Source organism: Macaca fascicularis, chromosome 7 (genome assembly GCF_037993035.2).
Source record: "Macaca fascicularis isolate 582-1 chromosome 7, T2T-MFA8v1.1".
Lineage (NCBI taxonomy): Eukaryota > Metazoa > Chordata > Mammalia > Primates > Cercopithecidae > Macaca > Macaca fascicularis.
Genome location: NC_088381.1, coordinates 30199339 through 31352771, shown reverse-complemented (window position 1 = coordinate 31352771; position 1153433 = coordinate 30199339). Strand labels below are relative to the sequence as shown.

At 37.1% G+C, this 1153433-nt stretch overlaps 1 protein-coding gene and 2 pseudogenes across 1 annotated transcript; 1 reads left to right on the top strand and 2 right to left on the bottom strand.

Annotated features, from left to right (window-relative positions):
- Positions 1 to 260818: 260818 nt before the first annotated feature.
- On the bottom strand, positions 260819 to 910627 carry UNC13C (unc-13 homolog C). Its single transcript, XM_015452851.3, has 32 exons — positions 907636 to 910627; positions 769326 to 769348; positions 768681 to 768745; positions 668101 to 668179; positions 666771 to 666776; positions 665514 to 665585; positions 651329 to 651548; positions 632627 to 632854; positions 631475 to 631616; positions 601732 to 601901; positions 598186 to 598301; positions 595772 to 595935; positions 570999 to 571155; positions 566207 to 566275; positions 564497 to 564586; positions 559840 to 559968; positions 500585 to 500718; positions 478760 to 478845; positions 398229 to 398355; positions 392794 to 392890; positions 391992 to 392135; positions 386843 to 386920; positions 382207 to 382284; positions 368612 to 368700; positions 360953 to 361102; positions 346913 to 347036; positions 344081 to 344137; positions 339348 to 339428; positions 327305 to 327452; positions 266725 to 266817; positions 265265 to 265424; positions 260819 to 262605 (listed from the first exon to the last, which is right to left on the bottom strand). Exons 1-32 carry the CDS (start codon positions 910622 to 910624, stop codon positions 262320 to 262322), a joined length of 6651 nt encoding a protein of 2216 aa, XP_015308337.3. The 5' UTR covers positions 910625 to 910627; the 3' UTR covers positions 260819 to 262319.
- Positions 865872 to 868628, top strand: LOC107130211 (intraflagellar transport protein 80 homolog; annotated as a pseudogene).
- Positions 910628 to 1014240: 103613 nt separating the features above from the next.
- On the bottom strand, positions 1014241 to 1015135 carry LOC102146216 (DCN1-like protein 3; annotated as a pseudogene).
- Between the last annotated feature and the right edge of the window lie 138298 nt (positions 1015136 to 1153433).

Genomic DNA, 1153433 nt, shown 5'->3' with positions numbered 1-1153433 from the left:
TAAGTTCAATTTTCTTCATAAAAATCCTTTGTGGTATTCACACAGAAAAGACTTGCAAAGTGACACAGGTGCATTGTGTGTGTGTGTGTGTGTGTGTGTGTGTATGCGAGAGAGAGAGAGAATGAATGTTGAACTGAGTCTCATGTCTAGAAGGTGCAATTAGAAATAAGGATAGCGTACAGAGGACTGCAAAACAATCTATACACTACAGTAGCTCGGTAGGGCTTAGAGCCAGATGTAACAAGAATATAAGCATTCCCTGATTTCCTAGGAGTTTGCACAAATATTGGGGAGGTCATGAGACTTTTTATTAATGTAAAAACAGAAGTTCATGCTAGTCTTAGCTAGATTTTAAGAGACCTGATTACCTCAGGTGACATATGATTCAAGAAAAACAATAGTTGTTATTGAGAACTTACTATACACTGGGTGAAGTGCTTTACAAATATGTTACCCTATCATCTATGAGAAAAATACTGTTGATATCCAATGTTAGTGATGAATAGATAAAACATAGAGACACTGTAACTTATTTAAGTTGTACAACTTGATGAGAGAATTCAAAAAGCAAATATTCTGGCAGATAGATCAAAACATTGGTCAAAGCAATAGAGAAGGTTAAATGCAAAACTACAATTCCTTTCTCAGAGACAAGGTCCATTGAGGGAGTAGGACTTAACAAGCCAATTTTTCTTATTTTTTAACACATTCACATAAGAGTCCCAATGTTACCATTATTTTATCTTACCTGCCTTGTCCTAAATGAAGCCATGCTAGTGAGGCTGATGGTGTAGTAGCTAAGAGTCAAACATCAGAATCAGAGCCCTAGATTTCAATCTTTCATCTGTCACTTATATGTAACCATGTCCCTTCTTGGCCTCAGTTTTCTCATCTAAAATATAGGATATTTAATAACAATATGGACTGCTCTTGCTAAGACTAAGATAAGGAGTATATAGAGTTTAACACAGTGCCTAGTACATAGTCACTCCATAACTTACTATTACTACATCACCCCTACCACATTCCTATGCAACTAAAGGATAAAACAAATTGGGGAGAAAACACTTCAGGATAATTTATAATTTACTGTGAGTCAAGCAACCTTTTGGATACTTGTTCATTATCTTATTTGGTACTCATGAAGCTATGGGCCCTATAAACTACATTTCACAGGAGAGAGAACTGGAGACCAAAAGAGGTAAAGTAACTTACCCAAAATGATGGAATTATTTGAAGTTAGCTATTAATCCAATATTTCTGGTGAGAAAAATAAGCTAAGATAAAAACATTGTAGAGTGCATATTTGTGCCAGAAATTATCTAACTCCAAAGCTTATCATATCCCAGTACTACCTGCTAGTTTCCCTAGGTCATGTCCACTATTGGGACACAGGTAAGTTTGAGCAGTTGAATAGAACAGCAGTGAAGAGGCTGAAATGGAGTGTATTTGCTTGAGATATTCTGCATGAAAAGTTTGTGTCTGAAGAAGCAAGGAATTCAAAAAGGACAGCATGGGAGATAAGCTGAAGAAGGACAATGCTTTGTCTGTTGTCTAGCCCAGGTTGGGTTCCCAGGGAGACCCATACTGGCTGTGGGAATGAGGTTTTCAGTTGGAAAAGCAAAACCCGGGATTGAGGAGATGTTGCTGTTCTTGTGCATGGAGTACAGGAGGATTCAGGTGTAAAGATGACTGAAGAGAATGCAGGTTTGTGGCTTTAGAATTTACCTACCTTAGCAGAGAATTTTCATTCTTCTAGAAGATATTGGCACTATGGCATTGGTGCTATATTCCTCTTCAGGGCTTTGTGAAAGGTGTATCTCAAGTGGAAAAGAGCAGAAACCTGGTGACACTGGAGGAAATCTTCTTTACCAAACCACAAGGGACCAACTAGAGGTGGAATGGCCAAGTGTGTGAGAGAGCAGCTTGGATGGCATCATGGATATTGTGGTCGGCTCCTTGATGGCATCTCTAACATTTCCTAATGTGGTTTGAAAATTGTGCTCAGCTGTAGTGGTGGGTTCAAACGACCTAAAAGTATTTTCATCCCTCTTGCTAATAACTGGTTTAGAACGGGACATGTGACTTAATGAGATATGAGGAAAAGTTTACTGAGGCTTCTGGGAAAGTTTTCTTCAGAGAGCCTCATAAGAAGTTGGTTTTTCTTCCATCATGTATAAATTAGGAAGCAATGGCCCCAATTGTTAATGACTTGTAATCACAAGGGAACCAGAATGAAGATGAAACTGTGCATGGCAGTGGAGAAATAGAAAAAATGTACATCTTGAGTGATGTGAATAAAATGCAAGATCAACCCATTTTAAATCTTGTTGTACTGATAGACTTCTTCTTTACTGAATTAGTAGATGTTTAAAAATTGTGCAAGCTAGTTTGAGTTGACTTTTTTAGTTTCAGCTGAAAGCATCCATCCTGATTTGGTTGGAGAATGGATTTCAATGAAGATTTTCCTTTTTTTTTTTTTTTGCAATTTACATACCAGCTGACTTGTGTCAGCACATAGATCTAGGAGTAGAAAAAATTAGCTAAAATATTTCTATTAAATTAATAGAGGAGTTAAGTTTGGAAATGATTAAAAGATCTAAATTTGAGATAGCAGTATGAAAGAAAAATGATACTAGAAATTAAGACTAGATGTTGAGGAAATGACAGTTGATCAAATTAATGTCTTGGTGAATTTTGAGTCTTTGTTATTCATTGAGGATGAGGGATGGGATTAGAGGATGGTAGATGTTTTAACAGCTGCTATTTGGAATGGAAAGGAATTAACTAAAGATTTTTGCTGAGAAGTATTGAGAATCCAACTGAGTTTGGAGATCCAAATTTATACTGGAGCTGATCAGTTTGTTTATGAAGCTTTTTTTCCAGTAGGACTGTATAGGAGAGAAATGGAAGCAGAGGAAGAGGACAGTGGGACTTCAAAGCTGGAGATTGGCAGAGAAGGTGGAGTGAAGGGGCTAGGGGCCAAGAAAATTGACAGTCATAAGTATAATAGTAATCATTACTTTTTAATAACAATAACTGATTTTTTGGCATTTTAACTTTCAACAAAATGTTTACAATTTATCATATTTGATTGTTAGAATGATGTTGTGAAACAGGTTGTTAATCCTAGTTTACTGATGATGAATTGGAAAGTCATGACATTTATGCATTCATTCCTTCAATCACTGTTTTGTTTTCTAAACTTTAGAAAATGTGCATTGTATGCCAGATTCTACTCCAGGTACTAAAAGTTTAGAGGTACAGAGCATAGAATCTGACCCCAAAATGTATTATCTCTGGTGGGAACATCGACAAAGTAGTGCAAACATGCAGATGTGTAATACAAGATGGATGAAGCCACAGATGGATTGTCTAGAAACACAGAGATGGTGCCTTTACCCAAGATACGGAGTTAGACTAGTTTTCCTTGGGTGGGTAGCATATGAGTGAGGTTTGACTGAACAATTGGGGTTGGAAGGGTGAGGCAAGGGGTAGGCAAATGTGAGCAGCAGGAATAAAAGGCACATATATGTAAGAAAACACAGTGCAAGAAGATAAACCTGGATTTAACACTGGAAATGTAGGTAGGAACTAGAATATAGTTATACTGAATAATTTGGATTTTATTCTAAAGACAACTAGGTACCTCCAAAAGACGTTAAAGAGAAGAATGATATCTTTGGCAACAAAGTGAAAGATGAAATGTAGCCATTATGCTTGAGATAGAGAAAACAACTAGGAAATCACTGGACTACTGTAAGAAGTGATGAGTGAGACTTAGAGGATGAGAGGATCTTGACAGCTAAGTAGAAAGAAACTGAGGGTGGAGTAGAACAAGATGGCCAAAGACAAGCCTCTACCAATTGTCCACACACAAAAAAGCACCTTCATAAGAACCAAAAATCAGGTGAGGAATCACAGCATCTGGTTTTAACTTAATATCACTGAAAGAGGAACTGAAGAGGATACAAGAGACAGTCTTGACTTGCTGATGCCATCCATACCCTATACGTTGGCAGTGGCCAGGTGGCATGGAGAATGAGTGTGTTTAGGGGATGGAGAGCACAGTGATTATGGGACTTTGCATAGAAACTCAGTGCTGTGCTGTTAAAGTGGAAAGCAATACCAAGCAGAACTTTGCTGGTGCCCATGGGAGGAGTCATTATATCAGCTCTAGCCAGAGAGGATTAGCCCATCCCAGTGGTCAGAATCTGAGATCTGGCAGGCCATGCCACAGTGGACTAATGTGCTCTATGGTTCTAAATAAACTTGAAAGGCCACAAGGATGGCAGTTTTTGGATAAGTCCTGATACTGTTCTAGGATTGGAGCCAGTGGACTTGGGGGGCAAGTGACCTAGTGAGATACCAGATGGGACAATGAAAGGAGTGCTTGCATCATACCTTCTCTAACCTTGGGCAGTGCAGTGCAGTGCAGCACAGCACAGTGCAGCTTACAGCTCTAAGAGAGGCTCCTTTCTTCCACATGAGAGGAGAGGGAAGAGTAAAGAAGACTTTGTTCTGCAAGTTGGATACCAACTCAGACACTATAGGATAGAGCACCAGGCAGAATTCTAAGGCCTCCATTCCAGGACCTAGTCCCTGGACAACATGTCCAGACATAATTTGGGTCAGACGAAAACTCACTGTCTTAAAGGGAAGGACTCAGTCCTGGCAGGATTCATCACCTGCTGACTAAAGAGCCCTTGGGCCCTGAGTAATTATCAGCAGTATTCAAGTAGTTCTTGCTGTGGGCAGTGGGTAAAGCTCAGATGTACAGCCTTCAGGTGTAACCTAGCACACTGCCAGCTGTGGTGGGAAAGAAGAGGGACTCCTTGAGAAAGACAAAAGGGACTTTGTCTTGCAGCTTAGGTACTAGCTTGGTCACAGTGAGGTAGAGCAAGAAGCAGGCTCTTGAGGTTTCTGATTCCAGGCCTTGAGTCTTGGATAGCATTTCTGGATGTACCCTGGGCCAGAGAGGAGCTCACTGCCCAGAAGGGTGTGTCCCAGGTCTTGCAACATTCACCACAAGCTGAGTGAAGAGCCCTTGGGCCTTGAATGAATGTTGGCTGCAGCCAGGTGATACTTACTGTGGGCCTGGGGCAGTGTAGGAGATGGGGAGAGACTCCTCTGCTTGTGGAAAGGGGAAAGAGGATTGCGAAGGACTTTATCTTGTGGTTTGTGTTTTAGTTCAGCTGCAGTAAAGCACTAGGTAGATTCCTAATGTTTCTGACTCTAGGCCCTGGCTCTGGAACAGCATTTCTGGACCTGCCCAAAACCAGGGGGAACTTGCTGCCTTGAACAGAAGAACAGAAGCCTGGTAGGCTTTGCCACTGCTGATTGTAGAGCCCTAGGGCTGTGAGCAAACATAGGCAGTAGGTAGGCAGTGAATACAACAGGCCTGGGGTGTGACTTAGTACCATTCTGGCTTCAGGTCTCACCCAGTGCAGTCCACTGGTGGTGGCCACAGGAGTGCTTGTGTCACTACTTTTGCAGGTCTAAGCATCTCAGCACTTAGAGACTCCATTTGTTTGGGAGACAGTAAGGGAGGAGAAAAAAGAGTTTCTGTATGGTAATCCAGGGAACTCTTCTGGATTTCATTCAAGACTACCAAGATAATACCTTTGAGTCTGCAAGAGGCACGGAATTACTGGGCTAGGGATGTCCCCATTTAATGCAGATAAGGTGGAAGTGACCAAAAACTTAGATAGCAACTCCCAAGTCCCTGAGAATACCTGGAAAGCCTCCCCAAGAAGAGTAGGTATAAAGAAGCCCAGACTGTGAAACGTACAATAAATACTTAACTCTTGACTGCCCATCCACAAGCATCAAGATCATCCAGAAAAACAGGACCTTGCAAAATGAGCTAAATAAGGCATCAAGGACCAGTCTTAGAGAGGTATATGTGCCCTTTCAGATAGAGACTTTAAAATAGCTGTTTTGAGCAATGTCAATGAAATTCAAAATAACATAGAAGAAATTCAGAATCCCATCAGATAAACTTAACAAAAAGAATGAAATGAAAAGAATTAAGCAGAAATTCTGGAGCTGAAAAATATAGTTAACATACTGAAGAATGCATCTGGAGTCTCTTAAAAGCAGAATTGATCAAGCAGAAGAAAGAATTAGTGAGCTTAAAGACAGGCTATTTGAACATAGACAGAGGAGACAAATGAAAAAAGAATTTAAAAAGAATGAAGCACACCTATAGAATCTAAGCCTCAAAAGGGCAAATCTTAGTTATTGGCCTTAAAGAGGATGCAGGGGAAGACATAGGCATAGAAAGTTTATTAAAAGGAATAATAACCAAACTTCCCAAACCTAGAGAAAGATATCAATATTCAGGTACAGGAAGATTATACAACACCAGGCAGACTTAATCCAAAGGAGATTACCTCAAAGCATCTAAAAATCAAACTCCCAAAAGTCAAGGATAAAAAAATAATTAAAAAAACAACCAGAGAAAACATACAATGGAGCTCCAATATGTCTGGCAGCAGACTTTTCAGTGGAAACCCTACAGGCCAGGAGACACTGGCATGACATACATAAGGTACTGAGGAAAAACCCCTTTTCCTTGGAAGAGTATATCTGGAAAACATTACCCTTTAAACATGAAGGAGAAATAAAGACTTTGTCAGGCAATTCAAAGCTGAAGAATTTAATCAGCACGAGACCTGTCCTACAAGAAAGGTTAATGAGAGTTTTTCACTGTCAATGAAAAGGATGTTATCAAGTAAGAGCAAATCATCTAAGGGTACAAAACTCACTGGTATTAGTAAGTACATAGAAAAATATGAAATAGTATAAAACTGTAATTGTGGTTTGTAAGTTACTCATATCTTAAGTAGAAAGATTAAAAGATAGACTGATCAAACATAACTAAAACATGTTTTCAAGACATAGATAGTACAATTAGTTATAAATAGAAACAACAAAATGTTAAACAGGGAGACAAATTTAAAGTGTAGAGTTTTTTTATTAGTTTTCTCTTGGCTTGTTTGTTTTTTAATGCAACCAGTGTTACCTGTTTAAAATAATGAGTTACAAGATATTATTTGCCAGCCTCATGGTACCATGAAATCTAAAAACATAAAACAAATGCACAAAAAATAAAAAGCAAGAAACTGAATGATGTTATCAGGAAAACAACTTTCACTAAAAAGACAGGAAGGAAGGAAAGAAGACAACAACCACAGATCAACCAGAAAACAAACAACAAAATGGCAGAAGTAAGTCTTTACTTTACCAATAATAACATTGAATGTAAATAGACTAAACTCTACTATCAAAAGAAACAGAGTGGAAGAATGGATGAAAAAACAATACCCAATGATCTGCTGCCTACATGAAACAAACTTGATCTATAAAGACACACATAGACTGAAAAATAAAGGAATGGAAAAACACATTCCATGTAAATGGAAACCACAAAAGAGCAGGAGTAGCAATATATATATATCACCAAAATAGATTTCAAGACAAGAAATATAAAAAGACACAAAGAGTATTATTATATAATGAGAAATGCGTCAATTCAGCGAGAGAAGATAACCTAACAATTGTAAATATGTATGCATCCAACACTGGAGCACCCAGATATATAAAGCAAATATTGTTAGAGCTAAAGACAGGTAGATCCCAATACAGTAAAAGCTGAAGATTTCAACACCCCAATTTCAGCACTGGGTGGATCATCTAGACAGAAAGTCAACAAAGAAACATCAGACTTGATCTACACTATAGAGCAAATGGACTTAAAAGATATTTGCAGAACATTTCACTCAACGGCTACAGAATACACATTCTTTTCCTCACCATATGGATCATTCCCAAGGATAGGCATATATTAGGCCATACAACAAGTCTTAAAACATTCAAAAGCTGTAAGTTTCTACATCAAAAAAGAAGAAAAACTTCAAATAACCTAATGGTGCACTTAAAGAACTAAAAAGCAAGAGCAAATCAAACCCAATGTTAGCTGAAGAAAAGAAATAATAAAGATTAGAGTAGAAATAAATGAAATTGAAATGAAGGAAACAATACAAAAGATCAATGAAACAAAAAGTTGTTTTTTGGAAGAGATAAAATTGACAAGCTTTTAATCAAGCTAACTAAAAAGACAAAATCATAGATGAAAAAGAAGACATTACCATCAATACTGCAGAAATGCAAAGAATCATTAGAGGCTGCTCTGAGCAACTATATGCCAACTGGCATTTATGTCAATAAATGGGGAAACCTAGAAGAAATGGATAAATTCTCAGTCACATATAACCTACCTAGACCAAACCATGAATAAAACCATAACCTAAACAGACCAATAACAAGTAACAAGATTGAAGCTGTAGTATAAAGTCTCCCAGCATAGAAAAGCCTGTGACCCAGTGTCTTCACTCCTGAATTTTACCAAATATTTAAAAAACTAGTAACAATCCTACTGAAACTATTCAAAAAACAGAGGAGGAGGAATTACTGCCAAACTCATTGTACGAGGCCAGCAATACTCTGATACCAAAACCAGACAGATGCATTAAAAAATTGCAACAAAACTACATGCCAATACCCCCGATGATCATTGATGCAAAAATCCTCAGTGAAATACTAGCAAACCAAATTTAACAACACATTAAAAAGATAATTCATCATGACAAAGTGGAATTTATCCCAGGGATGCAAGGATGGTTCATCATATGCAAATCAATCACTGTGATACATCATATCAACAGACTGAAGGACAAGAGCCTTATGATCATTTCAATTGATGCTGAAAAAGCATTGATAAAATTCAGCATCCTTTCATAATAAAAAATTGTCAAACTTGAGTATACCTTGACAAAATAAAAACCCAGATACCCACAGCTAGTATCATACCGTGCTGGGTCTGACCTACAGACCCTGACCGAATGATGGATGACAGAATACACTCAGACACAGGTATCCAGTGAAAGAGTGGGATGGGGACCAGGCTTTTCACAGAGTTGTAGCAGCCACAGCCCCGACTAGCTGGTGCTGTGGGCATTTATTTAGTACAGATTTAATGACAAAGGCTTGAGTCAACATTCTTTGTGGGTAAATAATATTGCCGACTCCCCCAAATGGAGAGCAATCCTGTGCGTGAATGATCAAAAGTTGGTTTTAGGACAACATGAGTAAACAAGCTATTTAGGTAAACTCCTTTACATTCCTTTGTATCTATGCCCTAAGCTCTTAGTCTCCTGAAAAGAAAATCTGGCTGCCTTCAGCCAAATTATCTTTCGAAGCTTTTGCAAACCCCCCTGGCCTTCCAAGAAGGTTTGCTTCTATTCCTATAATTTCTCCCACCACCCTGAATGTTCTCCCACATCTCCCCCTTTTCTGTTTTTTTTTGCATTAGGCTTTGCTGATTGAATAGTGCAGACGTGTGTAGCAACAGGCTTGTCAGATGCAGCAGTTATAACTCATACTCCGGCTTTGCATCCTAGAATTAGTAAATAACAAGACAAACATGAGTATAATTAGCAACATTCTTTTCTAATCCAGGAGTGACCCCTAGTAGTAGGGGTCTGTCTAGGAGAGATGTTTTTGCATATCCTTTCATATGGCTGTTACTGAGGAACCCCACTGGGAGTATGTTAATTCCTCTTAGCCAAGCAGTCACACTGTCAAAAGCTAGGAGGGGGTGTTTGCCTAAGTAACAGGGCTGAAAAAAGGTGGATTTGAAAGATGGGCCTAATAAAGTGTAGTAGGTACAGGTAGCAGGCAAAGTGAGAATAAAAAGGAACAAATTATCTGGAGTGAATGGTGTCTGTATCTGGAGCAGGATTCGCTCAGCCTTTTGAGTTGTCTTCTTCAGCATCCCTCAGGTAATGTCCAGGACTTGTGTCATCTGAGGAAGCCACATCATCTGGGGCTACGGGTCCTATAGGGTCATTTTCTTCATTTTTGATCCTGGGTTGGGTCCTAGCCAGAACATGGTATGGTTTGATGTGTCATGCTGGAATCCAAAGAGGACCTGAGGGGATATGAACACAAGCATATCCTCTTCCCCGTGTTAAGAATTCATTTGGACCACACCATACATTACTGTTTACATCTCTCAATAAAACTGTGGGTTTTATGTCTTGAAAGGTTTTAGCAAAGTACTTTTCTACAGCTGATTGAAATTTATCATCTACATTTTAAAAATTAGGGGTAAATAAGGCTTGTGCCAATAGTGTTGCAGGGTCCTTACTCATATTCCCCCTTTTTCGTTTTTTAAAGCATATTTTTAAGAGTGGAATGGACATGTTCTATGACCTATTCTTGGGGGTTATATGTGATGCCTGTGGAATGTTGGATGTTCCATGTGTGACAAAATTGTTGAAATTGTGAGTTGGCATAAGTCAGACCATTATCAGTTTAAATTTTTGTGGGCCACCCCATAAACGCAAAAGTTAAAAGAAGATATTTAATGACATATTGGGTGGATTCTCCAGGCAAAACATGGGCACTAATTAAGTGAATATTGGTATCAATGGATACATCTACATATCTAAGTTTTCCAATTCAGGGACATGTGTCACATCTGTTTGCCATAATTGATTAGGTTCCAGTCCTCTAGGGTTAACACCTGTTGAAGGAGGGGACATGCATGTGAGCTGGCAATCGGGGCATTGCAGGATAATTTGTTTAGCTAGTCTCTGGGTAAGTTGAAATTGTTTAGATAAGTTTCTCCAGTTTTGGTGGAAAAATTGATGCGATTGGGTGGCTTGGTCAAGCAGTGATGTCATAACCTGTAAGTCTGCTTGATCACTGTCATAAGCCAGTGGGCCAGGCAGTGAGCTGTGGGCTCGAATATGTGTGATAAAAATAGAATGTGTATGGTGATCTTGCAAATGCTGAAGTTGGAGAAAAAGAGTACGCAGGGTGGGCTCCAGAGTGGACTTAATTAGGGCTGTCTCAAAGTTCTACAAAATATAAACAGAGTAAGCAGAGTCACTAACAATATTGATGGGCTGAGTGGAAAAAGTCTCCAGAGCCAATACTAAGGCTCCAACCTCAGCTCTTTGAGTGTTAGTAAATCCAGAACCAGTGAGGAAATTACGTGATCTCCATCAGACAGCCACTTTTCCATGTTTATGTGAGCCATCAGTAAACAGTGTTAAAGTGTTAGGTATGGGGGATTGAATTACTTTTTTAGGCAAAACCACAGAAATATGAGATAAAAACTGAAGGAGTTTGTCAGCAGGAAGGGCATGCTCTACATGACCTGTGTAATCGGAGAGTGCTATTTGCAAGTCCGTAGATAAGGGCAATACTGCTTTGAATTGCTTTTTACTTAAAGGAATCCTGATGATATCAGGGTCATAACCTAGCAACTGATTGCATCGTCTGCGGCCTGAATAGATGACTTTACTGACTGACTGGATATAGGGAGAGAGTGTTTTGGTACTGGCATTTTTTGGGCATAGCTTTGGGGCCATCTGTCCTGTTAATCCTGTAGGGGAGGGTTTGGTAGGAAAAATAAATAATCAAACTGAATACCATGGGTCAATGTGATCTATTTGCCATTGAGAGATGGCTTGTTCTATCTCTTCAATTTCCCTTTTTGTTGCAGGAGTTAAGTATCTAGGAGAGGCTAGGGCTGTATTGCCCTTTAAGATGAAACAGAGGTTCTTTAACTTACCAGTAGTTATGCTCAAGGTGGGCTGAAGTCAATTAATATTGCCTAGTAATTTCTGATAATCGTTTAAGGTATGTAAGTTGCCAGTATTTAATTTAACCTCTTGAGGTCTTACTGACCGGGAAGTTAGTATGTATCCAAAATATTTCCAAGGAGGGGACATTTGTAGTTCTTCAGGTGCTATGATTAAACCTCTTAACTGTGTATTCTTCACGACAGAGGTATATAAACTTAAAAGCATTGGCTCCCTTGGGGTTGCTAGTAAAATACCATCTGAAAAATGAATAATCTTGCAATTAGGATTTTTTTATTTTTTATTTTATTTTTTTTACTGGGGAGCAAGCCTGACTTACATGATGCTAACATGTGGTAGGACTGTTCAGCATTCCTTGAGGAAGTACTTTCCAGTGAAATGGCAAGATGGCCTTTCATTATTGATAGCTGGTATTGTAAATGCAAATTTTTCTCTGTCCTGCTTTGCAAGTGGAATAGTATAAAAGCAGTCTTTTAAGTCAAAAATGATTATAGACCAGTCTTGAGGAATCGCCGTGGGGGAGGGGAGCCCCGACTGAAGGAGCCCCATAGGTTGCAAATTAGCATTAATAGCATGCAAGTCATTTAAAAGTCTCCATTTACCAGACTTTTTGGGAATGACAAAAATGGGCGAATTTCCAGGACTGTTTGACAGTTCTATATGGCCGACTTTTAATGGCTCCTCAACTAATTCATGGGCTCTTTGTAATTTCTTGCCCTTTAAAGGCTACTGTTCTACCCAAATAGGATTTTAACAGAGCCACGTCAGTGGTAGGGAAGAGATAACAATGGCCATTATCAGAAAGAGGTCTGCAGAGTGACCTCAATTAACCCTCTTGTAAATGGTCTAGTGGCTCCATTTTCTCTAATGCCCCTTTTTATCTGTTTGCCTTGTTGATCTTGCATTACTGGACAGGCTAAGAGCTCCCCTTCTAATGCCACTTGACTGAGACAGGATCCCATAGCTGTAGCCTATCCCTTGTCTTTTTTCCAATTTATTGGAGGAGGGGACTCAGGCAAAACCTCTGTTTCCTCTTTGTTATTCTGGCCCAGTGATAGTGGGGCTGAGGGTTAAGGAGGCAGTAAGGTAGGTGACGATTCTTCCTCCTGCCCCTTTGGCTGCCCTAACTAAAGCCCATAATGTTAAAGACGTTACTCGGACCTGTTGTTCTCGCACATGATGTTGTTTAAGATTTCTCCTCACTTGTTCATAGAGCTCTATGTCTAGCGTACCTTCTTCTGGGAGCTATGGGTTATGGGATACAACAGTTTGCATTAGGTCCCTTAACTGAGCCTGCAAAACTGAGGCTCTGCTAGCTTTAAGCAGTTATTTCAATAATTTTATATACTGTTTCTGTTGAGTTGATAACTGTTGTCCCATGATGAAACCCTAGTCTGAACAATTTCCTTGAACTTGGAAATCATGAGTGGGCACCAATGACTTGCTGATTTACTGACTGCACAGTCTTCTTCACCTTTGTTTTTGAGGGTTCTGTTGCGATTTGTTGCAGCATTCCTCTCATGGGGCACCACCTATCAGGTCCAATCCTCAGACCCTGGCTGAACGACGGATGACAGAATGCACTCAGACACAGGTATCCAGTGAAAGAGTGGGCTAGGGGACCAGGACGTTCACAGAAAGAGTTGTAGCAGTAGTCTACTTCTAGTTTAGTACAGATTTAATGACAAAGTCTTGAGTCAACACTTTTCGTGGGTAAATAATATTGCTGACCCCCCAAGTAGAAAGCAGTCCTGCACATGAATAATCAAAGGTTAGTTTTAGGACAACAAGAGTAAACAAGCTATTTAGGTAAACTCTTCTACATTTCTTTTGTCTACACCCTAAGCGCTCATGCTCCTGAAAAGAGAATCTGGCTGCCTTCAGCCAAATTATCTTTTGAAGTTTTTGCAAAAATCCCTGGCCTTCCAAGAAGGTTTGCTTCTATTCCTATAATTTCTCCCACCACCCTGACTAATCTCCCACAATACTGAATGAGGAAAACCTGAAAGCCTTTCCTCTATGATATAGAACATGACAAGGATGCCCACTTTGGACATTGTTCATCAACACAGTACTGGAAGTCCTAACTAGAGAAATCAGATGAGAAAGAAAGGGCATCCAAATTTCAAAAGATGTCACATTACCTCTGTTTATAGGTGATATGATCTTATATTTGGAAAAACCTAAAGACTTCACCAAAAACCTCTTGGAACTGACAAATTCAGTAAAGTTGCAAAATACACAATCAACATACAAAAATCAGTAGCATTTTTATATGCCATTGCAAATAATCTGAGAAATTTAAAAAGTAATCCCATTTACAATAGCTAAAGATAAAAGTAAATACCTAGCAATTAACCAAAAAATTGAAAGAGCTCTATAATAAAAACTATACAACACTAATAAAAAAATTTGAAGAGTTCACCAGAAAAATGGGAAGATACTCTATGTTCATGAGTTGGGAGAATCAATATTGTTAAAATGACTATACTATCCAAAGAAGTCTACATGTTTATTGCAATTCCTTTTACAAAAACCCAACGACATTCTTCACAGAAATAGAAAAGACAAACTTTGCATGTTTTGACTTACTCGTGGGAGCTAAAAATTAAAACAATTGAACTAATGTAGACAGAGAGTAGAATGATGGTTACCAGAGACTGAGAAGAGTAGTGGTGGTATGGGGTGGCGGGGGAAATTGGGAACGGTTAGTGAGCACAGAAAATTGTTAGAAAGAATTAATAAGATGTAGTATTTGATAGCTCTACCAGGTGACTAGAGTCACTAATAATTCCATTGCACATTTAAAAATAACTAAAAGAATATAAGTGGGTTGTTTGTAACACAAAGGATAAATGCTTGAGGTGATGGATATCCCATTTATCTTGATATGATTATGCATTACATGCCTGTATCAAAATACCTCATGTATGCCATACATATATATACACACACTATGTATCCATAAAAAATAAAAATACAACAAATGAAATGACTAAATTTGATAACTGCATGTAGGTAGTAAGAAAGGAGTTAGTATAACTCTAGAGTTAAGGGATGAAATGTAGTGCCAGTTACAGGTCAGATGATAGGAGGAATCTGGGGGCTTATAAATAGTTGCAAGCTCCATCCCATGATACCACACTTGACACCTTGGAGGCATCATCATTGTGTGGTTGTCCCCAAATAAACTACATCGATAATTCAGAAATGGAAAGAAGAGCCAACTTTTGTAAAGCCTAATATTATAAATGACCTATTAGTGTCAGTTACCCATCTGATCATGTGAGACTTTCAGTCTCTTCTGAATCTTCTTAGGACTTCTGGGAATTCCTCTGAAAACAGCCTGTCATGTGTAATCCTATGGAGGACCTTCTTTGTGTTCTTGTTTTAGCATCGTGTTGACATCTGCTACCCTGAAATCCACTTAAAGGGATTTCAGTATTGCCTGAACTGGAGCATAAGGACAACACTGTGCAAACATAAGCACAAACATTGTTTGTGCACAGAGTGTTTTTCCCCTGTGTTCTCAGAGCCGTTGTCTATTGGGAGGGGAATCTCCATCAAGATAACTGTTTTCTGTTCTGTTGCATTGCGTGGTCTGGTTCCTGAGCAACATCCCAGCTACTATCAGCAACTTACATCGTCTTTCATACTTTAGTCCTCAACCATCTCCCCTTTGACGTTTGAAACCAGTGCCAAGGGGTAAATGGAGAGCAATTTCTTTTCCTGGTCTATCTTCATTTCCCACTCTCATCCAGATTTTCCAAATCAGAAAACAGTCCCACACAGAGAATTTAATAATACTATCTCATGCAGAGAGATGCCAGAGAGGTTTTAAGGTTTCACTAGTTACACAAAAATGCAAGTCATGTTTGGCTCCACTTAGACATCCTGGTATATTTCACTTCCCTGTTTCATCTCCAGTACTTCCCCTTCATGATTCTACTCATCCACACTCTTCTGTCTTCTTCGGAGTATACTTTTGCACTAAGAGCTGTCCTTGAGGGGACAAGCCTTCTCCACTGTGGATTCTTAGGGATGGGGGGACTGCCAGGAAGTCTTTTGTTAGCAGTCTCTTCCAAAGGCTCTGAGAATTATTCTGTAAAGATGCTCTTGCTGTCTTTGACACTTGCACAGCTGGTAAGAAGCTATAGCTGGTCGGCTAGCATGCCTTTGTTTCTCTCTGTGTCCTCGGTAGTTTTGACATATTATTCTTAGTATGTCATACTGATTTGTAGCCCATAGAATATCAGTGCTGTGAGGAACTTCAGGGAAAACATCCCACCACCCCTCCCCTCTACACTCCCTTAATTTACTGATAAGAGAACGGAGTCCCGGAGAGGGAAGTGACATACCCTTGAGGTCAAGATCAGGCTTGCCGTCAACTCTCCTGATCCTAATAGCAGTGTAAATGCATGAGAATCAGATGAGGAAAATCAAGTTGGATTCTCACAATAACACTGGGCAAGGCACTGGAGAACTCATTTCACAAGTAAGAAAACAGATTTAAATTCAAGTTCATACAGTGAGTTAGTGATAAAACCACTCTGGGCCCATATTTTTCATAATCATTCCCTCTGAAGACTTGAGAAACTGTGATTTTAAATTAAACACATAACCTGGGGTCCACACTATCCAAACACATATACGATATATAACCACTTTTTTCACCAATATATTTCCTGATATTTGGAATGTTTTTGTGAATTTGTTGAAAGAGAAATGAACTATTATCTTCAAGCCTCAAAAATGCCATTAGAGAAAAACCTTAATGAAAATCCATCAACTTGGCAGGAGGATATTTTTTTTGAGAGCTCACCTGTCTGTGCCAGATGAACTTGAGGCTAGAGACAGTGAGAATATTTAAAGTGTATCATTTGTATTTTCTCGCCAAAGCTGGGCCTTTTCTCTGATTCAGTCTGGCTATGTCTTCTGTGACAGGCTGATTGACATGCCTACTTATGAGTGAGAATTTTAATGTATTTTTTATCTTCGAGGGAAATTTAGATTTGTTCTTCATAATACGGGAACGTTCAGACACCTCCATCAACCTTCCATGTAGTTAAAAAAAAATCTAACCAATAAAACTGTCCTGCAAATTTAACCTTCTGTAATGGGATGAAGAATACTTTGGCTTTATAGAAACAGCAAGTTAAGACAAAACAGATTTCTTCCCTTTCCTGTGTCAGTAGCTAGATGTGTGACCTTGGGCAAATTTGAGGCTTTCATAGCACCTGTTTTCTGTTTTTAAAAACTAGATAATACCTGAGGTCTCTTAAAGATGTAGAACAATTAGTCTCTTAGCCTATTTGAGGTGTTCATCTGACTTTAATCATTCATTGAGTCCACTGAGTATTAGGTACTAGTGTTGTAAGGAGAGTCGTATGTTCATTTTGTCTAGTTAGGAACACGTTGCTGTAAAGAATAAATGAGGCAATGTATGTGAAAGCTCTCTGAAAAGCATAAATCATAAAGTAAGTTATAGACATAATTCTTATTTAAGTACCTTGACTATTTTTCTTAGTTTTTTTCATATATTTTTTAAGTAGCTAGCTGCTTAAGTAACAGATTCTTTCCAAGAAGATCCTACATAAGATATGGTTTTTCCCTGTTTCAGAAAGAAAAGGAGTAACAAGGCATCGATATCTACATGAAGTTTATAGCTCCCTGATCTTTTATTTTACAAAATGATTCAGATTCCAGAATGGACAGAAATGAATCCCACCTTCTACCTGTGTGCATAGTGTGCTTTGTATGGCAGGACTCAGCTGCTGTGGCTGTAGTCATATTGAACAATGTGGGATTTCAAAAGGAAGACAGCAGTTGTCTTCTGGAGAAGCCCAGGATATGTGCAAGAGGATAAGGGTTAATAAAACATATAACAGAAGAAACCATATAGATCATCTGGTCAAGGATTCATAAAATCAAATGTCTTTCAGGTACAATGGGTTATGTTAGTGAGTGAAGTGAGCTAGTGACGAACTGTGATGTACAAATGAGGGTAGCTGCAATTTACCTCTAATGGACTGATGCCATGTTGGGAATGTGAAAGCAGTGTTGCTGGTATTTAAAGAAATGCTGAAAAATAGGAATTGTGGGGATAAGCTATTCTAATTTGTCTCTCTCCCTCCCCCACTCCCTCTGTTGTTATAAGGTCTCCCTCTATTGCCCAGGCTGGAGTACAATGGCATGATCGCGGCTCACTGTAACATTGACCTCCAGGGCTTAGGTGATCCTCCTACCTCAGCCTCCCCAGTAGCTGGGACTTCAGACGTGCAAGGCAATGCCCAGCTAATTTTTTTTTTTTTTTTTTTTTGTAGAGATAGGGTTTCACCATGTTGCCCAGGCTGGTCTCAAACTCCTGGGCTCAAGCAATCTGCCGACCTTGGCCTCCCAAAGTGCTAGGATTACAGGCATGAGCCACTGTGCCCGGCCAGCTTTTCTAATTGGTAAATGTATTTCAAGTGAGGGCGAGATCTTGTCTATGGCCTACTGATTTAAGGTATATGATCTAGACCAACTTTATTTTTTAACTTAAAGTATTTTTTCCTCTTATCTATGGACTACATATTGAGTACGTACTATATGTTTGGAACTTTGCCTAGATCTAGGGATACACAGAAGAGTATAGCCCAGCTCTATGGGAGTTAGTCTTGTAAGTAACAGTAATCATATAATACGATTACTATTATATTAATGGAGATTTGCCCAAAGTGAAGTGGGAGGACACGTGAATATAATCCACTCTATTAGGTGTCCTGCACACTCACCACGTAACTTTGGTTTACTTTTAAAAATATGTAGCATTGCTATTGCCTATGCCAGTGTCCATGAAAATGCACCAAGGCTTCTTGAAAAAGAAGACAACATTACCGTTTCCTCAGGCATAATTATTTTTTTAAAATAAAAATAACTTTCCTTCTGCTTGGGAAAAAATAACTTTAGCTATTGAAAAATAATACAGGAAATGGAAATCAGAGCACCAATTCTTGTAAGCTTTAAGAAATAATTATAGTAAATTCTTATAATTTTATGTTGTCTTTGCATTTATTGTGAATATAGATTTAACTTTCCCATTTCAGAAGCAGACCTTAGTCAACCTTGACTCAGTTTCCCATTTCTGCCTTCTCCAGTTCCCTAATGTTGATCCGGATATCTGTCTTATACAATCACCTCTTGGTAGCCACTCCTTTATGGGACAGCTAGATTTAATCTATTTGTCTTACCCTGCTGACTCCATAACCTGCACAGACTGCACAGATATGCTTCAGTGACCACTCTCATTCACATTGTGACTCCACAGAACTTGTGTCAACCTGCTGTAAATCACTAATCACAACTCCCTGCTAGAAGCCTGCTTGGGTAATGCTCTGGACCCCTGTAATGGCTTTGGCATGTAGGTCCCTCTGTCTCTCCCTCCCCATGTGCTCATTGAGTGTACATGCCCCAGATGGCTTCCTACTTCTTGTTGATCCTGTGCAGCATGGGGCCTTCTCTGTGATCTGTAAGTAATACATTGCTGTTTTTATTTCATGTGTCTTGTTGAGTTGCAGCCTCTGTGTTTCGTGGGACTACCACACCTGAACCTAACTTCTTTCCTGCTTGGGGCTCTCCTAGAGAGTGGCTATCTTAGTAGAAGTAAACCGGACACAGGTCAGACTAGAGCCGCAAGGGTGTCTGCCGGTAGAAACGATTTTTCTGTGAGAAGGACAATTGAACACAGGTCAGACACTTAGGTATTAGGCCATCTGCCATGATAAAGAAATATCCTGTAAAAGACCCACTGTAATCACCATCACCACATCCCTGCACTCTCTATCAGGGAACGGATAGAGTTAGTAGTTACTTTCATGAACGAAACGTCATGACCAAATTAGAAAAAATACAAAAAGAATCAATCAAATCCTAACAGTTAACATTTGTAGCATGCTTTGTAGTTTACAAGGTGCTTTTATAAATTGGTTGGGCGTGGTGGCTCACACCTGTAATCCCAACACTTTGGGAGGCTGAGGTGGGCAGATCACCTGATGTCAGGAGTTCAAGGCCAGCCTGGCCAACATGGTGAAACCCCCTCTCTACTAAAACTACAAAAATTAGCCGGGCATGGTGGTAATCCCAGCTATTCCAGAGTCTGAGGTAGGAGAATCGCTTGAACCTGGGAGGCAGAGGTTGCAGTGAGCAGAGATCACGCTACTGCACTCCAGCCTGGGCTACAGAGCGAGACTCTGTCTCAAAACAAGCAAACAAACAAACAAAAAAACAGTAGTAACAAATAGTTTGTTGTTACTTGTAATTGCAAAGCGTCTGGAAGCTCTATAGCTGGGATGGTGGGTGGCCCCAGATGAAGATCGTAGGGGTAATTGTGTCTGATGTTTAAAGGAATAGGGAGGAGATGTTTATATATTTTTCTTTATACACCAGGAGAAGAGATACTACGTTTCTCAGCTTTTAGAGAGGATAGGAATAGAGGGGACCAAAAGAATCAGCCCCACAGGTTTTTTATTTTTTACTTGTTGATCCCAGAAGCGAGAACTATTCCAAACAAATTTAGAGGCGTCAAACCATTTTCTTGAATGAACCTTGGCCGGTGGGGCCTGGGCAGTTTGTGTAAGTCTCCCAGGAAACAGAGCATGGCATCAAGTAAGGAGGGAAATGTTCTTTGTTTCTTCTAGAAATACAGTAGTTTGAAACTTGGAGTAGTGACATAGGAGACATGGAGGGGGCAGCACCCTTGCAGAGATAATGGCGTTCTCTGAGGTTTGGGACGATCAACAGCAGAAGCCTGAGCTACTGTCAAGGAGCTTACTGAGCAGAGGACATCCACTGTAAGGGAGTAGAAAAGTCATGGCTGCTGTTATAGGGTGACTGTAGCTGATAGATTGGCTTTTGTATATGAAACACCCCGAGGCACTTCCTGAAATACTGGGAACCAGCAAGGGGGAGATTTTTGGAACATGGATATTTTCCTTAACCACATGAGCGCAATAGTAGGAAATTTGGCTTGTAGTTGTTTATATCACTTTATTTGTGCAAATAAATAAAATGTGAAATGTGATATAAGAACAGTTACGTTATGTTCAGTTTCTAGAGTATCATTTTTTGCTCACAGCATTGCTGTGCCAATACAGCACACATAGTTTATTTACAATGAAAGATGACATAATTCACTGATTTTATACTTTTTCTGTTCTAGATGCAGAGAGCAGAATGTTTCTATTATGTATGGTTGTGAGAGAGTGCTTTACCTCAGCATTTTGGAGAAACAGGCTCTCTGAATTGCACAGATGCGCTCGGGTGCTACGTTCTTAGATAAGATGTCAATAGATTCTTCAAAATCACTTGGGAAAAGATCACAGAGCTGTGAACGTTGATAGAACCAAGTTAGCACAATCCTCATATCACAAGATGCTGTGGGATCAGACTAGGGTTTTGCAGTTATGGTTGACGTGGGAATTGTTGGCAGGTGGTTGCTTGACAAAGATTTATGAAAGCTGTTAAATGCTAGAACATTTACCTGGTAGGAAAGAATTATTTGAGGATGGTGCAAGTTAATTTTCCCATGGGAAAATGGTGAAGTAAGAAAAATGCAGGTATCCTGAAACGTGCTCCTACCTCAGTGGCACTGCATTTGCTCTTCCATTTGCCTGCATTGCAGTCCATTGTTCTTAGCTCACATTTTAACATTTACATATGCATTTCTTCCTTTTGTCTCCCCTGAACCCCATTAAAACATGATTGTTTACTGACTGTAGACTTGGCTTTTCTGTCCTGTTCATCACTGTATTCCTCTCATCAGACAGTGCCTGGCAAATAGTCAATGGCCAAAAATATCTGTTAGAAAATTAATAATTTTGAGCCCATTTGGCAGTATTTCAGTAGAAAATTTGGTGGAAGAAAGTTTGATTTTATGTTACATTTCTTGCTTCTGTTTAAAAAATCTTTTTATTTTGAACTAATTATAAACCTCAGTAAAGTTGTAACTATTTTGAGTTCCTATAACCTTTAAAATATCTTTCCCTATGTTAACATCTTACATAAAATATAATCATTGAAACCAGCATATTAAATATTCATGTAATACTATTAACTAATATATATACCTTATTCACATTTTACTGATTTTCTTACTAATGGCATGGATTTGTTCAAGAACCAATCTAGAATTCCATATTACGTTTAGTTATCAGGTCTGCTTAGTCCTGAGACTCCATACACACATTCTCAGTCTCATTATTTTTATTTTTTGTGTGTGTTTCATAGCCTTGATCCACTTGAGGAATACTGGTGAGTCATTTTGGAGACTGTTACCCAATTTGGGTTTGCTGATACCTTCTCATGATTAGATCAAGGATATACATTTTTGGCAAAAATATCACAAAAATGATATGACTTCCTCCTGCATCATTTCTCAGGGTCCTTGACATTGATCAGTCCCATTGCTGTGACGTCAGCTTAGATCACCTGGTCAAGAAGGTGACTGTCAGGTTTCTTCATTGTAAAGTTGCTGTTTTATCCTGTTTGGTTAATAAGTTCTTACGGGAAGATTCTTGTTGATGATGTGAATGTACTGTTTCTTATCACGGTTTTGTTCTCTAATTGGTGGCTCTTGCCTGCAATAACTATTACTGTGTTTGCCTAATGGTGATTTTATAATTCCACCATTCCTTCTAATTGGAATTCCTCTGTAATGAATCACTGTATCATTTCCCCCACTTTTATCTGTTCAATAATTTATTTATATCGGTATGGATTCAAGGATATTTGTTCTCTGTGCTATAGTACAAAGTTGCCGTTATTTTACTGTTCAAATTATCCCAGATTTTTCTATTAGGATCTTAAAATTGGTTCCTGTTTTCCATCAATGTTGCCTGTCTCTCTGGCACCACAAGATATTTACTTCCTTACTCTCTGGCACCACAAGATAGTTCAGGTTTATTTTGTGTTTTCTTACTCTTAGATCTGGAAGAGTCCAACAATTTTCCCAAGGATTTCTGACTCTATTGAAAAACTGGTATTTGTAACCCAAGAGCTGGGTTATGGGTTTGCTTACGGCTTCTGAGGTATCATTCTTTTTAGGCCCTGTCAGCAGACAGAACTAGGAAATCCATGTACAAATAATGACACATGTACAAACATGTATCTGTATTTACTTGTATATTTATCCATAAGAAGATTGTTAGTATTTTTTGTTGTGGTAGTGTTAAGTTTATAAACTGACTTAGGAGGAACTTACATCCTTAAATTGTTGTCATCACTTCCAGTAACAGGCTAATTTCTTTCTATTTGTTCAACTCTATTTTTATGTATTTAATAGGTATTTAACAATTATTCTTATAGATTTTATATATTAAGTATGCACATTTACTAAGCACATAGTCTTTGTCCCTATTGTAAGCAGCATTTTCTTTGTAATTACGTTTTCTGTTTATTGTTTGTGTACATGAAGGCTAGGATGCTTAATTATTACAGGTGATTTTAGGTCCATTACATGTCCTTTTGCTAGCTTCTCTCTTCTGTATCCCTGGCAGGTTTTTTCAATCTGCCTTTGCTCACCACAGAATTTAAAGGAAAGGCAAGAGTGGGGCAGGAACATTAGAAATTGTGTAGATAGTGTAGATATGATGATTTTTCTCTTTTCTAAGTGCTAGTTTGAAGTATCAGCATTCTGTCTTTAAATTATGCTCAGTGTATGTTTTTTGTGGAGATTTATTTCCCCTTTCTTGTTGTGTATTGCTTTTGGAGAAAACGTGGAAAACAGGTAGCTAGACAGCTGTCATTTTCTTCAGCTACCTGGAAGTCCTAGGTCCAATTTTTAATTTTTTATTATTTTTATTGTTAATTAACAAGTATACATTTATGTTAATTAACAAGTATACAAGGGTAAAGTGCAAGGTTTTGATACATGCATAAAATGTGGAATAATTAAATCCACCAAATTAGCATTCATCAGTTTGATTACCTATGATTTATTAGGTTAAGACATTTGATTTAGTGCATTACTATTGAGTATAGTGACTGTTTTGTGCAATAGATTCCCAAACCTGTTCTATCTGAAACTTTCTACCCTTTCATCAACAATTCCCTATTCCTTCTTTTTTCAGCTCCTCTGACCTCTAGTAACTACTTTTGTGAGTTGAACATTTTTAGATTTCACATATAGGTGAAATCATGTGTTATTTGTCTTTCTGTGCCTGGCTTATTTCAATTTGCATAATGTCTTCCAGATTCATCTATGTTGTTGGAAATGACAGGATTTCCCTCCTTTTAAAGGCTGTATTACTAGTATTCCCTTGCATGCATGTACCACATTTTCTTTATCCATTCATCCACTGAAGGACACTTGTGTTGATTCTGTATCTTGGCCATTGTGAATAATGCTGCAATGAAAGTGAGAGTACAGATATCTCTTTGACATATTAATTTCAGTTCCTTTGGATATATATCCAGAAGTGAGATTACAGGATCATATGGTAGTTCTAATTTTAGTTTTCTGAGGAGCCTCCATACCATTTTCCATACTGGTTATACTAATTTACATTCCCACCAGGAATGTGTGAGAGTTCCTTTTATGCCACATCCTCATCAACACATTATCTTTTCGATGAAAGTTATTCTAACAGGTGCCAGGTGACCTCTCATTGTGGTTTTAATTTGCATTTCCATAAGGATTATGAGCCTGAGCATTGTTTTATATACCTGTTGGCCACTTATATGTTATCTTTTGAGAAATGTCAGTTTAGGTCCTTTGCCCATTTTAAAATCAGGTAATTTATTTTCTTGCTAGTGAGTTGTTGAGTTCCTTGTATATTCTGGAGATTAGTCCCTTGTTGAGTGAATAGTTTGAAAATATTTTCTCCTCTTCTGTTGTATGGCCCTTCACTTTGTTGTTTCTTTTGCAGAGGCTTTTTGGTTTGATACCATCTGTTTTATCTATTGTTGCTTTTGTTGCCTGTGCTTTTGAAGTCACGTCCAAAGTCTCGTTTCCCAGACCCATGTTGTGGACCTTTTCTTCCATGTTTTCTTCTTGTGGTTTTACAGTTTCAGGTATGATATTTAAAACTTGAATCTATTTTTAATTGATTTTTGAATATGGTGTAAGATAACTGTCCAATTTCAGTCTTCTGCATGTAGATATCTACTTTTTGTAGATATCTATCTACATCATTTATTGAAGAGACTGTCCTTCCCCCATTTGGTATTCTTGGTACCTATGTCAAAAATCAATTGACCGTAAATGCATGGGTGTATTTGTGAGCTTTCTGTCCTGTTTGATTTGTTAATGTGTTTGTTTTTGTACCAGACTCACGCTGTTTTGATTACAATCACTTTGTAAAATACGTTGAAATCCGTTATTGTGATGCCTTCAGTTTTGTTCCTTTTCGCTCAAGATTGCTTTGGCTATTCAGAGTCTCATGTGGTTCTATAAGACTTTCGGAATTAAAAAAAATTCTGGGGGTGGTGTCATTAGAAGTTGGATGGGAATTGTGTTGAATCTGTAGATCGCTTTGGGCAGTATGGACATTTTAACAATATTGATTCTTCTAATCCATGAAGAATATCTTTCCATCTTTCCATGTATTTATGTAATCTTCAATTTATTTGCTCAATATTTTATAGTTTTTAGTATAGAGATCTTTCCCCTCCTGATTAAATTTACTCTTGTGAATTTTCTGAGGCTTTTATAAATGAGATTTCCTTTTGTTTCTCCAGATAATTTGTTGTTAGTGTATAGAAATGCTACTGATTTTTTTATGTTGATTTTGTGTCTTGCTGACTTTATCAGTTCAAATAGGTTTTGTTTTGGCAAAGTCTTTAGTTTTCTGTATATAAAATAATGTTGTCAGCGACTAGAGACAGTTCAACTACTTAGTTTCCCATTTGGATGCATTTTCTTTGTTTCTATTGCCTGATTGCTCTGAATAGGACTTCTAGTACTATGTTAAAAAGAAGAGATGATACAGGGCATCCTTGTCTGGTTCTTGATCTTAGAGGAAAGGCTCTCAACTTTTCACCTTTAAGAGTGTTAGTCAGGAGACGGTCGTGTGTGGCCTTTTATTGTGCTGAGGTACTTTCCCTCTATATCTAATCAATTGAGAGTTTCTATCATGAAAAACTGTTGAATTTTGTCAAAAGATTTTCTCATCTATTGAGGTGATCATAATTTTTATCCCTCATTTTGTTAGAATGATGATCACATTTATAGATTTGAGTATGTTGCTCCATCCTTGCATACCAGAGATAAATGCCATTTGATTATGGTATATGATCATTTTGATCTGTTGTTGAAATGTGTCGTTGAATTTGATTTGCTGGTATTTTTTTTTGAGAACTTTTGCATTTGTGTTAATCAGGGATATTTATCTGTAATTTTCCATCATTTTAGTATTCTCGTCTGGCTTTGGTGTAAGGTAACGCTGGCCTCATACAACGAATTTGAAATTATTTCCCTGTCTTCAATTTTTTGAAAGAGTTTGAGAATAATTGGTATTAGTTCTTATTTAAATATTTGTAGATTTTAGCAGTGAAGCCGTCTGGTCATAGTCTTTTCTTAATGGGAGTCTGTATTACTGATTCAATTTTCTTACTCATTACTACTCTGTTTGAATTTTCTATTTCTTTTTCTGTTTCAATCTCAGTAGGTTATTATATGTCTTAGGAATTTATCCATTTTCTAGATTATCCAATTTGTTGGCATATAATTTTTCATAGCAGTTTCTTATCCTTTGTGTTTTGTGGTATCAATTGTAATGTTTCTTTAATTTCTGATGCTATTTATATGGAAGTTATAGGTTGAATTTTTAATTTGTTAAACGTTTTGAGTGTTTTTCTCAGCAACATTGTGGTTCTTTGTAACTTGTACTTTTCCTAAGTGTCTCTTTTAAAAATTTATTTTTAGTTTTTAGAAACAGGGTCTCACTCTGTTGCCCAGGCTGGAGTGCAGTGGTGCTATCATAGCTCATTGCAGCCTGAACCTCCTGGGCTCAAGCAATCCTCTTGCCTCAGCTTCCCAAAGCGTTGGGACTACAAGTGTGAGCCACCATGCCTAGCTACTTTTTGTGTGTACCTCCTTTATTACTTGTTTCTTCTCCTGTATGTAGGTAGGATAAAATATAAATAGCGTTCAGATTGTGACATAAGCGTAAATATTTAGAAGCTGACAAGGCAGAGAACAACAACAACAAAAAAGGACCATAGAGTTGTGCGAGAATGACAGGTTTGGAGAAAATTTAGAAGAGTCTGAAAATAAATGTTTAGGGCAGGAGAAAAAAGGCTTAAATGAGATTGATAGGGAAGAGGAGGAAAGCATGAAGGGAGAAGGGGATGCTGATTTACTGTGCCTCTCACCTGTCCTCCTTGGATCTCACTGCCCAGGGCTGGGTCCCCACCTGGTGGGGAGTTGCCTTCTCCGTGACTGTCACACCCTTTACTCAGAGCTGAACCCTCTGCCTTCACTAAGATGAAGTCCTGCTAGATCTTTGCCCGTGACCCCTTAACCATTCCCATGGAGGAACAACCCTTTTTCTAATGTGTCCTCTGCAAATCCCAGTTATTTACCTGTCTATATCTTTCCGTGGGCCTTTGTGGCTCTTCTAGGATGGGAAGTGCCTCCATCCTAGTCTCTGGAGTACTCTCTTCCCTCTGCTGAATGTGTGTTGGTAGCTATGTGTCCATTTGCCTCTGTACCTGCTGGTGCTTTCACCACTCATTCTAATATAGTCTATTTTTCTCCCAGTGTTATTTCTTATGTAGTTTAATAATTAATGGATTTTTACAAGTCAACTGATTACCAGTCTCTGTGCTAGTGGTTATAATGAATATAGAAAAATGCACAATTGATACTCACAGATTTAGTATGAGACATAAAGCATACCTATAAAAAATAGAGGGCAAAGCAGAAAGTACAGAAAAAAACCTTAATATTTTTGCTCCTCATTGACAAATAGCAATATTACATCAATAATTCAGCGTGGCATCTTAGTACTAACTCTTGGTGCAATATCTTTCATACATTTTAAGTTAAATACCGTGTTATAATGTGTTGTGAAAATTAAAACGACAGAATTTCCTTTTTACATTGAGAATTTGAAGTTTACGGTTCTAGCCCATTGGTTAAAACTGAGAAAAGTAAGGTACCTAGCTGTAACTTCAGCTAACTTGGGAGACTGAAGCAGGAGGATCGAGGCTGCAGTGCACTGTGGCTCTGATTGTAAATAGCCACTACCCTCTAGCTTGGACAACATAGTGAGATCTTGTCTCAAAAAAAAAAAAAAAAAAATCCTGAAGAGTGTAGGAAAATTTTTTCTCATAAAATTTTCCCGTAAGACTGTTAGTAATACAATAGTGTTCGCGGGGCAAATAAACAAATGTTTTGTCAACATAGTATACTCTTATCATACAGATGAGCCAAAAAAGAATCAGAAACAAATAAAATACAAACAAACATGTAGCCCTTATAAAAGGTTTTCACTGCTATTACTAAAACATAAAAAAGTCAGCATGATACATTAGAAAAGACCCTGGACTGTTCATAGCTCTTACATTAATTTGGGTAAGTTACTTAGCCTTTCTGGGTCTCAGTTACCTTATCAAAGATGCATACTTGGCTGGGCACAGTGGCTCGTGCCTGTAATCCTAGCACGTTGGGAGACTGAGGTGGGTGGATCACGAGGTCAGGAGATTGAGACCATCCTGGCTAACATGGTGAAACCCTGTCACTACTACAAATACAAAAAATTAGCTGGGCGTGGTGGTAGGTGCCTGTAGTCCCAACTATTCAGGAGGCTGAGACAGGAGAATGGCCTGAACCTGGGAGGCGGAGCTTGCCGTGAGCTGAGATGGTGCCACTGCACTGCAGCCTGGGGAACAGAGTGCGACTCTGTCTCAAAAAAAAAAAAAAAAAAAAAAAAAAAAGACGAATACTCTAGTGGTTCCAAAATACAGTCCAAGATTAGTGTCATCTATGATAAAGTATTCATAGGTAGAGGTAAAAATATTAAGGACATTTGAAAAAAATTTTCATTCTAAGGACTATTCTTTGATATTTTGTTGCTCTTTTGGGATTAAAAAGTGTGATAATAGTGATTGTTTTAAAATCTTAGATTAAACCTGTTAACAACTCTATGCTAATGGCAAAAGTAGCTTCTTTTTCTTTTAAACCTCATACCGTTTTAATAAACTTTAAAAAATTCAGAAAACTCTAAAAGATGTCTATAGGCTTTGCTTCAGACTATTTCTATGACTAAGAAATATTATGAAAACAATTGCTACAAGTAATATACCTACAATTCAAGCATTTTTTTTTTTTTCTATTTTAACACACAGAAGTGCTAGCCAATCCTGTATAAATTTCTGGCAATACTTTCCAAAAGTCAGTGTAGAAGTAGCTGAGGTAATAATAGCTGTTGGAAATCTGAATCTCTCCATACCTACCCAGTCCCCCAGTTACATAGGTCAGTAAGCGGATCAAGTTAAAACCACACAAATCTTATGCCTTCAGAGTACCCGGAAGACAGGGAACATTAAAACTGCAAGTTACCCGTAAGTACAAAAATAAACACTAATTTACAGTAGAATCATATTTTAAGCTCCTGCCCCAGGTCTTTGTGGAAAGGTAAACTATCTAGAAACACTGTATGGAAATTGATATAAAACCACTTTCAGAAAGAGAAAGTTCTGGGTGTTTAGACTTAAACATGACAATAATAAGAGAGAGTCCTGGGAAATCAGAGCACTGACACAGAGAAAGGATTTAAAAGTATATGTGGGGCTTAAGGAAGAAATCTTGGAAAGGAAATACTTCAGGAAGAGGATACAAATGAAGGGGAAATTGCCCTTAAGGAACCGAGCAGAAAAGAGAAAGGACTGGGAAATTTAGTCTCCTTCAAGACAAAAGAAAACTAAAAATCCAAAGGACAAAAAAGTCATTTTCCCTGATTCCTCAGAAAAGCAATGAATTGGCCGGGCGCGGTGGCTCAAGCCTGTAATCCCAGCACTTTGGGAGGCCGAGACGGGCGGATCACGAGGTCAGGAGATCGAGAGACGATCCCGGCTAACACGGTGAAACCCCGTCTCTACTAAAAAAATACAAAAAAATAGCCGGGCGAGGTGGCGGGCGCCTGTAGTCCCAGCTACTCGAGAGGCTGAGGCAGGAGAATGGCGTAAACCCGGGAGGCGGAGCTTGCAGTGAGCTGAGATCCGGCCACTGCACTCCAGCCTGGGTGACAGAGCAAGACTCCGTCTCAAAAAAAAAAAAAAAAAAAAAGAAAAGCCATGAATTAAGGAAACTGCCCCACAGAAAAGGGAATTATTGAAATAGCCATGTGTAAGCCAGCCAGATGCCAGCCATGTCTATGCAATACAGAAATGCAAACAGTCGTATCTATACAAAACTATCCAGGAAGAAAACAGAAAATGAGAATTAAAACTTATAGATCGATACATTTCCTGAAAACCAACCTCTTAAACAGAAAAAAATGGTATCATAGCTCTCCAAACCAAATTAAATATTGTCAAATAACACATGTAAAATAATACATCAAATCAGTGATCTGAAGGTTAATAAATGGATAGAAATCAAGATAAGAATTGATTGGACTCAGGCAAGAAATTGATATAGAAAAAAAGTCAGAAATGTCTAAATTATAAGGTGTGCAAGAGAGAATTGATTTAAATAAAAATTTAACAAATGGATTGAAGAAAGCAAAAACAGCCAACAAAATGAAAATGAGATAGAAATGTTTTAGAAAGTGGTTGAAATGGAAATCAGGAAAAAGAGATTGAATAAACGTATAATTGGAGTCTATGAGGCAGAAAAAAACAATGGAATAATGAAACTATAAATCAAGAATACTTTTCAGAAACAACAGAAGGCATGACTTTACACATTTAATGGGTCTGTAGGGAACCTTGAAAGATTTACCATGATCCATTGGCTCCAAGCATAGCCTAGTATACCAATAGGCTTTAATGATTCAGAAAAAATTCTCAGTGCTTCCAGGAAAAAAGATCAAGTAACGTACAAAGCCAAGATTATTATACTGTTATTAGACTTCTCAGAAGCCATAAATAAAGCAAAGGAATAATGGCAGCATTTTCAAGAAACACTTTGGATGCTTGCTCCCTCCTCCAAGTTCTAACCAGGAGGCTTCTTGCCCCGTGCAAATCGTTACAACGTTCAGCTAGAAAATTCCTTCTCTCTGTGGAGTTTTGCCCCCTGCTCCTCTGATCATCCCTCTGATGCATCCCTGTGGGGCCAGGCAGGAATGGCTTGCTTGGGTACCCAGTGAGCTCCCAGAGCCTTTCTGCTGCTTCCTCTACCCCTGTATTTCGCTTGGCTCTCCACATTGACTCAGCTCCAGGTAAAGTCAGAAACTTCTCCCTCAAACAGACATTCAGCTTCTCCAGTGGGAGTGTGTGTCTGGGAGAGGAGGGTCTCCGTTTGTCACTTCTGCAGTTGGGGCATACACAGTTTTTGGGGGAGTCTTCTGGGTCCTGCAGGAGCAGTCCACTTCCTTCAGAGGGTCTGTGGATCCTTTCGGGATTGTTCGTTTGTTCTTGCAGTCCATCTGTAGCTAAAATTCACAACGTGAGCTACCGCCTTCTGTTCTGTCCAGAGCTGTAATCTAGTCCTGCCTCCTATTTGCCATGATCCCCTAATCAAGGTTTGTTTCTTCGATCCCCAATTTGTTTAGAAGTTTTATCATCAAGGAGTGTTGAATTTTATCCAATGCTTTTTCAGCATGTATTAAAATTATGTTGTTTTCATTTGTCTTCCTGTTAATGTGGTATTTCACATTTATTAGTTTGTGAATGTTAAACCATTTTTGTGTCCCTGGGATGTGTCCAACTTGATCATAGTGAACTTTTAAATGTTCTGTTGGATTTTGTTTTTTGTCTTGAGAATTTTTGTATCTGTTTTCATCAGGGATATTGGCCTGTAGTTTTGTTTTGTTGTTGTTATATCCTTGTCTGGTTTTGGAATCAGGGTAATGCTGACCTTTTAAAATGAGTGCGAAAATATTCCCCCTTTTTCAGTTTTCTCCAGTAGTTTGAAGAGAGTTGGTGTTACTTTTTAAATGTTTGATAGAATTCAGCAGTGAAGCCATCAGATCCTAGGTTTTTCCTTGATGGGAAAGTTTTTGTCACTGCTTCAGTCCTGTTACACATTATCGGTCAGTTCCGGTTTTCTATTTCTTCATAATTCAGGCTTGGTAGGTTGTGTATGTCCAGGAAGTTAACTGTTTCTTTTATCAGATTCGTTGGCATGTAGTTGTTGATAATAGTCTCTTAAGATCTTTTGGATTTCTCTGGTATCAATTGTAATGTCTTCTTTTTCATTTGATTTTATTTGAGTCTTCTTTCTTTTTTTCCTAGTATAGCTATAAGGTTTGTTGACTTTTGTTGATCTTAAAAAAAAAAAAAAAAAACTTCATGGATTTGTTAATCTTTTAAAATTTTTTTAAATCTCTATTTTGCTTATTTTTGGTCTGATATTCATTATTTCTTTCTGCTATTTTGGATTTAGTTTGTCCTTGGTTTTTTGGTTCCTTGACATGAAGTGTTAGTTTATTTGATATCTTTCTACTTTTTGATGTAGGCATTTATCACTATAATCTTCCCCTATAAAAACTGCTTTTATTGTATCCACTGGGTTTGGGTATGCTATTTTCATATGTCTTCAAGAATTTTTAAATTTCCTTTTGAATTTCTTCATGATCCATTTGTTGTTCAGGAGCATGTAGTTTAATTTCCATGAATTTGTACCGTTTCCCATTTCCTTTTGATACTGATTTCTAATTTTATTCCATTGTGGTTATAAAATGTTCTTGATATAATCTTGATTTTTAAAAATTTATGAAGACTTGTGAACTAGCGTGGTCTTTTCCGGAAAATGTTCTATGTGCCTTTGAGAAAACTGCATATTCTGTAGCTGTTGGGTTAAGTCCATTTGATTTAGAGTGCAGTTTAACTCTAATGTTTCTTTGTTGATTTTCTCTTTGAATTATTTGTCTATTGCTGAAAATGGAGTGTTGAAGTCCCCTACTATTATTGTATGATACTCACTCTTTCTCTTTAGGTCTATTAATATTTACTTCGTGATTGAGTGCCCCAGTGTTTGGTGCATGCATATTTATAAATGCCATATCCTCTTACTATGATGATCCTTCGACCAATATATGGTGGCTTTTTGCCGATTTTTTTAAAAAACATACTTAAAGTCTATTTTATCTGATTATAGCTACTTCTCTTTTTCGGTTTCCATTTACATGGAATATCTTTTTCCATCTTTTCACTTTCAGTCTGTGTATTTATAGGTTGAGTTTCTTGTAGACAGTATATAGTTGAGGCTTTCATCTGTTGTGCTACTTTCTGTCTTTTAAATAGATACTTTAATCCATTCATATTTAAGATTATTTATAGGTAAGTGTTCAGTATTGCCACTTTGCTACTTGTTTTCTGTTTGTTTTGTAGATCCTTTTTTTTTTCTTTTTTCTTCTCTTACTCTTAATTTGTGGGTAAGTGATGTTTTTCTAGTAGTATGTTTTGATTCTGTGCTATTCATTTTTAGTCTATCTATTACAGGTTTTTGCTTTATGGTTAGTTACTATGAGACTTACAAAATATATCTTATGTTATTTTAAACTAATAACAATTCCACTTCAATTGCAAAGAAAAGTATAAAAAACAAACTACACTTTAAAACCTTTTCCTCCACCACCATTTGACTTTTTGATGTTTCAGTTTACACCTTTTTGTATTTTCTATATCTTAACCAATTATTGTAGTTGTATTGTCTTTCATAGTTTTGTCTTTTAGTCTTCCTAGTTATGGTATAAATGGTTTACATACCATAATTATAATACTAGAGTATTCTGAATTTATCTGTAGTCTTTTATACAGTGAGTTTTATACCTTCAGACTTTTTTTGTTATATTTTAGCCTACTTTTAAAAAATTGAATAAATCTCTTTAGCATTTCTTGTAATACAGGCTTGCTGTTGATGAATTATCTCAGCTTTTATCTCTCCTTCGTGTTTGAAGAATTACTGTGCTTGGTGTAATATCCTGCTTGGCATTTTCCCCCCTCAAAGCACTTTAAATATATCATTTCATTCTCTTATGACCTGTAAGGTTTCTGCTGAGAAATCCATTTAAAGTCATATTGGATTTTGTTGAATGTGATATGCTTCTTTTTCTTGCTACTTTCAGTGTTCTTTCTTTGTCTGATTTTTATTAATTTGATTATGATGTGTCTTGGAGATTTTCTCTTTTGGTTGAATTTTATTGGTCACCTCTCTGCTTTCTGTATCTGGATGCTGTCATATTCCTCCAGATTTGGGAAATATTCAACCAGTAATTTAAAATTACTCTTTCCAAGCCTTTTCTTTATGGTCTTCTTTGGGAACTCCTATTATATGGAGTTTAGTTTGCTTGATGGTATCCCGTGAAGCCTTCTTCATTCTCTTTTGTTCTTTTTTCTTTTTGTTCATCTGGACAAAAAGAAATGGATAATTTCATATGTTCTGTCTTTGAGCTCACTGATTATTTCCCTTGTCTGATCGAGTCTGCTGTTGAAACTTTCTAAAGAGTTATTCAGATCAGTTATTGCATGCTTTATTTCTAGAATTTTGGTTTGCTTTTAAAAAACTATATTTCTTTGTCAACCTTTTAATTTTGTTCCTGGATTGTTTTTCAGATTTTATTTAGTTTTCAATCTGTATTTTCTTGTGCTTTCCTGAACTTCTTTAAGAGTATTATTCTGAATTATTTGGGAAACACTTCATAGAGCTCCAGTTTTTCCAGGTCCGTTACTGGAGCTTTGTTGGTTTCTTTTGGTGGTGTCATATTTCCCTGAATGTTCATAATCTTTGTGTCTTTACATTGACACCTGCACTTTTGAGGAGACAGCCATGTCTTTCAGCTTTTGCAGGTGTTCTTTAGTGATGTTATGCCTTTGCTACTTACTTAATATTAGACCTTAATTACTGAACTGTTATTGCTTGCTACTGTGGGGAAGGCTTGTAATGAGTACCAAAGCATAAAACCTGCAGCTGGACCAGAACAAAATTGCGGCCCTTTCCTTGTTTCCTGGTCTGAGGAAGACTTACTGTGACCCTCAGAACTTAAAGGCTGCACTGGAACTAAATTGCTTCCCTGCCATTGTTTCTGGGACTGGGAAAGAGTTAAGCAAGTGCTGCGACTTAATCACCAATCTTTTAGTTAGTTCTCGGTCAGGAAAAGGCTGCATGTAAATACCTGGGCTTTGTGAGAAATCTGGCCAGGATCCAGGCCTTCCTACACATCATTTCCCATGCAGTGCTGGCTAGTCTCCTCAGCATGGCATCCTTGCTGATCAGAAAATAGATCAGCCATTAAGATCCATGTGCTGGTCACTGCAATCAGTGCCCCCCAATTTTTTTTTGTCTCCAATTCAGCCATCCTGGCAGTTGGAGTGGTTCCTACAGGATGAGACTGAAGTGAGCTTCCTGCAAAGATTCCAGGACTGGTGGGGAGCTTGAATGTCCACCTCCAATTCTCTTTTCCCATTTTGGCAACCTTGGGTCTAGAGAAATTCTCTGAGAGTGACATTATGCTGGCTTGGAGGAAGACGAGGTATGGTATAGTCTAAAATGATGGTTCCTTCTTTCAATTTGGTGGGCTCAAGAGTTTCTCTTGTTTTCTGTCAAGTTCTGGTAAATTAAGGGTAATATTATTGCCTTTGAATAATTTCGATTTGTACTTTCATGGGGAGAGTGATGCATGAGGATCCTTTATTCTGCCATCTTGCTGATGTCACCCACAATGATCAAGTATATTTAGTTGTATAAGAAACCACTGTACTGTGTTCCAAAGTGGCTATACCATTGTACATTTCCACCACCACAGTTTGAGGTTCACAGTCCCTTATACATCAGTCCGTCTACTCATTATAGATGGATAGATCCATGGTCTATTTTTCCTGATCTATGATTAGAGTTCTGCTTTTTAGGGATGAAAGTTAGGCATTGAATCTCATTTGCTTTTATGTTGACTGTCTTCTATCATTTTTAACTCTTTGGGTTTATTTTATTTTATTTTTTTTGGTCATTTTATTTTGCTTGTTTTTCTGAATTCTCTGGTATTGTTTTTAGTAGTATCGACCCTGCCTTGTATCTTTTTCAACATGGTTTTCATCTCTGTAATGGTTTTAGTTTTCTTTCCCACATTAGTTTTAACTAAGCATGGGTTTTTTTCTTTTGCTTTTGTCTTTGACATAGTTCCATTGCAGTTACTCATCTATGTTGAGGTATTTTTAAGGAGGTACTTGCTTCAATATTTTTTAATTCAGTTGCTATCCTTGTTGATTTTTATTTTCTTGATAGCAATATTTTTGTTTTTTTCCTACAATTCACCTTTTTAAAAAAAATATAAGTTCTGGTATACATGTGCAGAACATGCAGGTTTGTTACATAGGTATACACGTGCCATGGTGGTTTGCTGCATCCATCAACCTATCATCTACATCAGGTATTTCTCCTAACGCTATCCTTCCCCTACCCCCCTAACAGGCCCCTGTGTGTGATGTTCCCGTCCCTGTTTCCATGTGTTCTCATTGTTCAACTGCCACTTATGAGTGGATACATGTGGTGTTTGGTTTTCTGTTCTTGTGTTAGTTTCCTGAGAATGATGGTTTCCAGCTTCATCCATGTCCATGCAAAGGACATGAACTCATTATTTATGGCTGCATAGTATTCCATTGTATATATGTGCCACATTTTCTTTATCCATTCTATCATTAATGGGCATTTGGGTTGGTTCCAAGTCTGTGCTATTATGAACAGTGATGCAATAAACATACGTGTACATGTGTCTTTATAGTAGAAAGATTTATAATTCTTTGAGTATATACTCAGTAATGGGATTGCTGAGTCAAATGGTATTTCTGATTCTAGATCCTTGAGGAATCGCCACACTGTCTTCCATAATGGTTGAACTAGTTTATACTCCCACCAACAGTGTAAAACCATTCCTATTTCTCCACATCCTCTCCAGCATCTGTTATTTCCTGACTTTTTAATGATCACCATTCTAACTGGCATGAGATGGTATCTCATTTTGGTTTTGATTTGCATTTCTCTAATGACCTGTGACAATGAGCTTTTTTTCATGTCTATTGGCCACATAATTGTCTTTTTTTGAGAAGTGTCTGTTCATATCCTTCACCCATTTTTTGATGTTTTTTTTTCTTGTAAATTTAAGTTCCTTGTACATTCTGCATATTAACCCTTTGTCAGATGGATAGATTGCAAAAATTTTCTCCCATTCTGTCTGTTGCCTATTCACTCTGATGATAGTTTCTTTTGCTGCACAGAAGCTCTCTAGTTTAATTAGATTCATTTGTCAATTTTGGCTTTTGTTGCCATTGCTTTTAGTGTTTTAGTAATGAAGTCTTTGCCCATGCCTATGGCCTGAATGGTATTGCCTAGGTTTTCTTCTAGGGTTTTTATGGTTTTAGGTTTTACATTTAAGTCTTTAATCCATCTTGAGTTAATTTTTGTGTAAGGTTTAAGGAAGGCGTCCAGTTTCTGTTTTCTGCATATGGTTAGCCAGTTTTCCCAACACCATTTATTAAATCGGAAATCCTTTCCCCCAGGCTTGTTTTTGTCAGGTTTGTGAAAGATCAGATGGTTGTAGATGTGTGGCATTATTTCTGAGGCCTCTCTTCTGTTTCATTGGTCTATGTATCTGTTTTGGTACCAGTACATGCTGATTTATTTATTTATTTATTTATTTATTTATTTATTTATTTAAGATGGAGTCTCACTCTGTTGCCCAGACTGGAGTGCAGTGGTGTGATTTCGGCTCACTGCAAGCTCCGCCTCCTAAGTTCAAGCGATTCTCCTGCCTCAGCCTCCTGAGTAGCTGGGTCTACAGGCACGCACCACCATGCCCAGCTAATTTTTGCATTTTTAGTAGAGATGGGGTTTCACTATGTTGGACAGGCTAGTTTCAAACTCCTGACCTCATGAGCCACCTGCCTTGGCCTCCCAAAGTGCTGGGATTACAGGTGTGTGCCGCCGTGCCTGGCTGGTACCAGTACATGCTGTTTTGGTTACTGCAGCCTTGTAGTATAGTTTGAAGTCAGGTACCATGATGCCTCCAACTTTGTTCTTTTTGCTTAGGATTGTCTTGGCTATGTGGCTCTTTTTTGGTTCCACATGAAATTTAAAGTAGTTTTTTCTAATTCTGTGAAGAAAGTCAATGGTAGCTTGATGGGGATAGCATGTATCTATAAATTATTTTGGGCAGTATGGTCATTTTCCTGATATTGATTCTTCCTATTCATGAGCATGGAATATTCTTCCATTTGTCTGTGTCCTCTCATTTCCTTGAGCAGTGGTTTGTAGTTCTCCATGAAAAGGTCCTTTACATCCCTTGTAAGTTGGATTCCTAGGTGTTTTATTCTCTTTTTATCAATAGTGAATGGGAGTTCCCTCATGATTTGGCTCTCCGTTCGTCTATTATTGGTGTATAGGAGTGCTTGTGATTTTTGCACATAGATTCTGTATCCTGAGACTGCTGAAGTTGCTTATCAGCTTAAGGAGATTTTTGGCTAAGATGATGGGGTTTTATAAATATAGAATCATGTCTTCTGTGAACAGAGACAATTTGACTTCCTCTCTTCCTAATTGAATACCCTTTGTTTCTTTCTCTTGCCTGATTGTCCTGGCCAGAACTTCCAATACTATGTTGAATAGGAGTGGTGAGAGGGCATCCTTGTCTTGTGCTTTTTTTCAAAGGGAATGCTTCCAGCTTTTGCCCATTCAGTTTGATATTGGCTGTGTGTCTGTCATAAATAGCTCTTATTATTTTGAGATATGTTCCATCGATATCTAGTTTATTGAGAGTTTTTAGCATGAAGAGGTGTTGAATTTTACCAAAAGCCTTTTCTGCATCTATTGAGATAATTATGTGGTTTTTTTTCATTGATTCTGTTTGTGTGGTGGATTATGTTTATTGATTTACATATGTTGAACCAGCGTTGGTTTTTTTCATTGATTCTGTTTGTGTGGTGGATTATGTTTATTGATTTACATATGTTGAACCAGCGTTGGTTTTTTTCATTGATTCTGTTTGTGTGGTGGATTATGTTTATTGATTTACATATGTTGAACCAGCGTTGCATTGCAGGAATGAAGATGACTTCATCATGGTGGAGAAGCTTTTTGATGTGGCGCTGGATTCGATTTGCCAGTATTTTATTGAAGATTTTCACATCGATGTTCATCAGGGATATTGGCATGAAATTCTCTTTTTTTGTTGTGTCTCTGCCAGTTTTTGGTATCTGGATGATGCTGGGCCTCATAAAATGAGGTAGGGAGGAGTCCCTCTTCTTCCATTGTTTGGAATAATTTCAGAAGGAATGGTACCAGCTCCTCTATGTACCTCTGGTAGTGTTTAGCTGTGAATCCATCTGGTCCTGGACTTTTTTTGGTTTGTAGGCTATTACTGCCTCAATTTCAGAACTTGTCATTGGCCTATTCAGGGATTCAACTTCTTCCTGGTTTAGTCTTGGGAGGGTTTATGAGTCCAGGAATTTATCCATTTCTTCTAGATTTTCTAGTTTATTTCCATAGAGGTGTTTATACTATTCTCTGATGATTGTTTTTATTTCTGAGGGATCAGTGGTAATATCCCCTTTATCATTTTTTGTTTTGTCTATTTGATTCTTCTCTTTTTTGTTATTTATTACTCTAGTCTGGCTAGCAGTCTATCTATTTTCTTAATCTTTTCGAAAAACCAGCTCCTGGATTCATTGATATTTTGAAGGGTTTTTCATGTCTCAATCTCCTTCAGTTCTGCTCTGATCTTAGTTATTTCTTGTCTTCTGCTAGCTTTTGAATTTGTTTGCTCTTCGTTCTCTAGTTCTTTTAATTGTGATGTTAGGGTGTTGATTTTAGATCTTTCCTGCTTTCTCCTGTGGGCATTTAGTGCCATAAATTTCCCCTTAAACACTCTTTAGCTGTGTCCCAGATATTTTGGTATGTTGTATCTTTGTTCTCATTGGTTTTGAATAACTTATTCATTTCTGCCTTAATTTCATTATGTACCCAGTAGTCATTCAGGAGCAGGTTGTTCACTTTCCATTTAGAGTACGGTTTTGAGTGAATTTCTTAATCCTGAGTTCCAATTCGATTGCACTGTGATTTGAGAGACTGTTAGGATTTCCATTCTTTTTCATTAGCTGAGGAGTGTTTTACTTCCAATTATGTGGTCAATGTTAGAATAAGTGCGATGTGGTGCTCAGAAGAATGTATATTCTGTTGATTTGGGGTGGAGAGTTCTGTAGATGTCTATTACGTCTGCTTGGTCCAGAGCTGAATTCAAGTCTTGGATATCCTTGTTAATTTTCTGTCTTGTTGATCTAATATTGACAGTGGGATGTTAAAGTCTCCCACTATTATTGTGTGGGAGTCTAAGTCTCTTTGTAGGTCTCTAAGAACTTGCTTTATGAATCTGGGTGCTCCTGTACTGGGTGCATTTATATTTAGGATAGTTAGCTCTTCTTGTTGCATTGGTCCTTCTACCATAATGTAATGCCCTTTTTTGTCCTTTTTGATCTTTGTTGGTTTAAAGTCTGTTTTATCAGAGTAGGATTGCAACCACTTCTTTTTTTTGCTTTCCATTTGCTTGGTAAATATTCTTCCATCCCTTTATTTTGAGCCTGTGTGTGTGTTTGCACATGAGATTGGTCTCCTGAATACAACGCACTGATGGGTCTTTGACTCTTTGTCCAGTTTGGCAGTCTGTGTCTTTTAATTGAGGCATTTAGCCTGTTTACATTTAAGGTTAACATTGTTATTTGTGAATTTGATCCTGTGATTATGATGTTTGCTAATTATTTTGCCCGTTAGTTGATGCAGTTTCTTTATAGTGTCGATGTTCCTTATAATTTGGTATGTTTTTGCAGTGGCTGGTACTGGTTTTTCCTTTTCATATTTAGTGCTTCCTTCAGGAGCTCTTGTAAGGCAGGCCTTTTGGTGACAAAATCTCTCAGCATTTGCTTGTCTCTAAAGAATTTTTTTTCTTCTTCACTTATGAAGCTTAGTTGGGCTGAATATGAAATTCTGGTTTGAAAATTCTTTTAAGAATGTTGAATATTGGCTCCCACTCTCTTCTGGCTTGTAAGGTTTCTGCAGAGAGATCCACTGTTAGTCTGACGGACTTCCCTTTGTGGGTAACCTGACCTTTCTCTCTGACTGCCCTTAATATTTTTCCTTCATTTCAACCTTGGTGAATCTGAGGATTAGGTGTCTTTGGGTTGCTCAAGGAGTACCTTTTTGGTGGTCTCTGTATTTTCTGAATTTGAATGTTGGCCTGCCTTGCTAGGTTGGGGAAGTTCTCCTGGATAATATCCTGAAGTGTGTTTTCCAACTTGGTTCCATTCTCACTGTCACTTTAAGGTACACCAATCAAATGTAGGTTTGGTCTTTTCACATAGTCCCATATTTCTTGGAGGCTTTGTTCGTTCTTTTTCATTCTTTTTTCTCTAATCTTGTCTTCACACTTTATTTTGTTAAGTTGATCTTCAGTCTCTGATATCCTTTCTTCTACTTGATCACTTTGGCTATTGATACTTGTGTATGCTTCAGGAAGTTCTTGTGCTGTGCTTTTCAGCTCCACCAGGTCATTTATGTTCTTCTCTAAGCTGTTTATTGTTGTTTGCAATTCCTTTAGCCCTTTTTCTAGGTTCGTAGCTTCCTTGCATTGGAACATGCTCCTTTAGCTTGGAGGAGTTTGTTATTACCCACCTTCTGAAGCCTACTTCTGTCAGTTCATCAAACTCCGTCTCCATCCAGTTTTTCTCCCTTGCTGGCAAGGAGTTGTGATCCTTTGGAGGAGAAGATACATTCTAGTTTTCAGAATTTCCAGCCTTTTGTGCTGGGTTTTCCGCATCTTCATGGATTTATCTAACTCTAACTTTGGTCTTTGATGTTGGTGACTTTCAGATGGGATTTCTGTGTAGACGTCCTTTTTGTTGACATTGATGCTATTTCTTTTTGTTTGTTAGTTTTACTTCTAACAGGGCCCTCTGCTGCAGGTCTGTTGGAGTTTGCTGGAGATCCACTCTAGAACCTGTTTGCCTGGGTATCTCCAGCAGAGGCTGCAGAACAGCAAAGATTGCTGCCTATTCCTTCCTGTGGAAGCTTCCTCCCAGTGGGGCACCTGCCAGATGGCAGCCAGAGCTGCCTGTATGACGTTTTTGCTGGGAGGTGTCTCCCAGTCAGAAGGCATGGGGGTTAGGGACCCACCTGAGGAGACAGTCTGTCCCTTAGCAGAGCTTGAGTGCTTTGCTGGGAGATCTGCTGCTGTCTTCCGATCTAGCAGGCAGGAATGTTTAAGTCTGCTGAAGGACAGCCATCCCTTCCCCCAGGTGGTCTGTCCCAGGGAGATGAAAGTTTTATCTATAAGTCACTGACTGGGGCTGTTGCCTTTCTTTCAGAGATGCCCTGCCCAGAGAGGAGGAATCTAGAGAGGCAGTCTGGCTACAGCAACTTTCCTGAGCTGCAGTGTGCTTTGCCCAGTTTGAATTTCCCCATAGCCTTGTTTACACTGTGTGAGGAGAACCACCTACTCAAGCCTTCAAAATGGCAGACAGCCCTTTCCCCACCAAGCTTGAGCGTCATAGGTATACTTCATACTGCTGTGCTGGCAGCGAGAATTTCAAGCCAGTGGATCTTAGCTTGCTGGGCTCCATAGGGGTGGGACACACTGAGCTAGACCACTTGGCTCCCTGGCTTCAGCCCCCTTTCAAGGGGAGTAAACAGTTCTGTCTGTCTGGCATTCCAAATGCCACTGGAGTATGAAAGAAAACTCCTGCAGCTAGCTCAGTGTCTGCTCAAACAGCAGTCCAGTTTTGTGCTTGAAACCAGGGCCCTGGTGGTATAGGCACCCAAGGGAATCTCCTGATCTGTGTGTTATGAAGACTGTGGGAAAAGTGTAATATCTGGATCGGAATGCACCATTTCTTGTGGCACAGTCCCTAATATCTTCCCTTGGCTGGGGGAGAGAGTTCCCTGACCCCTTGCGCTTCCTGCGTGAGGTGACGCCACACTCTGCTTTGACTTGCCCTCCGTGAGCTGCACCTACTGTCTAACTAGTCCCAGTGAGATGAGGTGGGTATCTCAGTTGGAAATGCAGAAATCACCCACCTTCTGAGTTGATCTCGCTGGGAGCTGCAGACTGTAGCTGTTCCTATTCAGCCATCTTGCCCGCCACCTCCACCATTCATCTTTTGATTCTTTACCCTTAACATTAAAAAAATAATAATAACATGCTTGTGTAGTTCTGGGCCTGGTTTTATTTTTCATCTTTGAATTTTTGGTGAGTTCTTTCCAGACCACATATTTGCAGGAGGTTCAGACTGGGAAAGAACCTAGGTTATATTTTATACTGGCCAAAGTTTCCCATAATACACTGGTGTGTGTGAAAGGAGTTCTTTTGGCCTTTATTTCTCCCTAGCCATCAAGAATGGGAAGCTGTAGGGTCTGGCAAGGGTCTGTTTCCTTTCTTATCTCAGTTCAGCCTTGCTTCTCTTTAGTGTTAAAGCTGATTTAGAGAAGGTTCTCTGCATTCCTTCCCTATTGTTAAACTCCAGATATTGTTGGCTTTGCCTTTTGAGTGTGCTGCCTATTTGAGGACATGAACTCTGCCAGCTTTGAGACTGTGCCTGAGATGTCATTTCAGTATGTTTTTCCATGCTCATTTGACCTTAGGTTTTTTGGAAGCTTCTTCATTCCTTTTGTTGTTTGATGTTGACTTGATGTTGTATTACGTTACCATTTGTGTTAGTTGAATTACTTGATGTTTTGGAATTTCTGAAAGGAAATCTCTGCTATTTTATAACTGGAAATCTGATTGTTTTTTAAAAAGTGACTTCCAGCCAGGCACGGTGGCTCACGCCTGTTATCCCAGCACTTTGGGAGGCCGAGGCGGGCAGATCACGAGGTCAGGAAATCAAGACCATCCTGGCTAACACGGTGAAACCCAGTGTCTACTAAAAATACAAAAAAAATAGCCAGGCGTGGTGGCTTGTGTCTGTTGTCGAGGCAGGAGAATGGCATGAACCCGGGAGGTGGAGCTTGCAGTGAGTTGAGATCACACCACTGTACTCTAGCCTGGGCAACAGAATGAGACTCAGTCTCAAACAAAACAAAACAAAACACAAAAAAAGGGTCTTCTGTGATGTCTCAGATAAATTCTTAGAAAAAAGAGGATTCAATTTATAAAAGTTTAGAATATATTACATTTGTTAACACCTCTGTTTAGTACAACAAACCTATTTCTTTTTATTTATATTATTTTAGATAGCTAATTCCAGGTAGAAAAGATCGCTATTACTTTTTAAGAGATACTTTATTTCCCAGTTAGCTAGAAACATGTGCTGTTTACTTGAACACGTGAACTGTACTTGGCAGGGGGGTTCATGACTAAGAGGCAAAAAATTTGATTGGCTTGAATATTTCACCACTATTGTTAGCTCAGTATATTGAGTAACAAGGTTCTGTCAGTTTTCCCTGAAATATTTTTAGATATTTCTTATGTGTATCAAAATGCAACTTGTGCTCCTAGTATTATTCCAGGTCTTGTAAATGCTACAAGTGAAGAATCTGGTTATCACCTAGTTTGGGAACTGGCATAATTATGAAAACACCTGTGAGGCTTATCAGCTTCAGAAAGTATGGGCTGCAGAGAGATTCTTTCGGAGGCCTGACACATTCCCCTGATGCCAGGTTCTGATACCACAGAGTTGGATGATGAGATGTTTGACCTGTGCATGAAACCTGGGGGCTCACAAGGTGGCTAGTTTCAGATTCCCAAACATATACTGGGTGTTTATTATATGCTTGGAGTTTTTACATCTATCATCTTATTTCATCCATATGGTAACTGTCACGGTAAATGCTATTATTCCCACTTTAAAAATAAAGTGACTTTCAGAGAAGTCATATGATCTTTGCAAAGTCACCTGGGCCTATTCTTGGCTGGGCTGGGATTGAACCCAAGTGTTTAGACTTCTACTCCAGTATTCCTTCCACTCTCTCTCCTCCAGCTCCTGGGCAGCTGCCTGGTTTCTTGCTACAAGATTTTCCCACCAAATATACCCTCTTGACTTAGTTCAGTTTCCATGAATTTTACATCAAGGTTTGACTTCCTGACTCTCAGCTTTTATCTGACCCTCAATAATAGCAGAGACCTAAATACCATGCTGAAGTTAAGTGATTGAACCTTTCCAAAAGCAGATATATGGGGTCAGGAAATGACACTTTTCTTCTGTTCAATCTTGATGTGCCTGGGGTTGCCTAGATTATGGGTTTTCTTTTTCCCCCTTGGGTCCCTTAATAGCTTAGAAATTGTGTACATGAACAAAGAAGCTTTAAGGCACTATGGACATTTTTAGAAATAAAAGAAATGTGAGGCTTTCACATTTTGAACAGGTAACAGGCAGGACCAAAGACCTAACAACTTGGTAGAGGGTCAGATGAGATGAGTGTATGACTCTCAGTGATAAAGCCTAGGGAAGAAGACTCCATATCAGGGGGATGGGGAGGAGAAAGAACCACCCGCAAGTGAGCTTTTGCTGTCAATATCCTCTAGTTCTAGAACTCAGAGGTGACTTATTTTAATTGGATTTATAAGGAAGATTTTTTTTTTTTTTTTAGAAATTTACTATTCCTTGATTATTATGTGACTTTTGCCAGTAAAGGTTAGAAGAACAATGTGAAATGTATTGTGACAAGACCCAGCTTTTCCTCCTTCACATTCCTTCAGAGAAGTCACTGCTTGGCAATGTTTATCTTTGTACAAATCGCTATACTTTGGAGAATACTGATGGGTGTGTGTGTGTGGGTTGGTTGTAGGCACAGAAAGGAAAAGCACACTGCTTTGGTGATAATAGTTCACTATACCCTGTTCATCCCCGGTGGTTCTGTTTGGGTAGGAAAAGCCAAAGTCTTCTGTTTCTTTATGTGAAGACATTCTAAGAGCTTGAAGGAGGTCTTTGCTGATTTTTGTTTATTGCTGTTGACATCAGAGTCACCAACAAGGGGACATGTTTATAAATATTAGGCCATGATTTTTGTATCACCTGTCTAGGGTAAAGAAAGGAAGTTATAGCAGAAAACAGAACTTCAGTAGTCGACCTGACAATAACAAAGTTTTCTGGGCATCATGGATGACACTTAACAGTTTTAATCCTTCCGTTTAATCAGACACACTGCATATTTTGTTCACTACTTTCCTTCTTCTCCGGAAAGCTCTTATCCTGGAGTTTTTAAAGGGCCACTAAACTTCCTTTAGGACATTCTTTCTATGAGACCAGGGTCATCTTTTTTGTTGTTAAACTTTGAGGCCTGCATTTGCTTTCCCACATCACCAATCAGGGCTTATTGTGTGTAAACTATCATAAGTATGAATGGCTAAATCATATATATCCTCAGGAAAACGTAGAGCTCATGGAAAGAGTCTTGTGCAGTGGAACTAGAATGTATTGTAGCTGCAGTATCAGGCATGAAGTGGGCATAGTGGGAGATAAGGCTGCAGGGATGGGCACAGGTTTTGAGCCACGTGGTCTTTGTCCTAGAAACAGTGAGAGGCCAATGAAGACTTTTCGACAGGTAGAGAACAGGTAGGATTGAGGAAGTGGTGATTTTAGTACAGATCTCTGTGTTAAGAAATCTGTTTTGTATAAACATTAAAACTCTGCACTCTGGAGACAGACTAGTTTTTGAACAGAGTGTGTGTAGGAGGATCAGTTAGAAGTTACTGCAGTAGAGCCTATACAGAATAGTTACAAAAAAAGACAATAAAATAGGCCCCTAAGAAAGCTTCATTTAATTGTGGCTGGGTGTGGTGGCTCACACCTGTAAACGCAGCACTTTGGGAGGCCGAAGCAGGTGGATCACAAGGTCAGGGGTTCGAGACCAGTCTGGCCAATATGGTGAAGCCCCGTCTCTACTAAAAATATTAAAATTAGCCGGGTGTGGTGGTGGGCGCCTGTAGCCCCAGCTACTTGTGAGGCTGAGGCAGGAGAATCACTTGAACCTGGAAGGCAGAGGTTGCACTGAGCCAAGATAGTGCTACTGCACTCTAGCCTGGGTGACAGAGGGAGAGTCCCGTCTCCAAAAAAAAAAAAAAAAGCTTCATTTGATTCCATTGGATCTATATAATACAGAGGGTTTTGTGATTATAATGCAATAAAATGAAAAATCACTTTTCAAAGAGTTTAAGAAGCCCATATGTTTTAAAATAAAATGTTACAGAATAACCTTGAATTTAAGAGGAAATAATGAATGGAAATTATTACTTAGAATTAATAATATTCATATAAACATGAATGATATTTAATATATGATAACATGAGCTAGTCATTCAATGATTATGTTAGAAGAAAGAAACAAAACAAACTGAAAGAAATAGGAAAGATGAAAATAAAGACTGGCAGAAATATGTGAATTAGAGAATGAGAATAACACTAAGCCAAAGAGAAGAATTAAGATACCCAAAAGCTAATTCCTTGAAAGAATGAATATTATAGATAGACATCTGTCAAAATGGAACAAGAAAAAACTATGCAGTGTAAACAAAAGAATTTGAAGAAAAAAGGTAAAAATATCAAGTCAGAGTTGTAACGATTTTGAAGAATTAAATAAAAGTGATAAGCTCTAGAAAAACACATATTCTATAATGTGTGTAAGCAAAAATACAGAACTTTGACCAATAAATGTTGAAGAAATTAGATAGTCAGAACCTCCCACATCTTAAACACCCAGCCAGCATGGTTTTCTTTTTCTTTTTTTCTTTTTTTTTTTTTTGAGATGGAGTTTCACTCTTGTTGCCCAGGCTGAAGTACAATGGTGTGATCTTAGCTCACTGCAACCTCTGCCTCCCGGGTTCAAGCAATTCTCCTGCCTCAGCCTTGCGAGTACCTGGGATTACAGGCCCTTGCCACCAGGCCCAGCTAATTTTTTGTATTTTTAGTAGAGATGGAGTTTCGCCATGTTGGCCAGGCTGGTCTCGAACTCCAGGCCTCAGGTGATCTGTCCACTTTGGCCTCCCAAAGTGCTGGAATTATAGGCTTGAGCCGCAGCACCCAGGATGGTTTTCTAAATGACTTCTAGCATAGCTTCAGGGATCAGTCCATTGTTAGTTTATAAAGTTGCTCCAGCATATAGAAAGAGAAAAAACTGCAAAGCTTTTTGTACACATTTCGTACAAATGCTGTGGAGAGATAATGGTCCACAAATGGCTAGGTGTAAAATATATATGTTGTTATCCACTTTTTCTGGTTCATAACTCCCATAGCCCTTGTTAGAAACTTTTATTATAATGTTGGAGTGCTTTAGGTCTCAGAAGCAGGCCTCAGAAAACAATCTCTCTTACCTTGTCCTGCTTCCTTTTCCTGCTCCTTTCTCTCCCCAGGGAAGGAATCTTCCCTAGCCTTTGTCTTGAAGCTGGCCGTAAAGAAATTCTCTGGCCTATGTTGTCTGCTTATAAGATCCCCATTTCAGAAGAGGCTTTTTCCACACCTTCAGGAAAGGAATGGTGCACAGAGAGGCCAAGAAGAACCTGAACAGACAGGCCTTGCTGGGGTTCCCCACTGGCCTATTAATGTTTCATATCCTTTTTGTCCAGCCATATTTATGCAAGGTCGTCAATCATGCCTACTAAACGAAGTCCATAGCTATAGAAAGCCCAAAAGGACAAGATCCTAAAAGCTTCCAGATAGCTGAACACCTGAGGTTCTTAGAGGGCGAGCCTGGGGCGGGCACGGAAGTTCCACATCCCTTTTCATGTGCCTCACTCCACACATGGCTTCATCTGTATTTTTTGTGATAGCCTTTATAATAATACATGTAAGTAAGTTTTCCTGAGTTTTCTGAGCCACTCTAGCAATTTAATTGAACCCAAAGTGGGGATTGTGGGAAGCCCAACTTGTAGCCAGTGAGTCAGAATTTTCAGAGACCCAGACTTGTGACTTCTAGGAGGGAGGGGGCAGTCTTGTAAGACTGAGCCCTTGCCCTGCGGTGTCTGAGGATATCTCCAGGTAGCTAGTGTTAGAACTGGATTGAGTTAGAGGACACACAGCAGGTGTTGTCTGAAGAATTGATTGCTTACTTGGTGTGTGGAGAGAAATCTTCATACATTTAGTCCCAGAAATCTTTTGTGTTGATTGTTGTGGCGTGAGAACAGAGGAAAAACATAACTTGAGTTAAGTTTTCCTTAACATACTAGGTAAATGATTAAAAAAAAGAAGAAAGAAGGTATACTTGCCTTACCAGATATTAAGATGTATTACAAGGTCATGGTAATAAAACGTATATGATATTGGGGCAAAAATAGGAAAATGCACCACTGAATTTGTAGAAAACTCCAAGATAGATGCATGTATATATGGTGATACCACAAATCTGTGGGGCAAAGAACAGATTATTTAGTAGGTGATGTTTGGGAAAATGGGCTCATAATATGGAAAACAACTAAGCTGACATCACATATAAGAGTAGACCCTAGGTGAATAAAAGATCTGAATGTGAAAGCATCTTAAGCCAAAATAGCTAAAACCCTTACTTACCATTGAAGGCATGCATCTCAGGAAAAGCCCTTACTTTGACAGTGAGTCTTTATGTGGTGGTATGGGAACCAAAATCAATTACTTCCCATACTAAGACAAAGGACATGTACGGTAAAATGATTTTGATCCAAAGGCAAGAGATCTAAGGGAAAACGCCAGCTTTTCCCTGTATTGAGGTAGACAGGTTTTATATAGCTTTTTATAGCCAAAAGATTTTCCAGAGTTTCAGAACCAGTGGCAAAATTAGAATTTAGTATTTAGCCCAAATGATGACTTGTTCTTTTCAAGAGTGTGAGGCTTGCTCTTTCAGAGTGTGAGCTCTGAAGTCAAGCAGAGCTGGGTTCAAACCCTTGGCTCTGCCACTGATAAGTAATGGGTTTGAACAATCTTTCTATGCTTTACCCTCTTTACCTATAACATGGGAATGGAAATAATTCCTTTCTCGTTAAATTGTGTGAACAATAAGTGAAATAACCCATGTAAAGTGTCTTGCTTTGCTTAGCATAGTGCCTAGCACACAGTAACTGCTTATTTCATACTAATTTTCCCCATCTTTATTGAGGAATAATTGAGATACAAAAGCCTGCATATAACTCATGTATATAATTTGAGCTTGAACAGATGCCTATATTAATGTTATCATCACCATATTCAGGTAATAAACATATCCATTACCTTCAAGAGTTTCCTTGTGTCTTATTTTTTTTTTTTTTGTGGTGGTGAGAATACTTAACATGAGATCTGGCCTTTTAACAAAATTTTGGATATGCGATACCTTATTGTTAACTGCAGGCACTATGTTGTACAGCAGATCACTGGAAATTACTCGTCTTGTATAACTAACTTCATATCCATTGAACAATACTCTATATCATCTTCTCTGCATTCCCTATGAATCAACACTCTTTTGTCTACCTCTGTACTTTTGACTGATTTAGGTGCCTCATGCAAGAGGAATCATGACTTATTTCACTTGTCTAATATTAGCTGTTACAGTCATCTCAACATTGAGAAACATGGAAATTGATTTTTTCAATTGTGGCCCTTTGAGTTCTTTCCTCACCTGCTAGTGACCAGTGACATGCCTTTGCTTAGTGGGAAAAGGAACCCAAAATAACAGTTAATTTAAGAACAAAGTTTCTGTCCTTAGTGGGCTAAATTTTAGAATCCTTAAATTTTGACCTATTCCCTTATAAAGCAAGAAGGAAGAGAATATTTTGTATCTCGGGTTTTCTTTCCCCGAAGGTTTCAGTTAAAAGTACTTCCATCAAGCAAAACATAACTGCATTCTGAATAATGCATTATGCCTTTTTGGGGACAAGGAAGATGCAAAGGAACAAAAAGCATTTTTTCTCCTCCTCAAAATAGTTACCAGGCAGGTTGAAGGAATACCTATTTTTGACCTCAATTAATGTGTACTTTTCCCCTGTAGTATGTTTGGGAATGATTTTGTCTCAATCAGCCCTTTTATGTTCATTCTTTTACAATGGGATAAGTAGAACAATGTCACACCCTTGTCCCCTAGTTTTTTTTTCTGCTAAAACTATATGTGCATTAAATCAGTGGATTCTTGGTCTCTATGTAAAATGGCTGCACCTGTGTTAGGGGTTGAATTCTGTCCCACCCAAAATTCATATGTTGGTTGAATTGTGTCCCACCCAAAATTCATATGTTGAAGTCCTAACTCTTGGTACTTCGGAATGTGACTTTCTTTGGAGATAGAATCTTTACTAAAGTAATCAAGTTAAATGATGTCATTAGAATGGACTCTAGTCCTAATAAAAGGAAAGTAGGGGGATACACACACGTACATACACACACACATACACACACACACACACACACACACACACGGAGAATGCCATGTAAAGATGAAGGCAGAGATTGGGGTAATGCTTTCTCAAGCCACGGAATGCCAGAGATTGCTAGCAAACCATCAGAAACTAGGGGAAAGGTATGAGATAGATCCTTTCCTCACAGCCCTCAGAAGGAACCAAACCTGCCGACACCTTAACCTTGGACATGTAGCTTGAAGAACTGAGACAAAAACTTTCTGCAGTTTAAGCTCCTGCCAGTCTGTGGTACTTTGTTGCAACAGTCGTAGCAAACGAATACAACCTGCATGAAGCCATCTGGGAAGTGGCACCTTAGCAGAAGTATCAGATTTGTTGTTCACATCCAGCTCTGCCATATAATAAGTTGTGCAACCTTAAGCAGCTTAACAGTTTTGAAAATCAGTTTCCTTACTTTGTTACTGGTCTGAAAAACAGTCATTCTTTGCACCCCCTGAGCTTTTACTTTACTAGAGTCTGAGAATCTTGGTATTTGCTTTGCCAGCCTCCCTATAGTCTGAGGAAGGATTTCTTCCTTCTTAAAATCTGAAGCGTGAAATAAAGGGAAACTCTTAGTCCTCGCTGACATCACAGAAGCGATAAACCTAACGCGGTCATCCCTCACCCCATACTTGTACTAATCAGGCCCGAATCTTTACATGTGTTAACCTATTTTATCCTCACACCAGTCCTAGGATGACAGTACTATTCTTTGCCCATTATAAAACCAAGGAAGCTGAAGCATAAAGTATTTTAAGTAAATTGCCCAAGGTTACATGTACTAAGTAGAAAAAGAATTTGAAAGCATGCATACTGCCTTAAGAGCCTGTGCTTTAACTATTACATCAAAAATCTTTAAACCACTATCAGAGTTGGGAATTCTTGTCTGCAGTGTTGAAGGGCTCCTAAAGGACAGGCTTCCCTCTAACATGGGAGCAAAACCCCTACTCAGATTTGTTGTAAGGATTTCATAAGATAATATGCTGAATGCGTGGCAAAGTACCTTGTGTATAGTAAGTGCTCAATAAATGTTTGTTCAGTTTGCCTCTGTCAATGGAGCAAGAGAAGTCATGAAGACTGGAGAAGCTCCTGCTGCTCCCCTCTCCCAGAACACAGAGCTCTCAGCCTGTGTTTAGGTGCTTTTGGGAGGAGGCAACAGTTGGAGTTCTGACATGGACAGCAACAGCTTCTGCTGTTTCAGGTGTGGCCTGTGGGTCTCAGGTAACTCCAAGACCAGAAAAGTGGCTCAGCTGCTGGAGTTTAGACCTCACTCATAGATGGAGACAATCTGAACCACTAGGGGCAGAGGATAGAGAGGCAAAGGTGGCTGGAACATGACTTAAGAAATTGGTCTCTCTTTATTTATTTATTTATTTTTCCCTGTGGTGTTGACTGCTAGAGTAGCCTGGAAACAAAGTGACCTGCAATGGCTTGAGACGTTCTTCCTGGAAAGAAGGTATTAAAAGGAGCCTGAGGCAGAGACACCTGTCCTCATATCGTAGCGTCCATTCCTCTTAGTGTTACTGACTTTCAGGGCACGCGTGTTGCTCACTTCCACAGTCAATGTGAAAGGGAATGCACAGATGAGCCTTGATCTTCACAGGACTTAGGAAATGTGAAGCCCTTTTCACATGCACAGCTCTGCTCCCAGTGTGAGCTAGGATATGAGAACAAAGCCACATCTTGGGAAGACTGAAAGGAACATTATATCCAGAGACTGCCACTCCTTTGTGGTGAAAATCATGCTCAGAAGGAGTTAGTACTGTTTTTTCTTATGTCTCAGCAACATGGAAATTATTCTGAATTTTATTTATTTATTTAATTTGTTTGTTTATTTATTTAGAAAGAGACAGGTATTTGCTGCAGCCCAGGCTAGCGTGAAACAGTGTGATCATAGCTCCCTGCGGTCTCAAACTCCTGGCCTCAAGTGATCCTCCCACCTCAGCCTCCTGAGTAGCTAGGCACATGCCACCCTACCTGGTGAATTTTCCAAGAGCTTTTAAAAGGAATTTAAATCATTTTTTGATGGGGATCTTTGACAACTTTATTATGTAGGTTATCTCAAATTATGTTTATGGGGAGTGATTCTCTATCCTTGTGTTTTCATTGAAATTTTAGTCCCTTCCCAATTTATATAGCTGAGCAAAGCAGGGTCTTGCCACTATTTCTGAAAATCCCAGCTCTTGCATCTTCCAGCTTTAGAAAGTAAAGCCTTGCCAGTTCAGAAGACATTCAACTACATAACGTGTTTGATTTTTGTAGACTTCATTGAAGATGGGGAGAATCTCAGGAGTTCTTTTTCTCAATCTAGGTCTACAATCTTGCTCACTTTTCTGCTTTCTCCCTTCCATCACTTCCCATTTGTGTCACCTTCCAATCAGGAACAACTTTCTCTTGCTGTCGAAAAGAGTAGGTTTTGTTTTTGTCTTACATAACTCTAGTCCAGAGACCAGCAGAAACCCACGACCTCTAGCAACTAACGTATCCTTACTGGAACAATGTACACGTTTCCTCAACATATCTCTTCCTAAAAGGAGGAATTATAGTCACTCAAATACAAATTTAAAAATGTATCATCACACACACTTTCCTGCTTTCTCAAACAGTGTAAGCAGAATGCTAGTTGTTTTCTTTTGGATGTTAATGCTGACGTCAGCGCTGTCCTGTGCTGTAGTTCTCTCAGCACTTTGAGATTGTTAAATTTCTGGAGCTATACAGAGGAGCCCCAGATTAATTCTAGCAATTTCTTTTCTATCCTTGGTCACTGATTTCTCTGAAGTGTTTACACCCCTTCCTTCTAATTTTCTGCTTTTATTATGTTGTGAAACAGAAAACCAAGTAACAACAAAATATAGCAGTTTTCACTTGAACAGGTGCCAGATGCTGTGCTATATACTTTGTCTGCACTGACCCACAACAGTCCTTGAGAAAGGTGCTTGAATTTACATTTCATTCAGATGATAAAAAAGAAGGCATACAGAGTAAATAGCCTCTTCAAATAAAATGGCACAATTAGTAAGTGAAAGATTCAAACTCAAAGGTGTCTGACTCTGGGACCCATAATCTTTATTACGTTGTTCTGCTCAAATTGTACATGAAATGAAGGTAATAGTTTTTCAGGAAGGGTTAGGTGATCTCTCTACAACTTAAATTTATTTCACTTTGTGGAATTCGTGACTTTATATCACTAGTGCAAGAGAATTGTTAGCTGTTATTTGCAGAATCTAAGTTTTGGATTGTTGGGTGTTCTTGTAGGTTGAGGGTCAGGGAGGACCTCTTTGAGAAAGTCTTTGGGGCTTACGACTTTGGGGCTATGTTTACTTGACCTGAACTATTTTTTATTCATTCATTCACTCACTCACTCATTCACCATGCACTTACCAAGTGACAGACACTGCAATAGATGTGGGAGATTCAAAGATGTATGTGACTTAGCTGTTGTCTTTAAACATTTCCTTACTGCCTCTCTAACCCCGTCATAAAATTCTCTTATTCCTGCAGGATCAGGTAACAGAGTGAAAGATGTGCTCAAGGAGAGGGTAAGAGTGCAAATAGGACCTACCCAGGACTGGGGGTCTAAACAGAGTTTAAAAGGTTAAGTTTGACAGACAAGAGGAGCAGGACTTGAGTCAAAAATCTTGTTAGGCATCTAGAAAGGCAAGCGCTGCTTGTAATTAAATTTAAGTGACGAGGAGCTATAGAAAGTGTGATTTTATTCATTCACTCCTTCACTCATTAGCTAGTCCCCATGTTACAGACCATACATGCAGATTTCTTGTTCTTAGAAGGCTTATTGATTTAGGGGCCATTCAAATTAGGGGTAAATCAATTTTTATATAAAGCAATGAGTTAAAAGCCATATTAGAAGAATAAATACAGAGTTGGGAGCAGAATATATCTGATTAGGGATCAGTCAAGACAGGCTTTATCAATTACATTACACATGAGCTAGACTGTTGAACAGGAGTTAGTAAGGTGCTGAGGAAATAGGAGAACCAAATAAATACCTTTTTATATCCAGTCAGTGTGGAAAGAGTTTGATTTTTTAGTTTTTTCTATGGTTTGTGACAACAAATTTTAATTATAAAAGTAATTCGACTGATCTGTCACTGTGAGAATTTCAGCAGGAATAAATAAAATGAACATTCATTTTTTAGAAGCTGTTCCGCCCAGGCCCCTTCAATCTGAGTGTTTTTTTTTTTTTTTTTTTTTCAGAACAACCCACTGTAATCAGTGTCATTGGTATCTTTTCTATATTCATTTTAAAACACAGAAAAGCTGAGTTTTGTTGTATGTATTTAAATCCAAATAGGACCGCTATATATTGTGTTTTTAACTCTATGTTCTATATCTGCTTTTTCTTGCTCCTTAGTATGAGTACATAGAATGTGTATGTTACCATTTATTTAACTATTCCCCTATGTATTTTTTTCTTTAGCCGTCCAAAGAATACAGAAATTAAAGTCTCTTTGCAAACACATGCAAGTATATAGATACCAAGAAGTAGAATTTCTAGGTCAAAAAGAATATACATTAAAAATGCCATTAGATACTGATAAATTCCTTCCTTCCTTCCTTCCTTCCTTCCTTCCTTCCTTCCCTCCCTCCCTCCCTCCCTCCCTCCCTCCCTCCTTCCTTCCTTCCTTCCTTCCTTCCTTCCTTCCTTCCTTCCTTCCTTCCTTCCTTCCTTCCTTCCTTCCTTCCTTCCTTTCTCTCTTTCTCTCTTTCTCTCTTTCTCTCTTTCTCTCTTTCGAGATGGAGTCTTGCTCTGTCGCCCGGGCTAGAGTGCAGTGGCCAGATCTCAGCTCACTGCAAGCTCCGCCTCCCGGGTTCATGCCATTCTCCTGCCTCAGCCTCCCTAGTAGCTGGGACTACAGGCGCCCGCCACCTCGCCTGGCTAGTTTTTTGTATTTTTTAGTAGAGACGGGGTTTCACCGTATTAGCCAGGATGGTCTCGATCTCCTGACCTCGTGATCCGCCCGTCTCGGCCTCCCAAAGTGCTGGGATTACAGGCTTGAGCCACCGCGCCCGGCCAATAAATTGCTTTCTTAAGTGTTCCCATTTATACTTCCTCAAATAATGAGGATACTTCTTTCTTAACACCTTTGTCAAACTTCGTGTTATTAAGCTTTTGAATTTTGGTCAGACTGATGGACAAAACTAGGACCATTTCACTGATGTTACATTTGCCTCAATACTGTGATATTGAGCATAGTTTTACATGTTTATCATTTGAGCTGTTCTGTGAATTTCCTGTTCTCATTTTGCATCCATTATTATGTTTATCTTTTTAAAACTTTTGTGGAGTTTTACAAATGCGTTCTTGAGAAAGTTTTCTATTACCTATGTTACACAAGCTTTCACCCAATCTATTGCTTTTCTTTTAACTTCGTTTATCATGAATTCTGAAATTTTCAATTTTGATATCATAAAATACATCAATATTTTCTGTTATTTGTGTTCTGGAATATGTTTAAAGAGATTTTTACCTACCCCAATGTGTTTATTGACATGACCGTATTCCTCATTCCACCAGTGGAGCTGGAAACTAATATGGATATTTCAACTCATTTTCAAAGCTGTAGAATTCCTATTAATTCCTGTTAGCACATATAAAAATACAATATGAGGGAATAGGACATAAAGAGAACTAACAACTCTACATTATCCATCTACTTCTAAGGACTAATTCAATGCCTTTCTATTAGTGAGTTGAATTGATGAATTGTTCTACTTTTAAAGAACTCTTCAGGAAAAAGGAGTTCCAGAGAGATGTACAAGCACTTAATATTTTCAGATTTAGTGGCCATGAGCTACCTTTTAGGTACTACATGTAACTGCTTGACTTTTCCTTTGTGTATAGTAGTAAAGGGAATAAATTATTTCAAGGTTTTCTTTTTCATTCTCTCTCTCTCTTTTTTTTTCTTTTTTTTCTTTTTTTTTTGTTCTTTTTTTTTTTTTTTTTTTTTTTTTTTTTTTGATAGGAGCTCACTGTGTCACCCATGCTGGAGTGCAGTAGTGCTATCTCTGCTCACTGAAACTTCTGCCTCCCAGGCTGAAGTGATTCTCCCGCCTCAGCCTCCTAAGTAGCTGGGACTCTAGGCACTCTCTACCACAGCTGGCTAATGTTTATATTTTTTTGTAGAGACAGGATTTTGCCATGTTGCCCAGGCTGGTCTTAAACTTCTGAGCTTAAGTGATCTACCTGCCTCAGTCTCCCAAAGTGCTGGGAACACAGGCATGAGCCACCACGCCTGGCCTTCTAGGTTTTCTAGGAGAGGTTTGGTTCACAACTTCAGGTGTCAATACTGGATTAGCTGTCAGCCCCTACTGAGAGTTATCTAACCACAGGATGTAAAGTAAATTTCATTTTCCACCCCATATTCTCACTATGAATGGGAACAAAAACTAACTAGACTTGACTTAAAAATTTAAAAACCAAATTCAAAGGCTGAGTCATCCAAGAAATAGTGCTTATTTATTTCTAGGCACATAAAACAATCTTAAACTTCTAAAAATATAAGTTGTTTGGTAGTTGGTCTAAAATGAGGAATTTGACTTCTCAGAGAGCTCAGTGAGAAGGAAGAAGTACCCAGTATACTATGATCTGGAGAAGATAAACGTATCTGTTACTAGCATAGCAACTTTGGCCCAAGACAATCCAGTGAATAGAAAACATACTTGGTCAGATGTTTTTATGAGGAGGCCCAGTAGGTCTGTGTGCTCACCAATGGCGGAAGTGTTGTTGGTGTTGTGGACTGTCTTCTTGCTTGAGAAAGAATCCAAAACTATATTTTGGGGTATGAGAATTAGCAGACATCTTTTGAGTGGCTTGCTGACAAATGTTATTCTTAAGCTTCCAACCAAGGCAGCTAGAGTTTAGGGCTGGGCTTTGGTCCCAACAGAGGAGTTGAAGTGTTAACTGGACCATGAAGGCAGAGGACCATTTCTATCAACTGAACTAATACATAGTTGTATTAGTTTATTTGTTTATGAAATATTTGCTGAACAACTACTATATCTCAGGTACTAAAATTACCAATGAATGTAAGAGACAAACATCTCTATCCTTGTGCAGCTTTGATTCTATCAGGGGAGGACAGATAATAAAGCATAGACTGTGTTACATGGTGCTGTTAAGAGAAATAGAGCTGAATGGAGACAGGAAACATCAAGGTGTAGAATCTGCAGTTTTAGGAGTGGCTTGAGAAGGTGTCTCTGAGAATGTGGCCTTTGAGTAAATATCTGAAGGAGGTGAGGAAGTGAGCCATGCATTCATCTAGGGAAAGAGGATGTATTAGTTTTCACTCTTATAAGGGATTATCTGAGACTGGATAAGAATAAAGGAAAGACATTTATTTTGGCTCACATTTCTGTAGGCTGCACAGGAAGTGTGGTGCCAGCATCTGCTTCTGCTGAGGCCCCAAGAAGCTTACAATCATGGCGGAAGGTGAAGCAGGAGCTGATGTGTCACATGGAAAGAGTGAGAGAGAGTGGGGACTTGTCGGGTTCTTTTAAACAACCAGATCACATGTGAACTCAGAGAGTGAGAACTCATTCATTACTGCAAGGACAGCACCAAGCCATTCATGAGGGCTCTGCCCCTATGGTCCAAACACTTCCCACTAGGCCCACCTCCAACACTGGAGGTCACATTTCAACAAGATATTTGGAGGGGACAAAACATGCAAACCCTATCAGAGGGTATCCAGAAACAGGGAGGTGTAAATGTTTTGGAGGTGGAAGAATACCGGGCATGTGTGCTAAGTGAGGGTTCAGCCAGAGAAGTACACATGCTCTGAGAATGGTGACGAGGAATGGGTTCAGGTGATGAAGGAGGCTGGCTAAGCAAGTCAGAGAGGTATTGAGTAGGCAGTCAGGAAGAAAATAGTATGAACAGGATTTAAGTTGAAGGACACAGGCCAAGGCTGTTGTCTACAGGTGGAATTTCTTCTTACTGGAGGAAGCCATAGCCCTGCTCTTAAATCCTGTCTGATAAATTTAGGCCACCAGATTATGCAGGATAATCTCTCTTACTTAAGGTCAAACAATTAGGAACTTCAATTACATTTGCAAAATACCTTCACAGGAGTACCTAGAATAGAGTTTGATTGAATAATTGGGGACTGTAGCCTCACCAGTTGGTGTATTTTTAAAAAGCCATCACAGCATGTTCAAAGAATAGTAAGGAGCCAATAGGATTAGAGAGTTGTGAGCATCTGGAAAAATAGATGAGTCAGAGATAACAGGACCCATTGGAAGGACATTGAAACTGACTCTCAGAAAGATGTGGGGCTGTTAGAGAGTTTTTAGCTTAGAGAGAGAGAGATCTGAAGCCTATTTTAAATGATTACGCTGGTACTCCATGGGGGAATAGATGGAAGAGAGCAAGATGATATTATAACTTGGAGACCACATGATGCTGGGCTTATTCACTATGTTACTCACTATGTTCAGGGATACCAAGTCTTACTTCCAAGTCCCACTGGACTATAATTCTGATTAAGAAGGTTTAATAGGCCAGGCGCAGTGGCTCATGCCTGTAATCCCGGCATTTTGGGAGGCCGAGGCGGGCAGATCACCTGAGGTCAGGAGTTCAAGACCAGCCTGCCAACATGGTGAAACCTCATCGCTACTAAAAATACAAAAATTAGCCGGGCGTGGTGGCGCGTGCCTGTAATCCCAGCTACTCGAGAGACCAGGCAGGAGAATCACTTGAACCCGGGAGGCAGAGGTTGCAGTGAGTGGAGATTGTACCATTGCACTCCAGCCTGGGGGACAAGAGCAAGACTTTGTCTCAAAAAGAAAAGAAAAAAAAAAAAAAGTTTAATAAGGAAACACTGTGCATTTATTTACTAGATTCCTAGAACTATGACAGGTGTTAGGAATGTAAAGGTGATCAAGGCAAAGCAATGTATAGTCCTTATTTCCTCAAAAGTGATGCAATTTACGGTGAGATTCCCTCACTGTTCCACCACAGGGACTAAAATGACATGTGATGTTAAGTTTTAACTATGGTGTTGTGACAGGTCCCAGGCCTTCTTGTACCTTGCCCACCATGTTTAGGCTCTTGAGATATGTGGTACAGAGGACATTCAGGGGACACTCCAGCCAAGGCATAGACTTCTTACCTTGATTTTCAGACTTCTTTATTATCCTTTTGGGTTAAGCTAGAGAGAAAAAACAAAAACAAACAAACAAAATAACTAGAGTGAAATAATGAAAAATGGGGATGTACCAGCTGTTGTTTCTTGACCCTTAATGCAATGCCTGTTCATTTTAGATGTTTTCCTCAATCACTGTGTTGTAATCCTGGGAACCGTATTTGCCAGCAGGGCAGAGAGAGATACTTGTGTGATGTTTGGAAGTGAGGAGGCAAGGGAGGATCCTTCCTGTGGCTGTGGAGGAGGCGGGGTGGCAAGGGTACCAGCAATGACGGCAGCAGCTTCCTGGGCTCCATGACCGCGTGGTGTGTCCGGCTTTGGGGATGTAGACAGCTGTGCTTTAGCTGTAGCTTCCCACAGTTTTCTGATTTCTGAGTAGACCACTTCGCCCTGTCTAATTTACACTTCCAGAAACGTAATCATGACTTATTTCACTGCACTGATCCCATTCTGTTTGAAATGTCTGACTGAGCCCTCACTGACTCACAGGTCTCTACCTCTCTTTCTGCAGCCTGGGGAAGGCTTCAATCAGCTCGTTGCCTCCTTCCCCGCCTCTGACCTCAACTCTGGCTCCTCTTAACTCTCCGAAGATGAATGGTCTGCAACAGAAGACTTCTGAGCAAAATGAAGGGAAAGGAAAGGATGTGAGGATGTCTAGACAGGTGTAGAGGGTGGTGGAAGAAATGTACTAAGAGACCCGAGCGTGCGATGGGGAAGGGGAAAAGAGAGAGTCCCTTTAATCTCTTGTCATTTCTTAAACACTTTTTAATTCCCCAGTCTTACAGTCTAGAAGTGAGTTAAATGAAGGATGTGAGTATAGGCTTCTTTATTTATGAATACCTTTTATTTCCCCTGAATTTTCACATACTCTAATAAGAGTGTGTTTTCATCACTCTTCAGCCTGAACGTGTTCAGGTTTTCTTGGGAGAGGGTAGGGGATATAATATTTCATTTATCCAACATATTTGGTCTTATTTATATATATGACCTGATATAATTTTCACATTTATTAGCTTTTAATATGTTTTATATTTACTATACAGAAAACGCTACTAAAAGAAAAGGGTGTGGCAAAGTTTGAGAACTTGCTGGGATTCATGTAGCTAATCAAAGTGGTCCTAAGATTTGAGCTTAGATCACCAGACTAATTCAGTTAACCCAGAGCTCCTTTGTTAGTGGAAATAAACCTGGATTTGGAATCAGGGAGAGGAATGTAAGGTCAACAATAAATTGGAAGAAGTTCTAGTATAGTTTCTGGCATTTTTAAGTCTGTTAAAAGAGTATCATTAATAACGTCCCTAGGGATTGCTGGTGAGTCTTTTAACTATAGAATTGAAATGAATGTTTAAAATTAATTTAAAAAATCAAAATAAAGGATTAAAAACATTACTTTATTACTTAAATTTTGACTTCAACATCTATTTCAGTCTACCCCATCTATGAAAGTTCTTTTCATAATCTTTTTTCAGTAGGAGAAGATGGTTAGAAATACTGAAAGAATTGTGGGAAAAAATAGGGCTAGACCCAAGTCATGAGTAAACGTATGAAATGGTTATTATGGTTTTATATGTTAATTAAAACAATTAGGATAGAAGTCTAATTAAATATAAATAACAGGCCAGGCGCGGTGGCTCACACCTATAATCTGAGCACTTTGGGAGGCCGAGGCGGGTGGATCATGAGGTCAAGAGTTCGAGACCAGCCTGGCCACCATGGTGAAACACCATCTCTACTAAAAATACAAAAAGTAAGCTGGGCATGGTGGTGCATGCCTGTAGTCCCAGCTACTCGGGAGGCTGAGGTAGGAGAATCACTTGAACCCAGGAGGCAGAGGTTGCAGTGACCCACAATCACGCCATTGCACTCCAGCCTGGGTGACAAAGCGAGACTCTGTCTCAGGGGAAAAAAAAAAAGTAACAATATTGCTTCACACATCCTAATTTAGTGATAATGGTTAATGTACAAGTCCTCCTATTGTTGCTTGCTTGCTAGAAGTTTTTTGGCTCTCAATAAGATGTTTATAAACTCATTTAGCTTTGCTGCAAATAATTGCAAATAATTTGCAGCTTAGGTGTTTTCAAAGTATAGTCTATTCTTCTGCTTCGTTATTCAAAGACTTTCTTATTTGGTGGAACAGTTGTTAGTCTCTGTCTCACAGATCCCACCCTGACCACAGAAACAGAGCATTTTTGATGTTCGAGATGGGAAAAGCTTTGAATTATCATTTATGTCAATCTACTTGTTATAGATTAATCGTTAATTATCAAATTCTTTTGTAAGAATAAAAAACCTAAAATGCATTAAGCATGTATTCTACTTGCTATGTACCAGGCACGGTTTTAAGTTCTTTACCTGTGTTAACTCATTTAATCTTCAGAGCAACCCTTGGAGATAAATGCAATCATTGTCCTATTTTGCAGACAAGGAAACAGGCACAAAAAATTAAGTGGCTTATGCAAGGTCACACATCAGGAAGGAGCTCTCTGGGACTGTCTCTTAAGTGTTGCTCACATGACCTCTCTGTGTGTAGGTTGTGCGTCTCAGAGCTGCATGAGTACAGGTTTCTTATTTCCTACACTCCTGACAAAATAGGAGAGTCGTCAAGTTTGACCTTACTGTCTCTTGGCTTTTTATGCTTCTCTTAAAGTTTCATTGCAAGAATTCTACTTTGGTTCTCTTTTCTGTTTCTGATTCCTAGTTTGTTGTCTGTCTGTCTGTGTCTTTTGCAGAGTTGACTTTCAGATCCCATATACTATGTATGGGATGACATTTCATGAAACGTCTTAGAGATGAAACCTTTTTACTGAATAATTTGTTGAAGGAAATATTCACAATTGAAGGGGGTTGCTGCCTCCTTAATATTTTCCCAGTTAGACTTAATTTCAAGAGCCCCCTTATCTTTAAAACACTTAATTTTTAAATAAACAGAAATGATTGTTTCCTGATGACAAAATAACATAATTGTAAAAATGCAGGGCATGCATGAAGATATAAAGAAGAACATTAAAATCGCCCCATATTCCTCCCCCACAGTGATATCCACTGTTAGTATCTACTGGTGGAGTCACAGGAAGTACTAACAATGACTGATGAGACAGCGTCCTTGAATGTACACTTCCAGCGATAAGGAAACGCTATCACAACGTAGCCCACACACTGTTTCAACAGCTTCAGTTGTTAGAATGCTCCTTTTGGAAGATAGATGGATATACTTGATATGCATGTATCCATTCTTTCTTTCTACATCTTGGCGGATACTACTAATTGATGATTGTACTTTATCATTGAGCTTCTAGGCAGTTATTATCAAGCTTTGGAGATGGCACACAAAATGAAATCTTTTTTCCGTCCCAGCTCCATGCTGACGCTGAGCCATTAATGTGTTTTAAGGACTTTCATTCAACTATCTTCCCACATCTAAGTGTTCTGGGAAATCATCCCTAGATGTATAATGTGCTTTATGCCTTTTTATAAGAACAGAGTGGTGACTTTACAAATTTTTTATAGTAAGACTCATCTAGATTTTTATCTTTTTTTTTTAAAGAACATTGAAAAGCAACAAATAACAAGACACTTTTATAAGATCAAGAGCTGTTTTATGTTCGAGTGTGACTTATTCAATGCTGAAAGGGTGCGTACCTCTATTACATGTGCTTCATATTTGTACATCAGGGGAAAGCCAGGCCCTATTCTGAAAGCTGCAGGCAAGTCTTGCAAATATTGAGTTCTACACAGATGGAAATGCCCATTGCAATGAAACTGAGTCATCCGTTAAAGTAGGCAGTTGGTATGCCTAGCCCTTTGCTACATGTTTACTTTATTTGGAGAAGGAATGGGGAATTACATATTCTGCCTTCCTCACAAAGGAAAAGTTAAAGAACGGCTGCTTCATCATTGTGAATGTGCTGCCTTGGGGCATATCATCCCAAAAAGATATTTGCAGAAGCAAGGCCAAGAAGGTGAGGTGGAGTTCGTCTTCTGTATTACCGTTCTCTCACTCTCCATATCCAATCCAACAGCAAGTCCAGTTAAGTCCACCTTTGAAATTTACCTTCAATCTGAGCACTTTTCACCATCTTGAGCCTGCTTGTGGTCATATCTTGGTTCCTTGACTCACTAGCAATGTAACTTTGGGAATGTTCTTTAATCTTACTCTGCCTTGCTTATCTAACAAATGGAGATAATAAAGTTGCAGTTACATAGGGTCATGTGTAGATTAAATTAGGGCAAGTAAAGTACTAAGAAAGTGGCTGGTATCTCCACGTGTAAGTATTATGGACACATCTTTTCAGGGTCTTACAAATGTGCATGTCAAGTATGAATTATAGAGAATCACTGTTAAAAGGAACTTCAAGGATGAACTAGCCTAATATCCTTGTTTACAAAGAAGCAACCTGAGGTCCAGGGAAATGACGTATCTTTGAATTCACATAATAACTTGGGATGGGTGAGTTTGGATTAGGATGAAAGCTTCTGTGATGGATTAAGAACCCTGGTTGAGAATCATGAGTCCCTACATGTCTAAAGTGTTCTGTGTTTACAATCCCCAATCTGAGATTTTGGCTTGTCAAACAAGCTTCCTGACCTTCAGTCAGTCATTGGTGAGGATTTTTCATACATTGTTCAGCTCTGCACAGCTCATTAAGAGTCTTCTCCTGTCCCCTTATTTATGAGATGCCTTCTAGGGCCCACTGGTACACATTTTCCATGTATATTAATAGAAAACCCCTGATCAGATGGACTTGATCTATACTTTGCACTCCACTTTGTGTATTACTCCAATCTATGTAATTACTTTGGTAAGACCATGTTCCTACTTTGTTATTATCCTGGTTTCTGTCTAGGCACAGCACTCAGAGTCTCCCCACACCTTCAATCATGGAGGATTCTGTCTGGTAGTGTGGTGGCTCTATCCTACTTATTCCTAATTTGCAGGTAAGACCCAGGTGGTCTTAGAAGTATGCCCAGCACTGCATGATTTGCTGGTAGAGACAAAAGACCTGGGAAACTCTATCACAGTCTTTGAGCAGTTGTCTCACAACAAAGTTCCAACTTTTTACTGTGGCTTACAAGGTCGTTTTTCAGAATCTGAATCTGACCTTAAAAATCAACAAGTCATGTTGTTCCTGAATAAAGTATTCTCCCTCCATTTCCAATGCAGCACCACAGATTACGTTCTAGCTCTTCCCATTTACTTATATGTAAATCTTTCCTTCAGCTGTATGGAACTTGGTTCCCCTCAATGATTTTTAAAAACAAACTTTTGATTTTGAAATAATTTTAGACACACATAAGTTACAAAGATAGTGCAGAGAGTTCCTGTACATCTCTCACCTAGTTTCCCCTAACTTTTTCATCTTGCAGAATCCTGGTACATTTGTCAGAAGTAAAATTAACTGTGATACATTACAGTTACCTAAACTACAGACTTTACTCATACTTCTCAGTTTTTCCAATGATGTCCTTCTTCTGTTCCAAGATCCAGTTGAGGATATTGCATGGCCCTCAATATTTTTAGAGATACTATCCAAATAGTACTGGTTATGCAGCCCACAGGTGAGGTGAGGGCCTATTTTCAGTGCCATTTGACATATAAAACGTCAAATCTATAGCCTTCATGAATAAAACTGAATTTTGATCTCAATTTTAAGTAGATGTTTAGAGGGGTCAAGACAGTATAAGGAAAAGTCAGTGTGAAATATGTACTTTTTTCCCATGGGTAATAAAATTTTAAGACTGTAATATTATTTCTCTCACAAGAACGTGAACAATGTGAACAATGGCTTTATCATCACTGAGTGTTTAGTTGGGTACATTTTTACTGATTCAGTCCATGTTTTAAATTTCTAGACACAGAGAAAATGGGTTGGATAAGACAGGCAAGGGAAACTTGGCTCCCATAGATTGTGGTTGCCCTTTTCCCAAAAATAAACCAGGCATGGTGCTGGAAATTTTTACACATATTTTAATTGTATAAAACTTGGTGAAGTTATATTTCTCATTTCTAGAGATGAGAAAATTTAACCATACAGAATTTTTTAAAGTTTTTGAGGAGTACTGCCAGAGACCCTAGCAAGATGAATGACTGGAGTTCCCTGGTGTTTGTCCCTCCCACAAAAGGGGACCAAAACAAAAAGTAACTGTATTTTGAACAGAGCAACTACAGAAGTGTACTAGAGATCAGCAAGGGCATGGCAAAAATCTCTGTCAGGTCAGAATCCTCCATTTATGTAAAGGTGCTATGTACATCTCTCAGTTCTCTAGTGTAGAGATTTACAGTCAAAGTGACTAAAAACCACAACAGCTACAATTAGTGGCTAAGGAACACATAATATATAAATAAGTATTAAGACACAAAAATATAAATTGTAAGGGGTGGCGGTAAAATATCTAGAGTATTTTGATATCACCAAAGTTAAGTTGCTACCAGCTTAAAATAGTTTATTAGAACTACAATACTTTTTATGTTAACCCCATGGTAATCAAAAAGAAAGAAATTACAGTAGATGAACAAAGGACAAGCAAAGCTTAGCACCTCAGAAAACTACCAAACCACACAGGTAAAAGACAAAGGAAGAAAAAAGGAACAACGAATCTATAAAACAACCAAAAATCCTTAACAAAATGACAGGAATAAGTCCTTAACTATTGGTAATAACCTAGTAGAATGTCGATGGATTAAATTACTCAGTTAAAATATATAGAGTGGCTGAATGGATTTTTAAGAAAACCAAGTGTATGCTGCCTACGAGAGCCTCACTTCAGTGTTAAAGACAAACATAGACTGAAAGTAAACAGATAGAAAAACACATTCCATGCAAATGGGAACCAGAAGTGAGCATGAATGGCCAAACTTAAAGCAAATAAAATAGCTTTTAAGTTACAAATTGTAAAAAGAGACAAAGATCATCATATAATGATACCAGTATCAATTCAACAAAAGGATATTACAGTTATAAGTATATGTGCATTCAACTCTAGAGCATGCAGATATATAAAGCAAATAGGAGACCTATAGGAAGAAATAGTCTGACATATGACAATAGAGGATTTCAATGTACCACTTTCAACACTGAGTAGATCATCTGAAAAACCAAATAAATGTTGAACTTAAATTGCTCCACACATGGGCATAACAGAAGATGAGAGAACAGTCCATCCAATGGCTAAATAATACATCTTCTTTTAAACTTCACATGAGACTTTATCCAGGATATATCATATGTTAGACCACAAAACAAGGCTTAACAAATTTAAGAATGTAGGGATCATATTAAATATCTTTTCCAACCACAATGGTATAAAACTGAAATCAACAAAGAAAACTTCAGAAACTTTACAAATACATGAAAATTAAACAACAAGCTCCCAAACAATGAATCAAACAATAAGTCAATGAAGAAAGTAAAAGGAAAATTAAAACTTTCCTTGAGACGAATGAGAACGGAAGCATATCATACCAAAACCTATGGGACACAGCAAAAGCAGTTGTAAAGGAAATATTATACAATAAAACCCTATATCAAAGAAAAAAAAAGATTTCTAATAAATGACCTCATGATGTGCCTAAAGGAACTAAAAAGCACTGACTAAACCCAAAATTAGGAGAAGGAAGAATATCATGAAGCTTGGAGCAGAAGTAAGTGAAATAGAGACCAAAGATAAATAAATAAATCAAAAACCAAAAATATTAACAAAAGAGTTGGCTCTTTAAAAAGATAAACCTGACAAATATTTAAGAAAAAAATGATAAAATCAGAGATGAAAAAAGAGACATCACAACTGGTACCACAGAAGCATAAGGAATTATTAGAGACTATTCTAACAAACAACTGTATGTCAAAAAATTGATAAATAGAAGGTATGGAAAAATTCCTGGATAGATATGACTTACCAAGGTCAAATTATGAAAAAAAAAAAAAGAATCTGAACATGTCAATCATAAGTGCGAAAATTCAATCAGTAATAAAAAGTCTTTGATCAAAGAATAGCCCAGAACCTGATGGCTTCACTGCTGAATTCTACCAAACATTTAAAGAAGAACTAATACCAATTTTATTCAAACTATTCCAGAAAATTAAGGAGGAGGGAATACTTCCAAACTCATTTTACAAGTCCAGCATTACCCTGATTTCAAAACCAAATAGGGATATGATGCAAAAAGAAGACCACATGTCAATGTTCTTGAACATAGATGTAAAAATTCTCAACAAGACATTAACAGTCTAATAGTGCATTGTAAAGATTATTCACTATGATGAAGTTGGATTCATCCCAGGGATGCAAGAATGGTTTAACATACACAAACTAATAAACATGATATACCGTGTTATCAGGAAGTAAAGCATTATATGATTATTTCAATACATGCTAAAAAAACATTCAATACAGTTCAATGTTCCTTCATCAAAAAGACTCAACATATTGGAGATAGAAGTGATATGGGAGGGGGGCAGGGAAGTGCTAGTTAGAGAAGGGTGGGATCCCTAAGGAGGTCTCCATTCTTGGACCTGTGCCCATGGATCTAAATGAGGACATGCATTTCTCTTTTCATGCCCCAGAAGTTGCCTTTTGGCCCACCATGCCCCCTATCCTGTACCCACAAAAATCCGAGACCCTAGTGGGCACAGACACAAGCAGCTGAATGTGGAGAGGAGCAGAAGAACACACTGACAGACACCAGCAGGCACTGGCAGGTCAGTGATGATGGAGCAACACGAACACTGAGGGGAATTCAGCTGGGGCCAGTTGGAGGAAATTCCAGCCGTTGGGTGGCCTAACTCCAGGGGAAGACAGCCTTTCCACTCCATCCCCCTTCTAGCTCCCTATCCAACTTGCTGAAAGCTACCTCCATGACTCGATAAAATCGTGCACTCATCCGCCAAGCCCATGTGTGATCCGATTTTTCCAGTACACTAGCAAGAACCAGTACACTAGGGCAAGAACCCAGGATACAGAAAGCCCTCTGTCCTTGGGATAAAGCAGAGAGTCTAATTGAGGTGATTAACACTAGCTGCCTGCACATGGCAAAGCTGAAAGAGCACGTCATAACATGCCAACTTGGGCTTCAGGAGCTGTAAATACTCACCTCTACACACTGCCTTGGGGCTGGAGCCCAAAAATACTCCCCATGACCTATGCAACTGCCTGTCTGCATGCCCCGCCTAGGGGTTTGAGCAGTGGGGCACTGAAGAAGAGAGTCACATCCCTGTTGCACACCCTGCAAGGGGAAAAAGGGAACTTCTCTCATTTCAGAAGGAACATACTTCAACCCAATAAAGGCCATATATGACAGAACCCACAACACCATACTGAATGGCAAAAAGTTGAAAGCTTTTCTTCTAAGATCTGTAATATGAGAATCATGTTCACTTTCACCACTTCTTTTCATCATAAAACTAGATACACTAGCCAGAGCACTTAGGCAGAAGGGCGAAAAAAAAAGCATCTAAATTGAAAAAGAGAAAATTAAGTTGTCCCTGTTGGCAGATGACATTATCATATACATGGAAAACCCTAATGATCCCACTAAAAACGAATTAAATTCAGTAAAGTTACAGTATACAAAATCAATATAGAAAAATCAGTAATATTATTACACACTAAGAGTGAAATATTTAGTAGTCAAGACAACAACTGTAGTTACAATAGATATAAAAAAGATAATAAACTTAACCAAGTAGGTGAAAAATCTCTACACTGAAAATTAAAAAACTTTTGTGAAATAAATTAAAGTTTTCACAAAACTTTTGTGAAATAAATTATTCCACAAATAAATGGAAAGATAACTCATGTTGTGGATTAGAGTAATTGATATTAAAAATGGCCATACTAACCAAAGTAATCTACAGATATATTTCCTATCAAAATACCAATGACACTCTTCATAGAAATAAAAAAAATCCCAAAATTGTATGAAACCAGAAAAGACCTTGAATAGCCAAGGCAAACTTGAACAAAGAGAAGAAAGATGGAGCCATTGTGCTACTTGACTTCAAAATACACCACAAAGCTATAGTAACCAAAGCAACATGGTACTGGCATAAAAACAGACACATGGAGCAATGGAATGGCATAGAGGGCTCAGAAATAAATCCACACTTTTATAGCTGACTGATTTTGAATAAAGGTGCCATGAACACACATTGGGAAAAAGATAGTCTCTTCAATAAATGGTGCTGGGAAAATTGGATATCCACATGCAGAAAAATACTAGACTCATACCTCTCTCCACATAAAAAAAAAAAAAGCTCAAAATTGACTAAAAACCTAAATGTAAAATCTGATACTCTGAAATGACTAGAAGAAAATGGGAAATGCTTCATGAGGTTGGTCTGGACAAGGATTTTTAAAAAATAAGACCTCAAAGCACAAACAACAAAAGCAAAAATAGACAAATGAGACTGCATATAACTAAAAATCTTTTACACAGCAAAGGAAACTATAAGCAGAATGAGGAGACAGCATATGTAATTGGAGAAAATATTCATAAGTTATGTACCTGATGAGCAGTTGATAGCCAGCATATATTAGAAAATTAAACAACTGAACAGTAAAAAGCCCAAATAATCCAATTTAAAAATGAGCAAAAGACCTGAACAGACATTTTTCAAAAGAAGACATAGAAATGGGCAAAAGGTGCATGAAAAAAATGCTCAACATGACTAATCAGGGAAATGTTAATCAAAACCACAAAGAGATATACTACCTCACTCTAGTTAGAATGACTGTTACCAAAAAGACAAAAGAAAACTAGTGTTGGAGAAGATGTGGAGAAAAGAGAACTCTCGCATGCTGTGGGTGGGAATGTGAATTAGTGTAGCCATTACAGAAAACAGTATGAAGCTGTTTTGTGAGTTAAATATAGAACTACCATATGATCCAGCAATCCTACTATTGGATATGTGTGTGTGTGTGTATATATATATATATATATATATATATATATATATATATATATATATATACAAAAATGAAATCAGTATGTTGAAGAGATATCTGCACTTCCATATTTATTGCAGCTCTATTTACAGTAGCCAAGACATAGAATCAACTTAGTATCCAACAGTGGAGGAATGGATAAGAAATTGTGATGTGTGTGTGTGTGTGTGTGTGTGCGCGCGCGTACGTGCATGCACACACACACAATGGAATACTATTTACCCATAAAAAATGAAACCCTGTCATTTGAGACATCACGGTTGAACCTGAAAGACATCATGTTACATGAAATAAGCCAGGCACAGAAATTCAAATGTGATATGATCTTACTCACGTGAGTAATCTAAAAAAAATTACTACCTTATAAGCAGAGAGTAGGACAGTGGTTACTAGTGTCTTGGGAGGGGAAAAAGACAAGGAAAGAATGAGAAGAGGTTGGCCAATGGGTATACAGTTAAAATTAGATAGGAAAAATAAATTTTGGTGTCCTATTGCATAAGTAGGATGACTATGGTTAATAGTAAAATACTGTATTATTGCACTTATGCATATTAAGCTAGAAAAAGGCTTTTGAAGATTCTCACCACAAAGAAATGATAAATGCATGATGGATACACTAAGGACCCTGATTGGATCATTATACAGTGCAGGCATATACCAAAATATCAAATTGTACCTTGTTCATATGTATAATTACATTGTGTTAATTAAAAAATAATTTTAAAAGTGTCTCAGGACTAAGGAGCAGGCCACTATCAGAGGAGGCATCAAACCCAGATTTTCCTGGTTCCAAAGTTGTGCCCTTCCCACAATGTCCCATGGCCGTTCCCCACCATGGAACTGATGATAATAGCATAATGTGTATGTGAAAGTGCTTATAACCTTTAGAGTGACAAAACACAGGATTATAAAGATTGCAAATATTAATATTTTCTGAATTTGTTCTAAAACTCTTTAGATCCCAGCAAGTATAAACTTACACACAGGCCAACCATAGTTTAGTGTCACACCTTGAAGAGGTTTTGAGCAGACACCTTGTCCTAAGATATAAGCTTCATTGTCTTATGTGTTATCATAGAGGGGGACTTCTATTTTCGTATGTTGTAAATTTCTAGAAACTTACAAACTGCTGAAAATTGAATAACAGTCAATATTGTGAGAGGATTTCTGTTTACAGAATGCTAAAAATATAAGTCTACTGGTATTTTGAATTTTAGCTATCAAGTTTGAATATTAATTATAATTTGTTTTTAATATCTGTCGTTCTTTTGTTAGTGAGTACACAATTAACTGCTTAAATTTGTTGACGCTTCAGCTGAGGATAAAGACACTCGACTTCCAGCACATCTAGTGATTTACACGTTTATCTGATTTATGTACCATCTATTACCTTAAAGAAGACTTTTAACGTTTTGGCCTCAAACTCATTTGTAAAGTGAGACATTGATAATACCTGTTGATAGAGTTGCTATGATGATTCAGTAGGATTTTTGTAGAGCTCATTGACGGGTGCTTAGCACATAGTAAACACTACATAAATTGTTCACTAAATCGGAAAGATGAGCTTCTTTATAACAGCAACTACAATACACCTTAATTGACTTCTTATAACATGTCATGCTTTACCTGTATACAGCAGAGGAAAGTAACTTAAGTTGCACATACAGCTGATGGTAGAGCTGGATTCATGTTAGGCTACCTGAATCTGAAGTATTCTCTCCCTTGCTGTCAGCTTTTCACTTTCCTAAGAAGTTGAAGCAATTTAATGTGCTTCTACAACTTCCTCCCCTCTACTTCAACCTGTTTCTTTCAAGCCACTCTCCTTTCTATCTCCAAGTGCCTTTCTCTCTTTTCTCAGAGGTGCTGTATCCCCTTTACTTTCCAAAGTGAACTTCTTCACGTTGTAGGTAATTCCTTCCTCTGGGCTTTGCCCCATCTATATCCTTTTTTGATTTCCAGTCTTTCTTTTCACTTGCCCCTTCACCTCTTCCTCCATGTTTAGACTCTGCATCCTTACCTTTCTGCATTCAGTATGGCACAGGAGTCAGAAGACCTACGTTCTCTTCCTAGATCTGCCACTGGCTGTGTTCATTTAGACAAGTCACTCAACATTTTTCAGCTCAGTTTATTTAAAAAGTTGTGAGAAACTCTTAGGCCTTATTTCACGGTCAGAACTCTGGGATAATAATTCTTCTGTCTTTGTTCCTCGAAGGCTTGGGAATAAGGGTACCTGGAATTACATTGGCCATGTTTCTCTTTGGACCACGGCCTCCTACCTTGGTGAAATCTCTTTCGACTGTCAGTTTCACTTTATCTAGAAGGTCTTCAAGTCACTGTCTCCAACAGCAAAAAACAACTCCATATTTCCAATTCGTGTCTTACGTGGAATAATTTAACTTGTCTAAACCTCTCACATCTGAGCTACACCTAGAGGTGGTGGCTATTCACACCTAAGCACTTCTCTTAATGTGGCTACCTGGATAAAGTGGTGGTTCTCTTCCTAAAAGTATTCTGTCATCTTCTTTTCTCAGCTGGTTTAAACTGCAACCTGCTTATCATTGACAACATTTTTTTTTCCTATGCATTTTGGGGATGCAAACTAGCATGACTTGGTGCTTCACAGTTTACATTAGAATACAATCAGATTTTATAACACAGATAATAAAGAAGCATATTCTATTTTTTTTCAAACTAGAATTTCCTGAGTGTGTTTTTCCACCAAATGTTTTTTTGCAATATGGTAATGTTTTAATTATGGTTTTCCAGAAACAATGGTTAGGGAGAGACAGAGATTTTGAGTGATTTATTTTAAGGAATTGACTCACACATTGCGGTGGCTGGCAAGTACAAAATCTGCAGAGTAGGCTAACAGGCTGAAGAACTAGGGAAGAGCTGCTGTTGCAGTTTGCATCCAAAGGCATGGATGAGTTCCTTTTTGCTGGCAGAGTTCCTTTTTGCTTGGGGAGATCAGTCTTTGTTCTGTTAAGGCCTTCAGTTAATTGGTTGAGGCTGAGTCACATCATGGATGGTAATCTGCTTTACTCAGAGTGTGTTGATTTAAATGTTTAGAATAATTTTTAAATGTTTAGAGATTTAGGGAGTACAAGTGCAGTTGTGTTACATGGATATATTGCAGAGAGGCAATGCCTAGGCTTTTAGTGTACCTGTCGCCCAAATAGTATATGTTGTACCCAATAGAAAATACCTTCACAGAAACATCTAGAATACTGTTTGACCAAATATCTGGATACCATGGCCTCATCAACTTGACACATAAAATTAACCATCATGGCTAATTAACCTAAAACCAGTAATTAATGAACAATATATTTTAGAAGTATAGGCCAAGGTTATATTAATGCTAGGATAAGGGGACTCAGACTTTATTCTGTAGGTAAAGAAGAAGTCTAAGTTTTGAGCAGAGCTGTGACATGTACTTTGGGGAGATTATTTTGAAGGTAGCTGTATTTAAGAAGCATTTAAACTGTATTTAAGACCAAGTAGGGAGAAAAAAAACCATTCATTTTGATCATCTAGGCAAGATGTATTATAGGATAAGTAGGGAAGTGATAGCAGAAGTGGGTGAAGTAGAATGAATTTCAAAAACACTTTGTAAGTGTAACTGAGAGGATGGGTCAAATGACTAAGTTTTGGGGCTAGAGGAGGGAAAATTTAGTAATAATGCTAAGGCTTCAAGTCTTGGCACTGAGAGGATGGCAGTGATATTGGAAGAAAATAATATTGGAAGAAAAGTAGACTTCCTAGGTGCTGGTGGGACTTTATATCTGAAAAAATAAACATTTTGGCTTCTTAAGAGTTTGGCAGCAGGCCAGGCATGGTGGCTCACGCCTGTAATCCCAGCACTTTGGGAGGCTGAAGAGGGCAGATCACTTGAGGTAAGGAGTTTGGGACCAGTCTGGCCAACATGGTAAAACCCTGTCTCTACTAAAAATATAAAAATTAGCTGGGTGTGGTGGTGTATGCCTGTAATCCCAGCTACTCTGAGCTACTCTGAGGCTGAGGTAGGAGAATCACTTGAGCCCTGGAAGCAGAGATTGCAGTGAGCCAAGATGGTGCCAGTGCACTCCAGCCTAACAGAGCGAGATTGTGTCTCAAAAAAAAAAAAAAAAAAAAAAAAAAGTAATATAGAAAGATAATTGAGATAATTGGCAACTGGGATTAATAACTTCAGGGGAATTTATGAGAAGAGTCAGGCTATGCATATCACTTCATTGTTTTGTCAGGCCAAACTGTTTTTTTTCTTTTCCTTAGAAATGAAGAATGGAATAGAAATTGACAAGAAAACCAAATGCTCCACAGCCACTAGCTCTTTGTTCAAAGGCGATGAATCCTGACTAGTGGACATTTGTGAAACCAACCCAGATCCCTAGTTATGAGGTAGAGTTGCTGGATTCGTCACAGTAAACATTTCTGAGGCTGAGAGAATCCCAGGGTTGAAAGGCTTGTTAGGATTTGATAAAGAAAGCCAGTGGCCCATAGTAATAATCCTTCTATTTTTCTTTTCAATTTGTTTCACTTTCATTTGTACTCATTCTTTTCTGCAGTGAGCAATTCCCTAAGCTCAGCTTAACCCTCTGGCTCTAACAAAGATGCGATTTTTATTTTCTATCCTGTTCTAGGCCATTTTCAGTCATTTTACTTTTGAAAAGATATCGTTGACCTACTGAAAATCTTACTAGCAAATTTGCTCAAAATAGCTCTACCAATCCTAGAGTTCTAAGATGAAGAGCAGAACATTAATTAGTTGCATGAGCCTGTTACTACCATTGAGCATAGGTTGAAGGAAGTCATGAGAGCCCAACGTGTTAGAGACGGAAGGACCTTGTAGGTCACCTAGGCTATTCCCCTCATGTCACAGATGAGGAGGCAGAGGCAGGGAGAAGGTAACAGATTGTATCTAAAGCAATGGCAGGGCTTAGAGGAGTAGGTGTGTTGTTTAACTTTCAGTCTGGGAATGTTTCACTGTACCATGATGACCTAAGCACTCTGCTTGAACTGGGCACTACAAATATATGATAGAATTCCAAGGCATGGTCTTTGCCCTCTTAAAATTTTACCTTTATACCCAAGATTTTAAAAAATGTTTCTCTAACATTAAAGGAGGCACTGGCCCTTCTAGTTCTTCACAAATTGAGAAAGCTTTAGGTTTGTTTTTGCCATGTGATCTCAGTATATTTTTCTACCAGACTTAGAAAACACTGACCATTTTACAATTCTTTTTCTTATCAATCCCCTAGATTACAGTCAGGGGTAGCGACTACTGTTACTTGGCTTGCAAAAATGAATTGCTTTGTTATATCTTTTTTTCCTAATGTGTCACAAAAATTCTAGCAAATCATTTGACCTCTATGCTGCATACAATATATCTTGTCCTACAGAGAATCATGTTTGTTAGGCAATGGTTATTGACATCCCTGTATGGAAGTTGCTTCTGAATGGTGGCATAATTTTTGGCTCTAGGGGGTGTGTACAGTTCTTGATCTCTGTTGATGCTTGCTGTTGAGCTGGTGACTTGTCTACAGAATATAGGTAGTGAAATGTGTTTGTGGGTTGCAGCGAATCACTGTGACTGGTGATAAGTATGTGATCTAACAATAGCCAAAGCACATCCCAGTAGTTTATATGGGAAGAATGTACAATAAAACATTTTATCAGTTTAGGTTGGGATTTAAAATATGGGCTATTTTCATGTAAAAACATGTTTAAGTACTAACAGTGAGGTAGAGGAGTAGTTTTGTTGACGAGTCTGCTTTGTACAAATGTGCATAAAAAGAATGCATAAAATGCTAAAGAGGAAGGATATGGAATTATTGGGAAAGTGTGTCATTTGGGGCTCTAGGTCACTTGGGAAGCCAAGGATAGCAGTGAGGAAGGAGTGAGGTTTGATACTGCCTAAAAAGGATAAAAAGCCAGGGGTTCTGCAATGAAGTAGAAGCTCTGAGATGTCAAAGCACAGATTGAGTCAGCATTGAAGGCTTTGCACCTGGGGTTAGCAAGACCAAGAGAAGCAAACTCAGGCTTATAGACCAGCAGAAAGCAGAGGTCGAGAGAAGGCAGCATTTAGTATAGTACCTGTGGCTCTGCATGTGGGAGGTTGGGGAAAAGTATTGAGTGTACCAAGCTTACTGGAATGCTAGGAGTTAGGTTTTTGGGTTTAAATTCTAGTTATATATAATTTTGTGACATAGAATTTATAATACATGCAATTAATAGAAAAATTATACTTTCTCTGAGCTTCAGTAACCTCATTTGTGAAATGAGTCTAATCATGCTATTCAGAGTTGTTTTTGAGTTAAATGAGATTATGTGAAAGCCCTTTGTGGCTAATAACAGGCTGTATGAATGAAAGACCCATTTGATTTATCATAAATTAAAAATGAATGATGGCTTTAGGTTATATGTGGCCATTCAATTCTAATAAAGCCATTATAAAACAATTATAAACTTTATGTATTTTTATTACAAGGTGAGAAAGTAGCTATGAAAGGTTAGTTACTTGTTCACAGGTTTACCTAATCAGAGCATAGTTTCTAAATTTTGAAGAGCAGTACTTTTTTCTATATTCATCTTACTCCTTAAAGCAGGAAGCCATAGGTACATAATGACAATTTAAAAGGCAGAATGTATGTATTTCTTTAGTGCAGAAATCATCATTATGCCCCTAGAACATCAGTAGAATCTATCATCTATGCATTTTTTATGGACTCATTTGGGAAATGTCATGGTTTATCAGAGCCACATAAATCAGAGTTTGCTGGATTTAGTCCAATCTTTAAATGTCACCTGGGGATGAGGGAATAATATTGAATCATTTTTGTGTGTGAGAGATTAAATGAAAGCAATAAAAGCAGGTAGAGAAATCAATGAAAATTTGAGGAAAAAAATTACATGAGCTAGAAATAGATATCACTGGGTATAAGAAATTGCAAATTTTCTTTAAATGTAGATTCAAATACAGTAGGCTTCATGCTTTCCTTTTATATGCTTTAAGCAATAACAGTGTGGAACTATTGATTTTCATAACGTTTCCAGAGTTCCAGAATTCTCTCCATTTATGTGCAGTATCTTCCTTGCCACAAACTCAAAACCTACTGTACCAGCCAGGATAGGGTAGGTTGTACCGTAGTCATCAGCAACCTCCAAAATACTCAGTGTCTTAAAACAACAGAGAGTTATTTCTTTACTAATGTCATGAGTCCATCTTGACTTCACTATTGTTCCTGTTCAGTGTGTAGGAAGCTCTCTTGGCTGAAGGTTGGGTCTGGAGTTGCCTAAGCTTGGCAAGGACTGAGCTTGGCAAGGACACTCCTGACAGGAGGAGGAAAATGGCAAATGAGATGAGCAAATACTGGCTACTAGTGAGGGCAATGAAAATGAGGCAAGATTGCAATGTACAGCCTTATTTTTTCCTAGGTGGATGGCCTTGTCAGGGTCTTAGGGAGGCAGCCAGATGGGAAAGGGAGAGGTCTCAGTGGTCATTGCCCTGGTACATGGTCTGATAGAGCCACCTCTGTTTGTAAATCTGCAGGTGTTTCAACTGCAAAGGAAAGAGGGCCAAGGCAAACAGCATCTGACCTTTCTACTTCCATTCAGGGTATAAACCAAGTCACATAGCAATCTCTGCATTGAAGGGGGCAGGGATGTAGAATTCTCCTGCAGTGTAAGGAATCAAATTGAGTAGTTGTGACTAACACCCTGATTTGTCCTTCAAATATTGTCTCAGTTGGCACTGTAACCATAAAGCAGTCCCAGTGAAAAGTCAGGACACCTGTAATATTTTTTCCTCTTTTCATGATACAGTTTTCATCTTATTTTTTTGTTATTTGTGAATGCTATGATCTGAATATTTGTGTCACCTCCCAAATTTATATGTTGAAATTCTGAGCCACAAATGATGGTATTAGGAGAAAGGGGTTTGGGGAAGTGCTTATGTCATGAGGGAAGAGACGTCATGATTGGGATTAGTGCTGGTCTCACACTGCTAATAAAGAACTACCTGAGACTGGATAATTTATGAAGAAAAGGGGGTTAATTGACCCACAGTTTCACAGCGTTAACAGGAAGCATGACTGGGAGGCCTCAGGAAACTTACAATTATGGCAGAAGGTGAAGGGGAAGCAAGCATGTCTTACTATGGTAGATCAGTAGAGCGAGACAGCAAAGGGGAAAGTGCAACACACTTTTATGCCATCAGATCTTGTGGATCTTGTGAGAACTCACTATCACGAGAACAGCAAGGGGGAAATTGCCTCCATGATGCAATCACCTCTCACCAGGCCCTTCCTCCAATTCGACATAAAATTTGGGTAGGGGCACAAACCTAAACCATATCATCCCACCCCTGGCCCCTCCTAAATCTCATGTCATTCTCATATTTCAAAACCAATCATGCCTTTCCAACAATCCCCCAAAGTCTTAACTCATTCCAGCATTAATTCAAAAGTCCAAGTCCAAAGTCTCATTTGAGACAAGGCAAGTCCCTTCCACCTATGAGCCTGTAAAAGTGAAGACAAGTTAGTTACTTCCAGGGTACAATGGGGGTACAGGCACTGGGTAAATGCTTCTGTTGCAAAAGAGAGAAATTGGTCAAAACCTAAGGGGTCACAGGCCCCATGCAAGTCTGAAACCCAGCAGGGCAGTCATGAAATCTTAAAGCTCCAAAATAATCACCTTTGACTCCATGTCTCACATCCAGAGCATGCTGATGTAAGAGGTGGGCTCCCATAGCATTGGGCAACTTCACCCCTGTGGCTTTGCAGGGTACAGCCCCTGCAACTGGTTTCTTGGGCTGGTGGTGACTGTCTGCAGCTTTTCCAGGTGTATAGTGTAAATTGTCAGTGAATCTGGGGTCTGGAGGATGGTGGTCCTCTTCTCAAAGCTTCACTAGGGAGTGCCCCAGTGGAGACTCTGTGTGGGGTCTCCAACCTCACGTTTCCCCTCTACACTGATCTAGTAGAGGTTCTCCATGAGAGCTTCACCTCTGCAGCAGACTTCTGCCTAGAAGTCCAGGCATTTCCATACATCCTCTGAAATCTAGGCTGAGGTTCCCAAACCTCAACTCTTGCCTTTTACATACCTGCAGGCCAGACACTACATGGAAACTACCAAGTCTTGGGGCTTGCATTATTTAAAGTAATGGCCTGAACTGTACCTTGGCCTTTTTTAGCCATGGCTGGAGCTGCAGTTTCTGGGATGCAGGGTGCCATGTCCTGAGGCTTCACAGAGCCCACAAAACTATTTTTTTCCTCCTAGGCCTCTGGCCTGTGATGGGAAGGGCTACTGTGAAGCTCTCTGAAATGCCTTGGAGACATTTTCCCCATTTTCTTGGCGACTAACATTTGGCTCTTCTTTATTTATGTAAATTTCTATAGCTAGTGGCTTGAATTTCTCCCCAGAAAATGCGTTTTTCTTTTCTACCTCATGGTCAGGCTGCATACTTTTCATACTTTATGTTCTGCTTCTCTTTGACACATAAGTTCCAATTTCAGACCATCTCTTTGTAAATGCACATGACTGTATGCTGTTAGGAGTAGCCACGTCATCTCTTGAATGCTTTGCTGCTTAGAAATTTCTTTCACCAGAAATTTCTTCCTAATCATCTCTCTCAAGTTGAAAGTTCCACAGATCCCTAGAGAAGGGACATAATGCCTCCGGTCTCTCTGCTAAAGCATAGCAAGAGTGACCTTTACTTTAGTTCCCAATGAGTTCCTCATCTCCATCTAAGACGACCTCCTCAGCCTAGATTTCATTGTCCATCTCACTGTCAGCATTTTGGTTAAAACCAGTCAACAAGTCTCTGGTAAGTTCCAAAGTTTCCCACATCTTCCTATCTTCTTTAGAGCCCTCCAAATTATTCAAACTTCTGCCCATTACCCAGTTCCAAAATCTCTTCCACATTTTCAGGTATCTTTATGGTGGTACCCCATTCTCAGTACCAATTTTCTGTTTTAGTCCATTCCACACTGCTTTCAACAACTTAACTACCTGGGACTGGGTAATTTATGAAGAAAAGAGGTTTGACTCACAGTTCCACAGGGTTAACAGGAAGCATGACTGGGAGGCCTTCAGGATACTTACAATTATGTTGGAAGGTAACAAGGAAGCAAGCATGTCTTACCATGTCACAGCAGGAGAGAGACAGAGCGAAGGGCAAAGTACCATACTTTTAAAGCATCAGATCTTGTGAGAATTCACTCATTATCATGAGAAAACAAGCATGAAATCCATCCCCATGATCCAGTCACCTCCCACCAGCCCCCTTTTACAATTTGACATGAGATTTGGGCAGGGACATAAATCCAAACCGTATCGGTGCCCTTATAAAAGAGACTTCAGAGAGACACCTTATCCTTTCTTCCAGGTAAGGATACAAGGAGAAGTTGGCAATCTCCAACCTGGAAGAGGGCTGTCACTAAAACCTCACCATGCTGGTACCCTGATCTCAGACTTCCAGCTTCCAGAACTGTGAGAAAGAAATTTCTGTTTTTTATAGCCATCTACTCTGTGGTATTTTTTTTTATAGCAACCTGAATGGACTAAGATGGTGAGTGTCTCTTACCTCTCCTGATAGGTGATAGACAGGTGAGCTTTTTTTTAGGTATAAGTCGTATCTTATTCATTGAGCTATCTCTAGTAATAAGCACTGTGCTTAGAGAACAGTAGTATTCAATCTTTTTAATGAATTAATGGGTCAGAATTTTCATGAATTAATCCTTTTAATGAATTGTGAATTAAAGACTCTTTTTTTGTGTTTCTCTAACCTAAAAAGGCATCTTAGGTCAGTCACCCCTAAGTATTCTGAATTGGGTAAGAGGGCAGTTGTCTTAATAATAGAGGTGAAGCAGAATCTCATCTGCACCTATATTCTTTCCTCTCTAATATTACATGGAAAGTAAGGACTGGGTGAAAATACTGCAAAAGTTTATGAGTCACTTGGGAGGAGACAAGATGTGCTGCTGTACTTTATTACATCTTATTTGACTCTAGATTGTACAGGATGCTAGGACTCCATACTTAACAGCCAGTTAGGCACTGCTAATGACCATGGCTAGCAAACCATCTTTGATCACCCCAGGTCTGTGCAAATTAGGTTCTCCTTATCTGTTAGTATTTTCACAGTTGCTACTACTTTGAGTTGTATTAATTTTTTTGATAGACTTTATTATTTTAGAGCACTTTTAGGTTTATGTAATAACTAAATGGAGAATACAGAAAATTACCATGAAACCCTGTGCCCTAGTCCTATTAATTTTTAACTTAGGGTTATCTATAGCCACTCAGTAAACAGGTTGGTCCCTTGGCAACAGGCTGGATCTAAGTTTGAGTCTTTTACTGGGCTGGTCAAGGCCAAATCTGGATAGAAGGAATACAAGGAAGTTTTTTTTTTTTTTTTTTTTTTTTTTCCAAAGCAAACATGGGCTGCTTGTAAGGCAATGGGAATGAGGAGGCAAAATGGCTAAGGAGGGATAGAGGCAACTACCAAACAGGCTTGGGAAATTGCTTCACCTGTGTGAACAACCTTGGCAATGGGTTTTAAAAAGTGGAGATGTGGAGTTAGAGGTGGACTGGGGAGAAAGTGTAAGTAGCTTCACATTTTCTTTTTAAATTTTTGTGGGTACCTAGTAGGTATATATGTATTTATGGTATACATGAGATATTTCAGTACAGGCATAATAATCACATCTAGGTAAAGAGGTTATCCATCACTTCAAGCATCCATCTTTTCTGTTATAAACAATCCAATTATATTCTTCTAGTTATTTTTAAATATACAATAAGTTATGGTTGATGGTAGTCACCCGGTTGTGTTATCAAATACTAGATCTTGTTCATTCTACATAATTACATTTTTGCACCCATTAACCATCCTCATCCCCTCCCCCACCCACTTACTACCCTTTCCCAGTCCCTGGTAACCATCATTCTACTCTATCTCCATGAGTTCAATTGTTTTAATTTTTAGCTCCCATAAACAAGTCAGAACGTGTGAAGTTTGTCTTTCTGTGCCTAGCTTGTTTCAGAGTAGAAGTTTTTAAGCACACAATCCCAACTTACCCTTTCCCAGTTACCATATTTCTTCATCTTTGCCCTAATCCTGTCTTTCTACCTATCTTTCCTTTTTTTCCTTAATATTCCCCTTGGAAGCCAAAATCTCTGCTCACTACATGGATACACAAGTTGTATTTGTCATATCAAGACTTTTCCTCTGCTTTTGGGCAGCCCTCTCTGGATTCTCACACCATCAGCAGTGGCTAATACTGTCTCAAATGCAAAGTCCTCCTTGGAGCTGGAGGTGGTGCTTAAATAATACTAGTGTGCATTTCTTTTGACTGAATGTAATTACATATGTAAAGGCTCAGAGTAGTTCATTAAAAGTGGATTTAAATCATGCATCACAGAATAATCCCTTAAATGTAATGTTTCTATAAATTCTTACCATTCCATCAATAATACTTCCAGGCAATATATGTTTATATTTTGAAATAGTAATTTCATATTTTAAAGCACAGTACTTGATGGGTTTTTGTTTTTTGGTTTTTGGTTTTTTTTTGAGACAGAGTCTTACTCAGTTGCCCAGGCTGGAGTGTAGTGGCACGATCTTGGCTCACTGCAACCTCTGCCTCCTGGGTTCAAGTGATTCTCCTGCTTCAGCCTCCTAAGTAGCTAGGATTACAGGCACGTGCTGCCATGCCTGGCTAATTTTTATATTTTTATCAGAGATGGGGGTTTCACCATGTTGGTCAGGCTGGTCTTGAACTCCTGACCTCACGATCCACTCGCCTTGGCCTCTCAAAGTGCTGGGATTAAAGGCGTGAGCCACCGCACCAGGCCAGTGGTTTTTAATTATATGCCAGCTCCTTAGAAGTCTATATTCAGTTCACTTAACATAGAGAGAAGTATTTTCATATAGGCTGAGAGCATTTGAAGTAACTTAAAAAGTAAAACAATTACGGATTTGACAATATGTATAAAATGGAACATAAAACAACAGACGGCTAGGTTAAGACCAAAGATTTGTATCTTTGAATACAAATGTCTACAATATCTATTGAAAAAAAGTTGTTGTTTTACAGGGTGAGAAACTTCAAAAGACCATTCTGGAAGATCATGCATAGAATTAGTGAACACATGGTGTGGGCAGATAGTTCACCATATGCCAACTGACAATATGAGTCTTAGCATGCTGCTACTGAATTTTTATTAGATTTATTTCTTTGGCTATTTGCCATCCTCTTGTAGTTTGATAGACATAAAAATGAAGGTAAAAAAAATTCTCATGAAATAAACTACAGAGCTTTGAAGTATGAGAAAGGGGCTTTTCCCCTTTCTTTTTCCCTTCAGTAAGTAGTTGAGTCTGAGAGAGTTGATCCAGGTCCATCTTGGTAACTTTCACGGCATAATTTCCACCATTTTTATAAAATGTAAAAAAGGGTGATCATTTAATTTGTTTTGATATATTTTAAGTTTTCAATTTGTAAGTTTTCATAGCCTCTAAAATTCTAGTTTCAAGTAGAGAATGATACATCAGGATAGGTAGCCCCAGAGCACTGAAACTGCACTTGAGTGCGTGTGGATGTTGGGACACATTACTCTAGCAGGGAAGGAGGGAAAATACTGAGTGACTCCATGTGCAAGACACTGTGCCATATGCTTTGCAGGTAGTATCTAATTTGCTCCTCGTGTTAGCCTTTTGAGGTTCATAATTGCCATTCCTATCTTAGAGAAGAGGAAGATGAAGTTGCCTAAGATAAGGAACCATGTCAGACAATATGCAGATGACATCTAAGACTCAAGGGTTTTTCTACCAGGACTCCAGAGCCCATTCTCTTTTATTATACCTTGAACTCCCTGTGGTAAAGAGTTTCTGAGACCAAAAAAAAAAAAAAAAAAAAAAAAAAAAAGCCAAAATTTTTTAGTTTTTAGGGTTTGTGGGAAAGAGATCCCTGATCAGGAGGTTAAAATCCTCAGGCTTTGGTTTTAGTCATTGCTGAGTTACTCTTTCTGGGCTAGTGAATTACTGTTGGTTGTTTCAGAACTTATTTTGTATCCAGAATTTTACTAGGGTCTTAGGGAGACATCATAATGATACAGTACTTGGCAGTAGATCTCTAGAAAGTTTTCTTCTATATCTGAGAATTAGAATGTAACGGAAGGAAAATGGTCTATTAGTTGGCTAAAGTATATGGTGTGAATTTGTGCTTCCTCTTTTATGGGCTGTGAGGATATACAGTGAAGGGAAAGGGTACAGTGCTTATGCCTATGGAATTTTAAAATTTCATATGGAATGCAGAAAGTACAACTACTACCATGTGGGGGTGAGATCATGATTATTCTGATATAAAAGGGGCAATAGGGAAATACTAGTATAGACAACACATTTTTTTTTTCCAGATAAAAAGTACAGTAATAGACTAGAAAGAAAAGAGGTCTATATGTGTTGAAGTCTTGTGGTGATAGCTTCGTGGAAATGGTATTTGAATTGCATCTGGAAGGTTGGGTAGGATTCAACCTAAAGAAAGAGACTTTTCAGGTTTGGGAAACTGCAGAAGCAGAGCCATAACTCGAATCAGTTATTTTACTCATAATTTCTATCTTATCCAATTCCAGCAGAAATTGAGGCAGAATTTTTAAAGTACCTATTAGTATAGTTTAAAATAATATTAAAACAGTTAAATAATAGTGTGAAATGGGCCTTACATTTAGCTTCAAGTTTCCTGGCAGCGAAAGAATAGGAAACTTGAGAATTTGTCTGAAAAATGGAAATGTACTGAGTCTTCAGATGAGACATAATTTTGTCTCTTAATTTCCAATTTGGTGTGTAAAAGATATTGAGCAGTATAACAGACAATACAGGTTGTAGCAGTTTTAGGAAGAAACAGAACTCACTGTGTGACTCTGTTTTCTTTTCTTAAAAATCTAATTTAATTTGATTTTTAATTGAGTAATAATCATGTATATAGGGTACCATGTGATGTTATATATATGTATGCGTTGTGGAATGATTCAATCAAGCTATTTAATATATCTACCACCTCATATACTTGTCACTTTTTTGTAGGAAGAAAATTTACAATCTCCTTTCCAAAACAACGCTGTTTTCTACTGACTCTTGAGTTCCTTTCCACTCAGCCTGTGGGTGGAGAAGGGAAAGTGAACTTGTAGTAGAGTTTTTGGGCCATGCTGAGTTTTAATTACATCTGCACACATATCATCGTTCAGGACTTGCTCAAGTGACTGTACCAAATGTCAGAAGTGTTTGAACCAAAGCAACTCCATCTTGAGTAAGGGCTGGGTAAAATAAGACTCAGATCTACTGGGCTGCATTCCCAGATGATTAAGGCATTCTAAGTCTCAAGGGTGAGATTGGAGGTTGGCACAAGATACAGGTCATAAAGACCTTGCTGATAAAACAGGTTGCGGTAAAGAAGCCAGCTAAAACCCACCAAAACCAAGATGCTGACAGGAGTGACCTCTGGTCATTTTTATGGCTACATTCCTACCAATGCCATGACAGTTTACAAATGCCATGGCAACATCAGGAAGCTATCCTATATGGTCTAAAAAGGGGAGGCATGAATAATCCACCCCTTGATTAGCATAGAATCAAGAAATAACCATAAAAATGGGCAACTCGTAGCCCACGGACTGCTCTGTCTATGGAGGAGCCATTCTTTATTCCTTTACTTTCTTAATAAACTTGCTTTCACTTCGTCAACTCACACAGAATTCTTTTTTGAGTGAGATCCAAGAACCTTCTCTGGGGGTCTGGATCAGAACCCCTGTCCGGTAACACTAACTTCAAAGGACGTTTGGAAATGTAATCTGGTTGTGAGCCTAGAAGGATGCGGAAAGAATTTGTGCATTTGAACTTCAGTGGTAGTCAGCATAAGGAAAAGCTTTTGGACTGGTGTACACATTTTGTGTTACTGATTAAAGGAATATTGAGTTACTTTTAATGTCAGATATAGGCATAAAAATTATGAATCCTGATTCATTTTCCTTTCCCTGTGGAGAGCATTCTACTTCTTTTTGACTTGGAGTTGGGTCAAGGTCAGGGAATGAATGCTTTCATTAAGATTCAACTTATTTTGTGCAGTAAAAGACAGGGACAAGCTTGCATTTCAAGGGTTTGGGTTGGGGAAGATAATGCTAAAATGACAGTTCAGAATAGAAATATACCAGAACACTGTAGAACTAAAATGTTATCTGCTAAATAAACAAAGGAGTCTTGGTCAGTGGACCCTGATCCATCCAGTTACCTTTTAGAAATCTCAGCATCATTACCAAATTCTCCCTCTCCCTTTCGCCCCAAGAAGAGGGTTGGCAAATAATAGATCCTCAAAATATTGTTATTAAAAATAATAAATGTATTTGTTTTCTAATAAAATTCCTTTGTGACCAGAAAATATTCTGTATAATACTGACTCTTTGGAATTGCCTTGTGGTCTAGTTCATGACCAATATTTATAAATATTCTGTATGTACTTATAAAGAAAGTTTATTCCCTAATTATTGATTATGATAAACTAATTGAAATGTTACCTGTATCGCTTAGATGTTTTATTTTCTTTCTAATATTTGTCAAGATGATCTTTCAGTTATGGAAAGATATTAAATTTCTCACAAAAAAGATACATGTGCCAATTTTACATACAGTTCTTGACCAAGATGGTCTTAATGTTGCTCCTTCAGCTTGACTGAAATTTTAGGCAATCTTTTTCTTGACTCTAGGTATGGGACCTCTTGACCTCTTTTTTCTTAAAGCATTTACTTTGAGAAACTTCAAGTTGTAATTTTTCCCCTGCTTCCTTGAGATGTAAATCCATTTTAAAAGCTTCTTGCTAATTTTACAACCCAGGATAGCTTTCTCAAGAACCTGGAAGTCATCCTTTAGAAATGTAATCATCAAGGAGGACAACACCTCCATCTCCTAGTCTCCTTGTGAGACTGTCCCGCCTTTTATTTCAATGGAGTTGAGGTCTGACTGCATTCGGGTATGTGTCCTTGAATTAAGTAGTCTAGAATAAAGTCTTCTTTACTTGTTTCACTTTGTCCAGTACAGTTTTTTGCTCTTGTGAAATTTGCAGTCTATCTAGTTGTAGTTCTTTACGGGCTTTTGATTTTTCTCTCTGAATCCTTCGAAGACCTTTTCAGTACCACATTAAAGTTTTGAATCAGATTTTTCTCTATTGTACATGTCATGTCAATTTGAATTGTGCATCCATGTGAAGAGAGGTCTATGTTTACTAATTCTTAGGGGAGACTGTGGTTATTGTTGTTAATTTCCATACAACATGTTAATAGAGATGAATAGATTTTCTTGTGAGTTCCCATTACTGCAGCCAGGTGGATTTTTTTCTAGCCTACGTTTCCTTTTGATGATGTGGTTCCTTTCGGGGTTCAATTCTAGATGTGGATCTCAAATTCAGTACTGTCCCCCAACACGTGCACATACTTTGGTGAACTTATACTTACTTCCTTGTGTTCTTCTAAGCAGTTAATCCCTAAAGCTCTCGTTTCTAACATCAGCTGTTGTTCTGACAGAGCCTTGGTTTCTGAGATCATGTAACATTCTTATTTCAGCTCCCTATTTTTCTTTCTTTGCTATTTTTGTCTTTTGGTATTTTTTTTTGAGGGTCTTGGCAATACATTTAGAGTTGAGTTGATATAATCTGTCTTTTATCTAGGTGCTGAACACAGAAGCCCCAAAGTACCAAAAAAATGCATGAGCGAATGAAACCATAAATTTGATCCAATAGATTATGGGAATCTTGTGAATGATTTTCTATGGGGAATGTAGTATTTTGTATAGGACTATGTCCTGGAAAGGGGTTTATGAGATTCGGGGGGATTGTAACAGTTGTAGTGATGACGCTTTCCTTTGGCTAGAAAAGAAAGCATACTGGCTGAGGATGGAGCAAGGTACTTATTCTTCATAAGCCAGGAGAACACATCGGTGGCATTCTTCCAGGGACAGCAGGGGCAGTTGGTTCCATTGTCGTTTATTAAACAAGTATAACCTTTATCTTTATTTTGTATTGTATTTACATTAGACTCAATTTCAATACTCTTCCTCATTTTTTGACGGTTTATGTGCTGTGAAAGCACAAAGGAGACTGCCAGGCCTTTAGGATGTTTTATCCAATTTCAGGCCAAAATAATTTCTGAGATGTGAAATGGGTCAGTTTAAAACTTCTCTTCTTTTTGGAGGGCAAGGTAATGGTAATCATTTTGCAATTCTCAGGGTCATGACATGAGACTTAGGTAATCTTGTTGGTAAGTGGTCAACTGCACAGAAAGAATGAATTTCTTACAGTCTGTCTGCTGCCTTAGAAAATTATTGATCAACCAATAGAATTTCTATATTTTTTTTTTGCTCCCAGTCAAAACTGAATTATGGAAAATGAAATAATTTTTGATTCTTAAGAGTTACAAGGACAGAAGTATGAGGCACATAACTTAAAAAAGCAGCTCAAAATTTTCTGATGGATGTTTATGTGACAGAACCTTGAAATCTAACTGGACTTCTTTGGAATGAAAATATCAGGTAAGTAGCTAAAACAAGACAAAAAACCGTGTCACACGAGTTCACTTTGCAGAAAATTGGCAGCAGCGGGTATGGAATGTTATCTCAGCACACTCTGCCATGTCCCTTTGACTGACTGCTTTCTACAACTTTACAGAGGCATCTCAGGTTGAGTTTTTTTGGGGGTTTATATTTGAAGATAGAGCTTTTTCAAGGCTGAATTGGTAACAGATAGTGATTTAAAAATTACTAAGTGCCTTTAGTACCTGGCAGCTACAGAAATTCATTTTGTTTTGAAAACTTGATGTTTGGTGGTGCTTATGAGTTTCCTACTCCTCAAGTCTAGATGGATGGTGTTTCCAGGACGTCTATGAGAATGGGCTTTTTGCCATCAAGGGTGGTGGGAGAGAATAGGGTTGCAGGAAGGTTTGGGGGCTTATTCTAAAACTGTGTTTGATTCGTAAGTAGATTGTTTTAAGGATATTACAGGTCAATAAAAATGCTAAAATGCTTAGTACAGAATTGAGGAAATCCCAGTTACTTATATAAAGTAATGTTATTTTTCACTTGGGAGTCTTGGGGATATTGATGGACATAATGAGGGGTGACTTCCCCGTAACTATTGCTGCTGACATAGGCTGATACATATATTTAACATTTAAAAAGCTGCCTTTAGAGATTTTCTTTTAAATTTTATTAGGAAATATTGGTTTATCCCACTCTTTTCCATTTTCCTTTTTTTTTTTTTGGCTCTTTTAATAGTGGATTTCTTTTAAAAAATGCAGATTTTGGGGACTAAAATAACTATGTTATAGGATAAATGCACACAATTGTTTTCTACCATCTGCAGCTTTAATTTTTTTTTTTCCCAGAATATTAGACAAGAAAGACTTGCAAGGGATGTTAAAGATCTCTGGGTCCAAACTCTATGTTATAAAATAATGTGAACAGAAGTGATTGAGTTGGTCTCTAATTACCTCTTTATTGCTCAATGCTCCTAATATGGATTCACTAATTTTTGTTTGGTGATATAATCTGGATTGAAAATGCCTGTTTACCTCTTGCTATTGATAAACACCTTAGGACATGTGGTCATGTGACTAAGCTCTAACCAGTAAGCCAAAGTACTGCGTAGTTCAGTGGTGTGCCCTTACCTGTGGTTTCACTTTCCTGTTTCAGTTACTTGTAGTCAACTGTGGCCCAAAAATATTAAGAGAGTTTGAGAAAGAAAGATCACATTCACAAAATTTTAATATAATATATTATTGTTATAATTGTTCTATTTTATTGTTTTATCTCTTACTGTACCTAATTTATAAATTAAACTTCATCAAAATGTATGTAGAGGCAAATGTGCTTGAACTTGAAATACAGGATATGTAGAATTCAATACTACTCTGGTTTCAGGCATCCAACAGGGGTTTTTGAACATACTCATGTGAATAAGTGGGGACCGTTGTACTTCCAAGATATTGTCTTAAGATGACCTTTATCCTAGTTTTCCATTTCGCTGCTGAAATATGATAGGACACTGAAATGATGGCCGAAGCACCAGCTTTCATTTTACACCATGAATACCAGAGCCACATCCCGGGGACAGTGTAGCTGAGCATGTGAAGGAGGCTGAGTCATGATGACAGTGACTGTAAGACCTCCATATTGACTCTACTCTGCCTCACCCTGGATTTCCATCATAAGAGAGAAAAACACTTGTACATTGTTTAAACCGTTGTCATTTTGGGTTTTCTGTCACATGAAACAGTGACTCACACATGAATCATTTATAACGTACTATATTTTATTCAGTCATAAGTTCAATATTAATCTCTTACTGGATGTTGGGCTCTATTCTATTTGCTAGCGGTGCAGAGGTAAATAAGACATAGTATTTACCTTCAACAAGCTCGGAGACCAGCCGGGGAAACTGATACATCAAAAGACTATGAAACAGAGTTTTGTTAGTAGAGGCATCTGTAAGTGCTATGGTGGAATAAAAGAGGAAGTAAGTAATTCTAGTTTTCTAGGTGAGAGGCAGGGTTCACAAAAAAGGAAGTATTTGAACTGGCTCTTGCAAGATTTGTAAGACGTTTCCAGATAAGAATGGGGAGGTCGCTGGGGAGGGATGCAAATTTTAGTCAGAGAAAACTTGTAAAAAGACCTGAAGGCACGTCACAGAATAATACTTTAGGTGAACTCTAAGTACTTTGGAATAGATAGAAATTAGAGTTACTGGAAGTAATAGGAGAGCATGTTATAGAGAGACCAGATCGTTCTGTGTCTGGTGAACATATTTGTCATGTCTTGTTTTACTTTGTTTACTTCAGTTGTCTGGGAGGAAAAAGGGTATCATTGTGTCCTGAGCATTGTACACTTTCATAAAGATTTGTTTTTTGGAACACTTGTTACTTTTGATTAAAGCATTAACATTTACTCAGCACTTACTATATGCCAGAATTATGTAATACTTAATATGTGTAATCTCATTTAATGTAGTTCTTTTTGGAGATAAATACCATTATCACACCCACATTAAAGATGGAGATATTAAGGCCTGGAAATAAAAAGTAGCTTGTCCAGCATAACATATTTTGCAAGTAATAACGTTGAGATTCAAGTTAAAGGCTCTCTGCATCTGGAAGCAAAGCTCTTACCTACTAAGACTTAATCCATTTGTCTATTCGCTTAGCATCTCTCTGTTAATCATAACTCAATTTCAGTAAAAGATATCCTTTATTTGAATATCAGATGCCTTGCATACGGATGGTCCTTCTGACACACTGAAGTTATTACAAGGAATTAAAATATTTCAAAAGTGGATTTTATTATTTGTATGTTGACTATTGACATGGCAAGTGAATAAATATTGTTAGACCAAACTTGGCCATTTTGAAAACATGTTTATGTTTCTCTGTGTATCTATATATCTATTGACCTATAACTATCTATCTGTCATCTGTCTGATCACAGAAATGTGGACTGGAAGGGACTTTGGAAATCAGTCTAGTCCTTTCTCAAAGCTTTAGGAAAGCAATTATGTGTTTCAAGACAAGCTCAGTTTCTGAGTTCTTGGCTCCTTGGCAAATGGCTTACCATTAACAAACACCTGAGGAGGATTTCTGAGGTACAGACATAATTTATTGATTTATTGATGAAGGTAACTCAGAGCCATTTGGAATAGAAAGGAGCATTTACAATGTCATAAATAATGCAGTCTCATGAAAATGCAAACTGAATGGAGATGATTATTCCAAGGAGTCAAGAGTTATTGCCCATAAAATGGTGTTTGGTTTCTTCAGGAGACCTGACTCCTAAACACAATTAGAAAATTGTAAGTAGACAGGCTGATTCCAGAAAATATTAGGATCATCTTGCAAAGGAGGTAGGTCTGTGATTTAAAAAAGAAAAGATATTTGAAACTATAAATCTGTTACAGAATCCTAGATTTGACCCCTCTACACTTGAACTCACATGATGAGAAAATATTTAATGTTTTATTTCTAGTCTTTTCTGGTTATATTCTTGTGAACATTATAACTTCAAAAGGATTGTGACCTATTTGAAGGCATTGATTGCACCTTTGCTTTGTTCTGTTTGTCTTTTTTCCCCCCCATGGTTTCTAGAACCAAGCTAAATTTTAGTTAATTTGTTTGGTATAACTCTAGAACACATGAGACAGTCAAGCCTGTATACTCTACAGAAAAATGTACAGGAAGAGATTAGGAAAAATGATATTGTTTTGATTTAATAATATTAAATTTTTAATTTATTCATTCCACAATTACATAAATAATCTAGTATATAAAAGGAAGTGTGCTAGGCCCTGAAGTAGATGCAGATAGCTTCTTTTAAGGAAGCATGAGTTGTATAGCAGAAATAAAGCATGTACATAAAGATCTCTAATATCAGATAAAGAGGAGAAAGTACCGTGATGGCTGATATGTTTCATGTTTGTCCCATACAAATCTCATGTTGCAATGTGATTCCCAGTGTTGGAAGTGGGGCCTGGTGGGAGATGATTGGGCCATGGAAGTGGATCCCTCATGAAGGGCTTAGCACCATCCCTTGAAGATAAGTGAGTTGTTGCTCTGAGTTCATTTGAGATCTGGTTGTTTAAAAGTATGTGGCGGGTTTGAGCAAGATGGCCGAATAGGAACAGCTCCAGTCTCCAACTCCCAGCGCGAGCGACACAGAAGACCGGTGATTTCTGCATTTTCAACTGAGGTACTGGGTTCATCTCACTGGGGAGTGCCGGACGATCGGTGCTGGTCAGCTGCTGCAGCCCGACCAGCGAGAGGTGAAGCAGGGCGAGGCATTGCCTCACCTGGGAAGCACAAGGGGGAAGGGAATCCCTTTTCCTAGCCAGGGGAACTGAGACACACAACACCTGGAAAATCGGGTAACTCCCACCCCAATAATGCGCTTTAAGCAAACAGGCACACCAGGAGATCATATCCCACACCTGGCCGGGAGGGTCCCACACCCACGGAGCCTCCCTCATTGCTAGCACAGCAGTCTGTGATCTACCGGCAAGGCAGCAGTGAGGCTGGGGGAGGGGTGCCCGCCATTGCTGAGGCTTAAGTAGGTAAACAAAGCTGCTGGGAAGCTCGAACTGGGTGGAGCTCACAGCAGCTCAAGGAAACCTGCCTGTCTCTGTAGACTCCACCTCTGGGGACAGGGCAATAACAAACACAGCCGAAACCTCTGCAGACGCAAACGACTCTGTCTGACAGCTTTGAAGAGAGCAGTGGATCTCCCAACACGGAGGTTGAGATCTGAGAAGGGACAGACTCCCTGCTCAAGTGGGTCCCTGACCCCTGAGTAGCCTAACTGGGAGACATCCCCCACTAGGGGCAGTCTGACACCCCATACCTCACAGGGTGGAGTACACCCCTGAGAGGAAGCTTCCAAAGCAAGAATCAGACAGGTACACTCGCTGTTCAGAAATATTCTATCTTCTGCAGCCTCTGCTGCTGATACCCAGGCAAACAGGGTCTGGAGTGGACCTCAAGCAATCTCCAACAGACCTACAGCTGAGGGTCCTGACTGTTAGAAGGAAAACTATCAAACAGGAAGGACACCTACACCAAAACCCCATCAGTACATCACCATCATCAAAGACCAGAGGCAGATAAAACCACAAAGATGGGGAAAAAGCAGGGCAGAAAAGCTGGAAATTCAAAAAATAAGAGCGCACCTCCCCAGGCAAAGGAGCGCAGCTCATCGCCAGCAATGGATCAAAGCTGGACGGAGAATGACTTTGACGAGATGAGAGAAGAAGGCTTCAGTCCATCAAATTTCTCAGAGCTAAAGGAGGAATTACATACCCAGCGCAAAGAAACTAAAAATCGTGAAAAAAAAGTGGAAGAATTGATGGCTAGAGTAATTAATGCAGAGAAGGTCATAAACGAAATGAAAGAGATGAAAACCATGACACGAGAAATACGTGACAAATGCACAAGCTTCAGTAACCGACTCGATCAACTGGAAGAAAGAGTATCTGCGATTGAGGATCAAATGAATGAAATGAAGCGAGAAGAGAAACCAAAAGAAAAAAGAAAAAGAAATGAACAAAGCCTGCAAGAAGTATGGGATTATGTAAAAAGACCAAATCTACATCTGATTGGGGTGCCTGAAAGTGAGGGGGAAAATGGAACCAAGTTGGAAAACACTCTTCAGGATATCATCCAGGAGAACTTCCCCAACCTAGTAGGGCAGGCCAACATTCAAATCCAGGAAATACAGAGAACGCCACAAAGATACTCCTCGAGAAGAGCAACTCCAAGACACATAATTGCCAGATTCACCAAAGTTGAAATGAAGGAAAAAATCTTAAGGGCAGCCAGAGAGAAAGGTCGGGTTACCCACAAAGGGAAGCCCATCAGACTAACAGCAGATCTCTCGGCAGAAACTCTCCAAGCCAGAAGAGAGTGGGGGCCAATATTCAACATTCTTAAAGAAAAGAATTTTAAACCCAGAATTTCATATCCAGCCAAACTAAGTTTCCTAAGTGAAGGAGAAATAAAATCCTTTACAGATAAGCAAATGCTTAGAGATTTTGTCACCACTAGGCCTGCCTTACAAGAGACCTTGAAGGAAGCACTAAACATGGAAAGGAACAACCGGTACCAGCCATTGTAAAAACATGCCAAAATGTAAAGACCATCGAGGCTAGGAAGAAACTGCATCAACTAACGAGCAAAATAACCAGTTAATATCATAATGGCAGGATCAAGTTCACACATAACAATCTTAACCTTAAATGTAAATGGACTAAATGCTCCAATTAAAAGACACAGACTGGCAAACTGGATAAAGAGGCAAGACCCATCAGTCTGCTGTATTCAGGAGACCCATCTCACACGCAGAGACATACATAGGCTCAAAATAAAGGGATGGAGGAAGATTTACCAAGCAAATGGAGAACAAAAAAAAGCAGGGGTTGCAATACTAGTCTCTGATAAAACAGACTTTAAACCATCAAAGATCAAAAGAGACAAAGAAGGCCATTACATAATGGTAAAGGGATCAATTCAACAGGAAGAGCTAACTATCCTAAATATATATGCACCCAATACAGGAGCACCCAGATTCATCAAGCAAGTCCTTAGAGACTTACAAAGAGACTTAGACTCCCATACAATAATAATGGGAGACTTCAACACTCCACTGTCAACATTAGACAGATCAACGAGACAGAAAGTTAACAAGGATATCCAGGAATTGAACTCATCTCTGCAGCAAGCAGACCTAATAGACATCTATAGAACTCTCCACCCCAAATCAACAGAATATACATTCTTCTCAGCACCACATCGTACGTACTCCAAAATCGACCACGTAATTGGAAGTAAAGCACTCCTCAGCAAATGTACAAGAACAGAAATTATAACAAACTGTCTCTCAGACCACAGTGCAATCAAACTAGAACTCAGGACTAAGAAACTCAATCAAAACTGCTCAACTACATGGAAACTGAACAACCTGCTCCTGAATGACTACTGGGTACATAACAAAATGAAGGCAGAAATAAAGATGTTCTTTGAAACCAATGAGAACAAAGATACAACATACCAGAATCTCTGGGACACATTTAAAGCAGTGTGTAGAGGGAAATTTATAGCACTAAATGCCCACAAGAGAAAGCAGGAAAGATCTAAAATTGACACTCTAACATCACAATTAAAAGAACTAGAGAAGCAAGAGCAAACACATTCGAAAGCTAGCAGAAGGCTAGAAATAACTAAGATCAGAGCAGAACTGAAGGAGATAGAGACACAAAAAACTCTCCAAAAAATCAATGAATCCAGGAGTTGGTTTTTTGAAAAGATCAACAAAATTGACAGACCACTAGCAAGACTAATAAAGAAGAAAAGAGAGAAGAATCAAATCGACGCAATTAAAAATGATAAAGGGGATATCACCACTGACCCCACAGAAATACAAACTACCATCAGAGAATACTATAAACACCTCTACGCAAATAAACTGGAAAATCTAGAAGAAATGGATAATTTCCTGGACACTTACACTCTTCCAAGACTAAACCAGGAAGAAGTTGAATCCCTGAATAGACCAATAGCAGGCTCTGAAATTGAGGCAATAATTAATAGCCTACCAACCAAAAAAAGTCCACGACCAGATGGATTCACAGCTGAATTCTACCAGAGGTACAAGGAGGAGTTGGTACCATTCCTTCTGAAACTATTCCAATCAATAGAAAAAGAGGGAATCCTCCCTAACTCATTTTATGAGGCCAACATCATCCTGATACCAAAGACTGGCAGAGACACAACAAAAAAAGAGAATTTTAGACCAATATCCCTGATGAACATCGATGCAAAAATCCTCAATAAAATACTGGCAAACCGGATTCAGCAACACATCAAAAAGCTTATCCACCATGATCAAGTGGGCTTCATCCCTGGGATGCAAGGCTGGTTCAACATTCGCAAATCAATAAACATAATCCAGCATATAAACAGAACCAAAGACAAGAACCACATGATTATCTCAATAGATGCAGAAAAGGCTTTTGACAAAATTCAACAGCCCTTCATGCTAAAAACGCTCAATAAATTCGGTATTGATGGAACGTACCTCAAAATAATAAGAGCTATTTATGACAAACCCACAGCCAATATCATACTGAATGGGCAAAAACTGGAAAAATTCCCTTTGAAAACTGGCACAAGACAGGGATGCCCTCTCTCACCACTCCTATTCAACATAGTGTTGGAAGTTCTGGCTAGGGCAATCAGGCAAGAGAAAGAAATCAAGGGTATTCAGTTAGGAAAAGAAGAAGTCAAACTGTCCCTGTTTGCAGATGACATGATTGTATATTTAGAAAACCCCATTGTCTCAGCCCAAAATCTCCTTAAGCTGATAAGCAACTTCAGCAAAGTCTCAGGATACAAAATTAATGTGCAAAAATCACAAGCATTCTTATACACCAGTAACAGACAAACAGAGAGCCAAATCAGGAATGAACTTCCATTCACAATTGCTTCAAAGAGAATCAAATACCTAGGAATCCAACTTACAAGGGATGTAAAGGACCTCTTCAAGGAGAACTACAAACCACTGCTCAGTGAAATCAAAGAGGACACAAACAAATGGAAGAACATACCATGCTCATGGATAGGAAGAATCAATATCGTGAAAATGGCCATACTGCCCAAGGTAATTTATAGATTCAATGCCATCCCCATCAAGCTACCAATGAGTTTCTTCACAGAATTGGAAAAAACTGCTTTAAAGTTCATATGGAACCAAAAAAGAGCCCGCATCTCCAAGACAATCCTAAGTCAAAAGAAGAAAGCTGGAGGCATCACGCTACCTGACTTCAAACTATACTACAAGGCTACAGTAACCAAAACAGCATGGTACTGGTACCAAAACAGAGATATAGACCAATGGAACAGAACAGAGTCCTCAGAAATAATACCACACATCTACAGCCATCTGATCTTTGACAAACCTGAGAGAAACAAGAAATGGGGATAGGATTCCCTATTTAATAAATGGTGCTGGGAAAATTGGCTAGCCATAAGTAGAAAGCTGAAACTGGATCCTTTCCTTACTCCTTATACGAAAATTAATTCAAGATGGATTAGAGACTTAAATATTAGACCTAATACCATAAAAATCCTAGAGGAAAACCTAGGTAGTACCATTCAGGACATAGGCATGGGCAAAGACTTCATGTCTAAAACACCAAAAGCAACGGCAGCAAAAGCCAAAATTGACAAATGGGATCTCATTAAACTAAAGAGCTTCTGCACAGCAAAAGAAACTACCATCAGAGTGAACAGGCAACCTACAGAATGGGAGAAAATTTTTGCAATCTACTCATCTGACAAAGGGCTAATATCCAGAACCTACAAAGAACTCAAACAAATTTACAAGAAAAAAGCAAACAACCCCATCAAAAAGTGGGCAAAGGATATGAACAGACATTTCTCAAAAGAAGACATTCATACAGCCAACAGACACATGAAAAAGTGCTCATCATCACTGGCCATCAGAGAAATGCAAATCAAAACCACAATGAGATACCATCTCACACCAGTTAGAATGGCGATCATTAAAAAGTCAGGAAACAACAGATGCTGGAGAGGATGTGGAGAAATAGAAACACTTTTACACTGTTGGTGGGATTGTAAACTAGTTCAACCATTATGGAAAACAGTATGGCGATTCCTCAAGGATCTAGAACTAGATGTACCATATGACCCAGCCATCCCATTACTGGGTATATACCCAAAGGATTATAAATTATGCTGCTATAAAGACACATGCACACGTATGTTTATTGCAGCACTATTCACAATAGCAAAGACTTGGAATCAACCCAAATGTCCATCAGTGACAGATTGGATTAAGAAAATGTGGCACATATACACCATGGAATACTATGCAGCCATCAAAAAGGATGAGTTTGCGTCCTTTGTAGGGACATGGATGCAGCTGGAAACCATCATTCTTAACAGACTATCACAAGAACAGAAAACCAAACACCGCATGTTCTCACTCATAGGTGGGAAATGAACAATGAGATCACTTGGACTCAGGAAGGGGAACATCACACACAGGGGCCAATCATGGGGAGGGGGGAGGGGGCAGGGATTGCATTGGGAGTTATACCTGATGATGAGTTGATGGGTGCAGCACACCAACATGGCACAAGTATACATATGTAACAAACCTGCACATTATGCACATGTACCCTACAACTTAAAGTATAATAATAATAAAAAAAAAAAAGTATGTGGCACCTCCCTTCTCTCTCTTTTGCTCCTGTGCTAGCCATGTGAGACATCTGGTCCTCCTTGCTGGCACCACACGCTTGTCTACAGAACTGTGAGCCAATTAAACTACTTTTCCCTGTAAATCACCCAGCCTCAGATATTTCTATATAGCAAAGCCAAAACAGCCTAACAGAATAGCCTATTTAGGGTGCTCAGGTTGAGGTGTTTCAGTTTCAAAACAGTGGAGTTGAAGTAGTTTCTGCCTCTGTCTCTTAAGATTATTCCAAAGCAACCAGCAAAATAGAAAACAAGAAAAATACTCAATGAAAATGGGCTGATATATATAATCTTGTATTATTATATGTCATGACAGAGATGAGGAAAGTCAAATGTAAATTCCTGTGGCTTGGTGTGATGGTTAATTCCGCATGTCAACTTGACTGTGTGTGTTAGGTGTTTTTGCATTGCTATAAAGCAATATCTGAGACTGGGTAGTTTACATAAGTAAAAGAAATTTAATTGGCTCATAGTTCTGCAAGCTTTACAGGAGGCATGGTGCTGGCATCTGCTTTGATAAGAATCAATCTCTGAGTTACAAACAATCCAACTACACTTTTTAAGTTATTTTGAGGGGATGAATACCCCATTCTTCATGTTTTCTTATTTAATATTGCATGCCTGTATCAAGACATCTCATTTATCCCATAAATATATACACCTACTATATATGGACAAAAATTGGAAAAACAACAACAACAACAACAACCAAAGAACCAACCTCTGTTAACATCACACTTTTCTTCTGCAGCTTTATCACCTCTCTTAGCCTTCATAGAATTGAAGAGAGTTAGGGCCTTGCTCTGGGCTAGGCTTTGGCTTGAAGAAATGTTGTGGCTGGTTTGATCTATCCAGGGCAGTAAAACTTTCTCCATATCAGCAGTGAGGCTGTTTCACTTTCTTATCGTTTGTGTGTTCACTGGAATGGCACTTTTAATTTCCTTCAAGAACTTTTTGTTTGTGTTCAAAACTTGACTGGTGCGAGAGGTCCAGTTTTGGCCTGTCTCAGCTTTTAACATGCCTTCTTCAGTAAGCTCAATTGTTTTTAGCTTTTGATTCAAAGTGAGAGACATACCACTTTTCCTTTAACTTGAACACTTAGAGGTGTTTGTAGGGTTAGTAACTGGCCTAATTACAATATTGTTATGTCTTGGGGAATAGGGAGGCTCAGGAGAAAGGAAAAGATGAGGTATGGACAGTTGGTGGAACAGTTAGAATACATCACAGCATTTATTTATTGGGTAAGTTGATGTCTTACATAGGCAAGGTTCGTGGTGCCCCAAAATAATTATACTTTTGATGTCCAAGATCACTGATCATCCTAACAGATATAATAAAAGTTTAAAATATTTCAAGAATTATTAAAATGTGACAGATGTAAGGTGAGCACCATGCTATCAGAAAAATGGTGCCAGTAGGCTTGTTTGACACAGGGTTGCCACGCCAAAATCTGCAATTTGTGGGGGGAAAAAGCACCAAAAAATGCAATTATCTAGGAAGCACAGTAAGGTAAAGTATAAGAAAATGATGTAAGTTTTTGCACGTGTATTGAAACATCATGTTATACCTCATAAATATGTACAATTACTGTGTGTCAGTCACAAATTTAAACAAATACCAAAGTCAAATAATAGCATGAAATCATTAAAATAACTTATAGTTTGATATAGTCTTCAATGCCTATGAACAAAATAATGCACTGAATTTCTGTTCTATTTAATTTCCATTTTAATAACTAAGTCAAGTCATAAAAATAATTTGCCTAAAAGAATTATTTGCTATGCTAATTAACACCTCAAATTATGATTAAACATTTACACATTTGCTGTCTCTCTGGGGAGCCTTACATCTGGGGTACATCTCTTCTGCATACATCTGTTGTTATCTAAACATATTTCATTAATTAAATACAAGATTTAAAAAACCCACAATGCTATTAAAGTTAGAAATATAGCATATGAAAAGTCTGTTGATTTTTAAAAATGTATTTTAAATTGCTAGGTTTAAATGTGTAACAACATAAATATTTGACTAATTTTGCTGCCATATATAGAAGTTTCAGTTTAATAGGGCTACGCAGATCTGAAAAACCAATTGCTCTAAAGTTAACAGTGACAATGGGAAATTAATCAGAATAATTACCACCATGTTAACATCTGGGTTAAGTGAGTTAACAGACACAAAATGTTTAGAATAGTACCAGGCACAAAGAAAGTGTTTAATTATTTTTACTTGTTACTGTTATTACATAAATTATCTTTAGTATCTTCCTTTTTTTATTTTTTAAGTTGGAGTCTTGCTCTGTCACCCAGGCTGGAGTGCAATGGGATGATCTTGGCTATCTACAATCTCTACCTCCTAGGTGCAAGTGATTCTCTTGCCTCAGCCTCCCGAGTAGCTGGGATTACAGGTGCCCACTACCACACCTGGCTAGTTTTTGTATTTTTAGTAGAGATGGGGTTTTACTATGTTGGCCAGGCTGGTCTCAAACTCCTGACTTGAAGTGATCCGCCCTCCCAGGCCTCCCAAAGTGCTGGTAGTACAGCTTGAGCCACTGTGCCCAGCATTATCTTCCTTTTATAGATTTTCCTTGAAACTGCAAACCTCGAAGGTTTTAGCTTTACAAGGAGAAGAACTGAGGAGATAATGTAGATAAATGATACACAAACTCTCAAATGGTATATATATGAAATTTTTACTTTGGAGGCTAGAGATGCTGTAGTGTAGTAGAGGGAAATTTTATCTCTGGGGTCAGGTCAGGACAAGGGTTGGGTTAAAATAAAAATCTTTGGGGAAAACCGACTTTCTCCTTGCTTGGATTGCTGGCAGAATTCATTTCTTTGTGGCTTTAAGACTGACACTGTATTTCCTTGCTGAGTTCCCAGCTGCTAGCAGCCACCTGCATTCTTTGGCTCATGGTCACCTTCCTCCATTTTCAAAGCTAGCATTGGCAGATTGAGTCCTTCTCACAATTTCACTCTCTCCTCTTTCTTCTACCTCATCTCTCTGATTTACTGTTTTGCTTTTAAGGACTCGTGTGATTAGATTGGACCCATCTAATAATAACCCTAAGTAATTTCCACATCTGAGGGTCCGTAACCTCAGTCACATCTGCAAAATTATTTCTGCCATAAGTAACATATTCACAAGTTTCTACAATTAGGAACTATTATTCTGTTAATCACAACTAGGTATTGTGCTAACTGCTGTGCAAAATAATAGTAGTAGTAATGATAATCATAATAGTAACAGTGGTAGCAAGCCCTGTGCTAAGTTTTCTACGTGTAAATTTAATCATTAAACCAACCTAATGAGCTACGTAATAGTATGGGTCTTATTTTACAGATGAGAAAACCGAGGCACAAATGAACAAATAACTTGCCCAAAGTCACTACGTCAATAAGCTAGGGTTTGAACCTAGGCAATCTGATCTTGGAAAGCAAAAATGTCCTGTCCCCAGTGAGTTTATAGTCAAATAGGTGTTGGAGAAAGGAGAAGTTATGCAGATAAATGCATGTTTTAATTCTGGTAAATTTTAGGAAGGAGTGGTGTATGCTACTTAAAAAGCCTAAAGTTGCAAGATTTGACTTGTCTAGAGGAAGGTTGGCTGTTGCCTGACTTATGAAGAATGTGTGGACATTAACTAGAAAAAGTCATGGGGTGGGGCGTTCGCTTTCCAGGCAGAAGACTGAGCATCTACAAATGGCCTGTGGCAGTCCGGCGCTTAGCCAGAATGAACAGTCTGAAAGAAGGCTATTGTGGCCAGAAGACAGGAAGTAAAGGGGATTTGAGTCCTAAATGAGGCTGGTAAAGGTGGGAGCCAGACCAGACTGTGAAAGTTTTGTACTGTGTTTACCTAAGAGTTGTGGGCAATATGTTAAGCCCTGGGTGACATGGTAAGATTGATGTTCCAAATGATAAGTCTGGCTCTAATGGAGAAAACAGATTGGAGTAAGGCAAGAGTGGAAGCCAGAGACCTGGTGGGAGAATGAGACATTGCAGTAGACTGAGGTTTGTTTACAGGGGCTTAGACTACAGGGGTGATGAGGGGTAATGGAGGTAAATAGAAATATTTCACATGTATTTAGGAGGTAAAAGTTTTAAAAACGATGCTGCATTAGATGTTGGTATGAGAAGGTACTATATGTCCTTTTTCTTCTCCAACCTCTGGGATTAATTATAATGTCTTTGGAGTCTTGTGAAACAATGCTTCTTAATCTGGTGTTCTTGATCCTACTTATTTCTGTGGAGCTCCTGATTCACGAGGTTTTGCTTGAGGCTCTGGAAGTTGGGAATTCAGAGCCAGTTGTTTCATTTTGGTTTTTTGAGGTACCTTGTTTGAACATTCTTATGTTCAAGCACATTTGGGAAACGCTGATATAGACAGTGTGTAAGATAATGATTCTCAATATTGGTTGCACATTAGGGATGCTTTTAAAAAATATGTATGCCAGGGCCCTACCTGAAACAACTAAGCCAGAATCTGTGTGAGTCAGGCTTGGGCATTGGTGTTTTAACAGGTGATGATGATATGCAGCCAGTATGAACCTCTGAGTTAAATTACAATTTCAGAGAGCATGTGGAAAAAAGAAACCTGGGGTAATATAAAGATAGAAGCATGCCAGGCATATGGTAAAAATGATTTATAAAGCACAACATGGACAAATTATTCAAATTGAAATCAATAAAGTAGTAAAGGTACTGAATTAAGCTGTATCCACTGGGATATTTTCAACCTTTTCCAAATGACGGCAGAAAATTATTCTTGCATCTTCCAGCAGGAAAGATTAAATAGTAGATATAGTGCTTGATATACTTCTCTAAATCAGACATAAAGCAGATATATTAAATTGAGAGAACCTCTTCATAAAAGGAACCAAAGTTTTCAAATGAAGGTAAAGTAACTTTGGACGCTTAGCATGATCTGAGGTTATTTATAAAATAAACTAAGGCAAAACCATCATGTCTGTACTTGTAAATTTTGTGTTTTGACTTCTCAATAAATTTTATATGAAAAGGTATTAATACTTGCTGTTTGTTATTGGATACTGATGTCCATTGTTGAGGAAGCTTTGCATTTAAAGCAAAGCATAAAGAAGAATATAGCTACAAAATGACTTCTGTGATAATTAAGTTAAAAAATAGCAATGCCGGAGACCTAAACGTTATTCTCATTCACTGGTGATGTAAAGAGAACGACCTAGTTAGGTGACGATTTAAAATACCGACCCAAACTTTAGAAATGCAAAGGTCTCCAGGGGGATTCCTGGGGTTATGTTTGTATCAGTCAATCAATTAATCTATCATCCATCTATCAAATAATCAAGTTATACACAATATACAAAAACTGTATATTTAAAATTTATGATAAATATATATATTCAATTAATAGAATGTAATGTCTTGACATATTTATAAACTTGTGAACCCTTTGTAACAAAGATAATGAAACATATCCTTAACCTCCAGAGTTTACTCATGCCTCTCTGTAATCCTTTGCTCCCGCATTTCCTCGTTGCCCACTTCTCATACATAGAGAGTGTTCTCCTTTTTGTCTTGTTTTTTTTGTTCCATCCAGAAAAATTATTTTGAGATTTATTTTTGAGATCCATATTGTTGCTTATACCAATAGTTCATTTCTTGTTGTTGCTGAATAGTAGTTCACTATATATAATCACCTCAGTTTTTCTATATTTCTTGATGGATATTCAGGGCATTCCTAGTTTTTGGCTATTACAAATAAAACTGCTATAAACATCCATATACAAGTATTTGCATGGACATGTGCTTCTTTTCTTTTAGAACTTTGGAGTAGAATGGCTAGATGAAATGGTAAGTGTATGTTTGACTTCTTAAGAAACTGCCAAAATACTTCATGAAGTAGCTGTATCATTTTACATTCTCACCACCAATGTTTTCTCCAGAGACTAACCCTCCAAAGGTCTGCCTGGATGGATAAATCTGTCTGTAAATATTTCAGAGTTCAGGCGAGGGAAGGGGACTGGATCTAGTACTCTCACTAAATCCTGTTTCTAGCATGGCACCTCACCTCAACTTTTATTGTGCCTCCATGACCTGGATTCTGACACACTTAGACTCAATTTCTACAGAGAATGAATTGATTATCTCTTGAAACGTGGAAGAAAGAGGAAATTACCTGGTTGCATGGAGTCAGAGAAAGACAGAGTCCAGTTGTTCTTTTACAGACTTTTAGGCAATGCCGCATTTTCAGTGTCATGATCCCTAACCCCCTTTAACTTCAGAAATACCCGGCATCTCCAATGTCTGAAATTTTCTAGGATTCTAAAAGATGAGTTAGCTTGTTTCTCCCTGGAATCTTGCTTAGCATCTTCTTTCTCCTTTCTGGAAAGTCAGCTATCACCTAGCAATTTTCCATCTTCCAAAAATTGGTTAACATTTCTTGCTCTATCACTTAATATAGTACTATATTTCTTTTATTGCTTACCTGACACTTCAGCAATGTTTGGAGAGGGAGCAGAGATAAATTTTTGCATCATAACTCTATTGTTACAGCACTTCAAAAAGGAACTTAGAGACACTAGAAGATATTGGAAGGAAAATCAAGGCAGGGCTGATAGTCAACGTGTATTGTTCCAGCTATGCAAGGTAAAACAGCAAAACATTTTCATGCATATTTGTTATTAGTGGCTACTCCAAGACTCCTGCCCCTTCTGAGACCTCTGAATGTCTCCCTTGATTTAGCAACTAAAGCAGTAATGTCTGATATAATAGGAGGGCTTCTAGGACCCTGCTCTGGCACTCGCCTCTGTTCATTTTGATTGGGTGGCATGCGTTCTGATTGATCTGCAAGTGTTTTGATGAGTTGGCGGCTGGTTTTGATTGATCATATCCATAATACATGCTGTTAAATAATTTTTATATCACTCTTGAATTAAAGAACTCTAACCCATATCATCTGAGGAGGAATTGAACGAAATGAAGTATGAGGTTAAAGGAGAGCAGATTCAGGAAGGATATTTTAATTATTTTCAAATACAGTGGGACTTACTGACATGTTTGAGATAAACTACAGATTTAGATCTAGGGCAGATTTAATCTCAATAAAACATGAACCTTCTAAAGGTTCAACCTTTTCAAAATTCAAATGAGCAGTTTTATTTATTCCCTAACCTTGGGAAGAATAACATATTTACAATTATGTCTATCTACAGTACGTTATATACAACATAAATACATGATTTTAAAATATAACATACTCTTTGTTTAGATTATAAAAGCAATGCAGGCTTTTATAGCAGTGCATGCTGGAAAACTTAGCATAGGAGAGTATGAATAAGAGGCCGGGCATGGTGGCTCATGCCTGTAATCCCAGCACTTTGGGAGGCTGGGGTGGGTGGATCACTTGAGCCCACGAGTTCAAGATCAGCCTGGACAACATGGTGAAACCCTGTCTCTACTAAGATACAAAAAAAAAAAAAAAAAAAAAAAAAAATTAGCCAGACATGGCAGCATGTGCCTGTAGTCCTAGTTGCTCAGGGGACTGAGGCACAAGAATGGCTTGAGCCTAGGAGGTGGAGGTTGCAGTGAGCCAAGATCGTGCCACTGCACCCCACCCTGGGTGGCAGAGTGACACAGTCTCTCAAACAACAACAGCAACAAAAAAAATAAAAAAGAAGAAAAGTATGAATAAGAAAACAGAAAACACTGTCATGTTACAACCCAGAGGTGATAATAATGTATTATTTCCATGTAATTGTTCTTCTAAGTAAAAGAAATAAATTTGTCCTTTGAGGTTTTCCTATCTTATGTATTTGACATTTGAGCCCTTATTTTTAAAAAATTTTTGATGCATAAAATTTTATTTGCTCTATAAACATCACAATAATATTTTATATCTTCTGTTTTGTACATAATCAACAGCAAATGGAAGAGTGTATTTAGGGTATACAGATCACAAACATGATAGCCAGGAGCACTTTTTTGTTTTATTTTGAACTAATAGAAACACGGAAATAAAATATTTTAAATCAGAATTGATAGGACCTAACAAGTAAAAATGTTAAATTTCCTATCAATGTTGAGAAACATGAGGTACTCATAGATGATGTTTAACTCTCTCTAACGTGGGAGTGTTAGAAAACTAATAATTATACATCTTTATTTTATTTTTTCTTTTTTTAAATTATACTTTAAGTTCTGGGATACATGTGCAGATCATTATAATGCAGCCCTTATTTTAAATATCTACATCATAATGATTTCAGACCCCATCCTTTAGATCACAGGAAGAAGTCCATTTCTTGTCCAAGAAAATTCTGGAAGTCCCTAAAAATGTATGTACACAATACCCATAACATGTACTGAAAATCGACCCATTGGCTGTATTTGGGAATTGTTTTATTGGATTGTATCCTGCTTTTGTTCTAAATCTCAGGAATTCTTAGATCACTTCACTAAATCCAGTGGCTTCTCTGGGTCATACTATTCTTCTATCAGTTTACTTACTGGATGAATATAACCCTCTCATTTAATTTCCCCAAATTATATTTCAGGTGAGGCCATGATGTATCAAAGAAATTGAGTAAATGCAGATACATAGAGCACAATAGAGGAAGCATATTACACTGCTGTAAGAAATAGTTTCTCTTAGTATGCAGATACTAAACAAACCAGAGAGTTCATACCTAGCTCCTGGCAGGCTGCTGATTAGTCAGGGACGTCTCAGCTCCATCAGCAAGTAAACTCTGCCATCTAGTACCACGTATACTAGGAGACAACCTTCCTGGGTGCCAGAAAGAAAAGCAGGTCTCCTCCCCTGTTGTCCAAGGATATCTTGCTTATTTAATAATCTTGTATGTTTGACAATGGTAGTAGCCATTCCTTCATAAAAACCCACACCCCACCTACAATGATGTGGTTAGGCTTTCCTGACCCAGGAAACACATTCATGATAGTTGCCGTACATTTCTAAAAGATTAAACTATTTAGTCTTAACTTCATATGTAATACCAAAAGTTCAGACTAAATATGTTTATGTGTGGAAGAGGATCTAACTTTTAAAAGGCAAATGATCCTAAAAATAAGAATACTCAATTTACATTCACATACAGAATATATAATATTTAGGCCTGCAGCTTCTGCTTTGAAAATTGTTGGGATTCCATAGTTTTCCAAACTCAAGAGGTGTATACTTGCTTTATATTTGTGTAACTAAAGAATCTAGTCCTGTGATTTTTTTTTTTTTACAAGTCTGTTACAAATGTAAATTAAAGTTGTTTCCAAAGGAAAGGAAACTGCTAGTAATGTTTATTCCTTTTTTTTTTTTTAAAAATAGCTTTATTGAGTTATAATTCATATATCATGCAATTAATTCATTTAAAGTATACAGTAATAGCTTCTAGTGTATTAAAAGATGTATACAACCATCACTACAGTCAATTTTAGTTTTCATAACCTCAAAAAGAATTTCCATGACCTTTATTTGTACACTCCCATTGCCCCATCCTTTCATCCCCTCATCCCTAAGCAATCCCTGATATACTCTCTGTCTCTGTAGATTTTCTTATTCTGAACCTTTCAATAGAAATACTGTGTGACAATGCATATTAGTTCATTCTCACACTACTATAAAGAACTGCCCCAAACTGGGTAATTTATAATGGAAAGAAGTCTAATTGACCCACAGTTTCACATGGCTGGGGAGGCCTCAGGAAACTTAGAATCATGGTGGAAGGGGAAACAATCATGTGCTTCTTCACATGACGGCAGGAAGGAGAAGTGCTAAGCAAAAGGGGGAAAACCCCTTATAAAACCATCAGATCACATAAGAACTCACTATCACTAGAACAGCATGAGGGTAACCACCCCCATGATTAAATTATCTCCCACCAGATCCCTCCCACCACACATAGGGATTATGAGAACTACAATTTAAGATGAGATTTGGGTGGGGATACAGCCAAAGCATATGACAACGTATGGTTTATTTGACTGGCTTCTTTCATTTGGCATTGTGTTTTCAAGGTTAAATAATTTTGTGGTGTGTATCAGCACTTTTTTATGGCTGAATAATCATTGTATGGCTACCACATGTTAAAATTCATAAGGCGGACTTGTGGATTGTTTCCACCTTTTGGCTATTATTAGTAATGTTGCTATAGAAATTCATGTACAAGTGTTCGTGTGGTCATATGTTTTTATTTCTTTTGGGTACATATCTAGGAGTGGAATTTCTGGGTTATATGTAAGTGGTAACGTAAGTCTTAAAATTATAGTAAGCACTTTGGTACAAATTTTATACATATGGGTAGATACACACATGTGTACTCTACTATTTATAGTTAAAAAGAAAGGAAAGGATAGAGATAAAAAGCACTGATAAGCCTACCATTCTATGAAATACACTTTTGGCTCTTTGGTGTACATGTCAATAAATACATAAAAGTTTGTCATAATATTGATAGTTTTAGATGCTTCCTTTGATCCTTAACATGATGATGGACATTGTATGCATTATTGCCTCATACAAATGTGTCATAACTTATTTAACCAATTTCCTATACTGGGTATTATGGTCATTTTAAAACCTGGTATTATTAATACTTATTTTAATATATAAAGTTGGTACATGCATTTTGGTCCTTGGAATAAATTCCCAAGAGTGGGATTGATGGATCAAAGATTAACATATTGCTACATATTGCCAATTTGAATCTCATAACTTTAAGGTCTTGTAAAACTAGTTTTTATAAGACTTGAATGAGAAAACAATAAAAGGGTGCTATCTAAAGCAAGGTAGTCTTCATTTAATTATTTGAGCATTTATACTTATGTGGAGAGGGTGGTGCTATGATAGATATTTGAAGAAAAGAAAACTATGTGAAGCACCAAAGAGAAATGCCAAATAATGGGAGGCAAACAGATGTTCAATGCTGATAGTTTGACTCAAAGAATGGTAGAAACTAAATGGCAAGAGAGATGAGTGTGCAGTTGGCTGTAGTAACCCTTTTCTAATCTTGGTTTTGCAATCGAACATCTGTGCTGTTTTTAATATAAGCCACATTTAATTGAGTACATGTGAACACAAAAGCAGATAGCAACTGTTCTTTAGCAAATGATGGTGGCTCTGTGGGTTGTCCACAGGGAAAATATGTCTATCCTTTCAGTTTATGGAGAAAATACAGTGAAAACTTACGCTTAGGCACCAAGCTAACTGCAAAGGAAGTCAAACCAAAAGTGATAAAAACTTTTTTTTTTCTTTTTTTTGGCAAAGATGTGTGAAACAAGAGAAAATGCTCATACAAAAGACGATAACTTAGCCAGTAAGCATTGCTCCAAGTCCTTTCAAAGAAGCAAAACCTAAAATTTGAAGGAGAACATACGTTAAATCTCATTACTATTTCAATATTTCTTAAAGATCTGAAGAAGCTGATTCAGAAGAAGGGATATAGCGAAAACATTAAACTCCGTCAATATTTTGTTTTGAAAGTGGGTTGCCTTCACAGTTTTTATTTGCGTATCTATGTTTGTCTCACATATGTTAATGCATAGATTCAATGCCACTTTTACTGCTCACTTTTTCTTAACCACTATGCTATGAGAACTTAAATGTATCAGACATGGCTTTCCTACCTTTGTACGTTTTTAGAAATATAATTTCCTTGTTTGAAGGAGTCTGCAGTTGGAGAAGCCTTCCCAGAGGCGGGAAGGACATAAGTTGATTTTAAGGATGCATTTGCTTCCCTAGCCTGAAAATCAGTACATGAAGCAAACCAAAGTTCTGTTCTCAGATTTGGAACACAGCACTTCTGGGACTTTTCTTAGCAGCCTCTATAAATACATGTAAGTTCACATTGCAGTGTCACGTAGCAGGAAATTCTAGAAGTCAGTGGTCAGAAATAAGAGGAAGAGCCAGATGCAGTGGCATGAGCCTATAGTCCTAGCTACTCAGGAGGCTTGAGGTGGGAGAGTGGCTTTAGCCCTGAAAGTCTGAGACAAGCCTGAGAATTTGAGGCAATCCTGGACAATACAGTGATGACACTCATCTCTTAAAAAATAATAAATGAATAGAAACAAAAAGAGGAAAAGTGATCTGATGTAGCTGATTACTGAGAAAGTGCAGAATGCAAAGAGCCTCAAAGAGGAGATATTTGACTGTAGGCAAGTGACTCAAGGCATTTTCTGATGTCTTCTCTGTGTTCCTTGGCCAGCAAGCTCTATGGCATTCACCTGAAAGCCACCATATCATTGAGCAGTTATGGGTGAAGGGCATTCTGGGGGTCTTGGGGAACATGGCTATAAAGGGACATATGACCTTCCCCCAATTCATGTCAATTACTTCTCCTAAACCCATACTTTGTAGCTGGTACCACTTATATTGCTTCTTTACTAAGTGTCTACATTAATAAAGTTCCTGTCATAAAGGTAGGAATCTATTTTCTTTAGAAGATTACAGATTCTCAGGGAACAAAACAATGTAACTGTGATTAAAAGGTTCATATTCAAATGGCAGTTACTGGTTATTTCTTTTCTCAGCTAAATGTAATGTTCACTTATCTTGATTTTTAAATTAGTAGTAGTGAAGAGTAGGGATCCCTAACTCAGGTCTCAGTGTCTAATCCCTAAATTGAAGATATTTAAACAGATTGTCAATAAAATTAATTTTGACTGTAAATTCTGATGAGCTTGTTTGTTTTCTTAAAACAAGCACAGGATTCTTCTAGTCTTGGACTCTGATTAAAAATGTGCAATGGCTTCCAATTGTCATAGGTTTTAGACTAGCATTTAAATATATTGGACTGATTTGCCCCCAGTCTACTCTTCTAGCTTGCTTCCTCACATTCCTCACTACAAATCCTCCACTGACTTGGTCAGTCTCCTAGTTATACTACAAACATAACTCGTCTTCCCTTCCCATCCTGCGTGCTTTCTCCTTCTTTCGGTAACACTAATTTTCTTATCCAAATACTACACAGTATTTTTATTCTAGGTACATATTCATCTCTTCTTTGCTCTTTGGGAAGACTGGGACTTTGGAGTGAGATAAATCTTTGATCTTTAGTAGCTTAGTCACTTTGGACCAGTAACTTATAACTTCTGTAGGCTTTAATTTCTTCATTTGAAAAACAGGGATTCATAAGGGTACCTGGATCATAAAGGTTTTGTGAGGTTACCTGGAAAGCACTTAACCTGTTGTTGGCACATAGTAGACATTCAGTAGATGATGATGTTGAGAAAGATGATGAATATCGGCTTATATAATTGCATATTTGGTCTTTGTCAGGATAGTCCTGCCTTATGTTTTAATTCATATCATTGTGAAAGATCTTCTTGAGTTAAATTTTTCTTTCTATACAGCGGTGTGTGTTTTTTTCTTTCTATTTCTAAAAGTCGCCTTCTACCTGTGTGAGGAAAATAAGCTAATCTCTGTGAGAAAGAAAAGTCTCCTAGTGTTTGAGAGAAAGCAGCCAATTTCAGAACCACAGCTTCTCTGGCTGTCGGCCTTAGCCGTGATTTATTTCTCAGAGTTTTTAGTCCATTCCACTTTCTCTTCACTCCTCCCTGGCTCACAGTGGTAAACTGAAGCATACTTTATTGAAGAAAGAAGAAATAATTATATCATGCTTCTTAGCTGTAAGCACATGAGTTTTGATGCCTTTCAGGAGGAATACATTAGATGGGCACCTGGTTGGCAATCAACCTTCTCTGCCTCATTGGATGACATTTAAATAATCACTCAAATCTGCAGTAACTAGAGAAGAGTATTTTAAATGAATTATTGAGTATTTACTTCATATTACAGTTTAATGATTAGGCATACAGATAAATAAGGAAACATGTTCATGACATCCATACTATTGAATGCAATGAACGTGTAGAATGCATTTTGATTTCTAAAAATTCCTACAGTTAAGGGTGAACAAAAACAATACATCTGAATGGGGAAAATTTCAATTCTTTTCCAGGTTCATGTTGTCTTGCGGCTTTAGAGATGCCTAGGAAACTGAAATAATTGATGATTCATAGGCAAATTCTTATTTGACTTGGTAATTATGTCCACACAAGTTATTTATAGGGTTTAAAAGAAATTAACCTGTACTACTAGAGTATTTTCCCTGAAGATCTCTCAGTTGAATGGGGCAGACATATTTATTTTTATTTTTTGTTTATGTAAGTTCTATTAATACTCACCATATTAACAATTAACATTGAGAAATGTTTAAAATATGTATACAATTATCCTAATATGTTACATGTTAACAATTTTTATGAAAAACAATTTTGTTTTTCAATAATGAAAATTTTTTTATTGTGTAATATTTTTATTGTGTAAATTTAAGGTGTACAACATGTTTTTGTTTATTTCTGCATGGTGAAGTACTTATGACAGTCAAATTAATAACATATTATCTTCCATAGTTACCTTTGCTTTGTGCATGTATGTGTGTGTGTGTGTGTGGGGGGTAAGAGTATCTAAAATGTATTGTTTTAACAAATGTCCAGTATATAAAACGTAATATCATTAATTATAGTGCTCATGCTGTATGCTATTTCTCTACACGTATTAATCCTGTGTAAATAAAAAGTTTGTAACATTTGGTCTACATCTCCCATTTCCCCTGTGCCTTTCCCAACTACCATTCTACTCTGCTGCTTTGTGTTTATTATTTTTTTTTAAGATTTCACGTATAAGCGAGATCCTATAGTATAGGATTTGTCTTTCTATATCTGGCTCATTTCAGTGAACATAGTATCGCCTAGGTTCACCCATGTTGCTGAAAATGGCAGGATCTTATTTTTTAAGGCCAAATAGTATTCTGTTGTGTATGTATACCATGACTTCCTTATCCATTCCTCGATCAGTGGACACTTTAGGTTGTTTCCCTATCTTGGCTATTGTGAATAATGCTACAGTAAGCATGGGCATGCAGATATCTTTATGAGGTGGTGATTTCATTACCTTTGGGTATATATGCAGAAGAGGGATTACTAGATCATATGGTAGTTCTATGTTGAATTTCTTTTAGGAAGCTCTGTGAAGTTTTCCAGGGGCTGCACAAATCTGCATTCCTACCAACAGTCTACCAACGTTTCCTTTTCTCTACACCCTCACCACCTTTTATCACCTGTCTTTTTTATAATGAGCATCCCAACAGATGTTAGGTGATAAATCATTGTGGTTTTGATTTGCATTTCCCTGATGACTAGTGATGTTGAGCACCTTTTCATATACTTGTTGGCCATTTGTATATCTTCTCTAGAAATAAGTCTATTCAGGTCCTTTACCTATTTTTTAATCAGGTGATTCTTTTGTTTTGCTATCAAGTTGTTTGAGTTCCTTCCATATTTTAGGTATTAACCTCTTGAGAGAGACTATGATTGGTACATATATTCTCCCAGTATTTAAGCTGTGTCTTCAGCCTCTTTACCATTCTTTCAACAGTGTTTTTACCATGAAAGAAGGTTCAACTTTGTCAAATACCTTTTCTGTGTCTGTTGAGCAGCTGGTTTTTGTCATTAATTCTGTTAATGCGGTTTATCACATTAATTGATACGCCTTTTTTTAAACCAACACTGCATACCAGGGATAACTCCAACTTGGTCATTATAATTTTTTTGATGTGTTCTTGAGTTCATTTTGCTAGTGTTCTCTTGATGATTTTTGCATCTATGTTCATCTGAGATACTGGCCTGTAGTTTTCTTATTGTGTCTGGCTTTGACATAAGAATGATGCTGGCCTCAAACATGGGTTTGGAAGTATTCCTTCTAGTTCTAAACTTTAGAAGAGTATAAGAAGAATTTGAGATATGTTCCATCAATATCTAGTTGATTGCATGTTTTTAACATGAAGGGATGTTAAATTTTATCAAAGGTCTTTTCTGCGTCTATTGATATAATCATGTGGTTTTTGTCTTTGGTTCTGTTGATGTGATGGATTACATTTATTGATTTGCATATATTGAACGAGCATTGCATCCCAGGGATGAAGCTGACTTGATTGTTTGGATAAGCTTTTTGATGTGCTGCTGGATTTGGTTTGCCAGTATTTTATTGAGGATTTTCACACTGATGTTCATCAGGGATAGTGGCTTGAAGTTTTCCTTTTTTGTTGCGTCTCTGCCAGGTTTTGGTATCAGGATGATGCTGCCCTCATAGAATGAGTTAGGGAGGAGTCCCACCTTTTCAGTTGTTTGCAATAGTTTCAGATTTGTACCTCTTTGTACTTCTGGTAGACTTGGGCTGTGAATCCTTCTGGTCCTGGGCTTTTTTGGGTTGGTGGGCTATTAGTTACTGTCTCCATTTCAGAAGTTGTTATTGGTCTATTCAGGGATTTGACTTCTTCTTGATTTAGTCTTGGGAGGGTGAATGTGTCCCAGAATGTATCCATTTCTTCTAGATTTTCTAGTTTATTTGCATAAAGGTGATACAGTATTCTCTTAGTTTGTATTTCTGTGGGGTCAGTGGTGATATCTCCTTTATCATTTTTTATTATGTCTATTTTATTCTTCTCTCTTTACTTCTTTATTAGTCTAGATAGGGTCTACATATTTAGTTAATTTTTGTTTTCCAAAAAACCAGCTCCTGGATTCACTGATTTTTTTAAGGGTTTTTTGTGTCTCTATCTCCTTCAATTCTTTTCTGATCTTAGCTATTTCTTGTCTCCTAGCTTTTGGATTAGTTTGCTCTTGCCTCTCTAGCTCTTTTAATTGTGATGTTAGAGTGTCAATTTGAGATCTTCCTAACTTTCTGATGTGAGCATTTAGTGCTATAAATTTCTGTCTTGACACTGCTTTAGTTGTATCCCAGAGATTCTGGTATGTTGTCTCTTTGTTCTCATTGGTTTCAAATAACTTATTTAATTCTGCCTTAGTTTCATCAGTTACCCAGGAGTCATTCAGGAACAGGTTGTTCAATTTCCATGAAATTGTGTGGTTTTGAGTGAGTTTCTTAATCCTGAGTTCTAATTTGATGGCACTGTGGTTTGAGAGACTGTTATGATTTCAGTTCTTTTGCATTAGCTGAGGAGTGTTTTATTTCCAATTATGTGGTCCATTTTAGAATAAGTGTCATGTGACACTGAGAAGAATGTATATTCTGTTGATTTGGGGTAGAGAGTTCTGTAGATGTCTACTAGGTCCATTTGATCCAGAGCTGAGTTCAGTCCTGAATATCCTTGTTAACTTTCTGTCTCATTGATCTAACCCTGACTGTGGGGTGTTAAAGTCTCCCACTATTATTGTGTGGGAGTCTAAGTCTCTTTGTAGGTCTGTAAGAACTTGTTTTATGACTCTGGGTGCTCCTGTTTTGGGTACATATATATTCAGAATACTTAGCTCTTCTGTTGAATTGTTTCCTTTATCATTATGTAATACCCTTCTTTGTCTTTTTTGATCTGTGTTCCTTTAAACTCTGTTTTGTTGGAGACTAGGATTGCAACCCCTGCTTTTTTTTTTCCTTCTCTCTATTTGCTTGGTAAATTGTCCTCCATTCCTTTATTTTGAGCCTATGTATGTCTTTGCACGGAATATATCTCAAAATAATAAGAGCTATTTATGACAAACCCACAGACAACATCATATTGCATGGGCAAAAGCTGGAAGCATTACCTTTGAAAACTGGTACAAGACAAAGATGCCCTCTCTTACAACTTCTGTTCAACATAGTATTGGAAGTTCTGGCCAGGGCAATCAGGCAAGAGAAAGAGATAAAGGGTATTCAAATAGGAAGAGAGGAAGTCAAGTTGTCTCTGTTTGCAGACGACATGATTTTATATTTAGAAAACCCCACCATCTCATCCCAAAAACTTCTTGATCTGATAAACAACTTCAGTGAAGTCTCAGGACACTAAATCAATGTGCAAAAATCATAAGCATTCCTTTATACCAACAATAGGCAAGCAGAGAGCCAAATCATGAATGAACGCCCATTCACAATTGCTACAAAGAGAATGCCTACGAATATGACTCACTAGGGATGTGAAGGACCTCTTCAAGGAGAACTACAAACTGCTGCCCAAGGAAGTAAGAGAGGACACAAACAAATGGAAAAACATTCCATGCTCATGGATAGAAAGAAACAACATCATGAAAATGGTCATACTGCCTAAAGTAATTTATAGATTCAATGCTATTCCCATCAAACCCCAGTTGACATTCTTCACAGAATTAGAAAAAACTATTTTAAATTTTATATGGAATCAAAGATGACCCTGTATAGCCAAGACAATCCTAAGCACAAAGAACAAAGCTGGAGGCATCATGCTACCTGACTTCAAACTGTACTACAAGGCTACAGTAACCAAAACAGCATGGTACTGGTACCAAAATAGATGTATAGACTACTAGAGCAGAACAGAGGCCTCAGAAATAACACCACACATCTATAACCATCTGATCTTCGACAAACCTGACAAAAACAAGCAATGGGGAAAGGATCTCCTAATCAGTAAATGGTTGCTACTTCAACTTTATTTGTTAGTGGTTTGTTGAAACTTTCTATTTCTTCTTGATTCAATCCCACTGGGTTGTGTGTTGCTAGGAATTTATGAATTTTCTCTAGGTTATCTCGTTTGTTGGCAAAGGATCCCTTATGATCCTTTTCATTTCTGAGGCATCTGTTGTAATATCTCCTCTTTAATTTGTAATTTCAGTTGTTTGAATCTTCTCTCTGCCTTAGTTAGTCTAGCTAAGGATTTTTCATTTTTACTTATTTTTGCAAAAACTCACCTCTTTCTTTTATTGATACTTTTATTTTATTTTTTATATTTTTATTTTATTGATATTTTTTCTACAGTTTCTCTATTCTCATTTGATATGTGACTTAACATATGATCTATCCTGGAGAATGTTTCACGTGGACTTGAGAATATGTATCCTGTGAATGTTCTATATATGTCTCTTAGCTCCATTTGATTGAAAGTATAGGTGAAAAAAAAAAAAAAGAAAATATAGGTGAAGTCCAGTATTTCCTTATTAATTTTCTCCTGGATCATCTTGCTGTTGCTGAAAGTGTAATATTGAAATCTATTACAAGTATTGTATTGCTGTCTATCTCTCCCTTCAGATCTGTTAATATTGCTTTATTCATTTAGGTGCTCTGATATCAGGTACATAAGTATTTATAATTCTTTATCCTTTTAATGAAGTGACCTCTTTATTGTATAATACTTTATTTTCTGTTTTACAGTTTTGAATGTAAAGGCTATTTTACCTGATAAGTATAGCTGCTCCTGCTCTATTTTGGTTTCCATTTGCATGGGATATTTATTACCATCATTTCATTTTCAGTCTACGTGTTTCCTTACAAGTGAAATGAATCTCTTGTAGGCAGCATGTAGTTGGGTCCTGTTTTAAATTCATTTAGCTGCTCTGTATACTTTATTAATTATTGGCCATGTACATTTAAAGTGGGTAGGTAAATATTTACTATAGATATTTTATTTATTGTTTTCTGGATATTTTGTAGATTCTTTATTCCTTTCTTTCTTTCTTTCTTGCAGTCTTTCTTTGTAATTATATAATTTTCTGTAGTAGAATGCTTTGATTATTTTCTTTTTCTCTTTCGTGTATCTACTATAGGTTTTTGCCTTTGGGTTACCATGAGGCTTAAGTGAAACATCTCGTACCCAACTTAACTTGACTCACAAGAAGAGGTGGGGATTTCTAAATGAAGGTTACAACTGGGCCTTTAGGTGTTCATGTTTTAGGAATCTTCAAAATTAACCTCATCTCTGGACCTCTCGTTACCACTGTAATGAGCTGAAGGGATTCATTTCCTGCCAAAGGTAGCTAAATCATCTCTCTTACAGAAACCAACAGTGACTCAGACATTCAATCATTTCTCTATTCATTCATTTACAAAACATACATTAAACAACTGGGTGTCAGATACTGCTCTATGGCTGAGTGATGCCAATATAAATAGAGCACATTTTCTGTAACTGCAGCAGTAGTATGGTGATATAAAAGTTAAAATGATATTGGAAGCTTTCCAGAATTAAAACCGTGTGACCTTTGGCAAGTCTAAACCTCTCTGATATGAGTATCCTCAACTATAAATTGGGAAAATATCTGTCCCAAATAAATTATCTTTAGAAGATCAGATATGCTAATGCACATGGGAGTACTTTTAAATGGGCAATACAAATGTAAGGAGATTTTTTGTTTGTTTTGCCTTTTTTTTTTTTTTTTTTAAACATAGACAACTGGTTAAATAGACTTAAAAGCATTCCTTCTCAAGTGTCCAAGATGGTAGAGAGCCATGGTGACTGGAATGTCAAAGGGTTGAACATGTCTTATGTGTTTTAAAACTAGTTTCATCACTAGAACTGTTGCATAAAAAAAGCACAATGACAATACTGAATTTAGATCTGTCAGAAAACAAGTGATAAAAATACATCTTTTCAAATTTTTAATGCTCTTATTAGGAACTTTTAGTTTTCACAACTGAAACATGGTTTTGCATCTTTATAGCCATCCAACTTTTAAAATTATCCAGCATGTTCCTGAATGTAACAGGTTTTAATTTCCAAGGTACTCTTTACTGCTCCATGTATTGCAGCCTAGAAGCAAATATGAAATCCATGAACATGCAGTCTTTTTTTCAGACTACCTATTTGTTTACTGAGTAATTTATCTCATTGGTAACATATTAAACTAATATATTTAAAAACACTTGTACAGCTTGGTAAATGAAGGAGTATAAATATATCTGATCCCAGGGATATTCTTACAAATGTCCAGTAGTATAGGAAAAAATATGCTGAGAGGAAAGTATGCTGGTATAATGTATCTGGTTATAATTTATTAAAACCTTCTTGCCTGGATTAATTATTGTGTGAATGAATTTTAAAATGTCACATAAGTAATGTATCACGATGAGCCTGTATAATTAAAATGTGGTTTACCAGTTGCTTTTCTCAGATTATAAATTATTGACATTGTGATTGCATTAGTGCAACTGTGTTAATTTCTCTCATATTTAATATCTGCCCACAGGAATAGATTTCCTTATAATATTAATGAACCAAAAGACGGATGGTGAGTCTTCACTGCCATGGTTGATCTGATTTGTAAAAAGCTAATATGGTTATAGGAATTCAATGTTACGTTTATTTTTCTCTTCTGTATCATAATCTAGTAGCTAAATGGATTGGAAGTCCCTTTTAGGGTCAGTGCTCACGTAGAATAGCAAAGCTGTAAATCAGTCATGCACTGAGATTAAAATGGAGTGGTTGGGAATATGTAAGTTGGGGGAAGTATGTAAACAAACAGATAATATGAAAGAGTAGAAACAGAGTTAGTCCCATGAAAGCAGTTCTGGAACAGGGTTTCAGGAAGACATGGCATTTGCATAGGTCCAGTCCTGACACTTCCCAGGGTTAGTTGATCTCATGGTTAATCATATCCATGCCTAACTCACTGGTTTACATTGTATATGGTTTTCATTCATAAGAATTAAAGTATAAATGGCCAACATGTCTGTGAAAAAAATCCTCAGCATCACTAATCATCAGGCAAATGCAAATCAAAACAATAACCAGATGTTGTCTTTCCAAGTTAGGGTAACTATTATTAAAAAGATAATAAATGCTGGCAAGGATGCAGAGAAAAAGGAACTCTTATACACTGTAGATGGAAGTGTAATTTAGGAAGGCTATTAAGGTAAACAGTATAAAGATTTCTCAAAGAACTAAAAATAGAGCTACCATATGATCTAGAAATCCCACTCCTGGGTATTAATCCAAAGGAGAGGGAATCAGTATGTCAAAGGGAGACCTGCAGCCCCATGTTTACTGCATCACTGTTCACAATAACTAGAATATTGAGTCAACCTGCATGTCCATCAACAGATGAATGGTAAAGAAAATGTGGTATATATACAAAAGGGAATTCTATTCAGCCATAAAAGAGAATAAAATCCTTTCATTTGCAGCAACATGGGTGAAAACTGGAGGACATATGGTAAGAGAAATAAGGCATATACTGACAAATACTGCATGTTCTCACTCATATGTGGGAGCTAAAAATGCTGACCTCATGAAGGTAGAGTGCAGAATGATGGTTACTAGAGCCTGGGATGGGTTTATGTGTGTGGGAGGGGATAAAGAGAGTTAATGGTTGCAAACATATAGTTAGAAGAAATAAAGACCAGTGTTCAATAGCACAGTAGGATGAATATAATTAACAATATGTACTTCAAAATAGCTAGAAGATTTGACATGTTCCCAACACAAAGAAATGATAAATATTTGAGGTGACAAGTATCCTAAATACCTGATCAATAACCTGATTTGATAATTACATACTCCATGCATGTATCAAAATATCACATGTATGCCATAAAATATACAAATATTATGCATTGGTAAAAAAATTTTATAAAGAATTATGTATAATGGGCCGGGCGCGGTGGCTCAAGCCTGTAGTCCCAGCACTTTGGGAGGCCGAGACGGGCGGATCACGAGGTCAGGAGATCGAGACCATCCTGGCTAACACGGTGAAACCCCGTCTCTACTAAAAAAATACAAAAAACTAGCCGGGCGCGGTGGCAGGCGCCTGTAGTCCCAACTGCTCGGGAGGCTGAGGCAGGAGAATGGCCCGAACCCAGGAGGCGGAGCTTGCAGTGAGCTGAGATCCGGCCACTGCACTCCAGCCTGGGCGGTAGAGCGAGACTCCGTCTCAAAAAAAAAAAAAAAAAAAAAAAAAAAAAAAAGAATTATGTATAATGACCAACATAAATGAACTAACAGAAATCAAAGATCGAGGAAAAGTAATCCTTTGAATCATGCAGGGGAGTCTACCAGTGAGTTCCTTCAATGAACAGGAATGGCCTTTCTCTCAAGCCTTTAATAGGATCACATCTTGCTAAGCTAAGTGGAACTTTTGTATTTAAACACAGACCTGGTTTGAACAATGTATGAACTTAAATGAAAGCCAAACACTTCATAGTGATTGGTTCAAATGCTGAAAGAGAAATCAGCAATGATGCATTTTGAGATATGTATTCTTTTCTAATCTGATGAGATTTGCAAGAGTATTATCAGTGATATATATATTTTTTCGCCTAATAGACTAATGTTAGAACCTAACCCAGGAGTAAGCTGTGACTCCATTTCATTCTCCATTAAGAAGACATGAAAGTTTACCCAGGCCAAGGAGTCCAAGTAAGGCAGATACTGGACACTGCTGGATACTGCGGGACTAGGCAGTAGCTGCTTTGAGTCAGCAGATAGCTAATAAAGAGGCAGGCACACCCAGGTTGGTAAACAGGTTTCAGAGAGAAACAGCAATGGGTAGGAAAGCAAAGCTACTGAGATTCCAGGCTTAAAAACAGATTCCAGAGATGAAGAAATAAGCAAAGAAAGGGAGAAGAAAACAAGAAAGAAAGGCTAGGAAATGATATTACAATCTGATCATAGTGAGGAAGTCACTTGATTTCTGATATATTGGATAAATTTCAGGTTATGTGCCAATTAAGTACAATAAACATTTTAGCGATTTCTTTGCTTCAAATACCCAAATATTTCATTCCACTATCAAATTTTCTTTTTTTCTATTTGTCTTAACATTTTTGGCCATGTTAAACATGTATTTATATTGGAGGAATCAAAGATGTCTTATATATTTAAAAATCTTGTATAGTACAGCTCTTATTAGACTATACACACATTGGAGAATTTTCTTTGCTCTTAGAAGACACTAAGGAGAAAAAAAAAACACTGCAAAACTATAGAAAAAATTATGGACCAAGTAAAACAGCAATATTAACTTTTTGCTGTTAGTCTGCCAGGGATACATAAAATTTGTTGTAGATTGTTTACCCCAGGAAACAGACTCAGATGGCAGTGAGTGTGAAGGATGTTTCTTAGGGAGTGGACTTGGGCTCAGCACCTGGGGTGTGGGGAAAGGAAAGGGATTAGGGTTGGGCCTGGGAAGAATTGGGGCTGTGATACATCACAACAGGGATTCAGCTGACTCGAAAAGGGGCTCTGAAGCTTGGGTAGCCCCTCAGAGTTGTTCCACTTTGGGGAGAGGAGCTGGTCGTTGATCCCCAGTACTTGGGTAGGGATCCACTGGGGAAGAGGGAAGCTCTTTCAGTGAGGTCATACCCGGCTTAGGGTATATATCCTTGAATTATTGAAGGGAATAGAGCAGACAGATCTGGACCAGTGCGGCATTCATGATAATTCCTCCATATTTCTGGGGCTATTTGTCTCATTTAAGTTTTCGGGGTAGCTCCTTTATGACTCTGGTGGGACTTTCTCTTTGGAGAAATGTAGAAGGTTATAAGGGAAAAAGGTTAGTAGGAGAAACTGGGGAAGGGGGAGCTCTAGGCTAAACTCTCTGATCCATTCTGGAACCCTTTACCTGGGTTCTTACGATGGTACAAGGTTGATAACTTTGTGAATAACCCAGACTTTCCTTCCTGAGGGGACCAAGTCCATGTTTACTTTTCTTAGGCTGACGCTGTGGTAATTATGGGTTTATCATAAAAATTAGATGATGGAACACTAACATATGCCAACCACCTTGGTATAAAGCTGATTGCCCACTCCTCTAATGTGTAACAGCAGCTTTCCTCCTGATGACTAGGTCATGTACATTTTCCAGGATGGCAATTATCCTTCAACTTCCCCCCCGCCCCGCCACACACAAGGCACCCAAAATGTTGAAGTGGCAGCTGTATCTTCTATCTAATGGGACATTGCTATGTCTGCTGGTAGAAGAATTCTCTAAACCTGTGGTGCCCAGAATTCTGAGAATGGGAAGCACACATTCCCGAAGTGAGTTACTGGGGGTGATAGTAAGAGGGGTCATGTGGCTTCCATGCCTTGATTCTGAGACCCATATATTTTTTTGTTTGGGGGGCAGAGCATCAAATAGTGGTCATTGATTTATTATGGATTTTGTATATTGGAGGATGGTGCCCCAGGCTGGCAGAATATTATCATTAGTGTGGGGCTTCAGCAGCACCTTCAGTGAGTGATTCCCACACACTTTTAGGTCAGCAGTTTCTGAGTAGTAAAGTCAATGGTAGAACGTGGATTTCATGGTCATGTGCCCACTGCCTTATTGCCTTTGGTGTAAAGTAAGTTGCTTGTCTGATGTGAAAGAGTGTGAGGTGCGTGCTAGTGGGTGAAATGCCCTGTAAACAGTTGGATAGTGGTATTTGTGGAAGCTATACTGGAAATGTGTACTGGTATCTGTCAAAATAAGTGGCTAGTTGACCTCCAAGAGATGGTGCTATATCAATGCTTGCAGTTGATCTTTGTGGCATCATGTGGCAGTGGCAGTGGCAATGACGGTAGTAGCTACATGATCCTTGTTGAGTGAGATTTTGACACTATTTGGTTCATGCATGCTTCATTTCTGCTATGATACTAGAGTGCTTATCCTGAGCATATGGAAAACTTTTTTAAAAAGAGCTTAAGGTTTAAACTTCTCTCTTAATTGTAGCAAGACATAACCTTGAGAATTTTGTTCTATTCTCCTGCCTTAAGAACTGCTGTCCAAAATCCCCATGGGTGATGTGAACCATCATTTGTGAACCATTCCAAGAAGACATAGTTTGCTTTTACCCGTTGTCCATTCACATTCAATTTCTACTTTTTTTAAACAGAGAATTTGGGCAAGTAAGCATTTTATTCTAAGAAAAGATTTAAAATCAAATATTAAGTTAAAATCAATTATGTCGTCAGCCTAATAAAGTTTATATGTCTAGAAATTTTTCTAAACCTTATTAGAAATTAATGTCAGTGCCACTCAGAGTTTGTGAACACTGCTCTATGCATATATCATCTAATGGAAGAATGCTAGGAAAAGCTCCTGGGAGCAACATCTTAAACAGGGCTTGCCATTGTATATCAAAGACTCTGTTAATGATGCAATTTCCCAGTACAAACAATACATGTTATTTGTCCTCAACTTTTTAATCTTTTTTTTTAAAATTTATTTATTATTATTATACTTTAAGTTGTAGGGTACATGTGCATAACGTGCAGGTTTGTTACATTTGTATACTTGTGCCATGTTGGTGTGCTGCACCCATCAACTCGTCATTTACATCAGGTATAACTCCCAGTGCAATCCCTCCCCCCGCCCCCCTCCCCATGATAGGCCCCGGTGTGTGATGTTCCCCTTTCTGAGTCCAAGTGATCTCATTGTTCAGTTCCCACCTATGAGGGAGAACATGCGGTGTTTGGTTTTCTGTTCTTGTGATAGTTTGCTAAGAATGATGGTTTCCAGCTGCATCCATGTCTCTACAAAGGACACAAACTCATCCTTTTTGATGGCTGCATAGTATTCCATGGTGTATATGTGCCACATTTTCTTAATCCAATCTGTCACTGATGGACATTTGGGTTGATTCCAAGTCTTTGCTTTGTGAATAGTGCTGCAATAAACATACGTGTGCATGTGTCTTTATAGCAGCATAATTTATAATCCTTTGGGTATACACCCAGTAATGGGATGGCTGGGTAAACCTGAGAGAAACAAGAAATGGGGAAAGGATTCCCTATTTAATAAATGGTGCTGGGAAAATTGGCTAGCCATAAGTAGAAAGCTGAAACTGGATCCTTTCCTTACTCCTTATACGAAAATTAATTCAAGATGGATTAGAGACTTAAATGTTAGACCTAATACCATAAAAATCCTAGAGGAAAACCTAGGTAGTACCATTCAGGACATAGGCATGGGCAAAGACTTCATGTCTAAAACACCAAAAGCAACGGCAGCAAAAGCCAAAATTGACAAATGGGATCTCATTAAACTAAAGAGCTTCTGCACAGCAAAAGAAACTACCATCAGAGTGAACAGGCAACCTACAGAATGGGAGAACATTTTTGCAATCTACTCATCTGACAAAGGGCTAATATCCAGAACCTACAAAGAACTCAAACAAATTTACAAGAAAAAAACAAACCACCCCATCAAAAAGTGGGCAAAGGATATGAACAGACATTTCTCAAAAGAAGACATTCATACAGCCAACAGACACATGAAAAAATGCTCATCATCACTGGCCATCAGAGAAATGCAAATCAGAACCACAATGAGATACCATCTCACACCAGTTAGAATGGCGATCATTAAAAAGTCAGGAAACAACAGGTGCTGGAGAGGATGTGGAGAAATAGGAACACTTTTACACTGTTGGTGGGATTGTAAACTAGTTCAACCATTATGGAAAACAGTATGGCGATTCCTCAAGGATCTAGAACTAGATGTACCAACTTTTTAATCTGAGTTTGCTGTACAGTAGAATCAGAATTTAAAACACTGTGTCGGCCAACTCAGTGAAGTTCAATTGTGAGTAGAATTTCTGCCTCTGAGTTATTAAAGTTTAAATAATGACCTATGTGTTATAAGCTCCAGGAACTACTTTGAAAATATGTGGGCAAAACAATGTTCCTCTAATAGCTGTTGAAAGAATGCAGTCTTATTAAAGGGAATTAGAATAGGGGATGTAGATTTCAATTTGATTCACTTTGATTTAAAGCAAAATACAGTAAGAATTTGATAAACTTATGAAGCCAAACTAATCAGAATCCTCAACCTATTTTTTTGCTGCTGCTGTTGTTGTTGTTGTTGCTATACTCATATTTCATGAGAAGAGGACAGAGTAAAAACTAGTTCACACTCAAGATTTACCTCCCGCCAAAAATCACCTTCCAGGGATGCATGAGTCCTATATAGATTCAGTCCAATGTTCACATCCCATATTTACAATCAGTATGCAGAGGGAATGATGTTTAAAATAATGTCCCAGAGATACTATAAAATGTACAATGATCAAAGGAAGATTAAGTAATGTTCAGGAGACTGCCTATTTAGGAAAGAAAATTTGCTTATGTACTTAAAAAAAAAACAAAAAACAAAAAACAAACAAAAAAACTTACACACACAACAGAATAGACTGACAAATTTTCCAGAGTAACTCAGAGTTCATCAGATAATCAATTTCCAAAGCATTCTACTCACCTATGGTCTTACTCTGTTTGATTTAATCCATACCTCACTTGGTGGCATCCATGTCCTCAGTAGTTTAGGCAATTTTTTTCTTAAAGTCCCATGTCATGAGCAGTGCAGGGTTAGAGGTGTCCAGGTTCACACATGTGTGTGTGTCTTTTCACAGAGTCAGACTTCTATTGATAACTATTTTAATCACAAAAGCCACAAGCTACATGGAGTTCCCAAGGAGACAGTTCTCCTTAGTACTTCCCATTCACTCCGTAGTCAGAGCCATGGGCACACAGGCTCAATCCACACCACAAGTCAGTCTATATTACATACCATACATAATACTATATTTAATCAATATATAAATAGTATAGGTTAAACATTCCACAACAAAAAAAGTAACACTTAACATCAAGAGGAGAAAGATAGAGGAGAAAGGGTTAATGAGGAAGTCCCAGCGGGAACGAAGAAGACTGAAGGATTCCTGGGTTGGTCCATTGGTCTCCAAATGGACTCTTCAAAGGAAGAGTCTTTGATGTGGCAGAGCCTGTAGAGGTAGATGCCAAGAGCTTATCATAGGTGACTGCAAGACTGGGTCAGTTAAGGCAGTTGTTTGGAGCTGCCGAAGGTCTGCTTTTTGTTTTTATAGTCACAGAGTCCTCTGGTGAGAACCTCTAGTGGAAGAGTGGGCTTGTTTGTGTGCTTATCTGGTTGGATGCAGTCTTTATATTTTTGTTAAGTAAAACATCTTACCCTTGTTGGCAAAGTGCCATATGAAGTCTTTTTCTAAGATGGAGTTTAATGAAGGGGGTGCTCTATATACCCCAATTTCATAGTTTTGGGGCATTTCTAGATTAACTTCCTTAGAGTTCACTTCTATTTCTGGGGGATTTTTCAATTTCTGTTGCTACCTGGTTGCCAAATATTACTTCTTTCTAAGATTCACTAAAAAAGTATAACCCACCAAGTATATAAAGATTTTTGTGGGTTTGGATAGAAAAGTTATATCACACAACAAGCAGTCAGTGGCATTCTTCTTGGCCCAATATAGTCTCCATCCTTCCTCTTGGGGCCATTCTTCATCCAAAATGTTCTGGGTCTCCGGTCAAGTGTCTCTCCCCACCAAATGCAGCCCCTAGGTCTTAGAAGGGAGTGATTCTCTGAAGCTGATAATCATTTTTAGCTATCTCTTGGTCTCCTCTCCCTGTGTCCCATTGAATTCTAATGAATAATATTCACATCACATTAAATTTTTATTTCTTATAAAATTGTTCTAAATTGCCATCTGGTGTCCCAGTCCTTGAAGAATAAATAGTCCTTGATCTTGCAGTGCCAACAATCTTAATTTAGTTCAGCTGCCACATTTAATAGAGGAGGAAACTAAAGCTCAGAGAAGGGAAGTGATTTACCAAAAAATATTGGTGCTATTTAGAAGCAGAGCTGAAGTTGTAACTCTGGTCTTCTTCCTCTTAAGCCAATGCTCCTTCCTACTTGTGTCATTTTTTGCTGCATTTCAGATTGGCGAGATTGTAATGATGAAAGATGACAGAGTTGCTTATGCACCTTGTATTCTTGTCTGTTATAACCATAAACCTGAATATATGTTTCCCAAAATAGTTAATCATATAATAAAAGGAGATAATGTGGTTTCTTGTTCTGTAAATCATGAAGAAACACCACCTGTGTCTTTTATTAATGTTTGATATATTGTTTTTCAGGCTATAAGGAATTTGTCTTAGTGTAATTGTATATAAATACTGCCTGTTTGTCTCTCCTTACTAGTAGATGCTGACACAAGGCAATAATTGGTTACACTGCATTAGGCGAATAACAATTTATAACAATATTACTTGCCAATGAGCTTAATACTTTCTTTTCCTATTCAGTGGAGAAATTGTTTGGCTTTATGTCTACACAGATTTTTCTTTCTTAGCTAAGTTTATTTTAGTCATAAGGCAATCAGGTGGCATAAAAGTATTAAAAACTACAGGAAACCAGCATCTAGCAAATAAATTTGAAGACCATGTTAACCCTGAATAAACAAGTGCCTTTAAATTTTTTCCAACTTTTAACAAAACTTTGAACACAGGTAAGTTGAAAAAGAAGTACCATAAAGACACATGTACCCTTTATGTAGATTCACAAATTGTTAGCATTTTCTGAGATTGGCTTTGTGTGTCTCTACATGTCTTTCCCTCTTCACACACACAGTCATTCTCTCTCTTACACACATGCACATATACATGCCAATACACACATTTTGGGGGAGCTCTGAACTGCTCTAGAGCAAGTTTCAGACATCAAGATCATACCAAAATACTTAAGGTATTTTTCCTAAAATTAGCACATCCTTTTATATTACAATAACAATCACAAGACATTTGCTACTGACAATTAATATTATGTAGTATACTGTCTAAATTTAAATGTCTCCAATTGCTCTCAAATATTCTTTTATATTAGGGATCATATATTGGATTTTTTGTAATGTTTCTTATTTTCATCAGTGTACAATATTGTTCATCCTCCACCCTTTTTCCTCATCTTTTACAACCTTGACATTTTTGAAGAGTCCAGACTAATTGTCTCATAGAATGTTCCTCAAACTAGATTCATCTAACTGTTCCCTCTGGATTTGATTATGGATAAAATGTTTCAGCAGATAACAACACTTCCCATTGCATTGAATCAGGAGTTTGTAATGTTACTTTGTTTCAGTATTGGTGAAGCTAAAGTTGATCTTTTCATTTTAAATACAAGTTTCACCTTGTGTACTTTATGTTAGCCTACAGTGTTAGGAGTAATTGCTTGCCAGAATCTCATATTACCTTGGTGGTATTTGCAAAATGGTGATTTTACATTTCAGTCATTTTTCTAGATCAGGGGCCAGTAAATTTTTCCAGTAAAGAGCCACATTCTAAGTATTTTAGGCTTTGTGGGCCACATATGGTCTCTGATACAGTTACATATTCTATTTTTTCTTTAGCCGTGTAAAAAAATATTCTTAGCTCATGGACTGCAGGAAAACAGTCTGCAGCAGGATTTGGGCCATGGATAGTAATTTGCCAAAGCCCTGTTCTATATTATAAAGAAGAGCTTTCCTTTTCCTTGTAACACCTGTGTGTGTGTGTGTGTGTGTGTGTGTGTGTGTCAGAGAGAGATTGAGATTCTTTGATAACTTTATTTCTTTTATAGAGTTGGTCTGTTTAAGCTTTTTTTTTTTCTTAAATACTCTTTTGGATTTAGCTTTGGTAAGTAACACTGTCTTAGGAAAATTTCAATTTCATCTTCCATGCTTTCTGATGCAATAGCCGCTAGCTGCATGAGGCTATTCAAATTTAAATTAATTATAATAAAATAAAATAAAACATTCAGTTTCTCAGACACAGGAGCCACATTGAAGCGTACAGGTATTCACTCAACATATATGGCTAGTGGCTACCTATTGGACAGTAGAGATGTAGGACATTTTCACGATTTAGAAGTTCTATTGGATAGTAATGAGTGCAGATTTCAAATGTATTTGCATAGAGTCATGCAAAATAGTCCCTTATAATTAGAGTTAAATTATTATTTTTTCCTTGTCTTTTTTTTTTGCTTTTATGCTTCCTTTCTTACTAATTTGTCTATTTTATTTTTTTCAAGGTACTAAAGTTCTTATTTATTATATTTACTATTTTTCTCTCTTTATCTCACATTTTCCTTTCTTTGTGCTTTCTTTCGATTGACTTTTTCTTTATCAACCCTTTTTTAAAAACTTTTAGGTTCAGAGGTCTGTGTGCAGGTTTGTTATATAGGTAAACTGTGTATCACTGGGGATTGACGTACAGATTATTTAGTCACCTCTGTGGTAAGCATAGTATCTGATAGGTAGTTTCTCAGTCCTGACCCTCCTCCTTCCGACCACCCTCAAGCAACTCCCAGTGTCTGTTGTTCCCTTCTTTGTGTCCATGTGTACTCAATTTAGCTTCTACTTGTGAGAACATGTAGTATTTGGTTTTCTGTGTTAGTTCATGTAATATAATGGCTTTTACCTTCATTGTTGTTGCTGCAAAGGACATGATCTCATTCTTTTTTATGGCTACATAGTATTTCATAGTGTATATATACCACACTTTCTTTATTCAGTCTACCATCAGTGGACATTTAGGTTGGTTTGATGTCTTTGCTACTGGGAATAGTGCTACAATGAGCATAAGTGTGCATATGTCTTTATGGTAGAACAATGTATATTACTTTGGGTATATATCCAATAATAGGATTGCTGTTTTTAATGACAATTCTGCTTTGAGTTCTTTGAGAAATTGCCAAACTGCTTTCCACAATTGATGAACTAATTCACATTCCTACCAGCGGTGTATAAGCATTCCCTGTTCTTGGTAACCTCATCAGCATCTGTTATTTTTTAATGTTTTAGTAGTAGACATTCTGACTGGTGTAAGATGGTATTGCATTGTGGTTTTGATTTACATTTCTCTAACGATTAGTGATGTTGGACTTTTTTTCCATAGGCTCGTCAGCCACGTGTATGTCTTTTTTAGAAGAGTGTCTTTTTATGTCCTTTGCCTACTTTTTAATTAGATTGTTTATTTTATGACCTTAGAAGCATAGTTTGTGGATATTTTTCCCATTCTATAGGTCATCTGTTCACTCTGTTGATAATTTTTTTAAAATTTATTTTTAAATTTAAAAAATTTCAAAATTTTTGTCGGCACATAAGGTGTATATATTTATAGGGTACATGAGATGTTTGGATGCAGACATATAATGTGAAATAAGCACCTCATGGAGAATGGGGTATCCATCTCCTCAAGCATTTATCCTTTGATTTATAAACCATTATACTTCAAGTAATTTAAAAATATACAATTAAGTTTTTAATGACTATAGTCACCCTGTTGTGCTATAAACTAATAGATCTTACTGATTCTTTGTAACTATTTTTTTTTGTACCTATTTTCGACACCTACCTCCCCACTCCACTTTCTGGCTTCTGGAAACCATCCTTCTATGCTCCATGTCTATTAGTTCAATTATTCTGAATTTTGGACCCCACAAAAAAGTGCGAATGTGCATTGTTTGTCTTTCTGTTCCTGGCTTATGTCACTTAACATAATGATCTCCAGTTTCATCCATGTTTGTGAAAATAACTGGATCTTGTTCTTTTTTTAAGGATGAATAATACTTCATTGCGTATATGTACCAGATTTTTTTATGCATTCATCTGTTGATAGACACTTAAGTTGCTTCCAAATCTTAGCTATTATAAACAGTCCTGCAACAAAGATATAAGTACAGATATCACTTCAATATACTGTTTTTCTTTCTCTGGGGTATATACCCAGCAATGAGATTGCTGGATCATACAGTAGCTCAAATTTTAGATTTTTGAATAACCTACAAACTGTTCTCCATAGAGGCTGTCCCAATTTACATCCTCACCAATAGTGTACAGGATTTCCTTTTCTTCACATCCTCACCAGCACTTGTTATTGCCTGTCTTTTGGATATAAGCCATTTTGGCTGGGGTGAAATGATACCTTGTTAAAGTTTTGATTTCCATTTCTTTGAGGCTCATTGATGTTGAGCACCTTTTCATATGCCTGTTTGCCATTTGTATGTGTTCTTTCGAAAAATGTCTATTCAAATCTTTTGCTCAGTTTTAATCAGATTATTATATTCTTTCCTATAGAGTTATTTGAGCTACTTATATATCCTGGTTATTAATCCTTTGTCAGAGGGGTAGTTTGCAAATATTTTCCCCCATACTTTGGGTGGTCTCTTTCACTGGGTTGATTGTATCCTTTGCTGTGCAGAAGCTTTTTACCTTTGTATTATCCCATTTGTCCATTTTTGCTTTGGTTGTCTGTGCTTGTGGGGTATATTGCTCAAGAAATCTTTGCCCAGACCAATGTCCTGGAGTTTCACCAATCTTTTCTCTTATTAGTTTTATAAATTGAGGTCTTAGATTTAAGTCTTTAATCCATTTTGATTTGATTTTTGTATATGGTCACAGAGAGGGGTCAAGTTTCATTCTTCTGCCTACAGATATCCAGGATTCCCAACACCATTTACTGAAGAGACTAGCTTTTCCCGTGTGTGTTCTTGGCACCTTTGTCAAAACTGAGTCACTGAGGGTGTGTGGGTTTGTTTCTGCATTCTGTATTCTGTTCCGTTAGTCTATGTGTCTGTTTTTATGCAAGTACCATGCTGTTCTGGTTACTTGTCAAGTAATATCATTCCTCCAGGTTTGTTCTTTTTTCTTAGGATAGCTTTGGCTATTCTGAGTTTTTTTTGTGATGTGTATCAATTGCATGAGCTTTTTCATTTCTGTGAAGCATGTTGTTGGTATTTTGATAGGGCTTGCACTGAATCTGTAAATTGCCTTGGCTGTTATGCGCATTTTAACAATATTGATTCTTCCAATCCATGAACATGGAATATTTTCCCATTTTTTTTTTGGTGTTCTGTTCAATTTATTTCATTAGTGTTTCATAGTTTTCATTTTAGAAATCTTTTATGTCTTTGTTAATTCCTAGATATTTAATTTTATGTGTGGCTATTGTAAATGGGATTACTTTTTACATTTCTTTTTTGCATTGTTCACTGTTAGCATATAGAAATGCTACTGATTTAGATATGTTGATTTTGTATTCTGCAACTTTACTGAATTTTTGTCAGTTCTAACAGGTATTTTTGTGATCCTTTAAGTTTTTGCTAATGTTAGATCATATCATCTGCAAAGAAGGATAATTTGATTTCCGCCTTTTCAATTTCAGTGCAGTTTATATCTTTCTCTCATCTGATTGCTCTAGCTAGGACTTCCAGTACAATGCTGAATAACAGTTGTGATAGTGGGCATCCTTGTTGCATTCCAGATCTTAAAAAAAGGCTTTCAGTTTTTTCCCCTTCAATATGATACTGCTGTGGGTCTGTCATATATGGCTTTTATTATATTGAGGTATTTTCCTTCTATACCCAGCTTTTGATGGTTTATTTTTAAATCATGAAGGGGTGTTTAAATTTTATCAGATCCTTTTTCAGCATAAATTGAAATGATCCTATGGTTTTATTCTTCATTTCGTTGATATGATGTATCACACTGATTGATTTGCATATGTTGAACCATCCTTGCATCCCAGGGATAAATCCCAGTTGGTCATGATGAATGATCTTTCTAAAGTATTGCTGAATTCGGTTCGCTAGTATTTTGTTGAGAATTTTTGCAACAATATTCATCAGAGATTTTGGTCTATAGTTTTCTTTTATTGATGTGTCTTTGCCTGAATTTGGTATCACGGCAATACTGGCTTTGTAGATTGACTTTGGAAGTATTCCCCACTCCTGTATTTTCTGAAATAGTTTGAATGGTGTTGGTATTAGTTCTTACTTAACAGTTTCAGCAGTGAAGCTATGAAGTCCCTGGCTTTTCTTTAATGGGAGATTTTTTGTTATGGCTTGAATCTTGGTACGTGTCATTGGTCTGTCCAGGTTTTGGGTTTCTTCCTGGTTCAATTTTGGTAGGTTGTATGTATCTAGGAATTTGTTCATTTCTTGTAGATTTTACAATTTATTGACATACAATTGGTCATAGTAGCCACTAATTATCCTTATCCTTTGAATTTCTGCAGTATCAGCTGTAATATCTCCTTTTTCATGTCTGATTTGATTTATTTGTATCTTCTCTCTTATTTACTCTGGCTACAGCCTTGTCAATTTAACTTCAAAAACCAACTTCTTGTTTCATTCATCTTGTATGTTGTTTTTTCATTTAAATTTCATTTCTGCTCTGGTCTCTGTTATTTGTTTTCTCCCTCTAATTTTGGGTTTGGTTTGCTGTTGCTTTTTAAGTTGCTTAAGATGCATTGTTAGGTTATTTATTTGAAGTGTTTCCTCTTGTTGATATAGGCACTTAAAGCTATCCACTTCCCTCTTAGTGCCGCTTTTGTTGTATTCCATAGGTTTTGGTATGTTGTGTTTCTATTATCATTTGTTTCAAGAAATCTTTCAATTTCCTACTTAGTTTTTTCATTGGCCCACTGGTCATTCAGGAGCATATAGTTTAATTCATTTATAGAGTTTCCAAAATTGCTCCTGTTATTTCTAGTGTTATTTATTGTGGTCAGAGAAGATGTTCTATATTATTTCAAATTTTTTGAATGTTTTAAGACTTGTTTTGTGACTTAACATATGGTCTTCTTTTGAGAATGATCCACGTACTTAGGAAAAGAATGTGTGTTCTGATGCTCTTGGGTGAAATGGTATGTAAATATCTATTAGATATGTATGGTCTATAGTGCAGATTATATCTGATGTTTATTTGCTGATGTTTTGTCTGGCAGATCTGTCCAGTGCTGCAAGTGGGGTATTGAAGTCTCCAGCTATTATTGTATTGAAGTCTCTTTCCCTCTTCAGCTATAATAATATTTCCTTTATATATCTGGGTGCTGCTCTGTTGGGTGCATATATGTTTAAAATTGTTATAGCCTCTTGCTCTATTGACCCCTTTATCATTATATCGTGCCCTTCTTTGTCTCTTCCTACAGTTTTTGTCCTGAAATCTATTTTGTCTAAGTATAGAAACTCCTGCTCTTTTTTGGTTTCCATTGCATGGAATAACTTTTTCCATCCCTTTATTTTCAGTCTGTGTGTGTCTTTATAGGTGAATGTGTTTCTTGTAGGCAATAGCTCAATGGGTCTTTTTGTTCCCATGCAGTCAACCAGTCTCTTTTTATTGAAGACTTAAGTCCATTTACATGTAATGTTATTGATAAGTAAGGACTTACTCCTGTCATTTTGTTATGTTTTCTGGTTATTTTGGGGTTTTCTCTTCTTTCTTTCCTCTCTGTCTTCCTTTAGTGAAGGTGATTTTCACCAGTGATGTGATTTAGTTTCTTGCTTTTAATTTTTTTGTGTTTCCATTTTATGTCTTTTTTGGTTTGAGGTTACCATGAGGCTCATGATACTATCTTGTAACCCATTATTTTAACCTGATAACAACTTAACACTATTTGCATAAACCAACAAGCAAGCAAAAGGAACACTAATAACAGCTTTATGCCTTAAACTTTTTCCTTGCTCTTTAACTTTTTGTGGTTTCTATTTATATCTTATTGTACTATGTCTTGAAATGTTGTAGTTACTATTTTTGAGTGATACATCATTTAGTCTTTCTAGTTTGGGTAGTTTACACACCACAGTTACAGTGTTGTAATATTCTGAGTTTTTTGATGCAATTATTATTACTAGTGAGTTTTGTACCTTTAGGTGATTATTTATTGCTCATCAATATCCTTTTCTTTCTGAACGAAGTACTGCCTTTAGTATATCTTGTAGGATAGGTCTGATATTGATTAAATCCCTTAGCTTTTGTTTTTCTGGGAAAGTCTTCATTTCTCCTTTATGTTTGAAGGATATTTTCACCAGATATGCTATTCTAGGAAACATTTTTTTTTTCCTTCAGCACTTTAAATATGTTGTTATTCTCCCCTGACCTGTAAAGTTTCCTCTGAAAAATCTACTGCCAGATATATTCAGGCTCCATTGTAGGTTATTTGTTTCTGTTTACTTGCTGGTTTTAAGATCCTTTATACTTGACCTTTGGGAGTTTGATTAAATGCCTTGAGGTAGTCTTCTTTGGGTTAAATCTGCTTGGTGTTCTATAATCTCCTTGTACTTAGATATCGATATCTTTCTGTAGGTTTAGGAAGTTGTCTATTATTATCTCTTTGAATAAACCTTCTATGCCCATCTCTTTTTCTACCTCCTCTTTAAGGCCAATGACTCTTAGATTTGCCCTTTTGAACTCACTTTCTAAATACTGCAGGCAGGCTTCATTGATTCACATTCTTTTTTGTTTTGTCTCCCCTGTGTATGTTCTGTTTTTGTTAAAAAATTTTAAGTATTTCAATATGTTTTTGGGGAACAGGTGGTGTTTGGTTACATGAATAATTTTGTTACTGGTGATTTCTGAGATTTTAATGCACCCATCACCCAAGTAGTGCACACTGTACCCAATGTGTAGTCTTTTATCCCTCACTCCCCTCTCACCCTTTCCTGAGTCTCCAGTGTCCATTGTATCATTCTTATGCCTTTGCATCCTCATAGCTTAGTTACATAATGTTTGATTTTCCATTCCTGAGTTACTTCACTTAGAATAATTTTCTCCAATTTCATCCAGATTGCTGTGATGCCATTATTTCATTCCATTTTATATCTGAGTAGTATTCTGTGGGGGGTGTGTGTGTGTGTGTGTGTGTCACATTTTCCTTATCCACTCATTGATTGATGGCCATTTGTGCTGGTTCCATATTTTTGCAATTGCAAATTGTGCTGCTGTAAACATGCATGTGCAAGTATCTTTTTTATATAATGACTTCTTTTCCTCTGGGTAGATATCCAGGAGTAGGATTGCTGCATCAGATCATGGATTTACTTTTAGTTCTTTAAGGAGCCTCCACATTGTTTACCATAGTGGTTGTACTAGTTTACATTTCCATCAACAGTGTAACTGTGTCCCCTTTTCACCGCTTCCACACCAACTTCTCTTATTTTTTGATTTTTTTGATTATGGCTATTCTTGCAGGAGTGATATGGTATTGTATTGTGGTTTTAATTTACATTCCCCTGATAATTAGTGATGTTGAGAATATTTTCATTTGTTTGTTGGCCATTTGTATATTTTTCTTTGAGAATTGTCTGTTCATGTCTTTAGCCCACTTTTTGATGGGATTGCTTGCTTTGTTCTTGCTGATTTGTTTGAGTTCCTTGTAGATTCTGGATATGAGTCCTTTTTCAGATGTGTAGACTGTGAAGATTTTCTCCCACTCTGGTTTTTCTGTTTCCTCTGCTGATTATTTGTTTTGCTGTGCAGAAACTTTTTAGGTTAAGTCCCATCTGTTTATCTTTGTTTTTGTTGTGTTTGCTTTTGGGTTCTTGGTCAGGAAATCTTTGCCTAAGCCAATGTCTAAAAGGTTTTATTTTATTTTATTTTTCTTTAAATGTTATCTTCTAGAATTTTTATGTTTAAGGTCTTAGATTTAAGTCTTTGGTCCATCTTGAGTTGATTTTTGTATAGGGTGAGAGATGAAGATCCAGTTTCATTCTTCTACATGCTGCCTGCCAATTCTCCAGCACCATTTGTTAAATAGGGTCTCTTTCTCCATTGCATTTTTGTTTGCTTTGCTGAAGATCAGTTGGCTGCATTTGGATTTATTTCTGGGTTTTCTATTTTGTTCCCTTGGCCCATAACTCTAATTTTATACCAGTACCATGCTATTTTGGTGACTATAGCATTATACTATAGTTTGAAGTCAAGTAATGTAATGCCTCCAGATTTGTTCTTTTTGCTTAGTCTTGCTTTGGCTATGTAGGCTCTTTTTTGGTTGCATATGAATTTTATGATTTTTTTTTTAAGTTTTGTGGAGAATGATGGTGGTATTTTGATGAGAATTGCATTTAATTTGTATATTGTTTTTGGCAGTATGGTCATTTTCACAATATTGGTTCTACTTATCCATGAGCATGGGATGTGTTTCCATTTGCTTGTGTTGTCTATTATTTCTTTCAGCAACATTTTGTAGTTTTTCACTGTAGAGGTATTTCACCTCCTTGGTTAAGTATATTTCTAAGTATTTTATTTTATTTTTTGCAGCTATTGTAAAAGGGATTGAGTTCTTGATTTGATGCTCAGTTTGGTTGCTGTTGGTGTCTAGCAGGGCTATTGATTTGTGTACATTAATTTTATGTTGGAAACTGCTAAATTCATTTCAAATTGCTTGTCTTTAAGCTCAAAAATTATTTCTGCTTGATCTACTCTGCTATTAAGGACTCTGATGCATTCTTCAGTATGCCTGTTGCATTTTTCAGCTCCAGGATTTTTGCTTCTTATAAATTATTTCAATTTTTTAAAATTTATCTAATAGAATTCCAAATTCCTTCTTTGTGTTTTCTTGTATTTCTTCAAGTCTCTTCACAGCTATTTTAAATTCTCTGCCTGAAATGTCCCATATCTCTGTTTCTCCAGGATTGGTTCCTGGTGCCTTATTTAGTTCATTTGGTGAATTCATGTTTCCATGGATGATGTTGATGCTAGTAGATGTTCTTCAGTGTCTGAGTTTTGAAGAGTTAGGCATTTATTGCAGTCTTCACTGTCTGGGCTTATTTGTAGCCATCCTTGTTGGGAAGGCTTTCTAGGTATTCAAAAGGATTTGTTTGTTGTACTCTCAGTGTATTTACTTTAGTGGGTACCCCAAGTCCAGTAACACTGTGGTTCTTGCAGACTTGTAGAGGTACCACTTTGATGGTCTTGGGCAAGATCTGGGAGAATTCTCTGGATCACCAGGCAAAGGCTCTTGTTCTCTTCCTTCACTTTCTCTCAACCATACAGAGTCTCTGTCTCTGTTTTGAGCCACCTAAAGTAGATGGTAGAGTAACACAAGCACCACTGTGGCCACTGCCACTGTGATTGTGCTGGGTCATAGCTGGAGGCAACACAGTCCTTCCCTTTAGTGTGGCTAGTTCTCCTAGTCCTCGTGTGAGTCCACAGGTGCTGTCCTGTAGTCAGGGACTAGCGTCAAAAACATTGGAAGTCTACCTGGTATTGTGTTGTATTGTGGTGAACTGGCAGTTACACCACAAGACACAATCCTTCCTAATCTTCCCTCCCCTTTTCGTAGGCATAGGAGACTTACCTTGTAGCCACTACCACCCCAATCCAGGATCAGTAGTGCCAGACTTCTAGCCAATGTTCCCTCAGGGTCCAAGGGCTCTTTAGTTAGCAGGTGTTGAATGCTGCCAGGACTGTATCCTTTCTTTCAAGGCAGCAGGTTCCCTTCTGGCCTAGGACATACCTGGAAATGTCATCTCAGAGCTAAGGCCTAGATCGGGGGCCTCATGAGTCCAACTAGTGCCCTATCCTACTGTGGCTGAGCTGGTATCCAAAATGTAAGGCAAAGTCCTTTCCATTCTTTCCTCTCCTCAAATGGAAGGAAGGGGGTCTCTTTTGGAGTCACTAGCTGTGCAGACTGGGGTTAGGGGAGGGGCAATGCCAGTACTTCCTTGGTTGTCCCAGCTGGCATCTCAGTACATTATGTCTCCCTGCAGTCTACTGTCCTGGGCCTAGTTCAGCACTACCACTCACCTAAGAGTTACAGTCCTTATTAGCTGGGTGCAGGGGCACATGCCTATGGTTCCAGCTACTTGGGAGGCTGAGGCAGAAGGATTGCTTTATCCCAGGAAGTGGAGGTTGAGTGTGCCACTGCACTCCAGCCTGGGTGACAGATCGAGACCCTGTCTTAAAACAAAACAAAACAAACCAACAAAAAAAAAGAGTTGCAATTCTTATGGCCCAGACTGCTTTTCAAATTTACTTGGAGACACAGAATGCTGTAACCATCCGTAGTAGGGTCTGCAGGTACTCTAGTTTGGACCACTGGGATCAGCAATTCCCCTCTGGTTAGAGCTGCTTTAAATGCTCCCTTTGTGAACGGGCTTCAGATAAGATTGATCTAGTTTCCTTTCTACTCTTATCAGGACAGTGCTGAGTTCTGTGCTTCACAGTTGCTGTATTCTTCCTACCCTGGTGCCCGGAGATGTTCTCTGTGCCAAGCAGCTGCTTCTAGGAGTGGGTGAGGTGTGCTGTCAGTGATTCAGGACTGTATTTTCTGTTTCCTCAGTTCATCTTTCAGCACTATGAAGTTAAAACCAGCTACTATGAGTGCTCACCTGATTTTTGGTGCTTAAGAAGGGGTTGTTTTTTTTTTTTTTTTAAATAAACTATTTATAGATGTTAACTTGGTGTCCTTGTGGAGAGGGGAGGCTCCTTGGAGGAGCCTTCTATTCTGCCATCAGAAGCTCCTTGGTTTAATTAGGTCCCATTTGTCAATTTTTGTCTTTGTTGCATTTGTTTTTGTCATCTTCATCATGAAATCTTTGCCAGCTCCTGTGTCCAGGATAGGATTGTCTAGGTTGTCTTCCAGGATTTTTATGGTTTTAGGTTTTACATTTAAGTTTTTAATCCATCTTAAGTTGGTTTTTATATGTGGTGTAAGGTAGAGATCCAGTTTCAATCTTCTGCATATGGCTAGTCAGTTATCCCAGCACCATTTATTGAATGAGAGTGCTTTCCCCATTGCTTGCTGTTAGCTTTGTCAAAGATCGGATGGGTGTAGGTGTGTGGTCTTATTTCTGGACTCTGTTCTGTTCGATTGATCTATGTGTCTGTTTTTGTACTGTGCTGTTTTGGTTACTGTAGCCCTCTATTATAGTTTGAACTCAGGTAACATGATGCCTCCAGCTTTTTTCTTTTTGTTAGTATTGCTTTGGCTTTTCAGGCTCCTTTTGTAGTTCCACATGAATTTTAAAATAGTTTTCTTTTTTTCTAATTCTGTGAAGAATGTCATTGGTAGTTTGATAGGAATAACATTGAATCTATAAATTGCTTTGGGTAGTATATCTGTTTTAACAATGTTGATTCTTTATATCAATGATCATGGAATGTTTTTCCATTTGCGTCATCTCTGATACCTTTGAGCAGTGGTTCGTAATTCTCATTGTAGAGATCTTTGAACTCCCTAGTTAGCTGTATTCCTAGGTATTTTATTCTTTTTGTGGTGGTTGTAAATAAGATTACATTCCTGGTTCGGCTCTTGACTTGGCTTTTGTTAGTGTATAGGAATGCTAGTGATTTTTGTACACTTGTTTTGTATCAGATTAAAGAGTTTTTGGGCAAACAGGGATGGTTTGACTTCCTCACTTCCTTTTTGGATGTCTTTTATTTATTTCTTTTGCCTGATTTCTCTGGCCAGGACTTCTGATACTGTGTTGAACAGGAGGAGTGAGAGAGGGCATCCTTGTCTTGTTGTGGTTTTCAAGGGGACTGCATCCAGCTTTTGCTCACTCAGTATATTCTGCCTATAGGATTTTTCATAGATGGTGCTTATTATTTTGAAGTTTGTTTCCTCAATGCCTAGTTTGTTGAGGGTTTTTAACATGAAGGGATGTTGAAATTTATCAAAAGCCTTTTCCCCATCGATTGAGATAATCAAATATTTTCTATTTTTAGTTCTGTTTATGTGATGAATCACAGGTATTGATTTGAATATGTTGAACTTGTGTTCTAAGGATAAAGTCCATTTGATCTTTATGGATTAGTGTTTTTATGTGTTGTTGGATTCAGTTTGCCAGTATTTTATTGAGGATTTTAGTGTTGATATTCATCAAAGATTTCGACCTGAAGTTTTATTTTTTTGTGTGTGTCTGCCAGGTTTTAGTATCAGGATGATGCTGACCTTATAAAATGAGTTAGGGAGAAATCCCTCCTCCTCAATTTTTTGGAATAGTTTCAGTAGCAATGGTACTAGCTCTTCTTTGTACATTTGGGAGATCTTGTCTGTGAACCCAACTGGTCCTGGCTTTTTTCTGGTTGGTAGGCTTTTAATTACTGATTCAATTTTAGAACTCATTATTGGTCTGTTCATTTGCTTGTCTGAAATGGATCTTTTGTTTTCTTTTTTATTTTTAATAAAAAATGAAATGGATCTTATTTCTCTTTTACTTATGAAGCTTAGTTTGGCTGGATAAAAAATTCTTGGTTGGAAATTCTTTGCTTTAATAATACTGAGTATAGGACCCCTATGTCTTCTGGTTTGTGGGGTTTCTGCTGAAAGGTTTGCTGTTTGCCTGATGAGTTTCCCTGTGTAGGTGACTTACCCATTCTCTAACTGCCTTCAACATTTTCTTTGATTTTGGCCATGGAGAATGTGAAGAATATGTATTTTGGGGATGGTCTTCTTATGCAGTATATTTCAGGGATTTTCTGCATTTTTTGAATTTGAATGTTGGCCTCTAACAAGGCTGGGGAAACGTTCATGAATGATATTCTGAAATATGTTTTCCAAGTTGCTTTCTTTCCTGCTTTCTCTTTCAGGGATGCCACTGAGTCATAGGCTTGGTCTCCTTATATAATCCCATATTTCTTAGAGTTTTTGTTCATTCTTCTTTATTTTTTTTATTTTTTTCTGACTGAATTATCTCAGAGAACTGGTCTTCGAGCTCTGAGATTCGTTTCTTAGCTCGGTCTATTCTGCTGTTCATATTTGCAGTTGTTTTGTGAAATTCTCAACATGAGTTTTTCAGCTCTATCAGATCAATTTGGTCCTTTTTAGAATAGCCATGTCATCTTTTATCTCCTGGATTGTTTTATTGTATCCCCTAGGATCCTTGGCTTGGGTTTTGACTTTCTCCTGAATCTTGATGATCTTCATTCCTATCCATATCTGAATTATATTTTTGTCATTTCAATCATTTCGACCTGGTTAAGAACCATTGCTGGAGAAGTAGTACAGTTGTTTGGAGGCAAGAAGGCACTCATTCTCTTTGAGTTGCCTAAATTCTTGTGCCAGTTCTTTTTCATTTTTTGGGCTAATGTTCCTGTAATCTTTGAAGTTGCTGTCCTTTGGACTTTTTTTTCTTTTATCTTGTTGATGTTCTTGGGGTTTTGATTGTGTTATAAGGGGTTCAGTGCTGGAGGCACTCTGGTTGGGCATACAAGAATGTACTGCAAGCATGCATAGCCAGGCTGGGGCCCTGGAAGAGGCCAGCTGACAGTGGGGGTGCTCAAGTCAGACTGCCCCATCTTACAAGCAAGGCCACCTTGCTCTGTTCAGGTCTAACAGTTCCTCTAAGGCCAAAGTCTCCAAAGGGCACGTGGCGAACCTTGGGGGATAGGCATCTCTGGTCATACTGCATTGAAGACATTCCTGCAACAAACCCACTGGGCACTGCAGAGGCTGGAGTCCTACCCCTCCCCCTTCTCTAAGCAGCTCTCTCTGCCAGCTCAAGTATCCATGGGTGTCATTGATCTATCATTGCCATGATTCCAGAGGTCAATAGCAAGAGTAGGTCATTCCTTGACTGTTCAATTCACCCCTTTGCCAGTAGCCACTGGGGGCCAGGAAGGAATCCTGGTGTGCAGTAGCTCCGGCAGAGTTTCTAGCTTCCTCTTCCTTCAGCCTAGCATCTGTGTTCTCCCTCTATTCTCAGTGCCTTCCCTCTGAATATCTGCTCAGACTGCACCAGTGTTCCCTATGTCTTAGTCCCTCCATGGCATATGTTCCTGCTGGCTATGTCTAGTCAGCCATCTCCATCTTGTCTGGGAATGATTTTTTTGTTTGTTTGCTTGTTTATTGTTTGTTTGTTTGTTTTTAAAGACAGGGTCTTGCTCTGTCCCTAGGCTGGAGTACACTAGCCAGATCATAGTTACCTGCAGCCTCAGCCTTGAATTCCTGGGCTTGTGTAATTCTCCTGTTCCAGCCTCCTGAGTAGCAGGAACTACTGGCACACAATACCACACTGGGCTATTTATTTTATTTTATATTTTGAGATAATGTCTCCTTATGTTGCCCAGTTGGTCCAGCCTGACTGGAAGCCATTGTCATGCATTGCCCTTCCAAAGACTGGGATTACAGACGTGATCCAGGGTACTTCGCTTCATTCTTTTGAGTTCATAATTTAACTTTTAAAAATTCTTTTATTTTTATGTATGTAAGTACATGAGGCTACACATTTTTCTTTGATTAGTGTTTATATTTTATCCAGTAGATTCTGATGTGGAATGTTTCCATTATTAATTTTAGAATTCTACATGTTGTTAGTCCATTCAACAAATTGTTTAATAGAGAGACTTTCAATTTTGAAGTGAGAGTTTTACAATTAAAAAAAATTAATTCCTAGTTTTTGTTTTTGTTTTTGTTTTGAGATGGAGTCTCTCTCTGTCGCCCAGGCTGGAGTGCAGTGCAAGATCTTGGCTCACTGTAAGATCTGCCTCCTGGGTTCATGCCATTCTCCTGCCTCAGCCTCCCAAGTAGCTGGGACTACAGGTGCCTGCCACCATGCCTGGCTAATTTTTTGTATTTTTAGTAGAGACGGGGTTTCACTGTGTTAGCCAGGATGGTCTCGATCTCCCGACCTTGTGATCTGCCCGCCTTGGCCTCCCAAAGTACTAGGATTACAGGTGTGAGTTACCACACCTGGTCATTAATTCCTAGTTTTACTGCTATGTGATAAGATAATGTTTCCATCATTTATATTTTGTAGAAGTAATTGACTTTTGATTCATTTTTCATGAATGTTTCATATGTGGTTAAGAACAAATGGTGATGGATTGTTAATTTGATTGTGATAATCATTATAGAATATGTATATCAAGGCTGGGTACGGCGGCTCACGCCTGTAATCCCAGCACTTTCGGAGGTCAAGGTGGGCGGAACATGAGGTCAGGAGTTCGAGACCAGGCTGACCAACATGGTAAAAACTCATCTCTACTAAAAATACAAAAATTAGCCGGGTGTGGTGGCGTGCACCTGTAATCCCAGCTACTCAGGAGGCTGAGGCAGGAGTATCACTCCAACCCAGGAGGCAAAGGTTGCAGTGAGCAGAGATTGCACCACTGCACTCCAGCCTGGGTGACAGAGTGAGACTCTGTCTCAAAAAAAAAAAAAAGAATATATGAAATCATAACATTGCACATCTTGAATATGTACCGTAACCATTTGCCAATTAAGTATTTTAAAATACATATTTTTCTTTTTAAGATTATATATTTGATATATATTAGATATACCTTATTTCTTTTACATATTTATTTATATTTTCTTTATTTTACCTTTGTTAGACTAAGAGTGGTGTTCTGTTATGAATGTGTTTCTGTCAGTTTCTCTTTGCATGTTTGTCATTTCTGCTCTACGTATGCCATTGCTGTGGGATTTTGGTGCATAGATTCATAACTGATACTTTTATTACAAATTGTTCTTCTTAGTATTACAAAGCACTCTTTTTTGTTTAATTATTTTTTGGCATGAATTGCCCTGTGTGTCTAATATCAGTATTGCAAATCCTGTTTTCTCAGTGTTTGCATTTGTTTCACATACATTTGTCCATCCATTGCCTTTTATTCATAATCTTTCTGGATTATTTTGTTTTAGGAGGATCTTTATGTCTTGCATACAGTGTAGACTTGTATTTTGCTTTGAGAATCAATCAAAAGTCTTTAAAAAAAATAGGTGGGCTAAGCCCATTTACAATTATTGTTATGGCTTGTTAAGTGTGGTCTCAGGTTTGTCATTTTTTTAAATGTTATGCTTCTGTTTGTATTAATTGATGCTGTATTTATTGTATGTTTTCCTCCATGAGGTATGTGTTTTCCTCTTTTAAATTTTATTTTATTGGCAGATTTGAACGTATTTGTTCTAGTTGTTGCTTTTATACTCATTTTTAAAAAATGATACTTTCGGTATATGTTTTCTTATTTGAGCCTGGTTTGTTTTTTTTAGTTTGTCAGCTTGAAGGGAATACATTTTGATTCCTACATCATATATTTAGGGCAGTCACCATGCTTATTTCATGTTCCTTTTTCTCTTTTCCTTCTTTTCTCTTTTTAAAAACTGTGTTAACTCTACATTGTCAGAATATATAACATTTGTATATATTTAGGAACTTCAGTAATTTGGTGGATTGTTGTTTATCTACTTATCACTCTATAATCCTTTGTTAAAAAACAAATTTCTTTGTTACAGTATTTTTGTTTCCTTGGATGTTTTCATTTCTCAATTCTCCTTAGCATATTTAAAGTTGTATCTATTCTCTTACATATATTGTACTTAAATTTAGCTTTCATTTCTGAGATAATTTTGAGTTTGTTTTCGGTTTCTTTTGAATTTAATTGACTCTCATTTCATAGCTTCCCTTTTTAATGCATTTATATTGAAAGATTACAATATAAAATTCAAAATCTTTTGAAATGTCTCCAAACAGTTGTTTAAAGATAGTAAATTCCTGTTGGGATATTGTAATGCAGGTTTTCTCTGCTTTGGGTTTATTTTAGGGGGATTTTTATCAGCTAAAATGTTTTTAATCTTTTTCCTTTCAGTAGCTTTGTAGGGATGGCTTTTGCCATTGTTACTTATTTGAATATCTTATATTTTCCTGGACTACCAATAACAGGTTTTTCTCTCTGTTATTCTGAAGTTTTGGTTGTTTTCTAGATGTCTTAGTTAACAGCACCCTCTTCTTTGGGGGTGGTAAAATCTTTCATGCATTTTTTTGGGGTGATGAGGAAAGAAAGTGATAACATGTCTTCTGATTTTTTTCTATATTTCAACATTTCCACTGATTCTCTTTTTTGAGATGGAGTTTTGCTCTGTTGCCCAGGCTCACTGCAACCTCTGCCTCCTGGATTCAAGCGATTCTCCTGCCTCAGCTTCCTGAGTAGCTGGGATTATAGGCACGCGCTACCACACCCAGCTAATTTTTTGTATTTTTAGTAGAGATGGGGTTTCAACATGTTGGTCAGGCTGCTCTTGAACTCCTGACCTCGTGATCTGACCACCTTGACCTCCCAACGTGCTGAGATTACAGGCTTGAGCTACTGCACCTCACCCCACTGCTTACTTCTTTTCCTTCACAAGCCTTATGAAATGCCTCTCTCCAGGATGCCACAATCAGCCCCACACATTTTTAATCCCTGTCTTTTTGATTTCCTAGGAGCTATTGCTTTGATCTAGGATGTCTCAAACTTGGTCTTAGTGGTTTTCCCCATTCAGTGTTTGACTCCCTCTGACGTAGGTTTTATCTGCACTCTACCATGGTTAACTGTCCTTCTCTCTTCTCTGCAAGGTACTACATGATTATCTACTCTGAATTGAGGTCTGAAGCTTACTCTACTAATTTCATATATTGCCTTTCTTACATATATATTAAATTACACTATATTTTTATAAATTATTTGACTTGTAATTGATACATAATTGTATATTGATAGGGTACAATGCGATGTTTCCATACACATATGCATTGTGTAATGATAAAATTAGAGTAATTAGCACATCAAGAACCTCAAATATTTATCATTTCTTTGTGGTAGGAACACTCAAAATCCTCTCTTATAGTTAGTTTAGATACACAGTGTTTTTTTGTTGACTGTAGTCATCCTACTGTGCAATATGACGCCAGAACTTTTCCTTGTACCTGTAACTTTCTACCCACAGACTAACCTCTGCCTAGCTCCCACTGCCCCTCTACCCCCTACCCTCCCTAGTCTCTGGTAACTACTGTTGTATTCAGTAATTCTGTGAGATGAACTTTTTTTTTTTGAGATGGAGTCTTGCTCTGTCACTCAGGCTGGAGTGCAGTGGCACAATCTCTGCTCACTGCAACCTCCGCCTCCTGGTTTCATGCCATTCTCCTGCCTCAGCCTCCCGAGTAGCTGGGACTACAGGCCCCCACCACCACGGCTGGCTAAGTTTTGTATTTTTTTTTTTCAGTAGAGATGGGCTTTCACCATGTTAGCCAGGATGGTCTCGATCTCCTGACAATGTGATCTGCCGATCTCGGCCTCTCAAAGTGTTTAGATTACAGGCGTGAGCTGCTGTGCCCAGACTGGACTTTTCTTTTTTTGGGAGACTTTTTGTTACTGATTCAATCTTGTTACTTGTTACTGGTCTGTTCAGGTTTTCTATTTCTTCTTGGTTCAATCTTGGTAGGTTGTATGTGTCCAATAATTTATCCATTTATTCTAGGTTCTCAAATTTATTGGTATATAATTGTCATAGTAGTCTCTAATGATCCTTTGTATTTCTGTGGTTGTATTGTGATGTCTTCTTTTTCATTTCTGATTTTATTTATGTGGGTCTTTCCTCAATTCAGTGTACCTAATACTTTGTTTATTTTGCTTATCTTTCAGAAAACAACTTTTTGTTTCATTGTTCTTTTGTAATTTTTAGTCCAAATTTTGTTTCATGCTGCTCCAATTTTTGTTCTTTATTTTCTTCTACTAATTTTAGGTTTGGTTTGTTCTTGCTTTTCTATTTCTTTGAGACTTATTGTTAAGTTGTGTATTTGAAATCTTTGTATTTTTTGATGTAGGCATTAATTACTGTAAATTTGCCTGTTAATATTGGTTTTTATTCTGTGTCCCATAAGTTTTGGCATAGAGTGTCTATTTTAATTTGCTTAAGATATTTCTAAATGTTGTTATTAATTACTTTCTTCACCCACTGGTCATTCAGGAACATACTTAATTTCAGTGGATCTGTATTGTTTCAATTGTTCCTCTTGGTATTGATTTCTAGTTTTATTACATTGTGGTCAGATAAGATACTTGATATGATGTAGACTTTGTAAAACATTGTGAGAGTTATTTTGTGTCTGAATATATGGCCAGTTCTGAAGAATGTTCTGAGTGCCGGTGAGAAGAATGTATATTCTGCAGCTTTTGGGTGAAATGGTCTGTAAATATCTGTTAGGTCTATTTGATGTATAATGCAATTTAAATCTGGTATTTCCTTGTTGATTTTTTTTTGTCTAGATGATCTGTCCAATGCTGAGAGTAAGATATTGAAGTCATTACCTATTATTGTATTGGGAGTCTAATCTCTCCTTGAAGATCTAATAACATTTGCTTTACATATCTTGGTGTGCCAGTGTTGGGGACTTAGGTATTTATAATTGCTTTATTCTCTTGCTGAGTTTATAATTTTATTACTATATATAGTGTCCTTTTGTCTCTTTTTATAGATTTTAACTTGAATTCTGTTTTGTCTGATAAGAGTATAAGTCATCCTGCTTGCTTTTGATTTTTTATTTTTTGCATGGAATATTCTTTTTCATGTATTCTCTTTTAGTCTCTGTATTTCTTTACCACTAAAGTATTAATTGTAGGCAGCATGTAGTTGGTTTTTATTTTTTAATCCATTCAGTTAGTATATATTTTTTAAAGTGAGGAATTTAAGTTGTTTATATTCAAGATTATTGCCATGTAAGGACTTACTCCTGTCATTTTATTGTTTTCTCACTGTTTTGTATATCCTTTCCTTCTCTTGTTTATTTTTGAGATAAGGTTTGTTTCCTTTCTTTTTCTCCTTTGTGCATTGGCTCTACCAGTTCTTTTTATAGTTTCGCATGTTTTCATGGTGGAGTTTTTTTTTTTCCTTTTCACTTCCAGATGTAAGACTCCATGAGCATTTCTTGTAAGGCTGGTCCAGTGGTGAATTCCTACTTTTTGCTTTTCTGTCAAAAATGTTGTTTCTCTTTCATTTTTCAATCTCAGTTTTGCTGGGGTATAATATTCTTCAGTGGCAGTTTGTTTCTTCCAGTACTTGGTAGTCGAATGGAGATTCCCTTATATGTGACTTGATACTTTTCTCTTGGTGTTTTTAGAATTCCTTCTTTGTCTTCGACTTTTGAAATTTGACTGTAATGTGCCTCAGAGAAGACTTGTTAGGGTTGAGTCTGCTTGGGGTTCTTTGCACTTCCTGGGCCTTGATGCTTATTTCTCTCCCAAGACTTGGAAAGCTTTTTGCCATTATTTCATTAAATAAGATTTCCTTAACTTTTCCCTTCTCTTCTCATTCTTGAATGGCCATAAGGCAAATATTTGTTTGCCTAATAGTGCCCCATAAATCTTGCAGGCTTGCAGGCTTTCAGTCTTTTTATTTTTTTTTTTTTTCCTTTTTGCTTGCCTGTGTTATTTCATAATACCTGTATTCAAGTCAAGTTCAGAAATTCTTTCTTCTGATTGTTGTACTATGTTGTCAAAACTATCCATTGTATTTTTATTTTATTAATCTTTTAGCACTAAGATTTCTGTTTGGCTCTTTTTTTTAATGATATCAATCTGTGTTGAATTTGTCACATTATGAATTGTTTTCCATATTTCATTGAGTTGTCTATCTGTGTTCTCTTGTATTTCACTAAGTTTCCTTAAGATTATTATTTTGATTTCTTTTTCTGGCATTCCATAGATTCCTTGTGTTTGGGGTCTTTTACTGGAGAGTTATTGTTCTTCTTTGAGAAGGTATCATGTTTCCTTGCTTTTTCATGTTTGATGTATCCCAACACTGATTTCCACACATTTAGTGGAAGAGTTGTCTCTTCAATTTTTATGGCGTAGGTTTCCAAGGCAAAGACTTCTTTGCATAGATGGATCTTGGGGTGTTAGTTCTGTGAAGTACATTGGCTTTATAATGTGGTTTGGCTCTGTGTCCCAACCTAAATCTCACCTTGAATTGTAACAATCCCCACGTGTCAAGGGCAGGACCGGGGTGGACATAATTGAATCAGCAGAGCAGTTTTCCCCATGCTGTTCTTGTGATAGTGAGTGAGTTCTCAGAAGATCCGATGGTTCTGTAAGGGGCTTCCCCTGTCACTCAGCACTCATTCTCTTTCCTGCTGCCATATGAAGAGGGACGTGTTTGCTTCCCGTTCCACCATGATTGTAAGTTTCCTGAGGCCTCCCCAGTCATGCTGAACTGTGAGTCAATTAAACCTCTTTCCATTGTAAATTACCCAGTCTTAGGCAAGTCTTTATTAGCAGCATGAGAATGGAATAATACAGTAAATTGGTTCTCCAGAGAGTAGGGTGCTGCTGTAAAGATACCTGAAAATGTGGAAGGACTTTGGAACTGGGTAACAGGCAGGGGTTGGAAGACATTGTAGGGCTCAGAACAAGAGAGGAAAATGTAGGAAAGTTTGGAACTTAGTAGAGACTTGTTGAACGGTTTTGACCAAAATGCTGATAGTGATATGGACAATGAAGTCCAGGCTGAGGTGGTTTTAGATGGAGATGAAGAACTTCTTGGGAACGGAAGCAAAGGTAACTCTTGCTATGCTTGAACAAAGAGACTGGCAGGATTTTGCCCCTGCCCTAGTGATCTGTGGAAATTTGAATTTGAGATAGATAATTTAGGGTATCTGGCAGAAGAAATTTCTAACTGGCAAAGTGTTCGAGAGGAAGCAGAGCGTATAGGTTTGGAAAATTTGCAGGCTGTGATATAATAGAAAATAAAAACTCATTTTCTGGGGAAAATAAAGCATACTGTAGAAATTTGTGCAAGTAATGAGAAGCAAGGAGCAGAGTGTTAATCACCAAGACATTGGGGAGAATGTCTCTAAAGCATGTGAGAGACCTTCACAGGAGCCACTTATATTACAGACCCAGAGGCCTTAAAGAGAAAAATGGTTTGCTGGGCTGGGTCCAGTGTCCCCCTGCTCTGTGCAGTCTGGGAACATGGTGTCCTGTATCCCAGCTGCTTCAGCTCCAGCCATGGCTAAAAGGGGCCAAGGTGCAACTTTGGAGGGTGCAAGCTCCAAGCCTTGGTGACTTCCATGTGGTGTTGAGCCTGTGCATGTACAGAAGTCAAGAATTGAGGTTTGAGTACCTCTGCTTAGATTTCAGAGGATGTTTGGAAACACCTGGATGTCTAGGTAGAAGTTTGCTGCAGGAGTGGGGCTCTCATGGAGAACCTCTTCTAGGGCAGTGCAGAAGGGAAATGTGGGGTTGGAGCCCCCACACAGAGTCTCCACTGGGGCACTGCCTAGTGGAGCTGTGAGAAGAGTGTCACTGTCCTCCAGACCCAAGAATGGTAGATCCACTAACAGCTTGTACTGTGGGCCTGGAAAAGCCACAGATACTCAATGCTATTCCATGAAAGCAACTGGGAGTGGGACTGTACCCTGCAAAGCCACAGGAAGGGAGCTGCCCAAGGCTGTGGGAGCTCACCTCTTATATCTGCATGACCTGGATGTGAGACATGGAGTCAAAGGAGGGAATTTTGGAACTTTAGCGTTTAATGACTGCCCTATTGGATTTCAGACTTTCAAGGGGCCTGTAGCCCCTTTGTTTTGGCCAATTTTCCCATTTGGAATGAATATAATTACCCAATGTCTGCACCCCCATTGTATCTAGGAAGTAACTAACTTGCTTTTGATTTTACGGGCTCATAGGTACAAGGAACATGCCATGTCTCAGATGAGACTTTGTATTTGAACTTTCGGGTTAATGCTGAAATGAGTTAAGATTTTGGGGGACTGTTGAAAGTGCATGATTGTGTTATGAAATGTGATGACATGAGATGTGGGTGGGGCCATGGGCAGAATGATATGGTTTCACTCTGCATTCCCACCCACATCTCACCTCAAATTATAATAATCTCCAAGTGTCAAGGGTGGGACCAAGAGGAGATAATTGAATCACAGGGTCAGTTTCCCCCGTGTTGCTTATGACTGTGAGTTTTCACAAGATCTGATGGTTTCATAAGGGGCTTCCCCTTTCACTTAGCACTCATTCTCTCTCCTGCCACTGTGTGAAGAAGGACATGTTTTCTTCCCCTTCCCCCATGATTTTAAGTTTCCTGTGGTCTCCTCAACCATGCTGAACTGTGAGTCAATTAAACTTCTTTCCTTTATAAATGACCCAGTCTGGGTTGTGTCTTTATTAGCAGCATAAGAATGGACTAATACACCTCACTTCCAGGTGGATGCAGTACTATAGTCTCCATGTATTTCATTAGCCGTTATCCATCTAGTGATGATTTTGAGTATCCCAGAGTCCCAGGCTGAGAACATTTGTGGTAGTGGTAGTTCAGCTTTACCATAGTTGGGCTTGCCATGTTGTTTCTTAGGTTAGAGGTGTGTTTGTTTATAAGGTAGGTCAACCAACTTGCATTCTGCTTCACTGCAGTTAGTGCCACTCTGGCCAGGAGCATGGATATATATTTACTTGGCCAGCCTGGGGGTATGGCTGACAGGAGGTCTGTTGAGCTGTTTTGTAGGTCCCAGACATGGCTGCAATGCTACTTAGTGGGGCAGGGGTCCTATTTGCTAGCAGAGGCCCTTGGGTTTGTTTTTCAGGCCCAGGATGCAGCTGAATGGTTTCTCCACTCGCTTGGTGGTGTGTCTGTTATGAACATCCTGTAGGGCTGTTTCTCAGACCAAGCACATGTGTACACAGCTGTTAAGTCAGCTTGGGATCATCTCATCCAGGGGCAGCCTGTTGGGTTGTGTATCAGGCCCAGCACATAGGCACACAGCTGCTTAGTTGTCCTGGGGGTTCGGATAGGGCTGTTTCTCTGGCTCAGAACACGATCATACAACCTTTTGGCTGGCTTAGGTGTATATCCGATGGAGGTGGACCACAAGGCTTTTTCTGAGGCTTTTCATACAGGCACAGAGATGCTCAGTCAGCCTGAGAATACACCTTTTGGGGTGGCCTGCAGGGCTGTTTCTCAATCTTGAAATGTGGGGTTACAGCTGCGAGGCTGGCCTGGAGGTGTGTCTGCCAGGGACAGCCTGTGGGGCTGTTTATCATGTCTGAGATTTAGGTGCCCAGCCCTTGATTAGCCTGGGCATTTGTCTGCCAGAGTTGGCCCAGCAGATTCCTTCTCAAGCCCTGAGCATGTGTGTATAGTTGCTGTGTACTCCTGGAGTCTGTCAGCTGCCAGGTAACTCACAGACTTTTCCTACTTAGGGGAAGGCCTGCAATAGTTTGGCTCCCTCAATGGCAGGTTTGCCCTGGGCAAGACTGCCAGACTTTTCTTCCAGCTAGACATGCTGGCAGTGGGAGTGAGTTTCTCTGCTGTGTAGGACCGGAGTCACAGGCAGTCCTGGGCCCAGGCTCTGCACAGCGGGGGTTGTGTTATTTAGCCACCTGTGTGGGCTTGGCATAATGAAAATGAAGCCCCAGTGTGGAAGAGGTGCAGTGGCTGCTGGACCCCAGACTGGAATATACTCCAGAGGTAGCACTTGTCTTAGGGTGGTGCTGTGCTGCAGCATCTTGACTCACAGTGGGTGATTGGTAAGTGGAAAGTATACATTTTATGCTGCTAATCCAGAACAGTGCAGCTGTGTGAATTCCTGTTTGCCCTCCAAACTGGGCTCAGGACTTGCAAGGACTGTGGGATTGTCCTATACTAAGAACTGTAGGTATTTCTGGTGGCAATGGAGGCTGGTGGGGTTCTTCTGCTTACCTTCTTCCCACAGAGAATTCCCTCCTGTCTCTGGGCCAGTCCAATCCAGGTGGAGGAGTTGGGGCTACAGAGCATGGGCGTCTACATTGCCACCCTCCTGGGCTTCCAGTCCCCCATGGTCTTTTCTTGTGGGAGAGATGAGTTTCAAGTATCTCTAGTCAGTCATCTTGCTAATTGTCATTCTGTGTATTGATTTTGTATCTGCAACTTCACTTAGTTTCTTAATTCCAATAGCTTTTTAAAAAATTCTTTAGAGTTTCCTAGAGGTAAGATCATGTTGTCTGCAAATGAACAATTTCATTTCCTCCTTTAGAATGTGGATGCTTCTTTTTTCTTTTTTTTTTTTCCCAATTGCTCTGGTTCGGACTTTCAGTACTATATGACAAAAACCTCAATTACTTTTGCATTTACCTACTATGTTCAGTAGAAGTAATAAACATAGGCATCTTTTTCTTTTTCCAGTTGTTACACAAAAAGCTGGAAGCTTTTCATGATCCCTTGTGTTTTAGTGGTATTAGTTGTAATGTCTTTGTTTTCATTTCAGATTTTACTTGTCATCTCTTTTTTTTTCTTAGTCTTGCTAAAGATTTGTTGATTTTGTTTATCTTTTCAAAAAACTAACTTTACATTTCATTGATCTTTTGTATTTTTATTCTTTTTTATTTCTGTTCTCATTTTTATTATTTTTTTTTCCTACTAATTTTGAGTTTATTTTGTTCCTACTTTTCCAGTTACTTGAGGGTGCAGTGTGACGTTGTTTATTGGAGATCTTTCTACTCTTTTGATATATGCATTTATATAAACAGTACTGTGAGGTACAAACTTCTCTCATATTGCTGCTTTTGCTGTATCTCATAGATTTTGGTATGTTGTGTTTCTGTTGTCATTTGTTTCCAAAATTTTTGACTTCTCTTTTAATTTCCTCATTGACCCATTGGTTATTCAGTAGCCTGTTGTTGAAGTTCCATGTATTTGTAAAGTTTCAGAAGTTCCTCCTGTTACTGATTCCTAGTTTAATTGTTATGATTAGAAAAGATACTTGATATGATCTCTATCGTCTTAAGTTTGTTAAGACATATTTTGTGGCCTACCACGATCTGTCCTGGAGAATGTATATTCTGAAGCAGTTGGGTAGGATATTCTGTAAATGTTAGGTCCATTTGCTCTAGAGTTCAGTTTAAGTTCAAAGTGTCTTTTATGATTTTCTGTCTGCATAATCTGTTCATTGTTGCAAGTGGGATATTAAAGTCTTCTACTATTATTGTATTACATTATATTTCTCCCTTTAGATCTAATAATATTTGCTTTATATATTTGCATACTCCAGTTTTGGGTATGTACACACTTATAGTTGTTTTATCCTCTCGCTTAGTAGATTCCTTTATCACTATATAATAACCTTGTTTGTCCTTTTCATAGTTTTCTACTTTAAAGTGTGTTTTATCTATTACAATCATAGCCACTCCTGCTCCCTTTTTATTTTTGCAACTCCTGCTCACTTTTTATTTTTGCTTAGAATGTATTTTCCATCTCTTTACTTTCAAATTGGATGTGTTTTTACAGATAGAGCGAGTTTTGTAGGAGCATATAGTTGGATCTTGTTTTTTAATCTATTCTGCCATTTCATATCTTTTAAATGGAGAATTTAATTCATTTGCCTTCAAGGCTGTTATTGATAGGTAGGCACTTATTCCTTCTATTTTGTTGATTCTGTTGTGGTTGTTTTGTAGATCCTTTGTTCTTTCTTTCATTCTTGTTTACCTTTGTGGTCTGGTGATTTCTGTTTGCTTTTGCTGATAAGGTTTGATTTCATTCTTTTCTATTTTATGTATCTGCTGCATTTTTTTTTTTGTGGTTAACGTGTGGCTAATATAAATAACCTTGTAGTTAAAATAGACTAATTTAGTCTGAGAGAAATTTATCTTTGGTTGTATAAAAACCCACTAGAGTTTTACCCACTTCTTACAAAACATTACTTTTACCTTAATTTACATTTTTGTGTATTGTGGGTTCTTTTACAACTAATTGTAGCTGTAGTTATTTTTGACCATTTTGACTTTAACCTTCATAGTAGAGATTTGAATGATTATGAATTTACCTCTAGTAGTGAATTTATACTTTGATGTGTTTTCATAATAGTAATTGTCATTTTGCTTCCAGTTGTATTTCTCCCTTAAGTATTTCTTTTAAGACTAGGGGTGATGAAGTCCTTGTACTGTTGCTCACCTGGGAAGGACTTTTTTTTTTTTTTCTATCTTTTCTGGAGGACAGCTTTGCTGTGTATAGTATTTTTGGCTGACAGGTTTTTTTTCCCCCTATATAGCTCTTGGAATATATCATCTCATTTTTTCTTTGCCTGCAATGCTTCAGCTGAGAAATCTTCTGATAGTCTAATGGAGATTCCCATGTATGTGGCTTCACTCTTTTCTTTTTCTTGTTGCTTATAGAATTCTCTCTATGTGTTTTGTCAGTTTGATTATTGATAAAGTTTGGGTGTTATCTCCTCTAAATTTCATGTTGAATTTGTAATCTACAGTCTTGGAGGTGGGGCCTGGTAGGAGGTAACTGGATTATTAGAGAATAGCCCTCATGAATGGCTTAGTGCCATCTCCTTAGTGGTGAGTGACATCACGTAAGATCTAGTTGTTTAAAAATTTGTGGTACCTTCCCCCTGTTCCCTCTCTCCCCATGTGTGAGATGCCTGCGCTCCCTTTGCCTTTAGCCTTGATAGTAAGCTTCCTGAGTCCTCATTAGAAGCTGAGCAGATGCCAGTGCCATGCTTTCTGTACAGCCTGCAGAACTGTGAGCCAATTAAACCTCTTTTCTGTATAAATTACCCGCCCTTGAATACTGCATTGTAGTGATTCAACAGCAGTCTAACATAATTATAATGTTGCCAGGTGAGGAACTTTTGTTTTAATACATTTAGGGACTTTTGAGCTCCCTGGATTTGGAGTCCATCTCTCTGTCAAGACTTACAAAGTTTTCTGCTATTGTTTTTTTAAATAGGCTTTCTGTGCATTTCTTCATCTGTTTTGCCTCTAATATATATTAAGCATATTAACCAAATATATATGTAAAGATATATTTGCTTAATGACATCACGTAAGTCCTTTTAGCTTACTTTTTCTTCTCATTTTTTCCTCCTTTGATATGGTTATTTTCAAAGACCTATCTTCAAGTTCAGAAATTCTTTCTTCTAATCTTTTGTTGTAGCTCTCAATTCATAAGGTTCCAGGATCATTGCTTGGTTCTTTTCACATTTTCTTTGTTAAATTCCTCTGTTAAATTCCTCATTTTGTGACATAATTGAAGTGTTTGTCTGTATGCTGTTGTATCTTGCCAAGTTTCCTTATGATTTTGATTTTGAATTCCTTCTTTGGCATTTCATAAATTTCCTTTTCTTGAAGGGCTATTAAATAATTATTTTGTTTCTTTGGAAGTGTCATATTTTCTTGTTTATTTTTGTGTTTCATTTGTCCTTACTTTGATGTCTGTGCATTTGGTGGAATTGTCACTTCTTCCAATTTGGTGGAATAGGTTTTGAAAGGAAAGACATCTTGTAGCTGTTGTCCTAGGGTGTCATTATGTAGTTTGTATGTAGTCTCCATGCAGATTCTTCCACTGAAATCTACATCATCAATTTCTGCATGTGCCTTAGTGGTCTAGACTGTGGGAATTTGTGGCAGTGGTAGCAAAGCTTTATGTGTGTCGGGTTGGTTTTCAGGCCAAAGAGTCACATATGCAATGCATCCACTGGCTCCGGTATAACCTCTCCAGTGGAGGGAGTCAGATGCTGGAGTTACGTACATCCCACTGGGCCCAAGCTTTGAATAACTGGGATTATAGTGCTGTAGTCACAATTGTAAGCATGATAAAAAGGACACAGTCTCATGGATGGAGAGACAGCGTAGTCACTGGCCCTCAGAGAAAGGTACACTCTAGTTATTGGCTCCAGTTCTAAGATGACACTGTACTGTAGCAACTTGTGTCACTGAAAGTGAGGGGTGCACAATATGGGCTTATATTTTGGAGTAATGTAGCCATGTGAACTCTAGGCAGCTCATCCAGCTGTGATCACGGTCTGTGAGGGCTGCAGGATTCTCCTCTAGGTGACTGCAATATAATGGCGCCGCTGGAGATATTCTGCTTACCTTTTCCCCCACAAATGAAAGTCCTTCTTGGTTCCCAGTCAATCTTCATGGAGGTGATGTAGTACCAGAAGCAGGGTGCTCTCCTCCCCACTTTATGCTGCTATTCTGGGTGTCCATGCTTCACAGGGAATTCACCCCTCCCTTGTGGCACTCCAGTTCTCTTTTTAGGCACTATACTTGAATTTTAATTGTTTATTTATTGCTCTGGTCTTTGTTGTTGTTGTTGTTGTTGCTAAGGGTATGAGTGCCAGGCGTCTCTGGTCAGCCATCTTGTTGAAATTTCGAGTGTGTAAATTGTATTATATTCCTTATTTCGAGTGTGTAAATTGTATTATATTCCAAATTTTTTCTTTGGCATGGTTTAAAGGTAGTTTTATTGGCTCACTTTTTTCCTCCATATGGTAGTTAGACGTGGGCAAATAGATTAGATTTAGGAAGTTGCCATTATTCCATAGGAACCCTGGATTATTTTACATGACTTTGTTCACTGCATTTTCTCAAGGTACTGTGTACAAAGCTGAGTACTCACTTGATGGAGGTGGAGTAATTGTTTTGATGTGTCTGAAGGGGGAAGATTGCAGTCACCCTATGAGGAAAAAATCTAAGAAAATTCTTTGGATCCTTTAAATTACTACCTTACCAATGATTCACACAACTTTAGTGCCTGTGTCTTTATTTTGGTTTACAAATCTTCTGATACCAAGAGAAGATCAAACAACTTAACAGTTCAATGTTAGGAGTCCATGAGACTTATTTCACTTTAAAATATGTCTGCATTATTTGGTCTGATAAATGTGATATGGTGCAAATAGCAACAGTTTTTACATTGAATATAAGTGAACTCAACTAACTGCTCTGTCACTTATCAACTTTGCAATTACATAAGCTTTTTGAGCTTCAATTTCTTATATATAAAGTGGGAAAAAAACAATTTCAGCATCATAAGGTTGTAGTAACGTTTAAAATAAAAAGGGATAATATATGTGAAGTGATGGTAGGGCTTCCAAAATTGTAGCAGTTACTGTTAAATTTCTGATGTGCAGACAATGTAGGACTGATTTATTTAAGAGTGACTACATTTTCAGAATTCCACTGTGATTTTTTTCAAGCGGGCTTTCTCTCCACCTTCCACGTTAACTCTTTCATGCTGTTTTCTCACTCCTCCCATTTATAGTCTTAGTTGCAAATACTCTTGCTCACACTTCGATGGAAAAATTCAAACCACAAGAAAAGAGCTCTCTCTTCCTTCTCATATCATATCTACAAAGCACTAGGATTCATACTCAAAGTTTTATTTTTTACAAGGGTGATGAGTTTTTGCTCTCATCAAAGACCATTCTCTCCAAATGGGCTCTTTTGTACTTAACCCTGTGATATGGTTAGGCTTTGTGTCCCCACCCAAATATGATCTTGAATTATAATCCCTGTAATCCCCATAGTCCCCACATGTCAAGGGAGAGACAAGGTGGAGGTAATTGGAATGGGGGCAGTTTCCTCCATGCTATTTTCATAATAGTGAGTTGTCACGAAATCTGATAATTTTATAAGAGGCTCTTCCCCCTTTGCTTGACAATTCTCCTTCCTGTAGCTTTGTGAAGAAGATGCCTTGCTTCCCCTTTGGTTTTCACCATGATTGTAAGTTTCCTGAGGCCTCCTCAGTCATGCTGAACTGTTAATGAAACCTCTTGCCTTTATAAGTTATCCACTCTTGGGCAGTTCTTTACAGCAGTATGAAAATGGACTAATAGACCCTGCCTTTGCAAGGGCCTCTTTTCTTTGTATATCCCTTCTTTTTTTAGCATCATCAACCTTTTCCCCCCTTTAGATTATTCCTACCAGAACCCAAATAGGCTCATTTCTTTTGTGCCAGTTTTCTATCTAGATGATCTATTTATCTGCTCCCTTTTATAACTGAATCTTGGAAAAAGACTTGTTGTCTTCACATCCTCATCTCTCACTCACTGTTTAATTAACTTCAGTATGATTTCATTCCCACTATTCCCCGAGCCTGCTCTTGCCTTATTAATATCAATGACTCTCAGTTGCTGAGTGTGGATAGGTAAAATTTTATCCTTCTTTTGAATAATCTTTCCTTTTGGTTTCCAGGGCTCCTCACCAACTGGTTTTCTTTTTATTCTCTCATGTCACTTCTCAGCTTCTCCTGCTGGACCATCACTGTACCTGATGGCTAATCTCTTTAAAATTTTGTGCCTAGATGACTTTATTCATCTCAGTGGCATTATATACCATTTACTTGTTATTCTGATAACCTGCTATACACGTTATTGGAGAAACGGCGATCCCTAGTCCTAAGTAGTATGAGATGGCCAAATACATGACACCTGACACTGGATAGAAGAGACTTATACTCACAGAAGTTTACTAGTCACACATATTTATGATTTGGGAGAGGAGGGTACCACATACCATGCAGGTGATGTGGGGGTTGCGCTTGGGAATAGAGTGAACCCTCAGGGGCTGTGGGAGGCAGGCGTTGTAGTAACAGGGTTGTAGGGGGGGCCCAGGGTTCCCACCAGAAGATGTGATTGGCCTGTTTGAGGAATTCTTCTGACTTGCAGAAAAGTGAAACCACTTAGGTTAAGGACTGAGTGGGGTGCAACTGGTACAGGTGAGGACTAGCTGGGTGTGGGGCAATTCTTGCAGAGTGTGGAGTGTATTTGAAGCAAGCAGGGGAAATGACGGTTAGGTCTTCGAACCCAACCCTTTTTCAGGCTCAGGGATGTTAAGGCAGCACTTAGAATTTTATATCTTTCAATATGCATATCTATTATTTCAAAATGTGTGTCCTCATTACAAACATTTCCTCTGGGCTCCCACTCCAATTTTTTTTTTTTTTTTTTTTTTTTGCCAATTGCATCCTTGACATTTTCCACTGAGATATCTCACAAATAAGTTAAACCTAACATGTCCCAGAGTTTTGACCCTCTTCTCTCTTACTTGCCATGTTTCCCCCTAGTTTTTCTTATCTCAGTTGATAGAATCATCATCTACTCAGCTGCACAAACTAGTAATATGGAAGTAATATTTATTTCTACCTTTCTTGATTTTCACAAACCATTGCATCAAGAACTCTGTTAGCTTTTTATCTAATTCCTGCCACACAGTCATCTACTTTATATTTCCTACATCACCATTTTACCCAAGCTATCATCATCTTTCCCTTTGACAATTATGATAGCCTTCTAATGACTCTTTCCAGTTTTGCTCTCCTTTTTCCAGTCTGTTCTCACATGGCAGTTATAGTGAACTTTTTAAAGTATCAGTCAGATTGTTAACTCTGGACTCTGTCTCTACCTCTCACAGAGCAGGCCCAACTTTCCTGGGTGAGAGTTAGGGCAGGGAGAGCAGTCTAAGCAATAAATGTTAAAATTGCCCTGATTGAAGACGAACTTACAAAGAGAACATGATTCCATTTCTCAGTCTGAGGTCCCTTGCCAAAGGTGGTATGTCATACCCAGACTCAAATTTACTTTCACGTGAACTCACATTGCTTCATCGTCCTAAAACCTCTTAGATGGAGCATATATTTCTCTGCCTCTGATTACTGTTTATTCCATTTGTGTGCTTTATTATTATATTATTATAGACATAGAGGGAAGGTTCCTTTTCTAGGGTAAGCTGGGGTGGTACCTGGGGGTCAAACTCAAGTGGACACTGGTCTATTTGGTCAAACTCCAATTGTGTTTTTAGCTCACCTCACCTTATTATTAAAAATATATATATATTTCTTCTGCAGTTTCTTCTTCTTTAGTTTGCCTGTTTCTCCACAAGATTTTGATAATGCATAGATTTCCTCCCCTCAATTCATGGATTTTTTGCCTATTCTATTTCTTTTGATTAACTTTGATAAAATTTCCTTCTTGCAATCAATACTGCTCACTTAATATACATCATGCTATTCTGCTACTTGGAATTCTTTAAGGACTTGCCACTGTGCATGGAATACAATCTAAACTTTCTATTACGACATTTGGTGGTTTGTAAGATACAGCCCGTGGCTCAGTTTCCAACCTCTTTCATTTCTGTCCCTTCTTTGCTCATTATCCTCTAACTGCCTGTGTATGCTTCAGTTCCTTGAGTGCATCAAGCTCTTTATCACCTTAAGATGTTAAAAACGTGGTGTTTCCTCTGTCAGGTCTTCTTTCTGTCATTCATTTCATATGATTCTTTCTTATTCCTCAGTATAGACTTCCTAATTTATATGAGGGTTCTTTTTCCTCCCTCTATTGTTCTACCTCATAGCATCTTGCTCTCCTTCTTTAAAATATGTATAGAATTTTATAACATGTATGTATTATGCATTGATGATTGTTTTCTACCCTCACTAGGAATAAGGGCTGTTACTTTGTTCATTACTGTACACCCAGTATCTGGAGCTTCTTTGCACATTATAGGGCTCAAGAAATATTTATTGAATGAAGAAAGGAAGAATGAGTAAATGAAAGAACATAATTGAAACATAGGAATTTATTTGTTGGTCAACTCTTTAGCAGTTGTTAATTTTTGTTGTCAGGCCCATTTACACTCTTGAAAGTGATTGAGGCCTCCAATAACTTGTAAAAAATACAGATTATATGTTACTAGTTATCATATTGGAAGTTAAGAAACAATGATTAAAATCATACGTTGAGATAAATTTTACGAACATTTTTAAAACAAAAAATTTGAGAAGATTGCCATTTTTATGTTAAGAAAGGTGGATTTTCTTTTCTGCTCCTCATTGTCTGTTTTCATATCACATACCATGTAGCCTCTGGAAAATTCCACCATACACTCCTGAATGAATGCAAGTGAAAAAGGGTGATAACATCCTAGTGTTATCATAAAAAACATCCCCTGAAAGAGTGTCCTGTGTTTTACTTGGAGAACTACTGGTTCAGATGATCGTGCGTTTGTTAAGTAGAAGTGGAGCACACTCTTCCTAGACAGGTCACTCAGAAGTTTAGGTGACAGTCGGGGCAGTGTCAGATAGAGAGGTGTAATGGTAAAGAGAACCAGATTCCAATCCAAGTTCTAAACACAACGTATACCATTACCTATGTATGTATGTTAAATATCTATGGCCCTTGTTTCTCCCTCTGTAAAATGGGGGTTATTGTACCTCTCAATTGCCTCTATGATGATGATACATATATCATTAAGCAGCTAGAATAAAAGTTAGCAGAGGCAAACAAATGCCAGAGGTTAGAGGTTACTTACCTTTCATGACCATTTATTTTCATAAGCCCTGCCTCACAAAAATTAGTAGATGTAGGATTTTCTCTCTCTCAGACTTCTTTCCTGGTGAATTTATTTTATCATTATGCCATCAGGGCTAAAGGGAAAGTAATGAATGATTAATGGTTTTGTAATGGTCTCTATTTTGGTTGGAAAGTGTGGAATTAGGTGAGAGAACTCTTGCTGTGATTATATTCAGAAAACATTTCCCATGAAAATCAGTTATTCATGTAATATAAAAAAAGTCAGTTGCAATCTATTTCATATTGATTCTCTATTCACTGAAAAAGAAGAGGCTAAATGGCTGTTTCAGTAATTCAGCTGCCCTGCCAACAGCTCTGTAGCCGCAAGAATGTCTTTTCTAATAAGGGGCTCCCTATATGGAGTCAGAGATAAATGTCATGGCAGTTCTCTTGTCTCATAGCCCTGTGACATCACTGTCCTGTTTTGCAACGTTTCACTTCCGGTAGAACTGAGAGGCTCACACTTATAAGGCACCAGAATTTGTAGTGAAAATGAGAGCTGTCATTTTAGGAAGTGTAAGAGTTATTGTTTCTTCCTATATTTAATAGATTAAAACATAAAAACAATGTGCTGATGACCAACTCCTCAAAGTGGCAAGATTATAATAAGCTGGATGTGTTTCCAAATAATTTGACTCTCATAACAGTTTCAATAATTCCTGAAGTTGATAATAATTCTAAAGGTATTTATAGCAGAGGAGGAGTGTTAGCTAGTACTATACCCCATTCCAAACACACATATACATACTCATACCCACCCCCAACACATATTACCTCCATCCACACACCACCCATATAAGACAGAAATAAATAACCTAGAGTAATAGGTAGTTATTCTGCCCTTTATCATGCTCTCAATAATCTGATGTTTTATCCCTCCTTACTATAGACTTTCTCAAACTTGAACGTGCATCAGAATCACTTGGTAGGATTATGAAAATACAGAATTCTTGACGCCATCTGCAGACTTTCTGGTTCAAGGGTTTGAGGTGGGGTCACAGAATTCACATTTCTTACAAATTCATTGGTCCAAGGACTATGCTTTGAGAGGTACTCACTACAGAAGCCTCATAGATAGACATCGTGGTTTCTGATAATGCTTTAGGCTCAGATATATCATGTTTAAATATTTACTCACTGCATGATCTAGGGCAGTTTTATCTCACTGTGTCTCATTTTTTTTTCCTCTGAAAAATGGAAATAACATCGCAAGGCTATTGCATGTATTACCAGGGATCAGCGGTTTAAGCACAATGCACTGTGGTATTGGACTGGAGAGTATTCTATAGTTACTGTTTTTAAGAATTATCTTCAATTCAGGGTTGGGTTTTCTGAATGTCTGAAATGTGGCCATTATATGTTGTTGATTAAAAATTGACCTCCGGGCTGGGTGCTGTGGCTCATGCCTGTAATCCCAGTACTTTGGGAGGCTGAGGAGGGTGATCACAAGATCAGGAGTTCAAGACCAGACTGGCCAAGATGGTGAAACCCCGTCTCTACTAAAAATGCCAAAAAAATTAGCTGGGTGTGGTGGCAGGCACCTGTAGTCCCAGCTACTCAGGAGGCTGAGGAAGATAATTGCTTGAACCTGGGAGGTGGAGGTTGCAGTGAGCTGAGATTGTGCCACTGCACTCCAGCCTGGGTGACAGAGCGAGACTCTGTCTCAAAAAAAAAAAAAAAAAGGTTATCTCCAAGATTTAGATACCCAGCCAACAGGTAGAAATTGACAGTGCGATGATTTATTTGCACCATTGCAAAGTACCATTGCATAAATCAGACTGGCTTATTTTATTAACATCAGGGAAATAACTAGATGTTTTGGTTTCCAACAAAAATTATAATTAATTGTGTTAAGTAATAATGTTAGCTTTACACATACCTTACAATATTTTGGCTCAAACTCCATTGTATATATTCCTTAGCATTTATCACACAGATCAGATTTTCTCTGTATATGTGTTTCAGAGTATCTCACTAAATGTAGCATCTCGTCTGCCTCTCATACTTCATCAGTATTAGTGAAGAAAGGATCCTGAGACTCTAAACACTTTTCTCAAGACCCCTTTCTCTTTTTACCAACACACGCTGCATCCCTAATGTATCCTGCTTAAGGACCCAAGACCAATCCCATTTTCCACTTTATCTTTGATTTTATCAGTTACTCTGTGATCTCTAAGACTTTGAAGTCATTCTTCATCATCTAAATTTATCCTTCATCTCCTTAAGGGTGTGGGACTCAGTGTCTGTTATCAGCACAACTCTGCATTCTTAACCTATCTGTCAAACATTCTTTCACCTTCTCACTCTATGAAACTTGACTGTAAGGAAATGGCTATGAAGCTATTTTAAGAAGGTTTTTTTTTTTTTCTCCTTCTGCACTCTTCTGTTACTGGGCCTGGAGATAAGCATATACTCTCTTGGCACCTTTCAGACAATTCTCCTTAAAAATATCCAGCTTTAAGTTCCAACTATTATATTATGCCTTTTATTACTCCACCTTGTTGCAGGCATCTACAGATCCCCAGGTCTTTCTCCTTCACATTTTTTCAAACTCAGCACCTAGCACATCCTTTTTCTCAATACATAGACATATATATAAAATATATGTGTGTATATATATGTGTGTGTATTTATATTATTTTTCACATATCTGCTACCTCTTTTTTTTTCACCTCCTCCCCTCCAGTGATTGTATTTTTTCTTTTTTAACCCTATCTCAGGCATATACGTCTATGGTCATGACCAAGATGTTGGCATTGTCTATAATTACTCTTCTCCATAATCTTCATTTTAAGCATTATACTCTCCAAACACCACTCCCGTTTTTCCAACTTACTTCTTCCACTGCCCTGACACTAAGAATTCTTAAATCCTACCAGTATCCTACATTCCACTGCTTTTGCTTCCATTACAATATTTCTCGCATACCATGTGCTCTCACTTCCACTTTCACATAGAGTCTGTGCCTGATCATTATAATCACTCCCTTGGACGTACCTTCATGGCCACTGTCTGTGCGTTGATTTTTTCTGGAAAAAATCTCAAACCTGGCTAAGTCTCATCCTTTTTCTACTCCACAGAGTTTAAAAAAAAAAAAAAAAGTTGACTGCTTTTGTGCTTATTTATATTGCATTTGTCTTATTATTGGTGAAATGTCTGTACCTTTATTGAAGGCCAGCCCCTTTGCTTTTACACTGCAGCCCATCTCCTCTCGAGGATATGACTCTAGTAGCACTCTAGAAGCAGAAGTATTGTTGTGCTTCTCTTGCATCATCAATTTCTTACTCTTATTGGTATTCAAATAAGCTGTAATCGTATACTAAAAATAAAACTTGCTCAACTTCACATTTCTCTCTAGTTTGTTCTATTTCTTTGAGCTTCTTTCAGCAAAACTACTGAAAAGAATGACCTGTGCATGTTGCCTCAATATATAGAGTTCCCTTGTCCCCATTCTTACTTGAACTCAAATCAGTCAGGCCTTATCTCTACCCCTCTATAGAAGTCGTAAGTTACGGTCATATCGTTAAATACAGAGGTCAATTCCTAGTCCTTGTCGTACCTAATCTATCATTTGATCACTTGTTCAATCTTTGTTTGTTTTTCTTTTTTTTAACAGCCTTTGGGTTTCTTGTCTTAGTCCTTTTTACTACTATAACAAACTAGCACAGACTGGGTGCCTTATAAACAACAAATTTATTTTTTACAATTCTAGGGGCTTAGAGGTTCAAGGTCTAGGTGCTGGCATATTTGGTGTCTGGAGAGGGCCCACTTCCTCTGAGCGACAGCTGTCTTTTCATTGTAATGTCACATGGCAGAAGGGAAAAACGAGCTCTTTGTGGTCTCTTTTTGTGAAGAGCACTAGTGTCATACGTGAGGGCTCTGCCCTCTTGACCTGATCACCTTCCAAAGGCTGCACCTCTAATACTGTCACATTGGAGGTTAGGATTTAAACATAGACATTTTGGGAGGCACAAATATTTGGACCATAGCACTGTTTCATTGGCAATTAACTTTTGGTTTGCTTTTTCCTCATTTCTAAGATCTATGAATATTGGAATATTCTAAGGTTCAAGCATCAGACTTCTACTAGTTTTCACACTCACTCACTGGCTTACCTTATCTGATGTAAAGACTTCAACTACTATCAATGAGCTGATGACTTCCAAATGTGTATCTCTACCTTCACTCAGAATATAGACTTGTGTGTTTTATGACCTCTCCAGCTCTCCCTACAGATGTCTAATAGCTGTTCAAGTGTATTATGTCTAAAAAGAAATCCAGCCATACTATTTCTAGTTTTGTTTTGCCTTGCCTTTCACATCTTGATAAGTCATCTTTCCCCTTGCATAAACAAAACACCGTGAAGTCATCCATCATCTTTATGTAGTATTTATTGACAAATACTGTCAAGTCTACTTTTAAAAAAGCATCTAGAATATGACCACATGCCACAATTAGTATGCCAATCCCCACGCTCCGCTGTTTATTTTCAATGTGTTAGCCTGAGTGAGATTTTAACAAAGTCAAGTTATGTCACTTCTCCACCTAAAATTTCCCAGTGGCTTCCTGTGTTTCAGGTTAAAAGCCAAAATGTTTGTAGTAACTAATAAAGCCCTAAACATTGTGGTTCCACTATGTCAGGCCTCTAAGCCCAAGGTAAGCCATCGTATCCCCTGTGACCTGCACGTACACATCCAGATGGCTGGTTCCTGCCTTAACTGATGACGTTCCACCACAAAAGAAGTGGAAATGGCCTGTTCCTGCCTTAACTGATGACATTACCTTGTGAAATTCCTTCTCCTGGCTCATCCTGTCTCAAAAGCTCCCCCACTGAGCACCTTGTGACCCCTGCCCCTGCCTGCCAGAGAACAACCCCCTTTGGTTGTAATTTTCCTTTACCTACCCAAATCCTATAAAAAGCCCCACCCCATCTCCCTTCGCTCACCCTCTTTTCAGACTCAGCCCACCTGCACCCAGGTGAAATAAATGGCATTGTTGCTCACACAAAGTCTGTTTGGTGGTTTCTTCACACACACACACACACACACACACGTGAGACATTTGGTGCTGAAGACCTGGGTCGGCAGGACTCCTTCGGGAGACCAGTACCCTGTCCTCGCCCTCACTCTGTGAAGAGATCCACCTATGGCCTTGGGTCCTGAGACCAACCAGCCCAAGGAACATCTCACCAATTTCAAATCGAGTAAGCGGTCTTTTCACTCTCTTTTGCAGTCTCTCTTGCTACCCTTCAGTCTCCCTCTCTTGCTACCCTTCAATCTCCCTGTCCTTCCAATTCCAATTCTTTTTCCTCTCTAGTAGAGACAAAGGAGACACACTTTATCCGTGGACCCAAAACTCTGGCGCCAGTCATGGACTTGGGAAGACAGCCTTCCCTTGGTGTCTGACCACCACGGGGACGCCTGCCTTGGTCATTCACCCACATTCCCTTGGTGGCAAGTCAGTCACGGGGATGCCTGCTTTGGCTGCTCACCCACGTTGCAGCCCAGGACTGCTGACCCACCCCCTTCTCTGTGTCTCTACCTTGCTCTTTAAACTTACCTCCTTCATTATGGGCAAACTTCTGCTCTCCATTCCCCCTTGTCCCTTAGCCTGTGTTCTCAAAAACTTAAAACCTTTTCAACTCACACCTGACCCAAAACCTAAGCACCTTATTTTCTTCTACAATGCCGCTTGACCCCAATACAGACATGACAGTGGTTCCAAATAGCCAGAAAACAGCACTTTCGATTTTTCCATCCTACAAGATCTAAATAATTCTTGTTCTTAAATGGGCAACCACTATGCGGTGCCTGACGTCCAGGCATTCTTTTACACATCGGTCCCTCCCTAGTCTCTGTTCCCAATGCAACTCCTCCCAAATCTTCCTTCTTTCCCTCCCGCCTGTCCCCTCAGTGCCAACTGCAAGCATCGCTGAGTCTTTTCCAATCTTCTTTTTTTTACGGACCCATCTGACCTCTCCCCTCCTCCCCAGGCTGCTCCTTGCCAGGCTGAGCCAGGTCCCAATTTTTCCTCAGCCTGCGCTCCCCACCCTATAATCCTTTTATCACCTCCCCTCCTCACACCTGGTCTGGCTTACAGTTTCCTTCCTCCACTAGCCCTCCCCTACCTGCCCAGCAATTTCCTCTTAAAAAGATGACTGGAGCTAAAGACATAGTCAAGGTTAATGCTCCTTTTTCTTTATCTGACCTCTCCCAAATCAGTTAGCGTTTAGGCTCTTTTTCATCAAATATGAAAAACCCAGCCCAGTTCATCGCTTGTTTGGCAGCAACCCTGAGAGGTTTTACAGCCCTAGACCCTAAAAGGTCAAAAGGCCGTCTTATTCTCAATATACATTCTATTACCCAATCCACTCCCTACATTAAATAAAACTCCAAAAATTAGAATCCGGCCCTCAAACCCCACGACAGGAATTAATCAACCTTACCTTCAAGGTGTACAATAATAGAGAGGAGGCAGCCAGACGGCAACGCATTTCTGAATTACAATTACTTGCCTCCGCTGTGAGAGAAACCCAGTCACATCTCCAGCACACAATAACTTCAAAATGCCTCAACCGCAGCTGCTGGGGTTCATCCAGGACCTCCTCCCCAGGAATTTGCTTTAAGTGCCGGAAATCTGCCAAGGAATGCCCCCAGCCCGGGATTCCTCCTAAGCCATGTCCCATCTGTGTGGGACCCCACTGGAAATCTGATGGTCCAACTCACCTGGCAGCTACTCTCAGAGCCCGGGAACTCTGGCTCAAGACTGACTCCTTCCCGGATCTTCTCAGCTTAGCGGCTGAAGACTGACGCTTCCTGATCGCCTCGGAAGCCCCCTGGACCATCAGGGACGCCGAGCTTCCGGTAACTCTCACAGTGGAGGGTAGATCCGTCCCCTTCTTAATCAATAGGCAGGCTACCCACTCCACATTACCTTCTTTTCAAGGGCCTGTTTCCGTTGCCTCCATAACTGTTGTGGATATTGATGGCCAGGCTTCTAGACCCCTTAAAACTCCCCAACTCTGGTGCCAACTTGGACAACATTCTTTTATACACTCCTTTTTAGTTATCTGCACCTACCCAGCTCCCTTTTTGGTCGAGACATTTTAACTAAATTATCTACTTCCCTGACTATTCCTAGGTTACAGCCACACCTCATTGTCGCCTTTTCCCCCAGTTCAAAGCCTCCTTCACATCCTCCCCTTGTGTCTCCCCACCTTAACCCACAAGTATAGGACACCTCTACTCCCTCCTTAGTGACAAATCTTGCACCCCTTACCATCCCATTAAAACCTAATCACCCTTACCCAGCTCAATGCCAATATCCCATCCTACGGCATGCTTTAAAAGGAATAAAGCCTGTTATCACTCGCCTGTTACAGCATGGCCTTTTAAAGCCTGTAAACTCTCCTTACAATTCCCCCATTTTACCTGTCCTAAACCAGACAAGCCTTACAGGTTAGTTTAAGATATGCACCTTATCAACCAAATTGTTTTGCTTATCCACCCTGTAATGCCAAAGCCATATACTCCCCTATCCTCAATACCTCCCTCCACAACGCAGTATTCTGTTCTGGATCTCCAACGTGCTTTCTTTACTATCCCTTTGCACCCTTCATCCCAGCCTCTCTTTGCTTTCACTTAGACTGACCCTAACACCCATCAGGCTCAGGAAATCACCTGGGCTGTACTGCTACAAGGCTTCACAGACAGCTCCCATTACTTCAGTTAAGCCCCAATTTCTTCCTCATCTGTTACCTATTGGCATAATTCTCATGAAACACACGTGCTCTCCCTGCTAATCTCCCAAAGCCCAATCCCTTCTACAAAACAACAACCCCTTTCCTTCCTAGGCATGGTTAGTGCAGTCAGAATTATTACACAAGAGTGGGACCGTGCCCTGCAGCCTTTTTATCCAAACAACTTGGCCTTACTGTTTTACCTAGCCCTCATGTTTGTGTGCGCGGCTGCCGCCGCCCTAATACTTTTAGAGGCCCTCAAAATCACACACTGCTCAACTCACACTCTACAGTTCTCATAACTTCTCAGATCTATTTTCTTCCTCACCTGATACAGATGCTTTTTGCTTCCCGGCTCTTTCAGCTGTACTCACTCTTTGTTGACTCTCCCACAGTTACCATTGTTCCTGGCCAGGAAGTCAGTCTGGCCTCCCACATTATTTTGGATACCACACCTGACCCCCGTGACTGTCTCTCTCTGATCCACCTGACATTCACTCCATTTCCCCATGTTTCCTTCTTTCCTGTTCCTCACCCTGATCGCATTTGGTTTATTGATGGCAGTTCCACCAGGCCTAATTGCCACTCACCAGCATAGCCTGCCTTTCCTATAGTATCTCCCACATCTATCACTGAGGCTACCACTCTGCCCCCCTCCACTACCTCTCAGCAAGCTGAACTCGTTGCCTTAACTTGAGCCCTCACTCTTGCAAAGGGACTACACGTCAATATTTATACTGACTCTAAATATGCCTTCCACATCCCGTACCACCATGCTGTTATATTGGCAGGAAGAAGTTTCCTCATTATGCAAGGGTCCTTCATCATTAATGCCTCTTTAATAAAAACTCTTCTCAAGGCCGATTTACTTCCAAAGAAAGCTGGAGTCATTCACTGCAAAGGCCATCAAAAGGCATCAGATCACATTACTTAGGGCAATGCTTACGCTGATAAGATAGCTAAGCAAGCAGCTAGTATTCCAACTTCTATCCCTCACTGCAGTTTTTCTCCTTCTCATTTGGTCACTCCCACTTACTCCCTCACTGAAACTTCCACCTATCTCTTCCCACATAAGGCAAATAGTTCTTGGACTAAAGAAAATATCTCCTTCCAGTCTCACAGGCCCATTCTATTCTGTCGTCATTTCACAACCTCTTCCATGTAGGTTACAAGCCACTAGCCTGTCTCTTAGAACCTCTCATTTCCTTTCCATCGTGGAAATCTGTCCTCAAGGAAATCACTTCTCAGTGTTCCATCTGCTATTCTACTACTCCTCAAGAATTTCTCAGGCCCCCTCTTTTCCCTACATATCAAGCTCAGGGACTTGCCCTCGGCCTGGAACTGGCAAATTGACTTTACTCACATGCCTTGTGTCAGGAAACTGAAATACCTCTTGGTCTGGACAGACACTTTCACTGGATGGATAGAGGCCCCTTTCCCACAGGGTCTAAGAAGCCACCACGGTCATTTCTTTCCTTTTGTCAGACATAATTCCTCAGTTTGGCCTTCCCACCTCTATATGATCTGATAACAGACCGGCCTTTATTAGTCAAATCACCGAAGCAGTTTTTCAGGTTCTTGGTATTCAGTGGCGCCTGGTTTTACCTCACACTGCCACCCTTAAGTCTGTAAGTGGATAGAAGATCTTCAGTGACAAAGTACACTCCAGTACTTTCACCCTGACGAAGTCCTATACTTTTATACTTATTCTTATTCTCGTTCCTGTTCTTATGCCACCCTCTGGCTCTCCCCAGGTATCTCCACCACACTAGCAAACTCACAGTCTCCTAGCCATTGCTAATCCTTCTTTAACAAGCAGTTGCTGGCTATGCATTTCTCTTTCCTCCAAAATTGTGGAGGCCTCAACTTACTCACTGCTAAAAAAAGAGGATTCTGTATATTTTTAAATGAAGAATGCTGTTTTTACCTAAATCAATCTGGCCTGGTGTATGACCACATAGAAAAACTCAAGGATAGAGCCCAAAAACTCACCAACCAAGCAAACAATAACATTGAACCCCCTTAGACATTCTCTAATTGGATGTCCTGGGTCCTCCCAGTTCCTAGTCCTTTAATACCTGTTTTTCTCCTTCTCTTATTTGGACCTTGTGTCTTTCGTTTAGTTTATCAATGCGTACAAAACCGCATCCAGGCCATCACCAATAATTCCATACAACAAATGCTCCTTCTAACAGCCCCACAATATCACCCCTTACTACAAAATCTTCTTCAGCTTAATCTCTCCCACTCTAGGTTCCCATGTCACCCCGGTCCCGCTTGAAGCAGCCCTGAGAAACATCGCCCATTTTCTCTCCATACCACCCCCAGAAATTTTCACCGCACCAACATTTTACCATTATTTTTTTTTTATTAATATAAGAAGACAGGAATATAAAACGACCCCAGCCCATCTCCCTTTGCTCACTCTTTTTGGACTCAGCCCACCTGCACCCAGGTGAAATACACAGCCTTGCTGCTCACACAAAGCCTGTTTGGTGGTTTCTTCACACACACACGCGTGAGAAACACTATATCTACTCTAACCTCATTTATAACAGATGTTTGCTGGCTTTTGTGTTGTTTCCCAAACCAACTAGGTATCCTAACTCAGGAATGTTGCACTTCCATTTTCTCTGGCATCTAATGCCCTTCCCCCAGAAACCTGCAAGGCTTACATTCTCAGTCCTATCAGGTCTTTCACCTCATGTCATGCTATCATCCTGACAATACTGTCTTCAATAGATATTGAGTACAGATGTTATATATTTCCACATATTTGTGTTTATATATAAGAATTCTCTATTTCACACATAAAGTATTAAATACACACCATTTTATAACAATTTAAAATATAAGCATAATATATACACAAACAGATAATTCTCTTGCTAGCGTTATAGGTCCCATAAACCAACAGAAAAGATTTGAAATTATTTAAAATTATTTTCCCTTTGCCTTTAATGATATTGATAATTATATTTAAATCCATCTTCTTACTTCTTACTTTGCTCCTTCAAGTCTGGGGTAATAAAGGCCTCCTTCTGTTGATAGATCCTGGGTCTCTATATCCTTTGTTGGTTCCTTAATTTTTGCCTCAATCGCTGTAAATACTCCCTTAATTAATTTCTGCTGAAAGTAACAGCTAAATACGCCTTCTGTTTTCTGTTGGGACCCTGACTGATACAAAATGCGTCTCCACTAATTTGAAATTATTAATAGAACTAAAACGGGAGACTCAGTTTCAGATTTCATTTCTTAAATAGAGGGTATTTCTTATGTGAAAATTTCTTAGTTGTTATGGAGCCACCATACACCATGTAAATGAACCTAGAAAGAGGGAAAGCTTGTGTATAAAAGAAAGAAAAGCAGATTTGCAGAGATAAGAGATAGAAGGTGAAGATCACAAGTTCTTACTGTGTCCAGGTGCTGACCGACTTCCCTGTCTTTGAGGGCCAGCTACAGTCCTGCCCTTGTCTAGTAAAACACATCACTATTATTGTCATAAACTAACCTGCTTATTTTTCTTTGGAACACTCCAGGCTTGTTTTAGTTGTCACTAAATCTTTCTTATGTGTTTGAATTTCTACTTGTTCTTCAATAATTTTGAAAGCTCTATGGACACAGTTCTCAATATTCTTCTATTAATAGTTTCATTTAGAATTAAAAAGTACTGTTTATGGGAGGTTATATAAAAACTGGTAATAGTATTTTTTTCTTTGGGTATAGAACTACAGCAGGATTTTTTTTTTTTTGTACCATCTCAATTTATTGAAAACCATCGCACAGTACCTGAAAATTAATACATTCATTTTAAAATGTATTCAGTTTATAAATCTGTAACTACATGTAAACTATTTGTTCAATTTTGCTCACAGATGCTTATGGAAAGAAGTGATAGGAGACATAATTTTATTTGATCCATTCAATTTAAAGATCAAAATGAGTCAATATGAGCAAAAAATGAATATATTTTACATTTCAAAATGAATAAAATATATACATGATGTTACTATATGGCATATACAAATGCATATATTCCTCATTCAAAGTTTTCCCATGGCTGCAATATGTATGGGAATTTCTTCTTGCTACTGATGAGTATTTTACAGCATTTTCTACCTAAGTGGTCACCCTATCACAAGCCTCATGAATCCTAACTTAATAAACGAGCCAGGAGAAGGAGTTTCATCTAGTGTAATTATAAAGAGAGAATTAAGCAAAAGCGTTTTCAAAATTATGCACGCTTAGAGACTGTCGTAATGGCTTGTTATAAATCTGCAAATGACTAGCTGGGAAAACTTCATGGAGGTTTGTGTGGTGGAGGGAGGAGATACTCACTGCGTTGAGATTAGACAACTGGCTTCTCTTTAAGCATCTGTCGTCAGCCCATGGGCTTTAGTTATCCAAAAATGGATTTGGGAATAATGACTCCCTTAATGACTCCATATTATCTCATCGTGGGACTCTTTGTTGTTAATAGATTTGTGAGCATAGTAATGTATAAAGTTCCTTCTAACCAAGTTATAAATGTTATCATCGTGTTTACATTAGGATACAAAAACCATCAGGGAAGTGTTGTCCTATATAAGATATTAACATGTTTATACTGAGCTGTATCATATTGAAGGGCTTTTCATAGGTATAACTTAGGTGTATTATATTTGATTCTCATAGAAGTTTCATAGGTATATTTTATTTGATTCTCATAGAAGGTCTGGTAAGTTGTGCCACAGACATTATTCCCCCGACACACATGTATTTTATTGATATGGTGAAACTGAGGATTAGAGGTTTTTATTACAATAATAATTTTAATATGTAGTATTTTGGAGTAGTTATAAAGTTCTGGGAATCACAGTATGCTTAGTTGATTAATAGTTATGCAGTCATCCAGTGATAACAGATGTACAGAATCTTATGGTAAGTCAAGGTGTTTTACACTGTGCTATTGTGATTTTGGAATTTATATCTTTTATGTTTGTTAGATTTGTTCATCCAAAAAGATTCAGATTCATATTCTGAGTGTAACATGTTCTTCTTAATTCCTGTTGGAGACACAGCAGCTATTTGCATTATATTGGTGAAGAGTGTGAAGGGAAGACTGGAGAAATCAATATCAGAACATCAAATATATATTGGGGAGGGTGCTCCTTTTCTTGTGCTTAGTCAGGCTGTGAGGAATATGGATTACCTGACAATCTGAGGACCCCAAGCCTTTTACCATCTTTACCTACTTTCTGTGCTAACTTCGTTGATCAAGGGAAAATGAATAATAGCCTAGTTCCTGGGAATAAGTGGTTGTTTATCAACCTTTTAGGGGGATAAAAATAATAGATATGAAATCTTTGGGAACATCACAGTATTGAGAGACATAGCAAATGCATTTAAGATAAATAGACAAAGGCAATTTGTTAAGATCTCAAATTTGTTTCAGATATTACCATGTATACTGTAATTTCATATTCATATTATTATTTGATTATCATAAGATCTCTAGTTGTAGGTGTAGTTGAAATCATTCCTTTGGTGAAAATGAGGTACAGAGGGAATTTGTACTATAGAGGTAGTGATACTAATACTTGATATAAATGCTAATAACAATTAATGAAATGGAAGGACAAAGTAGGAAGGCAAACTGTGACAGCAGTGACTCTAGTGATCATTCCTGAAGAAGGACAAGGTAGGAAGAAATAATACCCTATTTATTTCTATAGATCAACAAGGTTCAAGATTCTCATTGCACACTCTGATAAGTAAAATATTTTGACTGTGTACTTCCACATTTCAATTTTAAGCACCAATTATGCAATTTTTTTCCTCAACGAATACAGTAAATTTCCATCTTCTGTATCAGTCACTTGTTCTCGCAAAGTAATCAGAAAGTGCTGCCTTTTTGTAGTTTTTAACAAGTTGGCACAGAATCCACTGAAACTCTGAAAGATGTTGAAATAAGGTTAGGGTACTCTTTTTGCAAATTTCTGAGGAGAGCATATGTGACAACATTTTAAATAGGTAATATACTTAGATTGTTCTTGGAATCAAAATGACATGACTCTAAGAAAGTTTCCAAATATCAGTTTCCAAAATATTCTTGCTGAAATAATAATTTATTTTTTAAGAAACTACTTCTCTCACTCACTGTTAAAATATGACTTTTATCTTGAATGGATAAACTGAATGTGTATATACATTTTAAAATCACTTGGGAGCATTTATCATAAAAATCATGAACCATTTGATTTCTCTGTATAATAATTTATATCTAATATGAAAATTCTGCAGCTTTTAAGTGCTTTGCCATGTGCAGAATTTCACATGTATAAAACTTTAATGCTTTCTTCCTATCTCATTAGGAATTTTAAATATTCTACACAGTATTTTGAAATTCTAATTTTTACACAGTTAATCAAATCATACCTTTTAACATTTGGTGCATTTCTTACTGTAGCCTTTTTTAAAATTTAAATTAAATTTATTTTACAACTTCTGATCTTATTCCTTTGGCATATTTGCATACTAATACATAACGATGTGTCTCTTTTTAATAATCTTAAAGTTATGCTGTTCAGGTGAGTCATTATATCATCTATTGATAAATCCTTGAATTGTTTCCACTTATTTCTCATTATTAACAATGGCATGGGTAATATCTTCATACATATGTCTTTGTACATATATACACACACACACAAAACCATATTACAAAATTAAGCTTCCATAGTATACTGGCATATAGTGGATCCTCAATGAGCGTCTATTGAATTAAGGAAGTGCCTCTTGATCTTTTGAACCACATCTGAGGTCTGGAGGATCTGAAATATGACCTGAATTCCTGGAGAGGAACTCTAGAAAAACAGTATATCCCCGTTAGCATACCAGGATGAGGAGACAGAACCAAAATGTGTTTAAAATGAATATAGTCCAACAGTGTTGGGCACCAGTGATTTCTTAATATCTTCACCACCAGGGACCTCATTCTGAAATATTTTGCTTGCCAAACAAATAATAATTACTTACATTTTTACTTTATTTAGGCACACTTTTGAGTCTTGAAAGCTATGATATAACTTACAGTAAAACCAAATCCATAAAATGGGAATCTGTGTTTATCTGTGTTTAATCTACTTAACTTTACAGGACGCAAGATTCAATGAAGGAGAATGCATGTGTAGACTACCTCTTGAGAAAATATGTTTACTCTTTTAGTGAAATATTCACATAAAGACAGCTCAGTACCAAGCCCTATTTACTAATCCTGATGTCAGTGAGAATTGAATTTCCCCTGTGGGGAACTGATGGGAGCTGAACTTAAATCTCTGACGTTCTGGCCTTACTCGAGCATCTAAAGATTTATTCTACAGATCTCGTTAGGAGGGTTGAGCTATGGCTGTAAGCTTTTGCTGCAATTGCTTTTAAAATAAATCCTTGTATTTTTTAAGTTAAAGAATGTATTTACTTTTGAGAATGTGTGTGTGTGTATACTCTTTCATTTGGTGTTTCACTAAATAGTTCTTAATGTATTATTAAAATGGAATGTAGGCTGGGCATGGTGGCTCATGCCTGTAATCCCAGCACTTTAGGAGGCTGAGGCAGGTGGATCACCTGAGGTCAGGAGTTCGAGACCAGCCTGACCAATATGGAGAAACTTCATCTGTACTAAAAAGAAATACTACTACAAAATTAGCCAGGTGTGGTGGTGCATGCCTGTAATCCCACTGTAATCTCAGCTACTCGGGAGGCTGAGGCGGGAGAATCGCTTGAATCCAGGAGGCGGAGGTTGCAGTGAGCCGAGATCGTGCCATTGCACTCCAGCCTGGGCAACAAGAGCGAAATTCCGTCTCCAAAACAAAACAAAACAAAAAACACAAAACAAAAAAACCTAGAATGTAGCAAATGTTTTATAATAGGATATTAGAAATGTTTTCATCCAACTGTATAAAAAACCTCCCATACTTATGTAATTCACTCTAATGCTTGTTTCTTCAAAATTTTAGCAGTATATCTGTGCATCCTCTGAAAGCATTGTCTGCTAAAGAAATGCATTTTGACCACTGCTTTGTATTCAGTGTGTTGTTTCAGCTATTTAGCTACTTTTACTACTTCAGGTGGAATAAGCGCTGCCGGCAAAACCAAGCCCCCTTGTTTGGCTTGCACTCTGAATTAAGAAATCTTATCTTTTTATAGCACTTACTGACATGTTGTACCCTGGATTGAGACTCACATGACTTGCTGTGACACTGTAGAGATTTGTGTTCAGGTTCTGGATAATGAATGTTTCAGTGTTAATCATAATAACTTCATACAGTCCTTGGGTGATATCTCAAGGCGCAGTGAATACTTAGGGCAAAGGTCACTCTTAAAAATAGTAGATGTAGATCCCTATTTTCAAATAATCTTGATATATCCAGGTTTTTGAAGCCTGCTTCTTGTAGGATGTGATTAGATTATCACTTTTGTTTGAACTTCAAAGCTGACAAAGAGCTTGCACGCTCTTACTCCTTTCAGTTTGGTCAAAAAAAATAGACAACATAAACTGAACATTTAATCAGCCGTACATAGAATGAAATATGTTGCAATATATTGGAAACCAACGCAGCTAGGATATCACTCCAACGTACTTTGTGTGGGGGAGCTTCACCTCCTCCTGTAGGTGACACAGTGCTGGAAATGTGATACCCAGCATGGAGACATGGGGTTGATCCATATGTTAAATGAAATATCCTGTGTCCTTTTTATACAAGTGTAGCTTTAAAAATAGCTAACACAAAACCATGTTTTTCCTATTTATGTCCACCTACCCAGCATGAGTTTGATAATTCTAAAAAACTCTGGCAGCCTTTAGAATGTGAAACATCATGGCTATTTCCTAAAAATAGCTATTTTAATTATCTGCTTGTTTCTTAGTTTTAATGGCAGCTACACCTCTGTGATGCTTAGCTGCCTAAAAGATTGAAAGCATAACAGTGAGGGTACCACTCTATTCTACCTCATGTGGGGGCTTTTCTCTTCCTCATTAGGTGGTGCAATGCTGGGCATGTGATATGTGACACAGAAATGAGGTGCTGATCCATAAGTTAAATAAAATAGACAGTATTTCAATATACATACTTCAAAGTATGAAGTAGTTGCTTCTGCTTCTACCAAATGAGATTTTGTGTGTCCATTGTCCAGACAGCTGGTTTCTGAAATGAAGGCACTGGAGCCACATATTCTCACTGCAAAGGACAGTGCTACTGTCACTGCTTCCACCGACTGGTACCATCACTGAGACTGCAAAGGACTGATGAGAAGAGGGTGGTGGTATCTTCATGTCAAGCATCTTTCTTTGAGGACTATAGCAGTGCAGTGTCTGAGCCACAGTAGGCATTCAGGAAGTATTTATTGAGCACTTGAATAAATCTTATGGCAAGGTATTATGTTGTAGGTTTTAAGAACCCTGTGCTTGTATTTGTAGATCTTGCCAAAATTATAATTGAATTTGTATGCAATTATTTATTTAATGGCAGCCACCTTGCTCCTCCAATCACTCCCCTCCCAAGTAAGCTGCTTGAGTTTAGAGACCAAAGTCCATGGTACCAGTAATGTTAGTACCTTTGACCCTAGATGTGATGTTGTGAAGATCACGCGAAGATACGTATTTAGTTTTTCTTGTTCTTTTATTGAAGCCCCTCAAGGAGGAGTTAAGGAATGCTGGGCAAATGAATGATTATAGTGACAAATGCTGTAGGTGTGGTGACCGGGGCATGTGCCTTTCAGACCTTCAATATAAGGAGTGTAATTAAGTCCCAATCTGCTGCACCCTGAAATCCAAGGGTGTGTTTGCACTGAGGCCACACTTCCTCCAGGACATTCCCTGTTAACGACTGAGGGAAGAAGGTAGACTCATTTCAGGGAAACACAGGACTGTTATTGGCCAGTTTCCTGAAGGCTCTACTGAAGCTTTCTTAGACAATGTGGTGGTTTAGGATGCATCCAGCCAACTTTCTCTCTGTTTCTTCTTCACTCCACATCATGATGGTCTGCTGACTCTCCAAGTCTTCTCTAGCTGCCTCCTTACTTCTTTTTCACACAGGTGTTTTCCCTAACAAAACTGTCAGTGTTTAATCCCATCTTTGTGTTTGTTTCTTGGAAGACCCTAATTAAAATAGTAGTGTAGTTCGAACGTTCCTAACACAAAGAAATGATACATGCTTGAGGTGATGGATATCATGATTACCCTGATTAGTTCACTATACGTTGTATGCCTGTATCAAAATATCACATGTACCCCATAAATAGATGCAACTGTTATATATGCATACTAATGAAAAACTTAAGAAAAAAAGCAGGGTAATCAATCTTTTAAAATTTTTATTTATTTATTTATTTTTATTTTTTGCACTGGTCTACCGCATCTCATCAAATGTGTGTTTCAGCTTTTGTTTTAGGATGGGATATTTTCCCCCATGAGGTTCCTTGGTTCTTTATGTATACAAACCCCTGAAGTGCTTTTCTCAAAATTTCTCTGTACTTACTTAGGCACCCCTACATCCATGGCCATCCAAGGACTATACATGTAAAAGCATGAACTTCTATAATTCCTGTTAAGACTGTGAAAGAAGACAGACAATTTATCTTTTATCACTGTGATTATAGAGGAGCAAGATGTGCACAGAATAGTGTGAAATGCTGGATGACACATTAGAGTTGGGAGGTATGAGAAATCATAGATTTAAACTTTTCCATAAATTCTTACTAGTAGAGATGGTGTGCTGTTTTGTAATGCTTTACATTCTCACATTTATTGCTGTGAGTAGACACAGGCATTTTGTAAGAAGAAAAGAATAAGACAAATGTGCTTTGTGAGCAGCAAACTGACAAAACATTAGTGGCCAAAATGAGAATATGTGGGAGAGCCAAGGGCACAGTTAATATGATGGAAAAATACAAAGTACTCAAGATTTGTGAGAATAATTTTGCTCTCTGAAATTAGAACTGTGTGGAATAGTTTTCTAATTTATATCGATTACTGGCTTGTATTAGCCTATTAGAAGTATCTGCTAACGTTACATAAATTGAATTTGACCAATGGGAGCTTACATAAAACTGTAGTATAGTAAATTCCAGTTGTGTTGTTAAGGTAAAAAACTTAGTCAAGGAGTAGCCCAGAAAAACATCATCAACAGAATTTAGGCGGACAACCAGCTTGTAAAAAATGTCTATCACTCACTGCCTAAAATCTCACAGGTAACCTCATTTAATGAGACTGAGTAATCTGATGCACAATGAATTTGACAAAAGACTCAGAGTTGCCCAAAATAAGACCAGTGACTTTCATTGTATCATGTTTTTAGTGTGTGTGTTTTGAATACATATTCAACAGATAGTGAAAATACTTGGACTCGTTTCAAGGGATGGTCATTCACATGGAAGAGAAATTGGAAGGATATCCTCTTCAGGCTCAGGAGAAAAGGACTGTGCTATTTCTGAGCAAACATAAACCTATTTGAGAGGATGAATCTGAAGGAGTTGAGCCGTACTCACTCTCATTGCAAGAGCTGCATGTTGCCACTGTTATCACTAATCACTTAGATTTAGAATGGAACTCTACCAACTGATAAATACTGTGTAGTTGTTTGGGAAACCATAGCATCATGTCATGACTGATGTATTTTAGCAGGATGTGGGCACATAATGGGATGTGGTAATATCAAAAAACAATTGAAGGGACCAGAAACTAAGACTTGTAAGAGGATATGATAATAGTGGAGCACTGATCTATTTTTTTGTTGGTATTATTCTTTCCTGTTAGTCTGTTGGGTGAATCTAGTTCCTTTTATAAATTTAGGCCTACATTCTTCAAAGTCTGAATGGTGTCAAGTTACCAGACTGTCTACAAGATGGAGCAAGTCAGTAGACATACGAACTTTATGAAATATTTCCATGTTTATGACCAAATTTCTAAGAAAAGTAATTTGCAAGTGAAAGCAGTGTTATTTGTGTTGAGTCTGGTATGTATCACTATGGGCTAAGAAAAACGGAGCAATGGGCTACTTTTACAGGTTGTGGTGATGGCAGTGGCTGCTGTCATCACTCCAGCTGCACCAGGGAGGTGCCCTGGGCAGGGCTACAGCTGTCCAAACTGCAATGTAGATCTGAGCCTCCCTGTGCTCTTTGAGGGGACCGGCAGCAGGCAGGATCTGCCCTCCTGGGTGCAGCTGCAACCACCCAACCCCTGGTTGCCGACCTGGTCCTCCCACTTCACTCAGCAAGAAGATGCTGGGGAAAGCAGGAACCCTGCCCCTTCTGAGTTTGGGAACTCAGAACGGTGGGAGCTCTGCGGGTGCAGCTGTGGCTGCCCTCCCAGGCTCAGGACCTGGGCATCTCTGCAGCCTGCACCCTTGGGGGCCTGGGAAGTTTTCCCCGCCCCCCACCCCCCAATCCCTGCAGGCTCGGGGAACATCTCCTGCTACCTGACCTCTCTCAGCTCCCATGCTCCCGTGCTGGCTCTGATCTTAGAGCAGGGTTGGGGCTTAGCCCCGGGGCCATGAATGGCAGCGTCAGGGAGATTAATTGCTGGGCAAAAGGAGGCGGGTCTCCAGTAAGGCCCCATCTTCAGGCCAGGGAGGCCCTGAAGACTGGAGGCCAGGCTGCCAGTTCCGCAGAACAGCGTGGGAATTCCTGGTGCCTTTTCCAGGCCCGCCCATGGCCACCCACGGACCACCTGGCGCACGCTCTCTCTCCTCTGAGGTCCATAACGGCCCAGGACTCAGCCAGAGCAGGGCAGAGGATGGCCAGAGGACTAAGAGGGCAGAGAGACGATGAGACCATCAGCTGCAGAGAGGAGTATCCTCTGTGCTGAGAGCTGCAGAGACCACCTGGGGGCAGAAAGGAGCTCCCCTCTCCGCTGAGAGCTTCAGAGACCTGCAGAAATGTCAGAAGACCTGTCTGCAGACAGGAGCTGTCCTCTCCAGGGCCTGTTCTCTGAAGAGAGCTGAACACTCCGCGGGATGAGCTGCCTACAGAGAGGAGCTACCCACTCCACTGAGCTGCTCCAACACCCAATCAGACCCTTCTTCTTCACCTTTCACTTGTCTGTGCACCTCATTCTTCCTCAGGGCAAGAACTCGGGCAAAGGCATCGTGGCCACAGAGGTTTCCGGCTAGAAAAATCGACCCCCCAGAGATCCCGTAACACTAGGAGAGTGAAGAAGATGGTTTTCTTTCCGTGTGTGCCGGTCATCCAGAATGAATGATTGTTTTTGCTAGTAAAAGCTGGAGAGAAAGAAAAAAAAAAAAAAGAAAGAAGAACAGAAAGGAAGAGAGAGAGCAAAGCAAATATAATGCAGAAGAAAATAAAGTAAAAGGAAAGAGGGCAGGGGAGGAAAAATCACATATTCCTGGTGAGCCTCATTGCCTTGCCTAGAGATTTTCCAAATATCTAAAAATTATTTTTGTGGATAATTTTTAGTGTCTCTCATAATAGAAATTAATTCCATGAAGTTTTTGTCTATTAAATAGCTATTATAATTTAAGACATTATTTCCATTAGGCTTTTTGAAATATTCAACATAGCTTGGGGATGAACTTTTCTACTCTTAGAAACTCTGGATAGAATTATGCCTAAACTCCTCTATCAATTTAGGGAAGTTAATCTTGTTAACTCTGGAACCATAGTGTAGGATTTAGCTTTGCTTAGGAGTTCCCTGGATCTGCCAGAGTAAGTTGCTGGCCTTTCGGTACCACTTCACTCTGTTGCTCACATGCATTTGTTTTTTCTTTTTTGAGACGGAGTCTCGCTCTGTCGCCCAGGCTGGAGTGCAGTGCGCAATCTCAGCTCACTGCAAGCTCCGCCTCCCGGGTTTATGCCATTCTCCTGCCTCAGCCTCCTGAGTAGCTGGGACTACAGGCGCGCACCACCTCGTCCGGCTAGTTTTTTGTATTTTTTTTAGTAGAGACGGGTTTTCGCCTTGTTAGCCAGGATGGTCTCGATCTCCTGACCTCGTGATCTGCCCGTATCGGCCTCCGGAAGTGCTGGGATTACAGGCTTGAGCCACCGCGCCCGGCTGCATTTGTTGTTTAGTGCCAGGATCCTTCTGGTCCCCTTACATGAGGAGATCTGAAGCAACAATTCTTCACTGCAGGCTTTGATTCCCTAAAAGCCCAACTATATTCTCTCTGGTTCCTACAAGTGCTGTTAGCATTCACTGTTGTGGAGGCAGGAATCAAATTATTTAAAAATTTGTAGCTATGTTATTATATTTTAAGTAAGTGTTTTTGGTAAGCCAACAAAGGAAAACGGATATTTGGAGCTTAGAATCACATTCTAAAGTTTTATAGTCTTTGAAAAACATGACTTATTTTAATTTATGTGGTCTATTATTGTGTGTTCAAAATTATTCAGCTATCAATCATAAGGTCCTGTGTAAAGTCAGTTTTGAAGTATAAATAGGATTCAGTTGCATTGTATCATGGATCTGCTGAAGTAAAAGAGAAATGTCCTGAAATATTTTCTTTCTCTGAAAAACTATGAACCCTCTTACAGTTTATTTGATTTACAAATGACCATTCCTTGACTACTTTTACCATAGGACAAAATAATTTTCTGTATTTTAAAAATCAGGAGTGCTTGTAATTTTTTTTTTTTTTTTTTTTTTAATAGGAAGGAAGTTTTCTTTTTCTTACCTTATTTTAACAGCAAATTGTTTTCCTTCGCAAATGGAGCCTGCAAGACATTTGAATACAATAAAAAAAAATTGACTTAAAATCCAGATACAGCAGGTCCTCAAAAAACATCATTTTGTTCAACATAATTTAGTTATAACACTGAGAAAAAAAATAGATTCCTGGCTGGGGCCACATTCTCTGTGGATTTTACATGTTCTCCTTATGTCTGCATGAGTTTTCTGAGTGCTCTGGTTTCCTCCCATGTCCCAGTGCCTGTGTGTGTTAGGTGCATTGGTGTGTGTAAGTGATGCCAGTCTGAGTGAGTGCAGGGGTGTGTGTGTGTGTGTGCACCTTGTGAAGGGATGGTGTTCTGTCCAGAGTTGGTCCCTCCCTATCCCGTTGAGCTGCTGAGACAGGCTCCAGACACCATGACCCTGACCTGGAATAACTGGATGAATAATTATCTTGAATTTATTAGTTCTTCTTAAATGTTTGTTGATCTCAGTTATTTCAGTGTTTAATATTGTAATTGTTTAGAGTCTTTATTTAGAGGTTTGGTGATGTTTTTGTGATCAGAATTGTGGCATAGGAGCTTACTTGTTTATATCAATTAGCCTGTGGTAAAACTGGTTTCATTATATGTCGTTTGGCTTAAAGTCACAGTTTTCAAGAACCTATCAATGATGTTAAGTAAGGATTTACTATATTTTTGAATATTTTGATTTTTTTATATTGAAACGTGTGTAATAAAAATAATTTTTAGACTTTTCTATAGTATTAATTTTCTTATGATTACTTAGCCGGAAATACAGAGGGATATTAGTCTAAGGTCTTTCAATAGCCATAATGATGAAATGTAAAAAGCATGAAATGTTTTAACACTAACCTTCTTTAGAACATTTTGTTTACATTAATTTCCAGCTCAGTAAACCTTCTTGCTGGCAACACCAAATGTTTCATGTTAATCTAATGTGTGATTCATTTCAGTTTTACTAATCTTGCCACATATAGTTCTAGAATAAAGCCAGATGGTGAAGAATTATTTTATGTAAAATACAAAGTTTACAGATGGAAAGTTTAACGGAAATTTATGTGTATATTAGGTAGCAATTGGTTAATGATCACAAATCTTTATCATTGTATAAATAAAAATAAGAAAATTCACATCACAAAAAAGCTCAACATAAACAAAAATCTTTGAGCAGAAAAGATTAAGAAACAAACATAGTTGCCTGGTGTTAGGTAAAATGAGTGTACCTGAACTCCAGGTGCTGACATGTATGTATCATTTAATTCAATTATTCCACAGACAGATGTGAAATTTGGCCTATCTTCTGATTTATTATACATTAATTCATGGTAGATAAAGAAACATTCTATTTGGCTTAGAAAGAAAAATAAACCTCCTTAATCTTACTGAAAATCACAATTGAACAGCCCCCTCAGGCTTAGAATCATAGAATTTTAGGATTTCAAGGGAACCTGGAGATGATCTGGCTTGATCATTTTACATTTGAGGAAAGCAGGGTTCAGAAGTCTGATGTGACTCTTCCGATTATGTTGACCCTGGATTAAGGAGAATCTGGTTTTGACTCTCTTGACCAATATTGTTTGTTTCCATTATAGATAAATAAGTGCCCTAGAGACACCTGAGCAACTTTCCCCCATCTTCAGGTATGAGGGTGGCTATGCACAAAAGCACCAAATTATAGTAATGATGGCCACCACTTATTGGGTGTCTTTTGTATAGCATCCATTTGACGTATATTACTTACAATTCTAACATCTTTGTGACCTGGTCATTGTTGTTATTATTCTATTACTGATAAAGAAATTAAAGTTTAGAAAGGTAAATTACCTTGTTCTGATCCACACAAACAGTAAATAGCTGAAGCAAGGTATGGTATGACTGTTCCTGAAGGTCTCAGGGAAAGAAATTTGAAGGAAGGGAATGTACAAGCTATCGGAACTGTAAGAATCTGTATGATAGTGGAAGAACTGATGGGGTGCTAGTGCACTTCTGTTGGTGACTGAGATAAACAGCACTATCAGACAGGAAGTCACTTGTTTTTAACAGTTGGGTTAAGTCTAAGTTTAGCACATGGTATTTGTTCTAGATAATCAAAGATATGTGATAATCAGAGTATACATATATAGCTTTAGAATTTTCTTTTGGCCAGTGAAAATTTAAAAGCTATAGAGTCTATTAAAATTTCCAGCATTCCATTAGACTCTTTGTTTCGTACATTTTCTGTCTCTGATGAGATTTCTCATCTGTTATTGCATACTGCCTACCTTTTCTTCTAGATTATATAAAATCTCAATCAGATTTTTTTGTTGATCTGAAAGTTCTAACGTCTAGGTCATCTCTGGGTCTAGTTCTTTTGACTGATTTTCACCAAAATACTGTTTATATTCTAGTCTTTTTGTGTGTCTGATACTTTTCAATTAGAGGCCAAACATTGTATAGAAGAATGGTAGAGACTGAGGTGAATAATATTTATGCCTGGAAATGGGCCACCCCTTCTGTAGGTCATGAATGTGGGACTTGAGTCAATTTTGTAAGTAATTGAGCTGGAATATTTTGTCGTTATATCCAATGCACCACAGCCTTCAAATGCTTACAGCAGTGGGATACCTCTGCCTGTGTTTTGTTTAGGGGTGGGGGTACCAAAAAGTTTTTCTCAAAGTTTGTGCTCCATCTGCATATCTGGGCATAATGGGGGTCTCTCTCCACATTCTTATCCCTCCCTTAGCAGCAGACAACTTTTGCTACTATTCTTTCTGGCTGCTAGGGCAATGGGATTTTCTAACCCTCTCCCATGGCTTGTCTTTTGTATCCATAGAAAAGATGTCTCAGAGAAGGGGCATATTTTATGTCTGTGCACCACAAAGTGGTTTTTTCTTGGATCTCCTTCTTTGAATCGAGTCTTTTTTGAGAGTGCCTGGTGGGGGCTTATGGAAAAGCACTTGTAAGTGAACGTAGACATATCCTTGTGTCTGAGCTTCCAGGGATCTCAAACTGTCTGTCACATGAATCCACTGTCAGCCTTTAAGAATTAATTAGCTATTTTACTGATTTCTTCTTACTTTTTTTTAAATGGCACTTGCCTCTTTCTCCTGTGTTTTTGTCAAAACTGAAACAGTTCAGGTGTCCTGTCTTCCCTTTGAAACTCAGTTCTCCTAATTGGTCTAAAACAGCTCTCTGATAGGTTTAAGGAAATTTATGATTTTGTAGATTTCCCACCTTTTTCTTCTTGTAGGATGACAATCAAACTTTTTGCTGATTTATATTAGAGTCAGTAGAATCCTTCAGCCCACTCTTATTAAAAAGGTGTAAGGAAAATCACGTAACTGTTGTTATTCCTGGTTCTACATATTTATATTACAACAGCCAAATAAACATTCTCAAATTGGGTAGTTACATTTTAGTCATTAAATACATTTCTTTATCATTTGAAAAAATATGAGTCAAGAGTTGTGAAGAGACTGAGTGTTGTGATAAACATAGAAGCTTTTACTTGTAGCCAGAGGATACTATAAGGAAATGGTTTGCTACTAATTATCTAGTGATGTTGGTAAAGTTACTTAACTACTTTGTTATGTAAAAAGCATCATTTTCATACTATCGTTGTAAAGATCAAGAATATACTTTTTGATTCAAAAAATGAATTTGAGCATCTGTAGTCAGTAATAAAGGTGTTAGTAATACAGGAGTGAACAAGGGAGAAGCTGTCCCTTGCCCTTACAAAGCTTGCATTTTACTGGGAAGAGACAGATACAAACATGGAGAAAAATTAAGGTAACTTCAGGTAGTAAGTGCCTTGAAGAAAAAGCGGGGTGAGAATACAGACTTAACGAGGTCAGGTGGGGATTGTTTTACAGTGTGTGGGCAGTAGGTTACTTTTGACGAGAAATCGAATGACTCCATCTTCCCCAGAAAAAATCAGCTTTGAGAAGGTCAGGTAGAAGAGGAGAAGCCTATTCTAGTTACAGGAAACTTCAAGTGTGAGCCCTGAAGTGAAATAAGCTTGATGTATTTGAGCAACTGAAAAGTCAGTTTGGCTGCAGCATAATTGGCTGGAGAAAGAATGGGAGGGGCTAGTTTGGAAAAGGGTTACAAGACGCAGATTATGTAGTATTTGATGGGTGAAATTAAAAAATATATATATATGTATGCATGACCCTAACTACAAGACTGAGAAAAGGTAAGTGTTCAAGAAGTGTTAATTATTTTATTATTATCATTTACTCCTCTCTGTGGATGTCAATTTATCCTACCCCAAATAAACAAAAGTCATGAAAAGGATGGTGTCACACTGCTCTGGAATTTTAAGTTTGGGTAAGTAAATCTCAACTGGGAAGGCTAAGTAAAATTTAAAAATCTAGGAATTTTGTCCTCCAAAATTGTTTTAATATCACTATTCATCTGTGTGTTGGATGTAGCTAGAGTTCTAGACAAAATTTCAGATTGGTCAGAGTTTGTTTTGAGGGCCTAACTCCATTAATTACTATTTTCCTTCAAATGCTCTTCTATCCTACCCCACAGATATCAAACATCTTTCATATAACCCCATGAAATCTCTCATTCTTATAGCCTATATACTAATTAGGAAGTAAGATAAAAATAAGAGGTAAATTACTGATAGGTTTTTATATTGCCAAGCTCTAGGCCTTGTAACCCATTCCTACAGACAACTGAATTTGAGATAAATTAAGATATGGTTATGTCATAGAAATAACCAGGTTCTTGTCACATGACCAGGAAAGATTAGGCTCACCAACGGAAAAAGGAAAAATAACTCTCCGTCAAGTGAGAGAGAATCCTGCTAGCAGTTTGAATCCCAGGTCACCACACAAGAACAGGAGAGGCCAGGCTCCTCCCCTCTGCAAATAGTGAGAACTTCCTGAGGTTCCACTCCATCCCCGCAGTGCGCAGGTGGTTATTATACAGAAACAGTCAGTTGGGAAAAGGCGAGCTTCATCCGGGATCCGCAGTTCGATTTTTCAGCCTTCAGGCTTTTTTATGCTTGAAGGCAGGGTTTCACTGGGAACCCTTGACTGCCTCCTGTCTCTATCAGTTATGACTGTTAAACCTGAGAAAAGATATTTTTGAGCAAATGCATCTTGCAAACTCAAACCTGTCTTTCCAATCCTCCGTCTGTATGGTGGTTCTGGAAAAAATACATTCAGCATTATTAACGTGCAGTCACCCTACCTACGCTTCCTTTATTCCTTTTAAGCAAATTTGTATTAAAACAACAAGCAGTTATCTTTTATCCTAGAGAGAAATGGGCTCACCACAACACAAACACCTCATTTTCTTATGCGTCTGTTTTCTGCTTTAATGTAAAAATCATACTAATATTTAAGAGCAAAGACCTAGAATATAGGCTGAAAGGTAACACAGGTGTCATCTCATGCTTCCACTCTCCCAATCTTCTGCTCCTCTGTAGTCCCGCTACAATCTCTCACCAAGATCATTGGCTTATCTTTGGCCGGACAAATTCTTCTGGCACAGAGAATGCAGAGAATACAGTGTCTCAAGAAGTGGCCCATTTAATCTTGGCTTACTTATTTTAAACTTCTTTACACACCTCTTATTATTCTCTCACCCAAGCTTACTCATAAACAATGTATTTTGGATTCTAATCAAATCCATGATCCCCAAATGTTGATATTTTTCCTCCAAAGCTTTTATCTTCCTCTTTTTGGTAATGTCTCTAACTTTCTTGATTTCTTCTCTGGTAACTTTTACATGTTCATATCTGCATTTATGCTGTTGCCAAGTTGCCAACATTGTAATTCCTGGGGTTTTATTTTTAGTAAAAGAATATATATATATATTTTAAATATTACTAATATGATCACCAGAAAAAGACAAGTTCATTTATTAAGCTTGTTCTTTTGTTTGTTAATTCATTCAGTAGAAACATATTCAGGCATTTATCTAGGTCCCTAGGGTACAATAGTGAACAAAAGGAAGTTTTGTGAGATGTGTAATGTAGATGTTCTGACCCCTCACTCTGTTCACCTATTTACTTTTTAATATCCCTGAACTACCAGGTTCTCTGAGCATATATACATATGTAATTCCTTACATATCAAGAGTGAGGGATTCTGGAAGTTCTCTAATTTACAGACTTTTGATTATTGATATGTTATTTTTTTTTAGACAGAATTTCGCTCTTTTGCCCAGGTTGAAGTACAGTGGCGCTAGCTTGATTCACTGCAAACTCCGCCTTCCGGTTTCAAGCAATTCTCCTACCTCAGACTCCTGAGTAGTTGGGATTACAGGCACCCACCACCACACCTGCCTAATTTTTGTATTTTTAGTAGAGATGTTTAGTAGAGATGTTTATTTTAGTTTAGAGAGTTTCACCATGTTGGCCAGGCTGGTCTTGAACTCCTGACCTTGTGATCTGCCCACCTTGGCCTCCCAAAGCGCTAGAATTACAGGCGTGAGCCACCACGCCCGGCCTGATATATTATTAATATCAGTGAGGTGAAAGTAAAGAACCTCCCCATAAGCTGCTTATTATTGATGAGAATTGGGTACTTTTTACCCTTCCATAGTCTTAGCAGATTCATCTTTAACTGTTGTCTTCAGATTTTTAATGCTTTGACATGCCACTTCCCGAGTCTTTTCTCTTGAAGGTGTGCTCTCCTTCCATCTCATAAACTCAGAATTTTGTTCTGGTTTGGAGTAGAATATTCAAAGCAAGATACTCCATGTGACATTCCTGCTGTGAAGTCTCCTAAATTTCCTTCAGTTGCTAAGAACATTATAATCAATATGTATTTTATGAGTGTTAAAAAAAAACAACAAAACCTTCTTCAAGATTTCTTTGTTTAATCCTTTGCTTTTTCTTTGTAAATCTTCAGGCTTCATCTGCGACCATACCATCTTTTCCCCTTTTGTGTGTTGTCTAGTTTTATTTGAAAAATGTTTCCTCATTAGACAGAAATCTTTCTACTCGTTTTTCAAAACTGGTGGGTAAAGTCTAGAGCAAGAACTACAGTTGTTACCATCTCCTGCTTTTTGTAAAATGCTTTTTAATTTTTAAAAAATTTTTATGGGCACATAGTAGGTATATATACTTATGAGGTACCTGTGATGTTTTTATACAGTCATTGTACTCCTCTGCCTGATTTTGCCCAAACTTCCTTTCTCCGGTTACAGACACACAATGAATCTTCTGGTTAAGGGTACTGTGTTTTTTGATAGGGCAATGAAAAGGGACCCTGTGGCTAAGAGCTGTCCCACAACTAGAGTATAAGAATAAAAGGGACACCAGGATGTATTCACATTTTCTGTCAGCCAATAAGTTTCCTATGAATATACTTACTTCCCTTTTTATTTCACTTCTTTTCCCTTCCTTCCTTCCTTCCTTCCTTCCTTCCATCCTTCCTTCCTTCCTTCCTTCCTTCCTTCCTTCCTTCCTTCCTTCCTTCCTTCCTTCCTTCCTTCCTTCCTTCCTTCCTTCCTTCCCTCCCTCCCTCCCTCCCTCCCTCCCTCCGTCCTTCCTTCCGTCCTTCCGTCCTTCCGTCCTTCCGTCCTTCCGTCCTTCCTTCCTTTTTTTGATGGAGTCTCACTTTGTCGCCCAGGCTGGAGTGCAGTGGTGTGATGTCGGCACACGACAACCTCCGCCTCCTGGGTTCAAGCAATTCTCCTGCCTCAGCTTGCCAAACAGCTGGGCTTACAGGCATGCACCACCACGCCCAGATAATTTTTGTATTTTTAGTAGTGACAGGGTTTCACCATGTTGGCCAGGCTGACCTCAAACCCCTGACCTCAGGTGATCTGCCCATCTCGCCCTCCCAAAATGCTAGGATTTCAGGCGTGAGCCACTGTGCCTGGCCTACTTCACTTATTTACACTTTGTTTCTACCACCAAGGACAACAAATAATCATTTTTGACTCATCCATCAGTTTTGCTTTTTCAATTCAGTTGTATTTCTTTTTCACCTTTACGTTTTTTGTACTTTTGAATTTTGCCCTTCCATCTCTTACCTCATTTCTCTTGCAGACTCTTGACATCTTTTGATAACTTCCGGAAAAATATCCATTGCATAAGCAATGATTGGACTCGCCAGCACCTTCGTTCATTATGCATATTTACATTCTTCTAAATTTTGATAGATTTTTCAGTAAAATGATCTGGGAAGTCCATGAATTTCTATGGACTTCAAGAGGCTACTAGAGCAACCTGCTCATTTGATGGATAGGGATGCTAGTATCATATCAGCAACCTTTAAGGCAAAGGCCATTTTGCAAAATCTTGACTAGAAAACCGTCGATTAGATTGATAGCTTTTAGATGTTTTCTTCATACTTCTCTCCTTTGTCATGTTCCATGATTTTTACTAAAGTTCAAGCAGTCAGCTACTTTTTTCCCTTTATGGCTCCTACCACTCTCCCCTTTCTAACTGTAAGGTTTTGGTAAGTACAATGTTACTATTTTTCCAATCATTTTCTCCTTTAACCACTATGATTCTGTTTGATAAGAATGGTCTAATCTGTCTTCTCTAATTTCCCCATTTTGTTTGTAATGTGTAATATCTTCTATGGATGGAGGCTTAGAATATCTATTCTGTACCGTAAAACCTTGGGGTTTTCTTTTATAATGTACTTTTTTAGATGATTATTATTCATGGTTTAAATTTATCTAACGTAATATAAATTTGTGCGTGTGGTATACTACATCTTTTTGCAAAATTTCTCACTTTTTGGGAAAAAGTCATAACACTGCATGGTTGGAAAACAAGTATTTTTCTCAGTTTTTTTTTTTTTTCTACCCATGCTTGCTGTAAGTACTACTGGGTCACTTTACTTTTGAGTAAATACATTTTTTTTAATGTATGTATTTGTATTACTTGGATCCCCATCAGTGTCTTCTGATATTCCCCCCCGTCTTTTTTTTTAACTTTCCCCACCCCAACTTCAAGATTTTTTTGTACTAGATAGGAACATGTTATATCCTTAGATCATGTTATTTTTAGAGGAATTAGACACATAATCCACTTCTAATCTAGGCATTTTATTTGTTGTTTATTTGTTGAAAATATAGTGTGTGTATATTAAGAAGTATCATGGTAGCCTGGCTTTCCGTGGGTACCACGGTGAAGTCCCCCAAATGGTTCCATTGCGTTTGTCAGTAGATATGTGGCACTGCCTCTGTATTAGGATGACATGACATTTTAGGTAGAGAAGAGAAAAATCACTTGGCCTGTTTGTTTTCCCCATTTGGTATGGTTTTAGTTTTTTAAGATCTTCTGCAATACCTTTATTCTTCTTCTGCCTGTGGTGCCTCATACTCTAATATGCTGTTGTTATTCAATTGCCTCTGTCTTCCTAGAAGTTCTTATATGAATCTTGGCGGCTGTAATGTCCTGTTTTTATGCTTTCAGATTTCTCTTTCTCTGAATACCTTGTCCAACTTTCTTTCATTCCTACTTCATTTTTAAATTTGCTTTCTTGGGATATAATTTACGTACATTAAAATTCTCTAAGTAGGCAATTTCATGCATTTGGCCCTATATATGACTTTATAACCATCACAGCAATCAAGATAAAAAGAAAAATATTTCTGTCATTCACAAATATAATAATTCCCTTATACTGCTAATTTACCATGTAGTATTCTCTAAAGGAAGTAGTTTCTTTTTCTTTTCCTCAAAGATCTATTTTTTTTTTTTTTTTGAGAGACAGCAGGTGTGCAATGGCATGATGTTGGCTTACTGCAACCTCTGCCTCCTGGGTTCAAGTGATTCTTGTGCTTCAGCCCCCCAAGTAGCTGGGATTACAGGCGTACGCAACCAGGCCTGGCTAATTTTGTATTTTTAGTAGAGATGGGGTTTTGCATTGTTGACCAGGCCGGTCTCAAACTCCTGAGCTCAAGTGACCCACCTGGCTTGTTCCCCCAAAGTGCTGGGATTACAGGCATGAGTCACCACACCCGGCCCTACCTTTTCTTTTTACTGAATAATTATCTTCATAGTAAAATGATTTGTTTTACTTCTCCTTCTCTCATCTCAGTACTGTAAGCCCATCGCCATTTTTATTTCTTCCCATCTCTTTCCGAAGCACCCTCTAGAGATTTTCCTTTTGCACAGAGGACTGTGCATTCATAGGGGCAAATTTTACCTGCTTCGTTACTCCTTTTCCCTCCTGTGTTCTGAATCCTGAACGTGTGTGTCTTCTGCCTATTTTTATTATTTCATGTTCTTTGATAACCTGAACTGGCTAGTACTTTTCTAAAACATACAATTATAGACGTTTCCCCCCTCCCTTTCCCCCCTTCCCTTTTTTCTGCCAGAAGGAACAGTGTTGAGCTTGTTTGAAAAAGACCTGCGATGTTTTTATTCACTATATGTTATATTCACTTTATTTCTAGATCCACAAAATGCGTTTTTTTCTAGTTCTTATCAGACCGTAACTGAAAAGCATCGGACATTGATTAATCCCTCCTTCTCTTGCTGCAATTTTACTTCATCTTTGTATTCCTAGTTCCAAATCGAACAACTTTCATCTAAATTCTTATTCCATAATAATGTTTTCAATATTTATACCGCAAGCTTTCTATTTTAAAGAGAATTAAAAAGAAATCTTGGGCTTTCTCTTCCTTTCCGTAAAGTTCCCAAAACTTTATGCATGTTTACCGCAGATTCAATGCTTTGTCAAATGCTTTAATTCCTAAGTGTGTTTACGTACTGTGGAAAAACTTTAGATATTGGAGGTAGACAGAATGCAACTCCAATAATATCTATCCTGGCTTCTGATCATGAGGACTTGATATCTATATTCCTCAAGGCTCAATTCCTTATTTTGTAAAATACAAATAAACACATTTTAGGACATGGAAATAGTAAAAATTAGAGCCTAAGTCAAGGATTTCTATAAAAATCTATTTGAGATAACATATATAAAACCTCTAAAACATCTGGTCCATGGACTGTATTCATTAAATAATCAGTATTATTTCAGCAAATGAGAACTTTGAATAAATTCCAATTAAAAAAAGATTACATAATCTCTTGTACACAACTTTTTCCACTCCCAGAAATTTTGTAGATTTTCTTCATCTGTGTGACACTTTTACCAGAAGTTACAGGATTCTAGAAAACAAAATGTGCACACCAGATCTTTGCTTCAGATTTTCTCCTTCATGGCCTCTATTGGCTTCAATTATTTTTTCCTTTTTTGTCCTTAATGAGGTTGCCAGCTTTGTACCCTTTCTTGTTAGTTTACATTTTCCAGTAACCCTGATTCCTACCTTTCACATACACGGTAAAAGAGGATGGGGTGAAGAAAATAATATGAAGTCTTTGCACACTCAGTCCTTACCAATTTGTTTTGTTTTGTTTTTTTTTTTCTATTGTACTCTAAAATTTTTTCTTTTTAAAAAGTCACAAAACTCTTAGATTGTAGCCTCCAAATCCTCCAGCTATCATTGACTACCTTAGTTTCTTTCTTGGTGAAATGTCCTAGTTTGAAAAACTCACATGTAAGTGTTAATGTCTAATAAACAAGAAAATTAGTACACACCCATTCCACAAGTTGTTTGTAACTGGCAAATAACCCTGGCAAGGATAAGTGAGGTTTAACTGAGTCTTATTTCAGTCCTTTTTCTTCCTGGCTGCCAGGTCTAATTTAGTGCTTCTCAAACCTGGCTGCATAAGAAATACCTGGGGAGTTTTTAAATATTACCAAATGCCTGAGCCACACCATGGCTGGTTCTGAGGGTAGGGCCCAGGCAGCTGTATCTTTTAAAAGCCTTCCAGTTGATCCTAATGTGTAGCCAGGGTTGAGGAATATCGCAATAATTAGATGTCTAGTTTCCAAGCTCGTTTTTATTTTAAAATTTAATTACAATTGTCTTTGAAGGAATTAATTTGCCAAATGTATTTTTTCCTTAGTGTTTTTTTTTTTTTTTTCTTTAAGGAAACAGAAAAAAGTGGAGTTGCTCTGGGGTGAGAGTGTAGAGGTCTACCTAACCAGAATTCCTCCGGCTCCATCTCAGAACCCATAAGACCACTCACAGTGCTGTTTGAAAACCCTTAGCTTAGGTGTACAGTGAATTCATGGAAGAGCGTTTTTCACCGAGTCAACTGAGCAAGACCTAGATAACAGAGCTTCCTGGCCAATGGCCTCCAGTAGCCTACTCCAGTGCTGTACAGATGTCAACATTTTCTATGTATGACACAATGTGAAAAATGTTGGGATGTGCTGAAGAGGCCATGTATATCTCTGTCATTTGTACCATTTTTATGTCTGTTATTTTTACCATTTTATCTCTGTTATTTTCTATAGGCTACATATTTCACTGTACCGAATATGTCAGCCATTAATCGTTCAGTGCATGATTTTCAGCATTTAAAAAATGCGAGTTTATCCACTGGCTGCTTTTACTTTCTTTTGTTTTGCTTTCATTTGAGTGTTTATATGTAATAGTCTGAGAAACAGTATATAGCTAAAAATTAATCCGCAACTGGATATAACAGCTGGCACACAACCAAGATACCACTCCAAAAAATCATGATTACTCAAGATTTCTCAGTGGACACTAGCCTTGTTTATATGCTGGTTTTACAATAGAAGCCTTTATACCCAGAATGTGATAGATTTTTGTGTCTGGCTTGCCACCTGCGTGCAGGAGATTCCCAGAAGACAGGCACATACTCTGGGTCGTTGATTCTCATCTCATTTGATACATATAATGAATTGCTGTTGGGTGTAGTTTTGGGGTATGAGCAAATTTCAGCTGTCATCTCTAAGGCAGCTTACCTAGAATTAGATCCTGCCATTTCAAATGCTGTTTGTCTTCATTAATCTTCATTCTTGCCCCATTTGTCCTATTCCATTAACGTGACCTGAATAGTTTAATGGTGCCTGTGTACTGTCAGGCAGGCTAAGACTGAATATAGACATACCCTCTGGACACCGTCACCTGTAACTCTAAGCAATATTATATCTATTTTTTGTTATCTTGTTGGTCTTGTTAATTTGGCTGTTTTATTATTTTCTTTCCAAAACTACTGGTGTCGTCTTTTTTTTTTTTTTTTTTTTTTAAAGCATAAGAAGCATGGGTGGTAGAGAACTGCCTAGACAGGCTCCTGAAATCTAAACTGGTCTGGAAATTTCTGTTTGATTCAACAACTGTCTTTTGGATAGTGGTTCTACCAGATTGAAAATTCTGGCCAGGCGCGGTGGCTCAGGCCTGTAATCCCAGCACTTTGGGAGGCCAAGGCGGGCAGATCACAAGGTCAGGAGATCGATACTATTGTGGCTAACATGGTGAAACCCGTCTCTACTAAAAATACAAAAAATTAGCCGGCCGTGGTGGTGGTCGCCTGTAGTCCCCACTACTCAGGAGGCTGAGGCAGGAGAATGGCATGAACCCGAGAGGCAGAGGTTGCAGTGAGCCCACATTGCACCACTGCGCTTCAGCCTGGGTGACAGAGCGAGACTCTGTCTCAAAAAAAAAAAAAAAAAAAAAAAAAAAAAAAAAAAAAAGTTGAGATCAGGGAGCATGTCTTAATTTTTATACTTCAACTCTAACCCAGTGCTTAATAAATGGTAGACCCTTCAGTAGGTAAAGTTTTATGATAAACGAATGAACTGGAGAATGGTCTGTAGAATACAAAAGAAGTGCATGATGGGTTAAATGTCCTTAAGTATTATAAAAAGCTCTGCAGAGAAAGTAAGCCTCTGTACTAGAAGCATTACATATATTGTCTATTTTAATGCTCTTAACATTGCTATAAAGCAGGCATTATTATCTTCATTTATAGATGGATAACAAGGCTTGGAGAGGTGGAGAGACTCACACAAGGTCACTCAATGGATTAGTGGAAGAGCTATCTGTTTATTGTGAAATAAAGTTCATACAGAAAAAAAAAGATCAATATTTGATTTATTCCTTTAACTTTCAGAATTAATGTGTTGGCTTTCAATTAACTAATTTTAACTTTCAGATTAATTTGATGGCATTCTGGCAATCTCCAAAAAAAAAAAAAAAAAAAAAAAGTTTTTTGTTCACCCCAAAAAGTATCACTTTGAATTCATGACTTGACATTTTGATCAACTGTCATCATTAACCATGTTGATGCATGTTTTCTCTTTTGTTTACTGTGTTTCTTTAAGATAGCTTTTTGTATTCTTTTGACACTAGCTCAGAAAGTACTTTTTGATATTTATTTTCCTTACAAAAAATAGATTTATTTTGTACATTTTCTGCACATGATCAGGAATTAGTTAATTTCTCTAAGGAGCCCTACTTCTAGTGGATTGGTTTTGGACACCATCATCTAAGAAATGGTGATGTTCATTGCTACTGGGTTTTTAGTGCTTCCGGGTTATTTTAATGAGCAGAACTAAAGAATACATTTTAAAAATACATACAATTAATCATTAAAAAATATATTTATCTCCTTTTCCTTTATATTGGATATCTTAGTTCTTTATAAAATTACCATATTTGTCTTATTCTGTAATATTTATATAATAATTGTAAAATAACAATACCAATATTAATGCTAACAGTAAGACACATGACAAACACATCATAAACTATTCTACACCTTATTTTTTAACTTAATATGTGCTGAATGATCACTGCTTATCGGTATATGTAGGTATTTCTCATTACCTTTTTTCATAATTTACTTAGAAATATTTCAAACTATTTCAAACAGTATAAAAAACCTCTCATATTCCCTTACTCATTCATACAGGTGCCCTAATTGTTGGTATTTCACCAAATAGCCTTCATCAACTCTTTCAATATAATGTATGTTGTATGCATGTATAATGTCTATTTTACGATGATTATCATTTGTCTTTTCCTGAACTATTCCACCTACTCTTTCCTATTAGCACAATATAATTATCCAAAGCAGGAAATCAACATTAATACAATACCACCATCCAACTCACAGACCTCATTTAAATCTCATTATCCCAACAGAGTGTCTTTTTTCGATCTGATCCTTGATGCAATTGAATATCATGCATAGATTTTAGTTAAGTATCTTATATCTCCTTTAAAGAGTTCCTCGGGCTGTCTCAGTTTTTCATGACTTGGAGATTTTATAGAATAGAGGCCTCTCAGTCTTTATGGTATCCCTCTCAACATGGGTTCCTCCATTGTTTCCTCATGACCATATTCAAGTGATACATTCTTGTCAGGAATATGACAAAAATCATGTGATCTTCCTCTCAGGTCAGAAAATATGCAGGCTAAACTTGATCACTTGGCCATGTGAATGCCTCCCAGGTATCTTCACAATGATATCACCATTTTCCCCCTGTAACAGATAGTATTTTTGGGGGAAATACTCTGGGGCTATGTCAATATCTGGTTCTTCATCAAATTACTGTCCTCTAGCCGTTGCATTTACTGATGATTCCTGGCTGAATTAGCTACCACTATATTGATTCTGAATTTTGATTTTATATTTTTGTCATTCATTTATTCATTCAGTTTTTTAGTTCTCTTTTTGCTTTAAAGAAGAGATACCCCTAGCCTTGTTTATTTATATAGTAGGGACTTATGTATTCCATTTTCTCAACATGTAATCCATTGTTATTATTTATTTTCATCATCAAATTGTAGATTTGGCCAGTAAGTACCCATTAAAGCTGACTTCACTGTCCTTTTTAAAATAAATGTTATTATATTAATAGCATACATTTTTGAGTATAGACCCAAAAACATTTGTTAAAGATTTGACAAATTTTTATACCTGTCTAACTACCACCACAATTAAAATATGGAACAAATTCCATTATCCTTAGAATTTACTCCTGTGCCTCATCTCTTGATCCTCATCCTCAGTTAACAAATAGAAACCTGAAGGTATGTTTTATTAAAAACAAAACAAAAAACAAAAAAAAACCTCGTTACCTTTGGAATATTTAAGCTGTTTACATTTAATATTATAATGGATATATAAAGTTCCCCTTTCTCTGCTTTTTTCCCTACTTTTGTATTTGTTTTCAATTTATTTTCCCTTTTTTCTTCTGTTAGCTTGGTAATTACATATATTCTTTCTTTTCTTTCTTTCTTTCTTTTTTGTTTTTCTTGAGACGGAGTCTTGCTCTGTCACCCAGGCTGGAGTGCAATGGTGCAATGTTGGCTCACTGTAACCTCAGTCTCCCAGATTCAAGTAATCCTCCTGCTTCAGCCGCCTGTGTAGCTGGGATTACAGGTGAGGGTCACCATTCCTGGCTAATTTTTTTTTTTTTTTGTATTTAGTAGAGATGGGATTTCACCACATTGGTCAGGCTGGTCTCAAACTCCTGACCTTGTGATCTGCCTGCCTCGGCCTCCCAAAGTGCTGGGATTGCAGGCATGAGCCACCGCCCCTGGCATACATATATTTTTTTCTATTCTTTCAGTGATGGCTATGTATCATTGTTTCATTGAAGCCTAACATAAATTAAAATACATAGTTATGTGTGGGCCGTGTGAAGAATTTAGAATACTTAATTTCATTTACCATTGTCAAGTTATGTCAATGTTGCTAATTTTATTGTGTTTATTTTTATTGTAGTTATATTTGTTGTCATCAAATAGAATTCTCACTAGATATCATTTTATTGTTGTTTCCTGCAATCAATGTTTATCCTTTTTATTGTTCTTTTTTCTTGTATCTCTAAACTGTTATTTAGTGTATTTTTTCTTATACTCAGTTCAGCCCCCTTTTAATTCAGATCTACTGGTGAAATACTCTCTGTTTTATTTATATGAAAACATTTTAAATTTTGTTTTCATTTCTGAATGATATTTTTGCTGTTATAGAACCCTAGGTTTCTAGTTATTTTTTACCCTATTTTTTATATTGACAAATTGTCTCATAGTTTCCACTGTTTCTGTTGAAACTCAATTGTCACTCCTAGTTTTTGGACAGAGTGACAAATTCTTTCTTTCTCTTTCTCTCTTGCTGTCTGTCTTGCTGCCTTCCAGTAACCTTTGTCCTTGATTTTCTGCAGTTTTACTCTGATGTGTGTTTCCTTCTGTTTATCCTTATTGTTGTGCATGATGCCTCTGCAATCTGTGGCTTTGTGCTTTTCATCAGTTTTGGAAAATTCGTAGCTAATATCTCTCCAAGTATTGCTTTTCTTTACTCTCTTTGTCTCTTTGCATTTACTCTAAATATTTTCTTATAATTTATATTCTGTTTAACATTTCTCTTGATTTGGTTTGGTTCTGTGTCCCCACCCCCTCATGTTGAATTGTAATCCTGAGTGTTGGGGGAGAGACCTGGTGGGAATGAGTGCATCATGGGGTGGTTTCCCCCTTGCTGTTCTTGTGATAGTGAGTTCTCACAACATCTGGTTGTTTGAAAAGCATGTAGCACTTCCCCCTTCACTCTCTCTCCTGATCCACCACAGTAAGCTGTAAGCTGTGTATGCGCCCCACCCCTCCAGCCTTCTGCCATAATTGTAAGCTTCTTGAGGCCTCATACCCATGCTTCCTGTACAGCCTGTGGATCCATGAGTCAATTAATCCTCTTTTCTTCATAAATTACTCAGTCTCAGGTAGTTCTTTGTAGCATTGTGAGAATGGACTAATACATCTCCCATCTCCAATGTCCAATGAATTCAGTGTTTTATTTATTGTACATTTTTAAACAGAATTTATATTTGATTTTTAAGTTTCTACTACTGCAATGAAATTCATATAACTTGAACATATTAATCCCGTTAAGGTTAAAATTTAAAAATTTAAAGATTTTCAATGGTAATTACAATTTTTAAATTTAAAAATAAAAAAAAAATTTAAAATTTGAATCCTAACAGGAGTAATATGTTCAAGTAATAGGAATGTTTAAAGTTTTAAAATTTGAATCTTAACACCTTGATCTCCTTTGGTTTGTATATTTTCTCTTTAGGTTAACTCATATGTTTCATAGGCCAACTTATTTTCTGCTATGTGCTAAACATTGTTTAGAAAAAACTATCAAACTATTTTGAGGCTCTGGATGGTCTTATTGTAATGTGGAGTCACTTTTGTTTCTTGCAGGCAGCTAAGCATGGAGCACCATCATCCAATCAGAAAACGAGATGATCCTAGATTATGAGGGTAGATGCAGTCCCACTTTACCCTTATTCCATTAATGTGTAGCTATGAAGGATTTACCAGGTCTTACTCTTCTTGTTGGATCTTGAACCAAAATCTTTGTCCCCAAAGTCCAATGAATTCTTAAAAGTTAATATTATTTGAAATAATCATAATTTCACACATTTTGGAGTGCAATTTGATGTTTATATACACACACACAGCCTGGAATGACTAAATCAAGCTAATAAACAAATCCGTCACCTCACTTATCATTTTTCATGGTAAGACATTTGAAATTTACTCTCAGCTATATTTTTTCTTTTTTTAAATTATACTTTAAGTTCTAGGGTACATGGGCACAACATGCAGGTTTGTTACATATGTATACATGTGCCATGTTGGTGTGCTGCAACCCATCAACTCGTCATTTACATTAGGTATATCTCCTAATGCTATCCCTTCCCACTCCCCTCACCCCATGACAGGCCCCGGTGTGTGATGTTCCCCTTCCTCTGTCCAAGTGATCTCATTGTTCAATTCCCACCCATGAGTGAGAACATACAGTGCTTGGTTTTTTGTCCTTGCGATAATTTGCTGAGAATGATGGTTTCCAGCGTCATCCATGTCCCTACAAAGGACATGAACTCATCCTTTTTTAAGGTTGCATAGTATTCCATGGTGTATATGTGCCACATTTTCTTAACCCAGTCTATCACTGATGGACATTTGGGTTGATTCCAAGTCTTTGCTATTGTGAATAGTGCTGCAGTAAACATATATGTGCATATGTCTTTATAGCAGCATGATTTATAATCCTTTGGGTATATACCCAGTAATGGAATGACTGGGTCAAATGGTATTTCTAGTTCTAGATCCTTGAGGAATCGCCACACTGTCTTCCACAATGGTTGAACTAGTTTACAGTCCCACTAACGGTGTAAGTGTTCCTATTTCTCCACATCCTCTCCAACATCTGTTGTTTCCTGACTTTTTAATGATGGCCATTCTAACTGGTGTGAGATGGTATCTCATTGTGGTTTTGATCTGCATTTCTCTGATGGCGAGTGATGATGAGCATTTTTTCATGTGTCTGTTGGCTGCATAAATGTCTTCTTTTGAGAAATATCTGTTCATATCCTTCGCCTACTTTTTGATGGGGTTGTTTTTTAGTTGTAAATTTGTTTCAGTTCTTTGTAGATTCTGGATATTAGCCCGTTGTCAGATGAGTAGATTGCAAAAATTTTCTCCCATTCTGTAGGTTGCCTGTTCACTCTGATGGTAGTTTTTTTTGTTGTGCAGAAGCTCTTTTGTTTAATTAGATCCCATTTGTCAATTTTGGTTTTTGCTGCCATATAATAAATTATTACCTGTAGTCATCCTGCTGTGCAGTAGATCTAAAAAACAATAGTTTCTTCCTGTGTGACTGAAACTTAGTGCCCTTTAACCAACACTTCTCCTTTCCTTCCCTTTCTACCCCAAGCCTCTGGTAACCACTATTATACTTTCTACTTCTATGAGTTAGACTTTTTTAGATTCCACATGTAAGATCATGTGATACAAAACTCAAAGCATAGGTAACAAAAGTTAAAACAGACAAGTGGGTTTGGATTAAGTTAAAATCTTTGTATACAGTAAAGAAAATAACAGAATTAAGAAATCTACAGAATGAGAGAAAATATTTGCATACCATGTATCTAATAAAGGGTTAATATCCAAAATATGTGAGGAGCTTAACTAAATAGCAAGAAAACTGGTAACCTAATTGAAATACAGAAGTAAAAATATAACTATCCTATGATCCAGCAATCCCATGTCTGCGTATATAATGAAAAGCATTGAAATCAATATATCAGGGAGATACCTGCATTCCCTTGTTCATTGCAGCATTATTCACAGCAGCCAAGATAGAGACTCAACCTAAGTGTGTACTAGTAGATGAATGGGTAAAGGAAATGTGGTAATTATACACAATGGAATACTATTCAGCTTTAAATAGGGGTAATTATGTCATTTGGGACAGTATAGATGAACCTGAAGGATATTAGGCTCCATGAAGTCAGTGATTCTGTATGTTCTGTTCTTACACTCCAATCTGTTGTTTCACAGATCACTGATGGCCTTGAGGGAAAAAATAATTCTGTGAATGCAGGGCTCACTTCTCTGTGATTACCTACTGATCTAGATATTGGCCCCACAATTCCTCACTGCCATTCTAATTAGCCTCCTAATGACATTATACATTATTTTGATTAAATGTACCTCCAGATTTCTAGCTGTTTTCAGCAAAATGTGTGGCCTAAAATAATACAGCTATTTCCAGAATTTAAACTCAGTATCTTTCCTTAAAAAGATAGCACCTTTTTTTGGGTGTTCTCATCTAGTATATAGAAATGTATTTTCATATTCATCTTTAATTAATAAACATACTAAACTTAATGATTTGAATAGTTTGTCTATATATTCTATTGTCTCTTCGTTGGTCATCATATAATTTTGTGAGTAAATGTAGTATTATTTTCTGCCTTTTCTATGTAACTGCCTTATCTATCTTTCTTTCAATTTATGCCATTTTATTTTTTAGTGTTTGCTCTAGAGTTTTATATATGTATTCACATACACATGTCACTATTACTAACTTTTCACAGTCTACTTTCAAATAATATACTACTTCACATCTAGTGTAACAGTCTCACAAAAGCATATTTTTTCTTTCCTCCCATCTTTTGTGTGATTTTTGTCCTAGTTTTACTTCTATGTATGTTTTAACCCTTACAATATGCTTTATTGCTTTCAACAATTATATCATAAACATATTTTGAAATAATTTTAGACTTATAAAAAGTTGCAAGAGTACAGAGAATTATGGAACAGTCTTTACAAAGCATCCCTTAAGGTTAGCCTCCAAAAGGAACATGGCACAATGACCCAAATCAGAAGATTCACATCGATTCAGTATTACTTGCTAATCTAAAGACTTCAATTGAATTTTGCAAACTTTTTTGCTAACATACTTTTTCAGATTCAGGAACTTATGCCAAATAACACATTTTATTTAGTTTTCATCTCTCCTTAATCTGCTCCAATCTGTGACATTTTTTAGTATGTCTTTATCATGATCTTGACACATTTGAGGTGTTCTGATCATTTTCTTGAATGTCCCATTAATTTGGGTATAGCCTATGATTTTTCATGATTAGTTTGAAGTTATGAGTATTTGACAGGAATATTCCAGAATGATTTTATACCATTTGCAGTTTATCATATCAGAAGATGTATGTTATTGATGTATATTCTTATTGGTGATGTTATGTGTGATAGCTTGTTTAGCATGTTGAAGTTAAAGAAAATTATTAAGTTTTTGGACTATAATGTTACTATTTTTCTTTTAAAATTAATAAATTAGTTTAATATTAATTAAGTAGTTCAATTAATAAGTTTATTTGAGACTATGTAAGTATTCTGGTTCTCTTTATACTTTTGCCTGCTGATTTTCTTGTTAATAGACGACTCTTGCCTACAACAATTACTACTGTGATATCTGCCTATTGGATATTTTCCATTTCTCTTTGCTTTATTCTTTCTACATTAATCAATTGGAATTCTAATGTAAGGAAGAGCTGTCTCTTATTTCTTTCATTTTCCTTTTATTCTTTTTCCAGTTATTTATATTAGATGGACTTATGGATAGATATTTATTCTGAGGCATGTCATTCACTATTATCACTACCTATTTTTTAAACTCAAGTTGTCCCTGCTTTTGCCTGTGAGAAGTTCCTTCAAGGTTGACTCCTGTATCCTTAAAGACTTTTAAAATCTTTTCATTGTGAATTATCTGTTTATGTCTTTTCTTCATAGTTATTGGATTTTTAATGCTCTGTTCATCAAATTTTAGGAGTTCTTTACATATTAGGGATATGAGTGCTTTGCAGCATATGTTTAACCATTTTCTCCCATTTCATCAGTGGCCTTTTGACTGGGTTTCTGGTATGTTTTTGCCGTGACAACTTTAAAACAATTTCTATGTAGTCAAATTTAAAAATTTTCTCTTTTATTGCCTCTGGATTTTTAAGTCACAGTTTCAAAGCCTTTCCCTATAGATGGGTTATAAAAAAATTCACACGCACCCCCCCCCCTTTTTTTTTTGCTACTTGTAAGTTTTCATTTTTATATCCCTGATCTATTTAAAGTTTGTTTTTATGCATGATGTAACTGAGTCTAATTTTATATTTTCCCTAATACTAACCAGATTCTTAAGCATTATTTATTTAAAAAATTTATCTTTGTGAATTGAGATGGTATTTTTAATATATACTAAATTCATATATATACCATTTGGAGTCTATGTTTCTAGTCCACTAGTCTATTTATCAACGCATGTACCCTGTACCATACCATTTTATTTACAATGTTCATAGTATGTTTTAATGTTTGGTGAGTTATTTCCCATCATGGTTTTCTTTTTTAGTGTTTTCTTGGATTTTCTTGCTTGTTTCTTTTTTTCTGTGTAAAGTTTAAAATCTGTTTGCCTCTCTCCACACAATAGTTTATAGTTGTCTTATTTATAATGAATAAAATTTATAAAAGTAATTATGTTAACTTATAAGTAATTAAGTTAAAAATAATTACAAGGTAACTTATATTTTCCCTTAAAATATGATATTATCATATGTTTTCTTCCGTTTGTGTGCCACATTACATATATTGAGGTTCTCTGTTATAAAATCAACTTGGAGAGGTGTTGATTGTGCTCTACATGTAGGAAGAAGGCAGCGAAGTGATCTGAAGGCTGGGTGTGGGCAGAGAACTTTATATTTCTCTCAAGATGCCCATGAGGTCTGCCATATTTCCCAGGCCCCTTGCAATTAGTTCAAGCTCTTTAACTTGCTCTGTGACGTGCACATGGGTGGAAGTGTTATGTGCCTGGGCCAGGTATAATAATTTAAGAGTCAAAGTCTGATCCTCCATCTCTTTCTTTCCCTCTTGATCAGTGGAGAATATCGTATGTTCCAAAAAGTAAAATGGCAAGCCTACTTCAGCCTGGGTTCCTGGGCGATTGTGAAGAGCCAAGTTTTCTGCTGTCCTGCACTGGAGCTGTAGCATGAGGGAGAAATATACCTTTGATATCTTAAGTCACTGAGAATTGGGGATAGCTTTTTAACACAAGAAAACCTATTTAATTGTGATCATAGGATAAGTCTCTATGACATGAGTTTCTTAAAATTTGTTGATATTTATGCTATGAATTGGCACATGGTCAGTCTTTTATATATTTCTTATGTGATTCAGAAGAAGGTATATTCTTAAGTTTTTGAATGCTTGATTCTACTTGGGTCCATGACATCTAGTTTGTTCATTGTTGTAATAGTTTCATAATTTGAAGTCTTAGATTTAAGTCTTTAATCCATTTTTGTGTGTTTGTTTATATGGTAAGAGTAGGGGTCTAGTTTCATTCTTCTGCATATGGATATGGTTTTTCCAGCATCATTTTTTGAAGAGTGTGTGTTGCTCAAATTTTTCTACATTGATACTGATTTTCCTCGTGCTTGACCTATAATTGTCTGATAGAGGTATGTTAAAATCTCTTACTGTGCTGGTATTTTCATTTAGTTACTATTGTCCTGTCTGGTTTTCTTACCATTTTTAACCTATGTTATTAGGGGAATGCAACTTTGTAATTATTATATTTGTTGAAACTATTATATAATAACCCTTTTTATTGCTAATAATACTTTTTCCTTTAACACATATACAGTTTGATATTAAATAGGTTTCTCAGCTTTTTTTCCCATAGTATTTTTCTGGTATGCCTTTATCAATACTTTTATCCCTTTGTGTGTTTTATTTTAGGTGTATGGCTAGATGATTTTTACAAATATATTCTGATAATGGCTGTTTTTAACTGAAAAATTAAACTTTTATGTTTATTGTGGTGACTAATATATCTGGATTATTTCCTACCAGATTCCAGGGAGTACTTTTAATTCAGTATGACTTTAAATGAACTTCCAAAGTCATATACACAAGATAGAGAATAAAATGGTGATTATCATTGGGGAGGTGGGGTAGGAAATAGGGAGATGTAGTAAAAATGACACAAAGTAGCAGATACGTAGGATGAACAATCTAGAGATCTAATGTATAACATAAGGAATATAGTTAATAGGATTGTATTGTATTTGGGATTTTTACTAAAAGAGTAGGTTTTAGGTACTCTTGCCATGACAAAAAGGGTAACTATATGCGATGATGGATATATTAATTTGCTTGTCCTTAGTAACAATTTCATTGTGTATATGTATATTGAAACATGATGTTATATACCTTAAATATATACAATAAAAAGAGAATCCTAAAACTTAATTTCTCAAAAAAAGAACTTTATAAGATATAATAGGTTTTTGGACATAGTGGGTAATACGAACTCATCTAAACTTGCATGAGAATTTGCTTTCTGTAGCAAATTTTACTGGGGGCCTTTTTCTCTCTTCTACTCAGAGTCCTGCCTAAAAAACGGTTCTCTGACATCTTCCATTGTTGCAGTATTTTTCCCCTGTCCTCACTACTACTGAGTGCGTAGACCCGTGGAGTTTTGATTTATGAAAATGTATATATTCAAATCTTGAACAGACCTAAGGCTTCTTGTTTGTCCCCTGTGTGGTCATTAAAACTCAAGATCCTCAGTTACTGGCAGTATAAAAACTCCAGATTAGACTGCATCCCATTCACCTAATGAATTACCTAGTTGTCTTCCCTGGAATGTCTCACAAGTATCTCAAATGGAATGTTTCTAAGATGGAGGCTTTGCTTTGCCCTCCCACACTGGATCTTTTCAGTCTTCCTGGGCTCAAGTTCAGTCAGTGACACCCTCCCCTCAACCCATACGTTCAGTGCCTGGAGCTGGCAACTGGGAATTAACCTTTCCTTAATTTCAATTCCTGCATGCAACCTATCGGCCAAGTGTGTTAAGTTTACATCCAAATAGACCTTTAGTAATAATCTCTTCATCACTCGAGACACAAATTACAACCACTTTTTCCAGACTATTTCAATAGCTACCTCACTGGTCTTTCTGTCTAGAACCCCTCAAGTCTCTTTCACACAGGATGCACACAGAGAATTTTAAAAAGAAATTTGATCATGTTGCTCCCTTTTAGTGATTTCGCATCATACGAAAAAGCTAATTTCTCTATTATTTCCTTGTAGGCCTATGCTATCAGCCTCCTGTGTTTACATATAAACTATACTGTTTCTCCTATAAACCCCTACAAACTACACTTTTCCCAGTGCTGTCTTGAGTACTCCACTTCCAGCTATGAAATAGAAAAATACTTCAAACAGCTATGCTAAGGAAACCATGTATTTTTCATGTTTCAGCTTACACATCATATCAGTAGAGATTTCTTCTCTGACCATCTTATCTAAATAACATCTAGATCTCTCCCTCTGGCCTTGGTGTTCCTTTTTCATCACATCCTGTTGGTTTTCTATCTATAAGACCCCTACAGTGCAATGGGAATCAGACCGTTTTGATCTAAACTTATTTTAGAAAGAGGGAATTCCGTGAAGATTTTGTAAGTCCAATAATATTTCTCACTTTTCAATTGAGTCGTTTTTTTCTTTTCTATGTTAACCCATATAAACAAAAGGTAAAAGAAGAAGGTTCTGTTTTTTCTTAGAGTCTTTATCTTATTTGATCTTCCATGATTTATGACTTAACTAAATAGGACAAGCATCAAAAATCCCAACTAGCTTGTATTTTATATATCATATAAGGTATTGTTCTATCCATACCTCTGTTAACAGAAGGCTTTAATTGGCTCTAGGAAAGTTTGGATGGCCAGGGTGTTCTTTAGCAATTAACAGGCACTACTGGGATACTTTTAGCAAATATATGCTCTCTCCCCTCTAGAATGCTTTGAAGATATAAGAACAAATATCAAGCAGGAAGTAAGCTAACGGTCAAACTCAAAGGTGATTTTGTTTTATTTTAACGTTTAAAAAGCTTTAATTTTATGACTAGTCTTGGAGAAGTAGTGACATAGGCTATATTTCTATGCTTAAATAGTATTTGGCATATAGTATGCATTGTGCTGGTATTTATTAACATTATAACAAAAATATATAGTATGAATATAATGGTTTGTATTGGTATTTATTACTAACATAACAAAAATATGAAATATGAGTGTAATAGTATTGCTGATATTTTCTACTCTTCTCTAACACTTTTTAATACTGTTCATTAGTTTTAAAAAATTTGTGATAAAATGTACCTAACATAAAATGTTCCATTTTAACCATTTAAATATACAATTCAAGCCACTAACTACATTGTCCTTGTTGTGCATCCATCACTACCATCCATTGCCCATTATTTTTCTTTTTTCTTCAGTAGGTTTTTTGGGGAATAGGTGGTGTTTTGTTATGTGAATGGGTTCTTTCGTGGTGATTTCTGAGATTTTAATGCAACCATTGCCCAAGTAGTGTACACTGTAGCCAACATGTAGTCTTTTATCCCTGCCCCCGCCTTTCCTCTGAGTCCCAAAAATCCATTGTATCATTCTTATGCCTTTGTATCCTCATAGCTTAGCTCCCACTTCTGAGTGAGAATATACAATGGTTTTCCAATACTGAGTTACTTCACTTGGAATAATGGTCTCCAATTCCATTCAGGTTACTGTGAATGTCATTATTTAGTTCCTTTTTATGGCTGAGTAGTATTCCGTGTTTTTTATATATATGTGTGTGTGTGTGTGTGTGTGTGTGTGTGTGTGTGTATAATATCTATATAGATAAGGATATGTCACATTTTCTTTGTCCGCTCATTGATTGGTGGGCATTTGGGCTGGTTCCATAATTGTGCAATTGTGAACTGTGCTGCTGTAAATATGAGTGTTCAGGTATCTTTTTCGTATAATGGCTTCTTTTACTCAGGGTGGATCCCAGGAGGGAGATTGCTGGATCAAATGGTAGATCTACTTTTAGTTATTTATAGAATCTCCACACTGTTTTCCATAGTGGTTGTACTAGTTTACTTTCCCACCAACACTGGTAAAGTGATCCATTTTCACCACTTCCATGCCAACTTCTATTTTTTGATTTTGTGATTATGGCTATTCTTGCAAAACTGAGGTGGTATTGCATTGTGGGTTTTGATTTGCAATTCCCTGATCATTAGTGATGTTGAGCCTTTTTTCATATATTTGTTGGCCATTTGTATATCTTCTTTTGAGAGTTGTCTATTCATTGCATTAGCCTACATTTTGATGGGATTGTTTGTTTTATTTCTTGCTGATTTGTTTGAGTTCCTTGTAGATTCTGGATATTAGTCCTTTGTCAGATGTATGGATTGTGCAGATTTTCTCCCACTCTGTGGGCTGCCTGTTGACTCTGCTGAATATTTCTTTTGATATGTGGGAGCTTTTTGGCTTAATTAAGTCCCGTCTATTTATATTTGTTTTTGTTACATTTGCTTTTGGGTTCTTGATCATGAAGTCTTTGCCTAAGCCAAAGTCTAGAAGGGTTTTTCCAATGTTATCTTTTAGAATTTTTATGGTTTCAAGTCTTAGATTTAAGTCTTTGATCCATTTTGAGTCGATTTTTTTCATAAGATGAGAGATGAGTATCCAGTTTTAGTCTTCTACATGTGGCTTGCCAATTATCCCAGCACCATTTGTTGAATAGGGTGTCCTTTCCGCACTTTATGTTTTCGTTTGCTTTGTTGAAAATCAGTTGATTGTAGGTATTTGATCTTATTTCTGGGTTCTGTATTGTATCCCCTTGGTCTATATGCCTTTTTTATACCAGCACCATGATATTTTGGTGACTATGGCCTTATAGTGAAGTATGAAGTGGGTAATGTAATGCCTCCAGATTTTTTCTTTCTGCTTAGTCTTGCTTTGGCTATGTGGGCTCCTTTTTGGTTCTATGTGAATTTTAGTATTTTTTTTTCTAGTTCTGTGAATAATGACGATGGTATTTTCGTGGGAATTGCATTCAATTTATAGATTGCTTTTGGCAGTATGGTCATTTTCACAATATTTATTCTACTGATTCATGAACATGGGATGTATTTCCATTTGTTTGTGTTATCTAATATTTATTTCAGCAGCATTTTTGTAGTTTTCCTTGTAGAGGTCGTTCACTTCCTTGGTTAAGTATACTTCTAAGTGTTTAATTTTTTTTGCAGGTATGGTAAAAGAGGTTGAGTTCTTGATTTGATTCTTAGCTTGTTTGCTGTTGGTGTGTAGCAGGGCTACAAAATTAATGTACATTGAAACTTTGCTGAATTCTTTTATCAGCTCTAGGAGTTTTTTGGATGAGTCTTTAGAATTTTTTAGGTATACAATCATGTCATCAGCATACAGCAACAGTTTGACTTCTTCTTTGCTGATTTAGATGCCCTTTCTTTCTTTCTTTCTCTTGTCTGATTGCTCTGGCTAGGACTTCCAGTACTATGTTGAATATGAGTGGTGAAAGTAGGCGTCCTCATCTTGTTTCAGTTCTCAGGGGAAATGCTTTCAACTTTTTCCTGTTCAGTATGTTGTTGGCTGTGGGTTTATCATAGATGGCTTTTATTACCTTAAACTATGTCCCTTCTATGCTGATTTTGCTGAGGGTTTTAATCATAAAAGTATGCTGGATTTTGTCAAATGCTTTTTTTATATCTGTTGAGATGATCATGTGATTTTTGTTTTCAATTCTGTTTGTGTGGTATATCACATTTATTGACTTGCAGATGTTAAGCCATCTTTGGTATGAAACCCACTTGATCATGGTGTATTATCTTTTTGATACACTGTTGGATTTAGCTAGGTCGTATTTTGTTGAGGATTTTTGCATTTTTGTTCATCAGGCATATTGGTCTGTAGTTTTCTTTTTTGGTTATGTCCTGTCCTGGTTTTGGTATTAGGGTGATATTGGCTTCATAGAATGATTTAGGGAGGATTCCCTCTTTGTCTATCTTTTGGAGTAGTGTTAGTAGGATTTGTATCAAATCTTCTTTGAATGTCTGATAGAATTCAGCTGTGAATCTATCTGATCCTGGACTTTTTTGTTGTTGTTGTTCACAATTTTTAAATTACCATTTCAATCTTGCTGCTGGTTATTGGTCTGTTTAGAGATTCTATATCTTCCTGGTTTAATCTAGGAGGGTTGTATTTTTCCAGGAATTTATCCATCTCTTCTGGGTTTCCTAGTTTATACGTGTAAAGGCGTCCATAAACCTTGAATGATATTTTGTATTTCTGTGGTATCAGTTGCAATATCTCCCATTTCATTTCTAATTGAGCTTATTTGAATCTTCTCTCTTTTCTTGGTTAATCTTGTTAATGATATATCAATTTTGTTTCTCTTTTCAAAGAATCAGGTGCTTGTTTCATTTAACTTTTGTATTTTTTTGTTTGAATTTCATTTAGTTCTGCTCTGATCTTATTTCTTTTCTTCTGCTGGGTTTGGGTTTGGACTGTTCTTGTTTCTCCACTTCCGTGAGGTGTGACTTTTGATTGTCTATTTGTGCTTTTTCAGACTTTTTGATGTATACATTTAATGCTATGAACTGCCTCTTAGCACTGCTTTTGCTGAATCCCTGAGATTTTTAGAGGTTGTGTCACTATTGTTGTTCAGTTCAAAGAATTTTTAAATTTCCATCTTTATTTCTTTGTTGACTCAGAGATCATTTAGGAGCATGTCATTTACTTTCCACATATTGGCATGGTTTTGAGGTTTCCTTCTGAAGTTGATTTCCAATTTTATTCCATGGTGGTCAGGGAGAGTACTTGATATAATTTCGACTTTCTTAAATTTGTTGAGACTCGTTTTGTGGCCTGTCATATGGTCTATCTTGGAGAATATTCCCTTTTGCTGATAAATGGAATGTATATTCTTCAGTTGTTGGGCAGAATGTTCTTTAAATATCTGTTAAGTCCATTTGTTGTAGGTATAGCTTAAGTCCATTGTTTCTTTGACTTTCTGTCTTGATGAACTGTCAAATGCTGTCAGCGAAGTAGTAAAGTCTCCTACTGCTGTTGTGTTGCTGTCTATCTTATTTCCTAGGTTTAGTAGTAATTGGGAGCTACTATAAATCTGGAAGCTCCAGAGTCAGGTGCATATATATTTAGGATTGTGGCATTTTCCTGTTGGACTAGTCCTTTAAATCATTATATAATGTCTGTCTTTGTATTTAACTGCTTTTGCTTTAAAGTTTGTTTTGTCTAATATAAGAATAGCTACTCCCGCTCACTTTTGGATTCTATTTGCATGGGATATCTTTTTCCACCTATTTACCTTAAGTTATGTGTGAGTCCTTATGTGTCAAGTAAGTCTCTTGAAGACAGCAGATACTTGGATGGTGAAATCTTGTTTATTCTCCCATTCTGTATTGTTTAGTTGGAAGATTCACACAATTTACAATCACTATTAGTATTGAGATGTGAGGTACTATTCTATTCGTCATGCTATTTGTTGCCTGAATATTTTTTTTTCATTGTGTTATTGTTATATAGGTCCTGTGAGATTCATGCTTTAAGAAGGTTCTGTTTTGGTGTGTATTGAGGATTTGTTTCAAGATTTAGAGCTTCTTTTAGCATTTCTTGTAGTGCTGACTTGGTAGTGGTGAATTCTCTCAACGTTTGTCTGAAAAAGACAGTATCTTCATTTATGGAGGTTAGTTTTACTGGATACAAAATTCTTGGCTGATTGTTATTTGTTTAAATAGGCTAAAGATAGGGCCCCAATTCTTTCTAGCTTGTAGGGTTTTTGCTGAGAAATGTGCTGTTAATCTGATAGGTTTTCCTTTATAGGTTATCTGATGCTTTTGCCTGACATCTGTTAATATTTTTTCCTTCATCTTGACTTTAGATAACTTGACTATGTGCCTTGGTGATGGTCTTTTGTGATGAATTAACCAGGTGTTCTTTCAGCTTTTTGTGTTTGGATGTCTAGATCTCTAGCAAGGCCAGGGAAGTTTTCCTTGATTATTCCTTCAAATATGTATTCCAAATTCTTAGATTTCTCTTCTTCCTTGGGAACACAAACTATTCTTACATTTGGTCATTTAACATAATCCCAAACTTCTTGGAGGATTTTTAAAAATTTATTTTTTATTTTTGAGACGGAGTCTCACTCTGTTGCTAGGCTGGAGTTCAGTGGCACAATCTTGGCTCACTGCAATCTCCAACTCCCTGGTTCAAGCAGTTCTCCTGCCTCAGCCTCCTGAGTAGCTGGGATTACAGGCACGCACCACCATGCCCAGCTAATTTTTGTATTTTTAGTAGAGATAGGGTTTCACCATATTGTCCAGGATGGTCTTGATCTCCTGACCTTGTGATCCGCCCACCTCGGCCTCCTAATGTGCTGAGATTACAGGCGTGAGCCACTGCGCCCGGCCATATTTCAGTAATTTCTAAGTGTAATATTTTTTGTTCTGTGAAATATAATATCAAATTTTGATAAAATTGACTTTTACAAATTATTTTAAATATAAATTAGGCAATAAACAATAATCCTTGTTTATATACTGACATGTCAGTTAAACTATTTAGAAGTAAGTCAAATTAATGGCTTGTTAAGAATTACAGTGTAATGCAGGGAATTGTGTTCTAGATGAGAGTATTGCAATATATATTTTATATTATATAGTAGTGGAAAGAGAATGTACTTTGAAATAATAACATATTTACATTTGAATTCCATGTCTATAATTTAATAATCAAATGACCTTGAGAGACCTATGTGAAACATGATCTTTACCTGTCATATGTCTACAGATTTTCCTATTTTACTTTTTACTGAAAATAAGTACCATTTTAGTCCAGAATTAACAAAACTCATAGTTATATACCTCGGAGTTAATAAACAGATTTGCATTATTCTTTTTATTGTTTAAATAACTTAACATACTCCTGTTTGTTTGGAGAACTGGTTTTCAAATAGATATCGACTCTCTTAGATTTTCATTCATTTCCATAAATTACCTTTGGAGGAGATGTCATGGGAATTGGGGTAGCAAATTCAAATTTACATCAAACACATTCATTTTTTTAATGAATAATGATTTATTTTTCCTTAGTGGAAGCAAAAGAGCATGGTGCTTGATAGATCAGACTTTGGAGTAAGACAGATCATGATGTGAATCCTAGCTCTGCCGTTTGTTCACCTGCATATTTGTTTAGGATCAGAGACTTGATCAAGTATGTGGGAGTAGACTAAGAGAGGTTAAGTTCTTGCCTAAAGTGCCAAGTTGTCACTGATAATCTGGGAGAGAAAGTAAGCATTCTACCCACTCCCTAGTTCATACTTTTAAAGAAGTAACATATTTATTATATGATATCTGAGCTTTATATGTGACCTCAAAGGTTAATCACAGACTTTTTGTGAAGACTCCCACTCTAGGCATTAGAATAGTCCAATCTTGGTGACCTAGCACTGTTACTGTCAGCCCTGGGTTTTGGAGTCCCTTCTGACCTCTGTGTTTCTTGATCACTGGACACACAAAGAGCCTTGTGGGTGTTACGGCCCCTATATGGTGTATTTTACTCTATTGTGTGTCTTGAAGGTGACATTTCACATTACTGGCAACTCTAGTGGCAACTAAGAGCCGACCATGGAACATACTTTTGGAGAGATTCTAATCTATTAAGTTAGTCAGTGGCAAGGACACTTGAAGGGTGCTTTCAAAGGAGTTTCTGAAGCAATGGAAATTCGTCTTCCTCTTTGAATGTACTTTTTGTACATTTTAACTGGAATGATGGATTTGCCTTTCTCCTTTCCCTGCTACAACTCCACTTAGTAAGTATTACCACTGACATCTACAGCCTACTTCTAGCTCAGGGATTTTCTTAAAAGTACTGTTCCTCTGGGATATTCTTTTAACATTCTAATATCACATGAGGGTACAAAATAACTTTTTATTATGTATAAGATGCTGTTCAGAAATTAATCTGATACTACACTGTTTTGGAAATATAGGACCATACCTGTATATACTATAGATTTATATGGTCATTGTCATCAACAACTGTTTTATTATTTTCCTCACACATTAGGTCCTGAGATCCCTGAGGATATCAGTGGCAACTAGTGGTGTCTGAATCTAGTAGAATTTCTTGGTATCATTATAAATAACTCTGCCTCTTATATTGTTTCAATTTGACCCCATTCTGCACACCATACTTGTTCTCCAAAGGTTTGGTTAGTCACCCAAAGGCTGACTTTTCTTGAACTTTAGTACAAGTCATACCTTACTAAAAGAAAATGGACTGAGAGAAACATGCTTTGGCATCACTAGCAAAGCCCTGCTGTCCCTTCCTCTCTAAGTGATTGCTGACATCCATGGTGAGGCTGTACAGTTTCCAAACTGGTAAAAGAAAACTGAAGGAGCTCCCCCAAAAAGGCGCATGAAAAATTCAATTCCCACCTGTAAGCTCATGACTCTTAATGGAGTTCAGGAACCATAAAAAGTTCATAAGGCTTTGTCCTCAAGAAAGAATAACAATATCTAATGTTTAGTTCATGTATTACCACCTACATACACAATTACATTCCCCATACACAGCTAATCTGGACCCCTGAGGCAATGAGATTGGTGTTCTTTCAGGTGTTTTATTAGCTGAACAAATTCCAGGGAAGGTAGGAATATGGGCATTGGAATCAGACAAACCTGCATTCTGACTTTCCTGGGCTCTACTACTTACTATATGCATGAGTTTGGACAAGTGTATAACTTCTCTAAACCATAGAGTCTTATCAGACTAAGGATGATAGTGCGATTTATCTGATGTCATGAGAATTAATCATATAAAGTATCTAAAAGCTTAGCATAGCTTCTGGTGTATGGTAGGTATTCCCCACACAGGAACTTATTATTAAAGAAAAAAAAATCTTAGTTCTCTAAAACAGGTGTTCCAACTCCTGGGCAGCAGGCAGGTACTGGTCCATGGCCTGTTAGGAACCGGGCCACACAGCAGGAGGTAAGTGGCAAATGAGCAAGCATTACTGCCTGAGCTCCGCCTCCTGTCAGGTGAGCTGTGGCATTAAATTCTCACAGGAGTGCAAACCCTATTGTGAACTGCGCATGCAAGGTTGTGCATTCCTTATGAGAATCTAACTAATGCCCAATGATCTGAAGTGAAACAGTTTCATCCTGAACATATACCCACTGTCCCCTACACCACTCCCACCTAACGCCCCCGACCCCCACCCCACCCCTGCCCCATGGAAGAATTATCTTCCAGGAAGCCTGTCCATGGGGGCAAAGAGATTGGGAACCACTGCTCTAAAACATTTCTCAGACTGGTGTATAGTAGATTGCAAACTAATCAGAAACAATCTTATGACCCAACAAGTGATGGTCATAACTATGGAAAAACATTTTCTAAGTCTCAAATATTTATTTTTTTCAAAAATTACTAAAGCCAATGGGAGTGGTAAAATATTAGAAATGGGATTGTTCCAAATATAGCTGGGGTTGACTCCTAGTGGTTAATTAATACCCTTCCATCTTAAAGCTAGAGTTGATGAGGACCTATTACTGGAAAAACTGTATTTACACCAGCTGTAAATAAACCTCTTCTAATTGCACAATTGCCAAGTAGTTCTCAGAAAGCATTTTATTTGTCAGTAGACAGAATGAATTGGACATAATACTAGACCAGTCACTGGTTGGATAATCATGAAGAAAGTGCCAGGGCAGACCCACAGACCATCTTGTGTGCTGGCAGCTTCCTGAGAATTCTTCATTTATAGCAGACCTAAAGCTATACTGAGGGCCAAATGCCCCCTAACACATTCAATTGCAGTTTCTCGATCCCTTGCAAAATAATTGAATATAGTTATCCAACAGTCTTTAAAAGTTAGGCCATCATTGTCTGGCATTTTTCTGTAGCAAATCCAGGGAGAGCTAATAGATCCATGGACTGGAGTTAAGCAGCTTGTAAAGGAAGAGTAAATGTCAGGATTACATTTCAGATCCCCGTGTCAATCAACCAGGCTTAACAGTACCTGAGAACAGACTCAGGAAAAATAGAAGTTGTTAATACCAGGTGAAAGAGATTGTCTTTCATTCGTGGGTTCCATGATGCTGAAAAAGGAATATTCACGGACGTGGTCTCATTCAGCTTAAAGCTGGCAATTTCAACATAATGATTAGAACTTGATGCACACAAATTCATGACATGTTGTTTTTGCCAGATACTCTCAATTTTCCTCTCCAGATTTACTCTCCACTTATATCTTGCTCTGTGTTCTAGAAGGTTGTCCTCTATGGATTGTGTGAACCGTGCTCCCTGTTTTGTCAGCTTCTGGTGGGAATTGGCCAATGGGAGGGAGCATCAGAAGATTGGAGTATAGAAAGAAAGAGAGGTTAGAGTGTTTCTGTGTTCTCTCTCCATTGGCCATTGGCTGTGTATGTTTGCCCAAGGCTATAACTCCTGTTGGATAGCTATTTTCAGGAACTTCCCATGGTTTCCAATAACCATTTCCTCTACTTGCTTCCCATGTGACCTATGATTACAAAAAGAAGCACCACAATGAATTGATTACGTCCAGAGAACAACCATGCATTTTTCTTTTAAGGTGAGAAATGATTCCCCCTTCTAAGAAAAACAAAACCTCCTTGTAGCCTGAGAGATTTTGCTAATTAATTGAGTTTACCCTAAAATTTAGTTTGAGTGTAACATTTTTGCGGGGGGAAAGAACTGAATAGTAAAGAATAAGAGCATATTTTCATGAAGTAAAGAGATACTGACAACTTGAAATAAGTAGGTGGAATTCTTCCATAAGATTGCTATGGATATCAAAAACTAGGAATATAACTTTTATTTCTCATATCTTCCTGAAGCCTGTAATCTTTTGTTTAGCATCTATGCCTTTCATCTGTAATCCAAGACTTTCTTGTATCTCATTACGTCACTCATAAGTTACCCTTTTACTTTCCACAGGAAAACATTATTTTTCTATGAAATAATTATTTCTGTATTTATATTTTAAAATATTTCTTCATAAAACCATTCTTCATGTTTTTATTATGAAATGATGCTATTATTATAGTTAAAAAATAAGAAAGTATATACATTTTCAAAAATCATAGTTTTCCCCTTCCTCTTTTCCTTGATGATGTAAACATGGATGCTTTGCTGCATACTCTTTTCTGTGCCTATAGAAACATATAAATATGTACGTATCTACCACATTTAAATTGTGCCTATAGTGATTAGATAATCATATTTTATATAGTATTCTGCAACTGGGGTTTCTGTTTCACATTGTGAAGTGAGCATCTTTCTAAGTATGTGTATATGTGTACACATGCCTGCAGAGTATTTTTTCAGTATGCATGAACCACAATTTACCACAATTGATGAACACAATTCATGAACATTTGGTTTCTGTCTTCTCTTTTTTTCTTTTATAAACAATGCTTCTCTAAACATCTCTATGTATATTTTATATACCTTTACTTTTCTCTGTGATAGAAATCTGGACAGATGTAAGCATGACGCCGAACACCTTTAGTTGTTTGCTTGAGGTCTTTCAGAAATCTCTGTGCATAAAGGGATCACTGTAGTTCTTTAAACAAACAAACAAACAAAAAACAAAAAACAAAGAATTCCTGGAACTTACTCATACTCTATGATTGTGAGATAGAATCATCCTTTTGATAAGCATCCTCAGTGACTTTAAAATAGATGTTCCTGGAACCATATTTTAGGAAACACTTACATCTTAAATATCCTGGGCAAGTTGCATAGCATTTTTGAGCTTTGATTTCCTCATTTCTCCACATTAGAATGTAAGACCTCCGCTAGGCAAGTAGTTTTTGTCTGTTTAGTTCACTGATATGTCCACAGAGCCTAGAAGCATGCCTGGTACATCAAAAACATACAATAAATGTTTGATCAATAAAGAAATACAGAAATGAATAAGTGAATAAACCTGTAAAAGGGGCTTAGGATCGAGTTAAGGTTTCAATACAATACACATCTAACATTATAGTATACTGCAGGCACTCAGTACATATAAATTCTCCTCTTAGCCTTGAATTTTGAGTCAGCATGGTATGCAAAATTCTAGCTACAATTCAATTGGTTGTCTTATCTAAGACAATAAGTATAATAAAACAAGCAAAATGAGCTTGCCAGTTCAATGGCACAAACATGATGTGCTTTACTTTTTAATGGAAGGGTTTTAGAGATCTATTCACCTTGTGCCCTTTTTCTTAGCAAAGAATCCATCAAGATGGGAGCATTAGCTTATTTTAATAGGTGTGTGAAAATGTGAGAAACATGTGATAGGGAACTATACTCATGCTACTGTCATCAATCAGGTGTGTGTGTGTGTAAGCAGAAGGATATTGTGTAGAAGCAGAGGGATATTTCTGAGGATGACAGGAGATGCATTTAGTTTCTAGAAATATCTTCACTCAAAATTTAATAAGGGCAAAACTGATTTTTCCAGATAAAATCATTTATATTATTTATTTATACAGATCCTAATTGACATTTTTGTGCAGGCTGTCAAGACCTCTCTTACCCTTGTTTACTGTGGGAATACATTGATTTAAGAAGTAGACAAAGCTTTTCAGACTTTTAGGTTTATCAGATGATGACACAGAACTTCCAGTTCTCATTAATATTAGCTTACGGTTTAATGGGACATTTAACTTCACACTCTGGGCACGTCTGTGAAACAGTCTAGTCATTCCATAAGTTGTGAATAAAATTATTTTGCTGGAAAATTAAGTTCCCCAAATAGAAAGTTAAAATTTCGCCATGAGAGCTTTAGAGACAAGACAAACAGAATTTCAGTACACTAAATAAGCAGTATTGTATTGGAAGGAGTAAAACATTCATAAGGCTGTGTGTTTTTTTTTTCTTGTTTTTTTGTTTTTGTTTTTAGGAGCAGCCATGGTATTTAATATGATTTATCATAAAAAATAAATATAGTATTTCCAAAAACATCAGCTACTTCTCATAAGAAATTAGACTGAATTGACTTATTTTGCATATTAATGTTAAGATCATGTCTTTACCATGAGGTAAAGTGGAATATCATGGAACATCTTGACTGGAGGCATACTAGTTAACTTAGTTATTCCGAGTAACTGAGGGGGTCTTCCGGGAAGGTGACATCTCAGGGAGCTTCTATCATAACTTATAATTGGATATGATTTCATATTGCTGATAGCAGTTTAATGTAACAGTCTAAGAGGCAGAGAGCAGCATTTTTGCCCCAAGGGGACTATACCCCATTACCATATGTTTCATCTCAGAGATGAAAGTCAGACTGATGTAAAGAGAAGGTAAGTATCTTTTCCAAGGCACAAAGCTGCTGAGAAGTACATTCATGACAAATAAAGTCACTGACATAAAATCTTTGAGGTCTGTGACCCCTCTTACATTTATAAATGAAACTGGCTACCAAATAGATAATCTTTTATCATTTCATGAGTGAAGAACGTTACAGTAGTCAACTGGATGTGGTTTCCTAGACACCTTCCCATGGGAATGGTGGACTCCTCTGGACTCCGTCCGACTCTATGGAGGGTGATTGCGAGTTCCCACAATCAGGTCTGCTGTGTACATTTGTGGTAGCCAGCTGCCTTGACTGCATTTCCTCTTCTGAAACTCACTTTTAGCAAGCTGTCTGGATTTGCAACCCCCTTCTGCATTTCTTTTAGACATTGAATATTTTGTTCTTTGGCAGGAATTTTGACTATGAGATGATGGTATGTGAAAAAGCCTGGTTTCTTTCTTTGGATGTTGCAATAAATTAGAAGGATACTATCAAAAGAGTGTGCCTTCTCTCATGAATGTCTTGACTATTAAGGGCTGGCTGGATAGTAAATGTAGGAGAAGCCACCACAAGATGGGCATCCTCGCATCCATGATAGGCAAGTCTTTCAACACTATTCCCATAGGCAGAGTGTCCCCTGGACCCTGATGCAGCTTCTTACAGTATTCTAACCCTACCCTGGTAACAAGCGTTATGGAATGTGCACATTCAGCTTCAACATGGGTAGACCAGGTTGAGACAAGTAGATGGGAACTTGATCTAGATAAATAAGATTTAGACCAACTGAGAGGCCTTCAGAGGCTGTTACCAGCTCAGACAGCACCTAGAACAAAGCCACAGATATGGGACTGAGTGTCATCAGTCATGGGTAGAGATGGAGTACAATGAGGTTGGCCTGGTTAAAGCAAAAAGTAAGTCTAAGGGATATAGGCTCATGACCAGGATGAGTGCATATTTCTGTCAGCATTGTATTCTAGGCAAGGAATTTCAATATGGAGTTGTAGGTAGTCTCTCAGGATAGATTAATGAAACAAAAACATAGGATATATGGAGACCAGTGTAGTACTAGTATCATCTTCTAGGCTAGAGGCAGTGAGAAGGTAACTTGAGAAAGCAATTTCAAAGCCATTTTTATTATAAATATAGATAGCAAGAAGGAGCAGTTTATATAACATATTACCAAACTCATAATCAATAGGTATCATGTACCTCATTGTCATCCTTGGATCAGATTTGCCCATCAGTAAGATAGTTATTGTAATTGCTGGGTTAAAAACAAACATGGTAAATAACCTGTTATTGGGGAAGTAACCAAATCATGGTGGATATATTATTATATGTATTTCAGGCCACAGAGAGAACAGCCTATATGGATCTTTGGGGAACAAAAGGATGGAATAAAGACAAGTTTTTCTTTCTCTCACCTCTGTTGAGCTTCAGATGTCAGAAGCCTCCTTAGCTTTCAGGCTTCTTATCCTGGTGACAGTCTTTCTGAAGGACTGCAGGTCACACACTTGTAATGAAAATGTTACTGCCCTGGCAGGTAGGGATTTGAGTGGGCTACAGTTGGTCACAAAACTATGGACATAAAAAAGAAATAAAATTCTTGAAATGTATGACTCATATTAGAGTTCTATAAAACTGAATGCCAAATAGTCTTAAGACATTTCTGAGAGAGAGGGCATGAGTGAGGTCACTGCTGGATACTGTATTAAGATGAGTAAAAGTGCAAATCTCTGGGAGCTTTTTTAGTTCAGTGGTCTGTGTGACTGTATCCAATGGGAATTCTGGTTTGTTAATTTGATGTTTGTTTATACATTCAAGAAACTTTGAGAGTTTTTCCAAGCCCTCAGCATGCAGAAGTAAAGGTTTAACATGGGGAATACCATAAGTAAAGAGGTGTATGAGATAGGAAAGGGACACCTGTGTGTGAGGTTAGGGTGGAGAGATGTACTAACGTTTCATACAAAATGACTTCTGGGTTTAAATTAAGGCAAGACCAGTAGAAGCGTGCCAGCTGAGGAAAAATGGATGAAGACAAGGGCATTCTAGGTAAAAACAGAGCTTTAAGGTAATATCTATTTGGATATTTTGTCTTACGAGCTCAGAGAGATGTGTACAATAGCATAAGTATGTTTGAAAAGCATTTCTCTCCCCCTAAACTTTTTCTCTAACCGAAAAATAAGTGAGTTGTGGCCCCAAGTGAAGGCTGACCATGGCAGAAACTGAGGGAGAAGGACTCCTTGAGACACTGAGTTTGACAGGTGATGGGAGTAAGCCCTCCAGGAAATTAGAGGAATTGGTGATGTATAGTGTCACTGGGTTCACTAATAATGAGAGAAGACATCTAAGAAGAGAAGAAAGGACTTAACCAGTACCTTCTGAGGATTTAAAAAATCATCCTGAGTTTATTTTTTTTTTCGAAGGAGACAGTGTTTATTTGGTGCTGAAATGTGGAATTTCTGATTGGTGGGTATAGCAGAGAAGCATGAAGACTGAAGCGGGGAGTTGGTGGGAAATACACACGATTCTATTTTCCAAATGAAGTGTCTCCACTGAGCGTCATAGAGTCCAGAAAAAAATAAAGCTTTGGTGAAAAGGAGATCCATCTCAGGACTTCAGATTATGTCTCTGGCATAATGTCAGATTTTAATGCAACTTCTAGGTGTTAATTGTACAAGAAAATATATCAGAGTCATATACTGACTGGCATTGAGAGTCATTTTAAAGAAGCAATAAAAATGGACAATGTTTTGAATATGAGGGAACAGGTGTGTTTTTATTTGTTCAATGAATACATTAATTAACTGATGAAAAATTACTGGCATTCTGTTAACGTTTTGTTAGATTTTGTGCCAGGGACCTCACATGTATTTTTCTAATAAATTCTCAAAACAAATTCATGAAGTATATTAGACTCAGTTTACAAAAGTAGATATTGAAACTTAAGTAAAGCAGTGCTTCAGGTCACACAGTTATTTAATGTTGAGCACAGATTGGGCTCAGGTCTGCTTGATGCCAAAGTTCTTCATTATTCTTATATCCTGCTATTTGTCAGTAAGAGGGACTCCCAAAACTTTAGAATGCCATGGACTCCTGAGGAATGCTGATGCATGTTTCAGGAAACAACTAATGTAATACCTAGCATCTTAAAATGACTAAAATCAAACATCACCACAAAAATAGAAAAACAGTAAAACCCAGCGTAACATAAACCTGCATTTCCTTGGACAAGGTAGGATATTTGAGATGTTTTATCCAAATAGTTTTAAAATACCAACGAAAAGTAACAGGGCTTTAATTTATCTAATTTCAGAGAAAAATAAAGTGATTAAAACAATACTCCTACATAATACCCAAACAAGGGAGACATTTGTTTGAATCAATCAGTTTTCTTCACCAGGATGCATATAATTGTTTAGCATTTTGAAAACACTTTTAGTAACTAATACCATGTTTAATAAGATTTACAAATGCTAAAAATCCTCAAATTACGGACATATAAGAAGATTATGCCAGGACTCTTGTGGGATGCTTGCTTTTTCTTTTCCTAAAATGAATGATAATTGATATAGTGCTAATCAGCACTTAAAAACATTTATTGTGTATCTCAGATGGACGCTTTTTATGGCAAGACCATATGTCAATTAGTAAGAGGGAAGAAGTCCAAAAAAGAAAAGCATAGGTCAATCTCAGCTCAGGAGCAGGAGATCCATGTGAGAAGAGAACAAGCGATTTGACTTTATATACAGTAGAAAGATCAGGATAAAGTAAGCAAGTTCCCTGCAAAGGGATTAAGTAAAATGGCCTTTAAACTGTGAATATTGCACAGGATCTCAAGATATAAACACTGTGTCAAAGGTTTACAGGTTTTTCAATTCTGGAGGGAGTACCTTTTCTTATCTTTTTTTTTTTTTTCTCTTTCGTTTTCCCTTTTTTTCGTTTTCCTTTTCTTTCCCTTTTCCTCTTTCCTTTTCTTTCTTTTTTAATGATGACGGATGAAAATGCACGCATGGGACATGTGTAGAAACTGGAGGTCGTGCTTAAGGATAATTGGAGTTTTCTATTTTTTGCCCAGGACTGGTTTACACATGTTTGTTATACTGAGAAAAAGTATTTTTGTGGACTTTTTCTGGTCACTTGTTTTCTGTGAATGCCTTGGCCTTTGCAAAGGCCATTGCTCTCAAGGAATGAGTCAGTGTTCTTGGTTCAATTAAGATGCTTTACTTATATGAACAGAATCTAATCGTTCTGTGCATTTCAAGATTAAAAAAATTACACATCTTTAGAAATTAATAATACTGGTGTAGTAAATGCAAAACAGAGAGTAGTTAAAAGAAGGAAAAAATCCAGAACACTGTTATTGAAAGAAAGCCTTTATTAATATTTATGTATTCATTTATAATATCAATTATATATAGATATAATATATCTCTCCACATATATATTTATATCAGCATCTGCTTAGTGCCAAGTACTGTATAAGAGTACAATAATTAGAAAGGCAGTTATCCATTTCTTAGAGCATCTAATGTGTATTCTGGGGGAGGGCATGGGCCGATATAAGCCAAATAATCAGAAAGGTATATAATTGCTATTGTGATTTAGTGCTATAGATAAAAATATATGACAAAGGCTGGGCGTGGTGGCTCACACCTGTAATCCCAGCACTTTGTGAGGCCGAGGCAGATATATCACCTAAGGTGAGGTGTTCAAGTCCAGCCTGGCCAACATGGCAAAACCCTGTCTCTACTAAAAATACAAAAATTACCCAGGTATTGTGGCAGGTGCCTGTAAATCCCAGCTATTGGGGAAGCTGAGGCAGGAGAATCACTTAAACCTGGGAGTCAGAGGTAGCAGTGAGTGAGAGCACACCACTGCACTCCAGCCTGAGCGACAGAGCAAGACTCCGTTTCAAAAAACAAAACAAAACAAAAATATATGTATATATGTATGACAAAATAAGATACTATAAGAGGACACTATATCATATCAGATAACTAGGACTCAAAGGCAAATTCCTCAATAAGGAGGGTTTGGGATGAGATTTTAATGCTGAGTTGGAATTAAGAAATAGAGAATTGTGGAGTAAAGAAGAGGGAGGAAAATAAATTCTAGGCAGAGAGAACAACGTATGCAGACTCTGAGGTGTGGCATGAGGAAGATGCATTTGATGAACATAAAGAATGTCATAGAAGCTGGAGTATAGAATATGATATGTTGAAGATGTACCAGAGGCCAGGTTATATTATTAATTTTAGGTTATATTATTTTGGTCTTTATCATAAAGACAATAGGAAGATATTATATTGTTTTAAGCAAGGTACTTACATTATGAGATTTGCTTTTGAAAAAGTCGCACTTAGTTGCAAAACTGTAAAGGAGATTGGAAGAGAGGCCAAAGTGGATTTAAGTGCAAAGATTTAGAGGTATCAGTAGTCGTAATGAAGAGCTGTGACAATTGTGTAGCCCTTGGTGGTAGTGGAGAGATTAAAGGGTGGGAAGACTTGAGAGATACCTAGAATCTTAAATTGGCAATACTTGATGGTGGATTGCGTGTGGAAGGTGAGTGAAAGCATTCTAAGTTGACCTCTAAGTTGTTGGATTGCTTAACTCAGCAGAAGATAATTACTGTGTTAGGGAAGAATTAAGGTAGTAAGGTGTGAAGGGAAGCTCCTGAATTCACCATTGGCAATGCTCAATTTAGTACTTCAGACTTTTCTGATGAAATGGCAGTAAGCAATTGGGTGTGGACATTTAGGGCCACAGAAGTGGTCTATGCTAGTAAAATATATTTGGAGGTCTGGGGATCAGACGGTAATTGAAGCTATAAGTGTGGATGAAAATGCACTGCGGGGGTGTTGCTTCCTTTTTTCCCTTCCTTCTCTTGCCCTCTCCCTTTCTCCTTTCCTTTCTCTTTCACCCTTCCTTTCTTCCCTCTTTGTTTCTCTCTCTTTTTTTTAATTGTATAAATTTAAGGGCTACAAGTGCAGTTTTATTACACGGATATATTACGTTGTGGTAAAGCCTGGGCCTGAAAAGTGTATACTGTACCACTTAAGTAATTTCTCATCCTTGACCCCTCCCCTTACCCTCCTGTTCTTCTGAATCTCCAGTGACTATTATTGCACATGCTATGTCCATGCGTACGTATTATTTAGCACCCACTTATAAGTGAGAACCTGTGGTATTGACTTTCTGTTTCCATTACGATAATGACCCCAGTTCCATCCATGTTGCTGCAAAAGACGTTATTTCATTTCTTTTAATGACTGAATAGTATTCTCTTGTGTGTGTGTGTTTCTTTTTTCTTTGTCTTCGCCAGTGTCTGTTATTTTCTGTCTTTGTAGTAATAGCCATTCTGACTGGTGAAAGATACTATCTTCAGTGGTTTTAAGTTGCATTCCTCTGATGATTAGTGATGTTGAACACTTTTATATGCTTGTTGGCCATTTGTATGTTGTCTTTTAAAAAATATCTATTCCATGTCCATTGCCCACTTTTTAATGAAACTACTTGTTTTTGGTTGCTGTCAAGTTGCTTGAGTTTCTTGTAAATTCTGCATATCAGTCAGAATGTCTGTCAGATGAATATAAATATTCTCATATTCTGTAGGTTGTCTGTTCACTCTGCTGATTGTTATTTTTTTTTCTGTCCAGAAGCTTTTTAGTTAAGTTCAATTTATTTATTTTTGTTGCTGTTACTTGTGCTTTTGAAGCCTCAGTCATGAGTTCTGTGCCTAGACTAATGTGCAGAATTTTCCCTTGGTTTTCTTCTAGTATTTTTATAGTTTTACATCATATATCTTTCATTCTCTATTTTCTTAGTCAATTCCTTACTTAAAGTGATGGTACCCAAATAATGTCTAATTAACTTGTGATCATATACAATTTAATTTTTTCCCATAGGTGTTTTGAAGACATATTTTGTGGTCATCCTCTCTCTTGTCAACAAGGCTGAAACCTCAAACAGTAAAGGCTGACTGTAGGACTAGGTAAATTAAGATTGCTGTATATATTTTTAAATGCTTTTGTCCTATGCATATACTGAAGTTCAATTACTTTACCTATGGTGTAAAGGAAACAGCGTATGTCAGGGATTTGGTTCCATTCTGTATACCCATGACTTGAATGCACAAGGAATTATTTTTCTTCTTGTGAATTGAGTCTGGATAATGCTGTCTGGGGTCAGTATTTTGATTCCATAGCTATTAGGGTTCTCCTAGGTTTAGAGCACAACTTAGGATATTAAGATAGTTTCGTGAACTAATATGGTTATTACAGTTTCAGCCATCACACATGCATTTGTAGAAGCACATAAAGCAGAGGAGGAAGACATTTTCTACTCACAGCTGCAAGGGAAGTTGAGAATGATCTTTTAAAAGGGCATTTTTCTACCTGAAATAATATCTATTCTCCTTTTCTGTTAATGAGAAAGAAGGGGAGAAGGAATGTGGGCGGGCAAATAGAACTCTCTGTCTGAACATGTCTGAATACATGGAGACTGGGTTTAATCCCAGGCCATGCTATTAATGGGGCTTGTTACCTTTACAAACCCCTCTGTAAAAATAAATAAATAAATAAATAAATAAATAAAATAATAAATAAAAATAAACACTAAAGATAGTGTTCTGTAAGTGTTATACAATGCTATATATTGCTATTATTTCTAAGGTGATTGACTCTCTGGGTACTTGAAAAATAGTTCAATTGTTATATTGAAAGATTACCTGAATTTCAAAATTATTGTTTTAGACTTTCCTGAAATTTTATCTTTTTGTATTGTTATATATTTTTTCTTTATCTATTGTTGTCCATCTATTGATGGACAATTAAGTTGCTTCCAAATCTTAGCTATTTAAACAGTGCTGCAACAAACATGGGAGTGCAGATATCTCTTTGAAATATTGACTTCCTTTTTTGGGGGTATATACCCAGCAGTGGGATTGCTGTATCATATGGTAGCTCAAGTTTTGGTTTTATGAGGAACCTCCAAACTCTTCTCTATCATGGTTGTCCTAATTTACATTCCCTCTGACAGTGTACGAGGGTTTCCTTTTCTTCAGATCCTCACCAGCATTTGTTATTGCCTGTCTTTTGGATAGAAGCCATTTTAACTGGGGTGAGATAATATCTCCTTGTAGTTTTGATATGTATTTCTCTGATGATCAGTGAGTAATGCTGAGCACCTTTTCATATGCCTGCTTGCTATTTGCATGTCTTCTTTTGGGAAATGTCTGTTCGAATCTCCTACCTGTCTTTTGATTCGATTATTAGATCTTTTCCTATAGAGTTCTTTGAGCTCCTTATGTATTTTGGTTATTAATACCTTGTCAGATGGGTAGTTTGCAAATATTTTGTCCCATGCTGTGGGTTGTCTCTTGACTTTGTTGATTGTATCCTTTGTTGGACAGAAACGTATTTACATAATGTGATCCCATTTGTCCATTTTTGCTTTGCTGCATGTGCTTGTGGGGTATTGTTCAAGAAATCTTTGTCCAGAAGAATGTCCTAGAGTTTTCCTTTAGTAGTTTCATAGTTTGAGGCCTTAGGTTTAAGTATTTAATCCATTTTGATTTGATTTTTGTATAGGGTGAGAGATAAGGGTCAAATTTCATTCTTCTGCATGTGGATATCCAGTTTTCCCAGCACCATTGAAGAGACTGTCTTTTCTCTAGTGTATGTTCTTGGCATCTTTGTGAAAAATGAGTTCAGTGTAGACGTGTGAATTTGTTTCTGGGTTCTCTAGTGTGTTCCATTGGTCTTTGTGTTTGTTTTTATGACAGTCCCATGCTGTTTGGGCTAGTATAATTGAAGTCTGTTAATATGTTTCCTCTGAGTATGTTCTTTTTGCTTAGTGTAGGTTTGGCTATTGTGGGTCTTTTGTGGATCCATATACATTTTAGAACTGGTTTTTTTTTTATTTCTGTAAAAAATGTCATTGGTATTTTAATAGGGATTACATTGAATCTGTAGATGGCTTTGCGTAATATGGACATTTTAAGAATACTGATTTTTCCAACTCGTGAACATGGAATAATTTTCCATTTTTTGGTATCTTTGTTCAATTTCTTTCATTAGTGTTATGTAGTTTCCATTACAGAGATCTATTAGTTCTTTGGTTAATTCCTAGGTATTGAATTTTATGTGTGGCTATTATAAAATGAATTACTTTTTAATTTCTTTTGCATTTTTCACTGTTGGTATATAAGAATGCTACTGATTCTGTATATTGATTTTGTATCCTGCAATTTTCCTGAATTTTTAAATTGGTCTTAATAGTTGTTTTTTGTGGGGTTATTAGGTTTTTCCAAATATGAAATCCTATCATGTGTCAACAAGGATAATTTGACTTCTGCCTTTCCAATTTGGATGCCCTCTATATCCTTCTTTTGTTGGGTTGCTGTAGCTGGGACTTCCATTACTATGTTGAATAACAATGGTGGCAGTGTGTATCTTTGTTGTGTTCCAGATCTTGGAGAAAAGGCTTTTATTTTTTCTCCATTTGGTATCATAATAGTTGTGGATCTGTCATAGATGGCTTTCATTGTGTTGATGTATTTTCCTTCTGGCCCCAGTTTTTTGAGAATTCTTATGGAGAGATGTTGAACTTTATCAAATGTTTTTTCAGCATCAATTTAAATAATATGGTTTTTATCTTTCATCTTGTTAATATGGTGTATCACGTTTATTGATTTGTGTATGTTGAACCATGCTTGCATCTCAAGGATAAATCCCCTTGGTCATGATGAATGATCTTTCTAATGTATTTTTTTTGTGTATGTTTTTTGAGATACTGTCTGGCTCTGTCACCCAGGCTGGAGTGTAGTGGCATGATCTCAGTTCACTGCAACTTCCACCTCCCAGGATCAAGCAATCCTACCACCTCAAACCTCCAAGTAGCTGAGCTGGGATCACAGGCATGTGCCACCATACCAGAATAATTTTTGTACTTTTTGTAGAGATGGATTTTTGCAGTGTTGCCCCAGCTGGTCTTGAACTCCTGAGCTCAAGCAATCCACCTGCCTTGGGATTTTTTTTAGTGGGAGACATTTTATTACAGCTTTGATCTCATTATATATTGGTCTGATATATAGTTTGGATTCGTGTCAAACCTCATGTTGAATTGTAATTCCCATTGTTGGAGGTGGGGCCTGGTGGGAGGTGATTGGATCATGGGGGTGGATTTCTGACTTGCTGTTCTCATGATAGAGTTCTCATGAGATCTGGATGTTTAAAATATGTAGCACCTCCCCCTTCTTTTTCTTCCTTCTGCTCTGGCCATGTAAAATGTGCCTACTTCCTCTTCATCTTCCACCATCATGGTAATTTTCCTGAGGCCTCTCCAACCATGCTCCTTTTACAGCCTGTGAAACAGTAAGCCAATTAAACTTCTTTTACTTAAAAATTGCCCATTCTCAGGTATTTCTCTGTAGCAGGGTGAGAACAGACTAATACAGAAAATTGGTACTGAAGGGTGGGGCATTGCTGTAAAGATACCTGAAAATGTGGATATGACTTTAAACTTGGTGATAAGCAGAGGTTGGAAGAGTGTGGAGGGTTCAAAAGAAGACAAGATGAGGGAAAGTTTGGAACTTCCTAGAGGCAGACTTGTGAAACCAAAATGCTGGTAGTAGCAAGGACGTGAAGGCCAGGCAGAAGAGGTCTCAGATGGAAATGAAGAACTTATTGGGAAATGGAATAAATGTCACTCTTGCTATGCTTTAGCAAAGAGACTAGAGACATTGTGCCCCTGCTCTAGGAATCTGTGACACTTTGGGCTTGAGAGATGATTTTGGGTTTCTGAAAGAAGAAATTTCTAAGCAGCTAAGCATTCAAGATGTGGCTTGACTGCTTCTAAAAATCTACTCTTACATGCATGAGCAAAGAAATGACTGAAACTTGAACTTATATTTAAAAGGGAAGCAGAGCATACAAGTTGGAAATATTACTAGCCCAGCTATATGGTAGAAAAGTCTATCTTCAGGGAAGCAATTCAAGCTGGCTGAAGCAATTTGCATAACTAAAAGGAAGGCAAGTGCTAATAGGTGAGACAATGGGAAAAAGGCCTTAGAGGCATTTCAGAGAACTCTGAAACAGCTGTGTCCATAACAGACCTAGAGGCCTGGGAGGGAAAAATGGTTTTCTGGGCCATGCCCAGGGTCCTCTGCTCTGTACAACCTCAGGACATAGTGCACTGCATTGGGGCCATTACAGATCCAGCCATGGCTAAAAGGGCCACAGTACAGCTTGGGCTGCTGCTTCAGAGTTTACAAACTGTTAGTGTAAGACTTGGAAGCTTCCACATAGTCCTAAGCCTGCAGGTGCACAGAGTGTAAGAGTTGAGGCTTGGGAGCCTCTGCTTAGATTTCAGAGAACGTATGGAAAAGCCTTGGTTTCCAGGCAGAATTTTTCTGCAGGAGCGGAGCCCTCCTGAAGAAGCTCTACTCAGGCACTGCAGAGGGGAAATGTGTGATTGGAGCCCCCATATAGAGTCCCCACTAGGGCACTGCCTAGTGGTGCCATGAGAAGAGGGCCACCATCCTCCAGACTCTGCAATAGTAGGTCCACTGACGGCATGCACTGTACACCTGGAAAAGCCACGGGTACTCAACACCAGTCCCTGAAAGCAGCTGCAGGGGCTGTACCCTGCAAAGGCTCAGGGATGGAGCTGCTCAAGACCTTGGGAGCCCACTAATTGCACTGGTATGCCCTGGATGTGAGAGACATGGAGTCAAAAGAGAATAATTTGGAGCTTTAATGACTGTCTTGCTGTCCTTCAGACTTGCATGGGGCCTGTAGCTCCTTTCTTTTGGCTGATTTCTCCATTTTGAAATGAGAGTATTTACCCAATTCCTTTGCCCCATTGTATCTTGGAAATAACTACCTTGTTTTTGATTCTACAGGCTCATAGGTGGAAGAACTTGCCTTGTCTCAGATGCAACTTTGGACTATGGACTTTTGAATTAATGCTGAAATGAATTCAGATTTTGGGGGACTGTTGAGAAGGGATGATTGAGTATTTTGCAATGTGAGAAGGACATGAGAATTGAAAGGGATCAGTGCAAAATGACATGTTTTAGATTTGTGTCTCCACCCAAATGTCATGTTGAATTGTAATTCGGAGTGTTAGAGGTGGGATCTGGTGGGAGGTGAGTGGATCATGGAGGCAGATTTCCCCCGTTTGGTGCTGTTCTCCTGATAGAGTTCTCACAAGATCTGGTTATTTAAAAGTGTGTAGCACTTCCCCTCTTTCTGTCTTCTTCCTGCTCTGGCCATGTGAAGATGTGCCTACTTCCCGTTTGTCTTCTACCATAATTGTCTGTTTCCTGAGACCTCCCAGCCATGTTCTCTGTACATCATGTGGAACCATGAGCCAATTAAACTTCTTTTCTTTATAAATTAGCCATTCTCTGATATTTCTGTATAGCAGTGCAAGAACAGACTAATGTGTGATCTGTTCAGGTTTTGAATTTCTTCCTGATTCAAGTTTGGTAGGTTGCATATGTCTAGGAATTTGCTGATTTCATCTACATTTTCCAATTTATTGGCATATAGTTGCTTATTATAGCCACTAATGATCCTTTGAGCTTCTGTAGTATCACTTGTAATGTTTCCTTTTTCATTTCTGATTTTGTTTATTTGGATCTTGTATCCTTTTTTTTTAGTCTGGCTAAGGGCATGCTAATTTTGTTTCTCTTTTCAAAAAATCAACTTTTTGTTTCATCAACTTTTTGTATTGTTTGCGTTTCATTTAAATTTCATCTTCTTTTGTGTTGTTTTGGTTTCCTTTAGATTTCCTTTCTTTGTCCTCTGATGTTATTTCTTTCCTTCCATTAATTTTGGGTTTGGTTTGCTCTTTTTTAGTTCTTGAAGATGCATTGTTAGATTGTTCATTTGAAGTTTTTACTCCTTTTTGATATAGGCACTTAGAGCTATAAACTGTTTTTGTCGTATCTCAGCTTTTAGTATGTTGTGTTTTCATTATTATTTGTTTTAAGGAATTCTTCAATTTCCTTCTTAATTTCTCTGTTGACCCAGTGGTCATTCAGGAGCATATTGTTTAATTTCTATGAATTTGTATAGTTTCTAAGATTCCTCTCATTAATTTCTAGTTTTATTTCATTGTGATCAGAGAAGATGTTGATATTATTTCCATTTATTGAATGTTTTAATACTTGTTTTGTGACCTGACTTATGGTCTTTTCTTGAGAATGATCCATGTGCTATGGAAAATAATGTGTATTCTTTAGCTCTTGAATGAAATATTCTGTAAATATCTAAAAGATTTATTTGATCTGTAGTGCAAATTACATTTAATGTTTCTTTGTTGATTTTCCATCTGGAAGATCTATTCATTGCTGAAAGTGGGGTGTTGAGGTATCCAGCTATTATCGTACTGGGGCCTCTCTCTCTCTTTAGCTCTAATAATATGTCCTTTATATATCTGGGAGCTCCTAGATTGGGTGCATATGTATTTAAAACTGTTATATCCTCTTGCTGTATTTCCCCTTTATCATTATATAGTTCCCTTCTTTGTCTCTTCCTACAATGCCCTTCCTTTTGTCTTGAAAACTATTTTGTCTGAAATAAGTGTAGCAACTCCTTTTTTTTCTCATTGGCATGAAATAATCTTTTGCATCCTTTTATTTTCAGTCTATGTGTCTTTATAGGTAAAGTGTGTTTCTTGTAGGCAACAGTTCAATGGGTCTTGTTTTTTCATCCATTCAGTTAATCTGTCTTTTGATTGAAGACATTAGTCTGTTTACACATAATGTTACTGATAAGTAGGGACTTCTGCCATTTCGTTATTTGTTTTCTGGTTATTTTGGAGTCTTCTCTTCCTTCTTTCTTTCCTCCATGTCTTCCTTTAGTTAAGGTGATTTTCTCTAGCAATGTGATTTACTTTCTTGCTGTTTATATTTTGTATATACATTGTATGTTTTTGTTTGTTTTAGGTTTCTGTGAGGCTTGCAAATACTATCTTGTAACCAATTTTTTTAACCTGTTAACAACTTAATACTATTTGAATAAACCAACAGATAGGTAACAGAGAAACTAATAAAAGCTTTACACCTTAACTTTACCCTCCACTTTAAACTTTTTGTTGTTTCCATTTATATCTTATTGTACTATGTCTTGAAAAGTTGTTGTACCAGTTAGAATGGCGATCATTAAAAAGTCAGGAAACAACAGGTGCTGGAGAGGATGTGGAGAAATAGGAACACTTTTACACTGTTGGTGGGATTGTAAACTAGTTCAACCATTATGGAAAACAGTATGGCGATTCCTCAAGGATCTAGAACTAGATGTACCATATGACCCAGCCATCCCATTACTGGGTATATACCCAAAGGATTACAAATTATGCTGCTATAAAGACACATGCACACGTGTGTTTATCGCGGCACTATTCACAATAGCAAAGACTTGGAATCAACCCAAATGTCCATCAGTGACAGATTGGATTAAGAAAATGTGGCACATATACACCATGGAATACTATGCAGCCATCAAAAAGGATGAGTTTGTGTCCTTTGTAGGGACATGGATGCAGCTGGAAACCATCATTCTTAGCAAACTATCACAAGAACAGAAAACCAAACACCGCATGTTCTCACTCATAGGTGGGAACTGAACAATGAGATCACTTGGACTCGGGAAGGGGACCATCACACACCGGGGCCTATCATGGGGAGGGGGGAGGGGGGAGGGATTACATTGGGAGTTATACCTGATGTAAATGACGAGTTGATGGGTGCTGACGAGTTGATGGGTGCAGCACAGCAACATGGCACAAGTATACATATGTAACAAACCTGCATGTTATGCACATGTACCCTAGAACTTAAATTATAATAATAATAAATAAATTTAAAAAAAAAAGAACCTTCAAAATTGATTAATTCAGGACATTTTTATGATCTTCCAGGTTAGAGATCAAACAGGGAAATGGCACTTATTATTGTAGAAATATATCTGTGTATGTTCATATCTGGCCAACCTATGGTTGCAGGAAAATCTGATTTTCTACTAGCTCTATGAACTTCAAAAATCACTTAACCTCTTTGAGCCTAATATTCCTCTATGTAATACAATTAATAATCTTTACTTTGCATCTTTTTTAATATTATAAATATATGCAATATGCTTATAATGACACATAATTCATTAACGTTAGTTATGGAAGTAGTAGCCTCTCTTTTATATGAAGATATTTTGTAAACAGAAAATATTTTCATTCATTCCTCCTGCACGTCTGTTGTGAAAGTACATATAAAGTTATAAGGTGTAATAGCCCCAATTTGAGAGATGAGGAACGGAGAATAGACATATGCTACGTTTATATCTATTGCACACTGATTAAAATTCTATTAAATTCTGTTAATAGTTACATCAAAAAAAAAAAAAAAGAAAAGTTGTTGTAGTTATTTTTTATTGATTCATCATTTAGTCTTTCTACTTAAGAGTAGTTTATACATCACAGTTACAGTACTATAATATTCTGTGTTATTCTGTATATTTACTATTACTAGTGGGTTTTGTACCTTCAGATGATCATTTATTGCTTATCAATGCCCTTTTCTTTCTAATCAAAGTGCTCCCTATAGTATATCCTGTAGGACAGGTCTGATATTGATGAAATCCCTCAACTTTTGTTTGTCTGGGAAAGTCTTTATTTTTCCTTCACGTTTGAAGGATTTTTTCACTAGATATGCTATTCTAGGGTGAAAGATGGTTTCTTCAGCATTTTAGATATGTTATGTCATTCTCTTCTGGCCTGTAAAGTTTCCCCTGAAAATTCTGCTTCCAGACATATTGGGGCTTCATTCTATGTTATTTATTTCTTTTCTCTTGCTGCTTTTAGGATCCTTTCTTTATCCATGACCTTTGGGAGTTTGATTACTAAATGCCCTGAGGTAGTCAGTCATCTTTGGGTTAAATCTGCTTGGTGTTCTAAAACCTTCTTGTACTTGGACATTGATTGTATCTTTCTGTAGGTAAGGGAAGTTCTCTGTTAATATCCCACTGAATAACTTTTCTCCCCATCTCTTTTTCTACCTTTTCTTTAAGGCCTATAACTCTTAGCCCTTTCGAGGCTATTTTCCTGATCCTGTAGGCATGCTTTATTGTTTATTATTCTTTTTCCTTTTTTTCTTCTCTGTGTATCTTTGAATAGCCTGTCTTCAAGCTCAGTAGTTTTTTTCTTCTGCTTGATCAATTCTGCTTTAAAAGACTCTGAGGCATGCTTCAGTATCTCAATTGCATTTTTCAGCTCTAGAATTTTTGCTTTATTCTTTTTAGGTGCTTCAATTTTTTCATTAAATGTATCTGATAGGATTCTGAATTCCTTCTATGTGTTATCTTGAATTTGAGTTTCCTCAACATAGCTATTTTGAATTCTCCCTTTGAAAGATCACATATCTCTTTTTCCCTAGGACTGGTTCCTCGTGCCTTATTTACTTCATTTCCTGGATGGTGTTGATGCTATCTGATGTTCTTCAGTATCTGGGCATTTAAGAGTTAGGTACTTATTTTATTCTTTACTGTCTGGGCTTATTTGTAGCCGTCCTTCTTGGGAAGAGTTTCCAGATATTTGAAAGAACTTGAGTGTTGTGGTCTAAGCTGTATATGCTTCAGGGGGCACCCCAAGCCCAGTAATTCTATGGGTCTTGCAGACATATAGAGGTACTGCCTTGATGGTCTTTGACCAGATTTGGGAGAATTCTCTGGATTACTAGGCACAGATTCTTATTCCCTTCCCTTAGTTTCTCCCAAACATACAGAGTCTCTCTCTCTTCTGGTCCGTGTAAATCTGGGGGTGAAATGACACAAGCACCGCTGTAGACACCACTACTATGACTGTACTGGGCAGCCCTGAAGTCAGAACGTCACTGAGCCTTTCCCAAGGCCTGCCATAACCACTCCCTGGCTACTGCCTATGTTCTCTGAAGGCCATGTGACTCTATAATTGGCAGGTGGCAAAGACAGGTAGGCCTGTGTCCTTACTTTCAGGGTGGCAAGGTCCTCCTGGCCCTGGGTGGATCCACAAATGCCATCTGAGAGTCAGGGACTAGAGTAAAAAACGCTAGAAGTGTAGCTGGTATCCTATTGTATTGCAGATAAGCTGGCACTCAAACCACAAGATGCAGTTCTTCCCAGTGTTCCTTCTCCTTTCAAAGACAGATGAGCCTCACCCCTTACCAACTGCCACCTCAGGCTACAAGGAATACTGCCAGACTACTGTTGCTGTTCCCTTAAGGCCCAAGGACTCTTAAGTCAGCTTTTAATGAATGTTGCCTGTCATGGCACTTACCCTTCACTGCAGTTTCCTCTGTTCCAGGGCAGGTCCAGAAATGCTGTTCAAGAATCAAGTCCTGGAATCAGAAACCCCAAGTACCCACTTGGTGCTCTACCCTCCTGTGGCTGTGCTGGTACCTAAGGTGCAAGATAAAGTCTCCTTTACTTTTATCTCTGCTTTTCCCAAATGGAAGAAATTTTGCTCTGTAGTTATCACAGCTAGTAATGTGCTGAGTCTCACCTGAAGCCAGCAATTCTCTGAGGCTCACCCAAGGCCCTTGATGTAGTACCTGGGTATCACTGCTGGTTATTCAGGGTCCAAGGGCCCTTCAGTTAGCCGGTGACAAGTGCTGCTAGGACTGGGTCTTTTTCTTTAAGGTAATGGGTTCCCTTCTGTCCCAGCGTTTGCCTAGAAATGTCATCTGGGAGCTACGGCCTGAATCAGAGGTCTCAGGACTCTGACTGGTGCCCTATCCTGTTGTGGCTGAGCTAGTATCCAAGATGCAGAACAAAGTCTTCTCCACTCTTCCATCTCCTCTCCTCAAGTGGAAGGAAGGGATTTAGTTTGGAACTGAAAGTGCAGTCTGGGGTTAAGGGAGGGGAAATACCAGTGTTTCCTTACTTACCTCAGCTGCTGTCTTACTATGTTGCATTCCCCCTGAGTCCAGTGTCTCTGGGCCTAGTTCAACACTAGGACTCACCTATGAATTGCTGTCTTTGTGGTCTAGACTGCCTTTCAAGTTTCTTAGAGACACAGAGTGCTGTAGCCCTTAGTGACAAAGTTTGCAGGCACTAAAGTTCAATTTATTGGGGCCAGTGATTCCCTTCTGGCTATGGCTGGTTTAAATGCTCCCACCATGGGCAGGCATCAGCTGAGTTTGGTTTCTATTTTGTGTTCTAACAGGACAGCACTTATTGTATTCTATTTTAAATAAATTTAATATTTTGACTCAGGTCTTACTCTGTCACCCAGGTTGGAGTGCAGTGGCATATCAGCTCACTGCATCCTTGGCCTTTCAGGCTCAAGCAATCCTCCCACCTCATCCTCCCTATATCTGGGATCACAGGCACATGCTATCACGCCCGGCTAAATATTTTTTGTTTGTGTCTTTGGTAGAGATGGGGTTTCACCATGTTTCCCAGGCTGGTCTTGAACTCCTGAGCCCAAGCAATCTGCCTGCCTCGGCCTCCCAAAGTGCTGGAATTACAGGCATGAGCCACCATGGCTGGCCAGCACTGAGTTTAGTGCCTAACAATTGCTATGTTCTCCCTCCCATGGGACCCAGAGACTCCACTGCTGCTGGGGATGGGGAAGGGATGGTGTCGGTAATTCAGGCCTTTTATTCCTATCTTCTTAGTGCCTGTTTCATCACTATGAAGTTAAACCAGGTACTTTGAGTGCTCACTTGATTTTTGGTTCTTATAATGGTGTTATTATTATTATTTTTGCTGTGTAGATGGTTAACTTGGTGTCCTTGTAGGGGGACCATTGGTGGTGCTTTCTATTCCACCATCTTGCTCTGCCTCCCCACATACCAATTCTGACAGGTATTGTCTTCATTTTGATTCAGCTTCAAGAATTTTTAAATTTATTATTATTCTTCCAATAGACTAAGGTTGTTGGTAAGACACTAACTTTCAAACATATGTAATTTTCAGCTCTCATTTTTTTATTCATAGTTTATTGCATATGGCCAAAAAAGACAATCATTGTATTACTGATCTTTTGGTATATATTGAGTTTGCCTTTGTATTCTATTAGCTGTTTTTCTAAATGTTCTGCCTGAGCTCAAAATCAATTCATATTCAGTGAATGTTGTGAAACAGCAAAGAGGATAGCCTGCTTCTTCCTCTGGATGCTCCATCTCAGGGAGGGTACTGACCTGTTGCTGGCCCAAGTGTGCCTGTAGGAGGTGGCTGGAGACCCCTGTTGGGAGGTCTCACCCAGTCAGAAGGAATGGTATCAGGGTCTTGCTTAAAGAAGCAGTCTGGCTGCTTTTTTTGTAGAGCAGATGTGCTGCATTGTAGTGGGGACCCTTGTTTTTCTGGACCATTTGGAATGCCTAGTGCTGGCACGCTGGAATGGCTTAGTCTACCAAACCACAGAGATGGTAGCCACCCCTTTCTATGGGAGCTCTGTACCAGGGAGAGGTTAGAGCTCTGTGTGTATAACCCTGGCTGAAGTGGCTGAAGCCCCCACAGGGAGGTCCTGCCCACTGAAGAAGAATGGATTGGGGCCCTGCTTAAAGATGTTGTCTGGCCATGATCTGGCAGAGAAGTTGTACTGCATTGTGGGGGACCCTTCCTCATCTGGACCCTTTGGGTTCTCCAGTGCTTGCAGGCTGGAATGGCTGAGTCTATCAAACCACTGAGGTGGCAGCTGCCCTTCCCACAGGAACAGACTTCAGCCTGTTGCTGTTGACTGGCTGGAATTCCAAGCCAGTAGGTCTTAACTTGTGAGGTACCATGGGATTGGGGCCCACAGAATGATTTTGTTTGGTTCCCTGAATTCAGCCCCTTTCCTAGGGCTATGTACAGATGGTTCACCTGCCTTGCTGGGGATCTCAGGGCCAGAATATGTAAAACTCCTGGTTCTCTGTGTGTGTCTGAGTAGCTACTCTGCTGAGACTCCACACAGCCCTTCCAATAGATAAAGTGTGTCCGAAATTGGTGGGTTCTTGGTCTCATTGACTTCAAGAATGAAGCCGCGGACCCTTACAGTGAGTGTTACAGTTCTTAAAGATGGTGTGTCTGCAGTTTCATCCTTCTGGTGGGTTCGTGGTCTTGCTGGCTTCAGGAGTGAAGCTGCAGACCTTTGCAGACCTTCGCAGTGAGTGTGTTATAGCTGATAAAGGCTGCAGGGACCCAAAAAGTGAGCAACAGCAAGATTTATTGCAAACAGCAAATAAACAAAGCTTCCAGGGAGGTGTTGAAGGGGACCTGAGCGGGTAGCTTCTGGCTGGTTCCCGCAACCTGCGTTTATTCCCTTATCTGACCCCACCCACATCCTGCTGATTGGTCCATTTTACAGATAGCTGATTGGTCCGTTTTGACAGAATGCTGATTGTTGCATTTACAATCCCTGAGGTAGACACAGAGTGCTGATTGGTGCATTTATGATCACTTAGCTAGACATAAAAGTTCTCGTCCCCACTAGACTCAGGAGCCCAGCTTCACCTAGTGGATGGGGCACCTAGCGGATGGCTTCACCTAGTGGATGGGGCACTGGGGCTGCAGGCCGAGTTGCCTGCCAGTCCTACGCCGTGGGCCCCGCACTCCTCAGCCCTTGGGCGGTTGTTGGGGACGCTCAGGCTGCACAGGAGCCCAGGGAGGAGGGGGAGGGAGGGAGGCTCGGGTATTGCCGGCTGCAGGTCCCGAGCCCTGCCGTTCTGGGAGGCAGCTGAATCCCGGGGAGAATTCGAGTGCAATGCAGGTGGGCCATCACTGCTGGGGGACCCAGCGCACCCTCTGCAGCTGTTGGCCCAGGCGCTAAGCCTGTCACTGCCCTGGGCCGGTGGCATCGGCCAGCAGCTCTGAGTGTGGCCTGTGAGCACCGAGCTCAGCCAGGGTTCTCACCTGCGCCTCTCCCTTCACACCTCCCCACAAGCAGAGGGAGCTGGCTCCGACCTCGGCCAGCCCAGAGAGGGTCTCCCACAGTGCCGTGGCAGGCTGAAGGGCTCCTCAAATGCTGCCAGATTGGACTCCGAGACCGAGGAGGTGCCAAGAGTGAGGGCTGCTAGCATGTTGTCACCTCTCAAAAGGTTATTGGTAAGATACTAACATTGAAATACCAAAGTTGGCTGGGCGCCATGGCTCATGCCTGTAATCCCAGTACTTTGGGAGGCCAAGGTGGAAGGATCGCCCGAGGTCGGGAGTTTGAGACCAGCCTGACCAACATGGAGAAACCCCGTCTCTACTAAAAATACAAAATTAGCCAGGCATGGTGGTGCATGTAATCCCAATTGCTTGAACCCGGGAGGCAGAGGTTGTGTTGAGCTGAGATCGCGCCATCGCACTCCAGCCTGGGCAACAAGAGCGAAACTCCATCTCAAAAGAAAAGAAATATGAAAGTTATTGTGTATTGGACCCAAGGCTCTGATGGTGTGGGCTCATGAGGGGAATCTCCTGATGCCAGGGTTGCAAAGGTCCATGGGAGAAGAACCCAGGCAGGTTTGCACAATCGCTCACCATTTCCCTTGTGTGGGGTTGGGGGTTCCTTTGGCTCTGTGCCACCCCTGGGTGGGTCATTACCCCACTCTGCTTTTCTTCATTCTCTGTGGGTTGATTTGTTTGCCTAGTCAGTCCGAGTGTGAGAACCTGTATGTTTCAGTTTTAGTTGCTAAATTCACTCATTACTCTCATTCCTCTTCTTGAGTGCCATCTTGACTTCTCCCTCCTTAATACTGAATTTAAATTTAAATTACATTTAGTCTTTAAAGTAACTGAAATATTCTTTCTTGTAAATTTTTTTTTGTCATGCTAAGGCTAAATATAAGTTCTTAAATTTTACTAAAGTTTAGTTTGTTCAATTCACACTACAAAAGAAAAGAGTATTTTCATCACGATTAAGGTAATTTAATTAAATTCTATCTCCACATTACAAATTGGTATGTTTACAATTATATGGGCCTGTTACAAAATTATGGTTTTTATTTTTATTTTTTTAGTTCACAAGTAAACATTCTATATGTTTATGGTGTACAACATGATGTTAAAATGGCATCGTTGTCTGGGATAAATACCCAGGATTCATTGTCTTGCACCAAGAAAATTAAGGACACAAACACATGTGAGTGGGTTAAGGAGTGGAAAGTTTAAAAGACAGAAGAAAGGAGAGAGGAGAGCAGCTCCTTGCAAGAGAGAAAGAAGCGTCCAAAAATGAGAAAAGTGGCAGACTGCAGCAGATTTTATAGGCAAGCTTGAGGAGGAGGTGTCTGAGTTATGTAGGTCTCACAGATTTACTTCTCTCAGGTGTGACGTTTGCAAAGCACATGGGGAAGGCTGGTTGCCTCACCCCAATATTATTGTGCAAATAGACTTTCCACTTGGCTAGCACCATCTTGTTTGATTTTTACTGTACACATGGCTGGCAAAGAAGGGAAGATGGAGCCACCATTCTTAACATGCCTAATCCCAGGTAGTATTTTTCCATTGGTACAACTGCTGGCATTTGCCTGTGCAAGCTTCCAGCTTGCTTGTCTATGTCTGCAGCTCAATTGTACAGGCTGCTCTTTGTTAGAAAATGATTTTGAGGCTGCTTTTTATCAAAAGAAAAACCTCATCAAGGACTTCCTTACCCTCACTATCTACCTAAAAAGTTTCTTTTTCACTTCTATATGAGTGTTTTGATATAAATAAATAAATAAATAAATATATATATATAATGGAATGAGTAAATCAAGCGATTTAACATACATAATACCTCACATTCTTATTTTTTGTGATGAAAACACTAAACATTAAATTTTAAAGCAATTTTTAGTTATATAATAATTATTAACTGTAGTCACCATGATGTATAATAGGTCTCTTGAACTTATTCTTCCTATTTAAATGGAATGTTCTTTCCTTTGACCACTAGCTCCTCAATCCCTCTATACCCCAGCCTCTGGTAATCACCATTTTATTCTCTGTTTCTGTGAGTTCAGTTTTTTCAGATTCCACTTAATTGGGATCATGCAGTGTTTATCTTTTTGTTCTTGGATTATTTCACTTAATGATCTCCAGGTTTACTTATGTTGTCACATACGACAGCGTTTTTTAAAGGCTTAATAGTAGTCCATTGTATATATATGCCAATTTTTATCTTTTCATCCATTGATGGACACTTCGGTTAATTCCATACCTTGGCTATTGTGAATAATGCTGCAGAGAACATGGGAGGGCAAATATGTCTTCAGTATACTGACTTTATGTTCTTTGAATATATACCCAGTAGTGGGAATATGAATTAGATAGCAGCTTTATTTTTAGGAATCTCCATGCTGTTTACCATAATGGCTATAGTAATTTACATTCTCACTAATAGTGTTCAAGGTTTCCCTATTTCCACATCCTTCCCAATACTTTCTATCTTTTTTGTTTGTTTGTTTGGTAATTGCCATTCTAACAGGTGTGAGGTGATAGCTCATTATGGTTTTGATTCACATTTCTCAAATGATTAGTGATGGTGAGCATTTCAAAATACCCTTGTTGGCCATGTATATGTCTTAGGCAAAAAAAATTCTAGTTTTTTCCCATTTTTAAATTATGTGTTTTTTTTTTTAAATTTGGTTTTGGTGTTGAATTCATCATATATTTTGGATATTAATTTCTAATCAGATGTATGGTTTTAAAATATTTTCTCCTGTGCAGCCACTTTACTCTGTTGATTGTTTCCTTTGATGTGCAGAAACTTTTGGTTTGATGTCATCTCACTTGTCAATTTTGTTCTTGTTTCCAGTGCTTTTGGGGTCCTATCCAAAAATTCTTTGCCTAGACAAGTGTCATGAAGATTTCTCCCTATGTTTTATAGTTTCAGGTCTTAAATATAAATATTTGAGCCATGTTGACTTGAATTTTGTATGTAGTGTGAGGTGAGGTTCTATTTTGTTTTCCATGTTGATTTCCAGTTTTCCCATCACCATTCATTAAACAGATCTTACTTTCTCCATTATGTGTTTTTGGCATGTTTACAGAAAATCAGTTGACTGTAATGTATGGATTTATTTCTGGGCCCCCTCTTCTGTTCTCTCTTCTGTTGGATGGAATGATCCATATATGTCTGCTAGGTCTATTTGGTCTAAAGTGAAATTCAAGTCCAGTGTTTCCTTGTTGACTTTCTGTCTGGATGATCTGTCCATAGTTCAAAGTGGGGTTTTGAATTCCCCTCGTTATTTTTTTATTGCAGTCAATCTCTCCATCAGATATCTTAATATTTGTTTTATATATTAACTGTTCCAATGTTGGGTGCATATGTGTTTATAATTGTTATATCTTCTTGATCAGTTGACCACTTTTATCATGAATGAATAACCTTCTTTGTTTCATTTTATCAAGTTATACTTAAGGTATTTTATTAGTCTGTTCTTACACTGCTAATGAAGACATACCTAAGATAGGGTAATTTATAAAGACAAAGAGGTTTAATGGACTCATAGTTCCACTTGGCTTGGGAGGCCTCACAGATCTCATAAGATTTACTCGCTGTGATGAGAACAGCACAGGAAAAATCTGCCCCCATGATTCAGTTACTCCCACTGGGTCCCTCCCACAACATGTGGGGATTACAGGAACTACAATTCAAGATGAGATGTGGGTGGGGACATAACCAAACCATATCAAGAGTATATTTTATCAGATGTAAATGTAGCTACCCTTGCTTTCCTGTGGTTTCTGTTTGCATGAAATATCTTTTCCCACCCTTTTCCTTTCAATCTTTGTTTTCTTAAAGATGAATTGGGTCTTTTAAAGCCATCTAGGTAACTATACAGTATAGGTGGGTCTTTCTATCCATGCAGGGACTCTGTGTTTTGATTAGAGAAATTAATCTACTTGTATTCATGGTAATTATTGATAGGTAAGAATTTACCACTGCCACTTTAAACATTGTTTTCTGGTTGTTTTGAAGATCCTTTTATTCCTTTCTTCTTCTATGGTTGTCTTTCTGATTTGGTGATTTTTTCTAGTGGTATGCTTTGATTCCTTATTTTACGTATTTTTTGTGTCTGCCATAGGTTTTTGTTTTGTGGTTACCATGAGCATACATAGAACATCTTATAAAATGCAATTTTAAGCTAATAATTTTGATTAAATTAAAAACTATACTTTTACTCCATATCCCCCTTCTCCCCAATTTTTTTTTGGTGTCACAATTTACATCTTCTTGTATCGTTTTCCTTTAACAAATTATTGTGGCTATTAATATGTTTAATGATTTTACCTGTTTACCTTCACACTACAAATGTAAGTTTTTCTACATCACCATTATGGCATTACAGTAATCTGAATTTGTGTCCTTACTTTTCTGGTGAACTTTATAACATCCCATGAGTTTGTTACTTATTAGTATCATTTTATTTCAACATGAAGAATTCCCTTTAGCATTTTATGTAAGATATGTCTGGTGGTGAGGAACTCTCCCAACTTTTGTTTGTCTTGGAAAGTCTTTATCTCTTCTTCATTTCTAAGATTCAGTTTTCTGGATCAAGTATCCTTGGTTGGCATATTTTTTTTCCTTAAGCACTTTGAATGTATTATACCACTTTTGCCCAGTTTGTAAGGTGCCTACTGACAAGTCCACTGCTAGCTTTAATGGAACTTCCTTAAATGATATGCTGCTTTTCTCTAACTGTTTTCAGGATGCTCTTTTTCCTTGTGATTCTTGACAATTTCATTATAATTTGTCTTGGTGTAGTCTTATTTGAATAGAATCTGATTGGAGGCCTTTGACCTTTCCATACCTGCATATTTATATATTTCTCAAGATGTGGAAAATTTTCTTCTATTATTACATTAAATTTTTTGGCCTTCTCCTTCCTGAATTCTCATGTTCAAAAATATACTCTTCATGCTGTCTCATGAATCCTGTAACCTTTCTTTATTTTGTATTCTTTTGATCTTCTCTGACTGTATATTTTCAAATAACCTGTTTTTAAGTTCACAGATTCTTTCTTCTGCTTCATCCACTCTTCTGTTGATGTTCTGTATTGCATTTCTCACTGTATCTGTTATTTTTTAGCTGTGGAGATTGTATTTTAAGAAATCAATCCAAGTGTGGTGGCATGTGTCTATAGTGTCAGCTGCTCAAGAGGCTGAGGTGGGTTGATAACTTGAAAACAGAAGGTCAAATCCAGCCTGAGCAGCATAGTAAGACCCTGTCTTTAAAGAAACAATAGTAATAATTTTAATCTTTCTGTTAAATTTCTCATTTTGGTCATGTATTTGATCTTAATGTATTGTTTCTCTGTATTCCTGAAGCTCATTGAGCTTCTCTAAAATAGTTATTTTGAACTATATGTCAGGCAGTTTGTGTGTCTCCATCTTATTAAGGTCATCTGTGGTAAAATTCTTGTGTTCCTTTGGAGATATTTCTCCTTTTTTTTTTTTTTTCCATGTTTCTTGTTGCCTTATGCTGACATTTGAATGTTTGGTGGAGGAATCACCTCTTTCAGACTTTATAGGTTGGTTTCCTGATGGAAAAACTTTTTCCTATGGTAGAGTGCATGGGTGCTTGCTGGGTGAGGTGCCACAGTTCTGGCAGTAGCGAGGGTGCATCTTTATAGCTACTTTGTGGCCCTGACAACTGAAGTTGATATCAGTAAATATTTACGAGATCCTCAGTGGCCTGAATGTCTGCATTGGCTGCAAGCGTTGTTGGAATCTTCAGTGGCAATGACTGCTAAGATTCTCCTGATCTATTTTTCTCCCTCTGTGGAAGCTGTGGCTAAGTGGATTCTTGTTGGCAGTGGGTCTGGTTTGTGGGCCTGCTCATGGTTGCAGTGGTACCCATGTCCAATGAGTGGTACCCATGAAGCAGCCATGGAACCGAGGCCTAAAGTACAGGCATGTATTGAAGGACTTCAGTTCAGAGATCCAGGTTGGAAATGGCACGGGTGTGTGGGGCACAGTCAATTCTCCTACCATGTTGGCAACAGTATGTGACAAACAGGGTTTTTTGAAGCAGTCAGAGTGCCAAGAATGAGAGAATAGGTGTTTGCAGTTACACCAGTTCTGGGGTAAAGGCAGGGCCTACTTCTCTATGTAGCTTAGCCCAATCCTGGAACACAGACATGCACAGTGAGAGCTTGGGTCCAGGCCCAGAGTGTGAACTAACTCACTACAAGGATGACTGTGGTGTCTGAGACATGGGTGGGTATAGTTACATAGCCTGAGTCTGGTGGACACTCACAAGAAAGCTGCTGCTCAGGCTTCAAGACACATGTAGGTTTGGGAGAAATGGCAGCTCCTTTATCATAGTGGCTTAATAGTAAGGTTATGGGGAATGCAGCTACATCTCTCTTTCTGTGATTCCCTGGCGGTAACTGGTTGGTTACCTCAGTAGCAAAGCATTCTAGTGTCCTCTGTGGAGCAGGCCACTGGGGACCATGATAGTTCCTGCTGCATGGCTGATACTGGTAACCTGTGCTTTTTTTCTTTGTTCCTAGCCATCTCCTGGTGTCTCAGGTATGCTAATCTCACCAGTGATCCTTTCTATCCTTTCTATTTAGATATTATCTGTGTTGCTTCATTGTGTTGCTGCAGATTGTTTAATAGGCCTTTGAGCCCTGCTAGGGCTTTTTTGATTTGTAAATTGCTGTCTATATTTTATTTTTCGCAGGGAAGATGAAGACTGGTATTTCCTACTCTAGTCTCATGGTGGTGTCACTTCTCAATCTAGCCATCTTTTTAACTTGTTTGCCCCCTCTTCTTTGGTTTTCTAGTTTGTACTTGTATGATTATTGTAAAAAGCTTTAATTTAACCCTGTTACTTTAATCCTGTATCATCTGTATATTTATTGTCACAATTGTCACACATGGAAAGTGTTCTCTCTTATTTTATGCTTTCTGATTTTTATTGTCTCCTGTATTTCTATTCAATTTTTTTATTATTATTTGGACTATTTTGTTGGCCTTTATTATTCTTCTACATTGATTTAGAAGGAAGAAATCTTATTTTTAACTCCATAAGTGGTGAATTAAAGTTTTCCAAAAATGTTTATATATGGTCATGAATAAACACCCATAGCATGACTTTTGTTTCAAATTATGAGTTAGGAAATAGAGCACATTTATTTCTTATTTTTTGATCTGGTTCCCTAACTTTCCGTATACTTTATCAGTTTATTCTGGAGCAATGAATTCTTTCATTTAGAAATGCAATTTTTCAAGGTAAAACTATTTTCCAAACACATTTCAAGTATTACTTATGTTTACTTTATCCACCTTTCTTCCATGAGCAGTTAGTTCTTTTATTCAGTTGTCCTTTGTGCTTTGTCTCATTCCTTAATAGTTAATTGCTACTATTATTTGAGCGCTTATCAATTACCATTCTAAATATTATATGCATTAACTTATTTAATCTTTAAAATACTTTTATAAGAATAGTATAGTAATTGTCATTGAACAGATGAGAAAATTTTGGATTAGAAGGGTTAAATAAGTTGTATAATGTCTTGAAGCTATTCATGAAATCGAAACTTAGCTCAGTCTGAATCTAAAGCCTCTATAGTAATGGCTCTGAACTGGATTAATTTTGCCTACCACCCTAAGTGACACTTGGCAATGTCAGGAGACATTTTGGGTATGATAATTGAGGGACTTGGGATGTGCTCCTGGCATAAGATGGGCAGAGTTCAGAGATGCAAACTGAACATCTTACCATGTACAGGGCAGGTTTCCATAATAAAGGGTCATCTTGTCCCACATGTAATATTTTTTCTCATTATTTCTTTTAGCTGTCTTCATCATTACAATATGTACTATTTATTTCATCCAAAGCATATGTTGTTTTGACATTGGCTCTTCATTTAATACCTATTAGATTAGTTGAATTGTTGTTTTAACACTTCCCAATAATAAAGAAGAAATATAGGCCCACACATTTTCACTGTTAAATTCTACCAAATATTTAAGAATGAATTAGCCGGGCGCGGTGGCTCAAGCGTGTAATCCTAGCACTTTGGGAGGCCGAGACGGGCGGATCACGAGGTCAGGAGATCGAGACCATCCTGGCTAACACGGTGAAACCCCGTCTCTACTAAAAATACAAAAAAATTAGCCGGGCGAGGTGGCGGGCGCCTGTAGTCCCAGCTACACGGGAGGCTGAGGCAGGAGAATGGCGTAAACCCGGGAGGCGGAGCTTGCAGTGAGCTGAGATCCGGCCACTGCACTCCAGCCCGGGCGACAGAGCGAGACTCCGTTTCAACAACAACAACAACAACAACAACAACAAAAAAAAAAAAAAAAAAAAAAAAATACCATTTCATCACAATCTCTTTGAGACAGTAAAAAGGGAGAGAATTCCCCATATGTTTTAGGAGGCCATATATAGTCTATAGACTACATGATTTATAGACCAGAAGAGGTGATATATATATATATATGTGTGTGTGTGTATATATATGTATGTATATATACACACACACACATATATGTAATATATAATATAGTCTATATAGTATATCTTCAAAAAAGTTATGCAATTGAATTTATATATATATATATGAAAAGCATACATTTTGACAAAGTAGGATTTACTACTGAAATGTGAAGTTATTTCAACAATCAAAAATGAACCAAAGTAATTTACCATATAGACTACAGAAGAAAAATTATTATCGTCCTAATTGATGAGAAAAAGCATTAAACAAAATTCAAAAGTCATTCATGATAGAAACTCTTAAAGAGTAGGGGGCAACTTCCTTAAGCTTATAAAAGGCATGAATAAAACCTCCAGCTAACATATTTGATGGTGACAGACTCAGTAGATTTTCCTTAAGACTGAGAACAAAGCAAGCATGTCTGTGTTACCACTCCTATACAAAGTCAGACTGGCAGCCTTTGCAAGTGCACTGAGGAAAGAAAAAGAAATAATATGTGTACAGAGTGAACAGGAAGAAAAATAATTGCCTCTTTTTAATAATTATTAATGTACAAAATCCCAAGAAATCTGAAAAAAGATCCTACAACTAATAAAATGAGGTTAGTGAGGTTTCAGGATACCAAATCAGTGTACAAAAATCTTTCTTTTGTATAGGAAATGAACAATTGGATTTTGGATTTTATTCTCACAGTAACATTTACACTCTTGTACACATACAGAAGAAATCCTTGGTAGTATTTGTATGCTGAAAACCATAAGACAGTAATAAAAAGGAATTAATAAAGACATAAATAAGTGGAGACATATACTGTGCCCATGAATTGAAGATTCAGTATTGTTAAGACATCGGTTGTCTGTAAATTAGTGTATGTATTTAATAAGTTCTCAGTCAAAATCCCAGCAGGCTGTTAATTTTTTGTTGTTGTTTTTTGTTTGTTTTTTTGAGACAGAGTTTCACTCTTGCTGCCCAGGCTGGAGTGCAGTGGTGCCATCTTGGCTCACTGCAACCTCCGTCTCCTGGGTTCAAGTGATTCTCCTGCCTCAGCCTCCTGAGTAACTGGAATTACAGACATGTGCCACCACGTCTGGCTAATTTTGTATTGTTAGTAGACACGGGGTTTCTTCATGTTGGTCAGGCTGGTCTCAGACTCCTAACCTCAGGTGATCTGCCCGCCTTGGCCTCCCAAAATGCTGGGATTACAGGCATGAGCCACCGTGACTGGCTGGCTGTTAAAATTTTTATAGAGAGGGAGAAGTAGTAGAATAGTACACTGTTTTGAAGAGAAGAACATGGTGAACTATTACTACCTGAGTTCAAGACAGTATAAAGCTACAGTAATTACTACAGTGTCACATTGGTGATAAGGTATAGTGTTAGATCAGTGGAACAGACTAGAGATGTCAGAAATGGACCCGCACACATTTGGTCAATTGATTTATGATGAAGGTACAAAGGCAATTCAAAAGGGGAAGTGTAGTATTTTTAATGAATGATGTGGTGCTGGAACAATTGGACGTGCCTTTGAAAATTAGTTTCTAATTAATTACTCAATTGTAATTTAATAATTATAGATGAACCTTAACTCAAACTTTACACCCTCTATAAAACAACATCTAAATGGATCATAGGCCAAATTGTAATACCCCAAGGTATACAATTTCCATATGAAAACATAGGAGAAAATATTTTTGGCCTCGAGTGAGGCAAGTAATTCTTATGATAGCAAAGCTATGATCTATAAAAGGCAAAAAATGACTTCATCAAATTCGACTTTTTGGAAGTGAAAACCTTTTGTTCTCTGAAAGAGATTGTTATAAAAATGAAAAGACTAGCCACAGACTGGGATGAAATAGTTGCAAATTTCATATCTGACAAAGGGTTTGTATATGGAATACACAAATATGTCCCCAAACTCAACAATAAACAACTCATTAAATAAATGGACAAAAGATATGCAGATACTTTGCTAAAGAAAATATATGGATATCAAATAAGCACATATGGAGATACTCAATGTTATTAGTCCTCAGATGAATACAAATTGAAGCCATGTTGAGATGCTATTTTGTGTATGTTAAAACGAAAATAAAGAAGAACTGATGATACCCAGTGCTTGCAAAGATGCAGAGCAACTGAAACTCTCATACATTGCTGCTGGAAATGTAAAATTTTACAACTACTTTCAAAGAAGTTTGATAGTTCCTTATGAAGTTAAAGATATATGTATCATAAGGCCTAGAAATCACACTCTAATAGATAATCACCCAAGAAAAATAAAAACAAGTATACTCAAAATCCTGTATGCGAATGTTTATAAAAGCTTTGTCCATAATGTTGCCAAACAAACAATGTAAGCATAGTAAGTGGTGAATGAAATCTTTTTAATGTTCATACAATGCAGTACTATTCAGCAATAAAAACTAGGTAATAATTGATACATGCCACAATGTAGATGAATATCTGGTGCATTGTGCCAAGTGAAATAATACAGGCTCAAAAGAATATATACTGTATAATTCCGTTTATATGACATTGTGGAATACACAAAACGTGAGGGACTAAAATGGACCAGTGCTGCAGAGCGTTGTTGGTAGGAAAAGCGTTTGTCTATGAAGTGGTAATGTGGAATTTTGAAGCGTGATGGAATTGTCCTGTATCTTGACTGTGGTGATTAATACATGACTACGCATTTGTCGTAACACAGAAACGTACGCCAAAAGAGGTAATTTTAGTATATGCAAATTAAAATATATATATATTTTTGAGACAGGGTCTCATTCTGTTACCCAGGCTGGAGTGCAGTGAGGCATCTTGGTTCACTGCAACCTCTGTTTCCCAGGCTCAAGCGATTCTCCTGCCTCAGCCTCTCAAGTAGCTGGGACTACAGGCACATGCCACCATGCCCCACTCACTTTTGTGTTTTTTTGTAGAGATGGGGTTTTCCACATTGACTAGCCTGGTCTCAAACTTTTAAGCTCCAAGCAACCTGCCTGCCTTGGCCTCTCAATGTGCTGGGATTACAGGTGTGAGCCACTGTGCCCAGCCAAACTGTTTTAAAATAGACAACTAAGCATTACTTTATGTTCATCAACTTGTATATGCTTTTTAATAAATATGCTTATTGATGCCTAGAAGTCATTCATTATAAGAAGAAATATGTACTATTAAGGGAGAAAAAAACACCAATTAAGCCATAACATTCCCAAGAATTATACATGTATCCTGATTTCACAGTTGTCATGATGTGAAAAAACATGAGCACTCTTAAATATATATTATTTAACCTTAACAAATTGGAATTGAGTCTCGATCATATCACATGTCCTAGTTTTTAATTCTAAAAATCACATTTCAGAAGCCAGAACCAGAGAGAGAAGTGATCAGTGGAGGCCTGGGGAGTCAAGAGCAAAGAGGCAGCTATTTCAAACAAAGGATTTGAGTGTAAACACAGGTAATATCAGGGGAGGGCAGTGTCTTGCCTGTGTGCCCAAGAATTCTCTGAAGTAGGTGGAATTCGACATTTATCCAAGGATATTCCCTGAGTCAGGTACAAGTATGATCATTTGTTCTTTGAGTATAAATATTAAAGCTGCTATATTAGTCTCTAAAGGGGCTAGCTAGTATAGTTATATCTTTATGTAGATAAATTAAGAGGAGAAAATCTTGTTTCAAGCATTGTTTTTAAAAAAGACCAAATAAAAGACGTTAAGCTAGAACTGTCATTTATAAATGTGCCTCGTTCAAGGTAAATTCACGATATAAATTATCGTACAAGTAGATAAATTAGAGCAGGTTGTAATGGGGACATCTGATTACTTATCTTAATGCATTCAAATTCCTTCGAATAGCAAATACTCCACTCTGGGTTTAAATACTTTGTGTTTGCTAAATTTGATTTACATGTGTATCTTTAAAGACCTGTAATGTGAGGTTTATCCATAGACGAGTAACAGAGCTTTGCCTTTGTGTGTTTTATCTAGAATAAGATGAATAAATTGCTACCCACATTAGTGCAGCACTCAATTGACAGAGATCACTGGAAACCTTAGGGTGACTCCTAATTTGGATAAGTAAATATAACAGGCTTTGTTCTGAAGACAACAGAAATACTTGTGCTTTGTGAGGAAAACAGAGTCTACAGAATTTATAATCATTTCAAAATTAGTACCTGTACTTTATGATAGTAATAAATAGACTTAATTCACCCTGCCACTATTAGCCTTTGATATACATTGTATACATTTGTAAAGGACAGAATAATTGGATGCCATTAAACATGTCAGGGAAAAAATACCTTGCTCAATTTAAAGTGATCAATGCAAATCCTAACTGCCTTTTACTCAAATGTATCATGCATTATGACATTAATGTGCTCCTAAAGAGCTTAAGTCAATGTTCTGTAAAATATTTATTACATAAATCTAGAATGAATTTTTCAAGTAATTGATGGAAACTTTTACAATGTAAGATTTTAACCATGTTGCGTGTTGAATTTTGTTCATGGGGCTAAACAGTATTTAGTAATATATAGGTAGATACATTAGTTCTTCCTTATTTTCCTCATCATTACAATATATACTGGTTTCCATGAACACAATACCTGTGGAATGAATTTTAACATTGGAGCTGTTTTTTTAACTTTTGTTTTAGATTCAGGGGTTCATGTCCAGGTTTATTATATAGGTAAATTGTATGTCATGGGGGTTTTGGTGTACAGATTATTTTGTCACCCAGGTAGTAAGCTTAGTACGTGACAGATACTTTTTCTTATCATCTTTTCCCTCCTCCTACCCTCAAGTAGGCCAGTGTCTGTTGTGGCCCCCTTAGTGTCCTTGTGTCCTCATCGTTTAGTTTCCACTTGTGATTAGTATTTGATTTTCTATTCCTGTGTTAGTTTGCTTCGGATAATGGCCTCCAGTTCCATCCATGTCACTGTGAAGGACATGATCTTATTCTTTTTATGGCTGCATAGTATTCCACAGTGGATAGGTACCACATTTTCTTTATCTGATGTACTGTTGATGGCATTTAGGTTGGTTCCATGTGTTTGCTATTGTGAGTAGTGCTGCAGTGGACATATACGTGCATATGTGTTTATGGTAGAATGCTTGATATTCCTTTGGCCATGTACTCAGTATTGGGATTGCTTACTCAAATGGTAATTCTGTTTCTTGTTCTTTGAGGAATCACCACACTGCTTTCCATAATAAATAGTTGAACTAATTTACACTCCCACCAGCAGTGTATAAACATTTTTCTTCACAACCTTGCCAGCATCTGTTATTGTCTGACTTTTTAATAATAGCCATTCTGACATCTAAACTTTTAATGAGATGTTAGAACCAGATAAGAAGACTATTACATATGGTCAAAAGAGCCTGGAGGTTTTATTCCTAACTAATGAGATGATGTTGCAAAAATGAAATAAAAAGGCAGAAGATACAATACAGTGCTGCATGTGCTCAATATACATCCATTTATTAAAGCATATGCCAGAGGATCGCATCACACTATGCATTTAGAGAAGTCATTAACAAAGCAATGGCCTAACAGTTTAACGTGAATTAGCCAACATCACTGGTCTGTGATTTCACACTCACTCAGTAGCAGAATGGTTCTGACAGTCATGATACTAAGCACTTCTGTACTTAACATATCAGATCAGCCTGTTCACAAAGTACAGTCATTATAACAGGCTCTTGCTTCTGTAAGTAGTCCACTAACAGTTATGACCATAAGTTATAATTACAAAGTACTGTTTTACAGCCATATATTTTGGCATAGACTCTAAAAAGTCAAATCATAAAAATACAGAAAATGCAAATATTCATAAACTTTTATATTCAAAAACCAACTTAGCTATATTTAGGTACCAAGCTGTATTATATTATTCTCCTACTGCATTTGATGCATTTGGGGCGTATAAATACAAATTACAAAATTGTAAGCAATTTCTTCCGACTTAATTTTACTATTTTTTCACTAAATGGATGAAAGCATGACTTTTGGCATCAGTACAATATATAGGAATATTGCATTCAATACTAATCATTGAATATTTTTAAAAAGAAAGCATTGAACTGATTATAGAGTCATAACTGTCAGATGGAAGATATTAACAAGATAGTTACTTACAGGTATTTTTCAATGAACCTTCCATCCCATTTCTAAACCATTAACCCAATGACTTTTTAAAGAATGAAATACGGTAAAGCTAAGACATAACAGTATATGACAAATGCATTAACTTACCATTTTTACAAATGTGATGTGACTTTGGCAGTTGTAAAGAACAAAGTTTTTTGTCAATATATATCAAACATTGTTAACAAACTCTAGCATTGCTTTGTGTAAGTCTGCTTTAACAGCATTTCTTCACAGTGATATTTTAGAAAGGTTGGAAACCGGTCAGCAGAAAATATTTCCCACCTTTTCTATTTTAATTTGTATGCAAAAATCACAATATATCTGCAACTATAAAATTACAAATGCTTTCTAGAAGTGACTGCATTTCTAGTTATGGTAGAAAAGGGTATTTGTAAGACATCTATAATGAGGTAAGTAAATAAAATGGAAATTGAGTAATACATGTTTTCTGATCTATGGGCAATATAAACTAATTTAACAAAGACAACTGATGGGCAAACCCAAAAGACTAGTTTTTAAAATTATGTTTCGTGAATGTGAAATAGGTAAAGAAACAAAATAAACATGTTAAAAGGTGTTCTTGATATTTCACTTTACATCATAATTTTGGCACTTCATTGGAACACTTATTTCCCAAAGACCAGAATTTATATAAAAGTTCAGCAGGTTTTTTTTACATACCTTGTAGACATCGTACATGAGTACTGGCAAACATTGAAATGTAGTGAAATAAACATTCCCATGTATATGCACATGCATGCAGTAGTCAAACAATTATAGTTATGAATTTAGCTTGCAGTGTTTGTTTCAAGCACTCTCTTCAGGAGATCTTGTTTCAGATTTAAGTCTTACAAATTCTCTAGCCACATCATCACTGGTCCTCTGAGAGAGTATTCTAAGGATAGTCAAACCAGTTTCATCCATAAAGATATTTTTCAGAAGAGGATACCATGCCCCATAGCTTCCCTTTTCTGCTATGTTCTGTAGCTGAATGACTGTCATTCCGATAATTCGATCTTCTCTGGCAAAGCAGTAATCCTTAACTGAGAGATGAAGTTCATAAGCCCCTGGTCGATTTTCCTTTCCCAGAATGCTGTGTGGATTAAAAATACAAATTTTGAGCAAAAATTTTACTTCCACTAGGCATCAATACGGTTCTCAAATACTGCTGAAAATTGTTTACAGTTGGATCTGATTATTATGTTGGCAAATAGAGTATCAGTGTATTGTAACCCTTTAAATTTGACTTAGAAGGCTAATTTTAAAATTACTTTTTCCCCTAGACAAAAAATGGGAATTAATCAGTAGAGGCAGTGTCTCCTGATTGCAGGTACAGTGGAGTTGGACAGGAGTCATGGGGGCTAGGCCAGGGTAATGGGTACCTCTTGGTAGAATTTCTATGCCATGTCAATATCAGTTACTACTATCACTTTACCTCCAAATCCTGAATAAGCTCTTACAGCTAGGAGTCTTTTCTCAGGGGAATACACTGCACAGCCCATCAAGCACTATTCACAATATGCTAAATTGGATACAAATCTCCAGCGTAAATCAATTCCAGCAGAGCCTGGTGATTCAATGCCAATTCTTTCCTAGGGTAACAGACCTGTCAAGTGTGTGGCCTCTCCTCACAGCCACCTAAGACAGGTTGTCAGTCAACATAATAAGGAAGGCCCAGTGGTGATATAGTAGACAGTCTTCCTCCACCCCCTTATTTGTGTTCATTCTTTTTCATATTCTTGACTTTCTAATGACTGTACATCTAGCCCTCAGCAGTACCAGCTTCCAAATCCCTTCCTTTTACAGGTGACTTTTTTCTGATGAAACATTTTGCAGAGTCAAACTGTCATTTCCAGGAAACACTGGTAACTAAACTTTGTGCTTTAGGGAGTATCTGAAATAATGTGAAAGAAAATGGAAGCCTAGGGGTAAGAGTAGAAGAGCAAAATATGATGGGAACCAGATCTCTTGAATTCAAAACGCTGCCTTTACTAACAAGAAACTTTAGTTGGGTCCAGGTTTTTGTGTAAGGTGGAGAAGTAGGTAGTGAAATGTTGTAAGCTGGTTTATTAGCAGGAAATGTGATCTATTAGGACCCTTTTGAGAGAGTAGGATACTTCAGTTTTATTAAGTGATAAGAGGATGAAATATTCAGAGCAGAGTGCTGAAACGACTACAGGAAATCATGAACAAAAAACCTGTAAGGGACTGTTTTGGCGTGTAAATCCTTAGGGCTTTGTCCTAGGCCTTGTAACTTCTCTATCCATTCCTAGGTTAGAGTATTTCTTGAATTAAACGACATCCCTTGAGAGTCTAACAGCCATCTCCAAATTAATAGATTTAAAACATTTTTATCATCTTCCATCTTGGTAAATTACTATCTTCCCAACTATTTATGGCAAAAATTAGGGGTCATCCTTGATTTCATTCAGTGCCAGGTATCTCCCACTTGCCCCCTGTGGATCCATCCTACTTTTTGCTGTTTGCAATAGGAAAACTCATCTGTTGGGACTGCCTCAGTAGGGTTTCTTCTTGCTTCCAGTAGATTTTGGCCAAAAGGGAACCCCATGAAGAGATTGGCAGTGAGAAGAGTAAAGTCAGAGTCTTTATTTCCCTGGCTCTTTGCCTGTGAGGCTGCCTCCAGTAGGCTGTTGCCCTCCATGGAATGTCACTGCCGCTTTCAAGGCAGCTGAGGGCTGAGTATACATCAAGTTTTCACTTTCCTAATTTTAGTAATGACTCTTTACTCTTTTCAGGCATAAGCATGGTAATGGTCTGGTTACTATTAGCCCCAGGTCCCATTATTACTGAAATTTCACTACACTTAACCCCTTTGTGAATTCCTTTGTAAGTAACCTCATTTTGATTTACTCTAAGTTGAGCGTTCTTGGGAATTTCTCTTTCATGTTCTACCTCTAGCCTATGGCAAGAATCTACTTTCCACACATGATAGAGAATCTTCCCCATCTATTTCCCTACTACGATCTGGTTAGTCACTAATAGCTATTGCCTGGACTATTGCAATAGCCTTCTAACTGACCTTTACATATTTGGTCTTGCCACCATATAATTATTTCTGTACACAAGAAACAAAGATGTAAATCATATTGTTCATCTCTTCATTTGAAAACCCTTCAGTGGACCACCTATTGAATTTAGAATTGCATAGCCCTGCGTGACACGGAATCTGTACCTTGACCTCCTCTCCAAAGTAACTGGATCTCACTCCTTTATCTATGACGTGCTGCTTGTTAAATATCCCCGACTTGTTCTTGCCTTAGAGTCGTTGTACTGGCTCTTTCACTTGGTCTGAAATGTTCTGCTTTCCCACATCTGGTTGACTTTTTATTTGTACAGGTTTCAGTTTAAAAGTCACATGCTCAGAGAGGCTTCCCTGACCTCCCAGGCAAAGCAGCTAGTCATAGCACTTACCGCATACTTCCGCATATAGTATTTAATGCCGTATGACAAATATTTTGTGATTGTGTCATACATTCCTCATCTGTAGAAAGTAACTTACATGAGTGTACTGCAAAAGATTTATTCAGACACCTACTATGATACATACACCTAAAGACTATAACATTGGGTGATACATGGTAGGCACTGAACAGATATCGAATGAATCGAAGGGAACTAAAAACAGAGCCTTCTTCATTTTCCTTAGCCCTTCCCACTCCGAATCCCTCAGTAAGGTCAGCTGTACAATAACTATTGCCTAGAGGAATAAGTAAGGTGGGTTTGTGACTTACAACTGAAATGTTTCATTGTATTTTGGTGACCACGTGTTGCTTTTTGTTTTTGTGCCTTGCTTTCTCTTCTTGTCTCCAAGGTTTGGTCCCAGTATACAAACTTCCACAAAGGGGCGGAACATGGCTGTGGTCTGCCAGTTTAGGTCATTAATGGCAATCACTAAAAGAGGAAAGGAAGTATCACATTTTAGCAAACAAATGTGTGGAAATTTAGAGTGCATTTTAAAAAGTGATTTATGAAGTCACAAGTTAATAATACTGCCCTAACCCCAATGACAAGACACTGGACTCCAATAAAACACAATTTTCTTTCTGGAATGCACACTTGATGGAGCTTTTCAGCTTCAAGCTGTGTGACTGGTGAAAAGTTAGCTGCAATTAAAATGACATCTGTTACTAATGAAAAGTTACCGCTCTGCTCCTCTTGTAAAAACATGGTGTTGTTCATATTGAAAATTAAGATATGCTCATCAGGAAATAGATAAAATCTATAAATTTACCAGTCAATGACAATATTTTGGATTGTATGCTTTCAATATTTAGTTACTTTATATACAAAATGATATTATAATGTGTTGCAATCTTATAGTTTTATTTTTTTAAGTCTATTTCTAATTCATTATATATTTTTTCAATTGCTACTAATATTTTGCTCTGTGGCTATTTCATCCTATATTAAGCCAGTCACTTGTTAGATATTATAACTGTTTTTAAATTTCAGTCATCATAAAAAAATTACTAAATGAACATTCTCATGTGTAAATCCCTTTGCTCATCCTCAAGCGAAGTCTTCTAATTAAAATCACTACTGCAAAAGATTCATTAAACTTTCACATGTTGGCAACACATTTTTCAAAAATATTTAAGGAAATTGACAGTATATAGTACTGTACATAATCTTTTGTAAAATATTTTACTTTCATGATGTTAGGATACAATGTGTAATATAATTCTGAAATATATTGGGCAACCCTGGTTTTGCTCGAAGTGACTAATATAAAAATAGAACGAGTGCATTGTGAACAAAATGTTAATCCTTTAATTTCATCTTTGAAATTACCCCTGCATTCAGGCTGCTTTTACAATATAAAACCAACAAATCGAGCCACTCATTATAAAAAACTGTAAGCCAATTGTTGGAAATCATAGAAAAAGAAGTAGGTTTTGTGAATAGTTAAGAACATACTGACTTAATATTTAAAGTACAAGTTTTCAATGAATATCATGGCACCAACCACAAAATAAATATCTGATAAAGTTAGTTTGGATGTTTAATCAGTGTATTTATGTGTTTTGAATAATGCATGCTAAATATTAGTGCCACTGATATTTGTCTATTTTAAATCGAAAGCGTGGGTTTCATTAGGAAATTTTGAGCATGCATATTTTATATTCTATAAAACTTAAAAATGCAAGAGAAGATGCATTGCTGTTTTGATGTATCTAGACCTGAAGCATACCTTTTACAGTGACTTTATGATCGCTCGTTCCAGGGGTGGCTGTGATGTCCACATGAACAGATATCTGACCCACGGCATCTTTGGAGGAAAGACCTGAAAATAAGCAGAGGTTTACTGGCCTGAACTTTCAGACTAGTTAATAATGGACAATTTCATTCTATGCATGAGACATAAAATTACTGGAAATGAATTGTTCATTCATAGCATAATATTCACTTAGGTTTGATAGGTAAGTTTGAGGCTTAGATGTAATAATTACCCCACTGAACTAAAATTTCATTTGGTCTGCAGAAATCCTAAGACATTCTGTTACTGCTTTGATGGATCAAAGAACTTCAGTTGATTTCCTAGCCGCTTAATGAAGTTATATTCATTGCTTACACACAAGGATGCACCATTGCTTTTTATTACTTTAAGAACTTTTCTACAATGTGCCATACCAGAGCACTGGGAACAGAAAGGTAGCTTTGTAGGGTACCTACCTTCAGGAAACTCATAGTTGGCCAGGGGAGACCCACATGTAAATAAGTTGTTGTAATGTATTTGCAGGGTCTACCAATAGCATTTTAAAAAGTCAACTCTATCCTGGGAAAGATTAGTCAGGGGTTAAACTTACTGTATTGGAAAGGGCCTGTGATTTGGGTTCAGATAAACGTGAGTTCAAATCACAGTAAGCCACCACTGCTTCTATGATCCTATTTCTTAAATGAGGATAATACCAACCTCTTACTATGTTCGCATTAACATATCACTTATGAACATACAACTTTTTCCCCAAACTGAAGCACATGCTCTATTTGTTACCAGGCCTTTATCTTTTAATGTAAAAATTTATCATGGAGGTCGTTCCAGTTCAGTGGTAAATGTTCAAAGACTACATGCTTGGAAAACAAAACATTAATGTTTGACATTTAATCCATTACATGAATATATAATGTAACCATATTTCAATTGTTTTTAATTCCTTATTATAAACTATAATTATTATGCTACAAGTTTAGCTACAGTATAGTTTTTAAAAGCATAGTATTTTTGTCAAAGTTATGTGCAATTTTAATTTCTACCCATAGAAATTGTAACTTTTGCAATCTCATTTGCAATATATTAGATTAATACAGATCTTATTTCATAAAAATGAAGGCTAATGCTGAAAGCCCAGAGCCAAAGATTCCGAAAGACTTTCAGTTTCTATCTTGAGAGAATCATCAGGATTTGGGCCAGAACCTTTCAAGGGAACCTGCTGAGATGAGCCAGTTCACCACAAGGGCCTCTCTCTTTGGCACAGCCATTTTGATGATAAAAGGACTGGAAGATAGAAAGTGGTCGCTTTGGACATAAGAATTTTAGAACAACCCTTCACACTAACCAAATAGACAATGACCCCTCACCACTAAAGGTCACCACTGAAGTACAAATGGAGTCATCTTTTTTCTTTCCTTCCTCCCCCATGCCAGGGAGACTACCACCAGGAGAAAGAGGGCATACCTTTATCTTTTACTCTTTGTACTACTGAAGTCACGATTATAGCCTGCTTTTGGGAGACAGGTTTCTTTTTTTTTTTTTGAGACAGGGTCTTGCTCTATTGCTCAAGCTGGAGTGCAGTGGTGTAATCATAGCACACTCCAGGCTCGATTTGTAGGGCTTAGGGCTCAGGTGATTCTCCCACCTCAGCTTCCCAAGTACCTGCAACTAGAAGTGTGCGCCAGCACGCCTGGGCCTCCCAAAGTGCTGGAATTGTGGGCATGAGCTGCCGTGCCCAGCCGAGAATAGAGCTTTGAGCCAAAGCTTCAATGTGAGCAGAACAAAACCTTAAGAAATGAGTAATTTTCTAGCAGCACGAGTAACTAATACAGTATGAACCTGGATTGTGAGATCTGAAAATGCTGCACCTGCCCATAACATTCTAAGTAGGGCAATATGAGTTTCGGTTTGGTGTCCTTAGTTATGAAGGAAGACTTAGCTGTTTTAAGACAAGTAACATCTGAAGAAATGTGCCTAAAACCTTTAAGAGAAGGGACGCTAAACGTATACAGTGTAAGTTTTTCCTTTCTCAAATTGCTTATCTGCGGTCTTCCATTTATATACCCTACCTGTGTGTGTGTTTTCTAATAAGATATTGAGGGTTGCATTGATGTCAGGGGCAGAGGATTTAAAAATCTTGCTTATGTACTCAGCAGTGCCTGAATACTTTTCTGAAACCTCCTGGGTGGAAACATTTACTAGTTTCTCAAAATAAATATTTCCTTTTCTAAGACAAAATTTACTCTTCAATAAGATCAAATACAATCTTGAGAACTGGCTGTGTAAGGTAGTACAACCCTAAAGTGCAATGCAGAACATAAATTTTCTGAAAAGTCTGGGTTAGAAACAATGGGCTAGAAAGTATTGATTATCATTGCTCTTATTGCTTAATAGTCATGCTATTTAGAATTTTCACTTTGGAACTACACGATTCTGCTTTCATGGCCCTATGTTTATACCGCTGTCTAGTACTCATGCAGATTTTTCTCCTTAGTTGTATTCCATAACAGAACGCCTTTATTATTAATAATCGATACTTCTCATTCATGCAACACTTTGATGTGCATTACATGGACAATTAAATATTTGTTGATTAAACAGTCTGACAGTAGTTGCTTCCACAGTTTAAGCAACATTAGTATCCCTCTGACCAGTTCAAATTTCAGTTACCATGGTGTATTAAATGTGTGTAATTGCATAAAGGACAAATTCACAAGCTAATTATGTAGTCCACTTAATCACTATGTGGATAGCAGACACCTATCATTAGTGACCAGTCTCTTCTTTCAAAGTAGGTGATTGTTGTCTGTGTGTGAACAGGTACACAGTGACCAAAGTGTGGCCACTTTGTTTCCCAGTTGTAAACCCATGCAATTATTTTACAAACCTGGATAATCAAAAGATGGAGTTGGCCCAGAAAGATGAAAGCTCAGCAAAGAAAGGAAAAGCAATAATGCTAGAGTGAAACATGCATACAATGCAAATGAGTTAATCTAAGCAATTACTGACCCTTGGAATGTTGACACTACTGCCGTTGGAAAGATTCTAGATAAGCATCCAAGCAGATTACTGAAGTTGGGCTTATTGACATAAGTGAGGAGAAAGATACAGACATCCGAGCAAAATTTACATGGAGAAAAGCTCACATTTAGGGAACTCTCAGATAGGTGATGACATAAAAAGCTGAAAGGATTACAATGCTGGTGGATTATCATAGTCCTAAGTTTGGATCTATTTCCAACGCATAGAAAAGCTGTTCATCCCTTACTATATGACGAGAAGAAAAAGGCAAACACTGTTCAAACTACTGTTAAAAAGACTTTTACTAATGGAACAGAACAGAGTCCTCAGAAATTATACCACACATGTATAGCCATCTGATCTTTGACAAACCTGAGAGAAACAAGAAATGGGGAAAGGATTCCCTATTTAATAAATGGTGCTGGGAAAATTGGCTAGCCATAAGTAGAAAGCTGAAACTGGATCCTTTCCTTACTCCTTACATGAAAATTAATTCAAGATGGATTCGAGACTTAAATGTTAGACCTAATACCATAAAAACCCTAGGGGAAAACCTAGGTAGTACCATTCAGGACATAGGCATGGGCAAAGACTTCATGTCTAAAACACCAAAAGCAACAGCAGCAAAAGCCAAAATTGACAAATGGGATCTCATTAAACTAAAGAGCTTCTGCACAGCAAAAGAAACTACCATCAGAGTGAACAGGCAACCTACAGAATGGGAGAACATTTTTGCAATCTACTCATCTGACAAAGGGCTAATATCCAGAACCTACAAAGAACTCAAACAAATTTACAAGAAAAAACAAACAACCCCATCAAAAAGTGGGCAAAGGATATGAACAGACATTTCTCAAAAGAAGACATTCATACAGCCAACAGACACATGAAAAAATGCTCATCATCACTGGCCATCAGAGAAATGCACATCAAAACCACAATGAGATACCATCTCACACCAGTTAGAATGGCAATCATTAAAAAGTCAGGAAACAACAGGTGCTGGAGAGGATGTGGAGAAATAGGAACACTTTTACACTGTTGGTGGGATTGTAAACTAGTTCAACCATTATGGAAAACAGTATGGCGATTCCTCAAGGATCTAGAACTAGATGTACCATATGACCCAGCCATCCCATTACTGGGTATATACCCAAAGGATTATAAATTATGCTGCTATAAAGACACATGCACACGTGTGTTTATTGCGGCACTATTCACAATGGCAAAGACTTGGAATCAACCCAAATGTCCATCAGTGACAGACTGGATTAAGAAAATGTGGCACATATACACCATGGAATACTATGCAGCCATCAAAAAGGATGAGTTTGTGTCCTTTGTAGGGACATGGATGCAGCTGGAAACCATCATTCTTAGCAAACTATCACAAGAACAGAAAACCAAACACCGCATGTTCTCACTCATAGGTGGGAACTGAACAATGAGATCACTTGGACTCGGGAAGGGGAACATCACACACCGGGGCCTATCATGGGGAGGGGGGAGGGATTACATTGGGAGTTATACCTGATGTAAATAACGAGTTGATGGGTGCTGACGAGTGATGGGTGCAGCACACCAACATGGCACAAGTTATACATATGTAACAAACCTGCACGTTATGCACATGTACCCTAGAACTTAAAGTATAATAATAATAATAATAAAGACTTTTACAATAAAACACTTTAATTCTCAATGTACTAAACAAATATTTTTCCTGTATTTTAAATTTCCCTGTACATTTATAATTGACGTAAGAGGTTTTTTGACAAAATCTTTTTAAAAGTCAGTAGAATTTTAAGTTTTTCCATATGTTATCAGGATTCCTTTGCAGTTTATGTCCCATTATTTTCATATTCCTGTATTACTGTGAAAAGACATATACATGTACTTCCATTGATTCATTTAATCCTTTTGATACTGAAACTCTAAAAGCTGCTTAATTCAGTCACATGTGTGTTACATTGTGCAATATATTTTACCTCACATTTGGAAGATTTGCTTTACTACATCCTTGAATATGATGTGTACAGTGAAATTGGTCAATTGTCTATCCCAGGGTAAAAATGAAATTGAACCAAAGCATTTTGAACACAAGATATCTCAATCGACTAGTTCTTTGCCCAAAAAGGCAGCCTATATTTCCATTTCCTATGGATTTGAATATGGAAATAATCTAACATCATACCCTTTATTCAACAAAGTTTTAGTGAGCAATTCCGAAAATTTTAATGAGAGGCTATGCCTATTATATAGTCTTGCTTATTCTAAATCCATAGGGATCAGACCACATCTGAAGTCACCATCTGTGTGTCTACAACGTGCCCTTTGTCACTAACATTATTAAGTCATGAATACTTCAAGAATGAATAGTGCCTTTTTGAGTACACACTGACACAGGGAAGGAAGCTCAAATAACTCATTGTCTGCTTTATTTGAACTTCTCTTCAGAACAGCAGCTTTTGAGGATTAAAAATTCCTGCTTACTGTTGTTATACCACGGGATTAATAAGCACCTTAATGGAATCTCTCACCTACCATAATTTTAGTATGCATCAACAGTCTCACACATTTAATAATGACTACTCATAGAATGCTTTTAATTGGTAATGACCTATGAAACATGATATAGAAAACACATCACAGCTTCTCAAATGACCCCTATAGGTTAACCAATTGCTTAAGTTTCTGACAAAGAAATTTGAATCTGGCCCCACAAAACAAGGAGGTAGATTATTTATGAAGGTCAACCACTCTGGCAGTATCACAATTAAATATTAGGCTCATCTGCCCCATAGCTCCTCCATTGTCAGGTCCAGGGCTCTGGATTGGAATGACTTCCCTCCACATTCAGTTCTCTAAGTCATTAGGCATCATCCAAGATGGTAGATGATGAATAAATGGACAATGACTTAAGCTCTTTTTCCTCTCTCATCCCTTACAGTGCCGTCTTCCCTAGTCTTTGCTCATTATTTCCATGTTACTTAATAAATATTTGGAGGAATTCACGGCAGTGATAACAATAATGGCTACAATTTTTTATTACCTATGAATGCCAGGCATTGTGCTAAATGCTTTAGGTGTAAGATCCTGAAAGGTATTGTATACGTTTCACAGATGCTAATACTGAGATTCAGATATTAGTTACCTGTTAAAGTCAATAAACAGCAAAGCTGAGATTTGACTTCAGATCTCTGACTTATAAGGTATTGTATATACTGTGCTTTGATGCTCATTGAACAACTTCCCCCCATATCCCTCTCTCCTGCCCCTCCACTTTTTTTTTTCTTTTTAACATCAAAGAGGAAAAAGCAAACTTTGGCCTGGTTTAGTTTTAATGGCATTTAAAACATTGCTACACTAAAAGACAGGATATGGAACAAAAGATTTAAAAAATTACTTATATAGCACCTAGATATCTTAACATTTTCTATCATTTATTTTGCATTTTCACTTATTATATACTAAACTCTACAGTCACTTGTCACTTAATGACGGCTATAAATTCTGAAAAACGTGTTAGGTGATTTCTTCATTGTGCGAACATCATTGAGTGTGCTTATACAAACCTAGGTGGTATACCCTATGAGACTTCTAAATGGTAGGGTACAGCTTATTGTTCCTAGGCTACAAACCTTTACAGTATGTTCCTGTACTGAATAGTGTAGGCAGTTGTAACACCCGTATTTGTGTATCTAACATAGCTAGACATAGAGAAGGCACAGTATAAAACAAACGTAAAAACAAGACACCTAAATTGAGCTCTTACCATGAATGGGGCTTGTGGCATTGGAAGTTGCCCTGGGTGAGTCAATGTGTGAGTGATGAGTGAATATCAAGACCTAAGACATTATTGGACACCCTGCAGCCTCTCTAGACACTTAGGCTACATTATAAAAGATCTTCAATAATAAACTAACCTTTCTGTAACCTTTTACTTTGTAAACTAATTTTTTAACCTTTTGACTCTTTTGTAGTAACACTTAGCTTAAAACACAAACACATAGCTCAAGCTGTATAAAAACATCATCTTTCTTTAAAATAGAAAAAATATTACAGAATAAGGTTATAAAGATTTTTTTTACTTAAAAGTTTTTTGTCGTTGTTAAACTGTTAGCCCAGGCCTACACGGGGTCAGAATCCTCAACATCATTTTTCAAATTTTTAACTTGAGTCTTTTCTAACTGTACATAATTATATTGCTATACTCTTTATGACTGGAAGTACAGCAGGCTTATTTACACCATCATTACCACAAACGTGTTGTGCTATGATATTATAATCTTATGGGACCACTGTTGAAATGCAGTGCATCATTGACTGTAACACTGGTAGATATCACAAACTCCACAGCAATTATGTAAAGACATACTTAAATTAACTTTGTTTCCTAGGATTTTCTGGACTTTAAACTTACTGCTGATTCAAACAGCTTATATTTGCTACGTTATGTTAAGTGAGTCGCCATGGCTACAGTTGGTTGAAGTGTGTTGCTGAGAAACTGATGAGAGGTTACTAAGAAATCCTTGAGGTAAGTCACCATGTTGGTTAATTATCTTTTAGAATTGCTTTGGGACATTTAGGTGTCCTAACTTTAAATATTTTAGGATCGAAACATATTAAGATCGAAGAGTTTTAGGGCTAGAGGGAGGCTTGGAAATCATTTGGTGAAGTCTTTTTGTTTTAGACATAAGGAAGTTGAGGCTAAGTATTTTGAACGCTTTCCAACAAAGGGGGCAATATTAGTGGTAGGTCTTATTTTTCAGTTCTGGATTCTTTCCACTGACAAACTAGCTTGCCTTTTGGAATTCACAGAATAGGATACATTGTCAAACAAGAGAAGAACGTGGGAAGTAGGTAGCATGTGGATTTGGCCAATCACTGTTACTTGTTCCCACCTGGAAAGTCACAGCAGTTGGGGGAAAATAAACAAAACAACTCTCAACCCCAACTAATGCCTGATAACTGTTTCAGATACATAGTCATTATATCTATGTAACTTGACCTGTCAGCATCTCTCCAATCTATTAATGCACAACAATTACTAGCAAACATGACTATCGAGCAGAGAGAGGTAGAGATATAAAAAGGTTCTCTCCATATGGCAGTGTGTATTCCCACCAGGCATTATAGGCTAGGGTATAATAGGATGAGACTAGGGAACAATGCATCTTGAAAGAAGAGAGCTTCAGGATGTCTTCTTGGTAATCACTAAAGTAAATAAATGTAGTAATGGAAGCCGAGTTAGTTCAGATGAATGAAGTCAGTCAAGGGACTATGCATCCCCACAGCCCTGGCTTCAGACACTGCATCTATTGGTAACCAAAGGAAGTTAAGAAGACAGACCCTCTTTTTGATAGCACAACAGGGTGACTATAGTCAATAACAACTTAACTGTACATTTTAAAATAAAGAGTATAATTGGATTGTTTGTCAGTAAAAGGATAAATGCTTAAGGAGATGGATATCCCCTTCCCCAGGATGTGCTTATTTCACATTGCATGCCTGTATGAAAACATCTCATGTACCCACAAAAAATTTAAAAAGTGGCTAAGGTTAATCCAGTTCACATACACATTGAAAAATCTATGTCTAAATAGATCTTCTCATTTGAGAATGAGTGAACATATAAAACCCCATAAAGGGCATCTGAAACAAACATTCTATAGAACAAGAAAAAGATACTATCTTCAGAACTCAGAGGAGAAAGCTTCTGTCCGAAAACAGCATTCCTAAATAAATCATTATTTTACAACAACAGTCATTAAAAGTACAACAAAATTTCTTGAGGTAAAAGTTTTAAATTTTTAGAAGAATTCCATTTCAGAAAAATTAGAAAAGTAGAAAATACACCAGCATATATCTGGATGCAACGTTTATGGATAAAGGGCAAAATGTCTTGTATATAATATCCAAGACGAAAAGGAAGAGGATTCTGGCAACCCTGTATTTTTCCTCCTAAAATTCAGGAAAAAATGACACAATACCTAGTTATGAGGGAGACAGTATGTGAGCATAGAATTTTAATCCAGCCAGTTTTACCTCATGTGTGAATAAAACAAAAAGTCAAGCCCAGAAAAATTAATATATAATTCAGCCAATAGAGCCTAAGACCAGAGCTGTTGAGTTGTAGTGAGTGTGGGTACTGATCTATACCTGACTACTACACAAAAGTCTTCTTTCTTGTAATATAGCTACAGAGGGAAGTTACTATATTTTCAGGGAAATTATGGATTCAAAGAGATTCAAATTCTTTGAATAGATGCTTATAGAGTCTAAAATTTGCTTTGTGTCAGCTCAAAGTCTTGGATGTTTGGGGATGTGGGTATTAGCGATGGCGCAAGTTCTATGCAATATGGTGTTAAAACAGAATAAGACACTAGTATATTAATCCTAGCAAGAAAGCTTTTCAATTATAGCCAAAGTCTAAAAAAATAGGTCCAGCACTGACCTGAGGTATTGACACTATGTAAAGTTTTATAAAAGGAAAGAGAAGAACATGAACATTATGGTATCTGATTGAGTTAAAAAGGAGAGCAGTATGACAGTCAACAACCTCTCTCCACCAAGTCCCTCTGGGGAACAACTTGTGCTATTAAAGTAGCTGGGACACCAGGATATTGGGCTGGAGTTCTTACCCTGTTTTATTTTTCTTCAAGCACTTCTGATGTTGCAATGTATAATTGTTTCTCCTACCAAAATATAAGCTCCATAAGGGAAAGATCTTTGCCCTGATCAAAAATACTTAATTACTACCTAAAACAGTTCCTAGTACGTACTAGATAAATATTTGCCAAATACAGTTACACAATTCGAAAACTTAAGAATATTATTATTTAAAAGATAAATTGTAAATTAAACATAAAACGAGGTTATAAGCCTAGCATTTTATCATGATTTATATCTCCATTTTGATTTTTAGCTTTTTAAAAAGAAGATATTATAGAAATAGTTAAGGCCCCAAGAGTTCTCCTCCCTGGACTCTTTCTCCATTATCATGAATTCAGAAACTATTACACTTGAAAAAAATATAATGTTTTTATACTTGGTTTATGGACCCATAAATATTTATTCATTATTCATTAATAGGTTTTAGAAATATTAACAGGATTATGAGTATCATTGTAGTTTTGTTTCACTAGATATTGATTCTGAGATTTATCCATGTTAAATAGACAGTATTGTAATTGACTTATTTTAAACTACTGTATAGTATACCATTCATGAATATTTCATAATTCGTGCATTCTCCTATTAATATTTAGTAAATATAGCAACACAATTTTAGACATTTTTTAATATGTCACCTGTTGGGATTTTGATCATTGTATTTATAAATTTGGAAATTGATATTTCTCTACAATTATTCAGCTATTCATTTATGTCTTGCTCTGAATATCAAAATCTTTTAGAGGTTTTATACATGTTTTGCTACATTTGTAGATATGTTGTTTTATTATTTTAAATAGGATATTTTAGTTTAATTGGCTATTATGTAAGAAAGCTATTGATTTTGTAGTGAGTAAATCTTCTAATTGTTTTTATGTAGATCTGTTTATGCTTTCTATGTAGGTAATTATGTTGTCTGCTTCCAAAATTTTTTAAAAGTCTCTTGTTCTAGAGATCTGCGTCAAGATGGCCGAATAGGAACAGCTCCAGCTCCCAGCGTGAGTGACACAGAAGACAGGTGATTTCTGCATTTCCAGCTGAGGTACTAGGTTCATCTCACTGGGGCATGTCGGACAGTGGGTGCAGCCCAATGAGCAAGAGCCAAAGCAAGGTGAGGCACAACACCTGGAAAATCGGGTCACTCCCACCCTAATAATGCACTTTTTCAAGGGTCTTAGCAAGCAGCACACCAGGAGATTATATCCCATGCCTGGCTCAGATGGTCCTATGCCCACGGAGCCTCCCTCATTGCTAGCACAGCAGTCTGAGATCTAACTGCAAGACAGCAGCAAGACTGAGGGAGGGGCACCCGCCATTGCTGAGGCTTAAGTAGGTACACAAAGCAGCCAGGAAAGCTCGAACTGGGTGGAGCCCACCACAGCTGAAGGTGGCCTGCCTGCTTCTGTATATTCCACCTCTGGGACAGGGCATAGCAAAACAAAAGGCAGCAGAAACCTCTGCAGATTTAAATGTCCCTGTCTGACAGCTTTGAAGAGAGTAGTGGTTTTCCCAGCACGGAGTTTGAGATATGAAAACAGACTGTCTACTCAAGTGGATCCCTGACCCCCGAGTAGCCTAACTGGGAGACATCCCCCACTAGGGGCAGACTGATACCTCACACAGCTGGGTACCCCTCTGACACGAAGCTTCCAGAGGAACGATCAGACGGCAACATTTGCTGTTTAGCAATATTCACTCTTCTGCAGCCTCTGCTGCTGATACCCAGGCAAACAGGGTCTGGAGTGAACCTCGAGTAAACTCCAACAGACCTGCAGCTGAGGGTCCTGAGTGTTAGAAGGAAAACTAACAAACAGAAAGGACACCCACACCAAAACCCCATCTGTACGTCACCATCATCAAAGACCAAAGGTAGATAAACCACAAAGATGGGGAAAAAGCAGTGCAGAAAAGCTGGAAATTCAAAAAATCAGAGTACATCTCCCCCTCCAAAGAAACACAGCTCATCACCAGCAACGGAACAAAGCTGGATGGACAACGACTTTGACGAGTTGAGAGAAGAAGGCTTCAGTTGATCCAACTTGTCTGAGCTAAAGGAGGAAATACGAACCCAGCGCAAAGAAACTAAAAACCTTGACAAAAGATTTGACGAATGGCTAACTAGAATAACCAAAGCAGTGAAGTCCTTAAATGACCTGATAGAGTTGAAAACCATGGCATGAGAGTTATGTGACAAATGCACAAGCTTCAGTAACTGAAGATCAAATGAAGGAAATGAAGCGAAGTTTAGAGAAAAAGGAGTAAAAAGAAATGAACAAAGCATCGAAGAAATATGGGACTATGTGAAAAGACCAAATCTACATCTGATTGGTGTACCTGAAAGTGACGGGGAGAATGGCACCAAGTTGGAAAACAGTCTGCAGGATATTATCCAGGAGAACGTCCCCAACCTAGAAAGGCAGGCCAACATTCAAATTCAGGAAATAGAGAGAATGCCACAGAGATACTCCTCGAGAAGAGTAACTCCAAGACCCATAATTGTCAGATTCACCAAGGTTGAAATGAAGGAAAAAATCTTAAGGGCAGCCAGAGAGAAAGGTCGGGTTACCCACAAAGGGAAGCCCATTCAGACTAACAGCAGATGTCTCGGCAGAAACCCTACAAGCCAGTAGAGAGTGGGGGCCAATATTCAACATTCTTAAGGAAAAGAATTTTCAACCCAGAATTTCATATCCAGCCAAACTAAGTTTCATAAGTGAAGGAGAAATAAAATCCTTTACAGACAAGCAAGTGCTGAGACATTTTGTCACCACCAGACCTGCCCTACAAGAGCTCCTGAAGGAAGCACTAAACATGGAAAGGAACTAGTACCAGCCACTGCAAAAACATGCCAAAATGTAAAGACCATCGATGATAGGAAGAAACTGCATCAACTAACGAGCAAAATAACCAGCTAACATCATAATGACAGGATCAAGTTCACACATAACAATATTAACCTTAAATGTAAATGGGATAAATGCTCTAATTAAAAGACACAGACTGGCAAATTGGAAAAAGAGTCAAGACCTATCAGTGTGCTATATTCAGGAGACCCATCTCACACGCAGAGACATACATAGGCTCAAAATAAAGGGATGGAGGAAGATCTACCAAGCAAATAGAAAACAAAAAAGGCAGGGGTTGCAATCCTAGTCTCTGATAAAACAGACTTTAAACCAACACAGATCAAAAGAGACAAAGAAGGCCATTACATAATGGTAAAGGGATCAATTCAACAAGAGCTAACTATCCTAAATATATATGCACCCAACACAGGAACACCTAGATTCATAAAGCAAGTCCTTAGAGACTTACAAAGAGACTTAGGCTCCCATACAATAATCATGGGAGATTTTAACACACCACTGTCAATGCTAGACAGATCAACGAGACAGAAAGTTAACAAGGATATCCAGGAATTGAACTCAGCTCTGCACCAAGCAGACCTAATAGACATCTACAGAACTCTCCACCCCGAATCAACAGAATATACATTCTTCTCAGCACATCACACTTTTATTCCAAAAATTGACCACATAGTTGGAAGTAAAGCACTCCTCAGTCAATGTAAAAGAACAGAAATTATAACAAACTGTCTCTCAGACCACAGTGCAATCAAACTAGAACTCAGGATTGAGACACTCATTCAAAACCACTCAACTACATGAAAACTGAACAACCTGCTCCTGAATGACTACTGGGTACATAACGAAATGAAGGCAGAAATAACGATGTTCTTTGAAACCAATGAGAACAAAGATACAACATACCAGAATCTCTGGGACATATTTAAAGCAGTGTATAGAGGGAAATTTATAGCACTAAATGCCCACAAGAGAAAGCTGGAAAGATCTAAAATTGACACCCTAACATTACAATTAAAAGAACTAGAGAAGCAAGAGCAAACACATTCAAAAGCTAGCAGAAGGCAAGAAATAACATGAGAGCAGAACTGAAAGAGATAGAGACACAAAAAACCCTCCAAAAATCAATGAATCCAGGACCTGGTTTTTATGAACAGATCAACAAAATTGATAGACCACTAGCAAGAATAAAGAAAAATCAAATAGATGCAATAAAAAATGATAAAGGGGATATCACCACCGACCCCACAGAAATACAAACTACCATCAGAGAATATTACAAACACCTCTACGTGAATAAAAGAGAAAATCTAGAAGAAATGGATAAATTCTTGGACACATACCCGTCTCCCAAGACTAAACCAGGAAGAAGTTGAATCCCTAAATAGACCAATAGGCTCTGAAATTGAGGCAATAATTAATAGCCTACCAACCAAAAAAAGTCCAGGACCAGATGGATTCATGGCTGAATTCTACCAAAGGTACAAGGAGAAGCTGGTACCATTCCTTCTAAAACTACTCCAATCAATAGAAAAAGAGGGAATCCTCCCTAACTCATTTTCTGAGGCCAACATCATCCAGATACCAAAGCCTGGCAGAGACACAACAAAAAAAGAGAATTTTAGACCAATATCCCTGATGAACATCGATGCAAAAATCCTCAATAAAATACTGGCAAACTGAATCCAGTAGCACATCAAAAAGCTTATCCACCATGATCAAATGGGCTTCATCCCTGGGATGCAAGGCTGGTTCAACATTCGCAAATCAATAAACATAATCCAGCATATAAACAGAACCAAAGACAAGAACCACATGATTATCTCAATAGATGCAGAAAAGGCCTTTGACAAAATTCAACAGCCCTTCATGCTAAAAACTCTCAATAAATTCGGTATTGATGGAACGTATCTCAAAATAATAAGAGCTATTTATGACAAACCCACAGACACTATCATACTGAATGGGCAAAAATGAAGCATTCCCTTTGAAAACTGGCACAAGACAGGGATGCCCTCTCTCACCACTCCTATTCCACATACTGTTGGAAGTTCTAGCCAGGGCAATCAGGCAAGAGAAAGAAATCAAGGGTATTCAGTTAGGAAAAGAAGAAGTCAAATTGTCCCTGTTTGCAGATGACATGATTGTATATTTAGAAAACCCCATCATCTCAGCCCAAAATCTCCTTAAGCTGATAAGCAACTTCAGCAAAGTCTCAGGATACAAAATCAATGTGCAAAAATCACAAGCATTCTTATACACCAATAACAGACAAACAGAGAGCCAAATCATGAGTGAACTCCCATTCACAATTGCTTCAGATAGAATACAATACCTAGGAATCCATTTACAAAGAATGTGAAGGACCTCTTCAAGGAGAACTACAAATCACTGCTCAGTGAAATAAAAGAGGACACAAACAAATGGAAGAACATACCATGCTCATGGATAGGAAGAATCAATATTGTGAAAATGACCATACTGCCCAAGGTAATTGATAGATTCAATGCCATCCCCATCAAGCTACCAATGAGTTTCTTCACAGAATTGGAAAAAACTGCTTTAAAGTTCATATGGAACCAAAAAAGAGCCCGCATTGCCAAGACAATCCTAAGCCAAAAGAACAAAGCTGGAGGCATCATGCTACCTGACTTCAAACTGTACTCCAAGGCTACACTAACCAAAACAGCATGGTACTGGTACCAAAACAGAGATATAGACCAATGGAATAGAACAGAGCCCTCAGAAATAATACCACACATCTACAGCCATCTGATCTTTGACAAACCTGAGAAAAATAAGAAATGGGGAAAAGATTCCCTACTTAATAAATGGTGCTGGGAAAATTGGCTAGCCATAAGTAGAAAGCTGAAACTGGATTCTTTCCTTACTCCTTATACAAAAATTAATTCAAGATGGATTAGAGACTTAAATGTTAGACCTAAAACCAAAAACACACTAGAAGAAAACCTAGGTAATACCATTCAGGACATAGGCATGGGCAAGGACTTCATGTCTAAAATACCAAAAGCAACAGCAACAAAAGCCAAAATTGACAAATGGGATCTAATTAAACTAAAGAGCTTCTGCACAGCAAAAGAAACTACCATCAGAGTGAACAGGCAACCTACAGAATGGGAGAAAATTTTTGCAATCTACTCATCTGACAAAGGGCTAATATCCAGATCCTACAAAGAACTCAAGCAAATTTACAAGAAAAAAACAACCCTATCAAAAATTGGGCAAAGGATATGAACAGATACTTCTCAAAAGAAGATATTTATGCAGCCAACAGACATATGAAAAAATGTTCATCACTGGCCACCAGAGAAATGCAAATCGAAACCACAATGAGATACCATCTCACACCAGTTAGAATGGGGATCATTAATAAGTGAGGAAACAACAGGTGCTGGAGAGGATGTGGAGAAATAGGAACACTTTTACACTGTTGGTGGGACTGTAAACTAGTTCAACCATTGTGGAAGGCAGTGTGGCGATTCCTCAAGGATCTAGAACTAGAAATACAATTTGACCCAGCCATACCATTACTGGGTATATACCCAAAGGATTATAAATCATGCTGCTATAAAGACACATGCACACGTATGTTTATTGTGGCACTATTCACAGTAGCACAGACTTGGAACCAACCCAAATGTCCATCAGTGACAGACTGGATTAAGAAAATGTGTCACATATACACCATGGAATACTATGCAGCCATAAAAAAGGATGAGTTCATGTCCTTTGTAGGGACATGGATGCAGCTGGAAACCATCATTCTCAGCAAACTATCTCAAGAACAGAACACCAAACACCACGTGTTCTCACTTATAGGTGGGAACTGAACAATGAGAACACTTGGACACAGGAAGGGGAACATCACACACCAGGGCCTGTTGTGGGGTTGCGGAAGGGATAGCATTAGGAGATATACTTAATGTGAATGACCAGTTAATAAGTGCAGCACACCTACATGGCACATGTATACCTATGTAACAAACCTGCACGTTGTGCACATGTACCCTATAACTTAAAGTATAAAAAAACAAAAGTCTCTTGTTCTTTAGTGGAGAGAAAAATTATCTCCTAATTTTATGTGAATATAACCTTTAAATAAAAGTGACATGGAGAGGACAAAATTAGGACCCCACTGACCTAATTCATATAAGTATAAAAATCCTAAGTGAAATACTGACAAAATGCAAGCCTTTAATCAAATAAAGCTTATTAAAACTTTTATAGTAACAAGAAAAGGTTGGTTTTAAACTATTACCCTAATAAATATATCTCAAAGTATAAAATTCAATGCTCATTCCCATTCAAAGCGTAGATTATTCATATTTGGAGGGTAGCTTTTAAATGTGATTTTTCAAAAATACCCACTTCTTTTGCAACAACAATTTCATATTCCCATGTAAGTCATTAAAAATTGCCTTTTAAAGCAAACAAAATAAGACTATGTGAAATTAGAATAAATGGAGTCAGTGAGAACACAATTATTCAATTAAATATTCTAGGAGAAGTTTTTACTAATGGGGAAAAAGAAACTTGAATCATTTGATATCTGCATGTGGAAAATCTTTTGGAACTTAAATCACAAACTTAAAAACAAAACATTTGTAGATCAGTCTGTCAACTGGGAAAATGTTTTGCAACAGATGTTACAGATTTCAAGAAGGTTACTCTCCTCAATGTATAAAGAAGTCATACAAATAAACTCTAAATGAAGAAATAGATAATTCACAAAAAGAAATTTAACTGGTTCATGTGGAAAATGTGTAACATTTAAATAAGGTGTCTAGTATGGCTTATCATATTAGCATATATTTTAGCATATTTTTTAAACAAATACAACCACCTAATGCTGGAGATTTTGTCAAAAATGTAACTACTTGAGTCCACAACTGATGGGAATAAAAATTAAAACTATGATTCAGGGCAGAAAGCAACTTGGTAATTATTACATGCTTTCTGCATATTTGAGTTTATTAATTTCAACTATGAAACTATTCAAAATATATGTGAAAGATGGTGTTTTATAAAATTCTGTTTGAAAATGAGAAATAAACTTATTTTGTAATTGCTGAGTAAATCATTAAATGAGATATCCATGTGATCAGTGCAACAGTTGTAAACATGACAGTTCAGAGTTAATATTATGTAAAATATTTATGTTGCAAGGTCATGTAAATGGATACATTAATTGTGTATAAGCCTGATGAAACATTTAAAATAAGATTAAATTACAAAAAATATAACAAAAGCTTAATTTTTTTGAGTATTATCTTTATACTCTGTATCTTCTATTGTTTTCCAATCGCATGTTACTTTTTAAATAAAATAAATGTAGCTAGAAGATTTCAAAACGTGTGTTAAGAGAGCTTGATTTAATATTGGCTAAAGCATAACAGTTATCAAGAAACTTGATAGGGTTTCAAACGAGTATATGCATATACTTTTCCAGAAGAGTTTAAAATAGTTGAATCGTTCAGGATTCTTAAAAGTTCATCCAGAGATTATTTCAGAAATAAGAACTCAACCAATCTATGGATGGACCTTCTTTTCTTCAGGTGTTATCTTAATCAGATTTCTTTAATGTACTGTCACTTTTCTCTTTTCTCTTCAAGCATAATTCTGCTGAAAATTGGGAGTCTCCAGTGATTTTTTTTTTTAGCCAGCTGTATGTGTTTTTTCAGGTCCTTGGTATTTGCTATGTCTTTGGCCTGTATGTGGTTGATTACTCTCTTGCAGTTCTTTTCTCCTGGGCTTCCCTAACTGTCTACTTCTCTGCATTACTTATTGTAGCTTCCTTTTTTTTCCTTCGTTTAGCTTTTTGTTATGTGCCATCAGCCACTATTGTGAGCTCTTGGCTTTCCACTCTCCTTTCTCTATTCTCGAACTTTAATCATTTTAATATTTGTACTGTTAGTCCCTCCCCTGATCTTTCAATTGAACTCCATTTCTAATAGCCTAAGGAATATCCTTGCATGTTTTCATTTTAGTGGAACCTCAAAGTTAATTTTTCATATTCTCAAAATACCTCCAAGTGTTTACCTTCCCCATTTTCAACCTTGCTAATATTTTCCTACAATTCAAGCTCCAATCATTGGCAACCATGGGATTTATCTTGTTTTTATTTATTGACCCTAGCCAGTAACTAAATCATGTCAATTGTTCTTTATATAGTTTTAGTCTTTATTTTATTTAATGCAGTAGGACTAAGTTTCCCAATATACCAATTGCATCCTGTTAACCCCTTCTAAACCCAAGGGCTCTTGCTGATTTGAGTGGAAATTTTAAATTTAATCCTAAGCTTTAGAAATTGTTCTCCTATCAATTATAAACGAATTTGCCTCTTATCACACTCAACAATATCCCTTTTTACAAACCTTCCTTGCACATATGCAAATACTACTCCACATCCAAGCTCTGCCACCTCCGCATAGCTTCTCCAATCGCTCCAACCAACACTACTGATGGCTACTTGTAGCTACTGTATTCTCTCCATACCATCCATTTTGTCACTTAATATGCCACTTCATTGTGTATTCCTGTGATTTTCTACAGATCAAACCTATTACATCATGAAGTTATGCCAAGATTAAAACAGTTTTAATGCTAAATTAAAAAAAATAGTTGTCTAAAATTTTTTATTTCTTACTCTTGGTCAAATTGTTGGAATAACTGATAGAAAAACAAAAACTGGTCATTGAAACACAAATTTTGGAGATGAAAACTAATAGTGATTCAGTGTATGTAGAAGGTACGTGACAGTCTCTGGGCCATACTGCCTAGGTTTGAATCCAGGCTTCACTAAATATCAGCTAGGTGATGTTGTACAAGTTACTTAATCTCAAATCCCACATCTGTAAAATAAGAGTTAATAGTTCTTACCTATTTTAATTGTTGTAAAGATTAAATGAGTTACCACTTGTAAAGAACTTAAAATACCTGGCATATGTAAAGTCTATTTGCTACCTATTATTTTGGTGATTGCTTATTAAAACATCAAACTATTCATCCCTGTTTACCTAGCAGTTTCTATAAACCTGTCTTACAGAAACACTTGCACAAATACACAAAGACACATATGGCTAACATTTTTAGAGGTGGGTGGATCACCTGAGGTCAGGAGTTTGAGACCAGCCTGGCCAACACCGTAAAACCATGCCTCTACTAAAAATACAAAAAAATTAGCCAGGCATGGTGCCTGTAATTCCAGCTACTCGGGAGGCAGAGGCAGGAGAACTGCTTGAACCTGGAAGGTAGAGGTTGCAGTGAGCCAAGATCACGCCTCTGCACTCCTGCCTGGGTGACAGAGCAAGACTCTGTCTCAAAAAAAAAAAAAAAAAAAAAAAAAAAAGCTAAAGACAACCAACATATCTATTAGTGGTAAAATAGTGAGTACCTCATCATATATCATATGAAGATCATATGAAATACTGTGAATTCACACTAAAAAAGTGAATTCACACTAAACAGTGAAGGAACCCTTTTGTATATAAGATATGAAGATCTATTTTTAAAAAAACTACAATATGCTCTGATATGGTTTGGCTGAGTCCCTACCCAAATCTCATCTTGAATTGTGGTTCCTATAATCTCCCCATGTCATGGAAGAGACCTGGTAGGAAGTAATGGAATCATGGGGCAGTTCTCCCATGCTGTTCTTATGACAGTGAGAGAGTTATCATGAGATCTGATGGTTTTATAAGGAGCTTTTTCCCCTTTGCTCGGCACTTCTCTTTCCTGCCACCATGTGAAGAAGCACATGTTTGCTTCCCTTTCTGCCATCATTGTAAGTTTCTGAGGCCTCCCCAGCCATGTTGAACTGTGAGTCAATTAAACCTTTTTCCTTTATCAATTACCCAGTCTCAGATATGTCTTTATCAACAGCATGAGACTGGACAATTACATGCATATTACTCAATTTTCGGGGGAAGAAAGAAGTATTATACATGTATGATTAAAGGTCTGGGAGAATAAACAATGCACATAGAGATGGTGTTGGCTGAGTGTATTAGCTTTGTGCTATCATACACTCTCATCTGAACTCTTTAAGAAACATCTAGCACATAATTAAAATGTTGAAACATATTAAAAAGAACCAGAAAATTTAGAACAGGAAAATATAGATGACAAGTTCAGTTCACTGATTTAAAACCCTGTGCTTTCCCTGTCTGGAGAATACATACATCACTGATATGGCTCAGTCATTTTGACCAGGATGTTATCCACCCTGCCAAGCAGCTATCATGAACAAATGGCTGAATATGTGAGCATGTGAGTGAGTAACTGAACAGTGCTGAGAGGAAAATTGGTAATGTGCATCAATGGGTAGATGGAGCACGGTCCACAGTGATCCAATAATTGGTACCGGGGTGACAGCAGAAGACAGAACTGACTTCATTCCAGTCATCAATCAAGAATGCTCACCCAGCAGAATACTCAAGCAGCAGCAGTAAAAAGCCAATAAAAAATGAAAAGAAATCAGCTTAGTTATGGACAACAATGCAAACACGTCTAAGAGATGACCACAATTATCAGCAGTAGTTCCCAGGGTTCAGAACATTTGACTAAAAACTCGTTTAATACCAGAGCCTTAGAAACATTAGAAGCTAATGTTGAAACAGTAAAATGTAACTCACCATCACTTTGGAGCAGTCACTCTGCAGGAAGCAGGCATACACAAATTAACTGTCCTACAGAAAAGGCAACAGGGCTTGGTAATGTACTGCTCTGACCTTTTAAAACAAGAATTGGTCTAATCTAACGTAATTCAGCAAGGACAGTATAGCAAGATAAGGAACTGTAATGAACAGACTGAATAACATTTGTCAGAAGAGAAAGAGAGAATATATATGGTTTCATTTTCCAGCAGATACAGTCAACAGAGGGTGTAATGCAATAAAACCTCAGTGTTTTTTTTCTTCCTTAGTGTATTTTGTTTTCTATTGTGACACAGTGCTGAATAAGAATTTGGAATCTGAAATATATAAAAAATATAGACTAAAAATAAAAATGATTTCTTCATTTGTTTGTTAACACATTAAACCTGCCACTTTGCTAGGTGTTGAGAAATATAAATGAAAAAGCAAAAATAAAAATGAGTGCATCATATCCTGTACCTTCAGAGAAGTGAATAAAATATATACATAAATAACTCTACTGGAAGATATTTTTGTGATCTGAAAGATTTGCATTTGAATTCTGGCTATACTACATATCTGTGCTCTGGGCAACCATTTTAGCATTCCTGAGATTCATGTTTTATTATCTTTGGAAATAATCACATTCCCTTCACAAGATCATGAGGACAAATGAGGTGACACTGGTTGAAATCACAGTAACATATTTGGTGCTTATGAATGTTAATTCCTTTATGTCCTTTTGTTTAGATTTGAATAAGATGATCTATTTAATTTCTGTTAAATTAGTTTTAACAACTCATTTAATGTTTATAGTAAACTTAAATGTAAGTTATTTTTTTTTTGGAAAAGATCTGGAATACATAGACATGATTTCAGTTTTTGACTTATCCGGTAATGCTACTGTCTTCCAAAAATCTTGAACTTCATCTGTTTAGTGGAGACAAACTGGCTTTTTGTTTTTTCAAATAAATGCAAGGAGAACACGTGCCTTTTGAGGAGACCTTAAGTTATGAAATAAATACAAAATTCACAAAAATAAAAACTACTGTTTGATATGGTTTGGCTCTGTGTCCCCACCTAAATCTTACATTGAATTATAATCCCCAGTGTTGAGAGAGAGAACCGGTGGGAGGTGATTGGATAATGGGAACAGATTTCCCCCTTGCTGTTCTTGTGATAGTGAATGGGTTCTCAAGAGATCTGCTCGTTTGAAGTGTGTAGGACCTCCCCGTTCCCTCTGTCTCTCTTGTCTAGAATGGAAAGATGTGCTTGCTTCCCCTGTGACTTTTGCCATAATTCTAAGTTTCCTGAGGTCTCCCAGCCATGCTTTATGTACAGCTTGCATAACTCTGAGTCAATTAACCCTCTTTTCTTCATAAATTACCTGGTGGCCTCAGGTAGTTCTTTATAGCAGTGTGAGAATGAACTAATGCATTGTCTGAAGCATTAAAAAAAAAAAATGATCTCAACTTCTAAAGACTGTATTCTCTATAAGAACTGTCACTCTAACAATCTCCTAAATTCAAACTGTGCTGAGGAACTCCCAGGTAGAAGATAGGATTAAAAATATTTTTTCTTTCTAAAAACTGTACTGAACTGACTCTGAAAAAGGGCAAACAAGCATGGGGAAATAGAGATAAGAAACAATGTTCTGAAGTTGAAATACTGGCTTCTAGTAATTTCTGTGGCCCAGTATATCCCTGTAATCTGGGGTTGGTTCTCACTTGCAAACCAAGATTCTCTCACATTCTTAAAATTCATTCTACTCTTCAACTATTTGGTATCATACATCTGTTACCACCAACCGTTAGTTGCATTCATAATGCGGGATTTGTCACAGAACTAGATACCAATCCATTTAGTCAAATTTATTATTAAAAGTTTTAAAAAAGTAAATTTAGGACTTGAAGCTGATATAAATGCCAATTTGTTTCCCACAAAACCTTCCTTGATTTCTCCACAGGAAATAGTCTCTTTATAAACCATGACTGTTTATAATTTGTTTAAAGCTTAGTATTTTCTATTTTGATTATAGTCATTTGCATACAAACTACATAGATTTCCAATTCTGTAAATTGCAAGCTAAGGACAGAGTATGTGACACATTCATCTGTGTAATTCCTGTGGCTAACGCAGCACCTTCGACTCAATATGGTCCCAGTAGTAATGGAGCACAGAAGAGGGTTTGACACCACAGGCTCTAGGGTCCAATGCCTAAGATTGAGACTTAGCTCCTAACTCAGCATGACTTTGAGCAGTTCCTTAATCTCTTTAACTCTTAGTTCCTCATTGGAAAAATGAAATAGTTTTTTCCTTTTAACAGTACTGTGAGGATTGAACAATGTGAACCACTTAGTACAGTGCATACAAATCCTCAAACATTGGTGGTTAACATTATTTCTAAGGCGTACTCGCTCTGAAACCCTGGGTTTGTGTAATGCACTTGCATAGCTCAAGTTTCTTTCTTTTTAAAAATTAAGGCTGACTAAATGACAAATTAAGTTTGACTCCCTAGGTTCCCCTAAGAAACCCACAGATGATTCATAGGATCATATGACCTTTGAAATTATCTACTGATCAAATATGGAACACATGCATTCTTAAATTTGTTTCAAAATAAATTCAAGTTATAAATTTGTTTTGCGAAATCTTGCCAAATTTGGCAAAGTTTGTCATATCATATTCTGTCATTTTCAATAAAATTCCAAGTATTAGGTCCTTGCTAGAAATCTGTGCTGAAAAGCATAATACTGATTCAACTTCAGAGAAATGTAACGTAGAATCTAAGACGACCTGTTACAATGACAAGCAATAGAATATTTGCTCATTAAATGTACTTTTCTTTTATACTTTAATAACAATAACCAATAGCCAATGACAGATTTGTTTTATTTTGCAAAGTCTTTCTCACCAGAAGTGGGAAACAGGAGTAGCCTAGCAATGTAATGTAATGGTTTTCCACACAGATGCCTTTGGCTTCTTAAAGAAGGCAGAGGCAGACAGTGCTCTGCCCAGTGTATAACACTCAACTGTGGTTTATTTTCTCTGTTCGCAAAGACTTGTCATCCATAGTTGCAAGTAGCACTGGCCTAATGTCCATGAATGATGTTTATACTGAGAGGAAATGTTCATGAATTTTGCCTGTTATTGAGGAGAAGGAGGAACAGCATATTGCTAGCAAAGCCTTTAAGCTATCGAGTAATATAGGTTTGACCAGATCCTGCTGTCTTCTAGCTTCATCCCGGTTGACTGAATCCAGGACTGATTCAGTCATCATCCATTAAACCTTCACTGGGCACGTATATCTCAAGCATTAAAACTTGGTTAGGATGATTCCCGATCCTCTCCGCATACTGGAAACACCTGAGGAACTTTAAAACAAGAATGGGCTCCATGCCAAGACAATTACATTAGCATTTTGGAAGTAGAGCTCCAGCAGTTACATTTTTGAAAAAAAGTGCTGTAGGTGTTTTTGATATGCAGCCAAGGTTAAGAACTACAAGTATGGGGGCTCCAAAGCAAGACGAAAAAGTCTTTCTGAGAGCTTCTGAGCTCTTGAAAGGATAAGTAGACAATATCCAGCGGGATCTGTGCTATCATAGGAAACCCAGGGGGCTTTGGAAGCACACAGGAGGAGCACCTCATTAAGACTGGGGATTGGCTCAGAGTGCTGGAGTAGGCTTAAAACCAATTTCAGTGATTCTACACTGCACTGTTGAAGCTGCCATTCTAGGGACAATGGCTCCTCTTGGAACTCAGCTGTCTGATCCAGTTAGAACTGAATAAGCTGCCAATCAGACAAATTGGTTGCTGATTGTTTGACCCTCCCCTGGGGCCACTGTTTACCTGCTTGTGAGCTTCCCACTGCTCACTTCTCCCTCCAGCTTTACTACCCAGCAGGTCTTGTTTCTTGTCTCAGGCAGTGAATCTTAACTCCAAGCTGGGAATAAACCCCCAACAAGTTCCCCTGCTGATGCAGCATCCTTTGGAGATGAGGCAATTACCCATCTCAACACAGAACAGAGCTGGTTTTTTCCTCCAGTTGTACTTTACTTTTTTTTTTTTAAGTTGCGGGGTACATGTGCAGGAAGTGCAGTTTTGTTAATTAGGTAGGCCTGGGTCCAGAGCATTTATTAGGTTTTAGACTTTACATTTTAAGCATGAGGAGAACTTTATTTTGTTTGATTTCTCAAGGCCTTCATTGAAGAGGAAGACACAGAGGCCAACAGAAGGCCTTCCTCTTCAATGTCCTATCAGAATAATAACATCTGAACAACTCAAAGTCCTCCAGAACACTGCTGGCACAGTATTGCCCTGTGCTGGCACTGGAAAGAGGTATTCAAGTGGAAATATTATCCCACCAGAAATAAAGAGGTCTTAGGGGAAACTGCTGACTGTAGAGGTGACAAGATCAGTGGGGAGTCTGACCTCACAGGGGTGGCCTCTTGTTTTCTGGAATCAATATTTAGAATTGGAGTTTTTACTGAGGAAGCAGGGGAGTTCCCCAGGAAGGTTAGCCCCTTGAGGAGACAGGTATCAGTGATTCCCCCAAAACTGCAACTGCCCCTCTCAAAATAAAGTGTTTACAATAAATTATGCACCTAAACTCAGAGGTGTTACAGCTCTTTTTTTTTTTTTTCCCTCTTTCCTGGTTTAAGGAAAAAAGTAATTTCAAACTTAGTTGTGTTCCTTAATGGAAAATCTAAGTAAACTACAGGTATTAGATGCACAACTAAGTACATTTTAGTTCATCTATGCGGTAGGAAACTATGCATTCTTTTACTCATACTTTTAGAAATTTTAGATGACACGTGACAGTGTCATCAGGCCGCATTGTGATATACACAATGCCGGGACATGGATGACAACAGATATCAACCAGTCTACTGTAGGGTGAAGAAAAGACTGACTCCATAAAGAGATGGGCATGAGTTCAGCTCTCACATCAACAAGCTGAGGGTGAAAGCGTCAGAGGCAGATCAAGGCCTGGAAAACCGGGTACCGGGCATCTGAATCCAGGGAGTATCACAGGCTCTCAAGAAGTGGGAAAGAATATTTAGATATTGGTAACAAAGAGTGGGAAGGCTGCACTCAGGAAGAAAAAACAAACAAACAAAAACATGCTCAGATGTAAGCTTTCAATAAAGTCTATCTAGACAGAAGTTCTTTGTTTCTTGGACTCTCCCTCTGTCTCCCAGACTGGAGTGCAGTGCTGTGACCTCAGCTCACTGCAACCTCTGCCTCCTGTTTCAAGTGATTCTCCTGCCTCAGCCTCCCAAGTAGCTGGGATTCCAGGTGCCTGCCACTACACCTGGCTAATTTTTGTATTTTTCTGTAGAGATGGGGGTTTCACTATATTGCCCAGGATGGTCTCAAACTCCTGGCCTCAGGTGATCTGCCTGCCTTGGCCTCCTAAAGTGTTGGGATTACAGGCGTGAGCCACTGCGCCTGGCCAGTTCTTTGTATTTTTACTATCGACATGTGAATGGTTTCAGGAGTGGGAGTGCGTATAGATCCACACTGGAATATTAAACAAGTGATTTTCTATGTATGTCTAAGAATGAATGCAGTGCTACAAACAGTTCTGGCAGCAATTTAACTGTGGAATAATGAACAACCAGATAAGCATCTTTCACCATACAGAGTGTGTTCTTCAAAAGTTGCCAGTAAAGTGATTTGTGTCAAGTGTTTTTCTCATCAAGAATTGAGGTATCAATAACTTCAAAATGCATTCAATATGATTAAAAGGGAATCATACTTGACAGAATTCTAGGAAGATGTGTGCGAGATGGCAGCCTGATTTTTGGATTCTCCAAAATCCACACAGAGACACACAAAGCAACTACTTACTGAGGCCGGAAACCTGAGGAAAACATTTACCATGAGACAGGTGTCAAGGCAGCTCCTTGAATCCCAAAACTGGATAATTCTGGAAGTGCCACAAACAGCTGTGAGTTCTTTGTGTGATTGGCGTCTATGTAGAAGAGGCGCATGGGAATGGAGGAAGGACTAAACAGATGCACCAGAGCCTCTATGAAATCTCCCCACTGACCCTACCTATCATCTTGCCTCAAGGATGAAACCTGAGTCCAGTCTCTAGACACAGAGGTCAACTTGCAGGAACACAGAAGGATATGTGGAATCACACCGTGTCCATCCTAAATCAGAAAAATCCAGGCTGTCAGAGACTCTACAATTGAGCAATTCTTGCTCTTAAAAAGATAATAAAGTACAGAAGGGACTTGTAAATTAAAGGGACTTTAAAAGACATCACGTTAAAAGAAAATGAGCAAGAGACAACTGATGTCCAAGGATCCAATCTTGGGCATGAAAAACTATCAGGAAATGCAAAGAAGTGCTTACAACAGAAGTCACTTTGGAGGGAGGGTGGGGGTTCTGACTGATGAGACGTATGGAGGCACTTCTGGGGGTGACTGGCAAAGTTTTCTTTGATGACTTTGGTGATCCTTATACTTGTTCTATGTGGCTCTTTGTTCTGTGCTGTGTGTTACAATAAAGGTTAAAATACTTAAACATAAGATCTATTGATAATCTCAAAATAAAAATTTAGAGCATCCTCTAAAATATGCTCATGCTTTTAAAATGAAAATAGAATATTTAAAAGCATGTAATCTACTGATCATGTCTAAATATTAAAATATTCTAGCTCCTTGATGTTAGAACTATGGTGGCCACTTAAAGGCTATTTATCTCTCACTTCCATGAAAGTAAGGAGGGCACAGGTGTGTGTGTGAAAGAGGATTTTCTTCCTATTCTTGTTCTCACTCTGTCCCACTGTCAGCCCAGTGAAATGAATCTGTTGTTCTCAGAAAATTAGAAACAATTGTGTTAGTTACTCTGAGTAGTGTGTTAAAAAGCTACTAGGGTAATTCAAGTGTTTTGGAAATAAAGTTATCCCCTTCTACTGCCAGGCTGCACAACTCCATGGAAACCACTACAGGTTTGCTTTCTTTGGATGCTTTCTTGATCCTCAGAGGCCCTTGAGGAGCTCATTCCTTTTCAACTGCTTCTAATTGATGAAGAAATAGTTGCCTGTTCAGTTTATGCCAGAATAAAATGGCCAAGGGAGGAACTGGCAAGGAGGCTAAGACTAGAGGACTGGGGAGCTGGCTGTGGGCTCACAGAGGGAGGGAAGTAAGAGGAGAGTCCAAGTCAATCCTCCCACTGTTCTCAGATGGGGCAGTGGGTGGGAGACCGAAAATCACTGCAATAGATTGCAGAGACCACACCATGCTTATCCCCAGTACTTCCTTACCCTTGCCTGCTTCTACGTCTCCATTTTGAGGGGAAAGTTTCTTAAGTGAATGGCAGTGGCCCTAAGGATGGCACCTGGATGATTTTACTTCTTTCTTCCTGTTGCTAAATTTAGTGACAAAACTTCTTTGGAGTGGGGCACAGAGAAAGGGAGATGGATGTCTGAACCACTCAACCAGGCCCCCAAAGGGAAACAGAATATGGATAAGGGACAGAGAATGTCTTGTACTCTTTGATCATCAGAACTTGGATACTTTTTCCTGCTGACAAAATTAATTCTTATTAGCCTATGCAAGACTCTGATGCAAGTAAGACAATTTCTATACCATTTTGCCCATATTTTGTGTCTGTCTTTTCTTCTGTGTATTGGTGACTATTCAGATCCTACCAAAGCTCCCTACCCTGTTCCCCTAGGGTCTTCTCAGTCCTACCATCAAGTGCTCTCCCTCTCCTCTAAACCACAGCATTTTCCTGTAATATTCTTGTAGGTCTGGCTTATAAGAGGTTAATAGATGGTCATATGCCTGCTATATTAGACCTAGGAAATTTCTTCCTAAAAAACCAAAAGTACTCAGAACAATTACTACAAAAGCAAGAGAAGAAGTCAATCTTTCCAATGCCTCTAACTTAAGTACCTAGATAATTATCATTCTCTTCAAGTTTACTTGCAATGGTCAGGCAGAGATACGAGAGAAAGAAGAGTGAGGAGATCACAGCTTTTTTATGTTGTAAGTACTACTCAAGAAGAAAAGATGCAGATGTCCTTCATTTCCATAGAGGACAGAAACGTAATAGGCTTCACACAGACCCAGAGAAAATTTGTCTATATGTGGGGAAGAATTTTTCACTGTACAACCACTGAAGTAGGCTACTTAAAGGAAATTCCTAAAAACAGTGTAGACAAGCATATGTTTCAGGTAGTTGGAACATTTTACTACTATAGGAACAATCGCTCTCTTGAGGCTCCTCCAGTGCCCCAGATCCATAATGAATACATATCGTTGGAAAAATCTTACTTTTGGAAACTTGGATAGTCTTACTGGAGTGAAAGAAATAGTTCTTACCATTTGTATCCACAAATAGCATAAAAATGTAACAGCGATTGCAAGCAGATACTGAAGAAATAGAGATTACACTGCAGGCTTGTAGAAGACACAAAGTCAAAGCAAAAGAAAGCAAAAAGGCATCAAATGCAGAGGAAATTGTTCAGGCTTTCTCTTTTCTTGATCTGTACCTCTGAAGCTGGCCTAAACCCTCATGTTTATTAGAAAATGTCCTGAACGTGGAATCTTGAAGCAGGGATTTGTATCCTAGTCACTAATGTGATTATTTAATCTCTCTGAACCTCTGTTTTTCTTCATTGGTAAAAGAGGAATAATATTCTCTACCTATATAGGTGTGACCCCATAATATCATGAATATCGATATATTTGCTAAAGTAAAATGAGCTATTAGTGAAATGTATGATTATTATGAGAAATTAGGTGGGGAAAAGTAGAATATGATTAGAATAGTATTTTACTATATTATTTTACCACAGCACAATTGAGTTTTCACTTAATCTTTGTTGAGCACCAGGTGCCAAGGTCACAGAAATGAACAAAACAAATACTCCTGCTGTTATTGAAGGAAAACAAACCCTTACCAAATACGTGAGTATTTGTGCCTCAGTACAATACAGCTAACATTTTCTGAGTGTCTGCTAAATGACAAGTGCATGAATGTTTTTATATAAACTCTCAGAGCTTAATCTTTTTGCTTCAATTATTTTCTGACATGGAAAAAGCCAATTTTTCTTTTAAAAAGAGGGACAATTTAGAACGCTTAGTAAAAGTTTTAACATCAAATTAATAGAAATTGACTCCATTTTTACAACTTAGACTTTACAGTGCTTGAACTAAATCAATATAAATTGAATTCTTTTAGGAAACTTCAATATATGCCAGTGCTGCTTCCGTCAGTGTGATTCGACAGAACTGTAATCCACCCAGATCATATGTGCTGTGCCTGGATGTGCCTCTGGAGAGCATCGAACTGTCTCTGTCTACAGCCAGGTTTTCACTTAACTGTTTAAATCCCAAAGCATTATCATGGAATTTTAGAATTAAAAAAGGACCTTTAGGCTGGGCGCAGTGGCTCATGCCAGTAATCCCAGCACGTTGGGAGGCTGAGGCGGACGAACTGCCTGAGGTCAGGAGTTGGAGGCCAGTCTGGCCAACATGATGAAACCCCATGTCTACTAAAAATACACAAAAATTAGCCTGGCCTGGTGGCATGCACCTGTAATCTCAGCTACTCAGGAGGCTGAGGCAGGGGAATTGCTTGAACCAGGGAGGTGAAGGTTGCAGTGAGCTGTGATGGCACTCCAGGGTGGGCGACATAGCGAGACGCTGTCTCAAAAGCAAAACAAAATAAAAGGAACTTAGAGTTTAAAATCCACTCATTGTAGAAGTCTTCCACAATATGTCTGGAGAGTTTTTACCAGTCTTAAAGCTTGACTACTTTCTATCATGTAAACATCTAAAAAAGGTATCATATTCCTTTACTAGGTAGCTCCAATGATTATTTCGTTCATAAAATATTAAGACAAAGTCTGTATCCCTGGAATACATTTAGTGCCTCAGTTTTGAAAAAGTCATTATTGTACTCCATGAATATTAGGTATAATTGAAAAATTGTTTATATTAGCTGGATATGATGTATTTTTAGACACGCAGAATAAAAATTGTACATAATGTGTTTGCTTTTTTAACAACTGAAATCATTGTTAGTAGTCTCCTCTGATCTTTCACACTATGTGTTAATACATTATTCACTAATTTATTTACTCAAATATTTTAAGTTCTTAGTATGTGTCATGTAGGTTACCAGTCCATGAAAAAGATCAAAATTTAATTCTTATGTAATTATGTTTTACACAGAGGGGGCTTTCTTGACCCTTCCGCAGTGCCTCAGGGATGATTCTCCATGCCCAACGTTCTTCCCTCTCCTTCTATGTCTTACCCCAGACGTATCTGGGGTTCATACGCAGAGGACCACAACCCCTGAGCTAAGTAAAATAAACCCCTTACATACACAGAAACTTTGGCTTGCAGATTCGGTAGAATATCTTCCTACCAGAGGACCCTGGATTCCAAAGGTGTTAAACTATCTCCTAATGTACCTGATAGGATTCTTTGCTGGCATGCTGCTACTGCGCTTGGCTCTTACCTTCCTGAGCAGTGGTCCCTAACCCCCAGGCTGTGGACTGATACTGGTCTGTGGTCTGTTAGGAACTGGGCTGCACAGCAGGAGATAAGCGGCAGGCAAGTGAGCATTACCACCTGAGCTCTGCCTCCTGTCACATCAGCCAACATTAGATTCTCACAGGAGCTTGAACCGTATTGTGAACTGCGCATGCGAGGGATCTAGGCCGTGCACTCCTTATGAGAACCTAACTAATGTCTGATCATCTGAGACAGAACAGTTTCATCCCAAAACCATCCCAACTGGTTTTGGGATGAAACTGCCCAAGATGAAACCTGTCTCTGGTGCCAAAAAGATTGGGGACAGCTCGTCCTGAGGATGGGACTTCCCAGTTGTGTTAGTCCATTTCGTATTGCTGTAAAGGAACACCTGAGACTGGGTAACTTATTAAGAAAAGAGGTTTATTTGACTCACAGTTCTGCAGGCTATACAAGCATGGCACCACTATCTCCTCAGCTACTGGTGAGACCTCTGGGAGCTTTTACTCACGGTAGAAGGCAAAGGGGAAGTAACTGTGTCACATTGCAAAAGAAGAGGGAGGTTCCACACTCTTAGCCAGCTCTGACGTGAACTAATAGAGCAATAGATCACTCATTTCCATATGGAGGGCACCAAACCATTCATGAGGGATCTGCCCCCATAACCCAAACACCTCCCACTAGACCCCACCTCCAACATTGGGGGATCACGTGTCAACATGAGAGTTGGAAAAGACAAAAATTCAAATGATATCCCCAGTCCTCCTGCCTGTGCAATGCCTCCCATCATGGTTGTATTTGACCTTGGTGGTGCTCTCATTTGGCCTCTTGAGTTATGGTTGTGCATATGCATATCAGAGGGTAACTCCTCAAAGCAAGCCTGGAACTTACAGTCATTTCAATTTGCATCAAGGCCATACTCTTTATATTCCAATTCCTAGATGAAAATCCCACAAAACTAAAGATAACAAAGCTGGCCTCCATAATAACCTTCCTTGTGGGAAATTAGTTATCTAAAATTCACAGGGAGATATGTTTGGCATGTGATACAGAAAATATTCTTTTTAACGTAGCACTTCTGGTAGAAAACACACCTACAGTTGGGATAAGCATATTTATATGCCATGAAAAACATACAACTTTCTGGTAAATGTAACCTCTGAGATGGAACTTAACATATTTCTGGTTTGAACCTTCAGATTCAGTAGCTCAAACGTTGTCCAATTCAACTAGACTCAGTCATGCTGGGTTTGACCTGAATCTGTCCAAAAATACCAATGAGCTTAGTTAAAACACTCAAACCAAGCCCAAGAAGACAACCAAAACTCCTATTGAAGACATTTTTTTCAAATTCTTAAAGGCATCTTCATGTGTAATATTTCTTATCCTCTGAAGAAATATGTTATCTACTTCATGTAATCATTTAAGAGATTGAGTAACTAGTATAATGAATGGAAAATTACTTTTCAATTATTTGGCTACATTTCTATAAAAGATCAAGTCTAATTCATTGGAAAGTTGAATCTGTCCAAATAAGCCACAGAATTAAACAAATAGAAACTGTCCAAGAATTCTGAATTATTTCTGGAGAAACTCTTATGCAATTGCATCACTAAAACCACTCTTAGCACGAGTGGTAGGGAATGTATTTCCAATGTAGTTTTAGTGGCAAAATAAGATCTGAACACAATTGCCTTAGATAACTTAAAATAATCACAAATTCCATAATTAAGAATCTTCTTATGGATCAAGGCAAACGAGAGGCAGAACTAGATTGCAGCCCCGGGCAGAGCAGCCTGTGGAGGTTTGCATTGTGAATTTTAGCTCCAGATGAACTGCAAGCATAAATCAGCAATCCTGAGAGGACCCACAGACCCTCTGAAGGAAGGGGCTACTCCTGCAGGGACCAGGAGACACCCCAAATACTGTGAGTGCCGCAACTGCGGGAGTGGAAAAAGGAGAACTTCCTTTGCAGGAAAGAGTTTCTGGGGTGCCAGTTGAGTTTGTCTCCCTTGTGTGAGACACCCATGGGAAGCCATGGGTGGCCTATGAGGAGAAGTCTCCTTATTGCCTTCATGTCTTTATGCCCTGAGAGCATAACTGCTTAGCGGCATTCCACAGGTTGCTTAGGGAGATAACACTCCCTTGAAGCAGTGGAGTATAATCAAATATCTTGGCTCCTCCTGAAACCTCCTCCCACCCATTTCAGTCCCGATAAGTTAAAGATCTTAAGTAGTTTAGACACATGCCTTTGCCCAAGGAAATTCACAGAAACCACTACTGCTATACATCTTATCAAATGACTCACGAGTTCTCCTTCACTGATTAATCCTTTTCCTCATCCCTTTCTCCCCCTCCCATCTGCCCTAAGAACAAAGATCTGGTAAACCAATAAATTGGGCGGAGTTCGAGAGCTCTGAGTCGTGAGCAAGCCTCCAACACTCCAGTCCCCTGGACCCACCTTTTAAACATTTATTCTGTCTCTAACTCCTTTGTCTCCGCCAGACTCAGGGTATCCGCTGGGTGGTGTGGGGCTGGTTTCCCCAACATCCTTTCCTGAACATACATCCCTACTGAGGAAGCTGAACCTGGGAGAAGGAAAGCCTTAGGCAAGTTTCCAAGCCCAACTCGCCCTCTGCCTAGAAACACACTTGGGGATGTTGCAGGGGGCATGGTGGAAATGAGACCGGCCCTTCAGTTTGTGTGGGAGCTGGGTGAGGCCTGGGACTGTCGATTTTCCCCCACTTCCCTGACAACCTGCATGACTCAGCAGAGGCAGCCATAATCCTCCTAGGTATACAACGTCAGTGACCTGGGAATCTTGTCCCCATCCCTCACAGCAGCCACAGCAAAACCCGCCCAAGGAGAGTCTGAGCTGAGACACAGCTAGCCCTGCCCCCACCTGATGGTCCTTCCCTACCCACCCTGGTGGCAGAAGACAAAGGGCATATAATCTTGGGAGTTCTAAGGCACCACCCACCAATGGTCCTTCTCTACGCTACTACAGCTGATGCTTTCTGGAAAGCACCACCTCCTGGCAGGAGGTTAACCCGCACAAAATTAGAGCTTTAAACCACCAAAGCTAAGAACCCTCATGGAGTCCACTGCACCCTCCGCCACCTCCACTGGAACAGGCGCTGATCCATGGCTAAGAGACCCATAGATGGTTCACAGACTCTGTGCAGACAACCCCCAGTACCAACCCAGAACTGGGTAGACTCACTAGGTGGCTAGACCCAGAAGACAGACAACAATCCCTGCAGTTTGGTTCACAGGAAGCCACATCCACAGGCAGATGGGGAGAGTACTACATTAAGGGAACACCCTGTGGGACAAAAAAATCAGAAAAGCCTTCAGCCCTAGACCTTCCCTCTGATAGAGCCTATCCCAATGAGAAGGAACCAGAAAACCAACCCTGGTAATATGACAAAACAAGGCTAGTCAACACACCCCAAAAATCATACCAGTTCACCAGCAATGGATCTAAACCAAGAAGAAATCCCCGATTCACCTGAAAAAGAATTCAGGAGGTTAGTTAAGCTACTCAGGAAGGCACCAGACAAAGGCAAAGCCTGGTGCAAGGAAATCCAAAAAAAATGATACAAGAAGTGAAAGGAGAAATATTAAAGAAAATAGACATCTTAAAGAAAAAAAAAATAAGAAATTCAGGAAACTTTGGACACACTTTTAGAAATGTAAAATGCTCTGGAAAGTCTCAGCAATAGAATTGAGCAAGTAGAAGAAAGAAATTCAGAGCTCGAAGGTCTTTAAATTAACCCAATCCAATAAAGACAAAGAAAAAAGAATAAGAAAATATGAACAAACCTCCACAAAGTTTGGGATTATGTTAAATGACCAAACCTAAGAATAATTGGTGTTCCTGAGGAAGAAGACAATTCTAAAAGCTTGGAAAACATATTTGGGGAAATAATCGAGGAAAACTTCCCTGGCCTTGATAGAAACCTAGACATGCAAATACAAGAAGCACAAAGAACACCTGAGAAATTCATACAAAAAGATCTTTGCCTAGGCACATGGCCATCAAGTTATCCAATGTTAAGACAAAGGAAAGAATCTTAAGAGCTGTGAGATAGAAGCACCAGGTAACCTATAAAAGAAAACCTATCAGATTAACAGGAGAGTTATCAACAGAAACCATACAAGCTAAAAGGGATTGGGCCCTTATCTTCAGCCTCCTCAACTAAAACAATTATTAGCCAAGAGTTTTGTATCCAGTGAAACCAAGCATCATATATGAAGGAAAGATACAGTCATTTTCAGACAAACAAATGCTGAGAGAATTTGCCATTACCAAGCCATCACTACAAGAACTGCTAAAAGGAGCTCTAAATCTTGAAACAAATCCTGGAAACACATCAAAACCAAATCTCTTTAAAGCATAAATCACACAAGACCTATAAAACAAAAACACAAATAAAAAGCAAAAACAAAAAAACAAAAAACAAAATACACAGGCAACAAAGAGCATGATGAATGCAACAGTACTTCACATTTCAATACTAACATTAAATGTAAATGGCCTAAATGCTACACTTAGAAGATACAGAACCGCAGAATGGATAAGAACTCACAAACCAACTATCTTCTGCCTTCAGGAGGCTCACCTAAAACATAAGGACTCACATAAACTTAAAGTAAGGGGGTAGAAAAAGGCATTTCATGCAAAAGGACACCAAAAGCGAACAGGTGTAACTATTCTTGTATCAGACAAAACAAACTTTAAAGCAACAGCGGTTGAAAGAGACAAAGAGGGATAGTATAGAATGGTAAAAGACCTTGTCCAACAGGAGAATATCACAATCCTAAATATATATGCACCTGACTCTGGAGTTCCCAAATTTATAAAACAATTATTAATTTACCTAAGAAATGAGACAGACAGCAACACAATAATAGTGGAGGACTTCAATACTCCACTGACAGCACTAGACAGGTCATCAAGACAGAAAGTCAGCAAAGAAACAATGGATTTAAACTATACTTTGGAACAAATGGACTTAACAGATATATACAGAAGATTTCATCCAACAACCACAGAATACACATTCTATTCAACAGTGCATGGAACTTTCTCCAAGATAGACCATATGATAGGCCATAAAATGAGCCTCAATAAATTTAAGACAATTGAAATTATATCAAGCACTCTTTCAGACCACAGTGAAATAAAACTGGAACTAAACTCCAAAAAAAAACCTTCAAAATCACACAAATACATGGAAATTAAATAACCTGCTCCTGAATGAGCATTGAATCAAAAATGAAATTGAGATAAAAATTAAAAAATTCATCGAACTCAATGACAATAATTACACAACCTATCAAAACCTCTGGGATATAGCTAATACAGCTAAGGTGGTGCTAACAGGAAAGTTCATAGCCCTAAATGCCTATATCAAAAAGTCTGAAAGAGCACAAACAGACAAGATGAGGTCAGGTGTCAAGGAACTAGAGAAACAAGAACAAGCCAAACCCAAACCCAGCAGAAGAGAGGAAATAACCAACATCAGAGCAGTACTAAATGCAATTGAAACAAACAAACAAAAATGCAAAAGATAAATGAAACAAAAACTTGTTATTTGGAAAGATAAATAAAATTGATAGACTATTAGCAAGATTAACAAAAAAAAAAAAAAAGAAAGAGAAAATCCAAATAACCTCATTGAGACGTGAAACGGGAGATATTACAATCGACAACACTGAAATACAAAAGATCATTCAAGGCTACTATGAAAACTTTATGTACATCAACTAGAAAATCTAGAAGTTTTGGATAAATTCCTGGAAAAATACAACCCTCTTAGCTTAAATCAGGAAGAATTAGATACCTTGAACAGACTAATAAGTAGTGAGATTGAAATGGTAATTATAAAGTTACCACAAAAAAAGTCCAGGACCAGATGGATTCACAGCAGAATTCTATCAGACATTCAAAGAATTGGTACCAATCCTTTTGACACTATTCCACAAGACAGACAAAGAAGGGACCCTCCTTAATTCATTCTATGAAGCCAGCATCACCCTAATACCAAAACCAGGAAAGGACACAAAAAAGAAAACTACAGACCAATATTCTTGATGAATATACATTTAAAATCCTTAACAAAATACTTGCTAACCGAATCTAACAACCTATCAAAAGATAATCCACCACGATCCAAGTAAGTTTCATACCAGGGATGCAGGGATGGTGTAACACACACAAGTCAAAAAATGTGATACATGACATAAACAGAATTAAAGACAAAAATCACATCATTTCAATAGATGCAGAAAAAGCATTAAACAAAATCCAACATCCCTTTATGATTAAAACCCTCAACAAAATAGGTATACAAGGGAAATATCTTAATGTAATAAAAGCCATCTATGACAAACCCACAGCCAGCATAATACTGAATGGGAAACAGTTGAAAGTATTCCCTCTGAGAACTGGAACGAGACAGGGATGGCCACTCTCACCCCTCCTCTTCAACATAGTACTGGGAATCCTAGCCAGAGCAATCAGACAAGAAAAAGAAATAAAGGGCATTAAAATAGGTAAAGAGGAAGTCAAGCTGTCCCTGTTTGCTGACATGATCGTCTACCTTGAAAAGCCTAAGGACTCCTCCAGATAGCTCGTACAACTGGTAAAAGAACTCAGCAAAGTTTCCAGATACAAGATTAATGTACAGAAATCAGTAGCTCTTCTATACACCAACAGCAACAAAACAGATAATCAAATCAAGAACTCAACCCCTTTTACAATTGCTGCAAACAAACAAACAAACCCTTAGGAATATACCTAACAAAAAGAGTCAGAAGACCTCTGCAAGGAAAACTATGTAACACTGATGAAAGAAAACATAGATGACACAAACAAATGGAAACACATCCCATGCTTCTGGATGTTAGAATCAATATTGTGAAAATGAGCATACTGCCAAAAGCAATCTACAAATACAATGCAATTCCCATGAAAACACCACCATCATTCTTCAGAGTTAGAAAAAAGAATTCTAAAATTCATATGGAACTAAACAAGAGCTCACATAGCCAAAGCAAGACTAAGCAAAAAGAACAAATCTGGAGGCATCCCACTTCCTGATTTCAAACTATACTATAAGGCCAGAGTCACCAAAACAGAGTGGTACTGGTATAAAAATAGGCACATAGACCAATGGAACAGAATAGAGAACCCAGAAATAAACCCAAATACTTACAGCTAATTGATCTTCAACAAAGCAAACAAAAGCAAAGTAGGAAAAGGACACCCTTTGCAATAAATGGTGCTGGGATAACTAACTAGCCATAGGTAGAATGAAACTGGATCCTCATCTCTTGCCTTATACAAAAATCAACTCAAGTTGGATTAAGGAATTAAACCTAAGACCTGAAACTATAAAAATTCTCGATGATAACATTGGAAAAACCCTCCTAGACACTGGCTTAGACAAGGATTTCATGACTAAAAACCCAAAAGCAATTGCAATAAAAGCAAAGATAAATAGCTGGGACCTAACTAAAATAAAGAGCTTTTGCATGGCAAAAAGAACAGTTAGCAGTCAATCCACAGAGTGGGATAAAATGTTCACAATCTATACTTCTGACAAAGGACTAATATCCAGAATCCACAACGAACTCAAATCAGTAAGAACAAACAATCCGATCAAAAAGTGGCCTAAGGACATGAATAGACAATTCTCAAAAGAAGATACACAAATGGCTGGCTGGGTGTGGTGGCTCATGCCTGTAATCTCAGCACTTTGGGAGACTGAAGCAGGTGGATCACTAGGTCAGGAGTTCAAAACCAGCCTGGCCAACATGGTGAAACCCCATCTCTACTAAAAATACAAAAATTAGCTGGGCATGGTGGCGTGTGCCTGTAATCCCAGCTACTCGGGAGGCTGAGGCAGGAGAATCGCTTGAACCCATGAGGCGCAAGCTGCAGTGAGCCGAGATTGTGCCACAGCACTCCAGCCTGGATGAAAGAGTGAGACTCAGTCTCAAATAAATAAGTAAATAAATAAATAAATAAATAAATAAAAATAAAAAAAGATATACAAATGGCTAACAATCATATGAAAAAATGCTCAACATCACTAATGATCAAGGAAATGTAAGCAAATCAAAACCACAATGAGATACCACGTACTCCTGCAAGAACGGCCATTATTCAACATAGTGTTGGAAGTTCTGGCTAGGGCAATCAGGCAAGAGAAAGAAATAAAGGGTATTCAGTTAGGAAAAGTAGTCAAATTGTCCCTGTTTGCAGATGACATGATTGTATATTTAGAAAACCCCATCATCTCAGCCCAAAATCTCCTTAAGCTGATAAGCAACTTCAGCAAAGTCTCAGGATACAAAATTAATGTGCAAAAATCACAAGCATTTTTATGCACCAGTAACAGACAAACAGAGAGCCAAATCATGAGTGAACTCCCATTCACAATTGCTTCAGATAGAATACAATACCTAGGAATCCAACTTACAAAGAATGTGAAGGACCTCTTCAAGGAGAACTACAAACCACTGCTCAGTGAAATCAAAGAGGACACAAACAAATGGAAGAACATACCATGCTCATGGATAGGAAGAATCAATATTGTGAAAATGGCCATACTGCCCAAGGTAATTGATAGATTCAATGCCATCCCCATCAAGCTACCAGTGAGTTTCTTCACAGAATTGGAAAAAACTGCTTTAAAGTTCATATGGAACCAAAACAGAGCCTGCATTGCCAAGACAATCCTAAGTCAAAAGAACAAAGCTGGAGGCATCACGCTACCTGACTTCAAACTATACTACAAGGCTACAGTAACCAAAACAGCATGGTACTGGTACCGAAACAGGGATATAGCCCAATGGAACAGAACAGAGTCCTCAGAAATAATACCACACATCTACAGCCATCTGATCTTTGACAAACCTGAGAGAAACAAGAAATGGGGAAAGGATTCCCTATTTAATAAATGGTGCTGGGAAAATTGGCTAGCCATAAGTAGAAAGCTGAAACTGGATCCTTTCCTTACTCCTTATACGAAAATTAATTCAAGATGGATTAGAGACTTAAATGTTAGACCTAATACCATAAAAACCCTAGGAGAAAACCTAGGTAATACCATTCAGGACATAGGCATGGGAAAGGACTTCATGTCTAAAACACCAAAAGCAATGGCAACAAAAGCCAAAATTGACAAATGGGATCTAATTAAACTAAAGAGTTTCTGCACAGCAAAAGAAACTACCATCAGAGTGAACAGGCAACCTACAGAATGGGAGAACATTTTTGCAATCTACTCATCTGACAAAGGGCTAATATCCAGAATCTACAAAGAACTCAAACAAATTTACAAGAAGAAACAAACAACCCCATCAAAAAGTGGGCAAAGGATATGAACAGACATTTCTCAAAAGAAGACATTCATACAGCCAACAGACACATGAAAAAATGCTTGTCATCACTGGCCATCAGAGAAATGCAAATCAAAACCACAATGAGATACCATCTCACACCAGTTAGAATGGCAATCATTAAAAAGTCAGGAAACAACAGGTGCTGGAGAGGATGTGGAGAAATAGGAACACTTTTACACTGTTGGTGGGATTGTAAACTAGTTCAACCCTTATGGAAAACAGTATGGCGATTCCTCAAGGATCTAGAACTAGATGGCTATGACCCAGCCATCCCATTACTGGGTATATACCCAAAGGATTATAAATCATGCTGCTATAAAGACACATGCACACGTATGTTCATTGCGGCACTATTCACAATAGCAAAGACTTGGAATCAACCCAAATGTCCATCAGTGGCAGACTGGATTAAGAAAATGTGGCACATATACACCATCGAATGCTATGCAGCCATAAAAAAAGATGAGTTTGTGTCCTTTGTAGGGACATGGATGCAGCTGGAAACCATCATTCTCAGCAAACTATCGCAAGAACAGAAAAGCAAACACTGCATATTCTCACTCATAGGTGGGAACTGAACAATGAGATCACTTGGACTCGGGAAGCGGAACATCACACACCGGGGCCTATTATGCGGAGGGGTAAGAGGGGAGGGATTGCACTGGGAGTTATACCTGATGTAAATGACTGCTTGATGGGTGCTGATGGGTTGATGGGTGCAGCACACCAACATGGCACAAGTATACATATGTAACAAACCTGCACGTTACGCACACGTACCCTAGAACTTAAAGTATAATAATAATAATAAAAAAAAAAGAATAAAGAAAACAGTATATGTTGGTGTGGTTGCAGTGATCAGGGAACACTTTTACACTGCTGGTGGGAATGTAAACTAGTACAGCAACTATGGAAAACAGTGTGAAGAAAACCAGGAGCTGGCTGGTTTCTTCTCATCCTTGAGCCAAGGGCTTTCACTCATCACTGTTTATTTCCTTGATTATTACTGGCAACTTGCATTACTTGCATCCCACGATGACAAGGACTTAGCCTGGCTTGTTATTCCTGTAAGGGCAAATGCCAACTAAAAATAAGAAGCTCAATTCTTTGTTATGGACTGAATTGTGTCCCCCACTAAATTTGTTTGTGAAAGCCCCACCCTCCAGTGTGACTTTATTGGAAGAAAGGGACTTTAAAGAGTTAATCAAGGTTAGATGAGGTGACAAGGATGGGGCTCCAATATGATAGGACTGGTGTCCTTTTAAGAGGAGGAAGAGACACCAGAGATCTCTTTCCCTGTGCATGGGGAAAAGGCCATGAGAACGGAGTGAAAAAGTAACTGTCTGCAAGACAGGAAGAGCAATCTCACCAAAAACCAACCCCACTGGCACCTTCATCTTGGGCTTTCAGCCTTGAGAACTGAGGGAATAAATATCTGTTGTTTAAGTTACCCACCCTGTAGTATTTTGTTAAGAAGCCTATAAGGACTATATCACTAATATGTTCTCCATGTTAAAAATAAGGAAACAAACAGGCTTTTCTTAGGGTATTTACTTTAGAAAGCTTGTACATCTTTGTCATTTTGAAATGTATATAAATATTTTTAAAAACTAACTTAGTCTCTTGTTAGTTCTAAGACCCAAGGATACCATTCTCAAAGACCAGGGATCATCACTTTGAAAATTATCAGGGAAGATAATACCTCTATTTATCAGGTTCTGTAGGAGGCTAGGAGGGTAATTTCAGCTGATATCTTACTCCAAGTTGCAAGACAACCTCCTTTTATAAAGATATGAGAAGTTTATTTTTTACTTTGGATAATGCCAATTGTCTAACACAGATGGTTACCCCAATTACTAAGGGAATTTAGGATGAAAGTTGTTTGACAAATGGTGCTGTAAAGTCCCCTAGAGGACAAGTTATTGTTTACCTTGAGAATCTGTATATAAAAGGTTATATCTGCTCGTTATATAAAAAGGTGAGATGTTTTTCTGTCTTTGCAATTTCTTAGCTGATTTCCTGAGACGTGCCTCTCACTCTGGTTTAATGCTTATTCAGTAAAACTGTGTTCTTTCTCTTCTACCTTTGTGGAGAAGTTTTCTGGGTTAGGAGGAGATTGGGTTTTCAATTATATTCCTCTAACACTTCCCAGTCCCAGTGAGAATATGAGGCAATATATAAGCATCTGTTAAATTAATACCTGTATCTCCCCGTCTGTATTAATCCATTTTGCATTGCTATAAAGGAATACCTGAGGCTGGGTTATTTATAAAGACAAGAGGGTTATTTGACTCATGGTTGTGCAGACTGCTCAAGAAGCACGGCACCAGCATCTGCTTCTTTTGAGGCCTAAGGAAGATTACAATCATGGCAGAAAGCAAAGGGGAGCTGGCATTTAACATGGTGAGAGAGGAAGCAAGAGAGACACGGGTGCAGTACCACACTCTTTAACAACCAGATCTTACTGAATGAATAGAGCAAGAACTCAGCCATTACCATGAGGAGGGCACCAAGCCATTCATGAAGGATCTGCCCCAGGACCCAAACACCTGCCAGCAGGCCCTACCTCCAACACTGGGGATCCCATTTCAACATGAGATTTGGAGGGACCAAACATCCAAACTATATCGCCATCTCGGTTACGACCGCATCCACACAAATAATGAGAGGTTCTGTTAGACTTCATTACCTCTTAATTCTGCTGCCCATATCAGATAACCAATGGTAGGCTGATGGTGAAGAATCAAAAGTATAGGCCAAAATTGGTTTTACTCAAATGGCCATAGCATCACTTTAAATGTTCAGAAAAATTAGATTTCTTTGGTTACTGGGCTGATTAGTGGAAAATGCCCTGTGCTTACAGTTGGAAGAATTTGGATTTAAATCCAGTTCCACTACTTACTCTCTATATGTCTTACCATTCACCTAATTTCACCCTGAAGCCCAGTCTCATCTGAAAATGTTTCATGTTTCTTATAGGGTCACTGAGAGGACCAGATGAAATATTACAGGTGTGCTTTGCACAATGAATATTTGTATCATAACGTTTTCTTAGTCAATACTAAGAATACCTGCCATCTAAATGGACTGTAACACTTATCCCCTAGTTTCCAAATTGGCTTACTCCTAAAGGAAGGAAAACCTGACTTTTTCCATTTCCTTTTCATCTGTCTACTCTTCTCCTCTTTTGAATTCTTCATAAGGACTTTCACCGCCTTTCAACATCGTTTTCTTTAACACTGTAGGGCATGGTGCTCACAATTTTGCACGTTTAATTTGTTCTGCATTGGGGGTTATGATTACAAAGGGGGATGCTCTCTCAGGTTACCTTGCCTTTTAGGCTAAAGAATTCGAGGTGTTTATAAACTGAGGGAATAAAATGACTTCAAGTGGAAAATGAAATGAAACGAGGCATAACGGCATACTACAAGATAGCAATGCAATTTAAAGCTAGAATAGGTCTAGTGTGTTCTAAATCATAAACACATTTTACATTATAAATATATATTGTCAGTAAACAACCAAGCGTTCTGTTGTGATTTATGTATTTAGGTTCCTAATTTGGTCTTGAGGTCTCTCTTTGGAGGGGGCCAGAAGCCAGCCAATCTCCAGGAGAGCCCTGGCCAGGGGGAAAGGTAGGTTCTAGGGTGTCAGTCAGGTGAGGCACAAGGAGGAGGTGAAACGAAAACGCATGAACAGAAGAAATCTCTTACTTTCACATCCCAGAGGTCTGGCGAGCGGCGCGAGTCTGAGGGGGAGTCTGAAGGCCGTGGGAAGCCAGAGAGCAGAGCAAGCAAGGGCCTGAAACTACGTCCTGGGGCTTTCTCGTGGGGGGTGTGGCTTGGCTGATTTAAGAGAACATGTAGGAAGCAGGGCTTATTTACAGGACCCTGGTGTTGGCCATTAGGTTTTATCATGGTCAGCAGCTGTGGGCTGTGTGGGTTTTGGTTCAGTGGGATGAAGAACAAATGGACCACATCACAACCACTCAGGAAGGCGAAGTGTTACCCAGACCAGAGGTGATACAGTGAGAATGGGCTTCAGACAACTTAGGTCAGGCCTGAAAATGGCTGCTGAGGCAGCAACTATTAACCACATTTATGGCAGTTTCCAACAAAACCTGGCTTTTAAATTATTTCTATTATACATGAAGAAAAACTGAAAATATTAGGAAATAACCCCTTTGGTTTGCACAAATAAACAGGAATCAAATTTATAGGTTCTCCTATTATACGTAAAATAGCAACTTCATTTAAATGAAAGCTAAGATATGAGAAAAAATTGAGGGAATTATGTAGCCCTTTACCTCAGGTGTGAACGTGTTTTTGTTTCATAAAGGCCTTTTTAAGCTTTAGTTTCAGATTTATCTTGTTATTTTAGCACAGTCTACGTGAAAATATTCTTTTGAGGCTATAAAACACATGCTCTCATTTGGAAAAATCGTTTTTTTCATGGACTCTGTATTTTCCTATTCTGAGTTTTGAGGGTTTCTTTTATCTACTGGTTTATATTGCTAAAGTAACTGCCTACGGTTATAGTCTGCAGCCAACAAGTTACTCTGAATTAGCTACAGGTGGCTCTCATGACAGGAATGGTGTGGCGTGAGGCTTAACAATGGTTCTCAAATTGTGGTTCCTAAACCAGCATCATCAGTTGTGTCTGAGAGCTTATTATAAATGCAGATTCTCAGACCTCACCCAGACCCACTGAATAAGAAACTCTGAATGCAACCCAGCAATCTGTGGTCAAACGAGCCCGAAACAAGCCTGACAGGTGATGCTGAGCTGCGTTAGAGAACCGTCAGTTTACTGTTAGAGAAACCCCTTAGGGTTTCTGTGGCACAGGGTTTCTGTAGCATGCTGCTTAAGTAATATAAATGACCAACATTTATATTACTTATAAATGGTAGCACATTACTTAAGTAATAGAAATGGTCAACATTTTAAAATTCTTTTAGCTGGTACTGAGAACCATTATCCTGTTTAACAAGGGGTCAGGCTAACAGTAGTGGTGGTCGTCGTAATTCACAGTTTTGGCTACTTGGCCCAGTTCACAGGCACAGTGATTTCTCCAGAGGACTCACAGTGACTTGCAAACATGTGCCTTCTGCAGAGCTCAGACTGAGAGGCCTTTTGAGGGACTAACCAGCACAAACATTGAAATGTCATTGATATTTACCCTGCCCTCATCTTCACCCTCATTCTGGGCCTTTGCTTTCCTTGAAATAGTGGCTTTCTCTGACTTCGTTTATCCTCTCTTACTGTGTGCCCTTCCTCAGAACTTGCAAAGGTTCCGCAGGATTCAAGAATCACCTCCTGAATGTAGTTTCAGAACTGACTGCTCTCTTAACCGTATTTCATATCTTAGTAGACATAGTCACTTCGATGTCCTCCTGTTAACATCAGCACAAATAAATAAAACTGAATCTGGGCCTCAAATCAGCTCCCCATCTAAGCTTCCAAATTTTCGTCAGTGGTAGGTTTCACAGATCTATGAATTACCTAATTCCCCTTTCTCCTTTGCTTGCTTGACCCTGGAATGACCTCTAGATTTTAATAATATTTATCATATTCATCCCTTTTCTCCATTCCTGCTATTACTACACTTAGAATGTGAATACCTAAACTATGAAACTGTTTTCCAAAAGGCCGCCTTCTCTTTCCATCCTCATTCCCTCCCTTTCTCCTTCCTTCCCTTTCTCCTAATTCCTTCCTTCTTGCCTTCTCTCCTCCTTTCCTTCCTCCCCTTTCTTCCACAAACAGATGCCAAAATAAATGGTTTATATTAACCTGTATGACCTCCTCTCTTTCTAGGTCTCCCACTAAGACCAGCCTCCACATTCTTGAGGCTCAAAATTCTCCAAATTCTGATGACAATCTACTTCTTTCGTCTCCCCTCCATTCACTTCCCCTATTGACTTTTTAGTGGTTCTCAAACTCAGAAGCACCAAAAAGGCTGATTAAAAGAAATATTTGAGCCTGACTTCTCGAGTTTCTGTCCCAGCAGTTTCAGGGTAAAGCCCAAGATTTAGCATGTCTGAAAAGTTTCCATGTGCTATAGATAGAATGTTGGTATCTCCCCCAAATTCATATGTTGAAGTCCTAATTCCCAGTGTGACTGTATTTAGAGATGGGGCCTCTAAGGAAATAACTAAGGTTAAATGAGGTAATAGGGTGGGGCCATGGCCTGATGGGATTAGTATCCTTATAAAATGAGACACCAGAGAACTTAGGATCTCTCTCTCAACCATGTGAAGACACAGCAAGAAGAAGACTGTCTCCAAGCCAGGAGGAGAGCCTTCAGAACTGGAAAATAAATTTTTGTGTTTAGGCCACTCAGTCTTTGTTATTTTATTATGATAGTCTGAGCAGGTAATCAATCCTGAGGCTGCTGTTCTGGGACTATACTTTGAAAACACCTTTCTACTCCACTCTGATTGATCGATCTCCTTGTCAACCTGATCTCTGTGTCTTTCTGACATGCCTACTTTTCTCCTTTCTTTACTTGAGCCACACATCTTCTCGAAAACCCACTTTGAACCTGATGTCTTCCCTGAAGGATCCCAACTCTCCCATCACAGCCATCTCTCCCCTTCTGGAAGCCTCTACTCTTGATCTTTAGATGCATCTGGCATCTAGCATAAACTACCTTGGATGATTCTTTTTTCTCTTCATACAGTTGTTTTGTCTTCATCATAAGCTTCTTGGAGCAAAGAATCTATCCCTGGTGTCACATACCTAGCACGGTGCTTTGTGCACAGCACAGGTTCAATGAATACATGATTATTTGACTACTGTAGAGTGTATGGAGAAGGGGTTCCTGGAAATTGCAGGCCTGAATCATTCAGGTGTCATAGATCTCTCAGTCTCTCTGAGAATGTGGAGGTATAGCTCACAGCAGAACATGTGATTATTGGCTTACTTGCCTAGGGAGCTGCATCCTGAGGGGTGTCTCTCAATGTTTTGTAGACGAAAGAGTCACTTCTGAGACAGAGGACATCTAATGATGATGATGATGCCATAAGAATGGTGAACATTTATGGAGATTTCTATGTGCAAAGTGTTTCACAGGTATTACCACGTATAGTTCTCCCAGCAGCTCCACACAGTATGAATTATTATGCTTTCCATTTTTACAGATGACAAAATTGAGGCTAAGAGAGGATAAGTGACTTTTCCCAGGTCTTATAGCCAGGTAGAAGCAGAGCACATGCTTGGTCCATGTCTGCATAGCTCTCCATTCACCTGTTTTCGCATCTCTTGCCTTTCTTCCATGAATAAGCAGAGTTTTACACCAGAGGTTTATACAAGGTTAGCTTCCAACCTTTAAAGATTTAGGTTTACTATTTTTATGCCATTTAACATAGTTTATATTCCTTTTTCTAACATATATGAAACACATAATAACAAGGCTTAACTTCTAGAGCCAAAGGATAACTGAAGGAGAAAATGTCCTATCTTCTCTCAGAAATCAGCTGTGAAGGACACGTGCAGGTTGGGAGGCAGTGGTCTGAAGTTTCCAATTAATGCCACTAACCCCATTGGTCACCAAACCTGTTCTCAGTGAACAAAAACAGGCATGATGGCTCAGTGGGGACAGAGAAATTGTATTGCGTTTTGCTTTCTTGACTCAGTGATTTGTAGAGTATTTTTCTGACATGTCAGAATTTCCATAAGATTCCCAAACAACTTATTCTAACCTCTGTTTTGCTTTCTAACCAGACCTAAAACAAAACAAACAGCAGTAACAAAAATATTAAAAAGTGTCCTAGCTACCCATAATAAAAAGGTGTTACACAATTTTCAAAATACTTGCTTTATCATTAACTCAGCACTTCATTTTAGTCAGTGCATTATACAACCACTCTGGTAAATTTTTTTATTAAAATAAGGTTTATAAGTTGTATGTACATATGTAATGTTTATATGTGTGTACAAATAACAGGTGGCTCCCACTCCAGGCAATTATGCTACCCACAGAGAAATTATGAGATTCTTTAAATCCTAAAGATAAAGTTTCTTTTTGTTTTGTTTTTTATAGTTTTTGTTTTTTGAGACAGAGTCTCGCTCTGTCACCCAGGCTGGAGTGCAGTGGCACGATCTCGGCTCACTGCAACCTCTGCCTCCCAGGTTCAAGCGATTCTTCTGCCTCAGCCTCCCAAGTAGCTGGGACTACAGATGTGTGCCACCACACCTGGCTATTCTTTTTTTTTTTTTTTTTTTTTTTTTTTGTATTTTTAGTAGAGACGAGGTTTCACCATGTTAGCCGGATGGACTCGATCTCCTGACCTCGTGATCCGCCCACCTCGGCCTCCCCAAGTGCTGGGATTACAGGTTTGAGCCACAGCGCCCAGCCAAGAGCAAATTTAAATGGGCTATTTATTCCAGCTCAGATTTAAATCCAAGGCCTTAAAAGACTTCAAAATCTACCACTTTGAATAAACTGTACCTTGGCAATCAATTAAACTAATTTACTTTGCATAAGAAAGTATTTTTTATATTTTTAAATAAAATTATAATTAAAAAATAAATATCTAGACATTTTGGGATACTTTGAAAGTCTAGAAAACTATAAGCAGGCAGAGAAAAAAAATCAGCCCCACTTTTCATCACACAGAAGTAATTGTTGCTTTTCTTTGGAATCCTGTAGAAGAAATTTTATATCCTAACTTTTATTAACTTAAGATTTATTTCACTAACACTTGCCTATTTTACTGCTGATCTATATCTTGAGTCTGTCCATATCTCTTTGTCACTATTCCACCATCCAAGCCCCATGCCGTGTCTCACCTGGATTTTTATTGGAGCCTGGAAGTCTGTCTGCTCCTGTCTTGTCTCCCTTCAGTCTATTACCCATGTTGCACTCTTGCTTAAATCACTTCAGTGACATCCATTGCTCTTGGATGAGATGACTGTCACAAAAGGGCACCCAGAAGCCCTTTGGAATATTACACCAATATTCTGAATATCTCTGTCTGACTTTATTTTTTGTTTATTAATTTTTATTTAGTTTTTGAGATGGATTTTCACTCTTGTCCCCCAGGCTGGAGTGCAACGGCACGATCTCTGCTCACTGCAACCTCCACCTCCTGGGTTCAAGAGATTCTCCTGCCTCAGCCTCCCGAGTAGCTGGGACTACAGGCATGTACCATCATGCCCGGCTAATTCATGTATTTTTAGTAGAGACGGGGTTTCACCATGTTGGCCAGTCTGGTCTTGAACTGCTGACCTTGAGTGATCCATTCACCTTGGCCTCCTAAAGTACTATGATTACAGGTGTGAGCCACCATGCCCAGCCCTCTGTCTGGCTTTAGAGGATTGTTCTGAGGCTCAAGTGACAAAAATACACGAAGGTGCTTATAAACGGTAGTAAACTGTAGTGTGAGTGGTTTTTACTTTATATGTAAACTTTATATATAACTTCAGATGTAAACAAATGTCAAGTGTTTCTGTTTCTTTTGAGAATACATGTATGTTACCTTCATAATTATTTAAACCAATCTTGCTCTTTCAGAGGCAAGTAACAGAGAACACTTGAAGTCAGGAAACAGGAATTCTAATCACTGATATTCAGTATAACCTTGGAATGAGATCTGGCTCTCACCAAATTGAGAAATAAAGAAACACATTACACACATAGTTGTTGATTGAAAATGTGTACGCTATAAAAAATGTAATTTTTCAAGTATTCATGACAAAAAATGAATAAAGAATCACTAGAAGTACACCTTTTCTGAGCTAAAAATATGTACGTTTTAGTCTGTCATTACATTAAAAGTGATAATTTCCCCATGGCATGACATGCAATAAACATGTGCTTATTCTATGCTGTGAGAACTCTTAAATTTTACAAATGACTTTACAAAGATTCCCAGTTATCTTAACCTGATTTCAGATTTCCAGAAAAGATAAAATGCTAGACCAAATAAACTGTATTGTGAGAAAGTGGGATTTGGGATTTTGATGTCCTGCCCAGATTCTAATGGAAATATTCCTGTGGAGAGCTCGTTTGTTCATTCTGGACAAAGGAGTGTCAACATTTGATGTTTTCTCTCACTCCAAAGAGCATTATTCTGATGCTTGAAATGCTTATTTCAACATGTTCATCTTTGACCCAAATGAAGGAGTTGCCATGGAAAAAAACCTGGCAAAACTCTAAAGATTTTTCTTGTATCAGAGTATAAATGGCGAACAGATGGAAACTAGAATTTGAGGAATTTTAGGATGGTTTGAGAAGAGACTTTTTATGAGGGTTTCGCTGGGTTCTAGAGAAATGACAAGGGAAAGTGGTGCTGCTAACAGCCCTCAGCTATAAATCATGAGGGGACGAAGGAGTTACTGGAACCTGGAAAGAGAGAGTTTTCTAGAAAAGACATTGAGAGGCTTAGAGTCAAAGGACAGAGCCAGGCTGAGAGGAACCTGTCCAGAGGGAGACTGGAGAAGGAATATCTGAACTTTCTCTTCCCTCTTAGGAGAGGCTCCCTGCTGTCTGAACCACTTGGGAAACAGGGAGTAAGCCGGCCCAAGACTGTGACCCACACAGCTCAGCCTCCTACGGAGTGGGGGGAAAGTAGATTAGAAGGGGCAAATAAGAGATATGTGGCATAGACTTTCACAGTAATTTACCTAGCACAAAGCCTGGCACATGACAAATACTCCTAAAACTAAGTCACATGAAAGGATAAATGGATCTTTCAGTGCCCTAAACTGTGCACAGGGACATACTTCATTTTTTCCTGGTCATTTTTTGAGTTTCACGTAACAGACTGAATAAAACTTCATGATTTCAAGAAGAAAAGTAGTCTTATTCTCTCTTTTTAACTTTATATATCCCTTTGTATTTATCCAATGGCACTTACTTTTATCTTATATGATAATTAATGAATAGTGTCAGTTGTAAAACTATAAACTTTTTTCTCTCTAAGGATGCACACACAATCATACACACTTTGGATGTTCTACAGTGTCTAGAACAGGACCACAAACATAGTTGCTTCAACAAAAGTCTGTAATCACATACATTCAAATATGAGAACTATGTCATATTACACAGTTTGAGATTTTCTGCATTGAATTTAATAGTGTTCATTTGTTCTAAAACTCACTAAGCACCTGCTTTGCATCCAGTACTGTACTGAGCACTTAGATTTTAAAGATGAATAAGCCAACTGCCTGTCCTACTAGGGCTTACATTGTGAGAGAAGAGGATTGCCAACTATCAATCATGAAATGACTCAACTGTGCTAGGGAACTGTCACAAGATGAATCCGTGTGCTGGTGGGGGACAAGAGTGGAGAAGAGTGGGACAGGGAGGAAAGAGCAATGCAGCAATGTCCTAAATGTGCATGGTAGACTCCAGGCTAGGTTAGAAAGAGTATCCTGGAAGCAGGATGTATTTTCTTACATTTAGATTGGATGTCTACAACGTCAATTCCTCCTTTTATTACGTAAAAGGTGTCCTGTCTACCGAGTCTACCCAGTAACTGAAGCCAGAATGAAGGGAAACTGGGGAGCAGAGGAAGAAGTTAGAAGTTTGCGGAGGGGGTTTATTGCCAACATGAAGACCGAGTATCAGCTTAAAGATCATCGCCTGAACAAAAGGGAGATTCAGTGATGCTAACATGTAGAGTGTGGAGAAGGAAGTACACCCAATTATTTAAAGCTAGGGAGAAGAAAGCTTGGGCTGTGGGAAGGAATAATGATAGACTGATTTCTTTCTGATGAAAATGAGCGTGAGACAGTGGGAGGGACGTTGTCTCTGTCATTTATCTACTTGACCAACTACCTTAGCAAGTTTTAAAATCTATTAGTAAAATCTTTACTCATCGTGTCTTAATCTGAGAAGTGTGGAGAATGCTACTGGTCTTGCAGGATTTGGGGGATGAATAGCACAGAGGTAGACAACTTGGTTAGTGCACAAGATGTTTGCTTAGCATCACTGTAACCTGATTTAATACTTGCCATTTCTACTTTGGGAGTCAACATCCTTAGAATCCTATCACAGTACCCCTCCTATTAAAGGTATTTGTGTATAGCTCTTTGAGTGCACTGAAGACCCTCATCCACTTTGGTGAAGTTAATGTCATCAGAAAGACTGCAATGTTTGAAGAGTCATATTTCACAGATTCTCCTCAGTTTTACACTTAGGACTCTAGAGAAATGCTAACCTCTTGTCTTAGAAGGCAATTCTAGATAGTCCAATGGTGCCTAAGGGGCAGAGAGTGACACAGACCTGCTGCACAGGATTCCAGATCTCTGATTATCTCTGACAAGCTTATCAGCCAATATGAGAAATAACTTCTATGTGTTAAAATCAGTATTAAGTTGAAAATGACCAAGCATAGGAACTGAAGACATTTCACAGCATTTTTTTCCCATAGGTGGCTATCCAGTTGAAATTTCAGCTGTGGCTCTTGGCCAAAAAGTTCATTTAAAAAAAAAATTGAGAACAGTATTTCTGCCAATGAAATACTAAGTTCTTCTATATTTCTAATAAGAAAATGGTTCATTTTTTCCACAGTGAACCATTTCAGAAAAGGGTTTATTTTCTACTTCTGGGCATATATTCTATAGTTTGAGGAATATAATTAGAGATAATCAATGCTTTCATTAGGTGATATGATCCCAAATAACATGTTTGAGACGCTTCCAAATTTTACTCCTGACAATAAAAGTGTGCTTGGATAATATAATCTGGCATTTAAACTTTTCATCCTATATTCTGGATACAAGGTGGGCAAATCACCTGAGGTCAGGAGTTTGAGACCAGCCTGGCGAACATGGTAAAACCCCGTCTCTACTACAATTACAAAAATTAGCTGGGTGTGGCGGTGGGCACCTGTAATCCCAGCTATTCAGGAAGCTGAGGCAGGAGAATCACTTGAACTCAGGAGGCGGAGGTTGCAGTGAGCCGAGATTATGACATTGCACTCCAGGTTGGGTGACAAAGACTCCATTTCAAAAAATAATAATAATAATAAATAACTGACATATTTCTTCCACTTAAATTATAAAAATGACCAATAAAAAGAAGAGTGAGCAATCTCCCCATAACATTAATGCAATACACTAAGCATACTGAAGTATATTAATAGATTCCAGAATGGGAATCAGTAGGTATCTGCTTTCCATCTCAAATTAAAATACATTGTACTCTACTTCAGCAGGATACAGGTTATTAAAATGATCAAAATGATCTAATCTAAATTTTTTTTTTTTTTTTTTTTTTTTGAGGCGGAGTCTGGCTCTGTCGCCCAGGCTGGAGTACAGTGGCTGGATCTCAGCTCACTGCAAGCTCCGCCTCCCGGGTTTACGCCGTTCTCCCGCCTCAGCCTCCGGAGTAGCTGGGACTACAGGCACCTGCCACCTCACCCGGCTAGTTTTTTGTATTTCTTAGTAGAGATGGGGTTTCACAGTGTTAGCCAGGATGGTCTCGATCTCCTGACCTCGTGATCCGCCCGTCTCGGCCTCCCAAAGTGCTGGGATTACAGGCTTGAGCCACCGCGCCCAGCCGATCTAATCTAAATTTTAAGAAACTTAAAATAAGCAGGGACTGAAAGACTTCACTCATTAAAACGAAAAAAGAGGACAGATCACAGAATAAAAACACTTCAGCTCTTGTATTTTAATTCACATAGGCATTAACTATTAATATTTTGGTCGGACAGCTGTAATTTCTATATAAAATATCCCTTTTCTGTGTGAAGCTTTTGTGATTCAGGTCACTCAAGCTGCAATAAAAACTCAGAGAAGGAAACAGAGGATGGCTCAGCAGTTCATCATTCTGTGCCTTATTTCAAATTGTGTTATTCATCGAAAAAACTGTACTTAATATGTTCAAGTTTTATTCATTTTTCACTGTCTGCTCCTGCATGAAATATTCAAAGAGCCCTTGGTATAATGAAATAGCCATTACAAAAAAAAATTTTTTTTATTAACATTGTAATCAAGATGCAAGAAATAAATTTTCTACCAGCTTCTAAAACTGTAAGTAATGCATTCTTAAGAAAAAAAACAGCAATAAAAATGTAATATTTCAAGCTAGCTATCCATTTTAAATCACCGAGTCAAATTTTGGAGAAATAACATGGGATAATTCCAACATATATTAAAATTTCTGCTAATGTTACATTAAACCTACCACAGTATTTTTATATATTTTAATGGTGCAAAGAAATTTAAGATACTTTTAATAATATCTATTGATTAAAATAGGGGGTGATGTGGTGAATTTTGTTTTTAAAAAAATTATGTTTTTTCACCAGTGACAATATACTGTGGACATGCTTGCCACATTGGGATTTTAAAATAAGATTGCAAGTACATACTTTCCTGGACAGTTTCTTTATCCAGAATACATTTCTTCTTCTACCTTCTCATGACCCAATATACTTAACCACCTCTCTGCCTTTTTCTGTCTCTTCAGGCCAAAATTTCACTTCTTACTTTTCAGCCTGTATTAGAGTAGGGTGTCCCAGACTGAGCACTATTGCTATTTAGAGCCAGATGAATTTGTATTACAGGAAGGCTGTCCTATGCACTGTAGATGTTTAGCAACATTCCTGGCCTCTACACTAGATGCCAGTAACAGGACCACCACCCCAGGATGTGACATCCAAAGATGTACAGACATTACCATATGTCTCCTGAGGGAGAAAACCACCCCTACTTAAGAAGCGCTGTATTAGAGCAACTTGCATACATAACATCATATTCACCTTTGACCATATTTCTCATTGTATGAAACTTAGCTCAGAGGTGACACTGAGTAAATGTTTGTGAAATGGATGCAGAATAAGATGGTGTTTTAGTATTGCAGTACGTTTCTAGAATAATAAACATGTTACTCATATATTAAATTCTCAGTTCCACTTAAAAACTTAAGAATAATTCTACATCCATTTCAGATTTGTTTATTTCCCATGTTTGGAACAGAGAGAGAAGAGAAGACTGTTTTTCCCATATGAAAAATCACATTTGAATTATGTGGCTCATAAATTTCTAATGGGATTCAATTCCTTGTAGAGTATTTTTTTTTCTTTTTGTCTAACTGCTTCAGAAGGATGACATCCAAATCTCTTTCACAAGAGAATAATGAAGGAGGTAAGAGTTCAAACATAGGACAGAAAAGAGCAAGAAAGAGGTGAAGAAGGAAAAAAGAGTAAATGAGCAAGATACAAGAGGTTTGCCACACTTATAAACCCATTTATTAAAAAGTTGAATTCAATTAAACATATTTTTAAAGGGAAGTATGTCTTAAAACTTGAAAATAGTGAAAAAAATCAATGATAAGCTATTGACGTTTTCCTTATATCAAATGCTATAGTTACTTTTCTAACACAGCAAGGGAAAAAAACAAAAAAGAGAAGGAGATGAGAAAGGGAAAGAAGAAAATGGAGTTAAGGGGAAATTATATGAGAATAAGAAAAGTAAAACAGAAATGCTTTGAAAAGTGCGCTTAGATTTCTAAAGGATCACAAGACATTTTATACAACACACATTTTGATTAAATAGCACTTAAATAATAATTCAACGCATTTGAAATAGTTTGAAATAGTAATTTACCCCACAGAATATGGATTAAAAATTAAAGAGACAGGCCGGGCACAGTAGCTCTCACCTGTAATCTCAGCACTTTGGGAGGCTGAGGTGGGCCGATCACCTGGGGTCAGGAGATCGAGACCAGCCTGGCCAACATGGTGAAACTGTCTCTACTAAAAAACATACAAAAATGCTGGGCATGGTGGCCTGTTCCTGTAATCCCAGCTACCCAGGAGGCTGAGGCAGAAGAATCGCTGGAACCAGGTGGCAGAGGCTGCAGTGAGCCGAGATCATGCCACTGTACTCTAGCCTGGGTGACAGAGCAAGACTCCATCTCAAAAAAAAAAAAAAAAAAAAAAAAAAAAATTAAACAGACAAAAAAACCACTTTGGGTTTATGATCATAAGGTAAATGATTATGCTTATTATTTGGAAAAAAATACAAGCTTTTTTTTTTCCCCCAGATAATACTTACTCATTTAAAAAGTTGTATTTCATTAATTAGTTCTGTATTTCTAAATTAAGAAAACATGAGAGAGAAAGCCCAAGTAACGGGGAAACATTCATTCAAGGTAGTGAGCCTTTTCACTTGTCATTAAGGAGGGGTGGTCACAGTGCTCAGGGCACAGAGTCTAGATACGTTTTGAGCCAGGATCTGGCGCCCTGCTTTTTAGCCATGTGACCTTAGGCTTGGGTTCTCCCAGAAGCAAACCTGAGACAAGCATCAAAAGGTAAGTGGTCTGCCTGGGGAGGGATCCCAGGAAACACTGGGAAAGGAGCCAGGAGGTGAGAAAAGAAAAAAGTAAGCTAAAAAAAAAAATAGTAAGTAAAAAATAAGTGTGTGTCAAGCCAGTCTTCGGAGGGAAATGATCTCATCTCACAGGGACACTCTAGAGTGCTGTGTATTTAGAATACACATCAGAGTTGTCACAAATGAGGAAGATGGAGATTTTCTCTTCTTCCTTTCTTACCCACCAACTTCCTGTATTTCATCGGTAGGGGGCTGCTCCCTGAGGCATTAACCCTCTGGCCCTCCAGCTGGTCCTTCATGGGACTGAGCCTGTGCCTGTGGCTCCTCAGGCAGAGTGGCAGGTGTTTGCAGTAAGCAGTGTCAGCTATTACTGCTTTATATTTGATTGATACTATAACACCACTATGATATTTCTAAATTATATAACAAAATCTAAGTTAAAATAACAAAAATGAAATACAATAACTATTCATGGGTATTTGGTATTGTGCTAAGTGCTAGCCAATTATTTGGACAACTGCAACAGTATTTACACTGTGATATGGTTGGGCTGTGTCCCCACCCAAATCTCTTCTTGAATTATAGCTCCCATAATTCCCACATGTCATGGGAGGGACCCGGTGAGAGGTAATTGAATCATGGGGATGGGTTTTTCCTGTTTTGTTATTGTGCTAGTGAATAAGTCTCATGAGATCTGATGGTTTTATAAAGGGCAGTTCACCTGCACACACTCTCTTGCCTGCCACCATGTAACACATGCCTTTGCCCCTCCTTTGCCTTCTGCCATGATTGTGAGGTCTCCCCAGCCATGCTGAACTGTGAGTCCATTAAACCTCTTTCCTTTATAAATTACCTGCTCTTATGTATGTCTTTATTAGCAGCGTGAGAATGGGCTAATATGCACTGGAAACTGAAACTCCATTTGGTCATTTTGGACTTCATGCCACCAAAAAACCAGGTAGAATAACAGACACAGGATAATAAATCCTACTATTAATTGGAAATGATCATCTGCAGGAAGAGTACCAATGGAATTCAAAGGGTGGAACCCAAATGCCTCTATTTCAGCATGCCCAGTGTCAAATGTTCAAACAATCAGATAGCACTCTATATAAACAAGACCCCAATAATTAAACTTTTCTATATTTCTCTGTCACTTAAGGAATCTTGGAAGTTGAGTTTCCTTTGGCGCCAAAGAGAACATGGACTGGACAGAAGAATTTGTAAGTTATAAGTATGAACTATAACTTTAGGATCTGTTACAGAAATAAGTATTGTATCTTCCACTATATTTTCATTTTTATGGTTCTATAAATCATTCTAAAATGTAGCTAATTCTCATCTATCTCTCTTGCCCATCACAATTTTCTAAAGGGTGTAGTGTTGACTATCTTTATTATTCAGTCTATGGTCATGAATATTGAGATGGGATTGTGATAGAATAAAAACAAAAGAGATGGAATGAATATTCCTCAGAAATCCTGGATTCACTAACTGAGAAGACTTTAGCTTGCCTCCATTTATTATTGAACATGGTCGTGTTACATCAAGCCATAGCATTGTCCCTCCCCTAATGTGGAAGTATAAATACTTATGTACAGGTAGAAAAGAGAATTTTAGAGAAATGGCAGGGTGGAGAAATTGGGTAGTAGTGGAGAAGTCTCCATTACCACCAACAATTTGGGAAGAAGGTATGAGTTTTCTCTGGCTCAAGTGGACCTCACGAGAGGAAGCTGGGCTTTAGCTTACTTGCTGGAATCCCATTCCAGAGGGCTAGCCACAAGAAATGGATTTTCAAGCAGCATGAATCTATGGCATATCTGCAGTAGGCAGTCACAGGAGACACTGACAGGAATCGATCTGAAATAGATTTCACTCCTCAAGGAAATGTACAGATAGGAAGGTCCCCAGAAACACACACGAGAGACCAGCATTTAGATGCAATAATATAGGAAGCATTGAGGACCTCTTCTTCTTTCCCTTTAGTTTCCATTCCCAAAAACACTGTGGAAAACCTTAAGGGAGCATGACCATGCATTCAGGTAAAAATGTTTTGAATATTTCTGCATCTCTTGACAATCTCTCATGAGCTCGACTTTGTTGTTATAAAAATATCAAAAAAGAAATATCCCACAGTATAACCTGGGGTATATGAAAAGGGATAATTGTAATTTTTAACTGGACAGTATCAGAAAGCATAAAGTGCTATACGCAGACTACCTACCTAGCACCTTTAGCTTTATCCTTGATATAGGGAGAAAAATTAATGTATCCAAGAGGAAAAAATGGTGAGTCCAGGGTATTTTCATCATAATTAAAAAATTATCTGTATTTTCCCTTTTCCAAGGATCTTTCATGAATGAAGACAGTGTCCTCTTACTTACTTTTATTATTTCTGTAGTATAACTTACTAGTTTCTGAAGTTTGAGCCTGCATTTGGCTCTTTTGACTCACACTGACATTTTCAATAATCTCTTAGAAATATCAGATCTTAAATACATATAATCACCAAAATATAATAAATCACAAAGCAACTTGAAAGAAACACTTTTGAACAGTAATATCTTAGAAGCTTATGAGGTGGGAACTTTGACACATGAAACATATCTGAGTTTCAAATAAAATACCAAGCCTGCCTCTTGGCCTGTTTCAAAGAAATCTTGTAATTTTTTTCATATGAAATTAGCATAAAATGAGATTTCCCTTATAGAAACCCCACAGCACAGGATTTTACATTTGAAGTTAGGATTTAGGGAATTATTATCATTTTTTTGGAAGATACCAACACCAGAAATCCACTGAGTTTTTAATACTGAATTGAAGAAAATATCATGGTCATAAATTTTAAAAAGTAGATTTTACTTAAAGTAGTTTTATGGAAGTTAAAATCACCAACAAGTCAGCCATTCCACAGAGCTTTAGTACGGAATATATTAGTGTTATTAAAATTATTTATAAAATTACAATTCATGAACACTAAAAAATATTAGTATTCTCTATTAACCATAACTCTCCATTTTAATGATACTTCAATTCACAACAGCACAAAATTATTAGTACTATACATAATAATTCTGATGTTAAATTTTAGTTTAGTATTCAGTTTACCTTATTCTCAGGTCCTATGTGTTACTTACTCTGTGAGGTTTGAGTATCTATGAATTTCTTTATCAAGGCATCAGTAGTTTGGGTATAAAGACTGAGAGCATATCTCAGAGACTGAAGATCTGGGCTTTTCTCCAAGAAATTCTTTTTCAGGCCATTTCCTCCTGCATGAAAGTATTGCTACGAAGAAAAAAAATAGCAGAGGCATTTAGAGAGAAGTAGTGCAGGAAGGAATTTATTACTCTAATAGAGAAGCTCAAATGGAATAATACAATTTGATCAATGCAAGATACAAAAAATGGTTCCACTATTTTCCCATTGCTAAGTTATTAACATCTAATTCAGGTCCCCTAGACATCTCTGAAATGACACTCAGCCTCACAGACCTCATATCACAGAAGGCCTAATCCTTTTTCTCTTATGCAAAACTTTAAACAAATGAGATCATGCTGATGTAGCAGTCAGAATCCTTATAGAATAATGGGTTTAGGTCACAATTATCGACTTGGTTATTGACTTCTGTTTCTTGAACATGAGAAAAATACCTAGGGTTGTCAAAATTTCATAGGGAAGGTAGCTTCTGGCCACATATTTTCCAGATACCAGTTTGCAATTCTAGGTCAAGTGTCTGCCACTCCATCTGCCCAATCCTCTAATCACACAGTGGTGCAGATATAGGCCAAGCTGACAAGGCAGAGTGGTCCTTGGAAATCCAACAGCCCTTGAACCTTGCGTCTGATAAATATAATAAAACTTGTTTTTGCTATCGTTATTCAACCAAACTCAAAATATTCCAAAATGTATAAATAAGGTAATAGAGAAGATATATGGTCATTGACAATAAATGTGGTCACTGAGGGATGTTAGCATTTTTCATACTATAAGTGTTATGCACAGACAGACATTTCTTGGAAATGCAGACTGTCTAGAGATATATGATAGAACTAAGGATGCTTTTTTCTACCTGTTTATAAATAATAGATTTATAATATTCTATTAAGGTTAGATAAATGGTTCTCTTTCTCTCTTCCTGTACCAACAATACTAGAGGAAACAAAGCACTCACTAGTAACTATGGCTCACTGTGATCTATAATTAGTACAGAATGAAATATGCCAAAGAAGCTCAAGAAATTATTCAGAGACACTCCCCTAAATGGGTATGTGTCATTCTTCTTTCCCACTCCTTAAGAATTTCTCAGGCAGGACATTTCAATGAGCTGCAAAAATCATAATTATCGCAGTTTTTTTCCCTATTCAAGGAGAGATGCAGAAAAATTTTATGGGTATTAGCAAGCATCTGGTTCTACTTTCAGAGAGTATACTGTAGAGGACATTCATGGTGTAGGCCAAAGAAATTAGGCAATCGGGATTTAAACTTAAGAAAGACTGGTACAATTACAGATACCCTCCCCAGGGAGAAAGAAACCTATGGACCTTTGAAGTTCCATTCACTGATTCTAGCTAGGTACTCCGTGAAAACACAGGCTGTGGCAAAAACTACATATGCTATGAAAAGGAGGCACGGAGAAAATGTCTTCTCTTTAGGAGAATACAAAAACATAATTTTAAAATTGTTCTACACCTGGATCTTATAAAGAATGTTAAAACATTTTCACATGCAGAAAGTATTTAGAGGACTGTTAGTCCAGAACTGTTTCGGGCGCCTTAACAGATGAAAAAAATATGATAATTCCTTTCTTTGAGAAACACAGTATTTAAGGATGGAAAAAAGATTTCATGGATATATTGAGAGGGATACACGTAAATGTATTTAGATTGGTCTTGACTCTGTATCTCCTAGAAGGGTAGTGGAGTGCTCTCTGGAGGACTGTTTACATAATGAATCAAGGAGCCATCCAAAGAAATAACTGTGCCTGAGAGTAAAGAGCAGTGCTAGAAACCAAGCCAAGAGTAGGAGGGAAACTCTGGAAAGGAAAACACACTCTCTCTCTTTCTTAATATTTCTCAGGTAAGCCTCAGTCTTATCAAACCTGAGCATAAGTGCTAAATGATTACAATAAAGGAGGATGAGGAGGAGCAGAAAGAGGAGGAGGAAGAGAGGGAAGGAAAACCAAAACTGATAAAATGAAAATTTGCCATTTCTGGGAAAAAAGGAGCAGAAAAGATTAATGGGTATTCTGTCTATGATACACATTTGGGTTATTCTCACTTTTCATTGTTCTTGGGCTACTTTAAAACTCTATACATTGTAGAAAATTAATAATAATAGTATAGATGATATTTGTCCCTCATAATACAAATTAATTATTTTGGGCAGAATAAAACTGAATATTGCTCTGTGGATAAATCTTTCTTTCCTCTATTCCAGCTTTTCTTATTGCTTATATATGCTTGGTTTCTGGAATTCTCCTTTGAGACAGTCGTAACATCTTAACTGGTTCCCTCACTAATTGATGAATAAAATAACATTTTGACACATTTTATAACTGCATGAATATCACAATTATACCCTCTTTTAAAAACTGTTCTTTAACAGTGTATGTAAAGTAGCATGAGTGATAGCATTCATAAGGATGACCACAGGATTTACTGTCTAATTTGTAAGATTGCACTGTGGATTCTTCAGTCACCTTAACACTTGACAGCATCTGTGGTAGTGTCTGCTGTGCCACCTGTTTTTTCCCTCTTTTCTTTCATAAATATTTATTAAATCTGTATCATGAGCCAGACCTTGTACTGGATGCTAACATTATAAAGCAAAAGAGACACAGTGGTTGCTCCCAAAGGTATTATGATCTAGTAGGAAATGTAACCAACATTTAAACACATGACTTCAACAACACATTGTAGGTGTTAGAAAAATGATTTGAAAATACAGATAATCGGGGAGGCACGCAATTCTGTTGTCTAAGGAGTCAGCAAAGGCTTCCAAAGAAATGACTTCTTTGGTGGCTATGAGTTTTTAAGTACTGTTGTTTTTAACTTTAGCAGCCAGTAGGTAATTCACCCTCAAGAACTAGAAAAAGAGGACAACCCCACCAAGTAACCAAGAGAAACCCTGGTAGTCTCGGCATTATTTAAGGAGAACTGAAGTGTTCGTAGTTCTCCAAGTATAATCTAGATATAGTTTTTCAAATACTGTTTTCTACTGTTATTCTATACCCATCACTAAACCCGTGCTGCCTCTAGGTAGTAGAGGGCCAATGGAAGTTAAGAGATGACACTGCACTCCTAAAAATTCCCAATGCTTATTAACATGGTAAAGGCTCTGAGGCATACTGTGGTAAAGAGATCTGTGTAATCTTTTATTAATATACCTTGTTGCTAAAATTATTAGGCCATAGGACACCTATATCACTGGGCTAATACTTTGGGAATACAAGTGTTTTATGGAATATGATTGGGAAGAATAGAAGAATGTCACTGAACTTCATATAATTGAGATATTATTGAGGGCCTGGAAAACTTCATAGCAGAAGGTAAAAAGGGTTAAGCTATGAAGGCATAAACTAAGTACTTGTACTGAATCTTTTAAAATAATTTTCTAGAAAGGCATATTTTTAATACTAAGGCATTATTTTGTAGGACTCTGGGACTTTGGGGACTAATCAGGAAAAGAAATCATAAATAAGGTGTGTGCTTGTACCTGAGGAAACCCAAGGGTTTTAGGTACGATACTCAACTGACTTCCTCTTTTTTAGCCATAGAGTTTTACTTGTTATTCCATTAAAGTCTCTAGCAGGATATTTACTGAATAGAAGTTTTGTAAGGGCAGAAATTAATGCCTTTGTCTTTGGAGTGTATTTTCCAATATGAAATGTCCCGAGACAGAAACCCAGGACAGACGGTAGCTATGTCAGAAGAGAAAACAAATGGCCAGGTGGTAAGAATGAAAATATCCCGTTCAATGGACACAGTCAAATAACACATGTCATAGGCTCCTCACTCTAACAATGAAGAAGGCGATTTCTATGGTCATGCAAATGCAAACTCGTCGAGAATGCTACTTTCTGAAAACCTTTCACACAGTGTTCAAAACCTGGAATGAGAGCATCTCCGAGCACCAGTCTGGTTATCTTACTGGCACAGATAATCAGGAGAAAGGGGGCTGCAATTATTACATGGATCTTGGCATTCAGAGATTTTACATTCAAATTTGACTCTATGCACATGACTCTGAAGGAACTGGAGAGTAGAATCCACATTTTGCTGAGGCTTGGGTTTGAAGGATATAAATGTGAGGGTGATGTATAGAAGTAAATGTCTTAATTATTAGACAAAACCCACTATCCATAGCTCAGTGCAGTATAGTTGATTTCTACTCATTATAATGGGCATTTTGTTGGGGGATAACATGCTAGAAAGGAATTTGTAAACGTGGGGTTTAAAGCCTTCTGGATGTTTTCATTACACATGTGAAAAGTGCATTATTTTCCATTGATTCTAAACAAAAGCCCAAGACTTGGTCTCTTATAATTCCTCTGTGGCCTACAGTATAATCTAAGAAACTTCAGTTTGATCTGTTCAGATGCTTTACTTACAATGGTCTAAAGTAGCAGGAAAAAATGGGCAAAAACAATTAGGACAGGTCACTTCCTCCTTATTGAAGAAAATAATTTGTAACCTCTCAGTTGAAGGACTGTAGAGGAGTTGGTTGTTTAGTGGAAAGAAGGGTAAAGATATTAGCTGGATGAAATTCTCTCTTCCTCTCTATCATGGCTGATATTTTTGCTATGGACTTACAAAGCAGAAAGCATGTTTGACAGATGTGCAGTTGAGCTGAAGCTTAAAGTTGTTACACTGGATGACAAAATTTGGCTTTAGAAGGGTCCTGGTAGTCTGGAATGCTGGGTCAACATTTCTAGAATGAGATGGCAAAGAGGAAACTAAAAAGCCAGAATTTATAATAAATATTCATATTCATGTTTATCACAAAGTACAGAATGGGGGTGATGTGGCTTAACAACAGAAATTTTAAAAAAGTCATAAAGATTTATCTGCTGTCAAGTTCAACATGATTGCATAAGTGAGAAGGCAGCTATTCAAGCAAGTGAAATCTGATCATGCATCAAAATAGGTAGACAGGTCAAGCATAAGGGTTTGGTAAGGCAGGAACATTCTTCGCTGGTTAGAACACATCTGGGATATTAAGTTCATTCTTGGGCTTCATCATTTATAAGAAATATGAAAAGTGGAGGCCATTTAAAGACAGGTGACAAGAATTTCATAAGGTCTAGGAGGCATGTTATTCAATAAACAGCTTCAGATGATATGGGATGGCATGATAGTTTTCTTTAATATCTGAAAGTCTATCACACAGAAAAGGAAACAGAATAATTTTATGGTAGTTCCAAAGAACAGAAGGAGCACCAATACACAGCAGGAGAGCAGATTTTTCTTCGATACATTCATCAAAAATTTCCAATAATAGTGCATCTTAAAAATCAAAACTTCCACTTGTAAGTTAGTGAGGTCTCATCACTGGCCACTATTAAGTGGTGGCCAGATGACCATGTGCTGACAACATTGTAGATGATGTGGCAAGAGTGGGAGATGCTGAGTCATGTTTCCAATTCTGAGAGTCTAGAATCCTCTTAACCTCTTTGATTCTCGGATCCTTATAATATGCTAGAAAATATAATTCTTCATCTGTCCTCTATACAGTCGGACTTTTGCATAGGTTATTTAACCTCTTAGGCTATCAGTTAATTCATGTATAGAATGGTAGCAGAAACATCCATTCTACTTTTGGTGTTGTAAACTTGTAATTGCTCTAACTGGAAGAACTTTGTAAATGCTGGAGTTCTTTCCAATTGTAAAAAATATATTTAGTTGACAGAATAACATAGAACTCAACATAGAACTCAGCATTGTGTTTTAAGCATCAGCCCCTATCTCAAGCAGGTTCTTCAATATTTATTTCCACGTTCCTGCCATCGCATCTAACTCCAACATGGCACTAGGAAAACAGCCTTCCATTTTTCTTGGTGGAACCATGCTCTCTCAGTCACTGGGGCTGAAATCTCTGAGGCATTTTGGGCTCCTTTTCCCATTTACCCCATATTCAGTTGCCAAGTTCCAACAACTCTCCCTGGCTTGTGTCAGTCATATCCATCCTTCCCATTCTCCTCCTAAAGCCACCACCTTGCTGATAGCTCTCATCATCTTAGGAACTAAAGAAATGGAACTGAAATCTCTGACTATAATCTTGAACTATGCAATCTAATTTGTGCATTTCTATAAGATTCCTATTGCTGAAATGACTTTAGCATAACGTTTTCAAAATCATCAGTGAATCCTCTTTTATGAAACATAATGAGGGCACACAAGGACCTCTTTATTTTCAACCTAAACATTTCCCATCAACCTCATTTTACACTGCTTCATTACGCCAACACCTAGTTCAGTCCAGGCCAGTCCAAAGAGTGGTCTACTCACTGCCTCCCAGCCTTCTTGTCTTGTGCCTTCCCATGGTGAAATTCCTTTTTTCCTGTTGTTGTTCATGTCATGAGTCTTCCTCCAAAAAACTTTCTATCCAGCCTGTAAACTCCCATCTGTCCTTCAAGACCATAACAGCTTTTCCTGATCTCTTGAGTTCATACTGGTTGATCACATTCTCTAAAACTTTATGATGTTTTAAAATCTGTTTCCCTCAACTAGTATTTGGATCACCTGTTCCATTTCTTACACTGCTGTAAGTTAACACGTATCATTATTTCATTTTCAATGTGCCTCTCTCTCTCAGCTTTTAATCTGGACTAGAAACTCCCGGAGAGAAGGAACAGCACTGCTTCTCAAAGGGGAGTCTCAGGTGTTAAAGAATCTGACCAGGGCTGTGCTCTTATAGGGTAAAGGTTCTGGGCACAGGAAACCAAAAGGCCAGAGGACAAAGCGTTAAGGACTTGAACTATTGGCGAGGGAAAGAGTCAGATTTAATAGTTAGCTCCTTTGAGAGGGAATTAAAGGGTTTATTGGGAAAGGAGGAAAAAAGAAACACGTTGGCTGCAGTAGAGTATGTGGGGTCTTGGGCTTAAGAGTGGAAAGAGAAGCCTCCAAAATGAACCAGTCATCAGGCAATATAAGTGTCAACTTAATATTTATGAAGCGTTTTCTATATGCCTGTTTTAATTGCTTTATATGTGATGACTCATGTAATTTTCTTTCAATAATCTTTTAAGTAGTATTATTATTTCCATAGGAGAGGAGAATAATGTACACATTGCTGTCTTTCTCTCTCTCTCTCTTAATCACCTCCTATCCTGATGTTATACTTGTTAGTGGTGTAATTTCCCATGTAGTTTCCAGTATTTTATTTACTTTTGTAATTCATAGCCATCTTCTGCGATTTGTAAAGGCTTCCACCCTAGATACATTAATATGCTGGTGTCACAAATGTCAGGATGTGTGACAAGGAGCACTATTATCACCTCTAACGTAGGAAGGAGCTATATACAAAGTATCATTTTCTTTACCTTGAAAAATAACTAGATTTTTTTTTCTTCATAACTTTTCAGAAAGTAAAGCACTTGAGACTTGGTTATGATTTGAGAGGCAAAAAAAAAAAAAAAAAAAAGTACTGCTAAATTCTATAAAATCAGGAAAAATACTGCCTGCATGCTTGGCAAGCTATTTTTTTATAATCCCAATAAAACTCTGAATTCTTTTAACACTTCAAACTTTTCAAGATTGAAGATCTTTCACAATGTATTTTTACTGACTCATGGGAACATGCTATTGTTTCTTTACAAGATTATAAGAAGAATTCCCTTTTTTGTTAAATATACTATTTTGGTAGCAATTTTCCATCATTACTTTGTTCTTTCCAACACCTGTATCATATTTTTGGCAAATCCAGGCAGACAGCTCATTTTGCAAACTTAGATATAATCATAACCCACCTTAACTTTATAACTTTAGAGGTTAGCCACTAAAGTTTTATTTTTTTAGAAATTATTTGACAGATATTTAAAAAAATTATTTTCTACCACAACTGGAGTCCTCTTTAACACACCATATCAAAATATGCTCTTCCTGCCCATAAAATATTTCAGTGTTTCTCTTTTGCTGACAAACTGAAGTTGAGATTCTTTTCTTTGGTGTTTAAGCCTCAGCATTCTGGCTCCAATCCAATGTTCCTCTTTCATTCCCTGTGATACTCAGCCAGTCATGATCGGTTCTTCTACACTAGACTATTTAAAGTTTTCATGCTGACCAACGCTTTCTCTTCTGTCACTCATGCTGTGTTTTCTGTAGGCCTGCAATGCCTTCCTCCCATTGTTTTTTCCCTCTTTATCCTCTACATTCCCAAATATCCTTCTCTGGGAAGCTTTTCCCTGGACAGTCAGAGAAAATTCATCACCCTCTCTGCCCTCCCCCATCCTTTGTCCACAATTATTTTACTGATTGTAGATGGTTTTGTTCCCAAGTCAAAGGCAAGTGCTCTCATCTCCAGCCACCACCTCATTGCTCACCATATTTTCTACCTACAGTAAGCTCTCAAATAATGATATTTGAATTGCAATCCTCCATAGGTAGGTTATTTTGTTCTTCTCATGAGCAGCTGGATTTTAACCAAGGCAAAACTACTTATAATAGTGAAAAGAAGATGCTGAGAAAAAGCCACTGGAATCACCCCATGGGCAATGGGGATAGCAGGATAGGGTAGAACCTCTGTGAGGGTAACAAACGCAAAGGAATAAAATGTGGTTCATCATCATGTTCTTCTGTTTGCCTGGAGTCCTGAGCATAAGAAATGGTATTATCTAGGATTAAACAAGAAAGTAATAAGTTCCAAAGCTAAATTTGAATGTACAGTTAAATTCCTTTCCTTATACCAAGAAATGCAGATTTCTAGAGGGCCCTGATTCACGTTTATTAGTTTTAGAGAAACCTCAGTATTGCCACTGCATGATGCCAAATATATTTGCAACATATAATATAGTGTCATGTTCAGGCCCCTATAACAAGGGTTCTGGGGGAATTTAAAAGGATGGGAAAAATTAAATCATTCAGTATTTTTTCAAGTCAAAGTGTAACTGCTATTTCTCTTTGAAAGAAATCTACATTTAGGGGAATCTCATGTCAGTCCTGAGTCTTCCTGAGATATGGGGTTGGAACTCAAAGTCCAGCTAGAACTCCTTTAAAATTTCCCTATTGGCCTCCCTATTAGTTTGCACACACAGATTAGGTGACTGGTTATCTGTCTCACAGCTGCCACCTTTCTACTTTTACTTTCAAACATTGTTGATTTGGTTGCTTTGTCGGGTAAATGTAATGTCTCAAAGCCCAACCATCCTAACTGCAGCAGATGATCATATTTTTTGTTACTCCTGCCATATTTGACAGTCTTGACTTATAATAGAAGCTACATGTGACTGGTGTTATAAAATAGTTCCAGTCCAATTAAAGTTTTAATATTTAGAAAAGTTCATATTTTCATCAATGCTTGTATAGAGGCTGAAAGGTTTTACATTATTTTAAAATAATTATGAAATAGTCCAAGTAATTGACATAGTATTTTAATATAGCAAGAAGTAATCTCTCTGAAGAAGTATCCCTTTTAGCCTGCTACATTTTACTTAAACTTTGTAAACACTCATTGAAAATATGTGACATAGAAGCAAGGACACTGACTTTAGAGTTTGGAGTCCTTTCTCAGCCTTGCCAATTACTAGCAGAGCTATGGCCTTGGAAAAACAACTAAAATCCCCTCACTTTTAATTTTCTCAATTATCAAATGTGAATAATCATTCTTGACCTATCTAACACCCAGGATATTTACAAGGATCACAGGAAATGATGTATATACATAAGAGAAATTTGAAAATGTAAAACATTATTTCAGCCTATATTCTAAAAACTCCATAGCACTTTCCTTCTTTGTTTTCTCATTTCTAGCTTATTCAATTAAACTGAGCTGAGGAGGAATTAAAGATTATCTCTTTAGCAGCCATCGGAAATTAGCACGGGTAGCGTGTTCTCCTTTGATCTATGGTCATCTTTCTCATAAGGTCTCTGCTTGCATCATAGTGCTCCTTTGGCTTGGCTCTGGGTAGACATTGAGTTTCTTGCTCTTGGAATTAAAACTCTTTTAAGTTGTACTCTTCGTTCTCCTGAATTCCTTTGTAGTCAATCTCACAATTAGTGTTTTGCAGGACAGTAAGGTGGTGCAAATCTCACAGACAGACAAGATAAAGGGAGTCTCAGCTTTGGCAAACTGATGACAGTCACTGAAAATCAGATATCGGGTGAATACCTTGGCAGATGGGCAGGGCACAGGGTCAAGAGAGTCTCATAGCAGGCACAGCAGGCCTAGCATGGAGGTGCCCAGAGAAAGAGTTGGCATCATAGAAGTTAGGGAAGAGGGGGACTGGAGAACTGACACAGGCTCTGAGGCTCAGGAGGACCAGAATCAGACTCCAGTCCTGGAGAAACAAGACAAATGGCATGGACCCATTTATTGGACCTTGGACACCAAATAGTAGTTTTGTCCACAAAGAACAAGGCCAGTGTCTGGTGTCTGAGATTGAATTAAAATATCAGTATAGATGATATAAACAGGAAGAATGGATAGTTGAGCTGTCAAGATAAAAGGAATTTGCTTGAGGATCAACATCATCTTAGAGTCCGAGAAGAACTCAGTCGGCAGGTGGTGATCATCTGGCCTCATCAATAAAAATTAGAGAAACGCTGAAGTTAGAGACAGAAGCCAGATCTGTGAACACAGTTGAATACCATTCCCTATTTCCACAGAACACATTTTCCTTCCTTTCCTAAAGCCATGCATTGACCTAATAAAATGCACAAAGGGCTGAATTCAGATGCCAAAATTTTTTCTTTTCTTCCTCTTCATGGTGTACGCCAGAGCTTATTTTATTCTACTAGCATGTCCTAATATGTAGCTATTAGTGCTACTGAAACTCCAAAAATTAGTTATTTTTTCCACAAATTTTTGAAAATAATTTAAAAACTTTTAAAGTTTTTTATTATATTTCTTTTTCATGTTGTCCATTTTTTCCTCAAAATTATTTTTCAAATTTTCCATATTTCCAGACAACATTCTTGCTACCTCTTTAGAAACTCTATTTCTGTGACCCAGGTGTCTCTAGGTGTCACAAAACTCTCACCTTCCAACTTTAACTTGGCAGTTGTTACCACTGCAGCAGCAAAAGATTGTGTCATATTAAATGCTGAAACTGCAAAACAAAAGCCACAAGGTGACAGTTTTGTGAAAGGATGTGACTGTTATTCAGATAGAACTCTGTTGAAAAGAATACCATTGTTTCTATCCAGTAGAACTGTTCTGTGCTCTCCAATGGCTCATGGTACCTAACAGTTATAGTATAGTTAATAGCTATGCTAGTCACACATCCTGGATAGTAGATGCTTCCCCCAGTGAAGAGTGAACACTTTGGACATAATATGAATTTAGACGACGAACTCATCTTTCAAACTCTTTAATAAACTTTCACATATAAATATATATGGATATAAATATGAAAGAAATTTTTTGAAAATAACTTCTGGGTTACATTTTGAGATCTGCACACATTTAGCATACACTACGATAACTTTTAGTTAAACTTTGGCTATGAAAACAGTTGATGCGTACAACACAACGTCTTTGGGTTTTCAGCAGAAAATGAAATGAAATTATTTACTTACTAAGTGAGAAGGGAGGGTTGATATTTTAAAAATAATTTCAACATGCATAGAAAACATATAAAAACAAATTCTGGCAACCCAAAATATTCCCGAAGCATCTGTTTATCTGGGTTTTAGGGTACATGTCTTTCTTTGAGAACATATTACAACATAGGTTTCACTTACGCTTTAGAGAGAGACAAAGGAAACAAGTATAAGAACAGTGTATTGTGAATGTCATAAGGAGACAGGGCTAAATCTGGCATCCTCCGGGAATGTATTAGGTTGGTGCAATAGTATCAATGGTAAAAACCACAATTACAATTGCACCAACCTATATCTATTCGACTATCTACTATCTCTTTGAATGGCACAGCTCTACTGATACATGGCTAAGATCAGGCCTACCTATCTCTGGAGGTAAATGGGGGCCTCTCTGGATGTATATATAGGAACATTATAACCTTACCTTGATGGTAGCCAGGACTACCTCCATTATAGCGCATTGTCTTGGCGTCAGACCCTTGGCATCCTCTCGAATCATGTGCTCCTGGAAAACAGGGTAGGAATTGCTTATAAAACAACCATTTCATGTGTTTGGTCATATATTTTATAAATCTCCACTTTGTCAAAGGAAGAAATGGTAAACGTCTACTTGAAAAGAAGTGCTTTGATCGCGGTGTGGTTTTATTTTCACTTGCAAGGTACTGTTAGGGAAAAAAGAGAAACCTGGAAAATGTGTGACGAAATTTTTTCACCCGACTTCCTTGGTTTATGTCTGTCACACTGAGGAATGTCAATTATGAAAAGGATTTAAGAAGCAAATTTAAGCCTCTCCCAATTATTACTGATAAAGTCTACTTTAAATATAATGCCTCCATTTTATTCTTCTTCTTAGATACCCTCAATTCTTACTCGTTCCTGGGAAAAGCCCCACGGAAATTAACTCAATTTGGCTGTGAAGATTTTAAATATTTTATAATCATTTAAAATATTTTAGAACTGATTTTAAAACTTATTTCATTATTTTACAATGGATTTTCTTCATTGTTCACTGTGGCTTGTTTCAACCCATCATAGAAAGCTTATTTAGGGAAATGATGGCAGAAAAAGAAAATAATAAAGGAAATAAAAATCTAAGGGAAAAATGTAAAAATATCTGATCCCCCCAAACTGACACAACCATCCCAGGGCTGTCATTATGTCATATAAACAACAACACTCAACAAATATTTATTGAGTGCTTATTATGTGCCAGCACTGTTCACAGGGAATGAGATCTATTGTTTAATACAGGGAAGACTTTTGTCCTTCTGGAGCTTAAACTTATGTAGGGGCCTCTGTGAATTAGAAGAAAAGACCCACGTGGGTGAACATAGCTCTGAGCAGGTATGGAATGATGAGTAAAGCAGTGCCTTTGGTGAGTAATAAAAGGTGTCTTATTTTTTTATGAGAGGACAGCTTCAAGTCAACGCATACAGCTTGGCAAGTGGAACATGGGCTCAATTTCAGCTGTCACTTGCTCCTTTATGTAAGCATTTTTGTGCAATGCACGAACCATGCCATCAAACCCAGTGGCTTGTCCTTCTATTTTGGCCCTTATCTTATTGTTTTATTTAGTGATTGCCACGACTTCCAGAAGACAACAATCTATCTATGTCTGGCTCATTCTTTCAGCTTTTCAGTGTCTATTTTGGCAGTTGTTATCTGCTAGGCACTCAGTAAATATTTGGTAATTGGATTGTACTTCCTTCAGTGTGTGTCACAGGATTTTTTATGCCTCAATAGAATCATTGTCTTTGGATATTGCTAACAACATAGTGTAATGCTTCATGGATCCATGATATATATTTATACATCTTACTGCATCTTTCTCTGATACATGGATTTCAAGTTAATCATATTAGTTCATTTCACAGTTTTTACATAGCAATATTATATACCCATTGAGACTCAAAGAGTAATAGAAATGTTTGCTGAATTATAGGGTAAAATGCTTTCAGACAAGTAATTAAAACTATTTTCTATTAAATACATTTATCTGACTTCATCAGTCTTGACTGGTTTAACAATGTGGTCACATTACTTTTTAACAGATGCTAGTAAGTGATATATGCTGGTGCTATAGAAATATAATTCTTACTAGAAATAATTTTTTAGGATTTAGCAACAGATCATTCAAGTAAGGGGATCTCTGAAAGAGGCCAGCAATGAGTTATTGCCCAAGTAAAAAGTATGCAGTAAACTCAGAGTCTCAGGTGTATTTTCATCAATTGGTTTTTATATTATATCACCAGTTCCTGAAGGTTTATGCATATTTTCTTTTATGTCAAATAAATCTGATTATATGAAATACTGTCAGGCAAATATATACATTATATATATAGCATATATAATATGTATTATATAATACACATTATAAATGTTTTCTGTAATATATATTATACATTATAATATGTATATATTATATATAATATATATTACATATTATATATTATATATAATATATATTACATATTATATATAATATATATTACATATTATATATTATATATAATATATATTACATATTATATATTATAATATAATATATATTACATATTATATATTATAATATAATATATATTACATATTATATATTATAATATAATGTATATATTACACCTAATGAAGTCGCAGAGTATGAAATAATAGAAAATGTCAAATTGTTGAATAAATACATGTTTAATGAATTAATCCTAAATCATCGCCAAACACAGAAAACCAATTAGTTCCCCGCATTGTTCTACTTTTCTTGATCTTGTGTTCCTTTAGGCAGTTATCTATCAATGCTCCTAAATAGGAATTCTGAAATTTTCTATCAGTACAATTATTTCAAATAGCACCTTTTCAGCACATCAAATCTGCTTTCAAACTAATATATTAAAAATTTAAAGACCCGTGGTTTAACATTTTTTTTAAAATGGAAGTGACATTCTAATAAAATAAGAGGAAATAGTTTTATACAATTTGAAGTTCTTCATGCCAGCTGGAGTTTCAGGTTTTTGTATAATACTGTAGATTTATTGCTCTGTAATTCAAATAATAATAACTAAATGGACTGATAATTTAAAAATGAAAAACTCAAAAGCCAATAATGGAATATGATACAGAATGAAGTTATTTTTCTCATCATCAATAGATACAAAGACTATCTTTAGTCCTTCATATTATTTCAGTGTTGTTGAAATAATCCTGTTAGGTCATTGTATGTATAGTGTGCTTTTAGGTTATAGAATTAAAAAAGAAATCAGTGAATTGAAAAAATAATGGATCACAAAGCATGCTAAAGTGTTATGTTTTCTGTAGACCCTGATTTTTCCCTCAGAGCATGTATATACTCTCTAGGGAACCAGCCTCTATCTCGATCAGAGTTCGTAAGATTTGGATTGGGTTGACTGTACCCGAACCTCAGGGTGAACATGTGAGTTAAGCCAATTGGCACATGTCACTTCTCAGACCACAGTGACTGGTTTGGGAATGGTGATCATACTTCCTCAGAGCTACTGATATTCCAGGAGACTTTGCTATGATTCCCTGCACGAGATGGGTATTTTTCTCTACAAGATTTGAAGTTGAAAAGATGTGACATCAAAGGATGTGAGAGCAGAGACAACCAACTTACACACAGAAATGAAGGTCTGTTATGGCAATGTATCAAACAAGGAGAAGGGCAGAGTCGAGAGGTAGTGAGTATCTGGGTCCTGTGACATTGTTGGAATCCCTAATCAAGCAGTCACAGAAACCAGAGTTACCCCTGGACTGTGAAATTTCATGTAGCAGTAAATTCCCTGTTTGTTTATGTTTGGCTTTCCATCACTTGAAACTGAAACAGTTCTAGCCGATAGAACATTCAGCTCAGGAAACTGAAGTCTGGGGAGATGGAGTGTGCTTACTAACATCACACAGATACTAGATGCATGGCCAGGGCCATTTCTTTTGCAATAAGACCTATGTTATTTCACCTTCATGGTTTTATGTGAGAAACTTCAGCAGTGTATAAATCCACTTTTCAAACTAGGCTCCAGAAATCCCAGAGAGGTAATAAAAGGGATAAAGAAAGGGATAGAGATCCAAGATCCAAAATAATAGTTTGGCAGTGACATCTACCTTTTATCTTTCCTTCCAACCATCAATAGCACTGAACACCTGTGAGGAACAACTTCAGGTGATAGCTATATCTTCCAGATGGATTATTGGTTTTAATTTTTGTGTTAGGAATGGGATAAGGTATATGATAAAATAGAATACTGAAATTATAAGGCACATATTTTACCTCAGTACATAATTATACATTTTGTTTTTTCCCTGTGCTGTACATATGAAACAATCCAATACTCAATGGCACCTAACTTTGAGCTACCAGCTGGGGGAGAAATGAAGATCGCTCCCTCTGCAACTGGGAAATGACATATACTTTGCAGTTACCAAGCAAAGATAATGTATATGTTGTCTCATTTATACTCACAACAATCCTTGTAACTGTTATTATTATTATTATTTTTTTTTGCATTTTACAAGAGCCACATCTGAAGATTAGGGAGGTTAAATACTTTGGCCCATGTCACATAGTAGGAAGCAGTTAAGGAAGAATTTGAACCAAGGTTACCTGTGTCCAGAACTCATCTCTTAACTATATTCTAGTAGGGAGAAATGGAATAAAAATAGCATGTATTTTAGCCAGTCAAGTTCCTATGCTACAGGAACAGGGACTGAAGTTTCCTGTGAAAATCCAGAGTTTTGGGAATCTCAAATTAGGACTAAGCACAGGGTCATTTAGTCTGAACATCCCCCACTTGTAATGGGATTGAACATGTTGACAAGTTGTGTCTGCTTTGATGAATTTCATTTTCCCATACTACGTTTCTTGGTTTTAAGACTTCTCTAGGCTTCACTGGATTTCTATGCAGTGTTCCATTTTGTCTTTGTTCATACCAAGCCAGTTTCATATATGAAAGAAAATATGCTCTCTAATTTAATCCAGAAGCAATAATGCTCAATGCTGCAATACAAAGTTAAAAATTCCTAAAGCAGATTGTGAAATCACAGACATACATCTTCTTAATCCTGCCATAGTAGATACTATTACTAGGAGAGGATGCTTGCAGAACTGTAGTTAACTCACTACTTTCCATGAATGAGTAACTTCCTTATTTTTATTACCTTCAGTTTGGATAATTGTCCAAGATCTTTAGCTGCAATGAAAATCATCTGGGGTCCCTAGAAACAAAGAAAAAGTGAGAGAAGACGCAGTCTTAAGATATTCAGTATTAGTCACAATAGAAATGCAGTCAACAGAGAATTTCTTTATTTCACTTATTAGAGTTATGGCTTATGCCAGATGCCCTTAATTGGTCTATTATAAAGATTGGGTCAAATATATCTAATGGTGCTGGCAGTATAACAGTCCTTATAGGTGTTCCACTTCTGAAAGTCTTAAGTTTAGGTTAAGGAATGGGTTGCTACTAATGTAGCCAGTTTAATGTAGTATATGGATTAAATCAGTGATCTTTAACTTTTATTCATTTATTTTTAGAAGAGGCAACTTCCTCATTCTACTCCCTGCAAAAATAAAGGTGTGCAAAATCTGAAGATACGGGGCTAAAGAAGGTGGAACTGCACCTTCTAAAATGCTGTCCAATCTATTAGCGACCTACCCTCTTAACCCCTCCCTCAGCCAGAGGCTTTCTCTAGAACCCCAAGGCCCTGGGGAAATGAATTTGAAAAACACTGGAACAAACCATCCAATGCTTTACTAGAATGAAAAACTAGAGGCATGTCTGTTGGAATGTGTGACTGGAAAAGTACTAAATTTGGCCAAGTTCATTACAGCTTGAAATATTTTCACAGGAAGGAAAATTAGCTATTCTGAACAAATGTTATCTAGTTATTTATTGTAGTGTGTATATTTATTGGAGAATTGAAGACTATACGTTTGAGAATAGCAACCGTGGTTAATTGTGCTCATATTTTGCCCCGTCACCTAGCACAGTGCCTAGTACATAATAGGAGCTCAAAGAATATTTATTTAATGAATGAATAAATGATATGCATTCATACTTGGATAACTCAATGCTAGAGAAATTTTAGGTGATGGTAAGCTTTCCTAGGGAAAACTTTATACAGAAAATGAAATGACATTTCTGTAACATAATATATGCATTCTTGAAAAAACCTCATATTCTACAGGATTGCACACTAAAAATAATAGGACTTATGGGAAAAACAGCAATGGGCAGAACAGTCCAAGCCCTTGCAATTCTGTTACTAAAGAACTATCAAAACCATAACTGCTACTTTGGGATATGGCTTGGATAGGTAACAGGGAACTCAGTGAAGCTAATGGTTGCCTTAAGGAACATTAACAATGCAAAATATCCTGGCCAACACGGTGAAACCCTGTCTCTACTAAAAATACAAAAAAATTAGCCAGGCGTGGTGGCGGGTGCCTGTAGTCCCAGCTACTTAGGAGGCTGAGGCAGGAGAATGTCATGAACCTGGGAGGCGGAGCTTGCAGTGAGCTGAGATCATGCCACTGCACTCCAGTCTGGGCGAAAGAGCGAGACCCTGTCTCTAAATAAATAAATAAATAAATAAATGCAAAATAAACAAAACAACAAGACAGCAGAGTTCAATAGTGGGCTGAGACAATGCTCATGCAAGTGGAGCTACCAGCAGAGGGGGAAGGTAGCCGACCATTGTGACAGTCATGCAAGGGTCCGTTTTCCGGAGAGGGAGCCCATGTACAGTTACTCTCCTCTTTTTTCCTTTTTAAAACGGGTCTGTGAAGTAGCCAAAGTGAGAGCTTTTGTTCTTTTTCTGCTGATGTTATAGTTTTTGTATTATATTCTAGAGCCTCTGACCTAGGGAAATTTATATATAAACCAACCGAACTTCCAGATTATACTGATATTCCTCTATTGAACAGTTACTTGATTGCTAACTGGTGTTATGGAAATATATTATGTATTGAAGTAAAATGTGTGTGTGTGTGTGTGTGTGTGTGTGTGTGTGTGTATTTACAAATGTGACTTGGAACCTATATATATGTAGGCTATAAAATCATTAAACCACACATTCATGGCATTAAGTGAAACTCAAAGTAATTTATATTTTATCATTCACTGTCTGGCAGTAAATCAACAAAAACATATGCATATTTGCATCTTGGAACACTTTATAAGAAAATGTTTTCTAGGCATATGCTTTCACTGGATAAACATGGACTGAGTGTGTATAACTAATGTATAATAATACATATTTTATTTCCATTTATACTTACTCATTATTTGCATCAATTTATCTTCCTCAGTCATGGAGAAAAAAATACATTACCCCATAACAGGTGCTTGTTAGTGTTATTTTTCCCTTGTTTGGCTCAGGATATGTGAACAGAGATACCTGGCTCTGTGTATTCACTTGACCACTGTCTAACTTTGCAGCCAATTGATCTTTCTGGTTCTTTTCCTTTTTGTTTGTGCAATACAATCGCATCCTTCAGATTCACTAAAAGGCACCTCCTCTATTAACCTCCAGGTGGGGAGGCAAGAGATGAAAGCATAATTGAAAGGTAAAAAAAAAAAAAAAAAAAAAAAAAAAAAATCCAAATAGCAGTGGTGTAACTATCTCCTTAAACTGTAAAATTTAAGAAAGAAGCACAGTGGATACATCGTATCTTAATTCTATTTTCTTGAGGTCAGTAAAATTAAATAAAAACTACATGTGTAAACCAGATAACACTATAAATAGAACTTTGATACATGTTTTAAGAGGTTAAGTTCTGACTGTCAAACAACACGAAGTTTGACTGCTATTGCCACTATTTAAAATGGACTGGATAGGAAACTATAATTTATACGATCATTGTTAAGAAACTGGATACCAAACACTTTTTCTCAAAAGGGATTTAATTAGTATTTCATCTGGATGAAAACCATTCACTTAAACCAAAAACAGATGGGTTAGTGGAAGCATAACTAAACTTTATATACTTACTGTTTGATCTGTCAGAGGAGGAAGAACGATTTGTTTTTCTATTTTATTGAGAACTAGCTTCCATAACTCTTTCAAAACTCGCTTTAGGACTGTTTTCTCACAGATTTTTGCTGAGAGACTTAATCTGAAAAAAAAAATATATATATTCACTTTGAAATTTCATATCAAGGTATCAATTTAGGCCTTTACAATTTTCAAATGCTAAATTCAATTTACTAAATTATCATACAAAATGTATAATATCAAAAAACTATTTCATGATTCTGTTCATTAGATAATTCTCTATATTTGATAGAAAATGAAATCAGCATACTTCTTTTCTTATGTTGTTTTCTAAATCAACAGGCTTTGGAAAGAAAAATACCTTTTTTTCCATTATACTTTAAATTCTGGGATACATGTGCAGAATGTGCAGGTTTGTTACCTAAGTATACATGTACCATGGTGGTTTGCTGCACCCATCAACCGGACATTTACATTAGGTATTTCTCTGAACGCTATCCCTCCCCCAGCCCTCCACCCTGCAACAGGTCCTGGTGTGTGGTGTTCCCCTCCCTGTGTCCATGGGTTTTCATTGTTCAACTCCCACGTATGAGTGAGAACATGCATTGTTTCGTTTTCTGTTCCTGTGTTAGTTTGCTGAGAATGATGGTTTCCAGCTTCATCCATGTCCCTGCAAAGGACATGAACTCATCCCTTTTCGTGGCTGCATAGTATTCCATGGTATATATGTGCCACATTTTCTTTACCCAGTCTATCATTAATGGGCATTTGGGTTCGTTCCATGTCTTTGCTATTGTGAATAGTGCTGCACTAAACAAACATGTGCATGTGTCTTTATAGTAGAATGATTTATAATCCCTTGGGTGTATACTCAGTAATCGGATTGCTGAGTCAAATGGTGTTTCTAGTTCTAGATCCTTGAGGAATTGCCACACTGTCTTTTAAAATGTTTGAACTAATTTACACTCCCACCAACAGTGTAAAAGCGTTCCTATTTCTCCACATCCTCTCCAGCATCCATGGTTTCCTGACTTTTAGTGATTGCCATTCTAGCTGGTGTGAGATGGTATCTCATTGTGGTTTTGATTTGATTTCTCTAATGACCAGTAATATGAGCTTTTTTTCATATGTTCGTTGGCCGCATAAATGTCTTCTTTTGAGAAGTGTCTGTTTATATCCTTTGTCCACTTTTTGATTTTTTTTTTTGTTTGTTTTTTCTTGTAAATTTGTTTAAGTTCCTTGTAGATTCTGGATATTAGACCTTTGTCAGATGGATAGATTGCAAACTTTTCTCCCATTCTGTAGGTTGCCTGTTTACTCTGATGATAGTTTCTTTTGCTGTGCAGAAGCTCTTTAGTTTAATTAGATTCCATTTCTCAATTTTGGCATTTGTTGCCATTGCTTTTTGTGTTTCAGTCATGAAGTGTTTGCCCATGCCTATGTCCTGAATGGTTTTTCGAAGGGAATGCTTCCAGCTTTTGCCCATTCAGTATGATACTGGCTGTGGGTCTGTCATAAATAGCTCTTATTATTTTGATATATGTTCCATCAATACCTATTTTATTGAGAGTTTTTAGCATGAAGGCGTGTTGAATTTTATCAAAGGCCTTTTCTGCATCCGTTGAGATAATCATGGGTTTTCTTCTAGGGATTTTCTGGTTTTAGGTCTTAGATTTAAATCCATCTTGAGTTAATTTTTGTATAAGGTATAAGGAAGGGGTTCACTTTCAGTTTTCTGCATATGGCTAGCCAGTTTTCCCAACGTTATTTATTAAAGAGGAAATTCTTTTCCCATTGCTTGTTTTTGTCAGGTTTGTCCAAGATCAGGTGGTTGTAGATGTGTGGCATTATTTCTGAAGCCACTGTTCTGTTCCATGGGTTTAGATACCTGTTTTGGTACCAGTACAATGCTGTTTTGGTTACTGTAGCCTTGTAATATAGTTTGAAGTCAGGTAGTGTGATGCCACCAGCTTTGTTCTTTTTGCTTAGGATTGTCTTGGCTATATGGGCTCTTTTTTTATTCCATATGAAATTTAAAGTAGTTTTTTCTAATTCTGTGAAGAAAGTCAAAGGTAGCTTGATGGGGATAGTATTGAATTGACAAATTACTTTAGGCACTATGGCCATTTTCATGATATTGATTCTTCCTATCCATGAACATGAAATTTATTTCCATTTGTTTGTGTCCTCTCTTATTTCCTTGAGCAGTGTTTTATAGTTCTCCTTGGAGAGGTCCTTCACTTCCCTTCTAAGTAGTATTCCTTGGTATTTTATTCTCTTTTGTAGCAATTGTGAATGGGAGTTCACTCATGATTTGGCTCTCTGTTGTCTGTTATTGGTGTATAGGAATGCTAGTGATTTTTGCACATTGATTTTGTATCCTGAGACTTTGCTCAAGTTGCTTATCAGCTCAAGGGGATTTTAGGCTGAGATAATGGGGTTTTCCAAATATACAATCATGTCATCTGCAAACAGAGACAATTTGACTTCCTCTCTTCCTATCCGAATATCCTTTATTTCTTTCTCTTGCATGATTGCCTTGGCCAGAACTTCCAATACTATGTTAAATAGGAGTGGTGAGAGAGGGCATCCTTGTCTTGTGCTGGTTTTCAAAGGGAATGCTTCCAGCTTTTGCCCATTCAGTATGGTATTGGCTGTGGGTTTGTCATAAATATCTCTTACTATTTTGAGATACATTCCATCAGTACCTATTTTATTGAGAGTTTTTAGCATGAAGCTGTGCTGAATTTTATCAAAGGCCTTTTCTGCATCCATTGAGATAACCATGTTTTTTTTTTGTCACTGGTTCTGTTTATGTGATGTTTTACATTTATTGATTTGCGTATGTTGAACCAGCCTTGGATCCCAGGGTGAAGCTGACTTGATCATGGTAGATAAGCTTTTTGATGTGCTACTGGATTCGGTTTGCCAGTATTTTATTGAGGATTTTTGCATAAATCTTCATCAGGGATATTGGCCTGAAATTCTCTTTTTTTGTTCTGTCTCTGCCAGGTTTTGGTATCAGGATGATGCTGGCCTCAAAAAATGAGTTAAGGATGAGTCCCTCTTTTTCTATTGTTTGGAATAGTTTCAGAAGGAATAGCACCAGCTCCTCTTTGTACCTCTGGTAGAATTCAACTGTGAATCTGTCTGGTCCTGGGCTGTTTTTTGGTTGGTAGGTTATTAATTGCTGCCTCAGTTTCAGAACTTGTTATTGGTTTATTCAGGGATTTGACTTCTCCCTGGTTTAGCCTTGGGAGGGTGTATGTGTCCAGTGATTTATCCATTTGTTCTAAATTTTCTAGTTTATTTCTGTAGAGGTGTTTATAGTATTCTCTGATGGTAGTTTGTATTTCTGTGGGATCAGTGGTGATATCCCCTTTATCATTTTTTATTGTGTCTATTTGATTCTTCTCTCTTTTTTTCTTTATTAATCTGGCTAGCAGTCTATCTCTTTTGTTAATCTTTTCAAAAAACCAGCTCCTAGATTCATTGATTTTTTGAAGGGTTTTTCATGTCTCTATCTCCTTCAATTCTCCTCTGATCTTAGTTATTTCTTGTCTTCTCCTAGCTTTTGAATTTGTTTTCTCTTACTTCTCTAGTTCTTCTAATTTTGATGTTAGTGTGTTGATTTTAGATCTTTCCGTCTTTCTCCTGTGGGCATTTAGTGCTATAAATTTGCTGCTCAATGCTGCTTTAGCTGTGTCCCAGAGATTCTGGTATGTTGTGTTTTCATTAGTGAAGTATAAATAAAATCTTTTACAGACAAGCAAATGCTGAGAGATTTTGTCACCACCAGGCCTGCCTTACAAGAGCTCCTAAAGGAAGCACTAAATGTAGAAAGGAAAAGCTGGTACCAGCCACTGCAAAAGCACCAAATTGTAAAGACCATCGACACTATGAAGAAACTGCATCAACTAACAGGCAAAATAACCAGGTAGCATCATAGTGACAGGATCAAATTCACACATAACAATATTCATCTTAAATGTAAATGGGCTAAATACCCCAATTAAAAGACACAGATTGGTAAATTGGATAAAGAGTCAAGACCCATCAGTGTGCTGTATTCAGGAGACCCATCTCATGTGGTAAGACACACATAGGCTCAAAATAAAGGAATGTAGGAATATTTATCAAACAAATGGAAAGAAAAAAAAAACACAGAGTTTGCAATCCTAGTCTCTGATAAAACAGACTTTAAACCAACAAAGATCAAAAGAGACAAAGAAGGGCATTACAAAATGGTAAAGGGATCAATGCAACAAGAAGAATCAACTATTCTAAATATATATGCACCCAATACAGGAGCACCCAGATTCATAAAGTTCTTAGAGACCTACTAAGAGACTTAAACTCCCACACCATAATAGTGGGAGACTTTAACACCCCACTGTCAATATTAGACAGACCAACGAGACAGAAGATTAACAAGGATATTCAGGACTTGAATTCAGCTCTGGACCAAGCAGACCTAATAGACTTCTACAGAACTCTCCACCCCATATCAACAGAATATACATTCTTCTCAGCACCACATCACACTTATTCTAAAATTGACCACATGATTGAAAGTAAAATACTCCTCAGCAAATGCAAAAGAACAGAAATCATAACGAAGAGTCTCTCAGACCACAGCACAATCAAATTAGAAATCAGGATTAAGAAACTCACTCAAAACCGCCCAAAGACATGGAAACTGAACAACCTGCTCCTGAATGACTCCTGGGTATATAACAAAATCAAGGCAGAAATAAATACGTTCTTTGAAACCAATGAAAAATAACTTTTAAAGCACACAAAGTAAAATATCTTTAAAGGCAAATGATCCCTTTTATTCATATTTAATACTTATTAAACCTAGAGCAATTTCTGTTATTAGTCACCAAGGTTTGGCATGACAGTTGAGAAAAGGAAAACAGAACCCATATTTTTAACCCATGTTACAGCAGCAGAAGGCAGACCTTCACCACAGGGAGTCACTCTCCCAAAGCACACCATTTTCACCCTCGCCCCAACATAGTATATGCCCATGTTCATGGTCTAGGAACACCAAGGAAATACATTTTCAGCACTACTGGGCACTGGACCAACATAACAACATAGGAAAGGTATATATAATTTCAATCAAGGATAAAAATTTACCAATTTTAATAGGTGTAAGGTATTCCTTACAAATTCTTCTCACGGTGACGTAATGATGTAACAGTATCTAGCATTTGTATAATACTTCTACAAGCTATTCTTTAGAAACTTCTTCTATATATGTTTCTCATTTACTATTATACCCATATTACAACTCAAAAACAGGCACAGAGAGTCTTGGGTACTTGTCCATGGAAGTGAAGCTAGTAAGTTAAATCTATTAAATATACTATAATATAATAATACTATATTAAATATACTATGATATGACCCTGGCCTCTTTGAGTCTCTGAGTGAATTAAATCTGTTTCACAGAGAGCCAAAGATAGGCCATATACTTCAGGGCAGCCTCATTGACTCCCTATAATGCAACTCTGTATGCTTTTGGACTCAGAAATTATAACCTGGGCTCTAGTCATGATAGACAGATTTGGCTGTTTTAAATATTTAAAGATATACATAATTATATTTATATAATTACAATGGATAACATTGAAAGGTATGTGACATGTGAGAGGTACGTGGAGAGATTTTCAAGACACATTTTTGTGTTAAAGTATTTATCCTAACACTATGTATGTAAAAGCCCAATATATAAAAATATGTGAAAGCAAACTTCTCTGGATAAAGAGGAAGGTTGGGGACCCCTGAGGCATGTATGTGGAACTCCAGCTCCTGTAATTTGAAAACTGTTTTTCAAGGGTACCATTTCTAGCTTGCTGGTGAGTATTTGGCATGGACATAGGGTAGAAAGCAACAGATGTGTCATGGAAGAATAAAACAGGCTATCCACAGAGAAATTCCTGGTATGAGACACAATAACTCTGCCAATTTTGCTGCAGATGTACCGTTTCCACTTTCCAAAGATCCAAGTCTAAGAATTAATCTTGTGTTTATGGTCAGCTCACATACTTGGCATGCTGACTAATCCTGCTTAGACTGGAACTAAAAGAATAGGAATAAAATCATTGTCACGTGCGCAGCTCGTTGTAGGATTTTTGCTAGTTGAAAATGCAGCTTACACCTCAATTTGTGAAGTGGTGAGGTCTTGGTGGAGAGAGTGTAACATAAAGAAGTAAGATGTTTTATTTAGAGAGGCTGCACAGGACAAAAAGAGCTTATACATTTATAATATAACATGATTTCTAAGGGAATTTTCTCAAACCACCTTGAAGACTTTCAAGCCTCTATTGTTTATTTTAAATAATAGAAAATAAAGGTGAACGAGCAAATGCCTCTTTAATTCAGTCTGAATTAATCAACTTGATAATGTAAGCTGAAGAGCATATATTTCAGAACCTGAGCTATCTAGATTGGCTGAATACAAAACTAATTAATCAGACAATTTTCAAATGCCATGTGTACTGGCTGGCAATAAAGATTTCCTGTCATATAATTAATCGCATTTTCGTGAAAATTTACCTAGCTGTTTTCCCTCCCCTTGGAATGCCTGTCCCTCGTTTTCATATATCGAAACCTTATCCACCTTTAAATACCCAAACCAAATCAATTTTTTATTCATTCTTTGAATGAGAAGTAAATATTGTACTCATTATCACTTTACATTTTATGTTTGTGTTCCTTTCTTATTTCTCCTCCTAATCTATTAGCTCCTTGAAAACACAATCAACATCTGGCTTTTAAGTATCTCCTCTATGCAGTGGCTTTTAAGTTATGCATTCTGAATTAGCCCTGAGGATTTCTGCAATTCTTCACGACATATTTCTTTCAAAATTTTTAAATATCTTTTACAAATACTTAAAGCTCATAGATTATTTCCTAATTTTATACATTATCTCTTTCCACCAATAATTAAATGATATGACACATATGGTGACATAATTGTCTACTTCTAATTATACTTTAGTAAGATGGAGTACAAATAAGAATCAAAATGTACTGAAAATAAGAGTCAACCCATTTTATCTATTAGCCCCATTTTATAGATGGTGAAATGGAGTCAAAGTCACTCAGCTAATAGTTGGAAGTAACAAGATTACTCAAAACTTTGTTATGTTCCACAACTTTGGTCACAGGACATAGAAAGCAAATAGTTTCTCTAATAATAAATAATACATCTCCAAACTACTGATTGGACTTCTGAAAAACAGAAGGCATTCCAGTGAGAGGTTGAAGCGAATTGGGATTGCCTGGGCCTGCTGTTCATCACCATCATATTCACAACCAATGCTCATGTGTTTATAATGACCCATTTCTGTGTTGTCCATAGAAAAGAGTCATATGCTAAGATAAAAATGTCCAGAGAACGTATAGACAATTATGTTGTAAAAGTGAAAATCTACATTAACAAAGTAAAGAAATGAGGAAAAGTATTTCTCCTTCTCTCTCTCTTTTCTTTTTTACTTCTTCACTTTTCTCTCTCCTTTCTTCTGCACATACTTCCCTACCTACATCCTATTATCTACTTATCTATATACCTATCTTCTAGATATTTCCCAACAGAGAACAAAACATAAGGCTTAATTTTCCTACTAAATATTGACATTAAATGGATAACAACATTAGACTTATTGATGTAGTAAGAAGGCAGCCAAAGGTAAATGGAATTAAAACAGAAGTCATAGTATACAGAAGAGATTCTTCCTATGAGTTATTTCTTTTTTATCCTTACCTATTTAAATATTTTATAATTATGACTGTGGGAAAGTTTAGATGGAAAGAAAAAGAAATGCACTAAATAAGTTTAATTACCTGGAAGAGTATCCAACTTTTTTTTCCTTTCCAACTCTTATTTAAATTCAGAGGGCACATGTGAAAATTTATTACATGGGAAAACTGCATGCTTTGGGTATTTGGTGTACAGATTATTTTGTCACCCAGGTAACAAGTATAGTACTCAATAGGTAGTTTTTGATTCTCACCCTCCTCCCGCCCTCCACTCTTAAGTAGGCTCTAGTGTCTACTGTTCCCTATTTCGTGCCTATTTGTACTCAGTGTGTAGCTCTCACTTACAAGTGAGAACATGCAGTATTTGGTTTTCTGTTCCCGTGCTAGTTTGCATAGGATAGTGGCCTCTAGTTCCATGCATGTTGCTGCAAAGGTCATGATCTCATTCATTTTTATGGCTGTGTAGTATTCCATGATATATATGTACCACATTTTCTTTATCCAGTCTCCCATTGATGGGCATTTAGGTTGATTCCTTGTCTTTGCTATTGTGAACAGTGCTGCAATGAACATATATATGCATGCATATGTCTTTATGGTAAAAAAATTTATATTCCTTGGATAGATGCCCAGTAATGGGATTGCTGGGTTGAATTGAGGTTCTGTTTTAAGTTCGTTGAAAACTCTCCAATCTGTTTTCCACTGTGGATGAATGAACATACATTCCTACAAGCAGTGTATAAGCATTCCCTTTTCTTCACAACCTCATCAGGATATGTTATTTTTTAACTTTTTACTAATAGTCATTCTGACCAGTGTGAGATGGTATCTCACTGTGGTTTTGATTTTCATTTCTCCAATGATTAGTGATGTTGAGCATTTTTCTTTATGCTTATTAGCTGCTTGTACGTCTTCTTTTGAGAAGTGTCTGCTCATATGCTTTGCTCATTTTAATTTTTTTTTTTTGCTTGTTAATTTATTTAAGCTCCTTATAGAGTCTGGATATCAGACCATTGTCAAATGCATAGTTTGCAGATATTTTCTCCTATTCTGTAAGATGTCTGTTTACTCTGACAATAGTTTCTTTTGCTGTGTAGTAGCTCTTTAATTAGTACTATTTTTCATTTTTAGTTTTTGTTGCAATTGCTTTTGGAATCTTCATCATAAAACTTTGCCAGGGCCTATGTCCAGAATGGTTTTTCCTAGGTTTCTTCTAGGGTTTTATAGTGTTAGGTTTTACATTTAAGTCTTTAATCCACCTTGAGTTGATTTTTATAGCAGTGAAAGGAAAGGGTCCACTTTTAATCTTCTGCATATGGCTAGCCAGTTATTCTAACACCATTTATTGACTAGGAAGTTCTTTCCCTTCCTGCTTGTTTTTGTTGACTTTGTTGAAGATCAGATGGTTGTAGGTGTGTGGCTTTATTTCTAGGTTCTCTAATCCATTTCATTGGTCTATGTGTCTGTTTCTGTACCAGAACCATGCTGTTTTGATTACTGTAGCTTTGTAGTATAGTTTGAAGTTAGGTCCTATGATGCCTCTGGCTTTGTTCTTTTTGTTTAGGATTGCTTTGACTATTCAGACTCTTTTTTTTTTTTTTTTTGGTTCTAAATGAATTTTGAATTTTTTTTTTCTAATTCTGTGAAAAATATTGCTGGTAGTTTGATAATAATAGGATTTAAACTATAAATTGCTTTGGTAATATAGCCATTTTAACAATACTGATTCTATCCATGAGCATGGAATATTTTTCCATTTGTTTGTGTAATCTCTGATTTCTTTCAGCAGTATTTTGAATTCCTATTCTAGAGAAATTTCAGCTCCCTCGTTAGCTGTATTTCTAGGGTTTTTCTTGTGTGTGTGTATGTGGCTATTGTGAATGGAACTGTGTTCTTGATTTGGCTCTCAGCTTGGATGCTATTGGTATATAGAAATGCTACTTATTTTTGTATATTAATTTTGTATCCTGAAACTTTGCTAAAGTTGTTTATCAGATCTAGGATCTTTTGGGCAGAGACTATAGTGTTTTCTATGTATATGATCACATCACATGTGAACAGAGATAGACTTTCTCTCTTCCTATTTGGATGTCTTTTATTTATTTCTCTTGCTTGATTGTTTGGTTAGGACTTCTAGTACTATGTTGAATAGGAGTAGTGAGAGTGAGCATCCTTGTCTTGTTCTGGTTCTCAAGGGGAATGCTTCCAGCTTTTGCCCATTCAGTATGATATTGACTGTAGGTTTGTCATAAGTTGTTCTTATTATTTTGAAGTATGTTCCCTTAATGCCTACTTTGTTTAGGGTTTTTAACATGAGGCGATGGTGAATTTTATTGAAAGCCTTTTCTGCATCTATTGAGATGATCATGTGACTTTTGTATTTAGTTGTGTTTATGTGGTGAATCCCATTTATTGATTTGCATCTGTTAAACCACCTTGCATCCTAGGAATAAATCCTACATGATAATCCTGAGATAGCTTTTTGATATACTGCTGGATTTGATTTGCTAGTATTTTGCTGAGGATTTTTACATCTATGTTCATCAAGATATTGACCTGAAGTTTTCTCTTTTTTTGGTTGTGTCTTTGCCAGGTTTTAGTATTGGAATGATGCTGGCCTCATTGAATGAGTGATGGGGCAGTCCCTCCTCCTCAATTTTTGGAATAGTTTCAATAGGATTGGTACTAACTCTTTTTTACACAACTCATAAAATTTGGCTGTGAATCCATCTGCTCCAGGGCCTTTTCTGGTTGATAGGCTTTTTATTACTGATTCCATTTCAGAACTCATTATTGGTCTGTTCAGGGTTTCAATTTCTTCCTGGTTCAATCTTGGTAGTTTGTATGTTTCTGTGAATTTATTCATTTCTTCTAGGTTTTCTAGTTTGTGTGCATAGAAGTCTCTGTAATAGTCTCTGAGGGTTATCTGGATTTCGGTAGGGTCGGTGGTAATGCTCACTTTGTCATTTCTGATTGTGTTTATTTGAATCTTCTCACTTTTCCCCTTATTAGTCTAGCTAGTGGTCTACCAATCTTATTTATGCTTTCAAAGAACAAACTCTGTTTCATTGATCTTTTATATGGTTTCTCATCTCTCAATTTGATTCAGTTCAACTCTGATTCTGGTGATTTTTCTTCTGCTGGCTTTTGGGTTGGTTTACTCTTGTTTTCCTAGCTTCTCTAGGTTGTTAAATTGATAATTTCTAACTTTTTGATCTGGATGTTTAGCACTATACACTTTTTTCTTAACACTGCTTTAGCTATGTCCCAGAGATTCTGGTATGTTATTCCTTTTCTTTTAAAAATTTCAAAGGGTTACTTGATTTCTGTCTTAAATTCATTGTCAAAAGTCATTCAGGAGCAGATTGCTTAATTTCCATGTAATTGTTTAGTTTTAAGAGATCATCTTAGTATTAATTTCTAATTTTATTGCACTGTTGTTTGAGAGTGTGATTGGTATGATTTCAAATTTTTTGAATTCGTTGACAGTCGTTTTGTGGCTGATTGTGTGATTCATTTTAGAGTACATGCCATGTGCAGATGAGGAGAATGTATATTCTGTTTTTGTTGGGTTGAGTGTTCTGCAGATGTCTGTTAGGTCCTTTTGGTCAAGTGTAGAGTTTAGGTCCTGAATATCTTTGTTAGTTTTCTGCCTCAATGATCTGCCTCAGTGGGATGATGATATTCCCCACTATTATTGTGTATTTATCTATGTTTTTTCATAGGTCTCTAAGAAATTGCTTTATAATACTGGATACTCCAGTATTAGGTGGATATATGTGTGAGATAGCTAAGTCTTGTTGAGTTGAACCCTTTATCATTATATAATGCTATTGGGTTTTTTTTTTTTATCGTTGTTTGTTTAAAGCCTGTTTTATCTGAAATTACAATAGCAACCCCTGCTCTTTTTTGTTTTCCATTTTTTTGGTAGATTTTTCTCCGTCCCTTTACTTTGAACCTATGCATGTCATTGCATGTGAGATGAGTCTCTTAAAGATAGCTTCCTGCGTTTTAAGTGGGGCATTTAGTCCATTTACATTCAAGGTTGATATTGATACGTGCGAGATTATCCTGTCATTGTGTCTTTAGCTGGTTGTTATGCAGACTTGATTGTGTAGTTACTTTATAGTGTCTATAGTTGATGTACTTAAGTGTATTTTTGTGTTGGCAGGTATTGATCTTTCATTTTCATGTTTAGCACTCCCTTAGGGACATCTTGAGAGGCAGGTCTAGGGTAACAAATTTCCTTAGCATTTGCTTGTCTGAAAGGATATAATTTCTCCTATGCTTATGAAACTTAGTTTGGTGAGGTATGAAATACTTCTTTAGAATTTCTTCAAGAATGCTGAATATAGCCCCCCAATGTCTTCTGGCTTATAGAGTTTCTGCTGAATGGGTCTACCGTTAGCATAACGGGATCCCCTTTGTAGGTGACCTGCCCCCTCTCTCTAGCTGTCTTTAATATTTTTATTTCATACTGACTTTGGAGAATCTGAAGACAGTGTGGTTGTCTTGTATAGTATCTCCCAGGGGAGATAGTAAGACTGCTGATTATATTAGGAAATTCTTATAGTGAATTTTGCAGCTCCATCAGATCACTTTGATTCTTTCTTAAAATGGCTATTTTGTCTTTTAGCTCTTGTATCATTAGATTCCTTGGGTTCCTTGGATTGGCTTTTGACTTTCTCTTGAATTTTCATCTTTTTTCCTATCCAGATGCCAAATTCTTTATCTGTCATTTCAGCCACATCAGCCTGGTTAAGAACTATTGCTGGAGAGCTAGTGTGGTTGTTTGGAGGTAGTAAGACACGCTGGCTTTTTGAGTTGCCAGAGTTCTTATGCTGGTTCTTTCTCATCTGCATGGGCTAATGTTCCTTTAATCTTTTAAGTTGCTGTTGTTTGAATAGCATTTTTTTTTTTTGCTTTTATATTCTTTCATGCCGTTGAGGCTTTGAGGATTTGACTGTGGTATACATTGGGTTCAGTCAAAGTCAATGGCTTCATTTCTGGAAGATTTCAGGGGGCCAAGGCTTAGATTGGCACTCCTAGATTGCATGCTCTAACCCTGGGACCTGGTACCAGGCCCATTACTTTGTTTTCTTTCTCCTCAAGGGTAAGCACCTGCTGCACTGGAGGGGCGAAGGTTTTCTGGTAACAACACTCTGATGGAGAGTGCTGGCCAAAGCGCTTTGTTGGGGCAGTGGCTGATGGCAGTAATGTAGTGGTGTCTACATGTGCTGGTGGCAGCAGCAGTCCCGTGGGGTGACTGCCATCCTTGTCTTTAAAGAAAGACATTGTAATTTCTCTTTTGTTTAAATCTTGGTCCTTTTGATATTAATTTGCCACAACAATAATAAATGAGATAACATATGTAAACTAACATATATGACACTGGTCCCTTGGTAGTCATTCAAAATTATTATTCACTTTTCTCTTCTACATTCAGTTCTGGTTTTGAGTACCACTGTTTAAGAAATCATGTGTCTGGTTGTTTTAGATCAATGATTCCCAAATGTGGACACATTACAAAATATAGGTGCTTCGACCCTGCCTCAGACTTACTAAATTAGAACTTCTAAGAGTAGGAACAGAACAAAAATCTTAAAAACAAACAGAGCAACCAACCAAACTTTCTGGTTAAGAATTTGTCTTAGTTAGTCATAATGGCCTGCATTCCCATGCACTCCCACCACCATTAAACTGTAATCTCCACGGTATCAGGGACTTCGGCTTTCTTTTTCATCACTGTCCAGTGCGTAGAATATGGTTTGGTACAGGTGAGCACTCGATAAATCATTATTGAAGGCTGGGTCAGGCAGCTATCTGCTTGCCTCTGAGCTAAGTTAATTCCAGTCACATCTGTGATATTCCCTTTTTCATCAGGTTTCTGACATGAAATCAGATATTCTGGACTCAGCTCAGTCTTTCTCTATGTCCAGGAGGATTGAAAACAATATGTTATCCAAGGAGCATGAAATTCCAAATCTCTCTCTGCCTCAGAACAGCAACCTCCTTAGTTATAAAACTTATTTCTCCTCTTTTTTCCTTTCTTGTACAAAATCATTCCTATTTTATTTTTTATCTAGTAATCAATTAAAGGTATGTTGCTTTTTAATGAATTTATTTATTTATTTTTGAATTCATTTATTTCTATAGAAAGACTTTTAATGCTGCCTTACACAGAGGAAATCAATATTTTTCTTAAAGCCTTACAAGTCAAATTTCGGGCAATAAGTAAAGAGGAAACCGGGCAAAAAAACTTACGTTTTGTCCAAAAAATCCATGAGAGGTCTTAACACAATCTCTGCATCCATTGCTGCACTGTTCTTATTAGATGTGGTGTTTCCATTTGCTCTCATTTGATTTAATTCGAAACTCATCTGTTTTATACACTCTTCAATTATAACCTGGAAACTAAAAATAAAGAATATAAATTCTAGAATATAAGAATACATTCTGCCTGAGCCTGTTTCAATTTCACCCTAGGATTCTAATTTGTTTCAACTGGTGTGAATTCCCCTGCTCATGAGTTTTCAAATTCATTGTTTAACTGCGAAAATTTTTGTTGCAATGAAACCTTACGTATAATACTAATAAGTAAGGCAGATAAAAGTACTATTCTTCAGGTTGAATTAATTTGAGTGGAGGTTCATTCAGTCCCTACATCTGATAACCACAGTTGAGAGGTTCCTCTGAGCATGGTTTGGGAAATGACCGCTCTAGAAAGACTCTTACAGTATTTGGTTTTTTGTTTATGTGTTAGTTTGCTAGTGATAATGGCCCCCAACTCCATCCATGTGTCTGCAAAGGACATGATGTTGTTCCTTTTTATGGCTGAATAGTATTTCATGGTGTATATGCACCACATTGCTTTACCCAGTTAGGTTGATTCCATACTTTGCTGTTGTGAATAGTGTTGCAATGAGCATATGCCTGCATGTGTCTTTATGGTAGAATGATTTATATTCCTTTCAGTATATAGCCAGTAATGGGATTGCTGGGTCGAATGGTATTTCTGTCTTTAGGTCTTTGAGGAATTGCCACACTGTCTTCCACAATGGAGCTAAATGATGAGAACACATGGACACATGGAGGGGAACAACTCACAGTGGGGTCCATTGGAGGGTAGAGGGTGGGAAGAGGGAGAGGATCAGGAAAAACAACTAATGGGTAGTAGGCTTAATACCTGGATGATGTGTTACAATCTGTATAACAAACCCCTGTGACACAAGTTTACCTATGTAACAAACCTGCACATATACCCCTGAACATAAAAGTTAAAAGAAAAATTATGTACTGCCACTGCCACCATATAAATCAACCATATGCTTAAAAGCATTGTGCTAAGTGAAGAAGCCAGTCACAAAACACCACATATCGTATGACTCAGTTTATATAAAATATCCAGAATAGGCAAATTCATAGAGACAGAAAGGAGATTAGTGGTTTCCCAGGGCTGGAAAGGAGAGTGGAATGGAATTTATTGCTAATAGGTATGGGGTTTCTTTTTTGTGGTGATATCAGTGTTCTAAAGTTAGATTTTGGTGAGAGTTGCACAAATCTGTGAATATGCTAGAAACCACTAACCTGCATATTTTAAATGGGAGAATTTTATGGTATGTGAATTATATTTCAATAAAGTTTGTTGTTAAAAAATAAAAAAGAAACACTCTTGGCTTCTGGATACACCTTCTTCCTTTGGATACTGTGACTCCACACCTTCTTGGCTTTCCTCTGGTCTCACTGGCTGCTCCTTCTCAACTGCCTGACCTCTAACCATTGTAGTAAAGTTGCCATTTTTATCAAATGAAAGCACTGGACACCAAGTTAAATTTGAATTTCAGATAGTGAATATTTTCATACAAACATGGCCACGTAATATTTGTAACACAATTATACTAAAAGTTATTCCTTATGTATCTAAAATTCAAGTTTAACTGAGGGTATTCTGTATTTTATTTGGAAATCCTACACAGTGATCCTCTGGGCTTGATCCTTGGACCACTTCGCTTCTCCATCAACAATCCTTTTCTTGGCAATCACATCTAGTCCCATGGCTTCCATACCATCTATATACTGGTGGTTCCCAAATTCACATCTGCAGACCTGACTTCTAACGCAGACTCCAGACTATTTTATTTAACTGCCCATGCAATCTTTCCACTTCAAAGTCTGATGAGTTTCTCATACTCAACACCCAACCTATCAGCAAAATGTATCCTAAATCTGAGGATTTATTATTACTTCCAAAAATGCCGCTATAGATCCCTTTACCATCCTCCCACTTGAACCTGTGCAATAATTTCCTAAATTGTCTCTGTTCAACCCCCTGCAGAGAGCCTTTTAAAATAAAAACCAGATCGTGTTTCTCCTTTGCTAAAACTCTTCAATAGCTTCCAACTCCACTTAGAAAAACTCTAGATGTATTTGACAGACTAAAAGCCCAGCATAATCTGGTGCTGGCAATCTCACTGATCTCATTTCTTGCCACTCTTCCTTCTGTTTCATTGCAGACCAGCCACAATAGACTTCCTGGTGTTCTTAGAATTCTCCGAGGACACTCTTATCTCATGGCCACTGTTACATTCTCTCTGCCATGGAAGGAAATTCCCATAGCTCTCTTGGTCCCTGGTTTATTTCAGGCATATACCAAATACCACTTCAGAGAAATCTCCCTTGTTCACTCAAGCTGAAATGGCATTCCTATCAATCTCTGTTCCCTTATTGTTCTTTTTTTCTCAATGGCATTCTTCATTATATGACGCACTGCATAATTTATTTGCTTATTGCCTGTGTCCCTCCCTAGAATGTAAGCCCCATGAGAGCAGGAATTTTGTTTTGTTCAGGGCTGCATGCCTATACCATGGCACAGGATGCCATGCTTAGCACAAAGAGGTTGTGCAAGAAATATTGGGACAATAGTGAAAACTGCTGTATAATATACTTGAAATGTGCTAAGAGGACAGATCTTAAATCAATGTTCTCAGCACACACACATGCACACACAAATGACAACTCCATGGAGGTAACAGATATGTTAATTATCTGGAATGTGGTGACCATTTTATAATGGATATGTGTATCAAAACAAAGTTGTATACCTTAAATATACATAATTTTTATATGGTAATGATATCTCAATAAAGCTATTAAAAAGAAATCTGGCTTGAATGCATTAATGGACCATCTCCTTCCACCTACCTCTATTTCCTCATCCACTCTAAGAATTTAAATGTTGCGAAGAGTAATACTTTGTATTGCCTTTTTCATTCTGTATATCCCCTACACCAGTTTTGATGGTTCTTTCCTAAGCAAGCAGTGGCAAGTAGTAGGATTTTCAAATCTTAGAGACTCTTAGCCTCATCACCATTTCTTTATGTTGTCTGCTATTTTCATGTTTCCAACAATAGGAGTAATGATAACACATGTGTGGGCAGGCAAGAAAAACCTACTTAGGAGAATGAAGATCAATGAAAGCTTGGAAAATGGTCAAATCATTGGAATGGTAATGAGGAAAAGGAGGCAATTCATGTTAGTATTGCAGTCAACTCAATCCCATTCCTCTCCTCCTCCACACACAATGATTATGCAGTTAGTATTTGAGAAGTATCCAAATGCATAAATTCCTCAGATTTTAAATAGAAGTTTAGGAATGTTCACCATATAATGCTTTTATTAAATACAATATAGGTGTTTGTTTATTCATGCATGCATTCTACATATTTCCACGCCTAATATGGAAAAATTTTAATAAATGTTAAATGATCACAACTTGGGTTTTTTTCTTGCTTCCGGGCCTTTAATAGCAGGGTTATACATACGCTTGTTCATAATTTTGTGTACATATTCAAGGACTGATTCCACTTCTACCATCATGTTTGATCTGTCTCCATTTTTGGCTCCTGCATTCTTGGATTTCTTTACTGTTGACAACACCATTCTTGCCCCTCTGGACTTGGCATTTACATTTGGTTCCTTGATCCTTGCATCTCAGCTGGCCCCTTTGAATTTGGCTCATTTCTTGGCTCTCTGCATATTTATCTGTTTTAAAGGAACATTCTCTTCCAAGCTGTCATCTAAGAGAGTCTAAATCCTTGATTATTTGACTTTTATCTGACTGAAGCTGCCTTTGAACTTTGGTCAGGTAGAGGGTACAAGAGATGGTGGGGAAAATGAGAAAGGGGATGTTGTTTGTGGTGGAGTGTGTATTGAATCAAAGTAAAGGTAGTAGATACTTGAGGCAATTGAAAAGGAAGGTAAATCATGTTGAAAATATTTTGAACTAGTTGATTTACCACTGGGTCATCAATGATCTATGCAGGCTGTAGTAAAAATCACCTTTGAAACGACTACTTTCATATGCACTGATTTTTGAATCAGTGCATTAGGGTGGGGAGATAGACTGATTTTGCAGTGATTTTCTTTTGCACTGATTTTCAAATTAGAGCATTGGGGTTGGGGGATAGACTGGACAAAAGGTGTGACATTTATGTTCCTATTATGTGAAAAATCAGTTTTCTAAACAGACCCATATTGTAAACTCTAATGAGAGGCCAGCTCTGGGTATGGTATCAGGCATATAGAGGAAGGGTTCTCGAGGTATGATGGACAATAGCATTCTACTTTTGCATTAATCCAGGTGAAGCCAATACTTGCACCTTACCTTTTTGTCTCTATCAATTTTTGGTAAATTCACCTAAAAACTATTTTCTTTTTCTATTTTTTTTTCCTTTGGTAAAAAAAAAAGTCTATATTAACTGGCTTGAATAAAAGTAGTGCCAGTAAATAATTACAGATTTTGTGAGCACCCAAGGAGCCACATACTCACAGAATAATGCCTATGAAATATTCCTGAATTTTTTTTGTTTACTTAATCTAGCCAGCCTCTAGTACTAAAGGTGTTGGTTAAGAAGAAGAAAAAGGCCGGCCGCGGTGGCTCAAGCCTGTAATCCCAGCACTTTGGGAGGCCGAGGCGGGTGGATCACGAGGTCAGGATATCGAGACCATCCTGGCTAACATGGTGAAACCCCGTCTCTACTAAAAATACAAAAAACTAGCTGGGCGTGGTGGCGGGCGCCTGTAGTCCCAGCTACTTGGGAGGCTGAGGCGGGAGAATGGCGTGAACTCGGGAGGCGGAGCTTGCAGTGAGCCGAGATCGCGCCACTGCACTCCAGCCTGGGAGACACAGCGAGACTCCGTCTCAAAAAAAAAAAAAAAAAAAAAAAAAAAAAGAAGAAGAAGAAAAAAAGGAGCAAACCAAAAACCAAACTGCAAAACATGTGTAAGCAGAAACCCTAGTGGCACACCCTTTGAAAATTTTAAGACCATCTTTAAGTTATTATTGAGGTTATACAACTTAGTCTCAGTTCCCAGGTAGGTGCCCTGTGAACATGTCAGGAATCCACAAATGTGTGGTTTGGCTCAGCTCTGACTTGACAGCAAAAACATCCTAACAGCTGTATATAGTAGAATTATTTAATTATGAGTTTTAATAACATAAAATCAAGTGGATTTTTACAATTAGTTATACACTTAATTCTAAAACTCTATACTGCTAATTTAGACCTTAAGAAGAGTAGGTTTAGACTAAAATTATGCATTTTGACTTCACAGCATGATCACATTGATTACTGGAGACTTTTCTACCCTGAGAGTATAATACAGACCTGATTGGTAGTATGAGAAATAAAGCCATAGCAACATAGCAACAAGGATATAATAATTATACTTTTTATGAGGAAAGCATGACATGTGGCCCATTTATTCCAATAGTCCTAATAAACCCTAATTGAACAAAGTACTAAATTCTTTCCTATATTTAAAAAATCAAGAATAAATGGATTCTGGGTAGCTGCAGGTTTTACTATTTAGGTTAAAAGAGCTGACTTCATACAAATAAAGTTCTTCAAGTGTCCTCCGAAGGACACTACGCCTTCTTTCATAACTGTGGTTTATCCAGGTATCTTTCAAATCAGAAAACATATTCTAGCCTTTATAACCTGAATATTCCACCTCCCCAAACAAAACAAAACAAAAAGCACTTATCCTCAGAATGATTTAGGTATTCTACAGAAAATAATTTAATTATACTTTACTTATATTCTAGTTTCTACTCTGTTTAGCCATTTTATTTTCCATAAAGTTCTGAACAACTCGAGCTATTCCTGACCTCTTTTTTTCTCCCCCTAACTTTGCTAAATAATCTCTAATGTTGCCTCCGTGGCTGAAGGCAACAGTCTTTCTGCTAACCACATGTTAATCTGCAACTAGAACAAAGAGAGGCAGCCTGAAATGACTCAGCAAAGGCCTCTTCATCTTTCAGTGTCACCCCAAGTCAGAGTCAACGAACCCCACATCTCTAGAACAATCTATGTCTTTCCAACTTCAGGTAACAGAATCTTGAAATTGCTGACTAACATCCAGATGAAATAGACAGGATCATCGAGTCAGCTAACAACACTGCAGAGGCAGGGTGACTACCCTTGGCTCAACACAGCAAGGCTGCTCTGGCTCAGCAGTTGAGCCCTGAAGGTGAGTTCCACGAAGACAAGGCTACCTTGCTTAAGGAAGTTACGGACACACCTCTGATAATGAAGAGAAGTCTAAGTGGGAGATTATTCTTCACTCTGCTTTATTCCTACATCTAAGAAGAAAAATATGATGCTTTCAGACTCTTTTGTCTTTCTCATTAAAAAAATGGCATAACTAATTGAAAAATGTTTATTAATACTGGATCTTTCTAAAACACAACAGTAGGTGATGAGTGGTAGCTAGAGATAGTCCCTACCTGAAGAGAGCCTTTTTTTTTTTTTTTTAGACGGAGTCTCACTCTGTCACCTAGGCAGGAGTGCAGTGGTGCAATCTTGGCTCACTGTAAGCTCCGTCTCCCAGGTTCACGCCATTCTCCTGCCTCAGCCTACCAAGTAGCTGGGACTACAGGTGCCCACAACCACACCCAGCTAATTTTGTTTTGTTTTTTGTTTGTTTTGTATTTTTAGTAGAGACGGGGTTTCACCATGTTAGCCAGGATGGTCTCAATCTCCTGATCTCATGATCCGCCCGCCTTGGCCTCCCAAAGTGCTGGGATTACAGGCGTGCACCACTGCACCCGGCCCTGAAGAGCAATCTTTATAGTCTCTTTTGAAAACTGAACACATATTTTAAAATAATACATGAGTTATTGAACTACTATTTAAAGCAGATTCTATATTAATGAACCTCTTCAAAAATGTATGTTCTTTCCTATCTATTTTAACATTTTGATGAGATGATAGCTTTTTCCTACAGAACTGAAGTGAAATTTAACTAGGGTGAACTTACCTTTCTTTAGAATCGTATCACAGATAAAGCCAGTTTTAACAAACATTTAAAATATATAGATATATCAGTAGTTTCCAAACTCCTTCGCATGGGGTAGTTGTATTCAGATTGCTAAGCCCTAAATCCAAGAATCCTGACAATTTGGTATAGGGTTGTTGATCCAGCTATACTGAATGCAACCACATTGATATATATGGTATGGATACAACTCAAACTTCTTATATATGTGAAGTTTTTCTCTTTTCTTCCCTCCCTCTCTTTAGTCTTTCAATAGCCAGTCACCAAGCTCTCAACACTAGAATTGCATATAGGTATGAGATACGGTTTCTGTCCTGAGTGTGGGAAACAGACAGGTAAAACAAGACTTAGAGGATAGTGTTATAGGTCTTACCCGGCCGAAGGATGCAGAGTTCTAGGGTGTGCATAGCGAGACAGCACTATTAGATTGTGGTGTCATAACAGATGTTTCAGAGAAAATGACATTTAGATTGGGTCTTGAAGTTAAATAGATTTAGTCAGTCAGAGGAAACAATATTGAAGGCAAGAATATTATGAGCTGACACTAATTATCTAATTTAGATAATGACAACAGAGGTCACTTACCTTTCACCGTACGTGACGCTGAGCTCATCCAGGACTCCACTGAGCTTAACCTGAAGTTCTTTTAGAATAGTACTAGCTTCAGAATCTAGCTGCAGAGAGACCATAAACAATATTACTTTGGAGTTTTGAGAAAGCATGCCTCTGTTTCGCTTACAAGCATTTTGATTATTATATGGTAACTTCACACAACACGTAAACTTTTTTCTCTTCTTTTGTTTTTTTGGTCTTTGAAATCAAATCTAAACATTTAGGAAACTTGAAAGAAACCAAGGGGTTCTCATAGACAAAAAATGGTTTGAAATTCAAGGCATGCATACAAATAACAGCTAGGTAGCAAAGCCTTTGTTGGTTATAGCAATGAGAAGCAAGCCATGACAAAAATATCCTCCAGAACATGATAATTCCATAATTTAGAAAACCTGTTATACTTCAGCTGAATATACGTGCTGCTTCAAAATATATTTAAATCTTCAATACTCCTGTAAATAAATAGGCACATTAAGAATAAAAGTTGTTAAAAACTAACTTTTGAATATTGTGTTGTGCATTATTTAAAGGTGTTTTCATATTTCCCCAACTTTGGAATTAAGAGTAATAGGATAGACAAGGTATCCAAGCACTCCCATGTTTTTCTGGAGACGACAGGCCTGACTTTTCTTCCTGGTTGCTAATTTACAGCTGAAAGTTCAGGATAATAGATCTATTGTCTCAAGCAGAGAGAAATTCATGTAAATAGCAATTTGAAATATTCTCTGAAATTGGAATGTGACTCTTTCTTTCTTTCTACCTTTAGAAATTTAGTTTCCTACCATTACTGTCATTAGTTCTTGCCCAAGCTGATCTATTATTGAAAAGAAGAGGACAGGATAAAGCCAAGTTTGGGGAGTAAAACGAATTAAAGCGTGACTTAGTATAAGTAAGAGAATCTAAGAATGCCAACTAAATATAGGACCTAATATCAGTTGAAAGTCCTGGGAGCCGACACAGAACCAAGAAGTGTCCCTATATGTGTGCATTGGACGTAAGCCCTATATTCCTCCAAAAGTACTTTCTGATACTAAGGAACTGCTAGGAAGAAGAATGATTTATACATCTCTGCAGCGGGGTAGCTCTAAGTTGTAGTGACATGACTAAAAACATTGGAATGAAAATCAAATATTGCATTTGGCATTTGAGACTTTATTAATTATATCACACCAATCTTTTATATCAGTGTTAACTCAAATCCAGGTAATTTTCAGGATTGATTAGTTTCTGCCCTCTATCAGAGGCAATGTGATTTTTCTGGACTCCTTGTATCTTTTTTTTTCTGTCTTAGTAATCGGTTATGCTGACAGCTCTTGTCCAGACACACAGGCTACCATAACAGAGACAGACTTCTGTAAGAGTCAGAAAATTAGCATATCTGTGAGCCTCATACTTTCTAAGAGTTCTATTCAACTATAACCAGTTGCAGGGAAGTAATTCAGAAAGACAATTAGATAGCACATACTTATTTTAAAAAGACTTAAGGTACGGATAGTGAATTTAATCACAACTTGCCTAACAAACTATCACAACCTAACCCTTAACCAAGAAAACATATGTGGATTTTCCACTCCACTCTTAAGGAACCATGCAGGCTGAATTTTTTAAAATTATATTTTCTTCTTATTCTGCTAATAGCAATTTTACCTTGATTTCATTTGATTAAAATGTTGGGGAAGAGAGATGAGAGATAAGTTCTCCCATTTGGCTTTCTTCAGGCTCTCCACTTCCTCTACCACCTCCAAGGAAATCGCTCTGAAAGTAGCGTTTTCTTCAGGAAATGGGGGTTGCTTCTAATTTAAAATGTGTTTTGGTTTTCCTGTTAGTTTAATATACACATTGAGGTAATTTGTTCACATTGAGGTAGGATTATCACCAGATAATGACTTCAAAGTCATACAGAAATGGCTACATAGGTCACTTGCACAAAATTATGCTATTTTCTCATAAAATTATTTTAGTCCACCTTAGGTATTTGGTGAATAGATATTTCTTATCAAATAATTATTACTTGACAACCTAAAACTACCAGACTACAGTGATTTGAACAAAGGATGACAGTTTTAATTTCTGGATACACAGGTATGTTTCTAAGTAGGTGCAGACGGAATGTCTCTGTCATGTAACCAGTCCCTCCCACAAAAGGAAAAGTTTCAGTTTCAGTTAACTATTTAACGTTTATGTAATCTATATCACACCATTAAAACAGGCAAAGCAATTTTGAAGCCGATGTACATGGCGTTTGTAAATTGCAGATCTTTTTCAATAATGAGCATAATGGACATAAATATCATACTCATCTAATAATAAAACAATCTCTTTAGGTAGTAAAACTACCAGTTCTTGGGTTCTTCTGCATTACCTCATGTGTCCAAATTGAGGACGTTTTTCTTACTCCTACAAATTTTGTAGAATTTTAAGAAATAATAGATTGGGAGTTGAGAGCTCATTGCCTAAATTATCAGTAGCATATTTTTAAAAATATTGGGTACTTTGTAAAGGTAAAAGGCAATCTATTTTTTCAAAGGTTTAAACTTTATCCTAGTTATGTAAGTAGTACAACATCAAAATTATCTTGAATCTTTTTGTATCGTTATTTAGAGTTATTGTTAAAAGCAAAAATAAAGAGGGAAAGAACAGAAAAATTTTGAACATTCATAAGTCACAGTTTAATTCATTCTGAAGTAGAAACTCAATTAGCATGTGTATCTGAACAACTTTATTGGCTGGATGGCTACATAAATAAAGTTTCTATGTAAAGAGGAATATACACAATGAAAATTTAAGGATTTTGAGTCAAATTCTGAATTTAAAATAAAGTTTTTAAGACAGATTTAATTCCCCACTCTATGAAAGGCTTGAAAATTCCAAAATCTAGGCTGCCAAAATATGTATGGTTCAGATAATCAGAAAAACTATAATCCCACATAGGTATTAACTGAGTTTTATACCATTGAGGTATTTTATACTGTTGAGCTGTGGTAATAGATATAACTTGTCTGGGAGAGACAGCTAGTAGACAATACTTTTTTTTTTTTTTTTTTTTTTGTTGTTAATTGAGATGGAGTCTTGCTCTGTTGCCCAGGCTGGAGTACAGTGACCCGATCTTGGCTCACTGCAACCTCCACCTCCTGGTTTCAAGCAATTCTCCTGCCTCAGCTTCCCGAGTAGCTGGGATTACAGGTGCCTCCCACCATGCCCGGCTAATTTTTTTGTATTTTTAGTAGAGACGGGGTTTCAGCATGTTGGTCAGGCTGGTCTTGAACTCCTGACCTCGGGTGATCCACCTGCCTTGGCCTCCCAAAGTTCTGGGATTACAGGTGTGAGCCACCACACCTGACCAGTAAAGACATCTTTTAAGTTATTTTCCTTAAGGTTTGCTTTTCCTTTTCCTTTAAAAGATAATTCACTTACTACCTCCTTTTGAAAATGTTTGCCCAAGTGTAGCTTGCCCTAGGCAGTTAGTAGATCTAGCTTCTAAACTGACTATGCTTTTTACTATAACTATATATGCAGTGTTCTCTCTAAATGTTCTCTTACACATCTACCTCTTCCATAGAACTCATTCATACCTTTCTGTCCTGGGTGTCTGTCCCAGTGTCCTGCATGCATGGGCATTTACCACATGTTGAGGAAGGAAGTGAGGATAGACAAAAGCATAAAAGATTCCCTCACAGAAGCAGTCCCATATCATCTTCATCTCCTTGGACTGATACCTTGCATTAACTATGAATAGGATATTTTTACCCCTGAAGTCTTTTATTCCTTAGAAACCATATAGTCCAGAGTTATCAAGTTAATCCTGATTTCAAATCTCTCTCTCATTGCCAGACCATGTCAGGTGTTTCCCTGCTCTTTGTTTGGTTCAGAAGAATGGTTACCATACCTACACTGCATGTTTGTTTGTTTGTTTTCCAGAACAGATTCTTTCCCTAGAGATCTAAAGAAAATACATGTTCTATATTCTCTTACAGCAGCAATTGTTAAACTGACCCTCAAGCTCTTGCTAGAGTTACAACCAATGGGTTGCAAAGTCATTTAAACTCTTTAGATAGCTCAATACAAACCCTTGAAAAATAGACTTTGCATGGAAGAAATTAAGGATCTTTAGTGTGAATTCTATTTCGTCTCCACAGTCTTTATTACTATCTCATTTCCTTCATTTCCTACAGGCTACTCAGCTATCTTTCCTGTGTTGAGCTCATCAGTGTTAGCAGTCTGTTATTTTCTGTAAGGAAGTGCAAATCAGGAAGGAAGGTAACTTCCTGGCCATCTCCCCAGGGGCCAAAATTTAATCCTTTGTCTGTTGGGTTTCATACTCTCCGATATTTTTGCATTAAAACATTAATAAATAAAAATTTCACCTCTAGTTCCATGAAAAAGCCTTATTGCCAAGAAAAATGCTGTTTAACTTGCACTCTTGGTTCCTTGTTTTGGATTTTGTTCCATCAATTATCTCTTTCCCTTTTCATTCCCTCTACCATTAATTTTATTACCCTATCCTATAAATATGCTTAGGTAACATTTATGTTAAAATAAACAATAGACAATGAAAGAGAAGCCAAACTTATTTGGAACTACATTCTCATTGACATCTAGCCAATATCCTTCCTTCTTTTTACCTTCAAACCGCTTACAACACTGTCAAACTTGTTGACTCCACATCCTTTTCTCCTAAACATTTATTAGTTCTCTGTAATGTGGTTTGCTTCTGCTATGGATATGCCATTGACATGTTTCCATATGGTCACTAACGATTTCTTAATTTCAAGGACCTTATTTTTCTTAGCATTCTTTCATTCTGTTGTTTGCTCTGTTTCCCAAGGTCCTTCCCTGCTTCTCAAACTGCCTGTGATTTGTCTGTGTCTTCTGTTAACTTTCCTCCTCTGTCTACCTCTTAAATATTAATTTCCTTCAATTCTCCTTTTTCAATCTTCTTTTCTTTTTACTCTATACTTCCCTTGAGCAATTAAATTCATGCCCATGGTTTCAACTATCACCCATATGCTAAGGACCCCAAATCTATTATCAACATTCTTCACAGCATGCCTGAGAATCATGTCTATATTTCCAAGTACCTAGTAAATGTCCACTTTGATGGCCCATACATACTTCATTTGTAGCATATCAAAGCACAACTTATTACCGTTCTTAATTTATTTATCTTCTTATTTCCTCTGATTTGGTTAATGGCCTACAATTGTTTAAGGCAGAAATGTGAAAGTCATCTTTGACTTCTGTTTTCTTCCTTCCATATTTACTTGGATACCAGATATGATTGGTGATTATCTCTGAAATGTTTTATCCACCTGTCTTGCCCTCTTCACTTCCAGATTCTGAATTTTTCTCCTCCAGCCCACTGTAATCATCTACACATTGTGTTCTTACTTCCTGTTTCCCCACTTCATCCTCCTAACTGGTGTAATAAACCCAAATATGATCATGACACTTGCTTATCATCCTTCAAGCTGGCTTTCCACAAGGGAATTGCTTCAAGCAACTTCTCACAATCTTATCTGGGCTATTGCTCTTTTTGTTTTTGTTTTTTTTTTCTTTTTAAAAGATCATTTTCCTTCAAATCTTCAACTTGACCAGAATCTTTTCATCTTATAAGGTCTACTTCAACTTAAAATATATGACTGAGAATTCAGCAAAAATTCCCTAGTGAATCTAAAAGTAGCGTACTTTCCTGGAAATGCCCTAAATCACTTCATAAGCCTGTGGTGTCATCATGAATACTGTGGTTTGTTGTCAGAAATAAAAGAATACATGGTCCTCTCTACTGGAAACAAATGTGCCCAGCTCTAACCATACTACCCTGTTTTTTGTTTCATTTTAAAATGCCTCTTAAGGAGAAACTCCACAAACTTACATGACAATTTTCAGACGGACTATGGCATTTTCTTTATCCTATTCAGATTTGCATGAATATTATGCTAGAGGTATCAGTTGTATAAACTCATGTTTCTAACTTCTGGGTATCAAAAAGTTGAACATCAATAGCTGTCTCCCATCCTAATTAAAGAGAGTACGCAGTAAATCCAACTGTCACTGTGCTTCGAATCAATGAAATGTCTTTGAGATATGTTAAATGAGGTTCTTCAGTCTAGACAACTGAAGGGAAAAAAAAGAGATTGCCTTACATTTTATAATTCACTCAATATAGTTTTCAGTTAGTGAATGTAAGGAATTTTGACTTTTTTCTGTTTCTATGAACTGTTTTTTTTTTTTTTTTAAATTATACCTTCAAGCTTTATATGAGTCATGGGACATTCTTTTCTCTTCAACATTTTTTCTCTTCTCACCTACAACGCATACACTATTCCTCTGCTTCATGGATTGCTAACATGTGGATTGTCATTATAGTGACAGAAATTGAGGAAAAAAAAGAATTTCTGAAATCATATAGTTCAAATTCCTCGTTTTTCCAGATAACGCATAATATATTATCTTTAAAACCAAGGTACAGATAATGCGTTATGCTTTCAGAGTCACATGGGGACTGAAGAGCAGCATTCTTAGAAGCTATTTCCTCTGAAGAAATTCTCTTCTGAAAATGTTCATTAAAAAACAGGAATCCCTGTTTTATAACAATGCAAAAGGAACTTAGGGTTTATATGTTGCATCCATTGGCTAATTGTGAAAATGGACTGAGTAGGGATAAGTTACGAATAGAATCAATGGGACAGTTTATGTTTAGAATTGTGTTCTGCCCTTTTCCCCTGTCCTACTCTGTCTGACCCATTTGGCTGTTGCTTCACATTCTCACATGTGTTACAAACCACTGCTCAGCGATGTGAATATAGTCCACCTGGTCAACCGAATTCAGGACCGGTTGACCAGCAAGTGCTAAGGACAGAGTGTTCTCTGTGAGCCCTTATCTCAGGGTGCCTGAGGACTATTCTGCTAAGCAGGGCAAAAAAGAGAATTGACTGGGTTAAAGAAGTTAAATTTTACCAGTAACGGCATTGATTTATGGTTTGTTAGGACAGGCACGAGCAACTGAAGGTGATCACAACAAGATAATGAAATAGATTTATTATAGAAGATGGCAGTTAGAGTGAAACTGTCTTCCTCTCTCTCCTTGCTGTGGCATGTATCCTTTCTCTTTAAGTTTCTTAAGGTTCAGAGAGAGGTGAGTTTAAAAAGAGACTTGGCAGTATATGAGTAACCCTGTGAGCTCTCTCAAATGCGCTGGGAAATGAGGTTAACAAGCATCACCTGCCTGGGTCTGCATTTCATTTTGACATGGCTCGCCAACCACAAAACCTTTCAACCTCCTCGGTAGCGCCTTTTCTTAATCTCACAAATTTAGCAGTTAGCTAAACTTTATGTGGTAGTAGTACTAAATTACTAAACATATTTATTAAATCACTTCATTATAATTTGCTTTATTGGCCCTTCTCATTCTCTTAATTTTCCATTAAGTTCAATTTATTAAATCTAATTGCAGAGATGGCAGAGATGGTTAGGAGGAGAAAGAAACCAGAAAGGCCAGCACTTCAAACATTCAATTCTCCTTATTATCTGGCGCTATGAAGCTATCACTGGTTGCTTTTACTGACTTCAGCCAAATTACATTTCCCTTTTTACCTCTATTTACACAACAACAGGCGAGGTTTGAGTTTATTTCTGAATTGTTGTAGGATAAGTTGTAACAATGAAAACTTTCATCTGAAGGATGTGTTCACATTTAGGAAGCGTTCTTGTTTTTTTCTCACAAACCTTATCTCTTTAATTGCTCTGATTCCCCTAAAAACTTCTAAGTTCTTTGATGATGGGGTCTGCATCTTAGTAATTAATGTATCTCCAGTTCCTAGTAAAATTTACAGCTCATAACAAGTGCTCAGCAAATAAATATTTGTTGAATGAATTAGTGAAGGAGTAAATTCTGTCACCTTATTCAGTGTGCTCACATCGTTTCTTCATACAGCAGTCAGCCCCAAGGGGAAGAGACGCTTACGGTGGTGTGGAAAGACGTGGAACAGCTGGCTTCTGAATATCCTTCAGTAAGTGCTAAAAGGCATCTCTAGTCTAATTATTGTTTCACCAAATCTCCTACACCTTGTAATCTCCTTGGGGCCCTAGGCATTAAAAAATCTTTTTATTTTGTACCCCAACTTCTGCCCACCTGCAGATAAAATACATACAAGTAGGCAACAATGGATATTCTAACGAAATAAGAAGAACTTTTCAAATTGCTTTAGAAAACAGTTTTAGAACTGAAAGATATGTGACAATTTGAAATGGTCTATTTTATTAGCTAATATATACTTGATAATTTACTTTATTCTATATTTTGTAATTCCTGAAAATATGAGAAGAGTAGATTAATTCTTATTAATGTATTAACTAGTAACCTATATCTCTATATTAAGAAAAGGTGAGACAGATTAGAAACCTGAACGTAAAATTTGGCCGCTATAGCTGGGATTACGGGTGCCCGCCACCATGCCTGGTTAATTTTTGGTATTTTTAGTAGAAACAGGTTTTTGCCATGTTAGGCTGATCTCGAACTCTTGACCTCAGGTGATCCACCCACTTTGGCCTCCCAAAGTGCTGGGATTACAGGCATGAGCTACCACACCTGGCCTTATTCCTTTTCAAAAAGCATAGAGCAGCAATTCTCAAAGCATGGTCCCCAGACCAGTAGCATCAGCATCACCCAGAGATTCCTTAGAAACGCAAATCACCTGGCCCTGCCCCAAATACACTGAATCAATACACTGGGGGTAGAGTTCAGTGACGTGCGTTTTCATAAACTCATCAGGTAGTTCTGATGCCTGCTGAAGTTCAAGAAGAACTACTGTCATGGAGTATTATTTCCTTTAAAACTCTGATCTTTCATCTCCTGTTGCCTCAGCACATATAAAGGTGAGAGGATAGTGGCAAGTGAAAAATGATGAAGATTAATGTTTTTCCTTCCTGTTCTAGGGTTGCTTAGCTAATGACTGAGTCCATGTGGCTAATAGGTATTACAATGAATTTCAATGAGCTACATACACACACTTTTGGGCAGTCAGATGCAATTTCTAGTTGACACATCAAATTTCTCATTAAAAATTAAAAGCGACATAGATATACATCTCTGAAATAAAAGAATAATTTAGTTGACCATTAAAAGATACATATATTTAGAATAATGGGATTAGGGTCCAGATTCCTTGGTTTCATTCTGCCTGGACTTATGTGAAGTTACTCTCATGGGAAATTTTACCACCATGCATATGACACAGAAGAGTCAATCCTTTTAGTCATAACAATAAAAATAGCATTATCATTTTACCTAATTGAGCTGCCTGTGGTCAACAGATTAAAATAATTTAGCTGAACAAACGAACCCTTCTTTTCCCCTAAATATATTAATAATGGCTAACTACAATTTGAAGTAACATCAACAGTTAGCGGTCTGATGGATAACTGTGGATTCTACCATTTAAAATGACTGCACCAATAAAATATTGTGAAGGATAAATGCACCTTCTAAATCAATTATCATAATACAAGTTCTTTAGAGTTTCAAAATCCATATCTTAAAACTTCCTGAAAAGAAATTAAATTTTGGATTTTTTTCATGTACCTGTATATATTAGATTGCAAATTAATGATAAATCCTTTTCACGGGCTTCAGCAATGTGTTTTTATTACAAAATGAATACAAGCTAAGTAATTATTTGCAATTGATAGATAATAAATTATATTCATGAAATAACTAAGCTATTAACATAATGTAACCCAAAGTAATCACTCACCAATGAATGAAAATTATTACATGGCACCCTGATAATCATTTTGTTGTTATTGTGTCATAAAGGGACAGGTAATATTGTACGGGGATTGTAGTGTAAATTAACTTGTAGCTCTAATACATCTATAACATGGGCTGGCTATTTTATTTGTTTTAGTATAGTGATTCCCAAAACTGTATCCACAGAAAAAATCCCCTGAGGTGCTTTTAAAAAAACAGACTCTGTACTCTATTCCTAAAGGTTAGTTTTTCTTCATGATTTGTGAGATTTATTTTTTTATATTCTCTAGAGGAATCAGAGATGTTATGCCAAAACATGCCCCTGATTTGTATGCAGAGAAGTATGTTGGAAAATCACTTTTATAGGAGAAGAAAATTAGTGGTTTGCTTTTCTCTTTTGACTTTTTTTCCCCCCTAAATAGGGCATTAGAAAGTAAATGTGCTGACATGGCCCATAGGATATTGTGCATGCAACTGTCTAACAAAGATTGCTTAAGTGACTGTTTTAGGAACCATTGTCAAAAACATAATCCCAAGATCATCATGGTGTTAAAGCAATGCTTCCATTTGAACTCCATACAGAGAATGGATTTTTCCACTGAAGAAAGGTTTTAAACACTTTTTATTTCCAGAGGGAAAAGAGGCTGATTCTGTGAAGAAAAAACAGCTGCCTCAACTACACGGTGATCAGGTTAAAGCAGCAGGGAGCTGCAGCAGCACACAGTCATGCCTGTAAGCAGCCAGCACTTTGCAGGTGGTATAATATTAGAGGAAAGCAATGCTGTTGTTAGAAGCCAACTAATAAACACATAGCATTAAAAACCATTTTGAGCAAGTGCACAAGCAATTATTTGCTATTTAATTTATATAGCAAGAAGTATGTATCTCAGCACAGATGGTGCGGGATAAAATAAAAAGAAACTCTTAAAAGAAAAATAAGGTCTAGCCTGGAATATTTCCCTTATTTACAGTGGAACTGGTTACAATACCAGTCAAAGGTTTTACAACCAGTTCTACTGCAAGGAAAAAATGGGAATTTGAATTGGAACACATTGTATAACTTTTAAAGGCCCCTGAACATGTCTGTATCACATGTTGCATACGAAAGGGTGAATTCTGTAATTTTCTCATATCAAAGGGTGAATGCTGTAATTTTCAATCAAATCCTTTTTCATCTTTATAAAAGTCCTAAGTTAAGGAAACCATTTAGATACTGCTATGTTTATACAACAATATTGGAAGAACTCTGCTTATTATTTTGAAATTATGTTGCCTAGAGACCCCAGAGTAATCAGAAACTCTATCATAATTCTGTATCAATTAAACTTCTGTTTTCTGGGAGGACACATGATGCACTCAGACTTGAATGCAAGTCTTGCTTCCTCCTGACATTTCATCAATCTCTGTGCCAACTCTGACTGGCCCTACCTAAAACTTTGAGCTGAAAATGGAAGAGAATAAGAGAAAAGATCTATGCATAGGAGAAAAAGAAAACAGGAGAAATAGAAAATCACAGAAAAGGGTAGAGAAAGGAAGGAAATAAATGAAAAAAATATTTAGAAAAACAAAGGAGCAGATTACATTGTTAGAATCTAGGCATTCATTTTATTTCACTGATTTAATTACGTTTTCTTCTTAAATTGTGTCTGAGGACTTTATCAAATAGACATTGCAAGAGTTTTAAAGGGAGAAGGCACCAAGTTCAGTATTTGTTTTCATTATTTTCTTCAATAAGAGGAGGAGTTATATGGTTTAGTCATATATTTGAAATAAAATATATAGTGTGAAACCTGTATATTTCAAACCAGCAATTCTATCTGAAATAAGGAATTCAGTTTTGACTGGTGAAGAAGCCACTTTATAACATTTTTAATGAGCAAGGGACTTGGCCCATACAGTTTCCTTTAAGTACAGGTCTGATTTGTCTGGTTAAATTCAGTTCAGCAATATGTTATTCACATTAGAGTTCAAACACAGAATAGTAATGAAATAGCATAAGTAGCATAAGGAGAAATTTATGGAAATATGACATTTTAAATAGAACTTTATTCTCAAATGATTTGTGGGCTTTAAAATTTACAGAAAGGAGATAATATTTCCCAGATGAAATCAATAATTTCTTCATCATTTTTCTAAATGCTAAGTGGACTTCAAGTCTGAATATAAAACATCAGTAAAATTGAAAAGGAAATCTCATGTTATGTTCCTTAATTGGTTGTGCTCACCTAATTCAGCAGAATAATTTCAAAATAAGATCAATGGCCTCAAACTTTACATAAAGCATTAACACACTTTAAGGAATGAGGCCTTATTTTATACAAATAAAACTGAGATTGCAACAAAGGCACAGCTCATAAAGGTTCATTTTTTTAAAGTTTTGCATCATCGCACATGTATTCTAGTGTTTCTCCATTGTAGAATGCTAAATAGCAAGTTCATTTTTCAAAATACTGAAAAAGAAATAGACATTGGGGAAGTGTAAAAACATCTCCTTGAGGTTAAAAGCAAAATCACATGGGAAGAAGAAAATCTTAAAAGAAACATTTATAGCCACATAAATTTAGAAATAAAAGGGATATTTACTTTGAAATGCATCTTAGCATTACGCACATCTCAGAAACTTTCCCACACGAAGGAACAATGTAAAGGAATCTTAAACAGAAATATCTATCTACATATTCTTGACATAGCTGCCCTTGAGATTGTTTCAAGGGGAATGAGGGCATGGGGAGAAACCCTGCTTCGTGACCCTCCCTCTCAGCACCTTCTCCAGTCCTCAATCCCTGAATGCTTAGGTCAGTTTATGAAAGAGAAGACTGTGGCAGGCAGGAAGATGCAGGTGCATAGCTAGTATTTCACTCTCTGTCTGTTCCAAACAAGCAAATGAGAATAAGTAGAAAATGTAATGATCTTTAGGTATGGAGTGAAGGTTGGAGGAAACAGCCAGGTAAGGGAAAAGATGCTTACTATCACAAACCTCATAAAAGAATCTTTCTCCTTCCTTCTTCTGCTCATGGAATTGCAAGTCAAAGATGTTAGACAAAGACACGACACATTACAGACACAGCACACAACACATTTTTGACAACTTTCTCGATGTGAAAAATAAACTACCGGCTGGGCACGGTGGGTCATGCCTGTAATCCCAGCACTTTGGGAGGCCGAGGTGGGTGGATCACGAGGTCAGGAGATCGACACCATCCTGGCTAACATGGTGAAACCCCGTCTCTACTAAAAATACAAAAAAATTAGCCGGGCCTGGTGGTGGGCGCCTGTAGTCCCAGCTACTCAGGAGGCTGAGGCAGGAGAATGGCGTGAACCCAGGAGGCGGAGCTTGCAGTGAGCCGAGACTGTGCCACTGCACTCCAGCCTGGGCGACAGAGCGAGACTCCTCTCAAAAAAAAAAAAAACTGAACTACCAGTACATCAAAAACAAATAGCACCACAAAGCATATTTCAGAACATTGATATCAAACTGACATTGTACAAGACAGTGAAAAACACAATTTATGGAACTTTACAAATCATTAGCATACAAATATATATGCGTGTATATGTGACTGCACATACCAGCACACATGCGCACACACATAAGACCAAAGGCTACTATCTTCTGCCTCCCACTCATACTTCTAATGTGTGTACTAAAGTATTCTGTTGTGGATAATAATCATTTTAGTTGCTAATGACATTTTAGATTATTATCAACTCCTGTTCTTAGTTAGCCATGTTAAAACTTAAGACTCTTTCATAGCAAGAGATATGCTGCTAATAATCTCTAAGTAAGATTTTAGCAAACGTAGGAGAAAAAGATACCCACCTCTTTCCCTCCCATGGATTCAAACATTTTTTCCAGCTGGACCCGCAATTGTTGAATATTGTTCATCAAGATACAGGGCTTTAAATATAGGAAAAAAAAGAATATTATGAGCAATGATTTTATATAAAATTGTTGAATGAGTTTAACTTAACAGGTGGTTACAAATAGCTATCTTGGCTTCCTAGTATATTTGATGTATATAATAATTCTGCCATTTCGACATTATAGTTTGTAACAGTTAAGAAGGGAAATGGAAAAATATAATGCCACATTGGGGAATGAAATTTAATAACATACTCAGACAATAAACCGTTGGAGCAAAACTTTGCTGCTAAAGTTTCTTTTATCTTTAACATTGTAACATTTCATACTTAGAAAGTAAGCACATTTTTTGCTTTTAGAGATTTACTTTTAGAAAAAGGTTAGCTTAAATTCTTCTATTATTTTACTGTTTTAGAAAACAAAATACCATGTGATTCTTTTATACGCAAAAACATATAAAAAATAAACTTAAATATATTTTCTGGCTGCAGATAAAGACCACATGCTAGTATTCAAAGCCTTTTGCCTCTGGCTTTAACCCGTGTTTCTCTTCTCATTTTCCTCTTTGCTTATTTGACTCATATCCATCATTTAGGTTAGAGTGTTCTTTTTTCCTGGATTGTATCTTACCTCTCACTTGGCATTTGTTTTATATTGCTTTACATTTGAGTTGGTTTTCACTCTCACCGGCCAACCTTAAATACATTGTACATGCTGCTGTGTCTCTTTCTGCTTTTCTTACTCACAAACTACTGCACAGTGGTGTACATATAATAACTACAGGCTTAGAAAATGTTTCTCTACTTGTTTCCAAGGATCCAGAAATATAACAATAACAAAGATGTAAAGCTTTGTGACAGCTCTAGATGTGAACTTAGAATAGTTAAAATTAATCCACAATTAGAAAACAATCCATAATAGTTGTAGAATCATTTAATCTTTGCTGTATATTGATTCCTAAGAGCCAGTATATCAGAGGAAAACAGACACAGAAAGATAAACAGACAAAGGAAGGAAAATGGATGTATCTTCCAAGTTGCTGGGAAATAAGCCAATAACCAGAGTCATGCAAAGGACTCACGGGATGTCAGAGAGGTGTTAGCTCTTATCAGTGGAAAGATTTTATTATTACTTTAGCCACATTAATGACCTTTGAAAAACTTTCTACTTGACTCTTAAAGTGACCACATCATCACTTTGATTTATGCAAAGAATTTAAAAATTCCTTTCTGTTTCCTTGATTCCAGTCACTTAAAAACTTTATTTTTTAACACAGATATCTGAGATGTATCCCCCAAAGATTCTGTTTTAATTAGCTGAATCAAAATGTTCCACAAATGATTCTGATCCATAGCCATAATTGAGTACTACTTGATCTGGGCTTAGTCCTTTCCATAGTGAGTAGGGCCACATTTTCAGAGGATTCAGCATCTTGACCCAAAGTCCACAAAATAAGCGAATAGCCTATCTTTTCACTAGTTGGTAGGGTCATTGGCATTTATTTTTAATTGCAGAATGGGAAGATTTGGTGTGAATTTGGGCAGTCACACCAGGGAGAAATCCAAGGTCAAAGTAAAACAATGACTTACAATGAGAAGCAGTAAGATTACATGGGTGAGGGGTTATTATCACCTGGTTTCCCATAGGTCTAAGTTAGCTTGATAGACTCTTCTTAGATTATTTGATATTAACATTCAAGCTAATCTTTACTGTCACATATAACAGGACCCTAGTATCAGCTTTATAAATAAAGAAAGGCCAGCTGCCAACTCTTCTTACTATGATGATTTCTGATTAAAAAGAGCTACTGAGAACCAAATGAACATGGACAGTTTGGCTCACGTGACATGGATAACTATTGACCCCAAGTTAGACTACAGAGAAAAAAAAAAGAGATGCAGTTATCCAGAGGGAGATAAAAATAAATATGAGACTCTCCCTTTTCATTAAGATTTCCCTGACCTTGAAATGTTCAAAGTTCAATTTTACTGAATGAATTCATCGAACTGCTCCTGGGAACAGATTACACAAATTCACCTTAAATTTAATCATGAAAGTTTTTACTTTCAACAATTTCAGTGTAAATGAAAAAAAGAACAACTTCATAGTAAATGAAAAAAAGAAACTGACAGCAAAGGAAACTTTACCCTAATTCAAGGATATTACTTTTTGAGGAGTTTAGTGAGATAAAACAACCTATGTAAAAGTAATTTGTATCTTCCTATTCTCATATCTTGATTTTTTCCCTAAAAATATAATAATACCTTTAATTTTATCTCAATCTGGAACAAAGTTAGGAAACTGAAACATAGTGAATATGAAAGTTAGTGTTTTTCAGACTAGGAATATTTCTACAGGGTCGAAGTATTTCTGAGTTTAAAAATATTTTTTAAATTATTCAAAATAAAAGTAATTCTAATTTAGATTGTGATGTCTTGCTATATTTTGGAATATGAAATAAAATGAATAAAAATATTTTGACCCATTTCCAATTTAAAATGTTACAGTGGAAAACAAATTATTCTGACATGGATATTTTATTTAACTCTGGTCTTTAATTCTAAACCCCAAGAACTCAAATGTTATGGCCATATCTTTTTTGTTTGTTTGTTTTTGAGACAGAGTTTCACTCTTTTTTGGCCAGGCTGGAGTGTAATGGCACAATCTTGGCTCACTGCAACCTCCATCTCCCGCGTTCAAGCAATTCTCCTGCCTCAGCCTGCCAAGTAGCTTGGATTACAGGTGCATGCCACCACATTTTGTATTTTTAGTAGAGACAGGGTTTCACCATGTTGGCCAGGCTGGTCTTGAACTCCTGACCTCAGGTGATCTGCCCACCTTGGCCTCCAAAAACGCTGGAATTTCGGGTGTGAGCTTCCAAACCTGGCCTATATCATGGTCATATCTTAAATGATGTCTATCTTAAGAGGCTTCTAGCTCAATTTGCAGATGAAATAGATATATTACCATAGATATACTGAAAGATGTACAAGTTTCAGTGGTCTTGATATTGAAATCTTATACTGAAATAATTATAAATAAGTATCTGTAATAGTAACTATATATACTCATGGAAATGTACAAAAGCACTTCAATTTGCCTTGAATGAAAACATAAGCCAAGTAACCAAGTGATATTCTTTTATAAAAGCTAAAATGATATTTGGCATTTAAGCAATAGTGTATAAGGCTGGTCAAGATATTAGTAATTACAGAAGAAAAGCACCGAGGGAAGAAAAAGGAAGTTTCTTTGCTGTAATATTTGGAGGGCGTTTGGTTCTTTTTATAAAGATTTAATTTCTAAAAGTATAAAACCTACAGAAAGAGTACATAGAATAATATAATAAACACTGGGTTATGACTTTTATCTCAGTGTTTATTCAGTGTAAAATATAGAATGTTAATACATAACGTGAACTCTGCAGGGGCTTTTAAAAACTAATTTGCCTTTCTGAATGGCAGGAATTAGCCTTAGGAGTTCACGACCACCTTTCAAAATCTTCAATTTGGCTGTCCTAATATAAACAAGATCCTCTTGTGAAATTATCAGATACTGTTTGCATTTTCAATGTAACACTTTAGACATGTATTATCTTTTAATCAGAAATAACATACTTTCAATAAATAAATATCTTGCTTTTTGAGTATAATCAAGAGCAATTAGAAATCATTGTTTGAGTTGTCAAAAAGTTCTAATAAAATTGCTGGGCAGCATATTAATTTAAGGAAAAGAAGCATCTTATAGAATTCTCAAGAACCATTAGGACTGACTTATCTTAATGAGCTGTCAGCAAGAGGTCAATGAGGTTTCAGGGAGAAAACTAGTAGCTTTCTTTAGAATAATTTAGATTCACCTGATAGCGAAACTGATTTTTTGAGGGGGAAAACCTTTTTTTTTTTTTTTTTTTAAAAAACCCTATACTCACTTTTTAAACACTTTTTTTTTCAGAGCTACTGTTTTTCAAAATGTTTACAATGCTGCCATTGTATTTCCCTAATATTACAGATTGATAAGAAAGCTTTCACCTTCCGTCATAAAATAAATCTGACTATATTTCAAATACCTTTATCTCAGTTTTCTTTATGCCTTTTATTAAGTTTCAATACTAGTTTGAATTTTATAAACATTTTCTCAATCATCTAAAAAAGCTATTTTAATAATTCAGAATAGAAATCAGCATTGTCGCATATATTAACCTTTGCAATTTATTTGAAAACTGAAAGACTAAATTACACTTATTTTAGTATTAGTGCCAACATGAAACTAGTTGGTGCCAATACTCATCTAATTTTTAAGTCCCTTGTTTTTCTCAGCTCCAGTATTTTATATGTGAATTTTCAATTATTTATTCTAGTCTTGTTCCTTATCACATGGAAAACCACAGTTGGCTGGCACTGAGACACTCTCAACCTTCCTGTAAATCCTGTATTAAAACCGGTTCAAGAACCCTGGAGAAGTTTTCAACTTCTTAAGATCCTTATTTCTTATTATCCTATATGAAAACTGAAAGCCAACAATTTCTCTTGCTTACTCATACTTTGAAGAAGTAAATCTCAACTGAGAGATACTTGAGAGTAGAGACATTTTTACTTACCACATTTTCCTTATCACAATAGGAACTGAAATCACTTGATACAATTGCAGCATACTGGAGCAGCACTTTGTTGATAGTCTAAGAAAGAAAACATTGTGAACTTGACCCAGGTAAGTATGTAGTTTACAAATACACTGTAAAGTTTAATCCTAAGTTACCTTCTTACTGCCTTTTTCATCTTAGTTCTACATTTTTTTCTCTCTCTAATAACTGTTTCTGAGCCTAAGAATGCCCTCTGCGTTCATTAATTATGCAAAACAGAGGAAAATAAACTACGTTAATTAAATTTTATTTCAATTACTTAAAGATGCATGAATGAGTTTGCACTCTACTGCTTTTATACACAGATTAAATTATAAGCCGAATGTAGATATGATTTTCTTAGAAGAGGTAAGGCAAATAGCAGTAGAAATGTCATCTCTTTTGATAGCAAAGTAAAGACTAAAAAGCTTTTATTTTCTTATTTGTACAACATATATCTGAATTTTCTTAGTGGCTCAAAATCAACTGAGGGAGACACTCCAAAGAGTTAAGCTGAAGAAGAATGTTTAATTTATAAACCTGAATTTGCTAAATTGATTATAAGCTTGCTTACACACTTTTAAAATCACAATGAAATCCTGAAATAAGAGATAACACACAGACAGAAAATCAATAGTGTGTTGAAGTACACAGTAATGTGATAATATGCATCAACTCAAATACAAAGTTGACCTTGAAAAATATAAAATGTTATCAAGCAGCAGACCAATAAATCCTGATAAACAGATGGTTGATCAGACTGAATTATCTTCCAAATGTGTCTCTTCAAATTTTGCTTTAGACATAACGTTGAATTACTTTGGACTTACCTATGAAATACTTATTCGTTTGTACATATGAACACTACTCTCAGTCTACAGCTTCTTGATGGCATCATAAACTTGAAGAATCATTATATTGTATTGCATACACAACAACATATAAACACAAACCATAAACCTGACTTTAGGCAATCGTTGTAACTCAGACATTGTAACTTACTTAAGGTAAAGTTTGGGCTATGTGAAAATCCTCTACAACTTAGTGCCATGTGAGATTTTTAAATTCTTATGATTTTGCTTCCTCTACATCCTACAGCTGCCAGGTGACTTGCTGAACAGCCTGGGTTTTGTTTTTTGTTTTTTTATTGTTTTCTAAAGAAGAAAGAGGAAGCTGGATATTCTTTACAATCATTCTTGAAGTATGTCCTACGGCCTACAGCTTGAGTATACTTCATAGAAAAACCCTAGTCCCTTGAATTTATGCCCAGAGACAAGGGATCCTGGGATGTCACATGTACTAGCCTACAAACGCCAATCGTTAGCAAGCCAGGATGGGCTGCAGGTAAGAAAAAGTGCACAGTCATATAGAATATATCCAGCCTAGGTGACAGAGCGAGACTGTCTCAAAAAAAAAAAAAAAAAAAAAAAAAAAAAAAAAAAAAAAAAAGAATATAGCTTAAAGCTATGTGCCTGTAAGAGTTGCAAGTACACTGCTATAATAACTCCCATCTTTACTAATGTACGATGTCACTTGAACGAGAGCGTGCAATGTACATTTTGTGGGCAACTTCAATTTCATTCTAATTTATTCAGCTAACTAAACCACTACCACACAATAGCTCTTTAACACTAATAAGCTGTTGCTTATGACATGCTTAACTCATTGGTTCTCAGAATGTAGTTCTGGAATCAGTAGCCTTATAAGCATCACCTGGGAACTTGTTGGACATGCAGATTATCTGGTCCTATCCCAAATTACCGAGTCAGAAATGCTAGAGGTGGTCCCCATCTGTCTGGGTTTTAACAAGTCTAAGGTAATTCCAATGCATACAAAGTTTGAGAAGCACTATCTTAACGAATGCATGACAGGGTGGAGGTAAGTCTTCAGAGAGGAGCTGTGATGGAAGGGGCACCTGGCAAGGCCTGGAACATAGGACTTCTGGGTGTGTGAGCTTCGGTCATGATTTTATCTTTGGGGAACTACTGGTCTTCAGAAGAGAGTACAGTGCAGAGGGAGGGAACAAACAGCCTAGCAGGGGCTGCTGCATCTTGTTCTAAAGAAACAGTCATGAGGAGTAGAGGGTTCTTTTATGGATACCTATAAAGAGCTGCTATTCAAAAAGTTCCAGATTAAATAACATGAAATTCTAATGGGAGTGTGGCAGTACAGAGAGTGATTCTGCTGCATTTAAAGGATCAGACAGGGTGACTAAAATATCTTTCAGCTATGATCAGTTCTGATTTGACACACAGCTACTGGTGGAGTATTGAGTAGGATGGCCATCAATTACTCAGACAAAGGCATTGTGTTTTTCTGAGCTAATGCCACCCTATTAGGAGTGGGCTAAATATCCTGCCAACACTTCCAGTTATTCCATCTAGTGCATTGCTCTTATGATCAGTAAGATAAGAAGAGTGGTTCAAAATCCATCTTTTCATTCACATTTTATGCATGGAACAATGCAGTATTAGAACAACACAAGGAAGACAAGAAAACTGTCTATTGGTTCAGCAACATTAGAAATGTGACTTCACTGATTTATGTAATGCATTTTAACACATCCAACGTAAGATGGGGTCTCCCATTTCTGCCACCATAAATCCCTGGGTTTGGCCTTAAGGGTAAAAAACAAATAGTGAGATTCTATTCTCCAAATTTCTAACTTAGTTCTGATCACACCAGAATGAGAAGGGAGTATAGTTTAGTGGTTGAAAGGATTCTATCCATATCATTTCAATTATTTAAACATTTTTAGTGTTTCATCATGGATGGAAATGAGGGAAAATAATAGCACCCATTTAATTAGATGGTTGTGAAGAATACGAAAATATATAAAGTGATTAGCATATAATAATGCTCAATGAATTATCATTATTATTTTTAAAAATTATAATTATGTTCCCAGAGAACAAGGAACAGAAATATGTGTGCGTCATTTACCACAGTATCTCACACCTGGCAAACAGCCAGACTCATACCCAGGACTTAATATTTGTTTGTTTGTTTTTAAGCAATATTAAAAATAACATTACTTCATATCTATTTTTAAAATTAAATTACCCATACTTGTCAAGAGCAGTAGTATAGTCATAGGAATATTGACTACTCATGTACCCATTTTATCACTCATCATAGCTTCTGAATGTTCTTGACATGAAATTTGAAGCATTTTGTTTGGTACCTTTTTCAGTCTTATATCCTGTTTAGTAAGAATAAATTGTCCCTTTAAATCCCATTTTAAAATGCAAAATTTTTAAAATCTCTACAGATACAACTAACATGTCTTATCTCCAGGAGACTGTTTAAATCAATATAAATCCCATAAAGATAATGAGATTTTAGAATATTTTGATATAAGGATTCCAATACTTAGAAGGGTAGAGTTTTCAAGACGAATTAGTCAGTCACATCTGATGAAATAAAAACAAATTCCAATAGTTTGCAGTTCTTGTGAAATGGCTAATTACAGTAAACACAAACCATTTTTTATCTGTTTTGTTATATAAAATACAAATTATAGATAGAAAGGCAGATAATGAGTTTGGGACCAGCCTGGCCAACATGGAGAAACCCCTTCTCCACCAAAAATGGAAAAACTTAGCCGGGTATGGTGGCGAACACCTATAATCCCAGCTACTCTTGGGAGGCTGAGGCAGGAGAATCACTTGAACCTGGGAGGTGAAGGTTGCAGTGAGCCGAGATTGTGCCACTGTACTCCAGTGACAGAGCGAGACTCTGTCTCAAAAAAAAAAAAAAAAAAAAAAGGAAAAAAAGAAAAAAGAAAGGCTGACAATGATAAAATGGATTTGACTGATTTTACTTATTTTTATGTTTAATTGATTTTGCTTTTTATTTATTATTCTGTATAGTAAGTCACTGCAAGAGTTAAAGAAAAATGCTTGCAAGAGATTTTCAAATCATTCTAATAAAAGAGAATTTCTTTTTCAATGAAAATTACTAATTTCTTCTTTTCCAGAAAATGCTTCTCATCGTTATTACATTATTTCCTGTTGACAATTGGATATTATTGAATTTCCATGGATTAAAAATGTTTTACTTAATTGATTTTTTTTATTGCGCCAATAAAACCACACATCTCCTCAGTAATACATGGAACCGATTCTTTTCTTCTTGCCTCAGAGAATGTGTTTTCCTGAGTGTGATTCTAAGACCTTCCTTGTGACCTCCCACCTTTTTACACTTCCATTCAGTACATTTGGTTATACCCCAGCAGGCTTATTGTGGGTAAGTTCAGTATTACAGCTGAAGAAAGGTCAGAGCTACCAAGGGGTGGCTGGAGCCCCGGGTCTAGAAATCTCAATTCAGCATTCCTTCTACCCTGTTACCGTGCACTCGTGTCTCCCAACTTACATAACCTACCTGCTTGACTACTCTGAGGGTGAATTCTAGTTACTTTTCTAATATCAGGTACAATTATAATATGTTACTAAATATATTAACCTAAATATATTTACCCTGGGATTTTTAAATTCTCATATGATCCTGCTTCCCCTAAATCCTACAGAATTCCAAGAATAGTACGTGACATACTTTTTCAAACACTATTCCTAATGACCCAGTTTCATTCTTTTCTTGGCATTCACCCAAACACAGCTGCTCATCAAGAAAACACTTAGAGAATTTTTAGAATTACTCTCCTATAGATTTCACTATATTGGGAAATTAGTATCATCCAAGAGGACTAAGAGTGTCATCTCTAAGAATGGTTTAAATAAATGATTTTTGGCTGTTATTTAATATTTTAAAAGTAGGAGGTTAGTCTTCCTAATTAATGAATATGCAATCGCCAAGGCTTACTTTCAGCTAGAAAACACCACATTTGAAATGTGAGTAATTTGGAAATCTATGGTAATTTCTTCGATTATAAGTAGCTAAGTCATCGATGTGAACAATAAATGGGTTTTTAAGATGATAAATCCGCATTAAAGAAATAGGAAGTGCAGGAAATCAGATGCGAATCTTGGAAATAACTGAACTTACTAGTAGAGAATTACAAATAAATTGGGGTAGGGGTGTCAGAGAAGACTAACACCATAAAACAATAGCATTTTTTTCAGATCGCCACAGACCCAGAAAAAAAGAAGACTCATTTTATTTAACCTACCTTTGCAAATCTTCTCATTAAGTGAGATAACGCTTCAGGATTAGGGCATTCCAGTTTCTTAATAATCTCAAAGCTCTGATTCAGCTGAGCAAACACATCAACCACGGAGCAAGAAAAGAGGGCATGCTCAGATGTCTGCTGGAACTGTGAGGAGAGGAGGTGAAGCCATCCCAAACAGTGCATTAGAGGGGGAATGGGAAATTCCTCATTATTTCCCATCAACAACTGAATCTCCCGCATCATATATCTACATTTCCCAGTAATAAAATGCCTAGGCACTTTAAAATCATTAATTTCCTTTGCCAGAAAGTGTGGTGGAACTAATATCACGGGGCAAGCTGCTGCTAATTGGTTTTTCCGCTGCAGAATTGAGGTACTGGTTCTTTTGTATTTCATTTTCCCCACAGGGAATAGGTTAGCTTAGCAAGTCGATTGTGGCTCAAGATTTTGGGAGCTGCTGCAAAGAGACTGGGAGAATATCTGCTCCTAATCTAGAAATCCTGGAAAAGTTCCAGGACAACAAAGATGTTTTGTACAAGCTTAGGGAACCTGTAGATTCAGATTAATGTAAGAATTAAAGAAAAACTTGGGAAAAATGGGTGACTGATTTTTTTTTTTTTAAATAAATTTAGGCAAGTTTCTAGGGTTCTGACCAGACCACTGAAATTGTGTTTTACATTAGTTTTGGTCATTGGGAATGGAAACAATTAATAACGATGAGTCTAATAATTCCCATTAGGTTAAAAGTAAGCAATGTGACTGAATCATGGCAATGAACATTCTGAAGGTGATTTAAACTCACTCCATCTTTTTTGTCTCTTCCCAATGCTCCATGAAGGAATTCCATCGACACATCTTCGTTTTCATCTAGCCACTGCATGACAAAAGGTTCAAACCACCTGTAACAAATTAATAATGTTACCTACCACAAAGGACATCATTTGCATATAATTAACAGGAATGCTGCTCTTTTTGTATATGAGAGTAATTCAGAATCAACAATCTCCTTTCATTCTCTCTTGCAGTAAAGGTCTTAGAGACCTTTACCTGTTCTCCATTAAATCAATCTCCTCCTCTTTACCTCCAACCTCTACCCAGTTTGGTTCTTCCCATGCTGTCTCAAATATGCTTAGTTTCCAACAGCTACTCTGTAATTCCCTTCAAAAGTCAGACTCTTGTAAAATGTAGACCTTGTGTGCTCTCTTCCCTATCAACCCATTTATTAATTTTTTAATTCTTTGCCATTGAGCTTCTACCCATTCACATTAATCTGTAACTGATCCTGGGTGCTTACCTCGGACTTCTTAGTTATCATTTATAATCTATGGACAATTGATTTTTGGAAATTGTTTAAGATATTTTTTCTCCATTCTGAGCATAAATTCTTTTTTCTGTATGTATGCTCAGTTGATCTAGCACCATTTATTTAGAGCACCATTTATTCCCCCACTGCATTGAATTTGCATCTTTGATGTAAATCAGGTAATGCCATACACGTGAATTGGCCTCTGGACTATTTTGTTCCCTTGGTTCATTTGTTATGTACTGATATGGTTTGGATCTGTGTCCCCACAAAATCTCATGTCAAATTGTAGTCCTCAATGTTGAAGGTGGGGCCTGGTAGGAGGTGGTTTGATCATGCAGGTGGAGTTTTTATGAATAGTTTAGAACTATCCCCTTGGTGCTCTTCTTGTGATAGTGTTTGAGTTCTCATGAGATCTGGTTATTTAAAACTGTGCAGCACATCCCGCCTCACTCTCTCTTGCTCCTGCTCTCCCAATGTGAGATGCCCCACTCCCCCTTTGCCTTCTGCCATGATTGACAGCTTTCTGGGAGCTTCCCAGAAGCAGAAGCCACTATGCTTCTTGTACAGCCTGCAGAACTGTGAGCCAATTAAACCTATTAATTTTTATTTTTATTTTTTTACCTAGACTCAGGTATTTCTTATAGCAGTGTGAGAACGGACTGAGAAATGCATTAACATGACACTCTCTTAAGAACTCTATCTTATTAGATAACCAATAATGTAGTTCACCAGTTTGTAGATTGCCTTTGTATTTTTAAGCACTTTGCATTTCTACGTGCATTTTAAAAATCTTGTCAATTTGCACAAAAATATCTCTTGAAATGTGCATAGGGTTGCATTGAAACTGTAGGTCCATGTGGGGAATTACTATCTTTATAAATTACTATCTTTATAATAATGCATCTTTTTAGGAATGTTACATATTTCATTTAGTTCATCTTAAATTTCTCTCATAATATTTTATAGTTGCTTGAAAAGATGGCTTGTATGCCATTCATCACATTTATTTCTGGTGATTTTAATGTTATTTAAATGGTATAATTTATATATAATTTTCCAATTGTGGCTATAATACAGAACTTTAATAAAGTTTTAAATAGACCACACTTTTAAAATTCTACTTCAAAAACGTTTTGAATTTTCATCTACTTCCTGTTTTAGCTGCATTCTACAAAACTGGATGTGCCATATTTTATTAGCACTGAATTCAAAATATTTTGTATTTTTTTTAACCATGATTTCTTTCTTTACTCATGAGCATTTAGAATATTCTGCTGATTTTCTGTATTTAGTTATCTAATTATCTTTTTGGAGTTGATTTTTGTCTTAATTCTACAGTGTCAGGAATATATAATACATGATTTCCCCCCTTAACATGTATTAGTAAATGTACCGTGTGTACCTAATAACAATATGTATTTTATCATTTTTGTTTATACATTTTATACGGATTTTTTGTGTGTAAGCATTGTCAATGAAAAATTATGGAAACTCTGGCTGATCAGATATATATATAGAAATATAGACAGATAGATATTGCTAAATGTTTTTATTAGATATTGCTAAATGTTTTATTCATATTTCTCAAACTTTTTTGTTCTTACTGTTTTTTTTTGGGGGGGGGGTCTGAGTTTTCAATTCATTGCTGAAGAAGCATAATCTCCAGATCGTCATTTAGTCCTGTTGTCTGGTAGCCTTTAATTTTTTGATGAATATTATATATTGCCCATGAAAAATTGTGGACCTTTGATCTAGACAGTGTTGCGTTTTAGATTGATCTCTTTCCACTTTGCCGTTATTTCTAGGGCAGAGACCTTCAAGGGTCTCACCTGAAAGCCTGGAGTGTTTATAATGTTCCTTCTTTCTTATTTTTTGTACACAATGTATGATTCCATTTATATAAAGTATAAAAATCTATAAAACTAACCTATGCTATTAGGCATCAGATGGTGGTTACTGCTACAACAGGAGAGGCTGTTACTGTAAGTAGGCACAAAGGCGACCAGCCTTGACCTCTAACATTTGTCCCTTCCGCACTATGAGACTGCTAACGTATCTACTTAGTTCCAAATCTCTTAGTGCCCACTTTCTACTTGATTTTTTTTCTGCCCCAATCTCAACACGTAGGCAAATTAGGCATCAGAAAATGCCTTCAGTGGGAACTGCCTGTGGAATGTTGTGCTCATATCTCTGTGGTTTCCTTTTCTCTGGGATCTTGGTCTCACAAACCCAAGCAGCCTTCATAGCACCATCACCCATATTGTTTCTCCAGTCCAGGAAGACAGCTGTAAACTCTGGGCTACTGTTGGCTGTTTACTCTGCAAGCCCTGTGTTGCAAACTGGCAGATATATAGGGGTGAAGAACATGGGAGAGAAGATGCAACAAAATACAGGACTCATCTTAGTGCATTTCTCTTTTCTCAGGGATCTTAGATTCTCAAGTCCTGGTTGCCTCTGTTGTCTTTCTGATGCTGTTTGATTTTTTTTACCTTTTTATTTTTGGCCATCAGGGAACATATTAATCTGATTTTAGTTTAGTGTAGAGTGTCTAGACAGAGCCAGAAGCAGAAGTGTCTGGAAAATAGCTCCTCTGTTTTACTTTCCTATTCCTTATCAATGATACTACCAACAACTTAGGCATACAGACCTCATGCTTAACTCTTTCCTCTTTCTTGTTTTCTTTTTTTCTTTCATTTCAATAGGTTTTGAGGGGAACATGTGGTGTTTGGTTACATGAATAAGTTCTTTAGTGGTTATTTCTGAGATTTTGATGCACCCATCATCTCAGCAGTGTTTGCTATACCCAATGTGTAGTCTTTTATCCCTCACCCCCCTCCCGCCCTTTCCCCTAAGTCCTCAAAGTCCATTGTATTATTCTTATGCCTTTGCTTCCTCATAGCTCAGCTCCCACTTAGAGTGAAAACATACAATGTTTGGTTTTCCATTCCTGAGTTACTTCACTTACAATAATGGTCTCCAATTCCATTCAGGTTGCTGTGAATGTCATTATTTCATTCCTTTTTATGGCTGAGTAGTATTCCATGGTGTGTATATATATATACACACACACAGACACCACAATTTCTTTATCCACTTGTTGATTGATGGGCATTTGGGCTGGTTCTATATTTTTGAAATGGTGAATTGTGCTGTTATAAACATGCATGTGCAAAGATCTTTTTTGGTATATGACTTCTTTTCCTCTGGGTAGATACCCAGAAGTGGGATTGCTGGACTAAATGGTAGATCTACCTTTAGTTCTTTAAGGAATCTTCACCTTTCCTCTTTCTTTGAACCCCATATTCTTTAATTGACAAATTCTGTGAATTCTGTCTTCAAAGTTTCTCTCCCATGTCTTCATCCTTTGCATACGTACTGCAATCACTCTACATTATCAGTATAGCCTTTATTTAACATGAAGACTATAATTTTTACTGTATTTAAGTATGTTTTATTTGACAAAATAAGTTGTATGTATTTACTGAGTATAACACGTTGTTTTGAAATACGTACACATTGTGGAATGGCTAAATTGAAATAATGAAAAAATGTATTTCTTCACATACTTACCATTTTTATGGTGAGAACATGCAAAATATGTTCTCTTAGCAACTTTTCAGAATACAATACACTAATTATAGTCACCATGTTGCATAATAGATCTCTTGAACTCATTCCTCCTACTTAACTAAAATGTTGTATCTTTTGACCAAAATCTCCACAACACCCTATACCCAATAGCATAGCATTTTTAAGTTATCCCACTGTCCCACTACTTCTTATATACTTTGTATGGGAAAAGTTGTGTTAAAGAGCTATTCTAACTTCACCTCTAAATCATTCATTACCTTATAAATCTCTTCTCTGCCCCCCATTCCTTGTCTCTTCCAACTCCCACAATGCCTGATGAATGTGGTACAAGCTTCACAATATTTATTTATAACAATCTGGCTCAAAACTACTTTTCCTACATTATTTTTAAAAACATTACTTTGTACTAATTTTATAGAAATAGAAATATGCCTCACTTCCTATGGATGATAGATAGTTCATATATTCTTGCCTCCATAATTATGCTCATAACTTTCATTTTCATCTTAATGCTTTTTCTCCCTTTCCTTTCTGTAACCTGGTAAATTTTATAAAGTCTACATCTAATGCTATCCCATCCATGAATATTGTGTGGAGTTCCCCAAACAGAGGTAATTTCTCTCTTCTGCGAAACCCTATTGCACTTTGCTTATGCTCCTTAAATTAGCACACATTTCATTCTGCCTTGCTTTATCATGATCTTTGAGCTTATCAGAATCTCCTAGAGTATAAGTTCCTTTCAGGGTAGGGTCTTTAGCTTCTTTTCTATTGCTCTACAGCACTTGGCAAGTACCTGGCATAGGGAAGACCTCTTCATTAGAATAAAATAGAATTCTAATACATACCAAATGCAGAATATTACATGAGTCCTTGTGTGATTATAAATGTGTTTGAAAGAGGCATATTGATGAAAAAGTTCCCTGTTAAACCACTATTTCTATTTTAGAAATATGAATTCCTAAGACAGTTACAAGTTTGAATAAAAAGGAAAATGTGAATATATCGGTCAATATACAAGCACCATACTTTCCCCTAAAAAAATCTGTGTTCTGGTACTTTTACAGAAAATCATTCATTTTATCACGTGAGCCATGTCTTATTATGTATTTTTTTTGTCTTTGAGTCGAATATCCAGATAGGGCATATTTGAAATATGCAACACAATTTAATTAAATATAGTTCCCAAAGACACGCAAATCCTGTAATGTTAACTTCATAACAGAAATTTCTTCATTCCAATGAAGATTATGTGAAGAGATTTTAGTGCTGCACAATTCAGGTGTAATTTTACAGGGCTGTGAATTAGATCTGAGGGTGTGTGTGTGAAAATCGCTACTTACAAGGAGTATTCAGGAACAGCATCCTTGAAGGCGGGAAGTTCACGCACATATTCATTATAAAACCATTTAACTTTGAAATGCAAGTTCATATAATCAGTGCTCTTGCATAACCGCTGATTTTCATGTTCTATAACAGATAAAATCAAATATTTAATAAAGCTTGGTTTGCCAACAATGCTGCTATGTTCCAATCTATTTTTATTAATAGAATTTCTAAAAGGAAGAAAACAGTATATTAGATGTAAAGGTATAATGAATTGCTGAAAGCAGACCTAAAATTTTACAAAATGAAGAAATAATTATAAGTCCCACATAGACTAGGTCAAGCAGTAATGCGAAATAACTTCAATGTTCTAATCCATGTTACTAAAAAATGTGAAAAGTCTGATGTAGTTACAGAGTAATAGCATACTAAAATTTCTCTATCTGCAAATTTTCATATTTTCACTGCTTTTAGCTTGATGCAAAGTGACAGAGAGAATTAAAATTCTAAGCATGCATAAAACATGAGTCAGGAGCTATAATCATTGATTAATTAATAATAGAGATATGAGGTGAGTAGATCACATTTCTGGCCTAGTTATTTACTCCCAAAGCATTAAAATAGTTGAAAAGGAGACAAAATATCTCTAACTTATGAGGCATATGATTTCTTCTTCATTCTGTAGGTTTACTTAAAATTATCTTGCACCCTTTGGCTTTTCTGATACATTTTTAGCAGGATTTCCTATTATGTGGCATTTTTTTCTCTCTTGCTCAAAAAATATAGCTTAACACAGTTGTTAAGCTATTGTGACCTGGACATACAGTGCTGGGGAATACAGACAAATAATGTTACTGAGCATGTTTATGCTATTTTTCCCTCCTTAATAATATTTGGCCAATTTTCGCTACAACTATAAACACAATGAAACCCAAAATATACCTAGCTATATCCAGGTTGAATGTGCCCTCTGAGAAATTGTGCTTGAGGTCTGTGAGTCTCCCAAGGACTTTGATTTATAGCAGAAACATCCTACACTTTACATTCTGAGCTAAATTCTTAAAACACTATCTAAAGCAATTAGATTGTTATAAACAAATTAAAGGCATCCCTGCTTTTCAAAACCCGATATGAGGGACTGAAATCCCAATAGTGAACGTAGGAGAGAACTCAACCCCAGGTCAACCTTTTCAAATTATCTGAACAAGGATTAATTCAAGACAAGTTGTAGAGCAGAGAGAGAGGGGGAGAGAGAGAGAGACAGAGAGAGAGAGAGAGAGAGAGAGAAGGAGAGAGGGAGACAGGTAGGGAGGGAGGGAGGGGAACATAAAGACATGTACTCACATAGAAACAAGAGTAATAAACTAATACTTCTAGGCCAAACTCCCAAACAAAATCTTAGTCAAGATGATATTTTGCCTTAGCTCCCTCCAAATTCATTTCACTCTTTTCACCATTCAGTATAAGCTCTCCCCTAACCTCCTCTTCAGATGTCTAGTATCCCTGTGCTCTTTAAGAGAAAACATTTACTTGATAAACTCAGGTACAAATTTAACACAACACTACCCTGAAACCCAGACCAAAGGAGACCTTTTCTTTGGGACTGATGAATTTAGAAGGTTCAACTTATCACAAATATAGACTCATCATTAAATAGCTCTTGGGCTCCTCTATCACTTGGGATCTTACACTTGGCACTGGCACAGAACAAGCCAGAATACTAAGCATTTCCTCTTGTGAGTAACACCACCTGCTCTTATGATTCATGTCCTCTAAGACCCAGAGAAACATTTTGGACCATTTTGCCTCCTGTGTCCTAGAAACAAAAGGTGACAGTGTCCAAATGCTACCAAGGGTTGCAGGTTGTACCACTGCTGACAATAGGAAGATACTGCTTTAGAGTGTGGGGAGAAATTTGTGCTCTGGAAGCACTTAGGTAAGAGAAGGGGCAAACTAATTAACTTGCCAAATTCTTCCCTTGGAGAGCAGAAATGCAGTAGATTATTGCATAATCAAGCATCATTAACAAGCACCCATTGCTTACTTTCCTTTGGTTCCACTGTATGCATCTGAAGATAATCATAAATCTCTGCAGTACCATTAATTTAAAAAAGTGCACATAATGGTCGAGAACTATGTTAAATATTAAATAATTCATATGATGTTTAAATTTGTGTATGTAAATTTCTATGTTAATATACATGAAGCCTGATACTTCTTTGCCAACTAGATGGCCATTTAATGTTAAAATTGTCAATAGTTTTATTTTATTTTTAAAATCTAGATACATGAGGCTTAACTAAATTTTAACTGTATTCAAATGATTTACCATAGAAATTTGTATCTAATATTTATAATTTGTATTTTGTTTTCATTTAAATAAATATTTTGAGTACTTTAGAAAAAACTTTCTGAAAACTATATATAAACTGTATCTGAGAACACAGAGAAATCATTTTGTTTTAATTTTTGTATTTGAAAGTTTAAATTGAACCTTTGTATAAATTGTAGACTTAAACGTATATTTTGAATACAGCAACCTTTTATTTTTTAATCCTTTAAATATTAACAAGGTGTGTAAACTATGATTTGGTAGAAAAAGAAAATACATAGGTAGAATTTAGAAAAAGTAAAGGTTGAAAAGAAAAAAGAGAAAACATTTCAAAGTGAAGGTGTGCTTTAATTTTAAAAAGAGAAAATAGTGGAAACAAGCAGATATCATGTGACTTAGGAAAGGCATTGTTTGGCACCACATTAAGCCAAATGTAAAATATCTGAAAATTTTTATTATAAGAACAAATTAGTGATTTTGCTAAAATAAAGGTGAGAAAGTATATTTTCTGAAAAAAATATACTGATTTATGCATACATTTACTTAAAAACAAAAATATTACCAATCTAAGCATAACACTCAAATATGCATATTGATAATTACATTTTAACTTTTGCATTTTTCCAGCTTTTAGCATCTTAAAATATAACTGCTATTACATACAATTTTTATCATGTTGATATGAAGGGTTTTCTTTTAGGTAGGAAGTTAGGATATGTTTTATTTAACAGTTTATTAGTTAGATTTATAAAATGTAACTATTTAGGTCTATGGTATGTGGACCTTCATCGATGCTCTTGCCTCTGCAAATGTTAGGAAGGAGCCTGAATTAATGTGTTATTTTTTCCAAGAGTATTTGCACATGAACAGATGCTAAACAAAAAGGCAACTCAGTTTCATTAACTACCAAAAAATGTTTACTGGGTGTGTATCTTGCTCTAGGTTGCATGTAAGGCATTGGAAATATAAATATGGACACATTGATCTGAAGTGGATGGAGCTTACGGAGGAAAGGGTGATATGTTCACTTTCAATTCCATACATTATGGCAAGTGCCATGATTTTCTACAGGTACAGGATGTTGTGGTCTCTTGGAGAAGATGAATTTAGCTCTCTGCTTTGTGCTTTAAGTGAGCAAGTTAACAATGAAATGATCTGCTGATAGTGGTATTTAGTGGGAGAGAGGAATTTATGTCAAAAGAAACATTACATAAAACAAGACATTTTTCCTTACTTAAATGGGATACTATTTAAGACGTGTGCATGTCTGTGAAATTATGTAACTATGTTTCCAATGAAAACCCTGAGCTTTTTCCTTTCTCTCTACTCATGTTTTTAAATATTTTGGCAGTAAGTTTGAGTGAATATTGAATTTATGCCGTGCCATTAAAAAAAAAAAAAAGTTTCCCAATCCCTGTCCCTTGCAATGCAGTAGGCTCTATACTTTGGACAGCAGGTAAAAGCCAGCAGTAGGCCGCATTCTGGTCAGTTTTTCAGACAAGACCTTCAGTTTATTTGCTTAACCCATCTGTACTTCAATTCTCCATAACCATAGAAGTTGTTTCTTCCTCCTTATTTGACTGCTCTGCTCAGAACTTACAGATCTCCTCCAATTCATCCTTCTGGACTCTGCAAACTCCCTACATTCCTACAGTCTCTTCATTCCTGTTGTTCCCACAAAAGAAACACTTCTGTCTACTTTATTGCAGCCACACATAGGCAGACCACTTCTTCACTTCACAAGTCTCCCTGTTGAGGATGGATATGGGAAAGGAGATAGGAAAGATACCTTAATCTTTCTAAAGAATTAAAACTGGTTTTATTCTTATCTAGAGACTACTCATTCTAGTTCCTAAGAGTGTACCAGCTATGATACTCTAAGTATCAGGGTCTTACCAGCCTCTTTGCTGGGAAAATATATTAGAAAAATGACTAATCATTTCCTCCTTACAAAGTTGCTTCTAAACCCATGGGAATTAATCTTTATCCATTTATGCTGTTTCTCTCATGCACTACCAGCTGATATTTATTGTTCTCCGTGGACAGAAACAGGGGAGATCAGTATCTGTTTGCCTATTCTGCCAGTTCAACAAAAGAGTAATTGGGTTCTTTGATGCATTATGCACTTCAACTGATATAATAAAAGATTTTCAATATATTGAGTTAATTGGTGATATAGGTTAATCTCGAGGACAGTACAAACAAAAATGAAAAGAAATGATATGATTCTATATAATGAGATCTACCTGTGATGTTTGCCCCAAGTGGCAAATACTAAATGTAAGATTTTGTTTGTTTGTTTGTTTGCAGTGACTTGTAATACAGAAATCATCAAGAACCCCAGTATTTGTGGCAGGTTTAACTAACTGGTTATCAGACTATGTCCTTTTCCTCTCAGGCACACAACCAGACTACATTTTCTAGATTTCCTTGCTGTATGATTGAATCTGGGGCTCTGCTACATCACAACAAGATTTTCCAAGCTTAAGACCCACTTATTAATTACCCTCCATAGTGCTCTGCTTTCTAATTTCCTTCCTCTTTCTTCTTGTATACATACATGTAGATGTATATATACCCATATACATTGAGGCTGTCTCCTTGCCTTGTTGGAACTGTATCAGTGTAACTCTAGCTGACTCCACTGTGAATTGATGCACCACTGCACAGAAAACCAGTTAATCAAATTTGTTAAGTTCATGTCGAGATAAAAGTATATAGGCTTTGAATGGGGAGTAATCATAGAAGTCAACTACATAGGCTTTGTGGATAGTCTAATAAATATTTTACCTTCCTGTCATCCTTGTTTCATATTCGTGGTCTCTCAGTTACATTCTGGGTAGTTAATGACTCTTAAATGATTCTATAAAAAGTGAGCTGTTGTTGTTCCAAAATCCAAGCGCCTATTTTTCTTACGTGTTCATACATTCCTTCCATAATGGGTACTCACATATCATACGAGAGATATTTAAAATAAACTACAATTATATCCTAACTAATGCCTACCAAATAATCAATGTAAGATATCGTCATATAAATTCAAAAATATACCTCAAATTACCTTCATTTCTACTCGAATTATCTTCTGCTTAGTGGTAGACTGCGTTGACAAAATGGCATCAATCTCATATGATGTGAATGACTCTCAGAATTTATTTAGCCATCAATCCTCCTACATTTTTAATTTTGGCAGCAAAGATTTCACTAGCTCATTACATTTACAAAATAAAACATTTAATTAGTTTTCCAAGCTGCAGGATAATTTTGTACAAAATTTAATCTTTGAATTTCAATGAGAAATATGAATATTGTACTACCAGAATAAAAATGGTTCATTAAAACTGTACAAGGAAAAAGCTTGGCAATTTGGAAGAATGTGACTATTTTCCTTTAAATGGTGCTTACCAGCACTCACTTGAAAATAATATATTTTCTCCAGAAAGTGTTTATTCATGGGTTTTATTCTGTGTAATGCAGAAATGTACAATTATGTTTTGGTTTACACAATAGGAATGGTATATTCTTGACCCATTCTCATGCCAAAGGAAAATTTGCTGCTATCATCAGAGTGTCGTTTTTCAGTCCTTACTTTGTGACATCATTTTATTGCATAAACACTGCTTTACCCTATAGTGTGTAACATATAATTTCATTAAGACTATTTTAATCATCCCTCTCCATGCCTGCTCTAGCTCTAATGGGTGGTAATATAAACGGTCTGGAAACAACATGAAATAAAAAACCTGTATAAATGATGTTTTACTAGCTATTGTGTGCTTACAAACAAAAAATTTTATCACCAAGAAACTTTGGTTCTAAACTATGACAGACGATTATAGATACAAAACACACATAGGCATTTCCAAGGTAATTATAACTTCATATTAAAAATATTTAGATGGGATCATGGGTTCTGTTTTATATGCTAAGAATGGTAAGCCATGTAATTAGAAGTTAAAAAAATAAGGTAGGATGAGTTACCATTTTCTATTTTAGAGAAGGTTTATAAAGATCTTATAATGTTGGGAGATCTTTGGAGGCAAGAAATCATCAAAATCCTGGCTGCCAAAAGTAAGCTACAGTGTTAACAAGGTTAAAGGTTAGAGTAATAAAAATGAAAAAAATAAATGAGTATACATAATATGTCAGAAAAGATCATCTAGACCAATGTGAATTCTCTAGAGAGGAAAATAGGCAAAACGGAAAGATTAGTCACAATTGTAAATTATGGTAATCAAATTTCTTTTCTCTCTCTCTTTTTTTTTTTTTTTTTTCAAAAAAAAATGGAGTCTTGCTCTGTTGTCCAGGCTGGAGTACAGTGGCACAATCTCAGCTCACGGAAACTTCCACCTCCTGAGTTCAAGCAATTATCCTACCTCAGCCTACCAAGTAATTGAGATTACAGGTGAGTGTCACCACACCCGGCTAACTTTTGTATTTCTAGTAGAGATGGTGTTTCATCATGTTGGCCAGACTGGTCCCAAACTCCTGACCTCAAGTAATCCACCCGCCTTAGCCTCTCAAAGTGCTGGGATTACAAGTGTGAGCCACTGTGCCCGGTCATTATGATAATAAACTTTCTTAAGAATCAATGACTTTGGAGGAAAAAATATAGTCAATTTTTGTAGGATAAGAAAAAAGATATAGAAGTTTCTTTCATGACACATTTCTGATATCAAATCTTAGCAAAATACCAGGAAAAAAGCAAAGAAAATTAATGAAATATTGCCTTACTTTATGACCACTGAAACTCATGCCAGAGGAAGTTTTATTCTTGAGAGAAGTAGCAGTTGGTAGTTTTGCTCATAGTTACAAACAATTCCTCAGCAGAAACCCGGAATGAATCCAGGATCCCTGGGTTCGTTAAACCAGGAGTGATGTGAGGTTGGATATACCTCACAGATACACTCTCTGATTGATCTACTTATAATTCTGGCCTAGATCTATGAGGTATGCTCTGGTTGGACATTCCTCGTAGATATACTCTCTGATTGACCTACTTGAATTCTGGCTTATATCTAGTTCTGGTCTGGATCTAAAGCCATGCTGGTATGTTTAGAGGAAGAGTCGTTCCATGATACAACTTGAAAGAATGCTGCATGACTTGTCCAAGCCATAGACCTGAAAAATTAGGAAGCAGTATAAAGGTAGATCCACATAATCTGATGTTGGAAATAGAGATGGATAGTTATAAAGAAAAAGAATGGGCTGGAAAGGGAAAAGGTATTTTTTAAAAAGAGACAGCCAGCAGGCTGGATCATGATAAAAGATAGGCATCCAAAGAAGCTCTTGGCATTAATTGACAAATCATTGACCAAGTGTATTAAAAAAAAATAAATTTCACTTACTTTGCATATTGACCCATAATCCTAGAAATAAATATAGTACAAAGTATATCTGTGAGAATTAGAACTGAGGACTAAAATGTGGATTTCATTCTTTTATACAACATATATTTATTGACTATTCTACTATGAAGCAGGTACTATTTTCATTTTTCTTTTCTTTCTTTCTTTCTTTTTTTTTTTTTTTTTTGAGACGAAGTCTCGCTCTGTTGCCTTGACTGGACGCTGGAGTGCAGTGGCATGATATTGGCTCACTGCAGCCTCTACCTCCCAGGGGTTCAAGCAATTCTCCTGCCTCCGCCTCTGGAGCAGCTAGGATTACAAGCGCCTGCCACCACACCCAGATATTTTGTGTGTGTGTGTGTGTGTGTGTGTGTGTGTGTGTGTGTGTGTGTGTGTGTGTGTGTTTTAATAGAGACGGGGTTTCACCAGGCTGGTCTCGAACTCCTAACCTCAGGTGATCCGCCCACCTCAGCCTCCCAAAATGCTGGGATTACGGGCATGAGCCACCGTGCCCAGCCATCAGGTAATATTTTCTATACAGGAAATACAGCAAAGAAAAAGACACCGTGTCCCTGCCATCATGGAGCTTATAATATAGTGAGAAGTGGCAGACAATAAATGACATTCAACATAATGTGAAGTATAATGTGAGGTACGTGTTCTGGAAAGAAAGGGAGGAAGTGGACCTAGAGTCCATTCTTTTGATAGGGCGCTCACGGAAGGTGGTTCATGAGATGACAAGAGAGCAGAACTGAATGAAGTCAAAAAGCAAACCACAGAGCTGTCTTCTGGAAGAGCATTCCTGGTGGAGGATACAGACAGTGAAGTGGCCCTCAAGCCAAAAAGTGTGCTTGACAAGCTCAAAGAGATGCAAGGAGGCCAGTGTGACTGAAGCAAAGTGAGTTCAGGGAGTGTTGAGATCTGGGTTCAGAGAGAAAACCGGACTAGGTCACATAGGATCTTGTAACCCATGACTGAGACATTTTCCTCTAAGAGTTATGGAATAAAACTGCATGATTTTGGTCTAATTTACATTTATAAAACATAACTTTGATTGCTATCTGGTGAATAGATGACAGGGATGAGAAAGTGGAGGCAGAAGGATATGCAGAAGGCTACTGCAGGCGAACAAGCGACTTGGACACTTGGGTGGTAGCAGTGATGACTGTGGTAGAAGTGGTGAGGCATGAAGTCTAATCTTGGTTCTGTGTCTTTCCACTACATAGCCTTACCTCTCACCTCTTTGCTTCCTAAATAACCTGAGACCAAAAATGGTAACTTATTGAAATTTTGTATCCCTGCACAACCTTGTTGCTTAGAACCATAAATGGATGAATAGTTGAATAGATAAATGGATAAAAGAATGTAAAGACTGCATGCAGTTTATTTGCTATTTTCCTTTCTTCATTTTCTTCTGGATCTTACCGGGAATGGAGTGGATCATCAATCAGACTAATCAACATTGGACTTGGCCTACAACTTTGCTGGTTTATAGCTTCCAATGGAGAAAAGTCACTGCTTCATCTTACTCATTTTTTTTTTTCCTGTATTAAAATAAAAGGCCCTGAATGTGTCAGAAAATTTTGTTGCTAAGAATTGTTGATAAAACAAAAACAATTTCATCCATAATAATTCAAAATAACTACTCATAAATAATCAGTTTCAAGTATGTCTCAGAATCTTATAACTTTAATTACAAAATCATTACTTACAGTTTTTTATTAAAAGACTCAAATCTTTGTGGATTTTACCTCTTGAAATTTATGGTACATTTTCTCATTACTTATTGAAATGTAACCTGTAATTGAGATCTTTTTGTGGCAGGGGGGAGGAAATTGATTTCTATCAATTATTTACAGCATACAAAAACAAACAGTAGGAATTTCTCTTTTTGGTAGATTTCAACTAAGCTATTTTTTCCTTAGCTTTTCTGAGTTTGCCTTCACCTCCTTATTATTTACCAAGAAGATGGGCCCAACCAATAGGTCATAAAGATAAAGTGAAAACATGTTCACTTAGTTTATATTTTGACGGGAATTAAAACATCCTAAATATTTGATTAATTTAAAATTTATTATTGGTGGGAATAGTTATTTACTTACTTTATTGATAATATATTTCTTTAGTAAGTCTAAGTTTCCTTTCTCTGTATGCCTATTTCAGTTCTGACATGTTCAATTTCAGCTCATGGTTTTAAAATAACATCTGGATAGGAGTTCCTAATGTATCATGTCTCAGTTTTACACTGAAAATGCATAAGTGGACACAGAAAATCATGAATACTTACATGCTCACTAAAAAGTAAAACTGATCAATAACCATGGCTAGAACCTAGGGGAAATTTTCAAAACAACTGGATCTATAAAACTGCAATACAATGACCCACTCAGACGTGTTCGAGCACCTAAGAGCACTGTCTCACATTACAATCCTGACTCTTGCTGTTCATCTCTTCCTCACCTCCAGTTGCTTGCCAAGTATGAATGAGAAAACTGTGTAGCTAATCATCAGCTTCCTAGATGCTGTTTTTTTGTTTTGTTTTGTTTTTCAGGGAAGCCAGAGTTCTGATTCATAATCCTTCCCAACCCTGCAACAAATAATTCAATGTATGAAAGGTATGGAAGACCACTTCCAGAAGATAACTAGCCAGGAAGTGTGTGAGCGTGCATGTGTGTGTGTATGTACTGTGTGTGTGTATCTGTGTGTATGTTCTGTGAATATGGGTGTTTCTGTTGGTAAAAGGTATGCAAAAAGGTGAGAGGGAGACAAAGAAATGCCAGTGGCATTTTGCATTGTAGGGAGAGTGTTCCTCACAATTAAAATAACCTTAACATCCTATGCAATGGCAAAGACAGAAAATAAATAATGTGAAGAAAACAGGGCCAGGTGTGGTGGCTCACGCCGTAATCCCAGCACTTTGGGAAGCTGAGGTAGACAGGGTGAAATCCCGTGTCTACTAAAAATGCAAAAATTAGCTGGGCATGGTGGTGTGCACCTGTAATCCCAGCTACTCGGGAGGCTGAGGCAGGAGAATCGCTTGAACCTGGGAGGCGGAGGTTGCAGTGAGCTGTGATCCCACCACTGCACTCCAGCCTGGTGACAGAGTGAAACTCCGTCTCAAAAAAAAAAAAAAAAAAAAAAAGAAAATAGGCTAATTCTCATGAAAAGAAATTAAAAACAAAGAAAAATTGCATCATCTAGATTATTTAGAGCAGGAGTTCACAAACTTTAGTCTGAGCTTGTTAAAATGCAGATTCCTGACTCCTACTCTCAGAGATTCGGTAAGTCTGGAATAAGCATTCAGGTGAATATAAGAATTCAGATGAATATAATGCAGGTGACCTGGGTGGCATATGTTGATTGACACTGTCACCAAGGTTAAGACAGATCTCTGAAAAACCAGCTGAAGAGCAGAAGACAAATTTAATTTAAAAGTGGGAAAAGTGGTAAGATGATGTCTTATTTTCTATGAAATAGGAAAACAAAGTTACAAGAAGGAAAGACACTTACAGAATAAGATTACAAATTATGACAGAGTTGCAGCCCTAGTATTCACTATACTAGAAAATTAATATTCACTGTAAAATTTAAATTGGATGTTAAAAGCTACCTAAATGTTTAGAGTGCTTCTGACAAATAGTTACATTTTCTTAATATTCAAATGATTTTTATAAATTAATATTAATAAACTAGTTCATTAAAAAGAGGATAAGAAATTATCATTTACAATGGCCTTTAGACATGTGAAAAATGTATAACTATGCTCATATTTAAAGAAATGACAATTTAATGAGATATTTGTCAGACTGACAAATAGTAAAATATACACTGCTTTTCTCATTAGGGAAAAATTGGTAATATATATCAAAATTTTTAATGAGCAAGAGACTTTAAGATGGGTCAACTAGAGGTACCTGGCACTTGCCTCCTCCACACAGAGAGACCTAAACACCAAGTAGGTAACCATCTGTGGAATACAGCGTCTGGGAGAGAACAGTGGAATTCAGCAGAGAAGAGACAGAGAACCTCTGAGCGAGGAAGGAGAGAGAAGTGAAGTAGCTGGCCCCTCAGGATCAGCTCAGAGCCAGAAGGAACTTCCCATCGTGGGAAAAAGGTGAACAAAAGATCCCCAGTGGTTTAAATTCCCACTGCCCGCTCCTACAGTCCTAACACAGGAGAACCCTTTGGCTCTCACAGGCCCTAAGACTGGAATAGGAGCTGCTGCGAGTTCACTTGATGGGATTAATTCAAAGAAGGAGTTCACGCTGGGTCCTGTAACCCCTCCAAGACCCAAACAGCAGCAATATTGTGCTATATTTAGAGCCCAGCCCTCACTAGAGTACACTGTGCCCTGAGAGCTAAAAGCTCCTCCATCTCCATCACTGAAGCTCTGCTGACATCCCGCTATGTCCTTCCCGAGGAGGACTGCAGTATCATGACATTAGCTGGACCCAGCAGTGCAGCTGAGTTTCCACTACTCTAGCCCATGCAGTGCCTTATACCCCAGGGAACATGTGGTACAGCACTCCAGAGAGGCTGCCACAAGAAAAACTGAGCCAAAGTGTACATTCCCCAGGGCTTGAGAGCCACCTGCCTAGGGCCACTGCCATGGAGAGCAACCCTGCCCCCAGCAGGAGCAATACTGCCACGCACCTGCAAGTGCCTTCAAGGGCCTTGGTTATCGGCCCGTCCACACGCCATCCTGGGACCTTGTCCCGCACATCACCACCACTGCCGATACCCACACAGGTCAACTGGAGGCCTGGGGATTGGTCCATCCTGCCTGCCACTGCTGGCATCCCCATGCACCATCGGGGACAGGACAGGGCTGCTCTACCCACCACAGATGCAGCAACTCTTCATGTCCTCTGGATTCTAAGGATTGATGTGTCCTGCTTGCTACCACTGGTGCTTGCACACACCATGCAGGGACCCAAAGATAGGCCCATCCCTGCCCCATAAACCACCCAAAACCTAAGCAGCTGCAGCATTGTGCTATTTTGAGAGCCCAGCCTCACCAGACTATATTGTGCCCTGAAAGCCACTGCTGCTGCAACCAGTACCTGCATGTATCATCCTGGACCCTGGGGACTGATCCACCCCACCTGTCCGCTGCAGGTATACACACACACACACCTTCTAAGACCCTGATCAACTCATCCTGACCCCCACTACTGTAGCATGTGCATGTCATCCAGGAGCATCCAGGAGCATTAGGAAAGGCCAATTCCTTTCTTACAGTCTGCACCCAAGTGTGTTTCTCAGGGGCCAGGGACTGGCCTGCCCAGTCCTGCACTGCCACTACTGGCTCCAGCACACATCATTCATGGGCCTGAGGGTTGACCCACCACCACTACTGCCACTGCCAATGTTATGCATACTGACGCCACCACCACTGGCACCTGAGGACCAGCATGCCTAGCATCCCATCCCCAGCAATGCATTGCCATAGCCTCCACTAATAACTGCAGCTTAAACCACAGAGGAACTCCAATACATTAATGACACTGATTACAGCCAATGGAATGATACAGAGAACACACTACTGCGCCCTGCCGGAAACAAAGCCAAAGCATCCTACCCAACCAATACTATAGTTACATAGGTTTTGCGAGCCAAGCCCTCATGAGAATACATTGTACCCTGAGACCCTAAAGCTGCTGCATCTACAGATCCCTGAAGCCCTGCTGACATCCCCCTCTGCTGCTAATCTGATTTCCTTACATGTGACTATAGGAAAAAGCCTTTCCATATGAAAGCTAATTCATAAAATCAGAAAAAGTGACTGTTACATCAGATGTGCAAATAGTAAATGCAAGAACCCAAGAAATAAGAGAAAGCAAGAAAATATGACACCTGCAAAGCAACACAATAATTCTCTAGTAACAGATTTCATAGAAAAGGAAATATATGAAATACTTATAATTTAATTAAAAATGGTAATATTAAAGAAACACAGCACAAGAGAACACAGATAACAATACGAATGAATTAGAAAAACAATTCATAATCTGAATAGGAAATTCAACAAAGAGATAAATATCATTATAAAGAAAAAATGATGGAACTAAATATTTAATGAATGAAAAAACATAATTGAGAACTTCAACAATAGATAAGGTCAAGCAGAACGAATAACTTATCAACCTGAAGACAGGTCTTTTGAGATAACCCAGTCACACAAAATTTAAAAAAAAAAGAAAAAAGAGTAAAAAAATTAACAAAGCCTATGTAACACATGAAATATTATAAAGTGACAAAACATTGTCCCAGAGGGTGAGGAGAAAGCCAATGGAATAAAAAAATTATATTTTTAAATATAATCGCTTAAATAATAAAGAAATAATAAAGACCACAGCAGAGCTAAATGAAGACTTCTCAAGTCTTACAATAAATGTGGACATTCAAATACAGGAAGCTCACAGGTCTTCCAACAGATTCAATCCAAAAGTTTCCTCCAAGAAGTGTTATCATCAAACTGCCAAAAGTCAAATACAAGGAAATAATTCTACAAACAGTAAGGAAAAAGTCAACTCACATATAAGGGAGTCTCCATTAAAACCAACAGTATCTTCTCAGTGGAAAGCTTTCAGGCCGGGAGAGAACAGGATGAAATATCCCAAGTGCGAAAGAAAAATGAACAAACAACAACAAAAACCGCCAAGGAAGAATACTATACCCAGGAAAGCTACTGTTCAAAACTGAAATGCAAGTAAATTCTTTCCCAAACAAAAACAGAAGGAATTCATCACCACTACACAGGCCTTACAAGAAATGCTTAAGGAATCCCTCCATTTGGAAGTGCAAAGATGATATCTACCATAATGAAAACAAAAAAGTATAAAACTTACTAGTTGAGTGCAAACAGAAAAAAAAAAAAAATTAAAAGGAACCCAACATTATCACAATGAAAACCCACCAAATTGTAAAGGCAAACAGTAAAAGATACATATAGAAAAATCGATATATGAAACAATCAGAAAACAACAGAATGACAGGAGTAAGTCGTCACCTAACAATAATACCTGGAATGCAAACTGTTTTAAATTTCCGATTAAAAGATGTAGACAGGTTAAATGGATTAAAAAAAATGACTGTATGCTGCTTAAAGAAATTTATTTCACCTATAAAGATATATATAGACTGAATGTGAAGGAATTAAAAAATTATTCCACAAAAATGGAAATCAAAAGCATACAGGAATAACTAATAGCAGACAAAAGACACTTTACATCAAAAACACAAAAAGAAGAAAAGAACATTATATAATAATCAAGGGATCAATTTAGCCAGACAATATATCCATCATAAATATATATGCACCCAATATCAAAGCACCCAGGTATATAAAGCAAACATTCTTAGAACTAAAGAGAGAGAGACCCCCATAAAATAATAGTCAGGGATTTCAATATCCCCACTTTCAGTACCAGACAGCATATATATTCAAGTATTTATAGCCAATTGAATTTTTACAAAGGCACCACAAACATACCTTGGGGAACAGATACCCTCTTCAATAATGGTGCCAGGAGAGCTGAATATCCCTATGTGGAAGAATAAACCAAACCCCTGTCTCTCACTATATACAAAAATAAACTCAAAATATATTAAAGACTTAAACATCAGAACTGACACTACAAAAACGGAGTGAACACTTAAGAACACTGGTCTAGGCAACTATTTTATAGCTAAGACCTCAAAGCCACAGGCAACAAAAGAACAGACAAATAAGACTGATACAGTTTGGCTATTTGTCCCCTCCAAATCTTGTGTTGAAATTTGATCTCTAATGTTGTAGGGCCTAATTGGAGGTATTTGGGTCATGGGGGTGGATCTCTCTCTCACTAATGGCTTGGTGTCCTTCTTGTGGGATTGAGGGAACTCTCACTTTTAGTTCCCATAATATATAATTGTTAAAATGTGTCTGGCACCTCCCTTCCCTCTCTCTTTTCTCCTCTCTTGTCATGTGATGCCTGCTCTCCTTCTTCTTCTGCTATGAGTGGAAGCTTCCTGAAATCCTCACCAGAAGCATATACTGGCACTATGCTTCTTGTACAGCCTGAAGAAATGTAAGTCAAAAAGTCATAAATTACCCAGCCTCAGGTATTCCTTACACCAATGAAAATGGCCTAAGACCAGGACTATATTAAACTGAAAAGCTTCTGCACAGCAAAAGAAACAATCAACAGAGTGAAGAGACAACCTATAGAAAGGGAGAAAATATTTGCAAACTACTCATCTGACAAGGAAATAATATCCAGAATATACAAGGAACTCAAACAAGTAAACAGCAAAACAAAACAAACAATTACATTAAAAAGCAGGCAAGGGACATGAATAATTTCTCAAAAAATGACATACAAATGTCCAACTGGTATATGAAAAAATGCTTAACATCATGAATCATCAGGGCGATGCAAATCAAAGCCACAATAACATATTATCTCACTTCAGTTAGAATGGCTATTATCAGAAGGAAAAAAAATAACAGATGCTGGTGAGGCTGCAGAGAAAAGAGAACTCTTACACTTTTGGTAGGAATGTAAATTAGTATAGCCATTATGGAAAACAGTATGAAGATTTATCATAAAAAGTAAAAATAAGACTACCATATGTTCTGGCAATTCCACTACTGGGTATTTACCACCCCTCCCAAAAAAGCAAATCAACAAATCAATATATAAAAGAAATACCTGCACCCCCATGTTTGTTGTAGCACTATTAACAATAGCCAAGATAAGTTTCCATCAATGGATGGATGGATTAAAAAATGCAGTATACCCAATGGAATATTATTTGGCCATAAAAATAATGACATTATGTCTTTTGCAGAAATCCAGACACAGAAGACAAATATCACATGTTCTCATTAAAAAAGGTGTACACATAGATGTAGACAGTGGAATGATAGATAATAGAGACTCAGAAGGGTGACAAGGTAGGAACATAGGGGTATAGATATGTTCACTGAAAGATATAGAGAAGTATGTTTATAGCAGCACTATTCATAAGAGCCTAAAATCAGAAACTATCCTTCTTTGTCAGTTTGGGCTTCTATAACAAAATATCATAAATGGCATAGCTTATAAACAACAGAAATTTATGTCTTATAGTTCTGGTGACTGGGAAGTCCAAAATTAAGGAACTGTCAAATTTGGTATCTAGTGAGGGCCTATTTCCTGGTTCATAGATGCTGCCTCCTTGCTGTGTCTCCACACAGTGGAATGGGCAAGGTCACTCACCCCATCCACGCGGGCTGCACCCTCATGACCTAATCACCTTTCTAACAGAAGGCCCAACTCTTAATACCATCACATTGGTGATTAGGCTTCAACCAATAAATTTTGGGGCACAAACATTTAGACCATACTGCTACCCACATATACCTCACCAGTAAAATGCACAGCATTGTATTTCTACACCAAAATATAATACAGCAATGGCAATCAACAATGTGTAAAAATTTCACACAAGAAATAACATTGAATAAAATAAATTCAGCACAAAAGATAATGTACTCTATGATTTAATGTAAATGAAGTTTCAGAATAGGTGAAAACTATTCTATGATGTTAGAAGTGAAGGTAGTGAGCACCTCTATGAGAGGAGTTGGGCAATGACAGGAAAGGGGCACGAAGGGTGCTTCTGTGGCTCTGTTACAGTTAAGTTCAGTGTGTAAAAATGTATCCAGCTATACACCTACGGTGTGCAGACTTTATGTGTGCTATAGTTCAATAGAAGGTTTTCTTAGTAAAAATAAACTCATCCTTTAGGCAATGGTTGGTGATTAAATGTACTTCATATAATTAAAGAATTATGGACATAGAAGTTACATGAAGTCAATTACACTATGTCCAGGTAAACACTTACCAAAACAGACATAATGTGAAAGACACAAGCACCTTGGTATATTTTCCCTACTTAAAACTTACTATCATTCAAGACCAGCCTGACCAACATGGAGAAACCCTGTCTCTACTAAAAATACAAAATTAGCTGGGCATGGTGGTGCATGCCTGTAATTCCAGATACTCAGGAGGCTGAGGCAGGAGAATCACTTGAACCTGGGAGGTGGAGGTTGCAGTGAGCTGAAATCGCACCATTGCACTCCAGTCTGGACAACAAGAACGAAACTCCGTCTCCAAAACAAAACAAAAAAACAAAAAACCTTACTTATAATTAGAATTCTTACCTGGAAGTTAAAAATGCCAGTCAAATATTTTGTATCTTTTAATTATTTTTTAAATACTACATTTATATAATCAATTCTTTGTATACATACATCTATTTTTCATTGTGTCAGTTAACAAATTTTACTTCTTAGGTTAAATTTTAGACAAGTAGAATAGATGTATACAGAGAACTATTTGAACACAAACTTTTACTTTTTTTTTCCTTTTCTATTTATTCATACTTTTTTTTACAAGTTAAGTATTTTTATTATCACTATTTTGCAGATGAGAAAACATGACTTGTCAAAAATTACAGAATTATGAAGTGTTAAAGGCACTATTCAAGTCCAGGCTGTTTGTATCCAAATCACATATTGTTAAATACTATCTTATTTTACTTCTCTATGCTCACTGTTGCTATTTTATATGTTCAATATGTCTTTCATGTTTAAATGAATTAACTCACTTCCATATGCCTTCCTCCTCCATATTCCACTGAAAATTCTCTGAATAAGTCTTACATTACATTTTAATGTAATTCAATTCAACAAGTATTTTTGATTGCTTATCATATGAAAATCAATGTTCTATGTGCTATGGGAATAAAAAGATTCCTAGGACATGATCTCTTCCTTTAAATAAAAGTGTGTAGAAAAACTAATATTTCTTTTGAATAAGATGGATGCACTGGAGGACAGACTTGAGAGAGTAAGGGAGCCAGAGGACATGGGCTTTAGTGTTGGCTCTGCCATTACTGGCCTTGTCACCAATGGCAAGCCATTTTGCACCTTGAAGACTCAGTTTCCTCATATGATAAGTAGGACTATAACTTTACATGTATTTCAGTTTTTTTTTTTAAATCAAATGATATAACATGTATAAATATCTCATCAACAAAATGCACTATATAAATGGCAGTCTTCTAAACAGGGCTAACACTCCTACTACAAGAACTTTCTTGTGGTACATTTTTCATTGTAAAAAAAAGTGTAGTTTTAAAACTGAATGATAAGATGTGAGGAAGGGATCCAGTTTCGGCTGTCTGCATATAGCTAGCCAGTTTTCCCAACACCATTTATTAAATAGGGAATCCTTTCCCCATTTCTTGTTTTTGTCAGGTTTGTCAAAGATCAGATGGTTGTAGATGTGTGTGGTGTTATTACTGGGGCCTCTGTTCTGTTCCATTGGTCTATATGTTTTGGTACCAGTACCATGCTGTTTTAGTTACTGTAGCCTTGTAGTATAGTTTGAAGACAGGTAGCATGATGCCTCCAGCTTTGTTCTTTTTGCTTAGAATTGTCCTGGCTATGCAGGATCTTTTTTGGTTCCATATGACATTTAAAGCAGTTTCTTCCAATTCTGTGAAGAAAGTCATTGGTAGCTTGATGGGGTAACATTGAATCTATAAATTACTTTGGGCAGTAGGGCCATTTTCATGATATTGATTATTCATATCCATGAGCATGGAATGTTCTTCCATTTGTTTGTGTCCTCTCTTATTTCCTTGAGCAGTAGTTTGTAGTTCTCCTTGAAGAGGTCCTTCACTTCCCTTGTAAGTTGTATTCCTTGGTAATTTATTCTCTTTGTAGCAATTGTGAATGAGAGTTCACTCATGATTTGGCTCTCTGCTTGTCTGTTATTGGTATATAGGAATGCTTGTGATTTTTGCACATTGATTTTTTATCCTGAGACTTTGATGAAGTTGCTTATTAGTTTAAGGAGATTTGGGGCTGAGATGATGGGGTTTTCTATATATGCAATCATGTCATCTGCAAACAGAGACAATTTGACTTCCTCTTTCCCTAACTGAATGCCCTTTATTTCTTTCTCTTGCCTGATTGCCCTGCCCAGATCTTTCAACACTATGTTGAATAGGAGTGTTGAGAGAGGGCATCCTTGTATTCTGCCAGTTTTCAAAGGGAATGCTTCCAGTTTTTGCCCATTTAGTATGATATTGGCTGTGGGTTTGTCATAAATAGTTCTTATTATTTTGAGATACATTCCATCAATACCTAGTTTATTGAGAGTTTTTAGCATGAAGGGCTGTTGAATTTTGTTGAAGACCTTTCCTGCATCTATTGAGATAATCATGTGATTTTTTTTCATTGGTTCTGTTTATGTAATGGATTACATTTATTTATTTGCATATGTTGAACTAGCCTTGCACATCAGGGATGAATCAGACTTGATCGTGGTGGATAAGCTTTTTGATGTGCTGCTGGATTCGCTTTGCCAGTATTTTATTGAGGATTTTCACATCGATGTTCATCAGGGATAATGTCCTGAAATTTTGTGTGTGTGACTCTGCCAGGTTTTGGTATCAGGATGATGCTGGCCTAATGAATTGAATTGGGGAGGATTCCCTCTTTTTCTATTGTTTGGAATAGTTTCAGAAGGAACAGTACCAGCTCCTGTTTGTACTGCTGGTAGAATTTGGCTGTGAATCTGTCTGGTCCTGGAACTTTTTTGTTTGTTAGGCTATTAACTGCTGCCTCAATTTCAGAACTTAAAAACTGGCTAGCCATATGCAGAAAGCTGAAACTAGATGCCTTCCTCACACATTATACAAAAATTAACTCAAGATGGATTAAAGACTTAAATGTAAGACCTAAAACCATCAAAACCCTAGAAGAAAACCTAGGCAATACCATTCAGGACATAGGCATGGGCAAAGATTTCATGACTAAAGCACCAAAAGCAATTGCAACAAAAGCCAAAATTGACAAATGGGATCTAATTAAACTAAAGAGCTTCTGCACAGCAAAAGAAACTATCATCAGAGTGAACAGGCAACCTACAGAATTTTTGCAATTTATGCATCTGACAAAGGGCTAATATTCAGAATCTACAAAGAACTTACACCAATTTAGAAGAAAAAAAAACAAACAACCTCTTCAAAAAGTAGGCAAAAGATATGAGCAAACACTTCTCAAATGAAGACATTTATGCAGCCAACAAGCATATGAAAGAAAGCTTATAATCACTGTTCATTAGATAAACGCAAATCAAAACCACAATGAGATACCATCTCATGCCAGTTAGAAAGGCGATCATTAAAAAGTCAGGAAACAACAGATGCTGGAGAGGATGTGGAGAACTAGGAATGATTTTACACTGTTTAGGAGTGTAAATTAGTTCAACCATTGTGGAAGACAGTGTGGTGATTCCTCAGGAACTAGAACTAGAAATACCATTTGACACAGCAATCCTATCACTAGGTATATACTCAAAGAATTATAAATCATTCTACTATAAAGACACATGCACACGTGTGTTTACTGCAGCACTGTTCACAATAGCAAAGACTTGGATCCAACCCAAATGCCCATCAATAATAGAATGGATAAAGAAAATGTGGCACATATACACCATGGAATGCTATACAGCCATAAAAAAGAATGAGTTCATGTCCTTTGCAAGCACATGGATGAAGCTGGAAAACATCATCCTCAGCAAACTAACACAAGAACAGAAAACCAAACACTGCATGTTCTCACTCATAAGTGGGAGTTGAATGATGAGAACACGTGGACGCAGGGAGGAGAACATCACACACTGGGGCCTGTAGGGAAGTGGGGGGCTAGGGGAGGGATAGCATTAGGAGAAATACCTAATGTAGATGTTGGGTTGATGGGTGCAGCAAACCACCATGGCACGTGTATACCTATGTAACAAAGCTGCACATTATGCACGTGTAACTCAGAACTTAAAGTATAATTTTTAAAAAGTATGATAATATTTGGTAGTGAAGTAAGAGGTTTATGCTTTCTTATATTTTGTTGTTGTATTGCAAGATCTTAACTCTTTCCACTCCTTCTTTCATCTCCTACTACCCAGAAAAGTAGCAAAACTTCTGTTTAACCTCTTTTCAAGAATCAATGGTGTTTCAAGACACCATTTTAGCTTTTTACTTTAAGTTCTTTTTTCTTTAGGTTCTGCCTCATTTAAGTACTTATGATGGTTCTTTTCTATTAATACGCAGTTAGGGTAGATTTTCTCTTTTGGGACTAAGCTAATCTTTTGGCCTTCCTTTTCCTTCTTTGCCATCTTGTGTAGTTTCTCCAGACTCCCTTCCTCCTTCTTTGCAAAGGGAGAGACCTGTTGTGAAATAGTGTAAGCTATCTCTGTTGGAATTTGTTATTTATGGTTAATTTGACATTTGTAGCCAGTGATATCAGCAATATGGTAGAATAGGAGGGTCCTGACTCTGTCTCCACCTAGAGACACACTAAGTAAACATCTATCCACAGATCATTTCCATCTTAGAGAAATTCAGAAACCAGTTGAGAGACTCCTACTCCCTGCATACTGAGAAAACATCTACATCAAATGGGTAGGAAAAGCTGAGACACTAATGGGGTAGATAGACAAAAGCTCTCCCACAGCCTAAACCAGAGCTTGGCACTGCACGAGCCTTTTCCTGGTTTACCTAGGTGATAAATTAATGTCTACTCATTCTTCCTGGGAAAAGTTAGTCCACATGCCAAGTGCCACAACTACTGTAGATCCCACCCATGTGGGAAAACACAGGGATATATATTTCAAATAAAAAACAAGATAAATCACTGGAAACAAATCCAATGAAGTGGAGATTTGTGATTTATCTGACAGAGAATACAGAATAACAATCATAAAGACGATCACTGAGGACAGGAAAGCAATTCAAGAACAACTAAGATTTTCAGCAAACAGATAGAAAATATTAACAAGTATCAAACAGAAATCACAGAACTGAATAGTACTATAAATGAAGTGAAAAATTCAATTGGGGGCAGATTAAAAGCAGATTAGATAAAACAGAGAAACATCAGTGATTCAAAGGCAGGTCACTGGAAATCACTCAATCTGAGGAGCAAAAATGAAAAATGAAGGACAGAGTGAAAATAGCTTAAGAAAAAACATGGGACAGTATGATGTGGAATAACATACACATTATTGAGTTCTAAAAGAAGTAGAAAAAGAGGGAAAGAAACAGAAGTCATTTTCAAAAAAATAAGGGCAGAAAACTTTTCAAGCCTGCAGAAGCAAAGTGAAACCCATACAAAGGAAGCCCAAAAGACACCCAATGAGATGAATTCAAAGAGACCCACTCTGAGACACATCATAATTGAATTATCAAAAGTTAAAAACATGGATGCATCTGGAGGCCATTATCCTAAACAAGTTAACAAAGGAACAGAAAATAAAATACCACATGTTCTCACTTTTAGTGGGAACTAAGCATTAGGTACTCATGGACATAAAGATGGCAACAACAGACACTGGGGAGTACTAGATGGCGGAGGGAGAGAGGGAAAACAGGGTTGAAAAACTAACTGTTGGGTACCATGCTCACTACCTCAGTAATGGGATCATTCATATTCCAAGCCTTAGCATAATGCAATATAGCCATGTAACAAATCTGTATATGTCCAACTCCCCAGATATGAATTATGTTTAAATTATTTAAAAAAGGGAAACAAGTTAAAAACAAAAAGAGAGCCTTGAAAGCAGTAAAAGAAAAGCAAATTGTTACACATGTGATAACCTCTATTAGATTATCAGTACATATTTCAGAAGAAACATTCTAGGCCAGAAGTAAGTGAGATGATATACTCAAAATTATGAAAAAGAAAAAAAAACTGTCAACCAAGAATACTATATCTTGCAACTCTGTTTTTCAGAAAAAAAGGAAGGAGTGATAAATACTTTCTCAGACAAATAAAATAAGACAATGGCAGGTCTAGTTTATCACTAGTATATCTGCGTTAGACCTGCCTTAGAAGAAATGCTGAAAGTAAATTTTTAAGATTAAGGAAGAGGATGCTAATTTACTGACATGAAAACATACAAAAGTATAAAACTTACTGGTAAAAGTAAGTACTTTTTAATGAAAGAAAAGTCAAATCCAAAAACTGTAAAACTGACATAACAATGGGCAAGTCAATGATATCTCCAGTAAAAAGTCTAAAAGGCAAAACTGTTAAAAACAACTAAAATTTAAATAATGTGTTAATGGAGGCATATTATAAAAACATGTAAACTGTGACATCAAACACAAACAAGGGGAAGGGAAAATACAAGTGTAGAGTTTTTCTTGGCTATCAAAGTTGGGTGATTATCGCTTAAAATAGCCAGTTTTAAAGTATGAGAGGATTTATGTAAGCATCAGGGTAACCACAAGAAAAAGGCTATAATAGATGTACAAAAGATAAAAAGGAAATATCCAAAGCATCTTATTACAGAAAGCCATCAAACCAGTGGAAGAAAGCAAAGGTATAGAAAAGAATAAAGGATATACAAACAATCATAAAACAAATAACAAAATGGCACTTGTAAGTTCTTATCTGTTAACAATTGTTTTAAATGTAAGCGGATTAAATTCTCTAATCAAAAGGCATAGAGTAGCTAAATAGATTAATTTTTTTAAAAGACCCAACTATATGCTAGCTACATATAGCATATAATTCGGTCTTTTTCACCTTACAGACAAGTCATAGACAGATAATCTAAATAGAAAATCAACTTAAAAAGCATTAGTTTGAAGTATATCAAACAGACATAACACACATGTACAGAAGATTCCATCCAACAGCAACAAAATACACATTTTTTTCAAGTGTACAACGGAAATTTTCCAAGATAGATCATATGTGAGGCCACAAAATAAGTCTTAACAAGTTAGACTATACCTTATGCTACCTACATATAGCATATAATTAGGTCTTTTCACCTTATGGAAAAGTCATAGACTGAAAGTGAAGGAATAGGAGAAGGTAGTATGTGCAAAGAAAGCCAAAAGGGAACAGGGACATCTATACTTATTTCAGACAAAACAGACTTTAGGCCAAAAACTATAAAAACAAAGGTCATAATAAGATGATAAAAGGTCAATTCATCAAGAGGATACAACAATTGTAAACATCTATACAACCAACTTTGAAGCACCTATATATGCTCTGAAGATCTGAAGAGAGACACAGACTGCAACACAAACATTGTAGGGAATTTCAGTATCCTGCTTTCAACAATAGATAGATAACCCAAATAGAGAAATCAACTGAAAAAGCATTTGCTTGAACTATAACAGACATAATACACATATTCAGAGCATTCTATCCAACAGTAACAAATGCACAATCTTTCTAAGTGCATACAGAACATTTTCCAAGGTAGATCAAATATTAGGCCACAAAATAAGTCTTAGCAAATTTGAGAAGACCAAAATCATATGAAGTATCTTTTCCAACCATAATTATACAAACTTGAAAGCAATAATGGGAAAAAATATGTAAAATTAACAAATATATGGAAATTGAACAATATGCTCCTTAAAAACTACAGGGTTAAAAAAAGAAAAAAAATTGAAAATATCTTGAGATTATTATGGGATGCAGCAAAAGCAGTTCTGAGAGGGAAATCTATAGCAATAAATGCCTACATCAAAAAAGAAGAAAGATCTAAAATAAAAAAAAGTTACACCTCAACTAACTAAAAAAGGATGAACTAAATGCATCATTAGCAGAATGAAGGAAAGAATAAAGATCTAAGCAGAAATAAATGGAATAAAAACTAGAAAAGCAATTTAAAAGACTAATGAAACAAAATATTGATGTTTTAAAAGATAAACAAAATTGAAAAAATCTTAGCTTTTTTCTTAGACTAAGAAAAAAGAGAGAAAGCTCAAATAAATAAAATCATAAATGAAAAAAGATATTGTAGCTGATAACACAAAGAACAAAAGATCATAAGAAAGTACTGTGAAAAACTATATGCAAGCTAATTAGACAACCTAGAAGAAATGGATAAAGTCCTAAAATCATATAACCTACCAAGACTGAATCACAAAGAAATAGCAAATCTGAATAGGCCAATAAAGAGTGAAGAGACTGAATCAGTAATTAAATGTCTCTCATCAAAGAAAAGTCCAGGACCAGAGGCATCACAAAAGAATTTTACCAAATATTTAAAGAAGAACTAATACAAATTTTAGTCAAACCCTTCCAAATATTGAAGAGGTAGGAATACTTCCAATTGTATTTCATAGTCTAGCATTAAATTGACACCAAAGCCAAAGAGACACATTTATTTTCATTATATCCCTGATGAACATAGATGGGCAAAAATCCTCAACTAAATTATTAGCAAACTATATTCAGCAGTACATTAAAAAGAATGAATACCATGACCAAGTGGGATTTATCTCTGGCATGCAAGGATGGTACAATATATGTAAATCAGTACATGTGATTCATGTTATATTAAAGAATGAACAAAGACCATATGAGCATCTTAATAGAGTCAGATAAAGCATTTAATAAAATTAAACATCACTTTATGATAAAACATACCACTCAACAAATTAGTTTTAGAAGGAATATTCCTCAATAGAGTAAAGACCACATATGACAAGCTCACAGTTAACATCATACTGAATGGGAAAAAGTCAAAGACTTCTCCTGTGATATCAGGAAGAAGATAAGGATGGCCACTCTTCCCACTTCTGTTCAGCATAGTACAGGCAGCCGTTCAGAACTGTTGGTTTTGCATCATGGATTCAACCAACCATTGATTGAAAATATTCATAAAAAAATTCCACAAAATTCCAAAAAGCAAAACTTGAATTTGCTGTGTACCAAGTACTACACTGAACCCACATAAATGAAGTGATGTATTGGCATTGTATTAGGCATTATAAGTAAACCAGACAGGATTTTATGTATATGAAAGGATAGGCATTAATTATATGTAAATACTAAGCCATTTTAGATAAGGGGATTGAACATGCACAGATTTTGGTATCTGTATGGGGTCCTGGAACCAGAGCCATGTGAACACTGATGGATAACTGTACTGAAAGTCCTAACCAGAGCAATTAGACAAGAGAAGGAAATGAAAGGCATCCAAATGGGAAAGGAAAAAAAAATCTGCTTGCTTATGGCATGATTTTATATAAAGAAAATCCTGAAGATTCCATAAGAAACATTCCTGGGAACTCATAAAGGAACTCAGTGAAGTTGCAGGATACAAAACCAACTTATGAAAATCAGTAGCATTTCTATACAGTAATAATAAATTATTTGAATTAGTAATTGAGAACACAATCCCATCTACAATAACATAAAAAATGACATAGAAGGAAATTTAGTCAAGGATGTGAAAGATCTGTATACTGAAAACTCTAAGACATTGATAAAAGAAATTGGAGGTAACATGAGAGAACAGAAAGACATCTCTTACTCATGGATTGGAATAACTAATATTGTCAAAATGTCCATACTGCTAAAAGCAATCTATAGATTCAGTAAAATGCCTATGAATATTTCAATGCTATTCTTCACAGAAACAGAGAAAACAATCCTAAAATAACTAAGGAATTACAAAAGTCCTGAAATAACCAAAGTAATCTTGAGCCAAAGGAGAAGCATCACACTACTGGATTTCAAAATACTTACGAAGCTATAATATTCAAAATGGCATACTATTGACATAAAAACAGATACACTAAGCAATGGAATAGGATAGACAGCCCAGATATAGATACACACATTCATAGTTAATTTATTTTTGACAAAGGTGCCAGTGCACACAATGGGGAAAGGACAGTATTTTCAACAAATCGTACTGGGAAAACTGGATAACACATGAAAAATAATGAAAATGGACCCTTAACTCACCCCTTATACAAGAATCGTTTCAATATAGATTAAAGACTTGAAAGTATGACACGAAACTCTAAGAAGAAAACATAGGAGAAAATCTTCATGACATTAGTCAGGGCAGTGACTTCTTGGCTAAGATTCCAAAAGTATAGGCATCCAAAACAAAAATGGATGGAATGCATCAAAACAAAAAGCTTCTGAACAGCAAAGGAAACAAAAAAGTGAAGAAACAACCCACAGATTGGGAGACAATATTTTCAAATAAATACATTGGATAAAAGACTAACATCCAAAATATATTAAAACAATGAACTCAAACAACTCAATAACAATAAAACAACTCTATTTAAAAATAGGCAAAAGGAGGGGAGTTCCAAGATGGCCTAATAGGAACAGCTCCAGGCTACAGCTCCCAGTGTGAGCAACAGAGACAACGGGAAATTTCTGCATTTCCAACTGAGGTACCGGGTTCATCTCACTGGGGTGTGTCAGACAGTGGGTGCAGGACAGTGGGTGCAGCCCACTGAGCAAGAGCCGAAGCAGGGGGAGGCATGGTCTCATCTGGGAAGCACAAGGGATAAGGGAATTCCCTTTCCTAGCCAAGGGAAACAATGACACACAGCACCTGGAAAATCAGGGCACTCCCACCCTAATACTATGCTTTTCCAAGGGTCTTAGCAAACGGCACACCAGGAGATTATATCCCATGCCTGGCTCAGAGGGTCCCACACCCACGGGGCCTCCCTCATTGCTAGCACAGCAGTCTGAGATCTAACTGCAAGGCCACAGCGAGCCTGGGTTAGGGGTGCCCGCCATTGCTGAGAGTTGAATAGCTAAACAGAGCAGCCCGGAAGCTCGAACTGGGTGGAGACCACTGCAGCTCAAGGAGGCCTGCCTGCCTCTGTAGACTCTACCTCTGGGGACAGGGCATAGCAAAACAAAAGGCAACAAAAACCTCTGCAGATTTAAATGTCCCTGTCTGACAGCTTTGAAGAGAGTAGTGGTCCTCCCAGCACAGAGTTTGAGATCTGAGAACGGACAGACTGCCTCCTCAAGTGGGTCCCTGACCCCCAAGTAGCCTAACCAGGAGGCATGCCCCAGCAGGCGCAGTTGGGTAGCCCTCTGAGAGGAAGATTCCAGAGGAATGATCAGGCAGCAACATTTGCTGTTCAGAAATATTCACTCTTCTGCAGCTTCCACTGCTGATACCCAGGAAAACAGGGTCTAGAGTGGACCTCCAGCAAACTCCAACAGACCTGCAGCTGAGGGTCCTGACTGTTAGAAGGAAAGCTAACAAACAGAAAGGATATCCACACCAAAACCCTATCTGTATGTCACTATCATCAAAGACCAAAGGATAAAACCACAAAGATGGGGGAAAAACAGGAGAAAAGCTGCAACTTCTAAAAATCAGAGCACGTCTCCCCCTACAAAGGAACGCAGCTCCTCGCCAGCAATGGAACAAAGCTGACAGAGAATGACTTTGACGAGTTTAGAGAAGAAGGCTTCAGACAATCCAACTTCTCCAAGCTAAAGAAGGAAGTTCGAACCCATTGCAAAGAAGCTAAAAATTTGAAAAAAGATTAGACGAATAGCTAACTAGAATAACCAATGTAGAGAAGTCCTTAAATGACCTGATGGAGCTGAAAACCATGGCACAAGAACTATGTGACAAATGCACAAGCTTCAGTAACCGATTCGATCAACTGGAAGAAAGGGTATCAGTGATTGAAGATCAAATGAATGAAATGAAGCAAGAAGAGAAGTTTAGAGATAAAAGAGTGAAAATAAATGAACAAAGCCTCCAAGATATATGGGATTATGTGAAAAGACCAAATCTACATCTGATTGGTGTACCTGAAAGTGACGGGGAGAATGGAACCAAGGTGGAAAACACCAGGAGAACTTCCCAAACCTAGCAAGGCAGGCCAATACTCAAATTCAGGAAATACAGAGAATGCCACAAAGATACTCCTCGAGAAGAGTAACTCCAAGACAAGTAATTGTCAGATTCACCAAAGATGAAATGAAGGAAAAAATGATAAGGGCAGCCAGATAGAAAGGTCAGGTTACCCACAAAGGGAAGCCCATTAAACTAACAGCAGATCTCTCAGCAGAAACCCTACAAGCCAGAAGAGAGTGGGGGCTGATATTCAACATTTTTAAAGAAAAGAATTTTCAACCCAGAATTTCATATACAGCCAAACTAAGTTTCATAAGTGAAGGAGAAATAAAATCCTTTATAGACAAGCAAATGCTTAGAGATTTTGTCACCACCAGGCCTGCCCTACAAGAGCTCCTGAAGGAAGCACTAAACATGGAAAGGAACAACCAGTACCAGCCACTGCAAAAACATGCCAAAATGTAAAGACCATCAATATTAAGAAGAAACTGCATCAACTAACGAGCAAAATAACCAGCTAACATAATAATGACAGGATTAAGTTCACACATAACAATACTAACTTTAAATGTAAATGGGCTAAATGTGCCTATTAAAAGACACAGACTGGCAGCTTGGATGAAGAATCAAGACCCATCAGTTTGCTGTATTCAGGAGACCCATTTCATGTGCGGAGACACACATAGGCTCAAAATAAAGGGATGGAGGAAGATCTATCGAGCAAATGGAAAACAAAAAAAGCAGGGGTTGCAATCCTAGTCTCTGATAAAACAGACTTTAAACCATCAAAGATCAAAAGAGACAAAGAAGGCCATTACATAATGGTAAAGTGTCATTCACAAGAAGAGCTAACTATCCTAAATATATATGCACCCAATACAGGAGCACCCAGATTCGTAAAGCAAGTCCTTAGAGACTTACAAAAGACTTAGACAAAAGACTCCCACACAATAATAATGGGAGACTTTAACACCCCACTGTCAACATTAGACAGATCAACGAGACAGAAAGTTAACAAGGATATCCAGGAATTGAACTCATCTCTGCAGCAAGCAGACCTAATAGACATCTACAGAACTCTCCACCCCGAATCAACAGAATATACATTCTTCTCGGCACCACATCGCACTTATTCCAACATTGACCACATAGTTGGAAGTAAAGCACTCCTCAGCAAATGTAAAAGAGCAGAAATTATAACAAACTGTCTCTCAGACCACAGTGCAATCAAACTACAACTCAGGATTAAGAAACTCACTCGAAACTGCTCAACTACATGGAAACTGAACAATCTGCTCCTGAATGACTACTCGGTACATAACAAAATGAAGGCAGAAATAAAGATGTTCTTTGAAACCCATGAGAACAAAGATACAACATACCAGAATCTCTGGGACATATTTAAAGCAGTGTGTAGAGGGAAATTTATAGCACTGAATGCCCACAAGAGAAAGCTGGAAAGATCTAAAATTGACACCCTAACATCACAATTAAAAGAACTAGAGAAGCAAGAGTAAACACATTCAAAAGCTAGCAGAAGGCAAGAAATAACTAAGATTGGAGCAGAACTGAAGGAGACAGAGACATAAAATACCCTTCAAAAAAATCAATGAATCCAGGAGCTGGTTTTTTGAAAAGATCAACAAAATTGATAGACCGCTAGCAAGACTAAAAAAGAAGAAAACAGAGAAGAATCAAATAGACGCAATAAAAAATGATAAAGGGTATATCACCATGGACTCCACAGAAATACAAACTACCATCAGAGAATACTATAAACACCTCTATGCAAATAAACTAGAAAACCTAGAAGAAATAGATAAATTACTGGACACATACACTCTCCCAAGACTAAACCAGGAAGAAGTTGAATCCCTGAATAGACCAATAGCAGGCTCTGAAATTGAGGCAATAATTAATAGCTTACCAACCAAAAAAGTTCAGGACCAGATGGATTCATGGCCGAATTCTACCAGAGGTACAAGGAGAAGCTGGTACCATTCCTTCTGAAACTATTCCAATCAATAGAAAAAGAGGGAATCCTCCCTAACTCATTTTATGAAGCCAACATCATCCTGATACCAAAGACTGGCAGAGACACAACAAAAAAAGAGAATTTTAGACCAATATCCCTGATGAACATCGATGCCAAAATCCTCAATAAAATACTGGCAAACCGAATCCAGCAGCACATCAAAAAGCTTATCCACCATGATCAAGTGGGCTTCATCCCTGGTATGCAAGTCTGGTTCAACATAAGCAAATAAACAAACATAATCCAGCATATAAACAGAATCAAAGACAAAACCACATGATTATCTCAACAGATGAAGAAAAGGACTTTGACAAAATTCAACAGCCCTTCATACTAAAAACTCTAAATAAATTCAGTATTGATGGAACGTATCTCAAAATAATAAGAGCTATTTATGACAAACCCACAGCCAATATCATACTGAATGGGCAAAAACTGGAAAAATTCCCTTTGAAAACTGGCACAAGACAGGGATGCCCTCTCTCACCACTCCTATTCAACATAGTGTTGGAAGTTCTGGCCAGGGCAATCAGGCAGGAGAAAGAAATAAAGGGTATTCAGTTAGGAAAAGAGGAAGTCAAATTGTCCCTGTTTGCAGATGACATAACTGTATATTTAGAAAACCCCATCGTCTCAGCCCAAAATCTCCTTAAGCTGATAAGAAACTTCAGCAAAGTCTCAGGATACAAAATCAATGTGCAAAAATTACAAGCATTCTTATACACCAATAACAGACAAACAGGGAGCCAAATATGAGGGAACTCCCATTCACAATTGTTTCAAATAGAATAAAATACCTAGGAATCCAACTTATAAGGGATGTGAAGGACCTCTTCAAGGAGAACTACAAACCACTACTCAATGAAATAAAAGAAGACACAAAGAAATGGAATAACATTCCATGCTCATGGAAAGAAAGAATCAATATCGTGAAAATGGCCATACTGCCCAAGGTAATTTATACATTCAATTCCATCCCTATTAAGCTACCAATGACTTTCTTCACAGAATTGGAAAAAACTACTTTAAAGTTCATATGGAACCAAAAAAGAGCCCATATTGGCAAGACAATCCTAAGCTAAAAGAACAAAGCAGGAGGCATCACACTACCTGAGTTCAAAGTATACTACAAGGCTACAGTTACCAAAACAGCATGGTACTGGTACCAAAACAGAGATATAGACTAATGGAACAGAATAGATCCCTCAGAAATAATACCACACATCTACAACCATCTGATCTTTGACAAACCTGAGAAAAACAAGAAATGGGGAAAGGATTCCCTATTTAATAAATGGTGCTGGGGAAACTGGCTAGCCATAAGTAGAAAGCTGAAACTGGATCCCTTCCTTACACCTTATACAAAAATTAACTCAAGATGGATTAGAGACTTAAATGTTAGACCTAAAACTATAAAAACCCTAGAAGAAAACATAGGCAATACCATTCAGGACATAGGCATGGACATGGACTTTATGTCTAAAACACCAAAAGCAATGGCACCAAAAGCCAAAATTGAAAAATGGGATCTAATTAAACTAAAGAGTTTCTGCACAGCAAAAGAAATACCATCAGAGTGAACAGGCAACCTACAGAATAGGAGAAAATTTTTGCAATCTACTCATCTGACAAAGGGCTAATATCCAGAACCTACAAAGAACTCAAACAAATTTACAAGAAAAAAACAAACAACCCCATCAAAAAGTGGGCAAAGGATATGAACAGACACTTCTCAAAAGAAGACATTGATGCAGCCAACAGACACATGAATAAATGCTCATCATCACTGGCCATCAGAGAAATGCAAATCAAAACCACAATGAGATACCATCTCACACCAGTTAGAATGGTGATCATTAAAAAGTCTGGAAACAACAGGTGCTGGAGAGGATGTGGAGAAATAGGAACACTTTTACACGGTTGATGGGACTGTAAACTAGTTCAATCATTATGGAAGACAGTGTGGCAATTCCTCAAGGATCTAGAACTAGCAATACCATTTGACCCAGTGATCCCATTACTGGGTGTATACCCAAAGTATTATAAATCATGCTGCTATAAAGACACATGCACACATATGTTTATTGCGGCACTATTTACAATAGCAAAGACTTGGAACCAACCTAAATGCCCATCAATGACAGACTGGATTAAGAAAATGTGGCACATATACACCATGGAATACTATGCAGCCATAAAAAAGGATGAGTTTGTGTCCTCTGTAGGGACACGGATGCAGGTGGAAACCATAATTCTCAGCAAACTGTCACAAGAACAGAAAATCAAACACCACATTTTCTCACTCACAGGTGGGAACTGAATAATGAGAACACTTTGACACAGGAAGAGAACATCACACACCGGGGCCTGTCGTGGGCTGGGGGAGGAGGGAGGGATAGCTTTAGGAGATATACCTAATATAAATGATGAGTTAATGGGTGCAGCACACCAACATGGCACATGTATAGATATGTAACAAACCTGCACATTGTGCACATGTACCCTAGAACTTAAAGTTTAATAAAAAATAAAAGAAAAGAAAAGATTTTAAGAAGAAAAAATAGGCAAGAGACCTAAGTAGCCATTTCTCCAAAGAATATATAGAAATGGCCAACAGATACATGAAAAATGCTCAATATCAGATAAATGCAAATTAAAACCACAAGGAGATATCACCTCACACCTACTAGATTGGCTATGATCAGAAAGATAAAAGATAAAAAGGACTGGTGAAAATGTGGATAAAAGGGAACCCATACATGCTGTTGGTGTACTGTAAATTATTCATGGCACTTTAGAAAACAGTACGGAGGTGTCTCAGAAAACTGAAAATGGAGCTATTCTATGATACAGCAATCCTACTTCTGGGTATATAGCCAAAGGAATTGAAATCAGTATCTTGAAGAGATAGATATCTACATCTACACTCCTGTGTTCATTGAAACATTATTTAATGTGGGAAACAACTGAAGTGATCAACATTTAATGAATGGATTTAAAAACATGGGATATATATTTGAGCCTTAAAACAGTAGGGCAGTCTGACATTTTTGACAACATGAATGAACCTATAGGACATTATACTTAGTGAAATAAGCCAGGTATGGAGGGAGAAATACCATATGATCTCACCTAGACGTGGAATCTGAAAAAGTCAAACTCAAAGAATTAGAGAATAGAATTGTGGTTATAAGAGGCTGATGGGAGAGCAGGGTAGATGGGGAAAGGGGAAACATTAGTGAAACCATGTAAAGTTTAGGTTAAACAAGAGGAATAAGTTCTGGTGTTCTATTGCACAGCATGGTGACTATAGTAAAGAATAATTTATTGTGTATTTCAAAATAGCTAAGGGAGAGGAATTTAAATGTTCCCATCACAAGGAAATGGTAAATATTTGAGGTAATGAAGAAAATAATAAAATTGAGGAAAATTTAAAATCTTGTAAAAAAAAAAAAAGAAATTTGTAGTCATCTCTGTCCTCTAGTTATACTCAAGCTAAAGTTTGTGTACTTTTTGGGTTTTGGTTTAGAAATTGTTGGCAAATATTTGGATTTAAATAGACATCATTATCTTAATTAGTTTAATCAAATAACTACAATTTTGGAAAACTCCTTCATCATTTACTGAAAAATTCTTCTCGAGTTATTTAAATTTATGTTACCCTGTTAAAATATAAGCCCTGTGAATGAAGGAACCATGTCTATCTTGTTCACAGCTGTATTTCCAGTCCTTGTTTAAAAATATAGATAATATGGTTTTGTGCCCAGAAATTCTCATTTAGAAGCTCCAACGTAGGTCCCAGAAGTCTGAATATTTTAACAACTGTCACAGTTTATTTCAACGCACAGTCAGGTTTGGAACTATTTCTCTAGAATAATGCTATTCAATACAGTAGCTCTGGAAATTCACAGGTCTCCTACTTTCTTTAGGATCAAATATTAGTTTTCCAATTTATTATATTTTAAGACGCTTCTTGTTGTCGACTTTATTTACTGCTTATTTGCATAGCCATTGTTAATCTTTTATTACATTTTTCTCTTTTTGAATTTTATTTGATATTTTTCAAATTACTAAAGTAATACCTGATTGTTGGAATAAATGGGAAAATCAATCTTCCAATCCCACTCCACCTCCACTGAATGTCCATAGAACACTGATACGCTTCTTAGGAATACAAATGTGTGTGTGTGTTGGGGGTGGGGTGGGGTCTCTTTTTATTTGCCAGAAGAGAATAATCACATATGTAATTTTTTTGTCTTAAAGATACAACATCCTGTCTCCATAGTCTCTCAAAGTCAATTGACTTCCACAGCCAAATTCAGCCCGAAGTAGATCTCCAACATGCCCTTTTGTCACATACATCAGAATAGCAGTATCTAGAATTCAGCTGACTTTTTTGGAAATTGATATATAATAGCTGTAGACGTTAATGGGGTACATGAGATATTTTCATACATGCATACTATGTGAAATGATCAAATCAGGATAACTGAAATATATATCATCTCAGTCATTTACTGTTCTTTTGTGTTTTGAAATTCTAAATCTCTTTCAGTTATTTTGAAATATACTATAAATTCTTGTTAACTGTAGTCACCCCACTGAGCTATCAAACTCTAGAAGTTACTTCTTCTATCTAATTGCATCTTTGTACCACTAACCAACCTCTCTTTCCCCACCTTCACAACCTCTGGTAACCACCATTCTACTCTCCACCTCCATGAGATTAATTCTTTTTAGCTCCCACATATGAGTGAGAACATGCAAAATTCGACTCTCTGTGCTTAGTTTATTTCACTTAATGTAATAACCTTCAGTTCCGTCCATGTTGCTGCATATAACAGGATTCCATTCATTTTATAACTTAATAATATTCCACTGTGTATACAGACTATATTTTCATTATCTATTCATCTATTAATGGACAAGATTCCATATCTTGGCTACCCACATAATCTTTTTGCACGTTGACATCTGAAAGCACTTTTTCTAGGAATAGTTCAAGCTTTCAGGGAAAATAACTTAAATATATGCAACATCATGCTCCTTACATTGCTCCTTGTGTAGTCCTAACCTGATATCTTTGTTCTGGTAATTCTGTTTCTGAATTCCAAACTCTAATCCTCATTATGTATCCCCAATCCTGTTAGCTGAATATCTGTCATATTAAAATGCCACACTTTGGCCATCTTTCTGGAATCATACTACTATTCCTGCCTCTGTGCATTCACATTGGCTATTTTCTCCCCATCTTGAATGAATTATCATTTTATCTAGCCTCAGCCATAGTCATCATTTTACTTAAATGTAGCTTCAAATTCTCACAATTCAAGAAGTTATTACTAACTAGTACCATTCCATTCTGACCTCTTACTCAGTAGGGAGTTATATTAATGGCTCCTTTCATTTTCTGATTAACCCTTCCCCCTAAGCAGGCTATAACTCAGATCCTTATTTGTTTTATCATATCTACCAAAGTATTTATAAAGCATAGAAACCATAAAATGTTTAAATAAATGAATTTAAATTCAGCATTCAGAGGCCAAAAGGATTGGCTAAATGAATGATGAATAATATAACATTTAACTATTTTCTGGTGTATTCTTGATGACCGATTGACTATATTAGGGTAATTTGAAGATAAGTGGAATCACATACTAGCACAGTTCATTTAAAATCTTAGAATTTACCCTATTCTTGTCACTGTCTTACTGACTGTTTCCTTTAACGTTTATTCATTACTTCTTTCAAGCTGTGGTACCTCACAAGCATATTCCAAAAGCAGATAACAATAGCTTCAATATATATTGAAATTATATGATACTGAGTGCTGCCATCAGATATGTATCATCTATGTAATATACAGAAAAAGCATAACGTATTATTTGTATGTATTTGTTATATCAACTTCTATAATCATTGGGACTAGACAATGAATAACAATTTTAGTGAAGCCTGTAATAGAAGTTCTAAGAGGAAAAAAAAAAGCAATCCATGAATACCTTCAAATACTATTTATCATTTAAAAGCATTCCATTTGTGAGTCCTTAGTACCTTTTATTGGCCAGGAGAATAGTCAATAAACATGTATTTCTCCTAACATTACATTAATTTACACTCATTTTCTACTGGATAATCTGAATTTATCTGGAGCAATACCACCTCTTCTATGTGTGTAACTGCTATTGGGAATCTAAGGTTCTTCCTTCTAAAATTATTCAAACAAAAATTTGATTTAAAAGTTTTTAAACTTAAGTCCTTTTCCTTGTACTAACTATGACCACTACAGAATTTTCAAAAATACATTTAACTCATATACAATGAGTTTTCATCCTTTAGAATAAAAAGTCTATTAAATACATCTCATCATTCTGATGTTCTATGTACAATCAACTAATAAATAATTATAATGTTTATTTTCAAGAATAAAAAAAATTAATGTTTCACTAAAATATTAACATAAAAATAATTGAAAAATACTTGGAAGATAAATGATAGCTCAGAGAAAGTTTTCTCTATTCCAGGAAGATTTATTTTAAATAGCTAATAAAAGATGGATATGCTGGCAGAAAAACTGACAAAGTTCATGAATGGAAAATATAATAAAAATGATCATACAGGAAAATGAACTCAACAGTATCAATTATTAAAAAGGAAAATTCAAACTTCAAGATATTGTTTTTCACTTAGGATATTAGTAAAAGATTGAGCATATTGATAATACCTAGTGTTGGCAAGATATGGAGAATTAGGTACTTTTAATTGCTGTTAATGGAAATATTACATGATAAAAATTTCATAGAAATTACTACTGATATTTATAATTTACATTCGTTAGCTAACTGCTTCTTTATCTTCACCATCACTCCTGTCATCATTTGTTGTGATTTTAATAACTATATAGATGACCTATTTAGTGCCCTGGCTCTTAGTCTCTGACCTTCTCTTCTCCACTGGGCTTGTCCCTTCTTCAGCCTCAGCCATCCTCTCCCATGGTCTTACCCTCTGTTATGTCATTAACAACAATGGCATTCCCTTCAACTCTGAATTTCAAGAATTCTGCCTTTTGACAAGTATCCTATTCCTTGACCTGGTTTTCATTTCATTCCCTCTTATATCCACTGAGATTTACATTTTCTCTATAAATAATCCGTTCATAATTCTATTGTCTTTTTACTAAGAGTTTGTGGCTCATGAATGTCGTCTCTCTTTGATATACATGCTCAACTACTTGGTCTCTCTTTTTCTTCATCACACACACCTGACAAAGGCCTAACTTGGGTAAACTCAAATCCATATCTATTCTGTGCTTGTCTCCCAGTACCTAAATGTGACTGGAAAACATACAACTCTGCTGACTGGTCGACTGGTCATACCTTCAAGCGATGGCCACAAAGCTCAAAAGGTTTGTGGTAATCACTTGAAGATAAGACCAGCACTGAGAGTGATCTCTACATTTCACTATCTTTGCTTCCTACTCTCAGAAGTTATTATTTCATACCAGTATTCTTCTTTTTCTTCAAACATTGAACATCACCTCAACTCTCCTCACTCTCAACTGAAAACTTAGCGTCCACATCCACCACTACCACATTTACCAATCTGCCCTCTTCAGTAGACATATATTTTGCCTCCCCTTCTGCTACTATGGCTGACCTACTCACACTACTATCTAAGATTAACCAGTCTATTTATTTACTGAATCCTACCTGATTTACTCAATGACTCAGTTGTCACAATTGTGTACTTTCCTCTTCTGTATTATCAATTTTTTTCTGTCTACCAAATTATTCCCATAATCATAAATACATGTGGTATTTTCCCCATTATTAATGGATTTTTAATATTAAAATGAAGACCATGGAGATTAAAGAACTAACATCACACATACAAAAATCAAATTATAGACTAACAAAATATTTTGCTAGATAACATTTAAGCTAAAAGAAACCATAAACACAAAGATATATTATATGATATATCGGTTAAATATCTCTTATCTAAAATGCTAGGGACCAGTAGTGTTTTGGATTTTGAATTTTGGAATATTTGCAATATATTCACTGACTGAGCATCCCTAATCTGAAAATCCAAATTCTAATATGTTCCAGTGAGCACTTCCCTTGAGTGTCATGTCAGCACTCAAAAAATGCCAATTTTGAGAACATTTCAGATTTTGAATATTTGGATTTGGGATGCTCAACCTGTAATAAGTCTTTACAACAAAAACAATATAACTTGAATAAAAATATCCTAAGAAAAATATATGCAGCAATTGTTTTAAAAATTAAAAATTATATTTTATAAATAAGTCATAAAAATAAAAAATTCAAACAGTATTGATTGAATTGAAGACCAATATTTAAGGGCAAAGTCATGAATAAAAATGCAAGAAATAAAAGTAGTCAACAAACATAAAATATGTTCCACTCTTTTGTTATAAAAGAAAGAAAAAAAAGAAACAAACAATAAGATGTTAATTTATAAGTATTACAACAACAAATTTAAAGTTATTCCCATATTCTAGACTTGAGAAGAAAATGGCCAATAGGAGAGAGGACTAACATGCAGCTCCCACTTGGGTGGACAGAAGAGTGTGTGGAGATTCATTTGGTGAACTTTTGCTCCAAGAACCACCGTAAGATCATAGAAGAAAAAGCGAAAACATTCACAGACCCTTTGAAAGAAGCGGCTTCCCACTGCAAATGCTGCAAGACAGCTGGAAAACTCTGAAGACAAAGGACATAAGCTCTTGGGAGCTCTATGGCCCCTCCCATTGCCAGAGAAACTGAAGTATTTATCCTGACCAACTTAGGGCAAGATTATATCCCCCTTCTATTACTGGAGCTGGTGCTCTCTTGAAAGTGCCACCTCCTGGCTGGAGGCCAACCAACTCGAGCCGTTACAACCACTCATAATAGAACAACCTTGCTCCAAAGAAGGAGAAGACAACAGTTAATTCCACCGCCAGCAATACCCTGGCTAATCAGAGGTCCTGAGTCTGCCCCAGTGACAACTTCACTGTTAGCATAACCAGCATTCAAGAAAACCAGCACACTAAACAAAACTACAACCAAGGACTCCCACAGAATCCACTTAACTCCCATGCCACCTCCACTGAAGCAGGTGCTAGTATCCATGGCTGGGAGACATGAAGATGGATCACATCACAGGACTCTTTGCAAACATTCCACAGCATGAGCCCACAGCCCAGGTGGAAAATCTTAGAAGAGCAATAACAATCACTCGAGTCTGGCTTTCAGGAAGCCCCATTCCTAGGGGGAGAGCACCATATCAAGGGATCACCCCATGGGACAAAATAATCTGAACAGCAGCCCTTGAGCTGCAGATATGTCCACTGAAACAGTCTACCCAAATTAGAAGGAACGAGAAAAGTAATTCTGGTAATATGAATAAACATGGTTCTATAACACCCGGGAAATATCAAGCTAGCTCTCCAGTAATGGATCCAAACCAAGAATAAATCTCTAAATTACCAGATAAAGAACTCAGAAGTTTGGTTATTATTATTAAGCTACTCAAGGGGGCACCAGAGAAAGGTGAAAAGTAACTTAAATAAATTAAAAAAAAAGAATATGGATGCAAAAGTCTCCAGATAAATAGACTTCACAAAGAATAGACAAGCACAACTTCTGGAAATAAAAGACACACTTAGAGAAATGCAAAATACACTGGAAAGTTTCTACAACTGAATTGAACAAGTAGAAGAATGAATGTCAGAACTCAGAGACAAGGCTTTCAAATTAACTCAATCTGACAAAGAGAAAGAAACAAGAAAAAAAAATGAAGAAAACCTCCAAGAAATGTGGGATTATGTTAACCAAACGTAAGAATAATTGGTGTTCCTGAGGAGGAAGAATAACTGCAAAGTTTTGAAAACTTATTTGAGGGAATAATCAAGGATAACTCCCCTGTTCCTGCCAAAGCTCTTCACATCCAAATACAAGATGGTCAAAGAACACCTGAGAAATTCATCACAAGAAGGTCATCACCTAGGGACATAATCATTAGGTTATCTAAAGTCAAGATGAAGGAAAGAATCTTAAGGACTGTGAGACAAAAGCATCAGGTAACCTATAAAGGAAACAGTAGATTTCAGATTAACAGTAGATTTCTCAGCAGAAACACTGCAAGCCAGAAGGGACTGAGGTCCTATCCTTAGCCTCCCTAAACAAAACAATTACCAGCCAAGAATATTGTATCCAGAGAAACTAAGCTTCATAAATGAAGGAGAGATAAAGTCTTTTTCAGTCAAATGCTGAGAGAATTCACTACTATCAAGCCAGCACTACAGGAACTGTAAAAAAGAATTTTAAGTCTTGAAACAAAACTTCAAAATACACCAAAATAGAACCTCTTTAAAGCATAAATCAACAGGACCTATAAATCAATAGCACAATGAAAAAAAAAAAAGATATTAACAACTACTATAGTGAATAGAACAGTACCTCAAATCTCAATACTAACATTGAATGTAAATGGCCTAAATGCTCCGCTAAAAAGATACAGAAAAGCAGAATAGATAAAACTCAACAATCAAGTATCTGCTGCCTTTAAGAGACTCACCGAACAGATAAGGATACACATAAACTTAAGGTAAAGGGGTGGAAAAGATATTCCATGGAAATGGAATCCAAAAGTGAGCAGGAGTAGCTATTCTTACTTCAGGAAAAAACCAGACCTTAAAGCAAGAATAGTTTAAAAAAGACAAAGAGGGACATTGTATAATGATAAAAAGATTAGTCTAATAGGAAATATCACAATCCTAAATATATATGCACCTAACACTGGAGAACCCAAATTTATAAGACAATTATTACTAGATCTAAGAAATGAGATAGATGGCAACAAAATAAAAGTGGGGGTCTTCAATGTCAACTCCACTGACAGCACTAGAAAGGTCATCAAGACAGAAAGTCAACAAAGCAACAATGGACTTAAATTATACCATAGAACAAATGGATTTAACAGATATTTGCAGAAACATTCAACCCAACAGCTGCAGAATATACATTCTTTTCATCGGCACACGGGAAATTCCCCAAGACAGACCATATGATAGGCCACAAAAGAACTCTCAGTAAATTTAAGAAAATTAAAATCGTATCTAGTACTTTCTCAGACCACAGCGAAATAAAATTGTAAATTAACTCCAAAAGGAACTCTTAAACTATACAAATACACAAAAATTAAATAATCTGCTCCTGAATGTTCTTTGGATCAACAATGACATCAAGATGGAAATGTAAAAATTCCTTGAACTGAATGATAATTATGACACAACCAATAAAAACCTGTGGGATACAGCAAAAGTGGTGCTTAAAGGAAAGTTCACAGCTTAAATGCCTACATCAAAATGTCTGAAATAGCACAAGTAGACAATATAAGCTCACAACTCAACTAACTGGAGAAACAAGAACACACTAAACCCAAATCCAGTAGCAGAAAAACAACAACAACAACAACAACAACGAAAAGCAGAGCAGAACTACATGAAATTGAAACAAAAAAAAATACAAAAGATAAAGGAAACAGAAAACTGGTTCTTTAAAAAGATAAACAAAATCAAAAAATCATTAGCAAGATTAACGAAGAAAAAGAAGAGACAAGATCCAAATAAGCTCAATTAGAAACAAAATGGGAGATATTACAACTGATACCACAGAAATACAAAAGATCATTCAAGGCTACTTTGAACACAAACTAGAAAACCTAGTGATATGATCATATACCTAGAAAACCCTAAACATTCATTCAAAAAGCTCCTAGATCTGATAAGTAAATTGAGTAAAGCTTCAGGATACAAAATCAATGTACATAAATCAGAAGCACTGCTATACACCAGCAGTGACCAAGATGAGAATCAAATCAAGAACTCAAACCCTTTTGCAACAACTGCAAATAAATAAATATAAAATACATAGGAGTAAACCTAACAAAAGTGGTGAAAGATCTCTACAAGGAAAACTACAAAACACTGCTGAAAGAAATCATAGATGATACAAACAAGTGGAAACATATCCCATGCTCATGGATGGGTAGAATCAATATTATGAAAATGACCAAACTGCCGAAAGCAATCTATACATTCAATGCAATTCCCATCATAATACCATCGTCATTCTTCACAGAACTAGCAAAGAACAATCCTGAAGTTCTTATGGAACCAAAAAAGAGCTTACATAGCCAAAGCAAGACTAAACAAAAAGAACAAATCTGGAAGCACCACATTACCCAACTTCAAAGTATACTACAAGTCTGTAATTACCAAAACAGCATGATATTGGTATAAAAAACAGGCATGTAGACCAATGGAACAGAATAGAGAACCCAGAAGTAAGGCCAAATCCTTACAGCCAACTGATCTTCCGCAAAATGGGGAAAGGAAACCCTATTCTACAAATGGTGCTGGGATAATTGGCAAGCCACAAGCAGAAGAATAAAACTGGATCTTCATCTCTCACCTTATGCAAAAGTCAACCCAAGATTTATCAAAGACTTAGTCCTAAGTCCTGAAACCATAAAAATTCTAGAAGATAACATGAGAAAAACTCTTCTAGACATCAACAAGCAAAGAGTTCATGACCAAGAACCCAAAAGTAAATGCAACAAAAACAAAGATATGTAGATGGGATTTAATTAAATTAAAAAGCTTCTGCACAACAAAAGATATAATCAGCAGAGTAAACAGGCATCCCACAGAATGGGAGAAAATCTTTGCAAACTATGCATTTGACAAAGAACTAATATCCAGAATCTACAAGGAACTCAAATAAATCAGCAAAATAATAATAATCATAATCATCATAATAACCCCATCAAAAAGCAGGCTAAGTACATGAATAGATAATTCTCAAAAGAAGATATAAAAATGGTCAACAAACATGAAAAATTGCTCAGCATTACTAATGATCAGGGAAATGCAAATCGAAACCACAATGCAGTACCACCTGACTCCTGCAAGAATGGCCATAATTTTAAAACAAACAAACAAATAGATGTTGGCATGAATGTGGTGAAAAGGGAACACTTTTACACTGCTGGAGGGAATGGAAACTAGTACAACCACTGTTGAAAACAGTATGGAGATTCCTTAAAGAACTAAAGGTAGAACTACCATTTGATCCAGCAATCCCTCTACTGGGTATCTACCCAGAGAAAAATAAAGCCACTATATGAAAAAGACACTGCACATGCATATTTATAGCAGCACAATTTGCAATTGCAAAAATACAAAACCATCCTAAATGCCCATCTACCAATGAGTGGATAAAAAATGTTTTATATATATATAGAGAGAGAGAGAGAGAGAGAGTGAGAGAGAGGAATATGACTCAGCCATAGAAAGGAATGAAATAATGGCATTCGCAGCAACCTAGATGGAGTTGGAGACCATTATTCTAAATGAAGTAATTCAGGAATGGAAAACCAAAGATCATATGTTCTCATTTACAAGTGGGAGGTAAGCTATGATGACGCAACATAATAAGGATATAATGAACTCTGGAGACTTGGGGGCAAGGGTGGGAGGGGTGAGGGATAAAAGGCTACATTTTTGGTGTAGTGTATACTACTGAGGTGATGGCTGTACCAAAATCTCAGAAATCACCACTGAAGAACTTATCCATGTAAACAAACACCACCTGTTCCCCCAAAACCGATGAATGAATGAATGAATGGATGGATGAATGAATAAATAAATAAATAACATTTAAAAAAGAGATGGAGTACTGAGAGTTGCTACACAGTGGATGAAACTTGAAAACATTATATTGAGTGAAAGAAGCCAGACACAAAAGGCCATGCACATATTGTATGATTCCACCTACTTGAGGTACTCAGAATAGGTAAATGTATAGAGAAAGAAAGAATAGAAGATATCAGGGGCTTGGAGGAAGGGCATGGGGAGTTATCGTTTTCTTTTCTTTTTTTTTTCACTATTGTTGCCTGGGCTGGAGTACAGTGGCATGATCTCAGCTCACTGCAACCTCCACCTGCCGGGTTCAAGTGCTTCTCCAGCCTCAGCCTCCTGAGTAGCTTGGACTACAGGTGACTGCCAACACGCCCGGCTAACTTTTTGTATTTTTAGTAGAGACGGAGCTTCACCATGTTGGCTAGGCTGGTCTTGAACTCCTGACCTCAGGTGATCTGCCCGCTTCTACCTCCCAAAGTGCTGGGATTATAGACATGAGCCACCACGCCCAGCCAGGGAGTTATTGTTCATTGGGTACAGAGTTTCTCTTGGGGATAAAGATGAAAAAGTCCTGAAAATAGATGGTGATAGTACGACAACATTGTGAGTGTAGCACCTCATGCCACTGATTTGTACATATATGAATAGTTAAAATGGTAAATTGTATGATAGATATATACACAATAAAAAATTATAAAAAAGGAATAAAGTACTATTATATGTTACAATACTAACCTTGAAAACATTATGCTAAGTGAGAGAAGCCAGACACAAAAGGCAACATATTGTATGATTGCATTTATATGAAATGTCTGGAATATGAAAATCCACAGAGCTAGAAGGTAAATGGATGGTTACCAGATGCTGAAGGAGGGGGAAATTGACAACATTTTGGAACTAGTTGGGGTGCTGGTTGCACAACCTTGTGAATAAACTAAATGTCACTGAGTTGTACACTTTAAAATGGTAAATTTTATGTGTATTTCATCTAAATTAAAAATAATATACTATATCAAAAAAAGCAATTCCTACATTCTATTTTGTCAAAAGTGTGCTAAAATGTGAATCTCTATTTATAGCTGGTGGCAGTGAACACTGTTGAAAACATTAGAAATTAGTTTGTCAATATATTTCAAAAGGTATATCATGTTAATCATTTTTGACTCAGTAAATTAATTCCTGATAATTTGCACAAAGATGTAAACGAAATGAGGAAAAGGCAAAATACAAGAACATTTTTATTGTAGCATTATTTACAGTACTTAAAACATTCTAACAACCTGATTATCCAAATATAGGGTGTAGTTAAAAAGCTGAGGGTTATGGATTTGGTGGAATATTATAACCAGCTGAAGAGGGGTTTCAAGATGGCTGAGTAGAGGCATGTAACAAATAGTGAGCTGGTAATCATGCTTTCAATAGATCCTCTAAGAGAGAACATCAGGATTCAACAGATAAGTGACAGGAGACATGTAAAAGAAGGAAGGACAGAGAAGCAAGGTAGCCTGCTCAGCTAGTATCACCCGGGAGCCAATGAGACTTCACAGTGCAGGAAAAGGGTAAGTGAGAGATCCCTGGCAGTCTACATTCCCACCATGGACCCGTCCAGTCCTACCAAGGGAATGTTTCTTGACACTTGTGGGCACAGAGATAAACGCAGAGAGCTGCCTGGAGACTGTGCAATGGCATTGCTTTAGAAAGAGAGAGAGAGCTCAGGCTCAGTCCCTCATACTGGAAACTCAAATCCTAAGCAGCTACAAAATGGTGCCATTTTGAGAACCTAGCCGCCATCAGAACGCACCTGTCCTGGGGCCCAACAGCCTCTGTATTTCCACACCCTTAGAATGCATTGTCATCCCCTGCTGAGAGCCACTGCTGCTGCTGGATACTGCCACCTGGGCTAAACTGTGAGCCACTGGCAGCAACCCTATTTTCCCAGAAAGAAGGGCTGCTGTGCATTTTCATGCACATTGAAGAGTGGTTGCTCCATTGGCAGCTGCCACCTGGGGCCGAAGTGCACACTCCCCAGCCAGCTACCTATGGCTGCTGACACTGAAAGCAACCTGGCCCTTAGCAGTAGCAGGGCCACAGTGAAGATGCAGCCATCTCCACAAAAGCATGCTGCTGGGGTCTGAGGATCACTCCATCTGACCATAGCCAACCTCTATGCACCATGGGGAGATCTGGGGACAGGTTTTCCCAACCTGGCTTTCTCCAACTTCCCCTAGTACCTGAGCGTGCTGTCCAGGAATCTTGGGATTACCCTGCCCTATCCACCAGCATTTGCACATAAGCATTTCTCTCAGCAGCTGAAGATGGGCCCATGCAGCCTGCTATTGCCACCATAGTAGGCACCCACCCCCGTACACAACCTGTGGGACAGAAGACTAGCTTGCCCAGCCTGTCACAGCCATGTTCAACACCAGTGCAGATGGCTTGGGAACCAGAACATTAAGCCACCACTATAACTGCCACCATCCATGCACTATACAGGCCCACAAGGACCCACCCACCTACCTGACCCACTGCTGCCACTGCCAGCATCTGAGCAAACCAAGTGGAGACCCAAGAATTGGCCCTTCTGGACCTGCCAATACAGAGGCCAGTGTACATTGCTCTTGGGCTCAAGAACAGCTACATTTGCCCCACCACTGCTCACAATGGGGTCTGAGGACACACCCAGATGATGTACCCATCGCAAGCAAAGCTTCACCACAGTCTTCACTAAGAATCACACCCTAAGTCACTGAGGAAATCACAGATACCACTGAGTTGGCTGTGTACAGTCAAATAAATGATACAAATAATACACTACTGCATGCACCCAGAATCAAAGCCAATGTTCCCTACCTAACCAAAATCACAGATACATCTTCAGTATGAAGTCCTTCCCTATGAAAGCAAATCCAAAAAATTGGAAGAGGCAACTGTTATATCAGGTGCACAGATACCAAGATAAGGACACAAGAAACATGACAAAGGAAGGACATATGACACTTCCAAAAAAAAAAAAAAAAACACACACAATAATTCTCCAGCTACATATTCCAATGAAAAAGAAATTTATCAAATACCAGAAGAATTAAAACTAATGATATTAAATAAGGTCAGTAAGGAACAACACAACACAGATATCTAATACAAAGAAATCAGAAAAACAATTCAGGATATAAATGAGAAATGTACAAAAGAGATAGCTATAATATAAAATAATCAAAAAATCCTGGAACTGAAGAATTCATTGAATGAAGTAAACAAATGCATTTATCCAAGAAAAGACTACATACAGCAGAAGAAAAAATTTCAGAACTAAAGACAGGTCTTTAAAATAATCCAGTCGGACAATTTTTTTAAAAGAGAAGAAACAAAGCCTACATGACATATGGGACAGCATAAAATGACTAAATATGTAAATTTTCAGTGGCCCAGAAAGAGAGGAAAAAATCAAAAAAAATCTGTTTAACAAAATATTAGGTAGAAGCTTACATCTCTTACATAGATGATATATTCAAAAGGCTGAGAAAAGTATCCACCAAAAATACTATACCCCCAAAATTTTCCCTTCAAAATAAAAGCAAAATAATGTTTTTCCCTGACAATCAAAAACTGAGATAATTCCTCACCACTAGACTGACTCTATGATAAACTCTTTAGCATAAAATGACCAAATATGTGAATTTTCAGTGACCCAGAAGGAGAGGAAAAATATTTTAAAGACTCTATTTAACAAAATAATAGGTAGAAGCTTATATCTCTTACAGAGATGATATATTCAAAGTGCTGAAAAGAAAAAGAAAGTATCCACCAAAAATCCTATACATAGTAAAGTTATCCTTCATAAATAAAGGCAAAATAAAGTCTTTCTCCAACAAGCAAAAACTGAAGTAATTCCTCATCACTAGACTGTTCCTAAAAGAAACTCTTAAGCCATTTCTACACCTGGAAGTGAATGGATGACATCCATCATCATAAAAATTCACAAAAGGATAAAACCCAGTGGTAGAGCACACACACAAATTAGGAAGAGAAAGGACTTAAATGTTACCCCTATAGAAAATCTCAAACCACAATAATAAATAATAGGATAGAAAAGTGAAACAAAGGATATACAATGATCCAGTAAACAATTAACAATATACCAGGAACAAAATCTCATATGTCAATGATAACCTTGAACTGAAATAAATTAAATTTTCCTAATTAAAGGACACACACTGGATGAAAGGATAAAAATAAATGATACAATTATACGATACCTACAAAAGATAACTTTTCCTGTATCTGACATATATAGACTGAAAGTAAAGGAATGGAAAAGACATATACATATGTCATATACATATATATGTATATATGGGACATATATATGACATATATTATATATATTTGTATATATACCTATATCAAGAGTAAAGGGATGAAAAATGATATTCCACATCAACAACAACCAAAATTGAGCAGGAGAAGTCATATTTACACCAGATAAAACATACTTTAAGTAAAATAAAAGCTATAAAAAGAAACAAAGAAGGTTATTATATAATGATAAGGGATCATTCAGAAAGAGGACATAGCAGTTCTAAATATGTATGTAACCATACTAGAGTATCCAGATATATAAAGTGGATATTATTAGATCTAAAGGGAAAGATGAGCTCCAATAAAATAATGGCAGGGAACTTACTGTCAGTATTAGACAGGTCATCTAGACAGAAAATTAACAAATACACTTTGAATTTAAACTACATTTTAGAGCAAGTGAACTTAATGTACCTTTACAGAACCACTTTATTCAACAGCTACAGAAAATACATTCATCAGTATATGAAATATTCTCCAGGATACAGTATATGTTAAGCTGCAAAGCAAGTCTCAACAAATTTTAAAAATCAAAATCACATCAAGTATCTTCTCATACAGCAATTAAATAAAATTAGAAATCAATACAAAGAGGACCTATTGGAAACTATACAAATACATGAAAATTTATAAATCATGCTCCTGAATGATCATTGGGTCAATGAAGCAATCAAGATGGAAATCAGAAAGTTTATTGAAACAAATGAAAATAGAAACACAGCACAGCAAAATATATGTGATAAAGTCAAAGCAGTGCTAAGAGGGAAGTTTTTAGCAATAAATGTTTACATCAAAAAAGTAAAAAGATTTTTAAATAAGCAATCTAGTGCTGCTCCTCAAGAAACAAGAAAAGCAAGAAGAAACCAAATCCAAAATTAGTTGAAAGAAAGAAATAATAAAGGTCAGACTAAATCTAAACAAAAGAGAGACTAAAAAACACAAAGGATCAATGAAACAAATTGGATTTTTGAAAAGATAAAATTGATAAACCATTGGCTTGATGAACCAAGAATAAAGAAAAAGATCCAAATAAACATAGTCAAAATTGAAAAAAGAGACATTACAACTAATTCTACAGAAATGTACAAGATCATCAAAGACTATTATGAACAAATAGATGCTAACAAACTGGAAAACCTAGATGAAATGGATAAATTCCTGGGCACATATAACCTTCCAGGATGGAATCAGGAAGAATAGAAAACCTGACCACATCAACAATGAGCAATGAGATTGAATCAGTAACAAAGTCTGTGAAGAAAGAAAAGCTCGTAACCAGATGACTTCACTCTCAAATTTTACCAAATATATAAAGAAGAATTAATCCCAATTAACCTCAAATTATTACCAAAAATTAAGAGGAGAAAATTATTTCCAGTGAATTCTATGAGGCCAGAATTACACCGACATTAAAACCAGAAAAGGACACAATAACAAAAATAAACTACAGGTCAATATTCCTGATGAACATAGATACAAAATTCCTCAACAAAATACCAGCTAACAAATCCAGCAGCACATCACAAAGACAACACAATATGAACAAGTGGGGTTTATCCCAGGAATGCCATGATAGCTCAATATAGGTAAATCAATAAATGTGATACATCACATCAAAGAATGAAAGACAAAAAAAGATCATCTCAATGGATGTAGAAAAAGCATCATTTCATGATAAAACCTCTCAATAAACTAGGCATAGTAGGAACATAACTCAACATAATAAAGACTATACATGACAAACCCACAGCTAACATCATACCAGGTGAGGAATTCTGAAAGCCTTTCTTCTGAGAACTGAGGCTGGGTATGGTGGCTTACATCTGTAATCCGAGCACTTTGGGAGGCTGAGGCAGATGGATCACCTAAGGTCAGGCGTTCAAGACAAGCGTAGCCAATGTTGTGAAACCCTAGTCTCTAAAAAATACAAAAGTTAGCTGGGTATGATGGCAGATACCTGTAATCCCAGCTACTCAGGAGACAGGCAGAAGAATCGCTTGAACCTGGGAACCAATGCACTCCAGCCTGGGTAACAGAGTGAGACCCTGTCTCAAAAAAGAAAAAAAAAACTGGAACGAGTGGTGAAAGATGCCTAACTTCATTCAATTCAATTTAGTACTGGAAGTCCTTGTCAGAGCAATCAGGCAAGAAAAAGAAAAAAGGTCATCAAAATTGGGAAAGAATAAGTCAAATTATCTCTCTTTGTGGAAGACATTATATTTGGAAAAGAATAAAAGACTCCATCAGAAAATTCTTAAAATGTATAAACAAATTGATAAAATTACAAGATACAAAGTCAATACACAAAAGCAGTAGTGTTTCTATATAACAACAATGAACTAGCTTAAAAGAAAAGAAGAAAATCCCATTTATAATAGCTACAAAAAAACCTAAGAATAAATTAAACAAAGATGATAAAAGACTCTACAATGAAAACTACAAAACACTGATGAAAGAAAATGAAAAGGACACAAATAGAAAGATATCTCATGCTCATGGATTAGAAGAATAAATATTGTTAAAACAATCATACTACATAAACCAATCAATAGTTTGAGTGCACCCACTATTAAAACACCAGTGTAGTTTTTCAAAGCAATTTAAAAAATCATAAAATTCCTATGTAGCCACAAAAGACACCAAATAGCCCAAGAAATTCAGATCAATAAACAAAGCTGGAGACATCATACTATCTGACTTCAAAACATATTACAAGGCTATAGTAAACAAAATAGCATAGTATTGGTATAAAAACAGACATGTAGAACAATGGAACAAAATAGAGAACCCTAAAATATATTCATATATTTATAGCTAAGTGATTTTGATAAGGGTACCTACTGATTCCCTCCAAAGCTGCCAAGAACATACATCGGGAAAAGAATAACTTCTTAAATAAATGGTGTTAGAAAAGTTAGATATCTATATGTAGAAGAACAAAACTGGACCCCATCACTCACCACACACAAAAATCAACCAAACATAGATTAAACACTTAAACATAAGACCTGAAACAATACTAAAACCACTGGAAAAGAACTTAGAGAAAACACTTCAGGATATTGGTCTAGGCTAGAATTTCAGGGCTAATACCTCAAAAGCACAGGCAATAGAAAGAAAAAAAGACAAATGGGACTCGGACTATATTAATCTAAAATGCTTCTGCAGAGCAAATTAAATAATCAACAGAGTAAAGAGACAACCTGTAGAATGAGAGAAAATATTTGCAAACTATTCATTTCTGAATCAAGGAACTAATATTCAGTATACAGAAGGCACTCAACTCAATAGTAAGAAAATAAATAATATCATTAAAAAGTAGGCAAAGGACATGAATAGACATTTATCAAAGGAAGACATACAAGTGGCCAACAAATATGTTAATAATGCTCGATATCACTAATCATCAGGGAAATGCAAATCAAAACTACAATGAGATATAATTTTATCCCAGTTAGAATAGCTATTATTAAAAAGATAAAAAATGACAGATGCTGGCAGGGTTGTAGAGAAAAGGGAACACTTATACATTGCTGGTGGAAACGTAAATTAGTATTGCAACTATGGAAAACAGTATAGAGATTGCCCCAAAATCTAAAAATAGAACTACTGCAGGATCCAGCAATCCCACTACTGGGTATCCATTCAGAGTAAAGGAAATTACCTATATCAAAGAGATACCCACAGCCCCATCTTTTTTGCAGCACTAGTCACAATAGAAAAGATATGGAACCAACCCAAGTGCCTATCAACAGATGGATGGATAAAGATGGTGTGGTATTTATACACAATGGAATACTACTCACCCATAAAAAGAATGAAATCATGTCATTTGCAGCCACATGAATGAAATTGGAGGTCATTATGTTAGGTGAAATAAGCCAGGCACAGAAAGACAGTACTGCCTGTTCTCATTCATATATGGGAGCTCAAAAGGTGATTCTCATAGCATTAGAGAGTAGAATGATAACGTGTTAATTTATTTTCACACTGCCATAAAGAAATACCCAAGACTGGGTAATTTATAAAGGAAATCGGTTTAATTGACTCACAATTCTGCATAGCTGGGGGAGGCCTCAGGAAATTAACAATCATGATGGACGGTGAAGGGGCACCACCTTGGACCTTCTCACATGACAGGAGAGAAGCAGAGGCAGGAGAAATTCCAGACACTTATAAAGCTATCAGACCTTGTGAGAACTCACTGACTATCAAGAAAACAGTATGGGGGAACACACCCCCATGATTCAGTAACCTCCCACTCAGTCCCCACCTTGAAACATTATGGGGATTACAATTTAAGATGAGATTTGGGTGAGGACACAGCCAAACCATGAGAGATAGATACCAGAAACTGAGAAGAGTGAATGGGTAGGAGTGGGGGTGAAATGAAGAGAAGTTGGTTAATGGTTACAAGTATAGATAGAAGAAATAAGTTCCAATGTTCAACAGCAGAGTAATGTGAGAATAGTCAACAATAATATATTGTGTATTTCAAAATATTAATAGCTAGAGGCAAGGATTTGAAATATTCCTAATTCATAAGAATGATAAATATTTGAGATGATGGATACCCTAAATATCCTATATTGATCCTTACATATTATATGCATGGAACAAAATATCACATGTACCCCGTAAATATGTACAAATATCACATATTGATAAAAAAAACTTGAGACTTTTTATCAATATGCAAAAATCTAAAAATATGTGAAAATACATAAATGCATCTATGCTATTATCACAATTATATAAAATTTTGTATGCTTATGTAGGACTAGAAAATGGGATGGTAGGATCTTGATAATTTAAAATTTAAAATTTATTTCTATTGTAATTGAGCAATATATACAAGTCAAATAACTCTGTTCAAAATTATCAAAATTATCATTACCAACTTTATTTTCCTTGAAGAGAATTTTATCCTTTTTATATATTTTAATTTAAACTCTAGATTACATAGTCTAAAGAAACCTACCAAAGGCACTGGGTTCTTACTGATCTTTTGGGAGTAGTAATACATCTACACATAAATGGCACTTTCATGAAGGATTAGGTAATTCATTTGCTTAAAAGATCTCGGACTTACTACTGTTATTACTGGTATCCCAGTGAAGTGTTTTGTATTTCAAAGTATTCCATGTAACAGAGATTGTGAGAGAGATGCATTGAGTTTAGATGGATATTATACAGCAGCAGGACATAGGTAATTTGAGCAGCCTGGCACCTAGGAAGGATTCTATGGGAAGATAATGTTGTCCTGATCTAGTGCAGTAACAGGTAAGTATGAGAAGAAGGGGCAAGAGAACCAGATACTTAAGGGTGAGAACTTTATAAGTTAAACTTTTAAAACCCATTAAATTAAAAAATATATTCGAATAAGCTATTTACAAACAACACAAGGTATTGAGTTAAGAGCTTGGACTCTGAGTAAAGTGTAAAGGAGAGAAGAACTTAATATGACTTGGGGATCTTGAAGGGTTATTGAGGTCGGAATGAAACTGTCAAGTACAATTAAAAATACGATATATAGGAGAAAGAGCAGCTTTGAGGAGAGGATAAATTCTTGATGTGCTGGTGGGATTCTAGAAATATTTCCTCACCACCAACTCTCTAGAGGCACTAATTGCAACTCATAGTTGTATAAATTATAAGCAGTTTAAGAGATTGAGAAATTTTACCTAAATATCAAATTAGAGATATTATGCCTTGATGGCAAGGACATAAACATTAAGGTATGTTCTGCTTGCCATTTTAGAGATTGGAAGAAGATTCTGGTTATATAAAACCAGGAACTTCGAAAGAGGACTCCTTATGTTGATTAAAGCAGAGTGGTCAACCCTGTTTAAATCTACATTTAAAAAATGTGCTTGCTTACAATTGGTGAACACAAAGCCTTAGACAAAAGAATTCAATGTTTAAAATGCAGCTCTCTTGTAGACATGGACATATCTTGTAGTCTCTACTAGAAGAAGAGCAAACAATTGGGCATGGTGGCTCAAGCCTGTAATCCCAGCACTTTGGGAGGCCGAGACGGGCGGATCACGAGGTCAGGAGATCGAGACCATCCTGGCTAACACAGTGAAACCCCGTCTCTACTAAAAAATACAAAAAACTAACCGGGCGAGGTGGTGGGCGCCTGTAGTCCCAGCTACTCGGGAGGCTGAGGCAGGAGAATGGCGTAAACCCGGGAGGCGGAGCTTGCAGTGAGCTGAGATCCAGCCACTGCACTCCATCCAGCCTGGGCGACAGAACGAGACTCCGTCTCAAAAAAAAAAAACAAAAAACAAAAAACAAAAAAAAAAAAAAAATTGGGCATCTTTATATTCCATCCATATTTTAGTAGAGGAATCAGAGCCATTAGAAGACACATGTCAGAGAATCCATTGAGTTTGGAAGGATTTAGTCACTAACTTCATGCAGTTCAGAAGTTCCTATGGGACTACACCTGCTGGATAGGTGATTTTACATTGAAAAGTTAATGTGAGCTGTTCCAGACATGTGCCCTTTTTTTTCTACAGATGAGTCTATAGGCTTTCCTTAAGAGTAACCCCACCAAATATTTTGTAAAGAGACTAAACTGGTGATGACTTGAAATGTATTTTACCCTAGTTTCCTCTCATGAATGCACTTACTCCTGCTAACTAGAAAAACATATGAGTTTTAGATAGTCAAAGAATACAAGATAAGACATTGAAGGACGTAGGAATGACACATTGCTTTTATCATATACCTAAAATGTACCAATACCTTGAGTTGCTTTTAAGTACCTTACTTAAAATCCTTTTAATTTCATGGATTTCAAAACTTGGTCTTAATCATGATCCTATAAAATGTATAGCAGAAACCATACTGGATAGACTTTGCAGATATGGGTTCAAACCTGTCCTCTGTGTTCTAACCACCTGTGTGACCTTGAGTGATCATTATTGTTTCTTGTCAACAGTGTTCCTGTTTGCAGTCGATCAGAACTGGACTAATTGACTACCCTCTGATATGCCTTAAGTGCTAACCTAGCAAGACTCTCCCCTCAAAAGCTATTGTATCATTAAACTTTGTGGTGTGACTTATACAAAAATGGCTCAATCCTGAAGAAATGGAACATGTGGGAACCTCAAAAATAAAAAAACTAGATAGATCTAAGGAAGGAAAAGTTGTAATGTGAACAATCACATCAGTCATAGATGACACTCAGATTTTATTACCAAGAAGCCCAAATGTTTTGAGAGTTACTAGTTTTATGAATTTTAGAGCATCTGTTGAGTGAGTTCCTTTGAAGCTTATATAATAGATGCAACAACAATATTTAGATGCTATTGAATATGTATGTAAAGCTTGCCAGCTGGTAATTGTTTCGTGACTAAAATATTATGAGCATAATCAAATAGCTAAAGATGGACATGTATTTCCTCTTTTGGAACTTTCTGGGGATTTGCCAACACACAAAAAAAATATTTGAGGCAAAACCGTGACCAGTGAAAGCAATTATCCAAGAGGATGCTAATTTTACAATGGGTAAAAGACAAGTTTGTTACCAGACATGCCAAATTGGTGAATGCATATGCACATAAACTAAATAATCTCATTATAGGCAGCCAACAGAGAAAAGCAAATTTCAAATTTTGCAGGCTATAGACTAACAGGGTCAGTGTTAATATTTAAAATCAGTAGCTTAAATAAAAATATTTTGTTATGCACTTATTGCTTGTAATTTTTTCATCAAAATTAATGCAATAACTGCATAGCAAAAATGCATTTTTTTCTACTCATTTTTAAAAATTTGTTTTTCTTTTTATTTTCTTAATTTTACTTTAAGTTCTGACATACATGTGAAGAATGTTCAGGTCTGTTACATAGGTATACATGTGCCATGGTGGTTTGCTGCACCCATCAACCCATCATCTAGGTTTTGAGCCCCATATGCATTAAGTCTTTGTCCTAAGACTCTCCTTCATCTTATGTCTGTTCATATCCTTTGCCCACTTTTTAATTTATTTTTTGTTTTTTTTTCTTATACATTTATTTAAGTTCCTTGTAGATTCTGGATATTAGCCCTTTGCCAGATGGATAGATTGCAAAAGTTTTCTCCCATTCTGTAGGTTGCCTGTTTACTCTGATGATAGTTTTTTATTTTTATTTATTATTTTTAAAATCTATTATATTTTGAGTTCTGGGCTACATGCACAGAACATGCAGGTTTGTTACATAGGTATACATGTGCCATGGTGGTTTGCTGCACCCATTGACCAGTCATCTATGTTAGGTATTTCTCCTAATGTTATCCCTCCCCTAGTCACCTACCCACTGAGAGGCCCCGGTGTGTGATGTTCCCCTCCCTGTGTTCATGTGTTCTCATTGTTCATCTCCCACTTATGAGTGAGAACATGTGGTGTTTAGCTTTCTGTTCTTGTGTTAGTTTGCTGAGAAGGATAGTTTCCAGCGTCATCTATGTCCCTGCAAAGGACATAGCTCATCCTTTTTTATGGCTGCATAGTATTCTAAAATATGTGCCACATTTTCTTTATCCAGTTTATCTGATGGGGATTTGAGTTGGTTCCAAGTCTTTGCTATTGTGAACAGTGCTGAAATAAACATATGTATGCATGTTTCTTTGTAATAGAATTATTTATAATCCTTTGTGTATATATCCAGTAATGGGATTGCTGGGTCAAATGGTATTTCTGGTTCTAGATCCTTAAGGAATCACCACACTGTCTTCCACTCTGGCTGAACTGATTTAAACTCCCACCAACAGTGTAAAAGCATTCTGATTTTTCCACATCTATGCCAGTATCTGTTGTTTCCTGACTTTTTAATGATTGTCATTCTAACTGGTGTGAGATGGTATCTCATTGTGATTTTGATTTGCATTTCTCTAATGAACAGTGATGATGAGCTTTTTTTCATGTGTTTATTGGCTGCATAAATGCCTTATTTTGAGAAATATCTGTTCATATCCTTTGCCCACTTTTTGATGGGGTTGTTTATTCTTGTAAATTTGTTTACGTACTTTGTGGATTCTGGATATTAGCCCTTGGTCAGATGGATAGATTGCAAAAAATTTCTCCCATTTTGTAGGTTGTCTGTTCTCTCTGATGATAGTTTATTTTGCTGTGCAGAAGCTCTTTAGTTTAATTAGATCCCATTTGTCAATTTTGGCTTTTGTTGTCATTGTTTTTGGTGTTTTAGTCATGAAGTCTTTGCCCATGCCTATGTCTTGAATGGTATTGCCTACGTTTTCTTCTAGGGTTTTCATGGTTTCAGATTTTATGGTTAAGTCTTTAGTCCATCGTGAGTTAATTTTTGTATAGGGTGTAAGGAAGGTATCCAGTTTCTGTTTTCTGCATATGGCTAGCCAGTTTTCCCAACATCATTTATTAAATAGGGAATCCTTGCCCCATTGTTTCTTTTTGTCATTTTGTCGAAGATCAGATAATTCTAGATGTGTGGTGTTATTTCTGAGGTCTCTCTTCTGTTCCATTGGTCTATACATCTGGTTTGGTGCCAGTACCGTGCTGTTTTGGTTACTATAGTCTTGTAGTATAGTTTGATGTCAGGTAGCGTGATGCCTCCACCTTTGTTTTTTGCTTAGGATTGTCTTGCCTATATGGGCTCTTTTTTTGTTCCATATGAAATTTAAGGTAGTTCTTTTCTAATTCTGTGAAGAAAGTCAATGGTAGCTGATGGGGATAGCATTGAATCTATAAATTACTTTGGGCAGTATGGCCATTTTCACGATATTGATTCTTCATATCCATGAGCATGATATTTATTTCCATTTGTTTGTGTCCTGTCTTATTTCCTTGAGCAGTGGTTTGTAGTTCTCCTTGAAGAGGTCCTTCGTGTCCCTTGTATTTTTATCCTAGGTATTTTATTCTCTGTGTAGCAATTGTGAATAGGAGTTCACTCATGACTTGGCTCTCTACTTATCTATTATTGGTGTATAGGAATGCTTGTGATTTTTGCACATTGATTTTGTATCCTGAGACTTCACTGAAGTTGCTTATCAGCTTGGGGAGTTTTGGGCTGAGACAATGGGTTTTCTAAATATGCAATCATGTCATCTGCAAACAGAGACAACTTGACTTTCTCTCTTTCTATTTGAGTATCCTTCATTTCTTTCTCTTACCTGATTGCCCTGGTTAGAACTTCCAATACTATGTTGAATAAAAGTGGTGAGAAAGGGCATTCTTGCCTTGTGCCAGTTTTCAAAGGGAATGTTTCCAGGTTTTGCCCATTCAGTATGATATTGCCTATAAGTATGTCATAAATAGTTCTTATTATTTTGATATATGCTCCATCAATACCTAGTTTATTGAGAGTTTTTAGCATGAAGGGATGTTGAATTTTATTGAAGGTCTTTTTTGCATCTATTGAGATAATCATGTGGTTTTTGTCATCGGTTCTGTTTATGTGATGGATTATGTTCTTTGATTTGTGTATGTTGAACCAGCCTTGCATCTCAGGGATGAAGCTGACGATCATGGTGGATAAGCTTGTTGATGTGCTGCTGGATTTGGTTTGCCAGTACTTCATTGAGGATTTTTGCAAAGATGTTCGTCAGGGATATTGGCCTGAAATTTTCTTTTTTCATTGTGTCTCTGGCAGATTTGGTATCAGGATGATGCTGGCCTCATAAAAGAGTTAGGGAGGAATCTCTTTTTTTCTATTGTTTGGAATAGTTTTAGAAGGAATGGTACCATCTCCTCTTTGTATCTCTGGTAGAGTTCTGCTGTGACTCCATCTGGTCCTGGGCTTTTTTTGGTTGGTAGGCTACGCTTCAATTTCATAACTTGTTATTAGTCTATTCAGGGATTCACCTTCTTCCTGGTTTAGTCTTGCAAGGATGTATGTGTTAATGAATGTATCCATTTCTTTTAGACTTTCTAGTTTATTTGCGTAGAGGTGTTTATAGTATTCTCTGATGGTAGTTTGTATTTCTGTGAGATCAGTGGTGATATCCCCTTTCTCATTTTTTATTTTGCCTATTTGATTATTCTCTCTTTTCTTCTTCATTCATCCGGCTAGCAGTATGTCTATTTTGTTAATCTTTTCAAAAAACCAGCTCTTGGATTCATTTTTTTTGAAGTGTTTTTCATGTCTCTATGTCCTTCAGTTCTGCTCTGATCTTAGTTATTTCTTATCTTCTGCTAGCTTTTGAATGTGTTTGCTCTTATTTGTCTAGTTCTTTTAATTTTGATGTTAGGGTGTCGATTTTGATCTTTCCCACTTTCTGATGTGGGGACTTAGTGGTATAAATTTCCCTCTATACGCTGCTTTAGCTGTGTCCCAGAGATTCTGGTACTTTGTGTCTTTGTTCTTATTGGTTTCAAATAAATTATTTATTTCTGCCTTAATTTTGTAATTTACCCAGTAGTCATTGAGGAGCAGGTTGTTCAGTTACCAGGTAGCTGTGAGGTTTTGAGTGAGTTTCTTAATCCTGAGTTCTAATTTGATTGCACTATGCCTTTTCAACTGGTTAAATTCTGCTTGTTTGTGAAATCTTGGCACAAAAGTCACTTCCTCATGGAACACTTTTCTGAATCACCTGACAAAATCCCCCTCTCAAATGTTTTTCTAACACCACACACTCATTTTTTCTAACAGGTATCACAGTCACTCTTACTTAAATAAGCAAGAATAATTGTTAAATATCTATCTCCCTGACAAGACTATGGACTCTATTAGCGCAGAGATTCTACGTCTTTATTGTGCCAAGCACTTAGCACAGTGCCTGACACAGAGTATCTATTTAAATATTAGCTTATTAAATGGTCAAATGAGTAACATCTTTGTGGTTGTTAGAAATGTATTTAAATATAAATATATAGAAGTCACACCTTTTAAAATTGTTTATTTTATTGATACATAATAGATGTACATGTTTTCAGGGTACATGTGCTAGCCTGATACATTCATATAATCAAATTAGGGTAATTAGAATATCTATCACCTTAATATTTATCTTTTAGTTACTCTAGGAATATGTCAGTTATTTTCTTCTAGCTATTTTGAAATGTAAAATTGATTAATGTTATCTCTAGAAAGAATCTATGCAGTAGATTTTTAAAACGATCTTAGAGAATGACTATCTGATACTTCCAAGTATTATAGCTACAGAGACCATATGGTCTAATTCTCTGAGCTTGTGCTTATTGCACATATGATTTTCCACTTTATACAGAAGATTTTTACCAAAGAAAGTAATTTAAAGAATATAAAACCAACAGTCTTCAAAAGTACTTCCTCAGTTGCAATTAATTCATACTACATAGACTGCAGCACATATTAACTTTAAGTAGATCTACTTTATAAAAGTTGGATTTTGCAAGAATAGTGAAACAATAAAAATATTTGACATCAAATTTTAGGGTTTAAAATAGATAAAACCAGATGGATGTACACTCTAATATACTAGTATGTACTGACAATATGTGATATTGCATATTAGATATCCTATTAGACATTCCAAATATTTAGCCATTAATGGGAAAAGGAGATAAGTTCTCAGAACTACTATGAAGACACAGAAAAAGTATTGGCTCTCTAGGCAGAAAAAAAAAAAAGCTGTGATTCAGAGAGGTAAAGTTGGCAGAGGTGATCTCCCAATATGGCGACACAATATTTGAGAAGATCTAAGATTTAAAATTGTTAATTATTCCAGGAAATTTACTCATGTTATAAACCTGAATTTCTGCTTTATACATTAAATTTCTTGGCTATATAATTTAACAAATGCAAACGTTCACAAAATAAATCCCCAAGTCCAGTACTCTGTCAGCAATAGTTATTCTGAATATTCTTCATTGAGTAGTGACTTAACAAATTATTTTGTTTGCAGGGGCAGTAGGAAGTAAAAAGTGTTAATGTAACTGCTTTGGCTGTTACCATCTTCTGCCTAAGTTTTTTCTAAAGAGAAGTTGCAACATAGTTCATGACATCTCAAATTTCCCGTGGGAAGACTTGGATCACTAAGGAGGCAAGATTTGTTCAAACCCACTCACCAACTGTTCCCTCAGTTACATTAGCTATTTAAATATTGTTGCCAAATGCCAGAACCTCTCAGTGGAATAACTGAATGAAAGACCTCCATTTCCCAGAAAGCTCATTCTAGTTCTTGAAATTCCTGAGATAGTATTTAGTGCAGTGAAAACAAAATGTTTTAAATTCTCATGCAAAATTTTATTCAGTTAGTGGAAATTTAAACAAGATAAAACAAGACTTAAGATAACTCCTTTAACAGCAATGGTATAGAAAATGCAATTTGACAAGTTGTTTAACCTCTGTGTACCTTAATTTCTATTAATATTTAATGCTGATTTACCTTATATGATGTTGAGAAGCTTAATAGGCTAATGAGTTTGAGCAATTAACACATTAAAAAAGTCTAAACCTTCAATGTGATACGAAAGCAAAAAATAAATGAAAGGCAAAATTCAATATGAAAGAAGCATGAAAAGACTAGTAGTAAAATAATTTTGGATTTCTTTACAACTGATCACAAATTTTCCCAAAATTTTAATAGCTGATATCAGTTGGGCTTGGTCATCAAGCAGTAACCAAGATTCTAGAGACACTTTCATAATTTGAAGAGTAAAAAACTAAATGTAAAAATGCTTTATCACCGTTAAGTGGTCTAAGAATTGATAAAGCACAACTTAAAAAAATAGAATGGTTTATTTTTTCTTATTCACAAAAATCTGAACATAGAATCTGAAATTTTCACTTATCAAATATGTCAACATACCATTAGATTAGAGGTTATCTTAGGGTTAAATTTTTAAAAATGCTGAATGTATAGAATACTGTAAAAAATAAGCGATAGTTATACAAAGATTTGTTCCCATGTTCCTACCCTCAGATTGGCATATTATTTTGGAAATAAAGTGTTTTAGTTACAAGTGTGCATTTTGACGTATCACATGCATTTTTAACTATAAAAGATAAAATACCATTAAAATTCAGTTTTATTCCCCAAATCAAATCACTTAAATTTTATCCAGAACTATATTACTTTTTACTTTCTGTTACTTACTCCCAGAGTGACTTGACAAATTAAAGGAATAGCAAAATGGCAATGCTGTCATTACACGGCCTTCAAAGTGTCAATATCAAATTCCCATGGAGATAAATAATAAAAATTAGTAAATGATAAAATCTGAATGTACCGGCCGGGCGCGGTGGCTCAAGCCTGTAATCCCAGCACTTTGGGAGGCCGAGATGGGCGGATCACGAGGTCAGGAGATCGAGACCATCCTGGCTAACACAATGAAACCCCGTCTCTACTAAAAATACAAAAAAATTAGCCGGGCGAGGTGGCGGGTGCCTGTAGTCCCAGCTACTCGGGAGGCTGAGGCAGGAGAATGGCGTAAACCCGGGAGGCGGAGCTTGCAGTGAGCCGAGATAGCGCCACTGCACTCCAGCCTGGGCGACAGAGCGAGACTCCGTCTCAAAAAAAAAAAAAAAAAAAAAAAAAAAAAAAAAATCTGAATGTACCTTGCAAAGAATTCAATTAAGAAAAAATCTAATTAAAATTACAAGTGAATATTCAAAATATCAATACCTATTTATAATGGAAATTATCTACCTCTATTATGCTATACATGAATGAATTTGATTAAAGAAATGATGGGAGAAATATCAGTTATAGTTAATATGTTAAGGCTAAATATAACTATATGTTTCTATACTGCCTTTTATTATTTGTGGGAAATAACTTGTGATTTGAGAAAATTATGGACAATGTGATAACGTTAGAGATCACTACACTTTTTAAAAGGTAAAGACATGGAAAATATAGGAAGTTCATAAAAGAATAATGCTTTAACTTGTCCTCAGGAATTTCTGTATTGCTCTTTAAATCAAAATAATTAAAAACATTTGAATAAAACTTTCACTTATAAATTACTTTTTATTGAGATAACGATTTATATATCATAAAGTTTACCTATTTAAAGTCTACAGTTCAATGAGGGGGAAAGACAGAGAGTGACTGCTAATGGGTACAAAGGTTCTTTTTGCAATGATGAAAATGTTATAAATTTAAATTATAATGGTGATTGCACAACCCTATAAATATAATGAAGCATTTTGAGCATTGTTTCCTTTCATCCCTACAAAATCCTTTATAAGCCTAGACTCTAGAGAAGAATAGCATTCACATGCAAGAAACTTTAAGGAATTACACAATATATGGGAAATACTGGACCAGATTGTGGGCAGGGGGGAAGAGAGAGAAGCACGTGAGGAACAGCTGTAAAGAAAGAGGCAGAAATCCTTCAGTGCTTGATCAACCACCAATCTGAGAAGGGGTAGGGCAGGAGGCAGGGAGCACCATGGGATAGTACAAGCATATTTGCAATCTATCAGCATTTGGGGAAGCAAACAAGGGATCCAAGGGCACACTGTCTGGGTATTCTGCAGCTGTGCTTACTCATACCCACTTTAGATCTAGCATAGGGAGCATACCAGGAACCTAAACTGAGGAATTTACTCATGCAACATGTGTTAGGTACCTACCTTCCACGTGACAGATGCTTTTCTAGATGCTAGGGTTCTAACAGTAGACAACATAGAAAAGTCCCTTTCATAGAGCTTACAGTCTAAGGTGGGAAACAGGCAATAAACAAATAAGCATATCAGTGGGTGATAGATTGGGGGTGGCTTATTTTCCTATTTTATAAAGTAGTAAGGACTTCCTTATCAGAGACCTGAAGTGGATATTCAGGAAAAGAGTATTCCAAGCAGAGGGAACAGATATGCAGACAACCTGAGGGACAGGTTTGTATGATGTGATTGGGGAAGGACAAAGAGTTCAGAGTGATTGTCTCAAAGGGATGTACTGGGAGTCATAGGAGATGAGTTCAGAGAGAGGGCCTCCAGCAACGATGCAGGGCCTTCCAGTTCAGGGTAAAGACTGGATTTCATTCTGTGTGTGATAAGGGTCATGAGCAGAAGAGAGACATGATTTGATTTTTGTCAGATCAAAACGAAGAAACAGTAGAAAGATGTTTTTAGAATTAAAGAGATATCTGAGTCTACCAATTTTAAGCACTCAAAGGAGTACCAGGCACAATTAGCAAGGAAAGAAACCCTTCAGTTTATTTTCAAGCTTGAAATAAATAAAAAGTATTATTCACATCTAGGCTGAAACAAAACAGAACAGGCTGTGTTCAAAGAAGAAAATTATTCTGGTCTTATAATTCTTTGCTATAATCCTATATACCAAAAGACAATGAAAAAGTATCCACAGGGTTCTGAGAGAAAATAGGTATCACCTAAGAATTATATACTTAGCCACACTGTCTTTCAAGCACAACAGAGGTAGTTTCAGACATGCAGGGACTTACAATGTTATAATCCATGAACATTTCCCTTCAAAAAAATGACCTTTAGACATAGGCTGACCAAATAACTAAGTCAAGAACATGTATGACTATAAAAAGAAAAGTTGTCAATAGTAAAATATAATGAGCTACAATTTCTTTCACAAAATGTATTTTGGTTAATTATTATATAAAAATTAAAGTTATAAATGTTTTATATAAAATTATATTAAATGTGTGAAAAGCAAATATGTAAGTGTATACATAATTTCTGGATAAATGCACTGGGTAATTTTGAAGTTCTTTGTGCTTTGCATTTTTCAATTTCTTTTAAGTTTTTAAATCAGAAAAATAATATACTGTTTTAGTCTGTTTTCATGCTGCTGATAAAGACATACCCGAGACTGGGAAGAAAAAAAAGAGGCTTAATTGGACTTATAGTTTCACACAGCTGAGGAAAGCCTCAGAATCATGGTGGAAAGAGAAAGGCACTTCTTACATGGTGGCAGCAAGAGAAAATGAGGAATAAGCAAAAGTGGAAACCTCTGATAAACCCATCAGATCTCATGAGACTTATTCACTACCATGAAAATACCATGGGAAAAAAAGCCCCTGTGATTCAGTTATGTCTCCTTGGGTCCCTCCCACAACACATGGGAATTCTGGGAGACACAATTCGAGTCGAGGTTCCAGTGGGGAGACAGCAAAACCGTATCATATACATTTTCAACAGTAAAGGAAGAAATTATTAGGTCATATTATCCTCTGGTATTTAGTAAAATGTTACGCTTTATATATTCTAAGAGTAGAAAAATTGAATTTGTAGGTCATTAATGAAATATATAGATTCTTTTTTTAATTATTATTATACTTTAAGTTCTAGGGTACATGTGCATAACGTGCAGGTTTGTTACATATGTATACTTGTGCCATGCTGCTGTGCTGCACCCATCAACTCGTCAGCACCCATCAACTCGTCATTTACATCAGGTATAACTCCCAATGCAATCCCTCCCACCTCCCCCCTCCCCCCTCCCCATGATAGGCCCCGGTGTGTGATGTTCCCCTTCCCGAATCCAAGTGATCTCATTGTTCAGTTCCCACCTATGAGTGAGAACATGCGGTGTTTGGTTTTCTGTTCTTGTGACAGTTTGCTAAGAATGATGGTTTCCAGCTGCACCCATGCCCCTACAAAGGACACAAACTCATCCTTTTTTATGGCTGCATAGTATTCCATGATGTATATGTGCCACATTTTCTTAATCCAGTCTGTCACTGATGGACATTTGGGTTGATTCCAAGTCTTTGCTATTGTGAATAGTGCCGCAATAAACATACGTGTGCATGTGTCTTTATAGCAGCATGATTTATAATCCTTTGGGTATATACCCAGTAATGGGATGGCTGGGTCATATGGTACATCTAGTTCTAGATCCTTGAGGAATCGCCATACTGTTTTCCATAATGGTTGAACTAGTTTACAATCCCACCAACAGTGTAAAAGTGTTCCTATTTCTCCACATCCTCTCCAGCACCTGTTGTTTCCTGACTTTTTAATGATTGCCATTCTAACTGGTGTGAGATGGTATCTCATTGTGGTTCTGATTTGCATTTCTCTGATGGCCAGTGATGATGAGCATTTTTTCATGTGTCTGTTGGCTGTATGAATGTCTTCTTTTGAGAAATGTCTGTTCATATCCTTTGCCCACTTTTTGATGGGGTTGTTTGTTTTTTTCTTGTAAATTTGTTTGAGTTCTTTGTAGGTTCTGGATATTAGCCCTTTGTCAGATGAGTAGATTGCAAAAGTGTTCTCCCATTCTGTAGGTTGCCTGTTCACTCTGATGGTAGTTTCTTTTGCTGTACAGAAGCTCTTTAGTTTAATGAGATCCCATTTGTCAATTTTGGCTTTTGCTGCCTTTGCTTTTGGTGTTTAGACATGAAGTCTTTGCCCATGCCTATGTCCTGAATGGTACTACCTAGGTTTTCCTCTAGGGTTTTTATGGTATTAGGTCTACCACCGACCCCACAGAAATACAAACTACCATCAGAGAATACTATAAACACCTCCACGCAAATAAACTGGAAAATCTAGAAGAAATGGATAATTTCCTGGACACTTACACTCTTCCAAGACTAAACCAGGAAGAAGTTGAATCCCTGAATAGACCAATAGCAGGCTCTGAAATTGAGGCAACAATTAATAGCCTACCAACCAAAAAAAGTCCAGGACCAGATGGATTCACAGCTGAATTCTACCAGAGGTACAAGGAGGAGTTGGTACCATTCCTTCTGAAACTATTCCAATCAATAGAAAAAGAGGGAATCCTCCCTAATTCATTTTATGAGGCCAACATCATCCTGATACCAAAGCCTGGCAGAGACACAACAAAAAAAGAGAATTTTACACCAATATCCCTGATGAACATCGATGCAAAAATCCTCAATAAAATACTGGCAAACCGGATTCAGCAACACATCAAAAAGCTTATCCACCATGATCAAGTGGGCTTCATCCCTGGGATGCAAGGCTGGTTCAACATTCGCAAATCAATAAACATAATCCAGCATATAAACAGAACCAAAGACAAGAACCACATGATTATCTCAATAGATGCAGAAAAGGCTTTTGACAAAATTCAACAGCCCTTCATGCTAAAAACGCTCAATAAATTCGGTATTGATGGAACGTACCTCAAAATAATAAGAGCTATTTATGACAAACCCACAGCCAATATCATACTGAATGGGCAAAAACTGGAAAAATTCCCTTTGAAAACTGGCACAAGACAGGGATGCCCTCTCTCACCACTCCTATTCAACATAGTGTTGGAAGTTCTGGCTAGGGCAATCAGGCAAGAGAAAGAAATCAAGGGTATTCAGTTAGGAAAAGAAGAAGTCAAATTGTCCCTGTTTGCAGATGACATGATTGTATATTTACAAAACCCCATTGTCTCAGCCCAAAATCTCCTTAAGCTGATAAGCAAATTCAGCAAAGTCTCAGGATACAAAATTAATGTGCAAAAATCACAAGCATTCTTATACACTAGTAACAGACAAACAGAGAGCCAAATCAGGAATGAACTTCCATTCACAATTGCTTCAAAGAGAATAAAATACCTAGGAATCCAACTCACAAGGGATGTAAAGGACCTCTTCAAGGAGAACTACAAACATATAGATTCTTAATTTAGATATAGCTTTAGAATATATCTAGCTGAATGGTTAACTCAGGTTTTAGCACTTAATTCTTCATTCAAGTGAAGATTGATTATCATTATCACCAAAGCTAATATTTGAGCACTTATTACTACGTACCAAGAAATTCTCTAACCAATTTGCCTGTAGCACCTAATTTAATCCTCACAACGATATGATTTTTCCGAAGAAGAAATTGATGTATAGAGTTGACAGAACAATTGCTCAGTGTTGCATGGCGGGTAAGTAATGGAGACAGATTTTTGTACTCATCCTATCTGACTAAAGCCAATGTCTTTGAGGCTAAACAACACTCCATGGTAGGTGGCCTTTAAAATAATCCCAAATAATCTCTACTTCCTACTATTTACCCCCCTGGGGTAGTCTCCTTCCCTTGAACATAGACTTGACCTAATGACTTGGTTCTAATGACTAAAATACAACAAAAGTTATGAGTTCTCACTTCTGTGATTGGGTTATAAGATATTACAGATTTTTTGTTGTTTTCAGACTCTTTTGGTTTCTTTGCTTGCATACTTTGTAAAGCAAGACACCATGTTGGAGGGGCCTACTTGTGAAGATACTGAAGGTGGCCACAGGCCAAATGCCAAGGAAGAAGTGAGACCATCAATGTGATAACTTTTGAGAAACTGAACTCTGTCAACAACCATACGAGATAATATGGAAGCAGATCCTTCACCAGTTGAACTTTCAGATGAGGCCAAGTCCCATATGACACTTTCATTTCAGCCTTGTAAGACAATCTAGGACAGAGGATCCAGTGAAATCATGCCCAGATTACTGAATATGAATATGTTCTGTTAAATGACGAAGAAGAATTAAGGTTTCAGTTGGAATTAAGTTTGCTAATCAGCTGACTTTAAGATAAAAGATTATGCTGGATTTCTAGTTCTGCTCAATGTAATCAACAGGACATGTAAATGTGGAAGAGGGAGGCAGAAGAGTCAGTGTTAGAGTCATCGAAAAATACTTGGATATTGCTGACATAGAATTTGGAAGATGGCCACAGCCATGAAATGTGGGAAGCCTCTAGAAGCTTGTGAGAGATAGGAAAATTGATTTTCTCCTATAGTCTCCAGAAAGGAAGGCTGTCTGCCAACATCTTGATTTAGCCCAATGAAACCCACATCAGACTTCCTGACCTACAAAAGTCTCTAAGATTACATATTTGCATTTGCATTGTTTTATGCACTAACTTTGGGGATAATTTGTGGCATAGATGACTAATAAATATACTATGTCAAACAGGGGAAAAATTAGCTGGCCGGTAGTCATTCTTCTCTGAACCTTAGCTACCACCAAAGCAGTCCCTGAAGTTTTAACTTAGTGTTCCATACAACACAGTGTGAAGACCACTGATCTAGACTAACTTCTCAGGAGGTGAATACATTTCTTTGAATAGTATCACTAAGAGGGACTACAATAATTGAGAATTAAGTGATTAAGGAATCACTTAATTCTAGGTATCATTTGCCTTTGGGTCTATTAGTAAGATCTCTCATGCCTGGTTGTCCATGTAAGTTTTTTTTTATATAGAACAAAGCATGAAAATTCTTTAGCCTCATAACTTGGGTTGTGATTCACCTGCACTGTGAATTCTTCTATTTGCAAACCACTTACTACTGGTTGCCTCCCTTCATTGTAGAATCTTCTCTTGTAGCCCCACCCTACCAACCCAGGTCCAGTTTTTATCCTTTTACTTACTGCTTTTGTATTTTACCGATAAGCCAGAGCAGTGATTTGGGGTCATGGTGTCGTTTAACTCTGCCATCTACATAGTGAATTGTGAGCTTTTACTCATTATAATGTGTTTCTACTCATTCTAGTGATGGTACTAAGGTTTACAAATAATTTATTTATTCTTGAAAAAGAATAAACTATATCCTAATGTCACTCATACTCTTTCACATGCTGAAGTCCCTGGCAGGCCAGAAAGGCCTGGAGTTTCTTGCAGCACATGGCATTGTATACATAGCATGTCAGCCTTGGTTCCTCAGGACACATTTTGAAGTCAAGATCAGCATTTTGGAGCATTCCTAAAGAATCCTTCCAATGACAAGTAATACAGAGTGCACTGAAGTTTCTTGGAGAGATGCAGAGAGGGTGACCAGCACAGAGCGCAGCACAATACACTCATTTCCCCAAGAAACATTTTTGTTTTCTCTCCAAGATGTTCTCCATGCTCCAATCTACTCCTGTCCTTTCCAGCCAGCAGACTGTCGATAGGTCTAGCCTATATCTTCCTCTCCTACTTAGATTCTAAAAATGCCATTTTCTTGACCCTAATTCTATTGCTTTTTGCCAAATTGAATACCCCATTGATATAGGATTAATATGTGTCTGAAGTTACTCATCAAAAACCATTCACAGGTATTTTCTTGATAGCATAACAGACATGTGAATGTTATCTATAATACTTGAAAAGGTTTGATCTAAAGCATAAATGGGTTTTAGCCAAGTCCTTTCCCCTTCTCCTCAAGTTGCAGCCATGTCGCACTTACAACAAACGTGTATAATTGACAGTCACCCCAAGAGAACCAATAGGAGGTCATTTCTTCAGAGCTTTCCCTGGAAGATTTCCAAATAAAAACAAAACAAAAAAACATGGTTTCCTAAGCTTCTCATCAGGAGAAAGTTTCTGAAAAGCTGATTTTATGCCAACTGCTACCTCCTTCCCAAGTTTCTTTTGTTGCCAAAACATTTTCACTGATTGAGTATCAACAGTCTCCAAACAAAGGCACAGATTTTTTTTTTACCAAAATATTACAAAAATAGTCACAGCTATTTTTTTTCATTGGTAATATCTACATATCTGCATGCATTGTTGGGCTTGTGATTCATTTGATTTAATGAGGAGACAGCTAAATTTACAAGTTCGACAATTCAAGTTCAAGTAGTTTAGATAATATTCATTTGTTCCTAAATAATTTTATCCTCTTTATTATCTACCATAGGCAGCAAGGCAGCAATGAGCATCTAAGGCCATCACATGTAAATATTTCTGTTTCCTTTATAAAATGAACTTTTCTAAACTAATTTTAACAATTGCTTTCAATTTATTATCTCTCAAAAAATTTTTAAAAACCACTAATAAGGAAGAAAAATCTAAGCAAGTTTTCATCACTTTATCTTTTCTTTTTTCTCCTATTTCTTCCCAGATGGTACATGGCTGAAAAACTAATAGCAGGAAAATGATAGAAAAAAATATAAAGTTAAATATATAATTTTCACTTAAGTGAAAAACTACCATGTTATGATACTGACATATGCAAAATGCAGTTAGCTCATTCCCTTGTTTTCAGCCAATACCAACTTTATTTTCTTGATTGAACTCTTACTGTATTTTTCCTCCTGGCACTAATGGCTTTTTATAGATTTTTATATTCAAATGCTGCATTCAAATACCTTGCCCAAGAGATGTGATCATTCACCAGGAATATCTTAATTTGTTTGAAGAGAAAACATTTTTATGCAGAAATATAACATTTTCTTTACATATATTTAGAAATAAAGAGCTAGGTACACAAAGACAGGCCCCACATTGTGTCAAACTCCAAATATTGTTGGGGAAATTATCTATATGTCATATTATATTGGCAAATTTATCAACATAGAAATATATCTGACTATATCTAAAATATATATTTTGTGAGATTTAAGGTGGCATAATATATTTTTAAAATATTCAATTATTATTTTTTGAATAGGAATATTCAATTTTAAATGAAATTACAAAGTTTCATACTCTATGAAGCTTATTTTTAAAAGCAGTGTTGTTAAACGGCGAGCTTCAACCCCTCAGTGGGTCATAACATCAATTTAGAGGGTTATGACCAGAATTTAAATATATATACGTAAATTATATGCAATATATCATATATGTATCCTATATATTATAAACATGTAATATCTTCATGTATATACAGACACATATATATAATGTACATTCACACCTATGAAGAAATAAAATTTCAGAATTTGTTATCTTTATCATGATGTTTACGTTTCATGAAGTTTTTGGTTTGGTTGTGTGTGTGTGTGTGTGTGTGTACTATATTGCTGTAAAAGTGTATTCTCTTTTTGCTTTGGATTGTGACCAAAACATGTACAAACAGAAAAAAGGAAAAGCCATCAAAAACAGAAAAAAAGTAGTAAAGAAGTGAACAAATAACCAGGCTAAATAAAAAGATTCAGATACAATAAAGGTTTGGGGAAGAAAAAAAGAGTTGGAGATGTTTGGGAGTGTTGTGATGGATGGGATGGTCAGGGTAGGGTTGTAAAGGAAGGTGACCATGAAATGAGACTTGAAGAAAGGAAAGGAGCCCTCTAAGAAGAGAAGGGAAACAGCTTCATAGGCAGAGAAGCAAGCAAATATGAATGCCCTGGTGTGGGAACACATTTGTCTCAGCTAAGGAAGAGTCATGAGGACAGTGTGGCTACATTTGAGTGAGAGGAAACTGAAGAGGTAAAGTTGGAAAGATGAGTAGAACCCAGACTACATGCTACATTATAAGCTATAGTAAAAATAATGGATTTTGGTCAATTGAAAGAGGAAGCCTTTGGAAACTTCTACATACCAGAGAATGTCTTGATGTAATCTAAGTGTGTGAAAGTCAATCAGAATGTTATGGGCTAATGGATCATAAGAAAGCAAGAGTGGAAATGTGCAAACTACTTAGAGGGCTATTATAGGTATCAAAGTGAAGGGGGCCTGTAGCTAGAACTAGTTGGAGGTAGTAGAGATGGAGAGAAGTGTGAGAGCCAAATATGCTTTGGAGGTAGAACAGGTAAGTATTTATGGATTTGTCTATGTCAAGTGTCTGGAGATGGTGGTAGAGTAAGAGAAATAAGGAATCAAAGATAATGTCTGATAATCCACAAATAGTAACATATTTTGCTGTAATAAAAAAAAGACCAAGAGAGGAATAGGATGTGGGTGAGAAGGTTGTACTTCTAGGTTTACTTTAAACATTTAAGTTAGAGATGTCTAATGGACATGCCTTTCATCCATATCACTGATTAAATCTTATATGTTTATTTGTGTAATTATTTGCTTATTGTAAAGTAAAAAGTTTCTCAAGGCAGGGATCATGCCTGTTGTGTTGCATTGAGCCTTGCTAGCATAATGACTGGCACACAGCAAGCATTCTGGGGATTCCTTGAATACATATTATATAAGTGCTTGCATTAATGAAAAAGTAAATGACTATTTGTGATTAATTTTCCTTTGGTGATCATTTTTTATCAAATAAACTAAGTTTTAACACCACATAGTTTCTACTTCCATAAGGATGAGCCAAGAACGATGAGATGTCTACAAAGAACCATGCAGATGGGTTCATTTGCTAGTTAAATCACCTGCTTCCACAAACGGTTTTCTAGTGCACTGGTTCTTAACTTTGATGCACATTAGGTGCAACTGGAAGTTTTGTTAAAACAAGAATTGCTGGGCCCTGTTCCCAGGATGTCTGATTAGGTAGATGTGGGGTGGGGCCCAAGAATTTGCATTTCTACCAACTGCCCAGCTGATGCTGCTGGTTCAGGGATAATCACTGCTCTAGAAAGCAAAAGTTCTGAACCTGGGGTTCATGGACCCTTGGAAGAAGTCAATGATTGGGCTACAGGGCATTTGTATACATATCTTTGAGAGAATATACGCAGAGTTTTGATGTGTAGGCTATTTAGCATTTTTCTAGTAATACAGTCTACATATTTTATCAGATTTTCAAAGAAGGCCTCTAAAACGTAATTAACATTATGATAACGGTACTCAATCATGAATACATCAATCTAGTATGAATACATACTAGAACCACCAGGAATCTGGGCTCTTCCATTCAATTGCAATGTAATTTCAGGCAACATAACCTCTCTAAAAGGGGAATAATGATAGTATTTATTTCAGAGGTTTGTTGTGGGAATCAAATAAGTTAATATTTGTAAATCATTTAAACCAGTAACTAGCAAGTGCTAAATAGGCAATTGCTAAATAAGATTAAAAATCTGGGTATGTTTCAAAAGGCCGAGGCTCTACCCCTGGTGATTCTAATGTATAGTCAGTGTTGAAAACCACTGTTCTGAAATGAAGAGAGCACAACAGACCAATGAATGCCTTTCCTGAAAGTGTCTGGTTAATCTCTTCTCAGTGAACCGGAATTCCCTTCCCAGAGGAGCTTGCTAGGAAAACTAGAGAGGGTTAACATCTTAGACAATAATCTATTTTCATAAAATTTCAAGTTATTTCTTGCTCACCTCATTTTCTTGTTGTTATGGGAAGAGCTGAGGGAAATGAAGCCAAAGGAAAAAAAAATATGGTTTTATCCACATTGACTATTATTTTTGTTTAAAATCATCACAAACGAAAACCTTACCTAAAATAAGAATATGCTAATATTATACAGAAATGATCAGAGAGGCAAACGCTAATTGTGTTAGCCAGGCTTCAAGATGACACCTGTGATCCTTGACTCTTAGCGTTCATATCCTTGTATACTCTCTCCCACGCTGAACAAGCGGAACTGTGCGACCAATGAGGTATCGTAGAAGTGACTGAGTGTGGCTTCACAGTATAGATAATAAAGATGGTAGCTCCTGCCTTTTATCTTGCATTGCCCACTTTGGGAAAAGCTAGCAGCTGTATCTTGGAAATGGTCAAGGAGTTTGCGGAGAGGTCCATGCTGAGAACAACTGAGGTCTCTTGCTGACAGCCTGCAACTACTCAACAGCCATATGAGTATGTCACCTAGGAAAGCAATCCCCCAGCCCGACAGTTCTTCAACAATAGCAGCTACTTATGTATGTTGCCAGGCACTCTATTTTGGGATAATTCATTATATCGTAATAGGTAACTGACACACTAACGCTAAACCTTATACTTTTTAGGTATCCAAGCTGAGAGTTTCTCTTTTACTCTTTTGGTGCTACTGCAGGGTATCTGTTCATTTTATTCTTTTCTGACTCCTTAAGCCCACCAAAAATAATTAGCTACTAAAACAATTAACTAGAAAAGTGGGTATGTTGTAAAAAGGAGAGAGAAAGATAACCTAGTCTTAGCCTTATAGTCTCCTGAGGCCTCACATATGAGAGAAAAAAAAAAGTTGTCACACTTGAGTGAGTACCAAGGTCAACAGTGAGAGACCAGCTGTATCCATGACGACACGGACTCTACATTGAGTTAACAAGAAATTTAAATTCTAATACCATCTCAAACAAAAAATGTGAGAAAGTTCAGTGTTTTCTAGGAACACAGATGACCAGGTAACTTAACTAAATCCTTGAAGGTCAGTGTCCACTGTTGCTCCTTATTTCAAAACCAAAGAGTCAGAATTATATGAGATAAAACTAGAATCTTAGAGTTTGAGTTCAGGCAGGGATAAAATAACCATCAAGACCTTATGTTCTATCTATATAGTGACCATGTACTAATTAAAAATATCTAAACAGGTAATGCTCCATATCCTGATTCTAATACCAGCTCAGTGGGTTTTTGGAAACTCATTTCCATTTACGTGAGATTCTGCTAGAGTTCACCTTGTATAACAGAAAGACAGACTTAAAAGTTACTGAATTTATTAGCCGTTGAACTTCTAATAATATCAGAACACACAGCTGTGTGTTCATCAAATAGATTTGCCTATACTACAAGTGGGACCGCATTCATAGCCTGAGAAGTTAGTGTAGCCCTGTTCTTACCATTTGATTACGTTTTAAGTTGGACCAGAGAAAGTGGCTGACCAGTTAATTACATACCTACTCTGAAATATTCATCTCTATCAAAAGAGCATGGCATATTACTCAGGTAAACACATTTTAATTATCTTTTACTGAACTAGATAACAAAGTGATTTAGATTGTCAAAGGTGTACCTGAATAATAGCATTACAAACACTCCTAGATGTCTATTTTTCTTCTGTTATTTAGAAACCAAATATTTTAGTCAGCATGTTTCCAGATTAGGTATACAGAGCTCGCCTTCTCTATCTACTCCAGATATATAAAACAAGTAGTTTCAACTTAATTGGAAGGGAGGAGGGAGTGCGCGGGTTGGAAGGGAACTGCCAGTGGAGGAAACTGAAATGCACTTACTGTAAGTGTGAAAGAGGATCTGTGCTTCCAAGTTTAGGCCAATCGAATTAACACTGCTGCTTTCCTTCAATGTAAAGTTGAAAGGAGGCAAGAATCTCCTAAATTTCTGAGATGTATGTTTAGAGGTCAGAAGCAGATGCTAATAAGTTTCATTTCTTGCTTCCATTTTATTGTCTTTTATGCTCATTCCCACATGGCCACTTCCAGCTCATCAGTGTATGTGGGATATATTTGCCACCCCCCCCCCCCCCGCCCACCATCCCAGTTTTTAATTATAATGTGTTTATTTCCTTATTTTGATTTCAGATCTTTTGGAAGGGATAACCACGATGCCCCAAATACTTTAGTGTGTTTAACTTCTTGGAAAGCCCTGAGTGCACCAGGTACTCATAAGATATAGATAAAGAAGGGGCAGGGCAGACAGGATGTGGGAAGAAACACGCAGAACAAGCAGAGGAAGGTGAGGCTGAAACACATCTGTCCACTTTGGTCTTGCCCTGCTTCTCAACGTCTATTCTCCCTGATCTCCATTTCCCCACTAAAATGACATAGGGGATTAAATGGAATATTTTCAGACTTTGTATTAGATATCCTGACAGCTGATTTTTATTAACCAGTCTGTGAAATCTGTTTGATGGCTAAAATGTGGCTTTATCTCATAAAAGCAGCATCTTGCCATATGTTCTGTGGGTTGTGTTTGCTAATGTAAAATAGATTGTTATATATTAGAAAGCCTTTGGGTAAGGATTGAGGCTAAAAGGCATTCTGATGAGCTAAAACTTTACTATTCTGTTGTGCAAATATCAGTATGGGCAATTAAACTGATGAACAATGTAACTTTGATATAGAACAGACTAGAAAACAGCTACTCCGGAGGTTGAGACAGGAGAATGGCTTGAATCAGGGAGTTGGAGGTTCCAGTGAGCCAAGATCACGCCACCGCACTCTAGCCTGGCGACAGAGCAAGACTCTGTCTTGGAAAAAAAAAAAAATACAACTGCCTGGCTATAATATAAATGAAAATAATTCTGAATTATGTCGCTAATCTACACATATGTATTCATTTACACACTGCTTTAGTGCACCTTAGATTTTCATGCAACCATTATTTATTGAGCAACTACTACATGCCAGACTTGTGTTAAGGACTGACACATGGTTAACATAGCTCTTATTTTCAAAAAGCTCTAATCTCATATAGTTGAAAATGTCACTAACAAGACCATCTATTCTACTAAAAAGCACTAAAACATTTTAATCTTCAAAATATATATGAAGTATGCTGAATCATAAACATGGAAAATATGGTTATGAAGAATTGTACGTAAGTCCTCAGTTAAATTTACTCTAAGACTTAGATTTATATGATAACCCATATGTGCTTAAGTAATATGTGCTTAATTTATGAGATATGATATTTATTTATGATATTTATTTATATGATATTTATTTATATCATATAAAATATCATATTTAATATTTATTTATAATATTTAAATGTCATATTTAAATATTTATCATATTTAAATATCAATTTAATATGATATTTATTTATATATTTATTTATATCATATAAATTATATGATATTACTTTATATGATATGATATATGATATTAATAACCCATATGTGCTTAATTTATATGATAACCCATATTGCTTAAGTAATTGCATAAATGGTGGTACCAATAACTACTACAGGGAACAGCAGAGAAGAGTAGGTTCTGTCAGAGGAGATTAAGAATCTATATCGACCCTAAAAATGTTCAGATGCCTAATAGCCTTTCAAGGAGGGTGGGAGAATGCAGTGAACGCTATCTGAAAAAAATGTATTTGCTCAGTGGACTGGTGGTTCTTGTCTGATTTAAGAGATAATGTTGGGGTCCCAAAGAGACAGTGAAAGCAGAGAGATGTAAAAGGATGTGGTTAGTAGGAGGCAAAGACAGAAGAGGTAGGAAGGGCTGGGTCATGAATAAACTGTAGAAGAAAAACCTCATTGCAAAGTAAGGAATTGCACCTCTGCGCAGTTCTGGTGTGATTTTAAAGATTAGATAAGCCTCTCTATTTGTGAGTGGAAGAGGCTGACTTTATCAGAAAACTAGATGTTATGATCTATTGAGTACCTTTTTTTCCAAATGAGAAAAACTGAATGTTCCCTCTGCAACCTGGTACAGGAAAGCTATTAAACAGTAGCATGATATACATGAACTCTGTAAAACCTGTCTTACTCTCGCAACCTTTTCTCCATATTGCAATCAAAATGATTTTTCTAAGTTGCAAATCTAAGACATGCACCTACTGAAAATCCTTTATGGGACTTCGTTTTTCTCAGCACACAGAGTCAAACTCCTCACAACGGCCCAGAAGGCCCTGTCTGCTGGTCCCTGCTAATTTCTCCTGTCTTACTTCTTGCTACCTCTTTCTTGCTCATTGGGCCTACTGAGTTCTCGCTTCTCAAATGCACCTTGTGCTTTCTCTAATTGCTAGTGCTCTGTCTTACCAAAAGCTCTTCTTACTCCTACCTATCCTTTAGGTCTTTATCAACGTTACATTTCCTTAGAGGAATTTCCCGCAGTAAGCCTGCCTTGTTCCCTAGCCCCAGGTCTGATGTAGGTGCTTCTCCAGACATTCCGTCATCATTAGTCCTCACCACTCCATATTGCAACTGTTTGCATTCTTGTAGCCCTCCTCCATAATCTTGATGAGGGTGGGGACCAGGGCTATCTTGTTCACTGTTGCATCCCCTACATCCAGTGTGCCAATGGTCATTTAGTATCTATGGGCTCAATATATATTTACTGAATAAGTACAAATAAATTTTTCTACTAGGTTGTTAGTTTCTAGAGGACAGTAACCTGGTCTATGCTTCTATCTCTAACTGTAAACACAATGTGGGTGCACAAAGAATATTTATAGAATTATTTAACTTAGAGCTGTATTTCTCCTTTTCTACATCGTATGATTTGTACTTATTCAGAGTGGAGTTTCGGGTAAAGACCTCTGCCATTGTTCTTGTGTAAACTTGGTAGAATTTTGACCCGCCTCCCCGTGGATACTATTTCCAAGTCTATGCAGACAAATATCTGGATTAACTACTCATCCACCTCCTCAATATGGACTGTTTTGGTTAATGAACTACATCAAGTATTCTTACATATGAGCATAATCCTATCAGTGAAATACTCTTACGAGCCCAGAACTTAGACCATATAATTAAAAACGAATATACTTCTTTAGGGCTTTTTGTGTACTTTGAGACCTTATCTTTCTACCATATGGAAATAAGTTTTAGAACTAAATTGATCACAATAATTAATGTTTTAACATTTCAATTCTTAACATTTAAAGCCAAGAACACAAAATCACCATTTAACTCTAACATGTAGGTGAATAAGTATAAATATTTATAATTACCTTCTAATGCATATTTCATATCCAGAGCAAAAAGAGTCCACATAATTTCGGCACTTATTTTTCCCATGTTCAGCTCTTGAGGAAACCTAAAACCAAACACATTTAATTAGTGTATGAGGAAGAATAACATGCCTACAAACCAAAATACATCATTTTACACATCTACCACAGTAGTTATTATATAGTTCATAAACACTGTTATTTATGACATTTCTCTTTATGAACTGTCATAAGTAAAAAAAAAAAGTTATACACTAGAGTTTAATGTTAAAAAGTTATTGGATCGTAAGAAAACAGACTTCATTATATCAGTGCCAAAGTAACAGTGACTGGGGCTGCCTGTGGATGTCTTGTGATGAGTGTTTGTCTCTCAAGAGCTCCTTTGGTTTTATCGAAGACTTCTTCTCCTTCTCCTTCTCCTTCTCCTTCTCCTTCTTCTTTTTTGTTTTGAGACGGAGTCTCACTCGGTCTCCCAGGCTGGAGTGCAATGGTGCCATTTTGGCTCACTGCAATCTCCTGGGTTCAAGCAATTCTCCTGCCTCAGCCTCCCAAGTAGCTGGGATTACAGGCGTGTGCCACCACACCCAGCTAATTTTTTGTATTTAGTAGAGACAGGGTTTCACCATGTTGGTTCAGGCTAGTCTGGAGTTCCTGATCTCAGGTGATCCACCTGCCTTGGCCTCCGAGAGTGCTGAGATTACAGGCATGAGCCACCATACCTGGCTGACTCCATCTTTTTATGTCTCACTTTCGAGGATAGATCAGAAGAAGGTGAATAGCAAATACCATATGACACCAAAAAAATCACAACTCATATATGTCCCTCAGCCATTTTCCTTGAAGGACACTTAAGTACTTTTATTTTTTCTATTATCTATTATCTTTATGTGAATTATTTCAACAAAGATTCCTCACTCCCTCTGGCAAAATGGCTCCTGGTGGACACCCCCACTAATCTGTATTCCAGAACTTCCAGGCAGGTCTGTGTTTAGACTAAACAAGCTTAGGTTAAAAACAAGATTCTGACTGCTTCTAAACATTTATTTTGTTTGCATGTGTATTCAATCTCATGAAAAGGCTCCTAAGTAATACAAGCCCAATGAATATGATGACCGAGTCTTTTTATTACAATGTAAACACTCACTCCACGCCAGAATGTAAGACTGGAAGTATTTTCTCTCTCTATATATATATATACAGACGTGCACACATGAATAAAAATATTTATATCAAGGAACAGAGCTAGCTCTCACATTCATCTACATTTGGGGGTTCAAATAAAAAAAGAGTATAATCCTGTATGGAAAGCATTATCTAAGGAAATATGACTTCAAGACAACCTCAAATAAGAAAAGACTATTGACACATACAGAACTACTCTATTCCATATTTCCATCAAAATTAGAGTGTGTTGCATCAGTTTCCCTTACTGACTGCCAGTTTTATCAATTTGTCTAATAAGGCATTCAATTTTGAAACTTAAATCCAGAAGCTTTATATTTATCAAGTATTTAAGTTCAGATCTCTTCTACAAAATTTAATACAACCTGAATACATATAAATTAGTTTTCAACATTAAATTTTACTTTATTGATATAACAATAACCCCAGGTAAACAATTTATTTCAAAAGGTTTCATCTGAGCATAAATACTAGCATCATACATTTTGTAGTCCATTAGATTTTATGTAGTTAGTATGCAGCATCAAAATTATAAGTGATATAATAAGAGTGCTTTTTGCTTATAAAAAGACAAAATTGCTTAGTTATTTTGATTTATTTAAATCAAGAATAAGATTATATTAGCTTTACAGTACAATATACAGGAAACAAAGATATTCACACAAAAAACTAAAGAATATCTCTTATAAACATAGATCTTCAACAAAAAATATCAAATTTAATCTCACAATATACAAAATGAATAATACATTATGATCAAGAGAGGTTTATCCCAAAAATGCAACATTAATTCAACCTTCAAAAATCAATCAACATAATTTACTGTATTGTTAGACTATGGAAGAAAAATTTTATGATCATCTCAATAGATGCTGAAAAGGTATTTGATATTCATTCATTCATGATTTTAAATCCCTCTGAAAGATAGTAACTAAAGTGAACTTTTTTAACCTCATAAAGAGAATCTACAAAACCCTACTGCTAAAATTATAGTTATGTCTCACACTTGATACTTAAGGATGAAGGCAGTGATGTTGACTCTCAGTATTTCTACATAACATTATACTGGAGTTCTTAAGTTCTGTTAAAATGCAAGAAAAATACGTAAGAGGCATATAGATAGCAAAGGAAGCAATACAACTCTTCAGAGAGAACATGATTTTCTACATAAAAAATGGCATACTAAAAATTGTCTGCATAGAAAATGTCTAAAAAACTGATTTAAGAAGCTACAAAATATAAGGTCACAGAATACGAATTCATATATTTCTGTATACTACCAATGGACTATTGGAAATTGAAATTAAAATAACAGTATCATTTATAATAGCATCTGATATGGTTTTGCTCTGTGTCCCCACCCAAATCCCATCTCAAATTGTAATCCCTACATGTTGAGGGAGGGATCTGTAATCCCCATGGGGGCACTTTCCTCTACGCTGTTTTCTTATAGTGAGTGAGTGCTCACAAGATCTGATGGTTTTAAAAGTGTTTGCCAGTTCACTCCTGTGCTCTTGTCTCTCTCCTCCTGCCTTGTGAAGACGCTGCTTGCTTCCCCTCAGCCTTCAACTGTGATTATGTTTCCTGAGGCTTCCCTCACCATATGGAACCGTGAGTCAATTAAACCTCTTTCCTTTATAAATTACTCAGTCTCAGGCATCTTTTCTTTTCTTTTTTTTTTTTTTTAGATGAAGTCTCACTCTGTCCCCTAGGCTGGAGTGCAGTGGTGCAATCGTGGCTCACTGCAACCTCCACCTCCTGGGTTCAAGCGATTCTCCTGCCTCAGCTTCCCGAGTAGCTGGGACTACAGGCATGCACCTTATAGCAGGGTCAGAATGCACTAATGCAGCATCAAAAGTTATTAAATACTTAGTTATAAATCTAATATAATACGCATAAGATTTATATGAAGAAAACTATAAAGTATTGAAAAACGAAATAAGGCCTAAATCGATATATTGTATTTATAGGCTGATATACTCAATAATGTTAGAATTTTATCTTTTCTCAAATTGATTCATAGATTCAATGCAATCTCAATCAAAATTCTAGCAGAATTTCTTGTGGAAATCAACAAACTGATTCTAAAATTGGCATAGCAAAGTAAAAACACCAGAAGATGAAAAAAATGCTGTTGTTTTTTTCTTAAAGAACAAACTTTACTTGTATTTGCAGCTTTCTATGAAAATATAATAATTCACACAGAATGTCTTCAAATACAAGAGTGGCTAATTTTCAACAATGTGTAACAGTATGTCAGTGAAGAAAGGACAGTCTTTTCAACAAGAGATGCTAAAATACTTGAATATTTACAGGCAAAAAAGAAAAAATCTTGACTCATACCTTGCACCAAATTAAACATCTAACTCAAAATGGACCACAGACCAAAATGCCAAACCTAAAGCCATAAAACTTTTTAAAGAGAACATAGTAGAAAATCTTTGTGACCTTATATTAGGCAAAACTTGTCTAGATGTAACACAAAAGTGTAACCCATAAAATATTGATAAATTGAACTTCATGAATTAAAATCTGATCTTCAAAAGACATTGTTGAGAAAACAGAAAGGTAAGCCACAGACAGGGAGAAAAAAATGTGCAAAACATGTGTCTGATAAAGGATTTATATCTAGGGTATATACATTATACTAAAATCTCAGTAATAGAGAAAAAACATTACCCAATAAAAATGGGCAAATGATTTGAATGACACTTCAGAAGAGAAAAAAAATTAGATGGGAAATAAACACATGCAAATAGGCTCAACATTATTAGTCATTAGATACTTGCCGATAAAATTATGATGTGATACTACATGTCTATTAGAATAGCTTAAAAAAACAAAAGGCAAAAGCCCAATACTATTAAGGGCTAGCAAAGATGCAAGTGTGCAGAGGAGCTGGAACTCTGACACATTGCTTCTGAGAATGGAAAATGTTATAGTTGTTTTGGAAAGCAGTTTGGCAAATGACATTTTCTATAGAATTGGAAAAAAACATTCTAAATTCATATGGAACCAAGAAAGAACCCAAACATACAAAACAATCTTAAGAAAAAAGAACCAAGCCAAATATATCACACTACCTAACTTCAAATTATACTACAAGACTACAGTAACCGTAACAGCATGATACTGGCACCAAGAAAGACACATAGAACAATGGAACAGAACAGAGAGCCCAGAAATAAGGCCACACACCTACAACCCATCTGATCTTTCACAAAGCTGACAAAAGCAATGGGGAAACAACTCCCCAATTCAATAAATGATGCTGGGATAACTGGCTAGTCATGTGCAGAAGACTGAAACTGGATCTTTTTCACTATATACAAAAATCAATTCAAGATGAATTAAAGACTTAATGTAAAACTGAAAACGATAAAAACCCAGAAGAACACCTAGAAAATGCCATTCTGGGCATAGGCCCTGGCAAAGATTTTATGATGACCCCAAAAGCAATTGCAACGAAAAGAAAAATTGACAAGTGGAATTTAATTAAAGTAAAAAGCTTCTGCACAGCAAAAGAAACTATCAATAGAGTAAAGGGACATCCTTCAGAAGGGGAGAAAATACTTGCAAAGTATACATCTGGCAAAGGTCTAATATCCAGAATCTATAAGAAACTTAAACAAGTCAATATGTAAAAACAACACGCAACACCATTAAACGTGAACAAAGAACATGAACAGAGACTTCTCAAAAGAAGACATACACATGGCCAACAAGCGTGTGAAAAAATGCTTGACATCGCTAATCACTACAGCAATGCAGATCAAAACCACCATGAGATATTACCTCACATTGGTCAGAATGGCAATCATTGAAAAGTAAAAACATAACAGATGCTGGTGAGGTTGCAGAGAAAAGGGAATGATTATACACTGCTGGTAGGAAACAGCCACGGTGGAAAACAGTTTGGAGATTTCTCAAAGGACTTAAAATAGAACTACCATTTGACTCAGCAGTCTCTTTACTGGGCATATAACCAAAAGAAAACAAATCTTTCTACCAAAAAGACACATGCACTTGTATGGTCATCACAGCACTATTCATAATAAACAAAGACATAGAAGTCAAGCTACAAGCCCATACACACTGGACTGGATAAAGAAAATGTGTACCGTAGGATACTACATAGGTATAAAAAAGAATAAAATCATGTTCTTCGCAACAGCATGGATGGAGCTGGAGGTCATTATTGTAAGTGAATTAACTCAGGAACACAAATTAAATATCAGATGTTCTCACTTATAAGTGGGAGCTAACTATTGAGTACATATGGACACAAATAAAGGAACAATAGACATTGGGACCTCCTTGAGGGTAAAGGGTGGGAGAAGAGTACGGATCTAAAAGCTACCTATTGGCTACTATGCTTGTAGCTGTTTTGGAAAGCAGTTTTGGCATTTCTCATAGGATTAGAAAAAATTCTAATATATAACCAAGAATTAGATGCTTATCATCTGGGTGATGAAATAATTTGTATATCAAACCCCCATGACTTACAATTTACCCATGTAGCAAACCTGCCTACGTACCCACTGAACCTCAAATAAAAGTTGGAAAGAAAAAGCAAAACAAAAACCACCATTTAAAATAAAACAACAAACTGGAAAAATATATCCAGCTTATATAAAAGACAAAAAGAGAATATTATTAACATAAAAAGAACATGTAATATTATTAACATGTTAAAAATCTATAGAAAAAAATGAAAGAAAAAGTGGCTGAGATGAAAGGGAAATTAAAAAAAAAATCAAAGCCTAATAAACACAAGAAAGGAGCTGTTCACCTTAATAAGAGTAAAAATTTTCTACTTATCAGACTGGAAACAATTTAAAAATTGATGAAAATTCAGGCTTTCTTTTTTTGAAGTTGATTTTCTCATAGTTATCTAATGACTCTCTACAGGCGTTCAGTTCTTCTGCTATACCAATATCTGTGTTATCCCTATCACTTTCTCTTCTCTGTGCCGCAGGAGTCCCCTCATTGGCTGCATCATCCTGATGTTAAATGATACCACGGAAAAATATGCAGCTATTGAAATGATCAAGGCAGAACTATTTCAACTGACATGAATAGATGTCTCTCAGGCAGTATTAGGTGAATAAAGCAAATTATTGATTAACATATAAGATGATCGTATATTTCATAAAAAACACTATGAAAGCAAACATTATTAAATGAATTTCTATGTTTATATGTGTGAAAAAGTTAGCTGGAAGAAAACACACCAAACTACTGAAAATTTATAAAGCTTCGGTTGGGGAGTCATGCTTTTAAGTTTTACTGATTTACTTCACAGAAATGATCTAAAAACGTTAGAACTCTTATTTTCTACTTCATGCAGCCTGTGAAGGTGAATATGATTATTTCTGTGATCATAACATTTTTAAAACTCAATTTTGAAGTACAATCAATGGGAGTTTTACTATACACATGAGTTATTTTAAAAGATGGATAATAATAATTTGTTTCCCACAAAACTCCTATTCAGTTGTTATTATTTCTAATTTAAAAATTGGTGGTCAGGAGTTAAGCCCTGAGATATCTCCAGTAAAGAAAAAACAATATTCAATGAGTATACTAGAACATGAAACAAATCAAAGACAGAATCAGAAATAGAGCCTATGGTTCTTGCCCATGTTTCTTTTTACTTTTTTTTTTTTTTTTTTTTTTTTTTGAGACGGAGTCTCGCTCTGTCGCCCAAGCTGGAGTGCAGTGGCGCGATCTTGGCTCACTGCAAGTTCCACCTCCCGGGTTCACGCCATTCTCCTGCCTCAGCCTCCCGAGTAGCCGGGGATACAGGCGCCCGCCACCACATCCGGCTAATTTTTCGTATTTTTAGTAGAGATGGGGTTTCACTATGTTAGCCAGGATGGTCTCGATTTCCTGACCTCGTGATCTGCCCACCTTGGCCTCTCAAAGTGCTGGGATTATAGGTGTGAGCCACCGCACCCGGCCTATTCTTTTCTTTTACAATAAAAAAATTCCCATGCATTGAAAATGTTTATACAGTTAACAATTTCTTTCCTTTTTGGTATTAGGCTATTGGATTTTTCCTCAGAATACTTACAGTTTAAATTACTGCCTTCATGTTTTATGTAGCAGTCCCTCTTTAAATTTAAATCTCAAGATCTACTTCTTGCTAAGATCTACTTCTATACAGAAAACAATATTTGGGGTCTGAGGCCTCATTCTGATCAGTGTTAGAAGTTTTGCTCTATTATAATACATTATGATACGCTGGTTTCAATTCTGGTTGTGCTATTACCTGTAGAGATAATAGACATCTCATGATAGAAAATAAAAAGAATGTAACGTTTCTTTCTTTAACAGTTACACAAGTTCTCCTGAAGCCTGTATTTTATTTTACCTTACCTCCACTCTATGGTACTTTTTGTACTTTCAGAATTACATTTCTGACTCTTTCTTACGTATTTCATAGTTAAATTAATGGCAATACTATTTAGCTGATGAATTTAGATAGCTACCAGAGTCATCAGCCTCTGCCACGATCCACAGGGTCCCCTCCTTTGCACCCTCCGGGGAATTTTTTCTTTGGTCTACGTGTGGAATTTGCCTCTCGCTTCCCTATTCCCAATATCACACCCCCAATTCAAGTCATTATCTTCATTTGCCTCAATAATTGCACTATTAGTTTATGTTTTTGCCCCTATTTTTCCCTCTTCTGATACATCTATATTATCACCTAATTTGCCTTTTAAAAACACAGGCCATCATATTTCTAACTACTGCTTTAAAACCATAAATTGCTGGTCACACGTTTATTAGCATATAATAGTTTCAACTCATTAATACGACTATCCTGCTCTGATCATCTGGCCCCAACTTTCATTTCTTTCACTTTCATTCCCCAACCCTTACCATGAATAATCTAGCTGCCCCTAGTTTTTATTATTTCTTGACATGCCTGACATTCCATATATATCTTCTGATCATTTTCCACCTTCCTGCTGTCTCTTCCTCTTAATTTCTATGAGATAATAACCTCTCTCTCTCCCTGGGAAGCACAGCCCAAGTGTCACCTCCCTTTAAGTCTTCTGTTGTATTCAAGGCAGAATTAGCAATGATTAAATGCTTGTGAATGATAAGGGCAAAGAGAGGTGCATAGTGACTATAAATGGGTCTGAGCTCGCTTAATATTAAGAATTAGTGATAGGATTGGTGCTTTTATACTGTAGAAATTACATAATTTTACTCTTGACACAAGGTCTCACTTAACTGGCACAATGTGATTGACATTTGCTTTGTAGTTCCAAACTGATGAAAATGAGGGGAATAATATTTTTTCTCTTTAACCAATTTTGTCTAGCATTATACAACATTTCTCCTGACAGGGTTCAGGACATGCTACCCCAAAATATGGCACCTTGGCAAATTGAATATTTCAAGTGGAAGGAATCTGAGAAATGGCACATGCAGTTAGGACTTTGTGATTTTCCCCTGAAGCAAGACATAAAACCTAGAAAGGGTTTTCTGATCTTCCTCTGAAGCAGGAAATAGGATCCTTACGTGAGAGCTGCTGCTCCTACACCAAAAGCAAAGAAAGAAGCATCCTTATCAAAAGGAACGTGAATGAGCAGGCCTTGCTGTTTCTCCAAGTTTACTGTATTTATACTTTTCTGCGGGCTTCTATACATGTGCCCACAACTCTCCACTTTTTGTCAAACCTAGCACAAAATATACTCAAATTTAGTCATTTATTCAGGTCTTTATTTCCTTTGAAGGCTCCCGTGTCATATAAAGCTTATGTTAAATAAATTTGTATGCTCTTCTCTTGTTAATGGATCTTGTTATAGTGACTACAGCTGAGGACTCAGAGGATAGAAGGAAAAGATATTCTTTCTCCCCTACACTTCTCTCACATAGCATCTCTTTACTACCTAACAGTATTAATTACATTTACACAGTCTTCCCAATACCTACATATGTATATAATTTTTTTCTCTCCATACTATTTTTTTTTTTTTTTTGAAATGGAGTCTCACTCAGGCACTCAGGCTGGAGTGCAGTGGGCAATCTCTGCTCACTGCAAGCTCCACCTCCTGGGTTCACAGCATTCTCCTGCCTCAGCCTACTGAGCAGGAGTAGCTGGGACTACAGGTGCCCGCCACCACGCCCGGCTATTTTTTTCTATTTTTTAGTAGAGATGGGGTTTCACTGTGTCAGCCAGGATGGTCTCGATCCCCTGACCTTGTGATCCGCCCGTCTCGGCCTCACACAGTGCTGGGATTACAGGCGTGAGCCACTGCGCCTGGCCCTCTCCATACTATTTAAACCATTTTAGCAGCCAGAATATAACTAAGTAACATTTGAAAAGCTAACAGTTTCCCAAACAATTCTTTACTGTTTTCTGCCTTGTGGAAATAGGGGAGAAAAATGAACAATTATGAGTAAAATACAGTGGGTGAAAGAAGAAAGTCAGTTCTGGAAATGAAAGGAGAAATACTCCATTTTCCCGACAACATAGATTTTATCAATTTCCGAGAAACTAATGGCTACATTTTAAGTTTCTAATTTTTAAGGGACCACAAAATAATATTTCCATAATAGTGTTTTTTCACTGTGTCCAACTTTGCCTTTGTAGACTTGTAAATATGTAATCTCATTTTGATACTAAATTTTTATATGCTTTTTCTATGCTGTAGTCCCAATATCAAATCATTATTTAAAAGGCAGAGTTGTTTTTTTCTGACACATTTTCACAATTGAATACGTCTGCCTTTTGGTGGGGGCTCGCTAAGGAGTCTATACCATCTGCGTATTTGCTAGAGGCTTATTTTCCAAAATTTAACACATTTTTGGCTACTTTTCCTGCCTGATACCTAGCAGTATAATACAGAAGTTAAATAGCAATGCATTCCAAAAGACAGCGATTTCATTTCTCCTCTGCTACTTAGCTAATTTACCCAGTGGAGCAGTGAGTAATCTCTTCAAAACTCAATTTTCTCACTCGTCAAATGGGGATGATATTAATTGCGTAACTTGGGACTGTTTCTAGGGCTGTTGTGAGGATTAAATGAGATTTTACATGTAAATATTTTGCTTAGTCACCGACACACAGTGAGTACTCAATAAATGTTTCCTGCTGATAATGATGAAATTATAAGTATAAATGAGACAGACAGGAAAATATTTAGATTCCATTGATTTCTAACATAAAAATAATCACATAAAGTAAATGAAAACTTATATTTGTATTTACTAGGTGTTTAGTCCATAGGATAAAATTTGTTAATAAAGTTAATAGCAATAAACTTGATTTAGGAAAATGTTTATGTACTCACAGGACTAAATGGTTTTATGAACTTCAGAAATATTGAGCTATACACTAACAATTCATACATTAACTACAAATGAATTCCAAACTACGATAGAAACAAAACTGAAGGAGGTTTACCTTTCCACAACCATTTTGTAACTTTGTAGAAGTTGTCATACATACTTAAAAGTTAAAAGAAGTACACATAAATATGGTATATGAAATATTCCTACTTACCATATAAATTTAAATTAGCCTTTCTCACACTAGTCTGAATTCATGAGGTTTTCTTGTGCACAAATTAAATTCTCTAAGGTGTAGCTCCACCTCTTCTTCATTTTCAATGCAGTCATAGCTTAACTTAATCTACTATTATAAAGAGGAGGTTTAATGAAATAACTGATCCATTCCACCATTATTTGACTGTCTCCTGTTTTTAATTTGCAGCAATTAATTAACAAAGCACAAATGTTTTAAATCTTGAATCTTATGAGACACAACAATTTAATAACCCAATTTATTATCTTGCAAATTTCTTACTGAAATGAGGGAAACATAATCTGCCACTGCCAAATTTGATAATACTGATTCATCAGTCACAATGGATAAAATTAGAATCCATTAAATGTGAAGTATTATTTTGATATGCAAAGTTTGTCTTTGAAAAAAAGTATGTTAATTATTACAAATTAGTAAGCAATGGTTCCCCGTTCCTGCCTGTCATGTATGCATCTGAAATTTCTTTGTCATAGCTGGAACTTAAGAGACAGTTTGTTGTGCCCTTTTTACATTATAAAACATATTAAGCCTTTGTTAGTATGTTCTGCACTTAAGATACTTGACATCCATTTAGTGCAATTAACTGCTATTATCATGAATGTAGTAAACAACTAAGCATAAATTTTATTAAGCAGGACTCTACTAGTAAATTACGAGCCATCCTTACAAATTAATGCCATGGTAGAAATTTTTCCTTTTGTACTTAGGTTCTTTTGTACCATAAAGTAAATTGATCATAAGTGCCATTTGAAGCCAATCACCCTTTTATCTTTTTGCTTTCTCTTTGTTTCATTTATAACCTAAGGCATTATTTTAATGAACTCACTCAGATCTTTAAGTATATATTTAATTTTAACATGAAAAACAAAATTGTAAATGGATCTATGTAAACTGTTTTTTTTTTTTTTTTTTTTTTTTTTTTTTTTTTTTTGGAGACAGGTTCTCACTCTGTTGCTCAGGCTGTTGCTGAGTGTTGCCTTGGCTCACTGCAGCCTCCACCTCCTGGGCTCGAGCAGGTCCTTCCGCCTCAGCCTCCCTAATAGCTGGGACTACCAGTGTGTGGCAAAATGCCTGGTTAATTTTTGTATCTTTTTATTTAGAGACGGGGTCTCACTATGTACTGATCTCAAACTGCTGGCCTCAAGAAATCCTCCTGCCTCAGGTTCCCAAAGTGCTGGGATTACAGGCATGAACCATTGCTCCTGGCTTCCACTTTTTAAAAGTTTTTATTTTTTTATGTCAGAGACAGGATCTTGCTCTGTCACCCAGGCTGGAGTGCAGTGGTCTGATCATAGCTCACTTCAGCCTTGAACTCCTGGGATCGAGAGACCCAACTGCCTCATCCTTCCAAGTAGCTGGGACTACCAGCATGAGCCCAGCTCTAAGTTAACTATTGAAATCAGCATCGCATAAGACAATTAAAATACCACCTGGCAGTATGACAAAGGAGTTGCAGATGGCCAGAGACAGCCTAAATAACTTGTGTAATGCGCATGGGATAAATAGTCAACAGAATTTACCGAGTTTAGATAACTGTTTCTCAAGCTGGAAGACCTGGTACAAGCAAGTCCTCATGTTCATATTGCAGGGCAGGTGGAGTACCTATTCAATGCAGGCATTAGGGTGGGTGCCTTCCGTGCATTATCTCTACAAATCCTGCTATGGTCTCATGAGTTAAGTTTTGCCTCCTAATTTCTAAAACATAGAAAGCCTAAAAGATGTTGCAATCAGATCCAGATTAATCATTAAAATATCAGAAATGTTTGGAAGGATTAATGCGCATCATCTTATTTACGGGATCCTTTTGTTAACATTAACCCTTTTGTTATTTCAAAGAGTTGCTTACATTTTGATTCTGCCTATTACTAGATATGTGATTTTGCGTAACTTAGTCCCCTCTATGCTTAAGCTTCATAATCTGCAATTTGGGGATGATAATGGTACTGATATCATTAGAATAAATTTAGGATTAAACATTAAACTGTAAAAATGTTAGAATAGTGCCTGACTCCAGTTAATTCCCCATGGTTCCCTATATAATGATTATGATATTTATAACACATAAATATCTAGTTGTGTTAAAATCTTTCAGCAAGCATGACAAACCTTGAAAAATTCAAGATCAACTCTTTTTCACCTCTGTGATATGTGGTCAGGGAGGTAGAAAAGTGAAATCTTCAGAGGTGTTTAAATTAGTATAATTCTTAGTAAGCATTCTTTGACAGTACTCTTGTGCACTTAGAAAAGTATTTGAATTATTTCCACATAATGTAATATTTTGGGAAACTGCAGAGAAACACACTTGATCTGTTTTAAAATTCAAAATGGCTATGATAGACATGCGTAACAATTTTTTAAATTACTTTTGAAATTTTACTTTATATCTTTAGTGTCAGGTAGATTTTTATAACAGATCTGTGGCTTTTTCTGCTATCTATTCTGCCCACTATGAACTCCAGGTCTGCAAAACCGATCTCTTGTAGGAAATAAACCATTTGCCTAGATCCTAAGAATTCAAAGTAAAGCATTTTTTTTTTTTTTTTTACATTTCAACAGAAAACAAACTGCAACTATATTGGAATACATGTGTCATTCCATATACTATTATATTGGATTAGTTATGCTACTTTGGTTCCAAAAATCAGAGGCTCAAGTAACTACAAATAATTAAAAAGTAATTTTTGTAAGGATACTTTGGGTAATGGAAAAACAAAACTAAACTCCATTGCCACATTCTACTGGAACCCAAGAAAAACCAAACTCTGTCTACTGGAGTCAAACAGCCCCTGGAGTCAGGCTTTAGGGAGCCTCAGACAAGACAGACAAGATGCTCCTTCAGGGTTTAAGGCAGCGCTGAGGAGTGCGTTGAATGACCGCAGACAGGGATCTTCACGCACAAAGTCCTCCAGTATGTGACTCTGCTATTCTTGTATCTGCTTTTCCTTCCAAGTATCCTTTCCCTCTACTCACTGCCAGCTACCTTCTTTTCTCTCAGTGCTATCTTCATTCCTGTTTATACTTCATTTTGACTTATTCTTAATTGTGGATCACCGACTACAGGTATCTCCAAATTCGTAAACTTTCAGTGTCTATTCTCCCTGTCAGCTGAGTCATTCTCAGGATTTTTTGGTACAGTTTCAGAGAGGGAACCTAGTTTCTCTGTTCTCATAAGGCTGTGTCAACAAGGATGTATAGGAGGAGTTTAATCACAGAATGACTTGTGACTGTGGCAGGCACAGGCACAGTAGTTAATCAGTTTCAGACTCCTGATTAATTTCGTACATATCTCTTTTAGAAATTAAATATTTGTGACTCCAGCCTTGCATGGTGCCTGGCATATATTAAGGGTTCGATACATATTTATTAAATTGAAATGAAACTGTTAATGAAAAACAAAAGTCCAATAGAGCAGAAAAGAAAAGAATGAGATAAAATACTTTAGGTTAAAAGAAAGAATTAAATATTTACCTTATCTTTCCTATATTTACTATATATTAGGGTAACCAAGTAAGTAACCCTAATTAATGACAGAAAGTTCTTCTTTGTAAAAAATTCTAACGAATAAATGTTGAAGAAATGATAACCTTATAAAACCACCATTTTGTCATCCCTAATGGAATAGCAAATTCTGAAGTGATCATAAATAAATGAAACCATTAGAGGAAAGGTTGATGAAGACATTTTCAAAGAAGAAATAAGGCTGGCAGCACTAAGCACTGATAACATCACTACAAGGGAATAACCAGATAATGTCCTACCTGATGTGACATAGTATGAAGTACACACAGTCACTTGTGAAGTGTTCTTAAAAAAATGAACCTGAAATATTCAGCTATGGAGAGTATTAACTATGAAGGAACAAGTTAATTAGCAGCACAAGGAGGCAAATGGAATAACCCAGAAAGTGACATATTCTAAAGGATAGTGAACATAGCTTCTTTCAGAAGTCAATGGTATAAATAAAATAAAAGGGAGGGGGGACTTAACTAGTATGAAAGAGACTTGTAACACATAATAACCATATGTAATGCTTATACCTTATTTGGATCCTGATTGAAACAAAACAATGTAAAAAAATAACTTCTTTAAAGAAAATCAGAAGCACTTGATTATGGAATAGGGATTACACAATACCAGGCAATTACTGTTAATGTTATTAGTTGTGCTGTACAAAAGAAAGCCATGATTTTTAGGGATAAATGCTGAACTAAGAAGGGATGAAATGATAGGATGTCTGAAGTTTGTTTAAGATAATTCAGCCAAAAGAAAAAGAAAGTGAAAACTCAAGAGTATAGATGAAGAAAATATCACAAAATTTTGATAATTGTTGAATTAGAATGATGGCTATACAGAACTCTACTGCATAGTCTCTGTACTTTATTGTATGATTAACACTTTCACAACAATTTCTTAAATATAAAAGTAATTTAGGGAACCCATAGTGTAAGCAAACAGACCAATAACTTTACTACTCTGAAAAACATTATTTCCAAAACAGAAAGAACAAAGGCAAATCCTAATCAAAGTAGCTTAAACCTAAACTTCCTCAATTCAGCAAATAAAATACACTGTCTTTAAAAACATCCAATTTAAAACTAATGTTCTGGCTCATCATATAACCCTGTGAGGGGAAAAATAAGCAAATTTTATCCTTGCAAATGGAAGACAATCTTTCAAAATTGGTCCATTTTCTACTCAATACACTGAGATACTTTCTGCTATCTACACTTAATGAAGAGAGAAAATGAGTTGAGACTTCACTGTATGTATACTTTTGGAGAAAACTAAAAGAAATTACATATTATAGTACAATGCATACAAACATGAGATAACAGAATGGATGAAACATATTTCTGCTTATGTTTTGGTATGCATAACAAAAACAAAGTAATATGAAGTCACAATAGTTTTAGCAAAATGAGTAAAATTTTCTGAATATTTAGAAATAATTAAGATTTCTTACTTTTAGGCATATATAGCTAAACTTCTCTATATTATGTATTTAATTGATATCAATCTAAAGGATTTCCATATGTATGTATACAACTCTCTGTTGCATATAATGCTTGCAAGTCACACAGATAACCAAATCTCTGTATATCAAAATATAAGTCACTGTGAATTTCTTTAAATTGATACTTCCTCCTGTATTTCTTATCTCCAATAATGATGCCCCTATAAATGTAACATTTCCATTGTCTCTGCTTCCTTAACACTCTACTCAATGCATTTAGTCATAAAGATCTTTTGATTTATTTCACAAATCTGACCTTAACTCTCCACCATCTTACACAAGGCTTTCATATCTTCTCACTGGATTACTGTGATAGTCATTTAACATTTATCTTCACTAACAGAAGAAAGAAAATAATAAAAGAATGAGAAAAAAATTAATTTAAAACAGAAAACAAAACATTGAATAAAATCAAAAGCTGTTTTTTAAGACCAGTAAAATTTATAAATGTTCAGCCAGTTGGACAGAACAAAAGAGAGAAGACACAAAATATAAATATTAAGGATGAGAGATAGGAAAAATCAGTTCAGATTTAACAGACATAAAAAGGATAATAATAGACTGGCATAAACAACTACATGATGGAGAAATTTCACTACTTAGATTAAATGGAAAATTTCCTTGAAGATACAAACTACAAAAACCTAAACTGAACAAACAGGTAAACTAAACAGCCCTATATCTAATGAAGAAATAACATTTTTAGTTTGAAAACCTCCTACAATAAAACTCTAAGCCCAGATTATTTTTCCAGTAAGTTCTACCAAAAACTCAGAAAAGAAAATGTCAAATTTTATAAAAACTCCTTTGGCAAATCATACTGGAGGAAATACTGTCTAACTCATTTTATAAAGCCATCATTACATTGATATAAAAATCAGATAAAGACACTATAAGAAAATAAAACCATAGATCAATATCCTCATAGACACAAATGCAAAAATACTTGACAAAATTTTATGAGTAAAATATAATAATATATAGGAAAGATTATACATCAAGACTATGTGGAGATTGTTCCAGGAATGCAAGGTTGGTTTAAAGTTAAACACTCCTCAGTATAATTCACCATACTGATGGTTGAAAAGCAAAATTGTGTGATTACCCTATTATGAGCAGAAAAGATATTTGACAAAATCCAACACCCTTTCATGATAAAAACTTTCAGAATAATAAGGATGGAACAGAACTTCCTCAACTTGATAAAGAATTATTCATGAAAAACATTTAGTTAACATGATATTCAATGGTAAAAGTCTGTATGCTTTCCTTATGAGATTAGGAATAAGGCAAGAATGTCTGCTCTTCACTAATTTTAGTCAACATTGTCCTGAAGATTTTAGCCAGAGCAATAAGGCAAGAAAAATAACAAAATGCATCCAAATTGGAAAGATATAAGTAAAACCATCTTTATTTTAGACAACAATATGATGTATTTAAATAATCACAAGGAACCTACAAAAAAGTAAATTTAGGAAGGCTGAAGATATATATTTGTGTATCTATGTACTACTAACAAAGAATGGGAAATTGGAATTAAAAATACTATTTAAGATAGTAATAAAAATACTTAGAAACCAATTAACAAAGAATATGCAACACCTTTCCACTAAAGTAAAAAATTAAATAAGACCTTAATGCATGTACATACCATGTTCATGGATTATAAAATTCATATTGCTGTTTTCATTTCTCCCCAATAGATTTATATATTTAATGCAATATCAATCAAAAGTCAAGCAGACATTTTTCTTGTAGAAATTGATGAACTGATACAAATTTAAATGGAATTGCAAAGGAGCTAGAAGAGCCAAACAATTTTCAAAAATATAAATAAAGTTGAATAAATTTTACTATAATATTTCAAGATATGTTAGAAAATGATAGTCACCAAGATGTGCAGTACTGGTGTAATTACGGATATATAGATCAATGGAACAGAATACAAAGAACTTCAGAATTAACCTCTTACATATATAGTCAACTGAGTTTTCACCAAGGTGCCAAAGCAATTCAATGAGGAAAGAATAATTTTCAACAAGTAGAGATAAAAAATAGATAACCATATGAAAATGATCCCAAAGAAAGTTAAACTTGATTATAACACCAGTTAACAAGTAAAAATTAGCTTGAAATGAATTATAGACTTAAATGTAAGATGTCTAGAAGAAAACTGTGGTGTTGCAAACTGACTGCAGATTGCAAGGATTTCTAAAATAGAAATTTTTAAAAGCTTAAACTATAAAAGAAACTGATAAAAAATTGGACTATTCCATCAAAATTTAAAAAATATGCAATAACTATGCTCTTCAGAAGGCACTAGTAAGATAATGGAAAAGAAAGTTACAAACTAGAAGCATATATTGCAACATTTATTTCTGATGACAGAGCTTTATCTAGTACAGACCTTTACAACTCAACAATAATAAGATAAACATCCTAATTTGGAAATGGGAAAATGATTTTAACAGAAATTTCACCAAAGAAGATATATGAATTTCAAATATGCAGATAAAAATACAGTCAGTATCACTAGGATTAAGAAAGTGCAAATCAAAATCATAGTTAGATCATATATGCCTATTAGGATAGGTAAAATTAAAAGATTTATCAAACCAATTGTTGGCATAGTACAGCCACTTTGGAAAGCAGTTTGGCAGTTTTAATATTAAATACATACTTACCACATAACTCAAGAGAAATAAAAGAGTATGTCTATAGAAAGACTTGTAAACAAATATTCATGCAACCTAATCTTGAAAAAATACAAATTTTAACAGATGAATGAATAAACATATTGTGGTATATATGTATAAGGGAATACTACTCAAAAATAAAAGGAAACATAAAATAACATGGGTGAATCTCAAAATAGTTGTAATGAATAAAAGCAGCTGGACAAAAGAATGGAGAGAATCTATGAATACATTTACACATAATGATAACATTTCCAAACTAATTCATAGTACTAGAAAGCAGATAAGGGGTTGCCTGGGGATGGTGGAGGAGTGGATGAATTATAAAAGTGGATGAACTATTGGGGTAATGGCTATCTTCATTATTTTGAAAATAGTGGTAATTTTGTGGTTAAATACATATGCCAGAACTATTCAAATTATACTATTTAAGTACATGAAATTGTATTATATTCAATTATACCTCAATAAACCTGTCAGAAAGAGAGAAAGAGAAAGAGAGACAGAAACCGAGACCTAAATCTGAAGTACTCTGCTTAATACTATTTAGTTTTAATGAAATATTGAAATTTCTAAAACATCTAAAATTCATTATAATTTTAAAAATTGAGAAAATATTATTCAAATAAATACTGTATTTCACTAATAAATCAACAACATGGGAACAGAACAGATACTGACTACATGTATAAATTTACTTTATTAATTCATTCAACAAATATGTATGCCTGAATATACATTAGTCAACAAAATAGAACTCTTTTCCCTCATGCTTATATTCTACTGTTACTGTAAACTTGTTATCAAATTTGAATAAGCAAAAGCCTACAATGATTTCTCAAGCTCATGATAACAATAAGAACTTCACTAAATGATCTGAATCAATAATTACGCGTTACATTGAAAGATATTTTAAAATGTCCTATGTTTTAAAATCATTAAATTCACTTGCCTTTGCCTCTAAAACAAAACCCAAGCTACTTTTAACATGTCCTTCACATATTGATTTGGGCCTTCATTGTTAGTGACCATAATACACAATAACAGGGATTCTTTATTAATATTGCAGATTTCTGTGTCAATTTCAGGTTTTCTGAATCCATAGATTTGGGGTGGGGCTCAAGATCTGCAAATCCAACTAGTAGTCCATGTGATCCTTACCCTAGTGGTCTGGAATTTTTACTTTGTGAAATCCTGCATTAGTTTAAGTAGCCAAGGAGATGATTAATGAAGCATAAATGTGACAATACAGTATTCAAACAAAGAAACAGATATAAATGAAAATCTCACCACATTATACAAACACAACACTGGCCACCAGGACCCCATCTCAGTCTCCAGATGAGTTCACTTAAAGCATTTATTAAATTAAGTGAGAAACTAAATTGAATGATTTTCAGTATGCAAAAAAAGCTTTACAGCATCCTTAAAATCTGACCAAACACAATAATAAATAATGGATTCCAAATAGAGGAAGGCATTTGTTTTTTTCAGGGACAAGTTTTCAAAGGAAAAAAGTGGACTTAAACTCTGACATTAAAAACAAAATTAAAACCAAAAACAAAAACAATTCTCTCCCCATATGTCATTGCTAATTTTTATAACTTAGGCTTAATTTAGTTCACAATTATAAATATATTTTTGCCATAAATATTATTTATTCCAGTTCCTTTACTACAGTTACATATAATCAACTAAAATCTTTGTATATATTTTGAGGTATATCACTAAAAATAAATCATAGATATTTTAATTTCTTCCATGATTTTATAATGTATTTTACTGGTCATATCCTGATTGAAGATACTTGGTAAACATAAAAAACTTCTTTGATTATTAAAGCCAAAGTTTCTTCATAGAACTGAATTTGTGTTTCTCAGCAGAAGTTTGTTTTCATCCAGCATCCATTTATAAAATGGCCTATCCCAGTCCAAGGACACAGTCTTGAAACAAGTTGTCAGTCTCCCAATCTTTCAGAAACCTACTCTGTCCTCAAGAAAGGTCCAAAGAGTAAATAAGAAAACAATCCTATTCCACAAAGTTGTCAGAGACCTAAGAAGTACTTCTCAGGATCCGTGATGAGATGATGACAGGTTATAGATTAAAGGAAGATCTTCTAGTCCTAACAGCAGAGAATAAAAGAGCAAAGTCTGTACAGAGATTGAAACACTAAGGTCTTCAGGAAGAAAAGGTGGATATAAGAATTAGGTTTGGGGAGAAAGGGAGAAGAAAGTGAAAGGGTAAACTTAATGTAATGATGATTGTATACCAAAAATAGGACCACTTTCTCCACAATTAGGAATTGGGGGACTGTTGAAAATGGGTGGTTAACAGTAAGCAGAAAAGGATGAAGATTGAAATACTTAAATGTATTTCTTCTTTAATTGGAATTTTAATTGGAGCCAACATAAACAACGACCCTAATGGTCTTGACCAGTGTAGAGGATAAGAATACCAAACACATTTATCCATAGTAAGTCTGAGTCTACTTCACTGTTCTACTTTACTGTTTGTCTATTTCTGCTATCTTTGCTACCCATAACATTTCAGGTCTAACTAATATTGTCAAGACAATCCTCTTCATTAACCAGATTGCAAGTGCCTAGCTGGTAGTCTGATGTTATATTTGCTTTTATGGTCTTTAATATGTGGGTGTAAAATAAAATCTAAATATGCAATATTAAAGTTGGATAGGATCTTGGAAATCATCTAATAATTACACCTTTGTTTTAGTTGGGAGGAAACTGAGACCCAAGGAAATTAGATAATTTGCCTAAGGTCACATAGCTAGTGGTATTTTGATAAAATGAGGATTTTTACAGTCTCTTCTAGAACAGTCATGAATTTTAATTCATCTATATTGTCTTAGAGGCATGAACTTTAGATTGTAATTTGTGAAAATTGACTTGTTTTATTAAATATTTTATTAAATTTGTTAAATCAATATGCATAGCTATTTTGAAAGCAGCTGTTGTGCCAAATGTTTATTATTCAAAAGCCACAATGCAATATGTTTAATACTAACTCTTCAAAATTATTTTTAGTTTTGGGGGAGTGCACATTTTTTTTCTTTTGAGACAATGGTATAGTTATGAAAGGATCCAGAGGAAAAGTTTTACATTACATAAAAATCAAATCTTGGAAAATATTTTTCTCCATATCCACAGATTCATACTCCATGGAGCTCAAATTAAAAATTCATAATATCATTTAATTGATATTTGCTGATAAAAGTTGAAAAATACCATTTTCTATAGCTTAATCATGGAAAAGTTTATTATTGTCATCAGAGTATGTTGCACTTAAAATATGTATTATTTTAACTTCAGTGGAATAAAATCCATTCATTTCCAAAACATTGTACTTACTGATTCAGGACAGGTGTGTAGGCAGTTTTATCCTCATCAATAATAGTGACCATCAGTGTAATAAGTTGGGGCCAAAAATCCAAATTCTTGGTGGTTGGTCCCTGATCTTCACGAGGAATGTCCTGTTTCTTACTCTGCTCACAAATTCACGCAACATGCAAAAGAAAAGGTTAAATGGGATGACTTTAGTTAGATGTCACTGTCAAATAGAAGATCAAAGAAAAATGATTACGGAAATGAAATTCTTAGATTATGGGAGTTAAAGCTGTTAAACTCAGGTTTCTTTTCTTCATTGAATGGCATCCCATAGAATAAACTCACAGTGGCCAGGCTTGTATTTCCAATCACTTTTTAAATTTTGGTTTAACTTCCATTGCTTTTTTTATTGTTGTTGTTCTGGATTGGAGGTTTTTCCTCCCTCTGATGATTATAGTTCGTGACCTTAAGAATTACTATTATAGAAATTATGCCTTTAATGTGGCTTCTTCCAAGGATGAAAACTGAATTTTGTTTGTGCAAAGGTGTGTGTGTGTACGTGCAAGTATGTGTGCATAAAATTTATCTTGTCTAAATATTTTGCTCAGTTACATCAGTAGTAAGTATGCCGAACCGACAGCTGCCTGGTTGCAAACTCAGTACTGTTAAATCCCACAATACATATGCAACATTAATGACTTAAACTCTCCCTTCTTACACACAAATGTATCTAGATAACCAAAATTTTGTGTTTGCCTTTTTCTCTTTTTTCCTTTTTTAAAAACATCTTTGAATCTTTCTTAATTTACCACTCTCCTCAAAATCTTCAACTGTCATTCTAGAAAGCAGAATGTGACATAGGATGATCTAGATTTACTTTGAGGTTAACAGAGTACAATAACAATCTTGAATGTTGCACATATAAATTTCATACTCAACATATGCAACTCTTTACAACATCTAGATAAGTTAATTTGGTCATTTATTTTGGTGGGTGTTCCTTTAGAGCACTTCTTTTACATTTACTTGTTAAAATTGGGTTAAAAAAATAGGCAGAGATAAATTTTCACTTAAGCGTATGGAAATTTTTGCTAAATCCTCTGCAAGCTTATAGGTGGAGGATATTTGAAAACATCAGCTTATGGCTCCGGAAACTCAAAGACTCTGGTGTAAAATGAGTATTAGATTTTATTTGGCCCAAACTATTGCCATATCCAATTGCCATGTCTTCTGTAACCAGGTCAGCTACCCTCTCAGTTGAATGGTTGTATATGCGTATTTTCCAGTGCAAATCATGATGTGTAACCATATTCTGTTGAGTTGTCATTTAATTATTATTCTCACTTAACTTAAAAGATAGCCCTATAGTAAACTCACTTAATACTAGAGACCTCTCTAGTCTTAGACTATAATGTACTTTTAAGAGCATGTATTTCCCTAGGGTACATCCAAGAGTCGTTGATTTACATTTATGTTTGAAATGCAGCAGATGTTAAAACTTGCAGAACTAAATTAAAATGGTAAAAAAATTAGTGGCTGACATAAAATACTTCAAATGTTCAGAATGAATTATAAGCAGTCTCCAAAGATCTTAAGAAGTATGTACATGTGATCCCCGAAAACAACTTGAAAGTTCTTGGCAAGCTTCCTCTTTCAATTCCTTCGTTATGTCAGTCAACTTTAGGAAGTAATGGGCAGTAATGCAGGCTTACAAATATCAAGCTTTACTGTCTTTTAAGTTAGAACTTTTATTAAAATTTATTTTTATTTTGTGAACAGGATTTTGTTATCACCACAATAATGTAATTATTTGTGCATTATATTAAGCTCAATAGATTTCTAAAGGATTTAGAAATCCAGATAACCTGGTGCGTTGTGAAGGTTATAAAAAACTGCTTCCAATGGCCACGGTGGGGAGATATTTGGTATTAGAACAGTATCATTAATTATCGTCATATGTACATCGCCAAACTATATGTCTTATAGGTTTTAAGTAATGTGATTAAATGAAATAAAATTATTATACATGATATGTGTAACATCACAGTCACTTCTCATCATTTTGCTAAGAGTGACATGGAAAAGAGGAGAGACAGAAGCAGTTGAAATATGCATTCATTTCCAAATCCCTTACCTGTCACAAATTGTACTTCCATCACTCTTTTTTATGACACCAGAAGATTACTGATGATGCTATTTTTCACATCCTACTATGTTTGTTGCTTTAGAATAAATCAAACTTGATGTTGAATCATTAAGTTTTTGCATAGCACACAATACTATCATAAATCAGGCTCTCCCTACTTTAATAGCACATTGTAAGAGACTGCATGCTTAAGGGATGAGGTCTAATCTGGTGTATTATAAATTTCTTAAGAATTAAGTTTATCTATGTAAAACTTTTTAATGTACCCTAGAAATCTAATAGGGCATTAACCTTATGATTGGAAAAATTAAGGTTATGATAGTAGAAATTAAGAAAAGCTTATAATAAGTGTATTCATACTGATTGAAACATTACTATGAATAATGTTATGAAATAACAATTTGTTATATCAAGAAAATATGGTAATTATAAATCATTTAATAATAAATAAAAATACATTCATTAAAATATGACCCAGTAAATCAATCATAATTATAGTGATTATTATAATAGTGATTAAAATTATTTTGTTAATAGATTATTGAAGAAACAGACTTTAAAGAAAATCTGTAAGGGTATAATGGGGAGGTAATTTTTGAAAGTGGAAAGTTGCCAGGTTATAGGATTATCTGAAGAAAGTTCCAATGGTCATGTTTACAAAGGATATTTCATTACAGAAAAGCATATACAGAAAAGCTTTTACAGACAAGCTGATGGGATGTATATTACACTTTCATGATATCAGATAAGAAAATATAAGTATATTCCATCAAGAAGAGATCAATATATAGAAAGAGCCATTACATGCAAAAGAAAGTACTGAAATAACAAATGATATCTTCAAGTTAGTGGAACTTTACAATACTTTAGAAACGGTTATAAAATATTTCTGTGGCATTCAATGTATTCATTCAATAAACATGTAATTGTGAAATGCTGCTTCTAAGGAGCTGACAAGACTAGGGTTGGGAGGAGACATTTGGTAGAAAAATGCAAAGACCGGCCGGGTGCAATGGCTCATGCTTGTAATCCCATCACTTTGGGAGGCTGAGGTGGGTGGATCACCTGAAGTCAGGAGCTGGAGACCAGCCTAACCAACATAGGGAAACTCCATCTCTACTAAAAATGCAGAAACTAGCTGGGCATGGTGGCCCGTGCCTGTAGTTCCGGCTACCTGGGAGGCTGAGGCAGGAGAATTGCTTGAACCTGAGAGGTGGCGGTTGCAGTGAGCCAGGATAGCGCCACTGCACTCCAGCCCAGACAACAGAGCAAGATTCCATCACAGAAAAAAGAAAAGAAAAGAAAAGAAAAATGCAAAGACAGGCTACGTAAACACAAAAACACATGACAGATGCCTACTATATTTGAATAATTACTAGTAAAATGGGCTATAACAGCTTTTGATGAAGTGTGCTTCTCTAACATTTCTTCTACTCTATGTTAGTATCGTGTACTTACACACACAAGGGCCAGGGCTCAACCAACTTAAAAATTTTTGCTTAAACAAAGGTAAATACATTATTTTCAGATTTCCTGAAGCCTTTAATATGCTACTATGCATGGTGATTCTCTAAGATTGTGGTTCTCCAACTTCAGTGTGCATCAGCATTGCCGGGAAAGCTCACAAACACAGATAGGTTCCTAGGTCCTGGGACCCATCGTTCCTGATTCATTAGGTCTAGGGTAAAGCTTGAAAATGTGTGTTGAGAATGACCTTTCAAGTAATGCTGGTGCTTCTGCTCCAGGAACCAACTTGAGAACCACTTCTCTAAAAGGTAATACTAAAGCATTAGTTTCTCAAATGGATTTGAACTTGATAAAGCCCGCCACTCTCTTCCTGTTCCTCCACCTCATCGTGCCAGACTTTTCACAGAGTAAGCGTTTTTCTGAACACACTTTGGGAAATAAAAGACTAGAGAGATAAATGCAGGGGTCAAATCATGAAAAGTTTTGTGTGTTATGTCAAGGAGTTTGCATTTAAACCAAATATGATAAGGACTATTAAAAGATTTTAAACATAGGAGGACTTGGTTACATTTGTGTTTTAAATGATTTGGCAGTTTACTTATTAACTTAAAGAGTTAATAAGTTTACTTATTTTACTAATAAGTTTACTAATAAGTTTACTTAGTTTACTTATTAACTTAAAGAGTTAATAAGTAAAATTGTTGGAACTTATTGACTAATGGGTGAGAAGGAAAAGAGAAAAGGAGGAATCTAGAAGATAATTAGGTAGACCTGTCTGAAGTTTCAAAGGCATTCTGAAACCTGTTGATGTAGATTTAAAAAATTCCAGTATATATGTGGCAGCTAAAATTATGAAGTAAATAAGATTGCTCAAAAAGAGAGAGATAAATATGTGACCACAGACAAAACCTTAGAGAAAAAGTCTAAAAAACAATAAGAATAAAATTTTTAAGAGACATAGGTAAAGGAGAGAGGCCCCTATTGAAACGGAAGAGAATGAGATCCAGAGTCTATGTGAAATAACTAGCTTCAAGCACAAATAAGAATGTGACTTGCTCTGAGTAAGATAATAAAAAAACTTGCAGATAAGCCTTGTTGGTGGTGAGAAAAGTTAGCTAGGAATTTCCTTTTTTTTTTTTTTATTATTATACTTTAAGTTCTAGGGTACATGTGCATAATGTGCAGGTTTGTTACACATGTATACTTGTGCCATGTTGGTGTGCTGCACCCATCAACTCATCAGCACCCATCAATTCGTCCCCTCTCCCCCCTCCCCATGATAGGCCGCGGTGTGTGATGTTCCCCTTCCCGAGTCCAAGTGATCTCATTGTTCAGTTCCCACCTATGAGTGAGAACATGCGGTGTTTGGTTTTCTGTTCTTGCGATAGTTTGCTGAGAATGATGGTTTCCAGCTGCATTCCTGTCCCTACAAAGGACACAAACTCATCCTTTTTTATGGCTGCATAGGAATTTCCTTTTTGAGAGAAGAGGTGGTGCACAGTGTACTGGAGGAGTAGTAAAAGTCTGAAATTGCACCTGTGAGGAATGAGAGACAGCCTCGGGTTGGACCCATAGTGGCATTGCCAAGCAGTGTGGGGTGGCTCTCGGAACTTGTAGTGACACTATGCTGGACCATTATGAGTTTTCTCTAGTATTGAATGTAGAAGCCTAAAAGCCAGAATGTTGGATGTGCTTCTGGAGTATACAATAGAAACAGGAAAGGAGAATGAGATTTAAATATTTAATGAGAATTACTGTAGTGCTAGAACAAATATATATTTTGGTCTGGACGAAGGAAGGAAAAAAAGGAAGGGAAGGTGAAGAAACAGATGTAGAGGAAACACGGAGTGAAAAAGGCAGAAGGACAGGAAATTGAGGTCAGTAGGATATTTGTGTTTAGTCATTCAGCTCATGGGAAAGGGAATCAAGAATGGAGATTAGGTGAAAGACTCTAGAAATGAGGAGGTCTAGGAGAGGCCAAATGGACTGTGGTATTTCTGAACAGAACTTAAAGAATATGTGTGCTTGTGTGGGTGTGTATAAGAAGGTGACTTTTGCAATGTGCATACCAAGGTACCTATAGTCAAGGCAGCTAAGCAATGATTAAAAGTCAATGATTAAAAGGTTTGCTGATGCCAAGAATTTGAATAATCAGGACAGGGTAGATACAAAGAAACAAAAAAAGAAAACAAGATAGATATAAGTCTGAATATTTTACAAGAGGTAAGCTTTAAAATGTCATAAATATGTAGCAAGATAAAATAATATTAAATCATTAACTAGATAGCTCTTATATGATGTATTTGTAACTTCTTCTGATTACAAATTGATTGTTTACCTATTCATAATTCTGAGATAAGGAAATGTTAGCTATAGAAGTTCATAGGTTAGAAAAATGGGCCCTCTCTCATTAGTTTTGAGGTAGGAGATGAGCAGGACTTGTTCTCCAAATCGGTGGGGTTATGATCCCACTGATGAAAACAGGATCTGATCAAAACATGATGTAGTAAAGAAACCAGCTAAATCAAAATGGGGATGAAAGCAACCTCTAGTTGCCCTCATTGTTAATTATGCACTAATTATAATGCATTAGCATGCTAAAGGACACTCCCAGTAGCACCATGACAGTTTACAAATGCCACAGCAATGCCCGGATGTTACCTTATATGGTTTAAAGGAGAGAAACCCTCAGTTCCAGGAACTCCACATCCCTTTTCTAGAAAATTATTTACCATATAATTAAGGAGTAGCTACAAATCTAGCTAACTGGTGCTAGATCCACAAGTGTTACTTTGCCTGTGGGGTAGCCCTGCTTTGTCATGGAGCAGCCATTTTCCTGTATTCTGTTGGTCTAACAAACTTGCTTTGCTTTCACTTTACTCTGTTGGTTCATTTTTGAATTCTTTCCTGCATGATGCCAAGAACACTTCTTGGCTGGGTCCCAATATTGGGGTTCGCCTGCATCAGTTTAGAAGTAGAGTCTAAAGTTTCAGATACCCAGGGGATCAAGGATCCTTGTGAAGAGCAATGTGGACAGTTTACAAGCTAGGAAAATAGAGGGTAATGTTTCTACTCTACATTTAGACGGGATTGAGAAAGAGAATTTCTCCAAGTGCTCTTCCCCTAGCTCAAGGTAACCTATTGAGACATTCCTGACGTCAGTGGAGCCACATGCCTTACTTCTCTCTTCCAGATACTGCTGCCTTCACCTTACCACCTAATGCTACCTCCACTACTTTCAAAAACAGCAACAGGCATCTTTTCAACTCATTCCAATTCAATTCTCATTAAAAAAAACTGTTAGCCATGAAGACTGAACATACAAATGAATAATGTCTAGACCATATCTGATAGAACTCTGGCCCACAATCTCTGCATCAACAAGTCCAGGAGGCCAAACCACAACCTTTGCAGCAACTGACCTGGAATAGTAAGGATTTGGTCAATGGCTGCCAGCTTCCTTATATTTTGCCCTAATTTTTAACTGAGAACCAACAAGAGAAAGCCAAATACACTCCCTAAACAAATCACACAGGATGTGTCACTTCCATTTAACTGACTCCTAGCTTTCCCATGCTAACATGCTCCAAACACATCACACCTGAGGTCTTCCATGATTTTTATTATAAGGCTTTTCCACTTCCCTGCCTGACTTTGAATCTCTGCCAAGTGCTAGTGATGGTAGCTGACTTTATTGCTACAGCAATGTCTGAATAAATAAACTGTCTATTCTCACTTGGATGTTCTTCATTTATTTCCAAACATTAAAGTCAAATACCATTATCATCATTTTAGAGATAAATAAACTGAGGGTTATCTTAATTTCCACATCCTCTTAACTGAAAATAACACAAATTAGTAGCTTCGGCTTTTTTCTCTTTAGCGTCAATTCCAAGACCTGGTCGAGTTTATAGACACAGATAGCAACCGTCACCTCACATGAATAATATGGAGCTAATTTTCATTTTGTGTTATATATCTTGAATGGGAAGAAAAGTTTTCAGAGAACAAAATGATTGATACCTGTGTTAAATGCCTTTGCACTTCCTGAGTTCTCAAATGTCACAACTCCTGAGCATTCATTTGCAGTCTGAGAATTATAGGCACAATCAAGGTCTAGCTGTAAGTTAATTTCCATTTGATTTTCCCCCAGTTTTAGAGCATTCTTTTTTCCCCCTTTTATTGATATATAATAATTTACAAATTTATGGGGTACGTGTGAGTGTTCATTGCGTGCATAGAACATATAAAGATTAAGCCAGCATATTTGGAGTATTCACCACCTTGAGTGATTATGATTTTTATTTGTTGATACCGTTTCAAGTCCTGTCCTCCAGTTACTTTGAAATGTGCATAATATTATTGCTAAGTATAGTAACCCTAGTCTGCTCTCAAATATTACAACTTATTTCTTATATCTAACTATATTTGTATGTCCATAACCAACCCCTCTTCATCCTGCCCCCCTCCAAACCTCACTACAACCCACCCTTCCCAGCCTCTGGTATCTATCATTCTATTCTCTATTTCCATGATATCAAGTGTATTAGCTCCCACGTATAAATGAGAATATATGGTATTTGTCTTTCTGTGCCTGGCTTATTGTACTTAATGTAATGACCTCTCCAGTTCCACCCATGTGATTGCTAATGACATGATTTCATTATTTTTATGGTCAAGTAGTATTCTATTATGAATATATACCATATTTTCTTTATCTGTTGTTCCCTTGATGACACTTAGGTTTGTTTCATATCTTTCCATAGTACTGAAGGACTTCCAGTACTGTGTTGAACGGAAGTGGTGAAAGTGGCCATCTTTCACCATGGGCACTTAGGTTGATTCCATATCTTTCCACTATTCTTTGTGAATAATGCTGCAATAAACCATGAGTACATATTTCCCAGTAGTGGGATTGCTATATTCTATGGTAATTCTGTTTTCCATAATAGTTGTACTAATTTATACTCTCACCAACAGTGTGTAATAGTCCCCTTTTCCTCACGTCCTTGCCAGCATCTGGCATTTTATGTCTTTTAAAAATTATAGCCATTCCAACTGGAGTAAAATGATGTCTCATTGTGGTTTTGATTTGCATTTCCCTGATGATTAATGATATTGAGCATTTTTTATATACCTGTTGAACATCTGTATATCTTCTTTTGGGAAATATCTATTCATATCCTTTGCCCACTTTTTAATAGAATTATTATTTTTTACTATTGAGATGTTTGAGTTCCCTGTATATTCCAGATATTGATGCCCTGTAGGATGAATAATGTTCAAATATTTTCTTTAATTCAAGAGGATGCCTCTTCACTCTGTTGAGTGTTTCCACTGTTGTGCAGAAGCTTTTAACTTTACTATGATCTCAGTTGTCTATTTTTGGTTTTGTTGCTTATGCTTTTGAGCTGTTAGCCATAAAATCTTTCCCTAGAAAGATTTTCTGAAGACCAATGTCCTGAAGAATTTTCCCTCTGTTTTCTTCTAGTAGTTTTATAATTTCAGGTTTAACATGTAAGTCTTTAACCCATATTGAGTTGCCTTTTGTATATGGTAGAGACAGGGGTCCAGTTTCATTCTTTTGCATATAGTTATACAGTTTCCCCAGCACTATTTCTTGAAGAGAGTGTGCTTTCCCCAATGTATGCTCCTGGAATCTATGTTGAAGATGAGTTGGCTGTAAATATGTGGATTTATTTCCGGGTCCTCTATTCAGTTTCATTGGTCTATGTGTTTACTTTCATACAAATACCATGCTGTCATGGTTACAATAGCTTTGTAATATGTTTTGATGTCAGATAGTATGATGCCTCCAGGTTTGTTGTTTATGCTCAGGGTTGCTTTGGCTATTTCAGCTCTTTACTTGTTCCATATGAATGTTAGAATTGTGTATTACATTTCTGTAAAAATGGCATTGGTATTTTGATAGGAATTACATTGAATGCATAGATTGCTTTGGGTAGTATGGTCATTTCAATAATATTAATTCTTCTGATTCATGAACAAGTAATCTCTTTCCATTTGTTTGTGGCTTCTTCAATTCCTTTCATCAGTGTTTTGCAGTTTTCCTTCTAGAGGTCTTTCACTTCCTTGATTAAATTTATTCCTAGGTATTTTTTTGTAGCTATTGAAAATGAGACTGCCTTCTTAATTTCTTTTTTGGTTACGCCATTATTGGCAGATAGAAATGCTGCTGATTTTTGTACGTTGATTTTGTATCCTTCAACTTTACTGACTTTGTTTATAAGTTCTAAGAATTTCCTGGTAGTCTTTTGGATTATCTAGACCTAAGATCATTTTATCCACAAAAAGGGACAGTTTGACTCTTTTCTAATTTTGGTGACTTTTATTTATATTTCTTGACTGATTTCTCTGGCAAAGACTTCCAGCACCGTGTTGCATAGGAATGGTGAAAGTGGGCATTTTTCACCATTTGTTTCATTTCTTAGAGAAAATGCTTTCAAATTCCCCCCTTCAGTATGATGTTAGCTGTGAGTTTATCATATATGGTATTTATTATTTTGAGGTATGATATTTCTATGCCTAGTTTGCTCAGAGTTGTCTTTTTCTGCATCTATTGTGATAATCCAATGGGTTTTGTCTTTCCTTCTGCTGACATGATGTATCACATTTATTGACCTGAATATGTTGAACTATGCTATCATCCTTGGGATAAATCTCACTTGATCATGATGCATTATCTTTTTAATGTGTTGTTGCATTCAGTTTGTTAGTATTTTGTAAGGATTTTTGCATCTATATTTATCAGAGATATTGGTCTATAGCTTTTTTGTGTGTCTTTGTCTGGTTTGAGTATTAGGATAATGCTGGCCTCATAGAATGAGTAGGGAGAATTCCCTACTCAATTTTTTGCAATAGTTTAAGAAAAAGTGGTATTCATTCTTCTTTATATGTTTGGTAGAATTCTGCATGGAAACCATCTTGTCCTGAGCTTTTATTTGTTCACAGAATTTCCATTACTGATTCAATGTTGCTCCTCATTATTGGCCTGTTTAGACTTCCTGTTTCTTCCTCATGGAATCTTGGTAAGATGTATGCTTCCAAGAATATATTCACTTCCTCTAGGTTTTTCAGTTGGTTAGTGTATAGTTGTTAATAATAATATCTGGTGATCTTTTGTATTTCATAGTATTAGTCATAATGTCTCCTTTTTCATTTCTGATGTCTGTTTTGGGCTTCTTGTTTTTTTTTTGGGGGGGTAGTCTAGTTAGCAGTTTAATAAACGTTTAAATATTTTTGAATAGCCAACTTTTGTATTGGTTTCTTTAGTCTCTATTTTGTCTAGTTCTGCTCTGATCTTTATTATTTCCTTCCTTCTGCTAATTTTGGGTTTATTCTTGCTTTTCTAGTTGCTTGAAGTGTATCATGAGACTCTTTGAAATCTTTCTGAGTTTTTTTTTTTTTTTTTTCATTGTTGTTTTTGTTTGTTTTTGGGATAGAGTCTCACTCTGTTGCCCATACTGGAGTGCAATGGCTCGATCTTGGCTCACTGCAGTCTTAACCTTCTGGGCTCAAGTGACACTCCCATCTCAGCCTCCTGAGTAGCTGGGACTATAGCATATGCCACTACACCAGGATACTTTTTGCATGTTTTGTGGAGATGGAGTTTTGCCATATTGCCCAGGCTTGTCTCAAACTCCTGGGCTTAAGCAATCTGCCTGCCTCTGCCTCCCAAGTCTCCCAAAGTGTGGGGACTATAGGAGTGAGCCACTGAGCCCAGTCTCACTTTTTGTCTATGTAGTTGTTTGGTGCTATAAACTTTCCTCTTAGCATTGCTTTTTCCTACAGAAATTAATATTTTGTATTTCCATTTTTCTCTCTCTCAAGAAATGTTTTAATATAAATCTTAATTTTCTTATTGACCTAATGGTCATTCAGGAGTGTGTTGTTTTCCAAGTATATGTATGGGTTCTAAAGTCCCTCTTGCTATTGATTTCTAGTTTTACTCACTGTAGTCCGAGAAGATACATTATATGATTTTGATTTTTAAAATATTTTGAAACTTGTGGACTAACATGTGTTTTGCTCTGGATGCTCAGCATCATTTATTATCAGGGAAATGCAAATTAAAACCACAATGAAATATCATCTTTCGCTTGTCAGAATGGCTATCATCAAAAAGACAAAACATAACATGTATTGGTTAGGATGTAAAGAGAACTCTTACACACTTTTGGTGGGAATGTAAATCAGTACAGCTATTATGGAAAACAGTCTCTTTCTCATAAAACTAAAAATAGAACTACCATATGATCCAGCTGTACCACTGTATATATATCCAAAAGATATTAAATCCGCATGTCAAAGAGATAGTGATACTCCCATATTCACTGTAGCATTATTCACAAGAGCCAAGATATGGAATCAACTTAAGTAGCCATCAATGAATAAATGGATAAAAACCATACATATGTATAAACACAGTGGAATCCTATGTAATCTTAAAGAAAGGAAATCTTGCTACATGGATGGACTTGGAGAACATTATGTTAAGGGGATTAAGCCAGGCACAGAAAGATAAATATCACGCTAATGTATGGAATCTAAAAAAGTTGATCTCATAGAAGTAGACAGTAGAATGGTGTTTAACAGGGGCAGGGATGGTTGGGTTGGGTTGGGGGTGGGGGCTTAGAGAGCTGTTGGTCAAAGGACACAAAATTTTAGTTAGAAGGAATAAATTCAAGAGATCTACTGTATGACATGTTTACTATAGTTAAGAGTATATTGTATGCTAGAAAAATGCTAAGAGAGTAGATATAAATTGTTCTCACCATAGAAATATAATTATGTGAGGCAAAGTATCTATTAGCTAGATTGAGTCATTTCACAATGTATATATCCTTCAAAACATCATGTTGTGCATGATAAATTCAATCTATCTTTCAATTTAAAAAACTAATAATTTTAAAATCCATACCAAAAATACTTTGAGCAAAGTGTGAATTGCAACTTATACAGAGAATGTAAAAGAAACATATGTGGAATGGAATTGGAGCCAATATTCACAGCTCCTATTGACCATTGTTTTTCTAAGTCTGGTCCATGGATCTTCTACATCAGAACAATGTAGGTTGCCTGAGAGACATACAGTTGATTTTAAAGCCTCTATTGTAGACCTACTAAATCAGGACAACTGAAACTACGGCCCACAAATTTGACCTTACATAAATAGCACTGCTCTTATGAAGCCTCATGTTCATAGGAAAAGTTCACTGGTAACTTATAATAAAGTCAGATTAAAAACAGGACTCGGTAGGGGGGCAGAGCAAGATGGCCGAATAGGAACAGCTCCAGTCTCCAACTCCCAGCGCGAGTGACACAGAAGACCCGTGATTTCTGCATTTTCAACTGAGGTACTGGGTTCATCTCACTAGGGAGTGCCGGACAATCGATGCTGGTCAGCTGCTGCAGCCCAACCAGCGAGAGCTGAGCAGGGTGAGGCATCGCCTCACCTGGGAAGCGCAAGGGGGAAGGGAATCCCTTTTCCTAGCCAGGGGAACTGAGACACACAACACCTGGAAAATCGGGTAACTCCCACCCCAATACTGCGCTTTAAGCAAACAGGCACACCAGGAGATTATATCCCACACCTGGTCAGGAGGGTCCCACACCCACGGAGCCTCCATCATTGCTAGCACAGCAGTCTGCGATCTAACCACAAGGCAGCAGCAAGGCTGGGGGAGGGGCGCCCACCATTGCTGAGGCTTAAGTAGGTAAACACAGCCGCTGGGAAGCTCGAACTGGGTGGAGCTCACAGCAGCTCAAGGAAACCTGCCTGTCTCTGTAGACTCCACCTCTGGGGACAGGGCACAGCTAAACAACGACAACAAAAAAAGCAGCAGAAACCTCTGTAGACGCAAACGACTCTGTCTGACAGCTTTGAAGAGAGCAGTGGATCTCCCAACACAGAGGTTGAGATCTGAGAAGGAACAGACTGCCTGCTCAAGTGGGTCCCTGACCCCTGAGTAGCCTAACTGGGAGACATCCCCCACTAGGGGCAGTCTGACACCCCACACCTCACAGGGTGGAGTACACCCCTGAGAGGAAGCTTCCAAAGTAAGAATCAGACAGGTACACTCGATGTTCAGCAATATTCTATCTTCTGCAGCCTCTGCTGCTGATACCCAGGCAAACAGGGTCTGGAGTGGACCTCAAGCAATCTCCAACAGACCTACAGCTGAGGGTCCTGACTGTTAGAAGGAAAACTATCAAACAGGAAGGACACCTACACCAAAACTCCATCAGTACGTCACCATCATCAAAGACCAGAGGCAGATAAAACCACAAAGATGGGGAAAAAGCAGGGCAGAAAAGCTGGAAATTCAAAAAATAAGAGCGCATCTCCCCCTGCAAAGGAGCGCAGCTCATCGCCAGCAACGGATCAAAGCTAGATGGAGAATGACTTTGACGAGATGAGAGAAGAAGGCTTCAATCCATCAAACTTCTCAGAGCTAAAGGAGGAATTACGTACCCAGCGCAAAGAAACTAAAAATCTTGAAAAAAGAGTGGAAGAATTGATGGCTAGAGTAATTAATGCAGAGAAGGTCCTAAACGAAATGACAGAGATGAAAACCATGACACGAGAAATACATGACAAGCTTCAGTAACCGACTCGATCAACTGGAAGAAAGAGTATCAGCGACTGAGGATCAAATGAATGAAATGAAGTGAGAAGAGAAACCAAAAGAAAAAGGAAGAAAAAGAAATGAACAAAGCCTGCAAGAAGTATGGGATTATGTAAAATGACCAAATCTACGTCTGATTGGGGTGCCTGAAAGTGAGGGGGAAAATGGAACCAAGTTGGAAAACACTCTTCAGGATATCATCCAGGAGAACTTCCCCAACCTAGTAGGGCAGGCCAACATTCAAATCCAGGAAATACAGAGAACGCCACAAAGATACTCCTCGAGAAGAGCAACTCCAAGACACATAATTGCCAGATTCACCAAAGTTGAAATGAAGGAAAAAATCTTAAGGGCAGCCAGAGAGAAAGGTCGGGTTACCCACAAAGGGAAGCCCATCAGACTAACAGCAGATCTCTCAGCAGAAACTCTCCAAGCCAGAAGAGAGTGGGGGCCAATATTCAACATTCTTAAAGAAAAGAATTTTAAACCCAGAATTTCATATCCAGTCAAACTAAGTTTTATAAGTGAAGGAGAAATAAAATCCTTTACAGACAAGCAAATGCTTAGAGATTTTGTCACCACCAGGCCTGCCTTACAAGAGACCCTGAAGGAAGCACTAAACATGGAAAGGAACAACCGGTACCAGCCATTGCAAAAACATACCAAAATGTAAAGACCATCGAGGCTAGGAAGAAACTGCATCAACTAACAAGCAAAATAACCAGTTAATATCATAAAGGCAGGATCAAGTTCACACATAACAATCTTAACCTTAAATGTAAATGGACTAAATGCTCCAATTAAAAGACACAGACTGGCAAACTGGATAAAGAGTCAAGACCCATCAGTCTGCTGTATTCAGGAGACCCATCTCACATGCAGAGACATACATAGACTCAAAATAAAGGGATGGAGGAAGATCTACCAAGCAAATGGAGAACCAAAAAAAGCAGGGGTTGCAATACTAGTCTCTGATAAAACAGACTTTAAACCATCAAAGATCAAAAGAGACAAAGAAGGCCATTACATAACGGTAAAGGGATCAATTCAACAGGAAGAGCTAACTATCCTAAATATATATGCACCCAATACAGGAGCACCCAGATTCATCAAGCAAGTCCTTAGAGACTTACAAAGAGACTTAGACTCCCATACAATAATAATGGGAGACTTCAATACTCCACTGTCAACATTAGACAGATCAACGAGACAGAAAGTTAACAAGGATATCCAGGAATTGAACTCATCTCTGCAGCAAGTATACCTAATAGACATCTACAGAACTCTCCACCCCAAATCAACAGAATATACATTCTTCTCAGCACCACATCGCACTTATTCCAAAATTGACCGCATAATTGGAAGTAAAGCACTCCTCAGCAAATGGACAAGAACAGAAATTATAACAAACTGTCTCTCAGACCACAGTGCAATCAAACTAGAACTCAGGACTAAGAAACTCAATCAAAACCGCTCAACTACATGGAAAAACCTGCTCCTGAATGACTACTGGGTACATAACGAAATGAAGGCAGAAATAAAGAAGTTCTTTGAAACCATATGAGAACAAATATACAACATACCAGAATCTCTGGGACACATTTAAAGCAGTGTGTAGAGGGAAATTTATAGCACTAAATGCCCACAAGAGAAAGCTGGAAAGATCTAAAATTGACACTTTAACATCACAATTAAAAGAACTAGAGAAGCAAGAGCAAACACATTCGAAAGCTAGCAGAAGGCAAGAAATAACTAAGATCAGAGCAGAACTGAAGGAGATAGAGACACAAAAAACCCTCCAAAAAATCAATGAATCCAGGAGTTGGTTTTTTGAAAAGATCAACAAAATTGACAGACCGCTAGCAAGACTAATAAAGAAGAAAACAGAGAAGAATCAAATCGACGCAATTAAAAATGATAAAGGGGATATCACCACTGACCCCACAGAAATACAAACTACCATCAGAGAATACTACAAACACCTCTATGCAAATAACTAGAAAATCTAGAAGAAATGGATAATTTCCTGGACACTTACACTCTTCCAAGACTAAACCAGGAAGAAGTTGAATCCCTGAATAGACCAATAGCAGGCTCTGAAATTGAGGCAATAATTAATAGCCTACCAACCAAAAAAAGTCCAGGACCAGATGGATTCACAGCTGAATTCTACCAGAGGTATAAGGAGGAGCTGGTACCATTCCTTCTGAAACTATTCCAATCAATAGAAAAAGAGGGAATCCTCCCTAACTCATTTTATGAGGCCAACATCATCCTGATACCAAAGCCTGGCAGAGACACAACAAAAAAAGAGAATTTTAGACCAATATCCCTGATGAACATCGATGCAAAAATCCTCAATAAAATACTGGCAAACCGGATTCAGCAACACATCAAAAAGCTTATCCACCATGATCAAGAGGGCTTCATCCCTGGGATGCAAGGCTGGTTCAACATTCACAAATCAATAAACATAATCCAGCATATAAACAGAACCAAAGACAAGAACCACATGATTATCTCAATAGATGCAGAAAAGGCTTTTGACAAACTTCAACAGCCCTTCATGCTAAAAACGCTCAACAAATTCGGTATTGATGGAACGTACCTCAAAATAATAAGAGCTATTTATGACAAACCCACAGCCAATATCATACTGAATGGGCAAAAACTGGAAAAATTCCCTTTGAAAACTGGCACAAGACAGGGATGCCCTCTCTCACCACTCCTTTTCAACATAGTGTTGGAAGTTCTGGCTAGGGCAATCAGGCAAGAGAAAGAAATCAAGGGTATTCAGTTAGGAAAAGAAGAAGTCAAATTGTCCCTGTTTGCAGATGACATGATTGTATATTTAGAAAACCCCATTGTCTAGCCCAAAATCTCCTTAAGCTGATAAGCAACTGCAGCAAAGTCTCAGGATACAAAAGTAATGTGCAAAAATCACAAGCATTCTTATACACCAGTAACAGACAAACAGAGAGCCAAATCATGAATGAACCTCCATTCACAATCACTTCAAAGAGAATAAAATATCTAGGAATCCAACTTACAACTGATGTAAAGGACCTCTTCAAGGAGAACTACAAACCACTGCTCAGTGAAATAAAAGAGGACACAAACAAATGGAAGAACATACCATGCTCATGGATAGGAAGAATCAATATCGTGAAAATGGCCATACTGCCCAAGGTTATTTATAGATTCAATACTATCCCCATTAAGCTACCAATGAATTTCTTCACAGAATTGGAAAAAACTGCTTTAAAGTTCATATGGAACCAAAAAAGAGCCCGCATCGCCAAGACAATCCTAAGTCAAAAGAACAAAGCTGGAGGCATCACGCTACCTGACTTCAAACTATACTACAAGGCTACAGTAACCAAAATAGCATGGTACTGGTACCAAAACAGAGATATAGACCAATGGAACAGAACAGAGGCCTCAGAAATAATACCACACATCTACAGCCATCTGATCTTTGACAAACCTGAGAGAAACAAGAAATGGGGAAAGGATTCCCTATTTAATAAATGGTGCTGGGAAAATTGGCTAGCCATAAGTAGAAAGCTGAAACTGGATCCTTTCCTTACTCCTTATACGAAAATTAATTCAAGATGGATTAGAGACTTGAATGTTAGACCTAATACCGTAAAAACCTTAGAAGAAAACCTAGGTAATACCATTCGGGACATAGGCATGGGCAAGGACTTCATGACTAAAACACCAAAAGCAACGGCAACAAAAGCCGAAATTGACAAATGGGATCTCATTAAACTAAAGAGCTTCTGCACAGCAAAAGAAACTACCATCAGAGTGAACAGGCAACCTACAGAATGGGAGAACACTTTTGCAATCTACTCATCTGACAAAGGGCTAATATCCAGAACCTACAAAGAACTCAAACAAATTTACAAGAAAAAAAACAAACAACCCCATCAAAAAGTGGGCAAAGGATATGAACAGACATTTCTCAAAAGAAGACATTCATACAGCCAACAGACACATGAAAAAATGCTCATCATCACTGGCCATCAGAGAAATGCAAATCAAAACCACAATGAGATACCATCTCACACCAGTTAGAATGGCGATCATTAAAAAGTCAGGAAACAACAGGTGCTGGAGAGGATGTGGAGAAATAGGAACACTTTTACACTGTTGGTGGGATTGTAAACTAGTTCAACCATTATGGAAAACAGTATGGCGATTCCTCAAGGATCTAGAACTAGATGTACCATATGACCCAGCCATCCCATTACTGGGTATATACCCAAAGGATTATAAATCATGCTGCTATAAAGACACATGCACACGTGTGTTTATTTCGGCACTATTCACAATAGCAAAGACTTGGAATCAACCCAAATGTCCATCAGTGACAGACTGGATTAAGCAAATGTGGCACATATACATCACGGAATACTATGCAGCCATAAAAAAGGATGAGTTTGTGTCCTTTGTAGGGACATGGATGCAGCTGGAAACCATCATTCTTAACAAACCATCATAAGAACAGAAAACCAAACACCGCATGTTCTCACTCATAGGTGGGAACTGAACAATGAGATCACTTGGACTCGGGAAGGGGAACATCACACAACGTGGCCTATCATGGGGAGGGGGGAGGGGGGAGGGATTGCATTGGGAGTTATACCTGATGTAAATGACGAGTTGATGGGTGCTGACAAGTTGAAGGGTGCAGCACACAAACATGGTACAAGTATACATATGTAACAAACCTGCACGTTATGCACATGTACCCTAGAACTTAAAGTATAATAATAATAAATAAATACATAAATAAATAAATAAACAGGACTGTTTTTTAGAAACAACAGTAATACACTTACTTTTGGGTGCCTGTATCAGTCATGAGTTTGCTAGATTTTGTATTCTGTCATGATAATAAGAGATGTATCTTTCACCTTCAGACCTGACGAATTTCCAACTACACAAAATTCCCTAATTTTAAGAGGAAGTGGAATATTTTATTAGGTATTTATGTAGTATCCTTTCTAGCTGTTGATAGACTTTGATACTAGATCCTATATAAAAATTACTTTTAAAATTACTAGTCACTAAGGGATTACTAGTTTTCTCAAATACCATAATAGACTGTTGCTATTAATAATTGAAAACAAAAAACTGAGCAACTAGTGGTCTTAAGAGTAATTATCAAAAGCTAGAAATACATTAATTTAGTTAGAAACAAAACTAGGAATTTCCATATATTAGAATATTTCAGTTTTGTTACATTAAAATATTCAATAATCTTTACAGGGTCCTTTCAGTTTCCACAAGTCAGAGGTATCCTGACATTTAAATTGCCAAAACTGCGTTTCAAAGTGTTTGAGCACTCTAAGTGGTTTTTAACATCTCTCAATGGTTCCTTGAATTTGAATAGACTGTACATAGTTAATTAAACTATGCACAATTATAAAATATTACAATTCTGAATGTGGAATTTTAAATATATAAATTGTGTAACAGCACAGTATAACAGAAAAATAGTAACTGAACATAGGACCAGAAACTTATACTCTGGTCTCAGCTTACCATTAATTTATTGGAAAAATTTGGGCAAATAATTAATCTCTTCAAACTTTAGAGTATTAATATTGAAAGGATATATACATATGTATTTCTATATTTCTGATAATTATAGGAAGTATATGTGTAGAAGATATGTAATATTATATATTTATTACCAAAATGGGGGAATACTTACATTTAATGAACTTTATGGTGTATGCTCTAGTAATTGACGAGGTCCTTAAGATCCAACAGACATGCATATGAAAGTTTCTTGAATATAAAATACTACCACTTTAATAAACTAATAGCTGCTCCTTTCTCTTTATGTAAATTACACTTGTATTAAAAAAGAAAAAATGCAATAGATCATATCTGGCTAGCATTTATTTTCCGCTTCAGATATCACGTCTTTAGAAGCACTGGTGGGCCGGGCGCAGTGGCTCAAGCCTGTAATCCCAGCACTTTGGGAGGCCGAGATGGGCGGATCACGAGGTCAGGAGATCGAGACCATCCTGGCTAACACGGTGAAACTCCGTCTCTATGGGAAAAAAAAAAAAAAAAAAAAAAAAAAAACTAGCCGGGCGAGGTGGCGGGGGCCTGTAGTCCCAGGTACTCTGGAGGCTGAGGCAGGAGAATGGCGGGAACCCGGGAGGCGGAGCTTGCAGTGAGCTGAGATCGCACCACTGCACTCCAGGCTGGGCGACAGAGCGAGACTCCGTCTCAAAAAAAAAAAAAAAAAAAAAGCACTAGTAGTGCTTAGAACAAAGATAACAAACTCTGGAGTAACATGATAGCTGATTCAAATACACAATGGGTTGTTGTACAGAAGACTAGAAGATAACTTGGATTTGTTTCATTTAGTCAAAAAAATAATACTAATACTTGTGAGTAAAATGTTCAATACAGAAGACTTCAGTATAACATAATAAAAATGTTCTAGTATCCGATGTCTCCAAATGTTATAAACCTCCAGGTACATAGGGGCATCTATACATAAAAACATCATTTTTTTCAGGGAATGCTGTACCAAAAAAAATCCCATATTGTATCTAAAAATTGACTATATGCCCTATGAATTTGTTAATATGCATTTCTATTATTACATACTTGTAACTAAATTCACAGATATGAAAACATAATCCATAAGTGATATGGTCTAAATGTTTGTGCCCTCCCCACGGGCAAATTCATACATTCATACCTAATCACCAATGCAATACTATTAAGAGGTGAGGCCTTTGGGAAGTTGTTAGGTCATCATGGGGCTGGAGCCCTCACTAACAGGATTAGTGTCCTTACAAAAGAGGCCTGAGGGAGCTGGTTCACTCCTTCTGCCACGTGAGGACACAGAAAGACTGTGCTATCTATAAGGAACAGACGCTTCGCAGACAGCAAATCTACTAGCACCTTCATCTTGGACTTCCTGGCCTCAGACTGTGAGAAATAAATTTCTGCTGCTTACAAATTATGCAGTCTAAGGAATTTTCTTATAACAGTCTGAATGGATTAAGACAAGTTTTAAGTACTTCACAGGGTGTTGATGAAAATATATGCCACTGTTTAAATTGATGAACCGTTTAAAAATCTCCACATTGTGACAGAGACTGGATAGCTGTTCACTAAACTGTTCCTCCTTTTTCTTGGGTACACCCTAACAAGTGTGGAGGATTAAGGATAGTTTCAAATTATTTGTCAATTCTTCCTTCAAAAAATATGTCTGTTTTCCTCCTCTTGAACATGGGTGACTTTGACCAATAGAATATGGCAGAAGTGATCTATGTCCATTTCCAAGCTGTAGTCTTAAGAAATGCAATTCTCAATGCTTGTCTCTCGAACATCTGCTCTTAAAATATAGCCATTAAGATGTCTCACATCGTTGTTGGCAGGATTAGTTTCCTTGCATTTCTAGAATTCAGGAGGGCTTGGTTCTTTAAGACCAGAAGAACAATGAATCTGATCTCAAAAAAGCCTGAAGCCCCCTTTAAAAGAGCTCACCTGATTAAATCAGACTCACACTAAGTAGTCTTTCTTTTCATTGATTCAATTCAAACATACTAAGGACCTTAATTACATCTGTAAAAATCCTCTACCTTTAACATACAAAATAATCTAAATGTGAATTTATATTTGTTGTTTTTGTTTATGGTTTTTGCCATACTCTGTTGGCTAGAAGCAAGTCACAGGTTCAGCCAAGATTCAAGGGAAAAGCATTATACAATAGCATTACTTACTGGTGGTTATTTTAGAATTCTGTCAACCACTACAGGGTTAAATTTATTTTAACACTTCATTCAGAGAAAAATGGTGTTAAAAAAATACAAGTTTATCTTCTGCATGGTAGATTAGAAATTTTGAACAAACCTCTCATTTAGTACAACTGAGGCACTGACTGAGAGGCTGCAATTTGTAAACTCTACAACCATGTGGAAAACATCTGAGTATTACCTAGTGAAGTCCATTACACACATATCCTAACTTTCTGTAATTCTACTTACAGGTATATATCTTAGAGAAATATTTGCATTTACTCACCAGAAGACATAGACAGGACTGTTTAGAGAAACATGGTTTACCATAGCCATACCTCCTCAAACTGGAAATAACTTAAATCTCTATCATATATAGAATATATTAGTAAATTGTGGTTTATTTATGTAATGAAATTCCTATGGAGCAATAAAAATAAATAATCAGCTCTATCATAGACATTGTAGTGCTCTGCTCAGAATCTCTCCAAAGCTTAGCACCAATCCCCTAATGATGGCAGTGGCAGCCCATCTGGAGAGGTTGTTGTGAAGACGACAGCTGCAGCCGGGGAGGTGCAGCCAGGACTGCATGCTCCACAGAGCTAGCAGGAGCCAGGCACAGGCAGAAGCCCCCACCCCTTCCAAGTTGGAGAGATGGAAATCCCTCCCCCATGGGTGCAGCCGCAGACCTGAGCATTCCTGAGCTCAGGGACCCTGGAAGGCTTCCCTTCCTCTGCAGGCTCAGAAATGCCTGCTCCCACTGCCCAGCATCTTTCTGCTCCTGGTGCCTGCTGCGATTTTGAAGCAAAGTTGAGACCAAGCCTGTGTGCTGTCACAACCCAGAGGTGTGTTTGCATGCTGGGGGTAGTGCTGAAATGCCAGCCCCCTGCTGTCTTGGGTGCTGAGGAGCACGGGAGGGAGGCCAGGTTGGGAGTTACTGAGGCTGGCTTGGTGTGGGCTTGCAGGTGACCCTTGGTACAAACAGCCTGGACACCAGGGCTGACAAGTTGACAGCAGTGGGAGGCAGATAGGCTCCTGGGTGGAAAGGGCCTGGGAAGGCCTGAATCCTGGGCGCTGGGCTGCAAGTTCCACAGACTGGAATGAGAACTTAAGGTGCTTTTTATGGGCCCACTCATAGCCACCCATGAACCAATCAGCACGCACTTCCTCCCCTTTGAAGCCCATAAAAACCCCAGACTCAGCCAGACTTGGGGAGACATTGGGAGGACCTGTCTGCAGAGAGGAGCTGCCCACTGTGGGTCTTCTGTCAGCTGAGAGCTAAGCAGATGTTGGGACGACCTGCCTGATGATAGAAGCTACCCACTCTGGGTCTCTGCTGAAAACTGTACACTTGACAGAATGGCCTGCCTATGGATAGGAGCTACCCACTTCGAGTCTCCAGAGAGCTGTACTGTCACTCAATAAAGCACCTGTTCACTTTACTCACCCTTTAATTGTCAGTTTACTTCATTTTTCCTGGATGTGGGACAAGAACTTGGGACCCACCAAATGGCAGGACTGAAAAGAGTTGTAACACAAACAGAGCTGAAACATGCCCCTTGCTCACCATGTTGCAGGCAATAAGAAGGAGAAAAGAAAGAAAAACAGAAGAGCTGCAGCCCTTCAGGGAACCCAGACATAGGAGCTCCCAAGCCAGGGTTGTGACACACTCTTTGGGACCCTGTGGTTCCCGGTGTTCCAGACTTCCAGGCACTACCACGTTCCCTGGTGCCAGAAGTGAAAGCTGCCTGTGGCACGCCTGGACCAGCTGCAGCCTTGCAGGGAGCTGGCACCCATGCCAGCATCTGGAACTGCCTGCCCCACCAGAGCCAGTGTGCCTGGCTCTGCACAGCATCCAGACTCCTGATTTCTCACTCAGGCACCCTTCACTGCTCCACGTCTAGCTCACATTTGGCAAGAATGGGATCCAGGCCAGTAGCACAAGCCAAACATGGCCTGCCAGTGTGAGTGGGTGAAACGAGTCCAGTGGGCTTGAGCAAAACTCAGGCAAATGTGCCACTGGCCACAAAGGTTTCTGGCTAATGAAGCAACACCCCAAGGATCCTGTGACACTTGCTGCTGGTAATATTGGCTGCTGAAGGCTCACAGATGTGCTTTTCACTGGAAATCACCCTCAGAGGCAAAGAACGGACTCACCCAAGGTTGCTCCTTCTTCTAGGAGGCAGAACCAATGACTGTCTCATGCTGTCATACTCAAGTTCAGTTGCTTTGCCTCAACTGGGGACACCTTTGACAGCCTATCCCAGTTTGAGATGTGCCCAGAGGACTGGCTGAATCAGCTTCTACCTCTGCCCAATTCTGCTTCCTACTTTCTTACAGGTATGTCTCTCTAGAGCTCTGTTATCCAGTGTCATAGTTCACAAGCTATATGTGGGTGTTGAAATTTATTTTTAAATTTTTAAATTGAATAACTCGATAGTCACCTATGGATGGTGGCCACAGCTACTCTATTAGGCAATGCAGGTATAGAACGCTTCTACCACTGCACAAAGTTCTATTGGCCAGCACTGCTTTAGAGCATTCTTAGGTGAAATTTCTGCAAGCAATTCTTCATCTCAGAATCTATTTTCAGGGAATCCAAAGTAAAACAAACAGTTACAAACAGACACCTGAATGAATACCAAACACATAATATGGAGGCCAAGGAACATAACATGGAAAAATATATTTAGTATGATTCCATATATACCAATTTAAAAACAAAATTAGATAATAAAGTATACAAATAATTATGTGTAGTAGAACTATCATGAAAAGAAAAGGAATCACTGACACAAGCTTCAAGAGAGTGGTTATTTTTGGGGACTGATATTATCAGGGTAATCTCCCTCTAAACTTGGGTCATGAGTATTAAGGTGCTCATCTTACTATCTGTTTATAAATCATAAATGTTCACTATTTTTATGTAGGCTATTTTTCACAATAAAAATAATTTTTCAATCATCTAGGCTCTTAAGGAAAAGGTAACTGGTATGTTTTCTATTACGAATAGAAAACAAGTATAAGATAAAGCTTAAAGCTCGCTGATGTGACATATTACTATATTTTTGATTTTATAATTTTTAATTGACAAGTAAATATTGTATATATTTATGGTACACAATATGATGTTTTGATATATGCATCCATTGCAGAATGAGTAAATCAAGTTTTTTAACATACGCATTACCTCACATACTATAACGCTTTTTTGTGCTGAGAACACTTAAAATCTAGTCTCACAGCAATTTTTAAATATACAATATATTGTTATAAATAATAGTCACATGTTGTACAATAGATCTTTGGAACTTCATCCTTCTAACTAAAACTCGTGTGCTTTGATCAACAGGGACACGATCTCCCCAGTCTCCCCTCCCTCAGCCTCTGCTTACCATGACTTTACTCATTGTTTCTATGAGTACAATTATTTTTCGTTCCACAAATACGTGAGATCGTGCAGTGTTTGTCCTTCTGTGCCTGACTTATTTCACTTAACATGATGTCCTCCAGGTTCATACACGTTGCCACAAATAACAGGATTTCCCTCTTTTTTTTAAGGCTCAATAATATTCCACTGGTATGTATACATATATATCTCCATTATTAAGGGGTATTTTATTTTAAAGCCATGGTAAAGCCAGAAACAAATCCTGAATATCAAAAAATTACACATGGAAATAAGATTGGAGAAGCCAAACAGAATGGCAAAACTTTTAATTATATTGCATTAAAACTTTCTATAAGAAAGTTTCTTAACCACAACAAACTACTGAACTAAGAACTGCTGCTAAGCCTCAGGCCATTCAAAAAAGTCTTGAGAGGAGTTGAGTATCACCGCTTTATTCAACTTGGGAACTTAATGGGGTGCTATGTTGATGGCAAGAATGGGGGAAGAGTAGTGTGTGTGTTTAATTGGACCTAAGAGCTTATCTTGTATACATTTCCTTCACTTTGATAATGTTTGATAATCATTCCAGTTACATTCAATGAAATGTCAGGCCTCAAAAGACAAATACCATATGATTTCACTCATGTATGGAATCTAAAAAAGTTGATCTCATAGAGGCCAAGAGTAAAATGATGGTTACCAGGGGCCGGAATGGTCGGGCAGGGGTGGGAGTTTGGGTGATGGGTTGTGGAGACCTTGATTAGAGGATACAAAATTTCAGTTAGGAGAAATAAGTTCAAAAGATCAATTGCACAACATGGTAATGATAGTTAATGACAACGTGTTGCACTCTTGAAAAGTGCTAAGAGAGTGGATATAAAGTAATCTCACAACAAAAATCGTAACTATGTGAGGTCATGCATATGTTAATTAGCTATATTTTGTCATTCCACAACGTACATATACTTCGGAATAAAATGTTGTGTACAATACGTGTGATTTCATGTCAGTTAAAACCTTTTTAAATTCATAATTAGTAAAAAATTTATATTTTCATGAAGAAGGATATTTTCATTTTTATAATTATAATTGAGATTTTTAAAAATATTTTTATTATATAAGCGAGAAATTCAGATACTTATACCATATTCAGATATTATTTGAATGCAAGAGACCACTTAGTGAAGGTCAATAAACCCAGAAATCTTTCTGGAGTGCTGACTGGTAAACCAAAATCTATAAATAAAACTATGACAACATGTCAGATTAGAAATCAGAATGATCAGCTAGAAAACACCATATTCGTGTTTTATCAGAACTAATCTGAAAGTCAAGAGGCAGGAAAGGGCAATTCAATGTGAAGCAGCACCGAAGCAGTGGCAGACATGATCGTATCATGATATAACTGTCAGATTGCTCATTGTCAGGGAGTTTTAGAATTGAAAGGGGACTTAAAGATTGCAAGTCCTAGGTTTCCCTAGGCTTAATGACAAGCGAGTAAATCTATATGTCTAAATGTCTATATTTCATTATGAGGTATTTAGGGAACTAAATCACTTGAGCGGCATTCAGGATTCAAAAATGTATCTCAGGGTTAGCAACAACGGATAGTCCCTAAGGCCTTGCTGTTCTTAAAATGACTATTTCTCAGTATTTAACAGCCAGGCTAAACGGGGTCAATAAAGAGACTGGATATCAGTACAATTTGATGCTTGCTGAAAAGATGTAGCAAGCCACCATTGGCTTTTTTCCCCCCATCTGTGCATGGAAAGAGGTGGAAGTAGTTAATAAATACATTAAGAAAATATTAAATATTGTAGGAATGCCAAGTGTTGGCTTGATAGCAGTCCTACAATACATGAGTTATAGCACAGAAAAACTCAACAAACACTATTAGGTACAAACAATGAGCTCCTAAGAAACCAATGTGGCCTATTATTTCTCACCACACTTAAAAACACAAGGAGAATATGTAGACAATACGAAACTGAAGATCCCTGACTAACCAGAGATTCTAATACAGCCAACTCTCATTTTTCTTAAAAATAGTAGAAACAAGCGAGATGCGTAACTAGAAGAGCGCAGACAGGCCCACATACCCTTTTGGTTTTTCTTCTTATCTCAGGCTCAACACTATTACAAACCCTTTTTAGGCATGCAAGCTGACTAATCTGAGTGTCATTTTTTCTTCATTGTTTATCCACGCATTGGTGAAATAATGTCAGTGAAATTGTGATGACCAAAATATAGAAAAAAAAATCTAAGAACCTTTCAAACTAGATAACTCATCTGTAAATAACCAAAGGTAGGCTATGTTTTGTTCATATTCTATCTTTAATTTTTTTTTGTGTATATATATATTATTTTTTAGTAGAGACGGGGTTTCACCGTATTAGCCAGGATGGTCTCGATCTCCTGACCTCGTGATCCGCCCGTCTTGGCCTCCCAAAGTGCTGGGATTACAGGCTTGAGCCAACGCGCCTGGCCTCTATCTTTAATTTTATAGCAGATAGTGTCTAACTGGAATTTCCTTCTGAATTTATCAATTCATTAGGTAGATATAAAATTCGTGGTGCATTTTTTAAATTGTGTGGCTTCCTATTAATGCCTGAATCATTACTTACAAGTTTAGTGTTGCATAGGGAACAGTGATCTAAATAGTCAATTACCAATTTAATTGTAAATGTGGCTGTTATGCTGGATTGCAATAAGCAAGTAAAGAAACAAAAGGGCTTCATTCAGCAAAGGCAATGCTTTTGTTGTGGGAGAAAGTCTACGAATTAACCTTATCCCAAATAATTGCAGTTCAAAACTACCAATAATAACATGAAATTAAAATGCATTCAACTGATGTCCTCTAGCATTCAACTTTTTTTGGGGGGGGGGGGGGGAGTTAATCATTGATCCCAGAAGGTCTATTTCTTTTATTTATTTTTTTTTTGAGACGGAGTCTCGCTCTGTCGCCCAGGCTGGAGTGCAGTGGCCGGATCTCGGCTCACTGCAAACTCCGCCTCCCGGGTTCACGCCATTCTCCTGCCTCAGACTCCTGAGTAGCTGGGACTACAGGCGCCCGCCACCTCGCCCGGCTAGTTTTTTGTATTTTTTTAGTAGAGACGGGGTTTCACCATGTTAGCCAGGCTGGTCTCGATCTCCTGACCTCGTGATCCGCCCGTCTCGGCCTCCCAAAATGCTGGGATTACAGGCTTGAGCCACCGCGCCCGGCCCAGAAGGTCTATTTCTAAAATCTACTTGTAGCTATCAAAATACAGGGATGTTTAATTTTATCAATTGTGCTAACTAGAGAAAATGTATTTTTTCCTTTCATTTTTAACTCTGAAAGACTTTATAAGTTATACTTGAACAAATCATTACTTCATGGAGGAGATTACTCTAATGGTTCTTCCTTTACCAACAAGCTTTGGTAAAATTAATCTGCAATTGTTGAACATGGTTATGTCCTACTAACGCGTTTACTCTTTGGACTTTGTGAAAAAGACTCCTCAGCTCTAATATTTGAAAGGATATTACTGGAATTAATGAGTGCCTACTCTGTTCCATTTACTAAAACAAGAGTTTTGGAGTCATGATAGACATGTATTGCAATTGCTTATTTAGTTGCTGGGTCTATTCTGTGAAATAAAAAAAGCAAAATCTCTCTCGAGGAATAAAATCTCTGCCTTTAGTGCAAATATCAGTCATATAGAAGATACTCATTAAACAGCATTTAAGAAAATTAACATAAATTAGGTGTTAGCATCACCATGTTGTGGGGTGGGGCAACTGAGGCACAGTGAAGTTAATTCTCCTTGTGTTTTTAAGGGTGGTAAGAAGCAGCAGGCCACATTGGTTTCTTGGGGGCTCATTGGTTGTACCTAACAGCACCTGCTGAGTTTTTCTTTGCCATAACTCACATGTTGTGGCACTTCTATAGAGCTAACACTTGACATTTCTACCCCACTTTTGTCAGGAGAAGTGAATATACAAAGCACCAAGAGTCACTTCATAGAGGAGATAACATTCGATTTGATTATAGAAAGAAGATTTGATAATTTGAAAGGCTCCTATGGGAAAGGAAAGGAATAAAAGAAAACATCATAATTCTCACTGTAGCAGAAACAAATTTCATTAGATCTGTGAACAATTCATTCTTTAGGTAACATGACTCTTCAGTAGTCAGTAATAGCATCTCAGTGCCATCTGTGGTTTAACATGGGCCCAAAAACATAGGGTAAAGTGTCAGTAGTAAGAAACTCTGGCTAGTAATCTCTGGCACGTGGGGTGTCCTTGAACACAGAATTTAAGGGTCAACCATGTACTTGCATTACCTTGAAAGTCTCATCCTAGTGGACCCTAGTTGTAGCCCAGCTGAAGTTTTTTAACACAATACGAATGTCACCATTTGTTCTGAGTTCCGAGTTATGTTTTCCAATACAGTACCCACCAGCCAAATGTGACTATTTAAGTTTAAAATAAATGTAAATAAAGTACAAACTTCAGTAATTCAACTGGTCTAGGTACAATTCAAGCACTCAACAGCTACATGTGGCTAGAGGCTTCCATACTGGATAGTGCAAATATCAAATATATCTACTATCACAGACAATTTTGTGGGACAGAACTGACTTGGCTCAGTCTACAATCTAAGATTTAACTGAGACGAGATGCTATAATGGACTCCAGAATGAAAGAGAGGTTAAAAGCAGCTTTTACTATGCTACAATTTGTTGGATCATTTGCTTTCTCTGTCGAAAAACTTGCAAATATTTTTGATTCATTCATTCTATCAGTATTTATGGAGCAGATACCTTGTGGAAAGTACTGTGTATGGATAGGGGCAAGAAAGTCATTCTCAAAGATGAATCAGACTGAGATCCTCCCTTCAAAGAGCCTGTGGCATAATGCGAAAGCTAAGACTTGCAAAAAATAACAGTAACATAAAGTAGAACAAACTCCCAAATAGGAATTAAGGGTGGGGAGAAATTATTTACTGTGAAATCTATCAAGAATTTGTTATAGAAAAGATGGTATTCACATTGTGCCTTTATGAATAGGTAGGACTGGAAAATGTAAATATAGTTGCCGGGAGAGCTACTACCATTTTAATGAGAAAAGTCAAGGTTAGAGGAAAATCTGAGCCATACATGGGAAGAACTATTTGGTTGGTTTGGAATATAAAGTGTGTAGGGCTTGGCATATTTCTTATGTTTTATTGGTACTTTCTGTTCTGATAGCTTCTGAGAAACTATTTTAATATGAATACAATTTTAATACTAATAGATTTAAATTAATAAATAATTGTCATGTCATTAATCTGTCTGATCTTATGCATAATTAAATTACATGAATCATAAGGTCACTGCATCCCCTGAGGTTCGGTGACAGCCAGCCAGTTTTCCTGTGAGAAGACAGTTGTGTGAGACCTCAACAGTTCCTGGTCTAACTGGCTCTTAAGAAATAGTATCCTGCTCTGCTGTAACAGGGACGTTAGGGCCTTGCAGCCACCAGAGGACTTAGTGTATTCCATGCATACAGTCAAGAGTCGTCCAAATATGCTTTAAAGACAGGTTAGCCATTTTTCAGAAAAATGAAGAAAAATGCTGCATTAACAAAATACCATTCATTGCCAAGATGATGTTTAATAATAAGAAGAAAAATTAGGGAGAGCTCTTTTTTCCATCAATAGGTCAGATTTGTCTCTTCCAGCAAACCCCAGTTATCTCAATCACTGTTAATATCCTGGGTCAAAGAGTTAATTATTTTCTAAAAATATTATTTAATAGATAATATTTACCATTTTAGCACACAAACCTTGTAAACCTAAGATATCAAAAAATAATAACAAAAAACTACACTGGATTAAATATACCACATATTGATGGATGTATGTGTGGGCATGTGTGTTCATATGCACATAAGTAAAATATAGTAAAATGTTTTCAGGTAGAAATGCTTTTTATCCTAGAGATTTAAAATTGGGCTGGAAAATGAATCTCAGGCAAAGTACAAAGCATGATTAAAATCCTTATCTGTAAAACCATAAGGAAAATCTGAAGAGGGCTGAACTACCTCCAAGCAGCCAGCTTCTTTAAAACATTTTGCCATGTTATGGAAATATATCTGCTATATAGCAACTAGAAAATGCATCACCCAAATTATATGTAGATGAAACATCCGCAACAAATTCTAAATAACAGAATTACCATAATAAACAGATGCCTTTGAAATAAAAATGAGGCCTTTTCATCTAACAGAGAGATACTGTAATTTAAAGGGAGTCGTTAATAAAAATAGGACATAAAATAATATATCCAAGCAATATCCCAAATAGCTCTTCTTCTGTGGAACAATTAAACAATCACAAACTCTCCTGGAACACACTTTTTCCCAATGTGCTGCAGAGGTCATAAAAGTTAACATAATTCTAAGTGTCCTCAAGACGGAGAATTTAAAATGATATATTTTCCTTCCCTTATAAAAACTCATGATGATTTTACCACTAAGATAAGTAGTCCAAGTACTGAACCTCCAGGAAGACACAGTATAACTAAAAAAGTTCTAGAAAATATACGATGGTCACAAAGTGGGACTGTTTCTTGGGTCAAGACTCCAACTCTTTCGTCATAAATCCTGACTCTCCCAAGGCTCGTAGTTAACACACAAAATCATAAATCAACATGGCCTTATATGCCATTCCAAATTCCTAATATAAAAGATATCTTATGAATATAAGTTAAATAAATTTGGGCAAGTAAAAAGAAAACTTTGGGAGGTGATAGATATGTTTATAGCCTTGATGGTGGTGATGGTTTCATGGGTGTATGTTTATCCCCACATTTATCAAGTTGTATAGACTGAATATGTACAGTTTTTAAATATATCAATCATACCTCAACAGAGTGGTTTTTAAGAAAGAGGAAAACTACTTTAAATTCAAGGACCATGTGCAATAATCAGAGAAACACCTTTCCCCAAGGTACTATGAAAATGAGAGGGAGACTTCCGACGGATACAAAGAACTTAGCCTCCAAAAAGGACCAGCTGGCCGGAAGGGGAAGAGCTGTACAGAGAAAAGGATCTCAGTGGGGAGCCTGCATTCAGCCAAGTCAGGAACAGAAAGGATGCAGGAAAAGACAGAGAGGGCCATGAAAGCAGACCAAGTGTGTGGCTGGTTTTGCAGCTCTGCAGATCTGACGCAGAGTTCTTTCTCTCTCTAAATGGCAAAAAGAAAAAATAGACTGTGAAAATTGGAATGGCTGTTGAGCTGTGCCATCTTAGAAGCTACTCTGCAATCTAATCAGAGCTATTGCCATAGACATAGCGCTAGTGTCAGCACCAACATATGGAAAAGCATTCATCTGCACAGTGGTTATGCCCCAGTTTGATTGTTTTTATGTACATGTAGCAGTAGCTCTAGCATACTATAATTGGATTCATTCATAGTTTTCTAATTCACATAGTTATTCATCAGTGAGAATCAATCACTAGATAAGTGTGTTACCAGCACTATCTAGACACAAATTACATTGAATAAGGTTCATTAAGTCATTTAATGGGAATATCGTAAGTACAATCAGCACTATGTTACACTTCTAGTGGGCACTATTTTCCATAAAGGTTTTGGATGTCTTATTTAGATTTGTGTGAGTTTTTTCCAACAGAAAAAGTCAGTAAAGTGAAGTCTTACTGTCCTTCACTAAAAGCATAAACTGTCATCAGCTCAGTTTACAAAAGAAGCTGCCACTCAAAAGATGATACTAAATTGAATTTAAATGTGTACAAAACGACATTAAACCCCAGTAGATCATTACATCTAAGAAAAATGAACATTGATTTGGGACCCTGCTCAAATTCTGATGTCTTTGGGCTTTGTTGGTGGCTAACTTTTCCCTCTCATAGCAGCTCTGAGTGTAATTACTTATAAATAAAATATGACTATCTCAAAAATTAAGCTATTTTCATGCAATTAAATTTTTCTTGGGGGCGTCATTTTTTGGTCTAATAAATACTTAGATGACTGTCTAATTCACTTGGGTCCAGCTATATTATAAAATAAATTAAATGTCATGTTTTATAATCTTCAACTATCAAGACATATGGATTTATTTTTCTCCCATTAAATTTCATTGTTTTTTCTTTCATATGGCATCTGTTAAGCAAAAAGCTCATTTCCTCATGTTTCTGTTCTCCAGCAATATGTAAAGGTCAAGCTGGAGTTTCTAATCAACACTAAATCACTAGAGTGCCTATACTGAATTGATGTAATTTGCCCCAAATTAAAAAAAAAACATGAATTTTAAATTTGCATTCATGCAAATGTATGACACTTGCTGGGCTTTTTAATATACTGAAAATTGCTTGTTAGTTCCCCTTACTTTTTAACAAATATCTATAATTGCTCAGGATCTTTAAAATGGAAACCCTTATTTAAGATGTAAGACTTTAATTTTTCTGTACGTATTATTTTTATTCAACATATGCCAAAAAGCTGGGGCATATTTTTACAAATGAATTATTTAGCAAGAGACAATCAGGAAATTTAACACAGACAGATTACCCAAATAGTCTGTTGTTACAGCTGTTCTACTTGCTCCCACTCTCACCCATCCAATTAATTCTCAATTCTGTAGCCAGACACACTTTTATAAACACAAATCTGATCATGCCACGCCCCTGCTTAAAATTCTTAGTGGCTCCACATTTTCTTCAGGACAAATCCAAATCCATTAACTTGGTTTACAAAACACCTCTTTTCTTCTTTAGCCTGATTTGTCATCAGCGAAAGGAAATAATTTTCAGTCCCTATGACTTTCACTGATACTAGCATCAAATGACTTGTGACATCTTCACCCTTGATAAAAACCTCATGATTAGGACTGGGTGAGATGGCTCACACCTGTAATCCCAGCACTTTGGGATGCCCAGGTGGGAAGATCACCTGAGGTCAGGAGTTCAAGACCAGCCGTGCCAACATGGCGAAACCCCGTCTCTACTAAAAATACAAAAATTAGCTGGGAGTGCTGGCGCGTGTCTATAATCCCAGCCACTCAGGAAGCTGAGGCAAGAGAATAACTTGAACCCAGGAGGCAGAGGTTGCAGTGAGCTGAGATCGTGCCATTGCACTCCAGCCTCAGCAACAAGAGTGAAACTCTGTCTCAAAAACAAACAAACAAACAAAACAATCCTCATGATTACCTCAGCACTATGACTGGTTATGGTTGCTTCAATTTTCAGTTCTGAAAGGCATCAACCCTCTCCTACCTCTGAGATCTTGCACTTGTGGGACTTTTCTTTATTCGTAATACTCTCTCTGACCCTTTGTCCATCACCATGCACCATCCTTCTTTTCCCTAATACATCCTTCCCACTTAACTTACCTATTCTTTATATGCTTTCTTCTCATCCTAAAAGCCTTTCATGATCTGTCTATCCCCAGTGGATTATGTGAGCCTCCTATGCACTCACAGAACACTTTTTTTTTCTCTCAGAGCATTTTCTACATTTTAACTCTCCCTTTATTTGTCTGAGTCATGCAGTAGATTCGTGATTTTCAATCATTAGAGTGTACCTGGAGGACTTGTTTAAATGCAGACTGTTGGACCCTACCTTCAAGAGTTTCTGATTCAGTAGCTCTTGAATGGGTCCTAAGGATGTACATAACTGAAAGTGATGTTATGTTTCTATAACTCCATATTTGTGAACCCTGCAATGGAAAAAACCTGAGAGAAGTTATGCCAGCATGATGGTGGAATACATGATGGTGGATATAAGAGTATCAGTACTCCCACAAAAATATAATTAGAAACAATTCAAAGACAAGAACACTACCCTGAATTCACCAGAATTCAGGGGAGTAATGGAGAAATATCTTGGGCCTACAGAATCGAGAAAAGGCATGACCAGTAGGAGAAATAGTCATTTTGGTCTGAGCTGCTCCCTCCTCCAAGCTGGCATAACACCATTTGCAAAGAATTTCCCTAGACCGGTGGGTTCTGAGGTGAGAGGAGGGAGTTGGAGGTGGATATTCAATCTCTCCACTGGTCTGATAATCTTCACAGGAAGTCAGCTCCAGTTCCATCCCACTGGAAGCACAGGGAGTGCCAGGAGGGCTCAATTACCTGGGGTAAATTGGATAAAGAGCAGGTATCTTATCACAGTGAATGGTACACAGATCTTGGCAGCTATTCTTCCCTCTAATCAGCACGGATGCCACACTAAGGAGACTGGCTGGAGCCATTGAGCTACAGTAGGTACAATATGCAGTAAGGCCCTAATCCCTGGACATATTTTTTACAAACCCAGATGTTCATGTGAATCTTTCTCCTGTCCTAGAAATAACTAAAATATTGGAATCAGGTTTTGGTGCCACTTAAGTCTTCATCAGACCAGAAAAAAACACCAGGGCAGCAATGTAATTCTGGTATAGCATTTAAGTTCCTGTACTCTTTACAAGTCTTCCGCAGACTGGGAAATAATAGCAGAGCAGTAATTCAGTTCTGGTGCAGCATTCAAGTTTCAACTCACAGAGTAAGTCTTCCTCAAGCCAGGAAAGAAAGGTAGGGTAGCAGTTTAGTTCCAGTGCAGTGTTTTAGTTCCAGTGCTCACTGTAAGTCCTCCCCAGAATTGGAAGCAAAGGATTGACTTTTGGTACTAAGTAGTAAAGGTCTAATACCACCAAAGAATACTGCAAAAGTTGGGCAAGGTGGCTCTCTTCTCAAATGTGCAGACATCAATGTAAGGGTTGTAAAACTCAGGAAAATATGACATCACCAAAGGAAAACAACAAAGCTTCGGACAATGGGCACAGAATCGAATATCTATGAAACGTCTGTCAGAAAATTAAGAATTATGTCCTTAAAGAAGTTTAGGGGAATCACAAGAGAATATGGACAGACAAACTGATGAAATCTGGAAAATAATCTAAGAATAAAATGAGAAAATTGACAAAGAAATAGTGTTTACACAAGTAAAAACACACCAAGTAGAAATCTTAAAATTTAAGAATACTGAATACAATGAATAGAGAATACAATAATTGACCTGAAAAACTCATTAGAAAGTAGACTCGATCAAAGAAAGGAAATAATGAACAAGCTTGAAGAGAGAATATATGAAAAAGGTGATAAAAGAAAAAAGAACATAAAATAAAAAATAAGGCCTATGAGAATTATGAACCACCATCAAGTGAATTAATTTCCACCAAATATTAATCAAATTCCTGATGGAGATGAAGGGAAAAGACCTAAAAAGCATATTTAAGGAAATAATGGTTGAATATTTCCTAAATCCGGAGAAAGATGACAGCATTCAGGTACAAGAAATGCAGAGATTGTCAACCAAATTTAAGCCAAAAAAGGAATTTCCCAAGGCAAATAATAATCACATTATCAACCAAAGACAAATAAAGAATACTTAAAACAGCAAGAGCAAAGAACTATGTCACATTCAACAGAGCCCCAATAAACCTTTTCAGAGGATTTCTCAGTAAGAGTGGAATACTGTATTCAAAGTGCTGATGGAAAAAAAAAACAACAACAACCACCCAAAAAATGTGTCAACCAAAAACACCGTACCAAGAAAAGCTATCCTGGAAACAGGGGAGAGAGAACTTTCCCAGGCAAATAAATGCTGAGTGTATTCCTCAACACCAGCCCTATCTTACAAGAAAAATGCTAAGGAGAGTTATTTAATCTGAAAGTAGCTTTGCTTATGTCAGATAAAATAGACTTTAAGTCAAACATGGTGAATAAAAAGGCAATTATATAATGATAAAGGGGTCAATGCAGCAAACAGACACAATAATTTTAAATAAATGTGCACCCAATATCAGAGCACCTAAATATATAAATTAAATATTAACAGACTTAAAGGAATTGATGCAATAAAATAATAGTAGATTACTTCAGTACTCCATTTTCAGCAATGGACAGATTGTTCAGGCAGAAATCAGTGAAGAAATATCAAAGTTAAACTGCAATCAAGACCAAATAGAAATCACAGACATTTCCAGAAAATGTCACCCGACAGCTGCTGAAAAAAATTTTTTCTCAACAGCACTTGAAACATTCTCCAGTACAAATCATATGTTAGGTCACAGAACAAGTCTTAATAAATGTTTACAAATCAAAATAATATCAAGTATCATTTCTGATTACAATTTTAAAAAACTAAAAATCAATAACAAAAGGAATATTGGAAATTGTACAAATTAATATAAATTAAACATGTTCCTGAACAATAATGGAGAATTTAGATAATGAAGAAATTAGATAATTCCTTGAGACCAGTGAAAATAGAAACACAGCCTATGAGATACAGCAAAAGCAGTTTTAAGAGGGAAGTTATAGCAATGAACACTTACATCAAGAAAGGTATACCTTAAGAAACTAGAAAAACAAAAACAAACTAAACTTAATATTGGTAGAAGAAAAGAAATAACAGAGACCAGAACAAAAATAAATAAAATAGAGATTTTAAAAATATGAAAGATTAACAAAACCAAGACTTGGTTTTCAAAAAATAGACAACATTTTTAAACCTTTAGCTAGTGTAAGTAAAAAAGAGAGAAGACTCAAATAAGCATAATTAGAGATGATAAAAGGAGACATCACAACAGATGCCACAGAAATACAAATGATTCGCTACAAATAGAAAGATAATATTATGAACAATTACATGCCAAGAAGTCGAAAAATCTATAAGAAATGTATAAATTCCTGAACATACACAGCCTACCAAGACTGAATCATGAAGAAATAGAGAACCTGAACAGACTAATAATAAGGAACAATACCAAGGCAATAATAGACTCTCCCATCAAAGAAGAGTCCAGGACCTGATGGTTTCACTGCTAATAAATATTTGCCAATAATACTGAATTATCAAATATTTAAGGAAGAACTCATATTAACTTTTCTCATATTTACCATAAAAAATTGAAGAAGTGGGAATACTTTCAACTCATTTGATAAACTTAGCATTACCATGATGTGAAAACCAGACAATGATACAACAAAAAAAAGAAAACTAGAGGCCAATATAGATGCAAAAACTCTCAACACTAGCAAAACAAATGAAACAACACATTAAAAATATCTTTCATTATTACCAAATAGAATCACTCCAGGGATACAAGGAGGGTTCAACATATGCAAATCAATAAACGTAATACATCATGCTAACAGAATCAAGGACAAAAACCAAAAAATCAAATATGAATATTTCAGTAGATGCAGAAAAAAACATTGAATAAAATTTAACATTTTTTTCATGATAAAACAGTCCTCAACAAATGAGGTATAAAAGTAATATACTTCAACACAATATAGGCCATATATGACAAACCACAGCTAACATCATACTCAATTGGGAAAAGTTGACAGCATTTTTCTCTAAGTTATGGAACAAAATAAGGATGCCCACTTTCACTGCTTTTATTCAACACAATACTGGAAGTCTTAGCTAAAGCAATTGGGCAAGAGAAAGAGATAAAGAGCATCCAAATTGGTTAGGAGAAAGTCAGATTATCCCTGTTTGAGGACAGCATGATTAAAAATACAGAAAATCCCAAAGACTCCCCAAAAAAAAATTGGAACCAATAAATAAATGAATTTAGTAAAGCTGCAGCATAAAAAATCAGCATATAAAAATTAGTTGCATTTCTATACAATGATTACAGACTATCTGAAAAATAAATCAAGAATGTAATCCAATGTATAATAGTTATAAAATATAAAATAGTGATACCTTTAACCATGGAGGTCAATGATCTCTATACTGAAAACTATAAGATAACTGATTAAATAAACTGAAGAAGATGCAAATAATTGGAATGACATTTTGTGTACACTCAATGGAAGAATTAATAGTAAATGTCTGTACTACCCAAAGGGAGCTAAAGATTAATGTGACCCCTATGAAAATACCAATGATGTTCTTCATAGAAATAGAAAAACCAATCCTAAAATTTGTATGGAAGAACAAAAGACCCAAATATCCAAAACAATCTTAATCAAAAAGAATGAAGTTGGAGGCATCATACTACCTGACCTCAAAACATACCACAAGGCTATAGTGACCAAAACAGCATGGTTACTAGCATAAAAACAGACACACTGGCCAAAGGTATAGAATAGAGAACCCAGAAAGAAATCCACATACTTATAGCTAACTCATTTTTGACAAAGTTGGAAAGAATATACACTGGGAAAAAGATAGTCCTTAATAAATGGTGCCAGGAAAGCTAGATTGCATACTAAGTAAATGCAGAAACTCCTAGATATTTTTTAACTAAAAAGAGTTAATGGATACCTTTGTGCACTATGATTAGCACAGGCAAGTCTCCCTTGCTTTTAGGCTTTTGATAATAATAGAGAGAACATTAACACATATACATACATACATATGTACATACACATATAAAATAATGGTTTACATATATATACACACACATTTATGTGTGTGTTTTTTCTCATATATATGTGAAAAATGTGTTTTGGAAGTCCTACTCCAAGAGCAAGGGAAATTTATATGGAAACCAAATAATAGTTTACTGAAAGGATGAAAGAATGTGTTTGTATTTTTCCCCTGGATTTCTCAGTAATTATCTCCCTAAATTACTTTCTCTTAAAATGTTTATACCTGCTAATATGTCTAATTTTATGCTAACTTTAGAGGCTTAAAGTTATTTTCTAATATACACCTTTGCTGAAACCTCTTCAATTTCTGTTTTATCTTTTAAGAATATTTATCAGTGTACAAAAAGTATGTGTAAATGTATAATGCTAAAAATTTAAGAATTTCATATAATATTAGAATAAAAAATTATTTTATCCTAAAGCTGAACTTAACAAATATTTTCAAATTTAATATTTCATAAAAACAATGTACAGAAAGTCCTGTTAGATAATGGAAGAAAATAAGAATATTTTAAAAATATTCCAGGTTGTTTTTTAGGATGGAGAGAATGCAAAGCAAAAACATTTGTTGATTTGATTCTGCTCTATACTTCATAATTATCATTTATTTTGAAATTTATAATAAAACACTGCTTTAGGACAACGTTTTCATCACAATTTATATAAAAATAAATTCCAGGTGAGTCATACATTTAATCTAAAAATATTGTAAAAATTCTAGATGGAAAGATGGGATGAGATTTAAAAAAATAATCTCCAAGTGGGGACTGTAGTTTACAACATAACATAAATTCTATAAGCTGTAAACTGATACAATTAACAACATAAACTTAAAAAAAAAACTAAGGAAATTTAAACAAAATCTAAAGAAATTATGTTTGAATCCTTTATCAAGACAAAATGCAATTTCCTTAAAATAGAACAAGGTCCTATAGATCAGAATACACAAATCAATAAAAAAATGAAGAAAACTTTGATTAAACATTGAAGTGCCTTTTTAATATACAAAAATGTTTAAACTTATCAATAATAAGATAAATGTAAATTGAAATTCCTCAGTAATAATTTTTTATATCTATCAAATTTGTAAAAACTATTAAGACAGTGACTATGGTCTGAATGTTGGATATCCCACAAAAATTCATATGCTATATTCCTAAAGTATTCCTAAAACTCAATGTGATAGGATTAAAAGTTGGGACTTTTTGGAGAATTATCAAATAATAAAAGCTCTGCTCACATGTATGAGATCTGTGCCCTAATAAAAGAGGTTGAAAGCTGCTTTTGCCCCTTCCGGTAGGTGAGGTTTCAGCAAGAAGTTGCTACCTTGGAAGCAGAGAGCATATCCCACCAGACACTAAATCTGCTGGCATCTTGATCTTCAACTTCCCAGCTTCGAGAACTCTGAGAAATAAATCTCTGTTGTTTATTAATTACCCAGTCTAAGGTATTTTTGTTATAGCAGCCCAAGAGGACTAACACATCTTTGGTAGAACAGTATACGGACAAGGTATTGGAGAAAAGACACTTTTAGAGATTGCTGGAGGGACTGAAAATTAATAAAACCTCTTTGGAGGTTAATTTGCTGGTATCTACTAAAATTCCAAATCTGTACGACATTTGTTCCATCAATCAAATACACATTTTGAATTTTATTTGATACATACTTTTACAAGTTACAAAAAGATATATATCATTTCTTTTAGCATCATTTGTAAAAATATAACCTTAGAAATAACTTGAATTTCCACCAATAGGAGCAGGCTAAATACACTGTGAAATGTCCATTCAATGGAATACCGCACAGACATAAAAAATGAGAATATTTTAGTGTATTGGATATGAAACCATCTCAAAGACATATTATGCACAGAGTAGTAGAGTATGTATAATATGCTACCATTTGTGTAAAAAAGGTGATTCATATATCTCTATGTGTACATGTTTTCATATATACAAACATATCTATATACATATCTATGACATGTTCATATTTGAAAAGCATATATGTATGTGTATATATATATATACACACACACACACACACACACAGGCATGAATGCCATATCTCTGAAAGGATATGTTGAAAGGTGATGATATTGTTTATTTCCAGGAGGGGAAACTGAGTACTTGGGGAAAGTATGAGCAGGAAAATTTTTACTTTATACTTAAAAAAAAATATTTTCCATTATGTGCCTGAGAAATATATTACCAAAAAATTTAATGAATAAAACTTGAATTAAAAGCAAAGTGAGGGCTGGGTGCAGTGGCTCACACCTGTAATCCCAGCACTTTGGGAGGCCAAAGTGGGAGCATCACTTGAGGTCAGGAGCTGAAGACCAGCCTGGCCAACATGGTGAAAACCCGTCTCTATTAAAAATACAAAAATTAGCCAGGTTTGGTGATGCGTGCGACAGCCCCAGCTTCTTGAGAGGCTGAGGCAGGAGAATAGCTTGCACTTGGGAGCCAGAGGTTGCAGTGAGCCGAGATCGCGCCACGGCATTCCACCCTGGGTGATAAAGCGAGACTTTGTCTCAAAACAAAAACAAAAACAAAAGCACAGCAAAGTGAGATTAAAAATCAAGATTAATTCAGAGATAATGAAATGAAACATGATGTGTAGACTGCATGATCATGGAAATAATTCTAATTCTTGCCTGTCTTTGATACTTGATAATTACTTAAGTAAAGTTTTAAGTTTGTTTGCTGATCATAGCAAAATACCTGAAACTTGGAAATCTATAAAGGAAATACATTTATTTCTTACAATTGCAGAGGCTGAGAAGTCCAAGGTCGAGGGGCAACATCTGGTGAAGGCCTTCTTGGTAGGGACTCTGTGTAGAGTCCGGAGGTGGCACAGGGTATCACATGGCAAGGAGGCTGAACATGATAGTTCAGGCCTTTCTTCCTGTTACAAAAAAGCTACCAACTCTACTCCTATGATAGCCCACTAACACAGTAATCCATAAATGAAATAATCTATTCATGTGGGCAGAGTCCCTTGTGGCCCAATCACCTCTTAAGGGCCTCATCTGTCAATACTGCCACATTGGGGATTATATCTCAACATGAATTTTAGAGGGGACAAACATTCAAACCATAGCAAGTAACCATTCCCATATTATTGAATTCCAAGTTACATTTTATACAGAATTTGGGGGCACTGATCTTTAAGTAGTTTTCTTTGAATAATAGTAAAGTTGAGATATTCCTCGAGTTGGAAGTACTACTTTGGATTGTACAACCTTGTTCCTCTTACTATCTCTGAAGGAAACCTATTCCAGAAGCTATGCGACCAAAAAAGAAGAAAAGGACAATGAAGTACATTTCCAGCAATTTTTATAGGGCGTCAGTGCCAAGTTTAATTAGAGAGCACGTTCCAATGCTTCCAAATACCTGGAAGATGCTTTGCAAGCAGATGGAGAGTGACAGCATATGCATTTCAGAGTAAGCCTGGTAGGTCCAGCAAACTATGTATTTTGTGTGTTATAAGCTCCTCCATTTTTATAAGGCTGCTCAGTAGAAGCAGCACTGAATCAAAAGCTGTTTGTGTTTCAGTGCATGGTGTTATAGCACAAACTCCTGTCTGGTCAGGGAATTTAGCACAAAAACAAGGCAAGTATTGATGGAATAAAGAAAAGGACCATCTCCTGAATACCTATGAGTAAGATGATTCACAAACATTGTCTCAATTAATCCTCACATCAATTCTATGAGTAATTATTGTCATCCTTTTTTTTTTTTTTCTAAATGAAAACATTGAGGCTTAGAAGAGCGAAGTAACTTGTCCAAGACTCAATAGCTTCCTAATTGATGGGAGCCTCTATTTGAATCCAGGTGGGTTTGATTTCAAAGCTGCATCTCTTCCTAAGACCTCCACTACTTGCCAAAACAAAATAAGGTTATTTGTTGACATGAAGCAGGCAGCACAACCAATTCTTCCCTACGAACCATAAGAGCTGTTTCCAGAATCAAAGCAAAAGGGTCTAGCTCCTTCATCCTGGCCCAGATACTACTCTGTTTTTCAATTGTTTGGTGTCCTCCAGGTTTTTATGGGACTGCTTTGTGTGTGAAGTATTGTAGCTAGAGTAAAAGCCAAGGATGGGACCCCAAGAGTTCTAACATTTACAGGCTTGGTAGAGGAGGGGATTTGGCAAAGAATCTAAAAGGGAGCAGTCAGTGAGGTCAGAGGCAAGCCGGTAAGAATAGCAATTAGACATTTAGAAAATAAAGTGTTTCAGGAAGGACGGAGTGGCCAACAATGACAAATGCTTCTGATAGGTTAAGTAAATGAGGCCAGATAATTGACCACTGGTTTAGGCACAGTACGGATGCAAGAGCTAAGATAGTTTTAGCAGAAGCCCAACGAAAGTGATTCTACCTTACCTCTTTGCTGGGATGAAATATACAACTGTCTGTAGAATTCTAGGTACTGCTACACTGGAATTTTGAATGAAAGTAAGATAATGTTTTGTTTTGTTTTATTGATGATTTATTGATTGATTGATTGTAACATTTCCTTGGTCTTTGCAGGGACACATCTCCAGAATTACCACCTCCAGCAGAGTCAGTCTGGATGTATTTCTAACAGAAACCGTATTATTTTAAATTCTACTCTTCCCTACATCCCAGACCAGATGGGTTTTTCTTTTAATACTACATTCTATTTTTTCCTGCCTGGCATCTGACACTATTTTAGTTATTGGTCTAATAATTTTTTTTTTAATGTCTACCTCTCTGGGTAGAGTCCCATGAGGACACTGACTGTGTTTGTCTTGTTCGCTGCTCTTTCTATTATTCTTAGTGTTTGGTACACAACAAGAAGTCAACAAATTTTATTTATATGTGAATAAATGAATTACATTTAAATCCTTTTTCTCATATGAGACAGACAACTCAGAACTAATCTTCCCGCATAATTTTGGATGCTTCCTCTTGGCCATTTTCACCATTGCCAAAGAAGAATGTCTCAGAGTTTTTCAATAGATAAAATTGTAAAAATCAATAAAATAGGATACACAAACTGCATTTTTAATAAGATATTTAAGGAATGGTAACAAAACTGAACACCTCTATAGAGAGCCATATAGCATATTTAAGGAAAATAAAATGCAGCATGGAAATAAAGAGAGGGACCAATTCATTTTCTGGGGAGATTCCATTATCCATTAACTTGTTCTGGAGAGAGCAAGGGGAAATTGGATTACTGGATTATTACAATCTAGTCTGTCTTTGCTAGCCATCTATTAGAGATTATATATAGACACCACTTACGAGTGATAGCAAAAATACATATGTATTCTAGAATTTAGCATAATTAATTGCTGTATTTTTGTTTTATGCCTTCTGTTTGACACTGTTCTGACGAATCAGGAACTTTAGAAGAAACATGCCCCAAAATATGAGACTTTTAATAAAAGAGACTATGTCTAATCAGCACATTAAATACCATTTTATTAATGCAACACCAACACCATTTTATTCACATGATTTTGTTGCTGGTGAAGAATTAAAACAATTATGACCAATAATATTCTTCAGAAAGGATAACCTGACTCACTCTCTATGTATATATATATTTATATAAAAATATATTTATATATAAATATAATTATATACAATATATACAAATATACAAACATAAAATATATATTTTATATTATATATTAATGTATATATTATATATAAGCATATTTTATATAAATATACAAATAATATATAATTATATATTATAATTATATATAATTAAAAATTATATATTATCATGTATTATAAACATAATTATATATTTATATTAAAATACATCTATAATTACATATATAAAATTATAAAATGTATATATATTCTATATTTATATAAAAATATTAAATGTATATATGTTATATATTTATATAACCACAATATATAAACAGAATCAAAACTATGAGAAGAACTGCATCAGTGTTTCCTGGAAGGCTGAAAATAGCAACTAAAAATGCATTAAATTTAACCATATAGAAAGCTTTTTAGATGGATTAGAGTTCCTGACCTCTTGTTTTAAAATTTCACATTTAACTTTCAGCCCAAGAGTTCAATGAAATCATTGAGTAAATGATATTTTAACTTTAATTCTATCTCTGTATATGTCTCGCTTTTAATTACTTATGTTTCTACACTACTTTCTAATTCACTAGATGCTTCACTAAGTGCAAACACCTTCTGATTTTAAAATCAGAGTTCTATTACCTCTGAAGTAGAGACAAAAGATATTGCATTATTTTAGAGATAAGAAAACAGTGGCTACTGAGTGATTTGTTAATTCTTTATGATTAGTAAGTTGTAAAACTAAAATTAAAATTAAAATCTTATGGTTTTGATTCACATGTATTATAAACAAAAATGGCAACTATTACATCCACTATTTATGGAATGCCTAGTATACGTGAAGTGTTAGGTTGGATGTAAAAAATGCATTGGTGAGCAAGAGAGATAAAATTCCTGCACTGAAGTGTTCTATAATATACTCCACAATACTGTCTCCCTGTTGATCTTAATTGCTGTATTGTTTTACCAAGAATTCAGTAATATAAGTAACATCTACCAATTTTTTTTTCTTAAAAAGGAATTATATTAAGATTTCTGTAACTTCTGGGAAGCTGGGGAAGAGGAGTCCAAGCCTTGGGAAATAATACAGACTCTCAGGCAAAAATAGTTCTTAAGCAGATTTTTTACATACCATAGTTCTTTTCACAATTTAATTTTCAGTGCAAGTTTTTCTCTAGATACTTACTAAAAAGAAAAACTAAAAAGTAAACAGAATATCAGGATCCATAGTGACAAAGTTCTATTTAATGGAATAGTTGCCTAATGTCAGGTATCATTCGACTAACTTGTTAAAAAAAATACAGATTCTTGCGCACTTTACTGGATATCCTATACTTTCTGAAGTAGCCAAGAACCTGTGTTTTAATAAGCTCCCCAGATGATTCTTAGCAGCAGGAAATTTAGGAAATACTAGAGTCAAACAATTGTAAAAAAAAAAAAAAGTTTCCATTTTCTTATGTTTACTGGACTTTTCATGAGTTTGGAGTAATTTGACTTACTAAAATGTCCCATCCCAATCAACATCTATATTTTAAAACTAATATTCAAGATTCAAGAATCATCAGTTTCCTAGGTAACTATTATACAAAGTCACAATGTGAAAAATAGAAAAATTTTAAGTGAAATGACTCAAACTATAGTCTTCAATGAAATGTTATATGTTCCAAACAACTTAATTGATAGTATTAAAATATAAAGAAGCGCATTGTAGATAAATTCATTTTTTCCTATCACCATTTGTGAATGAAAAACATCTTTAAAGAATGAAGGCTTCTAAAGAATGAACACAGTAAAATAAAAATCACATGACACAATATTGATTATACCTCTTGACGCCACTACAGCAATTTTATGACTGTAACACTGCACTATTTCAGAGGTCTCCATTTCAATTTTGTGTATGGCCATGTGGGGCAGAAAGAGTCAACATTAAATCTGAGCTCTACACTTGTTAGATGCTAAATTCATATCAATTGAAAAGTTATATGAAGTCTAGGTAATTGACCCCAAAGATATCACAAATATAGCATATTTTGCTGCAGACATTTAGACTTACTCTTTTTTTCTTTGAGGTGGAGGAGAGGTTAGAACCTTAAATTTAGGGACTCAGATCATGCAAGTTTCCTGTCTGCCTTTCTGTTCATACCATCTATCATTCTTATCTTTTCATTTCTTTTTAATTACCATTCTACAATTTCATCTCCTTTTGACTTACATAAGACCATATACTGAGTTTGGTGCTTGCCTATTTTTTCAGTCTTGTAAAATGTTTATTATTATTTTGTGTATTTATCTACATTTTAGAAAAATAGGCCGGGCATGGTGGGTGGCTCACGCCTGTAATCCCAGCACTTTGGGAGGCCGAGGTGGGCAGATCATGAGGTCAGGAGATCGAGACCATCCTGGCTAACACGGTGAAACCCCGTCTCTACTAAAAATACAAAAATTAGCTGGGCGTGGTGGCGGGCGCCTGTAGTCCCAGCCACTTGGGAGGCTGAGGCAGGAGAATGGCGTGAACTCGGGAGGTGGAGCTTGCAATGAGTCCCGATCGCACCACTGCATTCCAGCCTGGGCGACAGAGCGAGACTCTGTCTCAAAAAAAAAAAAAAAAAGAAAAAAGAAAAATAGTATTGCGCTAATATACAACATTATGTTTCTTCCCTTGTTTTCCACTCATTACTGTTTTGACTTTTTATCCATGTTACTATGTAGACATCTAACCCATTTTTCTAAGTGCGCCACAATACTCCATGGTACGTACCCACTACATTTTACAGATCTATTCTTCTATGAAGGATACCTGGGTTGCCTCCAACTCCTCAGCCTCACAAACAATGCTGTATTGAATATCCTAGTAAACATCCCCTTAGTGAACTTTGTGAAAATATGTACCCAGAGTAAGATTACTGGCTTCCAGTTTACTTGCCAACTGAAAGTGTATGAAGGTTCCAATGTCCCATATCAGCATTAAACTTATAATTGATCTTTTTTTGGTATTGTTGAACCATTTTTGCATTCATGAGATAAAATTACTTGACCAAGTCATGTTCTTTAATATTCGATATTTTAATTAGACTTTTTTCATCAATGTTTATTAACAACGTGAGATTATATTTTTTTCATGTATTGTCATAATTCAGTTTTAGAATCAAAATTTCACTAGTTTTACTGATACAACATAGTATGTATGTTATTGATATTTTCAGAATTTATTATGGTTTCATTTTTGACTATTTATTTACTTTGTTATGAAAATTAAAGCATATAGTGATAGAAGCATAACTGGCTAGTCATTTTTAGTATCTGAATTTTCGTATATTTTTCTTCCTTACAGCACATAAGACATGGCAATATACTACTCATTTTGAACAATTTCTTGTTACAAGTAAAATTTTATGTACTACTCATGGAGCTGCCATTTAAAAAGAGATTTTCTTTTTATAACATTTATTCTATATACTTTATAGAATATCAAATAATATTTTTATATATTTATAAATGATAAATATTTTATCAATTATAATTCGATATATTTGTATCTATCAAATTATAAACATATTAAGTCTAAGTTATCTTTATATCTACACAGATTTAGAACTAAGAGAATGAGCACATGAGGTGGTAAAAAGGCACCTTTCTTTCAGAATAAACATCATTCCCTAACTAATGCCAATGATTACATAAGAAAGTACATTGCTGGAAAAATAACTAAGAAAAGTCAGGGACATATTATAGCCAGTTTCTTAATGATTACTATTTAAATCATTCAAATAAAGAGTTGTAGAATTGGATGTTTTTCTACATGTACATTTCAGGGCACATTCTAACTTTTCTTTCATTGCTGAATTATTTAGAAATTGGCTAGAGCAAAACCAAAGGAAAAGGAGAAAGACAAATAGCTAAATCAACCTTTTGGGTTAAAATAACTGAGAAAGATACGTCTGCAAATTAAGCATAGACTTTCTGAAATTTTCCACATTTAAATTCAGGTGAGTTGCCAGTTTAGAGTATTCTTTGATGATATTTTCTTTTTCTCAAGGAATTTTCAGAGAATAACTTGGCCAAAATTGTGGTATACATATCACATGCCATCTAATACAAAGAGATGTTTTTTGATAGAATTTTCATTTAGTAATTATTAATTGATCTCTGCAGAGTGTTATATGCTACAAATTCAATAGTAAGATTAATGGAGTTTCTGTTTTCATGAAACTCAATGTTACCATGGGTATCAGACAAATAAAAGGTATTTTAATGCATGTGAAAAGGGTGCTTCTGTCCACATGGTGCAAGATGGCTCAAAATCAGGTCCACATTCTGTCTAGTGGGAGGGAAAAAGTGGAGGAAAGGAGGGTATTCCCTTCTCCTTTAAGAGACTATACTGAAATTTGTACACATCTATTACAAAGATATTCATTGCAGTCTTATTTGTAATTATGAAAAATTGGAATTGATATGTATATTGCTGTATATGCTGTAGGCAGTTGTAAAAAATCAACAACTGTACATACATGCAGCAGCATAGATAATTCTCAAAAATTAATATTGAGCTTTAAAAATTATAGAATAATTAAATTTAGACAATCTGGTTCTAGAATTAGTATATATAACAATAACACTGTATTACCCATTTCTAAAATGTATTATATCACAGGTTGATGGAGATAAAGACTGTATCACAAATAATAGATATATGTAATAAATGTACACAAAGATGAAACTATGTTCATCAAAGCTAATAAGAAATTCATAACAGAGAAGAGATTTCCTTTGAGAGAAGAAGTGAGAGAATTTGACTTGGGAGGGAAACAAATAGTCTAAGCATATATGTGCATGTGTGTGTGTATATATCCAAAAGTTAATACAGACATATGTTTCTACTGATTTGACATATGACTCCCACTTTTAGGTAGCACATTTTCCTCTGCATTCATGTATCTGTATCACTCATGCTGCCTCATAACAAGACACTGCCATTTGGGGAAATGATTTTCAAAAGAAATCATCGCATGAATGTCAAGAACTTTCGTTTGTTCTTGTTTTTAGTTACAAACCTTCTAATCAGATTCAAAATAAGATTTTAAAAAGTCCCTAATTGTGCTTCAGAACTAAAAGTGTATGCGTGTTTTAGTTAAGGCATATCTTAATACAATTTTCTTAGGTAGTCATTCAATAAACGACTTAAAATTTACCAAAATATACAAACTTAAAATACGAGCATCTTAGGCAGAAAGGTTTTATTGGTTTTTGGCATCTTCCTGTGGATGATCTCTGTGTAAACAAGTTTTGATTTCAGGGTAGGAGTGGAAGGGACTGTAGAAATCAGTTAATAAGGGTTTTCACTGTTCAACAGAAAAGTTCTTTCGCAGAGTGGTTTCCACGGAACTGAGTTAATGCTGACATTAGCTCAGCATAATTCTTTTAAAACACATTTAAAAAGAAAGTCTTATCTATCCCACTCATTCCACCATTAGGGGGTCTCTTTATGTAGGTTTTATTCAAACGGATGTGTTCATGCTAGCAATAATCACTATTAATATTCTCCAACTAATTCATTCTGCTCTTGTTCCATGTTCCTAAAATAACCTTCAGATTACAGGCTTTATTTTCACATAGATGTTCACCCAGGAGAGTATAAACTAAAACATTTTCAATCAGTTTGAAATGTTTATTTTTTATTTTAAAGAAACTATCGTTTGTTCTCTGACATGTCCTAAGAACCAACACCAGTGCCTGGCATATAATAGGGCTGATGAGGTATCTGCTGGATAGACATCTATCCTCGTTTATAGATTGATCTTTTGTGTATCTCTCTGCAAGATACCAATGACCTCTGTCTACACTGACACATTAGAGATCTTAAGCTAAACTGAAGTGCAGATGCGGAGCCTGGCAATTCAGCCAAGGTAAATCCCACCTACTGAGTGCACAGCCAGTCTCCGGAGACCACACTTCTATCTTGTTCTAACTGCAGCTGTTTCTACTTTTCTATCAAATCAATTTTCCTTTTTCATTCTAAGCATTTTATTTTTATATGGTTCTTCAAAATCCCTCTGGAAAGAGAAAGTATGATTCCACATTTAAATAATCAGAACTGTACTGTGTCTAACAGTGCTGGAATCCTTAACTTTTTGTTTCAGGCAAGGCATTATATTATCCAGAGAGGATTCAGAAAAAACAGAAGTAGCATAAATATGATGAAGAAACTAGACATGAAGAGGCTAACTAGCTTATCAAAGGCCATAATTCTAAAAAGTAGAGCTGTAATTTGAACTCAGGGGTTTTAATATCAGAGATTATGTTCCTTACCATAGGTTTTAATGTAGAGTCATTGAAGGATACTATAAATAAGTAACGAAGACACTGCTTTTTTTTTAAATGTTATTTTTACTAGATAATTACTTTATCAACCCTACTCAGAGTCAGGTATACTACCAGGCAATGGGAATACAAAGATGAAACTCACAGTTTAGCTGGGAAGACAGGTCAAACTGATATCACATGATGCACCTAATAATTCACCGTGATAAGTGCAGTAGTAGTGACATGTCAGGGTATTACGAGAACAGGGAACTGAAACACCAAATCCAGCTAGAAGATGTTATAAAGGCTTTCTGAAAAGGTTAGCTGAGCTGGGGTTAGCCATTAGGAGGGAAGTTTGGAGAAGTGATGCACACTCCAGGCAATATAAGGCGGGCAAAGTCACTATGGAGTTTAATGTACTGAATCATCGAATGCAATGTGGAGATGATGTTGAAGTCAGGAGTGATAATCAGGGCTTAGACTTTAGAGGCACTGTGGATAATGGGAGAGTCTGGATTTCATCCTGTGAGTAAATGGGGAGCTCGTCAAGATTTATAAATAGGATAGTCACATAAACATGGACATATTTTAAATAGTGGGGTGGCAGGTTGGAAAAGGAGTTGAAGTTCTTTTAGTCAAAATAAGTCAGCTTGTGCTATGGTAACAAATAAATATCCAAATATCAGTGAGTTAATACAATCAAAGATTATTTCTTAAACGTCCAAAGTCTGGGGCTGACTATGCAGCCCTTCTCCCCCTGGCAGCTATGCCATCTGGAATATGCATCCTTCCAGGTTATTGCACTGCAGGTGACAAGATGTTTTTATGGGTTGGGACTAGAAGTGACCTTCATTTACCTTTCCCATATCTCATCATCTGGGATCCTGCCACATGACCCAGAGTAAGTGCAAGAGGCCTTGGCAAGCACTGAGAGCCTACCACAGAACAGGGCATTTCATTCAATCTTGTTTATCATAGTTGAAATATACCTGTAAGTTCTTACCATATTATTTGGAGAAAAATCAGTTTATTTATTTACTCAATTCATTCAACAAATGCTTTTGTGAGCACCTACTCGGCACTGTCCTAAGTTCTGTCTCTGTCATAAAAAGCAGGGGTAAAGCATTGTTCACATTACTTCCCTGCGCATCAACTCTTCATTGACTCTCCAGTCACATGGAGATATGTGCGAGGGGACAGAATTAGAGTAAGAGGGATGAGAAGCGTAACATGGACCAGATCATGTGGAGTTTTGTAGGACTTTGAATTTAACTTAAATGAAAGGCCTTAGAACATTCTGTGCAGAAGAGTGATATAATCTGACTTCCTTTTTTAAAAAATAATTCTGGCTGCTCTGTTGAGAATAAACATAAGGTGATGGGGTAGACATTGAGCTCTCTTAGGAAGTTACATAGTAATCCAAGTGAACAATGATTATAGTTCTGAGCCAGGGTAGAAGCATGGATCTGGTGAAAAGTAGTCTGATTCTTGATACATTTTGAAATGAAGGTATTTAATTTTGAATTAAATAATTAGAATTTGAAGACAAGTGAGACCTACGCTAAGTTAAGACAAAAAGGTCTTAACTTGAATTCTTAGGAGCGTGGAGTTGCAGCCAACTGAGGGGAGACAAGGCTTAATCATTTGAAATATTCCTAGATGGCTTCAAAAGGGCTCTAGAGAGTATTAGCCCCCTAAAGAATTCACCTCCAATGGATGCTTCCTTTCGAATTTCAAATAATAACAATGTTGATGAAAAAGTGTTTTTCCAAGATTTGAAGCTTAGCCCCAAGCATTCCCTACATTGACAAAATTTCACATAAAATCTAAGATCTATCTACCTAAAAATAAAACTAGTAAGAAAATCATGTAATTATCTTTTCTGAAAGCCAAGTCAGAAGAAATTAAGTGATATTAGATTATTTTGATGTGACATAATTCATTTAATTTTTGTTAGGGGCATGTTTGCTTTATGGGAACTACCTACGGAGCTCACTTACAGAAATAAACTGCTTGTGTATTATTGTTGTTGTTATTATTTATGTATTAGAAAGACATCAAGTAAGGTATGCCACTTTACTTTGGCAGTTTAATTTATCCACTGAGTATTAATTAGTAGATGAGGAAATGATAAAGATTCTCTCTTTGACCAAACTTTGGTCAAACTTGTCTGAGCTCTCTTTTTAACCAGACCTCAACTTTTGAGCTCCCATGTTAGTTTCTGCATTGTCCAATTTAGCAAGAATCTTCTCAGTTTAGCCAGAATTGTTCATCCTTGATATCTGATCAGGTTTCCTTCTTCCACAGTGCTTCCGGTGATATTTGATCACCCTGGTCTGCCTTCAGCAAGAATCCCATCAGATCTGTTGGCCAGGATGCCCTCTTACCTCAAATGTTACCTCTTAGTAATTTCTATCCATTAAGTCCCTCCCCTTAACTCAGCTCCTTGGCTATAAATTCCCACTTTTCCTTGTGGTATTCACAATTGAGCCCAATTTCTCTTTTCCACTATAAAATCCCATTGCGGTAGCCTTCCTGTGTAACTATTGTAATAGTCCTCTTTGAATAGTCTGCCTTACCATTCTGTAATGGGTGTAATGAATAAGTTTTTCTTTAATAAAGATCATATCTGAGCTGGATTTTGATGAAAGCAGGGAAGGAGGGAGAGTTTTTTTTAGGTATTTAGAACAAAATGCATAAATACAGGGATGTGAAAAAGGATGACTGATTCATGGAAATTATAAAATTTAGGGCTCATGAGAGCAGAGCAGTTTGGTTCAGGAGTGAGGAGTAGGAAACTGAACCTGGTGAAGTCTAGTAAGATTGATTGTAAAGTTATGCGTGGGGACAGGCGTGGTGGCTCACGCCTGTAATCTCAGCACTTTGGGAGACTGAGGCAGGTGGATCCCCTAAAGTCAGGAGTTTGAGACCAGCCTGGTTAACATGATAAAACCCTGTCTCTACTAAAAATACAAAGTAAGTCAGGCAAGGTGGTGGGTCTCTGTAATCCCAGTTACTCAGGAGACTGAGACAGCAGAATCACTTGAACCCAAGAGGCGGTGGGTGCAGTGAGCCGAGATTGCGCCACTGCACTCCAGTCTGGGTGACAGAGCAAAACTTTGTCAAAAAAAAAAAAAAAAAGTTATGCATGGGTAATTACATGGTACAATAAAAAGTTTCAATCTTAGCCTTTAGGTAAAATAAAGATAATGATGTTGAAAAATTTAAAAGAATTGAAAGAGCCCAATGGGAGGAAGATGGAAAGCAGAGATTAGACAAAGAAAAGTCATTAGAAAACTACTCACGGGGAAATACAATTGGGAACCAATTTAGCTCCTAGTAATCCTGGAGGACCAAGTTTTAAAACTAGAGCATATCTAACAGAGTTGATAAGCTGAAGTTATGAACAAGTATGTGGTTATATATTGTTTTGCTTATACAATGCCAAACTCAGCTTAATATGTTTTCTTATAAAGCAAAAAACAAGCAAACAACAACAACAAAAAACAGTGACCTCAGAAATATATCATACTATATAAAACCTAGTTAAAAATTCAGTTTGGAAGAGTCTTACTTGCCTTCATCTAACATTTGCTTTCTAGAATTTGCCTCTCCCAAGTAAACTTAATGTTTCATGGATAATCACACATTTTTTGATATCTAGTGGAGCAAGTACACTATTCAGGAAAGGATAGGCAGTAGACACATTCTTTTAAAAAAATAGAGATAGGGTTTTGCTGTGTCACCAAGGCTGAAATGCAGGGGAGCTATCATAGTTCACTCTAACTTCCAATTCCTGGGCTCACTCTAACCACTTTAACCTCCTAAGTAGGTGTGACTATAGACACATACCACTACACCCAGCTAATAAAAAAAAATTGTAGAGATAGGGTCTCACTATGTTGCCCAGGTTGCCCAAGCTAGAATACATTTGTAAAAGTCAATTTTATAGAAGTAATAGCTATATATGTCATAGTATGCATTAGAAAACTTCAATATAACAAAAAAGATGTGTCATCAAGGGGGAAGTAATCTATGAAATCCACATAACCAAAAAAGGATTAGTATCCACAATATTTTTAGATTTTTCTATAAGTTAATAAGCAATAGACAAGCAAACCAAGAGAAACACACACAAAAGACTGACAGGCAATTCACAGAACATAAAACTCAAGCGTTCATTGATCATATGTGAAAATATTTCAAACTCACCAATATTAGAATAGTGTTCATCTCCAAAGGTCAAAAAAGGAGTGGGATGGGATTGGAAAATATAAAGCAAAATACTATTTTATGTGTAATGTTTAATGTCTTTAAACAACAGCAGAGAAATACTGGAAAATGTCAACATATGGTTATAGTTAGTAGGTAGTAAGCATATACATGTTTGATTTGCTTTCTATATTTTCTTTTGTATTCCTGAAATTTTAAAAAATAATTTCAACATTTATTTTAGACTCATGAGGTACATATGTAGGTTTGTTACGTGAATATATTGTGTGATGCTGAGGTTTGGGGTACAACAGATCCCCTTACCCAGGTACTGAACATAGGACCCAACAGTTAGTTTTTTAAGCCTTCTCCCATTGCCAATAGGCCTAGTTTCCATTGTTCCCATCTTTATAAGCTCTCACTTATAAATGAGAATATGCAGTATTTAGTTTTCCTTTCCTGTGTTATTTTGTTTAGGATAATGGCCTCCAGATGTATCCATGTTGCTGCAAAGGACATTATTTCATTCTTTTTTTATGGCTACATAGTATGCTGTGGTATGTATATACCACATTTTCTTTATCCAGTCTACCGCGGATGGGCACCTAGATTGATTCCATGTCTTTGCTTTTGTGAATAGTGCTGTGATGAATACATGAGTGCATTTATCTTTTTGTAGAAAAACTGATCTTCTTTTGTATAGATTCTCAGTAATGGAATTGCTAGGTCAAATCGTAGTTCTGTTTTAAGTTTTTTGAGAAATCTCCATACGGATTTCCACAGTGGCTGAACACATTTATATTCCCACCAACAGTGTATAAGTATTCCCTTTTTTCTGCAGCCTTACCAGCATGTATTGTTTTTTGATGTTTTAATAATAGTCATTCTGCATGCTTATAGATGTGTAGAATCAATATTGTGAAAATGACCATACTGCCAACAGCAATCTATACATTCAATGCAATTCCCATCAAAATACCACCACAATTCTTCACAGAACTAGAAAAAACAGTCCTAAAATTCATACGGAACCAAAAAAGAGCCCACATAGCCAAAGCAAGACTAAGCAAAAGGAACAAATCTGGAGACATCACATTACCTAACTTAAAACTATACTGTAAGGCCATAGTCACCAAAACAGCATGGTACTGGTATAAAAACAGGCACATAGACCAATGGAAGAGAATAGAGAACACATAAATAAACCCACATACTTACAACCAACTGATCTTTAACAAAGCAAACAAAAACATAAAGTGGGGAAAGAATACCCTATTCAACAAATAGTGCTGGGATAATTGGTGAGCCACATGTAGGAAAATGAAACTGGATCTTCATCTCTCATCTTACACAAAAATATACTCAAGATAGATCAAGGAACTTAAATCTAAGACCTGAAACTATAAAAATTCTAGAAGATAACATCAGAAAAACCCTTCTAGACATTGGCTTACCCAGAGACTTAAAGGCCAAGAACCCAAAAACAAATGCAACAAAAACAAAGATAAATAGGTGGGATTTAATTAAACTAAAGAGCTTCTGCACAGCAAAAGGAACAGTCAGCAGAGTAAACAGTCAACCCACAGAGTGGAGAAAATCTTCACAATCTATACAACTGTCAAAGGACTAATATCCAGAATCTACAAGAAACTCAAACAAATTAGTAAGAAAAAATTATTATCAGAAAGTGGGTGAAGGACATGAATAGACAATTCTCAAAAGAAGATATACAAATGACCAACAAATAGATGAAAAAATGCTCAACATCACTAATGATCAGCAAAATACAAATCAAAACCACAATGCAATACCACATTACTACTGGAAGAATGGCCATAATAAAAACATTAAAAAAAAAAAAGATGTTGTCATGGATGCAGTGAAAACAGAATACTTCTACATTGCTAATGGAATGTAAACTAGTACAACCACTTTGGAAAACAGTGTGGAGATCCCTTAGAGAACTAAGAGTAGAACCACCATTTAATCCAGAAAACTCACTACTGGATATCTACCCAGAGGAAAAGAAGTCCATGCACAAAAAATATACTTGCACATGCAGGTTTGTACCAGCACAATTTACAATTCCAAAAATATGGAATCAGCCTAAATGCCCATAAATCAATGAGTGAATAAAGAAACTATGATATCTATATCTATATCTCCACATAATGGAATACTACTACTCAGCCATAAAAAGGAATGAACTAATGGCATTCACAGGAACCTAGATGGAACTGAAGACTATTATTCTAAGTGAAGTAATTCAGGAATAGAAAGCCAGACATTGTATGTTCTCACTCATAAGTGGGAGCTAAGCTATGAGGACGCAAAGGCATAAGAATGATACAATGGACTTTGAGGACTCTGGGGAAAGGGTCGGAGGGGTATGAGGGATAAAAGACTACAAATTGGGCTCAGTGTATACTGCTTGGGTGATGGGTGCACCAAAATCTTACAAATCACCACTAAAGAACTTACTTACATAACCAAATACCACTTGTTCCCCAAAAACCTATGGAAATAAAAATTTAAAATAATAAAATAAAAATAATAATAATAGCCATTACTACTGGTGTGAGATTGTATCTCATTGTGGTTTTGATTTAAATTGTGTTTTTGAAATATTTCTTAATAAATTAACACATAGGCCAGGTGTGGTGACTCATGCCTGTAATCCCAGCACTTTGGGAGGCTGAGGCGGGTGCATCACCTGAGGTCAGAAGTTCAAGACCAGCCTGGCTAACATGGAGAAACCCCGCATCTACTAAAAAAAAAAAAAAAAAAAATTAACTGGGCATGGTGGCTCATGTCTGTAATCCCAGCAACTGGGGAGCCTGAGGCAGAAGAACTGCTTGAACCCAGGAAGCAGAAGTTGCAGTGAGCTGAGATTGCGCCACTGCACTCCAGCCTGGGTGACAGAGTGAGACTCCTTCTCAAAAATTAAATAAATGAAATAAAATGATATGGGAGGCAGTGTGAGTTAGGGGAAGAACATAGAAACGGGAGTTGGAATCCTAATGTGTAGTCCCAAATCTTTCACCTACCCACTGTGTGACCTTGAGAAAATCTCTTCGTTCTTCTGAAACTGATTCTTCAGCTAAAACCTTAAACAATATGTGCCTTTACTACATAAAGTTATTGGAAGGAGTGAATTAGTTCATGTATGCGAAGGTGATATTCAAATGTGAAGAAAAGATATGGAAATTTTCAAATTTGCAGTTAATATGAAATTAAATGAACATACTTTTCTATTTACTCTCATGCTAAATGTATTGAAACAGATATTAGAAACAAAAGTGGGGATTATAAAAGACATACATATTTTCTTACCGGGTCTATTAGCTGGGAGTAGAGTTCATGGCAATTGTCAAAAATATACTTGTATGTAGAATCCAGGCAAGCCCTTACACAGTCTTTCACCACCATGCTTGCTTTTGGGGGGCTTTGCAGCTCCAGAACCTGACAGATAAAGACAGATGCTTATTTTCTCAAATGCAACAATAACACATTGTAATCTAGTATAAACTACTCAAATGTATATTCAATAAAGACTTTTAGTTGATTTTTCTATGTTCAGTAAGTGTCATCTTACCATGTGGTTTTAAATGTGTAAACATTTCAACTTTCTGATATAAAAACTTATTGAAAATGGTAATGGTTATAAACACTCAAATAAAAACACTTAACGTGACCAGTTAATAGTGTTCATGCATTCTTTGATTTCATTCCATTCCATCACTCAACAAATATTTATCTCTTCCTATATGTCAGATAATGGTGATACAGCAATGAACGATAGAAATAAAAATCCCTTTCCTCATGGGCTTAAGTTCAAGTAGATAATAAACAAAATAAATATATAAGATATATTACATGATGATGCATGTTGAAAAGTAAAACAGAAGAAGGATAGGAAGTGTTTCAATGGAATAGACCGAATACAATAAACAGCAATGGTAAACGAAGATGTAGGGTGAGAACAAGGGGAAACTACATATAGACGATTATAAGAATCTTAGCTTTTAGTGAGGTGGGAAGGAATTGGATAGTTTAAGCATAAGAGCAAAATGGCCTAATTTTAGCAAAATAACTATCTTTATAAGGCTCCCTTATGCTGCCTTAAAGTGGGCCATGAAAAAAATAGAAAGACCAATTATGAGAATAATGTTAAAATTTAGCCTAGAGAAGATGATGCTTGATCAAGGTGGTAGGATTATAAATTATTAGAAGAAATCATATTCCGGTAAATTTTAGAAAAAAAGAGCGAACAGGATTTCCTGACAGACTGGATGACTTGTGTGAGAACTGACTCCAGTTGTCCCCAGTATTTTAGCCTGAGCAACTGTTATAAGGGAGGTGACTTCAATTTAAATGGGAAAAACTGTGGATGGGAGCTCAGGAGCTCAATTCTGAACAGTTTAAGAAGCCTATTAGGCATATGCATGAATTTCAAGAAGGTATTTGGAAAAATGAATCTACAGTTGTGGAAAAGTTCTGGTTAGAGATATAAATTTGGAAATTATTATCTTACAGAAGAATGTAAAGAAACAACACTGGTTGAGTATGGATAGTGAAGAGAAGAGGTCCAAGAAATAAATCCGGTTAAATCTTACATAATTCTAAATCTGTGACAACAGACAAATGAGAAAGAATAAAGCAGTAGAGAGCCCCCACCCACCCCCACAAGAACTAATGGTATAGGCGGGAAATATAACATGCGATGTTGACAAATTATTTTTGGGAAGTGAGAGAGTAAAAGTCTGATTGCAGTGTGGTCAAAAACTAAGTACAGAGTTGAAGTTTTAATATTGTTAAAATGTCAGTTCTCTCCAGATTGATCTATAGATGAAATGAAATCTCAATTAAAATCCTAGAAAGAATGATAATCACCTATACAACTGTGAAAAATAAAGAAACGAGGTGGGATGCACATTATCTTTTTTTTTATGATTTGCTATGAGGTCACAGTAATCAAGATAGGATGGTAGTGGTGGATGTACAAACAATTGAACAGTATAGAGAGTTCAGAAATAGACCCATACATATATGGTCAATTTAATTTTTTATAATAATACCAAAAACAATTTAATGGAGAAAGGAAAATCTGTCTAATAAATGCTGCTGGAACTCTTAAACATAAATATGTAAAATGTTATCCTTGATTCACACTTTATACCTTATACCAAACAAAAACAACCACCAAAAAAATCCCCAAAATTCTAAATAAAACATATGCCCAAATATAAAAGGTAAAACCAATCTTTCAGAAGAAACACACCAAAAAACCTCTTTGTGATGTTGGTTTAACCAAGAGTATTATCCATAATTAGAAAAAAAAAATGATAAAGTAGACCAAAATTTAAAACTTGCTATATAATATATTTTTAAGACAATTAAAAGATAAGGTACAAACAAGGCAACAATAATAGCAAATCACATATCTGCCAAAAAAAAAATGTATCCAAAACATATAAAAACTCTCAAAACTCAAGACTATTGTATTCTTGAAAAATGCAAGAAAGTAGATTTTAAATATTCTCCTCACAAAAATGATAACTTTGTGAGGTAATGCATATGTTAATTAGCTAGATTTAGCCATCCTGCAATGTATATATATTTTAAAACAATATGTTGTACACAATAAATACATGCAATTTGATCTATCAATTTAAAATAATTAAAATTAAATTGCCCTTAATAGTAAGAAAGCCAGCTAACAAATATGGGTAAAAATTTCAACATTCTTCACAAAAGAAGATATTCAGATAGCAAGTCAACCCCCCAAAATTCTCAATATTATTAATTTTTAGACAAATAAAATTAATACATTAAGATAATGCAACATCACTTCTACTAGAATACATACATACATACATACATACATACAAACATACATACATAACATGGAAAATCCCAAGAGTTTTGCTAGAGGATGTAGAAGAATTGGGACTCTCACACGCTGCTGCTGAGGATTTAACCCAAGGAACATAAAAATGTATGTTTACAACTATAATCCCATGCTTATTTAAAATAGTTTTATTTGTAATAAACCAAAATTGGAAATAATTCAGATATCTGTCAGTGAGGGCAATGGATAAATTGGTAGTACATATATAACAAAGAATTACTACTTAGCAATTAACAGTAGTGGATTGTTGATACACTCAACACCAATGAATCTCTGTTGTGTTATGGTACATTGTGTACAATTTCATTTACATGATGTTCTAGGAAAGGCAAAGCTATAGGCAAAGAACAAATCAGTGGTTACCAGCATGTGGGAGAAGGGTTGACAACAATGGTGTAGCACAAGGGAGTTGAGTAGGCTCATGGAACTGTTCTATATCTTATTGCTCTGGTGGTTATATAACTACACATTTATCAAAACTAATAGGACTGTGCAACAAAAGAGTGATTTTTACTCTCTGCAATGAGAAAAAAGGATAACAGGAGAAGAAAATTTGTTCAAAGGATAATATAAGGAAATTAACTGGAAGGAAATGTATGGATGACTATTTCAAGGAGTTTTGCTATTAAGGGAAATGAACTGGGGTAGTAGCTATAGAAGAAAGTGAAACCAAGTGGTATTTTGAAGACTGTAAAATCAATAGCACGTACATAGGGGAAAGCTGACAATTCAGGAAAATGGAGAGGATTGCTGGACCAGTATTTTAGTGCACAAGAGAAGACAAAATCAATTGCACAAGTAGAAGAGACCACATTTTCTAAGAAAACAGATGGCTCATCAATAGTAAAAAAGAAAGAATATGTGGACACATACAAGGAAGTACCTACTGGGGTAGGTGGTGAGAGTGTGTGATTGGAGCTTGAGGATGCTCCTCTTTCTTTCCTCCTATTTTTTTTTCATTGAAATAGGAAGCGAAGTCATCAGCTGGTAGTGAGGGTTGGGGAAGAGTAGTTACAAGTTTAAGGAGATAGTGTTTTTAATCAAGGAGGCATGGCAGATGGGTAGCACTGTGCTGGCACGCCCCACCCTCACTCCCATTCCTCACTCCTCAGTGTCAATGGCAGATGTCACCTGTCAATCTAAGTCAACTTGATTGGGTCTCGCCATCATTATCTGCACATTGTTCCAGTAGCTACTGACAGTAGATTAGAATTGATGTAAATTATATTTATCCTAGTCACCTAGTTAGCCTGATTTTAAACCAAATGAATTTTAATTCAACTTTAAAGAATCTAAATGAGCACTGATATAGTATGGTTTCCCTTCGTGTCTCTCTTTCATTACAAAATGCCACTTTTAGAGGTTCTAGTGAAAAAAATTATGGGCAAATGCAAAGAAAAAAAATTGTCTCTATTTAGGAATTTTCTGAATAAGCATCGTAATACTCTCTTTCAAAGAGCATGTATTTTAGCCCATAGCCTGGCAAGTAGTTTCTGAAAATGCTTTACATAAGTTGCACTGCAGGCCAGAACTATGACTGCAGAGAACTTGCAATTAAAGCAGAAATGATATATCTAAGAAATGCCTGGTTTGTAGGGCCTAGCCAATGATACCAATAGATAGGTGATCAAATATATTCCTACACAGACATTCCTAGTGCTGAAAATGGAAGTTGCCACAATTGTGGTAAACTTAAAAGAGTCAGCCACTTTCTTGTAGCAAAAAAGTCAGCAAAACATCTAAGTTAAAACTAAAATTAGAAGTGAACTCCATTTCAATTTAACATTCTTTGGAAATTTTTTAAGTGCCACATCCACTTACTAGAGAGCTTTATCTAAGACGGATTTAACTGAGAACTAAATTAGAGCCAAATGTATCAGAGTATTTTAAATGTCTAGGATAACCTCTTCTTCACTATACCTTATATTGGAAGATTCATTGAGTTCAGTCAAAGATAGTACAGCCTAATCCATGGGGTTGACACAGTACTTGATCAAGAGGAGGGTAAAGCAAGACTTTACCAGGGGATGAATGTATTCTATGTCACACCAAAACAGTGACAGAAATAAAATGAGATACCTTCATCCTAAAAAAGGTGATACTTGTTAGCAGGTCAACAGTTGATTTCAGGTCTTGCAGTCTTTCAGTATTGCTTGCAGGAAAGTTTTCCTGGTTAATCAGGAAACAGAAAATGGATAAGGTCGTCAGTAGTAAATCTCCAGTGGGAAAATAAACTAAAATTAGCTTCTCATAAAAGAAAATGGAAAGTAAACTGTATACAATTTTAAAAATACCCCTGAAGTATTCTTAAAACATTTTTATCATAAAACATTATAGAATATAAACAATTTGGAAATATTATATTTTTATACTTTTGGAAAGCTGCACTCTTCTATTTATAGTTACAATGCAATAAATGCAAAACAATATCATTATTAAAATGTTATGATGTTATTAATGCTTGCTTCTAAAATAGTCTTGCTACTAAAAGGAAGAAGTGTAGCATACATAGGAAAAATTTTTCATGATTTTCTCAAGATAAGTATTTTTATAAAAAATACTTCAGAAATTATACATGTGCTGCATTTACTTTTAGTCACAAAAAACTTTAAAAGTTAAAAAAATAAGTTTGCATCATATAGTCTTTCCTGAAACACTATGGATTTTAACAAAAGGTTTCTTTTAGCAAGGTTTGATGAGAAGTATCATTTGAAAATACAGATGTTCATAATTTGAAGGAATGAAAAGTTATAATTATGAAATGTTTGAACTAAGAAAGAATTTTTACTTTGGTCAATTTCACATATTAACATGCTTTTCTAAAGAGCCATTAGGAAACCCACAGCTAATTACGAGATATTCATGAACTTGAACAGGGTTAGTGTGCCTATGATGAGGTGACTTCAGGCCCTTGTTGCCCCCAAAAATCTCTCCCAATAGCTTAATGGTTGTCCTCTTCTCATTATGTTGGCCCCAGACCCAACATGAAATGACCAATATGAAATAATACCAAATTAAATTTGGTATTATAACTTCCATAAATATGCAATTAAAGTATCTGTCAATAAGAGACTAATAAAAAATGAATGCATGGGAGATAGATAAGTTCAAATAAGAAAAGATGTATAGGATAAATTGTTAAAGAATGTAAGATATAAGAGCATGTATTAGTTATCATCATAGACATTTTGTAACTAAAATTTGTAACTAAATTTTTGTAACTAAAATATTTTGTAACTAAAATTATATGTGTGTATATTTATCACATATATACATGAATATATGTGTGGTATGTGTATGTGTTTCCCCAGGAGGTGATATGTAGAATTGTTGACAATGAATTCTGTACAACTTTGCAAGAGCACATGGTACTCTTGGTACCCTAATCCAGGAGGAAAGAGAATGAAGCAGTAAATTAAGTAGGAAGCTCAGAAATTGAGGAAGTATCAGCGGAATATTTCACTAACAAACGATGAGCTTTCAGAATGAGGACTGGGCCATAGTCTACTTCATGAATTAGCTGAGGGTCATTGAATCTGATGGCTATTTTAGAAATTACAAAATTAAAGCTGCATGTGCGCGCACACACACACACAGAGTATTGTTGTAGTCTACGTAGGGTAAAGAATCTGAACAACCAAGGAGACCTAATGGATTATTTCTAAGGGTGACAGCACCTGAGATCAATATTTTTATTTTTCTATTCCATGATGGGTGATTTTTATATAGCAAGAAATTATCTAAACCAAACACAGCAGTTTTCTTTTATGCAAGTAAATTTCTACATACCCTATACTTTGACAGATCAATCCTCAGAGAGTTATGCAACTGGTCCAGTAGTTTTATGAATTTTTCCCTCTGTACAAAGCAAACACAAAATAGGAGAATGGAAATAAATGACCACTCTAGAGGCCTCATAATAATTCTGAGTTTTGCCTCTATTTTATAGAAAGGAAGGATCAGATATATTAATGACTTGTCCAAGATCATAAAGTTACTATGTGGCATAGCAGTGATTCAAACTCAGGTCTCCTTGATACCAAATTCATGTTCTTTTCAATAAGTCATACTTCCTCTCTATGATGAATGAGAAATGTGTAATTGTTCTAACAAAGTATCTAGAGACTTGCATTTGGTAGAAAGAGATCAGACAAATAAATTGCCAGTACATTTCTCTATGTGTAATAATTCACAACAATACAATGTATCAGCAAAAGAAAATGCAACCCATTCTTGTTTTTATTCCTGTACTTCATGCCCCTTCTCCAGACAATATATTACAGTTTTTTACACTTCTCCCTCCTACGGAAGTGGGAGCAGGTGTTGTTTTTGTCAAAACCAATTTCAAAAAAATTTTCTTTTTGGAAGCAAATGTAGACTTTATAATCTGAAAGGATCAATTGCTTTTAAAGGCTGTGTATGATTTAGTGCTAAAATTAGTATAAAAATGCAGCCAAAAAACTGCCGTTGCTTCCACTTGATGCAGTATCAGTGTTGAACTGTCCTCTTCACAGAAGTATTTGAAGATGGTGAGAATAAAGAGTTTTTCTCTTATTAAGTGTATGGTTAAAGTTGGATGGATTAAATAAAAACAAAATCAAAACACAAAAGTCACACATGCAAACCTTAGAGGTAGACACTCCACTATTCTGAATTGCAGTTTTCTCATCAAAAATAAAAAAAAAAAAATGGGAGAGGTAAGATTAAATGACATGAAACATCCCTGCCAACATTAATATTCTGTAAACACCAAATTGCACTTTGGAGGATATTGACAAAAATGAAAACTTTTCCCAGTAGTTTCACATAGGAGGTGGATATATGGGGTATATAAGTCACTGATCTTGATGGAGTGAGCTGAATATTAACAGGAGGTGGTAAATTGTTCCTAAGCTGAAACTCCAGTTTTCTGAATGAACTGCCATCATCAGATTTATACATCAGTGAAGAAAGTTTGAGTATCATCTCTGTGTTAACCTCTGTGGAGGCAATAGAGGAGCCTGAGAAATGAGTCCTGCCTTCCAAAAGCGTGTAATCTTGTTAGGCAGGTTAAGACCCTTTATCCCAACAAAGCTACAGAAAATACAGATGAGTTGAACGTCTTAGATCTTTCTCTACCACTCTCCATTATACCTTCCCAGGGGATGAGGCAAGCTATGCAGTCCTTTCTTAATTCTCCAACTTCCATGCATTTGGGTTGGTGGCCCTCAATCCAGATAGAAAAAGAGAAGAACCACTAAAATAATTAGTTTAGGCCACAGTAAAGTTAATCATTCAGATGGTTAAAGTGAGGGTGATTCGTACCACATCTCTAGATGCCTCATCTTATCTCTGATTGGCACAAATCATCAAGACGGTTGAAGTGACTGATCAACCATACTATGGCCCAAATCATTGGCCCTCATACTCACTGGGGCAAATGGTGCTGGTTGTCTGCCCAATATCCATTCTTCCACTGCTTCTTACTAAAAGAATATCATAAGTCAAATGTGCCCATATGAAATGCTCACCTTCTCAGAGCTTCAACTTCATGAAATCAGGCTTCAAGCACAATTGCTTCACTGACTGATGACCTCCTACTTGCCAAATTCAGTGGGTTAATTTAATTCTCCATTTTTCTTGAACTCTCTATGACAGTTAATGATATTATGTACTACTCCTTTCCCAAAATCGTTTACCTTATCTTTCACACTATCACTTTTTTTTTAGAGACAGGGTCTCATTCTGTCTCCCAGGCTAGAGTGCAGTGGTGAGATAAAATCACATTAAAAAAAAATCATTGTCATCCAATTGGTCTAGCCAGTTTCCTGGATAAACTTTGCTTGCATCTCTTCTCTACACCCAAGGGTTCTGTCCTTTTCACTTTATTTTTGCACATGTTTCATCTACATCATGATTTCAAATAAGATTCATACATGAAAAGGTCTAAATGTGTAATGGTTTTCTTAAAGACTTGTTTTACAATTCTCATAGGTAAGAAAGCTTTTTACACTGGTTTATTTTTTGGAGTCTCAAAATGTGTGGGTTATGTACCTTTGAAAAGGATCAAGAAGGGAGCATATAATTGTTATTGAGTCCCAGATGACAGAATCAGCTTTAATAGTTAGGTGAATAAAAACCCGAGGCTCCAATGTAGAGGCAGGATATATACTTCAGTATATTTTACTCATCCAATGGCATTATTTTCAATAGCTAGAAAAATATAGTCAAATTTACATACCAAATCACCAACTTTTCATGATGTAGTTTGAAGAAACATTTCTCTTTCTTTTGGTCCTATTCTATAATAAGTTATTGGATTTACAAAATGAAGTTTGTTATAACTACATTGCCACTGAAATACTAAAATGTGCTGAAATCAATCTGCTCTCTCTTCTTTGGGGCAGCAGGAAGAAAAGGAGCATGTTATCTAATTTTCCTCCAGGTAGTTTTTATGGTGGATATTAATCACTTAAACACATCTTTCTCAGAGGGAGAAAGGCTCAGTGTTCCACGATGTTGACTTATTCTTCACAATATACACAGACAGAATATTAGAAGCAAAACAATTTCATAGCACAGAATGTTTTACATCATAGGTAAAAATCCCAAGACAACATGTGCTGTTACTAAGATGAGGGTTTTATAACAAAACTGTTCTATGGTCTGGTATTTGGTAACAACAGGATTTCGTTGAGCTGGTTAGGGAACGTTCTTTGGTTCCAGCTTCTGTAAGAGTCAATCTGTCTAACAAAAGTAGCTGATACTGTAGGTTACACTGTAGGTAAGGCAGGAAAGACAAAATCCTCATATTTTATGCAATGACACTTTTAACTTTTATCAACTGGCTTGCCATCTTGTATCACATTTTATCATTATTTTAAATTTGAGAAACATGTTAAAGTAAGAATTACCTTTTTCACTGAACGTGTTGAGGAACTGAGGCTTTTATGACTAAACTGACTTGCTAAATTTCAATAAAAACAGAAACTCTGTAACTCCTAATCCAAAGAGTAGTCTCCTTTACTGGCATTTTATTTGATTTGGCATTAAATAGCAATTTTAGTTTCCTTTGATTATTCTAATTCACTTCACACACCTCACATGCATTTCTCTCTTAGAGGAAAAGGACAGAAATAGAGTAAACCCAGGAGCACATCTTTTTCCCTACTGTTTTTTCACCCTTTTATTTGCTGTGACTCAACTGTTTCTTTTCTATGACACATAACTCAAAATTTGAGTTCTAAACAATATACTCTGTAACAAAAATATATTCAGTGAACTAAATTGGAAGTACAGTGGAAACAATATGATGCCATGAAAAATCACTTTCCCACAATTGATCTTAGTTTCCTCCATGAAAAAAAGAGAACAAAAAACCTGTCTCACAGGATTACTGAACAGTGCTACTGCCTACCCATTTGCCCTGACCAAAAACCTGGGAATATTTCCAGGCATCTTCTTCTTCCCTCCCTGTCCATGTCCCCAAACATACCAAATGCTATTGAGGCTGTTGATTTTATGCCCTGAAAAACTTTGGTATCTATCATCTGTTCTCCATCTCCACTAATTTTTAATTTTGACTCTTACCACTTCACTAGAAATACTCTTAATTTACATCCTATTTCCAGTCTTGCCAATTTCAGTTACAGTATACTTGTAGAGAAAGTTACAATGATGGATGCAACAGATGAATTCTTGGGGCTCCTTTGATTCCCTGAATTTCTACTTTTCTTTTTTTTTCTTTTTTTTCTTTTTTATGAGACAGAGTCTTGCTCTGTCGCCCAGGCTGGAGTGCAGTGGCGCAGTCTCAGTTCGCTGCAAGCTCCGCCTCCCAGGTTCACTCCATTCTCCTGCCTCAGGCTCCCGAGTAGCTGGGACTACAGGTGTCTGCCACCACACCTGGCTAATTTTTTACATTTTTCGTAGAGACGGGGTTTCACTGTGTTAGCCAGGATGGTCTTGATCACCTGACCTCGTGATCCACCCGCCTCGGCCTCCCAAAGTGCTGGGATTCCAGGCATGAGCCACTGCGCCCAGCCTGAATTTCTACTTTTCAATGCATTCTTGATGTCTTTGCATATGTCAGATGGACGGCCTTAATTAGGCACATATTGTTTTTCTTAGGCTCCTTAAACACCTACTATGTTTTACTTAGAGGATGTGCCACTATCCATCAGTACCAGAAGGAACCAATAGGAAGTGCAAATGGAGCCTAATATGTTCCAGAGAAGGCAGCCAAACTCACACTGACTAGGGAACTGTATCTACAAGACAGTGAATCTGAAATATTGAATACCAAATTCGCATACGTTGAGAATTCCCTATAAAGTCCCAGCATTCTCTTATAAAATGTATGTTTTTCCCTCATTGGAAAAGATCCTTTAAGATATGAAGATTCAATCTAATGAAAATTCCTATTGAATGTCAAAGTTAATTTACTAAAAAGTTTTCAAATGAACTTTGAGCTGGAGCCCATTATGCTATTCCCTAAAATGTCCTTTCTGCGGTAAGATTCCAAGAATATCTTAAGTTCAAAGTCTCTCGAAATGTAAGTCCCATAAGCTACTAGGAATTTTAAAGTTTAAAAGATTATACTTACACCAAAGTTGGTAGCAGCAAATCGATCTGAAGCAGAAACCTGTACATTTGTTGAAATTGTTGTGTGAGCATAAAAAGCATTTATATTAGCCAGCAAGGTGCTCATGACAGCAGGGACACCAGGGCACATGTATTTAGAAGACAGACATGAAAAGTGCCTGCAAGACAAAAAACATAATGTGCTTTTTAAACAGAAATTAATTAAGTCATGCAACAACGGAGCTTCTGACATCAGCAATTAAGTAATTCCACAGCTACATCTATGAAAAGGAGAGAAAACTGCACAATCTCTAATTGAAAGAAAAACAATTTCGGCCTTTTGAAAATTTCTAATTTGCAAATGTAAAGTGGCTTAATTAGAGTGTAATTTGCCCTTTTCGCCCATGGACGCTGCCGAGAAAGCATCGTTAAAGTCTCCCTTGCCACTGTTGTCATGTCGAAGTCAGAGTTTTCGAAAGAGCCTGAACAGCTGCAGAAGCTCTGCATCAGAGGGCTGAGCTTTGAAAAAAAGTTAATGAGAGTCTGAGGAGTGATGGGGAACACTCACAGGCTGTGTGGTAATGAGACACCCAAACACCCAACGCTCCGGGGACTTTGAGTTTGTCACATATGCCACTGCGGAGGAGGTGGATGTAGCCATGAACGCAAGGCCACAAAGGAAGAGTTGTGGAAACAAAGAGAGCTGTCTCAAGGGAAGATTCTCAAAGACCAGGTAACCAACCAGGTAACCACTTAACTTTGAAAAAGATCTTTGTGGATGGCATTAAAGAAGACACTGAGGGACAGCACTCAAGAGATTATTTTGAACAGTACAGGGAAATTGAAGTGATTGAAATAATAACTGAGACAGGGGCGAGAAAAGGGGTTTTGCTTTTGTAACCTTTGATGACCATGACTCCATAAATAAGGCTGTCGTTCAGAAATACCTTACTGTGAATGGCCACAGTAAGGTAATTGTTGTTACCAGGGCTTTTCTTACCTTCACATTTTCTTACTGTGAAGTAAGAAAAGCCCTGTCAGAGCAAGAGATGGCTAGTGTCTCACCCAGTCGAAGAGGTCAAAGGGGTCCTAAAAGCTTTGGTGGTGGTCACGGAGGTGGTTTCGGAGGAATAACAACTTTGGTCATGGAGGAAACTTTAGTGGTTGTATGGCTTTTTTGGCATCTGTGGTGGTAGTGGATATGGTGGCAGTGGGGATGACTATCATGGATTTGGTAAGAATGGAAGCAGTTTCAGAAGTAGTGGAAGCTACAACAATTTTGGCAATGATAAGAGTCAATCTTCACATTTTGGATGAATGAAGGGTGGAAACTTTGGAGGCGGAAGCTCTGGCTCCTGTGGTCATGGAGGCCAATACTCTGCCAACCAGGAAACCAAGGTGGCCATGGTGGTTCCAGTAGCAGCAGTAGCTATGGCAGTGGCAGAAGATCTTAATTAGCAGGAGAAGACAGCCAGTGAACTGACAAGGAAGCTACAGGTTACAATGCAGTTGTGAATTCAGCCAGGCACGGTGGTGACAGGACCTTGCTGCTGTCAGAGAAGATGGGTTTTAGACAATACTCATGTATATGGGACAAAACCTCAAGGATTATATTTGTGACTAATTGTATAACAGGTTATTTTAGTTTCTGTTTTGTATAAAGCATTCTAGTGAACGTTTTTAATGCACATTTTTTTGCACCCTCGATGTTGATTGCCAAATGTAATAGTTTGATCATAATGTGGAATAAATGTGTCTTAAAAAATATAATGTAATTTGCCACAAAGAAGTGTAAACTCAACTTTGAATATTGCATGTACACACCAAAAGTACAATTTCCGTGGAATTTAGCACCATCAGAAAGCAACTGTGCAGGAGTCTCCCTACTTCCTCATTCCCGCTTCGACTTATTTTGGTTCCTAAAATGCTATATTTTAACCAAAATGTTCTTTTGCATTTGCATGCCTCTCACAGTTGTAAAGTAGCAAGACATCCTCCTCTCATTATACATTGAATGAATAAGTCAGTTTAACCTCTGACTTGAGTCCAGTTTGTATGATTTTTTCAGAAAGAAATATCTTCCGTAAGCAATTCTCTTTTCTAAGCACTTTGTTAGACAAGATTTAATTAGGCAAATAGATGAATAGTGAGAACAGATTGAATAATACCAGCTTTATGCTTAAAGATCATTTCTTTTAAACCTTGAATAATGGTATCATTTACACCCATCAGAAGCATCAAGGATCCAATTTTGTTATTTCTCTCAAGGAAACCTGTTTCATTTGAACTACAACAAAATACTTGAAAATAGAAAGCACAGCTTATGAAAAAAGTGAAAGATAAAATATACATGGAGGAAAGAAAATTTCACTATATAATGTGATGCTATGTTGCTCTCATATCTTACTATGCCACCAAGGAATCTAGACATTTCTGAATTTTGTATTATTGAACACATACATAAATAGCTGCCCTGAGTGGCACTCTCACAAAAAATAAATGATGATCCTGAAAACCGTGGCTTTTCTTAGATCTTAACCAGGCACCTTGCTACCCACTTTGTCATAACACTGATGAACAAAAAAGGCTAAATCTTTAAAGGTGCGTCTTTAAGAATCACAAATAAAAATTTATGCTATGAGAGTTACATGATTTGTGCAACTTAACCTTGGATTTAGATTATTAATGACTTTAAGGAAATGATAAGTGTTATGACTCTATTATATACTGAATTGATTATGATTAATATTTATTAAGAATTCACAAACAGTGTCATTTATTTAACCAAAAAATTAGTTAAAAACAGAAATTAAAAATTCTTAGAGCTCTGCTATCGCATTTCTTTTTTTTTTTCCCACACTCCCATGTGTATTGAGGCAAAACAGTCAAGGAATAGAATCAACCTAAGTATCTATCAATAGATGAATGAATAAAGAAAATATGGTTATATACACAAGAGAATACTGTTCAGTCATAAAAAGAAGGAAATCCTGCCATTTTCAACAACATGGATGAACCTGGAGGACATTATGTGAAATAAGTCAGACACAGAAAGACAAATACAGCATGATCTCACTCATATGCACAATCTGAAAAGTTGAAGTCAGAGAAGTAGAGAGTTGAAAGATGGTTACTAGAGGTTGGAGCAGTTAGCAGGTGCAGGGTTGGGAAGATCCTCGTCAAAGGATAGAACATTTTATTTAAATGGTGGGATAAGTTCTAAAGATCTATTTTACAGAATGGTGACTATAGTTAATGATGACATATTGTATTTGTGAAAAATGCTAGGAGAATGGATGCTAAACGTTCTCCCACAAAAATGATAACTATGTGAGATGTGCATATGTTAATCAGCTAGATTTAATCATCCCACAGTGTATATGTTCTTCAAGGCATCATATTGTACATGATAAATATGTATAATTTTATCTGTCAGTTTTTAAAAAAACTAAATAAATTTGAAAGAAAATGACACAATTATTGAACATTGCTCACTACTTAAAAGTCATATGAGGGAAAAGCAAATGCAATATGGGAAGATTAGAAGTATCAAAAACCACCCTTTGCGTAATTTGAGATGGTTAAGCAAAATTCAGGAAACATCATGTAAATAAGTGCAGTCTTGAGTTATATAGTTTTATACAATCTTTGCTACACATTTATCATTAATGCTAACATGTTGTTCACAGAAAAATTAGAAAACAGTAACATCAAACTTACATTCACACTTTAAACTTCTCTTTTAAAAATAACTTCAATGGATAGTCAGATAGTAATTATAATACATTCATCTATGAAAATTGATTAGAATTAGTATTAGAATTTATTCTAAGAGTTTTCTAGTATTTAACCATTTTTTTTTTTTCCTATTAAAGCCATCTGGTCAGAGTACTGTTTCTTCATTGGCTATGTACTTACTGTATTCCTGGCACTCTTCTTAATGGTAAGGATCTGGAGTTGATTAAAACATAGTCTTGATGTAATAAAATGCATACTCCTAATTAACAAGCACATACCTCAAATCCTAATTTTGTTGTACAGAGGAAAGTGCAATCACAGAGGCAGCCAAAAGGTTTGGGTGGGCCGTAGGGTAGAGGAGCAGGCCTGGAGGTGCAGGGCAATCCTCCAAAGGCCGAACTGAGTCCCATAGTGGTGAAGAGAGGAGAAGTCAGAGGGAAACACAAGGAATACAGAATGAGAGTTGAGGTAATGATCATGAAAGAGTGAAGAGCTTAGTGTCTCTACAAGTTGGTTCAACAAATATTTACTGAGCACACCTAAATGGCAGAGACTATATTAGCTTTGGATATGCGGGAATGAATCTGCTTATAGACTGCTGGCGGAATCAGTCATGTAATAAGTTTAATACAGTTATGCAAAAATTATGAAAAAGGCATAGCAGAGTGCTATGAAGACACTGAGTTAGAATGCATATATCACAGCCTGGTGAGGAGGGTCAGGCGAGACGTCTTGAGATTAGGCTGGGCTAACAGTCAATGAATGACTAAGAGATAGCCAAGCCTCCCACAGGGTTTGATATCATTGATGGATAAAGAATGTATTCCAGAGGAATGGAAAAGTACAAATCAAGGCACTATGGAAAGAAATAAAATATTGTATAAAGTGAACTCTAGTAATTTTAGGTTAACAGAGCACAAATTTCCAGGAGAACATTTAGGATTGGTATGGCTAAAGATAAATCTGAAGGGTTTACAGAGAGTCTTGAGTAACATGTTAGATAAATTGGATCTATTCTAGGCATCAAAAGACATTTTTGGACAAAGTTCAAAATGGTACAGAGTAAATATAAGTTAAAAAGCATTAGCAAGGAACTTTAGTTCTTCAACATGTAATGGGAAGTGAAATAATCAGATCTGGATTTTAAATAGGTTAATTTGATAGGAGGAGCATGGAGGAGGATGAGTTTAAGGAAGATGAAAGTAAAGAGTCCAATTAGGAGGCTATGAAGAGAAGAGATGATGGATATCTTAACTAGTAGTAGTGTGTAGATGGTGATGAGGAAATGGATTTGAGAAATATTCACAGAGGAAAAACTGTTAGGACTTAGAATTGATAGAGAGGGATGAGGAAGAGAAAAGGTTAAGTTTCAAGGTTCTAGTTTGAGTGACTACATGAGTGGTTCTTCCGCCAAGTGAGCTGGGAACTAAAAAATGGAAAAAAGTTGAAGGTGGAGGGATGATGTATCCAGTTAATTATGAGCTTAAGGTGCTCATAGAGCTTCCATGTAGGAATGTTACTGGTTTTTGGAGACATGGACTAGACACCTAGATTTGGGATCATCAGCATGAATTATCAGAAACCATGAGAAAGGATAAGATTATCTAAGGAAAATATGTACAATAAACGAAGAAATGTTACAGAATGTCACCTGGGAAATAGCAATATAAAAGGAAATTATACAAGAAGAAAAAATAGTAAATTCTATAATTGAGACTAAATAAATACTAGATAGGTAAAAGGAAACCCAGGAAACTGGAATCAGGATAATCTTGATAAGAGGATGATTGATACTGTTAAGTGCACTAAGAGTCTTATAAAATAAGGACAGAAAAGAAGTTATTGGACTTGACAAATAAACATCATCATGACCTTAGCAAGATCAATGTTAATAAAGTGACAGGAATTTTCACTAAGAGGAAATAAGATGAAAAGTGAAGAGGTGCCAGGGGATGACCAAGGTAAAGTAGGTCAAGGCCAAACCTTGATTGGTACAATATTTGGCCAAGGAGTTTGGATTTTCTCATGTGAACTATATGACGTTACCTGAGATTTCTGCAGAAAGAACTAGCATTATTAGATTAATTTGAAAAGATGACTCTGAAGTGGTATAAAGAAGGATTCAAACGAGTGGATAGTGGAAGCAGAAAAACAATTTAGGAAGTGTAGAAGTGAAAATTGACACTCCTGCCATGCTTCCAATATGAATGACCACCTCACATACCACAGTCAGAAGGAAAAAAATACTTTGCACCTGGAGATAATTCAAATATCACAGAATTACTGTCTGCTTCTGATCTCTAAAACACAAAACCTTGAATTTTTCTGCAGTACCCAAACTTCCTAACAAAACAATTTTAAGCCTAATTTTGACAATGTTGTAACTGAAGATTTAGAATGATCTCTGAAAATATAAAACCAAGTGGGAAAGTTGCTGTTCCCATCATGAATAGCGTGAAAACACCAAGTAAACTAGGTAAGCTTAGTAATTGCAACTTAGTCTTTAAATACTAAATTGCTTCTGTTTTGCCAATGTTTCTGAAGTCTAAGGTCCTCTCTGTATTTGTTGTAACATTTCTTTCCTTTTCTATTTTTTTTTTCTTTAAAGTCACAGAGCAGGTAAGGTTCTCAAAGACTGGAATTCACGTAATGTATCTCTAGAGACTCCTTCTTAACCATCTACCACAGTATAGCTTCTCTTAATTTATCCTCCTCACTCTCTTTTTTTTTAATTCTTTATTTTTAATTGACAAATAAAAATGACATGTTTATCATGTACAATAGGTTGGTTTGAAATATGTGTACATTACGGAATGGCTGAATCAAGCTAATTAACATTTGCACTACTTCCCATACTTATCTTTTTTTTGCGGTGAGAAAACATAAAATCTATTCTCTTTGCTCTTTTCAAGAACACAATACATTGTTATTAACTATAGTCACCATGTTGTAAAATGAATTTCTGGAATTTGTTCCTCCCATCTAACTAAAATTTTGTATTCCTCGACCAATAGCTCCACAATCTGCCTCCTTTCCCTAAGCCCCTGGTAATCATCATTCTGCTCTCTATTTCCATGAATTCTAGTGTTTTTTTTTTTTTTTTGATGCCATATAAATGAGATTATGCAGTATTTGTCTTTCTGTGCTTGCCTTATTTCCCTTAACCATAATATTCTCAGGGTTTAACCATCTTGTTGCAAATGACAAGATTTCATTTTTTTTTTAAGGCTAAAAGTATTCCATTCTGAGTGCATACTACATTTTCTCAATACATTCACCCACTGATGAACACTTAGGTTGATTCCATGTCTTAGTTATTGTGACTAATGCTGCAATGAACATGGGACTACAGATATATCTTTGATATAATGATTTTATTTACTTTGGCCCTCTCTCTTCAATATTGCGTATTGCTTGTATACGTATCTGTTCTTTCTGGAATGTGTTTTGTTTATGCTTTGATAGCTTCTGAAAGAAAAAAAAAGCACTGTGTTATTGATTTGTTTGACTTATTCCAAACAAACAGGACATATGCTTGAGTATGACAGTTTATAAAAACATCCAACTTATTTAATGATATTATAAAGTATTATTATAGGTTTATACAGTTTTACATCATATACTTTAAAGGTTATGCAGTTTTATTTTAAAAAACAAAGAGAAATATAAACAATTATTAGTTTATCAAAGAATAAAAAAACAAGTTGAATTATCTTTCTTCTTAGTACTTAACGTGACAAGGAGACTCTTAAATCAATGATAGGCAAAATTTGAATTAGCAAAATTTAAGATATATATCTGGCCCATATTTATCACATTGTTTCCTTGTACATATTAACTGACCAACAAACATTACTTAATTAAAACAAATTAAAGTAATATGAACCAAAATATAAACTAAAGGTATTTATGTAGAGTTAGGGAATAAAGGACAGATGCTTGAGTATGACAGTTTATAAAAACATCCAATTATGTTGTGAAAATGTGGCGGAAGTACCTAGCAGTTAACACTGTAATAACAATGAATACTTTGAAGGCGAATAATACTCTACTTATAATCAGTATGCTGAAAGCAGCATTTTAAATTTTCTAAAGCATTAGGCAAGTATTCCTCTTAGAAAGCTGACAGAAATATTTTACATTTTGATTAAAATTTAACTGAGGTGATTTCTGGGGTATAATGGATGGTAGCTAGCTGAATCTGATTCAGTCCCTCTAAGCATCCCATGGAAACTTCCGAGAAAACCAAAAAGGATGCAAAGTCACAACAGTATTAGAAACGAAGGTTACAAATCAAAGATTTCCCAGTTTCTGGAAGGAACTTTTTCTAACTTTAAGTGGCTGGCTAGATGGGGAACTATTCAGTGACTGCTAGTATATAAACTCCTAAAACACTAACCTGACCAGAGAGGAATGGGAGGGTATTTCTAGAAACCTTCCAATGTCTGCTCCGTTTATCAGAGATCTGGGTCCTAGACTGCTGCCAAGCAAGGCTATCAATCCCTCCCTATTTCATGCTAATGGACTTCCCAGTAGGTAAAGCTGTTTTTCCTTTCCCACACCTTTTCACTTTATATCCATTAAAGAGTACAAAACTCCCAAGATTCTAATACTGCCTGTACAATAGGGAATGAGCAATGGGATGTGAGGTTACTTAGAAGAAAGGGCTGGAAGAACACTGGGAACAATATACCCTGGGGATTATGTAGAATCTTTTATGCTCTGCTTTTAGCAAGACAAAATTTATTGGTTGTTTACGTTGTTCAGAAAAAGATATATGCTTAGAAAATCCACAAATAGAAGCTAAAAAATATTTTTCCCCAGTCTAAAAGAGTACCTCATTTGAACAAAGAAATAGCAGAAAGTGGAAAATTTTTAGGGGCTGGTCTTTCAGTTTAAAGTTTGCAGGTGGATGCTGACAACATCCAGGTGGTCAGCAAACATGTATTCAAAGAAACCCTGTAAGTTGCCAAAAAAAGCAGGATAAAAACATTTTATTATCTCAACACACACACACACGCACACCAAACACAAATAGATATGTGTATATGTCTGCATGAAAACACAAAAACAAATACCAAGCAGGAAATACTGCTAAATTATATGATCATAGTGTTATCTCTGGGTGGCATTATACATTTGTGTTATTTAAAAAATGTACATTGTGTATTTTTAAATGTAGCATTAACACGTTTTATTACACTAACCAGAAAAAATATATAAAATATACATCTTAAATTTTGCTAATTCAAATTTTGCCTTTTGTTGATTTTAAGTCTCTTTGTAACCTTAAGCACTAATAAGATAATTTAAAATGTTTTGTATTCTTGTTTCACTAAATTATTTATTTCCATATATTTTCCTTTTGAAGAAAACTACATAACCTTTAAAGTACATAATGCAAAATTGTATAACCTATCATATTCTAAAATACCACTGAACAAGAATTTTGTTGAAGAAGTCAAACAAATCACAAAATGACTTTTCTCTTTCAAAATGTATTACTGACAAGTAATTTCTAGTTACGAGTACATGTCTCATGATATAATAAAATTACTATAAAATAAATACCAGTTTAATTTTACTTAATAAAATATATCAAGAATTTTAAAGATATTAATGAAATTATCTTGGTGCATAAGTTCCTAAGGCAAAATAAAGGTATGAGAATGGTGAATATGTGAAAATCAAAAAAGGCTAATAAGAAAACCCCAGCATTGAAGATGGCCGAATAGGAACAGCTCCAGTCTCCAACTCCCAGTGCGAGCGACACAGAAGACCGGTGATTTCTGCATTTTCAACTGAGGTACTGGGTTCATCTCACTGGGGAGTGCCGGACGATCGGTGCTGGTCAGCTGCTGCAGCCCGACCAGCAAGAGCTGAAGCAGGGCGAGGCATCACCTCACCTGGGAAGCGCAAGGGGGAAGGGAATCCCTTTTCCTAGCCAGGGGAACTGAGACACACAACACCTGGAAAATCGGGTAACACCCACCCCAATACTGCGCTTTAAGCAAACAGGCACACCAGGAGATCATATCCCACACCTGGCCGGGAGGGTCCCACACCCACGGAGCCTCCCTCATTGCTAGCACAGCAGTCTGTGATCTACCGGCAAGGCAGCAGCGAGGCTGGGGGAGGGGCGCCCGCCATTGCTGAGGCTTAAGTAGGTAAACAAAGCTGCTGGGAAGCTCGAACTGGGTGGAGCTCACAGCAGCTCAAGGAAACCTGCCTGTCTCTGTAGACTCCACCTCTGAGGACAGGGCACAGTAAACAATAACAAACACAGCCGAAACCTCAGCAGACGCAAACGACTCTGTCTGACAGCTTTGAAGAGAGCAGTGGATCTCCCAACACGGAGGTTGAGATCTGAGAAGGGACAGACTCCCTGCTCAAGTGGGTCCCTGACCCCTGAGTAGCCTAACTGGGAGACATCCCCCACTAGGGGCAGTCTGACACCCCACACCTCACAGGGTGGAGTACACCCCTGAGAGGAAGCTTCCAAAGCAAGAATCAGACAGGTACACTCGCTGTTCAGAAATATTCTATCTTCTGCAGCCTCTGCTGCTGATACCCAGGCAAACAGGGTCTGGAGTGGACCTCAAGCAATCTCCAACAGACCTACAGCTGAGGGTCCTGACTGTTAGAAGGAAAACTATCAAACAGGAAGGACACCTACACCAAAACCCATCAGTACATCACCATCATCAAAGACCAGAGGCAGATAAAACCACAAAGATGGGGAAAAAGCAGGGCAGAAAAGCTGGAAATTCAAAAAATAAGAGTGCATCTCCCCCGGCAAAGGAGCGCAGCTCATCGCCAGCAACGGATCAACGCTGGACGGAGAATGACTTTGATGAGATGAGAGAAGAAGGCTTCAGTCCATCAAATTTCTCAGAGCTGAAGGAGGAATTACGTACCCAGCGCAAAGAAACTAAAAATCTTGAAAAAAAAGTGGAAGAATTGATGGCTAGAGTAATTAATGCAGAGAAGGTCATAAACGAAATGAAAGAGATGAAAACCATGACACGAGAAATACGTGACAAATGCACAAGCTTCAGTAACCGACTCGATCAACTGGAAGAAAGAGTATCTGCGATTGAGGATCAAATGAATGAAATGAAGCGAGAAGAGAAACCAAAAGAAAAAAGAAGAAAAAGAAATGAACAAAGCCTGCAAGAAGTATGGGATTATGTAAAAAGACCAAATCTACGTCTGATTGGGGTGCCTGAAAGTGAGGGGGAAAATGGAACCAAGTTGGAAAACACTCTTCAGGATATCATCCAGGAGAACTTCCCCAACCTAGTAGGGCAGGCCAACATTCAAATCCAGGAAATATAGAGAACGCCACAAAGATACTCCTCGAGAAGAGCAACTCCAAGACACATAATTGCCAGATTCACCAAAGTTGAAATGAAGGAAAAAGTTGAATCCCTGAATAGACCAATAGCAGGCTCTGAAATTGAGGCAATAATTAATAGCCTACCAATGAAAAAAAGTCCAGGACCAGATGGATTCACAGCTGAATTCTACCAGAGGTACAAGGAGGAGTTGGTACCATTCCTTCTGAAACTATTCCAATCAATAGAAAAAGAGGGAATCCTCCCTAACTCATTTTATGAGGCCAACATCATCCTGATACCAAAGCCTGGCAGAGACACAACAAAAAAAGAGAATTTTAGACCAATATCCCTGATGAACATCGATGCAAAAATCCTCAATAAAATACTGGCAAACCGGATTCAGCAACACATCAAAAAGCTTATCCACCATGATCAAGTGGGCTTCATCCCTGGGATGCAAGGCTGGTTCAACATTCGCAAATCAATAAACATAATCCAGCATATAAACAGAACCAAAGACAAGAACCACATGATTATCTCAATTGATGCAGAAAAGGCTTTTGACAAAATTCAACAGCCCTTCATGCTAAAAACGCTAAATAAATTCGGTATTGATGGAACGTACCTCAAAATAATAAGAGCTATTTATGACAAACCCACAGCCAATATCATACTGAATGGGCAAAAACTGGAAAAATTCCCTTTGAAAACTGGCACAATACAGGGATGCCCTCTCTCACCACTCCTATTCAACATATTGTTGGAAGTTCTGGCTAGGGCAATCAGGCAAGAGAAAGAAATCAAGGGTATTCAGTTAGGAAAAGAAGAAGTCAAATTGTCCCTGTTTGCAGATGGCATGATTGTATATTTAGAAAACCCCATTGTCTCAGCCCAAAATCTCCTTAAGCTGATAAGCAACTTCAGCAAAGTCTCAGGATACAAAATTAATGTGCAAAAATCACAAGCATTCTTATACACCAGTAACAGACAAAAAGAGAGCCAAATCATTAATGAACTTCCATTCACAATTGCTTCAAAGAGAATAAAATATCTAGGAATCCAACTTACAAGGGATGTAAAGGAACTCTTCAAGGAGAACTACAAACCACTGCTCAGTGAAATAAAAGAGGACACAAACAAATGGAAGAACATACCATGCTCATGGATAGGAAGAATCAATATCGTGAAAATGGCCATACTGCCCATGGTAATTTATAGATTCAATGCCATCCCCATCAAGCTACCAATGAGTTTCTTCACAGAATTGGAAAAAACTGCTTTAAAGTTCATATGGAACCAAAAAAGAGCCCACATCTCCAAGACAATCCTAAGTCAAAAGAAGAAAGCTGGAGGCATCACGCTACCTGACTTCAAACTATACTACAAGGCTACAGTAACCAAAACAGCATGGTACTGGTACCAAAACAGAGATATAGACCAATGGAACGGAACAGAGTCCTCAGAAATTATACCACACATCTACAGCCATCTGATCTTTGACAAACCTGAGAGAAACAAGAAATGGGGAAAGGATTCCCTATTTAATAAATGGTGCTGGGAAAATTGGCTAGCCATAAGTAGAAAGCTGAAACTGGATCCTTTCCTTACTCCTTATACGAAAATTAATTCAAGATGGATTAGAGACTTAAATGTTAGACCTAATATCATAAAAATCCTAGAGGAAAATCTAGGTAATACCATTCAGGACACAGGCATGGGCAAAGACTTCATGTCTAAAACACCAAAAGCAACGGCAGCAAAAGCCAAAATTGACAAATGGGATCTCATTAAACTAAAGAGCTTCTGTACAGCAAAAGAAACTACCATCAGAGTGAACAGGCAACCTACAGAATGGGAGAAAATTTTTGCAATCTACTCATCTGACAAAGGGCTAATATCCAGAACCTACAAAGAACTCAAACAAATTTACAAGAAAAAAACAAACAACCCCATCAAAAAGTGGGCAAAGGATATGAACAGACATTTCTCAAAAGAAGACATTCATACAGCCAACAGACACATGAAAAAATGCTCATCATCACTGGCCATCAGAGAAATGCAAATCAAAACCACAATGAGATACCATCTCACACCAGTTAGAATGGCGATCATTAAAAAGTCAGGAAACAACAGATGCTGGAGAGGATGTGGAGAAATAGGAACACTTTTACACGTTGGTGGGATTGTAAACTAGTTCAACCATTATGGAAAACAGTATGGCGATTCCTCAAGGATCTAGAACTAGATGTACCATATGACCCAGCCATCCCATTACTGGGTATATACCCAAAGGATTATAAATTATGCTGCTATAAAGACACATGCACACGTATGTTTATTGCAGCACTATTCACAATAGCAAAGACTTGGAATCAACCGAAATGTCCATCAGTGACAGATTGGATTAAGAAAATGTGGCACATATACACCATGGAATACTATGCAGCCATAAAAAAGGATGAGTTTGTGTCCTTTGTAGGGACATGGATGCAGCTGGAAACCATCATTCTTAGCAAACTATCTCAAGAACAGAAAACCAAACACCGCATGTTCTCACTCATAGGTGGGAACTGAAAAATGAGATCACTTGGACTCAGGAAGGGGAACATCACACACCGGGGCCTATCAAGGGGAGGGGGGAGGGGAGAGGGGGGAGGGGGGAGGGGGGAGGGATTGCATTGGGAGTTATACCTGATGTAAATGATGAGTTGATGGGTGCAGCACACCAACATGGCACAAGTATACCTATGTAACAAATTTGCACGTTATGCACATGTACCCTACAACTTAACGTATAATAATAATATATAAATTAAAAAAAAAAAAAAAAAGAAAAACCCAGCATTTCACTAAATGCTACTTTTCTTTCCACTAGATATTTTATTACCAATTTCAATAGCAAATTAGCATTACCATAGTTTTTCTTATGAGCTAATTAATCAGCAAAACTTTTTTTGTTTGATTGAAAGGAAATATAAATATGTCAAAAATTTAAATATGACTCATAAATTTAGTCATAGTTAAATTAAACACTTTTTAATACACCTAAAGATCAAAGATACAATACCTAGGATTTGTTGCCACCTCTTAGAACTTATATTAAAATGATCTTGTTGGAAATAACTAGTGACTTGGGAATTAAACAAACAGTTGAGAGCCAAGATTAAAATCTTAGTCATTTGATACTGATTTTACAAAATAAAATACTGAAACTGAGCAATAGAATTTTCAGGTTATTCCAATGAGTATAATTTTTTTCCCAGTTTGGTAAAAATACCTATCTTTTTCTAGAAACTGTGATTAAAAGCATGCTAAATTAAAGAAGGTAGTTCCTAGTACCAAAACAATAGTCTATGTTGAACTTGCCTTTTCATGACTCTAAATAGTAAATGATTAGGCAACAGATATGATAAAGATGGTAGTAGTATACATCAAAGTACACATTTCTTGGATGGTTGAAGGAAAAAAGAAAAATAAACAATTCTTAAAAAAGGAAAAATATGAATCAGTATTAGTGGCTACGTTCCTTTGAAACCTTGAAGAAATGGTAAGCAAAGTGTGTGTGTGTGTGTGTGTGTGTGTGTGTGTGTGTGTGTGTGTGTGTATGTATCCATATAGTACGCGGAGGGGTGGCAGGAATCTGGGTGGCCAATTTAGAGTTAAAAGTACCAAGGCATAAAGATGCTTCATGCTAAACCTAGCCCTCTACTGTGACCTTAAAAAGTAACTTCATCACTTCTAGATTCAGTTTTTCCATCTGCAAAATGAAAGGATTTTTAGAAGATCCAATCCTTACATGCTCAAACATGCTATGACTTTCTGAATATAAATAACATGTTGGCTGTGTCCAACTACATTCATCACTTCTCTCCACCATCAACATTTGATGCTATTGCAGCCAGGGGTTAGGAAAAATAACAAGAAAGCACTGGACACAGAAGTCAGCCTGAGGCAATCTTTGCTCTTTGCAGAGCTTTCAGCTAATGGGCTTCTACAGGATGTTCAGTTTGGCAAGATGTCCGCCTCCGAGTTTGTGCGGGTTCTCTCTTTATGTGTAGTTACAGCCAAAGCAAACTTTTTCTTGCTTCTAACTATATCCATTGAAAATCATTTACTTTCATCAGCTACAGTTCTAATACTACTTAAATTATTCTCAGGGTGGAAATAGGATTAAAAGTACAACCAGTAATTAAAAATGACTGACTCAGAAGTGCTGCAAACCACCTCTTCAAAAACCAGAGAATATATCTTCAAAAAAAAAAAAAAAAGGTAAAAATGTACTGTTGCAATCTCTGGAAATGTTTAATATTCTCCCCTAGAGACATGATTAAAAACAATGGATTATTAACATTAAAATAATTGATTTTACTTTTGCAAGTAAATGGTGTTAGTGTCAGAAGAAATCAACAAATGGAATTTTAGTTCCATGGGAAAAGTTCGAGTAATAAACTCTAAAATGATGATACTTATTGCAAATAATGAAACATGGCACTGACATAAAAATAGACACATAGATTAAAGGAACAGAGTAGAGAGCCCAGAAATAAATCCACACATTTACTGACAAATGATTTTCAACGAGAATGCCAAGTGCACATAATGAGAAAAGGATAATCTCTTTAACAAATGATGTTGAAAAAACTGGATGTCTACATGCAGAAGAATACAATTTGACCCACCCTTTTCTCACACCATATAAAATATCAACTCAAAATTGATTGAGGACTTGAATGTAAGACCCAAAACTATAAAACTACTAGAAGAAAACATAGAGGAAAAACTGCGTGACGTTGGTCTCTGTAATGAGTTATTAACTATAACCACAAAAGCACAGGCAACAAAAGCAAAAATAGACAATGGGACTGCATTAACCTAAAAAGGTTCTTCACAGCAAAGGAAACAGTCAACAAAGTGAGGAGCCACCCTACAATGTGGGAGAAAAAAATTTGCCAACTATACATTTAATAAAGGGTTAATATCAAAAATATAAAAGGAACTCAAATAATTAAACAGCAAGAAAAAGAACATGATTAAAAATTGGGCAAAGGATCTGAATAGACATTTCCCCAAAGAAGACATACAAATGGCCAATAGTACATGAAAAAAATTTAACATCACTAATCATCAGAGAAATGCAAATTAAAACCACAATGAGCAATCACCTCACTCCTATTAGAATGGCTTTTACCAAAAAAGGTAAAAGATAACAAGCCTTGGCAAGGAGGTGGAGCAAAGAGAATCTCATACACTGTTTATGGTAATGTAAATTATTACAGTAATTCTGAAAAACAGTAAGAAGCTTCCTCAAAAAGTTAAAAATAGAACAATTATACAATATATTATTTCCACTACTGGGCTTATAGCCAAAGAAAATAAATCAGTATGTCAAGAAATATCCGCACACCCATGTTTATTGCAGCATTACTCACAATAGCCAAGATATAGAATCAACCTAAGTGTCCACTGCCAGATAAATGGATAAAGAAAATGTCTATATATACAGTGGAATAGTATTCAGCCATAAAAATGAAGGAAATTTTGTCATTTGCAACAACATGGATAAAAATGGAGAACATTATGTTAAATGAAATAAGCCAGGCACAGAAAGACAAATACCATATGAACATCTCACTCATATGTGGAATATTAAAAAAAAAAAAAAAAAAAGAGGAACTCATTGAATTAGAGAATAAAATGGTAGTTACCAGGAGCTGGAGTTGACTAGCGGGGTGAGTGTTAGGAGATGTTTGTCAAAGTATAAAAATTTTCAGTTGGATAGGAGGTATAAGTTCAAAGTGTCTATTGTACAGCACGGTGACGATAGTTAATAATAGTGCATTGTATTCTTGAAAAATGCTAACAGCTTGGAAGTATACCCATGACAAAAATAACTATGTAATGTAATGTATATGTTAATTAGCTAGACTTAATCATTTTACAATGTATATATGCTTCAAAACATGTTGTATATAATAAATACATAAAATTTTATCAATCAATTAAACAAAATTAAAAAGTGAATAATGAGGTAGTTACTGGCAAGTTTTTGGCTAAAGCAACTGCTACAAAGTTATTAACCATTAATTGTCAAAATATTATTGGCCTAATATATATTTCAAATAGCACATCTGGATTAATGTTACTTGCTATTGTTGAACAAAAAAATAAAACAATCCTCTAGCTCACTTGCCAGTTCAGGGACAGGTGTCCAAAATCATACTGAACTTGTGGTTTTCAAAGAATAGAAATGCCTTTCATCTAAAGTTTAAAAATAATCAATGAACAGAAGAGGAAGGTGATTGGAAAGATGTACCGAAAGGAGATTATGACTCTTAGATTGTTAGAAGCAATTTCAGAGATACTATGCAAAATGAAAGGGAAGACCATCTGCATTTCTGATGTTACAAATACACTAAAACAACGTTCATCACATTTGCTCCCCCAAATCTAGCTCAGCATTCTAACTTATCAATGATAAGTTCGAATTTTATTCATTCTTGTCGCAAAGCTGACCCAAACACTTAAATGTCACTTCTCCTTTGACCAAAAACATCATAGCTTCTCAAAGATGCTATGGGTTGCTAGAATGCAATTATGGAGATTTTGAGTACAAGGGCAATGGTGTGTGATTGGAAAATAAATAAAAGGCACAGATTTTAGAGGAAGACAGAAGTTGAAGGACAAGTAAGGGTGGGACCCTCAGGCTGCCCATCAGCTTTCTCTGACACTTCTCATCTGTGCTTGGATTTGCTTCCTCTATACCTAGGCCCTTCCAGACCCCCTGTTTGTTATTATTTAATTTTTTCATTCTCTTCCCCCTAAATCAGGAACTTACTAGAGGCAAGAGCTATCTTTTACTGCTATTTCCCCATTGCCTTGTGCTGTGGTCTGAACAGTTGTGTTCATGAAAAACTCATCTGTTGAAACCTATGACTCAAGGTTGTAGTATTACAAGGTGAGGCTGTTGAGAGGTGATTATGTCATGAGTGGGGAGCCCCTCATGAATGGGATTTTAGTTGTCTTATGAAAGAGGCCCCAGAGAGCATTCATCCCTTTGGCCATGTGAAGTTTGCACACAGTGAAAAGATAGCCATCGATGAACCAGGAAATGGCCCTCATCGGACACCAAACCTGATGGCACCTTAATTTTGGACCTTCTAGCATCCAGGGCTGTAAGAAATAAATTTCTGTTGTTTATCAGCCACTCAATTTATGGTATTTTTTTATAGCAGCCTCACAGACTAAGACATTCTATGTAAGTCCTTATACTTACCTACTCAGAAAATGTCTATTGAATAAATTAATTTCGTCTTCTGGAATGTGAGGCTCATGGGAAACTAGACTGACTTTTTGCTTACTGCTGTAACCATAGAAACATTTCTGGCACATGATAGGCACTGAGTAAATATTTCTTAAATGAATGAAAGACGCCGTTAAGTAGCACTCTTTTTTTACAAGTAGACTCTTGGCTCAAGCAGTTAAAACAGACTGGTGACTTTAAAGTAATCTGTATCCAAACAGTTCTGATTTAAATACAAATTAGATAAAGATGGCCAATGTCAGGGTCCAGGTTGTTTGTTAAGCACATCAAGGTAAAAAACACTGACCTAATGCTTTCCTCTCCTTTGGTACTGTAGAGTCATAACCATAGCCTAACAGAATCTCAGACTTTGTGAGATATCTTAGCCTTCATGTTACAATAAATGACTAATTAAACACTCAAGAAAATGTATTTTCTTGACAGAAATAATCTCCAGAGGATGGTTTAATCCTTAATGACCGATATAAAATTCCCCAGATGTGTTCAGCTGTGAACAATTAGTCTTTCAAAACACTATTAGGAACATATATAATGCATATATTGATGAGAAGCATCAGTTGATGAAAAGCATCAAGAACTCCCAAAATATTGATGATGGAAACAAGTTCTATGCCTCACCCCATGATGCAAAATATGTGGAATGGTGTGTTCCTTAGAGAAGGGGAACAGCCTCTCATTCTTACTGTCATTAGTTAGAAAACTAGTTTAGATGGATGGTTGCATTTGCCATGTGGGAACAAATTCTTCAGGTCCTTAATCAATCACCTGTCCAAACAGGAAAATTGCAATCCCTCTCCTACTGATGCAGGCTCCAGAACAAAGGGTCATTTTTATGTAATGGGTAGGGCTAATAAATGGTACCCTCACAGAAAATATTATGTGGAAAGAGGAGTGCTTTATAGTAAGCTGGCGGTAACCTGGAGCACTGGGACGTTCAGTCCTAATGCTTAGGTTTACCAGCAAAATAGTTTCAGACTCTTTTGTCTGATGAGAAATTCACAGGAGAAAAATTCAATAGTGTACTACCAGACTATGACTTAAAACATACTTCCCCTTATTTACTTCTTCTCCAAATCCATCTTCAAAGAAATGGGAATGTGCTCAAAAGAAACCAATAAATCTCTAATAAAAGAGGAAGATTATGAAGTTACCTGGGGATCTGGCTAACCCTAAAGAGTATTTAAATATCAAAAGAAAGTACAATTTGATTTCTGTTTTTGATCAAATGGTGTCTAGGAAAATCCACAGATTTAAGGAGTTTTGTCTTTTTCAAAACTGGTAAGTATCCTTACTACACAGACAAGCACCATTTCTTCCTTGTAGCTGAGTTTTCCAATTTTGTTTTTTTTAAGAATTAAGAGGAACTAATTCTGAGACAGGCTTCAAATGTTGCGTTCTAGGTTTTGTTGTTCTTTCATTAGTTGGTTGGATGGCTTTCCGGTTACTTTTATTGTTGTTGTTCCTTGACACAAGGTTTCAGAACAACAGAAAAATACGGATTCATTAGTCAACCGGTTTAAATTAGAAGATAGATGTATTTATAAACAGTTTTTTTTTTTTTTTTCAGTTGAGTTAGTCCTTGACCAGCAATAGCTTAGGGCTCAAGTTACAGTTCAATTGCAAAAGGATCATTTTAAAAATATGGTGGAAACTATCTCTGAAAGCTGTATTTCAACTCCTGATTGAAAAAAAAAGTCAGTACTCTGAAACTTCCTCAAATTTTTAAAAATGATCAATAAATGTAGTGTGCTCTCACCCTTATTACAACATAAATGGTGACATAGAACCCTCTATCAGCTCAATTAAACTTTTCATTTTCACTTTGTTTTTGGCAACTGAAAAACTCTGGCATCTAGAAACACACTAGGAGAAGGCAAAAATAAATGGAATTCTGATAAACAACTTCTGCCTCTGATTCACTCAATTGCAAATATGTATTGAGTTTCTATCATGCAACAAGGGAACTTCTTGTAAAACAGTGATGAAAGATATGATTCCTCTCTTCAAAATTTCAATTTGTAAGTCCTGGAATAGAATTCAAGTGTACTCCTATGCTGTTCCATTCTATTATCTTTCCTGAATATAATTACAGATTACAATTATATTAACAGATTAAGATAAAATGAGTACACGTATATTTTTGTATAAAAACAGTAATTTCTAATAACTAATGAATACCAATAAATAATATTGGTATTCATAAAATCTTTATTGGTACAACAGAGATTGTATCTATGTTGATAGTAATTTCCTTAGGATTAATCAGGTTGTCAACAGAATTTTTTTCTTCTGGCAAAGTAATGGAAAATTTTGTACTGACAAAGCAAAAATTGCACCAAAGTTAATTAGACAAGGGAATTTTTATTAAGGTTACTGCAACAGGGACAAGATCAGGCAAGGGTTTTTTTTTTTTTTTTTTAATTTTTTTTTTTTAATTCTCAAAGGAACAGAGAAAGAATTTACAACTGTAAGTTTTCTAAAGTAAATGCTCTAAGGGAAAGGAGGTCAGGGGCCTGTGGGTTTAGGTCATTTGGAATCTGCAACAGCTGGGAGGAGATGGACCTCAGGGCAATAGAGGTAGAAAGAAGCCTATCTAAAGTTTTGCTAAGCTGGGAAAAACATTAGGGTTGTCATGGTAAGTATTTAGGGCCAAAAGAAACATGTGATACATAAAAATGTTTTTAAATCAAATGTATAACCAAAAGTACACATAATCTACCACATTATTGTCACTGAAGTGTAATTGTCAATGAATCACAAAACCTAAGGCATTCTTTTTCTTTATTTCTATCTGCCTTGTTTTCACTCCTTAGACCAGTGAATCTATGACCCTCAGGCCCTCATGCCAAACCCTGACCAAATCCTGAGTTTCTGTTTTTTAAAATAAAGTTTTATCAGCACACAGCCATTTCCATTTATTTACTTCATATCTATGACTGCTTTGCACTAAGCAGTGTAACAGAGACTGGTACAACTACAAAATATTTACTATCTGGCCCTTTACAGAATAAAAAAAAAATGCCAACCCCTGCTTTTAGACAGTTGTCTAGTGTGAACAGAAGTTTTTGCCTTTCCTGAGTATTGTAAATACAATAAGACACAATTTACCTGCAGGTCACTTGCAAATAAATATCGAAAATATTTTTGAAAAATACTTATCTTTTACTTAGATTGAGAGGCAAGATTTACCACATTATACAATGTAATAAAATAAGGAAGTGCTAATTCTCCTCTTTTCAACCATCTACGTGATACATACTTAGCATTTTTCTGTATTCACATGACTATGTTTCTTAGAACACAGAAAAGATGGAAATGAACGAATCTAACATCAGCTCCCAGAGATATTTTGGAATAAATTTAACCTAATCTTTTCTTTTAATGGGATTCTATCCAGCAGCAAGTTCTTTTGATTTTTTAACCTACCTTTCTTTAGGCAGAACAATTCATTTCCCTTAGACTGTTCATCATAGTTGCATTTTAATTGTGCTGTGACTTTATACTAGGTGTTCTGAATCATAGCCTTTGGCATAGGATGGAACAGATGTCAAAGTCATGGACTCCCTTATGGTTGATCAATTATAAAACAAGCTCCCTCCAAAGTAGTGAGCTCCCTGTTACTGGATGTGGACAAACAAAGGGATGGTAACCATCAGTCAGGGAACCAATCACAAAATTTCCAGATTTGAGAGGGAGGTTCAATCGGGAGATCTCTAAGGTTTCTTTCTTTTCATGTCTAAGAATCTATATATCTTTATTATTTAGCATAAGGACATTCTGTGTACTGGAAAAGCATGCACAATTTCTCTATCAGTAATTATCATTCATGCTTACATTATGTTGTTCTAGAAATATGATTAGAGATTAAGGGCTATGAACAGCAGACTTTGAAAAGAAACACTGATAGCACTGAATCTATCAATTACTTTGGGAAGTATGCCCCATCAAGCTACCACTGACTTTCTTCACAGAATTAGAAAAAAACTACTTTAAATTTCACATGGAAAAATAAAAGAGTCAGCACAGCCAAAACAATCCTAAGCAAAAAGAACAAAGCTGGAGACATCACATTACCTGACTTCGGTAACCCAAACAGCATGGTACTGGTACCAAAACAGATATATAGACCAATGGAACAGAACAGAGACCTCAGAAATAATACCACACATCTACAACCATCTGATCTTTGACAAACCAGACACGAACAAGCAATGGGAAAAGGATTCCCTATTTAATAAATGGTGTTGGGAAAACTGGCTACCCATATGCAGAAAACAGAAACTGACCCCTTCCTTATACCTTATACAAAAACTAACTCAAGATGGACAAAAACTTAAACGTTAAACCTAAAAGCATAAAAACCCTAGAAGAAAACCTAGACAATTCCATTCAGGACATAGGTATGGGCAAAAACCTTCATGACTAAAACACCAAAAGCAATGGCAACAAAGCCAAAATTGACAAATGGGATCTAATTAAACTAAAGAGTTTCTGCATAGCAAAGGAAACTATCATTAGAATGAACAGGCAACCTACAGAATGGGAAAAAAGTTTTGCAATCTATCCATTTGACAGAGGACTGATAACCAGAATCTACAAATATCTTCAACAAATTTGCAAGAAAAAAACAGCCCCATTACAAAGTGGGCAAAGGATATGAACAGACCATTCTCAAAAGAAGACATTTATGCAGCCAAGAAACATAAGAAAAAAAGCTCATCATCACTGGTCATTGGAGAAATGCAAATAAAAACCATAGTGAGATACCATCACATGCCAGTTAGAACGGCGATCATTAAAAAGTCAGGAAACAACTGATGCTGGAGAAGATATGGATAAATAGGAATGCTATTACACTGTTGGTGAGAGTGTAAATTCGTTCAACCATTGTGGAAGACAGTGTGGCGATTCCTCAAGGATCTAGAACTAGAAATACCATTTGACCCAGCAATCCCATTACTAGGTATATACCCAAAGGATTATAAATCATTCTACTATAAAGACTCATGCACACGTATGTTTATTGCAATACTGTTCACAATAGCAAAGACTTGGAACAAACCCAAATGTCAATCAATGATAAACTGGATAAAGAAAACATGGCACATATACACCATGGAATACTATGCAGCCATAAAAAATGATGAGTTGATATCCTTTGCACGGACATGGATGAAGCTGGAAACCATCATTCTCAGCAAACTAACACAAGAACAGAAAACCAAACACTGCATGTTCTCACTCAAAAGTGAGAGTTGAACAATGAGAACACATGGGCACACGGAGGGGAATATCACACACTGGGGCCTGTCGGGGGGTGGGGGGATAAGGGAGGGAGAGCATTAGGAGAAATACCTAATGTAGATGACGGGTTGATGGGTGCAGCAAACCACCATGGCACATGTATACCTATGTAACAAACGTGCACATTCTGCACATGTACCCCAGAACTTATAGTATATTAAAAAAAAAAGAAAGGAAAGGAACACTGATTTTGGCTCAGTCTTCATTCATCATTAAAATGATTGAAATTGACTGATTATCTGGGCCAGTATCTATTCAGTTCACATGAAAACGAGATCTTGTTGTTAATATGAAAAAAGTCATCTAATATATGCATATAAATAATTTGCATATTACACCTGGTATATATCTGAACCACTTGCACTTACAAACTTAGACCAAGTCTCAAAAAGTAAATTATGGGGAAGTAACGAATACTTCTGTTCATTACTAAACCCTTACTGAAATTCAGTTCTGAATCCTCATTGAAATTATAATAAGTCATTTCTGTAGCATCACATTTTTTATACGGTTTGGGTTCTATGAGTGCTAAATAAATCTTTGTTTTACTGAATTAGCAGTACTGCTATAAAGATGAGAAGGAAAGACATATTCTAACATTTGGAACAAGACACCCTACTAGCTCTGGACCTGTCTCTCTCACTAACAGGCTTTGTGACCTTGGACAAACCAGGATTTTAGTTACCTCAGATATGGAGTAAGTCGTTGACTCTCAAACTTTGAAGTATATAAGAATTACCTGGAAGACTTGCTGAACCATAGGTTGCTGGATTCCACCCTCAGAGTTTCTGATTCAGTAGGTCTGGGATGGGGTGGATAATTTGCATTGCTAAGTTGCCAGGTGCTGTTGATACTGTTTGTCAAGGAACCACACTCGGAGAATAGAACAAGGATTGGAGGATGGTGGTAATGAATTACCAAGTCATTAATACTTTACAGCTGTAAGAGTGAGTAGTCAGCATCAAACATGCATGGTGAAATATAATTCTCTTTTTAATCAGTTTCATTTGAATTAGAAGTGAGATGAATGCTCCTTTCTTTCTTTATATTTTAATAGAGATATTGACCACGTAAATGTTCTGTAGTACTTACGTCATAGCTTGATAAATGGATTCAATTCCATAACGCATAGCAAATTCATCAACTATTTCCTGGGAAGCATCATCAAAGAAAACCTTCCAGGCTTCATCCCCTTTGACTTCTGGGATTTTCACTCCACCATTAGATTTCACTTCAGTCAAGTAATGGAACAGATTCTAAAAGCAAGTGGTTTTTAATTGTTCAGTGATTCCTCAGAACAGGCCAGAAATATTTAACTAAAACTTTCAGTAAAATGCACTTGCACTGTCATTGCCTCTAATGTTTCATCAGCATCTGCAAGCAATAGGAATACCTCGAATTTTCATTCTAACTCAATTCATCTTTTATGCAAAATCTGCTTTGATTTCTGCCTGGGTAAAAGCACTGATATAAATATGGGAAGAAAGGACGCAGTTTGATATTTAAGACAAGATGTCATAATAGCTCTGGATGGGTCTTTGACAGTAACAGGCTTTGTAACCTTGTCAAGGCTTTAGTTTCCTTAGCGAATAAGACATTGGTTCGCAAACTTTAAAGAGAATCACCTGGAAGGCTTATTAAAACACACATCGCCGAGTTCCACTCTCAGAATTAGATTCTATTACACTGCAGTTGAGAGGTTAGTTAGAGGTGTCACTGGCGAGTCCCTGACGCAAATGATACTTGTCTTACATCAAAAAATAGGAGATGAGGCCGAAGAATGTACCCATATTCATGTTCAAAGTGATAAAATACCTTCCTAAGGTACTTTAGGCAGTAAAGTGGGGTGGGTCTATACGGAATCAATGATTCAAATATTTGTACATACTAAACCATTTGCAGAAGGAAGCGTTTTTGCATGAAATCATTTCTACATGATAGAGCATATTTTGCATTCAGGGATTGTGAGTAAATTATGGTGCCCTGGATGAATAATGTGATTTTGACTATGTTAAGGCAAAATTTAGCTCTGTAAATGATACTAAAGGGTTTGGGCTGCAAAATGGTAAGAGTAAGGGCAATGACATGAGGCTGAAAGTGAATGTTGAAGAAGTTTGGAGTGATATAAAATTACTACTCTCAATTCCTTTTTGCTTCTAAGCTTAGCAACTGCTACTTTGATGAAGCCAGGGTAAACTGAAGAACTTTTTCTTAGATTTCAGTTCTTTCTGGTTCTTGGACCAGTAGAAAAGACTCTGTAAAGTGAAGTGTACTGCTATTTCTCTGACTGTACACACACCTTAAGGTCGGAATTCTTCATCATGCCAGTTCAAGGGATTTCTTTTTATTGGTCTGAAAAATGAACCATCTCTCGTGAGGGAATGATATCAGTGACCACAAAACTGTGATTATGAAATAAACCTAGGTCGTATACCTAAGTACTGTGTGATATTCACACAATTTGAACACTGTTCCTCATTTATTTTTTAGTAAAATGGGGTATATTTAAATGCATAAATTTTCATGAATATATTTAGAAAAAATAATATGCAAAAAAGTAAAGCTACCTTTCAGTTGTCTTTTTCTGAGGAATGTACTTTGTTACTTTGAAAAACATGAAGAAGAGTACATTCCTTAGCTTCCCCTATTTGTTGATATGAGACAAGTATTATTTGCATCAGAGAAAGTCTCCAGTGACACTTCTAACTAACCTCTCAGTGACAAACATTCGATCGAATCTCAAGATGATTTACCTGTGCTTCTATACTGAGACACAAAAGGGAACTGGTGAAACTGCGCTTTTGATTGATGTTGGATGGTGTTTACCTCTCTCTAAGCCAACTAGGCCCTACCTTTTGGGTGAGTAACCACATCTTATTCTCTCCATACTCATATGTTTGTGGAAAGAGAAGTTAACATGGAGGAGTGTGCAGTGTGTATGAAACAGTTTGTTGTACTCAGAAACAGGAAGAAAAATTAACTGTTTATGACATTGGCTCCCAAAAGCCATTGAAACAGCACCACATTTTTATGTTTCTAGTTATAAATAGAGTCCTAATTAAATCTTCAATAAAGTCTGAACTCTAACTTGGAGTTCTCAAACACAGTTATGATTTGATCCTCTCCTGCATTACCAAACTACTGCATATTTAATGCTTCCAAAATATGTGCCATGACTCATTTCTTCAATCAATATTTTTATTACTCTCCTTCCCCTTTGGAAGAACGATAATTTTTTTGTATCTACTTATGCATTATCATCTTACTGCCTATTCACACCTGCCTCACAGGCTTGTTCTAAACTCTCATTAGATGACAAGTTCATCAGGGGTAATACAATACATAGAATTTATGATATCGTAGTATATCGCCTGCTGTAGTATAGAGTCAGAACTCCAGGAACCACTCTACAAATTCAATGATTTTTAAAACCAAATATTCTGTTTCATAATCCATAATCAAGAGTATTTCTTATATTTTGTATTAGTAAAATTCCATTTATTTACCTCATGTAAACAGGTATATTGAATATGATATGGAGCAACCTTCTCTTCTCCTTTTATCTCCACATTGATTTTCAATCGTATGGCCCCAGATACAGCTGACTTATCTGTCCTTTTCTCTGATAAAGCAAAAAAACAATTTGTCAGTCATGTCTGACAATAATGTTTTTCTCATATGACCTCTCAAAAGCTTAAAAAAAAAAAAGACTTAAGTAGCTAAAAACTATTTTTCTGAGTCAGAGTTGCTTGTTAAGTAACCATAATGAGACCGCATGTGGTAGCTCTTGCCTATAATCTCAATGTTTTGGGAAGCCAAGGTGAGAGTATCACTTAATGCTAGGAGTTTGAGACCAACCTAGGCAACATAACAAGATCTAGTCTCTACACTTTTTTTTTTTCATTAGGCAGGTGTGTTGGTGCTTGCCTGCAGTCTTAGCTAATTAGGAGGCTGAGGGAGAGGATGTCTTGAACTCAGGAGTTTGAGGTTATACTAAGCTATGATCACACCAGGGCACTTCACCCTGTCTAACATAGTGAGACCCCATCTCTATTTAAAAACAGAAAAAAGTAACCATGATTCCCCTAAATACAATTTAAGATATTTGCCTATTACGTTATTGTAGTTGTCAACTGTCTTATAGATATTCCAAATTAAAAAAAAAAAAACTAATCAGAAGACCCTGCCATTCTCATATATATTTCTGTGTACTTGATCAGTTTATACAATGAAATTAAATAAGTTATTTGGCAATCAAAATTAAGAAAAACGGTGTATAAATAGGAAATCATTTTGTCTGAAAGCTGTCACTACTTGGTTTCTTTTCTTTCTGTACTTGAAAAGATGAGCCAAAGTTCTGGTTAATAAAAAAATGCTGCTAATAGTTTTCATTGTCAGTGATTTATAAAGACCGACAGTCTATAACCTAGGCTAACTTATAAGTGTTAGACTGTTTATTTGAATGGAAACAATGTATAGTCTATTTAGCCATAAAATGTATGTATGTGTTTAGTATGAACTGATCAATAGCTCTGAGATAAATAAAGGCATAAACTTCTAGGCTGTGATTGTAGCGGGGGGGGGTCCTAAGTTCAAGACCCATTTCTGGCAATCTGATCCATTTCACAAATGAAAATAGGATTTAGGTAAGTGACACAAAGTCAGTGCAGAGGACTTAAACTGGCCCTCTTTCTAAACATAGTTGTACCTTTAGCCATATAAGGTACAGTTAAATTATGAAGATGGCGTCCCTCTTATGGAACGTCTGATGACTTTTCACTTTTATTCTTTAATAGTCATTTGTGTTACAAAGATTCTTCCCTTCTAAGTGCCAGGATCATAAGTGATTTTCCTACTGGCTGAGAGGGAGTTGATTCTCAACAAATATTAAAATTCTCTGCTGGGGCCAAGAGAAATGCAAGACCTAGGGTCTTTTTGGTCACACACCTCTTTCCAGAACTCCAGGGGAAATTTGTTGGTTCTTTGATTTTTGACTGTTATCATCCCAAAGTATCTTTGGGAAGCAGGCTCCGCGTGGACACCCAAGGCTTTTGGTCAAAACTTCCTTTGTGTAGTAGAATGAATTTTAAGTGATGAGAAAGGTTGTATCAAGAATAGAAACAGGTTATTTGTTTGGATAGAAGGTATTCAGGGATTTTACACAAAGCTGAAAAAGGTAAAACCTGTACACACTCTCTCTTTTTTTCTCTCTCTCAAAGGTTAAACATCAGCAGTGAGGACAAAAACGTACTGAGGGTGAGTAGGTACAGGCTTACAATATTGTGTTTCATCATATTTTCATCTCATAGACTGAAGGACAGTTTCAGCATAAGAGCTGAATGGTCTACTAATAGCAGCATATTCAAATTCCTCAGCAAGTTCCTGAATATATACTGGTACATGGTTTTTTGGGTTCTACTTCTTCTTCTTCTTCTTTGTTTTTTTATTTATATACAAGGTCTCACTCTGTCACCCAGGCTGAGGTGCAGTGACATAATCTTTTAGTTCACTGCAGCCTCAGTGTCCTGGGCTCAAGTGATCCTCCTGCCTCAGCCTCCAGAGTAGCTGTGACTACAGGCACATGGCACCATGCTTGGAGAATATTTTTTAAATTTTTGGTACAGATGGGTCTCCCTATGTTGTCCAGTCTGAACTCAGACTCGTGGCCTTAAGCAATCCTCCCTTCTCGACTTCCCAAAATGTTGGGATTACAGGTGTGAGCCACTGTGCTAGGCACTCATATATGTTTTGTTAAAAGAACAAATTGGAGAAATTTCTGTTCAGACTTACAACTTTACTGCCTCAACCCAAGAAAATGTTAACGTATTACAGAAAAAAAAAGTCCACATAAAGATAAACCTCTTTCATAAAGAAATAATTGGTGAATGTTCCACAGAGTTAATGGCCTGAAATTTACCCTCAGTTAGTATCTCTATTTTCATATATGAAGTCATTTAATAGTTAAAACAAGCTTTGGGGGGTGGATCATTATAGGAGAGGTAAAAATTCTACTCCAATCCATAAGAGTACCTATCTTCTTTAAGGAAGATTTCTTACGATAGTTTTGATAATTAGTTCTTAGTTTAACTTGAATCATCTGTGTTTAGATAAATTAAATATCTTTCTTTTGTTGCATTACTCTGTAATCTAGAGTTTCATGAATTTTATGTGACCTTCTCCTTTTAGTATGCCAATTATTTCATTACTAAAAGTATGCAGATTATTTTTTAAAGTCAAAAGCACTTTTTAATTTGTTAACATATGTTGGTATCCTAAGTGGTAATTCTTTTTAACCTGCGGAATGTGTCAACTCTTTAACTCATATCCAGCCAGCCCTCAAAAGTTTAATTAAAACACTTTATAGGATATGATTAAGACATCTTCAGATCATGCCTTTGCAGAAACTGAGGTGCCTCATATATTTTTACTACTATTAAATCACCATTGAAAATTCTGTGTTATTATTCTATTCCAGTAAAAGTTAAATCAAAACTTACCTTATTTAATTTCTGGTTCCGTAATAATTTTTTAAAGCATTCCAACTAATCACCTTCTCAATATCTTCATCATGAGAATCCGCATGAGTTCACATATTTACTTGGCTTTGTCAACTAAAGCCTACTTTTATACTATCATTAGAAAGCAATTCAAAATACATTTTTCCTTCATTGCCAAAATTCCATCAATGGACAAGAAGGAAATACGTCAAACAGCATTAAATAATAGAGTATTTGTTTCCCACATATTTGGCAAAGGTTTATGAAGCTGTATTTCATGCATTAAAAATTAAGAATGCAATAACATTTTTCTCTAAAAGACATCTAGGTAGTTCTTGGAAAGGGTTTTCTCTTTTCACCTCAGATTTATCAAAGTCTTTCAATAGTGTTGAAAAAAGAATAGCCTTTTCTTGTCAATGAAATGAATCATCTAAAGTCTAACAGAATGTCCTGGAAAGGCATTGGTTATATTTACTTACATGGGAATATAATGCATGCCACAGGTATTTAGGGGTTTTATTTAACTTGTTTTCAAGTAGATAAAAAAATAATCACCTAAGTTGTACCAGACATCCATTTCTCCACTCAAGGTCCTCACTTCTACAATTGTTTGTCCCAGAAAATCATCTGACTCCTTTTTGAAATGTTGCTTGACTCTGGATTTAATATCATCATCTTCATCCCATACTCTGACTTTGATTCGATCTGTGGAGTTATGACACTCACTGAAAATAAATGTGGATAAGTTAACAACCATTGAAAACTGCTCTAAATTGCATCTGATGTTAGTACTTTATTTTCTATCTATTCTAGAAAGGCACAATATACAACATAATAAATGAGATAACCCATTGCATCTATCCATGGGATGTTGCAGGCACATAATGCAAATACACTGAAGAAAAGTTAAATAATGTTAATAAGGGAAAATCAAATCCTATTCCATCCTATTTCCTTCAACTGATTTAGATATAATCAAATATCGGTCAGAAATCTTTGCTTGTGATATTTTCACTTATGCCATATTTCCTATTGACAATAGTTATCTTGATAAAAATATCCATGCTTGGAAAATTCTTCACCATAAAAATAAAGCTAATTTTATTGCAATGGGAGTTGAGAATGTGGACTTCACAGACTACAAAATGACAATAGTAGTTTTCTGAAGGACTGGAAAAACTAAAAATCCCAGTAAGCACATAAGATATTATTAAATCAAGTAGAATTAGAGTAAAATCCTTCTGATTTAAAGAACAAACTGTAAATTATAGTCCATTGTTAATTTCCAGGTTTCCTCCACCCTCTTTTGTTGAAGCAAGCTACTTAGTATTGCCTACACATATTACGGACTTTTCTGACACTATGATTTTTGTATACATTCTTCCCTAGGCTTTTCTGCCTGTTAACCAACCAATCTTTAGGAATCAGCAAGTTAACTGATGTATAGTATATCACTTTTCCTACAACTTATTGAACCATTTAGTTGTGATCAACTGTGTGCTCCCTGTGTACCCTGTACATGATTTCCTCTAGCACAGGGGCTTTATCTCAGAGTTCATGGATGAGTTCTGAGCACTCTTGAACTTGGATTAAAATACATATTATATATATATACACATACACATATTATATATTATCTATATAATCTATATAGATATAGATATCTATCTTTCTATATAATCTATATCTGTATTATCTATAATTAATATAGATATACGTATAAAACATGTATTTTATGCATACATATATGTGTGCATAAAATATATATACATGTATTATACATATGTATGCATAAAATACATGTTTTATACATATATATGTGTAAAATATATACATAGAGAGAGAGGAAGAGATCATCTTTATATTTTCAATTATGAATACAGGCAACAAACTACAACAGCATTTTTGTCATCAATACAACCACAGATACTGACATATAACATTATAAGTGTTATGAACCTTAAAATATTATTTGTACCTATCATTAAACTAAAACTACGTTTCAATATAATTGATTTAATTCTATGAATTTTATTTTTTATATGAAAAGGTACATTTTGAAAAGACATCCATGGTTTTCACAAGACTTCACAACAGGTTCATGGTGCAAAAAGTATTTGAGAATTCCTAACAGTATAATGTCTCTTTCATTAACTTATAAGGCAAAATAATACGGCACATACAAGAATAATATTTGAATCTGACAGGCCTATATGCGAATTGTAGCACCACTGTTTCTACTTAACATAGGAGTTTTCAACACAGAGCATTTTATTAATTTCTGGGACATTTTTGGTTTTCATAAACATTCAAGGACACTACTCTACTGGCATTCAGTGGAACAGGCTAGAGATTTAGACACCCCACTATGTACAGGACAGTGTGCATGATTTAAAATGACCCATCAGGCATTAGGGAAATTGCTTAACTCATTGATAATTATCTTAGCTCAGGATGTAATTCTTTTAGGTAGAAACACCATGTCTTTTGCATGGTTTACTAGACACTGAAATGTCCTGGAAAGGAACTAGCATGTCACTCACTAATCAAAGAAGGTTTTGTTGTTGTTGCTGTTAAGAAATTCAACGAGGCTTGTTTTCCATTTTGAAAAATTACATCACCCATGTCAAAACTACACAAAGCATTTGAACTATAGTGTTTGAACTATGGTATTTACAGTGTTTGTATCAGTGTGCATTTGAAATGGTCCTATTCATGTTAATTCTATCGACTGTGAAAGCCTGTGTCTACTATGTATTCTAGGGTAGTTGTAGCCAAGCCCTTACACGTTAAAATGCATATTAGAATACTTTTAGTTCTCCTTCATTTTAGGTTGGAACATTATACTGATTTTTCAAATTATATCTATATAGGTTAAGTCATACATTACTTTGTTTCAGCATAAAATGGGTCATTATGAATTATTTTACATAAAAATGAATCATTGGGTCTGACAGGGTTGAGAACTACTATGTTTACCTTACTTAACTTTTATAAATCTCAGTTACGTTATCTATAAATAACAGGGGATAATAACACTTATCTTAGAAAATGTTTGTGAGAAATGGTAGATAATACCTAATAGCAGTTAGCACAATGCAGGCAATGTTTGATCCCTATTAGCTATAATATGCCATTTTTCCATAAGTTCCACACATTCTTTTCGAAGTTAGAGCCTATGTTTAATATATCTCTTATTGATTATTTCTGTCATGTATCTTTCAACAAATATTCACTAAAGTCTGCAAAGTTTCACCAAAGTAAAATCCCTTTTATATTTGAGGAAAAAATAATTTTGTCATTCTTAGAAATATATTCATAAACATGTCTAAGTTTGCGCTATTTTATTAGTAAAATGTGGTAGAAATTGTGGGGAGAAAGGAAGAATTAATCCATGACATTGTGTCTGGAGCAGCTAACAAAGCCTACTATCAACCATGGAGAGCATTCAGGCTAGTAACAGCACAGCTGTCTCCCATTGACTCAGAATTCCCGAGATAACTGTATGAACCCACACCTGAAATTATTGTAGCAAGCATATTTGGATAACCTCTTTGGTAATTTGCCCAAAATTTATATTAAAAATGGCTAACATTTTAAGTTCCTTGCTCTCAAAAAGAAGAAAAGTCTAAGTAGAAACAAAGACACAGCTCCTAGTTTATTTCATTCTTCTCTCAGAAAAAGACAGAAAGGCATTTTAGAGTAGCAAAAGAGACAGTTACCACCTTAAACTTAACTCTCAATACACTGCAAATGCAGAAAGATGTCACTTTTTGATAAATAAATCATCAGAGTTTATATAAGCCCTGGAAAGAGTTCTACTGTATTTTTTACCTGCAAATAGCAGGCACAATAAATAGCAAGCTCTAGATAATAAAGATTGGTAAACATTTCTAGAATCTATTCCTTCACAAGAAAAAATATCCTATCTCATTTTGAGGCCAAATTTTTTGAGATTCTAGTTTTTACTACGAAAGCAAGGTAAAAATTTATTAAGTGGTTAAATATACACACAAATAGCAATCCATACAAAATAGTAGTAAATATATGGGTCGATAAACATACACACATGGGCATGTGTCTTTCTACATAATACATATATATGATATAGAAAAAGGAGGGAGAGACAATACTATCTTTCTTTCCAAATTTCTGTTTAAAATAAATGTGATACAAATAGATGAAGGACAAATATAAATGACCAATGATGTGCTTTGTATAAGTGTACTTGCAATTTGCCTTGAGAGTTTGAGTCTCTCTGCATTTCTGATTGACTGTTTTTTTTTCATTTTTTTAATTAAATGAACTTTTTATTTTAGAATAATTTTAGATTTGCAAAAGACGTGCAACAATAGCACAGAACCTTTCTGTATGCCCTGAACCCTAATTATTTATTAACCTGTCACATTACTAATATTTGTCACAACTAACATTGGTTTTACTTTTATTCCCCATAAAGACTGGCCAACTCTTACATTCTTTGTCTTCCAAACAGCTGCTTTTTGAGGAATATTAAGTTTGCCATTATGTTTCACATTGAAACTGTCAGAAACTTACATTTTTACTTCACAGAGCAAAGGTAAGAGTGGGGTTGCTGTTTCAAAATGTTGAAGATTACCTAAGGGTGTCGTGATGGGTTTGAAACTGGAGATTCAGTTGATGATTCTGTAGTGGAGAAGCATCATGTATGGAGGCCCAGCCTCTCGAGCATTCTGCTTCCATTTTGACCAGATCCCTCCTTGTGTTGCTCATCTTCTGAAGACTCAAGTTAGATAACTCACTTTCCTGGATTCCTTTGCAGCTATGTTCCAGGTATTTACCCTGCATTCAAGCAAGGTGTAAACTCAAAGTGGCACAGTGTTCATATCATGGGAACTGCTTTCCCCCCAACAGTGGATGCTATATAGTACTGTCATACAAGGTTTCACAGTACTATTTAGTCCCGAGGGGCAAAAGTATTGATTGGTGTTTTTCCCAAAGAAACGCTGCCACATAACTTGACCCAGTTTCCACACAGTAGCTTTAGAAGCTGGTACTTTAACCTCTACAATGATTCTTGAGTGACCTAGTAGTCTATAAAGAATCTTTCTCTGCCTAAACTAACCAAAGTGGACTGCTTTGTTTGCAACTAAGAATACTCACTAACATAATAATTGTTAAAGCACGAAGGCAATGGCAAGTAACGGAGTCTAAAACATAGAACTGACTCTGTGGAGGAGATGCTGGTACAGAGAGTGAAGACTTAATCACCTCAGGCTAGAAAGCCGATACATTTTGATATGCAATTGCAAAACAGCTGGTCAAATCTTGCTCACTGTATGTATAAACTTTGACCACCATGCCAGCTGAGGCTTCTTTATTAGTGAGAATGGTAGGAAATAAAATTCAGAATATTGCCAAGTGATTATTGAATGCTTCCCCCTTTCAAAAATATACTACCATACACAGAGAGACATTCAGACTGAATCTAGACAGTTTATAGGTAGAGATGCAAAGGAGAGCAGTCATGTTCAAAAGAGGTGCATTTGCTAGTGTCCTGCAATGTAAATTGACTGAGAATATTACCATTTGGAACTCTGCAGGGTTGACAAAAGCCAGCTGATTCTATATTCAAAAAGGTACCTGTACAAGCAGAGGTTTCTAAGTGCAACTTCAGAAAGAGATAAAATTGTTGCCCGAGGGCTTTTCCAGCACCATCCTTTAAAAGGCCTTCGAGTGAAAATGAATGGTAGCTTAGCAGCAAAAACCAAATTAAAGGTGTTGCATTCTCACCCTGGAATATTATTTTTCAGGAACTGAGGCTGCAGCCATTAGGTTAAGGGAGATGAATTGATCAGAACAGAGGAGCCAAGAGCTAAGGGCCAAAATTGTCCAGGCTTATGTGGTTACTTGCTCATAAAATTGTCTTAGAGCCCATCTCCTGGAAGCCTGGTAAATTTTCCAGGAAACAGTATTGCCCAAAAGTCATATACACATGCAGAGAAGCTAAAGAGATTGTTGGTGGCAGATGCTATAAGTACACTCATACAACAACCTTTCAAACCACTCCCCTCCTTCCCTTTTTAGTTTTATGCAATTTCCCAACCTCCCCTGCAACTAGAGATGGACATTAGCCAGTGTGTCTCACATGTGGCTGGCTACTGCTGTACTTAAAGTAATTCCTGTGTCCCTGCACTCACAGCAATTAAAAGAAAAAAAAAAAAGACTCCAAGCAGAGCATCTCCCCAGCTAGGAAGACCACATGACTGGATTTCCTGGGATGGTCTCCATTTATGGATATTGTACATAATGGAATGACTTTTAATTATTTTAGAGCCCTTTTAAATTTACTTTCACCTTTCACAGTACTCACCCTTGAGTGTAGCCACTGACGAAATGAGCAAGGAAGGTTTACCTGTATGTAGACTCAAAGTAGTGGAGGGAAATTGATAAACAAAATTCATCCAGAAAGTAGCAGGTCATACAAGATTGGCTAACCCAGAAACTACTTCTGCTGCTAGGATCAGGAAGTCCTGAACATATCTGTCCAGAGGACCCTATGGTTGCTACATACACAGACTATGTATTTTCCATTTTCTGTCTTACTAAATGAGAAATTTTAAATTGTTGTTATCCTATTTTATTTTCTCTCCACAATAATACATTGGGAGTGTTGGATGAAGATGCATAGTGTTTAATTTGTGTCCCAGGATCCACAAAGAACCAAACCTGAAGCTTGTGAAGAGACTACAGACAGATCCTGAACTTCAAGCTAAATGCAGTAACTGAATATAATTTTTGGATTACCTACATTGAAAGGGAGAGAATGAATTCATTTAAAACAAGCGTAGGTGTAGAAAAGGCATATATACATGTGGAGAAGCTAAAGAGGTTGTTGGTGGCAGATGCTATAAGTACACCCATACAACAACCTTTCAAACCATTCCCCTCCTTCCCTTTTTCAGTTGTATGCAATTTTCCAACCTCCCCTGCAACTAGAGATGGACATTAGACAAAGTTCTTCCAATGAGATGTGAGCAATAGTCTTCTGATGCTGTCTCCTCTTTTTTCTACATTTACTACCCTGAAACATGGATGTATAACAGCCTTAACCAAAAATGTTAAAACAGGAAGATAAAATAAGCTTTGTTCTTTGAAGGGATAATTGAGTTACCATACCAATATCTGAACTTCTTGTTGAATGAAATAAATGAATCTCTTCCTTGCTAATGCTGTGGCTTCATGTGAGACCGAACACAATTCTGATTGGATCAAGTAGGAAAGAATACAAAACATAGTAAGTTAATTTTATTTGATTATGTCTGAAATAAATTTAAATAAGTTTAAGAACTGTTATTAGTTTTTATACTTGCTGTGTTCTGTGGCATTCCTTAACTATTTAAAATGTGTTTCACAAACCTTGACTTTTATGAAAATATACAGGTTTGCATTTTAGCTGGGAAATGATAGGCTCTTGTAGTAAACAATTTGACAGCAAGAGAAATATCCTTACATACAAGAGGAAAAAAAATCTATCATGTGTAATAGAGGGAGAATGCATAGTCTCACTAAATCTTATTCTACTAAACCATTTCTGTACTGAATAATTTGTTAACCAAGACTCGGGTTTAGGGTTTACCAGTTTGTGAATTTGGCTTATTTTTTAACAACAGAAATTAAGATTTTTTACTGCACAAACTTGATAAATATAGTACTGCTAGAGCCAAGTTATTTGTTTTGCAGTTTTTCTTTAATTAAAAATAATTCTCTTCTTAAAGAGTGATTCATATTTCTAATTTTAAATGTTTTCATTGTTAAAGAGAGAGCTGGTTTTGTTTCCATGGGAATAAGGTATTTTATTCCATCCAAAATTAAAGAAAAATATATTCCTTTTCTGGCCTCAGGATTATTGTGTGTGTGTCTGTGTTTTGATTTTTGTTTCTAATTTACAGGTGCTGTATCTCTGTAGAGCCAATCACTTGTTTGGCCAATTTTCTTTTGGCAGCCGTAAAAATGACTAATTTCCTTATAATTGCTTATTCCACCTTTACAAATATTTTCAGATATAGAGTCTCCTAGATATGGTCCAAATAGATATTTCCTCTCATTAAAGCAAAAATTTTTTTGGCCAAGTTATCAGTGTTTAACCCATCATGAGATGGATTGCTCTACCTAGAGAAATGCTCATGGCTTTCATAAAGTTAGTAAAGCCTGATTGCCTGACTTCACTGGAAAAAAACAAGTTCCTGCCCAAGTAACCATCTCGGAATATAACAGCATTGCTGAAGTAGTATATTAGAAGAGAGTTGTTAAATATCGAAAACTGCACTTATAGTTGGGCTAGATCTAATGAAGCAACTAAAATATATTTCACACTGCAACTACACCAGGAAAATGTCAATAGTAAGTGCTGTCACCGTTAGAAATCATGTTCGTTAAGAATATCTAAAAATTCTAGCTACATATTTTAATTGTAGAAAGATCCTGTAATATTTAAAATAGTATTGTGCCAGCTTTTATTAAGAGATATACTGATAAATAATGGGCCAGGCATAGTGGCTCATGCCTGTAATCCTAGCACTTTGGGAGACTGAAGCGGACAGATCACTTGAGGTCAGGAGTTCAAGTCCAGCCTTGCCAATAAGGTGAAACCCTGTCTCTACTTAAAATACAAAACAAATTAGCCTGGTGTGGTGGCAGACACCTGTAACTCCAGCTACTCAGGAGGCTAAGGCAGGTGAATCGCTTGAACTGGGGAGGTGGAGGTCGCATTGAACTGAGATCGCGCCACTGCGCTCCAGCCTGGGTGACAGAATGAGACTCTGCCTTAAAAAATAAATAAATAAAATAAATAACTACCGAATATACACGATTAATAAATATATACATATATAAAAATATATATTCATTAAAATAAGCTATAAGGGTATATATCAAACTATCAAAGTATAGGTGATACAATTTGTGAAAATGTTACTTGATTATTTGTATTTTTTCTGTTACAATAAAAAATGTATTTTCCAATATCTTCTAGTAATTGTGAATGATCTCATTCCAACTGGGCCTGGAAGGCAGGGCATCAATTGAGAAAATCATCAGCAGAAACCTCCTGCCAGAGCCATCCTGAGGCAAAGCAGCAGCGGCGGCCTTTCGAACAGTAATTAAATTCTCTAGTTACAGCTTAATTCCTTAAACTCTGACCCAGCAAATGGAAATCCTATAAGACACTCAACTTTCACATTTCCTCTTAGTGATTGATCATGAATTATGTAACCCACTTCTATTGCAATATCGGTGTCTCACTTGTTATTGCATGAAGATCCCTAACACTATTATCTTCCAATTCTATTACAGTAGATGGACAAACTCTAAGTTCAAAACCCAGTGATGATGCAGAGAAACTTTTCTCACCTACATTTAACAGGAGCAATTTAGTTATTGGAGTTAAAAAACAAAAATAAAAACAAAACAAAAGAGTCCTGAACACTTTAAATTCTCTCATAGTTTTTCTTTGTACTATTAAGGCACTGTAAATCCATTTTAGAAGTCAATAACATAGGAGACAGTGAAAATAAGAATAAGAAAGGAATTACATTATTAGCATGACTTTTGGAAAAGGAGAAGAGGAGTTCACGCACTGGCTTTTAAGGGTTGACTGAAGAAAGTACTTATATTTTAACAGATCACAGAAACACAGGGCAAAATATGACCTTATAAGCTACATTAATTTCCCGGAACCACCTTCTAGACCCCACAGTTAGATTATAAATCTTTCAAAGTCTTGTATTATATGTTTATATCTAGTGATTTCTCCACAGATAATGTTGCAGAATAAACTTGTTTTACCAGCTGTTTCGATAACAATTAAATAACATTAAAACAGCTGAATAATAACAGTAAATGAATACTAAGCTCTTAAGATACTATCAAAATTACAATGTAAAATATAATTATTAATACTATTAAAATAATAAACAGAAAAAACTTGCTTAGGAAAATACCCCGTGTTCATTTTGCTACAAAAAGAGACACTACTTAGGAAGAGAGATATCAGCAAACAGGAAGATCAAATTGTTCTCTCAAGAAATTAGAAATGTGTCTGTGTGTGTGTGTGTGTGTGTGTGTGTGTGTGCGCGTGCGCGCGCATGCGTGTATGTGTGTGTGAGCGTGCACATGTGTGCACATGTGCTCGTGGTGATTTCTATTGATCATTTCTTTGATTCACCTTGTATTTTCCCAGCTCAAACCCTGTATTCATGTTTTTCCTAGTTAAGGATATCTTTTCCCTACTCCTCTGGTGGACGCTTACCTGTCTTTCAAAACCCACAAAGGAAAGTCATCCCTGTGTGAAAGTTTCCTGGGAGCTTTTTGTTTGTTCCAAGCTCTAGCACCTGCAGCAAGTAGGTATTCAAAATTGTTTGCATAATAAATAAGAGAAACATCACAGGTAGGAGTAATCATACTCTTCCTTTTTATTCCTCATTAGACATTACAAATATACTTGTTTGGACTAGTGGCATAATTATTGTAGCTGAAATTAAACTATTTGTTTGAAGAAACAAGGTCCACTTTGGATGTATGTTTGATATTTATTTGATATTTTAATAAAGAAATTATCTTCCCAAATCTGACTTTTATTTAAGTGGTGATATGTGTTCTTTCTAAAAGCTTAGCTGCCCACAGAACAAAGAGTTATACATCAATAATCTCTAAAGTCATTGGTTGTAATGAGGAACAAAAGATCATATAACTGTATAGGGACTCGAACAGTATCTGTTGCTGTTGTTTGTGGTTTTCTTATTCTAGCTATACTATTCCAAGATCTGTGATTCACAGTATCAGTTACACATTTTTTGTATTTCACTTTGAAGGTCAATATGTATTAGACATGATGGAATAATAAAACTAGCTTAGAAAAACACCTGTCTAGTTCAAATTCCATTTGCTAGTGAGCCACTCACTAGCAATACGACTTCGGGCAAGTTGCTCAATTGCACTGAGCCTCTGTGCCCAATGAATAAAACTGAAATATTGATAATTACTTTTAAGGTGATTAAATATTACATACACACATACATACACACGTATATATACACACACATATATATCACATAGAAATGTGCTGGGCACTTAGATTTTTAATTACAGGTAACTGGTTGCAACTAATTACATTATTCAAATGTATAAATATGTTCCACCTTAACAGCAATGGACATGTCAACACAGATATATAAAATAGAATACATTTTAATTTCCTAATTATAAAACCCAGGAGATTGATTAAATAACGTATATATACTGGTACAATAAAATCATATTCAATTATTAAGAATTTATGTTTAGCAATATCTTTTACAATGCGGAAATTTTTACAAGGGATCACTGACACAAAAACACTTATAATGTAGGGATTATCATGATTCTAATATTTAAATTTTATATTATTTTGTATATATGTTTACGATTGTGTATATATGTGATTGGATATATATATAGTTGTATGTGGATTTGTATATATACCCATATTGTTGAAGATACATATATATAATTGATAGTGACAGGAGGCAGCCAGATGCCTAAGCAGATAGGGTTGGGCACCAGGTGAAACCCCTCCTTAAAGCTGAATACAGTTTAAAGCCTGAAAGTCAAGCTGAAAATTAAATCCTTGAACTGGATTCCGAACTTGTCTTCCTGTTTGACATGCTTTCCTCCGATTGATCCCCACCCTTTGTCTATTTTATACATACCTGCCCTTTCCTAATTGGTTTTCTACACTTTCATGCCCACCTTTGAGTGAGGTTTTCACATTAACCTTTTTTACATACTCACAAACCAATCAGCATGCACACCCCATCCTGTGCCTATAAAGACCCCAGCTTCAGTCAGTAGAGGGGAGACAGCCTGACTTTAAGGAAGAGACAACAAGACTCCAGGGAAGATGACCTGATCTTCCAGTCCCCTCTCCAGCTCCCCTCTTCACTGAGAGCTGTTTTCATCACTCAGTAGAATTCTCCACCTTCACCATCCTTCAATTGTCCACATGACCTCATTCTTCTTGGACACCAGACAAGAGCTTGGGACCCACTGAGTGCAGGTACGAAGAAAAGGCTGTGACACTAGCCCTTCGCACTTGTCAGCAGAGGGCAGCCACCCCACATGATGAGGCAAGGGGCCAACTGAGCTGCTAACACATCACCATCCAGGGACAACAAAAGTAAAGAAGCACTGTAACATCCCCTCTGGGGTTTTGGCGTCGTGGGCACCCTCACTTGGGCAGTGCCATGTTCCCCTTGAAGTGACACACCTGGTCTGGCCACAGGCCCCACATGGAGCTTACTGAGCTTACAGCTCAGAGCAGTTGGCTATATCCCATGCTTGCTCCCTCCCTCCTGCAAGAGGTTGAGCGCAGTGGGACAAGTAGACAGGGCGCCCCTTCCGCAAGTCTGGCGAAGGGGCTGAGAAATATCCTGCATCATAATTACACATATAGATATATTGAAATGATGATATATATGTATATGTATGTATACATATGTTCATATATTTATGATTCTGTGTATATAACTACATATATGATCAGAGCTAGAGATAGCAAAATTTTTTACAGTGATTATCTAAAAGTCACTCATATTATGGAGATGTAGTTCAGAATATTGGTTAAGAATAAGGGCTGAAGCAACATGATTCAAAATACCTAAAAGTAGAATCAACTCAAACACTACCAACCGGAGAATAGACAAAATGTAGTGTACCCATACAATGGAATAGTATTCATTAATAAAAAGAAACCACCTACTGAGACATACCACAAATGAATGAAACCCAGAAACATTAGGCTAAATGAACAAACCCAGATGAACACTTAAAATAAATAAATTGTATCATATGTATATTATACCATAGTAAAACTTAACAAGAAAAAAATAAAAAATAAAAATAAGTGTTCACTTTTGGTTCTACCATTTGTTGACTATTGTATTACTTAATCCCTTTGCCTTGGTTTTTTCTTCTGTTTAATGGTGATAATAATGATACTTATAACACTGTTGTAAGAATTAAATGGATCATTGTGTATATGTGTATCATTTAGAATAACACTTTGGAGTGTATAGATACATAGACAATACTTGTAAGTTCTTTGGAATGAATGCATGCATTCTTTTCAACTTCATATTTGACTGAGAGTTGGTGGCTTTAATTTCTCCCACTATTGCATTCTGTAAATTACCAGAAAACTATAAAAGCAGTTAAGGAATAGAAGAGCTAACAGGCAAATGACCAGCATACCACATGCCAAACCCATACAGAAAATGCCATGAAAACATACATACAACTACATATTTAGCTTTAAGTATATATTTGGTTCTCTCTCTCAGTCCTTTCAGTATTTCTTTGTCCTTCTCTGAAAAGTCTTAGCATTTGTGTCTTGATAATAAATCTTAAACACAAAGCACTTTTCTGGAGTGTATGATCCAATTTTCTTATTTCAGAAAAGGAAACCTCTGTGTGAATACTAACAAACATTTTGCACTAGTAACAATGAGTGAATTGGAAAGAAAACTGTGGATGTAAAAGTTTTGGAAAAGTAATAGCACTTTATAAACTATTACAATGATTTTTATGCTCATATAGTCACTCTGTTTAAGTAAATGGAAAATTTAAAGACTTTTAAAAATATTGAGTGTTGGCCGGGCATGGTGGCTTATTCCTGTAATCCCAGCACTTTAGGAGGCCGAGGCAGGCAGATCACTTGAGATCAGGAGTTTGAGACCAGCCTGGCCAACATGGCAAATTCTCGTCTCTACTAAACATACAAAAATTCCCTTGGCATTGTGGCACGTGCCTGTAATCTCGGTTGCTCAGGAGGCTGAGGCGGGAAAATTGCTTGAGCCCCAGAGGCAGAGGTTCCCATGAGCAGAAATTGCGCCACTGCACTCCAACCTGGGCCACAGAGTGAGACTCTGTCACAATTTTTTTTTAAAGTACATATATATACACACACATACACACACGTATATATGTACATGCATGTATATACATATGTATATATGTATACATATATATGGAGAGAGAGCAAGAGAGAGAGAGAATGTGTTTCTCAGAAAGACGGAACTCTCCTCTATCAATTTCTATCTGCAGTGAGCACAATTCTTATTGTGATAGCTGTATCCAGTTCGTTACTTGACTTACTGAATGTTATTGTCAATATTTTAATAGAAAGTTATTATTTAGTATTAGTATTTGCCTTTAAAAAGTTTGATGTATTGTTATCAAAGTAGATACATGTATCTGCTGTGAATTTTGACAAATACAGGATCTTATTGTACATATCATTTACCCCTTTAACTTAACACATTGGGTACATCGTGACACATCATTCTTTTTAATAACTATATTGTAATTCATTACATTACTGTGTCCTAATTTATTTAATTATTCCCCTGTGTACAGTAGATGGACATTTAAGTAGTTTCCATTTGTTTACCGTTACAAAAATTACTACACAGAACCACAGAACCCCTTGTATGTTTATAAACTTGTGAAAATATGTTAGTCAAAATATTAAAAGTAGCTTGGCTAGATTTAAAGTTGTGCATATTATATGCATATCTGTATACACACGTATTACTAAAATATTATCCAGAAACATGTATATGCTTACCCTTATATCTACTTCTCTATACTCTCATTAACACTAAGAATTTTTACCTTTTAATATTTGCTGATGAGATCATTGAAAACCTATCTTTTTATATTATATTGATTTTTAGAGAGCACATCCATCCTACAGTAAACAAAATACATATATATATATTCATGCAATACTTTTCTTTTTTTCCTTACCAGCTTATCTGAACAGAAAAATATTCTAATGAAAAGCTTCACATTCCCACATCTAAAAGACCTCTAAAGAGATAATAAATATTTCTTGCCAGAGAAAAAGAGTTAAACAAAATAAATAGCCAGAGTTTATTTCTGGCAAGAAAACAGGATCAGTCAGCATTCATTTCTGTAGACACCTGGCATCCTTTCTCTTAGTTATTTCCCCACCTTCCTTGCTAGAAAAGAAGAGCTGCCATTCTTTCAAGAAACTTTGAGGCAATGATGGAAATGCCAGTAACAAGTGGCGGTTCCGTCAGTTTCCCAAACAGACTTTATCTGAACACCAAACTTGATTCAGGAGAGTCAATCACAAAAGTAAACACTGTCAACTAATATCCCTCTATTCCCAAATATCAGCACAGTACAGCCTTATACAAAGAAGATTGTACTAATCACCAAGGAATTGCTGGAGAAATGTTAGGAAATCTCACATTCCAATTAACTTTTCCACTTAAGTCTAAGCTTCAACCAATTATCTCAAATGGAGCAAATGTTCTTAAGAATTCACAAATAGTAATGTTGGTTATACCTCAGTCCTCTCTGGGCTCTTTTGCTAGATGTGAAAAAATGCAAAGAGATGGAATTTTTGAAGGTGCCAAGTCACTGCACAAATACTACAAAACACTTGGCAACACCTGTCATATTCTGGCACTGGTACCCATCTGTCTGCAGCATTGCTCTTTATCATTAAAATGCAAACTTAAGCACCATAAGAACTCAAGTTGAATAAATATGTTAGGAACAGCTGAATGAAAAGTTTACCAGACACCTGTTTGAATGTATTTAATATTTCCAAAAGTTTGTGTAATAAAAGATAAAACAACCTGATTTGATCAAATATAAGCATAGCTTATGTTTTAAAAAGTATAACAAATACTATGCTGTAGATGATAAAGAGGTAAGACTGATGATTCAGATAGAAATCATTCTAATGAAAGTGATTACTTTAGGTTGAACTATATAATATTTACATTTTTGTAGGTCAAAAGGTTCAAATGTCAACAATTTCACGTGGTTCGACTGTGTAATGACCAGTTCTGCATGATGAAGTCTTGACTGTGTCCTAACTGACAATCCAGTATGTACTTTGCAAGTATAAGAAAGTCTATTATATTAAAAAAATAACCAGGGCATTCACGAAACCTAGTCTGACTATTAATCAAGATACTGAAGAGATCAGTGTGGGGGAGATGGAGAGAAGAACAGTATTGTACAGCTTAACAACAAAGTTGAGGAAGCCCTGGAGATCATCCAGATATACTAAATTTGATTCATTTGAGAACAGCATTGATCCTAGAGGGGATCATTTAGACATTAGTGAATGCTTTTCCAGAAATTCAGTCACTCCTCAGGGAACTTCCCAGTTCCTCTCTCGCCAGATAGGGGATTAATTTTGTCTACTCAAAGAAATCTAAAGCTTTCAAGCTCACATGAGAACATTATCCTGACATGTGACTCTAAAGTAGGGGCAGTAAAGAAACTTCTGGCTAAGAATTGTCTTGAAGTTCTAAAATCACAAGATCCATACTCATAAGTAGTGGTTGATAAAGAAAAAGGATAATATTTCTAAAAAGTGGTGAAAAGAGAGTTGGGTGCCAATTTTTAAAAAGGTACAGCAAAAGCTAGGCAAAATAGAAGTCTCAGGTCAGGATAGAGTGGCCAAAGATGATAGATAAGGAAAGTTAGGTCAGTAGAGGGCATTGACATAAGAGTTATTTTTGAGTTGCATGCCACACTGATCCCTTTTCCATAAACAGAAAGTCGTCTAAGGGGATTGTTTCTCTCTGATTGTGCACTGGCTACAACCTGTACCTAAAGTACTCTAACTGTAGAGTAGCCTCCAAACTCTGAGATCGCCTAGAGTGCCAGTTCATAAATTTATCAGCTACTTAATTTCCCCCAACTGTATCATTTTTTCTGCATTACTCTCATATTACAAAATAGATTGGGTTCAAATCATTCAGTTTCATCTCAATCCTTGTGACTGAATATACAATTGAAAAATAAAACTGAATGATTTGTTTTAATTCCTCCTTGGAACAAAGCAAGGAATAATTGCTTAAAATTAAATATTTATTAAAGCATGACTTAAACCATTTTAAATATGGCCCTTGTACCAGCAATATTAAAAAGATAAAGTTAATGTCTCCTTTATGATGAAATTTTTCCAGCACACATACTTAATTATCTGCCAAGAGTAGAGTTTTATAAAGTAATAAACCTATGATGCCAGAGGGTGCCTTAGACATCATCTTGCAGTGAAAAGTCATGCCAAATGTTCCCCAAGAGTTAGTGGCAGGTTTCCATCTTGTGTTTTCTTAACCTTATACGTTGTTCTGTAAGGACGGGGTAAAAAAAGATGACATGGATCTAATCATAGTAAAAGCTCAGAAGGTTACTTCCTACTTCTTATTTTAGTGCTTTAACTAAGTCAAAAAAGAAGTGCTATCCATTTTATTGTCCCCCCAAGTCCAACTCTAGTCAAAATCAGCTTCAAAGTTTACTGGGTAGAGACATAACTGAAAGAAAATAACAAACATATCATGAAGACTAAAGGCCTTCTTAACATTTCATCAGGCAGGAAAACATTGTGGAGATGCTAATAAAACTGTCAACATTTGAGTTCATATCATAATGTTTGGGTATCATGCACAGAAAAGAAAGGAATGTTTTTGGAATTACTTGGAAGAAAATGTCATTGAAAACAGGAGAAATAAGAGTGAAGCAATAGTATGAATAAATTTTTTAAATTAATGATAAAAGTTTATAGAAGATGCTTTCATTGATAAAAAAAATCAATTATAGAAGTTATCATTTGAAAAAAATTATTAAACAGATTTTTATGCCACTTTATACCCAAAATTATTTTAGGAGGTTCCCATCCTTAAGTAACTCAAAACTTAGGTGAGGAAAATTACACTAACATATATAAAATACATAAAAATTTGGAAGGACTGTATCAAAAATGATCTCAAATGTCATTAAGACTAATGGGGAAAAATGTTAAATGCAAGTAGATGTGCCTGAAATCGCACGTTCTTTTAATTTTGAACTTATATAGAACTCAGTGAGTAAGGTCTAGAAAAATTCACAACAGTATTACACCCTAATTAGCCCATCAAGGAACTTGGGGTTCTGGTTATACTGTCTGTAATTTCATAAAAGTCTGAGACATTTTTCTCAGCCATAAATGTAAGGATGTAAATGCACATGATACAGTATCATGTGTTAAACACTGTAAACCATTAATGCCAGACCACAAACGATGGAGGTGGTTGGGGTCACTGATATTACTGTGTGGTCATCATGGTCATCATCACGGTCATCATCATACTAGAAGCAGCAATTTTATATCATCTTGAATTTGTGGGGTGTGAATAATTAGTGGAATACTGACTCTGCCAGCACAGTGAATGAATTATTTTTGTCCGAGTTTTTTTTTTCAATTGAAATACAATTAACTGCACACATTTGAAATGTACAGTATTTTAAGTCTTGGCATACGCATTCACCCGTGGAATCATCACCATGATTAACATAATTAAAGTTGTATTTCAAAAGTTTCTCCAAAAGTTTCTTTGAGCTTCTTTGTAATCAGTTCCTCTCATCCTTTCCTTTCCTTACTCCCCAGGAAAACGCTGATCTGATTTCTTACATTGGAAATTAGTCTGCACTTTGTATTTTCTATAATTTTATATAAATGAAATTATACTGTAAGAACTCCTGTCTGAATTCTGTCACTCACCATAATTATTTTGAGACTTACCCATGATATTGTGTATACCTACAGCTCATTCCTTTCACTATTAACTAGTATTTCAGTCTCTGGATTTACCACAACTTGTATATCTATTGTAATCACCTATTGGTGAAGACTTGGGGTCGTTTTCAGTTTTAAGTTATTACAAAAAAGCAGCTATGAATATCTGTACACAAGTCTTCATATGGACACATGTTTTCTTTTCAATGAACGAATGAATTCTTTTCCCAAGTGGTTTACCATTTTATATTCCCACCAGCAGTAGAGCTCCAGTTCTACCACATTCTCACCAACATTGAGTGACAACAGGATAAAGGTATACAGGAGACAACTAGATGTGTATCATTATAACTTTCTCATATTGTATTTGAAGTAGTATTAATATTATGTTACTGGTAGGCTGTTATAACTTAAAGATATATACAAAATAAAATCTAAAGCAATCACTAAAATAACAAAATAATGAGATACAAATAACCCAACAAACTATATTATACACAGTTATAAAAAATATTCAAGAGGTCCAAAAAAGGCAGAAAAAAATAATACTAGGGGACAAAGAATATACCGTTATACTAAGTATGAAGTGATTTTCACATAGTTTTACTTGGAATTTCCCTAATAATGACATTGAGCATATTTTCGTGTGTTTATTTGCTATCAACACAAATCTCCCGTGTATACTTTAAAATGATATGTATTCTGTTCTTGTTGGGCAAAGTGTTCTAAGTAGCATAACTACAAGTAGTATAACTATTTGTATCTTTATTTAAAGTGTATTTCTTACAGGCAGGATATGCTTGCATGTTGCTTTTTTATTCAATCTGACAGTCTCTGCCTTTTATTTGGGGCATTTAGATGTTTTTTATGTAATGTGATCATTGGCATATTTAAGTTTTAGTCTATCATCTTGCTATTTGCTTTCTGTTTCCCCCCATTTGTTTATTTTACCCCCTTTATAGGATTTATCATTTTTGATATTAAAATTTGTCTACTTTTGACTTTTAAACCATAACATTTTTTGTTTTCTCTTTTTAGTGGCTGCTTTAGAGTTTATAGTACACACCTTTAAGTGAATATTTATGTGATAATAGAAGATGTAGGCATGAGTGCTGTTTCTTTCATTTTGCTTGTTGGGATGGATTATTTAGCAAAAATCTATTGGCCTCCCGAAGCCCTGGCTTTCTCATATGTAAAATGATAACAACAATCATAATGACAATGATTACATTGTGAAGTATTATACATGTGATAAGATTTGAGATACAGTAAATGGCCACACAAATATCCATGCCTATAATTATGATGATTTTGCACTGATTTGGGTTTTGTTTTAGATATTTCTTCCTTGCCATTAATATTTCTTCAACACATTGCTTACCTATTTAAAACGTCTTTTGTCCAGCCTTCAAATACTACCTTGGTTTAAACATCTTTTACTTGGAGTCAAATATCTATCCTATTGTTAAGTTGGCAGCACCAGGCAGAACTGGCCGCTTCTCCCCCAACCTCCCTAGGACTGGCTCCCCCTACTGACGATGTTAGCCTCAGCATCATCTCCACTCCAATTGTAATTAAAGCTCTGGGGCAAAAAAATCATGTGTTTTTCATATTTACCTCAGTGCCTGTAACACTGTGGAGAGTACCTCATACTTAAATACATGTTCAATGAATTATTTCTCTACAGAGTGTTGGGTCTGACACTAACAAAAAATGCTCAGAAAGCTGAATTTTACATTATATGGACCTGGGTCAACAGGGATCTGCAGACTCCCAGTTTGGCCAGGGACAGTACTAGCATATCGATCTTTTTCTGCTTTCAAAATAGGTGGTCTACACAAGGGATATATCCAAGAAGTGAAGGAATGAACCAAGTAAAGATAGATTGGCATTTTAGTTTTGGAATCTTGAAAATGCTGCTAGATCAGTTGGTTATAGTGTAATACTAGATGTATTCCACTCAGGGGAAATTGCTTCAACCCACAAATGAGTGACTAGCATGCCCCATTAAGACCTCCCTGGTCTCCGTTCCACACATAAAACATACAAGTGATAGTTTTAAGATGTTCCGATCATTGATAGACCAATAACCAGGACTTGTATGGTGCTTTGTAAAGATGAACTGAGCTAATTATTGAAAAACTCAAAGGGGTTTCCAGCAGCAAACTGAGTGCTAGAGTTGGGAAACACATGACCAAGGCTATTATATACCATGGGGAAATGAAAAACAAGAAAATCTATTGAGTAGTGATCAAGCATCAGATCATTGTGCAGAGAAGAGAGGAAGGGGAAAAGTGGGGAGAGGAGGGAGATAGGGACTCAGTGGAAAGGAGAGTGTGTGTGTGCAAATGGAAAGAGGATAAAACAGATGCAGGTGAACTCTCAGAGAAGAAGAGAGGAATAAACAAGCATAATCATTTCTGCCCTTGGGACAATTTGTTTGACTTTTCCTGGTTTCTGCAAGGGCTTTCTGTTCTCATATATTAAAATTTGTCCTCACCTATTCCATTTTCCATGTACTAGTTTAATTGTAGAGGGTTTTCTTTCCTCTGACTGAGAAGGATTCCTGCAGAACAGTCCTTTTTACCCCAAAGACTGCTATTTGTACCCCAACTGCTCCCTAAAGATTTGGGGGATTTTATTTAAATTCTGTTTGGTTCTCAATTTAAAATGAAGTCAAGTTCATAGCACCTTGCATCTCTACCTATGCAATATTACAGTGATAGCTCTAAAAATGCATCTTGATTTGATATTTTCTAGTTTACTGTGAATTAATTCTCTTTGGTGACGCCTAAGTTCATATTTTATGGCATTCAATTTAGATCTCTCCATAACTCCTTCCGTTATTTATTATAAAACCCTTAGATTCTAGTAAGAAGCAGAGATAATGTAAATTCTGTTATGTTGGCTTTGCTGTATGTGGATAGGTAATGGTTCAATCTCATTTAGTAAGTGAACAGCAGAATTGGTTATTATTTCCTTACTGCTAGACATAATCACAATGTAGGCAATGATTAGTCAAAAAAAGATAGATAGGTAGATAGATAGATAGATAGATAGATAGATAGATAGATAGATAGACAGACAGACAGATAAATTCTAATCCCATAAAGTTTGACTAAACTCCTTGCTTTAGAAACTGTGGAACCATCTTCTATGACAAATGACTTACTGATGTTGATACTGTCACTGTAAAATGGCTCAGGCAACTGAGGAAATACTCCCTTCCCACATAGCCTAGGAAAAGACTGCTGGTAATCTAGGCAAGAAATCAGATTTATGATTATGTTCAGGCTGTCATTTTAAAATATTAGTCTGCTGTGTTATCAAAATATTTTTAAGTATGGTATTAAATAAATTATCTTTTACAGAGTTTACTTTATGCTTAATTCATACTCAGCCCCGGCTGAGCAGCACATGGCATAGTGGAGAGCCATTGGCCTGAGGCACTCTGTGTACCACATCTGGGTAGCTAGGAATTGAATGTGGCTGCCATATACTTCAAAAAGTCCAAAACTATCATGTCTCTAGACAACAGCATTGTGAGTTAAGTATTACTGTCTCTCAAGATAGGGAATAACTTTTAGCACATTTCCCATCATGATACTGAGATTCAAAGAGGTTAAGGATTGGTCAAGAAACATGTTAGACGCAGAATAGTTCTGGAATTCAGGTTTATAATCTTGTTGGCCAGATAGCTTTTGGTATAACATGGAATCACTCTTTAAGTCAATACTTTCCATGGTACTTAACTACAGTGCTTTACATATAAGAGTCACTCAGGAAATCAGGTGGAATTAAATGGATACTCCAAAAAGCAAGTGGAGTTGATTGTTCCGTCAGTTACATAAGTAGAACATTTAACTACCATTCCCATGCCTATTCAATGCTACTATAAATGAGGACACATTTGCACTCCTATCACAGGCATTTTGTTGACTAGACTTTCATTAACATAATTATTTACTCCCATGGTTAATATTTATTAAAAACAGATTAAGTAACACATATCTACTATCACCTTTATGACCTACCTCAACTCTTGTAGTGAGTCAGCATGAAATTTGTTTTTATTTCAGAAGTTTGCAAAAAGGAGGCACCAAGGCCTCAACTACAGTGTCCTCAGAAAACAACATCAACATAAGCACAAAACGTCAGTCTCCCAACTCTCAAATTTCTTATTCAAACTGGCATACCATACTGGCATTTTCTCTATATAACTCACTGAGAGAGACTTACTTGTCTTCCTCCTGAGGGAATAGTTTATGATGAGCATAAGACATTTCATTAACAAAGGAAATGTCTTTGTTAGCAAAGGAAAGTGAAATTGAATGTCGTAATTAATCATGAAATGATCAACTATAGAATTTAGGATCAAAGAACAAAGATAACCAGCACCTTAGATTTATATGATACTTTATCATTTTCAAAGTGCTTTCATATGTGTTATCTTAATTAATCTTCACGTGATATTTTAGGAATTAAACATTTGTTTACAACCCCTTGTAACTCAGATTTCTGTAAGGGCTTAATTGGTCATGCCTCTGTTCTCTCCAAATGCTGTCAAGAGTGCCCCATTCTGAAATCACACAACATCCATAGTATTTGAAAGATTATAAATTAAAACGCTTTGTTTTAAAGTAAGAGAAATAAAATTAAAATGGAAATTATTTAGCATTAAAATCCCTAGAGGACATTAAAGTGCAATTAGTGGGGGGATAATTAAGGCCAAATTCCAAAGTTGAAAGACTATTTCAACTACATTTTCATTTTACCAGTTTTGTGATTGCCTGCCTTGATTAGGTCTGCAGCACTTTTTCAAGTAAAGCGTTTGGATGTAGGGGAAAAAAAAAATTACACTTCCTAATCTCTACTTGTATCTTATATGTGGCTTCACAACAGGGCGCTACTCTGTAGTGTCGAATGTACTACAGCCCATCATCGAGCTTTGATTTTCTCATCAGTGAAGTGAAGAATTTGGACAAAACTATCTCTCAGATTCGTTTCCCAGTCTCAGTTCTCTGATTCTTATTTTAGGAGAACTGTTTTTCTTTTTTTCTTTTTACAGCAACCTATTCATTGGTTCTCCCTTGCCATCACTACTCAAGGTGGAACTTTTTTGGCATGAGAATATTACTGTCATGTTTAGTGTAAAGACCTGAAGCTCAGCACAAAGATATAATCATGTTATTAATTCTAATAATAATACAGCTATCATTTTTAATACTTAACAAGTTCTATGAAATTTATGTATGGTATCTATCTCAAAAAACATAACAATTCTGTGAGGTATGTATTATTATCCCTATTTTTCATATTAGACAAGCTAAAGCTCAGAAGTTAAAGTCACACTATTAATAAAACATTCTATTTTCAGAATGTCAGTATACATTTTTTCCACCCCAGTTCACAGGGCAGAACTGTCAGGGTAGGGGGAGGCATGGATGAGTTCATCTGTGACGTGTATACATTTTTCAGAGTCTGAACACAAATTCACTGTGAACTCATTTCTTTCTGCAAAAGAGAACTGTTTATAAAGAAAAGGTAACTTTGCAATTCTCATGCCATTTTTATGATAAATTGAAACATGCACTGGTAACTTCAAAACAGTATTTCTGGAGTCAGTGATATAGAACCTATATAATAAGAATAAAATCTCAGAATGCAGGAAACCGATGGCAGAAAGAATTAATGTTAAAAAAGCTGGCATTTATCTTTGATATTCTAAAAGGAGACAAATAGAAAAGAATTACAAGTGTAACTTCACTTAAAGTTAATAAATATTTTATCAGTAAAGTGGAAAATACTGTGAAATATTATGTACTTATATATAGTTCATGCATGGCCAGGTATAGTGTTAAATTTGAATTTCTTCTTTGAAATGATGTTGTTAAAAATACATATATATATATAGTTATTGCCAGTACAGACGGTGCCTCCTATCAAAAGGCAACCAGGCACACAACGTGGAAAATGATATGAAAACTGCCAATAATAATACAGATAGTTCACAGTTTAATAGTCCATTCCAGTGTGTACTTCTGTGTACTTTCCCCATGAACTATGGTGCTTTTTAGCGAGTCTGATGGGAACAAGCACTAGCCCTGGTCTGGATGAGCACTGCAAACTGTCACATCAAGTACTTGGGTGGTCCTAGGTAGTTTTCTCACATGCATCATTATTTAGCTGTACTTATCATTACTCAGTTGATTTATCAAGGAAGACCCTTTGAAGGATTAAAATAATACAATAAATATTTGTTTGATTTTACTGATTACAACTCAGTCAAGATTTCTAGAAATTTTATTCTCTTTGACATGCCCCATGTTGGCTCACATACTGTTTTATTTTGTTTTTTTTGCTTGTCAATCAAATTCAGGTTTCCAGACTTTCTATTCTAGTCAAGAGAGATCAACATGGACCAGAGATATCCTTCCACATAAAAAAAAATCAAACAGTGAGCAAAATACATCAAACAATGGTTTTCAATATAATGGAGATATGTCAGTGATGAACAGTGATTTCCTGAGAGAAAGACAAAAGAAAGAAAGAAAGAAAGAAAGAAAGAAAGAAAGAAAGAAAGAAAGAAAGAAAGAAAGAAAGAAAGAAAGAAGAAAGAAAGAAAGAAAGAAAGAAAAGAAAGAAAGAAAAGAAAGAAAGAAAGAAAGAAGAAAGAAAGAAAGAAAGAAAGAAGAAAGAAAGAAAGAAAGAAAGAAAGAAAGAAAGAAAGAAAGAAAGAAAGAAAGAAAGAAAGAAAGAAAGAAAGAAAGAAAGAAAGAGAAAGAAAGAAAGAGAGCCCTATGATTACTTCAGCTTATTGCCTTGAGGGAGTTTTCCAATCATTGTGCAAGGAATAGAAACCACGGTAGAGTCCATCAGACTCTTTCAGTTAAAAGACAGAATTGAAAGTTGGGGAAGACCAAGGCAGCTAGAGGTCACAGGGCATAATATCAAAAAAGAGAGCTGAACAGAAGGAAGGTTTCAGCAATCTTTACAAGGGTTCCCTTGAGAAATGAGTTGAGTAATGATAAGTGAATGCACATAAAGAAACTGCCCAAGGCCACATTAAGATTTAAAAGTTTAGATGCAATAATGCCCAACACAGGGCCAGTTTTAGAAATCATACTAATTTCTACTGGGCAGAAGATAAAACCTCCTAATTCATGAGTTAGGAGGAAGAGTATGCTGAAGAGACTTGCCTTCATCATGGGGAATAATTAGCCTGAAATTGAACACTATTTCACTCCCCTTTAACACATTTGAAAAGCAAGATCCAAAGAACAAAAAGTATTTCCATGTAACTTAACTATGTCCAGAACAAAGCTCAGTAATACCTATAGGATGCTACAATATCCAGCAAGCAACAAAGTAACATTTACAATGTCTACAATTCAAGCTAAAATTGCCAGGCAAACAAAGTAGCAGAAAAATATAACGCATAATGAGGAGAAAAATCCATCAATCAAAACTGACCAAGAGTGGACATAGATGTTAGAATTGGTAGGCAAGGACATCAAAAGAGTTATCATAAGTATTGCAGGTTTTCAAAAATTTAAGCTGAGGCATGGAAGATGCAAAGACCCAGTTAGGATTTCCTAGGATGGAAGAGAAGATGCCTAATATGAAAAATACAGTGGCTTAGATTTTAGCAGATTAGACATTACGGAAGAAAAGCTTAGTGAATTTAAACACACACAATGGAAGTAATCCAAAGTGAAATACAGAAGAAAAAAAAAATAAGAAAAAAAGAAATTAAGAAAAGTTGGGGGGTGGGAGGCAAGTGGAGGGACAGCATTAGGACAAATACCTAATGCCTGCGGGGCTTAAAACCTAGATGATGGGTTAATAGGTGCAGCAAACCACCATGGCTCATGTATACCTGTGTAACAAACCTGCACTTTCTGCACATGTATCCCAGAACTTAAAGTAAAATTTAAAAAGAAAGAAAGAAAAGTCCTCAGAGTGTCAAGCAGCTGTGGGGCAACTTCAGGAGGCCTCAGTAGAGCCTCCAAACAGACAGCAGAATGCATATTTAGAGAAATAATGACGAAATCTTTCCAAATTTGAAAGAAAACTGTAGACCCACAGTCCCAAATAGCTAAACAAACCCTAAACACTAGAAAAAGGAAGACTATGACACCATGTCAAATCATAAACCAGTTGTACAAATGAGTAGAAAACTATTTTAAAAGCAGTTGGGGGAGTAGGGGAGATATGTTATCCACAGAGAAGCAAAATAAGGACAACTGCAGATTTGTTACTGAAAACACAAAGACAAGGAAGCAAAAAAATTTAAAATGACAATCAGAATCATATGATCATCTCAACAGATACAGAAATAGAATGTAACAAAATGCAACATCCATTTCTGGTCAAAACGCTCAGTTCACTGAGAATAGAAAATCACTTTTTAATTGGATAAATGGCATCTACAATAAAGCTACAGCTAATCTCATAGTTAATCAAGAAATGAAGTTTTCCACTTAAGATTGGGAATGAGACTAAGACGTCTGCTCTTACCTCTTTCATTTGGCATTATACTGGAAATCTTAGCCAGTGCTTTAAAGCAACCAAAATTCCATCAGGGTTTTTTGTTTTGTTTTGTTTTGTAAAAAAATGATGTATCGATTCCTAAATTAATATCAAATAATTGATAGGTAACCAAAGAGCCAAAATAAAGTTGAAAAAATAAGAAGGTTGGTAGACTAATTCTACCCAATTTTCAGACTTATTATAAAGCCACAATGATCAAGACTGTGTGTTATTAGAAAACAGATAAATAGATCAACGAAACAGAATGACATGGTCGGATGCAGTGGCTCATGCTTGTAAGCCCAGCACTTTGGGAGGCTGAGGCAGAGAGATCACTTAAGGTGAGGAGTTTGAGACCAGCCTAGCCAACATGGTGAAACCCTGTCTCTACTAAAAATACAAAACATTAGCTGGGCATGGTGGTGCGTGCCTGTAATTCCAGTTACTCCGGAGGCTGAGGCCAAAGAAATGTTTGAACCCGGGAGGTGGAGGTTGCAGTGAGCCAAGATTGTGCCACTGCACTCCAGCTGGGGCAAAAGAGCGAGGCTCTGTCTCAAAACAACAACAACAACAACAACCAGAATGACGTTCAGAAATACAGACATATATATATGGAGAGCTGAATTTTATCAAATATGTAAAAGCAATTTAGTAGAGAAAAATAGTGCTTTCAAAAATGTGACAGAAACAAGTTTATGTGCATATGCAAAAAAATGAACTTAAGTCTACCACTTATACCATACTCAAAAATTACCTCAAAATGTATCATAAGCCTAAATATAAAATCCGAAACCATAAAAGCTATACAAATACAAAATACAAAAGCAATACCAAATGGACAAAATATTTGAACAGACACTTAACCAAAGCAGATACATAGCACATAAGCATATGATAACATGCTCAAAATTATTAGTCCTTAGAGAAATGCAAAACACAACCACTATAACACTACACATGGATCAGAATGGCTAAAATGTCAAAAACTGGCCTTACCAAGTACAGATACCCCTCAACTTACAATGGGGTTACGTCATGATAAACCCATAAGACAAAACTATCGTAAGTTGAAAATGCACTAAACATGGGCAATACAGCAGATGGTCCCCAGCTTATGTTGGTTTAATTTAGGATTTATAAACTTTATAATGGTGCATAATTGATAGGCATTTAATAGAAACCATAACCCAATTATAGATCCTAAGAAATGCCTCAGCTTACAATAGGATTACATCGTGATGAACATATCTTAAAGTAAAAAAATCATTATGTCAAACTATCATAAGTCGAGGACCATTTCTATTGGAAGGATAGGTTTGATCTAGAACTCTCAGACATTTGTAGTGGAAGGATAAAATGGTAAAGTCATCTGGAAAAAAATCTCAAATATTAAACATATTCCTAATATGTGATCCAACTATTCATTCCACTCCTAGGTACTTATTCAAGAGAAATAAAAACATATGTTCACACAAATATTTATATACAAATGTCAGTTTTAGAATAAATCATTCATTTAAAATATGGGTCACTTTGTTGTCATTAACCAAAAACTGGAAGCAAACCAAAATATCCATCAAGAGGTGAAGGGTCAAATAAACTGCGATATATTAATAAAATGAAATGCTACCAAGCAATAAAAATAAACTACTGATACACCCTACAACTTGGATGGATCTCAAAATAATTATGTTGAATGACTAGAACCACACAAAGCATTACATGCCATATTGTTCTAGTTACAGAAAATTCTAGAAAACGCAAAATGAAAAGTATCCTATAGCATCAGAAAGCAAACCAGTGACTGCCTTGGCACACGGGAAGTCAGAAGGGATGACTTTTCATGAGGCATAAAGAATATTTTGGGGCACTGATGGATATGTTCATTATCTTGTCTGTAGTGATGATTTCCCAGGAGGTACATATATGTCAAAACTTAACAAATTGTACACTTTAAATGTGTAGATTTTATGTTATGTCAATTATACCTCAATAAAACTGTTTCTAAGCTTTCAGATATCCAGCTTCCTGAAAAAATGGAAGCTCTAGCTGCACCGCATCTCCATGATCGCATGGCAACAGAAGCCGTTTCTTTCCTGGGAATCACCTGTTTTCCAGTTTGCCATAGTCTTCATCCCTCCCCTTTGTTGTTCCTTTCCTGCTTTATTTATTTACTTGACTCCAACATGAAATTCAATTTTAACTTCCAATTGATTTATTGTATTCTATTTTAACACATAAAAGAGTATTAGTCTCTCCCAGAAGTCTGAAGGGAGAAATCCTCCAAATCCCTTAATTCATTCTATAGTACCTTCTGTTATTTGGTTCCAACTGATTTTCCAAACCTATTTCTTAAGACTTCCTTCATCAGGCCATATATTCAAGAAACTCTACTTCTTGCACAATATTGCCCACATTCCCAACTAAGCTATATGTTTGGTGTGTATTTACTTACCATGGTAATGAGATTCCTGTTTAAAGCATTTGCAAAGAGAGAACTCAAGAAAAAAGACTGTCTTTAACTCATGTAGGAATTTTTATTTCTACTAAATAATAACTGAAATTCATTTTTTTATGAAGGAGCGGTAAAAAAAAGTAAAAAAGAACTTTTGAGAGAAAAATGAGTTCCTGCTATTCAGTGAAAGATATGAGGTTTAAAAATAAATGCTCTTATGGAAAATGCAAGGTTATAAAAGTTATCATCAGCCACCTGAATAGTATAAGCTAGTGTAGATGTGGTTCCACCCCAAGTGATGGGACAGGAAATGCTCTAAGTCCCTTGTCTTTAGTTATGAATCTTCAGAGTCAAGATAGTGTTGAATCAAGATTACATTTCCGGATATTTTGGGTCATCCCAAGTTATAGATCATGTTGTGTATCTTTTTTTTATCTCTTGCAAAGCCACCCCAGTCATGCCATCTTTATTTGAAGTATTCTTCTTATTCACTTGCTTCCAAGGATAAAGAACAAATAATAAATATTATGAGAGTATTGAGGGAGTTTATAACATGACTTTTGCATTTTTATTACTTTTGGGTAAGAGATTATTAAAATATGAGATAATTATTGCATACTTTGCATGCCTGTCTTAAATTCATTCTTAAACAATTTAATATTTGTAAAAGTTTCACATTATATACTCACAAATAAAACTTCTCATCCCATACTGGATTCAAGTTTCCAAAAATGGTTTTCGTTCTTCTTTTGTTCTTTCCAACTTGAACTGTAACATACGGATCACTAGACCCTGTTTTATCTTTTGCTTGTAGACCCTGTGCAGAAACCACTGAAATAAATCAAAAGAAACATTTTAACATACGTATTCCTCAGAAACGAAAAATAATCATAATAAAGACAATTTTTCTGTCAGTTGGTTCTTTGGGTTTACAGATGCATCCCCGTTGCTTTCATTCTCATGACCAACAGAACTTTAAAAAAAGTTTAATAAAAATAAATACACAACATTAAAATCTGTAATTTTTGCTTATGTCTCTAATGCAAAGTAGCTATATACATAACATGCATATGCATATTAACTATATACTCATACACATTACAGCATACATGTACAGAGAAATGAGGAAGATATACCTACGCTTATATGAAAAATTACCTAACATAATTCAAAGGTCTGTAATCCAAACTGATCTATTTATGAGTCTGCCGTCAGTATTGATCAACTCTACATAGTTGAGAAAGCGTCTATATCAACTATGAGAAAGCATCTCATAGCTGAGAAAGCACATTTATTTTGTATTTACTCATCTTTAAATACAAAATGAGTAAGTAAAGAGGCTTGGTAAGTGTTAACAGTCTGCACAGTCACTTGCTGTTCACATTACAAGCAACTTCAGAAGTCCAATTTACTAGGTATCATCAAACTCAAATTGTCCTGACTCGAGGACCAAATGGATGAGGGATGTTGAGCCAGGAGTAAGTAAAATAACATCTAATGTCTCACCGAAAAAGATTAACTGAACATATTATTAGCTACTGTTATAATTTATCACTGGTAGGCAGCAAAAATGCTTATTTCTTGTAAACTGCAGGTGAATATATTGAAAACAGAAACCTTTTCCTACGAAAGAACTTTTGATTAGAAAAAGACACAGACTAAAATTATTTCACTTATCTAGTATGCATTTTCAAAATGTGAAGTACCAACTAGTCTGGTTCATATTAACATGGTTGAAAAAATAATCATTTATTTTACCTATGATTATTATTAGCAGTTATTTCTAGGAAACACAAAAATCTCAGTTTACAATAAAAATGTTCAAGAAGACTTATTTTTACCTGTAATGGTTATTTTTGCAGACCACTTGGATGTCCCATCCAGTACACTCTGTTTGGCCGCCTTTGTATACTGCACAAAATCTTCTTTAGAAATCTGAAACATTTCCTGGATTACTTCAAATACTTCTGGCCGGTTTTTCTCCCTGATCTTCATTCTTTCTTTCATTGCTGTAATAATGGTCTGAGTCTTGTCTTCGGCACCATGTTTAGAACTCTTTTCTGCTGCTCCTATGATGGAAAAATCAATGGTGATGTGAACGTACATGCCATTACTTTTTGATGGCTAAAGGAGGGAGGAAAAGGAGGAGAGAGTGACAACGAATGAGGGTTTCCATTCTGTGGAGTCAGGTGGCTTTTTAGAAAAATATCAGAATGAACTGCTCTGCTGAGATTCCCAACAACTAGTACTCCTTTGTGTTATTGGCAAGTAAATTGACCTCCTGTGATTCCCAGGCTTTTCTCTTGTATTACTGAACTAAATGAGGTGTTGTGCAAAAATGTGGTTCGAATTTTCTAAAAAGGAATTCAAAAACATCAAAAAGAATAGACACAATCAAATATGTTACACACCACACATATTTCCTCAGTGGGCATCCAAAACAAAATGGAGAAATAGATAGAATGTAAGTGGCAAATGTCACTTGGAAGTCAATAGTTCAAACACATCACTGTTATTTGCTAAACATTAAAATAGAATGTAAGATTTTACTTGGAAAGAAAATGATTGAGCTGTTTAAAACAGATTTGGACACTACTAGGCTAAAAGACCTATAAAGTAACTGATAGAACACCGACTTGAACTCTCTTTCTCTCATATATCCAGAGCTTTTAAATGACTGAATACTCATTTTCCACTAAAAACTTTTTTTTTATTTCTGGGGCATTGTTTTTCATGACTGGTCTTAACTTTCTGGGCATTTTTGTTTGTAATGACAAATCATTCCATCAGTGAAAGATTTCTAAAATTCCATTCTTGGATCCCTAACCTTAAGCTATTACTGCCTAGATATTCTCATTGCTCTGTATGGCCTTCTGGGTTGCCCAGTATTATACGAGTTAATAACGGACCATGATTTCAATTTCCACAATTCCTCAGTGAGTTTAAAGTAAGAAAGCAAAAGCTCATGTACCAGTGTCTACAGGAACTGCCACTGATAAAATCAAACTTCTTTTTGGTACAGAAGCAACTGAAATATAGTGAAAATAATAGAAAGAGTTGTGTTCATAGCTAGTAATTGCTCTAATTTTCATTGACATGACTGTGAGTTTGCCTAACTAGTATTCTCATTTTATTCTGAACTATTATATTTCTGAGATAGGCATACTAATATCTCATAAATTATTTAGAGATTAAATGGGATAATTTATAGGTAAGCACGATTTCTACGATAAATGATAACATCAGTAATGTTCTTTGAACCTAATTTGAGAATGTTGAGCCTGATTTAAGTATAGAAAGTAAGACAAAAGATGAAAGGTCAACTACTACCTTTACTTATGATAAATTAATACACAATTGGACAGCAATAATTTAACGTAAATGTTCATTTACTTGAAAGTGTAATATCTGTTTTCTAGAGTGGAAATATATATTCATAATAATGAGTGTGAATAGAGGAAGCCAAGAAATATGAACATTCCAATGGTAGAAAGAGCAGGCTACCTGTCTTTATCTTTTATTTTAACCTTTGAGGACCTAAACGACATTTATAAAAAGGAATAAAAAAAAATGAATTTCACTAAAGATGATTTAAAAGGACATTGTAAATGGTCTATACTGTTGAAACATGTCCCTGGAATAGCTACAAATTTGCAAATTGCATGAAATTAAGATGTTTTTAATTTATCAATATTGGTTTAGCTACACAGTCCATAATTCTGAAACAGTAAAATTAGCTTACGCTGCACTAAATAGTTGAAACTATCCGATAGGCATATTTTATTCATGTATTTAATATTCATTAAATGGACAGGACAGTGGTGGCTGGAAAATGTTCCCTACAAGACACAAAGTGGCTCAAAAGTTTAGTCTGTGACAGCCAGGCAAGGAATGTCCAAAACGTTAGAAATGTCATAAAAATGTTGACTCTCCCCCAAATTTCTAAACAGCTATTCTTATTTTTGCTGTTAATGCTCCCAAAGGCTCTAGGAAGGAGTGCTAAAGTCATGTAGAGTTAAGTATACTTTGGATTAGTTTTCTAAATCGAGGAAGAACCCATCTAACTACCATGAACAAAATAAATGCTCAAACAATAGCTGCCAAATTCAAAGCTAGAATATAAAGAGATTGTTCATCCAAATGAATCAGGCTTCTATTCTTAATGACTGCCCCTTGTTATCAAAAAAATAATTAGGAAAACTTGAGCATTCGCTTTGAAATTTCACTTATTCTTATATATTATTGATGTTATTATAGAGTATCTATTCTAATATGTACAGGCAAAAGAGCCATAAACTGAAATAGCCAACTGGTGGACAGCAGGTTAATAGAGACATACGTTTAAGCATTTTCTCTGTTATTTCTAGAAAAAAATATGTAGCTTTTAAAAATTTCTACTTTTGGCCGGGCGTGGTGGCTGAAGCCTGTAATCCCAGCACTTTGGTAGGCCAAGGCAGGTGGATCACGAGGTCAGGAGATCGAGACCATCCTGGCTAACACGGTGAAACCCTGTCTCTACTAAAAATACAAAATAATTAGCCGGGTGTGGTGGTGGGCGCCTGTAGTCCCAGGTACTTGGGAGGCTGAGGCAGGAGAATGGTGTGAACCGGTAGGCGGAGGTTGCAGTGATCCGAGATCACACCACTGCACTCCAGTCTGGGCGACAGAGCAAGACTCTGTCTCAAAACAAAACAAACAAACAAAACTTCTACTTTTGCATTTTTGATCAGAAGAAAATTATTCATCTTAGATTGTTTAGCTCAGAGACAGAGACAAATTCATAATTAATTTTTGTCACTGATGTACAGGTACTTTCCATTGCCCTATTCTTTATCAAACCCACATATCTTGTTTCTAATGAAACTCTTTATTAAATAGTTACAATTTGCCATGAATTTCCAGCCCTTTGGGTTATTTGTCTTTGGCCTTATTTGTTTATACAAAAGTCATCAGAGAAAACTTTAAATTAGTTTTTATATGACTCTTTCTTCAAAGTGTGTGGCAGAAGGTCTAGTAGCGTCATTGAAATACAGTAATATGCCAACCAGAGATCAATAATAGATGAGATCAAAAGAGATAATGTAAACCAAAAGCACTTTGTACAGTATAATATCCAAATGAAATGCATCATTGTTACTTTTAAAAATAATTACTTGACAGATAAGACAATATAATTACGGACAACACAACCATAATCCAACCTTAGACAGAGGAGCAAACTGGTTCTCTTCTACATAATTTAATGGGACAATTAACTAGAACTCATTTTCCCTTAGTTTTTATCAGACAAAACATCTAAACTTCAGGTGAAATTAACAATTTTACCATCTTTATACGGCAGTTTACAATTTTTGTGCTTTTTTCTGAAGAAGTATCTATAGATATTATCTACAAATAATTATAGAATTTATAGATATAATCTATACATAGAAAAATATTGAAGTTGTTATATATGTAACTTTATATATAAAACATATATAGTTATATATAATATATATTTTGATTATATATAACTATATATAAAATATACATATATAAAGTTATATATAAAAAACTTAAAACTACAGGTGTGTATATACATATACCTACATATATAATATATACACATACATATACATGTGTGTATATATATACACATATATATAAAATAACTTCAGTGTTCTTCCTTCTTCGCAGTTCTTTCCTTTTGCTATTTTTCTCAACAGCTCTTCCAAAACATTTCTACTCTCAAGTCACCTATCTCACCCCCATTACCCTCCATTCTCAGCATATGATCTTATCTCCTCGAGAGGAAATAGAGTTCTTTTAAACTCAACAGTCACATTTTCTCTCCTCTCCTACAGAAACAAAAAAAACCCAAATCTGATTTGTAGTATTAGATTTTTGTGACGTAAATATTTCTAACAGCTGATTCCAAGCAAATGCCTCGCAAAATTCTTTCATATTTAACAATCGCCATTGGCATAGCTACCTGCATATATGTCTATTCCTTATGCTATCTCATAAGGCCCAAATTTTATTAAATGTGTATTCCAAGTGTCTAACACACTGTTTGGAAATTAGCATACACTCCATAAATAGAGGAAATACTTCTTGGGGGAGTCTAAGATAAAATGATTGGCATAATTGAGTATTTAATTTGGCTCTGGGTTAATTTAATGTGTTATGAACTTCTTGCAAACTCCTGCCCTAAGGCCACAATTCTGGAAAATACCAGGAATAAACTGAATATAAAATGATAAATATCCTGTCGAACAAATCTTATGAAAAGACAAAATACACGTGGCCCTTGGCTTTGGATTTGGAATTATTAGAAAACAAAGGCTGTATTTCCATCATTAGATAACAGAATTTAGTTAATCTACACGCCACGTGCACGTTGTCAGCAAAAAGCAAGAACATGAATGCCAACTATAAATAGAATAAATGTATAAAGAGTTTCACTTTCAAATAAAGTAAAAGTGCACTGTAACTAGTGATGTTTCAGTGACATGGTTTGGCTGTGTCCCCACCCAAATCTCATCTTGAATTTTAGCTTCCATAATTCCCAAGTGTTTTGGGAGGGACCTGGCGGGAGATAACTGAATCATGAGGGCGGTGGCCCCACACTGTTCTCATGGTAGTGAATAAGTATCACGAGATCTGATGGTTCTATGAGGGGAAACCCCTTTCATTTGGTTCTCATTCTTTCTCTTGGCCTGATACCATGTAAGACTTGCCTTTTGCCTTCCGCCATGATTGTTAGGCCTCCCCAGCCATGTGGAACTATGAGTCCAGTAAACCTCTTTTCTTTATAAATTACCCAGTCTTGGGTATGTCTTTATCAGCAGTTTGACAACAGACTAATACACTTGGGTAGAGGAGACAATCTTGAGTGTGAATCCTGATCTGCCACTTACTAACTGGCATGGTCTGAATGTTTGCATCCCATTGAAAGTCATACATTGAAACTTAATCCCCAATGTGATAATGTTAACAGATGAGGCCTTTGGGAAGTGGCTAGGTCATGAAAGCAGAGCCCTCAACAATGGGATTAGTGGCTTTATAGGCTCAAAGGAGCTCACTTGCCCCTTCTACTATGTGAAGATGCAGTGGGAAGTCAGCAGTCTGCAACCTGGAAGATCGCCCTCGACAAGCCCTGACTGTGCTGAAACCCTCATCTTGGGCTTCCCACCTTCAGAACTGTGGGTAATAAATCTATGATGTTTATAAGTCACCCAGTTTATGGTACTTTCTTATGCAACTGAAATAGACTAAGATCCTAACCTTTTAGTCTTGAGCTAGTTCGTTTCTCTCTCTCAGCCTTAGCTTCCTCATCTGAAGAACAGTTGGAAATAGTAGTAGTATCTCTCTTAACAGTATCAGGACTCAAAGACATAATGCTTATAGCTTTAATAATAGTAATGGAACAAGTGTAGTGATTTCAGAATGCCAAAAAGGTGAAGGTTTAGGCATTTATTAAAGAACTTCAGGCCAGGAGTGGTGGCTTACACCTGTAATCCCAGCACTTTTGGAGGCCAAGGTGGGTGGATCACTTGAGGTCAGGAGTTCATAACCAGCCTGGCAAACATGGTGAAACTCCATCTCTACCAAAAAAATACAAAAAATTAGCCGGGTGTGGTGGTGCATGTCTGTAGTTCCAGTTACTTAGGAAGTTGAGGCAGGAGAATGGCTTGAACCCAGCAGGCGAAGGTTGGCAGTAAGCCGAGATTGTACCACTGCACTCCAACCTGGGAGACAGAGTGGGACTTTGTCTCAAAATAAAAGTAATAATAATAATTTCACATTAGTAAGAAATTTTAGGGGTTTGAGCTTCAAAATCACTTGACCTCTGAAACCACTCCTGGAAAACTCTCACATGGACAGTATCTGCAGTAGGCTGGATGCTCTATATCTATTTGCTAGATGAGGGCCAATGAAGGGCTTAAAGATAAAAGAAATTTGAGTTTAAAAAAAAGCTAGAGAAAAATAACTTATTTGTTTATTTATTTATTTTTTGACATCCATAAAGCCTTACCTGCACTTGAAATTGATGGACCCAGAGAAAGTGGGTGGTTAACATCCATGAAAAGCATTCAGAGGGTCTGATATTGAGGCATTTGTGTACTCCTTTCTTTCTCTAGGAGCCTCTCTGACATGGGAAATGGGTCTTTACTGCTTTTTTTCTTTATTTCCCAGCAAAAAGATGTAGGTGGGCCTGCTTTCATTGTCTCTCTGCTTTTTGCCCCCATGACATCATGTGGGTGGACATTCAGTTGCCATTCTCTACGCATTTCCTTTAAGATGTCTTATATCCAAGATAATATGAACCCTCCTCTTTTAACATGCCTTCAGTCTTTTCAAGGAACAGAACTGCAACTCCCCCAGTCTTCAGGTTAGCAGCCTCCTTTTTCTTGTAATATCAAAGCCACACACTCCTTATTTTTCACAAACAACAAAGGACTGACATTTAACAGAAGGTGATGGGAGGAGCACAAATCTAACATAATATCATCTCCCATTCGTGTAGGTGAGAGCCTGTAGGTAACTCTGTCACTGACAGTGGGAAAATAGGAGAAGGTCGCCCACTTCCCAAGGAACTACCACCTTCTCTAAAATGACCAGTGTCAGGGAGTCTGGCACCAAGAGCAAACAAAAAACTGCCAGACTGTCTTTTCTCTTCTGCCGATACTATCCCCACCACATTCAATCATCTCATTATTGGTAAATGCAAACTTTTAGAACAAATTTGAAAACAAGCATGTTTTAAAAATAAAAAATCAGGAATACGCTCACATAACAGTACGTTAAAGCGACTATATCTCATCGGCATTTTCTCGAGGTTTCCCAGTCATCACAGAGTCAAAAGCTATCTATATTGTTTAGGGGAACAAAATTATAATTTAAAATGTGCTCAATTTTCAAAATATTTTTACTAAGCAAGGAAAAAGAGAAGAAACCAACAGAGTTATGGAAGGAGGAAGATATTTTTCTTTGTATCACATTTAGTTACATAGATTTCTTCATATACTTTTCAAAAAAAATACAAAGCAAAAGAAAATTAAACATCAAAATTTTCAAAACAAGATTGACTTTTATTTCTATTTTTTCATAACCCAGACTCTGACTTCTAGGAACTTTGCTAACCCAACTAGTTCACAGTGTTGTTCAGGGCTGGTCTAGTGCTCACAACTAGGCTACATTGTTCTTTTCTTGGACATAAACAATTTCAAAGAGCACCAACCTTAGACATGGTCACCTGCGACAGTGTTAAAGTAAGACAAACAAGGCCACTTCCTTATTTTTCCTAAGCATAGACAAAACATAGCACTCTGTAAACCACAAAATATCAAACATTCCCTCTCTTAACTAATATGCATGGCCACTGTTTCTTTAGGATGTATAATTGTCCTCTTTTATCCTCAGGGAATGCATTCCAAGGCCTTCAGGAATACCTGAAACCTCAGATAGTACCCAACTCTATCTTTATTGTATAGTGTTTTCTTGTTGTTGTTGTCATTGTTTTATTTTATTTTAATCTGATCACCAAGAAAGCTGCTAAGTGACTATGGGGTGAGTAGCATCTACAGGGTGGATAGACTGACAAAGGGATGACTTTCCTTCCAAGAAGGATGGCAGATTTAATCACCCTACTAAAAATAGTATGCAACTTAAAACTTATACTTTGTTTCTAGAATTTTCTATTTAATATTTTTGGACCACACTGCAGAGGACTGAAACTGGAAAGTGAAACCACGAATAAGGAGGGACTACTGTAAAGCTGTGGCTTCAGTCAACTCTGCCTTCCTTCTAGATTAGATGTTTACAGACGCAAAATCATAGGATTGTCCTCACTTCCACATAACACCCAATCCAGAGTACAGCTCTGTTTTCTAGCACTGTCTTGCCGAGATGCCCTACAATCACCCTGGTGTGTGTTCTCCCTCACAGTAATAAGTAATAAAACATACTTTTTGAAACTACAGGTGTGCTCCTGGTGGTCTCTAGCTGGAGGTCATTGACAAGTATTATTAACTGTCTCCACAAATGAGGAAAATGATGCTCAGGGAAGTTTTAAAAACATTATAGTTGCAATAAGACTGGAAGTCAGATTATTTTTAAGTAGCTCAATACTACGAAAAAACATGCATTGATATCCATTGAGTATGTTATGTAGAATATCTCTACGGCATTATGCAAGGCATATTCGTCCTCTTAGTCTCTCTCCAGCAGCCAACCCCAATACCTGAAAATGCTCCATTATTAGTCTATTCCTTTGGGTTAAGGAACTGATGGTGGCATTCATTTCCCTTTTAGTGTTGTTGAAAATTCAATGCAATAACCTGCTGGGATAGAGGTGGTAGAGATACGGAAGCGGGTCAGGGAAGTGCCTGAAGGGGAAGGGTGTGGTCCCTGGCTAGGGCTCCACCCCTGGGCCTCTGCCCAGGGACCTAAGTGAGGACAGCATTTTTGTTTTCCTGCCCAAATGTTGCATTTCCCATGACAACCCTGGCCTGCCACGCCCCCATCCTGTGCCTATAAAAACCCTAAGGCCCTAGCCAGCAGATACATAGGCAGCTGGATGTGGAGAGGAGCACATCAGTAGAGGAACACACACGCGGCTGGACATCCAGATAAACACACTGGTAAAAAGAGACACAAGTGGCTGGATGTTGAGAGGACACCAAGGGGAGCACACCGGGTGGAAGAGCACAGGACAGACATCGGCACACCGGCAGGCCATCAACGGACAGAACGTGGTGGATTTGGGGTAGGGCAGTCAGAGGAGAGCCCACGCCTCCAAGCCACCTGACTCCAGGGGAAACCCATCTCCCTTCTGGCTCCCCCATCTACTGAGAGGTACTTCCACTCAATAAAACCTTGCACACATTCTCCAAGCCCACGTGTGATCCAATTCTTCCAGTACACTAAGAAAAGAACCCTGGGATACAGAAAGCCCTCTGTCCTTGTGATAAGGGAGGGGTCTAATTGAGCTGACTAATGCAGGCCACCTACAGGCAGCTAAGCTTAAAGAGCATCCTGTAACACACGCCCACTGGGGCTTCAGCTGTAAACAATCACCCCTAGACACTGCCGTGGGGCTCCCAACCCATCTGTATACTCCCCTAGAAGTCTGAGCAACGGGGCCCATCACACGCCCTGCAAGGAGGACATGGGAACTTTTCCCATTTCAGGAGCATTGAGGATTTATTGGTGGTTGGCTGTAGATGGCGGGTCCTGAGGGGTTATCATGGTGGGGAACTTTGGGAGCTACAGTCCAGGCAGCAAAGAACGTCTACAATTCAGGGGTCCCATATGTGCTTTCTCCCATATGAGAAAGTGAGACAGCACTGAAAATAAAATTCAGTAACTTTCCTTTTCTTCCCCCTAGGACTGACTTTGCAAATTTATTTATAAGTTAGCAAAGAACCCCAGGCTGAGTTCAGAGACCTGATTTCTAATCCTGCTTACACTATTCACGTGATTCTTTTTGATGAGACACTAAATCTTCTGAACTCAGCCAAAGCAGTAGACTGAGTTTCCCAATCCATTAATCTCGAAGCTCCTTTAATAGCATATGCTTATATGGAAAGATGATATTTAAAGCATAACAGGTTATTTCTAGTTGTAGTTCTTGTTCCTTCATCCATTAGTTTAACAACATTTGTTAAGCAGCTCCTTTGCTTAAATGTGTGTTAAGTAGCAGTGGATAAAAGGAATCCTACTTCTAAGTTTCCTGAGTACTCATTACTTAAACACATATTGTAAAATTGTGATTGAAAGAGTAACATGTCAAAAGTTTCCAAGATACATGTTCACATCTGTTCATCTAAGTTATGTATTAGAAAATAAGGCTGAGTCCAGGAAAAACACCACTTACTTTCTTTGCAGCTCTGAGAACCCAGAATAAAGCTCCTACCCACAATAGATGCTCAATATATACAAATATTTGACTGTCTTAAAATATGATTTTGAAATGTGGTAATAGGGCAACAAAGAAAGGAGAATCAATGTCTAATTTGCAAACAAGAGTATATTAGTCAGATTTTATTAATGCTATGAATTTATTGATTGCTTGTCTTAGGACACATAAGTTCAACATAATGTCAGTGGGAAGCACATAGAACTAAAGAACACATCTCACAAAATGCTTCTTTGCTGAACGTTTGGTGAAATATTTTCTGGCCTCATGCAGGTGCTTGAAATTTCTAGTTAGGAATTAAAAGTAGGCAGAATGTTTATTCAGTGAGACTCTGGGATTCCTTCTTTGGAGATGTGTAAGGAAACTGCCAGGATTGTTTGCATTTTTTTCCAATCTCTGTAGCTGTCTCTTTTCTACACTGAAAGGATAATCAAGGAAAATATTTTACATATGATGTCTCTTCTACGTGTGACTCACTCTGCAGACAACCTTCATCCCAGCCATCACGGCCTTTTTCTAGTGTAAAGCTACCACTGAGGTGCCACAGCAAGTTCCTTACGAGTTATGTTAACATAATTCAGGGTCACAACCTGCTCCTCCATTTATTATAATTAAATTATTTCACCACCAAATGCTTTTTCCAAAAAAGAATAAAATGTCTTTTTAGGTGACGAGACGCAAATGAACTAATTAAAGAAAAAGCAGGTGAACTCTGGCTGTTGCCATTGATTTTATTGAAGGAGTATAAATCAGGTCTCTTTTCTCATTCTTCTCCCTGTTTCCATTTGATCTCCTTCTCACCACCCTGTGGCTATCAGTTTTGGGCCAAGAAGCTGGTAAAATCTAGGAACTACCATCAAGCACAATTAGCTAGAGAGGGCGATAGATGAAGCTCTTTGGGGAATTGACTGGACATTTCCATGCATCTCTGAACCCGCAAGGAAGCACTGGAGCAGTGAGTGGGATTTCACCATCACCTGGTCTAATTCCACTTGACTGAAGGCACACAGGTCACAGACCCAAGACTTCATGGTAAGGAAACACCTAATTTAAATCAATTTGAAGTAACTTTACATATTCTGTCTTTTGCATGGGTCATTGGTCAGACCACATGTAGAGAATTTAATTTCTTTTAGCATGTGTATGCTGATAGACTATAATTATTCAGAAAAGAATTAGCAAAATAAACACAGCACTAGAAATCTATAGAAAACTAGATAATTACTTTTCAGTACTTGAAAAACTGTCATATTTAATAGAATTTATTAAATATTTTCTCCATAAGTAAGATATGGTTTAATGGGTAAAAATTACAAGGAAAGACACCTTGGCTTAAATTTTAATTCATGAACTAGCATTTTGAAATCATGAGTTAAACTGCCTCCTAAGGGTTTAAAGTTTCCCTGGAAATGTTATGAGATTGAATGGCCATTTTATAAAGACAATCATAGAACTTTCTTACATTTAGAGGGGGCTGAATTAGCGATACCTTCTATTTAACACTGATTTTCTTAGCTTTTTATTCTTTCCTTTTCCTCAGTGTTGGCATTCATGAAATTATCTCATATATAGTGTCACCACTGCCATTTTTTTGGGCTTAAAACAATGAATAAGAGAAATTTTTTAAGGTAATGCCACTGATTCTGTAGGGAGAATTTCAAATTTTATTGATAGTTATCATGGAAAGTTATGAAGTTAAGTACACATACTTGTAGGACCTCTTTCTGATCAATATGAGAGTGTGAATTTTAGGGAAAAAGTAAAAATGGATTTAAAAAACCCCTCCCTGGCGCCCAAGATGGCCAAATAGGAACAGCTCCAGCCTCCAGCTCCCAGCGTGAGCAACACAGGAGACGGGTGATTCCTGCATTTTCAACTGAGGTACCGGGTTCATCTCACTGCACGTGTCAGACAGTTGGCGCTGGTCCGCAGGTGCAGCCAGACCAGCAACAGCTGAAGCAGGGCCAGGCATCGCCTTACCTGGGAAGCGCAAGGGGGAAGGGAATTCCTTTTCCTAGCCAAAGGAAATTGAGACACATAATACCTGGAAAATTGGGTAACCCCCACCCTAATACTGCGCTTTACCAAGGGTCTTAGCAAATGGCACAGCAGGAGATTATATCCTACACCTGGCCCAGAGAGTCCCATGCCTACTGAGCTTCCCGCATTGCTAGCACAGCAGTCTGAGATCTAACTGCAAGGCGGCAGCGAGGCTGGGGAAGCACCACCATTGCTGAGGCTTAAGTAGGTAAACAAAGCCTCCGGGAAGCTCGAATTGGGTGGAGTCCACCACAGCTCAAAGAGGCCGGCCTGCCTCTGTAGACTCCTCCTCTGGGCACAGGGCATTGCTAAACAAAAAGCAGCAGAAACCTCAGCAGAGGTAAATGCCCCTGTCTGACAGCTTTGAAGAGAGCAGTGGATCTCCTAGCACGGAGGTTGAGATCTGAGAATGGACAGACTGCCTGCTCAAGTGGGTCCCTGACCCCTGAGTAGCCTAACTGGGAGACATCCCCAACTAGGTGCAGACTGACACCTCACACCTCACATGACAGGATACACCCCTGAGATGAAGCTTCAAGAGCAAGAATCAGACAGCAACACTCGCTATTCAGCAATATTCTATCTTCTGCAGCCTCCGCTGCTGATACCCAGGCAAACAGGGTCAGGAGTGGACCTCAAGCAAACTCCAACAGACCTACACCTGAGGGTCCTGACTGTGAGAAGGAAAAGTAACAAACAGAAAGGACACCCACACCAAAACCCCATCAGTACATCACCATCATCAAAGACCAAAGGCAGATAAAACCACAAAGATGGGGAAAAAGCAGTGCAGAAAAGCTGGAAATTCAAACAATCAGAGCACATCTCCCCCTCCAAAGGTATGCAGCTCATCGACAGCAACAGAGCAAAGTTGGACAGAGAATGACTTTGACAAGCTGAGAAAAGAAAGCTTCAGTCAACCAAACTTCTCAGAGACAAAGAAGGTCATTACATAATGGTAAAGGGATTAATTCAACAAGAAGAACTAACTATCCTAAATACATATGCACCCAATACAGGAGCACCCAGATTCATAAAGCAAGTCTTTAGAGACTTACAAAGAGACTTAGACTCCCATACAATAATAATGGGAGACTTTAACACCCCCACTGTCAACATTAGACAGATCAATGAGACAGAAAGTTAACAAGGATATCCAGGAACTGAGCTCAACTCTGCACCAAGCGAATCTAATAGACATCTACAGAACTCTCCACCCCAAATCAACAGAATATACATTCTTCTCAGCACCACATTGCACTTACTCCAAAATTGACCACATAGTTGGAAGTAAAGCACTCCTCAGCAAATGTAAAAGAACAGAAATTATAACAAACTGTCTCTCAGACCACAGTGCAATCAAACTAGAACTCAGGACTAAGAAACTCAATCAAAACCACTCAACTACATGGAAACTGAACAACTTGCTCCTGAATGACTGCTGGGTACATAAGGAAATGACCACATAATTGGAAGTAAAGCACTCCTCAGCAAATGTAAAAAAACAGAAATTATAACAAACTGTCTCTTAGACCACAGTGCAATAAAACTAGAACTCAGGACTAAGAAACTCAATCAAAACCACCCAACTACATGGAAACTGAACAACCTGCTCCTGAATGACTACTGGGTACATAACAAAATGAAGGTAGAAATAAAGATGTTCTTTGAGACCAATGAGAAAAAAGATACAACATACCAGAATCTGTGGTACACATTTAAAGCAGTGTGTAGAGGGAAATTTATAGCACTAAATGCCCACAAGAGAAAGCAGGAAAGACCTAAAATTGACAACCTAACATCACAATTAAAAGAAATAGAGAAGCAAAAGCAAACACTTTCAAAAGCTAGCAGAAGGCAAGAAATAACTAAGATCAGAGCAGAACTGAAGGAGATAGAGACACAAAAAACCCTCCACAAAATCAGTGAATCCAGGAGCTGGTTTTTTGAAAAGATCAACAAAATTGACAGACCGCTAGCAAGACTAATAAAGAAGAAAAGAGAGAAGAATCAAATAGATGCAATTAAAAATGATAAAGGGGATATCACCACCGACCCCACAGAAATAAAAACTACCATCAGAGAATACTATAAACACCTCTACGCAAAAAAAACTGGAAAACCTAGAAGAATTGGATAATTTCCTGGACATGTACACTCTTCCAAGACTAAACCAGGAAGAAGTTGAATCCCTGAATAGACCAATAGCAGGCTCTGAAATTGAGGCAATAATTAATAGCCTACCAACCAAAAAAAGTCCAGGACCAGACAGATTCACAGCTGAATTCTGCCAGAGGTACAAGGAGGAGTTGGTATCATTCCTTCTGAAACTATTTCAATCAATAGAAAAGGAGGGAATCCTCCCTAACTCATTTTACGAGGCCAACATCATCCTGATACCAAAGCCTGGCAGAGACGCAACAAAAAAAGAGAATTTTAGACCAATATCCCTGATGAACATCAATGCAAAAATTCTCAATAAAATACTGGCAAACCGAACCAAGCACATCAAAAAGCTTATCCACCATGATCAAGTGGGTTTCATCCCTGGGATGCAAGGCTGGTTCAACATATGCAAATCAATAAATGTAATCCAGCATATAAACAGAATCAAATACAAAAACCACATGATTATCTCAATAGATGCAGAAAAGGCCTTTGACAAAATTCAACAGCCCTTCATGCTAAAAACTCTCAATAAATTCGGTATTGATGCAATGTATCTCAAAATAATAAGAGCTATTTATGACAAACCCACAGCCAATATCATACTGAATGGGCAGAAACTGGAAGCATTCCCTTTGAAAACTGGCACAAGTCATGGATGCCCTCTCTCACCACTCCTATTCAACATAGTGTTGGAAGTTCTGGTTAGGGCAATCAGGCAAGAGAAAGAAATAAAGGATATTCAGTTAGGAAAAGAAGAAGTCAAATTGTCCCTGTTTGCAGATGACATGATTGTATATTTAGAAAACCCCATCATCTCAGCCCAAAATCTCCTTAAGCTGACAAGCAACTTCAGCAAAGTCTCAGGATACAAAATTAATGTGCAAAAATCACAAGCATTCTTATCCACCAGTAACAAACAAACAGAGAGCCAAATCATTACTGAACTCCCGTTCACAATAGCTTCAAAGAGAATCAAATACCTAGAAATCCAACTTACAAGGGATGTAAAGGATCTCTACAAGGAGAACTACAAATTACTGCTCAGTGAAATAAAAGAGAACACAAACAAAAGGAAGAACATACCATGCTCATGGATAGGAAGAATCAATATTGTGAAAATGGCCATACTGTCCAAGGTAATTTATAGATTCAATGCCATCCCCATCAAGCTACCAATGAGTTTCTTCACAGAAGTGGAAAAAACTGCTTTAAAGTTCATATGGAACCAAAAAAGAGCCTGCATTGCCAAGACAATCCTAAGCCAAAAGAACAAAGCTGGAGGCATCATGCTACCTGACTTCAAACTATACTACAAGGCTATAGTAACCAAAACAGCATGGTACTGATACCAAAACAGAGATATAGACCAATGGAACAGAACAGAGTCCTCAGAAATAATACCACACATCTACAACCATCTGATCTTTGATCAACCTGAGAAAAATAAGAAACGGGGAAAGGATTCCCTATTTAATTAATGGTGCTAGGAAAATTGGCTAGCCACAAGTAGAAAGGTGAAACTGGATCATTTCCTTACTCCTTATACAAAAATTAATTCAAGATGGATTAGAGACTTAAATGTTAGACCTAAAACCATAAAAACTCTAGAAGAAAACCTAGCTAATACCATTCAGGACATAGGCATGAGCAAGGACTTCATGTCTAAAACACCAAAAGCAATGGCAACAAAAGCCAAAATTGACAAATGGGATCTCATTAAACTAAAGAGCTTCTGCACAGCAAAAGAAACTACCATCAGAGTGAACAGGCAACCTACAGAATGGGAAAAAATTTTTGCAATCTACTCATCTGACAAAGGGCTAATATCCAGAACCTATAAAGAACTCAATCAAATTTATAAGAAAAAAGCAAACGACCCCATCAAAAAGTGGGCAAAGGATATGAACATACATTTCTCAAAAGAAGACATTCATACAGCCAACAGACACATGAAAAAATGCTCATCATTACTTGCCATCAGAGAAATGCAAATCAAAACCACAATGAGATACCATCTCACACCAGTTAGAATGGCAATCATTAAAAAATCAGGAAACAACAGGTGCTGGAGAGGATGTGGAGAAATAGGAACACTTTTACACTGTTGGTGGGACTGTAAATTAGTTCGACCATTGTGGAAAACAGTGTGGCGATTCATCAATGATCTAGAACTAGAAATACCATTTGACCCAGTCATCCCATTACTGGGGATATACCCAAAGGATTATAAGTCATGTTGCTATAAAGACACATGCACCCATATGTTTATTGTGGCACTATTCACAATAGCAAAGACTTGGAATCAACCCAAATGTCCATCAGTGACAGACTGGATTAAGAAAATGTGGCACATATACACCGTGGAATACTATGCAGTCATAAAAAAGGATGAGTTCGTGTTCTTTCTAGGGACATGGATGCAGCTGGAAATCATCATTCTCAGCAAACTATCGCAAGAACAGAAAACCAAACACCACATGTTCTCACTCATAGATGGGAATTGAACAATGAGATCACTTGGACACAGGAACTGGATCATCACACACCGGGTCCTATTGTGGGGAGACGAGAGGGGAGGGATAGCATTAGAAGATAAACCTAATGTAAATGGCGAGTTAATAGGTGCAGCACACCAACATGGCACATGTATACATATGTAACAAACCTGCACATTGTGCATGTGTACCCTAGAACTTAAAGTATAATAAAAAATAAATAAATAAAATAATAATCCTAACCAAAAAAAAAAAAAAAAAAACCCTCCCTGGGACATGCATACCCACCTTCATTGTTCTGCACTATTTTTGAGTCTTCCAATTTACATGTGCATTTTAATGAATGTCAAAGAAAATTTTGAATTGCATAATTTATGTAACAAATATGAAATAATAAATGTTGTTTTGAGAAATGGAAATAGATTATGAACATGTTTCTAAAGTTTAATGAATGGCTAGCATCTGTCCTTTCTGAAAGACTAGAAGAATGAATTCATTTCTTAGGTATGAGCAGCATCATTTTTTTCTCTAAGGAATTTAAGTCATTTTTTTTTAGATGACAGTGTGTTTTCTATTTTCTTAAATGTCATTGCCCTAATATGCTTATTTCTTAAGATGCCTGTACGCAATTCACTTTTTAAACAATTGGGCTGAATATTAATTGGATTATGAGATTTTGCATGTAAATTCAATGAGTAATATCAAGTCAATCCCCCTTCCTTTAAAATATTTATTCTCAACTATACTTTTTATTTTTCAAAAAAAGAATACCACTTGTTTTGCTTAAAAAAATGTACTTGTTACCATTAACATAGCCTCAATCTGATCTGATCTTGTATGGAGAATACTAATCAAGTAGAGAAAACTTTAGAATGTATATGATCATGACTACAAATCAGCTGTGACAGCAATTCTGATTTAATCTTTCACATTTTCCTCTTCCCCTCCCTTCAGTGTCAAGCTATCTACATATCTTACATTGACTACATCCATATAAACAATAAATAGAGGGCACAATATTTAGATGTGAAAATAATATGATTTGCAAATGAACATCATGTTGAAATACAAGTTTTTCCAATTTTTAAGCAATATTACCAAATAAATAGAGTAGTGAAAAGTCAATTATGTGTATTTTAGAATGTGATGCATCAGCATTTCTAGATCTAAAGTAGCAAATAAAGGATTTTTTTGGAAATAAAAAATTTAAGGTAACATATAAAAATCAAAGTGGCATGTACTCATTCAAGAGTGTGAAAGGATGGAAAGTCATTAATATTTATTGAGCATCTACCGTGTTCCAGGCTCTTAGCAGAGACTATTACATTTAGCCTTTCCAATAACCTTCTAAGGTAAATTTTGTTATTTCTGCCCATAGAGTGGAGAAAAATAAAGCCTCAAGAAGTAAAAATGTTTTCTCAAAGTCACATATCTGGTAAGTTACATTTGTTGTTGACAGTCAAACCCAAGACATCCCATTTCCAAGGCCTGTGGAGGAACTGTAGAAGGACATGGATCCTGCCAGAGAGGCACCAGATAGGCTTGAAAAAAGAATTCCAGTTGCTGCCAGTGCAGGAGCATGTCTTGAGCACTGTTTGGGGAACCTGATTTTACATATTCCCACTTACCTCATGGAGCTATTAGGATGTATGAGTAAGAAAATAGATAGGAAGTCACTGTGAAGGTTTATACTGGATGAGAGTGCAATTTCACTCCAGGTACTCACCCTGAGGATTCTAACAGCGCCTAGCTCAACACTGTCAGACTGCATCATCAACTATGATTTGATGGACATTATGGTGTGTCTTTGTGTAAGTGGTGGGAGGGGAGCGGGTAGGATTTGTTGACAACCGGCAAGAGTTGAAGTGATTTAACATGAAACAGATGGAATAAGGCAGGCTCTGCCTACCACTTTGTCAGCCAAACCAAGTACTCACTCTGCAAGCAGTCAGCGTTTAGCAGGTCCTGACACTTTTCGTGGCATTTCACTCCGCACTCCAGACACTTCATGCCTTGCCTTGCAATGCCCCACAGGAGCCCCTCACATTCATAACAGTAGGTGGGCGTGGTAGCTGTCCAGACCTCAAAATTGTGTGGGGTGGTAGAAGACATAGGGTAGATCAATGCCTGCAAGGTCTTCTTGAAGACGTGCATTTTCTGTGAACATGAGAGAAGTTACCAGTGTACCGCCAAGTCAGTGGATTTGAATTGTTTCATAGGAAAACGAATCATTTTATCACTTTTCTCTGAAAATGCTATTTTGAGAGAACCCCTTGATCATTGATTCAAGTCATGACAGTAAGCATAATAACTCTGCTAACTTATTCTTCTCTCCATGTTTTAGGGCCCGATTCAGTTATCTGTACACAAAGAACTCCCTAATCTTCCAGACTGGACTGAGCTCCAATGTCTGCAGCTTCTTTCCCAGCAGCACACAGGTCTAATGACTTGAGGATGTCTAAGTCCCTGCTTTGCTATAAACCCCACACCTCTTTTACTTTCTACCCAGGTGGTTATTTCCTGACTCCCTTGTCCTCCCTGATACTTCACCCCTCCTCAGCCCCAAGGAATGCTTCTGTCATTCAATCTGCAGGAAATTTGCTTTCAGCACCTGTCACCTGGGAAGGATCTTACCACCTAATTCATAAGAAAGCATCAGTAGTAGATAAGGTCGAATGAGGCACTCTCCCATGATGATTTATATTTTAAAAGGAAATAGTTTCTAATAGCACATGGAAGGACTCTCTAATGATAAGTGAGGTGAAAAAAATCTACTGGACAAGTAGCTGGGAGATCTGAGTTCTCCTGGGCCCAACCACGTGATATTTAAAAGGGGCCTCTATAAGCAGGAACCGTCTTCCATGTTTTCCTTCTTAGTGCCTAAACAGCTTATCACTGTCCCTGGAACATAGTAGAGGTACATTTCTTTTAATGAATAAACGTTCTGCCACTTATGAATCTTGTAATCTACAGAGACATGTAAGGGCTCTAAGACTCACCCTCCTCCTCTGCTCTGCTTAAAATGCTATTACTTTGAAGATCAAATTGTATAATGATAACAGAAGTAGTCTATAGGCTTCAAAACACCAAATAAATACTTAGTATTGACGCTGGATTAAAAAAAATAAAAACACCACCAACAATAAACACAGGCCAATAGAAAAGAGAATTGGTTACATGAGTCCTTTTCTACGCTTCTCATATCCCACAAAGCAGGTGACTTCCTGAGAGAAAGACCAGCACTCTCAGAGGTTACATTTACAGATAATTTCACGCAACTGCCTGATGCAGAATGAATGGATATTTACATAAACCCTGTAGGAGCCCAGCGGATAAGTCATACTAGAAGGGAAGCATTTATAGTTTGCATTAATTATCCTCAAATCTCATTTCAGAATATTTTCCCACAGTGTTGAAATGACTAACTTTCAATTCCACAGTATGGTAACAGCATATTTCCCTTTATTATTACATTACTCTCACTCTGTGCTTTCCCAGAATATGTTTGGTAATGGTACTGGGAGGTCCCCTACCAGGGAATGAAGCCTCAGTAAGAATGTTCCTAATTTTGAATGGTTAGATCCATCCTTGCTATTAGATAAGGGACTGGTCAATCCAGAGCTCTTTATACTTCAAGTGAGTCTACAGAGCAGCAGTATGGTCAAATTCGGGCATCACTCAAGTGGAAGACCCTAATATTAGGGTTCATTCAGATAGAACAACTGGATCCATCACCTTTCAATAAAGAGTGTCTGAAACAAGTAAATCTCCTGGCTTCATTTTATAATGAAGATGTCTTATAAAGAACTGTTAAGAGTACTTTGAGAATTAGAAGCATGTATTATTCACCTTTGCCTCCTCTTTAATACCTAGCATAGCAAGTATCTTCACTATCATTAAAACAAATGAAATAATCCTTGGCATAACAGATTTTTCATTAGCTACCCACAGACAGAGTCTCCTGTTCTAATTGGGCTGAGGGGCTGTGTGTGTGTTTGTGTGTGTAATGTAGCATTTGTGGTCTAGAAGAAAAATTAGGAAGGGAATTAATTTATATACTTGCAGTTGCATCAGGCAACTCATTTGTTTTAATGGAAAAAAATAAAAATAGAATAATAAAATATTCTAATTACATGGAATACTGAGTGGGAATAAAACAGAGTCTGCTAATGAACACAAGAAAAGTAAGTAATGTACCTTACATAAATGAAGAAAGCAGAGCTGGGAATAAGGTTGTTTTTGATCATGAACTTATTCACATATTTCAAGATTAAGTAAATGATTAATATATATGATCTAATTCTGTATGTCCACTTTGCTTTTACTAAAGTCGAGTGATATATAGTCAGTACTCTAAGTCCATAGGTTATAGTAGGAGTAATAAAAATAAATAACCCTGCTAAAAAATTAAACAGAGTGGAGGAAAACAAGTAAAAGTTCTGAATAAACAGCCAAGCAGATTTCATTAAAATGTTTTGTTTGGTTTGGCTAAGGAGCCATAATTCATTTCTTGCAAAGGGAGAGTGAAGCTAATTTCTGAAAATAAGAAACATGAAACATTTACTAGACAGCCCATTGAAAAGCAATTGAATGGGGCACTGAAATAAATGCCAATATTTAAAAGTTATTAAAGTTAGAGAAAAACATTAAACATTAGACGACCTACCAGAGGGTATATATCCCCTCTAATAAGGGCTTAACACTTTAGGGAATGATGAATCCTTTTCACTCTTGACTTTCGGGGGTATGGGCATGTGTTTATCAAAGCTGAAAATTACTCTACTCTAAAATAAATGCCATACAAAACCATTCTTTTTTCAGCAAAGTATATTCTGAGCTGATAGTTTAGGAACATGAAATAGGTAGGAAAATCATACACAAATAATCTAATAATAGGGGATTCTGGTATTTCAGGGTGATAATGCATCTTGGAGAAAGCTGTTTTCTCGGCAGCAAAATCAGGCAAGATGAAATAAGATTATAAGAAGGAAAAAGTGTGGGTTTTTGTGTGGAATAAGGTGACAAGAGCAAGAAGCACTAAATAAAAGCATGGCAGAGGAAAACAAGGGGAAACCCCAAAATTTGCCATTGATGGAAGCAAATGAAGTCTATAGTTTACCATTAGGAATCAGATTGAAGGGATGAAAAACCATTAAAAAAAAAAGTAACACTTAGGGCAGGCAGATTAATCATCAGCTATAGATAAGAGCTGAAGGATGGAACTGAGGATGTTATCAGGAGAGGGTCTCTGGCCTAGGTAAACTACTTGGAATCAGACATATGGAGGTCCTTAGAACAAGTAAAAACCTAGTTACTAGAATTAGGACCCAAGGACAGCGGGATATGGCAAAATGAGTGACTTGCTGCTAATCTATTTAATTTTTTAAATTTCTAAATTTTATTTTAAGTACAGGGGTACATGTGCAGGATGTGCAGGTTACATAAGTAAACATGTGCCATGGTGGTTTGCTGCATAGATCATCCCACCACCCAGGTATTAAGCCCAGCATCCATTAGCTATTCTCCCTGCTGCTCTCCCTCCTCCCACCCCCACCCTCCGACAGGCTGCAGTGTGTGTTGTTCCCCTCTGTGTCCATGTGTTCTCATCAGCTCCTAATCTATTTTAAATGTTTCTAAACTTTACAAATCTTCTACAACTTTTCAAACGTTCTACAACAAAAATGTATTTTTCTAAAAATACGTATTTTAAGATTATAATAAAATGCATGCTCATTGTAAAAATAATTTATAAAACAGAAAGGCACTAATATAAGTAATAAAAATATTCAATTTAGCCTTTTAAAGTTAGGCATTATTTCATACATATCCTTCCCGTATTCTTTTTTATGTATAGACAGGATGTAATACTCTTGCAATTAGAAAAAAAATAAAACCCGTTATTTTCACATTGCTTAAGTGATTCCAACAAAGAAGGCAATTTTTTTCTGCTATGTATAGACATCTTGTTAACCTGTAGAAATGAGTAAGGAATGTTTTCACATTCTGATAAGCCTTTGTAGGCAAGTACAACCTATAGACTACACCCTAGCAAATATTTTTTTAGAACTTTCTTCTCCAACAAATAAATTTAAAGCAAGTTGCACTAATATATCACTTTTGGAACAATTAGGACACTGGAAGGAAATGAATTGCCTTTTCTATTCATCACTACCTGAGGAAACTAAAATGAGCCTGAGATATAAAGGAATCAGGCTTCCTGCCAAGAGCAATGACTAGTGTTTTCAGACCATCAATATTCTAATCTACCAACTGTTAATAATTATAACAGGAACAAAGCTTGTCTGCCTCAATTTGCCACATTATTTCTCTCCTTTTTCCTTTCTGTGTTAACCAGTGACTAACATATGAAGTTCTATTTTCCTCCTCATCCTGGGGAGGAAATAATCCTCCTCGTGAGATTATGTAAGCCATACCTTTCCTATACCCCCCAAATGTCACATTTTGATACTTTCAAGACAAAATACACTTCTTGTTTTGAGGCATTTTTCATATACTTGATGGATACTTTTTAGAAAAAATATGTTTGCTCTTCTGTAAAGTACAAATGTTATTGTTTCTGGACAAAAGCATCAGAATTTTTGCAGAGCAAACATTAGGTACAATATGATTTTTGAAATTTGTTATAAACGTGAAGACAGAGCAATGCTTGGATAAAATCCTGAGCATAAAAACAGACATAATTTCAGTACTGATTGCTCATCTAAGTAATCATCCTATAAGATTGATTGACTGTAGAAGCTAAAATTATTCAGGTAAATTTTTTTTGTAGCAGAAAGTACAAACGAAGACTAAAAGTTATATTCCTATCTATGTGAGAATGTAAGTAGTTTTCTTTCACTTCTATTGCTTTATAACAGATATAAATTAACATCGTTCTACGAAACTTATGGGGTAAGTCCAAAGAAAGAGGGCAGAACAATGCTAACGTAGATGATTCCTTAATTCAAGGAGAGCACAATATAGCATAAGCCCTTTGTTATGACACAGAACATAATCTGAAAACAAAATATGATAGATTTTTTATGTACTATAAATGTTCTTTTTTCCCAATTCAAACTTTCAATAAAAATGTATACAAGGGATGTGGGTGGTATGAGATAATTAATTTGATAAATACATGAAACTAAAAATAATATGGATTTCTCCACTGGGGGAAACTTTAGCCATTTTAATGTGGGAAGTCTAATATTTACTACTTGGGGTGGAGACTGCATTCTTACGAGTTTAAAACCAGCATAAGACAAGGATGCCCTCTCTTACCACTCCTATTCAACATAGTATTGGAAGTTCTGGCCAGGGATATTGGGCAAGAGAAAGAAAGTATATTCAAATAGGAAGAGAGGAAGTCAAATTATTTTTGCAGAGGATATCATCCTATATCTAGAAAATTCCATTGTCTCAGTCCAAAAGCTTAAGTTTATCAGTAACTTCAGTAAACTCTGAGGATACAAAATCAACATGCAAAAATGACTAGCATCTCTATACACAAACAACAGGCAAAGAGAGAGTCAAGTTATGAACAAATTCCCATTTACAACTGCTACAAAAAGAATAAAATACCTAGTGATACACTAACAAAAGAAGGGAAAGACCTCTTCAAGGAGAACTACAAACTACTTCTCAAGGAAATTAGAAGGAAACAAACAAATCAAAAAAACATTCCATACTCACGGATAGGAAGAATCAATATTGTGAAAATGGCCATACTGCCCAAAGTAATTTATAGATTCAATGCTACTCCCATTAAACTACCATGAACATTTTTCACAGAATTAGAAGAAACTATTTTAAAATTTGTATGGGACCAAAAAGAGCCTGAATAGCCAAGACAATCCTAAGTAAAAATAACAAAGTTGTAGGCATCACCCTACCCACCTTGGAACTATACTACAAGGATACAGTAGTCAAAACAGCATGGTACTGGTATAAGAACAGAAAAATAGACCAATGAAATTGAATAGAGAAATAAGAAACAAGACCATGCACCTTCAACCATCTGACAAAACCTGGCAAAAACAAGTAATGAGGAAAGGATTCCCTATTTAATAAGTGGTGCTAGAGAACTGGCTAGCCATATGCAGAAAACTGAAACTGGACCACTTGCTTATACCATATACAAAAATTAACTCAGGATGGATTAAAGACTTAAATATAAAGCCCCCAAACTATAAAAACTCTAGAAGAAAATCTAGGCAGTACCATTCAGGACACAGTGACGGGCAAAGATTTCATGACAAAAATGCCAAAAGCAATTGCAACAAAAGCAGAAATTGACAAATGGGATATAATTTAACTAAATAGCTTCTCTGCAGCAAAAGAAACTAACATAAGAGCAAACATGCAACCTAAAGAATGGAGAAAATTTTTGCAATCTATCTGTCTGACAAAGGTCTAATATCCAAGCTCTATAAGGAACTTAAACAAATTTACAAGAAAAAAAAAAAGAAAGAAACCTCATTAAAAAGTGGGCAAAGGACTTGAACATAAATTTCTCAAAAGAAGACTCTTATGCAGTCAGAAAAACATGAAAAGAAGCTCAATATCACTGATCATTAGAAAAATGCAAATTGAAACCACAATTAGATGCTTTCTCACGCCAGTCAGAATGGCAATTATTAAAAAGTCAAGAAACAACAGACGCTGGTATGGTTGCAGAGCAAAAGGAATCCTTTTACACTGTTGGTGGGAATTAAATTAGTTCAATCATTGTAGAAGACAGATTCCTCAGAGATCTAGAGGCAGAAATACCACTTGACCCAGCAATCCCATTACTGAGTATACACCCAAAGGAATGTAAATCATTCTGTTGTAAAGATACATGCATGCATATGTTCATTGCAGCACTATTCACAATAGCAAAGACATGGAATCAACCCAAATGTCCATCAGTGATAGACTGGCTGGAGGCATCACGCTACCTGACTTCAAACTATACTACAAGGCTACAGTAACCAAAACAGCATGGTACTGGTACCAAAACAGAGATATAGACCAATGGAACAGAACAGAGTCCTCAGAAATTATACCACACATCTACAGCCATCTGATCTTTGACAAACCTGAGAGAAACAAGAAATGGGGAAAGGATTCCCTATTTAATAAATGGTGCTGGGAAAATTGGCTAGCCATAAGTAGAAAGCTGAAACTGGATCATTTCCTTACTCCTTATACGAAAATTAATTCAAGATGGATTAGAGACTTAAATGTTAGACCTAATACCATAAAAATCCTAGAGGAAAACCTAGGTAGTACCATTCAGGACATAGGCATGGGCAAAGACTTCATGTCTAAAACACCAAAAGCAACGGCAGCAAAAGCCAAAATTGACAAATGGGATCTCATTAAACTAAAGAGCTTCTGCACAGCAAAAGAAACTACCATCAGAGTGAACAGGCAACCTACAGAATGGGAGAAAATTTTTGCAATCTACTCATCTCACAAAGGGCTAATATCCAGAACCTACAAAGAACTCAAACAAATTTACAAGAAAAAAACAAACAACCCCATCAAAAAGTGGGCAAAGGATATGAACAGACATTTCTCAAAAGAAGACATTCATACAGCCAACAGACACATGAAAAAATGCTCATCATCACTGGCCATCAGAGAAATGCAAATCAAAACCACAATGAGATACCATCTCACACCAGTTAGAATGGCGATCATTAAAAAGTCAGGAAACAACAGGTGCTGGAGAGGATGTGGAGAAATAGGAACACTTTTACACTGTTGGTGGGACTGTAAACTAGTTCAACCATTATGGAAAACAGTATGGCGATTCCTCAAGGATCTAGAACTAGATATACCATATGACCCAGCCATCCCATTACTGGGTATATACACAAAGGATTATAAATGATGCTGCTATAAAGACACATGCACACGTATGTTTATTGCGGCACTATTCACAATAGCAAAGACTTGGAATCCACCCAAATGTCCATCAGTGACAGATTGGATTAAGAAAATGTGGCACATATACACCATGGAATACTATGCAGCCATCAAAAAGGATGAGTTTGTGTCTTTTGTAGGGACATGGATGCAGCTGGAAACCATCATTCTTAGCAAACTATCACAAGAACAGAAAACCAAACACCGCATGTTCTCACTCATAGGTGGGAACTGAACAATGAGATCACTTGGACTCAGGAAGGGGAACATCACACACCAGGGCCTATCATGGGGAGGGGGGAGGGGGGAGGGATTGCATTGGGAGTTATACCTGATGTAAATGACGAGTTGATGGGTGCTGATGAGTTGATGGGTGCAGCACACCAACATGGCACAAGTATACATATGTAACAAACCTGCATGTTATGCACATGTACCCTAGAACTTAAAGTATAATAATAATAAATTAATTTAAAAAAAAACATACTACATATATACCATGAAATACTATACAGCCATAAAAAGGAATGAGATTATGTCCTTTGTAGGGACATGGATGCAGCTGGAAACCATCATCCGCCACAAATTAATGCAGGAACAGAAAACCAGGCCCCACATGTTCTCACTTACTAGTGGGAGCTGAAGGATGAGAACACACGGACATGTGGCGGGGAATGACACACAATGGGGTCTGTCAGGAGTGGGAGTGGGAGTGGGAGGAGGGAGAGTATCAGGAACATTAATGAATAGATGCTGGGCTTAATACCAAGGTGATGGGTTGATCTGAGCAGCAAACCACCATGGCACACCTGTGTAACAAGCACATCCTGCACATGTATCCCAGCACATCATGCACATGTATCCCAGAACTTAAAATAAAAGTTGAAGGAAAAAAAAGAGAAGAAGAATGTTTAGGATTTTATAAAACAAAGGTGAGGCAGGGGCTGACCATTCCTATAAATAGATCCCATGTTACTGTCCTTTTATGTAAACAAGCAAAGTCAGTCAGGGAACCATGGGAAATTGTGTAGTGAAAAATAGTTAATAACAAAATTAACTTTTAGTACGTACTTATGCCTCAAAAATGGATACATGGCTAGATGATGATGATTATTATTATTTATTTTCTCCACTTACTTTGCAAATATTACTTTGTGTATATGGGGTAGTTAATAAGAACCATTAAAATCAATAACTATATGTTCAACTCTGTAACTTAGAAAAGTAGTTTTGGGGTGAATACAAAGAATAAAAAAAACCTAAAAATGACAAGAGCATAAATAAATGAAATAGAAAACAAGGAGATAATATGGAGTCAACAAAGCAAAGTCAGAGAAATTTCCTGCAGTTTTGATTTTACAAAAGAGAGAGAAAATACAAATAAATAATAACAGGATAAAATGGCACACATTTTAATATAAATTATGATATAATCATATAAACAATTTGATGATATTAATTTCAAAAATTTACAAAAACAAGACAACTTACTGGAAAAAGTATAAATTGTCTAGCCTAACTCAAGAATGAATGCTTAAGGAACATAATCACTATATTAAATAAGTTGCTTCGATAGTCAAAAAATTACTCTCAAAATAACTATCATATCCAGGTGGTTTTGGAGGACAAGCTTTGCCAGTCCTTCAAGATACAGAACTTATTTTATAGAGAACATCCCAGAGAAGGAAAAAAAGAAATCTCCCCCGCTTAGCTTATTAAGCTAGTTTAATATTGATGCCAAAATTGTTCAAGGACACAGAAAAACATAGCCATTTTTACCTTATGATGCAAAGTAGATGCAAAAATACGATATAATTAGTAAACATATAAGAAAATCAAGGACATGAACATTTCCATAACTTGCCTCAGGCCCCACAGCAGGTAAATTGTGGAGCTGGACCAACATTGGATCTCAAGCCAAAGTCCACGCTTATGAAGAATAACGGAACCAATAGCAAAACTTGTAGACAAGAAATAATTTTTATTTTGGTGTCATTATTGCTGGCTTCCATGTCAGTACTTCCTGGAAAGGAAATTGACCCTCAGGTGCAAAGAGGGCAGGGAGGCATTTGACTCAGCGTGCATTCTGCAGACCCGATCACAAGTTCCTGCCCTACTGCGCTGATGGCCACCTGCCATGCCAGCCAGTGTATAAAGAGAAAAGGAGGAATGGGAAGGGTTTGGTTAAACAAAGGGCTTTCTACATAAGCTATTTCTTTTAATTCTCACAAACTGTGAGGTAACTTTTATTACTTTCATTTTATTGATGAAGCAAAGTCGTCTCAGGAAGGTGCAGAATATTGAGAAGAAACAAGTAGTCAAAGCTAGTGAGAGGTGGAGTCGAGATTCTAATTCAGGCCCCTTTCACTTCAAAACTTATCCAGGTGGCCTGAAAGGGTTCCTGCTCCTGAGTAGGGGTCTGAAGTACCTGGGCGTGCTGTAGGCCTACAGCTCTGGTTGAAGTTGAAGTCTCAGAGAGGTGTTCTGAGCAGCTTTCTCCTTCCATTTTATCTTTCTAGTGTCAGGCTGGAAATAGGGCTCAGGTTTGATCTCCTGATTACCTCTCATCTGGTTCTTGCCAGTCCCTTTCACTAAGTGTGAATCCTAGACAAACTTTCCCTTACTGAGAATGGACACTTCCTAGAAGCCTGCCAGCCTCAACACGCCCTTCAACCCAGACAGAACCAACAGGGCTCTAGGATCCCTCTTATGCTTGGTGATTTTCATTCCTCCCTCTACCTGGTTTCCCATAAACCTCATCTGAGACTATCTTGGTTTAAACGCTCTTGCCTACTAGAAGCTTCCATGTGACTTGTAGCAACAGTGGATACAAAATTAAGTATCTCAGTCCTCCGCCCACTGTATGGTAAGCCTCATGAAAGTAGAGATTTTTGGCTGAGTTGTTACCTACTTTATTTCCAGCCTGAAACAACCCCCGACACACAGCAGACAGTCAATAAGCATGTATTGAATTACTGAATGGATCTACTTTGATTGCCCCACTGTCAGGTTCACACCTAAGAAATTATCAGTCTGTGAAACTAGCACAGAGATGGATAGCGGAGTGCCAGGAAGACTACTGCTATGGTATTTAGATACTAGATTGGTTGGTCCTTCCTATGTTACAAAGCTAGATGGAAATTTTCTGAAATCATAATCCTTAACAGCTTATTGAGCTGAGATTCTCGATCAGTCCTAATAGCGCCTTGTGGGTAAGGTGGAGTTGGTGATGGATGGAGGCACTGGCGATGCTTCACCCATGGCCAACAGAGCATTAGCGGAGGAGGCAGTGCTAGGTGACCCACTGTTATCCTGCATCAGGCATTAGACTCTGTTCTGTCCTTGGAAGAGATGACTGAGCTTCAAACTGTACATTTGTTTAATTAAAACAGAAGTGATATCATTGGTTGTTTTCCACATCACCAAGCCATTTCCCTTCACACGCAAGCAAGTATTTTATGCTTTTATATCAAGTGTGCCTAGGAAGATTTTCAGCACCAAGAAGTGCAAATTATTTGCTACAGCATTTATGTTAGTTGCCTGTGTAATGACTGAATGTGACAGCTCGTCAAGAGTGACATTTAATATGCCTGTTGTACAGAAGTCATAGTTCATTTACTTTTTGAGGCATGGGTCCCAGGAAAATGAGCCTTATGAATTTGAGAGGGAACTGATGGATTCTGTTCATCCATTCAACACCAACACACCAACACAGAGTTTTTTACTGAGGTCTTCTGAAACTAAAGGAGTAAAGGTGATATTATTAAGTTGTTGAAAAGCAGATCAATAGCTGATTTAACCTTAAACTGAGGACATGTTCTCTGTTCAGGACTCAGAAAATACAGTAGCATTCCACATTCCACTAATTTCTATGCTTTCCTGTTAACTTGTGAAAGGAATTAGTTCAAATACTAATGTCAAAGAAAACAGTACAAATCAAATACCATGTTTTAAAACATAGGAAAGGAACACTGCAGGAGTTTATCAATAAAATTCTTCAGCGTGTATTATTTACTCAAAAAAACGACTAGATGTTTTGAGATTCAGCAAGCAATATGCAGCTTTCTCCACACCAGAGGATGTCCGCTTTGTCTTATGCCTAAACTATACTCAAAATATTACATGGCAACATAAATCTAATGGATAAGAATAAGGAAGTGGGGGCCATGGTGGCTTACGTCTGTAATCCCAGCACTTTGAGAGGTGGAAGAATTGCTTGAGCCCAGGAGTTTGAGACCAGCCTGGGCAACATAGCAAGACCCTGTCTCTAAGAACTAAAATTAAAAATACTAGCTGAGTGTGGTGGCACATGCCTGTAGCCTCAACTACCCAGAAGGCAGAGGCCAGAGGATCATGTGAGCTCTGGAGGTTGAGACTGCAGTGAGCTATGACCATACCACTGCACTCCAGCTTGGATGACAGAGCCAGACTCTGTCTGCAAAAAATAAATACATAAAAAGAATGAGGAGAAAGAAAGAATAATAATCTGAGAATGCAATTACATTTTTTCTCCTGTGGCACAGTAGAAAATGCATCAACTTGTTGTAGCCTCCAGATAGTCAAATGAATATGCTTTGTTTTACTGATACATACTGGGTAGGGGAGCTTGCTAATGGAAAAACCCAGGAAAGACTGACATTTGGATGAAAGACGACAATGAGAGAAAGAAGAAGGAAGGGAATGAGAAATATAGACATAAAAATGGTGTTTAAATGTTAAGTTATAGAAAGTCAAAATGAGTAATATAATATTTTTGGCAGAATTTTTATTCTATAAGAATGACAAAGTTGCTAAAATTCGGGAGGTAGGATAGATCAGTTTCCAAGTGTAGGGAGGGACACAGATAAATTGTCTCAAGTAAATCCCCAGCAGAGTGTGCAAGACACATTTACCAGAACAGAACATGCCAGGTACAAAACACAAGGATTTAAAAAAAAATCCCTTTGACCCAAACTACACCTGAAGCCAATTAAATCAGAGTGACTGAGAATAAGACCCCAGCACTGTATGTTTTAAAGCTCCCTCAAGTGTTCCAGTGAGCCAGATTGAAGAATCCCTGACCTAAATAATTACAGCCTACTTGTATCTTCTAATCAGCGTGGTTCTTTCATTCAATCAGAATTTACAAACATCTACCTCATGTCAGACAGTGTGCTAAGCAATAGTGGTAGGAACATTTAACAAGAACAACAAACAACTTACAGTGCTACCCTCAAGGATATCAGAGTCTAAAACAAAAGGTGTATGCAAAATAATCAAAATAGTTGTAACAAAAATAATAAAATAGAAGCTCATATGTATTGTTTACTATGTTTACTAATTGTTAAGCTATGCTGAATGTTAAGCATATATCTACTTCTTTAATCCTCTCAGTTTCCATGTCACTTCACTTTGTAGATGAGAGAACTCAGGCTTGAAGAAGTAACATAACTTGTGGGAGATAATAATTCTCATTAAGTGGCACAGATGGGACTCATACCAAGCTGACTTCACTTGTAATCATATGACAATATGGAGGTCATGATTAAATGCTATTAAAGGGCCGGGTGCGGTGGCTCACGCCTGTAATCCCAGCACTTTGGGAGGCCAAGGCAGGCAGATCACAAGGTCAAGAGATGGAGACCATCCTGGCCCACATGGCGAAACCCCATCTCTACTAAAAATACAAAAATTAGCTGGTAGCATGCACCTGTAGTCCCAGCTACTAGGGAGGCTCAGGCAGGAGAATCACTTTAACCCAGGAGGCAGAGGTTGCAGTGAGCCAAGATGGGTCACTGCACTCCAGCCTGGCAACAGAGCGAGACTCCGTCTCAAAAAAAAAAAAAAAAAAAAAAAATGCTATAAAAGCTCCGAAGAGGAAACTAAGCATTCAGCTGGAAGGGAGGAAGATATTTGGGGAAAACCTTGTAAAAGAGGCACAACTTAAACTACGTAAAAAATCAGTAGGACTTTTCCACGGGGAGAATAACAGGGAAGCTATGTTAGAATTGAACAGCATTTGTCAAGATAGGAAGGTTCATGCGTATTTGAGGAGAAGAAAATGATTGGCTGATGCCCTGAGGAAGTTTGTTTGAAGTCAGGCTTTCCTCATGCTCCCAGTTATTTCTGGAACATTGGACTAAACATCACAGATGAGTAGCTCAAGCAGAACGGTTTCTCCCTTGTGGTTATGAGGAATATCTAGTTAGTAATGGACATTGTACTTACCAGTTCCTCATTATTTAGGGATGTCCTAATCACCATAGCCAGGGAGAGTCCAGATTTCCTGGCAGCCAGGGTCTAAAACAAACAGAATTATGACTTATTAATACATAGGGAGGTTGACATGCTTATGCTGCTCAGCAGAAGGTGAAAACGCAAGAATATCAGCTATCGCTGTTCATATTTTAGTTAGTAAGGACCTGCCATTTTGATAATCAGTCGATTCACAAAGAATATGGACTCATACAATATTAAAACTGGAAAGGTCCCACAGCTCATCAACCCTGCCCCTACATTTTATAGATGATGAAAGTGAGGCCCAGAAAGGCAAGATGACCAGCCTCAAGATGACTAGCCCCCTCAAGCACCTCAGGCTAGCAAGAGGCTTCTCAAACTTTCTTATTCCCCAAGGTGGTTGTGATATATTCATTCGGAATACATAACCATTGGTAGAGAGCCAGCCTGACTTTGGTGATAGCCCTTAATCATAATTAGTATTAGATGGTTCTTGAGCTGTTCACAGTTCCCTAGAATATTCTTCCATATCTTTTCAAGATATTTTTTCTAAGTGCCCATTTAATTTGCTGAGAATTGTTATATCCAGATTCATTTTTTTTTTCACTCGATGCTGGTAACTTGGGAGATCTTAAATAAGAGTCAAGTCCCTTTAGTTTCCTCACCACATAAAATAGAACCATAACTACCACTACCTACTCCTACCCAAAATATATGAATTACAAGAAACTCACCAGTGCTATAGTGAACGTTGGAAATCAGAAGTTCCATATGGGAATATTAAAACTGCTATCCCATTAGGAGCAAAGGGACGTCATTGTGGAATAGCGCATTCTTGATCGCCCAAGACCCAACTGGATATATACGTATCTCCTCAGGGTTGCAAAGTCATTAACTCAAAATAAAATTCAGCCTACACCTGAGTAAGAATGTCACTCTCCACTCATCTCCACATTTACCTTGAAGAATTACCTCCAAGAGTTTACCCAAGAAAATCTTTCATCTCTGAAAAAGATATTCCCTAAAACTACATTTGTATCCTATTTTGGTCTGTGTTTGCACCTGTTGTATACATAATTTTCTCTTTCAGAAATGAACCAGATGTTAAATTCTTGTAGAACAAACTTCTTATTCTTGTATGTCTGTCTTTTCATTTCTCCATCTTGCCCTCTTTTACCCCATGAGTAAGTGCAATGTATGTTTGAGAAGACTGCAAAATATTAATTAAATAAATAGAAAGGCACTTACCATGGCCTGAAGATTCCAGAAGTGAGAGGAAACAAAGTGTAAATAGTTAGACACATGAAAGGTAGGAAAAGAGTATAACAATGTTAAATTAGCCTAACACTTTGCAATTATTTCCGCACAGTAAGGACAGAAATCTGAGCTAAATGTACTGATATGTTATACTTTCCAGTATAAGACCTTTTCAGTCAGGATTATATTTTAAAACTAAAGTGGTGGCCTCCAGATGAAGCCTTTCTTAGCAAAATTAAAAATTACTGATATAAAAAATTATGTAATTGTTGCTGAAAAAAATTTACTTTTTTATGGGGGAAATACGTTTTTCATATCACATATAATATTAAAAATAGGCGTATAAAATGTGAAGACATTTTGGATGACAGAAGAGACACTTTTTCATGATGATTTTTTTTTTTTTTTTTTTTTTTACAATCTAATACAGGCCATGGTCAATTCTTTGCATTTATCAAGGTGGTGGCAGCATATTTCAATATAGGAAACAGATTTATTCAGAGTCATGATCAGAAGTAATAATGATGTTAATGACTTGCAAACCATGGTTTTCTTTTCTTTTTTATTTTTATTTTTGAGATAGAGTCTCGCTCTGTCACCCAGGCTGGAGTGCGGTGGCGCGATCTCGGCTCACTGCAAGCTCCACCTCCTGGGTTCACGCCATTCTCCTGCCTCAGGCTCCCGAGTAGCTGAGACTACAGGCGCCCGCCACCACGCCCAGTTAATTTTTTGTATTTTTAGTAGAGACGGGGTTTCACCGTGTTAGCCAGGATGGTCTCGATCTCCTGACCTCGTGATCCACCCACCTTGGCCTCCCAAAGTGAACCACGATTTTCTTTAAATAAAAGAGCTTATTAATTTAGCTAGAATTGACTTTAATATAATAAAATAAAGAATTGATTAATGTTATCTGCTTGCTTTATAAACTATTCAGATTCACTGTGTTAAGGTGAAGAAGTTTAAATAAAGCCTCAAGCGTTGTGAATTAAACTTCTGGTCATTCATAACACTAAACACATCAAAGCCTATTCGCTTGCTTGGCATGCTGTGTGATTTCTTTGTGCTCCAATTATAGGGTCATATTAACTTAATTATAATTTCCACTTATATCAAAAGCTATCAAAAGGTTTGAGTTATTTCCTCCAAGTAATCGATTTTAAAGAAATAATAAGAAATATAACAGCAGGTAGCATCTGGCCTCATATACTTTTATTCCATGAAATATTTACAGACTAGACAGTGAATGAGAAGGATATTACATTTTAGCAAGAAAAAAAAAATCACACATGCAATCAAAGAGAAGTAAACAGTTGTAACTTACCACATCTCGGACAATAGGCAAAGTCTTTTTTCTGCGGAGATCTGGCATGCTGTCAATACCGTAAAGTCCACCTCCTGCCCTGAAAGAGAAAATAAAACCAATAATTTCAATGGGTAAAATGATGTATTGTAAGAAAAACATCCACTGTTCATGGTATAAAGTCTGTGAAAAAGACGACAGGGATACCATAATTTTCAAATAATTCACAAAGCTGCAAAGATACAAGCGTCTAGGACTTTGTTGAGTGAGGAAAAATGACTGTAGCTACCACAATTGCTGACCACTCATCTTCTTGGATAGTTGAAATTTTAAGATACACATGACCTGGATGGACACACTATTTTCTGTTAGTATCACAGAGACAAGAATCACCATGTAAGATCTGTGGAACTTCTTACCTCCAGGAGAAAACAGAACCAAACCATTTTTGGTTCAATTTGGTCTGGCTGTGGTGCTAAATAAATTACCTTCATTATAAAAATACCAGTTATTGTGTGCTTCCGCTTCACAAATTAAACTCCAGAAAAATGTCTCAAAGAGCCATGGACATATTTAAGATATTGGGAATTACCATTATACCACAAGTTCTGCTTATCTGAATTCATCCTACAGGTAAATGCACAGAATTAAAATAAGTAGTTGTAGAGGGATGTTTATTGCATCTTTGAAATGATAGCAATAAAAGCTAGGTTATTTACATGTTCATCAATAGTATATTGATTAAATGAATCAATGAGAAAAATAATTAAAGTGAAATAGGTAAACATATGTGAGTATAGATAAAAATATTCATAAGATGTTAAGTGAAAAAGCAAGTTTGCGTATTAGTAAGTTTAGTATACTCACACACACACATATGTATATACTGACTAATATATACACTTACTAATATATATATATGTGTGTGTGTGTGTGTTTGTGTGTTTATGAATTGTGTGTTTATGCACAGAAGATATCTAGAAGAATAATCACAAAATCCGTAACTGTAGTTACCTCTGTGGAGTGAGATTTGGTAAGAGAAAGAGAAAACTCACTGTTACAAACTTGGTAATGTTCAATTTTTTAATAAGCATGTATTAGTTTGCAATTAAAATTATTTTCTAAGAGGCATGAATGTGTTTCTCTAGAATGAGTTTGATACATTGAATTTGACTTTTTATTGCATTAAATCCAGTCATTTGATATAACCAACAAGATGCTAATATTACTGATGATAGCTTCTCCTTATGCTTACTTGAACTACAAAACCCCTTGCTGACCTCTTGCCCACAGTCAGCTTATTCACCATGAGCAACACAGTTCATGCCCCTGGGCTATAGCTAGGCGTCTCTGTCATTGTAACAGGCTACAAAGGCTAATGATAGATTAATAGCATTTTATAGTCCAGTTTTCCACCAGCAGAGAGATGGCCTCTCTGTGCTTGCTGCTTAGCTTAATATAAGGAAACTTAGTCTTACTGGATTTTTCTTAGTAGTCATGATCCTAACTCCAACACTCTTCAGGTATCCACTACTACTAACATGGTAGTCTTGAACAAGTCACTAAATGTGTCATCAAATTCATGTCAATAGAAAAAAAACCAAAGTAGTAAAAAAGATAAAATGAATTAATAAATGCAGAGTAATCATGCTATAACATATGCTTGGAAGTGAGGATGAAACGCAGGAAGTGCGAAATATGAAAACCTTTGCAAATGTGTAAGAAAGATGTCAAGGATGAACAAATTATTTTCAGAGTTGTGCACTTCAACTAAATGTCCCCCTTAATTTTGATCATAAAGAAATAGAATACGTGTGGAGCAGAGGTCAAGAAAGATGAAAGAAAAGAGAGAAGAACAGAACAGAAGAGAATGTGTTCAGGGAGAAAGGTGACATTTAAAAGACCCTTTTCTCCACTGATTCTATGATAAAGTAGCTAATATGATTTCCCCCATTGCCCAGAATAATGACAATTGGCACTCTCTAGGTGAAGGGCTGTGATAGTCACAGAGTCAAAGTTTGAGAATGTACATCACAAGAAAGAACCATTGGTGACATCCTCTTCTGAATGTCAAGAAACTGCAGAATAGAAAAGGGAAAAGAATGATAAACTTTTTTTCTTAAGCCCCACCTTGAGAATACACAGCACTACTCCATCAGTAACTTCTTGCTTCCCTCCTGTCATCTTTCCATATTCCTTCCCACCCCCTGCCAATTCATACTTGACCCTTTCACATTCAAAACATCAAATACATGGAAAAAGGCTAAGTGAATGGGTACCTAGAAGGATTCTTCCAGTTTCATGTGCTCCAATATTAGGCTGTCATTCCAAGTAGTTTCTACTTTTTCTCCTCTGTGAACAGTATCAATAATGAACTAAAACATGCATAAATAAATATTTTCTCACTACAGTACCTATTAATCATGTTAACTATAAACCTTCAAGTATTTTGAAATGTTTTGACTTCTAAATAATGCAACTTTCATAGCTATGTAAAGAAATACATTCAATTCGGATGATGGTTGAGAAAGTGATTTATAAACTGCAAAGTGTTATATAAATGAGTTGTGTATTTTCTTTTATCACTAATCGTTATTTCTTTTAGGGTTCCTTTCCGTGGAACTTAATTCAAATTTTCAAAGTACACCCAAAAATTTTGAACCAACCTTATTTACCCACAAATTTGGGAATCACTATAAGCATGTGCATTATCAGGCCTGACATTTCACTTCTATGCTTGTCTCATCAGAGCAGAGATATCCAAGGACCTAGGACAAATATGAGCACTGCAGTATAACAAGCCCAGGTGAGCAGACATGTATCCAAAATTCAACTCTGCCTCTTTTGAGTTTGCCACTGAATTTCACTGAACTTACATTTTATAATCTGGAAAATTGCAAGACAATACAAACACTTTCTTAACCTTCACAGCCTCAAAACATAGCCTTCTCAGGTTGTTTCCTTTTACTTTTATATTTTCATCATTCCTACAAGAAGCCTTGATAAGGCTATCCGTCAAGCAACATAAAGTTTTATTGTAAACCATGACTTTGAAAACAGTCTACCTTACTGACCTCACCTCATGAATAGATAAGCACTTGACACATATGGATAAAGTCTACATAAATGCAAACTATTTTTGTAATATTTATTGGGAGACTTCTTGCCAGGAGCGATCTTGGAGAGATTAAGTAACAAAAACTAGTAAATAGTAGAAATATTCATATATAAATAAATCATTGACTTTCTAGGCAAGATGTTAAGTTCATGTGCAATAGTTAAAATCCAGAAGAAACTGTCTAGGCTTGATGAAGAAGTCAGATGAAGTTATCAGAACAGACCATAGCAGACAAGTAACTCTAAAGTTAAGGTCTGATAAGAAGAGAAACTGTTTCATTTCAGCCCTTTCTGGTATAGTTTATTGTTTTAAGACGTCATTGACTGTAGACAGAAAACTCACTAAGGATAACTAATATTTTTGGTGCTTACTAGGTGACAGATACAATGCTAATATTTGTACCCAACATTTACAGAGTGCTTATTATTCTAAGCACTTTACTTATGTTAATTCATTGTATGTTTAAAAAATCATATGAGGTATAGGTACAATTATTTATCTCATTTTATAATAAGAAAATGAAAACATAGAATCCTTCAAAATCATACCCAAGGTCACTATTTAGATCTGAAATGGCAGTGCCCAGATTTGAGCACACAGTTTATGACTTACCGTGCTCCACTGCTTATCTGATTGGGATATCCTATATCTCTAAAACTCATGTGAACTGAGGTCTACAATTAATATTATTTTATATTTAATGAAACTATTATATTACACAGATTGATTTCCACTGCAGGATCATTTTATCTCATACTTAATGTTCTTAATAATCAATAAGTATTTTGTTAAGAAATAAGATACATGGACCAGTTTTGCCATCATTTGGATATTTTTTCAATGTATTTCAGGAAAGTGTTATCTTCAGATCACAACCCTGTTTCATTGCACAAAATAGCCTCAGTCTTCCTCAAATGACCACTCTCCAACTATTCAAGTGTTCTCCTTAGGAAAACAGACATATTAGACTATAGGCATTACAGGTGGGATAAAAAACTGAAGACATCGATGGAAATATTTGGAAAGTCAATGATCACATTAAATTAACAAAATGGATATTATTTTAAAGTCTAAATCAAGCATGCTCAAATTCAATATCAGCTCTATTACGAAGTTTTTATTAATAATTTAATTAACATATAACTATCCATATTTATGGGGTACAATGTAATGTTTTGATATAGGTATGCAGTGTCGGCTGATTGAATCAAGTTAATTCACACACTTATCACCTCACTTATTTTTTGTAGCGAGACCTTTAAAATATACACTCTTAGCCAACACAGTTTAAATATTTTCAGTGGTTTTCTTTTGTTTCTCAGTTCTTTCCACAATATTTAAATGAGTCTACTGAATTTAATAAAATCTAAGATGTACAGTATATTGCTCTATGCCTTGACTCAGGTTCTGTTAATTGTCTTGTTATAAATAAATGCAATATAGAGTATACAAATTACGTATGTTCTGTAATTTTAAGACACTTCATTTTTAGATAAAGAAAATAAAAGCTGATTTTACTGAATAAGGAGAGATTATTATTTTCACTCAAAATTGACTAATAACATATTGAATGTATATAGATTGCAAAAGAAATTTGAGAAGACACCAGGAAAATATCACGTGAAAATTATCAAGCAGAATATAAAAAAATACACAATACCACTAGTTATTAGTGAAATGCAAATTTAAACTACAATGAAATATCATCTCACAAGTGATACAAGGGTTATCATGAAAATAATAAAAGGTAACAAGTGTTGGTGATGAAATGGAGAAAAAGGGACCTTTGCACATTGTTGGTGGAAATGTAAATTAATACAGCCATTGTGGAAAACAAGGTGTAGATTCCTCAAATAACTTAAAAACAGAACTACCATGTAATTCGTTACTCCTACCAATGGGTGTATATTCAAATAAAACGAAATCAATATGTTGAAAAAATATCTTCACTCCTACATTTATTGCCACATTGTTCACAATATAGCCAGGATATGAAATCAACCTAAGTGTCTATCAGTGGATTAATGGATAAAGAAAATGTGGTATATATACACAATAGAATACCAGTCAGTCTTAAAAAAAAAAATAAAATCCTGCTATTTGTGATAATGGATGAATCTGAAGGACATGATGTTAAGTGAAATAAGCCATCCATAGAAACACAAATACCACATGATCTCGATCACATGTGCAACCTAAAAAAGTTGATTTCAGAACTAGGGAATAGAGTGGTAGTTACAAGAGGTGGATGGTGGGGAAGGGGAGGTTCGGGAGATATTGGTCAAAAGATACAGAAAATTTACACAGGAGGAGTAAGTTTAAGAGATCTATTGTAAATTGGTTGAATATAGTTCATAACAATATACTATATTCTGGAAAAACATTAAGAGAGTGGATGTTAAGTGTACTCACCCCATAAATATAACTATCTGAGATAACACATGTGTTCACCAGCTAGATTTTGCCATTTCACATGTAAATATACTTCAAAACATAATGTACATGATAAATATGTACAATTATTCCAATCATTTAAAAATAATAATAAACAAATGGTAAGGTGATTAAAAAAGACTCAGCTTTCAAGGAAGTAGAGCAACATGGCTGAATAGAAGCCTCTAGCAATCATCCTCTCCACAGGAATACCAAATTGAACAAACATCCATACAAAAAACACCTTCATCAGAACGAAGTATCGGGTGAGCAATCATAGTATTTGGTTTTAACTTATATCACTAAAAGAGGCTCTGGAGAGCATCAGAATGAAAGTGTATAATTACTGATGCCACCCCTCACTGATCCCTTGGCAGTGACCACATGGCATGGAGAGAGAATCTGAGCGCTTGAGGGAGGGAGAGTGCAGTAACTGTGCGACTTTGCATTGGAACATTGGAACTCAATGCTGTCCTGTCACAGCAGAAAGCAACAACAGGCAGAACTCAGCCAGGGCCCATAGAAGGAGCATTTATACCAGCCCTAGCAAGTGGGGACTAGCCCGTCCCAGCTGTTGGATCCTGAGTTCTGGCAAGCCTCGCCACTAACGTCTACAGTGTTCCTGCGTCCAAAATAAACTTGAAGGCAGTCTAGGCACAAGAACTGAAAATCCTGATGCTGTGCTATGCTTAGAGCCAGTGGACTTGGGCAAATGACCTAGATTTGCCCATCTAGGGTGGCTAAGGGAGAGTTTGTACCACCTATTTCCCCAACCCCAGGTAGCACAGCTCACAGGTCTGGGATAGACACTTTCCCTCTGCTTGAGGAGAGGAGAGGGAAGAGTAAGAGGACTTTGTCTTGCAAGCTGGAACCCAGCACAGCCACAGTAGAATAGGGAATCAGAATTCTGAGACTCCCATTCCAGGCCATGGCTCTTAAACAACAGTTCCAGGCACACCCTAGGCCAGAAGGGAACATGCTGCCTTGAAGGAAAGAATCCAGTCCTGGCAGGATTCATTACCTGCTGACTAAAATACCCTTGGTCCCTAAATAATCAGGAGCTGTAGCTAGGTAGTGCTTGCCATGGGCATTGGGTGAGACTCAGAGACACGCTGGTATTGGTGTAACGCAGCATATTCCCAGCCGTGACGGTAATGGGGAGAGATCCATTCTGCTTGAGAAATGGAGAGGAAAGAGTGAAAGAGATTTTGTCTTGCAGCTTAGGTACCAGCTTGGCCACAGTGGGGTACAGGACCCAGAGTTCTTGGGGTCTCTGATTCCATGCCTTGGTTTTTGGACAGCATTTCTGGACCTTCCCTGGACCAGATGGGAGCACATTGCTTTGAAAAAGGACCTCCAGGCTTGGCAGCATTCACCACAAGCTGACGAAAGGGCCCTTGGGCCTTGAATGGACATTGCAGCCAGGTAGTACTTAACTATGAATCTGGGGCAGTAGTGACCATAGGGAGAGACACGTCTTCTTGTGGAAAGGGGATGGAAAGTGAGTAGGACTTTGTCACATGGTTGAGGTGCCAGCTCAGCTGCAGGAGAATAGAGCACCAGGTAGATTCCTAAAGTTTCTGACTTCAAGCCCTGGCTCCTGGATGGCATCTCTGGACCCACTAGTGATGAGAGGGAACTCACTATCCTGAAGGGAAGGACACGAGCCTGGCTGGCCTTACCACTTGCTTATTGTGGAGCATCAGGGCCTTAAGCAAACATAGGTGGTAGCCAGTCAGTGGTTGACAGGCTTTGGGCAAGACCCAGTACTATACCGGCTTCAAGACTGATCCAGTGCCTTACCAGTGGTGGTCTGGGCACAGCTGTACTCACCTAGCTGTGGTGCTGGACCTGGGCATTGCTGAGCTCTCGGGGGCTCGGGAAGCCCCCTTGTCCCCACAGGCTTGGAAGTGCCTGATCTCACTCCCTGGCCTCTACCCACTCCCTGTGCCTGGAAAAAGCACCATATGTTCTCACTCTGGGCCACTTTTGGAACAAAGCTGAAGCCAAGCCTGGAAAGCTGTTGTGACTTGGCTGTTGTGTGCGCACTCAGGGAAGTCCTGACACACCAGCCCCCCTTCCCCCTCAGTCTCCCTCTGAAGAGTTAGGCACCAAAGAGCTCAGGGAGAGTGGGAGGGGGTGCCGAAGGTGGCTCAGCATGGGCTGGCAGGTGCCCCTTGGCACAAGCAGCCTGGGTGCCATAAATGTCATGTTGATGGCAACAGGCAGGCTCCAGGGTGGAAAGGTGTGGGTGTGTGGTGAAACTCCATCTTCAAGTGAGGGATGGCTTGAAGCCTGGGGACTGGGCTGCCAGTTCCAGGGGGAGTCCACAGTCAGGAGTAAGAACTTATGGTGCTTTTTGCAGGCCCACCCTTGGCCACCCATGGACCAATCAGCACACACTTCCTCCCTTCTGAGCCCATAGAAACCCTGAAATCAAAACGATCTGCCTGAGGAAAGGAGCTGCCCACTTCAGGTCTCCTGAAAACCATTCAGCCACTCCATGAAGCTCCTCTCTGCTCACTCTCCAGCTGTTTGTGTGCCTCATTCTTCCTGGACAAAGGACAAGAATTCAGGACCCACTGAATGGTGGGACTAAAAGAGTTGTAACATAAACAAGGCTGAAACATGCCCCCTACTCTTCCCTGCTTGCCACGTTGTGGGTAATGAGAAGGAGAAGAGCTGCTGTCCTCCAGGATCCCAGACCTAGGGACTCCTTGAGCCAAGAGTCTAACACACTTTTAGGAGTTCTGCAGTTTCTGATGTCTCCAAGCTTTCAGGCACCACCATGATCCCCCTGTCCAGACATAGGTGCCTACAGTACAAGTCACATGCAGTACATCTGGTCCAGCTGTAGCATCTCACAGAGCCAACATGTGTGCTGGTGCCTGGATCTGCCTGCCCTGCCTCAGCAGCCAGCCTCAGCTTGATTGTACACAGTGGCTGGACCCCAGGCTTGCTCTCCAACACATCCTTTGCCACTCTGCACCTGGCTTGTCCTTGGCTGGTGTAGGATCTGGGCCAGTGGCATAAGCTAAGCACAGTTAGTTGGGGCAAGTGGATGGAACAAGGTGAGTGGTCATAAGCAATACTCAAGCAGAAGGTGCTGGTGGCCAGAGGTTTCCAGCTAGCAAAGTGACACTCCAAGGATCCTGTGACACTACAAATCAATGAAAGTCCAGGACCAGATGGATTTACAGCTGAATTCTACCAGAGGTACAGAAAGGAGGTGGTACCATTTCTCTGAAACTACTGCAAACAATTGAAAAGGATGGACTCATCCCTATCTGATTTTATGTGGCCAGTGTCATCCTGATACCAGAACCTAGAAGAGATATGACAAAAAATGAAAACTTCAGGTCAATATCTCTGATGAACATTGATGTAAAAATCGTCAATAAAATGCTGGCACTGAATTTAGCAGCACATCAAAAAGCTTATCCGTGACAATCAACTTGGTTTCATCTTGAGATGCAAAGTTGGTTTAACATACACAAATCAATAAATGTAATTTACCACATAAACAGAACTAAAAACAAAAACCACATGATTATCTCAACAGATGCAAAAGGGCCTTCAACAAAATTCAACATTCGTTCATGTTAAAAACTCTCAATAAACTAGGTATTGAAGGAACATAACTCAAAATAAGAGCCATTTCTGACAAATCCACAGCCAAAATTATACTGAATGGGCAAAAGCTGTAAGCATTCACTTTGAAAACTGGCACAAGACAAGGATGCCCTCTCTCATCACTCCTATTCAACACAGTAATAGAAGTTCTGGGCCAGGGCAATCAGGCAAGAGAAAGAAATAAAGGTATTCAAATGGGAAGACAAGAAGTCAAATTGTCTTTGTTGGCAGATGACATAATCCTGTATCTAAAAACTCCATCGTATCAGCCCAAAAGCTTCTTAAACTGATAAGCAGCTTCAGCAAATTCTCAGGATGCAAAATCAATGTCCAAAAATCACAAGCATTCCTTTACACCAATGACAGACAAGCAGAGAGCCAATTCATGAATGAACTCTCATTCACATTTGTTACAAAGAGAATACAATACCTAGGAATACAGCTAACAAGGAGTAAAGGGCCTCTTCAAGGAGAACTACAAAACACCACTCAAGGAAGTCAGAGAGGACACAAACAAATGGAACAACATTCCATGCTCATGGATAGAAAGAATGAATATTGTGAAAATGGGCATACTGTCCAAAGTAATTTATATATTCAATTCTATTTTCATTAAACTATCTTTCACATTCTTCACAGAATTTAGCAAAAGCTATTTAAAAATTTATATGGAACCAAAAAAGAGCCGAAATAGCCAAGACAATCCTAAGCAAAAAGAACAAAGCCGGAGGCATCATGCTAGCCAACTTCAAACTATAATACAAGGCTATAGTAACTAAAACAGCATGGCATTGGTTAAAGAAAAAGGTCACATAGAGAACTCAGAAAAAAGACTGCACATCTACAACCATCTAATCTTCAATAAACCTGACAAAAACAAGCAATAAGGAAAGAATTTCTTATTTAAAAAATGGTGCTGGGATAACTGGATAGCCATAGGCAGAAAACTGAAACTGGACCCCTTCCTTCCTTCCTTACACATGATATAAAAATTAACTCAAAATGGATTAAGGACTTAAATGTAAAACCCCAAACTATAAAAATCCTAGAAGAAAATCTAGGCAATACCATTTAGGACATAGGCACAGGGAAAGATTTCATGACAAAAATGCAAAAGCAATTGTAACAAAACCAAAAATTTACAAATAGAATCCAATTAAACTAAAGAGTTGTTACAGGCAAAGGAAACTATCGTCAGAGTGAACAGACAACCCACAGAATGGGAGAAAATTTTTGCAATCTATCCATCTGACAAAGGTCTAATATCCAAGGTCTATAAGGAACTTAAACAAATTTACAAAAAAAAAAAAAAAAAAAAAAAAAAGAAGCAAAAAAGTTGTGGAGAAAAGGAATGCTTTTACACTGTTGGTGGGAATGTAAATTAGTTCAACATTGTGGAAGACAGTATGGAGATTCCTCAAAGATCTAGAGGCAGAAACATCATTTGACTCAGCAATCCTATTATTGAGTATATACTCAAAGGAATATAAATCATTCTGTTATAAAGATGCATACACTCATATGTTCATTGCAGCACTATTCACAATAGCAAAGACACAGAATAAACTCAAATGCCAATCAATGATAGACTGGATAAAGAAAATGAGGTACATATACACCATGGAATATTATGCAGCCATAAAAAGAAATAATGTCCTTTTCAGGGATATGGATGGAGCTGGAAGCCATTATCCTTAGCAAACCAAGGCTGAAACAGAAAACTAAATACCACATGTTCTCACTTACAAGTTGAAGCTTAACAATGAGAACACATGGACACAGTGAGGGGAACAACACACACTGGGGCCTGTTGTGGGAGGGCTTGGGGGAGGGAGAACATCATGAAAAATAGCTATGCCTGCTGGGCTTAATATCTAGGTCATGGGTTTTTCTGTGCAGCAGACCATCATGGCTCATGTTTACCTATGTAACAAACCTACACATCCTGCACATGTACTCCAGAACTTAATTTTTTAAAAAAATTCCAGCACATTAAAAAAAAAAATCAGAGCAGAAATACATAGAAGTTAAACAAATAATACAAAAGATCAATGAAAAAAAGCTGTTCTATTGAAAAGATAAACAAAACTTACAACCCTTTATCCAGGCTAAATAAGGGGGAAAAAGAGAGAGAGAGAGAGATTGAGGGAGAGAGAAGACACAAGTAAAACTAGAGGTGAAAAGGGAAACATTACAACCAATACTACAGATAGTCAAATGATCATTAGAGGCTACTCTGAGCAATTATATGCCCATAAATTGAAAAACCTAGAAGAAACTAATAAATTACTAAACACATAAAACCTACAAAAATTAAACCAGGAAGAGATTCAAGACCTGAACAGACCAATAACAAGTAGAGAGATTGAAGTCGCAATGAAGTGTGTCTGAGCACAGAAAAGCCCAGGACCTGATGACTTCACTGCTAAATTTTGGAAAACATTTTAAAAAGAACTAATGCCAATCTTATTCTAACTATTCTGAGAAACAATATAGGAAAGTGAATACTTTTAGACTCATTCTATAACACCAGTATTACCCTGATACCAAAGCCAAAGACACATGAATGAAAAAAGAAAGTAAGAAAGCCACAGGCCAATATCCCTGATGAACACGGATTTGATGCAAACATCCTTAACAAAATACTAGCAAACCGAATTCAACAACACATTGAAAAGATCACTGATCGTAACCAAAGATGATTTATCTCAGGGACACAAGGATGGTTCATCATACCCAAGTCAGTCAATGTGATACATCACATCAACAGAATACAGAACAAAAACTATATGACCATTTCAATTGATATTGAAAAAGCATTAGATGACATTCATCATTCTTTCATTATAAAAGCCTTCAAATCCCCAGAGGGAACAAACCTTAACACAATAAAAGTGCCAAAAATACAACAGACACACAGCTAGTATCATACTGAATGGGGAAAAACTGAAAAACTTTCCTTTAAGATCAGTGACACCACAAGGATGACCACTGTCACCACCATTATTCAACATAGTATTGGAAGTCCTAGCTGGAGTAATCAGAAAAAAGATATAAAGTGCATCTAAACTAGAAAGGAAGAAGTCAAATTATCTTTGTTTGCACATGATATGATCTTATATTTGGAAAAAGCTAAAGACTCCACCAAAAAAACTATTAGAATTGATCAACAAATTTAGTAAAGCTGCAGGATACAAAATCAACATACAAAAATCAGCAGCATTTTTATATGCCATCAGCAAACAATATGAAAACAAAATCAAGAAAGTAATCTCATTTACAATAGTTACAAATAAAATGAAACCCTAAAAATTAACTTAACCAAATAAGTGAAAGACCTCTATAATGAAAACTACAAAACATCTATCCTAGAAATTGAAGAGAACACCAAAAAAAAAAAGGAAAAATATTCCATGTTCATGGATTGAAGGAATTAATATTGTTAAAATGCCCATACTACCTACCCAAAGCAACCTAAAGATTTAATACAATCCCTAACAAAATACTAATGCCCTTCTTCACAGAAAAAAAAAAGCCCCCAAATCCTAAAATTTATATGAAACTGCGAAAGACCACGATAAGCAAAACTATCCTGAGCAAAAAAACAAAATAAAACTTAAGGAATCACCTTACCTGATTTCCAGTTATTCCACAGAGCTACAGTAACCAAAATAGCATAGTACTGGCCTAAAAACGGACACATAGACCAATGAAACAGAATAGAGAACCCATAAACAAATCATACATCAACAGTGAATTCATTTTCAACAAATGTACCAAAAAAACACATTGGGGAATGGAGAGTCCTCTTCAATAAATGGTGCTAGAAAAACTAGATATCCATATATGGAAGAATAAAACTAGACTCCTGTCCCTCACCATATACAAAAATCAAATAAAAATGGATCAAAGACTTAAATCTGAGACCAGAAGCTATAAAACAACTAGGAGAAAACATTTGGGAAATTCTCCAGGACATTGGTCTGGGCAAAGATTTCTTGAGTAACACCCCATAAGCACAGGCAACCAAAGCAAAAATGGACAAATGGGGTCACATCAACTTTAAAAGCTTCTGCACAGCAAAGGAAACAATCAACAAAGTGAAGAGACAACCCACGTAATGGGAGAAAATATTTACAAACTATCCACCTGATGAAAGATTAATAATCAGAATATGCATAGGGAGCTCAAACAACCCTATAGAAAAAAATCTAATAATCTGATTAAAAATGGGCAAAATATCTGAATAGACATCTCTCAGTGAAGACATACAAATGGCAAGCAGATATATGAAAATGTGCTCAAACATCACTGTTTATCATAGAAATGCAAATCAAAATTACAATGTGATATCACCTCAACCCAGTTAAAATGGCTTTTATCCAAATTCCAGGCAAAATGAATGCTGGCAAGGATATGGAGAGAAGGGAATCCTCGTTCACTGATGGTGGGATTGTAAATTAGCATGAGCACTATGGAAAACAGTTTGGAGGTTCCTTAAAAACTGAAAATAGAACCACAGTATGACCCAGTAATCTCACTGCTAGGTATATATGCAAAAGAAAGGAAATCAGTATACTGAAGACACACCTGCTGTCTCATGTTTATTGCAGCACTGTTCACAATAGCCAAGACTTGAAGCAACCTAAATGTTCATAATCAGATGAATAAAGAAAATGTGGCACCTATACACAATGAAGTGCTATTCAGCCATAAAAACCAATGAGATCTTGTCATTTACAACAACATAGATGGAACCAGAGGTCATTCTTTTATGTGAAATAAACTGGGCACAGAAAGACAAACAGCATATGCTCACTTATTTGTAGGAGCTAAAAATCACAACAATTGTACTCATGGAGACAGAGAATAGAATGATGGTTATCAGAGGCCGGGAAGGGTAGGGGTGGGTAGAGGAGGGATGGGGGAATTGTTAATGGGTACAAAAATATAATTGGATAGAATGGACAGAATCTTGTATTTGATTGTACTATAGTCAACAATAATTTATTGTACATTTTAAAACAGTTGAAATAGTATGATCGAATTGTTTATAACACAAAGAAAGCACACATTCTTGAGTTGCTGGATATCCCATTTACCTTGATGTGATTATTATGCATTGTATGCCTGTATCAAAATATGTCATGTATCTCATGAATATCTATACCTACCATGTACTCACAAAAATTTAAAATTTAAAATAAAACAAAAAATTTCCCAAAAAACTCTCAAGCAAATTTTTCAAAGAAAAATCTTTCTGATTTTGGGACAACAGTGTGCCATTCCACAAGAGAACAGTTGATAGTTATTTGGCTAATATCACAGACTAGCTATTTTCTATTAGAAATCAGAAAATGTGTAGACTCTGTATCTGAAGGAGTTATTGAATTAATCAAAGACTGTGGGTCTGAGAAAATGCATAGTGTTTCTGTTTATTTCTGTGTTGCCAAAACAATTGTTTGATAGGTTCATGCAATTAATCTTTTTTTTTTTTTTTTTTTTTTTTTGGTTAGCATTATTGAACATTAAAGGAAGGTAAAAGATAACCAATCATTCTAAACTCCTCTTCTTTGATACAGCTCTATTCTGTTAGACTTTTACAAACAACTCTTTGTATTTATTTAGTTATTTGATGATATACCTATGAAAACCTATTTGCATTTTTGCCTAATGTATTTTATATACATTTAATACGATTTTCCTGATGACTATTATAGACTTCATAATTTCCACCTGCTAAATATTAGCTATTCAGAGTGTGTTATCCTCCCTGCTCTTTTTAATTATTGCCAACACTGAATATTTGTGTCTGTACAATTGATGATTCACTTTCCACAAGCAATTAATCACCAATTCCTAACAATTTTCTGATTTCATATTTTGTCAGAGCTATAACACCATCTCTCTTATTTTATATAACATTGTGCAAAAAATAAATTATGACACTGTGTTTCTTAGCAGTTAGAATTTAAATTTAGGTCGCTCATAAACGGACATGAAAAATCTATGTATGACAGACTTTTTTTATTTATCAACCATTTTTGTCAATACATGAAAGGAAAATATACAGAAAATAACTTGTTAACTTATTATTAAACTTCTGATTCAGAGTCGCAATCTTTGGAATTAGACTTCATCAGAATTGTCAATGCGTGGGACGTTTTCCAAAATACTGTCCTCAAAGCCATCAAGAACATCTGTGGCTTAGCATCACATAAAATAATACACCATTATTGACTTTTTCATCCCAAGTAGCAAACCACTATGCTACAGGTTTTGATGTTGATAGGTTCTCAATCTTACCAATAGCACCAAAACAGGCAAACAAGCCTCCTACCCTTCCCCTAATCATCCTTATTTCTTTAATGAAACAGTAAGACATTGCAGTTGTTTAGCATGCCACCAGCAAAACAGTCAAAATGTGATTCTTTCCCAGTGTACTTTTAACTACATTTACAAGTGTGCAGGCAATGAAACTCTTACAACCTTTGTTAGGTTACCAATATTTTTAATAAACTGTCAGTTATTAAGATGCATTTCTGTTTTTTATAATGTATTAAAAATGTATGTTGTAGAATTGTTACAATAGGATACTTTGCCATCTGTCACCCTCCTGAAGCTCCTCATCAATAGTGCCCTATTCCATCTCTTGCATTCTGACCTGATAGCCCAGCTTTTCTCTGTGATTTTTCTATAACACAAAATCTATGTCATTTTTATATTCAATATCCCTGGTTGCTTACAGGATACACAACAAACCCCTATGTATCCCAGTAAGGCTTAATTGCCCCTCATAGCTCATCTCTTTCGACTTCTGTCTTTGAGCTTCATTGTTTCAGCCATCCTGAACTCCTTGAAGATTTCTTGGAGGTATCATACTATTCCACATTTCTCTGTTTTTGCTCCACCATTCCCTCTACTTGTACTGGCTTCCTCACTGAGTAGCAAATGCTAACACCTACTTACCATTCAAGTAAGACAGTAGCATCACACTCACTGATCTGTAAGTATCTCCTCCCTATCCCCAGGTAAACTTCCTCCCTATCTCTGTAACCCTTACCTTCAGGAATTCTCAGTGGAAACAGATGGGGAATGAGGGGAGAAAGAGGAGGAGAAAATTATGTCTCTTTTCCCTCATATGCTTTGCCAGCACCTGCAATGCGTTGAAAGGTAAACATTTGTAACTGACAGGAGGATGTTCTACTTTTTGGTTGAAATGGGGCAGAAAAATGTCTGAGAACAATTGTTCTAAGTCTTCTGTCATAGCCCCTATAAAACTGCATTCTGTTTGTTTACAGGGAATGTCTCCACTATAACACATAATTTTTAAAAATCAATAAAATGATCTGACTCATCTCTACTTTCCTAGAAATAACTCTGGCATGTAGCAAGGATGAATGAAAAGTTGAGGTGCAAGTGAATAGGCCTTGACTTTAGAGGGAAGTGATTTTAAGTATTCCATGGTTCTGTTTTAAAATTTAGATTTTTGGCCGGGCGCGGTGGCTCAAGCCTGTAATCCCAGCACTTTGGGAGGCCGAGACGGGCGGATCACGAGGTCAGGAGATCGAGACCATCCTGGCTAACCCGGTGAAACCCCGTCTCTACTAAAAAATACAAAAAAACTAGCCGGGCGAGGTGGCGGGCGCCTGTAGTCCCAGCTACTCCGGAGGCTGAGGCAGGAGAATGGCGTGAACCCGGGAGGCGGAGCTTGCAGTGAGCTGAGATCTGGCCACTGCACTCCAGCCTGGGCGACAGAGCGAGACTCCGTCTCAAAAAAAAAATAAAAATAAAAATAAAATAAAATTTAGATTTTTATCTCGGAAATGATACTTGGAAAGAGCAAGATGGAAGCCTACAAACCTGGCAGAGGTCAGAGACCTCACACTAAAGAGGGTTAGTCAGCAAGAACTTAAGTCATAGGGAAGAAGAGAAGAGCCTGAAATTTCCTAGGTCAATAAATATTTTTCATCCTCTACAAATCTATCTACTATGGAAAATGAAAAAAAAATTACTTGCCTTAAAGCATCTTTGGGAGCACTGATGGAGATAATACATTGAAGTAGATTATGTATTACTGGTAGCAATTATTTGATCAGAGACTTGTGCAGACAGAAACAAAATTAAAGCTGATTGAATGTGTGCTGGCCCACCTGCTGCCCTCTGGTATTTACAATCATCCAAACTAAGGAACAGATTAATGAAAGAGCCTCTGGCAGACATGAATTTGTAGGTAACTATCTGCATAGGGAGTTAAAAGAATAGAAGAGCAGATTGCCAAAGTTGTGATCACACCCCCTATTGTATTTTTGGCTGTGTTAATTTCCTCTTCTGACTACGCTTTGGTCCAGACTTTCTTTCCTCTACTGATCCGTGTTTGGCACCTTAGCTCTGATGATGCTACATCCTGGTTGAGATGCTTCCTTGCCTTGCCCTTATCCACAATCCTAGTCTCAGTTATTTAATTTCACATCAGACAAGAGTTTCACAGATGACTCCATCAAGTTTATTTTTCTATAAACCCTAATCTCTGAAAAACACTTTGATCCTCTCAAATATCTTTCTAAGTCCCATCTCAAAATGGAAATAAACTTCAAAGAATAAAGCTCCTCCTCAGTACTATTTGTTCCAGACTCTCACATCTTCTCTCCATTAACTCCTAGATATCTTAACTGTTGCTGTAAAGCAGAATGATTTTCCGTATTGGAAACCACACATAGTACTCTAAAGTAACCTGATGATCTCTTTGGAGGGAACCACATTGGAAACCAACATGCCATCGCACAGTAAGACCAGTATGGGTATAGTTCTTTATGTGTTGTCATGATCACTAATCCCTTGGTTGAAAATAAGATGATGTAATTGGCTTAAGTTCAGAGGCGATGGTTGTACGAAAAATATATAAAATTACCCTCAGCGGAACAACAATGTTCACGCTTGTGAGGTAAGGGAAAAATGAAACTTAAATAGGGCATAGAATATGCATTTCTTTCATCTTGCTCATTCTGGGCATGTATTAATAAAATACTGAACTAACTGGCATGTTGAATTGCCCATCATTTTTAAATATTTTCCTTGATTTCTCTCTGTGTCATATTTTCCCTCTCTGGCTTTCTCTCTAGTAAATTTGTACAGGAAGTGACTCCATTGAAGTGGGGAAGGAGTATGTGTTCTGCTGAGTGCCGGGAACACACTGGCTGCCAATAAACAATTTTTTAAATGTTCTCAAATATTTCACAAACATGCCAGTAATTTCAAGCCAATATACCCATTTCAGAACCAATTATTTTCCCTGAAACGTTTTAGCTGTTTCCTTGTCTCTGTTTTATATGTTACCATCATTTACACAAAGAGGTTTAAAATACTAAATAACAGCTAATCTGAGTTATAGAATGGAAGCAACCTAAAAAATGATATATTCCAATATTCTTGTATTTTAAGGATGTGGAAAATGAGATGCAAAGAAAATAAATGCTTGTGCAAAATATCCAGGTTATTGGCAGCAAGCTAAACATAATCCGGGCTCCAGACTGTCACTGCAGTCCTGTCGTTTCCCCCCTTCTTTGCCTCTAGTATCCAAGAGATATCAAATCTTGTCCACTTTCCTTCATGTACACACTCTCTCTCATCCTCACATCCGCTCTCATTTGCATCTTTATATTTGGATCACCACGCACATTTGTTGTGAATTTTATTGTGTTATGCCTGGAACTCTTTTTGTTGACTTTCTAATAATCACTTTCCCCATCTCCAGCTTATCCCAGTTTCATTTCATGTTGGACAAAACGGCTGCATCTATCTTCTGTAGGTATGTAGCCATGAAACTGACATGATTAAAGTGATGTTTGAAGAAGACTAGTCTGGCAGTGCTTTTCATGATGGATCGGAGGACAAATAAAGGAGAGAGGGAAGTGGTCTCAAAGATTGTTGAAACAATCCTGGATTCCTTAATGGGCTCCTTAATGAGAGTCTTGACGGAGGTAATTTCACCACTATTTTTCTCAACCCCTCCATTCCACTTCATGAACTCCGGTAAAACTCCCTATTCAAACTGCCATAATATTTTAAAGACTAGATGGCCTCACTGTCAAGGAGAGGCTTTGTATTCTACTAAATTACTTTCTCTTTTCTTGTGCATTTGACCTATTAAAGCTGTATAATACTCCTTAACACTTTAGGCAGGCTTTCTTTCAAACCTTTCTTCCTTTGAAACATGGTTTCAGAAGTGCTGACTACCTCGTTATTCATCTTTACATTATTTTCTAAAGGTAATGCCATTTTGTAAAGTTTTCAAAGAGTGGGAGGGGACATGAAGGATACACTATCCTGATGAGAGATGGAATTTCAAACTGTATTTCCAGTAATGAAAAATATTTTTCATAGAAAAACAAATAACCAGATGGTCCTAGGTTTTTGGTATAATGAATTGAGGAAGTAAAAAAGCCCAGATGCAGCTTTCAACACTCTCCTGAAGGTTTTCTCAACGTTGGGCTTGGGAACAAGGACAGTGTCAGGGATTAACTTTTAACAAGTCAATTACAATATGTACCTTCTAGGACTCATTTTCTTTACACATTGTTTGTCAAACAGACAATACAGACTTTTCTAGAGTCTGCGATTCCCTATACCAAAAGCCTTACTCTCTCCATAATGCTCTGTGCGCCTAAATTAACCTCAGACATTATTACGTGCTACAGAGCAGAAAACAAAAAATGCAGCCCCAAATCTTTCTCATAATAACAGCATCCACTATTTTTTTGAAAACAAAAATGCCTTTAATTAAAATTCATGCTATTTATGGTCTCAATTTAGGGTGTTCGTTTTTAAACATCTAAGTCACACTTCTGTGGTTTAAAGCTATAGTAAATATGAAATTGTGTACATTAATGTTCCTTGGTTGGAAGCTAATTTTCTTAGTGCTCTCTTTCTGAAAAGTCTCAGCAGTCATTTATACATAGATTTTTAAAGTATGATCATTCATAATTAATGAAAGACCAGCTTCTTCATAGGTTTTACTTTAAAGTCATTAAATAGAATCAAATATCCAACAGCAAAGAAACTATATTTCTTAAAGCTGAAACCTTCTATTCCTTTTAATTACACTGTTCTTTAGAAGTATGCGGCATATGTAAACCCTAAAATGTTTAATAATCCCTCTTCTATCACTAATGAAAATTAGCAGTACCTGACAGCAGAGAATAAGAGAATAACACTATTAAGCGATTGCCAGACTTTCACAGCCCACCCATCTTATTATTAGGCAGTTTCTTGCATCCTCTTTTATAGTTTCACAGTTCCAAGGTGACTGCAACAAAAAACATAACTCAGACTTTAGCTCAGACTAAAGACACATCTCACCCAGTAGTTTAGGTTTGATTGATAGTACCAAGAATGCCCTTCCAGGTCCTGCTCATTTCAAAGACTAGAGAAAGAAAGGAATAAAGAAAACTACTGCCCTGTGTATCTCATCAGGAAGTTAGCCTATTCACAGACAACTGAGCCAAGCTCTGGTTGTTTGTTATTCCATGGCTGTCTCATTATTTTAAGAGAAATTATGGAATGTTTAGGGTATAATTAAAATATAATTTTTAAAAAGCAACAGCTGTACATTAGGTACTGTTTTAATGAATTGCCAATTAGGGAATGGGTATTGGAGGGATGCCAATTGACCCAAACAGGCAAGGATAAGATATAATAATTTGTAGAGTCAATTTTTTAAAGTTGCTCTGACCATCAATTTGCAATGTGTTATTTCTCTCCCTTGGTAGCTCCATCTGTGCCTTTGCCTCCTTGGATGTGTGATCCCAATGCCTTTGGCTGGTAAACTTCCGGGGCCATTGGATTACAGAAAATTCCTTCACCTCTGAAAGTTTCCAGCAATACTACCTTTTAGGTTGGCAAGTTGGGAAATGTCTTCCCAACCTACCTATCTGCTAGAAAATAACAAACCTGGCCGGGCGCGGTGGCTCAAGCCTGTAATCGCAGCACTTTGGGAGGCCGAGGCGGGTGGATCACGAGGTCAGGAGATCGAGACTATCCTGGCTAACATGGTGAAACCCCGTCTCTACTAAAAATACAAAAAAAAAAAAAAAAAAAAAAAAAATTAGCCGGGCGTGGTGGCGGGCGCCTGTAGTCTCAGCTACTTGGGAGGCTGAGGAGGAGAATGGCGTGAACCCGGGAGGCGGAACTTGCAGTGAGCCGAGATCACGCCACTGCACTCCAGCCTGGGAGACACAGCGAGACTCCGTCTCAAAAAAAAAAAAAAAAAAAAAAAACCTTTCCCCTTTTGGACTGCTTGATATAGCTCTATTTTGGTTATATGCAATTCAGTGCTTTATGATTACACGCACTTGTACATCATTCACACATCTCTTCAACAACTTGTCTCTTTAAGGTCAAGAATAAATGTATGTTCTCCATGTAAAAATAATTTGTCTGCAACCCATGAATGTACTCAGAGGGGTAACTTCCCAGGACTGTGCAAATGATTAGAAGCTTACAAAGTTAACAAGACTTAAGTGCATGTTCTTAAGTAACTATCTATTAGTTGAGAATCCATTTCACCTTGCTACCACTGCATTCCATTTATTCCTTTTATAACACACATTAAAAACTGTGCTAAAGCTGTCTGTACATGTTTGATTTTCACTAGATTTAAAAACCCTTCCAAAATAAGAACTATATAAAATCTACTTTTCCTCTCTAGTATTTAGCATAGGATTTTGCACATATTAAATACTTAATAAATAAGTAATGAAGTTAATGAATGAAAGAATTCTTTTCATTTTTAAAAGTATTATTTTTAAGAGACAAATAATAATTATATATATTTACAGGGTACAACTTAACGTTTCAATATATGTAAACATTGTGGAATGATTTTTTTTTTTTTTTTTTTTTTTGAGACGAGGTCTTGCTCTGTCGCCCAGGCTGGAGTGCAGTGGCACCATCTTGGCTCACTGCAAGATCCACCTCCCGAGTTCATGCCATTCTCCTGCCTCAGCCTCCCAAGTAGCTGGGACTACAGGCAGCAGCCACCACACCCGACTAATTTTTTATATTTTTCATAGAGATGGGGTTTCACCGTGTTAGCCAGGATGGTCTTGATCTCCTGACCTCGTGATCTGCCTGCCTTGGCCTCCCAAAGTGCTGGGATTACAGGAGTGAGCCACCATGCATTTTTTTTTTTCTTGAGATGGAGTCTTGCTCTGTCCCCCAGGCTGGAGTGCAGTGGCCTGATCTCAGCTCACTGCAAGCTCTGCGCCCCAGGTTCACACCATTCTCCTGCCTCAGCCTCCTGAGTAGCTGGGACTACAGGCACCTGCCACCAAACCTGGCTAATTTTTTGTATTTTTAGTAGAGACGGGGTTTCACTGTGTTAGCCAGGATGGTCTCGATCACCTGACCTCATGATCTACCCGCCTCGGCCTCCCAAAGTGCTGGGATTACAGGCGTGAGCCACCGCCCCGGCCGATCATCTTTTAAAACACTTCTTACAAAAGCAAAAACATGCATATACACACACATTTGAAAGTCTTGAGTAATTCGAAATTAAAAGATTGTCCAAGTTTTCTTTTCTGCCTCAGGGTTTGAAGCAAAGGTTATTATTCTAACCGGTATGATTCTCTGAAAATTGAAAAACAAATGAATTCATTATGTCTCTAATCCAAAATGTTGTTCTTACTGTGCTTAGCATAGTGGCAGTTTGCCTTCTCAAGGCCATCAGGGGTTAAATAGAGAAAAAGTTACTATTTGTTCCTAATGGGTATGCCTTGCATTTTCAGGTACAGTTGCTGGAACTGAAATTGAGCTTTCAAAAACACACACCCAACCAAAAGGTAATTTTAGCTGTCTCAAAAGGACATATCCATCTATGTTTCGTTTAATGTGTAATCAACTCTACTAGCGACTGTCAAACTGGTACTGTAGTCTGGAAGCACTTTTTAAACCCAGTAGTTAAATAAACAAACAGACTGACATAGATCCAACTGGGGTTGAGGGAGAAGAAGGGAGCCAAACTATGTAGATTTGGGACATTTGGTTGTGCTGGCTGGAGAAGCAAAAGAAGACTTTGTTTATTCTTCCCAGATCCCACAAGGAGCATGGTATTGTGTACATAATTTAACAGTCATTTTTCAATATACATTGATGTGGGAGCTGGTTTCCTGTGACTGTATATGATTCTCTGGACTTAGATAAGAATCAACTGAACAGTAGAATGTAAGTAGAGTCACTTAAAATCAGGCATGTTTCTGAAAATAGTAACATAAAAATGATACAAACATCCACCTGAATTTTTCCTTTGTGTGCATGCCTGCTTGGTGTTTGTCCATAACACCTCTCCCACGGATCTCTCCTCAGCAGTTTGGAATGATGAAAGCTTAGCTACTTACTATTTTGTGACTATTTTACCTTGGGAAATGAGGTAAAGAGAATATATGTCAAGTTTGTTTGTAAATTTCAAGCACTATGATAATGGAACAAAAGTAGCAATGTTGTACCCAGTCAGCAAGTGCTGGTCCCAAAATACATTAGTGCTCATAACTTGGTCACTTAGCTGCCTTGTGTAAGCTAAAGCATTTGAGCTACTGACAATTAGGACCCTATATAAAATAAATGCGTTGTGGGAGTGAATAAGTCAGTAAGACGGAATCTCCTCTTTCTTACCTTACAACCCAGGGACAATGTAAGAGGGAGGAGCAGACTTTTGCCTCTATAATAATAACATTGGAAGGGATGAAAACTAAGGCTGCATCCTGACCTGAGTCCTACTCACAGGGTTGAGAGTTGTAATACAAGCTCATTTCCTTTGATTCTTCTGTAGACTAAGCAATGAATGTTAGATCTGCCAAATATGGATATCCCATGAAATCCCACGAGCACTGCACCGGACACCCTGTTCATATTGATGGAGAACACTGGGACAAAGGATGGAGCTTTGTGGGGGAGTGAACTTTTGGTGTTATTACTTCCACTTTGTACACCACAACCAGTGGTGCACTGGAGCTAGCCCTGTGGTTCTAGAGGAAGAGCAAACTGTAGACATATTTCCCTAACTCCACATTCAGAGATAATCACACTGATAGCTTGAAACTGATCATAGTAGGATAACTTGAGACAAGGAAAAAAGGCAAATGCTACAAACAGGGCTTTTTTTTTTTTTTTTTTTTTTTACTACTTGAATAATACTTACAGGTATTAAACATTTACCAGCACACAACTAATCACAAGTCTTGCTAATATCCCAGTAAGGAACTCCTATAATCTGTCACTTCACTAACTGAATTTTCATTCTCTTTTATCTCTATCTTTGATTGCCATGAACTCTTGGCATCATTTTACATAATATTTACAGAAATATTTGAGTTCTTTAAAATCAGTATCTTTCTCAGAACTTCAACTGAAAGGGAAGCCAGCATAGAGGTACACATAAATAGTTGTGTAATTTACAGTGATGACTTCAATTCAGTGCTCCTTTGAGATGATTCCCTGGTCAAATTAATTCACTTCAGCATTCACTGAGATCCTACTATAATACCTAGCCTACTAAGTGCTATAGAGTGCTGGGAGACAATTCTTCATGGGTGTCCTGCATTTCTGTACATCTTGCTAGTGGAGGCTCTGACTGTCTTTTGTAGTATGTACTCCTCCGGAATAGAGGACAGATGTGTTTGCTGAGCAATATAATAAATATAATGTCTCCCCATGAAGCAAAGTTTGGCTTGATTTGTTGAAGTCCACTGTGTGTCCTGCATCCACAAAGGCCCACCTCCAAGTCATCCTGTGGGTCCTGGGACAAGGGAAACCATTGTAAACAAGAAGCCAATGCTGCCTGCTTTGCTGTGAATAATAAAATCCTTTGTCTCTGAGATTTGTATCAGGATTAGGGTATTTTCTGCCAGCATCCATGCAACTGTGGCAGACTAACTAGATAGCTTTTAAGTAGGGTAAAATATCAGAAATTCATAGTTCTTAAAGTAGAGAACATAAAACAAGTTTATTCTTGACCTTAAAGAGACAAACATATAAAGAGATATGTGATGAAGCATAAGTGCAATGTAATCATAAGGAATTGAACTTCATATATTCAAAATATATAAAGCTATATCGAATGGTCCAAAAAGGAAGAGATTTTTATAATAAATGCTTGAATCTCTCATCATGAAGTATTTTGACACAGCATTGCATTTCAGTACAAAAATAAATATTTTGTGCCACACAGTCCTCATTTATGACCATGCTTCTTACATGGGAACATTAATCATCTAATTAGTGACAAAGTAACTGATTTAGAGGGCTAATATAGAAATACCTTTAAATAAAATAACAAACAAGAAAAATTAACGCTTGTTTTGTTAGACCATACATATTATATTCTATATATTATATATTATATATAATACATCATACACACATATATTATATATACTATATGTAATATTGTATATAGTATTATATAGCATATATAATATATATTATATATGGTCTAACATATATAATATATATGGTCTAACATATCTAATATCTAATATTATATATTATATTGTATATTAGACTATACATTATATATTAGACCATATATTATAATATATTATATATAATACTATATACTATATATTACATATAGTATTATATATAGATAATATATATTATATATTATATATATTATATTATATTTATATTATATATAATATAAAATTAATATAAAAATATATAATTTATATATTATCTAATATATATTATCTATCATATACTATGCATCTGTTAGACCATATATATTATATATATTATAGTATATATTATAATATATAAATTAAATACATTACATGTAATATATACTATATATTATAATAGTATATAATAATATATACTATAATATATAATATATCTAAGACATTATATAATATATAACATATATTATATTTTTTAACAGTAGCTAAATATATGATTTAACTACTGTAAAACAAAATTTATTATATATTATTTATTACATATATTTTGAGATATATATTATATATTATATAATCATATTATATATTATAAATATATAAATATATACATAATATATATGATAATATATATTTGTATATAATATAAATTTTATATTATATATAAATAATAAATATATATTTATATATTATATATAAATAATAAATATTTCTTTCATTTGTGGAGCAACTATATGTCAGGTACTGCACTAGATTTTTCATGAGTATTCTTTGCAATACTAACAATAACTTTTCAAGTATGAATTATTATTTCTAACATATAGAGGAGGAAATTGTGTTTCACATTAGTTAAATAATGTTTTTCAAAGCTAATATAGTTAGGGAAAATTGACTCAAAAATATTCAGTAGTAGTTATGAAACAGTGTCTTACATATACCTTAAATAAAATAAATATATGTTAACATCTACCAGATACTTTTTGCCTGTATTATCTCATTTTATCTTATTTAATTCAACCTAATATATAAATTAACTATCCCAATTCTAAAGAAGTTGCACTCAATTTGTTGGATCATGTTGACATTAAAATCAAAATGTATAATTGCTGTTTAGCCGATACTAAGAGGTAGAACCTTCTAGATAATTGTACACATAAAACATTTACATTAAATGTCAGCCTGATGTGGAGGCTCACACCTGTAATCTCAGCACCTTAGGAGGCCAGGGTGGGCCGATGGTTTGAGCCCAGGAGTTCAAGACCAGCCTTGGGAATATGGAGAAATCCTGTCTCTACCAAAAAAATACAAAAAATTGGCCAGGGATGGTGACTTGTGCCTGCAGTCCAGCTACTCAGGAGGCTGAGGAAGGAGGATCACCTGAGCTTGGGAGGTCAAGTCTGCAGTGAGCCGTGATTGTGCAGTTGTACTCTAGCCCTGAGTGACAGAGTGAGCCCCTGTCTCAAAACAAAACAAAACAAAAAAACAAAAACCTAAAATGTAAAGGGTCAATTCAGGATACACTTCACTCTATGCCTGAATCCCTAGACCACTTGGCTTAGTGTATAACTGGAGTATAGAATCGTGGTTGCAAGTTGCTTATACTCTCCTTGCAAATATCAAATAAAGTAAAATATCAAATAAAGTTAATACAGAACTTCAAATACCAGAGCTCTTCTCCCTTCTTTGGGTTTCTAAGACATTTACCCCATCATGCTTCCAGTTCTACTCTGAAATCCTCCCTCCTCAAGCGCTTAAATCTCCATATAGCTGAACATTTACACAGAGTGAGAGGAGGAGCAGAGGACCTTGGAGACCAGTTTGTAGTACCCAAGAGAGACTTCCTTTCAGGACAGGAGTACTGAGCCATGACAAAGGCTAGGGCAAGGCAGTCAAAGTTTAGGTGACATGGTTTGTTAGCCATGGACTTGCTTTGCATAAAGGAGTTAATGTTTCTCTTTTGGAGACTTGCGTCACACACAGACAGGGTTCTTGCGTCATTTTGGCTTACCTGTGTTGACAAATGGGATAAGCGTAAATGTAGTGGGGTCAAAATAATATACAAGTGAGAGAACTAAAAAGTTATTTTACCTCAAAAGTACTATAGTTTGTGGCTATTTATTGTATGGGATATATAAGATTTTTTAAAACTCATCTTTTCAATGAGACTTACATAACCTTACCATTCTATTTAATACTGCTCCTTCCCTGCCAAAATTTACCCTGCCTCAGCACTTCCAATCCCTTTACTCTGGTTTAGTTTTCTTCTTTTCATAGTTCTTATGACCATCATACACACATCATACACATAATATATTTGCGTTTATTATCTGCCATTTCTACTTAGAATTCAAGCTCTGTGAGGGCAAGGGTCTTTATTACCAAATGCCTTGAATAACACCTAGCACATAGTAGTTGCTCAATAAATGTTATGGGAATGAATAAATGAGCAAACAACCTTGAAATGTTCAACAATAAAAAATTATGCAGCCCTTATTATTTGACAGGTACTGTTATAGCTACATACACACAGTGATTCATTGAATCCTGCTATGATTTGGCTATTTGACCCCTCAAAATATCATGGTGAAATGTAATCCCCAGTGTTGGAGGTGGGGCCTTGTGGGAGGTGCTAGTATCACGGGGCGGGGGTCATCCCTCATGAATGCACCATCCCCTTGGTGTTAAGTGAGTTTTGCTCTGAGTTAATGTGAGCTGGTTGTTTAAAAGTATGTGGCACCTCTTCTTTCTGTTCCTGCTCTCACCACGTGACATGCTTGCTCCCCATAACCTTCTACTGTGATTGTAAACTTCCCAAAGCCCTCACCAGAAGCTGAGCAGATGTTGGTGTCATGCCTTTTGTACAGCTTTCAGAACTGTAAGCCAATTAAATCTCTTTCTTTAAAATAAATGTTCCAGTTTAAGTATTCTTTTTAATAGTGACACAAAAATAGCCTAAGACAAAGCCACACAATAAATCTTACAAGATAGAACTACTATTATGCTTATTTTCTACATTCGCATACTAAAACATAGAGATGTTAAGTATTTTGTTCCAAAATCACACAACTGGCACATATAAAGCTCAGATTTCAACCCAATCAGTCTGCTTTCAGAGTGCAACTCTTGATCACTACAGTAGTGAATGATGTTCATGACAGGCATTGAGTCATTTTAAGAAAAGACATATATCGTGTTCTGAATAGTTTAAGAAGTCAGAGATGTACAAATTTTTAGAAAAATATCTAGTCAAAATTATCCCCAAATTATCCCCATTATAGGTACTACAGTTAGCTGGATAATTAACTTACATGAATTATTCCATTCCCTCAAAAACTTAATTGTAAAATGCTAGCAGGCATATTTCTACTTCCACAGTTTCTTCTCCTTCTCTCCCTCCCCTAAGTTCAAGATTGGGCAGCTATGTGTGGTGAGGGCCTCATGCTCCTTCTGCTCATGGCAGAAAATGAAAAAGTGCAAAGAGATCACACGGCAACCGAGGCCGTGAGAGAAAGAAAATAAGAAATTTACACTATTTTTAACAAACAGCTTTTTTTCTGGAACTAATCCATTCTCAGGAAAGCAAGAACTCCCTCACCTTAAAGGAGAGCATTAATCTATTTATGACGGCAAACACCTCTCACGGGCCCCACCTCCCAACACTGCCACATCAGGTTCTGGAGAGGCTGTGGAGAAATAGGAACGCTTTTACACTGTTGGTGGGAGTGTAAACTGGTTCAACCATTGTGGAAAACAGTGTGGCGATTCCTCAAGGATCTAGAACTAGAAATACCATAAGACCCAGCCATCCCATTACTGGTATATACCCAAAGGATTAGAAATCATGCTGCCATAAAGACACATGCACACGTACGTTTATTGCGGCACTATTCACAATAGCAAAGACTTGGAATCAACCCAAATGTCCATCAGTGACAGATTGGATTAAGAAAATGTGGCACATATACACCATGGAATACTATGCAGCCATAAAAAAGGATGAGTTTGTGTCCTTTGTAGGGACATGGGTGCAGCTGGAAACCATCATTCTCAGCGAACTATCCCAAGAACAGAAAACCAAACACCGCATGTTCTCACTCATAGGTGGGAATTGAACAATGAGATCACTTGGACTCTGGAAAGGGAACATCACACACCGGGGCCTATTATGGGGAGGGGGGAGGAGGGAGGGATGGCATTGGGAGTTTTACCTGATGTAAATGACGAGTTGATGGGTGCTGACGAGTTGATGGGTGCAGCACACCAACAGGGCACAAGTATACATATGTAACAAACCTGCACATTGTGCACATGTACCCTAGAACTTAAAGTATAATAGGAAAAAAAAAAAAAAAAAGGAATCAAATTTCAACATGAGTTTTGTTTGGAACGAACAACACTCAAATCCTTGTAATTATCATCATCATCATCATCATCATCATCATCATCATCAATAAAATGCCACTGCTATCTTACCTTGGTACAATGCATTGCATGAGGATGCTTCCTCTCTGCTACTGTGAGATCCAAACTTTTATTTAGGACCTGGGGTATTTTTGCTACTTAGGGTACCTTGGGTTTTATTTTTCCATTAGGAATGGGTTATATCTTAACAACCTCAGCACAACCCTTTATTCTGGGAGATCTAAACACAAGCCAAAGTTATAGACATCTGACATTCATGAATTGTGTTCTTGCCAGAGCAATTTCATAAGCCAAGAGCTCCTGACATGCAGTTTCACTTCACTATAATTTTCTAGACTAGGATTGTTTGACCACACTGAGTTGACTCTTTACATTCACTCTTAGTATATCTATTAGAAGTGCCATGAGGCTGCCATTTTCACAATATATTGGCTGACAAGTGCCAAATATCTTTAATACAATTTACTATCTGGTTTACATAGAGTTATATACGTCAGATATTTCCTTCACCGGATCCTAGTTTACTGCCCAGCTGTGAGGATGATCTGTTTTGTCTAAGGAAGTAGAAGCAAGGTGATAGAATCCTTATATACTACATGCATTGATTAATGGTTCATTCTGTAATAACCATCAGCCATTTAAAAGTCAAAACAAGAGAAACAATATTCCAGTTGTCAACCATTTTCTTTCAGAAATGCTAAGTCTCACTGAACTATTTCAAGAAAGTGGAGCTGATTTCAGAATAATTCCAATGCAAAAAAATCTGCAAACTTTTTCTGTTATCAAAACTTTTATTTATATAAACAATCACTTGACTTGATTGGAGGATGAGGGATAGAAGCCTTAAGATGAGTTAGGCAGGGGATAATGGGTGGCAAGTGACTAGTGCAAAGAGAAGGGAGAGACACTTACAGGACAGAAAGAAAAACAGAAAAAAGTCACCTACAAATATTTTTAGGAAGGTAATTTCTGAGTTTTTGTGACGTGCATAACATCAGAAATAACAATTTCTTTATGTGATTATTTACTACAAATCCACAATCTTTTAAGCATTAATACTATAAAATTACTGATTTCATTATGTTATTTTTAAAGAGAGGAAATCCTTGATTAAAACTAAATTATACCCTAATCTCTTCAAAGTAACAACTTATTAGTTCAGCTAGAGAAATTTGTGCTTAGATATGCTGAATTTAATCCTATGCCAGCCTTAAAATCTCAGACGCCCAGCTGTAATTTCAGCTGACTGAATTACTTCCTTATTAACTCACTGGTAACCAGTTTTGTAGACACACTACTGTTGTGTCCTACAATAAACTCTGAAAAGTGAGGTGTTTACCTTTCAATTTATACTTCGAACACGTATAAGAACGACACAAATTCTGCAGAAAGTAGAGAACTTTAAAAGATGACATGACAATGCTTTTAAAAATCAAGTCCCGTGGCAGAAAAAAAGGAACCTGTTTTCTGTTGCTCCAGACAGCAGAACTAGGGCTAACTGGTGGAAATAACAGAGAGTTAGGATTTGACTCATCATCGATTACTATAGTCATAAAAAACATGAAGATGGACAATATTTATATAGCCTTTACCGTGTGGCAGGTATGAGGCATGATGCTAAGAGTTATACAAATATATCTCACTTGTTTTTCTTTAGTATTAACACTTTTGAACAATAAGAACCTAATATTAGTTGAATAATTGCTTAGTGAGCTCCTCGCCTATGGAAATATATAAGCTGAGACAAAGTGTCTTTTAGGATAGCACAGAAAGAAAAATCTTACATTGGGGGATGAGAGAAACTAGAAAATTAGTGGTTCTCTTAACTAGTTATCATTAGACTCACCAGGAGAATTAGACAAAAACAAAAATAATAACAATGGGAGAGGAGTGGATGTTTGATTTTTAAAACAGTACTACACTACTAATCATTACTTCTTTCACCGTATTCCCATGACCCAAGATATGATTTAGCAAGATTCTGATTAAACCGACCCTTAAGGAGTCATAAAATCTATGTTTTTAAAATTCAGTTCTATGATTATCAGTCAGGATTAGGAAACCATTGCTTATAATATAATTGGGATTATAGAAATTTGACAGCAAATATTAAAAGAATAAAACATATTTTAGAATTAAAATGATTTGTAACTGCTTTATGGTTAAATGACTTATATGTAATGACGTAGGTAACATATGCATACCGATAATAAAAATAACCCATGTGTTTTCTACTCAGTTCAAAAAACATTTCCAATATTGTTGACTTTCCCAAATACTCTCTTTTACCCTCCCCTCCAAAGGTAGCTACTCTCCTCAATTCTGTGATAATAATTCACTTGCTTTCCTCAACATGACTCTCTCTTAATTATTAGCTTAAAAATAAGTTACTAATCTGGTAAAATAAGTACTTCTACCTTGTTCTTTTTCTTAAGATCTTAGCTGCTTTTGCTTCGTTTTGCAGAAAAATTTTACAACTTTCTTGAGTGAATAAAAACAATTTGTTGAGATCTTAGTTGTAATCACATTAAACGTGTTGACCAGTTGAGAGAGAACTGATATCTTTATATTTGTTTATCCTATCTATAAACATAGTAAATATCTCCATTTGTTTAATCTTTAATATTTTTCCAAAAATAGCATAAATATCACCCAAAGTCTAGTTTATTCATACAGCCCTTATACTACTGTTAATATTGCAAATTCTTTTTTTTTAATTGGGTTATATTTATCTTTGTTGCCAGTATGTAAAAACACAATTGAGTTGGTTTTGGGTTTTTTTTTTTTTTCAATTTTTAATTTTTTTATGTCAATAGGTTTTTGGGGAACAGGTGTTGTTTGGTTACATGAGTAAGTTCTTTTGTGATTTCTGAGATTTGGTGCACCCATCACCCAAATCACCTAAGCAGTGTACACTGTACCCAATGTGCAGTATTTTATCCCTCACCACCCCCAACCTTTCCCGAGTCCCCAAAGTCCAATATATTATTCTTATGGCTTTGTGTCCTCATAACTTAGCTCCCACATATGAGTGAGAACATACAATGTTTGGTTTTCCATTCCTGAGTTACTTCACTTAGAATAATAGTGTTCAATTCCATCCAGGTTGTTGCAAATGCCATTATTTTGTTCCTTTCATGACTGAGTTGTATTCCATTGTGTGTTTGTATATATATACATACACACGTATATGTATACATATACATATATGTACATATACACTGTATATACATGTATACATGTATACATATGTGTATGCACATATGTGTGTATATATACATACACAGCAGCAAGCACAATTTGCAATTGCAAAATATGGAATTGCAAAAATACGGAATCAGTCCAAATGCTCATCAATCACGGGTGGATAAGGAAAATGTAGTGTGTGTATATATATACACACATACATATATATACACACATACATATATATACACACACACATTTTCTTTATACATACATATACTTGCATATATATATATACACACATACACACACACACACACACTACATTTTCTTTATCCACTTGTGATTGATGGGCATTTGGACTGATTCCATATTTTTGCAATTGCAAATTGTGCTGCAGTGAACATGCACGTGCAAGTATCTTTTTTCATATAATGACTTCTTTTCTTCTGGATTGACACCTAGCAGTGGGATTGCTGGATCAAACAGTAGATCTGCTTTTACCTCTTTAAGGAATCTTCACACTGTTTTCCATAGTGGTTGTACTAGTTTACATTCCCACCAGCAGTGTAAAAGTGTTTCCTTTTCACTTCATCCCCACCAACTTCTATCATTTTTGATTTTTTTTTAATTATGGCCATTCTTGCAGCAGTGAGGTGGTGTCGCATTATGGTTTTAATTTGCATTTCTCTGACAATTAGTGATGTTGGGCATCTTTCCATATGCTTATTGGCCATTTTTATAACTTCCTTTGAGAATTGTCTATTCATGTCCTCAGCCCATTTTTCGATGGAATTTTTTTTTTTTTTTTACCTTGTTAAATTGTTCGAGTTCCTTGTAAATTCTGGATATTAGTCCTTTGTCAGATGTATTGATTGTGAAGATTTTCTCCCACTCTGTTGATTATTTCTTTTGCTGTGCAGATGCTTTTTGGTTTAATTAAGTCCCATCTATTTGTTTTCATTGCATTTGCTTTTGGATTCTTGGCCATGAAATCTTTGCCTAGGCTAACGTCTAGAAGGGTTTTTCCAATGTTATCTTCTAGGGTCTTTACGGTTTCAGATCTTAGATTTAAGTCTTTAATCCATCTTCAGTTCATTTTTTGTATAGGGTGAGAGGTGAGGATACAGTTTCATTCTTGTACAGGTGGCTTGCAAATTCCCCTAGTACCATTTGTTGAATAGGATGTTTTTCCCCACTTTTTGTTTTTGTTTGCTTTGTTGAAGATCAGTTGGTTGTAAGTATCTGGGTTTATTTATGGGTTCTCTATTCTGTTCCATTGGTCTATGTACCAACTTTTATATCAGTACTTTGCTATTTTGGTGACTATGGCCTTATAGTACAGTTTGAATTTGGGTAACCTGATGTCTCCATATTTTTTCTTCTTGCTTAGTCCTCTTTGGCTATGTGGGCTCTTTTTTGGTTCCATATGAGTTTTAGAATTGTTTTTTATAGTTATGTGATGAATGATGATGGCATTTTGATGGGAATTTCAATGAATTTGTAGATTGCTTTTGGCAGTACGATCCTTTTCAAAATACTGATTCTACCCATCCATGAGCATATGTTTCCATTTGTTTGTGTCATCTAAGATTTCCTTCAGCAGTGTTTTGTAGTTTTTACTGTAGAGGTCTTTCACCTCCTTGGATGGGTATATTCCTAATTATTTATTTATTTTATTTTTTGTAGCTATTGTTAAAGGGGTTGAGTTCTCGATCTGATTCTCAGCTTGGTCACTGTTGGTGTACAGCAGAGCTACCAATTTGTGTACATTGATTTTGTATCCTGAAACTTTACTGAATTCATTTACCAGTTCTAGAAGCTTTTTGGATGAGTCTTTAGGGTTTTCTAGGTATACGATCATATCATCAGCAAATAGCAACGTTTGAATTTCTCTTTACCAATTTGGATGCCCTTTATTTCTTTCTCTTGTCTGATTTCTCTGGCTAGGATTTCAGTACTATGTTAAAAATTAGTAGTAGGAGTGAGCATCCTCGACTTGTTCCAGTTCTCAGGGGAAATGCTTTCAACTTTTTCCCATTTAGTATAATGTTGGCTGTGGGTTTGTCCTAGATGGCTTCTATTACCTTAAGGTATGTCCCTTCTATGACAATTTTGCTGGGGGTTTTACTAATAAAATGATCCTAGATTTTGTCAAATGCTTTTTCTGTGTTTAATGAGCTAATCACGTGACTACTGTTTTTAATTCCGTTTATGTGGTGTATCATATTTATTGACTTAAGTATGTTAAACCATCCCTGCATTCCTGGAATGAAACCCACTTGATCTTGGTGGATTATCTTTTATTTATTTATTTATTTATTTATTTATTTATTTATTTATTATTATACTTTAAGTTGTAGGGTACATGTGCATAACGTGCAGGTTTGTTACATATGTATACTTGTGCCATGTTGGTGTGCTGCACCCATCAACTCGTCATTTACATCAGGTATAACTCCCAGTGCAATCCCTCCCCCCTCCCCCCCTCCCCATGATAGGCCCCGGTGTGTGATGTTCCCCTTCCTGAGTCCAAGTGATCTCATTGTTCAGTTCCCACCTATGAGTGAGAACATGCGGTGTTTGGTTTTCTGTTCTTGTGATAGTTTGCTAAGAATGATGGTTTCCAACTGCATCCATGTCCCTACAAAGGACACAAACTCATCCTTTTTGATGGCTGCATAGTATTCCATGGTGTATATGTGCCACATTTTCTTAATCCAATCTGTCACTGATGGACATTTGGGTTGATTCCAAGTCTTTGCTATTGTGAATAGTGCTGCAATAAACATACATGTGCATGTGTCTTTATAGCAGCATCATTTATAATCCTTTGGGTATATAACCAGTAATGGGATGGCTGAGTCATATGGTACATCAAGTTCTAGATCCTTGAGGAATCGCCATACTGTTTTCCATAATGGTTGAACTAGTTTACAATCCCACCAACAGTGTAAAAGTATTCCTATTTCTCCACATCCTCTCCAGCACCTGTTGTTTCCTGACTTTTTAATGATCGCCATTCTAACTGGTGTGAGATGGTATCTCATTGTGGTTCTGATTTGCATTTCTCTGATGGCCAGTGATGATGAGCATTTTTTCATGTGTCTGTTGGCTGTATGAATGTCTTCTTTTGAGAAATGTCTGTTCATATCCTTTGCCCACTTTTTGATGGGGTTGTTTGTTTTTTTCTTGTAAATTTGTTTGAGTTCTTTGTAGGTTCTGGATATTAGCCCTTTGTGAGATGAGTAGATTGCAAAAATTTTCTCCCATTCTGTAGGTTGCCTGTTCACTCTGATGGTAGTTTCTTTTGCTGTGCAGAAGCTCTTTAGTTTAATGAGATCCCATTTGTCAATTTTGGCTTTTGCTGCCGTTGCTTTTGGTGTTTTAGACATGAAGTCTTTGCCCATGCCTATGTCCTGAATGGTACTACCTAGGTTTTCCTCTAGGATTTTTATGGTATTAGGTCTAACATTTAAGTCTCTAATCCATCTTGAATTAATTTTCGTATAAGGAGTAAGGAAAGGATCCAGTTTCAGCTTTCTACTTATGGCTAGCCAATTTTCCCAGCACCATTTATTAAATAGGGAATCCTTTCCCCATTTCTTGTTTCTCTCAGGTTTGTCAAAGATCAGATGGCTGTAGATGTGTGGTATAATTTCTGAGGACTCTGTTCTGTTCCATTGGTCTATATCTCTGTTTTGGTACCAGTACCATGCTGTTTTGGTTACTGTAGCCTTGTAGTATAGTTTGAAGTCAGGTAGCGTGATGCCTCCAGCTTTGTTCTTTTGACTTAGGATTGTCTTGGAGATGTGGGCTCTTTTTTGATTCCATATGAATTTTAAAGCAGTTTTTTCCAATTCTGTGAAGAAACTCATTGGTAGCTTGATGGGGATGGCATTGAATCTATAGATTACCTTGGGCAGTATGGCCATTTTCACGATATTGATTCTTCCTATCCATGAGCATGGTATGTTCTTCCATTTGTTTGTGTCCTCTTTGATTTCACTGAGCAGTGGTTTGTAGTTCTCCTTGAAGAGGTCCTTTACATCCCTTGTAAGTTGGATTCCTAGGTATTTTATTCTCTTTGAAGCAATTGTGAATGGAAGTTCATTCCTGATTTGGCTCTCTGTTTGTCTGTTACTGGTGTATAAGAATGCTTGTGATTTTTGCACATTAATTTTGTATCCTGAGACTTTGCTGAAGTTGCTTATCAGCTTAAGAAGATTTTGGGCTGAGACAATGGGGTTTTCTAAATATACAATCATGTCATCTGCAAACAGGGACAATTTGACTTCTTCTTTTCCTAACTGAATACCCTTGATTTCTTTCTCTTGCCTAATTGCCCTAGCCAGAACTTCCAACACTATGTTGAATAGGAGTGGTGAGAGAGGGCATCCCTGTCTTGTGCCAGTTTTCAAAGGGAATTTTTCCAGTTTTTGCCCATTCAGTATGATATTGGCTGTGGGTTTGTCATAAATAGCTCTTATTATTTTGAGGTACGTTCCATCAATACCGAATTTATTGAGCGTTTTTAGCATGATAGGCTGTTGAATTTTGTCAAAAGCCTTTTCTGCATCTATTGAGATAATCATGTGGTTCTTGTCTTTGGTTCTGTTTATATGCTGGATTATGTTTATTGATTTGCGAATGTTGAACCAGCCTTGCATCCCAGGGATGAAGCCCACTTGATCATGGTGGATAAGCTTTTTGATGTGTTGCTGAATCCGGTTTGCCAGTATTTTATTGAGGATTTTTGCATCGATGTTCATCAGAGATATTGGTCTAAAATTCTCTTTTTTTGTTGTGTCTCTGCCAGGCTTTGGTATCAGGATGATGTTGGCCTCATAAAATGAGTTAGGGAGGATTCCCTCTTTTTCTATTGATTGGAATAGTTTCAGAAGGAATGGTACCAACTCCTCCTTGTACCTCTGGTAGAATTCAGCTGTGAATCCATCTGGTCCTGGACTTTTTTTGGTTGGTAGGCTATTAATTATTGCCTCAATTTCAGAGCCTGCTATTGGTCTATTCAGGGATTCAACTTCTTCCTGGTTTAGTCTTGGAAGAGTGTAAGTGTCCAGGAAATTATCCATTTCTTCTAGATTTTCCAGTTTATTTGCGTAGAGGTGTTTATAGTATTCTCTGATGGTAGGTTGTATTTCTGTGGGGTCGGTGGTGATATCCCCTTTATCATTTTTAATTGCGTCAATTTGATTCTTCTCTCTTTTCTTCTTTATTAGTCTTGCTAGTGGTCTGTCAATTTTGTTGATCTTTTCAAAAAACCAACTCCTGGATTCATTGATTTTTTGGAGAGTTTTTTGTGTCTGTATCTCCTTCAGTTCTCCTCTGATCTTAGTTATTTCTTGCCTTCTGCTAGCTTTCGAATGTGTTTGCTCTTGCTTCTCTAGTACTTTTAATTGTGATGTTAGAGTGTCAATTTTAGATCTTTCCTGCTTTCTCTTGTAGGCATTTAGTGCTATAAATTTCCCTCTACACACTGCTTTAAATGTGTCCCAGAGATTCTGGTATGTTGTATCTTTGTTCTCATTGGTTTCAAAGAACATCTTTATTTCTGCCTTCATTTCGTTATGTACCCCGTAGTCATTCAGGAGCAGGTTGTTCAGTTTCCATGTAGTTGAGCGGTTTTGATTGAGTTTCTTAGTCCTGAGTTCTAGTTTGATTGCACTGTGGTCTGAGAGACAGTTTGTTATAATTTCTGTTCTTGAACATTTGCTGAGGAGTGCTTTACTTCCAATTACGTGGTCGATTTTGGAGTAAGTACGATGTGGTGCTGAGAAGAATGTATATTCTGTTGATTTGGGGTGGAGAGTTCTATAGATGTCTATTAGGTCTGCTTGCTGCAGAGATGAGTTCAATTCCTGGATATCCTTGTTAACTTTCTGTCTCATTGATCTGTCTAATGTTGACAGTGGAGTGTTGAAGTCTCCCATTATTATTGTATTGGAGTCTAAGTCTCTTTGTAAGTCTCTAAGGACTTGCTTGATGAATCTGGGTGCTCCTGTATTGGGTGCATATATATTTAGGATAGTTAGCTCTTCCTGTTGAATTGATCCCTTTACCATTATGTAATGGCCTTCTTTGTCTCTTTTGATCTTTGATGGTTTAAAGTCTGTTTTATCAGAGACTAGTATTGCAACCCCCGCTTTTTTTTGTTCTCCATTTGCTTGCTAAATCTTCCTCCATCCCTTTATTTTGAGCCTATGTATGTCTCTGCGTGTGAGATGGGTCTCCTGAATACAGCAGACTGATGGGTCTTGACTCTTTATCCAGTTTGCCAGTCTGTGTCTTTTAATTGGAGCATTTAGTCCATTTACATTTAAGGTTAAGATTGTTATGTGTGAACTTGATCCTGCCATTATGATATTAACTGGCTATTTTGCTCGTTAGTTGATGCAGTTTCTTCCTAGCCTCGATGGTCTTTACATTTTGGCATGTTTTTGCAATGGCTGGTACCGGTTGTTCCTTTCCATGTTTAGTGCTTCCTTCAGGGTCTCTTGTAAGGCAGGCCTGGTGGTGACAAAATCTCTAAGCATTTGCTTATCCGTAAAGGATTTTATTTCTCCTTCACTTATGAAACTTAGTTTGGCTGGATATGAAATTCTGGGTTGAAAAATCTTTTCTTTAAGAATGTTGAATATTGGCCCCCACTCTCTTCTGGCTTGGAGAGTTTCTGCCGAGAGATCTGCTGTTAGTCTGATGGGCTTCCCTTTGTGGGTAACCCGACCTTTCTCTCTGGCTGCCCTTAAGATTTTTTCCTTCATTTCAACTTTGGTGAATCTGGCAATTATGTGTCTTGGAGTTGCTCTTCTCGAGGAGTATCTTTGTGGCGTTCTCTATATTTCCTGGATTTGAATGTTGGCCTGCCCTACTAGGTTGGGGAAGTTCTCCTGGATGATATCCTGAAGAGTGTTTTCCAACTTGGTTCCATTTTCCCCCTCACTTTCAGGCACCCCAATCAGACGTAGATTTGGTCTTTTTACATAATCCCATACTTCTTGCAGGCTTTGTTTATTTCTTTTTCTTCTTTTTTCTTTTGGTTTCTCTTCTCGCTTCATTTCATTCATTTGATCCTCAATCGCAGATACTCTTTCTTCCAGTTGATCGAGTCGGTTACTGAAGCTTGTGCATTTGTCATGTATTTCTCGTATCATGGTTTTCATCTCTTTCATTTCGTTTAGGACCTTCTCTGCATTAATTACTCTAGCCATCAATTCTTCCACTTTTTTTTTCAAGATTTTTAGTTTCTTTGCGCTGGGTACGTAATTCCTCCTTCAGCTCTGAGAAATTTGATGGACTGAAGCCTTCTTCTCTCATCTCGTCAAAGTCATTCTCTGTCCAGCTTTGATCCGTTGCTGGCGATGAGCTGTGCTCCTTTGCCGGGGGAGATGTGCTCTTATTTTTTGAATTTCCAGCTTTTCTGCCCTGCTTTTTCCCCATCTTTGTGGTTTTATCTGCCTCTGGTCTTTGATGATGGTGATGTACTGATGGGGTTTTGGTGTAGGTGTCCTTCCTGTTTGATAGTTTTCCTTCTAACAGTCGGGACCCTCAGCTGTAGGTCTGTTGGAGATTGCTTGAGGTCCACTCCAGACCCTGTTTGCCTGGGTATCAGCAGCAGATGCTGCAGAAGATAGAATATTTCTGAACAGCGAGTGTACCTGTCTGATTCTTGCTTTGGAAGCTTCCTCTCAGGGGTGTACTCCACCCTGTGAGGTGTGGGGTGTCAGACTGCCCCTAGTGGGGGATGTCTCCCAGTTAGGCTACTCAGGGGTCAGGGACCCACTTGAGCAGGGAGTCTGTCCCTTCTCAGATCTCAACCTCCGTGTTGGGAGATCCACTGCTCTCTTCAAAGCTGTCAGACAGAGTCGTTTGCGTCTGCAGAGGTTTGGGCTGTGTTTGTTATTGCCCTGTCCCCAGAGGTGGAGTCTACAGAGACAGGCAGGTTTCCTTGAGCTGCTGTGAGCTCCACCCAGTTCGAGCTTCCCAGCAGCTTTGTTTACCTACTTAAGCCTCAGCAATGGCGGGCGCCCCTCCCCCAGCCTCGCTGCTGCCTTGCAGGTAGATCACAGACTGCTGTACTAGCAATGAGGGAGGCTCTGTGGGTGTGGGACCCTCCCGGCCAGGTGTGGGATATGATCTCCTGGTGTGCCTGTTTGCTTAAAGCGCAGTATTGGGGTGGGAGTTACCCGATTTTCCAGGTGTTGTGTGTCTCAGTTCCCCTGGCTAGGAAAAGGGATTCCCTTCCCCCTTGCGCTTCCCAGGTGAGGGGATGCCTCGCCCTGCTTCAGCTCTCGCTGGTCGCTGGTCGGGCTGCAGCAGCTGAGCAGCACCGATCATCTGGCACTCCCCAGTGAGATGAACCCAGTACCTCAGTTGAAAATGCAGAAATCACCGGTCTTCTGTGTCGCTCGCGCTGGGAGTTGGAGACTGGAGCTGTTCCTATTCGGCCATCTTGCTCCGCCCCCCGGATTATCTTTTTGATATGCTGTTGGATTTGGTCCCCTAGTAGTTTGTTAAGGATTTTTGCATTTATTTTCATCAGGGGTATTGGTCTCTAGTTTTCTTTTTTTGATATGTCCTGTCCTGGTTTTGGTACTAGAGTGATACTGGCTCCATAGAATGATTTAGGGAGGATTCCCTCTTTCTCTGTCTTTTGGAATAGTCTCAATAGGATTGGCATCAATTCATCTTTGGATGTCTGATAGAATTCGGCTGTTAATTCGTCTGGTCTAGAGATTTTTGTTGTTGGCAACTATTTTATTACTATTTTAATCTTGCTGTTCGTTATTGTTCTGTTCAGAGATTCTGTATCTTCCTGGTTCAGTCTAGGAGAGTTATTTCCAGGAATTTATCCATCTCCTCTAGGTTTTCTAGTTTTTGTGCAAAAAAGTGTTCATTGTAGCCTTGAATGATACTTTGTATTTCTGTGGTATTAGTTATAATATCTATAATATCTCCCATTTCATTTCTAACTGAGCCTGTTTGGAGCTTCTCTCTTCTTTTCTTGGTTAATCTCACTAACAGTTTATCAATTGAACTTTTTAAAGGACCAATCTTTTTTTTCATTTATCTTTTGTATTTTTGTTTCAGTTTCATTTAGTTCTGCTCTGATTTATGTTATTTATTTTCTTCTGCTGGGCTTGGGTTTGGATTGTTCTTGTTTCTCCAGTTCCATGAGGTGTGACCATAGATTGTCTATGAGTGCTCTTTCAGACTCTTTGATGTAAGTATTTAATGCTATGAACTTTCCTCTTATCACCACTTTTCTGTTCCAGAGGTTTTGATAGGTTGTGTCACTATTACCGTTCAGTTCAAATAATTTTTCAATTCCCCATCTTGATTTCATCGTTGACCCAACGATCATTCAGGAGCAGGTTATTTCATTTCCATGGATTTGCATGGTTTGGAGGGTTCCTTTCTATTTTATTCCACTGTGTTCTGAGAGAGTACTTGATAAAATTTCAATGTTTTTAAATTTACTGAGACTTATTCTGTGGCCTATCATATGGTCTATCTTAAAGAATGTTCCATGTGCTGAAGAATAAAATGTGTATTCTGCAGTTGTTAGATAGAAAGTTCCATAAATATCTATTAAGATCATTTGTTGTAGGGTATAGTTTAAGTCCATTGTTTCTTTGCTGAGTTTCTATCTTGATGACTCATCAAATACTGTCAGTGGAGTATTAAAGACCGCCACTAATGTGTTGGTGTCTATCTCATTTCTTAGGTCTAGAAGCAATTGTTTTATAAATTTGGGAGCTATAGTGTTAGGTGCATATATATTCAGAATTGTGACATTTTCCTGTTGGATTAGTCCTTTTATCATCATATAACGTTCCTCTTTGTCTTTTTAAACTGTAGTTGCTTTAAAGTTTTTTTTTTTTTTTTTTTTTTTTGAGACGGAGTCTTGCTCTGTCACCCAGGCTGGAGTGCAGTGGCCAGATCTCAGCTCACTGCAAGCTCCGCCTCCCGGGTTTACGCCATTCTCCTGCCTCAGCCTCCCGAGTAGCTGGGACTACAGGTGCCCGCCACCGCGCCCGGCTAGTTTTTTTTTTTTTTTGTATTTTTAGTAGAGACGGGGTTTCACTGTGTTAGCCAGGATGGTCTCGATCTCCTGACCTCGTGATCCGCCCGCCTCGGCCTCCCAAAGTGCTGGGATTACAGGCTTGAGCCACCGCGCCCGGCCTAAAGTTTGTTTTGTCTGATATAAGAATAGCTACTCAGGCTGGGCGCGGTGGCTCAAGCCTGTAATCCCAGCACTTTGGGAGGCCGAGACGGGTGGATCACGAGGTCAGGAGATCGAGACCATCCTGGCTAACACACTGAAACCCCGTCTCTACTAAAAAATACAAAAAACTAGCTGGGCGAGGTGGCGGGCGCCTGTAGTCCCAGCTACTTAGGAGGCTGAGGCAGGAGAATGGCATAAACCCGGGAGGCGGAGCTTGCAGTGAGCCGAGATCGCGCCACTGCACTCCAGCCTGGGCGACAGAGCAAGACTCCGTCTCAAAAAAAAAAAAAAAAAGAATAGCTACTCCTGGTCACTTTTGGTGTTCATTTGCATGAAATATCTTTTTCCACCCCTTTACCTTAAGTTTCTATGAGTCCTTATTTGTTATGAGAGTCTCCTGAAGATAGCAAAAACTTAGTAAATTTCATCTATTCGGTCATTCTGTATCTTTTAAGGAGAACATTTAGGCCATTGACATTCAATGGCTAGTACTGAGATGTGTAATACTATTCTATTCATCATACTATTTGTTGCCTGAATACCTTGATTTTTTTTCATTGTCTTATTGTTCTATAGGTCCTGTGAGATTTGTGCTTTAAGTAGGTTCTATTTTGGTTTATTCTGAAGATTTGTTTCAAGATTTAGAGCTCCTTTAGCAGTTCTTGTAGTGCCATCTTGGTAGTGGCAAATTCTCTCAGCATTTGTTTGTCTGGAAGAGATTGTATCTTTCCTTCATTTGTGAAATCTAGCTTTGCTGAATATACAATTCTTGGTTGATAATTGTTTCATTTAAGGAGGCCAAAAATAGGACTCCAGTCTCTTCTACCTTGTAGGATTTCTGCTGAGATATCTGCTATTAATATGACAGATTTTCCCCTATGGATTACCTGATGCTTTACCTCACAACTCTTAAGATTCTTTCCTTTGTCTAGACTTTAGATAACCTGATGACTATGTACCTAGGGGATAATCATTTTACAATGAATTCCCCAGGTTTATTGGAGCTTCTTGTATTTGGATATGTGGCTCTCTAGCAAGGCTGGGGAAGGTTTCCTCAGTTATTCCCTCAAAACTGTTTTCCAAACTTGTAGATTTCTCTTTTTCCTTGGGAACACCAATTTTTCTCAGGTTTGGACTTTTAACATAGTCCCGAACTTCTTGGAACCTTTGTTCATTTCCTAAAATTCCTATTTCTTTGTCTTTGATGGATTGGGTTAATTTGAAAGCCTGTCTTCAAGCTCTGAAGTTCTTCCTTCTGTTTGTTTGATTCTATTGCTGAGTTTCCAGTGTATTTTGCATTCCTCTAAGTGTGTGCTTGATTTCCAGAAGTTGTAATTGTTTTTTATTTATGCTTTCTGTTTCACTAAAGATTTTTCCTTTCATATCCTGTATCACATTTTAGATTTAAGTTAGACTTCCCCTTTCTTTTCACAATTGACCTTCTGAATTCTTTTTCTGGCAATTCAGAGACTTTGTCTTGGTTTAAATCCATTACAGGTGAAGTGCTTATGATCTTTTCGGGGTGTTAAAGAACATTGTTTTGTCATATTACTAGAATTATTTTTCCGGTTCCTTCTCATTTTGGTGGTCTACGTCAGAGGGAAGATCTGGGATTCAAAGGCTGCTGTTCAGATTCCTTTTTCTCACAGGGTGCTCTCTTGATGTGGTGTTCTCCTACTTCCCTTAGGAGAGGGGCTTCCCGAGAGCCAAACTATTGTGATTGTTTTTGTTATTCTGCATCTACCCACCCAGTGGAGCTACCAGGCTCTGGGTTGCTACTGGGGAGTGTCGGCAAAGTGTCCTGTGATATGATCCATCTTCAGGTCTTGCAGCTGTGGATACCAGCATCTGCTCCAGTAGAGGTAGCAGGGGAGTGAAGAGGATACTGTCAAGATCCTTGGTTGTATTTTTGTTTAGTGTGCTGGTTTTGTTTTGGTTGGCCTCTAGCCAGGAGGTGGTGTTTTCAATAGTACATCAGCTGTAGTCCTATAGGGAGGATGCAAACTTCCCCTAGGGACATCTGGTTAAGTATTCAGGTTTCTCAGATAGTGGGCAGGGCCAAGAGATCACGAGCTTTGTCTTCAGCTACCAGGGCAGGTAGAGAAAGATCACCAGGTGGAGACAGGGATAGGCATGTCTGAGCTCAGCCCCTCCTTGGGCAGGGCTTGATGAAGCTGCTGTGGGAGACAGGGGTGTGGCTCCCAGTCTAATGGAGTTATATTCCCAGGGGGATTATGGCTGCTTCTGCTGAGCCATATAGGTTTCCAGGGAAGTGAGGGAAAGCTGGCAGTCACAAGCCTCACCCCACTCCTACACAGCCTGCAGTCCTAAAGGCTGGTCTCACTCCCACCATACCCCTCCAACAGCACCGAGTCTATTTCCAGGCAGCTGGTGACCAGGGCTGAGAACTTGCCTCAGACCATGAGCCTCCTCGTTGATAATGCAAAAAGACTTACAGTTTTTTGGTGTTTCAGGGAGCCTGCGGCAGTGATCCACTTCCTTCAGAGGGTCTATGGACTCTCTCGGCTTTGCTGGTATGTATGTTCCTGCACTAGTTATTGGAGCAAAAGTTCATTTGTAATACTCAATATGTGAGTATTCACGTATTGCTTATTGCCCTCTCTGTCTGAGCAGGAGCTGCAAGCCAGTCCAGCCTCCTATCCACTATCTTAATCTGATATCCTCCAGATGCTTTATTTTTAAAGGTTCCTTTTACAGCTAGAAGATGCACTTCAGGCAAAGTTTTAAATGTGAAAAAGTTTGCTCCCACAACTCAATTATTCTCAAAGCCTCCATATAAAGATGTGCTTAAAATGTAATCACGTAGTTGAGTTTTGTATATTAAACCTATCCAGCATCTTTCTAAATGTGATTTTTTTTTTTTTTTTGAGATGGAGTCTCACTCTGTCACCCAGGTTGGAGTGCAGTGGCGCAAACTTGGCTCACTGCAACCTCCACCTCTTGGGTTCAAATGATTCTCCTGCCTCAGCTTCCCAATTAGCTGCGATTACAGGCGCCTGGCTAATTTTTGTATTTTTAGTAGAGGGGTTTTGCCATGTTGACCAGGCTGGTCTCGAAGTCCTGACCTCAGGTGATTTGCCTGCCTTGGCCTCCCAAAATGTTGGGATTATAGGCATAAGCCACTGTGCCCAGCCAAATGTACTTATTAAAACTAATAATTTGTTTAAAGTTTCTTTTGCATTTTCTATGTGGATCATATCATCTGCTAATAATGAAAGTTTTGTTTCCTATTTTCCAAATATAATACCTTTTATTTTTCTTTTTCTATGGTGCTCTTTAGAATCTCCAAAACAATGCCAAGCAGAGGTGATGATATAATAGACACATTTCTCATCCCTGGCCTTAAATATTTCCGTTTTTTACTGTTAAGCATGAGTGTTCCTATAGGTTTTTATTATATAAGTTCATCAGGTTAAGATATTTACCATATAATTTACTAGAATTTCTTTCTCAAAAATCATGAATGGGTTTTAGTCTTGAATGACTTTTGGTCTATTGAAATGATCACATAATTTTTCTCCTTTAATCAGCTACCGTAGATTAGTATATTACTCACTGACTGCAAGTCAAGTTAAATGTGAAAGCCTAGGTTTAACCTAACTTGGTTATGATATACTGTCTTTTATATATTGTTGGATGTTAATATTCCATTTATTAATTTTTTATTCACACTCATGAGTGAACATGGTCTGCAACTTTCCTGCTTCTTATTGTCCTTATCTGATTTGGGTACCAAGGTTACACCAGTTTCATAAAATAACTTGGAGAATGTTTTCTCTTTTTCTATTATGTGGAAAGTTGAATGTGGAATAGATCCCAAAGTCCCACTTTTTGCAGGGATCTCTACTAAAAAGTCTCATTTCTGAAGGTTGCAGGTTTCTTTCTCCAGTGACCTGCATGCTGCTAAAGCTGAAGATCTGGGTTTGTGAGATCAGCATTTACCCCAGAACAGTTCACAGCTGTTTGCTTGTCGCTCTGCATTTCCACTTCCACTTTCTGTTTGACGTGTAAGAATTTCCCATATTTTCTTGCAAGTTCACCTATATACTTAAGGAGATTATATTTTATTTAGAAAATAAGAGCGTGTTATACGTTTAGCAGGGAGAAAAATAAACCTCATCTCCTATTCATAGAAGAGCTTTCCCCCATGGTGAAACATAATCTGCTTGGATGACTTCAGGGAACTGTTTCAGCATTCATAAGTTTGGCATGAGATAAAGATGGTCACGGATACTTGGTTCTATGAGAAAGGGGGAGAACTTGCACATATTAAAGGTGTCAGTAAAAAGACAAAATAAGATACAGTTGTGGTAAAGTAAGCTGGGCAGATGGTTTTCAATTAATTCAGCTTTGGTATATTATCAAGCAACAGGTAATTTGAACAATTTTAACCAACTGCAGGAAGATGTCTTCAACGTAACCATTAGCACTCTCTCTTCTGGCTGCACTTCTCTGCAATGACATGTTATACCACTTATAACAAAACCACTTTGCTAAACATTGCTGAAAAGAAAGTACAAATAGAACAGTAATGAGAGATGATCTGTAAGAGTATAGAGACTAAAGAGCAAATAATGGGGGATTTTCAATATTCAGAGGAGAAGTTTAGGTTATATAAAGTGCGGCTTACCTTGTACCTGACATGACATTACATCGTGACATTAATGCTGTATTCGTCGTCTATCTATGGTGCAAAACGTGCTGCTTCTGTCCTGCTACTATGCCACCTCGCTATTCAAACAGTACAGAGTTGACCACACAATACTATTTACTGAATGAATAAAGGAAGAATTCACATCCCCATAGCTCTTTCCAAAACCAATGTTATTCATTATACCTTTGTTCCATAGCAAAGCTACAGTGCGAAAATGTATTGGAAAGGCAGTGTTTGAACTGTTAAATTAACAAACGACTGTTTTCTCAGCCTACATGTTATCTGCCAGCCAACGATGTAAACAGGGGTGTAGGGCATAAACCTGGCTGCTGCTGAGAGTGTAGATTTTTCCCTCTACTACCAGAGCTGTTCATGGTACAGCTGGAGAATCACCAGGATTGAAATTCCATCTTTGTAAGTGCAGAATTAGAGATCATGGGGAAGAACCAACACAATTGCAGACACATCCACACGAAACTTCTGATCCTGAAAAGTGAACCCAACTCAATATTCTATGCATGGAATGCCAGGAGGTAAATGTAATTTTTGAGAAAAGATTACAAACTAACTGGAAATAGAGTTTTAATTATGAATTCTTTGATGTTTTCCTGTTTGAGTTTCCCTGAGGACTTTTGTCTTATGTTTTATTTCTCAAAAAAAAAAAAATGTTTAGTGTTTAATGCTGCTTTCAAAAATAAATATTTAAAAATTTTTTGTACCTAATCTCAGAAGCCCACTCAGAGGCCTTCAGCTGTGTCTGTGTAGACCTGTCTGGCTGGCTGATCTGGAGCTCAGACAGTGTCCTTTCTTATGCTCCTAGTGGTATCCCACTCCATTTAAATTTCATACCCACTCCACTTCTGAGTCCTACTTCAGCAGTCAATGCAGCTCACGTCCTTCTACCCAGATCTCGCACTTCAATGTCATAAAGTAGCTTTGAAGTAATTTTTAATCAATGGAGAGTTTTGTATCATGTTGTTTTAATCCACAGACTCAAACACTATTATCAAATTCTTAAATTTGATAGGTTGAGTGTCAACCTTAAAACTTCATTTAACACTGTCTTTTAACATTTAAATATTTTCTGACTAAAATATGGATCAGTATTGTCCTTGCCTCAACCAATGTCCAAGAACTTTGAAGAATAAAAAATATTCTACAAATGGAAGATGTTATTGTTACCACACACAAGAAATCACTCCTTCAGCTAAGGGTGCAATATAAGAGCATATGTCAGGGAAAACAAGAGATATTGATAAAACAGCATTTGTCTAAGAACCCTGAAGGACCTTCAAAATATAATCATCTATAGTACGTATCACTACTCTATTCTAAACTATCACCCCCACCAACTTGGGTCATTGCATAGCCTCCAAACTGGTCTACGCAGAGCAGCCAGAGTGATCTCTGCAAACCCTGTTTCCTACTAAATTTAAAGGGAGGTTCACATCCTGTATGAAGGCCCACTTGGCCCTCACACATATGGCCTTTGCATCTTTATAAATTCATCTTTACCTACTCTTCCCTTGATTCACTGCATTTGGACTACACTGGCCTTCTTTCAGTTCTTCTAGTTGGCCAAGCTCATTCCTACCTCTGTTCTCTTCAGTAGAATCTTCGTGGCTCCAGATCTCATTACCTAGGTGTTAATTCAGATGTCACTCTGAAAATTATTCCATAAAAGCTACCCTGGCACTCTCTAGCAGTCTGAGAAATCAAATCCTGATTTGTACATTTGGCAGTCAGTGCTATGGAGGTAACAAGGAAATCTTTGTAGGGAGATGAATTTCTCTTAAGAGATGGCCTTATAGTACAAGTCTAGATCACTTAACCTCTTATCACCCCAATCTCTTATCAGTAAAATGAAAACAATAACAGTAAATTGCCTAGCTCTTCAATTAGTTTATTTGAAAAGGGTAAAACAGAATGGCACAGTTGATTGAAGGGTCGGGGGTGTGAGTGCAGACTTTTTGGTAGGTGGAACCAGAGGGAACACTGAAAAGCTGATTGGCGGCTCAACAGAGATGGAAGCTTCTAGGATAGAGGGGAAGGAGAAAAAAAGAATAAGGAAGCAGTAAAAGGTGATTGCCTTTAGGGCAAAAAATAAAAAGCATAAACTTTTGAAAGAAAGAAGCTATTTTCTAAATGAGGAGATGTCAAGACATACTGAAAAAAGACAAAAAATGTGTATTGTATACACATTCAAGCTTTTTAGAGCAGGGATTCAAGAAGTATCCAAGCATATCACGTGGTCATCAGTGACCAGTAGTAATTGAGGCTGAATTTATGATTCATAAGGAGATATGTAAAGACTCTTAACAGAACTTTAAAAAATTGTCTTAAAGCCCAAATCTTTCACTTTGTTTCTCATTTACAACATAGTAAATATCATCTCACTTAGTACTTTATAAAGTAGAAGAAAACAACTTTGTGAATACCTGAAGCCTCAGTTGTGATGAAAATGAATCTAAGATGGTAGATTACTTAGGAAAATAGTAGTGGGGCATTGGTAACGTACAGTAAGTGAAAGTATGAGCTTTGAGTTATTTGAGTTTCCATTTAAAAAATGAATAAAAATAAATATCACTTTTTCTTTTTTCCTTTCATCTTAATGTGTGTGTTTGTGTGTGTGCGACACAGACAAAGAGAAAAAGAGAGAGAGAAACTTGTCTTAGATAAAACCAAACTTGTCTTAGATAAAAACTATTGTCTGTAATTCAAAACACAATATATGAGAAAGGACTGGCAAATACAATGAAGACTGAAGGCCCAGTGGGAAGCTGAGTAGTGCTACAGCTACAGATCTCAAGTGAAACTAACAGAACTCTGTGATTGAAATTACAGATCCCATGCTGATTAATAAAACCAATAATTCTTTGCAATGATGAAACAGATATGTCCTGAACATGGTATGACAGTAAAATAAATCAAGGAAGAACCAAAAAACAAAGAAATTATCCAGATACACAGTACTGCGATGACCGAGATGTTAGAGAACCAGGGTGGAGGAAAGCGGCTGTATTGTGAAGAGTCTGGCAGCTGCCAATCACAGTTGTCTGGAAAGATATAAAGGCTAAAAGAATTAATGGATATATCATCCTGGGTCCCAAGGTACTACTTGTGAAGTATGGAGAATCTATCCTTGCCTGCAATGCTCCTTTATTAGACGACACGAGAAAAACCCATCTCCTTTTAAAAAATGACAGAACAACAACAATAGGAAACTAATACATCATAGTCACAAAGACTACAAAAATAAAGAAGAAATGAAAAAAAACAAATGACAAGAAAGAATATTCACTAAATATAAAAAGTTTTTCTGGAAGAAACACAAATTGTGACAAACACATTATTTTGCACTCAAAATCTAATTCAGGAATAAAGAAATTGCCTTTACAGTATCATTCAGGACATGGGCATGGGCAAAGACTCCATGACTAAAACACCAAAAGCAATGGCAACAAAATCCAAAACTGACAAATGGGATCTAATTAAATTAAAGAGCTCCTGCAGAGCTTCATCAGAGTGAACAGGCAACCTATAGAATGGAAGAAAACTTTTGCAATTTATCCATCTGACAAAGGGCTAATATCCAGAATCTACAAGGAGCTTAAACAAATTTACAAGAAAAAAATAACCATATCAAAAAGTAGGCAAAGGATATGAACAGTCACTTCTCAAAAGAAGACATTTATGTGGCCAACAAACATATGAAAAAAAGCTCATCCTCACTGGTCATTAGAGAAATGCAAATCAAAACCACAATGAGATATCATCTCATGCCAGTTAGAATGGTGATCATTAAAAAGTCAGGAAGCAACAGATGCTGGAGAGGATGTGAGAAATAGGAACGCTTTTACACTGTTGGTGGGAGTGTAAATCAGTTCAACCATTGTGGAAGATAGTATGGCGATTCCTTAAAAATCTAGAAGCAGAAATACCATTTGACCCAGCAATTCCATTACTGGGTATATACCCAAAGGATTTTAAATCATCCTACTATAAAGACTCATGCACATGTATGTTTATTGCAGCACTGTTCACAACAGCAAAGACTTGGAACTAACCCAAATGCCCATCAGTGATAGACTGGATAAAGAAAATGTGGCACATATACACCATGGAATACTACGCAGCCATAAAAAAAGGATTAGTTCATTTTCTTTGCAGGGACATGGGTGAAGCTGGAAACCATCATTCTCAGCAAACTAACACAGGAACAGAAAACCAAACACTGCATGTTCTCACTTATAAGTGGGAGTTGAACAATGAGAACACATGGACACAGAGAGGGGACCATCACACACCAGGGCCTATTGGGGTTGGGGGACTAGGGGAGGGATAACATTAAGAGAAATACCAAAAGTAGATGATGTTGATGGGTGCAGCAAACCACCACGGCACGTGTATACCTATGTAACAAACCTGCATGTTCAGCACATGTATCCCAGAACTTAAAGTATAATTTAAAAATGCCTTTACATGATAAGATGTTATAGGAAAACATACATGATCTCAGTGAATATATGATGAGATATCATGTAGAGATGTCTTTGGCAGATAGAACTAAAGACAGAAGGAAGCAAAAAAGAGAAAAGAAAATCTTATGGAAAAGGAGACACCACTGAAAATACAGAAAGATAGGAGGACAAGATTTAGAAGACTGAGAAAATTAAGATGGAAATAAATTCAGTGTTTAAAGCAATGAGAAATAAAAAGCTGTATATGGAAGACCAACCAAAAGAGATTCCATCTATGTACATTTAAAACTTCAAAAGAATGATAATCAGAACAAATATAGTCAAAGATAAGTTCATTTTTTCCAGAAATAAATGATGATCAAAAACATGTTGAAAATATATTATGCTTCACAATTAAACAAAATTCAGAATAATCTATATCAAATATATCTTATTAAAATTATTTAATCTTAAAGATAAAAACTGCTTTCAGTATATAAGCAATAATGTCAATTTATAAATGAAACAGGAAAGTGGGTTATTATTCTTAGATTCCTTCACAACAACATTCAGAATTCATAGATAACATTCATAGAATTGCTTGCAAGCTCCTCAAGAAAGGAAACTATGACTCTCAAATTTTGTGCCAAGACAACCAAGTGTTAGTTGATTAATTTAATTGGCAGGACTGTAGATGAGAGAAAGGTAAAAACCATATTGCCCAGACTCACTTGCAAATATGGTTCTTATTTCAAATTACAATCCATCAGTTAGATGCACTCGTGAGATTTAGAAGGCAGAAATGTGCAGAGTTCATCTTTCTGACTTTTTAGCAGCATGGACACAAGTTTCCTGCAACAACATTGTACTTTTTTATTCTCCAGGATTTTAGATATCAAAAGATAGGTATGATTGTATCAGTGTAAGTGGCAGCTTCTTAATTCTGGTTTCCTAAGCTCTGATTGGCAGCTATGGGTTTATAGATTTAATTCAATATTTGTAGAGTTTACCTCAGAAGTAATAACTCTGCTGTCAGAAGAGTTCTATATTGTTCTGCGAAATATTTCTGAAATATTATTTATATTATCTACATTAACTATCTACATTAATTATTTACATTAATTTTTTACGGTGAATTTTGCTCCCCTGAACTGAACTCTAATTAATAAAGTAATTAAACTATTGTTCAATTATAAAGACAATAAATAAACTTTTTTTAAAAGTTGAGATACAGTTACCGGTATGGAAATAGTAGAAGAGGATGAATTTCAATGAACCAAGGGATTAATGGAAAAAGTAGAGAAAAAAATAGAAGGGAGTTGAATCATTTAGCTGTGAGTCAAAGACAAAAATAATGTGTATTGGTATTATGATTGCAAAAAATAAATGTAAATATTATTAGTTCTTCTCATGCAAAAATGATTTCACTGACAAAAGTTGTGCGGGGGAGGGTAACAGGTGAGAAGTGGTTTGAGTATGCTGATTTACTGCTTTTATAGACAGGAGCAAGAGTAGTATTAAAAGTACAAAAATGGAAGGCTATTTTAAAGTAAAATAAAAATAATATTCCATCTGGATGATGAAGAAAAAATTGAGGAACTAAACTAGTATGGACTAAACTAATTTTGTCATTGCTTATCATGGAAAATGCATACATAATGTCTCAAAAATAAGAGGAATAAATATATTACAAATTAAAAAGATCAACTTTCTAAATTACTAAAATAAATTATAGATGGAGTAGAAAACAAAAGAGATAATAAAAAGAACAAACATAAAAATGATAGAACTAGGCCTGTTATATCAGTAAGTGTAAATGGTTCAAACAATAAAATGTTATGTTTAAAAGCAAAGTTTGTCTATTATATACACTATACCTAAAACAAAATTACTAAATGGGATATATAAAAAATAATAATCTTTGCAGTATATTTAGTAATCAAATATGATGGGAAACAACTTACATCCTCATGGATATTGTGATACATTATACAATGGAATACAATGTATCTTCTAGAAAATATGAAATGACTTTATATTTGTATGTAAAGACCTATATGTTATGTTAAAAACTGAAAAAGGATGGAGAATGGTGCATAATCTATCATTTGTTTATTTACATACATAAAGATCTATATAAAAATGCTTGATGTGCATAGCATATCACTAAAAGAATACATAATTAAATAGGTAACATTAGCTCTCCCTAAGGAAAAGGGATGGGTGGCGAGAAGAGGGAGATTTGCTTATTACTATGTAGTATTTTTACTTTTGAATTTTTATTGTCCATAGGAATTACCTGTTTTGTTAAACATTTTTAAGAAAGAAAAAAAAAAGAAAGCTTGTCCATCTGAGTTTTTGAGTCTCGGCTTTGTCACTTAATTGGTTGTGCTTGGTAGCTTAAATCAGTTTCCTTATCACCCTAATGGAGGCAAGAGTATCAATCAACTTGTAGGGTTGGTTAAGACATCTGCAGGGACCAAAACACTAGAAAGTGTGACCTTACCCATTACCTTAGAAACCTGTACTAAGAGTAAGGTATTCCCTCACTGGACAATTTTGTAGAATCAGTTTAGTCTCTAAAGCCTTTTATAAATGCAAAACATTAAGCTAAAATTAGGACTGTTTACCTAACGTGTTACATAATATGTTTCTAAGTTTTTTCCTGAATTATCTAAATCACTTCTGTTTTTTACAATAGGACATGATTCCAAAATAGAATCTTTACCAAAATGGGTACTAAGTGGCATCAAAGAATCAAGATGCCACAATCAAGCAGCTGTTTGTGGCATGCATTTCTCCCCTTTATGGAACCTTGATCTGAACATGGCTCTATAAACTTTGCCACAACTAATGCTGACTCATGACCAGGCAACTTCTTACATTAAAAAAATTCAATTTTCAACCAAATTATCTTAATTATCTTGTTTCCATTTGTGTTACATTAAAAAATTCAATTTTTAATCAAATTATCTCAATTATCTTGTTTCCTTTTTCCCGAAATATCTAGATAATTGCTTCAGCTGTCTCTTTCATCTGCCTCTGCAGACACAGCTCCACACTCTAATATGCTCCAAGTTTCCTAAGAACTTCTATTGAAGTAGTTATTACTTGCGGAGCTCATTTTCCTAATAGCTATAAAAGATTCAGCAGGCAACTGGTGTTATGACGGTGTTGTTTTTCTTGGAAGTACTATTAAAATAAATTGAATTTTAAAAAATGGTACCATCAGAAGGCCCACTTTGTAAGAAAAGAAATTCTGAGTAGAATATGAGCAGGCCAACTTAACACCCATATCCTCCAACTCATTTCTCCCTTTTGCCCAGGAAATATTTATCTGGGAGACAGAATTTTCTGAACCACTTTCACACATTTTAATTTTGTTCCAGACACTGACCTGTGGGACAAAGAAAATGAGCTTTTCATCTAGCCTCATATGAGTCCAGATGACTAGTACTCATAATAGGCAATGAGATATCCTTGCTATTTTATTATTTTTGGTGAATAAATCTCTAAATTATCTACCAATAGTTGACTTTGTAGGAGAATATCATTCACCTAAAAACCAGCATTTAAAGCAACAACGGTCCTTATTTTTAATGTGGTTTTACCAAAACAGCATTATGTAAGCATATGCATTGTTTCTAGAGAATTTGGAAACAGTAACAATGGAAGAGTAAGATTGCATTTCTTCCTAAGATAAGCTCTGATTTGGAAAACATAATTATATCTAAGCACCAGTGATGGCCCCTTTGTAACCATCAATTTTAAATTTCCAATAAATGCAATTCCCGAAATAGGGTATCTAATAAATAGGGATCTTGATATGTACCTATTTAGCTATGAGGATCAGAGAGATCACGTACTTTTAGAGTGTCTGACACATAACAGATGCTTAACAAATAAAGTCTAATAAAACATACATAATATTGCCACAGCAAAGCAATAGTGTACTTATTAAGAACTTAGGCTCTAAAGTAAAGCAATCCAGCTTTGAAAATCATTTGCAATTGCTCTTATCAAGACAAAATAAGGTAATATTTGAAAATTGTTTAGCAGAGTACCACTCCGCTAATGAATTTAAAATAAATGTAGTTTTCTGTACTCAATTCTCATTATCATAAAGTCTTTGTATATAATTATTCAATTAGAATTACATAGACAATAAAAATAAAATTCCTTATATAATTATTAATTGCCTGTTGCCAGCATATGTGTTCAACAAGTCGTTTACCTCTATATAATCACAACTAGAAAATTATTTAATACATTTTGGGTTTATCCAAAACGAGGTCAGTGTCTACCTTCTTATGCTGTTGGAATTGACTTCAAATGTTATGATTTTCTACCTAGTTGAAATAATGTAAGAATATGAAATAAGAATGTATTCAATCTCATTATGTACCAAGTTCACTCTTCTAGATGCTGAGGAGCAGGTGTTGAGTAAAAACATACAGTGTGGCCGGGCTCAAAGGCTCATGCCTGTAATCCCAGCATTTTGGGAGCCAAAGTGTGTGGATCACTCCAGGTTAGGAGTTCCAGATCAGCCTCACCAACATGATGAAACTCCATCTCTACAAAAAATATAAACATTTTATCCGTGCATGGTGGTGGGTGCCTGTAATCTCAGCTACTTGGGAGACTGAGGCAGGAGAATTGCTTGAACCCGGGAGGTGGAGGTTGCAGTAAGCCAAAATCGTGCCACTGCACTCCAGCCTGGGTGACAGAGCAAGACACTGTCTCAAAACAAAACAAAACAAAACAAAACAAAAAAAACAAAACATACAGTGTGGATCCTGGTGGACCTCATTATTTAGAGAAGAGATAAGACATCATTAATCAAATTATTAAAAAGTATAAATACAGCTGCTTGAGTGCTATAAAGATATGATGCCAGAAGAAATTTTTATAGCAAAAAATCGTGTTGTCACTGAGGTCAGGAAAGGCTTTTTCTGAGGACAGGCTGACTGAGAGATTCAGTGAAGAGGAGTTAGCTATGCAAAGGGAAGTAGAAAGGCTACTCCGAGCAGAGGGGTATCAGAGACAATGGGCCAGCTGTAGAGAAAGCTATTCACATTTTAGAAACTGAAAGCTGGTGTGACTGGAATTCAAAGAGCAAAACCAAAGAGTTAAAGAGAAGGGTCAGGCCTTTTTATTCATGGTTTTGATCTTTACGAGCAATGGAAAGTTATTAAAGAATTCTGGGTAGTAGGATCACCTGATCATAATTACATTTTGAAACAGCCCACTCTGGCTATGGTACGGAGAACATCTTCTCGTGGAGCAAGAATGGATGTAGGAATGCCAGTTAAGAGAGCATGATAGAAGTCCAAGTCAGGGTAGGACAGTAGTGATGAAGAGGAGAGATTTAGGAGATATTGTATTTTATTAAACATGATAATTTTGATCTAATTTGAAGAATTACTGTCAGGAAATGCTTATGTGTCAACTCACACCAACTTTTACTTGTAAAATTGATGCCAAGGTGGGCGGATCACCTGAGGTCAGGGGTTCAAAACCAGCCTGGCCAACATGGTGAAACCCCATCTCTACTAAAACACAAAAATTAGCCGGGCATGGTGACATGTGCCAGTAATCCCAGGTACTCAGGAGGCTGAGGCAGGAGAATCGCTGAGGCAGAGGTTGCAGTGAGCTGAGTTTGTGACACTGCACTCCAGCCTGGGTGACAGAGCAAGACTCTGTCTCAAAAAACAAAAACAAAAACAAACAAACAAACAAAAAAACAAAAAAACCCAATTTATACTGTGTTCTTTGTATGTGCCATTGAACATGATAATGTGGTAATAAGGGCAGTGAGCATTAAGTAATATGTAAGCCAAAGGGACACGCTTACTTCTCCACTACATGATTAAGGTTTTCTCCAGAAGACCAGAAATATTAAGCTGTTCTTATATGGAGTGGGTATTGATCCATTCTTACTACAATCCATGATTAAACTTTTCCCACAGTGTGGGTGGATTTTTTCTGTTATAATATTAAAATAACAACATACATTCTTCACTTTGAGGAAAAATTATACTGTATGATGTGAAATTAAAAGATACATTTGTTTTTAGAATCCTGAAGTATATAATTAAGTAGAAAATATTTTATTTTGATATACCAATTGATTACATACAGCTATTTTGTGGCTTAAGATATAATTTTTCAAGCGTCGAGCACCTACCAGAATTTATTTTCTTCATCGACTTTCAGCAAAAGAAATTTAAACAACAAAGCAAACGGATAATGAATCCAATAGAGAAACATTGAAAACTTTAACAAAGGAAAATACCTTGGCTTACTTTCTTGTTAACTTTCTTATTTGCATCAGTTGCCTCAAAACAAAACCAATCTGAAATTATACTAAATCAGATGTAACAATTCATGTGAAGGGAATGTACAGTCTGTATTTCAGAGATTATAATGCTAAACAAATTATCCATTTCAAGTAATTTTTGTACTTTTTAAAAGTGTGAATCTTTTTGCAGTAATTTTTTCAAAACTGATTGAATGTCCTTTCCCCAAGTAAGTGAGCTATTAAATATTTAAGGCATAGTTAATGTGTCTGGTCTTTTGTGAAGATTTCAGGATCTCACACTAATAAAACAAATTGTTCCTTTCTCCGTGCCATTGCTCAATCTGAGACTTAGCTCTATTCTATTACTTAATACTGTCTGCAATGACTGGTCCCCATGTTTTGTTTTTTTTTTTTTTTTCCATCTTACGATGTCTGGTGTCTAGCACAAAGACTAACATATATTATGTAATCAAAAAATAGTTATTGCATGAATGGCTATGGTCCATCACTTATATTCTCCAAAATCGTTTCAATAATCCATGGTCCTTCAATTCTATAAATGCACTATGTGAGTAAACTTCTTTTGGACATTTTAACACAAACAAAAATATATATTGGCCCTTATAACTTACACATGGAAATATTCACACAAGGCAAATAGTAATCATTTCAATAAAAAGTGATTGAGGAATTAAAATCATATATATATATATGAAAGTTTTTGAAAAATAATCTTTTGCTTTGCAAAGACAAGTTGCTATTTGCTGGTTATTTAGATAACTGATAGCATAGTCAGAACTGCATCTAGTCTGCCTAAATTCAGAAAATATTCTCTTCTGCCTCCCTGTAGTATTTATTGTGCCAGCATTTTCCAAATTTCTGTCACCTATGTACAATCAGCACCATTTATTTAATGTCTTTCTTAAACTCAACTGACTTTTAAACTTAAAGAATGTATTTATCAACTTTATATTACTATAATAAATGGAAGCAATAGGTATTAATATTTGATATTCATTCTCCCATCTCTGCTTTTGTCCCCCTATTTCACCTTTTTTATCTTATTTGGGGTTCGTAAAATGTTTTTATTTTGTTATTTCATTTTTCTCCTCTACTAGCTTGTGTTTATTTTATTATAGTGGTTATCCTAGATATTGAAACATGAATGCTTGTTTACTAACGTCAAATGAAATTAGTACTTTAGCTTTCTGAACAATGAATGAAACATAATACTTAACTCAATACTTTATACCATTACTGTTGTCATTTATTTTATTGCTGCATATGTTATAGGCTGTACATCATTTCTCTTTAACAATCAATATTCCTTTATAACCACCTATGTATTTTCCCTTTCTAGTACTTTTCTATCTTTCCTAAAGTTCCATGCTTCTTGGAATTATTTTCCTTCAATTTCAATAATTTTTAAAATATGTCTTGGGTGTGCTGCTGATGAAGTCTTTCAGGGTTTTTTTTTAGAGGATATTTTCCTGGAGGGTAAATCGTGGGTTGTTTAAAAAAAGAAAAAATCCTGGTTGAGATAGATTTGCAGTTGAATTCTACCCCAGTTGCACAAAGAATAGCTGGTACCAATTCAACTGAAACTATTCCAAAAAATTGAGGAGGATGGATTCCTTTCTGACTCAATCTATGAAGCCAGCATCACCCTGATACCAAAATCTGGCAAAGACACAACAAAAATAGGAAACTAGAGACAAATATCCCTCAAGAAAATACTAACAAACTGAATTTAACAGCATATCAAAAAGTTAACTCACCATGATGAAGTAGGTTTCATTCCTGGGATGCAAGGTTGGTTCAACATACACATATCGATAAATGTGATTCATCACATAAACGGAATTAAAAATGAAAACCATATGATCATCTCAATAGATGCAGAAAAAAGCTTTCAATAAAATCCAACATCCATTCAGGATAAAAACCTAAGAAACTAGGCATCGAAGGAACATGCCACAAAATAATGAGTTATCTATGACAAACACAGAGGCAACATCACACTGAACGGGCAAAAACTGGAAGCATCCCCATTGAGAACTAAAACAAAACAAGGTTGCTCACTCTAACCACTCCTATTCAACATAGAACTAGAAGTCCTAGTCAGAGTAATCAGGCAAGAGAAAAAATAAAAGGCAATAAAATAGGCAAAGAAGAACTCAAACTATCTCTCTTCATGGAAAGTATGATCATATACCTAGAAACCCCTAAAGATTCTAAAGATTCTGCCAAAAGGCTTTTGGAACTAACAAGTGACTTTAGTACAGTTTCAGGATACAAAGTCAACCTACAAAAAATAGTAGCATTTCTATACATCACTAAAAGGTTCAAGCTGAGAGCCAAATCAAGAGTGCAATCCCATCTAAAATAGCCACAAAAATAATTTTTTAAACCAAAAAGGTAAACTATCTGTAAGTCGAGAACTACAAAATACTACTAAAAGAAATCATAGATGAAACAAACAAATGGGAAAACATACCATGCTCTACACATTGGAAGAATCCATATCATTAAAGTGGTCATACTGCTCAAAGCAATCTACAGATTCAATGCTATTCCTATCGAATTATCAATGTCATTTTTCATAGACCTAGAAAAAAACTACTCTAAAATTCACCTGGAACCAAAAAAGAGTCCAAATAGCCAAAGCAAGCCTAAGAAAAAAGGAAAACAAAAAACAAAAAACACCAGAGCCACAGCCATTACACTACCTGACTTCAAAGTATACTATAAAGCCACAACTACCGAAACAGCTTGTACAAAAACAGACTTATAGACCGATGGAACAGAACAGAGAACCCAGAAGTAAAGCAGCACATCTTCAGCCATCTGATCTTCAAAAAAGTCTGCAAAAATAAGCAATGGAGAAAAGACTCCCTATTCAATAATGATACTTGTATAACTAGGTAGCCATATGCAAAAGAATAAAACTGTACCCCTACCTTTTACCATATACAAAACCTAACTGAAAATGGATTAAAGATTTAAATGCAAGACTTCAAACTAGGATTCTTAAATCCTAGAAGAAAACATAGAAAACACCATTCCGGACATCAGCCTTGGGAAAGAGTTTATGACTTAAGTCCTCAAAAGCAATTTTACAACAAACAAAAGTTGGCAAGTAGGACCCAATTAAACTAACGAGATTCTGCACGGCCAATAAAACTATTAATAAGAAAGCAGATAACCTAGAAAATAGGAAAATATATTTTCAAACTACGCACCCGACAACTATCTAATATCCTGAATTTTAAGGCGCTTAAACAAATCAAGCAAAAAAATGAAAAATGCCATCAAAATGGACAAAAGATATGAGAAGACCGTTCTCAAAAGACATACCAGTGTCCAACAAATACATGAAAAAAGTGTCCATCATCACTAATTGTCAAAGAAATCCAAGTCAAAACCACAATGAGATACCATTTCACACCAGTCAGAGTGGCTATCATTAAGAAGTCAAAAAGTAACAGATGCTGGTGAGGCTGCAGAGAAAAGGGAAACTTATACACTTAGTGGGAATGTAAATTAGTTTGGTCACTGTGGAAAGCAGTTTGGCAATTTCTGAAATAATGAAAAGCAGAACTGCCATTTGACACAGCAATACCATTAGTGGATATATAACTAAAAGAAAACATATCTTTCTACCAAAAATACAAATGAAATTGCATGTTCATCACAACACTATGCACAATACCAACAACATGGAACCAACCTAGGTGCCCATCCATGGTGGATTGGATAAATAAAATGTAGTACATATTGCCATGGAATACTGTGTAACCATGAAAAAGAATGAAATCATGTCCTTTGTAGCAGCATGAATGCAGCTGTAGGCCATTATCCTAAGCAAAATAATCCAGGAATAGAGAACAAAATATGGCATGTAATCACTTATAAATGGGAACTAAACATTGGGTACTCATGGACATAAAGATGTAACAATGGACACTGGGGACTATCAGAGGGGAGAAGTGAGGGGGCAAAGGTTTAAAAACTATCGGGTACTATGTTCAATACTTGAGTGATGGAATCATTCATACCCCAGACCCCAGCATCACATAATATACCCAGGTAACGAACCTGCACGTATACCCTCTGAAAGTAAAATAAAGTCAATAAATAAATTCCTAGTTTTTATTTTAGCACTTAAAGATATCATTTTCTCTTGTCTTTCACAGTCACTATTGGAAAATTAACTTTATGTTTTATTGTTTCTCTTTTGAAAATAACATGATTGCTCTTAATTTTTTTTCCTTTTCTCTGATATTTAATAATTTGACTGCAGTGATCTTTCGTGTGATCATTTCTTATTTTTCCTGCTTGGGTGCCGCTAGACTTTTGAATTTGTAATTTGATGCTATTTATTACTTTTGGAATATTTTTGGTTATTTTGTTTTTAAATATTGATATCCTATTGTCTTTGCCCTCCATTTTGGCATTCCAATTGCACATATATTTATATTTCTCACTGTAGCTCATATACTGATATTTTCTTTTTCTTTTTTTTCTTTCTTTCAGAGCTTCCTTTAGATGTATTCAACTATCTCTAATTGTATTTATAGTATCTTCTCTATGTCCCTTCTCTTGTGAAACCCATCCAATAAGGACTTAATAGTATATACGGTATTTTGCAGCTCTAGAATATCAACTTGTTTCATGTATTTCAACTCTTTAGTGAAACTCTCCATATATTCCTAAATTTGGTGCATGTATACTTCTGCCCTTTGATATATTAATAATAGTAATTTTAAAGTCTATAGATATGGACTAAATCCATTATTGGATTGTTAGTCTGCCTATAGGTTTCTTTTGATTATTAATCACATTTTCTTGTTTATTCACATTTTCAATAATTTTTTATTGTATGTGCATATCGTATATTAAGGAAACATAAAGGATCTGGTTGAGTTTATCTTTTATCTAGAGTTCCTGTTTAATTCTGTAAGGTGGGTAGGGTACATGTGAAGGGTGTTAATAACTTCTACTCAATAATGGATTATGGTGAGCAATTGACTGGTTTGGTGCTTTAGTAAGAATTCATTCATTTCTGATTCATTCATGTTATTCAGGCATGTTCCAAGCTTCCTCTTGGGAGACTGGTAGGTATATACCTCCTGATCTCTAAATAACTATGAAAATTCAGTCAGCCTTTGCAGGTCTTTGGTTTTTCTGTTTGCCCTTACATTCCATGCTATTTCCAAACTTGGTAGATGTCATGAGAAGATGAAAAACTATTGTTTGAGGCAGGCCTGTTCCTCAAGCAGGATTTTATTTCCTTAATTCTGTGAAGGTATGGGAAGAGGTCAGACTTCACCAAGAGAAGAGGTCAGATTTCTCTAAAAAGCTCCCAGTCCTTCAGCATGAACCCCAGATTTGGCAGATAGGTGATGGGGAAAACAGGATTCTGGGCTCCTTGAGTTTCTTAAATATTGTGCAAGTTCTACACAGAAATTTTGTTAATTTTACTTTCTCCTTTGTGTGAGCAAAGCCTGACCCTTAATTCACACTGAGAACTGGAAATTATTTCCGGGGAATAAAACAACACGCATCAATTTTGCACATTGGAAAAGCTTATCCCTCTTGGAACTTGTTTATTTAATCCTCTCTGTTTTCACAGCTCTATTAAACACAGTTCACTTAAGACTCTAGGAGTTACGCTTCTGTGTATCTGCTGATTTGTTTTTTGTTTTGTAATTTGAGATACTTCATGAATAGCTTAAAAATTGATGGTTTACATCTTAAATATCCATCAATTTTTAAGCTATTCGTGAGAAAACCAAGAGTTACAGTGCAAACTCATTAAGGCTATTCTGCCTCGGGCAGAGAAAGACCATGTGGAGAGAAGATACGGGGAGGGAGGAACCCCTCTTTTTACAGGGGTTCCTTACATCCACTTCAAACAAACAGATTTGTTTCAAATGGTTTTACATCATCAGCTTATAGCCAATGAGACTCTAAATACAGGATTGTATAAACTGAAAACCATGCTTGATGATCAAACACTTGATTTACTGTAGCTGAAAAACAGACAACAATTTTTCTGCTTAAAAGAAAAATATGATAGAAGTTAAAGGGAAAGATGGAGGAAAGTAGGGTATAATGTTTTTATTTTTATAAAAAGTCAATAAAAATGTACATTTTAAAAATTCTGAGTAATAAATTCCTATGTGATCATAGGCAGCAAACTAGTAAAGGAAACAGCAACAAAGAGAGAGAGAGAAAATGAGAAAAAAGTTTAATAATACTACCTACATACAACATATCACAGGATTTTATCTGTTATTATAGAAAATCACATTCTTGTGACTGAAATAACACAGCTGTTCTATTTTACTAACTTAGGAAGATGATGGATACAGACTAACAACTATGGATAGATAGTAATAGCTATATATTATAACAACTGGAGGCTGAGTACACTGATTGTAAATTTAACAATTCACAATACCTGAAATTATACATATCATGCCTACATAATATGTATAATTTACCAGGAAACAGATTCACAGAAGAGAATGCACACTGAAGCAAAGAAGCAAAGTGAAAAATAAAACTTTGCTTGTTTTATTCTGGTATTCCTTTCCATTGATTTATGGCCTCTTTTAACTTCTTAGTGAGGAGAGACTACTGACTCATGTTAGAGCTATAATGCCTACCTGTATTTTACTTGAAGATTACATGCATATTTGTATTCGTAGAGTGAGCTACATGTAGTATTTTCCAGAGTATGCAAATTGCCTTAGCTATTGTGTATGTACATGTGCTTAAAAAATAGTCTTAAATTGTAAAGAACCTCTTCGGAGAACCCAAAGAATCAACGCAGTCATTTTCCCAGTCTATACATACAGTACCTCTGATAATTATTACCATCACTATTGTTTAGTTATGGTAGTATTTGATAAAATTGTACAGATCAATTCTCTTTAAGTGTGTTACTTGCTACACGTGCACATAGTATAGTCCTAAAATTATATGTCCCTGCTGTTCGATACTGCTTGTTTTTTTTTTTAAGATCTTTATTCAGAGTGCCTTTGAAACACTTTAGGTTTTCAGATTTCTAGGCTATATAATAAGAGAAAAGTATTCACTTGGGAGGTCAGGCAACCCAATCACACAGGCAGTCTGCCAGTTTGAAGATAGTTTGATAACATCAATCTCAATGCTACTGGTGTTCACTTGATAAAGAATATTAATCTCTTTTCACCTTAATGTGATGAGTCTTTATCAGTAGCATTTATGTTTCTTTTATAGCATTATAAGGCATCTCCTATGAACAATTCATCTTTTTGTTCCATAGAACAAGGCAGAAATTATAACTACAGAGTGAACCAAAACTTTAATATTAGATTTTAATATCTTAGTCTTCAAATATTAAACCCATGTCATATTTGTGCTTTTAAGGTACTATTTGATATTATTAAATTTATTCTTCAATGTCAGAGTTTCATAAAAAGTATTGAGTCTATAGGCTCAATTTTATTTCATGCTCCCTGGGTTTTAAGGTGGATATGAATTATTAGAATTATAACTAGCTACTTAAGAACTTTTTTGATAAAGGATTTCAGTCATTCAACAATTGTTTCAACTTCATTTTTTTTTGTGTAATATATGCAGAAATATTATCGTAAGGGTTAAACAGGGGCTAATGAAGACATTATAAAAAGTGTAGATTACAGGGCCAAGGTAAGCCAGACCTCAAAAAGTGGAAAGATTGAGGGATAAAGACAGAATAGAACAGACAACCTAAGTTAAAAGTTACATTGTTTCTTTTTTTATATCTTTGTAAGATGTATTTTATTTAACTTTTTTTATTTTTTATTTTTATTTTTATTTTATTTTATTTTATTTATTATTATTATTATACTTCAAGTTCTAGGGTACATGTGCATAACGTGCGGGTTTGTTACATATGTATACTTGTGCCATGTTGCATTGTTTCTTTAATGGAACGTAGTAATCTCAGTACCTTCACTGTAATTGGCTCCTACCTTCTAGAAGCCACTGGTCCACAATGTGATTTAGAGATGCTACTAAAAAGTGGGAAACACTTTCTTATATACCATTGGAAGCAGCCTTAATACAATTTAGCAGAGGAAAAAAACAAAAAAACTACGATCTTGAAGATTGTGGTCAAAAAGAATGTTGAACCCACAGTGCTTTCAGATTCTTTTCAGGATGTTTCAATACAAATTTCATAAAGTTGAAATGCAGAACCATGTTTCAGCAACAAAAAAAAGAGTAGACATCTACACTAAGTGTAAGAGACGAAGAAAGAGAGCAACAAAAAGAGTAGACATCTACACTAAGTGTAAGAGACGAGGAAAGAGATATCTTATATATGACACATGCATTATTTTCGACACTAAAAATATGTTTTATACTAGTGCTTCTCACACTATGCTGAAAAGCAATTTTTCAAAAATATTTCTATTCACTATAGACCAGTATGTGGTCTTAAAACCTCATAACCAGTTTTAGAACCACTGCTCATAAATATGTAGTATACACCACATGACCCATAACCCTTTCAATAAGGTAAGTCCACTAATGATGAGTCTGAATGGCAGAGCAATGTCAAATTGAGAAGTGACACTGTGGTAGCAGCCCTCGCTTGCTCTTAGCACCTCCTCACCCTGGGCATCCACTCTGGCTGCACTTGAGGAGCCCTTCAGTCCACAGCTGCACTGTGGGAGCCCCTCTCTGGGCTGGTTGAGGTCAGAGCCGGCTCCCTCTGCTTGAGGGGAGGTGTGGAGGGAGAGGCGCGGGTGGGAACCAGGGTTGCTTGCCCTGCTGGAGGCCCAGTACAAGTTCGGGGTGAGCGCAGGCTCAGCCAGCCCCGCACTGGGAGCGGCGGGCCAGCACCACCAGTCCATGGCAGTGAGGGGCTTAGCACCTGGGCTAGCAGCTGTGCAGGGTGCGCTGGGTCATCCAGCACTGCTGGCGGGCTGGCCCGTACCTCGCTCGAATTCCCACGAGGCCTCAACCGCCTCTCTGCCAGGCAGGGATGGGGACCTGCAGCCTGCCATGCCCAAGCCTGCCACCTCCCACCCCCTGGGAGAGTCTCCCTGCCAGAGCCTCCCCGACGGGCACTGCCCCTGCTCTGGGGTTCCCGGTCCCATCGACCACTCAAGGGCTGAGGGGTGCAGGCACAGGGCACTGGACTGGTGGGCAGCTCTGCCCGCCGCGCTGGTGCGGGATCCACTAGGCAAAGCCAGCTGGGCTCCTGAGTCAGGTGGGGACTTGGAGAACTTTTATGTCTAGCAGGAGGATTGTATATGCACTAATCAGCACTCTGTGTCTAGCTGGGGGTTCGTGGATGCACCAGTCAGCACTCTGTATCTAGCTAATCTGGTGGGGACTTGGAGAACCTTTATTCTAGCTACAGGATTGTAAATACACCAATCAGCACTCTGTGTCTAGCTCACGGTTTATAAACACACCAATCAGCACTCTGTGTCTACCTCAAGGTTTGTAAATGCACCAATCAGTGCTCTGTTTCTAGTTAATGTGGTGAGCACTTGGAGAACTTTTGTGTCTAGCTAAAGGATTGTAAATGCACCAATCAGCACTCTGTCAAAACGGACCAATCAGCTCTCTGTAAAATGGACCAATCAGCAGGATGTGGGTGGGGTCAGATAAGTGAATAAAAACAGGCTGCCCAAGCCCACAGTGGCAACCCGCTTGGTTTGCCTCAGGTGCTGTGGAAGCTTCGGTCTTTGGTTGTTTGCAATAAATCTTGCTGCTGTTCACTCTTTGGGTTCTCACTGCCTTCATGAGCTGTAACACTCACCGCGAAAGTCTGCAGCTTCACTTCTGAAGCCAGCAAGACCACAAATCCACCAGAAGGAAGAAACTCTAAACATGTCTGAACATCAGAAGGAACAAACCCTGGACACACCATCTTTAAGAACTGTAACACTCACCACGAGGGTCTGCGGCTTCATTCTTGAAGTCAGTGAGACCAAGAACCCCCTAATTCCAGACACAAAATCACTATAAAAGTTTCTAAACTTACTCCCAGTTTCTGTACATCTCCCTGTGGAGCAGTTAAAATTTTAGGGCCACGACACTGTTTTGGGAAACATCTTTTCATACTGGAAAGAGGATTCATTTGGTATCAGGAAAGACTCACCGTGGTTTACTGTTTTATAGTTATGGTGGCAAATAACATGGTGCTACTAGAGAAAAATTGGACACCATGGCTTCTGCCTCTCTTGTACTTGTTTTGAAACTTTATTTCCTCTTTAGTCTTTCCTTGGCCAGGGTTTAAAGTATCGAACATCGATCTGGGTATTAAAGTAATATTTTGAATCCTACATAAAGGAAAGCTGATGCAGAGATAAGATTTAGAGATTTCTTTTCCGTGGTAAGTTAGTTTCTGCTGCAGGGAAAACATAAGTGGTGGAAAGGAAATATGCCCTTGTTGGAGTCATGAACTTAGTCAAGGGCTGGAGAATTAGGAGCTGAGAAAGATAAAGGTGCAGGTTATTCTGCTTCTCACTACCACTGGGATGGCATGCTTAGGTAAGTGCAAGGAGAAGCATGTGGGGACAATAGGCTTGAGCTCGGCAAAAGGATTTACAAAAGCAAAATTTATTCTAGTGAGGTTCCTTCTGATTGAGTTTACATTCAAAGATTGTGAATTTTGGATAACTGGCATCTTAATTAAATTGAAATAAAGAGGAGTATCTCTGTTCTTACCTGCTTTATCAGTACATGACCCAAATTGTTCACAGCTGGAAAAGGAAACATGGGGGCTTTTAAAATTATTGTTATGAAATGTTGTCACTTTAGAGGAAATAACTGTTTCTGAAGTGTGTGGGGATGGGGCCGTTGGAGTTATATGGGCTTCATTTTGCTTTGCTTGTTTAAGAATTTATGGTTAAAATAGAATCATATTTAATTATACTGTTCAAAGAACTTGGTATGTTCTAAGGGCAAGCTAGTTTTAATCGACTTGTTTTTAATTTCTTGATGCTACATTGAATTAAAGCTGAGAATACAGTGATTAAATCATACCTGAACTAAACCATTTGCCAGATTTTATGAATATGAATTAAAACAGCACAATTATGATTAAAAATTAAAAGCAAGAGTTGCTATGAGAAATCCCTCCACAAATAAATGAAAGTTGATCACGCAACTAAGCCAGCTCACTACTGGAAGAAAACCCATATTCCTGAAGAAGGCGTAATTGGTATAAAAGAAAACTATTTTTGTTTTGCAATCACTTAAGGAGAAATAATCTCACTTAAGGAGAAAATCTTTCAGAAAAATAGAGGAAGAAAGAATACCTCTTTATTTATTTAATGAAGACAGCAGGACCTTTATACTAAAACCCAAACTAAAATACTAATAGAAAAGAGAGCTAGAGACCAATTGCCCTCATGAGCATGAAAACAAAAAATCCTTCACAGAATATTAACAAGTTGCATTTAACAAATTCAAACAGATAAAAAGGGAAATATATCATGACCTATTGAAGTTTATCATAAGAATGCAATATTGATGCAATATTTGATAACCAATCAATTCTCTATATAAACAAAGGGGAAATCCACCTGATAATCTCAACAGGTACATAAATGGCATTTGACAAATTCGACACAACATTTATGACTAGAAAAATAGCTGCGAGGAAGAGAACTGAACTTAATAAAGGGCAACTCGGAGACACCTACTGCTAACACAGTTAATGAATGCTAAAAACCTGAATGCTTCTCCTTAAAATTAAAAACAAAGCAAAGATGTCCATTCTCATCACTTCTATTTATCACTTTACTGGAGAGCCTAGTCAGTTCATTAAGGCAAGAAAGGAAATAGTAAAACCCATACACATTGGAAAGGAAGTAATGAAACTGTATTTATGGATAACAAGGGAATATACATAGAAACTCCTAAGCAATCTGCAACAATGTTATGAAAATTAGTGATCTGGTAAAGTTGCAGAATACAAGATCAATATTACAAAATAAATTTAATCTCTCATTATGAGAAACAAAAAAACTGAAAATGAAATTTTAAAGATATAAATTATAACAGCATCCAAAACTACAAAATACTTTGAGATAAATTTAACAAACGTGCAGTAACCGTACAATGTAAATCACACAAAAAAAAAGCACAGAGAGAAATTGAAGAAAGCCTAAATAAATGGAGACATATTACATATTCTTTGATTAGAACACTCACCATTTTTAAGGTGACAATGTAACCCTCAATTGATCAACAGGTTTAATGCATTGTCAATCATAATCCCAGCAAGTTTTTTTGGTAGACCTTGTAAAAATGCATATGGGAATTCAAGATATTTGGAATGGCTAAAATATAATCTTGAAAAATAGATAACAAAATTGGAGAAATACACTCTGGTTTTCAAGGCTTATTATCAAGTTATAGAAATTATGATTAGGTGATATGAGCATCATCACAAAGATTAGTAAACAGGAGAGTTCAGAAATTGACTCACCCATATAAGGTCAGCTGACTCTCAACAGAAGTGCCAAGATAATTTCATGAGGGAGATGCTAGTATTTCAACCAATGATTCTGGAACAGCTGTATGTTCATATAAGCAAAAGTAAATCTTATTTCCTACCTTTACGATGTGCACAAAAATTAACTATAATGGATCACAAGTCTCAATATAAAAGCTGAAATTACAAAGATTCTAAAGCTCACCATAGAATAAAACCTTCACAACCATAGGGTAGGGATATACTTCTTAGACAAGACCCAAAATGCCCTATATAGTAAAGAAATGTGTGTGTGTGTGTGTGTGTGTGTGTGTGTGTGTATTTGACTTCATCATAAATTAATATATATATTTGACTTCATCATAAATTAAGCATCATACAAAAATATTTATAGAAGCTTTATGAAACATAGTGAAAAATAATATGGAAACATTCCAGGTATATTTCAGCAGAGGACTGATAACCTGTGGTATAATTTATACAATGGTATACTACTACTCATCAAGAGAAAGGCACAAATTACTAATACATTCAACCACATTATGCTGAGCTGAAGCAGCTAGAGCCAAAGAATCCTTACTGTATTACCTCATTCATATAAAATTCAAGGACAGGCAATTTAAAAAATTGTGTGTACCTAGTAGGTGTGTATATTTATGGGGTACATGGTATATTTTAACACAGGCATGCAATGCACAATAATCACATAAGAGTAAATGGGGTATCCTTTACCTTAAGAATGTATGCTTTCTTTGTGTCACAGACAATCCAATCATACTTTTAATTATTTTAAAATGTACAATACATTATTGACTGCAGTCACCTCGTTGTGCCGTCAAATACTACATCTTTTTCATTCTACCTAACTATATTTTTGTATTCATTAACCATTCCCACTCCTGCACCAGTACCCTTCCCAGCCTCTGGTAACCATCATTCTACTCTTACCTCCATGAGTACAATTGTTTTAATTTTTAGTTTCCACAAATAAGTGAGAACATGTAAACGTAGTCTTTCTGTGCTTGGCTTATTTCATTTACCATAACGACCTCTACTTCCATCCATGGTAATTGCAAATGACAGGATCTCATTCTTTTTCATGGCTGAGTAATACTCCACTGTGTATATGTACCACATCTTCTTTACCCATTGAAATGTCGATGGGACACTTAGGTTGCTACCAAATCTTAGCTATCGTGAATAATACCACAACAAACATGGGAATTCAGATATCTCTTTGAAATACTGATTTTCTTTCTTTTGGGTAAATACATAGCAGTGGGATTGCTGGATCATATGGTGGCTCTATTTCTAGATTTCTGAGGAACCTCCATACTGTTCTCCATAGTGATTGTACTAATTTGCAATCCCACCCACAGTATACAAGGATTCCCTTTTTCCACATTCTCACCAGCATTTGTTATAGTCTGTCTTTTGGTTAAAAGCCCTTTTAACTGGGGTCCGATGATATTGCATTGTAGTTTTGACTTGCATTTCCCTGATGATTGATGACATTGAACAATTTTTCATATACCTGTTTGCCATTTATCTTCTTTTAAGAGATGTCTATTCAGATTTTTTTTCCATTTTTTAATCGGATTATTAGATTGTTTCCTATAGTGTTGTTTGTGTCCTTTGTATATTCTGGCTATTAATCCCTTGTCAGATAGGTAGTTTGCAAATATTTTCTCCCATTTCATGGATTGTCTCTTCACTTTGCTGATTGTTTCCTTTGCTATGCAGAAGCTTTGTAAATTGATCTGATCCTATTTGTCCACTTTTGCATTGGTTGCCAAGAACGCACAAAACTAATCTATAGTAATTGCAAGTTGATCAGTGATTAGTTTTACAACCTAGGGTTTGGGATTGATTATAGAGAGTTATAGATTGATTAGTAATTGCAACCTAGGGTTTGGGATTGATTTTAGAGAGACATAGGGAATTTTTAGCAATCGTGAAAATGTTCTGAATTTCTTTTGGACTGCTGGTTATATAAGCATGTGTACATTTGACAAAACACATTAACTGGCACACTAAAAAGAGCTTGTTTTACTGCCTATAATGTATATGCCCATCCTTGTATTTTTGTACACATGGACTTTGTAAATAGTCCTTTTGTAAACAAACCCCCTCAATTCCATTTTAGGGATGTCATCTGAGTCTTGCGCAGACTCTTAACAGAAACAGTGGCTAATACCTTTAGGCAGACATTCTTCAGACTTTAAAAAAATACAGCTATGCCAGTTTACTTTTTAGGTGTTTGTGAAAGAATGAGGATTTCTGAGTATTTGCGGCCAAAACATACTTACAAAAAGGAATCACCTGTGGCACTTTCATTGCCACATTCTCTTTAGCAGATTATCGTACCTTCTGCGCACCATCTCTAATCTAACATTCAAATAGCTTAAAGTACAGTATGTATAACAGATAAAATCCTTTAACCTGTTCAAATGAAATGGATGTCTCTTCCTCAGAAAAACAAGATATTTTAGGAAAAAAAGGGAAATTTAAAAAACCCTTACTAATGTTTTTAACTTTAAAAAGAGAAAACTTGACAGTGTCTCAGTACCACATGCAATAAGGACGTTGTTTGAAATTCTCCAAAATATATAGATCATCTCTTTTATATATTTATACTCCCTTCATATTTTTATGTATTAGATCTTGTCTTTCCAAATGTGGAGCTAGGAGTTGATAATCACCTGTTGCTATGTGCTAAATGATTCTGGTTTTTTTTTAATCTTTTTCCCCTTACCGCCCTGTAGCTTTAGTTTTGAAAATTTCATCATTAGACTCTCTATTTCATTAACATGTTGTATATTTCTCAGATACAAATGCTTCTCAAATAGAAATCTATAAAGTCACTATCAGACATAAGTGTCACAATAGAGATAAGCTTTTCTTCTTTTCATCTAAACGTGAGAGTGAGGTCTTATCTGCAAGAAACAGGAACCCATTTTGATGACATTCAATGTTTAAATAATATTTATGAAGTTTCTCTTCCTCCTATATACCCTGTACCGTAACAGGTTTAAGAATATAGGGACATTAAAAAAGAAAAAAAAGAGAAAGGATATTGTCCTTGCTGATATGAAGCTTACAACCTTGTGGGAGAAGAGATAGATATCAAATGCAGTATCACATAAAAGAAAGATTCATAAACTCTGAAATGTCCCCTGAAGAAGAAGAACCAGCTGCTCTGAGACAGAGCAGGTAGGCGGTGGGGGAACTAATATAAACTATAGAGCCAGGGAAAGTTTCTTGGAAGAAGGTCTCGTTAGCAGAGATGTAAAGCATGGACAGGAGTTGTTGAGGAGGATGTGTGCCAAAGGCACTCCAAACAGCAAGAACAGAAAGTTGAAAGCCCTAGGGCTGGAAAGGGCAGTCCTCATATTCAAAGAAAGAAAACAGGTCAGAATGGTGGGCAGTGTAGCGAAGGAAGGAAAGAGAGGCATGAAATGAGACTGGAGAGGCAGCCCAGGTCTTCCAGATCATGTTAAATACATTGAATTTTAATTCTAAGAAGTGCCACAAGGTGCCCTTATTTATAAAGAATGTCTCCTGGAAACTCCAGTAGGCAACTGAATTACTGTGGGAATTGACAGAGAGCTTAGTAGATGGTTAGTAATGGGCAAAATACTAAAAAGAAAAAAATACAGCCTCTCTACATAGAGAAAAATCCAATATTTAGGAAGAGGTTGGATTCTGGAAAGGTGTTCATAATTTCATGAGTGCAAAAATTCAAAATGACTAAAAGAAATGTAAACCTGTAGCCATCAGATGCATTTCTACCAAACAGGCTTGGGAAATGGTCCATTACAGCTGTTTAAACAGCTATAGTAATTCAAACATTTTTTTGGGCTTTTTACGTTTTATTTTATTTTTTATTTTACGTTTTATTTTATTTTTTATTTTACGTTTTATTTTATTTTTTTTGTGGTTTTATCATTACTTTTTAAAAATTATACTTTATATTCTAGGGTACATGTGCACAACGTGCAGGTTTGTTACATATGTATACAATTTTCATCTAATTTGAAAAACTTTTAAGCAAATGCCTGCTTCCTTTGATGGTCTGTGCCTGGTTCTACTTCTTCAATAACTTTGAATTCCCTGTAAAACGTTTCTTTGACATTTTTAGCCTATTCAACATGTGATAAAAATTTTATCAGCAGGAATCTGTCACACTTGTCCATCTGAATTAACATTAGGTTGATAGGTGATCAAATTGAAATATGTTTTCAGCCACACCCTTAGCATTTTTCCATTTTATTAATCACTTTTATTGATTCTTGGTGAATATTGCTAATTGCCTAGACACAGCACTTGTTACGAGTTGCAGGATTCATTTATGCCTTCTTTAATGTTCAGTTTGTTACAAATGTATCTTATATGCATATGTAATAATTATATTTTATTTTTAGTTTTCTCTGATTTTTTCTCCTTTTATTTCCAATATAATCCTAGAACTCTGCTAAAGTTCTTAATTTTTTGGCCCTCACACCACTGTTGAATTTAACAGACACGTTGGGTTATTCATAAACTACCTCAAAAATAATCAAGAACAGGAAGCAAGACATATCTGAGCTGTCCAAGAATAAAATGACCGTGGCCAAAAACTCTTTCTATTTAATATTAATAAGCAGAATGATTCACTTTTGCTTTGTAGCATATAAAAGTTGAACATTGAAAACTCTTAAAAGAGCATCTGTATTAGAAAGAACCAATTACAGTAAAAATGGGTGAGATCCCAATCATACAAGGAATCAGAAATATGGAATAGCAACAAATTTAACAATGAACATAAACATCAAATTACACATTGCATAACTATATTTCAGCTGTTGAAATTTGATGAAATTGTCACACTAATCTGAATAAACAAAAGTCCAAACAAATCTCAGAATGATATTTTTGGAGAACAGCAATGTAAATAAGTGAAAATAGCCAGCAACTTTTTAAAGAAACCATGGGAACTGACTTTCTAGTCAAGTATATTTTAAAGCTACACTTTTCTAATGTTTTATTATTAAAAATCTCAAACATTCAACGAAATTGAACAAATGTTTAAACGCATACCCTATACTCACCACCTAGATTCTACCGTAATTATTTTACTACACTAGCTCTATCACATATCTATTCATACAACCATCCCACTTTCCAAAGTAAAGTTCTCCCTTTATCTGTAGGAGAGTTTTGGTTGTTCCATATCTTTGCTATAATTGGGTGTTGTCAGTTATTTTAGTTTTTAACATTTTGGTGGGTGTATGGTAGTATCCCATAGTGCCTTTAATTTTCATATTTCTAAAAACTAGTGATGTGCATTTTTCTATATGCTTATTGGTCACTCCTATATGTTTTTTGAAGTGACAGTTGAAGCCTTTGACCCATATTTTATTGGGTTAACTTTTTTAATTGTGTTGTAGGATTTTGTTTTTTATATACCCTGCATACCAGTCCTTTGTTTTCCTCTAAAGATTTGTTAGTTTTAACTTTTACGTTTAAAAATATGATAGATTTTGAATTTATTTGTATGTGTATGGTGTGAGTTAGAGGTTGAGATTTGGATTTTGTTCCATTTTATTTTTCTTTCTATTTGAATACTCATTCTTTCACTCATTTCACTCATTCTAGCACCATCTGTTGAAGAGTCTCTTTTCCTATTGGATTGCTTTGTTATTTATGTCAAAAATCAAATGCCCATATTTATGTGGGTGTATTTCTATTGCTTTCATATCTTTCACTCTCGTAGCAGTTTACCACTGTTTGATTATTGTAACTTTATAACCTATCTTGGAGTCAGGCAGTGTATGTCCTCAAACTTTGTTCATTTTTCTCTTTTGAATATTCAAGTTCTTTATATTTCCATGTAAATTTTAGAACCAGATTGTCAATTTTTATGAAAAATAATGCTGAGATTAAGAGGAGGACTGCATTGAATCCAATGATTAGATGAGAGAAAACTGACTTTTTATCAATATTGCATCTTCTAATCCACTAACACAGCAAATTTGTTTGTTTAAGTCATCTTTAACTTCACTCACTAATGTTTGTTTTTTAGGTTACAGAACTTGTACTACATTTAAATTTTATTTCTATATATATTATGTGTTGGGATGCAATTTTATGAAATTCTTAAATTTTCATTTTATAATTGTTTGCTGATAAAAATAAAATTGATTTTAATATATTAACCTTGAACCCTATTTTACTATCACTATTAGTTCAAGTAATTGTTTTGCAGAATCCTTAAATTTTTCTATACAAATCATCCTTCTGTCTGCAAATAAAGACAGCTTTGTTTCTTCCTTTCCAATCTTTGTGCCATTTTTCTTGCCTAATTGCTTATACTTATTTTAAAAAGCTATAATATTGGACTGAAATGTATAGAAAATGAACAGTTCAGAAATAATCAAACATGATTTGGTTACAAATATATATAATTTTTAATATTATAAATAATGAAAATGTTAAATATTTGGAGAAATAATATTTTTAAGACATTATAGGGTAATAAATAAATAATTGAATAAGTAATGTTTTTTCATGTCTCCTACCATACATTCAAATAAATCAATACAGGTTAAATATACAATTGTTTGCTATAAGAAGACTGGAAGCAAATATTCTCATAATTTTTGTGTTGGGAATAGTTTTATAAGCATGATGTAAAGGCAGAAATCAAGAGAATATGGATAGATTTAGTAAAATAAAAATCTGTTCAAGATGAATAATGCTATAATAACATTTAAAATATGATAAACTGGAAAAGTGACTTTGAAACATAAGCCGAAAATACTCTTAATACATAAATAACTCCTACAAACCTTAATAAAGATAATTTACTACAGAAGATAAATGTGATGAGAACAATAGATGAACAATCACAAAATAACAAATGCAAATGGCAAGAAATAAGCAAACATTTTGAATTCATCTGTTAAAAATAATATAAATTTTAAAAATGAGATGTATTTTGACCTTTCAGATTGGCAAGAAAGGGAGAAAAAGAGAGGAAGGGAGGGAGAAAAAAAGGAAGACAGAAAAAGAGAGAGGGAAGCAGAGAAAATTATAACATGAACACAAAATTTTTAAAAATAAAATATTTGTTGAGGGCAATTTACTAAATCAGTAATTATACTTGAAATAATTTAGAGCAATACTTTTGAAAACACATTACATACAATAATAAAAATGAAGTAACCTGAAACCTGATGTTAAAATGCTGATTAAATAAATTATGCTGTATTATTATATTTGAATGTTTTACAATAGTATATAAAGATGATAACTTGTTTGTTGACATAAGAACTACAATACCTAAGTTCTGAAGTAAGACAGGGCTGGGATCAGAACTCAGCTGCGTGGCCTTAGACTTCCTCTTTACCCCTCAATTTCCTCATCTGTAAATAGCAGCAATGGGAACCACTTAATATAGTTGTGAGAATTAAATGAAATAATGGGATAAAAAAATATTAGTACCTGACACATAATGTTTATAACAGTTCATTTTTTCCATATTCTTACAGAATTTATCAAATATATACACATAATAATTATTTATTGTTATTAACACCTTTAGGTGAAAATAGAGCTATAAGTATTGTACTCAACATGATTTCATGTTTATTAAAATCATATATATACACACACAAACACACAGGTATTTCTTTAAAGTATTTCTGGGAGAGTATTCAAAAATTGTAAACAGCGGTTCACTGTTGGAAGTGGGAAAGGGGAGACTGGAAGCAACGGGAAGGTGACTTTTTAAACTTACTTCACTCAAGAGTCTTTGAAATTTTAAAATGAGTATTGATTTTAAAATAACACACATATACAAACTGTCCACTCTACTTACCTCTGGGTAGAGGATTTTACAAGTGATTTTGTTTTTATATTTTGCATATTTTAATAAAAGTTATTTTACAATATAATGAGACACATCAAAACCTACAGGTAAACCAACTGTTGCTTCATTAGCTAAAATTTCAAATTATAAAATATCATGATGAAATTATTCCAATACTAGAGCTGTCTGTGATTTTTTAATGTTTAGAAACCATAGAATTGTCCTTTTTTTCTAGTCCTTCAGTGCCAACCAGACGGTTCTGAGAAAAATTAAACCCAAATCGTTTACATCAATCCAGAACACTTGACACTGAGCTGCAAATTTACATTCCATAATTGTTTAGTGAAAGCAACCCTACAAGAGGCCGATGGCTCTAGAAGCCCAGCTGAAGTGACAGAGCAGATGTTGTAGCCACTTGCAATACCTATTCTCATCTAGATGTAAGCCTCATGTTCTGTTGTTTTAATTTTAGCACTGTCCTACTGATGTTTTATTTACTTATTTATTGAGTTTTTTTTTTACTTATGTATTGTATCCACACAAACACTTGGTCAAGCCCCATTGTCTGAGATGAAGACAGTGTTTTTAATTTGGTTTACATTGGTATAGCAAATGATACACAATATAATTAGGAAAATGTTATATACAATTTATTACATTTAAGAAAAATTTTGTGGCTAATAGCTACTACAATTTTTTTAAAAAGACGGAGCATAAACACATTTTAAAGTGTATTCAAGTTAGATTATTTAAATTACATGTGTATAGATTAGACATAATTTAAACTACACATAAAGTCTAACTATTTGCATATAATTACCTTTAGCTCGGTAGATCTCCTTTTCTTCAACTGAATATATTTAAGGTATACAACAGGATGTTTTAATATACTTACACATAATAAAATCGTTACTACAGTCAAGCAAAATAACACAAGCATCATTTTGCAGTTACCCTTTTTTTCTGTAAGAGCATCTAAAATCTACCCTCTTAGCAAATTCCCACTATACCAAACACTATTACAGCCATATTATTCATACTGTATATTAGCTCTCTAGTCTTCTTCATCCCATAAATTCATAATCAGGCAGGCTTATGATTTACATTCTGAGAACTATAATTCTTCAGCTAGAAATTTCTTTCTACATCAGTTAATTGAAAACACTATAATTATTTCTTCTGATTCCAAGTAACTTCGCTCTCCAAAATTATTCTTCAACTCATGATTACAAAAGAGATTACGATCTCTTAGAGAAGAGGATACATTAAAATAATACCTCGAACAGCATAAAGCACCTAGCAGACACTGGGTAAATGACTTCTGTTAGATTGATGATAAAAGCAATCCCAATCCTCAGGAAGTAATGGCAGTAAATTTGCACAACAGGCTTTAGTTATAAAACAAACATCCTGGGTAGAAGAAGGTAACTAAAAAGAACAGTGGGTGTTCCCAAAGATGCAAAGCACTCTGGTGGTAAAGTTTTAAAATGATTTAGACATATTTAAAAAATAGACGGAGAATATATTTCTTTACTATTGCTGCTGTAACAAATTATCACAAATTTAATGGCTTATAACAACAGAAATTCACCATCTTACAATTCTGGCCAGAAATCCTATAATTAAGGTCTCTGCAAGGCTCTGCTCCTTCTGGCAGCTTTATAGGAGATTTTGTTTCCTTGTCTTTTCCTGCTCCAGAGGTTGAGGCTGCCTGCAGTCTTTGGCTAATAGCCCCTTTTTTGTATTTCTCCAGTCTCTGCTTCCCATTCATCATCACATCTTCTCTGAAACTGACACCTCTTTTGTCAGGACCTTTGTAATTATATTGGGCCCACTCAGATAATCCAGGGTAACCTGTCTCAAGATCCTGAATTCAATCATATCTGCAAAGTGCCTTTTGCCATGTAAGGTAGGAACATATTCACAGGTTTGAGGAATGAAGGGGCAGACATCTTTGCAGGGCCATCATGCTGTCTACTGCCAGAAGTGAGACAGAAGAAAAGAAAATCCTAAAACGTGGCACAACTTTATCTACGGTTATCTTGTCTCACCTATTCAGGGAACATAGTTTAAAAAAACAAAATTAACCTCAGTGACATTGCATTATTCAATATCTGTTTATCTCTTGATATCACTCTCATGCCTAATCTTGTTGAGTTTTAATAAGTGATTATTCAGGGAACTATTTTAAACCAACATGAGATTTAAAAAAAATACATTTCTGTAAGATCTTAGAGAATGAATTAAATGGAAACTAAAAGTCATATTAACTAAAGAATAAGGTAGTTTGTATTGTATGCAATGGAAGGAGATGGAGAAAGTTCCAGGAAATCTTTCTCACTAATAGCCAAGGAACTGTCTATTTCCTGGAGCTGGTCTCAAAGAATAGAGGACATAATAGGCTAAATTAATGTAAAAGCAGGACTCTGGTTTTGATGGAAAGAATCTTATTCAGACAGTGAAGGTGACAAAATATCAGATTGTACTTGATGGGGAGAGAGTTTTTGAAATTTCCTTACCAGGAAATCTTTCAGTATGAGGCCACGATATTTCATATGTTCTCTGCCTGATTGCAAGAGCTGCCCAGGTATTCTCTTTGAATGGCTTCTGCTCTGTCTATCCATGATTGCATACTGTCACAAGGCAAGGGAATCAGGTCTCTAAATTCTGCAATCACAGGTAACCGGCAGTAGACAGAACCAGACAAGGAAATGGACCAGTCCCTGCCTTTTAGTGAAATTACTGGGGATTATATCTAGTCACTTGCCTGAGTTCACCTTAACCCTTTTGCAGTTATAGATCATCTGCCGTAAGAAAAAGCAAAACAAATCCTAAACAGTAGACATCAGCCACGTACACACATGCACAAGACTTTATGAGTAACAATATGACTCTATCATATGTAATTTCCTAATGACTAGAGAGCAAAAGCAGCAAAAAAATAAGAATGCTGGATGACCAACATAAATTTGTGCTTCAGCAAAATCACAAATCCCTCTAAGGCACAGACTATGTAATTGCTTGGAAAAAGTCTTTTTTTTTTCTTGAAACAGACTCTCGCTCTGTCACCCAGGCTGGAGTGCTGTGGCGCGATCTCGGCTCACAGCAAGCTCCGCCTCCCGGTTCATGCCACTCTCCTGCCTCAGCCTCCCGAGTAGCTGGGACTACAGGCACCCGCCACCACGCCTGGCTAATTTTTTGTATTTTTAGTAGAGATGGGGTTTCACCGTGTTAGCCAGGATGGTCTTGATCTCCTGACCTCATGGTCCTCCTGCCTCGGCCTCCCTTTTTTTTTCTTCTTTTGAAACAGAGTCCCTCTCTGTAGCCCAGACCAGACTGGAGTGCAGTGGTGCGATCTCGGCTCACTGCAACTTCTACCTCCCAGGTTCAAGCGATTCTCCTGCCTCAGCCTCCCGAGTAGCTGGGACTACAGACGTGCACGCCCGGCTAATTGTTTTTATTCTTCTGAGAGACAGGGCTTTCCATGTTGGTCAGGCTGGTCTGGAACTCCTGACCTCAAGTAATACACCCACCCTGGCCTCCCATAGTGCTGGGATTACAGGTGTGAGCCACTGTGCCCGGCCAAAAAAGTCAAAATTTTAATAATTGACAAAAGGCTTACTGTATCTAATATAAACCAAAACCTAAAAACACCAAAACAAGAACAACTCTGAAGTTATAGAAATAAATATTGAGATATTTATTCCCAATATAAGAGAAATTCTGGCAGTTGTTATTAATTCTTCCAGTAAATTAAAATATGATTAAACTAATAAATATTTAAATTGGCCAGCTACTATTTCACCAGACAAAATGATTGGCCTACCACTGTCAAACAGTGGACTTGTACCACTGTCAAATGGTGTCCATGTACCTGGTAGAAAGTCATGGCTTTATGACTAACATACAAGCCCAAGATCTCCACTCTCTGTGTCCAAATTGGCCAGCTTAATGTTCCTGTTTATTATTCGACTTCTAGAATAAACTTTGAGACTACGTATAGAACAAACAGCATGCACCTGTGGTCTCGGCTACTAGGGAGGCTGAGGTAGGAGGATCACTTGAGCATGAGAAATTGAAGCTGCAGTGAACCATGACTGTGCCACTGTACTCCAGTCTGAGTGACAGAGCAAGATCCTATTTCTAACGAGTTAAAAAGAATTAAAAAGAAAAAAGCTAATATTTCTTTTACAACAGTCCACTCAATGTAGAACAACAGAGCTCTTTTGTTTAATTGTGAGGTTGTCCTGTTATTCACAATGGCTTTCCCAACCCCTTTCAGGCTAAGGTATCAACTTTCCAAAGAAATGTGCAAATTTAGAGATTTTTCACATTTGAAAGAGTGTATTACTTACATTCTCATTAAAATAGCTTTATCATAAAAATTTAAACTAATTATCAGGAATATATTAGAGATATAGATATTAGAATATATTTACAAACCAGAAACAATTACTAATGACCAACATGTAAAAAAAACATTTGTTTTCTATGTCATAAATTGTGTTAAATGTTCCCATACGTCAATTCATTTAATACTGATAGCAACTGAACGAGTTGAAAAGTGTAATTATTTACTTATGCATATAAAAATCATTTTAGAGAAACTAGGAAGCTTTTCCACAACTATACGTTTGAATAGCTATTTAGCAAGAACTTTATTCCAGACATCAGAGTCTTATACCCAATTTGAAGATCATGGATTGTTTCTAAATCAAAAAAGATTGTAAGTGACTCTGGATCTTTGTAATTTAGTTTTTTGGAACATAAGTAAGTAAAGGATATCCTGGAGTGATCAACAACTTATCATAGTTTCTATGAAACAAGCATGTGTCATAACTTTCTGTTGCTTGATATAAATGAACCTAGTATGCATTGTTAGGAGGGTGTAATAACATCCTTCTTTCACAATCATTCAGTCTACGCTTCTATGCTCTCTTTGTCATTTTCATCTAGCTATCACTTCTGTAGAGTTGAATCTCAAATCACTATACCAATCCTAAACTTTCTCCCGTCCCTATACCAATCCTAAACTTTCTCCCGTCCCTATACCAATCCTAAACTTTCTCCCCTCCCTATACCAATCCTAAACTTTCTCCCGTCCCTATACCAATCCTAAACTTTCTCCCGTCCCTATACCAATCCTAAACTTTCTCCCGTCCCTATACCAATCCTAAACTTTCTCCCGTCCCTATACCAATCCTAAACTTTCTCCCGTCCCTATACCAATCCTAAACTTTCTCCCGTCCCTATACCAATCCTAAACTTTCTCCCGTCCCTATACCAATCCTAAACTTTCTCCCGTCCCTATACCAATCCTAAACTTTCTCCCATGACCTAGATCCTCACTAACAGTTTACCTAACACTTCTATTTAACTATCCATTTCATATTTTTCCCGAGCAACACATGCTTAAAGCTAGCATCATTATTTATTCTGACAGAGTAGCTTCTATGTCCTTTTTTCTCAATAGTATTCCAAAAGTCTTCCAATTGTCTTGTCTTCCATGATGTATCATATATTCCTTCTACCTCAATCTTCATACAACAAAGGTTTAATTTTTAAACTCATGGCTTGAATGCCTTTGCTGAATTCTAATTGCCTACAATGCATGATTTGCCCAAGGAAGGATAGGATAGGCAGATAATTTAATAGTAACTAAGGGAAGAGGAAGGTATGTATTACTCTTCCCCTGCCTTCTAACAATTCTAATCCTCTCTCTAGTGCACTGCTATGTAATGGCAAACCAGAATATCCTCCAGATATTTGAAGTTACAAAAGCAGGTTAGTAAATATAGGCAAAATCTTCATGTCTCTTAGCTGATGCTCAAGGTCTTTCCAGTCTGGCACTCACCTATCTTCAAAATCCTGTTGTCCCAGTATTACCCCCATGAGCCTTAAACATCTACCAAACTTGACCCACTAGTTCCCATGTCCAAGTGTTTGTTCATGCCAGAAGTAGGCCCTTAAATGCTAGATTATTAAGACACATTTTAGCCACAGGGACACCTGTTTTTTCTTTGCAGTTCCTGTGGTCCCTTGTCTGTCTGATCCTTTTAACTACCTTCGTAGCTAAATACAACAAGCACAAGGAAAGAGTGCCTTAGGCATCTGCATTTTCTAATCAAAAAAGACCCATACAAAAAACAGTGTTTTTGTACTTGGTGTATCCTTAATAAAGTGTTGACTTGGTTTAAATGATGAGTTGATGGGTGCTGACGAGTTGATGGGTGCAGCACACCAACATGGCACAAGTATACATATGTAACAAACCTGCACGTTATGTACATGTACCCTAGAACTTAAAGTATAATAATAATAATAATAAATTAAAAAAAATAGTATAGTCTCCCTTTAGTTTTCCTCTCCACTCAAATCCTTTGGTATTTAGACTGTGTAAGATATTTACCGTGTTCATTTTGCCTGGTCTGCGGTCTACAAAGAATTTGAATACTAGTCAAACTTCGAAATTATTGAATCAGCATGTTTACTCAACAGTTCTATTGTAGCCTGCTCAATAGTGAGCATGAAATAGCTAAAGTATAATAAGTAAGACACATTGCCAGCAGGGAGATGTTTAATGGTGTGATACAGCAAGTGTCAAGTTTCTAAGCAGTGCCAAGATCTGTATCTAGCTTTAACTCCAGTGAAAAGTGGGCCCTCCTGCCAAAGATAGCAAAATAAAATCCTGCCCATGTCCCAGTTTGCAATAACAGAAAGAAAAAAGGCTGATCTCAGCTGAGCAGATAACAAAGCTAATACTGGCTGAGTGTGATAGCTCATGCCTGCAATCCCAGCACTTAGGGGCCAGGCGGGAGGATCACTTGAGGTCAGGGGTTTGAGAACAGCCTGGGTAGCATAGTGAGACTCCATCTTCACTTTTTTTTTTTAATTAGCTGGGTGTAGTAGCATGTACCTGTGGTCTCGGCTACTTGAGAGGCTGAGGTAGGAGGATCACTTGAGCATGAGAAATTGAAGCTGCAGTGAACCATGACTGTGCCACTGTACTCCAGCCTCAGTGAAAAAGCAAGATCCTATTTCTAAAAAGTTAAAAAAAAATAAAAAGAGCTAATATTAAAGTAAATGACACTGCACCAGGCATGGAAAAGGAAGAAGTTTGGCAGCATCTGCCATGTATTCAGTCAAACATCAAAGTGTTTAGAAGGGGAAAAATCTCTGATGAGGTCTACTTATTTGTTCAAATAGGCAATAAAACAAATTTCTGTTCTAAAAGTTGCTCCTTCTCACAACTCAATTCAGTTCTAGAAAGAACTTACCATTCTATCCTGAGGCTTCTCTCTTCTTTATCCCTTTGTCTGCAGATGAGTTTCTTGAGATACGACTTTCTTGTTCTCAAGGGGTAAACAATTATGGCTAAAGATATATGCCAAGCAGAGGGCTGGAGTAGGCAATTACTATTTTTCCACGCTTGAATCTATACATTTTTTTAGGCAGAAGACCAGTAGGAGTAGATAGAAACATATTTAATTATCTAAATGAGAGCTTCTAGTGAAGTATACACGTTTCACAGCTATGCTGATCTCAGAAGAACCCTTTGAGCAGCCTGTTGGGGTAGCTAGAGTCTCTCAAAACTCATGAAGTGGCCAACTCATCTTGGTTTGCTCAGGGATTTCCTGGTTCTAGCACTGAAACTGCTGCATCCTAGGAAACCCTTCAATTCCAAGAAACCCTACCTCTGATCACCATGAGCAAGGATTTACCGTTTAATAATGTATTATTAAACGATTATTTTCTATGTGTGCTAGATTCAAAAAGAAAGTTAAAACATACTAAATGATCTTGCGATTATATTATAATGTGATTATGAGTATAATCTACATTTTTCAAATGGAGCATTAAGACTCACAGGTTAAATGACTTGCCCAAACACAGCTAATAAGCAATAGAGTCAAGATTTAAAACGAGGCCATCTAACTCGAAGTTCTACTATTTGTCAGTATATCACATAATTATGTGTCTTTTCCTCAGAAGCAGTGTGGGAATTTTCCCTTCTCAAGTCCCATTGACTAAATGGAAAAGGCAAAGACATTATTCATCCTCACTTAGTGTTAATTCTAATTTGTAACCAATGGCTGGTTTGCACTCAATTTGGTGAGAGGGGAACTCAGCAGTTTTGCCATGATCCTAGAGAAACAGCTCAAGTTCACATACAGCCCTTTTCTCCCTTCTTAAAAGTTACTTATACAACCAGGGTGGCCACACCTACCCACACACAGAGTAATGAGAACTTATTTCCTCTGATTTCTAGTTCTAACTGCTGAGTCTGAATTGCCATCCCAGGCTCTTTTTTGCCTTTTTGATAAGACTTCTCACAGGAAACCTATGTGCCTTTCAAAAATTCTGTTGTCCATCAATTTCACTGCTATTGACACAGTCTTTCATCAAATATGTCTAGTTTTGAACCCCAGTTGCAGGCACTGTCCAGCTTCTCTATTCTCAGACCCTGTGTAAACCAATGAAAGCAAACAGATACATTGGAAAGAGATTTTGCAGATGTCACACTGGACAAATCTGAGTCTCAGCTCTAGCCTGGAAAGGATACTCTGTTACAGGTAATCCATGATTTCCTTGACACTTGCACTATAGCTTTGTACCTCCCACACTTGATACAAATAAATGCAACTTATTGTTAAATGTGGAGAAGCTTCTAAATTATAAGATTCTGTAGTTGTTGACTCCGGAATAACTGTTTCAAGTATTGTTTCCTGAAGAGATCTTTATATGTAAAGATTATATGGCAGATGATGCCATCTTGTATAAAAAGATTTATACAGATGATTCTGAGCAGTGATGGCTTCTTCTACAAATCCCATGGTTTGGCCTTTCCTACCTGGCACCTTAGAGTCTAAGCCTCAAGATAATGAGCAGGAGTTAAAGTGATGCTTATCATGGTTGACAGAGTTGTGTAAAAATTCTCAAAGCAAGCAAGATGTCTGCTATACCCAAGTGCACCTGCTTCTGGAGACTAATGTCTTTCTAAAAATTAAGATTTTGGCAGATGATTCTGCTCTAGTTAATGAAAATCATACAATCTTGTGAATTTAAATCTATCAGTTTCTTCCCTGTCATTGTCACCATCACCCTGCAGTTATTGTTTGACCAGAATAGCTGAGTCATTTTTTACAAGATGCAGGTATTTCAAATGATAGAAATATGTTAAAGGTTAATATATTTAGTATCTTTGGTCAGGCATTCAAACTTTCAACTTACATTTCCCAACACATTTTCCACTTCTCTCCTCCACATGATTGGACATACTACTGTCTACTTTCTTGTCTATGATGCAACTCAAGTTTTGTACTGCTTCCTGGTCTACATTTTCTTTTCCATATCCATGTGTCAAAATTGTATCCAAACATTTAAGCCCAATTTAATTCCACCTTCTCCATAAAGTCTGCACTGAGACTCCAAATCAGAAATACATCTTCTCTTAAATGTACAGAACGCTTTCATTCACCTATCTGGAAAGTAAATTTCTCTTTGTCCTGTATTGTAACAGAATAATTAGGTACTACTGAAAATGAGATTCTGATGTTTTCATGGCAATATCTATTTTTTCATTATTTAAAATACAAATAATTAAGTGGAAGTAAATATATGAAATGATATTCTATTTTCTCTAAATTGTGGAAAATATATATTTGAAGACTATTTGTGAATATACACGATTATACTCTATTGTTAAAAATGGCATCAGTCATTCACTCCTCTTATAAAAAAAAAAAGAGCCTTATTTCCACATTTTTGAATCTCAGTGGGACTTATGATGTGTTTTCACAATAGAATGTGGTAAAAGTGATAGCTGTCAGTTCCAGTTTTGGATTCATGGCCTTGCATGCTTCCACTTATTCCTTTAGAATCCAGTCACTGTCATATAATCAAGTTTGGTTTGGCCAGCTGGATGATGAATAACAGCCCAATTGCCCCTGCTCCATAATAGCCAAATAGCCACCAGAAATGTGAGCAATGGCCCCTGTTCGGCTGACCATACATGCATCAATGAATGCAGACAAGACCCACAGATTCATTGTTTAAGCCACTGAGTTTTGGACTGGTTTGTTACATGGCAATATCTAACTGATACAGTTACTATATTATGATACAATATAAGGATAGGACATTAAGATTGGAATAGGTTTTAAATAATCAATCATCTGATATTTAAATTCCTTGTGCAATATTTCTAACAACTGAGCACCTAGTTTATTTAAAAATCTCTAGCAGTAGGAAACTTAGTATTTACAAAGACAGCTCTTGATTGGAAATATCTTCTTATATTGGTCAGAAGCGTGCCTATACACAATTTCTTCAATGATCCACGTTCTGTCCACTGGGAAGCTCAGGACAATATAGTCCCTTTTATAACCTAATCTTTTAAATAATCAAAGACTTCTAACACGAATTCTCACTTGAACCTTCCCTTTTTTAGATTCAGCGTGTATGAATGCAAAGCCTCTGTCAGCATGGTTCCCTGAACAACTATGAAGATCAAAGTGCACCCTCCTCGTATCTACATGCATTGAAAATGTTGCATGATGAAATTCTGAGAAATAAGGGGAAAAAAGGGAAATGTTGCATGGATGAGAAATAACATTTTACTTAACTAGTATACTGAAATTTGGTAGGTGTTAATTACTTTATCATGACCTGGGTTATCTTGGGTAATATACCATTTATACTCCATCTTGTTAGTTTCAGCTCATGGTTGCAATATGCTAAGATATTTTAGACAATAATTCCATTATTAATATACCAGTTATTTTGCCCAGGTATATGTCACCCTCAAATTGTTGAAGTATGTATTTTATATTTTTATCTTTTCCAGTTAAAAACAATCTAAATCCATATTCATGGATTGGAAAATGTAATATTGCTAAAATGTAATATTGCCAAAGCAACCTACAGATCCAATGCAATATGTATCAAAATACCAATAGAAAGTAGATTGGTGAATAACAGAGGCCAGGAAGAATAGAGGGGAGGTGGGGGAGAAGAGAGATTAATAGGTACAAAAATATAGTTAGATGGAGGAAATAAGACCTAGTGCTCAATAAATCAGTCGAGTAACTACAACAATATATAATTTATTATATATTTCAAAATAGCTAGTAGAGAATAATTTGAATATTCCAGGCATAAAGAAAAATGTTTAAGGTAATGAATATTTCAATTACCCTGGTTTAATTATTACACATAATATGAATAAATCAAAATACCACAGGTACCCCTAAAATATGTGCCTCTATTATATACCAATTTTTAAAAATCTATGTAAAGGCAATTCCTGAGTCATTCCACCCCTGAGTACAATATCAATCATGAATTATCACACATTGGGTCCAGTCATTCAACCTATTATTAGTTTATCTAAGTCATATTTTTCAAGGAGATATCCTGAAATTCCTTTGCAAATATATTTTCGAAATCTAGAAATAGATCTACATTTATTTGGTACATATAATGAGAAACCTTTTCAGATCAATATATAATGTAATGTTAAATTTAAAATATAATGTAAGTGTACAGTACAATATTTAACAGAACAGATCCAGAAATGAGCATTATTGATTTGTAAAATTGTATCAATTTGGCATAATAGCAAAGCAATCAAATTCTGAAGTCAGGTAGATCTAGTTCAAATCTCAGCTCTGATACTGTCACTGATCTTGACTATGCTTAGTGTCTGGATTCCTGAATTACCTCATCTGTAAAATATGAATAATAACTATCATACCTACCTCAAAAAGTTGCTACAAGAATTAAAGGAAGTAATGTTAAAAAATGCTCAGATATGGGTCTGTTATATTGCAACATTTCAAAAAGTATTACTTATTATATTATAATTATGAATTTGAGATAGACCATCTTTAAATGACATCTAAAGTGTTGCTTAATTATTTTATTTTATACTCTTTCTAAATGTTAAGACAGACTAAAAACTAAGAACTCTTAATCTGCTAGTCTTAGATAGATTTTGTCATATCTGAAAATTACAGTGCAGTTCTTAGAGCAAGCTGTTTCATATTTAAGAAAATATATGGATTAAGCCAACTTGTTATTTTAAATAACAAGTGAGTAGTAGAGAATAGCATCTCTACTATTTACAAGTGTATAGCAGCAGTAGCACACATTTTTAGCAGCGATTATTTTATTGTTCTCTTACACTACTATATAGTCTGTCTATAAGAGGGAATCTATGTCATCTACCTTCATGGAATAAGGTATTTATTCATTAAAAGATATCTAAAAACATACTCAATATATGCCTAATTGGAAAATACAATGATCATCCTCAGTGTTCCTCTTTTTTTTTCTCTCTAAGACTTTTATATGTATTAGATGTGCTCAATAGCCATATCAATTACAGCTTGGAAAGAACCAGTCGGTGTAGGAAACATGGTATTTCTTACACTTTCCATCTTATTTAGTAGGGTTATTTTCAGTGTTTCCCAGCTAATAGCTGGTAATTTTCTAACACAAGTGATTATTCTGCTCAATATAACAGATGATATTTTCTGTAGTTACTAAACTTGCACCACTTTAAGACTGACGACTCAAACACTGTCTTCATAAAGGATGTATCAGTGATTTTAATTTGCTACTCTTCAAACTCAAAGAACATCTGGAAGGCACTAGAAGATTAAGCTTGACTCTCTGATGTAGCTAAGATTCATTAATTTCCTAATAAATTTGGCCGGGCGCGGTGGCTCAAGCCTGTAATCCCAGCACTTTGGGAGGCCGAGACGGGCGGATCACGAGGTCAGGAGATCGAGACCATCCTGGCTAACACGGTGAAACCCCGTCTCTACTAAAAAAATACAAAAAACTAGCCGGGCGAGGTGGCGGGCGCCTGTAGTCCCAGCTACTCGGGAGGCTGAGGCAGGAGAATGGCGCAAACCCGGGAGGCGGAGCTTGCAGTGAGCTGAGATCCGGCCACTGCACTCCAGCCTGGGCGACAGAGCGAGACTCCATCTCAAAAAAAAAAAAAAATAAATAAATAAATAAATAAATTTAAGCCATAGAGACTTAGGGGGTCATGATTAAGAATCTGATATATAAAGAGCTGAAATGTATAGTAATATATAAATGTTGAATAAGCAAATTGAACAGAGAAGGAAATGTGTTTCAATATAACACTTTTTTCTCAAAAACAAGTTTCTTAACTAGCAATTTCATTTTTCTGAGGCTGGATTGGCCCTGCTTGCTGCTGTATTAAGTTGGCACTCCTGTGATACTCAAAGCCAGAAGAGAGTACCAGCACTGGCTTGAGATATAGACCTTGGAGTGAGAAAAAAATTGTGAATGAGTTCATGAGGGTAAGGAGATAGAAGTAGTATTATGCTTAGGCTTATGTTGATGGCCTTAGTTTTCTAATTGAGAACAGACTGGCCTTGGGAGTTGGGTGTGTGATGAAACTTGTATCACTAATAATGAGATGGTCTTACCAAATACTAGTCCTTTGGAAGTGCATGATTTGGGGTTCTTTTAAAGTACATCTCAAATATTATGAGGTCGAGTTAGTGGCTCACAGAAATCAGGGAAAGGTAAATTTCCTATTGAGTGTGTTTTTATTGGCAGTCACCTAAAGATGAAAGGAAAAGCAGGCCCTTTCTAAGAAGCCAACCAGTGCTGTGTAGATCAATTATGGAAGGCTCCAGTGCCAGGAACTGGCTAAAGGAAAGTTGTCAGAGTTGATGGCAGCTGATTTCCTTCCCCAAAGTACAGCCATTATCTGCTTTGTGGCTTGAAAGGGATGTGGGGTCATGGGAATTTCTTGATCTGAAATGTAAATGCCAGGCGCTGTGGCTCACTCCTGTAATCCCAGCACTTTGGGAGGCCGAGGCGGGCAGATTGCCTGAACTCAGGAGTTTGAAACCACCCTGTGCAACTTGGTGAAACCGCATCTCTACTAAAATACAAAAAAATTAGCCATGCATGATGGCATGTGCCAGAATCCCAGCTACTCAGTAGGCTGAGGCAGGAAAATCACCTGAGCCCAGGAGGTGGAGGTTGCAGTGAGCCGAGATCATGCCACTGCATTCCAGCCTGGGTGAGAGTGAGACTCCATCTCAGAAAAAGAAAGAAAAGAAAGAAAAGAAAGAAAAGAAAGAAAGTAGCTTTCATACAATGAGTAAAATTGGAGGTTCTCCTGGCTTACACCTAGGATTATCCTGAGGTTTCATATTCTTAAATACTATTAAATAATGGAAGTAAAAAATGTGATTTGGGAGAACAACTTTTTATGGTCAGCCTCCTAAAGCTCAGAAGACGGCCTCTATTAGAATAGATGACAGGTTTCTTATCCATGTGTGAGGATGGATGGACCTATTTTCTAATATTACCGGAAGATGCGGGAGTCTTATACAGTATCCCTGATCAACTGTGGGTAATAGTCAAGTGTTTTTCCTAGGTTTATGGTCTACCACTGAGTAAGAAAGAACGTTAAGCTATAAACCCAAGCCAGAAAGTGAGGTGATCAAAAAGGTGCCAATCTACAACTTGGTGAACTATGAGCTATTAGTAGCTTCAGGATGACAGCTCCATTTTTTTTAATCCCCTGAGTCAGTTTTATGATGATTTTGCCACCATAAATTTAGGAACAAAGTATGCCTAACAGAAATTGTTTATAATCTATCTCAAGCAAGCTATGGCTTAACTAAGCATGGTTAAGATTACAGAGAGTAAAGTTTATCTTAATTTCATAGATGCTATGCCAAAGTCTATTTCCCACTCAATATGGGAATGTGGTTGTGAGGTCTCATAGATCCACACATTGAAGTAGTCACCCCAATGTCTGGTCTTTGTAGCTGACATCAAAAGCTAACCTAATGATCTTATGACTTTCTAAGTAGAGAAGATAATCAGGTGCTCCTGAGACTAGAGAGAGCTGGAGGCAGGCCAAAACTAGACAGGCAGTCTTCTTGACCACAGGAAGCTAATGGCTCAGCAATCACTCCTTGATTCATGGGTTTTAGAAAGCTGATGGCCTTGTGGCTGTTTTCCTTATTAAGAAACTCTCTGTCTAGATTAAGCCTTTGTGCATAGGATATTATGTGTTTGCTCTACATGAGGACTGCAGACAGGGTGCTGAGGACTAACAGGCATGATACAATCAAGAGTTTGTGATTGGGCGTACTCCCTGAAGACAAACACGAGGCTCCTTTCTAGCAGCTGCAACTGCCTTGTGGCATGATTGTGCCCAACATGATTGTGGCCAAGAGATGTCAAGGGTTGTTTCTCCTGTAATAATTTAAGCAAGTCAACTTATTTTAAACTCCTTAGGAATTTAAAATCAAGTTGGAGGACAAGAATCTTGTTAAATCTATGCAACTGATCAAACTATTATATGCTACAGACTGATACAAAAAAATAGAAACACTAAAAACAGTGATAATACTTTACCACAGTAAAAAGAGAGAGAAACAGAAATCAAGAAAGATATTCAAAACCATGTGAAAAGACCTATACAGTTATCCTTTGGTATCCACAGGAGATTAGTTCCAGGATCACCCATCAGAGACCAAAATCTGCAGACACTCAACTGCCTTATATAAAATGGCACGGTATTTGTGTATTTCCTGTGCACATCATCCCATATACTTTAAATTATCTGTAGGTTGCTTATACCACCAAATACAATGTAAGTGCTGTATTAACAGTTGTGGTCTTGAATTTCTATTTGTGTTTCTTATTGTTTCATTGCTATTTATTATTATTGTTTAGCATATTCTCAATCAACAGCTGTTTGAATCCACAGATATAGAACCCACAGATACAGAGGGCCAACTGTCCTTTACATTTAAGAAAAAGAAAAGTCATTAAAGATATTTAAGTAGAAAGGCCCGTGCTTTAAAGGCATTGATCTTTAACAGTGTAGAGATTAGATTTAATGTGGAAGAAGAAATTAACAAAGGAAGATTGTTTAGAAGATCAGTCTCAGAAGATCAGTTTGCAACTGCCTAAGTAAAAGGTACTGAGGACTAAAACGAGGTCAATGGTAATGTGAATACAATTAAGTTGAAAAAATATGGGCATGGTGACTCACTGGCTATACAACAATGACTTATTAAAGTAGGCCATGTTTGCATCTGTTAAGCCTTATAATAAATAGAAATCTTTATTTCACTCTTACCTAACTTTATAGTGAACTCCTTCTATACCAAGTTCTCTGGAGGGAAAGGAAGCTGCTCCCTAAAAATAACTAACTAAAAGGTCAAAGACCGCATTAGTTCATTTTCACACTGCTATAAAAACACAACATGAGACTGGGTAATTTATAAAGAAAGGAAGTTTAACTGACTCACAATTCTGCATGTCTGGGGAGGCCTCAGGAAATTTCCAATCCTAGTAGAAGGCAAAGGGGAAGAAAGTCATATTTTACACGGCAGCAGGAGACAGAGAGCCGGGAGCAGGGGGAATTGCCAAACACTTTTAAAGCCTCAGATCTCATGAGAACTTCCTAGCATGAGAATAGCCTGGGGAAAACTGACCCCCATGATCCAATAACCTCCCACCAGGTCCCTCCTTGACATATGGGGATTACAATTTCAGATGAGATTTAGGTGACAGAGCCAAACCATAAGCCAAACACAAAGAGTGACCTGTCACCATGATTAAAACACTGTGTTATATGGGGGTTGTCATTTTCTTAATATTCGGCAAACCTGGTTCAGAGCATGCAGGGATGGTGATGTAGGGTAAACCACTGACTCACAAGAAAATTCAGTGGAAACAGCCCATGTTTAGGCTTAGGAGATTTTCTGACCCTTGAAAAATAGGAAAGTTATCTGAGGGAATAGGGAAGAATCAAATTGGTGGACTTGTTAGGAAGAACTGAAATAAAATGTTCTCAGCTATGAGAGAGAAGACTGCTGTGATGAGAAAAGTTAAGTGAAGAGTCTCTGGAGCGTAGGAACAACTTTATCTTCTATGCTAAGTGGAAGATTTTAGACCCTGGCTAAACATGGAAGTCAAGACTATGAAAGAGGAAGAGGGTGTGAGGATAGTATGTAATCTCAACTTTATAGAGAAACAAAAAACCAATGTCAGTACTGTGACAGAAAATTAAAAATATGTTAAACCAGCTTTATTCATATGTTGAACAACCTAGCTGACATTGGGTTCTACAACAGAAACAAAAATTGGTATTTTAATTAAGGTAAATTTAAGAAAAACAATGGAATTGTATAGGACTTTGGATGAAAATTAGCTTGTTCACATTTACCAAGATAGTTGTTCCTGGTGATAATTGTCCTTCCTTTTAACAGTGTCTCTTCATTTTTATCTGTCTGCATTATTTCACTTCTGTAACCACTGCCTCTTTCCTGAAAAGGTTCAATCATTCTGATTGAGGTTGAACAGAAGTCACCCACCTAGATCAGAACCATGGACAGAGGAATTTCACATAGGCTCAAGGAACTTAGTGCCATGAGAACAGTACTGCAGAGAAGAATTTGAATCACTAGTGAAGAAAGAAAATACAGATGTAACATCCTCCCCAAATTGTTTTTCCCTAATCCTACCACTGTTTTATAGACTTGCCCAAATTGTGGTGCATGCAAGTCTGGTACTTCGAGAATAGACAAACACCAACATACACACACACACACACACACACACACACACACACACACACACACACACGTTGCAATGCTTCTTATAATTCAACCAGTGGAGCTCTAACTACAAATGTCAAGGGAAAGGGAAACTTAAGTCATATACAATGAAAGCACCAAAGGAGTGTTATTCTAATTAAAATCTTGTTTCACATTTGGAGAAGGTACTCATGTGACTCTGTTCACTATCATTGAGTAAAAGCAGTTTCATCAAATTGATGCTGTGTAACCATGGGCATGTATCACTCAGATACCCCTTAGAGAGAATCTGCTGACAGCAGGATAGTTGGGTAAGAGCCTCCAGCTGCCACACCTGCAGTATCCACTGCAGCATTCACCCCGAGGCTACACCATCCCCGAGCTGCTCCCAACCAATGGCTAAACTTGGTGGAGATAATAGACCTGGCCACTTGTACCCAATGAAAGACTCCACTAGTAAGCAAACTTTTCTCTCCATTTGTCTGAATGACTTTCTTTTATCCTCAGTATAGTCAATTTCAGGCTTTTCATACCCAATTCTCCTTCCTACTCCATATACTTTCGCAAACGTAACAACTGTGTCATGGTCCAACGGCTCTTCTCACCTACTTCTGCTATCTCTCCATTTTATCTCTGAGACATTTCTGCCCAATAAACCTCTTGTACTTTTCACACTGAGTTGCTGTGTGCTTTGTGTATGACTCCTTGCTGACACAGATGACAAAAGTTAACAAAATCTTATAAAACCACTAAAGGGTATAAATGTTAAATTCATTGATTTCACCAAAACATGTGTCCTTCCCACTTTCTCTTGCCCCTTTTATTTTTCTGTCACCTCTTCTCTCTCCCTCTTCCAGTTTTTCCCCAGAGCCTGTCTGAACTTTTATCGTCACAGATAGGAAAAACAGAATGAAATTTACCATGTCTTTTCTGCCAACACTTATAGGAAATGTACAGACAGCTAAGCAGAAATCAGAAAGCAGAATTATTAATTTCATTATCTGGTTTCAGTGTATATAGCTTATTAATTTGTTTTACTGTGTATAGATTATTCTTTCATTGACACTTGAGTAAACTAAGGAAAGGATGAATGTGGTTTGGCTCTGAACTGATTGGGGATGGCAAAGGTAGAAAAGTGAAGAATTTAGCAGCATTGTAATAGAAAAGTAATGACTCCATATTTTGAAATTCTGCCCTAGTCATAGTTTTTTAAGATGATAGAAGTTGTTATATTTAAATCGTATTTCATTTTATTTTAAAAATATATTTAAAATATTTATAGAAAAATTAAAATAAGCACATCTTTCTGAAAGAGCCTGTGATTGAAGGCTCATATGTAAATGTATCCTTCCGGTTCTTTAAAATAAGCATTCAGGCAATGATAAATTGTCTTGATGACTGAAAGCTATCACCCCCTTCCCATACTATCACAGTTCCAAAATCTCTTAGAAAGTCGTTGAAAGAGGCATTTTCAGAAAATGTAACAGTGTGGAAAGATCTATTCGAAATGTAAAGAGAAACTATTTTAGCCAGACATTTATACTGCATGTGCTTAACAAAAGCATGGATGTAGATTAACTCTCGTTCTGACAAGGATTAAGTCCATATTTAGACAGAGTTAGCAAATCAAACTTTTACAAAGTGATAGATGCTGTAGGTGAGGAGGAGGTGCAGAATCTATAACATCATAAACTCAGATAAACCTCCAGGTGTGTGACACTATGTACCAACATTTTTCATAATTAAATTAGAATTCAACTTAATTATTTCCTAAGACAAACATTTTATTTAGTTGTCAAATTATTATTGCTGGTAAACCTAAAGACGCAGTATTCGTGGTGTTGTAGTAGAGACAGTAGTTTATTTACTACCTTAATTTCTCTGAATAATTCATAGTGATCTTTTACCACAACTGGTTTTATAACTTATTTAAATTACTTTAACATTAGAATATGAATGAGAGCAATTCTTCACATGTTTATTTCAAGGACATTGAAGTTAAAGATGTAACAGAAATAACATCTTAATCACTTCTATTTGGAAAAATCAAAATAAAAATGATACATATATATTAATTTGTAGGAGTTTTAAATTTAACACTTTAAATCTTACAAATATTTTATTTGAAATAAGTAGGAGCATGTGGATGTATTTAACAATAAAATTATTTTGAAAAACTGAGTGCATTATAAAACAGAACTGTGAAATTTTTGCCTAGATAAAAAAACTAAAACATGGCTCTAAATTTTGCTTCTATTTATACTGTACATCAATGTATTCAAATTTCAGCATAAAACCTCTAATATACATATGTATGTATATAGATTTAAATTATTGGCCAGGGACGGTGGCTCATGCATGTAATCCCAGCACTTTGGGAGGCCAAGGTGGGTGGATCACCTGAGCTCAGGAGTTCAAGACCAGCCTGAATAACATGACAAAACCTGGTCTCAATTAAAAAAAAAATCTATATAGACAGATATGTAATCAATTATATAGATATGTCTATATATTCATATATAAAGAAGTATATATGAATATAAAAACTGTGTATAAGCATTGATCCACAAATTATACTTTTAAAATCTATTATATTTACCGTAGTATCTACAATTATGTCATAATTTACAATTATGAATTCGAAATAATTTTGAAAACCCACCAACAGAAGAATAAAACATGTTGTATGAATGTTTTCAAATATTTGCACCACTTCAAAATAATAAAGTAGATAATTTTGCAAGGCATTTGTTATTAAATGGAAAAAAAGAGAACAGCAAGCTGCAGAGGCAATGAGGCATTTCAATTGAGATTATAGGCTCTGGAATTAGATTAACTGAGCTTGAATACTGATTTTGCCACTCGCTAGCTGTCTTAAGGAAACATTTCATAAGCGCTTTGTGGATTGGTTTCCTCATTTTTAAAAAGAGAGTCAAAATAGTACTTACCTTTTATGGCCATTGTAAAGATTAAGTGAATCATTATGTATAGAACAATTATAACAGCATAGATACGAAGTCAGCATTAAATTCATGCTTATTTATTTACACGGAGTGAACTGTTTTATGTTAAAATGCAAAAAATATCACCATGCAAAACTACTTATTTTATATCAACATAGATATGTATTGCAAACATGCAGCAAAATGCCTATGAACATTCATGCCACACTGATGCCAGTGTGTAACTTTTACCATTAAAGACGAGACTGCTTGAATGTTTTACACAGAAAATAAATTTCATACATGATTTTTGTGATTACATTTTAAATACTTTGATACTTATGTTAAATGTAATACTATGCAACTGTGAAAAAGAATAGTATAGATTACATTCATTGAGTTATTGATATGAAAAAGTTCATGCACATATATAATTATGAAAACAAGCAAATGGAAAGAGAGCATTAATTGTATCAATATGAATTCAATCATGTAAAAGTATGTGGTTGTATTTGGGTATGTCATGTTAATGTTAACAGTTAAACTGGTTAGGTGATTTTGACATATATATATAATTATACACATATTCATATTTTTAGAATCATTTTAGAGTTAACTTTTTTTAAGAAAACACTGTAATGTTGACTTTATTGTGAAATAAAGTAACAATGAGCCTAGTTAATCATGCAGCATCCTGCATTCAAAGCATATATGTTGAGAGCACAGCCAAGGGCCATTGATGAATGGAATAAATTACAAAGATATGAAGATACTTACCCACCACACACCTGGAGTGCAGAGAATTTGCAAGCATCCAAATCATTGCCGCTTACTATTCGAGCCTTAAATGAAGAGTGAGAGAAAAACAAAACAAACAGGCTTTTAGCATACTACAGTTTTATGTACATGAAATCGGGACACAGGTCAACTGCACTACACACGTAACACCTAGTATGACAGATGCTAAGCAGGGTCAGCTCCAAGTCAAAGCTGCTATGTTTTTATGAGTACACGTTTTGAAATTAGCTGTCAGCATTTAAACAAATGCACTGGCAGAGTCCAGGAAAATATGTCATATTCCAAATGCTGTTTGCCCTTAAAACTTGATATGTGCAATAAAGATCAGGAATCAGTCAGAAAGGTCATGTTTAGCCAGACTGAAGAAAAGATGCTGTGTTTGACCGTAGCAGACCCCTAGGTTGGCAAGTATAGCTAAGGTAAGCGCAACTGGCAAGGTGTGACCTCTCCATAAATGCAACATTATCAGGGGCACACTTAAAGGACAACCAAATAATGGAAAGCTGGGATAACATGCACATTTCAAAACTAAAACAGAGGAATCAAACAGGTCTAATATGTCACAAACAAACATGTACAAAAGACAAGATCCCTCAGGAGGGAAGAATAAGTATGATTTAAAACCTTTTCATCCACAGAACTGCTATCTGAAAGAGAATCAGGAAAAGAAGGGATAAATGTTAGATGGAGTACTTTTCAAGAAATCGTTCAAACACATACATGAACAGAGTGTTAATATGTTACATTGTTTAAAATTATAAACAAACAGTTTCAAGGTTGAGCACCAAGGGAACAAAGATAGTGGGTTCTCATAATTTAAAGAGCGGGGAAATGTAATAGAATGCTTGAAAAGTATAAAAATGATTACAGGATTTAATGAAAGACAATGTGTCATATTAAGAAAAGAACACAGTTGAAGAATCAGAAGTCCTGGGCTCCAACTGAAGCTCTGCCACTTACTAGACACATTGGGTAAGCTACCAAACTCTTTGGAGTCAACAGCTTAGATCCAACTCTGAAATACGATCACCAATACTTTGACTAATTGACTTGCAACATTATTGATAGAATCAATGAGATCAATATTTGGGAAAGTAAACCTCAGATGACTATATAGATTAAAGTTGTTTTATTGAGAGATTATTTATTTATGGCTTCTCATCTCATAGAGTTTACGAGCTAAAAGATTAAGTTGAGTCCATCTTACAAATAAGAAAACTGATGCCTAAAGAGGTTAAGTGACTTGATTAAGATCACAAAACTAGTAAATGGCAGAAGAGAGACACAAATCCAGGGCTCCTGATCTCCCATCTGGTGCTCTTTACATCTAATGTTTCAGATGAGCTGAACAAAACAGTGAAGGGGGCTTGGTCTACAGCCTTCAGATGCAATTTAAGATAAATCATAGGGCCAACATTTTCCAGGTCCAACTGCTCACGGGTCCAAGGAGATGGAGAATGGACTACTGCGTCATCATTTTTTAAACACATGTTTAAATTTGCCTGGTCATAGGATATAGTCTATCACCACCTCACATAGTACTACTGCTCTGAAACTCATTAATTCATCTTTGCTTATTAGCATAAAACTGGAGAAACTTCTCTATGGATACAAGTTGGCAAAATGCTAGAGTTGGAGTGACCCTGGAGTTTATTTAGTTCAAACTCCTTCTTTATATAAATGAGCACTGGAAAGATTAAAATTTGTCCAAGGTCATGTAGCTCAATGATGACCCTTACTGATGAAAATCTGAAATGCATTACTTTTCTTGACTCATTAAGTATAGACTGCTTAACTATCATAAGTAAATATTTTGGTGCAGATTTTACAGTATCTCAGGGTTGTATCTTCAAATGCAAAATAGGGTAAAATGTATTGTAAAGTAATAAAAGACAAATTTATGGCCATCATCATTTTAAAATACTATATAAAATAAAGGAAATAAAATGTAGCATTATTGCAGAAGAATAATATACCATATTCAAGAAAATCGTACCCGAAATATTATTTAAAATACTGGAATGACCGGCCAGGCGTGGTGGCTCACGCCTGTAATCCTAACACTTTGGGAGGCTGAGGTGGGCGGATCACGAGGTCAGGAGATGGAGACCATCCTGGCTAACACGGTGACACCCCGTCTCTACTAAAAATACAAAAAATTAGCCGGGCGTGGTGGTGTGTGCCTGTAATCCCAGCTCCTCGGGAGGCTGAGGCAGGAGAATGGCATGAACCCGGGAGGCGGAGCTTGCAGTGAGCCGAGATTGGCCACTGCACTCCAGCCTGGGTGACAGAGTGAGACTCCGTCTCAGAAAATAAATAAATACATAAATAAATATAATGGAATGACTAATATGATATATCAACTGGCCAGAAAATACATATCTTAATTTTCATAGGGAGCAAAAGTAATTTGATAAAAAATCAAAACCTTCTAGTCATTCAAAACCTCCTTAAAATAGGATTGTAATGGGTCTTCTTTAAGTTTAATATGTTAAAAAAAAGTCTTACTATTACAGTCAGCAATATATGTCTGAAATAGTAGCATTTCCATCATCATTAAAAGCAAACAAAACTGTCCAAAAGCATCATTTTCATTTATTTCTGAAAATTCCGGCCAATATATTAAAACTAATGAAAATAAACTATATAAATATTAGAAGCCAAAATAGAAAGTTGTTTTTACAAGAATTATAATTTTATATCTAGTAATCAAAACATACAAAATCACATGGAAAACTATTAAACAAAAGAGTCAACAGAGTAACTATATAGTCAATCGTAAGCAAAATAATAATGTTATTTCCTATATACTAGCAACTAGTTTGGAAAACAATGAAATAAGATCTGATTTCAAATATGCAATATTTTGAATGAGTACTTTGTATTCATTATCTCCCGTTGATATCTGTCTTCCATCTCAACCATCCCACTAAATAAAAGTAATCTTAACAAGGTCATCAATTACTTTTCAGCCGTCAAATCTGGTAATACATCAATTCTTTCAATGTTTCATTCATTCATTGAACACATATTTATTGCCAGTGAACCCTTTTTTGTTCACTTTGACTGCTTTCTTGTCTCCCTGCTGTATTCTTCCCTGAAATCTTTCTAAAAAAGATAAAATTATGTCACTCTCCTTCTTAAAACCCACCAATGACACACAGTGCCCTCAAGAAAGAACATAAAATCCATGTGAAATGCAGTCTCATCACTCATTATATCTCATTCACATAGTAAACTTCAGTCACAATTACATTCTTGAAGTTCCGTTTCTGTGCCATGTTCTTTGAAATCTATGTGCCTTTGCATTGCTGTTTCCTCTCTGTGAAACAACTGTTCTCCATCCTCATCGAGTTAACTGCCTGTCATGCCCCAAACTCAGCTGAAGCACAACCCCTCTTCTAGAAACTTGTGACACTTCTCCCTGCTGTCGTCCTGTGTTCAATATTGTGCACTGTGCATTCCTCTTTGCTAATCTTCATCCTTTGCCAGTTTCCTTATCTACAATCCTTTCAGAATTTGAGATCCTTGATGGTAGTCTGTTTTTTAATCTCATTCTTTTTTCTTTTTTAACTTTTACCACATTCCTGAAATATAGAAGATGACCAATAACCATTTCTTAAATATTGGAATGGACAATTTCAATAAGCTACACCACTTCATGGAATATCTAAAAATCTGAATAAAGGAAAATACTATTTCATTTTTCTATATAGTGATGAAGAATTATAATCTAACAGATTTGCAGATTTGACAGTCAAAATCCTAATAGCAGATTGCTGTAACTTGAAATTTTACCAATTTTAAGTGTAACTAGACTAATAAACAAGTAAAAATATCTAAGATTTTGTAAAAGAAGCATTATAAGATAAATCTATAAAAATATTAATAATTTGTAACAGCTAAAACAGTATAGTCCTGGCAAAATAATAGATTAAAAGTGAAACACAAAATATAATTAAGAAATCCTTATACTCAAGAACTTAATGACTAAGAAAACATTTTTTATTAAAGACAAAGAGAAGCACTAGTCAGTAAATGGTGCTTAGACAATAGGTTAAGTATCTATAATATTCATTTGTATCCTCATCTCATACATATGCCACCAGGTTCCACATGCATTAAATATTTAAATATAGAATAATTAAAGGAAGAAAGACAAGTAAAAAGAGAAAGGAATATTTAATAAACCTATTGAATGAGATTTTTAAATTTAGACTTAATAGATAATTGACGGGCGGAGCAAGATGGCCGAATAGGAGCAGCTCCAGTCTCCAACTCCCAGCGCCAGCGACACAGAAGACCGGTGATTTCTGCATTTTCAACTGAGGTACTGGGTTCATCTCACTGGGGAGTGCCGGACGATCGGAGCTGGTCAGCTGCTGCAGCCCGACCAGCGAGAGCTGAAGCAGGGCGAGGCATTGCCTCACCTGGGAAGCGCAAGGGGGAAGGGAGTCCCTTTTCCTAGCCAGGGGAACTGAGACACACAACACCTGGAAAATCAGGTAACTCCCACCCCAATACTGCGCTTTAGGAAACAGGCACACCAGGAGATCATATCCCACACCTGGCCGGGAGGGTCCCACACCCACGGAGCCTCCCTCGTTGCTAGCGCAGCAGTCTGTGATCTACCGGCAAGGCAGCAGCGAGGCTGGGGGAGGGGCGCCCGCCATTGCTGAGGCTTAAGTAGGTAAACAAAGCTGCTGGGAAGCTCGAACTGGGTGGAGCTCACAGCAGCTCAAGGAAACCTGCCTGTCTCTGTAGACTCCACCTCTGGGGACAGGGCACAGTAAACTAAGACACACAGACACCTCTGCACAGACGCAAACGACTCTGTCTGACAGCTTTGAAGAGAGCAGTGGATCTCCCAACACGGAGGTTGAGATCTGAGAAGGGACAGACTCCCTCCTCAAGCAGGTCCCTGACCCCTGAGTAGCCTAACTGGGAGACATCCCCCACTAGGGGCAGTCTGACACCCCACACCTCACAGGGAGGAGTACACCCCTGAGAGGAAGCTTCCAAAGCAAGAATCAGACAGGTACACTCGCTGTTCAGAAATATTCTATCTTCTGCAGCCTCTGCTGCTGATACCCAGGCAAACAGGGTCTGGAGTGGACCTCAAGCAATCTCCAACAGACCTACAGCTGAGGGTCCTGACTGTTAGAAGGAAAACTATCAAACAGGAAGGACACCTACACCAAAACCCCATCAGTACATCACCATCATCAAAGACCAGAGGCAGATAAAACCACAAAGATGGGGAAAAAGCAGGGCAGAAAAGCTGGAAATTCAAAAAATAAGAGCGCATCTCCCCCGGCAAAGGAGCGCAGCTCATCGCCAGCAACGGATCAAAGCTGGACGGAGAATGACTTTGATGACATGAGAGAAGAAGGCTTCAGTCCATCAAATTTCTCAGAGCTAAAGGAGGAATTACGTACCCAGCGCAAAGAAACTAAAAATCTTGAAAAAAAAGTGGAAGAATTGATGGCTAGAGTAATTAATGCAGAGAAGGTCCTAAACGAAATGAAAGAGATGAAAACCATGACACGAGAAATACGTGACAAATGCACAAGCTTCAGTAACCGACTCGATCAACTGGAAGAAAGAGTATCAGCGATTGAGGATCAAATGAATGAAATGAAGCGAGAAGAGAAACCAAAAGAAAAAAGAAGAAAAAGAAATGAACAAAGCCTGCAAGAAGTATGGGATTATGTAAAAAGACCAAATCTACGTCTGATTGGGGTGCCTGAAAGTGAGGGGGAAAATGGAACCAAGTTGGAAAACACTCTTCAGGATATCATCCAGGAGAACTTCCCCAACCTAGTAGGGCAGGCCAACATTCAAATCCAGGAAATACAGAGAACGCCACAAAGATACTCCTCGAGAAGAGCAACTCCAAGACACATAATTGCCAGATTCACCAAAGTTGAAATGAAGGAAAAAATCTTAAAGGCAGCCAGAGAGAAAGGTCGGGTTACCCACAAAGGGAAGCCCATCAGACTAACAGCAGATCTCTCAGCAGAAACTCTACAAGCCAGAAGAGAGTGGGGGCCAATATTCAACATTCTTAAAGAAAAGAATTTTAAACCCAGAATTTCATATCCAGCCAAACTAAGTTTCATAAGTGAAGGAGAAATAAAATCCTTTACAGATAAGCAAATGCTTAGAGATTTTGTCACCACTAGGCCTGCCTTACAAGAGATCCTGAAGGAAGCACTAAACATGGAAAGGAACAACCGGTACCAGCCATTGCAAAAACATGCCAAAATGTAAAGACCATTGAGGCTAGGAAGAAACTGCATCAACTAATGAGCAAAATAACCAGTTAATATCATAATGGCAGGATCAAGTTCACACATAACAATATTAACCTTAAATGTAAATGGACTAAATGCTCCAATTAAAAGACACAGACTGGCAAACTGGATAAAGAGTCAAGACCCATCAGTCTGCTGTATTCAGGAGACCCATCTCACACGCAGAGACATACATAGGCTCAAAATAAAGGGATGGAGGAAGATTTACCAAGCAAATGGAGAACAAAAAAAAGCAGGGGTTGCAATACTAGTCTCTGATAAAACAGACTTTAAACCATCAAAGATCAAAAGAGACAAAGAAGGCCATTACATAATGGTCAAGGGATCAATTCAACAGGAAGAGCTAACTATCCTAAATATATATGCACCCAATACAGGAGCACCCAGATTCATCAAGCAAGTCCTTAGAGACTTACAAAGAGACTTAGACTCCCATACAATAATAATGGGAGACTTCAACACTCCACTGTCAACATTAGACAGATCAACGAGACAGAAAGTTAACAAGGATATCCAGGAATTGAACTCATCCTGCAGCAAGCAGACCTAATAGACATCTATAGAACTCTCCACCCCAAATCAACAGAATATACATTCTTCTCAGCACCACATCATACTTACTCCAAAATTGACCACGTAATTGGAAGTAAAGCACTCCTCAGCAAATGTACAAGAACAGAAATTATAACAAACTGTCTCTCAGACCACAGTGCAATCAAACTAGAACTCAGAACTAAGAAACTCAATCAAAACCGCTCAACTACATGGAAACTGAACAACCTGCTCCTGAATGACTACTGGGTACATAACGAAATGAAGGCAGAAATAAAGATGTTCTTTGAAACCAATGAGAACAAAGATACAACATACCAGAATCTCTGGGACACATTTAAAGCAGTGTGTAGAGGGAAATTTATAGCACTAAATGCCCACAAGAGAAAGCAGGAAAGATGTAAAATTGACACTCTAACATCGCAATTAAAAGAACTAGAGAAGCAAGAGCAAACACATTCGAAAGCTAGCAGAAGGCAAGAAATAACTAAGATCAGAGCAGAACTGAAGGAGATAGAAACACAAAAAACCCTCCAAAAAATCAATGAATCCAGGAGTTGGTTTTTTGAAAAGATCAACAAAATTGACAGACCACTAGCCAGACTAATAAAGAAGAAAAGAGAGAAGAATCAAATCGACGCAATTAAAAATGATCAAGGGGATATCACCACCGACCCCACAGAAATACAAACTACCATCAGAGAATACTATAAACACCTCTACGCAAATAAACTGGAAAATCTAGAAGAAATGGATAATTTCCTGGACACTTACACTCTTCCAAGACTAAACCAGGAAGAAGTTGAATCCCTGAATAGACCAATAGCAGGCTCTGAAATTGAGGCAACAATTAATAGCCTACCAACCAAAAAAAGTCCAGGACCAGATGGATTCACAGCTGAATTCTACCAGAGGTACAAAGAGGAGTTGGTACCATTCCTTCTGAAACTATTCCAATCAATAGAAAAAGAGGGAATCCTCCCTAACTCATTTTATGAGGCCAACATCATCCTGATACCAAAGCCTGGCAGAGACACAACAAAAAAAGAGAATTTTAGACCAATATCCCTGATGAACATCGATGCAAAAATCCTCAATAAAATACTGGCAAACCGGATTCAGCAACACATCAAAAAGCTTATCCACCATGATCAAGTGGGCTTCATCCCTGGGATGCAAGGCTGGTTCAACATTCGCAAATCAATAAACATAATCCAGCATATAAACAGAACCAAAGACAAGAACCACATGATTATCTCAATTGATGCAGAAAAGGCTTTTGACAAAATTCAACAGCCCTTCATGCTAAAAACGCTCAATAAATTCGGTATTGATGGAACGTACCTCAAAATAATAAGAGCTATTTATGACAAACCCACAGCCAATATCATACTGAATGGGCAAAAACTGGAAAAATTCCCTTTGAAAACTGGCACAAGACAGGGATGCCCTCTCTCACCACTCCTATTCAACATAGTGTTGGAAGTTCTGGCTAGGGCAATCAGGCAAGAGAAAGAAATCAAGGGTATTCAGTTAGGAAAAGAAGAAGTCAAATTGTCCCTGTTTGCAGATGACATGATTGTATATTTAGAAAACCCCATTGTCTCAGCCCAAAATCTCCTTAAGCTGATAAGCAACTTCAGCAAAGTCTCAGGATACAAAATTAATGTGCAAAAATCACAAGCATTCTTATACACCAGTAACAGACAAACAGAGAGCCAAATCAGGAATGAACTTCCATTCACAATTGCTTCAAAGAGAATCAAATACCTAGGAATCCAACTTACAAGGGATGTAAAGGACCTCTTCAAGGAGAACTACAAACCACTGCTCAGTGAAATCAAAGAGGACACAAACAAATGGAAGAACATACCATGCTCATGGATAGGAAGAATCAATATTGTGAAAATGGCCATACTGCCCAAGGTAATTTATAGATTCAATGCCATCCCCATCAAGCTACCAATGAGTTTCTTCACAGAATTGGAAAAAACTGCTTTAAAGTTCATATGGAACCAAAAAAGAGCCCGCATCTCCAAGGCAATCCTAAGTCAAAAGAACAAAGCTGGAGGCATCACGCTACCTGACTTCAAACTATACTACAAGGCTACAGTAACCAAAACAGCATGGTACTGGTACCAAAACAGAGATATAGACCAATGGAACAGAACAGAGTCCTCAGAAATAATACCACACATCTACAGCCATTTGATCTTTGACAAACCTGAGAGAAACAAGAAATGGGGAAAGGATTCCCTATTTAATAAATGGTGCTGGGAAAATTGGCTAGCCATAAGTAGAAAGCTGAAACTGGATCCTTTCCTTACTCCTTATACGAAAATTAATTCAAGATGGATTAGAGACTTAAATGTTAGACCTAATACCATAAAAATCCTAGAGGAAAACCTAGGTAGTACCATTCAGGACATAGGCATGGGCAAAGATTTCATGTCTAAAACACCAAAAGCAATGGCAGCAAAAGCCAAAATTGACAAATGGGATCTCATTAAACTAAAGAGCTTCTGCACAGCAAAAGACACTACCATCAGAGTGAACAGGCAACCTACAGAACGGGAGAAAATTTTTGCAATCTACTCATCTGACAAAGGGCTAATATCCAGAACCTACAAAGAACTCAAACAAATTTACAAGAAAAAAACAAACAACCCCATCAAAAAGTGGGCAAAGGACATGAACAGACATTTCTCAAAAGAAGACATTCATACAGCCAACAGACACATGAAAAAATGCTCATCATCACTGGCCATCAGAGAAATGCAAATCAAAACCACCATGAGATACCATCTCACACCAGTTAGAATGGCAATCATTAAAAAGTCAGGAAACAACAGGTGCTGGAGAGGATGTGGAGAAATAGGAACACTTTTACACTGTTGGTGGGATTGTAAACTAGTTCAACCATTATGGAAAACAGTATGGCGATTCCTCAAGGATCTAGAACTAGATGTACCATATGACCCAGCCATCCCATTACTGGGTATATACCCAAAGGATTATAAATTATGCTGCTATAAAGACACATGCACACGTATGTTTATTGCAGCACTATTCACAATAGCAAAGACTTGGAATCAACCCAAATGTCCATCAGTGACAGATTGGATTAAGAAAATGTGGCACATATACACCATGGAATACTATGCAGCCATAAAAAAGGATGAGTTTGAGTCCTTTGTAGGGACTTGGATGCAGCTGGAATCCATCATTCTTAGCAAACTATCACAAGAACAGAAAACCAAACACCGCATGTTCTCACTCATAGGTGGGAACTGAACAATGAGATCACTCGGACTCAGGAAGGGGAACATCACACACCGGGGCCTATCATGGGGAGGGGGGAGGGGGGAGGGATTGCACTGGGAGTTATACCTGATGTAAATGACGAGTTGATGGGTGCAGCACAGCAACATGGCACAAGTATACATATGTAACAAACCTGCACGTTATGCACATGTACCCTACAACTTAAAGTATAATAATAATAAATTAATTTAAAAAAAAAAAAAAAAAAATAGATAATTGACAAGATGCAACGATGGTAAATATGCATACAAATTATCTATTTTACTAAAACAACAACTAATGATTACAAAATTAACAAAGATTAAAGATATTGATTTTAATAATATTAAAATAATCTCCAAGGCTGTTGAGAATATTATTAATCAAACACTATCATGCATAGTTGATGAGCATGAAAATTGTAATAATATAAGTTTTTAAAAAAACTTTCAAAACATGTCTATCAATAGGCTGTTTTGACAGGAAAATTCCACTTTTGGAAACTGGTGCTAAGGAAATTATTTTTGTTATGGGTTGAATTGTGTTCCACCTCTCCCAATTTAAATGTTCAAGTCCTAACGTCCAGTACTTCACAATACGGCCTTGTTTAGAAATAGAATCACTGCAGATGGAACTAGTTAAAACAGGTCATAATAGAGTAGGGTGGACTCACAATCCAATACGACTGGTGTTCTTATAAAAAGGGGAGATTTGGGCCAGACGTGGTAGCTCACACCTGTAATCCCAGCACTTTGGGAGGGTGAGGCGGGCAGATCATGAGGTCAAGAGTTTGAGACCAGCCTGGCTGACATGGTGAAAACCTGTCTCTACTAAAAATACAAAAATTAGCTGGGTGTAGTGGTGCATGCCTGTAATCCCAGCTATTTGGGAGGCTGAGGCATGAGAATCGCTTGAGCCTGGGAGGCAGAGGTTGCAGTGAAACGAGATTGCGCCACTGTACTCCAGCCTGGTGACAGAGCAAGACTCCGTCTCAAAAAAAAAAAAAAAAAAAAAAAAAAAAAAAGGGGGGGGGGGAAATCTGGAGATAGATGCACACACAATAAAGATTAGTGATGCTTCCACAAGCCAAGCAACTCTCAGAAACTTGGGGAGAGGTCGCAACAGATTCTCCCCTAGTTCCTTCAGAAGGAGTATGGCCCTGCCAACACCTTGATAGTTGACATCCACCTCCAGAACTCTGAGAATAAATTTCTGCTATTCTAAGTCACTCAATTTTTGATATTATGTTATGGCAACCCTCGCAAACATATAATTTAAATACTAAAAAGTGTTAAGATTGGCACTGTTTCATTATTTACTACAAAAAAATTGGAAAAGCATACATGATTAAATATAGAACTATGGGTTGAAAATTATGTTCTATGACTTCGACGCACTAACCCATGACCATTAAAATCAATGCATTTAGAGATTAAATAAAAATATAGAAAATGTTTCTGATGTACAAAATAAAAATTAGGAAGTAACTTCATGTTTGAGGTTACTTGAGGTTATAAGGTGACTATGTAAAAACAAAAAGTTATATATAGAAAAAGACTTGAAAAGAATATCACCATAATGTTATTAATCTTCAGTAATAGGTTAATATATTCATTCATATTCTCTTAAATTTTCCAAGATTCTGTTATTTAATAATCATATTGCTTAAAATATTTTAAAATGACACAACATTCTACCCCACAGCAACAGAATATGTATTCCTGTAGAGTCCATTTTGGAAAAGTCTTCAAGCCACAAAACACATCTTAACAAATTTAAACATTGAAATCATATCAAGTGTCTCTTCTGACCACAATATTGAAAGTAGAAATCAATAACAGGAAGAATTTTAGAACATCCACAAATATGTGGAAATAAAACAACACACTCCTGAAGAACCAATGGGTCAAAGGTGAAATAAATAAATATTTAGAGACAAACGAAAATAGAAACACAATATACCAAAACTTTCGGGATATAGCATAAGCACTTCTAAGAGGGATACAGTAATAAATAACCACATTTAAAAAAAGGTCTCAAATAAACAACCTAATTTTTTACTTCACGGAACTAGATAAAAAACAAAACAGACTAAGCCCAAAGTCAGCAGAACTAAGGAAATAATAAAGATTACAGAAGGAATAAATGAAATAGAGACTACAATGCCAATGGAAAAGATAGATGAAACTAAGAGGGTTTTTTTTGGAAAATATAAACAAAATTGTCAAACTCTTAGCTAGACTCACAAGGAAAATAAGGGAAATGGATCAAATAAATAAAATTATAAATGGAGGAGCAACATTACAACTGGCAGCACAAAACTACAAAGGATCTTAAGAGACTGCTAAGAATAATTACATGCCATCAAATTGAATAACCTGGAAGAAATGGATAAATTACTAGAACACACAACCTACCGATACTGAATCACAAAGAAAGAGAAAATCTGAGCAGACCAATAATGAATAACAATATGGAAGTAGTCATCAATTGTCTCTCAACAAAGAAAATCCCATTACAAGAGAGCTTCATTGTGTGCCAAGATTTAACACCAATATTTCTCAAACTCTTCCAAAAAACTGAAGAGGAGATAATACGTACGCCTCATTTTACAGGCCAGCATCACTCACACCAAAGCCAGACAAGGATTCTACAAGAAAATTACAGGCCATTATTCCTGATGAACATAGATGCAAAAAGTCTTCAACAAAATGCTAGCAAACCAAATGCAATGGCACAGTAAAAGGATCATACACCATGATCAAATGAAATTTATCCCTGGGATGCAAGGATGTTTCAATGAATGCAAATCAATAAATGTCACACATGGCTGGGTGCAGTGGCTCATGCCTGTAATCAAAACACTTTGGGAGGCCCAAGTGGGCAGATCACTAGAGCCCAGGAGTTCAAGACTAGCCTGGACAAAACTAGCTGGGGCAAGACACCATCTGTACTAAAAATACAAAAATTAGCTAAGCATAATGGTGTACACCTCTACTCCCAGCTACTGGGGAGGCTGAGATGGGAGGACTGATTGAGAATATTGAGGTTGCAGTGAGCCTATTGTGCCACTGCACTCCCAGGTGACAGAGTGAGACCCTGTCTTAAAGTTAAAAAAAAAAGTGATACACCAAAATAAAAGAATGAAGGATGAAAGTTATGTAATGATCTGAATAGATGCAGAAAAAGCTCTTGACAAAATTTAACGTCATTTCATGATGAAAACTCTCAGCAAATTAGGTATAGAGGAAATGTACCGGTATATAATAAAAGCCATATACAATAAGCCCATAGCTAACATCATACTCAACAGTGAAAAGCTGAAAGATTTTCCCCTAAGATCAGAAACAAGACAAGGGCTCCCACTCTCATCACTTCTATCCAGCATAGTACTAGAAGTTCTCACTGGAGAAATAAGGCAAGAAAAAATAAATAAAAGGCTTCCAAATAAAAAAATGAAGAAGTAAATTGTTTCTGTTTATAGTTGACAATATCTAATATATGGAAAACCCTAAAGACTCCACCAAAAAACTTAAAACTAATAAACAAATTTAAAGTGTCATGATAAAAAAAAATCTATACACTAATATAACAAACTATTTGAAAAAAGAATATTAAAACGGTGGGCAACATGGCAAAACCAGTCTCTACAAACAATCAAAAAAATTTGCATGGCATGGTGGCACATGCATGTAGTCCCAGCTACTCAGGAGATTGATTTGGGAGGATCACCTAAGCCTGGGAAGTCAAGGCTGCAGTTAGCAGTGATTACACCACTGCATTCCAGCTTACTTTGCTGACAGAGTGAGACCCCATCTTAAAGAAGAAATTTTAAAAATTAACATTTACAATATCAAAATGTTAAATACTTAGATATAAATTTAATGAAGAAGGTGAAAGATCTGTACAATGGAAGCTATAAGACTACACTGAAAACTATAAGACGTTGATGAAATAATTGAAGAAAACACAAATAAATGGAAAGATGTTCAGTGTGCCTGCCCATGGAAAAACTGATATTCCTAAAATGCTTGCATTTTAAATGACCTACAGATTCAAAGGAATCTCTACCAAAATTCCAATGGCCCTTTTCAAAGTCTTTCAGAGTCAAAGGAATCTCTACCAGAATTCCAAAGAATTCCAATGGCTTTTTTTTTTTTTAACAGAAACAGAAAAAAAAATCAAAAATTTATATGGAACCATAAAAAAGCCCAGAATAGCCAAAGCAATCTTGAGAGAAAAGAACGAAGCTGGGGGCATGATTTCAAGCTTTATTACAAGGCTATAGTAATTGAAACAATACGGTACCAGAATAAAAATTGACACATAGACAGAAAAGAGCTCAGAAATAAAACCACAGACATATGACAAACTAATATTTGATGAAGGTGCCAAGAATACACAGTGGGGAAAGGACTGTCTCTTCAATAAATGTTATTGGAAAAATCAGATACCCACATATAAGAGAATACAATTGGACCCTTATTTTATACCATATAAATATTAACTTGGAATGGATTCTTAAATGTAGGATGTGAACCTATAAAGCTCCAAGACAAAAGTTTAAGGAAAATTGACCATTGGCAACATATTGGCCATGATAGCAATAATTTCTTTGGATATGACACTGAAAATGCAGGCGACAAAATAAAACATAAACAGGTTTATCAAATTAACAAGCTTATGCACAGCAAAGGAAACAATCGGCAAAATGAAAAGGAAACCTATGAAATGGGAGAAAATATTTGCAAACCATATGTCTGATAAAGGGTCAATATCCAAAATATATAAGAAACTCACAGAACTCGATAGCAAAATTACAAACACCTTGATTAATAAATTGGCGAGGGGTCTAAACAGACATTTTTTCAAAAAAGACATTAATGGCTAATAAACATTTAAAAGGTACTCAATATCATTAACTAGCAGAGAAATGCAAATCAAAACCACAATGAGATATCACCTCACACCTGTTAGAATGGTTATAATCAAAACACAAGAGATAATGTGTTGGTAATGGTGTGGACAAAAAGGAACTCTTGTACATTGATGGTGGAAATATAAATTGGGACAGCCATTAAGTAAAGCAGTATGGAGGTTCCTCAAAAACATAACAATAGAACAACCATAATAATCCAGCAATCTCACTTATAGTTATAAATTTAAATAAAATGAGATTAGCATGTTGAAGAGATATCTGCACTGCCATATTCATTGCAGAATTATTCACCATAGCCAAGGTATTAAAAACAACCTATTTGTCAGCAGATGAAGATAATGTTATGTGTATATATGTGTATACACACACACACACACACACACACACACATAGATGATTATTCAGCCATTAAAAAGAAAAAAATCTCCTGCCATTCATGACAAGATTGATTAATCTAGAGGACATATACTGGGTGAAATAAGGCAGAAAAAGAAAGACAAGTATTATTTCACTTATAAGTAAAATCTCAAAAAAAAAAAAAAAAAAAAAGGCTGAACTCCTAAAAGTGGAGAATAGAACAGTGGTTGCCAGGGCTGGGGGTGTGGAAAATGAGTTTTTGGTCGAAGTGTACAAACTTTTAGTTATAAGATGAATAAATTCTGGGGATCTAATACACAGCATGACAGCTATAGCCCATAATACTGCATTGTTTTCTTGAAATGTGTTAATATAGTACATAAGTGTCCTTACCACCCCCCTCCCACACACACACACAACTCAGTATAGTGATGGATATATTAGTTACTTTTATTGTGGTAATAATTTCTCAATGCATATGGATATCAAATCATTATGTTTTAACACCTTGAAATATCTAATTTATTTGTCAACTATTCCTTAATAAAACTGGGGAAAGAATAAAATGTAAAATGTATACAACAGGCAAAAATCTTGGCTATTACTCAAGGGGCAGTATAATATACATATAAAACATATATACTTATGTAGATAATCCTATATGTATATACAGATATTGTCTGTATAGATAGATATAGTAAATACACATACACACACAGTCTTTGTTCACTGATAAATTGCCTTTTATTCTCCAAACAGTTATTCTGCTTAGCAAAATTGTGGTAAAATGTCTGTAATTACATGCTGTGTGCTCCCTATAATGCTGCTCCCAATGTTCCTAGTCTTAGAAGGCACATATCATCTCACAACAGGTTCATTTTGCAGCTCAGCAATTTAATGTCGTTAATGCGGGACCACAGTACATCCATCTACTTTATAGTGAAACCACCCCTATAAATGGGATTAAAGGAAGGTTGCAGTGGCTATACAATTTTAATGTCTTCAAACTCCACAAACAATTTAAAATAAAAAAAATTGATAAAATATTTACTCAGCGAACAGCACTATTCTCTTCAACCATGCTGCATGGTGACCTGTAAAACCAAAATTCTCAGTATGTAGAAATACAAATAATATATGTGTGTCTCTTGTGTGAGCATCCCTAAGAAGTAAATCTGAATGTAATCTAAGGAAATATATCATCTCCCTAACCCTCAGTTTTCCTTCATATATAAGTACAATAAGAATATTTGATCAGCATCTATCTAAACATTGTAGCTCTAAATTCGGTGATATCTTTTGGCATGTGTAGTAAATTGTCACTAAAACAAGGAATGTTTATTCACCAGTTACCACCAAAAATAAATATTCATAATACCTAATGCCTACATTTAAGATTAAGATGGATAAATATAGTCAATTTACAGTCTTCTAAGATAAAAGTAAAAATGTATTTTCTCCCTTGATGTTTCACCTCTATTGTAACACACTTTTTGAGGGAAATTTGAACAGAAGAGATCTCCAAGTTTGTATGTAAATAGAGTTCCATCCTATCTGGTTTAGGAATTCCCTTAAACGTCTTTGCTCTGAAGTTCTTCAATGATAACACAGTATAAATTTCCCACTGGTGATAATATAATTCGTTATCTTCTTTGGAAATCGTTTGCTCTATTTGTCACCATATTAAAAGAGATATGACTTTGAAACACATGTAGTATGCCTGAAAGTCATCACATGGGAGCCGAAAACAGTGCAAAGAAAAATCATTAATGAAATCAGAGGGTTGCTGAGCTGTCATGAGCCTTCACAGAGTACCTACTGTATGCTAGATAGTCTGCAAATAACTTTATCTTTCCTTTTATTGAATTCCTTAAACTGTCTTGTGAATTATTAATAATGAGCACAGGCTTCCAGGTCAGAGGAAGTACCTGTGGATGGTGCATATTTCAGACGTACTTCTGGATGCAACTGTGTGAGGGCTGAGAGATTAATGCTGATTTAACTCATATCTCACATACCATTGATCACTCACTTACGGCCTCAGGGTCATCTAAAAAACCTGAATTTCAATGACAGTTCAATATCATAGGGATGTTAAAGATATGAACAAAGTGATATGGGAGCACAGAGAAGACAGCCCCTCTTCAGCCATGGAGAACATTGTGTTTGGGAATGACTCATCAGGGAGAGGGGTGGGTTTTGTCGATGTGTGAAGGTATTCTTGGCAAAGTAAAAAGGCTTTCAAAAGGCATTGAAGCTTGAAAGAGCATAGAGCATTAGGGACTGAGATATGGGAGTGCAACAATAAACAATTTTAAGAAATGAAAGGAAGGTCAATAGGTTCATAACATAGAAGTCATACATTTTACAGTAATCAGCCCTTATCCATGGGGGGATATGTTCCAAGAACTCCAGTGCATGTCTAAAACCAGGGATAGCACCAAACCCTATACATGCTACATTGTTTAGATCTGATAACTGAGATGACTACTGAGTGCCTAACTATGGATAGTGTATACAGCATGAATATGCTAAAGAAAGGGATAGCTTACGTCCTGGGCAGGACAAAGCAGAATGCATAAAATTTCACTACCTATCTCAAAAGGGATATAACTTAAAATTTACTCATCATTAACTTCTGGAATTTTCCACTGAATATTTTTGGACCACTGTTGACCTTGGATAACTAAAACCATGGAAAGTTAATAATAGATCAGGGAGACTACTGTATTAAGGAATATAAATTATATCTTAATTGCAATGTGGGATCACACAATGTTTTCAAGCATGAGAATGACATATAGCACGATCAAAATTTTATTTTCTGTTTTTAAAAATCCACTCTAGTTTGCCAGACAATAAAGCAAAATAAGATATCATATGGAAGGTTTCTTCCCTCTGGTCCACATATACCAAAATTCCATACAGACACACAAATAGTAGGTAACATGATTCATTAAACTTTAAAATATATCTAAGCTCAAAATCAAACATAATCTCCCAATCCTTACAAATGAAGAAGCAACTCAAAACTAATCTTGAGTGGAGTAAAAATCAAAATTGCTCACAGGAATATTGAAACATTTCATTCGTTGATTCATTTCCCATCCCCCAAGTGTCCCTAAGCTCTAGGCATTGTGCTAAGGATAGGGGACGCAACAGTTGAAAACCAAGATAAATAACACCATCGGTCATGCAACTTTTACGGTAGAGGTAAACCCAGGTGCAATAGAATCTGTATACAAGAAAAGCTATAACTTTCTAAAGCTACATGAATAAAACCAGAAAGAATATTATTAAAAACACTAATAAAATATAAAAGCGTGAGATAAGAATTATCTATGAAGTGGAGAAACAGAAGGAAACTTTCTTTCCACCTGGGAACATGAATGGAAAACATTTGCTTAAGAAAATAGGAATCTTAGGCCTGTGCCAAATTTAGATGTAAGTTCAGAATTCATAGCAAACTGAAATACGTTTATTCTTTTCATGTAAAATACTATTAAAAATTAATTATGTACCTGGCCATGAAGAAGCCTCAATATATTCCATAGAAGTAATATCAGAAAGACCAATCAAATAAGAAATCAACAATGGTGATTAAAATATAACAAAACAAAATACAACATAAATAAAAATAAAAACTACATTTGGAAACTTTTAAGCATGCCTTAATTTATAGGAAAAAAATCATGATGGCAATAAAATATTAATAAAAATTAAAATTAAATGCACTAAAACACATCACATGCATACATATATTTGTGAGATAAATCTAATGTAATAAAAGAAAGATTACAACCTTAAAACTTTGTTTAAAATATAACAAAAAGGTAAAATAGATCAGTTTAAGTAAGTGCAACTCAAGAAGCTAAAAACAAAAGCCACAGTATAAACTCAAGGCAAAAAAAAAACAGTACAAAAAAACAGAAATAATAATGTGAACTTATGATATGGAAAAATCGGTATAAATAAAGACTTTCTTAAGCTTTAATGGAAGTATAAATCTTAGGCAGCACTGATTAATAGAATGTACATATAAATAATATTATTACATAAAGGGATATAATTAAAGGTACAGTAAAGATTTTGAAAAGTTCTGGGAGAATGAAATACACATCTTTATGCCAATTAATGCTCAAACTTAAGAAAATGGGTAATTTTCTAAAATTATCAAAATAAAAATTTTCTTAAAAATATAAATTACCAAAATTTACTCAAAAATAATAGAAAAACTAAATACAATATCAATTATTAAAGAAATTGAATCAGTAGAAAATTCTCCCTATGAAAGAATATCTAACATTTTAAATTATTAGATAAATTTTAACAAATATTTATAAAATGGGTAACTTCAAAGTAGTATAAATTTGACTATAGAAGTAGGATACAGAAGGATATGCACCTAATTAATTTTCTAATGCTAGTATAAGCTTGACACTGAAGTCAGAAAAGAAAGTACATGGTAAGATGACATACCAGTATCATGGATGAGTAAAATCCCAAAGAACATTTTGCAGTTAATCCAGTAGTGTGGATGTATGTACGTATGTACGTATCTGGCCAAGCTGTATTCACCCTGTGATAAAACTGTGCTTTAACAATGTAAAATTCATGAGTGGAACTTCCACTTCCAGGAAAAATAGACCTACTCTCTCTATTACTCCCATCAAATGCAACGAACAACTCTGGTCATTATATATAAAATATGATAAACTCTGAAAATTGCAGAAAAGATGGTAGATTAGCTATTGATTTTGGGACTCAAAGCCTGAACTTCCACCCAAAAGAAGCAATATTGATATGCCCTCTCTTCCTCACTGGAATGGTGTTAGAGGAGGAATGTGGAATCACAGATTGTTTTCAACTAAGAGAATTACCTAGTTGAGAGGCTTAGTTGAGAGTCAGGACTTTGACCACTTCTCAGTAGTAATGAGGTTACTCCCCTGATAACAGTGATGGGAAGCAGCAATTAGGTACTAATTTCCCTCCCAACTAGGGTTCTGTAAGCAAAGACTCAGTGGGAAGTCTCAACTCCCAGCCATTACCAGCAGTAACATAAAGCCCTTCTCACTTAGGTATCCGTGGGGGCAGACTAAAGAACCTGGACTTCCAACTCGACCTGGTAGAAATGAATCAGAGCTCCCTTTCAATAACTTGAGAAATGTCAAACCGTGCCTGCTAAAACACGAGATTTTAATAAGATCCAAAGTCTTAAACATAACACCCCAAGTGTTCAGGTTTCCAGCAAAAATTACTTGTCATAGCAAGAACCAGGGAGATATCAAAGGAAATGAGGAAAGACAATCAACAGATGCATATGTGAAGACACAGATGTTAGGATGACAAGACAAGGATTCTAATGCCAATAAAACAAAATATTTTAAAACAATTCTAAATATGTCTGAAACAAATGAAAAAACAAAGTTTTGTGAAGTAGAAAGTTATAGCAAATAAATTAAGGATATAAAAATAAATATTCATATGATATTAATTCTTCCAATCTGTGAGCATAGAATGTTTTTCCATTTATTTGTGTCGTCTCTGATTTATTTAGCAGTGTTTTGTAGTTCTTGTAGAAATCTTTCACCTCCTTCATTAGCTGTATTTATGGGTATTTCATTTTCTTTGTGGCTATTGTGAATGGGATTATGTTCTTGATTTCACTCTCAACCTGGACCTTGTTGGTGGATAGAAATGCTGCTGACATTTGTACTGATTTTGTATCCTGAGACTTTATTAAAGTGCCACATTTTTCTTTATCTAGTCTATCACTGATGGGCATTTGGGATGGTTCCAAGTCTTGGGTATTGTGAAGAGTGCCGCAATAAACATAGCAAGAACCAGTAATGGGATTGCTGGGTCAAATGGTATTTCTGCTTCTAGATCCTTGAGGAATCGCCACACTGTCTTCCACAATGGTTGATCTAATTTACCCTCCCACCAACAGTGTAAAAGCACTCCTACTTCTCTACAGCCTCTCCAACATCTATTGTTTCCTAACTTTTTAATGATCGCTATTCTAACTGTCACAAGATGGTATCTCATTGTGGTTTTGATTTACATTTCTCTAATGACCAGTGATGATGAGCTTTTTTTCATATATTTATTGGCCACATAAATGTCTTCTTTTGACAATTATCTGTTCATATCTTTCGCCCGCTCTTTGATGGGGTTGTTTTTTTCTTGTAAATTTGTTTAAGTTCTTTGTAGATTCTGGATATTAGCCCTTTGTCAGATAGATAGATTGCAAAAATTTTCTCCCATTCTGTAGGTTGCCTGTTCACTCTGATGATAGTTTCTTTTGCTGTGCAGAAGCTCTTTAGTTTAATTAGATCCCATTTGTCAATTTTGGCTTTTGTTGCCGTTGCTTTTGGTGTTTTACTCATGAAGTCTTTGCCTATGACTATGTCCTGAATAGTATTACATAGATTTTCTTCTAGGATTTTTATGGTTTTAGGTCTTAAGTCTTTAATCCATCTTGAGTTAATTTCATCAGTGCAGTATGAGAGTTTAAGCCTCAAACAATATTTGTGGATTTGTTTGTTTTCTCTTTGTGTCAGCTTTTGCTTTATCTATCTTGCAGCTTTTTATTTGGTGCATATTCATTTTTATTGCAATGTCTCCTAAGTATATTGGCCTCTGTATTATTATATAGTGTGCTTCTGTTAATTTTCTTTGCTTTGAAGTCTACTTTATCTAATATTAGCACAGCTACTGTTGCTTTATCAGATTAATGTTTGTATGGCCTTTTTCCATGCCTTACATTCAAACTCCCAATAGCATTATATTTGGATTAAGTTCCTTATGGACAGCATACAGTTGAGGCATGTTTTTTAATCTGCTTTATTTTGCTGTATCTTTTATTTGGTGCATTTACACTATTTAATGTAATTACTGATATGTTAAAGCTTAAGTTTATCTTTTTTTTGTTGTTGTCTGCTCTCTCTGATTTTAATTTCTATATTTTTTTCTTGCATTGCTTTAGATTACCTGAACATTTTTTAGTTTCTGAGTATATTTCTTTGTATTGCTTTTCTAGAGGTTACTGTATGTATTGCATTATGTGTAAGACCACACACTTTAATTCATGGTATTGGCAGTTTGAAAGTAAACCATGGAAAAAGACCATACAAACATTAATTTGATAAAGCAAGAGTATCTGTGCTAATATTAGATAAAGCAGACTTGAAAGCAAAGAAAACTAACAGAAAGGAACATTATGTAATGATATAGAGGTCAATCTACTTAGAAGACATAGCTATCAAAATGAACATGCACCAAATAAAAAGCTGCAAAATAGATGAAGCAAAATCTGATACCAAGGAAAAATAAATCCACAAACATTGTTTGAGACTTAAACTCCCCTACTACACTGATGAAATTATTCAAAGAATATCTTAATAGATGAAGAGACATACCATGTTTGTGAACTGGAAAAGTTACTATAGCAAGATGTAAATAATCCCCAAATTTATACAAAGGCTTAACACAATTCTTACCAAAACCTAGAATTATTATTATTATTATTATTATTATTTGAAATGGAGTCTCACACTGTTGTCCTGGCTGGAGTGCAGTGGCGCGATCTTGGCTCACTGCAACCTCCGCCTCCCAGATTCAAGGGATTCTCCTGCCTCAGCCTCCTGAGTAGCTGGGATTGCAGGCACCTACCACCACGCCTGGCTAATTTTTTGTATTTTTAGTAGAGACAGGGTTTCACTATGTTGACCAGGCTGTTCTCAAATGCCTGACCTCATGATCCACCTGCCTCAGCCTCCCAAAGTGCTGGAATTACAGATGTGAGACAATGTGCCCAGCCCTAGAATTATTTTTACAGTTAAGGCAAGAGTTCTCTAAAATTTATATGGAAAGATAAGGGAACTAGAGTAGCTAAAAACAATCCTGACAGAAAGAATAAAATGGGAGGAATTACTTTATTCAGTTAAGATTATTTTATATTTATAGCAACCAAGACTGTGTGGTATTGGTAGATGGAATGGCATTTAGGTTTATGAAACAGAATAAAGAGCCCAGAAAAAGACTCACACATTTCTAGTCAACTGATTTTATTTTTGGCAAAGATTCAAAAGCAATTCAATAGAAGATAAACTTTTCAACAACTGGTGCTTGAGCAATTGGATATTCAGAGGCAAAAATAAAAATAAATCTAAAAAGAGGAGCCTTTACCTAAACTTCACATCTTTTACAAAAATTACCTCAAAATGGACCATAGATTTAAATGTAAAATATAAAAATATAAAACTCTTTTAGTTAACTTAGGAGAAAATTTCAAGACATAGGGCTTGGGGATTAATTCTTAATAATGATACCAATGGCATAATATGAAAATAATCAATAATTTGGACTTTAACATTTTAAAAATTGTTCTTAGAAAGACCTTGTTAGGAGGACACAAAGACAAGCTATGAACTGGAAGAAAAAAATTGTAAATCACAAATCCACCAAAGGCCTAGTATCTGTAATATATAAAGAACGCTCTCAAAATTCAACAGAAAAACATCTAGTATGGAAATTGGCAAAAGACATATGGATGACAAGCATATGAAAGGATAATCAACATTAGTAGCTATTTAGAAAATGCAAATAAAAACCATAATGAAATGTCTCTACACACTTAATAGAATAAAACAAAAAGCAGTGACAATACCAAATGGTGGAGAGGATGCAGTGAAACTGGGTCTTGTGTACGATGTCATAAAGCTAAACACATACTCACAATTCAACTAGCTATTACACATTTAGGCATTTATCCTAGAGAAATGAAAATATATCTATACCAAAATCTACACATGATTAATCATAGCAGCTTTTTTTTAATAGCCAAAGACTGGAAACATCCAAAATGTTCATTAACAGATGAATAGTTAAACAAACTGTGGTATATCCATGTCATAGGACACTAGTCAGCAGTAAAATTAAAGGAACTATTGATACATGCAACAATTTGGATAGATCTCAGGGCATTATGCTAAATGAAAAAAGCCAGTCTTCAAAGGTCAGAAGTTATAATTCCATTTATATAATAGTCACAGAATGACAAAATTATAAAGATAAAAAACAGATTAGCAGTTACCAAGAGTTATGAATGGTTAAGGAAGGGGAATAGTGAGAATGATTATAAAGAGACAGAACCAGGGAGAGAGTTTTGTGGCTAAGGAATAGGTCTGTAGTTTGATTGCAATGGTGCTTATAAGATTTACACATGTGATAAAACAACATAGAACTATACTTGCACATTATAACAATGCCAAATTCCTGTTTTTGATATTGTACTCTACATACGTGAGATGTAACTGCTGGGAGAAACTGGTGAAGGATAGCTGTCACCGCTTTACTATCTCTATAACTTCCTGTGAATCTGTAATTTTTTCAAATAAGCAATTTTAAAAATCAGTGTTAAAAGAAAAATAAATTACTTTGATTTATTACCTTTGAATTTGATTTAATCAAGATTTAAAGTTCTACTCTTTGCAAGCACCTTCAAGGAAATGAAATACTAAGAAAACATACTAAGAAATATACTAAGAAAAAATACATATGAAAATAATTTATATTATCCATATCATTTATATATCCGTATAAATGTATATATGAGTATATATAAACACACATAGATATTCATTACATCTATCTCTAGTTGTATCTAGAATACTATATCAAGATAACAAACCAATTTACAAGTGGACAAAAGAGTTGAATGGAGACTGTACCAGAGAATATATGAATAGCGAAAAATACACATAAAGATAATATCATTAGTCTTGGCGTAATGAAACTTGAAACCATAAGACACCATGACATATACTTTACAATAGCTGCAATAAAAAAGACTGACAATAATAAGTGTTGATAAGATGTGAAGCAACACAAACCCACTTTAGGGAAGAATGTAAAAAACTAAAATCACTTTAGAAACAGGGTAGCTATTACTTAAAAATTTAAACAGGGGGCGGAGCAAGATGGCCGAATAGGATGAGCTCCAGTCTCCAACTCCCAGCGCGAGCGACACAGAAGACCGGTGATTTCTGCATTTTCAACTGAGGTACTGGGTTCATCTCACTGGGGAGTGCCGGACGATCGGTGCTGGTCAGCTGCTGCAGCCCGACCAGCCAGAGCTGAAGCAGGGCGAGGCATTGCCTCACCTGGGAAGTGCAAGGGGGAAGGGAATCCCTTTTCCTAGCCAGGGGAACTGAGACACACAACACCTGGAAAATCGGGTAACTTCCACCCCAATACTGCGCTTTAGGCAAACAGGCACACCAGGAGATCATATCCCACACCTGGCCGGGAGGGTCCCACGCCCATGGAGCCTTCCTCATTGCTAGCACAGCAGTCTGTGATCTACCGGCAAGGCAGCAGCGAGGCTGGGGGAGGGGCGCCCGCCATTGCTGAGGCTTAAGTAGGTAAACAAAGCTGCTGGGAAGCTCAAACTGGGTGGAGCTCACAGCAGCTCAAGGAAACCTGCCTGTCTCTGTAGACTCCACCTCTGGGGACAGGGCACAGTAAACAATAACAAACACAGCAGAAGCCTCTGCAGACGCAAACGACTCTGTCTGACAGCTTTGAAGAGAGCAGTGGATCTCCCAACACGGAGGTTGAGATCTGAGAAGGGACAGACTCCCTGCTCAAGTGGGTCCCTGACCCCTGAGTAGCCTAACTGGGAGACATCCCCCACTAGGGGCAGTCTGACACCCCACACCTCACAGGGTGCAGTACACCCCTGAGAGGAAGCTTCCAAAGCAAGAATCAGACAGGTACACTCGCTGTTCAGAAATATTCTATCTTCTGCAGCCTCTGCTGCTGATACCCAGGCAAACAGGGTCTGGAGTGGACCTCAAGCAATCTCCAGCAGACCTACAGCTGAGGGTCCTGACTGTTAGAAGGAAAACTATGAAACAGGAAGGACACCTATACCAAAACCCCATCAGTACATCACCATCATCAAAGACCAGAGGCAGATGAAACCACAAAGATGGGGAAAAAGCAGGGCAGAAAAGCTGGAAATTCAAAAAATAAGAGCGCATCTCCCCCGGCAAAGGAGCGCAGCTCATCACCAGCAACGGATCAAAGCTGGACGGAGAATGACTTTGACGAGATGAGAGAAGAAGGCTTCAGTCCATCAAATTTCTCAGAGCTAAAGGAGGAATTACGTACCCAGAGTAAAGAAACTAAAAATCTTGAAAAAAAAGTGGAAGAATTGATGGCGAGAGTAATTAATGCAGAGAAGGTCCTAAACGAAATGAAAGAGATGAAAACCATGACACGAGAAATACGTGACAAATGCACAAGCTTCAGTAACCGACTCGATCAACTGGAAGAAAGAGTATCTGCGATTGAGGATCAAATGAATGAAATGAAGCGAGAAGAGAAACCAAAAGAAAAAAGAAGAAAAAGAAATGAACAAAGCCTGCAAGAAGTATGGGATTATGTAAAAAGACCAAATCTACGTCTGATTGGGGTGCCTGAAAGTGAGGGGGAAAATGGAACCAAGTTGGAAAACACTCTTCAGGATATCATCCAGGAGAACTTCCCCAACCTAGTAGGGCAGGCCAACATTCAAATCCAGGAAATACAGAGAACGCCACAAAGATACTCCTCGAGAAGAGCAACTCCAAGACACATAATTGCCAGATTCACCAAAGTTGAAATGAAGGAAAAAATCTTAAGGGCAGCCAGAGAGAAAGGTCAGGTTACCAACAAAGGGAAGCCCATCAGACTAACAGCAGATCTCTCGGCAGAAACTCTCCAAGCCAGAAGAGAGTGGGGGCCAATATTCAACATTCTTAAAGAAAAGAATTTTAAACCCAGAATTTCATATCCAGCCAAACTAAGTTTCATAAGTGAAGGAGAAATAAAATCCTTTACAGATAAGCAAATGCTTAGAGATTTTGTCACCACTAGGCCTGCCTTACAAGAGACCCTGAAGGAAGCACTAACCATGGAAAGGAACAACCGGTACCAGCCATTGCAAAAACATGCCAAAATGTAAAGACCATCGAGGCTAGGAAGAAACTGCATCAACTAACGAGCAAAATAACCAGTTAATATCATAAAGGCAGGATCAAGTTCACACATAACAATCTTAACCTTAAATGTAAATGGACTAAATGCTCCAATTAAAAGACACAGACTGGCAAACTGGATAAAGAGTCAAGACCCATCAGTCTGCTGTATTCAGGAGACCCATCTCACACGCAGAGACATACATAGGCTCAAAATAAAGGGATGGAGGAAGATTTACCAAGCAAATGGAGAACAAAGAAAAGCGGGGGTTGCAATACTAGTCTCTGATAAAACAGACTTTAAACCATCAAAGATCAAAAGAGACAAAGAAGGCCATTACATAATGGTAAAGGGATCAATTCAACAGGAAGAGCTAACTATCCTAAATATATATGCACCCAATACAGGAGCACCCAGATTCATAAAGCAAGTCCTTAGAGACTTACAAAGAGACTTAGACTCCCATACAATAATAATGGGAGACTTCAACACTCCACTGTCAACATTAGACAGATCAACGAGACAGAAAGTTAACAAGGATATCCAGGAATTGAACTCATCTCTGCAGCAAGCAGACCTAATAGACATCTATAGAACTCTCCACCCCAAATCAACAGAATATACATTCTTCTCAGCACCACATCGTACTTACTCCAAAATCGACCACGTAATTGGAAGTAAAGCACTCCTCAGCAAATGTTCAAGAACAGAAATTATAACAAACTGTCTCTCAGACCACAGTGCAATCAAACTAGAACTCAGGACTAAGAAACTCAATCAAAACCGCTCAACTACATGGAAACTGAACAACCTGCTCCTGAATGACTACTGGGTACATAACGAAATGAAGGCAGAAATAAAGATGTTCTTTGAAACCAATGAGAACAAAGATACAACATACCAGAATCTCTGGGACACATTTAAAGCAGTGTGTAGAGGGAAATTTATAGCACTAAATGCCCACAAGAGAAAGCAGGAAAGATGTAAAATTGACACTCTAACATCGCAATTAAAAGAACTAGAGAAGCAAGAGCAAACACATTCGAAAGCTAGCAGAAGGCAAGAAATAACTAAGATCAGAGCAGAACTGAAGGAGATAGAGACACAAAAAACTCTCCAAAAAATCAATGAATCCAGGAGTTGGTTTTTTGAAAAGATCAACAAAATTGACAGACCACTAGCAAGACTAATAAAGAAGAAAAGAGAGAAGAATCAAATCGACGCAATCAAAAATGATAAAGGGGATATCACCACCGACCCCACAGAAATACAAACTACCATCAGAGAATACTATAAACACCTCTACGCAAATAAACTGAAAAATCTAGAAGAAATGGATAATTTCCTGGACACTTACACTCTTCCAAGACTAAACCAGGAAGAAGTTGAATCCCTGAATAGACCAATAGCAGGCTCTGAAATTGAGGCAATAATTAATAGCCTACCAACCAAAAAAAGTCCAGGACCAGATGGATTCACAGCTGAATTCTACCAGAGGTAGAAGGAGGAGTTGGTACCATTCCTTCTGAAACTATTCCAATCAATAGAAAAAGAGGGAATCCTCCCTAACTCATTTTATGAACCAACATCATCCTGATACCAAAGCCTGGCAGAGACACAACAAAAAAAGAGAATTTTAGACCAATATCTCTGATGAACATCGATGCAAAAATCCTCAATAAAATACTGGCAAACCAGATTCAGCAACACATCAAAAAGCTTATCCACCATGATCAAGTGGGCTTCATCCCTGGGATGCAAGGCTGGTTCAACATTCGCAAATCAATAAACATAATCCAGCATATAAACAGAACCAAAGACAAGAACCACATGATTATCTCAATAGATGCAGAAAAGGCTTTTGACAAAATTCAACAGCCCTTCATGCTAAAAACGCTCAATAAATTCAGTATTGATGGAACGTACCTCAAAATAATAAGAGCTATTTATGCCAAACCCACAGCCAATATCATACTGAATGGGCAAAAACTGGAAAAATTCCCTTTGAAAACTGGCACAAGACAGGGATGCCCTCTCTCACCACTCCTATTCAACATAGTGTTGGAAGTTCTGGCTAGGGCAATTAGGCAAGAGAAAGAAATCAAGGGTATTCAGTTAGGAAAAGAAGAAGTCAAATTGTCCCTGTTTGCAGATGACATGATTGTATATTTAGAAAACCCCATTGTCTCAGCCCAAAATCTCCTTAAGCTGATAAGCAACTTCAGCAAAGTCTCAGGATACAAAATTAATGTGCAAAAATCACAAGCATTCTTATACACCAGTAACAGACAAACAGAGAGCCAAATCATGAATGAACTTCCATTCACAATTGCTTCAAAGACAATAAAATACCTAGGAATCCAACTGACAAGGGATGTAAAGGACCTCTTCAAGGAGAACTACAAACCGCTGCTCAGTGAAATCAAAGAGGACACAAACAAATGGAAGAACATACCATGCTCATGGATAGGAAGAATCAATATCGTGAAAATGGCCATACTGCCCAAGGTAATCTATAGATTCAATGCCATCCCCATCAAGATACCAATGAGTTTCTTCACAGAATTGGAAAGAACTGCTTTAAAGTTCATATGGAACCAAAAAAGAGCCCGCATCTCCAAGACAGTCCTAAGTCAAAAGAACAAAGCTGGAGGCATCAAGCTACCTGACTTCAAACTATACTACAAGGCTACAGTAACCAAAACAGCATGGTACTGGTACCAAAACAGAGATATAGACCAATGGAACAGAACAGAGGCCTCAGAAATAATACCACACATCTACAGCCATCTGATCTTTGACAAACCTGAGAGAAACAAGAAATGGGGAAAGGATTCCTTATTTAATAAATGGTGCTGGGAAAATTGGCTAGCCATAAGTAGAAAGCTGAAACTGGATCCTTTCCTTACTCCTTATACAAAAATTAATTCAAGATGGATTAGAGACTTAAATGTTAGACCTAATACCATAAAAATCCTAGAGGAAAACCTAGGTAGTACCATTCAGGACATAGGCATGGGCAAAGATTTCATGTCTAAAACACCAAAAGCAACGGCAACAAAAGCCAAAATTGACAAATGGGATCTCATTAAACTAAAGAGCTTCTGCACAGCAAAAGAAACTACCATCAGAGTGAACAGGCAACCTACAGAATGGGAGAAAATTTTTGCAATCTACTCATCTGACAAAGGGCTAATATCCAGAACCTACAAAGAACTCAAACAAATTTACAAGAAAAAAACAAACAACCCCATCAAAAAGTGGGCAAAGGATATGAACAGACATTTCTCAAAAGAAGACATTCATACAGCCAACAGACACATGAAAAAATGCTCATCATCACTGGCCATCAGAGAAATGCAAATCAAAACCACAATGAGATACCATCTCACACCAGTTAGAATGGCGATCATTAAAAAGTCAGGAAACAACAGGTGCTGGAGAGGATGTGGAGAAATAGGAACACTTTTACACTGTTGGTGGGATTGTAAACTAGTTCAACCATTATGGAAAACAGTATGGCGATTCCTCAAGGATCTAGAACTAGATGTACCATATGACCCAGCCATCCCATTACTGGGTATATACCCAAAGGATTATAAATCATGCTGCTATAAAGACACATGCACACGTATGTTTATTGCGGCACTATTCACAATAGCAAAGACTTGGAATCAACCCAAATGTCCATCAGTGACAGATTGGATTAAGAAAATGTGGCACATATACACCATGGAATACTATGCAGCCATCAAAAAGGATGAGTTTGTGTCCTTTGTAGGGACATGGATGCAGCTGGAAACCATCATTCTTAGCAAACTATCACAAGAACAGAAAACCAAACACCGCATGTTCTCACTCATAGGTGGGAACTGAACAATGAGATCACTTGGACTCAGGAAGGGGAACATCACACACCGGGGCCTATCATGGGGAGGGGGCAGGGGGGAGGGGTAGGGATTGCATCGGGAGTTATACCTGATGTAAATGACGAGTTGATGGGTGCAGCACACCAACATGGCACAAGTATACATATGTAACAAACCTGCACATTATGCACATGTACCCTAGAACTTAAAGTATAATAATAATAAATAAATAAATAAAAAATTTAAACATACATTTGCCATATAACCAAGGTATTCTACTACTAGAAAGAAAAATTAAAATACATGTTCACATGAATACTTAAATGCAAAATTTCATAGCAGCTTTATTAATAATAACCAAATACTAGAAATAACATAAATGCCAACCAAAAGATGAACGTATAAACAAATTTTGCTCTATCCAAACAACAAGAAATATATTGCTGATACACATACAAACATGGATATATCTCAATACTATTGTACTAACTGAAAGAAGCTAAGTGCAAAATTCTGCATACTGTATTATTCCATTATTTGAAATTCAAGATCAAGCAAAACTTGATCTTGATGAAAATCAGATCAGCAGTTGCCTTCATAGCAAAGATAACTGACTACAAGAGGGCATGAGAGAACATTTTGTGGTGGTTAATTTTTTTTTCTATCTTGATTGTGAAGTTGGCTACATGCGTTCATACAGTAGCCAAAAATGTATCAAACTGCACACATACAATGGATGCATTGTACATAGAGAGAGATTACACGTCGGGAGATCGAGACCATCCTGGCTAACACGGTGAAACCCTGTCTCTACTAAAAAAATACAAAAAACTAGCCGGGCGAGATGGCGGGCGCCTGTAGTCCCAGCTACTCGGGAGGCTGAGGCAGGAGAATGGCGTGAACCCGGGAGTCGGAGCTTGCAGTGAGCTGAGATCCGGCCACTGCACTCCAGCCTGGGCGACAGAGTGAGACTCCGTCTCAAAAAAAAAAAAAAAAAAAAAGAAGTTAATTTTAAAAATCTATCAGTACAATGCACCATGTTAAAGGATTGAAAAAAAAGAGAAACCTAAAATTACCTCATTATATACAGTAAACTATTTTTAATAAAATTAAACATTTATTCACGACTACCAAAAACTAACTAAAGAACCAAAACAAAGCACAAGCATTTTAAGAAGCTAAGAAAATCTCCAGAAATTTCCTTGATCTGGTGAAATATATTTATTAAAAACATGGCACACCATTTAGAAATTATTAAGTGTAAGATCAGAAATCAGACACATAAGACTGTTATCATTTCTACAATTTAACAAAGTGCTCCAAAGCCCTAATTAATGAAATAAGAAAAAAAGTAATAGAACAAGATTGGAACAAAATCATAATTTACAGACTGGCTGCAATATTAGCAAATATTACTGGCTACATTAAAAAGTCCAAAGGAACCTATAGACAGGCTATTAAAATCAATAAGAACAGTTGTTAAGGTCACTCCATATAAGATCAACGTAAAAAACTCAACACTATGCCCATATTATAATGATAAAAAATAGGAAATACAAAAATAAACCATTCACAATAACATAATGATTATATTGTGTCCAGAAGATAAATCTGACAAAACCAGTGCAAGATCTCCACAGAGAAAAATATAAAGCATTTATGAAAGAGATAAAAGAATACATGAATAAACTGACAAAATTTTATAGGTAAAAGATTTACTAAATAAAGACACAGTCTTCTAAAAATTAATGTATAAAGACAATACACTCAGAATCAATAGCACAATAACATTTTTTTCAAAGACTTTCACAAAAATAGCCAAGCAAACAGTGAAAAAAAAAAAGAAGAAAAAGAAGAGCATCATTGCCCTATTAAATATCAAGGGAAATTAAAAAGCTGTGATAATTGAGAAAGTACGATATTGTCATAGAACACGTTTAAAAAATAATTATTGCAACCGAACAGAGGGCCCCCAAATACATACACAAAACAGACACACACACACAGGCATACCACAGAAACACTGCGGACTTAGTTCCAGACCACCATAATGAAGCAAATGTTACAATGAAGTGAGTCACACACTTTTTTTGGTTTCCTAATTTAATAGCACTATGTCTAAAAAAAAATGTGCATGCCTTAATTAAAAATACTTTATTACTAAAAAATACTAACAATCATCTGAGCCTTCAGCAAACTGCAAACTTTTTGCTGATGAAGATTATTGCCTCATGTTGATGGATGCTGACTGATAAGGGTGGTGGTTGCTGAAGGGTGGGGTGACTGTGGCAATTTATTAAAATAAAACAACAGTGAAGCTTGGCACATTCATTGACTCTTCTTTCTGGGAAAGATTTCCCTATACCTTGCTCCCTGTACCCTGTACGCGATTTGATAGCATTTTACCCACAGTAGGAATTCTTTCAAAATTAGCGTCCATCCTCTGAAACCCTGCTGCTGCTTTATCAACTAGATTTATATAATAATATTCTAAATCCTTTGTTGTCATTTCAACGATGTTCATAGTATCTTCACCAGGAGTAGATGCCATCTTAGAAACCCATTTACTTTGCTTATCCATAAGTAACTCCTCACCCATTGAAGTTTAATCATGAGTTTGCAGCAATTCACTCCCATCTTCAGGCTTCATTTCTAATTCCAGCTCTCTTGTTCATTCTACCACATCTGTGGTTACTTCCTCCACTGAAGTCTTGAACCCCTCGAAGTCATCCATGAAGGTTGGAATCAACTTTTTCCAATTCCTGTTAATGTTGGTATTTCGACCTCCTCCCATGAATCACAAATGGCCTTAATGACATCTAGAAGGGTGAATCCTTTCCAGAAGATTTTCAACTGACTTTTTCCTAGTTTCATCTGATAAATCACTATTTTTGGCAGCTATAGTCTTACAAAATATATTTCCTAAATAATAAGACTTGAGAGTCAAAAGTACTCCTTGCTCCATGGGCTGCAGAATGGATGTTGTGTTTGTAGGTGTGAACACATTAATCTCGTTGTACATTTCCATCAGAGCTCTTGAGTGACCTAGTGCATTGTAAATAAGCTGTAACATTTTGAAAGCAATCTTTCTTTTTTTTTTTTTCTGAGCAGTAAATTTCAACAGTGGACCTAAAAGTATTCAGTAAACCACGTTGCAAATAAATGTGCTATCATCCAGGTTTGTGGCTCCATTAACAGAGCACAAGTAGAGTCGATTCAGCATAATTCCCAAAGGCTCTAGGATTTTCAGAATGCAAAATAGAGCACTGGCTTCAACTTAGAGTCACCAGCTGCATTAACTCATTATAAGAGAATAAGCTTATTCTTTGAAGCTTGGAAGCCAGGCATTGACTTCTCTTTTCCAGCTTTCAAAAGTCCTGGTGTCATTTTTGTGCAATAGAAGGCTGTTTTATCTATATTGAAAATCTGTTGTTTAGTGTAATCACCTTCATCAATTATCTTAACTAGATCTTCTGGATAACTTGCAGCAGCTTCTGCGTAAGCACTTGTTTCTCTGCTTTGCCTTGTACTTTTATGTTACGGAGACAGCTTATTTCCTTAAACTCCATGAAGCGAACTCTTCCAACATCAGACTTTTCTTCTGTGGCTTCCTTACTCCTCATGCTTCACAGAATTGTGGAGCCTTAGGGCCTTGCTTTGAATTAGGCTTTGGCTTAAGGAAGAGAATGTTGTGGCTGATTTGATCTATACAGATCACTAAAACTTTCTTTATATTAGCAATAAAGCTGTTTTGCTTTTTTATCATTTGTTTGAAGTAGTACTTACAGTTTCATTTAAGAACTTTTCCTTTTACAACTTGGCTAATTGGCACAAGAGGCCTACCTTTCAGCCTATCTTGACTTTTGACATACCTTCCCCGCTAAGCTTAATCATTTCTAGTTTTCAACTTAAAGTGAGAGATGTGTGACTCTTAAGTTCAGTTAAACACTTAAAGGCCACTGTAGGGTTATTAATTGGCCTAATTTCAATATTGTTGTGTCTACAGAAATCAGGACGCCAAAAAAGAGAAAAAGAGAAGGAATGGTGTATATGTGGAATAGTCAGAACACACACAACATTTCTTTAAGTTCACCATTACAAATGGGCACAGTATGTGGTGTTCCAAAACAACTACAATAGTAATATCAAAGATCACTGATCACAGATCACTACAATACACATAATAATCATAAAAAATTAAAATATTTCAAGAATTACCAAATGTGATACAGAGACATGAAGTGAGACTGTTCTTGAAAAAATGTTACCTAAACACTTGCTCAATGCAGGGTTGCCACAGACCTTCGATTTGTAAAAAACTCAATATCTTTCAGCTTTCCTTTACTGGGTAATAAGATAGAAGCTATAACAAAAATTCTCCCATCAAAGAAAAGCCCAGGACCTGATGCCTTCGCCACTGAATTCTACTAAACATTTAAGAACTCCTAACAGCAATTCTACTCAAATTCTTTTAAAAAACAAACAACAACAACAACAAAAAAAAAACTGGAGAGGAGGGAATACTTTCAAACTCATTCACCATGATCAAGTGGGATTTATTCCTAGGATGCAAGCATGGTTCAAGATATTCACATCAATCTATGTGATACATCACATTAACAGAACCCAAAAAGAAAACAAAAAACAAAAAACAAAAACTATAAGATCATTTCAATAGATGCTGAAAAAGCATTTGATAAAATTTAAGGTCCCTTCATGATAAAAACCCCAATAAACAGAGTATAGAAGAAACATACCTCAAAATAATAAAGGCCATAAATGACAAACACATAGCTAACATACTGAACAGGGAAAAATTAAAAGCCTTTCCTCAAAAATCTAGAATAATATCGCTTCTCGGCCTTTTGGCTAAGATCAAGTGTAGTAAAACTCTAGAATGAGACAATGATGCCCACTTTTACCACTTTTATCCAATATAATACTGGAAGTCCTCGCCAGAGTAAGTAGGGCAGAAAAACAAATAAAGGACATTCAAACTGGAAGAGAATGAGTTGAATTACCCTTATTCACAAATGACATGACATTATGTTAGAAAAAACTAGACTCCACCAAAAAATTATAAGAAGTGATAACAAATTCAGTATAGTTCCTGGTTAGAAAATCAACATACAAAAATCAGTAGCATTTGTATATATCAACAGCAAACAATCTGAATAAAAAATCAAGAAAGCAATTCGATTAAAATAGCTACAAGAAGAAAACACTTAGGGCTCAATTTAACCAAAGAAGTAAAATATCTATACAAGAAAAACCATAAAACACTTATGAAAAAAAATTGAAGAGGACACAAGAAAGTGGCTATTCCATGTTCATGAATTAGACGAAGTAACATTGTTAAAATGAACACAGTACCCAAAGAAATCCATGGATTAAATGTATTCTTTATGAAAATGCCAATATCATTTTTAACAAAAATAGAAAAAACAACTCTAAAATTTATATGGAACCACATAAGAACTCAAATGACCAAAGCAATCTTTTCATTCTGAAAAAAAAGAAAAAGCTGAAGCATCACATTATCTGACTTCAAAATATACTACAAAACTATAGTAACCAAATCAGCATGGTATTGGCATAAAAACAGACACACAGACCAAAGGAACAGAATAGAGAAGCCAGATATAAATCTGCACATTTACGGCCAACTCATATTCAGCAAAGTTGCCAAGAACATATAATAGGGAAAAGACAGTCTTCTTAATAAATGGTTTGGGGCTACATGTGGTGGTACACATTTGTAACCTCAGCATTTTGGGAGGCCAAGGTAGGTGAATCACTTGAGCTCAGGAGTTTGAGACCAGCCTGGGCAACATGGCAAAATCCCATCTCTACAAAAAAAAAAAAAAAAAAAAAATACAAAAGAGAGCTGGGCTAGTGGCGTGTGCAGGTAGCCCCAAGTACTCAGGAGGCAGAGGCAAGAGGATCACTTGTGCCCAGAAGTTGAGGCTGCAGTGAGCCAAGATTGTCCCACTGCACTCCAGCTTGTAACAGAATAAGACCCTGTCTCTAAATAGAAAGAGAAAAAGTGAGAGAGAGAGATAGAGAAAAAATAATAGTTCTGAGAAAACTCTATTACCATATGCAGAAGAATGAAACTAGACCTCTGCCTCACATCATATATAAAAATCAAATCAAAATGGATACTTTAAGGTCTGAAATTATAAAACTACTAGAAGATAATATTGGAAAAACACTTGAGAACATCGGACTCGGCAAAGGTTTTTTTGTGTAAGACCTCGAACAGAAAGCAAAAGCAAAAATTAAAAATTTGGGCTACATCAAGGTAAAAAGTCTTGGCACAGCAAAGAAAACAATCAAAAAAGTGAAGAGATGTCCTACGGAATGGAAGAAAATATTTGCAAACTATCCATCTGACCAACAATTAATAATCAGAAATATATAAAGAGCTCAAATAACTCAATAACGAAAAAAAAAAACTAATCGGAAACAAAAATGGGCAAAATATCTGAATAGCCATTTATCAAAATAAGACATAAATGGTATATGAAAAAAAGCTCAGCATCTCTAATCATCAGGGAAATGCATATCAAAACTGTAATGTGATATCATCTCATCCTAGTTAAAACAGTTTTTTATCAAAAAGATGAATAATAATGATGCTGGCAAGGATATGGAGAAAGGGGAACGCTCATACACTGCCGACAAGAATTTGAGTTAGTACAGCCACTATGGAAAACTGTATGGAGGTTCCTCAAAAAACTTAACACTACCATATGGTTTAGCAATTCCATTACTAGATATATATCCAAAAGAAAGAAAATCAATATATTAAAGAAATGTCTGCATTCTCATGTTTATCGTAGCACTGTTTACAATAGCCAAGGTGTGGAATCAATCTAAGTCCCCATCAAAGGATGAAAGCATAGAGACAATGTGGCATATACACACAATGGAAAATTATTCAGTCATAAAAATGAATAAAATATTGTTATTTGCAACAACCTGGATGAAACTGGAAGTTATTATGTCTACTGAAATATGCTGAGCACAGAAAGACAAATATTGCATGTTCTCACTCATCCATGAGAGCTAAGAAAGTGGACCTCTTGAAGGTAGCCAGTATATTGGTGGTTACCAGAGGCTGGGAGGGCTATGAGGGAAGAGGGTATAAAGACAGGCTAATTAGTGGGTACAAATAGACAGTTAGATAGAAAAAAAAAAAAGACATATTCAATAGAACAGAAACATGACTATACTTTATGATGATCTTTTATATATTTCAAAATAGCTAGAAGGGGATATTTCAGATGTATGCAGCATAAAGAAAAGACAAATAATTAAGATGATGAATATTCTAATTACACTGGTTTGATATATACACATTAAAGTGCTAGATTACCACACGTACCTTGAAAATATGTACATCTATTATGTTTCAATTAAAACAATAAAATTCTGGGAAGGGTAGCGGAGAGAAGCGGGCAAGGAGAAAAAAGAATATAAATGTATTTATTACCACTGAACTATATACTTAAAATGATGTGGATGGTAAATTTTATATGTAAATTTTATCTCAATTAAAAAAAATTTAAATGACTATAAAAGTAACCCAATGAGGTGGCATCTTCTTTGGAAGACTGTCCTTGATACTGTTACTGTCTCCTTCTTCTATGCCTCTATTGCTGCCTTATCAGGTCATCAAAGTCATACCATAATTTATAAATCACATGCCTTTATCTCCTTACAGATTGAAAGTCTTGAGGGAAATCATGTCATTCATCTCAGTATCGCTAGTGTCCTCAGTATTCCCAGGGCTAGGAATGTAGCAATCAATGAATATTTCTGAAAATGAATTCTTTGAATTTCCACATCCTTGAGCAAACTATGATTGATACTGCCCTTTAAGTTTTATCCAAATGAAAGCAGTTAGAACTTTAAAGAAAAAATTAAAATAAAATTATTTTTGAAATATTTAAGATGATGGATATCCCAATTATCCTGATTTCATCTTTACACATTATATGAATAGCAAATTATTATATGTACCCCCAAAAGATGTACATTGATTATGTATCAATTTTAAAAAGAAAAATAAAATGGTACCTATGAAGTGTGAAGCAGAGTAAAGCAAACTGCAATAAAAAAAAGATATGCCTGTATATGGGAACTGACTTACTATAAAATAAAGAAACAGCAGCACAAAACCACAGAAAAGGATGCAATTGATAATGTTGGCACAACTGGTTTCCATATGGAAAAAAGAATTTTAAAAATATTAGCTTCCTTTCTCAAAGAATGTACACATATACATTTTGGTACATTAAAACATCAATGTAATCTTCTAAAATTCATTTAAAAATGTAGGAAATATAGAAATATAACAATGAGCTAAACATATCTTAGGACTCTGAAAGCATAAGTCATGAAGGATAAGAATGATCAACTTAAGCACAAGTAAAAATATATAATAAAATTTAAAAATAAAAGAACAGTATATATTTGCAGAACATAGAGCAAATGGAGGATTAGCATCTATAATAAAAGAACTTGAAAAACAATCCAATAGAAAAGTAGAGAGTGCATTTTAAATTCCAATTCATTAAGTGGAAATCTGAATTAAAAACAAAGGAAAAGATGCTCAAATCTTCAGCCATGCAGATTGTGCAGTCACTATAGTAGTGATATATTATTTCACAGCCACTGGAATGGGAAATAATTTAAAACCTGAGACTACCACATTCTTATGCATGGAAACATTCATGTAGTGCTGCCAATAATAAAAATTTATACAAAGATTCTGAAGAAATAATAGCAATATCTAATAAGTTTTAAACTGGCTAATCTCTTTGCCCAAAAATTCTGCCTCTAGGTACATGACATAAACTCTTACACATAGGTAGCAGGTTACATGTAAAAATATGCTTACTGCATTATTTGCAGTAGCAAAAAAATATGATCTAGTATAAATGCCTATTAATAGGGAATGGATAAGTTTTGCAATGTTTATATAGTACAGTATGTTAAAATGAATGACTTAGACTGATAGGCATCAATGTGAGTAGTTTTCAAAAACCTAAAATGGAGCAAAAAAAGCAAATTGTAGATCATCTGGTATAGCATTACTTGTATAAAAAATTTAAAATCACTAAGCTCCACTTCTACTGTATTTATGAATAGTAAAATTATGCAACATAACCTGGAAGGATGTGCATTAAATTTTTTATACTGATTGCCCCTAAGGAAGGAAGGAAATAGGCCAAGAGAGTCAAATGAGGAGACTCCAATTTTATCCTTAGTGCTTTATTCTTTTAATTAAAAGTGTCAATGAAAAGAAAATAAAGGTATTCCAGTGGCAGGCTATTGGGATCATAGCGTATCCTTAAGACTGCAGAAAATAATCTATAGAAAGAGGGTGAATAGATTAAGGAGATAACATCATACTTTCTACAAAATTTACATACTAGTGTTTTTGGCAGTGGTTTAGGGATGTAAAAGGATCTCCAAGAGCTGCCAGTCATAGTGTGAGTAAACACTGATGAGGCAGAGCTGCATGTTCAGGTGGAAGACCCTGAGTAAATGCACAAAGTAAGCTTTTCAGAGGTGTGAGGAAATCTACTAGACTGTTCTACTAGACTAGCTAAAGGTAACCTTTATAGGAGCCACTTCCAGAATGCAAACACAGGTACATTTTTAATTATTACAGCTTATTTTTAAACTATGTACACTTAAAGTCTTTTAATTTTTTCTTTTTTTTTTTTTTTTTTTTTGAGACGGAGTCTCGCTCTGTCACCCAGGCTGGAGTGCAGTGGCGCGATCTCGGCTCACTGCAAGCTCCGCCTCCTGGGTTTACGCCATTCTCCTGCCTCAGCCTCCTGAGTAGCTGGGACTACAGGCGCCCGCCACCGCGCCCGGCTAATTTTTTGTATTTTTAGTAGAGACGGGGTTTCACCGTGGTCTCGATCTCCTGACCTTGTGATCCGCCCGCCTCGGCCTCCCAAAGTGCTGGGATTACAGGCGTGAGCCACCGCGCCCGGCTTAATTTTTTCTTTATTTTTTTGAGACAGAGTCTCACTCTGTTGCCCAGGCTGGAGTGCAGTGGTGTGATCTCGGCTCACCGCAACCTCTGCCTTCCGGGTTCAAGCGATTCTCCTGCCTTAGCCTCCCGAGTAGCTGGGACTACAGGTGTGTGCCACCACGCAGGGCTAATGTTTTGTATTTTTAGTAGAGACGGGGTTTCACCGTATTAGCCAGGACGATCTTGCTCCTTTGACCTCGTGATCCACCTGCCACGGCCTCTGAAAGTGCTGAGATTATAGCAGTCTTATAATGTTTTCACAAGCAACCTGCAGAACCTCACAGCTTGCCTTGTGTGAATACTCCCTGGAAGACTTCTCTAGACCTCCCCAGCTTCTAATACTCCTTTCTTTCCTACTACAGCTGCAGATACCTGACCTGACTTCCTTCTTTGTTCCAGTTGCCACTCTGATTTCTCTGCTTATATTCTTCTTTAACCAGCTGTTAAAATAGGCAGATTTCCCCCACTACTTGTCTTCCTACTATCTCTAAAATAAGCTGTGAGTTTAGTAGATTATGAATACTATTAAGATACAGAGAGGGAATGTAGTAGCTTTCTCTCTCCTTCCTTCCCTCCTTTTCTCTATCTGTCTTTTGTTTAACCAACATTTATTGACAGACTTCATGTGCAATAATCTCTTCTCACAAGGATTTTGCGATTTAAGGGGTAAGGTGTAGGTTGGATGAGTGTGGAGGAGAGTGGAAAAAGAAAACTCACCTAACATGATAAAGAGTAAAATATGACACAATTTATCAAGATGCATCTGCATATCCATTTAACCTGAAAAACACTATTTACTGCATCTACTTGCAACCCTGTTGCTTCATACTCTGGTTTCACCTACTATTATATTCAAGGTAATGTTTGATCAAGGCATAACTCCCTCTCTCAGAAGTATTTTCATTTTAATGTGGACTTTTGGCATGAGGGAAAGCAATGTTTAGGGGTAGTACTGTCCATGGGTTTCAACGTGTAACTTGGGCTGGCTCTGAGCAGAGAGGTCCAATTGATATGGGAGGTAAAAAGAAATGATTTAGGCAGATAGTGAGGGCAAGAAAGTCCTCAGTAAGGTTTCTCTTTTTATAAAAAGTAGCCCCCATTTCTTTTCTAACAAAAAGCAGCCTGTAAAATCGAGCTGCAAACATAGATAAGCAAGCTTGAAGCTCGCACAGGTGAAGGCCAGCAGCCGTGACTGCCTGGTGGCTAGGCATGTTCAACATGGCAGTTCCATCTTTCCTTTTATCAACCGTGCATCCAGGAAGGAGCAGGCAGCATGGCGCTGGCCAGGTAAAAACCCCATTTGCATAATAGATTCAGGTGGGGTGGCCAGCCCCTTCAGGCACTATGTAAATGTCATGGGGCAATCTTTGGGCCCTGTGGAAATCGACAGCACCTCCTCAATCCAGTCTATAAAAACCCATGAACTTCACCATGGGACTGGAAGACCCACTCAGGAGCCTCTCGCTTTCTGCAGGAAAGAGAACTATTCTCTTTTCTCTTTCTTTTGCCTATTAAACCTCGGCTCTTAACCTCACTTCACATACGTCTGTGTCCTTGATTTCCTTGGCATGAGACAACCAACTTCAGATATTACCCCAGATGAACGATGTTGCTTCACAATTTGTGAAAGAGGCAATGTTTGGGAATAGTAACTTTCTTCCTTCTGTGAGAAAGTAGAATTTTAACAAGAAAATTTTCACAGGTTCCCTAACTATATTTGTGCCCCTGGTTTCAAGCAGATGGCTTAATATCACACAGTGGCTTGGGTGGAAGGTGGTAAAATGGTAATGGCAGTTTCCACCATTGTTGCATCCTTGCCTCAACCTCTGTGGCAAAAGGGCTCCCATGATTTCTATAAATCAAAGACTTTGCATATCAACTTTGAAAGACTGATGATTCTTCCCCCACCTTTTGGGGAAGAGCAGTATCTCCCTTCACGTCTCACTGTTCACCACCAAACACAGCACTCCTGTCTGCCCCCTTGGACTGGTCCTGTTCACCCTAAAAAATTCTTGGGCTTTCCATTTACCCAAATCATGCAATCCTTTGATGAGTGGGACCTCTCCTGTCAATTCTCATGAACTATACCAGAGTATAGAGCAAATAACATGGAAACATTCAGTAATCACTTATTGGAATCAAAGTGTCTCAGAACCAAAAGGTCTTGTGGTGATCATATCGCCCATTGATTTTCCACCTGTGTTCTGAGAAGCCCTGTGGTTTCCCAGAGAGGCTTCAGGGGACAGGCAACATCTTCACATCTAGGATTCTGCTTCCACCACCTCCAATCAAGTAGAACAGTTACGACATTATTTGCTTTATAATTGGGATTTAAAATAGGACTTCGTTTTCAAAAATAGTTTCTCTCTAAAAAAGGAGGATGAACAATTGAGTTTTGGCATTAAGTTTATTTTTATGAGGAAATGAAAAGTAAGTTAAAGTCATTTTCTATCAAGGTCACATATCTCTAGGTTTAAATGATTTGATGTTTACTGAAGAATTCTCAGCATTATGGGAAGCTGTAAAGGAAGACATGTGGGAGCTTTTGATGTCTATCGTCCATCTTACTGTACTACATAAACAGGAGGATGTTTCCCCAAAAGTGAAGTCGGAAATGAAAGAATAATTATGTTTAATTTACCAACACCGCAATTCTGGTATAAAGTCAGGGAAAAAGGAAAAGAATTTTCTCTCTCAAATTTTGTAATGTGCATTATGCCCTGCTCTAACAGTTGGAAGAATAAGAGTCATCAACTGGTGTGGGCTAACGTTTGGATCATTTAATCTCGCTGTAACCCTGGGAACAAGTGTTTCTCATTAAAGGAAGTGCAATGGTGTATGCAAACTTTTGGAAAGCAATTGTTTACTCTTGTCTGCAGTTACAAGAGGAAGGACTAAGTCATCAAGCTTCCATTTCTGCTTCTGTTTGGTGATTTCTAATACGGGTCACTTATGAGGCCAACCAATTCTGTTCAAGGAAGTCACTAAAAAGGGAAATAATTATATTTGGTACGAAAGCTGATGTGGAAGAAAATTCACAAAAAAACAACTTTGACTCTACTTCAGGCTCTGGCTTAATGGTTTGGAAAACTAATAATTAATTTTCTCAGAAAGATGTCAAATAGCTAGAACTATAATGCCCAAATAACATGCAATCCTATTTTTTCTTAATAAGTGGAATCCTCTTTTAATCATTTTCAAACCAGCAACCACAAAATGCATTGTTTTATTCCTGTAATATTTTTCCGCAAGTCTTTTCCACATAGAAAGTTATCTCATTTCCAAGGTTATACACTGAAGACAGAACTTGATTTTACATTCAGATCTCATTTGACCTAACAAACAGAATGATAATATTTTTCTCTATTGGTATTGCTATATGATATAGAACATTTGAAAAGTACTGTTTGTCTTCTGTGGGACTTCCCAGATTAGGTTAAGAAGTATCTATTAATATATATATATATGTGTGTGTGTGTGTGTGTGTGTGTGTGTGTGTGTGTGTGTGTGCGTGTGTGTGTATTTGAGACAGTGTCTCACTCTGTGCAGTGGCACAATCTTGACTCACTGCAACCTCTGCCTCCTGTGTTCATGCAATTCTCATGCCTCAGCCTCCTGAGTAGCTAGGATTATAGGCGTGTGCTAACAGGCCCAGCTAATTTTTTTGTATTTTTAGTAGAGACTGGGTTCCACTATATTGGCCAGGCTGGTCTTGAACTCCAGGCTTCAAGTGATCTGTCTGCTTTGGTCTTCCAAAGTGCTGGGATTACAGGCATGAGCCACTGCACCTGGCCAATATTTATACTTTAAACAGAAGGACCTGCAACAATAGCTGGAAAAGATGTTGAAAATAAGCCTCTTCTTCCTTGCTGATGTCCAAGACAGATGGGATAGCCACCAAGCAGAGCGAGTTTCATGGAGAAAAGGTTGTCACAGAGTCTGTCTGAACAGATCATGTTGGGAGAAGGGAGATATCCCCTATAATATCTCCATCCCTACCCCAGCAACTCACAATCCAGTTTCATAATGACCCTACCTCATATTGAGGATTACCATGTGTATAGGGTTTATGAGGTGTGGATTATTCAGAATAAAGTTGTGAAGTAAAATATCAATTGTATTAGAAAATATGGTTTGTAGGCCGGGCACAGTGGTTCACGCCTGTAATCCCAGCACTTTGGGAGGCCGAGGCAGGTGGATCACCTGAAGTCAGGACTTTGAGGCCAGCCTTGCTAACTTGGCAAAATCCCGTCTCTACTAAAAATACAAAAATTAGCTGGGCGTGGTGGCGCATGCCTGTAATCTAAGCTACTTGGGAGGCTGAGGCAGAAGAACGGTGTGAACCTGGGAGGTGGAGGTTGCGGTGAGCCGAGATCATGCCACTGCACTCCAGCCTGGGCAACAGAGCAAGACTCGGTCAAAAAAATAAAAATAAAAAAAAGGGAAAGGAAAGGACAAGAAGAGGGGAGGGGAGGGGAGGGGAGGGGAGAGGAGGGGAGGGGAGAGGAGGGGAGGGGAGGGGAGAGGAGGGGACGGGAGAGGAGGGGAGAGGAGGGGACGGGAGAGGAGGGGAGGGGAGGGGAGGGGACGGGAGAGGAGGGGAGGGGAGGGGAGGGGAGAGGAGGGGAGGGGAGGGGACAGGAGAAAAGAGAAGAGAAAAGAAAAGAAAAAAGAGAAAGGAAAAGAAAAGAGAAAGAAAAATAAAATACAGTTTGTAAAAAGCTCACTTCTGATAGCAGAGAGGTTGCTAACTATTTTTGTCCTTCAGCTTTGTAAAGCGCTAGTTGGAGCCTAAGACAGCAAAGATGAAATACATTTGTGATCCCAAATAGGAAACGTCTGTCATTACAGGAGGTGCGTAATAGAGAGAAAGTGAGTAAACTTTCCTTCTGGGCAGTTAGTGGGTAAAGGGATCCCACTTCAGATTAAAGGACTTGAAGCTTGCACCCATGTTCCAGATTCAGACTCTCATTCCATACATCAGAATTCTGCCAGGCTAAATGTAGAAAAGCAAACCACGCTAATATGGAACAACTACAAGGACTGCTTCCTCCTCTGAGTGCTTCTATCTGAAGAGTTGCCTGAATATGTAGTATCTCCCATATCTCCATAGCAGGTTCCTTTTTATCATCATGAGATCAACCAATGGAGAGAAATTTGGCTTTCTGTATGCCTCCACCTCTTTTTATCTCCTCTACTTTCCAGACAAAGTAATAGGAATGAAGCAACGAAAGTCACATTACAGCTTAGAATAGGACAAGCCTGTTTATTTGATTGTCATTGGTTCTTATCTAGCACTGGATGTAAATCTATGTGCTATGGGAAAAATAAAAGTTAAGAACTTGCTATAATTTGAGACTTGAAACTCAAACCTACTATAATACTATGACTATTTTACAAGTTATTGTTTTTTCTTGGCCTAGATGGTTTATTGAGATGTTTAAAAAGTATTATTTAGCAAAGGCTGTTCGCGATGGCTTACGCCTGAAATCCCAGCACTTTGGGAGGCCGAGGCGGGCGGATGACGAGATCAGGAGATTGAGACCATCCTGGCGAACATGGTGAAACCCCGTCTCTACTAAAAATACAAAAAAAAAATTAGCCAGGCGTGGTGGCGGGCGCCTGTAGTCCCAGCTACTCGGGAGGCTGAGGTAGGAGAATGGCATGAACCCCGCAGGCAGAGCTTGCAGTGAGCCAAGATCGCGTCACACTGCACCCCAGCCTGGGTGACAGAGCAAGACTCGGTCTTTAAAAAAAAAAAAAAAAAAAAGTATTATTTAGCAAACTACATTTCCATTGAAATAACAGAAAACTATCATCAAACTATTATCTCTAAATACTGTGTACAGATCCAAAAAAGGAAGCATTGATTCCCACGAAACAGAATAAGACCTAGATAATCCTTGTATGTTGTTAGACACTTGAAAACTTTTCTCTCCAAAGTATGTTCTTTTCTCTTTTACAAACTGTGGTCTCAGAGTCACAGAAACCATCACTCTTTTGCCTTTGCTCATACCAGTTTTCAGTAACTTTTAGAATAAAGGACAAAATTTCAATCCTCTCAAGATTCAACTCATATATTTTAATGGAAAATTTCTTTCCAAAGGATGTTTTTACATTTCTTACATAATCCTAGAATAAATATAAAGAGACATTGAGAGATGACCTAATCTATCCTCATACTTCCTCAAAAGTAAACAGCAAAACCACCCTAAAGTAATGGGAATAACGCTATCTAGTACAAAAGCTTGAGAAAGGACTCCACCGTGTGTTACCTATCACAATAATAATTCCCTTTAAACTAACAGGTGAGTTCTCATTCTGGATAACCGAAGCAGCATCATTGAAATCCATTTCTTCTCCTGTTCTCAGCTGGGTTCCAAAGTTGAATTAATATCACAAACTTTAAAAACTGCGTTATTTCACTGACTCTCCGGTAGACTGCAAGCTCCTTGAAAAATGGGAACCAGGTCATCATCTTTATATTAGAATCTACATTCTAAGTCAGTGCCTGGCATATCCTTGTGTTTATCAAGCAATGAATCAAAGTACTTCAAGTGCATCAAACACTAAACCAACACACTGGCTTATAAATGCTTTTTCATTATATGCTTACAATGCTTGTTAACATTTGCATGATTATCATTTGAAATACATTTTTTGTTATAGCTGTTTCTTTCCCTTCATACCTAGGTAGCCCTTATTTTTTCAGCTGTATTTAGCTCAATTATTGGTGTATTAAAAATTAAAAATTTAGACAAAGGCTCAGGCATAATTGCAATATGGAATTAAGATTTGAAATAAATAAAATGGTCAAAAATATTAGTCACAATTTTCTTTTAAGGAGTTATAATAATGCATTTTCTAACTTTCTGATATAGTTCTATACAAAAATATATTTAATTTCAATATGGTCACATGATGCCTACTGTATAATAACCTGTGAAACAAACTAATTTGGATAATGTATGTTTTCAGGAACGTAACTTCACTTTAAAAGTATCTTTCATTCTACACAGCAGGGGAACATACAAGAGGGAGAGTTTCCCTGAGCCAGTATTCTGTCATGTGGCTGTTAGTCTGAAAACTCTGAAACAAGGTAGGCACTTCTTTTCTTCCTTGCATAACTACCAGCTGCTACTGCCACCTTCAATTCAATGTTCACTATTGTCTAGTTGCCATTAATTACATGCGTTGGTTTGATATTTTGGCCAGTTTAAAACTGAGTCATATAGTAGGTATCTATTAAATGTTTATTTCAGATGAGGGATGCAAGGATAGAATGATTGAGGAAAGAGAAATAAATTTGGTGGGGAAAATGATAAGAAGAGATGGCACATGGAACAGAAAATGAAGGAATAACTTCATTTAAGGAAAGTATAGGAGATAATTTTTTTCTGCTGAAACTAAAGAAGAACAATAAGGGAACAAGAATGTGTATGAAATGATACTTATATGCTACTGAGAAAACTCACTGTGAGTCATTCTGTGTAACCTCTCAAATCTGAATCATTTTTTAACAGCAAATCGGAAAATATTTTTGCTTGATGTGTGTGTGTGTGTGTGTGTGTGTTTTAAGATTTAGAGAAGTTTTAGGTGGTCATTGGAGAATTTCAAGTTCTTGTTTTAATATTTATTCTCTTCAAGACTTGAACATCAGTAATGATTCATTTTTATAAGAAAGGAAATTATCCACTTTGACAACCCCAAACTGTAGGCTTCAGAGCTCGTTCTACATATATTATTTCCTGTTTCTATAAACATGAGTCTCAGAGGTCTTACAATTCTTTATTTCAAATAAAGGTAGATGCCTCTGAATATGAATTCCTTTATTACTAAAATCTGCTTAGTTAAGGGATCTAGAAAGACTGCTGTACCAACACAGAATTATCAGGGCTCATTACAACTACATCACTGAAGAAGACTCCAGCACACATTGCAGTCACTGTCTTTCGAACTCCGAGAAGAAAGTATCTACCTAGTGACAATTTCCACTCTAGTAAGTTTAAAATAGAACTGAACTGCATCTCTGCCAGTCTTCCTCCTGCATTCCCTTTGTTCGAATGATGACAATGGCTTCTAGCTAGTCATCGAGTCAAAAGCCACAAAATAATCTTACACTTTTTATCCCACTTGTTTATTCCAATTATTCCATTTACTGTCATATTCAGCCAGTCACGAAATCTGGTTGAAACCACCACTTACATACTCTTCACATTCACATTCTTCTATTCATTCCTACTATTATAGGACATAGTTCAGATTTTCATGATTTCTGCAATAGTCTGTAGTTTTTCTGTCTCTATACTTTCATCACACACTGGTAGAAATGTTTTTTTCATGTGTAGTTAAGAGTGTTTACAGCTTTCTATTCCTTATTCACCTGAGATTTTAAAATGCAACGTGGGACTTCTGTTTAAACTTCATGAATTGGCCAAACACATTTCTTCTCCCTGTTGTGACTTTACAAAAAGGATAATAATAAAAATATACAAAAACCGTCAGAATGAAGGAAAGAGAATGGGAAAGGGCCTAATGTGGGCAGTCATTGAATTTATTCTCATCAGAAGAACCCTGACAGGCTCCAGATTGAGATGCAGCAGGTGGCAAGAATTGTGGGACTAGAGAAAGGAGCTGAAAGCAAGAGAATAACTGACCATCTGAAAACATTGCTGAGACCCCCTCAACGTCCTGTTCACCGTCATGGGCACTTAGACTGTTACTGCCTCGGGAAGAACACCCAAGGTTTATTCTCATGAGAAATTAAATCTGAAAAGCTGTGGGCCCAGAAACTCCAGGCAAATAGTGAGACTGAGATGAAAATTAAAAAGTTAAATAAAATCCTGTATAAGAACTGTTGAACTCTGAGTTCTCTTGTCCATCCTGCTCCCGGGAACCACAGGAGCAGGTGTATGCCCCTCAGGTAGGAAACCTGAGGCTTTTCCTCTGGACAAAGTGAAGAGCCTTAGAGATGAGATTTCCAGAAAGTGACAATGGCAGCACTTTTAAACGAACGCATACACACCAGCGCAAATTCAGTCTTGCAACCTTAATACCCTAGAGTGTAACTCTCCAGGTACCACAGAGCCCAGCAGAGAACAGAGCACCGGCCATCTTCTCAGTGTCTCATTGTTACAATATGAACCAACAGACAAGGATTACAAAACAAAGACAAACCACTAATGTGAAAGGTGGATACAATCAAACCGGAAAAGCAAAAACCCAGATGAACCACAATCAGCATATGAAACAATGAGGAAGCAGACTTTTAAAAAAATGTAAGTATAATACTCTAGAGAAACTAAAAATTATACTGCATCATAACACACTACTAAAATTTAACTATCAGAAAATAACTCTTGACTATTACAAATCTGATAGCTGAACTATAACTATTAAGTGCTGAAAAAGAGTTCAGAAAATCACTTGAATCAGAATATGAAGAAAAGGGAAGGAAAATAAAACAGATAACAACATTAGAGATCAATCATGAAAATCTTAGTTAAAGGAAATCCAAAGAGAAAGAATCAAGAAATTTGTATGTGGCCGGGGGAAACAGTCTAAGAATGTTTTTTTTTAAGTTAGCATAGACAAAAACATTTCCAAACATGAATATTCTCCAAGGGAAAAAAACGAGATGAAAAAGTGGTTCTCCTATTGATTATTTCTCGGAAAGTTACTGACTTCCATGAAAACAAAGAGACAAACCTGAAAAGACATAGAATCCAGGCAAGAGTCTGGGCCACATCTGAGCAAGACTCGATCTCAAAAAAAAAAAAAAAAAAAAAAAAAAGAATGGGGAGGATAATGAGGAGGAGCAAATAGAATGAACTCCGTGTCTCTCTAACACTTGACCTGAAGTAACTCCACTTTTATCTTGTTTTCTTTGGGAATTATAAATACAATTTTATTTAGTAAAAAAAAAAAAAAAGGTTCTTCTGCTTTAGAAGTATTTATGAAGTACAGCTATAAACAATGGAGAAAGGAATAGGAGACTCTGAGAGATGAGAACAAAAGGAAACATCTTTATTGTAAAATAACTCAATATGGCAATAAAAGACAGAGGCAGAGAAATAGCAGCAGAGCAGCAGTAAAAATAGTAATAGCCTATGAATCAAGAAACTTGGATTTTATTCTGTCTCTGTACTACCAGCCAAATAACTAAAAATCAAGAAAAAAAAAAAAAAGGAACCAAAATAGAAGCAGATTAACAGGCTATCCAGATATTAGAGTTATCCAAGGCAGGCTTTTAAAAAAACTCATCATAAATATATTGAAGGAAATATGTGACAAGATGGAGAATTTCCCCATAAAACAGAAATCTAAATTAAGCAATTCAAATGAAATCTTAGAAATAAAAATTATTAAAAATTTGAAATGGGCTTAACAACAGGTATTGATCTGGATGTTAATTACTTCGTGTACACTTCAGATTTATGCACTTTACAATATGTGTATTATATATTACACCTTAATCAATGTATTTTTAATTCATTCCTTCTGCTTGCGAAAATGGGCTGGTGAGTGAGAAGGGGAGTGAGCAAGAATGAAATAGGGAGAAGTGCTTACAAAATCCGTGTGGTCGGTCACCAAAAGAGATGACGGCATGGATTAGGTGGCAGTGATGGAGCAGGTAGAAAGAAAGGTTTTGAAATAATGTTAATTGGATTGCTAATGAATTTTCCAGTTTTGACAGCTATTTTTTTGAGATACTGAGTTGGAAAAGTGTATGCAACATCTCTCACATAGGTGATTGGATATAGACGTACTAAGCTCAGAGTGGAGATCTGGGCTAAAGATACAAACTAAGTTCTCAGCATAAAAATGCAATTTAAAGAAAAGTGTAAGGTTTAATGAAATCACATAGAGAGTGTACATGGAGAAGAGAAAGGGACCCAGGTCAAAGGCCTGAAATCACCAAAATTTAGAATTTGGATGCAGGAGTTGGAGACACTTCTGAAGAGGAATGGCCCGTGAGGTAGGAGGAAAGCCACATGAATGTGGCTTCAAAGAAGTCATGAGTGGAGAATGTGTCAATAAGCAGAGAGTGACCAGTCATATCAAATTATGCTGTGAAAATGAGATTTGACTGTGCGGTTTTTAATTTTGGCTTTGATGGAAGCATTTCAAGGTATAGGTGGAAAAACTCTAAAAGAAGTGAACTTAAAGGAGAACAAGAAGTGAAGAAGTAGAGACAACAAATAGAGAAAACTCTTGCATTGTGTGAAGGGGAGAAAAGAAATAAGGTACCTGGGGGAGTGCAAGGAATTTTTTTTTTCTTTTTTGAGATAGAATCAGTCTTTTGCCCATGCTGGAGTGTGGTAGCAGGATCTCGGCTCACTGCAACCTCTGCCTCCCAGGTTCAAGTAATTCTCATGCCCTAGCCTCCTGAATAGCTGGGATTACAGGTGCCTACCACCACGCCTGGCTAATTTCTATATTATATATTTCTGGAGACAGGGCTTCACCATGCTGGCCGGGCTGATTTCGAACTCCTGACTTGAAGTGATTCTCCCGCATCAGCCTCCCAAAGTGCTGAGATTACAGGCATGAGCCACTGTGCCCAGCCAAGTATTTTTTTAAAATGTGGGATATATTAAAGCACACTTCTACTTTACAGGAGAAAATGCTTGAAAAAATTAGAGTGGATGGGTTGCAGTCTAATTTTGCAAGCAGATGAAGTGCAAGGGATTTTCTTTCATTTTAATCAAAGGGGGAATATTTGAGTACAGATGCGCTTAGGTTTAGGAATTCAGTGATGGCGAGATGATGATGGGCTTCTTCTCTGAATGCTTCTAGTTTCCTTTTACAGTTTGAAAAATTTCATCAGAATGTGAACATGAATGGCGAGGTGGAAAGGAAAAAAGAAAAGATAATTAAATGACCATCTTGGGGTATTAGGAAGCAAATTTATTGAAGAAATAGAGCAGCGTTACTGGAGAGGGTCACCTTGAGATGCGTGGCCATCTATTTATAATAAGACCACTTATTGGGGTTCGCTATCTTCCCAAGCAAAGTTCAGTAATATGATTTGGAGCAGAGTCTTGGAGCCAGAGGAAAATTAGATTTAACCCTGACCTGGATTTTTCCATGGGAGAAAGATAGAAAGGGGAGCATTTCATCCAACTCAAATGCTATAGCGTCTTACACTGAACACCCTGGAAAGCTCTGTCGATCTTAGGCACAGAGAAGCTAGGGATAATCCTGAAGTTGCTATCACTATTGGTTCTACTCTTGACAAAACTGCCCTTTGTCAAGTAAAGAAGCTCATCAAGTGATAGCAACATCTTTGGACATGCTTGATTAAAACCAAGGGACTGCTAAGCCTCTGGTAAGTTTTCTCGCAGGAGAATTATTTGGTAGATAAAATACATAAGGCAACACATTGCAAGCCACAGCATTGACAATCCATGTACTGGCTCTAACTTAAAGAGGCAGTTGTGGTGAGACCTTCCATCCTCACCTATTTCAAACTCAGCCAACCCTCCTTAGCAGTATATTAGAGAATAAAAATGTCCTTTAGAGATTCGCTGATATTTGATGAAGATGGATATCTCCATTAGAAAGCTCATCACTTGCAAGCTATCAAAAAGATAGTTTTTGACTTTCTTGGTCAAAATGTTTAACTGGTAGAATGTTTTAAAGTGTACCTATGGTAAAAAAATTCAACAGTATACATTTGTCAGCTGTCTTATAACTTAGAAAAATGTAATTTATTATGATACAGACCTGTTTATCTTATGCTGATGTTTCTTTTATAATCTACTGAGAGAAAAAAAAAACACGTGAAGTGAAACAACACGTTTATTCTTAGAAAGAACATGGAGGCATGTGTATAAAAGTGGATTGGGAATGTGGTGCTTCTTACAGTTCCTGGAAGTTGGGAGGAAGGAGAGGAAGCCATGGAGGGCCTGGATGGGGTGGCTCATGCCTGTAATCCCAGCACTTTAGGAGGCCCAGGTGGGCGGATCACCTGGGGTCAGGAGTTTGAGACTAGCCTGGCCAACATGGTGAAACCCCGTCTCTACTAAAAATACAAAAATTAGCCACACGTGGTGGCGCATCCCTGTAATCCCAGCTGAGATCCCTAGGGAAGCTGACGCAGTGGAATTGCTTGAACCTAGCTGGCAGAGGTTGCAGTAAGCCAAGATCATGAGCATGCATTCCAGCCTGGGCAACAGAGCAAGACTCCATCTCATAAACAAACAAACAAACAAACAAACAAACAAACACTACAGAGGGAGTCACCAAAGTGGAGCTTGTGCTTTAGCCTAGCTATCTATCCCCAGAATGGCTTGTCCTGGCCACTCTGTCCAGCTGAGACTACTGAATCTTCTATGATTTGTTACTAACCTCTGGACTGGCAAAATCATACCTAATTGTATTCTTTTCCAACAGTCAGTGCACATTTAAACTGATAAAGCAAAGAAATGTTCACAGTCATTTCACATACATGAAATGTCTCTTCAAGAGGAAGGCTTACTCTTTTCTAAAAACCCCAGAGTCTATGTGTAAATGAGTGTTGTTCCCATCACAATACTTATTTTACAAGCAAGTTATTCTAACAATGATCTGAATGTTATTTTGATGAATTCCTCTTGGAGATCAATCATCTAAGAATATCAGTCACGTAACTACACACAGTTAACCATTTCAAATCCTTTGTGGACCAAGAGAGATGGACAGGTGAACAAACAGATGAACTACTACTAGATGAATTACAGATAGACCTGAAGTCACAGCTCCTTCTGGATCCACTCCTAGAAGTTACTACAAAGGTAATTAAGTTATTTAAACTTCTGTGCCTCTGATATTTTCTGTCTAGAAAATAACTCATTACACTTGGGGCCCAGATTCCATTATAAGTTAAAGGAGGAATAAATGAAAAAGTGCCTGATAGTCATCAAGCTACATAGCATACCAGGCATTGTAATTTTTCAGCACCTCATAATCTCCTTACAAAGAGCTGTCTCAAGTTCTCCATTAAAACACCGAATTCTCTTATACATTGGGGAGAATTGAGTTAGATCCGTATCTCCTGTCAGAAAAAAACCTCTGAGACAAGTTGTCAAAATGGACAAAGCCAACTAACAAATAGTACATGTGGTAAAATAGATAATAATTTTGAAAGAGAAATGGACACCAAAACAGTTATGCAAAGTAAAACTTGAAAGAAGGAGCAGTGACTATCTTAGACAAGTACATATAGACTGGAGGTCCCATGAATATTTGAAGGACAAAGCAAAGTTAGAGTAGAACTATAACCACACTACTATGAGAACACTAAATAGGAATGATCAAATTGTCTTTGTTTGAGGCATTTGGAGAAGGGAAAGGCCGCATCCTAACTGAGCCTTTTTGTTAAGCCTCTGACTTCAGAAATTTCCAGAATATACTTCAGAAATATATAGGGATATATTTTTTATTATCGAGAATTGCATTCAAATGGTATAGACAAAAGTTTTTCATTTTAAGCTTAGCATCCTCTCTCTCACCTAAAATAGCTATAACTATTAATTTATCATATATCCTTCTAAACATTAAAGACATATTTACATACCTATATATATATAGAGAGAGAGAGAAAGAAACAGACAAAACTTTCTTTTTCTTTTTCCCTAGATCTCTCTTACTTTGTGCTTTACTCTGCTGCTGGCCTGGAAGACTAGAGTAAAGTTAAAGGGGGTAGAAGAGTATAAGACAGGGTTGGAAAGAAAGGCCGGAGCCAGACCATTCTAAATGTCAGGCAATGGTAAGGAAGTTAGTGTGTATTCTAAGTTGTTTAAATACAAAAACAGGGAATTGTTATAATCTGACTATTTCTAAAGGGTACTCTGGCAGCTAGGGAGGAGATACTATCAGAATGGGGCATAATCCATATTGAAGAGAGCATGAGAGTTGGAGAATGAGAGACAGTAAATACAGACAACTAGAGAAGTTTTGCTGTGAAGGGGAAAAGAAAGTTGGCACTTCTCCAAAATACTATATCCAGCACGTTCCCCTCTTAAAATTCTGCTGACTGTTCTTGAGGCCATAGTTCTTGGTCTATCACAGATTTTTTTTTTTTTTTTTCCAAATAGAGAAATGAGCAGCATCAGAAGATCATGTGATGAAACATGAAATCCCTGACCTATCACAACCCAGCCCTCATCTCCAGACCTATGCTTTCTGAACCAGCCAGATTGTAAGCTTCACATCTGAATGAAAGTCTTAAGCCATCATTCAACAGCAGCAGCTAAGGAGAATCACTCCACACCCCGCCAAGGTGACCTTCTCATTTCATTTCTAAATGAAGTTCAAACTCCAATTCAGCATTCAAGGTTTCCACATTGCCCCCATTATTGCCTTCACAGGCTCTCTCTTCTAGTTAAATATAGCTAAGGTCTGCACCGTTGTTTACTCTAATCCCTGTACATAAAATGGCCAATTCCTCAATTCCACATGGACATGTGCTGTGTGTCTTTCAAGACTCCAGTCAAATCATTCAGTTTCTGAATCTCCGGCCATAAAATAATGTTTCCCCTCTAAAATGGAACTACTATACTAATCCTTTCTATAAGACCCTAAGTAAGTCTTTTGAGTATGTCTTGAACCTAATAGTGGTCAATCCATTTGTTGAATAATACTGTTGTAACAGAGTGTTACAATGGGTTATTTCTTCTGTTTCATCTGAGTACTCCAAGCTAGTGCGTCTCAAAAGTGACTGTGAATAGAAGTCACCTGGCCACCAGGTAAAAACGTAGATTCCCATTCCGTAGGTCTGGGATGAGACCTAAGATTCAGCATTTCTTCAAGGTACCAGGTGAAGCTGCTGCTGGTACTTGGACCACACTGAATATCAATCTACTGAATAGGTGCCAACTAGTTTCACACTGCAAAGTGGTACCGCAAACATAGAGAAGGTTGCTTAACATTAGTTTAGTGACATGGACATGGAACAGAAAATTCAACTCCAGCTTTTATAAGGTTGGAGGGGCCAAGAAAGAGCCTGGAGTTTAGAGGAATTTTGGAGAGAATGCTGTGTAATGACGGCTCTGCCTACCCAACTACAACCCAATCTATGGGAAACGGGAGATGCTGTTCCAACCATTAAGCCTAAGGAGAATGTCTTGAAATGGACTGATACAGAGCTGAATTTGTACGTCCTAGAGTTTGAGAGGCATGATGCCTGAGAAATCTAAAGGAAAAGAGACTGTAACAGTCTGCCTGCTGGGGTGGACAGTGTTCTGTAGTGAGGTTGCTATGTTGGAAGAGGCTGCATGCCAAGAATTCATTGGACAAATGATGTGCATTATTTTCCATGGAAGAAATGTGGACCATACCCGTGTGAGAATCTGTGTGGGGTTGTCTTAGATGTTGCACAGAAAGGCCACCAGAATGGGTTTGGATACCTCACCAGAAAGATGCTGAAGCTATTAGGATAGGTATCTCAGGGATGAGGGAGAATTGCAGTTAAAAAGTCTGAATCACTTTGTACTTGGCCTTACCAGTGGAGCAGGAGTGAGAGACCCCCTGTGATGACAAGTTTCCCCAACAACCCCAAAGAGAAGGTCTCAGCTATAACACTTGCCAAAACTCAGAGACAGCTGCACAGGCCTTAACTGCGGGAGAGAAAGAATTGTAACACAACTTTAATAGATTTTTCCCTATTGTATAGGAGTGAACACTTTAATTGATGAACTGAGACTTTAGTGAAAGTGTTCAAAGGACATTTTTGCTATCTGAGAATAAAAGTCAATGGCATCTGCTCAAGTTGTCATCAAAGACGTTGGGAAGAACAAATTCTAAAAACAATTTTGAAGGGGCAGTAGAAGACAAACAGTTGTTTTAAAGTTCTACCCTTTGAGTCTAGCTTGTTGAAAGACACAATTACATAGTTACCTCAAAGCACAATATAAAATGCATACTCATGAGTACCAGTTAGCCTTAAACTAAGTCCATAATACTGGTTTAGCTTTGAAGGTGCTAGTATTAAAACAGGTCCTCCAAGAAGCAGATATCAAGATGAGACAGAATAGCTGCACAGAGATTTATTAGGGGCAACATCCATAAGGGAAAATAAGAAGCAAATCAAGAGAGACTGGGAGTGCTGTCAAACCACCATGTAGAATTGACTTTTAACTAACTTGAGTGAAGGACACAGGGAAGGAAAGTTTAGCGGAGCTGTCTTACACAGCAGTGCAACTCTAGGTGAGGTCAGCAAGGCCTTTGGAGTCCTTAAGCCAAAGTTTATTATCAGGAGCTCCATATCACCAAGAAACAGGTCTGTGTTTGCGTCGTTGCCTCCACTCAGTCATTGATGAGTGTAGCCCGTGGGAAGCCTGTCTTCTTGGAAATGAAGTAAAGGTTTCAATGCACAGCAACTGGTGCTATAAGTCAATTATGCTCCCCACAGTCCAAGCAGTGCATTCTCATAACTGCCACAGGAGTAATACGGATTTTTAACATATTTACTTACTTAGTTTTGCCATGTCACGTTGAACTGAGAAGAGACCATCTTGAGGATAAATCATGGCTCATGCTCTCATATTTTCAGGTGTTACAGAATTGCCCTTGGACAGTGTATTTATAAAAAGCTGAATGTCACTTTTCTTCATCGGAATTGAAAAGGTGTTATTGATATGGACATATGCTCAACAGTAAGCAACAGTCACACCAGGTCCAGAACTCACTGAATTATTGTAGAAGAACCCAAATGTTGCTTTTCAAGGGTTCTCAGATCATACTAAGTACAGACCATTGCAGCACCCAAGTGCATTTGGTAATTATCCACTGACATGAACATTTTAACATAAAAACTCATTTAAAAATAAAAGTTGTTCTCATTAAACTGCTTAAGAGAGCAACATTAATATTCAGTTTGACAAAGATTATAATTCAGGGCCTGGCGTGGTGGCTCACATCTGTAATCCCAGCACTTTGGGAGGCCAAGGCGGGCGGATCACGAGGTCAGGAGTTCGAGACCATCCTGACTAACACAGTAAAATCCCGTCTCTACTAAAAATACAAAAAATTAGCCGGGCATGGTGGCGGGCACCTGCGATCCCAGCTACTCGGGAGGCTGAGGCAGAAGAATGGCATGAACCCAGGAGGCAGAGCTTGCAGTGAGCCGAGATCGCACCACTGCACTCCAGCCTGAGCGACAGAGCGAGATTCCGTCTCAAAAAAAAAAAAAAAAAAAAAAATTATTATAATTCAGGCTTTTCAATAGTTGTTAATCATCAAATTATACCTTTACATAAAAGCAAAGGACAATTTAAGGAGTGACACTAATGTGCAACAAACACAACTGGTTTAACTGTTTAGCCATACCTACTTAAGTCAATATAAAACAAAAGCAAAAAGTTAATTCCGTCAGTTATTTTATCTATGCAATATTGATTATGCAGGTTAAACATATTTGACTGACTCAAGTTTTATTGGGGAACAGCCTTTGATTGTATTTCCAAAATAGACAAGATTGATTTTTTTGTGTGTAATTTACACGTTTTAGCCCCTGTGAACACAGCCTTGGGGATGAATAATAGCAGCATAAATATAAGCTGAAGTAGGACTTATAAGCAAGAATAGATGATAAATAAAGATAGGACCCTAAGGAAACTAGCATCACAGGGCATGAATGAGTGGAGGCTAAAGGGGACTGGAACACTTTAATCTTGAAAGCTAAGGGATTCCTTCCAGATTCAAATCATTATTCACCTTTCTGTCAGAGGAAGATATTGTGTCAGGTATATGTCAGATATTTATTATTTAAACAGTAAAAAAATTTCCCCTATCTTTGTCATACCATAAATGAAAATTTAAAAACCAATTTTGGTTGAGGTCACCAATGAGGTAATATCAAAATCCACACTAAAAGACAAATAAGTAATGTCATAGGGAACTATTCTCCCTATATTCCCATTACAACTCACATATATTTCCATTTATAGTATATTTATAGTTTTTATACTGTATGTTCACTATTTGAATGTCTACCTTCCCCAATGGACTTCTAAACATATTAAAGATATTAAGTATTTCTCTTCAAACGATTTGTATCACTAGCAACTAGGAGTGTTCTTGGAGATTAAGGGGACAGATTTTGTCATTTTCAGACCTTGGCTCCAACACTAAATGTGTTTCCTTGAGCAACTTAGTAAACCTCTTCATGACATGATTTAAAAGAGGAATTATAACACTTAACCTCAGTGTGTTATGAGAAGAAATAGAATGTAAAGCCTTAATACAAGATATAGTAACCACAAAATGTTGCTATTATTGTTATCACTATCATGGTTATGATTTTTTAAAATTAAAGCAGATCTCTGTAAAGACTTGGTTAACGAATATGCTTTGTGACCCTATCAGCCCAAAAATAAACTCAAAATTCAAAGATTATGGAAGTTCACAGTAAAAATAAATCATGTTAAATACTTGACTCCATAATGCTATACCCTGTCATTTTTTAATTATTTGTTCATGTATAATTCTAAACTGTGCAGCCCCATGTAAGGAGCCTTCTGGGATCTCATGTCCCACCAGTGAGGCAGGTGGAACACAGTCGAGGCCTTGAAGGGTAGAAATGTGGAGAATAAAATTAAGAAGATAGTAACAATCCTCTGCTCTTAAGAGAGAGGCTCCATGTTCAAATGCCTAAGTCTAAGAGGTGTGGTAAATCTGAATCCAATATAAGTCAATATTGATATCAAACTTTTGAGTAACTGTTTTCATGTTCTTGAAAAACTACTAAGAAAAGAAATATGGTTGATGCATAATAAGCAAAGTTTGCTGACAATGAGAACACTAAGAATTAAGCAATAAATCTCAACGAGAAAATGCTGCAAGCAGGAATCAAGCCAAATGGAAAATATGAAGTCCCATGCAGCAAAATTCAATAAAATGATTTTAAAAAAATGTATCAACTGGAAAACTGTAAGAAATAACAAAAAATTTTAGAAAGAAGACTAGTTACAAAATAAATATTCAGACATTGATAGTGGCTTTGTATATTAGCAATATCCTATTAGAAAATATGATAAAATATTCCTATTTAAAGAAGGAATAAAAATATAAAATCTATAGAAATAAACACATCAACAAATAGATAGGAACTAAATTTAAAGCATATAAACACTTACAGAGAGATGGAAAACAAATCTCAAATAGATAGAAAACTATACAATAGTAGGTTTGAAAGGATTTATCATTATAAACAAATCAACTCTTGCTAAATCAATACATAAATTTAAAGCAACTTCAATACAAATTTCAAATGATGATTTTGAACCTAAGAAAGGACTATAAAATCCATCTGGGAGAATAAACGGGGAAAAGAGTCAAGAAAAAAATGGAACTGAAACTCTGCAAGATGAGAACAAAATAGAGGTTATTAGCTGAAACAGTACAAGTTAAACAGAGCTGAGGAACATGTCAAGAGAGGATCATTTAACGAAAGAGGTTTTAAGCGCAGGAGAGACAATTACAAGTCTTAAACTGAAAAGGTCACAGGCAGAAGGATCAAACTAGCCTCAAAAAACAGTTCAGTGTCAGCCAGAAGTCAGGGGAACCCCACTGAAGAAGGTCGTGGTTGGATACCAAGGCAACCTCCCACCAGCTTCTGTGGAAGGTATGTGATTTACAGGCTTTTGGGGATGACATTCAGAGCTTATGGAATTGAGTCTAAGTGTGCATCAAGAGCATCTCATCTCTCTGCACATAGGCCTCAAATTCTTCTTAGTGCTTCTCAGTCATAAAATCAAGTACCTACTGACATGTGCCAGTCACACCACACATTCTCAGTTATAGCGGGACAGAGCCAAATTAATGCTTCCCAGAACTGATGCACCTGCCTAAGTCTCAGGCAGCTTGGCCCATCAGTGGGGGCATGGGAGCTTCCAGGATGAGAGTCTCTCTAGATAGAGCCATCAAATGCTGTGACAACTACCATCTCTATAGGATATTAACATTCAGGTGGAAAGAGGGATGAGTAATTCCTATCCTTCAGATATTTTGAAACATTAAAACGTTTGGGAGGGTACAGAACAACTTCCTGGTGATTGGCTAAATATAACATAACTGTTTAAGAGCACAAACTTGAGCCAGAACATATGGATTTGAATCTTGACTTTGCCCCTTTCTAAATGTAAGTGGTCATTTAACTTTTCTTGATCTATCTTGGGAAGCTGGGGTTAATATCTCGTAAGATTGTTGTGAGGATTATGAGCAAATATATACAGCATTTGGAAGCGTGATTATTTCATTGTACTACAAAGCATTTGCTCTTATTTTAAATGAGGCATTTAGTAGTAGGTAGAGAGGACTTCTCGTCCCTTCAACCTTAAGCCTTTTTACCAACAATCTTTTTGTTTTCTATAGAAACAACAGAGTCATAACTGATACTTTTTTTCTCAAAAAGTACCTGAAAAAATTCCTCAGCAGAGCCTAAAAGGACCCAACGAGGAGGTCTATACAGAATACATCCTCCTTTTGCAAAACTGAAGTGGTTCCATTTTCAGGAAGCTGATTCCCTTTGGCAAGCACAAAATTATCATTTGACATTTGCAGGTGATGCATGTCCTCGGAGAAAGAAATGTAAGCAATGTCAGAGTTCTCCTGTCCATCAGCAAAGGAAACACATGTGAGCCCCAGGCTGTTTGTGCCAGAGTCCTTCCCAATAAAATGGGTCAGAGCTCTTCTGCAGTCTGCATTCTCTCTCACACGGTCCACTGAAGACCAAAGCAGCATATTGGAAGTTCTACCGCTTGTTCCACTCCCACTCCCACAAGTCAGCAAGGGAACATGGGACCAAACCTCACATTCAGGCATTGTATTGACACCTTGTAACACCTTTATGATGAGTTGAATTTCTGAGTTACTTTACGTGTGTATCTTTAAAATTTCTCTCCAGACAGTAGAAATGAATGTCGTATTCTGAATCCAAAGGTGAAGTGCATCAAACACACAACCAGCAAGGCATGCAGGTTGCCGGGAAAAAAAAAAAAAAGAAAGAAAAAAGATATTGGAAGTAATAACCATAAGTGCTTTCGCTGAATTAATTGAAAATTTAAGAAATAGAAAATAACATGGGAAAGCCATATTGTCTGCTCCACTCAACACTCTCTACCCCAGTGAACACACATGCACATACAATAACAGACACATATATGTTTTCTCCTGTAACCTTCAAGAGGATACAGCCTGAATACTGCTCTTATCTGAAATCTACACATGAGTCACTGAAATTTTGCTTCTCTGGCCATTCTGTTCCATCTCAAGCCCAAACCAAGGAAACCCCGATTAAGTCTCCCAAGTCCTGCCTCCTCATTAAGCTACAGGAAGTAAAGGTAAGTGTAGACACATTCTTCCAAATAATGAGTTGCTGATTACAGACGGCTTTCTTTGTTCTAGGCACTGCACTAGAACTAGGCATGTTTTGCTTTTAGTTTTCATGAGAGTCAAGCAAGGAAGGTATCATTAACTCCATGTTACACACACAGGGAAAATAACCGGGCAGGTTCCTGGACCACATGGAAAAGAAGTAGGACGATCAAAGCAGGAGCAGGCAGGAGGCAGGAAAGAGGCACAGGGGTAAGCACAGGAGAAGGGTGGAAAGGGGCTGCTGAGAATGTTCAGGGCATAAGCCTGTGCTATGTGATGGGACTGTGCCATTGCCAAGGCCAGCATCAAGTTTCCGGAACTTCATGATGATGTTCCCCCCCAACTTATCTGACCCCAAAGCCAGGTAGGGACCAATCCAAGATTTCTTCTGTTTCAATAGTGTAAAATTAGTTTTTCCTCCTCCTCAAATTCCACATCCTGCATCACTAGAAGAAAGAACAGTAAACTATGCAAGAAAAGGCAGAAAATGTTTAAATCCCCATTGATTACTTTCAGTGTGAATGCTGCATCAAACTGTACATCACATCGTCTCTACTGTCTATAGACTTAGAAATTAGAGAAGAAACAGACAGAGCGCACTCATGTTCTTGCTCACCTGCAGTCCTAACTCCCACACCGTATTTACCCTCAGGGGAACAGTGTAGAGAAAGGAAGTAACATGCTACGATCAGAGCTACAGTCCAGAAGTAGATAAACCTGTCTGTAATCAACCTCCAATTTCAAAAACATCAACAACAATAACAATACAGACTTGGTGAAAAACAATGAAAATTCCTATGGATCCGCAGAACTCCCATCCGATGTAAAGCATCTCTTATCTGGAAGTGCCTCCATAATCACATTGTCACCAGTGTGGATTAAAAACGTTTCTCTCCCTTCATGGTCCGAATAGCATGTCCCCTCTCTGCCCAACTTTTCCTAGGAGCCCAAGACTGACTTGCCTCAAACTGGAAGAGGATACACAAGGGTGTCGGGGGAGTGATCCATGGGGTCTGAATCCTGACAAATTTCGGCTGAGAAAGGAGATGAACTGGCTTATTGGATGACGGACAGGGGAAAAAATAAGAAGGAAAAGGAAGCCCACAACTGCTTCTACATTTTTGCCTAACATATTAGAAAAAAAGAGGAACTATTCAGTTGATACAAAAAATACAGGAGCCAATTTTAATATGAATTTTAAGGCATTTAAATATATATATAAAATATTCTGGATTTGTAGGCTACATAGGTGTTACTTGTAGGCCTTTGAATAATGTCTTCAGAACAGACAAATGTAAGTAAAATTACATTCTTTCCATTTTGGACTACATTTTGACTAGTTTTGTTCTAAACAATAGTGAAAGTTGCCTTAAAGTGCCTTTCCTCCCAATATCCAAGTAAACCAGAATTGGTTACAAGTAGAAATTATTGATCATTTTCTCAGTCAGGAAAGTCCCTGGCACAGACAAAAACTTTGGTAACTACTGAAAATGACCTTGAAGAACATAATACAGAAAGCTAGATTTAATCCAGCTTCTTAGTTACAAGAGCTAATCAGTAACAATTCTCTTTTGCATCATAGACAAAGCTCTGCCTAAAGCAACTGTTCTCTAGGCCCCTCTCAGTGGTAACTGGAGTAGTTTTGGCATAGGGGATCTACCTGTGGTAGTCACACACATCACACTAATTTAAGCCTGTGATATGCCCAGCTGTGGACATTAGGAAATCTTTGACAATACATACACTAACTAGCGGATGCTGATTACTGAGAAAATTGAAATGAAAATAATCACATCATAATAAAGATAGACAGAAGTGGGTAAAGATGAGTAGTATATACAGGGTTACACATTTCAACTTCATGCAGAAAAGAACTTTCTCAGTAGTAGGGTTTTGCAAAAATGCAGAGCTGTCCTGCCAGACAATGGGCTCCCTGACGCCAGTAGTGTTTAAGTACAGGCTAGAAATCCATCTGCCACTGATATGATGGAAAGTATACCTGTACTGATGATGAACTAGTGATTTCCAAGGGCTCTCTAAATTTTAAGACCCTTGATTTATTAAAAAAAAAAAAAAGTGCAGTCTACTTTCTGGAGTGGAAGTTATTTGAAAATAATGCTTGAAATGAAAACAATGAGAAAAATACATCATAGGAGGTGAATGACACATCTAAATCAAGTATGTTCAATGTTCAGTGCTAGGAGAAAGGAAAATAGTGCTTCCAGTAACTGACAAGTACTGAGGGAGAAAATAAGCAACAGGCCAGGCGCAGTGATTCACACCTGTAATCCCAGCACTTTGGGAGGCTGAGGCGGGTGGATCATGAGGTCAGGAGTTCAAGACCAGCCTGACCAAGATGGTGAAACCCCGCCTCTACTAAAAATACAAAAAATTAGCCAGGTGTGGTGGCAGGTGCCTGTAATCCCAGCTACTCCGGAGGCTGAGGCAGGAGAACCCATTGAACTTGGAGGGCAGAGGCTGCAGTGAGCCGAGAGCTTACCACTGCACTCCAGCCTGGGTGACAGTGAGACTCAATCTCAAAAAAAAAAAAAAAAGAAAAAAGAAAAAAAAGAAAGAAAATAAGCAACACATAGTACATGTGAAATAAATGGTAATGTTACAAACAAATAAGATAATTCCCATGGTAGCACATTGCTGCATTTCAACAGATTTATAATTCCTGTTTTTCAACATTTCACTCTCCCTCTTTTGAACTTTAATCATCTTAAGATTACAAAACAAACACAAATGAGAAGGGGTTTATGTTCTTCCTTTGTTAGAGGAGTATCAAATCCACCTACTTTCTAGGCCTTCTGATGAACATCTTATTCTGAGAGACTGAGCAGCCTCGATTTTATCATTTTGCTGAAAAATTTTTGATTATGCCATGTGTCCCTTAAGGAGATAGGGAACATAATTTCTGAGATCTTAGAAATAAATCCCTTTTGTGAAGGAAAAAAAAACTTTTTTGAATGTTCTATAGTATTCCCATATCTTTCTCCACTCAGAGTCCCTTAAAACATGTCATCCCATTTGGAATGCAAAATATAGGAGTGGCTACATGGAAATAAAGAATAGAATTGTGTGTATTAGAGGCTGAGAAGTACAGGGAGGAGGAGAGACTGGTTAACAGACACACAATTACAGCTAGATACACAGAATGTGTCTGATGTGCTGCAGCACTGTAAGGTGAATATGGTTAACTAACTTATTGTATATCCTCAAAAAGCTAAAAGAGAGGATTTTGAGTGTTCACAACACAAAGACATGCTATGTTTGAGGTGATCAATACCCAGATGATCCAAATTTGATAATTCCACATGTATATATGTATTGAAACGTCACTCTGTGTCACATCAGTATGTATACTACATGTCAACTAAAATAAAAGGAGGAGCCAAACATATCTCCAGGGTGCTCCAACAATCGTTCCATAATTGTTTATTTGCTTTGTTTTTTTTTTTAAATCATTTTTAAATATGCAGACAGAAAAGTGCATTGCACAAAATAAAATACAGAGCTTAGAACTGATCACACCCCACACATGTCAGGAAGTGTCATCCATCACCCTGTCCCTCCTCCTGTGCCTCGTTTTCTTTTATTGTGTGGCAAGATTTTTAAAAAGGTACTTTGGGAGGTGACGACGAGAGGATCACTCGAGGGCAGGGATTTCAGAATAGCCTGGGTGACAAAGGAGACCCCATCTCTACAAATAATAAATAAATAAATAAATAAATAAATAAATAAAGTTTTATTGGAAAAAAGTATAAATACTTTGAGGCAAAGGTTGGTGTATCTTCTTTAAGATATTTATTTGCTTCTACTAGGCTTCCGGGCACTGACAATACAGAGTCTTCTTAATGCAAATTCAATGACTGAGATGACTGAAAGCTATAGCTTCTAAGAAGTCTGGCCTCGAGCAAATTCTGAGGAACCCCAAACTAAAAGGTTGAGTATAGGGCTTACTTGGAATCCTTCTTTGTAAGACTCTGGACTCTAATGTTTTGCATCTTTTGCTTTAAGGGTCCGTCAAAAGTGCAACTGAACTTCCCGCTGACTCTTCTAGAATCGGTAAATGTACCAGAAGAAAGTAGCCCTAAATTTTGGACACATCTTTGCGTGTATTTGTCTCCTCTAGGATCTTAGCTCTATAACTCTCTACTGGCTTGCTTGTTCTCTGATATCTGTAAATTATTTGCCTAGATTTTCTAATCTCCCTCCATAGGGAGGGTTATTCCAAATTACTCTTCTACCGATAATGTTAGCAGAAGTCATAATTAACATTCAGAAGTCTTCTTATAATAATAATCTGGACAAATTGAACCATTTATTTCTATAAAAATAAATTCTTATACATTATCTAAAATAAGGATGCTCCTGCCACATATCAAAGCTACTTATAGATAATCATAATACACTATTATTGAAACACACCACTATTTTTGAATGCAAAATAAAGATCATTTTTCTTAATTCTTGCAATTGTGATCTTGAGGCTGAGGGGCCCTGATTCTTAGTAACAAAAAAGAGTGACCAAATGGCATTAGCATCTCATCTATATGAGAAGAGAATATTTCTTCTGACAGAGAAGATAATTTTTTTCAAGTCATTCAACTGGCAGTAATATTTATGGATCCCTTAGCATATGACCTGAATATTCTGCATGTTTTTATGTATACTTTTCTTATTTAATATTTATAATATACATCTAAAATAGATATTAATAGTTCTCATTTACTAACAAGGAAACTAAAGCTTAAAGAAGTTAAATGACCCATCAAAGGATACATGCCAAAAAATGACAATGGCCATAAAGGGGATACATTCAGACCCAGGACCCCTGACTTTTGAAAATTACATGGAAAATAATTCAAACACAAGGCTGGGAATTCATAAAGCCAGAAGTAAGTGAAACGTATTTAAGAAGGAAAGAAGGTAGATAGGCCTTCACAACCATTATTTCTGAGTTATAAAGACAATTCATACACCCATAAAACTCAACTGCAAAAAATAAACTTTGCTAGAATCCAACCCACCCAATCCATTATATAGGAGGAACTTAAATCCAACTGACCAAAAGAAAGAGAGTAAAAAGAGTACAAAACTGAAGAAAAAAGGGGACAGGGATCACAGTTACTGTGAATGGACGGGCTCTCAAAAGAAAAGTGAGGGAAGAGAGCCAGGACAGCTGGAGTGCAGAAGAGGAAAGTAGCAAGGGTCCAGCTGAGATCAACCCCAGAGCAACGTGGAGCCCTGAAGAAAGGGTAGTGGGAGTGCCTCTCTGCTCCCCTCACCTCTGTGGCAACCGCTGCCTGCCAAACTGTTGGGAAGACTCCACACTCACAACCCTGGACAGCACTGTCCGTGATGATTTGGGAACTTCATGAGGACAGAGGACCAGGTAGCCAGTTCGCACAGAGGTTCCCCCACCCTACTCAGACCCAAACTGAGGTGGCGAGTACCATACTGGTTACGTACCTATCATGGGCCACTGTCCTGCCTAGGAAATCTCTGCCCCCAAGACAATGAACCAGCAGATCCGCAGCAAACATACCTTATCATCCCCTCAGACTTTCGCAAGTACAGTGGACAATCGAGTCCCTGGGGAGCTGTGGAGTCCCTAGAGATCTAACCCTTGGTGTAGGCTGCCCCAAGGGAGGAGTGAGTACAGCCCATCATAGCCCTTTTTGGGACAAAGGAAATGAAGGTGCAGCACCAATCTCTAAAATGAGCAGCACCCAGCAGCTGGGAAGAGGGATGGAGAGGGGGTTATTTTCCGACGCCCACCCCATCTACTATTGTGGATACTGCAGAGGTTCTCCCCACTGGGGGCTGGCACATGTACACTTGGAGAAAGTGCTTTTTCATGAGGCAGAAATTGAGCCTGTGCTGCTTGGGCTTGCATGAAGGTTGGGGCCCAACTCCCTCTCCCTACACAGAGCAGCAGCACCCTGACAATGGAGGCCAGACAAGCCATACAGTTGTCTGCTCTAGACAGAGGGAAGAGGCTCAGCCCTGAGCCCACTGTGATGGTAGCTGCCAGAGGGGCATAGCCACATCCAAAGGCCCACAGCCACGCTGCAGCTGGGAGCCAAAGAACAAAGTCTAAATGAACTGGAGGCTGTGAGCCCTGAAACAGGGCCGTGATAGGGAGGAGAATCGTGTTCCTGGCTGCTCAGGACAAGGCTTCACTCCCACTCCCTACCCCAGGGACCTAGAACACCCAACACAGTCTCTCCCCATCAGGGTGGGCACTTCCACCTAAGCTGAGAGTGAGCCGGCTCTTACTCTTCTGCGCCACGTACTGGAATGGAGTCTGAATTGCACCACAAATAAAAAATCTGCTTACTTCCACCTAAGCTGAGAGTGAGCCGGCTCTTACTCTTCTGCACCACGTACTGGAATGGAGTCTGAATTGCACCACAAATAAAAAATCTGCTTACTTCCACCTAAGCTGAGAGTGAGCCGGCTCTCACTCTTCTGCGTCACGTACTGGAATGGAGTCTGAATTGCACCACCAAATAAAAAATCTGCTTACCGGGTGTCTTAACCGCTAGTACACAAGATGCGCTTCCTGAGACCTCCACACCCAGAGCACCACAGAATATGGTGTATGGGCTCATATGCCCAATATACCCCTACAATAAGCAGCATCTTAGAAAGCTATCACACAGAGCCTATCCACAACAAAGGAACCCATTCAGAGCCTTGGCTCCCATGAAAGCACCCAGAAACAAAACTGGATGATTATACACAACATGCACCATAGTCATAACCTTAAGGGTAAAGATAAGAAATTTAAAAACAATCACATCAAAATGATAGAAAATTCAAAAATAACAAGCAACAGTTCCCTAAGATGAGTAGAAATCAACAGGAGAACTCCAGCAGTACAAAAAGACTGTTTTGACAACTCCAAAAGATTGCATTAGCTTTCTAGCAATAGATCCTAACCAAAGTCAAAAGTCTAAAATGACAGATAAGGAATTTAAAGTATAGATTGCAAAGAAACTCAAGAGATCCAAGAGAAAGTTGAAATCAACACAAAGCAACCCAGTCAGACAAAATTTTAAAAAAATTAATGAACAAAGCACTTAAGAAATATGGGATTGTGTAAAGCAACCAAATCTATGATTAATTGGCATTATGATACAGAAGAAGAAAAAGTAAGCAAGTTGGAAAACATATTTGAAATAATAGTTCAGGAAAATTGCCCTAATATTGCTAGATTTCAAGACCCAGATACAAGAAATTCAGAGAACACCTGTGAGACAGTATACAAGATGACCATCACCAAGGTATGTGATCATCAGGCTATCCAAGGTCAATGCTAATGAAAAAATCTTGAAGGCATAAAGGGCAAAATTACCTATAAAGGAAATCCCATTACTCTAACAGCAGTCTTCTCAGCAGAAACCTTATAAGCCAGAAGAAATTGAGGGCCTACTTTTAGCCTTCTTAAAGGAAAATAAATGACATCCATGTATTTTATATCCTGACAAACAAAACTTCATAAATGAAAAAGAAATAAAACTTTTCCCAGGCAAACAAATGCTAAGGGAATTAATTACCATCAGACCAGCCTTATGAGAAATGATCAAAGGAGTTCTAAACATGGAAATGAAAGGATAATACTTGCTACCATAAAAGGACAAGTAAGTACGAAGTTCACAGATCCCATAAAGCAACTACACAATTGTACAAAGCAACCAGTTAACAATGCTAGGAGAGGAACAAAACCTCACATATCAATATTAACCTTGAAAGTAAATAGCCTAAATGTTCTATTTAAAAGACATACAGTGGAAAATTGGATTTAAAAACAATACTCAACCTGCTGTTGCCTTCTAGAGTCCCATATTGGCTGGGCGCGGTGGCTCACGCTTGTAATCCCAGCACTTTGGGAGGCCGAAGCAGGCGGATCACGAGGTCAAGAGACCGATACCACGGTGAAACCCCATCTCTACTAAAAATACAAAAAATCAGCCTGGGAGGTGGCGGGCGCCTGTAGTCCCATCTACTTGGGAGGCTGAGGCAGGAGAATGGCTTGAACCCAGGGGGCGGAGCTTGCAGTGAGCAGAGGTCGAGATCCCGCCACTGCACTCCAGCCTGGGCTACAGAGCGAGACTCTGTCTCAAAAAAAAAAAAAAAAAAAAAGAGTCCCATATTATGTGTAATGATACCCACAGGCTCACAGTAAAGGGGTGAAGAAAGACCTCTCATGCAAATGGAAAGTGAGGGAAAAAAAAGCAGGGATTGCTATTCTTGTATCAGATGAAACATACTTTAAAACAACAGTAAAAAAATAAATATATAAAAGAGCATTACATAATGATAAAGGATTCAATTCAACAAGAAAATTTCACTCTCCTAAGCATATGCATACCCAATATCAGAGTACCAAGATTCACAAACAAATACTACTAAATCTAAGAAAAGAGGCAGACAGTCATCCAATAATAGTGAGGGACTTCAATACTCCACTGACAGCACTAGAAAGATCATCAAAGCATAAACTAATAAAGTAACTCAGGCCTTAAACTGGACTCTTGTCCAGATGGACACAACATTCAATTCAATTCCAAAGAATATACATTTTGATCATCTGTGCATGAAACAATCTCTAAAATGGTCATAAGGCAAATCTCAGTAAGTTCAAAAATCAAAATCATATCAAGTATATTATCAGACCACAAAACAAAATAAAAAAATTAATACCAAGAGGAACTCTCAAAACCATGTGAATATATGGAAACTAAACAACTTGCTCCTGAATGGCTTTTGAATAAGCAACTAAATTAAGGCAGAAATTTTTAAAATTTTGAAACAAACGAAAATAGACACACAACATACCAAAACCTATGGGGATACAGCAAACCAGTGTTAAGAGGAAACTTTATAGCACTAAATGCCTACACCAAAAAGATAGAAAGTTCTCAAATTAACAACCTAATGCCGCACCCAAAGGAACTAGAAAAACAAAAACTAACCAAATGCAAAGTTAGCAAAAGTGAAGAAACAACAAAGATTAAATGAAACTGAGACCCAAAAAACACACAAAGGATCAACAAAACAAAAAATTGGTTATTTGAAAGGATAAACAAAACTGAAATATCAATATCTAGATTAACCAAGAAAAGGAGAGAAGATTCAAATAAGCACAATCAGAATTGATAAAGGTATCATCACACCTGACACCTCAAAAATACAAAAGATCCATGCAGACTACTATGAACATTTCTATGTGCACAAAATAGAAACCAAGAGGAAATGGATAAATTCCTGGAAACATATGACTTCCCAAGATTAAAACACTAAGAAATTGAAATCCTGAACAGACTAATAATAAGTTATAGAATTGAATCAGTCATCAAAAATCTACCAACTAAAAAAAGCCCAAAATCAGATGGATTCATAGCCAAATTCTACCAGATGTACAAAGAAGAGCTGATACCAATCTTTCGGAAATGTTTCCAAAAAACTGAGAAAGAGATTCCTCCTTAAATCATTCTGTGAAGCCAGTATCATCCTGATACCAAAATGTGACAAGGACACAACAAAAATAGAAAACTACAGGTCAGTATCCTTGATGAACGTAGACCCCCAAATCCTCAACAAAATACTAGCAAACCAAATCAAGAAGCTTATCAAAAAGTCAGTTCATCACAATCAAGTGGATTTTATTCCATGGATGCAAGGATGATTCAACATATGCATCAATCTGAATGTATGTACTTCACTACATAAACAGAACTAAGAACATTGATGCATACATCAATCTGAATCATCAATTGAATACATCAATCTGAATGTATGTACTTCACTACATAAACAGAACTAAGAACAAAACTATACGATCTTCTCAATCAATGCAGAAACAGCATTCAATAAAATCCAACTTCCCTTCATGATTAAAAAAAAAAAACCCTCAACAAACCAGGCCTTGAAGGAAGTATCTCAAAATAATCAAAGCCATATATGACAAGCCCATGCCTAACATTATACTGAATGGGGAAAAGTTGAAAGACTTCCACCTAAAACCTGGAACAAGACAAGGATGTCTACTCTAACCACTTCTATTCAACATAGTACTGGAAGTCCTAGCCAAAGTATTTAAGCAAAAGAAAGACAGAAAAGGCATCTAAATAGGAATAGAGGAAATCAAATTATCTCTATTCACTGATGACATAAATCTATAACCAGAAAGCCTTAATGATTCTTTTATTTTTTTTATTTTTTTATTTTTTTTATTTTTTTCTTTTTTTATTATACTTTAAGTTCTAGGGTACATGTGGATAACGTGCAGGTTTGTTACATATGTATACTTGTGCCATGTTGGCGTGCTGCACCCATCAACTCGTCAGCACCCATCAACTCGTCATTTACATCAGGTATAACTCCCAATGCAATCCCTCCCCCCTCCCCCCTCCCCATGATAGGCTCCAGTGTATGATGTTCCCCTTCCCGAGTCCAAGTGATCTCATTGTTCAGTTCCCACCTATGAGTGAGAACATGCGGTGTTTGGTTTTCTATTCTGAGAAATGCAAATAAAAACCACAATGATTCTTTTAAAAAACTCCTAGACCTGATAAAGGACTTCAGTAGTTTTCAGCATACAAAATTAATGCACAAAAATCAATTGTATTTCATACACCAATAGTGCTCAAGCTGAGAACCAAATCAAAAACTCAATCTCATTTGTAATAGCCACACAAAAAATATAAAATACCCAGGAATACATGAATTCATATGTATTCAATGGTTATGAATACATAACCAAGAGTTAAAAGACCGTTGCAAAGAGAACGATAAAACGCTGATGAAAGAAATCATAGGTGATACAAACAAATGCAAAAACATCCCATGCTTATGAATAGGAAGAATCAATATTATTAAAATGACTATACTGCCCATAAAAACTAAAAATTCAATGACATTCCTATGAAGTTACCAACATCAATTTTCACAGGATTAGAAAAAAATTGATTAAAATTAATATGGAACTAAAATATGCAAGAATAGCCAAAGCAGTCCTAAGCAAAAAACAACAAAGCCAGAGGTATGACCTTACCTGACTTCAAACTATACTACAAAGCTATGGTAACCAAAGGAGCATGATACAAGTACAGAAATACATACATGGATCCATGGAACAGAATAGAGAACACAGAAATAAAGCCACACACCTATAACCAAATGATCTTCTACAAAGTCATCAAAAATAGACAAGGAGAGGGAAACACCATATTCAATAAATAGTGCTGGGAAAACTGGCTAGACACATACAGAAGAATAAAAATAGACCCCTATCTCTCACCATATACAAAAATTAAATCAAGATGGATAAAGGACTTAAATGTAAGACCTGAAACTATAAAAATTCTAGAAGAAAATCTAGGAAAAACTCTTCTGGATATTGGCCTAGGCAAAAAATTTATGATTAAGACTTCAAAAGTAAATGTGACAGAAACAAAAATTGACAAATGGAACTTAATTAAACTAAAGAGCTTCTGCACAGCAAAAGAAACAATCAACAGAGGAAGTAGCCTACGGAATAGAAGAAAATATTTGCAAACTACACATGAAACAAAGGACTAACATCCAGAATTTATAAGGTACTTAAGGAAATCAGCAAGAAAAAACAACTCCATTAAAAGTTGGGCAAAGGACATGGACAGACATTTCTCAAAAGAATCCATACAAGCAGCCAACAAATATATGAGAAAATGCTCAACATCATTAATAATCAGAGAAATGCAAATAAAACTACAATGAGATCCCATCTCACACCAGTCATAATGGCTATTAATAAAAAAAAAAAAGATGTTGGCAAAGATGCAGAGAAAGGGAATGGTAATACACTACTGGCAGAAACGTAAATTAGCTCATCTTCTATGAAAAAGAGTATAGAGATTTCTCAAATAACTAAAAACAGAACTAAAATTTGGTTCAACAATCCCAATGCTAGGTATTTACCTAAAGGAAAATAATTCAGTCTATAAGAAATAAAGCTGTACTCTTACAGTTATTACGGCACTATTCACAGTAGCAAAGTTAGGGAATAAACCTACGTGTCCATCAATGAATGAATGGATAAAGAAAATATGATATGTGTACACACTGTAAAATGCCACACAGCTATAAAACCACATGTGTAGCCTCCAGCTTCATCCATCTTGTATTTTACAGCAACATGGATGGAGCTGGAGGTTATTATACTAAGTGAAATAATTCTGAAACAAAAAATACCACATGTGCTCACTAATAAGTGGGAACTAAACAATGAGTACACACGGACATAAACATGGAAATAATAGACACTGGTTACTCCAATGCAGGGGAGGCTGGGAGGGAGGCAGAGATTGAAAAACTACCTATTAGGTATTATATTTACTATTTGGGTGATGGGTTCGCTAGAAGCCCAAACTCCAGCATTATGCAATATACTCATGTAATAAATCTGCACAGGTACCCCCTAAATCTGTAATATAATTTTTTTAAAGGTGACCGGAAAAGAAAATTACACAGGCTTATTTTTTTAGGTAGCAATTTCTAATTTAGCAAGTTGGTTTGTATTATTGCTATTAAATTTAATTAGATGCTATGGGACTAATAAAACGCATCTATTTGTGCCAATTTGAGATGCAGATGGCCGGGCATGGTGGCTCATGCCTGTAATCCCAGCACTTTGGGAGGCCTAGGTGGGCAGATCACATGAGACCAAAAGTTTGAGAGCAGCCTGGGCAACATGGTGAAACCAAGTCTATACCAAAAATGCAAAAATTAGCTGAGCGTGGTGGTGCATGCCTGTAGTCCCAGCTACTCAGGAGGCTGAGGCAGGAGAATCACTTAAACCTGGGAGGCAGAGGTTACAGTGAGCCAAGATTGTGCCACTACACTCCAGCCTGGGAGAGAGAGAGAGACTCTGTCTCAAAAAAAAAAAAAAAAAAAAAAAAAAAAAAAGAAAGAAAGGAAAAGAAAAAATAAAAAAGAAATAGATGTTTTAAGAATGAAAATCTTCCTGAAGAAATACAATTTGCAAATGAGAAAATGCATTAAAATGCACCATAAGAAACATGTTTAATAATCTGTATTAAGAATGCATTTTTAGAATTTTCCAAGCAAGATATTCAGTAAGAAATGGCCTATAGGAAGTCCTTTCCCTTTTTGCATTACCTTTGCTTCCAAGGTTGTTTGAGACCCATTAATATAGGGAAGAAAGAGACTCATAGTCTTCACTACAACAGGCCCCTGGACTTCTTGCCTAAAGACCAAAACCCAAGACTCAGTTTAACCACTAATTAACCATGTGACCTTGATAAGCTACTCATCTCTCTGATACCACTTTCTTCTGCATAAATATGGGGATAAAATATCCATTCTATAGATTAGAAAAACATAACAATTCATAAAGACCACTATTACAAAGTGGATTTTTACAATAATTTCTCTAAATCAATCTGATAATGTTAAGTTCAGCTCGTGGAAAGAAAGTAAATAGAAATATTTGTCCAGCTATATCCATTTTTCCCCTTTTATTCCTACTTAACAGCAAAGAATACTCCCACAGGGATTTGACCTAAAACCGAACATGGAAATGAAGTTAAAGGTGTGTATTTGTGTATGTGTTGGGTGGTGGGTAATGACAATTTCAATTTCTAGTTTTCTTATGCAGAAACCAGCTCGTTATCAAGTGGAAATAGAGACTAACACTCCTCCGTCAGAAACCTCCTATTCTATTTCCACTACCCAATAAATGTGGTGTTTTCCAGGGAATTGTAAACATTTAAAAAGTAATTAATCTGAATGTTTCTCACATTTATAAATGGGGGGGGGCATTTAAATGGAAATTAAATTCAATGTAAGAGTCTAAGTGTAGCAGCAGAAAGAGGTGACCTAGAACTCTAGAGGACCCTATTCTGAAGTGGACTGCAGTCAACTAGCTGTGTGACTTTGAACAAATTACTAAGTAGCCTCATCTGTAAAATGAAGGCAATTATCTAGATAATCTCTGAAGTCCTGTTGAGCTTGCAGATTTAAAACCATTTTGATTTGCATGTTCATTTAATATTTAAAATTATTCTCTGGCATTATTATATCTGAAGATGATGGTTAAACAGGGAATATTTTTTAAATATGAACACACACATATTCATAAATGCAATACATAAACAAATTATGCATGAGTTATTTTCAATAAGTTGCAATGCAGTTGGCTACACTGAGATTCCACAGTCGCTGCTCAATACTTCTAACAGTATTAATAACCATCACTTACAGAAGGCTCAAGAAGTCTGACATGCTGGACAAAGTATTCAGCTGGTGCAAAAGCAATTGCAGTTTTGGACATTATTATTACTATTATTATTATTATTATCATTGAGACACAGTCTCACTCTGTTGCCCAGGCTGGAGTGCAGTGGCATAATCTGGGCTCATTGCGAGGTCCACTTCCCAGGTTCACGCCATTCTCCTGTCTCGGCCTCCTGAGTAGATGGGACTACAGGCTCCCTCTGCCATGCCCAGCTAATTTTTTGTATTTTTAGTGGAGATGGGGTTTTACCATGTTAGCCAGGATGGTCTCGATCACCTGACCTTATGATACGCCCGCCTCGGCCTCCCAAAGTGCTGGGATTACAGGCATGAGCCACCACGCCTGGCATTGGACATTACTTTTACTAGCAAAAACTGCAACTATATTGGCACCAACTGAATCATTTACATACACCCTTTCCTTTGTGTTATTCTTTGAGTGATATAAGACATTTTCAGATATAGAAATTGCAGCTCGGGCCATAGTAAATGTTGGGGTACAGGTCTGACTGACTCCAACAACACGATATTGATGATACTAAAAACCTACATCACGGGTTAAGAAAGTGCTTTAAGGTAACCAATTATTGAAGAACTGTGAATAGAAAGAGGCTGTGGATCCTCCTGTTCAACATAGTACTAGAAATTCTGGCCAGGGCAATCAGGCAAGAGAAAGAAATAAAGGGTATTCAAATAGGAAGACAGGAACTCAAATTGTCTCCATTTGCAGATGACATGATTGTATATTTAGAAAACGAAAACCCCATCGTCTCACCCCCAAAGCTCCTTAAGCTCATAAGCAACTTCAGCCAAGTCTCAGGATAAGAAATCAATGTGCAAAAATCACAAGCATTCTTGTACACCAATAACAGACAAACAGAGAGCCAAATCATGAGTGACTCCCATTCACAATTGCTACAAAGAGAATAAAATACCTATGAATAAAACTTATAAGGGATGTGAAAGACCTCTTCAAGGAGAACTACGAATCACTGCTCAAGGAAATAAGAGAGGAGAACACAAACAAATGGAAAAACATTTCATGCTAATGGATATGAAGAATCAGTATTGTGAAAATGGTCATACTTCCCAAAGCAATTTATAGGCTCACTGCTATCCCCATCAAGCTACCATTGACTTTATTCACAGAATTAGAAAAAACTACTTTAAATTTCATATGGAACCAAAAAGAGCCCACATAGCCAAGACAATCCTAAACAAAAAGAACAAAGCTGGAGGTATCACGCTACCTGACTTCAAACTATACTACAAGGCTACAGTAACCAAAACAGCATGGTACTGGTACCCAAACAGAGATACAGACCAATGGAATAGAACAGAGGCCTCAGAAATAACACCACACATCTACAAACATCTGATCTTTGAAAAACCTGACAAACACAAGCAATGGGGAAAGGATTCCCTGTTTAATAAATGGTGTTGGGAAAACTGGCTAGTCATGTGCAGAAAACTGAAACTGGATCCCTTCCTTACACCTTATACAAAAATTAACTCAAGATGGATTAAAGACTTAAACGTAAGAACTAAAACCCTAAAAATTCTAGAAGAAAAGCTAGGCAATACCATTCAGGACATAGGCATGGGCAAAGACTTCATGACTAAAACACCAAAAACAATGGCAACAAAAGCCAAAATTGACAAATGGGATCTAATTAAACTAAAGAGCTTCTGCACAGCAAAAGAAACTATCATTAGAGTGAACAGGCAACCTACAGAATGGGAGAAAATTTTTGCAATCTATCCATCGGACAAAGGGCTAATACCCAGAATCTACAAAGAACTTAAACAAATTTACAAGAAAAAAACAACCCCATCCAAAAGTGGGAAAAGGTTATGAACAGACACTTCTCAAAAGAAGACATTTATGCAGCCAGGAAACATATGAAAAAATGTTAATCATCACTGGTTATTAGAGAAATGCAAATGAAAACCACAATGAGATGCCATCTCGTGCCAGTTAGAATGGCGATTATTAAAAAGTCAGGAAACAACAGATGCTAGAGAGGATGTGGAGAAATAGGAACGCTTTTATACTGTTGGTGGGAGTGTAAATTAGTTTAATCATTGTGGAAGACAGTGTGGTGATTCCTCAAGGATCTAGAACCAGAAATACCACTGGACCCAGTAATCCTGTTACTGGGATGTATAACCAAAGGATTATAAATCATTCTACTGTAAAGACACATGTACATGTATGTTTATTGCGGCACTGTTCACAATACCAAAGACTTGGAACCAACCCAAATGCCCATCAATGATAAACTAAAGAAAATGTGGCACATATACAACATGTAATACTATGCAGCCATAAAAAAGGATGAGTTCATGACCTTTACAGGGACATGGATGAACCTGGAAACCATCATTCTCAGCAAACTAACACAAGAACAGAAAACCAAACACTGGATATTCTCACTCAAAAGTGAGAGTTGAACAATGAGAACACATGGACACAGGGAGGGGAACATCACATAACAGGGCCTATTTGGGGGTCGGGTCTATGGGAGGGATAGCATTAGGAGAAATACCTAATGTAGATGACGCATTGATCAGTGCAGCAAACCATCATGGCACGTGTATACCTATGTAACAAAGCTGCACGTTCTGCATATGTACCTCAGTACTTAAAGTATAACTTAAAAAACAGAAGAAGAAAGAGGCTGTGGACCGATGGCAGTTTAAACTGTTGGCGAGGTCAATATTTGGTTAGTAAATTCATTACTCAGTTATATAATTACACCTACAAGTAGTAAAATGTTCTTTTCTTCAGATCAGTATGAGGACTCAAAAGTGCATATTACATAAGACAAATGAGGACAAAACTCTCTTAAGAGTTCCCAGATAATTCAATTTCCTTTCCCAGCTTATCTCTGCCTACCTTATACTGAACTTCCTATTAAAATAGTTAAAGTATAAAAAAAGAAAAGGTAGTGGCTTGAAAGAAAGGGGGGATAAAAAAGGGCTTGTGTTATCTATGCGAGTCAAGACCCATATCATAGTAACATGGTGTACTCCGAACTCTTTGGGTGATGTGCACAATTTTCCCCTTTTCATGCTCTATTGTCTCCATTGAAGAAACAAAAGAATGCAAAGGACAGTCTCAGCTACCAGGCCTTTGCTGGGCATTCTGATGGAGAATTCAGTTGTCCTGGATTTGGGGTTATTACCAATTTTATCTATAGATACACTAGGAAGCAAAATCCTTGTGGTGTGCAAATACAGATTTTTCTAAAAGAAGGCTTATTTTAGGCTAGGCGTTTGGCATCTCAGACAAGCTTGAAATAACAACTGAAATTAAAAACTGCATTATCCCAGAGGAAATGCATCCCTGCTCACTACTCCGTACTTCCACACATTAATTCTAGGTCAGCCATAGATCCAGGTCCTGGTTTCCACTCCCAGAACTAGGAAAACAAAGAGATACAAAGTCTATGGGAAAAGTAATAAAAGAATGGAGTAGATCAAATTCTACAACAGAGAAGGAGGGATGTCCCAGATGGTAGTAGAAGCAAATCTAAGGTCATCTTAGGAAACCAAGTAGAGTGAAACAGTTTGCTTGGGAAGACCAGACAAGGAAGGAGAAGGGCAACCAAGTTATGAGGCAGAGATATCAAGAGACATCGTGACCAGCAGTAAGTCAGGGCAGTGGTCAGGAGCCTTTTCCTTTAAAAGCACAAGATTATAAATACTTTAGGCTTTGTGGAACATGTAGTCTCTGTTGCAACTATCCAACTCTGCCATTACAGCAACCAGAGACAATGTGAAAAAGAGCATGACTGTTTTGATTAAGCTTTATGTATGAACATTGATATTTAAATTGTATGTAATTTTCAAATGTCATGAAAGTGTTCTTTTTGCTTCTTTCAACCATTTCAAAATATAAGAACCATTCTTATCTTGCTGTTCCTACAAAGAGGTAGCAGGCCACACGTGGCCTATGGGCCACTGTTTGCCTACCCTGGATCAGAGTGAGCCATTCAGAACTGATTGTATGGAGTCTCATTTTTGTGTGTGTGGTACCTCTGCACGCTTGAAAGTTAACATTTATGAGTTGGTTGCAGAAGAACAAATCAATAATCTGATTTGTGAAATACATATTTTACACAAAAATACCAATAATAGAAAATAATAAAATAACCATTACTTCTACAGATTTTACTATGCTCTAAGCACTGTTTTTTACATATAGTATTAAATCTTTAATGAAGTAGGACCCAGTCTCTGCATTTATAGATAAAAATCCTGAGCAACAGACACAAGAATATTGATATTTATAACTAGCCACAATTTATCTGCAATTCTGAAATCCTAAAAGTTTACAATTTTTTAAAAAAAAAGGAAATTTGATATAAAAATCTGATCTGAATTGCTGGCTATGCCTACTCTTTATTTCTGCCACTTGGGGTGAACATTCATACATTTCATGATAAAAATGTTAATTATCATATGCTACACCAGACTCTGCTAGACTCATTTCATAAAAGTTCATGTAGGAATAGAATTATCTTTCTAAAGTTAAAAAACTGCCTTTCCAAACACATTAGGCCCTATAGATGTTGAATAATAAATTATGTATCTTCTACCAAAAAGTAAGAACTGACTCCCATGAATGATAATGTGGTCCATTAAAAGAAAACTAGACTAACCGTTTGAAATCTTTGGGTCGAATCCAGCTTGAGTAATGAGTTGGGATCTTAAAAAACTTTACTTCACTCTCTGGATTTCACGTTCCTAACATTCACCAAATATCCACAAGGCCTGGTGAGAAATGTAGATGAAGGAAGCAGAGAAAATGTAGCTTCCAGGAGGGCAGAGGCCACAGTTAACTGGAAAACACAGGTTCTGTCTTTTGTCACACGAACATGCGTGGTCCAAGTATTCTGAAAACTTTGAGAAAAAACAGAACCGTATTTTTATGTAAATTTTTTTTTAGGATTAAAAAAAAAGACTATGCAAGCTAACAAAACAGGTCTGTAGACTAAATGTGATGTACAGACTGCAATCCTCATCTGACTAATGGGCTGTAACATCATCTTATACTGCATTCAGACTCAAATTCCATTCCTTCTGGTTTTACTTGCAGCTGGTGGTAACTTGCCTGTCTTGAAGCCCCTGTAGCACTTACATATTCCACTTAGTCAGCTGTTGGCATGGGGCTGCCTTCTATTTTCAGTTATCTTTTCATATCTTCATGTCTTTTATGCCTAACTAGATTATAAGATCCTTGAGGGTCCTTGAGGGTGATGAAGTATTTCTGAATTTCTGTAACAATTGGCTCAGTGCCTCAAACACAGCAAGGACTTAATGAAAACATTTGAATTGATGTAAAAACAGGCTATAAATAGCTTTGGCTAAGTCATAAAGCTAAAGTCTGAGTTACTTGGATTCTTCATTGCCAGTGGGAGACATTGTGGTAAAATCGCCCCAGTAGGGGCTTTGGAATCCAACAGACCTAAATCAGAATACTAGCTTCTTTGCTTTGAGCTCTGTGACCTTGAGCTTATTACATAACTGTCTAAGGATCATTGTAAAATAGAAGGTTAACAATATTCAACTCATTCTGTGGATTAAATGAAGTAATGTATAAAGCTTGTGGAATAGCATGAATGTCATTTACTGCTTATTCTCTTCATTGCTTCCATGGCCAAGGAAACAGAAGTTCCTTACAGAAGATCGAGGACTACTCCTCACATGGCTCTTCACTATCTACAGAAAATCAGATCCAATAACTGCTGCAGAATCCTCAGAGGTCAGGTTTACCTACCTCACCATAGCTCAAGACATTATCTAACGTTACACGGTACCTTGTGTGATTTCCAACAAATTATGTTTTTCTGAGTTGACCTGAACATTCTTTCTTCCCCTTTTAAGCAATAAAAATACCTCTCCAAGTACATGGCCCGTGACAAGTTATCTTTAGCTTCAAAGAAATAAAATAAAAAACAACGTTTGACACAAATGTGGTCAGGCATAGAGCCATGAATAATTTTCAATATATACATGAGAGCAATTTAGTTAAGGATGTGCTTTTTCAGGATTATTTCATGCAGACATGATCAACTTCTAAAACAGTCCTATTAGGAAAACATGGATAGTGGGTCAGGATTCAGACACACTTATGATGTTATGAATGTCTATCCTCATAGGCTGCCTGAGAGAAGATTCCAGTCACTGTGGTACAAAGGAGACAGTACAGAAACCTTCCAAAATGTCATAGACTGGTATCATAGAACTTTTGCACAAAAAGGAACTTAGCCAAGGAGTCCAGCCCTTTTCTCTATAACTTCCCAAAGGTCATCTTGGAGCTGCTTAAACACTTTCAGACTGAAGAGGAACGCACTCCTTCCAGTGATAACCTTTGTCATTGCCATAATTGAGGAATAAAACTAAGACAAGACCTTATCTGTTTCTGTCTCTTAGTCTGCTCTCTGAAGACATTCAGGATAGCTTAATGTGTAAGCATCTCTATTTGTATGAATATATGAGTATCACACTGTGTTCCTGGAATTATTTAAGATGTGCTAGATAATACAAAGTAAGTCTAATGAACTTTTTAATGTGACTTGCTACTTATCCTGATGGCGGAATCCAAACACTGTAACTTATTTCAGAATGCCTAAAATAGATATAATGCCCTGTGCACAGTGACCTGTCAATATTACTCACCTATCCTGCAGTTTACCCTCATTATAGGATCAAAAGTGTTAAGAGAAAAAAAAAATAAGTTCTGACAATTTCTAGCCCACTTTTCTGAAATTGACTACTACAGTTAATCTATGTGTTCATCCATAGTATTGTGCAGCTTATGCTTTTTTGAAAAAACTATATATATACATTTAGTATGGTTCTGTCTTTGATAATTAGAAGAACAAAGCCAGTTATATACTTACAATCATGAGGTGAAGACCATCAACCCTTTCTCCTTTAGCAGTGGTTGGCAGACTTCTTTTGTAAAATACCAGTTAATAAATATATGCTTTGCCAACCTTGCAGTCTCTGTGGCAACCACTCAACTTTGCCATTGTACAGTTATAGTAGCCAGAGATAATATGTAAACAAATGGATGTGTCTGTGTTCCAAATTAAACTTTATTTACAAAAGCAGGTGACTGCTTGGATTTAGCCTCCAAACCCAGTGTGGTGGAGTGAGAAGAACATTGGGCTGGAAGTCAGGAGAAGGAAGTTCTAGCTGTGGTCCTTCTTCTAGCTGCCTCAATGATGGCAAACAGTTTACAACTTTGGGCTTGAGACTTCATCTCTAAATGGAACAAATCAGATGATTTTTCTTGAACTTCAGTTTCAAAGTGTCTATGAATCAGCTATCAAAATCTCTTAAATAGTTGTGGTTATCGAATTGTTCAGGTTACGTTGCCGCTACATTCAGAACTTTGATTGGGACTTTCCTTAACACTGACTCCAGGAGCTCCCAAAAGGCCCTCCTGAAAATCAACCACCAATGTAGGTAATAGGAAGGGATGGGAAATTCCTCTTTCCTTAGGAAAATGACAGAGGCTGCTTCTCAATAACCCCAATTTAAGGTTCCTAGATTTAGCAAGTGTAAGTTATTTGTTGTTTATCTGAAATATAATTTAACTGGGTATCCTGTATTTTACCTGGCAGTATTACTCTAACTCCTTAATTTTAAAAAGGAATCAGACTGTTGACACTTTTACACATGTATTTTCACATGTATTGAGCTCATTAGGTCTCACAGCATCCCACATATTGGGCAAGGGATTGTTATCTTCATTCTAATCAGGAAAAAGTAGAGGTGTCAGGACTTAGGAATTATCTAATCTCAGAGCGCTAATGACATAAGTCTGAATATCCCCTAGCATCTTCAGAGATATACAAATATTTAGTTCATTATGGACCTACAACTTTGTACAATAGGTACTTATATCTATCAAAACTGTAAACTGCAAAACTGCAATTACGCTTCTATTTTGTCCATACAGTGCAACATTTACAGCTATTTCCTAAAACAGTATTCAAATGCATTATCATAGAGACAACCTTTACCTGTCACAGCATGACTTATTGACTGAAACAATGAATTCTCTTTCTCTGGGAGAAAGGACAAGTTTTTAAATCAATTGAAACAAGTCAAATATTTAAAAAAATTTATAACATAAGATGTTAATTAAACATGAAACTAGAAAATCCAAAATTGGATGTGGAGTGTGTTGGCCTAAAAGACAACCTAAAAGATACACTTGTTCTTTCAGGAGATAAAATAAAGGATTAAAAGATATTTAAAATATGGCATGGATTTAAATATTTGATGTTTATGTGACGACAATACAGTTTTCCTTGAGGTAAGTGTAATTACTTAGGGCAACATCGCTTTGGGGAATCTTCAACCAAGATTAAAAAAACAGTCATCAGATTGAACTAAATAGGGGTAGAGGGAAGAATTATTGCCTTAATAATCCAAGAAACTCATTTACTTTAAAAAATATCAGCATGAGCCAGGACTATAAGCTAAAAGACTGTCAAAATAATCCTTAGATGGAGTGAGTGTGGTAACATCCTGTATTAGTGTGGCAAAATCTATTCTTCCTAAATTAAAAAAAAAATTTTTTTTTTGATAGTTTCTCCTTCAGCACTGATCCTTGGAATCTAGGCATTAAATTTAGATATTTCGGCGGGACAAGACTTTGCCTTCTGGAGTACTGTGCTGGATAAAACCAGATGGATATCTTAGCACTAACATCACAGGACTTTTTCCCTTTCCTCACTCTTCAGTGCCCAAATACCCTCATTGGCTTCATCTCTGGCCTCCACTACTCAAAACAGGGAAATAGCCTATCACTTTGGTCATTAACTGCCTAGAAATCATCTTTTGAAGGCATAACACGTGACCTCTGAGCCTCACAAATCTCGCTTTAGTGGGTCTCCATTTCCTCAATGGAGGAGTGCTCTGTAGAGCCCTGTGGCCACCTTGCAGTGGGGTTGAGAGATGAATGAAATCCTTGACCTATTGCACCTCTCTGTGTTTTTACATAAGTGCACAGATGATATTGAATTTGACCATGGATTTCCAAGTCTGAAAAAAACAAAATGTTTGAAAACAGCAAAGACACAAAATGGACTGACTCTAACACACGTAAGCTTCAGCTTCCTAATAAGGGATTCAAAGACCATTCTCAGATTCACCAGAGAAATTACTCACCAGAGGAGGGAAAAAGAAATCAGCTTGTATTTCTTAGCTCTTATTATGTGCTAGGCTGCTGCCCATCATGCTAGAAGACAGGAAAAGCGTTAGCTGTCATCTGAATCAATCTATAACTCCTTACTTATTAATTCAGATGATCCATGAGTACCTTTTATTGACACCACAAAAGTGAGATAAACTATTCCCAGAAGCTTCTCTGGAGATGACTCTGCTGACTGGGTTAAAAATGTTTTGAACATTTTTCTATTTGTTTAAAACTGCTCAAGTAATATCAAAGTCATAATTGGAGATAAAGTAATTCAGACCTCCAGAATTTTGCATAGGTGTTCATGCTAATAAATAGTAAAATTTAGGGATATGGTTAAGTAATCATTGAAGAGAAAATAGTTAAATTCAAACTGTGCTTGCTTTGTTTTCCATTAGCCAGCACAGTGATTCCTTCATATTAATCCCTTCATTGGAAGTCAGTAAGTCATTCAGCAATGAGGGTAGCAGATAGAAGCTAGGTGTTCACCACCACCGTTCCTCTTCCAAGGTGCACAAAAAGAGTGTATTTCCCAGTCTCACTTGCTATTAGATTGGGGCCATGGAACTAGCTCTTGCCAATGGAATGGACTAGCCCCCAAAAGTTCCTGTGAGGTACTGGTCTTTCTCCCACTAACTGGAAGTGAAATATTCCAGGACGGCAAAGCCATGCTGAAGAAAGAGCCCAGCACCCCACATTCTTACTTGGAAGACAGCCTCTTAATCTGCATTGAGCTGTGATGGAGGCACAAAATAAATCCTTGTTGTGCTAAGCCACTGAGATTTGGGGGATGTTTCTTACAGGGGCTTACCAATACAAACCAGATACCAAAGAAAGGGCTCAGGCCCAGTATTCTGTGTCACCTTAGCACGGTTGATTATTGAAAACCAGTATCAGATATAAAAGGGTGCAGTGAGGAAATGGTGAATAGTAAGGGCTGGCAGCAGAGATTATATAATGCAGAAAAAGCATATCGGAGAGTGGAACTGGGAACTTAGGGAAATTAAGGCTGTTGGCAAACAAAGGAAACAATAGCAAAGGAACAGGCTCCCTTGATAGGGCTCAAAAGGCAGGCCACCAACAGAGAGGTGGGCCCCTGAGGACTTTTCTGACTGTACCTGGTGTTTATCTCTCTGATCCAAGCTAGAAAGGGAGCTCCTGTGTAGCCAGACCATTTGAAATGCCTACTGTAGTCCAGATCTCTGAGAAAGACAGTGTGGTTTGCATATCTAATTTGGAGATCTAGATATTAGCTCAGAATTCCAAGGATACCATTGGAGTGAATGAATCTTATACATAGGCAGTTTTCTATAACAAAAGTAATATTCATCAGCTAGAAATGCTTGCAGAGTGAATTTATTTACATATTTTACTTCTCAAGTACTCTCATCCTTCTCTGATTTCGAGAACTTCATGTAAGACTTTCTTCCATAAAAGCTTTCTTATCTGATGATAGTCAGTAAGAGCGAATTAAAACCTCTAACATTTTGGGAAACACATGGAAAGTGATGGGAACTCTTCAATTAAAGCCTGTTTCCTGAAAGTGAATTAAACAGTATTTGTACTTGTTCCTATTTCACTGCTCTTAACAAGATTATAGGTAGTGGTTCCTGCTGACAGATTGCGTGCAAAGGAACAAGAAGCACCGGAAACTGGGGAGGGAAGTGACTGATATGAGTAAATATCTATTTGGAATATGTCCATTTAATTCTTCTGAATGAGCTCCTGGTTCATGTTAGCAGCATCTCTTGGGAAATAAGCTACACTGCATTTGTTTCACTGCTTCCACCTGCATACTGAATGAAACTGTGCAGACTCAATACAAACTTATTCTCTGTTGATCCTAAGCAGCACAGTGGAAATCTGAGGCATCAACTTGTCAGCTCCTACTGTGTGAGGAAAGACATTAAGTGAGCCAGAGACAGGTTCTGAACCTTCCAGGTTGCAATTAGTTTTTGGAATCTTTTTAGCAACAAATTGACCACATTTCTGCAGAGCCAGTAGCTCTATTTACAGGCAGAAATAACAAATGAAATTATGGCAAGATCATGGAGCCATGGATCTCTCTGTTGCCACTAGGTAGCAATATGACCTTAAGTTAGTGACTCTGAACAACTTTCTGTACTTGACACTTATAGGTTAAGTATCTTTTGTGAGAGTAATTTCACCAAAAGTTAGACGCAAAATGTGACAGACCTGACAAATATGAAAAAAAAAATGAAAAAAGAAAAATTGAGGTAGGAAGACAGTGAGAAGCTAGACACAAAGAGGGATAAGAAAGCTCTTTAAATCCATCTCCTGTTTTTACCTGGTTGTGGGCCAAATCTCAGAAATTCTTGGGTGTCAAAAAACAGTGTCTGTTTTATCCATGAAACTCTGAAATGCCTATTGTCCTTTGTGCCTCTAAAATCCTGTATTTCCACACGGATTTGTCTACTGGCCCTTTCCCTTCCTTCTCAGTGACAGATTCTCTAGGGCAGCTGTGTCTCCCACCTTGAAGGTTTTGTGCTATATCCCACTAGCATTTTTTCTGCACCAAAAAGATTTGTGGAACTCAATGGAAGCATAGCATTGCTTTCACACTTAGCACAAATACTGGTCATTTTTGAAAAGGTCAAGTGATTCTTGTAGCATTTACTGGTGCCTAGAATTCATTCAAGAGATAATCTTTTTTTTTTGCAGTTTATTTTCCACGATATTGCTGGAAAAATACTAGTTTGCTTCCATAAACTTGAATCTTCTGAATCTAGGAGAATAAAAATGTAAGGGAGAAGTAAGCGAGGATGTTAAAAAAAAAAAATCAAATAACCACTATCCTTTTCTGAGAGATGATGACTCCTAGGAGGGATCTGAAATGAAGGAAATCGTTGGTATTGGCTTTTGCATATACTTTCAGTACTTCTCTCCTCCCTCTTGGTGCCCTGTCCAAGCTCACCAAGGATTCTAACGTCCTAAATTCTTGCCCATCGCCCCCTTCCCCACCACACACCTCTTACTCAGCTTCGAGTGTGTCTTGCTTTGGAATTACCCTTCCCCAAAATCAAACTCTTATTTACTTACAGTATATCAGCTGGGTTAGAATGAAAGCTAAGTCGCATTAAGTTTATGACTAATCATCTTCCCACTACTCTTTAATATACTCTGGAATGTTTTCTTATTAGCTCTAATTGGTGAAATTTCAGTCAGTGTGGAGGAGATATTTGGAAATAGGAAGGCATCCTCTCTCATCCTGGAAGGAAAAAACCCATATACCACAGGTTTTCTCTTCAACTATCCCCACTACAATTCCCCAGGCCTATCCCTAATGGGAACTAAGGTGCCTTTCTTTCCCCTCTCACCAACTTCCTGAATCAAGATCAATGAGCATTCCTAATTACAATTTTATCTCTCAGTGAAAGGCGATGGGGTAGAATAACTGGGATGTCTAGACTTATGCCGACCTACAGTGAGATTTTCATATCTCCGTTCCCAGTATTTGCAGCGGTCAGTTATTACACGAGCAGGTCCCAAAATTTATGGAAGATCAGGATCACCTGAAGGGCTTATTAAAACCCAGATTGCTGGGTTCTACCCATAGAGTTTCTAATAGCACTATGCTTGGGTGGGGTTAAAATTTTGCATGACAGTTGATGCTCATACTGCTGATCTAAGGACAACACAATAAGGACCACTGCTTTATACTAAACTTTACTTCCATATGGAAGGTAAAAAGCATTCCTGAAGTAGAAATTATATACTCAACAACATAACGATGTAAAAGAAAAGCACCACATGTTTAGGATCAGTGTCATTTTGCTTTCCCGGAAGGTTGAGTTTTGTGAAAAGAAGAAGAAAAATGGAGTTGATAGAGTTTAGCGTTAGGAGAGAAGAATCACGTCAGTTTAGAATGTGGTGCTGGGATCACCCTCTATAGTAAACTATGACCTCTGACATGTTAGGAGAATCCCACAGAGGATGGAGAGACAGAGTTTCACTCTTGCTGTCCAGGCTGGAGTGCAGTGGCACAATCTCGGCTCACCACAACCTCCACCTCCCAAATTCAAGTGATTCTCCTGCCTTAGCTGCCTAAGTAGCTGAGATTACAGGTGCCCACCACCACACCTCACTAATTTTGTATTTTTAGTAAAGGCAGGATTTCACCATGCTAGCCAGGCTGATTTTGAATTCCTGACCTCAGGTGATCCACCTGCCTAGGCCTCCCAAAGTGCTGGGATTATAGGTGTGAGCCACCAAGCCCGGCCGAGGATGGAGATTTTTAAGAGATATATAAAGCTATCTTGAGTCACTCCCCATCTTGGCATGAATGAACAATTTAAGTTCTTGGTATATGATACAGGCTGCCCAAATTCTGAGGTGTATTTTTTAAATTTACAAATATCCATGCCGCTGATTTAACTGGCATACCTACGCTAAGAATGAAGGGGAAAGAAAGTCTCTTTCTGGTTTTTATCCTCTCCTTTTTCCTTCTTCTCTCCTTAATTCTTTCTGCCTCCAAGGCATTCTAGAGCCATTATCAGGCTGCATACAACGAGCAAGCTCCATGTTCATAAAAAGTGTTATAGAATGAGAGCCCTCCTTCTACTTTCTCTTGCACCATGTTGAGAAACTCAGACCCTCTTTTCTCCACTGTCTTGTTTCCTTTGCTCTCTCTTACTTAAGCATGCCTAAAAGGGCTTGCTGTGCCATTATGCTGACAAGGGAGATAAGATTCCAAGATTTTGATTTGGACATAGGGTCTGTATACTTCCTCAGAGGCCTTTAAGTTGGTGTTTGTGCTCCAACCCAACTCCAACAGAGATCCAGAATGAAGGAAAATTGGGGAGTGATCCAATTATTTATTTATATATATATATATCTGACCCAGGGGAAAAAAGTAGGCAAGCTTCCAAGAGCAAAGAGGTGTTTCTTTTGTTTGTACAGCTAAATTGTACTAAATAGAGTACCATTTTTCTTCCAGCCACCTAAATTCTGAGGGAGCATGGGCATTATTCACTGTCTTAGGTGAGGTCCACCAAGAATTCAACTCTGAACTAGACTTTAAGCAAAATTATTTCATTTGGTAGAGAACACTGGCAGAGGTGTGGCAAAGTAAGAAAGGGAAAGGAAGAAACCAACACAGAAAAGTTAGTTTCATGGGGAACGAGGACTCACCTCCTCTAGAAAATGGTATGGAACACATCTCTCAGTTGTTCTACCTAGGGGCAAGGGAACGTATCTACCAATCCTTTCTAGTTATTAGTTAAGGGTCACTCCTAGGATGTTAATTTCTCTGACTTTTTTTTTTACTTGCACTCAATTGGACCTTACATGCTCTTGTAATCAGAGAAATCATACAGAGAGGCCCAGAAGCTAATGGAAGGTGTCCAGTAGATGTGAGGAGAGTGCCCACAACCCTCTTGCAATCATTTTGAGTATTTCTCTCCTTTCATCATCAAGTGTCCTAAAATATCCAGGTGTCAATAATAAATGTACCCAGTGGAAGCAAAACATATATTTTAGTTTCATGACCTCTCATTCCCTGTTAGTGTCACCTTAATTCCATCCCATCCTGTTATTACAATGACTCTACCAATGTCTTTCTAGAAAACAAATGTAGGAATAAATTTATTCCAAAAGATAAAACACCATCTATGCAAAGATGTCTTTGAAATCTTGATAATTAGTTCTATGAAACAACTCAGAGAAGTAATGCTTAACACTTTCCAAATGCATACTGATGGTAAGAAAAAGTATCAAATACTCACATTTGCATTTTGTCTAGACATGGTTACAGACTAAAATCCCTCAGTTGATTAGCTGGAGGTACCAAATAAATCTCTGTTATCAGTACAATAATAGCACTTGCTTGTTTTGTAGCAGTACATATAAAAAGAACATTAAAATAAAAATAGAATCTCAAGATACAAATTTTTTCAAAGTAAACACTCACCATAGTATACTTGAATTATCAGTCTGATATAACTTCACTAGAGAAATGACAGAAAAGAAGACGAGACTAATGATATGATATGATATGATATGATAATTGAGTTGGCAAGGACAAACTCCTAAGTAGCTAATTTAGTGTTCAAAGCAACCCCAAAATGCATAAGCATGATTTTTCCACACTACAAATGAGTTATTGTGACTGATTTAGGCGTCAGAGCTATTTTAGTATAACAAATCAATTATTTGGCATTGTATGTCAATAAGTTTTATCTAATCAATTTGCCATTGTAGTCACAGAGAAATTCTTGTAATATGCAGCATGATCAAGCTTGACCCCTATAATAATGCCTATTTATCTGCAGGCTATAATTGTAAAAGAAGAATAAATAAAGCAATTTTGTCATCCTGATCAAACAGTGTAGGCCACGGTTGATTCAGATGTTACAACAGTGCAGTTGATACATCTCACTGGGCAGCAGACTTCATGAGCACAAAAGAAAAATTAAAATTGACTGCATGAAAGTCGACTCCATTTATGCCTAGCTTTCATTAAGGGTCAGCAAGAGAAAATAAACAAACAAATAAAAACAAAAAATAAATACGTTGGTGAAAATATCATTCGGGCTCTCATTTACCTGGCAGGGGATAGACAGAAAATACAGGTTTAATGTAAATAATTGATACCGTGATATGCCTTTATAATTGAAAATAGTCAACATGGTACATTATAGAACCAGTAGAGAAAGTGGGAAGTTCTTGAGTGAAGAAAATCTTTCAAATTTGGGTCACATTCCCATATTTAAATCATAAACAGCAAGTAGATGCTGAACGTCCAGTTTAATGATCCTATCTTCTTGATTCTGCAATGGTATATCAGCATGTTTTTACAGTATAAAATTCTAGATTCGTAACATTTAATTCTATTCACAAAATTCTACTGGCATGAAATCATCCTGTGACAATTTATTTATTTATTTATTTATTTATTTATTTATTTATTTATTTTTTGAGACAGAGTCTTGCTCTGTCACCCAGGCTGGAGTGCAGTGGCCAGATCTCAGCTCACTGCAGCCTCCGCCTCCCGGGTTCACGCCATTCTCCTGCCTCAGCCTCCCGAGTAGCTGGGACTACAGGCGCCTGCCACCTCGCCCGGCTAGTTTTTTGTATTTTTTAGTAGAGACGGGGTTTCACCGTGTTAGCCAGGATGGTCTCGATCTCCTGACCTTGTGATCCGCCCGCCTCGGCCTCCAAAGTGCTGGGATTACAGGCTTGAGCCACCGCGCCCGGCCCATCCTGTGACAATTTAACAGAGGACAGCCTTAAGACAGGTATTATGATAGGAGGATGCATAGACCAATCAGTCACAGTCAGTAGCTCCAATGAGCTTACAGTCTAAGAGGGAGAGATCGACAAGAGCACAAGAGTGGGATGGATACTAATACAGAACCATCTGTGTGGTAAATGGAGATGCAGAGAAGGAACAGTCAACTGATAGGTAGGCATAAATTAGTAGAACCACTATGGAGAACAGTTTGGAAGTTCCTCAAAGCTAAAAATAGAACTATGATATACTCCAGCAATCCCACTGCTAGGTATATGCCCCAAAGAAAGGAAACCAGTATACTTAAGAGATAGCTGCACTCCCATGTTTACTGCAGCAGCATTCACAATAGCCAAGATTTGGAGGCAACCTAAGTGTCTATCATCAGACGAATGGATGAAGAAAAGTGGAAACACTATTCAACCATAAAAAAGAATGAGATCCTGTCATTTGCAACAACATGAATAGAACTGAAAGTCACTATGTTAAGTGAAATAAGCCAGGCACAGAAAAACAAACTTCACATATTCTCACTTATTTGTGGGAGCTAAAAATTCGAACAATTAAACTCATGGAGATAGAGAGTAGATGGTGGTTACCAGACACTAGGAAGGGTAGTTGGGGCCAGGAAAGGGGATGTGGGGATGGTGAATGGGTCCAGAAATAAACTTAGAGTAAATAAGATCTAGTATTTGATAGCATAACAAAGTGACTACAGTCAACACTAACTTATTGTACATTTAAAAGTAAGTAAAAGAGTATAATTGGATTGTAACACAAAGAAAGGATAAATTATTGAGGCGATGGACACTCCATTTACCCTGATGTGATTATTACACATCATATGTCTGTATCAAAATATCTCATGTACTCCATAAATATATACAACTAATATACAGTCGATGAAAACCATAAAATACATAGGAAGGCAGGGAAGCACGTCACAGAAAGCTTTATAAATAATGCGACACTCAGGTTATTTGTTAACTGTGGAATTTACATTTGTATTTTTGCAAAATCAGTTTCAAAGTTCTAGAACACATTCTGAGTTAAGAATAAGAAAATTTAGGCTGGGCATGGTGGCTTATGCCTGTAATACTAACATTTTGGGAGGCTGAGGTGGGGGACCACTTGAGGTCAGGGGTTCGAGACCAGAGTGAACAACATGCTGAAACCGGATCTCTACTAAAAATAAAAAATAAAAAAATTGGCCAGGTGTGGTGGTGCACACCTGTAGTGGCACACACCTGTAGTCCCTTCTATCAGGAAGCTGAGCCAGGAGAATTACTTCAACACGGGCGGCAGAAATTGCAGTGGGTCGAGATCACACCACTGCCACTGTACTCCAGCCTGGGCGACAGAGTCACACTCCATCTTAAAAGATAATAACAATAATAAGAAAATTTAAGAGTCAACTGTATTTCTAAATTTATTAGGTTGGTGCAAAAGTAATTGTGGACTTTTGCCATTACAACCAACCTAATATTTTTCTATATCCTTTTAGCTGGATAGTAACCACTTCCCCGAGTACTATTTCTGTCACCAGATACTTATAAAATCAAATTAACAACTATATTGAAGACATTGTTCTAGGTGACAAGTGAAAGCAAACTAACTAAATAAATACATAAATGATTAAAGCACAACCTTTACAACCCAGGAAGGAAACAACTTATGAAACAAATTTTAGCACATAAAGAGTTAAATATTCAAAACTTAAGATAGGTATTAACGAATGGAAAGTCATCCTTTCTTCTTGGGTAAAACACTTCAACACCATAAACATGTCATTTATCATTCAATCCGTGTGTTTATTGTAACTTCTGTAAAATACTAACAAAAATTTTCAAAGTCAGCAAGTGAGATTTAAAGTCTGTATAACAGAAACATTTGGAATGAAGTCAGAAAATGAAAAATCATAGATCCGTCATAGAACCACAGCTATCTGATCAGCAGCTAGTGTTACCAGATACTGAAATATGTACCAAAGTCTCCATATTTGAAAGACTGTGATATAGTACATTGAATAGAGAGACTAAGGAGTGGGCAAAAAAATTAGGAAGTCCAGGAAAAAAAACTCAAATACAAATATAAGTTTATATATTATATAAATGTCAACTCAATCCACCAGATTAAAAAAATACATTTTTTAAATAATTAGTATCAAGACATTGTATAATCTTTTGGAAAATGATGAAATTGCATCCATTCCTTATACTATATGCCAGAATAAACTCCAAATGGATCAAGAATACAAATGAAATACATGAAGTTATAAAAATATTAGAAAAAAAGATAGATCCATTCCCTTCTAACCTGAGTGTGGGGAAAACCTTTCTATGTCTGAAATACAGATGCAATAAAAGATTGATAAATGTGGCTCTATAAAAAAGAAATTTTTATAAGGCAAAAAAGAAAATCACAATAAAAGAGTATAAAAATCTGGGAGAAAATGTTTGCAACATACATCATAGTTAAAAGACTAATAGTCAAGAAGTCACTATGGTGACCAATAGGCTTCTTGGTAACCGGTACCAGCTATAGGAAAGCAACTGCCACTGCTTTCCTGGAACTTGAATAAATGCAATCAAGTGGAATTTTAAATTTTTGCTGGAAGTGGAGTCATGAGACTGAAGATACCTCTTTTAAGAGAACCAAAGCATCAAGAATTAGTAAGCCGTGTAGGCTGGACTACTACTGAAGAGCTGTATTCATAGAGTGATGATCACCAGATAGTGAAAAGGAACTTGTTCACCAGTGGAACAACTCAAATAGTAAAGCTTCCTGATGATATTTACCCTATAGATCTTCATTGGTTTCCAAAGAGTTTGGGTATAAGAAACAAACGCAAGCCCAAAGCTTTGTCCTCATAAGTTCTGATGATAAATTTAATTTGATTTCCAAGTTAGAAAGAGTGGAAAAAAGTGTAGCAGCTTACTCTGGAGTAGTACTTGCAGGAAGATAGAATGGTGAAGCAACAGCATTAGTTACAATTGGAGAAGATGGACAAAATAAAAATTTGGTCAAAGACTTGGATGCTTAGATCAACTTTAGCTCAGCAAGCCCAGGTCAGCCCCCAACTACTCCCGAAGAATATTCCCAGAAAATATACTTATCAAATACAGAAGAAGGAGGAGTGCCTTCTGAGGAAAACCAGTGTATTCAATAGTGTGGGGTCCTGATTTAGCAAAGGTTCTTTATACAGCAGGCAAGCAGCTAATCATTAAATCTCTTCAGTGGCCAGGCACAGTGGCTCATGCCTGTAATACCAGCACTTTGGGAGGCCGAGGCGGGTAGATCCCCTGAGGTCAGGAGTTCAAAACTAGCCTGGCCAATATGGTGAAACCCGTCTCTACTAAAAATACAAAAAATTAGCCAGGCGTGGTGGTGGGCGCCTGTAATGCCAGCTACTTGGGAGGCTGAGGCAGGAGAATTGCTTGAACCTGGGAGGCAGAGATTGCAGTGAGCTGAGATCGTGCCACTGCACTCCTGCCTGGGGGACAGAGCGAGACTCCGTCTCAAAAAAAGAAACTTCTTTGATCAAATGCTAAAGTTTTACAGAAAGCTTATGATGGCATCATTTTAAAAGTAGATTGGAATTCAGTCAGTAATCTTATTTTATCTACTGGTGAAGACTGTAAATACAAGGTATGGGATAGTTACAGCCACCCACTGTACAATTCACAACCTCATGAGCATCGTATTACTTCAGTTGCCTGGGCTCCAGATGGAGAATTACTTGCTATTGGATTATTTCATACTTTACACTTATGTAATAAAACTGGGTGATCATATGCTTTAGAAAAACACTGGCAGCATATTTAATATTGCGTGGTCAACTGATGGCACTCAGACTGCTGGAGTGTGTGGAATTGGGCATGATGTTTTTGCGCCTGTGGTGGAACAACACTTGGAGTGGAAAAACTTTCAAGTAACATTAACTAAAAGAAAGACCATACACATTCGTAATGTTCTCACTGATGCAGTGAACTCACTGGAATTCCGTCATGGCCATTAAAGCATCTTTGAACTCTGCACACTTAGTTGTTTCAATGTCTCTTCAATGTTATGTGGTCTCCACAAAGAACTGGAATACACCAATTTTATTTGATCTCAAAGAAGGAACTGTTAGTTTAATCCTGCAGGCAGAAAGACATTTTCTTCTTGTAGATGTTAGTAGTATCGATTTATATTCATATGAAGGGCACTTTATTTCATCTCCAGAATTTCCTGGAGTGAGAACAGATATTCTGAATGCACAGACTGTGTCTCTGAGTAATGATATCATAGCAATGACACAAAGCTGATGAAGAAAAATAATCTTTTTTGTTGAGGCATCAACTGGAAAACCATTAGATGATGGAAAGTTTCTTCCTTGTACAAATGAAATCTTGAAAGTTGCTCTGGATCAGAAAGGACTTACCAATGATAGAAAAGTCACTTTTATTGATAAAAATAGAGATATCTATATCACCTCTGTGAAACAATTTGAGAAGGAAGAAAAAAATTCTCAAACTTGAAACAATAGTGCATACTTTGGCATGGAATGATACAAGCACCGTCCTTTGCAGACTTCAAGATACTCAATTTACAGTGTGGTATTATTCCAATATGGTTTATGCGGACAGTGACATTTTGCCTAAAACATTACATGAAAGGGATACAAGTGAATTCAGTAAAAATTCCCATATTGTGAGTTTTGTTGGAAATCAGGTAACTATAGCAAGAGTTAATGGCCCTCTGGTTCACATCAGTGTATAACTATATCCTGTTATTCCCCCTAAATATGTAGGCAGTTCAAAATGGGAACATGATTAAGACTTTGCCACTTTGTTGAGGACCAAACCATGTGAGCTTGTCTAGCTGCTATGGCAGTTGCTAATCAAGATATGACTATTACAGAAATAGACTATGCAGCAACTGGTGAAACTGATAAGGTTCAGTACTTCAATTCTATAAAAAGTCTTCCATTTAAATAATCAAAAATGGCCAACATAACTAAGGTTTAATGGGAACATACAGGAGGCTGAAATAGCATTTCTTCAGGCTGGCCTCGTTTATGAAGCAATCCAGATCAATATTAATCTCTACAACTGAGAAAGGGCACTAGAATTGGCTGTAAAATACAAAACACATGTTGATACAGTTCTTGCTTACTGTCAAAAGTTTTTGGAGACATTTGGTAAAGAAGAAACAAACAATGCTTGCAGTATGCAGCAGGTCTCCAAATAGATTGAGAGAAAAAGACAAAGTTGAGATTGAAATTACAAAAGGAGAACAATCATCAAGCAGCCAATGCAGTAAGAGTATGAATCTAAAGCCCTCTATGCCATGCTTATCTTTAAGAAATTTTGTCTTTTGAAATGAATTTTGATTAACTAAGGATAAGCATGTTTTGGTTGATTAAAAAAGGATAATATTTAAGTAAGTGTAAGCACTTGCTGTGTATTTAATGTAAAAATACATTCAGAAAGACGAAACACAAAGAAATTTATGTATGTCTCTGTTTTATATTTTTCTATTCCAATAATTAGCAAAATATTATGATATACTTATGATATGCCTGTGTAGTGTTAATTATATATCCGCTTTTTGCCCACTATTTCATCCCTGAATCTTCAGCCCAAATATGAATGTTGATAATAAAACATTGAACTAGTTTAAAATGTGTATTATTAATTTCTCTTTGACCTCTAAATTGTGAAATGCCTCCAAAAGTTTATTTATAGAACAAAAATACATGAGGATAGATTTGCGCAAATGTATAAAATGCAAATACTGATACGCCAAAGTTCATAGCAGCATTACTCAAATAGCAAAAGGTGGAAATAACTCAAACATCTATTATGAATGGATAAACAAATGTGGTACAACACATACAATGGAATATTATTTAGCCTCAAAAAGGAATGAAATTCTGATAAATGCTACAACAGGATAAACCTTGAAAACCGATGCTCAGTGAAATAAGCCAGACACAAAAGGTCAATATGATACCACTTATATGAGGTACCAGCATAGGCAAGCTCATAGAGATGTAAAGGAGAACAGTGTTTACCAGAGACTGGTGGGGAGAAGGAAAGGTGGGGGGTGGCTATTGATTAACAAGTACATAGTTTCTGCTTGGGATGAACAAATTCTGAAAATGAATAGTAATGATGGTTGCTCAACATTCTGAATGTTAATGCCACAGAATTGCACCTACAAACATGATTAAAATGGTAAATCTTGTTATGTATATTTTATCATAATTTTAAAAATATATCCAAAATGGGTAAGAAGGATTCTCCTCATTCCTCTTCTGACTTGAGATGGTCAGGTAATAGGTCCTCAACTCTGGATTTGTGAAAATCTTAAATGATAAACCTGTTTGACTAGTCTTAATCATTTGTCTCCAAATTATTACCATGTAATTTTTTAAAAAATAAACACCCCTTAGAAATTCTTCTGTGAAACCATTTTTGGAAAGGGTTCATTATAGAGTGGGTATATGCATATATATATATGGAATTTTATAGAAATATGTTACATGTATATAAAGGGATAAAGGGATTACCTTTCTTATCCCCATTTTAATTACTATATATAGTTTTTTTTAATATAAATCTTTTCTTTTTAACATGTTTCTTTTCTTTTCTGAAATGTTGGAATATTCTGTTCTTGACCCAGATGCTGCGTACAAGAGTGTACTCAGTTTATGAAATCTGATAGAGCAGTGATAAAATATTCTTTATAGAAGAATGCCAATTAATACATGTAAAAAGACTGATAGAATTAGAAAAACCATCATTTTGCAACCTTGATGGTAATTATCAGTTCAAGCAAGAATTATCAACGGATGCTAAAGCTAGTTTGTAGAAGACTGATGAAAAATAGGATATTCTCAGAATCTCTAAGTATTTCCCCAGAGATTATTTATTTACTACAATAACTTACTCTTTGTTCAGTAAAGACCTCAGGTGTATGGTTAAGAAAGACAGATTTCAGCCAGGCAGTCAGGCTGTATTAGCTACTCCTACTCTCCCCATCAGTATGACTCACCACAGAATCAGTTCATCTAGAGTGGTAGGAATAATTACTGTGACCTCCTGCTGGTCAGAGGCCCCACCTCTCATGGTAATAATTCCACCTCCAGTTAAGAACAGGTGTTCTGAAAAATTTATGGGCATGAATGCTTACATGTAAAATTCACAGTGAAGAGAGCAATTGTATTATTTGGGGAAAAAAGATGGAAATTCACCAATAAATATCTTTTAAGAAAAATCTGTAGGTTAAAAGTATTCTGAATTTTTAACAAGCTTGTTAAACCAATTCAATGGGGAACAGAAAAATCTTTTCAACAAATGATGCTAGACAACTAGATATCCACATACAAAAGAATGAAACTAAACCCCTGTTTTATACCATATGCAAAAATTAACTCAAAACAGATCTGAAAACTAAATAAAACTCTTAGAAGCAAACATATAAATAGTTCTTCATGACTTTGGATTTGGCAAAGGTTTGTTAGATATGATACCAAAAACATGAGCAAAAAAAGAAAAAATTGATAATTTACACGTCATCAAAATTTAAAATTTTTGTGTTTCGAAGGACACAAGAAAGTGAAAAGATAACTCACAGACTGAGAGAAATATTTTAAATCACATGTGTCATAAGGGACTTGTAACTAGAATATATAAAAAATCATACAATTCAACAATAAAAAGAAAAAATAACCAAACTAAAATCTGGGCAAATAATTTGAATATATATTGCTCCAAAGAAGATAACACAAATGGCCAATAAGCACAAGGGAAAACATCCTTAGTCATTAGAGAAATGCAAATTTAAAATAGCAACTACGTGAGATGATAGATATGTTAATCTGCTTGACTATAATAACAATTTTATTATCTGTATCTCATAACATCATGTTGTAAACCTCAAATATATACAACAAAATTTATTTTTAAAAATATCACAGTGAGATACCACCTCACCATGAACAGGATGACTATTAAAAAAAAAGTCAGATAACAACAAGTATTAGTGAGAATGTGGAGAAAGTGGAATTCCCCATCCCCCAACACACTGCTGGTAGGAGTGTCAGGTTGTGCAGCCACTTTGGAAAAGAGTTGGGAAATTCTTCAAAAAGTTAAACAAAGAGTTCCACTGAACCAAGTAATCCTACCTCTAGATCTATATCTGAGAAAACTTTAAATATATGTCCTCATAAAAACCTGTACACAAATGTTCATAGCAGCATTGATAATAGCCAAAAAGTGGAAATAGCTTTTTCCGATCAGTATATAGAGGGATGAATGGATAAACAAATGTATTATATCCATAATATGAAATACTGCTCAGGCACAAAAAGGAATGAAGTTACTGTTATGTGCTACAACATAGACAAACCTTGAAAACACATTATGTAAAAGAAATCAGATGCAAAAGGCTACATTTTATATTATTCCATTTATATAAAAGGTTCAGAATAGGCAACTCCACAGGGACAGAAAGTAGATTAGTGGTTGCCAGAGGCTGGGGGCAGGGGGAAAAAGAGAATAACTAGTAATAAACATGGGGTTTCTTTTTGGGGTGACTAAAGATTCTAAAATTAGACTATGGTGATGGCTGTACATCTCTAAATATGCTAAAACCTATTGAATTGTATTTAAAAGGGTGAATTTTATGTAAATGTATTTCAATAAAGTTGTAATAAGAAAAACATATTCTGAAATTAAAGCCTAAGTTGTGGGTGACTTAAGGCCCAAAGGGAAATTGTCTTTAATAATGCCATCTGTCAATAGAGCCACCTATCAAACCAGGAACCAAGAGTATGTAGATGAAGTTGTATGATCGCACAGAATAGATAGAAAGAATAGGACACCCCACTAAGGGACAAAACATTATCCCAAAATAGGGTACCCCAAGTTCTGGACGTCTACACATTAACTAATCCAAGGTTGCATAGAAATTGTGGCAAGAGTAGAAACCTATTTCCCTTGACAAGAACCAAATGAACCGCCCCAAATGGCTGGATGTTTGCAGACTCCTCTCCCATACACCTTTGCTCCTACCTAAGAAGGAAGCCAGAGGAGGAAAGCACAAAGGTGCTTAGAGAAGACAGAATCCTACATCCTCCATTTCTGTGGTTTCTACATCTGACCAGACCCGAGTAAAAATAAACTGCTGCTAAAAGAGAACTGGGAAACCTTGACTGGGCTTCAAAATTCAAAGCCCATGTACATTTAATCAGCCAGGCATCCATAAAGTGATGCATGTTTCTGTGTCTGCTGGCTTAATATCTCCAGAAATTGCAGCGTCAATGTTGCCCAAATTCTCTGTCTGCTGCATAGTGACCTCCCGATGCAATTCACATGTTGCGCAAGGCTGCCTCCTTTATTGCATAAATGCATTAAAAGAAATTTCCATGTCCAGAATTATTTTAGCCACTTTGTGAAAAAAATATATATGGTTTTTAAAATGTATAATTTCAAAACCCATACACACATAAGGTAAATTTACCATAAGCTTATTTTAGTAGAGTCCTGGGATGAAGCCACTGTTGTTCTGAAGCAAGAACATGTTATAAGCCTTTCCTTACAGAGGAGCAGTCATGTTTCCAGGCTTAATAGGGAGCATCTAGCGGGCTTATTAAGGACAAGAAGTGTGATAGACTGATTCTGTCGTCCTTTCACAACCTTGATGCTCAATGTTAGGCACAGTAGATTCTCAGTAAGTGGTTTCTTTTTTTTCTTTTCTTGTTTTTTTTTGAGACAGAGTCTCGTTCTGTTGCCTAGGCTGGAGTGCACTTGCGCACTCTCGGCTCACTACAAGCTCCGCCTCCCAGGTTCATGCCATTCTCCTGCCTCAGCCTCCCAAGTAGCTGGGACTTCAGGCGACCGCCACCAAGCCCGGCTAATTTTGTTTTTGTATTTTTAGTAGAGACGGGGTTTCACCGTGTTAACCAGGATGGTCTTGATCTCCTGACCTCGTGATCCGCCCGCCTCGGCCTCCCAAAGTGCTGGGATTACAGGCATGAGCCACCGTGCCCGGCCTCAGTAAGTGGTTTCTAAGCCACTAAGTTAATGAACGACAAATAACCATGTGGCATGTGGTTACCATCTATCAGTTGTCCTTCACTGGAATATAAAATTCTTCACTTCCCCTATTTTGTATTTGTATCTTTCCTCTTTCATAGGGATAACTTTTGTTCTTAGCAATATCAGTATATTTACATATTTGCCTAAACCTGCAGGTGTGTTGGGGTTGAAAAGTCACTGTTGAAGTTATCCTTACAGACTCACATTTTCAGTGATAAGCTGAAAACTTATCAGTGATAAATCTCTATGTATTTTCATTTCATGCTCTATGTCAAAAATAAAATTTTTCAAAAATAATATTTTCTGACAATTATTTGATCTAGGACTCCAAAACCTGACTCTGAAGTGTTGTGATATTTTATAGAGGTTGAACATTCCTTATCTTGAGAAAAGAAGTGTTTTCCACTGCAATTTTTTTCAGATTTTGGAATATTTGCATTATATGCCAGTTAAGCATCCCAAATTAAAAAATCTCAGCATCATGTTGGTGCTCAAAATGTTTCATATTTCAAATATTCAGATTAGGAATGCTCAACCTGGAATGCCAAGCCCCAGCGTCATCATGCTAAGTTGAGATGTACAAGATCAGGTTTTGAAACATTACACAAATCTTATCAACTAATCCTCTTCACCACTGACAGCACTATACCTGCAACTTCAAAATGCAAATAAAGTAAAAATAAAGTACTATTTATTCACTTTATCAATTTTGAAATGTCTCAATATAGTATTAGCTAATAGTGACATAGCATTTATTGGGTACCAGATATTCATCTTTAGCTATACTAAGTAATTTAATCTTCACAACAACCCCATGAGATAATACTATTTTCATCATTCCCATTTGACAAGTGAACAAAATGAGTAACAGATAAGTCACTTGGCCAATGTCACACAACTCATAAATCAGAGAGCTGGTATTAAATCCAAGACAATTATCTCAGAATCATTCTCTTAACTACTACGCTATGTAGCTTTGGGTTAATGGAAAGAGTATGGTGTTCCAGGCATGTCTATTCATTGCTGGCTGGAGGTATATGGGAACAAAACTTCCAAAAGACAATTTCTTATGTATCTCTCTGAGTCTTGACGGTCATTTTTAGTCTTTGAGTTAATAGTTTGACTTCCAGGCATTTATTTATTCTAAAGAAATAATGTATAAAATGAAACTGATTTATATACAAAGAAGTGTTATTTATAATCACAAAAAGACAATAGAAAATATGCCAAATGTTATGAGACTGTTTAATTATAATTAGTAGAGACAATGAAATATTTGGCAACCAATTAAAAATGATATTTAAGTATTTTTATGATATGGGAAATATTTGTGACATAATGCTAAGCCAAATGCAGGATACAAAGTTTTATATATACTACCATCTTATATTTTAAAATATAGAACGGTATTCATTTAACAAACATTAAAGAGCTCCTCTACGTTATCCATCAATAAGCAAAACAGACAAAGTCTGCTGCTCTGGTGTAGCTAACTTTCCATGGAAGCAGGTAAACAATGAGTATATTAAGTGGATAAATTATACAGTGAATTCAAAGGCTAAGTGCAATTACAAAGAGAAAAGAGCAGACTGAGGGGAATTAGGAATGCTGGGTTGGTGCATGCAGGTTGCAAAATTAAATACAGATAAGTCTCACTGAGACAGTATGATCTGAGTAAAGACCGGGAGGAGGGAGGTAGAGGATTTAGCCAAGTGAATACCTGAGAGAAGAATATTTCAAGCCGAGAGAACAGCTACAGCAAAGGCTCAGTCGCAGACACTATTAGTACCATACACGTATTCTGGGTGCTCACCTCCACACACCTGAAGACAGTTTACTGCAAACACCTGTGACTCATTTCCAGCAGGCCTTTATTTTCAGGCCAAAGAGTATGCTAGGCCAGTACTTGGGGCAAACTGGAATGTAATAGCCCTGGAAGCAAAACTCAACCAATGACAGCTAGGCAGTTGTTGAAAAATACCCCCAGCTTTCTCGGCTTGGGTAGGATAACATAGAGACATGTTATACACTGTCCCCTAGAGAGAGTTTCTCAAACATTAATTAGGGTGTAAGAATCACCTGAAGCCCTTGTTAAAATGCAGATTCTGATTGAGTAGGTCTGGGGTGGGGCCTAAATCTCATTTGAACAAACTCCCAGGTGATGGCATGATGCTGGTTCATAGACCACACCTTAAGTAGCAAGGTCAGAGTTCTTCAGTGGGATTGGACCCACCTGCCTCCAGCCTAAGTCTATCTCGTGTTGGCTTCTTTTCTGTACCTGACTCCTAGTCTCTCTCCCACAGTTTTAATTTGGCATCACCTTTGAAATAAACTAGTTGCATTTACCCTGTCTTAGAGTCTGTCTGCTTCTGGCGAAACCCTACCCACAGGAATGAGCCTGGTGAGCTAGAAGAACACAGTGAATCCAGGTGACTAGAACAGAGTGATTGAAGGTTTGAGCAGTAAGAAAAAGAAAGGAGCTTGGAGAGGTAATGGGGAAAGAGCGTAAAACCCACATTAAGGGGTTTGGCTTGTTCTCTGAGTAAAATGGGGGTAGGGTCGGGGAGGCACATTGTAGACTTTTGAACAGAGGATGTCATTATGACATAGTGACATTAACAGCCTCACTCTGGCTACTGGTAGGGGTCAAGGGAAGAAGCAGGGAGGCCATTGCATCCAGTGCAGAGATGATGAAGGCAAAGGATGGGGGCTGGAAAGGGAAGCAAATGGGGGGGTGACATGTAAGAAGTCATCAGATTCTAGACACTCAAGTGAAGCAGTCAAGGAAACAGTTACATCCTAACAGGCTAGAGTCTGGGAGGGAAGTTGGTACTAGGAAATATAAGTGTGGTCATCTTCAGCACACAAGTGGCATTCAAAGTTATGGGACCAAATGAGATCACCTAGAATGCAAGTGTAAGTAGGAAAATATTCAAGTATAAATAGGAAAAAAAAAAAAAAAAAAAAAAGAGTCCAAAACCTGAGCCCTGAAACACTCCAGTATTAGAAAACTGGAAGTGAATATGCTCAAAGTCAAAGGTAGAAATATCTGTGGAGGGATTCTAGTTGGTTATTTTTCCTTACTTTCATTAGCTTGATTTTAGTGTCATCTGTGGAGCCAGAGAACCAAGTGATATGCAACACCAATGGCATGTAATTCTGTTTCATTGTTGCCCTGCCAGTCAGGAGCACTATGAAAAGAATCTAGAATATTTTGACAACTCAAATCAGGCAAATAAAATTCAATGAGGTTTCAAAAGTATTACATAAGCATGTGAAACATGTGATGGAATGGAAAGAAAATGTGTTTTGAGCCAGATGAGAAAACATTAAAACATACTAAGAGAATCAAGGAAGTGCAAAACCTAACAAAACGGTGCAGAAAATTACAAACCTCGATGAGACTGGACAGAAATGTTATATAACAATAACCTGAATGCAGGAGAGGACAACGTCTTCTAAAGGGCATGAGGTCCCTGTTGCTACAGTAATTAAAAAAAGCAGGTTGACTTGTAGGTAAGTGACACGTGGAGAATCAACTGCATCTAGACCCCAAATATTCCATTGATTTGTAGCCTTTACTGGCCCAAGATAGTACAACTATTCTTTAAACAGAAAGGATTGGAATTTACCACAGAGAGGCTAAATCAAGCCCATAATTATATTGTAATTGTGTTAAGTTCATGGAAATTATTTATGTAAAAATGGAAATAACCTATATGTATTAAAATGTTAGAAATACTTAAGATAATTTGATTAAACTAACACATGAGTCTTGGGATTCTAAATTGAAACAATTGATTTTGAAATTGTGATCTTAGTTATTCAAAGAGAACTGTTAAGTTTCTTAAACAGTGTTGAGATGTTTAAGATAACTTGATATTGACTTTATAAGTTTAATTTATTTTAAAGAATTAATCACTTGGGAAGATTCTGTTTATCAGTCAAAGTTCTTATAAAGAAAACTAAATATTTTCAGGTATAAATGCAGCTTAAAAAGTTAAAAATGGTTTTGCTAACCTCATTTGTAAATGGGACATAACATTAATTCAAAGCCTCCTTGATTTTAACAATTGATTGTTAACATCACCTATATTTAAAATAGAATAAGATATACAAATGGGGCCAGTAGCAGTGGTTCACACCTGTAATCCCGACACTTTGAGAGGTTGAGGTGGGTGGATCACTTTGAGGCCAGGAATTCGGGACCAGCCCAGCCAACATGGTGAAACTCCATCTCTACTAAAAATACAGAAATTAGCCAGGCATTGTTGCACGTGCCAGTAATCCCAGCTACTCAGGAGGCTAAGGTATGAGAATTGCTTGAACCAGGGAAGCAGGACATTGCAGTGAGCCGAGATCGCACCACTGTACTCCAGCTTGTGCAACAGAGTGAGACTCTCTCTCAGGAAAAAAAAAATATATATATATATACACACACACACACACACACACACACACACACGTATATCTACACACACATATATACATACAAGTATAACAAAAGCATAAAAGAATCTACTTTAATGTAACTGTAATAATTTAAATATTAATTTAAATATGATATATGTAAACAGAATGTACTTTCTCAGAAGCTGCCTCAAAGACAGCAAAAAACCTCCATTGCTTTTACAATTCTCATTTTTTTGTAAAAGAATACAGATTTCCATATATTTGCTAAATTTTATATACTGTACAACTATTAATTTAGAAAAAGTACATTAATAGGACACAAAGAAAACTGCCCAAATGAATGAATGTACTCCATAACAACACTTGTCCCAAAATGCAAAGTGAATGGTGTTAGATCACTTACAGAAGAATTTATGGGAGTATCTTATATAAATCAGACAACTATTCTAATAAGTGAACACCACATCCAAAAACAGACCAATCAAATCTCTAATGTTAGAAGTATCTCCTACCATATGTCAAATGAATATAGATACCAGCATAATTAACAACATATAAATTCATTTTGATGTATAAGTGAATTCAAACTTGCTTTTTCCTTCAAAACAGTGAAATAATTATTGGCATTGTAATCACTTACCCAATGACAAGAATTGTGCTAAGTCTTTTGGACATTATTTTTATTTTTGCATGATAAATCAATGAGAAAAATACTCTTATTACCCCAATTTTACAGCTGTGGAAGGTAGGGAATAGATGGCTTAAACTATTTGCCCATGGCACATTGTGGAGATGCTTAGGATGGAAAAAACTGTATCTTTCCGACTGTGAAGCACCTACTTTAAACCACATCACTGGAGTGCCGAAAAGGGCAACTACTGTAGAACAGGAAACCTGCAAAATTATGTGGATACTAAAAAGGGTAGCTAGTACTCAAAATAGCTGGAAGCAGTGGTGCTAAACTCAAGGCAGCATTTCGTTTTCAAGAAGCATTTAAGGTTTAGGAACACTTTTTTTTTTTTTTTTTTTTTTTTTTTTTTTTTTTTTTTTTTTTTTAAAGACGGAGTCTCGCTCTGTCGCCCAGGCTGGAATGCAGTGGCGCCATCTCGGCTCACTACAAGCTCCAACTCCCGGGTTCACGCCATTCTCCTGCCTCAGCCTCCCGAGTAGCTGGGACCACAGGCGCCCGCCACCACGCCAGGCTACTTTTTTTGTATTTTTAGTAGAGACGGGGTTTCACCGTGTTAGTCAGGATGGTCTCGGTCTCCTGACCTTGTGATCCGCCCGCCTCGGCCTCCCAAAGTGCTGGGATTACAGGTATGAGCCACCGCGCCCGGCCTAGGAACACTTTTAACTGGAAAGCACGCAGAAATACTTAGGACAGGTCTCCCCTTAATGCTAGGTCTTTCAGTAGCCCAAATAAAATAAAATAAATTACATTTAGTATCCACAGCAGGCTCATTTTCTTGGCATTCCTGCCCTTCATGCAGGCAGAGTGGCCTGCTTCTGGTGACTTAAGAGCAGAAGGTCCATTCATTTAATGACTCTCCCTGCTTTCCCAAAATCCTCTCAACTGAGTCACTGAAGGTTTTCCATGTTCATAAAGTCAGAAATTCAGAGGCAAAAGAACTTTGGAAGTTATCCTGTTTTGGTCTTTGAACACCTCAAATTTTGCTACAATTTAGCCAACTGTCCCAACTCCATCCATTACAGGAATGACAAATGAAGGTGGATGAGAAGAAAGGAGAGAAACAGATTTAACTGCATCTAGTGCTGCTAAGGAGAAGTAACACAGAGAAGAATGGCTGCATTTTCCTGGACAGGCTCAGGCCAAAGCAGAAAGTTCCTTGGGCTCTATCCCTCCCCTCTTTTCATGTTTGTGGAAATCAAAGCTGAGTGAATTTATATTACTGGCACATTGGAAGGTGTCCCCAAAAGAAGTCTCTAAAGAACTGAGACAGAAGGACTTTTGAATGTGTTAAGTAAGAGATGCAGTCCCTAATGCCTTTAGGAAATGCATAACATTTCTGGGCCTCAGTTTCTTTCTCTGTAAATTGTAGAATTTGGACAACATCAGGATTTCTCTACCTGTGCCGGATAATTCTTTGTTGTGGGCTGCCCTGGGCACTACAGAATGATCAACAGCATCCTTGGCCTCCGCCCAGTAGTGCCAGTTGCAGCTCAAGTTGAAAACCACTGAATTAGACGATTATAGAGGCATCTTCGGCCTTGACATATTAGGATGCCAGGGAAACTTTGACGCTTTTATCAGTAACAACTTATGGTTAATTTCTCACATCCTGGAATTCTAAGCTTCCTTGAGAATGAATACAAGACTGAAGGCTGACAGAGACAATCAAGTGTCCCCAGAAAGGAAGGGGTCATTCTCTTTAGAGAAACCTCTCAACTTGACTTGCCGTCACCTAGTATGACAATAATTCTTTATAACCTCAATTCCTACATGGGAAGACTACAAAATCCCTGAAGTATTACTACCAGATCTGCTTTTCAGGACAGAAATGTATGACCATATCTTCATCTTCTCTCTCTTTCTGGCATCCAGTGGCTGCACTTAAGAATCCAAATCATCCTCTCGGTGTTGCAACACCTGCCCATCTTGTGAAACTTTTCTGTAAGTGGCTCGGCTTTTTGGAATTTTGCCCCAGACTCTCTGCTTCCTAGCATTGGGTGCTCATCTATTCTCATTTGTGTTGCTGCTATCTTGGTTGATGGGAAGCTTCCCATGCCTGTGCAAACTGGCTTCTACATTTTTCTCTGAGTGATGGTGCTGGGACACAGGCATCTCTCCATAAATTGAATCAGAAATCCAGTCACCTCCACAGTGACAAAGGTGCATGCATCTAAGAATGGGCTCTAGATTTAAAGTGATTAGAAGAAGGCCAGTGAAATTTAGAGGGAGCCTCCCATACAGAAGGGTCTCTCAGTTGGAGAAAATGAGCTCCTATGAAGTTAGTCATCTGACTAGCCCTGTTTACTGGGTGCTTCCAACTTCTCATCACCATCACTGGAGCATTTTGGTTTTTGTTACACAAATCATGCATGCCTATGATTTTTAGAAAGAACAAAAATATAAAAACATAGGAAGATATAAAGGGAAATAGATATGGTGTGTATATGTAATCATGTAACATGCTATTCTGCACTTTGGATTTTTGTTTGACTTAATATATCGCAAGCATCTAGAGATCCCTCATTCTTTAAAATGAAAGTGGACTAATACATTTTCTGGGTACATTATACATTTTTTAGCAAGGCCCCTTGAGGCATGTGTAGGCTGTATACTGTATTTCATAAGACAATGCTGCAAAGAATATCCCTATAAATGTATATCTGAAGAGTCATTCATAAAAAAAAAACAAAAAAACAAAACAAAAAAAACAACGGAAGAAGGGTATGTTAATTTAAAACTTTGCTAAATATTGCCAAATTATCCCTGGAAGTGGATGTACTAGTTTATACTCTTCTAGGGGGCATTTTGAAGTGGTCATTGGAAGAAGAGTTTCAGATACCTAGGCCACAGCAAAATGTAGCTTAAAAGGATTAGATAAACTGGGTTATTTCTATAGCGGTTCTCTTACTTTGTAGTCTCCCTCCCAGATTTAAAATCTTTTGTGATAGATACAGTAAAACAAAATGAACTTAACTGCGACCACTGAGGAGGTTCTGAAGTCAGTTTCTAAGGAGTAAAGATCATGTGGTCAAGATTATCTTTGAAAACATCTTAAACAGTTCACAAAGTACATTGTGTATAGTTTTATATAAACAAATCTGTACAGTAATATGCAAAATTATAAAATGTACAGCAATGTACCATGCAAATCAAGTAAATATACTAAGAATTTCACATCATTATATTCTTAAATATTAATCATTTTCAGTTCAAGGAGATAGAGGCATTTTAAGGAAACTCAAAAATTTAGAATTATTGAGAAAAACAATTATGTTTCCCATCTTGTATTAACCTAGGTGCCTGAAGAAAACAGAATACATACCAATTATTCAAATAAGTTGCTTTAACAAAAGGACAAATTGCTGAGATTACAGGCTTGAGCCGCTGCGCCTGACCAGTTCATCTTGTTTCTTTATGCAGGTCACTCCTCTTTGTCTCACCAACCACAGTAATTCATCATGGCATTTCAAATTCTTTTAAAAATTGATGTCCACAAGAATATTGTCCCCTCTAGCAGGGCTTTTTATCAATGAAACTTAAATATTATAATAGTGTCTGAGTATACACACGCTGACTAAATTGTTCTACTCTTTACTGTTATTCTTACTTTCATAAAATAAATGCTCTTTGACATTTCATAAGGTCCCATCAATAATCAGTGGTTGAAGGAATACTGAATTTCCAAAACTTGCTTGAGACACCTGGATAAAGACAGAAGTTCTCAAGCAGGGAGTGAGGAGGAGAAGGGGCACTGAGTGAGACATAAATACACAAGGAGTTGATTTTTCTGGTTGCCTCCTGACCATCCAAATATGAATAATGTTCATTAAGATTATCTTGTCAATTTAGTTATATTATAATTAAACACATAGATATGTAGATAGATATATAATAGACATGGAAATACTGATACATAATGAAGTAAAAACAGCACTCTATTGTGAAGTATAGAGTATTTGGTATTTCCATTTGGTATTTCATATAGTTTGGTATTTCCATTTTAGGTCAAAGGCTATGCATAACTTTTCATAGTGGATTAAAAGAAGTTTATTTCCTGGTGGGATGAATTTGAATTTGGTAAATTTGTATGGCGACTCCTGGTGGCATGTCTCTCCTTTCATCTTGCCATGTCCAAGGAAGAATAATAAAAATGAAATTAAAAAAAAAAAATAAAGGACAAATTACAGAGGTGTAAGCTAAGGTAAGGGAACAAAAAGAGATGGTAAGGCCCCAGAGAGAGAGAGAGACTAAGTACACAAGAAAATGATTGTCATGCCTAACACCTAAGACAAAAGGAGGAAATCGCGTGCTTGGTGCTGGACAAAAGCCTCTTCAGTGGCTTACAGCAGTAAATGGTAAACACACACATACAACTAGAGCTGAGGCACCAAAACAGGGAGTGAGCAAAGATACTCTGACCTTTCCCTTCTGCTAGTTGACCTGCAAACTTGACTACAAGCCTGCTGGCGAAGAAGGCTGGGTGATCCAATACCCAGGGATCAGCCTCCTGGGACAGGGAGCAAGCCAGGGATGTCCATTCTGGGACAAAAGCTCACTGAATGGATTGACCAGAGAAATCACTAGCACTATTTAAATTATTATCTGTATCTCCTTTTCTCTTTCACTTTGCCAGCAAAGTTGGACTAAATTCTATGACCCTGTGATGAAACTCCACTGTATGTAGCAGAGGATCATATTAGAGAGCTCATGGCCTTTGGATAATTCTTCTAACCCACAGAAATGAAGAGTGAAAGGACATACAGATCTCCCATGCTCAAGAAGTTCAGGGTGAGAGCCTTTTGTGCTTGGATCAATTTCCTTAGGGGTGCCAGATCCCTCTCTCACCATATCATGTGCTGTCCTAACATTTAAAAATTACCCAGGTACATAGTATCTCTGGGTTTTGACTTTTCTCATCTGCAAAACAAGAGGATTGAATTAGATTGAGGGTTCTCCAACCTGGCCAGTCTCCAAAACTTTAGGGGATTCTATTCACAATACATATTCCCAGGTCCTTCTTCAGGCCCACTGAATCAGAATCCTTGGGTTTGTGGTTCACGGAACCTTTGTATATAGAATTTCACCCAGGTGATGCTGGCATGCATCCAGGCTTGAGAACAGCTGTTCTCAATGATCTTCAAGACAGATTCCAGTTCAAAAATCCCACGACAATAAGATAAAGTTAGCAAAATAATCCAAAGAATTTTTTCTTGTCACTTAATAAAAAAATTAGGAATTAAGGTATATCCAAAGTAATAATGTTTCCCTAACCTCTTCCAAAATGTTATAACATTTTATGTTTTGCATTTTCCGATTTTTATTCTAATATTGGTAACTAGAAGTACATTCTGTATTTTTTATTTGTGTCTTTTTTCTATAAACTAAGAGGTGGGTTCTGAGGCAATAAGTCTCATTGTTAATTACATCTATGCCATTATTAAAGGAATATCTTAAAAAATTTTTTCTATTTCCATAGGTTTTTAGGGATCAGGTGGTATTTGGTTACATGACTAAGTTCTTTAGTGGTGATTTTTGAGATTTTGTTGCACCTGTCACCCAAGCAGCATACACGGAACTCAGTTTGTAGTCTTTTATCTCTCACCCCCTTCCCACCCTTTCCCCCGAGTCTCCAAAGTCCATTGTATCATTCTTATGCCTCTGCATCCTCATAGATCAGCTCACACTTAGTGAGTGAGGACATACGTTTGGTTTTCCATTCCTGAGCTACTTCACAATAGTCTCCAATCCCATCCAGACTGCTGCAAATGCCATTAGTTCGTTTAAAGGAGCATCTATTTTAATAGCAGGTTCCTGTTATTACTTCTACAGGGGACCACATGAGGAGAACCAGTTTCTAGGAAATCCTCCAGCACAATAATTTGTATGATCTTGGACAAAATATTTAACCTTTAGGCTCTTATTATGATTTCAGCTTTTAAGTGACAGGATTGGCCTAAATGATTTGGAAAGTCCTTTCCAGCCTAAAAAACCTGGAGTTCCAAGAAATGTCACAATATATACACATATCTTCCGTTGTTGTCTACTGTTGCATCTTAAGAGAGTTTTTCAAAAATTGGATACCCTGTGCTAAACAGATTATGACAAAATAAACAACTCTCTACTAGTTACCTGCATTTCAAACCTGAGCAATCACTCATCAACACAAGGAAGGCACCCAGAAAGGTGGGAAAAGTTTTCCTGATGACTGGGCTTCTAGGCCTGTCCAGGCATCTCTCATGTTTCTCCGGCCTTGTAATCAAAGGAGTATTTTCCTATCAACCTGATTTGATGTACCTTGACATGAAAATCACTTCCTTCCACACAAACTGCTTTTCTTTCTAAATCATTCATACTAAAAATGAACAATGCCAGAGAAAGCAAAGCTACCAATAGAATCAAATGACTGTAATAAATGAGTACATTTGTAACTGAGTAATACCTCTCAGGACAAAGCAGTCATCTAACCCTGAACTGCAAAGTAGATATATTTCCTTATTCTATAATCATCCTCAGTCTTTAAGACACGTAGACTCATGCCTTTGCCATAAGACAAGAAAATCCTTCTAATTAATACTTCCAATAGCTATTTACATTGCAGTAAGAAAAGTGATTTACCTAAGCAGCAGACCATAAAGATCAAACACTGTGGAAAAATTAAATATTGTAACAAGCAAAATTTATGAGAAAGTTCATGAATGATATGCCATAATTTATTTTGCATAATTTGTTTTGATAATAACATGACCATGTTAAACAGATAACATACTTGACTGTAATTATGCTTAATTTTATGCAGCCAGATCAAAGCTTTATTGTATTAATATTTGATCCTTATTTCTATAGTATCTATAAAAGGCATCAATGAAAGCCATTTGCTCAGTTACCTGCACAGGTGATTATGCATGCACACACATGCACAGAGGCAAACACATACACTTGTGCATCTTCCTAGCTATTTGGTGCAACAAATATTCTGGTTCTTTCCACGTCTCTCTATCAGTAATAACTTCCTGTCAAAGTGTAGAAACTTCAAATTGTCCAAAGATGATTCCTTCAAGCCTAGCCTGATGTGTGTTCAGTTGCTAAAATGATGTTATTTCGGGATATCTAGACATGCTTTGCTATCCAAAAACGGTACCCTACTAAATTTCCAATGCCTAAATATCTTTATCAGCAGGAATGCTTCCATTTGATAATAGAAAAGACATAAAATGCAAACATCTCCAGGAGATGTGGCTTATCAACTGAAAATCAATTACATTAAATATCACTCATTCTACAAAGCAATGAAAGGAAGGACAAGGGATGATGAAGCAAAGACCAGCCAGCTACTAGATACTTGATAATTGGGAGACACAGCATCATAGGCCTAAGAGATTGGGTGTGTGACTGGAAGAAGAGGTTTGAATGTTTTCGTCCTCTCAAATTCATGCTGAAACTTAATTCCCAATGCAACAGTATTAGAAGGTAGTAATCAAATCATGAGGACTCTGTTCTCATGAATGGGATTTTGTGCTCTTATAAAAGGGCTTAATAAAAATAGTTATCCCTTTTTGCACTTCCTCCTTCTGCCACCTGAGGACACAGTGTTTTTTCTTTCTGGAAGATGCAGCATTCAAGGCACCATCTTAGAAGCAGAGAGCAGCCCTCCCTGGAAAACTGAACCAGGACTTAAACTTCCCAACCTGTGGAACTGTGAAAAAATAAATTTCTATTCTTTATAAATTATACCTGTCTCAGATATTTTGTTATAGCAATACAAATAAAGATGGGGGTAAGAAGAGAATGATGGAAGCCATGTTTATGTCTACATAATTTTGCTGTGATAGTTTTCAACATTTATACATAAGTTTTTGCTTACTTACTGCTACCACTAACAATAATTTCTAACTCAATTGACCTTACTGTCTGAGATTATCTCTAAGTCCTCTTCCACCTGGACTGCAATTAGTTAGACCTTTTTCACAGTTACTTTTATATTGTTCACAGGAAGCTATATAACAACTAACAGCAGGGGCAGGTATTTGAATACTGGCTCTGCTTAAGGGCCGTTAACTAAGTAAGAAACATTCAGCTTAATGGTCTATGGATCTGTTACCTGAGGAGCAGAATGAGGATATTAATAGTCATGACCTCAGGTCTGAATTTGGGTCTTGCCAAAGTAGAGCCTGGGACATGGACTTGGGGGTGGGTAGTTTGGCAGGTGGTCCCTGGAAGCAGGAAGGTGGGCAGGGAGAATGAGGTAGAGGTGGAGAAAAAGCTATATAAGGATGAATGACTGAAGCTGCTGCTGCTGCTGACAATACAGGCTTGACTCAGCTAAGATCTCCAGACTTGGGTTCAGTGTGGTGCCCTGAATTGCCCTCCCAAAGGGTAGAAAGCTGCAGCATTTATCCTGGATCTGCTGTCCTTTACTGGCTGAAGATTGCTGAGTGGAATCACTCAACATCAGAAAAGACTGAGGCAGGTATCTGAAAAGATGAGGGTGTTCACTTGAGTGAAAGATGAAGCTGAGCATGAGTATATGCTCTGGTCCACCAGAGCTGCAGCTGAAATCAAAGCAAGGCTGAGTAGGGCCACACAGTGTCCCAGGGACATCTGCCGCACCTTCTGAAGCTGTGTGAAGGCTGAAGTGGGAAAACGCATGCAAAATGCTCACCTCTGTCAGTTTGGCTGCATAAGTGCCATTTTAGGGCATTGTTTTACTTTCTTGCTTATTACTACTAATAATAGGTAATAATTAGTATTTTAATTGTAATGTCATTAATTATCCAGTTATTAATTTTTCTGTGTCTTCTCTTCTACTTATAACCATGATGTCATTCACGGTATACATTCAGTAGGTGCTAATAAATATTTTCAATAAACAATTGAATGATAATATATGAGTATCAGCTACAAAGCCTCTCACAATAGTCAGCTCAAGAAATAACTGTGAATTGACTCGAACCAGACCATAATGGAATTGAGGAAGGAGCCCATGTTTTTGTATCACGTGCTTTCTCCCTGCAGCCCTAATCTTGAGTTCATCACACTACTAGCACTCAATAAATGTTGATTGACTTATTTGGTCCCCTATGTTGAAATTGCCCCAAGGCAACACAGTTAAAAGGCCAGAGAGCACAAGCAGATGCACATTTTTTTGTGTTTCATGAAAACATCAATAACTGAAGCTATTAATACTGAGCCCAGATTCACCAAGCTGTCTGTGCCCAGAGCCTTTCAAGAATTCAAACCCCCAAAATAATCACAATCAATTCCCAAAATGCATTCTGGATGGTTAAGAAATGTATAGGAAGGTAATTGTAGCATTTGACTTCTGATTAATGTTTCTCATAAATAGTTTAAAATCAAAAGAAGTCTGTGCTTTTTAGGTAGGTTGCCTCCCTACTGGTTACTTACTGGTTACTGGTTTGGCTGAAAATTTATCTTTTATATATTTATCACCACATTTTAAACGAGGAAATGGAGCCACAGTGAGGTTAAACAAATTGCCCAAGCTCGTAAGACTTGTAGGCTGCAGGCACCTGTGGTCCCAGCTACTGGGGGGCGGAGGCAGGAGAATGGCAAGAACCCGGGAGGCGGAGCTTGCAGTAAGCCGAGGTCGCGCACTGCACTCTAGCCTGGGCCACAGAGCGAGACTCCGTCTCAGAAAAAAAAAAAAAAAAAGACTTATAGGCTGATTCTGGAGGCCAGGGTCTTAACCACTATGCTTGACTGAGTCATCGGTTGACCACTAGTGGGCACTGGGAAAAATGCCAAGGGCACCAGGCATACCACTTACCTCCCAGGAGATGAGGGAGGCAGCACGAAAACAGGAATTTTCAGCGCTATGGACTCACTGTTGTTTTGCCCTTACTCTAAAAGTTATACAAAGACATTTTTAGTTTTGCTGATTTATATGTATCACTGGATGCTGAGACGTGATGGATTCATGGTAGAGCAGAGATGGGGCAAGACATAGAGATGGATTCGTGGCAGAACAGGGATGGGGCAAGACAGAGACTAGTTATGAGGCTACAGCAATGGTCCATTCTTGTCTGTCTTTCCATCTCTAGCAATAGACATGGTGGTTTCTAGAACTAGCAAAGAGGCAATGGAGATTGAGAGAATTAGAATTTCAATTGCGATTGAGAGACAATTAGAAGGCAAAATTGCCTAGCCTTATTCAATGACTGAATTTGAGGTGATGAGTGTACCCCGCATAGGAAAATTCACTTTTGCTAATAAAAGGAAAAAATAATTCATTGTGTACATTATGAAATCAACTGAAAGTCTGAAAAACTTAACTTGAGATATAGGAGTCAAGATGACATAGATCCCAGCCAACACTCACTACAGTAAGTTCACCACTACTGGTACCTAAACCATGGGCAGCTGCAACTACTAACCTGGATTTATTAGTCTATGTACAGTGCTAATGTACAACATCTAATTATCCCCATCTCCTACCACTTCCTCCCAATTCAAAGTTCTGGGCAGGCATTTCCAGTTAGCCGAGTTTGACATGTGCTGAAGGCATGGCTGATAGGGGTGGGGAGAAGGCGCTTCAAGCCCTTTCAGCTTTGTAGTAAAACACAGAGCACTACCTCCGTCTAAGGGCTTACCTACTAGGAGATACCAATAAGAAAGGAATTCAGATGCTGAACAGCCAAATAAAAAGCAAATGTGCAAATGTTCACTACAGTCTGGCAAATAAGCTGCCAAGGAGGACAACCCTGCCTTGAGCAGAGGATGGTGGTACCATTTATTGAGATAGAAAACCCAGGGAGAGGCCAGGCACTGTGTTCACGCCTGTAATCCCAGCACTTGGGGAGGCAGAGGCAGGCAGATCATTTGAGGTCAGGAGTTCGAGTCTAGCCTGGCCAACATGGTAAAACCCCGTCTGTACTGAAAAATACAAAAATTAGCCAGGTATGGTGGCACATGCCTGTAATCACAGCTACTTGGGAGGCTGAGGCAGGAAAATCACTTGAATCCAGGGGGGTGGAGGTTGCAGTGAGCCGAGATCCTGCCACTGCACTCCACCCTGGGCAACAGAGCGAGACTCTGTCTCAAAAACAAAACAAAAGAGGAGAGTTCAGCAGGATATCTCGTTTGACATAACTCCTACAACTCATTATCTTACTCCTCTCCCATGGCTTTCCATAGTGTCTAGGAGTAAATATAAACTCTCCGCAAGATTCAAAAGACACAGAAAAAGTGGCCTCTGATTGTTGCACCAGATTTGTCTTATACCCTTTACCTATTTTTTGTTTGTTTGTTTGTTTTCAATTCCTCAAGTACATCATACCATTTCCTGCCTACAGAACATGGCTCATGCTATTTCCTCTGCCTGAGGGGATATTTTCCTTTCTCTTAGCCTGGCCCAATTATTCATTCTTCAAATCTCAGATCAAATACCATTTCCTTAGGGAAGCCTTCTCTAACCTCTAAACTGTAATGTGCTCTCTTAACACTTTGTATTTGCTTCTACAGCCATTATCAAAGTTGGAAACAACATATTTGTGCAATTTTTAAAATTAAATTCCTCTCCCCCACTTCAGTGATGACAAAGACCAAATATGATTTGTCATTACTATATCCCAGATGCCAAGCCAGGAAATTAAAGATTTATTGAAGAATGAATGAACCAATGCATAAATTAATGACTGAAAGAATAAATATATATGACCGTCTAGGTTTGAGAGAGGATAATTAGCCCAAAAACACTGATTTGGGATCATCGGGATACAGATGATAACCGTAGCCAACAGAACTAATCACATCACTCAAAAAGGAGTGAAAAGAGGACTTGGGATGAGATATTAATTATCAACTATTACGCATTTCTTAATGTGATCCGTGGGTCACCCTACAGTAAAATCAGCTGGAGATTGGATGAAGGAATCTATGTCTTTAATAAATGACTCCAGATGATTTTAATGCAACCTGAGAACCACTAACTTTAGCAGTCAGTAGAGAAATACCCTTGAAGCAGTCCCAAAGTTTGTATTATAGGCCAGGTAATCTAACTTCTAGAAGAAGCATAAACATACACAAGTAGCTAAGAGCATGTTATTGTGCAAAGAATACCAGAGGAGGATTCAGAAATCCTGGGTCTGTTACCTGATCTCATCATATGCTACATTTACAACCTACATTAATGACCGGTAATTATCTTTAGGGAATAGAGACTTGGGGACTTCGGTCATAGTCTACTCCATTAATGTTTTATGAGGATTCAATATATATGATAGATAACTTTTTAAAATACTCCATTTGCATTATGTTTCTAGAAAATGCAAAGGGCATGTTGATCAACTCGAGAATTTCCTATTCATTTCCCTCAGATAGTAAAATGCTTTTTTAAACATTAAGTAAATTATCGTTTTATATATGTGTATAAGAGCACAAGTATGTGTGCCTTAACTGTAATCACTAAAGAACAGAAATGTAAATCTAAAACCACGGGCTTTCCACAAGACACTGTCTTGTGGAAGACATCAGAAAAGGCATTAAAAGGGCGGGGGAAGCTTAACCTACATCTCTGGGAAATAAGAAGATTATATTCAAGCTGTCATTTCTTGTTGCCACTATTAAATGCAGTCAACAATTTATTTTATCACAAGTTATACAGAAATGACACCTGGATAATCATGTTGCCTATAAAAATATCATGTAAGATGGGAGAATGGTCTGATCATTTGAGTGCTGGCTTATGATTTGGGAAAATAGCTTGTAATTGCAGTTCTACTGACAAATTGGTGCTGTTGGGTAAATCAGTATTTACCACCTCAGTTTCTCCATCTTATACAGTTGAACACCGACACTTAATTTCTGGAATCCTAAACTAGGCTGTGTGCAGTAATGCTTACACACACAGAATCTGGAAGAGAAACGCCAAAGTACAAATACTGGATTTCTTCCGCCTCCTCTTAGATAAGTTACAGTATTTCTGTTTTACATCCATAAAATGGAGTAAAAAATAATACCCATTTCATAGGGTTATTGTGAGGATATGATTTAATACAGTGTAAAGTATTTAGAATAGTATCTGGCACATAAGAAAGGAATAAATAAATGTTACCCATTATTAAGCTACATACCTTCTAGGGTTCTTAAGAACACTAATGAAAGTATGTGTTTGTGTGTGCCAATGCTCTATGAAACACATACACACAGAACAAATGTCATACTCCAAAATAAACAATATCCCTTTTGAAGTCATCATGGTTGAGTTAGAGAGAAAATAAAGGATATGTTGAGGGCAGTGAAGACGGTTGGAGGGCTGAGGGAGAGATACACTTACTCTAAATAAAGTGACATTGCTCAATGTATCTTGGGAACTTTTGGCATTGCCTATGGATCATTTCTTCTTATTTCACAGTTGTTTGCCAATTATTAAAGACTTTTATCTTCAGATGGTTTATGTAATAATTGGAAGTAGCTGAGAGTCAGTAAGTCAAACGTGATGAATGAAGTGGTTAACAAGAGTCCATAGCGCGCATATATATATATATATATATATATATATATATATATATTTTAGACAGAGTTTCACTCTGACACCCAGGCTGGAGTGCAGTGGCACGATCTTGGCTCAATGCAAGCTCTGCCTCCCGGGTTCACACCACTCTCCTGCCTCAGCCTCCCGAGTAGCTGGGACTACAGGCGTCCGTGACCACACCCGGCTAATTTTTTGTGTGTTTTTAGAGATGTTAGCCAGGATGGTCTCGATCTCCTGACCTCGTGATCTGCCCACCTCAGCCTTCCAAAGTGCTGGGATTACAGGCATGAGCCACTGCACCCAGCCTCCATAGCGTATTTTTTTAACAGAAGCATACAATAGGCTGAAATGAGCCATGGTGTAGAAGTTAATCAATGCATTTAGCTCTGTCCAGTTTTACAGCCTATGGAGGCAACCTAAGCTACTATCTTTAGTGCAGGAAACAGTTCTATTTGAGTCCATCTCCCTTGGACTCAGCATCAAAACATTCTGCTTGCAAATTGGGCTTAGTCCTTGAATACATTCTGAACAATAAGGCTTTTACCTGTTTCAGATACTTATTTCTCAGCTTGGGTCTTAGTTTAGGTAACTAGGTAATTCTCTTGATAACCTCTCTAGTACCTTAATCCCTCCTAGGATTTGTATTTCTCTTAATAGTTCTCGTTCTGGGATGTTGAGAGCCTATCCAAGTGATACCCAGAGTTAGAGTCCTGAATGCTTTGGAAGCCATCATCTGTGGTCTGAGGCATACTTTCCAGGTGGCAGGATTTTCTCTGCTGCACTGGACTCCCTCTCCTCCCTTGCTCCTGAGTTTTATGCCAGAGCCTAAGTTGCCCCACTGGATATATATACCTATTCCATCTACCCCACTCTCACCTAAATTCATCATAATTGATTAGGCTACCCTTTGCTATCTTACACCAGAGTTCAGAGTTTATCTTATATCCACACAGCAATCTCAAAACTGATTTATAATTTCTATAAAATATGTCTGTGTTTGAGCCTGAAGGAATAACATGAATGATAACATGAGCAGAAACAAGCAAAAAAAAAAAAAAAACCCCATTCATCTGAGGTTTTGACATAACATCATTTCTTGAATCTCTGAGATACGGTGGTTTGTATTGTATGCTTTGCAACAACATTCCTAGTACAACCTGGAAATTCCCATCTTTCATTGTCAGTTAATATTTCCCTTCAAAGATGCACCATGCCCTTAGCTTCCTACAAAGGTAGGTATTTCAGTCTTATAGTCTGGAAGCCATTTAATAGTGATAATATAACTTAACAGCATTCATGAACTCTGCAACATTTTTGTTATTCCCGTTCATGGGTCTTTGTATATCCTTTTGAATTTCTTACCTTCTATAAAATTTTTTTTAATTCTCAAAAACTAATCTTATTGACACCAAATTTCTTCACCACAATAAAATCTTTTCTTTTTTTTTTTTTTTTTTTTGAGACGGAGTCTCGCTCTGTCGCCCAGGCTGGAGTGCAGTGGCCGGATCTCAGCTCACTGCAAGCTCCGCCTCCCGGGTTTACGCCATTCTCCTGCCTCAGCCTCCCGAGTAGCTGGGACTACAGACGCCCGCCACCTCGCCCGGCTAGTTTTTTGTATTTTTTAGTAGAGACGGGGTTTCACGGTGTTCGCCAGGATGGTCTCGATCTCCTGACCTCGTGATCCGCCGGTCTCAGCCTCCCAAAGTGCTGGGATTACAGGCTTGAGCCACCGCGCCCGGCCTCACAATAAAATCTTTTCAAGTGACTAGCATCCCCTCTCCAGACTTACAAAACTTCCTAAAAATATGATACTATCTCTTAGCACAAACTATTATCACTCACCTTTTATTAAGAGAGATCAGTACATAACTACATTTGCTAACACAAAATTGGCTGACTTTAAATGTACAACTTACACAGGTGCTTAAAAACATAAGCCATAATCTTTCATGACAAGACCGGCCTGCATTAGCAACAGGATGTCAGGGAAACAGCATCAGACTTTGGATTCTGGGCAAAGCACAACAGGAGTCAACCAACACCCTTAATTCGCTATATGATGTTGGGCCTCCCTTGTTTTGCTCCTCTGAGACTCAGTCATCTCATTTGTAAGATGAGGCTAACAGTACCTTCTTCCCAAAGCTCTGATGACAAGTATAAAGTTAAAATGCCTAGAACTGACTCTAATGGAATAGGATACCTACTGGTTTCTTTCCCTTTCTCTTAGTTCCATTTCACACCAGAATACACTTAAACACTTTGGCTGCAGTTGGGACTAATCTCCTGATATATATTATCTTTCTCCCCTCTGAACCAATTTACAAACACATGTATTCTTTGGTTTCTAGTCTTGCCTCCTAGATGAATTATACTGTTGGACCTATTAGACTTTATCTCTAGCAAGAAGTAATGTCCCTAGCTGGTTCTCTACTGCTTCTAGGGGCCCTTGGCCACTTCACACCTTACAGGTCTCCTTTCACTCCAAAAGCACAGACAGTAAAAGCAAAATAGGCAAATTGAATTGCATCGAAGTAAAAAGCTTCTGCAGAGCGAAGGAAACAATCTACAGAAAGATGAGACAATCCATGGATTGGAAGAAAATATTATTTGCAAACCATATATTTGATAAGGGGCTAAAATCCAAAATATATAAGGAAACCAAACAAGTCAATAGTAAGAAAATAAGTAACCTGGTTTTAAAATAGGCAAAGAACCTGAGCAGACGTTTATCAAAAGGATAGATGTAATTGGAAGATATATCAAACAATGCTCAATATCTCAGAAAAATGCAAATTAACACCACAAAGAGGCTGGGCTGGGATGGCTTTTGCTTGTAATCCAAGCTACTCTGGAAGCTGAGGCAGGAGAATCACTTGATCCCTGAAGTTTGAGGCTGCAGTGAGCCATGATCATCAAGGTGCTCCAGCCTGGGTGACAGAGACCCTGTCGCTTAAAAAAAAAAAAAAAAAGAAAGAAAAGAAAAGAAAAAAAAAGAAAGAAAGAAAAAGCCAAAAAACCACAGCGTAATGTCACCTCACACCTGTTACAAAAAGATGATAATAACAAGTGGGTGTGAGGATGTAGAGAAAAGAAAATTCTTGTACATTGTTGGTAGGAATGTACATTAGCACAGCCATTTCAGAAAATACTACGGAGGTTCCTTAAAAAACTAAATATATAATTACTAGAAAGTATAATCTAGCAATTCCACTTCTTCATATTCAGTCATGTGTTGCTTAACAATAGGGATATGTTCTGAGAAATGAGTCATTAGGTGATTTTGTCATTGCTTGAACATCATAGACTGTACCTTACACAAACGTAAATGTTATCACCTACTATACACCTAGACTATATGGTATAGCCTATTGCTGCTAGATATGTTTAGATACACAAACATTTACAATTTGACACATAGAGCATGTTACTGTAGTGATTACTGTAGACAACTGTAACACACTCGCAAATGTGTATCTAAATATATTCAAACATAGAAAAGGTACGGTAAAAATAAAGTATCATAATATTTTGGGACCACCATCATATATGCAGACTGTCATATATGCAGTCCATCATCAACTGAAATGTCATCATGCATCTCAGGGCTGTATATCCAAAGGAATTGAGACTGAAATTTCAAAGAGATAGCTGAACTTCCATGTTTACTTCAGCAATATTCTCAACAGCCAAGATATGAAACAACTTAGGTGTCTACCAGTGGATGAACGGATAAAAAAGTAGATGTACACATAATGGAACACTACACAGTCTTTAAAAAGAAAGGAGTCCGTAATTGTGACAACACGGATGTAACTGAAGGACATTATGCTAAATGAAATAAGTCAGGCACAGGAAGAAAAGTACTGTATAATCTCAATTATATGTGGAATCTAATAAAGTCAATCTCAGAGAAACAGATTTTAGAAAGGTGATTACCTGAGGCTAAGGGTGGGGGTAGGGAGTGAGGTGGGAAAAGAGGAGATGTTGATCAAAGGGTAAAAAGTTTGAGCTAGACTGGAGGAATAAACGTTAGTGATCTACTGCACAGTATGGTAACCACAGTCAATAATAACACTGTATATTTCAAAATTACTGAAAGAATAGATTTGTCATGTTCTTACTGAAAAAAAGTGATATGTCATAAGGTCACGGATATGTTAATTAGCTTGTTTGAATCTTTCTGCAATGTATACGTAACTCAAAACATTACATTATACCCCATACATATACACAATTGTTATTGTCAATTAAAAATGTTATTATCGATTCATCAGGAAGATGGCCAAATAGGAAGAGCTCCAGCCTCCAGCTCCCAGTGTGAGTGACACAGAAGACGGGGGATTTCTGCATTTTCAACTGAGCTACTGGGTTCATCTCACTAGGGTGTGTCAAACAGTCGGTGCTGGTCAGTGGGTGCAGCCCAACCAGCGAGAGCAGAAGCAGGGTGAGGCATCACCTCAGCTGGGAAGCTCAAGGAGGAAGGAAATTCCTTTTCCTAGCCAAGGGAAACTGAGACACACACCACCAGGAAAATCGGGTAACTCCCACCCGAATACTGCCCGTTACCAAGGGTCTTAGCAAACGGCACACCAGGAGATCATATACCGCGCCTGGCTCAGAGGGTCCCACGCCCACGGAGCCTCCCTCACTGCTAGCACAGCAGTCTGAGATCTAACTACAAGGCAGCAGCGAGGCTGGGGGAGGGGCACCCAAATTGCTGAGGCTTTAGTAGGTAAACAAAGTCTCTGGGAAGCTCAAACTGGGTGGAGCCCACTGCAGCTCAAGGAGGCCTGCCTGCCTCTGTAGACTCCACCTCTGGGGACAGGGCATAGCTAAACAAAAAGCAGCAGAAACCTCTGCAGATGTAAATGTCCCTGTCTGACAGCTTTGAAGAGAGCAGTGGTTCTCCCAGCACAGAGGTTGAGATCTGAAAATGGACAGACTGCCTGCTCAAGTGGGTCCCTGACCCCTGAGTAGCCTAACTGGGAGACATCCCCCTCTAGGTGCAGACTGACACCTCACACCTCACACGACTGGGTACACCTCTGAGACAAAGCTTCCAGAGCAAGAATCAGACAGCAACACTTGCTGTTCAGCAATATTCTATCTTCTGCAGACTCTGCTGCTGATACCCAGGGAAACAGGGTCTGGAGTGGACCTCAAGCAAACTCCAACAGACCTGCAGCTGAGGATCCTGACTGTTAGAAGGAAAACTAACAAACAGAAAGGACACCCACACCAAAACCCCATCGGTACATCACCATCATCAAAGACCAAAGGCAGATAAAACCACAAAGATGGGGAAAAAGCAGTGCAGAAAAGCTGGAAATTCAAAAAATCAGAGTGCATCTCCCCCTCCAAAGGAACGCAGCTCATCACCAGCAACAGAACAAAGCTGAATGGAGAATGACTTTGACGAGCTGAGAGAAGAAGGCTTCAGTCGATCAAACTTCTCAGAGCTAAAGGAGGAACTGTGTACCCAGCACAAAGAAACTAAAAACCTTGAAAAAAGAATGGAAGAATGGATAACTAGAATAACTAATGCAGAAAAATCCATAAACAAACTGATAGAGATGAAAACCATGACAGGAGAACTACATGACAAATGCACAAGCTTCAGTAACCAACTCAATCAACTGGAAGAAAGAGTATCAGTGATTGAAGATCAAATGAATGAAATGAAGCAAGAAGATAATTTTAGAGAAAAAAAAGAGTAAAAAGAAATGAACAAAACCTCCAAGAAATATGGGATTATGTGAAAAAACCAAAATTTACATCTGACTGGTGTGCCTGAAAGTGAAGGGGAAAATGGAACCAAGTTGGAAAACACTCTGTAGGATATTACCCAGGAGAACATCCCCAACCTAGCAAGGCAGGCCAATTTTCAAATTCAGGAAATACAGAGAATGCCACAAAGATATTCCTCAAGAAGAGCAACTCCAAGACACATAATTGTCAGATTCACCAAAGTTGAAATGAAGGAAAAAATCTTAAGGGCAGCCAGAGAGAAAGGTTGGGTTACACACAAAGGGAAACCCATCAGACTAACAGCAGATCTCTCAGAAGAAACTCTCCAAGCCAGAAGAGAGTGGGGGCCAATATTCAACATTCTTAAAGAAAAGAATTTTCAACCCAGAATTTCATATCCAGGAAACTAAGTTTCATAAGTGAAGGAGAAATAAAATCCTTTACAAACAAGCAAATGCTTAGAGATTATGTCACCACCAGGCCTTCCCTACAAGAGATCCTGAAGGAAGCACTAAACATAGAAAGGAACAACAGGTACCAGTCATTGCAAAAATGCCAAAATGTAAAGACCATCGAGGCTAGGAAGAAACTGCATCAACTAACGAGCAAAATAACTAGCTAACATCATAATGACAGGATCAAGTTCACACATAACAATATTAACCCTAAATATAAATGGACTAAATGGTCCAATTAAAAGACACAGACTGGCAAATTGGATAAAGAGTCAAGACCCATCAGTTTGCTGTATTCAGGATACACATCGCATATGCAGACACACACATAGGCTCAAAATAAAGGGATGGAGGAAGATCTACCAAGCAAGTGGAAAACAAAAAAAGGCAGGGGTTGCAATCCTAGTCTCTGATAAAAGAGACTTTAAACCAACAGAGATCAAAAGAGACAAAGAAGGTCATTACATGATGGTAAAGGGATCAATTCAATAAGAAGAGCTAGCTATCCTAAATATATATGCACCCAATACAGGAGCACCCAGATTCATCAAGCAAGTCCTTAGAGACTTATAAAGAGACTTAGACTCCCATACAATAACAATGGGAGACTTTAACAACCCACTGTCAACATTAGACAGATCAATGAGACAGGAAGTTAACAAGGATATCCATGAATTGAACTCAACTCTGCACCAAGCGGATCTAATAGACATCTACAGAACTCTCCACCCCAAATCAACAGAATATAGATTCTTCTCAGCACCACATCGCACTTATTCCAAAATTGACCACATAGTTGGAAGTAAAGCACTCCTCAGCAAATGTAAAAGAACAGAAATTATAACAAACTGTCTCTCAGACCACAGTGCAATCAAACTAGAACTCAGGACTAAGAAACTCAATCAAAACCGCTCAACTACATGGAAACTGAACAACCTGCTCCTGAATGACTACTGGGTACAGAACGAAATGAAGGCAGAAATAAAGATGTTCTTTGAAACCAATGAGAACAAAGATACAACATACCAGAATCTCTGGGGCACATTTAAAGCAGTGTGTAGAGGGAAATTTATAGCAATAAATGCCCACAAGAGAAAGCAGGAAAGATCTAAAATTGACACCCTAACATCACAACTAAAAGAATTAGAGAAGCAAGAGCAAACTCATTCAAAAGCTAGCAGAAGGCAAGAAAAAACTAAGATCAGAGCAGAACTGAAGGAGATAGAGACACAAAAAACCCTCCAAAAAATCAATGAGTCCAGCAGCTGGTTTTTTGAAAAGATCAACAAAATAGATAGACCACTAGCAAGACTAATAAAGAAGAAAAGAGAGAAGAATCAAATAGACGCAATAAAAAATGATAAAGGGGATATCACCACCGACCCCACAGAAATACAAACTACCATCAGAGAATACTATAAACACCTCTATGCAAATAAACTGGAAAACCTAGAAGAACTGGATAAATTCCTGGACACATACACTCTCCCAAGACTAAACCAGGAAGAAGTTGAATCCCTAAATAGACCAATAGCAGGCTCTGAAATTGAGGCAATAATTAATAGCCTATCAACCAAAAAAAGTCCAGGACCAGACAGATTCACAGCTGAATTCTAGCAGAGGTACAAGGAGGAATTGGTACCATTCCCTCTGAAACTATTCCAATAAACGGAAAAAACTATTCCAATAAACGAAATAAAAGAGTTAGTCCTCCCCAACTCATTTTATGAGGCAGCATCATCCTGATAAAAAGGCCTGGCCAAGACACAACAAAAAAAGAGAATTTTAGACCAATATCCCTGATGAACATCAATGCAAAAATCCTCAATAAAATACTGGCAAACTGAATCCAACAGCACATCAAAAAGCTTGTCCATCATGACCAAGTGGGCTTCATTCCTGGGATGCAAGGCTGGTTCAACATACGCAAATCAATAAACATAATCCAGCATATAAACAGAACCAAAGACAAATACCACATGATTATCTCAATAGATGCAGAAAAGGCTTTTGACAAAATTCAACAGCCCTTCATGCTAAAAACTCTCAATAAATTCGGTATTGATGGAATGTATCTCAAAATAATAAAAGCTATTTATGACAAGCTCACAGCCAATATCATACTGAATGGGCAAAAACTGGAAGCATTCCCTTTGAAAACTGGCACAAGACAGGGATGCCCTTTCTCACTACTCCTATTCAACATAGTGTTGGAAGTTCTGGCTAGGGCAATCAGGCAAGAGAAAGAAATAAAGGGTATTCAACTAGGAAAAGAAGAAATCAAATTGTCCCTGTTTGCAGGTGACATGATTGTATATTTAGAAAACCCCATTGTCTCAGCCCAAAATCTCCTTAAGCTGATAAGCAACTTCAGGAAAGTCTCAGGATACAAAATCAATGTGAAAAAATCACAAGCATTCTTATACACCAGTAACAGACAAACAGAGAGCCAAATCATGAATGAACTCCCATTCACAATAGCTTCAAAGAGAATAAAATACCAAGGAATCCAACTTACAAGGGATGTGAAGGACACCTTCAAGGAGAACTATAAAACACTGCTCAGTGAAATAAAAGAGGACACAAACAAATGGAAGAACATATGATGCTCATGGATAGGAAGAATCAATACTGTGAAAATGGCCATACTGCCCGAGGTAATCTATAGATTCAATGCCATACCCATTAAGCTACCAATGACTTTCTTCACAGAATTGGAAAAAACTTCTTTAAAGTTCATATGGAACCAAAAAAGAGTCCACATTGCTAAGACAATCCTAAGCCAAAAGAATAAAGCTGGAGGCATCACGCTACCTGACTTCAAACTATACTACAAGGCTATAGTAACCAAAACAGCATGGTACTGGTACCAAAACAGAGATATAGACCAATGGAACAGAACAGAGTCCTCAGAAATAATACCACACATATACAGCCATCTGATCTGTGACAAACCTGACCAAAACAAGAAATGGGGAAAGGAATCCCTATTTAATAAAGGGTGCTGGGAATACTGGCTAGCCATAAGTAGAAAGCTGAAACTGGATCCCTTCCTCACACCTTATACAAAAATTAATTCAAGATGGATTCGAGACTTAAATGTTAGATCTAAAACCTTAAAAACCCTAGAAGAAAACCTAGGCAATACCATTCAGGGCATAGGCATGGGCAAGGACTTCATATCTAAAACACTAAAAGCAACGGCAACAAAAGCCAAAGTTGATAAATGAGATCTAATTAAACTAAAGAGCTTCTGCACAGCAAAAGAAACTACCGTCAGAGTGAACAGGCAACCTACAGAATGGGAGAAAATTTTTGCAACCTACTCATCTGACAGAGGGCTAATATCCAGAATCCACAAAGAACTCAAACAAATTTATAAGAAAAAAACAAACAACCCCATCAAAAAGTGGGCAAAGGATATGAACATACACTTTTCAAAAGAAGACATTTAAGCAGCCAACAGACACATGAAGAGATGCTCATCATCACTCACCATCAGAGAAATGCAGATCAAAACCACAATGAGATACCATCTCACATCAGTTAGAATGGCAATCATTAAAAAGTCTGGAAACAACAGGTGCTGGAGAGGATGTGGAGAAATAGGAACACTTTTACACTGTTGGTGGGATTGTAAACTAGTTCAACCATTGTTGAAAACAGTGTGGTGATTCTTCAAGGATCTAGAACTAGAAGTACCATATGACCCAGCCATCCCATTACTGGGTATATACCCAAAGGATTATAAATCATGCTGCTATAAAGACACATGCACACATATGTTTATTGTGGCACTATTCACAATAGCAAAGACTTGGAATCAACCCAAATGTCCATCAGTGAGAGACTGGATTAAGAAAATGTGGCACATACACACCATGGAATACTATGCAGCTATAAAAAAGGATGAGTTCATGTCCTTTGTAGGGACGTGGATGCAGCTGGAAACCATCATTCTCAGCAAACTATCATAAGAACAGAAAACCAAACACCGCATGTTCTCACTCATAGCGGGGAATTGAACAATGAGGTCACTTGGACACAGGAAGGGGAACATCAACACTGGGGCCTATTGTGGGGAGAGGGGAGGGGGGAGACACAGCATTAGGAGATATACCTAATGTAAATGACGAGTTAATGGGTGCAGCAAACCAACATAGCCCATGTATACATATGTAACAAACTTGCATATTGTGCACGCGTACCCTAGAACTTACAGTATAATCATAAAAAAAATTGTCAAATAAAAATGTTGTCAATTAAATAAACAAGAGAACCACTTTACATTATAGATAATTCTAGTGTATTAGAAGCAAAAAATACTAGACAAAAGGTTATTGTTATTCACTACCTTTTTATGCAACATTTTGCAGATAAGTTGCCTTCTACTATTACCAATATTGCTATCCTTGAAGGAAGATTTACCAAAAAAAAAAAAAAAAAAAGCCTCAAAGTTACAAAAACAGATAAAATGTGGAATGATAGGAATTTATCTGTAGGCAAAATTATGCACTGAATGGTTTCTACAGGAAAATCTCCTAGGATTTTTGATATACTTGATTTCTAAAATTTTCAATTTATACATACCTTTTAAGGAATACATCTATTGCTCTTCTATTTTCATATGTAGATATTACTAAAGCATTTTCACAAAATGTAATAATCTACTTAACTCTGGAAGGTTGACAAAACATCTTTTGTTTTTAAGTTAAGAAAAATTGGCCGGGTGCGGCGGTTCACGCTTGTAATCCCAACACTTTGGGAGGCCGAGGCAGGCGGATCATGAGGTCAGGAATTTGAGACCAGTCTGGCTAATATGGTGAAACTCCATCTCTAATAAAAAAATACACACACAAAAAAATTAGCTGAGTGTGGTGGCAGGCACCTGTAGTCCCAACTACTAGGGAGGCTGAGGCAGGAGAATTGCTTGAACTCAGGAGGCGGAGGTTGCAGTGAGCCAAGATCATGCCACTGCACTCTTGTCTGGGCAACAGAGTGAGAATTTGTCTCAAAAAATCAAAAGAAAGAAAAATCATTAATATTTTTCCTTAGACTGATTTTATCTCTTTCAAGTTAAAAAAGGGGGAAATTAAGAATGCCATGTGGGCAGGTATATTTGCTACATAGCTTTTAGAAGTGCTCTTCAAATGTGCTCTGTTGATCACATTCCTCAGAACCATCAAGGGAGCATATGAATAGCCAGACTCCATCCTCCTGACCTGGACTGTCCACAGGTGAGCTATTTTACTTTTCACTTTAGATTTTGTTTTATTATGTTTTTAATTGTGTGTGTGGTTGTTGCTGTTGTTTTATTAAAGGACATATATTACATCAGTAACTCATGTAATTTTAAATGCATATGCCTGGCGCCATTGTAGGACCACCAAGTCACAATGATCTGTGAAAATATGCTAATAATTGGTCATTTTAAAACAACATCCCAGGAACAACTACTACAAAGGCTTTCCAGATGATTCTAACAACCAGCCAGATTGGGAACCACTAGTCTAACAAAGTATATACCTTAGGAAATTTTAATACCTTCAATTTTATATCCTTACTTGGAAGTCAAAATATTCGGACAGTTTTATAACCATTCAGAAAACAAAATATATACCATGATGTAAAAACTAGGAAGTATGCTAATTTCCAATATCACAGTCTTTTTCAGAGCAAGATTTTTGTTCTTTTGCTAGGAAAATTATTAATACTTCCAACTGACTTTAGGTTCTAATTTCATGTAAAGTATATCAGACTGCAAATACAACATCCTTCAAGCAACTGTTTTAGTACAGTACTTATTGCACTCTACAGATCTTGATTTATAAAATGAACCAATGATTTGAAGTAGAAAGACTGATAATGAACTATTTCACATCATAACCTGGGAGTCCCAGAAACTTAATGCCTTTCATATTTGTACTGGTTTCTCATGAATATCTCTGAGTTGAACTAAACCTAGTGGCTGATTCTGTTCTTCATCTTTTATCAGTTTTTCCCGATAAAAGCTTGTTTTTCCTGATAAAAAAAAAACTTGAATAAAAACAACCTTTGAAGTGAATAAACATATTGCTGCTCTAAATAGCCAGAGTAACAATCCATGTAATTCTTGATCCACCACTTACTAGCTGAATGAGATTAAGCTAGGTAAGTTTTCAGTATCTGCTTCCTCACCTATAAAATGGGATAATAATAATAAAATTAAATTGATAGAGGTGTTATAAGAAGTAAAAGAATGAAAAACAGGTAAACAGCCTGGAAAGTGCATAATATATAGTAATTCTGAGCAATAAGCTTTTATGTCTATTCTTCTGAGCTCTCAGGAGATAGTCATAGTCTTAGCAATTAAAAGTCACAGTTTGAATGTGGATTTGACTTTAAAGTTTGTGTTTTTTTTTAGTTAGTATCCCACCTCTCTTGATTCAGGCATTTATCCAACACCTTTTAACTCAATGCCATATGGGTATAAAACACTAGTCTAGGCACAGTACAAGTTAAAGGATAAAAAAAAGACAACTTGCCTGTAGATTATTCTGGAAAAGAAAATGAGAAATGCACATAAATATGAGAGTCAGTGTGAGAAGAGGCAAGTACATGGGAATTTTGAGGAGACAATAAATAGTTAATTCCAGTTGATAGAAGGTGGTACAAGGCTGACGGTGGGGGATCAAAAAGTCACCATCATGGTGTAGGAATCAAGATAGCTCCACAAATGGTGCCAACTCAGCAAGGGCCAGCAACACTGGAAGAATTTGACCTCATGGGGAAGCTTCTGGCTACACACACTCTAAGGTCTCTTCCTACTGGAATGCTGTTCAAGGTGAAGGTTCTCTGAAACATTATCACCAAATATCCACATCTATAAACATCCGAGTTTTCTGATCCTCTGGATCCTGAAGACAACAGTTGAAATAAATAATTCAAATGTGTGAGCTTATAATTCCATAAAGCTGTGTCAGGGAGACGGCATCCCACAGTTTGACAGCAAGAGCTCTGCACTCCAATCTGGCTAAGGTTACTTATGGAGAAAAGATAGCACTGCTACCTAATGATAACTATGTAGCCATGGAGAGAAAAAAATATGTTGGCGTCTGCCCAAATCCCAGTAAGCAGATGGCCATGGGCACAGAAACCATCATGACAACTGGCACCTCTTTGGGATGCTCTGAGCAGGAAAGGGGCCCGGAAAATGTCCTTCTTTGGCTGTCCTTCCTTCAGAGGCATATGGGTGGCACAGGATGGGGAAAATTGCCTGACTGCTGCCAAGGGGAGCAGAGATAGCCTTTAAAATCTAGGCTACCGCAGCTTCCTAGGTAGTCAATCTGGTACCTTTCAGCAACCAGAGACCATCTTAAAAATGTGTGTGCTGATTTCCTCTAGGACAATTGATATCCAACAGATTCCATTCACAGTTGGCTCACAGGATAATAAGAAGCTAAGCTCCAAGAGGATGGAAGGGTGTGAGTCCTCTATAGCCAGGCCTCATATGTCAGGTGAATGGTATAGGATTGTTTTATCTGTGTTTTTATTCTTAACCAGGTGGTTATAGATAACCAAGAGCACGTGTGTATTCCAAAGTTAAGTACCACTGAATGACTAGGTTTTTTAGCTGGTTGAAGGGTCACCATCAGTAACAATCTGCTTTGCAGAGGGTTGCTCATTTGGAATTTTTAAAAGTTGAAGAAGATCCATTTTTCTGAAATGTATCATCTTGTCCTATTTATGATATTGCCTAACATTTCAAGCAACTACATTAACCAATTGGCATTAAAACATTTCTCTATTATGTCACAACAGATATACACAACCCCCCACCCCCGCCCCACACACATACATGCTTATGCACTTCTTAGTCTTCATTTGCCTTTGAGTAAACTTCTTTGAATCAACAGCAAATAAAATACAATGTCAAACTGCTAGCCTGTATCCCAAGAAATAGCAAATGAATTTCAGTAACAAGGACATCTGACTCTCAAAAATCACTCTAATATAAGATGGATATTATTACCATATGAATTGCATTTGCATAACATTTGACTACTTTTCACTCTTAAATCAGTTTTAAATATAGTGGAGAACTACCCATCCCTGCAAAAAAAAAAACCACACACACACACACACACACACACAAAATGTCACAACAGCCAGTGCATGCAAGATCCCTTTGACTTATATCATTCCTAAATAAATTACATAAACTGTGTTGTTTTATAAGGACAGATTTTTAGAGTGGCAAACCCCAGTTATTTCAGTTGTCTTAGAAATTCAAATAGTTTAGCAGTAAAGATTTCTGATTATTCAATAGTCTACTCACATCAACCAGAAAATGGCTAGTTTAGAGGAGTTTGATCACATCTTTGGTCAAGACAGAGAAGCCATAACCAGCTGCTACTGGCTGCAGATATTATTATGTTATTTGATAATAGCAAGTAACATTTGGTCATATATACCTTTATGAAGTATTATGTAGAGTAATAGCTTAGTTAATGATGACAATACCATGATGAGGGAACATAATAATAATATGCAAATCAATTAAATTGAGCTTGTGAAAGACTATCCCGAAAATATAAGTAGTTAGCATGCAACTAAAATAAATGGTAAGGGATTGGAATAAGTGCGGAGGAAGTTGGGTTGAGAAATAAAAAGTAAACACACACTTACATTTACATATAACTATCACTTTCCACAATTCCACCTGGATTCCAAACTATGTAATCCAAAGTTGTTCCCACAAGAAAGCAATTAAACTTGTTAATTAAGGTACTCTTCTCATTTCCGTGGTGGAGAAGGGACTTTATTCTTAAGGAGGGAACTATTCAACTCTATGCCCTTACTGATCTCTTCTCAAAGAATAGCTTGTGACCACTCAGGCATGACCTAGGGCCTTGGTTCTAATGCTCTCCCTGACTGTGCCAGCAGGTTGTAAGGGAGTCCGTGGTCTTCCATGGGACTGACCTATGGTAGCCTGTGCAGACACAACTTTTCCTATGGGCAACCCCTAAATTGTTGAATGGATAGGAAAATGAGTGATTATGTCTCGGAGTCGATCTTTTCATATTTTTTAAGATTAACTACAACTTTGTCTCCATCCCTGTAAACTTAATGGAACCAAGAAATAGACGCCAAGCTGTTGGCTTAACCTTTGATTTCACTCACCTTTTCTTCGACAACCGATGCCACAAAGTTAGTTGATGTAAAATGGGGTTTGTGCCTAAATTGAGCAGAGAAATCTGATCCACAATGTGTTGGGTTAAGTTTGGGCTCATTCCAATATGACCCATTTAACATATTCTTTGATTTTAAATCAAGCCCAACTTCTCAGGAGAGCTGTCTGAGTAAAATAAAATGCTCCTCAGCGGAAGCATGAAAAGTCATTGCAAGTAAACTCTCACCCAAGTAAACACAGAACATGCTCTAAAGAAATGCTACCTGATGTTAAAACACAATTAGCTTACAATGTAGCATTTAAACATGAATACCTCCAGCCAAGATCCTCTCTTCCAACTCCGCCATTTGTTTTTTATAGGCCCTTAAAGCTGCTTCTTTGAAAGAAGGACGAATTCTCTTTGGCTTTGTGATCTCCACTGGCTGTTCAGGAATGTTTTGGTTTTCATCTTCTCTTATATCCATCTCAGCTGATGTTTCATTTAAGGGTTCTAAGACCTCTTCACTAACCATATCATCTGCCGGACCATCATAACCCTCATCTTGTGGAGTTTCATAAGGTGTTTCATATAAAAGGTGATCATATTCTTGTATTTGTTCATCTGTTTCAGTAATACTAGTCCTGTTTTCTAGTTTAGCAAGGACTTGTTCCATCACTTCAACATAATCTGTTTCATTATCAGCCACTGGTTCAGTATAATCCTCCTCATCCTCTGCTTTATAGTAATAGGGCTCCGTGTAGACATCAGAGTCAAGCGTGGTACTTGACTCATTTGCAGTTGATTGAGATAATGTCCGAAATCTCCCCATTAATGAAGAGCCACTGTCCTCATACCCACTCAGACTCTGTGTGCTTTTGTTCCATACTACTTCCAAGGCTGATTTAGCCCTCTGCAATGTAGATCCAAATTTTGGAAAGCTGAAAGTCTTATCAGAAAGGTCAATGCTTAATCGACTATGCCATGATTTGGGTGGGGCATCCTCTGAATCATCACTTTGCAATTCACTTTGACTTCCATACATCATGGACAACTGGTTTTGATTTTGGTAAAGCTCATTAGAATTAGCTCCCTCATAAGAATCATATTGGCCAACCCATTGGCCTTGTGGTTCATTATCCAAGCCAGGGCATGGAGAAGAGTTGTCATCTTGAGTTAAGTGGTAGCTCTCTGAGTCATCTTGAAGATCACTGTGGCACTTTCCCAAGTATTCTAGGTCTTTATTGTAAACACCCAGCTGTTGGTCAGAAAGACTATTTGTTTCATAATCAAAACCTTCCTGGGTGGATGAATCCAAGCCTAAATCAGCTCCTTGCTCTACTTGATTCCATTCCTTCCATGGAGAAAGATCCTCATGTAAAGAGAGCTGAGAATCACTGTAATGACTCCGGTCTCCAGATGCACACACCATGCCATTACTCATTCCACTATCCACAGTTTCTGTGTTTTCAATTTCAGTCTGCCCTTGGATACCCTGAATACTTCCATTCAAATGCTGGTCCTTGGGACTGTCATACAGGGTCGCTGTTCCTTCCTGTTTCCTTTGCCATAGCTCCCGGTCCGAAGATGACAGGAGAGAGCTTCCATTAGTTCTAGTGAAAAACTGATTTTCTGAAAAATCCTCTGAGTAAGACTGACACAATTTGGAAAAATCTGATTCAGAACGACTAAGCTTAGCAGTGAAAAAATCACTCTGTGAGTGCCAGAGAGGTGTTGCATCTGCATAATGGGTTGTGGTTTGCTTTTCCAAGATATCTGATTCTGGCAACTGTGAGGAGATTTTATCATAATCTGATTTATTTGAAATTCTGCTGCTATTAGCAGTTTTATTCTTGGATCTAGCACTGTGTGATTTTGAGCTTGGCTTGGAAGTACTTCCCTTTGTTGGAAGCTCTGACTTGGAAAGCACAGCATAACTGTTTCTATTGAGGTCAGATTCAAGATCTTCATCACTGTCATCAGGTGACTGCCAATTGTTCTTGATTTTTGGCTCTGGAGTAGACAACTTCATATCCATACTCTCGTATGTCTGGGAGGATGGTATCCCTTTCTCTTTTCTTTCTCTGATGTCATGAGTTAGAATATCTGTTGAAATTCCAATGCCTGTTCCTTTGAGTTTATATGATTTTTTTAAGACAGAATCCCTTTGCTGAGGGGTTTCAAAGTACACAAGTATGGGTCGAGGCTTTGCATTTGGACAGTCCCTCTGGTGTCCTATCCTCTGAGCAAATTCAATTTTAATAGCATTTGGTGCATCTGAAAAACCCATTTTATCTATTAGAATTTGGTACACCACACTTTCAACATATTCAAATCTGTCTTCAGGCACATTTAAAAATCTCAGGCTTGCCTTGCTACCCATATGACCTAAGTGCTTAATATAATCATGGATGTCTCTAGTTTCCCTCCGGGACTGGACAAACCCTGTACGTAGCTGCTCAATTTCACTTTGTACAACCTCAACACTGCTAGAGATCTCATCGATGGAGTGCTTGAGAGCATTGACATGCCCTCGTAGTTCAGAAAGTTCTGTTTCAATCTGACTTATTCCCTGAAGTTCCTTAAAGATCATTTCCATGACATCATGTGTCTGGCTAATGCAGCCAGAGGAACTGAACCCTGGTTCCAGGGCATTTGTCTTTGGGTTTCGGATAGTTCTGTCCAAAGACTTGCTTCTTATTCCCCAGGATTTTTTCATGGTGCTTAACTCGGAGTCTGAGGAGACACACTCTTGACTCTTTTTCCATTTTCGCAGTTTTCGTAAAGCCCCCAGTTTTAAGCTATGTAGAGTACGCTCCCCATCAGAGCTGCCCTCAGAGGGTGCAAGGCTGCTTGAACTCTTTCTGTTGCGTCTAACTGGCATTGTGTGTGTTGATTGTGCCTGGTTTTCTGTGCTACTCCTTAGTTCATTTAATGATTCTGAGTAGGAACTCTCAATTGAAGACAGCTCTTGAAGCAGATCCTCATGGTCACTGTTGGTTACTTTAGTATTCTTTTGTAGGCCATTGGCAATAGCTACTCGGTAACTGAATGTTGGCGAGAGGGAAAACTCTTTACTAGCCTCGTCTTCCTTGGTGGATAAGTTGTGAGTAGATGAACACTTTGCAATCTTCTTTACAGTGCTTTTAAAGGTATAAGAAAATTTGGGGGATTTGGTCTGGCCAGCAGTAGGAAAGTCTTGATCCTTTCTCTGCTGACGATACTCTTTTTTTTTGTTTGTATTTCCCAATTTCTTTGTAAACATTCCTTTGCAAAGCTTATGAATGTAAGGTAAAATCAAGCTCTTGAAAAAATTAGCCACCATGGAGAGCAATTAGTGCAAGCTTTTCTGTCCCAGAAAAGTAAACAAGTATCAGGATGAAAATCTGAAAATCCAAGGCAAGCATCACTGTTCAGATGTTCTGTGAATCACTGGGAAGAGCAGGAAGGGCAGGCGTGGCTCTGCCACATTGTCGCTGTCCTGTGCAAACCGGAAGCAAAGCTCCATCTGTGAAAGACATTCTTTCCTGGAGGAGGGGTTTCATGAATCTCTGTCATTTCCACACAACTCCATGTAGTGTCTACAAAGAAATGAATGTTAAATATCAGAATTCAATTCTAGATTTATTCCATTTCCAACATGTTTCAAAAGTATTCGTAATACACAATGTGTGAAAAATTGCAGAGGAGGTAGGAGCATATATGAATTTCAATGTAAATTTACTTTTAAAATAATTACTTAAAGCAAATCACTACCAATAACTATGTTTATAATGTTTTTTGATAAATCATTCATGGGTAGGCACAACTGAAATAGTAATAAAAGGTAATAATGATTATTTAGAAAACACTGAGTAATATGACAGGCAACTTATGCAGCCATATTAACTTCATAAAGTCATTTCTACTTTACTTTCTTTCCTAATAACATGTTTACTTACACAAACATAAGAATTTAAATCTAAATATATTTCCTTCACATCCCAGGTATTCAAAATTCACAAATTAATATTATCTCTATATATAAAACCTGTTTTTATTCATCCAAATAATCTTTTTCTGACCACACAAATAAGTAATCTCTATGATGACTAGTTTCTTGAATTGTGTGAAGAAAAAGAAAATAAAGTTAATATTTAATTTTGCTGGTTTGCCAGCACAAGGCCTTATATGTAGTAGGAATTCAAAGTTTCATTGAATTGAACTTACTATTTTATCAGTGAAATGTAACCCAGAATAATAGTAACAGTCAAAAGGCTTTGTTGGTATTCCAGTGTGTGTTTGGGTAGATAATCTATTTTATTCATTAAAGAACACATCATAAACTACAGATTGTCTCAGAAATCTGCTCTTTTATCAGCTCTCTCCGCTTGGAAATCTGCCAGTTTCACTTCAATCAGGCTCTACAGGGGATTTCAGAATACATGCTCTGGCCAGGAGCCGAGCTTCACAAGAGAGAGGGAAGCATAAGTGAGAAGAGGAGGAGAAAAGATGGAGTGAAAGAGATGAACTCTAAAGAAGCCCAAGTCTTTCTAGATTTCAAATACTATCAGAGTATAACTCTTCTGCTCTGAAACAATTTGGTGTTCATTCACAAATACAAACCAGGACCTATTTTCTACTAATAAAAACGTCAAGAAATTTATTTTTGAGTTAAATTTAAAAAGCATTTTTTTACTCCTATGGGACATCTCCTTGTGAAGAAAGGGCTTTGGAAAGTTAAGCTGCAATAGGGTAGATAAATTATGTTTAAACTAGTTTTGGTCAAATAAAATTTTCTACCAATCACTCAATCCAAAATCCTTGGTCTTCCAAACTTAGAAACAAATGCTTCCTTTTGTTTAAATCAAAGTAGCAATTCTGTTAACGCCTCTGATGTTTTCCAATCTAAATTTCCTGACTGGCATCACTGGTTCAAAGCTACTGTTGTAGGCAATAATTGTTAGAAAACGTTTGAGTGGGAAAGTTCAATGGGAAATGAAGGCCACCAAATGCAAACCCAGAAACAGGTGTCCACAGTTGCACCCGCGAACTCACTTGTTCATATTCCAACCACAGAGAACAACCTGTTATTCACTAAGGGCTCCATACTCTTTCATGCCTCAGTAACTTTTACATCCTCTCTAGCCAGAATATCATTCATAATCCAGCCCTCACTATCTGTAAAAATTATGTTTAAACTCTAAAACCATTTCAGCAACCACTCCAACGGAGCTCATCTCTCTCCTAACCACTCTTTATTGAAGAATTGGCACACATTTCGGCCACTTAGTATCTCCACCTAGTTGCCCAAAATTAAACTCCATCCAGAACCTAGCAATTTTCCTGAATTACTAATCTCAATAATGTCATCATAATTATCCACTTGCCCACAGCATATACCCAGGAGTCATTCTAGACCATGTACATGCCTGAGGTGACATAGTCTTGCCTTAGTTCTGAACTCTGTCATTTCTCATCTGGACCATGACAGTTGTAGCCTACGTGGTCCTCCTAAATGATAATTTGACTCTTTTTTCAAATCCTAAATTTCTAAAATTAATACAGTTGAAAATATATAAGTCTTCCTTCTTGAAACACTATTTTAGCAGTCTTATTTTCTGTCACTCCCATAAGCACATCTGTCTCAGTCATGGTGAAGTAATAGCAGTTCCCTGATTACCATATTTTTACCCCACTAAAGGGCCTTTATCCATGCTATTCCTTCTTCCTCCAATTATTTTCCCCTTCCCTTCTCTATTCATATGTCTCTTTCATAAATATCTATAGAATACCTATACATTTGACACCCAGCCAAGGATCAACATCAGCTCATTAGACCTCCTCAGAGTACAGCACTTCCTCCTCTGTGCTCCTGCAATGTACTCTCAAAATACCATAATTATGTATGTGAAATATTTTATCTGTATGTCTGCCTCTCCTATCTGACTGTAAACTCTTGAAGAGCAGGAGCTGTGTTCTAATTAACTTTAAATTTTTGTATTCCTTGATACATAAGAGACTCATACTGTTTTTCAGATAGATGATTATATAAATGAATGAAAGTAGGAAACCCATGAACTAATACATAAACAATATAGGTTCCAATAAGCCTAAAGTGGCTGCACTGGGCCTTACACAATCCAGAGAAGGAGAAGCGGTGTGAGCAGAAGAGAAGCATCTGAGACATTCATGTCGTGTGCAAAGATGGAGAAGCATCCACGTTATCCAGAGAGGGATGCCTCTGACGGGGAGCAGAGGACTGACAAAATAGAATCAGAAGGTAGACAGTTTTGAAATTTAAGAAGTCCCATTTGAGGAGGAGGCGCTAATGGTTATTGGCTTTCAGCACAGTCCCTTGATCCAGATTACCTGCATTGGAATCCCAACTCTGTGATACACTAGCTGTGTGGTCATAAGAAAGTTACTTCCTTGGGAGGCTGAGGCAGGCGAATCACGAGGTCAGGAATTCGATACCACCCTGGCCAAGATGGTGAAACCCCATCTCTACTAAAAATACAAAAATTAACTGGGTGTGGTGGTGCGTGCCTGTAGCCCCAGCTACTCAGGAGGCTGAGGCAGGAGAATCACTTGAACTCCATCTCTACTAAAAATACAAAAATTAGCCAGGCATGGTGGTGCATGCCTGTAGTCTCTGCTGTTCAGGAGACTGAGGCAGGAGAATCGCTTGAACCCGGGAGGCAGAGGTTGCAGTGAGCTGAGATCACGCCACTGCACTCCAGCCTGGTGACAGAGTGAGACTCCGTCTCAAAAAAAAAAAAAGAAAGAAAGAAAGAAAGAAAGAAAGAAAGAAAGAAAGAAAGAAAGAAAGAAAGAAAGAAAGAAAGAAAGAAAGAAAAAAAGAATAAAGGAAGAAGAAGAAAGTTACTTCCCTACTGCTTTTACAGCTTTATCTTGTACATTAATTATATTGGGACAGAAATAGCATCTCCTCATAGGATAGTTGTAAGGTTTAAATAAGTTAATATATGTAAATTTTTGGAGCAATGTCTAGAAGATAGCAAAGCCCAGTACATGTTAGTTATTACTAGTACTGAGAAGAGTAGTGAAAAGCTTCAAGTAGCAATCACAGAAGACTAATCAGGTGGTACCTGATGTGAAAATTATGATATAGTGGGGGGCAACCTAAGAATTCTGCTAGGTTGGAAAATGAAAGAGGAAGAACAAAGACATTCTAAAGAAACAGTCAGAAGTGAAAGGGAAGATACCTTTATCTTTATGGTTCAGCAACAATTTCCTAATGTTGAAATCTCACCTTCCTAGTTACTGAGCCCCTACGGTATGTGTGTGTGATACAATCCCATCATAAAACCATAGATGCCTTAGGGAAAGATTCGGTGAGTTCAAAATACCGGCTGTGGCACTTCCTTCAGACAAGTGACTGAGATGGAAAAGGAAGATGACATTTAATGGTCACCTGTTATGTTTCAGAAACTTAAATTATCTCTGTAATCCTCACAGAAACTCTTTAAAGAAGGCATCATTATGCCTATTATACGAGGATATAACAGATTCAAAGAGATAAAGAGATACAGCCAAAAACATCACCGATAAATAAAGTAAAAAGGTAGTTTGGTCCTAGTTCTGGAGTCAATGAAACAATCCTTTGTATGTAAAGTGAATGTTACCAGTGGTAACTGACACAAGCCCTTATACCCACAAGCCCTTATACCCACCCACATACCTACTCCTCTCTCTGAAGTTCTTTGATTTAAAGGAAAATGGCTCAAATCAGGAAAAACTCAAGGTGGATGAGAGGTAGCTGGAGGGTGAACGCTAAGATAACATCATCTCGTCTTAACTACTTGAATTCCAAAGCTCCAACTTACTCTCCAGATATTTTAACTGTAGTTACATAACCATATATTATCTTCAGTAATGAACTTTAGGGATAAGATTTAAGACTTTGGAAAGAAAGTCTTTGAGAAAGATTAAAACAATAGACTATGTTGTTATGGGAAGCCTTCGTAATAACATTCAATTATTATTTACTATGTACCAAGCACTGTGTATGCAATTTTCTAAAGTTTATCTCATTTCGTTCTCACAATAATTGTATAAAATAAGTATTTTCATTTTCCAGATAAAGTGACTCAAGGTTTAGAGTTTCTGAAAACTTGCTTAAGGTCATGCAATTAACATGAAACACAGTCTTGACTCCAAGCCCCAGATTTGAAGAGGAAGTGTGTAAACTCTGAAATTAATATTAGTGTTTAATGTGAAATATGGTTTGCAGATATGTTAACATACTCATTTTTAAGAGAACTATTTAATATGACTCTAAAAGTTAGATACCCTAGTGGGCTAAAGGAGATAATGAACTTTTAAACAGTCAAAAATTTATTGCTAAATCATTACCAGAATTAAGCTAAAGCATTTTCAGATCAACAAACAATTTTATGTTCCTTATTAAATGCATTAAAGTATTTTATGTTCCTTATTAAAGGCAGTAAAGTACTAAATACCCAGGTGAGCTAGATATTTAGAGGTTAACTTTCAAGACAGACAAAGAAGACAAAGGGACAGGACCTCTTATGGTACAGCCCAAGGAGTTCTCCTCCCCAAGTCCTGGCCTCAGGACCCACACTTGTCTCACTGGCCCTGATTCTGATCTGTATTCCTGTCTTTGGTCTAGAAATATGCTTATTACCTGGCTTTTCTTGTTATTTTTAGTTCTGGGTCACATGGGCAGGATGTGCAGGTTTGTTACATAGATAAACGTGTGCCATGCTGGTTTGCTACACCTGTCAACTGATTACCTACGTATTAAGCCCAGCATGCATTTAGCTACTTTTCCTAATGCTCTACCTCCCCCCAACCCACCCCCCAACAAGTTCCAGTGTGTGTTGTTCTCCTCCCTGAGTCCATGTGTTCTCATTGTACAGTTCCCACTTATGAGTGAGAAGATGCAGTGTTTGGTTTTCTGTTCCTGCGTTAGTTTGCTAAGGATAATGGCTTCCAGCTTCATCCATGTCCCTGCAAAGGACATGACCTCATTCCTTTTTATGGCTTCTTAGTATTCCATGGTGTATATGTACCACATTTTCTTTATCCAATCTATTTTTGATGGGCATTTCAGTTGATTCCATGTCTTTGCTATTGAATCACTTGACTTTTTGACTTTCTCTTTACTGTTATTTGCTTAATCCTAGACTAATAGAATAACCTTACTCTTAACTGCTCCTTCATTTGCATTAAGTTTCTGTTATGTGTCCTGGACTGTGTTATGATTAGTATTATTTTCCCACGAACATAGGAAAAAAACCTCTGCTTTTCAATACAACAGCACCTCATCAGCAAATGCCCTATAATTGCTGATTTAAAAGAAATCCTTTCAAAATACATAAAAGGGTGATACATAAATATGGTTCACCATATATCTGTTCAACAGTAAATTCTTGGTGATTTGGAAAGTAGCTGACTCAAAGAAGCTTCCCATCAGGTAGGAGGGCAGAATCACTGCAACAGAGAAGGAGCAACCCTAACAAAGTACAGAAAAGGTGCAACTGAGCAAGAGGGTTCCTGTGGAAAACAGCATTGAGTAGCACACTGACCAAGTAACTTTATAAGCGGGCTCCTCCAAACACAGCAAAGAAGAGAACCAGAGTAGCTGGAGATGGAAGGGCAAGCCAGATATACCAATAGCATATGAGGAACCACCAGGATTGATAAGGGGGAGCAGGTCGAGGTGGAACAAGTTGGGACAAGGCAGATAATGAGCAAATAAGTTGATATTAAAGATAAAATTTTAAAAAGCATCCTCTAGAATGTCTTTATCAGGTCAACGTAGATTTATACCTGCTTTATATATCCTTTCCACATGAAGGAGTAAAAGGATGTGTATGTAATGTGACTGATGGTCACAGGGATGACTCTGACAATGTGAATTGCTGGAACACAGTAACACATTAAATAATGTTTGGGGGAACTGTTAGTTGTTTGCCTTACTTTAAGGCAAAAGCAATAAACCAATGTATATTAAAATATTTCAACAAAAATGATGAAGTCAGAAAGTGATTAAAAGGTTTTTTCTAAGGTAATTTACTATTAAAAAAAAATAAACAGAAAGACCCCTTTCCCCCAAGAATGAAAGTCAAATGACTCAAGCATCCTCTTTAATTTTAGCTAATCATTTATTTTGTGAATTTCTTCACCCAACTAAAACCCACATACATTCTGTATTCATTCCCATTGCTGCTACTTTTGTTTAAGAGTAAACAATGACACTCAGTACTAATATTTCCATAGCACTTAGGATTTACAAAGTCCTTTTGTGTGGCTTATCTCAAATAATCTTCATGGTAATCTTATAAGTATAGTATCTCAGTTTATGATCAGGAATGCTGAGCCTCAGAGATGCTAAAGGAGTTGCCCAAATCGCCTAATTCTACAATTATTTCACTATCATAATTTACATTCTCCTTACTTTAGTCATAGAATACTACAATAGCTTACTGGTCCCCTAAAGTAACATTCTCCACTATTTCAAACCTTCCCATTGACTGATTTCATCTAATTTCTCTTAAATATCATTTTCTTCTCCTCCTTCTCCCTATGAATGATTGTGCACCTTCTGCTCTAGACCACTTCATGGTACCGTGGATGCACACGTGTATTCTTCCATTGTTTTATTCTTGTTCTTCACTCTGTCTAGAATGTCTTCCACCTATTCTGTTCCAAATCATTCAAATGAGAAATCAAGACTCATCTTTTCCACAAAAGTTATTTAACTTGTCATCTTTTCTTTTCATTATAGTCCTTACAGTCTATTTAGTCTGAACCATGACATTTAGTCCTTAATTATTCTTCTAAGCTGTTTACCGAATAGCTCTTATACATGTTTTTCCATTTTTAATGTCTATTATATGCCAGGCATTGTCTTGAGTGCTTTTTTATAGATTATATTAATGTTTGATAGTAAACTTGCAGTAGATACTGTTATGCATCCTCATTTTACAGATGAAGAATACGAGAGCCTGAGTATCTAGCTCAAAGCCACATAGCTTGGAAGTGATGCAGCCAGCATTGCAACCAATGTGACTGGTTTTAGAGTCCTTTCTCATAAACACTATGCTATAATACTATGCCCAGGAGGACAAATCTTAGGGAAATAGGTGGTGACCTATGTAGTATGTTTGAAGAACTCCCCTACTCAAGAATAATCTATACTAGTTTTTATTATTAGAGCTTTATTTCTTTTATTTAAAATTTTGGTCTTTGTTGAAATGCAAGTCTTGCCACTGGGCCCCTAGGTTTTAAGGCTTATCAGGCACTTTGTACTTTGGTATAAATGGTTTATCGGGATATCCCTCAGGATTTGGAGGGAGAGTGGAGAGAACATTAAAAAGCCTGAGTCACAGAAGCACAGATGACCAAAGTAAACATGGATAAATGGGGTCACATCAAGTTAAAAAGCTTCTGCACAGCGAAGGAAACAACCAACAAAGTGAAGAGACAACCCAGAGAATGAGAGAAAATATTTGCAAACTACCCATCTGACAAGGGATTAATAACCAGAATATATAAGGAGCTCAAACAACTCTACAAGAAGAACATCTAATAAATCCAATTTAAAAATGGGCAAAAGACTTGAAGAGACATTTATCAAAAGAATATATACAAACGGAAGACAGGCATATGAAAAGGTGCTCAATATCATTGATCATCAGAGAAATGTAACTCAAAACTACACTGAGATATCTCACTCCAGTTAAAATGGCTTTTATCTCAAAGACAGGCAATAACAAATGCTGGTGAGGATGTTGAGAAAAGGAAGCTCTTGTATACTGTTAGTGGGAATGTAAATTACTACAACCACTATGGAGAATGGTTTGAAGGTTCCTTAAAAAACTAAAAATAGAGCTACCATATGATTCCACAATCCTGATGTTGGACATATATTCAAAAGAAAGGAAATCATTATATCAAAGAGATATCTGCAGTCCCATGCCTGTTGAAGTACTGTTCACAATAGCCAAGATTTGGAAGCAACCTAAGTGTCCATCAACAGATTAATGGATAAATAAATGTGGTACATATACATAATAAAGTGCTATTCAGCCATAAAAAGAATAATGAGATCTTGTCATTTGCAACAACATAGATGCAACTGGAGTTAAGTGAAATAAGTCAGGTGCAGAAAAACAAACATTGTATGTTCTCACTTATTTGTGGGATCTGGAAATCAAAGCAACTGAAATCATGGAGATAGAAAGTAGAAGGATGGTTACCAGAGGTTGGGAAGGGTAATGGGGAGGTGGAAGGAAGATGGAGATGCTTAATGGGTACAAAAATAGAAATAATGAATGCAATCTAATATTTGATAGCACACTAGGGTGACTATAGTCAGTAAAAGTTTAATTGTACATTTTAAAATACTAAATGAGTATAACTGGACAGTTTGTAACACTAAGGATAAATGCTTGAGGGGATGGATACCCTATTCACTGTGATTATTACACATTGCATGTCTGTATCAAAATATCTCAGGTACCCCATAAATATATACACCGACTATTCACCCACAACAATTAAAAAAAGTTAAAGTCTGAGAATGGGAAGAGTCCACCTTCACAGGGGACAGGTAAGAGAATATTCCAGAAGTGAGATACTGAGGAGCCTTGAATAAGCTTTGCCCATTTACTATCTTGGTGTGGCCCAACCCCGTTCCCAGCTACATGATGATAAGCACTATTGCTTTTTCAATCTTTGCAACATCTTCCTAATCACATGCACAGAGAGCAGAGTACAAGTACCCTGGCTTACAGAGAAGCAACTTAGAATTGTAACATTTCAAAGCTGAGATTTTTGTTATAAGGTATTGTTTTGTTTTGATTTTTACCCTCAGAAACAAGCCCCCTCCCACTTTTTTCCCAACAAAATCAGATGTTGAAACTCAATCTGATTGAAAAAGCAGAACTCCTTTAGCTGAATTAAGGCAGCAGGGCTAGAGTCCCAATTCACTGTTTCCACAAAAACTGGGGCCTACAGAAACCCTCTACAGAGTCGTTGAGGTTGGGGAGCACAGTCTGAACAGCACTGATCCTCAAATTGTACACAGCATGAAAAGGAAAGCTACGAAGGTCGAAACACTTGCCTTAGTTCATACAGCAGAGCTGGAACAAAAACGCAGGCTTCCTACCCCAACTTCACTATTCTTTCCTCTGTGCCGTGCTGCCTTTCCTCTACAGCAATCACATCCAAGGGTTTGGCACCTTCCCACTGTGCCCAACATTCTTTGATAGGGCAATCTAACTCTGTCCTTAAATAATTTGACTTTTACCTTGATTCTCTATACTCAATGTCTGTAATTTTCTGGAATTGGAAACTGTTTGAGATTAAAAGAGATTTCTGAAAGTAAATCCTGTGAGCAATTTTGACATTTGTTAGAACTATTGATGGAGAGTTAAGTTGTATAAAGGAAGGCCACTGAGGACCACCGCTATTCTAGAGCAAAAGCTTCCATTAGCTGAAATGTTTCTCACCTCTTCTGTCCCACCACGTTTGACACATTACCACCCGAGTGTCCTATACCAAGGCAAGGAGCCCATATTCCTGTTTAAACAAATTACCTGCTCCTCTGTGTTTCCTAAGGTCTATTCTGTCTCTTGTTTGTTAAAAGGATTAATCTGTATCTTGAAAACAACCACACAAGGTAAAATATTACTCATTTTAAAGACTGAGGGGAAAAAAAGCTAGACTCAGAGCTTCTAAGCGACTTGCTCAAACATACAGTTAGGATTTGAATAATTTTTTTTTTTTTTTTTTTTTTTTTTTTTGAGACGGAGTCTCACTCTGCTGCCCAGGCTGGAGTGCAGTGGCGTAATCTCGGCTCACTGCAAGCCCCGCCTCCCGGGTTCACGCCATTCTCCTGCCTTGGCCTCCTGAGTAGCTGGGACTACAGGCGCCTGCTATGACACCTGGCCAATATTTTTGTATTTTTAGTAGAGACGGGGTTTCCCTGTGTTAGCCAGGATGGTCTCGAACTCCTGACTTCGTGGTCCGACCGCCTCGGCCTCCCAAAGTGTTCGGATTACAGGCCTGAGCCATCGCGCCCGGCTGATTTGAATAATTTCTGTATGGTTACCAAACCATACTACATCATACTGTTCAAGCGGGATAACATCAGTTAAATCAAGGAGCATTTCCATCCTTAATGGGACGGAGTCATGTGTGTCATTTGGTGCCCGCCTGAGCTCTATCATCCCCTGTGGGTGGGGGAAGGTATAGAAGGGAGACTTAAGTCAGACTGACTACTTTAGATCATGGCTCTGCCATGTCCCCACTGAGTATATTAAGCAAACTGTTTAATCTCTGTGTTTCTCAGTTTCCTCATTTAACAAATAAGATAATGGTACCAACTTCCTTAAATTGCTATAATCATTAAATAATAAATAGAGAAGTGCCCATAACATCAGAAGTACTAAAAATGTTAACATTATTATTAAATAATGCGATTCCCATCTGAGCAGACCCTTCCTCTACCCCTACTCGTTTTCTGACTGTAAGGCAGCCAAGAAATCCCCACAGTGACACAAACCCTCTTTGGGGTTCATTTAGACTAATGCAAGTTGCTCAGTTGCATTAGTCTATTTTTTAAGGTATAGTAAATTTCACACTAATTTTGAAAGTTTGTGAGGAGATAAAAATCTATAGCGTTACATGTAGTTAAAAGCGTTTTTAATTCCCAGACAGGAGTTAATGCACTCCTCCATCTGTGTCACAGGCTCATTTGATCATCATAGATACCTTCTCCAATGCATACAAACATTGTATGACATATTTTATAGGATCTAACATGAGGCAATATAATCCCTCATTTTTTGCATTAATTTTCCCAAAGCAATGTACCAGGGTGTCTGGTTTTTAATAGCCATCTAATGTCTTTTCATTTGAAAAAAGTAATAAATTTATCAAAACCTGTCATGAACTATCACTAACCTGCTCAGCTGTAAATAGAACTTGACCTAAATGTTAGTAGGGTGGAAGAGGAAAGGAGTTCTCTTGTCCTTAATACAAATCTATTACCCTCCTAAGATGTAAAAATTATCACACATTATGAAAGAATAAGCTTCAAACTAAGAAAATTTTTTTGTATTTCTGTAAGAGTTGCCTACAAAATGAAGTATTTTGGCCAAAAATATGTCCTTTGCTAAAATTACATTAAATATATGTATAAGAAGAAACTGCCAATATTGCTGGGATGTTGGTACATTGATTAGATGTCTGCATGTCTGATTTATGAAGTCTAAAGAGCAATGCACCTTGAGTGTCTAAAAAAAATCTGTTCATAAAGTATTCTTTAAATATAATTAGGTGTTGCTAGCCCATTTTGCTCAGTTTTATTACGTTTGATCTGTCCATAAATTCACTCTAATGCCAAAAGAACATCCTTAAAAGCAATACACTGGGTTTAGTAATTAGTGGCAATTTCAGACTGATTTCTAATGTGGTTTTCTAAGACCTCTGTGAAGAACAAGAGTCTGACTTATGAAATTTTAGCAATGTTAAAACCACTTGATAGATCATCTAAAATTGGTTTCAGTCTTAGATTTGACTAAAATTAGCTATAGATTTATGCTATGTGATGGTATAATAATATCACCACCTGCATTTTCATTTGACTTAGCTTTCGAAACATGTTCATATATATTCTGTGGCTTGATTCTAAGAATAGTTAGAATGCTTAGCCATGGAGGGAGGTGTCATTATCTTCAGTAGATCAAAGTTTGGAGAGGTTAGTTGACTTGCTTAAGGGCACAAAACTAAAATCTAGTAGTCCTGGCGTATGGAAATTGACTCTTTTTATTATAACCTGATGCTGTTCTTGACTCTGATATCTTTATGACATTTCTTGAAGTCTTTGAATCATTCTTTAAGACTCTATTTTAGGAGGCATACTCCATTCTAGCTTATAACTTCTCCCTCAGAATTGCTTGTCTCAAGCAATTTAGCTGTCTTTGAAGTAACGAAAATATGGAAGTCATCTGATTTTTCTGTTAAAATATCACATAGTCATTACATACAAAAACTGTAGAAGAGATATGCTTTATTCATATGCACAGAGCTCACTAACGAAGACAGACCACATACTGGTCCTTGAAATAAGCCTCAAATATTTCAAAAGACTGACATCTTACAGAGCGTGTATCGTGACCATAATAAAAGACATTTTAAAAACAAGAATGAAATATCTATAAACACTCTATCTCCACAGCTATCTTTTAAAGTTAAACAACATTCTTCTAAATAACCCATGTGTCAAAAAAGAAATCCCCCCAAAAACTGAAATATTTTGAACTGAATAATTTAAAAAACAACATACCAAAACGTATGGGACACAGCTAAAGGCAGTGCTTAAAAATGAATTTATAGGTCTAAATGATCTAAGAACCCATCATCTAAATTTCACCTTTAGAATCTAGCAAAAAAAAAAAAAAGAGCAAATTAAATACATAGCAGGTGTAATGAAGAAAATAACAAAAATAAGAGAAGAAGTCAATGACAAAAACCCAGAAGTTAATAATTAGGTAATAAAAATTGATGAAGAAAATAAGAAACACAAATTACCAATATCAGAACTGAAAGACAGAATATGAGTACAAATCATACAGATATTAAACGGACAATGAGAATATTGTACAAACTTTATGTCAATAAATTCAGTAATGGATAAAATACATCAATTCCTTCAAAACCATGTATTATAAAAACTAAGGAAGAATTTTTCTCTATGTGTATATATCTTATATATATTTTATATGTATGAGAGAATAGATTTATATATATAGATATCTTGCATATACATATGTAATCAAATATCTTCCATAAAGAAAGCTGCAGGTAGAATTTTTAAACTAGAGGATTCTAGCAAACATTTAAGGAAAAATATGTTAATTTTAAACAAACTGTTTCAGAAAAGAGGAAGGAACACTGTCCAATTGCTTTATTTGGCCACAAAACCATGATTTCAAAACTTGACAAAAATATTACAAGAGAAGAAAAAATTCAGATTAGTATCCTTCATGAATGTAGATGAAAAATATTTAACAAAATATTAGCAAATAAAATCTAGAAATGTGTAAAAAGATTAACAGATCACGATCAAGTATCATTATTCCAGGAATGTAAGGCTGATTTAATTTTTGAAAATCAGTCATGCAATTGAACACATTAAAAAATAAGAAAGGGAGAGAAACAGAATATAATCACCTACATACATGTAAAGAAAAAAAGCCACTGAACAAAATTCAACACCCATTTGTACCATAAAAAATAAATTTCTTAGCAAAATAGAAGAAAACATCATGAATCTAATAAAATCAAAATCTACATATGAGCTTGCAATTGAAGGCAAAATATTTAATGCTTTCTCTTAGATAGGGATTAAGCTTGGTATATCCACTCTCACCACCTGTATTTAACATTGAATTGGAGGATTTAGATAGGTCAATAAGGCAAAACAATGAAATCAAAAGTATTAGAAAGGAAAAAAATTAAATTGCCTTTTTCCACAGTTGACATGTTTATGTGAAAATCTTAAGGAATCTTCAAAATAAGTATAAAAGCTGAAAACTAAATTCGGCAAGCTCACAGAACATAAGCTCAATACATAGAGATAAATTATGTTTCTCACTACTAGCAGTAAAAAATTGAAAAATGAGATAATCGATTATAACATCAGAATCATAAAATTTTTAGAAATAAATTTACCAAAATATTTTCCCGAATACAGATATTGCTGAAAGAAATTAAAGAATAATTAAAGAGATAATATATGATCATAAGTTGAAAAATTCATTGTTAATATATCAGTTCTCCCCAAAGTGATCTATAGATTTAATAGACCCCAACAAAATCCCAGCATATCTGTTTTTGAGAATTTGGAAATAAAATGCTAAAATGTATATGGAAATGGAAAGATTCTAGAATACTTAAAACACTCTATAAAAATAACAAGATTGGGCCAGGAGTGGTGGCTCACGCCTGTAATCCTAGCACTTTGGGAGGCCAAGGTAAGAAGATCACTTAAGCCCAGGAATTCTAGACCAGCCTGGGCAACATGATGAAACTTTGTCTCTACAAAGAATACAAATATTAGCTGGTCATGGTGGCACACACCTGTAGTACCAGATACTAGGGAGGCTGAAGTAGGAGGATAGCTTGGGCCTGGCTGGTGCAGGTTGCAGTGAGCCGAGATTGTGCCGATTCACTGCAGCCTGGGCAACAGAGTGAAACAGTCTCAAAATGAAAACAATAATAATAAAATAAAATAAAACAATATTGGAGGATTAACACTGCCTAATTTCAAAATTTACCAACAACTGCAGTAGTAGTGATACTAATACAGCTAGAGAAAAGAAATAATTGGACTAGTAGAAAGTCCAGAAATAGACACATGTGTATAGATAACTTTAATTTTTACAAAGGTACAAAAAAATTCAATTAGGATATGTTTAATAAATGATCCTGGAACAATTTTATAAACATGAGAAAAGTAATACTGCATACAGAATTAATTTCAGCTGAACTAAAACTGTAATGCTGCAAGTAGAACATATAAAAGAACGTTAACGCAAACTTGAGGTATAGAAAAATTTCTTAGAAGTATAAATAAGCACTAAATATAAAACAGAAATTGGTAACTGGGAATTCATCAAAATTAAAAACTTGTGTTCTTTGAAAACCATTAACAAAATAAGAAGGCAAGTCACAGATTGACTTTGCAATGCACACTTCTGATTTGTATCACACTCACATGCATCCACACACCAATCCAAAAAATCAGCAATAAAAATACAATATAAACAAAAAAGGTCAAAAGACTTGAATAAACACTTCACCAAGGAAGGTATTCAAATGACAGATAAGCACATAAAACTGTACTCTACAGCATTAATTATAAGGAAAATACAAATAACAAATCAAAATGAGATACCATTTCATACACTTGAAAATGGCTGAAATTTCTAAAGACTAGTTATACCAAAATGATGGAAGGGATGTGGAGCAACTGGAACTTTTACACATTGCAGAGGATGATGCAAAATAAAATCAACTTAGGAATGGCTAGTTTCTTACAAAGTTAAGCCTACATGCACCCTATGATTCAGTAACTTTATTCTTAAGTACTCACCAATGAGAAATAAACATATTTTCCCAAACAAATGTGTATAAGATTTTTTTCTGATAGCTTTTTTTCATACTAGCCAAAAAATTAAAAAAAAATCCACCAGGAGAATGAATACACAAATTACAGCATATTGGAATAATGAACCACTACTGCATGTGACATTCATAAACATTATGCTGAGCAAAATAAACCAGGCACAAAAGAGTACTTACTGTATGATTTCATGTATATTAAGTTCAAAGCAAGAATAATTTATGATCATCAAAATCTGAAACACTGTTGGCTATGAAGAGTGGAGATTGACTTGAAGGGGATATGAGAAAGCTTTTTAGGGTGATAGAAATGCTCTATATCTTAGAGTGGTTAAGTGTTTTCATTTTTAAAAATTCTTTTAATTGTAAGCTTAATATATATGCACTTCACTGTAAATCATACTCCAATAAAAATATGTAAATAATAAAATACAAATATATGCAGAAAAGTGGTTCATCTCTGCAATCAAATACATAAGGGCCTAAGTAGCGTGTTGAAGAAACAGAAGATTCTTTTGACATTAATCCTCACCACAAAGACCAGGCCTCACTTCTCAAACCTGCTTGGAAATCCTCTAGCTGATGCAGAAATGTCTTCTTGATTAAAGACTACTTGAAGTTGTCCAAGGCTTCACTGTCATACAATTGGAACAAAACTACAATAAATATTCAAAAACATACTTGTTTCAGTACTGTATGTTTGCTGTACGTCTCTAATATACAAGAATTCTTCCTTCCCAAGGATCACATCTCCTCCTGTTCTCATAATGGAACCACTTCTCACCACCTCTAGGACTGTTATCTTTCCTTTTGCTCACATTTTCAGTCTCTTTCTCTCTACTGGGTCCATCCAACCGAAACAATAAGCATATTCACATCTTCCATGTTGTAAATAAAAAACAAACAAATAAATGAACAACAGCCTTCAGCCATCCTTCCACGGTATTGCCTCCTCCGGCTGTTGCACCTCCCACCTAACTTGAAAAGCATCATGGAAACATTTCTCTCTACTTCTCCATGAGTCCATTCATCTCCAACCTCTCACCATCCAGTTCCAGCCTCAGTACTCTACTGAAATTTCTCTTTTATTGGGCATAAAAAGTATTTGCGTAAAACCTTAATCTTCAACCTATCACTGCATCTGAAACCATTAACTACTTGGCGTTCTTTAAATCAGTCTATTTACTTCCACGACAATGTGACCTGCTGGAGCCTCTCTCTGACCACAGCTACTTCTGTCTGGGTGGTCCCATGATTAAGACTCATCCAGAAAGTTTCTGTCTTGGGAACTTGAGAGAGAACATGAAGTCTTTCATCAGGCCTTTGTAGGCATTTCAACAAGAAAGTGACAAAGTTCTTACTTAAGTAGTCAAGTATAAACCCTGTAAAAGTTGAACAGTGAAAACGTTTTCAGGGGTGAAAAAATAATGCAGACAAGAGGAACAAGAGTGGAAATAAGAGACCAGAGGGCCACAGAGAGAGGGCTGCCTTTTTTTCTGATTGATTTCTAGGTTGAAAACTGGGGCTACTGGGAGTTTTATCTGAAGGGTATTAAGATACCGATTTAAGTAGATTTCCTTCTTTACAAAGAAGCCCTAACAAAGTCCTTTACCGGCCCCTCTCCTCTTTTCAGACTTTTCTTCCCTGTTCTTCTAATTACCAAATCAATATGTCTGCATCTATCTTCTATTCTTTGCATTAATTCCTATTTGTTTGTTGACCAGTTGGGTCTATATAACCACTAACATCTCAAATTCAATATTTTCAAATTTATCTTCATTCATTAACTATAATGTCCCCTCAGTTTCTCATAGAATATTTATATACAAAAGCAATATTCTCCTAATTATACAGACTGGACATCCGGGTTCGCCCTTCATTATTCCATTTTTTTGGTCACACATCTCTAACCAGTTTATAACTTTACAATTTCTCTCATTCCCATACCTCCTACCTCCTTTCCATTCCCAGAGCTACCACCTTAGTTCAGGCCCTCATCAGTGTTCCCTTGAGGTTATTATCTGGTTTTTTTATTTTAAAAATACTAAAAATATTAAACATTTTTATGTAGGTTCTGTAATATTTCAGACACTGTACTATACATATTAAAAAGCAAATTCAATTAATCCTCACCACACATATTTACACTTCACTATTGACATGGCTGCCAAGCTGTTCTCCCTTCACTAATTGTGCAAAACTCTAAATGCATCCTTCTTTTGTAGTAAAAGTAAGAATTTTAAGTTTTAATGAATGCTGCACTGGGAGAAAACAGACTAGAACATAGATGTTTACAGAATTAGACTCCTCCCCTCTTTTCCCCTTTAGAGTATTTGATCTAGTGTGATTCTCTTCACACAATGGAACTTCATTTGATTCTAATTCTTGCATAAAAGCCCATTACTTATGCTTCAAGGCACTCAAGTGAAATGGGTGTGGCATTTATAATTAAAATTTAAATTAGCATCACACTAAAGAGAGCTGCAATTTCATTTTCCTATATCTTAAGGTACTCTTTAAGTAAATCCATAAAGAAATTATTTCAAAATACCTAATAGCAAGACATCTTTTAAATTTTTCTGCAAAGATAGAGTACATTCCATATAATTATAGGTAATATAAGCCACCAATAAGGAATTTAAATATCCAGTTCAGTTCTTTAAAAATTTGCTATTCTTATTGTGGAATACCAAATTATACATGTAAAGTCTCTTCTGTTTAAAACTAAAACATGCTTAGTATCGACAAGCTCTGAGAATAATCACAAAAGATAAAGTTAATAACTTGATCTATAGCAAGTCCAAGTATTGGTGTAATTGAAATAATAGGAAGAAATTAAGAAGGTAATATGAAATTTTTTTATACCTATAATAACCACAGGGGTAAAAATATACAATGTCTATCCATCAAAAGTTCCTTCTCACAAAGGAAGGTAAACTATCTCTTCAATAAAACTACATTAAGAATAGGACTCCAATTATACCTGTGTTTGTCCCCTGACATAGTCTAGACCATTACTGAGGCCTTGACTACAGTTATAAAGCAAAGACCCAGAAGAATGTTGTGGGAAATTAGAAAGACTATCTTTGACACCACAGACTATGGGACCACAATCTGCTATATTCTAAAACACTGCAGATTTAAAAAACACAACAACAACAACAATTAGAATATCCTCTGAGTAAACTTTGGTGTCTTTGGAGGAAGAAGGACATGCAAGGGGTATCCCAGAATGCATACACTTTCTGAATATCCCCAGTACTCAAGTCAATGTAATGCCAACCATAATATTTGCATTCCAGCCTCCCATCCTCATCTTCTCTCAGAATGAATGGAAAGACGTGATGTGGCACAGCCATAATGTGCCATACAGATACCCCTTTCAGGACTAAGTCACTCATCCCTTCAACTTTCAAAAATGTTATGTTGGCTGCCAAGAGTTCATAATTGACTCACTCCCTGAGAGAGGTTCATGGTCAAGCGCTCATTCTCTCTCTTCTGCTGCTTTATACATCCAATGACTAATGGATGTGGGGGTTCAATTGCTTGAACCCCTTGCTTTAATACAGGGACCATATTGGCATCAGAGTTTCCTGTGAGACTGGTCGAAGACTCTATCGCAAATGCATTGCAGCTCAGCTTTTCCCTCTACCTAATCCAAAAGAAGTTCAGCATATATTTCTCTGTCTCATAGCCTACTTCTCTGGGAATCTGACCTAAGAAAACTGATAGCAAGGGAGCACTGAGGAAGTGACTCCAGATAAGATACTTTATCTATGTCCTCAGTTAGATGGGAAATGAGGACTTAATCACTGATGCTATGTAGAAAATGGATAGTCTATGGTTTTGTATTATAGCAGTGTGATTGTTAATGTTTTCACTGGTGGTAGACGGGGATGGGATACGAGTAGAAGGGAATGAATTAGTGCATATTTACTGTATCTCAGGTATTTGAGAGGTTCATGGGAACAAGTGATTCATACTGTGGAATACAGTAACTGTTGCTAGGGCCTCTTGATGCAGTATAGAAAGACAACAAAAGTTAAGAGTGATTAATTACTAATGTAAAGCTAAGTTGAAAGACAGCAGACCTCCAATGTCACCATATAAATAAATTCTTCCCTCTTGCTGCAGATTAAGAAAAAGCTGAGCACCAGGTCCAGGAACTAATCATAAGAGTTATAAATCTCCAGAAAAAGTTGAATTCTCAGCTTGGGCAGGTTGGATTTGCCAAGACCAAGGCCTTAATTGGGAAAAATAGGACTATGAGTCATGGGATGGGACATTTGGGTTAATTCACCTGAAAGTCATGGTTCCTTAGATTCTCCTGAATCCTCTAAGGTTGCAAAAGTAGCTCTCTCCTTCTTCTTGGGACTAGCACTTCATCCTTGCTTGAAGACAATATGGAGGCTTCTTACTTGTATGAAAATCTTTGCATCCACCATGAAGATCTACCACAAACAACCTCCTGGACCTCCCCAACAACTAGAGTAAAGTCATAGCATTCTCCAGCTGAGAAATGGCAGGGTCTGTTAAAGGAGGAGAGAGACTATATGTTGAAGAAGCTGTAAGACCTCACCAATATGTATGCATGAGTAGGAATTGGGAGAGCACCTATGGACTGGATTCTGTCAGTGCTAGATCAATGGAGAGGTATACAAACTTAAACAGAGGAGAATGTATCATTATGGGACACATTCCTTCTCCAGTGATATTAAATTTAACACCTGGCAAAGACCTATAGGAGGCATGTTAACACAAAACTAGAGTAATTCTTAAAAGGTTGAAAATGTATGGTCTGCACTAAGAAATAGTATTGAAAACAGTAGAGAAAGGGATAATAAGTCTCAGAAAAGTAGATGTACTTGAGTGAATATACTATATAGTGCCAGAAAACCTGTCAGCCAAGAATATTCCATGGGAGTACACACCATTCACCAGTGAGATAAGTAGGTGATTATGAGATTCTCAGCAGCATCTTTGAGTATCTCAGTGATACCTATCATCTATATGTCGGGGATGTTACAGAACTAGGCTCTGATAATAATGGCAATAATAGGATCCCCAAAACAATTGAGGTTAGGTAGTAGTGTTTAACTATCAGAAACAATGTGGGTGCAATTACCATAACAAGTCTCAACATTGGAGTGGCAGCCATGGAGGCCTAACTTAGAGCTATGAAGATGGCTAATAGAATGCAGTTTCTAGAGGCAAGCAGATGCACACTGCTCCACAGATATTGTTTAATTTATACAAGTGAAAGAAATAATGGATGATTAGAAGGTTGAGGACAGCCTTCCCAGTAAGATTCACCAAGTCTGATCTAGGTGCTGCTGCCGCCAAATATCCAATCTGCCAGCAGCTGAGACAAAGGTTGAACATCTGATACAACAGCTTTCAAGAAGATGGACCAGCCACTTGGTAAAGACTGATCACGTTGGACTTTTTCTGCTCTAGAAAGAACAATGCTTTATTTTAATTGGAATCAAGACAATTTTTGATATGTTTACCTTTCCCACCCACATAATTTTAGACCAAGGGGTCTACTTCATCTTAGTGGAGATGCAGCATTCAACCCATGGGAGTACACACCATTTACAATTTAACTTTGTATACCCCTCTACTACTCCTATCACAACAAAGCCCAGAAGATTCCAATCTGCTTTTATATATATGTATATACATATACACATATATTATATACACACACATATAATATATGTGTATATATGTACGTATATACGTGTACAGTAAATGTGAATATGTACATGTATACACACACGTACATACACACACATATATATGTATATACATATATATACACACACATACCCTTCTAAGGCATATTTCAAGTACCAGGTTATAAATGATACCCTAATAGGAAGAAGTCTCATAATTCAGAATGCAGTATATGCCCTAAATTCATGACTATCACATGGTACTGTGCCCTCAGTAGATACAATACATGAGTCTGGGAACCAAGGAATGGAAATAGGCATGGCCCTACTTATTACCACTCTCAGTGTTCCACTGGAGTATCTGTACCCCCCATCCCTACAATTTTGTTCTCTGTCATTATATAGGACCTAGTTACCGGAGGGGGTCGTCTTCTATCAGGAGATACAGTGGAAAAATCATATAGTTTTTAACATATGGTTGCACCTGGCCACTTTAGACTTGGCAGGAGGAATTGACTCTGACCCTGAGAAGAATGTAGGGCTGAAATTACATGATAGGGACAAGGAGAAATACATTGCACCCAGATAAGCCACTGAGGAAATGCTTCATAACCCTGCTCCAATTTGATTGTAAATGAACAAGATGGCAAGATGACCAAAGGTCCAGACACTTTAGCGACAAGAATTTGGATTACCCCATCAGATAAGCCAACTAGATCAGCAGAGGTGCTAGGCATAGGTACCGGAGCATCTAAAATGAGAGGTGCAGGAGGGAGATGATGAGCTGTGACCTTGAGACAAGCTGCAATTACAGGGTCTCTGGTTAATTTCCATAACCTTTATGTAAGTTTCCCCAGGAAAAGAGACCAGCCAGATTCTCAGAGAAGCCATCCTCAGATGTTGTTAACTTGCCACATGAAGCAAGTAGATTTGAATGGCACACAGGGTGGACAAGTGGAGGCCAGAGTGTGATGCCTTCAGGACCAAAGGGCTCATTCCCCTGAATCAACCTCTAGGAATGGTCCTCAAATGAAGGGAATCTTGGTTCTTGGATTGGCACATATACCAGTTCACAGTTTTTTTTCATTCTGTTTCTGAATATGCCCTAGTTTTGACTTCAGGTCATGTGACTTCAGATCTATAAAATATGAATGTATTTTCACAGTGTATTATAGGTATCAAGACAGATAATGGGAAACAAAGGATAATAACAGTTATTGCTGTTTAATATTTGCTTGCTCTTTTCCAAGCACAATGCTCAGTACTTAAAAATTCGTCTTCATTATGCAACAATCCTCTACAAAATGTACTATACTTATTCCTGTTGTTGAGAATAGAAAACTGTGGTCTAGCACAATTACGCACATTTCCCAACACAACAAATTCTAAAACTGGTAGTACCTACATCTGAAGACAGACCATGAAGCTCCAAAGCCTTAACCTGATATCATTATATTATACAGATAATCTGAAAAATATAGAATGTACATAATTATATCAGGGAAAACATAATTTGAATTTAAACTGTCTGCTGATCCATTTAACTTTAGCATTGAATATACAAAATATAAACATTCTATATATTCTCCTGAAAAGGCTCTGTGTTGACATATTGTACAGAACTTAAATCATTCTTGATGGATCCTCATTATAAATTGTGTCTTCCTGACAGATTCTCCATTTCCCAGCTGTGTTTCGACTATGGAACTCCATCCTAAATGAGAGGTTTACTAGCATTTAATAGAACTCTCATTCAGTTGGTGTGAACCTTGGAGTTAAGCAGTACAGAAATGCCTAGCCTTGAAAATACAAGGTTTGTGAAATAAATTTTTTTCACAAAATTCTGGTCTCCTCTGTTCACCTCTTCTGTGCTACCTAATGCTTCTTTTCTCTGCCTCAAGTTCCCAGTAGACTCAGGTCTTACCTGACCCACTACAACTTTCGAGAAATAATTTGATGACAAGATAGGTTATAACAATAACCGATTTACATACTTTTCTGATATAGTTGGAAGAATTTGAGAGTAACAAAGTATTGGCATGCTGAAAGGGAGAAGGATAATGATGTTTTGATTTGTTTTCCGAGTCTTACCAAATAAGTAAAATTATTGTACATCTCTTAATACACTGATTTCCCTTTATGCTATTTTCTATTCTCTAAAGCAGTGGTACCCATCCCTGGGCCATGGACCAATACTGGTCTGTGGCCTGTTAGGAACCAGGTCGCACAACAGGAGGTGAGCAACAGGTGAGTGAGTGAAGCTGCATCTGTATTTACATGACTCACATTGCTGCCTGAGCTCTGCCTCCTGACACATCAGCTGCAGCGGCATTAGAGTCTCCTAGAAGTGTGAACCCTATTATGAACTGTGATCTAAGTTGCACGCGCCTTATGAGAATCTAATGCCTGTTTATCTCCCACAGTCTCCCATCAGCCCCAGATGGAACCCTAACAAGCTCAGGCCTCCCACTGATTCTACGTTACGGTGAGTTGTATAATTATTTCATTATATATTACCATGAAGTAATAATAGAAATAAAGTGCACAGTAAATGTAATGCACTTGAATCATCCTGAAATCATCCTCCATCCCCGGTCTGTAGAAAAAATGTCTTCCATGAAACCAGTCCCTGGTGCCAAAAAGGTTGGGGGCCACTGCTCTAGATGTTCAAGATTTACTAGTGGGGCAACTTGAATCCACTTAAACTATAAAAGTGAAAGTATAAAGAAAATATTTTAGTTTTTGGAAGGGGATTTGAGGTAGGAAAGACGTGTTTATATTTTGTATATTCAATGCTAAAATTAAATGGATAAGCAGATAGTTTAAATTCAAATTGTTTTCCCTGATATAATTATGTACATTCTATATTTTTCAGATTACCAATATAATGATATCACTATTGAAAAATAGAAGCAAAAACAAAAAAATTAAAAAATTTTATTATACAGCACTTCAGTGTAACTCCAATATGTCCTTTCCGTACAGATACAAATAGATGAATTGAAGCTAGAGTTGCATCACCAATTTCTTGGCCAGCAGAGGGCAACACAGAAAAGCCCCTTCATTCTTGCTCTGCATTCAATCTTCCTAATCTTTTGCTGGGTTTTTTGAAAGCTTTACAATTCTGTATTCATTTTTCACTCATAATCCCTTTTTCATAGATGACCCCATTGATAATGTGGAATAATTATCTGCATGTTTGGGATAATTCAGAGTCCTGAATAAGTAAGAGAATGGGACAAAAACAGGTAGACATTTTTTAAAGTCATTTTCCCTATTAAAACATACTCTCTTTAAGAGAGTCTTCAAGAGAGCATGTGTTAATAGGCTAAACGTACCTATCTCTCTATAAGAGAGAAGGCAGGCCAGGTGCCGTGGCTCATGCCTGTATTCCCAGCACTTTGGGAGGCCGAGGCGGGTGGATCACGAGGTCAGGAGATCGAGACCATCCTGGCTAACACAGTGAAACCCCGACTCTGCTAAAAATACAAAAAACTAGCCGGGCGTGGTGGCGGGCGCCTGTAGTCCCAGCTACTCGGGAGGCTGAGACAGGAGAATGGCGTGAACCCGGGAGGCGGAGCTTGCAGTGAGCCCAGATGGCATCACTGCACTCCAGCCTGGGCGATGAGCAAGACTCTGTCTCGAAAAAAAAAAAAAAAAAAAAGAGAAGGCAAGTCTATCTAATAGAGAAGAGGCAAGTCTACCTAAGAGAAGGCAAGTCTACCTAAGATTCAGCAGAGAAACTCCTAGTTATCATGGTCTGGTTACCTTTTGGACAAGCTGACCTGCTCTCCCTTTATGAGTTTTGCCTCAAGTAAGTAAGCCTTGTCCTTTAACCTGCTTAGGAATCATGGACAGGGTCACAGGAAGAAACATAAACATTGAATCGTGTTAAACTCTTCACCCATTTTTTCCTCTGATCTCCTTATCGTGACAGTGTCAGAGACCTCCAAACTCTGAGATGCAGAACTATTGCAGTCTACCCGTCAGCACTTAGGATTAGCCCCCCTTTGAAAGCAGCTGTCAGAGTAGCCATGCTGGCTGCTGTCTTCAAGAAAAGTGCAATTATATATTAGTATAAATAAGTTCATACTTTCAAAAACAGGTAAATCAATGATGAGTACTGCTTTACAAAGGCATTTAGCATAATTTTCCTGAAAATAAAATGTTCGTTCCCTAGGGAATTTAACATTATGGTTAACTTGCAGATTTTATTCTATTTGACTATTTGTATATCTGAGAGTAAAAAAAGAAAACATGTTTTACGTGGCATAATAAACAAAACAGAAATGTCCTACATTTGCCAAAGAAGAAATAGATTTAATGGCAAAATAGATAAAACATAAGGAGTTACAGTTTTAATTTAAGGCCACTGCCCTGCTGTGGTGTCTTTAGGAACTGTTTGGACTAATATTATTCTTTTTTTTTTTTTAATCCATGAATTTCCTACCAGGCTATTATTTCAGGCAGAAGCCAAGAAACATTGCCTACATTTTTTTTGTCTGTTTTTTGTTTTTTGTTTTTAACAATTAAGCAGTGCTTGTTAATCAGATTTTGTTGACAGCTTTCCAGGACTGTAATTGAGGTTACATAACCTTGCCTTCATTGATAAATGCAATTGAGACACTGTGTCTGGATGAGAGATATTCCGATCACAATTTGGAGGGGAGATATCTATTTAACAAATTCAAAAATATTGAACCATATGCTGACATTAGAGAGACAGCTCAATTTCCTCTGTACTGTTTTACTCATACCAAGCATAGCATCTATTAAAAAGAATTTTTATGAGCCCAATACCTGCATGGTAGTCAACACAGAGTAGGTTACTGATGATGATGAAGAAGTGAAAGATATATTCAAGGGGAAATCTAGCTAGCTAGAAACCTGGATTTGAATTCAAAAGCTTTAAAAATACTGACAATATGGAGATACCAACAAATATTTTGTTTGCAGCAAGAAGTGACTCTTTGATGTCTACTTCATGAAATTCAGACCCAACAATAGCCCTGCTCCTTACCATACTTTTCTCTGTTCCAACCCAGATACCTCTTTACCTCTTTGCTTGGAAAGAATGTACTTTCAAATCCTCCCTAGCAGACCATTCCTGTTGCAATACTAAATCTTATAATTCTATATTCATATTTCCCCAAAAGATGCAAGAGCTTATGACGGCAGGTCCTTTTTGATTCGTCTTCACATTTCTTCTGTGCAACCTAGCTAAGCACCCAAAGGCACCTTAAATAACAAAAACAGCCTCCTGTGCTCTACTCACAATAATTTTATTTTTTTGTGTCCCATAAACATTTTGTCTAGAATATTCTCTCTGACCAATAATAATACATATCATCCCCTCTTCTTTAAAATATCAAGAAAAATTATTGCAGGAACTATTTTTTGTATTAATAATGTCAAACACAGGAAACTGCTGTATTGTATCCCATCAGAACCATTTTAATTCACCGAGGTTTCTTCCTTCCCTCCTCCTCCTCCCATACCTAATATATGTAAGCATTCTACTAGTTTTGCAGTGAAGAGAACAATAGCATAAGACTTGCCCTCAAGGAACTCACAGTCTAGTGAAAACAGAAGAGAAGGCAGATACAGGCACTAGAAATTCAGACCAGACTGGATGGTGAGGGAGAGAAGTATTGGGAAAGCCAAGCCTTTAGGCCTCTGCACAGATAACCACACGTTAAACTCACACAAACACATTTGGTCTGAAACTGAACTTCATTTATCCTGCAAAAGCTGCTCACAGTTCTGTAATTAACCCAGAGGAAACCCCCCTAGATGCCAAATGTTTTATAGATAGTTTAATTAGGGCAGAAGTAGCAACTCGAGACAGGAAATATATCTGTCAATCAGGAAAGAACAGAGACGTCCTTCAGATAGCCTAAGGCACACAGCAAGAACAGAAAATGTAAACACAGTCACATCAGTGCACTGGGATTACTCCACTGAATTTTGTGGGCATGTTTCAAACCCAAGCTTGGCTATCTGCTATTGTCCATGACAGTACTGCCCCGTCTTCTTCCAGAGCCAATTGCCAAGTCCTCAGGACATGCAAACGAATGGCAGGAGTACTGTAAGCAAAAGGTCACTAAGATAATCCTGCTAGTACTCAAGAATATTAAAAAACAAAACAAAACAAAAAAGCCCGTCTTTCATGTTTAGAACTGATGTTCTACTTTCCCTTCTGTAGGATGCTGGCTTTGAATTGCTATTCCGGAGGAAGTGATCGATTTTGTGTAACTGCAATCTTTTTTCTATTCCTCCTTAAAACCAATTATTTTCCTCTGGCAAGATTATGTGTTAGGATCCAGGTCTATTTCTCCCAAGGCAAATAATCCATATAGGAGGTTAACTTACTTTCCCAGTGATTTCTACTACCTTCCAAGCCAAATAAAATAAAATTTGAATTACCCAGACAGCCATTCCTCATTCCTAACAATGTGTTATTTAACCAACCAGGAAATGCCTATTTATCTAAAATATCTGTTTATCAATTTCAAATAATTAGAAAATGAAATGAAGACCTATTATGTTAAACATAGTTTAATATTTTATACTGTAGGAAGCACTAAAGAGAAATCTTAAGAATCTTTCATGTCATCATAATGTATATCATTATTGCGCAGTATTGCAGACAAGAGATAAGCCAATCTATAGGTAGTATCCTCACCTGTAAATATCTATTATAGTTATCCTTCTTCTAAAGCTATTACCATAAATTAGTTAATTGTTCATTAATGTTTGAATTCCAGATAAATAGGATTTCAGAGTGTCTCTCCACTACGGTTGAGATTGGTTGGTTTTATCACTCAGTTTCACAGACATATAGTAACAAATTTATTTGCATTAACATACGAACAGGCTTTGGTTTTTTGCCCATTTTCATCTGATGTTAAGTAGTACAGTAAATTATCTGTCCTCTAAGAGTTTTAGATAACTAAGAGATTGAGTTCACAATGAAAAGTGAGACAATATGTGACTGAACTGAGAAGCAATTGAAAAACAGACATTCAGAAACTGTAACTACTTTAATAAGTACTTTCTTGGTGCTGTATAATTTTTTAAAAACATATCTAGTGTTTTATAATCTTAATTAAATTTGGAATTTTTTTCATATCTGGTGTACTTATCAAATTTTTAGAATTCTAAGAAATGTCTTATTCATTCTCATAGAAGGATTCTGTATATTCCTAAAACAACAATCAACAAATACTATCTTGCTGGTAGGGCCTGAGTTACAGAGAAGTGGAATCAACTATAAGAGAAATTCATCAAGGCTTATAGTGTCAAGTGTCTTAAGAGAAAGGTAATATGAAATCTAGAAACAAAAGGAAAACTTACAAAGCTAGGCTCAAGTTGTCTCTCAACAGATTCTAGAGTTGACCCCACATTTTGTCTCTCCCAATTGGCATTCCTTCCCCCTTTCAAGTTCAAAGAAAGACTTCAAGACATATTTTGCTTAGACTTTTTGTTCACTCTTTGAGACATTTTCTTCCAACATAAAATATCACAAGTGAGTGTACTTGTCTATAATGAGGCACACTGCCTCCTATCTTGAAATAGATAGATGCTCTAAGAATTTCCTCAAGAAAACTTAAAAAAGAGATCATTGGGGATTCCTCCCTGGATTTCTTTCCATAATCGTGGCTATTGAAAAATCCATTGGGAGCTAGATGTCATCAAGCAGGACCCACAGTAGTAGAGAAAACAACATAAACACATTAAATGTGCTCAGGAGGGAGGTGAATGAAAGTTGAGATTATCAGCTGGAGTCAAAATGGGAAGATTTAGACCAAAGGACGAGAGGAAGGATATGGGATATAGACCCAGTGACGAACGTATTATTACTACAAAAACCAAACAGATGAAAGTAGTAGTCTCAGAACCCCCTGATCAATAAGAGGAAGACAAACGCCATAGTGAGTTGACATTGACCTGTAATGTCACATGGTTATGACATCGGGTAGGCAGCTCCCCTACTAATAAAAATCCGTATTCCACTGCTCTCATAGCTATACCTCTTCCGCCTTTCAGTGGTTGTGTTCATGAGCTACGTGGACGCTAGATCCTGACATTCATGTTCACCACAATTACTACTGGAGTCAGGAGCCTGAAGAGTAAGAATATATTAGCGTTGCTGGTCAGACTGTAGTCTCTCTTCTTGTTCCCAGGAGCATTTTATAGTGGTAGACACTTCATGAAACCCACATCAGCTGTACTATAGAAAGTCAAGAAAAAGACAAAAGACCCCGTCAAAAAGTGGGCAAAGAATATGAACAGACACTTCTCAAAAGAAGACATTTACGCAGCCAACAATCATATGAAAGAAATCTCAACATCACTGATCATCAGAAAAATGCAAATCGAAACCACTATGAGATACCATCTCATGCCAGTCAGAATGGTGATTATTAAAAAGTCAGGAAACAATAGATGCTGGTGAGGCTGTGAAAAAACAGGAACGCTTTTATGGTGGGAATGTAAATTAGTTCAACCATTGTGGAAAACAGTGTGGCGATTACTCAAGGATCTGGAGCCAGAAATCCCATTTGACCCAGCAATCCAATTACTGGGTATATACCAAAGGAATATAAATCATTCTACTATAAAGACACATGCACACACATATGTTTAGTGCAGCACTATTGATAATAGCAAAGACATGGACCCAATCCAAATCTCCATCAATGATAGACTGGATAAAGGAAATGTGGCACATATACACCATGGAATACTATGCAGCCATAAAAAAGTATGAGTTCATGTACTTTGCAGGGACATGGATGAAGCTGGAAACCATCATTCTCAGCAAAGTAACACACGAACAGAAAACCAAACACCACATGCTCTCACTCATAAGTGGGAGCTAAACATTGAGAACACATGGACATAGAGAGGGGAACAACACACACCAGGGCCTGTTGGAGGGTGGGGATTAAGGTGGGGGAACAACACACACCAGGGCCTGTTGGAGGGTGAGGATTAAGGGGAGGGAACTTAGAGGACGGGTCAATAGGTGCAGCGAACCACCATGCACACGTATACCTATGTAACAAACCTGCATGTTCTACCCATGTATTCGCGTGTTTTTTTTTTTTTTTAGAAGAAATAAAGAATAAAAAAAAAAAAAAGTCAGTAAGATTTGCTGCCATAACACTATGGAAAATGCATATAAGCCTATATTAGAATCTTGGAGTGACTGATTTAACCAGAAATAGCTGTCCAAAGAACCCCAATTTGCCATAAATGTGCTGATAAAGTCATTACCATTTTAGGACACAGCAGAGGTTTCAGTTTCCTTCTGAAGTGAATTATTTTTCTTGTTATTTCCAACTTTGCATACCATACTCTTCTTCTCTTACCAGTCATTTTGTCTAATAATATATACATTTCAAATATAAGAGCAAATATTTACTGAGCATTTATCTTCAATACACAGATAATGACAAATTCACAGCCAGTGTTCACTGAGGAGTTCCTTTATATTATTTAACTTAATCCTCCTGTAAACTCTGTGAAACAGTGGTCTTTATAGTGTCATTATTTTCTAGTTGAGAATTCAGACGCAGAAATTTTAAGTAACTTGCCAAAGTTTGCACAAACACTGTACTTAGGGGATTTATTCTCTAGCTAAGGCTTTTAGAAAGTAACATGCAAAAATATAGGTTTTAACTGCAATCCAAGACCAAAGAAGAAATCTCATAAGAGAGTATATGATGCATTAGTAAATTAATCAGACAAATCATTTACTACTGTGGAATTGTATAAAATATCAGTATCTGGAAACTGTATAATCTGTTTAATTGGGGCAGAGATTGGTTGGATAAGGAAATAGAAAAAGAGATAAAGCTGGACAGGCAGTCAGATCTGGTTGTAAAATATATTGTGCCATACTAAGTATTTAAGGCTTTAGTTTATAAACAATATAGTGTCCTTGAAAATTTTTGACCAGGGAGTGACATATGTCACGTTCCAAGCATTTTTAGGACCATGAATCTGGCAGTAGTATGCAGAACAGATGCTTAGAGAAAAGGATCATACAGGAAAAACAATTGGAAGATTCAAGCAGTATTCTAGGCATAAAGTTATGAGAACTTGAACTAGGGTGGTGTTAATAGGAAGATAACAGAAGACATGGTTGGAGACCATGTGTTAAAGAGAAAACAAGAGTAATTGAATATGAGCCACGAGAGAGGATAAGGCAGTGAGGATGATTTGAGAGTTGGGTCTGAGAAACTGAAGCAATCAGGAAGAGGAGCTGCTTGAGAGACCCAGAGTTGAGTTTCTTGACTTTTGAGACAAGTTAGTGGAAATCCTGTCAAAGAGGTAATAGAGGCCACTTAAGAAATTCAGGTCACCAAGACAAAAAGTAGAAAGAGAGGATCAGGAATGTTCCCACTCAAGGCTAAATGGAGAATGAAAGTAAATATGGGAGGCATTTTTTTTACTTTGCTGTATTTATTTATCAAGCATTACATTTATTATTTTTAAAAATATGCTCTTCAACCACTCACCAATAATACTGTGGCAACTTCTTGTGTAATTAAGCAAAATCTTCTAATTTTAGGGATTATTTTCTAAGAAGAATCAAATATTAACTTTTACATATATGAAGTTATCCATATATTTTGCCTCCTACCAATCAACCCTCTTTGAAAGTGAAAAGGAAATACAAATTTTCCTTAGGTTTGAGAAGCTTCACAGTTAAATTTCCCCTTCAGCCATGAGAGCTCCCTACAGCCCTCCTTTGTCAAACATATTCTCATCAGGTGTGCCAGTTCAGAGAGGAAGACACTGGAGAGAGTCAATCTATTCCAGTAACTAAGTAGAGTAGGTACATATACTTTACTTTTAAAAGCATTGTTCCATAAATGACTCTTAAAAAGTTAGCAGCTATGTATCCTAATGCTATTTGTTTCTTGTTAACGAAGTAGCAGTATTCAACATCTATCACAGCTACAGCAAATATTTTATGAGTCACAGTAAAGAGCCTATACAAAACATGCAGTTCCATGGATTATAATTAAGCCAATACTTCTGCTTAGTTGTCTGAAGGAGAACAAGTTGACAAATTTCTTACTCAATTCTAAAACCATGAACACGACCAAACCTCTAGCCTCTCAGGAGAAGCAAGTCAGAGTCAAGTAATTCTGTAGCTACATTTCAAATGGAGTCAAACCTGCAGAGTCTGCACGATGCAGCTTCTATAGAATCTCTGAGTCGGGGAACTAGAGCGGATCTTCATGAACATCTAACCAGTCTAACAGACAACCAAGGCTTACAAAGAAAATGATGGCCTAAGTTTACCCAGTCAATGGGTGACTGAGCTAGGATTTGATTAATTACAGTATTTTCGATGAGATAGGAAAAAACACTGGATTCTTGTTGGAATGCGTCATTCATTCTCTAGCTTTACCTCACTGGTAATTTTTACTTAAGATTTATCATTAATAAGCAAAGCAACTATTTAGACTTTTTCAGTTGTGTGCCACTTAACAATGACATGATTCAAAACACAACCCTTCTTCCTCCAGTTATTCTGGGACCACATCAACGGTGCCTCCTCTCAGAAACGTGCCTCAGGGAATGTGCCTAAGCCATTAGTTCTTCCCACCTATAAAATAGAAATAGCCACCCACTCTGTCCAATCACTCCTCTTTTTCTTTTATATTTTACATGCTTGGAGAAGCTACTTCTAGAGTAAATAATTTCAACTTATAAAACACATGAAGCAAAATATTTTCATGCAAAACACTTTTTCTCCATCAAAAAAACATATTGCACCCGGATTCTCAAGAACCAGAAGGCTCAGAAACAAAGTATGTTTTATCCTGAACACAGGACTTGGGCCAACAAAAATTGGTTGTTGGGAGCAAAAGACAGGCTGAAGATGGGATTGTGAAAATGTAGGGAGAAAAGAAAATATTTGAAAGGGAAGCCCATCTTTTATAATTACTTTTTACAAATACTTTGAAATCTCTGAGGACAATTTATAATGTTGAGTTCCTATCTTTCTATCTAGCATTTGTTTCTACAAAATATTTTAACTCTTTATATAGGAAGAGTAATATAAAACTTTCTTCCATATCAAGATTATAATTAATTTCTCTATGCTGAGGCTAAAACATACAATATAACTAGGATATAAAGAGATGGTAAACATTTATGCCTACTGCATCACAACCATTTTGACAAGAGATGGAGAAACAATTCAGTGTGTCTTCTTGTCTACTTCTCCTTTGGAGGACTTTTGACCTAGAGGTTAGAATATTTATTCCTGTCTCCCTTCCTATGCCTTAAAAGACGATGAGTGAAACAAACACTGCTGTGGCATCCATTATCTCTGTAGAGATTATAGAACTGGTTTTTGATCTTTTGCACGATCAAAAACTACAGATTGAGAGGGCTATTAATAAATCCTTTTTTTTAAGCTAGAAGAAAGTTGGAGCCTAGTGATCCAACCACAGACAACTTAAGATTCAGAAAGGATTTGTAATAACAACAGAAATACAAATTTAATACCCTGAATTTGCAATTTTTTGCTACAGCTATTCTAAATGCATATTTCCAAAAGAATGGATATTAGGTACAAACTATGACCTATTTACAAAGTGGCTTTCTAGCTATAAAAGTGTATTTCAGAAACAAACTTGGCATGTATTTAAAACTCTTAAAATTTCTAGCTGAAAAGCAGGATTATTTTTCTTGGGTGACAAAGTGATTCTAATGTCTTCAAAAATTCTAGAGAATGCCCTTCTGTAGTAAAGACTATGGGATGGAAAGAATGAATAACAGAAATGTGTATGTTGAAACTGGAAGACAATGTACAGGTGGCATAATACTTCAGAGAGTTTATGGCAGGGTTTATTCATTGCATTAGCTGAACAGGTTAACAGAAATGTAAGTGCCTAGAGAATTGGAGAAAAGATATCATCATACCAAAAGTGTCTGATATTAAAAAACAGAGGTTTGCCCTAAATCGGCAAAGACAATGAAGTACATTCTCTTCTGCACTAACCTTCCTCCCAATCCCACCTCAGCCCCAACATACATTTGGTGTGTTTTGTCTTTAAAAGGGGAATCACTGCAATTATCATGTGTTTCCAATGACCCATGGGCTTTTAAGCAACTAGTTCTGTGCACCACATACTATATTGTTTCATATTTAAAGACTAGCAACCATAGCAAGTTATTATATGGCCTGGAAAGGAAAACAGTTTACTTTATTAACAACAAGCACATGAAAAGTGCTTTCTCTAGGCTTTGCTAACAGTTTACCTCATATTTCACTTGGGCATGAATTTACCTAGCACATAGTGATGATCTCTGGAAGGAGTTTCCAGATTTCTTTCATTGAAGTCTAACAACAAATTATTGAAAGCTAGGAAATAAATCCATACCTAATATCCACCTTCAAATTCTACTGAAAAAACATTGGTAATTCTACTGAAATTACTGAAAAAACATTGGTAATTCTACTGAAATTACTTTCTCAACAAAATTCTCTTATAGTTTGAAAATACAACTTTGTAAATTAGAGTTTCAAATATTTCTTTAGATGATCTTTTATCAGTTTATTAGTTTAAAAAATATTTAATGGTTTCAGTAAGATTACTGCTATAGTGTTTCACCTACAGACATCATAAGCTTCTTTATACAAGATGTCAACATAGAAGAAACACAGAATGTTTTTCACTCCCTGCTAACAAACATAAACTTAATACTTTGCTCATCTTCTAAATCACTCCTCTTGTCTCAAGAATTGCCTGTACTTACTCACCATATTTTGACATTGTTGTTGTTATAGTAATGTGTGGAATTTTCAAACAAATGATTTTCTCATTTTGTTTACGGCCTAAGTGCTCCAGATCGCTACCATTTGGCAAAAATGAGGTTTATAGTTTTCAAAGAGCAGAGTGGTGATTTACTTTATAGTAGGCATAAATGACAATTTAAAGCCCACTTACCTCTATTACATTTGAACTTTTTAATCATAAGTGGGAACAACAATTATTAAAAGCCACGGTCCTAGAGTTTTGACATTAACTCTGTGTTAACACTAAAAAATCTATTAAATATTTTATACATACAAAAATGTAGCACTTACTCATTCTCAATTCTCCCCTCCAGAAAATTTCATTTAATATAAACATATGTACATTTAATTTATTGACAATTTAACCCACTTTGATGAAAAGTATTGATGAGCAAAAGGTGGTAAGATAATTTTCTATAAAGCATTGTTTTTTTATTAATTTCAAAATTACATAAACTTACAATCTTAGCTTCTTGAAGAAATGCAGAGTATTTTAAAACTAATCTTTATACGTATTACCCACCCCCAAACCTCTTTCATTTTTTTGCTTAAAAGCCTTACAAGGAAAATTGATTTTTAAGTTTTGTCATCTCTGTCTAGGTACTAAACACAGCCAACATTACTATTGTTGTATATCTGTCTTTATCTTGATGATACAAGTATATCGATGATGTAATTGCAGAAGTTAGAGTTTACTCATGCTGTTGGACCAAAGAGATTTTTTTAGACTGCTTCCTTGAGCACCATAGAACAGTTGTAAAACAGAACCAAGCACACAATTTAAGCAATTCATCTCTTGAAAGTAAATCTACAGGATCTTCTTCTTGAGGAACTGATGAAGAGCTAGAAATAAGAAAATCATTGGTAAAGCTTCGTCTGCTTCAGACTGGATGCTGAGCTGGAAAAACACTTGGGTGACACACTATTTTTTGACATCTTGGCTTTTAACCCTTTCCTAGAAGCCCTCAACTTTTGTTCTCTGTTGAGCTCGATTTTTTTCTTCCAAAATTCCAAGGGATTATGGAATATCCCAGCCTTTCGTCTCAACCTTATTTGTCCCTAGGTACATATTCTCCTGAAAGTTGACTGGAAACTAAGCAATCATTTATCATTCTGAATTTTTTTTTTTTTTGAAAAAGCAATGACTGAGAAGTCATGATGCTCCATAGAATCATGTACATTATAAAAACAGGAGAGCCGAGATTTTACAAATGCATCTACTACACTAAGAGAACCCCATGGTTGCGATTCCCAAGTGCAAACAAAAAGAAGGGACAAGAAAATGCAGACACAAAATCGCATGCAGATGAAGCAGTGCATGCAGCGGAGAAAAGACCATACCTGAGGGGTTCTCCTTTAAAAAAAAATGTGCACGCCGGCTAGGTTGTTCCTCTCCTCCTTTTGGAGTATATGTGTTTTCCTTTTAGGAACACCACTTGCGATTGTGTTTCTAGTCTCGTTTCCTTTATTCAGTCACAAATAGTTAGAGCAGGAGTGGAAGCTGCGTCCCAGGGATCCGACTCGTGCAATCAGGCATGCCTTGGTCTGCAACGGTGTCTGTTCTTTTCTTGTCAATTCTATCACGCTCCCCGGGTAGCCTCCGAAGCAATTCTACAACTTAGCTGCTGGCAAGAAACTGCCTTTCACTCTTCTCATTGCCAGATACCTTCCGCAGCTCATTTCTCATCTCTTTCTCCCAGAAAGCAAAATGGGATCTCTCCCGTGTGTTGACGAGCGCCCAGGCTCATCAACAATTGAGGGTGAGGAGCAGACGGGCTGAGTGCGTGCTGGGAACTTCACACATAACCGGCTGCGGCTGAGGCTTTTCTGAATGCAGCACCGACACTGCGATCCCCAGCCTCCTCCACCAAGAGCGCCCGGGCTCCCTCTTCTGCCGCCGTAGCTGCACGGAGCAGCTCCGAGAGGGTGAGCCACAGCCCCTGCTCACAGGAGACGCACTGTAACCACTGCCAGGTGTGGCCTTCACCGCTGCACTAACAACTAACTGTGTGGGACACAGCTTCATCGCTGGGAGACGCCTGGATGCCAGAGCTTCCTCAGCCTATCTTTCCTTTCTCGCTGGATGATGACCTAGGAGACAGTCATGGCCAATTCTGCTAGTGGAATAGCGTGGATAATACCAAATTACCCATACTATTCAACAATGACTGTTTTAGAGGTACTTGGCTGTACTTGGAATTATGAAAGTATACCGCACACCGTATCATTCCCTATTAGCCACCAAATGCAGCTAACAGGACCCCGTATTTAAATAGAGGGGATACTGACATCCCATCCCAGTTGGTTTTTCCTCTTATTTTTGTGGAAAACCATTTGAAGGTGATTCCTGAACAATTTGAATTAGTGACACATGCATAAATCAAAGTCAGAAAGGATGGGTAACTTATAGTGATACAAAGGTTTTTCTTCTCACTTAGGAATAATGTCTTTTCATTTGATGTTAACATGTTAAAGATCTGGCTGGGAATTGAATGGACTTGCTTTTCTCTTTTAGTTTTGCTGAGTAGAGGAGGCGGGGGGAGTAACAGTTCCCACTTTCCATCAATAAAGCATTTTCAATCCTCTAATCCTCCTGTTGAAACAAATAAAAAAGTACTGAATCTTAAAATAGAGCCTTAAAGCAGCTCGAGGCCTGGAATAATTTGGAGGTTTTAAGCTACATCTGTTCTACTGCTTACTTAAAATTTTACTTTTCTTTGCTTTTTAGAAAATGGAAGGATATTTCCAGGACTGAAGAACGTCAACTAGCAGCTGTGGTTAAACAGTATAAAAAGCATATATACAGATTTGTATGGCATTTTTCAGTACATGGAGGGATGAATATGTCTTAACTGATATTAGACTTGACTCCACCTAAATATTCAATAATAATAGTTGACATTAAAATAAACAGTTAAACCGGATATAGCATTTTTTGGCAAAACTTGCGGCAAAACATATTTCACCTACCATATGTGACAACGGATAAATAACCTCTCCATGATGTTTAAAAACATGTCCCCAAATGTGACACAATATATATGCTGGATACTAGCAGCTGAGCCCTCCCCATTCCCAGCTACCAGCCTCACCTTTAATTCAGAGCAGCGCAGCTTCCCTTACCTGCTGCTTAAGTGACTGTTAATGGACCTGAGCAGCTGCTCAAGGTCTAATGATCTGCATCAGGGGCAAGTATCAGGGCAGTCTTATTCCTGCCTTCACTCCTCACTGGAGTGGCCGGCAGGACAAAGCTCTGCTGCCCCCGGGTGTAAGCACTGGAGAGTAGCACAGGAAAACCAGTTAGACCTAAAAGTACCTGACTTGACCTTTTTTTATACAGAAAAACTCAGGCTAGCCAATACACTATTTTGAAGAATGAGTTTTAATACACAGAGAAAAGAACACCTATTCACTGAATCTTCTTTCATTTTTTTTGGTGTGAAATAACCACTCCAAAGTGCAGAAACAGTGGTCAGCTGAGAGACCCTAGCACCCAGAATAAGGTAAATGTGCATACATCTTCAGTAAATTTGGATCTAATGTCAGTGATGTACATGCTTAAACCCACAGAAGGAAATAAATGAAAGATGATTCTAGCCATGAGTGATCTATAAAACATGCATGTAGAAAAATTAGCCGGGCGTGGTGGCGGGTGCCCGTAATCCCAGCTACTCAGGAGGCTGAGGCAGTAGAATCACTTGAACCTGGGAGGCGGAGGTTGCAGTGAGCCAAGATCGTGCCACTGCACCCCAGACTGGGCAACATAGCAAGACTAAAAAAAAGAAAAAAAAAAGAAAAAGAAGAAAAGAAACGTATGTAGTGCCATGAAGAGTTGTGAAAATATTGCTCTAATTCAAATACTCTCATAGAGGAAATGAATCACACCAGGGGTGGTAATCATTAGTTTTTATTGGAAAGAAGAAATAATGTTTCATGAATGCTTCAATGCCAGTATATGTGTTTTAATGAATGCAGTGCTAAGCTCTAATAATCAGGATTCTGGTCATATATTTCAAAATGGAAATTGTTTATATCTCTGTAAGTTGCAGGAATCATGTATCTGAGGGACACTGACTTCTAACAAAATATGTTGCTGTTAGAGTGGCAGAGCTTTATGACTTTATTGACCTCCAGGGACATCAAATTCCCTAGTAGAAATTTTTTGGCTTTTGACGACTAGTTTTCACTACTGAGTACCTGATTTGAATAATGTATAATTACAATGATGAGATTACAACAGTAAGAGCCATGTTCTTGTCAGTAAGATGCATTCTGTTTCTGCAGAGCTTTCCACAGTCTTGAATTAATAACATTAAACAACAGGGTAAGAAGTAATTTCTACTTACACACTCACCCCATCCACAGGTACATGCCTCAAAACTTACAGACGGATGGATTAAATAATAAGATCATTTCTCCTCCAAATGCTTCAGCAGTCATTTCAGAAAAAGTAAAACCTCTAGGGTACCATTCACCTCTCATACCCCAAGACATAAGCTGACCCAGATCATTTGTCTCGTTTATGGTTCAAGTGGAAAAAAAGCAAGGAACCTGGGTCACTGGTTATTTTTTAGAACAATAGCGGTGAAGCTTGACTAAACCAAAAGAATCAAGTAAAGGGGTCATTGTCGTAGAATTCTGTTATGGCCTGTATACCTGGCTTTAAGCAATAGAGGAATCCTTGTAAGAGCATAACCAATCCTGTGTGCATGGAATTGTGTTTGCAGTTTTTTAGAAAATCTTAATCTTTATTTTAGGGAATTGGTAATCAACCATTGAACCTCACTATTAATTTTTTAAAAAACAAAACTCTGACCAATCATTGGCTCTCTGTTCCCAGGCAAATGGATTGGCTAAATGGATTAGTTGTCCAGATAATTGTGGAGAAAAACATGATTATGTTTAAAATAGCAAGTTAGCATTTCTAGCTCTATATAAGTAAATAATGAATAGGAGAACAAATATTGGAAGTAAACCATCTTACGCAATTTGGAAAGATGGGCCTAGCATAGATTACACGGTAGTAAAACACACATTAAATTCTGTTCTTAAATGAAAGCTTTCCATTAAATTATGGGTCACTTTAAAATGGCACTTTTGAGTAGAACTGACAGTGTGTAACTTTGGAGACTAGGTCACACGAGGTACTGCCACTTCCTCTTTGCCCACTCTCTATTGGTTTGCTCACTCTGGAGGAAGTTAGTTGCCATGTCATGAGGATCCTCAAGCAACCTAGGGGAAAGTCCACATGGCAAGGAACTAAGGACTTCTGCCAACAGCCAGACACAAACTGTGACCTCCTGCAAACAGTCATGCGAATGAGCCATTTTAGAAACTGACCCTCTAATCACGTTCAAGCTTTCAAATGACTGCAGCCACTGCTGACATGCTAAATGCAACCACATGAGAAACCCTGAGGCAGAAAAACCCAGGTAGGCTATTCCCACAGGAACTGTGAGATATTAAATGTTCATTGTTTAAATGCAAAAGAAAAAAAAAAAAAAAAAAAGGACTTTTGACTTTTCCAAATGAGGAATGAGATTAACTATTTTTCAACTGTGGGATTTAAAGTGATTTAAGAAGTAGAATTTTAGGCCGGGCGCGGTGGCTCAAGCCTGTAATCCCAGCACTTTGGGAGGCCGAGACGGGCGGATCACGAGGTCGGGAGATCGAGACCATCCTGGTTAACACGGTGAAACCCCGTCTCTACTAAAAAATACAAAAAACTAGCCGGGCGAGGTGGCGGGCGCCTGTAGTCCCAGCTACTCGGGAGGCTGAGGCAGGAGAATGGCGTGAATCCGGGAGGCGGAGCTTGCAGTGAGCCAAGATCCGGCCACTGCACTCCAGACTGGGTGACAGCGCGAGACTCCGTCTCAAAAAAAAATAAATAAATAAATAAATAAAAATAAAATAAAATAAAATAAAATAAAAAAAAAGAAGTAGAATTTTAGGCTCAACAAATTCTGTCACAAGATATGGATGCCGTGCTTCTCAAGTCAGCACTGGCAGTGCCTTCTAAGCACTTTCATAAATCTCTGTTGTGGCACTGATTTATTATACAGTATGCTAACTACTATTTTACTTATCTGCCTCCTTTTCCTTGCTGGACTGCGAGCTCCTTGAGGGCAGAGACCATCGTTCATTCATGTTTATATCACCAATGCCCAGCTGAAGGCTAGACTCATTAAAGGTAGGTTGATGAGTGAGTGAACACTAGTGTGCTTGCTTAGTAAAGCACAGAGTTAATGAGGCTAAGGACATGGGTGAGTCCCTGTGTAGCCAATTAGCTGTGTTCTATTTCTTGGTCCAAATGGCGCCCTTAGTTCTCACCAGCTGTCTCACAAATTTGTGCCAGAACAAACCTTCTAACTATATATTCCAACAATAGTGAGTCAGTAACACAATAATAGTGTCTAAAACTTAACACCCTTAAAAGTGTTATTACATATATTTTCTTATTTGATACTTATCTTTAAAAACCTGCAAAACATTATAGTAGTATTTTATGGTTCCCATATTGTAATGATGAAATAGGCTCAAAGTCTTGCAAGACTTATCGGGTTGTACAGAACTAGTAAGTGGTTAGGACTGGATTAAAAATCAAGCATTGACTTCTAGTTCAAAACTGTTTCCCCTGTAAAGCAGACAAATATTTACTTATACAAGCATAATAAATGGCATAATCTGTAATTTTTTTGAAAAAAATTAATAATTAAATGGAGTAAATTATTCAAGCAGACACTCTTTTAGAATATTTCTGCTTGGGTAACGATTGTTAGACTTTGGTTAGATATCATTCGATGTTGAATGATGTTTGGTGTGACAGCATCTATACTTTCATTCTATCGTTCATTTTTTATTCCCTTCAGTAAAATTAAAAATGTATCAGCACTGTATTCCAGCAAATCGTCAGATGAAGGGACTTTTAAAGAGGTTCTAAATTTTTTAAAAGACACAGCATTTGGATGACTTCAAGTAAAAAAAATTTTTCTACTTTTTGGGTTTTTTTTTTTTTTTTTTTTTTTTCCTTTTGTTGATTCAGGAAACTGATCTAGTGATATGGTACAGCATTGAAAAGCTCAGACTCTGAAATCAGGGTGCCTGGTTTCCAATTTGGGCTTTAGCAAGTACAATTTTTCTAACTTTAGTCGTTTCTTAACATTTCTAAGCTTACTCTATCTGCAAAATGGGTATATATATAATTTCTATTTATACTCTTGCTGATGAATCAAATGAGATAATCCATGTAAAGCAATTTAGATAGTATTCACTTATTATGTAGTAGGTACTCAATAAATATTAGCTAGCAATAATTAATATATTAAACTTCTCACCAAATACTGACATTTTCTACTATAATCTGTCCTCCATTCATAATGGTGAGGTTTTCAGAGGCGTAAATGTTTTAAAATTCATAATAAGTTAAGTTTTAGAATACCAAAGAGACATTCTTTGATTCAGAGTTCCACTACATTCCACCTGTATGGCCATATGCTTTTTATGCAATCTCCCCGAGCCTCAGTTTTCTGTTTGTATATACTATGTGTACAATATGTTTATTTCTTGTTTTCCTTTTCTATTCTTTGTACATTTCCAAATGCAAATTTCAATTTGGCTTGACAAAAATGAAAACTATAATCTTAATAATTCATATTCTCACTAAATGCCTTATGTACACTAGACATTTTTCCATGCTTGACAATAAAGTTGATGTATATATTGAGCTATCTTGTTCAATATTGGAAAGGATGAATGTCTTAAATACTTATGTACACAGTGATAAATGTTCATTAGGTTTTTGTTCCAAAAAAAACAATGACTTCCTTTCCTTTTTTGAAGGCTAGAGTACAAATGTGAAGAACATCACATGCCAATCATTCAGGAGTTATTCAATATGCACTGATGACCCCAGAGCAGTGAAAATAACCACGACAGAAGCTTCCTAATGACTGGGTGAGAATCATTATTGACCACAAACTGCATGGATTCAAATTTTGTGGAGATGTCCTTTGTCTAACAGGTTTTTAGAAACCATATTTGGTACTAAAGATGTTTTAATTACCCAATTTCTTGTTATAACCAAGACTCATACTGAAAGACCTTTCCACCTAACTGCCTAGGATGTGTGTAAAGTGTGAAGGAAGTCAAGAACATATTTCTTTGAAATGGGCTAAAATATTTTTCTCAAAATAGGTCCACATAGAGGACTTTATTTAATATGATTGGACATAGCATCCTTTCTTTTTACAGTGTTTCATATTCTCCCATTTCCTAGTTGTTATCTCCAGAGAACACATCCACATATTCTGCACATCCCAGAAGGGCAAAAGCAAAAAGAAAACCCTGCTTTCTGGTTTAGGGCCAGGAAGAAAGAAGCTCTTATAATCATCAGAAGGGTTGACTCTAGGTCAGCTGTGAGCTAAGTGATGTTTTCTTCAGAACCCTTCACCATCCAGGTCTTTGTCCTTTTTAAATCTCTCCTTCAGCAAACTCTTTGGTTACTTTGGCAATCTCTATTGAGAGAAAGCTCTGTAAGCAACAAAAGCTAAATCACAAATTAATAAAATATATCACACGGGAGGAAGAGGAAGTCAAGACAATGAACCCATAGTCGTCTAAAAATAATTCTAACTGGTGTTTTTGCAGTTGGGAATTTTGATTTATGGGTCATCTATAAAATGAAGGAAAATAAAGAGTGTTACCTATTCATATTTTTGTTGTAAAAATCAAATGACTTAAAAATATAAAGTAATTGACAGTATCAACTGTTCCTTTTACCGTTACCATCATTGTAATTTTATAAGTAGGTGCCAGAGGAAGAGATGCTCTACCTCTGGAAATGCTAGAAGGGAGCAGTATCTCATAGCATTGTTGTAAGAATTAAAAGGGAGATAATAAAGTCTTTCTCATATAGATGAGTTTTCAAATTTTCAGATATATTTCTTAAAAGAAAGTATACTTTTTAAAACTCCAGAAAGATCATCTGCTCTAAAATATTGCCTCTTATAACACTGAAATTCCAACAGTTAGTGGAGATTGTAGATTAATGAATCATCTTATACTAAAATAAAAATACTGCTGCCTGCAAATATTTTCTTCCATTCTGTTATTTACCTATTCATTTTGCTGTTTCCTTTGTCATACTGAAGTTTCCAAGTTTGGTGTCTAATTGGTCTACTTTTGTTTTTGTTGCCTGTGCTTTTACTGTCATATTTAACAGATCACTGACAAAGTCTTGAAGCTATTCCCCGATGTTTTCTTCTAGGAGTTTTACAGTTTTATATTTTACATTGTGAACTATAATGCATTTTGAGTTAATTTTTGTACATAGTGTAAGGTAAGCATCCAATGTCACTCATTTGCAGGGGCATATCCAGTTTTCCCAACACTATTTGTTGAAGAGGCTGTTGTTTCACCATTGTGTGGTTTGTCAACTTGAATAGACATTACTCAAAAGAAAATATACAAATGTCCAATGAGAATATGAAATTATGCTCAACATCACTAATCATTAGAGAAATGCAGATCAAAACCACAATATTACTCCACACCCATTAGCGTAGCCACTATAAAACACACACAGAGAGAAAATAAGTATCGGCAAGATGTGGAGAAATTGGAGCCTTTGTTCACTGTTGGTGGAAATGAAAAACGGTGCAGCTACTATTAAAAACAGTGGAAAAGTTCCTCAAAAATTCAAAAATAGAATTACCATATGATCCAGCAATTTCATTTCTGGGTATATATCAAAATAATTATTACTTTTAATCAACTTTTAAGTTCCAGTGTACATTTGCAGGGTATGCAGGGTATGCAGGTATACAGGTCAACATGTGCTATGGTGGTTGCTGCACAGATCAGCCCAACATGTAGGTATTAAGCCTAGTATCACTTAGCTATTCTTCCTGATGCTCTCCCTCCCTCTGCATCCCCCAAACAGGACCCAGTGTGTGTTGTTTCCCCCCACGTGTCCATCTGTTCTCATCGTTCAGCTCCCACTTATAAGTGAAAACATGCGGTATTGGATTTTCTGTTTCTGCATTAGCTTGTGGATGATAACTGCTTCCATCTCTATCCAAAGTAGGATTTCAAAGACATATTTGCACAACTGTACTCAGTGCAACATTATTCACAATAGCCAAGGTTAGAAGGACTCAAATGCCCAACAATGGATGAGTGGATAAAGAAAATATAATATTTATATACAATGGAATATTTTTCAGCCTAAAAAGGGAAAGAAAATGGCAGAGCTCAGTGGCTCACACCTGTAATCCCAGCACTTCGGGAAGCTGAGGTGGGTGGATCACCTGAGGTCAGGAGTTTGATACCAGCCTAACCAACATGGTAAAACCCTGTCTCTACTACACACAAAAAATTAGCCCCGAGTGGTGACACATGCCTGTAATCCCAGCTACTTGGGAGGCTGAGGCAGGAGAATCACTTGAACCAGGGAGGCAAAGGTTGGAGCAAAGGTTAGAGTGAGCCAAGATCATGGCACTGAACTCCAGTCTGGGCAACAAGAGCAAAACTCTGTCTCAAAAAAAAAAAAAAAAAAAAAAGAAGGAAAACTTGTCACAAGCTACAGTATGCATGAACTATGAGGACATTGTGCTAAATGAGATATGCCAGTCATAAAACAAACAAAAAAAACATACTATATGATTCTAGTTATTTTAGATATCTAAAGTAGTAAACTCAGAAATAGAAGGCAGAAGAGTAGTTGTCAGGAGCAAGGGGAAGGGGAAAACAGAAAGTCAGGTAATGGGTATAGAATTTCAGTTTTAAAAAATGAAAAAGTTCTACAGATCTGTCACACAGCAGTGTGAATATACTTAACACTGTGCACTTAATGTTTAAGATGGTAAATTTTATGTTATGTGTATGGAATTTTGTTTGTTTGTTTTTTGAGACAGCACCTTACTTGATGCCCAGGCTGGAGTGCAGTAGCACAATCATGGCCCACTGCAGCCTCCAATTCTTAAGCTCAAGCAATACTCCCTTCTCAGCCTCCCGAGTAGCTGGGACTACAGGTGTGTGCCACCATGCCTGGCTAATTTTTTAAAATTTTTTATAGAGACAGGGTCTCACTATATTGACAAGGCTGGTCTCAAACCCCTGCCCTCAAGAAATCCTCCTGCCGCAGCCTCCAAAAATGCATTATGTGTGTTTACAACAATTTTTAAATTGCTATCTGAAGGAGGCATCAGGCTATGTATTAACATTGAAAAATAATTTATCAAATTCCTGCTTGAGTTAGAGGATAGAATGCTGCAACTGGCTCCATCCTGAGCATTTTAGAGCATGACCAGGGCTGCCCTGTGGTGTTTCATCTTTCTCAAATACTCTCCCTCCCTACTCTTGTCTCTTTTAGTCATATTTTCAATAGTCAGTTATCTTGTCCTGATTCTCTTCTTTATCAATGTGCAATCACTTTCCCCTGCTGTGCCTTCTACTATCTGTGGGTAGATATCTGAACTCCAGAGATTCTGGAATGAAAACTCAACCCAGGCATTTGGAATGTAATTATTCTCTTTATCCTATAAAACAGAGGTGCAAACACAAATACTTTAATAGTAAGGAAGGTTATGTCAGTGGATTAAGTCAGTCGAGTGTGATAAAATTCAAAAAGATGGGGTTTGTGGGGATTGTGGAAAACTGCAGAGTACCTGCCCTCTCTAGAAGGCACAAGACAATTAAATCTGCTGGTGTTCAAAATAGAGCAGAAATACGGAATGTTATGTAAATCTTTGCAAGGTTTAAAACAATCTGAATGAAAACAAAACCTGGGCTCTTTCCAGTTTGCTGGCCATCAACTTTTGATACTTGGTATAAAGCTCAAAGAGATAAGAAATTTCGATCCTCTCTCAAACTCAAATTGCAAACAAAAGGAAGGCTGACACCTATTGTGAGACCCTGGGATTTAGGATCTTTCCTCAGCTTCCTGGCTAAGGAAATACCAGAATACCTTTTCTGGGGCTTCTCCTTCTAAGTTCCTTCTATGGAATTTCAGTGAATATACTGAGAACCCTCTTTCCTTTGTCACCTTATATCCTGGGTATATCTGCTTAACCCCGCTGTCTTCTCTGGGTTCTTCCTCATTATATGTGTTTGATGTACTCTATATTTCTGTTTTTCTTAATAGGATCTTACTCTTGGATTGATAGAAGCCTTCCAATAGCCGGGTACCCTGCCTAATTCACTAAGAGCAACTGTGAACTGAATTTTAAAATTCATTTAAGAACTAGTTCTCACAGGAGCAATCTGAACCACTGGGGTTGCCTAGGGAAATGAGCTTCAGTAATACTGCATAATGCAGTCTTTTATCTCCTCTCTAAATTATGCTTTCGATAAGCAGTGAGTTGGACCACCTTTCCCTTCACCCTCAAGGTACAAGGACAATTTTTCTCTTAGTATCCAGACTCAAGTCCTCAAGTCTGCAAAACCATGAGAACAATAACACTTTACCATCAGAGATATTCTCCATTGTGCACAGAGCACAGATCAATTCCAGGTATGTAATTGGTACTGAGTAGTTTCTACAAGCTAAAGATACAAAATATTTTGAGATCTAGAGATAATAAAAAAAGAAGCCACCTCTTTGAGAACAAAGACTACAGAATCTACAGATACATTTTTTAAAAACAATGCATCACAATTGGTACTGTTTTATATTTTACTATCTGTATGAAACCACCAAATGAATTTCAACAAATTGGCTTTTGCCAACTATAGTTATTTATCTCCATTTGGCAAATACTTCATTAAAGCAAAAGAACTCAATGTAATTTACACTTCTCCTTCCTTCCTGCCACCACCTTAATCCCATGGTGAACTGTTCTTTAAGAGTAGTTCAAGGAACAAGTGGGCAAGGGATATGAACAGACATTTCTCAAAAGAAGACATGCATACAGCCAACAGACACATGAAAAAATGCTCATCATCACTGGCCATCAGAGAAATGCAAATCAAAGCCATAATGAGATACCATCTCACACCAGTTAGAATGGCAATCATTAAAAAGTCAGGAAACAACAGGTGCTGAAGAGGATGTGGAAAAATAGGAACACTTTTACACAATTGGTGGGATTGTAAACTAGTTCAACCATTATGAAAAACAGTATGGCGATTCCTCAAGGATCTAGAACTAGAAGTACCATATGACTCAGCCATCCCATTACTGGGTATATACCCAAAGGATTATAAATCATGCTGCTATAAAGACACATGCACACGTATGTTCATTGCAGCACTATTCACAATAGCAAAGACTTGGAATCAACCCAAATGTCCATCAGTGACAGACTGGATTAAGAAAATGTGGCACATATACACCATGGAATACTCTGCAGCCATAAAAAAGGATGAGTTTGTGTCCTTTGTAGGGACATGGATGCAGCTGGAAACCATCATTCTCAGCAAACTATCATAAGAACAGAAAACCAAACACCGCATGTTCTCACTCATAGGTGGGAACTGAACAATGAGATCACTTGGACTCGGGAAGGGGAACATCACACACCGAGGCCTATTATGGGGAGGGGTGAGGGGGGAAGGATTGCACTGGGAGTTATACCTGATGTAAATGACGAGTTGATGGGTGCTGACGAGTTAATGGGTGCAGCACAGCAACATGGCACAAGTATACATATGTAACAAACCTGCACGTTATGCACATATACCCTAGAACTTAAAGTATAATAATAAAAAAAAAGGAAAAAAATCTTTATTTAAAAAAAAAAAGAATAGTTCAAGGAAACATCTCTTGAAACTAGAGAGAATAACCAGAATAGCAAAGCAAAAATCTAGACAACAAATAAAAGTAGCTGAGAGGATATCCTTATGAACACAAAATACAAGCAAGTGGAGACAAAGATATAAAATCCTTCTGGTATCTCCTTTTGTATGAGAGAAAATAGAAGAGAGCAATAAGGAATGCAAAGGACTTGAGAACAGGTAAACCCCCAAGTAAACAAAGGTACTCACTTGAAAGCACAGTGGGTCAATTGAGAACAGCAGGTACATACTTCAACTCATCATGATTCGAAAAAAAAAAATGGTGTTCTTAAAAACTAATTTTATAAAAAAGTAAGTAGAAAAAAACACATTCAAAATCCATACAAAGTTGCTACAGAAAAAAAAAATGAGTATATGAAGCATAATGATATCCCCTCAGAAAATGAAAACATGACATAAAGACAGGCTCACAAAACATAAACAGTAACCTAATAGTTCATATAAGTTCAAAATGTTAATTAAAATGACACAAGATATGAAAAGGTAACAAATTAGAATTAGAAAAACTAGAGATGAGGTTATACAGCTCAGGAAAGAATTAGAAATAGAAGCAACATTATTTTAGAAGTGAAAGAATGCAGAGTATATAAACACAACTGGTATTATTACCTTGGGAAAATAAGTAAAATGAATTATGTTTTAAATAAAAGTATGTAAAAAGAATTCAAGATAAAATGACAACTATAGGAGCTAAGAAAAGAAAATCTAACATAGATATAACATGAACCCATGAACCCCTTCCCCAAAGAAGAAAATAAGATAGTAAAAACTTAAATTCAAAGGAAGCTAACTAAAATGTAAAACACAAAAATTGAGATATGTTGTTTTGAGAGGGCATACTGCATGCCTGAGACAATTCAATCCATAAAGAGCAATGCCAGGATATATTCTACTAAATTATTTGGATATCCAGACAAAAAAAAAAAATCAAGTCATTTATAAGGAAAAAAAATAGACTGTCTTCAGAATTTTGGCAAATTTTATGCCAACAGGCAATGAAGTTAAAAAAAATAAGGAAAGATGAACCATAAATGTGATATTCAACACATTCATCCAACAGAAACAAATTCACCTTCAAAGATAAAGAGTACAATCTGCTATAAACATTTAAAAACTCAAGGAATATTATTCTTGCAATGTCTCTTTGAGGAATAGACTATAAAAAGAGCTTCAGGTAATCAAAACAAATGGAAAAATGTTGGCATAAAATAGTGCTGACACTCAGCATTCATAGTGGTGTACATCACAAAAAGAGAGACAGTCGGATATCAGGTGCCTTGTTATAGAAAAAGATACAACCATCAATAAAACAGTCTTGCTCAAGAAAATTGAACCTGATTCTAATCAAGCCAGTAGGTTCAACTATTGACTTATAGAAAATATAAATAGAAGAATATGTCAACTACACCACATGACTATGATGAGCAAAATCTAGAATATGAGACTTTTATGAATGACCCACTTAATTTCTTTAACAAATACATTTCAGAAGAATAAAAGAAAAAGGAGAGTGAGAGACACGGGGAGACCTATAGATAAAAGTACACTGAAAAGACATAAATAAATTCAACATTTCAGTATTATTTGGATTCTGATTAAAAGGAGACAGCTCTTTGTGAGATAATTGGAAATTTAAACATTCAAATTGATATTCGATATTAGAGAATCATTGTGAATTTATGAAGTAATTGTACTGAAGGTTGTGTTTAAAAAGAGTTCAATGTTTAAGGGTAAAATGATATGATGTATGAGATTTGAAATTAATACGAGCTGAGGAGGGGAAGAGAGGGTGATAAATGATTAAAGGGTCATGGGTTGATAATCATTGAAACCAGTTGATAGGCATGTAAGTGTTCATTATAATAATTTGCCTACATTTTACATTTAAAATTTTACATTATAAAACATAGTTCAAATCGTCTTATGCCTCATACTCACATTGTAAAGGAACCAGTTATTTTGTGCTGTGTTGCCTGTGTGAGTGTAATGCACCAAATGTTTCTAAACATTATAAATAAAAACTTGTTTTGGACTTATTAGTATGATCAGAGAAGAAAACTTATAGAATCGTTAACATTGTTTTTCTGAACAATTGTATTTTTTTACCTAAAAGATGTATATCTTGGGGCAGTCTATGCTTGTTAGTATACATGTAATGTACGTGTATGACTGTGGCTGACACGGTTTTGAGATGTGCTACCACTTCCCTCCAGTGACACTAGCTGCTGTCAGATCCTCTAAAGTACCAAAGGATTCTAAATTGTCTTGTTGCTTTTCAAATCTTCATCTGGCTTTAGATGACATGCTATTTTTAAAACATTACTTGGAGTTATTTTTTTAATGTGATATTTCATATGTCATCTTTAATAGTCTTCATTTCATTGATAGATTTCTGGCTCAGGTAAGTACTAAGGCCTGTTTTATTTAGATGAGTATTTAAATACCTCAGAAGAATACCTGAACATCTCTTTAGAATTTATTAGGTTGGTGCAAAAGTCATTGCAGTTCTTGCCATTACAACCTAATATTTCATTTTATTGAGATGCATTACATGTCCTTAGAGTATATAAAAATATTGGCTACCCAGTAATTATTTGAAGAAAGACCATTTTATCTACTTTTGGTTGACACCCATAGGGATAGCTCTGTGCAAGTAGTTGTAAAAATATAGTGTTTGTACTAAGTGTAATTCTTAGATTTAAGAGCCTACTTCCACACAGTATTTGGGATTTAGGGAGACAGATCAATCATATTGACTCTTTTCAGCAAGTAGATGAACATCTCTGCAAAATTGTTAATTCTCTTTCAAATCCACTTAGTCAAGTTGGTTGATTTAGTAACCCCTGCATACACCGTTTAGAATGAAAAGGTAGATACAGTTCTTCCCATGAGATTTGTCAGTACTCCTACTCTGTAAACATGTTGGTCCTTTCTCATTTTATTTCCTAAAATTGTAACCCATTTTTGCTCCCAGGTTCACATATTTCATCTTTCAAGCTGAAAAAAAAAAAAATGGGTAAAGACCATTTCTTTCCAGACAGATGGGCCTGTTTGTGATTTGCCAAACTCCAAAATATGTGTTCTTCCCCCAAATCCTGCCAGAAAGAACTTGGGTGCTAAAATAGATGTAGAAAATCCCTCTATCCTGACACAATTGCTTGACTAAATTATGTTTCTGGGTATAAAACCATCCAGCCTGTTTTATTTCCATTTCCATGTGCAGCACTCAATTCCCTTGATAATTTCTTAGTCATTTTAAGTTCGTGAACCATGAATGTCAGTCATGGGTTCCTTACTCTTGTAGGTTTCACCTCTTCTTAATGAAATATGCATGTCTTCCTCGCGTATATCATCCTTCAGTTCTGCAGTTTCATCTTGTAACAAGCCTTCCCAAATCCACACTTAGCAGGGCTCCTCTTATAGCTATTATTATTATTTTTGAGTGTCTACTGTTTCCCAGGATTTGTACTGAGAATTAACGAGAGGTAATACTTACCAGAATTTCACCCTGTGGCTGATACTGAGCTAAATCCTTTACACATGTATGGTCCCATACGGGTATCTCAACAACACAATGAGGCAGGTATCCTTTTCATCACTATTTTACTAACGAGGAAACTGACGCTCAGAGAAGTCAAGAAATTTGCTTCAGGTCACACAGCTTCCAAGGGTTCAAACCCAGGCAGGCTTGATTTATTTCAAAACTTAGTGAATTTCACTGTGACAGTCTGTCTTCCCCAAACCTGAAAATGTTTTTTATAACAAAAGTCGAACTTTGGTGGGCTGTGAAGACAGAAGTTGAGGGTCTTCATGTAACAGAAACCTTTTAAAATAAGGTCCCCAAATTATTGTGTGAGTGCAGGTGGGGGAGTGTTTGTCTCTATAAATCATAATGTAAAACCTCAGCCTTTCTCATGGCTAATGCTCGCCCTCTGCTGGCGTGTCTAATTTGTGCCCAACTGAAGGGTCATTAAAATATACCCTACCTTCTGTAGTTTAAATTTAGGACAGCAGAATCAGCTTTGTGACCTCTGTAAGGTAATGTGAAAAAATCACGCAATCAAGAAAACTACAAAAATATTCTCAGTGATGATTTATTTGCAGGCTGGCATAACTTGGCACCTTTGATTTCTAAGCAGTCTGAATTTTATCATGTACAAAGGATGGCAGATGAACTCTTATTAATTATTCCCTTCATGTGGTTCTGATGAGGGCAGTGAAGGGAAAACTCACATTCTTAGCAAGGAAAGAATTAATTAGAGCAGAGGCTCACCTCTGTGATTCTATTTTATGTCTGAAGAAAAAGAAAGTCACTAAAAACCATGGCATTTGCTCCCGTCTATTCCTCTTTTCTCTTTAATAATGCAGTATTCATTTTTGCAGCCAGTTATCTGATGAACATGGCAATGCTTAAATGGAACAGTCAGCATCTTATAAGTTTGTCTGCTTCTTGAGACAGATGGACTGTCACTATTTGGTACAGCATCTCTTAGGGCTAAGGGAATCATATTTTTTCTATTGATATGATTATGCAATCAGGCATGTGCACTGCAAGAAATGGGGGTGGGATTGGAATATAATAAGCACACATACACATTCACACATGAAAATAAAATAATTTCAAATAATATACTTTCAAGAAATCATAACCGTAAAATGAGAGAATATCAAAATATTTACTCAAATATTACCAGTATTTTAAAATAATAATATCTAAACATGGTTAGCAAATTAGTATATTTAAGTCTGTGCTGACTCTTCTATTTCACATATAATGATTTATATATTTGTCTGATATTTTCATTAAAGTTATTAGCATGAAAAATGACATTCTGTAAGCCAGCAAAATGCTTAGCAGTATCAGATATTAAATAGATAATAGAGTTTAAACAAAATACAAGCAGGAATCAGGAATCTAAGATTATATTATAGCTATCATCAATGTCATAGATTAAAAATAATGCAAACAATTTGATAGTACAGACGCCTCAAATTTCATGCTATTTGATGGAGATAGAGAGGAGCTATCTCTTAAAGAAAACATAACACATTAACTCAGTAACTCCTAAAATTTGATAATACAAACAGAAGTGAAGAAATGAAGAAAGGCATTAAAGATAAGAAAGAAGAATATATGAAGGATAGAAAAGGAGTTTGTAATTTCTCTGCCTTCTTTTTTCCACCAAATTTTTGACACTAAGAAGTAGGTTTGTGGATGTCTCATGCTGATGTACCATTTAAAATGCAGTTTATTCTGCTACCACACATATTTGTATTTGGTGAATTACCTCATGTGTGTGTGGTAAATAGGAAACTAGTTACAAGGCTTTTCAGGAATGTCTGTTTTGTTACAGCAGTAATATTATTCAATTATTAAAAACTACTTTTTCCTGGCGTGGACATATATTAACCAATTTAACATACTCTCAGCAACCTCATTTTTTCTGTTTTATTGTTAGGGAAATGAAGGCTTAGAGAGGTCACACACCAAGAAAATCAAGATTCAAACAGTTTCTAAATTGTTAACCACTATTATGCTGCCCTTGTTGATTCTAACCTTCTCTGAACCACTGTGCATCATGCATCCAAGGCCCCAGTGGTAAAAGAATCATAATGACAATGTGTACATTCATCCCTCCTCATGAAGACAAGTTACAGGCAGCGTCTTTCAGACAAAAGATCTAGAACACCAGCTTCTACAGCCCTCTTTGCAAGCAAAGTAATTTCCTGAGAGATGAAGCAATTCAGAGAGGACGGCTGCCTGAGCAGAGTCCCCCGGGGGAGGAATGACAGCACCAAGGCTCAGGGGCCCCATGGTCTGGTGCTGTGCCAGTGGGCAAGCCTCGGGAGAAACAGATATCCTTCTGCTGGGCCACGCTACCTTGGCTGGAGCGCCCCCAGAGAGCTCAGGAAATTGTTCACTGACCACTGGCTGCAGCAAAACCTCAGGGATGAAGGAAAGGGTAAGGATGGAAAACCTAGGAACCATCAAAAAATAGGCAGTTGCTCAAAAGTTGAATTTTGTACCTCTATCCATTTTAGGTACAGGAATACACACAGACACACACAAACACATGCAAACACACACACACACAGAGCAAACAATTTTTGAGACTTTTTTTAAAGAAGCGTATAACTCATCCATTACCTAAGAATAATTTGCAATACTTCATTGTCCTTTTTGTCTGTGATATAACATATAAAATCAGGAAAGCTATGTGCATAGTTGAGATGAGGGTAAGAAGTTGGCTGCAGAGAAGATGGGAATGTCTATCATATGCAAGTTGATTAGATGCTAGGATGTATTGAAATGGATAGGAAAGGATTGACTATAAAACTGATAAAATAGACCAAATGATGCTCCACCCTCCAAAAGCACTCTACTCTGGGATCTAGGTTGTCAGAGTGGTTAGTTACTATTTCATGAGTCATTTGGGTTGTTTCCAGATCACATTCTTACTTTGTGTTGTGTTCCCAGAAATTCCAAATAATAAGTTTTATTTTTGTCATAATTCATGTGTACATTCTAGACTATAGTCCTTGAACTTATTTCAAAAGCTTTGCATTCAATGATATACTAGTGGTCTGAAAAGGGTAATCAAACTTTGAACAAGACAAAGAATACAAAAGTGTCTCTCAAAGAATGGGGACATTCTGGTTCCATTCCTACAATCCTATAAAACCCAAGCTACCATTTAGAAAAAAAAATTAAAAATTAAAAAAAAATATTAAATACATAAGGCTCCAGACTTGGTTAGTCTGCGTTAGGATCATACTCAGCCTCACAACTCCCTATGTTAGGCATTACCTCGTCACACAGGTAAAGAAACTAAGACTTAGGTTACCGATTGCCTGTGGTGACAGTAGCAGAATAGAGATCCAAACCCAGATCTGGTTATACACAAATTCAAGAAACCTTCATAATTGCACAAAATAGAGGAAAATAGCCAACTACTTGGAGGTAGCATATCTTCTTAGTGTCTCAGAGAGGGTGAGAGCGTGATCTCACTGTTATTTTTAACTGTAAACTGGAAACACTTTTAATGGGAAAAATAATGCTTACCCCAGGAGTTCCAAATGCTGCCTTCTACCTAGTTCACCCCATTTATTAAAATATCACAATATTTCTTTTTCTAAAATGTGATTTGTAAAAATCTGCTTCTTCAATTTCTTACAGTGATATCCAGCTCAGATACCGTAACGAAGTCCATGAAGAAATATAAATAGTAACCCGCTTTATGAAGAACTTGGCTATAAGATTTATTCTGATCAACATGGATCATCTATATTATATTGAGTTTCCCACTTTAATATTGTAGCTTGGATCTGTTTTCTGTTGTGAGACTTAATACACAAAACATAGCCATGAGATCTCTATCAAGTAGCATTGCAAGCAATAAATTACCAAACTGAGTTAGACATAATTGAGCCTTGAAAACCAAAGGATACCCTGAGTCTTAAAACAGTGGGCAAGCTACTAGGTATGGGTGAAAAATCAACAGAGTTAAACTAAGATGACCACCAACATGAGCATGAACAAGAATAAGAAGTAAGACAGGCTAGTTAGAATGGCTATTATCAAAAAGAAACCATAAGAAATGCTGGTGAGGATGTGGAGAAAGGAGAAGTCTTATACACTGTTAATGGGAATGTAAAGTAGTACAGCCATTATGGAAAATAGTATGGAGGTTCCTCAAAATCTATAAATACAAATACCATATGACCCAGGAATCCCACTCTGGGAATATATACAAGAGAAAAAAAAAATGGTGTATCTAAGAGATATCTGCATTCCCATGTTTACTACAGCACCATTTACAATAGCCAAAATGTGGAATCAACCTAAGTGCCCATCAAAGGAAGAATAGATAAAAACAATGTGGTATATATACACAGTACATTATTCAGCCATGAAAAAGAATGAAATCCTGTCATTTATAGCAACGTGGATGGAACTGGAGGTAATTATGTTAGTGACACAAGCGAGACACAAAGACAAATATTTCACATTCTCGCCCATATGTGGGAGCTAAAATTGTGGCTCTCATGGAGGTAGAAGGAAGAATGGTGGTTACCAAAGGCTGTGAAGGCAAGTGGGGTGGGAGTAGGAAGAGAGGTTGCTTAATAGATACATAAATGCAGTTACGTGGAAGGAATAAGTTCTAGTATTCAACAGTACAGTAATTATAACTAATAATAATTTATTTTGTATTTGAAAATAGCTACAAGAATTGTAATGTTCCCAACACAAAGAAATGATAAATGTTTGAGGTAATGGATATCCCAATTACCCTGATTAGAGCATTATACATAGCCTAAGGGTATCAAACTATCACGTGTATCCCCAAAATATGTATAACTACGATATATCAACATAAAAGAATTTTTAAAAACAAATAAGACAGGAAGCAGAGGCAATGGGAGTAGCCTGTGATGGGGATCAGAGAGCCTGAGCCTTATCATAACTCCAATATCAAAAGATGGGATAATTTGGGCAAGTCAAGTCCTCTGTTTCCTTATCAATAATCTGAGGCATCGGTATTCAGCCCTTTCTAGTTTCCCTTGAAGCACAGACTCTGTTTCATTGAAAGTAAGGCCACACAAAGGCTTCGACACCAGGTAAAAAGGCAAAACAACAATGAGACCAGGTGTTCATTTCACTTTGATTTTGGTAGTGAAGAAAACAAAGAGACGAAGAATGATCTAAATTAGGCAGTCGTATGAAACCCTGAGGCTGAGTCCATTTGAAATTTGAGGATAGTTTTCAGGAGAAGGGATGTCGCAATGTGTCTGTAGAGCTGTCCAAATTTTGGTTTGCTCTGATTTTAGAAATTTATCCTCATTTCTTTAAACATTGGTATAGGTAGGGAGAAAAAAGGGGACTGGGTGACAAACTTTGTCTAAAATTATCTACGGCTCTCTTTAAGTCGTGGCTGTAGTATTTTTCATGCTCCTATTAATTTAGATGTGAAACAAGTTACTGTTTGACTACCTCTTTTAAGGTGCTGTAGAAATAAAGAACAAGATTGTCTCAATCTCCACCTTCTCCCCTGACCAAAATAAATAAATAAATAAATAAAACTGAGCCCATGTCGAAATCATTAAACATATCTTTTGCTTATAAATGATGTTTATTGATGCCTCTGTTAACCTCTAGACTCTGAGCTCCTGGGGACGGGGACTATTTGGCGTTTGTTGCTGATGCTCATGGAAAGCTGAGCACTATTCCTAGCATCTACTGAAAGTTCAAAAAATGTGTGCTGACTTAAACTACGTTTAAAATAAGGCCAAACTCCTCTCTTTCCCGTACTCATTTAATATGCTGTAATTGAATATTGAACAAAAACAACAGAAAGAAATTGGTATTTATATCAATCTACTCAGAATTCCTGGGCTATAAAACAACACGATTTGCTTAGGGGTAGGTAACGGAAGATTTTTTAGTGTATAATATATATAACGTAAAACTTACCATTAGCAACATTTAGTACATTCACAATGTTGTGAGATTTTTTTAAATTATATTGAAAGTCTATGAAATTATTTGCAAAAAAAAAAAAAAAAAAAAAAAACCATTGCCTGTAAAAGCACCTTTGAGAACATTCCCATTTCTTTTTTTTTAATGCTTTTTCTTTTATTTATTTATTTATTTATTTTTTATTATTATTATACTTTAAGTTCTAGGGTACATGTGCATAACGTGCAGGTTTGTTACATATGTATACTTGTGCCATGTTGCTGTGCTGCACCCATCAACTCGTCAGCACCCATCAACTCGTCATTTACATCAGGTATAACTCCCAATGCAATCCCTCCCCCCTCATCCCTCCCCATGATAGGCCCCGGTGTGTGATGTTCCCCTTCCCGAGTCCAAGTGATCTCATTGTTCAGTTCCCACCTATGAGTGAGAACATGCGGTGTTTGGTTTTCTGTTCTTGTGATAGTTTGCTGAGAATGATGGTTTCCAGCTGCATCCATGTCCCTACAAAGGACACAAACTCATCCTTTTTTATGGCTGCAGAGTATTCCATGGTGTATATGTGCCACATTTTCTTAATCCAGTCTGTCACTGATGGACATTTGGGTTGATTCCAAGTCTTTGCTATTGTGAATAGTGCTGCAATAAACATACGTGTGCATGTGTCTTTATAGCAGCATGATTTATAATCCTTTGGGTATATACCCAGTAATGGGATGGCTGGGTCATATGGTACTTCTAGTTCTAGATCCTTGAGGAATCGCCATACTGTTTTCCATAATGGTTGAACTAGTTTACAATCCCACCAATTGTGTAAAAGTGTTCCTATTTCTCTACATCCTCTCCAGCACCTGTTGTTTCCTGACTTTTTTTGTTGTTGTTGTTGAGACGGAGTCTCGCTCTGTCGCCCGGGCTGGAGTGCAGTGGCCGGATCTCAGCTCACTGCAAGCTCCGCCTCCCGGGTTTACGCCATTCTCCTGCCTTAGCCTCCCGTGTAGCTGGGACTACAGGCGCCCGCCACCTCGCCCGGCTAATTTTTTTGTATTTTTAGTAGAGACGGGGTTTCACCGTGTTAGCCAGGATGGTCTCGATCTCCTGACCTCGTGATCCGCCCGTCTCGGCCTCCCAAAGTGCTAGGATTACAGGCTTGAGCCATAATGATCGCCATTCTAACTGGTGTGAGATGCTATCTCATTGTGGTTTTGATTTGCATTTCTCTGATGGCTAGTGATGATGAGCATTCTTTCATGTGTCTGTTGGCTGTATGAATGTCTTCTTTTGAGAAATGTCTGTTCATATCCTTTGCCCACTTTTTGATGGGGTTGTTTGTTTTTTTCTTGTAAATTTGTTTGAGTTCTTTGTAGGTTCTGGATATTAGCCCTTTGTCAGATGAGTAGATTGCAAAAATTTTCTCCCATTCTGTAAGTTGCCTGTTCACTCTGATGGTAGTTTATTTTGCTGTGCAGAAGCTCTTTAGTTTAATGAGATCCCATTTGTCAATTTTGGCTTTTGCTGCCGTTGCTTTTGGTGTTTTAGACATGAAGTCTTTGCCCATGCCTATGTCCTGAATGGTACTACCTAGGTTTTCCTCTAGGGTTTTTATGGTATTAGGTATAACATTTAAGTCTCTAACAAAGCTGGAGAACATTCCCATTTCTGTTCGGGCATGGTGGCTCATGCCTAAAATCCCAGCACTTTGGGAAACCAAGGTGGGCAGATCATTTGAGGCCAAGAGTTCAAGACCAGCCTGGTGAAAGCCAATCTCTACTAAAAATACAAAAGTTAGCCAAGCGTGGTGGTGCGCACCTGTAATCCCAGCTACTCGAGAGGCTGAGGCACAAGAATCACTTGAACCCAGGTGGTGGAGGTTGCAGTGAGCTAACACTGTGGCACTGTACTCCAGCCTCAGTGACAGAGTGAGACTCTATCTCAAAAAAAAAAAAAAAAAAAAAAAAGAGAACATTCCCATTTCTGAAAATTCTCACTTTGCATGTTAGAATATCGTAATATTGTCATAATGAACACATATGCAGTAATGATTATATTTCTTGGCATTTTAGTGAAAAATATTTCTATGAAGATAATATCAGTGTTTTGAACTTTATGATACATGCAACTCCAATTTTATAAGCTTGGACATGCAGAGCTGCCATGTTTTACACACATACATGCGCACGCACACACACACTCTTTAGCTTAACTTTACCGGTCCCGTGGACAACCCAGCCAACAATGCTCCCTCTCAGTTCCGTGATGTCCTCAACTCTGATAATCCTTCTCTCCATTCTGTTTCCCCCATCCATTCCTGGACCACATCATGACACTGGCATTACTCAGAATTCCTTCAACTACGCAATCATTTCCTGCTTAGTGTTTCCTTTGGTTTTTCCTGTCCAATTTCTCTGTGTCATAAATCTACAAACTCAATGAGCCATCCATCCCTTCAAGCTCCTAACTTTATTCCAATCACCAAGCTTCTCCCTTTTTCACTTGCTAACTTATGAAGCTTCAATTCTAAGTAACACTCTTGCTAACACCCTAAACCTCTTTACCTCTCCGTTTTGTTTAACAGAAAAACCCCATCTAAGACCTGATTACATAATAGTTAAGAATGAGAGTTTGGGGCAAAATAGTGTATGTCTGCTTTTGATCACTGAGACTTCCGAGCAGCTAGCACTGGTAGAGGCATTGGAAGCAGCAAATACATATTTGCTATGTGAATTTCCCACCTCTAAATATACTTTTGTCTTAAATTTCAACTTTTAGTTTAGATTCAGGTGTTACACATGTAGGTTTGTTACCTGGATATATTGCATGATGCTGAGGTTTGGGATGTGATTGATTCCATCATCCAAGAACTGACCATAGTACCCAATAGTTAATTTTTCAACCCTTGCCCCTCTCCTCCTCCCTTTTGGAATCCCCAGTGTCTACTGTTGCCAGCTTGTTTTTTGTCCGTGAGTACCCACTGTTTAGCTCCCACCTATGAGTGAGAACAGGTGGCATTTGTTTTTCTGTTTCTATATTAATTCAGTTAGGATAACGGCTTCCAGCTACAACCATGTTGCTGCAAAGGACATGATTTCATTCTATTGTATGACTGTATAGTATTCCATTGTGTATATGTACCACATTTTCTTCACTCCACTACTGATGGGAACCTAGGTTGATTCCATGTCTTTGCTGTTGAGAATCATGCTGCAGTGAACATAGGAGTGCATGTGTCTTTATGGTAGAACAATTTATTTTCTTTCCTCAGTATTCTTAAATGGGTGAAATCGGATTAAAATGGCTAGCCCAAGGAGGCATCAGAATGGGGAAGGTAAGCGGCTGTGGTATCACTAGACCAGCTGATGGAGCATGTTTAAAGCCTCCGGATTTTTAAAACCAATCCTCATTCTGTACACTCTATTTTCCATGTTTTCTTGAGCTGCTGCCACTTCCCATTTATATCCCGACACATTATGACTGCCCCAAATTTCTGTAGAAAATATTCAAACTGTATTTAAAGGCTTTAGACATGGAATTTCAACAGCCCTGTCACTTTTATTGTGTTTCAGCCAAGGGTAGATTGCTCTAATTACCCACATCTTTTTGGCTGGAGCAGTTTCAATTTTTCTCAATTCCTACTTATATCTTTCTAATGAAATAACAAGAATACAGCAGCTGAAAAATCATGTCTTTTAATAACCCTGTCTCATATTTTTTATTTCTTAATTCAGTATATTTGGTATCAAAAATTATTTATAAGTTGTTCTTTTCCCATTGTGATTTCTCTCCTAGTTTTATATATGTCTGTGTGTGTGTGTGTGTGTGTGTGTATAAGAAAAAGTCATAGCTTTGATATCATAGTACAAAAAGAAGCAGAAATCTTCAAAAGCAATTCAGCCTGTGTCTATGCAGGGCAAATACTATAGATAATTGAAGATATTATCTAGATAGCTTGCAATCAAAATGTATGTTCACCTGAAATTGCTTTGCACTTAATGGCACTATTCTGGTACTTATGCTACTGAACATCTCTGTTCCAATTCTCTTCTTGTATTCATCAAAATATTGTAAGTAGAACCACAAGTTTAATTTCATATGTCCTAGCCAGTTCATCTTTCTGGCGTTATAGCTGCACTGTGAAAATATGCTGGTTCCTTGGTCATTTTGACTTTGGTATGAAAGCCTTATGGTACAACCTAATAGTACACTGATACTCTGTGTAAGGCTAGAAGCATATAGTCTATTTACTGTATTTTTTGAAACACAAACTTAACTGTAGTATTTTATAATTCATATGAAATTTCTCCTTTAAGTTTGAGAGAATGAGAGTGTCCCCTCTCTTAAACATGAACCAAAACATTGAGGGAAATCTTACTGTTTCTTTATAAGCTTGCCCTGAGAACCATCTAAATTCCTAACTCTGTAACAGGCCAATCTAACTCATAACCCATTTGAAGCCTATAGTTAGAAGACAAAACGTGGGCAGCTCACTCAAAAGCAAGTTGTGAAAACATACGGTGACATCTAATGTTGGATTTCATCTTCATCAAAGGAGACTGCATGATAGCAGGATGATAGCTTTGGGGTTAGAATCAATTTATAACTATGTGTAACTTTGTGTAAACCACTTTTCCACTTCTTGGACTTTAGTTTTCTTTCTTCACTCAATTAATAGTTACTTGCTTGGCAAATACCAGGTACTAAATTTTTAAATATATTTACAATTATGCCCAGCATCTATCATCATATGAAACTGTTGTGCTTAACAGTAACAGTTCAAAAAGAAACATTGTCTCTCCTCTCAAGAAGCACACACTCTAGTGGGACAAATAGAGAAAACATTGTGTCACTATGGATATGCACATGGAACATGCTATAAGAATGCAGCAGGAAAACAATAAGCTGGTGACAACCATTTCCAACAGATTGAGTTAAATGAGATTAGGTATGTAAAATTGGGCACCTAGTAATTTTCCCATTTACAAGCCATGAATACAAGAAATTCAGGCTCTTTAAAGGATGGATAGGGAATGATGAATGAGAAAGAAAGGAGACAAAGATAAAGGATATGAAAAGCTGTGCTGCCTTGCTGCTCCTTCCCTACGAAGCTCAGAGCCCTACACCCCCAACCTGGCTGCGCTGTATCCCTTACAGTCACCATACAAGTCTTGACACCAACTGCACGTAGCATCTATCTGCCAATTAACAAGCAGGTCTGGCTTCCGCTCTGGATTCTGCTTCCAGCAGATGTAAGAGCAAGGAGAGTTGTCTGATGTGGAAACTTATAAATCCTAAATAGCTTAGAGGCAATTTAGCAGGAAAACAGAGAGCCCTGTGATTGCTTCATATAGTTTCTGATCCTGTGACCTCACAGGTTAAATGAATATCTAATATGCTGGCATATGTAATAACAAATGCTGTTGGACATGCAGGTTATATCTGAATATTCATTCTGCCTCTAAGTCATTGCCTCCAGTCTCTGCCACAAAGCAACTGCCCCCAATTTGTAATGCATTCCTGTTTAGAGCAAACTGGTTCAAGCTTTATCCAAGTCTGCAAAGGAGAATGTCTATTTTGCTCCTCTTGTAATACTCTTGGGTGATGCCTTAATATTGCTGTTCCAGAAACATCCTTGGATCTAGAGAGTCCTTAGGGTTGAATTGGACAGCAGTTGGAGACTCACTGCTAATGTGCCTTGACTTCTGGGGCCCTCCCGAGGAGAAACACCTGGAGCACCACGAGGCAGGTGCCCATGGGCACAGCCTAGCTGCCTGCTTAGCCGGCAAGCTCTTATAAGGAAAGCCACTTCTCATTTCCCTTGAGATTCAAGAGTGCCTACTTTGCATCAGATTAATGGAGGTTTTTCCACACAGAAATAAAATGTGATTCTGATCATTTAGCCATGTGACTCTGAGGAAAAGGAGAATTCTGAAGGTACATTCTGAAATCCTCTCATCACATCAAAGTCTGAAGCATGATATAAAAAGAAGCCTAAATTACCCCCTGAAAGCAGCTGTTGTGAGGTGCTAATTCAGTTACGATGTATTCCCATCTATTTCACTTCAGGTTTTGAACACAGAAGTGATATATTTCACTCTGAACACTTCACTTAAGTACAAGACACTGAAGAAATCTTATTTTGCTGTGTTCATCCCCAAACCACTCACGGAAAAAAAAAATGTTAGACACTCTAAGAGACTGTAACACTTGGAAACTTTTATTATATATGCCCTGAATATTATGAACACCATAGGTCCCTGTGCTTAAATGTTTTCTCTGTATACTTTAAGCAAGAAGGATGGACTTTGAATCCCCTATTTCCTTGTAATTTTTAAGAGTATCGGTTTGCCTGGGTCATCTTATTCCTAGCTTCAATCAAGTGCCAGCACAGTGGATTCCTAATTTGGTTATACATTACAATCATCTTGGTAGCTTTTTTGTTAAAACAATTCTGATGCTGAGATCACAGCCCACACAATTAAATTACAACGTCCACGTTGGCAGCCAGAAAGAAATCCATATTTCCCAAGCTGTTTTAAATAGCCATCAAAATTTGGAAACTATTTGGGTACAAGAATTGGTACTCAAATGTTTGATAACTAGTAACATAAATTAATTGATGGTTTAGAAGGTGAGTTGATGGGGGAAGAGAGAATGAATGGAGAATTATTTAGTTAGAAACCCTGAGTTCAAGATCTAGCCTTTTTATTGGTGTGTAACCTTGAGCAAGCAAGTCAAAAGCTGAATGAATCTATTTCCTTTTCTATCCAATATAGACGATATTGTCCTGCCAGGTAACATCGTAATTTTAGCCACTATTGCCACATTTACTTCCTAACCACCCCACTTTTCTCCAGATTGGCCCACCTTTAGGGCAATGTATTAAACATCTTCAGAATCTCTACTCTTTAGAAATACTCCCCCCTTTTCTTCTCAGGACATCCAAGGAATGGTTTACTCTGTCTTTGGGCTTAAGAATATCACCTCAGCTCATGACTACATGCCTCAGCATTTCCCAAACCCTCACACCATTCTTTTGCTGATACATAAACCAAAGAGGTATAGGATGCTATGCAAAGCACCGCTGTGCTTTGTTCCTTGCAGTCAAAGTTTTCCATTTACAGAGGCTCGAGGGATAAATACACTTAAACAAAGACAAAATCCTTGTGACCAGCTGGTCTCCAGATCTGCTGGGACAGAGCCCAAGGAATAACTTGAATTTTCAATAAGATGAATTTAAGTTTAACATAAAGATAAATGTCCTAGGAGGAAAGGTTATTTGTACTTAAAAAACAAATAAAAGATATGATACCCATTTCAGCGCTGTATGATAATTAATTTTTTCCTAGCATATGGATCAAGGATCCATATGCTAGGATCCTTGAAGGGTAGTGGTTAAAAACATGGATTTAGGGGCCAAGCAAGACTGGTTTATTGTCTTACAGAAGCATTCCATGTCTTACACTGTGGTTGGATGCTAGAGACTGATCTACTGCATGTAATCTAAAATTAAATATAAAACACTTGGAGTATCAGTTGACACCTTTGATTTCCTAGCTATTGTCTTTTGTTGTTAGAGATGAGAAATTATTATAAAATTAGAGTACTGAAGAATTATACTGAAAACAAGGCTACCATCACATTAGCTACTAAGTATCTAGTTCTACAGAGGCAAAAAAAAAAAAAAGAAAATCTTTATTTTAGTCTTTGCTGATATTTTTCTAAGCAAAGAGAAAAAGCAAAAGGGGAAAAAACAAAATTTAAGAAAAAAAGAATAATAAAGACCTTCTCTGGGCAAATTGCTTAGCCTCTTCAAGTCTCATTTTCCTGCTTATAAGATGGGAATATTATTGTCTACTTCGCATGGCTACTGTGAAAATTAAACAAATTAATATAAGGTTTGTGTCACATGATGGGCTTTCAATACCTGATCATCTTTACCAAGCCCCTTCTTTATATTTTAAGTTTTAGAAGTTGCCATAGAGATGCCTCTTTCAGTTGCTTGCCTGACTGGGGTTAATGTGGATTTTTCCCCCACCACGTACTTTTTTTTTTTTTTTTTTTTTTGAGACGGAATCTCGCTCTGTCGCCCAGGCTGGAGTGCCGTGGCGCAATCTCAGCTCATTGCAAGCTCCGCCTCCCGGGTTCACGCCGTTCTCCTGCCTCAGCCTCCCGAGTAGCTGGGACTACAGGCGCCCGCCACCACGCCCGGCTAATTTTTTTTTTTATTTTATTTTTATTTTTTAGTAGAGGCGGGGTTTCACCATTTTAGCCAGGATGGTCTCGATATCCTTACCTCATGATCCGCCCGTCTCGGCCTCCCACCACCATGTACTTTTATAATGTACTGAGGTAAGAGTGTCACAGATGTTTTTCTAGATATATTTCTGTGTATTGACATTTATATCTTCTTCCCGTGTTTCTAACGTCGAGAATAGTGGTTCCAAAAATATATGTAAAAACGTAGAGAGCAGAGCTTAAGGTCAAATATAATGTTAGTTAAACCTGAATTTATTATAAGCCACCTTCTCTACTCAAAAAGAGTAAGTTCTTGAATATCAGTTCAACAGCAAACATTATATTCAGACTTTAGTGTACATAAGAATCTTGAGGACTATAAAGTGCAAATTCCCAGCCTTCCTAACAAAATCTGATTCATTCTGTCTGGGGCAGAGTTCCAGGAATTCGCATTTTTGCAAGCCCCTCAGGTAGTCCTGGGATGATACTTTGAGAAAAATTTCTTTTTGATGTGCCAGGTCCTCTGTTTAGGATTCATCTCAGAGTCCTGGTGTGCTAATAGTTCTCCAAACCTGGGATATTTAATCAGATGATTAACACACTGCAATTAATACTAATGGAGTTGTATACTGAGTGTTGTGGAGAAATAGAAGCAAAAATGAAAAGCAAAAAAAAAAAAAAAAAAAGTGCTCCAGATCATAGACAACCTTTGAGAAATTATTCTACAAAATTTATTTTAGATAACTTGTAGTTTTCTTATTTCTCTCTCAAAACAACAGACATCATAAAACCGAAAGAAATGTCTATAGATTTCCAGAGTTATATCAATAAATCATTCCCAGCCATGTGCTAAATTTTTTTAAACAGCTGCAAGTCTCCCTGCCAACAAGTAGAAAGCAGTACGGGATTTAGTACACGGGCTAAATATCTACGTAGCAGGCACTTTATCTAAATAAGGTCAGTGTTTCACATTCTGTCAACCTGCAGCCATACTCCAAACTGCATGAAGAGTGAACAACCTAAAATATTGGTAAGTTCTAAGGAAGGTGCCAAGATTCTCCACTGCAAAGGTAAAGTATGCATTATATTATAATTGCTTATCTATTTTCTCTACTCCTCTGTAGATTATAAGTCCCTTGAGGGAAGATACTGTGTCTTGCCCACTGCTGTATCTTCAATACCTAGAACAGTGCCTAGCACAATAAATAGTTACAACGGATTAATGGAAAATACCTTTAATGGTTTATCCTGTGTAAACAATAAATTCCAAGTTCTTTAAGTACAATATACGCGAGGCTCTGGATTCCTCTCTCTAGCTTCATTCCTTATTCTTCTGCCTTTTGATTCAGCCTCAGGTCTCTACATACTTCCTACTCTGTGTCAGCTGTGTGCCTTCATTGTCCCCTTTTCCTCTGCTTGAAAGGTCATTTCCTCACCTGGCTAATTCCTACAGATCATTTCTGCCCTCTCCAACCTTTTTGTAATTTAAGAGCTCAGAAAATAAAAAGGCCCAAACCCTATGTTGAAAGAGTATAATAAATTTCTGTTGACAGTTCTTTTTTTGTTTGTTTGCTTTTTTTTTTTTTTTTTTTTTTTTTTTTTTGAGATGGAGTCTTGCTCTGTCACCCAGGCTGGAGTGCAGTGGCCCAATCTCTGGTCGCCGCAACCTCCGCCTCGCAGGTTCAAGCAATTCTCCTGCCTCAGCCTCCTGAATAGTTGGGATTACAGGTGCCTGTGACCACACCCGACTAATTTTTGTGTTTTGAGTAGAGATGGGGTTTCACCATGTTGGTCAAGTTGGTCTTGATCTCCTGATCTCATGATCCACACCCCTCGGTCTCTCAAAGTGCTGGGATTACAGGCGTGAGCCACCACACTGGTAGCTCTTCCTTATGACACAAGTTTCTCGACAGAGTACTTTCTTCTGAAAGCAGTATCAGTTTTCCATATTTAATCTCCACAAGAACCACTTTCAAAAAATAACAGTAACCTGGCACTTTAAAGAACTAAAAGAGAGTAAACAAACAAGATTTTTTTACCACCTCACACCAATCAGAATGGCTATTATTAAAAAGCAAAAAATAACAGATTCTGGTAAAGCTGTGGAGAAAGGAGATGCTTATACCCTGTTGGTGGGAGTATACATTAATTCAACCATCAAAAGCAGTGTAGCCATTCCTCAAAGAGCTATAAACAGAATTGCCATTCGACCCAGCAAATCTATTACTGAGTATATACCCAAAGGAATACAAATCATTCTACCATAAGGACACATGGATGCATAGATTCATTGCAGCACTATTCACAATAGCAAATACATGGAATAAACCAAAATGCCCATCAATGGCAGACTGGATAAAAAAAATGTGGTAAATATATACCGTACAGCCATAAAAAAGAACGATATCATGTTCTTTGCAAGAACATAGATGGAGCTGGAGGCCGTTATCCTTAGCAAACTAATGCAGACACAGACCAAATGCCACATGTTCTCACTTAGAAGTGGGAGCTAAATGAGGAGAACACAGGGACCCTATGAGGGGAACAACAGACACTGGGGCCTACTTGAGGATGGAAGGCAGGAGGAGGGAAAGGAACAGAAAAAATAACCACTGGGTACTAGGCCTAATACCTGGGTGATGAAATAATCTGTACAACAAACTCCCATGACATGAGTTTAACTATTTAACAAAACTTGCACATGTACCCCTGAACCGAAAATAAAAGCTTAAAATATAGGGAGGCGGAGCTTGCAGTGAGCCGAGATCGCGCCACTGCACTCCAGCCTGGGCGACAGAGCGAGACTCCGTCTCAAAAAAAAAAAAAAAAATATATATATATATATATATAAACGTGAGTCAAATTAAATTATTACAATAATAAATTTTTTTTTCTTTTTGAAGTTTTAAGACACAACAATTAGGAAGACTGGAGGCATCTTAGATGGCAGACATAGACCTTTTATGCTAAATGTAAATAATTATATGTTAAATGTAAATATGTTAAATGTAAATAATTTTATTAAGTGTAAATCACCCAAGTAAACTAAAAGGCAGATATTGTCAGAGTAGATTAAAAAACATGATACAAGTATATGCTGTCTACCAGAAACGTCAAATATAATATATGCATATTGAAATTAAAAGGAGGGGAAAAAATAAATCGTGTAAACATTAATCAAAAGAAAACAGGAGTGACTATGTTACTATCAGATAAGAATACAGACTTCAGAGCCAGAAACAAAAAACAAATTATCATATATTTAGACATTCCAGAGTCAAAATGTCATAAAAGGGCCAATTTACCAAGAAAATACAGCAATCCTAAATGTACACGTACCAAATACAGATGCTCAAAATGTGTCAGAGACTGATAGAACTGAAAGGAAAAATAGACAAATAATAAATCCATGCTTTATACAAAAATTTACTCAAATGGATAATTTACTTAAGTGTGAAGTGTAATACCATAATTTTTTTAAAGGAAAAAAACCCTGGAAGTTTAACTTTTAAATTATGCATAAGCCCTTTATAGATAAAATTATGAATATTTAAAAACAGTAAAGAATAGACATCTGCTTATCACAGACAACAAAATATCAATTATCCTCAAATTACTATATGGCTTCAAATCAATCCTTCTCAAAATAAAAGAGAAATTATTATTCCTGTTTTTGTTTTTGTTGTGTTGCTGTTTAGAAACTAGAGTAAATAATTCTTGTTATTTGAGAATTACAAAGAACCAAGAATAGTGCAGATACTTAAAAGAAGAATAAGTGGTCCTATTAGATAGCAAAGTGTATTATGTGATTTTGACGAGAGAATGTGATTTTGTCTTAAGTGTGGATAAATTAGCCAATAAAATAGAATTGCACGTTCAGAAACAGAGCCACTTAAATTTGCTACATGAAGAAGCAGCATTGCCAATCAGTGAGGAAAGGTAAAACAATTCCTTAAATTGTTTAACCATTGGCTATTAAAATGGAGGGTGGAATGGAAAATGGAGTTAGATCGCTAACATCTATATCAAATCAATTCCAGGGTAATTAAAGATTTGTCAATGATAAACTTTAAATTTTAGAATAAAATATAAACTGTTTCTGTTCTTAGTGAAAAGAAAGATTTCATAAATAAGACATCAAGCAAAAACTTCTGGGCACAATGGCTCATGCCTGTAATCCCAGCACTTTGGGAGACCAAGGCGGGTGGATCACTTGAGGGCCAGGAGCTTGAGGCCAGCCTGGGCAACATGGTGAATCCCCGTCTCTACTAAAAATACAAAAATGAACCAGGCATGGTGGCACATTCCTGTAATCTCAGCTACTTGGAAGGCTGAAGCACAAGAATTGCTTGAACCAAGAGTTGGAAGTTGCACTGAGCCGATATCGCACCACTGCACTCCAGCCTGGGTGACAGAGTGAGACCCTGTCTCAAAATCAGAAACAAACAAACAGAAAAATATTTCAGGATAATTGTTACCTGGAAAATAGGCATAATAATGAGTCGCACAGATTCAAATGCCTTGGTAATGAACTAATTCTTTTTTTTTCCAACTTTTAAATTCCAGGGTACATGTACAGGATGTGCAGGTTTCTTACATAGGTAAACAAGTGCTATGGTGGTTTGCTGCAAAGATCATCCCATCACATAGGTATTAAGCCCAGCATCTATTAGCTATTCTTCCTGATACTCTCTCTCCCCTCACCCCCACCAACAGGCCCCAGTGTATGTGGTTTCCCCATATTTTCTCATCATTTAAATATAGATGTGTCCATATTTTCTCATCATTTAACTTCCTACTTATAAATGAGAACATGTGGTGTTTGGTTTTCTATTCCTGCAGTAACTTGCTGAGGACAACAGCTTCTAGCTCTGTCCGTATCCCTGCAAAGGACATGATCTCACTCCTTTTTATGGGTGCATAGTATTCTACGTTGTATATGTACCACGTTTTCTTTATTCAGTCTACCATTGATGGGCATTTGGATTGATTCCATGTCTTTGCTATTGTGAATAGTGCTGCCATGAACATACATGTGCATGTATCTTTATAATAGAATAATTTATATTCCTTTGGGTATATACCAAGTAATGGAATTGCTGGGTCAAATGGCATTTCTTGTTCTAGGTCTTTAAGGTGTTGCCACGCTGTCTTCCACAATGTTGAACTAATTTACCCTGCCTCCAACAACGTAAAAGTGTTCCTTTTTCTCAGCAACCTCGTCAGCATCTGTTGTTTCTTGACTTTTTAATAACCGCCATTCTGTCTGGCATAAAATGGCATCTCATTTTGATTTTGATTTGCATTTCTTTAATGATCAGAGATGTTAAGCTTTTTTTCATATGTTTGGCCCCATGAATGTCCTCTTTTGGGAGATGTCTGTTCATGTCCTTTGCATACTTTTTAGTGGGGTTGTTTTTTTCTTATAATTTTTTGTTTAAGTTCCCTGTACACTTTGGATATTAGACTTTTGTCAGATGGATTACATGAATTTTCTTCCAAAAGTCCTTTGCCTACTTTTTAATAGGATTGTTTTTTTCTTGTAATTTTTTGTAAGTTCCTTGTAGACCTTGGATATTAGACCTTTGACAGATGGATAGATTACACAAATTTTCTCCCATTCTGTAGGTTATCTGTTCACTCTGATGATAGTTTCTTTTGCTTGCAGAAACTCTAGTTTAATTAGATCCCATTTGTCAATTTTTGCTTTTTTTGCCATTGCTTTTGACATTTTCGTCATGAAATCTTTACCCACACCTATGTCCAGAGTGGTATTACCTAGCTTTTCTTCTATGGTTTTTATAGTTTTGGGTTTTCCATTTAAGTCTTTAATCCATCTTCATTTTTGTATATGATGTAAGGAGGGAGTCCAGTTTCAATCTTCTGTATATGGCTAACCAGTTCTCCCAGCACCATTTATTAAATAGGGGATCATTTTCTCATTGCTTTTACCAGGTTTGTCAAAGATTAGATGGTTGTAGGTGTGTGGCCTTATTTCTGAGTTCTCTATTCAGTCCTGTTGGTCTATGTGTCTGTTTTGTACCAGTACAATGGTGTCTTGGTTACTGTAGCCTTGTAATATAGTTTGAAGTTGGGTAGCGTGATGCTTCTAGCTTTGCTGTTTCTGTTTACGATTGTCTTGGCTATTTGGGCTCTTATTCCATATGAACTTTAAAATGGATTTTTTTTTTCTAATTCTGTCAAAAATGGCACTGGTAGTTTAATAGGAATAGCATTGATAAATTACTTTGGCAAGTATGGCCATTTTCACGATATTGATTCTTTCTGTACATGAGCATGGAATGTTTTTCCATTTCTTTGTGTCCTGATTTCCTTGAGCAGTGGTTTGTAGTTCTTCTTGAATAGGACCTTCACTTCTCTTGTTAACTGTATTCCAAGACGTTTTATTGTCTTCGTGGCAATTGTGAATGGGAATTCATTCATGATTTGGCTCTCTGCTTGTCTATTGTTGGTGTATAGGAATACTAGTGATCTCTGCACATTGATTTCATATCCTGAAAATTTGCTGAAGTTGCCTATCAGCTTAAGAAGCTTTTAGGCTGAGACAATAGAGTTTTCTAGATAGAGGATCATGTCATCTGCAAACAAAGATAATTTGACTTCTTGTATTTTCATTTGAATATCCTTTATTTCTTTCTCTTGCTGATTACCCTAGCCAGAACATCCTATACTACGTTGTATAGGAATGGTGAGAGAGGGCATCCTTATCTTGTCCCGATTTTCAAGGGGAATGCTTCCAGCTTTTCCCTATTCAGTTTAATATTGGCTGTGCATTTGTCATATATAGCTCTTACTATTTTGAGGCATGGTCCTTCAATACCTAGTTCATTCAGGGTTTTTAACACAAACGGATGACTATTAGGGACAAACCACCCCAAAAAGCTTCTTGGTACTGCCAACACTCCCTCCAAACCTCTCCGTGCTGCCCACCCTTCCCCCAAAACTTTTTACATTTTAAGCTCTTATCTAAGTGCCATGGTGAAGCCAACAGACTTTACCTATCAAGTCTTGCTACAATAAACAAACCCCAATTACAAACCATTCAGATCACACAGAGGGAGATGGTGGGAAGCATAAACAAACTTTACCTACTCCCTCCTGTAAGTTCCTTCATCTAGCTGCTACCATAAACATCCCAAGGTGACATATGGCAAAGTTAACCAACAAACGACCCCAGGATCTCTCTCCCCAGTATAAACCCCTCATCTTGCAAGCTCAGGGCTGTCTCCTCTATCTGTAATGGAGCAGCTGGCAGGTTAAATAAAGGCTTGCCTGAACTTGGGTCTCTCTCTCTCTCGTCCTTTTTCTTGGCTGACCTTACAATGACAAATTTTATTGAAAGTCTTTTCTGTATCTATTGAGATAATTATGTGGTTTTTGTTGTTAGTTCTGTTTATGTGATGAATTATCTTTATTAATTTGCATATGTTGAACCAACCTTGCATTCCAGGGATGAAGCCAACTTGATTGTGGTGGATAAGCTGTTTGATGTGCTGCTGGATTCAGTTTGCTAGTATCTTGTTGAGGATTTTTGCATCAATGTTTGTCAGGGATACTGGCCTGAAGTTTTCTTTTTCTGTTGTATCTTTTCCAGGTTTTGGTGTCAGGATGATGCTGGCCTCATAAAATGAGTTAGGGAGGAGTGCTTCATTTTCAAATTTTTGGAATAGTTGCAGTAGAAATGATACTGGCTCTTCTTTGTACCTCTGGTAGAATTCAACTGTAAATCCATCTGGTCCTGGGTTTTTTGTTTTTTTTTTTTTTTTTTTTTTTTGGTTGGTAGAGTATTTATTACTGTCTCAATTTCAGAACTCATTACTGGTCTATTCAGGAATTCAATTTCTTCTTGGTTCAGTCTTGAGAGGGTGTATGTGTCCAGGAATTTATCCATTTATTCTAGATTTTCTAATGTTGGTAAATACAGGTGTTTATAGTGTTTTCTGATGGTTGGTTGTATTTCTGTGGGGTCACTGGTGATATCCCCCTTGTATCTGATTGTATCTATTTGATTCTTCTCTTTTTTCCTTATTAGTCTATCTAGTGGTCTATCTATTTTCTCAATTTTTGCAAAAAAACAGTTCCTGGATTCACTGATTTTTAAGGGTTTTTCTTGGCTCGCTCTCTTCCAGTATCGCTCTGATCCTGATTATTTCTCATCTTCTGCTAGCTTTGTGGTTTGTTTGCTCTTGGTTCTCTGGTTCTTTTAGTTGAGATGTTAGGTTATTGATTTGAGATCTTTCTAGCTTTTTGATGTGGGCATTTAGTGCTATAAATTTCCTTCTTAACGGTGCTTTAGTTGTATCCCAGAGATGCTGGTACATTGTCTCTTTGTTCTCATTAGTTTAAACAAACTTCCTGATTTCTGCCTTAATTTCATTATTTTCCCAGGAGTCCTTCAGGAACAGATTCCTCAATTTCCATGTAGTTTTGTGGTTTTGAGTGAATTTCTTAATCTGGAGTTCTATTTTGATTGTGCTGTGGTTGAGGGACTGTTATGATTTCAGTTCTTTTGCATTTGCTGAGGAGTGTTTTACTTCTGATTACGTGACCAATTTTGGAGTAAGTGCCATTTGGCCATGAGAAGAATGTATATTTTGTTGTTTGGGGGTGGACAGCTCTGCAGATATTTATCAGGTCTGCTTGATCCAGAGTTCAGTTCAGGTCCTGAATATCTTTGTTAATTTTCTGTCTCAATGATCTATCTGGTATTGTCAGTGGGGTGCTATTATGTGGGAGTCTAAGTCTCTTTGTAGGTCTCTAAGAACTTGCTTTATGAATCTGGGTGCTCCTTTGTTGGGGGCATATTTACTTAGGATACTTAGCTGTTCTTGTTGAATTGAGCCCTTTACCATTATGTAATGCCCTTGTCTTTTTTGATCTTTATTGGTTTAAGTCTGTTTTGTCAGAAACTAGGATTGTGACTCCTTTTTTTTCTGCTTTCCATTTGCTGGGTAAATTTTCCTGCATCCCTTCATTATGTAGGTCTTTGCACATGAAATGGGTTTCTTGAAGACAGCATACCAAGGGGTCTTGGCTCTTAATCCAGCTTGCCATTCTGTAATGTTTAATTAGGACATTTAGTCCATTTAGATTTAAGATTAATATTGTTACATGTGAATTTGATCCTGTCATTATCATGCTAGCTGGTTATTTTTCAGACTTGTTTATGTGGTTTCTTCACAGTATCACTGGTCTGTGTGCTTCAGTGTGTTTTTGTAGTGGCTGGTAATGGTTTTTCCTTTTCATATTTAGTGCTTCCTTCAGGAGCTCTCACAAGGCAGACCCAGTGGTGACAAATTCCTTCAGCATTTGCTTATCTGAAAGGATCATATTTCTCCTTCACTTATGATGCTAAGTTTGGCCAGATATAAAATTCTGGGTTAGAAATTCTCTTCCCTAAGACTGTTGAATATTGGCCCCCACTCTCTTCTGGCTTGTGGGGTTACCACTGAGAGGTCCACTGTTAGTCTGATGGGTTTCCCTTTGTAGGTGACCTGGCCTTTCTCTCTCGCTGCCTTTAACATTTTTTCTTTCATTTCAACCTTGGAGAATCTGATGATTATGTGTCTTGGGGTTGACCTTCTCATGGAGTATCTTACTAGGGTTCTCTGCATTTCCTTAATTTGAATGCTGTCCTGTCTTGCTAGGTTGGGAAGACCTCCTGTATGAAATCCTAAAGTATGATTTGTAACTTGGTTCTGTCCTATCCATCTCTTTCATGTACCCCAATTAGTCATAGGTTCAGTCTTTTTACATAGTCCCATATTTCTTGGAGATTTTTTTTGTTCCTTTTAATTCTTTTTTCTCTATTATTGCCTACCTGTCTTTTTTCAGAAAGACAGTCTTCAGGCTCTGATATTCTTTCCTCTGCATGGTCTATTCTGCTGTTGATACTTGTGATTGCATTGTGAAATTCTCATCTTGTGTTTTTCAGCTCCATTAGGTTAGTTATGTTCCTCTCGAAATCGGCTATTCTAGTTATCAACATTGTATTGTTTTATCATGATTTTTCACTTCTTTGCATTGGGATAGAACATGCTCCTTTAGCTCACTGAAGTTTGTTATTACCCACCTTCAGAAGCCTACTTCTGTCAATTTAGCCATCTCAGCCTCAGCCCAGTTCTGTGCCGCTGCTGGAGAGGTATTGCAGTCACTTAGAGGAGAAGAGGCACTATGGCTTTTTGAGTTTTCAGCATTTTTGCACTGATTCTTTCTCATCTTTGTGGGCTTATCCTCTTTTGGTCTTTGAGGTTGCTGACCTCAGAATGGGTTTTTTGGGGGTCTTATTGTTGATATTGTTGTTGATTTCTTGTTGTTGTTGTTGTTTTCTTTAACAGACAGGCCACTGACTGTTAGCAACTGTAGGGCTGCTGCAGTTTGCCGGGGGTCCACTCCAGACCCTAGTCACCTTTGTCCCTCCCACATCTGGAGATATCACCAGTGAAGGCTGTGAAATAGCAAAGGTAGCAGCCGGCTCCTTCCTCTGGGAGCTCTGTCCCAGAGGGGCACAGACCTGATGCCAGTCCGAATGCTCCTGTAGGTGTCTGGAGACCCCTGTTGGGAGGTTTCACCCAGCCAGGAGGAATGGGACCAGGGACTCGCTTAAAGAAGTAGTCTGACTGCCTCTTGGCAGAGCAAGTGCACTGTGCTGGGGGAAACACCCCTCATCCAAACTACCTCAATTCTCCAGAGCCAGCAGGCAGGAAAGGTAAGTAAGCGGAACTGCAGATACAGTGACTGCCCCTCCTCCCAGTGGCTCCACCCTAGGGAGAGATCAGAGATCTGTTTGTATAACCCTGGCTGGTGTTGCTGAATTTCCCACAGGGAGGCCCTACCCAGTAATGAGGGATGGATCAGGGTCCCACTTAAAGGAGCAGTCTGGCCATGATCTGCTGCCTTGTGGAAGACTGCTGTTCAGGACTGCCCAGACTCCCCAGAGCCAGCAGGCTACAACGGCTGAATGGAACTGCAGAGATGGTGGCTGACTATCCCCCAAGAACTTGGTGTGTCTCAGGCAGTCTTCAACCTGCTGCTGCTAGACAGCTGGAATTCCAAGCAAATGGGTCTTAACTTGTGAGGTGCCATGAGAGTGGGGCCTTCAGAACAATGCCACTTGACTCCCTGGATAAAGACCCCTTCCTAGGGGAATAAACAATCAGATCTCCTGCTTTGCCAGAATTCCCAGGGCCAGAATATGCCTAACAACTCCTGGGTTTCTGTGTGTGCTGGAGTGGCCACCCCACACCCCACCAAGACTTCGCACATCTCTGCTTTGGACCCAAAACCCTGGTGGCATGGGCTCACAAGGGGCTCTCCTGATCCATGGGTTTCAGAGATCCATGGGAAAAGCATGGTTTCCTGGCCAGGGTCACACAACACTCACCACCTGTCTTGGCTGAGGGCGGGGGCTCTTCTGGCTCCAAGCTGCTCTCAGGTGGGCCATCACCCCACCCTACTTTTCCTCACTCTCTGTGGGTTGAGTAGTCCACCTAGTCAGTCCCAGTGCAAGAATCTGGATACCTCAGTTGAAGATATGGAATTAACTCGCCATTTTCATTCTCCATGACAACCATGGACTGTATCTGTTCCAAATCGGCCATCTTGGCCAGAATGTACTAATTCTTAAATTGGGTAGATGGATCATGAGAAGTCCTTATTTCTCTGCTTTTTACCATATTTTTATGCTATATATCTCTTTGTGATTAAGTATTACAAAGTAGTTTTTCATGGATCTAGAACTAGAATGCAGAAAAGTAAAACAAAACCCCATATCTTTGAAACCAAAGAAAAGTCTTTTAAAATCTCCCAAATAAATGAACAGAGGGGAATAAAGCTAAGAACTAAGAATTGCCCTCCAAACATTATAGTTTCTTATTCTGGGTGGATGGAAAGGAGTGCTCTCAGTGGTAAGCAACATTCATAATGGGTGGCCCCTTCTTCCTCAAATCAGAAACGACTGAGTTTTTTTTTTTTTTTTTTTTAATCAGTAGGATAAAAGTAATTAAGAAAAAGACAAAAAGTAGGAGATATTGTGACAAAGACCTCCACCAGCAATATAGTTAAACTTCCTGGATGATGTGAAAACTCTTCTCATCTCTGCATCCTGGCTCCTGCATATGTAAAACAGAAATGAGAATATATACTGCTATGGAATGAATCTTTATGTCCCCCTAACTTCATATGTTGAAACTCCACTCCCCAGTGTAATATTAGGATGTGGGATCTTTGGGAATTGACTGGGTCGTAAGGGTGGAATCCTCATGAATGGGATTAGTACCCTATTAAAAGAGGCCCCCAGACACCATCCTCACCTCCTCTACAATGAGCAGACACAGTGAGAAGACAGACCTCTGTGAACCAAGGAACAGGCCCCTCATCAGACACTGACTCTGTCAGTGCCTTGGTCTGGGATTTCTGAGCCTTGGGAACTATGAGAAATGAGTATCTGTTACTCATAAGCACCTATTTTATGGTATTCTGATATAGCAGCATGAACAGAATAAGACATTTACCATCTAAGACTATTTGACAGATTGGAGATAATGTAAATTACAAACATATTACAGTTGTCTAGAAATAGCTGATTCTCATTAATTGGTAGCTTTGCTTCTTATTCTAGGACTTGACTTTACCTTCTAATTTTAAGATAAACATAAATTTATTCATGCATTCCACAAATATGTAATTATACTGTTTTCTTATGTGTTAGAAATACAGAGTGAGAGAGAAAGGCAGGGGTTGGAAAGAACTCAATTACACCAGATTATAGGGTCTGGCATCAGTAGACAATTACAGATACAAGGAAATGTAGTGAGGTATGAGTGTCTGATATAGTTTGGATGTCCCCTCCTAAACTCATATTGAGAGCTAATCTCCATTGTTGGAGGTGGGGTCTTGTGGGAAGTGACTGGATCATGGGGGCAGATTTTTCATCAATGGTTTAGCACCATCCCCTTGGTGCTGTCCTTTCAATAGCGAGTGAGATCTTGTAAGATCTGGTTGTTGAAAAGTATGTGGCACCTCCCCTCACTTTCTCTCTTGCTCTTGAGATGTAATACGCTGGCCGTCCTTTTGCCTTTGCCATGATTTTAAGCTTCCTGAGGCCTCACCAGAAGCCAAATAGATGCCCGGCATGATGCAGCCCATGCAGCCTGTAGAACCATGAGCCAATTAAACCTCTTTTCTTTATAAATTGCCCAGTCTCAGGTATTTTGTTATAGCAATGCAAGAATGGCCTAACACAGCACTCTTGCAGAAGCTCTCTACAGAGCAGTTTTGAGTAAAATTGTAGGAAAGACTTCAATAATGAGAAGGTTTATGAACTGAGCCCTAAAAGTTCAATAAATGGTCACCAGCTAGATAAGGCTGAGGATGGTGCTATGAGCTGAGAAAACAGAAGGAGCAAAGGCACCGAGGCATTCAACAGCATGGTGTAGTCAGGGACCTGCAGTGGTTCAGAATGACTAAATTACAGCATGCTGTGTGTGTTAAGGTCAATGGCTAGAGAGGCAGAGAGAGACCATATTAAAACTTTGGAATTTATCCAGTAGTTCAGAGGCTTCCACAGTGGGTGTATCCTCCCCCAGGGCTGTGGTATACAATGCTGAAATGTTGGAAGTAAATATTTAAATGTCTAATTACATTATAGTAATACCATCAATTTTATTTATGTGTATCTTATATTTGTGTGGTAATACATGTTGACAGTTATTAAGGGAAGATGTGTATATACATATATATACACACATACATATATGTATATATATACACACATACACACACATATGGGCATATGTTGATGTTTTTTCTTTATTGAAGAGATACATTATGTATCTACACAATTTGAAGACAACTACTAAATTATTAAGCAGATCCACAAAGTAATAAGATTTTTGTATTAAAAAGCTTTCATGGTAGGGGGAGATGGGCAGCATAGAGTATAGGTTAGAGAAGGAAGTACAGGATGCTATCCTAATTGTCCAGACTGAGATGATAAAGATCTGAACGATGGCAGTAGATTTAGAGTTGAAGAGAAACGCAAGGCCTGTTCTTGGAGGATATTACACAAAAATAATCAACAGGATTTAGTCACTTATGAAATCAAAGTGAGAAGAGGCAGGCACCTTGAAATGGCTCGTGTATTCCTGGGTTGATAGCTGGATGGCAGTGCCAACCAGAATGGTTGGAGCTTAGGAATGGAGGTTTGGTGGCAAAGGTAATGAGCTCCTCTTTTGGCATGTTTAATTATAAATTTTTTTGTGTGAAAATTAAATGGGGATGTTTAAGAGATAGTTGAGTAGACGGATTTTAAAGTTCTGAAAAGAGGTTTGGCCTAGGCCTAAGTATGCATGGGAGTTAAGGGCTTAGAATCAAAAGCTCATACAAATTAATAAGAGTGGTCAGAGAGTGAAATGACTAAGAAAAGAGGTCAAAGTTAAGGAAGTTGCAGTATTTAAAGGAAAGGAAGGAAGGATAGGAAGAAAATGCAGAAAAAGAAACTCAAAAGCAAGGGTTAGAGTGGTAAGAAGAGTATGAACAGAGATATGAGTCATGGAAGCCCAGGAAAGGGAGAGTTTCCTGAAGAAAATTGATATGTTTAATTGCCTTGGGTAAACAGCATTCCCTTGTTCATTTTCCTGTTAACACTTTCAGGTATTCACCAAGCACCTGCAGTTAGACAAACTGCATTAATTTTAATATCACAGGTTATGGAAAGTCTATAATTTAGAATAAAGTATCTGTGAATATTATTCTGTACTTAAACATTTTGGTCTGTCACTTAAATACCTGAGGTCAGCACTGTTTTTTTTTGTGTGTGTTGTTGTTGTTCTGTTTTTTGAGATGGGAGTCTTGCTGTTGCCAGGCTGTAGTGCAGTGGTGCGATCTCGGTTCACTGCAACCTCTGCCTCCTGGGTTCAAGCGATTCTCCTGCCTCAGCCTCATGAGTAGCTGGGACTACAGGCACAAGCCACCATACCCAGCTAATTTTTGTATATTATTAAATATACAAATAGCTATTAAATAGAGATAGGGTTTCACCATGTTGGCCAGGCTGGTCTCAATCTCTTGACCTAATGATCTGCCCACCTTGGCCTCCCAAAGTTCTGCGATTACAGGTGCAAGCCACTGTGCCCGGCCTGAGGTCAGCACTGTTAACCCAGCACCTAATATATAATAAATTAAGAGTGACATGAGGGGTGTATTTTGGATGATTAAAACCACTAACGCTGATGGTGGGCCAGATGTTAAACAATCAGCTTAATCATTTCCATTTTGGTAAATGATTTCACGCCTACGATATGAATCATTGACAGCATTGTAACACCAAGGACTCACCCTGATTTGTAGCATATGTTCTATATGTGGCATTAGGCATACTTCTTGCTAGCAAAAGATGATTTTAACAAAAACACACCTCAATTGATTTCATCCCTTTGTAAGAGAAGAGTCACAGAGTCCTTCAAAACTTACCTAAGTGTATACCTTGGTTTAGTTATCTTAATCGTGTATTTTAAAGTTTAGACTAGGTGTATAAGCCAGAAGTCAAGAGCCCTGTAAATCAGCCCTCACCCTGTGTCACCCAAGAAAGCATACAAGATTACAAACAAGGAATCAAAGACAATTTGTACACACACATATGTACACCCCACCCACTTTGTAATGCAAACATTATGATTAATAAGCCAAAAAAGACTGGGCGCAATGGCTCACAGCTGTAATCCCAGCACTCTGGAAGGTCGAGGTGAGTGGATCACTTGAGGTCAGGAGTTTGAGATCAGCCTGGCCAACATGGTGAAACACTGTCTCTACTAAAAATACAAAAATTAGCCAGGTGTGATAGCATGCCCTGTAATCCCAGCTACTCAGGAGACTGAGGCAGGAGAATCACTTGAACCCAAGATGCAGAGGTTGCAGTGAACCGAGATCATGCCACTGCACTCCAGCCTGGGTGACCGAACAAGACTCTGTCTCAAAAAAAAAATAAAATAAAATAAAACAACTTCCTATCTGAGATGGTAAGCTCATCTCACTTAAGCAGAAATCACTGTCATTGAATGGCATTAAACAGTTATCAACTGCTAATTCTTTCCCTGGCAAATCTCTTAAGTGTCCCTTTAAATTAAGAACATTTAATTTAGCAAAAGCTCATTTTGACTAGAGAGTTATTTTTCATTTGACAAAACTAAGTGTTCTCTACAGAGGTAGACAATAACTTCATTTGAGTGTAAACCTTACTTTTATTTCCATGCTCTATTTGAGTGTAAATCTTACTTTTATTTCCATGCTCTAAAAATCTTCACACTGAAAAAGTACCTTAAGATCTCAGTACTAAAATGCATGAGGGAAGCAATTATGTCTGTGCTATTTATGGCTGTTTCCCTAGCATTTAACCTAACACTTATTAGAAATATAATCTTTAGTGGAGCATAATCTTAAATTTTGCAAAGGCTACTGAGGAACAATTTTTCCTAGCACAGACAGATCAAGAGGATATTTTATAAGTACCAGTGTTTATGTATTTAGTTTGTGTATTTTGCTTTTTAATAAGTACCAGTGTTTGTGTATTTACCACTGCCCTAGAAAGAGCCAAAGCAGCCCTCTTCCCAGAAAATCTACTCGTAGTGATATGGTTGATTATCTCCAAAGATGGTCACCAGCAATTCCACCAGTTCCTTTAGTTACAGGCCACTCCTCCCATCAAGAGGTAAAGATTATTGCCCCTCCTTTGAATCTGGCCTTGTGATTTGCTTCGACCAACAGGATGAAATGGCAGGGACTTGTGTGAGTTCGGGGTCTAGACGTTGAGAGGACTGGTAGTATCTACTCCTGCTCTCTGGGAGTTCAACTGTCATGCTATGGAGGCCATGGAGAAAGGGGCCATGTGGAGAAACTGTGGAGAGAGAGGACACATGAAACCCTGGAGGATAAATCAATCAGTTTAGCTGACAGTTAGCTTCAAGCCCTCAGACATGTGAGAAAGGCCACCTTGCATGCTTAATTCCAGCCCAGTTACCAGGTCAAGGCAGTCAACTGAGTGACCAGAGCAGAAGGACCACCCAGGCAATGCACAGAATGGTGACAGATAATAAACCATTGTCATTTTCAGCCTTTGTTATGAGTAGTTTGTTACATAGCAAGATATCTCTAAAATGACATCACAGTTCTCTCCTTCTATGTCACCATCAGCATCTTATATTTGTTCTTTTTGATATTATTCTCATAGGAATTCTAGCCTGTTTGCTTTAGTTGTAGTGTTGAAACCAGTTTCAAGAATGAAGAGCTACATTTGAAAAATGCTGGTTTTCAAAACTTTCCAATGGGTGCAGTGCCAGATAACATGACTTTTATTATAATGGAAACAGTTTGTCTCTAAAGTGTTTATAATCAAATTCACTGTGCTTGAAATATTCAAATACACAGAACTTTTCCTCTTAAAATTCTGCTGACAGTTAAGTAGTAAGTACAAGAGCAAGGCCCAAATTTAATGTATCCTGCCCTACCACACGCACCTAAAAGTATTATTGAGGTCTAAGCTGATCCATGTTAAACATTTCTAAATATTAATTTTTTCTAATTAATTTTCTAATTTAATTTCTAATCAAAATGATTTCTTACTGTATCATTCTAAATTTTAGCAGTTGATGCTTTAACATTACTGAGGTAGATACACTCATCAAAAAAGTCTCTGGTGATATCATTTTTTCTCAGTGGCATTTCAAAATAACATGGTACAATGAGATAAAAATGATATGGCTGTGTCCCCACCCAAATCTTATCTGGAATTGTAGCTCCCATATTGCTCACATGTCATGGGAGGGACCTACTGGGAAGTAATTGAATCATGGGGGTGGGACTTTCCTATGCTGTTCTTTTGATAGTGACTAAGTCTCACAAGATCTGATGGTTTTATAAAGGGAGTTCCCTTACACAAGCTCTCTTGCCTGCCACCATGTAAGATGTGCTTTTGCTTTCCTTTGCCTTCTGCCATGATTGTAAGACCTCTCTAGCAATGTGGAACCGTGAATCCATTAAACCTCTTTCCTTCATAAATTACCCAGTCTCAGGTATGTCTTTATTACCAGCATGAGAACAGACTAATTCACTCCCTATAAAATCTCCCAGCAAACACTAAGTATGATCCTTTTCTTTCATGACTCCTGTCATGATGTAATCATCACCGCTGTCTTCAAGACTGAGTTTCAGCCTGAAGTCTTCCCAAAGAGAACATAAAGAACATGATCTTCTCTTGAAATTGTTAGTTATTCCACTGACATAATTTTTTGCATGTTAAGATTACTTATACAATGGGTGAAATGCTAAGTTAGACCTCCCAGTACTCTGTGAAAGCAGCAGTACCTCCAGAAATACACCTTAGCCTGCACTTAGAAAGCTCATCCCTGTGAACCATACTGTATGATTAATCCCAACTGCAAGAACTCACATTGACCTTGCTTATAACAAAGCTCAAAGTAGACATATTCAAATGTCCTTCCAGAAGAGTCTAAATAGTACTTTTTTTTTTTAACATAGTTAGATATTCTGTCTCTATGCTGAAATCTTCAACATGTAGACGTCCTTTATCCCTTCTTTAACAAACTATTGTTTCTGAAGTTGTCAAACTTTAGGTACTTACATGTCTGTTTCAACTAATTGCTGGTAGAAGACAGTGATACAATTTTGCTCATTCTATCATTTACTTTGCTTCTTCTTATTCTTCTACTCTTAGAGACATGATGGTAGCTGGTTCTCCGTGGAATTCTCTTCCAAGCTCCCTGCTCTTCTCACTTTATGCCAAAGGAAGCAAAACTATCTACCTACATCTGCAAGTCAGATCAAGCCAGTAGGGACCCATTTCTAAAATTTCCCTGGGCAATCGCATACATACCCACAACTTCTACTGATGACTCCCAAATCTAAATTTCAGGCTCAGACCCTCCTTTGAAATTACAGCTTCAAATAACCACCTGCGTTCTGTACATGACACCTTCATATTCCACAGCTGCTTTCAAGTCCACCTGACTTTTCTCCTCCCATTCTTACTCTAATGAGTCTTGTTAGTGGAATGATCACCTACCTTGACACCTGAGATGTTTAGCCCCTTCTCCCTTACACTCTACAGTCAGTCCAAGCCATTTACTATCAATTCTATCTCCAAACATATTCTTTGAACCCATCCATTCCCTCTCTCTTACCTCACTGATGCATCATTTCTTATCTGGACTCTTACACCCACATTGCAACTGTTCTCCTTGCCTACAGCCTTGCCTCCTCTCCAATCCATTCCTTGCATAGTAGCCAAAGTGATCTCCATGGAACTAACCCTGAGTGGCAGCAGAGTGAAGTGGTTAAAAACGTGGACTCCAGAGCCTAGGTTAAATCCTGATTCCATCACTCACTAGTTTTGTCATCTTGGGAGTGTTGCTTAACTTTTCTGTTTCGTATTCCTCAGAATTAAATTGGAATAAAAATAGTATCTACTTTGCCTGTTGGTTATGAGGATGAAATGAGTTAACATTTGTAGAGCTCTTAGAACAGTGCCTGGAATATAGAAAGTACAATAATGTATAAGTAGGTGTTAAATAATTGGATGACAATCTATCTGCTTAAGACCTTTTTCTGGAGGAAAATGCTTACTCGGGGAAAGTAACCCTCCATAATCCAGCACCTGCTTACCTGTCTAGTCCAACTCAGTTTATCCCACATAAGGGCAGAGCTATAGACACAGAAAACTATTGGCAGATCCCTGATCCTGTCCTGCCATTTCATTCCCCCCATGCCCTTCTCTCTGGAATGCCCTTCTCTCTGGAATATGAAGTGAACTCCCACCAATCATTCAAGTATTAAAGATTGGGTATCTTCTTCCTTTTAAGTCAAGCCAAGTTACTCGCTTCCTTTATGGTGCTGTCATAGAAACTGGCAGATATCTCTATTATTCCATTTACCACACTGCCTTGCAATATTTCTGACAAGCCTACTTCCCCTATTAGGCATGCTTTTTGAGGCCAGTGACTGTGTCCTGTATCCTTATCTCTTTGATACATAGCATAATAACTAGCATGGAATACAGGATACAACAAATATTTCTATTTCATTATCCTCTATGTGTTTTCTTTCCTCTGTCAATAATATTAGTAGTGATATCATGCTGCTTTAATATACATAGAACACTTTAAAACATATCCCTTTTTTGATCCATAGAATAAAAGACAGAAAAATAATTATTCTCACATGTGAGAGAACTGAGGTTTCAAAAGTCAGGTGGTTTCCCTAGGATCATGCAGACATTATTCAAACCAGAACTTGCAGTTCCAAATCCTACAAATTATTTTTCCATGTTACAATTATATACCCTCCCTTGAAGATGATTATTTTGTATTAAACGCTGGGAAATTAATGATTCTGCTGTGTACACTTTCTTCAGAAAGCACCTCTGCTTTAATGTCTATGAGTCATACTTCCCCCATTTAAAAAAAAAAAAAACTAAAAAACTAAATCATCTTGTTTTAATCAACAAGAATAGTATTGCTCCTGGCCAAATGCATTCATTACTTACAAATATGCCTTTTAAGCTCCCAGACAGGTGTCTTTTAAAAATATGTTGTGTTCCCAGTGGGGTTTGACCGAAATCCTTGGTTGCTCTTCAAGGGAACCAAGACCTTGTAGTCAGAAAAGGGAGCCTTGTCTGCAAAGTCGTTTCGTATTTTACAGGCCTAGCCAGGAATAGTCACAAAAGAGAAGCACCTGGTCAGGCATGGTGATCGTTCACGAGATCCAAACAAGGAAGATCTTTCTTTAAAAATAGTTTTTGGAGACACCTGAAGATTAGGCTGCGAGCCAGTGTCACTGGTAAATAATAGTCTGGTGTTTACATTTTCACCAGGGATTGTTTCTCCTGACACTACAAATAAAATGAGGCAGCTAGACTCTCGGAGCCTGTAATTTTATGGGGAGAGCTGTGTGTTTCAAACGTAAACAAAAGGACTAGGCTGTCTTTCTAAGGAGTTTAAGAAAAGCCGGAATTTGACAGGCAAGCACACTTCCATTCTGCTGGACACTTCTATTCTGCAAGACAAGCTTTATACTAAAGCTCTAAAATGAGTTTTTTCTTACCTCAGAAGTCCTTCCAAATCCAGGTGTGTGGCAAATGCTAACTGCTACAGAGAAGACAAGACTCTGGCTCCTGGGAAGGACGGGCTGTGTTGGCAAACACAGACCCTTTGGGGTTTGAAATCTTGACAGGGCCCAAACAAAGCTGCTTCTTGTGTTTCCTCTGTTATAGACCGTAGCATTTAACTTTTTGTAACATGAAAAGATGTCTACTTCCTTTTATCTTTATTTTGGGAGGATATCTACCCTATGAGAGACTATCTCTTTGACTTAAGAATCTAATGTAATTACTGTAAGAAATCCATGAACATCCAGTCAAATCACCTGGTTACCTTTATTCCCTCCATTGAAGACACAAAATAATGTAAACAGATTCCCTTTTTTCTGTGACATTCCCCAGGAAACTAAGCGTTGTTTTCTCTTTATAAGAACCATTGACTGAAACAACATTCTGATTCAATATTTGACTCATAACAGCTGTGAAAGCACAATTTTCTATTGATAGCTTAAATCCCATCTCACCTTGAGAATCTTAGTTATTGGCAGGCTAGAAAACACATATAACCATATACCCCAAACACGCAGTTTATAAACAACATTCCATCTTAAAGGGAAAACATTAATTTCTGATATCGACAGAATGTTTTGTGCTTTAAAAAGTAAATTTTGATTGTGATAAGAATTGGTGTTCGAATTTTGTGTTCAAAATGATTCAATGTTCCAAAGTCTACGATTTTAGTCAAATGAAATTTAGGCTTTCTTTGGGATTAGGAAAGGATGCCTCTTGCTTTTAGCTTTTCTAACTAACAGGCAGTCTGGATGGCATATCAAGTCACTGTAATTTTCAGAGAAAATTACATAATTATTTAGGTTAAACAGAGCACAAGATGATCAGCATTGTTGTTATTGTCCAAAACTAAAATTTCTCCTTACTACATTACAGGCTAAAAATATGGTGCACCCTGTCACCATTTCCTTAATTTGCTCTGTCATTATTTCCTTAATTCATAAAAATAAAATATGAATGGAAAAGGTTCATAACATTTTACACTCATAAACATTTAGCTATTTATTTCCTAAGGTGAGCTTCACAACAATTTTATGAAAGAAAAGGGAAAGCATCATTTCTCCCTTTTAACAAATGAAGAGCTGAATCTCAAACATTACAAGGCTTCTGCAAGGTCACGCAGCTGGTAAATGGCAATACCGGAAACAAATCTAGTCTATTAGCACCGAACTGCATGGTGCTCTTTTTTTGTTGTTTTTTTGTTTTTGTTTTTGTTTTGTTTGTTTGCTTGAGACAGAGTCTTGTTCTGTTGCCCAGGTTGGGGTGCAGTGGCGTGATCTCAGATCACTGCAACCCCCGCCTCCTGGGTTCAAGCAATTCTCCTGCCTCAGCCTCCCAAGTAGCTGGGATTACAGGTGCCCACCACTACACCCGCCTAATTTTTTGTGTGTGTTTTTAGTAGAGACAGGCTTTCACCCTGTTAGGCTGGTCTCGAACTTCTGACCTCAGGTGATCCACCCACCTCGGCCTCCCAAAGTGCTGGGATCACAGGCGTGAGCCACCGCGCCCGGCCCGTGCTATCTCTCTTGAATAAACTTTGCCCTTACCCAGATTAATCAACTTAGAACCTAAATTGCTATTGGTAGCCCATCTGCTGTGAATTAACTCTAGCTCCATCTATCCAAATTTGGTAAACATGGGAGGAAAGTGCCCAAGAAGCAGCCTTGGTGCACTTACAAACAGAGATGATTCTTAAGGTGATAGTTCCATTCCGAGGAAGAACCACACTCTTCCCCTATATCTCATACTCTCTGTGCACTCATCTCTTTCCCACTCAATCCTACTCTCTGCAGCTCTAAATAAACGTTTCCACCAGAAAACAATGTGGGCTCTGTAGAGATAGCTAATATTGAAGGAAGATACAATGCATGGGTTGCAGAGCTGCTTTTAGAGGGTGGCTCAAGGGTCATAGAGGAAGTATCCTGCAAGTTATCAAGGCTGTTGGTTAGTCAAGTTGTCACAATCCTCTTCGTTATTGTTTCTACCATAAATGTATCCTTCTATCATGGAAGAATATGTAAATTGTTCTGTATACTACATTCACTGACAGATACACAGAGACTTAACAAATGTTTCTAGAGTATTTTTGCATCCAGTGAATACTTATGGGGCATCTATTATATGCCAGGCAGCAGTCTCGATTCTGAGGATACATCAGTCTTGTATAGGAGACAGACACACAAAAATAATCACACTGCCTTTTGGTGAGTGGTATAACTAAGGGCTTTAGATGTGATTGTTTCCACCTGGGTGAGTGGGACAGCTTTGCAGAAATTATGTCATGTGATCTGAATCTTACAGGTTAAGCAGTAGTTCAGTAACAAGGAATGGAAAGGGTAGTATTTTATTCCTCCTGCAGTTCACAAACATATAAATGCAAATAAATACATTAATTCCCACGGGAAGCCTCTACAAACCTGAGACTGAAAGATTTTAATAGAAAGCCTCTAGAACAATGTATAGAGTGGCTTAGTAAACAAGAACTACTGATCACCTTATGCATTTCACCATTAATAATCGCTTCTGGTAAGTAATGAATACTTATATTCTCAAACTACTTAGAGCAAAAAAGTTCTTAGCCATCGCCTAGTTCAATACCAACCTTGCTGATAAGACACAGAAAGATTAAATGTCTTATTTAAAAATCACAGTTAATCACTGAAATTAAAAATAATGTAAATAAAAGTTTCTGACATCCCATTGTTTGTTTCTTGAATACTGCATGCTCTGTTGATGTAAGTCAATAGTTTATGGTTAGTGATGTCCTCTGTAAGACATAAGCATGGTACTCTGAGGTCAGAGGTTTAGGTTAATAAAACACAAAGGAATTGTTATTTATTTTCTGCTTAACATAAAAAGGAATAAAGAACCTGAGGCAGGGAAAGAAATTCCAAAGGTGAGGGACAAGTGTGGAGGTAAGTACGAAAGACCAAAAGCCCGGAGAGCTGGATTTGATTGTGATTCATTCTTGTTAAGTGGTCTTGAATTAGCCATTTGCCCCCATTGGCTTCCATTTCTTCATTTGTAAAATGAAGTCAATAATACCTGGTTGTTCATTTGTAAGTCTCTCAGTTTATATGTGAATATGTGTTGGACTTCAAAAACTATTAATATAGATTAAATATCTTCTGGGAACCTTTTTCATATATGCCCTCCATTATCACTGAAGCCAGATTCACACAATTGGTATTAGCCCCAGTTTAGAATGAGGAGACTGTGTTGCAGAGGATTTATTTGATTTTCCAACAGTCACTTAGCTAGCGGGTTACAAGGCTGCAGTTTGAACACAGCTCACCAAGCCCATTGCTTTTAAAAAATCAGTAATATCATTACTTATTCACTTTATCATAGTATTTAAATTTCAAGCATGACCAAATAAACACATGTTTATGCTTACAAGCACAAATGCTACTGAAACAAAAGTTTCAGAAAACATTATTCTTACTGCACTTCAATATATTATACTTTGGAAATCCTAGTCACAACCCCCTAAACTGATTTTGTAACCAACTAACTCACAAGTCACAGTTAACAAATACTGTCTTAGGTTACATGACACACATGCTTTTTTCATTAAAAAACCCCTTTAAATCAAATGATCCTTAAAGTCCATTCCAGTTCTAAAACTGGACATTTAATACAATAAGGAAATATGAAGATGCTTTAGAAAATTTAAAGTGCTATGAAAATGTGTGGTGGCCATAACACACCCATTTATCACATATGAGCATCTGTAGGGAGCCAAAGCACTGCAAACTCCACTCATCACTATCCCCATGCCAGAGTGAAAGGGCAGGCATTTTGAATCTTTAATAGCTCAAGAAAGACTGAGTCATAAATAGCTGTAATTTGTCCTGACATTTAGAAAGTTGATATCCCAGTGAAGAAGTCGTTAGATTGGAGAACTCTGAGAATAAGAGATATTTAAGCAATTTGACTTCCTTTCATATGCAATATATAGTCTCCACGGAGAACTGGCCAACTTCAATGTCAACCAGAATGTTTATATTCGCTCAGAGGTCATCTTGACAATGAAATGTCTTTTACTGACAACAAGTTACAGATGCGAATTTCTTTTTAAAAAGAGCTATATCATGACAGCTTCTTTTTCTTATTATAAATGGAATATTCTAATAAGCATAAATAGCCCACGAAGCAACTTCGAAGGCCTTTTTACCAATATTAGCACCAGTTTTTACAGTAGCTGAGAAGTTTGCAGAGTAAAAATAACAAAGACATTGATTCAATTCTCCCATTCCCATTTAGAGTAAACATTCTAGAGCAACGTTCTTTCCTGTCATAGAAAAAAGAGGCCTCCATGTCTGTGCCCCACCTACGTAGCATGGTTTTCTTGTCTCCAATGAGCCTTTCTCCTCCCACCACAGGGCTAGCTCAGATGCTCTCTCCCCACTGCCTAGAAAACACCCAGCATCCTACTTTAATTCCTGCTCATCCTTGAAAACTCATCTCAAATATTCCTTCCTCTAGCCTCTTCCCTTGGCCACTCCCATAGTTAAACTTTCATGGCACATGCACTTTTTGTTGTTGCGGCTAATAGAAGTGTGATTTATTATTTATTTGTCCAATTATTTGATTAAAATGACTCCCGTACTAGATTCAAACTCTAAGAGGACAAGAACTGTAACTTTTTTCTATCACCATTCTACCCCCAGGGCCTAATAGAGTGCCTGTTACATGCCAAAAACTAAGTTAATGTTTTTTGAGAAAATAAATGGTTCTCTTATGGAGACGACTCCATCCACTCTCAGTTGCTATGCTTTGTATTCTCCTCCAAACACTACGTCTTTATTCTTTGAAGACCTCCTACACCAAGGAGCTAATGTTTTATGAGAATACAATAATCAAGTTAGCAATTATAAATATAATTTTGCTTTTTACTTATTATTTTTGAGACAGAGTTTCACTCTTGTTGCCCAGACTGGAGTGCAGTTTGGTAATCTCAGCTGTCTCTGCCTCCCAGTTCAAGTGGTTCTCCTGCCTCAGCCTGCTGAGTAGCTGAAATTACAGGCATGCACCCCAGCCCCCCAATTTTTGTATTTTTAGTAGAGACAGGGTTTCATGATGTTGGTCAGGCTGGTCTCGAACTCCTGACCTCAGGTCATCCACTGCCTCAGCCTCCCAAAGTGCTGAAATGACAGATGTGAGCCACCCTGCCTAGCCTAAGTCTGCTTTTTAAGTTGATGGCTAGAGAAAAAATCCAAGAGAAAGGGAAAGAGATTTTGTGTGAAGTTATATTCTGTAGTGTTAACAATATTATAGAAACAACCTTAATATCCAACAAGGAAATGGTAAAACAAGGTACATCCATTCAATAGAATGTTATCTATACATTAAAATGAATAATTATGAACAGTATCTTTTATAAAGAAAAATATTCATAGTAAATGAGGCTAAATGAATAAGGACAAAAGGCCAAATTATATAGCTATCTCTAATATACAAAGCATACATTAATCTAAAAAGATGGATTGGAAAAAAATCCATGTAAAAGAAAAGCAACTTGATATGGGAGTGTGATAATTAATATTTTAGTTTTATTTTTATAATATTACTTGTATCAAGAGAATCATTTAAAAATATACATAAAGTAATACTCAGAGTCTGACTGTAAAATTTTTTTTTCATACTTTAAGTTCTAGGGTACATGTGCACAACCTGCAGGTTTGTTACATATGTATACATGTGCCATGTTGGTGTGCTGCACCCATTAACTCGTCATTTACATTAGGTATATCTGCTAATGCTATCCCTCCCCTCTCCCCCCATGAAAAATATTTTTAACCAAAACATTAGATACCTACTTTGAGAATCCTATAGCATGTTATATGTGGTATATTTTCCAGTGTAAAGAACAATTGGGTGTTGCCTTTGAGTGAAGATTGTGAGTACCAACAGACTCTCAATCTCATTCTTGGAAACTCTGTGATTTATGGCTATTGAATACACCTAAATACAATCCAAAATTAACATTGTTCCAAAAAAAAGATTGTGTCAGCTTCTTGGAATTATTACAGCGTGCTTCCAATCACATGGTGGTAATGGAGATGGACACGTGCTGGCCTGGAATATAGATGAACTTATTGCATTCTGTTTAGAAATCAACACCTAAGCAGCTCCAAGAATTTGTCCTCTAAGAATTCCTCCCTGGTTCCAATTAGGAAGTTAATTCATTACTCAACCAGGTGAGCTCTACCCTAAGCACGCTGATTCACTGAGGCACACATGGTCACCTAGGACGAGTAAATTCTTCTGTTAAGTTCTTCTGTTATTCATGCCAATGGCTGATGTTCGTTTTTGATGTGCCAGACACATCACTGAGCGTACCAACATTTCATCCTCACAACAACTCTACAGATTAGGCATTATTATTAACCCCCACTTTTTAATGAAAGTAATTGAGACACCATCATTATTTTGTAACCTGCCCAAGCTCACATAGCTAGTAAGTTAGAAACTAAAGTTAGTTTAGGTCTAAGTTAGAAACTAAACCTAGAACCCGCACATTTAACCATTACTCTGTAGTACTATGAAAATGTGAGTCTGCAAAACTTTAGAAAAAAAAATTGGCGAGTTAGGAGATAATTGGTTGAATCCTACATTGTTAAATTCACATGAAACATAGAGCTTCCTACACTTCATATATCATCAGAAACAACCTAAATTGGGAGAAGAAATCCCACATTGACTTCTGCCTGCTGCAGAGCCATGAAAGCATATATGCTGTGACTGTCAAAAAATTGCTCTTGTCTCATCACTTTCAAAAGTACTTTGAAGCTCTGAGCAATGGCCCAAACACATTCACAAGCCTACGACTTAGAGTACCAGATAAATTCCACGGTGTGGGGGAGAGAGGCTCTCTGGTGACAGGCACTTTCAGGAAGAAGCATCTATCTTCAGAATCCTCACCTGACCATTTGTCTTTGCCTCAGAAAACAGTCCATTTCTGAGTCCCTGTGGAACCCAGCAGTCACCAGACAATGGGAGTGGAGTCTCCACTATCCCTAGACAATGCGTATTATCAGCTACGAGGATGGGGACAGTCCCTGTGCTCAGCACTGCCTTGCTGTCACAGCCAGGGACAGACTTTAAAATGACTCAATAGTGAGACATAAAAATATCCAAGTCATGGACTGAGGGAGTGGGAGACTTTATAAACTATGAAAGGTTGAAGGTTAAATTACTACTATTTTCACCTTTGTCCCAACCAAAAAGACCGTTAACAAGCTGTTAGTAAACACGACTTGTGATAAGAAAGTGAGAAAAAAAAATATCTGAGTAGGGAAATCAACAGTTTGTTGACAACAGGAAGAAAACTGGGCTTGAGCCCAAATACCTGCTCATCTCCCTGGAGCTGCAGCTTAGCCTGTGAGAGCAGCACACTCGGGGGCTGAAGGCGCCACTGATGTGTGTCCCTGTTGCTTCTGCGATGGAGTGGTTTTCAAAAGCGAAAACAAAACGCGGGGGAAGAAAGGGTTGAAAGTGAACAGCCAATCATTCTTATGAAAACAAAATTTTAAAAGCATCCACATTTTAAGCAAATAAAATGCTGGCAGGAGATTCTTGGGCAGAGAATTTATTGGATAAGCATTCTCAATCAACTTCTTTTGTTCCAACTGCTACCACCGTGCCCAGCCCAAAGAATGTCTTACTTTCCTTAAAACATGTGAAACTAAACATTATTGAGCAAAAACCTTTTCAGTCTTTATCTTAGCTAAGACAGGTGACTGTGCTTTAAGTTACTAAAAATTTAGGAAGGGCAAAAAAAATAATAAAAAGTGCCATTTCTCAAAATCAATGAAAGTGACAAAGAATTTTACATAGCCTCAGATCCTGTTGTCCTAAGCCTAAAATACTGGTTTTACTATGAACATTCCTTGCCCATCCACTATGTTACTTTCCAGCGAAAGAATGACAGAATAACTAAAATGTCTGTGTGTGGTGAGGAGCGGAGTGGGGAAACAGGGGAGGAGATAGAATAGAGGCCCTTTGAGTCACATTTTTGTCCAAGGTCTAAATTACCACTGAGTTATGCCACTTACTCTAAATCCAAAATTTTCCCCATGAGAGTTTTGAAGCGCTCATTTCCCTGGATCTCCACCAGTATCAAGCCTGTGTTCAGGCAAAAGACCATCAACAATCACTTGTTACCTAAAAACTAGGTACTCACTTTTAGGAGTTCCTTCTGGAGCCAGCAAGAGAACTCAACTTTCTTTTTTCCTTTTCTTTTTTCCGGGAGCCTAGTTCTTTCTCACTCTGTTCGGGTTTCCAGTCTTAAAAGCTGAGCCAGCTAGAAGGAAGGTGTTTGATACTAGGAGACTAGCTACTCCTGATGCAGGTTTCAGCTGAACCCAACTGTTAAAGAATGCTGGGAGGTTTATTAATCAGGTGAAATCACTTCTTCCATTCTGGATGTGAGCTCACAAAAGTCACTCCCTGCTGTTATAACCCATAGTGATTGTGTGAGGAAGAGAAAGAACAAGATTATTTCACAAAATTCTCACATTATGTCTATTTAAATGTTAAACAAATTCACCAGGATTGGACTCTCATAAAAATAAATGAATAAATAAAGAAGGAAATAATGTGCCATTGCTGATGCTGTGCTTAATTTCAAATCATAGTCTGATCATCTGATTCTTTTATGCCAATATTTAACTATATGCAAAGAACCTATAACATTGTTTCCCAAAGTATAATCTGTAAACCACCTGCCTCAAAAACCCAAGATGCTTGCTAAAACTATAGACTCTGACAGCATCCCAGCTTCAGTGCATCAGAAACTCTAGTGGTGGCATCCGATCCAGGAATACATCATTTCTTTATAAGCTTCCTGATGTTTATTAAGCATGCTGATGTTTGATGGTTCTCAAAACTTTTGAAAGTGCATGAGAATCACTTTGAAACGTTTAAAATGCACATTCTCAGGGACTGGGATTCAGTAGTTCTGAGTTAAGCCCAGCAGTCTGCATTTTTAGAAAGAACTTTGGTAGTTCTGAAATAGGAAGGAGCACTCTTTTAACCACACTGCATAGGGTTTCTAGGTACTCAACAATGCAGGCAGCTCTACTTCCCAACTCTTCACTACCGATAGGTCTGTTTTCTTTCATCTTACAAGTCCTAGCCTTTCCCATTCTCTCTCTGGTTTATTTGTCAGGGCTACTTCCCCTCATCCTTTCCATTCCAGGCCAGCCTACTCTATTGATTCAAATGCACAAGGAAGCTTCATTAAGAGTAAAGATATTTCAGGGAATGTGCAGCTACAGTAGAGATAAATCACAAATAGAATTCTCATTGTTCAGGATGTCCTTCTCAAATGGATCATGTTGGACTACTTTCTATTGACCTGAAAATCTTTCCACTAGACCCTAGGACTTGGATTATAGTCACAGGGCTCAGTCCTCATAGTCTGCCTTTCGAGTTTAGGTATAGCTAATACGTCAATTTGTACTACAGGCAATTGTGGGATCCAAGCTCTTCTATTAGCATTCTTTGAACTCTGTCTAGTCTCCCATCCCACCATAATTACTATGGTGAGATTACTATACTAAGATTCTTTTGTAATTTTTAACATTTGTAAGCCCTTATTTCACACTTTTATTTCAAAAATACAGGAAATTTAACACTATAACAGAAACTTAGGGGGAAAAGAAAATTGAGGAAAAATTACAAAAGAATCTTAAGTAATGCATTTATTTTCTTCATTTTACAGATAAGGAACCTAAAGATAAAGAGCAATGAATATTATCCCATAAGTACTTTTCCATGCATCTATATGTACCTTAATTCCTATGCGTAGAATTCAACCATGGTTTTGTATGTGATGTTTTCCCTAATAGTCATCAATGCATCTCTCCACTTATTGATTCGTTTGACAAATATTTATTTTTGCACTACAATGCAACAACTTTGGTGTATATACTTTTAAAATGTTGGCTGATATACTAAGCAAAATATGATACAACATTGTTTAATTCATTTTTTCTTTCTAGTAAGGTTGAACTCGCTTTTAAAATATTTACTAATTACATTCTATCACTTTGGAGGTATCCCTTAAATATGTGGCCCATTTGTCATTTGTGTTGAATCCTTTGTGACTTTGTATTTATCTGAACACATTACATATTACAAACATCTATCCTTCATTGGTCATAAGTGCTACAATACTAATTAATTCACTAAGCTACTACAATTTGAGGTAAGGTTCAGAATTGTCTTCCTCACAGGTTCTCTTTAGGCCTCTGTAATACCTGAGACACTGTCTTTTCTACAGCCTGTTTATTGTATTGCCCTTTTATTTGTTGTTTTTTAAGTTTTCACTTAAAAGATTCTCTTTTTAATCTATTCCAAAGTGTTGGAAGCTGAACTATACAACTTCCTGCCACCCACTTTTCCAGTACAGTTTTCTGAGGACATAGGTTTTCAACAGAAAAACAGAAAGTGGACCTTCTACTGAAAGCAGGTAGGATCAGAGTCAGCTCCACGGGCCCCCGTGGCAGTTTTTCAAAGCAGGCCTTATGGAGTGAGTGTGTGAAGTCAGGGGAACTGAACCCTCCCTCCTGTGAGGAAAGGGCTGAGTAAACTCATGTTCTCTTTAGTGAAATAATCCAAATTCGGATGGGAACGCCTCCATGATGACATTCCCCAGCACTCTTCTTATACTTTAGGTATTGAAGGCAGCTCCCTCTTTTATGGTTGGTTTCAGCAGGCAAAGAAACAAAGGAATACAGTATATACATATTTTATATGTATATGTACACACATATATTTAGGGGGAGGGAAAGGAGAGGAGGGTCATATGAACCTAAAACAGTTATCACATATCTCATTACCCCCAAATGAGCCTGTGTCAGGTTCATGACTATGCCAAAGGTCATGTTGAGGTCTGGAGCGAGTGGGTGGGTGAGCAGAAAGAACCCTCGGGGGGCCGTAGGCAGGTGAAAGATGATTTTATTCAGCAGCCGCTCTCATCAACAGCTGTCTCACACTAGCTCTCTACACTGTTCACCTGCAACTCAGCTGTCTGCTCCGGCTCTGTGGCTCCTGCTGCCCCCACACCTGCAGCTGCATGGCGGGCTCTCCCTTGGCTTCAGGGTCAGCAGCTTAACTCTTTCTCTGGGCACGAGTGAGCCAAGCTGTATCCTGGCTCCCCAGGGTCCATCTGCAAAGATGGACAGCTCTGACTCTGTCTTTCTCTGGGCACCAGCATGCCCGCCATGTCAAGCCATGTTGAGCGGAGCCGAGCCCCAAGAGCCGTGTCTCTTGTGCACAATGTCAACAGGGCGGTTACATCTTTTACAGCCATAGTGGCTCAGAGCCAAGTATGAACTTACACAAACAGGTTATATAACAAGTGAAGGTGCGCACTCACACACCAAACTGGCTTGGATATCCGCCTCTGCCTATTCGTTGACCAAAGCACATCCATGTACCTTACACTCCACCCCCTAGGCTGAGGGAGACATGGACACACAGGACACACAGGCCTGGTATATAAACTTTGGGCACACAGGCCTGACACATACACATAGGCTTCTGGGCACATAAGCCTTATACATAGGCTCTGGGCACACAGGCCCATCACATAAATAAGTTTCAATAAACTGCTCAGCTATTGGCACAGATTACCATAGGTGCTACCTCCTTAGTGATTACTGTTCACATTGTCCTGAGTTCAGCTCATTAGCTACTGTGCCTACACCTGGTTTTAACCCATGTGGTGTTAGTACTAGGCTGGACTGCGGCAGCAAACCAGGCAGCAGTAGCTCCCTGCCTACACATATCTGTGTACCATGCCCTATTAGGAATGGGAGAATGCCCTTCCTAACGATGAAGGCTTAGGGTGTAGGGGTGCCTCAGGCCCCATGGCCTTATTTTGCATTAGGAGTACAGGTCCCAAGACTTCCTGTAACTCTGCTGCTAAGGGACTTGTAACCAGTGTACCTCACTGCTGTAAGTAGACTCCCCACTTTGCTAAAGTGGAAGTCTGTGCTGTCCCAGTCCACGGAGTCATTACCCACGAGTGTACCCACCCTGCTGTTGGGAAAGTCGTCCGCACAATGTCTATAGCCCTTCCTGCCACGCTCTCATGAGCCTGAAGGGCAGTATATACAGTTACTAACTGCTTTCCCAGTCCAGGGGGTGGTTATCCATGAACACACTATCACAGACTGGCCCCCATAACTATCAATGAATGCAGTTCTGCCCTGAAACTTATCCAGGTTCCCATAAACTAGACTGTAGTCTGCACCAGTATCTACCAGTGCTAGGACCGGCTGTACATTAGTGGGGGACCAGAGGATTGCCAGCTCCACATGTAGCCTCCGGTTGTCCAGTTCTCCCCAGAGTTGGGCACCGCGGTCAGTTCCCTAATCAAACAGGAAAGGCGTAATGTCTTCGCCTGTCTGCAAATAGTCCTTGAGCTGCAGTTTCCAGGTGGGGCTGGGTTGAACAACATTGTCTTGCCCCTCCTTGGGCATTCTTCAGAATTGCAGCTCTGGGGACAATTGCCTCCACAGAGCCAACAGCATTCCATTGAGTTGCCTGTCAATTTTCTCCCTAGCAACCCCAGCTGCAAGTAAATCCATCTATATTTGCATGTGGGTCACTCTCTGGGGCCCCTTTTAATCTCGTGGGATGGTTACTTGTGAAGGGGGCACCTTCCCCTTCTTTATGACGTGGACTCCCAGGTCCCGCCTTCTGCCTCCCCAAGGGCTGCCATAGCAGTAGTCACTTCATGTATGCGGCGCCCCACATAAGGGGTGAGAACAGCAGCTAGAGAGCCAAAGCACCCAGGGCCGCTGAACTCAGCACAAGATCCCTCGTGGGGGAGGTAAAGCGTTCATCGTCTGGCCCCAGGGATTCCTGTCAAACACTTCTGCATATCCATCTCCCGGAGCACCTGCACCAAATCAGTGTATGATTGCCATTTACTCACAGTTTCTGGTGTCTCTCTGGCATCGTTCCAAACAGTCCGTATGGCTGCCATCAGCCACTTGATTTGCGTGTAGTCACCTTGCGCCTTGTGTCAACCGTTGGCACAGCTGCAACCGCCGATGAAGGGAGGGGTGAGTTGTGATAGAAACCAGCTTCTCCATCTCAGAGGTGGAGCAAGAAATGCTACCAGCTCCTTCGGACGCTGCTGGACTGTTTACCTACTTCCCTCAACTCAGTGGGAGTATAAGCACTATAAGAGGTGTGTTCCACCACTGTGGGGGGTGCTCCTGGGATCTCCCCTGGGATCCCACTGGCTGCTCATCTTCTACCTTCTGACGGATCACAGAGTGATCCCGCAGTGGAGGAGCCTCCTCAGCATCAGACCGAATGGGAGTGTCCCGCCAGGAGGACGGGCTCAAGGTCAAGCTGACAGCTGTCGCTAACTCCTGTTCCAGGCTGTTTATCTGGGCCTCTAAGTGCCCTGCTTGTGCCTGGAGGTCCCCCACCCCCAGGTCCTGCTCCAAGCTGTGCAGTTGGGCCCCCAGGGGCTCAGCTTGCACCGAGAGGTCCCTTACCTGTGGAACTGAGCGTGTACTTCCCGCAGTGCAGTCAGAGACGCCCATCCCACGCTGCCAGCAAAGGCGCATTCCTTCTTGGTGCTGTGTATTCCCACACTTGCAGGAGACCTCTCCACTGCCTTCCGCGTTTCCCTTTGGGCTCATCCAAGCAGCACCGCTGCCACTGGGTACAGCCCGTGCTGCGGCCACATAGCTGACCCGGGAGCCCCCAGGGGACGAAGACCTACTCACCTCATCCTGCCAACGTCGCAATTGTCAGGTTCATGACTATGCCAAAGGTCATGTTGAGGTCTGGAGGGAGTGGGTGGGTGAGCAGAAAGAACACTCAGGGGGCCGTAGGCAGGTGAAAGATGATTTTATTCAGCAGCAGTTTTCATCAACAGCTGTCTCACACTAGCTCTCTACACTATTCACCTGTATCTCAGCTGTCTGCTCTGGCTCTGTGGCTCCTGCTGCCCCCACACCTGCAGCTGCATGGCGGGCTCTCCCTTGGCTTCAGGGTCAGCAGCAAAACTCTTTCTCTCTCCGGGCACCATCGAGCCGAGCTGTTTCCTGGCTCCCCTCTGTCTGTCTGTAAAGACGGACAGCTCTGACTCTCTCTTTCTCTGGGCGCCAGCACGCCCACCATGTCAAGCCATGTTGAGTTGAGTCAAGCCCCAAGAGACATGTCCCTTGTGCATAGTGTCAACAGGGCAGTTATACCTTTTACAGCAATAGTGGCTCAGAGCCAAGTGTGAACTTACACAAACAGGTTATATAACAAGTGGAGGTGTGCACTTGCATGCCAAACTCACTGAGTCATGCAGACCTGGGTATCCGCCTCGGCCTATTCCTTGACCAAAGCACATCCATGTACCTCACAGCCTGACATTAACAAAAAGATAATAAAAACCTCCTGGGGGTTAAGTGACAACATGGATGTGGCACGAAGGGAAACGGCACACATTTAAGTGTTACATATGTTTGGCAGACTTCAGGCCAGTCCCTGGCTCCCTCACTTGCCAGACAAGTAGCTAAGGATACTCAAAGAAAAAACGAAGTTTTTAATTCAAGCAGAGCTCCATACCACAGTTTTCCTTTACGTTCGGTGGCCCGCAGGCACAGTTTCCCTACCACCAGGAACAAACACTTTGGCTCCAAGGCAAATGAAAAAAAAAGTATTTCCACTTACAACATGAAAATACAGACACTTCATCAAAGAAAGAAAACTATCAAGAAGTCTGCTTCCAGCAAAACTGAAGTAACACTGCTTTCTCTGCATTCAGTGCTCAAGTGGTTCTCTGTACAATGTGTTCTTACAAAATATGTCCACTTGACTGACACGTGCAAAATACTGATGGATAAACTCAACATGAAATGCAATAGTTCAAAGAAAGAATTAAAAAGAAGTGAGGTAAATAAAGGTTTTGGATAAATTAGCTTAAAAGGGGGTTGTCACCAGACTTAGAATGCTCTTGGCTGGCCCTGGCTTTCCAAGAGCTCTGAATCGTCTGGGAATTAATGCAATATGGTTAACAGTCAATGTTGCCATTAAAATATTTTAAAATAATCATGACAACCTAAATTCAACCATGTAAACAGCGCTACACACAGCACAGACCTGCCCTGAGAAACAATATGCAAAACTGAGATCTGACATTGTATCATCCGGTGATGTTAATTCAACCTAACAGTCCCATCCCCCTTCCCTGTTCTGCACCCTGCCACACACACACACACAGACACAGACACAAATCTAATTTGTGCAATAAATAATAAGCTCATTCTATGGAAGATTTCAAACAAAAATACACAAAATGTATGTAGCCAGGTTCAAATATTTTTGGAGACTCCCCCCCAAAAAAAGAAACAAAAATAACAAAAAAATTAAAAAAGTGCCTAAAATATAATAAAGCATATTAGAGCCCTTTCAGATACAAGGCAGAGAAAGATGTAAAATAGAAAATGTCCAGATCTTCAGTAATTTCCAGAAAGGTCTAATGCCTTGGTTGGCTGCAGGGCAGTAGCAAATCTTTGCTGCTGCTCCTGGGACAGAGCCACTAAGTCTGCTTCTTGGGACACAAGCCCTCAGGCCCTGGGTTGAGTGTACCTGTCCCTTCCCCTTCTCTTTTCCTTTGCTCCATTTCCCACTCCACAAACATATCGAAGAGGCTTGGCCAGGCGTCATCTTTGCTATAGTTGATGAGGTCAGGACCTCACCTGAGTGAAGTTAAAGAACATATTCCAAGTGTCCTGGGTGATGTCCTTGATCCCTGAGGGGTTCTCTCTTAGGAATTTCAGCCATTGGTCCAATACCAGAGGACTGTTCTGGGTAAAGACTAGTTTGCACAGTGCGATGGCTGTTTCCCGGTGCAGTGACCACCGCCCTTCTTCAGCATCCAGGCCAAACTGAAATGTAAACTGGTAGAGATCCTTGAATTTATCCACTTGTTTAGCTTCTGTGAAGAGGCTAGGGAACTGTACACAGATTCCGTCAATACCGTCTGCACTTACTGCTTTGCCGCCAACAAAAAACTCCTTCCTGTTGAACCTGCACATGGTTGCAGCCTCGAACTTCCAAGCCAAGAGCAGCATTCAAAATTCTGTGGGGTCGACACAAAGGTCATCGCAAAAACACTCCATCCCTTCCTCCAAAATTGCAACCTTCTGCTCATCTTTGTAGCACCTGAACAGTTCTTCCAACTATCAATGCAAGGAAGGCATTGAACGTGGACTCTCCTGAGCGTCAGCTGCTGGCAGGCCTCAGCAGCAGCCTCCACCTTCTTGGTCCCATTGATGAGGATGTTCCCACCTGGCTTGCCGTAGGGTGGCACCTGCTCCTCCCGGTGGCCTGCACCCCACCTGCTGTGCAATTTGCTCCTGGGGTCAGGGGCTCCATTCGTGTTGCCCAGGGTCCATGAGGGATTCTTGCACTTTTGTGACACATTGACCCATTGTGCTGGTGGCCCTACCTCTAGAGCGGCCCCCTCCGGATTGGATGCCCTGGCTACAGCTGGCCCACATACCTCAAAATGCCATCAGCTGGAGGAGCCAGCCAACCCACCACTCCAAAAGCAAGTGGCATCAACTGGCTTTTTAACAGAAGAATTTGTCCAAAAGCAGCTGCACCAAATGTTCCTCCAGTCAAATGCTTCCTAGAGACGATGGAGGTCCATGGGGGCCAAACCACCTACCCTCCCCGCTCACGTTTCCAGGCTCCTTACCCGCGCTGCCACCTCTTCTTCCACCACTGCCACCACCTCTTCATTGTTGGCCAACCGGAAGCTCCCCCACCTCCCAAGGCCTGTATTCCCTCTTAAAACCCACAAGGCATAAGTGATAGCTAAAGGATGTCTACTTGTATTATAGCTACTCATCCATGCATTACATTCTTTGCTTGAGTGTGAGCTCCTTGGGGTAGAAACTATTATATTGATCATTCACCCTGCCCAACCCTAATCCTAAACTTGGAAAACTGCCCATAGGTTATTGTCATGTGCAGGGAGCAGTGTAGCAGTACAGTCTAAGCTCAGGGACAGACACAGTTCAGGGAATGGTAACAGAAGAGCTAGACTCCCAGGACAGGGGCCTCCAGCACATACCTAATATTGACTCTTACATATACTAAGTACGGTCTCAAAAGTAGTTTACAGAACTGAATTGAAAGTCAGGATCCATTGGCTTCTTTAAATATTTTCAATGTTTTAATTTCTAAGTCTGTTAAACTATAGCAATCTATTAGAAGAATGGTATACCTCTGAATTCACAGTTATATGTAAACTTAAATGGTGGTTTGCTAAAGATAGCTCAGAAAAGTTCCCATAGAGGAGAAATTTGGCTATTTTGTGAGACACAGTTAGATGGGGCTTCCAGATAGAAGCTAGATCCCTGGTGAGTTAGTTTAGCCTAGGAGAAAAGTAAGGTATTAAAAATAATAGAAAATGATTGTCTCCCCAATGTATTTGATAACGCAAGATCTCCATAGAATTTTTAGCTTATAAAATATCTTGCCTGATTAGGTAGAGCATTTATACGAAAAGAGCCCCTGGAGCTCTAATTGATGTACTGGGCTGACCTGGGACCCAAGGCTTAGGCACAGAACAGAACAACCCTCAGCAAAAGTAGCCTAGACTCTTGGCAGCCTATAGAGAAGGTCCCTTGGACCCACCACTCTCCAAGCTAGGAGCGCAGCAGGGCAGAGGCTCAGCTGTGGGACTAGAGCGGCAGGTGAAGGAATCTGGTTCCTTCTTACTGGCTAGTAATTAAGTAGAGAGCTGGCAACTGCAGCGGCATCTCATTACACTCAGACTCAAACCATAGCAAGACTCCAGAGGGCTCTAAATATCTGCTCCAGGTTTTTATCGGTAACTGAGTCAGAAATAGAAGCTCTTCCAGGCAAAACTTCTAACACAGGATCCCTGAACCCTTTGCAATTTAATCGTGTGAATGGCTCATCATAGTTATATCCATGATTTTTTTCCTCTTCCTTTTAATATTTTAGTTTTCCCCAGATGCAGATTTTCTGGGACTTCTTGAACTTATCTCCAGGGTGTCATGCAAAGTCACAGGACTGAGAACCAGAATGCTCTAGTCCTTGCTCTGTTACTGACTCATTTTCTTTTTGTTTGTTTTGTTTTGTTTTGCTTTGTTTTTTGAGACACAGTCTCACTCTATCGGCTAGCTGGAGTGCAGTGGCACAATCTTGGCTCACTGCAACCTCCACCTCCTAGTTTCAAGAAATTCTCCTGCCTCAGCCTCCCGAGTAGCTGGGACTATAGGCATGCACCACCACACCTGGCTAATATTTTTAGTAGAAACGGGGTTTCACCATGTTGGCCAGGATGGTTTCGCTCTCCTGACCTCGTGATCCACCCACCTTGGCCTCCCAAAGCGCTGGGATTACACGCGTGAGCCACTGCACCAGGCCACTGTGTCATTTTTCACATCACCTCCTTGAGCCTGCCTCTTTATCCATAAAATGGGAAGTAGGATTATATCAGCAGGAGAATCATGTCTTAGTGCTTCAGGGGTTCCACTACATTTTCATTCATATTTCATTGTTAGATATATCATTTAATATGTGCTGATATGGAATAAAATCTCCATGATAAAGCGGTTAAAAAAAGCACAGTGCAGAAAAGTGCTCTGATACTGAATTTTAAAAAGTGATATGCATAAATAACATATATATGTTGGGCATTTCTGCAAGAATAAGGAGAAAACTAGTGATGGCAATTTTCTCTGAAGAGTAGGACTTTGGCATTCAGGAAGTGGGTCTTGGTCTGCCTTGGGAGGGAAACTTAGTTTACATTGAATAAACTTTTATCACTTGGATTTTTATTATGCATGTAAGTTTTTGATAAAACAATATCATTTATATCAATATATAGTGCATATATGTAAACCACATATATAAATATGTATATAGATATGTTGAACCAATGATTAATGTTTATGTTAACAATAAAATCATCTGTAATATTCTTATAATTTTGTGAGTATGACCTAAATTAGCATGCGTCATTTGTGCCATAACACTCAACTAACGCTAAAAACAATTATTTTAAAACAGCAATATTTGAAAAAATGTATAAAACCAAATATTTAGATACACTTTTTTTTTTGGAGAAAAGGTCTCATTCTGTCACCCAGACTGGAGTGCAGTGGTGCAATCTTGGCTCACTGCAGCTTCAACTTCCCGATCTCAGATGATCCTCCTTCTGCAGTCTCCCAAGCTACTGGGACTACAGGTGCACACCACCATGCCCGGGTTTGTATGTTTTCTTTTTTTTGTAGAGACAGGGTTTTCCATGTTGCCCAGGCTGGTCTAGAACTTCTGGGCTTAAGTAATCTGTCCACCTCAGCCTCCTAAAGTGCTAGGAATACAGGCATGCATACTACATTTTTAACATAATGTATACTCCCCAAAGGGTCATGTGCTGCCGGCCTGACCATTTTTGTGTGTGTAAGCTGTGGAATAATGTATCTACTATTAAATCTAAGAGTGTATTTGAACTTCTATATATGCCATTACTTAGAACATTTACAATATTCCCTAAGTCTTCCTTTTAAAACGCAAGTCTCTGTAAGGTTGCTAGGACAAAAATAGGACACACAAGAACAGTAGGCAAAAAAAAGAGCACCCCATTAAATGATAAGGACATGTGCATGTTCCTGATATGCTGTGGACAATGAGTGGGCACCTAACACTGAACAGGGACTATATTTCTAAGCCTCCGTTCTCCTCTTATGTTGACATTTATAAGAAATGCTAACAAGTGGTAGAATATTCAACAGCTAAAAGATAAGTTTCCCACTGCCCCTCTTTCTAACTACTCAGTAATTGCAGTAAATCCTAAAACTTCAAGATACATGTATTTAAAATATTATCTATGAAAATTAGTAATTTCTAAAATCTAACTAGAATAACACCAGAAACAAATTAAATATCAAGGGTGATGTAGTCTCAAAAATGGCTCTGTTTATTATTTTGCTTTTATTTATTTTACTCATTTATTCAACAAATATTTAATTAGCATCATATATGTTAAGCATTTTGCTTAGAACTACAGATATAGTGGCAAAGAAGATAGATACAGACCTCGCTCTCTGCTAAAGGAGAAATACCTGAATAATTCTTTAGATAATAATAAATGACTTTTATTTATAAAGTTCATAACATGAGTTAAGTTGTATGCCAGGCACTTTCCTATGCATCATCTCAGTCAATAATTATAGAAACTTTTTAATAACAGCATTATTATCTCCACATTGCATATGAGGAAACTGACTCTGAAAGAGAGGTTAAGCGACTTGATCAAGGTCCTTAACAAGAAAAAGTAAGAGGAATACTCAATTCCTGGGGAAAATTTGAAGTAGAGCTCTTCCCATCTGGCTTTCTCCCCTATTTCATACATCATCTATTCTATTAGTCTGCTCAGTGCTGATCTTCTATTACAAATATTTACTTGTATTAAAAATATTTATTACAAAAATCAAATATATCCTTTCTTTTTAGTACATTGTATTTTAAGAATTTACATCAGCCACTGAAAAAAAAAATAGGGAAAACCATTAAGTGAACTTCACTGTATTAAGTAATACCTCTTGATATTAGGTGTTGTTTGCATAAAACAGAAATATATTCTAAGTTAAAAATAATGACATTATCATAAGGATATTTGGTAGTTCATAGACCCAAAGGAAAAGTTCAGAAACAGGCTTGGGAAGAAGCAGAAAACAAAGCACTAGGGTTCTCCGTTGCAAAAAAATCAACCAAACGAACAAAAACAGTCTCTTCTGTGTTGATAGGGTTTGGCTCTGTGCCCCCACCCAACTCTCATCTTGAATTGTAATCCTCAGAGGTTGAGGGAGGGACCTATACTCCCCACGTGTCAAGAGAGGGGGGTGATTGGATTATGAGGGTGGTTCCCCCATGCTGTTATCCTTATCGTGAGTTCTCACTAGATATGATGGTTTAATCAGTGTTTGGAAGTTCTTCCTTTGCTCTTCTCTCTCCTGCCACCATGTGAAGAAGGTCCTTGCTTCCCCTTCACCTTCTGCCATGATTGTAAGTTTCTTGAGGGCCTCCCCAGCCAAGTGGAATTGTGAGTCATTTAAACATCTTTGCTTTATAAATTACCCAGTCTCAAGTAGTATCTTTATAGCAGTGTGAGAACAGACTAATACAGGGTTCTGGGTATGGCCATCTGAAAGAATTACCAACAACCATTTTAGCCCTTGAGTCACTCCACTCAAGATTCAATTCCTGAAGGGAAAGTTCGATTGTCCTGGCTAATCCCTTGGCTAGGAAAGATGGGACATCCTGATTGACAGTTCCATCTCTATGTGATGCAAAAAGGGAGACAGGGGTCATTTATTAGAAAAAAAGAAGAAGAGTTGCTAGACAGACTCCTCAGATGCTACCTATGCACATATTGTTAAACTGGATGCTGAGTGTTATAATTTTGTGGAAATCACAGGCAGGAATGCAAATAATCCATGTTGGATTACCAGACCTAGTGCAGTAGTTGGGATATTCATATAATTCAATTACAGAGACTTCTTTTTTTGAGACAGTGTCTTACCTAGGCTGGAGTGCAGTGGTATGGTCACAATTCACTGCAGACTCCATCTCCCATGCTCAGATGATCCTCCCACCTCAGCCTGCCTAGTAGCTGGGACTACAGGCATGCACTACCACGCCCACCTAAAGTTTTGTAGGGACAAGGTTTTGTCATGTTGCCCAGGCTTGTCTTGAACTCCAGGACTTAAGGGATCCTTCTGCCTCGGCCTCCCAAAGTGCTGGGATTACAGATGTGAGCCACCATGCCAAGCCTATTGCAGAGACTTTTAATGGCCTCCCAGGGTTCCCTTAGTCTTTAAACACCTCATTCTAGCAAGAACTGGGACAATAGATATTTATATATTCTCTAAATTTGTATTACAGTGTCTGTTATTTCAATCTTCTTAGTATGATAAAAGTAGGGACCTGTCCTCTATTTTTTAAAGATATATGAAGTGATGTTTTGAGATACATATACACTGTGAAATAATCACCAAAGTCAAGCTACTTAATGTATCCATCACCTCACATAGTTACCTTTGTGTGTGTGGTAAGAACATTTAAGATCCACTCTTAGCAAATTTCAAGTATAGAATACAATAAGCTATAGTCATCTTGCTGGACATTAGAGCTCCAGAACTTACTCATCCTACATAACTAAAACTTTTTGTACTCTTTGACCAGCATCTCCCCACTTCCCCCAACCCCCAGCCAGCCTCTAGCAACCACCATTCTACTCTCTGATTTTATGAGTTATATTTTTTTTACATTCTACGTATGAATGAGACCATGCAGTATTCGTCTTTCTTTTCCTGGCTTATCTCATTTGGCATAATGTCTTCCAGGTTCATTCATGTTCAGGATTTTATTTTTAGACCAAACAATATTCCACTGTATGTTTTTGTGTACATGTATAAAGTGATATAATATAAACATAATACATATGATGTAATAAAGATGAATCCTTATACATTCATTTGTCAATGGACACTTAAGACACTTAGATTGTTTCTATATCTTGGCTATTGTGAGTAACGCTCCAATGAACATGGGAGTAGAGATAGCTCTGTGAGATACTGTTTTCATTTCCTTCGACTATACCTGTAGTGGGATTGCTGGATCATACAGTTGTTCTGCTTTTAATTTTTTAGGAAACTTCATACTGTTTTCCATAATAGTTACACTATTTGCCTTCTGTATTTTAAAACCTAAACTTAAGCAGAGAGTTTCAAGTGTTATGCATTCATTGTCCAACAAATATAAGCCACATCTGCTTGTGATTTTCTGTCTATGCATGCTTTAGTTCCAAGGCCCTTGGAATGTCTGTTTTCCTTAGAGAGATTTAAAAAAACATATCCAACACTTACTATGTACCGTTACAATTCCTATTCACTTGTCTCATTAATCCACAACATCTCTAGGTTGGAACTAACTATTCTTCAGATGAATAAAATAAGGCATCAAAAAGGCTAAGTAACTTGCCCAAGGTATCAGAACTACTTAATGGTAGAGCCAGGGTACAAACACAGAAGCTGATTCCAAAATGTATGCTCATGCCTATAAAAATGTGGAGTCTTTTCTCAATAATCTGATTTGAGGTTGATGAAAATAACATTTTATTTAAGAAACAAAGCTTGAGATCCCAACATTTTAAGGTTTTCCTATAAATTTCAGAATACCATACTTGTATGTTTGGAATTTTCCAAAATAGAATATTACTTTGTGAAAGTAATATGATGATATTCCCCATGACCTGGAGGCAGACAGAATAGAGTTAGTTCAGCAAACACTAAAACAATGATTTTGTTCATTTTTAATGAAATTATTTTTATGATGATATATTCTATTTGTACAGGGCAAGGGCACAGTGCATACAGATAGAAATTTAAATGAGATTTATTTTTTCTTTATAATGTTTGTATTACAAATTAGTGTGCATTATAATGTACATTTATGTATATAAATTATTTTGGATATAACAAATGTTTCATCACTTACAAATGAGTAAAGTTAAAATCCCATAACTTCCTCAAATGCTACTTAAAGGAATTATTTGATAAATATGGTACCGTTCTGAAATGGAAACTGAACCAAAAGAGTCTACCATCTCAGGAGGAAGGTTCAGTTTTCCCCAACCAAAAGGTTTCCTTATTGAACATCCAACAAGATTAAAAATCATAATTCCAAGCCTTGCATTTGGCCAGGTAAACTAGTCAATCAATAAGCCAGCCAACCCATTAGATATTATTAAGTGTGTATGATATTCATGTTAAAGAGTCACTGAAGTTCAAGTTTTTTGACCTTCTATGTCCCTGCACAACGTCACTGTACTTCACATCACAATTCCTTTTAATATGCTTCCAAGAGCTAAATACCAATTGCTCTCTATCTCAGATGGAAACTTCAATACCTTCCTTCATTCTCATTATTCCACAACACCAACATAGCTGTCAGAAAGGTTTTCAGTCATTAAGTAACTTCTCATTCACAGCAAATCAGGTTATACATATGGCTTCTTGTCCAACCTAGACTTGAACACAGTCCTTCAACTTCCAGTTTTCCAAGAGCAGATACTGTCTACTGCTTGCTTTCCTTATCCTACTTTCGGGCTACAGAACATTGTCAGAGTAGGTCTTGAACAGTCATGTCACTGATCTGATCATTGTGAACACCTTGAAGATTATGGGAATTCTCACTCTGTTGGTTTGGCTGAGGGCAATGGTAGTGAAAAAGGACAAAATGATCTGATTGGCCCTGTGGCCATCTAGTTCCACATGGAGATATTGTCACAATCTTAAATTAGTAAAGAGGACTTTGATTATATTTGTGTTGCTCTGGTTGGATTTCAAATTCAGAAAACTTAATTAGAATGGAAATTATTTTCTCTTGAGAGATTGAACCCTGAAATATTTCAAATGACATTTGATGGATGTGCTTCTGATTTATTTTGATAGGCTCCATCAAGCAATCTTGTTATGTCGATCAATATGTCTGAGCCCTTTGATTTACACCAGGAAATTGTAATGTGTTGCATCTGCTGGGATCAAGCCAATCTTGAAATCTGAGATGGTCTGATGTTATGCAGTCTGCATTAGCTTTGCAGTTCCAATATGGAGACAAATATCTATACATCACCATAATGTATTTGAATTTTTAATGACTATTTTATCCTCTGTGTTGGAGAATATGTTTTAGACAAGCAAATATATTGGCATTGTCTTGTCTTTATTTCAAACAGGATCAAAATCCAAATTGACTGTATGATCATCATTGGCATCTTCCAAAGTTGCTTTCATCAGAACCTATATCCCAGCATTCCAGCCCACCACTGTCCCTACCAACCCTTTGAAGCTTCTACTTCTGATTTTTTCCTCCATCTGGTCTATCATCCATTCTTATGACATTATTTTCTTCCTTCATACCTTCTATTATTGCAAAATGAATTTCACTGACTTTTTTGCTATTGTTGATATAAGCATTGTAAGCCCCCTAAACCTTCTGAAGACCCCTTACCAATCTGTTTCTGTATTGGCTTCCATCATTCCAAATTTTTTGCTTCTGTTGATATTGACAATGAATTATATACCCCCTTAAGCACTATATTCCCACTACTTTGCATGTAGAAAGTGTTTAATATGAGTTAATTAAATAAGTTATTCAATAAAGCAGACTTGCTAGTCTCAGTATTTTCTAGTGCCCATCCATCATTGCAGGTATTTTCTTCTCTCCCTAATTACTCCTTCTACTACCATGTTTGTTTTCTGCTGCTTTAAACTATTTAGGTTAGGTCTTCATATTCTGTAATCACTAACTGATAGCTTATTCCTTTTTTCAGTACACTTACTGACCATACCAGTCTTCTTTCTCTTCCATTACTGCCAGAACTTGGCCTCGACTGCCAGCTCTGTTGAGGCAGAAATTCGGCTGCAACCTCCTTCAATTGGTCTGTCTGCTGTATCTAGGAAGGTATACTTAGGTGGGATTAGGGTTAGGGAGTGTTAAAGGATCATACCAGACAAGGAGAATCGTTTCTAAAAAGAACCCATTTGGACTAGAAGGGAAAACTAGGATGAGAAAAGGATTTTTTTATGAAACAAATCTGAGTACTATTATATGCTATGAGGAAAGAACCAAAAGAGTAGGATATATTGAAAATATTGAAGAAAAGAGAGATGCCTGAGAGAACATGATCTTAAAGGATATAGAGAGAGGTGAAAACTAATGCACATGTGGTGGTATTAATCTTAGGATAAAGGTCATTTCTTCTACTGAGGAAAGTGGAAATGGGTAAGGACTTAATTTTGTAGATAAAGGGAGAAGAATCCTCAATTTTCACTTTAAATAAGAAAAACCGTGGTATGCTGAGATAAGTCAGAAATAAGGGAGACTTGAAGAGAGGAGTGAAAATATGAAATAATCAATTACCTTTAAACTTTCATTCATGAGCATATCCAAATGTCCTGGGTTCAGTAAACATGCACTCTCAAATTCTGGTGGCATTATAAATTGGCAAAATGTTTTTGGAAATCAATTTGGCCTCAAAAATATTAATATATTTGACTCCATTGACTATTTCTCATAAAATAATTTACAATAAAGGCAGAGTTTATACACAAAAATGTTCATTTCAACATTATTCATTATAAGGAAAAATCCTGGAAGCAACCTAATTGTCCATGGATAGAGGAGGGACTAAATACATTATGGCACATCCAAATAACAGAAATCTACCGGCCAGGCGCGGTGGCTCATGCCTGTAATCCCAGCACTTTGGGAGGCCGAGATATGCAGATCACCTGAGGTCAAGAGATCGAGACCATCCTGGCTAACACGGTGAAACCCCGTCTCTATTAAAAAAAATACAAAAAATTAGCCAGGCGTGGTGGCAGGCGCCTGTAGTCTTAGCTACTCAGGAGGCCGAGGCAGGAGAATGGCGTGAACCTGGGAGGTGGAGCTTGTAGTGAGCCGAGATGGCGCCACTGCACTCCAGCCTGGGCGACAGAGTGAGACTCCATCTCAAAAAAAAAAAAAAAAAAAAGAAATCTACGAAGACATTAAAATGATGCTTACTAAGAATCTTTAATTTAATGGAGAAATTCTTTTTATAAAAAATAAACCCGACTATTTAATATAACAAATTAAATATGGAAGAAAATGAATGAAAATCATAACAGTGTATAGAATAATTATTATACTTTATATATATTTTTGAGTATTTTCCACACTTTTAAAGATGTATGTTACTTTTGTTATGAGAAAATACATACCAAACTTTTAAATTAATCTTTTGGTAATTTATCAAGACTAATGTTGAAAAGGAGGGAAAAAAAATGAATGTATGTTAAACCCTTATGGAAAAAGAAGAATATGCATGAAGTGCATATTCCTGTAGCTTAGTTGATTAACAACATAGTACATTTTATGAGTCAGTATTGCAAATGTACAAAATCAAGATTGCAGATTTGGGACCCAGATCTGTTGAACTCTCTGAGATGTGACATTGATCTGAGTCTTTAAAAGTTGGATAATTTAACGTAGAAGATAATGCGTTTTTGGCCCACAGTGGAAAAAAAAAAAAGAAGAAGTTTGGTGAACACTGGGTCTCCATTTTTATATTGCAATATTCCCTGAACATGCTACAGCTGCCCTCCTTGGAGGAATTGTGTAGCTACAGTGATTCATAATCCCCACCATATCTCACTGGTTTCCTAACAATGAGTCCAAAGAGCAGTTGCTATTTGTCATTACTCTTGCTTTTACTATTGTTTACAGTAAACATTTCTCTGTCACCATGGCTAGTAAAGCTAAAAGAAAAGATAATCTGAAAAGCCCATGTTTCAAGAAAAATAAAGAACATGTTTAATTATTTAAGTACAGTGTATTCCTCTGTGTCTGATATTCATACATCAGGCCCTCTTCTCCAATTTTTATAACTTGCATGGCTATCCTAAACACTTGTGTCTGCAATCCTGGAATAAGTCTGGGGACACATTATTGTTAATAACATAAACTGCTTACTATATTTTAATACTAAAAAATTATAATTCCTAATTAAATCCATAGGATATCATTCTAGTCCCTCATTAATTTTGATTTAAATAGACATACTATTTGCGGAATAATGTGATTGAAGATTGAGGGGGTATTTTAATAGTAGGATTCAGGCTTGACGTTCTGGAGGATTTTCTACACAAAGAAGAAATAGGATATATGTTATACTAATCTGATGACAATATAAAAACAAATACATATGGCAGAAAATGAAGAGCTTTCTATAGGGTGGGGTAGTTATCTGTTGGGGAGATGGGACTTGAACCATGCAGAACTGGATGAGACTTCCTCATGGGAAGGACAACAGGAAAGATAAAAAACTAAAAAGGAACCATCTCAGAAGTAGAGAGACTGCCAGCGCTTTGGGAAGTCGAGGCGGGGAGATCACCTGAGGTCGGGAGTTTGAGACCAGCTTGACCAACATGGAGAAACCCCGTCTCTACTAAAAATACAAAAATAGCCAGGCGTGGTGGCTCATGCCTATAATCCCAGCTACTCAGGAGGCTGAGGCAGGAGAATCACTTGAACCTGGGAGGTGGAGGTTGCAGTGAGCCAAGAACGTGCCATTGCACTCCAGCCTAGGCAACAAGAGTGAAACTCTGTCTAAAAAAAAAAAAAAAAAAGTAGCAAGACTGGTTTTCCAGCTAAGTGTTCATTTTGGTGAACAGTGGCTAAAAAGTTTGCATAAGAAGAGTGAGTTAAGAAAATTGGTCTCTTGAAATTCAGGAAGAGAAGTTGGGAATATAATTCTTTTAGAAAGCAAAGCTACTGCACGCTTTTGAAGACAAGAAGTTGATTTTCAAGAAGTTTAATTTGGAAGGAAAGTGGTTTGAAGGAAGCGATTAGAGACAAAGAGGAAAATGATGTGTTTATAACAATTTAGATTTATTCAGAGAGTCAACAGATTCTTGTAGAGCACTTGTTATGAGATGCTGTCTATTAGGCATTAGGGATACACAATAATCAAATTCTTTGACCTCAAAGAGCTTATATTCCAGTGGATATAGATAATAAACATATACGTAAATAAGTACAATAGTGTAACAGGATATATTGCATAGAATACTAATGGTGTTAATATAATCAGAGAATGCCTCACTGAGATGTGACATTGATCTGAGTCTTTAAAGATGAAAATGAGGTTACTATATGGAAACACACTGGAAGAATCTCCAGCCAGCAGAGATAAGCACAAAACCCTCAAGATGAAGTGAGCATGGTGTGGGGGACAGTGGGGGATGGGGTGGAGGGCAGTGTATGGAGAAGTATTGGTCAAAGGGGACAGACCTTCAGTTGCAAGATTAATGAGTTCTGGGACTCTAATGTACACCGTGGTGACTATTGTTATAGTTATTACCAATAATACTGTATTGTATACTTGAAATTTGTTATGGAAGTAGATACTAAGTATTCTTATATTTTTTAAAAATTGGAATATGAGGTGATATATGTATACATTGTGAAATGATTACTGTATCACATTATCATATTGTACACCTTAAATACATATACATTTAGTCAATTATAGCTCAATAAAGCTAGAATAAAAACCTACTAACTTTAAAATGGTCCAGTTAATAATCTGCTCTCTGCTCCCTCGGGGAGCCAATACCTTGTGATTCTTTTCTCACTTACTAGGGAATCAGAAGAGGTCAGGGTAACCTCCCTCTTTAGGCTTCTGGTTGGAGAAATGTTTGATTTTTTGAAGAATATAGCTGTTAGGAGAGAAAAAAAGTGTGTTAGTGTGTATAAGCATGTGTGTGTGTGTGTGTGTGTGTCTGGAGAAGAATTTCAATAGACTTTTAGAATCAGTTAGGTCAAGAAAAGCTGCACTCAATAACCTTACAATCTTACCCTGATCATTAAAATAATTTCACTAGCACCATATTTGAAAGAGAAGCACAACTGGTTTAAAAATAATTGAAAAGTCCCAACTTTAACAGTGGAAGATGATGATGATGATGATGATGATGATGATGATGATGACATGATGATGATGGTCATCATCTCTGTATAAAAGGAGAAAGGCTGCATTTTTAGGACTTTGTGCACCAGCAGGAGGAAGTAATGTAGAAGATCTTATATTGAACTGATCAGCATGGGTCTCACAGCTGGAAGAGTTAGCCCAATAGGAGAACATTTGTATAGAGCAGCATTTTTATCATAAGACACCAGTGCTCAGCAAGGCTTTTATCATACAAAATGAAAGGACTTAAAATACTCAACTAGAACTACAGTGATCAAGACCAAGGGTTTTTCAAAGTATAATATTAATCCACTGGGATTTTTAGCAGGGGTTAGACAGAAAATGAAGGCAAGCAGGGCATTCTCAGAGAAAATAAATCTGGAAAGTGTCAAGGTAAAGTTTAATGGATTTTTAAAATTACAGCACATATGAGAACTTTTAATATGCTAATATACTTTCTGATTTTCCAAGAAAGGAGTCCATGTAGAGTGTCATTTAAGGGATAACTTCTCATCATGGAAATTCAGGAAAAGTGGCCAAAATGGCATTGGGTAAGGCCTGAATAGAGGATGCTATAACAGTGTGATGACCTTGTGAATAGATTCAGTTGAATTGTAATATATTGCCATTTAAATATACGTATATCTAGGTTCCATGACACATGCCTGTAATACCAGCTCTTTGGGATGCTGAGGTGGGAAGATCACTTGAGGTCAGGAGTTCAAGACTAGCCTAGACAATATAGTGACACCCCCATCTCTGCAAAAAAAGGAAAATAAATGTACGTATAAAATTATTGTTGCTATCCATGTACTCAAAAACGTTCCCAAAGCATCAAGCAGTGTAATGAGAGATGACTGAGCTGGTAATCAGGAGGCTGGATCTTAATCTCTATTTTACCATTTTCCTGATCCAGTCCACTGGACCCCCTGAGGACTCACTGATTCATTCATTTATTCAATGAGCATTGATTGTCTCCTCTGTGTGAAACAAGACTTCTGGGTACTAGGGATATAGCAATAGATAAGAAAGACCAAATCCCTGACCTCATAGAACTTACATTCTAGTGAAGAAGACAGATAGTAAATAAACATATAGTTTCACTGCTAGATAAAGTATTATCAAGTAAGGGAGGAAAGCAGGATTCAGTTACTTTCACTACAAAATAAGGAGGCTGGACTCTGCCGTGAATTTCACAGTCTTTAAGTAATTACATGTAACAGAAAACCTCAGTAATCTAACTATGTTGGCTTCCCAAATAGAAGTTTATTTTTCTTATTTGAGAAAAAGTTAGGAGGTAGGTCATCCAGGACAAGTGGAGTAGTTTCATGAGGTCATCAGTGTCCCAGGTGACTCTGATGTTTCTGTTCACCTTAGGGTGTGGTTTTTATGCTAATGAAAGATGATGCCAGACATAATAAAGAAGGAATTGCTAAAGAATATGGGATAGTCCCCACATTTAGTAAGCCAGAATTTCCTAAAAATCCATAGCAGGCACTCCTTACATCTTTAGGGAGGCTGAGAAACATGAATACTTTTCAGCTGAACAATTAGTTGCCCTGAACATAACCTTGTTCCCTTTAAGGAAGAGGGATAGAGTGGAAATTAAGTAAGTAGTCTGCCTTAAGGCTTGGGCTGAAAAATATATCCACTTCACCATCCCATGTATTATTATGATAATAACATTGACTATTGTAATAATAATGCTCATACTAATATCCAACATTAAGAAGAAAATACTGATTCACACAGAAATATTTACAAGTGAAACCTTTGCTAAACAAACACACAAGCTCAGAAAAATTGACTAAATTGAACCAGAAGAGCACAGCAGCACTCAACTTAGAGGAAGTGCTAACACTACAGTGAAAGACTGTGGCACAATTCATTATTAGATCTTGCCTTACTGTCACTTAACTGTGTTTGGTACATATATGCCTTAGTATTTTTTTTTTTTTTTTTTTTTTTTTTTTTGAGACGGAGTCTCACTCTGTCGCCCAGGCTGGAGTGCAGTGGCGTGATCTCGGCTCACTGCAACCTCCACCTCCCAGGCTCATGCCATTCTCCTGCCTCAGCCTCCCGAGCAGCTGGGACTACAGGCGCCCACCACCACGCCCAGCTAATTTTTTTGTATTTTTAGTAGAGACAGGGTTTCATCGTGTTCACCAGGATGGTCTCGATCTCCTGACCTCGTGATCCACCCGCCTCGGCCTCCCAAAGTTCTGGGATTACAGGCGTGAGCCACCGCGCCGGGCCAGTAATTTTTTTTTACATTTGTTACAAGTAAGGTAAAATCAAACACCAAACGAAACAGTGATAATTATACACTTTTCAACCAAAAATGTGTTTATATGATATTCAAATGTATTCATGAAGATGACTAGAGAAGTGTTCTCTGAAGGAACTCTACACTGACAACTAAAGTTGACTTGATGATGGTCACTAATGTGATATTAGCATATTTAAATTCATGTGTTGTTTTTATTATCATTTTAATTTGTTTGAGATGCATTTTAAAGTAAAAATCAAATAAAATGTTGGCAGAGCTCTGAAGAAAGAGAAATGCTAAAGTTAAAAAATACTGGACTAAGTGGCCTCAATCTCACTTACAGACTCAGACTTAATTTTTTTGCATTTTAAAAGAGACCAATCTTTGTTAAAGACATTAAGATTGAACAATGGATTAATGTTAGTCTTAGTTCATATTTTCAATGCTCATCAAAAAGCAGCAATCTCACAAACCTTTGAACAATTTGGAATGGACATTATAAAACTGGAGGAAATAGTAATGATATAATGAATTCAAAGTTGGGTAAATCCTTCTCACCTGTAATGCCTAAGAAACACAAAAAGCACTATTCATTCTTCAGCTATCTGCACACATTCTAATCTCACAGACTGCTGGAGAACACAAAACTTGTCTACAAGGGATTGAAATTATTCTGAAATTATTCCAAACAATAGAAAAAGAGGGAATCCTCCCTAATTCATTTAATGAAACTAGCATCATCCTGATACTAAAACCTGGCAGAGACACAACAACAACAGAAACATTTCAGGTCAATATCCCTGATCAACATCGATGTAAAAATCCTCAATAAAATACTGGCAAATAGAATCCAGCAGCACATCAAAAAGCTTACCCACCACAATCAAGTTGGCTTCATACCTGGGACACACAGCTGGTTCAACATATGTAAATCAATAAACGTAATCCATCATATAAACAGAACCAATGACAAAAACCACATGATTATCTCAATAGATGCAGAAAAGGCCTTTGACAAAATTCAACACCCCATTCATGCTAAAAATCTCAACAAACTAGGTATCAATGGAATATATCACAAAATAATAAGAGCTATTTATGACAAACTCACAGTCATTATCATACTGAATGGGCAAAAACTGGAAGCATTCCCTTTGAAAACCGGCACAAGACAAGGATGCCCTTTCTCACCACTCCTATAAAATTTAGTATTGGAAGTTCTGGCCAGGGCAACCAGGCAAGAGGAAGAAATAAAGGGGATTCAAACAGAAGAGAGGAAGTCAAATTGTATCTGTCTGCAGATGACATGATTGTATATTTAGAAAACCCTGTTGTCTCACCCCCAAATCTCCTTAAGCTCATAAGCAACTTCAGCAAACTCTCAGGATACAAAATCAATGTGCAAAAATCACAAGCCGCCTTACACACCAATAACAGACAGAGAGGCAAATCATGAATGAACTCTCATTCACAACTGCTACTAAGAGAATAAAATATCTAGGAATACAACTTACAAGGGATGTGAAGGACCTCTTCAAGGAGAACTACAAACCACTGCTCAATGAAATAAGAGAGGACACAAACAAATGGAAAACATTCCATACTCATATATAGGGAGAATCAAAATCGTGAAAATGGCCATACTGCCCAAAGAAATTGATAGATTCAATGCTATCCACATCAAGCTACCACTGACTTTCTTCACAGAATTGGAAAAAACTACTTCAGATGGAACCAAAAAAGAACCCATATAGCCAAGACAACCTAAGCAAAAAGAACAAAGCAGGAGGCATCACACTACCTGACTTCAAACTATACTACAAGGCTACAGTAACAAAAACAGAATGGCACTGGTACCAAAACAAATATATAGACTAATGGAACAGAACAGAGGCCTCAGAAATAACACCACACATCTAGAACCATCTGATCTTCGACAAACCTGACAAAAACAAGCAATGGGGAAAAGATACCCTACCTAATAAACAGTGTTGGGAAAACTGGCTAGCCACATGCGGAAAACTGAAACGTGACCCCTTCCTTATATCTCAAGATGGATTCAACTCAAGATGGATTGAAGACTTAAACATAAGCCTAAAACCATAAAATCAACTCAAGATGGATTGAAGACATAAACATAAGCCTAAAACCATAAAAATCCTAGAAGAAAACCTAAGCAATACCATGCAAGAACATAGGCATGGGCAAAGACTTCATGTCTAAAGCACCAAAAGCAATGGCAACAAAAGCCAAAATTGACAAATGGGATATAATTAAACTAAAGAGCTTCTACACAGCAAAAGAAACTATCATCAGAGTCATCAGGCAACCTATAGAATGGGAGAAAAATTTTGCAATCTATCCATCTGACAAAGGGCTAATATCCAGAATCTACAAGGAACTTAAACAAATTTACAAGAAAAAAACAAACAACCCCATCAAAAAGTGGGGAAAGCATATGAACAGACATTTACCAAAGGAAGACATTTATGCAGCCAACAAACATATGAAAAAATGTTCATCACTGGTCGTTAGAGAAATGCAAATCAAAACCACAATGAGATACCATCTCATGCCAGTTAGAATGGCGATCATTAAAAAGTCAGGAAATAACAGATGCTGGAGAGGATGTGGAGAAATAGGAACACTTTTACACTGCTGGTGGGAGTTCAACCACTGTGGAAGACAGCGTGGCAATTCCTCAAGGACCTAGAACTAAAATACCATTTGACCCAGCAATCCCATTACCAGGTATGGACCCAAAGGATTATAAATTATTCTACTATAAAGACACATGCACACGTATGTTTATTACAACACTCTTCACGATAGCAAAGACTTGGAACAAACCCAAAAGTCCATCAATGACAGACTGGATAAAGAAAATATGGCACATATACACCATGGAACACTATGCAGCTATAAAAAGGAATGAGTTCATGTTCTTTGCAGGGACATAGATGAAGCTGGAAGTCTTCATTCTCAGTAAACTATCACAAGAAGAGAAAACCAAATACTGCATGTTCTCACTCATAAGTGGGAGTTGAACAATGAGAACACATGGACACAGGGAGGGGAACATCACACACCGGGGCCTATCAGGGGGTGGGGGGTAGGTGAGGGATAGCATTAGGAGAAATACCTAATGTAGGTGATGGGTTGATGGGTGCAGCAAACCACAATGGCACATGTAACAAAACTGCATGTTCTGCACATGTACCCCAGAACTTAAAGTATAATTTAAAAAAAAAAGGAAAAGAAACACCATGCAACATGAAAAAAGGGAATTGCCTAATATTAACTTCATATCTGATACATCTTCAACTTATTAAAAAGCAAAAATCATGAAATCCCATGTATACCTAAAAAAGAGGATACGCAGTAAAAAATGCTAATAAGAGTTACACTTAATATAATGGTTTGGGGTGTTTATTTTACCCCTAATATACTATGTTTCCTCACTTTTCCTATAATAAAATGAATTACCTTAGAATAAAAATAATAAACATATTAAATAACAGGGGATTATAAGGATATCAATAACTGACATTTTTGATGCAGTCAGTATTTTAATAAACTTTATTTTCAGACCAGTTTTAGATTTACAAAATGGAGAAGATAGTACAGAGAGTTTCCATAACCCTCCTCCTTCCACACACAAACATTATTACATTTTAGATTAGTATGGCACATTTGTTATAATTAATAAAGCCATATTTATATGGGATTAACCAAAGTCCTAGTTACTCTGATCTTCTTAGTTTTACCTAGTGTCCTTTTTCTGCTCCAGGATTCCCTGCAGGACACCACATTGCTTTTAGTTGCCATAATTCCGTAGGCACCTCTTGACTGTGACTGTTTCTCAGATTTTCCTTGTTTTTGATGATCTTGAAAGTTTTTAGGAGCACTGCTCTCATATACTGTAGCATGCTGCCCTAGTGCAACTTACCTGATGTTTTCATCATGATTAGACTGGAGTCATATATTTTGGGGAGGTTATTCACAGAGGTAAAGTGTCAATTTCATGATGTCATAACAAGGGTACATACTATCAACCTGATTTGTGACTAGTGATACTGACCTTGATCACCCAGTTGAAATAACGTTTATCAGTTTTCTCTACTGTACAGTTCCTCTGCTCCCCTACCTCCCTTTTTAATACTGTGTTCTTTAGAAGGAAATCACAATGCATAGTCCAAACTTAAGGAGTGAAGAATTACACTGCCTCTCTTTTAGGGTAGAGCGTCTTCATAGATTACTTGTTGTTCTTCTGTGCGGGAGATTTTTCCTCCTCTGCTTATTAATTTATTCAATTATTTACTTATATAAGTATGGACTCATGAATACTTATTTCATACTTTGGGTTGTGGTCCCATACTACTTTACTTCATTTGTTCCTCAAATTTTTCTAGCTTTGGCCATTAAAAGCTCGTTTTGTTGGCTCCTGTGACCCTTTGACATATCCCTATCAATGTAGGTTTGGGTTTGTTTTCATTTGGTTTTCTGTTCACTTCATAACTCTCTGGAACTACAAATGTTCCAAGCTCATCTTGTATATGCCCCAGTCCTAGAAGCAGTCATTTCTCCCAGAAGCTCTATTTCTTTTTGCTGGAGAATGATATTAGAAACCAAGATTGAGTGTTCGGTATGCTTGTTGGTACTAAGGTGTCATTTCTTATATATATCCATAGAAATATACATATCTATAAATATTTCTGTATGTAATCATTTAAACATGAGTTCTCACCAATGTCTCCAGCTCTTATCCATTAGCATATAGATCATTCTAGCCTCTTCCTCTTAGTTATCTGTCAATTCCCAACTCAACAGTCAGAAACCTTGTTCCCACCATCCACCATTCTTTCACATAATTGATTAATTCCAGTATACAGTTATAGCGGTGCAGAATTGTTAACCCATACCCAATGAGAAACAACCTTGTAAATGACAGTACAGGACTTATGGTCAACTCCTTTTGCTTTTGGTATTGCACACTCCACTGATTTTCAAACTTATTTGTGTCCGCATCTTTTTCCCTCACTCCCTTCAGTGAGGTTGTTTCACACATTTATGGTACATTTATTTTCTCTTTTGTAGGGGCAGAAAGGTGTGATCACTTTTCTCACCCATCATAAGGGTCATGGTCGATTCTCCCATAAGGGCAGGTTAACCAGAGAAAAGCATACTAAATTTATGTTATCAAAATTTTATGTTACATAGGAGCCTTCAGGAATAAAGATCCAAAGACCCAGGGAAAACTATTTTATGCTTAGGTTTGATGAAGAATAGAAAGTGTAGAAATGTGATTGGACACAAGAATATGATCTAATGACAACAGACTGAGACCAAATGCAGTGAGGCATCTCTGCATAGCATTTCATCTTCCCAGATATGGAACAGAATCCCTCTGTAATAAGTGTCTTTAAAGGAGAAGTCAGCCTGGAGACAGTGGCCTGTCTAGATTGAATGGCTTGCTTTGGAAAAGAGGTGTTCTGGTTTCTATGCCCCACCTTAGGGAAGAAGAATTCTGATTTCTAAGGCTCTCCCTGGGGAATAAAATTGGGTGGGAAACGGGAGGGGAGGAGAAGTTCAGAAAGACTTTGGTTCTGAGGCTTTTCCAATTTGCATTTGTTCAAAGAACTGAGTCTGACAAGGCGCCCTACTTTGGGGGTATCCACTTGTCACATTGCTTCCTGAAATCCCCTGACTTTCTATTTATAAAAAGTAATTTGCATATATATTAAGATTCACTCTTTGTGTGATAAAGTTCTATGGGTTTTGGTGAATGCATAATCTAATGATTCTACCATTGCAGTATTATTCACTAATAGTTTCACTGTTCTGAAAAACGCTGATTTCACCTAGTCTTTCTTCTCTACCTTCCCCTGATCTTCTGGTAATTGCTGATCAATCTTTCTCAACAGTTTTGTCTTTTCCAGAAGTCATTTGGTAGGAGCAGAAGTAGCAGCAGTAGGAGTAAAAGGAAAGAGGGGGGAACTAGAGAAGGGAGTCCTTCTCTAGATGATCAGGAACTAAAATTCCAAAAGAGTAAGTCCAAGTAAAAACCACTCAGAGAATGCCAAGACTCAAGGTGAGAAAATCCCACTCAATATATTCAAAGAGCAGAATGGAACGGAATGGAAGCAAGTGAAAAGTGAAGTCGTTGGCCAGGTGCGATGACTCATACCTGTAATCCCAGCACTTTGGGAGGCCATGGCAGGAAGGTTGTTTCAGGCCAGGAGTTTTAGACTAGTCCAGGCAATGTTGTGAGCCCCATTTCTACAAAAAAAAAAAAAAAATAGCTGGGCACAGTGGCATGCACCTCTAGTCTCAGCTACTCAGCAGGCTGAGGTGGGAGGATTGCTTGAGCCCAGGAGTTCAGGCTGCAGTGAGCTAGTATTGTGCCACTTCATCCTAGCCTGGATGACAGAACAAGACCCTGTGTATAGGCAGGGGAGAGTGAAGAGTGAAGAGTTTAGGATTCTGGGAAATTACTGAGAAAATTGCCTGATGGAGACTAAGTCAGCCTGGATCATAACTCTCACGCTACCCGACCATATGACCTGGACAGGTCCCTTCATCTTCCTGCTCCACAGTTTTTCCCATTTGAAAAATAACAGGATTGTACAGTTAATGTGGTCCATCCCTTCCAGCCTTAAGCACTCTGTGACTCTCTTTTATTAACCATCATTAACAACAATGATGGTCTCAATTGGTCTCGTGGATACCCTAACTCAGCCATGCACAGGACCGGCATCATTTCCCCAAGATCGCAGCATGAAGGCAACTTGGCAGAACTGGAAATAGTAGAGGGGAAAATGGAAGAAACCTACCCTCAGACTTTCCGTAGGAACTTTTGCCCTGAATTCTGATGGGAGAACAATACGGGTGCCCTGAAATATTTTATATACTCATTCCAAATATTAGAGTGCATTGAGGAAATTGTGAGGCTTTCAAAGTCAAAACAAAAGCTATTTTGAAAGAAAAAACTCATTGTTCAGGTTTATGTACTTCTTGAAAGTAAAATCGAGCCTGGGAATTTTTCCTCTGAGATTTCTGCAACAGCCAAAGACAAATATAACTCTTTGACAAATAACCATTCGTATTATATAATGACTAAAAGAAAAAGTCTTGTCACAAAATCTAATCTTGGGAAAGAACATGCTTTGTCTAAATTAAATAGTAATAAATGAGCCAACATCTATTATTTCCGTGATTTATGCATTTGATTGCTTTACCAATAGTTCTATGAAAGGATGTGTGATAGACCTGATTGGCATTTGGCCCTTTCCTTTCAGGTTAAGAAAATCAAAGTAACTCTTGAACCCCATGACACAAGACAGCTACCTTTTGCTAGTGACTCTGCCCAAAAACCTGCGACATGTATCCTACTTGTCAGCCCTTCCAGAGCTATGACTGATACCAAGAGGAAATATTTCAAAGCAAACAGCAACAGTATTTGATGTCAGAAGTGAAAATAAACAAAGTCCTCATTTTTGAGGCTCCCAAAGCTACAGCTAGCAATTCAGTTCTAACAGTAGTTTTACTGCCCTTTTCTGAGGCTGATATTAAAGCTTCATGGTGAGAAAATAAATTTTATCATTTTACATAGAAAAAAAAAAAAAAGACAATTGCTGGTTTACTATTAAATCTTTTCCTACAGAGTTAGTTTTCTCTGGTGTGGTAGCCATAGTGCTTTTCCCAGATTTTCTGAGTTTTTTAACTTTTATTTTTTTAAGTTCAGGGTTACATGTGCAGCATGTGCAGGTTTGTTACATAAGTTAATGTGTGTCATACGGGTGGTTGTACAGGTTATTTCATCACTCAGGTATTAAGCCTAGTGTTCAAATTAGTTATTTTTCCTGCATCTCTTCCTCCTCCCACCTTCCACTCTCTGAGAGGCCCCAGTGTGTGTTGTTCCAAAATGACCAGAAGTAGTTTACTAACAAAAATAATAGTATCATCCTCAGTGGAGAAGAACACTTGTTTTCCAAAGATTGTTTAACTATTTAACGCTTAGTAATCTCTGTAGAGATTACATCAATCCATAACTCAAGAACCCAAGAACACACTGGTTATACTCCACCAAAACTGAGTCCTGGATATATTGATTTGACAAAGTTTTGGGACGAGAGTGGGCCACCATCACCAAATCCATTTTCCATAAATGTAAATTATGCTTCATTTGGCCCTGTTATCCTACCAAATGGCAGAATAGTATTGAAATGTCTTGTCTTAAAGGACCATACGAGCCATCAAGGCTTGCCAACGTGAGTAATTCTGACTCCCTGTCATGGCTCAGACATATTATAAAATTAAGCGTACACATATACACAAACTCTAATAGAAATAATGACTGGGTCACATGAAGTATCATAAATAATGAATTATAATAAAAACTTTGGGTACACATGAATTTTATTATAAACAAAGTAGTGTGGAAAAAACCCAATTTCTAGACTTGCAAATCCCAAAGATATTATATTTGTATACAGAAATGTACAATAAAAAACAGACCATTAGGTAATGGAAGCTTTTGAACTTGTTCATAAACCAAAACATTCAATTATGTTAAACATTTAATATTTTATTGTGATAATAGCTAACATTTACTGAATATAAAATAAAAGCTAGATTCCATATTCTCTACCTTAAACTGCATTCTCCTAATTAATCTTCATTCAACTCTTAGAGCTAAATAATTTTATATGCATTTTAGAGGTTAATGTCTCACAATCATACACATTCTGGATATCCTCAAACCTAAGTGTCTCATCCCCACCAACTATGACCCTTTCAAAAGTGGCTTGTGCTGCATTTTCTATCAAGCCTCGAAAAGGTTGCTGACTGGACAGCAGATAGATAACGAATGTGAAAGTAGTCGTGTGGGTTATAGGCATGATGCACAGCCCTGTTTGATAATATTTGAATTTTAACAAGGTCCTTTATGGTTTTATGCAAGTGGGAATATCCCACTTCTTGGAATGCCATTGAAAAACCTTTGAGAACATGAGCCCTCTAAATCCCTCTGAATGAATAAAGGTATTGGTTGGGACTCTGCAAGTAACAAAATCTAGCTTTCAAACTTCACAATTTCCGTAACAAGAAATAACTGGCTAAAGGATTTTCAAAGCAGGTGCTTAAAAGCTCTGATCACTGGCTAAAGACAGCTGTCCACCACTGGACAATCCAACTGTGACCATGGAAGAGGAGTTAGAAGTTGACACCCCCTATTCATTCTCTGAAGATTGCACTTTACATTATTTCTCATTCACGGTAACCTGACTTAAAGTGGCTGAAAGTGAGGTATGCTTAAGCAGACCTTCTTTAAAATTTACATGAATTTGATTTCAAATGTCTTCAAATCGGAAGTAATGATCCCAGCGCAAGACAAAGCATTTAACTTTAAGATACTTAATGGCCACTTTGACAATACGGGAAGCATTCCACATGCTTGGACACAATTTCCAGCTCTAACACTCCATAACCATGGAAGCTTTGGTATGCAGCACTCTCTCCAAACACTATGGCTACCCAGAGGCTCTGAATAAAACCTTGGACACTTTATAAGTTCACCCTTCACAGAGCAAAAGAAACAAAATAAATTAGATTTAAATTGACATGTGCACACACACACACAGACACACACACACAATCCCCAACTTCTCCAAGAAACTTAGAGGAGTTAATGCAGTCCTTAAATGGTGGATTTATTTCCTTGCTGTGGCTCACACACAGAGCTGAAAACTTGGCTCAGACTGTGATGCATTTGACAAGGCCAACATCACTTGCGGCAATGCAGAGAACGGGTTGCTTATATTCTATTCCCTCCAATTCAGCTCTTTTCTCTCTTGCTATGTTTCTTTATTGCCTTCCAAATTCAGACTCTCGCTTACAAGCTTCTCTTATTCATGAACATTAAAAAACAAGCCATTGTTATCCTAAAACCCACTTGGGTATTCTGTAAGGGGAGTAAGAGGCAATAGAGGGGCAGTAAGCAATAACTGCCATCTTATTTTGTCTATTATCTGCTGCCATATCTTAAGCAGAACAACCCCCTTTCAAACTCTTTGTGATGATTTCAGAAAAAAAAAAAAAAAAGATGACAAAGCAGCTTGCTTTTAAAGAGAGGAAAAAGACGTTGTGATTAATTCCTGTTAGAAATCCTCTCATTTTAAGAGCGGGCTGGGTTATCCTTATAATACATCAGGATTTGGTCCCGAGAGAGCTGTCAGCTGACCTCACAGGAAGCTTCTTAAGGCTGAAGCCTGTTCGTGCTGTCACTAAATGCTGACCCGCAGTTGTATTCTAAATCACTGCACACAGTGCTCTTTGAAAACCAAACCTGCAGTTTAGACATTATTGAGCTATTCCTTCAGCTCTTCAGAAAACAATCGCAAAGCTGCCGCAACACAAGTTAACTTCTTTGAAATTGAAGTAATTGGTCATTACAGTTTATTCTGTGTGAGTATTGATTTGCTATCTAGTTTCTTCAGTCTTTATAATACAGTTGTTTTAGCCAACTTCTAGTTCTCGGATCTGAGTAAAACTACTGTGCATCCAGAGCTCTTATTCTGCCATTTGCGACTGTAGCAAAAAGAGCACTAGAAAATACGTCTTGGAGATCCTGCATTTTCATCCCAGCCTCATTCTTCCTAGCCATTTAATAATGCAGGAGTATCTTCCCTGTCTGTAAAATGGACAAGGTAGTGGCCCTCCTTTGACCTTGCAGAGTAACTACATGATTTAAACAAAAATGCCAGTCATCCTTGATAAATGGTGTTGCCTAAAAACAAAGAAGAAAAATTACACACACACACACACATAAATACCCACACACAAACACACACGCAACATAAATTTATTTCAATTTTTTTTCACTATACCTTATGTCTTAGATTACATGACTTGTACCTAATAATAATTCTCTTTTTCAGTTTTAAAAAGAGAATCAGGCCAAGGCGGGTGGATCATGAGGTCAGGAGTTCAAGACCAGCCTGGCCAAGATGGTGAAACCCCATCTCGACTGAAAATACAAAAATTAGCTGGGCATGGTGGTGGGCACCTGTAATCCCAGCTACTCGGGAGGTTGAGGCAGAGAATTGCTTGAACCTGGGAGGCGGAGGTTGCAGTGAGCCGAGGTAGTGCCACTGCACTCTAGCCTGGGCAACAGAGCGACACTCCGTCTCAAAAAAAAAAAAGAAAGAAAATTAGCATTTACTTAAAAAAAAGTAACAAGTATAATTAAAAGAGCTGCAAGCACCAAGTTCCTATATATAGCAATTAATATAAATACTATTTCCATACATGAATTTGATATAAAAATTGAAAAAGGGCTGGGTGTAGTAGCTCACCGCTATAATCCTAGCATTTTGGGAAGCCAAGGTGGGAAGATTGCTTGAGCCCAGGAGTTTGAGACGAGCGTGGGCAATATGGCAAGAACCCAGTCTACTAAAAATTTCTAAAAATCAGCTGGGTGTGGTGTTGTGTGCCTGTAGTCCCAGCTACTCAGGAGGCTCAGGTGGGAGTATCACTTGAGCCCCGGGGGTCAAAGCTGCAATGAACCACGACTGTGCGATTGCACTGCAGCCTGGTCAACGGAGTGAGACCCTGTGTCTAAAAATAAATGAATGAATGAATAAATATTGAACCCACTTAAAAATATTGGAAGACTATTTTCTTTGCTTAAAAAGTTATTTTTTTATATGTACTATTTTTACAAGAGAATCAAAATGTACAAGGTATGTCATCATTATAAAGAGAATTTGGGCCGGGTGCAGTGTCTCACGCCTGTAATCCCAGCACTTTGGGTGGCCGAGGCGGGCGGATCACAAGGTCAGGAGGTCGAGACCATCCTGGCTAACCCAATGAAACCCCGTCTCTACTAAAAATACAAAAAATTAGCCGGGCGTGGTGGCGGGCGCCTGTAGTCCCAGCTCTTGGGAGGCTGAGGCAGGAGAATGGTGTGAACCCAGGAAGCGGAGCTTGCAGTAAGCAGAGATCGCACCACTGTACTCCAGCCTGGGGAACAAAGCGAGACTCCCTCTCAAAAAAAAAAAAAAAAAAAAAAAAAAAGAATTTGGAGGTGATTCTTTTTCAGCGAGCCATCCCCAGATTTGATTTAATTGTTCACAAGCAAAAATTGTTTTAAAATTAATTAGAGTCAAAGAGTTCATAATATAATAGAGTAAACTTTCTAAAAGTTATCATTTCAGATATCAATGGCTTCTATCTGCATATTCATTGCTGCAGAGGTTCATTTGATTGGTTGGTTCCATGAGCAAAGACATGTAGTAGTAAATCTCTAGCAATGCAATGAGACATTTATAACAAAAGTTATTTCTTCCTTTAGTGATTTCAGAAGTAAACTGAATTGGGAATATCTTCATTTATGGCAGCCAGCTCTTCCATTTCTTTCTTTTTTTAAGAATAGCTTTCAAATATTTCTTAAAACTATTGTGTGAAAGCCCAAAAGTAGACAAAGAGCAGCACAGTTAAGAAGTGCATGGCTATATACATGATCTCATCAGCAGGAGAACAGGGATGGCTGAATGGAACCCCAGCCAGGCCTTTATGGCCATGCAGAGAAATGGTCATTCTTGCTGTAGGCCCAAATCAATCTGACAAAGCATCACATCACAAAAATTAGAATTTCAAGGAAAGGGAACAGAAAGTCTGATTCCTGACTCTCTATTTCAAAACCTGGCACCTAGAAATTCTGAGTGCTGATCAAGGTAAAAGAAAATGCTGTATATAAAAATGCTTCAGAAACTCTAGAGTCCTGTATGAGTATGAAGAATTCTTACCACAAATGGATTCAGAGGGCACAGCTTTGGTTTGAGGTTTGGCGGTGAGGAGGTGATAATAGTGAGCACAGATGAAGTTTCTAAGTTGACAGCAAATTTCAGTTATCATCAATTTCCACGCAATCATGTGAACACAAGTATGTCCAGCTCAAAGTTTGAAACTGTATTAACCAGAAGACAAATGAGACAAACCACTTTTTTTAAAAAGGCAAGTTTCATGGATAAACAAATGTGGCATATTCATAAAGTGGAACCATACTCAAAACCAAGCAAAAAAGCGTCACGATAGATCAACATGGTGAATCTAAAAAAATGTAGATTGAATAAAAAGAGCAAGATATATAAATGAAACAAACAAAAGAGAGCAAACTGTATGATTCCATTTATATGAAGCTCAAGAATGTCCAAATCAATCTATAGTAATGGAAATCACCATAGATGCGGAGTCAGGAGGGTGGAACTGGCAGATTGAGTACAAGGGGGCATAAAGGAACTGTCTGAGGCGAAGGGAAGTGGTCTATGTCTTTATTAGGTATTGTTTACACAGATACATACATGTGTCAAACCTTATCTCATTCTACGCCTTAGATCTGTACATTTCTCTATTCATAGATACACTTAACCTCAACATGTTTTGTAAAGGGTCAACTTTCCCCTTTTCCCTAATCTTGTTTCTTCTTCTTCACCCTTCCTCCTCCCTATTTTCCTTCTCTCTCTCTCTTTTTCTGTATCCACAAACATACTAACCTTTTTATTTAACCTAGTTGCTCTCTATTACCTCTTCTAGTCCCTGAGGAAGTAAAGCCCTTTCTCTTTAATTTCTATTAATATTAATCTAGGTTTTGGCTGAATTAACCTTACCCAGTCCGTTGAAATTTAGAACAGAAACCTCCCTGAACTAAGGTCTGTCTTCCCTGAGCCTCTGCTTCTAAGAGTTTCCCTCACTGTCAGGGAGGGAACACGGCATTGAAGGGATGGATGGGGCAGAAGGCATTGGAGACGGCAACGCAAAGGAGAACAGGAGTCCTTCGGAGCTCTGCTGCAAGCCCCTGGGGAACACTGATGTGTTTTTGTGTAATTCAGCTAATCAAATTGAATAATTATATTAAAGTGACTTTTTAGTATGGATTTTTGGCATATTAGACCAGAAGGACCTTTTCTTGACAACTTGCCATATTACTGATGAAAACCACTTTCAGAATCTCTAGGATTTAGGAAGTTCACCAACTTAACTTACCTACTGAAGTTGCTGGATCTTTGATCAAGATGAAATTCCAACATAAAATAAATGGTCTCAGTGATTCCTGAAGAATATACCATAGTCAGACATATAGAAATGCCATGATTTACTCTCTTGGCATCTCTCTTTCTCTATCTCACTAGACATCAAACTGTGGAACTGTTGACAATAGTTATCTCTGGAAAGAGAAATAATAGAAAGCCTTCTTTATCTTATTCATCTCTGTATTTATTTGTGGTTTTGCTTTTACAATTACTGTATTGTTTTTTATAATCACAAAAAGGCTAAAGATACCATAAAAATACTTCTACAATAAGACAGAGATGAGTGGGTAATTATAACAGTGTATACCCACATTGTGGCCCTCATTTTGAAAAAATAAATACATCTGAGCAGAGTTTAAAAAATGTAATAAAAACCATTTGAAACCCTGACGTGAACAGAAGTTCCTGCTCTTCTGTTTTGATTTCCAAGATGGCAGCTGTGTAAGCATTAATGAGACATGTGGCTTTAGATGGAAGAAACTGATTCATGTCTATAACATTTTATTAATATCTCAACATTTTGGTTTTGCAGTATGGTAGATGACATGGAGCCTCTGAATTGCCAGGCCTGCTCACTATTGCTACAAAGATTAACATAGCATTGAGTCAATCCTTCGAGCCTCCATTTTTAAATATAATATTGAAATGAGAAGGTTCGATTTTGAGAAAGGCTCAACTAAGAAGGTGACTCCCTGAAACATAATGGAAGTTTGGTACTTGAGATTTGAACACCGCTTTGAATTAGAAAACTAGAGATGCCAGTGAACTGATGAGTTCATTTAGTGCCACATTCTGCCAAAATATCTGTGCAATATTGGACTTCAAAATGCAACATGAGCAAAAGCTAAAAGTCATCATGAATAATTCAGATCACATCTGAATGTTTGAAAAAGAAAAATATTTTATCTTGAATAGGAAAGAGTATTTAGCATAAAAAATCATGATGTGGGGCCAAAACCAAACAAAGGCATTTTAGAACACACACCCTGTGCTCAGATATCTGAGAGAACTTCTAATTTAACTTGACATAGCACATGAATTGGCATCCTTTCCTTACCACCTTTTGTTCCAAGGAAGTAACACTGACCCTTCAGTGTCAGTCCAACAACTCTCCTTGCGGTGCCTGCCATGTGTCAGCACTGTGTGACACACACAAAAGATACAAGGCATGGTCCAGACCCTAGTGCTTCAGTAAAGAATGCCCCAACAGAAAACAGAACACAGGATGGTGCTAAATGGTGTGATGCACACCACAAAACTACAGGAGGATTATATTATAACTACATATGCCATAGCCTTTGAGGGAACAAAGGGAGCATTAATTTCTTACCTGGTCCTCATTTCCCTGCTCAATCAATCTTACACCTCTCTATCAGATACATCATCCTCAAATACAATTCCCATCACATTACTCTAGCTTAAAAACTCAAGTTACTCCCCAGTGGCTTGTTTTTTGGAAAATCTTCACCCTGATCTAACATGAGCCTTCAAGCCACCTTACCAGCAACCTCCTGCTATTCTCCTCACTCAAGCATCTTCAGAGTCTAGGCAGGCAAGATAACATGTGCAGCAACCTGTTGCAAAACTACAGTGAGTATACAGACTAGGCAGAACATACCCAACAACATTTAGATTATAATTGAAAAAAAAAAAAATCTTGCGCTAGTCTGTCATCAACCTGCTGAGATGCCACACTGCACCCCAGGATGGCACAGTAAGCCCTTGGCTCTACTACGAACACTGCTTTTCTTTCTCCTCACTATTTCTCACCTGTCCCTTGGCCTTGAATGCTCACAAATCTACATCCTCACCTTCAAGGAAATCTTAAATCACCTTCCTGTAAGAAGCTTCCCAAATCCCTTCAAATCAGGTGTAATCTGTCCTTCCATGTTTCACTGCTATGGCATTTATGTAACATGTTCGTTTTAAAATAATAATTTGTGCATTTAAATTATGTTCTTTACTAAGCAGAAATGAAATTCCTCGAGATTGGATATCTTCTTACTAACTTCTGGGTACATCATGTTAACTTTAGTAGGTGCTTAATACATTTTCAATAAGCTAAATTGAAATCGCCATATAAGAAAATATTTTGAAAGCACTGCTCAATGTACTTACAATAGATGTGGGGGAAAGTCATGTGCCTATAAGATTTTTTTTTTTTTCTTAAGATGGAGTCTCTCTCTGTCTCCAGGCTGGAGTGCAGTGGCACAATCTCAGCTCACTGCAACCTCCACCTTCTGGGTTCAAGCGATTCTCCTGCCTCAGCCTCCCAAGTAGCTGGGATCGCAGGTGCGTGCCACCACACCCAGCTAATTTTTTTTTTTTTTTTTTTTTTTTTGAGACAGAGTCTGGCTCTGTCCCCCGGGCTGGAGTGCAGTGGCCGGATCTCAGCTCACTGCAAGCTCCGCCTCCCGGGTTTACGCCATTCTCCTGCCTCAGCCTCCCGAGTAGCTGGGACTACAGGCACCCGCCACCTCGCCTGGCTAGTTTTTTGTATTTTTTAGTAGAGACGGGGTTTCACCATATTGGCCAGGATGGTCTCCATCTCCTGACCTCGTGATCTGCCCACCTCAGCCTCCCAAAGTGCTGGGATTACAGGCGTGAGCCACCGTGCCTGGCTAAGATTTTTAAAATTATTTACATGGCAATTAAAGACATGCCAAGTATATGTGGAAGTGCCTACCTCCACACACCACACACAGGTTTTGTGGAAACCCTGTCTCCACAAAAAACACAAAAATTATCTGAGTGTGGTGAAACATGCCCATAGTCCCAGCTACTCAGTAAACTGAGGTGGGAGAATTGACTGAGCCTAGAGGTCAAGGCTGCAGTGAGCCATGATCATATCACTGCACTCCAGCCTGAGTGACAGAGTAAGACCCTGAGACAGACAGACAGAAAGACAGACAAACAGAAAGAAAGAGAAAGAGAGAGAAAGAAAGAAAGAGGAAGGAAAGAGAGAAAAAAAGAGAAAGAGAGAGAGAGAGGGATAGATGCTGGCTGTACACAGTAGCTCATGCCTGTAATCACTTGAGGGTGATTACACTAGAGGGTGGATCATTTGATCCTGGGGGTTCAAGACCAGCCTGGGCAACAGAGTAAGACTTCATCTCTATTAAAAATAATTTTAAAAATAAGAAATATTCTTATTTGGGAATGTATAAGAACACTTAGACTTTTTCTGTTTTCCCCAAACAGTGACTAGAACTTAAAGCTAATGACCAGCAGCTGACAATAGTGCATTCTGAAAATTCTTGGCAGATCAGACACCTCTTAAAGGCTTTTGAGAGGTGACTAAGCCATCTCATCTATGCTACAACCATCACCCCATCACAGCTTTCCCATTCAGTCCACACGCGAGTGATGCAGATCAGAACAAATGTCAGAAATGCAAGTCATCTGCTAGAAAAAGAGTTGTGTGTTTTATTTTCCCCTTTCCTCCTCATGGAAGGAGGGAGGTGGTGCTCAGTACCTCGACCTAAAGCCAAGTGAGGGGGCCTCCAAGAGAATCACTTCATGCATAAGGGTAACTGATTCCTTCTCCCACAATTGGAAGTATGTTTATATAGACTGCTAGATGATTTGCCTTCTGAGCCTCTTTGAGCTGAGGAAAAAAAAAATCAAACAGCGGGGAGGGAAGGGAAGAAACAGTGTGGCTGTGGAGCAGCTCCCAAGCTCACAATTTGACAAGGCAAAGCTGCTCCATGAATTTCCTGTGGGTCATACAGACATCATGGAAGAAGAGTCACATTGAGTCATCTTGCAAGCAACAAGGGAGGCATACTCCAGGAGCAAGTTGCGGGGATACTGCTTGGTCAGGGAATAAGACAGGGAGGGAAGAGGTAGGTTCGGAGTGGATCTTCTGCAAGAACCCCAGTCTTCACAGAAAACGCACAACTCTCCCTCCCCAGAACCAACAGTTGGAAGCCTAGAACTCAGAAGGCATTGAATGTGATCGGTGTTAGAGAAACACAACTGAGCCCAGAGAAAAGACTACAATAGCCACTAAAGAAAAAAAGCTTGTCCCTGTCCTCCTTTCTCCTCCTTAACACACCAAAGGATCTAGAACCAGGATTGGAAAGGAAGAGGAAGGCAAAAGCAGGGAATATCCTCCCATCCTGAAGGTCTCCTAGACACAGATAAAGCCTGTGGAGGGAGAAGAAAAAGTCTAAAATTGTTCTGGAGGCTTTGAGAACTACAGAAACCAAAAATCCAAAAGCCATGGAACATGGCAAAACGTTGTCATTTCAATAAGTTCAGCTTGCTGAAGATAAGATTGGAGAAAACAATATGGTTTAATGTGTGTGCCCCAACAAGCTCAATTTCATTATAACCAGCATAGAAGGATAATGAGAGAGGATATTGGAAGGATAAACTGAGTCCAGACTGTAAGAATATTGAATTATTAGGACTTGCGATTCATCCTGAAAGTAAAGAGCACATTGAAGGTTTGGGACCAGGTCACTACAGGCCCCTATGAGGATTAATTGAGAAGTAGACTGTGGGTAGATTATAAGACACAGAGCCTAGAGGCATGGAGACTGGAGAGGAAGTTGTCATAATAATTTTGATGACTCATAGTAACTGGAGCCTACACCACAGGGACAATTGTTGCAATGGCATAAATGAGATAAACAGTAGTGCTATTTTACATGTGGAATGAAAATATTTAGACAACCATCTAAATCTAGGGAATGAGAATAAAGGATAACTCTAACTTGAGTTGAAGGTCTTCAACATAGATTATGACTGAGAGGTGACAACATGCTAGCAGCCCTCACTCTCCATTCCTCCTTGGCCTCTGTGTCCACTCTGGCAGCGCTTGAGGAGCCCTTCAGCCCGCCATGGCACTGTGGGAGCCCCTCTCTGGGCTGGCGGAGGCCAGAGCCGGCTCCCTCTGCTTGCAGGGAGGTGTGGAGGGAGAGGTGCGAGTGGGAACGGGGGGGGGCCAGCCCGAGTTTCGGGTGGGCGTGGGCTCGGCAGGCCCACACTCAGAGCAGCCGGCCAGCTCCGCTGGCCCCAGGCAGTGAGGGGCTTAGCACCAGGGCCAGCAGCTGCAGAGGGTGTGCCAGGTCCCCCAGCAGTGCCAGCCCACCGGGGCTATGCTCAAATTCTCACCGGGCCTCAGCTGCCTCCCCGTGGGGAAGGGCTTGGGAAGTGCACCCAGGCATGCCATAGCCTCTCCACCTCCCCAGCCATGGGCTCCTGCGCATCCCGAGCCTCCCCAACAAGTGCGGCCCCTTGTGCAGGGGCACCCGGTCCCATCGACTGCCCAGGGGCTGAGGAGTGTCGGCGCATGGCACAGGACTGGCGGGCAGCTCCGCCTGCAGCCCTGGTGCGGGATCCACTAGGGGAAGCTAGCTGGGCTCCTGAACCTAGTGGGGACTTCGGAAACTTTTCAGTCTAGCACTCTGTCTAGCTAAACATTTGTAAATATACCAATCAGTACTCTGCGTCTAGCTCAAGGTTTGTAAATACACCAATCAGTACTCTGTATCTAGCTTACCTAGGGGGGACTTGCAGAACTTTTCTGTCTAACACCTTGAGTCTAGCTAAAGGATTGTAAAGACACCAATCAGCACTCTGTGTCTAGATCAGGGATTGTAAACGCACCAATCAGCACCCTATCAAAATGGACAAATCAACTCTCTGTAAAACAAAACAATCAGCGCTCTGTAAAACAGACCAATCAGCTCTCTGTAAAATGGACCAATCAGCAGGATGTGGGTGGGGTCTAATAAGGGAATAAAAGTAGGCTGCCCTAGCCAGCAGTGGCAAGTGGTTCGGGTCCCTTTCCACACTGTGGAAGCTTTTTTCTTTCGCTCTTCACAATAAATGTTGCTGCTGCTCACTCTTTGGATCCATGCTGCCTTTAAGAGCTGAAACACTCACTGCAGAGGTCTGCAGCTTCACTCCTGAAGTCAGTGAGACCACGAACCCACCAGAAGAAAGAAACAGCAGACACATCTGAAGGAACACACTCCGGACTCACCATCTTCAAGAACTGTAACACTCACCGCAAGGGTCCATGGCTTCCTTCTTTATGTCAGGTCCAGACCAAGAACCCACCAATTCCGGACACGTGACTACCATTGGACACTACTCCCTCACTTCTCCAACCCCTTTCCTGGAATAAGAAAAAACAAATCTATGAATGGTGGTCATTTTGAGAGAAGTGTGAAGAGATGGGTGTGGCTTACAGTCATTTCACCTTTCCAACTCATTAAAAACTTATCCACTCCCTGTCAGACGTATTCCTCCCAAAAATGCTATTACCACCACCACAAGTTCTTGCCTGCTCTGAAAATGCAGCTGAGGCATGTGGGGGAATCTACTGAATGTGAAACAAAGGCGGTAAGGAAGGCTCATGGCTCTCTGAAAGATTCACTACAAGTCCAGAAATGTGAAAATGATCCAGATTTCCTGAATCTTAGATCAGGCGTCATTTCAATACATCATAATAGTTGCTCTCTGCAGGTTCTCCTGAAGAAGGGAGGGTTTCATCAGCTCGATACACACATTGCAGGAGCATTCTAACACCATTAACTGTAGAAACTAGCAGCAGAGGAAGTTTTTCTTGCACAACTTTCTTTTGTGTGTGTGTGTGTACAAGTTGAGTTCAAACACAAGCACCCATTTCCACAATACTCACCGTAATGCCTTCCATTGGTATCAGGCTTGATATTGGGGCTGACCATTTTAAGTACTTGCTTCAATCAAGATGCTAGGTGGGCATGAAGAAGCCTTAAGAAATCAATGTGTCGAATTTCTGGGATTCAGAATTTCAGACCTGAACCAAGACTGGCCACAGGTTATCTAGGGAGTCTCCTGGAAATTTGCTGCCCCCTCCCCACCTCATTCATTTATTTGCTCATGCAAAACATATTTACTAAAGACCTACTCTGTGCCACTCATTGTGCTCTCAACTGGAACACAGCAATAAACAAAATAGACCTGCCCTCAGGTTGCCCACAGCCTTGCACAGAAGGCACCAAAGACAAGAAAAGAGAAGGTGATATCTGATATAAATGAGCAGAGGCTGCTGTGGACATGATCAGCCAGCTTAGACTGGGAGGATGAGAAAGTGCTTAAGGTGTAAGCTGAACCTAAAAAAGAAGGAGAAGTCAGTCAGGGGGAATTAAGAAGTGATAAAATATTATATGTGCAAAAGTCCCAAGACAAGAATGAACATAAGCATGGCTAAACATGGCATAAGCAACGAAGGTCAATGAACATCACTGAACCCTAGAAAATGGGGGGATGGGGATGGGGTTGGCAGAAGAAGAGGGGTAAAAATAGAGAGGTCATACAGACATTCAGGACCCATATCAGCAATGAACATCTTTGTAAAGGAATTTGAGTTGAAATCAAGGGCCACACGCAGCAATCAAACTTATTTGGGAGAGTGGGGCAGGTAACTTTGGAAACTAAATGAGAATGAACTAGAATTAGAGCAGAACGTGATTGGCAACTAGGAAAGCAATTAGAGGGCATGAGGATGCCAATAGTGTTGGAGTTATTGTGTAGGATGGCTCCAACAATATTGTCAAGGGCACTGGGCAGGCCTTGGTCTTGATCATAGGTGAGAGATGAGGAATGGACAGAAACATCCTAGAGTAGATGTATAGTGTGCTGTTTTAGGGCAGGGGCTCTGCTTCTCACAGTTAATTCAGTTAATTGCTGTGTGACCTTGGCCAAACTTCTTAAACTTCTGTCCTTTGGTTTACCTATTGGTAAAATAAAAATCAAGATAAGACCCTCCATTTAGAGGGGTTGTGAAGATGGGGTAAAGTACATGAAGTGCTGAACTCTTGCCCGGCACATATCAGATGTTTGTATGAGTTAGGACATAGTCTCACTGGCTGTAACAGAAGCCCAAAACTACAGTGGCTTATATAAGACAGAAGTGCATTTTTCTTATATCCAGGTATAAGCAGTGGTAGGAAGGTAAGCTGAATGGCCAAGGACTCTTCTACCTTGTCGCTTTATAATCACTGGGATGAGGCACTCATCCACATGGTCCAGGATATCTCCATTCCAGCCAGTGGGAAAAAGAAAGAGAAAAAGGACAGCATGTCCAAATTCAGCAGTTGTGTCTTTTATTACAGAGAAGGTGACAATGCATATCAGGGGACAATCAGGCACCAGCAATACTTAATATATGTTAATGTTATAGAAAGATAGTGACTGCTTGAAGGAGAGGGAAAAAGTAAAAAAAAAATTCATTTCTGTTGAGTGAGACTTGGTAAACTTAAGACATAAAAAGTTACAAACTTAAAACCTTTCCAATTTTATCAAAGTAGAGGATTTAGACAAAACTATATTATCTAAGGACAGTGAGGAAGTCAGATTTATTTCATGTAAAAGGGACATTGTAAGCATAGGAGTTCAGTCAGGCTGGTTGGAAAAATTTTTAAATGAAGTTATAGAATATAGACACAAATCTTCTTGGAAGGCCAGAAGATTTTGCAAAAGTCTCAGGATAGCATTATGGCTGAAAGCAGTCTAATGCTTACCTTGAGTAAATAGCTTAAAGTAGGCCAGGCGTGGTGGCTCAAGCCTGTAATCCCAGCACTTTGGGAGGCCGAGACGGGTGGATCACGAGGTCAGGAGATCGAGACTATCCTGGCTAACATGGTGAAACCCTGTCTCTACTAAAAAATATTTTAAAAAACTAGCCGGGCGAGGTGGTGGTCGCCTGTAGTCCCAACTACTCGGGAGGCTGAGGCAAGAGAATGGCGTAAACCCGGGAGGCGGAGCTTGCAGTGAGCCGAGATTGCGCCATTGCACTCCAGCCTGGGTGACAGAGCGAGACTCTGTCTCAAAAAAAAAAAAAAAAAAAAAAAGCTTAAACTAGGTACAAAGGAATGTAGAGTAGTTTATCTAAACAGCTTGTTTACTCCTGTGGTCCTAAGACCAACCTTTGATCAACTGCAGGTGCATAATTGCTATCTACTCTGGGGGGTCGGTAACCAGGTCAATTACCCTCTAATGGTATTTACTCAGACCTTTGTCACTTAATCTATGCTGAATAAATGCGAGCTTCACTGGCTGAATGGGGCTGTGGCTGCTACTCTTTACAGCACCTTCCTTGGTGTCTGAAGGGCCCGGACCCTCAGCGGGACTGACAGGCAGAATATCTGTGTCAGTGTGTGTTATTCATCTGTTGTTGGATCAGAGTCTGTGGGACAGACCCCCACATGTAAAAATTAATTTAACTGTTATTATTATTAAGTATTACTATTAATAATTACATATTATTAACTGTTTTCAAGGAGTTATTCTACTGATGAAGATTCTAATATTCATCCTAATATTGAAAGAGAAATGATTAAGCCCACAAGGAAATTTCTATGGATTACCCTTTTTATTGGCATATCATGCAGTGAAATATTAACGATTTTCTTCTACTCATGAAACGTCATCAAAAGAAAACAATGTCGTGAATGTATATGCCTGTGTGTGACCACTTGCTAAGACGCAGCTCAGGAGATACGGGGTGTCTCATCTGAGACAGGCAGCATTGAACAGGCGACCCTGGCCACTTCATGACTGCAATGGTTTGCTGCCCCCATGTGGCAATCCACGTAACTGCAGGTCATCCTGGGCCCTAAAGCTTTGTATCTTCAAATCCCAGATCATGATCCAGGGTCTGTGTATCTCTTTTCCAAAATGATGGATTATCAGTTTGCTTTCTGTCTTTATGACTATTGTTATATTTTAAAGACAGGGTCTCTCTCTGTCTCCCAGACTGGAGTGCAGTGGCTCAATCACGGCTCAATGCCGCCTCCACCTCCCAGTTTCAAGCGATCCTCCCACCTCAGCTTCTGAGTAGCCCAGACTACAGGCGTGCACCACTACACCTGACTAAATTTTTTGTAGACATGGGTTTTGCCATTTTGCTCAGGTTGGTCTTGACTCCTGGGTTCAATTGATCCTTCCATTTTGGCCTTCCAAAATGCTGGGATTACAGGCACGAGCCATCTAGCCCCACCCATTCTTGTTTTTAATATGGCCCTAGTGAGATCTCTATAGAAAACCTCAAATGACATCTCCACACCTCTGAGTAATATGAATCTCCTGCTGCAAAGTTAACTTATTATTTTCTTAAATTTACTTTTTCCCTCCAGACCTCATGGGTCATTTTTACTCCTCTAAGAATTGACCAAGAGTAAAATTAACAACCCTAACTGCCTGTGACTTAAACAGGGAGAGATCCACGACTTTTTGTGGACAGGGCATCTTCGCAAGCAGGAATATCTTACACATTGAGCTAAGATAAGAACCCTGTGGGGAGCAGACTGCATAGGCTGGGCCTCCTTAGTCTCCTCCTCACCTGACCCCAGGGCACAGTCAGTACAGACCCAGCATTCAGCTCCACATCCAGGAAAGGTCACCCAGGGACAGATCCTCCCATGAATTTTTTCCACCTCCTTTATTTGCTTAAATTAGTCCTTTTGTTATAAAGAACCATAGACTGCCATTTCGTATGATCCCTGGCTGGGTTTTGTGTGGATCAGTCCAAGAATGTAATACAATTGCTTCTCCAATTGCTCTCAGGGAAAGTCCTCCACTCCCTACAGCCTGCCTGCAAATTCAGGGTGGTCAGCAGAGACTTCTGGGGATTAGAGAGCAGCTCCCTGGCCAGTTCCTGTTGATAGTTTAATACGATAAAAGTTTGTGGCCAGGAATGGTACATGTCTGTAATCCCAGTACTTTGGGAGGCCAAGGCAGGAAGATCACTTGAGCCCAGGAATTCAAGACCAGTCTGGGCAACGCAGGGTGACCCCCCTTTCTACAAACATATATATATATATTTAAATATATATATATTTATATATATAAATATATATATACAAATATACATATATATAAAATATATATATATATTTTATATATATATTGTGTGTATATATATACAAATATATATATATATTTTATATATAGTGTGTATATATACAAATATATATATATATATATATATATATATATATATATATATATATATAAAATTATCCGGGCATAGTGGCGCGTGCCTGTGGTCCCAGCTACTTGGGAGGCTGGGGCAGGGGAATTGCCTGAGCCTGGGAGGTCCTGGCTGCAGTGAACCATGAGAGTACCACTGCACTCCAGCCTGGGTGACAGAGCAAGATCCTGTCTCAAAGAATTGAAAAATACAATAAAATTTGTTATATAACCTTGAACAAGAAAGGCAAGAGCAAGCCTTAGCAAAATAATGCAAAAGTTATTATTTTATAGGAAATAGGATTCAAATCATATTAATAGGCAGGAAGGAAATCAATCCTCACGGTGGCAAGGTGAGTTTATTCTTGGAGATTTAAGAAAAAATACAGCCATCATCCACAGGACCAGAGTTCCCCACCACCCCCCTCCCCCCTGCCACAACCCACCCCATCCCTCTGTCAATTACTCAGAACTTTCTCACCTGCAAAGTCTTTTCCAGAAGAGAAAGACATTGATTTTCAGTGGATGCCTGAGGCTTCAGAATTAGTAAAGAACTGCAGAAGTTGTAAAGCGGCTTTCATTCATCTGTACAGACAGACACTGGGCTGCTGAGAGAGGGAGGCAGGATGTGGACGCCTCCCTAAGAAGGTCTTAAGTAATGGAAGCAATTTCATCAAAAGCAAACATTGTTAATGTTTTATCTGATACATAAAAATTCTAGTTCATTATAGGTTTTTTTTCTTATTGTTACTATGGATGTTTTCTCATGTTTATTGTTCATTGCTTATTTGTGTTCCTGTACCTGCATATTTGTATTCTTTGACCTCCAGTATGATATCTGATATTTTATAGCAGTAACGAGAGTGAGCATCCTTGCCTTTTTCCTAAATTTACTGGAAATTCCTCTATTGATTCTCCCTGAAATACGATTTCCACTGTTAATTGCTGATAAAATGCTGCTTTTAAATGAAGCCATATGATTTCCGAGTTACTGAGGATGTTCCTCAGAAATGGATGTTGAACTTCAACAAATGGCCTTTTTAGCAACTATCATACACTTTGACTCCTTAGTTACTGATATGGTAAATAACCTGAAACCATTTCCAGATGTTGAAACATCTTTACATTTCTGAAATATGGCATAGTGTGGTTTTAAGGTTCTGCTAGATTATGTTAGATGATGGTTTTACTTATTTTTGGTTCTGCATTCATACGTAAGATAAGTCTGTAAATTTATTTTTTAGTGCTATCTTTCAACACTCAGAATTAGTGACTTACCACTTTCATAGACTGAGTTGCTAATTTGTATGAATGAGTAAATTTCTAGCAACTAATTTATCTATGCTTTGCAGTAGCTTAAACATCTCGAATTTTCTGTGCCTCGAAGATTGGATTGGATTTACTGCCCAGACATTGGATCTGGTGCCTACAGGTCAGGGGCAAGGTGGGAGAAAGAGCTCTGTCTTTCCTTATTGTTTCTAACTATTCTTGAACCCAAATTGCTAATATTTGCAGAAGAGTTACTTATCTAAGCCACATTTTCGCATGTATTGGTATAAATGTATAGTTAGCATTCATTTAAAATTGTTAAATCTCTTTATTGTCTCAGTAAACACCTCCTCATTACTGATATGCATATTGTATTGTCTATATGGTCTTCTTAAACAGCTCTGAAGACAATATTTTTGCTTTCAATTTTATTAATTTTTGCTTTTATCTTCATTAATTATGTTTATTCCTTTAGCATTGCAATTCATCTGCCTTCTGAAGTGAAATGTATAGTGCATATATTTTAAATCTTTCAAAACTTAAAAGGTTTAGTATTTTGTCTTCACTGTCACATATTTCTAAGTATTTATTAATTTATTTTTATGTGATATAATCACATCATAAATAATGTATGGGTACTGCAGAATAACAGTTGAAAAGTTTTCTCTACTATCCCTGTTTACCACATACTTTTTACTTACCTCTTTAATCTGAGTTTTTAGAAGCCTTTCTTTTTAAAAATTGTTTCTTTGTGGTAATTTTACTATCTTCCTTGACTTTGTTTTGTTTTTGCCATCTTTTAGTTATTGATTTCTTGTTCCATTGTATAGGTTCAGAATTTCTACTCTGGGAACTTTATTCACACTTTTCTTTTGGCCTGATATGTAACTAATTTTTTGTATGTGAATGTTTCACAGTCAACTTACTTTTAACTGGAGCCAATTTTTAGAAAATTTCTATATTCATAACTCAAAATAAAATGAATAAATATAAATATACTTTTAGATATATATTTTCACAGCTATATTATAATATATTGTATGATTTTAAATAGATTTTGATTGATCATTAAATTATGGAGTTCAGTGGATCTTAATACTTAAGTCTTCAGCATTTATTTGCTCTCCTACTCATGTCACTGTTATGGGCTAAATTGTTTCCTCATCAAAATTCATATGTTGAGATCCTAACACCCAACACCTATAACCCTATTTGAAGATAAAGTCTTTAAAGAGGTGATTAAGTTAAAATGAGGCCTTCAGAGTGGGATCCTAATCTAAAATGACTGATGTCCTTAGAAGAAGAGACACCAGGGGCTCATGCACACAAAAAAGGTCAAGTCAGACTCAGTGGGAAGGCAGCCACCTGCAAGCCAGGGAGAGAGGCCCCAGAAAAAATCAAACCTGCTGATACCTTGATCTTGGATTTCCAGCCTCCAGAACTGAGAAACTAAGTTTCAGCTGCTTAAGCCACCCTGTCTGTATTCTGTCAGCCCTAGTGGACTAATGTGGTCACTCAATGGAATGAAGTTCCTGCCACAGTTTTATGACTGAGGCCAAATGCATTCGCTATTCATCAGTTGCACCTGAACTGTTGATTTTCTTAAGCTACAGAACTGTTTCTCAGTACTTAAATCTCCATCAAAAGTAGAAAAATGAAAAAAAGCCCAAGTTCAATCAATTTATTCATTTGTGTAACTTGACTGTTCCTAACAGACATTATCTCATTGCTCATTCTTTTCTCTCTGCCTAAAATTTACCAAACCACAGTTGACCGAATTGAGGTTGGTAGTTGGTCCAAGGCTAAGAATTTGGGTAATGCCCTTTTGTACTTACTACACCATTCCTTATATAGACTCAGATTTGTCTAGAAAATTTACTTTTCTCTCTACCCTTACAAACCGAATTGCATGATAGTCAAACAACTGCCTTTCGTGCTTTGTGAAATGAATACTTCTGAAGCCTATCATATGGTTTCTGATGCCTTTTTATCCAGAATAAATCAGGGTTACTGTATGATAAATAATACAATCTAGGAAGAGGGTATTTCTTTCAGGACATCTGTACCGACAAGTCTGCAAATACTATTGGTTTCTTCAGATCAATCCTCTTCTAATGGAAAAGGGAAAGAATTTCTTAGATCTGAAATATTTAAGGATATAACCAAGATAGAGAGAATATTGAAAGTTTAAAACTGAAATTCAAAGGAACTGCTTGAGGCCTATGTTGCCTTCAATATTCCTTCGACTAAAAGTCATTATATAATTATGCAGTAAGTCTTTGCACTATAAATCAATGGAATTCATATTAAGTAGCTTTCTTTGAAAGAGGTTAAGAGAAAGAATGGGATTGAGAAAGAGTAAACTGAGGAAAAGTATTGTAAAGAGTAAACTGAGAAAAAAGGATTGATTTTGCCTGTCTGACACAACTTTTGTTATTATTTCCCTTTCCAGAATCACTAAAGATAATGCAGATAAGCAAACGGAAGAAAATAATCATTTGTGATCACACCAACCCCAGTAATAAATAATATTGCTTATGGACATACTTTCAGTCAGTTTTCAATAAATATTGTTTGTAAATAAAATTCTGTTTGAATTGGTGTTTTAGGTTGGGTTTCCTTGGAAAAAGACCTAGAGACAGGGATTCAAGTGCTGGTCATTTATGTGGGTGAAGATGTCAGGAGACACAGGAAGGATAGGGGAAAAGTAAGACAAGGCATAGAAAGCAGCCAAAAAAGTGTATGTACAAAGACATTACCACTGTGGTAGCTGAAATGTTCCAAATGAGGAACTCTGGGAGCCAGCAAGGAACATGGACTTCAAAGCTATCTTAACAAAGTGGTGAGTAACCTCACCACTGGGGTTACATCGTGAACTCCATCAGTTATTAAACGAGTGTTCATCAAGGGGTATAATTGGCCTGCTAAGCACATGTGCAAAGAACATTTAGACAAAGAGAAGTCGATGCTGGAAATTGGAAGCATAGCAAGCACATGCTGGAATAGTGAGGGTGAAGATACACAAGTGTGGCATACATAATACATAGCATCTGTTACAAATATAACGTTATTTGGTAACTTGCTTTATTCATTTATTATACCTTGAATCTTTTATAGAATACTAAATGCTCTGAGTATGATATTAATTGTCAATCCTTTTGGCTACATACTAATCTATTGAATGATTGCATAAATCTCTGATTGCTGACACTTGAGGATTCCACTTTTTCATTATAATATACAAATTGTGATAAGCATTCTTGTATTAAAATCTGTTGTGCACATGACAGTATCATTATGATAAATAGCTATCATTTGAATTACTGCATCAAAGGATATGTAACATTTTATGACTTTTGATTTGTATCACAAAGTTGATCTTTAGAAATATTGTACTAATTTACACAATTAGCAATGTATGTCATTTCTGCAGTTTCCTGCCCAATACTGATCTGAAGGGTGAGGCCAACCTACATAGACTCGGGGATGACTCTGCCGCCCCAGGCAGCCTGGAGGGTAGAGCATCAGTCAAAGAGTAGTCTCAGGCCTTAAGATCTGATAGAATTTGCCTTGCCAGGCTTTGTTCTTGCTTGGGAACTGTCACCTCTTTCTTCCTTCTGATTTCTCCCATTTGCAGTGGGAATGTCTATCCTAGGCCTGTTCACCACTGTATTTTGAAAGCACATGAACTTGTCTGATTTTACAGGTTTGTAGCTGGAGAGGAATTTTACCTCAGGATGAATCATACCTACAGTCTCCGCCATATCTGACTTAGGAGATATTTAGATGAGACTTTGGACTTTAGGGTTGATGCTGGAATTAGTTAAAACTTGGAGGGCCATTGGGATGAAATGAATGTATTTTACATGCATGAAGGACATGAATTTGGGGACTCCAGGGACAGAATGCTACAGAGTAGATGTTGTTACCCCCCAAATCATATGCTGGAGCCCTAACCTAAAAAGTGATGTTACTTGCAGATGGAGCCTTTGAGAGACAATTAGGTTTAAGATGAGGTCCAGAAGATCCCAAGACACCGGAGAGATTGCTCTCGCTCCGTCTCCCCGACGTGTGTGGCAGGCCAGATTTCTAGTAGCAACCAGAACATTCCGTTTCCACTAAACTTTTACTGTAATTTTGATGAATGCACAAGTTAAACATTAAAGAACAAGAGAAACCAGGAGTATGAGGTCAGGAATGTGAAAACAAACCTATTAAGACCCTGCCTGGGTTTTCTCAGACCCTAAAGTCTGATGGAATAATAGCATTCTTACACATATACTTTGTATCAGGACACACTTAAGAAACTTTCCAAGACTCTAGAGAAAGCTTTCCAGACTCCAGGCCCTAGTTAAAGATCAGACATAGATTGAATGAAACACTCCTGCTTGTGGGTGAACTCCCACACATAGGCATGGAGCTTAAAATATACATGAGCACTAGAAAACAAACTTGTAACTTTCAGTCTGTCTGGTGAGTTACTCTGACTTTCTCCCTGTAACCAGTTGCAGAAATAAACTCCCTTTTTCTAAGTCTGTCTGCATCTGGCTATTGGACCACGAGAATAAGCAACTGGACCTCATTCTGCTCAGGAACATGAGCACATAGCAAGAAGGTGGCTGTCTACAAGCCAGGAATAGAGCCCTTTCCAGAACCTAAGCATGCTGCCACTCTGATCTTGGACTTCCAGCCTCCAAAACTGTGAAAAATAAATTTCTGTTGTTTAAGCTACCCAGTCTATTGTATTTTGTTACAGCAACCCAAACAGACTAATACATCTGGTGTCATTTCACAGCTGAGATGTAATGCCTCCTGATGATACACTGGCTAGTAACAATAAACCAGGCAGGGGACTGAGTTGGAGGGACAAGATAGCAGAGCTGGTGGGAATTATGGGGAGTTAGTGTGGGTGAATTTCAACTAATACAAAACAAGAGACAAGAGAAACGTAGGCAGTTGCATTTCTCCCTTTTACCTATCTTCCATGGATTACTCTGAGGTTATGATTCCTCTTTACAATTCTGGAGAGGTAATGAAGGCCAAGCTAACATGCCCACAGAGCAATCCGTGGATCTGCCTCTAACTCACTGTGTTTCATGTCTTTCTTTGCCTCACTTTTCCTTTTTCCTTTACCTTAACACACAAGTGTTTGCATCTCTATAGGTAGCAATACTTTAACTGTTGCCCCAGGCTCTGTTTTCTAGAGGACCCATGCTAAGAAATGAGTTTTTCACAATCACCATATATTGCTTCTCAGCCTTTGACAAGATCAAGTGTGATAAAGATGATATATTTTTATTATGATAGAAAGAAATCCAGTGAACTTATTAAAAAAACAAAAATAACACAACACCCAAAAAATATGGAGTTGGGTCATTTTATGTTTAAGATAGTTGTTTAATACCATTGTCTTTCAGAAAGCAAGTGATAAAGTTTCCAATTATATCCTCGTATAAACACAAAGGCTAATAAAACATACTTGATAAATTCATGTTTTTTGAAAATTATACCCAAGTAATATAAATTAATTACAAAATATAAACTTAGCAGGAGGTCTCAAATATGGAGTCCTTGAACATAGTCATTTTAATGCTTGTCATTGACATAAATTTATTTTAAAAGCTAAACTGAATGTGCAAATAATATGAAATAAAGAGAAATATATGATATTTTGAATAAAATTAAGTTTCAGAATGATGTCATTCTATAATGTAAAGTATCTCTAGCTTTCAGAGAACACTTAAATACATTGACAAGTTGAATTTCATCAAAAATAAGTCTAAAGCCCCACATTTTCCTTTGGAAAATAAAATCTACATGAACTGGGTAGAAAGAACCTATTTTAGCAGCAAAGATTAAATCTAGGAACTTTAGTTGATCACAACATTTACATGAATCTCCTCTTCAAGAAGATGCATCAATAGGAGCACAGTGTCCAGATGACCTGAAAGAATAGTCTGCCATGCTCAATTTTATAAGACTTTTTCAGGAATATTGATTCCAGCTCTGGAAGACAATGTAAGACTGTTAAAATAACCGACATATTCAGAAAAAAAAAAAAAAAGGCTAAAAGATTGAGGATCTGAAAAGCATGTTATATGAAGAGTGAATGGTTTGAAAGGAATAAGAATGTTTAACTTAGAGAAGCAAAGGTTCCTGGGAGATTTCACAACTATCTTCAAATAGGGCTATTTCAAGTCATTCTAAGAGAGAGTCAGATTTCAGATCTGAAATTGCAAATTTCAGATCATTCTAAGAGGGAAATTTCCAATGATGATGGCCAAGAATGGAACGAGAAACCCTATGGGGCAATTACCTCCTCATGACTGAAGTATCTAAACAGATGTTGCATGACCAATTAATTCATTTGTCATTATTCTGCTTTGTGGCTGGGATGATGGACCAATGACCTCTACAGGTCCCTTCAACTGTGAGTTACCTCCCTGAGGATCCTCAAATTATCCTTCTTTAATTTTGAAATTTTGAACATTTTAGGTCATAAAAGCAACCTGTAAAATATAGCTTGAAAATGATATCATATGACTTATCACATGATATCATGATTATCATCTGATTCTAACCTCAATAAATTATTAAAGTAAAAAAAAAATCCATACATATATTCAAAGCTTAAGACAACTAGATAACTATGTTACACTATTGAACAACATGCATTCTTACTTTAAATGTCATTGGCAACAAGGAGTCATCAATATCTAGAAAGAAGATGGACTGTGCTACTATACTAGCAGAACTAAAATTTGATAGAGAATTCAGATAGAGAAAAGCATATCTGGATTTCTTATCAAAACTGGGACAATCACAGCTAGAGTGGGAATTCCAAGAGGCAAGAAGGCAGTGCAGTTATTTCTCACCCTACAGAAGCAGAGAAAGACAAAATGTAGGAGTGTGCATAGCCCAAAACTGTTAGAGAAAACATATCCCCCAAGCCTGGAGTGAAATCAGGATTCAGCAATGGAAATAATACAAACAGGTATCAGAAATGAGATGTGGAGCCAAGAATCTGGCCAGGGAGATAAAAGCAGGATCTGGGAAACAGCCTAGAACTGTCTTCCCTGGGTACCCATTTATATGAAGTTTTCTGAATACGGGGTTGGAAGTTTATAGCATTAAAAATGATAACTAAATAAGAGAGTGTGTGTGTGTGTGTGTGTGTGTATGCCTTTACTTATTTTGTACACCATTCTTATCAAAGACTCCTTCAGTGTAAGATTACAACCTTCCTTTTATCTTTTTCTTTTTTTGGTGTTTAATATCCTCTCTTTTATAAAATAATGATAAAACAATGCAAATAATTTGTTTCGTTTAATGTTTTCAATGGCAATAAGAAATACTGACAAACCTGAAAACAATGCAAAGAATTTGTTTTGCTTAATGTCTTCAATGGAAATAAGAAATACCGACAAACCTGGGCCGTCCCTTCCATTAGTTTTTCTTGTAATTTCACTAGTCTATGAAATTTTAAAATCTGCAAGTGGTTGACCCAGAACATGCATTCATATTTGCAACTTTGGTGAGGCAGTCAGGATGATATATTTTGACTAAAGAAAAAAGTTTGAAAAGAATCAATTAATCTAGCAATAATTATACAAATTATTTCTATCACAAAACATTGCTTTATTAATGATGAGACATTAAAATTTTTTAATTAACATTAAAATATTACAAAGACTTCATAGGGGTCTTTTTTGTTTCATTTTGTTATTTTGGTAATGCTTTGGTAAATGCTAGTTAACTAGCTTTCTTCTTCTCTGAGTTGTACATGCTCATTTACAAAATGCAAATAAGAAAAAAAACAGATAATTATTTTCAATATTTAGATTTATCAAACTTAAAATATTAAATACCATTACCCCTAAATATATCTAAACACATAAAAGAATTTTTAATATTTTAATATCAAGTAAAATGTATCTATGGTATAAGATGATAGTTTGAATCATGTGACTATGACTGAGTTAGGCTGGGTACTTATTCCAACTACTGTATGGATATTGTGAGTATTAAAATGACTCCTTAATATTAACCATATGCATATTTATACTTATAAAATTTAAGAAGCAGTGTGTTAGCCATTAGACCACAGATAAACATGTTTATGTTTCTGAGCCTATTTCAAAATCTCATTATCTGGATTCGGCACGGTGGCTCATGCCTGTAATCCCAACACTTAGGGAGGCTGAGGTGGGTGGATCACGAGGTCAGGAGATGGAGACCAGCCTGACCAACATGGTGAAACCTCGTCTCTATGAAAAACACAAAAATTAGCTGCATATGGTGGTGCACGACTGTGATTCCAGCTAGTCAGGAGGCTGAGGAAAGAGAATCACTTGAATCCGGGAGATGGAGGTTGCAATGAGCCGAGATCATGCCACTGCACTCCAACCTGGGCGACAGAGCGAGACTCCATCTCAAAAAAAAAAAATCTCATTATGAGGAGAAAATGACATAATGAATACACAACTATAAGTTGTTTTTAATAAAAATTATACATCATGTCACAATACTAAAGTGAAACCAACCATAATTTAGTACTATTCCTAAGCAAACAATTAAAATGCATATCAAAATCTTAGTGCTTTATATTGTTGTGTTCAATTTTCACTATGTAAATGTTACAGAGTTCCAATTGATAGAATGCTAGATAATATGCTGCCTACCTTATCTAACCACCAATGTTACAGATGTACATATCAAAAATGAAGAAATTAAACATGACACGTGACATTCATGTAGAGGTTAAAATTATCATTTCTGCAAGGGCTAAATTAGAAGCCCTAAAACAATGTTTGTCATTTTCTTTTAATAACATGTTCCAAATAAAGAAAGCAGCATGTTAAGCATAAATCTTAATGTATGAACTTCCTTAGGGAATGAAATAAATTCTGGGTGACTAAGTTGTTTTAAAAATAACTTTGCATTCATTAATGTTAAATAATATTGAAGAAAACCTTAACACCAGCTCACCATTGTACTTTCAGCTTGATAAATGAAGTGTCATCAAAAAAGTTAATCAGATAACATTTATATAATTTCACTTTTAAGATAATTTTCCTCCTAATCATCTGCCAAAATTCAAGAGAGAAATGGAATCTTTTCTCTGCATAATTTTCCCCAGCAGACTGCCATTGCCAGCAGCAGTTGGTTAATAATAGATGCTCAGCATCTTAGAATATTACTGGTGTAGACAGCACAGAGCCTAAGGTTAACACAGAGGTCACTTAGGGTCATTCTGCTCAATAGATCTGCAATAATAATTTGCTAAAGCTCTGTTCCTTATAGTTTGAAAAATGTAATGTCTTTCCTAAGACTTCTAAAAACTCCCAGGAGTGTTCCCAAATCTGACTCTGAGCTTCTGGTCCCAATATTATCTTAATTTAGGATAGCCTTGTCATCTCATACATGCTGTTTCTGTTCTGCCTTGTGCCAATGCAGATGTAAAAAGTCTCTCTTCTTTAATGTCTACAAAATTCACTCATTTATTTTGGTGTCTAACAAACTCTACTAAAAATTTGGGTTATGAGAAGTAATTATATTGTTAAAAGAGAAACTTTAGCTGAATTAAATTTAAGAGTTTCATTCATGAATCAGACAGCCTCCCGAGCCAGAATAGGCTCAGAGACTCCAGTGCAACAACATGGTGGAAGGAGATTCATGGGCAGAAAAAGGAAAGTGATATACAGAAAATGGAAGTGAGGTATAGAAACAGCCAGACTGGGGCCGGGCGCAATGGCTTACGCCTGTAATCCCGGCACTTTGGGAGGCCAAGGCAGGCAGATCACAAGGTCAGGAGACCGAGATCATCCTGGCTAACATGGTGAAACCCCATCTATACTAAAAATCCAAAAAATTAGCTGGGTGTGGTGGCGGGTGCCTGTAATCCCAGCTTCTCGGGAGGCTGAGGCAGGAGAATGGTGTGAACCAGGGAGGTGGAGCTTGCAGTGAGCTGAGATTGCACTCCAACCTGGGTGCTGGGCGACACAGAGAGATTCTGTCTCAAAAAAAAAAAAAAAAAAGAAACAGCCAGATTGGTTACAGCTTAGCAGTGGTCTTATATGAACACAGTTTTAACAGTTGGCCACCTTTTATTGGCCAAAACTCTGTGGCTGGCAAAAGAGTAGGCTACAGTGTATTTGCAGTTCCATTTAGGTTACAGTCCATGATGTACAGAGGAACCTTTAGGCTAAACTTAAGATATATAAGGAGGCAGCTTTACTTGGCTTAACAATATCAGATAAACACAACTTACAATTTAATGTTAGGGATTCTTCTTTCTCAAATACCTTCTCATTCCTTATTCTTCTCTTCTTCCTTTTTCTCTTTTTATTACTAATTTCCTATTTTTGGAAATCTATCTCCTAAGCTCCAGTCGCCCACTATGCTACTTTATCCTCCATTCTAGCTGTTTCTTCTCCTCATCTGATTTACCTATCTTGTTTGTCACACAAGATAGGAAAATGTAACTTGCTCAAGTTTTTTAATGCAGACCAGTTCAAGTTCCTCTGAACAGTATTGCCTTTCACAGTGCCTACAAAAACCGACATCAGCATCATTTCTTTAAAATTCAAAAGCGTTTTTCAGTTTACAGGCTCACAAGTAAAGTTCCGAATTACTTAGGATGATGTAACCTAAAATTACCATGGTCAAATATTCTCTACTGAATGACTACAGTGAAGAATAAATTCTCTGGAGCTGACTTAAAGCAACTAGGCCCTATGAAAGAATGCACATATGTTAGGGAGTTAGGGGTATAAGCCTGGTAATGGTGTGTAGGCAGCAGCCAAAGTTCAAGAGTTCAAGATATGCATGAAATACGTGTTCATCATCTGAGTCAAATATTCTTAGCTTTTCCTTATTTATGCCCAGTCACACTAGGGAAAAATCAGTTATTAAATCAGTCACTTCAGCTTGAAAGGCCAGGTCACCTACAAAGGGAAACCCATCAGACTAACAGCAGACCTCTCAGCAGAAACCCTACAAGCTAGAAGAGATTGGGGGCCCATATTCAATATTCTTAAAGTAAAGAATTTCCAATCCAGAATTTCATATCCAGACAAACGAAGCTTCATAAGCAAAGGAGAAATAAGATCTACTTTTGACAAGCAAATGCTGAGGGAACTCATCACCATTAGGCCTGCCTTGTAAGAGCTTCTAAAGCAAGCACTAAATATGGAAAGGAAAAGATGTTACCAGTCACTACAAAAACACACTGAAGTAAGCACACCAGTGAGACTATAAAGAAACTACATAACCATGTCTGCAAAATAATCAGCTAGCATCATGATGACAGGATCAAATTAAAATGTAAATGGGCTAAATGTCCCAATTAAGATACAGAATGGCAAGAATGGCAAGCTGGATAAAGAGCCAAGATTATTTGGTATGCTGTCTTTAAAAGACCCATCTTAAGTGCAAAGACACATAGGCTCAAAATAAAGGCATGGAGGAAAATTTACAAAGCAAATGGAAAATAGGAAACAGCAGGGGTTGTAATCCTAGTTTCTGACAAAACCAACTTTAAACCAACAAAGATCAGAAACGACAAAGAAGGCCATTACATAACGGTAAAGGGTTCAATTAAACAGGAAGAGCTAACTATCCTAAATATACATGCACCCAACACAGGAGCACCTAGATTTATAAAGCAAGTTTTTAGAGACTTACAAAGAGATTTAGACTCCCATACAATAATAATGGGAGACTTCAACACCCCGCTGTCATTATTAGACAGATCACTGAGACAGAAAATTACCAAAGATATTCAGGACCTGAACTCAGCTCTGGATCAAGTGGACCTGATAGATATCTACAGAACTCTCCACCCAAAAACAGAATATATATTCTTATCGCCTCATGGCACATACTCTCAAATTGATCAGATAAATGAAAACACTCCTCAGCAAATGCAAAAGAACTGAAATCATAACAGTCTCTCAGACTACAATGCAATATAACTAGAACTCAAGATTAAGAAATTCATTCAAAACCACAAAACTACATGAAAATCGAAAAACCTGTTCCTGAATGACTCTCGGGTATATAATGAAATTAAGGCAGAAATCAAGAAATTCTATGAAACTAATGAAAACAAAGAGACAACATTCCAGAATCTCTGGAGGCCCAGCTACAGCAATGTTATAGCACTAAATGCCCATATCAAAAAGCTAGAAAGATCTCAAGTTAACAATATAATATCTCAAGAACAACAACAACAACAAAAAAAACTAGAGAACCAAGAACACACAAACCCCAAAACTAACAGAAGACAAAGAAAAAAATATTATACCTGAACTGAAAGAGATAGAGACATAAAAAAATTCAAAAGATCAATAAATCCAGGAGCTGTTTTTTTTTTAAATAACAATAATAATAATAAAATAGACCACTGGCTAGACTAACAAAGGAGAAAAAACAGAAGAATAAAATAAACACATTTAAAAATGATAAAGGGTATATCATCACTGACCCCACAGAAATACCAGCAACCGTCAGAGAACACTATAACACCTCTATGCACATAAACTAGAAATTCTAGAAAAAAAATGGGTAAATTCCTGGACACATATACATTCCCAAGACTGAACCAAGAAGAAACTGCATCTCTGAATGGATCAATAACAAGTTCTGAAATTGAAGCAGTAACAAACAGACTGCCAACAAAAAAAGCCCAGGACCAGATGGACTCATGTCTGGATTCTACCAGAGGTACAAAGAAGAGTTGGTACCATGTCTACTCAAACTATTTCAAAAGATTGAAAAGGAGGGACTCCTCTCTAACTCATTCTATGAGGCCAGGATCATCCTGATACAAAAACCTGCCAGAGATACAACAGAAAAAGAAAACTTCAGGCCAATATCTTTGACCAACATCCATGCAAATATCCTCAATAAAATACTGGCAAATCAAATCCAGCAGCACATCAAAAAGCTTATGCACCATGATCCTTCATTCCTAGGATGCAAGCTCGGTTTAACATAGGCAGATGAATAACTGTAATTCATCACATAAACAGAATTAAAGACAAAAACCTTATGATAATCTCAATAGATGCAGAGAAGACTTTTGATAAAATTCAGCATCCCTTCATTTCAAAAACTCTCAATTAACCAGGTATTGATGGAACATACCTAAAAATGATGGGAGCCATTTATGACAAAACCACAGTCAATATCATACTGAACTGTGATATTTCACAGCGCCTACAAAAACCAACATCAGCGTCATTTCTTTAAAATTCAAAAGTGTTTTTCAGTTTACAGGCTCACAAGTAAAGTTCTGAATTACTTAGGATGACGTAAAAAGCCGGAAGCATTCCCCTTAAAAACCGGCACAAGACAAGGATGCCCTCCCTCACCACTCCTATTCAACATTGGAAACTCTGGCCAGGGCAATCAGGCAAGAGAAAGAAATAAAGCATATTCAAATAGGAAGAGAGGAAGTCAAATTGTCTCTGTTTACAGATGACATGATTCTTTATCTAGAAAACCCCATCGTCTCAGCCCAAAAGCTTCTTAAACTGACGAGCAACTTCGGCAAAGTCTCAAAATACAAAATCAATGTGCAAAAATCACAAGCATTCCTATACACCAACAATAGACAAGCAGAGAGCCAAATCATGAATGAACTCCCATTCACAATTGCTACAAAGAGAATAAAACACCTAGGAATACAGCTGATAAGGGATGCGAAGGACCTCTTCAAGGAGAACTACAAACCACTGCTCAGGGAAATCAGAGAGGATACACACAAATGGAAAAATATTCCATGCTTATGGATAGCAATAATCAATATCATTTAAATGGCCATACTACCCAAAGTAATTTATAGATTCAATGCTATCTGCATTAAACTACCATTAACATTTTTCACAGAATTAGAAAAATCTACTTTAAACTTCATGTGGAACAAAAGAAGAGCCCAAATAGCCAAGACAATCATAAGCAAAAAGAACAAAGCTGGAGGCATCACACTACCTGATTTCAAACTATATCACAAGGCTACAGTAAACAAAACAGCATGGTACTGGTACAAAAACAGACACATAAACCAATGGAACAGAATAGAGCACTCAGAAATAAGACCACACACCTACAACCATCTGATCTTTGACAAACCTGACAAGAACAAGTAATGGGGAAAGGATTCTCTATTTAATATATGGTGTTGGGAGAACTGCTTAGCCATATGCAGAAAATTAAAACTGGACCCCTTCCTTACACCATATATATAAAAATTAACTCAAGATGGATTATAAATATAAAACCCAAACTAATATAAAACCCAAAACGTGGTTGGTCATGGTGGCTCACACCTGTATTCCCAGCACTTTGGGAGGCTGAGGCAGGTGGATCATAAGGTCAAGAGTTCGAGACAAGCCTGACCAACATGGTGAAACCCCATCTCTACTAAAAATACCAAAATTAGCCAGGCGTGATGGTGTGTGCCTGTAATCCCAGCTACTCAGGAGACTGAGACAGGAGAATCACTTGAACCCAGGAGGCAGAAGTTGCAGTGAGCCGAGATTGTGCCACTGCACTCCAGCCTGGGTGGCAGAGCAAGACTCCAAAGAAAAAAAAAAATACACCCCAAACTATAAAAAACCCTGGAAGAAAATCTAGGCAATAGGCAATACCATTCAGGACATAGGCACAGGCAAAGATTTCATGATGAAAATGCTAAAAGCAATTGCAACAAAAGCAAAAATTGACAAATGCTCTCTCATTAAACTAAAGAGCTTCTGCACAGCAAAAGAAACTATCATCTGAGTGAACAGACAACCTACAGAATGGGAGAAAATTTTTGCAATCTATCCATCTGACAAAGGTCTAATATCTGGACTCTACTAGGAACTTAAACAAATTAACAAGAAAAAAACAAAACCATTAAAAAGTGGGCAAAGGAAATAGACACTTCTCAAAAGAAGACATTCATGAGGGCAACAAATATATGAAAAAAGGCTCATCACCACTGACTATTAGAGAAATAAAAATCAAAACTACAATGAGATACCATCTTCTCCTAGACAGAATGGCTATTATTAAAGAGTCAGAAAACAACAGATATGGGTGAGGTTGCAGAGAAAAAGGAACGCTTTTACACCCTTGGTGGGAGTGTAAATTAGTTCAACCATTGTGGAAGACAGACCGGAGTTTTCTCAAAGACCTAGAGGCTGAAATATCATTTGACCCAGCAATCCCATTACTAAGCATATACCCAAAGGAACATGAATCATTCTCTTATTAAGATACATGCACACGTATGTTCATTGCCCCACTATTCACAATAGCAAAGACATGGAATCAACCCAAATGCCCACCAATAATAGACTGGATAAAGAAAACGTGGTACATATACATCATGGAATACTATGCAGCCATAAAAAGAAACAAGATCATGTCTTTTGATCTCCATGGATGGCGCAAACTAATGCAGGAACAGAAAACCAAACACTGCATTTTCTCATTTATAAGCAGGAGCTGAACAATGAGAACACGTAGACACGTGGTGGGGAAGAACACACAATGAGGCCTATTGGGGTTGGGGGTGAGGGGAGAGAGAGTATCAGGAAGAATAGCTAATGGATGCTGGGCTTAATACCTAGATGCTGGGTTGATCTGTGCAGCAAACCACCATGGCACAAGTTTACCCATGTAACAAACCTGCACATGCTACATGTGTACCATTGAACTTAAAATAAAAGTTGAAGTAAAAAGAAAAAAAAAGAAGATAGTTACTTAAGTGAGTGGTGGAGGCAGAGTGCACACACATAAAAGATTACCCCTTATTATGAATTCTGTAGCAATTTTTCTTAGATAAATAACACATTTTTCTTACTTTCACCATTAGCTACCCAAATAAACAGTTAATTAGATTTCCACTTCCAATCATGAAGGAGTATTAGAATCCAGAATTAATCTCCTGCCATAAACAATTAGAAAACTAAAAAATATATAGAAAATAAACACTATTTTCATATGTTGGACTACATAGGTAGTGCAGGGCTATGATGGCAGAGAGAGAATGGACACGATATGGTAAACCTTATAATTGTTCACATTTTCTACTTGAGACAATTACCAGACAGCAGCATGAGGCAAGGGGTGAGAGTGATCTGGAACAGCCTAGTGAAAGAGCTCAGATTTCAGAGAGGCAGAAGTGGCTAAAATTTCCACAGACATAGAATACATAGAGAAAACATTATAGAAATTTATATTGGGGTAACTTTAAGTCTGTGGCTGAATATCCCTCTGTACATACACAGGGAGAACCCCCATGATGCCAAGCTAGGGGAAACTTCTAGGAAAGGAGAAACTGTAGAAAACTGTAGATGAAAAATTCGAGACTTCACATAAGGCCTGGAGTCATTCAAGCTTCCAGTAGCTGCAGTAAAAGGCCTGTTAGAAAAAAATGTCGAACACACTCGAAAGTGTTTTAACCTATTCTCTTACTCAACGATCCAATCAGCACAGAAGACACTGTGACCAAATGTGTGGGGGTTTACTCCACACACCAAATGGCAGACACCAGCTGGGTTTCCTCCAATTCAATTAAAATCTGACAATGTCTTCCCGGGAAAAATGTCAGATTCCACAGGGTGAAGGCTGAATCCCACAACACTGTCCCTACCTTCAGATACCAGTCACAAGTTTGGGCCTCCAGAACTTCTGACTGAGCAGCTTCAAGTTGGGGTTCCCACAACTCCCTCTTTGGATCCCATTTATTTGCTATAGTGGCTCACAGAACTCAGGGAAACACATTTATTAGCTTATTATAAGGTATATTACAAAGGACACAGATAAAGAGACGCATGGGATGAGGTACAGGGGAAGGGGTACAGAGCTTCCTTGCCCTCCCCAGATGCACCACCCTCCAGCAACCTCCATATGTTCAGCTATCCTAAAGCTCTCAAACTCTGTCTTCTTGGGCCGTATATGGAGACTTCGTTGGACAGGCATGGTTGAACGATGGACAGGCATGATTGAACGATGGACAACCATGTCACAATGTGATTGGACAAAAAGGGCATGATCTAAAGCCTACAAGGGCTTGCTGTTCAGACCCTTCTTGGTCACTCTGTGCAGCATTCCTTCCTCCAGGGTACAGGGTACAGCCCCCCTGGAATGAGGGTTTATGACCCCCAATCAGGTGAGAGTCCTGCCTTGGGCAGGTGAAAGGAGGACAGGAGGAGATGAGAGACAGAGAGAGAGAGAGAGAGAGAGAGAAAGATTCTGTCTACTATAACAGGGGCTATGGGAGTTACGAGCCAGAAACCATGGCTGAACATCCCAGTGAACAAAAAGAGTATTCATTAGAAACTGCATAAGGGCTAGGCATTAAAACTGGGGCTAAAGTAAAGGTAACTCCTGTTACTTTTAACGTAAAGGAGCTTTAAAACAAGTCTCAAAATGATCAAACTGATAACGAGTTAACCTTTCTGTCTGCCAGAACAAAGTCCAGTACTCGTTGCCGGAAAACAACAAAATCTAGACATTCAAAAATGGAAAATTTAAAATAACTGGATAAAGAGGAAGGAAAAATGTCACCAATAACGAGAAGAAAAGTCAGGCAATTAAAACACACTTAAACATGACATAGATGATCAAATGTATAAATAACAAGGGATGTTAAAAGTTTACTTGAACATGCTATATACGCTCAAGGATATAAGAAAAAATTAAAATAATAAGAGAAATAGAGGATATGAAAGAGAACATATTAGAACTTCAAAGACTATAAAAATAAAATTTCTGAAATAAAAACATCACAGAATAAAATTAAAAGCAGATTAGACACTGCATAAGTAAAGACCAGTGAACCGGAAGGGATAGTAATACCACCTTCCAAAATGAAATGTAGAAAAGGAAATAAAGGTTGAAAAAATGAGCCTCCTCAATGACATGTGGGAAAATATCAAATATTTAATGCATGCATAATGAAGTCCCCATAAGAGAGAAATGAGAACAGGAAAGAAGAAAAAAAAGAAAATCATAGCCAATATTTATCCAAATTTGATAAAAATGGTAAACCCATAGATGAAATATGCTGAATGAATCCTAAGTAGAATTAACATAAAGAAAATCACACATGGCTAATTGTAACCAAATTGCCAAAATCCAGTGATAAAGAAGAAAAAGTTTAAAGGAGCCAGAAATAAAAGACATTGTTTCAGTGCAACAAGGAATGATTGCAGATTCATATCAGAAATATGCATTTTAGAAGATAATCAAATGGCAATCTTTTAAAGAACTTAAGGGAGAGTGGGGGTTGTAATGCCCCCCTTAATATTTTTAATTAATTAAAATTTAATTCTAAAAAATTATTTTTGGAGACAGGGTTTTGCTCTGTTACCCAGGCTGGAGTGCAGTGGCACAATCATGGCTCACTGCAGCCTCAACCACTTGGGTTCAAGTGATCCTCCCGCCTCAGTCTCCCAAGTAACTGGGACCACAGGTGCATGCCATCATGCCTGCCTAAATTTTTTTTATTTTTTGTAGAGATGGGGTCTCACTATGTTGCCCAGGCTGGTCTTCAACTTGACCTCAAGTGATCCTCCTGCCTCATCCTCCCAAAGTGTCAGGATTAGAGGTGTGAGCCACCATACCCAGCATCCCCTAGAATTCTATATCCAGCAAAAAATCTTTCAAAAATGAAGGCTAACGAAAACAGAAACTAAGGCAAACCTGCACCACAAGAAATGTTAAAGGAAGTTCTTGCAAAAGGAAAATGACACTAAAAAGAAACATGTATCTACAGACAAGACAAAGAAGGCTGTAAGTGATAATGCTGTGGGAAAATACTACAATATATGCTTTATTCATTGTTTAATTTTTTTAAACACATGTCCCACCTTCTTCATTGTCTCACATATGTATGTGTAGCATATTGCTTATTTTTCTTGGCCTTTTACAGTGGCCTGCATCACGCCCAGAGCCCCTAGTTGGCAATGTCTTAGGAACCCCTGTAATATCATGTCCTGGAAGCACAAGGGTTGCCCTTCCATGAGAACTGGTGGTTGCTGCCAGAATACATTTTATGGAAAAGAATAGGAATCATGTGACTCATCATCTAATGGCTTACTTGCCTTCGTTAAAAATGAAAATATGCAATAAGAAAAAATATTTTTGGTCTGAAAATGCTTTTTTGGATAAAAAAAGAAAAAATATGTATATAAGTGACTGCTCAAAGTAAAAACCATAGCAACAGTAATGTATTCTGGAGTTTATAATCTATGAAAATTTAAAATTAATGGCACTATTGTTTTAAAAAATAGAATGGACTTAAAGTATAATGTTGTAAGATTTATATTTTATAAAGAAGTTTTATAATATTATTTGAAGGTAGACCATAAAGTTACATTTTCTATTGTAGACCTTACAGTAATTACTAATAGAGACATATAAATAATACATTGATAGTGGAGATAAAATGTGATTATAAAAATTACTTGCTCCAAAGGAAGGAAAAATAAAGGAAGATGGCACAAAACAAATGCTGAAAATAAAAAATAAGCAACAACATGGCAGGTTTAATTCTACCTCGTACATAATCACAATAATTTTTAAATGTTCAAAATGCATCAAAAGGCAGAAAATATCATATTGGATGAAAAGACAAGACTCAACTACATGCTATCTACAAGAAATTCACTTTAAATGTAAAAAAATATAAATATAAAAATTCACTTTAAATATAAATCTAAATAAATTATAAGCAGCTATCTACAAGAAATTCACTTTAAATATAAAAATGCAGATTAAGAATAATGGGAAAAGTTATATAATGCAAACACTAATAGAAGGAACCTGGTGTTGCTCTTAACATAAGACAAGAGAGTCTTCATATCAAGAAATACTGCAAGGAATAGAGAGAGAAGCTGCGTAATGTTAGTGCGGTCAATTCATCAAGAAGATATAAAAATACAAAAAAAAATGCACGATCTAGTAACATAATTTCAAAATACATGAAGTAAAAGATGAAAACACAGAAGAAGTAGTTAAAACCATAATTATGTTAAAACCAAAATTATATTTCAGGATGTCAGTACTTAGTATTCTAAACAGGCTGATAGAACAAGAAGGCAGAGAAATCAGTAGAAACAAGACCTAAAAAAAAGTCAAGAATCAACTTGGCCTAACTGACACAGAGAACACCCGGTCCAACATCTGACAAACATACTTTCTTTTCAAATGCACATGGAATATTCACCAGTAGACACCATGTGCTTATCCACAAAACAAGTCTCAATATATTTAAAAGGAACAAAATAATTCAAAGTATGTTCTCTGACAATATGCAATTAAATTGGGCAATAAAACAGAACACTATCTATGAAAAGGTCCAAAATACATATTTGAAATTAAATAACACATATCTCAATAGGAAATCACAAGTTATATTAGAAAATATTTTAAATGAATGAAAATTAAAACATGACATAATATAATTTGTGAGGGCGAAGCTATAGATGAAAGCAATAATCTAATCTTCTACAAAAAGAAGCTATAAAAATAAGAGCAAATTAAACTCAACTAGAAAGAAAACATAATTCAAATAACAGTAAAAACCAGTGAAACAAAAGGAAATAGATAAAATCAATAAAAACCTGGTTCTTTAAAAAGAGTAATTAAATTATAAAACACTAGTTAGACTGATCAATAAGGGAGAGAGAATACAAATAAAATACCGATGTCAGAAATTAAATAGAGAACATCACTAGACATCCTACAGACATTAAAAGGGTGATAAGGAAATATGAACAATTTTATGACTACTAAATTAACTGAGATGAAATGTCATGTGCCCATCCTTAATAAATTACTTCAAGGTCATGAAGTACTTTGATTTGGTTAAGTTTCTTTACATGTTTACCTCTGTCATTAGAGGTTCAAATTCACGCAAAACACACAATCAATGAGAGAGAGGTCCTGAGTAGGCAAAGAAAATACATGCTTATCTTATCACAATGGTCCATGTTTAACCTTACTATTTCACGTTTGGTATTTGTTCCATTGAGTCATCCCTGTATTGAAGTTGATTTTCCTACATCTAAAGGTCAAATCCTCTAAATCTAGGAAGGATATAAAAAAATTAGCTAATGAGGCCAGGCACAGTGGCTCACACCTATAATCCCAACACTTTGGGAAGCCGAGGCGGGCAGATCACCTGAGGTCAGGAGTTCGAGACCAGCCTGGCCAACATGGTGAAATCTCATCTCAACAACAACAACAACAAAATAGCCAGGTATGGTCATGGGCACCTATAATCTCAGCCACTTGGGAGGCTGAGGCAGGAGAATCACTTGAACCTAGGAGGCACAGGTTGCAGTGAGTGGAGACCACGCCATTGCACTCCAACCTGGGCAATAAGGACTAAACTCCATCTAAAAAAAAAAAATAGCTAATGAAATGCCTTACCTAGTTCATACTCTATAACCTTTCTCTTTTTGTTAACCTGGATTATTTAACATCTTCCATAGTTCTTGCAACACAAATTGGTAAGTAGTGAAAGTTAAAAACCTGCAAGTTCAACTCTACTACAAGATCTAGGCTAAATCTTTAACTTTGTTTGTAGAAAGTTAATAAGTTATTATGTTTTAGCACAAAGTCCCTGTAACTGTTTGTTTTTACGTTGGGTCTAGTTTCCCCTTCCTTGAGCATTTTGTTGTTGTCGTCGTCGTTGTTGTTGTTCTTGACATCATGGCCCAATCCTGCACTCAAGTACCTGTAGACCAGAACAATGGTTCTAGTGAGGTCTCTCTAGGACAACTATTCTCAATGCTGACCTCTGCAGTTGGGCCCTACACTGTAAGACTTGACTCCTCCAAAGCCAGATTATGGACTCATAGTCATGGGGTTTGCTCTCCTGCTGAGGTGTTCTGAGATACCTCTGTCTCATTCTCAGTCTGATTATACATCGCCACAGTATAACTAAAGCTTCTACCTAAAGGATCTTGGAATTATTCAATGGCTTACCTTCTTGAAAATATTATTTCTGAAAATAAGTTGGATTAGGATATAAGGCATATGAAGTATCTCTTCTATATAGTACAATCTGGAAATTTTTTTTAGAAAATTGCCATTCATTACACTGTTGGTGAGACTGTAAACTAGTTCAACCATCGTGGAAGACAGTGTGGCGATTCCTCAAGGAATATCATTTGACCTGGCCATCTCATTACTGGGTATATACCCAAAGGATTATAAATCATGCTGCTATAAAGACACATGCACATGTATGTTTATTGCAGCACTATTCACAATAGTGAAGACTTGGAACCAACCAAAATGTCCATCAATGATAGACTGGATTAAGAAAATGTGGCACATATACACCATGGAATACTATGCAGCCATAAAAAAAGATAAGTTCATGTCCTCTGTAGGAACCTGGATGAAGCTGGAAACCATCATTCTGAGCAAACTATCGCAAGGACAGAAAACCAAACACCATATGTTCTCACTCATAGGTGGGAACTGAACAATGAGAACACTTGGACACAGGGTGGGGAACATCACACACCAGAGCCTGTCGTGGGGTGCGGGGAGGGGTGAAGGATAGCATTAGGAGATATACCCAATGTAAATGACGAGTTAATGGGTGCAGCACACCAACATGGAACATGTATACATATGTAACAAACCTGCACGTTGTGCACATGTACCCTAGAGCTTAAAGTATAATCACAATTAAAAAAAAATTGCCATTCATTAAAACTACCTAAAAATGTCTTAAAGCAAACAGTTATTGCCATATTAATATATAAATATGCTCAGCTTTGGCTGTGTGAGTAACCTACAAAAATTTATTTAATTCCCATCTAACTCTGTAAAGTAAATACTAAAATTTTCTTCTTATGAATGTGGAAAATAAGTAACTCGCACAAATCCACAAATGTGGAAAATATGTAACTTGCACAAATTCAAATCCAAGTTTGTGGCATCACTAGTCTCATGGACTCACTGGTTATCATAAAAACGATATAAAGTGCATGCAGACAATTTTTTTAAAAATCCACCATAAAAACTGAACTTGATTTACCAAATGAAGATTATTACCAATCTCATAGATTCATTAGTTATGTGTTCTAAACCTCATCACACTACACAATGCCATGTGAATGCAAAGATCTGATCAAATCATGTCAGTAGAGTTACTCCTTAACTTACAATGGGGTTATGCCTCAATAAATCCATTGTAAATTGAAAATATGTATTTCATACACCTAACCTACTGAACATCACAGCTTAGCCCAGTCTACCTTAAATGGGCTGAGAACACTCATATTAGCCTACAATTGGGCAAAATCATCTGACACAGAGCCTATTTTGTAATAAAGTGTTAACTATCTCATGTAATTTATTGAATACTGCACTGAAAGTGAAAAACAGAATGGTCTTATTGGTACTTGGAGTATGGTTTCCACTGAGTGTGTAAGTCTTTTGTACCATTGCAAAATTAAAAAAAAAAAAAAAAAGTAAGTCAAACCATCCTAAGTGGGGGACTGTTTATGTAAGGATTCTGCCCCAAAAAGGAAAAATGATGCTATCTGCAAATGTCAACTGGGTCTGCCACAGTTCAGACATGTCTCATTATTAATACCTAAAATTTCTCTAGATTCATAACATTCTAGGAAATAAAAAGGTTCATTCATAAAACAGTACCACTTCATGGACTGAATCACCTAAAATTTACTGACAGTTAAATTAAGCTTAAATATAATACATACAACACATAATTAATAAGTAGTTACAATTATATTGAGCTTTGCATCCCTAGACCCGTGATTGGCATAGAGTAAGCATTCAGTAAATTTCATGAAAGATGAAAACACTGAATGCATAAGGAAATAACATGCTGTGGTATTAAAACCAACTTCTTATCATTGGACGTTGTGTTGAAGGCTATAGGCAAAGTAGGAAGGCTGTGTTGTCTTCCAGCTCTGCTTCATGGTCTCTTCTGATTTGTAGTTGTGAGATTATATTCTTTTTGAACTACTTCTCTATTTCAGTTTTCCATACTGTTTCATGCTGAACATTCTGTTATCAATTTTTTTTTTTTTTGAGACAGTCTCGCTCTGTCACCCAGGCTGGAGTGCAATGGCACAGTGTCAGCTCACTGCAACCTCAGCCTCCCAGTTCAAGTGATTCTCCTGCCTCCGCCTCCTGAGTAGCTGGGACTACAGGTGCATGCCACCACACCCGGCTAATTTTTATATTTTTAGTAGAGACAAGGTTTCACTATATTGGCCAGGCTAGTCTCGAACTCCTGACCTCGTGATCCACCCACCTTGGCCTCCCAAAGTGCTGGGATTTCAGACGTGAGCCACTGTGCCCAGCCTTCAATTTTTAATATAATCAGTTTAGAGAGCCTTATCTGAGATTGCTTAAACTTAGCTCATACATTCAGACTCACTGCTTTAACACCTGGATATAAACCTGTATCATCCATTTCAGTATGAACTTGAGAAAGTCAAACACAACATGATGACAAACGCTGTCTCCTTGACCAACCTCTAGCATGGCTTCTCCCAGCTCAAGGTTGGGCCTCTAGGATGACATCACCAGTCCTCTTAACATGCCTGCTTGAAAAGCTCAATGCCGGCAAAAGAATTTACTGCTTGTTCCAGCAGAAATCTGACTATAGGTCCCTGATCTCTTTTTTTTTTTTTTTTTTTTGAGACGGAGTCTCGCTCTGTCGCCCAGGCTGGAGTGCAGTGGCCAGATCTCAGCTCACTGCAAGCTCCGCCTCCCGGGTTCACGCCATTCTCCTGCCTCAGCCTCCCGAGTAGTTGGGACTACAGGCGCCCGCCACCGCGCCCGGCTAGTTTTCTGTATTTTTTAGTAGAGACGGGGTTTCACCGTGTTAGCCAGGATGGTCTCGATCTCCTGACCTCGTGATCCGCCCGTCTCGGCCTCCCAAAGTGCTGGGATTACAGGCTTGAGCCACCGCGCCCGGCCCCCTGATCTCTTTTTTCGTAGGAACTCTCCCTTCTACTTGAGAAAACTTGCAGTTGTAAAACCCTTGTCCCTTTGACATGCATCTTCTACAACCCAAAAATGTCATTCTCAAGGACCTGAAAGCCAACCTTATGAAATGTCATCATCAAGAATGCTAAAGCTCTGTCTTCCAGGCTATGTGAGAGTACAGGAGCCTAACTTTGTTAACAAATACACAGATGACCTAATCACATTGACCACCTTCCCTGCCTCAGTGTCCTTCAGTACTTTTCCTTTAGCACACCCCAGCAAACAAACACTCCCGCCTTTTGTTTCAACAAAACTGAGCTCAGTCAATACCAAAGTGTTTCTCTCCAATTGCAGTAGCCTGAATAAAATCTGCCTTGCTGCCTTCAATGGACATTGGACTCTGTTTCTCTTCAATAGTGACCAAATTTCCTTATCTCATAGATAACCTTGCCTTCTACTTCACCAAGAATATTAAAATTATCAGTGGTGATCTTCCTCAGCTCTCTGATTGGCAACCAACATGCTTATCTACAGTGACACACACTTTTTCCTTCCTTCCTCTGATTTCAGAGGTTGTGACTCTCCTGCTCCAGGAAATACATTTACATATGCTCTGGGATTCACTTATTTTCCCTTCAACTGGGACCTTTCGTTATCAGTTCCCCTTGTTATATGTCACATCTCCTTTAAACTGGCTGCTTCTCAGCCAATCAGCATGCTTAGGCTCTTCTGTTCTGAAAAGATTTTAAACTCCATCTGATTTATTTTCTCTTCTTATTCCATGAGTCTTCAGTGAGTTATCTCTACTTTTCAATGCCCACTTTCTAATATTCACTTAATTCTCACTCCACTGAAATGGAGCCTCTCAACAAATCTCATGGACTTCCTCTCACTAGTGACTTCCTAAATCCTGACCTCAAGAGAAACTTTGTAGTATCTAACTTATCAGGCCTCTGTGCTGACCTGGGATGTGCTGGTCATTAATATGTTTCTTATATGTTTCTTTTACTCCTTTGACTTTGTTCTGCACACATGGCCTTCATTTTCAGGCTTCTTCATGGGCTTTTTCTCCACATATACAACATAGTATCCTCTTCAGGCCTCTAGCCTTGGTCCTTTTCTCACCCACTGCTCCCTCCTTGAATAGCATTACTAATCTCATGATTAATTGCTTATAAAAAATAAGTAAAACGCACAAACCAAAAAAAAAAAAAAAAAAAAAAACAGAGCCACCCTAAAGAGTGATATATTTGAGATAGGATTCCACTCTGCTGCCCAAGTTGGAGCGCAGTGGCACGCTCACAGCTCACCGCAACTTCTGCCTCCTGGGCTCAAGCAATCCTCCCACCTCAGTCTCCTGAGTAGCTAGGACTACAAGTATGAGCCACCATGCCTGGCTAATTTTTGTGTTTTTTTTTCTTGGTAGAGACAGGGTTTTGCCATGTTGCCCAGGCTGGTTTCAAATTCCTGGACTCAAGCAATTTGCCTGCGGCCTCCCCAAGTGTTGGGATCACAGGCCTAAGTCACTGAAAAAGTGAATTATATTTACCAAATAGGTGACCCAATTCATTGTTCAGAAATAGAAATATTAATACGGAAAAAGAAACATTCAAATGAGAAACATCTAAAAGGCAAGTGACTTCAAAGTCAGAGATGGCTGACTTTTGACCATTCTAGTTGTGAGTAAAATTCTAGTTATTTAGCAAAATTTTTCTATTCTTTATTTTAATTTTTCAATTACAAAGCAATTTTTATCTATTTTAATTTTTAAATTACATATATATGAAACTTAAAATTATATGTATGTAAGTACAAGAATGATCCTGGTGTTCAAAATTTCTTCAGTTTCAAGTAATAGAAACCCAACTCAAATTTGGTTTAAGCAATAAATCAGCTACTATAATTTGAGGAAAGTTAAGGAGCAGATGTCAGGCACTTCTGGGTGCAAGTTGTCAAAGTATACAACTTCTAGCTCTCAGCTCAGTTTCTCTGTGTGTCAACTTCATTTTCAGGTTTAATATCTCCAACCATAACAAAGATGCCTATTATCAATTTAGATTTATATCCTACCACCTAAACAACCATACCTGAAAGACAATATAACTTTCTCCATGTAGTCAATGAAAGTCTCAAGAAGGGTTCAGTGACCTGGCTTGAGTTAATCCAAGTCCATCCTGACCATTTATTATGCCCAGAAGAATGCCGAACTCTTATTGGCCAATTCTGAGTCACAGACTCAGCCAATGATCTTAGGAAATTGTCAGCCCTACCTGAACATCACGAATTGAGAATAGTGGAGATAATTTCCCCAAAGGTAAATCAGAATGCTAGTGGCCAGAAAATGTATCTACAATGATACTTTATATCTGTAAAGTTTTATTTTATCTTTTCAACAACAGAAATTATTTACACTTTATGAATTAGCAAAACAAAATGCAGAGGAAATAAATTTAGTCACATAGTAAAAGACAGTATTGGATTTTCACTTCCCACTCTTAAGACTAATATTCTTTTCACTACGTGATGCTTCCCATTCTCCTGCTCAATGGTAGTAGGAGATTCTGCACTTGTCAGTGTCAAAGACACTGAAAGCTTCAATTTATAAATACAAGTCATAGTTTGATGTTCTCACTCATGTTCAGAATATTTAAAAAGACATCAAAATGTTAATGGATAACTCTCTACCCTTACTCTTGCTTTAACATATAAAGATCTTCCCCAAAGTGGTCCAGAAATTCTTCCTATCCAGCTGAAGTGAGAGTCATAACATCACCATGGCAACAATAACTCTGAAGAGAGAAGAGGCAAATTTTGTCCGGAAAATTAATCAGCTGCAGTGACAATCTTATTTACTTTCTCTCGCAAGTAGTGCAAATCCACGTAAGACCCCTGACAATCTTCCAGTCCTCATTTTCAGTTAAAAAATAAAAACCACAGATCTATGTGAAAACACTTTTTTCCAAACAAAAATCATAAACCTTCTATTCCTCAGCTACCTTGTGGGGAGCTCTTTGTCACATATGCCATAATTTTTCAAAATTTCATGCAATAGGCAGCAATTTTTTCATATACTTATTCTCAACTAAAATATCTTATTTTTTTTACTAACTTATTTTATGTCTATTAGCTGCCGGCAGATTTGTGCTTAATAAAGACTATGTCTTGAGAAAGAGGATGTTCAATAAAAGTGCAGAATAAGATAATCCACACAATATATATTACAGAAAAGGAAAGCAAATGTGTATTTGTTAGCCTTGCTTTTGGTTGGAGCTTTCAATATATAATTGGAAGGAATGGGAGTTTATTTCACTGGGAGATGGTCAAGGTAGGAGGGAAAGCAGAGACTCTGGAGTCAAATAAACTGGTATTAAATCCTACCTCCCCCAATTGATAGTTGTAAAATGGTCAAGTCTCTTGACGTGTTTTAATCTCAGGATTTTTTAAACATAAAATAGGGATCTGTAATTCCCCAATTTTCTAAACTTCTTGGAAAGATTGGAGAAAATGTATATGAATTGCGTGGCACACAGTAGGTGGTCAGAAAAGGCAAATGAAAGAAAACCATTCCTGTTTGTGAGACCATCTACGCACTGGTTTTGCCAACACCACAGCTCCTAGACTTCGACTTCTCACTCACTTCTGATAGCTTTGAGCCAGGACTAACCATCTGAATTTGGCACTTGCAGTTACTACACTGGAATTCCGATACTTAGGATGATGTACCCATGCTATGCCTCATACTTATTATACATTTCATGATTACTCCTATGTGAACAGAGCAGTATGAGGCCATGGCGTACATGCTATGCCTCATACTTATACTTGCTCTGCTCACATAGGAATCCTGCTCATTTACATCTGTTTCTCTTTGTCCTTCCATCCCAAACTTGAAGGCTCGCATTGATACTTCCTCAGTGCCTTTATTCACAGTCAAAATGGGACCCATGGTGCTAATAGAAGAGGCACACAAGCATTACTAGAACCTATACATCAAGGCAAAGGAAGGTGGTGTTAACCATTTGCTGCTTGCTACGGTCTTGAACCCTGTCCTCAGGCTTCACCTCAGGTGCTTAATACTTTGCTTCATGACTGCTCATGTCTTGCAGGCCTCTCTGTTCTAGGTCTTTCTCCTTGTTTTTTTTCATGCCCCTTCCCATTATGACTCTAATTTTGCTTGGCTAGAAAAAGATCTCAGTCTTATGGCTTTCTAGAGAATATTGACAAACTCCATTGCAAGCTCTCAGTAAATTATTTAGTTTAGCACATTAATCTCTATTTAATAGAGCTAAAATTCTAATAAAAGGCAATTCTTAGACATTTAGATAAGAAGAAAAGTTCTCAAGCATATAGTGTAATCTTCAAGCTTTTTTCTCGTAGCTAAAATACCGAACATGGATTCTTCTTCCTATTAGTATTCTTTTATTGTAGGAAACAATTCTCTATGCTTAATAATCAATAATATTATCACTTTGCAATTCTATTAGTGTTGAAGGAATTGGTATCTTAGCAGAGACACCTAACTGTGAAGTCGGGGAAACTGTTTTTTCATCCTGTTCATTTGTTATAAGAAAAGAATCACTGGAAATGTTAGCAGTTTTTAGAAACCTACAGATATGAGTCTTATTGGGGGATGGGAAGAACAGTAAAAAATAGGATAGAATAAAATACTTGCCAGCAATAACATGTAAAATGAGAGGCTGGTGATTAGAATTCAGTCTTCCAAAAACCTCTTACAAAGATATTGATTAATATGAGACATTATTAAATTACATGTGTGTGTGTATATATATATATATATCAAAATTTAAGTGGCAACCTTCAAAAAACCAAAATAGTATATATACCTTCCAAACAGAGCAACAATAATTAATCCAATGAAGGCAAGAGAGGAGGGGAGAAAGCAGAAGGGGGAAAAAAATGGAAAGCACCATATAAGATGTTAGAAATAAGTCCAAATACCCAAAGTAAACCTAATAAATTTAGGTGAACTAAAATAACAGCTTAAAAAACAGAGACTGTCACAGTACATAAGCAAAATTCATATGCTGTTTATAGGAGTCAACATTAAAATATAAAGATACTGAAAGGCTGAAAAGAAAATGATGAAAATTAGTAAAATAATAGGTTAAAAAACAGAGACTGTCACAGTACATAAACAAAATCTATATGCTGTTTATAGGAGTCACTGCTAAAATATAGACATTAAAAGGTTGGAAATAAAATGATGAAAATTAGTAAAACTACATTTTATTTTAAAAATATCTTTAAGACCAAAAGCATCTTGTAAAGAGAGACACTAAATAGTACAATGAAACAATTCTAAAACTGTCTTAAATGTATTATAAAATTAAATAATGTGTAAACATGTTGCTGGGAAGCAGATTTCTCACAGTAGAAGAAACACACACATACCCGCCCATATATATATGCATATACATATTTTACACGTTTTAGAAATCATGCAAAAAAGGGACAAACACATATATACAATACTTGCCATCACAAAAGCTCATAGCTAAAGATAAAGTAACATTTAGAAATGAATAATATAATATTTTGAATCACTACACCAGTAAATTTGAAAACTTGGACAAATTTTCAATTTCCTATGAAAGTATTTATCAAATATTACTTAATGACAAATTAAATATCTGAATATACCTTAACCAGAAGTTGAATAAATAAATTTTAACCAACTGTCTCTCCTCCAAAATCTTCTAAGGACTTACTGGTAATTTATGCTAAATGTTTACATGTTTTAACAAGCTCTTCCAGAGAACAGAAAAATGAGGAAATTTTCACTAAATTGTTTTATGAGGATAGAAAAATCAGAGAACAAAAAATTATACGTCAATTTCTCTTACAACATAGTACATGTATCCTAAATAAAGTGTTGTCAAGTCAAATCAAAAGATATAAAAACATAGTTCATTATAATCAAGTTGAATGTATATTAGAGATGTTAAAAATCAATTAGTATAATTTTCCACATTAATTTTGAAGAAGAAACCCATTTAGCTGTCTCAACAGATGAGTTAAAACATTCAATAAAATTAAACATCCATTCATAGGAAAAGTTAAATCTAGACGGGAGCGCATTTAACCTGATAAAAACATATCCATAAAAATCTATGGTAACCATCATAAATATTGATGAAGAAAACATTTTAAAAATCTACATGCTACAAGCATGCTAGCAAATGTTGTGGTTCAAGTAAGCCTTCTAAAAAATATAAAGAAATGAATGAATGAGTGACTGGCATAAGAGATTTGTGATATTTTATGGAGAAAATTATAAAGTTTGTAAAGTATTAAGGGAGACATAAATGATGGAAAAACACATCACATTTATAGGAAAACATTAAAGATATTGATCCTTCCCAAATTGATCCATAAATTTATGTAATTCCAATTAAAATCCCAACAAGATATTTTTATGGAAAAATTATAAACTAATTTAAAAGTTTTATAGAACTTTAGCAAAAATTATATTTTTAGAGCAAAATTTTTTAATTCAAAAAATTGATCATTAAGCAAGGGAATATTATTCAACAAAATAGCAAGATTTATTAAGCGAAATAAGCTTAAAGAGTTAGTGAAACTTTGATTTGAAAGTAATGCATTGATTTTTTAAAAACTCAGACCAATAAGATACTATATAGCGCTTAGAAACTGATCAACATGTATAAACATAAATGTGATCTTTAAAAGTGGTGGTATTGCAAACCAGTAAGAAAAAGATGGATTATTCAATAAATGATCCTTTGGGGAAATGCCATGTAAAAAGTGAAACGGGATTCCTATCTTATACTACACGTAAGAAATCAATTCCAGTTAAATTTGCAAATACAAAAGCAAAGCATCAAAATTTTCAGAAGACACTGTCATTTACCTCTACCACTGCCTCCTAATGCTGGCTGTGTGCTAGTTGGTGCTGCCTGGCACCTCTTGGGTAAAAAAGCAGCTAAAACTACTTCAGCACTCACCTTGGCCAATGAAAAGCTTTTGCACTGAGTCAAGATGGAGAACACGGAACCAAGTTAATTTGAAGTGGCAGGGCAGGTGTTGTAGAGCAGTTTAAGATTAAGAGGTTTATACCACTTAGTAAACTTAGGAAAACATGTTGTGAAACACAGGGCTTTTCAATAAGGCAGAACAGCTCCTGATTTGGTGGGCAGCCAATCAGTAAACCAAACACACCTGCAGAGTTGGAGCTGGAGACTGATGATGCCACTGATGTATCCCAGCAGCAGACAGGGGCGCCTCATAAACAAACAACAAAATGACTGCTTTTTGCTTAAACTGTGTTCCCTTGAGGTGATGCATGCATGATTAGAAAACTGATTTGATTCAACAAATTCTGACTGCTGTGTTGATCTTTTTCCGTCTTCAATTTTCCCCCTTCTTGATTCATTTCAATTGTCAATTGTCCATAAAATAATTGATGTATGCACACAGGTATGTTGCATTTTATTTTCCAAATAGGCAATGATATTATAAGGCAAAATTACAACAAATTTAGTTTAAAGATCTCATTGACTTTTATTTGTGATTCTATAACATACAGTGAGTATTCTGATGAGCTGAGAAGACAAATTTGGCTTTATAAGCAGAAAATGACTGAAGAAAGCAGAAATACAGAACACAAGGTGGACTGGTTATTTGAAAGTTACCATCCTCATAGGGATAAAACCGAGGGAACTTCCTTACTATGCTGACTCAGGCAGATTGGAATCTCCCGTGTTTTGGAAAACTGGCCCATTTCAAAATTGTTTGATTACCGTCCCTTAGTCTAAGTGCCTCCATTCTGGTTTGGTCTGGTCTGCTGAGACCAAGTGCAAGAGGCTAGTTCACAACAATGGCCTTCAATAAACTTTGTTTAACAACATGCAAAGTTGAGTGCTAAAGCGTTACTCTGGCCCTTAGAAATTCTGATAGGACCTTCACTCTCTCAAAATTTTGTCATTAGTTCCTCATAAATAATATACCCTTTTCAAATCATCCTAATTGGAACAATACATCTGTTTTCTTGCACTCCGGTTTATACACCTATTTTTCCCAGCCATGGCCCTGAATCAGAATGTTTGGTGGCAAAATATGTGTGAGAGTCTACTAGTTGGTGTAATCTGTTCTGACTGAGATCTGCAATTCTGAATCCTCAAAGAAGAGATGAGAATTAGGTAGCTGGCTGTCCCACAGCCCAGCCAATATGTGTCCCTAAGTGTGCTTCTAGGAATAGGATGAAAGGTAATTAAGTGAGATATTGGGAACCGCCAGTCTACATACAAGAATCTGTTCACATAAAACTTACTTGTAGTTCATAGATTGCAGAGCGGAAGCAGGCATATTAGGCACTTATTTACTCCAGTAATAGCCAGATTTCTTACTTTTTTGTATAAACTTTTTATGCATGTAACTTTCTAATCTGTTAGTGTATGAAGAACTTTGATAATAATGAGGGAATATAGTCATAGAATAGTTACAAAATCTTACCATTAATATATATTTTAAAGTAAAAATATTAAAACTAACCAAAGACATATTTTAGTTTCTCTTTACACCAGAGAAATATAACATATTTCTTAATATAACATATTTCATAATATACAGAAATATAACATATTTCTGTGGTGTAAAGGACTGTTTACCTTCACACAGTGAAAATGATATTAACTCTGTGGTTGCAAGAGGAGCAAGGGTACCACACCACATAGGTTTTCATCCCTCGGAAGCTCGTGAAGTTCAAGACAAGATCTAAGCATGCTGATCACAGCTGGGAGGATTTGTTTTGTTCCGTGTTGTTTTTCTGGGCTGTAAGATACTAGCAATATTTAATTTTGTATTTTGCAAAGCCCTATGCTTTTCCCCAATCTGTGTGTATATTTTTTCTTATAATAAAAAATCTAAACTATTGACAGACAGAAGATATTTCACAACTCAGCTCCAACTACTTCCCCAGGTCATCTCCTATTTATCCATCTAACAGCCTTTCCCCGGTCTCTCCCTATTCCTGGCACACCCATATCTTGACATTTTCTATTGCAGGTGATATTGTTCATACTTTCCTACCCATGTACCTGATGTCTCCTATCTGGAATGCCCTTTCCCCTTTTCAGACATATTTCAAAACATTTGTTATCTTCCCACGAGGTGATTCACTGAACTCTTTCAAGGAGCTGGCCCTTGATGTTTTTGTTTCACTCCTTGACTTATAGTTCTGGTATATTCAGGGAACAGAAGTCCTTTTCTTCCTCTCTCCATCTTCCTGGGCAGGTCTTGTCTACCCTGCCCTGAAATATTATATTAACTTTTAAGTCAGCTGGCTTTGGGCATTGTGAGAACCACTGTGTACCAGGTAGCCTGTTAAGCTCTGGCAATACAAAGATTGCCAGGGTGGCAAAGTAAAGAAGGTGGGAAGCACTAGACACTTGGGCAAAGAAGCATCCACAAGTTGTTCATCCTGGAGGCAAGTGCAAACGGCTATGTGAACACAGATGCCATAAACAAGAAAGATGATCAAAGGTGATACACCGGGCAGGAAAGAGTTAAACGTATTTCTTTCTGGTTCCAGTCTGGAGCATTTTATTGCAAAATCACATTCATATAGTTTCTGTTCATCTAAGAGAGAAGACAAAAAATACCTTAGAGCAAGTAGTATGTTTTCTGCTGAACATCAATCTTCCCGCAGCCCTCTCTTGACCAGCATTATAGGGCAGAGATGAATATTCCCTGTGAGAACACAAAAGCCCATCTGTGACTATGGCCAATCCCCTATGAAAAGATCTCATGAGAACAGGTATCTCTCTTTCTTAGCACTTGACATAGCCACAATTTTGAATTTTGTTAAACATAATTACATGATGATTTTCTATAATGCTAGACTGTGAAAGCCACAAGACCAGGACTGGACTTATTTTTCCCATCTTTTTATCTTCAGCACTGAACATAATGCCTGTCATATTAAAATGCTCAATAAATACAACTCAAAAAGAGAACCAATAAATGATAATACTACTATTAGCTAAGTAGCTACATAAACTGAGATACACCACTTCACGTAATCTTCACAATAACTCTATTTTAATCATGAGATACCTGAGTCTTTGAGAGCAGGAAAATCGCAGGTTAAAAGTTGAACCCAGCTCTATCTAGCCTTGCTGCAGCCTCACTCTCAGTCCCAACACTAAACCATCTTATAATAAGATCCATGTGCAGATACAAGTTTCCAGAAACAGCAGGGGCTGGAAGCACCAGACAGAATGGAGAGTCATTTTTAGCAAGGCCATCTGACACCAAATGCAGAAGTGCTGACTTCCTGCCACTTTCTATTCCACAATTATAAATTAGAAACCACTTAAATACGCAAAAGAGGAAAATTGTTAAGTCAATTATGTCATACCTATGTGATAAAATATTATTAGGTAATTAAAAGTCATGGTTTATAAGAATAAAAGAAATGTTCAAGATACACCATTAGGTAGAAAAAGTAGATTATAAAATGTACTATAATCTCAATTTTGTTAAAGTATATATTGCAACAAATGGTACACACACATTTTAGAATAATATACATAAAAATGTCAATGGCGGTGTTATGCATAGAAGTATAGATTATTTTCATTTTCTTCCTTTTATTTTTCCTATATATTCTATAATTATCATAAATTACTTTAAAATTCTTACAAATATGATTTATGGTTAATATACAGATAAAAGAAACTAAAACAAAAGATTAATGGCGATTTTCCTCGGTAAGGTAAAATGATAATTTTATTTATTAATAATTTTTGTGTATTTAAAAATTTAAAGCAACTGAAAAGGTTTATAAGACTGAAATAAACTGCCCTCTAACTATGTTTTGACAGCCTTCAAGTTGCGAATAAAATTGCCTTCCGTTCCCTCCTGCTCTTCCCTACATAATTTTGCTACCTGAAATTATGTTCTTAGCAACTACTCATGACACACGTTTGCAGTCACACGAAATTTGGGGTCCCAGTCATTTGTCTAACACACACAGACACACAGGAGCAAAAGGAAACCAGTTATTTATTTTAGGGTCCACATTTTTGGAATATGGACCAAAAATATGGACGCTAAAATAAACAAATGATTTGCTTTCATGACGTTGCTAAACATCACCAGAGTCACTGAAGCAGTACTAGATTTATTTTCATAGCGAATTCTTGCCTTTTGGCTGCTCTGAACCCTGGCATCATTCCCAGATTAGATCTTAGCTTCTGCTAGGAGTCAACCAACTGCTGAAAAAACAGAGACTTAGAAGCCAAAAGATTGGAAAAGAAGAGTTCACAGAATGAGCCAGACTGTCTGCTAGCAAACAGGCTATAGCTAGTTGAGGGGGAAGAATAGAAGCCCCTGCCAACCACTAAGAGGACTCCAGGGTGGACCACAGAACATCTGGGACAAGCTACAGGGAGCTCAGAGGTGGGAATTTTCCAAACCTGAACCCTGGCTATGATTTAACTGTAGTTCTTTTCATCTGATTACATCCCATGAGAGTTTTACCTTTTATCTCTTCCTCCCATGGTGCCGCCCATTTTTTCACATCCTTTACAGTAACTCCCATTATTAGCAGGTAATACAATTCCTTCTGCCTTAACTGCCCCAGTAGAACTTGAGTTGGTCTGGTTGCTTCAAAAATCTATACCTAGAGTAGAATGCAAGACTGAGAAATCTATGAGCCCCTGAAAGATTAGCAAGATGGCCATCAACCCTCCTACAAGCTCTTGGAAATCAGAGCTCCCGGGAAACCCAAGGGCTTGCTGAAATGTAAGGGTTAGCTCAGGGTTAGTTTTTCCTGTGTTCATAGATGTAGAGTACTGAGCAATAAAGGGCAGAGTATGAACTTGTACCAGAAATCAGAGGCAGCAGCTTGAAGCAAATTCTCCCACAATCTCCATCACTAAACACAAACTACCCACAGTAGAATCTGTGGATTAAACACAAACCATCCTCAGTAAAATCTGTGTGTTAGCACAAGGATTCTGATTTGGGAAGAGTTTTCCCCTTGAGAAGAATCTTCATTTCTGGCATGTTACTCTTAATTCAGCCTAAGCCAAACATTCAATTGTAGTGTTATTCCCTCTCATTTGCCAGGGCCTTCTATTGTAAACCAAATAAAATGACTGAGGCAAGCTTCAATCAACTTAGAGGTTTATTTTGCCAAGGTTGAGGATGCACCTGGGAAAAAGAGACTCGAGGCACAGTAGGATCTGTGGCCTACCCATTTTCCAAAGAGAATTTTGAGAGCTTCAATATTTAAAGAGAAAAAAGTGGGCAGGAGGGGGAAGGAGGAAAGAAAAAAGGAGAGATAAAGAGTATGGTCACATTCTTGTGAGGCTTTCATTAGCGCTCATGGAATCCACAAGTTGCATATGAAAATGAGGGAGTAGAGGGGCAGTCAGTTATGTATTTGCTCAGTAAAACTATACTTTACATAAGATAAAGTAAACATAGAGTAGAGGAAGAAGTCAAATATGCATTTGTTTTGGGGTGGAGGGGACAATTTCTAGTCTCCTCTTGTCCCACACTCTTAAAGGTAAGCTGTTAATTTACATTTTCAGGGTGAGGGATGCCACCTGGGGAGATATGTGGCCTTTTATCTTGTAACTGTTTAGGAACAAAAGGAAAGGCAGGTGTTGGGATTTGTTTGTTTCTTTGTTTTCGTGCATGACTCGGCTTCCAAACTTAATTTTTCCCTTTGGCATAGTGAGTTTAGGGTGCTGAGATTTTCTTTTCCTTGCTCACGATATAGCTATTTATTTAAAATAAGCCCACAAGGAAACCTTGTGGTATTAGAACTGTGTAGTGTCTGGACCATGGAGGAAAATACAGGAAACTACATAGGTGATAAAATGTATAGAGCTTAATACACTCCAATTCATACCAATGAATACAAGTACAATGGGGGAATCAAAATAAGATCTTTGGATTGTATAGATATCTGTATCTTCATTGTGATATTATGCTGTAGTTTTGAAAAATGTTACCATTGGGGGGAAACAGACAACGGGTACAAGTGATCTTTTGCATTATTTCTTACAACTACATGTGAATCTACAATTATCACAAATTTTTAAAATCTTTAAAAATAGTTTAAAAATCAAGCGACAAGCTGCTAAATAAAATATATTCCATACTCCTACCTTGAAAAATAGACTTCTCAACTACCTGAAATTCCAGTAAGGGAGGAGACCAGTCTTCATAGTGTCTTATGAACAATTACTGCCTCAAAGAAAAAGTAGGAGTTAAAGACAGAAGTGAAATCAGTAATCAGACAGCCTGGAGCTGCATTCCGAGCCTGGTAGTTAAAGATTGACTCCTGACTTAACCAGTTACGTTATCTATAGATTCCAGACATTGTATGGAAAAGCACTGTGAAAATTCCTGTCCTGTTCTGTTCCGTCCTGATTACTGGTGCATGCAGCCCCCAGTCACGTACCCACTGCTTGCTCAATCGATCACGACCCTCTCACACGGACCCCGTTAGAGTTGTAAGCCCTTAAAAGGGACAGGAATCTCACTCAGGGAGCTTGGTTTTTGGAGATGTGAGTCCGCCGATGCTCCCAGCTTAATAAAGCCCTTTTCTTCCACAACTCAGTGTCTGAGGGGTTCTTGTCTGTGGCTGGTCCTGCTACACCAGGTTCAGATTTCAGATTCCCTGACTTGGAATTTTCCATGGGAACACACAGCTGCCTAGGAAAGCTGCCCCGTCTCAGATGCACTCCTTTTGTCTTCTCCTCCCTCTTCTCTAAAATGCATGTTTGTGTACACCCACATTTGTGGACAGAACGTACAAACCTCATCTACACTCCTCTTACCTCTCAAATGGAGTCCTTGGCCACTTCTTGCAGGCTCTGAACCCAGGCTTCAAGTCCTTCAAACATGAAATTCTGAGTCCCACACACTTGGAGTTGGTCTGTGGGGCAGAGCGAGGGGCACTGTATCCTCTGGGTGGGCACATCTCCTTTACCTTGCTAACTCTTCACATCATCTGTAGCCAGAAAAGGATCAGGGAAGAGTCCAATGTAGGGTCTCTTGCCAAAGTCTAAGGGGAGTATCAATCATTACTACCATTTTATAGATAAGAAAATTGAGTGAAATTATGCTTCATGTCACTGATAACTAGAGGTTTCCAGCCAGATCTATTGGAGTCCAAGGCCATGTCACAGCAATTAGAGCACACTCTCCCCTGATGAAAACCTGAATAAAATGCCCATTTTATTGTCTAAGGAGTCCACAAGGGCCTATCTATCTGCTCACAGCTGTCCTAATTATGAGCCAGATATACAGTTGCCTTTCTCAGGACTTGTGTCATTCATTTAATGAGGCAGATTATTATTGAAATTGAGTTCAATTCAACAGGCCTTCACTGAGAACACCATAGTCATTTAGACACTGCTCATTATTTGCAGGACCAGCTCATTAATCTTGATTAATTCAGGTGCCAACTCTACAACATAAAAAATAGATGCTAAACATATACAGATGCATTATGCAGAAGCCGTTATCAAGAGTAGTGCTTTCACAGGCATTCCTGACACATTTCTATGGATTCTACTCTATTTTTTCATTATTTCCAGAAATCAATCTCCCTCTAGTTCTCAAAAAAAAAAAAAAAAAAAATCAGTCAATTAGAGAGGATGATACACAAAAGCCACCCTTTTTTTCTCCCAGGTAGGGAGATGGAAAAGAAATAGACAAAGAGGAAGATGTACAGTGCAGATAAGTAGAAGTGGGGATAAAATAACAGAATGTTTGGAAATGCTTTCTAATTTGTCAATGACAGTTTTTGCATGACCTTTCACTTCTCAACTTAAAAAAAAAGTGTCAGATATATCTTTGCTCCTTCCAGTCAGAATGTCCCAGGCTGTTCCTGCAAGTGTCCCCAGTATTTCCTCCTTAATGAGTGGTGTAGACAGATGGGACTGACTCCACCCTGCATGGTGCTCAGTGTGCTGAGTGGACCATTCCAACAGCTGGGGAGAAACAAGTTCCTCTTTGCACCCATTGTGATCATAAGTGAGATCCCTAGGAACAAGCAAGGAAGGAAGCTTCCTGACACAGTGCACCAGGGACATTTAGCATGTAACTCTTCTGTTATTTGTGCAAATAAGGTTGTAAGAGGAAAATATGTAGACACGAGAGAGGGGATCGGGGCGTCTTTTCTGGCAACCCAGAGGCATATTCTTCTGGGTTCCCTTCTGCATTCCATTTGTAATCAGAATTCTCTAGGTAAGAAAAATGTTACTTTAGTAGATAGAATCATAAAAAGTAAAGTAAAAAAAATTTTAAGCATCATAAATGTGGAATAAGAAAATGAGATATTTAGGTTAAGCTTGACTGGTTTAGATTCATTTTAAATCAAGTTTTAGTATTTCTTTTTAAATCCTCATCATTAAAAATTCTGCTGAACTACTTAAAGTTGAAAATAAAAGAAAATCATTCTTAAATTAAGAGGTTTAATTGTCAGAATCCACAAATGTTAAACTATTTGAAAGATGTGAAGAGGATTTCCCTGAAATATCTTTTCCAGTATAAAATATACTGGAAGTGAATGAAATCAGTCAATGACATGAGGTGTATCACAAAGAATTGAGTAAATGGAGAGAAGAGTGGGATAACACCCACAGAAGGGGATCAGAACAAAGGGAAGAAGCAGAAATGGGAGGAGCATAATAGTTAGGGGTCTTCCAAACTGGTCAACTGCAGTAGCCAACAGTGCCTCCTGCTTTCACACTTGTCTGCCTCCTTCTATTCTCAACACACTTCCAATCCCAACCCCCAAGGGCTTCCCGTAATACTTGAAAGGAAACTCAAAAGGCTGACCTTACCATTCCCTTGGTCTTGTATGATCTGGCCCCTGGCTATTTCTTTAATTACATTTGCTACTACTGTCTCCCCTAGTTTATTCCACCTGATCCACTTTGATCAGCTTGCTATTCCTCAAATTCCTCATGCATGTTTCCATTTCAAGAACTTTGCACTTGCTCTACCCTATGCCTGGAATGCCCTTTCCTTAAAGAGTCATGTAACTACCCCGCTTAATTATTCAAGCCTCTATTTAAATGACCCCCTCATCCAAGAACACTTCCTTGGCCACCCTATCCAAAGTAGAACATATATCCATCTAAGTTGCTTTCTTTCCTTCCATTCTTATTTTTTCCGCACAGTGACATTTACTGTTATCCTGTTGTTTGTTTATAGTCTGAATGTCATACTGGTGTTAAAAACTATGAAAGCAGGGACTTTATGTAGATTGCCTCCATATCTGCAGTTCCTACAACATACCCAGCACGTGGTAAGCACCCACTAGGATCTGTGAAATGAATAAATTAAGTCAGGTGAGTTGGTCACACTGGAGCATTATGTGGGAGGTAAGTTTGGCTGAATGGGTAAGGTCAAATCATGAAAAAACTTGAATCATAGGATGAGTCTGGATATATATGATGCATTGCAGTTTCTGAAGAACAGAGTTCAAGCCCCAGGACCTAGCATAGTTCCTGATCCACAGCAGGCGTTCATTACATGTTTCATGATCATTTTATATCAGATGTTAAACAAAAATGGAGAAATTCCTTTTCTGTCCCACACGAGAAAAAGGAGAATGCACTCACCCAGATTACAGAATTGACATTTTCTTTCCTTTTTTTCTTTCATCTTTCTTTCCTTCTTTCTTTTTCTTTCTTTCTTTCTTTCTTTCTTTCTTTCTTTCTTTCTTTCTTTCTTTCTTTTTCTTTCTTTCTTTCTTTCTCTCTCTTTCTTCCTTCCTTCCTTCCTTCCTTCCTTCTTTCGTTTTTTTTTTGTTTTCTGTTTTTTGTTTTTTTTGAGATGGAGTCTTGCTCTGTTGCCTAGGCTGGAGTGCAGTGACACAATCTCAGCTCACTACAACCTCCACCTCTGGCTAATTTTGTATTTTTAGCAGAGACGGTGTTTCACCATGTTGGTCAGGCTGGTCTCGAACTCCTGACCTCAAGTGATCTGCCCACCTCGGCCTCCCAAAGTGCTAAGAGTACAGGCGTAAGCCACCATGCCCAGCCAGAATTGACATTTTCTGAATTATTCTTCCCTCCTACAGAATATGGCAGCCTTCTGATATTTCTACTCCACGAAATGTTAGAGCTTCCTTCTTATTCAGTCTTCTGGGAATTCTGCTCTGGGTGAAACAAGATAGCAACTGATGATGAGGGAAAATGAGACTGTTTCCGTAAAAGACACTGGCTTAAGTCACATAGCTCTCACTGAGGCAGCCAGCATGAGGACCCCATTATAAGTGCCCTCAGAAGACATATGAGAAAAGGAATATCTAATTTCCCTTGAGACAAGCATCTAATTTTCTGTAGCGTTGTGTCTTCTCACAGATGAAAAAGGCTGCTCTCAGTTACTTGGATCAGTGTTCTCAGACGCTCTAGAAAAAGCACTTTAAATGGTTACCATGACCAGGACAAGATTTTTGAGCCAGTGTGTTGCCTGCAGTTTTTGTGTGTGTAATCACAAAGAGTGTTTAACAATGTAGTTATAAAGAATAAGCATCATTACAAGTTAATTTTAAAAGAAAAAATATCAAGTTGCATATATATGTACATACATACATTTTTATAACAAATGTGAAAAAATACATAAGGAAAAGCACACAAGGAAATCATCAGCCAGTAGTCTTAAATGATGCTAGCAATCCTTAGTGAATACAGCCAGATGAATTACCTGAATACTCATTTCATTTCACAACAACCTCATGGTATGGTTACTATTAACATCATCTCTACCTTGCAAATAAAGGAACTAAGGCCCAGACAGGTAAAATAGCATCGCCAAGTACATGCTTTTAGTAAATGGCATAGGTGGAATTTGAATCTAGTCAATTAGATACTAAAATCTGTGCTCCAAACCATTACACTGCCAACGATATGGTATTTTATTCCTTCTACTTCTCCATCTTTGATAAGTTTTACTTTTATAATAAAAAAAATTATAGGTTGTCCATATTTCTTGTTTGTCATGTAGAAAAATAAAATAGTATTAATGGGCTCATATACCAAATCCAAGATAATGTACAAAATACATTCTAAAGTTACAATGTATTTTACAAAACTCTGTCTTGCATGAATAAATACCATGCCCTATTTCTTGCTGAGTCTATTTTTTTAGAACAAACAAGTGCATATGTTCTGATACAATGACCCGTACCTTAAAAAGGTAGCCTGCTGTGACTGTATCCGCAATCTGAATTGTAATTTTTAAAAAGAATTAAGCTAAAAAAAGAAAATCACAGGTGCATAAAGTATCTGATTTGAAAAAAAAAAATTAATGATGAAACCATCTTATCTTTTTAAAAAATTATTACTCAATTCTATTTAAGTTTTGAAATACTTTTCTGGGAAAAACATACTATTTAAAAATTATACATTTTTAATACTATACTTTTCTGAAAGTGATATTGACCCTGTAAGTAGAAAAAATTAAACAAAATTCCATGGTATCCTTTGAAACTCTACAACTCTAAGTCTTTTTAGAAAAAAATCTAAAGAGAAAGTTGTATATTAAAATCTGTATCTGATGTATACTCTAAGAATCAGTGACTGTGAGTCTCATTTTACCAAAGACCTACTTTAGATAGCAATGCTCTCCTTCAACTCATCTTTAGCTCATTTAAGGTTTTTTCCCCCTCAGGTTCTGTTTGTTGTCACCTGATGCTACCAATGTTTTCTTAAAGGTATGAAGGAATGTTTTCTTCCAACATAATTTTCTGTACACTACAGGTCTTTTCTTTTGCCTTCTGGTAACTGACCTAACAGATTTTATATTTTATTAATTCCTATGCCATTATTATTAAGTTTTGGTTAGATTAGAAAAAAATTTGAGATAAAACTATTTTTAATTAAGGTTATTACATCTGTGTATCTTTCTGTATGTGCTTTCAAAGTCCTTGTGACGCTGAGTTACAGGGCTTTGACTCATAGGTCTAAAAAGTACATCAAGTCCTGGTAAGGCTTAAACACTGACAACAATTAAAGCCTCATCTTCAGGCTCAGTAGAAGATGCCAATAAAAATAAACTGTGTTCCTGACACACAGGACCAGAAATTAAAGCTATTCAACTCCTCAAGGCTCAGGGACTATTGCAGAAGGGGTGGGTGTGTGAGATTGTAAGAGCCAATTTTGAGAGAGAAAATAAGTTCATTTTCTCTATAAATTAACCATCAATGTGAAGCACACACTGATGCAAGACCAGCATATGGGCCCTTGTGTCACGTTAACAAGGTTTTCTTGAAGCATTAACTGACTCTGTACTAAAGGTTATAAAAGTCTTCTGGAAGCTATATTTTATGGTCACAGTTAAAATTGTATAGATTGTTTAGAAAAACAAATTTAATTGGCTTCATCCTGTTTTATTAGGGCTTGGTGTTTGGAAAATTAAGTCTCCTCTCTCAAAGAATGAAGGTTTTCACCTTTTTAAAAAAATCCTTGAGTTATCACTCAAGTTAAATAAATGACTTACTTGACAATGACCTGTGATCCTATGTTGTGATATCAAGTATTTTAAACTTTTGATATGTGACAAACTTTCCAAGATCAAGTTATAAATTATGTCTTTTTCTGACCTAATTAACCCTTTAAGATATTAGCTTCACTAAAGTCCAAAAAATGACATATTTGGCTTATTTAGTATAAAAATTGTACAGGAAACATTATCAAATATGAAATGGTGTTTGCTTTCTTTGAACTGTAGTTGTATAAATATGCTACTGGTATGTGTTCCAAAATTATGAAAAATTCCTGTAATTCTGATATGACTTAGTATTTCAGTAATAATCATAATTGTTATGTTAACTTATTGTGTGCCACAGAGGTAACAATTTCCTTGTCAATTGTGTCTTTGACTATGGCTGCCCTAAAACCTTTTGTCATCTACAGACAGTTGTTTTGTTTTGGTCCACTTTAGAAGGTGGTTTTATAATCAGCCATAAAACTAACAGGTGCTCTTGAGTGCAGGTTTCTGGCAAGTTTGGAGACTGTGACATCAGAATAGAGGAAAAATTTTCAGGACTCATGGAGAGCTAAAATGTTCATGAATATCAAGGAATTAGCTGCATGGACTGAACTAATAGAAGACAGAAGTAATTCTTTGACTTTTTGCTTAAAACATTACTGATCCTTTGTTTTGTTTTTCAGAGTCAAGAAAACTTTTATTCTGAGCTATTGACAGCTTTTAACAATTAAGCATACTCCTGTGAACAAAATGTGGAGCATATTTGTTTCTGTCTACCTGATTTCTCCAGAATTCAGAAACTATTTGTGAGTATTCTTAACTATGGCAACAGTTACTTGCATAAGTGCAATAAGAATCTGTTTGCATTTATAACAGAACAAAATTGGAGAAACTGCTTATTTTACCAAGGCTTTGACTGGAATGGTGTGATTTCCTTTAAGGAATTAAACTTGACTTATAGAGTTGCCATTAAAAGCGTCTTAGGAAAACCGGCTTCATACCTTGTCTACACAGTTCCTGTCCCAGTTCCTGTCCTGTGATAAGTAACGAATGTCATTTTCTGACAGGCCCAGGAGCCCCAAGTTTTTGGGGGACCACAAGAGGAGAGGAATTCACCCAACTCATAAATATTTGATGGTACAAATCCATGACTGTGCTTGGTTTTAGAGAAGTCTTATCTGAGATTCCTTCTATGGAACAAAGTTCCATCAAAACCAATTTAAAAAGCCTATGTGGAAAAAAATAATTATTTCTGCTGCACTTTATACAAATAATCTGGTCTAGTATAATAAAGCAAATTGGTCCTACCATGATTTGTCGTTAATAAAAATGGGAAACTGGAGAGAGAAAAAAATACATTTCAAAAGCTACAGTATACCTGTTGTTAGATTCCAGTCTTGCCTACTGTTTTTCCATTTTTATTATTTTCTACAGTTTGTACTGAATTCTAATTTTTCCTAGGTATAAGTCTCCAAAATAATGCTTTCAATTTTTTTCTTCTTTCTTTCCCTTTTTTCCCATTTTTCCTAATTTGAAATCACTGAAAACTAAGCCATGCTTTCTTAAATCCTTGCAAACTGAAGTTAGACAATTTAAACTTCAGAAGAAAATAACAACTTGTTTATATACATAAACTGCTTTCGTACCTGCCTACTGATACATGGACTTCAGGGTAATGTGGCTATATTAATTTTCCAGGATTGTTCTTTTCGTCATTGTTGTTTTCCTCCCTTCCTCTCTCTATTTTCTCTTCACAGGACATGAGACTTCACAACCTGCTAAAAATGCACTTTGCTAATAACATAAAACCTACTCATCTAGGAATAAACTGTCCTAGCCATGAGAGATCAGACCAGAGACTCATTGTCTTCTAAAATGCTTCCTCCAAAAGATTTTTAAAAGAAAAGGGGGGAAATTTGAAGGGAAAATCATTCTTGGGGCCCCCAAATCACTAAGCTAAAGGGAAAAGTCAAGCTGGGAACTGCTTAGGGCAAACCTGCCTGCCATTCTATTCAAAGTCAGCCCTCTGCTCACTGAGATAGATGCGTATCTGATTGCTTCCTTTGTAAAGGCTAATCAGATACTCAGAAGAATGAAACTGTTTGTCTCTCACCTACCTGTGACCTGGAAGCTGTCTTCCTACTTGGATTTGTACCACCTTTCGGGACAGAACCAATGTACATCTTACATATATTGATTGATGTCTCATGTCTCCCTAAAGTGTATAAAACCAAGCTGTGCCCCAACCACCTTGGGCACATGTCATTAAGACGTCCTGAAGCTGTGTCATGGGTGCACATCCTCAACCTTGGCAAAATGAACTTTCTAAATTAACTGAGACCTGTATCAGATATTCAGGGTTCACAAAGGAAAGCCATATTTTGGGGTGAGTTCTGGCAAAACAGCCAAGAGATAGTATACACTACTTCTGTCCATGAGTTAGCCTGTGTCTCAATTACATGTTTTGCATGATCTTTTTAAGTAAGGAGTCAAATAATTTTCTAAGTTTATTTTTTTCAAGTCAATATTATATAACAAAGAAAGGTATACATATATTTAAGATAAGATAGAGGGGTTTTTTTCTTAAATATTTATTCAGTGTTGGAAAAGATACATCGCATTTATTGTTGCTAAAATATCATTGGATACTATAAAATCACACTTGTTTATTTTACGAGGTGAAATTTTCCTGCTTGTCATTCAGTCACTTACCTACTCTTTTATGTATTCCCATGATTCATGTATTAGATTTCAATTAACAGATTTAAACGTAATAATCTATAGATGAAAAGAGTCAAACTCTGTGATATGGTTTGGCTATGTCCCAACCCAAATCTCATCTTGAATTATAGTTCCCATAATCCCTACATGTGCTGAAAGGGACCCAGTGGGAGATAATTGTAACATGGGGGCAGTTCCCCCATGCTATTCTGGTGATAGTAAGTTCTCACAAAATCTGATGGTTTTATAAGGGCCTTCCTCCTGCACTTGGGACTCATTCTCTTCTCTGCTGTCCTGTGAAGAAATGCCTTTCGCCAAGATTGTAAGTTTGCTGAGGCTATCCCAGCCGTGTGGAACTGTGAGTCAATGAAACATCTTTACTTTATAAACTACCCAGTCTCAGGTATGTCTTCATAGCAGTATCAAAATCAACTAGTACACTCTGTAAAATATTTGAAGAGATTTACTCTGAGCCAAATATGAGTGACCAATGGCCCATGACACAGCCCTCAGGAGATCCTGAGAACATGGACCCAAGGTGGTCAGGCTACACCTTGGCTTTATACATTTTAGGGAGACATAAGGCTTCAATCAATACATGTAGGAGGTACATTGGTTTGGTCTGGAAAGGTGGCAGTGGGGTAGCTTCCAGGTCATAGGTAGATTCAAATATTTTCGATTGGCAACTGGTTAAAAGAGTTAAATTATTATCTAAAGATTAAGAATCAATAAAAAGAAATGTTGGGGTTAAGATAATGTACTGTGTGCACCAAGGTTTTATTGCAGATGAAGCCTCCAGGTAGCAGGCTTCAGAGAACAGATTGTAAATGTTTCTTGCCAGACTCAGACAGTCTGTTCTATCAATCTTAAGGCCTGTGTTGATATTAATGCTGGTCAACTGGGCCCAGATTCCAAAAGGGAGGAGAGTATAATGAGGCATGTTCAACTCCTTCCCATCACAGCCTGAACTAGTTTTCCAGGTTAACTTTGGAATGCCCTGGGCTGAGAAGAAGGGTCCATTTAGATGGTTGGGGGACTTAGAATTTCATTTTTGGTTTACAATCAAATGTTATAGATTCTTCTGTAAATAGTGTATTATTCATAAGCTCATACTTAATTCATTCTCTTAATTCTGCTGTTAATTTCTACATAGTTGATTAAAGTCCTCTCTAATATCCATTTAAGTACAGGGGTAGAACAAAATGTTCCCAAATTACAACCCAGAAAGTTATGCTCTGAACTATAGAAGGATAGTTTTGTTTAATTAGGATGAATTCCATGCTCTCAGATGTTGATAAGAATGTGCTTGGTCTGTCAAATGCATAATTATAGATTTAATAGTTTTTTGACTATGAAATAAAATTACATATGTAACCACATATAAGAATTCTCAAGAATTTATCTCTATTAAGCTTCTTAAGGCATATTTTGACAACCTATATAATTGACATTTGCCTATGCAAAAATTAATCCTAAAGCACACATTAGGGATGAAACTAATGCTGATCCCTGAACTCCATCTTATTCTAGCTATAAAAAAAGTTAATCACTAGAAATATGGTCTAATAAAAAAAGTTCCATCCATCTCACTACGAGACAATATTACAAAATATTTTGCTTATTATCTTTAACAATTAATTGGATGTATTTAGAAGAAATATGACCTTTTTATTTTAAAATATTATTTTTTTAATGCAAGGAATTTTTCTCCAATATTTACTTTTAGTTGTCCATTTTAAATATCTAGGTCATTTGAACAAAATATGTTAAGAACATGCCAGTAAAGATTTTTAATATTATTCTAAGTCAATGGAAAGTCTTTAAGTTTTATCATGAGATTACTGAATTAATGAAATTCATATTTTTTAAAAATCACAGTGACTGATATATGGGGAACGAATAGGGGAAGAGGTTAAAGAGTGAAAGCAGATAGACTGGTTGAAAGGAAACTATAGTCTTTATAAGAAAGGATGGTGTTTTGGACTGGGGTCGTGGCTAGAGAGATGTAAAAAGGGAGAGGATGTAGCATATGTTTTACAGGTAGAAACAACAGAATTTACTGATGGGTTTGATATGGACCGTGAAAGTCAATGATTCCTAGATTTTTGGTTTTGTTTTATTACATTTTGTTTTGTGTTTTGGTTGAGCAATCGAATGTAATGGTGTCATTCCTTCTATTAAGAAGCCTGGGGGAAGGGCAGACTGAGGGATAACAAGAGTCCTATTTCTACATATTAAATATCAGTTGCTTATTAGATATTTAATTAAGGTTTCAAGTAGTCTATTGTATATAAAAGTTTGAAACTAATCGAAGAGATCAGAGGTGTAGAAATTTAGATTCATCAATATCACATGGTACTTAAATCCACAGGACTAAGAGAACCACCTATGGAATGACAATTAATAAATAGACAGCTCTTGACTCCACCCAGAAGCAATCCATCATTTTGAGGTCAAGTAGAAAAGGTGGAACCTGAAAGGAAACCGAGAAGTGGTGGCCAGGTAAGTAGGAGGAAAACAAGGAGAGTATAGCATCACAAGAAGCAAGAGATGAAAGCTTTTCCAGACACATTCATTAAAAGGATGATCTTAACCCTATTTTCTATTGGACTGTACCTGGAATGTGCCATTTATAACAACAAAAATCTTTTAAGTAGGAGATTATAACAAAGAAAAATTTTTCAACGTGAGAAAAGAAAGGGAAAAAAAGACATAGTTTGAGTGATGATTAAAGGGACATGCAAACCAAAAATAGAATCCTATGCACTCCCCTAATTGACTGAATGAACCCCTCTGGCCACGGGAACCCCAGAGAAACCTGAAAAACTGAATTTCTAGCCATGACAGGAAGGGACACTGGACATGCCTCATTATACCCCTTCCCTTTTGGACTTCAGTGATAACTGATCACCAGTATTAACATTAAAATGGAGATCATAAGACTGACAAAATAGATGCTTTGTGGCAATAAGGTACCAAATTCCAAATTGACTTTGGTATAGCATCACATGGCAGATAGCAGACCCTGAAAGAAATCAAAATGTTTTATCCCAAAATATATTTCTTTAACATATTTTGAAATGGCCCTGCAAAGCTGTCCTTTCTGGAGGAAATTTACTTCTGTAAAGAATCTCCATTAATGCAGCTAAGACTTCCTCCTTCTAGGAGAGACTAAGAGTCTGACACCTTTAAAGGTCTGAAAACAAATATTTATGATTTTTTCTCTTTGAAGGCTGCTACCTGGAAGCTTCATCTACATAACAAAACAAGAACCTTGTCTTCTACAACCTCCTTATCTTTACTCAAGAATTTCTTTCTATTGACTTCAAGTCTTTAGACAAAGCTTAACTCTTTGAACTAATTGCCAATTAGAAAGTCTTTGAACCCACTTATGACCTGTAAACCTACCCTACTTCTCCCACCCCACCTCCAATTCAAGATGTCCCACCTTTTTGATCTGAACCAATATATTGATTTAAGTATTTGCTTATAATATTGCTCTCCATAAAATGTATAAAACCAAACTGTAAGTCAATCATCAACCACCTCAGGCACCCTTTCTCAGGACCTCTTGAGACTGTTCCTTGGGCCACAGTTGCTTGTATTGGTTCAGAATAAACCTATTTAAATATTTTACAGAGTTTTTTTTTTCCTCCATCAAGAGACAGATAATCTCTTTATTTATTAACTTAATATTTATTCACTTATAACTGTGTGATTTTCTAACATTTTGGGGAACAGAGAGCAATTAAGAGGTCAAGAAAGCTGTTCCCAGAACTCTCAGAGGCCATAATCTTGAAGAACAAACCTAAAGTATCCTTTTTCCCCTACACAGCAGTAGTTACTTTATCTCATGAATAGGCCAAGAAATGCCATATTTAACATTCAGAAACATGAGAACAAAGTAAATCATAAAAAGCAACAACATATGAGTGAGGTGATAGTAGTGCTTCCTCTCTCTCTTCACCTCCTTACTCAATTACCATAAACATTTGCATGAAGTAACCAGACAGTAAATACTGTAAAGACAAATGCACATTTAAAATCAGACGCTTACTCGTTTTGAAAATAAGAAAAAATATCTCTTTCTCTCCATTTACTTTGAGCACTTACTTTAGAAAACTTATTATTGCAAGTTCTTTCTCCTCTCTTTGAAATGTATATAAATTCTTTTGAAGACTAAATTGGCATTTTGTCAGCTATATAATCTAGAAATATCTTTCTCAAGTCCCTGGTAGCCATTTCTTTGAAATGTAAACATCAAGGAAGACAGTACCTACATCTCCCAGTCTTTGGGGTAGGCTTAAGTCTGACTTAGGTGGGCACCTTGCTCCAAGTTGCAAAACTATTTCCTGTCCTAAATATATGAGAAGTTTGAATTTCCTCTGGATAAAGCAAATTAACTAGCACAGTTAATTGTACCCAACTAACAGGTGCAATTATGGTAACCTATGTGTGACATATAGCACTGTCAAGTCCTCTTACTTGAGTTATTGTTGATCTTGAAAACATGCATATAATGGGTCATGTCTGCTTGGCTGTATATAAGGGTGAGCAATGTCTTAGTTGATTGCCTGTGATACCCATTACATTATGTTTCAATGCTTTCAATATTAAAAATGTTTTCTTTCCCTATTACCTTTGTAGAGATGATTTCTAGATAAGAAGATTTTGTTTTTAGTTATATTTCCCCAACAATACCCATTTACTAAGTTAGCCATCTGCCTTAATTACAATTAAAACAAAAAGTTCTATTTGTGAAAAGTATTTTCTACCAATAATAAAGGAAAGCTAGATTATATAGAAGAAAACTTTGTGAATTTTCAATGCATTGATCCTAACCAGACAGCTTTTCTTGTTTTTCCAAAGTAATTATATGATATGGAAATGGGTATATTATATAATGAGATGAATTACATAGCAGAATAAACACATTTAAATTAGGAAAAAGTGCATTTTAAATAAAGTCAATTACATTTGACAATTAAACAACTGTGTTGAGTACTTTCTGTGTTCCAGTTGCTATGCAGGTAATGGGCTAGCCAAAGGGAATGAGACCGTTGGGTGCTGTGGCTCACACCTGTGATCCCAGCACTTTGGGAGGCTGAGGTGGGTGAATCACTTGAGGTCAGGACCAAAGAGAATGAGATAGCCTCTGTTCCAAGGGTACTCAGGGTTTAGCTTGGAGGAGAACTATCACATCTTTAATTAATTTTGTATATATAAATAGTAATAAGCAGGACTGTCTTAGCTGTTAAATAGATGATTTGTGATTCTATATACAGTTGCTTCCTGGTATTTTGCTTCAATTTCATATTTTTAATGTTTTTCCAATTATGATATAAAGGGAGACTAAAACACTAAGTTCTAAGGAGGAACTTAAAACATAAAACTTTCTACATGTTTTAGCCATGGATGAGAATATTTTTTAATAGACCGAAAATCTAGGACAAGAGTCAGCAATATTTTCTTAATGGAAAATTGAAAAAGAAAATTTAATTCCAAGGCAGGTCAAATTCAATTCTTTGCCCATAAGCAATGGTAAAACACTGGATGAAATATTAATACAACAAGAAGATTATCCAGGTCTTCTGTTTGTTCTAATGGCCCCAAAATACATCCAATCAAGTTGACTTCCTATTCCAAACAAGATTTTTTTTCTTTTTGTCAAGATTGAAGCCATGTTTTGGAAATATGTGTACTGAGCTATAGCCACAATTAATAGATATGGACTTCCTAGATTGTTTTATTCTCAGTAACTATGAAAATCCATGTCTGTAGCCCACCTCATTTCACATCACAGTTGTAGTTCTACACATTCAAGTGCAGGACAGAATGGTCTTTGGAGTCATTCAGACCTAGGTTTAATTTCTCCTCTGCTCTTTGTTCAACCATGAGGATTTTAAGTAACATTTCCAGATCTCAAGCTCTTCAATTATGGAATGGGTGTAAAATTTACAATTCTATTAAGAGAATTAAGAAAAGATAAAATTTATGAAACATGATTAAATATTTAAAATCTCTGGTATAAAGTAGAAAAACATTAAGTATGTATTTCCTTTTGCTGTCTTGAAAACCCTAAAAGTGATTCAGTAGAGGCTACAAAAGCTATTCTCAAATCTTTTGGTCTCATGATTCTATACACTAAAAATTATTGATGAAGGCTGCGTGCGGTGGCTCTTGACTGTAATCCCAGCTACTCAGGAGGCTGAGGCAGGAAAATTGCTTGAACCTGGGAGGCAGAGGTAGCAGTGAGCCAAGATCGCATCACTGCACTCCAGCCTGGGTGACAGAGCAAGACTCCATTTCAAAAAAAAAAAAAAAAAGGAAACTAAATACTTTGCCACATATTGAAATGTTAGATATTTATAGATAACTCTTACATAATGATAAGAACATTATCCCCAGTTAATGAATATTAGTAAAAGAGTCGTTGCTCTAAATATTAAACATTTTGTCTTTGAAAAATATTTAGATTGTCACCACTTCAAATGTTTTACTATCTCATGATAAGTCAAATTCACTTTACTTCATGCGTTTCCTCCCCACCATATATCATTGGCCAATGTATCAGAAAGAAAGGTGAATAGGAATATCTCTGGCTTTCAGCCGGAAAACCTTGAAGTATGTCCCTGCTCCATCATCATGCTCTCTTGAGCACATTGCCTAAACTTTCTGAATTTCTTTTTGACTAGGGGTTGGAGGAAAAGAGAGGAAACAATTTTCTGTCCCATATGTAGATCTTTGGAGAGCATGGAGAGGAACAATCTTAGAAAGGGAGACACAAGGCCGGGCGCGGTGGCTCAAGCCTGTAATCCCAGCACTTTGGGAGGCCGAGACGGGCGGATCACGAGGTCAGGAGTTCAAGACCATCCGGGCTAACACGGTGAAACCCCGTCTCTACTAAAAATACAAAAAAAAAATTAGCCGGGCGTGGTGGCGGGCGCCTGTAGTCCCAGCTACTCGGGAGGCTGAGGCAGGAGAATGGCGTAAACCCGGGAGGCGGAGCTTGCAGTGAGCTGAGATCCGGCCACTGTACTCCAGCCTGGGCGACAGAGCGACACTCCGTCTCAAAAAAAAAAAAAAAAAAAAAAGGGAGACACAAGAGAGATCAGGGCTTCAGCAGGAAGCCAAATAGAGCCAGAGCGAGAAAAAGAAATGTGACTTCTTTACAGAAATGTCTATTAGAGCCCTTTCCCCATTTTCAAACTTTGTTGGGTTTTTATTGTTGTTGTTGTTGTTGTTAAGCTGTAGGAGTTTTTTATTCATATTTTGGCCCTTAGCTCCTTATTAAATATATGGTTTGTAAATATTTTCTCTCATTCTGTCGGTTGTCTTTTCATTCTGTCGTTTGTTTTGCTCTACAGAAGCTTTTTAGTTTACAGCAATCCCATTTGTCTATTTTGGCTTTGTTTGTCTCTGCTTTTGGTATCATATCCAAGAAATCATTGACAACACCAATGTCAAGAAACTACACCCTACGTTTTCTTCCAGTAGTTTTATAGTTTCAGTTTTTACATTTAAGCTTTTAATTCATTTTGGCTTTCTTTTCGTGTATGGTGTAAAATAGGTGTCCAATTTTATAATTTTGCATGTGGATAACTTGTTTTCCCAGCACCATTTATTGAAAAGACTCTCCTTTCCCTCAGGGTATGGCCAGTAAATACATGAAAAGGTGCCAACATCACCAATCATCAGGGAAATGAAAACCAAAACCACACAAGATATCATCTCACACCTGTTAGTATGACCATCATATATATTTTAAAAAGATAATAAGCATTGGTAAGGATGTGGAGAAAAGGGAATCCTTGTAAAACAGTGCAATCAAAAAGAATATGAAGGTTCTTCCAAAAGTTAAAAACAGAGCTACCATAGGACCTAGCAATCCCACTTGTGGGTACATATCTAAAATATTAAAATAAAGATCTTGACAAGATATCTGCAATCCTACATTCAATGCAGTGTTAGTTACAATAGCTATTGTAGAAAACCAAGATTAGAGAAAGACAACATAGTATAATACAATGGAATATTATTCAGCTTTTGAAAAGAGGGAAATCCTGCCATTTGTGACAAAACATGGATGAATCTGGAGAACATTATTCTAAGTGAAATAAGACAGCCACAGAAGGACAAATACTGTGTGATTCCACTTAGGTGAGTTGTCTAAAATAGTCATAACCACAGAAAAAACAGATAGTAGGATGAAGGGTACCAGAGGCTGGCAGGGGTGGGAAATTGAGAGTTGATTTTCAATGGAAATAAACTTTCAGTTATGCTTGATGAATAAGTTCTAGAGATCTGCTGTACAACATAATACACATAGTTACCAATACGGTATAGCGCACTTAAAAATCTGTTAAGGAAGTGGATTTCATGTTAAGTGTCCTTACAACAACAACAACAAACAACAAAACAAAACAAAGAGAAACAAGGAAACTTTTCGAGGTGATAGTTATATCTCTTACTTGATTGTAGTGATGACCTCGCTGGTATATGCTTATGTCCAGGCTCATCAAATTGTGCAAATGTTAATTATGTGCAGCTTTTTTGTTTGTTTAACAGTTAAAGGTCAATTAATCTGTTCTTTTAAAAACAAAAAAAGAAAAGAAAAGATAAAGACAGACAGACAGGAAGAAAGACAAACAAGCAAGCAAGAAAATTGCACCACTCTCTTTGCCATCAAGAATTCTCAGATGGGCCAGGCATTCCAGCACTTTGGGAGGCCGAGGCAAGAGGATCACTCAAAGCCAGAAGCTCAAGACCAGCCTGGGCAATATAGTGAGACCCTATCTCCACAAAAAATAAAATTAGCCCAGGCATGATGTCACATGACTGTAGTCCCAGCTATTTGGGAGGCTGAGGGAAGAGGATCACTTGAGTCCAGGAGTTTGAGACTGCAGGGAGCTATGACTGCACCACAGTACTCTAGCCTGGGTGACAGAGCAAGGCCCTGTTTCAAAGAAAACAAAATAGAATTCTCAGACAGGCTGAGTGTAGGATCACACCTGTAATCCTAGCACTTTGGGAGGCTGAGGAGGGCGGATCACTTGATCCCAGGAATTTGAGACCAGCCTGGCTATCACTGTGAAATATCTCTATTAAAATACAAAACTTAGCCAGGGTGTGGTGGCACACACCTGTACTCCAGCTACTCTGGAGGCTGAGGTGGGAGAATCACTTGAACCTGGGAGGTGGAGGTTGGAATGAGCTGAGATTCCAACCTGCCATTGCACTACAGCCTGGGTGACAGAACAAAGCTCTGTCTTTAAAAAAAAAAAAAAAAAAAAAAAGAATTATCAGGCAGATGTTTTCTCACTCTGCATGGGATGGGATTTTCTCTTTTGCTTTTTTCTTTTATAGAGACAAGGTCTCACTATGTTGCCCAGGGTGGTCTGGACCCCTGAGTTCAAGTGATCCTCCTGCCTTGGCTTCCCAAAGTCTTGTGATCACAAGGCGTGAGCCACGGCATTCAACCGGCTTGGGATTTTCTATCAATCAGGGGCAAATCTCTCAAAAAACAAAGAAGAATTTAACTCATATTTGGATCATATATACAAAGTGCCTGACATATGGTAGATGCTACATAAGTTTTGGTTCTTTATCCGCACTTACTTATTCTGAAACAGGGTCTCTGTTTCACAGGCTGGAGTGCAGTGGTACTCTGTTGCCCAGGCTGGAATGCCGGTGGTACAATCTCTGCTCACTGTAGCCTTAACCTCCCGGGCTCAGGTAATTCTCCCACCTCAGCCTTCCGAGTAGCTGGGATTACAGGTGCGCACCACTATGCCCAGCTGTAAACAATTAAAAATCAAAGTACACACTTTGGAAGATAGAAAATCTCTGATTTTCTATCAGGGCAGTTCTAGTTTGTTATTATAGAGTGTATGAGCACTCACATACGCCCACACCCCAATTAAAGCACACAATCAAAGAATCCTTAAAAGAAGGGGAAATTAGGGCAGAGTAAAAGGATGCTAATTGTTGACAGTGAAAAACGTTTTTTGTGATAATAGAGACTAGCGAAAGCAAAACACATGTTGCTTGTTTGTGAGACCACCGCGCACCCAGCAGTCTGACTTGATTGGAAGTTGTGTCAATGGTCCTCCATCAAAGACGTCATCGTGAATGACGTCTGAACAGATGTTTCACTGCAATTAAGAGAAGCCTTAAGTGATCCGCACAATGGCCATGTACTTTAGGTTATTTGCAAAAGTTTTATAAATTAAATTGTGACTTTAACTGACAGGACTTTTAAATCTATAAGCAGTGAAAGAAAAGTTGAATTGACAGTGTTATCGAGAAAGGTGCCTCTCTCAGGTAAGAAGGGATTTGGAGAAACATAAAGGCTCGGGTTTTATTGAGCACACATGGACATAAACATGGGAACAATACACACTGTGGAATACTAGAGGATGGAGAGGTGGGTTAAAAGACTACCTGTCAGGTACTATGCTCACTACCTGAGTAATGAGATTCCTACTCCATACCTCAGCACCATGCAATATTTCCACGCAACACATGTGCACATGCACCCACTGCATCTAAAATAAAAGTCGAATTAATAAAACTTTTTTAAAAAGGCCAGGCGTGGTGACTCACACCTGTAATCCCAGAGCTTTGGGAGGTTGAGGTAGGTGTATCACCTTAGGGCAGGAGTTCAAGACCAGCCTGGCCAACATGGTAAAACCCCATCTCTACTAAAAATACAAAAAATTAGCCAGGCATGGTGGCACTTGCCTGTAATCCCAGATACTTGGGAGGCTGAGGCAGATGAATTGCTTGAACCCAGGAGGCAGAGGTTGCAGTGAACCGAGATCATGTCATGGCACTCCAGCCTGGGCAACAAGAGAGAAACTCCATCTCAAATAAATAAATAAATAAATAAACGCACCTTGTTTTTTTCCTCCAATCCCACCTGCCCTGGCCCCTATTTAAGACATAAACTATCACTAGTTTATATAAGAACTGTCAAAAATAACAAACAAAAAAAAAGAGCTAGGAAGGCTAGCTCTTTTGTTTTCTATGGCTCCTAAGAAGTCAGGGTGACATCTGGTGGACAGACAGTCTTAATTTCTATCAAGACAGTCTACATTTCTATCTGACTCCCACTTTAAAAGTTCTCAAAGAGTCAACAATTTAAAAAGGAAGTTGTGCCTCAACTGGACAGAAAACGTGACTCTGAACACCAAACAAACTGTTCAAAGTGGATCCTCACAATTAAATAGTTGGATCTAGAGATACCGCTGATGCTGTAAATGCACATATCCAAGATGATGCGTGGCTCTGAATAAAAAGAAAGATTTGTGCTTTGTTTTGCTAAAAGACAATTTTTAAGAGGATGTAATTGCGACTCTCCTATAAAACAAATTGTGTCAAACATTTTGGTTAACTCTTTTAGTCATGTAAAGAAAAGGAAGACATTGAAATGCACAAATACAAAATACATGCTCAGCTCATGAATCCACCAACAGTAAAGTATGACGAAAGCGTAAGGTGCCAGATGGGAAAGCTAAATGAAAGGTCTATGCAGTGTAACTGAAGCCAAATCAGAAAAAAATCTTGCAAATCAATAGGAGAGCAGATACTTTTTTAAAGAAAATGGGAAGCCATTGTGATTTTAAGTAGAAGAATGACATAATCTATCTTGTGCCACAGAAAATTAATCTGGCACTCATGTGGCGCATGGATTACAACTTGGAGAAAGACAGAAGGCAGGATCCAGGTTAAGAGGCTGGCACAGTATTCCAGGTAAGAAATGATGAAGAGCTAACATAAGCAGTGGCATGGGGAGGAGAGGGAAGGAGACACATTTGAGAAGCATCTATGGAAGGTTGGGCTCTCTAACTTCACAAACCTGCAAGGGCAGATTGAGTTACATGCACCCTTATCTTCTAATCTTATTAACTCCAAGTGCCACCTGCAGAAGCAGCACTTCCTCTGCACACTCCAAAAAATGTCCGGGAGTTTGCAACCGATTTCTTACATACGCTTACAGAACAACAACAAAAATATCAGGTTGCTACTTGCCGTTAGCATCTTCCATGAGGAAATCAGAAATTTGCTGATTTTCCCTGGCCGCCAATGCTCTCGGTCCTCAGGATACAGCACATGCCCAGCAATCTCTTATTAAGTGGAAAGGAGTTTCCTCCCCCAGCCCATACCCCTATTGTATTTAATTGAGGGGTGTCCATAGCAGGGTAGATTGAGCAATGATGTGCTATAGAGGTTAGCGACAGAAGTCTTTAGGGTACAAACCATTCATTTTTTTTCCAGGGAACACACATATCACCAGGATAGCTGAACTGGAATGGGTTTACCTACCAGTTACTACATTGTACCTCGCACCCCTCTGACCCTTAGTCCCTTTGGGTGAGACTGAAGGTCCATGCTAGATAACTTCCCTGCTTAGAATGAATTCTCTCTGTGTGTATTAGGTTGGTGCAAAAGTAATTGCGGTTTTGCCATTACTTTTCATGCCTATACTTTCTTACCTGCCTATAACCAAACTCTCAATCTGGCAGCCCTGTCTGAACTCCAAATATGGACAGAGTTCATGCTTTACATCCCTCAGTGTCCTCAATTTTCCTGAAAATCAGTCTGTCGGAACAATTAGAGGTCATGGAGATAAGATGAGAATTAAAAACCAGCTCCACATATTTTAGCCACATCAGAATCTAGCTCTAAACCAGATGAAATCTCTATTACACCTCAGGTAACAGGCATCAGTAAAACACAGACATCAAGAAAATACAAATGTAAACAATTAAGTATAGAATGTGAGAGAAAGAACATAGGCAAAGAGGTCTCCGAGATCTCTAACTTAAGTAACTAAAAGCCTCCATCAAAAAGGTGGGTAGGGGGAAGGAATACAGGAAGTGAAGCAAACGTTTAGGTTATGAAGTGAACTCAGCTTCATGGAATATCCACATTCCAGTGGAGGTATCTGGAAGACTAGAGCTCCTCCAAGCATAATACATCCCAACGAACCTGGAACACTTTGAAAAATACATCTAGGGAACTTGTATCGGAGCCCATATATCCCTCTCTTTAACAAATTCTTTAAAATTCTTTAAAGGCGCTCTTAAAATTTACCAAAATACCAACAGTGATTGTCTCCAGGAAAGTTGGCTTCGGGTAAGATCTATAGTTGCAAGCACTAGAAAAAAAAAAATCTAGTTGTTTTAAACAGTAAAAAGGAGATTTAAAAAGAAGATTTTAAGTAGTTTACAGACTCTTGAGGCAGGAAGTGGTTGGGTGTGACACAAAGGGCTAAAGGAAGCCAGTTCAAGAAGCCAAGAGCAATGTTCAAAATCATCCCAAAAGCAGTTTAGTGAGGTCCCACTGTGCCATCCATTGTTTGAAAATTTCCTCAATTTCAAATTTCATTGAAACTCAATGAACCCCAGTTCCCAAATGAACTGGGCCAGGGACAGGGCAGGGCTTCATCACTGCCCCCTGCATCACTGATGTTGCTGCCTCAGGAGCGAAGGTCACTGCCACTCCCTGGTGCTTCACCTCTTACCAGTGTGGATTCTTTCCTGCTTATGCTCTCTTATTATCAGACCCACATCTGGGGCAGAGCCTCACTCATGTGTCCACATCCCAGCTGCAAGAGGAGGTAGGGAAAGCAGGGATTTTCACCTCTGTAGCGAAAGAGGTTCTGATGTTAGGCAAACCAAAAGAGATGACAAATGGATACAACAGTGATTTTTTTGGGTGATGCTTTCTGGTTCTTTATGCTTCTCCATATGTTCTACATTTTCTATAATGAAGAGGGTTAAATAATCAGGAAAAAAAGTTTAAATAAACTGACACTGGAGATTCTATTTCAGGTGGGTTTTTGTTTTGTTTTGTTTTGTTTTGTTTTGTTTTGTTTTTTTTAGCACGTCTGTCTGGTATTGCTTCTCCCTCTAGTGGAGACTAAAAGAAATACACAGGAGGATGACTTCGGATGGTTCTGTAACTTTACTACAGTTAGAGTAAAATGTACTATCACTCCATTTCATAGGTAAGTAAACTGGATCTAAGAGATAAGAGACAGTTTACCAAAGGCACATATGAACTTAATGGTAAAGCCAGTCCTACAATCAAGATATCTTGATTTAGGTTTCTATTTTGTGCTCTCTCATAAAGAGCATGACTGTAGACTATATGGCATGATTTGAGGGGCATTCAGAATCCCCGAGTTAATTCTCTGTTTGTTCGTTTTTAATAGAACACAAGAATTAGCTATGACTAAAATAATAAGTGGGTTTCGCAATTATCCGCAGTATTTCATCTTCAGTGAAAATAAATGTGAGAGGAAGCATTGTTAGAGAATAAGAGTGCAAACTTTGAGACAAAACTTCCTGGATTTGATCCCAGCCCTTCCATTCGCTGAAAGGAGCCCTTGAAAAACAAAAATTGCAGCTGGCGAGATCGGAAAATGTACGGCTTCCTGCCTGAGGACAATCTCGAGTCTGCACAGCAGCTCAGGGCAGCAGAACATCGCAGCCTTACTGCTCGGAAGCATAAAACGCCAGAGTTTAGGGTTTGGAGAGCAGTCAGAAAGCTTGAAAGAGAAGGGGTTATGTAGCAGGTGCGTCCCAAAATATGCAGCTGATATTGACCTGAAATGTAGGCTGACCACTCAGCAAAACTTCACAGGGGAACTAGTTAAAAAGCAGCAGCTGGAAACTACAGATCCTAGGGAAACTGTTGACTGCAGGGGACATAAATGGAGTTTGAGTCCAGTCATGTTAATTGTTGACTGGAATAAAAATCAGCCTTCTCTGAGTCTATTATGTATCATTCATGCAAAGAAATGGAAGCACGTGACCAACACTAAAGAACAAAAAGAGTCAAGATAAGCCCATCTCAAAATGACTCAAATAGTACAATTAGCAGAGAAGTGAAAGAAAAGTAATGGATATAAATAAACGAAAATACTAAACAAAAATAGCTCCTCTTGGCTGTGATAGTTTCTCAGACTTTCCCGCATTTTTTTAACTTTAGCAATTTTGAGAAGCATTGGTCAGTTATGTTGCAGGATGCTCCTTTATTAGCATATGATGATTTTTTTCTCATTATTAAACTGGGGTTATGAGTTTTAGAGAGAAAGATAACAGAGGTTAAGTGCCATTTTTGTTATAACATATCAAGGGTATAGACTATTAACATGATTTATGACTAATAATGGTGACCTTGATCACCAGACTGAAATAGTGCTTGAAAAGATACTCCTTTTTCTCCCATTTCATTCTGTACTTTTTGGAAGGAAGTCACTATGCGCACCCCACACTTAAAGAGTAGAGTTATGCTTCACCTTGTTGGATGGGGGAGTACCCGCATATTTATTTGGAATTATTCTACATGGGAGATTGGTCTCTTCTTCCTATTTATTTTTCAATCATTTATTTATATCAGTATTCATTCATGGATATTTATTTTTTACTTTGGGTTATCATCCAGTACTACTTGTTTTCTTTTGTTACTCAAATTCTTTCAGCTTTGGACATTGGGAGCTCTGGCTCATCCAGGGCTGCTGTAACCAATGACCAGAGACTCCATGGCTTAAACAACAGAAATGTATTTCCTCAAAATTCGAATGGCAAGAAGTCCAAAATCAGTTTTACTGAGACAAAAACCAAGTGATGGCCAACCTGTGCTCTCTCTGGAGGTGAGAAGTTATTCCTTGCCTCTTCCAGTTTCTGGCGATGCCAGCAATCCTCCCTTGTCTTGTGGCTGCCTCACTTCTATCCCTGCGGCCCTGATCACATGGCCTCTTCTTCATCCCTGTGTCTGGGTCAGATCTCTCTCTGCCTGCTTATAAAGATACATGTCAACTGGGCGCGAGGGCTCACATCCACAATTCCAGCACTTTGGGTGGCCGAGGTGGGTGGATCACTTGAGGTCAGGAGTTCAAAACCAGCCAGAACAACATAGTGAATCCCCATCTCTACAAAAAAAAAAAAAAAAAAAAAAAATTAGCCCGGCGTGGTGGCGTGTGCCTGTAGTCCCAGCTACTCGGCAAGCTGAGGCAGGAGTACTGCTTGAACTGGGAGGGGGAGACTGCAGTGAATTGAGATTACAACACTGCACTCCAGCTTGGGCAACAGAGCGAGACGCTGTCTCAAAATAGAAAAAAAGAAAAAAGATACATATGATTGTATTTAGGGTCCAGCCAGATTATCTGAAATAATATTCCTTATTCACTCTGCAAAAACCATTTTTCCTCATGAGGTAGCATTACCAGGTTACAGGGAATAGAAACTGATACCTTTTGGGGGGCGTTATTTAGCTTACTACAGCTCTTGTGCCACTTTGACATACCCACATCAAGGTAGTTTGTGGGTTTCTTTTCTGTTCTGTTTGTTTTTCGAGCATTTCCTTACACTCTAACACTACAAGATGCTCCAGGCTCATCTTGTATATTTCCTGCTACAGTCCTAGAATTAGCCATTGCTCCAAGGAGCCCTACTTCCTTGCATTGGAGAATGGTATTAGAAACCATGATCTGGGTGCTAGATATGCTAGTTGCTACTAGAGTATTACTTCTTTTAGGATCTCTAAACTGACAGAGCAAAAAAATAGATGTGTGTCCTAACCCATGTATACACACATACTCATAAATATTTCCATGGGCAATCACCTGTATCTCTTTTAAATTAAACATGAGTTCTTACTAATGTAATCCATTACCATAGGCATCATTCCAGCCTTCTCCCCTTGCTTATCTGTATATTCTCAAAATGACACTGAGAAACCTGGCTCCCACCATCCAGCATTCCTGTTCAGTTCTAGTATTCATGTATGGCAGTATGAGAATCATTACTCCATATCTTTAGGGGAAACAAATGGATCAACTCCACGCAGTACTTATGTGCAGTTCCTTTTGCCTTTAGTCTCACAGACTCCACTTATTTCCAAAGTTACTTAGGTCAGCAACTTTTCCCCAAATCCCTCCGTGTGCTTGATTCATACATTTGTGATACAGCTAGATTATCTTCTCACAATATGCATTTTTTTCCTGTGACTCCAAAACATCCTGATGGATTTTCTAATTAGCATACATTAACATTTACTCCTTTTATTGTCAAGTTCTATGAGTTTTGATAAATGCATAATGTCATGTATCCACCGTTACAGCATCATATGGGATCACCTACTTCACCTATTCATCCCCCCAATCACAACCCCCACACACACCAAAATCCTTAGCAATCACTGATATTTTTCTAGTCTCTATAGTTTTAGCTATTCCAGAATGTCATATATTTGGAATCAGCAAACATTTTGAATTTGGCTTTCTGCACTTAAAAATGTGCATTTAAGGTTCTTCCAAGTGTTTTCAAGGCATAATCACTCATTTCCTCTTATAATTGAATAATATCCTATTGTAAGTCCGGGCGTGGTGGATCATGCCTGTAATCCCATCCCTTTAGGAGGCTGAGGTAGGTGTATTACCTGAGATCAGGAGTTCGAGACCGGCCTGACCAACATGGAGAAACCCCGTCTAAAAATACAAAATTAGTCAGGTCTAGTGGCACATGCTTGTAATCTCAGCTACTCGGTAGGCTGAGGCAGGAGAATCTGTTGAATCTGGGAGGTGGAGGTTGTGGTGAGCCGAGATCACGCCATTGCCCTCCAGCCTGGGCAATAAGAGTAAAACTCCATCTCAAAAAAAAAAAAAAATTATATATATATGTCCAAAATCAGTTTTACTGAGACAAAAACCAAGTGTTGGCCAACCTGTGCTCTCTCTGGAGGTAAGAAGTTATTCCTTGCCTCTTCTAGTTTCTGGTGATGCCAGCAATCCTCACTTGACTTGTGGCTGCCTCACTTCCATCCCTGCCTACCTGACCACATGGCCTCTTCTTCATCCCTTCATATATATATGTGTGTGTGTGTGTGTGTGTGTGTGTGTGTGTGTGTGTATATATATACACACAGAGACACTATTATATGGCTATACCACTATTTGTTTATCCACATACTTTTGTGTTTTTTAAAAAGTTTTCCAGCTTCATTGAGGCATAATTGACAAATGAAATTATATAAATTTAAAGTGTATAATGTGATAATTTGACATGTGTATATTGTGAAATGATGATCACAATTAGGTTAGTTAACACATCAATCACTTCACCTAGTTACCTTTTGTGTGTACATGTGTGTGGTATGAACAATTTAAGATCTCTATTAACAATTTAAAGTGTACAATACAGTACTGTTAACTATAGTCACCATGCTATACATTAGATCCCCAGAACGTATTCATCTCATAACTGAAAGTTTGTGCCCTTTGGCCAACATTTCCCCATTTCCTCCAGCCCCAGCCCCTGGCAATCACCATTTTATTCTCTATTTCTATGGGTTCAACTTTTTAAAATTCTACATGTAAGTAAGGTAATACAGTATTTGTGTTTTTCTGACTCGTTTTGCTTGGCATAATGCCCTCAAGATTCATCTATGTTGTCACAAATTATGGTATTTCCTTCTTTAGTAAGGATGAATGATATTCCATTTTCTGTATATAACACAATTTCTTTCCCTATTCATTTATCAACTGACATTTAGGTTGTCCCCATGTCTTGGCTACTGTGAATAATGCTGCAATGGACATGAGAGTGCAGATTCTCTTAGAGATACTAATTTCATTTCCTCGGGATACATGCCCAGGAGTGGGATTGCTGGGTCATATGGTAGTCCTGGTTTTAATTTTTTGAAGAACTTCCATACTGTTTTCCATAATGGATGTACCAATTTACATTCTCACCAACAGTGTACAAGGATTCCCTTTTCTCCACATCCTTGCTAACATTTGTCTCTTGTCTTCTTGATGATAGCCATTCTAACTGGTGTGGTTATATCTCTCATTGCAGATTTCATTTGCATTTCCCTGCTGATTAGTGATGTTGACCACCTTTTCATAATATACTTTTGTGTATTAGCCTTGTATCCCTTGCTATAATCACTTATTAGTTTCAGGGGTTGGTTTTTGGGTGGTTTTGGGGGGTTGTGGCATGTTTTTTTGGTCAACTAATTGCAATTGTTTAGATACACAATCATGTCATCTGTGAACCAAAATGGTTTTATTCCCTTTTTTCCTAATCTGTGTCACTTTTATTTCATTTGATTTTCTTATTACACGATCTATGAGTTCTAGCACAAGGCTGAATAGGAGTGGTGAGAAAAGCCATAGTCACCTTGTTGTTCCTAATTTTAGGAGAAAAGTATTTAATTTTTCACTAGTAAGTATCAGTTGGCTGTAGGTTGTTTTAGATGTTCTTTATCAAGTTGAGAAATCTCACCCAATTCTAGCTTGAATAGAGTTTTCATCATGAATCGATATTGTATTTTGCCAAATGCTTCTTCTGCATTATTTGAATGATCATATCAGTTTTCTTCCTTAGCCTGTTGATGTGATTGGTTGTGTTAATTGATAATCAAATGTTGTATCAGCCTTGCATATTTGGAAGATATCCTGCTTGTTTGTGATATCCAGTTCTTTTTGTATATTATTACAATCAATTTGCCATTACTTTGTTCAGGATTTTTTATCTATATTTTTGAGAGATATTAGTCTATAAGTTTCCTTGTTGTAATGCCTCAGTATTGGGATAATGCAGGCCTCTTAAGAATTAGGAAATGATCCCTGCTTTTTGTGTTTCTGAGATTGTGGAGTATCATTGGTGTATATCATGAACACTTCTTCCTTAATAATTGGTAGAATTCACCAATAAAACCATCGGAACCCACCTGAAAGTTATTACTTCTTGATTTAATTTCTTAATAAATATAATCCTATTCTGATTATCTATTTCTCCTTGTGTGAGTTTGGGTAGCATTGAAAGTTTTGTGACTTTCAAGCAATTGGTAAATTTCACGTAAGTTATTAAAATCGTGAGCATAGAGTTGTTCATAACATTCATTTGTTATTATTTTTTAATCCATCTCCTCAAACGTTTATCCACTGAGTTGCAAACATCCAATTATACTCTTTAAGTTATTTAAAAATGTACAGTTATTATTGACTATAGTCACCCTGTTGTGCTATCAAATAGTAGATCTTATTCATTCTTTACATCTTTTGTGCCCGTTAACCATCCCTTCCTTCCCCATATCCCTTCACTACCCTTCCCAACCTCTGGTAACCATCCTTCTACTCTCTATGTCCATGACTTCACATTGTTTTGATTTTTAGATCCCACAGATTTTGTGTGTTTATTTTGTATCTGTATCCTGTAACTTTACTGAATTTGTTTATCAGTTCTAATAGTTTTTTGGGGGAGTCTTTAGATTTTTTCAAAAATAAGATCACATCATTGCCGGGTGCGGTGGCTCATGCCTGTAATCCCAGCACTTTAGGAGGCCGAGATGGGTGAATCACCTGAGGTCAGGAGTTCAAGACCAGCCTGACCAACATGGAGAAACACCGTCTCCACTAAAAACACAAAAAAATTAGCCAGTAGTGGTGGCGCATGCCTGTAATTCCAGCTACTCAGGAGGCTGAGGCAGGAGAATTGCTTGAACCTGGAAGGCAGAGGTTGTGGTGAGCTGAGATCGCACCATTGCACTCCAGCCTGGGCAACAAGAGCAAAACTCTGTCTCAAAAAAAAAAAAAAAAAAAAAATCATCTGCAAACAAGGATAATTTGACTTCTTCCTTTCCATTTTGGATGCCCTTTATATCTTTCTCTTGTCTGATTTCTCTAGCTGGGACTTCCTGTACTGTGTGGAATAACAGTGGTGATAGTGGGCATCCTTGTCATGTTCCAGATCTTAGAGGAAAGGCTTTCAGTTTTTCCCCAATTCTGTATGATTCTAGCTGTGCATCTGTCATGTATAGCTTTTATTATATTGAGATATGTTCCTTCTATCTCTAGTTTTTTGAAGGTTTTCATCAGGATGAGATGCTGAATTTTATCAAATGCTTTCTCAGCAGCAATTGAAATGATAGTGAGTTTTTAAATCTTTCATTGTGTTGATATGTGTATCACATTGATTGATTTGCATATGTTGAAACATCCCAGGGATAAATTCCATTGATCATAAGGAATGACCTTTCTAATGTATGGTTGAATTCAGTTTGCTAGTATTTTGTTGAGGATTTTTGCATCAATATTCATCAGAGATTTCGGCCTGTAGTTTCATTTATTTGAGTTATCTTTGTCTGGTTTTGGTATCAGGATAATACTGGCCATGTAGAATGAGTTTGAAAGTATCCCCTCCTCCTTTATTTTTCAGAATAGTTTGAGTAGGACTCGTGTTAGTTCTCCTTTAAATGTTTGGTAGAATTCATCAGTGATGCCATGATGTCCCAGGCTTTTCTTTCCTGGAAGATTTTTTTTTATTACACTTTTGATCTCATTTCTGGTTTTTGATCTGTTCAGCATTTGGGTTTCTTCCAGGTTCAATCTTGGTAGGTTGTATGTATCTAGGAATTTGTCCATTTCTTCTAGATTTTCCAATTTATTGACATACAGTTGCTCATAGTAGCCACTGACGATCCTTTAAATTTCAGCAGTATCAGTTGTAATGTCTCCTTTTTCATTTCTGCTTTTATTTATTTAGATCATCTCTCTTTTTTTTCTTAGCTAGTGTGGCTAAAGGTTTGTCAATTTTGTTTAACTTTTCAAAAAACTACCTGTTGGTCTCATTGATTTTCTGTGTTTTTTTATTTCAATTTTATTTATTTATGCTCTAATCTTTATTATTTCTTTTATTCTACAAATGTTGGATTTGGTTTGCTCTTGTTCCTCTAGTTCTTTAAGGTGTATCATTGGAGTATTTGAAAATTTTCCTCTTTTTTGATGTGGGCACTTACTAGCTTTAAATATCCTTTTTAGTTCTGCTTTTGCTATATCCCATAGGTTTTGATATGTTGTGTTTCCATTATCATTTGTTTCAAGACCCTTTTAATTTCCTTCTTAATTTTTTTCATTGACCCAATGGCCATTCAGGTCCATATTGTTTCATTTCCATGCATTTTTATAGTTTCCAAAATTCCTTGTTATTAATTTTTAATTTTGTTTGTATCCAAGATGCAAGACAATATCCTCCCCTCTCTTTCTTCCCTCAAGTAGAATGAAGGGGTGTCGTTTTTGAAGTCACGAGTTGTGCAGCCTGGTGTTAGGGGATGGGTGATGCCAGCACTCTCTTGGCTGCCCCAGCTGGTGTCTCAGTATGTCATTCCCTTTCACCCCCAGTCCACTCTGTCTGGGCTTACTTCAGTCCTGGGACTCACCTATGAGCTGCAGTCATATGGCATAGAGTGCTTTTAAGTTTACTTATAGACCAAGAGCCCTTTAAGCCTTGGTAGGGAGGTTTGTGGGCACTCAAGTTCAGACTGCTTGGATCTTTGATTCCCCTCTGGTTAGGGCTGCTTTAAATACTCCTTCTGTGGGCTGTTGTCAGTTGAGTTTGGTGTATGAGTGCTCACCTGATTTTTCATTCTTGTGAAGGTTTTTTTTTTTTTTTTTTTTTTTCTCTATGTAGATAGTTGTTGGTGTCTTTGTGGGGAGGATGATCAGTGAAGCTTTCTATTCTGCCATGTTGCTCCACCTGTTTGTTTGTTTTCTCTCATTTATTATTTATTTAATGCCCATAGTATCAACAGTAGGAACCCCTTTTTTTGTTTCTGATATTAGTAATTTTTGTCTTCTATTTATTCATGGTTAGCCTGGCTAGGGGTTTATTAGTCTTATTAATCTTTTCAGAGAACCAGCTTTTGGTTTTGTTGATTTTCTCTATCTTTATCTGTTTTCAATTTACTTGATTTTCCCTCTAATGTTTATTATTTATTTTCTTCTGCTTGCTTTAGGTTTACATTGTACTTCTTTCACTAATCTTTTAAGTTGGAAACTTAAATTGATTTTAGATCTATCTTATTCTCTAATAATATGCATTCAGTGCTATAAATTTTTGTCTAGGCACTGTTTTCGCTGTGTTCCACAAATTTTGATAAGATGTATTTTTATTTTCTTTTAGTTTAAAATATTTTAATAACCCTTGAAACTTCTTCTTTGACCCATGTTTTACTTAGAAGTGTTTGTTATTGTTTCTCTGCCACTTGGCTAATATCAAGTATACAGTTGTTTAATCTACAGCTGTCTTCTTACGATTTATTTTTTTGCTTAATTCCAGTATGGTCTGAGAATGTAACTTGAATTATTTCTATTTTTAAAAAAATTTTTAAGATGTGCTTTATCGTCCACAACATGGTCAATCAGTGAATGTCCATGTGAGCTTGAGAACAATGTGTATTCTGCAGTTGTTAGATAAAATATTCTACAAATGTTAGTTAGATTTAGTTGACTGATGGTGCTGTTCAGTTTAGTTATATCCTTACTGATTTTCTGCCTTCTGGATCTATCAATTACTAAAAGAGGGGTGTTCAATTCTTCAATCATAATAATAGATTTTGCTATTTTTCCTTGCAGTTTTCTCAGCTTTTACCTTACAAATTTTGACATTCTGTTGTTTGGTGCATACATGTCAAGTATTGTTATATCTTCTTGGAAACTTTACTCACTTATCATTATGTAATGCTCTCTTTATCCCAGGTGATTTTCCTTGTTCAGAAGTCTATTTTGTCTGATATTAATATAGCTACTTCAGCTTTCTTTTTATTGTAACATGGTATACTCTTCTATATCTCTTTATTTTTAATTTATCTGGGTTTGTACATTTAAAGTAAACTTTTTATAGATAACAGATAATTGAGTCTTGTGTCTTTATCTACTATGACAGTCTCTGTCATTTAATTGACAATATAGAAAATTCACATTGCAAGTGACTATTGATATTGATGAAATAATATCTACCATGTTTTAAACTGTTTTCTATTTATTGCATTTGTTTTTTCCTTTTTTTAAATCTTCCTCTTTTTCTGCCACCTCTGGTTTTAATTGAGCATTTCACATGATTCCATTTTATTTTCTCTCTTAGGAAATCAATTGTAATTATTTTCTTTCTTTTTTTTAGTGGTTGCCCTAGAGTTTACAACATACCTTTACAACAAATCTAAGTCCACTTTCAAATAACACTGTGCCACTTCACCAGTATTGCAGATGTCTTAGAGCAGAACATTCTCAATTTCTCTTTCCCATCCCCTATTACTTTTATATTTTTTACTCATCCATATGCTATAATACCTTAATATTTTAACTATTATTAATTTGACAAACAGTTATCTGTGGGATCAATTAAGAAGAAGAAAAATAAAATGTTTCAGTTTTACTTTCATTTATTCCTTCTCTATGAACTGTTTCTCTATATAGATCTGAGTTTCTGACATATTATTTTTCTTATCTCTGAGGAAATTCTTTAACAGTTCTTGCAGGACACATCTACTGTTAATGAATTCCCTCAGTTTTTGCTTTTCTGAGCAAGACTATTTTTCTTCACTTTTTCAGGATAAATTTCCTGAATATAGAATTCTAGGTTGGTGGTTTTTTATTTATTCAATACTTACATTTTACTCCACTCTCTTCTTGTTTGCATGGTTTCTGGCAAGTATTCTACTGTAATTCTTCTCATTGTTTTAATGATAAGGTGCTTTGTTTGGTTTTATTTTGTCCTCTGAATTCTTATGCGATTTTCTCTTTGCCTTGAATTTCTGCTGCTTTGATAAAATATGCTTATTTCTTGGTATTTATTCTATTTGTTCTTTATTATGCTTGGTGTTCTCTGAGCGTCCTGGAGCCATGAACAGATAAGAACATGATGGCAAGGTGTGGGAAGAAGAAATGTGCTACAATAGTTTAATTATATTTTAGATTTCTAGTCACAAGTTTTTCTTAGCCATTTTCTCCCCTCTCTAAATGAAATAGGAAGGCTAGAGAATGTAAAGTTGGTTAATTTCCTTCCCCCAGGTTAGATAAAATTTTGGTAAAGTGTTTACCCTGACTTAAATTAAGGAGACCAGCTATTTGTTATGAAATCTACTATGGGAATATTTCAAAAGCTGTTTTTCCCTGACCATAATTCAAATGGTTACTTTTCCTTCCTCCTGCCCAAATTGGGATTTTTCTAGATCTTTACCTTGAGAACCTAGTGGGTTTATGGAGGTAAAACCCACAAAATTGTGGAGGGTTCCAAAGCCTGAGCCTCCAAGGTTTCTCATTCTCAAGCTAATCCACACTCAGCCTACAGAAATTCATCAAAACTATGATTTTAGGTTCTCACCTATTTGTGGCTCTACTGACTTCTGTTCCATGTAAATTGACCTTGGCTGAGATTCTCTGTATTTACCTATCTTGCCAGGTTTCGGGGTGTTCTTGTCCTATGACTTCAGTTCCCAGATGGGTCCAAGAAAAGAGTGATTTTCAGTTTCTTAGGTATTTTAAATTATTCTACAGACAGGACAAGCTCTTTCTATGTTGGAGCTGAAATTGTAAGTAGTCTGTTATATACCTTTTAATCTGCACATCTTCTCTTACTGTTTTTCTTCTTTCACTATGTTTGCTGAAGAAAGTGGGAAGGCAGGTGGAGGGGCTCATGCCTGTAATCCCAGCACTTTGAGAGGCTGAGGCAGGAAGATCACTTGAGCCCAGTAGTTCAAGACCAGCCTGGGCAACATAGTGAGACCTTGCCTCTACCAAAAATAAACAAAAAATTAGCCAGGGGTTGTGGCATGCACCTGTGGTCCCAGCTACTTGGGAAGCTGAGGCAGGAGGATCACTTGAGCCTAGGAGGTTGAAGCTGCAGTGAGCCATGACTGCACCACTGTAGTTCAGCCTACACAACAGAGCAAACTCCGTCTAAAAAAAAAAAGAAAAGAAAGAAAAAGAAAAAGAAAATGGGCCATCTCTTGGAGATTCTCACCTTCTAAAATTTGCCTGTTGCCTCCTATGGGGAGTTTTCACACATTATTCTGGCTTCTTTATTATCTGTAAAGCTAACGGCTTGATCCGATTTGGCTTCGATTTATGGCATGTCTCTTGTATATGGTGTTGTGTTGTTCCATTAAAAGGCACATAATGTCTAGTTCTTTCCCTTTTTTGTGGCACGAAGGCTGGGCAGTAGGTCTGCTGTTGTCAGCCTCATCACCATTATAAAGTTCCCTATCAGCAATTCACTTAATGGTTTTAGTAACCATTGATAATTATGACCTAAATCCATTATTTCATTCGGAGTTAAATGATGATATTCTAATTCTACTATTGCTTTCATGGTTTATATGCTGTAATCCTTTTTAAAAGTCTTTTTTAAAATTAACTGTTTGGTACCCTAAAATACTATTTGTATTAGAAATATGATGTAAATGCTTGATCATTTCACTCAGTTTACCAGTTTTTACAATAAAATATTGTTTCATAGCATCTTCCAAAGGTGATTGAGAGTTTTTGTATGTGAGTATCCTTAAGAACTAATGAGTTTTAGTATATTTGATGTGCCTTAATCTATTATCATTATTATTCTTTTTTTGTTGCTAATATTTTCCCAGTGCAATCCCCTTCAGATTGGCTCTGGGATCCAATTAACATGAACCCAGTTATTTCTAATAGCTTCCTTGTCTTTTGTTAAGACAGAATATTTCAGATATCTTTTATGCATTTCCTGGCTCAAAATTGGTATCTGCCATTTCTTCAAGGATCCCCATACTCTTTAAGCCCTATACTCTTAATACAAACCACACATGCAAGCCTGTTTGGAATATCAGTAATGGTGTACTACAACTTGCTAATATTTAATACTATTCTATTGGCTGTCTGCTTTTAACTATAAACAGGATGTTCATCATTCTAACAAATGTCATTTCTGAAGATTTTTCTGTAAAGCAAAGTTAATGTATCAGTAAATAATCTACTTGCTTCAAATAACATTCTGTACAACACAATTCCAGCATACCAAAACAATATTTATTTATCTCTGAAAACTAACTTGGTATTTTTCTTCTTCTGGTTTTTTTCTACCTATTTGTATACCATTGTTCATATTTCTACAATGTCAACTCTCCAGTCTTATTCCAACCTTGATTGTGTTGGGGTTTTTGTTTGTTTGCTTTTGGGGGGGTGTGTTGAGACAGGGTGTTGCTCTGTCACCTGGACTGGAGTGTAGTAACACCATCGATTCTCACTGCAGCCTTGACCTCACAGGCTCAGTTGTTCCTCCCATCTCAGCCTATGAGTAGCAGGGACTACAGACACATGCCACCATGCCCAGCTATGTTTCTCTTTTCTTTTCTTTCTTTCTTTTTTTTCTTTTTCTTTTTTGAGACAGTGTCTTCTTATGTTGCCCAGGCTGGTCTCTGAAATTCCTGGGCTTAAGGCACCCTCCCACCTGGGCCTCCCAAAGTGCTGGGATTACAGGCACGAGCCATCATGCCTGGCCAACTATTGTTTTCACACCACTGCCTCCATAACTACACCTTGTCCTCATTTAGATCTTATTCCCATTTCAATTCCACCAATATTTCCAAGACACAGCCTAAACACTCTGGTCAGTGAATGTAGGACATTTCAAACTTTAAATGACCTATGTAGTAATGTCTTCATTCCCACTCATATTCTGTTATTGTCCCACACATGGCCTGCCCTAAGTGTGTACACAGCAATAATTTGTCCCTCTCCACTGCCCAGCAACTCTGACCTCTTGAGCAGTACTTCTTAAATTTTACCCAGTGTAGGAATCACTTGTGGTTTTGTTAAGATGAAATTCCTATTCAGCAGGTCTGGAAGGAGGTCTGTGTGGGACAGAGAGTTTCTGGGGTGCCAGTTGAGTTGGTCTCCCCTGTGTGAGACATCCTTAGGAAGCCATGGGTGGCCTCTGAGGAGCAAAGTCTCCTTATTGCCTTCATGTCTTTATGCTTCAAGAGCATAAGAGCTCAGCAGCATTCCACGGGTTGCTCAGGGAGCTAACACTCCCTTGAAGCAGTGGAGTATAATCAAATGTCTTGGCTCCTCCTGAAACCTGCTCCTACCCGTTTCGGTCCCGGTAAGTTAAAGATCTTAAGCAGTTTAGACACATGCCTTTGCTGGAGGAAATTCACAGAAACCGCCGCTGCTCTACGTCTTATTGAATGACTCATGAGTTCTCCTTCACTGATTAATCCTTTTCCTCATCCCTTCCTCCCCTTCCCATCTGCCCTAAGAACAAAGAGCTTGTAAATCAATAAATTGGGTGGAGGCCGAGAGCTCGGACGGTGAGCAAGCCTCCGATGCTCCGGTCCCCTGGACCCACCTTTAAACTCTTATTCTGTCTCTTTCTAATTCCTTTGTCTCCACTGGACTCAGGGTACCCGCCAGGTGGTGTGGGGCTGGTTTCCCTGACAGTCTGATTCTGCATTTCTAACAAGCTCCTAGTAGGTGAATGTTGCTGATCCTATGCCATATTTTAAGAAGCAAGGCTCTAGTGTGCTGGTGTTATGTGTTCTATAAAGAAATATTCCAAACACACATTTCTCCCTAATCCGTCCTTCCCTTCATCTCTACTATTATGCTGGATACTCTTCCTTCTTACTTCACCTAAAAGACTGACAACCTCAAATGTGAGCTTGGACAACTGAATATGCTCCTACCCTTTTGATAATGAGAAATCTGTTACACCATGTGGTTAAATCTGTTAAAACATGTTAGAGATTATTTGGCATTTCTCCCTTCAAAAAGGAGAGATTAGTTCCCCTTCCCTTGAACACAGGTCAACCTTAGAGACTTGCTTCTAAAGAATTACAGAGCAGCAATGGTGAGTGATCTCCAAGGCTAAGTCATAAAAGAAGTATGGCTTCTGCTTGCCTCTTTTTGGATCATGTGCCTTTGGAACTACCTGAAGCTGCCAAGCTGGATAGGTCACATAGAGAGAGAGAGACGCTTGAGGGGCCCCAGCTGTCCAGTCCAGCAGTTTGAATTTTCCCAGCCCTGGCACCAGACATGGGAACGAGAGAGGCTGCAGATGATTGAAGGCTTAGCTGCTGACTACAACTCCCTGAGAGACCTAGAGTCACAACCTCCTTGTTGACCTACAGGCTGCTCACAAAAAAACATGAAAGATAATAAGTTCATGTTCCAAGTCATTGTTTTGAAGTGGTTTGTTATGCAACAAAAGGTACATGGCAATATATCACATTTCCTCTTGTCCCTGACTGCCAAGAACTTCAGAGCCAAATCTGATACTTAATCACTCCAACTCTGCCAGCTCTCACGGCTATCATATTTGCTTCTTCCTTCTTTCTAAGTCCTGATTTTTTTTTATTAACTTCATTATTTCTATGTTCTTTTTTTAAGCTGCCTCAAATTCTTTTAGATAATAGATGAAGTATAAATAAACAATGACTCTATTTCTCACCCACTTGCCTCTACATTTTTATTTCTCAGTTTATTTTCTTTCATTCTTTTATGCCATCTCAGAAAAAACTAAATGGTCTATTTTTTTTTTAATTTTCTGAGGCATCTTTAATCTCTTGCCACCTGTGTTCTTGCCATTTGATTTTAAATAAGTACAAAGCTCTTCCATCTTGAGAAAACCTTTACTTTTCTACCACTACCTTGTTTATTTATTTATTTATTTATTTATTTATTTATTTTTTTTTTTTTTGAGACGGAGTCTCGCTCTGTCGCCCAGGCTGGAGTGCAGTGGCCGGATCTCAGCTCACTGCAAGCTCCGCCTCCCGGGTTCACGCCATTCTCCGGCCTCAGCCTCCCGAGTAGCTGGGACTACAGGCGCCCGCCACCTCGCCCGGCTAGTTTTTTGTATTTCTTAGTAGAGACGGGGTTTCACCGTGTTAGCCAGGATGGTCTCGATCTCCTGACCTCGTGATCCGCCCGTCTCGGCCTCCCAAAGTGCTGGGATTACAGGCTTGAGCCACCGCGCCCAGCCCACTACCTTGTTTATTACTTTCTTTTCATAGTTAATCTTCTGAAGAATGCTTCTCTTCCATTTTATTGAAGCTCAAACTGAATTTTCACTTGTACATCAGGATGTGAAATGCAACAGCACCTACAAAGTAAAATTGTGCGTATGACTGGTGTGTTAATTTAATGCGGAAGAATGTCAGTAGAGTACTTCTATTGTTACTCATTAAAAACACTTCTTGGCCAGTACTTAAAAATACTTCTTTAATTATTGCATGTATCTCCAGCGATCACTTTTTGCTTGTTTACCCTTTAGCAATTTGTGAAAGCATTTTTTTTTCCATTTTCAAATGTTGTTGATAACACTCTTGTTAGTAACACTGTTAATCTTTCACCCTATGGTCCAGTAGATTTTCTTTGCAAAACGAAGGCCTGGTAATGACAGGACAAGTGACATTTCTTATTAATATTTAATTATGTTGTGTGTACAATAATGCAATAAATCCTCCCTCTTTGACACTGTCCTAATGTACTTGGAACTAATGTCTCCTTATGTTTCATTATGACAACATTTCTTTCCAGGGCTGATAAGCCCTAATTAGGGGTGTTGGTTGGGGACAAGGTCTTGTTACTGAGCCGAGGAGGGGAATAGAATCCATGCCAAACTCAGTCCAGGTTCAGAAACGTATTTTACAACCTTGATGGAAGTAGATATGATGAATTTCAACAAGAATTTCAAACCATGTACTCTACATCTAATGAATGGCAACACATTTCCTTTTACACCTGAACTTCGCAGATTCCATTCTCTGTCTAGATTTCCATCTCCCATTCTTCTTGCCCTAACCCTCTTCTTACTGACATTTGTCTGATCACCATCTCAGTTCTTCACTGGGATGCCAACCCTTCAGGAGGACTTTCTGACCACCTACTCTGGGGGTAAGAGCCCTTTCTCTGCATTTCATTATGCTCCTATGACCACAATGTTGGACTTGCCTTCTCTCCTGTCTATTTTCACTAAGTGGTTTTCTGAGAAAAGAACCATGGTTTTTTCCTTTAAGATCATATATCTTGCACCCTTAGCACCTAACACAAACCTGGCTCATGAAACATTTGCAATGTATGTTATATGTGGATAAGAACTATATGTTCGTTCCTTTCAATATTTAAAAACAGGACATCTTACACATTTGAATGTAGGTTTGATTTCCTAAAGAAGTCAAAGTTTATTTAAGTGGGGGTAAGCAAAATGACTGATCAAGCTTAATAAAAGCATTTTTGAGGTGACAAACAAAATAACCACTTGTTCTCCCCCAAAAAATTACAACTACATAATAATAAGACTGGTTTTATGTGGTTTTTGAAGTATTACTGAAAACCGTTCCCAAAGAAGAATGTAGAGTAAGAGAAATGACATCTGATGTGAATGAGAATATCACACCTTAAAGAAGCTCTTTTGAGTGGGACAATGTTCCTTTGGCTACTTATGGAACAGTCACACTGAGAATTAGTTCTAGTGGAAAAAACAAATTCTGAAATAGAGTTGCAAGTTCTGTTTCCAGCTTTGACACTACAGCTGGGTATAAGACCTTGGGAGAAAGACCCACTCATGTTTCCTTCCTTCTCGACAAAGGAATGGACTAGCAGTGCTGCTTATTAGGGCTCTGCTGCATTGCAAGTATCCTGGGTCCCTGGCACCAAATGCCAGGAACAACCTCAAACATTGTGACAACCAATACAATGGGCAGTACAGCCGCCAGAGGAGAATTACTGCCTGATGCTCTTTCAAGTTGCTTCCCATTCTATCATTCCGCAAAAGAAGTCTTCATTTGAGGTTTTGTTTGTTTGTTTGTTTTTGTTTTTTTTTAATAATCCTCACTTGTATTTGTACCCATCAAGTGTCTTATGAGGGTGAGCAAATTGGATTCCTTTTCTAAATGTGACTCTTTCTCATCATTTGGGGCTCGTTGTGGTATTGGATATTTCATCACTTGATTCTTCATCTGGGTAAAAACAATGTCATTTTAGAACTCTTGTACATGCTCTAGAACCCAAAGGAACTCAAATTAATGTCTTAAGTAGAAAAGAGTAGAGAACAAAGGACTAATCAGTTTTTAAAATAGCCTAAAATTAGTAGGTTCCTGATAAGGCTCTGAAAATTATAATATTTTCCAGTAAGAAAGACAGATAAAAACACTAAGTATCAGTTAGTGCATTAGCTAAAAATGCCTTGATTCTCTGCTAAGGAATACAGAAAATGTCAATACCTCTACCTTTTTCTGTAATACATAATGGAGAATAAACAAAAGGAAAGAAAGAGAGAGTAATGGGGGAATACAAAGTAAGAGATTTACTGAGGAGAAATTATTCCTAGACTTTCACATAATCAGTTTGAAAGTATGCAATTATTTTAATCTATAAGACAGTAATAAAGTCTTTAACCTGTTCATTGTCTCTTCTCCAACACCTCAAATATAATAGACCTTCACTAGATATTTGCTGAGTAAGTAATAAGAGGCTAACCATTTCTCAAATGTTGTTTTTACACCAGCTTCTTCCACTTGACAAGTTTGTCAACAGCCAGACCTGGCAGTAAATCATCTCTGGCACTTTGTGTTAATCAGAGAAATTTGAGCTTCTCATTAATGTTATCTCAGGAGTCGTAAATTGACCACATAGCGATGTATTTTAATAGGCATGAAAGCCTGTAAATCAATGGACTAAGCATAATCTTCAGGGTTAGGAAGTTATAGGTTTAAATCCCAGAGGAGTGTATATCACTGTTTCCTTCCCAGATTCAGGAGCAAACGCATTGCATTGAAGGGAGCTAATAGCATAGTTTTGGTGAAACTTTCCAGGGTATAGTGTACTTTGTTACTTTTTAGTCTTGTATTTTTATCTTGATAAAAATATTCAATATTTACAGTAGTCAGAGAAAAACACAGAACTTCACTCAAGTTTTACATATATTATTATTCTTATTATAAGACATATGCATACGCAGGTGCCATCATAATATATTGTTGTATTTCTCTATAGTAGTTTTTCTTCCTTTGGGACATTAGTTAGTGATGGGGCATGCCACACTGCCACACTGTAATCCAGAAAACTTGCAATCATTCCACTTTATCATCAACACCAAGCTATACCACTGTAGCAATATTATAGTTGTATGGTCTTAAGCAAGTTAGTTTACCTCTGTGAGCCTGTTTCCTTATTTTTAAAAGGAGAATTACAGTAAAAAATAAAGCTTAATGTGTGCTAAATCTTACTCTGAACAATTTACCTTGCAATACCTAATCTGTAGCCTTCCTGGAGGGTAGGCACTATTATCATCACCATTTTGTAGAAGAGGAAGGCAGGGGTCCTGAGAAGTTAAATACCTTGGTTGGTAACATAGCTTTTAAGTGGAGTAGCTGAGATTCCAACCCAGACTGTCTAGCTCTTGGATGCAAGTCCTTAGCCACTGTACTACAGCCACTGCTCATAAAGTAGGGAAGGCAGTGAGATGATGTAATAAAGGCATTAAGCACAGTGTCTGAAAGATAGGGAGTTTTTATAGATTGATGGTTAAGTTCACTGGAGCAAGGTTCAACCCCCCAGAAAAAATGACAGTGTAAAGGAAAGCATGAGAGCTTTGGAGTTGAGTGACCCGGTATTTAAATCCCGGCACATTGACTCCCTAGTTGTGTGATTTGGGGCCAGTTACTTATCTCTTTGAAACTCTGCCGTTTTCTTACTGTTGCAGTGGGATGATAATACCTTCTACGGTTGTCAAGAGATCTAAATTTAAGACAACACACGGTGTATGGTGTGCCGTGGTGAGGGCACTATGTGAAGGTTGGTGTACAGAACAGCTCAGGAGCTGGGACCCTCTGTAGGCCATTCTCCTAATTCAACCTGCTTCATGTCCAACCCCTCTCCTTCCCTATCCACCAATGCTCTCATTAAATGAATAAATAAGTCTGAGTCAAAGACGCAATTCTTCGCTAAATCAGAATCAAAGGCTAGCTTAGATTATGGACCAAAGCTTGGATGAAAACAATAATTTCCAAGCTGGTCTCCTTGCTTTCACTCTTGCTCAACTCAAAATAATTTCACACAGCACTCCTTATGATATGGTTTGGCTGTGTCCTCACCCAAATCTCATCTTGAATTGTAATTCCCATAATCCCTATGTGTCATGGAAGGGATCTAGTGGGAGGTAATTGAATCATGTGGGCAATTTTTCCTGTGCTGTTCTTGTGATAGTAAATAAGTCTCACAAGAACTGATGATTTTATAAAGCGAAGTTCCCCTGCACATGCTCTCTTACCTGCTGCCATGTAAGATGTGCCTTTGCTTCTCCTTTGTCTTCTGCCAAGATTGTGAGGCCTCCCCAGCCATGTGTAACTGTGAGCCCATTAAATCTCTTTCCTTTATAAACTACCCAGTCTCAGGTATGTCTTTATGAGCAGCATAAGAACAGATTAATACAGTAAATGGGTAGCAGTAGATTGGGGTGCTGCCATAAAGAAGCCTGAAAATATGAAACCAACTTTGGAACTGGGTAACTGGCAAAGGTTGGAACAGTCCAAAGGGCTAAGAAGAAGGCAGGAGATGTAGGAAAATACATAAAGAAGCCTGAAAATATGAAACCAACTTTGGAACTGGGTAACTGGCAAAGGTTGGAACAGTCCAAAGGGCTAAGAAGAAGGCAGGAGATGTAGGAAAATAACTTCCTAGAGACTTGTTGAATGACTGTGACTACAATGCTAATAGTGATACGACAATAAAAGTCCAGACTGTGGCGGTCTCCAATGGAGATGAGGAACTTCTTGGGAACTGGAGTAAAGGTCACTCTTGCTATGTAAAGAGACTGGCAACATTTTGCCCCTGCCCTAGAGATCTGTGGAACTTCGAACTTGAGAGAGATGATTTAAGGTGTCTGGCAGAAGAAATTTCTTCTAAGCAGCAAAGCATTCAAGAGGAAACAGAGGATAAAAGTTTGGAAAATCTGCAGACTGACAATGCAATAGAAAAGAAAAACTCATTTTCTGGGGAGAAATTCAAGCCTGCAGCAGAAATTTGCATAATTAACAAGGAGCCAAATGTTAATCACCAAGACAATGAGGAAAATGTCTCACCTGCAGGACCATGCCTCCCATTACAGACCTAGAGGCCTGGGAGGGAAAAATGATTTCCTGGGCCAGAGCCGAGCCCTCCCCTTGCTGTGTGCAACCTAAGGACTTGGTGCCCCGTGTTCCAACCACTTCAGCCATGGCTAAAAGGAGCCAAGGTATGGCCATGGCTTCAGAGGGTGTAAGTCCCAAGCCTTGGCAGCTTCCACATGGTGTTGGACCTGCAGGTACACAGCAGACAAGAACTGAGGTTTGGGAATCTCCACCTAGACTTCAGAGTATGTATGAAAATGCCTGGATGACCAGAGGTGTGCTGCAGGGGCACAGCCCTCATGAAGAATCTCTGCTAGGGCAGTGCAGAAGGGAAATGTGGGGTTAGAGCCCCCAAAGAGAGTCCCCACTGGGGCACTGTCTACTAGAGCTATGAGAAGAGAGCCATAGTCCTCCAGATCCCAGAATGGTAGATCGACCAACAGCTTGCACCATGTGCCTGGAAAAGTCACAGACACTCAACTCCAGCTTGTGAAAGCAGCCAGGAGGGAAGCTGTACCCTGCAAAGCCACAGTGGCAGAACTGCCCAAGACCATGGAAACCCCCATCTTTCATCAGCGTGACCTGGATGTGAGACATGAAGTCAAAGGAGATCATTTTTGTGCTTTAAGTATTGACCACTCCGCTAGATTTCAGACTTGCATGGAGCATGTAGCCCCTTTGTTTTGGCCAATTTCTCCCATTTGGAACAGGAGCATTTATCCAATGCCTGTACCGCCATTGTATCTAGGAAGTAACTAATTTGCTTTTGATTTTATAGGCTCATAGAAGGAAGGGACTTGCCTTATCTCAGATGACACTTTGGATTTGGACTTTTGACTTAATGCCAAAATAAGTTAATACTTTGGGAGACTGTTGGTAAGGCATAATTGGTTTTGAAATGTGAGGACATGAGATTTGGGAGGGTCCAGAGGTGGAATGATACGGTTTGGCCGTGTCTCCACTTAAATCTCATCTTGAATTGTGGTTCCCATAATCCCCAGATGTCATGGAAGGGACCAGTGGGAGGTAATTGATTCATGGGGTGTTTTTTTCTGTGCTGTTCTCATGATAGAAAATAAGTCTCATGACTTATTTACTCTGATGGTTTTACAAAGGGCAGTTCCCTGCACATGCTCTCTTACCTGCTGCCATGTAATTTGTGACTTTGCTTCTCCTTTACCTTCTGCCATGGTTGTGAGGCCTCCCCAGCCATGTGGAACTGTGAGTTCATTAAATCTCTTTCCTTTATAAATTAACCAGTCTCAAGTATTTCTTCATTAGCAGCATGAGAACAGACTAATACAACTTACAACCAAATCTTATTGTTATCCTGCTTTAAAATGTTACAAAGACTCTTTGCTGCTATAGAGGAAAAATCAAATTTTCTACCACAAACTGAAGGCTCTGGGTGAGTTGGTATCTGCCTGCATCTCCAGCCTTACTCATACTATGCAGTTACCCTGTTAGTACTCCCTTGGATGCTTTCTCAGACGTTTTTTCTTTTCAAATATGTATATTTGAAAAGAAAATATATATATTTGAAAAGAAAATATATATATTTGAAAAGAAAATATGTGTATTTGAAAAAGAAGATTAGAAAGAAAGGGAAGATTTTGAAATGAAAGGTTATATATGTGTAAATAATATTACATATTGTTATGTTAGATATTACATGATATTTTAATAAACATAGAATCATACCAAGCACATCATTGTGTTACCTGCTTGTTTAATTTAGAAATGTATTACAAACATCTTTTCAAGCCCATAAATATAATTGTGTGACATCATTTTTGCTGCACTACAATGACATTCATTTCTAGAGCCAATCAGAAACAAATTTTTGTTATTATAGAAACATGCTGCATTGACAATAAAAAAAGAACCAAATCATGTTCTTTGCGGCAACACAGATGCACCTAGACACGGTTTTCCTAAGTGAATTAACACAGAAAAAGAAAATCGAATATCACATATTCTCACTTATAAGTGAGAGCTAAACAAAGGGTACACATGGACATGAAGATGAAAACAATACACACTGGGGATTCCAAAGTGGGGAGGAAAGAAGGTTGGGAATGGATTGAAACATCAGACACTATGTTCACTATTTGGGTGATGGGTTCAATCGAAGCCCAAACCCCAGCATTATGCAACGTATCCATGAAACAAGCCTACACATGTTTCACCTGAATCTATAATTTTACGAAAAGTCAGATTTTTAAAAATTACAATAAAAGCTTGCTGCATTGAGATTATCTTTGTGGCTGAAACTTTGTGTCATTCTTATTTCTTCTTTCAAGAAAATTTTCTGAAAACAAAATTGTTGGGTCAAAAGGCATATGCATTTTTGAGGCATTTAGTACATACAGCTAACCTTCCTTTAAAAAATGTCTTCCTGACGTTCAGTCACACAAGCAAATAGTGGATGTCTTACTAGATTGTCACTAATACTAAAGAGTATCATTCCATTTTCTTTTGATCAATTTCATAGTCAAAACAAACAATAAAAGAATTAAAACACCAGCCAGGATACTATTTGAATTTGTTCAAATATTAGTGAGATTTAACAAGTTTTTATATATCTGTGAGTGAAATGCCAGTTTATTCTCTGATACGGTTTGGCTGTGTCCCCACCCAAATCTTATCTTGAATTGTAATTCTCATAATCCCCACCTGTTGTGGGAGGGACCTGGTGGGAGGTAATTGAGTCACAGGAGTGGTTACCTCCATGCTATTCTCGGAATAGTGAGTGAATTCTCATGAGATCTGAAGGTTTTATAAAGGGTTTTCCCCCTTTTGCTCTCATGCTTCTCCTTTCTGCTGCAATGTGAAGAAGGACATGTTTGCTTCCCCTTCTGCCATAAGTGTAAGTTTCCCAAGGCCTCCCCAGTCATGCAGAACTGTGAGTCAATTAAAACTCTTTTATTTAAAAGTTACCCAGTCTCAGGTATGTCTTTATTTGCAGTGTGAGAACGGACTAATACAGGAAATTCATACCAGTACTACAAGGATACCCAAAATGGGGAAGCCACTTTGGAATTAGGTAACCAGCAGAGTTTAGAACAGTTTGGAGGCACTTGGAAGAAAGCAGGAAAACGTGGGAAAGTTTGGAACTTCCTAGAGATTTGGAGGGCTCAGAAGACAGAACAATGTGGAAAAGTTTGGAACCTCCTAGAGACTTATTGAATGGCTTTGACCAAAATGCTGATAGTGATGTGGGCAATGAAGTCCAGGTTAAGGTGGTCTCAGATGGAGATGAAGAGCTTGTTGGAAACTAGAGTAAAGGTCACCCTTGCTATGCAAAGAGCAAGGTGGCATTTTGTCTCCACCCTAGAGATCTGTAAATCTTTGAGCTTGAGAGAGATGATTTAGGGTATCTGGTGGAAGAAATTCTAAGCAGCAAAGTGTTCAAGAGGTGACAGAGTGTAAAAGTTTGGAAAATTTGCAGTCTGACAATGCTGTAGAAGAGAAAATTCCATTTTCTGGGGAGAAATTCAGCTAGCAGCAAAAATTTTCATAAGTGATGAGGAGTCAAATGCTAATTACCAAAGCAATGGAGAAAATGTCTCCAGAGCATGTCAGAGACCTTTATGACATCTCCTCTCATCACAGGCCCAGAGGCCTAGGAGGAAAAATGGTTTCCTGAGCCAGGATCAAAGCCCCCCTGCTGTGTGTAGCCTTGGGATTTCACGCCCTACGTCCCAGCCGCTCCAATCATGGCTAAAAGGGGCCAAAGTACAGCTCAGGCCATGGCTTCAGAGCATGAAAGACCCAAGGCTTGGTGGTTTTCATATGGTGTTGAGCCTGTAGGTGCACAGAAGTCAAAAATTGAGGTTTGGGAACCTCCACTTAGATTTCAGAGGAAGTGTGGAAATGCCTACATGTCCAGGAGGAATTGTGCTACAAGGACAGGGCCCTCACGGAGATCCTCTGCTAGGGCAGTGTGGAAAGGAAACATGGCGTTGGAGTCCCCACAGAGTTCCCCCTAGGGCAGTACCTAGTGGAGCTGTGATAAGAGGGCCACCATCCTTCAGTTATCACAGAATGGTAAATCCACCTACAGCTAGCATTATGTGCCTGGAAAAGCCACAGGAACTCAATGCCAGCCTGTGAAAGCAGCTGAAAGAAGGGCAATACCCTGCCAAACCTCAGAGGAAGAGCTGCCCAAGGTTGTGGGAGCCCACATTTCACATAAACGTGCTCTGGATGTGTGCCACGGAGTCAAAGGAGATCATTTTTGGAACTTTAATGTTTAATTACTGCCCTATTGGATTTCAGACTAGCGTGGGGCCTGTAGTCCCTTTATTTTGCCAATTTCTCCCATTTGGAATGGGTATATTTTCCGATGCCTGTGCCTCCATTGTTTCTAGGAAGTAAATAATTTGCTTTTGATTTTACAGGCACATAGGTGGAAGGAACTTCCCTTGTCTCAGGTGAGACTTTGGACTTGGACTTCTGGGTTAATGCTGGAATGAGTGAAGACTCTGGGGGACTATTGGAAAGGCATGATTGTGTTTTGTAATGTGAGGACATGAGATTTGAGCAGAGCCCAGGACAGAATGATGTGGTTTGGCTATGTCTCCACCAAAATCTCAACTTGAGTTGTAGTTCCCATAATCCCCACGTCTTGTGGGAGGGACCTGGTTGGAAGTGATTGAATCATGGGGGCAGTTACCTCCGTGCTGTTCTCATGATAGTGAATTCTCATGAGATCTGATGGTTTCATAAGGGGCTTTTCCCCTTTTGCTCTCATTCTTCTCTTTCCTGCCACTATCAAAGAAGGCCATGTTTGCTTCCCCTTCTGCCATATTTGTAAGTTGATATGGTTTGGCTGAGCCCCCACCCAAATCTCATCTTGAATTGAAGGTCCCATAATTCCCATGTGTTGTGGGAGGGATCCAGTGGGAGGTAACTGAATCGTGGGGGTGGGTCTTTCCCATGCTGTTCTCATGATACTGAATAAGTCTCTTGAGAGCTGATGGTTTTATAAAGGGAGTTCCCCAGCACACACTCTCTTGCTTGCTGCCATGTAAGACATGCCTTTGCTTCACTTATGCCTTCCACCATGATTGTGAGGCCTCCCCAGTCATGTGGAACTGTGAACCCATTAAACCTTTGTATTAGTTTGTTTTCATGCTGCTGATAAAAATATACCTGAGACTGGACAATTTATGAAAGAAAGAGGTTTATTTGGACTTACAGCTCCATATGGCTAGGGAAGCCTCACAATCATGGAAGAAGGCAAAAAGGAGGAAGTCCCATCTTACATGGATGGCAGCAGGCAAAGAGAGCTTGTGCAGTGCAACTCTCATTTTTTAAACCATCAGATCTCATAAGACTCATTCATGATCATGAGAACAACACAGGAAAGACCTGCTCCCATAATTCAATCATCTCCCACTGGGTTCCTCTCATGACATGTGGGAATTGTAGGAGTTACAATTCAAGAAGAGATTTGGGTGGGGACACAACCAAACCATATTAACCTCTTTCCTTTATAAATTACCCAGTCCCAGGTATGTCTTTATTTGAAGCATGAGAACAGACTAATACAGTAAACTGGTACTGGGTAGTGGGGAGCTGCTGTAAAGAAAACTGAAAATGTGGAAGCAACTTTGGATCTGGGTAACAGGGAGAGGTTGGAACAGTTTGGAGGGCTCAAAAGACAGGAAGATGTGGGAAAGTTTGTAACTTCCTACAGACTTCCTGAACGGCTTTGACCAAAATGCTGATAGTCACATGACAATAAAGTTTAGGCTGAGATGGTCTCAGATGGAGATGAGGAACTTGTTGGGAACTGGAGCAAAGGTCATTCTTGTTATGCTTTAGCAAAGAGACTGGTGGCATTTTGCCCCTACACTAGAGATCTGTGGAACTTTAAACTAGAGAGAGATGATGTAGGGTATCTGCCAGAAGAAATTTCTAAACAGCAAAGCATTCATGATGTGACTTGGATGCTGTTGAAAGCATTCAGTTTTATGTATTCACAAAGATATGGCTTGGAATTGGAACTTATGTTTAAAAGAGGAGCAATGTTCAGAAAATTTGCAGCATGACAATGCAATAAAAAAATTCCATTTTCTAAGGAGAAATTCAAGCCAGCTACAGAAATTTGCATAAGTACCGAGGGGCCAAATGTTAGTCACCAACACAATGGGGAAAATGTCTGCAGGGCATGTCAGATACCTTCCTGGCAGGCCCTCCTACCACAGGACTGGAGGCCTAAGAAGGAAAAATGGTTTCATGGGTCAGGCCCAGGGCCCTCCTGCTTTATTTAGCCTGGCAACTTGGTGCCCTTTATCCCAGCTGCTTCAACTCCAGCAATGGCTAAAAGTGGCCAATGTACAGCTCAGGCCATTGCTTCAGAGGGTGCAAGTCCCAAGGCTTGGTGGATTACATGTGGTGTTGGGCCTGGGGTGCATGGAAGCCAATAATTGAGGTTTGGCAACCTCCACCTAGATTTCAGAGGATGTATGAAAACTCTTGGATGTCCAGGGAGAAGTTTGCTGCAGGGGTGGGGCCCTCATGGAGAACCTCTGCTAGGGCAGTGTGGAAGGGAAATGTGGAATTGAAGCTCCCACACAGAGTCCTGACTGGGGCAATGCCTAGTGGAGCTGTGAGAAGAGCACCACCATCCTCTATCCCCCTCAAATGGTGGATCCATCAATAGCTTGCACCATGCATCTAAAAAAGCCTCAGGCACTCAATGCCATCCAGTGAAAGCAGCTGGGAGTGGGGCTGTACCCTGCAAAGACACAAGGGCAGAGCAGCCCAAGACTGTGGGAACCCACCTCTTGCATCTGCATGACCTGGATGTGAGACATAGAGTCAAAGGAGATTATTTCAGAGCTTTTGGTTTTATAAGAGGGAGTTCCTCTGCACATACTGTCTTGCCTCCCACCATGTAAAACATGCCTTTGCTTCTCCTTTGCCTTCTGCCATGACTGTAAGGCCTCCCCAGCCATGTGGAACTGTGAGTCCATTAAATATCTTTCCTTTTTAATTACCCAGCCCATGTTGTACCCATCTTGTAAGATGAGTAAAAGAGATACTCATCTTACTTGTTAGCTTGTAAGACTTCATTTATTTATTCATCAGACACTTAGCATCTATACCATTTTCTGGACACTGTGCTATGTCTTGAGGATACAATTGAGTTTAAGATTAAGCCAACTTTTACATTCTCCTTGAGTTCCTTCCAGTTTTGACTCTTGATCTAGTTCCAAAGCCAGTGGCATGTATTTTAGGTTTTTCATTATAGCAGCACCTGAAATTTTTTTTTTAATTTTTGTGTGTGCATACTAGCGGTATATATTTATAGGGTACATGAGATATTTTGGTACAGATCTTAAATATCAACCTTTTTATTATGTCCCCCAGCTGTGGGGGTTGACTGGGATCAGTAAGATAATTCTCCTTCTAATTTCCCTTGGGATGTCTCTCAAGTATGCCATCACTGGCATCTCAGGCTGGATTTATTTGGAGGTTGAAATGGATGCTCATATGTTTGGCCCTCTCCCTCTCTTCATGGAATAGCAGGACTTAGGGTCAGCTACAGAGTCAGCCCAGATACAAGAGGATGGGAAATAAAGGCTATCTCTCAATGGAGGAGTGACAAACAATTTGCTGCCATCTTACATCTACTACAGATCATAATGGTTTCAATGTGACTTAAAAGTATTTTTTGAAGTTTGTCATATGCCTGTTAACTTTCATATGGATTTGATGTGTAGATGATACAGTAAAATTTCTCAGTCTCTTCCGAGATGATCCCAACTTCTGGCCCACATACAAAATTCTCTTCTTAAATGAAAAGTAAAAAAAAGATATCTTGGTTTGTGTTGGGTAGGAAGTGCATGTACTATGAAGAGATTCATTTTCTTCATAACCTTTTGGTATTTTTACAAGATAATAAATGTGTATGATTTTTATATGTTTTTATTCCAAAAATAGAAAAAAAGAAAGAGGAAGAGAAAAAGAAGAAATAGAAAAGTGGAGGAGATGGGGGAAAATGTAGATAAGGAAAGCTCTTTATCACACTAAAATTTTACAATATATACTAATATTTAACTCAAGACATTTTGTAGTTTCTTTTTCTTTACTTCCAAATGTATAGTTCGTTTGAAAATTATTTAATATGATATGTGTTAGGGTATAATTTTAATTTATTTACAAGTGCTTAACTAGTAATACAAATTCAGTAATTGATTTCATTATTTAACTAGTTGTATTAAACATCTAATATGTGCTTAGCACTCTGGCCATTACTAACTGTACAGTCCTGAAACTGATTCAGTCACTGCCATGATGGAGCTCATAATACTCCAGTGAGGAAAACAAGTAAATAAGAGATGAACATATAACAACTATTTTCACATTTGTTATGAAGGGAAAAAATGGGAGCTGTAGTGAGAAAATAGGAAGGAAATAACGGGAGTAGAAACTCAGAACTAAATAGGTCATAGGTTTTGACAATGCAAAGTCAAAAGCAAATGATTTCTATGTCATATTCTTTCTCTATTGTTTACGTATCCTCTCCTTCATTAGCTCAGTTAAAATGACATATATGAACGTTTGTTAAAAATCAGGAAACATAAAAGGATGGATCAGCATTTAAGAGTGGATAAATTGTCAAAATCCCCCCTAAAATGTTTTGCGTGGTTGCCGTGGGAGGGGATGGAGGAGAGTTTATCCAGAAACTGACTTTGAATCAACCCAAAGAGTATTTGCAGAAGGCCCAGCACAATGGGGCATATTGGCTACAGGGAGGGCGAAAGCATTGCCAACCAGGTGCCTGTCTGAGCTATGACTGAGCATTGATGATTCTCCCCAGAGGAAAAGAATTTCCTCCTGGCCTTCGAGGTCTCTTGGCCTTCAGCACGGGTCCTGGAGCTGCAGCCACCGCCCTGGTGCTCTCAGTGACGGAGCTGCCAAAATGAACCTGAAAGACCGAGAAACAAGAGGGAAGCCGGGGCTCCCTTGCCTACAGTGGAGTGTCCCAGTTCTGTCAGCTTCTCTCCTCACAGTGTCTACTAACGACCGACATTTGCTAATGTAAATAATAGTAACTTATTGAGAATGCTAATTATTTTATAGTTTGTTTTTAATATAATTTAATTAAATAAAATCTGTTACTGTAAAAAAAAAGTGGATAAATTGGAGATGATCTGGAATATTTCTGAGAATGTAAAATTGATAGCTGAAGGAAGTTTATATTATCCATGAAATGAGCAGGATTATTTAAGAGGACAAAGACATGAAGATAGTCCAAAAGAACAGCTTCTTAGGAGGACAATTACAGTTCACTTCAAAATGATGACATCATGTAAAATTGCCAAAAACAATGCAAAGTCCAAAGCAGATGATTTCAACTTCGTATTTTTTCTCTACTATTTATGTATCTTCTCCTTTCATTAGATCAGTTAATATAATATAGATGAAAGTTTGTTAAAGAAGCACTATCCAAATGTAAGGCATTGTTGTTGCTGTCATAAATTGGAATTCAGTCCTAGTTCCAAATTGATTTTCTCAGGATAACAAATATAGGACTAGGATACTGACTCTAGACTACTCTGCTCCTTGACCTTTTCTGGGATATTAATATAATTAAGTTCTGGGAATTAACTTCCCTTCATGTCAGAGTGTGCTACAATCTATAGCACAGTTTTTCTTCTGGAAACTTCCATTTGCTGATGATTAAGTACACAATGTTGCAGTCATTTATATAGGCAGCTGAGAAGAATTCACAAGGAGACTGCAAAATCCAAACTGCATCTGGGTCATTTATTCTATAACATCGTCTCAGGTAATTATTCTGCTCTTGCACAGAGCATTTAGAGCATGGAAAATAACTAGGTTTACCACTGTTACAGTAACAATTTCAAAGTGTTCAATGTTCACCTTTTTTAAGACACAGAATTCTGTCATTTAAAAATACATTGACTTGTCTTTTCTCATTTTGCCTTCAATGTAGGCACTTCCAAAACATGAAGAAGAAATGTATTTGACCTTGAAATCAGGTGCTAGAAAAATAGCCTGTCTAAATGTTACTTTTCACCTAAAATATTATATTATAGGGCTGCTCAATGGCATAGCTATTATAAAGAATCTGCCATCATATTTTTAAGCTCCTAGTTACACAGGCTTATGACTTCTTTAAAAGTCATTCCAAGGATCTTCAATTCCACTGCCAGTTCAGGAAAGAAGGCACACTCACATGCACACACGGTGGTTATCTTCTCAGTTTTACTTTACAACCCATATATCTTTCGAAATCCATTTTATAAAAATATTAAGTCCTTAATTTGAGTAATAAGTGAGAAGTTACCAGCATGATCTAAGTCTTAACTGAGACGATGGGGATTAGGGGAAAGACCAGAGACCAGTGAGATTGATACTTGAGCCCAGGTTTGTCACAACGAAATACACAACCTTGATGAAAACCCTTAACTTCTTAAGGCTTCAATGTCCTAGCTAAAATGTGGTGTTGAACTTGATAGTGTTTACGATTCTTCAATTTTCAGTTAGGACTTTAGTGGAATAGCATAAAAATGGAAAGTCCTGGACTTTCCTCTCTGATGATTGATCAGAAAGACACATTTGCAATCTCTTCAATTCTTTACTATTATCAGGTATTTATCGTAGTTTTCCTATTACATACTCTTGATCCAGGGGATTAAAATCTAGTGAAAGAATGCATGTGAAATGTCAATAGTAAATGCTAAATTCTCTCTTTTTTTTTTTGAGACGGAGTCTCTCTCTGTTGCCCAGGCCTGGAGTGCAGTGACGCTCTCTCGGCTCACTGCAAGCTCCGCCTCCCGGGTTCACGCCATTCTCCTGCCTCAGCCTCCCGAGTAGTTGGGACTACAGGCGCCCGCCACCACACTCGGCTAATCTTTTGTATAGTAAATGCTACATTCTTATTCTTCACTGATGATTTTAGTTTTAGTAGTAACAACAGAAACCCACTCCCGAAGTTTTAGCAGAAAAGTAATTTATTTAAGTCTATCATGAGGACTGCTAAGGACAACTTAGAGTTTAGAACTGCTCTGTGGACATGTGAATACCACTGCTATTGGCACAGGAAGCAGAATTCTCACCACCACAGCTGTACTCTGGACCCTATCACTAGAGCCACTGCCACAGATGCATCTGAAGTAGAGGTCTCTGCTGCCAATGTGGCTGAATTCTGCAAGCACCTACTTTGTCTCAGTGATGCTAATCTATGGGTGCATCCGATCGGTAGCCTAAGTTATGTAACTGAACCCTGGCTTCAAAGTAAACTGGGAAAGGTATTTTACCTTCTATCTTGGGGAGGTAGCAGTGGGTTAAGTGGGAAATTTTCCCCAACTACAAATAGTGTCCCAAGAACCTGAGAAACCCAAAAGAAGAATAAATGTCCATTATAATCTTCTCATAGCAAATTTTAAGTAGCATGAACTTTATATATATATATGTGTGTGTGTGTGTATACACACATATATATACACACAAATATATATATAATTTTTTTTTTTGGAGATGGAGTCTTGCTCTATCACTCTATCACCCAGGCTGGAGTACAGTGTAGGCGATATCGGCTCACTGCAACCTCCATCTCCCAGGTTCAAGTGATTCTCCTGTCTTGGCCTCCCGAGTAGTTGGGATTACAGGCACCCACAACCACACCCGGCTAATTTTTGTATTCTTGATAGAGATGGGGTTTCACCATGTTGGTCAGACTGGTCTCGAACTCCTGACTTCAGGTGATCTGCGTGCCTCGGCCTCCCAAAGTGTCGGGATTACAGGCGTGAGCCACCGTGCCCAGCTATTTATATATTTTTACATATAAATGTTAGGTGTTATTATCTTTGTAACTGTTATCTTTTATTCTAGATAATGTTGAATTTAGTACTTGTATTGTTTTGCATTTGGGTAATTTTTTAGTATTTTTCCCCAGCGTTCAAACTGACTCATCAAATATTTACCAATAATTTTTGAAATGTTCATATATATCAAGTAATTCATCTATTCCATATTCCTCTGAAGACTATTCTGCATCCCTTTTTTCCTGCTATACAGACTGGCTACTATTTGGGCTTTGGGCACGTATCTCATGCTGTGTTTTGCCTTCACTGCTTTCTTAAATTGATTCCCCTGTTCCCATCATTCCTCGATGTCATGCTTTCCTTTTTCTTGGTTAATCTATTTGTTTATCTGAAGATATCCTCGGTGGCTTCCTAAAAAGTGTGTATGTGAGGTTTACATTTTTGTTCTTGCATTATGAAAATGTCTTGTAATTGTTGTTAACTTGGCAGAATATACAATTCAAATCTGAAAATAGTTTGTTCTCAAAGCTGTGATGGCCTTGATAACCTGTTTTCTATTATCCCACATTGCTGCTAGAAAGTCTAAGACAATTACACTTCTTGTTCCTTTGCAGGTGACCTTTATTTTTTTCTCTATAAGATTTTAGAATTTGCTTGTAACCCCTGGCATTCTGTAAATTCACAATAATAATAATATACATTTTTATTTTTGCTTAATAACAATTTTTAATGTGTCTTATTTTTAATGATGTTACTTGAGAAAATAAAAATTGGCAACCCCCATTTTCTTTGAAATTTTATTTAGGTCTATGAAATTTGACATTTGGAAACTGCTTACAGCAAGGATCTCTAACCAAAGCCTTTTGAGATCAGGTGGTCAGTTGGCATCCTTGGTCTCAATGATAGAATAGGCTTTTGTCAGTGAAAATTCACATACACTCGTTATGCATGACCTTACAGAGTTTTATAACTAAAGTGGAGAGATCCTGCCCTTAAAGCAAGGTACCTTCCTTTAGGTATTTTGTGTGCAGTTCTAGTATTGGTCATTAGAAGGATAACTTGTCCCTAGTCACCTAGCAGCAAGCCAGAATGCACGAGAGAGAGAGAGAGAGAGAGAGAGAGAGAGAGAAGAGAGAGAGAAAAGAGACTCCATATCCAGGTCCATACCTCTGCAGAGACACAATTAGTTTAGTAATTCTTATGTCTCACATGTGCATATTGCTTACAGTTTATATATGAGCCTCTTACTGATAAAAATAAATGTGTTTCTGAAGATTGTGTGATTTGTTTATAGTCACATACATGATGTCAGGCCCAGAATCCACAGATCCCAAATCTCTGGCTCTTTTTGTGAATTTCAAGTAATTTCAGCTTTTAATAAAAGGAAGGCTCTGCTTTAGAGAAGATTCAGAGATTATCTGCCAAAGCATGAAAGTAAATAATTTCAAGGGCAAATAATTTTAAATAAATATTGTAAAGGTTGCACAAAAGAGGCATTTGACCCCATTCTTTTTCTATTTGTGAAATGTCATCCTGATATGATATTTCTTGAAATTATTCTTGGTCTACCCAGTCACTGAAATGTTTTGCTTTCTTTTGGTGAGTTGTTATTACTCTGGTGATAAACACATTCTAGTCTCTCAGCTTAGTTCTGTTTAATACATGTTAATGGTTAAATGAATGACACTTTAGTTCCTAGGTTTTTTCTTTAAGTCTACCTACAGTAAATTCACACTTTGTGGAGTTCGGTTCTATCAAAAATGGCAAATAGATACAGTCACGTAACCACCAACACAGTCAAGATATGGGACAGTTTTATTATCCAAAATAGTTATTCCATCTCCAAGGCAACTACTAAAGTACCTAGTCTCAAACCTGGCTTGTTTCATGTAGCATAATGCACTTGTGATTCAGCCATGTTTTGCACGCATTCATAATTTGTTCCTTTTTATTGCTGAGTAGCATTCTAATATATAGATATATCAGAGTTTGTATGCTCACCAACCTAAGCTGTTTCCACTTATGAATAAAGCTATGACAAGTATTCACAAACTGGACTTTATATGAACATAAGTTTTCATTTATCACTATACCAAGGAGTAGCATTGCTAGATCACAAAGCAAGTGTATATTTAACTTTGTAAGAAACTGGAAAACATTATCCAAGATTCCTGCATCATTTTACAATCCCCCATCACTGTATGATAATTTTAGATTTCCTGTGTCCGCACTGGCGTTTCATAATACCAGTATTTTAAAAACTTCAGCCATTTCAACAGGGGCTTAGTAATATCTCACTGTGGCTTACTGTGCATTTCTTTAATAACTAATGATGTGGGGCATTGCATCATCTGTTCATTTTTCATCGGTAACATTTTCTTTGGTGAAGTGGCCAAATCTTTTGACAGATTTAAAAATTCAATTCTTAGTGTACTTATTGTTGAGTTTGGAGCATTCTTTTGTATTTTGATAGAAGTCCTTTACCAGATATATGATTGGCAAGTAATTTCTCCCAATCTGCGGCTTTGCTTTTCTTCCCCTTAATAGTGTTCTTCATAAACCAGAAGTTCTTTGATAAAGTACTATTTTTCAGTTTTTTTATTTTATGGATATTGCTTT

What these genes read in the sequence shown, in the direction of transcription:
- UNC13C (XM_015452851.3), bottom strand. Translation starts at nt 910,624, where the DNA reads ATGGTGGCTAATTTTTTCAAGAGCTTGATTTTACCTTACATTCATAAG. An exon ending in TTGCTGCTACCAACTTTGGT is followed by an intron (nt 566,276 to 570,998) that starts GTAAGTATAATC and finishes TGCTTTGTACAG; the next exon opens with AGGGAAAAATTCATAAAACT. An exon ending in AGATACTCAAACCTCACAGA is followed by an intron (nt 266,818 to 327,304) that starts GTAAGTAACACA and finishes GCTTATTTTCAG; the next exon opens with GTCTTTCCTCCAAAGATGCC.